The sequence below is a fragment of the Ambystoma mexicanum genome, chromosome 13 (genome assembly GCF_040938575.1).
Source record: "Ambystoma mexicanum isolate Mex_15411 chromosome 13, UKY_AmexF1_1, whole genome shotgun sequence".
NCBI classification, from domain to species: Eukaryota; Metazoa; Chordata; class Amphibia; order Caudata; family Ambystomatidae; genus Ambystoma; species Ambystoma mexicanum.
In genome coordinates this window covers 347,029,618-348,183,050 of record NC_090938.1, presented here as the reverse complement: position 1 = coordinate 348,183,050, position 1,153,433 = coordinate 347,029,618, and the positions used below count along the sequence as shown (strand labels likewise).

At 46.7% G+C, this 1,153,433-nt stretch overlaps 3 protein-coding genes across 4 annotated transcripts; 1 reads left to right on the top strand and 2 right to left on the bottom strand.

The window, feature by feature from the left end:
* Positions 1-177,647: 177,647 nt before the first annotated feature.
* On the bottom strand, positions 177,648-280,412 carry MMP14 (matrix metallopeptidase 14). The gene is made up of 10 exons (XM_069633860.1): positions 279,426-280,412; positions 229,671-229,819; positions 223,426-223,548; positions 201,696-202,003; positions 195,314-195,481; positions 193,997-194,151; positions 192,779-192,917; positions 187,350-187,500; positions 180,541-180,656; positions 177,648-179,386 (listed from the first exon to the last, which is right to left on the bottom strand). The coding sequence occupies exons 1-10, from the start codon at positions 279,510-279,512 to the stop codon at positions 179,070-179,072; spliced, it is 1,713 nt and encodes a 570-aa protein (XP_069489961.1). The 5' UTR covers positions 279,513-280,412; the 3' UTR covers positions 177,648-179,069.
* Positions 280,413-403,791: 123,379 nt separating this feature from the next.
* Positions 403,792-463,549, bottom strand: MRPL52 (mitochondrial ribosomal protein L52). The gene is made up of 5 exons (XM_069633859.1): positions 463,379-463,549; positions 449,686-449,767; positions 448,510-448,577; positions 448,017-448,081; positions 403,792-403,959 (listed from the first exon to the last, which is right to left on the bottom strand). The coding sequence occupies exons 1-5, from the start codon at positions 463,413-463,415 to the stop codon at positions 403,810-403,812; spliced, it is 402 nt and encodes a 133-aa protein (XP_069489960.1). The 5' UTR covers positions 463,416-463,549; the 3' UTR covers positions 403,792-403,809.
* Positions 463,550-463,755: 206 nt separating this feature from the next.
* On the top strand, positions 463,756-1,031,768 carry LRP10 (LDL receptor related protein 10). 2 transcript variants are annotated; one of them, XM_069633858.1, is made up of 9 exons: positions 463,756-464,091; positions 471,079-471,940; positions 606,067-606,158; positions 665,515-665,559; positions 740,685-740,823; positions 741,495-741,679; positions 900,532-901,537; positions 962,729-962,858; positions 1,027,288-1,031,768. In XM_069633858.1, exons 3-9 carry the CDS (start codon positions 606,089-606,091, stop codon positions 1,027,987-1,027,989), a joined length of 2,277 nt encoding a protein of 758 aa, XP_069489959.1. In that variant the 5' UTR covers positions 463,756-464,091; positions 471,079-471,940; positions 606,067-606,088; the 3' UTR covers positions 1,027,990-1,031,768. The 2 variants fall into 2 exon arrangements, with proteins under 2 accessions (XP_069489959.1, XP_069489958.1); XM_069633857.1 differs by lacking the exon at positions 471,079-471,940.
* The last annotated feature ends 121,665 nt before the right edge of the window (positions 1,031,769-1,153,433 follow it).

Below are 1,153,433 nucleotides of genomic sequence, written 5' to 3'. Positions count from 1 at the left end.
AGGTAGACGTGAAGGCAGCAGCTGACACTCATTTTTATCAGGCGGATGTTTGTGAACGAGGTTGGCAGGGCTTTTGGAGGTGGGGTGACAGGGCCAAAGGGACTGAGGTGGGAGGAGAGAAGGGAGTGGTCTGATCAAGAGAGAGGTGACCATGGGAGCTGAGAGAGGGAGGTTGGAGTGGATGAGAGCATCCAGAGTGTGACCAGAAGAGTGGGTTGGACCAAATGGGAGAATGGAGAGGGATAGAGAAGTGCTGTTACGCTCACCAGGCTCCCACAGAGGCGTCGATCTGAACTGGACAGCTGCGGTCTCCACCAATGTGACGCGTAGGGCCGAGATGACGGGCTGGACTGGCCCACCTAGCTTTGTTTGCTTGGCCCGTAGGAATATTCTTCTATAAATGGAGAAAGGGAATTAACCACCCTTGGGGTTGAGCGTAAATCCCTCCACCGCCGCTGTTCTCCTCACAGATCACCTTTGATGTCCCCTCTTATAGTCTCACCTGATGGTTTGAAAAGATGAGCTCTCCATCCTGCATTGAGCGCAGGGGCGCGTTGATAACCAGTTGCTTCAGTGGTTCAAAGGAATTGGTGAGTTCCAGAACTATATTGACTCCGAAAAGTATGTAGTTCGTAAGAGTTCACATATCTGACTTTCACTCTTGTCCGATTCCTTGCAGTTTGCAGCTTGACCGCAGCGAAGAGTTCCTCGTGGTAGCTGATTAAGTTCAGGTAAGGATTTGGCTTATCCTACACAGTTCAATAAAATAAGGCCAGAATGTAACCTGTGGCTTGCTCCCTTATTCAGGTGTGGAGAGAAAATATGAAGTTCGGGGAATAATGCCTCCAGCGGTAAAATTAGGTAAGTCTATTGTGGTGAGAAGAGTTCCCCTTGTTTGTCCCTTCGTCTCACCTTGTTGTCCATTTGTTCCCCTTCGGGGCCGGGGTACGGCGAGGAGGCAATGGAGACTGCGCCGACCTGTGAAGAGGAATAGTACCCCCGGCGATAATCAGGTAAGTCTATGGGGGTAGTTACTATTGCCTCTGTTTATTCCCTTGGCTCACCTTTGCTGTTCTTGTGTTCCCCTTAGGTGCCAGACTGCGGCGGGAATGTGCAGAAGGATGCAGTGGATCGTGAGGATGCTGCGAAGGCCGGTGAGTTCAGCGCAGCGCTGCAGCAGGCGAGACAGCGCGCGTAAAATGCTTCTTTCTTCCAGCTCGAAGATGCGGTGGATCCGGAATTCAGGTAATGATCGAAGGTTTTGCTCTTATTCTAACCTCTTCTCCTTCTGTTCCTCCCTTTTTCTAGGAGCTGCAGACTCGAGGCGGGCGTGGCAGAAGACTGGATGCAGGCTTGCAGACACGGTGAGCGCTACGCTGCTGGATGCAGAATAACGCGAAGCGTGTGCTGCTCTTCGGGCGTGGTTTAAATAGCCCCAAAGTAGTCCCAGGTAAGTATTCCGCGGCAGCCCCACCCTAGTAAAAAATAGTCCCTAGGTAAAATAGTCCCTTCCAAGCCTCATTTGGCTTGGAGCTCTGCAGCATGGTCTGCAACAGGTAAGCTTGCAGCATGGTCTGCATCAGGTAAGTTCTATTCTATGAGCCTGGTGCCTATGGCGCCAGGACTGACTCTCCATATGAGCCTGGCGCCATAGGCGCCAGGACCGCACCCAAACAGCCCCTAGCAGGGGTTTTTGGGCTTGTTCAAAGTAACTTGATGCCTGCTTCCGGGGTTGCTGGACCTGGTCTGGTTCCCCAGGGGTAGGCATCATGACAGGTGCAGAGGTCAATGAAAAGAGTAGATGCTGTGCCAGGGGAGTCCAATTGGAGGTTAAAGTCACACAGGAGCAGCAGGTAGGAGGAGGTAGAAAGTAAGGTGCAACAGAAATCAGCCCATTCATAGAGGAACAGGGAGGTAGCGCCTGGAGGCCGGTAAATAGTAGCAATGGTCAGGGTGGAGGAGGGAAAGATAACCAACTTGCATACCAGGCTCTCAAAGGAAGAGTAGAGATGAGTGGCTAAGATGGAAGAGGGAATCTTCTCAGGGAAGATTAAAGCAACCACACCGCCAGTACGGAGAGGTCGTTGCTTGGAAATGATCTTAAAGCCATCAGGTATGAGGGAGTCAAAGGCGGTGACTGAGCTGGTATTGAACTACGTCTCAGTAAGAGCGAGAATGCAAGGTCAGTGTCTTCAAGAAGCAAGAAGGAGGCTGATGTCAGCAGAGTGTTTGTCGGCTGAGCGAGCATTAAGAGTTGCCAGGTGGAGGCGTCTCTGCCTTTGAAGATTTTCTGAAGTGGAGTACAGGGGCGTGGTACTTCAGTCAGAGGGGGCGACAGAGGGGGAGGTAGAGGGAGGTATGGGGAAGAGGCCGGAGAAGGAAGAAAGTTAGTGAGGAATGGAATGATGCAGTCAAAGAGAAGGAGGTTGGCCTGAGGACCGTGAACCAGAGTAGTGCCAGTGTGGTAGACATTAGTGATGCAGCGTGAGGACAAGAAGTCCCCTAAGGGAACTTCCCACTTGGTGCCACCATTAATGGTAGAGGAGGTGAAAGGGGTTAGAGTAGAGATGAGATGAGAAGTCCATAGGTCTGGAGAGGGGACAGAGAAGAGGATAGCAGTGAAGATCTCTCTGGAGGATCCACTGACATAGATGTCTACGATGGAAAGGCCAGGGTTTGCACCCAGGATGTATTTTTTGTGCTTTTTCCATCCAGATTTCGTGACAGAGGGAGGATAGGTGATAGTATAGGAGTTAGAAAAGATTGGAGAGAAGGTACCATCTCATTGGCAGAGGCTAAATGAGAGAGGGAAGAAAGAGGGGGGCTGCACTGCACAGTCCTGGGCCCTTACTCACAGCGGCCTAGTAGTTAAGAAGGGCACAATACAATGCAGAGCAATAGGTAAGGTTCAAGATTCAGCGGTGCATAACAAGAATAAAAGATGTCAAGCACAGATACAATGCAGTGCACACAAAGGATGGAAGATGGAAAGCACACCCACCTCGATTTGTTTAGTAATAAATGGAATACCATGCAGTGCGCACAAAGGATGGAAGATGGAAAGCACACCCACCTAGATTTGTTTTAAAAGAAATTGAATGCAATCCAGTGCACACAAAGGATGGAAGATGGAAAGCACACCCACCTAGATTCGTTTTAAAAAAAAATGGAATGCAATGCAGTGCACACAAAGGATGGAAGATGGAAAGCACACTCACCTAGATTCGTTTTAAAAAAAAAATGGAATGCAATGCAGTGCGCACAAAGGATGGAAGATGGAAAGCACACCCACCTAGATTCGTTTTTAAAAGAAATTGAATACAATGCAGTGCACACAAAGGATGGAAGATGGAAAGCACACCCACCTAGATTCATTTAGTAATAAATGGAATACCATGCAGTGCGCACAAAGGATGGAAGATGGAAAGCACACCCACCTAGATTTGTTTTTAAAAGAAATTGAATACAATGCAGTGCACACAAAGGATGGAAGATGGAAAGCACACCCACCTAGATTCGTTTTTAAAAGAAATTGAATACAATGCAGTGCACACAAAGGATGGAAGATGGAAAGCACACCCACCTCGATTTGTTTAGTAATAAATGGAATACCATGCAGTGCGCACAAAGGATGGAAGATGGAAAGCACACCTACCTAGATTCGTTTTAAAAGAAATTGAATACAATCCAGTGCACACAAAGGATGGAAGATGGAAAGCACACCCACCTAGATTCGTTTATGTTTTTAATGTAATATAATACAATACAGTGCACAAAATGTAAAGCAAAGTCACAGAGTCACAGTGTGGTGCACACAGACATGTGAGACAATAGGAGAACAGAACGTGAAATTAAATTACCAATTGTAGAACACAGAGTGCTGTGTTGAAAGGAGGCAGTCCAGGGAGAAAAGGCAGAATAGGAATGGCACAGTAATGGAACAAGGAGATATCTGGAGCAGATAATAGGACAGTTCTGCCATCACTCGGGTTGGCGCTGAAAGGGGGACCTGGGGTGCTAAGGTCCAAGTTCATGGAGCAGCGGGAAGTGCAGAGGAGGCTGCAGCATTCTGTGTGGTGTGGCAATAGGGGGGGCCCAACCAAGCCCAATCAGGCCTTGACAAGCTCAGACAGGGAGACCTTAGAAATTGAGCCTTTGGATGCAGCGGCCGGCTACCACCTATCGGCGATATCAATTGGCTCTTGAAGAAAGGAGCCAGCCAATCACTGAGGGGCAGCCCAGGAGGTGTTGCTTTGCTTTCTACAGAAAAGTGAAGTCGGCCCTTTGAAGAAGGTGTTTCCGAACAGGAAACCGATGAAATCCCAAGTCATTTTTGATTTTAAAAAAACAAAGCAATTCGGGGACTACAACATCCCAATTGCACTTCATTAAGGTGCAACCACCACACTGTGGTGAGCATTTGCTTTTTCAAGTAAACTGCTTCTTTTTCATTTAAAAAAAATATCGTTTGTGTAAATTTGCTCAAATGAAGCAGATGGGTCTTACCTTCCATGTGGTGGGTGTAGCACGCTGCTCCTGCAGCGCCCGCTCCATTGGGGAGCACTTGCCCTCAGCGAAGCGTCACAATGCAAGTCAGGCAATGGAAAGAGGTGGAAAGAAAACTGCAGGCTCAGACAGAGGGCATTAGAAACGGGCCCTTTGGATGCAGTGGCTGGCTACCACCTATCAGCGATATCGATTGGCTCTTGAAGAAAGGAGCCAATTTTGATACGTACCTGCGTGTTCTGGCTGGTTTCTTGGTTGCGTAGATGCTGAATTTTGCAGGGGGTGAAATCAGGACACGGCTACGTTCTGCACATACACTAGATGCAATATAGGCTTCCTCAGAGAATCTTCTAGATGTAATACATTGGCCTCACTCGAATTTCATCTAAGTGAAATACATTGGCTGTTTTAAATTGAACTAAGTGCGGTACAATGGCTATCCTCAAAATGTATCTAAGTGCAGTATATTGGTTACCTCAGATTCATTATTATTATTATTATTATTATTTGCATTCAATACATGGTTACCCTAACAAAAATGTAATTAAATGCAGTGTATCGGCTACCCTCAAAGTTCATCTAGTTGAAGTACGTTTGTTATGTTTAGGGATTGGAAACCGGTCTCCAGTATTTTTTTTTCTTTTTTTTATTGGTTTTTTCAAACCTTTAAAAGTGACAACATATGTGCAAACAACAAAACAACATTTAGACATACAAACAATCATCAGTAGTTGACTTTTGGGCGAGCTCCATCCACAAAGTTATCATACAGATTATACCGTGTCAGGTTTTACTAATTTGTTTCCCCTACTGGTGCCATCATCAGACATTTTTCAATTTGCTCCAAAAAACGTGTTAATGAAAATATCAGTTTCAAGTCGGTTCCTTGGTACATCTGGTTCCACCAATCATCAGCACAAAAGGATGGATGGATTACACTCCATGGGCCCAAGTGGATTGATCTTTCAGATTTCAGCTTAGGGCAAAATAGCACTAAATGTTTGAGTGACTCTTTGGCTAGCAGACAAAGTCTACATTCAGGTTTTAGGTGCTCGTTATTCTTCCATAAGCGAAGACGTTCAGTAGTTTTGAACAGATTTAGCCTGAACAGTAAAAACAGCTTTCTTGCTTGTGGATCTGGAAACAGAGTAATGTAACGCTGCAGGGTATTGAAGGCACATGCTTCCAGTGGCACATCACACATCGATTTGGCCATCGCTCTCTTTGTGCATGTATGCTCCCAGTAAATGCGCCAGATTTTAAGCTTTGCCGCATCCGGATTTTCATGGAGCAACTCGCTCTTGATGTCGAAATTCTGTAGTAATTCTTCACACCTGTTTGACCACATTGTGATGACATTGGAGTTACCAGCTGAACCGTCATAGAAGATGTCAAATTGAGGGATTTGTGCTTTAGAACATGTTTTACGATACAAGTTTAGTAAACTCCAGCTAATCCTGGCATGAATCGATATTATCGACAGTTTGTATCTTATACAGGCAGTCTTCACGCCTTTCGGGAGTGTTAGGACTTTGGACCAAAAGCAGTTCTCTAAAGAGTCCCAAATTTCATAAGAACAGCCGAAAGCATTTTCATCCCTGTATGTCAGTACGGGGATTACCTTCTCATGGTAGAAGGCCAGCACAGGTTTTAACGAGAATTTACCATATCTTTTGTGGATAATTAGTGCCTGGTTTGCTAGTTGTTTGCATTTTCTTCTTATGTCGGCCTGCCACGGTCTATCCGTTATTGATGAGCTTATGAGCATTCCCAGATATTTAACACTGGCAGATATTTGCAAAGGTTCATGGCCTAGCGTCCAATTTGGGGTGCGTTTCCGCCCCACCCAGCCGCCTTTTAGGTTTTGCAGGAACAGTATTTCACATTTTTTCGTGTTGATCAGTAGTTGATTAGATGTAACATATTGTTGAACTGCGTTTAACTTTCTTTACAGCCCAATGGGCGTCCGGTCCAGGATGATCAAATCATCAGCATATAGTAGCCAATTTAAGTGTGATTTGGCCACTTTCGGCGAAAATGATTGTGTTGCCCCAATCGCTTCACCTATGTCCGATATAAAAAGGCTGAATAGTACTGCAGCTAACGGACACCCCTGTTTGACTCCTTTGGAGGTGTTTATTACTTTGGATAGTTGCCCCAATTGATCCAGCCTTACTCGGATAGAGGTGTTTTTGTGCAGTTCTTTAATTGCTGCTATTAAGTCTGACGGGCATCCCCAACGCTTCAGTTTTTCCCACAGGATCGCTCCATTGATGGTGTCAAAAGCATATGAGAAGTCTATAAAGGCTAGATAGACCTTCGTATTTGACTTTATCACTTCCATTTTAATAATGTTTAGCAGGAGTAAATTCAGCGAACATCCCACCTGCTTCACGAAACCTGATAGGTGCTTATCCACGTGGTTCGAAGTTCGTGACCAGGCTACGAGTTTTTGTTGGAGCATGGTGGCGTAGATCTTACCTAGGACGTATAATAGAGCAATTGGACGATAGTTTCTCGGGTTTGCTCTGTCGCCTTTTTTGAAGATAGGTACAACTATCGCGGACTTCCAGGATTTTGGCGTCTGGCCACTTAAATTTACTCGATTAAACAACGTTACACAGAACTCTGCCCATTGCTCTGGATGTTGTTGTATAGTAAAATTTGTCAGGCCATCAGGACCAGGTGCCCGTGAATTTTTTGCTTTTTTAATGATGGTCACTATTTCATCTTTTGGATAAGACAAGGCCTACGGTTTTGGTGTTAGTTTAACAGGGCCGTCAGTTGAGACAGATGCTTTGTATAAACCTTCGAAGTGAATTATCCAATCAGATTCAGACACCATACAGACTTGTATGGCTTTTTGTGGGGCGTGCTGATTATTCATAAGCCTCCAAAAGTCTCTAGTGTTCTTGTTTTTTAAGACCATCAACATCTGTTCTGCATCGTTTTGGGACATAACATGCTTATGAGCTTTTAGCCAGTTTTTGTATCTTTGCTTAACCGCCTTTACGTCGCGTAAGTATGTTGGGCCCTTTGTACACTTCAGCCTTCGGATGTCTTGACGAATTCCCACTGATTGAAGAGGCTGCCTTTAGACACTTGTTGATGTTGCTTGCCACGTTCTGCATCACGTTTATATTACGTAGAAATTTCCGTGCACCATGTAGTGCCTTGTTTCTAAGACCTTTTTGGTTTTTAGGTTTCTTCACCTGTTTTGCAGGTGGAATAGCCAGGGGCTTAGAAGTCGACACCTTAGGTTGTGACACCTTGTTGAAGACCGAATAAGTGGGCACTGAAGTCACTGCAGATAATGTAGAGGGAATAGTTGTAGAAGCATCAGCGCCCAGATCTCCCTGAGAGGAAGATGCCACCTGGGAGTCTCGTAATGCTTGGTTCAAATTCCCCCTCGCCTGTTCAAATGCAGCGTTGAATGAAATCTCAGAAGTAATATCTTCGGATGTTGTCATCATTATAGGCATGGGTTCTGCGTCTTGCGTGGGCAGATTCCCAGTTGTGTGTATCATACTTGGGGGAATTACCTCACTTATGGTTGGCGAAGTTGCCAGCTTTCCCAATATAGGATCCGTTGAGACCGACAGGCCTGGGTGCACATCTTCATGGATTACAATCACGTCTGAAGGCTCTTGAGAGTTTTGGTTTAAGTCCCCTAAACAGCGTTCATTTAAAGACTTATTGCAACGAGTCGGTGTCTTGCTCACAGTTGGTGGAGTGATTTGATGCTTTTGCAGGTTTGAAGTCAGTCCGTCATATTTAAACAAAGCTAGCGCCTCTCTCGCTACTTCAGCCAAGAGTTTTTTGTCAATTGCATCATTTTTCCTTTGCTCTTTTAACAGCGTACATGATCCGTCTAGTCTTTTCAAACCTTCTTGTTGGTCGTTGTAGGACTGATCACAGACTTGTTCAATCCGGATTAATTTCGAATGCATTAGAGCCACAACAGTTGTCAAGTCCTTAGTGGCTTCATGCAAGGCTTCATATAATTTCATATAAGGGGCCATAGACATTGTCATAGATGAAATTATTAGGGTTTGTAGCTCAGTCTGAGGCATAGTGGCTCTGTTTTCAGCACTGAACACTGGTGGCTGAAGTCGATTAGCCATTTCCGCCTTTTCTCTAATATGGCGTATTTTCGGAAATGGACGTTCCATCAACGAGGAGTCTTGTGAATCTTCCGACAAACATTCGTTGGTGGCAGAGCGCTGTGAGGTATGGATAAAAGACGTGAGGGACCTATTAAAGTGGTGTTGTTGCGTGTTCAACCTTTTCTGAGCGGTCAACACATGTTCAAGTCCCTCGTGTGGTTCACAATTACTTGGAGTTTGATTGTTAATTTTGAAGCGTTTGTAGCACACCTTAGACCATATGTCTTCATTTGCGCCACTTAGCTGTGATATTTGCCTTTTTGTGGTGTGTTTATCAGGTTTCAACATGGGAGAAGTAGGACCTTTTTTAGTGTTTGCAAGGCACTCTTTATGCATTGCTACTAAGTTTTCCAGATACTTTGACACGACACTTAAGGAGTTTCTCCTGTTTTCAATGAACGGAGCACTTGGGTCAGCTTGTGGCATACACACAGATCTGTCGGAGTGGGGATCCTGTTGGCGTTGGACACAGTCTTCACCTAAGCTCATCACAGACTGTGTAGAGTGAGCAATCTCATCAGTTGAGAAAGAGCGACAGAAGGCCATGCGGGACAGATGAACAGGAGAACTGGCACTTATTGGAGTAGGCTGGACGTGCTGCAGCAAACCAGGAGTCGCTGCAGACAACAGAGGTGCTCCGTCTCTCCATCTGTCTGCCTGGCTCGCGCACGCAGCAACGAGCACACCCCCAGACTCGTCGGGGGTGCGCACGCCCACAGGCACCACCCCCAAGTGAGCCTCTGTGGGAGAAACGACGGCTCGCCCGGCAACATCGCCGGCTCCGGGGCCCTGCACCCCCACCATGGCAGCCAACCCCCCGCCACCACCCGCCTCATCCAGAAGCGGAAAGTCACACAACCCAGCAGCAGGTAAGCCGACCGATTTTTCTAAAATCATACACGCTTCCTGAACAGAAATCACGTGTTATCTTCACAAACGCTGGTGCCCACGGATAACAGACCCGCCTGTGGAGCTACTGAGGGGACCTCGACACAGATCGCGTTCTCATCCAACGGGTTCACATGTGATAGGGGACGCGCCGCTCCACTAAGTTTTAAGTCAAACGACACCACGTCTGAGTGAAGTGTGCAATTTCGGACGTGCAAATGAAATCTCCGGCGTCAGATGTTTCCTGGCGAACATAAAGCTGCTCATCGACAACAGAGTCAGGATTTGAGGAACATGAAAAAAATCGGGTTACTTTTCTTGCAGGTGTACGCGGAGTGATTTCATTCAGCGCCTTCTCCTCGCGTCGTATTTGCGCCCTTGTTCTCAGGGCAGTTGGAATGGAGTCCGACATGATCGATGTGTCCTGGCTCCCCAACTCGCCAAACAGCCAAACAGCCAAACAGCGGGATATCTCAGCCCTTCTCACCTCAGGGCTTAACGCCGCAAGGGCGGTGGAGGCGGTCACTTATAGTCAGCTGCTGAGAGTCAGCTGAGTTGGTTAAAGGCACACGCACCTCCTCTTCTCCTCTCCGGGTAACAGCCAAACAGCGGGATATCTCAGCCCTTCTCACCTCAGGGCTTAACCGGTCTCCAGTATTAAGCGCGTTATAAAAGAACCATTATAATCCTCAAATTGCTTCTAATGCAATACCTTGGTTGCCCTATGAATTAATCTAAGTGCCATACATAGGATAATCTTGCTTTGGCTCTCTCCCATAAATATGTGGTGCAGTAACATGATTGTATTGTCATGATGGGTTGGATAGCTGGCTTACAGGGAGGACAGGGTCAGTCAGGGTGCAGAGGGGAAATAGCCATGTCTTGAAGTTCTTTCGGAAGGCCAGGTGGTCCTCTGTGTCGGATGCTAAGCGGCTTAGAATTCCAGATAGAGGGGGCTTGGACGGAAAAGGTGAAGCGCCAATGCTGGATGATTTGAAGGAGCACAGTTCCTGAGATCAGATTTCTGTTGGGGTGGTATTGAGTGATTTTCTGTGGAAGGTATTTTGGGCCAGTCCTGTGCAGGGCTCAGTGAGTGATGCACATGACTTTGAAAGTGCCCTGTCATCAAATCGGGAGCCAGTGGGAGTTACTGAAGATGGGGGTGATGTGCTCTTTAGGGCCGAGGACAAGGAGGAGCCTTGCTGTGGAGTTCTGGACTCTTTGGAGCTTTCCGAGTTGGTAGACAGGGGCGCCTGGCGGAGAGAGCTGGCGTAGTCTAGTTGGGAGAGGACAATGGACATAATTGCAGTCCCTCTGTGGCGGTAGAAGAGGTAAGGGAAGGTGCGTGTGAGTATGAAGAGGTATGGGTAGCATGATTTTGCCACAGTGTTAATGTGGTGTGATAAAGTCAGGCCTGTGACCATCGTGCAATATAGGCTTTTGACTGTGGTGGATGCAGTGGAGGGGGGGCCTAGGGAGGGAGGCCAGGGGGTGGGTTGCAGGAAGACTGCTGTCTTTTCACAGATCATGATCTCTGTTTTTCCAGGATTGAGCAGGAGGTTGTTGACTGTCCTCCAATGGTCAATGTCAGTGAGGCATGATGCAAGGTCTAAGTGAGGGGTGGGGACTGACTTGGGGACTTTAAAGATGATTTGTGTGTTGTTGGCATAGTTGTAGAAGGTGAGGTTGTGTGAGCGGATGAGTGTTGGGAGAGGGCTCATGTAGAGGTTGAAGAGCTCAATGGATAGGAAGGCGCATTGGGGGACTCTGTTACTTTGTTCAGTCCATGTATAGTGGAATGGAAATTAAATATTCTTCTTGCTTCTTGTTGTCGTAGAACTTTTTTCAAATAAAAATGATGCTGTTTTTTGTTCTAATAAAATTCTATTGATTTTAGAGCAGATCTATGTTTAATGGATGTTCATAGTATAGAGGCATCCAATATGACAAGACAATATTGTGATTTCCATGTTAGTCCCTCTAGTTTTAAAACATCCGTGCTAACTCTAACAAATGAGAACTTGTCACCATAATGTTAAGGATCAGGTCAGCAAATTCCAGTATTGGTTCAGATATCTGTCCTATTGACTATTGGCCTTACTGGTAACAACATTTCATACACTTTGTCAGGCCGATTCATGGAATTAATGTGCACCGAAAATCGCTGTGAAAGCGTGCGAATCGCAGCGCAAGCGCAAAAATCGCAGTGCAAGAATGCGAAAGCCAGGCACATCGATTCATGGAGGTCCGTGTGCATGTAAATCCTGGGATGTGCGCTAAAATTGTGCATGGCGCACGCAGGCGCACACGTCATCAAACGGCGTGCGCTACGCGCACAGCGAAAGCGCACATAGCACGGTGCACACAACAAAACTGGGCGGAACACAGGGCGTAACACGCAGAATGGGGAACAACGTGTGAAAATGTGGGCGTTATGGGGAGTACATGAGGTAAATATGCGGAACGCCCACACGCGCGCCTACAACACGTATTCATGGAATCGAACAGGGGAAACGCGTGTGCCAAAAAAGACGTGCTAATCCGGAAACATGTACGCCAGCAGGAAGCAGGCGTACGCGGCCCCGCGCAGCATAAAAGTGTGCGCAAACAACAAACAAGCTCAGAGGCTATGATGAATATACCATTCCTCGCAGCAGTGGTCGTGGGACACCGCAGGAGGATAGCCAGGCCCAGAATTTTTACACCCAGCATCAGCCTTTTTGGGATGCCTGATGACCAGGTGTATGGGAGGTACAGGTTCCCACCACACACAATACTCGACCTGCTGAGTGAGTGGGAGGATGACCTCACATCACCCACCCTGTGATCCCAAGCACTGAGCCCCTTGGAAAAGGTGCTCAATGTACTGCACTTCTTGGCCACTGGTTCATTTCAGTGGACAAGTGCCATAGTGGGGGGGTGTCACAGGCCACGCAATCACGCTGCCTACACCAGCTGTTGGCCATCATGACTGCACGCTCTTCAGTCCGCAGACACATATACATGCCCAGAACACAGTGCCTACCCTCTGAGCACCCACATGATGACGCCATTCGGAACCCCACCATACCACCCGAGGTAAGATACAACACAGCCCATATTGCAACCCGTGGCATAGTGGAGCGCAGATTCGGAGTGCTCAAGTCACGCTTTCGCTCCCTTGACCGCTCTGGTGGGCAGCTGCTATACGCACCCCCAGTAGTGTGCACGATCATAGTAGCAGCATGTGTCCTGCACAACGTGGCAACCCGCCGGGGCCTGCCGGTGGACATGGTGGTGCCCCCACATTCCCAACCACATGCACGGCCGCTGCGCATGGGAGGGGAAAGGGCACGTGGTGAGGCAGCCCGTACGCAGCTGGTGGCTAATTACTTCACCTAAAATCACACCCCTGTGGAGTGCACACAGCCCTGGCACATACCAGCTGACAATCAATGATGATGACATAAGGGGCAGTCAACTGTCACAACCATACCAGCCTGAGAATGGTCACCTGGAAGTGTTACATTGTGTGTATCCCTACCTACTGAAAGACAACCAATGCTGTGTCACAAAAAGACACACATTTATGCTGCATGAATGACTACCCCCTTGCAAAATACAACATGAAAATAGTGCCATGTCACCAAACCCCTCCCCATCTCAGCTACCCAACACACCATGGCATGTCATGCAATGTGAAAGCAACCAAATGAAGGCACAACACATGACACAAGTGTCACAAAGTGCACTTTCCCAAATGGAAACAGGCCACAGACAATATGCTCCCAGTAATCAATAACAAACAGCACACATGAACAAATACTTACCAGCAACACAATACAGCAACACAGGATGAAACAGTGGCAAAATATGACAGTACAAAATCAAAGTAGTGCAAGTCTTACAACCTGAATAAGCCAGCACATCGACCCCTTCCAACTGCAGAGTGTTGCTGTCAGGCAAATGTGTCAGTGTACTGCATACAACATGAACTGCATCTGCAAAGGAGACGTCCTGGTGAAGACATGAAGAAGGTGCCTGTGAATAAGGTGGAAGACATGGATGCACAAGCACATATCAATACACCATGCAGTGTTCAATACAACAACATTCCCCACTGGGGATGTCCACACAGTTTTGACTACAGACTGCTCACACAGCTCATGGGAGCCCAATGTCACTGTGTAAGTTACTGTCACTTGGTCACACCCTTTGCAAGCCCATGGAAAGGGGAAGCAGGAGGGGTGTGTGTGTCATGAACCCAAGCATCTAACCCAAAGACAGGACAAGCCTGCATGTGCCCAGCTGGAATACACAGTGGATGCCCACGGAAGCCACACAAGGCAACACACTGTAAAAAAAAAAAAAGAATACAAAAATCAAAAATGGCCATGTATGGACCAAGGGGGTGGGGGGAGGCCACCCAGGAGGTTCGAGGACAGGGTGCACCCCAACACCCACCTGCGTGGATGTTGCGAAAAAAAAATACCTCCATGGGCTCATGGCCTGCACGGCTACGCCAATGTGGGAGAACTGCTGTCGCTCTCTTCACCCTCTGCTGCTACATCAGGTCCTCCATGGCAGCAATCAAGCGCGTGTGGAAGGTCTGGTTCTGGAGGATGATAGTACGGAGATCCCCATGCAGCACCTCATGGGTTGCCTGCATTTCTGCACACATGGCCTCGCGTGATGCCCGGATCTCCTCACGAGTTGTCTGCAGCTCAGCTGTGAGCGAACGTGTGAGCTGCTCCAGCTGATGTTCTGACCTAAAATTTCAGGAAGCCTCAAGTTCACCCAGAGTCTCCCTGAGGAAATGGAGTTCTAACCTCAGGGCTTCCCTGTGACCCTGTGACTCTACAGATATGGCTTCGCGCAGAGTCTCCAGTGCTGCCCGTCGGTCCCTGTTGGACGCCATCATGTCTTCCCTGTGTGATTGGCAAATGGAGTCTGTTGCCTGCTGTTGTTGCTCCATCTGCCTTTCAGGGGGGAGAATGGAAGTGGCCACCCTCTCCATTGCCTGAGCCATCATTTCAACCGATGCTCCCTGTTGTGCTGCTATACTGTAAATGGAGTTTTCCCATACAGTATTGCCTGGTGGCGTACGGCCACCGCGTTGGCGGGCACCACACCTGTTTGGGGCAAGGTGATCTGCACCTTGCTGTGCTGGCACTGCCTGAGGCTGCAGGACTGCATTCCCCCTCTGATCTGCTGGCCCAGGAACAGGATCGGATGTAGTGGAGTGTGACCCTGCATCCGTAACCGCCAAAGGCAGAGTTACCAACACTGACATCCCCATAGAGGGGCCTACCCCCGGTGCAGGTGGGTTGGACAGAACAGCTTCCCTGCCAGAAACACTCACCTGCGACAGCACATAAGTCCCACTGTCCGATTCAGCACCTGAATCATAGAGGTCTGGGGAGGTGCACCCAGAGACACCCGTGGACAGTATGGTCTGCAGGAGGATAGGGTTTTCACCCACCACCACACCACGTCCTCCACTGGTGCCCGGTCGTGGCTGAGATTCCTCCTGGGTTTGCACCATCTCCTCCACCTCAACAGCATCAAGTGCATCATCACCCGCAAAAACATCAAAGACAACAAATGGAAACAGGCATGAGCACCATAGCACACACATAGGCCTGACAAGGCAGAGATCCAGTACATGAATAACACATGTCCCACACGACTATAACCCGGCATGCATGCACTGTCAATTAGTTGGAAGGGGAGGCAAAAAGCAGACACTAAGGACTTCAAGATGGAAAAGCAACACATGTGCTGCATGCTGGATAGCAGTGGCATCACAGATTAGCCTGTGAGTGGCATGGGCAATCCACATACATGACACATGCCAGCACACAGATGGCACGTAGCATAGCCATGGACATTTGACAAGTACAGCCATATGTCAGTGAATGAGTACTGTCACCCATCCATGTGAGATGGACATGATGAGATGAAAAATGCAAAATAGTGTGAGAAAATACGCATGTGCCACACACTGCAACACATCCAGTGTGCAATAATACAGTGATGGCAGGCAGATGGATACATCAATGGTTGGTCACGTCAACATGACAGGAAACACTTCTGTATAGGCGCGTTACAAAGGCCATATCATATCACAACAATCATGTTCCACATTCAAACAGGCCCCAAAAATTAACAGCCTGAATGGTCAAATCATTCCCATAACAAGGTAATAAATGTGGGCCAATGTGGGTTGTAATCTATGACAGAAGCATGTCACATATGTGGCATTAGGGCAGAAAAATGCGTTGCAAAAATGGGAGGACTGAAAATCAGAACAATGTTGTTGCAAGATGACAGTTCAAGGGCAACTGCAGTAGTAATGTGGCGCTAATTGGCTACTGTGGTCAGAAGGGATACTGTCATACCCAAACCCAAGGCCAGTGAATGGTTTGGAGGAAGCACATGGGTGACCCATACGACTCAGGAGTACACACCCTCACCTGGCACTCAATCATTACACATCACCCAAGAAACATACACATGGCTTACACACACTTGCATGGGCACTCACCGGACAATGCCTCATAATCTGGTAGGTCTCCCACGCCTTGGATCTGTTCCTCTGTGACGAAGGTTCCAGCAACAGACTCATGTTCAGTGAGTTGGTCGTCCTCTGGTGGAGACCCACCGCCAGTCACCAGAGTAGAGGCATGATTGGAAGCCAGCTTGTTCTTTGCTCTGCGTTTAAGGTCATTCCACCGCTTGTAGCAATCATCATCTGTGCGCCTCACAAATCCAAGGGCACTAATGTGGTCCGCGATGGTCTGCCAGTGGGCCCTACGTTGAGCAGTCGTAGTCTTACAGCATGTAGTCACCAACATTTTGCAGCTATGTACCAACACATAGGCCACAAGTGCATCAAGTTCGGGGTCATTGAAACTAGGCTTCCTTGACATGCCGGAGTGTGTAGCCGTGTCTGGGGTCTCAGCCTGTAGTGCAAGAGCACCCTTCTTCTTCTTCTTGGAAGGTGTAGTGGATCCTGAGTGGCTTACGCCCCTCTGGTCAGTAGGGGCAGAAGCGCAGGTGGACTGGGTACTAGAAGCCTGTAAAGGCACAATGACCATAGGTCTTGGTGTAGGCATTGGCTGGAGGGTGATGTTGGCAGGGCCAACGTCGGTGTGATGGACCTGGACCGACACTGTCCCGTCTGGGAGACTCGGAGCTGGGGTGGATTGAGCTGCAGCTGCCCCTGCAGCCTCCCCACCCTGGCTACTTGGGGCAGCAGATGACATTGCTGCCCCAGATCCACGTGGCCTGGTGACAGCAACTTTCACCGCCACACGTGGATTAGACTTGCTGACCTGGAAGTCAGCCTGGGAGTCATCCTGTGCCGGTTCAGGTGACAAAATGGGCCGGTCCAACAAGGGCTGAGCTGGGATGGTGTCAGCTACGTTTCCCACAACCATTGGGGGGAGGGGGCATAGGTGGCCCCGATTGGTCCTCCACACACTACGCTCTAGGGGCACCCTGCAAATCCTGGCCATGTCTCCTACCGTGCCCACCACGCCCACCTTTTGGAGGTCGGCCACCTTTGCCTCCCTTACTGCTTGGTCGCCTCCCAACCATGGCACTGATGTTGTTGTGCATATGGGAGTTGCAGTAAACAATTGTCCTGGCCAATTGGGGTGAAAGGGGTTGGGTACTAGATGGAATTCGTACCCTAGTGCTCTAGCAAGGCTGGATATGACCCCTGGGGCAGGATGACGGGTCACGCAATGCACAGGCACCCCAAAAACAAAAGTACACGTGCACGCAACCCCTGGTAGACCACGTGCATGGAAAAATGAACCCGCACTACGCTGTGGCACCCAGAAACCCAAAAATAAGCGTATGGGTGTTACACGCAGCCTACAATGACCTTTGAAGGGGTACGCGACACACGGGGGCAACCACAGTTGGAAAATACGTGTGCGACCAGTACGAACTGGAAACTTTGTGAAGTAATCGTGTGTGAACCGACAAGAAGTACAAGAAACACCCGCTCGCTCTCCACAAAAAGCACGTACAAGAAAATAGCGTGATACTCGTACCTTTTAAGCCAGCCCACACGTGCAACGTCACTTACGCGCTAAGGCCCTTTCCTCCAATAGCACGGTGACGTGCAGTTTTCTCACGTGCTGATTCACAATGCACCCGTGTTGTGGGGAACGCCCGCGCGCGTAACTTCACTTACGTGCTTACGCGCTAAGGGCCTTTCCTCGGATTTCACGCTGACGTGCACTTTTTTCACGTGCCAAATCACTCCGTATCAAGCTGGCCACACGAAAACACGCGGAAGACCACGCTCCTGCCCAAAAGGCCATTTTCCTGCCCCCAAGAGCCCTGAGCACGCTCCCACCAGCCATCTGCTGCTGCCTGCCTGCTGCCCACGTGCCCTGCTATTTGGTGCCTGCACGTCAGCCATCTGCAGGGGTCCAGTTGCTGTGTCCACCCCTGCTGGAACAGAAGACTCCCGACTGGGATACCATCGCTCCACAGCCCAGCCCCAGGACCCAGTAGCCCACCCACGCCTGCTTCGGGGGTCGCCATGTCGGGGAAAACACCATCTGAGACCACTGGCGACCCCCAGCCAGCGAGGCAAAGGGCCACCGCCTTCAGTGAGAAGGAAGTTGGAGTGCTGGTGGAGCATGTCCTGGGGCATTATGATGCCGTCTTCGGAACATCACGCGCCAACAAGGAAGGAGGGGAGAGGATCTGGGAGGATGCAGTGGTTGCCATCAACGCAGAGGGGGTGGCAACCCGCGACATCAAGCACGTCCGGAAGCGCTGGGAGGACTTCAGGTCAAGGAACCTCTACAAGGCCCGGCTCATCGCGAAGGCAGAGGATGCAGAGGGGTGCCGGGTCAGCATGAGCAACATCCAGATGAGGGTCCTGGAAAGCGTAGGCCCAGCGCTCCACACCCAGATCCTTCGGAGGCAGACCCGTCTGGAGTTGAGCGGTAAATGGCCAAGCATTGCTGTGTGAGACAGGGCATGTTGCAGTGGGCTGGTAGTCTGATACTTACCTATATGTGTGACATAGGCCATGTATGGATGTGTGTGTGCAGGGACATCATGGTCATGCATGTGAGACCAGTAATATGTGAACCACGTGGATGGTGCATGTGTTCCAATGCAACATGGGGAGCTGTATGCGGAATGCACACATGAATGCATGCCAGTCTCTGTTCTTGGACATGGAGGGGGGGTGAGGGATGGGTGCTGCTCTCATGTACATGTATGGTGCACATGTGTGTGTGTCTGAGAAGTGTGTGTGTGTGACTTTGAAACGCCATGGGTGCATGACACATGTCCGTGATGATGTGTAGATTCACTCATGCAGTGCGGTCACCGTTGTATCCACTGTGTCTATACACTGTGTCTGTGGTGTACAAGCCATGATGCATGACCCTCTGGTGATGTGTGTGCATGGGATCAGTGTGAGCCATGATGCATCTGAGTTTGAAGGCAACATTTTGGTTAAAAGAGTCCCTTGTACATGGATGCCGATGTTGATTGCAGGCGCTGTGCCTGTTTCTGCATGTGTGCTGCATGCATTCACCCATGTATTGTGGAGGGACAGGATGGAAGTGACATTTGACAGTGCCACTCATGTGTTATTGCTTCCTGTCTAGGGGAATATTGTACTATACCCTGATGCTTGTGTTCTATGTCTCCCTCTACGCAGCGTCAAATGAAGAAGAGGGCGGAGATGGCGCTGTGGAGCCAAGCGGCGGGGATGCCTCCACCGGGCGGCGATGCAAGGCCGAGCCACCCTCCCAGGAATTGCCATCATCCGGGAGCGAGGGGACTGGTGCCGCGTCTGCCACTACGGCTGTAGCGGAAGGGCTGGGTGAGCCCCCACAGGGGCTTGCAATGGCGGAAGACGGTGTGAAGACATCCAGGTTGGTGTGTACATCCCTGCCACAGTCGGGAGTTGGCGGTCCAGCAGGGGTGGACACCACAACAACTGAAGACCAGCTGATGGAGGATGTGCAGGCATCATCGGACAGGGCACATGGACAGCAGCAGCAGGCTCTAGGTGGGAGCAATGATGGCTCGGGGCCATCGACATCAGAGGGGCAGGCATCGGCCAGAGGGCAGGAGGACCCTGGAATGGGTGTGTCTTCCGTGTGGCTGCGGTTGGGCCGGCGTATAGATGCGGAGCGGCGGCGGGCAGAAGAGGCACGGCTCACAATGGTCAGGGCGGAGAACTCCATGCGGAGGGTACTGAGGCAGGCCGAGTGCCTCAAGGCTATTCGCAGGGAGTTGTAGTCCAACATGGCATCGTCCCTGCGAACCCTCGGGGCCATGGAAGAGGACCGCCTCCAGGATATTGAGCAGGAGTTCGATGATGCCCTGGCCCGGGAAATCGGAAAGTGAGCCGTCGGACTAGCCCACTGCCATTGTATATAGATTTTAGTGTTAGATTTCATTTTCGTTTTCCTTTATTTTGGGGTGTTTGGACTTTGCCCCACACATTTGTATACAGTTTTTTTATTAGGTAGTTTTTTTCATAGGTTTCTGTTCTTTCGTTGGACTCATGGACCCTTGACAATTGATTGTACATAGTTGGACAATGGATTTATTGGAACTTTTTCTTTGGATTTCACCATGGATTAATGGATTTTACTTTTTACGTTTCCTTTGGATTTGCTTTGGTGGAGGGAGAGTTTGGACTATTTTTCTTTTGGATTTCTTTGGATTGGTTATACTTTTCATGTACACATCTTTTGGACATGCTTTTCATTTCATGTTTGCAATTTTTTTATGCTTTCATTTCACTGCTTTATTTTTGTCCATAATATATTTTGATATTTTACTTCATTGTGTGTAATTCGCTCTTTGAGTTCATGCATGTGAAAATGTGGGTTTACACAATCAATGCCTACCAGTGTGTGTGTGTGACGGACATGTGTTGATGTACATAGTTGACTTTTGGTTTGTGTGTTGAGATAGGCATGTCAGTGTGGGGTGGATTGGGAAATCATTGCGTCTCAAGACTGGGGTGGCGTGCTGTGGTATTTTGGTGGAGATGTGGGCCATGATTGTGCATCTTTATGTCATGTAGGGAGGGACATGATTCGGGGCCTGCTGGCAGGTACCCGTCAATGCTGGGTGGGTGGGGGTGCTGTGGGACATGAGTCGGGGCCTGCTGGCAGGTGCCCCTCACTGCTGGGACGTGGGGGTGCTGGGGGACATGAGTCGGGGCCTGCTGGCAGGTGCACCTCACTGCTGGGGGGTGGGGGTACTGGGGGACATGAGTCGGGGCCTGCTGGCAGGTGCCCCTCACTGCATGGGGTGGGGGTGCTGGGGGACATGAGTCGGGGCCTGCTGGCAGGTGCCCGTCAATGCTGGGTGGGTGGGGGTGCTGGGGAACATGAGTCAGGGCCTGAGGCTCACTGCTGGGTGGGTGGGGGTGCTGGGGGACATGAGTCAGAGCCTGAGGCTCACTGCTGGGTGGGAGGGGGTGCTGGGGGACATGAGGCGTGGCCAGAGGCTCACTGCTGGGTGGGTGGGGGTGCTGGGGTACATGAGTCGGGGCCTGCTGGCAGGTGCCCCTCACTGCTGGGGGGTGGGGGTGCTGAGGGACATGAGTCGGGGCCTGCTGGCAGGTACCTGTCAATGCTGGGTGGGTGGGCATGCTGGGGGACATGAGTAGGGGCCTGCTGGCAGGTGCTCCTCACTGCTGGGGGGTCAGGGTGCTGGGGGACATGAGTCGGGGCCTGCTGGCAGGTGCCCCTCACTGCTGGGGGGTGGGGGTGCTGGGGGACATGAGTCGGGGCCTGCTGGCAGGTGCCCGTCAATGCTGGGTGGGTGGGGGTGCTGGGGGACATGAGTCAGGGCCTGAGGCTCACTGCTGGGAAGGTGGGGGTGCTGGGGGACATGTGTCAGGGCCTGCTGGCAGGTGCCCCTCACTGCTGGGGGGTGGGGGTGCTGGGGGACATGAGTCGGGGCCTGCTGGCAGGTGCCCCTCACTGCTGGGGGGTGGGGTGCTGGGGGACATGAGTTGGTGATCAATAGTGCAAGGTGACATGTGGGCTGGCTGGGGGGCATGCCCATGGTGGATGGGCTGCGTGCGGGACATGACCAGGGGTGCTGGGTAGTCCCCTGTGGTGTGGGCTGCCTGCAGGGGCCGTGGAGGGGGTAGAGAGCACACCTGGGAGGACCCACACAGACAATTCACGTGTGGGACTCCCTGCGCACCCCACTGGCTACACGTACCCCGCTCCGACAGTGAAATCGCGTGTGAAACTGCCTGCGAACCCCCGAAATACACGTACGCCACTCGCACAGGGCCAATCGCGTGTGAAACTCCCTGCAAACCCCAGGAATACACGTACCCCACTCGCACAGGGCCAATCGCATGTGAAACTCCCCACGAACCCTAGTAATACACGTACCCCGCTCGCACAGGGCCAATCGCGTGTGAAAATTCCAGCACCCCCCCGAAATACACTTACCCCGCTTGCACAGGGCCAATCGCGTGTGAAACTTCCTGCGCACACCTGAAATACACGTTCCCCACTCACACAGGGCCAATTGCATATGAAACTTCCCGCGCACCCCCGAAATACACGTACTCCGCTCGCACAGGGCCAATCATGTGTGAAACTTCCCGCGCACCCCCGAAATACACGTACCCCGCTCGCACAAGGCCAATCTCATGTGAAACTTCCTGCGCACCCCCGAAATACACGTACCCCGCTCGCACAGGGCCAATCGCATGTGAAACTTCCCGCGCACCCCCGAAATACACATACCCTGCTCGCACAGGGCCAATCGCGTCTGAAACTTCCCACGCACCCCCGAAATACACATACCCCGGTCGCACAGGGTCAATCGCGTGTGAAACTCCCTGCGAACCCCAGTAATACACGTACCCCGCTCGCGTGTGATTCTCCCCGCGCAGCGGGGTACGTGTATTCGGAGGGGTGCGTGGGGAGTTTTACAGGCGTTTTCGTGGTTGGGGGCTTGTATGCTGGCCCACTAGCCTGTGCACCATGTATGGCACACTGGGAGGGGTTAGGGGCATAACTGGTGCTGCGGCAGGGTCACTGCGCCACTCTGCGCCACGGCTGGTAATGGATGTTAAAATCCATGAATACGCTGTGCGCGGAAATGGATTTTGGCACACGCGTCTGGTGCAGACTGTCGCACGCACACACTGTGCGCCAGCCGCGTGCGCCACTTGTGCGCTGAATTCTATGAATTACCCCTTGTGTATTTTGGGTAAGAAGTATATGATACAAATATTTGGATTTTTGACAATCATTGGTTTGATTTCTCTTTTACTAATAACACCCTCATTTGGCCAATATTTCATTTTGTCATTAGTTTGCTGTGTTAAACTTTTCTGAGGATCATGTGTACTCACTTTGTAGTCTCCTTCATTTCGTAGATGATCCATGTATATGTTGATGTGATCTATTCTGTCAAAAATTACAATGTTTCCACCTTTGTCTGCACTTTTGACGATCAGTTGTGGATCAGAACCTACACATTTGAATGCTCTAAATTCTTCTTTTGTTAGATTGTTTTGATTGTTTTTATTCTTAAGACATTTATGATCAAGTCTAGATATTTCCTCTCATACAACATTAAGAAAGGTGCCAATTCCATGTTCTTTGGGTAATAGTGGTATAAACTTTGATTTGGGTTGTAGCCAATGTTGAATGATTGTCCCTTGTTCTATGTCTAATGCATTTGTGAGCCTTAAATTACTTGCCCCTGTATCATTTTCTATTTTTAGTAACGAGCAAATATAAAAAGTGATTTTAAAATGATGTGTACAGAACGTCGAAAAAATGCGGTTACCATGCACAGTTAAACCAAGAAACAGGTAAGATCAAGAGATACATAATGGACATTAACACAAGTTTTTAACTAAAAGGATAAAAATTAATTATAAGAAGACCACCACGGGGCGCAGACGTGATGGACGCTTAAGCCATCATCTCCCTCTCTGGGCTAGAAATATGCCTGAAATCCTGCAAAGAAAAGAAGACATCCGACCCAATAAATCACCACGCAGTATCAGGAACCACTAAAGTAACTGCTGCTGAAGTGTTATTTAAAACCGTGACAACAAAATCTTCGTCGTAAAACCGCTCCCCCCAGCCAGGCGATCATGAAAAGGAAATGCACCGGTCCGGTGAGAAGCGAGTGAAACTTCACCCAGCTGAGCCCAAATAACCAGCTGAGTGCCCGCAGAACCAGCGTCCAGAGGTGCCCTACATCGCACTCTGCCATAGAAACACTTTGAGACGGGACAATCAAGGCCTGGAGCCGGCCGTAACTCTCCACCCCTACCCGTATCACCAGTATCCACGCTGAGCACAGGACGAGTTCTCCCGAACAAATTTCATGAAGGAGGTAAGCAGGCGGGGACAGCGGAGCATGCCTCTCCCCCTCCAGGGGGGGCCAGCTGAAAATACTAAACGCTTCGCTCCGGCAGTATAGAAGTGGGGGCAGAGGTGAAGCCCTCCTTCCTCCCCTCCGTATCAACAGCAAAGGGGGCCTTCCTCTCGCATAAGTGCAGCGACCTGATCGCCAGCCGCAGTGCTGCCCCCTCCTTCCGGCGCTCGAATTCGACAGGGCACACAGGGCAGGCGCACCGCCGAGGGGACCACGATCAGTCCTTATAAAATGTCACCACTATGTGCAGAGAAAGGCCGTTTTCCAGAAAGCAAGAGAAAAGTACACAATAGAATTTAAGGACTCAAAAGTAAAACTGTACCAAGATCTTTCAGCGATGACTGTGGCAAAAAGAAGAGGATGTCATCCCCTTACGGCATGGCTGCAAGAGAAGGGGTTCGGTACCGCTGGGGACACCCTTTTTCCTTGTTGTTCGAGTTCAGTGGGGAGGAGTTCAAGATAACCTCAGTGGAAGAAGCAGAGCAAGCTCTCCGACACCTCCAGGGTCCTGCAGCGGGTTCGGACTCTGTCACTTGAAGAGAGCCCACAGGACCGCGTCAAGACCCGCACTGACACCCCCAAGACTAGGCCGAGCGTAGTTAATGTGGAGGTACAAGCAACTAAACACTCCTTGAGGAAAGTGTAACGTGCTCTTGCTCTCAGTTACTACCTAGGAAGGTTTTTTTTTTTGGCTAACTAATTACGTACCTGGTGCATCACACCAACGGATGGATGTTTAGACGAATCGGGGGTTAAGTTAAGTTATATGGTGTAAATGAACACTGTGCCCCACAAATGTTGTTTCTTCTTTGCACACATGCAAATAGTTTCAGTTAATGCCCGGAGAGGGTACCCACTAGTGTGGCCCTTCTAAGTTTAGGGCATCTCATTTCTCTCGGAAGAGAATGCCCCCAGTAGCATCTCAGGGGAATGGGAAGCGGGGGAAGGAAGAAACACTCCTCTGAATAAAACGACGGGTCTGATCCACAGCACTAAATCACACAAGACGCACGCAGCACTGTTACGGCAGGTTTCCGTCTCCCTGTTATGGGAAGACATCGCCCCCCCAGCGTAATACACAGGGTGACGGGGCTCCACTCACAAAACTCACCCATAGGCATGGCTGGGTCTGATGGAATAGTCTTTGGATCCCTAAATGTGAAAGGCCTCAATTCACCACCAAAAAGATCTATGTTGGCACGACAATTCACACAGTCTAAATTGGATGTTTTATTTGTACAAGAGACAAAATACACCCAGGGGGAAGAAGGTAAGATTGTTGGAAAGGTGATTGGGGACACAGTGTGGGCCTCCGGTCCCCAAAAGAAGGGCGGGTTGGAATCCTATATAGAAAATCCCTAGGGCTCCAGATAACACATATACACAGGGATGCCCAAGGTAGATACGCTGTGCTCAAAGGATGGTTAAGAGCACGCATTATCACACTCTGCTCTTTGCTTAAGTCAAGTTTCTTTGAACCATTGTTGAATTTCTTAGAGGGCTGGAGAGAGGGCACACTGGTTTGCGGGGGGATTTTAATGTTGTAGTGGAACCGGAATGGTACTGGTATCCAGTAAGGCAAAACACCCATCCACCGAGCACCCTACAGGGGAACAGATTCCTGAGTCAGTTGAGGGAACCCCATTTCATTGACACATGGTGCACAGCCCATCCGGAAGAAAAGGCTTTTACTCCCCCTCCCCCCCACCAAACTTTCTCGAGAATGGACTACCTCCTACTAGGGGCAGAAAATGAAGGCGACATACATAGATCTACGATAGAAGTAGTGGCCTGGACTGACCACAACCTATGCACGTTAGATCTTGACCTGGGTCCCCTGCCCAGGTCGGAGCGAAGATGGGTCTGTAATGATTTTTTGTGTAGGGACCCAGTGTTCAAGAAAACACTCTCTGATGCCATCAACAGTTATTTTGAGACGAATGACATTGAAGGGATGTCACTGAACACAGTGTGGGAGGCAGGGAAAGCCAAAATAAGGGGAATCCTCATAGCTGAGGCTGCAGCTAAAAAAAGACTCAGACAACTCAGGGAAGGGGAATTAAGAGCAGACATCTCCATCTGGAGCATGGCCTTAGGAGCCACCCTGCCCATGAAGAGGATATGGTGAGTCAAATTAAGGGACTGAGGAAGAGTTAAGGGATATATGGAATGGCAAAGCGCTAACGCAACTTAAGTACCATAAGCAAAAGTGTTTCGAGAAAGGGGACAAAGCCCACATGATGCTTGCCAAGCGGCTGCGAAAGCAAAGAGCAGACAGGGTAGTGTATAAAATCAAGAATGAGTTTGGCGCCCTCTCACTAATCCGCGAGATGTCAATCGCTTTTCGAGGTTCTACTCAAAGTTGTATACGGCGGAAGGTAATAGCGCCCCCTCTGCATTTGAGGAATACCTAGCCGCTCTCCCATGTCGGCCGATTGTCAGTAACACCTAGACATGTTAACCACCCTGATCACCACCCTAGAAGTGCAAGGCGCCATTTCCAATCTAAAGGCGGGCTCAGCACCAGGGCAAGATGACTATACGCCAGCCTTCTATAAGTCAAATTGCAACACCCTCACCCCTTTCCTCACTAAACTCTTCAACTCAATCCTAGCATCGGGGCAAGCCCCTAAATCTTTCACAGAATCCATAATCATTGTTATCCCTAAAGAAGGAAAAGACCCCCTGGAATGCGCATCGTACCGCCCAATCTCCCTCATCAATGTAGATGCAAAAATCTATTCTAGCATCCTGGCCTCCCGCCTGGCACTAGTCCTCCCCCAAAAGGTCCATTCTGACCAGGTAGGGTATGTAAGAGGTAGGCAGGGAGCGGACAACATTAGGAAGACCTTAGATCTCATGGCTACTCTTTGTGAAGCCGGTGACAGCCCCCTCATGCTACTAGTGGACGCCGAAAAGGCGTTCGACCGGGTAGAGTGGACTTTTCTACGAGCAGTACTGAAGTGGGTGGGGCCGGGAGCTGGGTGGATTCAGGGAGCTAGAGCGCTGTACCACATAGCCCAAGCCAAGGTCTCAATCAATGGGACCTCATCAGACCCCTTCACTTTTACACGAGGTACAAGACAGGGCTGTCCGCTCTCCCCCCTAATATACGCTCTAGTTATTGAACCCTTCGCTCAAGCTATTCGATCTAAGCCCTTGATTCACGGCATCCCCCGGGGAGGCAGGGAGTATAAACTAGCCATGTTTGCCGACGATATTTTACTCTACCTCAAGCAGCCACTTGGATCCATCCCTGCCCTCTTCCAGGAAATAATGCAGTATGGTGCCCTATCAGGCTTCCGGGCAAACCTTCAAAAAACCATAGCAGTCGCCTTAAAAACAAATGTAGAACTACTGGAGCAGTTAAAAGTGAATTAGGGCTTCCAGATACAATCCCGTTCTGTCAGATACCTGGGGGTAAACATTACTGTCTCCCTCTCAGACCTCTTTGAGGCAAATTATGTCCCCCTATGGAATAACATCCAAGATGATGTCAACAGATGGTCCAAATTAACTCTATCTTGGGCGGCATGCTACACCTCTATAAAAATGAATGTACTGCCACGGTTTTTGTTTTTGTTCCAATCTCCTCTGATAGCTATCCCTAAACCTTTCTTGGCAGAAGTAAAACGTATTTTGCTAAAGTACCTATTGGCCGGTAAAAAACCCAGGACTCCGTACTCCACTTTAATTCAGCCCAAAGAGTTGGGGGGTATGGGATACCCAGACCTGGAGGAATATTACAGGGCATCCCAGCTCCAGGTACTGCGTGTCCACCTGTGGGACAATCCCGAGAAACAGTGGGTAGCAATAGAAAATGATATCTTTTCCCCAGTCACACTGAGGTAATGGCTGTGGGTCCCTTTGCCAGCAATGACGCGAAGAATTCAGGAGCACCCTGTCTTAAAAGTGTTGTGGTCTCTTTGGCATCCATCTCGAGTCATTCGGCCAGTCACGACTTGGCCTTCTCCGCTCAACTGCATTTGGTCCCCCCCATTCGAGACTTTAAAAATGAGGTTCATAGTTTTCAATCCTGGTATGAGGCTGGGCTTGTGCGAGCGGGACTGATGTGGAAGAGGGAATCTTCATCCCTTTAGAGGACTTAAAGGAAGCTGTGCAGGGCATTGAAGTCCCCCCATGCAATTCCTCTAGCTACAGAGTATCCTGAGAGATGCCCGTTGGGGCTATTAATTGAAGCTCCCTAGTACCCCATTTGAACAAATACTTAGCACTCCCCAAACAACAAAGGGTCTTATTGCCGAATGTACAAGTCTCTGCTCACTAGAGGTCATCTCGAACGCCCATCGTCTGAGATCAGGTGGGAAGCATAGCTGGGACTGGAAGACAAGCCAGAGGTTTGGAAGGCACTACACAGAGCGGTGTGGGCATCATCAATTTCCGTACAATACAAAATGCATAATGCGTGCCTACTGGTCAGATGACACTACACTCCTTTACGGTTGTCCAAAATGTTTCCAGGCACATCCTCCTACTGTTGGAGAGGTTGTGGCAAGAGGTGTGACTATTGGCACCAGTGGTGGGAATGACGTGAAGTGAAAATGTATTGGAAAGAGGTTCTGGGGTGGATTCAGGCCATAGACTGGATGCCTAGAGTACTTACACCAGTGCTAGTCTTGTTTGGGGTTGAATCGGATGAAGAAGATTCTTACGTGTCACTCTCACACATGCCACGTAACCTACTCTTGGCGGCAAGGGTATGCTTACCTGTCAAATGGAAGTCAGCTTCCCTCCCCACAAAAAGAGAATGGCTGACCAAAGCACACACCATTTACGAAATGGAGAGCCTCACAGCTGCTGTCCTGGAATCTCGCAAGAACATAGACATGATATGGTTACCCTTTTTGTAATTCTATACAGCATATTGGGATTCTGTAAGACCGATTGACTAGACTCTACACAGAGATTAATAAGCAAAGCCATTAGAGGTGCCCCAAGTCACCCACTAACTTTCATTTCTGTGTTGAAAACCTGTAATGCAATCTATGCACTGTAAAATATGTACAACGAGTGGTGCTGTGCGAAGTTCTTTCCATTCCTTTTTAATTTGTCAATTTAGTCACAATGAGTGGGGGTGAGGGTGAGGGGTGGGAAGGGAGGGAGGGTGGGTTTCATACTACAAGTTTCAATCTTTCTTCTAAAAATGTGCACTGTAGTTGTTGCATCGACATGCTATTGACCAGTACTGTGAAGCTAACATGTATTAAAAAAGTAGTTATAAATGAGACCTAATTTACTTAAATACCTTACCCAAAAGATAGAAATTTGAATGACCATACTTCTCTTGCAGTTTTCATTTCTTGTATTTTATCCCGAATGAATCGACATAAAATGAGAATTCATAATGAAGACTGAAAAATTGAGACGTCAAATACTTGAAGAATGCATAAATGATACAAACTACACAACAGGCAAGTATAATAGCAACTATTGTAAATTAATCCGTAACAATTATTTATTCAAACAATTCATAAAGAGAAGCGTTCTGAACATTATTATCATTTGTTCCTTAACAGGAAATAGCAAGAAACTAGATTAAAGTAAGAAATAAACTGAGTGCTAAGAACATAAAAATCAAAAGACCATTTGATAGTCAAACGTGTACAAGGTATGTAAATATGAATCAATGGGCAAAATAGAAATGTAGACAAAATCAAGAGAAATTGAATCTATAATGATACTGCTTAACTAACATTATTAATGTATGGAAACTAAATCATACAAAAACTAATAAGGTAAATGGTTATAATCATAAAACAAATAAGAAATAACTATCATATATATATATATTCTCCCTACCTTTGTCAAAAGGTTCAGATGGCCCTGGAGGAAAAGAAATGGAATTGCTTATTTATATTACACTGCATGCCAGAGCCCAGCCTCTAAGCACAGGCCCAGGGTTCCAACCCGTGCTGCTCTGTATTGCCTTGTTACCAAGACAAGTGCTTTGCCACCGAGCTATCCTCACAGCCTATAAATATGTGCGACGAATGTTTTTGAAACACATTTTGTGAAACACGTGTTTGCCTTTGTTCCATGAGTGCAATTAAACCTTAGAATTGTAATAAGGAAAAACGTGTTCTTCCTTGGCAAGGGTTATAAAAAACCATAATGTATATAAACTGACAAATACGGCAAAATGGAATAATAAACAGCGCAGAGAACCTACATACATGTGCCAATTGGTGATGAGATGCAATGGTTAGTACACATTAACAGATGAAATGTCAGGGCACATTGTTGCTCCACAGCATTTGAATGAGCATTGAAAGCATAATGACAAAGGACAGAAACCCTTAAGTTCGCCTGTATTTGGAAAAAAAAAATAATTAAGCCTTACCTCCAATGCCAGATACTTGCCGTGTCTCTCCACTTCATTTAGAGCAACTTCGAAAGCCAAGAAGAAACAAAATCCAGTGCCCCACACACTGAGTGAGCAGATGCCAGACTACTGTACACCGACTCAGCAGACATCAACACAGAGACACACAGCAAGACGTTGCAACAACCCGGAAAACATGTACTGCTGGCCTTAAGGACTTACACCATGGAAGGTGAGGGTAGCGTAGAGACGCTGCATTCCTATGCGGCTAATGGGAGATCATTGTGGTGCGGCCAAAGGCCTCTGGCATGCCCCCAACAAGGAGACCTAAGCCCTTAGACCACGAAAGACTAAGGGGGAAAGAAACCACCTTTCCTAAGAGAACTTATCTCGAGCTTCGGAACAGGGCCCCAGAACACGAACACTTGCCTTCCTGGGCTGCTATATTCATTATGCAGCAGACCCACATGGAAAAAATGGGCGGGGCGCAGTCTACTATATATGACCTCTCGTTTTACACACATGCCCCAGGCAGGGAAGACAGGGCCAGATTGGCCAAGGAGAGGGATCCAATACCAACGCGAGGGGGATATAAGGTGGAGACAGGATGCAGAAGGTGTGGGTTTTTTGGGTGAGGTCAGAGGTGAAGATGGAGGACCAACTTACAAGGAGAGGAAACCCGGTATACTACTGTCTAATCACAATTAGCAGTATATACTTTGTCTATATCCGGGAGGATAGTGATAGGAGTATAGGGAGACAAAGTTATGAAGCAGGTACTAGAGGTGTGTGGTGTAAACACTCTGAGTAAAACATTAGGAGGGACCAAAGAAGGTTAAAAAAGCCAATATCAAATTTTGATAATCAACAGTCCGTCAAGATTAAAACATCAATTAAATAAATAGGTCAGAAATTCAGACATTGTCAAGTCCCATGTAGAAAGCAGCAATAGGGAATACGTAACAGGCTCTGAAGGCCAGTTGAAAGTAGTTTATAGCAACAATACGACCACTAAGGGTACTTTTCAACCTAAATAGCAAGGTACCCATCCAAGTATGGATAAATGTGTCATAAATTATACTCTCTGTTTAAAGTTCAGAGATATGTCTCGACATGTTTCTGTTCCTAGAGAACAAGGTGTGGAACATTCATCAGGAGGGAGTACATTACAGTATAGCCTATTTGACAATTGGGATGGAAAACAATAATGCCACTACAGTATCATAGCACCTGCAAGAAATAAAAACAGCAAACATCAAAGGTTAACTATTAAATAGTTATATACTTTGGAAGGTTCAGAGCATGAACTGGGCAACTTATAAAGGGAAATAGTTACCTTATAGTGTGCCTGTGGGGGCTCTCTACTAGCATTAGTAGGTATAGGGTGGTCCAAATCACGGCCCTAAAAAAGAAAAGGGGATAATAGCCAAAGTATCAGCTATTACATAGCCTAGTAGTACAGAAAACACAACAGCGAACAGTGTGGAAGAAGACCCCCAATATGCGGATAAGCATGAAAGCGTGTCAACGTTGGAAGGGGAAACCATCACTGGTGATTCCCACATGCAAAAAGGGGCCATATACAAAACGGCGGTGGATAAGTGGGACGTGCTACACAACAATGTAGGTAGTGTCAAAGTCCAGACGGTGTAAGGACACCCGGACACAGCATATTAGAGATAACATACCACTATGTCACAGTGCATCAGGAGGAGAAGCATGGAACCGGTGTTTTACTAACAAGTTGAGCGAACAACAGCACGGGTCAGGGAAACCCTGCAGTGAGAGCCGTGATCGTGATAATGGTCGGGTGTGCACATAACCCCATCAATGCCCAGAGGCATCCTACCTTGGTAAGACCACAGGGATGTCATCAGGGGAAAATCCCAGCTATCCGCACTGTAGATACAGTAAATACAACAAAGTAGTGCGATCAGGTTAGGGGAAATACGATCAAATCGCAACAACGGTCGCTGGAGAAGAAACGATGAGAGAGCAGCAAAATGCTGATCGTCAATCAGCAAAGTGACTTACCCAGTGCGGGGGAGTAAGCGGCAAGAAGGTGTCTCGCCCTCGAGGATCTAAACAGAGTATCCACAAGCAGCGCGATGCGGCCGATGCAGGTTAGTTGTCAAGGGAACCACGAGTTGGTCCTACCATTATGTTCTTGTCTCTTAAGAAGAGTGCCGTGAGTGTGTGAAACCCGGCGGCCATCTTTCAAGGGAGTGGAAGAGAAAGAAAGTGACGGAGGTAGAGGTACAGCCAACGTCAAGTCTGTAAAAAGTGCCGTAATCAGTTGGTGGAACAACAAAGACTCGAGGGGGTCTAAGAACATCAATAGGGGCAAGTGTTATGTGGAAAAACTAAAGGAACAAGAAATCTAAACCTTAGAGTTACAGCGTAGAATTGTCAACATTAACATAAAAAAAATGGTAATTAAATTGTAGCAATGAATACACAGATATTTACAAGGCCGCTATATATTGTGCCAATCAATCGACTCGTTGAGTCCAGCAACATCACTGTGTAAGAAGAAAATCATCTTTTGTTCCATTTTCAACAGTTTCTTTTCACGTGCTGTGTTATTTGATCCTTTCAAAACCAGTAGAACCGTCCAGGTAAAATCTTCATATTTGTGTTTCAAAAGGTTAAAGTGTTTCACAAGTGGAGCATTCTCAGTTCTGTTCTTCAGACAGCTCCGATGTTCCATTATGCTGGTTTTTACTTTTCTGATAGTCTTACCGACATAGTGCAATCCACATCTACAGGTAATCATGTATACAACAAAGTCAGTGTTGCAATTAGTTAGATTCTTTTGGGTCCAGGGTTTTGAAAGGCCAACATCAACTTCTTTAGTTCTCGCAGTTAGTTTGCAAACGCCACAAGAGCCACAAGGATAGTGTCCCGTGGCTTCTGGAAGACCCCAAAGGGAGGTTAATTTGGGTTCCGAAATATTGACCGATTTCAATTTACTATTACTAACTATATTGCCAATGGTGGTACTTCTTTTTTAGGCGAATATAGGCATAGGAATCGATTGAGTTGCGGTTCTGAAGATTTTCCAGTTTTTCTTTATGATGTTGGTAATTTCAAAACTCTGGTCCGTAAAAGTGTTCACACAGACAATGTGATCCTCTTTAGGTTTCTTAAGCTTGGGTTCCAACAAAGCCTCTCGATTATTGTTAAATGCCCTTTTGGCTGATTTTCTTATTAACTTTTTAGGATAGCCTCTCTGTCTGAGCTTCTTACTGAGTGTGGAAGCCTCAACTTCATAAGTTTCTTAATCCGAACTATTCCTCTTGAGACGGAGAAATTGTCCAAAGGGGAGATTGTCGCGTAGATGTTTAATATGGTGGCTAGAGTAATCCAGGAGGGAGTTCTTATCAGTTGGTTTATGATAAGGTTTTATTTTTAAGACCCCATTAAGGGGGTAGATGGTTAAATCCAGAAAGTTAGTGGACTCATTACTAGAAGTCATCGTGAATTGTAGATGGGGGTTAAGACCATTTAGCCAGGTGAAGAAATTGTTGGCGTCATCCTGTGAACCCTTCCACACTACCAGGATATCGTCAATGTAGCGACTCCATTTAGTAATATTGTTATTGAAAGGATTACTGATGTTGTAAATATGTGATTTCTCAAACGTTTCAACATAAAGGTTTGCCACGCTAGGAGCCATGGTGGCCCCCATAGCTGTGCCTTCAATTTGTTGATAAAATTTTCCATTGAACTCGAAGTAGTTACGTTTCAAAGCGAGTTCTACACACCAGAGGATAAATGAGGTCGGTACTGGGTCATTATCTTCTCGGGTAAGTAATATTTCTTCTATAGTATCAAGTGACGCCTGCTGCGGTATGTTGGTGTATAGGGAAACAATATCCAAACCTATAAGTAGGTTGGATGAAGGGTCAAACTCGAGATTTTCATAGCAGTTGATAACATCTCTGGAATCTTTTAAATAGGATTGCATTTTTTGTACATATATTTTCAAGTAGTGGTCTGCAAAAGTAGAGAGTGGTTCTAAAACAGAATCAATACCTGCTACAATGGGGCGGCCAAGGGGGTTCAGGAGAGTTTTGTGAACCTTAGGAAGGGTGTAAAACGTGGGAATGCTGGGTTTCTTATTAACAAGGAAGTCTGCTTCCTGTTTAGAGATCCATTCACGGTCTTTCGCTTTACCCACTTTGTCAGCAACAAGAAGTTGGAGTTCAGGTGTGGGGTCATGAGTAAGTAGGTGGTAGTAGGAGATGTTGCTTAATTGTCTTTCACATTCATCAATATAATCGGTGCGGTTGAGAATAACAATCCCTCCACCTTTGTCCGCCTTCTTTATGATGATCGATGGATTAGAAGATAGGGAATCAAGAGCTTTGCGTTCCTGATTGGATAAGTTGTGAAAGGTCCTACGGTGCTTAGCTTCAAGGGCAGTGACCTCAGCAATGACTTTCTTTTCAAATACTAGCGATTCAGGAGAAAAACTTTGGGAGGGGGGGTAAAACGTTGATGGATTCCATAGCCCTGTACAATTACTGGGGCCCTCTTCGATGATGTCATCAGGAGAAGAAAAGAATTCTTTCAAATGGATTTTTCTCATCAACTTTTTGAATTCGATCTGAAATTCGAACGGGTCATGCTCTTTCGTTATAACATAACCTAGGCCTTTATTAAGCACTTGTTGTTCCGTAGTTGAAGGTAAATAATTCGACAGGTTGATCAAAAGCGATTCCCGCTTCTGGTTTGTCTCGAACCGTCGTCCCAATTGTTTCTGTTCTGAGCCTGGTATAAAAAACGGCCCTGATTTTGCCTCCTTCCTCCACTACTTTGCCGTCTTGTAGATTGACCTCTGCCCCTTTTAGTAGTTGCTTTGTTACCAGAGGATGTGCCTTCTCAGGGTCACTACTATCATGACTTGTGCTATAGGATGTGTTGCGAAACCTTACTCGTCTGTTTTGTCTTGTGGGTCCACTCGTTTGTAACGATTTATTGACATAGTCAGCTTGCACATAGGGAAAGGCTTTCTCATGTGTAAAGCGCGCCAGATCTTTTTTCATGCGTTGAATTCGCTCATTGGTATTTGTAGATTTGAATTCTTTCATTTCTTTTTCAATTTCTTCAAGTCTTTTTTTGTAAGTTTCTAGAGGAAGCTGTTTTTTTTTAAATTGTCTTCAATCTTATGTAGTTCGATTTCAATTTTGGCCGATGTTTCTTTGGCAATATCAATAATCAAAATGAGCCAATCACGACCACAGCGGTTTGCTATATAGCTCCATTGTACACGGAATTTTTCATTATCTAGGAATAATCTTGGTTCATTAAGGACAGTCAGTCCTTGAGGTAGTGCTTTATTCTTAAAATATTCAAGCATAATTGCCCCATGAAGTTCGGTTCTTGTAAGTCTTTTTCCTAGTTGTGTTAATTCATTCAATTCGTCTTTGTCTTGTGAAATATCTTGAATGTCATCATGGTTAAGGATTGAAATAGCTTTCATGAGGGCTGCTGCATAGTCATCGCTATAGGCGAGAATTCTATCTTCAGCCATGTTAGAGACAGGACAGAGTAGTCTAAAATTCCCAAAGGGCTGTTGTGTGTGAGTACTACTAATAACCCACTAAGAAAAGTTTCCTGTGACCAAAAGGCCACTGTCAGCTACTTACAAGGAGAGGAAACCCGGTATGCTACTGTCTAATCACAATTAGCAGTGTATACTTTGTCTATATCCGGGAGGATAGTGATAGGAGTATAGGGAGACAAAGTTATGAAGCAGGTACTAGAGGTGTGTGGTGTAAACACTCTCAGTAAAACATTAAGAGGGACCAAGGAAGGTTAAAAAAGCCAATATCAAATTTTAATAATCAACAGTCCGTCAAGATTAAAACATCAATTAAATAAATAGGTCAGAAATACAGACATTGTCAAGTCCCATGTAGAAAGCAGCAATAGGGAATACGTAACAGGCTCTGAAGGCCAGTTGAAAGTAGTGTTATAGCAACAATACGACCACTAAGGGTACTTTTCAACCTAAATAGCAAGGTACCCATCCAAGTATGGATAAATGTGTTGTGTCATAAATTATACTCTCTGTTTAGAGTTCAGAGATATGTCTCGACATGTTTCTGTTCCTAGAGAACAAGGTGTGGAACATTCATCAGCAGGGAGTACATTACATTATAGCCCATTTGACGATTGGGATGGAAAACAATAATGCCACTACAGTATCATAGCACCTGCAAGAAATAAAAACAGCAAACATCAAAGGTTAACTATTAAATAGTTATATACTTTGGAAGGTTCAGAGCATGAACTGGGCAACTTATAAAGGGAAATAGTTACCTTATAGTGTGCCTGTGGGGGCTCTCTACTAGCATTAGTAGGTATAGGGTGGTCAAAATCACGGCCCTAAAAAAGAAAAGGGGATAATAGCCAAAGTATCAGCTATTACATAGCCTAGTAGTACAGAAAACACAACAGCGAACAGTGTGGAAGAAGACCCCCAATATGCGGATAAGCATGAAAGCGTGTCAACGTTGGAAGGGGGAACCATCACTGGTGACTCCCACATGCAAAAAGGGGCCATATACAAAACGGCGGTGGATAAGCGGGACGTGCTACACAACAATGTAGGTAGTGTGAAAGTCCAGACGGTGAAAGGACACCCGGACACAGCATATTAGAGATAACATACCACTATGTCACAGTGCATCAGAGGAGAAGCATGGAACCAGTGTTTCACTAACAAGTTGAGCGAACAACAACACGGGGCAGGGAAACCCTGCAGTGAGAGCCGTGATCGTGATAATGGTCGGGTGTGCCCATAAACCCATCAATGCCCAGAGGCATCCTACCTTGGTAAAACCACAGGGATGTCATCAGGGGCAAATCCCAGCTATCCGCACTGTAGATATAGTAAATACAACAAAGTAGTGCAATCAGGTTAGGGGAAATACGATCAAATCTCAACAACGGTCGCTGGAGAAGAATCGATGAGAGAGCAGCAAAATGCTGATCGTCAATCAGCAAAGTGACTTACCCATTGTGGGGGAGTAAGCGGCAAGAAGGTGACTCGCCCTCGAGGATCTAAACATAGTATCCACAAGCAGCGCGATGCGGCCGATGCAGGTTAGTTGTCAAGGGAACCACGAGTTGGTCCTACTATTATGTTCGTGTCTCTTAAGAAGAGTGCCGTGAGTGTGTGAAACCCGGCAGCCATCTTTCAAGGGAGTGGAAGAGAAAGAAAGTGACGGAGGTAGAGGTACAGCCAACGTCAAGTCTGCAAAAAGTGCCTTAATCAGTTGGTGGAACAACAAAGACTCGAGGGGGTCTAAGAACATCAATAGGGGCAAGAGTTATGTGGAAAAACTAAAGGAACAAGAAATCTAAACCTAAGAGTTACAGGGTAGAATTCCCAACATTAACATCAAAAAATTGGTAATTAAATTGTAGCAATGAATACACAGATATTTACAAGGCCGCTATATATTGTGCCAATCAATCGACTCGTTGAGTCCAGTAACATCACTGTGTAAGGTGAAAATCATCTTTTGTTCCATTTTCAACAGTTTCTTTTCACGTGCTGTGTTATTTGATCCTTTCAAAACCAGTAGAATCGTCCAGGTAAAATCTTCATATTTGTGTTTCAAAAGGGTAAAGTGTTTCACAAGTGGAGCATTCTCAGTTCTGTTCTTCAGACAGCTCCGATGTTCCATTATGCGGGTTTTTACTTTTCTGATAGTCTTACCGACATAGTGCAATCCACATCTACAGGTAATCATGTATACAACAAAGTCAGTGTTGCAATTAGTTAGATTCTTTTGGGTCCAGGGTTTTGAAAGGCCAACATCAACTTCTTTAGTTCTCGCAGTTAGTTTGCAAACGCCACAAGAGCCACAAGGATAGTGTCCCATGGCTTCTGGAAGACCCCAAAGGGAGGTTAATTTGGGTTCCGAAATATTGACCGATTTCAATTTACTATTACTAACTATATTGCCAATGGTGGGTACTTCTTTTATAGGCGAATATAGGCATAGGAATCGATTGAGTTGCGGTTCTGAAGATTTTCCAGTTTTTCTTTATGATGTTGGTAATTTCAAAACTCTGGTCCGTAAAAGTGTTCACACAGACAATGCGATCCTCTTTAGGTTTCTTAAGCTTGGGTTCCAACAAAGCCTCTCGATTATTGTTAAATGCCCTTTTGGCTGATTTTCTTATTAACCTTTTAGGATAGCCTCTCTGTCTGAGCTTCTTACTGAGTGCGGAAGCCTCAACTTCATAAGTTTCTTTATCCAAACTATTCCTCTTGAGACGGAGAAATTGTCCAAAGGGGAGATTGTCATGTAGATGTTTAATATGGTGGCTAGAGTAATCCAGGAGGGAGTTCTTATCAGTTGGTTTATGATAAGGTTTTATTTTTAAGACCCCATTAAGGGGGTAGATGGTTAAATCCAGAAAGTTAGTGGACTCATTACTAGAAGTCATCGTGAATTGTAGATGGGGGTTAAGACCATTTAGCCAGGTGAAGAAATTGTTTGTGTCATCCTGTGAACCCTTCCACACTACCAGGAAATCGTCAATGTAGCGACTCCATTTAGTAATATTGTTATTGAAAGGATTACTGATGTTGTAAATATGTTATTTCTCGAACGTTTCAACATAAAGGTTTGCCACGCTAGGAGCCATGGTGGCCCCCATAGCTGTGCCTTCAATTTGTTGTTGATAATATTTTCCATTGAACTCGAAGTAGTTTGATGTTTGCTGTTTTTATTTCTTGCAGGTGCTATGATACTGGAGTGGCATTATTGTTTTCCATCCCAATTGTCAAATAGGCTATACTGTAATGTACTCCCTCCTGATGAATGTTCCACACCTTGTTCTCTAGGAACAGAAACATGTCGAGACATATCTCTGAACTTTAAATAGAGAGTATAATTTATGACACATTTATCCATACTTGGATGGGTACCTTGCTATTTAGGTTGAAAAGTACCCTTAGTGGTCGTATTGTTGCTATAACACTACTTTCAACTGGCCTTCAGAGCCTGTTACGTATTCCCTATTGCTGCTTTCTACATGGGACTTGACAATGTCTGTATTTCTGACCTATTTATTTAATTGATGTTTTAATCTTGACGGACTGTTGATTATTAAAATTTGATATTGGCTTTTTTAACCTTCCTTGGTCCCTCCTAATGTTTTACAGAAGATGGAGGACCACCAAGAAACCAGCTGGAGGGAGGAAGAGCGAGGAAGAGCGACAGTCTGTGGAAGTGATTTTTTCAGCAGGTGAGTTATTGGCATGAGAGTGGCAGTGGTACTGTGGTTTGAGTGTGTGTGTTGAAGGATGCTGCTTGAGTAGTAGTTGTAGTTTGGAGGGCGGAGCATTGTGAAGAAGGAACTAGCAATGCAGAGAAGGGAGTGCTGGAGTACTGTAAAGAGGGGTAACATCAAAGGGTGGAGGCAAGACCTTTTTGTAGTCTGAATATCGAAGGGACAGGACACTGAAGGGAGGAGTAAGGCAGAATGGATAAGAGGAAGATTATGAAAGGGAAATGGTGGGAGTGAGCATGTTACACAGAGTATGAATCAAGGGTATAAGGCATAATCCCTAAATCCTAGGTAGCACTGTAAATCGTGGATGGTGTAGGGAAAGTTAGGAACTCCCTGAGGGAGTTTAGAGAGAAAAGGGTAGAATACCTCATGCTCTCACATCTTGCTGAAGAGGGAATTGTACCATGGGGTTCAACCTTTTGTGTATACTAACCTGAGGGTCATGGACGGCTGGTTAGGAGGGAGGGAGGGAGAGAGAGAGGGAGAGAGAGGGAGAGAGAGGGAGAGAGACAGAGGGGGAGAGAGAGAGAGAGAGGGAGAGATAGAGAGAGAGAGGGAGAGAGAAATGGAGGAAGAGAGGGAGAAAGGGAGAGAGAGACCGACCTAGGGACCAAAACAAATTAAACAAAAACTTGAACCACCTGGGACTTGGAGTGATTTATGTACTGTAACATGTGATGTCATTGTGGGATCCTCTGGATTCGATACAGATGTCACCCATTGGCATCCAAGATGTTCAGAGTGGTTCATATGACCACACAGCTCAGCTTCCCAAGCAAGTCATGGTGGGAGCCGCTGGCTGTGACCTATATGGAGATTAAGTGACCATCCCTCCCAAAGGTCAGGCCATGGTTTGAATCAGACTGAAGTTGGACATACAGGAGTCAACCCATTGAAGAGTGGCTCCAAATCAGGGTTGGGCAAGAAGCATTCCCTGGAGGTGGGAGTTGAGGGGATTGATCGCCGCAACTACCAGGAAGAGGTCAAGGTCATTCTGTTGAACCTCGGAAATACTCCATTCATCCTCAAACACGGCCAACCCATTGCTTAGCTAATTTGTGAACGAATAGTCATTCACACGATGGAAGAGGTCGAAACACTAGGCTCTACAAATCATTCTGAAGCAAGGTTCGGGGAAATGACTGAACCTCAGGAACCAGAAAACATACTCCGTGACCTGTCAGGACCTGCTTTAGTAGTATTTAAAGAGGCAAAGCAAATGGATCCGTTCATGAACTAAGCCTGCAAAAATCTGGTCTCAGAGGCTGAGGGCCGATGTTGAAGTCCCCACATTTCATCGAGAACAGAGGGACATTGAGTCAGTGGGAATCAGAGAGGGGATGGTATCTACTATCATGAACTGTTGGCTCCAAAACCCTTCAGGAAGGTCATGTTAGAATTGGCACAATCTAATCTAACTACTTCACATCTGGCCTTAGAGAAGGCGCAGAAGACCCTACTCAGCTATGTCTAATGGCTAGGAATGCATGCCAAGACCAAAGATGTTGTGCCTGCACTCCCATGTGACAGAAGACCTCCTTCGATGATGCATCTCGGGCACCTCTACAGGCGTTACCAGTCACAGTGGTCAGCATGGATTTGTTTGACCACTACAACTCTGCAAATCAGGTAATCAATACATCCTGGCTGTTGTCACCTACATGGCCCAATATCCAGAAGCCTTTCCTACGTGGAGCAACACCACCTAAACAATATTGTAGAAACTCATCCGATGCCTCATGAGAGTGGGATTCCCTGTGGAAATCCTGCTAAGCCAGGTGAGTAGCTTCATGCCAAAGCTAATGAATGAAATGACGGAACTGATGAAAATCTCAACCCTGAGAACTTCCATTTATCATCCATGGACAGGCCGTTTAGTCCAACGTTTTACAAAACCATGAAGCACATCCTCAGGAAACTAGTCTCAGAAGATGGATGCAACTGGGCTGAGTTGGTTCCCTTGTCCCTGCTCACGGTGAGAAAGACTCTATAGGCCTTGAACAGGTTTTCCTCTCCTTCAAGCTGATGTATTGTGAGTGTTTACTTGTAAAGCGCTTATACACAAGTGAAGTGCTTCAAAGCACTTCAAGGCGGGAAGGAAACAAGGGAATACAGTTGTCATTCTTAGGCCTTGAAGATTCTGAATGATCTAACAAAAATAACAAGCATACTAGGCCATAGGCATTTCTACTAGTACAAGTGCATGAAAAAAAGGGATGAAAGAAGGGGGTTGCGGGGGGAAGAGCATACAATCAATAAACGTCCATACTAACGAATTGTCAGATAGTGCAAGTGTATGACAAAGAGTGGGCAGTGAAGGGGGGGGGGGGCATACAGAACAATAAACTACCGTACTAGGCCTGGCACATTTTCAGATTGATTGGTGGTTGGTCATCACAAATGCGCCTATGCCCGAGTAATTTTAGGCACCACCAAGCTAAGGATGGGAGACACAGGGAGGCCAGGACAAACAAACTTGCTAGGCCTAGTATATTCAAGGTCATGCAAGTGCACAGACAGAAGGTGCGAGGGAGGGGGAGGGGGACAAGTGCGTCCAGTCCAGCAAGGGCCTGGGATAAGTACAGAGTGGTACCCCTCTCATGGAACGTATTCTGAGTGCAATAGTGGCAAGCTGAGTGCAGAGGCCCGGAGGCAAGTGCAGGACTGGGGGGGTGCCTGGGACCTGTGAGGCTCTGGAGGTGCACCAGGTGACCAGTCAGCGAGCTGAGCAAGTTGGGCAAGAGAAAGAAAGAGAGAAGCGGGAGAGAATGGAGGTTAGCAGGGGAGAGGGAGAGAGAAAGAGGAAGAGGAAGGTCTTGAGGAGTTTCCAGAACAAGACGGAGAGAGGCAGCAAGGCTGTTCCAGAGGGAGGCACCTGCAGAGGATAAGGATTTACACCCAAAGCTGTAGTAGTCCAGTCTGGAGAGAACTAGGGCTCTGGTCATGATGAGCCTCTGGGGAAGGTGAGAACGGGTAGAATACCTCTGAGGAGGTGCAGCTGATAGTGGGACTTTTTGAAGATGTCCGAGATGTGAGAAGAGAAGGAAAGAGTAGAGTCGAAGAGGACCCCCAGATTCTTTGCCTCACTGGTGAGTGAGGGCGCAGGACCAAGAGAGGCCGGCCAGAGTGAAAGTGAGAAAGCAGAAGCAGGGGTCCCAATGAGGATGACCTCTGTCTTACTGGCATTAAGGCAGCGATCATTAGCAGCACACCAGGACTGAATTGCGGATAGACAGTCAGAAATAAGCGAGGAGGAAGAGGCCAAGGGTAGCCTGAAAGAGAGCTGTGTGTCATCCGCATAACACTGCAAGTTGGAGGTGAAGGCAGAGATCTTGTGGGGTTAAGGGGCCATGTAGACATTGAAAAACTAGGGGGATATATTATATCCCTGGGGACACCACAAGTGGAGAGAGTGATAGCAGAGAGAAAGGACCCAAGTTCCACCTGGGAAGGACGGTCAGAGAGAAAGACGCTAGTCACATTAGGGCTTGATCTGTGATGCCCAGGGTATCACTGAGACAGGAGATCAGGATGGTGTGGTTTACCGTATCGAAAGCAGAGGAGAGTGCAAGAAGAATGAGGACAGAGGGAGAGTTAAAGTCGAGTTCTGAGAGCAGGTCTTGACAGGTGTTCAGAAGAGCAGTTTCTGTGCCTCTGAATGCTCTAAAGCCAGAGTGATGGTCATGGAGACAACCAACAGATTCTGCGTGCAGGGTAAACTGAGAGATAGCCAACTTCTCCAGGAGTTTGCCCAGGAAAGGAGTGATAGAGATCGGGAGATAGTTTGCTAGAATAGAAGGGTCGGCACAGGGTTTTTTGAGCAGACGGTGTACAAGAGAATTCTTGAGAGAAATGGGGAAACTCCACAGATGGGTGAAACCCCAGAAATTTTCTAGAAGGTTCCATGTGTTGTTAACCAAAATTTGTTATAACGAAAACATTTTCACCAACACCTTATTACTGAAAAAATACCTCTCTGGATGATGCATCCTGGGCACCCCTACAGGCGTTACCAGTCACAGAGGTCAGCATGGACTTGTCGGACTACTAGACCTCTGCAAATCAGGCAATGGATACATCCTGGCTGTTGCCTACTACATGACCCGATATACAGAAGCCTTTGCTGCGTGGAGCAACACCACCCAAGTAATATTGAAGATACTCATCCCATTCCTCACAAGAGTGGGATTCCCTGTGGAAATCCAGCCAGGTGACTAGGTTCATATCAAAGCTAATGAATGAAATGACTGAACTGATGAAAATGTAAACCCTGAGAACCTCCATTTATCATCCATGGACAGACCGTTTAGTCTAACGTTTTAATAAAACCATGAACCATGAAGCACATCATCAGGAAACTAGTCTCAGAAGATGGATGCAACTGGGATGAGTTGGTTCCCTGGGCCCTGCTCACTGTGACAAAAACCCCATAGGCCTGGAACAGGTTTCCCTCCCCTTCAAGCTGATGTATGGTGAAACCCCAGAGACACTCTAGACGGTTCCATGTATTGTTAACGAAAATTGTTATAACAAAAATATGTTTACCGACACTTTATTACCGATAAAATACAGAATTTTTATTTATTTTTATTTTATAGCGATGGCCCAACAAAGAAGCCGACGCGACAAAGAAACACGGGGAACCAAGAAAGAAGTCAAACTGCTGTACTGCAACAGCCAAAGTGACTGCCTCCTTTGAGGAACCCCACCACGACAGACAAGGTATGCAATTGTTCCAGGGAGCAGTAAGAAGGGCAAGAGACTTGGACAAGCCCCAGGCTTGTGTGAGAGATCTGAAACCCCATGGACGAGTGAGAGACCAGTGAGCCCTCGGCGGGGTGAAAGCCAAACTTTCCCAAGAAGGGTTAAGAGATACAGTACCCCACAGCAGGGTGAGGGTGTCTGGACCCCAAGAAGGGATGGAAGAAACAAAACCCCAAGATGGAGTGAGAGAAGCAATACCCCAAGGTGAGGATAGAGATATACGACCCCAAAGTTGCTTCAGAGAATCTACATTCGAGGGCGGAGTGAGAGATATGCAACCCCAAGCTTGTGTGAGAGAAGCTATACTCCAAGTGGAAGTGATCATGGCTTAATTGCAAGAGTCAAAGACTGTTATACCAGAAAAACAAAGAACAATAAAAAAATACCTTTGGTTTACCTTTCAACTGTACAACCAGGCACAGGACTTGTAAACATCCAGAGAGACATTTGGGTGGGAGCCGGAAGCAAGCCACCATTTCATAGGATGAGAATAAACCTCTTTACATACCTGTTCTGGTCGAATTTATGTTAATCATTTTTATTAGTGGTAGGGTCAGAACTAAGGTTAGTTTAGGCTTTGGGACAGAGGACTTTGTTACGTTTATAAGACTTGGAGCCTCATTACGAGTTTGCAGGTAACCAGTCTGTACTACCGGCGGGTTACCAGCAAACCCGCCTTACTGTTACTGGCGCCCGATATCCTGGTGTTACTGGGATATTACGGGTGCCAGCAATGGTGGTAAGTTCCCATTCCCCAATCACTGCCACTGGTAGGAAAAAACATCTGCAGCATTTTACAAACATCTGCAATCAGCTGGCGGAGGTACAGCTAAACTTCACTTAGTCCAGTCCTCTGAGAAATATTTAGGTTTGTTTCCAGGTGGGAAACTGCAAGGTACTTCCGCAGATTGCCAAAGTCGATGCCGTACAGCAAGTCAGATGTCCTGTCATGAAGGACGACATGCAAGCCTTTCTGGACCTATTTGGCTATTACCATGGCTTGAAAACCTATGTTTTCCGAGACTGCAGGCCCCCCAAATGACAAGCTGAAAAAGGGAAATCCCAACATCAAGTGGGACAACAAGACCCAGAGTGCCTTTGACCATCTCAGAAAGTCCAGTTTTCACTACGGCAAGCTACTCCAAGGAGTTCATCCTCTAGGTGAACACCTCGGCCATAGGCCCGTGAGCTTTGTTATCACATGTGGAAAATGGAGAGAGAAGCCCATCACATACATTACCTGCAAGATACATCCCACAGAGGGGAACTACCCTATAATCAAGCTGTAAGCCATTGCCATCAAATCGGCAGTGTACAGCCTTCAATATTACCTAACGGAAGGAAGGTTTAAGTAAATGACAGTCCCATGTTCCGCTGGTAAGGATGGCCAGCAATAAAGACACTAGTCCCCATGTCTTGAGGTGGTTCTTGGCCTTAAAGTCTTTTTGTTCACTGTTGGACACTGGGCTGGAAGGAAACAAGCTAATGTGGACTTCCTCTCCCAGTATTCAGTCAGTCAGTGATACTTCATTTCAGCAAATACGCCATAAAAAGTATACATAAAGAGAAAACACAGATTTAAAACATATGAGCAAATAGAAAATAGAAGATAATAAATAAGATACAAATTATACATTACTTAGTTCAGTGAATTGTCAATAGTGTATTGTGATGAATCCAGCGATGTCATCACTCCCTCTCTGGGTAAACTCTCTTCCCATATGGCCAGGGAAGGGCAGCCACTCCCTGATCCCGACCCTGGGGGTGGCTGCCCGAGGGAGGATCATATGGGGTAGAGGACCTTCATGGGAGGGAGGGATACTCATTAGTAGGAGCTTGGTATTCCTCTTACCACTCAGGCTATGACATCCCCCTAGGTTCACAAACCATGATGTGCGCCCTACTGTGATACTGAACAAATCCATCCACCTTATAGTGACGGTTGTCCATGATTTGTTCAAATGAGAAATGTCTGAGGGAGAAAAAACTAAAATGACTTTTGGCTTTTCCTCCCACAGACATTTCTGGCAATCCGCACCCTCCCAACCCCTTACCTTTTGGTGGCACACTTCACTGTGTGCTGCCGACTGCTCCATTCCTCTGCGACACCGGTTCCCTTCACTTATGTGCATGGGAACCGGCGTCGCAGGGACCTTTTTTTCTTTTCTTTTAAACTTTCATGTTTAGGTTGCGGGGGACACCCCTGCAACCCCTGTTGGAATTATAGTGAACAAGGGTGCCTGGGGACTCCTGCTCCCCTTATTCACTATAATGGAACTGAATGGGATATTTAGTCAACATTTTCAGCAGTTTGTAATTTTCGTTCAGCCGAAATTCTGATAAATATCCCATTCCGTTTTTTTTCCGGTCATTTCTACGGATTCCATACTGACAGCAGAGCTCCTTTTGACAACTCGTGCCAAAACACTGAGACGAAGACGAGTCCGGGAGTAATGCAGAGAGCTAGAGTCCTGGAACTAGAGGCATGCTCCAGTGTTTGGAAGCATCCAATTGGTGCCAGGACTTTTTCAAATCCCATCACTGGAAGGAAGAGGGAGTTCCACTATTCCCAATGCGAGTTGGAAAATGCAAGACGGGGCAGCTGCAGAGGGAAGGAGAAACGCTTCCACAGAGTAAACCAGGCAACCAGTCACGAGTCTGGAGACCCAATCCCAAAGAGAAAAAGAATAAGCCCTGGCAGGAGAATATACCAGGCAAATGCGATTGCGAGTCTGGAGACACACACCCAGAAGGAAAAGTGAACCTTAAGTCCTGGCAGGAGAGTATACCAGGCAAGGTGGTTGCAAGTCGAGACAGCCCAATTGAAAGTGTGTAGAACCCAGGGGAAGGGAAACATACGCCTTTGGTTGGGAAATTCACTGAACTGTGAATTATTAAGCAAGTCCAGTGGTGAGTATGAACCCTTGAATGTGTGAGTCTAGGGAAAGGAAGCATACTCCCTAGATTGAATAATCACCTTTTTTACAAAGAAAGAGAACTGTGTTTTGAAAGTTGAGCAAATCAAGGGGTGATGAAAAACCCTTGAGTGTGTGAACCTAGAGGAAGAGAACCATACCCCCTGGATTGGGAAATTACCTTTTACCAAGACAAGGAACTGTGATTGAAAGTTAAGAAGTTGAGAGACTCTGGGAAGGGAAAACCATCACTTTTGAGGATCTTGAAAACGTGTGGATCTTTGATCATTTCTTTATTTGTGCACCATTTTTGGAACTTTATGTTGGAACATTAAAGAATGCTACAGATGGCCAGTTGAAAGACTTTATCCCTTTTCACATTTTAGCTTCTAAGGGTCATGATAGGATTTTCGACACAGGACGGAGAAATCTTTATTTTTGGACATTCTGACACATACATCTTTTAGTTTCGTTGAGGCAGGGAAACCCCTCTTAGTGTTAGGGTGAGATAGGTCTTTCACCAACCCTTCTTTTACTTTAATAAAGGTCTATAGCAATCATCACAATGCCTCTGTGTTCGTCTTACGCCTGATTCCTTACATTATATATAGCAGTAAAAGACCACAGTTCATAAGAGGGCATATTAAAAAAATAAAGAGATTTTCCACTATAACAGCGCCAAATGGGCCTTTCTGCTTTTAACCACGCATTTGAGATATGTTAACAGGAGCCATCCAACCAATAGAGTATCCACCATCAATAAATAAAAGAGAGCAACTTGACATTGGACTAAACCCTTGTTTCTCAGAAGGGGAATCGCTGTTGTGGCTTTAATGTTTGCGTATTCAAAGTCAGATAGCTTACAGGCAGAGGGGGAAGACGACGGCCTAGGAGAAATGTTGGAGGTTTGTGACAAGGCCATTAACCTGGCTTTGCCAAAAATCGATAGGAACCACTCTGTTGGGGTTGGGGAGCCTATGTGATGAATCTGGACGTTCCATTCCTTCTTCCCAGGGGGAGTCACCCCCTTTGAGGCTAGGGAGGTGAGCCTGCTAAGCAAAACACTCCCTAGGGGTTTGGGAAAGTGGGACTTCACTGTGAGTGACTCCCCTCAAGGGGACAAAGACTCACATTCCCACGGGGAACTCCCTTTAACTAAAGCATTATCTGCATACATGGGAATCCAAGAAACAGATGGTACATTCAACTGCGGGACTCAAGATAATACAGAAAGTGCCTTTGGATATTTGGCTCAAGACAATGCATGTCTTTCTATGGGCTTGACAGCTGAACATAAACACCCCCCTTTTTGGTCACAGAGCGAGAATAAAGACACGATCAACATTGAATGGAGGAGAAGAAGCAATACGCAGAGGCGAGCCTCTGACGTGAAGACGTCACTGAAACGCTGCACAGGGGAGCTGGCTGCTGTGTGGGCAGAGACTGAGATGCCACTAACCGAACATGAGAGAGTGCAGAGTTGGAGAAGCAAAGGCAGCTCAAGGTAACCCTTACCTCGAAGCATGACCACGCAGAGGACGTAGGTGTCCCAGTGCCTGCAAACCGCTGCCGAAACCAGGGATTGAGACAAGCAAATCCTTCACTCTCAATGAGAGAGCCCAAGAGCAGAGAGATGCTGAAACAAGCAGAAGAGATACTCCACTCATATCCAGACTGGTAAACCTGCAAGCTGTGGGGAACACCAACGCCATCCAAGAGATGCCGCCTCACTGGAACCAAACCAACGGAACAGAAGGTATCCGAGTTGTCCCGGCAGAGGGAGGCAGCGAAAGGAGAGAACAAAAGGGAGGGGAGGAACAGTTGCCCTATGCCCCTACGAGTGTTAGAGAGACCCAGAAAGAGAGAAGGAACAAAAGAATGAGAGTGGTTACGGGAGTTCAAAAATAAAACAGGATTGTAATACACCAGGCGGCTCAGGGAACTTCCAAGAGCTGAGAGAGACACATAAAACAAGGGATTAACAACACCCTAGAGAGATAAGAGAGACATTTGCCAGTTCTCCAAGCAGAGATTTGGAGGGAGATCCTTATCCTCAGCAGGTGCCTCCCAATGGAACAGCCTCCCTGCTGCCCTCTGTCTTGAGCCGGATCTCCTTAAATTCCAGAAACTCCTAAAGACCTTCCTCTTCTCCTCTTCCTTCTCTCTCCCTCTACCCTGCTAACATAATTCTCTGTTCTTTCCCTCTCTCCTCCTATTTCTACAGCATGCTGACTGACCGCCTGTGTACCTGAGAGTCTCACTGGTCCCTGGCACCACCGCCAGTCCTCTTTCGCACTTGCCTCAGGGACCTACACCCCTCCCACTCTCAAAGCACTTGAGAAATGTACCCAAGAGAGAGGCTCTCTCTGCACTTACCCCAGTCTAAACCGACCAGGTGCACTTGATCCTCCCCTTCCCTGTGACCCTCTGTGCACTTGCTTGATCCGTACGCACCGTGCTGAGGATCATCTGTCTGTTCTTCCTTGTCATCAGCCCTTAATTACTCTGTTAGAATTTTAGAATCGCTGTCAGGCTTATTTGCTGTATCCCAATCTGTTAAATGTATTTTATATGCACTTACTCTGCCTGTGCAGACTATTATCATCTCGTAATTTCAAGGGCTCTGAGCAACTGTTGTTTTTTCCCCATGTTCCTACCCTCCTTGAGTGCTTTGAAACACTTGTCTGTGTAGGCGCTATATCAATAAAGAATACAATACAATTTGGACAGAGAAAGCCAAGGGGGCTAGAGAAGCTCAATAAACACTGTGAAGAACAAATATGAGGGGAGCATAGAGACTCCCAAAACGCAGAGCAAGTGCGAGGTGATGCCAGACAGCTGCACACCTGATTCAGCAGACAGTGAGAGAGAGACCCATGGCAAGAGGCAACAAAAACTGGCAAACGTGTACCGCCGGCCTTATGACCATACGCCATGGTAGCAGAGAAGAGCGTAGAGATGCTGCATCCCTACGCGGCTGACAGCAGATAATTGTGGGGCTACCAATGGACATTGGCAGCCCCCACAAAAAGACCTAAGCCCCCTAGACCACCAGAGACTATGGGGCCAAATTCCCACCCTTTCCTACATAATGTACCTTGGGCAGCGGCAGAACATAGCCCCTGAACACAACACAAACACTTGCCTTCCCAGAACACTCCTTATGGCTTTTCATTTTACACATATGCCCCGGGTGGAGAAGACAGGGCCAGAATGACCAGGGAGAGACATCCCATTTCAAAAGAGGGAGGCGGATATAAGGTGGTGACAGGAAGCAGGAGGTATGGGTTATTTGGGTGAGGTTGGAGGTGAAGGACAACCAAGAGACCAGCAGGAGGTAGGAAGCAGTGGCCGACTGTGGCGGCGATTTCTGGAGAAAGTGAGGTATTGGCTAGAGTGGAAGAGGTACTGCAGTGTGAGTGTATGTATGACGAGTGTATTTAGGGAAATCAGTGTAAGACGTGGATGTGAAGTGTATGGTACTCAGAGGAAGGAGGTTGTTTAGTATTCGTTTGGAGGGAGGAGTAGTGGGTTGGAGAAAGGAGTAGTGGTTTGGAGAGAGGAGTAGTGTGAAGGATAGAGGCGGAACGTGGAGAAGGGTGTGACAGAGTACTGGACAGTGGAGTGACATCAAAGGATAGCGGCAAGATCTATGTAGAGTGAGAACATAGAAGGTACAGGAGGGAGAAGTGAGGCACAGTGGATAAGAGGACGAATAGGAAAGGGAAAGGATGATTGTGAGTGTGTTCGATGAAGCCTGAAGCAAGCAGGGTATTTGAAAGGCACAACACCCCAATCCCAGTAGCCCATTAACCATGGATAGTGTAGACACAGTTAAAAAGCCACCGGGGGAGTTTAAAGAGATATGCCATTCAGCCTTTAGGTCCTCACACCTGGTAGAAGAGAGAATAAGACAATAAGGGTTAACCTTCTGTATCAACTAACATGGGGGGTCAGGCCCACCTTGGTTAGGGTGGAGGATTGATATAAGACTAAGAAGAGAGAGCAGGCCCTAGGCATCCAGAAGGTATAAATAAATACCTTTGAGACTTGGAGTTATTCTTGTGCCATTTGTTACACAAGGTTACTTAGGCAACAGAGAGAGCTCGAACTATGGGTCCTCTTAAATGGGATGAGGCTTTGAACTGTGGCTCTTCGGGGAGCAACACTCTGGACTGGGCCACCTGGAAGATTTTGGGGTCTCTGCTAGGAGCTTTACAGTGCTTGCTAGAAGCATGCGAGGCTGGCTCCCTCTTGAGCCGACTGTGGCCTCTTCCAGTTTATGTGCATGATCCAGGCAAACATGTACGTCAGGTTCCAAACCCGCAGTGCCCTTCCAGGCCCGCCCTATTGTTGCGCCTGCACCATTGCCATACTAACACTATAATCATCGTAGGAAGCAGTGGAAACCCCCAGAAACACCCAATAACCCTCAAATGCTTTCATTCTTTCCAAGGGTGCTGAAGGCAGGGCCTGGTTCAGTTCAAGTCCATAGCACTGGACACACAACGAGTGCCTTTCTTTTCATGATGAAATCACTCCAATTTCTGTAATTTCTGGGAAGCCAGAGAATGGGTGTGCTTCAGGATGCGGAGTGAACATGCAAGGACACAGCCAAAAGCAACACCTGCAATGCACACCCTGCACATTGTTGTTACACTAAGTCTAGGGGTGAGGGTTCATTGTTCCCCATCTTGATGTGATTCTTGATTGTACTAAGTTCCTGCCAGCGAGCCAGGCTCAGAGATTTATTTTTCACAGGTATTAGTATGTGGGAGGGTTGGGGTACGCTCAGGGAAGTTCCAGGTCAAACCCATAGAATCTAAGGTTGGGTAAAATGTTACAAGCCCTCTGAGGAAGTAGGGTCTATGTTTCATAGCAGGCCAAAGATTATGATCCCACACTGAAGTCTATGATGATTGCATGCATATTTCTAATAAAGCTGAAACACCACTCATGCCTTTCTAGTACACAAAAAATCTTTTTTTATTATGCAAGGATCACTGGGCCCACAGCCAATTCAAAAATAGTACATCTCCATCTAAACATTTCACCGCAGCAAAACTTTCCACCCGAAGTGTGTCGCCCACAATTAAACAGGTTCCATGAGCATGTGGGCATTCATATCCTTGCCAACAGAGAGATCTAGCCCAGTTGGTGGGCGTCCACATCCTGGGCAATGCAATTAAAAAGCTTTGTTTATCACATTTCTACAAAACAATGTCTATATCCTACAAACTGTCATAGATCATGACATACATCCCTTTTTCGCCTCTACAATATCACATGTTTAGGTTATTTTTAGACATGGCAACGTAATGCCTCAACACAACCCTTAAGATCTCCCCTTGGGTTTTAATTAATCACCAGCATGACATATTTCTGTTCCCTTTCTGTGGCAGACGAACATTCATCAGATTGAAGATGCCAATATACAAAAGAGCACATATGTCCTGTGTATTGTGCATCACATTTCTTGGACTATGGCGATCTTCCTGGGTAGAAAGTTATCTTGTTTTTGCTGGTCGCAAAAGTGCTTCTGTTTTCTTACATTTGGCCAATACTTCTAGGAAAAGTAGGGCAGCATTCTCCTCTGAGTGTTAGGGACCAACCAGCATCCATATTTAATGTGTCTGAAATGTATTTATATGTAAAACAGAATGCCACAGAACAAATGCGCAACACTTGAATGAATGGATCTAAAGTTAATGCTGTGACCTGAACAGAATGCTCGTCAGAGCATGGTCAGACAAGTTTAACATGTCAAGATGGCTCTGCTACCAACACAAGTAGTGATTCTGATCTTTGCTATTCTAGAAAGGGATCAATCAGATGATTGCTTGACTGAACAGGAGAGTAAGCAGGATGGGAGCCTCACATACTAAGAAGGGACCTTGAGCACACAAACAATGCCAAGAAACTGTGTGTCCTCCATTGGATACCTGGGACTCGACTTCACGTGTGGCTCTGCAGGAGGATGGAGAGGGCCAGCAGCCAGAATGGAGGTTTTTATCCAGGATAAGGGGTGGAGGTCGGAAGACCCCTGATGCTGGAGGCGGAGGAAGGACACGCTGGAAAACTGGGTTGGTAAAGATGAGTGAGCGCATGTCTGATATGGAGGGCATCAGAAGTACCAAGGTGGCAGAGAAACTACTCCCACGCGGGTGAATCCAGAGATGCTGAGCCAATTCAAGGGAATCAGCAGGGGCTAGTGCAGTGGTGCACAGCATGCAGCCTGTGGGCCGAATAAGGATTTATGTCCCTCCATGTCACATGAGTTTAATAATGAAGTGTGGCCTGGCCCAAAGTCATTAGACCAGTCAGTCATTGAAAGGATATGTATCATGCTGCAGTGAAAAATATACAGACCACCTTAAACCCCTTGTTGATTTTCACTCAAATTCATGCACTGACGCCCCTCTAACCGCTCATTCCCATGGATATTTTGGCCCATCGTATGGGACTTTTGGTTTACATACGAGCCTCCAGCAAAACCAGTTGTGCACCTCTAAGCTACAGCCGGACCACACAAACAAGTTTCCTATATCCTGACAAAGACAAACTGGTAGTAGAGCAAGCTGGGAGAATGAAGTGACAACTGAGCCAGACATGACAGGTCTATGGCTGCAGTGAGATCAGCAAAAGGGCCAACCAGTGGGGGGAGAAGAGGCACATCTGTGAGATCCAGAGGCACGGCGTAGACATGGGAGGCCTGCCACTCCAGAGACACAAACAACTGGTATCACACATCTAGGAAGACCCCGAGAGTGGGACCAGTGTCTCCGAGTCACGAGGAATGGGAAGACGCATCCAAAAAGTGAAAACCTGCTTGTCACGGGCACTGAGGTCCACATTCCCAATATCTATGAGGAAGAGGTTGTGAAGTATCGCTGCATTATGGGAAGTCAGGTGTGCATGCCTCGTGTCTCTAAAGAAGATACTATGACTCCCGCATTGTAGAAAGTGAAAGACAATTTAATTGTGGGATCTTAAGTCTGTGTCCCCAACATCACTGGGAGAGAGATTGTGAAGTCGACTTGCATAGTCATATTTGAAGTCTACCTTCCCAGTATCTCTGAAGGATAGGTTGGGAACGCTGAAATACGGATAGGGAAAGATGATTCCATTGCAGAAACGGAGGTAAAGTGTCCAATACCTCTGTGGGGAGAGGATGTGAAATACTATTCCCAATACCTCTGAAGCAGAGGATGTGAACATTGAACTGAGGAAAGCCAAAGCCTATTGTATTATGGGAGTTCAGGTCCAGACTCCCAATGCCCCAGAGAAAAGACATACCTCAAGAAAACGAGGAACGACTGCAGTAACCCAAATTCATTTTCCAACCCAAGTGGCGTAGAACCACAGCAGAAACCCAACCTCCTTTCCCCTGGAACTGAAATTAGAAAGAGAAATACCAGCGACTAAATTAACTGTGGACAAAGACTAGGCCTATTTGATGACACAAGCACCCCCAACATCCAGCCCAGAACCATTGAAATAAAACAATTGCAATATATACCTCGTCTAGGGTCATCATGTGTCGCACAGCCACATGTGCAATGTGTTTTATGGTGAAGAACAGCCTATGGCCCAAGATAGTTTATGTCTGTGGCACATGCTAGAAATGTGTACCACAAAGGAGGAGAGGGTTTTGAAATTGTGATGAAGTCCCCTGCCTAGCTTTTGTGAGGCCGCCAAATTCCCTGGAGGTGGTACAAGGTGGATCCCAGTAACACCATCAGTGGGTCTCTGCTTGAAGACCAGAGGCACCCATATTGAACACCTCCTTCTCCTTAACCAAAAGTCTGTTGGAAAACCTTTTGGTGAGGTAATACAAGTATTAGACAGACCTAAACTCACCAGCATGGAAATATATCAATTTCACTTTTAGGGAAAGCATTTCCAGACACAGCTGCAAACCCTTGTATAGAGTCACATGAGGCCGTAATATAAGTCCAGCAGGTCCGTCTGGCAGAGCACCTGCTGGAGAGAGGATCTCCAGAGAAGGAATTCATTGGAAAGGAGCTGGAGAGAAGACCCCAGAGATTAAAGAAGACTCCAAACGCAAGTCCAAGGTGAGAATGCATAAGTGCAGGTCTGAGATTTAGAGGAGGAGGTCCATGGGTCATCAAGATGTTTAAGAGGAGGTACTGTAGTCACTTAGAGGTTTGGAGTTTAGGGTTCAAGGGTCAACCAGTTATTTAGAAAATGTGGGCCAGGGGCCACCCTAAGATTTCGAAGTTGGGGTGCAAGGGTCACTAAGAAATGTTGAAGTTGGGGGGCAGCAGTTACTCAGAGGTCCAGTGAGCAAAGGCAGATGTCCCAAGGGGGGGGCAAAGAAGGTAAAGATGGTTGTTTGCAAAGTGGCAAAGACAGTAAAGATTGTCTTGCCCAAAGGGATGAAGAAGGGGGAAGAGAGAAAGCGGGAGCAGAGGCAGTTGTACCCAAAGAGTTCAAAGGCATACGAAAAGGAGAGATTTGGAGAACACATACCCCAAAGGGAAGAAGGACGAGGTGAAGACAGACTGGAGGTTTGAAGGTGACCTCCACGAGTTGGGGAAAGAGATACACATGAAGTTGGAGAGAATGCTGTGAGGGGGAGGATGGAGAAACTGCGAGATCAAGAGGGCAGAACGGTAAGAGGACAGCCCCTAAACCTTGGAAGGCTCTAGTGCAACAGCTTAGTCCAAGTCAATCCCAGATGGCAGGAGGAGGTACGAGACAGTGGTGCTATGTCATGGATAAGGGAGGTCACAAGAGGAGTAGAGAAGCTAGAGAAGCACAGAGACCCCTGAAAGAAAAGGCAGAGGTGGAATGGGAGAATAGGACCATACTCCTACGTCTTCAACAATGTTATGTTATTATGGGTTCCTAGTGATAGCCTCGACATCCAAAGCATCGAATGCAAAAGCCTCGAAAAAAAATGCATCAAAAAAATTAATTTTTTTCTCATTTTTTTAATGGGGTGGTCCCCCCCAACCCCTGTTGTTGTACCCCTTAAAAACCATTTTAAAAAAAGGCTTTTGCATTTGATGCTTTATATTCGAGGGAATCACTGGATACCGTTATTATGCATTTGTATAGCGCCTTATATACCATTGGTATGATCTCAAAGCGCTGTGGGTTGAACACCCTCAGGTCAGTTGACAAAGTAGGGTAGTAAATAGTGCTTGGGTGCACTCGGTATGTGTGCAGCCAGTGCAGTTTACGCAGTGTGTAGCTGCACTCTAATGCAAGTCATGGTGCAGTGGTTGTGTGAGATCCGTAGAAAGGGTGCAGCAAGTCCATTGACCTTGCGGTCTGCATTCTGGTGGTACTGTAGCTTGTTTACGAGATTATGTGTGCAGCTAGGCCGAAATTGGTCGACGGGTATAGCTGCATAGTATTGTATGTTGGAGTAGATTAGAGAGTGTGCATATCGAGTGTCTGTGTGGATTAATGGGGGACCCTATTCCTGATTACCTTCCAGGGCCGGCTGAGCGGACCGTATCTATTCTAGGGGTTCGGAGCATTGGTTCTCCACGAGAAATTCTCTGTCTATTGTGTGGACTTTGTTCTGATTAGCAGGCTTGAGGTTCTCTTTTTCAGCATGGCAGTGTCATTGTTGTTGAGTTGCCCTATTCCTATTCTTTATAGGGTAAAGCGGATTGCAGGACTATGGTCGTCCCTGTGTTTCATTGAGTCTGCCATTGTTTATCCGAAGATACCTTCTTCTTGTGCAGTTACATCCAGTTCTTTTCCATCAGACTTACGAGTACTTACTAGATTTGATGACTGGTGTTCAGTGCCTCAAGGTCTAGCATCATCAACTATGGTCATCTCTGTGTCTTCTTGAGTCTAAAGTTGCTTAAAGGATAACACCTCCACAGTGTGCATTTACTTCAGCTCTGTTCTATCAGACATACGAGTACATCCTAGGTATACAGACTGGTACTCAGAGAAACCAGCAGGTCCAGCAACAGATCAGGCCGTGATGTTAGTGGTGTGTCTGACTGGCATTCCTACATGCAGTGGAGGTTAGAGTGTTCCTGAGCTGGTGTGCGGTTAAAGTATTGATGACAGGCGTCAGCACATCGAGATCATTTGCAGCAGCTTACCTTGCCATATTTCTTGCATGAATAGAGAGTATTGGAGGCAGGAACCACTAGGAGGAGGGATGTGCTTGACCTTAGGGTACGGGTTGGAAGGTAAGGCATCATCTTTTTTTGTAGGTATTTGGGGCTGGTTTTGTGCACCGTTCGGTGAGTAATTCACATGATTTTGAAAGTGGCCCTTTGTCCAATTGGGAACCAGTGTAGTGTACGAGAGCAGGTGAAATGTGATCCCTTCGTCCCAGTGCAAGAAGCAGTCCCGCAGCTGTCTTTTGGACTCTTTGTAGCTTGTTTAGTTGGTAGGCTGGTGCACCCAGGTAGTGGAAGTTCGCACAGTCAAGTCTAGACATGACAATGGACATAATTGCAGCAAGTCTATTAGGGTGTGTTAGGTAAGGTAAGATGCGCTTCGGAACAGGATTTGGAGACATTATTGATGTGGACAGACAGGGTTAGGGCCGAGACCATTGTGCAGCCAAGGTTTCTTAGGGTGATGGAGGAAGGGGCAGGGTTGCTGAGGGAGGGTGACCATGGAGACGGTTGAGGGAATAGAGATGTATTGTCGCACACCAAGATCTCTTTTTTTCCTGGGTTTAGTAGGAGATGGTTGTTTGTCACCCAGAAGTCAATGTCTGTGAGATATGTTGCTAGGTCAGGGCGAGGATCAGAGGTTGATTTGGGATTTCCCAGGTTGATTTGTGTGTCGTCTGCGTAGTTGTAGCAGGTGAGGTTGTGACAGTGGATGATCCCTGGCACAGGAGTCCTGTAAAGGTTGAAGAGGTGAGAGGCACACGCTTTGGGGTACTCCAGTATTCACTGGGTGTGCGGTGGAGAGGAAAGGGGGGAGGAACATGATTTGCTGTCTGTTATTAAGGAATGAGATGATGCAGTTTAGCGCTGAATCTCAGATTCCTAAAAAGTGTAGTCTGGCAAGGAGTATTGTCTGCTTAACGGTGTCAAACGCTGCAGAGAGGTCAAGAAGAACAAGTGCTGTGCATCCTTTGGAGTCTGCAGTGACTTTGAGGTCATCCCAGATCGAGATCAGCGAGACCGGGGACGATCCTATGGGATCAGGGAAGCTGACCACTTGTTGCCCTTTAGTGTTAACCTGGTTATTGTAGTAGTGATCGACTATTCAAGTAATGGATGCCGGAAATCCTGCTATCAGTGGTTGGTACGGGCACCTGGACGATTTGAATTTTTACGACTTACAGATTTGTTAGAACAGCTCTTTGCCTTCCAGAAAGGGACCAGGAAAAACTGGATTTAAAAAGAAACCATTCCAAAATGGCTTAGTTTTCAAATAAAAGTGTAGGAAGAAGTTAAAATGTGCACTTCAGGGCACGGCACTGATTGTTACCCTAAACAGCAAGCGTGTTTGTTTTGGGGTTTGTATTGTGCGTGGGAGGAGATGTAGCGAAGGGGCTTTGTGGGGTGCACGGGCAGGCCGGAAGGGAACATAGTTCCACTACTTCTTTTCGTACACTTCGATCACTGTTCTGAGCCTGGAGAACTGGGTCACCAAGGCCAGCTGCTGCCAAACTTCTCCACAGAAAAAGCTAACTGCAGGCTCCTGCCGCAATCTAATATGTTCACACTTTCACTCCAAAAAGAGCAGGAATCTAGCTAAAAATGAAAGTGCTGATTCTTCAATTCTTGAAATGCATTTTTTGCAGAGATGCAATTTTTCGAAAACAAACAAATCCTCTTGGCACTTTTGCGTTTAGGTTTAGTGTGGCCCTGGAAAGATGGTGGGTGCTGGCTTGGAATTGCGCCCAGTTTCATTTAAAGTTGCAACAACGTTGGAGGTCGAGCTGGTGTGTCTACTGAAAGCAAAGCATGTGCCATACGTTTCCGCTAAGACATGGCATCACTAAGTAGGTGCTTTCTCTGGGCCTCTGTTTTAAATCCAACTATGCCATTTTGCAGACATGCGTTTTGTGCCTGTTACAGTGCTTTCTCGTTGTGTTTGCAATTGGAGACAAGCATTGGCAATGCCAACAGTTTGGGCTTTTTTTTGTGTAGGCATGGGGAAGGCACTTCAGGCACTGCCATAGTGCTATTAACAGCCCACTGATGGCAGCAGGTGCAAGATGGTGCAAGTACCTAGGCATCTAATATTAGTGCTTTCAAATATCTAATACCTATATACAAACCAAAACTGTTGGCTTTGCCAATGCTTGTTTTTAGCAAGACTTCCGTGAAGGACACGCATAGTGCATATAAATCGAGTGAGTCAAGGCAGTCCTGGGTGGGACATTTGTATTACACCAGTACCGCGTTTACAACTCCAAATGCAGGCACAGGCGATGGTGTTGGTGCTGGTGAAGCTGTGTTAATTTTTTCCTGCATTTATATATATATTTGGACGCCTGAGTGCATTTGCAGCTTGCATTTCGTAAATGTTGTTACTTTACATCAAACCATTATTTGAAATTGCTACAAATTGTACTTGTATTTACCTGTATGCACGCAGTTTCGTTGTGTTTTAACTGAATTGATTAGAACTGGGTGATTAAGAATTTGCAAGGTCTGTGTTGCCTGTCTCCCCTGTTGGGAGACATGGTATCGCCCAGTGTGTTGTCTTGGTCACGTGGGGAACCACGTGACCAAGTTAATTGTTAAGACGGATTTCTCGGGGGCGTGGCCTGGAGCTCATGGCGCACAGAGGCTGAATTGCCGAGCTCCGGCCGAGGCGCCGTTTCTAGATCCTGTTGCCGACCTAACCTACACTCTCGGAGACGGAAAGGCGACTCCGAGGAAGGAGGAAACGGTTCCCGACAAGGCAGAGCTGTTCCGCTGAAAAAACGGATCAACAGGACGTGAGAGACCGCATTCGAACCGGTCCCCCCTGCCCGTCCTTGACGACATCCAAGATGGCGGATCGCCGATGAATGCAGCCTTCCTCGGAGGCGAAGCCAACCGCCACCGCTCCTAAGGGCGCTCCTCCCGGAGCTTACTGGAACACTCAGAGCCCCGGCCTTCCGCAAGAATACCGGCGAGACACGCTCCGGCCCCCCTCGCCGCAACAGGGACTGCTGTGAGGTTCCTGCCCCGAGGGGATTGGGGTCGGCGCGGACCGCGAGCTGCCCGGAACTGGGGGAGCGGCCCGTGAGGCCCGGAGTCTCCCGTCCGGAACTCCTTCCCGTCGCGGCCACTCCAAACACACTTGCTCGGATACCGAGACTGCGACCGGAGAGACGGGCGGCCTGAGGGCAGCGAGGCGGCGGACCTCTGATTACCCGACCTCACTGAGCGGAGGCGGATGGTTCAGGTGAGGAGCTGGAGGGAATCACCCGTTGCGTCTACCATACGCGTTCCCTGAGACGCATCCAGTAGATGCGATGGGCCTCGCCCCGGTGGCTGTCCACCGGACAACAGACCCTTGACGACCAAGCATACGCAATTGGGCCCAAGACACGGGAAGCCAACTTCTGACTCTCTGAGTCGTCGGACATAATCCTGCCTTAACGTACAAAGACTGGTACGCCCGCCCAGCCCTGAACCTACCCGAATCACCCCACAAATTGTACGCCTTGCCTCTGCAGCACGTCGGACAACTCACGACTTGAAGATGGCTGCCAGGAACAAAGGGAAACCAGCTACCATGGATTCATATGTTTCCACTAAATCCAAGTCCTCTACGCAAACTCTCCCTCCCACCCCCGAACCGGCACAGGCCAGAGAGAGTGAAACAGCTGACAACCATACCCAAGTAATGGAGGCTATAGCTTCGCTAAGAACACACATAGACACTAAAATGGAGGAATTCAGATCCGACATCCAACTTATACGCCAAGATGCCAGAAACTTGTCTGAGAGGGTGAGAAACGCTGAGACAACCATTTGCGAAACGACCGAAGATACCGTAGCCCTGAAGACCAAAGTCATAGACCTAGAGAGGAAGGTGACGGCATTGGAGACAAGATCCGAGGAAGCCGAGGGTCGGGCCAGAAGGGGAAATATCAGAATACTGGGAGTGCCCGAGGGAAGCGAAGGCCCGAATCCAACGGCCTACACTGAGTCTCTGATTCTACAGGAGATTGGCGCAGCGAAGCTAACCCAAGGGTTCTCAGTCGAAAGAGCGCATAGGTCCCTCCAGAAGAGGCCTCCACCTGGCTCACACCCACGACCCATAATCGCCAAAATACTCAACTTTCAGGACAGGGAGACCATACTGAGGTATTCCAGAGAGGAAGGCCCAATAGAACGGGGTAACTCCAAAATCGCTATCTACCCTGATTATACCCAGAAAGTTCAGAGAGAAAGAAACTCATTTGTACCAGTGAAAGCGAGGCTAAGACAGCTAAACCTGAAATACATGCTTCTCTACCCCTCGAGATTGAAGGTCATCTTCAAGGGAAGGGCGATAGTTCTGGAAAAATCAACAGCCGCCAATATGTGGCTAGAAGATAACAACCTCGCAGAAGGGACGGACGCTCCCCAGACCGCATGAGATACGACCCCAAGGAGGGACACGCTAACCACAAGTGGCCAGACCACGGAAGGTAATCCAGCTAACAGTCAGCTACATGAAAACGGCCCTCGTTCGGCCTCGCCACCAGGCAACAGACCTATCCCCCGCAAACAACCTAGGTCGGGCTAACCACCTGCCTAACCTACCTCACGCCCGATACCCGGATGGGTCCTGACGGCTTGAGAGCGCCTGAGCATCACCATGACGATGTAATCACTGGGCGCACCAGTTTGAGTTTTGTTAATTGTTTTGTTAGTTACACAGTCTACATGTCACAGATGTCGAAAATGGGCAAGAAGGAAGTATATTATGTCTCCGGGGGTGTGGAACCGGACTACCTCCGCCTGCTGTATCATAACTCATGACTAGGATTGATCCGGACTCCCGTCGAAGAGTGGCCCGCTGGGCCCGAAGCACCGCCCTGATGGCGTCACATCTCAAAGTAATGACGTGGAATGTGAGGGGGATGAGCTCATACTTGAGGCGGAATCGAATACAGTCCTATCTCCGCAGGAAGAAAATATCGATTGCAATGTTGCAAGAGACACATCTCACGGAGGAAGCCATGTCTAAAATAATCGAAAAATGGGCTGGGACCGGGAGAGGATCATCTTACTCCAAATACTCGAGGGGAGTGCTCACCTGGGTGAACCCGAATGTACCATTCCAATTACAAGGATTTGAATCTGACAAGGAAGGAAGGTACGTGATAATGTGGGGTACTATTGAACAGACTCCAATTTGTTTAGTCAATTCATACTTCCCACAACATGGAATACCTTTGCACCTCAAGGCGGTGTGCTCACGGATGACACTCCATCGAAATAAGACCTTCATATGGGGAGGGGACTTTAATTGTGTCATAGATGGTTCTAAAGACAGGTCCACGCCACCCCCACACCCAAGAAACCCCGCTACGTCTGCCTTGACAGACGCGCTGGAACACCTTGACTTGGTGGACATCTGGAGGGAACAGCATCCCGAAAAAAGGAACTATTCCTACTATTCGGCCCCACACAAGGTCTACACAAGAATCGACCACTTGTTTGTCGACAGAGAACAAGCCTCACTGGTTGAAACCACGACGTACTTGGGAAGATCAATCTCTGACCATTCCCCACTGGTCATGCAATGGCAAATCGAAAGACCTAGACCTCCAATCCCTATGTGGAGAATGCCCACGGCGACCCTCGCTGACCCTGTGTTTAAAGAAGACCTTGCCGAAAAACTTGAGGAATATATTGATATTAACAAAGGCTCAGTGTCCACCTGGAGCACATTGTGGGAGGCCATGAAGGTAGTAATCAGAGGAGAAATAATATCCAAAGCTGGGGGCACTCGTAGACAACTGAGAGCCGATCTCGAAGCACAGGAGGAGGAGATCCTACGTTTGGAATCCACCTCAACCACTACACCAGAGGCTGAAGGGAGACTGAAGGAAGCCCGTGAGAAATGCCAAGCTTCCTGGGATAGACTGGAGAAGTTTGATTTTGCAACATACACCACTAGATCCCACAGGGAGTCCGACAAACCCGGAAGACTGCTGGCTTGGCTGTGTAAGCGAGAACGCCCCAAACACCTCCCAACGGAGATACTCGATGAAAAAGGGATAAGACACAGGACACAACTGGGTATCAATGAAGCGTTTGCCGAATTCTACTCCACGTTATACTCCCATGACACACAAATACCCAGGGAGGATATTAGAGACACATTGGATGAGATAGGCCTCCCAAGAATATCCAGCGAACAAAGAGAAGCATTAGAATTGGAAATTACGGCTGAAGACGTGTCTGCAGCAATAAGATCACTGGCTACCAGCAAGGCCCCAGGAAGCGACGGCCTTCCGCCCGAATTCTACAAAACGTATGAAGCCATTCTCACCCCGATTCTCCACGGGGTTTATCAGGAGGCTTATGAAAATGGGGTCTTACCTAACACAATGAAGGAGACGATAATAATCCCCATGCTTAAACCAAACAAACCACCCAACGATTGTGACTCCTACCGCCCTTTGGCCATGTTAAATTACGACAGCAAGATTCTTACCACCATACTGGCCTGCAGACTTGCTAGGGTGGTCGGGTCCCTCGTACACGAAGATCAAAATGGCTTTGTTCCAGGGCGCAACACCACGGCCAACCTGAGACGACTCCAGTATGTTATGGCCGAAACCCGTGAGAGTGAAGAGGATCTGGCGATCTTATCGCTCGACGCCATTAAGGCCTTTGATTCCATCTACTGGGAGTGGCTTATCGAGGTACTAAGAGGGTTTGGGTTTGGCGAAGGCTTCATCAGATGGATCACAGTGCTTTACAATTCTCCCGAAGCAAGAGTAAAGACCGGCCGAATGGTGTCTGAATCCTGGAAAATACAGAGGGGCACCAGACAAGGGTGTCCGCTGTCACCCATGCTATATATATTGGGTCTGGAGCCGATTGCCATATACTTTAGGAAACAGTTTTTTGATGCAGGCATCTCGGTAGGCAACGAACACAATATAATATCACTGTACGGGGATGATGTACTGCTATACCTGAGGGATCCCCAAGCTAACGCACCAATCACACTGGAAGTACTAGACAACTTCGCAAAATACTCTGGGATCAAATTCAGCAGACTGAAATCCTCAGCTTTCCCTTTGGCCAGCTTGAGAGACCTCGATGAGGCAGAACTCCCGAATATAGGGATGAAGTGGCAAATCGACAAGTTCCGGTACTTAGGAATCAATGTGGGCCACACCCCAGAGATCACACACGACCACAATACTGAAGCAGCATTAACCAATCTCCGCAGATCTATGAAATTCTGGTCAAGACTCCCACTTGCGATGGTAGGAAGAGCAGCAATTATCAAGATGATAGTTCTTCCCCGTTTCTTATATTTCTTTGCCAACATATGCCACTATGTTAGACCGCCATTCTTTAAGAAACTGGAGTCACTCATTAAAGACTTCCTGTGGGGACCTACCAGACACAAATTGTCCTTAGCCACCCTAACCCTACCACATAAGGAAGGAGGAATACAACTCCCAGATCTCCAGCTGAATTATCTTGCGGCACAACTCAGCCATGTGACTAAGTGGATCTCAGACGAGCCATCGGCTGAGCTGGGACTGATACGGCAAGCGTCTTCCGAAGTACTCCCCAGAGAAACGCTTTGGAACCCTTTACAACAGAAATCTGGTGCCCCCATGATTGTCGAACTTGGAAGGCGGATCTGGTCCAGAACTTGTTACATTAGGCAAGTGAAACACCCCTACTCTCCAGACAACCCCATCCTGGCTGACACATGCAAAACACAAACGGACCTTTCAATAGCCAGGAGATGGGAGGACGCTGGAATTTACACATGGGGAGATATGTTTGAGGATGGCGAGTTCAGGGACTTTGAATCTTTACAGACCAACAAAGGGCTACCGAGGGGCCAATTTCTCTGGTACCATCGTATCAAACACATCGCCAAGAAAAACTGGAGCAGCTGGCCAGAGGAACCCACCCCGGACCCACTGTTGCAAGAAATGCATGACCTTACAGATGGCTGGAAACCCGTCTCTCGATTGTATAAAAGACTCAATGACAAACCTAATCCCAAAAGCTCGGCGCTAAAGGCGAAGTGGGAAGTGGATCTTGAAACTGCACTCACAGACAAGGAATGGGAGAGAGTACTTTTATACCCCAAGAAGGTCTCGAGGAACTCTAGATTTGGTCAGATACAACTAAACGTTCTATACCGGACGTACATGACCCCGCACAGGGTGGCCTCCTTCAACAAACAGGCCTCCTCAGCATGCCCATGGTGTGGGAGTGACGGGGCTGATCTTATCCACATGTTCTGGACTTGCACCAAGGCAATGGCGTTGTGGTCCAGAGTACGACAGACCTGCACAGATGCCGGAATAGGCAGATATGCGTGGACTCCCGGAGAATGCCTATTAGGGACTTACCGTAGGCCAAGCAAATACAAACACGTCACGAAGCTGATGGATATCGCATGCATACTGGCGAAGAGAACCATAGCCATGGCATGGAAGACACCAGGGGGACCGAGACATGAGCGCTGGTTGAGAGAATTGGAGAGATGGACCGCAGCCGAAACCAGAGCCTGGCAGGATGGAGTCGTCTATGGAGGAGACATGACGAGTGGCACCCTTGACTCTTGGAAGGCCCTCCTGCGAGACATACACTTCAGCGCAGATCATAAACCCCCCTGAAGAACTGTACTACTATCACTACACCCGAACTCAAGCATTGAAACACAGATGATGTCATCCCGATCACTATCCCCTTCACTTCCTGAGAAATGGAACTTTTACCGGTGACATACCCACCTGAGCCAGACGCCCCTTCTATATGTAGACTGTTGTTGTTTAGTGTTAGAAGTTTTATTTTTGGTAACTCCACACATTTCTAAATGCACCTAATATAAAAGCTAAAGGAACGCGTAATAAATTATCCTACTCTAAAGTGATGCAACTAATAGGATGAAAAACATTTGGAGGCAGTTACTGTTGGTTATTGTTCGGTTATAATGTTCTTATACTTGTGTTATATATTATATGTTGGCAATCATGCACATTGATGGCACCATGTCGATTTAAGAAATGCCAATAAAAACATTTAAAAATAAAATAAATAAATAAAGACGGATTTCTGAACTCTGTCCTGGTGGCGCAGAAGTTCAGAAGGCCAACCTAATTTCTTGGAACAGGGTAACCTCTGGACGAGCCAGACCAATCAAGGTAGCGATCGCGGCGGTCAAGACTAGGTCTCAAGAGGGGTGAGGGTGACTGAAAGCCCGCAATGAGCACACAAAGCAAGAGCGCTTACAAACTACTCCAAACAGTTGTTATATCAAAAATAGATACACATTTATTTTAAGGCCTTTAAAATACTGACCGTAGCGAGAAAATCACAATATCACAATATTAAACCAACACATACCATATCAACACAATATATATACAAATACACAGTCGCAAGCGTTTAAAGCACGAAATATGTAGTCCACCTGAAAGGAAAGGAAAACAGGCAGTGCGATAACGCTTTAGACTCAGTTCGCCTTCAGAGGCACCTAACTAGATGGAAGTCCGAGCCCTGCGAAGAGTGGAGCCTTGTGCTCAAAGTACCTGCCACGCCGGTGCCAACGGGCAAAAGGGGAAGCTCTTCGGAGGAAGTCAGGCAGTTCGGGTTAGTGCACAGCAGAAGGAGAACAGGTTCCGCAACTCAAGCGCAGCCTCCACAGCGGGCAGAAGCAGAGCGCGAGTACGGCCAAAAGGGTGCTGTTTTCACACAGCAGGGAAAAGCAATGGGATACTGCAGGAGGGCGACCAGATCCTAGCTAAACTACTCACCGGTCCCCGAAGCAAGCAGACCCAGGCTTCTCCACGTAGATTCAGCAGCTGGCAGGTTCAGAAGAGCAGGGAACGCCTCGTAGTCGTGTAGAGCAAAAAGACGTCCCAATCGACGAAACCAGCACAGTTTTGTTGCCGCAGCAGGACAACGGAGCGGCCGTGTGTATTCAAGCCAAATGTACACTCCTCCCTTCAGACCTGGGAACGCCAAGCGTACGAAGCGTGGGAGAGTGACAAGGACTCGAAATACAACACAACCTGGCGGCGGTTACAGAGCAGGACTCCCTTGTAAGCTGGTCAGTCAACTGGATGGCCCAGAGACACGTCCGAAGGCTTACTTGGCAGGAGATGATGAAGTCGCCGGGAATAGCTGTTCCTGCTATTCCAAAGGTCGAAGCACCAGTACAGGCCTTCTGGTTCGATCAAAGGAGGAAAGGGCTTCACAGGACGACAGCAGTGCAAAGGAGGATTCCTTCAGCGGGTCACCAGCGATTCCTCGGTCCAGCCTCTTGGTTGCAGGATACTTGGCTCCTGTATTCCTTCGTTCGTGAGAACTCAGGAGATCGACATGGTAGTGGTGTTTCCAGCTCCCTCTTATCCACGGTTCCCTTCGCGCCAAAACGGAGGGGAGCCAATGGGAGATCCGCTCATCAACACACATACCATACGTGGACCAATCACGGACCACGGTGGTCCCAGGCATTCACACCACCCCAGACTCTCTGGCACCCAGGATGTGTGTTGGGACCAGACATCCCAGCCCACACCCTGGAGGCACACAAACGACATGTAGAAGCCCGCGAAAGCAACCACGTTTCGCGGGAAAGTACATGCCCAAATACGGAAGGCCCCGGGTCGCCCGACCTGGGGAAGGTGAAGGGAGCAAGACGGTCAGTGGACAGGACAAAGGAGCCTCGTGGACTGGCCATTTTGGGAGCCAGCCCACCATTTTGGGTTCAGTGCGAAAAACGTGCTCAGAACGCCAAAAGGAGCTCAAAATAAACAAAACGATCGCTGCCACCATTCCAGTCCCTGAATGACTTGCACCGATCAAATACCATCCTAAAAGAGTATCTAGGGTCTGTAGAAGGCTAGAGACCCAAGAGAGCTGTAACTTAGCTTACAGTGCCCTCTTGTGTCATGTTGGACTAAAGCCGCAACATGATAAAAGAAACTACGGGAAACAGCGTTCCCCGGTACTGACTGTCTTAAGGGCATGTCAGTTTCCCCGTAAGAAAGGAGCGAAAGCCCAGAGGAGTGCGGCAGAAGGCTGCACTTCTCTGGCAAAGTCAAGAACAAGGTGAAAAACAACAGGAAAAAGTTTAGGGGTTGCCACATGGAAGGAAAATTACTTACAATTACGAAATCTTTCCTAACATTAATAAAGAGAACGGGCCGTTTCCGGCTCGGGAGTCAGACCAACTGGACTCTGCGTGTGTGTGTTTTGTGTCCGCACCATGCTGGTGCCTCACCACGTGTGCTGTGCCCAAGGACGGGGCCCAGCTCCAGGACGGTGCCCCTGCCGGGCAACGCCGTCCCTGTGTGTTCCCCTGGCCCTGTGAGTCGGGCCAGGGTGGCGACCCCAGCCTGGGTGCCCCCAGAGCCCGGGCCGCGGTAAGCCGGTTGCCACCCGGCCATGTGCGGAGATCCGGTGATCCAGGTCGGGTGGGTTGACCCCCACCCTTTGTGTTCACGGCCTGATCACCGCCCCTGTGGATGCCATCAGGTGCCCCCCGACATGAGTATGGGGCTGCCAGGTGACCCAGAGCAGCCCCCAACAATGGCGACGAGGAACGGGCCCCGTGTGCCCTGAAGCCTTCGGGGTGTAGCGGGCCCATCTCCATCTGGGCCCGCATTGAAGTTGTGTCGTGGCGGGCCCAATACCAACTGGGCCCGCATGAAGAGGCGAAAATCGTGGGGCGGGCCCAACTCCAGCTGGGCCCGCATAGTCGACATGGTGGGCGAGCTGCCTACCCGTCCCCTGAGGGAGACGGAGGAAGTCCGCCACGTTGGCCGCGTGGGTGGCTGCGCCCCTCCCCCATCCTGGACGCGCACTCTGCCTCATCAGGGGAGGGGAGAAACGGATGGGCAGCGTCGGCCGCAAGTGGGAGAGGGTCTCCCCCACCGCCACCAGTAGGAGCGGGGATGCAGTGTTTCCCCCCGTGGGGGTGAGAATGTCTGCGGTGTCGGCTGCAGAGGAGGTGCTGCCCCTCCCCCACCCGCGAGCCGCGGTGGGGAGGAGCAGCAAAACATCGCCCAACAAAGGATTGCGGGCCCAAGTACAACGGGGCCCGCGGAGGGGAGACGGTTGTGGCCGCTGACCCCAACCGTGTGGGGGAGAGGTGACCTGCATTGTCGGCCGGGGAAGGAGTCGCCATACTGGAGGAGCGGCTACCCCCTGAAAGAGGGAAAATCTGCGGCGTCGGCCGCTGGAGTAGCTGTCCGCTTCCCCATCCATCTGAGGAGGAGGGACGCGTGAGTGCCCTCCCCCGCTGCAGCAGGGAGAATGCGGGTCGTCGCCCCCGTGAGGTTGAAGGGGGCGGCCCCTGCACCCTCTGAGAGGGAACGGAGCGGCATCCGCCGCAGTGGATACGAGGCGGGCCCATTTCCAACTGGGCACGCAAGGACGGTGAGGAGCTCGCTCCGAAAAGCGGGCAGAAGGGATGTGGCGTTTGCGGCCAAAGCAAAGAGGTGAGCTCCCGCACCCCGTCCTGGGTAACGAGCAGCGAGGTTCGCTGCAGAGAGGCCCGTGGCGGGTCTCACACAACAAAGCAGGGGGCGTGGCCTAAACGACCCAGCCCTGCAGAGGTGAAATTTGGAAAAATAAATGTGAAGTAATCAGGGAAGTGAAGCGCAAACAGAACTGCACAGGCCAAGGTCTGCACCTTCCACACTGGGAGGGCTGAGTCCATCGCCCTACAACGGGGTAGCGGCTCCATCTGGAGTGCTCGTGCGCCCTGAGTGTCACCTATCTGTCGGAACCAAGCCAGGTGTCGAAACAGCATGGACACCATCACTTGTGCCCCCTTGTCAGTGTCCCCTGGCGTTTCCAGGTGCCATAGGGATGGTCCCGGAGCGGTGCAACCAGCTGGCCACCACCACCACCATGCCACAAGGTTTGCCCTCTAGACTGTGGACCTGTCCGATGTGGCCTCTGGGCCTCCCCAGGTGCGGCTTTGCCAGCCTCTTTTGACTCTGGTGAATACGAGTGAAGATGTGGACCGTTGTCCTGCAACCCCACAAGTGTGAAGGAGGGACATCGTCCTCGACATTCCCCTGAAGACTGTGAGCCTGCAGACACGGATTTGCTTAAAATGGCCCAGTTGGTGGGCAATGTAATGTGGTGCACACCGGTAGACTTGGAGTGATTTATGTTGTGTCAGTAGCCCTCAGTGGTGCCGTTCAGGGACATGAGAGCCACTCACCCAGGTTAATAAAGGGTGTGTAAAGTAGTAGAGTGGCTCAAGTAGTAGTAGTGGTGGTTATGTGAGGACTTTGGGGTTTTGTTTTTATTGTTATGAAAAAGGAGGAGTGTTGCCTGTCTCCCCTGTTGGGAGACATGGTATCGCCCAGTGTGTTGTCTTTGTCACGTGGGGAACCACGTGACCAAGTTAATAATGAGAACGAGCCGTTTGCGGCTCAGGAGTCAGACCAAATGGACTCCGCGTGTGTGTGTTTTGTGTCCGCACCATGCTGGTGCCTCACCACGTGTGCTGGGCCCAAGGACGGGGCCCAGCTCCAGGACGGTGCCCCTGCCGGGCAACGCTGTCTGGACGGTCCCCCTGCCGGGCAATGCCGTCCCTGTGTGTTCCCCTGGCCCTGTGAGTCAGGCCAGGGTGGCAACCCCGGCCTGGTTGCCCCCAGAGCCAGGGCCGCAGTAAACCGGTTGACACCCGGCCATGTGCGGAGATCCGGTGATCCGGGTCGGGTGGGGTGACCCCCACCCTTTGTGTCCACGGCCTGATCGCCGCCCCTGTGGATCCCGTCGGGTGCCCCCCCGACATGAGTATGGGGCTGCCCGGTGACCTGGAGCAGCCCCCAACACTCTGTGAAGCTTTGCTTCAGGAAGTGTATTTAACTGTCCAGCGGCACGTTCGCGTAGGCGAGCTGGTAATGCGGGTATCGTAAGTGTCTGGGATGTGTTGGGTACCTGCCTCTTTCGTATATACCGCCAGGTATCGGGCGTTTTTTATTACAGTGTCCTGTTTTTGGAACGAGAACTGCTTCTGTTGTTTGCACTGTCCTTATTGCTATGTCCGAGTCCCTCCCCCTTGCTTCGCGTCATGCCATCTGGTTAGCACATGTGCACACTCCATGTGATTATGTTAATAAAAGGGCAGCATGGCTCCCTGTGCTGTAGTTTGACCACCAACTCACTGACTCCTGCATCTCTGTAATGCAAGCATACGGGAGGGGGCCTGGCCATACCGAGGACCCATAACAATGGCGAGGAAGGCTTTGAGAACCCATGAGTGCCCACACCATGTCAGTGTGCACGTGGGAGGGTGCCCGTGTGGAGCTCTCCTATTTCTGAAAACATTTTGGCAGGGGCAGGCCTGTCGGCCGCTGGAATTCCGGCGAGATCCCGTGGTGCACGGGCGCCCTGTTGCTGGAGTCCCCAGTGCGGGCGTAATTGCCAGTCAATCACTGCACTTTTATTCAATATAAAATCTTCAAGTCAATACATAAGTTACATTTATAAAATTATCATTGTAAAATTCATATAAAACTGTATGCTCTTCAAAAACAGAATAAAGAGGAGAACCCTGCTCGCAGCCTCTGGCGATTGATATATACATTTACAGATGGCGACAAGATTCAACAGCTTCTTTCTTAACAGCCAGGACCTATGGATATATCGAGCAGTTGCAAAGACTATATGAGGTTGTAAGCTCTGACGAAATCATCATAGCTGTTCCAGTGTCCCTCATCCCTCATCCCAGCCTCCTTCAGTATTGGCTTCAGGTGCACAACTGAACATAAAGTGCAACATTGACTCTCTTGCCTCCCTGAACATCATACATTGATCCGATTCCGAATCATATCATAATTGAGTAAAGGCAGCTACAGGTAGAGTCCCTGGTCTCATTCGCATATATAAAGACTTTTGCAACGAGGGTGTGATTAGGTCTAGGTAGGGTTTTCTACTAGGTATCCTAAATTCAAGGTATACAGGTCCTAATTTTAACTTCATGGCGTCAGCCTCCAGCTGGTGCCTTGCTCTTTGAGCCACTTCTTTTCCTCTTATTTTCCTCATTCCAATTGGTTGGTTACGAGGATTATCCCCAAGGTTACTTCCCGCTATATCATAGAGAGTCTTTTTAACATGGCAAAGCCAGTCGATTGATTTGCCTCCGTCCATGGACATCACATGGCATAAGGCATCTCTATATTTTTCTAGCCCTTCCTGATTCCACAATCTTAACCAGAAAAGTGCTGCACTAAGCAACGCCAAAGCACCCACCGGGGTTACATCGAATGGGTAACAAACCAGTTTTTTCATAAACATTTGCTTAACCTCACAGTTCAGCCCCACATAAAGCAGCAGGAACAGCCTGCTTTCCATACAAATCTAAGGCTGGGGAAATTGCTCCAAGGCCATGACTTGCGTGGAAGGCATGAATTGACCCACCAAATATTTACAGGCCAGAGACCGAACACCTCACCTGGGCAGCCCAGCCTTCGGATTCTTGAAATCGTACCCCAAGATAATCAAAGTTTTTAACTTGATCGAGCTGGGCTCCATTAATCTTTAACACCAAGGGGCTAGTTCTTGCGAATCGTGGTTTGACCACAATTACTTTAAATTTTTCAATGTTCAAATGCAATTGCAACTCTGCATTTGGACACAAATATCACCAAAGAATTTGAAACCTTGCAGGGTTCTGGCCAATAATACTGCGTCATCTGCATAGAATAACCAGGGTGCTTATCCGCCGCCATCTTTGGGCAGTCCTGGAACCCTTCAAGCAATGCGTTAATCATCTCATGTATATACAAATTAAATAAAAGGGGTGCCAGGGCACATCCCTGTCTCACCCCCTTTGTAACTCAGAAAGCAGTGGTGCTATCACCTCCTAGGCCATAATGAACAGCGGTGCTGTTTCTGGAATAGAGGAGCCTAATTATCCAAATCAGATGACCTGGGGCTTTATGCAAGATTAGCAAATTCCATAGGGTTTCCCTGGATACCGAGTTAGAAGCAGTCTTCAAATTAAGGAATGCAGCAGATAGTTTAATTTGCTTCAGAACTTTGTATTTATGCATCAATATGTGGAGCATAAAACAATGATCTATGGTGCCTCTATTCCTTCTGAAGCCGGCCTGGAGCTCTCTTATGACATTGTTTCTATCAACCCAGTCTTGTAGATACCTTAAGATGATTTTTCCAAAGAGTTTACCTGCACTGTCAAGGAGAGCTATTGGGAGATAGTTAGCCGGGAGATTCCTCCCACCCTTTCTATACAAAGGAATTATTGTGGCCTTACGCCATGATTCTGGGATTACGCCCTGCCTTAAAATTGCACTAAATACCCTGCAGAAAACAGGGGCCAAGATGCCCGCCTCGTCCCCGAACAGGTCAGCCAGGATAAGATCGGGCCCTGCTGCTTTACCACCCTTCTGGGAGTTAATGGCTTGCTTTACATCACCTAAAGTGATGCACAGGTGGTCGACAATCAATGGGCCGCCCCCTAAATTAGTGGGGGGAAAAGGGGCTTCACCCTCCAAGCCCCCATACAAGCTTTCAAAGTGATGTCGCCACTCATCGGCACCTATGCAGCAGTTGGGTGTTTGATCGTCCTTCAGTTCCCTATCTGTTACAAATTGCCATTCATTCTTTTTGGAGAGTACTATTTTTTTTGTATTGTGAGCGTACCCAACGCAACTTACATTTGTCTACACCCTCCTTGGTACTTATACAGGCCATGATTACATTTTTGGCCTCTCGACACTCTCCATCATAACAGCCATTTTTGCAGAGGGTTTTGTTTTTAATCATTCCCTTAAGGGCAGAGATGAATGGCAGCACATTTTATTTTAACCTTTCATAAACTTCCAACACAGACTGATCATTGACCTCAGAATCACAGATAGCTTCTATATTTGGACTAATTGGTGTATACAATACTGGTTTAACATCATGTTCCAGCACATTAGCCCATTTGACCGATTTATGTGCGTGACCTCCTATTGTCAAAGTTTGGACATGTGTTGGACCTCAATGTTTAGTGTTCCTTGGCCAATGGCCATTGAATCGTGCTATCAAAGGGTAATGATCGGTCTCTGATCTAATCCGGGTCTCAAAATCTTCAATTTGGGCCCATGCAGCACATGAGATAAGAATATAATTAGGGTTTCCTGTTTTAGGGGGTTATTATTTTTTACTTCTGGGGTGTTTTTTCTGCATTTGCCCACTTCAGAAAATCGTGGATAACTGTTTTTTCCAGTATAAACACACACATATTCTTTTATTGTTTCATTGCGCGCATAAGTAGGTTAATGTCTCTTAGAGCAAGATCTTATGAACACTTTCTAGATAATAAAGATGAATATGTTAATCCAGTAATAGCTAACATTTCTACAAGTCAAAATTAGTGTAGTCAATTATGCAATACTTTCTCAGGGACTTTTTGCCCATCCTTGCCCTTTCTTTTCTTCCCATGAAGACCTTGATTTGTGAAAACGACCTTTCCACATTGTACAGACTTCTAATTGTAGCAGAGAAGGTATAACATGATAAAAGGATTTGCCGGGGAGCACTCACTTTGGTGAAGATAAGGATTTTCTTGACTGTCAAAATAAATAAACTCCAAGCAGATAAAAACTGTTTATCAAGTGCTGCTCACTACAACATGAGAAGGGAGTCTCATTAATGTACCCCCTGAGGCTTTATTGGAGGGAGTGAGCAGGCCAGAACTGTTTGCCTGGTGTGGGAATATCAGGGAGTCCCATAGCTGAATTTTTCACAGACAACTCAGCGGGTTAGGTGATTGCTGTTGAGATGTTATATGTTTATACCTTACTGTAAATCAAATGGCTTTTGTCCTATTCCTGCTGCAACATGTGCTGTAAAAAGTGTTGTGATCGTGACACTGTGGCCTCACGCAAGCCTCGTACATGGAAGCCACACAGTTTTCTTTTTAAAGCCTACAGTCAGCAGACACTTTTCAGCTCTCCTCCAGACAGATACACATACAAAGAGGGTCTCTGACCACAACCCGAGACACTGAAAAACCCATGTTAAACAATTTTTTGTAAATACAAATATTTGTCAGTGATCAATGGCTATGTTGAGGAATTTTAGCCAAGTGAATCACCAACCATGAATATGGCTGCAATTTGTTTACAATTTCTCAAAATAGCTCTGAGCACATATGACTACATTTTCTTTTACAAAGAAAACAATGTAACATTGAATGTACAGTGTTTTTGAATAAGGTCAGGGAGCAGGAGGGAAAGCAATGGGAGAAAGCAAACAAGCATATGTGGTGGGAGTAGGGCCCTTTACCTATTGTCTGCCAAGCCCCCTCTCCAGCCATCCCTTCAACTCCAAACTTCGTCCAATCCCTGCTCATACTAAGGCACGACTGGGAAAGGGGAAACAGTGCTTTTTAGTTTAGACCTAGGAGGCACCTTTTCTTCCGGGGTGATTTTCTGGTGTTTATCGGATTTCACTGAAAACAGGAAAGCCTAAATATAATCTATGAGTGATGACCCATTATGGCCATTAAAGGTAGTTCTGGTGGGCTGATCTTTGGGAAAGCACCCATTGCACGCTCTTAGGTTAAGATGAAACAAGGTGCAGGCTGATTCTAGCGCCTAGCGATGTGATCTCATCTGGGGAGGCTGCAATCAAATCCGTGATATCCCAGGCCATGTCTTCATTTTACCATATGCCATCCAATGTTCCCAGTGGTTCAATCAGAGTATTGAAATCTCTTGCTACCAGTGTTAAATTATTCTATCTTTTTCCCCTATGAGCGAGTTTAAAATGTCCTTATGGCAGGACAACGTCGCCATTCCCAGCTGGCAGGAAGGCCTATGATAAATATTGAACAGTTCTATTGATTCATCATCCTTAGTATGAATAAACATTGCAAATCTGCATTGCCAGTTTGCTGGGCTACCACCTTCCGCCCCATGCTGACATCCACCCAGAGGATCAGACCACCACTAGGTCTACCCTTTGGCCCCTTTGTAGCAGGGATATGGAATGATTGGTACCCTTGGAGGAAAACAGATTTGGATGCCCACGTCTCCTGTAGCACTATTACATTGAAGTTCCCCACAAAGGCACACCAATTCGCATCACCCATTTGTCTGTTCAGGCCAGCTATATTCCAGGACAGTAAGGTAAAGCCCCCTTCCCTCTTCTCCGGGCAACTAACCCCATCTCCCAGTCAATCTACATGTTCTGTATCGCCTGGTTGTCTATCCTGCTGCACAAGGGGCTCCCTCTCCCTCGTCTTGAACCCTTCGAAGGATGGATTAGTCGCCCTAATGCAGGTGTTGATTCTCGCCTCCCATAAGTTGTAAAAACTCTGGGGTTCTTGGAGAAACCATAGTTTTACCCGATAGTTAGGCCCTACGATCTATACTCAAAAGACCCTCTACCCAGGACCGAAGAAACACAGGTACATAGTCGAAATGGGAGTTCAGTATACCACCCCTCAGACAGTATATTATGTCATCTCTAATTCCCGATATACAACCCTTGGTATTCCAGATCCAATAAATACATTTGTTCTTAAGGCTCTCCAGGTCCTCATAGATTCCTTGGCCCAAATGTGGGATATTGGACATGACAACATAGGGGCGAATGTCTCTCGCAGGTGTGTTGGAACCATTCCCTGTTAGGGCATAGACTGGTGGCTTGCGCAAGGCTATAGTATTCGGGCCTGTCAGTGGGAGTCCTCTTTAACTTGTGTTTTTGTTGTGGGCGAGCTCCATATTCCTAAACCTCCCTGGGGTATTATAGACCTGCCCACTCCATGGGTTGGTGTTTACCCTGCCTTTAATGGTTTGTTTACTCACTGATGGTGCATGATGGACATTATTTTGTACTTGTGGGTTCTCTTTAGCTCTGCCGGTCATGACTCCTGTCGCAGTGCCTAAATCAGTCACTTTATTTTTGATTACTTTAATTTCCGCTGTTAACTCTTTCAGCCATTTCTCTAGCTTGGTGACAACAATCTCTTCCACTACAATTATTTCTTTGGCCAATAACCATAGTTGGCAAGGCTCTAGGCTAGCAGTGGCCCCCCGTTGTATTAATCATGAACTCAGTCTGTGTGCCCGCAGATTGCAATTTGGTATGATCAGGTTTTGGTGAGTTCCTATGCAAAGCCGGATTCCCTTTCCCCTTGGGTGCAGATCTTCTTGTGCACACTATCCCCTGCTTGTGAACCTCTACGACTTTCTCTCAGTTTTTAGTCTCGGCTAGATTAGCAGGACGGGTAGAGTGCTTCAGCAAGGGAGCTGAATCAGAGAGGGGCCCATAGCGATCAGACAGCACAATTGAGGGTGCTATCTGATAATCACCAGAACCACTGCTCGATCCCCCTGGGCTCTCTCCCAAGGTATTGCTAATATTCTCCAATTGGGCCTTGGCTGGTTGGACAGCGGCGCATTCATTTGGCCACTGAATGGCCTTGGTCAACCCAGTGTCTTCGCAGTAAATTTCTATAATATCGACGCCTCACGCTCCTACATCCATATCATTATTAATGACTGGAAATTGGTCATTTTTCCCTCCTTCTTGGCCCAGCAATTGTAGAACTTTTTAGGGGGCTAACCTATCCTCCTTTGCAATGCGCCTTCTGACCCTAACAGGAGATTTTATTTTAGGCGCTGGATCAGGGTCACAGAAATCTATTAAATCTAGGTCCTCGGTTATAGCCACACAATTTTGAGTTGATTATTTTGTGGGCTTCTTTAACTCCTTTTTGTCCCTGTGTTACACTACATTTCTGGTTTCCACCTCCTTCCCTTTGTCATGTATGCACTCTATATCATCTATATCGTGCAATAGATCCTTGATCTCAGAGATCAGATGGTTAACATCTTCAATTGGTTGTAAAATTCTTGATATTTTTGTTTTAGCTGCCCCAGGGGGATCAGATCCCTCCGCTTTCCTTTTGACCATTTCCACCTGGTATTAGTGCAAATATACAAAGGTGTATCAGCCACCACAGATATACTAAGATGTGCAAATATGCTAAAGTGCAAATCTAAGGTATATCAGTACCTCCATATGTACTTGAGTGTGCAAATATGCTGAAGTGTTTCAATGCAGCAATATAAAAAGAATGGGACTTTAAAAACATAAAATTGATCAGATATAAAACCAGGCTATTAAAATAGTTAAAACGACCAGAATGGCAACCAGAAAAATAGTTCAAACTGGGACTCATTCATACACTGCTAAAGCGCTGAGGCACTATGATACTATATAAAAGTGGCGAGGCCGTCAGCCTGCTGCCCAATAAATGGCATAGGAATTGTTAGAACTTAAGGTCTCGAAGTCTCAAAAGGGTCTCAACTTTCACCCGCTAAGTCAGAGGGTGTTGCTGCTCTCAGGAGCAAAGAACACCTGAATGGCGCGAGGGGCACCCAGAGTCTGACTCCCCCTTTTGCTTCCTAAATCTCTAGGAACAAACGGAAACTCTGCTCCAAGGAACTTTACTCACCAAGAAGACTTTCTTTGTGACAAAGATGCTTGGCTGGCCAAGTTTTGTGTTCCCAACCCGGTTTATTTCCCAAGTAATAAGTGTCTTCAGTAGTAAAATTATATCAGTTTCGATACTAACAAAGGCGCCGGTTCTTACCCCTTGCATAGAGTTGCGGGTCTGTCTGGTCCACAAACCGCATTGGATATTTCAGTTCCATTTTGGCCCCAGAAAGGTTTCCTTGCTTATTTTCAACCTTCAATTACAGCTTCCTCTGCTTGCGCTTTACCACATTGAATGAAGGTACAGAAGACGAAGTACTCGCTCCAAAGATGCTTACTTTTGAACACCTTCACCGCGAACACCAGCGGTACTAACACTGCACCTTTGCTTTGCTACGGGCTTCACCGTTATGTGTTGGAGTTGGATGATTTAAAGGCTGGGGGCGTGGCTATGATTGTAGAGACTGAGGAAATCCTTCCAAATGACCCACCAGCGGCGCCAACAGGTCGAGGTGATGCCGGGGTTTGACAGTGTATGCCTGCTTGGGAAAGTGTGATCTTGGTGCCACCACCGCCGCATGGAACAAGTAAGGCTCCTACTGCTGGGGGATGAGAACAGGGTGGCAGATCAGCAACTTTCAGCCGCATACCGTAAACAGCTCCCACCTGGAGGAGATGTATGGAGGCGGCCAACACACAAGGCTCCTGCCTGGTGGAGAGAATTAAAACCGCTGATGCCGCTGGTATTAGATAAGGAGTTGGCGTGTAGAAGGAAATGAACGCATCGGTGATATACCTACCGTCAGCCTATTACCATCCTCCATTAACCCATCAGACTATGTTCCTGGTCATCAACAGACATTTAACCTAGAATTAACTTGAAAACCACCAACTTCTGTTGAACTATGGTACAGAAACACATGATGTCCTTTTTAAAACTGTGCTCCTGCATATAGGTGGCACACTTTAAGTGGACACACTGAGGTGCCGGCCTGAAGTTGTGAACCTGCGGGCTGCCTAGAAGCTTAATTTGGACTCAGTAAGATTGCACATTATTGGCATACGACCTCTCTGGACTAATAAAGTTGAATGCTGTACCTGTGCAAGTACCCAGTGCATGTATCTGTTTCAGTGCAAGTGCCCATTTGGGGGGGGGGGGGTCTTTAAAGTATGTGCGTCTTTTATTTGCTCAATTGAACGTATCATCAACCAAAAATGGTACACTGTCAAGTGATTCGGTGCTACATATCATTTGTGTATGGTCATTTAATTTTTAAAGTAGTTGGGATAGGAAGTTCTCTCCTCATAGCCTCGTGCCATGTCACATGGTTAGCACACGTGCGCACACCATGTGGTTACGTTAATAAAAGGGCTGCACGCTCCCCGTGCGGCAGTTTGACCGCCAACTCACTGACTCTGTACGGCAAGTATGCGCGAGGAGGTCTGGCCGTGCCAGGCCCATTAACACTTATCACGTTCAATGCACAAACCGAGTTCTTCTACATGACCCCCGCCTTCTCCTTTGAAAATGTCTGGTGAATTGGAGCACACTTCATTATTATCTGATCGCGCGCGACGCGAGCAGCTAACATTTTAGCGAGAGATACCTTAAGAGTAGTTGGGAGTAGTTCAGTGCCCTCTAATAAGTGCTCGTCTCACCACGTCCGGTGATTGTAGTTCCAGGCTCAGACCGGCCAACCAGGGAATTTCAGTCTCAAGAGTCAGTTACTCCCCCTTGTTCTCAGATATCTATCTATACACGCGGCTTCTGTTGTGGTTGGGCCTAAGGTCAAGGACATGTTTACGGATAGATGGGCTGGCACGTGTAAAAGCGTAGAGACGGTGGTGGAGTCGTCATTAACTCCTCTTTCTGCATTTTTCATTTTAAACACTGGTTCCTCGGACCCTGCTACTTGTTATGAAGACACTCATTCCATCACGGTCTCCTCTATGGCTGTGGCGTATGATGCTGCTCCCGTTTCTTTCTTGCATGGGCAGCCTCCCTCACTGCCTGTCGGGCCTCCCTGGACAGGGATGCGTTCGCCCCGCCCCCACCCGCCTCCTCACTGCCTGTTAGGCCTCCCTGGACAGGGAGGCGCTCGCCCCGCCCCCACACCCCCCTCCAGACTAACGTTTGTCGACCCATTTCACAGCCTGATGATGTGAAGGACTTGATACGCCATCCACAACTAAGTCAATTTACATCTAATTATCATAAAGTAGACCTCTGTGGACGTATCTCGGATTCCTCTTCCACTTTTTCTGTTCAGCTGCTCTGTTGAACACTGGTCCATTGGTCCAACATGCAGCGGAACTGGCAGATTTTATCAACAAAACGAACTTGGACATATTAACTTTGGCTGAAACCTGGCTCCATGACTCGCCACTCATGCTGCTTCTCTGGCCACGCCTGTGGGCTATAGTATTCTTAGGGCCAACTGTTTCTCGTTCAGAGGTGGTGGTGTTTGCCCTTATATACCGAGATTGTATTGTATTTATTTCTCGTATAAGTGAAACACGCCCATACGGCTCAATGCCTAACAAAAAAGAGAAAACATAACATAATAAATATACAACAAAACAAAAACAGCATGAGGCAAAAACTAAAATCAGAGCAATTGTCAGCAATTCCCATAGATGAAAAACATAAATCCAGTATAATTCGCAACTTAGTATAGGATGACATAGTGTGCAAATTCTTACATCGGCTGGGCAGGTTACTATGGCCACATCCTATAACAATGCAGTCCGTATGGCGAATAGTGCACCAGGTATTCATTTGCACCATGATGAGAACTCTCAGGTCCTGCTTTCTAAAACAGCTCTGGCCCACTCTTTGGTGCAGCCAAGCCAGGATTTTATTCCCGAGTGCCTCCTTTGGCCCAGGCCCACTAGTCTTCTCCGCATTACTTATTATAATATTCAGAGGATCCATTTTAAATGCACTCAGAGTCGCGTCATTAATCTGTGGCATATGAGATTTTGCAATGTGAATGTCCTTAGAAAGTGGAACGTGAGATGTAGTATGTGAGGTAAGCACAGTTTCAACAGGCTTTGAAGATATTGAGGTGCACCATAAGAAGGGTCTACCACTGGTCTTAAGACGGGACATACTAGGTCTACCTGACATTCAACAATGTCAACAGTTTTCTTACTAGAAGTTCTCATCCCGAATGTTTCCTTCAGCATCGTTTCACAGTGTTGGTCAATCTTAGAATAATTCTGAACAGCTGGACAGAACTTTCCAGCCCTTTCTGTATGTATCCGAAGTAACCTTGTCTCCAATGAGTCAAACCAAGAACAACATTCTGCAACATTTGTACATGAGTTAAGATCGCGTATAATAAGCTCCTTAATACGCTGCCATCTCCCTGAATTGATTAATTCATCATCCATCCCCCTCTTATCCAACGAGGACTGCACCAAGGCTTCCAATATAACACCCTCCATCCTTTTCGTTGGGGACTGCATTGCCAGGGTCAATCCTCAATAAGATGAGAGAGGTGTGCCTGATTAACCATTTCCTCCTCCACCAACTCTGTACTGACAGTAGCAGTGCCCAAAATTAAACCAGAATCAGCATCATCATCATTGTCGTCGTCATCAAAAGGTTGAGTCCTTGTGTCCTGAAGTTGCTGTCTCCTGTACCAGAACATCAGACAGTCGGCTCCTATTCCCACTGGAGACTGGCAAAGAATGCCCAGCTCACAGAAGCATGAACTTCTCAAACCTCTCGAAAAAGCTGATTTCTTACCCCTAATCTGGGGACTTTAGGCTTGGACGGTATCTCAGTTACAGACTTGATCATTTTAATCACGTGAGCTCTAGTAACAGGCATTTGTAATCATCACTGGTCCACTCAGATCCAGTACTCAAGTGCCAGAATAAACTCAGATTCAGTATGACACCCCCACCAGTGCCCTCTAAAAACCCGCACAGAGGAGAAGATATAAGAGCCTAACATCTTTAACTCCACTGCCCCCTATAAAACAGAGCATGAAGGGTTATTATCAAAAAAGGAGAACACGACACGAGGTAGCAGATCTAGAGTAGGCCTAGGGCATGTCCTACTCAACATGCCCCAAGTCCAACCCCAAAGGTGCCTTCATTCAATATTAGGCTGAGCAAGTCACAGATGCGAACCCCCGAAAGGCAGTACAATCTCAGTAACTAGAACTAGGGCAAGGTCCCCGGGAAGGCAGTAAGGTTGCCACATCGGGAACTATGACCAAAAAGCCATGGCTGCATCAAGCAGAAGGCAGAAAGCCACAGAGCACCCAGTTACCAGCTACCAGGTGAAGCTTGCAACGCACTTGGATCCTGCTCGGACGCCGCTGTGACCCCAGACTGGCAACAGCCAGCAAGCCGACTAGCCGCATTGTGCGCACGCACATAAACTAGCGTGTAACACCACGGCTGCTTACGTCAGCTGCTTCCAATTTGTTCAAAATACGTTTGAACATCTGATTGTTGATAACTGAAGTTTTACTGGCTAAATGTAGTCTTAATCTGGTTACCTCAAACATTATACTGATTTTATATAGACCCCCTATACTAACTCCAGACTTTGTAGAGCAATTGTCAGCATTGCTTTCTTATAGTATGAAATCTAACACCCACGTCTTGTTGTTGGGTGGTTTTAACTATTGGATATACAACAATGCTAACTTCCATGCAGCATCCTTATTGAATGCTATGGAAGGTTTGGGTATCCATCAATATGTTAAATCTGCTACACAGGCAGATTGAAATCGTAGACTGTGTACTGTCATACAACCTTGAAGTCTTCATATCGTCCATTGAACAATGCCCATGGTTGGATCATCACCATGTGTTCTTACATATTACGTTACCTAGTGCAGTGCCACGAGTGGATTTGTAGCTTAGAATCCTGAAAAAAGCTCACCCCTGTAGAGAGAGGTAACTCTGAATTTCAACGAAAGCTCTTGGCACATGAATTCTTGTACCAAATCCATGCTCGTTTACACAAAATCAGTCAAGGATTACAAACAGGCTATTATTGCCACAAAAAGATCGGCCTATAATCGGAGAATATGCAACACCAAATCTAGCTCTAGGCAGCTGCTTGTAATTCTTAAAGAGCTGATGGGAAGGGGTAACAGCGAGAAGACCGCTACTAACATATCTGATGCCTGGTGTCTAGAAATTCAAAAGGAATGTATGTGCAAGGTAATAAAACACCAGCATCCGATCAATGCTCGTAAACTTCTACTTGATAACCCTGCACCTGATTCTATTGGGCCATCTGGTATGGGTGTAGTACCCGCAGATTATTTTAGTTTCTCTTTTCGACAGGTCTCGGAAAATGAGGAAAGCTCTATTGTACAGAGCCTGTCTGGATGACATTTGTTCCTCTCACCATAAAGGACTGCTTGGAATTGCTGGTTTATAGTCATTCCATCGACAGCCAAATAATCTAATGACATACCACCTAAAAAATAAATTTAAAAAAAGCATCTAATGCATTTTCTTTCTTTTTTTCTTTAATGGGGGAGTCCCCCCAGCCCCTCTTTTTGTTAACCTTTAAAACACATTTTTATGAAACTATTAAACTAAACCCTTTACCATCTAAAAAAATGCATTAGATTCTTTTTTTTTTAGATGGTTTGCTGTCGATGCTTTGGTTGTCAATGCAATGACCGGATACCCTTCTGGCCATTACACAGATGGTAAATGCCTCCTTTGTGAAATCCAATATTCCAACTTTTCTCAAAGAGGCATGGATTACCCCGTTGCTCAAAAAGGAAATCGATGATCCTGCAGCTGCAAGTTATTACAGGCCAATTACAAACACGGCCTTTCTGATGAAAATCATCGATACTATTGCATACTTGCAGTTGCAGGAGGATATTAAGAAATACAGCATCTTGGGGCCTCATCAATCTGGCTTCAGAGCCAGGCATGGAACGGAATCTGCCTTATTAGATTTAAAATCAAATTTGACTAAAATTATTGAGGGTGGCCATGCTGCGTTATTGCCATTATTAGACCTATCTGAAGCCCTTGACCTCGTTGACCAGTCTCTTCTTGCTAAAAGATTGGTTGACCTGGCTAATTGCACTGACAAGGCTGCGGCCTAGATTAAGTCTTTCTTAGAACCTTGCTCAGTGAGAGTGGCTTCAGGTGACTTTCTGGCTAGCCCTGTGAATATGGAATGTGGCATTCCCCCGGGGATCATGTGTATCCCCTACTTTATTCATTATTTATATGAGGCCAATATTTGACATGTTGGACAGTGGCAGCGTAATATATACCAATTATGCAGACGACTCCCAAATCTTACTTGAACTCTCCAATGACTACGACTTTGATTCCCAGTATGTCAGTAGGATCTACTCCATAGTGCATTCATGGATGGTGCAGTTAACAATAACAAAACAGAACTACTTACTGTCCAATCTGGGCCCATGTTTAAGAAAATTGATCCACGGTATGCTCAATTCACCATTGCTGGGTGCACAATACAGGTTGCTCCCCATGTTAAAGCTTTGGGAGTTTATTTTGATTCAACGCTGACGTTTTCAAAACAGGTACACTCTTCAGCTCCACATGGCAAGGTGAAAGACCGATACTAAGAAACCCTGCCTCAACCACTTTGATGCAAAACCTCTCAGACAATGGATCGCATTCAGATATCATCTTGCAAGTGTGGACTTCAATGTAAAACAGCCCAGAGGAGGAGCAATTGCTACACTGAGTGCCCTCTAAAGCACTTCTCAATGCTTCAAATTGGAGTTATTCTGAGTCGAGGGAAGATCGGATAACAGAAGGAAAGGTCCTGCTAAGTGGCTGAAGTACCACTTTGAAGTGGGTTTCCACTTTATGTATAATCATATTTATATACTCCAAAATTGGCTAGAATTAGTTTGGGGTGGTTTAGATGTTTTGCATATGGTTTGTGGTGGTTTCTTTTGATTTTTTTCTGATAACTACTTATAGTTATTGGGAACTTTTTAATTTTATTTGTATTTGATTTATTTCCTTCTTTTTTGGTTATTGCTGACATGGAATTTTCAACTTTCCATTTATATTTAATTTACAATTAATCTCCATGGCACCAGTGTGTGGGATAGTTCAAATAAGAAAAATGTATTATATTGAATGCCATTTTTTTTATGTTTTTCATATTTAAGTTTCCTTTGTGATGTAGATTTTCTGATGAGACTTGTCAATATGTTTTGCTGATTGAAACTATATGTGATTGTGTATATAATTGTATTCATTGTTGTTTTGCCTTATATGCATTGCAGATTTATACACTTGAGAAAGGAGTCGGAGTCTGAAATGCATTAAGCTATTAGTAGATGTTGTGTCAAATTGGAACAATTTGCATTTGTCTTTGAAAGAAAGAATGGATCTGTTGAAATGAAAAATTATCACTCATCAATTAAATGAAATTCTTCTGTTTGAAGAATGCTTCATAATATTGTGGTTTTGATTGTGACCATTATTTGGTGTCAGGACACTTAGTGGAGGTATTGTCCACTGATCTTCTCTTTTTGTTGTTTGGATCAACTTGGGGTTGTTGTAGAGTCATTGAACCCATTTGTTTTTTTACTAGGATTTTATATGAATGGGAAGTTCTTTAAAGGGGTGGTCTAGTAAAACATTTTATTTAAAAAATAGATAGGCAACATAAAAAAAAATACTAGCATTCTCCGTTTTAAAACTTCCTATGTAAAATTTTGAGCTATTCAAGCTCAAAATTCGCAAAAGCAAGCACATGGGCGCATTCATTTTGTGAAATGGATGCCCCGCCTGTGCTGGCTTTTGCTTTTGCGGCACTAATGAAGGAAAAGCCAGCCAGCTGTAGTAAACAAAAGCTACCGCTGGGTGGCTTTCCCTTCATTAGTGCTGTAGGCGGAGGACGGGGACCAGAGACCAGAGCAGGAAAGCTGCAGCTGAATCTCGGTAAGTGCTATTTATTTTTTTTAAAAAAAATAAGAACTAGCTGCGTTTTTTTTTCTAAGTTTTCCGGGCTGGAGGAGCCCGGAAAACTTAAAAATAAAACCGCAGCTTTAAAAACGTTGTATTTATGTTTGCGGTCGCTCCGTGGGGAGCCTGAGAACCCCAAATGGGAAAGCAGATTCAGGCAGAAACAACGTGGTTGTTTTCCGCAATGCCGCGTTGTTTCTGCCTGAATCTGCTTTCCCATTTGGGGCTCTCGGGTTCCCCGTGGGGAGCCCGAGAGCCCCAAATGGGAAAGCAGATTCAGGCAGAAACAACGTGGTTGTTTTCCGCAATGCCGCGTTGTTTCTGCCTGAATCTGCTTTCCCATTTGGGGCTCTCGGGCTCCCCGTGGGGAGCCCGAGAGCCCCAAATGGGAAAGCAGATTCAGGCAGAAACAACGTGGTTGTGTTGGAAAACGCTGCGGTTTTTCTTTCCGAGTTTCTCAGGCTCCTCCGAGCCGGAGGAGCCTGAGAAACTTGGAAAGAAAAACCACAGCGTTTTCCAACACGATAACGTTGTATTTATGTTTGCGGTCGCTTCAAAAGCGACCACAAACATAAATACAACGTTTTTAAAGCTGCGGTTTTATTTCTAAGTTTTCCGGGCTCCTCAAGCCCGGAAAACTTAGAAAAAAAACCGCATCTAGTGCTTATTTTTAAAAAAAAAATAAATAGCACTTACCGAGATTCAGCTGCAGCTTTCCTGCTCTGGTCTCCGGTCCCCGTCCTCCGCCTACAGCACTAATGAAGGGAAAGCCACCCAGTGGTAGCTTTTGTTTACTACAGCTGGCTGGCTTTTCCTTCATTAGTGCCGCAAAAGCAAAAGCCAGCACAGGAGGGCCTCCATTTCACAAAATGGATGCGCCCATGTGCTTGCTTTTGCGAATTTTGAGCTTGAATAGCTCAAAATTTTACATAGGAAGTTTTAAAATGGAGAATGCTAGTATTTTTTTTTATATTGCCTATCTATGTTTGAAATAAAACATTTTACTAGACCATCCCTTTAATGTTGATCTTTGGCGCTTTTGATGTTTTCTTGCTAAGTGGCTTACTTGAAACAACAACAAAAAAACAATATGTAAAGCATCACTTGGCCGTAACAGTATTTGATCTAAATATCTGTAACAAAGACTTGTTGTGCATAATGCCGGCATCTTGCAGTTCAATTCTTATTTTTCTCAAAATAAAAAATCTGTGCAACTACCCTAGAATGGATGTGTGGTCAAAGTGCAAATGAATCTGCACATCTGTGCACCCACTTCCCAAAAAACACACAGACACGCATTGAGATTTAAAAAAAAGAAAAATGGAACATTGGTCATACCATATCTAGTAAAGATACTTCTTTTACTATTTCTGCAGTGTTAACTGATCCAGCAGGCCGGATCGGATGTTAGCAGCCCGGGGCCCGGGCTGATAAAACACTGCTCGGGCCTTTAAAGAGGGTCCATGGCCGATAACACCCGATCCGGACCACCTGAGAGGGTTTTAAGGCCATTAGCACCCCATGTTACCAAAGCGGCAACCCAGGGTGCTAAAAAAAAAAAGGATTTTCCTTCCTACAACGGGACTTGCGCGTCGTCCCGTTGTACGAAGGTTTACCAACATGGCTGCCATTAAAGGGAAGCCATTTTGCGCAGAGAGTAAGGTGCGGCTTCGGCGACGAGTGCTGCCGCAGCCACAATAGTGTAAATTGGGGGGGGATTAAAACATTTTTAAAAGAGTTTGAGGGAAGATGGCAGCGGGGCAGCCGGCCGTCCGGAGGCTTAGAATGCAGGCTTACACCGGCAGTTCTAGCCCACATTTCAACCCACCTAATTTGCTGGCTCCCTGCGCTCGGGTGCAAATGTTCATTATTTTTGTCAGTTTCTGCTGCCACTGCTACCATATATTAGGAACCCTCACCCCTTTGGTAATTACAGACTCTGGCTGCAATCAATCCCTTAATTCAAAAGGTTGAACAGTCGCCATGTAATTCAGGCACAATACAGACCAACCAAATATGGAAAAATCAAAGAGGCAGGAGAGGGGCCTTTTGGAAGGCAGTGTCATCTCACAGTTCTTGGACGCAGTCGCTCACAGGTTAATACAGAGTTATGTGAACACTTACTTCCTATGGCATAAACAGAACATTATAAGGGCCCTTAATGTCATTTTATGCAATATCAACAACAAGGGTTCAGGAAAAAGTAAAAATCATTCAAATGCCTTAATTTAGTGTATTGGAATGTAACTCTTAATCTCACATCAAATATATTGTTCCCTCAAAGTGACCCTCTGCATCTGCAGCATGTTAGTCTCTGGACTCCGCTGATTTGACCATATCCTCACTCCAAGTTTTCACTCTATATGTGATCTTAATAGCGGGATACAATTCCATAGGGGACATTTCTGGCAAATCTGTGCATCACCAGCAGACACGGTTTGAATTTCAACAGTGCCGACTCAGCCCTTTATTCGTCAGCGGTCGATAAATTGGGTTTCACTTAATAGGATGTTATTAGCAGCAACTATTGCACTACTTAGAAGAGTGAAAAATCTGCAATAAGTACTATATTTATATATAAATGGGGCGGTATCAATTATGGTCAGTAGATGCCAGTCTGCATAGAGCATTCCAGCTCATTGCCTTTGGGTCCAATCTTGATCAAGCTGCCACCTTGGGTTGCAGAGCGATAGTGAGGTGGTGTGTGTGAGTGGGTGTTGGTGACACACAAACACACACTTGCAGAGGTTCGTTTTCCCGCTTGTCTCGAGGGGTGCGTTGACCTTTAAGCAGATTATTGCTATCAAGACTCCTGTCACTATCCTGTCACTATTTACAAAAGGTACAATTCCCTTCCAAAACGCGGATAGATTTGGAATACTTAACACCACAAATGAAATAGACTGCAAGTTCGTCAATTACAAATATTTCAGAATACAGCTAAAGCATCTTGGGAACTTAAAACATGATCCTAGAATTTCCCAGATGAAGCAGGTTTCATCATAACCTGAGCGGAATGACGATCATTTCACAGCTCAGCCCATTAACAAGAGCGACATTATGATATGGATAGTTATGACATGATTATTTATTTATATAGCGCCTATACACAATGTGTTTCAAAGCGCTTCACGGCAAAGGAGGGAACAAGGGAAAAATACAATAACATTCTTACAGGCCATGAACAACAAGAATGTGAAATTAACTATCATACTTGGCCTGGCAACATTTCAGATAGAGCAGGCCTGACATTTCTGGAAGAGCAGGAATTTTTCAAGAATTTTACAAGAGGAGACGGAGAAGGGATGAGAAGGAGGGAGAGGAACAAAACAAGTGACTATCGTACTAGGCCTGACAACATTTCAGATAGTGCTGGAAGAGGGGAGGAGAACAAGTTTGGGAAGGATGGAGGGGACAAACGTTGTTATCATACTAGGTCAAGGTGCAATTCTGATAGAATAAGTGCATAGAAAAGAAAGGGAGAAGGGAGAGGAGTAGATGACACAGAATAAACGGTGAAAAAGAGCAAAGAAGCAGAGGGGAGAGTGTCTGTCTTCCGCCAATTTTGCTGGCCTTTCAATATGTTTGTACAGAGTGAGTTGCCTATACATGTATATTTTTGGGATGGGAGAATTACTCTGAAATAAGTCTATAATTAGAGGGGGAGATGGATCGAAAGGAGAGGACTCATTGTTTGGTTGGATTTTGGAGTGGAACTATTGTGTACCTAAGAACAGAGCTCAATCCCTTCATTTAGGTTTCTTTGAAAAAGCTGTGCGATTTATGGTTTGGCCAGGATAGCATTCACAGTATCTGGGAAAGGGGGAGTGTTATTGGGAGAGAGATTGATCTAGTTTGAATTATTGGGTTGAGATGGTCAGAAACCATTTGAGCACACGACCCAACACAGCTGCTATCTAATGTAACTAAAACAGAAAGAGTGGTCCACTATATTGGTAGGTGCAGGTACATTCAGGAGGTGGAAGGCAGTATTGTCCTAAAAGCCAGGGTATCATTCCATACATTCCGTCGTGTTACCTGCATGTCATGACTGATGACAGGAGGTATAGCATGATTGGTCTGTGCAGTGCAGTGCTATAACAAAACACTGATCTTAAATTTCAAAGTAGGTGCATAGAACACCACACACCGTGGGTAATAAAAAGCAGCGCTCAGACACCCGAGGGTTCGTAGCACTATATAAATGCTAAATAATAATTATTAAAAACCTGTATAAAACCAGCGAACGCAGATGGTTGCCACGATCGGAGTTCCTAATACGTCTGCATTCGGTCCCTGAACTACGCGTCCTAAAATCAGATGACTTCCAGTTTGTGGAACCATTAAAAGGCCTCAATCCTTGTGTGTCTGCATTACATTGTAAATTTCTATCCACCGCACAGATGCTTAGGAAATACCGTGAAGAGCTGAGGGCTGTGGATGTTGAGGTTGATGCAGACTTGGATGAAGTCGACACCAGTGCTGAACTTGTGGAAATAAGTGGGCCGGTCATACCAGTGGAGTGCCCCTTGATTCCTAAAGGAAAGAAAGTTGAAATTGCTGATGTTCAGTTGGTCCTAAAATGGCTTGCGGAATCTCTTCCAGAGGTATTGCCTAAACATTGAAATTTGACATTGTTATCGTGGAATACAAGAGGATTTGCTCATCTGTTGGCGCCGGAGGGTTCGGTTAATTTCATTGTGAAACATAGCCTGATATGCCTACAGGAGACATGGGCAATGGACATTATATTACTTGATGGATACATGAATTATCAATCCTTTGCTAAGAAGGGCAATAAAGGGAGACCATTTGGAGGGCTTTTGATAGGTGTGATTAGCTCTCTGCCCTCGAGACAGATACCATGTAATGTTTGTGATAATATGCTGGCAGTAGAGGTTGAATATGGAACAAAGGTTGATAAGGGGAAGTTCCTTTTGATAAATATATATAATCCCCCGCATGCCGGGATTAGTGAACTTATTCAAGAAGCCCTTCATGAATTACTGGCCTCTTGGTCGGTTCTACCTGGTAATCGAGCAGCTATTGTTGTGGGCGATTTTAATTGTCGTATTCCTGCTGAGACAGGGAAATATCCTCAAAACCCCAAGTTAAGAGAGAAACATCTCCTAACTCATACTAAAACTGACATCGAGGGGCCACGTTGGCGTCGGCTGCTTGACGAATGGGATCTGGAAATGCTGAACGGCTATACGAATAGTGACTACCCAGGGAAACATACTTGGTCCAATGGGCTGTATAGTAGTACTCTTGATTACATCTTCATGTGCCCTAAAATGCTCCTTTTAGTGGAAGATATGTCTGTATCATTAAATAAATGGAGCGATCATTCAGCTCTCCGTTGTATACTAAACATCCAACAGAGAGCTTTCGACAAGTGCAACATGGGCACAGTCTACGCGAATAAATCAGGCTCCAACATTAGGTGGTCGGCTAAGAACATTAATCAGGCAGCACTGGCACTCGAGATGGATAAATGGCCAAACTTACCCGATTTCCATTCCATGTCTATTGAATTAATAGAAAATTGGATAAAAGCCTTTTCTCATACACATGCTTCGGTTCCGACCACTAGCATGTTTAGACCGGAGGGTGGGCCTCGCTCTTATAATAATAAGATTAGAGATGCCAAGAGGGACTTGAGACGGGAACTGCGTATGAGTAAGAAAAAGTTAGGACCATCTGTAGTATTACGAGTGGCTGCGAGGAAAATTAAAAATAAATATAGATCTATTATTAAAAATATAAAATCTGCCGTAAATACCTGGGCTCACCAGAAATTAGTGCAGACGATTTGTTCTAAAAACACTCGTAGTATCTGGTCACTCCTGGGGGAAGCTAGGGAGTCATCGAAGGGCCAAATGGTTAATCCAATTAAAGCTGAGGAATGGGTTAAGTTTCTACTAGCCCGTAATACAATACTACAGAGAGACGAATTGTGCCCTCAGATAACCTTGGCTCCCTATCTGGCCTTTGATATCTCATACGCGGCCATAATTACCAAGATAAAGACTCTTAAACCGTCCAGAGCTCCAGGACCTAACGGTCTAGCCAATATAGTTATGAGAAAGCAGCCCGAGTTTTGGGCGAGCGTATTGGCAATACTGTTTAAGAAGATAATGATACAGGGGCTAATACCGAGCTCATGGCAAACAGCAGTATTGATACCTGTTTTTAAAAAGGGTAATCGCCTAGATCCCACTAATTATCGGCTCCTCTCCATGTTGGACACAACGGGTAAATTGTTTGCTTCATTACTGCTTGAGGAATTACAATCATGGGTAGAAAGGGCCAATATTCTGTCCATCTTCCAGTGTGGATTTAGGAAGGGTTATTCAACGAGTCACAATTTAATGGTCATGAACCTGTTGAGAACTAAGGCACGCAATAAAGGTGCACCACCTTTATACGCATTATATATTGATTTTAAAGCAGCTTTCGATAACATCCCTAGAGAACGTTTGTGGTCTAAACTTAACGGTCTTGGTTGTCCAGCAGGCATCCTGTATTACCTTAGATTGCTGCACTATAATACGTCAGTTAGACTGAAATTAGATCAAGAGGGACACCTGACTGATAAAGTGCAGCAGAACAGGGGGGTGAAACAGGGCTGTGTGACGGCCCCTTTGGTATATAATCTGTATGTCCATGACATACCATTGGCCATAACGGCCGTCTCAAATTGCCCACCTAAGATTGGGGAGTTGGTATGCACTGTCCTGGCTTACGCAGACGACTTGGTCATTTTTGATCACACAATCAGTGGCCTGCGTAGATCGGCCACAGCTTTGTGGGATTATGCGAATCATAATGGCCTTACTATCAATCTTGATAAGACTAAGGTATTGCGATTTACCAATAAAAGAGTGTCACGCGTAAATCTTATGGTGGGTAAGAACATAATCCCTTACGCCCCACAATATCGGTATATGGGTATTGATTTTGAGCCTAGCGGCGACTATAGAATATGCAAACATTCTCGGAAGATGCGAGCAGCGCAGGTCACATCGCTGGTTGCGAACTTCACTAACAAGCAAGGAGGTTTTACGGTGCTGGACTGCCCCAGGGCAGGACAAAGACTGATATGTTTGGGATATTTCTTCTCTGTGAAAAGATAGTGAGCTAAAGACTCTGGGTAAGTCTCTCGTAACCAGGACTAATGTCTGGCAGAGAGACTCCCAGGACCCCCCTTGTTAAATCTGCATATTTAAGTAACTTTGGGTCTCACCCTAAGTTACTAGGGGAATCCAGACGTGGACCCCTTGCTCACTATTCTTAGAGAGGCACAGATCCACCCTACTGATGAGGTCCAACCAGACCGAAACACGTGTCTGGGGTTTCTGTTGGTACTCTTGTTCAGAGGAGAATTGCCTCGCATTTCGGTGCTGGACTGCCCCAGGGCAGGACAAAGACTGATATGTTTGGGATATTTCTTCTCTGTGAAAAGATAGTGAGCTAAAGACTCTGGGTAAGTCTCTCGTAACCAGGACTAATGTCTGGCAGAGAGACTCCCAGGACCCCCCTTGTTAAATCTGCATATTTAAGTAACTTTGGGTCTCACCCTAAGTTACTAGGGGAATCCAGACGTGGACCCCTTGCTCACTATTCTTAGAGAGGCACAGATCCACCCTACTGATGAGGTCCAACCAGACCGAAACACGTGTCTGGGGTTTCTGTTGGTACTCTTGTTCAGAGGAGAATTGCCTCGCATTTCGGTGCTGGACTGCCCCAGGGCAGGACAAAGACTGATATGTTTGGGATATTTCTTCTCTGTGAAAAGATAGTGAGCTAAAGACTCTGGGTAAGTCTCTCGTAACCAGGACTAATGTCTGGCAGAGAGACTCCCAGGACCCCCCTTGTTAAATCTGCATATTTAAGTAACTTTGGGTCTCACCCTAAGTTACTAGGGGAATCCAGACGTGGACCCCTTGCTCACTATTCTTAGAGAGGCACAGATCCACCCTACTGATGAGGTCCAACCAGACCGAAACACGTGTCTGGGGTTTCTGTTGGTACTCTTGTTCAGAGGAGAATTGCCTCGCATTTCGGTGCTGGACTGCCCCAGGGCAGGACAAAGACTGATATGTTTGGGATATTTCTTCTCTGTGAAAAGATAGTGAGCTAAAGACTCTGGGTAAGTCTCTCGTAACCAGGACTAATGTCTGGCAGAGAGACTCCCAGGACCCCCCTTGTTAAATCTGCATATTTAAGTAACTTTGGGTCTCACCCTAAGTTACTAGGGGAATCCAGACGTGGACCCCTTGCTCACTATTCTTAGAGAGGCACAGATCCACCCTACTGATGAGGTCCAACCAGACCGAAACACGTGTCTGGGGTTTCTGTTGGTACTCTTGTTCAGAGGAGAATTGCCTCGCATTTCGGTGCTGGACTGCCCCAGGGCAGGACAAAGACTGATATGTTTGGGATATTTCTTCTCTGTGAAAAGATAGTGAGCTAAAGACTCTGGGTAAGTCTCTCGTAACCAGGACTAATGTCTGGCAGAGAGACTCCCAGGACCCCCCTTGTTAAATCTGCATATTTAAGTAACTTTGGGTCTCACCCTAAGTTACTAGGGGAATCCAGACGTGGACCCCTTGCTCACTATTCTTAGAGAGGCACAGATCCACCCTACTGATGAGGTCCAACCAGACCGAAACACGTGTCTGGGGTTTCTGTTGGTACTCTTGTTCAGAGGAGAATTGCCTCGCATTTCGGTGCTGGACTGCCCCAGGGCAGGACAAAGACTGATATGTTTGGGATATTTCTTCTCTGTGAAAAGATAGTGAGCTAAAGACTCTGGGTAAGTCTCTCGTAACCAGGACTAATGTCTGGCAGAGAGACTCCCAGGACCCCCCTTGTTAAATCTGCATATTTAAGTAACTTTGGGTCTCACCCTAAGTTACTAGGGGAATCCAGACGTGGACCCCTTGCTCACTATTCTTAGAGAGGCACAGATCCACCCTACTGATGAGGTCCAACCAGACCGAAACACGTGTCTGGGGTTTCTGTTGGTACTCTTGTTCAGAGGAGAATTGCCTCGCATTTCGGTGCTGGACTGCCCCAGGGCAGGACAAAGACTGATATGTTTGGGATATTTCTTCTCTGTGAAAAGATAGTGAGCTAAAGACTCTGGGTAAGTCTCTCGTAACCAGGACTAATGTCTGGCAGAGAGACTCCCAGGACCCCCCTTGTTAAATCTGCATATTTAAGTAACTTTGGGTCTCACCCTAAGTTACTAGGGGAATCCAGACGTGGACCCCTTGCTCACTATTCTTAGAGAGGCACAGATCCACCCTACTGATGAGGTCCAACCAGACCGAAACACGTGTCTGGGGTTTCTGTTGGTACTCTTGTTCAGAGGAGAATTGCCTCGCATTTCGGTGCTGGACTGCCCCAGGGCAGGACAAAGACTGATATGTTTGGGATATTTCTTCTCTGTGAAAAGATAGTGAGCTAAAGACTCTGGGTAAGTCTCTCGTAACCAGGACTAATGTCTGGCAGAGAGACTCCCAGGACCCCCCTTGTTAAATCTGCATATTTAAGTAACTTTGGGTCTCACCCTAAGTTACTAGGGGAATCCAGACGTGGACCCCTTGCTCACTATTCTTAGAGAGGCACAGATCCACCCTACTGATGAGGTCCAACCAGACCGAAACACGTGTCTGGGGTTTCTGTTGGTACTCTTGTTCAGAGGAGAATTGCCTCGCATTTCGGTGCTGGACTGCCCCAGGGCAGGACAAAGACTGATATGTTTGGGATATTTCTTCTCTGTGAAAAGATAGTGAGCTAAAGACTCTGGGTAAGTCTCTCGTAACCAGGACTAATGTCTGGCAGAGAGACTCCCAGGACCCCCCTTGTTAAATCTGCATATTTAAGTAACTTTGGGTCTCACCCTAAGTTACTAGGGGAATCCAGACGTGGACCCCTTGCTCACTATTCTTAGAGAGGCACAGATCCACCCTACTGATGAGGTCCAACCAGACCGAAACACGTGTCTGGGGTTTCTGTTGGTACTCTTGTTCAGAGGAGAATTGCCTCGCATTTCGGTGCTGGACTGCCCCAGGGCAGGACAAAGACTGATATGTTTGGGATATTTCTTCTCTGTGAAAAGATAGTGAGCTAAAGACTCTGGGTAAGTCTCTCGTAACCAGGACTAATGTCTGGCAGAGAGACTCCCAGGACCCCCCTTGTTAAATCTGCATATTTAAGTAACTTTGGGTCTCACCCTAAGTTACTAGGGGAATCCAGACGTGGACCCCTTGCTCACTATTCTTAGAGAGGCACAGATCCACCCTACTGATGAGGTCCAACCAGACCGAAACACGTGTCTGGGGTTTCTGTTGGTACTCTTGTTCAGAGGAGAATTGCCTCGCATTTCGGTGCTGGACTGCCCCAGGGCAGGACAAAGACTGATATGTTTGGGATATTTCTTCTCTGTGAAAAGATAGTGAGCTAAAGACTCTGGGTAAGTCTCTCGTAACCAGGACTAATGTCTGGCAGAGAGACTCCCAGGACCCCCCTTGTTAAATCTGCATATTTAAGTAACTTTGGGTCTCACCCTAAGTTACTAGGGGAATCCAGACGTGGACCCCTTGCTCACTATTCTTAGAGAGGCACAGATCCACCCTACTGATGAGGTCCAACCAGACCGAAACACGTGTCTGGGGTTTCTGTTGGTACTCTTGTTCAGAGGAGAATTGCCTCGCATTTCGGTGCTGGACTGCCCCAGGGCAGGACAAAGACTGATATGTTTGGGATATTTCTTCTCTGTGAAAAGATAGTGAGCTAAAGACTCTGGGTAAGTCTCTCGTAACCAGGACTAATGTCTGGCAGAGAGACTCCCAGGACCCCCCTTGTTAAATCTGCATATTTAAGTAACTTTGGGTCTCACCCTAAGTTACTAGGGGAATCCAGACGTGGACCCCTTGCTCACTATTCTTAGAGAGGCACAGATCCACCCTACTGATGAGGTCCAACCAGACCGAAACACGTGTCTGGGGTTTCTGTTGGTACTCTTGTTCAGAGGAGAATTGCCTCGCATTTCGGTGCTGGACTGCCCCAGGGCAGGACAAAGACTGATATGTTTGGGATATTTCTTCTCTGTGAAAAGATAGTGAGCTAAAGACTCTGGGTAAGTCTCTCGTAACCAGGACTAATGTCTGGCAGAGAGACTCCCAGGACCCCCCTTGTTAAATCTGCATATTTAAGTAACTTTGGGTCTCACCCTAAGTTACTAGGGGAATCCAGACGTGGACCCCTTGCTCACTATTCTTAGAGAGGCACAGATCCACCCTACTGATGAGGTCCAACCAGACCGAAACACGTGTCTGGGGTTTCTGTTGGTACTCTTGTTCAGAGGAGAATTGCCTCGCATTTCGGTGCTGGACTGCCCCAGGGCAGGACAAAGACTGATATGTTTGGGATATTTCTTCTCTGTGAAAAGATAGTGAGCTAAAGACTCTGGGTAAGTCTCTCGTAACCAGGACTAATGTCTGGCAGAGAGACTCCCAGGACCCCCCTTGTTAAATCTGCATATTTAAGTAACTTTGGGTCTCACCCTAAGTTACTAGGGGAATCCAGACGTGGACCCCTTGCTCACTATTCTTAGAGAGGCACAGATCCACCCTACTGATGAGGTCCAACCAGACCGAAACACGTGTCTGGGGTTTCTGTTGGTACTCTTGTTCAGAGGAGAATTGCCTCGCATTTCGGTGCTGGACTGCCCCAGGGCAGGACAAAGACTGATATGTTTGGGATATTTCTTCTCTGTGAAAAGATAGTGAGCTAAAGACTCTGGGTAAGTCTCTCGTAACCAGGACTAATGTCTGGCAGAGAGACTCCCAGGACCCCCCTTGTTAAATCTGCATATTTAAGTAACTTTGGGTCTCACCCTAAGTTACTAGGGGAATCCAGACGTGGACCCCTTGCTCACTATTCTTAGAGAGGCACAGATCCACCCTACTGATGAGGTCCAACCAGACCGAAACACGTGTCTGGGGTTTCTGTTGGTACTCTTGTTCAGAGGAGAATTGCCTCGCATTTCGGTGCTGGACTGCCCCAGGGCAGGACAAAGACTGATATGTTTGGGATATTTCTTCTCTGTGAAAAGATAGTGAGCTAAAGACTCTGGGTAAGTCTCTCGTAACCAGGACTAATGTCTGGCAGAGAGACTCCCAGGACCCCCCTTGTTAAATCTGCATATTTAAGTAACTTTGGGTCTCACCCTAAGTTACTAGGGGAATCCAGACGTGGACCCCTTGCTCACTATTCTTAGAGAGGCACAGATCCACCCTACTGATGAGGTCCAACCAGACCGAAACACGTGTCTGGGGTTTCTGTTGGTACTCTTGTTCAGAGGAGAATTGCCTCGCATTTCGGTGCTGGACTGCCCCAGGGCAGGACAAAGACTGATATGTTTGGGATATTTCTTCTCTGTGAAAAGATAGTGAGCTAAAGACTCTGGGTAAGTCTCTCGTAACCAGGACTAATGTCTGGCAGAGAGACTCCCAGGACCCCCCTTGTTAAATCTGCATATTTAAGTAACTTTGGGTCTCACCCTAAGTTACTAGGGGAATCCAGACGTGGACCCCTTGCTCACTATTCTTAGAGAGGCACAGATCCACCCTACTGATGAGGTCCAACCAGACCGAAACACGTGTCTGGGGTTTCTGTTGGTACTCTTGTTCAGAGGAGAATTGCCTCGCATTTCGGTGCTGGACTGCCCCAGGGCAGGACAAAGACTGATATGTTTGGGATATTTCTTCTCTGTGAAAAGATAGTGAGCTAAAGACTCTGGGTAAGTCTCTCGTAACCAGGACTAATGTCTGGCAGAGAGACTCCCAGGACCCCCCTTGTTAAATCTGCATATTTAAGTAACTTTGGGTCTCACCCTAAGTTACTAGGGGAATCCAGACGTGGACCCCTTGCTCACTATTCTTAGAGAGGCACAGATCCACCCTACTGATGAGGTCCAACCAGACCGAAACACGTGTCTGGGGTTTCTGTTGGTACTCTTGTTCAGAGGAGAATTGCCTCGCATTTCGGTGCTGGACTGCCCCAGGGCAGGACAAAGACTGATATGTTTGGGATATTTCTTCTCTGTGAAAAGATAGTGAGCTAAAGACTCTGGGTAAGTCTCTCGTAACCAGGACTAATGTCTGGCAGAGAGACTCCCAGGACCCCCCTTGTTAAATCTGCATATTTAAGTAACTTTGGGTCTCACCCTAAGTTACTAGGGGAATCCAGACGTGGACCCCTTGCTCACTATTCTTAGAGAGGCACAGATCCACCCTACTGATGAGGTCCAACCAGACCGAAACACGTGTCTGGGGTTTCTGTTGGTACTCTTGTTCAGAGGAGAATTGCCTCGCATTTCGGTGCTGGACTGCCCCAGGGCAGGACAAAGACTGATATGTTTGGGATATTTCTTCTCTGTGAAAAGATAGTGAGCTAAAGACTCTGGGTAAGTCTCTCGTAACCAGGACTAATGTCTGGCAGAGAGACTCCCAGGACCCCCCTTGTTAAATCTGCATATTTAAGTAACTTTGGGTCTCACCCTAAGTTACTAGGGGAATCCAGACGTGGACCCCTTGCTCACTATTCTTAGAGAGGCACAGATCCACCCTACTGATGAGGTCCAACCAGACCGAAACACGTGTCTGGGGTTTCTGTTGGTACTCTTGTTCAGAGGAGAATTGCCTCGCATTTCGGTGCTGGACTGCCCCAGGGCAGGACAAAGACTGATATGTTTGGGATATTTCTTCTCTGTGAAAAGATAGTGAGCTAAAGACTCTGGGTAAGTCTCTCGTAACCAGGACTAATGTCTGGCAGAGAGACTCCCAGGACCCCCCTTGTTAAATCTGCATATTTAAGTAACTTTGGGTCTCACCCTAAGTTACTAGGGGAATCCAGACGTGGACCCCTTGCTCACTATTCTTAGAGAGGCACAGATCCACCCTACTGATGAGGTCCAACCAGACCGAAACACGTGTCTGGGGTTTCTGTTGGTACTCTTGTTCAGAGGAGAATTGCCTCGCATTTCGGTGCTGGACTGCCCCAGGGCAGGACAAAGACTGATATGTTTGGGATATTTCTTCTCTGTGAAAAGATAGTGAGCTAAAGACTCTGGGTAAGTCTCTCGTAACCAGGACTAATGTCTGGCAGAGAGACTCCCAGGACCCCCCTTGTTAAATCTGCTATGTGGCACTCGCCAACTCTATGTGCAGGTTTTTACACCCATGGTGACCTACGGACTAGAGGCCCTGTTCGACCTAGATCTTAGCTGGCTACAAGTAATAGAAGGGAAATTCTGGCGGCGGGTCTTGGGCCTAGCCCCAGGAATTCCAATGGCCATTATACGCCTAGAGCTGGGAATACCTTCATTGAAAGCTATAGTGATGAAAAAGAGATTGGGGCTTTTCATTAAAATGCGTAGTGGTACAACAAATCCAGTATTGATTGCTGTGGATAAGGAAATATGTAAAAAACAAAATTCCCTCTCACCCGCTGCTATAATGTTAAGATATCTTGCTGATATAGGATGGATGTATCGCGAAGGGGACTATACCAGGCAAGTTCAGAGAGCCCTTGACAAGCGAATAGATATGTGGGACTGGCTGGAGAATTTTGCCCACCTCAGTACATTGAAAAGTTATGAATTTGTGAAATTCAGGTTGTACACATATATGAGACCGCAAGACTACCTTAACTTATGCCCTTGCAAAAGACTGCAACGCTTTGTACTCCTATTAAGACTGGATCAACTCCCGTCTCTATGGGTCACGGGCCGGAGAGATCAAATGCTGTCGGCACTAAGGATTTGCAGATTGTGTAAAATCAATAATGTTTTGGAGACAGCACAACATGTTCTGACACAATGTAGTAGTATGACAGACATAATACATCAACATATGGGAAAGTATACTCATGATTCTGCAGCAACCTCTAAGGCATTATTTTGGCATCACTGCCTAAATTCCGAAAATATCCATATTCTAACTGCTTTATATAACATCTGGTTGGTCATAGAGGGAAAACTGGGCATTAAGATTTGAATAGGTGGCCTTATCTACACTTAGGAGTAGTGATGGGATACACCTATACGAGAACCCTTTTTGGGCTATGCGTTACTCTAATTGTGAACTGTAATTCCTAATTGTTTCTTCCTAATATTGTCAGTATTTCGTATCCTGGTGAGTTCCGATGTGATATACACAGGGCTTGATTTAGGTTGTTTTAGGTCTTAGCATGTATGATTGTGTCTAGGCTAGATTTATTTATTATTGTTATTAGTATTGCCATTTTATTTAATTGTGTAATCTCAATTTCAAAGTGGAGATTAACTGTCATGAATGGTGTTTTCTTTTTTTTTTTATTCAATGTAATGATATAATAGTTTGATGTTGGAAATTAACTAATTTGATTATTGTATTCTTGTTGCCATGTATGTGTAAAGTTTATTAACCAAACTGTAACACATTAAATAAATAATAATTATTATTATCTCAGTTTAGTTCAGCTGTGTATGGTCAGCATAACAGTGGAATAATACTAAGCCACCATTGTGGATTGCTTTCATTCTTGGTGTTATGACTGCATAGACCAGGGTGGTGGAAAGCTTACTGCCAGAGAGACACGAAAGGGGTGGATTGCAGCATCAGTGAATTAAACAAGGTTTCATCTCACTTGCTATGGGGTCAATTACGTATTGGACCATTGAAGTGTGGTTAGACTTCACTACTAATTGTAGGTAGTCCAACTATATGGAGATGTCCAGAATGTCTGAGGCCTCCAATGCATCCAGGAGGAGAATGACCACTGCTTTAAATGGCTCTATGGAAAGGGGCGTGGCCCATAGGAGGGGCAGGTGACCCAGGCAAGGGCCACCTGCTCCAAACAAACAATACATTAGGAGTCCCTGCAAAAATGGAATTTGGGCCACCCAATCTGGTCTCCGGTGGTGTTTTTTTGCAGCCGTCCACATAATATAAATAAATCTCTCGCTGGTTCACTTGCCAAATAAACTACTGTCTATAAAGAACTCCCTTTCTGACTCGGTATATAGGCAATTCAATCGGCGGGTAAATCAACTTCATTCTGTAAACAAACGATCCAGACCCAGTGCGATTCATGGCTCTTATGTACCTATTTAGGTGTTTACTTCCCCGGCTGTCTGCCTCTCCCGTGATAATCTGTAGCTCATTAACTCCCCTGCAAAGAAGGGCTAAAGGTATGCAGCTATTGCCTAAGGAGGCGCCACTATTCTCAAACAAGACTGCTTCCTTTAAATGTGCTTTTGTTGCCTAAAGACACACCTCAAGGTGTTGACATATCCCTGACATTTTCACCCGGCACTTAAATCACCCAGAAAAGCACCCATGAGAAAGGGAAGGATGGCAAATAGCACCAATGTAAACTACTTCGTGCTTTGCATAAAATCAAAGAACATTTTTGGGAACATAAGAATGAACACACATTTTTGTATAGGACATATCCGTGACAGTGATACAATCCTGCAGCCCCCCTGAGAACATAATATACACTGGCCTTTCTGCTCATTTAATTTATTTTAACACCCCACAAGTAAAGAGACAGCAAACTACGAATCATATGTCTATCAATTTGGAGAGAATTATCCTTTGGGAGTCAGGTGCCAGCTTTCCTACTTTATCAGGCAGACTGCTGCCCTGCATGCATTTTCTTTCCATAATTTGGCTGGTGATTTGTGCCCAGTCACACTGGCAGACCCTTTAGCACCAGGCCCCATGGAGGCACTACAACTGAACCAGCCCTCCCTGAGCAACTACGAAATAGATACTGTTAAGCAGCCTCTTAGTATGCATACCAGGCGATGGGATACCATCCAGAGGTCATAACATGGCAACTGGATAAACACGGTGACGCATAAAGGAATAGCTCTGGCAACACAAGACTCCACTCAAAGTCATCTATTCTGGGGATTGTTATTGTGATTTAGAGAAATACATTTCTTTTAACAGAACCATATGGGCTAGAGGAATGCACAATAATATGCAGTACTAATAAACTCGGTGAAGATTTCGAGAGCAACGTGCCGGAGGTGCCCTCACTGGCTTACAAGATCCCCCATTCACTGGATTACCCCCTATCCCCCAATCTGAACCTAGCACAGGGAGCTCTCAAAGAGCTAGTGGCATAAGGGTTTGGAAGATAGTGTAGCGTAAGATTCATATTAGATAAACATTCGGTTCAGCTCAGACTTTACAAGATGATGCTTCATGCAACGCAAACCATGCTTTCTCATAGAACAGCTTTGCCATCAACTAAGGTAACATCCTCCCAAGCAGCTGCAGCCTGCTGTGGGGAACCTTTGGCATGTGTTCCTTGGGGCGTAACCTATTTTATTGTTTACCCCCCAACTTTATAACTTCCTACCCACGCGTTGAAGCTGGATGTGCAAGTGCTCTCCAAAGGGCAGCACCCGATAATCTCATAGCTATTCATTGTGGGGGTGGGGCTCTTAGGGTGAGCACTGCCCAATCTGTCATTGATACATGCATGCTACTACTTGCAAGACTCCCCTAATTGGGGCTGAACTGTCCAGTCAATTCCAGCACGTAGCTCTAGCACCACTCAGCAGGGCACACCACTCTCCATCCTTGTCCCTTATGAGGTTAATCACCTAACCTGACGGGGTTGCTATGATACAGGAGATATCCTTGCATCCTTGGGAGTACCTGCTGGGCCTAGAGACCCAAGCTACTCCTCATTGACGATGCCCAGTGAGACTGAAACATGTCTGGGGATACTTGTGGTCTTGTGCAGAATGGATGTGACCTAGTAGTTCTGGCTCGACTGCCCCTTTGGGGGTGGATCCAAGCCTAGTTTGCATATGGTCTTTCCCGCTTTATGTAATGGTTTGGCAGGCAAAGAATGATGGTCTGAAGGGTTGTCCAAAGCAATTGCCTGAGGTTTAAGAATTATTCTAAACCTTTATTTGTATCCACACTCACAGGACTTGGGGACTGTGCTGCTGCCCTCACACCTCTCCCGGGACGCCATGGTGCCATACGTGGTCCTGGGTCTTCACAGTCCCTGTTTGTGCTCTGATGCTGATCACCACCCTAGGGTAGGCTGATTGCATCATCCAGCCTGCCGCAAACCCCACCACAAGGTCTATCTGCCCCAGGCACTCCATTATTCTTAAGCTGGGGCACCGCTCTGGCACTCTACTGCTCCCGCCTATGCCCTGGTATGAATATTCACTCATCGCCACACTGCTCCTCACCTGGGCTGCCCCACGGCCTGGGATTCTTTTTGGCAACTCAGGTCAGTCCACCTCACCAGGTTGCTGTTGACGACAATACAACACAGGTAAATTACAGTAAAGCACATTACACCACAAATAAACAGTCTTTAAACAATGCGTGTGGTAAATGTATGCTTATTGCTTCAGTAAAAGGGTAACTTTCTTCCTTTCAGGTGTCATAAAGGTATGTGTAACCCCAGTTTAAACTAGCCCTAATTGGGCTAGGGGTTACATATAGGTTGTTTAAGAAAAGTGATTGATTGCATTTTTAATGAACTTGAGTGACATTTAAAGAAGGTGGTTTAGCGAGATGGGGAAATGTTCTTCAGGGCCATGGGCTGCCTTAATTTGTGGGACAGGCCCCAGCTTCCATAACTAATGTATGTGTGGTCTATACTTGTCTCACTGCAGTGCTGCCAAGGGGGTGTATTCCCGATGTGCTTGCTGTATGTTGCTAGATAAACACACATTGTCTGCAAATGTAGCTTCTTATTCCAAGCAGGACTTCTGCGTCAGAGAGGGATGACAAATATTACTTACCAGTAAATGTATTTCTGAAGCTTGTGCCTGCTAAGAATCACATGCTTTGCATAGTCTCCCATCTAGTGGTTGGCTCGGAGTGTAACAGCTGTTTTTTCAAAGAGGAAAAAAGGGGCTTAGACAGGGGCATCCTGTCACACTATCCCTATCCTACGTGTACAGGTACCTTCCATCGTATTGCTGAGAGCCAGAGCGTGCGCATGTGATTCTAAGCAGATACAAGCTTCAGAAAGACTATTACTGATAAGTAACATTTCTCTTCTGGAGCTTGTCAATCTGCTTAGATTCACATGACTTGCATCAAATAGCAAGCAGTACCTGAAGCAGGAGGTGGGTGATTTGAGACAGTTGAAAAAAGATGTCCAAGTACTGCCTGTGCCTCCTGTGAGTTTGCCCTTGCCTGCATGTAGACAGTGTGTTGTGTGAAAGTTTTTACTGAAATCCACTTTGCAGATTTTTTCCAGTGGTGGATTGGCTATAAATGCCAGAAAAGCCCTTGTGTTGCGCTTGCCTTAGTTTTAAATAGTAGTGTAATTTCCACTAATAGATAGAGTTGTATTCATCTGGCAATTGTGGCCTTGGTAACCGGGTCACCCTCCCTATCAGTAGCAAAAGATACAAAGAATGGCTTGTTTTGTATATTTCTTTTGTCCTTTGTAGGTAGAACATGACTGTTCTTCTTACATCTAATGCGTTAAGCGCCTTTTCCCTCACTACGTTGAGGGTTTTTTCGGAAAAAAAAGGACAGCAGTTGAATGGAGTGGCTGACATAAACAAGGTAATTCATAGAATTTAGCGCAGAAGTAGCGCACGCGGCTGGCGCAGAGAGGGAGCGTGCGCCAGCGTGTGCCAGCTGCGTGCACCAAAACCCATTTTCACGCACAGCGTATTCATCGATACTTACATCCATAATCAGCCATGGTGCAGTGACCCTGCAGCAGTGCCATTTACACCCCCAACCCCGCCCGTGCGTCAAAAACATTGCAAAAATCCCCTACATGGCTCAAAGGCCAGTGGACCAGCATACAGCCCCCACCACGAAAATGTGTTAAAAATGCCACTCAGCCCTTGAAATCGTGTGTACAAACTCCCTGCGCACCCCTCGGAATACACGTACCCCGCTCGCGCCAGCAAAATCGTGTGTAAAGTCCCTGCGCACCCCTCGGAATACGCGTACCCCATCGCACATGCGAAATCTATTTTAAAACTCCCCGCGCACCCCTGGAATACATGTACCCCGCTCGCGCCAGTGAAATCACATGTAAAACTCCCCGTGCACCCCTGGAATACGCGTACCCTGCTCGCGCCAGCCCAATTGCGTGTAAAAATCCCTGCACACCCCTCGGAATAACCGAACCCCGCTCACGCCAGCGAAATCGCATGTAAAACTCCCCGCGCACCCTTCGGAATATGCATACCCTGCTTGCGCCAGCGAAATCACGGGTAAAACTCCCCACGCACCCCTCGGAATACACGTACCCCACTCGCACCAGCAAAATCACATCTAAAACTCCCTGCGCACCCCTGGAATACGCATACCCCCCTCGCGCCAGCCCAATCGCATGTAATTCTCACTCCCGTACCCCCAGATTCATGCAGCAGTGTGGTGAGAAGCCACATGCACCCCTGCAGCCAGACGACGCCACAGGGGTCCACCCTACACCCCTCCACATGCCCTGCAGGCAGCCCATCCACCCTGACCATGCCCCGCAGGCAGCCCACCCTCCCTCCCCATACCCCACAGGCAGCCCATCCACCCTCCCCATGCCCTGCAGGCAGCCCATCCACCCTGACCATGCCCCGCAGGCAGCCCATCCACCCTGACCATGCCTCACAGGCAGCCCATCCACCCTGACCATGCCCCGCAGGCAGCCCATCCACCCACCCCATGCCCCGCAGGCAGCCCATCCACCCACCCCATGCCCCGCAGGTAGCCCATCCACCCTCCCCATGCCCCGCCCGCAGGCAGCCCATCCACCCTGACCATGCCCTGCAGGCAGGCCACATGGCACCATGCACTTGGGAACCCTGACTCATGCCCCCCCACTTCCCCCATTGACGGGCACCTGCCAGCAGGCCCAGACTCATGTTCCCCCACCCCCCACCCCCCATTGAAGGGCACCTGCCAGCAGGCCCCGGCTCATGTCCCAATCCAACCACCCCCGCATTGACGGGCACCTGCCAGCAGGCCCGACTCATGTTCCCCCACCCCCCCACCCCCCATTGACAGGCACCTGCCAGCAGGCCCCGACTCATGTCCCCCCCACCCGCCATCGACAGGCACCTGCCAGCCGGCCCCGACTCATGTTCCCCCACCCCCCATTGACGGGCACCTGCCAGCAGGCCCCGACTCATGTCCCCCCCATCCCACCCCCCATTGACAGGTACCTGCTAGCAGGCCACGACTCATGTTCCCCCCACCCCCCACACCCCATTGATGGGCACCTGCCAGCAGGCCCCGACTCATGTCCCCCCCACACACCCCCCATTGACGGGCACCTGCCAGGAGGCCCCGACTCATGTCCCCCCCGCCCTCCATAGACAGGCACCTGCCAGCAGGCCCCGACTCATGTCCCCCTCAAACACCACGTCAAACACCACATCATACTATACAGACCCATGGCCCTAATGCCAACCCAAATCCCACACCCCCATTCCCCCGTTTGCAAACACCCAAAGATCCACTGCACCCACTCCCTAGTAAATTACCCATTCCACGATAGTCTGAAAAGAACCAGCATGCCATCACCAATAATGTTGAATTATGAAATGTATTAAAAAGTAAAACAAATGACAAAATGAAAACCACACATGCAAATGAAGAAATAATTAGTGCAATAAGAAAAAGAAAGTCAAATCCAAGGAAAACATCTAAAAAAGAAAGTATGTACATGTCCGGAAAAATTGTAAACGAAAGTCTGAAGGGTCCATTATCCCAAAACAAAAGGAAACCTACCTAAAACCCTATCTAAAATACAACTATATACAAAAAGTGGAGCAAAGTCTGTGAACTCCAAATCATAATAAAAACCAAATGAAACTTAAACCTAAATAACTATATACAAAGGCGGCGGGCTAGTCCGACCGCTCACTTATTGATGTCCCTGGCCAGGGTATCTTTGAACTCCATGTCGATGTTCTGGAGACGGGCCTGTTCCCTGGCCTCGAGGTCTCGTATGGATGGCCTCCTCCAACTACCTGCGAGTTGCCTCGAGGCACTCAGCCCGCCACAAAGCCCGGTGCATGGAGTTCTCCACCCTGACCATTGTGAGCTGTGTCCTCTCCGCCCGCCTCCGCTCCGCACCTATTCGCTGGCCCAACTGCTGCCACACGGAAAACACTCCCAATCCTGCCCGCCGGCCGATGCCTGCCCTGGTGATGTAGAGGCCCCCGAGGCCACATGCCTCCTACGCTAAACCTGCCGTCGCCTCTCTGCTGTCGCCACCACGACTGGCTCCGGGTAGATGGCAACACCCAGGGCCGTCGTGCATGTGCCCTGCTTCTATGTGCCTGCACATCGTCCGTTGCCAGTTGCTGAGGTGACCACCAGTGCTGGAGCTCCGACTCCTGACTGTGGCAGGGATGGGATCTCCCCGAGCCTGGTTTCCTTGGTTGGGGCAGGTCCACAGGGGGCCCTGGTGGCATCTGGGCCGGAAGACGGCACGGAGAACGACTGGCATATAGTGTGCACATAGGAGGAGCGGGCCGCAAGACAGAGTGACACATGCAGGAAACCCCCGACCATGAGCCCTCCCCACTGGGCCACGTTGGCGCACATCTCTTCCTGATGATGTGCGTGGTCCCCCCAGGAAGCACGCATGTCATCACGAATGTCACGTGTGCGCACCGCGACACCAATCAGGACAGACTCAATCCTGTCACGGGTCCCCACGTCCGCAGGTAGAGGAGTGCCAGATGATTTTGTCAATCTGGAAAAGTGAATACCCATCATTGAATGACAGACGTAACTTGATGGCCGTAGGCCAACCGTCTTATGCACCGAATTATAGAAATATAGACTGCTATGCTTGACCAAGAAGCGGCCATTTTAAACGTAGCAAGAATCGCCATTTTGCTTGTTAACCATTGCTCATTGCTTTCGATCTAAAACTGCTTTGCAGCTTGCAATTCTTGCGGATTCTGCTTACTCTGCTCAACTGTTAACATTGTTGTCTGAATATGAAAGGGTAAGGTCGCGGGACTGAGGAGTTTGTTGAAAACTCCTCATGAGAGCCCAGAAAGGAATGCCCACACTCCCTCTCTGTAGCCTTGAGGGAGAGCTGCAGGGCATTTAATCACTTCACAGCTGCCAGCCAGTCTCATACGATGGTAGAATATGTTAGAATAAAACAGCTAAAGGCTTGAATTATGCTCTTCCTACGGCCCCCCTTCGCAAAACCCTGTAGAGCGTGTCGGCTCCCAGGACACGAATAGCACCTCATAGATAGCAAAGCATGGAATGTGGCTCTTCCCCCGTGTGCAGTTTGCTTCCAAGAACAGAACCACTGTGTTCTGTTCAACAACTAAAAGATGCCTCCGCACTTTCTAAATTGCACATTGTTACTAGAATAGACATCGAAAGTGTCATAAATGTCATACCCGTCGGAAATGTCCATCGTCATCCCGAGTTCAAAGAAACTTAATAAAGGAGGGTGTTAAACAGGACATAGCTGATTGTATGATATGCATTTTGTATATATGTAACTGATGTAGGTAATTCGCTCTCTTGCGTCCCTCGAGGTCTAGGAAACTCACGTCGCGGGGCGTGAGACCAGAATTGGCTAATTGGGACTATTTTTGCTTGCAATAAACCCTAGCATTGGGAATTTGAACCTTGTGTCTGGCGCATCTTTTCATGTATGGTTATTGCCTTGTTTCCATATCACGAGGGACCCCTAGGGGCCCCTTTCAAGTGGACCTCCCCCCTACCTGCGGACAGGCCTGGGACGGGACATCCCTGCTGGTGCATGGTGATGCAGTCACAGTGTCAGGGACAGTGACATGCACAGGCCCCTCCGCGGCAACCTGTGCTGCCCCCTGCTGTTGCCCCTGGACTGCACCACTTGCACCAGTGGTACCAACCCCACCAGGCCCCATGTGCGGCTCTAAAGCGGCCTCCTCCTCCTCCGTACACACCACCAACCTGGATGGCTCTGCATCGTCTTCCGCAGCCCCGGTGGGGGCTCACCCGCCCCTTCCGCTGCAGCCATAGTGGCGGACAGGGCACCAGTCCCCTCGCTCCCGGATGACAGAATTACCTGGGAGGGTGACTGGGCCTTGCATCGCCGGCCGGTGGAGGCATCCCTGCCACTTTCCTCCACAGCGCCATCCCCGCCCTCTTCTTCACTCGCCGCTGTGTGAAGGGAGACATTGAACACAAGCATCGTGGCACTGTACAATAGTCCCCTAGACACAAAGCAATAGCACATGAGTGGCACTGTCAAACGTCACTTCCATCATGTCCCTCCACAACACATGGGTCAGTGCAGGGAACACACATGCGGAAACAGGCATGGCACATGCAACAAACATTTGCATCCATGTCCAAGGCACCATAGAAACATCCAATGGTGAGCTGAAACTCACATGCATCATGGGACATGCTGATCACATGCACACACATCACCGGAGGGTCATGCATCTGGCCCTGTATACCCCCGGACACAGTGGATACAAGGATGACTAGGCTGTATCAGTGAATCAACACATCGTCACGGACATGTGTCATGCATCCATGGCATTTACCAGTCACTCACACACTACTCAGACACACAGACATGTACAACATGCATGTCCATGACAGCAGCACCCATCTCTCACACACCAAACATGTCCAAGTACAGACCCATGCATGCATACATGTGTGCATTCCTCATGCTACTCCGCATGATGCATTGTAACACATAACACATACACCATCCACGTGGGTCATGCCTGACTGGACTCACATGCAGCACCATCATGTCCCTGCACACACACATCCATACATGACCCATGTCACACATACAGCCAAGTACCCAACTACCAACACACTGCAACATGCACTGTTTTAAATGGGAATGCATGGGCACTTACCGCTTGACTCCAGACGGGCTTGCATCCTGAGGATCTGGTGGTGATCTGGTGGTGAAGCACCGGGCGAATGCGCTCCAGGACCCTCGTCTGCTGTGTGGTAAAGCGCCCCACTGCATCCGCTGCGTCCAAGAGGCGCTAGGTCTTCTTGAGTGTCCTGGACTTGTTGTCCTACCAGCGCTTCTGGACGTGTTTGATGTCGCGGGGTGCCACCCCCTCCGCGTTGATGGCACCCACTATGTCCTTCCAGATCCTCTTCCATCCTTCCTTGTTGGTGGTGTGAAGAGGGCATCATAATGCCCCAGGACTTGCTCCACCAGGATGCCAACTTCCTTTTCACTGAAGCTGGCAGCCCTCTGCCTCTCTGCTGGGGGGTTGTCACTGGTGCCGGATGGTATTGCGTTGGACATGGCAACCCCCCAGGCAGGTGTGGGTGGACAACTGGGTCCTGGGGCTGGGCTGTGGAGCGATGGAACACCAGTCGGGAGTCTTCTGTTCCAGCAGGGGTGGTCACAGCAACTGGATCCCTGCAGATGGCAGGCACCAAATGGTAGGGCACTGTTGGCAGCAGCAGAAGGCTTGTAGGAGGCTCCCTGGGGGTCTGGGGGGCAGGAAAATAGCCTTCTGGGCAGGAGCGTGGTCTTCTGTGTTTTGTCGTGTGGCCAGCTTGATGCATAGTGAATTGGCACGTGAAAAAACAGCACATCAGCGTGTAATTCGAAGAAATGGCCTTAGCGCGTAAGTGCATAAGTGACGTAATGCGCGCGGGTGTTTCCTTCTGCACGTGTTAATGGTCCGCACGGGTCTGCAGGAGACTGAATCGTGTTTTTTTCCTACTTTGGGGTTCACACGCGATTACTTCACAGCGGTTACAGTGCCTACGCATATTTCTTTTCCACGCAAGGCAGACGGTGAGTCGCACACGCTATTTTTCCGTACCCCATTTATTGAGGTCATAATAGCCCACGTGTTAATCGTGTACGCTTTTTTGTGTTCCTGGGTGCCACAGGGTACTGCGTGAGTTTGTTTTACACGCACGTGGGCTACAGGGGTTGCGTATACGTTTTTCTTCTATTTTTGGAGTGCCTGAACGTTGCGTGACCGTCATTTATCCACAGGGTCCACAGGCAGCCTTGCAGGAGCACAGGGGTGCGTCTACCATCATGTACCCTGCCCCCTTCATCCCAATTGACTAGGACAATTGTTCAGTGCACCTCCCATTGGCATTACTACATCCGTGCCATGGTTGGGAGGCCACCAAAGATTGAGGGGGATCAGCTGGGCATCCTGCCAGTGTTGGGATTGGCCAGGCACGTGGCCGGGGTGACCAGGGAGTACGTGGAGTCCAGGGTGGCTAGAGTGGCCGTAGTGCGGGAAGAGGCAGGGGTGCACCACAGGGTCAGGATGACCAGCCACGTGCTGGTGCAGCCATGTCCCCACCCTCTGCGGCTCCAGGTGATGCTGCTGTTGCATCTGACCCTGGCACCCTTGCAACCCGACAGTAAGTAACATGTGCTGACATGGGCCCACCGGTAATGGTAGCTGCAGGTGCAGCTGTGGCGACCACCACACAGCCCGTTACCTGCCAGGGTTACTCGTAATATGGCGGCACAGTATGGAGGGTGCCAGTGACGTACCAGCACCGTCTATGGCATACCACCATACTCATAATGACCCCCTTTGTATGTGTGGGAGATTTTTGTCAAGTGAGTTTATCAGGTTCCATGTCAGGTGTGAATGTCTCATGCCGGTTTACATTTCTCACGTTGCACTTAATGACGCTAGTGTCATGTGCATTTGGTTGGCTGTTTAGCTGTTGCATGCCATGGCATGGCATGGCATGGAGGACAGGGTTCATGGGGGTTGGGAGGGTTTGGATGACATACCAGTGATTTACATGGCCTGTTTTGCAGGGGGGTGGTGGGATATGCACCTTGCATGTGTTCCTTTTGGTCACACCAGATAGGTTATGTTTAAGTAGCTAGGGATGCACACAATGTAGCACTTCCGTGAAAACCTTCTCAGGGTGGTAAGTTTGTGACAGTTGACTGTCTCTTTGTCATCATCGATTGTCTGCTGGTATGTGCCGGGCCTGTGTGCACTCCGCAGGGGTGGAGTTTAGGTGAAAAATGTGGCCACAAGATGGGTCCGGGCTGCCTCGCCACATACGCTTTCCCCTCCCATGAGCAGTGCCTGTGCATGTGGTTGGGGATGTGGGGGCACCACCATGTCCACCGGTACACCCCGCCGTGTTGCGACATTGTGCAGGGCACATACTGCCACAATGATCCTGCAAACTACTGGGGGGTGCATATAGTAGCTGGCCGCCAGAGCGGTCAAGGGAGCGTAAGCTTGACTTGAACACTCCAAATGTGCGCTCCACTATGGCCCTGGTTGCAATATGGGCTGCGTTGTATCTTGCCTGGGGTGGTGTGTTGGGGTTCCGTATTGGCGATATCATGTGGGTGCTCAAAGGGTAGGCACTGTCCCCCGGGGAGGTGATGATGGTTGTCATTAGTTGGGTTTGTGTATTTGTCTATGTGTGACATGCATGCATGTGCACAGGCATTTGTACTCACCTATGAGCCATGTGTCGCCATGCTTCCCAGTTTCCAGGATCCGGCTCAGGGCGGACATTCTGTACATGAAACTGTCATGGGTGGACCCTGGATAGTTTGCATAGACAGAGGTGATGATTCCCTTGGCATCGCATACAACCTGCACGTTGATGGAATGCCAGTGCTTGCGGTTGCAGTAGATGTTTTCAGTGTCCCTAGGTGGACGTAGGGCCACATGGGTGCAATCTATGGCACAAAGCACTTTGGGCAAGTGTGCCACCCTGTAGAAGTCCAGGACAATGGCCTGCCTTTCTGCTGATGTTCTGGGCATGTATATGTGCCTGCGGACTGAGGGGCATGCAGTGATGATTGCCAACACCTGGTGTAGGCAAAGTGACTGCGTGGGCTGTGAGACACCCCTCACTATGGCAGTTGTCCGCTGAAATGACCCAGTGGCCAAAAAATGCAGTACACTGAGCTCCTTCTCCAAGGGGCTCAATGCTTGGGAGCTCAGGGTGGGTGATGTGAGTTCATCCTCCCACTCAGTGACCAGGTCTAGGATGATATGAGGTGGATACCTATACCTGCCATAGACCTGGTCATCAGGCATCCCAAAAAGGCTGGTCCTGGTCTAAAAATGAAGCGCCTGGCTATTCTCCTCCTCCTGCGGTGTCCCACGATCACTGCTGCGAGGAATGGGACATTCATCGTAGCTGTATATGCTTGTTTGTTGTTTGCGCGCACTTTTATGCTGCGCAGGGCGCTTCCGCCTACTTTCGTGTGGTGGACGTATTTATGCATGTGCGTGTGTTTTGACTTGCATAGGTTTTCCCTATTCGATTCCATGAATGCGCGTTGTTCACTAGCTTGTGGGCGTTGCATGTGTTTCCCAGCAGTACTTCCCACGTTACGCCGACATTTTCACACGTTGTTCCCCATTCCCTGTGTTCCGCCCCCTTTTTAGGTGTGTGCGTGAGAAATTGTGCGCTTTCCCCTTTCCTGTCGCGCACGTGTTTGGAAAGTCGCAGTGACGTGTGAGGTAAGCGCAGATTTGGCGCACATCCCGGGAAAAACACGCATAGGGCCTTCCATGAATCGCACGCGTGCGCTATGTTTTTCATGCTTGTGCCAGCTTGCGCCACAAATTTCGGCACACATTTATTCCATGAATTACCCCCAAAATGTTGACCTGAATTCAGGTGAAACACGTGGGTGTTTGCAGAGCAGGACTTTGTTTTTTATGAATGGTAATAAAAGGCTATGTTACTGGCAATGCCTGTAGTTCACTAACCCTTCTTATAGATGTGACCGCTATGAGGAAGGAAACCTTGCAAGAAAGGTCCCTTAGTGTGGCTTTATTTATTGGCTCAAAATGTGCACCAATGAGTCTCTGCAGCACCATGTTTTGGTCCCACTCTGGGAGTGGGTGAACCACTGGAGAAAGCAATCTTTTAACTCCCCCATGAAGGCCTTAACCATTGGTACTTTCCACCAGGATATAGGTTTGTGTAAAATGATACAAGCTGATAATGCTGCTAAATGTACCTTCAGTGAATTATAAGCAAAACCAGAGTCTAGCAGGTATGTTATAATGTGTGTAGGTGTTCATTCAATGGGATTAACATTGTCCCTCTTGCACCATATCAAAACACGTTTCCACTTGTAATAGCAGTGTCTCCTGTTTGATTTTCGTGCCCCCATTAGTATTTCAATACATCTAGTTGGAAATTATACATGACCAAATTCTATGATCTCAGGAGCCATGTTGCTAAGTTCATTGTTTGCAGATCATGGTGGGTCAGCTTGCCCTGTTGGGTGAGAAGGTTGTGTATTTAGTTTAGTTTGGTGGAGGCTACCTCGCTGTAGTTAGGAGGCTATGGTACCAGGCTTGCCTGGCCCACATTGGCACAATTAGAATTACTGTTGCGTTCTCATATGGAAGTTTGTGGATTACCCTACATAGTAGGGAGGTAGAAGGGAGGGGGAAAGCTTAAGCAAATATCCCTGACCAATTCATCCATAGGCATTCCTCCTGAGGGCACCTGGCTGCAAAGATTTAGCTTTTTAAAATCTTTTTAGTATAAATAAATCTACTGTTGGCTGTCCCCACATCTTCAAAATCTGTTTGAGTGTGATTATGTTTTATTCCCACTAGTGATTCTGCTGGAACTCTGCACAGACTGTCCGCCAGGTGGTTCTCCGCCCATGGGACGCATTGTGCTTGTATATGATTTCAGTCGCTGATGTACGACTGCCATATCTCCAGCACTGAAATGCTATGAGCTAAAGTGTGACTGCGGACTCTTGAGTGGGTACCTTCCCAAAGAACAGGTCAATTAGCCGTGTTCATTTTCTTAAAGGGACGCCTATGACTATTTTTTGATTATTTAAGGGACTTGGGTTTAGTCACCTTAAGTTTACTAGGGTCATCCAGAGGCGGACCCTTTGCTCACTGTGCTCAGAGAGGCACAGTTCCACCTCACCGATGAGGCTCAACAAGGCTGAAACACGGGCCTGGGGATGCTGTTGGTACTCTTGTTTATAAGACCATTGCCATAGCATGTTGGTGCTGGACTGCCCATGTGGGCAAAACAAAGACAGATATGCAAATGGATATTTCCTTCTGTGAAAGGTACAGTGAGCTAAGTGTGGCTGTGGACACTCGAGTGGGCACCTTCCCAAAGAAAAGGTGAATTAGCCGTATTCATTCTCGTAGAGGGGCTCCTATGACTATTTTTGATTGTTTCCTAAACAGACATGTTTCCTCAATGGGTTTGTCTAACAATGTGGGCTGTGTTTCAGGCTTGAAGCCTGAGCCTCTTAGCCATGCATGGTATGTATCACCGTGGCCCCTGTAATCTGCCATCAGTCTGTATCCGCTGCATCAAGCTTGTTTTTCATTATTTTGTTTTCTCTTCTACAATAGTTGTCCTAAAAGAAGACTGTACAACACTTAGCAGGAACCAGATGCTGTAGGGAAACGCTACCTGGTTTTTCATTTGCTTTCCCCTGCCTTCTTTCTTTTGTTATTTATTTCTCTGAACCTCTCCCCTCGCTGTGTTTTCTCCTGTCTACTGTCCCTTCCACCTGCCGGACCAGCGAGCCTTGATTGGCTCCTGAGACCGGATGGCCTCTTGAGCACTGGCGTCTATGTGCACAGTGTAGGCCCTGGCCTTTAGCGGTAACATCGTGCAGGAACCAGATGCTGTTCGGAACCTCCACTTTCTGTGTCTTCTTTAATCTGTTATTTCTTTCTTTCTTTCTCTGACCCGCTCTCCTCGCCTTGTTTTCTCCCACCGCCTGTTCCTTTCACCTGCCGGACCAACAAGCCTTGATTGGCTCGAGTCATACACATGATCGCTAGTGCTCCATTTTAGTGTTGCTCCCAGGGCAGTGTTGCACCCCGGCCAGCCGGCTAATGGGCCACAAGGCAAAGGGCTGCTCCCATCCCCTGTTTGCCCGGTTCGCCCATGGACACCCGACATAAGACCCTACAGCAACAACTAAGGTAGGGTGGTACGGGCGGTGAGCACAGACATTACTGTGCTCAATTATTCATTACTACCTTCAAATCAGAACATTATGTAGATTACATGCTACACTCCTTAGATACACTGATAGATGCATTTTGAAGGGCAGACATTGTGTTGCACTTGAGGCCTTTTGGGGGCGGGGAGTGGGTCGCACTTACATTTGTTTGGGAGGCAGACAATGTTGCTGCACTTAAACATTTTGGGACCCCGAAATGTGTTGGATGTAGATGTATTTGAGGGGCAGAAAATGTGTTGCACTTATATGTATTTAGGGCAACTGGTCTATCATGTTTAGAAGATGCATTATGATAGCTTGTTCATGACCCTTAGAAGACAGACCTATTAAGGCAACCTGGCTACTGCACCTAGAGGACTCTCTCACACGAAATACCTGATCAAACAGTGGCGTAAATAAGAAAGCTCCTTCTGGGCCTCGAGGTACGTATAAACGCATCACTTTGGTGGGCTTCTGCCAGAGGCATGGCTACCCACACGCATGCACTAGTATGCAGCAATGACTTACGTAAAATGCAGTCTAGCTGGGCACATAACATTTTTGCCTCTTGACACCAGATTAAACATCAACACTTCTGACATCAGAATACAGTGACAACCTATGACAAAAATTCAGACCAGCTGGACACAAACAGTCTTTTGCACTTGCACACTCTCCTGACCTCCTTGAGCAGCCTTCCATATGCTTGATCTCTTGGGTTGCTTACTGGAGCCTGGCCAGCCCACCTAATTTCTTATCTTGGCCAGAATGCACACACACATTCTAAGCCTTTTCTGAGAATGTTCCCATACTCTGGATGCCGTCCCTGAGGGCGTTCCCATCAAAAGCACGTTGAGACCATATTCATGGGAAAAGACCCTATATAAATGACTACTTCCACATCTGCTCATGCCTTAGCAAGTCCTCCATGTCATTCCACTGTGCCCTGTTGTATCTGGACATTAATGTTGTTGCATTGATGATTATTAGATTGTAAGCAACATTTGTTGCTCCATCCTTCCAATATTGTATATCTTCCTATCTGGGGGATATTCAGTATTAGTCATGGGTGAGTTAGTGTTCTGACTTGAGTGTCGTGTAGACCGATGAGACCTCCGTCCCCAAGTGACGCACAGGGGAACTAAATAGAAACCCGCTGTACGACCTTTGAGACCACAGGTGAGAGATGTCTTCTCGGATCCACGGAGCCTCTAGGAACACCGATGCTGCTGTCAAGAGGGAATGAGGTTAAGCACCAGGCAAGCACAATACAATAAGGAAAACAAGTAACTAAAGTGTCTTACCTATCTGGTGTAATGGAGACCCAGGTGACCTAGTAGGGAGGTTCGAGGCTCATTAGATGCGGCGGTCCCTGGAATGGTAGAACCGCAGGTTCAGCGTGGATGAAGAGTAGCCACCTGTGGGAGTCAGGGCTGGACTTGAATCCCCAGTAGGGAAAAGGCGTAGAAGATCAGCAAGGTACCAAGGGATGATCCAAAGACAAGTCGAGGTGCAGTCCAAATATCCGGCAACAGGTAAAGAGTTCCAAGCAAAAGTACCAAGGGGTGTCCGAGGGAGTCCGTGATAGATTTCCGTGGTCAAGGTAAACAAGGAGCAAGTTGTAACGCCAAACAGTGTCCGAAGCCAGCTGAGAAGCAATGAGCGTTCTGTCTCCCAGTACTTTATACTGATCGCCCCTGGGTCACGTGACTTCTCTGGATCATGTGACGTCCACCAAGATCACATGGGGAACGCCGTAGTGTATCACGTGACTGGCGTGAGGACGTGAGGCCGCCCTTTCTGCTATACGTTCTCCAAGGCAGTTGCCAATGCAGAAAGGGTTGCAATCGAGCCCGTACACTGGTACGGAGTTTTCGGTTCTGTGGGTTCACCGAATCACTTGAGCCTCGAAGCTTGGGAGGAGGTGTTGGGGGAATGTGGGCAGTGTTCTGATGTGTCGTGGCCTGGTGTGCAGAGGATCGCCTAACATAGCCCCCCCCCAACGGCCCACGACCCCGTGGGCAGGACGGATGATCCCTATGGAAGCGGGCAACCAACCGCGGGGCGTTCAAATCAGACGCGGAAACCCACGAACGCTCCTCCGGGCCGTAACCCGTCCAATCCACCAGATACTGGAGTCTACCCCTAAACCACCTAGAACCCAAAATGGCCGACACCTCAAAAACATCAGGAGAGGTCAAGGACACCGGCGCAACAGGGGTACGAAGACGGACTGAGTCGGGACAGGGTTTGAGGAGGGAGACATGAAACACAGGATGGATACGCCAAGAGCTGGGGAGTACTAAACGGAAAGCCACCGGATTAACAACCTGTGAGATCACATACGGACCGACAAAGCGAGGCAGCAACTTCCGGCAACCCACTAGTCGAAGATGCCGGGAAGATAACCAGACCCTAGAACCCACCACCAGAGGGGGAGCAGCACGACGCTTGCCATCCACACGGGCCTTCATGGAGGCCTTTGCTTCAGTGAGATGAACCACTGTACTTGCATGAATAGCCGAAAGATCCCTAAGACATGTCGTGGCCGCAGGATTCAAAGAACCAGAGGCATCAGGGACCGGCAAAACCTTGGGATGTTGACCATAGAGGGCGTAAAAAGGAGAATAACCAGTAGCTGAATGAGCCGCGTTGTTATACGCGAACTCCGCAAGCCGCAAAACGGCCAACCAAGAGGACTGATGTTGCAATATGAGGCAACGAAGGTATTGTTCCATCGATTGATTCGTCCTTTCGGTCTGGCCATCGGTCTCCGGATGATAGGCCGAAGAATACCTCGTATCGATGCCCAACAGTTTCGTCAAGGACCTCCAAAACCGAGAGGTGAACTGTGAACCTCGATCGGAAACAATGACCGAAGGGAGGCCGAATAACATAAACACATGTTCAAAAAACAAGTCCGCCAAGACAGGGGCCGAAGGGATACCCCTACAAGGAACAAAACGGGCCATTTTAGTGAACGTGTCCACCACTACCCAGACGGTGTCAAAGCCTTTGGACTTGGGGAGATCGGTAACGAAATCCATTGTTAACGTATGCCAGGGCCTGGGAGGTACCGGAAGTGGAAGCAACAATCCAACCGGTCGACCCCTTTGATGTTTAGCCTGAGCACATACCGCACAAGATCTGACATAACACTCTACATCGCGCTTCATAGAAGGCCACCAACACCAACGCTTGAGAAGATCTAAAGTGCGCTCTTGTCCGGGATGGGCATTAAAGGGAGCGTCATGAGACCACTCAAGGGCTAGGTTACGTGTATCAGGTGTAGGAAGAAACAGGCGTTCATGTACGAAAGGTAGACCATCAGAATATACAGGATCCCATTCTCGCAACTGGTCAGAATGATTGCTAGTCCAGGACCGGACCGAATCTAATAGTGACAATGAGGGTGTACAGAGACAAATCACATGGCTTTTACCGAGAACAGTGTCGGGGAATGTAGGCAACTGGACCCCACCCGGAGAACGTGACAAGGCATCCGCCTTCCCATGTGAAGTGCCAGGACGGTGCATGATATGGAAATCAAAGGCGGAAAAGAAAAGATGCCATCGGACCTGTCTGCTATTGATGCATTTCAAAGAAGCCAGATCCTGTAGGTTCCGATGATCGGAGTATACCGTGACGGGATGTCTAGCCCCCAGAAGATGATGACGCCAGACACGGAAAGCATCCATGACAGCCAAGAGTTCTTTCTCCGTGACGGTATAATGAGACTCAGTACTGGAAAACTTACGGGAATGATATGCAACTGGATGTAATTTGCCTGTATTTGGACATGTTTGTGATAATACCGCACCGAGGGCAAAGGAAGAGGCATCCGCCTCAACTATGAACGGAAGATCAGGATTAGGATGTTGGAGTACCGGTGCGGTAGTAAAGGCGGTTTTCAAAGCCTCAAAAGCCTCCTGCTGTTCTCTCTGCCATTGATAAGATACCTGAGGACTAGTCAGGGCCGTAAGCGGGGCTACAATTGTGGAAAAGGAAGAAATGAAACGTCTGTAAAAGTTGGCGAACCCTAAAAAAGCCTGCAAGGATTTGAGTGTACGAGGTACTGGCCAATCTAATACTGCTTTGACCTTAGATTCATTCATGGATAACGCCCCAGGGGTGATGTGAAAACCCAAAAACTCGACAGTTGTCTTATGGAACTGACATTTCTCAGGTTTGGCAAACAAGGAATGTTCTCTCAAACGGGTCAATATTTCTCGGACATGAATCACGTGTTCATCAAGGTCACGAGAAAAGATTAGGATATCGTCCAAGTACACAACCATATATACATCCAATATATCCCTGAATATGTCGTTCATGAATCGTTGGAAAGTGGCCGGGGCGTTACATAGGCCAAAGGGCATGACCAGATATTCGTACAAGCCATACCGAGTGCAGAAAGCGGTCTTCCACTCGTCTCCCTCGCGGACGCGTACTAAGTTGTATGCGCCGCGTAGGTCGAGCTTAGTGAAAACGGAAGCGTGTGTTAAATGGTCTAGAAGTGGAGTGATTAACGGGATGGGATACCTATCCTTTTTAGTGATAGCGTTAAGACGCCGATAATCTACACAAGGGCGTAAATCCCCCTCCTTCTTAGGTACAAAGAAGATAGGACTTGCCGCGGGTGAAGTGGAGGGGCGGATGTGTCCTAGTCGCAGGGCGTTCTGTACATAGTCTTTCAACGCCAGTTCCTCCGAAGGGGACAAAGAATAGATCCTGCCCGAAGGAATATTGGAATCGGGAAGCAGTTCGATTGGGCAGTCATATGGTCTGTGTGGAGGGAGTACCTCAGACGAGCCCCGGTCGAACACTGACTCGAATTCTCTGTATTCTGGCGGAATCCCAGATACCAACCCCCCAACAGTATGTGTATGCACAAGCTCCGGATCGTCGACAGTCAGTGCGAGTTGGGCTAAGGCCCCCAAGGCCCGGGAAGGTGTGTCAGGGGCTTGATGGACCGGAAGACAATAATTCTGACAGATATCAGACTCAAAGACTACAGTACCTGACTGCCAATTGATCAACGGATTATGTTCATGTAACCATGGAATCCCTAGGATGATGCCGAATTGGGGTGTGGTGATCAAATCAAAACTCAGGGTTTCGGTGTGTACTTCTTGTATGGTTAACAAGAGGGGTGCGGTTTGCTGTTTGACAGGACCAGAAACCAGTGCAGAGCCGTCCACGGCTTGGACATGTTCCGGTCGTGTTTTCACCACTAAAGGTAGGTTGAGGGAATGGGCCAAATCAATATCTATGTAATTACCAGTGGCACCTGAATCAATAATGATATTGACTGCATGAAGAAGGCCTGTAGAGGGACATAGGGTAGCCTTTACAGAAATGGGTTGAACACGAGTAAAGGCAAGGGAGGTACCCGGAGAAGATGACGGAACACTCGACCTGTTCTCCGGTTCTAAGGTCGAGCCGTCCGAAAAACCTGACTCTTCCTGGGCCGTCGAGGACACTCTTTCACGAAATGTCCAGTGGTACCACAATAAAAGCATGCATTATCCACCCTTCTACGTTCTCTCTCAGATGTTGTAATAGGACTACGTAACCCTCCCACTTGCATAGGTTCTTCGGTACTGGAAGCAGGAGTGCCAACAAGAGTGGGAGAGGAAGTGGCCCCCAATTCAGCTCTACGCTCCGATCGTCGTGCATCTACCTGCAAGACCAGATCAACCAATTCCTGATACTGAGTAGGCATAGAAGGGATCACTGCTAGTGCATCTTTCATGGTGTTACTCAACCCCCTATAGAAAACCACCGCCCTCTTGTTTTCTGGCCATGATGTTTCCGCAACTAGCTGATTGAATCGGGTGATGTAATCTATCAGAGACCTTTTACCCTGAGTCAATTCCAACAACTCCAAATCCCTAGACTGTACCTTGTGTCGGGTATCGAATACTCGGGCCATTTCTAGGACCAGCAAATCAAAGTCGTAGAGAACTGGGCTGTTGTTCTCTAACAGGGGATTAGCCCAAGCGGCTGCTGTTCCGGCCAAATGGGAAAGGGCGAAGGCAGCTTTAGCAGTGGTGGTGGAAAAAGCCAAAGGTCTGCATAGGAAATGTAACTTGCACTGATTAATAAAGGTTCTGAACTTCTTGGGATCCCCTTGATAGCGTTCAGGAGCAGCTAGGGGGGAAGGGGTTGGAAGTATCATCGGAGTTGGGACTACAGGAGCAATAACAGGAGAGGGCGTAGTGGAGGAGCTGGCATCGCCAAACTCAGGGTCTGCAGGAAGGGAATGTTGAACACTTTGTATGGAATCTAACCTTTGATGGATCACAGCGTTTGCGGCGGCCATATCTGCCCTTAATATTGTAATTGCCTGAACCAAAGCAGCTATGGGTTCATCCGTGGATCCCTGCATCGTCTGACACGACTATACGGCTTCTCAGTCTGTTCTGACTTGAGTGTCGTGTAGACCGATGAGACCTCCGTCCCCAAGTGACGCACAGGGGAACTAAATAGAAACCCGCTGTACGACCTTTGAGACCACAGGTGAGAGATGTCTTCTCGGATCCACGGAGCCTCTAGGAACACCGATGCTGCTGTCAAGAGGGAATGAGGTTAAGCACCAGGCAAGCACAATACAATAAGGAAAACAAGTAACTAAAGTGTCTTACCTATCTGGTGTAATGGAGACCCAGGTGACCTAGTAGGGAGGTTCGAGGCTCATTAGATGCGGCGGTCCCTGGAATGGTAGAACCGCAGGTTCAGCGTGGATGAAGAGTAGCCACCTGTGGGAGTCAGGGCTGGACTTGAATCCCCAGTAGGGAAAAGGCGTAGAAGATCAGCAAGGTACCAAGGGATGATCCAAAGACAAGTCGAGGTGCAGTCCAAATATCCGGCAACAGGTAAAGAGTTCCAAGCAAAAGTACCAAGGGGTGTCCGAGGGAGTCCGTGATAGATTTCCGTGGTCAAGGTAAACAAGGAGCAAGTTGTAACGCCAAACAGTGTCCGAAGCCAGCTGAGAAGCAATGAGCGTTCTGTCTCCCAGTACTTTATACTGATCGCCCCTGGGTCACGTGACTTCTCTGGATCATGTGACGTCCACCAAGATCACATGGGGAACGCCGTAGTGTATCACGTGACTGGCGTGAGGACGTGAGGCCGCCCTTTCTGCTATACGTTCTCCAAGGCAGTTGCCAATGCAGAAAGGGTTGCAATCGAGCCCGTACACTGGTACGGAGTTTTCGGTTCTGTGGGTTCACCGAATCACTTGAGCCTCGAAGCTTGGGAGGAGGTGTTGGGGGAATGTGGGCAGTGTTCTGATGTGTCGTGGCCTGGTGTGCAGAGGATCGCCTAACAGTTAGTCCTCTTTCTAGTGATAGTGACCACTAGTGAATCGGGTACCAGTTGACCATTGATGGATATTGGGTCTTGTTAGGAAAGAGTCCCATTTATGTGATGTTTTCCCTCCAGTTGTGTACCCCCCAAATTCTTGCTGCTGTTTAAACACCATGGTCTGACTTTGCCAGTGAAGCACTGCCTTCAGCTGCACTCTACTGGGCTTTCGCTCACTTTAATATGGGGAAACTGACATGCCCTTAAAGACAGTCGTACTGGCAGACTTTCTTTCCCTTAGTCCTTTCCAATGTTGCAACTTTTCTGAAACATGTTACACGTGCACAATGTACCTTACAGTATAGTGTGCTTGGGTCCTCCTTTTGTTTCCAAAAGCCCTAGACTCCCTCAAAGGATTTTTCAGGAGAAGTGCAGATGTGCTTTGTATCGCGTATTATTTACTCTTTCTTGCGATACAAACCACGTTTAAACGGTTGGCACAGGAAGCTGACCTGGATCCAAAATGGCCATGCCACAAGGTTCTTTGTCCTGTCCTTTGGCCATCTTGCCCCTTTGCCTTCCCCAGGTCGAGCCAACCCAATTCAGTCCTTATTTGGACATGCATTCTCCCACAAAATGCCAAGCTTTCGCTAGCTTCTGCATGCCTTGTGTGTGTGCTTCTAGATGTGGGCTGGACTGTCTAGTTCCAAAACACATCCTGGGTGCCAGCGAGTCTGGTGTACTGTGAATGACTGGGACCACTGTGGTTCTTGAATGGTCCACGTCTGGTGTGCCTGTATGTGAGCAGATTTCCCATTGGGTCCTCTTCGTTTTGGTGCGAAGGAGATTCTGGATAAGAGAAGGCCCCAAACACCCACACCAGGGCGATCTCTTGAGTTCTCAATGAACCTAGGATAGGATATAAGTATCCTGAAACTAAGAAGCCGAGTCGAGGAACCGCTGGTGACCCGCTCAAAGGTGTGGCACCCTGGGTCCACTGTTGTGCCGATGGACCCCTCTGCATCTGATTGAACTGGAAGGTCTGCGAAGATGCTTCGGCCCATTGGAATAGTGTAACCAACTATTCTTGGCACCTTCATCAAACCCTGCAAGTAAGCCTTCTAAGAAGTGGCCGTGACCCAACCAGTGGGCTGACCAGCTTGCGCAAGACCTTTGCTCTGACACCGCTGCCTTTTTGAGGAGACCCTTGAAAATTGGTACATCGCAAGCACTTTGTTCACAGCACTCTCACACCGAATTACGTACACTTGGCATTCACAGGTCTGGAATAAAGCGAGCGTGCCCAAACCGGAGTACACACGATTACTGTGTCACCCAGCCGTAGTGACGAACTTTGCAGGTACCATACTGCTGTGCCCTGAAGCCTGCTACAGTGAAACTGGCCTGATCCATCCACCAGAAGTGGAGCAATCGCCACTGTCCCGGCAGGGAATCATCGCTGTAACTTCGCTGCTGAAAGCTGCAGAGCCTCACAACTGCCGCATTTGAACCTGCAACCAAAGTGGACTCCGACTGCTGAAGTTTGGTCCAGAGTGCGCTGGGGTCAGCGAGTACCTGCAACCCTTACCGGTAGCCCCTAGCGCATCCATCCACTTTTACGCAAGAGTCTCCCCTGAGGGCCGCTCACCTTTCTACAGGTAGTCTGTGCTACTGCCCCATTCCCAACTCCTGGAAACTGTTCTGCCCTCTTGGGGAGACCCTCCACGAATAGTGGGAACTTATTCTTCATTGTGTTACCCACCTTCCTGAGCTGCTACAGCCCCTGCAAGAGACCCTGTTTTTTGCCCTTCTGCACGATTGCATGCACCAGAATTTGAAAGTACATTGAGCGGCTTTCTCTCTTCGTAGGGACTGGACTGCCTCTCAGTTAGGGTTAATTTAATGAAGAGCTGCCTAAAGATTATTTGCACTGCTTGCTTCCTTCCCTTTTAGGTTGTGGACCCATTCTGTGCTTTTTAACCCTTTAGGCCACTTGGTATTGTATATATGAATTATAGTAGTGTTGTATTGGTTTTATGTATTACTATTGAATAATTGCTTTGTGTTGAAGTTCAAAGGCCTTGAATAAATGTACACGTGTTTTTAATATATATACACCTGACTTGTAGTGCCCTTTACTCTGTGTGCTCATTGAGGTCTTTCAGTCACCCTCACCCCTCCAGAGACCTAGTCTTGACCTCCGCCAATGCTACCATGATTGGTCTGCTTTGTCCAGAAGGTTACCCTGTTCCAAAAAACTAGGCTGGCCTTCTGAACCTCTGCCCACCAGATCAGAGTTCAGAAATCCATCTTAACAGGTCCTAATTAGGTTTGTGTTTTTCTCCACTCTGGGGTTCACGTGTTTTATTTATTTTTAATTTAGTAAAAAACATCCAATAAGGCTTTATATATAATATTATAACAACAGGTACGTTATAAAATTGAACATCACATAACAATAAGAATACCAAATTCCTGGTCTAACAATACTGCCATTAACATTAACCGAAATTAAAAAGTACCAGTATCTAAAATCTCTTTAAACTTATTCCAATAGAAGTGGAATGCAACGTGCCACCATCTTTTTCTCTTTTAAAACATCCTCTATGAAGTCCTGATCTTCATCAGATTCTTCTGTAAAAATACCAAACCGTTGAGCAGCTCTTTCTAAGAGGTCTGAAAAACGGAAATTGCCCTCTCTTGTTGAAGTGGAAATAGGGAGTTGGTGGGTTAGAGGGGGGGGGGTAAACTCGTCTGGGGAAGGCATTAAATATTCCTCACGTCTAAACCTTGAAACTCCTGATGAGAGTCTGTGTCATTAGTGTTCTCAAATTCCTCCACTTCAGTGAAGTTTTCAGATTGAGTTTCCCCTAGGGAACTCCTATGTCGTTTTGAGGTAGGTTCTACCCCTGCCTTAGTTACTCTTTTTCCCGTGTGTTTCCCGGCTTTCCATTTAAGCCATAATTTGCAAAAGTGTCTTATTTCCTGCATTGACCATTCTTTCTTCCATTTCGGCATAGGATCAGACACATTAGAACTCAGAATTGAAGTCTTTCCTAAAAGGACGGTGTGGATGTCATAGACGGCAGACATATATCTTCCTCCTACTCCGCCTCGGATCAGGAAAAGTCTACCAATGTTTTTAATTTCAACATCTCTGCAGAGTTTTCTCCATGGGTGTGTAATGGTAGGTGTTGTCTGTTTCGATGGATCTTTTTATGGGGTCAACTCTTTTAAAGACTGTTGTGGCAACTTGTCTCTAACCGTGTGTGTTGTGCCTTCAATCTTATATGACGAAGTAGTGGTTTTAACGCTTTTGCTATGCTCGTGTCTGTGTTTATGCTTGTGTGTCATTGCAATCTCCAGATCGCCAGAGGATTTATTCATAACTCGCCAGAGGTCGAGCCGTCAGAGGTGGGGAGCTGGATTGGCATTTTCTTTGAAAGCGCCTCTGTTTAGCTGTGGGGCATCGGTCTTCAACCCTCCTTTCAAAAGCCTGATCTTGCGTTCCGAAGCGTGGGTGCCGGACTTGGTTGTTTCCGAAACCACATGCATGGTGTAAAAGGCCCAGCGCTTTGAACAGCGCTCTTGAAGTGATTTCGGTTTAAATAGTTGGCACACCTGGCAGCAGTCTTTGGCATGATCTCTAGGAGACAGTATTACACACCCTCCATCTCTCTCCAGGGGAATTTGTAGTTGCACCTTGGGCCAAACTTAAATGGTGCATTTTCCATAAAAACCTCAGGGAAACAACGCTAGCTTGTACTCCATGATGTTAGGGGTCAAAGACATTCCCTAGGCCTTCCAATACATTAAAGTGTAAATATATCTAAAATAAATAACTACAGGTAGGCCCCACACTCTACCTACTGTACACAAGTGAAATGCTTAACACAGCGCAATCCTCCGTGCCATCCTTGGGGCAGCATACAGCCCACCTAGCGAAATCGAGTGAAAACACCCCACGATCCCCTGCCGTACCCCAGCATAATCATGCGAAAACACGTCGCAATCCCTGCCCGCACCCCAGCGTAATCGCACAAAAACACCTTGCAATCCGGCTTGCACCCCAGCGTAATCGCACAAAAACACCTTGCTATCCCTGTCCGCACCCCAGCTTAATCGCGCAAAAACACTCCACGATCCCCGGCGGCACTCCAAGCGTAATCGTGTGAAATCACCCCACAATCCCCAGCTGCACCCAGCGTAAACGGGCAAAAACACCTTGCAAACCCCGCCCGCACCCCACCATATACATGTGAAAACACCCCACAAACCCTGTGTGCCCCCCTAGAAAACGCGTGCCCTCCCACACAAGGCCTGGCTCACCACTAACCAAATGGCGCCCCAACACCTCGCAATCTGTGGCATATAGCCCCTTGCAGACGGGACACCCCCACCTCAGCCCCCATTACCCGTGACCCCACTCTGCAGACAGCCCGCCCCACAAGGGATACCCCCACCCCCATTACCGGTGACCCCACCCTGCAGGCAGACCCCTCCACATGGGAAACCCCCACCCCAGCCCCCATCACTTGTGACCCCACCCTACAGGCGGCACCCTCCACATGGTATACCCCAGGCCTTTCACTTGTGACCCCACCCTGCAGGTAGCCCCCTCCGCATGGGATACCCCCACCCCCATCACCCATGACCCCACCCTGCAGACAGTCCCTTCTATATGGGATACCCCCACCCCATCACCCGTGACCCTACCATGCAGGCAGCCCCCTCCACATGGGGAAAGCACTACATGTGTGTTACACAGCATCAAGCAAATCATGTGCCAATATCCTGAACATGTAACACTCCCACAGTCACCAAATCGGCACACTGCAAAAATAACTGACAATGACTGTGAGAGAGAAGAAATGAATATATTCAACAGTTGTATTAATGGCATACAGACTGGAGATGAAATGTACAAACTTGTCTGTGTAAAAACTATAAATACAAAAATGTCCATGTGTAAAAAAATATTTACAATAAAATAAATTCAAAAATAACAATTAAGGATTGAGATAGGGATACCTAAAACACACACCAAATAACTATGTACAAAAGGAAAATTGAGAATAGTCTAGAGTCCACTCCCAAAAAATCAATAAATCAAAATAAACCTACACATAAAAAACTATGAACAGACAAATTGAGTAATGTCCAAAATCCAAGCTTCAAATAATAAATAAAATCAACAGAAACTTATATCTAAATAACTATGTACAACGGCAGTGGCCTAGTCCTCCTCACCAATTTCACTTAATGTATGGGCCAGGGCATCATCAAGCACTGCGTCCACTTCCCCAATGCGTGCTTCTGTTGTCTTCTCGAGGGCTTGCAGGTCTGCCAGCATGGCCCTCTCCCTTGCCTCCCACTCCCTGCAAGTATCCACGAGGACGACACGCCGCCACCTTGCCTGATGCAGTGCAATCTCCAACCTGGCCATGGTGAATCTTGCCTCAAGCCCACTGCCTCTTTGCCCCGATTCGCTGCCCGTATCGCACCAACACGGAAGACATCCACGATCTGAGGTCCACATTTGCGTCCTGCCTGGTGCCGGATACCTGCCCCCTTTGGATGGCATTCCCTTAGTACCAAAGCCTCCTCCTCAGAGCCTGCTGCTGCCAAAGCGCCAGGTGCTTGCTTCATGTAGACACCCTCCAGGCTGTGTCTGGCCGGGGGTGTCTGGCCCGTGCCCTGCTCCTGGGTGCCTGCACTCCCTCCATTGCCATTGCTCCCATTGTTCCCTGGATCAGCATGGTGACCACCTCAGCTGATCCACTGTCGACTCCCAACTCAGACAGGGATGCTAGCTCCACCAGACAGGCCAACATTGGTGGGACTGGTTCACAGAGGGCCTGTTGGTATCTGGGCCGGAAGGCGCCCGGCAGGACGACTGGTGCTCAGAGGAGGAAGACGAGGAGGGGGTTGCATTAGGGTCCAGCCCACGCAGCACAACCAAGACCACGACTTCTCTTAGCCAGTTCAGGAGACGCCAGACATCATCGTGATGATGTGCAAGCACACGAGTGAAAGCATGCACATCATCATGAATGACGCAGGTACGCCTCGCAATACCGGCCAGCAGGGGTTCCACTCGGTCTCGAATGGCAACAGCCGCAGGCACTGAGGTGTCGGTCTGGGTGGAGGCATGCTGGCAGGGGCATACTGGTGCAGGCGCTGGCCCAGGGACAGGATTTGGCACAGGCACCTCCATGGTGACCTGCACTGCCTCATGCCCCCGAGTCAGGACTGCACCAGTCACACCCACCTCACCACCCCGCCGGACCCCATGTACTGGGTTACAGAGTCCAGTCATTTGGTCGAAAGAAAAAGGTCGACAGGACAAATGGTCGACACCATTTGGTTGAAAGCCAAATGGTCGATTTTTTTTTTAATTTATATATATATATTTTTTAGGTTTTCATTTAGAGAAAAAAGGGTTTTTTAGAGAAAAAAAGGGGGTTGCGGGGGGGACCCCCCAATTTTTTTTTTTAAAAAAGTGAAAAATCAAAATAAAAGAAATTCGACCATTTGGCTTTCGAACAAATGGTGTCGACCATTTGTCCTGTCGACCTTTTTTTTCGACCAAATGTCTGGTAACCCTGGGTTACTACGGCCCCCTCCTCCTTCTCCGCCAACCTGGACTCCTACCAAGCTTCTTCTGCAGTAGATGGACCCTGTGTTAGCTCACCTGTTCCCCCCCGCTGCCGAGGAGTCCATGTCCACCTTCGCACTCTTGGACCTCCCCTCAGCAGCTGTGGCCGATGGTCTGGACGCGACACCAGCCACCTCACTCCCCGATGATGTTGTGTCCAGGGAGTGTGGCTGGGCCTTGCGCCTATGCCTGGTGGAGGCATCGACAGCACCGTCTCCACCCTCTTCTTCCAACGTAACTGCAGATAAGGAGACATATAACACAAACATCACGGTACTGCACCGATGTGTGGTTGGCACCAAAAATATTTGCATGAAGAACATTGCTAAGGGGTAAAACCATCATCACCCTCAACAACTCATAGGTACATGCAATGTACATACATATACATACACGACTGTCCTTCACAACAGACAATCACATCCGGGGACATGGCACTGTCACAACCTAACAATTGAGCATGCTAAACACACAATGGGCAGTCACATCTTAGACACATACACACAACACCACGTCATCTGTCACACTTCTCACACGGGCATGTCTCAGACACATGTAAGTAACCACCTACACATTGTGAAATGCTGCAGTACAACACACAATGCAAATGTAAGACCATTGAAATCACACATGGTTCACTGAACACATGTATAGTAATGCCTGGGACATGCGCACAGACATCAGTACAATGCTTGCTGTAAGCCCAAGGTGCACACTCCTACCATACATAAACATGCACAGTGGAGGACAGCAACACATGGACACTCACCTGTCGACTTCAGACATTGCTGCAAATCGCCAACCTGTGTGCGCAGCACCGGGTAGAACTTCTCCAGGACCCTCATGTTGGTGGTGTTCATCCGGCCCCTGCGCCCCCCATGTTTGGCACCAGTCTGGAGGAAGCGCAGGGCCAGGTACATGCAATGTACATACATATACATACACGACTGTCCTTCCCAACAGACAATCACATCCGGGGACATGGCACTGTCACAACCTAACAATTGAGCATGCTAAACACACATGCATCATGTGCTCAAACATGTCATGCACACACATCACCTGACAGTGCACTGAGCAATCACATCAGAGTCCCCTCAACAGCAATCATGAAACATGACTAGGTCAAGCATTGAAATGCATCAATTACATCCCACCAGGAGTGATGGGCAGTCACATCTTAGACACATACACACAACACCACGTCATCTGTCACACTTCTCACACGGGCATGTCTCAGACACATGTAAGTAACCAACTACACATTGTGAAATGCTGCAGTACAACACACAATGCAAATGTAAGACCATTGAAATCACACATGGTTCACTGAACACATGCATAGTAATGCCTGGGACATGCGCACAGACATCAGTGCAAGCTTGCTGTAAGCCCAAGGTGCACACTCCTACCATACATAAACATGCACAGTGGAGGACAGCAACACATGGACACTCACCTGTCGACTCCAGACATTGCTGCAAATCGCCAACCTGTGTGTGCAGCACCGGGTAGAACTTCTCCAGGACCCTCATGTTGGTGGTGTTCATCAAGCCCCTGCGCCCCCCATGTTTGGCACCAGCCTGGAGGAAGCGCAGGGCCTTTCTGTGGGTCCTGGATTTCAGGTACTCCCAGCGCTTGCGTACATGGTAGTAACAGGGTGGCATCCCCTCCTTGTTGATGGCACCCATGGTCTGCTCCCAGATCAGCTTCCGTCCTTCCTTGGCGACTTGCGTTGGGCCGTGGAAGAGGGCATCTTTATGCCCCAGGACATGCTCCACAAGGATGTCAACTTCTTTGGCAGTGAAGTTGACAGCCCTCTGCCTCGCTGCCACATGGTTGCCACTAACCTCTGAAGGTGTTGGTTGAGACATGGCAACCCCTGAGGCAGGTGTGGGTGGGCAAGGTGGTCCTGGGGCTGGGCTGTGGAGCAGTGGTGATGTTCTGGCACGTTGGGAGTCTTCTGAATCACCTGAGGTCATCACAGGGTAAAGGACAGGTGCACTGGCAATGGCTGGACAGCAGGCACTCAAATTGCAGGGCAGGTGGGCAGCAGGCACACACAGTGGGCAGGCAGCAGCAGATGGCTCGTAGGAGGCAGCTCAGGGCAGTAGGAGGCAGGTAAAAAGGCTTGTAGGCAGGAGCGCGTGGGTCTTACGTGTCAATCATGTGGGCAGCCGGAAACAAAGTGACAGTTACTTCGTGCGTGCAAAATAAGCGTGTACACGTGAAATCAGAGAAAAAGCCCTCATCACGTAAGTTACATGACACGTGCTGGCGTTCGCATTAAGGATAAAGGAGTGCATAGGAGAACATTAAACCGCACGTTCGAATTGGAGTGGACGGACGTGTGGACTTTGGGGATTTTTGGGGTGCCAAGCAATTTGTTCACTACTGTGACAGTGCAAAATTCTTATTTTGGTGGGGGGGATTTGCCTCTGTGCACACACACGTGTGTTTTTCTTTTTTCTGAGGCTAACTGTGAGTCACCTACGCATTATTCATACTCTGGGTGCCCCTGTGTGTCGCGTAACCCCATTCTTAACATTACAGTAGCTTACCTGTGCTTCGCAAACTCATTTATTTGTGTTGCTGGGTGCCACAGCGTACTGCCCAACGCTTTTTCTTTTCACGTGAGCTAGTGAGGGGTCGCTTACACGCATTTTTGATATTTGGGGTGCCTGTGCATTAGGCGTTCCGTTCATTTTTTCACATGGGGTAATATTGAGCCTTGCTGGACCATACTAGTACGTTTTACATCACATACCCTATCCCTCATTCCAATTGCCCAGGACAATTGCTTGGTATGCCTCCCATTGTACAGATCCATCTGTACCATGAGTGGGAAGGCCACAAGAGGGAAAGGTGGCAGAGGTGGCAGAGGTGACAGGAAAGAACAGCTCAGTGGAACTTCCACTGAGCTTCGGAGATGCCTGTTGGTGTAGTAAATACTACTTCAATTGTATTGCAGTTAAGCTTTCAAACTTTGTTTAGTGCCACTTTGTTAGTAGTCAATCTACCATAGATCGACGCATGTTGTTTGGTTATATTTCAATCATTTATCCATCGTTATTTTCAAATTTCTCTTTATTGTCATCATAATGGCAGAAGCCCTTGCCGATACATTTCGGACTGTGTCCTTCGTCAGGGCGAGTTTCTAAAAAAACATTAACAACTTGGGGTTAACTACACCCCAGGTACAATCAACGTAAACCAAACAAAGCAATTCGTATTTTATCCACATCCATTTGTATATTTTTGCAATTATACATGCCACTGAAATAACACATACCTGTCAATTTAATGTATGCTTTTCTCTTTAGTTCAATATCTTCAACTCACAATCTATGTCGTCTACGGGCAATTCTTGTTTAGAACTACATGGTATTGGTACATTCCCAGAAAGTCTGCAGTAAATCAACAGTTCTACGCTTTATATGAACTTGAATTATGTACCCTAATCCCAAAGAGATTGCTTGCGTGTTATTTAACAGTATATTGTGGGAGACCACAAGCATCAATAAATGTACTGTTTTACCTCATCCGGCTGCCGGTGAGGAATGCTCTGTGTCATCATGCAAGCATTATGTGCGCGCTTACCTGTTCTCACCAGCTAACGTGGTCGTCTCGAGGGTCCGCAGCGTTGTGGTGTCTGGGGCAACAGCAGTTTCCCCTGGCAACAGAACGCTGGGCACCGCGAGTTGGAGTTAAAAATACTACGTCATCATGTCGGAACACGTGATGACGTGAAATTGTCGTCAACGGGTGCTTGGGAAATGTAGTATATTGAAGCCGATAACAGTGTATAAGTCATTCCGAATTCTACCAAAGAGTCGAGTAGACTGACGTGCCAAGATCTTAATTGTTGCTCCTTAACTATTGTGGGGCATAATAACTTGTTGATGATGTACAATGGTATAGTCAAACAAGCTGATGTACTGTTCCAAGTATGGAGCAATGCGATCGATACGCGTGATACAAGAAAATGTGTAGGTTGCTGATTAACGTGTGATGAAGCTCCATAATGTGTGCTTGACCTGCTGATGAGGTATTTAATAAGTGACATCATGATAAAAAAAAATATTTTTCATGTGACATAATTGTAAAAAACGTAGCTTTGCTGGGAAGCAACTGAAAAACCGTCTCCATACATATATGTGAATTGCTGTGTACATATAGTGCATACTATTGTTGTAGCATAGCATGATTGCTTATTATCACATATTTTTTCTTACCTTGCATGTGAAATACTTTATACATATTGTGCGTACCGTCATTCTGGCATGGCATACTTATTCATTGACACTTGTTATTTCTTGTATCACATAGTGGCTCATATGAATCCCATCTGTTGCAAGTGCTGTTTGCACCAAATTCGGGTTAGCTGTTCAACAACGAATTCAGTGTTGTACTTTAAACTACCATACATATGACCCCACTTAATCATTAATTACCTTTGTGGGTTACATTCTTCAATTTTACCAAATTCATCAGAGACAAAATAAATCTAGTTCTTCATTTAAACCTGTGGGGGCAACCGTTCCAAGCCTATCGATACAATACGCTTCTCGTTGTTCAAGTTTCTTTGAAATGTTCATGCGTAAGTTTTTAGTTTTGATTACCTCCAAAATTTGAAACCTCATCTGAGATAACTGGTGTTGATGGTCTTGAAAATGTCTTGCAATCGGTGAATGATGGTTGTTTGTTCTTATATTGGATTTGTGTTCATTCCAGCGAATCCGTGCTTTACGCCTGGTTTGTCCAACATATGTGAGACCACATGGGCATTTGATCGCATATATTACATTCTGTGTTTTGCATGTAGCATGATCCTTGAGTACGTTTTTTTCACCAGTACTTGAATGAGTAATGATGTTACCCTTGGTCACATTGTTACAGTTATTGCATGATAGACATGGGTACGTTCTTGGATGTTTGCTGCGTTGTTTTTTGATTCGATTGGGATTGGTGTCTACAAGAAGGTCCTTCAGATTGTGGCTTCTTTGAAAAGCAGAAATTGGTTTATTGCTGAAGTTGCCTTGTAATCTTCTGTCACATTCTAGTACTGGCCAATGTTTCAGTATGGTTTTTTTGATCCCGTTGGATTGGATGCTGTACTTGCTGACAAACACCAACTGCGGGTCAGTTTTGCTATCATGAATTTTCGGTGTTAGCAACTGTGGTCGTTCCTTTTGATCTACTTTTTGCTTAGCTTCTTGTAATTCTGGTTCATTGTAGCCTCTTGATCTAAATTTGTCAAGCATTTTGGTAGATTTGCGTTCCCAGGTTGTGTCAGTATTGACAATTCTTTTAACCCTGAGTAGTTGGCTGTATGGTAAACTTTTGATGGTTGTTAGGGTGAAAGCTCAACCTGTGAAGAAGGTTATTTCTGTCTGTTGATTTATGGAAAATATTTGTCTCAAAATTAGGTACCAATGGTGTAATCTGTACGTCTAAGAAGTGCAAACCAGGGTTTCCAATTTCTGATGTAAATTGAAGTCTCGTATCTATCGTATTGAGATATTGTAGAAACAGTTGTAAATTCTCCAATGTATCTTTCCAAATTAAGAAAATGTCATCAATATAACGCCCCCAGTGCTTGATGTTTTTTGCCAAACTGGGTGGTGCAAGACATAGTCCTCCTCAAATTTAATCATGAAGGCATTGGCGTAGGCAGGTGCCATGGTGGCTCCCATTGCAGTTCCACTTATTCGCTGAAAAAAGGTTTTATCATGTCTGAAGTATGCATTCCGTGCTATCATGACGAGTAAGATCATCACAAACTCTTTAGAGGCTCCTACATCTTCTTTGTTCAACAATATCCACTCCACTGCTTGTAATTCTAAATCATGTGGTATTGACGTATACCAACTGCATACATCAATAGTGACTAAAATGTCTGTCGGTCTGTCGGTTCAATAACTATGGTGTGCAGTCGATTGAGAAAATCGGTGGTGTCCTTGATGTAGGAAGGACATTTCTGGTTGATGGGTTGTAAAATCTTGTCGATATATATTCCTAATGGTTGCAAAAGTCTGTCAGTAGCTGCCACAATCGGTCTTCCCGGTGGTTTATTCAGAGTCTTATGTATTTTTGGTAGTAAATAGAAGTGGGGAATCTTTGGATATTGTGCTGTTAAATAGGATTTAGTTGCTGATGAAATCCATCCATTCTCTTCGGCATCATTTAACATTTCTTCAATTTTGCGTTTAATGTCTTGTGTTGGGTCGTTGACTAGAACTTTGTACGTTTTAGTATCTTGGAGCTGTTTTTGGCACTCTTCTTCATAGTCTGTTGTGTTTAGTATTACTAAGGCTCCACCTTTGTCAGCTGAGCGAATTGTGATTTCTGGGTCTTCATACAACTTTCTTATTACTGACATGTCTTTTTTTACCAAGGTTCCTATATTTGGGTGGCTTAAAAGAAACTTTTTGTAAATCTTTCAACACAGCTTCTTGAAACACATCTATCGTCCCATGCGTAACTGGAGGCATGTAAGTGCTTTTTTAATGTAACTCCAGGAATTCCAAGTCTCTGCTGACTGGATCAGTCGATGTGTCAGCAAAAAAGGCTTTAAGTTTCAGCTTACGTATGAATTTAAATAGTTCTATTTTTGTTTCAAACAAGGTGGACGTTTATGTAGGTACGAAGTTTAAGCCTTTCTGTAATATTGTCAATTCAGTTGTTGTAAGGTGTCTATCTGATAGATTGATGACTAAAGCCTTCTGTTCGGATATCGGCTCTGTGTGCCTGTGGTTCCTGCTTTTTCTCTTTCCCCGTCGTGTTCTTTTCTTCGATCTTGTCCTTTCCCTAAAAAAGGCTGTTTACGTGGTGGTGTTGTAGTTCGATCTGTCGCAGGTCTTCCTGTTTCACTGGGTTGTTGTTCCGTGTGATTATCAGTAGTTTGGCTTGATTCTGCTTCTGAACCTGAGCTTGAATTATCAGTTGAGGGTTTGTTCTGGGGATGATTCTGGTTGTTATACTTGTTCATCCAGGTGTAGACCTCGTCATTACAATAATCATAGGTGTCTCGTTTGTACTTACATATTTTTTTGTTTTCTAGCTCATCTCTGTAGGACTCTAATTTCTGATTAATTTCCTCTAATGTTTTCTGGAGGTCTTCTTCACTGATAGTTGTACTTAATTCAGTTTTGATATCTTCAATTTCTGAGTTGATAACTGCAAGCTCCTTGGATAATTCCTGTATTGTTAATAATATTAAATCAAGTGAACATTTGTTGAGAATGCTTTCCCATTTCTAAACAAAATCGTTATTATCCTTGCATAACGTCGGTCGTAAGGGCATCCGCAGCCCTCTTGGGATCCTTTGAGCTCTGTGATACTTAGTGTGATGGCATGTAATTTCCTGTTTATTTCCTTGCGGACAAGGTATTCCAATCGTTTAATCTTCTTGACTGGATCTGTGGGTTGCAATCGAAGTCCTGAGTCTGAAATGAGATTTAGTATTGCTTCTGCCTCCTCGGATGTAAATCCTAGAGTTTCTGCATGCTTATTAGTGATATTTGATATATCTTCATAAGACATTCTGTGCATGCCTCCACCTTGTGTTTGTGTAACAATTTGGTGAACAAGTTCGAGAGGTAAGGCGGGCACTGCTTATCTTCAATAAGTGTATAAGATTCTATTTTCCTCTTATTGTTGAAATTCAATGCATCATCCGAAACATGTGACATACACAATGTCACAAAAAAGGCAACAGGAAGGTGGCAGAGGTGGCCAGGGTCGGGACGTGTAGCAAGAGTTGTGCACCACCCCCAACAGGGTCAGGGAGCTGCAGGTGATGCTGATGTCCCAAGCTCCCAGGTTGAGGCACCTGCAGATGCAGCTGCTGTCCACGGCCGCCAGGGTCAGGGAGCTACATCAGCATCTGTTGTCGCCCCCCCCCAGGTATACGGACATGCTGGGGCAGATGCTGTCCATGTGTCCAAGGGGAAGGGATGTCCACAGCAAACACCTGCTCCAGCACCCTGGGTCAGGGATCTGCAGGGTCATCTGCTCTTCCAAGCACCTAGGTTGAGGCACCTGCAGATGCAGCTGGTGTCCACAGCCGCCAGGGTCAGGGAGCAACATCAGTATCTGTGGTCGTTCACCCCCCAGGTACACAGACACGCAGGGGCAGATGCTGTCCGTGCATCCAAGGGGAAAGGACGTACAGTTAAAGGCCCTGGACCCAGCTCCCAGGTTGAGGAACCTACAGGGCCAGATACTGACCCAACATCATTGGGTGATGGCATGGCCCAGGCCACTAGTGGTCCAGCCCCTACTGCCCTGAGTGGTCCCAGCCACACAGGGTCTGCACCACCTTCCAAGAGGCAAAAGTGTGCAGAACAGGGAAAGGCTCTGTCCCAAAGCACGGCAAAGGAGACCGCCACATCAAGGAAGAGGAGCTTCAATGATTATGAACTCTAGATCCTCGTGGACTACGTGCGCGAACACCACTGTGACATGTGCACGCGGCCAGGAAGCACACATATTCCTGCTCAGCATATGGTCCACTGGCAGCGAGTCACAGATCGCATCAACGCCTTGGGCAATGAGAGGCGCACCGCTCGTGAGGTCACCGTCCAACCATATCGAAGCTGGTTGCCAACCTCACCTCTGCTGTGGTGACTGGAGGTGGGTCACCACAGGAGCAGGAGCTCACAGCACATGAAGAGGCCATGAGTGAGTTGATTCATGTGGATCAGCTGCAAGGTGTGGGAGGCCTGCCAGATTACGAGGAAACGTCCGGTGAGTAATGAAGCAAGAGCATCCTGAATATGTGTATGTAGATAACATGAATGTGTATGATTTTGTAGCACTTCTGCATGCATTTGTAGGACAGCCATGGGTGAACCATGTCATGGTGTACTGACCCGTGCTTAGTGTATTTGAGTCCATGCAACCCATGTGCTGTACATCGGTTGAACATGGCTTTGGGACAGTAGTCATCAACAACCGTCAGATACTAAAATACATTTCCGGCATGCCAACACAACGTGGCATCTGGGTATTTACATCAGTGATGTTAGTGACTCAGCTATGCCAGTCAAGTGCTTGTGTCTGAAGTACATACTACACACCATGCACTGCATGTAGTAGACAGTCCATCCACACATGTCCATAGGTGGTTTCATGCTACCCATGCCTTCCATGAACACTGGCAGTGGCGGGACATTGTGCCATGAGTGACATAGCATTTTACTACACTGTGCAGATTCCAGCGGCAGCTATGGCACTGACCCCCTTGTTAAATATTTATCTGGAGTCAGCCAAGTTGCCCTGCCACACTTAACACCACCCCACCCCGTGGGTTCATGGCCCTGTCCCTCTTGTGTGTCACTGTCCCCTCTTCCTATCTCCCAGCACATATCAACACTTTCTCCTCATTACACACCTGGGACACCACACTCAGGACATTTCCACATTGTGTGCACTCCCTGTGCCAGTTGTGCACTGGTGTTAGAAGCAATGGTAGTGGACTTGGCTGTGATTATGTGTGGACATGTTCTAGTGTACCCTAATGGCATGTTACTTATCCATTTTTTAAGTCAGAATTTGCATATTTCTGTCTACTGGTTGCTTTGCCATGGGACAGGATTTGCGTACACAGATGCATGTGTGTTGGTAATGTGTGCAGTGCTTACATGGTCAGGGACATGGGATGTATTGGTAAGTCTGCATACGACCTGATATGTGAGCTTTTTGTACATAGTGTGTGTATTTAACTAATGGCATGGCAACATGCATGGCAATGTGTTGCAGGACAGCATTGTGATACCTATGTATGTAGGCAATGTGATTTACATGAATCTTCATGTCTTTATATGTCCATGTGCAGGTGATGACCCACTAGATGCAGGGGAAGAGGTTGAGGAGGAACGGGATCCTGAGCCGCCACAGAGCACCAGTGGAGGATGTGTTGTGGCAGCCCATGAAAATCAACTGGTGCTACAGTCCATCCGGGGCATGACTCAGTAGGAGTCTGACTCCAATGAAACCAGTAGCTCTGGTGGTAAACCGGATGACATTTCCTCTATGCTGTCGGAGGTGAGTGCATCAAGTGTTGGAGCTGTTGTAGCCCATGCATCTGGAGGGGTACATGTTCCCTCACAGGGCCAGTCAGTGTTGCCACGTCTGTCTGTGGTGGTTACAGCCGCAAGGCCACACTCCACAGTATTGGCTTCTGGTCCTGGGACAGATGACCAAGGGAGGGATGCAGTCCTGCAGCCACAGACAGCAGTATCACATCAAGGACTATGCTCCCTTGGGTCAGGCAGGCGTGGCGTCCACACGTGGTGGACATGCAGCGGCTGGGCATACAGTGTGGGAGCAGTCCATGTATAGTGTTGCACAACAACAGGGTGCTTCCTATGAGAGGTTGGCTCAGGGCATGTATAGGGTGGGCAATTGTATGATCCACCCCGCAACACAGGTCGAGCACCAGCTGCAGGCTTTGAGGTCCACATGCCGCTCACACAGGCTGCACATGGAGGCCAGCAACAGGAGCCGACGGGCCGAACGGAGGTCTCTGCAGGCATCCCTGCTAGCAGAGGGTCAGGCCCACAGGGAAGCCCTGAGGCATGAGTTTCTGGCCCTCAAAGCTTCAATGGATGTGCTAGAGGCTGCCCGCAGTACACAGTACCAACAGCAAATGCAACTATTGAGTCATACCATCTCAGAGGAACTCAGTGCATCCCGTGAGGTGTTGCATGCAGATCTCTGAGGATTCATGTTGCAGATGCATTCATCTGAGTCCTGCCTGACTGCTGCCATGGAGGACCAGGGCAGTGCTCAACATGGTCTCCCTCTCTTACCACTACCACCTTCGGATTCTACACAGGAAGGTGGCGACAGCAGCAACAGCTCTCACAACTCAAGATAGCTGTGTGGTCCATGAACTCATGGAGGGAATTATTTTTTCAACATCCACCCATGTGGGTGTTGATGTGCACCCTGCCCCTCCCTCCTGCTGGGTGCCCCCCCGGTCCAAGATGAACCTTTTTCTTTTCTTTTTTCATCCCCCTGGCCAGATGTTGGCATGCCATATTTTGTTTTGCCCTTTCCTGGTTGTGGTCTTAGTTCAGATTTTGCACTGAATGCCCTTGAGGTGTGCATTAACTCCTCATGGACTAGATTTGCAGGCACACTGAATGAAGTCATCTGGCATGTTTGCATGGGGGCACAGGATGGCATGTGCAGGTAATTATAGTTTTGTGGTTCCATAGCACGTGTGCTGTGTCAATGGTAATGCACAATGGCTGTTTTAATATGTTCTCCCATGTCGTTCCAGTAATCCGTGTTGTGGTGGTGACTGCTGTCCCGGTCGAGATACCCTGCACCATTCCGAGTCCACGCTCTGCATGCCCTCCACCAGACACTGTCCTTCCTTTGTCGAATTATGGAACACACTTACTGGTGAAGGTCATGTGGGATTTACAACATACAGACACAGTGATTCAGTAAGCTTTTGCACTGTCTTGCATATCAGGCATGCTTCATTGTTAGGCATCTTTGCTGCATGTGTTGGTTGTCTTATCTGTCCTTTGCATGCTCACATGGCGGTATGGTAATTCGATTATAGCTCTTATCAATGTGTGACCTACATATGTGAATACCTCAATGGGTTCACTGACTGTGCTGTGCAGCATGTCATTTTACATCTGGTAACCAGGCCATGGACTCCTTCATCTGCCATTTCCTTGTTATTCACTCTCTGTGTTTCTCTCTCTCTCTCTGGTGTAGTACACTGTACTCATGCACAAATCTACATCATTCACCATTCCTCCTGCGTCACCCTGTGTTGCTCATGCACTCTGTGTTCTATGCATATTTTCATTCAGTTGTCATCATGTATGTGCATGTAGTTTGTGCTGTTACTATGCATTGCATTCCATTTAGGTGAAGCATCTCCCGATGTTGTGCATCATATGCAAGACAGGTGAGTTCCACGGACAGGTGAGTGCATGACATTTGCTGACACTTTGGTGGTGTTTTCATGGGAGCAGGCCACTGTGTGTTCACTCTGGAGTTACTAGCCTTTTGCTCAATCCCTATAATTGGAGGGTGGCATTCATGACCCAGGGGTGTAATGTTACACGCGCTGTGGTACTCTCCAGGCTACACTACTGCTATTGCCTATTGCACCAACTTCATGCTTCTAATCCACACCCTGTGTAATTCATTTGGGACAAGACCGCAAGTATTATGCTTGACTTCAAGGCCAGGCACCACATCCGTCTGCCACTGATTGTCCGCCACTGGCTAGCCGTGAGAGACAGCGTTGACTCATAGGAAGTATGCATTGTGATTTGTGACGCCTGCTTACTCCCTGACTGCCAATGTTCATTCCTCAATGCTGTCCCTCCAGAACCATTACATCATGTAACTCTGACCTTCTTCAGGTAAGCCAGTTATTCATGTAGATATGTTTTAAGGGGATCTTTATCATCAGCAGGGGGCAACCTTTGGGATACCCATCCTGCCGCCCTGTTTGGGGACCAATTTCCTTTAATTCCATGTACTACCCATGTGTTTCTTCTACTCTTCCTCTCTCTCCCTCTTCCCTGCTATACAATCCCTCTACCCCCTCACTCTCACCATTCCTTTTGTGCTTGTTGCTTGATGACTGTCTGCTTTATGTACCTCAAGGTCTCACATGCAACCACAGCAATTTGTTGGGAAGTTGCCTCAGTGACCTGGACTAGTGTCCTCATCACTGCAGTTGGGGAAGGACACGAGAGAGTTGCATCTCTCTGCACTTACCCAAGCATCCACTGACTGGTTGCACTTGAGCCACCCCTGAACTGGTTTCCACCCTCCAAATACCACACCCCTCTTAACATCTGTGCACTTGCTCCTTCAGATTGCAACAGGCAGGTACGGGGTCTGTCTGTTCCACCCTGTCCTTGGTCCCTGCATGATGGCACATTGATGCACTTGTGACAATATGATGAATCACTGTCCGACAGATTCACTATTACATCCACTGTTAATATTATAGTTTGCAATTACTGCTCCTGTACGGATTATTATGGATCTATAAGACCGGGTGTTATTTTTGTACTTGTGCCATACATCGTTGAGCGCTTTGAGACACTTGTATTATGTAGTGGCCATTTATCTGTCTCCTTTGACATTACATACCACAGCACAGTGTGGTGAAAATTTTACATGACATATGGCACGGTTTATGTGACACAGGCGATTTGGTGTCTAGTTTGGCGTAGTGGCATACACCCTCTTCTATGTGTTTCTTTTGGAAACACAAAATTAAATTTGTTTTAGTTCTAAGGGCTACACACAATGTTGCACTTCCAAGGACACATTCTCAGGGTGATTTGGTGGGCACAGATGATTGGCCCTTTGTAATCATTGAATGGCACCTGGAATGTGCCATGAATGTGTGCACTCCACAGGGGCTGGATTTTAGATGAAAAAATGTAGCCACAAGCTGGGTACGGGCAGCCTCGCCACGTGCCCTTTGACCTGCCATGCACAGGCATTGTGCATGTGGTTGGGGATGTGGGGGCACTACCACGTCCACAGGTACGCCACGCTGTGTTGCAACATTGTGTAGGACACATGCTGCCACAATGATCCTGCACACTAGTAGTGGTGCATATAGCAATTCACAACCAGATTGGTCAAGGAAGCGGAAACGTGACTTCAGCACTCCGAATGTGCGCTCCACTATGCCCAGAATTGCCATATGGGCTGTGTTGTATCTTACCTGGGGCGGTGTGGCAGGTTTCCATATTGGCGTCATCATGTAAGTGTTCAGAGGGTAGGCACTGTCCCCTGTAGAGGCGACAATGTTTGTCATTGACAAGAGCACGTGCACAGGCATTTATACTCACCAATGAGCCATGTGTTGCCATGCCTCCCAGCTTCCAGGGCCCGGTGTAGGGGTGACATTCTGAATATGAAACTATCATGGGTGGACCCTGGATAGTTTGCATATACAGAAGTAATGACACCCTTGGCATCACATACAACCTGCACGTTGATGGAATGCCAGTGCTTGCAATTGCGATATATGTACTCTGTCGCCCTAGGTGGACATGGAGCCATATGGGTGCAATCAATGGCACCAAGCACTCTAGGCAAGTGCACCACCCCACAAAAATCCTGGACCACTGCCTGCCTTTCTGCAGGTGTTCTGGGCATGTAGATGTGCCTCCGGACTGAGGGGCATGCAGTAATTATTGCCAACACATGGTGTAGGCAGCGTGACAGGCCCCCCACCAACTATGGCCGTTGTCCCCTGAAATGACCCAGTGGCCAAAAAATGCAGAACATTGAGCACCTTTTCCAAGGTGTTCAGTGCTTGGGAGCACAGGGTGGGTGAGGTAAGGTCAACTTCCCACTCCGTGACCAGGTCTAATATCATATGCCAATCCAAGGGTATAGGATGTCTCAAACAACCAGTTCGGTTTCCTCACCACTCAGAACCTTCCTTGAATGCAAAGTTTGGAGATGTTCCCAGGGAAGAAGAAATATGCCTCTGCATGTTTCCCTATACCTGCCTACCATACTAAGAAAACTACTGTATTGCGAAACCTAGGCCTCTCTCCCACTGTACAGTATGCTGGATTGAATTTAATCATGGACACACACATTAGATTGTGTGTGCAACTTTGGAAAATGGCTTTTACATACATACTGGATCATTAACCACAAACCTAATGCCTAGAAAGGAAGGACTGACACTTAAGGAAAAATTGTCTAAGCCCTTGTCCCCTCAAGCTTATCCTCTGCTCAGTCTGGCAAACTGTAATCACACCATAGCCAAAAGGGGTCAGACTATTTCTAAACCCGGTCGGCAACAGGGGCTAAGGGCCCCCCTGATGCCATGTGTGATATAAACACTGAACACCAAAAGGCAGTGAAGTCCTGCTTACTTGAAGTACAGAGGATGAGTATGGAACGTGTTGATGCCTGCAAAGATCTGACCATTGAAAGGTACACACGATCCATAGATAGAATTCCATGGGAACACAGGAAGTCCACCAATCTCTTCCCTATATTTTCCTCAGTAAAACGTGTATGTCCTCCCGTAATGGCTAGCTCGCCTAGCTTGCCTAATCTGATGGCCAATATAGACAAGAGAAATTCTTTACTGAACATGTGCATTAATCTCAAATGTGCGTCACTATCAGGAAAGGCTTGTAATAACAAACTTTCGACATCACCACCCCTATAAACTTGTCTGCAATGCCTGATCTTGAAAATATAGTGAATAGGCTCGTGCCCGATGCAGTGGATTCAAGCCTTGATAGTTCGGCAATATCTACCCAAGGCATTGAGGATTCTAATTTCAGGCCAAGTTTGAATACCATTGCAGTTACAATGGATGCTATTTTCGGCTTATGTTCCACGTTGGCCAACGAACACTGAGCAATCAAGAAGATTCTTGCCAGGGTAGTGGACGTGATACCAACTAATAGTGTGGCCGAAAAGGTCTGCCCTGGGAAAATAGTCGATGTGGCCACTAGAGAAGATATGGGCGAGGATTCATCGTTTGAGTTTAGCATGCTTAATACTCTGCCCCTAATCTCAGATCACTATGTTTTTCCAGAAATGGATCAAAGCAAGGAAATGTATACCACCCATGTCCAAAATGCCATTGTCTACTCTCCCAACAGCCAGCCAAAAGCAGCTAGGAAACAAAGTAGAAAGAACAAAGCCACACTGCATCCTGAACGGGTCAATTCAGTTTCAGTTAAAGCAGTCTCTACATTGGCAGCGATTACTAATGTACCTAGATTTTCATCATCATCGAATAATACAAAGGTAAACCATTGGCAATCAAGTAATACATCTAAGCCACCTAGACATAGGTGTGGCACCTTGGATAAATGGCTGCAATTCCCAGAGGAAAGAACTTTACCATTGGGAGCAATGCTAGCTGCGCAAGGAGACAAAGGCCAGCCCATAGAAGTTCTCCAAATAAAAACGGAGGGGGTACTCGATGTAGGCTCAATGGGCCTCATTACAACCCAGGCAGTAAGTTCCCTACTTTACCACCATGGTGTAAACTCTGGTTACACCATGGTGGATGGCGGATTTACCGCCCCATTCCAAGGTGAGTGGGGCGGTAAATCCCCATTCCCCATTTACCCTTCCCCATTCTTGCCCCATAGGGCATAATGGGAGTGGGGAAGGCGCTAATTACGGCACCGTAAATTACAGTGCCGTAATTAGCACCAAGGCGGGTTAGCGCCTTGCATTTTAACGCCTGCTAAAAGCAGGCGTTAAAATGGTAATCAGGCGTAAGGGGTTAACGGCGCCGACGGTGCCGTTAAACCCTTAACGCCTGGGTTGTAATGAGGCCCAATGTGTCCACTGAACCCCCTCAGAACATAGCAGCCAAATCGGCTGCGGAGACAGTTCCTTTCACAGAGAGTGGAATGACCCATGTATCAACTGAACAAACTAGAGCAATTTGTCTCTTACAAAATGTGTCCAATCGGCAGTCATTGTATGGGGAATCAACCTCATAACCACCAAGGAGACAAACGATCCAAATCTTTGCTAAGTTATCCAGGCTGCGTGTACATTGAGGAAATCGAGTCTACTAACTATAGCCCATTTTTAAACAGAGGAAACGTAATGACATTATTTAAACCAATTGAAGAGCATCATGACACCTCAAGACATTGAAAGGGTGGAATTGCCCACCTTTCACAGTCAAACTAATTGGGTCATGGCAACATTTACTATCTCTATGGTTGTCGAAAGACATGTCATTTCACACTACGGGCTATCATGTTCAGCTCTATTATGGCCTAGCTAACAAGGAGTGTTTTAGATACCCTCTGTATACCATGAAGAGTACAGTAACAGCTAAATCTACTTGGTGGGGGAGGGAAAGGGGGGAGAAGCTGGGCAAACACATTTTACAGCCTCGATCAGGCCAGCAATCGCAATCCAATGAGTATTGGAGACCATGTGTTAATGAACAAGCATATTGACCGTTGGCACAGAATGCAACGTGCCCAATCCGATCATGGAACAAGAGGGGATTTAGATTGTTTACCTCACAGATAGCCGGTCATGTTTCTCTAACTCAGACATATTCCTCTTGCAAGAGACTTGGTTGATAACTACCCTAACTATGGATGGCTACCAAACATTTGTACAACCAGCAACTAGAACGCAGAGGGGAGACCCAAGGGTGGCTTATGCATTGGTCTCCTCCATGGCTATGAGGCAACGACCTATAGCACAGGAGTAGTGTGCGCGAATGGACTAGCAATTGAAATAAAAAATGTGCCCAATAGTATCTACAGCACCCTGATGGTGACCCAAGAGTGGCTTATGCATTGGTCTCCACCTTGGCTATGAGGCAATGGACTATAGCACATGAGTAGTGGGCGAATGGACTAACAGTTGAAATAAAACATTTCCCTAACAGTAACCTTGCTTGTATTGTTGAAATGGGTGCAAGAGTTGTTGTATAGGTGGAAGTTAACCAACTCCAAGGGAAATATAATGATATCTGGTGACTAACGCAGTATGTACACATTTAGAAAGTGGAGTTATAACCGATGGCCAATGGTGATCACTAACAGAACACACTCAAGCACTGATACAGAAGGGCCTGAGGTGGTCGGAAGCATTGCTTGAACTTAACCTTTTTTTTACCTTTGTTGCCTTGTAAGAATGAAACAATGCTGGAGGTTGTAACATGGACTAATGGTGCTAGTGCCTCATGCTTGGATTGTATCTTTGTAACTGATACGCTGCACTGTAAAACATTTAAGTAGGATGTCGGATTTACACCACTCAGTGACCATGCAATGTTTCAAGGGCATAATCAGAAGATCAGCAAAGTGTCAGTTAATGCTCAGGGCAATAGAATTATATGGACAGAGGCTAATTTAAAAAGGGCTAATGAATACATTCCACACAGCTTGTCCTCCGGAAGATGTAATTAAGTATTGCAAAGGTGATTTGGCTGTATTATTTGTATTAATAAAGCCTATGCTTTATATGGAAGTCAAAATGTCAATGTAAGGAAGGGATAACCCGATAATTTTCGATTATAAAATCCATGTAGAAAAGTGTCAGTTTCACAGGAAAGTGAAGGCCATTAAGACTAATAAGATCTTGACCTATCAAAAAAACAAAACACCAAACATAAGAAATGGTTATTTTTTTTAAAACACTTTTTATTGGCATTTAGGTAAGTTTACATATCGAGATTGCGTTCAGTGAAGGTGTTCATTAGCCAAACAGGGTGAAAAAGAAACAGGTAACAACAAGAAATAACAACAAACGTGCACAGTCTCTTGCGAGGATGTCTGTGTTCAGATGGTGTTCCGGAGGGAAGGAGTGCGAAGGCAGGGTTCCGGGGCGTATGAATGTTCGAGGTTCAGGTACTAGGTGGTTCTGTAGTTGTTTGATGTTAGGGTGGGCAGGCACCTCAGGGGGGCTTGTAGTCAGCAGAGAAGGGTATGTCGCGGAGGAGGGCTTTCCACGCCTCAAGGGTGTTGTTCACGTCGGCTGTTCCAGTGGTAGCTCCATCCTGCCAGGCCCTGGTCTCAGCTGCGGTCCAACGCTCTAATTCTCTGAGCCAGTGTTGGTATCTCGGGCCTGGTTTAGATTTCCAGGCCATAGCTATGGTTCTTTTGGCTAGGATGCAGGAAATGTCCATCAGCTTGACTACGTGTTTGATCTTGTTCAGTCTGGGGTATGCTCCGAGGAGGCATTCCTGGGGGCCCCAGTTGTATCTGGTAATGCCAGCTTCCGTGCAAGTTTGCTTTATTTTAGACCAGAATTGTGACACCCTATTAGAAGACCAGAACATGTGCAGTAGGTCTGCTGGGGTGGTGTCGCACCAGGGGCAGTTTGATGTTGTCTTTTCGTTAAAACTGGCGACCCTCTTCGGGGTCATGTATGTTCTGTAGAGAACATTGAGTTGGATTTGTCAGAATCTGGTGTTCCTGGAGACCTCCTTGGGGTAAAGTAGCACTCTCTCCCATTCAGTGTCCGTGAGCGTGACCTGGAGGTCGAGTTCCCATCTTTCTTTTAGTGCTGCACTTTTAGGGTTGGGCCTGTCTATTAGTCGGCCGTAGAGGCGGGTTATTGGTTTCCAGCCGTCTGAGAGTTCATGCATCTCGTTAAGGAGGGGGTTAGGGTTGGGTTCTTCTGGCCATTCAGGCCATTTTGACTTTGCAATCTGTCTGAGACGATGGTACCACAGGAATTGGCCCCTGTTTAGTTCCACTGATTCCAGGATCGTTTCGAATTCTCTGAATTTGGCGTCTTCGTACATGTCGCCCCAAGTGTAAATCCCAGCGCTCTCCCATTTTCTTGCCACTTTGAGGTCTGTTATGGATTGGCATGCGTCCACAAGGATGGGGGTGTCAGGAGAGTACGGGTGAGTGATTTGCTGGATAGAGCAGGTTCTAGTCCAAATTTGTCTACCCAGCTGTACAATCATAGGGACTTCTAGTGTTTGTTTAAGTGGGTTCCAGAGTGATTCTTTGGGAAACAGATTGGAAGATGTTAGCCTTAGTAGTCCTGATTCAGCATTTGGGTCGTCTTGGAGCCACTTTGTGACGTGGCTGAGTTGGGCTGCCAAGTAATACGTGTGTAGGTCCGGGAGTTGTATCCCCCCCTGTTTATGTCGCAGCGTGAGGATCTTCAGGGGTAGCTTATGTCTGGCTGGGCCCCACAGGAAGTCTCTGATTAGCGAATCCAGTTTCTTAAAGAAGGATATAGGGATATAGTGGCAGACATTCGTGAAGTAGTAGAGGAATCTCGGTAGGATAATCATTTTCACAATTGCTGCTCTACCCATCATGGCAAGTGGCAGCTTAGACCAGAACTTCATGGAGTTGCGAAGTGCTTTTGTTGCTTTTTCAGTGTTGTGTTCGTGGGTGAGTTCTGGGGTATGTGTTATGTTGATTCCTAGGTAGCGGAACATTCCTGATTGCCACTCTATCCCCACCTCTGGTAGTTCTTCCATGCTTATCTTGTTGAGTTTGGCTAGTGGGAATGCACAGGATTTAGATCTGCTAAATTTGATTCCGGAATAGCGGGCATAGTTGTCCAGGACATCGAGTAGAACTTGCGCATTCACTTGTGGGTCCTTTACGTATAAGAGTACGTCGTCCGCATATAGGGAAATTATGAAGTGTCTGTTGCCCAGTTTTATACCTGCATCAAAGAACTGTCTCGTGCAGTAGATGGCGATCGCCTCCAGTCCTAAGACGTACAACATGGGTGACAGCGGACAGCCCTGTCTGGTGCCTCTTTGTATCGCCCAGGCTTCTGATATTATTCGTCCGGTCTTCACTCTGGCCCTGGGTGAGTTATAGAGGACCCTGACCCATTTCACAAAGCCTTCTCCAAACCCAAACTCGTTCAGCGCCTCAATTAGCCACTCCCAGAAGATGGAGTCGAAGGCCTTAACGGCGTCTAGTGATAGCACCGCCAGATCCTCAGCGCTTTCATGGGTTTCGGCTATAACATGTTGTAGCCTCCTCAGGTTGGCTGTGGTATTGCGTCCCGGGATGAACCCATTTTGGTCCTCATGTACAATGGTCCCAATCACCCTCGCGAGCCTCTTAGCCAGAATGGTGGTTAAGATCTTGGCGTCGTAATTCAGCATCGCTAACGGGCGATAGGAATCGCAACGTTCGGGCGGCTTGTTTGGTTTGAGCATGGGGATTATAATGGTTTCCTTCATGGTGCTGGGGAGAATTCCTTCTTCGTATGCTTCCGTGTAGACTCCCAATAGTATTGGAGTAATGATGTCTTCATAGGTTTTGTAGAACTCTGGGGGGAGTCCATCGCTCCCTGGGGATTTGCTGGTAGCTAGAGATCTGATCGCATCCTTGATGTCGTCGGCGGTGATCTCAGTGTCCAGTGCTGCGCGCTGCTCTTCGGTTAGTTTAGGGAGTTCGATCTCTTCTAGGGTGGCTTTGATGTCTTCTGTGGGTACTTGCGTTTCGTGGGAGTAAAGCTCGGAGTAGAATTCTGCAAAAGCGGTGTTGATGTCAAGTTGTGATTTGTGCGTGATTCCACGTTCATCCTGGATCTCGGTGATGTAATGCCTCGGGTGTTCTCGTTTGCACAGCCATGCTAGTAGTCTGCCTGGTTTGTCGGCCTCTTTGTGTGTCTTGGTGGTGTTAGTTGCAAAGTCGAATTTCACCAGTCTGTCCCATGCCATTCGGCAGTCGTTTCGGAGTCCCCGCAGGGTCTCTTCCCCTTCAGTGTTGGTGTACAATTGGGATTCGAGGCGTGTTATTTCCGCTTCGTGTTCTTCTAGTGTTTCCTTCAGGCGTCTGCGAATACCTCCCGCTCCAGAAATGGCTTCGCCCCGTGTTACCACTTTCATCGCCTCCCATAGCGTGCTCCAACTCGATACTGAGCCTTTGTTATTGTCTATGTAGTCTTCGAGTTTAGTGCCAAGGTCTTCCTTAAACTCTTGATCAGTGAGTGCCATGGGGGACAGTCTCCATGTCGGGATCGGGGGCCTGGGGCCATTCAATCTCCACTGCATGACCAGCGGCGAATGGTCAGATATCGATCTGCCTAGGTATGTGGCATCGACTACCAGGGCAGCCTGTTCCCTGTCGATGAAGAGATAGTCGATCCTTGTGTGGACCTTGTGGGGGGCAGAGTAGTAGGAGTAGCTCCTTTCATCTAGGTGTTGCGCTCTCCATATGTCCACCAGGTCTAAGTGTTCCAGAGCGTTATTGAGGGCCATGGCGGCGGCGTTTCGTGGTTGTTGTAGGGGCACCGACCTGTCCATCTCGCCATTACTGGTGCAATTGAAGTCGCCTCCCCAAATGAAGGTGCCCTCCCTGTGGTGGGCTATTTTGGGGCATAGCATTGCGATGTGCGATGGTATCCCGTGTTGCGGGAAGTAGGAGTTGACCAGGCAAATTGCGGTATTTTCAATGGTCCCCCAAAGTATCAGATATCTGCCCTCTTTTTCAGCTTCCGACCCCTGTAGGCGAAACGGAACGCTTGGGTTCACCCAAGTGAAGACTCCCCGTGCGTATTTGGAGTATGCTGCTCCTTTTCCAGTGCCACCCCATCTCTCTGCTAGTTTGGAGGAGGATTCCGCCGTCAGGTGGGTTTCCTGGAGCATAGCTATGGAGACCTTCTGTCTGCGGAGGTAGGAATGAATACGATTTCTTCTTAGGTAGGTGTTCATCCCGCGCACATTCCACGTCAGTATCTTTAGTTGTGATGTCATCTGGATGTGTGGGTGCTCTTTTTTATCCCCTCTTCAGAGGGTCTGCCCAGAAGGTTTGGGTTCGTGATAATGCGGTTCAGCAGTCGGCCCTCGTTCCTGCCTGAGTTTAAGTGCTGTATCAGCGTCTTCTGTTGTCCGGCCAAGTGTGTAGATGTGGAGACTGTGCTTATAACGTAACAGGTAACATAACTGTAACTGGTGCGCCTAGCGGCTGCATTCATTTTGCTGCGCTCAGGCGCTCTCGCACCGTCGGGACCCATCCGGGCGTCAGGCTCGAGTGTGGTCGGTCAGGCAACTGGCCTGTCCTGGTCTGTTCGCGGGGGCGAAGTCCTGGGTCCGGTGTGGGGCCAAGTGAGAGCCGCGTTAGTTTAGCGAACTGTAGTGTTGATTGCTTCCGCAATGCAGAGGGCATTTGTGTACCGCGGGATCTTGCGTCGGCGATTGGGCATGCGACCAGGTGCTTAGTTTCAATCCTTAGTCTCTGGGGTGGGTGTCTGCGCCTTGGGCTAAGTTGTTGTCCTCCATCCACATGTTGGCTGCCTCTGGGGTCTCCAGGAAGATCGAGCGGCCCTTGTAGATAACTTTTAGTCTGGAAGGATAAAGCAGCATATACTTTAAGTTTAGGTGTCGCAGCCTGGCTTTGATTGGAACAAATGAGTTTCTCTCTCTTTGTACTTTTGGGGTGTAATCTGGGTAGACGGATATTTTTGTGTTGCCGCGTACAAGTGGGCCAGTCTCCCTGGAGTGTCTGAGGATGACTTCTCTGTCCTGGAAGTTAAGTATTTTAGCTATTATTGGGCGAGGGTGCGAGCCCGGAGGGGGTTTCCTTTGGAGGGACCTGTGTGCCCTCTCGACAGCGAAGGCTTGCGTGAGTTTGCCTGCGCCCACCTCTTGTTGTAGTAGAGCCTCTATGTATGCAGTCGGGTTCGGGCCCTCGTCACCCTCGGGGATTCCGAGTATCCTGATGTTGCCCCTTCTGGCACGTCCCTCGGCATCCTCAGCCCTCGCCTCGAGGAAAGCCACCTTCTTTTCGAGGTCCGTCACCTTAGCCCTCAGCTCCATAGTGTTTTCCATGGTCTCTTTGATGGTCGCCTCGGAGGCGGAGACCCTTTCCGTTAAATTCCTGGCATCCTGTCTCACTAGCTGAATGTCTGATCTAAATTCGTCGATTTTGGTATCAATGAAAGTGCGCAGGGATGCTATGGCCTCCAGCACTTGTGTTTGGCTCTCGGTGGGTTCTGCATTTTTCGGTTTTGGGGGATCAGGGCTGGGGGGGTGTAGGTCGGCCGAGCTTCTGGCCTTTGTGGAGACATAACTGTCCATCGTAGGAGGTTTTGATCTGCCTCTAGCAGACATGGCGTGCCTGTGGGCTGGGTGCCCTCCCTCGAGTATTGCGGGGGTGTTTCGATCCACCAGGCAGCGTGGGGTGGGTTGATGGAGTTAATGGTTCTGTGTGAGGATGAGGGGGGGGGTGGGCGATGTTGGGCTCTGGGCTCAGAGCGGCGGACGCTGGAGCCGCTGTGGAGTCGAGCGTCAAGCGGGGCCCCCCTTATCTCCTCACCTCCTGGGTGGTGGTCACCACTGCCGGCGCGTCGACGCTACTTCCGACGGCGGCCAGGATGTTCCTGGGGGACGATGCTGTCGCCCGGTCCGCAGGAGCAGGTCCAGTACTTAATGGCCGCGGTCCACGCGCGGCTCACAGCGCCCCGCGTGTCGTTCGGGGCTGTGTGGGAGTATGTTCCCCAGGGTCTTGTCCGCCGATGAACTGCACCTCCGTGTGCTGGATTTCTCAACGACGGCGCTCCTCGGCAGCGTTAGGACAGCGCGGGAGCCGCCATCTTGAGTGCAGGCGGGGGGGAGGGTTTGTGGAGGGCAGAATTGAGGTTCCCCGGCTCCGATTCTTTTCGGGATTGTTGTCGCCGCTCGGCGGCGGTTTCCGCTGTGTTTTGTCCGAGTTTGTGGTTCGGAGGCGAGCTGCAAGCGGTCCGACGAGGATCGTAACGCGGCGTCTCGGCCGGAGCTCGGCGTCTTAGCCCCCTATCACCATGAGCTCCAGGCCACGCCCCCCATAAGAAATGGTTATGAAGCCATAAATCCAGTCTCGAATCAGCTAACTGGAAAATGGTATACGGACTCTCTTCCCTAGCCATTCTCTTACTGTGGCTACTATCTATCGACCACCTGGTCAGATTTCTTCCTTCCTCTCGGAGTGGGCGGACCTCTCCTCCTCACTCCTGGCCTCAACCACTCAACTCCTCCTTCTTGGAAACTTCAACATCCAGCTGGATGCCTCCTGTCCCCCCTCTGAACTCTTTTGTGACCTCTGCGACTCTCTCTCACTCACCATTCTCCCCTCTGGCCCGACTCATTCGCAGGGCACATTCCCGATGTTCTGATCTCCTCTGACCTCCCCCCTCTGTCCCTCTCTCCACTCCTCTCTCCTGGAGTGATCACTTTCTCCTTTCCTCGCACCCTCCCTACCCCACAGGCCAAGCCACCTCCATCACTGCCACCCACGTTCTCAGTCATCCGACCCATGAAGCACGTGTCAGTTGAGGCTTTCGCCACCACCTTCTAACCCCCAATTCCCCCTTTGGCTGACTCTCACCCTGACACAGCCTTCTCCATGCTCCACTCTTCTATATCTGATACTCTTGATATCCTTACCCCTGTCATGAGAATCCGCCTGAAGCCCAAAGCCAAGTAACTCCTGGTATGACTCAGATCACATCACCCTAAAACACAAGTGCAGGGTGGCCGAGAGGAAATGGCGTGCTTCATGTTCATCCTCTGACAAACTGGCCTGCTGCAAAGGCAATACCGGCTCTCCATCCTCACCAAGAAGAGAGCTCATATCCAAGCCCCGTCTCTGCGGCATCTAACAACTCGGCTGAAATTTGCAAGGAACTAGTCAATCCTGCTGCAGTCGCTACCTCTCCTGTACCTTCCCAGACCCTCTGCATGGCACTGGCTTCCCGATTCATTTAAAAAACACAGGACATCTTGTCCTCACTCTCCTCCTATCGGCTCCCTCCTCCATTCTCTGCTCTTCCTCTGGCCCTTCCTCAGCCACCCCGCCCCTCTCCCTCCTTCTCTGCCTCTCCCCTTTTCTATGCAGACAAGGTTTCTAGACAAGTCCGATCTATGAAAGTCTTGTCGAAACTTGTTCACCCCTGTTCCTCCAAAACTATCAAGGATCACATCAACTCCCTGGCTCCTGCCCTGGCTGATTTCTGCAATCACTCCTTCGTCACTGGAGTCTTCCCATCCCCCTGAAGCACTCCCTTGAGCACCCTCTTCTTAAGAAACCCTCTGCCAACCCCTCCTGCCTGGCTAACTAGCATCCTATCTCCATCACTCCCTTCTTTGGCAAGCTCCTAGAATAACTGGCCATCTGCCAGCTTAATCTCCAGACTGAATCTGTTGGTTGTCTCTATGACCATCAGTCTGGCTTCAGAGCTGCCAGAAGCATGGAAACTGCACTCCTGAACATCCGTGAAGACCTGCTCTCCAACCTTGACTCCAACACCCTGTGTGTCCTCATCTTGCTTGATCTCTCTTCTGCCTTTGATACTGTCAACCATGCCATCCTGCTCAACCGTCTCCGTGATAACCTGGTAATCACGGGTCAGGCCCTGGCGTGGCTGACCTCTTTCCTCTCCGACCGACCCTCCCAGGTCCAACTTGGGTCCTTCCTCTCCGATATCTTTTTCTCTACCTGCGGTGTCCCCCAGGGGTCTAACCTCTCTCCCTGGCTGTTCAACCAATACCTGGCACTCTTAGCCCACTGCATCGCTGTTCTCTGCCCCAATTTTCAGTGCTATGCGGATGATACCCAGCTCATTTTCAGGCTACCCTCGGCCTCCTGCTCTCCTTCCCTCATCTCTGTCTGTCTGCTATCCAGGTGTGGTGTGCCACCAATCACCTCTGCCTCAATGCCAGTAATACTGAGATTTTACTCATTGGCACACCCACTCCCTCCTTCCCTGCAGCTCTCTGGTCGGCCTCTCTTGGCCCTCTTCCTGCTCCCACCTGCATGGCTAGAAACCTCGGGGTCATCTTCGACTCCACACTCTCCTTCTCCCCTCACATCTCTGACGTCTCTAAGAAGTCACACTACCAACTACACCTCCTCATAGGTATTCTTCCTTTCTTCTCCTTCCCCCAGAAGCTCACCATCTCCAGAGCCCTGGTTCTCTCTAAGCTGGACTATTGTAACAGCCTCCATCTATATCTTCCTGCCTCTACTCTCCGCCCTCTGAAACTTATCCAGAACAGGACCGTGTGACTCGTCCTTGGCCTCAAGCCCAGGGATTGGTATCTCTCCAGGACTGAAATCCCTGCACTGGCTCCCAGTGGCTGCGAGCATTAACTTCAAAACCCTCTGCATTGTCCACAAGGCCTACTGGGGTCTGGGGCTGTATTACCTTCAACTCTCTCTTCCCAAATATCTTCCTTCTCAAGCTCTTCACTGATCCGCCTCCAACTCCCTCAGGGTCAGTCGCTTCTCCAAGCAACGAGTTGGTGGTAGATCTCTCTTCAGTAGTGGCCTCCCTCTGGAACAGCCTTCCTCCCTCCCTGAAACTTGAGGAGAACCATCTCTCGTTCCAGAAGCACCTCAAAAACTTCCTCTTTGCTTCTGCATTCTCTCCCCCTCTCCCCTGCTGAATTCCTGGCTGAAACTGCACTGGTTACCTGGCCACCCGTTCTGACCGGACCCAGGCACACCTGCACTGCACCCTTGGCAACCCCTGCACCTGGGGACTGTTACTCTGTATCCCTACAGTCCTCCACCAGCACTTATGTTGCTCTTACCTTGGACTTGCCACCATCTGGCCTTTTTTATTTATCTTATTTATTCTACTATCCCTGTACTGCACTTTCCCCTCTCCCTTCCCCAAGCACTTTTCCCTTTCCCCCTTTGAATGCACTTGCGTAAACTGAATGACACCTGGCCTAGTAGGATCGTGGTCTGTCTTCCCTCTGTTCCCCATCCCTTGCCTCGTCGCGCCTCAAAACACGTGTGTATAGGAGCGTTATAAATGCCATATCATACACACACACACGATTCTCAGAAATGTTGGCACCTTTATCAAACTTAATGGTGAGAGCAGTTCCCAAGTAAATGTGCACCTTTCTCTCCTCTATCTCTACCTGTGGTGTTCACCAGGGGTCTAACCTCTCTCCCCGTCTGTTCAACCAATACCTAGCACTTCTTGCCCACCGCATTGCCGCTTTCTGCCCCAACTTTCAGTGCTATGCTGATGACGCAACTCATTTTCATGCTCCCTTCTGCCACCACTTCTTCTCTCATGTCTGACGGTCCGTCATCCAAGAGTGGTGTGCCGCCAATGATCTTTGCCTTAATGCCAGTAAGACCGAGATTCTCCTCATCGGCACACCTGCTCCCTCCTTTCCTGTCACTCTCTGGCTGGGCTCTCTTGCCCTCTTCCTGCTCCCACCAATGAGGCAAAAATCTCTGGGTCATCTTCGACTCCACACTTTCCTTCTCTCCTCACATCTCTGACGTCTCTAAGAAGTCACACTACCAGCTGCACCTCCTCAGAGGTATTCTTCCTTTCCTCTCCTTCCCCCAGAAGCTCACTGTCTCTAGAGCTCTGCTTCACTCTAGACTGGACTACTGTAACAGCCTCTTTCTAAATCTGCCTGCCTCTACTCTTCGCCCTCTGCAACTTATCCAAAGCAGGACTGCAAGACTTGTCCTTGGCCTCAAGCCCAGGGATCGTATCTCTCCAGGACTGAAATCTCTGCACTGGCTCCCAGTGGCGGCAAGGATGAATTTAAAAACCGTCTACATTGTCCACAAGGCCTTCTGGGGCCTGGGACCTCATTATCTTCAACTCTCTCTTCCTAAATATCTGCCCTCTCGAACTATTCCCTCATCCGCCTCCAACTCCCTCAGGGTCAGTCGCTTCTTCAAGCAGCAAGTTGGTTGTAATCTCTTTCTTCTGCTGGGGCCTCCCTCTGGAACAGCCTCCCTGCCTCTCTGAAACTTGAGGAGAAACATCTCTGGTCCCAGAAGCACCTCAAGACCTTCCTCTTTGCTTCTGCTTTCTCTCCTCCTCTCCCCTGCTGATCCCCTGGCTGAATCTAAACTTGCACTTGTTACCTGGCTACCCTTTGACCTCAGGCCCAGGTCCCCTCCCCACCAGACACACACATGCACTGCCCCCCTGGCTTCCTTTGCACCCAGGGACTGTTTCTGTATCCTACAGCCTCTACTAGCACTGAACACCCGATGTCTGCACTTTCCCTTGCACTGGCCACACTTCTATTTATTGTCTTTATTTACTTACTGTTATCCTATGTACTGCACTGACCCCTCCCCTTTCCTCCCTGCACTTTTCCCCTCCCCCGTCCCCTGCACTTGCACAATTTCAATGTCACCTGGCCTAGTAGGATCGTTCTCCGTCTCCCCCCCTTGCCTCGTCACGCCTTGAAACACTTGCGTGTAGGCGCGTTAGAAATGCCATATCATATTGTAGAAGCAGACTGGAAGATATATGTAAAGGGCCTATACTGGGACCATAGGAATGCAAAGCAAGAAACCTTTTTTTTCATATATGGGTGGACCAGTCTTTATTATTGAACATATGGATATATTCGACATCTTGGCAAGGCTAAAACCATCAAGGGCCCCTGTACCGGACGGTTTGGCCAACGTTCTATTTAAGTCCAATCCCCAGTTTTGGGCTCGTATATTGTACAAAATGTATACAAAAATATGCACCATTGGCATTCTTCCCGTTAGCTGGCATAATATTGGTCCCGAGCCACAAGAGGGTCCCGTACAGACCCCAGTAAATATAGGATACAACGACCAAGGCGCTGCATATATGGGGAATAGGCCATTATTTGACTAGCTTTAATTGGCATATTAATGGCACTAGATCAGAGTTGGTAAAAACCTATGTTTATCTTGGCTTACCTTTCTGTAGTGCCTCCTCTTCCGCCAAATACTATGCATATATCAAAGCTAAAGCACTTGATGCATTAAAGCACAAAAGTCGATGGCTGGTATTGAGGGGCTTCATCATAAGAGTGCACGGAAACTCAATAGAGGGACTTATTGATGTATACACCAAAGCAATCCTTATATTTTATATGGTACAGAAACAATTCCACAAAAGCATGTGGGCTGGCTTGAACAATTGGAAGAGAAAATACTCAGGTCACTTCTGGGTCTCCTGTTGTCAGTTCCAGTCGATATTGGTTATTATTTGCATAAATTAAAGTATAAAACACAGGAATGGGACAGAGTAAGAAGTATTGAGATACTTGAGAAAATGCAACGCTACGAAGAGTTTGTAAAGCAAAGTTTTCCTTACCTTAAGCCATTCAGTTACTTGACTACGGTTTGCACTACTGCTTTAAGGCGCTTTATTATGTATTTGCGCTTAAATATCTGGCCGCTCATGGAGTATATTGGTACTTGGCAGAAGATCCCATGTGAAAAAAAAGACCGTCGCCTGTGTGACTGCATGTGAAAAGTTAACGAAACTTTATTCCAAATGATACCAGTGTCTTTGTACACAGCCAGCCAATATTGCAACAGATCAGTTTTGGTCCACGATTGTAGCTGATCATTCTCTAGAGATTGCTGCAGCAGCAATGGATATTTGAGAGACCAGTCAATGCACTTTATTAACTATGACACTGACTCTTTGATCCTTAACAACCTCTGCAACACCATTCAACCCTGGATGGCAGACGATGGGCTATACCTCAACTCTGACAAGACCGAACTCCTTCTGGTAGGTTCACCTGACACACTAAAAAATCTAGACTCCCAATTTAGTCACTTCACCATCGACACCATCAAAATACCTGTCTCAGACTCAGTCTAAACTCTTGGATTCCAACCTATCCATGGACAGACAAGTCAACACAATTGCCTCCTCAGCCGCATATCATGCTAAACTGATCAATGCAGTCAGGCCCTTTCTCTCCAAAGAGAACTGCACAAACATAGCCAGAACCATCACCGGCTCCAGGGTAGACTACTGCAATGGACTCTTTCTAGGAATATCCAATAAAAATCTGGAGAGGCTACAAGTCATCCAGAATAGTGCTCTCTGTACAGCCCAAGGAATTGCTATAAGGGAACACATCTCGGAGGCCAGAAAACTAGCCCACTGGCTCCCAATAAAGGAAAGAATCGTCTTCAAAGCTCTGACACTGACCCACAAGTGCATCCACCTCACTGCTCCCGATTACCTCTCACAAAGAATCCACCCCGTCTCCTCTACACAACCAGCCAGATCACCCTATACCAACATGCTCTGTGTGCCACTAGTAAAAAGAGCCTGAGCGGGCGGATCCAGCTTCCCATATCTCGCACCCACTCACTGGAATGCCACACCTCCGACTATCCGAGGCGAGGCCTCACTCTTCGCTTTCCGTAAAGCAATGAAAACCATCCTCTTCTCATAAGGTCCCTTGTAGCAGCATGAATACTAACCATATGACCCACTGCTTAATCTGTAAAGACCAATCGCATAAACTGTAATGATAACTATGTCTGTATTTATTTATAATGTAAAGACACAACAAAAACCCACCAAGGTTCAGCTCCACTAGATATATTGCGCTGCTAGACTCAGTATATTTCAGAGTACTGTCTATACAATGACTAGTAACGATCAGACAAAAAACACGAGGTGAATGTGCAATGTAGTTTGTGTTCAAAAAGTGCTTTATCATTAGCCAGAACGATTTGCCAACACGTGTTTCGACCTTCTGCGGTCTTTCTCAAGGCAAGAAATAGTTCTGAATTACATGCCCAAACCAATAACATCAAACTACCAATTAAACAAAAAACATTTTGTTTTGGTCATCACAATTTGCAAACACCCATACATTTAAAGTATAACATGTGCATACATGTGGATTCAGTGGATGTATACAAGGGATAGCAAAAACACGTACAAAGAATAATGTCAAAATATAAATGGATACATTACCAAGGTCACCAGAAACCAAGGTCGTCATACATGTGCCAGGATCATGATGAGCAAAATCAACCGTGAAACCATAGCAAAAAAGAAGGAAAACACATAGGCCAGAGGCCAAATTAGCCTAATTGTTAAAGAATAGAATCCATCAAAGTTGTGCATTAATCCATTCAACAGTCATTAACAGTTATAAACCTGGGAGTGTACTGGTTCACTCTCTTATAAAACACAGAAATCCATATTTGACTAGAGCCCCGAACTTGCAGTGGCCGTGCCATAACAAAGTGCCTGCTTGCAAACCAAAAGTGACATCGTTGCTGGTGTAACCAAATCCAACTGCGTGCGTTATAAGTATACCACTGCACCATGTGGAGTGCAGCCCAATGTGCTCAACATGCCGCTTAAAATTCCTTATGGATTTTGGGAAGGAAATACATGTCGGTATGACCGGACAGGAAACTATCATCAAATGGATGATGTTCTCAACCTTCGCTTTATTGGGCTAATGCAGGCTCCGGTTCATCCAAGAGGTGGTGACCAACAAGATTTATTGCTGCATTCGGAAGCACGAACTATATGTCGCCTTAGGTGTACTTTGGTGGGTCTTAACACAGACACAGAACTACATGTGTTTCTCTAAATGTTGAAAGTCTGTGAGCCATGTTTAATGTGTAGAAATCTCACTCATGGCGCATCTCTTGTATCCCATTATCAGGGGTATTATGCCATATTTGGCTGTTAGTCAATTATGTTTGGACGAGTAGAACAGGAGCAAGAATAATATTCTATGTGGTACACTAGTAGTTAATAGTGCCCGAATCTGGATGAGCTGGTGGCTCAGTGCCTGACTGCAACACCAAAATCTAACTTCATACACTTTTTCTCGTTTTTGCATTTTTTCTTGTATTGGATGGCACAGGCTTGCATTGTAATATCATGACTTTTTCAATGGATTCAATCCTCTTTATTTTATCCTAATTTAGTTGGACGTACAAAATGGGACAGTAATTACTGCTTTTAGAATGCTTGGATGGCTCAGTGCAGGAGGGATATTGTAAACATTACATAGCATTTGTTTGGGCGGATTGATGTAAATCTCAGTTTTTAGTTTTCTTTTACACATTGCATCGCATTAATATAATTAGGTATTCGATTACCTGATTGCATACATTCCAGACGTCCTACTTATTTGCCACGGAACGAATGAGGAGTGGTATAGACAGAGTATATTGGGATTGGTTGTTTGAGTCACGTGAGCATTTAGGCGCATGTGACGAATCACTTGTATATTTTTACATTCGTGATGTGCTTTACTTGGTTGACATGGTACCGAGCAGCATCCGTGTGGATATGTGGATACTTTGAGTTTTGCATGAGACGGCAGTCTATCAGTTGAGGTAAGACTGTATGTATTTGTTGTTTATCGGTGCATGAATAACGTTTGTGTTTTACAAAATGGTTAGGCACTGACATAATGTGCGTGTGTTTTCCTTTTTATATGGTTTCAGATGCAGATCTTTGCATTGTGATACATGTTGGAGCCTTTCAGTGACTTGATGCACGCTTATTGAGTTGGTTTGGCTTATCAGCCAATATTTGCAGGTAATTTGCACCAGGGTGTTATTGATTGCAGACTGTTGTGCTAGGGCACATAAAACGTTTTTGTTAAGGGAATTTATATTTTCTCTTTTCACATATCATTTGCATTTTTTGACTCTACACAGGTCCTTTGGAGACGTTTCTCGCATTTATTCTACAAACAATTCCCAGCACATGCAGCAGTATTAGTAGGACTACTATTTGGTACATTTATATATTTTGTCTTGATTAAGCGGCATGTTGAGCACATTGGGCTGCACTCAACATGGTGTGGTGGTATACTTATAACGCACGCAGTTGGATTTGGGTACACCATCAACAATGTCACTTTTGGTTTGCAAGCAGGCACTTTGCTATGGCACGGCCACTGGAAGTTCGGGGCTCTAGTCAAATATGGATTTGTGCGTTTTATAAGAGGGTGAACCAGTACACTCCCAGGTTTATAACTGTTAAGGATTGTTGAATGGATTAATGCACAACTTTGATGGATTCTATTGTTTAACAATGTTGTTAATTTGGCCTCTGGCCTGTGTGTTTTCCTTCTTTTTTGCTATGATTTTCACGGTTGATTTTGCTCATGACATGATCCTGGCACATGTATGACGACCTTGGTTTCTGGTGACCTTGGTAATGTATCCATTTATATTTTCACATTATTCTTTGTACGTGTTTTTGCTATCCCTTGAATACATCCACTGAATCAACATGTATGCACATGTTATACTTTAAATGTATGGGTTTTTGCAAATTGTGATGACCAAAATGTTTTTTGTTTAATTGGTGGTTTGATGTTATTGGTTTGGGCATGTAATTCAGAACCATTTCTTGCCTTGAGAAAGACCGCAGAAGGTCGAAACACGTGTTGGCAAATCCATCTGGCTGATGATAAAGCACTTTTTGAACACAAGCTACATTGGACATTCACCAAGTGTTTTTTGTCTGATCGTAACTAGTCGTTATATAGACAGTACTCTGAAATATACTGAGTCTAGCAGCGCAATATATCTAGTGGAGCTGAACCTTGGTGGGTTTTTATTGTGTCTTTACTCATAGGTTTGAGGTGCCTATACAGCTCTACTATTCTGCTGCCGCTAGTGTTTTGCATCAGTGTTACAGTTCTAACTCAACAGACCCGAGCGCCACCACATTCTGGTCTACCTCAAATTGACTGTTTAGGAGTTTTCGCCCTTTTTTGCCAGGTGGGGCAGCTGGGTTAGTATATATTTCTATAGATATCTCATGACGAACATGGCAGAATATCTTGTTACTAGAGAAAGAGACAGGATTGCATTATTCTCTCCCAAGGGTACACCAGGTAATGCTTTATTTATAATGTGCCAACGACTGCTACCACGCCTGTAACTAAGCTCATGCAAGTAACAGCGCCTCAATGCCCTTGGGCTGCTGCGCGCTATATAAATATAAATAAATTAATAAGAGCACTGGAATTGAACTGAATTTTATAATCAGTTGAAATGTGCCATGCTTTTCAACGAATATAATTGTTAATTACAGATATGGTGATCAAATGGTAGTAATGATTGAGGACTTTTTTTTAAAGCTTTATTTCTTTTTTTCAAAGTGAACACCATCAGTTGATATATTCATGCATATAATACAACTATCAATAAGCAAGTTTTCGGGTGCACATTCTTCTCCCCCCCCAACCCCTCCCACTCCCCCTTTTTGAACTCCCCAACAAACCTTAACTCTGGTGGTACGTTTACAAGCCAATGTCCATTAAACGTCGCTTTGTACTCTAGGGATCAGGTTTAGTCCATTGCCTCTCTTACTATGGTTTTCCTTTCTGGTGTCCATTCCGGCCCCTTTTAATTCACAGCACGAAATGTTCCTGAGTATATCGGGTTAGTGAAACTGTTAGGTCTCCTACTATAAACTCATGAAATGGGAGCCATATATTTTCAAAACATTGGTATTTACCCATTGCCAATGCACATATTTTCTCCATGGCCATGATGCCACACATTCTGACCCACCACATTGCTAATATCGGTCCATGTTCCGATTTCCAGTTATGTGCCACAATGATCCACGCTGTGGCGAGCATATGGGTAATTAGTGCGACTCTTGCGCCTCTTGCATCATATAGGCCCCCGCTACCGCTCCCAACAGGATCACTTTTGGACACATTGGCAATTGCACCCCCCAGTATCTCCCGGATGTGACTCAGAATTTCCTTCCAAAACATTTTTACCTTTGGGCATAACCACCATATAGGACCCATGTCTCCCAGCAGACCAAACCCCCTCAAACATTCTCCTGAAATGACCGGGTTCACCGTATGCAGCCTCTGTGGGGGGTCATAGCAACGCATGTATATTTTATATGCCGACTCCTTTATCATGGAGCACCGAGAGCTTTTCTGCGCCCGCCCCCATTCTTCGCCTGTGTTGGGTACCACTAGGTCCGGTTCCCATTTACCCATGTACGGCAATATATCTCCCACCTCCGACACATCCAGTAGACGATACAGTCTTGAAATGCCATTCTCGGGAACCCCTTCCTACATTGTGAGTTCCAGGCCCTCTGGGGCTCTATTGGCCGCCTCTCAACACTCTTTGGTTGTAACCCAGTGTCTGATTTGCACATAAAGGAACCTTTCATATTCAGGCAGGGAGAATTTAGTTTTGCAATCTTCGAATTGCATAAGGGTTCTGCCTGATTGAGGACTTTTAGACATTGACGATGTTAGTATATGTATCGTACATAACGTTTGATGATTTTTCTTTTCTTTCATGTTGTTGAGAAGATTCTGTTTTATAGCATTACATGTTATCTTGTACTGAATGCAAAAGACAACCAAAAGCATTAAAAAAAAATAAAAGAAATGTGATCTAGGATGCCGGGAACAAATACACTGGGGTAACAATTGGTCTAGAGCACCACTTAAATCTAGTGTTGGGGGTGTACAATTAAACGAGGGCACCAGCTAATCTAGAGGAACACTTAACTTCAGAAGTTGAGGCTCAGATTCCATCTCGCCACCCCTACAATACAGAATATGTTACATCATTTAAAAAAAAAACAGTATGTTCATGCGAGCTCCGGAGTTTGGAAAAGATATCACTGGCTACAGACACACAGTCTTCTATGTGGACAACACTGGCTACTGTAACAAAGTCATGGGAGCCCCTCTACTAAGAACCGACATCGGTCAAATACCCTGATCTACGAAATGTCTTCCACTCAGTAGGGCCTACAACCACATTTTAGCTCACTGCAGCTTTCACAGAGAAGAACTATCTATTTGCATATCAGTTTGGTGCCCCCCATAAAAGCAGTCCAGCACCGAAATGCTAGGCAATTCGCCTCTGAACAAGAGCACCATCAGCAGCCTCAGAGAAGCTAAGAAAAACTCTGCTTTGTGAAAGTGTGGAAGGATGAATGAATATGGTAGGATGTTGCTTTAAAGCCTCAAACTGCTTCCTGGAGCAATTTGGGGTAGGGAGAACCACCCCCAATCTAGCAACCAAAGTCACCTCAACTGTGGATGTCTTATCAGTTCAGCTTTAACTTCTTCAATAGGATTCCCCCCCTGCCCTTTCCCCATCCTCCCTACCTGAGCTCACCACTATCCTCAAGTGACGCTTAAAAAAAAAGTTATTTCTGTATATTGGTATAGTACACCTCTTTAGTTTTAAGAACCTGCTCCTTTAGGTAAGTGTTGCATTTGTACGTGACCCGTTTTCCCATTTGACAATTATTACTTAAACAGTAATCTTATTTCTGTGGCATAGTCCACCATCTAGTAGTTGGCTCAGAATAATACACATGCTTTATCAAATTTGAAAATTTGAAAAATTGGTTATAAACAGGGGTGTTTCTGCCACACGAGCCCTATTCTATGTTTACAGGGGCCCACAATCCTTCATGCATCAAAGTCTTACGATTGATTGTTGAGGGCAGAAAAGACAGGTTGATTTCTCCCCACTGTTCTTCTTTGTTGCAGGGAGATTGGATAGGCACAAGACACTGAGCAGATACAAGCTACAGAAAGACTATTCCGACCGCATGGCGTATGTAACCCAATGTTTTTGCCTGCACTCCCGGAGCGTCTCTGGCTTGAATCTTTGGCACACATGGCAGCGATCCATGCCGTGGTCTCGGGGTAAACGCTTATTACACACTGTGTGTGTATCCCACTAAGGGAGCTTGAAATTGCACAGTGGGCAGTGTATTCTCAATAAGGGTATCAAGGTTTCGATGGTGGGGAAAAGGGAGGGTGGCCTATACTCTATCAGAAATGTATACATAAATATTACGCCCGCTCTCCCTACTGTACGGCTTGAAGTTGTGGTAGCAGATCTTTTTCAGCTTCGCTAGGTCTCAAAGCTTCTGATCTTGCGTTGAAAATGGCATTGAACGGTTCTCGCCATCTCAAAGTTGCTGCCAAATGATTATGAAAAAAAAAAAATCAATCTGACGTTGATGCATGTAGGATCGTGGGTGCCTGCACACATAGCATGGGAATATTGTGACGGGAACGGCCCGGCTGAGGCCCAGTTTTTCAAATTTGAAAACGAATAAGTAATACTCTACGCCAGGGTCAGACTGGGGCATTCCATTGTCTTGGGCACCAATGAAAAAGTGGTCCACAGTTGCAGAAAGCAATTCAAGCCTTTTGTGACAGATTGTTTGAATTGCTTGAATATTACCCAGTGGGCAGGTGGGGGTTGATAAAATGTAATGCAAATTGTGCAATTTAAACAATATTTATTCAGCAACAATGGTCCAAACTACTAGCCGTATAGTAAGTAACTCATCAAACTGGTCCACATTGGCCAAAAAAGTGCCCCACTCTGACCCCAAAAAACGAGCCCATGCTAGCTTTTTGTGTTTTCTGGTTTGGGCATTGCCCTATTGCCCTATAGGCCAGTCCAAGCCTGCTCTGAGCCAAACACTAGATGGCAGACAATACATCATATGGGAATCCAAACCGATTTACAAGCCCCACAAACATTTTTTTTCTGTTTGTTTTGTCCCTGGTATATGCCCCACTTTTGTACACCCTCATAAATTGCCACCACACCTCATCTTTGTGATTTTGCGCAGGTATTCTGCGTGGGAATGCCTCCATCAAAGTGTGCTGTTGCAAATCATTTCTGATCAAAATAGACATCCCCGTTGTTTGAATAAGCACAAATAAAATCTAAATCATAGCACTTCGGTTATCCATCTCAAATATGTGCAACTGAGCAAGGTTGATCAGGAGGGTTTTTGTGTAGTAGGGCTGATTGGCTATAAAAACCACCACCGTCAAGGAATGCATGGAGGTTTCGTTTCCAGAGAGGAGTGTTACTTGGGCATGCAGGAGGAAAGAGGTTGAAGATGAGCGGCCAAAGGATAAGAGTATCCAGAGGAGGTGTGGGGAAAAAGCATAGAGAAAAGAAATGTAGATAGTGTAAGTGGGCTGGAAAAATATTCAGGCAGAGGAAAGAGAATATATAGAAGGCTGGGGGTAACAGATGGGAGGGAAGGAGCATGTTAGGGGGACGCTGGGAGGGATGAGGAGATGTAGAGATGCAAAGAAGGTGGAAAGAGTATAATATTGAGGAGGTTGGAGTGACAGGCAGGGGCGTTGCTAGGGGAGGGCTAAGGGGGCTATAGCCCCTGATCTTTTGGTTGTAGCCCCGGATAGAATCTCAGGAGCTACAGCCAAAAGACTAGCTAGCCCCCAGTCCCAACAGTTCCGACATCAACTTAGCCCCGGGTCTTTTCCAGACCTAGCAACTCCCCTGGTGACAGGAGATGAGGAAGAAATACATTTTGAAGGAGGAAACTTCCAAGCAAAAGGAGAAACATGGATGCTACAAACCCGTCCAGAAAGGTGGGGTTGAGGGCAGAGGTGTGAACATGTGGCAGAGTGCTAAGGTGGTACTGGAGGAGGAGAAGAGGTGTGCCGATAACAAGTATAGAAGGGGCTTGCTAGGCAGGAGACCATTGTGACCCAATGAGAGAGTAGAATAGCAGGGGTGTTTTGAAGCCAGGAACCGTTATGTTAAAGAATATTTATACCACGCGCTATCACCACCCTAGTGTTCCAAGCAGAGCTGAAAAGCAAGAGGGTAGGTGTGAGGGGATGGGGGAAGTTAGTAGGATCGAGTGGCAAAAAAGCACAAGAGAGCTGTGATGTGCTGTTGGCAGCTTCAGTACGGTTTACACGGTTCGCCGAGCCTAGGTGTGAATTTTTGGTCAGTAGTTGTCATGTACTGTTGTGCAAGGCTATGTGTGGTTTGGTTTGTTGTTGCAGTGTAGTTGTGTACGGTTTGTTGTGCTGTAGAGGTATGGTTGCATTTAGAGTTTGAGCGGTGTAAGCAGAGGGATGGGTTTTCTAGTGGGTTTGGTTAGTGGTGATACTTTATCGTACCCCCTCAGTTTTGGCCACCTTTGGCACATATCCCTGCCAGTGTCATGCATTGTGATGTGCTAGGGGTCTTACTCCTATTTTCTATGTGGGCAGTTAGGAGGGCCATTTAGCGGGGATACCTCCTACACCCCCCGCCCCGTGTTCAGACTAATGGATGTCTACATCACTTGGTCCCCTGGCACATCCTGGTGTGCAGCCACCACAGCCTTCCTGGTCCCCTTTAGGGCGGTGGACCTCTTCCCTATGCCTTTGAGCTCCCTGGGCCCTGTGGTTTATCTGTTCGGTCGCCTAGCTTTCCCCTTTAATTCTAATGCCCTCTGTCTGTGGTTCAACTTAAGTCGCTCCTATCTCCCTCTCTCCTTTGTTTTTTCTGGTAGGGCCCTCTAGGGGAACGGGTGCACCTGGGTCTCCCTCCACTTCCATGCACTTTGTTGTGGTCTGGGCTAGTCCCCTGTCTTGCCATTTGTTTGTGAATTCTGTGATGTGTGTGAGCATTGCTTATTCATTTTCATTCAGTTCTGAGTTGAAGAGCCAGGTTTTTAGGAGTTTTCTGAATTTTAGATGGTTCGTGGTTTGTATTTCTCTCGGGAGGGATTTCCAAAGTTTAGCGACTAGGCAAGAAAATGCTGACCCACCCCTTTTTTTCCTCGTCTATGGTTCAAGTTCCAAGCGGATGTCGTTGCTGGATCGAAGTGTTCTGGTCGGCTGGTAAATATTGATTTTCTTTTGTATGAATTCTGCTCCTTGGCCATGATTTGCTCTGTGTGTTATGCACATTGGGCCTCATCACGAGTCCGGAGGTAGCCATGCCGGAAAACCTGCAGGTATCCGCCAGACCCGTAATTAATTACCGGCGCCTGACTTCCCGGTGCCACCAGGCTATTCAATGTCCAGTGCCCGGGAAGTTAGCCGGCGGTAATTTTGTTAGTCCCCATTCCCGTGGAGTCCAACAGGACTCCACGGGAATGAGGACACAGGAGCACCAGCAACATTACCAAGGGTGCTGGTGCTCCCGTGAGAACTCTACGAGCGGGTGCCACCCTGCCCAGCTGGTCACACCCTGGCGAGTGGGACAGCACCCGCCCTCAGAGTCGTACTGCACCGGTCAGGTAACAATGGTGCCGGTAGGCTTACAGACGCCATTGTTACCGGACCTACACAGTTATAATGAGGCCCATTGTTTTGAATGTAATTTATTTGACTGGCAGCCAATGTAGCATCTTTATAGCTAGAGTGATGTGGTCCCTTTGTGAGAGTTTGAGGAGAAGTATGGCCGCTGCATTCTGTATACGTTGCAGTTTCTTCAGTAGATGATCCAGCATTCCGAGGTGTAGGTTGTTGGCATAATCTATCCTGGACATGAGGGAGATGGTGGCCAGGGTTTTGTGCATGGATGAGAGGAATGGTAGAATCTTTTTGATCAGGTGTAGGAAGCATTTCTTGATTATTGTGTCTACTTGCGATTCTAGGGTAAGCTCATTGTACATTAGGATTCCAAGGTGTTTGACAATTCTGGATGGTGTGGGCGCTGTTTCTATTTCTGTGGGCCATGGGATGTATTGGCTGCTTCCTTGGTTTTTGGATAATCATGATTTCAGTCTTGCCCGGGTTGACTTCCGAGGCTGTTCGTGCTCATCTATTCATAGAGTTCTTCGAGACAGTCCATTAGCGTTGTATTCTCCTCTTGTACATCTTCGATTTTGTAGATGATTTGGGTGTCATATGCGTACTTGTAGCAGGTGAAGCCGTGTCTTTTGATGAGATTGATTCGTGGAGTCATGTAGATGTTGAAGGGGAGTGGGGATAGGGAGGATCCTTGTGGATTACTTCGAAATTACTTTGATAAATATAGGCAATTGTGGGTTAAGGGTTAACAAGGGGGCGGGGAGAGGTTTGGGGTAGGGTTAGTAGTGAAGGGGAAAAGAGGGTGTGGGAGAGGCCCCAAATTAAAAAAGAAAATATCAAAGTCGAATTTCAAAGTAATCACTTTGAAGTAAATATCTTCAAAGTAATTACGGACATTGAAATGTCATGGAACCCAGCCTATAGCCGAGATTAGTTGGCCATACTCCTAATAGAAGCTCTGGGGCTCAGCTTGCTGTTACGCAATCATACCTTTTACACAAACCCCAGCCTAGCGTGCAGGTGCACAAAGAGACCAAGACCAAGGTGGAAGGATCTCTAAGGAGTGGAGGACAAGAAACAAAGAACCTGAATTTGTGTAACCAGAAGCAAAGAAAGAATCAAGTGTTCATTTAAACCCCCATACTGTGAGTGACTGAGAATTGACAAAGGATCCCAAGGAAAGGACCCCAGTTTGAAGAGAATGAAAAACACAGATTTGTTTTTATCTAGAGACTTGTGTTGAACCCCGGGGCCAATTTATGTGGTTGGAACTTGAAGGGCAAACTATCCTGCCGTCATATTTCATTTTTTCTGAGGTGTGCCTTTCGTGATACACAAATGAGCTGGTCAGAGTTTTCAGAATCAGGTTGTTTTCTCCTCAAGACTTTCTAGGGCTCAAGACATACGACAATGTAAAATTCTCTGAGCTCACATAAATCTCAACCCAGTCTTATTCCTCCTCCCTGCATCTGCTTCTTCCTACCGCCGTCCAGGTTGGGCTGCTGAACTTTCAGGCTCTGGCTAGTTACAGGCTTGCTCTGTGCAGTTTTCCCTCTTCTTTGCTATCTGATCTTGCCTCCTCTTCTCACAGTCCTCCTTCACCTTCTGACACGTGGTTGCCACCACCATGTCTGTTCCGATGTATGACCTGTTAATACCGCCAAGCTTTCTGTTCTTCTCGGCTCTTATCTTTTTCAGGGAGTCTCCTGGTCATCTTAATGTTACACTTCTATCCTCCTCCATTCCATCGTCACTACCACCGCCACCTTGTCCTTCTCCTTACTTCACATCATGTGTCACACTAAGCCTCCATTATCAACGTTTCCTCAGGTTTCACCAATTCCTCTTGGCTGACACTCCCATCTGCTGCTAATGCCTCTTCCTGCAGCCACCCCCTCCTGCAACAAACTCTCTGATGTTATCAAAATCACCTTCACATTTTCGGCACTCTTCACCATCTCCCGCTCTCAGTGTTAAAGGATATTTGTACCGCACACCATCGCCACCGGAGTGGTCCCCTGGCGGCTCTGAAAAAAGAAGGGAAAAGGGGGGGGGGTGAGTTAGTGGCAATAAGCTGGAGAAGTGCAAGAGAGCTGTGATGTGCTGTTGGCAGCCTCAACTTCGTGAACCCGTTGGCTGGGCTTGGGGTGTTTTCCGGTCAGCAGACGGTGTGTAGTGTTGTGCAAGTCTGTGTGGTTTGTTTTGTTGTTGCAGTGTGGTGAAGTTTGTGCGGATTGTTGCGTTTATAGGCCTGTGGTTGTGTTTGGTTAGAGTTTGAGGGGTGTATGCAGAGGGTTGAAAATTGTTAGTCGATTGGTTAGTTGGCATAGCTGTTAGGAAGCTAAGCACTAAACTTCCATATTTCATCTCTTTCTTCTCTACTCTCCTCCATATTTCCAACCTGTTTTTCCTCCAGCTCTTGCCAGTCTCCAGCCACCAGAAAATACAAACCACCTTCTCCTCCAACCCACTGAACGGGACGTGTGCTTTTCTGCTGCATTCTCTTCTTACAGATGCATACCTCTCAACTCACACGCTTTTGGCGGGTGTCACCCGCCCTGAAAGCAGCTCTCTCACCCGCTAATCTCTCTACTCTCCCATATAAATGGTTGGGCTTTCACCCGCCAAAAGCTCGGGTGGTTTCACCCACCATGGGAGGACAAAACGTTGAGAGCTATGCAGATGAGGTACTCCTACTGAGGGTTTGCACCTGTGGCTGGTAATTTGATAAAGGTTGGGATTGATTGACATCTTTCAGTGCATCTGAGGTTGTTTTAGGGTTAAGGGGATGGATCAAGCTTATGACAGGCCAGTCTGCTAGTTCTTTTCCCCCTCAGGCATCCCTGGTGAGTTGATGTCTCCTGCACTTACAGTGTGTGGGAATTAAATGCTGGGCACCCACGAAGTAAGGTGCTTGTATTTTTAAGTTTGTGGAGAAACTAATATCACCTCCAGCAGAGGAACACTGTTTTCGCTACTTGGTTCCTTCTGTGAGATTCTCCATATTTGGTAAAGCACAGACTTTGAACAAGGTTTCCATGAACCTCCTGGGTTCACTGCAGTTATCAACCTACACAACTTTGCGAAATAACCTCTTTGATGCAGTATGCGAGGTTGTATATACATATGCTGTTGATGTTGAGAGGGGGTGGGGGAGTGATTTTCCTTAAGATGGAAAGTTATCCCTTTTCTACACAGGAGCGTTGGGACTGTTCAGTGAGAGCTGCAGGCTCTCAGTTGAGGTGGAGGTCGGGGTCATATTTCTATTGTGCTCAAGGGGTTCAGAGAGGGTTAAGGCTTTCAGAGTTGGCCTGCACAAATTGACTGGTGGAGTGGGGCGTATCCAGGGCCTTAGGACTGGCTTGTAATGCGGCAGTAATTGTCTTTGATCATGTAACAGACTAGGGCATCCTCCCCGGCCCAGAAACAGTTTGCTCTGGGTGGGCCGCAGCTCCCTGAGTCACTAGCTTGATGGTCACCAGAACCATGCAGGGGACTTCGCACTATGTATTTATTTTTTTTATGGCTGTTATGTAAATCTCCAGGGAACTTAATAAGTGGAGAACCCCGAAAGGTATTGGATACCCTAAAATGCAGGAATAATCAGGCTCATCAGAGGAATCTTAGGGTTGCCCCTCATTTTGCTAACCCCGGATCGGCAAACAAAAATGCCCCACGCTTATGTCTCGCAAGGGATAGAAAAACACCACAAAAAAAAATAACAGCCACTATTTTCATCATTTCATGTTTTTATTTAGTTCTCCAAAGAGATACAAAATATTTTCTTAAAAAGCTGCATTAATTTTAAATCACTTTCTTAGAAAAAAGAAAATAAAGAGCCATAAAAGCTCCGAATTAACACTCCCTCCCACCTCTCCATTGACATTACCCCCTACCCCCCAAAAAAACAATGTAAAAACGTATATATTTTCACTTTTTTTATTTTACACAGAAACCTTTTTTTTAAAAACACGAGCCAGGGTGGTTTAACCCGGGACCCTGTCCTGCAAGGCCGGGATGTGTACAGAAACCCCCCGGTAATAGGGACAGCCTCGCAGATCCCTTCTTATTTGTTAATATTTTATACATCATAATTATAGTATTAAAATATAGATAACATAAAAAATAACAAAAACCCAACAAAAAGGCACTTTAACAACCCATGGCGACGTGCAAAAATGCCAGCACATTTGGCATCCGTCTCCCCACCCACGACTGGTACCTTTGGGGGGGGGGGGGGTACCTGCCTTTTGGACCCCCACACCAGGACCGTGTTTGGGGTGGAATGTTGTTTTAATTGGCAGACTTTTTTTGGGTTGGCTTTGAGGAGCGTAATGTTTATGAAAGACTATACTCTACACCGCCCCCCCACCCACTCCCAGCACCCCTCCTCTCATCAACCCCGCAAATAACATTTACTGGTGTATCAAGTCTTGGGCACATATTTCAAACATGCAAGGATTCCTTGCCGTTTAACCCTGCAACTTCCCCCACCCATATTGCAGATCCCAAGGCACAGTGCTACTGTGTGTCCCAGAAAACAGGTGTGATGACAGCCATGAACAATCATGGTATATTAGAGGAGAATGCATGAGAGCATTCGATTGACCAATGAGGTGAAGGGTGTGTGGAGGGCACATAGCTGGGGCAAGGACCACAGCAACCAAGAAAGGTGCACACCTTTTGGAAGCAAAGCCCTGAAGGAGTAAATGAAAAAGACGGTTTGAAGCGAGTCCCCTGCACTGTAGAGGAGTTCTGTCAGCATATGTCAGAGAGACAGCTAGGTTTTGTGGGATCTCCCACCTATGCAGCCACAAAAGGCTAACTGGGCCTCTGTCGGCCAAGAAAATCACCCAACAGCATCTACAATAATTCTGCACTTCCACTGAAAGTTTTTGAAGCCTCCACTCTTAGGGGCATCTGAATTGATCGAGGCTTCCAGAGGTTGCAGAAAGATCTCTGTTGGTGGAGTCGGCCATCACCTCACATATTGATTAAATCCAGGGTGTTGCTAGGTCTGGAAAAGATCCAGGGCTACGCTAATGTTGGCACTGTCGGGACTCGGGCTAGCTAGCCTTTTGGTTGTAGCTCCTGAGCTTTTATCCAGGGCTACAACCAAAAGACCCGGGGCTATAGCCCCCCCTAGCAACACCTCTGGATGAATTGCCACTGGGCGAGGTTTGCAGTACCATTGTTCATTGGCAAGTGATTAAGGTAGACATTGCACAGTCAATGGTTGAAGCATCAAATACCAAGCACCCAAATATTTTTAGGGCCCAAATAAAAGACAACCCAATTAGCTAATACTTTAGGCACATACAGAAATGAAGCCGACTCCGATGGGATGAGCTTTGCAGCACCTTCATAGAGACACATCGACTCCATTTTTCCCGGAAGACCATCCCTTGTAGTTTGTAGTTTACTCGGTTCCTCTTACTCTCTTGTTTGTGGTTTTATCAGTCCGGTTTTTGCATTTCGTTAAATACAATTCAAAGAGGAAATACAAATACCAAGAGATTGGCTTTTTATTTAAAATAATATTTCACTCCCCCAAAAAAGTAAGCAGATATGTCAAGTGATGGGAAGAATTAGCACCAAGCAACCCTGTCTTCCAATGATGGTGCACTGCAACCCTGGACAAGTTGTGTTTTTTGACATGGTCTACTTAGGACTTACAATAAGTACTTGGCATTATGTTTGAACAGGAAGTGAATGGTTTCACGTGGAGGGAAGGGCAGAGGAAGACTAACAGAACTGTAGCAAATTCGAATTTGAGAAACCGTTAACCAATCTCCATGTGAAATAGACTTTAGATGTGTTTGTAATTGAGGCAAAAACACGATATGATTGCTAGAAATGGAACAAGACCAACTGCTGACCTTCAGATCATCAGAATGTCCGCAGAATAGCCTAAAACAGAAAACATAAGCAGCTGCACCGCAGCTTCTCTTGCACCCACTGATGGATGTGAAGACCGGCAAAGAAACTAAGCGACGCTGACACTCAACCTCATGCCGCCATGCCATTCGGCCTTCACTTTGGCGCTGGCAGACATTTAAAAACTTACCAGTGGCTGGAATAGATATACCCAGGAGGAATGTCCATTCTGTGGTGTGAAGTTCCTGCTCAAAAGGCAGAGGGAATGAGGAAATTGCATAATTGGAAATGTTATCAATTTACACCCCAAGTTAACGGGGAACTGAGGCGCCAAAGACTTGACCGCTCCGCACATTCAGTTATCCAACTCCTGTAAGATTCCTTGTTACATGAGCACAAACTATGGATATCACAAAACTCATCATAGTGTCCCTACGGCTAACAGAACCCCCACGCCCCACCCTCTCTTGCCATTCAAAAGCAGCCTCCAGAAGTCATTAAGAAGACAAGAATAGATCACTCCACATCCCCCTTATACTCCCCCCACCGCTATTCATTGCTCGACTGTGCATCAATCAGGAGAATTTGGAGAAGACAGTCCTTTGGGACATAGAATGCAATTTGATGGGTCTACAGATTCGTGAAAAACCAACCTGCTCACAAGAGTCCAAATAGTTTCCGAGGTGTGGGAAGTGCCCAGCACCCCACCAAAGTTCTATATGGGGGGATATCAGAGTTGACTGTTGGGGGCAAGAGGAGATACATAAGGAGCACCAAGGAAGGGTGGGGTCCCTTGCAAGTAGGTTGAAATTAGGGAGCAGAATCTGGGAGAGAGAGAAGGCCATGCGGTTTGTCGTTTTATAAGAGGAAATGTATGAAAGGAATGATGGGTTCCCACATCTTTTGTCCCCCTTACCCCATAAGTAAAAAAATAAACACCCCACATTGTTCGTGAAGTAGAAAGGGGGGGACACCCCCCCATCCCTCCAATGTTGTTATCACGCCACATGAACATTGGTGGATCCAATGTCTGGCACGCCACAGGCATCACCTCAGACCTTGTCCAATAGGGAACGCTTGCAGTAGATTAACTTCTTGGGGGTGCCATGCCGCCGGAAGAGGAAGACTGTGATGCCCAGGGCGCAGACACAGAGTAGCAGTAGGACGGGTATCACAATGGCAGCTGGGTTGAGCGAGCCACCATCCTCATCCACTTCCACGATTACCACCTCTGTCTCGTCTGTATCTTTGTGGGTGGGGTGGCAGCCCATCCAGTCACGCAGCACAGATTTGGGGTAGCCGGGCTCAGACTTGAGCTGCTGGTTGTTGAACTTCCAGTACTTGCTGCCCTTGTAGAAGTAGGTGAAGACTGGGGAGCAGGAGAAAGAAGAGAACGGGAGTCAGGTCAAAGCAGTACCGACCTAAATAAGCCCCCAAGCAAGCTACACAAGATCAAACCGAAATGGCGCTTCAGGAACTCATAGGGAGGGAGCTCTAATGGGAGAAACAGAGTAGGAGTTGCCAATTAATGGAATGGAGAATGGGGCAACATTACAAGGACAGGACAATACCACACAAACATCAGACAAGATGCCACAGGCGACACAGAGATTCAGAGAACACAGCATTATCAGTGGGCAAACGAGCAGAATAACCAGTGGTTTAAGTGTGCAGGAGCGGTGCTCCTCTGCTTTTTTTTAAATTATGTTTTACTGTTCCTATACTTTTATTTTAAAAAGAACGTTCGGAATGGTTTCGTTTTAAAATAAAAGTGTAGGAAGGAGTTAAAGCTTGCATTTCAGTGCACTGCACTGAACGTTCCTTTAAACTGCAGGCATTGAATTGAATTGATATTTCTATTGCGCTCGTACACAAGTGTTTCAGAGCGCGACAAGGCAAGGGAGGGAAACAGGGGAGAACAAAACAGCGATCTGACTAGGCTCAGTGACATTGAGAACGTGCAAGTGCATGGGAGAGGGGGAGGGGAAAAGTGCATGGAAGGCGGGAGAAGTGGAAAGTACGAAGCAAAGGAGAAACAGATAATAAAGTCAACAAACAGTGGTAGTGCAGCCAGCAATTTGCTACTGCTAGGTTTAAGGCAGCAGACAGGGTAGGTCTGATAAGTGCAGGAAGAAAAAGGGGGGCTGTATGGGTACAGATACAGACCCCAGTGCAAGGGGGGCCCAGAGGCAGAGCGGGAGTGTGGCACGGCGAGCAGGTACCTGGGCCCGGAGGACCGAGGGTGGCCAGGTGCACGGTGCTGAGAGCAGATCAGCAGGGGCAGGGGGAGCAAAGGCAGAAGAAAAGAGGAAAGTCTAAAGGCGTTTCCGAAACCAGAGATGGCACATTTGTTTGGGGGTTTGTATATTGTGTGGGAGGGGGTGTGGCAACAGGGTTTGTGGGGTGCGGGGCAGGTCAGCAGGGAACATAGTTTCAATACTTCTTTTCATACACTTCGACCACTGGCAATAACGTATACATCTTGCTGCAAGGGCTCCTCCCTTTCACTACACCCTTCCTTACCTCCATCAGCGCCCATGAATGCTGCTTTGGGGGAATCTGGCACTCCATCCCACACACTTATAGGTTTGGGGTAGTCACTGTCCACCATCCTCATTTCTTCGTTAAACCGGTAATATCTAGAAAGCAAAACACATTTCACTCAGTAAACAAGGCCATTCCAGAGCATGTTACGGGGTCATAACCCTCCCCATTTCTTCCCCTGCTCGCACTGTACCTGGGGCCAGCCTGCTCAAAGGCTGAACACACCCTCTTTGAAAACTAAAGACCCATGCTGCCTTCTGGGCGAGAGGCATTTCCCTGCTGGACCACAGCGTGTTGTATAATCTTTGGGACAGGAACACATTCCTAACTCAGCCAATGAGAATGAGACAAAAGTAGACCCCCCCCCATACCCCCACTGTCGGTCAAGTGGCAGTCCTTTGTAGCCTAATGTGTGTTGCAGGGATTGCCTTTCCACACTTGGGCTCTCCCACAGGCGTAATTCTCTCCCATACCCAGCTTTGAGAATCAGTCACTTTTCCCTGGTTAATCCCTGAAGGGTTTGCGCCGCACCTGTGCCGAATACTGATAATATCACTTTAATGTGCCGTTAGCAGTAGAACTCGTATTAGCACATGGAGATCGTTCTTGACCTCCTCTCAGCCCACTAGAATGTTATTGACTGCATTCGGAACTCTTAAAACGCACACAGGGAAATAATGCAATTCCCAGGCAAGATCTTTTTCAACAACACGCATTCTCTCTGAGAGGAGTTCTTTTTGGTGAAACAACTTATTAAACACAACAAAAAAATATATAACATGGGGAATATGCTTTCATTTTTTGCATTTTACGTGACACCTAAAGCATACTCGTGCTAAACTTGCTGCACTACAACCAAGTTTGCAATTTAAAAGCTTAACTTAAGCACATCCTTATTTGAATACTGCAAAATTAAAACACTTAATTTTCTAGCTCAGTTTGTCCATTTACTTACTATTAAAGTATCGTTTTTACTTCACCACTGAAAACCCAGAGGGCGTTTCACAAGCGAATCCCCAGGAATCCCGTACTCAGGTGGCACAGGGAAATGCTTTTGCGACCCTGGGGTGGGGAGGGGGGAGGATCACCTGGGTAAGGGGTCCTTGGGGAATGGGGAGAAACACCCAATGGCGGGACATGGTATCCCCTTTTCCAATAACCCATCTAACCCCATCCCTGTTTATTTTGTGAGAAACTACAACTCCCATAATTCCTCCCCACTTTGTTTTGACAAAAGTGCTGCATCAAGGAAGATGAGGAATGAGGTCAGAAGGATTACCTCCCTTGACTTGCATTGGCCTCGTCTCTGTAATGAGACCAGGCATGTAGCTCTAATAATGTACGCCTGCCACTTAAGACTCCCTGTGAAAATAAAAGTATACCCCAATAGCGTCGCTGTGTTACAGTTGAACTTAGAAAATGTGACTAACAGCATCATTGTGCTAAAATTGAACCTAACACCATCATTGTGCTAAAGCTGAACCTAGAAAGTGTGCCTAATAGCGTCACTGTGTTAAAGTCAAATCTAGAAGGTTTTCCCAATGTCATTGAGTGTGCCCAAATAGCGTCACTGTGTTAAAGCTGAACTCAGAAATGTGCCCTAATAGCATCTCTGTGCTAATGTTGAATCTAGACGGTATTCCAACATGATTGAGTGTGCCCAATAGCACCACTGTGTTAAAGTTGAACTTTGACGTATACCCTAATAGCGTCACTGTAGTAGAAATGAATTTAGATGGTATTCCCAACATTCACCGAGTGTGCCTGGTCGCATACACTTTACTGATTACCACAATATCCCATTACTATGCTTAATCTCTCCTATACACCATCATTCAACTAGAACACAGCAGTACTATGACACATTCGGTAAAGCTGTTACTAACATTACCCATCAAACGGTTATAGGTCAAAGGATCGAAAAAAAGGGTCGAATGACAAAAGGGTTGAGTCAATTCGACTGAAAAAAAAAGGATCAACATTTTTTTTTGGGGGGTGTCCCCCCCAATCCCCTGTTTTTGGGGTAAAAAACCCTTTTAAAGCTACACTAGATAAAAAAAATATATATATATAATCAAACTACCCATCGTCCTTATAAAACAGATAGCTAGCACACACCAGCTAGCTTAGGCGTCTCCTCAGGCCTAAAGCAACCAGGACTCAGTCTGAATGTCCACCCTCCAAACTGAACACATTCAATTGATCTCCTCTGCACCACACCTACCGTTAAGAAGCAGCTATCATGCAACAACCACACCAGCTGCACACATACCTGGTGCGCCCACACACTTTACGTCTCTCTCTCGCTCTCTTTCTCTCAACTGATTCGAACTGCGGATCCCGAGGGCGTTCATCCAACCAGCACCTTGAGACCATACCAATGGTACATAAGGTGCTATACAAATGCAAAATAACATAACATGCACACTTTGAGCGTGGCTGGGTACATGAAGGAACAGCTCTTTCGAGGCTGATGGAACCAGGCTGTGGGACTTGGAAGGCCAACGGGCTTGTCAACAATTGAGGGGGATCCAGAATAAGCCAGGCGAGATTTCCATACTTTCGGGAAGCCGTAAGTGTTCGAAAAGCAGAGCCGAGCGAGCGGAGGCAAGAAACCTTCCAGGTACCATGATAATGCCCTTGATGCTCCCGGGTGAACGGCAGAGTTGGGGAGGAGCAGAGGAGGCCCTGGTACCGGCCTTGAAGTGCGAGGAAAAGATGAAAGAAAGACGTTTAGCACAACTGGTGAGTTATCGAGAGCAACAAAAGTCAGGTTGATAACGAGAAAGTGACCGTGATTTGAAAGGTGACAGATGCACCGATCTGTGCCGATAAAACGCTAAGAGGGCAATTGTTAATGGAAAAGTAGTAGCATAGTGGTCCTGCGATAGGAAGGTGCACATTCGAAAGTCTCTGTGGAATGCTGTGAACTTTGTTTTGAAACATATGACAAGCAGAGATTAAGCTAAAGAAAGTTAAATAAGAGGAAAATGAAATATGTGAAGTGTGGAATATGCCAAGAGGGCAAATGTCTACTATAGGAACTTTGGAAAGGGCCAAGAAGGCAAGTGAAAGAGAATAAGAACTACATGTACCAAGAGGCATTGGTGCTACACGAAAGATGTGAATTGTGAAATATGCCAAGGGGGCAAAAGGGAAAACGTGAGAACTACAAGTGCCAAGAAGCACCGATGGGAATACCAAGACGTGATGGCATCACAAGAGGAGTATGAATTGTGAATATTGAAGGACAGGTCGAAGTGGTCATGCAGAGGTCTTGATAAATTCCTTGCAGTGGAAAGTCTTCGACAGTGAAAGATATTTGGAATAAAACGTGGGGAAGGGATCCCCCGCGAACAACAAAACAGGCTCGAGCCCGGCAGAGGGAAGCCTGTGCAGAACTGTGAGAAATTGAAAGTATATAAACTAAGTATTGATGGCAAGGCGGCTGAAGCCTAACAAGGTGATTGAACTGCCAAGAATTAAAAGCCTGAGATTGAACTCTTGAGCTCTACCAGTAAGCCAACGTGTGAATGATAGAACTGTGCCATCCACCTATCCTTGGTTTATTGAGAGACTCTAGACCCCGTGGGATTAAACCTGGGGATGGGAGTTGGTGCTGAAGTCGTTTTTGCATTTATTTTGTATGCACTATTTTCCTTTTGTATTCCATTAACACATTTGTTAACTTGAGAAGGAGTGCAGGGTTAGGTTTTCTAAGAATAGGCCTTTTTATTTGGAGCAGACTTACATGGACGCATTTATCATTATTTAATGGTCTAGATTACTCACATTTGAGTTAGGGCAAGTTAGGAGCTCTACCATCCCCAACAAATTAATAAATAAAGGTTTTCAAATTGATATCCATTGTGCCCATGTCTACTGCTTGATACCATGCCTTCCTCACACCAACAAAGCCAAAACAATGACCCGCCCCAACTTATAGCACTCAGGTTCACCTCGAGTAATAACTAGGCAGCAGGTAATTATCCCATGAGATTGGACCCTCTCAGTCTATAAGGCTATGTTATTGCTACTAACCAATCCACTAATACCAGTAGTGCCAAGAGCTGCACTATCAGCAGTAGAAGTCTCACTAACAGCATTAGTGCCATTACTATGGGCGATCATACTAGTATTACTACAAGTATTATGAGCAGCAGTACTGTCACTACTAATACCACTACTGCATAGTACTTCTGGTGAGACAGGATTAGTGGGGATGTACACATATTAGTGACAATAAAAACAATATATAGCTTTGCTGCAATTATGGACCAGCAGATTGCAATTACCCTCCTATGGTGTCGCTTCCCGTTGCAGGGATTCAAAGGAAGTGCACAAACTGTAGGACAAACCAACAAATATGCCCACAAAAAAACAAGATGGAAAGTGTTCGGTTGGGAGACCAGCATGTTGCTGAACACTAAGGAGCAAGACATTTTATTTTTGGGACACCCATTACCTCCATTTTGTAACGACAGTTTAGCCCCTCTCGTGCTAAAATTATAGAAGTATGGTAACGGACTCGGGTCCACCACTGCACAAGGATGGGAAGGGAAAAATGAAACCCCTCTATTAACATACCTGAATGGACTGCACAGTGTACTCCCGTGACTAGAAGCAGATGGACCATTAGCAATAGGTTGTACTAGATATATCCAGTGCATGGCCCGAAGGAGTCACCCTCTCCCATTGCAAACATCTGTAAGGGGGCTACTCCCTGCTCTTCCCCCTCGAGGTTCATGTATCTTTCAGCTGAGCCGGTGTCCAACCCCAAGGAGAATGCCCCTCTCTTTGCTGGTGCACGCAGGCGTACATAGAGACCTACATAACCTGGCCATGAGGTATCACTTTTCCTCGAGCACACAAAACTACCTGGAGCCACCCCACTGCTCCAGAACAGCTAGACTTGCAGCGAGATCCATCCCAAATGCTGCCAAAATTCTCCGAAGTCATAAAGACCACATTGGCAGTTTGCACAGTGCTGGAGGCAGTGGTCGAAGTGAGCGGGAGCGGTGCTCCTCTACTTTTTTAAATTATGTTTTACAGCTCCTATACTTTTATTGTAAAAAGAAACTGTTCCGGAATGGTTTCGTTTTAAAATAAAAGTGTAGGAAGAAGTTGAAACTTGCACTTTCAGTGCACTGCACTGAACGTTCCATTAAACAGCAGGTGCAAGTGTTTGGGGGTTTGTATTGTGTGTGGGAGGGGACGTGGTGATGGGGTTTGTGGGGAGTGGGTGCAGGCCAGCAGGGAACATAGTTCCACTACTTCTTTTCGTACACTTCGACCACTGGCTGCAGGGGTGCATCCGTGCAGAAGGACTGAAGAGATCTCAGTATTAAGGGCCATTTTAGTGCTCTTCTGCATCAGGTACTACAATGAGCTCCTTGAAAGAGGCACCGGGAACCACTATCCCTCCACTTGTATCACACAATTGCAGACTGAAGGCACAGAGGAGTGCAAAAGAGAATGTGTGAGCCTGACCCTGTCCACACTCGCAGGCTCCTTAACCTGAGCACAATAGTGGAAGAAATGGGGTTGGCGTTGTGTGTCTAAAGATCACTAGCAGCTTTGTGGCAGCAATGATAATATACACAAACATCACAGCTTTAGAGAGGTATTTACATGCCCTAGCACACGTATCAAAAATCACACTGAATTATAAAAAAAAAAACTATTTTAAAGAACCATCATTAAAAAAAAAAATGTAATTCTCTGGTCCCAACAGTCATATCATTCTGAACGCACCTTGGAAGACACCATTCCACGATACCCACCTAAGTGGCTGCCATTACATGAAGCCCTCATGGACAAATACTAATTTAAAATAGCATTTCAAAAGGCATTCAAAGCCATTTCGTGAGGCCCGCTGGATGGCAGCCATACCAAATGGGGCCATGGGGGGGGGGGTATTAAATCCATGGAGGGCCGCCACCTGATCGTGTGGCTTTGAAGATGGTCGCCTGGAACCATGTCATTCCAAGATGGACACCTGCAAGCACGCCATTTCAGGTTTGTCGCCACTTTCATACACGGCTGAGCAGATGTAGACGCTGTGACCACAGCTTTCCTTCTGCTGTCTCTGCAGGACCACAGTTACGAATGGGAGGCGGAGGAAGATGACACACCAAAAACCCTATCATTTTCCCGGCCCCGTCCAGTTCTTGAGACATCCTCCACAGATGACCTTGCACAGCAGATGGGACGGGCATTCAAGGGACGGTAGGCCCTTATTAGAGGGCAGCCTTCAGTGCAGATGACATCATGCGCCCACGAGTGGAGGCACCGGGATGAAGAAATGCCATGGGCAAGACGTCTGGCAAAGCATACCAAGTCGGACGATCCAATCGCTGTATGTGAGCAGCTGGGCCGGTCGTCTGTACAGAGCCCTGTCATTAGAGCATGAGGTGTATAGAAAATATGCACCGTCTGAGTTCTTTTTTAACCCGACCAGAACTGGCTGGCACCGGAGACTGTTTTTACCATGGCGGGGCTAATGCCGGCAGAGGGGCTTTCACCAGGGAAGTAGTAGTGACCGACACACTTGCAGGGAGGAGATGAGCGATGCCGACAGGACGTGGTGCTCTCAGAGGGATGGCAATAATAACTGTGGATACCATCACCAGGGTTGGGTCCCTGGCAGCAGGAGGGCATCCCTTGTGTGTAGATCAATTATACCAGATGGCACTCCCACCAGAGAGTACAGCACAGCCATGCAACAGTACAAGAACAGCAAAGTAAGAGCAAGTGTAAAACACCTGTAGCTAGTACCCAAGACTTACTTGTTGCCTCGGAAGAAGTAAGTCTTGCCATTGGGGAGCCAGTAGAGGGCTGCATCAATCCGGTCACTCGGCAGACCTCTCCCAAGCTCCTTCAGCGATTTCGGGTACCCAGGCTCCAGGTTGGCCTCGTCAAACACCCAATGCTTGTCCCCTGCGAGGCAGCAGAGAGAAGAAAAGCGATGAAATAAAGGCAAGTCATCCAGCCCATAACCCATGCCCAGGGTGGCATGCACTCTGCTCCGAGTCCATTCTCTTTGCTACACTTCATAAGCACAACTAATAAAACGGCATTTTATTCCTGGTGCCCATTTTGTACTGAAATCCAGGTCTAGACAGACACTCGCAATGCTTGATTAATGCTGTGGCTTGATGCCGACATTATGCCTTTCAAGAGGTTTTCAGTAATGTAATGGGAATGGCAGGGAGCACAACCATCATTATGACTCTTTGAAACGTTCAGCATCAGAGAGAGACTAGTGCTGCCACTTCCACTTCTTTTTTAATAAATATTTAAAATGTATAACATCTGGTGGTAACAATTGATATAACAATGCAAATATCCATCTAAGGCACAGATCAACCGCATACTACAGACATAACTGTATAAACTCCCCGGCAATAGTTCCACACTTGGATTTCATTTTTATAAAAACACAACACATCACAAGGTACACAATACAGTGTATTTGGGCACTTGCCATTTTGATGATCGTGATACTTTAGTTAAGTTCAATTATAGGATGGAAGATGATCCTTCGAAGTCAAAACAGCAAAAATAACCAAAACCGCAAGAAGGTGGGGAGGGATAATCATTCCTAGACGGCCAAATGGATTTAACAGTAATATTAACAGGAACGTTCTGTTGTACATGTTTTCTATTTTGGCGATTTTGACAACCATTATGGTGAATCCGAAATTATATGAACTGAGGAGCCCTATGAATGTCTGTGTTAATCACTAGGTCAATCTTACTAATTGTTTTTGGTTCCCAACAGTCCAACAACGTATGCGTTGCAAAGCTCAAAATTAGGATTGGGTAAGCAGGAGCTAAAAGCAGATCCTGGGCATCCAACATTAACCGGTGACCAGGAGCTTCTACTGGGGAACACGCATTCTGCAAATAGAACGTATGCAAACCTATAATTCTGACAATAATTGATTACCTCTTATGTTTTAAATGTCATATAGATGTGTCCTAGTGTGCATTTATATATTGTCCCAAATGCACAGTTAAATTCACATAGGTGTATTTGTTCTGTATTCATTGGCCTGGGGAGCCAAAAGTAGCTCCTGGTAGCTTTTGGTGTCTAGCTAACCAGGCTCTTCTAGGCAACAAGCAGGAGCTAAATAGCCCCTCAATTTCAAACCCTGCGTTGTGTGCCTGTGCTTTGGGTACAAACCCAGCATTGGTCAATATTGACTAAGCCCAATTTAGATATTCTTTGAGAAGTTTATTACAATCCAAAAATTATATTTTCTTGGGTAGGTTTCAAGTGAAGGTCCAATATACTGGAATGCAAAGCACTGCAAAGTTTTACCCTAGGTCCTGCCTACAGATATTGCTCCTCAGAGAATCATGTCCCTGCATTTTGAGGATTTACCAAGGCAGACTGTTTCCCGAGTCAACCGCCAACGCCGAGCTTTTCCAGACGCTGGATGCTAATAACCCCTCCTAGGGCTGTTTGCCAGGTGTAGCATCACAGTTGCTGCTCCCTTAAAAGGGAGTGAGTAAATAACCAGCCTTCAAAGGCAATCATATTGTCATTTTTGATATATTCAGAGATCCAGGTTTTCCAAGAGATGTTTTTTTAATAGTTCCATTTCCCCCCTCATAGAAGCTCTTATATGTGGAGAACACTTAACTTTGTTCAATTTGTGTGTTAACCACACCAGTCTTAACCCCCGCCGTGCCTTTCCTTTGCCATCCTAGTTCTTCTGTTGCGCTACCTCACTTGGAAGGGGTATCCCCCTCTACCACCCCATTTTCTGTCCCACTATCCCCACCAGACCGGCACTGCATCATTTCCCCATTCTCTTGGCAGTTTTCCACCACTGCGCACCCTCACTCTGAGAGACCCTCAACTTGCAGGATACATACCCTGCCTTTTTATCCATATTGCATTCACCATTGATCGGAAGACCCCCTACCCCCCGTATCTTGTATTGGACACACACCAGCCATTGCCCCCCAGCCCCAAGTCATTTCTTAACTTTTTGTCTGCAGTGAAGTGGAGGCACGACTTGCGGCTCAGCTGCCTACCATTTCGTCCTGCACCCTCTGTCACTCCTCCGGCCTCATTCTTTCCGACCCACTGCATTGCCCACCCCAAACGCGTTGTGTGCCTGGCATGCTGTTTAATGTCAGTACACGCGCTAATACATTGTGGTAAAGAGACTTGCAGCTTATATGCTGCATGGGAAGGATATACAAGTTCACCTATTATCTTCGGCCACATTCTCGAAAGCTCGGCCATTAGTTTAATGCTTTATGTTTGGTTGACGGTATTCAGCTAAGGTTGTACAAGATCTTTCCTCACCGATCCCAGGGAACCCAAAGCCCCATCCCTAATGCTTCTGGGTATTATGTGCCATGGTTTCCCTGGTCTCCTCTTTTTGCCCCACAGAAAGACTTTCAAATGCTTCATGTATTTTGTTTTGTATTCCTTTCCATATTCAGGAACAGGTACGTTCTACACGATACACAATGTTATGGGTAGTGTGCATAGGACTGCACCAACCATGCCCCATGTAGGCAGCTTCAGCTTTTCTCAATTACTACAACAGCCTTTAATATTAGCAAGAAAGGGATCAAGGTTGGTTCCCACTATTTTCTTCCAATCCGTTGCCAATCATATTTCAAGGTATTTGATGCCCTCTTTTGGCCAATTGTATTCCCAAATTGCAAATTTTCACCAAAGCAGGTTCGGGTGAGAGTAGACTTACTCTGTGGCCTGAAACACCCCATAATCTCAATTTCTCCATTAGTACATCAAATTGCTCTAGTCAAAATGGTTTAAAAGTTTGCCCATCGAAACAATGGGTCAGAGTCCACAGGAAGCTCTCGGTTCTAGTGAAATGGTTACAGTTAGCAAGTTCAGAGTAGCTGCAGTGAAGGCACTCTCTCCAGGCGGATGTCGACAATGGAAACCACAAGAGGCGAACCATCACAAGAGTCATCGCAGAAGAAGCCCCAGACAAAGACGAAGCAAATTAATTTCCGATGCAGACTACATCATTGTGGTGCCTGGGAGAAAGGTCTGCAGTTCAAGCCTCCAAGCCCTAACTATAAAGTAATCAATGAAGTATAGGAGACAAAAGAACCAAAGATGTCGGCAGGCAGTTGGATGCAAAGAACGGGGTCTAGGGTACAACAGTGCAGAGGGCAAATCCAACACTGGGTTTCAATAAGTTGAGGTTCCAGGCAGTAGGTCTTTAGGACTGTCCCTGGAGATAAAACAACTGGATTAGTGATGTAGACTCATTTGAAAGACCCCCACAGGATGGCCAGCAAGTCAGAAGATCCAGGAATAGCAGCAGAAATGGGTTCTCAGCAGAGTCTTTGGGACAAGTCAACCAAGGTTCCGGTCAGGAATTCGCACTCCAGGGGAGGATAATTGAGGACAGCTACAGAGGTTCAGCCTGATGACTCCCGCGATGGAGCAGCATTTGGAGACAGCAAAAATAATGCCATACAGTCTCCACCAGCACAACAGGGACTCAATCCTCTGAGTGGCTGATGCACACAGTCCATGAACTTCGGGGGGCACACAAAGGCTGCAGAGGAGGATCTGAATATGCCCTCTGGAACAAGAGAACATATTTTATTAATTAGGTTGCCTCAGGTTGGTAAGGAGTAGAGCAGAATCCTCAGGAGGACCAGGAGTCCAGGAAGATCTCCCAGCAGGATCTTCAGAATGGTCTCTTCTTCCCACTACCTCAGATGACTACCTGGAACTGCTCCTGGCGAATGGCTCAGGTTCTCTACCATACACACTGAAACAGCTTTACGGGACGCCAGCCCTTCAATCACAATCCATGCACCTTTCAAACAATTCTAACCCTGGCAATCAGCATAAGCTAGCCTCACTTCTGTTTCACAGGCACATATAAAGGGATGTGGGCTGAGGTGTCTGGTAGATCCTCGCCCAGCCCCAACAGGATGACACCCATTCAAAGAAGCCTTTGCAAAGTCAGAGCTCAAGTAGGAAAATGGCCAATGATGGCAGTTTCCACCATGAGACACCTACAAGAAATAAAAACACAATTGCTAGGCCCCAGGCCTTTAACCCTAGCCAGTCATTTTGCTCCTGCTCAGGGTGCAAAAGGCTTCCAAAGTGGAAAAATAGCTACACTGAGGTGAAGAATCTGAAAAGATCAAGAGGTGCAACCAGCTTGTAACACAAACGCTAGGTGAGCAAACTCACCGATGGGCAGCATATGTCTCCTTACAGTAAGCATAGGGCCCTGTACAGTATCCCTGCATTGTTAGCTTTATGTATATGTCCATCAAGGGCCTATAATGCCATGAAGGGTTTCCAATAAGATATTAAGCCACAAACCAAAGGCTTACACAGTAGCTCAGCTAGTAACATATCTACATAAAGTAAAATACATAGTGAAATAACAATGTATAATATAGTATTAATGGTTGGCAAATTGCAAAACGTTTGACATTTACTTTTCATAGGGCAGTGTGTAGTTTAGAATGAAAAAGGAATTTATTCCCAAATAGGACATTTGTTTTTAGTGTGAAGTTGAATACTACAATAAATCACGTTAGGCTGCGTTTCACTAATGTGTTTGTGTGGATTTTCTTGTTTCTTATCTGCAGTTTCAAAATCAGTTTTCCTGAAAAAGTAGTGTTTTCACTGCTGCCCTTTGAAGTGTGATGCGAGGAAAAAGTAATTTGATGTGTTTGTAGTTCATTGCTATGTTCAGTTAACAATGTACAAGAATGGAAAACTATGGAGAATTGATTACATGGGGTGATTTGATTATTTCCAGTGATTTAAATGGTCAGTAACCAAGTAGCCCATTTAACCAGCTTGAAAATGTAGGCCTCCCACTGGTCGACATCTTCAATACAAAGGGAATTAATTCATTTCAGTGATATATTGAAAATAATTCAGAGTTATGGTTCACCCTGTGAATTAGGAGTTTAGAAACCATTGCTGTTTGGGCGACACACACACACGCACACGCACCCCCTCCCCCCCACAGTTTACAGATTTGTCAACAGCGTGTTGGGTTCAAGAACACTCCTAAATTGTAGAAAGGAAACCCACGGTCCTTTGGATCCGAGTTACACTGGTGATAGGAACATGCATTAATCTGTTTTGATATCAAAGGTTTATGGAAAAGTTATTGAATCGACTGAAGAGATAGCACGACAAACAGGAGAGTTGACGCCTCATCCCAAACTGTGATACCTTTGAAGAAGACAAATTTGCCATCTTTGCGTTCATAGGCAGCATTAATGTTGCTGGGAAGTCCTTGCCAGAACTGGCCAATTGGAAGAGGGTAGCCATCCAACACGCGGTTATCTCGTACCCTCCAAAACCAGCGTTCCTGCGGGGAAACAAATGGGTTCCTGGTTTAGTCATTAATTCAACCCAAACTGTCCTTTACCAATCTCCTTAAATATTCATATTGCTACTCCTCTCCTTTTCACCTACCAGAAATGACCTTCTCGCCCTGGCGTTAGGCCCGCACATCAAGCCCTGCAAGGCTGCCATTTACTGGGTTAGCACGCCAATCGGGTGCCTAGGTCTGCAGTAGAACCACTGGTACAGTACCTTCAGCTTTCTATGGTGAATATTTACTCCGGATTATATGAAACTAAACTATAACTTAACTATAAGGAAAACTGAATTAAGCAACAGAAGTGCTGAATCCTGTGAGAAAAACTAAACAAATGTTAGCATTGCATTTGTGAAGCCAATTAGCATTGGCAAAGAATAAGGCGGGAGAAATGTGGGAGGATCTACTTTTGATTGGACACCTTTGGGACCTTCTGGAGGGAATTTAAAAGAAAACGCCTTTGCCCTTCCCTCATAGCAGGAGATAATCCCTGATGCAAACTCAGGGACATAACATTACAGTTGGGAAAGTCCCCTCGCTGGAATCTCACAGAATGACAGCTTCAAACGGAGCCCAAAAGCATACAGACCTTCCGTACATCCCAAAATCTAGCCTGTAAAAACCACCACCTGCCCAAAATGGTAATCATCCGAAAAGCAGGTGCACAAAGTGCGAAGCACTGTTTTTTTTTGTGTTCCTCGGAATGACTCTTGGTGCATCCCATAAAGGGGAAGAAATGGAATCTAACGGATTGTCCCTGAAAAGGAGTCTGGCTAGAAAGAAAAATAAGACCATCTAATGGATTCCTTTGAGCCCAGTAATACAGTCTGTCCCTCCTGAACACTTGAAGAGAAAAGTCTACACTGCTTTTCTAGGGGTGTACAAAGAGCTCTGGTATGCAAAGTTCTGGATTGCTGTGTTCTTTAAATGCATGGTGTTGCAGACACTGAAGAGGCAGAGGGCACCCCATCCCCCACTAAGCGACAGATGCATTAGAATTGACTCCCAGCACCCCCCGTTCCTGCACATTACACAAAATTGGGAAATGTTTTTCAAGTAACCCTCACCTTGAACACAAACATCTCGCCCCGTAGCACAGCAATGGTGTCAAAGTTTCCTTCACATATGTTCGGCCCAAACGTGGGAATATGGGGATCTCGTGTTCTTGGCTTAGTTGTTGTGGTTCTCTTGGGGGGCCTGGTTGGGACATTACCTCCATGTCCTAAGGAAGAAAAGAAAAATAAGACGGTGTATTCAACGATCTCTGGCCCAACCACAAAACAACTGTTTGCTTCTTTATTCTTGTAATACCACTTTATGCCTCTTTCTATCATTACCACTCCATGCTGTAAATGATACAATATTCAATACAGATAACATGGTGAGCATACCACTCTGCCATTGAAGTGTCATTTTAGCCTGGAGCTAGGTACACGGGTGGAAGTGTGTACCGTTAACACGTGCACTAGGTTAGATGTTATGTGAAGAGGCTAGAGATGTGGTATATGTTGTTGCATAAGTACACATTGTGCCATTCTACTTGCGAACAATCAACATACATTTAAATATTAGCAATGTCTCATCTGATAATTTAGGGGTGTGGCAAGACAATCACTCCAAAAGCCAAATTGAGGATCTAAAGAAGTTGCCGTCGCCAGGACCAATCCCACCCATATTGAACATGCTGAATGCCGGTGTTCTTACTGTTCTAGGTCCTGTTCTCAACACATCCATACACTATTGCTCCCAAACAATCACTCATGCAGCTCGCCAAATCTAAAATGAATCAAATAGTCACCCACCCATCATCCCAGCAACCCAAAAAGAAAACTCGCCCATTGAAAAAACCTCCAAACCAACCACTCGCCTGTTACTCCAATGACCCTCCCACAGGCACATACTCATTCAGCATTCAAATACTGAACCATGCACCCATCTATCTACATATATCAACCCAAACCTACACATCACTCTACCCATCTACTAACCAAATCTAGCCAAAGTACTCTGCACATCCATCAATCATCTACCAAAGCCATTCACTCATCCACTTATTAAACCCATCCATTCCATCACCCACCAATAACCTCAATCAATATACAAAAATCCACCATTCACCACCCATCCTGTGCCATCCCACCACATATTCAACAACTCCACACCATCCAAACACTCAACCAAATACATGTCCGCCTATACCACAAACACATATCCATCCACCCTACCCACTTGCAAACCAACCCCAATGTTTACCCACTGAGCCCTCATGATATAAACGCTTAAAAGAGAAGTCCCACTGTGAATGATCGTGCTCTGCTATTCCCTTATATGACTCACTACCCCGCACCTGACCTTTTGCCCCCATCCGTGGTTGGTATACTCACCACTTCCATACAGCTGCTGGATGCCACGGCGGTCATCATCTGGCAGCTCAAAGTTCTGTGTCTCCATCCACTGATAGAATGGGGCCATGATGGCAGATGGGTCATTGGAATGCTCCAGCCCCAGAGCATGCCCCAGTTCATGCACGGCCACCAGGAAAATGTCATTACCTTGGGGAGAAGAATTAGAAAAAAAGATAACCATTGGTGGTCTAGAAGACATGGCATAGCATGTGCGCAATTCAGAGCAGTGGAAAGGTTGAAGCAAAAGTCTTCTCCGAGATGGATATACACTAGTGGTCATCTAGTTCCAGATGTCCGGGAGCTTCGGGTGGGGCGATTAGGGAAGGATTTGGTGACAGGGTGGAAACCGTGTTGAACATGAAATTAGCACTGCAGCATTACGAGGAGGGGAAAGTGTTTTACTCAAGTGGGTTCTGCGTGAAAAAGGTTTGGAAACCACTGCACTAGTAGGACATGCTGAATGAGGACCATTGGTCCAACTAAACCTCAGACAGAGTGATTGCCTGCTGGTGAAGAGAAAGGATATCATATGGCTGAAATACGTTCTCCAATCCATTCTGCCACCTAGCTACTAACAAGACCTCATTTGCACATAAAACAATCTTGTTCGTTATTCTAGAAAAAGTGAGCCGGTGCAGTTATATTCATATCAAGACTCTTTTTCTGATACTCTTCAGTTTGCAAGGTCCCCACACCCCTGTCGTCCTATTTGCAAAAATTGGTTAACTGGCAGATACTTCATGGACAGGGTCCCTAGAGACCAAAAAGTAGAATTGTAGTATTCTGAAGCAATGCCCAGCGGTAGAAGGAGCAATAAAGACCTGCCTCTGTAGAGATTGAGCCCCGAGGTACCGATGAGGTGGAGGAGGGGGCAGCTGCAACGGAACTTCTGTGACTGCCTGGTTGGCAGCCGAGTGAGGAAGGGGTTGTTCTTCTCCCTTGGCATGTGATGGCTGGGAGGTGGTATACTGCAGATTGTCTTACAGCACCCAGGGAGGCACGGACCTTGGCCTCCCATGCTCTCAGAAAATGGGCAACAGACTAGGGAGTCCTACTTTAAGGCAAATGCAACATATGGATACAAGTCAAGGGAATCCTAGAAAGAATCCTCCGGGCCTAGACCAAAGGGAGGAAATAAATGCAAGCCAGGTGCAAGGAACCCCAATCCATCAGCAGTGAAACAAAGATGCAAGTTGAGGACACAATGAGACAGTGCATTGCAGCTCTTTCTGACTAATAAAGCAAGCATTGGCAAAGTCAAAAGTTTTGGCTTTTTTTGTGGACATGGGATAGGCATTTGCCAGGCACTGCCATGATGGTACTACCTAGACATAAGATGCAGAAAGTACCTGGGCATATTATAGCAGTGTCCAGAAAATATCTAAAAGCGTACACAAACAATAAAAGTTGGCCTTGCTAGTGCCAGTTTTTAACAGGACTTGAGTGCATGGAACAAGATACACAAAATGCTTAAAGTAGCAAAAAGGCACACTTCGATATGATCTGTGTTGAGAAGTAATTTTCATTACACCATTAACACATTACAGCCACAATTAAGCGATGTGCTCTCAGAAGGCTCCTAGAATGGCAATTTCATTCACAATGCAGGTAAGAGTTCCATTAGTGGAAAAGGCCCCTATTGGCGGCTACGACATGTAAAGTTGGGAGAAGCTTAGCTTGCACTGCAACTGGCCAGCGCATGCAGGGGAATATTGAAATGAGCCCTAGGATGACCCTATATAGGGACTGGGTCTGCATGGAATGTTGGGATTCTTGGTGATACAGCTTATTAAACTTCACAGATGGTAATCACAATGATTTTTTATTTATATAGTGTTTTTGTCAAAGCACAGTACACAGAACATTTACATACAATTATCACCCAACCGAAGTTGGCACTCATTTTGTGGACTTGGAAGGATGTAAGGCTGAGTGATGAAAGCTGGTTAGGTCAAGATGCAAGTGCTGGGAAATGGCTGTATGGAGTGAGTGTATAGATGAAGCACAGATTGCTTCAAATAGCTTTCCTTCGTATCGGGGTCATTTGTTTTCAGGTGTCGCATTCTTCGACTAACACTTCCTTCCCCCTGCTTACCTAGAGGGAAGGTTTTTGGGCCTTTGGTGCCCCTTACTGTATGGGAGACCATTACTGTGTATCCTTTTGTGCCACTGAAGCCTTTATTGCAGAGACAAATCTGTGGTGAAGTCATCCAGACCGTTTCAAATATATTTTTGAAAGAAATATTTCTCTGCATGTAGGTATTCATGTACATTAAACATGCATTTTTAGATCTTCAGAACAGGCAGTTAGTAGCAGTTTCTTCCTGCGGCACTATGTGCATTACTGGTCCAAACATATCCATGGAGCTGTGCGGTCCGATTTTTTTGTTGGGAGTAATTTAACTCCCGTATTTATGTTGTGGGTGTATTGGACTATTTTGGAAGGCCCATAGACCCCTTCCCTGTAGGTCTGGGCCTCCTGTTTGAGATCTACCTTACTCGATTAGGCAGTGTGGCAAGTCGGAAAGTGGTCACAGACTCTCAGAGGACATTATATACTTTGGTTTATTCAAATGAAAAATAGAACGCCTAACTTCCCTAGGTCTATGGGTGGTCCCAGCCTATTTTAATAACTAAGGTTCTCGGTCAGTTTTGAATGTCCAAAAAGAAACAAGTCAGTTGTTTAAAGACAGCCTAACTGACCATAGCACTGAGAGAACTAACTTAGCAGGATAAGGACTCTTCTGCGGAGGGTACTGATAGTATTAGTCTTTAGTATCCAATTTCCAGATAGTCTCTTTTATTAGTCTCTGTAATTCCTTTGACAGGGTGTTGCAATTCCTTTCTTCACTGTAGTTTCCTTTTGGCTCTCTTGGTTGGACTAAACTTTTGGTCATAAAACTGCGTGTATCCCTCTGAGGGAATATGGTTTATATCGCTCTGGTTTGTATCTGGTAATTGCCTGTAGGTTCTGAGCCCTCTCTCCCTTTCTCCTTCAGAGTATTTTGTTCTGGTTCAGGATAGCACTTTGTTTTCCCCTTTTCCCAGGTTATTGGGCCCCAATGGTTCTCTCTCTCTTTTTGTCCAGTTTCTCCTTAAGGTTTTCCTTGACTTGTGATATTAGTTTCTACTTATTTGTGTGGTTAACTCGGTTTCATGTCTTCTACTGCGACGAACTCTGGGGGATAACGATTTTCTCTTGAGTTACACTCTTGGTGTTTATTTGTTATCAGTTAAATATATTTCATATTGTCTACTGTGATGAGGTGGCTATGTACTACAATAATTCTCTTTCTTATACTGGAACGAGTTAGTTGTATAAAATTGTTTCATTGGAGTCTCCGCGTACCTCCCGTTAACCCAGTTACCTTATTTCCTGGCAGGGAATGTCATTGGAGGCTTTTGCTCTCGGGGTCTCGCTCATGTTCTCTCAGGTGATCACGTTCTGGCTCTCTCATTTCCGTGGTGCTGCTGTCCTGGACTGCGCTCCTTGACGAACTGTTCTTCTTGACTGTCGGTGGTCTCAGTGAAGTTCTTCGGACCAACGGCCCACCACAGATTGGCTCCTGTGATCTCACCACCACCTCTGTTTCGGCTTGGGCTCCTACCCTCTGGATGGCTTGCGTCTCAGGTTTTCCATGACTTTGGTATCCCGAACAGCTCTGGCAAGGAAAATCAAAGGTTTTGCACTCTCCACTCTCGTCCAGTGTAGAGTAACTTGGGGCCTCCCACAGGCTATGCTTATATTCCTCTCCCTCGTTTCCTGCTCCTCTGTCATCTCCCGCTTCTCGCTCACTTCTTAGAACCACATCCTTATACACCAACTCGTGACAGTGAAGTGGGCCTCCTGATTTAAAGGGAACCAACCTTTTCTCCCAAAATGATATCCCTTTGTTGTTTCTTTGCTGTGGTCTTGACAATTCATATTTGTGGGTTAACACTTCCCCATGTAGGCCATGGAACGCCCAGCCTGAAGGAGTTCCTCACTGGATCAGGAGTCCTTCCCGGTGATGTACCAACTTGCCTGGACCCCTAGGGAGGTTATTGCGGAGTGGGCTCATGTCCATAGCCTTACAGAAAGCACCCCCCCCCCCTTGGGAGAAAGGACAAATTCTCTATATTTGTCACAGCAAATAGACCTGTGGTGGTAATACTAAAGTTATCTGCTCAATTTTAGCTTGAAGCACTTGGCCACTTAGGTTAATGTTACCTTTGTAAATCACCTGTATTCATATGACAAATATTACTAACCAGTATTAGTCTTTCTGAAGCTTGCATATGTTATGTTAAAGGTATTTATATAGCGCACTGTCACCAACGGAATTGGTCCCCAGTCGCTCTGGCAGATCTGTAAACAGGAGGAGGGTGGGTAAGGTTAGTCGGGAGGAGGGGAGTAGGAGAAGTGGTGTGCTGTTGGCAACTTCAGCTTGGTATCCACCGAGTGCTGAGCTTTGGTGCAAGTATCGGATCGGGTGAGACTTTGTGTGCTGTGGGTGCTGTTTATGTGTTTTTGCTGAGGTGTGGTAAAGTGCGTGAGGATTGCTGGGAGAGAAATGGTTGTGTGACTGTGTGGGTTAAGTATGCAGGAAAATCAAGGTTTGGGTTAGTGGGGTCTGTATCCTGATGCCAGGTTTCTTGTCAGGTACTTCTGGTTCCATTCCGGCTGTATCCCTCTAAGTGGGGTTGTTGCTGGTTCCTTATGGGCAGTCTCGCTGTGGTGGTGCTGTGCTGATCCAGCTTTATCGTAGTGAGTATTGTATGGAGTGCCTACCATCTCCTACTATGGAGCGATAGGTGTGTCTGAACCTTTTCGTCGGGTGTGGAACTGGGTTGGTAGTATCTATTGTCTTGTTGTCTAATGTGACTTGGTCGGTTGAGCCTTTGAATGGTTCTGGGTCGGAGTACTGTTGATGGGGCTTCCTAGTGTTTATAGGTCAGCCTGTGTATTCAGTTGTTAGTTTCCTCCTGCCATGACTATCTTTACTTTATTGTTTGAATTTAATTTTATTTGATTTTTTTCGCAGGGTGACTTCCTTGGGCTATTGTTTAGTTGTAGTTACTGTGTGATGGCGCAGTGTTCTTCCCGCTGTATCTTGGTGGACCTTGTGTAGTGTGGGTGGTTATTCTGTTTCTTACCCTCTGGGTTAGTGCTAATGGTACAGGGTTTCCTGTTCCCTTGCCATCTGCTGTGATTAGGTCTGTTGTGGGTGGTTATAGTTTAGGGTCACGGTCCTATTGATGAGTCGTCTGGGTGTTTCTGACCTTTGTCTAGCTATGTAGTCGGTTTCTGGTCCTATTACGGCCGTCTCCCTTGCATATGCTTAGTGTTTGTTTGAAACCAGACTATTTACAAACGGGTGAGCTCACTGAAGCAGAATATATTGGGAAATCATAATGGATTCCCTATTCCCATATATTGGGCCAGGAGTATAACTCAGCGGCAGCGTGTTTGTCTTGGAAGCAAGACAACACAGAGCAAAACAGGTTTGAATTCTGGTCCCACACTTAGAGACTGGTCTCTGGTATTAAGCAGATTATAAAAGATGTTTTATTACATTAAAATTATCACACAGGACCTAAACCCATAAAATGCCTATGGAAACTGACCTAAGGCTCTTACAGTTTAGTTCAAAGGGCATCAAAGGAGGGGGATGGACACTACAAATAAGATTCATTAAACAATGTAGATGCTCTAGGAAGCCTTCAATGTGGTTGGAGGGGGAGGGAGATCTTTATTGAAGCTATGATGGGGTAAAGAACACTTACAATCTGAATTTAAAACACACAGGAAAAACGCACCAAGTTGCAAGAGAAGTTCACTCAAGGAAGAAAAGGATCTGCAGGAGCATTTACCGATGATGAAAGATAACATCGAGACTTGCAAAGCCAGACAAATTCAAATATAGGGAACACATATGGACTATCACTGACCTGCTTAGTTCAAAGGGAAAGTACAACAAAAGAAATCACATCCTTGCCACAATACCAGACAAAATCCATGCCTATGCCCAGGAAGAAATTAAGTGGTATGTTGCCATCATGGTAAGTAAATTCAACATTTAATGCCAGACCATGGACTTGGATGAACTAACCAGACTGTTGCAGGATGCTTCCAATAAACGAACCACTGACTGTGCAGAAGAGCATGCACCTCATACAAATGGTATAGGCATGTTCTATCACTTAAAATCAAAGGCCCTGTCATTAACAATTAAAAAGATTCCATTCATAGAAAATGACGCTCATATAACTGTTAATAGTGCACATTTCATCATAATTATAAATAACTGAGGTATTATTTACATTGCCCCATGCATTCTCCGCCACTTCACCCACAACCATGCATGATGTCCCAACTTACCAGCAAGGTCGTCATTCCTTGCAGTCCAGGGCTCAGCAGCATCGAAGTGTGTATCGCCACCGATAGCAGGGCCAGGGAAATAGGCGTGGGCAAGGAAGCCACCCTCACCATCAAATGGCGTGCTGTCACCATGAAAGCCCTCTGCAAAGAAGAGCATGATGTCGGCATGTTTCTCATGTCCATCACGGATGTGCTGGTACTGGATCTCTCGGAACCGCAATGGGGTGACCGCCTGCCAAACCCGGAAGGCTCGGCGGATGGCCTCATAGGTCTCATATTCCCCAATCTTGGGGCTGTAGTTCTGGATGCTGCGGGAGATGTAGAAAACAAAGGATAAGACAAAAGCATGCGAGAGCGCCTGAGTGCAGGCATCTGTGGTGCAAGATTCACCAACACACAGGGCAGCTATAGCAGACAACAGCAGTGAATGCTTTCCTTCTACAAACAAAAAACAATATTACTTAGCTGTAACAGCTTTGTAGCTTGGCAGCCATTAAAGATTCACATCTGGTCATCCAATGATTGAACAAATGCTATAATGAAAATGTCAACACTTCCCAAGATTGCTTGGATATCTACAATATCTTATGCCCCCTTGTGACCTTTAGACTGTGCAGAACACATGTGGGCCGCATATGGTTTGGTTTGTATGGTCTATATTTGGTGTGAGCACACAGAGGCCTATAGATCTATCAACACCGCTGTTGGAAGGTTACAATTACTAGCAGGGGGTGAGGGGGGTGGTACCTTCCCACCCACAAGTATGCGGATGCTGCTATATTTCCTGGACAGCAAAGCAAATGCTGTCTCAAATAATTATTTTGCGCAAATAATTTTAAAGATTCACAGAGTACTAAAGTACTTTCAAAGATTGCATGGAACTCAAGTAGATGTCTGATCCGATTAACTGGCTGTCACGAGCTAACTAAATCCCTGAGCAATCCCGAAATGGAGGCACCGTTAGTACAGTTCAGTTATCCCTTCTTGCAGGGACCTTCTTCCGAAAACCATAAATGCATTATTACCGAAGTGAGGGAACCGGTCTGCGTCATCTAAACACCATGGTGAAGGTTCGGTTTGGGGGTTCAACTTAAATTAAACAAAAATTAGCACATGACCAGTTACAGCTCTTAACCAACACCGAATTAACTAAGCCTGCTTGGTTTGAACATTGGTATTACTCTACACATTCTTGGAACAATCCAAAACCAGCAATGCACATATAGAGACGGCAGAACTCTGCGTTGCTATTTTATGCAGGATTTTAGCTTTCGGTGCTTTGACAAATCCTTCCTTAATACTGCTTCCACTTTACCAGCTCCAACTGGAGAGGCATGATAAAGGGGGCAGAATTATAAACGCCAACTGTGCCCATTAGGGAACTGGTGGCACTCAATACAATGACTCTTCAAATGCATTTCAGAGCCTCTTGCACAGGACAGGTAGGTCACCGGTGAATCCAAGAGATCCAACTGCTAAAGTAGAAATGCATTAGAGTAATTAGGCTTCCACAGTTGCTCCGGAGAGAAGGGCCAATCAGCAAAGGCAATCCTTGTGCATAGCAACGTTTCCTGACAGCGTCTTGTCCAAGGACTCCAGCTGTTGAAGTTTGAAGATTTCTAGATTGGATTGAAGCTATTTATGGAGCAGATGCAGCTACGTCAGTGGCCCAGGTGTTTGTAGCTAGGCACCACCCAGGGCGATATACCCAGGATCATTTGCAGGTTACGAGTCAATTTGTAGACCATCATACATACTACTGTAGTAGTCCAGTTCTGAGAGCACTGAAAACATTGTTCTTGCCTTGTACACAGAGGAGAGATCACATTATTTGACATGTGTAGGTGACTGTGGCAAGATTCCATCATTTCTTTCATTCATTCATTTGGGGATCAAGGTAAGAAATAAAATGTTACACCCAGGTTTCCAACACTTAACAGGTGCCACAGGGCTTCCCAAGGAGTGGGCCAAGTAAAAGGTATCACTGTCACTGGGGCAAGTCTGGCATATGTTCATTTATTTGATTTTTTTGGTTAGCGCTGTTCTTACCCAGAGGGTGTGGTGACTTGCAAGGTTCAAACGTTGGGGGGGGACATACACTGGAAAATGTTTTCAGGTTCAGATAGGAAAATGAGGATAGACACGAGACAGCAGGGGAGGCGGAGAGGCTGGATTGGGTGTGAGGAAAGAAATATGTTTTGAGGCTTTTTCGTAAAGTGCAGATGGAGGGTGCAGCGGGCAAAGTGTCCATGCTCTGGGTGCCCACTGGGTAAATGCTTGTTTTGTGTCCATGTTAGTTTGCCAAGTGGAATGCATAGGAGATGCTGGTTAGATTGTGTGGTGTTTGTGTGGGGGATGGGTTTCAGTTTGCCATGAGCGCAAGATGAGGTTTTGAAGTGGATGGCTCTGAATACAATACAGAGTCCTTTGAAGGTAATTCTCTGGGAGCCAGTGGATCTGGCCGAGAGCTGCAGTGGTGTGTGAGCAATTGGGTAGGTCGAGGATTCATTTGGCTGCTGTGTTTTGTATGGCTTGCAGGTGTGTACAGTTGGGGTGTCCTTTGAAGACCAATCCAAGCTTACGTCATCAGAGGGAAGGATGTGGCTTATCTTAAGGAGGTGGTGCAGTGGTAAGGTACATGTTTTGGTAATGGCAGCTATGGTGCGTTAAGGAAGGGGGGGTTCGATGGTAAAAATAGGGATGAGACAGGATGCCCTTTAGGTCCTGGCCTTTCTCAAGCAATATTTCCTAGAATAGTATGACCTGTGTTAGATATACTGCTGTCCAACTTATTGCATGCAGCTCAGACACTGTATGCATGATTATTTTGTTAGGTTTATCATCTTTACCCTGAAATGCAGATGTTGTTGTGCCCCAAGCTAAAACAGTTTCATTATGAACATCTGAGAATGACTTTCTGCATTGACTAGGCGATAAAGACTCGGCTGGTGAGAGGTGTTGGCTAATGGACGGTATGCATGAGGTTATGGGACAGAGCGCACCCACGCAGTGATTACCACCTGCCATAAATGTCAGGGGGGCTAAGGGCCATGGGGTGCTTCACTTTGAAAGAACACCTTCATTATCCAAGTTCAACATGCTCAGATCACAAACGGTGCTCTTCAATATCAAGTCACACAAAAAAATGCTCATGATTGAAAAAATGAGACTCTCAAAACAGAAAGAATGATCTTTCTATTTCCAAGGCAGCCATCCCACCGTGGAAGAGGAGCAGTACGAGAAAAAAAAGGAGACCTTGGAAAAAGCTCAAAGTAAGTTGATTTTCCTTTTTACTTTTTTTTAAAGTGAAGGCGGAAGGAGCAGCAGTCCGATGTCTGGGAACATGGTCTTATACCTGAAGATAAGGCCACTGTCCAATACGACTGACCAGAGTGCTAGTGTCATTGGCCTTCCTGAAGTTCCTCATATTGACAGTGTGTAAAGTGTGAAATAATATGGCTGTTCTGCCTGCAGTTGCCATGAGGACTCCATTTCGAACTTATCAGGGGACCACCTGAGCTGTGGCAATTATTATTAAACACATCTTTGTTGTGCCGGATGCCGAAGATGCGAGTCGTCCTAATGGTTCTTGGTCAGCAATCTCAAGTTATAGCCACAGTTTTTGACATTTCCTTCGAGGGACTCATGGGAAAAATGCTACTTACTTGAAGCAGCCGTTTTGCAACTTGGAATCTCCATTTAATAAAACTGTGCATAATCCAAACATCACATGGTTCTGTGAAGAAATAGAATTTCTTTTCTGTACATTGAAGAATATGGATAGCGCCACTTTCCGACATGGCAGGTTTTGGACATTGTTTCAAGGAACAACTATTAACCAAAAGGATGGAATGCTGTGAGGCATAGACAACAGCAGCAAGGGAACGAAACCCCCAAAGAAAGGGGCGAGAAGCATTCGAAAAAAAAGGTTGCGTTGGAATATCAAAGCCTAAATATCTGCATGAAATTCAATCTTTGATAGTCATAAAAAGAAAATGAAGAATGCACTTTGCTAAATGAGATTTTGCGTATAGGTTTCTGAGTGAGACAAGTACTACCTACAAATGCACAAGTGCAGGAGTTTGTAGATGGCATTTTAGTCTTAAAGCCTTTTAGTCTTCAAGCGTCAGGGTTTTAGCTGTTTCTGAACACCCTGTAGTTTTCTTCTGCTTGCAAGTGTTTGGGCACAGAGTTCCAGAGGTTGGTTGTGAGAAAGATGACCCTCTGTTTAATTTCTGGTTAAAGGTTGGTACTCTTACCAAAGCATTATCACTAGATTGAAGCGTTTTCAATGGTTTATAGGGGGGGCACATTTCCTGGTGAGGGATTCATGGTGGGGTGTGCAAAATCTGGCATCATACTGTAGAGCATTATGAAGTGTGACAAATCTCCAGGGTATTCGTCACTTCTCCCCGGAGGGAGCGGGGGGCCACCACTTTGAGGCTAGGGAGGCAAGTCCGCTCAGCAAGACCCCTCCTAGGCGTATGGTCAAGTGGAACCTCACTGGGAGTGACTCATCTTGGGATAAGGAACTCCCAGTTCAGAATACATTCTCTGCCTACATGAGAATTGGAAAGACATTTACTATTGTTTTGATTCCAATAAACAGTGACATTTCTTCAATCTCTTTGGTTTCAGGTAATGATGGATCTCGCCTGAATGCTACAGAAGGAGTATACAACCCTTTTTTTGTGCTTGCGTGTATAAAAACACAAGGAAGTTTGAATCATGGAATCCAAGAAACTCTTGCGCAGTGGTTGGAGAGAATCCTACACAAGAGCCAATCCTGTTATGGAAAGACGTCCCGTTGGGGTGGTGTCACGCTAGACTACAGAGCCAGCGATAGCATGGATGCTGGAAGGCTGGCGTTCTGACTGGCCGAGAAGCCAGGGTCAGGAGAGAGACAGAGAAGCAACCATCTCATAGGGTGGCATGACCACAAAGAAGCTGTGGTGGGCCCGGGGCCCGACAACTGCTGCGGATACCAAATTACAGAGGGTAGCCTGGAGTCCCGAGCTCCACACGAGAAATACATTTGCTGCAGAGACAAGCTACCAAAGGGAAGCAAATGCTCCAAAAGAGAGAATGCATTTGAAAGGTGAACATTGATAATCAAAGCTGGGGAAGCTGACAAGCTTACAGGAGCCTGATAAACCCAAGTAAAGACTCAGAAAGTCTAGCAGACGGCTAGAGAGCATTGGGAAGCCCTTAGATGCCAAATGATATTAATAGTCCTGGCTGGAGAAGCCACAGGGGTTATGGCAGCACGGAAAACCTAAACAGGCAGATGCCATACTGAGGCTCTGCTCAAGTAAACCTGACCGAGGTCCAGAGGGCTTTTTGAAACCCGAACAGGCAAGCATCCTAAGTGAATCACATTGAAATAGTTAGGATTTATTTGCACCAAGGCTGAGAAAGCAAACGAGGTTACGGGAGCCTAAGAAACCCAAGTGGGCAAACGCCCCATCTGAACTACCTTGATTAAGAGAAAGCTAGTCTGCTAGAGGGCTGTAAGACATGAGGGATTCCAAGAGCCACAAACATACTATAAAGAGGAGCCTGGAGAGGTTCTGAGAAAAACCCTTGTTTTCCTGAGGAAGTGGGAGCCATATGAAGGATACTTTCTTTTGACCAACCAAGTCTGCAAGAAAGTTGTGAACTGTCTTACCATACTGATAAACCTTGAACTTTGCGGAAGTTTATAAACTCCTGCTTCTTCAGAAAAGGAAAAAAAGAGCGTGTAAAAACAAAAAGGAAAAAGAGTCCAAGTGTTGGGCCAGGCAGCTCTCCTAGGCAGATGCCTTGTCCTGGGTCCTTTCTCTATTTGTTTGTTTTTTTTAAAGTGGTTGGGACAGTGGGATTCTGACTTTTACTTTGGACTTTACCGTGCACCCTTAGCTGTAGTTTTTCATGCAGGGAACTGTCCTCATAGCGAAAGGGATAGCTAGACGTTTTTCATTTAATTGAAACCTTTGAACCTGTCGGTAAATCATCAGACTCCTTCTGGATCACCACAGATGCCATGGAGGAACGTTGTTGCTCCTGAAACCAAGTACATCACATTGTGAGGCGACAGCACTGAACACCATGAGTCAAGTTGGCTGCTCGCCTTTTTTCGATTGGAGGAAGTTCAGATGCACCGCCTAGATTACTTTTATTCGCTGTGGTGGTGAGGACTGAATCTACCCCTTTGCCTCACCAATTCTGCACCTTGTTAAGCAAGTCCACATATTTTAGAGTTCTTGCTACAACTAGTGCAATTGAGACTGGTGTTGGAAACATCTTTGTACCATAATGCAATGTAAACCCAAGCTTACGATCTGTGACGCACACACACTATGAAATCCAACATTCATCCTTTGGCCGGACGAAATGGGAAGCTGTCCATTGCCCACAAAACAGCCAGAAACCTCAGAATCTTGATGGAGAACAAACTTACTCGGGAACCACAGGCTAAATCCACTGTAGAAGTGTTTTTTTCCCATTTCCATACAATCGGAAGCATCATGCCCTACTTGCCTTGTACACCCAGAACTTGGCAGTTATTACACGTGTACTCTCACGACTAAACTATACCAACAGTCTGTACGTCCCAGAATACCTACACAACAGATGGCAGTCCATAAAGATACAAACGCATCCCTCCAGACTGATGTTCCCTACACCAACTCCCAATCAAACAGATGATGTACTTCAAACCACTTTGCACAGCCCATCGTGCCTTCCATGGGAGGGGTCATGAATACTTCAAGGAAATTCACCCCCCATAAACCATTGACAACACTTTGATCTAGCAGCAATGCCTTGTTAACAGTACCAACCTTCAACTAGAAAGGAAACAGAGGGTCATCTTTCCTGCAACCAACCTCTGGAACTCTATGTGTGCAAAAGAAAACTACACAACCCTCAGGAAAAAGCTAAAACCCCGACACTTGAACCAGCACCAGTTTAAGACTAAAATTCTAACATCAACCAACTTATGCCAAATCTGACTCTGCATTCTGAACTCAAGGGAAGGATGCCCACAAAGTACATGACCATACCTAGAACATACACTAACCAGTAACTAAAATCTATGGGAGAATGGACCAATTTTAGTCGAACTCTGCAGCCCAAATAAAATGAAGCCTTCCTCAACATCCAACTAGCTGCCCTAATCCTCTTCAACGAAGGTACACATTTACTATGCACCCGAATGGCGCCCAATGCTGTCTCCCCACACCATATGTACTTCTCATTTGTCTGTCACGCTCTTCTTCCCCGACTAACCATCTTGCAGCCTAATATTTCCTACCACACAGATTCATAAACACCTCCACATGGTAACCGATGGCCTGGCACCTACCACATTTATATTATTTTAGCCATTACGAAGCTCCCATCTAGTTCTATAGCATTCCCACATCAGCCAGCAACTACCTCCTGCCCAGAGGGCTGTTAGCTTAACCAGATATTGGGTTCTTCCCCCAGGTAGGGCCATGGATTGAGGTACTTCCTGCCGGTGCCCATCAACACCTCACTCTTCCCATCAGTCTCTCCCCTCTATCCGAAGAACCTGCATTCCTCCCACTTTTCTTACAAGTCCACGTGTAATGAGGTCACCAGAATGACTGGGGGTGCTTCACAAAACCACTTTACATTGTTGCAGTAGATATTCTGGCATTGGAAGGAATGCATTTAATCGGGCCTGGGCCGATCGTCTCCAATTGGAAGCTGGCCTTTGTCCATGTAGATTGGAATGGGATATTGCACGAGGCTGCAGCTCTTTAGATAGCTGCAGTGTGTGCAATCAGGGAGGGCTTGACCATGCAGGGAACACTTTTGGTCATATGAAGATACCACAGAGTAATCTGCCCAGGCACTGTTTGCCCTTGGGGTCATGCAAAGTGTGCCCGATCAGTTCCAACCACAAGACCTTCCCTAATGCCTCAAGTCCAGTGGTTCCTAGATCGGACTAAGCATAAGTCCTCATCCATGTCTTCCTGCATCACATTGTAGTTTGTTTAACTTTGGACTCTGAAAATGTATGCTTAGATGAAATTGCCTAGGTAAACTAATCAGACTTCACTTTCTCAGATAGCAGCATCAGCACAACTAAGTCTCTGGTTCAGTCTGTGTTCTGTTGAGCTCCTGGTTGTCTGTGCAGACCATTTCCCTGCTGATTGCACTAAAGTTCTGTATGCACTGGAAGACGAGGCTGACACCCCACTCTTTTCAAGGGAATTCGTGTAAAGCTTGTTGTTTTTCTCAGTGTCGGTGGCGCAGCACATACGTTTGTATGCAGGGCTGGTTGCACCACAGGCATCGCGTGTTCGCGGAACTCCAGGTTCTTTATCTCAACCTGGATTCTGCATAGTTTGGGTTGAAGCATGATTCTATTATTTTTGACACAATGATGGAGCTGTGGGCTAATTTTTTTTTTTGTTTTTTTTTTTTAATGTCACCCTATCGTTACTTTACTCACAAATTACATCCTTTAGCAATTTCTGTGTAATGAGTCTCGCAGTGGCTTAGGTTTTAGGATTCTTTCACAGTTGTGTTAAGTTTCCAATTGTAATTTTTGCCGCCCGCAAATCAGGTGTAAACAATGCCTCAGCCTAGAATGGAGGACTTAGATGGCTCCAATATGCGTTTTGCTAGCATTTGCGCAATCTGAGGCCAGATTACAGAAACTTTGCACTGGTGAAAGTGCAATTTTGCACTGCTGCAAAAAACATTGGGGACATATTAGAAACTTTTGCACCATGGAAAGTGCAAAAAAAAAATTTGTCCATTTTTCGCAAAACTGCCCCGCTGCAAATACCATTTTTTATTAGAACTAAGGCGCCAGTACAAAAATGCATTGCAAGAATAGGTTTTTGCCCAAGAGCAAATTTTGCCGTAGTGCCAACACCGTGAAAAAGGGCGCTTCTGTAATCTGGCCCCTTGCGTTCAACGTTTCCTTGACACCTCTCCCATGCTGCACTGGCTGCACTCCTCGTTTCTGTCGAGCCACTGGAGACATGCATTCAATCCATCCGCAGGGCCAACGTTTGAAAAGGGAGGTTTTTCCTAACCCTAGGCTGTCTGTATCTAGCAGATCCTTAAAGCGTCAATACATGAATCATCTTCACGTGAACAGAGTTGTTTTCCAGCGTGCCGCGAAACACCGGCCACCCGATCTCCCCCCACTTTCTTGGTTCTCTCTCTTTTCCAGCAGCAGTCCTTACGGATTAACGCGACGGCGAAAAGAAAACAAAAGCGGTCTCAAGATGGTCTTCAGTAGACGTCATAGCGGAATCGGATTACAGATTTATCCCATCGGAGGCCACACATGTCACCATCCACATAAAAACAGATGCAACTCCGGACTAGACCACTAGATGGCAAGATCGCGAATAGCATGTCGACTGACTCCGTACCACTTCTCTCATACCGAAATGGTAGGAGCAGGGAACACTTTCTCCACACAAAATTGCAGCAGGCCTCTGCAAATGTCCTACATATTCTGGGCACGTACAATAGGGACAGGAGTAGTCCAAACGTCCAAAACGCACACACACGAGCAGAAGTGCAAACTAAGCACAGACCAGACAGCAACAGTGCAAGCTTTCATCACACACAGAAGCAAACGGCAGAAGCAGCAGTAGTGGAAGAAGGCCCAGATGCACAGAGGACAGGTAGAGCATGCCACAGGGCAGGTGTTGGAATGCATGCCGCGGTCTCACACCCAATGTTATTTTGGTGACACTTTTAAGACTGAGGTGAGATTTTCTCTTTTAGGGCAGATCAGGGGCGAACTGACCTACAGGAAACTCTGGAGCTTTCCTGGAAGGCCTCTTCTTCACCACAGGCATCTTGCCGGTTTCTGCTCCCATTACCCTCTCTCCCATGCACCCCACCACCCCACTCTCAAGCAAATAATGTAATAAAGCTTCCATACATGCTACACCTCACACTTAGCAAAGCATTTAGATCAGTCTGGTGTTAAGTTTAACAACTTTTTTAAGATGGACGGATTTTGTTTCCAAATATGCTTGTGAGGGGAAACCACACAATACCTACTTGGAGGGGTTAGAGCTTGGGGCCACATTGAAAAACATCATCAGGGTCACTTTTGGTTCCCAGCCCACCCGTGCTAATCTGGCACAGCTTCCCCCAGCCCCTTCCTAGAGCACAAGGAACAAGTTACTTACCTGTAACTGTTGTTCTCCAGCATGGGTCTGGCATGGATTCACATGCTCATGAATATTCCCCGTCGCCAGGCTGGGAATCCTCGGTAAAGAAAAAACCAGTATCAGTTTCGTTTCTGATCTGTCTTTCGTAGTAATAACCAATCACTGGTCTCTGCGTCATACTGACCACAGCCAATGACTGCCCTCTACCTAAGCACCGCCTCTGGCAGCCATCTTCAGATTTGGAAGCACGTGAAGTGGCAGTATGACCAAGTGAAGAGCCGCAGAGGGGTAGGCGGGAGGGTTCGCATGTGAATCCATGCCAGACCCATGCTGGAGAACAACAGTTACAGGTAAGTAACTTGTTCCTTCTCCAGCATGGGGTCTGGCATGGATTCACATGCTCATGAATAAAGAATACATAGCAGTACACACATGCACAACCACGGGAGGTGGCAAAGGCTCAACATTAAGCATTACATCAAACTCAACATTAAGCATCTTACCTCCTCACCAGGCTCACCTCAGGCGAACAGGTTGCGCAGCACTGCTTGGCCGACCCTGGACTCCTCCCTGGAATCCCGATCGACGCAGTAGAATTTCGTGAAGGTGTGCGTCGACCTCCACGTAGCAGCCCTGCATATGTCCAGCAGGGGCACACCAGAAAGGAACGCCGTGGTAGCTGCGATCGCTCTGGTGGAATGGGCTCTCGGACGGCCAGGCAGCGGTCGGTTTGCCAACCGATGACAGTACATGATACAGCCGGAGAGCCATCTGGAAATGGAAGCCTTCGAGAGAGCCTTCCCCTGATTGACAGGTCCAAAGTTCACAAAGAGTTGTGACGTCTTCCGAAAACACTTCGTGCGGTCCACGTAGAACTTCAGCGCTCTAGCCACATCCAGCGAGTGCAAAGTCCTCTCAGCCGGCGACGAAGGCGACGGGAAGAACACGGGCAACACCAAGGGTTCGTTGAGATGGAAGTCCGACGGTACCTTGGGCATGAAGGAGGGGTGCGTCCTGAGCACTACCCTCGTGTCGTGAAAAGTCAAGTACGGGGCCTTGCAGGAAAGGGCCTGGATCTCACCCACCCGTCGTGCGGAGGTGATGGCCACAAGAAACGCTGTTTTCCACGACAGAAACTTCAACGGGGCCGAGTGCAGAGGCTCGAACGGAGGTCCCATGAGCTTGGTCAGCACAACGTTGAGCTCCCACGCCGGGGCCGGAGCCTTCACCGGCGGGAACGATCTGAACAGTCCCTTCATGAACTCTTTCACCAGACGATGAGACCACAAGGACGTCCGGCCCGTGGTTCTGGTGTATCGGGAGATCGCAGCAAGATGAATCTTGATGGACGCGTGTGCCAGTCCAGCTTTGGCCAGCGTCAGCAGGTACGGCAGTACCTGGGGAGCCGTAATCCGTAGAGGGTTAATCTTCTGTGCATGGCACCAGACAGAGAACCTCTTCCATTTGTGTCCGTAGCATTTAAGAGTCGAGGACGCCCTGGCCTTTGCAAGAACCTCTCTGCAGTCGGCCGGTATGTCGTATCCTCCAAACTCTAGCGCTGCAGGAGCCAGGCCTGCAAGTTCAGCGATTTCGGGTCGTGGTGGAGGATGGCGCCTCCTTCCCTGGAGAGTAGATCCGCGTCCACCGGCAGCTTGATTGGCGGGGACGCTGACAAGTCCAGAAGGTCCGGGAACCATATCTGCCTCGGCCACGCAGGTGCGACGAGGATCATCCTGCACCGTGACCTCTTGAGCTGGTTGACGAGCCGGATTAGCAGTGGCAAAGGAGGGAACGCGTAGAGGAACAGGCCCTCCCAGGGGAATGAGAAAGCATCGCCCATGCTCCTCGCCTGGGGAAACCTGCTGGCGAACCTCCGGCACTTGAGTTCGTCGCCGTCGCGAACAGGTCGATCTGGGGTGTGCCCCACCGTCGGAAGAGGCGATCCACTAGATCCTGCCGTAGTTCCCACTCGTGGCACGAGCGCAGCTCCCTGCTGAGTGAGTCGGCGATGGTGTTTTTTATCCCTGCCAGATGAAACGGCACCAGAAACATCCTTTGGGCGACGGCCCAATGCCACAGGTCCTGCGCCTCCTTGGACAGTGCTGGGGACCTGGTTCCGCCCTGTTTCCTGATGTAAAACATGGTGGTGGTGTTGTCGGTGAAGATCCTCACCACCTTGCCCTTGAGGGACGGAAGGAAGGACCTGAGGGCCCAGAACACTGCACGGAGCTCCAGGACGTTGATATGGAGGGACTTCTCCGTCGGGAGCCAAAGGCCTCTCGCGTGCAGATTTTCGGTGTGCGCTCCCCACCCTTCCAGGGAGGCATCCGTGGTCGCTGTCTCCTGGTGGTCTGGGGTCTGGAAGTCCATGCCCGCCGTCAGATGCGCGCGGGTGCCCCACCACCGGACCGCTCGGCGGAAACTCTCGTCGAGTGTGATCCTCTCCTCGAAGCCGCCCGTCGTTTGGATCCAGCGCGCGTCCAGGAACTCCTGCAATGGGCGCATCCGGAGCCTGCACATGGGAATGAGGTAGATGCAAGAAGACATCATTCCGAGGAGGGACTTGATGGACCTCACCTTGGCCGCGTCGGAAACCAACATCCGCTGTACCTTGCCCAGGATGGACCTGGTCCTTTCCTCCGACGGGGAGGCCAGAAGGGACACTGTGTCGAGCTTCGCTCCCAGAAAGAGTGCGTTTTGCGCGGGTACCAGGTGGGACTTGGCGTAGTTCACGGAGAATCCCAGGTCCGTGAGAAGTTGGACGGTCCTTGCCGTGTGCTCCACGGCGAGCTCCCTCGTCTTGGCTCGGATGAGCCAGTCGTCCAGGTAGGGGCAGACGTGGATCCCCTCGCGGCGCAGCTGCGCCGCCACCGGTGCAAGGCACTTGGTGAATACCCTGGGTGCCGACCGAAGTCCGAAGGGGAGGGCTTTGAACTGGTAGTGACGCCCTTGGACCACAAACCTGAGGAATTTTCGGTGCCCCTTTAGGATGGGAATATGGAAGTAGGCATCCTCCAAATCCAACGACGACAGGAAGTCTCCTTCCTCCAGCTGACCCAGGACGTGCTGGAGGGTGACCATCCAGAACTTCTGCGCCTTGATGAACTTGTTCAGACGTCGCAGGTCTAGGATGGGGCGCCATCCTCCCGTCTTCTTCTTCACGAGGAAGTATCTCGAGTAAACTCCGGAGCCCCGAAGCCTCTTTGGGACGAGTTCGATGGCGCCCTTCCTGAGCATCGCCTTTACCTCCAGGAGAAGCTGAGGGACGTGAAGCTCTTTCCTGGCCACGGGGGGGGGGGACGTGCGGGCACCTTCTTTGAAACTCGAGCGCGTGGGCCCGGGCTAAGGCGTCCAGCACCCAACGGTCGGTGGAGATGGACTCCCACACGCTGACGAAGCTCGCCAGCCGGCCTCCCACCGGGGTGCTTCGGTGGGTGCCCGACCCCACGGCCGGTTCAATCCTGTTTCGACGAGGCTTTGCCGCCTTGACCTCCTTGGCGACGACGGCGGGGTCCGCCAGACTTGCCTCGTCCTCTGTAGGCCTCCTGAGACGACGAGCGGGCCGCTTGACGGTAGGCGGAGAAACCGCCGCCGGAACCTTTGGAGGCGCCCTTGCCTCCGCTGCTCCGAAAGGGCGTCCGTCGTTGCTGCAGAACCCCAAGGGCCCGGGCCGTCTCAGTGTCCGCTTTAATGGCCTGAAGGGAATCGTCCACTGTTTTCCCAAACAGGTTGTTCCCATCGAACGGCATGTCCAGGACTCTGGTCTGTACGTCTTGACGGAAGTCCGTAGCCTTGAGCCATCCACGCCGCCTAAGGCACACGCCGTTGCCCAACTGGCGAAACCCAGTGTCGGCGATGTCCGTCGCAATAGTGATGGCGTGGTCCGACGCCACCTCACCTTCCTGTAGGATCTCCAGGGCATCCGCCCTCTTGTCGTCCGGTAGGAAGTCCAGCAGGGGAGCCAGTTTGTACCATAGCTCCCTGTCGTAGCGGGCCACGATAGCCAAGGCGTTGGCCGCTTTAATCGTCGTCGCTGCAGACGAGATGACCCTGCGTCCCATAGCGTCCAATTTCTTTCCCTCGCCGTCCGGTGGGGAAGTCGATGTGGAGGCCGCACCCCCCCCCCGCTTGCTTCCTGGCCGCCGCGGAGACGACGGAGTCCGGGGTAGGCTGCGCCCGGAGGCACAGGGGGGCCGCGTCCGGGACCCGGTACTTCTTCTCGTACCGGTCTCTTCTAGCTGGCGTCGTGGAAGGGTTCTTGAGGAGGGTGAGGCCCTCATCCCAAATGTCGTCCAGTAGAGGCACCGCAAGGACCGTCTTCCTCTTGGCCTCGCGCCGTTGATAAAGGAATCCTTCCTTTTTCTTCTCCTCAGGGCAGAGTTGGAAAAGCTCGGATGCCCTGGCGATCATGGAGTGGAACGATCCAATCTCGTCGGGCGGAGAAGCCCTGGTGGGAGGTGACGACGGTAGATCCTCGTCGTATACCTCGTCGTCCGTACCCGTCGCTGCCGTGTCAGTCCCCGTATCATCCCCTCGGGTGGACGGGGAGGACGGGGCGCGACGGCTGAAAAGGAGGTGGAGGGTGAATCCTTCTTTTCTTGGGCGGGGGGAACACCAGAAGGTCCCGGTTCGGGATCCCCCGACGGGAGAGGTTCCTCCGTCGGCAACGGTAGTCTCGTCCTTATCTCTGAGCATAAGGACTGTATAGCCAACAAAATGGCCGCCGAGTTGTCTTGCGGCGCTGGCAGAGGGGAATCCTACGGGCGATCAGGGGCCCCGCCGGCACCCTCGACGATGTCGTCGTCACCTGCGTCGGGATCCATCCCGACGGGCCGGTCTTCTTCCAGGCCAAGGCCGTGGCTTAAGACCTCGATCAGCTCTTCCTCCGAGGTTGAAGCCGAATCTACGACGACGCCCTGCCCCCCCTTTTTCTTCCCCGCCGGGGATTTCACGGGGGTCCTATCGATGGGCACAAAAGAGGACTCCCTCCGAGGTGGCAGGGAGACTCTGAGCCCCGAGGTCGCCACCACTGGTGTAGCCTCCACAGGCTGAGCCAGGGCCGCCGCGACAGTATCGATAGAGGGCTTGGCCGGATGGATTAAGGCCTTCACCACCTTAGGTGCGCTCACCGCCTTATCCTTGAGGGGGGGGACACTGCCTCGCTCCCCCTCCGATGGGGCCTTCGAGCTCGACCGGGGCCTCTCCAGGAGCTTCGCCGGGTGCTCGCCCTTCCTCTTACCCGACCCAGAGCGTTGGCTCGTGGCTGAAGGTGCCGGGGAGGATGCGCCCTGCCTGGCGCCCGTAGAGCCCGACCGTTCGGCGCTCCCGGTGCCAGCGGACTCGCGGTGCTTGGCCTTGTGTTGGACCCCCGTCGCCGGGGCGTCCTCAAAGGTCTTAGAAGACCGCTCGGATTTCTTCCTCTTCTTCTCGCCTGACGTGCTCTTCCCTTCCAGCCAGTTGGCGAGACGTTGATGGCGGTCCTTCATGGTCCGCTCCGACATATTGCCGCAAAACGCACAGTCCTTCTCCACGTGCGTCTTGTCCTCATGTAAGCAGTAGAGACAAAAGGAGTGTTCGTCCTCCTTAAAGACGTTCTGCAGCTGGCATCCAGGGCAGATCCTGAACAGCTTTCCGGGCGTCGAGCTTCCCTTCTCCTGGGCCATGTCCGGGCCTGAGAAGCTTCTGGAGTCCTCCAAAAGCGTAGCTCGACGAAATCTTCACCCTTGAGGGGCGCAGACGAATCCGACACGGGTCCCCGTTGATCGGATGGAGAGTCGGTGGAGCTTGAGGCTCTTTTGACCGAAAAAACGAAGTTTTTGAGAAAAAACGTGAAAAAATAGCACTAACGCTCGAGAGCAATAGCACGAGGATCCCAACACATGAACGTGCGGTAAAAATCTGAAGATGGCTGCCAGAGGCGGTGCTTAGGTAGAGGGCAGTCATTGGCTGTGGTCAGTATGACGCAGAGACCAGTGATTGGTTATTACTACGAAAGACAGATCAGAAACGAAACTGATACTGGTTTTTTCTTTACCGAGGATTCCCAGCCAAACGACGGGGAATATTCATGAGCATGTGAATCCATGCCAGACCCCATGCTGGAGAAATGGCAGAACATAGAATCGCCTAACATGGCATAGACTATATATGGTTTTACTCAGAAAGACGGATGACTATGCACCCCACCCATGATCCCTTCTCCGCGCCCACCCGCATGGTGTGATATGGTTAGGAAAGATTTCTTTTGGCAACTTTGCCTCCATATTCTATGGACCCCGAAACGTATTGCTTTATTTTTTAACCCATCTTGACTTTTTACACCTTCAGCTTCACTCCCCTGGCCTTTTGCTAATGTTGCCACGGGGAAACTGATCAATCCTACAGATTATCAGTACTGGCAAACTAGGTTTCCCTTTTGTTTAACCTTTTTGACTGTGCACACAGCATCTTACAATGCAGTGGGGATACTTTAGTATCACTCTAGTCTTTTAGACTTGGGATTTTTGGTTACTTTTATATATGTGCTGTGGCGAGTCAGAATAAGAACAAGGATTCACTTTTGACATGGTGTCATTTATTTTTATTAAAATAAAGAATAAAGTCCATTTCGCCCTATCACTATAAGTGGTTCCTGCCGAGGTTATTAACTAAGGTGCTCGTCAGTCGTCAATGTTCAAAAGTAATAGGTCTGCTGTCCAAAAACTACCCTTGGCAGACCCTACCACTATGCAAACTAATTATGGACAGGAGAATGACTCCCTTCTCCTGGGGTACTTCTAGTACCATTCATTAAGTACGCAATCCGTAAATAGTCTTTTGTGATTTCTTGGATTAAACTCTTCAGTTACTTAATTGGATTATTGGGCTTTCTCTTCTCTTTGGATGTCCCTCTTGGGGGGCTCTCTTATTAGTTCTCCTTTCTTGACTGTGGTGCTCAGCCTACCCTTGAAAGTTAACTGAGCTTTACTGGATATGTGGTTCAATTGCATACTTTGTCTAAGCTCTTTTCCATGTCTTGCTTCCTCTTTAAGCTTACATTTGTGTACAGGATGTATAGTTACTTTTCACTTTTGCCAAAGTATTTGTATCCATTCTTATCTTCCCTCATTCTTTTGACTGCTCAAACATTCTCCCTCTCACTCTCTCTCTAAAGTTACAGCACTTGTACTTCCTTTGTTTCAAGTTGAACTTGGTTTCAAACTTTCTAATGAGACAAGTTAACTGTATGGTATAATGATCACCTTGAGTCCTGCTGTTCTCCCAGTTACCTTTGTTGTGGTAGAACGTCTTTGGGAGCCTTCTCCAGCTCAGGCTCTTTTTCGATTCACAGACCAAACACCTTTTTTTTTTCGGCGGTGCTTTCCTTTCGGTTTCCTGTCTCTTCCCTGTGTCCCGGTCCTCTGTTGCATGACCGTACACCCTGCAGCCTTCTCATGTAAATATTGGCAATGTTGCATGGATCTATGGTCCACCTCGGATTCCCGTCCTTGGTCCCGCTACCACCATCTCCTGTGCTCTTGCGCCTCTGTTCTCCCGTGCTTTGGGTTTGTGTAGCTCTGGCATACCGTATTGCAAAGCTAAGCGAGTATGAAACTCGTGGGTCTCCTTCTCCATCAAGGTTGGCACAGCTTGGGGCCTTCCTCAGCCGACATATGGGTTCTCGCCCTCTCCTCGTTTGTCTCTCTCTGGGTGCACATTTATCCACATATTGGTCTCTCTGGTATTGTAGTTTCTTCGTCCCAGTCTTGGTATTTTACATAGTTTGGTATTGCAGAACACGCCATGTAAGGGATGTAAGCCATTGTATGCACCACTTGAATGAGTTTCTCACAGGAACGGGAGTTCTTGTCCCCTAAAGGGAGGGCGGGGGAAGGGGGGGGGTCACTCAGATTTTTCACTTGTTCTTTGGCCATATTGTTGTTTGGCCATCTTCCTGCCTCCTAAGGTCAGGAAATCCTATATAAGGTGTTAGGCAGAATTATATGCAGTTCCCTTTGGGAACACCACACACAATTAAGACTACAAGTGACAGTACAAATTCACCATTGGTAGAAGCCTGTACTACACAGTAAAGTGGTAGCGATGGCTGAGCAGCCAGACTTATCTCAAGTGTAAGTGAGCAGTATCAAATAGTTACACAAAGGACAGCAATTACTATGATTCAGGCAAACACTGACTAAAGGTTTTCAAGTAAAAGAATATACATTTATTTCACTCTTCAGTTATATAACATTACACCATTATAAGCAACTTAAAAATCACACTCTTAATACACCAAACCACTTCCCTTAAATTCCAGACAAGTTAAGCTCACAAAATGAAGTGGGAGCAAAATGGCACTCCAGCAATTTAAAAAGAGAGGAAAGACAAAGTTAATAAAAAATGAACCACACTAACAGGTAAGTACTCAGGGCAATAGAGCAAGAGGAACTACAGTGAGAGAATAGGTAGAAAAGGCTTAGGGCCAAAGTCAATAGGACAAAAGTCTTTTGCTCAAGATCACACAGTTCAGGGTAGTTCGCGGTAAAGTTCGTGCCACGGATTTCAGACGAGGTTGGTTGGTAAAAAAGTTACTTCAAAGAGAAGAGAAGGACAAGCCCTTGATTGGAGAAAGATTTCACACACTTTCCCCGCGGCTGATCAAAACGAGCAACCGGGTTTGCACAATACCTTAAAACTGAGAGGAAGCTGTAGCTGAGGCGGATGTTCCTGGTAGTTCCTGCAGGCTCACGGTTCCTGAAGCGGCTGTCAGACTGACCCGAAATAGGAAGACTGGAGGGTCCTGCACTACCCAGGGAAGAAACCAGCAGCAGAGCAAAGCAACAAATAAAAGGTGCGCTCATTAAAACCCAAGCAGGGTCTGACCTTCCTGGCTATCTGGCCCACTGTAGCTCTGTACAGTGAATTCGACCAGAGGAGGGGTCCTGGATTGCAGTTTGGGTGAACTGGTTGGTCCCACCAGCTCAGGGGAAGAAGTTTCCTGGAGGATCTTCTCTGTCGTCGGATTCTGAAGATTCAGACCTGCAGCAGGGCTTCACCGGGTGGTTCAGTCATTGAAGGGGTCCTCTTCCATCAGCTCCTCGATGGATCTTTTGTTCCAGTGGCGACTCTGCGTTTCCAGTCCCAGAGACCTGCTTTTTATGCAGTTCTCCCCATTCAGACAGCCTGGCCATCAATCGCACAGCAGGGTGGCTGTCCTGGCAAGGACAGTCCCCTGAGCCAATCGAACAAGAGTGCGACTTGGGTTACCTAGGGAACCCATGGCAGGGGTCCGAAGACCCCTCCCTCACATCCTGCCTACCCAGACTTTCAGGCGCCTTAAGGAGGGCTTCTGTGCAGAAGCCCGCAAAAAGACGGCAAACAAAGGAATCAACCCTGGTTTGGTGCGCAGAGAAGAACACAAGAAAGACTAACAAAAAGAAATGCTGAATAAACCCAGCTGGAGCCAAAATCAAATGTATTTGGTCAAGCGGGTTTATGTTCGAGGCTAATATAATAGCCTAAAACAATACCATGATTATATAAGATAACCGCGGTAGGAAAGTTAGGGTAGTTACCACTGCCACCAGCCAAGTCTTGATGTAAATGGAGCAAAACAGTGCTCCAAGAGCCACAGACAAAAAGGGATAGGAATTAACCCTTTCCAATACTCCATGTAAGATGGGGTCTACTGGGTCTGTAGTTTAAGAGAGACTACATAAAGTTAATGGCAACTTTACATGTTTCTGGGAGATCGTAGTCAGTCCCAGAAAAATGGAGTCAGTGGGAAGTCTAAAAGACAACCCTGTGTCACTGCACTGAAGGTACTCTGTAACACACACAAAAATGATGCTCATGGAGTAGGTGTGGCTCCAGAGCCCAGGATCACACATATGGTAAAAACACACACAGCAAAACACATGTAAGAGTGGGAAAAAGGCTCACACTCTTACCAGGTGAAAAAAAAATCCTAGAAATCCAGCAAAGCTGCAGAGGGACTCATTAGGTAAGGGAAATCAGCCATTTATGATAGCTCTCCCTAACATAAGGTCATGCACTTTCCTGGGAAAGCTGCTGCTTTCACAAGCTAGTGATGCGTTTGTGTGGGTGTGGCTCAGGAAAAGGGTGGGACTGTGTTCCCACTCCACATCTGTGGTACCAGAGAGTCTGGATGTGTGGCAGGAGTGAAACCCACATTGGTCCTCGATTGGACCACTGCTTTCTGACTGTCGGAATGTCTGAATGATACAGATCCTTACCATTGGTGGGCTTGGACTTGCTTCCAGACAGGATTTAGAATAAGAAGACTCCTGCAGCCATTTCTTCATATCGTTGGAGTTAATTATCCTGTGAAGACAAGCAGACAACTCAAGATCTGTAGACAACTCCAGTAGAGGCATACCATCCGTTACCGTGATTGGCCCACTGCAGCAGTGCTGGACTACTTGATCTGCAAAGGCCCTGAGCAGTGCTTCAACCCTTGGAATAGTGGGACCAACCAGTCTCGACACATTCTCGAGGATTCAGCCGTCCTGAGTCTTCGGAAGTGTCCCTGGACCACCCAGTGGACTGACCAGCTCCCCTGTGGGCTACCTCGGTTTGTCGCTTTTAATCACCGCAACCTTCGGTGGTCGCCAACTCCTACCACAAGTCACTCTCCTGCCAAGTTGCAGCATCCCAGCTTCAAGAGATCCTGCTCTGGAAGGTCTTTGATTGCGACTGTAGAGATGCCCGCCATCATCGCTGTGTGGTGACCATCAGTGGAAGTCGCTTGTCTGTGTCCTGCATCAGTGAATCAGGCTTACCTTTGTTAGGGGTTGCACCTTGCACTAGCAATCATCGGACCAGCAACCTGTAGACATCCTGCACTGGAACAGTCGGAAAACCTGCCTAAGGCCACCCACATTGCACCCATCTAATCATCTGCGAAAATTGGAGCCAGTGGGGTAAGTAATTATAATGTATTCACCGTCCCCTGTTCTCCTTAGAATAACTTTTGTAATTCCATTCCATCACATTTTGATCGTTGGATCTAAAAGCTTGTATCTAAAAGATAGGAATATAATAATTTTACTGGCTTGTAACGTTGTTGAATATCTTAGGAACATATCACCACCACAAAAACTCTTCCTACACCAGTCCCCTCTCCTAAGAAGAAGCGTTGTGACTTTTGGGCACAAGGGCCCATAACATCATAGGGATTGGACATATAAAGTTAAGTCATCATTCTTGTGAACTGGTTTAATTCTTCACCATCACTACTTACCTTCTTTTAGTTGTCCAAGTTATTGTATGCAAACCTAAAGCAGACTGTATATACGTGTTTTTGGGCCTATAATAGAGTCTTTTTATGTAAATTTAATTATTGTGTGCTTCACTGTGTGGACTCATTGTGGACCTCTGACCCCACTCACTTTCCCCCGAGACTAAGCCTTGACCACCCTCCACGCTTACTTTGATTGGGCTTGGCTATCCTCTCAGAGTTCCCCTGATCACTAGAACTAGTGAGGCCTCCTAAAATATGTCCATCAGGCCAGATTCTAGAAATCCATTTTAACAGATAACATGGTTTCACAATGGATGGCAGCACTTACCAGAATGTGAGGTCCATCTGGTGCCATTTCAACCCCTGAATGGCATAGCGTTTTCGTCGGACGTTGGCTTTGATCTCTGAACCAAACTTATCGGGCACACCACAGCGGGGTTTCTTCATGGCCCTACCGAAAAAGAAGTAGAGAATAAAAAGTATAAAAACCATCACATCAACATTTTAGATTACGTTCGACGATCAGGCTTACTGCGGCAGATCTCGCTTATTCAAATAAGTATATACGACAAAGTAACACCACAGCTAGGGTTATGATGGGACAAAATAGAGTGAAAGAAAGGCAAGAGAGAAAATTAACAGAGCAATAATGGACACAAAATGAGAACTCTGTAGGAGAAGGGGCGCAGCGGAGATGGAGGGATGATAGAAGACCCCTAGAGTGGAGGAGAAAGGGACCACTTGGACATCACAAAAGCAAGCAATGTAGGAGTACAGAAAGAGAAGAGAGGAGGCAGGCAAAATACTAAGGGGGAGCTGATGGGTTACGTGAAAATGTAAGAGGAAGTAACAGGAAAGGAGCAGTTAAGATTGTTTAAGGTGAAGGTACTGTGTGAGAAAATCTATCAAGTAACCTTTATTTTTGTGTCTGCACAAGATTATGGACTACTTCAGTTCAGAAATACTAGATTGCCAGGTATTTTTATTGAACTTTTTATACTAGAATGTTCCATTGTGCTACAATAAAGCAATGCCGATTATATTTGCACACGGGGGACAAGGGGGCCACAGAGGCAGGGAACAGCCATTTACAGAATGGCACAGGTGCATTCCCAGTTGCCAAGCCACGATGATGCAGTGGGAGTGCTGGATCAATTTTGAAGCAAAAACTGCTTGACAAGAGGCATCTTTCTTGAAAGAAGGGTTTTCTGGATTTGAAGTCCTTTGGTTGAGCTCTAAACATGGGTGTGATTTTAGGGGGGGGGGGGCAGGGGTTTTTGTCCCCCGCCCTAACTTTGACGGCACACTATTTTGTCCCCATTCATTTGGCTGGGGCACCTTTTCTTCAGATGTCATGTCCCCCCCAACATTTTCAGCAAAGTTACTCCACTGGCTCTCAAGATGAAGTAAAGATTGTTGGGACAGCCACCCACAGAGTTGTGGTGAAATCAGCTACATTAGGAAGCAAAAACTCTTGTTTTCACATGCGGACTGACTGGATTCGGGCTTATGATGCATCTATGATCCTTGGGCTCCTTAGAGTCCATGGTGGCAGATAGAACGACATCTAGTAAGTACGGCAGACCATTAGAGAGGACATGGATTCTTTTGAGACAAGTCTATGTGCCATTCGCTCCTACAAGGTCAAGGACAAGAAGTAATTGCTGCTAAGTCTCCTTTAGCAAAGCTTGCCTTTGAGAAAGCTTCAAAGTCAAGGCCAGCATGCATGCGGATAACAATTGCGGACTTTTGTGAAGTAGCATGCGTGGGGGGTTTTGATGGGTGCAGTGTCAGATTTGGGAGGAGTACTGGTGTTCTGAGTGGGAGATACCCACTTCCCAAAAACCACTTATTTAGTGAGGTTATGAGCAGGAAAGGTGGAGATGGGACGGCAAGATCCCGGCTCCCCATTTTTATGAAGATGGATGGGGTCCGAGGTTAGGCATGGAGGCCAGAGATCCTTTGTTTCTGGGTCCACTTCTTCCTTCCAAATTCTTCGCTCTGTACTTCATGCAGTAACCACTGGGTGGGGGGCATCATAATAAATGGGCAGAAGTTGTGCCCTTCTTAGTTCCTGGTTTGCTACTTAAGCCTGAACTTGTAGCTAGAACACTTGATCAAATTGCTCCAACTTCCAAAAGAGCCCAGCTTCAGTCCTTGATACAATCAAGCCTTCAGCAATGTTCCTTGTCTCGAAAACACAGAGTTTGGAAAGAGGACATGGAAAGGGAGATTGTGACGAATCAAATAGGACCTTGGAGATGGAGGAAACATTGACTTCATCTCTGAAATGTTTAGCAAGAAAGTAGGGTTCTGAAATCAGTCTGAAGTTCATGGAGCCGAATGCCAGGAGGAAGCAGCCAGTCATCTATGATTAAAGCACACGTTTGCAGGACACCCTGCATTTCTACACGGTCATCTATGATTAAAGCACAAGTTTGCAGGACACCCTGCATTTCTACACGGTCATCTATGATTAAAGCACAAGTTTGCAGGACACCCTGCATTTCTACACGGGCAATGGTGGGCAGAGCAGAATAATTTTCAGAGACAAATCGAAATGCGAGTTCCTCACGGCGGGCAGGGTGGAGTTTTAACTCTGAGCTCGTATCGGAGTTCTCTGCTAATCCTGCACTCATAAGGTTAGAGCCCCAGCAGATCTTTCATCATTGCCAGTGAGATTAAATGAGTGAGTGCCATTAATCTAGGGTATATGAGCCCTGGTTACAGTGCAGGAGGAGTCTGGCATGAATTGTGGTATAAAAACGTGCTAATATTCTTAATTTGCCAAAGCCGCTTAATAAGAAACAATCCCATAAAGCAATTGTTAGACATTTGAGCCAATGCCTTGGTTTACATGTCTATTGGCCAGTTGCCAGCACAATCCAGGCAAATAACAAAATGGAGACATCTTTGAGGCATGGATTTTCCCCCTCGTCCACAGGATTCAGGGACAGAACACTGGACACTGACTTCCCGTGCCGGGAAGTTAGCCCCCCCAAAGGAGTCCCATGCTAGGGGCTGAAAGCGAGAGACATACGTCTGACTGGCACCCTGACATAACAGATTAAGTTCCAGGGAAGATTACGCATTGGAAAAGAAGGTTTGAGAAACGCATCTGACAAATTTGTGCTCCGACTATCAAAGGACTGTATTGTCGTAGCAGTGAAATAATTTCAGCTCCATTTTGCGGGTCACTGCAAAGGCAGGAAATGATTAAATGACAAAAACATCAAAGACAAGAGATTGAATGTCGCCAGATGCCAACATGATGCATGCTACTATAGCCGTCAACGAGATCAACTTTATCGGGTGAACTAAAACTTCAAAAATAAGCTAGAAAACATTTATGACTTGGGGAATGCCATGGAACAGCAGCGGGAAACATTTCATAAGGAAATAGAAGGGCTACTTCTCCAGCATGTGGATTGGCACCTCGTCTGGAGTGTTCAGGCGGCACCCAATGCTCCCTCTGAAAGTAAAGCCTAAAAAGAGTGATCATTGAAAAGGGGTGCAGTGAAGGATGTGGAGTATAAAAGATGTAGATAGCTGCAGCTCACTGGAGCCGGACCATTGTTTTGGAGACGGACTGCTGCGTCAGCATTTGCCTCCTGTTGAAGTGTGGCTTGTGAGACAATGTGGAAGCACAATGCAACCACCCCAGGGAAACAATGAAGCGGGATTGAGAGCACAGATGTTAGGGCTCAAATGTAAACTTCCTGAATGATCTCTTGGGACTAGCATGGCAAGTCCAGCTGGAGTTCAACATGGTCCCTTGTAAATTTAGGTCACGGTTGTCCAACTCTGAACCTTGAGGGCCGGAATCCTGATGGGTTTTAAGGATAAGCCCCATTAATAATTATGACGAAATGTGCATACATCACTGTATGCCAATGTATCTCAGGATGCGGTCGAACGGACCGCATCCAAAAGTTTGCATGGACTAAAAGTCTGAAAAATGCTACCACCAAAGGTTCGAACCACCAAAAGTTCAAACCTTTGGTGGTAGCATTATAGGTAAGTATTAAAAAAAAAGACTGCGGGGGCTCCGGGGGTGTGTGGTATAGTGAGTGGGGTGTTGCGGGGGGACACCCACGCAGCACACACGAAAAAAAAAAAAATTCAAAATAAAACAGGCTGCGTGGGTGTCCCCCGCAACACTCTGCTCACTATATACTTTACAGTATAGTGAGCGAGGGAAACCCCTGCAGCCCCCATAAAAAAAAAAAGACAAAAGAAAAGGACCCTGCGGCACCAGTTCCCGATCACGGAAGTGAACGGAGGTGGCGCCGCAGGAAACCAGCGTGAAGAAGAAAGTTAGTAGGGTATGGTTATGTTGGGGGTGTGCTGAGGGTGTGGGGTGCGTTATGGGTGTGTTGTGTGTGGGTGTGAGTATGTATGTGTGCTCGCATGAGAAAGGTGCAAACTTTTGGTAGTTTGCACCTTTCTCATGCGAACGTTCCGGCCGCGGCCAGAGCACTTAGATTCGAATGAGGGGTATCCTGGAAACCCAGCATGAATCTGGCCCTCGAGGCCTGGAGGTGGACAACCCTGCTTGAGGTCAATGGCAGGCCGCAGGGCTTGCAGTCCTCCATCCTGGCTGTCCCTGTGGTCGATTTGAGTACAGAGAATGTCAGCATTTGGTGGAACCGCATCTTATTATCAAGCCCCAGAGGCTTTTGAAATTACACAAGGATCTCCGCAGAGTCCTTGAAGAGTGTAGAAGAGGAGATGATGCAGGAAGCTCAGAGGATGGTGAAGGTCGAAATATTGCAAGGTCAAGCACCCGGTAGTTGAAAATGACCAGGATCCAGTGACAGCAAGGTTTTTACTAGGCAAACCAGAAGGCAGCTTCTTCACAAAGCTGGGCCAGATTCCTGGACAACTGATGGAGCAGAGGGTTTAGAATTGGGACTTAAAACCTTCCTTTCCTCTTACTAGATACACGTCGCTGTTGCTAGCCCTGAATAAGCATAAGCCCTGGACAAGGCAGATGACCAGAGGAGGGTGATGCTCCCATTATGAATAAGGCATGCGCTGCTAGTACGATAAAGGTCTTGTACGATAAAGGTCTTGTCACTGGATAAAAGTGGTGGCATTCAAACAGGAAAGCTGAGAAGCTTCCAAGGTGCACCAACGTTTAAGATTGCAACTAATAGACAGTAGTTCTGCACAATAGTACTTTGGCAATACCGGGCTGCGCTCTAATGCTAACAGGATGTGCTCCAGGGCCTTTAAGCCCTTTACCTTAAGGTGGAAAGGCAGGGAGAGGGTTTTAAAGAGGAAATGAAAGATTGAGTAACCGCACAGCTGCACCGGCCTCATTTGAGAATCTGGATTGCATTTGTTAGCCTGAGCCCCAAATGCCTAAAAGATCCAGGGACAAGAAAGACACTCAAATGAGGGTGAAACCAGATTGGTTTGGAGTGGAGGCCATTAAATTCTATGGATGGCTATGGTGTCCGACATGAATTGCCAAATGAGAGCGAGTTGATAGGTATAGGAAACGTCTCTTGATTGAGAATAAGCCCCGATTTAATATCCCAAAGAATTCATGGTCCTCTTCTGCTGAAAAGGACCCATGTTTTCAGGTCTTAACTTGTTGGATAGGAGACCCCTGCTAGGCAGGGTAACTGCACCAGCATCAATCGGCAGTGCTCAAGAAGCATCCATCAGGACAAAGCAAGTTTTTATAGGTGTTATGAAGGGACGGGTTCAGGCAGAATCGCCAAAATGGACAGAACAGAACCCTATCAATGGCGAAGTCTGCCCGTCACTAGCGGTTCCACTCTCACAGTTTAACTCCAAAGAGTGCATATGAACACAGCAGAACTCCAGCATTTGGTGCAAATTCTCACAGAAGATATGATATTTTATTTATATCGTGCTCATATACAAGTGTTTCAGAGGTAAAGGGAGGGGAACAAGGAAGAACAAAAAATAAAAACAACGATATTACTAGGCCCAGTGACATTAAGAACGCGCAAGTGCATGGAGAAGGGAAAAGGGGGAAGTGCATGGAAGGGGAAGAAGTGGAAAGTGCAGAACAGAGGATAGAGCAGAACAGAATAAAGAATAAGTTAAATAAATAAAATGCAGGCAATGAAAAGGTGGTAGTGCAGACAGCAAGTGGCAAGTGCAAGATTAGTCAGATAGGGTATATCTGATAAGTGCAGAAGAAGAGTGGGGGAGACAAGGCAAACGTTGAATGTTCATTCAATTTACGAGAACAGATTTAACCACCCCCCAGGATCGCCCCCCAAAATGTTTACTTGGTGGGTGCCAGGGGGCACTTCAGCAGTGCGGAACTCAACAACCGCACCCCATTTGAGAAGTCTTGCACCAAATTATAGAAACTGCGTGCAAGGGTACAGATTTTAAGAAGAGCAGAATGGAAGTGAATTGTTGGACGATGAGGGGCAGAAGGAGAAAAGCAGTTAAGCTAAATTAGGATGTGGTGAACAGAATGGGTGGGTGGAGGGAAATAGTGGGTGGTGGTATATCAAAAGACAGGCGCAGAGGAGAAAAAAAGAAGACCAGAGGACCAAGACATGGAACGGAGGATGCACTTACATAGTGGTCTCCAGGTCCACCGAGCCAGTCACCTTTAGACCATAGAAGCGTTGCATGGATGCGATGGCCGCCGTCACAGACTTGGGCGAGCGCTGCGCGTGGGTGCGCAGGTCTCCTGGAGGAAGGTATCCATACTGCTGCAGCCAAGCCTGGAAGAAGAGACACCACATGTGAGCATTGGGAAAGATAAGAGGCGTGAGCATTTAAGGGCGGTATGACGAAGGATAGGATGAAGAGAGTGAGCACCAGAATAAACACCATTAATACATCAAAATCCCATCCCACTCCGGCTATACTTGTTGGGTCAACATTTTAGGGTGCTTGCTTCCAGGACCACACATTCCTTAGGGGACGGGGATAGGTCGTAATCTTAAAAAAAAAAGGACATTCGTTTTTCTATTTAAGAGAGCATCATGGCATGGTTGTCATTTTAGTTTTTTTAGTTTTTATGTGAGATACTTTTTGTCTAGCTAACGCAAAATATAGCAAAGGCAATTTTCCACTTACCACATGACGGCCAATCATGGCTCCGAAGCACCATAGGAATAGAGTGGGTCCGTTCCACACCTGGACGGAAGGGATGGACTCCCCAGCAACTTGGTCTATGGCCCCCTGCAGCACTCACTCGCTTCAGGCCGTTATCCATAGCATCACACGCCATTGACAAAGATACTAGGACACGGCCTCTCTGATACCAATACCATGGAAGTGGGATGGGGAGAGGGGTGGCACTTTAATTGGTTGAATGCCGTCTATCGGATAGGCTGCATCAAGTAAAGCTCAGCCACTTTCCATCTAAAGGAGCCACCATATCACGTGGGGTTCCCCTGAGGTTCTGAGATTTCTTTGTCGCTCTGCTCTGGCAGCGGGAGACTTCTGGCCACGATTGTAGCAGCCTTCGCCCCACCATTTCAAGTCAGGGGTGGTCTTTGAAGTCACCATCCGATTATTTAGGGGTAGTGACGATTTCTAACCAGTTACTCCCGCCATCTAAAAAGCGTGATGCGTGACAGAAGCCAATGCCTGCATGGCTTAAATACCGACCTACCATTTGTAAATCGGATTCCAAGAGTCTCTCTGGGCCAATCCAGTGAGTCTGTATCAAACACCAGAAGCAAATCTAGAAACCTGGGCATGTTCTATGGTCAGAGAGTCATCACGCAGGTAAATATTACAAACCCCCACCTCTGCACACACTGTAGAAAATCTCCCACTTCTACCAGAATATGGCTCCAGTAACCTAGAAACTTGGAGTGCCAAAGAGGAGTACTCCATCGCTGCCTTGGAAAGGAGCGCCAGTGGTTGACTGTCAAATGGGTCTGAAACCTTGTGTGATATACACCAAGCTGGACTAGAGCTACCGCAACCCAAATATCAGGAGACTATTCAAGCCGAGAATTGCAACTCACTCCTGGATAACCAGCTCAGTTTTATATAGGACATTACAGGTCTGGATGTAAGTATCTGCACCCCTCTACTCAGCCTAAAGCAGCTCCAAGCACACTGGGGTCTGCCCGGACTCTGGATAGGGCCCACAAAGAGGGGTGACCTTATAAGGTCAACACAACCTCTAATCCGGAGGGAGATGGCCAAACAAAGCCAGTGACTCGCAGGCAGGGCGTAGCTGACTAGGAAGCCACTTCACTGGCCACTACACTGGGCAAAAGGCAACTTTGCAATAAAAACAAAAAGGGGCACCGTACTGAACCTATAATATATCACAACTTAAACAAACGCTGCCACCAGCTTGCCAGGAACACACTACATGGGAGTAAAACCCACCCAGGGAAAATAAATTGGGGAAATGGGACCCCTTGCACTCGCAGCTATACGGATTGGGAGGCCCACACAACAAGGATCATTGGAGGACAGGGGCCCTTCTGCACCGACAGCCTTAAGGGCTTGTTTGTATTGATGCAAGAAAAGGAGTTGCAATGTAAGTGCAATGGAAAAGGCACTTCACTTGCCATGGTAAATAAAAAAAGTCCGAAAAACAAATCGGTCCACCTATTTGCTGGGGGTCTCCAAGAATGAAACTAAAACCAGCAAAAAGGCAAATATTACTCCACAACTTTATTTTAGGTATTTATTACGTGCAAACCTATAAATTCGAACCTGCACGTATTTTGGAACATGTAAAGGAGTTGTGGGCGTAGAATAGGGCCATTCACACCTCTTTGTACCAAAGTCACCCAACTGAATTTCGTGGACTATTTGGCCAACTCATTCAGGAGGCCAGGCCATCTCTTCCAATACCTGACCAAGAGGCTCACAACAAACAGTACAAGGGCTGAACACACAACATGGAGGTAGTGAAAGGGCAAGCCTCGTCCTAGAAGATGGTACACAGCATTGAGAGCAGAGAGAGGGGGCATGTGTGACTAATCAGACTCCGTGGCAGTGCACAACAAGGGTAACCAGACAACCAGAAGAATGTTGCAAAGTCAATAAAATAGACATGGGATATCAAAAGCTGCGAATATGTCGCGACCAGAATGGCCAAGGCCACATGATGGAGGGTATAGCAGAGTGGCCTTCATTTCAGCAAGGTTTGGGGTATCTTCCGGTCATAAGGTCAATGGCAGCTCCTCAAGGAGCTTTAATAGTGTGAACATTATCAGGTGGGGAGTTCTTTTCGACAACGTCAGTGCAGGTGTGCACTAACGAAGACATTTGATGGGGTCATTACTCAGGCCAAGGGGGTGTGTACATCTATTACTTTAATGCATTCCTCTTCTTGCGCCCGTCCATTTTTCGCACCGCCCAGTCCTTCCTCTCCACAAACTGTTATTCTATTCCATATCACTACTACACACTGCTCTTTCTTTTTAATTTATATTTTGTATCCATCTGGCCGCTTCACGCCAGGGTCTCCCTGCAGTTGCAACAGGGCCTGAACTCACCCTTTAGCCGGGAAGTTCTCAGATAAAGGATTTCACACAATGCCTCTTCCTAAAACGGGGGCACTGACTGTTTCACAGAAGTTGTCGGGTACGAGATGGTGTGTGTAAGGGGGCGCTTAGGGCAAGTTATATCAAAATAAATAGGGGGTACGGGTTCCCAAAATCCCCAGGATGTTGGATCCAGGAAATGGGGTAGAGGAAGCCATATGCCACTCAACCAAGATTGAATGATAAGGAATGACAGAATCCACCAAGATTGAATGGTTATTAAAGGATGACAGAATCCACCAAGATTAAATGATAAGGATGACAGAATCCACCAAGATTAAATGGTTATTAAAGGATGACAGAATCTACCAAGATTGAATGACAAGGATGACAGAATCCACCAAGATTGAATGGTTATTAAAGGATGACAGAATCCACCAAGATTGAATGGTTATTAAAGGATGACAGAATCTACCAAGATTGAATGACAAGGATGACAGAACCCACCAAGATTGAATGATAAGGATGACAGAACCCATCAAGATTGAATGATAAGGATGACAGAATCCACCAAGATTGAATGGTTATTAAAGGATGACAGAATCCACCAAGATTAAATGACAAGGATGACAGAACCCACCAAGATTGAATGATAAGGATGACAGAATCCACCAAGATTGAATGGTTATTAAAGGATGACAGAATCCACCAAGATTGAATGATAAAGATGACAGAATCCACAAAGATTGAATGGTTATTAAAGGATGACAGAACCCACCAAGATTGAATGGTTATTAAAGGATGACAGAATCCACCAAGATTGAATGATTATTAAAGGATGACAAACTACGCTTCTTCAAAGCATTTCTGTGTATGTTTTTTTCCGCATAGGTGAACTTTTGGGTTTCGAGCATTTGACAGCATGAAGTGGCGATGGGGTTTGGGTGGGAATTACAACACTTCCAAAGTCAGCGCACACTCGAGGCACTTTCTATGGCAGAAGGCGGTTAAGCTGTGGGGTTGTTTTGCAGTTAAGCAGCGCGCAACAGCGAAAAGGGGATATGCAGGGCTGAACTGAATCAATAGAAAGTAGTGCATTCTCAAATAAGAATGCATGCCTTTTTTGCACGACTAATTGTACCCGGGCACGCACCCTTGAGACCACTTATGGCAATTGCTACATCTTAAAGCCCATGAGGACAGTAACTGCAGTCAAAACGACCAGTTTCAAATTCTAGGTCTTGAAACCGTCCCAAATTGGTCCACACAAGCAACCATTATTGTAGTCGAGCTCTTGGGGCGGGGCATTGCCATATTGTTAGTAGGACCAGGGATCCCAAATGGCATTGCACCTCTCTCCCCCTAGAGCGTGCAGTGCACCTTCTTCACAGCATTGCACCACTTCACCCGCAAAGCCCACCCAACTTCCACTAGGCCAGCACAGTGCACAGATTCCACGATGCCCTCACCGCTCTGCCTGTGCCCACTTTCTCTGCCGCGGCAGCGTGCAGACTTCTGCTTGATCCCAAACCAGTTTAATAATCTTAACGCCCAGAGGCGGTGCATTTCTTCAATCATACTCAAGCTTCCTACACACGAATGCTAGCTTCAATGATGTGCATGTGCCAGCCTGCCCTCTCTAGGAGTGGGGCAGAGGAATTCCCTTTCCACTCAAGACAGCAGGTGAAGTTCTCCAGCTGCTAGAGCCAAATGAGCCCTGCGTTTAATGACTCTCCCTCATTACCATTCCATACTACAAGATTCGTGACCGCACATTTACTTCACATGCGTGAGTTCTCTGCAGTGCTGCACACTAGGCTGAGCTTGCAATTCTGCACACTCGTGTGTCACACACACACACCAACACAGCCGACTCATGGACGCCACACTCACTGTCACCAAGCCAATTTATGTCCAGTACTTTACCAAGATGTCCCCCAGCACTCACTGACACCAAGCAGAAATCTTTCAATGCTGCAATCGCAGGGGTGAGACACTCACGGACACCAAGCAGAGCTCGTTCTTTACTGAAACTTGTTAAGCACACACTCCCTCACAGCAAGGCAAGCCGTTTAACTCTACAGACTCACGGTGGCCACGATCATTAGCATCAAGGCAAGTCTTCCCAGGTTCGGAATCCATAGGGCCCCAACACTCTCCACCATCAAAACAACCGCTCCACAGTTCCAGGGCATCTTGAGTCCTACAAACAGTCTCGAGTTGGGCTCCCTAGTATTACAAGCTCGTGCTAAAATGTAATATATTCAAACAAATATTTATTTACAAATCATCTCCTAACTCACTCCAAAGGGAAGTTTGAGAAATCTTCACTCGGACTATTCCCCAATCCTCCAACCGCAGCCATAGTCCCAGTGCTCATCCAGATCCTCTTTACGTGTCTACACCGGTTAATACTCTGACCATCTTACACTCCTCGGAACACTGGCCACATTCTAAATCTCATGGCCAGTTCTTCCCTGGCTATCCCACTACATCAAGAGTCCAAGGTGCTCCCAGTGGAAGTGTCCCAGGGCGCCAGCAGGTACTTCATTTCAGTGAACTTGTGCGCCAATTCCCAGGGGAAAAATGCCAAGTCTTTGGTCTTAATACACCCTAAAGATCAATAGTCCCTACATACTGATCACACGCTGCCAATATCAGATCTCCGACTAGCTTTTCCTCATCAGCTACAAAATGCTGGCCCACTGCTTCAAAAAAAAAAAAAAAAAAAAAAAAGACCGACATCCCAGGCAACACCTAAAACCATTCCTTCTCCACTCTGCGTGTTCGGAGCCTCACTTTCCTCTTCAATAGCAAACTCCAAGCTATTCGCCCTCAAATTCACTGTCAGTTTTGTTCGCTGCTAGACTGAACTTCTGCAATGTGAGCCCACCCACAACCTTCAGAGTAGACTAAATCCTCGCCGCTGGTGCTCAGCCAGCTCGACCCACTTCAGTAGCTTTGGCACCTGTACGATTCTAATTTCACACATTCCACTGATTTTCCTCTAGCGGCACCAAGCTGGTTTTCTTCGGGTCTGCCACTTGTCCTTTCCAGGCCACCAAGTATGGAGGCATGGTTATTGACAGGTTTGAAGACTAAACGCAGTGGTCATACACTGCATGCCAAAAGAGGCCCCTCCGATCACAAGCCCAACTCCACCCCGCAGTGCCAATTATCACTTGTACTAGCTCCAAATGAATCTTACTCTTGCAGCCAGCCACCCCGCTCAAAGCTTATGGGCAGATTATCGAGCTTCACCACATTCAACTCAACGGACACTGAACTTCCCCCAAAGCTCAAACGGACAAACTAACTGTGGTCGTCTAGTGACGCCATCTTCAAATGACCATCATCATAAGCACCACAGGTTAAGATTGCAGTCTACTGGAGCGTTCTTAAGCACCACAAGCTGCATGCTGTGCAATCTAGTGTTTCTGATCAAACGACTTCCGGGTGTAATACAAAGGATTTCTTTGCTTACACACATTTCTATCACTCGTGGATTCAACACATCCTGAAACACTGCCACATTTGCCAGTCTCACTATGGACCCATTCTCAGAGTTCTCATTGTTTTTTCCCGAAACCAAGCTGAGCTTTCACGAGTACCACATTCTCTTAATGTGGCATCACAGACATCTAGCAGAGTTCTGCCTGAACCCAAGGTCACAAGTGGCCAATGCTGTGTGGGCGTGCTTGCCAGTGCTGCAGCCTCATATGTCCCCCAACTCACAGACTTGACTGTTACTGCATTCTATTGGGCCCCAGACTCACCTGCACATATTAGAGCAATATTCCTACTACATCCTTAATGATGACAGAGACACACACACAAACAAGCCCACATCTTCCCAGTACTGCAGACTTGTTACTAACACAAAGAACATTGTCAGTAATGCTGCCTCATGGGCCCACATACTCTACCAACAGTACAGGTGCATGGCCCCAAAATCCCTTCCTCTGGGCTGTTGAGAGTTCGGCTCAGTGGAAGTTCCAGTTGGGAGCGCCCACGAACAAGATGGCGTACCCCCAACACAGCTGCTGGCTTTTTAAAAAATATCTGCATTTAAGGAGCAAAATAAGAGCTCTTTCTAGGGACTTTACAAAATGGTCAATGTTTGGGTTAGAGGAGGGGGTGATCACAGTGGTAACTGACGGGGCAGCACAGATTGACAACCTAAACAAATAATATGATGTGGTATTTATAAAGCGCTTGTACACGTGTGTCTAGGCGCAAAATAACAATGCAAACACATACAGACATAAAATACAGATCAAGGTCTAATATAAAGGGAGAGGAGGTAATCGGCTCTGCTGGGTGGAGGCAGTGTACCCTTCAATGTGGCAAAGATGGGCTTTGGCTGAAATTGATGTATTTGTAAACTATATATTAAGCTCGTTTTGGAAAGGAGATCCAAGCTGGAGAGTGCTAGCAGATCGTAGAGATCTCCTGGCAACAACAACATGAAATCCAGCCCAGATGCAGGCGAGGACCAGTTCCTCGATTGCTTTGCAAACCACTCGAGGACCTTGAACAGGGGTCGCATCAGAGCCACAGTAAGCCAAGGGTGGGCGAGACATGCTGCACTAGCAAAGGAGTACCTTGAATTATTTAAAAGGATACCTTGGACCCGACCCTCTGGAGCGCACTGTGAGGTCCAAGTGCACCACATTGCTATACTCCAGTATGGAGTGATCGGAGCCAACGGTGCCAAAACACATTGGGGATATTCCAAGAATTTCAAAACAGACCTCTCGAAAGTCCTTAATTGAGCCAGCATATTGGGCCACAAATTATATGGAATTCAAATAAAACTCATACTGAGGTGTTTAAATTCCTCATTTCGGTAGGGGTGATGCAATGCAGGGCCCAGATGGACAGGCCCTGGGTCCAGAAGTGGGCATTAGATTCAAATACAATGATCTATTTTTGGCATGTATATTTAAATGGATTATTCCCCTAACAAACAGCAGCAGGCAAGTAAAGTCTGATTCCCAAATCAATCGCCATTCCATACCCTCACCATGATCTGGGCATCCGCACAGTTGCAAAAACGAAACCCATGAAACTTGAAAAAAAGGGCGAGAGGAAAGCTGTAACTGACATATGTACACAACATAAAAAGTGGTCACGGGTTTGTTATCGACTCTCCAATGTCCTTTGGGAATCAGATTCCCGGCACTCCGAGCTAATGGAAAGGGGAAGTACTTGCATCCCACTGCCACTTCAGAGTGGAGATCCCCACCACACAGAAGGCCATTCTTGCCAATAATCCTAGCCCCCCACAGCAACCCGCCCCTTCCCCCACGACCCCATCTCTCCATTCTTTAAAAAAATAATAATTTAAAACACCCCCTCAACTCTCCCACAGCTCACACTCCCTATCCCAGATAGGTGCTGCTGGGAGGGTGTCACATTTTATTTATTTTTATTTTTGAATTTGTAAAGCGCACTACAACCCATGGGCATCGAAGCGCTGTTGCAAGAGGATGTCTTAGTTACAGCAATTAGGCTTGGCTCATGGTTACAGGGAGCGAAGGCCTAGCTTAGAACAGAAATGCAAATACATAGGTGTTCCTTGCAAAAAGATGCTGTGGTACAGTTATACAAACAATAGCGTTTTGACAGCTTTTCTAAATGGTGTGCGAGTCAATATTTTTCACTTTCGGAGGGAGCTCCAATTGGTGGCTGCAATGACCGGAAAGCTAGCATGACCCAAACAGCACTCTTACTCGACCCCACTACACCCACTGGGGCAGCCCTGCCCAGGTGACTGGCAAATGGCATCTTCCCAGTTTGCTTGTTCGCCTGGTGCCCATCCCAGTACGTTACCCACGCCGACCCAGGGCCACTGAAAACCAGGCAATAGATGACAGACAAAATGTACTCACAAAAAGTTTCAATCCATCATTTGCCACCACATTTATATCTATTGTTTGAAATCCTGCTACAATGAAGTATCATCCTTTGGGTTCTGTATGGGCCACTTCAATTTTTCCTACTGGACGTTTGAATTATTTGGAGCTCTGCTGCTTCTGAATTTTGCCATTTTTAATTGTGTTACTGCAAGGTTCCACCGCTGATTTTTTCTACTGAATTTTGTTTTTGTGAGCTTTGCACCATTTTAATTTCTGCTGCCTTAATTTTTCCTCTCAATACTGCAACTGTGATGTTTCAGCACATTTGAGTTTTGCTACTGTGAGGTTTTTCATTATACTACATTTTTAGTGCAATATTGAGATGGTACCTGCGCTGGTTGCATCTTGCTCTTAGTTGACAATTTGTGCATGTAATTTGCTTGTTGGCTGCATGTCATCCATTGATGCATGTGTTCTGCATGAAGTATAAGGGAGCCCTCAGCTATTTACTATACCCTTGCCCCCTCTCACGCCACAACCCATAGAATACAGAGGAGTCTTAAGAAAAATGTGGTCTAGTCGTCACATAGCCACTGATATAGCAGTCTTCTTTATGCCTTTGCAATATGCGATGCATGAAATATGCACTGCAGGGTTTAAACTGCTTCAACCTAGTCCTCTCTGCTCATCACAGAATGCCAATTACTGTTGACTCTCATAGTATTGCTCCTTTAATTTACATGTTTGCATAGACTATGGTCTTCTGAAGGGCATTCAACCACCGCAGCGCAACGAGGCCATACCATGGCAGTAGGCGCTATACAAATATCAAACAACATACCAGGATGATCTCTCAATAACACCACTGTGGTCGAGAAGTACATTGGTTAGTTCAGAGCTATAGAATGAGAGCGACTGGCGAGAAATGCACAATGCAAAGATAAGGCCTTGCAGTAATCCCTGCTGTTTGAGGGCTGGATAAAAGAGGCACGGCTCATAATCAATGTGGCTACTCTGCCCGTCGGGCTCACGTCAGATATTGTTTAAGACAGCAGTTAACAGGCAAGTAATAATTAACGCATTCTGTTCCTCTTCCTTGCTAAAAGCCCATGTGCAGTGGATTGCGAACATGCATGTGATCGCAGCTGGGCCACAAACAGCGATATATATCCCCCCCCCCCCCCACACACGTGTTTGTGGATGCAAAGCCTCTCCCCCACCACTCCTGTGGCAGCTACAACACAACAAACTAATACTGTCTTAAGGTTGGGAATAAGGCACAAGGAAAAAGAAAATCTATTTTGGGCCTTCAAGTAATACGGCAAGGTGCATCCAACTCTGGGCCTTGAGATCCACCAGATTTTCAAGGTAACCCCCAATTAGGTAGGTTAGGTAATCACATCCTGAAAACATCTTGCGGATTTTGTTCTCAAAGGTCTGTACCAAAAAAAACCTTCTCCCTCCCCCCCTCCCTTTACCCACCCAACCGAAAGGTTTCAAAAGGATATGGAGACAATGAACAGAACAGTAATATTTTGATACGTTACATATGTTAGCTATTTTTGTGATGGCTGTTATAATGGATTACATGTTTAAGATGGTTATTTTACAGTACCCCAAGGCCTTCCGTCGCACAGCGGACATGCAAATAAACCACCATTAGCAAGGTGGCATTTATGGGTGATCTAGTTTTCTACGTTTGATATTCCCTCCGACAGGTTCTGCAGCAGAGTTCTTGGTTTTCTGAACGTGTTGTTGATCGAAACGATTTTCTGTTATTAACCATAGGGGTCAGGGGATGAGGAAGCGCTCCAGAAACCAGTAAAATGATAATATTGATAATAGTTCTATTGCTATAGTCCCCCTCCACTCCCACACCAAAAAGGGGACTGCTGTCAGTTGACGATTTAATATAAGACGGGAAATATTTTCTCCAACTAAATGTAACATCTTGATCATCCTGAACTCCGGACATACAGGCTACAGAAAGTTTTGCAACAGGCACACACATGCCAGACCATGTCACCAGTAAGTAAGCAGTGTGTAGTAAGCATTACTACGGTGTGACTAATTAATCTCATGCTGGAGGCTTCCTAGAAAGTCGCCTGAAGAGAAGGAACGGACGGATGGAATCTGTGGTGATATTTCTTCACAAGGCTGTAGATTCTGAAGGGAGGGGCAGGGCTCGGAATTGCCAAATAGCAAAATATCCGGTCATAGAGATGGGGATTGGGGAGGAGAAGGAGGAGGGTTGGTAACAGTCTGAGCCGTGGGATTTCCCCTGGAGACAATGCAACTGTCATGCACGGGAATAGCATCGATTTCAAAACAGAACTTTAAAACCCCAATACAAGACACCGATTTCCAATTTCACAAAAAATACAGGATTCCTAGCTTTCAGATAATTTAGACGCAAATGCCAAAGGACGCTTTAGGATTCTCTCTCAGTAACAGTTGACAGTGGCACTATTTCGACCAAAAGTTATTCGATGTCTCCATTGTCCGGTGTGGGGGGGCGTGAAGCCCCTTGCCTCCACATGTTCTGCGAGTCCAGTTAAAATCACGGATTCTCTGCGGCCACACAATACTCGAGGTGACTGACACAGGAGCTGAAGGGGCCCCGACAGACGTTTCTAAGTGGTGGGTAACGTGCCTTGGGGTTCTGCGCAGGAGCCGCAGGCTTAGGACAGCCTCCATCAGACACGAACCATGAGATATGTGAAAAACTCCCACTACAGGCGACCTCACGTGACCCCCGCGGCTACTTAATGACGGATCGTGACGTCAAGCGTCTCAGCCCGTGCGTGCATGTGTGGATGTTTGCAGCTGCGTGGCTGAACGGGAGCCTTCTGCGCAAAACAAGCACATAAGGCTTGGGGATAGGTCCAGGCCACAGGGGCTGCTCGAGAAGGTAAGTAGACTGTGGGACCATTGCTGAAGGCAGTGAAACACCGTGGTGGATAACAGTGAAGTAACAACGAAGTACGACATGGAGGTTTGGTTGCAATGTGAGCAGAATACTGGGAACCCGATTGAAGGGTGACGGGTGAAATAGTGCACCCTCTTACCCAAAATGTAGCACATGATGGAACTGTGCAACTTCTTACCATGCTTCTAGATAAGAGCAGCTGGCTGGGAGCATTTGGGGAAATAAAACGGGGACTTGAATGTTTCACTGGCACGTTGGTGAGGGAGGAGGGAGCTCGAGTTTAACCTTCTGTAAAGAGGGTGCCATGCTACCCCAGCCACTGAACACAACTAGAGGACTGGGAGAGTAACCCGAGAGTTATTCTAAGCAATTTAGGGACCTCACAGACCTTGGGTAAGGCCCTTGTTTGGGCAGGTTTAAAGGGGAAGTTCTCGAATAAACATTATTGGCCCAATGCATAGGATTTTTTCTCACATTTCCACACGTTAAACCCACGCATTCGTGTGTCTCCCATCCACAAACCAATCGCGGCTGATTCTGCTTACCAGGGTTGAGCCCATCCAGGCTGTAAAGCCTAATACAATCAATTCTTCATCCTAGCACCCTGTATGCTGCTAATCATTTGCACACCCGGCCCCGTGAAGCTAAGCAGGCTCACCCTCGGTTGGTTTGGAGATGGGAGATACCATGTTACTATATATTTTTTATTATAGCCAACAACATAAAATGTTTGATTGAATTTACTGAAACCTGCGCCCTGCCCCTGTTAAACCCAGGCTCTAACCCGTCAGCTATTGGGTCTCCCGCGCTAGACGGGATTACATTAAAACTTTTGAAAACACAATCCATGTGAAGCAATCACTATGCATGGTAGTTTCCCAGCAGTCTCCCAAACAAGGCTGATCCTGCTTAGCTTCACAGTCAGCAGGGTCGAGCACATGCAGGCTGTAAAGTCAAATACAATTAAATCAGGGCTTCATCCTAGCACCCTGTATTCTACTAACCATTTGCTGACCCCTGCCAACTGTGAAGCGAAACATGACCAGCCTCGGTTGGTTGGAAGAAGAAAGAGAATGCAGAACATACACACACAAGCACCATTTTTGGCACACCCCAGGGAGCCACAGATAAAATGGTAACCATGATATGATAAGTCATTTATAACACGCCTGTACACAAGTTTTTCTAGGCTCGACAAGACAAGGGAGGGAAGGCAGAGGGAGGACAAAACAAACGATCTTAGTAGCCCTTGCGTCATTCAGATTGTGCAAGTGCGCTAATGCAAGGGGGCTGGGAGGGGGAGTGGGGTGTGCCAGGCAGAGGGAAAGGGTAAGTGCAGTTAGGGCAACACAGCTCTAGGTAAGTGCAAAGAGGCAGGGGTCTGTAGGATTACAATTACAGCCCCAAAATGCGTGGTAGGCCCATAGGCAGTGCAGGGGTGACTGGTTGTGGAGGAGCCTAGTACCCGGCAGACTCTGGGGGTAGCCAGGCCGCCAGTCAGCACAGCAGACACCGGTAGGTCAGCAGGAAAGAGCAAGAAAGCAGAGAGGAAAAGGAAGGTCTTGAGCTGCTTCCAGAACTTCAGGTGGTCCGGCTCAAGTTTAAGGGGGCAGGGAGGCCATTCCAGAGGGAGGCACATGCAGAGGAGAGAGCTCTACCACCTGCTCTCTGCCTGGAGAAGTGCCTGACCCTCTGAGAGTTAGAGGTGGCTGAGCAAAGGGCTCGAGAAGGAAGGTGTTTTGGAAGATAGTTAGATGTAGTGCGGGGCACGGCCCCAGAAAGCCTTGTGGATGATGCAGATAGTCTTGAACTTGACCCTTGCAGCCACTGGGGAGGCAGTGGAGAGATTTTAGGGCTGAAGAGATATGATCCCTGGGCCTGGGCTTGAGGCCAAGGGCAAGTCTTGCAGTCCTGTTCTGGATTAGTTGCAGAGGGCGGAGAGTAGAAGGCAGATCGAGAAAGAGGCTCTTGCAGTAGTCCAGCCTAGAGGGAACCAGGGCTCTGGAGACAGTGAGCTTCTGGGGGAAAGTGAGAAAAGTAATAATACCTAGGAAGTGCATCTGGAAGTGGGCCTTCTTGGCAAGGTCTGTGAAGTGAGGAGAGAAGGAGAGAGTAGAGTCGAAGATTGACATCAATATTTTTTTCCTCACAGGAAGGCAAAGGAAGAGGGCCCAAATAGGGCGGCCAGAGAGAGGGAAAGCAGGAGCAGGGGTCCAAAAGAGCGGGATCTCAGTCTTACTGGCATTAAGGCAGAGATCGTTGGAGGTGCACCAAGTCTGAATCGCAGCTAGACAGTCTGGAATGAGTGAGAGAGGAGAGGGGGCTGAGGGGAGCCTAAACGAGAGCCGAGTGTCATCTGCAGAACACTGAAAGTTGGAGGAGAAGGTAGACATAAGCTGGGCTAAAGGGGCCAAGTAGATATAGAAAAGCCAGGGTGAGAGGTTAGAGCCCTGGAGAACACCACATGTGGCGAGAGAGGTGGTGAAGAGAAAGGATCCAAGTTGAACCTGGGAGGGTCGGTGCAGGAGGAAGGACAACCACTGCGGGGCCCGATGCCGGCTTGACGACTTCCAAGCGTACATGAGAGCAGTGGAGGGAAAGGGGGTACAATTCAGATGACCAAAAAGGGGGTAGCCCCTTCTTCATTACCTAGGCACCGAAGAGCTATGCATATTCAAGAACCTACCAATAACAAAAAAGGGGAGAGATCAAAGAAAGCAGCACAGCAGGCACAACTACAGAGAAATGAGAGGAAGCACCCGAGAAGCTGAGGGAATATTTTGTTGAGAAAACGAAATGTGGTCTTGGAACATTACCAATTATTATCCAATGTACAAAGAAAGGGGGAAAACATGGACAATTGCATAGCTACACTGGGGCACGATTGTGACCAGCCCGACCAGCCAATAACTGTTGTGGCACATGAATATCTGAGGAATTAGCTTGTTACACACTCCTCAGACCCAGCCATACAGCAAAAACTGTGGCAAATGAAAACCACCACATTGCACCAAGCCATTGTTATCGCCAGACATGTAGTGGTCTGTAACAAATGCATCCGCATATTAAAAGATGCCCAAACAAAAGACAGATAAGAGTGAAGTGCATCCGAGTTAAGCGAAGCTGGAGATGAACAGCAATCGGAGGTAGCATAAATAACTCATACAAGACATAGGAGACCCACGCCACGTAGCCCTACCAAAAGGAAAGGGCAACAACCATAAGAGAAGGAAAATCTAAACCCATGCAACAATGTGGACATTGCAAATGGGAAAGACAGGAGGAGGATAGGGAGCGCTCATCTTTCAGAGGCGAATGCTGAAATTGTGTTGAGAGGAAACCACACACATGTGTAAAAGACGCAAACAGTGTAACGGTGCATACCATCCACGAGGACCAAAAGGAGGAGACTTGACATTTTCTCACGATTGCAGTGGAGAGTGAGAACTACTGTGGGATTGGCTAACAATAAATGCTGTCCAAAGAAAGTTACTCCTGGACTTGATCTCCATACACCATGGTAGATGAGGAGACTTGCACCAAAAGCCTGGGATACAAAACACCAGAGCAGTTTAGAACAAAACATCAAACCTACTGGTTACGGCATGTTCCCCATCGATGCACTACGATTCACTTGGGATATGTTCACGTTTAAAGAGCGTTCAACCATTTGCCGCCTGTATGCTGCAAGCAAACTATTGGATGCGGTGGCATGGGACGAACAAGCAGCCCTCAAAATCAGACTGCATCCAGGCGAGGAGTGCTCATTCCCTACAGTCGAGGCAAGGAAAGGTGGAATCACAGAAACCGTGTTGACGTAGCATCCAGAGGTAATCCACGATGAGATAGAGAAACTGATATGGTATAATTACTGCAAAGTGCCAAGAAGGGAGTTGCTCACTCCATTGTCCACAAAGGCCAGTCCCACTGGAATTGTCCAAAGAATTAAATAACTAACTTAAGCAGCTGTGCCTCAAGGGCATTATAGAACCTATCAAATCTTTGGAGTGACTTCCCCAGTGGTCATAGTCAGAAAGCCCAACACCACCATATGGATCTGTTTGGACATAAGGGACCTGAATGCTAATATCTGGATAGACAGCCACAACCCTGCCTTAGACCCTACCACCATCTTCACCTCCTCCACATATAATCAAATTGAATGGGTGAGCGCTCACTTCTTTTGCGATGCTGTTGGAAGTTTATAGGTCTAGGACTAGGATGATTGGCCTAGCCTTATTGGCATCATTAGTCCACAGACTCGTGCAGGGGTTGTTTGGGGGAATGCAAGGGGTGTTGTTCTTCCAGTACAACATATTAGTAAGTGGTAGTAGCAAACCAGAACATGATGTAAGGCTTGTAGTGGTCCGGAGCATTCTCCGAGGGAAGGGACTCACCCAGAAACTTGGAAAGTGCAAGTTAGGGGTACAAGAGGTAAAACACGTAGGGCACACACACCACATGAATCAAACTTACGCAAGAGCTCATAAATAACATGCTGAAAGTGTCCCCCCACGGAAGACCAGGAACAACTGGTCATTTTTGGGCCTGGCCAAATACTATCCAAAGTTTGTGGAACAGTTTGCCAGCAAGACTTGTCAACTGAGATAACTCCTCAAGAAGAGTGTCTAATTTACATGGTCGAATGAGTGCCAGGAAGAGTTTGAGGATCTGAAAATAACATTTGAGGAACTGAAATGGGACAAACAATGCACCAACCCTCAAAATGTTTGAAACCAAGGCTCCACACTGCCCTAACCATAGATGCCAGCACCAAGAGATTGGGAGGCATCCTCGCCCAATTTAAAGGGGATGCAAAGTCACAATAGCATTTGTATCCAGGGCACTAAGGGGGACAGAGAAACTATTCAACGATCGAATGAGAAGCAGAGGCATAGACACGGTAGGGCCTGAGTGGGCAAGGCCCACCGAGAATCTGTAAATGCCCACTCAGCTGCGCTGATTTACAGATGTTAATGTCACTGCGATGGGACCAACTACATTAACTAGAGGCCCCACCTGTTAGACTATCCTGGCTACGCCTCTGATGAGAAGTATTCAGTATATTGTGATGGCTATTTGATTTCAAAACTCCGATCTGGGAAATTCAATTTTCAATCAAAAAACCATAAACCCTTAGTACGGATGTTGAGCAACAAGGGAGTTTCCACTGCCTTACCACGAATTTGCAGATGCATTGTAGAAATCATGTACTTAAATGTCAGCATAGTATTTGTCCCCGGAAGAAAGAATGTAGTGACAGACTGTCTCTACAGAATACAGCTGGAGGAGGGAAGAGGGGAGGTCTTGGCAGAGAGTGAACTAACCGAAGAACATGTTGCATTGGTAAATTCTGCGTTACCCAGGCAGGAGGGGCTTATGCACAGTGAAGCAAACCAAATAAAGAGATGCAGGCGGAAAGGATGGGGCACAGAGTGCTGCCAGCGACCTCTGAGAAACTGTGGGGTAGAATGATGGGAGATAATTTATGCCCCCAATAAACTTGGGAAGGAAAACGTTGACACTAGCTCATTTAGGACACCTTAGCTGCTACATCACGTAGAGACCCAAAGGAAAATATGGAGGAAAAAAAAAGCATTGGACATTTATTTTATTTTGTATTTATTGGATATTTGTATGGCGTCTATACACAGGTGTTTCCAGGAGCCATAAGACAAGATGGAGTCAGGGGGGAGAGACATGGGAATCACAAAAGTAGAACAACAGAAAACTGTTATATTGGCCGTGTGACAATCCTACTGTGCACGTGCATGACAAGGTGAATAAGTGCAAAAAGGAGGTGAAGGGGTAGAGGGAGGAGTGGGGTACCCCCATGGGTTTTGGCAGGCGAGCGCTGGGCAGGCCAAGGCATGTGCCAGGGGAAAAGGGGGAAGCAGAGTATGAGTGCAGTGGACAGGGAGGACCAAGTTGGGTTCATCTAGACGTGCCCTTTCAGTTGCCAAGCCCCCCCCCCCCCCGACACCAAGTTCTTGGGACCCTCCACCCCTAAGGGGCCCACCACCGGATCCAGATTCCCAGTGTCATGGGGGATACAGCCAAGTCCAAGAGAAGGGGAATCCAGCACCTGCCAGACCAAAGCACAGCAACGAAGATCACCACCGCCCGAGAGTCCTGGATGCGTAGCAACACAGTCTGAATGTGAGGGAGGGGCAGAAAGGCATACAGGAGCCCCGGCGGCCACGGTGCAGGTCAGAGCATCCATCCCCACACCCCCAGAGGAGGTGGGGGGGGAAATGGGAGCAAAAAAACCAGGGGACCTTGCAGACAGGGGAAGAGGTGAACCAATCCACACAAGCAGTCCCCAGAACCCTGCAGATCCTCCGAAAGACAACCTCCCGCAGCACCCTCTCCCCCGAGGGGAACACATGGCTGAGGCAATCCACCACCACATTGTCCCTGCCCCTGATGTGACAAGCAGACAGCAACAGAAGATGAGACTCCACCCATGTACAGAGGAGAAGAGCAAGAGATCCCAAAGACCGAGACCGAAAGCACCCCTGCCGGTCAATACACACCCGAGTGGCAGTATTGTCCGAGCGGAGGAAAACAGCCTACCCTTCCAAGACTGGCTAAAACGACTTCAGAGCCTTGAAGGCCGCTAAGAGCTCCCTTCAGTTGGAGGACCTGGCCACCTCCACTTCGCCCGCAGCTCCAGACCCAGAGCCACCGTCCCCAACCCCACCACGCTGGCGTCTGCGGTAATGATCAGAGAGGGTGGACAAAGCGGGAACCACACCAAAGGTTTTGGCATTTGCAGCCTCAATGAAGCTGGTCCCTGAGGGATGGACCCACAGGGATATGAGCCCCAAAGTCCAGAGGCGACTTCTTCCAGAACATGTGGATATGGAACAACGGGACGTAGGTGAAGTCTCGCCCATGAAACAAGGAAGACACATGCCGCCATGTACCCCTGAGCCTGAAGAAAGTCCCTGGCTGGGGCCGACTCCCGAATCAGAAGATGCACCAGGCAGTCCTGCAGTCTCTGAGCTCTGACAAGGGGAAGAAGAACACGCCCCCCCAGCAGCCCAACACCTGGCCCTAATGTAGTAGACTCCAGGTGTCGCAGCAGAAGAACTCTCGAACAAACCTTCAGGAGCCAGCCATCAAGGTAAGGGAACACCTGAATCCTCTGGAGGTGCAGAGCGGTGAGGACCGACCCCAGAACCTTGGGTGAAGACCCGGGGAGCCGACTTCAGACCGAAGGGCAAGGTCCGGAAATGGAAATGATCCTTGCCCACCGCAAACCTGAGAAAATTCTGATTGGGAGACAAAATGTGAATGTGCAGGTAAGCATCCTGAAGATCCAGGAAATCCGAGCCCTTCACCAGAGGAATGACCCGCTGAAGACACTCCAATTTGAACCTCAGAATGTGCCGGTTCAACACAGGAAGACAATTTAGTAAACTCCTGACCACCCCTATGATCGAGGCACCCGCTGAATGGCCCTCTTGAAGTGAAATTCCCAGAGCGCCTGCTGCAAGGCCAACCTCTCGACAGGGGACCTGGGCACGGGGCGTCCGGATCAGACCAGACGGAACATGAGGCGACCAACTCCAACTTGTACCCCCATCTCACCAGACGATTGACCCAGCCATCCCCAGAGAGCCAGGACCATGGCTTCCAAAAGAACGTCAGGCAGCCCCAGACAGGTCTGGTGTCAGGACCTCTGCTGGGGGGGGGGGGGGGGGTTTGGGGCCGGGCCAGAGCACCACTTCCGCCGAGGCATAGGCCAAGCCTGACCCCTAGGACGGGGACGAGCCTGCTGGGGAAGGAGTGCTGGCCTGGCCGAACAGACTTCCTACGCAGCTGCCCAGCATGTCCGCCTTGAAGACCTTATGGACATTGTCCTCCAGTGAATCACCAAATGGCACCCATCCTTCGAAAGGGAATTTTCATGGCAGTAGACTTCTGTCAGGCGTCCGTCTTCCAGTCCTGGTAAGAACGTGCCGACGACACCCCGATGATGGAACCCATGGACATGGTGGCCACCTTCACCCCACCATGCGCCAAGTCAGACAAAAACTCCACCGGAGACTTAGCAGCCTGAAGAAGGTGCGCAGGATCCGAGCCCACCCCTGCCGACATCAGGGCGGGGTTCAGACTGAGGAAGGCCAAATGAGTCCCCCCATAAGTTTAGCGTGGGTTGGCAAAACCTTGTTAGTTGTGGGCGCTGGCAGGGAATAAGTAGTCCAATACTGTCGGTAATTATTCACAGTTCTGTCTTTGTTGTTGTGTATTGATATTTTATTAATTAAGGTGTAGCATAACAACTTGAGGCACAAGATGCCTTGAGAAAGACTTCAGTTGAAACGCGCGTCGGCTGTTTATTTTGCACATTGTGCCTCAAGTTGTTATGCTACACCTTAATTAATAAAATATCAATACACAACCACAACTCGAGACTGAACTGTGAATAATTACCGACAGTATTGGAGTACCTACTCCCTGCCAGCGCCCACAACTAACAAGGTTTTGCCAACCCACGCTGAGCTTCTTAACCTCCAGGGAGCCTTGGAGTTTGGTTCCCCGTCAAAACGATGTGCTAGGCCGCAGGCCAAACCCAGACCCCAGACAATTGGTTGTGCAGGGGACCAGCCTGTCACCCGACATTAAACTCCTTACCCCTTGCAATCAGAGTCACTCCATAAGCCTTCCTCAAGGAGGCATCTACTTTACAATCCGTGGGGTCCCGAAGAGAATCATCCAAGCCAAGGACGACCACACCAGACAGGGAATGATGCCATCCACCAGAACCACCAATGGCAGGGCTATCTCCTCCCCCTGCAAGGGATACGGCTTGGAAAGGAACCTGGAGACCGAGACCGCTGACTTGTCCAGATCAAAACACTCCCTCAAAATCTCGTCTTCATTTCAGAGAGAAGTGGGAGACCCTTCCTGAGAGTACGCTTAAACTAGGGCGGAGGGGGCCGAACCTCTCCAGCCAGAGTAGACTGGGTGCAGAGTTTGGAAACCCCATATTATGGAACACCTGAAGAAGAACATCCGCTGTGGCCTTCTTGTCCAGGTACTTGCCCTTGAAATCAGTCTTCCTCGGGAATCGCCCAAGCTTCAGGGTGAGGCATCTGAACATGAGGAAGAGGAAGGGGACATCCCCCTGCTACGATGAGACTGAAACTCCCCTCCTCCAGTAGGGATCTCTGAAAGAAAAAAAAAACACACAGCAGCCAGTCCTCTGGCACCCTACACCCCCTCTGCCTCTTAGGAGGGGAAGAGGAATAGGAAGGCGAAGGAGAGCGAGGCTCCACATGGCGTCAGCATCAACACCCAGAAGTTGAGGTCCGCAGTCTCAGAGGAGGAAGGGAACAGAACAACCAGAGGCCCCTGCACACAAATATACCACTAACAGCAACGAGGACAGATCGCTAGGCAACCAAAACCCCTGCCCGCGAGGCCAGGTGCACACAATCAAGCCAGCAAAGACCAAGGCCGCTGCTCCCGCTTGCCTCTGCCTGGGGTGAGACCACCACGGGCCATGCAGACCTGGAGGGCGAGCCGCTCCGCGATGCCCCATAGACCTTGCCCCCGACAGGGGCGGGCGACCCCGACCACTATGCTGGCGCGGTAGGCGAGACCGGGTACCCCGCGTGTACTCAGTGGGCGGGGCCCTGCCCAGCAAGGACCCCGCCCAAGAACTCTCGCCAACCCGAGTATGTCCCTGCTCCGCAAGGGACCCTCAAGGTGGCAGAAGTGACAAATCCCCCCAAACCCCTGGCTATGCCGAGGGGGGAGGTTGGGGGAGAGGAGCGTACAGAGTCTCTGCCCAAAGGCATGGGAAAAAAACTGTTGGGTCTTGGGGAAAGCGGGCTGTTATACTAGGAGGCGGGATGTGGATGGGGCGAGGCCTGCGAAAATTAGAAGTAGAAGTGTACGGAGTACCTGTATGGAGGTGGACACCTCATTGATAAGTGCTGGGATGAGGAAGAGTGGGCGTGGAGGTAATGTGGCCATGGTGATCAGGACAATGTAATGTTGGTGTTTTCAAATGGAAATAGTCAGACTGTACCACATGGGTCATCTGTGAGTCTAAGAGATTTCACTCAAACTCCCCGTAGATTCATTAATTTTAGCACACAGAGCCAGTGTTTAAGTACAGGGATTTGAAGGTTAGCATGGGAGATCATAAGTCGTAGAAACTACAATTGCATATAAACTGTACTTCTGGAATTAAAATTGGTCTTTAGGGGGGTCTAGAACTGCCATGAGACTACAGCATGGTGTACGGTTTGGAGAAGAAAAAGAAAAACACAACCTGCAAGGTCTACTTATGCTTCTGCCTTTACACAAACTTGTGAAGGTTTCATCAGGACAGGCGCACTGAAATGTCACCATCAGAACTTTTTCGCACTCAAACAGATCACAATCAATGGAACGACATAACATTCTGCCCATTGCTGGAACCCTGTTCCTTCTCACTGTATACTGCATGCAGGTGTATTTTGATAGGTGGGATCATAGAAAAATAGTCCCTCACTTTTATAATCGCCAATCTGTATAAATCGCTTATACTAAATTGCAAACATATCTGTTTATCCAGAAGTATACGGGCCGGGGTAAAACAAAGTACTCTTGTCCTCCTGTCCGCCCTTCCTTGTCTTGTCGTGCCTAGAAACACTTGTGTATAGGGGCGATAGAAATGACTTGTATCATATCACAAATGGAAATTGGCTACTAGATGTGTCCATAAAAACAGAACAGTTTGCAATCGGGGCATCCAAGAGACAGCACACCTCGCGCAATACCATCCCAACCCCCCCCCCCCCCCTCCACCTGCCCCTCTCCCTACCCCCTCAAATGTGTCCCATAAGGGGGAGTGAATGTACACTAACGCATGAATAGCCCATTAAAAAAGTGTGCTCTGCAATGCTCTTGTATGTGCATCGATCAATCCATGCGCATGTATAATGTCACCATTCCCGTTCAAGGGCCTTCCTTGGGAGCAGGCCTTCCTTAGTGGAGGCGTCTCGCGCCAGGGAGTGACTCGCTCCAGGCAGGAGCACGCGACGCCTAGGGGCAGAACCTCGCATATTGGGGTGTTTGTCACATCCTGGGGGGGGGGAGGGGCGGGAGAGGGGGACAGCCTCTACTCTCTGAAACAGCAGCAGCCTGGATGGCCCCAGTGCAGACAGTAGACTCACAGTCACAGCTGGGGATTAGAGTTGATCTGTTCATATGCGGGCTCTGGGTGCGAGACTGTCACATCCCACCTCCGTGGGCTCTCCTGTCTAGACACCACAACTGTGGTCAGTTTGTGGATCTGGAGGGTGTGGTGCACTGCGGCTTGAACCAACACCCCCCCCCTCACTGCAACCTCCACCTCCACCCTTTCTACATTGTAATCTGCACATTTCAAGCAACACGAGGGATTTGCTGCACATTGTTGTGAAATATTTCAATCTACAACTTTATCATCAATTTGCAAATACAAAACGTTGAGCCTCTTTTACAGTTTTAAACGTGTTCCCCCTAACGCTCCCATGAAGATCCATGCAACAGGGGGGTTAACTAGCTGAGCTGGCTGGGTGCAACATTCTACTCCAATTTCCGAACAATGAAAACGCATCACTGTCGGGCACAATGCGACGTGTAAGCAATCTGATGAGATCTCTCCAATTAGATTCACCCGTTGTTAGAGCAGAAAGAGCATATGGCGATTGCTTAGCCCTCATGGGGCAAAGGGCTCGGTGTGTACGGGATGTGGTCCCCTAGAAATTGCCTGAACTCTTATCGTGCCCCCCACCCCCTCCAAGCGGCCCGGCCACAGGACACAAAGAAAATGACACGTCTCTACATTAAACTGTGATAGTTCAGCATGAAAGATTTGGCAACCACTGGCCCGGTGTCTAGGAAACTATGAACGGGATCGGCCAAAGTGAGCAGCATGCTGTGGGGGTCGATTTGAATGCGATATGTGGACATGAAGCAAGCCACGTAACCTTTGTCGCAGAACATACAGTATATGGCATTTTATATGGCGCATTTAAACAACAGGCAGTGCTATCCCCGCAATCATGCAACAAGTTTTTATCTTCCGATTTTAATTAGTGACCCGAGGGTCACACACACAGTCTGCAACAGGTGTATTAGCCCACTGAGCCAAGTCAGGATGCGGCACAATGAGCAGGAAGTCGGAAGGCGTCTAGATTGCACCAGTAACCCAGACGGCGCTCCAGAGAGCGGGACCGGCTGTTCCCCGAACAGGGGGTCATTGGTTCGGCTCCAGCGCATAGAACGGAGCGCGAGCATAGCTCAGAAAGATAGCGCTACGGTGGCGTGTCCTGTGGAATGCAGAGACAGCTAAAGAAAAAACAAATGGGTCAAACAAAGCGCGAGCTGACCAAGCAACATCAAAATCCACCGAGGCACCAACACAAGATTCAGAGAGACGGAAGCCCGCGCTAAAGAGACAGCTCCGTAGCCAGTGGTCCTCAGCCTGGGGGGCAGAAGGGTGCCGGGGGGGGGGGGGCGCACGCTTTGAAAAGTTATTAAATTAACACATTTTAATAAATGATTAATGCATCTGCTTTTAATACAACATATAAGCAGTAGAACATCTGCTTATATTTTAAAGAGCTTGGGACTCCCCTGAATATCCTTGCCCCCCCTCGGGAGAGATACAGGTGTGTGTGTGTGGGTGGGGCAGAAACTATATATTTGCACGGGGGTTCGGTATGAAAAATGTCCTGCTGTTCTAGGCAGAGGGTCGTGAGGATGGACAGAACCTTGGAGTGGAAGAGAGGGCCAGGTTAGAGATATAACCACAAAGTTTGGTGACAGGCGAGAGAAAGCTCCACCGGGGGAAGCTGGTCCCTAAAAGAATATTCATTGTTTGTAAACGATGCGACCGGGTGGGGATCCAGACCCCCCCCCCCCCCCCAACCCCCCCTCCCCCAATCCAGGATTCACCCCCATCGAGGCTGTGCCTACACTTCCAGAATGAAGGAACCCGAGCCAATAGTATGTGATCAGGAGCAGGGCACCGCTGGGATCGGGGGGGGGGGGGGGGGTGACGAGATCACAAGCTGATGGAGCACCCACTCACCCCAAACAAATAGATACTGTACATACTTCCTTCCCCCGCGGCTGAAGCCAAAAGGCCTCCAGACAAGAATCAGGAAGAACCGCTCAAAGGGGGAGGGGGAGGGGGTGGGCGAGGGTGACCTCATAGGATGTATAGTAGCCCTCATCCGGCCAGCTGGCCCTGCATCCCTTGGTGGGGCCGGGGAGCACAGGATACGGAAGTATGAAATGCCCTCCTCCCCACCCCCGCTGGCGAAGGCGCCGCGATCTATACACACAGAGTTTAGCACAGAAGCCCAAGAGGCTCATACCGGAACGCAAGGCATTTGGGTGATCATTTGAAAGGGACGGGTTTCTCAAAGGAGCCCCATGCAAAGGGCACCGTGACGGCTGCAGCAGGCCTTTGCCGGGGGCTCTGGTGGGCAGGTTGCCTCCATGTGGCACGGAAGGCCCGCTGGAAGCCTCCATGGACATGAAGAGCTGCTCGGGGAATTCTTCTGCCTTGGAATATCTCCCGTGCTCCAGATATCATTCGCGATTTCCGTAGCTCAAGCATTTCCCGTGGCTCTGGGGCAGCGCGCTACATTTCAGTACTTTACAAAACTAAAAAAAAGGCAAGGTCTCCCGGAAAAACGCCCTTGGTAATATCGCCCACACACTTGGGTTGTTTTTACCGTTCACTTTGTTTCCCCGTCCTCCTTTGGGGTGTGGTGATGGAGAGCCCCCGTTTCTTTCTCCACCGACAAACTGATTGCCGTCTAGAAGGGCGTTTATAAACGCGTTTGTAATATTCACGATTCTGGGGCAGGCTCGGGCTGGCCTATAGGGCAATGACCGAACCAAACACAAAATGCTAGCGTTGGCCCGTTTTTTTTGGGGGGGGGGGGGGGGGTCAAAGTGGAGCACTTTTTTGGGCCATGAGAGCCAGTTTGATGAGTTACTTCACCACGTGGCTAGTAGTTTTGGCCAGTGTTACTGAATGAATATTCTTTAAAATGCACACTGCATCACATTCTATCAAAAACCTCCCCATTGGGTACTACTCGGTCTGTCACAAAAGGAATGAACTGCCATGTGCAACTGTGAGCCACTTTTTAATTGGGGCCCGAGACAATTTTATGCCCCAGGCCGATCCTGTTCTGGGGTGCGATGTAACTAGGCTGAACGGCGCGATTTAGTAACAAATCACACGAGTGAATCGGATTAACAGTTTTTTTTTACAAATCACACATTCAAGGGACACGAGAGAGCATCCCACAGAGAGCGCACAGTCCTAGGGACACGGGGTGTGAAAGAAAAGTACAGACACGCCCGTAACACACATTAAATAAGCAGACGGACAAGAGGAGCTCGCTCACTGCAGAACTTCCAGCAACGCCAGCCTTGAGACAGACTGTGGTGTGGTGGAAACAGGGTGCTCCGTGGCAAGCTAGCAACCAACTTATAAACTACCAGCGCTGCTGTTGGGGAGACCACCGCGGAGTTTGCCTTGGACACTTGGAGTGAGGGCAGGGCCAGGAATAAACCGCAGAAACACAGACTGAACTTGCCAAGCTTCAGCCCCGGTCAGACAGACTAAGCAGACTGGAGCATTTTATGGCCCGGTGTACAGTGCTTGCGGAGGCACCCTCGGGTTGCCTTCTTTGTGTGTGTGTGTGGGGGGGGGGGGGGGAGGGGGGAGAGAGAATACCTTCAGTGTGCTGGGGTAAGTGGCGAGGCGGGTCTGCCCCCGCCTATACTGGAAGCGTCAGAGTGCTGCTCATCTGACAGCGAGGCGGCAGCGGGTGGTAGCGACACTGGATAAAGGAGGGCAAAGGCACGTTTGAAGTCTGGTGACACATTAACTAGGTGGCCCCAGGGAACTTTCCCTTAGAAAGCCAGCCAGTAATGTGGCAAGGAGACCGGAAGGGCGTGGGGGGCCTAGATGCGTGTCGGGGTTTTATGGGCGGAACTTATATATTCCCCATAAGAAAATACCCAATTAACTTTAAACTCCACTGCCAAGTTTCCCAGTGCCATGAGTGACACCGAGAGCCAGTTGATTTTTGTTTCCAATTGCATGCTGGAGATTGCAGTTTGTTTTTTCCCCAAGGTAAGGATGGGCCAATAAAGCCCATTATGCGGGAGCGGGGAAACTGGACTGGCTCGAGGAGTCCAGCATAGAAGTGGGCAACTTGGCAACTACAATCCAAGCACGGTGCATTACTGGCCCAAGAGCACACGGGTATAGCCAGGGGTCTGCAACCCTTTGCTCTCTAGATATTATGGACTACAACTCCCAACAGCCATTCTCAGCATAGTCAATGGCTAGATATCATCGGAGCGTAGGCCAAAACATCAGGCGAGCCACAGTTTGCAGGTCCTTTTCCTACACCGATGTGCACTAGGCCCATCACTATTAGCTAGTGGGGAGGGGTGAAATAAGATACCACCAAATCAACAATTTGGGTGAACACTGCTGCTGGATAGCACTTGAAGTTCCAGAAAATCACTGAAACACTATTCATTTTCTCCACAAGTGCTACAAACAAATGTGTACATCGACCAAGTAGTAGTGGCGGGTGCGTGGGGAGGGGAATGCATGCAATACAAAATGTCCATAGGTCTACCCGTGTGCGCCCTCTTGTAGTCTATAAACTAGAATACTGTGCCTGCACCCTCCTTGGTCTTCAACTATGCTTTCTGTCCTACCAGGACTCTCTGAACTCGCTCCCTCCACACATACTTCCTGATACGGCCACCAGGCTAGATGGCTGATGATGCAAAACAGGAGCAGATTTAAATGTCTTCTCCTGGCTCGCAAATCTATCCACGGAAAGGCACCATTGTATCCATCCTCCTCTATCCAACTCTACAAGCCCATTTGTAATCTCCACTCTGCCTCCTTAACTACCCTTGTGGCACCTCGCCCTCCCAGTGCTTCCCGTCGCTCCCGCTCCTTCCTTCCTTCTTGCTCCACTTGCATGGAATTCTCTACCCCCACATATCTGAGAAACAGTCCACAAAGATTTGTTTAAAACCAAACTAAAAGCCTACCTCATCACCTCAGTTTTCCTCTTAACCTACCCCTCATCGACCTTCTAGCTAACATTTTCCTGTTGCCTCTAACCTGCCTCTGTCCCTCACTTCCTCTGCCTCCAGTCTAGCACTTGATCCAACATGATCACATCCGAGCACAGCTACCCGTACTGCCTGCCTGCACTTAATAATGTCTACTGTTGGTTGTCCTTAATCTATGTATGTCCACTCATGTATTGTCCCTGGGGATGGTTCCATTTACTCCCCCACGGTCCGAATATCACTCAAACTCACCCCATTGTAGGGAGCTCACAGCTTCCCAATAAATCCGATTTCTTATCTATTGTAGATTGTTTTAGTTATAAATAGATACTTTTTTGTCATAAATGGTGTGTGCAGCAGGAGCAGATACATCATTTGGTTCTGGGTTGTTTTAGGGACACTGGCATGCTGTCAAAGAGTGGCGCACGCCTTCTCCATTAGTGACATTGCCGAGGAGGTGGGTGGGGGCAGGATGCAGAAAGGAACTACGAGGAGTGATTAACTTATCCCAGATGGGCTCTTGCTGCAAGATTTCTCATCCATCAATGCGGAGGACACTGGAAGACAGTAAGAATAAGAACATGGCATGTGCGAGCTCCATCGAAAACACATTGCAACATCAGACCACTGACGGTATCATATTGAGAAATAATCACAGCCTGCTGCTCAAATTCTCCAAAACAACTGCTCAGGTGATGGTGATGGATGCCAGTCCACCTCGTAACCCAGCACTATGCCTTCCATAAGCAACAGGAAGAGGGGAGGGGGTGCAAAATACACCCTAGCTTCGGTAATGTGTTGGGGGAGGTGGTGGTAATGAACGCATAGTCTTCTGAAGGGATTAATCTTTGTTGAATGAGAGGGGCGCATGTTCTGGAAGGAGATGTTGGAAGTCCTTAGTGTGTCTAAAGCAGTGGTCTTAAAACTGTGGAGCTGGCCCACCTAGGGTGGCCCGAAGGATGGCCACAGAGGGCCAGAGGCTCTACAAAAAGGGAGTTGAAGCAGGCCCTACATGTATATGATATGAGAGGTTATTTATAACGCACTTAATACCCAGAGGTTTCTAAGCACGGACCCAGGGATCAAACCTTTGTTGCTCCATGTCATCTTGCTTTCAAGGCGAGCACGTTGCCCCTGATCTATCATCCCGAGGACAATCGGGTTCCTCCAATCGGTACTGTAGAATTGTACTATATGTCATGACACCATCAGTGATGTCGTTTTTGCTTATAATGTGCTACACGTACCTCCGGAACTCAGAACGTTCGGTGGCAGCAAAGTTCTTTGCCGATGCACTTCCATTTTGTAGAAATAAATACTTGTTATCCTTGCAAGTGTGTCTTCGGCCTTTTTCCCTAATGGGCTGTATTTTTTTCTGGTGTGAGCGTGCAGGGTCGTGCTCTCACTACTTTCAATAGAAAATATAAGGAGGGCTGGCATCTGGTGGGGCTCAGCAACACTATTTTGGCTAAAGGGGGCTCAGCATAAAACAAGTTTGCAAACCACTGGTCTAAAGTAACTAACTCCACGTCCATAAGAAGCCCCCCCCCACCTTGCATTGCGAGTAGAACGTGTAAAGTAACTAATTCTGGAAGAGAATTTGCACCCCTCATTCTGGAGGCTAGGCAAACATGAGAGCAGAACAACCATCTTGCCCGGTCACTTGGACACCAATCCGATCGGCAGAGCTGACACATGGGAGGGGCAAGGTGGGGGCGAGGGACTAACAATTCAATAACTACTCTGTGTGTCAACTTAATAAACTTAATGTTCAAAAATGTATTTAAATAAAGTGAGAATATATTGGAGAGCATATAAAAAATAACTTATTCTAAAAACCTGGTTAAAAAGAAAATACAAAGTGAAAGAATCTTAACACAACTCAAGAGACATCAACTAAATCGAAAATACAGTGCAATATTAACGCTACCTCATGACTTGAAAGTTGATCTTACTCATGAAAAAGTGAAGCATGAAAAACACAACATAACATATGCAATACAAACACAAACTTGGACATTTGACAGGTGTAATGTGCAGTTTAAGAAGAGCAATATGCTAATGCTCTGTTGTAACCCAACATGTTTCTTTCTGGTATTACAGAAGGATTACAGTTCATTCGGGGGAAATTCTTCAGGGTTTTTTTTTTTTTTTTAATATTGGGTAGCTGCATCTCTGTGGTTCGCTCTCCATACAGAAAAAGGATTTTAACGTATGTTATCCCTCTCTCGTGAAGCTCGGATTATATCATTTATATCCGGTAGTGTGACTGTAGGGGTCTCAATCCGCCATTCCAGCGGTGCCATGGGATAGGTGAGCCATTTTTGTAAGCTGTGAAGCTGTCCGCAATGGAATGCAATCATTGTCCTCTCGTTGAGGATTTGTCGAGTGAACCTCGTAAGAGATTCTAGAGCCTTTATCTACTGCTTTGGCGTGAATCAATCCCTGGGCGTAATATACATTACTTAAATGTGCGTGTTGGCATAAAATGAGCTATTCAAGAGTCCGGATCCTGAGTTGTACATAACCCTTTTTTGTTGAAGCTCTGTGATGTGTGAAAATGAAACGCTGCCGTATAAGTTCTCTATCGATTACCGTCTAGGCAAGCATAACACATGTTCTGAGTGTGGTGAGATTAACCAACTATACAAGTTGTGGTGCCTTGAAACACCATTTGTTGTATAGGCACCTTACAAATATCCAATAAATAAATAGTTATTCTACTTAGTATAGGCAGAGGGTTTGAGTGTTGACCCAATCAACAAATGCACAGCGACTTGCTAACACGCAAAAAGGCCAGTCAACTACCGCACAAAACCTGTACATTCATTCACGACTACACGATTGGGTACCACAAGCAACCACTTGCCATGACATTACGAAAAAAATCAAACCGCACAACTTCGCACCAAACCCAACACATCTCCAACACAAAGAATGATCCTTCAGCACAGAACCGCTAAAACTCCATCTGCGTTCTACACTCCACACAACATCCACCTACCAAGACTTGAAGCTACACTTCCACGCCCCATTGCCTCAATGCTGGACACTGAGGTGTTGCGGAGGGAATCAAAGCTAGACCACCCGTGTGACAAAGGAATACTCATCGGAGAATACTCAAAGGTGCCAGGAATGTAGAACAGCCGCACCCTCACGAAACCCTTACTAGGCACAACACGCACGGATGAAAAAACCTTGAATCTCTGTGCAGCCATCAGCAGCAAGAAGCCATGAAAATGGTGACTTATGTTGTATACCTGAACATAGGGAGGAGGGAAAACGAACTCCTTGTGCCTGGGGGGGAAAAGGGTAACTCACTTATGTTCTGGAGGAGGTACAAGTAAGATCTTGGAATGATATGGAGTAGTAGGGTTACTTGTAAAGCATAGTGTTCCCCTCCAAAGACGATAACTTGGTGCAGGCAGAACAAGCATCTCTTTTCCAAAAGCCTAGATAAGCAGAAGTGATTGATTATTAATTCACTACACTACAGTTACAGGAATCGAAATGGAGATTGGCGGAGCAGTAGGTGAAAGGAGCTCTTGGTGACTTAGGCAGGAGCTACCTTTTTTTTTTGGAAATAGGTTTTCGGTACACTATGTACCAGCTCCTAACACCTACACAAGAGGCAGACAATAACATTTCGTCCTTTTTATATACGACCCATTATTCTTGAGGGGTCTGAAGATCCTTTGTACGCATTCCTAAACAATGTTAGATGTATTTTAAGTTCGCAGATGTATATATACTTTTTAAAATACTATTTTCTATGCAGGATTTTTATGATCAAATGTTAATATTAAATAATTGTATATACTGCTTTTATGGTCCATCGACCGAAATAAAGCTAGATTGACTTGACATTCCAAAAAATAGGCAGTTAATCTTGCATAGAAAAAGAGTGCATGGCATTAGTTGGCCTGCGGAGTCAGAACTAGTTCCTGGGGCAGTTTGGGTCAAGTTAAACAGAATCTTCTAGGCTCCAAGCAGGAACTACATAGTTATATTATTATTTTAATTTATTTAATGCGTTTTAGTTCACAAAGAACTTTTCTCATATAAAATCAGCCAACACTTTGAACGCATAGTAAAAAAGCAAGAGGCGTATACAAAAAGAACAAAAGGAAACAGATCACATAAACACTGCAACAAGCTTAAAAAATAATCATACATTGCTTTGCATTACAACTTTAACAATTTAAAACCAAATACATAAAGGGGGAAACCTACTACCCCCCCTCAAATTTAAGATTAAATCCATTCAATGGTTAACACTACATTTCTTAAGTAAAACTTGGTTATGAGGAGCGTTTTGATCAACTCCAGTCCTGTAATTTCGTTAATCACAGACCCAGACCACATTCTAACAGAGCATTAAGACTTCTGTATTAGGCGCATTGCCGCCAGTAACCATTTGAAGGATTTATCAGTGAAAATGCGTTGCCAGGCCCACCCTGGGCGAGCCTCCTTAAAATCCTTCAAAAAAGGTGCAAAAATGGGGCTGGCATTGCATAATCATTTCAGGGCAATTAAGCAGCAAATAGTATGATGTTTCAACCACATTTGCCATTTTACAAAATCTTCATCTTTCTCTACAAGGAATTCCACCACGGGCATCCAAAATTTAATTAGTTGCGAAAATAGTTATATTTTAATTTCCATCTGAATGATTAGCGAGTGACTATTGACCTGGGGGCATTGTGTTCCAACAGTAGCTTCCTTGATAGAAAATCCTCTGGCTCCCTATAGGGCAAACCTACATTTGGGGTATTACTAGAACGCCTTCAGAAGCATGCGCATTCATAGGGCAGAGACCTACTATATAAAGATAAGGGGAACTTGCAGGTGCATCGCCCGATGTACCATACACATAGCCTTCTACTTGAACTTAATTCTTTCTACGACCGCAGCCAATGTAGCATACTCAAGGCGGAAGAAATATGCTCTGTATACTCTAACTTTAGGAGGGTTCTGCAGTCCAGCTGGTGCATTATGTACTCTAGTTTCAATATTGTCATTTTGTGGAGTGCAAAACATGTAGAATTTCAGTAGTCTAGGCGACATCACCTGAATGGGTATACTAATTGCACTTTGAGAAAGACGAAGAAATAGACAATGTAGTCAATCTACGCTTTCCCTAGATTAAAAAACAGGAGTGAGCTACATCACTCACCTGGGCTTCCATAGATCAGAGTTCATTAACACTTCACCGGCAAACTTCATACCGGTGAAGTGGGTGCATGGCATTCGCCCAATGCCACCGACCAGAAGCTCCGAGCCCACATTTAAACGTCCATGCCCCATCTGGCAAGATGGATTTACCTCCATAGCAGAGGGAGCAAAAGGGCATTACCTCTGTTGCAGCGCAGTTGAGCATCAGCCAGTTGGAGTTCATCCATTTTATCATTGACAAAAGGAATCTACCATTAGACCCAGGCTGTCCCAATTGGAGAACAGCCTGGGTCTCATCCACGTACATGTAAACGAGGTATTCCTCGAGAACGGATGATATGGGCCAATGTATCCTGTAGAGACGGACTAAAATACGGTAAAGTGACAACCCTGCAAGTACCCCACGAGATAGTGATGGGCACAGATTCAAAAGTTGAAAGAGCAACTGACTGAGTCTGTCCTGTAAAGAAACACAGGATCTAAGCTAGAGCTCAATCTCTAGACGAAATAGGCAACCGAGGAAGGCGAGATTGTCGACAATGTCCGGAGTTTCAACACGAATTACATTCAAAATCATAATTGCACATAAAGCTTATGGGGGACAATCACCCTCCTCCCCCCCCACCACCACTTCGACATCCCCTGGATGCCAAGCTCCTGCTCGCAACACATTAGAGCCCCCCTCCTCCCCAATGTCCAACACACGGCTCCATAACAAGTGCGAAAAGCATTAAGGGAGAGTGGGCTGCTTAGAGTCACACTTATTTTTTCTCAACAACAGAAATGCTCCCGTAATTTCTATTTATTTATATAAAGGAGGAACGATGCTCTATTGATCACAAAAAAGTTCAAAAGATAAGAAATCAGATTTGATGGGAAGCAGTGAGCTTCTTACAATGGGGCGAGTTCGAGTGGCATTCTGACCAGGTTGTGGAGTAAATGGAATAGTTACTGGGACAATACACGGGTGGACCTACATAAATCAAGGACGACACTCAGCATTAGACATTTTTACATGCCAGTAGGTGGTACGGCTAGCTGTGTGAGGGATGTGACCATAATGGATGAAGTGCTAGAGTGGAGGTTGAGAAAGTGAGGTTCTAGGAGGTCAAATGTTGGCTACTATGCAGATGAGAGGTAGGTTAAGAAGGTAACTTGGAGGAGAGGGATTAGGCTTTTAGTTTAGTAAGACCCTGCCATTAACCACCACTCTCGCCCTTGGACATCTTATGGAATTCCTTCTCAAAACGTAACCTCAACAGCACAGATTTAAAGAAGTTCCAGTCCATCCAGTCAAAAGCCTTCTCACCATCCAACGAAAAAAAGCGGTTTGCAATTTTTACCGGGTGGACGTCTCTGAGTGGAGTATTCTTTGCAGGACCTCAAAAGTGTCCCTGTTTGATCAAATCTGAAAGAATCGGCTCAATCCTATTGGCTAGCACTGTGGTATATACTTGGAATCCGCATTGATGAGGTCAGTCGACCTCTACAAGGCACACAATTTAGGGTCTTTTCCTTGTCTGGGTAAGACTGAAATAATGGACAGGTGCGTGGAATCTCGACTCCAACCATGGTGCCTAAAATAACTAAACAGCTTTGTAAAAAACGGGCTACAGTGGAAATGAATAGATTGTGAGGTAGGAGCTGACTTGACTCTCCTGTCAAACGGAGTAGGCTCTCCTCAGAATTGGGGAAATGAGGCACATGATGCCAGTTTGAGGAAAAAGCCCCACTTGGCTGCTTCGGACCAACACAACTTAGGTGTAGAGATTACGCGATTCAGATACACGCAACCATTGATGGCAAGTAGGTGGGGGTTACCATTATGGTGCCTCGGCAGTTGGCCTTCGCGATATCTGAGTCTGTCAGGGGTACTGTATCGGAACGTACAGGTGAGGTACTTTTTTCGGAACGAGCAAAAATGGGCACAGCAGTCTGACTGTGGCAGGAGTGTATGCGTCCAACAAAGGGTGGCATCATTTCCTCAAGGAATTCTTCACTGTATTGAAACAGGGGGCTATCTGGGAAATAACTATGGGCAATGAGAAAGGCGTTCACAATGCCTCTAATTTATGCAACGTTGCATTGTACTAAGTGACAGATCCATAGGCTGAGCCTAGTCGGCGCCTTGTGGTCCATGGAATCAGTAAAGGTTACACATATCCTCCCCATGTGAATATAGGATGTTTTTGTTTTATCTGCGCGACTGTTTAAAAAATATCGGACAGATGGTCATGGGAGTCATCTTCTTGGGGATCCTGTTAACAGGGAGCATGTATCGGAACTATGCTAGATGAATGGGGCGTGATGACGGCAGTCGTCATGGGGGATTTTGGTCAGCTCGCTGATGGATCTAACGAGAGGTGGGGCTCGCTGAATATCAACTTCAAAGAGTGCTGCAGGTGCTGGAATCTCCACACAACCTGAGTCACTAAACACACAACAAGGAAACTCGTGGCTGTCGGAGGTCAACTTAAAACTCTAGCGGTGAGCAAAGGGGAGGGAGGGGGCCTCTTGCTGGCAAAAAGTATATTTCATGAACATATCAACGGACCTGGAGTTTTGTTAGCCAGAGCATTGAAAGACTTGAGTGAATCGGTCTTGCGTTCAATGGGAGTGAGGTAAGGAAAGCATTCCGCGAGGAAAAGTAGGGGATAGGCATTCTACCAGAGGTTGTGCAGGGCCGTCACCCTTGACACAAATGAACAGAAACATCTTAATGAGACTGAGCTTCCGATACTCAAGAGCCAGATTAGAGAAGCCTATGGTGGTGCAAAAGGTGTTGAAAGCTGTTGGATTTTCATCTTAAATCCAGGAAAATCCCGGGCATGGGTGGGTTTCCGTTGACTTCCTATAAAAAGTATATAGCCATTAGCCTCAGCTGGATATGGAGTGTTGAACAGTCCTTTTGAGAAGTGAGCATAACACCCCCCCCATACCTCCATCCTTTCCCATGGATGTCGAAGTTCTCTCCTCTACCTTAACCCCTGGCAATTTATTGCCTATATCAACCTGGGACAGGTCACGGAGAAGCCATTCCCCCTAGCCCATCCCCAACAGTATGACAAAAAATTAGAAATAAAGTACATAACACGCTCACAATGTACTCAAGATCCCCAAGGCCTCCACATATCAGCAACCACTACAACCAGAGACAAGCACAGTATAGCTGAGGCCTCAGATCAGTTTTGAAGCAATCTTTGCCTCTTGCCAGGACCAACCCATCAAATTCAGTCATAACGGTTATCACACATCTGTGTCTGGATAGTGCCTGTGATTAAGAGTAGTTCTCTTCTCAGGGCTCTTTTCCGCTTGTAGTAGGAGCATCAGCCCCTCCCCGTTGTCTGCACAGAGATATCCATACCATTCCCTGCACCTGATCAACTACCCCATGATAGTCTTCATTCTCCTTTGCAAACGTGGACGGGGTCACTGTCCAGAAATAGGACCTTTTCTTTAACCAAAGTAGTCTTGCAACTTTGGCAAGACATCTTTTGGAGCCACGTCTGGTTCCCACCTTAGCTTGCCCGCTCGCTCGATGTGCTCTGAACCCCCAGTGATTTTTTCACAGGATCCGGATGCTGCTAGCTCCTCTCTTGCTGGTTTCTTTGGAGGCATGGACTTGCCCTATCCCCGACTCTGTGCCTCACTCTTTCGGAGTGAGGGGAAAATAAGGAGAGAGAGAAGGGCAATGCACAGAGCAGTTGCAGCCAGCGGCACCCCCCCAAATCTACACACCAACCCCCGGAGGGGTGGGGGGACGGGGCAGTCTGCTCCGTTCCAAGTTGGCTTGTGTAGTTAGAAAGTCACTTGGGACCACCAAACATGCCCGCTCATTGGCCTAGGACTGCAACTCTGAGATCGGTAGCCCTCCAGATCTTGTGATCCCCTTAGTCCACCCCCTGCTTCGTGAGCAGCGGGACCCCTCTAGTGAACTCTGTCATCACTGCTGGGTTTCCTCACTTCTCCGGCTTCGCACTGCACCCCTACATCAGAGTATGGATCCATCGCAGATACTTCCAGGCGCGTGCATGAGGAGTGATCCCCAATGCCCATAATCGATGCTCACCAGCCAGAGGCAGGGACATTCTACTGATACACTATGCTGTGAGCCCTAGCACCATGCCCACATCAGGAGCCCTACACAAGGCTGTGGCGCTCTGGCTGTTCACACTGTCCTTCCAGGGCGCCACTCCCCGGTTTTCTCCTCGCTGGACCTTCCACAGTGATTTGCTGATCAGAGATCATTGACTGATTTTGGACATCTACAGGAGCTGCTACCGTCCTTGCTCCTCCCCCTTCCAACATTTTAAAGAAAATGTTAAGGATATTCTTTTTGTCAACCATTTTGGCTACTACGAATGAATCAACAGCAGACGACAATCAACCGTAATCCCTCATTTTAGTGTCAAGAGCAAATTTCACCACATAACATAGTTAAAGTGTGCGAAAACTGCCACCATCCTCTGTAGATGTAGATTATCCATCACACCTACCACATCAAATTCCATTCTTCATTCATGTCTAAAGCTCTCCAAAATTTCCAAGGTTTCCACAAAAAGTTGCAAATCGATTCCATTCATTTGTCAACAGACAGCAGTTGAGATGGGACAAAATTTGCTGTTATGATGGGTCTGATTTGGGTTTCTTCAAAAGATAATTAACCACACCTTTTTCAAGCAACGTGGTGCAAGGTCCATCTAAAAAAAAAAAAGGTAGCATTAATATGCTCATAATATCTCTGCTGATTGGTGATCCCACTGCCGCTAGTGTTGAGCCGTGATATCTTGCAGCAGTGAAGTCTCATATATTGGGAAGAAAAAGATTATAGTATCTGATTGGCCTGGTTGATGAAAAAGCACCACGGTCTCCATCTGGGGACAACTCAGAGCTTAGACTGAAACCATCGTACGCTGTTCACAAACAACACGGCTTAGTCGTTACATTCATGTTACGCGTTACTCATGATATGGTTATCCAGATGTCTGGACCACAACTCCGGGATCCCTCCATAGCAGGCAATTAAGGACTGTGAACACATCTGGGGGGCCATATCATGAACAACCATGCCTGGGAGCATGCACATGTATGTATTCAGGAGGGGCGGGCGTCAGTCCCACCACCATTTGAAGTGAAAAGTGTATCCCCTTGTGTTCTGGAGAGGGCAATCGTTTGTGTTCCAACATACAACTATAACCCCTCATATTTTCAAAGAAGAGACCATTCTGCTTTGGTAGGGGTTGGGAGATTGTGTTGTGAATACGAGGTCACTTTAAACCCCTGTGTTGTGGGGAGAGGAGAAGCATGTGGGCGGGCTCTCCAACATGGGGAATGGATAAACTGCTGTAGCGGAAGGGGACTCTACCCCCTTGTCTTGTGGGAATAGTGTTGAAACAATTCTTGCAATATGGGCAGAAGTGGAAGAATAATTGCACAGTGTTACATGAAAGGTGTGCTTACTCCCACTCCATCTGTTGGGAGGAGCACAATTCCATTTGAAGAGGCAGACTTTATCACATTAGTAGGCAGAGGAGTGGGGGTGGGGGGGGGTTGCCCTCTATATGTTAGGAGGAAAAGGAAGAACAACTCCTTTTGTTGTGGGCAGAAGAGAGAATGAACTTTTGCATGATTGAAGCAGAGAAGGTAAAAATGTACTAGAAAAATATTATATAGGCTGAACGATAAATTACAGAACCCTTAATTTTGGAGGAGTTGTGTCATCATAATCCTCGCTTTGGGAGCAATTGCATCACTGTGCACTACCACCTAAGCAGCGGTACTAGAATAAAGAGACGGTTTCTGTGGATCCTTCTTCTCTGCCTGTTGGAGCCAGTGGAAGGATCTGGACACTTCTGCTGAGGTCGGCTCCTGGGAAGGGCAGACAAGTCCTCACCTGCTGGCAGGTATGCCAGGAATGCTGTGCACTGGCACGTATACTTACTAAAAACGCTAACCAAGTCCTATCCAGGAACGCCCCCTTTTTTTAAAGGCCTAAATACATACCTGTCAATGTTTTGAGTTGCCACGCTGGGTTAAATAATGTATCTTGTTTTTGCTGGTGAGAGCTCCCTGGATTCCTATGAAAGGGCCATGCGATTGACGGGTGAGCAAACTGATTCTGATGGGAGTCGACCTTCAAAGGTGGGCAAGTTGGCAGGTATTAGTGGCGCGCGGAGTTCCCCATCCAACTGTGGCCAACAGTCACTGTAGCTCAACCTTTCAGATATACACAGCCTGGCCTCCATTGGACACATCTATAGTCCCCCTTCAGTCTGCGGCATGCCAAGCCAACAACAAACATCCTTTGGACTTTGGCCTTTAAAGCCCACTTCCGGCTGCAGCTTGCGAGAGACTAAATATTCAGAGGCACACACAACTGAGAGACTTACAGATCATATTAGACAGACCAGTAGTCTTCACATTTTTTCACCCCAAATCAATTTTTAGCAGGCCAGTCCCCCCCCCCCACCCAAAAGTACCAATCAGCACGCTCAAGTCCGAAGAGCCAAGATATTGTGCGCCTCCACCCATTCCAAAACCAACCCCAGGGCTCCCCACCCACTCCAAAAGAAACCCTGGGACACCCCCCCCCCCATTTTGTCCAAAAACAACCCCAGGGACCCCCATCCATTCAAAAAAACATGGGCTTCCCCCACCCAATCCTACGGTTCCGTTTCGTTCCTCTGACTAGAATCACTGCATTCAAACACCATGAAAGCACGCTCTCTGGAAAGTGACAGAGCAGGCTCCCAGGGTGTTTATTTCCCGGGTCGGCCACGCCCACTGACCCTAAGCCTGGCCCCTGTTGCATTGAGCATGTGCAGAAGGGGCCACGTTTGGAGGGAGTATGCACAAACATGCATATCGCATCCGATGCCGGCTTTCTCTTTCCTTGCCACACTGCAATGTTCATGCTGGGGTCCTGAGCACCACCACCCCCCCTACACCCCAGGCATCAGGGCGCACACACCCCAGTTTGAAAACCTATGCAATAGACCAAGGCCTAAATTGTCAGCGAACAGAAGGATCACACTTCAGTTCAGACTGAAGAAGCCAAAAATATATATATATATATATATATATACAGACACAGACTGTGAAGGCCCCATGACCTCAAGCATGCCTAGGTGTGGGGGTGGGCGAAAATGGCTTTTTCCGTTCTGTTGGGAAACTTGCTGATTCCTGCCAAATTTCGCCTAATCTGCCAATTTAGCCCACAGAGCGGAAATAAATGGTCGTTTGGGGCCTTTTCCTGGAATTTTTTTTTAAACTACATTTTGGGCGGGAAAGGGATGTTTTCGTCCCTTAAAATTTCATTTTTCCATGAAATTTCTTTTTCATTTCAGACCACACACACACAAAAAAAAAAACAAACTTCAGTTGAAAAAATACATTTTCGCTGCAAAAAACAAACCTGCCAAAAGGACACCAGAAAAAGTCCAAGTAAAAAAATTACCCAAAAAAATATTGCCCAGCCGCAAAACATTATTGTTGGTGAATTTCACCAATTCCGTTTTGCTGGCATCTTGCAATCCCCCTCCCCAATCTCTTGCGCCACGGCCGCCCTTGATGGGGGGTCGGAGGGGACGGACAGTAAAGGGACTCCCAGATTTCCCTTCGCCATTTCCCAGGCACCCATATTTTTTTTTATTTTGGCTATGCGAGCAATCTATGAGCCCACACTATTGCATTGGAGTGCAGATGGGATGTAGGAGTGACACAGCTTGTGATCTTTTAGTACCCACCCATTGATCGCCTATGGTTATGCTAATAATGGCCATTCCCACCCACCAACAGTCCCTATGCCCAAAACATACCTTCCTGGAATCTCTTTGGAGCTAGCCTTATCATGCAGCAACATTACACTCTGGTGTACAGGGCCTGACAGTGTTATTTCTAAGCAGTCTGAGTGTTAATGGCTTAATAGCAGTTGTAAATGAGACCCTGGTAGAACAGAAACGTCTTAACCAAGCATGCCTTCAGCCACTGATCTATAAGCAATGTGTGCATCACCACATCATGCACTGAACTCCTGTTAATAGCAAGCATTGGCAAACCCAAAAGTTTTGGCTAGTGTGGATATTAGGTAGGCATTTCCTAGGCACAACGATAATGATTTCTCATTTATAGAGCGCTTTCACCAAAGGGCCGTACATAGGGCATTTTGCATACAATTATCAGCCAACCGAAGTCAGTACTCATTTTTCATCCCCGGAAGGATGAAAGGCTGAGTCGGCCTTGCCAGGATTCGAACCTGTGACCCGCATGTTACACAGAGCGCAGCAGCGAGCGCTCAACCTGCTGAGCTAACTTACCAGCAAACATACGTGACCAGGCACTCGCCCCGTTATGCAGCTGTTTCAATCTTATGGCCAGGTAATGCCATTATAGAAGTGCCTCGCAAATGGCTATCACATGCCTACACAAAAGCCAAATTTGTTGGCTTCACCAATGCCGGTTTTTATTTACATGAGAAACAGCTTGCAATCTTCTCAAAGCAGAGGAAGACACTCTAACACCCTAGGTGTTTTTCCAAATCTATAGTATAGTACCCCGCCTTGCTAGCATTCCCGGATGATAATGGCACCTGGGACCTCATCTAATGCCTTTGCTTTTAATTGGATCCTTCTTGATCTGCAGGCCATTACCGCCTGGGAAAGCCTACACAATTGGTCATTATTGCTTAAACATGAATTCATGCAATTAAGCCATAATTGCGAGTTTGCCCAGCATAGCAATGGCTTGTAATAAGCGTGTGTTGCCATTACCACCCAGTACAAATGGCCAAGTATGCCATTATGGCCTTTGGCACTCAGCCCGCTGTCTGGTGTGCTAATGGCAGCTTTTCTTGTGGGGGTGGAAAAAAGGGTGGTGGCAAGCACGCACATTTTTCTTATTTTTTTCTCATAGCAAAATACTATATTGCAAAAAGGAAGACTATTGTTGCAGCACTGTTGGACACTAAAAAAGCGTTTGACTCGGTTGAATGGCCCTTTCTTTTCACTGTATTTCGGAGGATGGGGAGAGGTTTGTCTCTATGGTTTCATTGCTGTATGCCTCACCTAAGTGAACGGTCAGTTCACGTTGGCCATCCCACTGGGGAGAGGCACGAGACAGGGGTGCCCTCTTTCACCTCTGTTTGCCTTGGCTATTGTTATGTTAAAGGTCATTTGTATGGCGCACTATCACCACTGGAGTGGTCCCCTGGCGCTCTGGCGGCTCTGAAAGAGGGAGGGAGGGTGGGTTAGTGGCCGGAGGCTGGAAAAGTGCAAGAGAGCAGTGATGTGCTGTTGGCAGCCTCAGCCCGGTGGTTCCGTCGGCTGGGCCTTGGGTGTATGCGGCCGGTAGTCGTTGTGTGCTGATGTGCGAGTCTATGTGTGTTTTTGTTTTGTTGTTGCAGTGTAGTGAAGTTCGTGCGGTTTGCTGCGCTAGAGGTTTGTGGTTGTGTTTGGTGTGGAGTTTGAGAGGTGTATGCAGAGAAGGAAATTGTTAGTGGTATTAGTGGTATAGAGCCATTGGACGAACTAACCGGGGCTAGGCATGTCCACAGAGGAATACAGCAGAACTAACCGGGGCTAGGCCTGTCCACGGAGGAATACAGCAGAACTAACCGGGGCTAGGCCTGTCCACAGAGGAATACAGCAGAACTAACCGGGGCTAGGCATGTCCACAGAGGAATACAGCAGAACTAACCAGGGCTAGGCATGTCCACAGAGGAATACAGCAGAACTAACCAGGGCTAGGCATGTCCACAGAGGAATACAGCAGAACTAACAAGGGCTAGGCACGTCCACAGAGGAATACAGCAGAACTAACCAGGGCTAGGCACGTCCACAGAGGAATACAGCAGAACTAACCAGGGCTAGGCACGTCCACAGAGGAATACAGCAGAACTAACCAGGGCTAGGCACGTCCACAGAGGAATACAGCAGAACTAACCAGGGCTAGGCATGTCCACAGAGGACTACAGCTGTATGGGCACATGGTGGTGATTTTCCTTTTTAAGAATGATATGATTTTCTAGGTCAGGAAACTGCAGGTTAATCTGGGGCCCGGTTATGTTGAGGTTTGGGGATCTTTCAGGGTTGAAAATTAAGGTTACGATATCCGTGCTCTTCCCGCTCACTGAATCTATGGGGCAGTTTGGCGATGGCTTTGGGTTTCAGTGGCATGTGGACTATACCAGATATTTAGGGATAGATATTGCGTGGTCCGCGGAGGTGTTATATAAGCATATCTATGAAAGGTTGTTGGAAAACACTAAGTGTGGTGGATAGATGGATGGGGTCAACTCTCAATCCCTACGGGAGGATCTCGCTAGTGAAAATGGTCCCATTACCCCAGTTTCTTTATGTATTCCCGAATGTGCCCCTGGCGCTGGTTTAGTCGTATTGTCGTGCAGTGCAATCTGAGACTTCATGGTGTATGTGGGCGGGCACGCAGGCCTGCAAGTCTTGGAAATTATTGGCTGCGCCATTGGATAGGGAAGGATTGGAATTGCCTGATTTTGAAGCATACTAGGAGGCAGCCCAAGCAGGATTCCTGGTATATTGGTTTGGGGAAGGTACGGATAGGAGACATGTGGAAATAGAAAGGGCCCTTGCTGTGCCGTCTAACGGCCCCTGGTAGGTCATCCAATGCAGAAAGTATGGCAGAGCGGACCTGTAGGTCGTGGGTTTCCATGGAAACGGTGGTCATCGCTCAGCTTGAAACCCTTACTCCATTTCCATGGTGGCCACCTGCTTGAATCTGTTAGGCATGGCTATGTGCATGGAGGCGAGAGCAGCCACTGGTAAGCCTGCTGCAGGATGCGCGAGTCAAGAGCAGGAGCATAGGTGCCAGTGCATGGGGTCAGAAGGGGCGTTTGCCCCCATTCTCGGTGAACAACAGGGCAGCAGCATTTTGGCCAGTGGAGATCCTGCGAGTAATTATATGGGGCGAGAAAAAAAAATACTAAATAAAACAACAAAAAAGTGCTGTGGTCGCCTAAATCATTGGGGCGCGGCAGGGCTTCTGGCTCCCCTCCTACCGGGCTCAGGCTTGATGAAGTGTTAGCATGCATCTTGCAGAATAAACAAGTGCTTCTCACTTCAAAGTGTGAGAAAGACAGACCACCTCATCACTGGATCACCCGATCCTCGATTGGGGGCAGGGAGGATGCTGCAAAGCCAACTCTGCAGGTTAGGTGGCTGTTGCCGAGATGTTAAATGTTGAAACCTTCCTGTAAATCAGAAGACTTTTTTCCAATTCCTGGCACAAAATCAACCTGGGGGTGTGCATGGCTTGCACTCAGCGCATGCTTAGCTCGTTGTGGGCATGTCTGGCCCCATAGCGAAAAAAATCAAATGTTGGCACCCATGAGCAGAAGGGCAGCAGTGAAAGGCTGAGCAGCCAACTAAGCTAATGGGACAACAGATGTTACGAGCCAAATTGAATAAATCCTTGACCTCACCCGTTATCAGTATATGTTTAACTAACTGGAAAAGATTTCGAGTGCAAGGACACATTCCATTTAACATTTTTTTTTTTTTTTTTAAACCGTGAGGACTTGTCGGCTCTCAAGAAACCGGCTCCAGCGTGAGTGAATGCGACCCCTTCTTTTTACCAATTCAATAATACTCAGTAAAAACACTTTGAGAAAAAGTATTCGTGATTCTGCCTGCAAACACCCGCCCACCACTATCCTCTGCCCCGCATTCGCGGGTCAGGGCTGAACATCCAGAAATGGCGGACAGAACATAGTGAATAAGGCTTAAACTTCCGGATTGCCTCAGAGTTCCACTTGAGGGAGATGTCTGCCCTTAACAAAGAGTTCTCCTGACCACAGCACAATGTTGGTACCTCGGAGAACAAGTGTTTAGCATCACTGAACAAAGAGATTTCACAGAACACACTACCAAAGCCGGGCTCCAGCAAATAAATTACAAGACAAAGCAAGTACAACCGGAAGTAAATGGCGAGCAAAACGCGATTATGGAAATTGTTGGAAGTTTTTGGGATAACGTGATAGTTTTTTTTGTGCCTTGTCTCTTCAGGTAAATTACTTAGTTCCTCCATGTCTAACTACCCCGACGCTTACCTCTAAAACACAATTTTCTCTCTATCACATTTCTTAATAAGTCTTGGTTTTCCTTTGAGAATCGAGCGGGGAAATAATGGTCCAATATCTTTGTATTCCGGGCAGGGTCTGAGATGGTAGCGGTATCTCCATTTCTTAGTTGCAGGCCATTGTGGCCTCAATTGTGTTTCTGGACTGTTGTGTTGCCTCCTTGCCAGCTTTACGATCTTTCGGGTTTAGAATGTGCTGCATGCAGTGCGATTCACTTCAGAGCATGGAGGATATTTTTTCAACAAGAAAGTGGCACATACTGTATGCAGGGCAATACCGCAGTCCGATGCTTTGCAATAAAGGCTCTTCAACCTTTGGCTCGCTGATGATTTGCACTACAATTCCCATTAACCCTAGCCATCATGGTCCAGGGAGAAGGGGGTAATGAGACTGTCTAAAACAACTGGAGTACTGCAGGCCCCTGCAAAAGAACTTGCATAATGGCAGGGGTCGGAAATTAATAGGAACCGAGTTTGACACTATATTGTTTTTCTGTGAATAGTTCACTTTAAGCAACCATGTTCACTGTCATTAGGGCGTGGCATGTTCCTGATGGGCTGTTAGAAGCTAATCACCTCCCTTTAATTCCTGCTTAGCTCGGAAACTGAACCTCAGACTACACCACTCTCCCTTTAGACGCCCCCCCTCACCTCCCCGGATCATTCCTTGGGTCACTGCTCTTCACCCTCTATAGACGTGTACTAGGAAGACTTATCTGAAGGGATGCCAGGTGTATGGGTGCTCCAGGGACCGGGTGGCACCATTAATAACAATGTTAATACTCTTTGCCCTAAAATCTGGGCAGCGGCACCTTTGGGAAATGGATACGTTTGTTCCCCCACCCCCCCCCCCCTCCTCTCGTTCTTTGGCTTTCACCATCACCTTTTTTGCAGATGACAGCTAAATCCTTCTCTCCTTCCCTCCTTCACCGCAGCCATCTCAGAACAGATTACCAACTGTCTCACTGCAATCAGTCACTGGATGGCTCTCTGATGCCAATGGAAGTCATCTTTCTCCCGGCATCCAGTGCCATCCCTAGCATCTCCTTCACGCCTGACCTTGCTCCCTCACCCAAGGCTCACCATCTTGGGGTGCTCCGTGACAGTGGCCTCTGAATACAGCATTTCATCACAACCACTGCCTCTGCTGATCTTAGAAGCTGCAACATTCGTCCTTTTTCTTATTAACCACTCTAAAAAACTTCACTCTCCACCCCAAGAGTCCTGCTCAATCCTACTCCTTGGCCTTCCTCTAAACAAAGTCCTCAACTTTGTTACATGCAACAAAAATCCTTTCCCACAGACAACATGCTGGTTGGGTTTCCATGCAGTTTAGTTTAGTTTAGTTTATTATTTGTAGTGCGCTCCAGACCTGAGGGTATTCAGGCATAAGGATATTCAAAGCTTGGTTACAACATGAAAAAAACATTTGTGTGCAAGTGCTGATTGGTTACATGTTGGCACAATATAGGCAGGTACATTGAGGCATGCATAGATTTACAAGGTAGTTGGATGCACAATAAGTTCTGTCTCCTACTCTACAAAGCGATCGATGGTCTTCTTAGTACCCGTCTGATTTACTGTTTACTCACCAGCTTGTTACCTCCGATCCTCCTCTGCACTCAATCTCACTATCCCATGCCCCCCCTGCACCGCCTCTCGCTTACGCTCTCCCTTTCTAGTCTCCCCACTCCACTGGAACCCACTGCCCATCCCAATCAAAACCAGCCCAACTGAGGATCTCCTCAATGCTTGGCTTAAACTTCACCCACTTGCTAAAGAGGGAGCTCCTCTGGTCCCCACCACTCCCTTCAGTGATGCTTGATGTAATTTTGCATATTTATATTGTACTCCGCTTTAGTTTGAAGCACTTGCCGCCTTGAGTTAATATATATATATATATATATCCCCATTTGAGCCAAACCACACATTCCACAACCAATGCCGCCTAGTTAGTAGCCATTGCTGGACGTTCGCCTCCAGTTCTGAGCCACAACAGCAAGGCATTGTGGGTATGCAAATTAACTGAACTTCGAACCCTTTTCTTCAAGAAATTGTCTTCATCTAAGAGGGCAGTGCTACTTTATACATAGCTTAATCAACCCAAAACAACCATTTGGAAGGATGCCATGGCAACTTGTGTGGATGGAGTGGCATAAAAGGAACAAACTCTTCCTTTATGCAACACCACCCGCATGCATATATCATGCAGCCGCGGCAGACCCTTGATGGCAAAAGCATATAGGTCATCTTTTGTGGGGGGCGAGTTCCACTACTTTTTTCATTACACTTCTGCCACTGCACAGTTGGAAGTTGAATCAGGCGATGATTGGTTCATTAATTGAGGGTGAATTAGAACACACACCCTGCACAGATGGGGGACAAGCAAGGAATATTTACAGGGGGAGTCTGGGTAATTAAGTGTTGATCGTTTTCCACTGTTGCTAGTATTTAAAACATCCTCTGTGTCATCCCGTAAACACGTTCTGTGGCATTCTAGTGTGTAGTATTGCCCAAGTTGTGGCTCCCAATAGGATGTGTAAGTCACTCTGCCACCCAGTAGCCACATCCTCGCCAGGGACCCTGAATAGCCTATAGAGGCCCAGTACCTTCTCACAACATTTTCCATCCTTGGGACACTGAACCCCTATGTATCCAACCGTGAGAAGGCAAGGCCAGTCTATACACACTCCTCGCCTCTTTGCATCGAAGCAGGGCCTTCACAGGGTATGTGTCAGAGACCCTGCGCATATCCAGGCCTGTGACACTCCTAGGCCCTGTATGCAGGGTCGGGAGCGTCTACCCCTCTCCCTCACCCTCATACTGTTGTGTCCAACACTGGGATCCGACACACGCGCTGCGAGCAGACACGCAGCCTGCCATAAACCGCGGTCGGGGGCCCTCCAAGACAAACAGCAGGGGATCCCGAATACACAACATAGGAAGCCTGGGGGGGCTGAACTGCCTAAATTTGATAAAAGTCCACTGTTGCCCACACTGAATGTAAGAGTCGGGTGGGGAGCGAGGGGGCCGGGATGGGATAAAAGGCATCTTGTCAAAGCCTTTGCAGGGCAGCTCGCATCCCGCGCAAGCCCCACAAAGACCTCTTTGTCGGGTTCCCCCATATCCGACCCGCCCATAACCCCAGCCCACCCTACTCCACAGGCTTCCAGCACCCCCTCAACGCCCCCTTCTTCCCCTCCAAGCACACAGGAACATTCAAACTGAAAAACCGCACAGTCCAAACAGCTGGGAGCTAAAGGAATGGGGTTTGAAAAACGTAGGGTATTTTCCCCAAAACGTATTACGAGAATATCGTGAAAGGGAATTAAGCCCCCCCACCCCCCGATTAAAAACTAAGTAATACACGGGGCTGTGCGACTGTTGAAGGGTCCGTATGGTGAAAGAAGACTGTTTGGGGTCAGTGAGAGAGGAGCCAGCAACGTGCCCGCTGGGTAAGGGTTGCGTGTATGAGGTTGGGGAGGGGGCTCCACTCCCAGCTCAGCCTGGGTAGGGCCCTGGTGTGAAGCAGAGAGTTCCCGCCCCTTCCTTGGGTGGCCATGGCTCCCGGGGAGTCCTGCTTTCGTCTCACAGACCAGAGTACCCCAAGGGGGGTGATGATGAAAACATAGGGGTGGTTGCGCCTCTGGATGAACATCCCCGGGGAAGAATGGTGCGGGGCAGCCACAGGCCGCTGTATATGGAGCACCAGGGAGGCTGTTCGGCAGACAGGCACCCGTCCAAGCCCCCGGAAAATTAAGCGGCGGGTTCTGCTGAGTACTGGAAAAGCGTCCAGTTACACACAGAGGGGCGAGGCCGCTTTGTTAAGCCTCCCTGCAATCCTTGCCAGGAAAGCACAGCACAACTTGCTGAGCTCGAACAGAACGAGAACCTTTCACCAGTCACGATATATAGCGTTACCTCCTACCTCCTAATACTATCCAATCAAGGGTACCCCCCCCCGCCCCGTTTTTTGCATCACGCGCACCCTCTCCGCTGGACTAACGTCCACTGCGACCTCCCGTACACGGTTCGTGTCACCTACTTAAAACGTAAAACACACAGAATCGGTGCCCCCAGACTAAACGACGCCAATTGAAAGATATTCTTTTGAGGAAACTTTAATGAAGTTTTCACAAGTTTAAAAAAAAAGGATAGGCGGAGGGGGGGGGGGTGTAGTCTTGGCCACCCGCCAGCCTGAGGCTGCTCTCCTAAAACCTTTCAACAGATCTCATCTGTGAGAGTGACCTCATGTCCCCTGGGGATGAGAAGGAGGGGCTGGCAAAGTGCCTTTAGTCTGTCTTATTGCTCGGAGAAAGAAAGGAAAAAAAGGGGGGCGGGGGGTCGGAGACTAGCGTTTGCAGGACAAAAAGAGCATACCGTCAGCAAACAAAAATAATTATAAATACGGAAACCAGAGACAAGAAAAGTGTGCGGATTTATATTAACTTTACCGTTACTTTTTAAGAGACGGGGCAATTTAAAGATAACAAAACTGATGTTCAAGTCTACCGATGTGCGTGTTACTGCTCTTGCACTCATAAAACGTATCTATTGAGGCGCCCGGAGACAGCCGAAATCCGAAATGATGCGTGTCTGAGCTATAAAACGCAAGGGTATGTTAATACAAAACAAAAAAATAAGACTCCCTCCTCCGGGAGGTTGTTCTTACCTCTGGTCTGAAGTCCGCCGTGTTGGCCTCGCAGGAGGACAGCGCCACGAAGACCACGCAGAGCAAGGAGTGCAGCGCTTTCTGCATCTTTCTTGCGCCTCGAAACCTGCCGGGCGCCTCTTATCACCCCTGGATCCTGTATGTGTCTTTCCTTTCTCCTCGAGTTGTTTTCTTGTCGTTTTATTTTTTCCTCCGTCCGGTGGCAAATTCTCTCTCTTCCTGGAAGTGTTTCTTGAAAATAATGCGGGAAACACGAAACTCCCCCATAAAATAGAATAACTTACATGGGAACAAAATAATAATAAAAAAATAGAAATATTTCACGTCTCCAGGACGTGCAACTTTAGATGCAAAAAGGGGGTGGCTAAAACATGTACAGGATACCGCTATGTCGGCTCTCTACTGTATGCTGGGGAGCGCTTTGTCCTTCCAAGGGAGTTGCTAGCCTCCTTCTCTCTTCCGCTCCCCGAAGCCAAGTGGAGACGTGGTCGCTCCTGAAAGCAATTACACCCAAAAGGAAAAAGAAAAAAAAACGGGAGGGGGTTGCGTTGCATGTGGGTCTCTTTCTTTGAGGTCAGTGCCGCCCTCTGCTGGTAGAATGCAGAGCTTGCAAAAATACAGCTGTGTGTGCTCTAGTCGCTCGCGCATCTGCAACCCTTGTAATTTATTGCGCTACGAAGCAGGCGATACTTTGTCATAGCACTATATTTCTATATGGCCATATTTAGTAATTTGGGGAAAAAAGTTTTCTTTTTTGTTGTTGCAAAGAGCCGGATTCAGATATTTCATTTTGAGCAGGGGTGGGATAGAAACTGAAGGACAAAGGGAGAGGGGCGGGTACAGGAAATGAGGGAGGAGAAATCCAAGGAAGCGGAGTGGTTCGAAAAGTGGGGGGGAAAGAATTTGGGATAAAAAAGACAAACCAAGGAAGGAGAGCAGAGTCAGCAGGAAGTGGGAAAGGATGGAAAGCCAAGCAGAAAAGGCTAAAGTAACAGCAATCTTTAAAACGAACGAGAACGCCGCGCGTCAGCAACGAGGCCAGCTGGCGTCCAGACTGTGGGCGACTGGGCCGGATTTTTAACCAGCTTTAGTGCTGATAAGGGACATTATTCTATGTATAATGTGGGGTTTGCTCTCGCTAGCCGGAAGTAAGGCCTCGAGGGACCCGGATCACAGTCAGAGGTGAACGGGGGCAAATGGATGGAGTTACCTCAGATTTCCCTGAAATTGGCAGAATTGCGTTAAATCACACTCGGGTTCAAAGCGCTCCGTTTGCACACGAACTGGATGTGACAATACACCACACGCCGCCCTCCTCCCCATCCCTTAAATGGAAAGGGCAGTATTACATCCGCCACACGAGTCTCACGTCACCCCGCTGGAGTCGTACCATTGCTCAAAATCCCCGTGCGGTAAAGTTGCACCTGCTCCACGTTGCTCTGAAGCTAAAAGTAAAGCGCTTTATGTAACGCACCGTGAGGCAATGACCTCAACTGCTCCACTGTTGCATGGTAGAAGTAGTTTGTCATTTATATACCACCTTTATCCCATTAGTAGCGTTATATTTGTAATCGCTTTAATGACTGGGCTGGTACACCGACCTTTCCCATTTGCGTCGCCATCAACCGCCTCATCTAGGGCACATTTCTGAATGCAAGGTCTTAAACCTTCCTAGGTTAGGGTGCCCAAAAGATACCCCTCCAAACATCCCAGCTTTATCCATTCGGGAGATGATACTCTAGTGTTGGTTTTAACTTTGCATTCTGGTACTTGTAGTCGCAGATTTATAAGTGGGAAAACGCAGCAGGCTAAAAGTCCAAAAATGCATAGTTAAAACGAAGATTAGTCTAGGGTGCCCCGAACGGAATGGATAATGTTGGCATGCATGCCTCTGTTTCCTGTACATGTTTCCACTCATAACTAGCTCTGAGGGCTCCATTAGTTGGTGGCAGCGCTGTGCTTATGATTCCAGTGGGATGCATCCTGCTGTACCCAGGGGTGTCCCTACGTGGAACCCCGGTGTCAATCCCGTACAGAGTCCAGATGGCTGACTAGCTCCTGAGAGAGTTAGTGGGGCATTTGCCAGTGGCGCCTCGTCCATAATGGGCGAGGGGATGTCAACCCACTCTCCTCCTCGCCCATTATGGAGGAGCCAGCTCAGTGAAACAATGAGCGCTGCTCCAGCTGCTTTTTCCAGCTGAGTGGAGTGCTCCTTGACTGGCTTAACTGTCAAAGGTACACAAAGTTTCCCAGCCGTTCACTTCAGTTCCGCAGCCGCGCATGCTCAATGAGCCATGTTAGGATGGGGCGTTTGGCTTCCCCAGCCTTGCACACCTCATTGGAAATACTGTCTGGGGAACTGCATGTCTGTATTTGCAAGGGAGTGCTCCTGTACCTCCTCACACATAGAGACAGAGCAGTCAGGATTAGGGCGTTTCGTCACCCACGCTGAGAGCCGCTGCATGCATGTGCAGGAACCAGAAAGCTCTGGTTTCCTGAATCCTGATCATGCTACGCAGGAGCTGGAGTGATGGGGAACAAAATTCAGGACTGGAGCAGAAGGAACGTTTAAGTTCATTTATTTATTATTTAAATATGTTTATGGATGGGTGTGTGCTTGTGTTACGAGTGAGTGTCTGGTGATGGGTGCTTGAAGCGGTTAAGTACTAAAAAAACGTGGGGGGGACTCATTAGCATAAGCAATGGGATGTGACGTCACCAGAAATGAGCATATCAAGATGAAATATGCAAATCTTCTTCAATTGGCTTTGCAAACCCATACCAATTGCACAGGACGAATGGCATGTGTTTTTCATAAAATCAACACGCACAAAAAACCAAGAGATTATATTTTCTTCTAAAGTGTTTTGAAAACGTTAAAAGGTGCGCATGTTTTAAACTCCAAGAATCAATAACAAGGTTTTCCCTGAAACATGCAGACCTACAGTGTGACGTTTCACCTTTAGTTTGCTATTTTTTATCAGTTTATTTGGTGCATTGGTGAAGTGTCCAGACTGCGCACCTGGCAATAAAGTCCCAAAACAGTCACTTTTTCTCATTTTACACATTGCCTCTGAAATACCCACGAGAATACCCTCGTGTGCCCTTGACTTGAGCCCTGGGTGCTCGTGTGAATGACCAAGTGCTTGCTGTGTGTGTGTTTCTGCTGGTCCATGGAGCTGATTTTGGCGAGTGGGGGTGGAAGAGAGGAGGGTTGTACAACAAAGGCATATTAACTACATGAGAATAAACTTACCTGTGAACTTACCTTCCGTTCTCAGCGTTGTGTAAGAATTATGATATGGCATTTATAACGCGCCTATACACAAGTGTTACAAGGCGCGACGAGGCGGGGGGAACAAGGGGAGACAGACAACGATCCTACTAGGCCAGGTGTCATTCAGATCGCGCAAGGGAAGAGGGGAGGGGAAAAGTGCAAGGGTGAAAGGGAGAGTGGAAGTGCAGTACAGGGTTAGTAGAATAACAAAATAAATAATAAGGGCCAGCTGGCGGCAAGTGCAAGGTAAGTGCATACAAGTGCTGGGAAGGGGGGCTGTAGGGATAAAGAGACACTCCCACAGTGCAGGGGTTGCCAGGGAGGCAGTGCAAGGGAGAGTGGCTGGGCCAAGGACTGAGATTCGGTGAGTGGCCCGGATTGCAGATTTAGTGCAGTTTCAGTAATTTTAGCAGGGGAGAGGGGGATAGAAAGCGGAGGCAAAGAGGAAGGTTTTGAGGTACTTCCGGAACCAGAGATGGTTCTCCTCAAGTTTCAGGGAGGCAGGAAGGCTGTTCCAGAGGGAGGCCCCTGCTGCAGAGAGAGATCTACCCCCAACTCGTTGCTTGGAGAAGCGGCTGACCCCGAGGGAGTTGGAGGCGGATGAGCGAAGAGCTCGAGAAGGAAGATATTTAGGAAGAGAGAGGTGAAGGTATTTTGGCCCAAGGCCCCAGAAGGCCTTGTGGACAATGCAGAGGGTTTTGAACTTAATCCTCGCAGCCACTGGGAGCCAGTGTAGTGATTTCAGTCCTGGAGAGATACGATGCCAGGGCTTGAGGCCAAGGACAGGTCTCGCGGTCCTGTTCTGGATGAGTTGCAAAAGGAGGAGAGTAGAAGCAGGCAGATTTAGATAGAGGCTGTTGCAGTAGTCCAGCTTCGAGAGAACCAGGGCTCTAGAGACAGTGAGCTTCTGGGGGAAGGAGAGGAAAGGAAGGATACCTCTGAGGAGGTGTAGGGGGTTGGATAGCTTACCCAGGTGGTGTGGGGGGATGCCTTCCTGGGACCCACAGTATCTCCGATTAGTTCTCTTAGGTTGCCCGTTCCTGTCTTGCAAGTAAGTTCGTTTCAGATCGTTGGCTCATGGGGGTTTGTCATCCGAGGGGAGAAACATGTGTCTAGTAAGTTCTTTCCATGCCTCGAGGGCTCTGCTGGACTCATCTGTGGATCTGGCAACACATTCCTCCCAGGCCTTAGTCTCAGCCAGCACCCATCGCTCTGTTTCGCTGTGCCATGCTTTGTATTGTGGTCCTGCAGGTTTTTTTCCAGGACATGGCTATAGTTCTTTTGGCCAGTATGCACGTTATGTCCATGAGTCTAACCATGTGCTTTAGTTTGGCTAGCCTGGGATAAGTTCCCAGTAGGCACTCTTCGGGTGTCCATTTGTATTTGGTCATGCCTGTTTTCTCGCATGTCTGTTTCACCTTGTCACACAGTGTCTTTGTTTTGGGACATTCCCACATCATATGGATTAGATCTGCTTCCTCCCTCATGCACCAGGTGCAGTTTGACTGCGCTTGTTTGCTAAATTTGGCTATTCGTTTCGGGGGTTAGGTAGGTTCGGTGCAGTACATTCATCTGTATTTGTCAGAATCTATGGTTTCTTGACACCTCTTTGGAAAATACGAGCGCTCTGTTCCACTCCCCCTGTCATTTCTCTACCTATATCTGTTTCCCATTTACTTTTCATTTCCATGCTCCGGGGGTTAGGTATATCGCTCAGGTGTCTATATATTTGGGATATTGGTTTACTGCCCTCCCCCATATTGTATAGCTGCGTAAGTAATGGTTCCGTGTCCGGCTCTTCGGGCCATGTTTCCCATTTGCATCGTGCTGTGGAGCGGACCCTCTGGTACCAGAGGAACTGACCCGTGTGAATACCTTCTCTGTCCTGTTACGTGGCAAATTCTTTAAAGGTGCCCTCCTCATAAAGATCTCCCCAGGTGTAAACCCACTCCCTTTCCCATAATCTGATTTGTTTCAGGTCAGTGGCTACTGTATATATAGGTCTGCGATCAGTGGTACTTCTGGTGCGTAAGCATTCTGCGTGTGGGTAAGTGTTCTCGCTCTGCGCCAGATTTCCCTCCCCAAGGTGACTATGAAGGGTGCTTCTCCCAGCAGTTTCGAGGGTACCCAGACCAGTTCTTTCAAATTGAGCAGGAGGCTCATGGTCTGCAGCAGGGGTATTTCATCCGTGGGTTCATCGGATAACCATTTCGTTACAAAGCTGAGCTGGGCTGCTAGGTAGTATTTTTCTAAATTTGGGAGCTGAATGCCGCCCTGAGTGAATGGTAGAGCTAATGTCGACAGCGCTATCCTGTGTCTATTTCCCCCCCATATGAACTCTTTTATTAGCGTCTCAAGCAGCCGGAAAAAGGGTTTATTGATATAGTAATGTACATTCTGGAACCCATATAGGAATCGCGGTAAAACAATAATTTTAACTATTGAGGCCCTCCCCATCATTGATAGGAGGAGTCTCGTTCAGAAGTTCATTGACCTGCGCAGAGCCGGGAGCGCTGCCTTTGTGTTGTGTTCGTGCATCAATGTAGGGGTGTGCATTATTTGGATTCCTAGGTATCAGAATGTGGTGGTCTGCCATCTTATCCCCACCTCCGGGAGTGCCTCCATGTCCTCATGCTTCAGGGCCGCTAGGGGGAACAGGCAGGATTTTGACTTACTGAATTGGATCCCAGATTCTCTGGAATAATTGTCCAGGACTTCTAGCATGGTTGGCACATTGAGGTGTGGGTCTCTGACATATATAAGGACGTCATCCGCGTAGAGCGAAATAGTATGATCTACCCCTCCTAGCCTTATGCCGGCGTCAAAGAATTGCTTCCGAAAATAGATGGCTATGGGTTCCAGTCCCAATATATACAGCATTGGGGATAGCGGGCAACCTTGTCTGGTCCCTCTTTGTATGTCCCAGGCTTCTGACACGTGTTTCCCTGACTTCATTCTTGCTCTTGGTCTGGTGTATAGTATCTGCACCCATCTAATGAACCCAGGTCCGAAGCCAAATTCCTTGAGCACAGCCACAAGCCACTCCCAATAGATGGAGTCAAACGTCTTTATGGCATCTAGGGATAGTAGTGCATATGAGCCCTCATCCTCGTTAGTTTGCGCTATAATGTGTTGCAGCCTGCGCAAGTTAATTGACGTGTTGCGGCCCGGTATAAAGCCGCTCTGGTCGGTGTGTATTATGTCGCCTATTATTCTGGACTGCCGCTTGGCTAATATCGTGGTTAAGATTTTCACATCATAATTTAGCATTGCTAATGGGCGGTAGGAATCGCACAGATCTGCCGGTTTGTCTGGCTTCAGGATCGGGACCACAAGTGTTTCTCTCATGCTTTCAGGCAGTATCCCCCTCTCATATGCCTCTTGGTATACTTTATGTAGCAGGGGTGTAAGGGAGGGCTCGTATGCTTTATAAAACTCTGAAGGCAGACCGTCAGTGCCAGGTGCCTTGCACGTGGCCAGGGACCTAATTGCTTCAGTTATGTCTTCAGGCGTGATTTCTGCATCTAGTGCCATGGCTTGTTCAGAAGGCATTCTATGGAGCCCAATCTCATCCAGCGTATCCGTAATGAGTTCTTGGGGGACCTGTTGTGTGAATATAGGCGTACATTTGAAGACTTCATTTATGCCCTGCTGTGCGTGGTTTATGTTCCCTACTTCATCCCGCAATGAGGTTGTGGAGTGTCTAGGGTGTTCCCTGCGGCATAGCCAGGCCAGTAGCCTGCCCGGTCTGTCCGCCTCTGTGTGTGCTCTGTTTGTTTTGGCCGTGTGGTCAAACTTTTCTAGCCTACTCCACACTGTCGCATTCTCCCTCCTGAGTTTCTGGAGTTCTAATTCCCTTTCCCGGGTGCCCGCGGGGGCTGCTTCCAGCTTTTCGATATCCTTCTCCAACTGGTCTAAATCTTTTCTGAGCAGTTTCCTGATTCCACCGGCCTTTGCAATGGTTTCCCCTCTTATCACCGTTTTTAGGGCGTCCCATACCGTGCTACTGTGTTCCACGCTTCCCACGTTCATTTCTATATAGCTATCAATGGAATCTTGTAGTTCTTCTCTAAAGGCTGGGTCTTTAAGGGCTTCTGCCGGCATTTTCCACATGGGGATCGGGGGTCTGGGGCCATTGTGGTTCCATGTTACTAAGAGTGGGGAGTGGTCCGAGATGGTCCTTCTTAAGTATTGCGCTCCTTCCACTTGGGGTAAGTGTTCCCTGCCTATAAAGATATGACCCAACCTCGTGTGTAGGTTGTGCGGGGACGAGTAGTATGAATAACCTCTTACCGCTGGGTGCGTTTCCCCGCCATATGTCTGCCAGGTCCAGCCAGTCTATCATTGCTATCAAAGCTGTTGTTGCTGCTGATGGCCCTTTCGGGTGAGGAATAGATCTATCTAGTTTCGGGTCGCATATGCAATTGAGGTCGCCCCCCAGATGAACAGGCCGATCCTATGTTGTGCAATTTTGGGGTATAGTGAGTTCACGTGGGCTGGTATGTTGCTATTAGGAAAATAGGAGTTCATGATGCACATTTCTGTCTGCTCTTTATGTCCCCATAGCATTACAAATCTTCCTTCCGGGTCTATTTCTGATATGGCCAGGCGGAAAGGGAGCTGCGGGTGAATCCAAGTATATACTCCTCCGGCATTTCTGGAGTAAGCGGTGCCGAATCCCTGCCCTCCCCAGTGTGTTTGGAGTTTGGCCATTGAGTCCGCCGTGCACTGGGTCTCCTGTAGCAGTGCTATCATTACCCCTTTTCTGTGTAGATAAGTCTTAATTCTGTTTCTGGGAAGATATGTCCCCAGGCCTCTCACATTCCATGTCAATATTTTAATTGCAGTTGTCGTCATGGTGGTTTTGAGATGGGTATAGTGTTTATTCTGCTTCTCCCTCTTAAGTGTCCATGGTCGTAGGTCTGGTGTTGGAGGCCCCTTCCCTGTATGGGTCAAGGCGCAGGTTTCCCCTTCCCTCCGTTCAACCCCTCTCCTCCCTCTTTTTTGTCCCCTTGGAGACTTACCAACAGTAGTAACGTTCATTCTAGTGAATGAAAACAGCAAACAGTACAACTTCGAACTGCCCCCAGCAGTTCCTTTCAACTTGCAGAGCTCAGGGGCTCCCAAGCCTTCTGGGCCTTTCCAGGCCTCCCGGTCCGGGTGTTGTGTCGGCGGTAGGCCTACACATGTCTTGGAGGGGTGTGTCGACGTCGTCGACGGTCGTGTAGGTTGGTGCGCTCCTGCCCGATGTTGCTTCCTTGATGCTATAGTATTTAGTGCGGTACCTTAGTTTATTTGCCGACCTGTTATACAGACATCTGTCCTTTCCACCCATTTCTTGGGTGTTCAATGGCCTGTGGCTTCTCTTGCCGTTCCTTCCTTGCCGTCTGCAAGGTTGTTATGTTCGAGCCACATGTTTGCTGCTGCCGGGGTTTCTAGGAAGACAACTTTCCCTTTATGTATCACCTTGAGGCGCGACGGGTACATTAGCATATACTTCAGGTTGAGTTCTCGTAATCTTGCTTTCACCAGGATAAAAGAATTCCTTGTCCGCTGCACGGTGGGGGTGTCGTCCGGGTACACTATTTTAGCATCTTGTCTCTTGATTTCCCCTCCTTCTCTCGAGAATCTCAGTATTGCCTCTCTATCCCGGAAATTTAGGACTTTGGCGATCATTGGGCGTGGGTTCGAGCCCGGTGGGGGTCTTTTCTGTAGGGACCTATGGGCTCGTTCTTTAGAGAATCCTTGGGACAGGTTGCCCGCCCCGATTTCCTGCTGTAGCATCGTCTCTATGAATTCTGTTGGGTCCGGGCCCTCCATTCCCTCCGGGACCCCAAGGATTCGGATGTTATTGCGGCGGGCCATCCCCTCCACGTCTTCTGACCTTGCCTCTAGCCTTGCCACTTTTAGTTTGAGGTCCTAGACCCTGGATTTGAGTTCCGTCGTGCTTTCTACGTTGTCCTGCAGGGTAGCCTCCGCCATGGTCACTCTTTCAGTGAGGTTGCGGGCATCTTGCCTGATTAACTGTATGTCCGATTTAACCTCATCCATTTTAGTTTCAAGAGATGTGCGCAGTGCCGCTATAGCTTTTAGTAATTGCATGTTCGTGGGATCTCCTTCTTGAGACGTTTGTTCTGCTGTTGCCCCTGCTTCTTGCTGCTGTTTGGGCCTGACTGTTGTGAAGGAGTCCATTGTTGCGACTTTCGGTTTGCCCTTGGGTGGTGACATCCCCTGCTTCTGGGTGTTCTGTTCTCCACTTCGCTTCGGGATCACTCACTCGTTCTCAGGCTGTTGGTTCAGTGGCTTCCTCCGCTGGAGCCTACGGTAGTGTGGCCCCTCCTCACAGCCATGTTCTTCTGCACCGATGGTGCTTTGGGCCGTCGGCGGCTCCTTTTATTTATGTGGCTGAGCAGTCGTGGTGTCGACCCCCTGTTGGTGCGATCCTAGCTGCAGTGGGTGTGGGGCACTGTGGCCGGTGTGCCTTCCCCCCTTCAGGGCCAGTGGCACCTCATGGGTATCCAGTTGACACTGCACCCTACCTCCCGTGGCGCCGCTTTCCTTCTGCTTCTGATTGTTGGGTGTGTAGGGTGTCTTTTCCTGTCCTTGGGCCGTCGCGATGTAGTCTTCCCTGTGGCCCGGTGACCTCTTGCGCCGTTCCTGGTGGCTGTATGGACCCAGTAAGTTGGTCTGTTCTGCTGGCCCTCGGCCGTGTGATCTGGGTGGTCGATATGTGGTATGTGTTTCAGTGTTGGCACTGTGCGCAAGTCCCGGCCTCCGGTAGGGGTATGCGGGTCCCCCCGTGTCTCGATGCAGCCTGCTTTGGGGCCGCTATTGTTGTACCTCTATCCCGCCCCTTCACGTCCGGAGCAGCCTGCGGTCCTTCTACCTCCAGGTCCGTGGGTCGACTGCTTGCGTGCTGCCTGTGCTCAGGCCGTATCCCTCTTTCCTTCGGTGGGGCACAATGCGGGCTTCTCCCCTCTCCGTTACTGGGACTTCCTCCTCTACGGCGGTCCCAGCTGCAGTGCGTAGCTTGAGGAGCGGGACCCGCGCAGCCATCAGCTGGCTGCTCGTCGCTGGTATCGGGGGCACAGGTACTCATTCGTGCGCCACTCGGGGGGTCCGTTAGGTCCGATGTGCGGATTGATGTTCACCTTCGTCCGCTCCTTGTCTTTTGGCGGGTGCCTCAGTTATGCGCTTACCTCCGCCGCAGACCGCTAGTCCGTTACGGGCCCCGCCATCTTGTGCACCATAGGGGCTCCGCTTCGCTCACTTCGTTTCCGTACAATGCGGGACCGTTTATTCCCCAAAGGCGGCGTGGGGTGTCGGGAATCGGTTCTCCTTCTAGATACTGCAGGGGTTGTAGCGATTTGTTATTATTTGCCGGAGTTACACGGTCAGTAGCAGGATCGCGGGCAGGAGCGCTCGCGGTTCCCGTCCTCACTCCATGCGCATCGGCCAAGCCCCTGAGTAGAACCTCAGTCTTACTGGCATTAAGGCAGAGGTCATTTGCGGCACACCATTCCTGGATAGCAGAAAGACAGTCCGAGATGAGGGAAGGAAAAGAGGAGGCCGAGGGTAGCCGGAAAATGAGCTGGGTATCATCCGCATAGCACTGGAAGTTGGGGCAGAGAGCGTGTGGCCCACAATGCTTCACTGGCGACAAGGATGTTTTTGCTGCTGGGAAGGGGCAGCGTGTGAGAAGTCCTGCCTTCCAGAGGTGTAATCCACCCAGCCGTTCCAGTCTCAGTCGGCCAGAGGTAGTGGCCCTTGGGATCTTGCAGGCCGGGCGGTGCAGGAACAGCAGAGGTCTGTGTCAAGGTCCAGGACGGGTACCCCGAGGAATTCGGTTGGAGCTCATGGTGATGGTCCAGGGGAGGAGGCACAGCGGGTGGCGCTGTAGAGGTCCGGACTTTCCCTGGGTGCTGCGGTTACTTATTGTCAGGTGTGGTGTCCAGGTGTCATAGGCGGTGCTGTCTGAGTGCTGGTGGGCGGTCGGCCCCAGCACGCGAGGAGAGGGTCGTGTCCCGGGAGACAGCACCAGTGGCGGTAGGATGCTTGGAGAGGAGGTCTGCGATGTGCAGTGGATTACGGTGCAGGTCCGTACACCCGTTGAGGTACTTCTAGTGGCACAGCAGTGAGTAGGAGGCAATCCCGCTACCATTCTGGAGCAGAGTTATGGCTGGAGTGGGGTTGGCTGGGGGCCGGGCGGCCCAGCTACTGCTGGTTGAGGGCATTGTGGTGGCAGTTGGCGTTTCGCCGGATTGCCGCATTCATTGCTCGCTACCAGTTGTTGAATTATGACATCACTTGATGGGGTGCCGGCGTTCCAGCGAGTCCAGCTGGAATGCAACATTCCTTTGGAACGCGGCATGAGCGTGGAGTGCCGTGGGGAGTCTACGCTGGTTGTATGTCACATGAAAGACTTTTCATGGCGGTGTGGTGAGGGTGCAGCGCAGAGCAGCTGTGCGGTCGACTGTTGGACAGCAAGCTAGGGCGGCCACGTAGGTCGTCTGCAGAGAGTTCGGCATGTCAGTTTCCAAGCGTACAATGTTGATATGGAATGAGGAATTTACCAGCCGAGTGGAGTGCGTGGCAGAGGTCCGGGGACACTGCAAGAGGAGCGGCTGTGTTGCCGGAGCATCCATGGAGGATACCATGTGTTTTGCATGTTTCAAGGAATGGATACAGCAACATGCTTTGTGCAACGGGTGCCGTGGCATGGCGTTGAGCTTGAGGCCGCTGGACCCGGACTTCTGGGGTTTAGGCCTTTGGGGGCTTTTCCATGGTCTGAGGACTGTGTATGGTAGGTGTTTGGGGGTGGCCTGTATTGATATTGTTGTGTATATGTTGTGGCCTCTAGGTTAGTATGCCATGGTGTTGGGCCTTGGGTTGATGTTAGTTGTCATATCTGTTTAATGATGTATTGAGGTTGTTGTGTTCATGTTGTGGCCTGTGTGTGTCTAGGACACTTTCGGTTTCGGAAAGGACTCGAGGGTGTGGGTTCTTGGTAACATGTTGCATTTCGGATGTACTTCTATTGTTTTACTTTGCAGGGGGGGTGGATTTTATCTATGCGGGATTGGGTAATTGTGTACTTCCATATGGACATGAGGGAGCAGGGTGCTGCATTGGACTGTGGTGCTTGGACTTCCTTTTGGGGTGTTGCTGTGTGTGCCGTTGGGGGCGTGGTCACCATTGGGTTTTATCTGTTGTCTTGTGGTGTTTTGTTTTTGTTTTTTTCCAGAGTGGCCGGGTGGGCTCTGGGGTGGTTGTAGTGGTGTGCAGTTAGGTACTGTCTAGTTACTTTGAGGGGGATGAGGTGCTCTCTAGTTACTTTAGGGGCAGTGAGGTGCTCTCTAGTTACTTTGGGGGCAGTGAGGTACTGTCCAGTACTTTGGGGCAGTGAGGCACTGTCTAGTTACTTTTCGGGAAGCTAGGTGCTGTTTAGTTACTTTGGGGGCAGTGAGGTGTTGTCTAGTTACTTTGGGGCAGTGAGGTGTTGTCTAGTTACTTTGGGGGCAGTGAGGTGTTGTCTAGTTACTTTGGGGGCAGTGAGGTGCTGTCTAGTTACTTCGTGGGCAGTGGGGTACTGTCTAGTTACTTTTGGGTAAGTTAGGTCTGTTTAGTTACTTTGGGAGCAGTGAGGTGTTTTGGGGGCAGTGAGGTGTTGTCTAGTTACTTTTTGGGGGCAGTGAGGTGCTCTCTAGTTCTTTGAGGGCAGTGAGGTGCTGTCTGCATTGTGGGGTTGACGGGTGGGCTTTGGAGGCCTTAGGTGTTTGGAGTTTCGGGGTTAGCAGTAGGGTGCTGCCGTTTTGTGCCAGTTGTTGTTAGTTGGAGCTAGTTAGCTGGAGTCTTTAGGGATAGTTGCTGGCTGGTGTTGGTTTGGCTATTTATAGTACTTTTGTTGGGTACATCTGTAGCGCACCGGTTCGTGTTCTCGTTTTCTCTCGGTCTGGTGTGTTGCAGGTTTTCCTATGTGGTGTTCGGGGTGTTCCATCTTGTTAGGTTGTTGGCCCCAATATACTAGTGCTGCAGTCGGGGGTTTAGCAAGCTTAGGCTGTTCTTCCTTTTTCTGTGTCGTTGCTAGTGGAACCATTCTTATGTTTCTATTTGGTGCTGGATGGCAGGATAATAATGGGTGCTGGTAGTGTGTGCACGAAGGGTGTTGTCCTCTTTAAGGTGTTTAAGGGAGGGAGGTGTGTTGTAATTGGATCTGTGGGTTGGCTGATGATGTCATTTGGAGTGTGGAGTGTTGATGGATGTGATGTATGCAAGGTTCCAAGGATGTCAGTTGGACCTGCTGAACTGGGCTGGATGGTTGTCCCAGTGCTAATCTCTATGTAACTACAAGGAATAAACTTACCTGTAAACTTACCTTCCGGTGTCAGCATTGTGTAAGACAGGTGACCCACGATACTTTACACTGCTCACAACAATTTCATGAAAACAAAACATGATGTGTGGGTTAACAAAAGCAATGTATATTATGTTTCACCTACAAAACTCCAGTGACCTTAAAAGAGCCACTTTGTCCTCATGGAAAATGTCAGCCCAAGGCAGACCCTGTTTCTGGCTGTGGGCAAAACTTCACAAAGGAAAACTCCCACTTCCAGCCTGGATGTCACATCTCCCATCTAATAACCACCTGCAATAGAAATGTGCTGATGAAGGTGCCGACAGTCCAGTGTTCTCCAGGCCTGCTGACTCTGGAAGCAGGGACTTCAAGAAAAGTCATCCTTGGCTGGAGGATGACTAAAAGGTGGGAAGACTGGGGGCTGAAGCTTCAAAGAGAAAACTACCAACTTCAGAGAGACTTATAAAAAAACCTCTGGTCATAGGCTGGCCAAGGGAGACAGATGGCTGTGCTGGATGAAGCAGAAATTGCCATTTGTCACACAGGAAGATTCACAATTAAGTTAAAAGGACTATCATCATTTAGGATTTTTTCTCAGAAACCATAATGGGGATTGATTTCATTTTTGTACCATTTTTTAATTACATTTCTAGGTGATTTTTGGGATATAAAATGCATCTACCTGTGACCCTTGGAACTGCAATGGCCAGTTAGACTAGGTTTCTGGCTCATCTGAACATGTTCCAAATGTGAGCGGGTGGAAAATGAAATGAGGGATCTGCTTAATAACTTAGATATTCATAACTGTTGTGCTTTTTATGGAAATGGCAGAAAGGTGCCACATGGCCATGCTAGATCATACATATTTGGTGGTTGGCTTATCTAATTCTCCATGATTAGCTAAATCAGAAAATATGTTTACTATCGCAGTTGCTAGTAAATTTATGAAGTTGTGATACATTACTCGTTTTTGCCAAAAAGTTGAAAGGTGAACAAAGGGGCAATGACAAATGGGAATTGCCATATGGTGTTCCAGACCCCTAAACCAGAGGAGAGAGAGAGGGTAACTGTCCAATCCTAGTGGCAGGAATTATTGCAGGGTAGCCCCCACCCCAAGATTGTAAAATGGGTGATGTCATGTCTGCTGTATAAGGGGGACTGCACTAGGGCAGAGGACACACAAAAAGCGGGAAGACAGAAAAAGGAGAAAGACAGGAGGACAGGGAGAAGAGACAGGCCACCAGGAAGGCTGCTGAAACTTACCATCTGACAGCTATAAGGAGACACCTGGGGAGATTGCTCAGAGTGCATCTGGGTGCAGCTGTCTATTTCTAGGAAGGCCTCAAAGTTGACTGGGTCCTGTGGTGGAGAGCGGGAGGCCATCTTTGAGAGTGGTCAGACCAGACCCCTGCCCTATCTTTCCAGAGTGTCCTGAGATCCAGCTGGATTTTTGTTTTCTGAACCTTAAACAGAGGCTTGCTATGTAAGTAGAACTAAGCCCTAGAAAACCAAAAGGTGGGGGGGTCTGCTTCCCGTGAATCCTTTCCCTTTATAGTGGGTGGAGGGGCAAAACTGTGTAGATCCTTAGTCTATGTAACCAAAAATATTAATTTAATTAATTCCCCGTTTGGCAGAACACTATGGGGTGAATTTTGTTAAAATTTGAAATTAACAAAGCTCACTTCCCAGTGTGCGCTGAAAACTATAGCCTATAATTTTATTAGGTAATCCTTACTGTCCAGCTGACCTTGACTTCTTTAAGGAAGAGGGATGTCTTTGTTCTTAAATCGGTCCAACCTTTTTATCCAGCTTCCCCAACACAGGCCTTTCAGTAAGAAGGGTCTGAAATCCAAAATTCCCCAAAGCATTCCATTTTTTCTGTCTGACTTCCCAACATAGACTAAAGCAAGGGGAAAGAGGGTCTGAAAAACAAAGGGATAAATCACCATGTGTTTATTGTAAACCAAAAGTGTGGGCGAAATTATAATTGCCATATGCATTTTTACCAATCTTGAAATCCTACTGCTAGCCTTTTAAGCCTTCAGGAAAATAAAAATCCCACATTACCTAAGTGCCTTCTCTATTGACCAGTGTAATTATTTAGTAAATTGCAATTTACAGAAAGGGAAGAATTGGGTCTGTGTTCTCTTTAACTCCCTTTTGTAATGTATGTATGCGGAGAGAAGTTGATTGTGTTGTGCCACGGATAAAGTGGTGTCTTCAATATTTTCGTGCTAATTTCTATTACTTTTAATTTGAATAAATACCAATATATTACCCGTACACAAGCTTGGTTCTTGGCTCATTGTTAGCTAAGGGGAGAGAGATCAAAGGGGCATGATATGAGTCTGAGATAGGGCTACAAAAGAATAGTTAAACAGTTTGTTGAATAACCACTTGAGTGGGGCGGGAAGGGACTCCCTGTGTTGAGGGTGGCTTCTCAATAAACTGTTACAAAGTGGGGGCACGGGCCGGGATTTAGCTTCCTATTCCTGACCGATGACAAGTACATTGCAACAGTCTATTCATTTTGATGCGATTGCATTAAGGTGGAGCGAAAGTCATCTTTGTTTTGTTACAGTGCTGCTAGGACTCAACTCCTGAGTTCCAGGGCGGTGTATATCTAACAGAATTAAGAGTGTATAAGAATGTATTTGAGTCAGGAAATCAAGCAGTAACAGGGTGAGTTTACCCCTGCATAAAGAATTTTCATTAAAGTGCAAAACGTCAATTGTGAAAATGACTACTGTACAAATTGGGGAAGCCAGGGAGCAACTCCTGACTAAATTATTTCTCAAAGGAGAATGGGTTGAGGACGATGCAGAAAACTGGCAAACCAGAATTGTGCGGGAAGTTACCTCATTAAGCAATGATATTTGGCTTGAAGCCAGGATATTGCACAAAGCACTTGAAGCATTTTATATGACCACAACTGCTTGTGACGAGCAGATACATATGGCTCAGCTAACTGCTCAGTTATATTTTCATTTGTTTTTAGTAGAAGAGTGTTGGCTTAATAGTGAGGCTAGTAGGATGAATCAGACTGGAGACCGGTCACAGGCCCAGGATCTTTTTCAACAACTCAAAGCTGAGTTAAAGGCTATGCAGCAAGAGAGTGCAGAGCGTGAAACACAGTTGTATGCACTGAAAAATGCACCTAAAGAGTGTGTAGAAAATCAGAGCACACTGCAACACAAGCTAAATGACCAGGTTGCTCATAATAGATTTGTTTTGGAAGACATTATCACTTTCCAATTAGAAATAAAACAATTGAAAACTGAAAATAGTCAATTAATTATCAAAGGGGTTGATTTCCAAAATGGCTTTGATCAGATACATCAGCAGGTAAGTACTCTGAAACAATAGAGGACACAGCTGGCTCAGGAAAAAGACCTCTTCAATCAGGAGAACAGAACAGTGTTCTATTACATAGGATAAATCAGTTGCAAATGGAGGTAGAAAAGGAACAGTCAGGTTCTCGGGAACTGACCAGAATTGGAGAAGAAAGGAATGAGCTTGTAGAGCGAGTGAGGCAAATAGAAGCTGAACTGTTAGATGCAGCAAAATGTAGGGAGGAACAAGAGAAAGACATTACTCTCCCGAAGGAAAAGTGCCTTGAGTATGCATGCAGCCTACAAGGCTCACAGAGGGAGAATTAATCACTTCAGCAGGAGGTGCAGCAAACAAAGGATCGGTTGGTAGCTCAGAGCAGGGTGCATGAGATTAATCAAGCCTTAGTGTCAGAATAAAAAAGCCAGCGCCCTGACTACCAACAGCAGATAAAGAGAGACACAGGTGCGAGAGCCTCACCAAGGAAATCGAAAATTATAAACAGGACCTGAGGCACTATGACCAATCAGGACATGGGACAAGACCCACTGATCAAGGTGAGGCACCCTTCTCCGCAGGGGCCCCATGCCAGTCATGTATATCCTTTCATGCACAAGTGGAAACTGACCTCATGTATGCCATCTATCAAGAACAGGGTGACATGAGGCAGTTAGACTTACGCAGGTCTATCCCAACTGATCAAGAAGGCCAGTCCCTGTCTGATATTGGTGAGTATTCATCTCTTCCGCACAGAAGGGAAAGTGGCCAGACTAGTGTGTCCTGGGAAGTAAGGAATAATATGGTAAGTACTTCAGACCATGAAAACTCTTATGAGGAGAAGGTCAGGGAGTTAGATGGCTGAAGATGCGACTACCAACAGGCCACCTGGCCCACTTCGCTGAAGGAGAAAATCCAGACCCTCAGCCTAGGACGGGCATTCTAAAATCCTCTGTATATGCAGGGGAAATCTGGGAATTCCCCAGACTCCCTGGTAGGAGGGAAGAGGAAAGTGGGTTCCATCCTAAGCCGGAAAGGGAGAGTGACCCTGAGAGTTCACTTTGGTTCAGGCGAGAGGAGTCCAGTCTCATAGAAATAGGGAGCGCCTAGAAGACAGGGAACGGAGTACCACTAGCAACTCTGAGTCAGAAGGTGAATGGACTCAGATGCATAGGAAGAAAAAGAAAGGGAAACAGAGCAAGGGTTTTGTGAAAGACCCAATAAGACAAATCAAGGCCATAAAGAGCTTCCTGACCTCATACCACAAGAATGCCAAGTATTCGGTATGGGAGCACCTGGAACTTTATGAGCAGATGATGGCATCATTCCAGATCAGGAATTATGTGAATTGTATAGCATTTGCTAAATCGACGTTCTCACCTAAGTACTCCAGTTTCTTTGCAGGACTGGAGGACCAGGATCATCATAAATGGTCCACTTATAAGGCAGCCATATTGAAAAATGTTTCCACCCATAGGAACCCTCAAGAGGCAAGGCAGCATATAACTTGAAGTGTGGGGAAGATCAGGTGCTGAGGGAGTTTGTGCAGGAGCTAAAGCACGCATTTGCTCAGACTTCCTGGTGGGTGAACACCAATAGTAGGGAGTTCATAACTACATATTTCCATGCTCTCCCCAAATGCATAATGACTCAGTTGGTGCGTGACTTTCACGAGCATAGGACCCTGGATTGGGTGATTGAACAGGCCACCAGGATTTATGAGGTCCAAAAGCCTACTAAGAGTAAAAATACCACCAAAATCCGCAAACCATCTAACACCTCTGCTGCTGCAAATGTGGCGGTGGTAAAAACTACCCCTCAATTGGATCTGGAGACAGGGGGGCTTAAAAGTAATGGTCCTGCCACTAAGCAAAATGGAAAGCAGAAGGAACGCCCCAATCGAATGGTAGTCAAGCGGGGGCCCAGAACAATGATCCCTCTGACTCTGCCATCTATATAAGTCCTAGGTACAAGGGTACTAAACCAGTCCTGGGATATGTATACACTCCCCCAGCCCAAGGGGAGGCACTAATCAGGTAAGTACTTCCCTGGGAAACTTCCCTTCAAACGTCCCTCGGAAGAAGTATCGCTCCACCTTTTTTTTCCCCTGATATCCCCCAAACCAGAACTTCCAAAACAATCCTCTCTCTTCCCAGTTCCAGGACATTAGATCCCTGAGCCCGCGAGAAGGGAGATTCAGGATGGAAAATTATGCGGGGAAATGCCAGGACCCGAGCTATTCCGGGAGAAGGGACAGTTACCCCTTTCAGGAGCCGCAGAGGTATCACCTGAAACCTCCCTACCACCCAGACAAGGTCTTGCAACTGGATAGACCGGTCTAGCAACTGGCCAATGATCTGGGGCGCATGCTGAGGGCTCAGTCCAACTCTCAACCTAACCCTGCTTCCCAGAATTCCCCATCACCCAGGTCTGATGCCCAAGGGTGGAAATGACAGGAGGAAACCTCTGACAAACCCCAGGTTCTGGAGGAGGGGGCCCGGGTGGAGGGGAGATGCCAACCCTTGAGGAAGCTTTCTTCCTCACCCCAAACAGAACACCTAAAAACCTCTCAGCCTGGAAGAATCTCTTATACCCCCAGAATATTAGAACCCAAAGAGCAAAGGGTAAGTAGGAGAGGCCAAAAAAGAACCCACTTTGTGGAAGAAATCCGCATTATCCCCTTTGGAAGAGCAGAATTGCTGGAGGATTCAGGTAAGCAGACCTTCTCTTTCAACAGGGGATCCCTCCCAAAGAAAAATGGGTCCCAAAAGACTCTGAGTGGGACAGGGTAAGTATGGAGACCGACCCAGAAACTATTCAAGCCCAAACATGTGAGCCAAACAGAGGGGGTGTCCTTTCTCCAAACAGGTTCTGAGAACTGTTGCCAGGTAACGGGGGACAGCCAAGGAGCTGGGGAAAAGGAGTATTCCCAACACCCATTGCGAGTGGCAACGTTTTTTTTTTTTAACGGATTCCCGAACTCCCACACAGAAAACTGCCCAAGATCACACAGTGTCAGAGTTCAATATTAAGAAAATGACCACCGGGCTGTCATATAACTCACACTTTCTTTGCACCTTGGAGGAGAAAGAAGGTCGATTGTATGCACTGGTTAAGGTGCAAGGTCAGTGTGAATTATCAGCTCTGGTGGATACTGGATCTCAAGCCACCTTCCTGTCAAAAAGGGCCTTTGACCAACTAAACTCATCTCGGGCGGGGGGGGCCACCAAAACTCTACTCACCCCACTTCCCGGATGACTCCAAAATTTCGACGGGAATGATATTTCCATCGGAGGGACTGGAGATCTGGACATAAAAATTGGACGGCACCGGCTGACACATCCGGTGATCATTGTGACTCCAGAGGGCACACCGTATTTACAGGGGAACAATCTCCTGAGGAGTTTATCCCCTCTGATCGACTGTGTAAACAAGGTCCTCTGGACTCAAACCAACCGCCCGATCAAATTAATCAGTACTAATTATGTAAACCTGAATGGTACCGGTCACGTTATTGATCAACGCTTTGAGAATGTAGAATGCCATAAAAAAGTACCAAGTCCCAGACATCACCGTCATCTCTGTAAGAGAACCAACTGATGATGGGAACCCTTCTCCATTCTTGAAAATCAACCCTCCTTACAGTTTTAAGTGGCAATCCACACTGGAAGGGAACACCCTCAAATTTGACAAAATCAGAAGAAACCATGAGTCCCGTGAAACCAGACAAGGAAGAATGCGCTTAAAGTCTGATGGACATTCAGAAAAAGGGTGATCAGTTGTTTTTCCCCACTGAGTTAAATGAAGGGGAGGAACCCGTGCTAGCCAGAGTATGTATGAATAATGGAAGGAGCTTCATCAGCAAATAATTATTCAGGAAACTCCCAAAAGATCAGTCCATTCCCACATTTAAATTGATTGACAAATGGGAAGTAGGTCTGGAAACCCCAAATTCCAAACATCTCCTGCCTAGAAGGTGTATGCTAAAGATTTCCATTGGCAACAAACGTATAGACCATAATTGTTGAGTTGTCAGAGATGTCCCTTCCGCCTTTTTCTAGGAAGTCACATTTCTCAACTGATTCGCAATCAATTTGGATCTAATTAATAATAAATCCTGGTGCTGACTGGGGAGCAACCCCATGGGCTTTGACCACATTGAAAAAGCATTCTGGTCAGCACAATTGCTGCCTTATGCGGTTCAATTTCAAGTGCTAGAAGAAGTTACCATCCCAGGACAGGTGCAACAATTTACTCTTCCCCTCAAAATTTAGCGAGGGCAGATCCTCAAATCAAACATCAGGACGCATAAATAAATCTAAATTCCCATCTCCAATAACAAGGTTTATATTTAAATATGACACCTCTAGTAGACCTAGGACACAACAACATTCGAATATTCGTGGATAACAGCAATCCTCGAAGTATCACTTTGGGCGCAGACACCTTTATTAGCATGGTGGTTGATGCCCAACATTATTCTATTGATTTAGGTAATGAATTCATGGAACCAAACCACTGTTTCGACATCAGCAACGGTATTCCCCCAGAAAAGATTTTTACTAGGCATGGGGGGAATTTCCTGGTATACTATTGCTGCCCCTACGGTATGGAAGAGGTGACCTGTGACATTAGGAGGGAGGAGGTAGTGTTCAGAGGCAAGGACCACTACCTAGAATCCCCTGTTCAGATCAACACCATCAAAAGAGATCTCTCCACCGAACTGGAGGATACCGCTGAAATTGCTAAGACTGAGGTCTTTCCAGGTTTCAGGCAGATGGTTGAGGAAAGGATTTATTTATTTATTTATTCGGATTTATTTAAAGCGCACGTCAGCCCGGGGGCATCATGGCGCTGTTACATGAGGACATACATAATCTGGTTACCGTGGAAGGAAGGTGGTTACAAAGCAGTTTTCATTACAAGGCACGTTTCGTATCAGACATATTTCGAAACAGACGTTTGCGAGCTGGTGTGGGTGAAGGAAGGATGGAGTTAGTTGAATAGAGTGGTTTTGAGAGATTTGCGAAAGGAGTACAGAGAAGGTTCTGCTCTGAGTGCGTTAGGGAGGGCATTCCAGAGCTTAGGAGCTATGTGTGGGAAGCCAATGCCGCCGGCTTTGGCTCTTTTTACAGTGGGTACTTGGAGTTGGTTGGCATGGTGGCTTCTTCTGGGACAGGTGGAAGACTTCTTAGTTATAGTTTCAGATAGGTAGGGGGGTGCTGTATGATTGATGCACTTGTGTGTGAGAGTGAGGATTTTAAAGTTGATTCTTTCCTTGACTGGGAGCCAGTGGACAAGTCTTCTGGCCTGTGAAATATGTTCAGTTTTGGGGATGTGTAGTGCAGCGCGGAGGGCATTGTTTTGCACTATTTGGAGTCTGCTTAGGTTTTTTGACGATGCGCCTGCCAGGAGGGTGTTGCAGTAGTCCAATCTGGCTCCTATAGTAGCTCTGGCTATGGAGAGGCAGTTAGGCGTGGTGAGGTAGGGTTTTATGGCGTAGATGAGTTTGGTGGTCAGAGCAGAAGCTGAGGCGATGGCGCTGGTTTGTCTTGTCATTGAGAGTGTGGCGTCAATGTAGACTCCTAGGGTCTTGACGGCGGAGGAGACAGGTATGCTAATACTGTCGATGATCATGTGAGAATAGTTGGGGCTAAGTTTGGTTAGTGTTTCGTTGGGGGCTAGGATGATGATTTCGGTTTTGTCTCCATTTAGGCAGAGACCATTGATAGCCATCCAGGTTTGGATGGTCGAGTAGATTTTGAGGAGGGCTTCTGAGTCTAGGTCGTAGTCTCCGGAGAGGGGGAGGAGAACTTGCGTGTCATCTGTGTAGTTTGTGTACGCTATGTTGAGGGAGTCCAGTAAGTCAAAGAGGGGTTTGGTGAATAGGTTGTAGAGGGTCGGAGCAGTGCAGGATCCTTGTGGGACACCACAGTTTATAGTGGTGGGGGGGGCGCTGTCCTGGTCAGAGTACACTTTCATGGCCCTACCTTCAAGGAAGGATGTGATCCAAGTGGTAGCCTTGTGAGAGAAGTGTGCAGCATTGAAGAGGTGAGATGTGAGAATGCTGTGGTCGACCAAGTCAAATGCTGCAGAGAGGTCGAGCAGAAGGAGGAGAGCAGGTTTGCCTGTGTCCATTATTTTGGTAATTTGATTTTTTAAATCTAGAAGGGCAGTTTCAGTCCCATGGCCTTTGCGGAAGCCTGATTGTCTTTTGCCTAGGATGGAGTTGGTTTCCAGGTAGTGTTGGATTTGATTGTGTGCGGCTTTATATAGGATTTTGAGGAGAAAGGGGACGGTGGTGATGGGGCGATAGTTGTTAGGGGAGGAAGGATCGAGAGAGGGTTTTTTCAGGAGCGGGCGGACCCAGGCTTCTTTTAGGCATTGTGGTACAGTTCCAGATGCGAAGGAAGCATTGATGAAGGCTGTAATGATGGGGGTGAGGGATTCTGAGCACTCTTTGATTAATGAAGGTGGGCAGATATCCCCTTTGCAGGTGGAAGGTTTAATTTTTTTGAGGAGGTCCTTAACTTCCGTTTCTGAGACTTCTCTAAAGGCAAAAAGGGGTGCTTGTGAGAGAGAGTTATTGGTGGAAGGTGTGGGTGAGCAGGTGGGGGTATGAGGGCTTTGCGTTGTGAGGCTATTTTGTCTTGGAGAGTTTTAACTTTATTGAGGAGGGCAGCCTGGATGCCTGTGCACCAGGCTTCATCATTGATGATTTCATCTGGGACGGAGGCATGTGTGGAGAGTTCTTTGAATATGGAGAATATTTCTCTTGATTTGGAGCTGACATTAGTAATTCTCTGATTGTAGGATTCGGATTTAGCATGGAATATAGCTTTTTTGTAGGTCAAGGAGATCTCTTTAAAATCTTTAAGCGAGGATTGATTAGGTGCTGCTTGCCATCTGGATAGGGCTTTGCGTTTCTTGGAGCGAAGGTCAGATAGTTCTTCAGTGAACCATGAATTGCAGTGCATTTATTTTTTCCCTTTTTTTTCTTCTAGAGGGGCAATGAGATTGATGGCTTGAGTGAGTGTGCTGGAGTAGATGTTGGCTAGGGAGGTAGGGTCATGGATGAAAGGAGGCTTGAGTACAGGGATGTCGAGGAGAGGGGCGAGGTTGGAAGCAGTGAGTTTTTTGGAGCTTCTTACTTTAGCGGGTGGGGCATGAGTTAAGGTTTTATGAGTAGGCGTGGTAGGAATGGAGAATTGAATGAGGTAATGGTCCGTCCATGGGAGGGCCGAGATGGAGGTAATTGCAGATGAGCAGTTGTGATCCGCTAGCCAGTCAATGGATCTGCCTTTGTTATGAGTGGGGGCAGTAATTTTGTGTTCGAACCCCATGTTTGATAGTTCTTTGGCTAGATTTGCGGCTGCTTTGTCCTTTGGGTCAGCTAGACCAAGGTTAAAGTCCCCTAGAAGGATGCTTTTGGTGGTGCTTTTGAGGTTGTTGCCTATGTTTTGGAGGAGTTGTTTTTGGAAGTCTGAGGGTGATCCTGGTGGTCTGTAGGTGATAAAGAAGTTTATGATGCAGTTAGGTGAGAGGGCTAGTTTAGCCGTGAGTAGCTCAGCGTTGTTGTCCCATTGTTGATTACACATTCTTATGGAGAGGGTGTCTTTAAAGATGAGGGCGACGCCGCCACCACCTTTGGAGTTTCTTCGGTCCTGTCTGAGAATGGTATAGTTTTGAGGGAGAGCGAGGTGGATGGAAGGACTGGAGGCTTCATGGAGCCAGGTTTCGGATATGGCAAGTAGGTCAAGATTGTGGGTGGTGATAAGGTCATTGATTTCAATGGCATGGGCATGGATAGAGCGCGCATTGATGAGAGCGCATCTTAAGTCTGGTCGTAGGGTGTGTGTGTTGGCGTTGGTGGTGTTGGGGGTGGGCGATGCGTATTTGGGTGTGTGAAGCTGGGGCGTGGTAGATGCAGCGTGATGGGTGCTAGGGTAGTGAGCGTGGTCAGAGAGGTGAGTCTGGGCGGCTGATGTATGGGTGCGAGAGCTGAGTCTGTTGTTCCTAAGGAGTGCGGAGTGTGGAGTGCTGCGGAGAATTAGGAGGTGTTTGGTGCGTGTTCTTAGTCTATAGAGCCTGAGGTGGAGTGGGTGATGTCCGGTCGGATTGGTGGGGTAGTTGAGTGTGGAATGGAGTGCAGACGGCGCTGTGGTGTGTATGAGGTCAGATGGTGGGGTAAGGCATGGGTGGGCATGCAGGTCTGGGTGCGTCATGCTGTAGATGGCCAGAAGGGAGAGGGATGTGAAGGAGATGGATAGAGAGGAAGGGAGGTGTGTAGGCGCTTTGGGGTGTGTGCCAGGGGGCTGCATTTGTAGACAAGAGATGTACAGCAGGGCCGCTAGGGGCATGCAATAACACAATAGAGCGGGGCCGCTAGGGGCAGGCAGTACAGGGCCGCTGGGGCAGGGCCGCTAGGGCAGGCAGTTACGCAGTGGATCAAGGCCGCTAAGGGCAGGCTAGAATCGAATGGCAGAATATCACATCAAGATGGCTATGTTCGAATGGCAGAATATCACATCAAAATGGCTAGATTCAAATGGCAGAATATCACACCAAAATGGCTAGATTCGAATGGCAGAGTATCACATCAAAATGGCTAGATTCGAATGGCAGAATATCACATCAAAATGGCTAGATTCGAATGGCAGAATATCACATCAAAATGGCTAGATTCGAATGGCAGAGTATCACATTAAAATGGCAAGATTTGAATGGCAGGGTGACACAACAATTGACTAGATTCGAATTTGTATGGGCACACTATGGAATGAAGGCTGATTTCTTTGAGGTAGGGTAGGCATATAATTATTTTAGTGGCATAGACTGGGCAGGACAAGGAGTGGCTAGCAAGGTACATATGCATTTAGTGCGTAGCTAATAGTATGACTATGGCATTTTGGGCGGCACATATGAAAGTAACATGCATGTTTGGGGATAGTGCAAGGGGTAGAGTAAGCCCTCAGGCTTACCTTATAGGACAAAGGTCAAGGGACAAGGTGTCTCTTTGTTGCTCCTGCAGTGCGGGTTGCTGTGGGTGAGCTCCTGCTCTGACCCCTGTGCGTAACGGTCTTGCGTAGCAGTGCAGAGCAAAGGGTGGGAGTAGTCAGTGTCCGAGCAAATGGTTGTGGCTAGTGGAAGCTGCTTGAGCATATGTGGCCGCAGGTCCGTGGCGTCCCGGGGCGAACAGGGGTGGAACAGGGCCTTCAATATGGCTGATGGCTGTGAGACCGAGGAGCAAAGACAAAAGCTAAAACAGGTCTTCCTGAAATTCCAAGATATCTTTTCAGTGGACCCATGACTGTGGACGCACATCCATCTATTCAACCACCATTCCCACGGACCCCGTGATGGCTCCAGTATTTGTGAAACAATACTGGTTACCTCTCGTATCCATGGAGTTGCTCACAGAGCTTATTAAGAATTTAGAGAATTCCGTGGGTGAATTCATCCGATCCACAGTACCTTCAACAACCCGGTACTGGGGATCTTCAAACCAAACGGCCAATGGAGACTATGTGCAGACCTGAGGGAATTGAACAAACACGTCCACATGTCAAGATGGCCTCTTCCCTACATCGATCAGGGACTGGCCCAGATCCAAGTGTTAAAGGTGTTGTCACACTCCCCCCTTGAAGGTATGGCAGTGTTGGAGGCTCCGGTAGCTCCTGGCCGTCATGTCCTCTCTGTTGTAGTTGGTTCCGGCATCATAAATACAGGCCACGCCCCCTGCTCGGAGCTTTGCAACTCTTGTTTTGCTGTACGCTCGTAGTTCGCTACATAGTTTCTATGTGCCTGCCTTGCCTTCGGTGGTTTGCTTTCCCTCAGTGTTTGGATCTCTCTGGGACACTGTCTTTCTATTTTTCTTTTCATCGTGCCCCCTGTGGTGTGTCTCGGCTCACGCCCTCCTGACTGTGTCAGCCGCGGAGCCAACTACACTGGGCTTTCTCTGTTTCCTTCTCGTTGCCAGTAGCATCTTGTCTCCCCTCCGGAGCCGGTCCCTCCTGCGGCAATCTTCTTTGGTTTCTCTCTCCTTGTGCTTCTTTCTGACTCGCGCCTACTCTGTTTGCTTCCTCGGAGCCCATGTTCTCTCTTACCTATTTCTTGGTCGTGGCTGCAGTGTGATGCACTCCTCCTCACACTCCAGCTCCTGGTCTCCGTTGCATCCGGCGACCCTCTCTTTCTCTATTTTCCCTGCTGGGAACTCTTTTCCTTGAGGCCTTCCCATTTTCCTGGCTCTTTCCTCATCGGTAGCAGTAGCAGCTCATCAGCCTCCTCATTCTACTTCCTTGGTTCCAGCCTGCATCATTACCTCGGTGCCTACGCTTCCTCTACGCACTACCAGGTTAAATCTGCAATACCTTCCGCAATCTACACAGGTTTTTTTTTTTTAGCCTTTGGCCGCTGGCCCAAATAGGCTGACTTATCAGGTACTCAAGGAAACATACATGTATGGGGGAAAGTCTTAACCCAGCTGTTCAATGAAATTCTGGTGAACAGAACACTCCCCAAGTCCTGGTCCACCTCGATCATTGTCCCCATATTCAAAAAGGGCAATCGGACATCTGCAGCGAATTATCGCCGTATAGCCCGTTTGGACGTATAGAGCAAATTGTTTGCGGGTCTAGTGCTTGGGGAGTTACAGAAATGGGCAAAGCAAAACCATATCCTTTCTAAATATCAAACTGGTTTCTGGAAGGGCCTCTCCATATCACTGAATGAGACCATTCCAACAATCTTGATTGAAAAGACGGGCCTCAAGGGGCGGGGAGAGGGCCTCTTTGGTGCCTGGATTGATCTGTCAATGGCATTCGATCTAGTGAATAGAGATCGCCTTTGGGCTAAACTAGACAGTTGGGGGATAGCAAAACCATTATCATCTTTTCTGATCGCTCTGTATAGTGACAATACAGTGCGGATAAGATTAGATAGTGCAGGGTCTCTCTCTGACAGTATTAAGGTGGAAAATGGAGTCAGGTAGGGTTGCTTAGTGGCACCCTTTCTTTTCATCCTAAACCTGGCAGATATGGGATGGAAATTGGAAGCTTCTGATTTGATAAGCCCTAGAGTAGGAGATGGTACCATTAAATGCCTTATATATGCGGATAATATCGTCCTATTGGATAGGACTGAAGTTGGTCTGCAGCAATTGTTGACCTCCTTGAAAGCATACATCAAGGAAAATGATCTCATAGCCAACCCTGGTTTGTCAAAAATAGTGGCCTTTAAGAGTCGTGGCAAACAGTTTAGACTATGGAAGGAAAAGCTATTTCGGTGGTCAAGGAGGTCACCTATCTGGGTTTTTCCTTGTATGCGTCCTCGAGTTTGGCCCACAGTGGCCAAGATCTCTTGGGGAAAACAGCTCCACTATCGGCTCAAATGGTGGCAATGAGGAAAACTGTACATTTTCAATCTCACCTCTAGTTAAATATTATACAGCAAAGGTTATCCCAATTCTTCTATATGGGATGGAGGCGAAACCTTTGGTTTGGGAATTTGATTGGTATCGCTTGGAGGGACTCTCATGGAAAAGGGTTTTTGGTCTCCCATAGAGTCTCCCAATAGTAAGTCTATGGTATGAGCTGGGGCTTAATCTTCTAAAGGTAAAAGTAACCTGGAGGCGCATTTCTCTGTATCTTCAGATAATGGCCCCTCAGATAGATTCCCTTTATGGAGACCTTGATCTGATCCATTGAAGGTCCTTTGTCTTATGCGCCCTCCAGAGCTTAGTGTTGGGAGCCCTCGCAGACTGAATTACTGATGTGGATACTCTCATCACTAACCCAGATAAGACCAAAGGGGTTCTCGTGCAGATGGACTGGATCCATACTATAGATCAAATATGAAAGCTCAGACTGGGAGGTTCACTTTCTCCTTATGACAAAAAAAGAGCCTTCCTCGCAAGATACTTGAGAAAGTTCCTGGATCCTACAGTCAGACAACATTTTCTAAAGTTCCGACTGAACCTGCTTTATACGGGGGGGAGGTCATGTCTTGTCGGGGCTGTGGCAATGAAGGGAAAAAAAAACTGTGCAGAGTCTGTGAGGACCCACAAAAGCAGTCCCTTAAACATCTTATGCGAGGGTACCTGAGAAGTGAGAAAGGTGTGTCGGTGCCAGCTAGTTGAAACTGAGGACCGCCTCCTGTCAGAAATGTTTTGGGACAGGCTTATAGCGCGCCAGGACACATTGCTAACTATTAATGTAGTCAGGGTTTTGCACTTGAGTGGGATTATATCAGAAATTTACTACTGAAAGGTTCCTTTTACATTTCAGACGGGAAGGATGAAGATGCAGGAGGTTTGTCCTTTCTCTGCTCTTCTTGGTCTTATTTTCCTCTTCTTTTCTTGGCACCCTGCCTTTTTTTGCTTTCTGTTTTTTTTCCCACCTCTGTGTATTTAATTTGCCTCTCGAAATATGTAGGATGGTTTTAGGGATGGTGGAAGTTACGCTTTGAATTTTTAGGCCTTGAATTGATTTTACTGTAATGGTTTTACTTATCTATTCCATTTTCTAATTGTTGATTTGTACACATTCTTTTGCATGATTTGTTGTGTGTAAAAATCGATTTTTCAGTTCTAATACACAAACAAATAAAAATAACGCAGTCCCAGTGGAGTCTATCAAATCAAAATGGTCTATGCTAAAAAATAAAATACTAATGCCTGCCCTATCTCTTGTCCAAAAAGCATGAACAGGGAAAATGTCTATGAAAGGAAAAATCAGTGTTCAAATGATAATCTGGTTGAACAGCTCTCCTCCCCACGTTAGGCCTCACGGAGTAAGGCGATCCTTGTAGGCAAGATGACACACTCTGTTTCTGTTTACAACATAATATATATAGTTAAAAAAGCCATCGATCGAGGCCAGCCTGGCCTTCCACGCTCCAGACTCTCTCTTTCTTCCAAAATAATATCTTATCCAAAACGTTCCCAAAAGATCCCCCTCTGCCGGGCTCAGAACTTTCACCACACACTTCTTTTAGATCTCCCATGATAAAGTTCAATACAAGTTGCAAGAGGGGGCTCCCTCCCCCAAGCTTATTTCACTTCGGGTCACCCTCTGTCGGGCTCAGACCATTCACAATAACTTTCAACGCAAAGTTCGGGTCTCCCTCCTTAGGGCTCAGACTCCTTTCGGATGTCATAGACTTTCAAATGTGCGTGGCTTATTTGTCAGGACACTGCAGGACCACTTCGACTCCAATTTCAATGTTACTTTCACTCTTGCCTTCTCTAGGAATGAATCTTCTTAATTTTATTTTTCATTCACTTTGTCGCTTTAAACAAAGTACCTTTCACTGATATTTGAGTGGGTTACTTCCTTTCACCGGCCCACTCTGTTACTTAGCATCACTGATTTCCCAGCTTCACAGGTCTGCCTTTCTTCGCATCTCATCCACACGCATGCAGCCTTCACTTGTGATATGATGTTGCTACTTCTTTCACTTTAACACACACTGGTCTCTCAGGTCGTTTGCCAACACACAGGCTGTACGCGCTTCTTTCTTGTTTGGAGTTTTCCAATTTTTAAGTCAAAGTTAGTACCACAGGCTTGACCTCGCCTCCCCAACTCTGCCGTTCACCCGGGAGGGTCATTGGCGTCCTTGAAACACAATGCAATCTTCTCCACATATTTTTCACAGTCTGTCGGAGGCAACGACCTCCAATAGAGAAGCCCTGGGGTTTTCAGCCAGCTGCTCTCATTCCTTGGTCTGTTGCTCTGCTCCAGTAGGTGTGCCTTCATCCCGGAAGTTATACTCATTCTCGTGTTCCGCCTTGCTCAAAGTCTCTCTTTGGTTTCTGCCTTTTATTTGTGTGAAAAGATCTAATTGGTATCAGTTGTATGCACTTAGGATTAAGTGCCTGACTCGATTAGAGGGACATGGCCAGTACAATGTATGCAAGTCAGTGTTGTTATTCTCAGTCATCATCTTCCTCGGTCCAGTGTTTGTGTAAAAAGGGGGATGAGAGGGCTGGGATCTCAGAGCATCCTAAAACATGGGTTTGATAAAAAAAATAGGGTGAATACAGCGTCTCACCATCGGCGATCTCACCCTCACACCCCTCACCCAGGTGATTCTCCCGCGCTGGTCCACCCCCAGGGTCTGGATCCAAAGGCATTGGCCGTGCTCCTGCCACCTGAGAGTGAGATTCCCCAGGGACTAGCAAGTGAGACACCCTCTGGTTTCTCACACCACTTTGTCTTGTGGTGCCTGGTGACACTATTTGTCATATAGGTACCTTACAAATGCTCATCAAATCAAAGTCAAATCAATGCAGAAATGAAGGTGATTGCTGTAATATATCTACACATAAGCCAGTAAGCCTTTCAAAATTGAACACACACTAGACATGCATGAATTGTAGTAATGTAATTTCTTTTTTTTTTAAAGTTGCTCTTGGCACGTGTAGCCCTGCATACAACAGAGCACGCATCCTCGTGCGAAATAGACCCTTTGTCCGCCCTTTCACCCCCTTGGCAGCCTCCTTCCGTGTCCACCAATGTTGCCTCTATTTATTAACCCACCGCTTTTCATTCTTCTATATACATGCATTTGTATTCCATGCTGTAACCATCTCTATCCATCAAGTAAAATTACTGCAATAAGTTTGAGTTTATAAATCTCAGTGAAGGTGGGTAGCGATTAGATACTTAGCGAAGAGTAAGTCATACTTATTAGGTGTTGGGAACTAGGTGCATTGACTAATGTTGAAATAGATTGTATAGTCGCAAAGGCTACAATATCGCCAAAAACAGAAACAATAAACCCTTGTGTTCGGTTTTCAAGGAGGCATACCACAGTGTTTCCAAAAATCACACGTTTCCAGGTTTTTAAACACAAGTTTGCCTATTGGGGTCAAGGTGCAAAAGCTGGTTTTCCTGATGTTAATTCTAATTCTGTTTTTGGCCATAAAACATTGCCACACTTTCACCCAAAAAAAGGCCCACACTATCATTCTGCTTTTTTATTCCCCCTGACCATTGCCCTATTGCCGAACAGGGCAGTCCAAGTCTTTCTGCACCTCGACTAGGCGCATCTGTGAAATAATCCCTTAAATTGTGTGTCATCAGGCGCGTTGTTACAGTTACAATGGTAGTACATATTTTGCTATGCAGAATACTTGAAATATTTCATTGTGTTTCACTGCAGAGCTTCACATGAATATTGTTAATTTTTGTGGCGGGTGCACCCTCAGAAACAAACTCGCTGTGAACACTGGATAAAGGGTCTCATTCTTAATTGGCCTTCAATGCACCACACTAACAATTTGAAGGACACAATGTGGCGAAATATCCGCAAGGAATTGATAAGATTCACTACATTGAAAGCAGACATAGGAAAGTTAGGTTTCCATTGCTGAGATCTGTCTTTCGAAGCAGTTGGTTATCCGTCACATAGGGACAATGGAATCTCAATGCAAGCAAAGTTTTAATGAATGTTGGGACAAGTAAGGATGGCAAGTGTGCTGTATGTCACACGATGAATGATGTCAGGAAATAATGGTCAATTTGATGCAAAGAATAGACATTCTATGTGTTAATTAACATATTTATGTTAATGTGTTTCTGATGCTTGTTAATCTGCTTAGAATCACATGCTGTGCATAGTCCAACATCCAGTGGTAACCGCAGAGTATTGCCTCTTGTCTTTCGAGAATCGAAAGGGGACGCCGAAATGGGCATGCCTGTAACACTATCCCTACATGACGTGTAGTGTACCCAAAATCCCTCATGCGTCGAGGTCCCTCAGATTGTTTTTTTACACCCAGCATACTGGTCGCCTTATGCAAAGCCCGTCCAGAGACATTGCTATTGCTATCCTTCGACCTTTGGTCGTATATTATTAAAGTTATTGAATATTATCCTACAGTCCCTTTCATCGACGGCTGTTTCCAGATCTCCACCGAAATCGGTTTCACGGATCTTCGACGGAAGGTGTTCCAGTCGGTGCTGCCGACCATGTGGTCGGGCCTTCTGGCCGGCCTACACAGTAGGGAGAGTGGGGTCGGGGTGGACATTTCCTTTTCTAAGAATGCCTTTCCCTTTCCTCTCTCTTTGTCCCCTGGGTCATTTTGTCACTATATATTTCCACAGCTATGGAGAGGACTCTGTTTAGGTTTTGTCCTTCTTGCAAAGCCAAATTTCCCTGGAAGGATAAACACTGCAAGTGTAATCAGTGTTTGCCCCTTAATCACGACGAGGCAGTTTGTGTGGCTTGCAAGCTCCTGCGTCCGAAGGCACTGAAGGAGCACCGTGTTAAGCAGTGAGCGGCCTACGGAATGTCGCAGGCAGAGTCTAGTTCTCCCGCTGCCACAACCACCGATTGTGACGAGGGGCTGAGTGACAAGAAAGAAAGGTTTTGTGTGGATGTGTGGGTTTATGTTCTTGGTTCTGCATTAGATAATGTTATGACGTGGGTGATGACAGGGAACATTTAGCTATGCTGCCCACTAATGTCATTAAAATAGGTGGAGCATATTGTTTTGACTAGTGATGTCAGCTTTACAGGCGGGTGATATCAATGGGTCAGATTTCCACAAGATGACGGTGCCCAGGTCCATAGGATTTTTGTTTAAGGTAGATCGATGTATGATCAAAAATACATACATGATCTGTTGGGACAATAACATTTCTGAGCAAACTACCCCTTTATCTGTGCCATGTTCTAGCGCATGGACATACTATTTGCGCATACATTGTTAAAGTTATCAGCAACTGTAAGTCCATCCCCCAAAAACAAATATAACTCCTGGCCAGACCATTGTTCACTTGTGCCCCCAACCCATATGGTGACAAAAAAACACATGTGAAATATCTGGGCACGGTTACTCCTGAAAACTGGATAAGGCGGTGGGGGAGGGTCACAGACAGGAAGTCCCAGTAGTTAAAGCAAGCTGCAGAGATTCCAGGTGGCAGGTAGGCAACTGTGTGTAGAGCACATCTGAGAAATGGGTACAATGGAAGCTGTAGTCACGCTCCTTTTGTAGCCAGCCTGCACCCTGGAATGTCACAGCTGGGGGGGGGAGGGTGATTGTTAGGGAGAATTCTCTGTTAAGGCTAATTTCCCAAACCTAGTAAGTCCCCCAGCAGCTTTGCTGGATTTTGGGAATTTTTTTTTTCTCCTGCTAAAAGTGAGACTCTTTTTCTCCCACTCTTAGACATGATTTGAGATATCCTTTGACCTTGTATGTGTTTTATGGGCTATGGGGTCTTTTACTCCATAGGGCTTCATGTGTTTTTGGTATGTGTGTTACACAGCACCCTCCGTGCCGTAACACAGGGGTGTCATAGTGACCCCCAAACATAGACTCCGTACCCTGGGACTGACTACTGTCTCCCAGGGCATGTATAGTCACCATTGGCTTCACTAGTCCTGAATTGTGAACAGAACCAGTACAAACCATCATATTGTTGGCGTACTGGTAGGGGCAATTCGATTGCCCCTGGGTCTGTTGTTCGAGGGGGCACTGTCCAGTCCCCCCTGAGCAAGTTTTGGCTGCTGGCAGTGGATACTACTTTTTATATTCAACCGCAAATATATTCCTATGGGATTTTCCCATTGTTTGAGGCTAATACTTTTTAACGTAGCCTCAAACATACCGCCGGTTTATTTATTTAATATTAATTCACCGGTTGGTATTTTTTTTGCCAGAACTCAGTTCCAAAATGGCGCTTGTGTTCGCTTCTGTGACTCCAATCCAAGTCGAGCCCTTTGTTCCACTTTTTGGCGGGCTTCTCCACAGAAGCCTCCAAAAGTGGGGCCACTCTGTCTGGGTATCACAGGAGGTGTGGGAGGGGGTTTAGGCACCCTGGACTGAGTTGCCTCAGCAACTCAAGTCGCACTCTTGTGTGATTGGCCCAGTGGTGAGCCGCCTGGCTCACCACTTAACATGTTTGAGTGACAGCTAGGACTGATGAATGGGGGTTTTCTGTATAAAAGCAGGGGTTTGGGGACTGGGACTTCAGACGTCGCCACAGGACCAAAGAATCCAAAGAGGGAGAAGCTGAGCCGACCTGCAATGACGACACCACCGGTGGAGCCCTGCTGAACCGACTCACCACTTCTTCCAACGACAGAGGAGATCTTCATCCCGAAGAGTCTTCTTCCTTTGACTGGTGGGAACAACCAGTTTGCCCGCCTTTTCGCCTTCCCAGATCATTTCGTGGCCACCTTGCCTGTGCCAAGCACCCCGGCAACCGGGATACCACGTTTTTCCACTACCACGAATAAAAGGGTAGTACCTTTTTAACGGAGAACTCCGCGGCTGGTTTCTTCCCTGGCAGTGCAACGACCTTCAGCTTTCCTCCACGTCGAGATCTTCTCTTCCTCTGGACGACGCCGTGACTTGCACCCACTGCCAGGAACAACTGCCCCCGCTGGAGGATTCTCTCCACTTTCAAGGTACTGTGTCCGCCTGGCTTCCCTCACAACGGTCTGTGTGGGGTGTCTCGTAAATCCTCATTTTACCACTTCGGTCGGGCCTAGGCTGGCTAACTGAACTTTTCTGAGCTGAACTGATTCCTTTTTAAACTCTCTACAAGACTTTGCAAGCCTTTTAAACTGTGTGATCTTGGGTGCATTGGTGTTCTACTCTATCTAAGAGGGGTCGGGCCTCTGAACTTTTTGCTCACAAGTAGACTTTGACTTTCCTGCCTTGCTGAGTGCTTCTAAAGTATTGTGTTGTGTGCTTTTCCTAATTTCTGCCTTTTCTTAACTTATTGGAGTGCCATCTTTAGTTAAGCACTCCCCTCTGTCTGGAAATAAGTGGTGTTAACTAAGACTTGTCTAATAAGGAATAAGGGATGTATATATATTAATAGTGACCGTGTTTTTTAACTTGCTTACAATAATAGTGCTAGAGTGTTTCTAAGTGTGTCTGTAAATAAATAATTATATACTTGATACCAAAAGCTCTGGTCAGTGTTTGCTTGTGCTACTGTATTTTGGTACCTATCTTGTATACTCTATATACTGTCTAACTCTTCTTGAGAGAAGTCTGGCTGCTCAGCCACAGCTACCAGGTAAATCTGGGTGGTACAGACTACTACCAATTGGGTTTACTGCCAACACCTGTAGTCTTAAGCCTTTTGCAGTGGTCCCTAAGGGAACTGCACAGGTTTCTGCCTAACAGTGATACTTAGTGTTAATGGACAAGGAAGTGGACACAAACCTCATGGTATCAGCAAGGTCCCCCTGTCCTGTGTTTGCTGTGATAGGGTCCAGGACTGGATCCTGTCAGGGGAGGGGTTGACACGGACCCCTGCCAACCTGGGGCACGGTGACCACCATGCCAAAAGTGAATGCTAGCCATGTCCCAAATGCAGGGGGTGGGAGTTGGAGTCCCCAGTCCATGAAGCAACCTCACATGCATTGAATGGAACTACTGGCACCACCTTCTGTGACACGATGCCTCAGTACTTTTTTTCTGGCCAGAGTCGTCTCTTTAGTGCGACAGGACAGGTACCAGACATTCCAGCTGCAAAACACAAGCAGAGCGAGTGGAAAGAGATTGAGGACTTGTCCAAACTGATCTGCACAGCAACATAAGAAAGCAACTCCAAGTTCAGCGGAAAAGCAAATGGCTCGCTGTGGATGAAAGGAACATGAAACACCAGACCTGCAGCACACCACTGAAACATCAGGCAGATTTGCGCACGGAAAGAGTGCAGGGATAACACTTATTTTAAGCCTTCCATAGCTCTGTAACCCGGTCACTGGGAAAATAATAGCCATAGACTGGCCCTTAGAGCCAGGTAAGTATTGGAACTCATGGAAGGGGGGAACGGAAGCAGGAAGAGAACAGTATACTAGGAGAGTGAATGAGAGCCAAATTGTGGGTTGTATGTCTGAGGTTGGAACGAGTGGAGGCGGACCAAGAGACCAGGCAGAGGAACACATGGTGGAGAATAGTACTGAGGAGTCACTGGCAGGGTTGGTGCAGAATGTAGGTGCAGTGTTGGTTGTGAGGGCGAGTGGTGCAGTTTCTGAGTTTGAAGCTGTGAGAGTGACTGTAGTAAGAAGGATCTGAGGGGGGGTAGGTGTGAAGAGAGAGGGGAGGAGTAAAGAGAAAAGAGTGAGGAGATGGGTGGGCACAGGCGAGAGAAGAAGTGAGGAGGGACCTGGAGAGAGAGCGCTCAAACAAGAGAGGGAGGTCTAAAGGACGGGAAGAAGGGAGAGTGAGAGTAGTACAGTGGATCAGGGAAACGAAGTAGGACGGGAAGAAGGGAGAGTGAGAGTAGTACAGTGGATCAGGGAAACGAAGCAAATGCGTGAGAGAATGCAAAAAGGGTCTGATATTGGCACAATAGTAATATCTTTCATACTAAGAAAATATGGGGAATGTTGGGTTAGGTAGATTTTAGGAACACCCGAGGGGTCCTAACCACAATCAGATCCATGTATTTTTCTAGTTGTGAAATAAAGACCCTTGAGGGGACTGGGAGTTTGTACTGCCAACCATGACAGCAGTGAAGCATGCATGCTTTCAGAGGAAGTGTTTATGAATGCCCTCTGCCAGTGTTGTATGCAACCCTGCTTCCCCGTAACAAATTTCTTGACCAGATTTAGGATTGCACACAGCGCGAGCAAAGGAGTGGCAATAGAGGCCTTGCAAGCAGGAGGACTGGGGCAGTTGGTTTCCCGCTGCTCTCGCTCATGACGGCCCTGTGGAGACAGTCGAGCCAGATGCCAAATACAGCTGTGCCGTCATAGCTGGGCCCTGCTCACATAGCGGACACTAGTGTGATATCAAGTTGCTGTGGCTGTGTAATTTCACTCTATGCCACAATCAGGCATGGTTTCTATTTACAGATTTACATGCAACCAGATTGACTAATGCACACACTAATAATTTAGACCAGAAGATAAAATAAAAAGCCAACTCTACCTGCAGGAACTGAGCGTTCCAGGAGCATTCACTAATGCACATGTGACCTTCCTGTGTGTGACTGCTGAGCTGGGGCTTGAGTCACCTGCAGGCTGTTAAAGATAGGGAAAGTTTGCACTATAATTTCAGCATGTAGCATTTGTGAAAGGGGAGGTCTGATAAACAGACGTTGCTTTCAGAAACAGAATTACCTGCATCATTTTAGTCATAAAACAAAAAGCTCAGTCTATTCCACCCACACCTGATCACATTCTGCCACAGCCTGCAGTTAATAAACAACTCAACCAAACACAATTGAAATGCATCATCTTTGATTTGGTGGAGTCTATTCCCACTCTCAGTCATGGAAACGTAGCCCAGGGTGACTTTGGTAAGGGTAGACAGTCGGCTGGCTAGCCCTGCCCAATGACTCCTGACATTGAGCGTAGTGACACAGGTACACGTAGCATACTTGTACCATCATGTGACGTTGTCTGGAGCCCCAGCACCCATACACAGGCATCCCACATGCTGCTTCAGTCGTTTGGTGGCATGAGAGAACCAGCAAGGGTATCATATATTTCTTGTGTTCTTACATTGGGGTGGATACCAAGGGCTGCGGGGTTCTCGGCACTCAACAAAACCAGCCCCCAAAATGCCAGGTCAAAATTTAGCCCAGCTATTGCCAAACAAACGCCCACTGAAGCCGGGTGAGATTAGGCTTTGCAGGCCGCCTCCATACACCATGACATGTAAGGGTGCATACTGTCAGATTAAGGAACAGTTGAAAAAACACAAAGAAAAAAGCATGCAACACCACCGCACCCTAAGGCACGTTGGCCCACCCTCCACAGCTTTCGGTTTGCGGATAGTGGCCACTGTAGCAGCAGCAGGAGGTACTGGAGGAGAGCATGCTGGGAGAGGAGGGGTTGGAGAAATGATGGGGACAGATTCTCCACTTGGGTAAAGGCATAGCGAGGGCTAAGGGGGGATTCTTCTGCTTGTTTTCTGTGCAATGGTGGGCGTTGGCAAAGGGGAGTCGGGGATAATTTTTTGGAAATGGCTTGAAATCTCAGGCAGCAGGGAAAGAAAAAGGGGATGGACAGATTGTCAACCCTAATCAATGAACATGTGGTGAAGAATAAGGTAGAAGCAGTGAGGGCACCGGCCAGAATGAAACGTCTGGAAAGAGGGGTGGCATTGATGGATGAAGGCAAGGAGGAAGGGGACAGCAGAATGGGACCAGCAGGGGGCGGTGTTGGGAGATGAGGTAGTCAGAAAGATTTTGGAGGCAGCTAACAAGTCAGAAAGAGGGAAAGGAAAAAGGCAGCATGGATTCCAAATAAGAGTGTTTAAGAAATCGCACTTGAAAGTGGGGATGAAGGGCAGAGGAGCCAAAAGAAAATGGGCAAGGAAAAGGGACGACCGGAATGGGAATGGAATCTTTGAAAAATGAGGAGGAAGAGGGCAAAGGAGCAATAGTAGGAGCAGCAAAAGGGACATGATTGTGGGGACAAGTTTGGAGTAGGGAACGGCTAGACCTAAAAAGCTCTGCGTAAGAAAGAAAGATAGGGAAGAGTTGGTAGCAGCAGGGAGAAAGGAACTGACCAGGGGGAAAAGGGGTGCTAAAAAGAGGCGAGGATGCAGGTTATTGGTCAGACACTTACCGGGAATGCTTGAGAGGAATAACAGGAGGCGAAGCACACATTCCAGAAGAAGGATAAATGTAAAAAAGCAGGACCGGGGGGAAGAGGTTACTACCTGGTTCCATGTCTTTATAACGAATACATAAATAGCAAAAACTTTTCCAGTGAAAAATAAATAACAAAACAATGTTCTTTTTTTCTCTTTTTTTTAATTTTGGGGGGGGGTCCCGCACCCAATTCCCCCATTTTCCCAGCTTTATCTCCCCCCTCCCCGCACCACCCACCCTCCTTAATCCCTTAACCCACCCCATATATAATTTTACATTTTTTTGTTATTTGTTTTTCAGTGAAAAAGCTATTTGTTATTATCTTTTTGTTATAAACACTGTATACCTACTACCTTCATCACTAGACACCCCTGCACCATCCACCACAGTCATGCAGCAGGAACTAAGAGATGGTCCAGATCCCAAGAAGAACCTACTAAGCCTCTTTGAACCTGAAAGCCTTATCGTGGAGCCCTGGGAAACTAATGAATGCAACCTTGAACAACCCAACAGCTTTGGAATAAGCAGCCAAACCCACCCAGAAATGACAGGCACAGGATGCCTCCTGATGAATGCATTTTCCGACTCCAAGCACTCTATTAGGGGAGTTGTCCTAATGTCACACTTGGAGTTAAGACTTAACTAAGCTATCACCGTGGTTTATAGATCCCCAACTCTTAGTATCAGTCTGTACTACTCAGGAACCTTGGTAGAGTGGCAAAGCATTCAGGATATTCTTAAGAGGAAGATGTGAGCTCTGAAGTACACTGAACCTAGTTAGTAATGCACATCAAAGAAACACGCATACATTTACAATAAACCAACACACATAGGTATACTTTTCAATACTTTCAAAAGGCCACTTCTTAATTGGTAGTTGCTGAACGCTTATAATTGTTACAGTAGTTTGACAGGTCTGCTGTACTATCGGTAATAACGCGCACCTACAAAGTAATATGGTAATTGCATTTAGTCAGCATACACATATAAGATAGTAATTTTTAGGAAGGAAAACAGTTGGCCAGTGTTATCCGAATAGAGCTTCAGGTTCTAGAGGCAGTTTCTATGCATAGCAAGTATTTTAAAGTCCAAAACGCAACCCTAGCTAAAAAGGTGTCAAAGGATCCTGTGGATACGTTCTAGTCTCTAGGAAAGAAGATACATGCAGGCTTAACCAACATTGGAGACCTTGTTAAAGGACTCGCTAATGGAACACAAGCAGCGACTTGAGTCGGAGGTAAGAGGGGATTGCCCTGGACCCCTCTACATGCACACCAACGCTCTGGAGCGACTTTCTGGAATAAGGTAAGCAATACCTATTTCCCCACAGTACCTTAGGTTTGAAGAAAACATTTGTGCTGGATGCTGCGCAATGTTGCAGCTGCTAACCCGACCTCCGGATTCCTTGGCCTGATGATGAAAGGCAGGACAATGGAAGGGATCTCTCAGATGCAGTCTCGAGGGAGGACCTCTGCAACAGCTTTCACCAACTTCTCTGGTGACTCTGCAGTTTTGGCGCCTTTTCTGCAGCACCAACAAAGGACGTGATTTTCTTGGTCAATCTTCTTCAGTTCCCGCAGTTCGATACTCTGATGAGGGGGCATGGATGAGTTGCATTGTGTCTCTGGAGTGTCCTTGTGGGATCAGCAAAGACTTGGACGAATTTGGTTTTTCCACGACAATGCACCCTAAATGGGCAGCAGGTCTCCTCGTATTAGGGTTCTGCAGCTATGGAAGCTCACAGGATCTTAGGAGATGGTTTCAAATCAAAGTTTGTCTTGGGACTGATTGATCCCACCAGTCAAAAGGAAGGAGTCATCCTCTTTGGAGTTCCCCTGTCGCACAGAAAACGGGGTCAGGATAGCACTGGTTGCTTCACGGTATTGCGAATGGTCTGCAGGAGTCTCCGGTCGTCTTCTCCGGTTACTTCAGCTTCCAGTGGTCGACTTTCTTTTCGCTCCAGTTGCCTTGTCTTTTATCCAGTTCCAGCACTCACTCCTCTGCAATCTTCCTCAGCGGTTTACAGAAAGGGGGCTTTTGGCTGTCCAATCGGGGCAGCCAGACCCCCAGTGGGAGCTGGTCTCATTCAGGCACTCTGGCAGACAAAGTACAGGGGGTGGAAAACTCATCACCCACTTCTTGCCTGCCCAGACACCCTGGAGCCTAGGCGGGAACACCCAAGGGTTCCTGTCAAAGGTAAACACACTCACCATCCTCCCCCTCCCATAATGGTAGAAAATGACTGACAAAGAACAACCACGGTAGTAATGGCAAAAAAAGAAGGAAGGCCCCGAGTGAGTACCTGCGTGCACCGATTGTGCACTACCGAAGCTATGGACCTAGTCTGCGGTAGGAACATCACACAATAGTGGGTAGGACACATCCACTGCCACCAGCCATAACTAGGATTTGGTCTATGTGACTAAAAGGTCACAGCAGTAGAGAGAAGGGCGGAAACTAGTTATCCCTTTGGTAATACACATTAGGTGGTGTGTGCCAATCTCTCAGACTATAATGTTTTAGGAGAGATACAAAGTATCTCTCTATCCTTAAGAACTGTAGTTACTATAGGACTCTAGGATAAATAAGGCAGACTCTAAGGGTCCCCAGCAACACTGCCCATAAGGCGTTGTCTGCTGCAATAGTAAAATACAGATGCCTTTAAGAGGTATGGAGGAAAATAGACTCCATAGGTGTCATGATGCCTGCCCCCGGAAGACCAGACCAGGCCCAGCAGCCCCAGAAGCAGGCATCATGCCACTTGGAGCATGCCCAAAAGCCCCAGTTAGGGGCTGTTTGGGTACAGTCCTGGCGCCTATGGCGCCAGGCTCATAAAGATAAAGTCAGTCCTGGCGCCATGGGCGCCAGGCTCATTATCGATAACTTACCTGAAGCAGACCATGCTGCATACTCACCTGAGGCAGACCATGCTGCATGAAGACTCAAGCCTAATGAGGATTAGGAGGGACTATTTTACTGAAGGTACTATTTTGTTACTTGGGTGGGGCTGTGGAAGAATACTTACCTGGATCTTCTTCCAAGGCTATTTAAACCACGCACGGACAGCCACACGTGCTTCGCGTTATTCTGCTTGCTGCAGCGTAACGCTCACCGTGTTTTCAGCAGCTCCAGTCTTCAGCCACGCCCGCTTCAGTCCTGGGACTCCTGAAACAAGAAGAAAAACAGGGTAAAGGTTAGAACAGGAGTTTTCACTTTAATCCTTGCCTGAATCCTGATCCATTTCGCCACGGAACTGAAAGACAGAAGTCTTTGAAGCATCGCTTCGCATTCCTACGGCGTCGCGCTGAACTAACCTGCTTGGCGGTACTTCAGCATTCCATCACCCTCTCTCCATCTCGCGGCCGCCCTCCGACACCTAAGGAGACAAAGACAGCAAGGTGAGCAAGGGGACTCTCTAAGGCCATACAAGCTCCAGTCAGTCATCTCGGCGCTACACGTCACGCTGGTGGAAATAACAGCGGCCCAGTTCCGGTCGACGCCCCCGTGGGAACCAGGTGAGCGTAACAGAACACGAAGCCTACCCACAAATACCCACCTGGGCGTCATGGAGACCTCGGAAACTGATCAGTTGGCCCAATTATTAGGGGAATTAAGGGCCGAAGTGCATTCCGCCCGCCAAGAAACCAATGCCCTCAGGAGGGAACTGATAGTGTCAAAAGAACAAACTGATGAGTTGGCCAGACAACTATTACAGAGCCAGGCTGGACAAACACCTCTACCAGGACTTGGGGCAAGTCCAGCTCCTGTACCATCGAGTAACCCGGTGCACATAAATTTACCTGGAGCCGTTCCTTTGGCTCCGCCTGAACGCTTTGCCGGAGACCCAAAAGGGTTTGCAACATTCATGAATCAATGCCGCTTGCACTTTTTATGTAGACCTGGAGCTTTCCCAAACGATCAGGCCAAGGTAGCCTTTGTACTGTCATATCTCAGCGGCAGTGCGGCGGATTGGTCCATTCCACTAGTTAACCAGGATGACCAGATTCTTCGAGATTTCCAGGGTTTTCGAACAAGCATGGAAAGACTTTTCGCCCGACACTCTTTGGACCCGACAGGCTTTGGACAACAAACTTTTATCCCTACGTCAAGGTAACCAGGATCTTTTATCTTACATTGCAACTTTCAATAGATTAGTAGTGGAAACCGAATGGCCTGAAGCCAAGCGAATCACATTATTCCATCGAGGACTTCGAGGAGAACTCAAAGATGTTTTGGCCCAAATCGTGAACCCGCCTCAAGACTGTGCTGAATATATAGATCTAGTGGTCCAGCTCGATCACAGACTTCAAACCAGGAAGGCTGACCGAACCAAGTTTGAGAACAGGGTGTTGGTTAAAACCCACGTAAGCGCCAAGGGAGTAGATGTCTCAGAACCAATGCAAATCTGGGGGGTTAAAGGACCCCTAACCCAAAAGGAGAGAGATAGAAGACAGCAACTGCAATTATGTTTATATTGCGGAACTGCTGGTCATTTTCTTCGGAACTGCCCTGTAAAACCACCCAAGAAAGTTATAGGAGCAGCAGACGAAAACCATGTGAAATCTGACTCGGGAAATGACCACGCCCGGCAAGCGTAGAGGTCCGCTTGCCGAGCTTAAAGGAGGACACTCTGACTTCGCATTTCAACATACCCATGGTCCTTGTAGGTCCAGAGCAGCCATCACGCATGCACGCGGTAAAGGCGTACGTAGACAGTGGAGCCATAGGAAATTACTTGGACTGGGAATTGGCTACCAGGATGAATCTATCTCTCACCCGCAAGACCACGGCCGATGTTGTCACTACTGTAGATGGAACGGAAATCGCCTCTGGACCCGTAACTCATTCCACTGCAGAGATGACATTGCTGAGTCAAGATGGGCATCGAGAGGCTATGATGTTTGACTTAATCAAGGCCCCACAGTTTCAGCTGATACTGGGGATACCTTGGTTGGAAAAACATAATCCCTGTATTGATTGGCGAGAGAAGAGACTAACCTTCCCAGAATGTGCTCACACCTGCTACCCAAGGAAAACTCAAAACTCAGTCCTGGCCCCAGTAATTCCAGTAGCCATGCAATTACCTGTTGAATACCAAGACTTTCAGGATGTCTTCCAAAAGGAACAGGCAAACACCTTACCACCTCACAGATTGTATGATTGTCAAATAGATCTTGTACCTGGAGCACAACCACCTTGCAGCAGAATCTATGCCCTTACGGAACCCGAAAATCTTCATTTGCGCCAGTACCTAGACCAGTACCTTGCTAATGGCTTCATTCGCCTGTCCAAATCCCCTGCATCTTCAGCTTTGTTCTTCGTACCGAAAAAGGAAGGCAACCTTAGAACATGTATAGACTACCGCGCACTGAATCAGATAACCATCAAGAATCGATACCCACTGCCTTTGATCCCAGAACTACTAGACCAGGTGAAGGATGCTTGTATATACACAAAACTAGACCTTCGGGGGGCATATCATCTGGTACGTGTCAAAGAGGGTGACGAATGGAAGACTGCTTTTCGCACCAAGTACGGACTATTTGAGTACCAGGTGATGCCCTTCGGACTATGCAATGCACCAGCAGCCTTCCAGTTCTTCATGAACGATGTCCTCCGAGAGCTTATCGACGTTTGTGTGGTCGTTTACATCGACGACATCTTAGTATACTCTTTATCAGAATATGAGCATGTAAAACACGTCCGAGCAGTCCTAGAGAAGTTACGCCAGCATAAATTATATGCTAAATTGGAAAAATGCATCTTCCACACTACGGAAGTGGAATTCCTTGGATTTATTCTGACCCCGAGAGGAATCCGGATGGATACACGAAAAGTGGATGCCATTCTTAATTGGCCTTCGCCAAGTTCAATCAAAGGAGTTCAAAGCATGCTTGGCTTTGCCAATTTCTACCGCAGGTTTATCCCAGACTTCTCGCACATTGTACATCCCATCACAACACTATTGCGAAAAAACAAACGCTTTGTGTGGACAGAGGAAGCCGAGAACGTCTTCCAAGAGTTAAAAGCTAAATTCACATCTGCTCCCATATTAAGACACCCGCGCCCCGAGCTTCCCTACATAGTGGAAACAGATGCATCCAGTTCAGCCATGGGAGCAGTCCGTTCCCAAAAGGATCCCGAAACTAACCAGCTTCACCCAGTGGAGTTTTGGTCAAGAAAATTTTCAGCCCCCGAATTAAACTATGCCATAACCGACAAGGAGCTGCTGGCCATCAAGTCTGCCTTCAAGGCTTGGCGGCACTATCTACTGGGTGCCAGACATACCATCACGGTCATCACCGATCACCGCAACTTACAATACCTAAAGACAGCCAAAGCCCAATCTTCACGCCAACTCCGTTGGGCATTGTTCTTCACCGAGTTTGATTTTGTAATAACCTATCGACCAGGTTGTAAGAATGGTAAAGCAGACGCCTTGTCCCGGATTGGAATGGGAGAAGCAGAAATAACTTTAGAACCCGTACCCATAATTCCGGAACAGAGAATCCTTGGCCTGACTTCCATACAAACACTGGAGAACATTCAAAACAAGATCCACCAACTCTTTGATTCCGTTGCCCTACAGGACTGGGCAAAGAAAGGTCCAGAGTACTCTGTCATCGATGATTTACCTTATTACCAAGGCCGGCTATTTTTACCGCAAAAGGAACTACAGGAACTTGTCATTTCCCATTACCATGACACCTTAATAGAAGGGCATCCGGGTATTGCAAAAACCGAAGCTAAAATTAGGAATCAATTTTGGTGGCCTACCTGGCGAAAGGATGTCAAGTCATTTGTCATGTCTTGTGGCATTTGCGCACAAAATAAAGGGCAAAAGAAAAAACCTGCTGGATTATTGCAACCATGAGACATACCACCTACCCCTTGGCATACCTTGTCATTAGACTTTATCACAGATTTACCCCCGTACCAAGGTTACAATACCATTCTAGTTATTGTAGATCTTTTTTCTAAAATGGCCCACTTCATTCCTTTAAAAGGGATACCTTCAGCTTCAATCCTGGCCAAGGAATTCCTTGAAAATGGTGTCCGCCTGCACGGCTTTCCTTCAGTGTTAATTTCAGATCGGGGCAGTCAATTCATTTCACATTTTTGGAGGAAATGCTGCCAACTGGCACAAATTGATGTTAGGCTTTCGACCAGTCACCACCCTCAGACCGACGGTGAAACGGAAAGGACCAACCAGACTCTTGAACAGTACCTCCGTTGTATGCTACATCAGTCTGAGGGGAATTGGAAAGACATTCTGTGGATCGCAGAGTATGCGTACAATAATTCCGTACACTCAGGAACTGGACAAAGTCCTTTTTTTACCAATTATGGGCACCATCCTCGAACTTCGGATTTGGACTCACCCCAGCATTTAGAGATGCCCGCAGTGGACCATCTCCACGCTGTTATTACACAAGCCTTTAAAAAAGCAACCATCCATTTGCAAAAGGCTAAGGAAAAATACAAAAAGGATGCGGATCAGCACAGAAGTGAAGCTCCTCAATACCAAATAGGGGACCAAGTATGGTTAGCCAGTAAGCACCTACCACTCAAGGGGACTCGGACCTTTAACCCCAGGTATTTGGGACCTTTTTCTGTCAAGGCAATTATTAACCCAGTGGCCGTCAAGTTGGACCTACCTGCTCATATGCGAATCCATCCCGTTTTCCACGTTCTCTTTTGAAGCCAGTGCAACCAGGAACAAGGCTAACCACTCCACCTGAACCTATCCTCATAGACGGGGAGCCCGAGTTCGAAGTCAAGAATATTTTGGACTCAAAAAGAGTGAGATCAAAACTCTTTTACCTAATTGACTGGAAAGGTTATGGTCCACAGGAAAGGTCTTGGGAACCTAGTGACCACGTGCATGCACCTCGTTTAGTGAAGAGGTTCCATCAGGAATTTCAAGACAAACCACGGCCAAGGGGGAGAACGACTTTAGGAGGGGCCTTGAGGGGGAGTACTGTCATGATGCCTGCCCCCAGAAGACCAGACCAGGCCCAGCAGCCCCGGAAGCAGGCATCATGCCACTTGGAGCATGCCCAAAAGCCCCAGTTAGGGGCTGTTTGGGTACAGTCCTGGCGCCTATGGCGCCAGGCTCATAAAGATAAAGTCAGTCCTGGCGCCATGGGCGCCAGGCTCATTATTGATAACTTACCTGAAGCAGACCATGCTGCATACTCACCTGAGGCAGACCATGCTGCATGAAGACTCAAGCCAAATGAGGTTTAGGAGGGACTATTTTACTGAAGGGACTATTTTGTTACTTGGGTGGGGGTGTGGAAGAATACTTACCTGGATCTTCTTCCAAGGCTATTTAAACCACGCCCGGACAACCACACGTGCTTCGCGTTATTCTGCTTGCTGCAGCGTAACGCTCACTGTGTTTTCAGCAGCTCCAGTCTTCAGCCACGCCCGCTTCAGTCCTGGGACTCCTGAAACAAGAAGACAAAAAGGATAAAGGTTAGAACAGGAGTTTTAACTTTAATCCTTACCTGAACCCTGATCCATTTCGCCACGGAACTGAAAGACAGAAGTCTTTGAAGCATCGCTTCGCATTCCTACGGCGCCGCGCTGAACTCACCTGCTTGGCGGTACTTCAGCATTCCATCACGCTCTCTCCATCTCGCGGCCGCCCTCCGACACCTAAGGAGACAAAGACAGCAAGGTGAGCAAGGGGACTCTCTAAGGCCATACAAGCTACCCCCAAGGACTTACCTGATTTACCATGGGAGGTACTCACCTCATTTCGGGTCGGCGCAGTCAACTCTGCTTCATCGCCGTACCCCGGCCCCTAAGGGGAAAAACACAATAGACTTACCTGAATCGTACCGAGTGCCATTTGGAAATCTTCGAGTGGATTAATCGGCAACTTGCAAGGAATCGGACAGAGTGAAGAGCAGACATTTGAACTCTTATGAACAATTGGACTTTAGAGTCAATACTGGAACTCACGAATTCCTCTACGCCAGTGAAGTAACTGGTCATCAACGCGCCCCTGCGGTCGACGCAGGATGGAGAGCTCATCCTTCCAAACCATCCGGTGAGATTAAGGAGGGGACATCAAGAGTGATCAGTGGGAAGACAACGGGAGTGGGGAAGGTGGGTTGACACTCAATTCCACGGGTGGTTAATTCCTCTTCTCCTTTGCAGAAGAATATTCTTGCGAGCCAGACAAACTAGGCTGAGCGGGCCAGTCCAGTCAGTCATCTCGGTGCTACACGTTACGCTGGTGGAAATAACAGTGGCCCAGTTCCGGTCGATGCCCCCGTGGGAACCAGGTAAGCGTAACAATAGGATGGGTAAAATGCAAAGAATAGAGTTTCAAAAGACAGAACTCATAAAAATGAATGAGTGAAAAAGGGCTCCACTCATTCAGGATTTCAGAAAAACGTCCGGAAGTCCAGCAAAAAGTGCTGGGGGTCTGACTATGATATATGATGCAGCATTTATAACGCGCCTGTACACAAGTGTTTGTAGGCGCGACAAGACAAGGAGGGGGAAGCAAAGGGAGGACAAAATAACAATCTTACCAGGCCTTGTGTCATTGAGATTGTGCAAGTGCGGGGAAGGGGAGAAGTGCCAGGGGGAGGGGAAAAGGGAAGTGCAGTTAACTCACAAGTGCAGCCAGTGGGTTGGTCATAAGTGCAGAGAGACGGGAGTGGCCGTACAGGTACAGACCCTTCAGTGCTGGGGAGCGCAGAGGCAGTGCAGGGGCAAATTTACATGCAGGAGCCTGGGCCCGGGTTCAGAGGGTGACCAGGTGACCAGTGCACAGAGCAGTGGAGTGCATCAACCGGGGAGGGAAAGCGGAAGCGAAAAGGAAGGTCTTGAGTTGTTTTCAGAACCGGCAGTGGTTCTGCTCAAGTTGGAGAGAGGCAGGAAGGCTGTTCCAGAGTAAGGCCCCAGCCAAGTAGATACATCTGTCCCCAACTCTTTGCTTGGAGAAGCATCTGACCCTCAGAGAGATGGAGGTGGATGAGCAGAGAACTCGAGAAGGAAGATGCCTTGGAAGAGAAAGTTGGAGGTAGAGTGGTCCCAGGTCCCAGAATGCCTCGTGGATGATGCAAAGGGTCTGGAACTTGAACCTTGCAGCCACGGGGAGCCAGTGAAGAGATTTCGTAGCTGGAGAGATACGGGCTTCAGCACAAGGACAAGTCTCACAGTCCTGTCCTGGATAAGTTGTAAAGGCCGAAGAGTAGAGGCAGGAAGATTTAGAAAGAGGCTGTTGCAATAGTCCAGCCAATCTAGAGGACCAGAGCTCTGGAGACAGTGAGCTTCTGGGGGAAGGAAGGTGAGAAAAGGAAGAATACCTCTGAGGAAGTACAGTTGATAGTTTGACTTCTTAGAGACGTCAGATGTGAGAAGAGAAGGAGAGGGTGGAGTCGAAGATGACACCAAGGTTCTTAGCCTCACAGGAAAGAGCAGGAAGAAGGCCCAGAGTGGGTGGCCAGAGAAAGAGGAAAGGTGGGAGGGGGTTTCCCAATGAGGAGGATCTCAGTCTTACTGGCATTAAGGCAGAGATCATTGGCGGCACACCAATCCTGAATTGCGGCCAGACAGTCTGGTATGAGAGAAGAAGCAGCGGTGGCCGAGGGGAGCCTGAAAGAGAGCAGAGTGTCATCCGCATAACATTGAAAACTGGATCAGAAAGTAGCAATGCAGTGGGCAAGAGGTGCCAGTTAGTGGTTGAAGAGCCAGGTAGAGAGGTTAGACCCTTGGGGAACACCACAAGTAGAGAGAGGGATAGAAGAGAGGAAATACCCCAGTTGGACCTGAGAGGGTCGGTCGATGAGAAAGGAGGTCAATCAGGCCAGGGCCTGATCAGTAATACCAAGGTTGTCGCAGAGGCAATTGAGCAGGTTGGCATGTTGACAGTGTCAAAAGCAGAGGATAGATCGAGGAGAATGAGGACATAAGGGAGATTAGAGTCAAGATTGGAGAGCAAGTCATCACAGGTGTTCAGGAGAGCAGTTTCCGTGCTTCTGGCAGCTCTGAAGCCAGACTGGTGGTCATGTAGTCAACAAACAGATTCAGTATGTAGATCAAGCTGGGAAATGGCCAGGTTTTCCAAGAGTTTGCCCAGGAAAAGAGTGATGGAGATCAGGCGATAGTTAGCCAGAGAGGAAGGATCGGCCGAGGCCTTCTTTAGAAGGAGGTGCACAAGAGTGCTTAAGGGAGATGGGGGGTAGTTCCAGTGGCAAAGGAGTGATTGCATAAATCGGCCACGTCAGGAGCAAGGGTGTTGATGTGGTCCTTGATGGTTCTGGATGAGGAGGGAGAACCTGCTTTGAAGAGACTTTCATAGATCAGACTTGTCTAAAAACATTGCAGTGCTGGTGTCAGCTTGAACAGCGGGGACGAGAGAGAGAGGTGGGAAGAAAGGAGAAAGTGATCACTCCAAGAGTGGTGAGAGGGTTAGAGAAGATGAGGTATGAGGAGATCAGAACATCCAGGGAGCGCCCTGCAGAGTGAGTCAGGAAAAAGAGAGAGAGAGAGAGAGAGAAAGAGAAAGAGTGAAAGAAAGAGAAAGGGAAATTGAGAGAGAAAGAAAGAGAAAGAGAGAGAATATATTGCGGAGGTTGCGAAAGAGTCCTGAAGAAGGGCTGGTAGCATCCAGGTGGGTAGGAGACTATGAGAGAGGCAAGGAGCAAGGAGGAGAGGTCAGCCCACTCCGAGAGGAAGAGGGCTACCTGGCCAGGCAGCCTGTAGATAGTGGCCACAGTGAGAGAGGCCAGGAGAGAGAGAGAGCCTGCAGACCAGGCATTCAAAGAAGCAGTGCTGTATTGGAATGATAGAAGCAGGGATCCACTCCTGTAAAATCAAAGCTACACCCCCACCAGAACGGGTGGTTCTGGGTTCAGAGAGGATCTTGTAGCCATCGGGAAGGAGAGTGTCGAAACTCGTGACAATGCTGGCCATGAACCAAGTCTCGGTGGGACCGAGTACATCCAAATTAAGCTCTTCCAGGAGACTGCAGATATCAGAGGAGTGTTTGACAGCTGAACGAGGGTTGAGAGTAGCGATGTGGAGCAGGTTGTCACATTTGAAGGACTTCCAGGGAGCGGTACAGGCCAGAAGTGTTGAAGGTGTCTGAGGATGGGCAGAGGAAGAAGGAAGAGAAGGCAGGGTAGTCAGAGAGGGAGAAGAGAGTGCCAGAGTGGTGGTAGAGGAGGGAGGCAACTGGATGGCAAGAGAAGCAGCAGGGGGTGCTGAAGAGGTGGCAGTGGAAGGAGGTGGCAGAGGAGTCAGAGAGGGGTAAGAAGGGATAGCAAGAGAGGAAAAGAAGTTGATAAGGCGCGGGAAGCATCTATCAAAGAGGAGGAGATTGGCCTGAGAGACCTGGACCAAGATGGTGCCATTTAGGTAGACATTAATGATGGTCTTAGAGCAGTTCAGGAGGGCCAGGAGGGCCTCCCACCGGTGACAACCATTAATGGGAGAAGAGGAAAAGGGAGAGAGAGGCCACATGGGGGTCCATAGTCCTGGAGAGGGAACGGCAAAGAGTATGTCTGTAAGGGTCTTTCTGGAGGAAGCACTGGCATGGGTATCAGCAAAAGGGAGGCCTGGGTTGGAGACTGGGATGTCCCTTTTGAGCTTCTTCCTGCCAGACTTAGTGAGAGAAATAGGATAGTCGATAGAAAAGCAGTTAGAACAGATAGGTTAGACAGAGAGCATCATAGAGGGGTCGGGGGAAAGAGGCAGGGTCGGACTGGGACAAGAAATAGGCCCGGACAACAAAAAAAAAGTGGCCCACCCCTCGCCTCAAAAAAGTGGCCCACCCCTCGCCTCCAAAAAAGTGGCCCTCAAACCATCATCCGTGAATCGCATCAATTCATGGCTTTTACAGAAAATGCTACATATTGAGGGCTCATGTGTCCGTTACTTTACAACACAACTCATAAAATAACATTACTTTGCATACAGTTCTGTGACAGGGTCCGTCCACAGCTCCGAGGCGCAAGAGTGGCATGAACCAACCACCCCCACTGCGGTTTTGGGACCTGCTGCAAGTCAATGCTTATACAGGGCTCCGCAACCCCAGCAGGGAAGGAGGGTTAGGGTGACGATGGTTGGATAGGAGGGGAGGGGGGTAGGGAAACCGGAATGAGGTTTAGGGAGAGGTCAGAAAATGCTATGTATGGAGGGTTCATATGTCTGTTACATTACAACACAACTCATAAAACAACATTACTTTGCATACAGTTCTGTGACAGGGTCCGTCCACAGCTCCGAGGCGCAGGAGTGGCATGAACCAAGTACAGAGCCATGTCCTCGAGTAGCGGCAACTGCGCCGTGGAGCGTCAGAGCAAGTTCGCTCCGCCGAGCTGCGAGCGGCGCTTTTAGAAACTGCGCCGTGGGTTCCCTCTCAGCTGATTGGCCCAACTCCTGCTCACACCTGAGAGGCGGGTCAGGGGTCCACCCCCTCTAACTCTTTCTTCAAATCCTTATAAATACCCCACCCCAAGACATGCCAACATTTCAGATTACGCCGTTTCTTTCGCTTATTTACTTGCGTTAAGCTTTTTTGGTACTTTCCAAAACATGTGTAAAAAGTGGCAATTAAGGAAACTTGCCTATTACACAACAGGTGTGTGCGGTAAAGTAAACGCCAGAGTAATGTTAATACCCTCGACTAATTCCCTTCATTAACGCAGGAGAAGGCACGCAGTCGCAGGCAGCACAGGAGTGGAATTATACATGTTATCTTGCGCTATTGTTAGTTTTAAAACCGACATACAGTGCTTGGTGCAGCACAATTATGTGTCATAGAATTTAAGAATGAAACACGAAATCCACCACCTATGTCGTAGCGCAGTGCAACGTGATACAGGCTAGTCAACGGCAGTGCGTGGGTTTGAACCCTGCGGCAAAAAACAGTGGTTGTGGGGGCTGTTAGGGGTAGTGTGTGTGCCGGCAGAGCCCTGCTCGATTGAGGTTTTAGCAGCCTGCCAAAGCTCAGTCCCGGCCTACTTAAAGCACTGGGTAAACGCCCTTAAAGAGAGGAGCATTTTGTCAACCTAGAACTGGGAATGCTAAATTACGAGCAGAGCCAGAGAAAAGCACAAGCCCTGCCAGGGACATCCGTACTCACTCCCACAACACAAAACCAATACTTGTCTTTTGGGCCTCCCAGAAATCCACTTCACAAGACCTACACTGGGTGTCCTACTGGCACCACCACCCCCTCCTACCCAACAACACAAAACCCATAACTGTGCCGCCTCAGTTTCAATACAAAACCAACACCTTTCATCCTGGCTCCCAACTCTCCACAACATAAACGATACCTGGTATCCTGTTACCCCACCCCACAAAACCAATATCTGTGTTCTGCAACCTCCCCCCCCCCCCCATAACCCAAAACCTCTACCTGAAGTTGCAATGTGGTCAAATATGATGAGCTAGTATGATTTTTTTTTTGCTAATGGTCATGGAGTGAACATGTTGACAGGAGGTGGCGGTGGGGCGGTTAGTGGTTACACTATGGCCCCTCTGCTCCATCTCGAAAATCCCATTAAAATTATCCGGAACGTAAAAAAAGTCACTTGCCTGCTGCCTGGTGGTCCTCCTCTGCGGTGGTCCTCTGCTCTGCTCTGTGGCTGGCCTGGGCACTGAGCACTGGGCTGGCAGCGGCGGGCCGCAGCCTCCAAGTTGTCTGAGGTCCAGACTCCACAGTGGTGACGGTGTGCTTCTGGGCCTCAGAGGCAGAGCTCAGCCTGGTGCCTGCCGCAGTGCCTGGTGGTGGTGGGTGGCTCTCTGCCTCTCTGCCTCTCTCGTCTCACGGTCTCAGTAGTCGTCTGGTCTCACTCTCTCTGCCAGAGTGAGTCGGCGACTCGGCGTGCATGCCCAAATAAATCAGGTGGGTCAGTGGCCCAAGGGCAGGCAATTAAAGCCCTTTGGCGGCACTGCCCGCCCAGCCGAATTTTCATTGTGTTGTTGTTCCGGCGCAGGCCCGGCGGCCCTGGCCTGGGCGGCGCCCCAGCCCCCAGGCACAAGTAGTTGCAAACAGTAAAGCAACTAGTCGACTAGTGTGAATGTCACTGAAGTGCCGCGGCCCCAGCTCAGCCTCAGGCCCTCGGCCCGGCTGCAGGCAGGCTGCCTGCAGTGCCCCCCCCACATTCCCCCCAGGGTCAGGAGGACTCGGAGGGAGGCAGGTGTTACAATTGCTTTAGTGTCAATTGCTTCAGCCTGCCTCCCTCCCAGATCAAAGTAACAGTCTGGCCGCCGCGAGCCAGCCAAGCACAAGGCACCAGACCCCTGCAGTGGCGGGCTGGTGGGCCACGGCCCCACGTCCGCGTGATGAATTATTTAATGCACATGCATCTGCATCTGCATGCATCATAAATTATGATGCATGCATGATGCAGATGCAATCATCAAAGCAAGGTAACATAGTGTTACCTTGCATGAAGATTGTGTGCAGACCGCAGTCTGCAGTCTGCAGACAGTGTCGCGCGCCGGTGCGCGGCGCCTCCCTCCTGGCTCCCTCTGCCGTGCCCTGCTGCAGACCAGCCCAGAGGTGGCCCAGCCCCCCCCCTGGCCCAGCCCCCCCCTCCACTCTGAATTCCCGGCCGGGGGCAGCCGCGACCCACGTGAGTCACACAGTACTCGCAAAGCGAGCTTCGCCTGCTGCTGCTCCGCACAGCGTGCGTGGTGCGACAACACAATATAAATATCACATAATTGAAGAAAAAAATGAAGAAAAAAAAACGGCCCAGAGGTGCCTGCCGGAAAACCGGCCCCAGGGACCCCCAAAATCGTTCGGCCACGGGCCGAAAGACCGAAGGGGTCAGTCCAACCCTGGAAAGAGGGTGGGGGTAGGGAGATGGGAGCGCAGGCAGGGGAGGGGGAAGGGCACATGGGGGGTCAGACAGGAGGGAGGCACAGGGGGGGACACAAAAGGGAGGGGGCACAACAAAGAACAAGAACAGAAGACCTACAAATCAGATGCAGTACAGAACCATCAGAAAGAAAAGGGCACAACAGGGAGCCTAGAGGTAGAGAATGCAGATGTAGTACAGAACCAAGGCAAAGCACAAAGCACAACAGGGAACCTGGAAGTAAAGAATGCAGATGCAATACAGGACCAAAAGCAAAACACAGAGATCAGCAGGGAACCTAGAAGTGAAGAATGCCGGCAATTGCAATGTGATGCCACAAACTGTGGATAGCAACAAAATATCAAGGGAGCGCATGCGGCGTGTGAAACAAAGTAGTGCACGCTGCCCAGTTGTGCGTGCCAAGATGTGAGCTAAGTATTTGAGCACAGTACAATATGACACACCCAGATTCGATTTACCTAATCAGTCGCACCAGGTCAACGGCTGCAGGCTAGGTGCTACCACGGCAGACAGTGGCAGACACCATTGGACCTGTCCTTAGCCTCTGGTCCTTGGCCGAGGCAGCTGCCGCAGCAGGGGGTGCCTTGGGTGGCCGATTTAAAGGGCCTGCCAACCAACCAATGGGAGCATGGAGGGAGGGAGGAGGGCCAACAAACAAGGAAGCAACCAGGACAAAGGGAGGGGGAGAGGGCACAGGCGCACTGCGGTGCGAGAATCCAACTTTTACAAATGCACAACTTACTGTGCCATGGAGGACCTGTCCTCACCCTAGCACCAGAGAAGTTGACATTGCCGGATGATGGTGGTGAGGACTTGTGGGGACAGAGGAAGAAAGCGCATGTTGGTGCATGCTTACCTGTTTTCTGAGCAGGGGTCTCCTAGTCTGGACAGGTCCAAACAGGAATTGCCCTTTTCTTCGTTTGCCCTTCACTTTGGACACCCAGGTGACAGACACCCTTGATCTAAGAGTTAAGAGCAGAAAGAAGAGGCAGGACTAAGAATGTGGGTGTTGCTTAGGCCAGGTGACCTAGATCCACTTGCACCTGCTCACCAACTGCAAGGAAAATAGGCCAGAGGGCTGCTTAAGTAGGAAAAAAGAGCGGCAACCAGGAAGGCACCAACAGTTTAAAGTGATTGAAAGGTGGGCAGGGCTTAGGCCAGGTGCCATATATTCACTTGTATCTGCTTACCAACTGAGGAGAGGGGATGAAGCATACCCATGATAAATCTCCCTAACCCTTGTCCCCCCGAGACGAGGGAAAGGAGGATCTAATCCACTCCTGGATGAATCTCTTGATCCCTTCGGTCATACTTTCTGGAGAGACCATCTGCATTCTTAAGTTGGATCCTTGCCTGTGCTCAACAGTGAAATCAAAACTTTGGAGGCTGATGGGCCACCTGAGCAATTTTGGGTTTTCTCCTTTCACCTGCACCACCCACCTTAAGGGTTGATGGTCAGTTTAAATCCTGAAAATAGTTTCACACAGGTATGGTCTGAATTTCTTCAGGGCCTGCATAATATAAAAACATTCACGTTCAATTGTGGCCCACCTGGTTTCCCTATCATTTCATTTTCTAATAAAGCAGATGGGGTGTTCCCTGCCTTTGCTATCAAATTGATTCAAGACTGTTGAATGCTCAATCACTCCAAGGTCAAGCATCTTGTTGACCTCCTTTATGTGATTCCTCACATCATCTGACACCCTGTAGTCCCTGCTTTTAACAGATACACTATTACCAGTGTCAATGTCATGTTGCCCCCAAGGGATCACGCCTGGTTTAAGTGAGAATTGAGGGGCAAAGTGGGTTAACAAATCTTTGCACTCCTGCCGTTTCTGCATCGTCAGATTAGTAGTGTTCACCCTTTCTACTGACACATCTGAAGGGTGTCCACTTAGAAGATCTGGGAGAGGCTTATTCTCCTCTTCTTCTTGATCAGAATCTAAGAGCAGAGCTCCTTTCTCTGGTCTGGAAACATAAGCCTTCAGATGGTTGGTTTGAAAGACCATTGGGTCCTCCTTGGAGTTGCCCATGTCTACCAAATAGTTGACCTCTCCAGGTTTTCCCACAACTTCGAAGAGTCCTGTCTGCTTGTCCTCTAAGATCATCTGTCTTAATGGAAGTGTAGAGGAGGAGCCAAGTACCCTCACTCTACAGGCCCTGCCTACATTACCTGAAAAGTATGAACCAAAGTATGTGACATATACTGCACCAATAAGAAAGCAAGAATAAGAGCTCTCTGCATTACCCATAAGAATACCTATACCTAAGAGAATATGGGAAGTGAAGTACCCATTGAGGAAACCATATCCACATCCAAGACAATATGATGGCCATTTGAATGTGATTCTTGATGAAATAAAGAAACTGAATGACCAGGATGAATAGTGACATCATATGAAACTGAATCGACTCCATATAGAAGATAACCAGACCAGAGAGGCAGATGATTTATGAAGAACAAAGAAGTACCAAGGATAAGTGAAGTCTTGGGATCAAGATGAAGAGACTTATGCCATAAGCATGATGAAGATACTTAGTTTAAACGTGTACAGATGCAATGAAACGCAAGCAGCAAAGCAATCATGAAGCTAGGCACATGCTTATAGTGAATAGATCACAGCAAGTGCTAACATATACACATATACCTCATAGATACATATGGATTAAATAAAGAATGAATGTTCCACTACGTATAAAGCAGTCTTGAGCAACGAGGAAGGCCTCAATTCAATGTCGCAGTTACAAAAGCAATTGAATTAAACAGAATATATTTCAGTTAAGGAGTTGGCTGAGCCAAGAAAGCCAAGGTCTTATCAGAACTAGAATTGGCTGACATTGGACACAATTAATGTGAAAGAACAGAAGCTCCTGTTCAAGAAGGTCAAGTGAAAACAAAAGACGTCAGAGGACTATTGGAGAATAAAATCAAATACACGAAAAGGCTCAAATCGTCGTGTCCAGTCACGTGATGGAAGAAAGTTGGACGCATGAGAAGATCACACCTACGCACAGAAGCCAGACAGTACCCATACTCCTCAAAAAATCCCAGAGAACAGTACAGACTCAAGGCCAACTTCAAAACACTAAATGACACTGAACCATTGGGGTGATGATGGAGTGTATTTATAATTGGTGGGAAGCTGGTATCAAGACAAGCTTACCCGCAACTGGTTGTTCGGTCTGCGTGCTGCTCACGTAGGTGGAAAGTTATTGACGGGGGTTAGTAGCCAACCAATTGTAGAGGACCACGTAGTTGGGGGTCCTATAGTTTGTATAGCCAATGGGACGTCGTACATTTAGTGACGTTCATAGTGGCCGTTTTGAAGGGAGGGCTTAGTTGCCCCACCTGATGTTAAATGTTCAATTACTCAGCCCCGTTACTCTATACAGATATAACACCTATGCTTAGTTATTCACTTAGAACCAATCCCACTTCCCGATAGGTTTTAGTAGTTTGCCAAGTAGGATGATGTTGGTAATGACACAGGTCAGTACATCAGCTATGACCAGTTTTGGGTTTAAGAACCCAGCTTTTTATGAAATGTAGAGAGAGTTGAGTATTGAGGGATTGCTGATGTTAGTTGTACTCCCTTTTTTTAATTACTTGCATTAAAACAGACCCACATTTGCCTAGCGTTTTGTGTCATCTGAATTATTGATGTTTGATTAAAATCTGCATCCCCATCCATCTCCAAGGTATTGCTACTCATCTTATAGGGGTGGAACCCTCCAGTTCATTTGGTAGCAGATATTGATGGTTAGATAAGATACCATCGGCCGTCGACATAAGTAACTTTAGAGTCTCGGCAATATCACACGACCTGTGCCATTCGGCTGACAGGACGTGAAGCTCCCTGTAGATCGTGGTTAGAATAGGACAAAATCCTTGTAAGGAGGGTGTGACGGGACCCCTAGTTTCAATAGAAACCCCTCCCACATCTACGAGAAGCAGATTGGAACGTGTTTCAAAGAGGCGGTATCGAAGGTGGTGATCCCGAGGATACGAAGACGAAAAACATGTAAACAGTGAGTGAATAAGACCAAAGAGTGTGGCAAAAGAGATGCAAGCATAGTAAATAACGGAGACTAATAGAGGGAGGCGGGATAAAATATAATGCAAGACTAAGAGCGTAATATATATGTATATGGGGAAAAAGATATTGACTTGAGTGTTGCCAAGTGATATATGAGGAAAATAGTCGTGAGGTGTAGCCACGCTATGAGGATACACCCTTTTCCTAGACTTTAGCAGACGCTTTAATTCAGAGCCCCTTATGTAGGACATATAGAAGACGAGATTAGTTTAAAGACTTTCTTAAAGGAATTGGCTTAAGTTCCAATTGGAACAGAATTTAGAAGGTAAGACGAGTCCTAAGAGAGGATCGTGAGGTGCACATACATGTGGCCGGTGAAGTCTGTCTATTTTGTTTTATGTGGTTGCAAGGGGTGATGACGTCAGAGTTGAAAAAAGAAATGTTTTAAGTAAGAGAGAAACGTGAAGTTAAGACGCGAAAAGTGATTATTTTAAGATTAAAGTTTGATGGTTGTTTTTTAGCAAGATTTTAAAAAAATTGTATTGTGACGGGATTGGAGCTTGCGACGATTGGTGCTCGCTCATAAGTGTATGTTGATTGAAACATAAAATTGAAAACTGTAACTAAAGCATGAGCGAAGTGGTAGTAAAAAGAGAAGTACAAGTTAGAAATGGAAGAAGTTACGCCATTAGTGCATCTTTAAAAACAGCTACCAAAGCATGCGCTTAAACTTAAACAATACAGTGCAGAATGGGCTAAAGGGGCCGCAGACAAAATGTTTATGCCATGGCCACAAGGCAGATCATAATCGAGAGCAGTTCTACAGCATATGACGACATATTTGCATGCTGAGTACACAGGAAAAAAGTTAGAAAAGCGCCTAGCGAGTCTAGAGCTTTGGAAAATGTATGAACACGAGAAGGAGGAAGAGCCTCCTTTAGATTGGATACTCAATATATGCAAAGAGGGGGGTGAAGAGTCTTCTGCTCCACCCACCCCGTCTGAAATAAAAGACAAACCTAAAAATAACGAAGGATTATACCCGTTAAGAGAACTTAAAGGAGCAACGGGTTACAGTAATCCATCATATGAGTTATGTTATGTTACTTTGCATTAATATAGCGCCTTATATACCATTGGTATGATCTCAAGGCGCTGGTAGGTTGAACGCCCTTGGGAACCGTAGTTCAAGTCAGTAGAGAGAGAAAGAGAGTCATAAGGTGCGTGTGAGCACCGGATATGTGTGCAGCAGGTGTGGCACTGCAAGTAGTGATGAGGGCCCAGAGAAAGATATAACCTCCAAAGTCCCGAGGGACAAGGATAGACGCAACGAGGAGAGAAGTCATCAAGCAAGCACATCTTTAGACATAAGGAGAGAAATAAAGAGTTGGAAGGGAGATAAGGATAAAACTGATGAGATAGCGCTCGTACAGAACGAGTGGTTGGGAGGTCAGATTTTACTTAAACTCAATGGTAAAGACGTTGAAGATGTAAGACAAAGGGGAGATCAAGATGAACAAGACAGAAAAGACAAAGGGAGGGAGGAACGATTGAGAGATGAAGGAGTGAAAAGAAAAGATAGGCAAAGACAAGAACAGTTATATAAAGATGAGCAAGTTAAAAAACAAGAGAGAACAGAAGAGCAAAGAAAGCGTGATAATAAAAGAACAGCTGATGAAAAAGAAAGGCTGAAAGAGAAAAGAATAGAAGCCGATGAACAGGAAAGGATAAGAGAGAAAAGAATACAGAGGCGAAGAGATGAGGAAAAACGAAGGGCATATGAACAAAGGGATATGAAAAAGAAAGAGGAAGATAGAGTAAGAGAATAGGCGAGAAAGCGCAGAGAAGTCGATGATGACATGGAACGCAAAAGGAGACAGAGAGCACGTGATCTTAAGTATCTGGAAAAGGAAGTAAGAAATCCCAATCCACGGGTAGACTGGGAAGACATAGAGGAATTCTTTCCCGAGTCTGAGCCAATACCAAGTACGTCTAGAATAAATCTAGAAGACTAATGTGACTTGCAAAGCATTGGGGAAACGATCGATAAAGTATACCACGAAATGCAAGCCCAGAAAGCAGCACAAAGGAAGGGAAAAAATGATAGTCTTGAGGGTACTCAGTTGTATGACATGGAGGAAGCCTCAGGTAGTATGAGAGAGAAGGAGCTGTCTTTAGACCTATTAACATTAAATAGAGATAATGATGAGAGGAGTTACACGAGTTGGGTACAAGTAGTATCAGACGAAGAAAGGGAAACCTACTTAAGGGAGGTTAGGAGTGATATATGTGATCTAGAAGAACATCTACTTTGGATAAGGAAGTAAGATGGTCAGATTTAAATATACCTATGTCCAAGGCATCAGAGCCACTGACACAGTCAGACCGACATAAGGGGCAACCCCTTGGTCAGAGGGGGGAGTCCCCGCCCTATGTAAGCAGGCTAAAGTCATTGCCAGGTAGACAGCGATGTGGGAATATTACTCCAGCAGTAGATAGACAAATAATGAGAGATGAGACTGAGTTTGGAGCATCACAGTTCCCCTTGTTAGAAAAGGGAGGGGCCAGGCCACAGCATATACCATGGCATCAGATGGATAGGGAAAACTTAAAATGTAAACTCCTGAATTTAACATCCGGTGCTGGAAAATGGATACACGAGTTAGAAAAAATGACAGGAGGGAATACATTAGCTATAAGGGACATTAAATGTCTTCTAATCGCCATACTTGGTGAAAGAGCTGATGACGTATGGACATGGGCAGGTTCCCCTGGTGTGACTACAGTCAACACCGCGCATGATGGAGCACCGTTTAACAATTGTAGAGCAGCAATTTGGAAAGCTCTTCAAGTACTATATCCGGATACTTCTGATATGGAGGCTATAATGACAAGAAAAATGAAAGAGGGAGAGGACCTGTTGCCTTATTTTAAAATTTTCAAGACGTATGGGTGCTTGAAACACGTGAGGCTTGGGGGAAGTCTATACCTGTATTTTATCATATATTATGACATGGGCTGCCAGAGCAGGTTCAGAAACAGATCAAGAAATTAGTGGGGATAGAAGCAAAACCATGGTCGAAAATTCAGTTAGTCACACATTGTGATTCAGGTGATTTTATTTGTTAGTAGTTTTTGAGGACCAATATTTTGGTTATTTTCTGTTGCCTTTATGCCATCCGAAGACCGCCTTCCAAATGAAACGTTATTTTTTCTTTATTCCGTTTCTATGGAGAGCAGATTTTCTAAAAATCCACAGGTTATTGGTAGATGCCCAAATATTCATACCATAGACCGATGGTATACGTTAGTGGCCACAATTCTAAAATGGTGAATGGACCAAGATAATTCAGTGAATTCTCCTCTATCCTGGTGCGTGGAGTGATTTGAATTTTTCTAAACTCCAGTCCCAGTGTAGTGAAATATCATATCATAGTCCTCTCTTCATATTTGTCAGAGGATTAAACTGTAGTCTGGACTAGTGTCTTTCATTTCAGATCATCTATGCCAAAGAGACAGAGTAGAAAGCGAGCCGATCGGTTTCAGTGGTGATAGATAGTTAGTCCACTTTCATCAGGGCTAGTAAGACCAGCGTTGAGTGGTGTGCTGTCTGTACAAACATTTAGTGCAGCATAAAGTAGCTGTGTTCAGGAGGACACGCCTGGAGATAGTGAACAAAAGCAGGGAAAGGGGGAGACAAAACAAACTCCAATTAGAAGTGTTTCAGGGAACTTGATGCGTCTTGTTTGTGAAATGCCATAAAGGCGATATCATATCTTACCCTCATTGAGGTGTTTCCCCTTGTGTGGCGGATCTTGTCCCAAGAAGAATGACTTCTGTCTTCCTGGAGAGGTTATTCATGAAAGGTCGTATGCCATGTAACCTTGAAAGAAAAACCACAATGGGTCTTTTAGTGTAGGTTACTGGCTTGATGGCAACATGTATATCATGAGTGTTGTACAACTTAAAAAAACATGTCTTAATGACATGTACTAGCTAGGTAATTGTACTAAAATTAAAAAAAAAAAAAAAAAAAAGAGTTCGACCCTGCATATATACACAGTGCATCTGGAGAAAAGAATTTTTGACAGAAGACTTTGTGTTTAAATTAGCCTTTAGCGGAGGTTATGGTTTGGTTATGGTTTACAAAAAATGTATCCATGAGTAAAGGCTGGACAGAAACGGTACAACCACGTTTGTCAGAACACTAGAAGTAACTTGTTTCTGCAGAACGGTATAGGGATCAAGGGTGACTGACCTTACAGTTTGGTTTCCTTCGTTCACTCAATCGATGAAAACTTACTCGGCGCAGGCGGCGTACTCGGCGCAGGCAGGCGACGCAGGGATCCTTTCGGGAAAGCCTATTTGGATTACCCCCTATGCTGCGTCACGTGCGTGGGTATCACGTGGAACTGACTAACAATAGACATAGATGAGGCAATATGGTTATTTCCCACATCATCCTGGTCCTTGTAGTCAGGTCTCCGAATATTTATAACGTAAAGGACCTATCTGTGCTACTAGTCCAGGGCACCCAGGGAAGAGAATAAGGGTGATGACGAAGAATATAACAGCGAATGTTTGTGACAATAAGTCGTTCTACGGTAGATTGTTCCTATACAACATAATCTCTGCACATGAATGCCCAACTGTTACGCTCACCTGGTATCCACGGGGATGCCACCCAGCTGCGGGGACTCTGGTGCCCTTCTCAGCCGCTCCCAGGTATAATCAGCGGGGAAGTTCGCCTGGAAAACAGGTGGGCAATGTTCAAGACTGGGAAACTGGGGTAAGAGCCCCCCAACACCCCGTATGCCCGCTGCCTCTCCCCGGACCTTTCCACAGCTTGTTATGGGTTTTGGCATGCTCTCTGTCCTGCCTTCTTGGCAGGGGCGCATTGTCCTTTGTGGGCGAGTGCGATCTAGTTACTTCACTGATGCAGGCCCTTTAGAGTCTTTCAGGTAGGTCTTATTATTGTTATACTGTATGCCTTTCTTGGATTTAATAATGACTTTCCTCTCTCCTTAGGTGCGCGGAAGTTCGTTGTGGAACGTTGGCTGAATTTGGACTCACCGGCAGGTGATTGTGCTTTGAGAGTGCCTTGATGCGATAAGTAGGCGCTATGCGCAGCGCTATGATGCCTTGCCTTCGCTAACCTGTTGTCTTTTGTTCCCGTAGGTTGCGGTGCTCATTGAGAGCAAGAAGTTCCAAGGCGGTGCTGGTCGATGGGCGACTCGAGAGGTAAGCTGCCGGCACAATTGTAAATGTCTAATGTCTTGTTTCGAGGGGATTGGGTCCTCCGACATATTCCATATCTATGACAGGTAATGTCCACAGCTGTGCTGCTTTGGAAAATCTTTGGCGTCTGCGTCCTGCGTCAATGACGTCGATGCGCCATCCCCGAGGACCTCCCCCGACGGCCGATGCCACCCGATGTGATAAGTAAGACGCACGACGCCCATAGCCTCAGTTCCGTTTTTTCCGCGAACGTGTTCGCTTCGTGAATCTCGGTACGCCTCGACTCGTTGGAGTTTGCTGTTTTCTATTCTCGGTTCGTTGAACCTGTTCGGTTTGTTGTGAAGACATGTTCGTGGCCATGTCTTTCTCATCTTCAACCCCGCGTCTGGGCTTCAAGAACTGCGGGGACTGTGGGTCCAAGATGTCGGTCACGGACTCGCACGACGCCTGCCTCTGGTACCTCGGGGAGGCCCACGATACGGACGACTGTGTCGACTACCAGTCGCTCACGGCAAAGGCCTTGTGGGAATGCAAGAAGAAGCTGTCGGTAGGCCGGGTGTCTAAGCCCCGGAAGTCGAGGTCTGCGGGGCTTTCGACGGATGACTCAAGGGGCGACTCTCTGCGTCATTCCCGGAAGCGCTGGCATAGGTCGCCTTCCCCGTCCTCTTCCGAGGACTCTGCCAGTCGGCGGTTCGCTTATCCCTCCATGCAAGCGACACCGGAGGAATGGGCTTCCTTCGGGAAGCAGATGCTAGCGATTCTTGAATCGCAGGACACCGGTCCGTCCGCGCCTCCGAGTGGGGTCGGTCGGCACCGGTCGAGACACCGCTTGTACGCCTTCGGGCTTGGGTGGTCGGCACGGCTCGTGGGAGAGGTCCAGCTCGGACAAGGGTAGCCGTTCTCGCCATGCCCGTGCCAAGTCCCGGTCCTCGACGCATCGGGACCGTGTGATCCTGTGCCGTCTTCGAGGAAGACGTCGACGCCTGTGGCGCCGAGGTCGTCGACGATTTCTCTCGAGGCTCTGCCTCAGAGGGGGTCGTCGACGCCGTCGGCACCTAGGTTGTCGAGAGACACGCTCGGAGCTCCGGCTTCGAGGACTGTGTCGACGCCGCCGATGCTGGCGGCGCTGCAGCTGACGTCGATTCGCCGGACGTCAACGCCTTTTCTGTCGACGCCGGCGCTGACTCGTTCGGCACCCTTGACGCCTTTTCTGTTGACGCCGGCGTTCTGGTGTCGGAGGGGCCCCGTGGCACGGGGTTCGCCCCTAGAAAGGCTATGGCTAAGGTCCGGCACTGCTTTGGTCCACAGAGGTCTTCCTCTCCCCGTCTGGAGTACATTTCAGAGGGTGATGAAGGCTCTGAGGGAGGCCTGGTTCCAGTTACAGTTCCAGATGACCTTATCTCGGGCCATAGTCAGTTTGATGACCTGAGGCAGTCGCTGCATGATGCCAGTGGACTGGACACCTCTCCGGAGGTGTTTTGTCGGCCAGAGCCTGGTACTCATACCGATTCTTCATATCGGCGCCTTATGTCTCGGGTTACCGAGTACTTGGGTTGGTTAGCTCCCCCAGGGGAGTTTGTTCAGGATGATCTCACGGACATCCTTGATCTCGGTCCACCCACTGACCCGGTTTTGCCTTTTCATATGGCTCTGCAGAGAAGGGTGGCAGCGGCTTGGACTGCTCCGGAGAGTCTCCCGGCAGTGGGCAAGTCTTTGTCACGAAAATACCGTCCATTCAGTAGCGACCCCTGCTACTTGTCTAGGCACCCCACTCCAGAGAGTTTGGTGGTGCAGGCGGCTACGGCCCCGGCAAAGCAGGCGTCGTATCCTACCATCCCTCCGGATAGGGACAACAAACGTTTTGACGGCTGGGCGAGGAAAGTGTTTTCTTTGGGGGGTATGGCGCTTCAGGCGGCCAACTCCATATGTGCCTTGTCTCGTTTCACACACACTCTGTGGAACTGTGTTGCTTTAGCGGCTGAACATATTCCCGAAGGGGACGAACGGGATGGTTTCCTTGCTATGGTTCAGGATGGCAAGGATGCCATGTGTGAGGCCGTTCAGTCGGGTTTGGGCTTGGCGGATTGTGTCAGCCGGTCCATGGCGGCGAGCACCGTAATGCGTAGGTTTGCGTGGTTGCAGAAGTCTGGGTTCGCTCCTGATGTGCAGTCCCGGCTCCTCAACATGCCCTTTGACGGTGAACACCTTTTTGGCAGCAAGGCTGACGAGAGCCTTGACAGGTTGCAGACCTCCAAAGCTGCAGCAAAGTCGTTGGGCGCTGCAGTTCTCCAACCTCCGCCTTTTCGTCCTAGGGGACAGCAATGGAGGGGAGGTTCCTTTCGCTATTACTCGTCCTTCAGTAAAGCGAGGGGAGCTAGCAGTCAAAGAGGCCATCGTAAGAGTGCCAGAGGTGGAAATAAAGGTACTCGAGGTACCAAAGCCGCTCGGGCAGTTGCCTCTTTACCCTCAGGCAACGCCGCAGCTGCTACCACTCAGTCATGAGGCCAGGTCCCATGGTTCGCCGGATGGGGGAAGGCTGGCGCAGCATCTTGTAGAGTGGCAAGCCATTACTTCGGATGTGTGGGTTCTGGAGATCATAACCCACGGCTACTGTCTTCCTTTTCGGCAGAGGCCTAACGACAATCCACCAGGGAGCCTCTCTTTGAAGAGTCCGGATCCGCTCCTTGCGCAGGAAATTCAAGCCCTGCTGGAGAAAGGCGCCATAGAACTGGTGCCTGTAGCGGAGAGGAACAAGGGATGGTATTCCCCTTATTTTTTGATATCGAAGAAAGACGGGGGATTGAGACCCATCATGGACTTGCGCGGTTTGAACAAACTCCCCAGGAAGGACAAGTTCAAGATGGTGACTCTTTCTCAAGTCCTCCAGGCCCTTCAACTTCAGGACTGGTTGGTGTCTCTCGACCTCAAGGATGCTTACTTCCATGTGCCGATCCATCCCAAGCACAAGAAGTACCTGAGGTTCGCGGTTGGCGACTCGCACTTTCAGTTTCGGGTCCTGCTGGTCGGATTGACCTCCACCCGAGGGTTTTCAACAAGCTCATGGTGGTGGTGGCAGCGCATCTCAGGAAAGGGGGGATTCACGTCTACCCCTACCTGGCCGATTGGGTGATGAGGGGGAGCTCTCCTGTGCAAGTCCTGGATATCTGTGCGTCACCTGCCACTCCCTTCACAGGCTGGGCTTCTCCCTCAATTTAAAGAAGTCCCATTTGACACCAACGCAGCGGCTCCAGTACATCGGAGCAGTGCTCGACACCTCCCGGGGGCAGTGTTTTCCTCCTCAGGTGAGGGCTCTTCACATTCAGCAGATGGTGCACAAGTTTCAGTTTGCCCAGAATCTCCCAGCATCTGAGTTCTTGAGACTGCTCGGCCTCATGGCATCCTGCATTCTTCTGGTGCCAGAGGCTCGTCTGCAGATGAGATCTTTGCAGTGGGCACTCAAGCTCCAGTGGTCTCAGTCCTCTGGCAGGCTGTCGGACCCTGTTCAGGTGCTGTCCTCAGTAGCCCGGGACCTTCTGTGGTGGGCCGTCGAGGGCAATCTGATGAAGGGGTCCCCATTTTGGCTGCCCTGGCCGGAGGTGACAATCGTGACGGACGCATCCCTCACGGGATGGGGAGCTCATGCCAACGAGTTGACAGTCAGCGGTCGTTGGTCTCAGTCGGAGTCCAGACTCCATATCAATCTGTTGGAGCTGTGGGCCGTCAGGCTAGCCCTGAAGGCTTTTCTGCCGACTGTGCGCGGAAAGAGTGTCCTGATTCTAACGGACAACACGGTGGCCATGCACTACTTAAACAAAAGGGGGGGGCAGGGTCACTTCAGCTGTGCAGGGAGGGGATGCAGCTCGAGTTCTGGGCCATTCAGCAGGAAGTTTCGATCTCGGCGGTTCATCTGGCCGGAGACGACAACGAGACGGCGGACGCTCTGAGCAGGCAGAGCACGATCTCTCACGAGTGGGAGCTGGCTCAGGAGATTCTCCTGGAGATCTTTGCCCTTTGGGGGACCCCTCAAGTGGATCTCTTCGCCTCCAGTGTCAACCAGAAGTGCGAAAGGTTTTGCTCGCAGGAATTTCCTCCAAAAGGAGCCTTAGGAGACGCGTTCGTGGTGGAGTGGTCGTTCCCACTGCTGTACGCGTTTCCTCCAGTCCCCGCCATCCCTCAAGTGCTGCGGAGGTTAGGGAGGTTTGGTTCACGGATGATCCTCATTGCTCCGGCGTGGGCCCGGAGGACGTGGTACCCGGACCTTCTAGATTTGTCCATCTGCCCTCCACGTCGTCTTCCCTACCGAGACGATCTGCTCTCACGGGAGGGGGTTCAGGTTCTCCATCCAGAGGTCAGATCCCTCAATCTTCACACTTGGCTTCTGAAAGGTTGAGGTATAAGGATTGGGACCTCCCTGAAGACGTGATGGAGGTGTTGCTCTCGGCCAGGCGGCCGGCAACAAAGTCTCTGTACCGTTGCCGTTGGAGAAAGTTCTGCGACTGGTGCAGAGTTCAGAATGTGGATCCTTTTGAATGTGACATTCCCATGGTTTTGTCTTTTTTGCTTTCTTTGGCCCACAGGGGCTTGCAAGTGGGGACCATTAAAGGTTACCTGGCGGCGCTGTCCATATTTAAGCGCTCGTCTGAAGAGTCTTCCTATTTTAAGATTCCTTTAATTTCGCAGTTTTTGAAAGGGCTCACTAATGTGTTCCCTCCGTCACCTTTTTTGGTGCCAGGTTGGGATTTGAACCTTGTAACACCCTTCACTGTGTTTCATAAGGACAGGGTTGTCCTTAGAGTTCGTCCTTCTTTTCTTCAGAAGGTGGTTTCGGAATTTCATTTGAGCCAGAAGGTTGTTCTTCCGGCGTTGTATCCTCCTCCACATCCTGGTAAGGAAGAGGAGAGGCTCCATAGGCTTGATCCTCGGAGAGCGTTGAGCTTTTATATTTCGCGCATGTCCCAGGTCAGAGCGGACGATCAACTTTTCATTGGTTACGCTGGAAAGCGTTTGGGACAAGCTGTGACGAAACAGACTTTGTTTCGTTGGATTATTTTAGCTATTTCGTAGTTTTACCGCTTGGCGGGTAAGGACCCTCCGGCTGGCTTGGGGGCCCATTCTACCAGAGGAGTAGCTGCGTCTACTGCTCTGCAGAGGGGAATTCCTATTCGTCACATCTGTGATGCAGCCACCTGGGCTTCAGTACATACTTTTGTACGTCACTATTCCCTCGATTCCATCAGAGGGCTAGATCTGGCCTTTGGCAAGGCAGTTCTCTATTCCGCAATTTGATTGGGCATGCTAAATTTGTATTCTAAATTCTTTCCCACCTCCTTGCTTGGTACTGCTTTGGGAGTCTGTCATAGATATGGAATACGTCGGAGGACCCAATCCCCTCGAAGAACAAGTTACTTTCTTACCTGGTAACGTTCTTTCGATGGGATGGTCCGACGACGTATTCCATATCGCTCCCTCCCTGCCTTCCCCGCTGCAGAATTTCTTTTGCGATTGCAGCTTGCGTTCCGCAAGGCCTTGTGTGTCTGACTGGCAGAAAACTGGTGGCACACGTTCTTGGAAAAAACTATAACTGAGGCTATGGGCGTCGTGTGTCCTACTTATCACATCGGGTGATGTCGGCCGTCGGGGGAGGTCCTCGGAGACGCCGCATCGACGTCATCGACGCAGGACGCAGACGCCAAAGATTTTCCGAAGCAGCACAGCTGTGGACATTACCTGTCATAGATATGGAATACGTCGTCGGACCATCCCATCGAAAGAACATTACCAGGTAAGAAAGTAACCTGTTCTTCTCTCCTTTTGCAGATCAGACGATCCAGGAAGCCCGCTGTTCCTTGGATGCTGTTTGCAGGAGTAGAGGACAGCTAGCGATGAAATCACATGTAAGCTGCTGCTATTAATGATGTCCCTTTTGTTTTTCAGTTGCTGTTCTTCCGAGGTTGGCAGATGCTGCTGAACACGGTGAGCGTCACATTGCAGGATTGCAAAGTAACGCAAAGCGTGTTATCCAAGTCGGGTGTGGTTTAAATAGCATGAAGAAAGTAGTCCAGGTAAAATAGTCCCTAAGCTACCACACCCAAAACACTATACCGCATAGCTTGGTTCCCAGGAGCCAAGCTATGTGGATGCCTCCATGTTGACTGACACTGAAATAAAGTAGTTCCCAAGCACAAGTATTCATTAAGTATGAGCCTGAAACTAAGAGGGCCAAGGCAAAAGATGCCTGAGCTTGTTGGAGGCCCGAGCTGAGACCCCTCCTGGCCCATGGACCTGCCGGGAGGGTTTCAGGAAGTGGATTGTGACACCAACTGTTGGAAATGTACATAGAAGGATGTGGAACTTATGCTAGACTTTTGGAAAACACCATGAATGCATACTAATGTAAAATATAGGCATGGTTCAGTCTCGTAGATCCAACGCTATCTGGAGTGTGAAAGTTAGACAGCATATCATGACAAATTGCAAATATCGATGTTAGCCCTGAGGAGTTGTGCAAATTATAAATGGGCCATTACTGTTGAGGTGGACTTACGCCATATTTGCAAAAAATCACTGTGCATGCATTCTTATGAAGAATATGTACAGGCATAACTCTGTCTCATATGTCAACGTTATCTAGAATGTGAAGGTTAGACTGCATGTCATGGCACATTCCTAATCTTGGTGTTAGACATAGGGCGTTGTGCAAATTGTAAATGGACCATCACCTTGAAAGAAAAAGAAAGAAGGAAGAAGAGAAAGAGAGAGAAGAAAGAAGGCAGACAGTTTGTCAACTTGATTGCTGTATATCCCCATTTATTTGTTGAGTTTTAAAAAAAAAACTTTATACATTTTTGTTAAAAATACATAATATTACCAAAATTCCAATCATTTATATTCAAACAAACTGCGATTATGATAATTTTGTAGGATATATATTGCATTAGATGAAATTAAATAACTTCAATAGCATTATACAAATTATCTCTTACATTACAGTAATACATTGTACTTTCTAATATCCTTATCACACAGCTAAACACACTTTACGTTCTTACATAATATTAATAAAAACATCATTATTGGTTGCATAAAATACAAAGCTCTAATTTTTAAATTCTACGGTCTTAACATATATGACCATTGTGCTTTATTTATTAGCTTGGCTAATTACTGTATTGCAGTCAACCGGTTATTATCCAACTTCTCATTTAGATGTTTATTTTTGATACACTTCCATAGTTGATATAAACTTATATGGACTGACTACAGTCCAGTGTTCAAACAATATATCCAAAAGGCGTCACTTTTGATGTAATCATAATTATGTACCAGGTGTCCTAAATATACCATATATTCCGTACTTAATCTAGGGCAGTGCAGCAGAACATGCTGTGGTGATTCCAAATTGCCAAGTTTTTTACATATTCTGCATATTCTTTCCTCACGCAAAATGTTTTGTTGTACCCCCATCATTGTTAACAGAGGCAATTGATTCGTTCTTAATCGGAATTGTCTAACTGTGGGGTTAGGACTTCTTCTTAAATAAGTTTCTGCTTGTAAGTATTTATGAACAATCCCAGTTAAGAAATTATAATTCTTTAGTTGTTCCAGGTGTTCGTAATTTTTAGTCCAGTCCCACAGTTTTATCTTATTGGTATATATCTGTTTCAATGTAACAAATGCAGTCCTCTTATGGTACAATGGGTGCCATTGGATTGCTTTGAAAATGTTATCGCACATATTTTCAAATGTGTCATTCTTTCTGGTTCTATCATCTAATAGATCCAGTAATTTGCATTGTGGAGAAGAGTGTATTTTTAAGTGCAACGCTCCAGACTTTATCCATAGCGAACTTTTCAGCGATGTTAAACCAAGTTCGAGGCGAATGTATTGTATAGGTGTGCTTGGGCTCAATTTGAGGAGTCTTCTCCAAAATCGGCCTTCTAATACATCTAACCAATCAAGTTTTTCCATTGCCAAACCTCTATACCATATAAAATCATTGGGCTGAAACATTATTTATATAATATTATTATTCCTTCCAACGAGAACCCAGCCATTTCTCTTGCGAATTTTCCAATTAGCTCTGTGAGTTTTTTTGCTTTTATTTGTTTATTTTCAATTATGTTTCTATAAGCACTGTCGTCGCTCATATCTAATCCGAGATACGGATACAAATTCACATATTCTATTGTTCCTATTTCAGTTACCATATACGAGGCTTTTTTCGTGGAGAATGCCATCATTTTAGTTTTTCCCATATTTATCTTTAATTTGTTAACTTTTGCATATTTTATGAGTGATGTAAACATTTCTTTAATCCCAAGATATGTATAATTCATTAAAACCAAATCATCAGCATAAATGAGACATGGTATGGCTTTTCCTCCCCACTTCGGATAGCAGCCATGCGCCGGGGTTAGCCAATCTGGTAGATCTGCCTTATACAGTAGCGCAGCCATCGGGCAACCTTGACGTACTCCACATAATATATCAATAGGTGCAGTAGTACTGCCATCTAAATCTAGACGTACACGAGCTTGTGTACCTAGATGTAATTGTTCTACTATCGTGATCAGCCAGTTGGGGCACCCACATTTCCGTATTTTATTCCATAATCTTTTGCGATCTACGCTATCAAACGCAGCAGCAAAGTCCACAAAGATCATTTATAGGGTAGTGCCTCTCTGTTGTCTTGTATCACAAATGCACAAGTCTAGTACTCTTAAATTATGTGCAGTACCCGCTCCCGTTCTAAAGCCGGTTTGTGTGAAGTGTAAAATCTCTTTACTGTTGGCCCATTCTTGTAATTTTTGAGACACGAAAATTTTGTCCAGTCCCACAGTTTTATCTTATTGGTATATATCTGTTTCAATGTAACATATGCAGTCCTCTTATGGTACCTCTTTTGAGACTGTATATCCCCATAGATGCTTGAGAGATTTCTTGAACCGTTTTTTTAAATTTGATTTTTCACAATGTTGCCAGTCTGCCATGCTGTGGGTTCATTAAGGCCATTGACATCAGGTTTCAGTCTGAATATCCATTGTTGTTCCAGTCTGTGCAGTAGGTTATATAGATTGCCACTCCTTGTGGGGATGTTCACTTTCTCAACGATAGACCAATTGAACTTGTTATGACCATGATTTTTCACTTTCTTGGTGCAGATACAGGAGCGGTGTTCGGCCAGTCTAGTTCGAATCAGGCATGTTGTCATCCCTATATAGCGGAGGCCACAGGGGCAAGTAATCAGATAGATCACGTTCTTCGTGTTACAGTTTTGTCAAGTCTCTTTGAACCCAACCCAACCCAACTTTGATGCCCCGGACTAGAAGCAGAGATATGTCCTTTCCGTTATAAATATTCAGAGACCTCACTACAAGGACCAAGATGACGTGGGAAATATCCATATCCCCTCATCTATGTCTGTTGTTAGTCAGTTCCACAGATACCCACGCACGCAATGCAGCATAGGGCGTAATCTAAATAGGCTTTGCCAAAAGGATCCCTAATTTAGCTGGGACGCCGCCTGTGCTGAATACGTTGTCATCGATCGAGTGAACGAAGGAAACCACACTTTAAGGTCAGTCGCCCTTCATCCCTGTACTGTTCTGCACAAATACGTTACTTCTAGTGTTCTGACAAACATGGATGTAACGTTTCTGTCCAGCTGTTACTCACGGATACACTTTTTGTAAACCATAACCTCCGCTAGCGGCTAAGTTAAACACAAAGTCTTTTGTCAAAAATTCTTTTGTCTAGATATATTGTGTATATATGCAGAGTTGAACTCTTTTTGAGCCGACTCTGAGTCCAATTACCTAGCTAGTACATGTCCTTTAGACATGTTTTTTAAGTTGTACAACAATCATGATATACATGTTGCCATCAAGCCAGTAATCTAGACTAAAAGACCCATTGTGGTTTTTCTTTCAAGGTTACATGGCATACGACCTTTCATGAATAACCTCTCAAGGAAGACAGAAGTCATCCTTCTTGGGACAAGGACTGCCACACAAGGGGGAACACACCTCAATGAGGGTAAAATATGGTATCGCCCTTATGGCATTTCACAAACAAGACGCATCAAGTTCCCTAAAACACTTCTAATTGGAGTTTGTTTTGTCTCCCCCTTTCCCCGCTTTTGTTCACTATCTCCAGGTGGGTCCTCCTGAACACAGCTACTTTATGCTGCACTAAAAGTTTATACAGACAGCATACCACTCAACACTGGTCTGACTAGCACTGATGAAAGTGGACCAACTACCTATCACCACTGAAACCGGTCGGCTCGCTTTTTACTCTGTATCTTTGGGATAGATGATCTGAAATGAAAGACACTATGCCAGACTACAGTTTAATCCTCCAACAAATATGAAGAGAGGACTATGATATGATATTTCACTACACTGGGACTGGAGTTTAGAAAAATTCAAATCACTCCGTGCACCAGGATAGAGGAGAATTCACCGAATTATCTCAGTCCATTCACCATTTTAAAATTGTGCCCACTAACGTATACCATAGGTCTATGGTATGAATATTATGACATCTACGAAGAACATGTGGGTTTTTAGAAAATATGCTCTCCATAGAAACTGAATAAAGAAAAATAATGTTTCCTTTGGAAGGCAGTCTTTAGATGGCATAAAGGTAACAGAAAATAACCAAAATATTGGTCCTCAAAAACTAGTAACAAATAAAATCACCTGAATCACAATGTGTGACTACGACAACTAAGAGAACATTTGGGTGTTAGATTACCCCTCATGTCCAACACATGGATTCCGGAAATTCAGTTAACCATTGCACATTATTGCAGACTCCTGCAGGAAAAGAATCGCCAAAAAGACGATGCGCGTAAAGGTGAAAAAGCAAAGTTAGTGCAGAAAAAGTTATCCAAGTATGTCATTGAACTAATGTCAACTAACGTGAGTGGATCAAACTCGCAGCAGGCAGTACCTATGCCGCAAGTAAAACCAAAGACAGTTTGATCAGACAAATAATGGATATGCTCCAAGAGGAAGGGGATATCGAGGGAGAGGTTGGCAAGGTAATCAAGGGTATTAGCAGAATAATCAGGGAAGTTTTCAGAATGGACAACAAGGGTTTCAGAATATGCAAAATGGGAATGTCAAATAAACCTGCATATTCGCAGCAGAGCTGAAATGGAGTTGTGCAAGATCAAACAGTGCAGCAGCAAGCACCGACAGTGCAACAAGGCTTGCAACCACAGCAAGTAACAGTTAATCAACCGCAAGGATAATCGCAGCAATCTCCTATGCAACTTCAGCAGAACATGAACGTAGAACCGCCTATGACGCAGAGAATAGGAGGTGTCACTGTTGATGGAGGAAATCCATTCACGAGTGATGGAGTGAGACTGTACTCGAAATAGAACAGCTCACTGGGAGACCTGATGTGTTCAGTCCCATCTGTAACACTGAATCCTCATGAGGAACCAAGGATAGATGTAAATATAGGCGGCAACGCTTTTTCCTTCTTAGTGGACACGGGTGCAACACGCTCGTGTATACGTGAGGGCACATTTTCAATGCCTGCCGATGCTATGAATACTCAGGGCTTCACAGGAGCAACAAGTCGTGTTCCTTTTACAGAAGAATTACCAGTCTCTATAGGAGAATGTGATATGAAGGTTCCACTGCTTTATTTGAGGCAAACACCGGTCAACATATTAGGAGGAGATTTAATGACAAAAATGTATATGATCAATTAGTTTACAGACGATGGTATAGTATGCTCAACACCGGGAATGCACTATTTAAACATGTGCGAAATGATCAGGGCATACGCAGGACAAAAAGCGCCTAGAGCAATACCATTGGAACCTGAAGTGTTCCATTATGGGATACACATTCTGTTAACATGGCTGCCAGGTCAAGCAGGCAGAACCATGAGAATACCAGATGAGTTTCTATTTAGACCACAGATACCTATGGATGAACAAGAGGGGCAAATGTTCCCCTTAGCCTTAGAAGCAGCTATAGTCCGAGGAAATATGGCTTTGCTTGATGCAAATGATGATAAGGGTAGATGATGGAGCACAATAATTGCCATTGAGGAAGGCTGCAGAGTGACTGACGTCACTGATGAAGATTTGTTTGGAGATGACAGATCCGACGATTTTGTGATATTTGAAATGTGCATTACTTATTGGGTCAATGCGATTAAGAGAGAGGTCCCGCAGAGAATGATGTTAGCAAAGAAGCGTCCTGAATATTTTGATGAAGATATGGCGAAAGTGGGAATTTCATTATGGACCACTGGCCCCTATGACGTAGGCTTACTAAAAGGAGTTGGGGAAGTGAAGATTAAATTGAAACCAGGAGCAATTTTGCCTCACTCACAGCAATATCCAATGTCTCGAGAGGCAGATGAAGGAATTGTCAAGACAATTTACACCATGATGGACCAAGGTATCCTAGTGATGTCAGAGTCACCATGTAATACTTCGATTTACCCAGTGAAAAAAGGGAAAGGGGGGGTCATGGAGGCTAATCCAAGACTTCCGCCCAGTAAACAAGATTGTAGAGGCCAAGTTCCCTCTAGTCCCGAACCAGTATACAATTCTATGTAATATACTTGATGATGCACGATATTTCACAGTGATTGACATGAAAAATGCGTTTTTCTCAATCCCATTGCACAAAGACTCACAAGATTTGAAATCATTCACTTTTAGACAAGTGAGATTAAAAAGCACGAGGCTGCCCCAAAGGGTACTGGGAGTACCCATCAATATTTAATAGAGTCCTCCAGATGGACTTGAGCAATATTGCTTTAGAAAGCATTATGTTGCAATACATAGATGACATTTAGTTTGCAGCACCACAGAGGAAGAGTGCAGACGTGATTCTGTTCAGCTAATGATTATACTTGCTGACAAAGGATATAAGGTTGACAAGGAAAAGTTACAATATCGTCAACAAGAAGTGTTGTACATAGGCCAATTGATTTCACATGAGGGAAAGAAGGTTACTCCCAAAAGAGCTGAGGCCATTTTAAAAACAGCTAAGCCACACACGCTAAAACAGATACAGAGTTTTCTAGGACTACGTAATTAGCATGGGTCTTCGACTACAGCTCGTATACTAAGCCGCTCTTACAGGCCATGAAGAGAGCACAGGCAATCCAAGAGAAAATCGTGTGGACTGAGGCAATGGAAGAACGGTCTGACGAATTGAAAAAAGCCATTTGCATGGCTCCAGTTTTAGGGATTCCCAATTATGCAAAGGAACTCTTTTTATTCTCGCACACAGATGGTACTTTTATGACAGCAGTACTCAGACCGAGAACTACATTGGGGTACAAACCCCTTGCATATTACAGTGGAATTTTGGACCCAGTAATGAGAGGTCACTCTCCATGCGAACAAAGTTTGGCAGCCGCAATGTTTTTATTTATTTTTTTATTTTTTTATTTTATTCGAACAAAAACAATACAAACCACACACGCAGTGTATGCATCAGCAATACAAATGTTCATTAGGTTATTCTGGTCACTGCTTCCCCCCTCCCTCCCCCTGACAAGCCTCTTTGTTCCAAGCCTTCTGTATCTGCCTCACGTGGTGGGGTCTTGCACCCCGTGGACCCTGTCAGGTCTTGTACTGTTCCAAACAATTCCGCTATTAATAATCTCCATGGCATCTAGCGTCCCGCCTCCTCTTCACCCCCTATAGTGCTTGCTTCTTGCCATACCATGGTTTCTGCCTCTGCCCATTTTTGCAAATCTTTCCACCACACCTCCACCCGTGGCTTAAGACATGTCTTCCATCCCATGGCAATCCTTCTTTTCGCAAGCACATATGCTAGGTCTTTCAATTTGTTAACATGCTTAAGTTTCTGCGGTCTGGGGAACCCCCCAGCAAGCAAGCCCATGCAGTGTTCACAATCATCCCGACCCCCTTTTCCTATAGTTTTGGTGCTACTTCCCCCCCCAGAAGCACTCAATTACTGGGCATGTCCAGAACATGTGCACCATGCCAGCCTTTTCTTCATCACATTTGGGACACGCTTGTCTCCCAGCATCCTTGAATCTAGATATCCTTTCTGGTGTCATGTATGCTCTATGCGTGATACATAGCTGTATCTGTTTCAGTCTCGCATTTCTTGACACCTTCTTGTGGTATCCCAAAGCACGCTCCCACATCCCATTCTCTAGCGGGGTGCCCACCTCCGCCTCCCAGTCTAGTCTCAATTGTGTTAACTCCTTCCCAACCCTGGACATCATCTCATACAGTCTGGAGATCTCATGCCCCCCTTCTGTCATATCATATATCATGTCTACAGTAGCATCTGGTTCTCCCTCCAATATCGTTTCAGGCCATGTTCTCCTGATTCTCTGTATCATCCTGTGATATGTAATATACTGGCCCGTGTGTAATCCCATCTCTTCCCCAAGTACTTCAAACGCTGTAATGGTCCCCTCCTGCCAAATATCCCCCCATTGTCACCACTCCGACCACCTCCTAGTGGTTCCTGAGTATCATCCTTAGCTGCTCGTCTTCCCCTGCCAGTGCGACTAATGGCACCTGCGGGGAGCATGGGTATGGGTTCCCCATCATCTGGCACGCTCGGCGCCACATCTCCCACCCGAGCTTCATCATCTCAGGACGCCCTCCCATCTCTCTCCTGGGCAGCCAGATCATTTCTTTAAGATAAAATGGGGCACAATCCTGTCCAAACAATCTAGATTCAGGGGTCAGTTCGTCTGAAAGCCATTTAGCTATATATTGCAGTTGGCTCGCGACATAATATACCTCATAGTTGGGCAGCTATATTCCCCCTTTTTCCTAAAAGTTCTGCAGTTTCCATAATGCCACTCTATTCCGGGTACCATACCAAAGAAATTCCTACATATGCTATCCAGTTTGGCAAAAAATGTCTTGGGTATCAGATACGGGATATTTCCAAAATAGTGCAGGAGTCTGGGCAGGACCACCATCTTAAGCATCGCCCCCCCATCCCATCATTGCTAGGAGTAACTTCTCCCAGAATTTCATGCATTTCTCAATTCTGACAATGGCCCTTTCGGTATTATGTCTATAATCCTCTTCCACTGTGTGGTACACGTCTATCCCAAGATAACTAAATGTGCTAACTGGCCATGGTATTTGCAGCACTGGTAACTTCTCCGTAGGGATTCCTATGTAACTACCTAGCGGGAATATACCAGATTTCTGGGGATTCACCGCTATGCCAGATAGCCCAACATATTTATCCAACACTTCTAATGTGTACCGGAGATTTCCTTCCGGATACCTCAGGTACAGCAGCAGATCATCGGCATACAGAGAGATCAGGTGTCGTTCTCCGCTCACCTCGATACCTATTTCGTCATATTGTTGCCTAAGGTATATCGCCAAGGGCTCCAAGGCTAATATATAGAGCATTGGGGACCATGGGCACCTCGTCTTAGTTGCCATCTGTCAGATATCACCGATCCTGTTCTGACCCTAGCTAACGGTGCACTATATAACATCGTTGCCCATCTTATGTATCCAGGCCCCATTCCATAGCTCGCCAAGGCGGCAAGCAGCCATGGCCATTTGACTGAATCAAAGGCCTTGACCGCGTCTAAGGACACAATCGCCATTTCACCCTCGTTCCTGCTGCCCCACTCAACCACCCGATGGAGTCGCCTGTGATTATGAGTTATATTTCTATTCGGGACATAGCCTGTCTGGTCTGGGTGTATTAGTTTGCCAGTAACTCTGCACAATCTGTTCGCCAGAACAGCCGTCAATATCTTGCTGTCCTGGTTCAACATTGACAGAGGTCTGTAGGAGCCACAACTATGCCCAGGCTTGTTGGGTTTCGGAAGCGGTATTATAATCGCCTGAGTGACTCCGGCAGCCATCCCACCTCAAATGCCTCATTAAGCATTTCTAGCATTGGGGGGAGCACCTCCTCCTTATATACCTTGTAAAATTCACTCAGGAACCCGTCTGACCCTGGGGTCTTACTGGTGGGCAGCTGCCGCACCACTTCTTCCAATTCCTCCAAGGTAATCGGTGCATCCAGATCCTCCCTTTCTTCCGCACTTATCCTAGGCAATCCTATGTCCTCCAGTGTTTCCGTGATCTCCCCAAGACTACTGCCCCCCTCAACCCCATATAATACCTTGTAATATTCAGCAAATTCCTGATTAAGTGCCAACTACACTCCCATCTTCTCTCGCAATCGTCCTAATCGTGGGTCTGGGATTTTCGCTCTTATATAGCCACGCCAGCAGCCTCCCCGTTTTATACCCTCCTGCATGCTGTCTCTCTATATATTTTTTATAGTTGAGGTTACATAGTCTTTCCCATTGCTCCGCACATTTCTGCTGCAGTCTCAGTATCAGTTCCATGTCTGCGCCACCCTCCCTCAATACCTTTTCCAGTTCTTTTTCTGTTTCATGTATATCAGCTAAGATCCCACCTTGTAGGCCTTTCGATTTAGCTATAGCTTCTCCTCTCATCACCACCATGAAGGCTTCCCAAAGTGTGCTCGCCGATTCAACGCTACCCGTGTTGGTCTCCAGGTAGTTTACAATCTCCTCCCTCATATCTTCCCTGAAGACAGGATCCTTAAGCGCCTCTGCCCGAAGGCGCCATGTTGGAATCCTTGCCCTCGGGGGACAGTATTGCCACCCAACGGCCAGGGGCGAGTGGTCCGAAAGGACCCTCGCCTTATATTCTGCGAGGGTACACTCCATCACCACGTCCGACGTGGCAAAAACATAGTCCAATCTCGCATGCAATTGCTGCGGGGCAGAGTAATGCGAGTATTGCCTATCATGGGGGTGTCTTGTTCTCCACACATCCGCCAGGCCGAAATCGTCCAGCAGAGTTTGCAGCGCTTTAGCTGCTGGGGCAGGTTTATCCATTTTCCCATCCGATCTATCTACCCTAGGGTCCAGTACACAGTTAAAATCTCCTCCCCAGATCACCGGCCCACCCATGCATAAGCTTAGGTTATGGCACAGAGTTCTGAAATATTCTGCCGTATTTTGGTTGGGGGTATATGTATTCAGAATACTTATCTCTCTGTTCTCCACTAATCCCCTTAATATGACCATCCTCCCATCCGTTTCCACCACTTCCTGTAGCTGTTTAAATGGGACGTGCGGCGCCAGCCAAATGAGTACTCCTCTAGCATAGGCAGAATATGCCGAGCCCACCACAACCCCTTTCCATTTCTTCACCACCGTCTCCATCTTTTTCTGTGTCAGGTGTGCCTCTTGCAACAGTGCTATATCTATTTTTTGTCTGCGCAAGTACAACATAACCTTGTTCCTTTTTAGATAACTATTAAGACCCCTGACGTTCCACGTAATTACTTTAAGGTCCCCCATGACCCATTAGAATCCCTTTCCTCCTCCCACCAACGCAGTCCAGGTGCCACTTCCCTCTCAATCTATATAGGCTCGCTTCCCAACTCAAACTCCCCTTAACTACAAACTCTCCAAACTTCCTCACCCCCCTCCCTCCTCCCTCCCGTTACCCAACTTCATCCTCCCCAACTGTTGCCCAGCTCCATACCTGGATCTCAGGCACCCCCGCATCTAGCCCTTTCTGGTACAACCCGTACTCGCGGCTCAGCAGGGTTAGGCCGCCCTATTGGCCGCCTTTCTACTAAATCTCGGGGGTAGGTAAGTGCGGTCCTGCCGCTCCTATTTGTTAAAGGTTGCTACGCCCAATACTTCAATTTTTATTAGCGTTTGACACACGATATTCCAGTCCCATAATGTCATAAAGTTCAAGGGCTACGCCGTATCTATCCAGCCATTGAAGGCGCTATATCCGGGTTTCCCACTCTCCCCCCCACACAGGGTACATGACATAGTGTCTTCACTTATCGTGTTCCTGGGATTCCTGTTCCTCGTTCCGCGCCGGGCATCCCTGTAGATCTAGCCACGATTCCACATCCTCCGGAGAGTCAAAGAACGGCGCTCTGCCTTTGTGTAGGACTTTCAACTTTGCAGGGTACAACAACATGTACTTGATGTCTGCCGCACATAGTCTTCTCTTGATCGCAACATAACTATATCTCTGCCTTTGTACCAACATAGTATAGTCAGGGTATGCCGTAACCCTGGAGGAGGCCCTTTCTATCGTGCCGCCCTTACGAAAGTACTCCAAAATCTTTTCCCTGTCTTTGTAATTCAAGATTTTCGCAATTATCGGCCTCGGTGGAGCTCCAGGCCGTGGTTTCCTCATGAGGGCTCGATGTGCCCGCTCTACCGTGAACCCCTGCGAGAGTTTGTCTGCTTCCACTTCTTGCAGGATCATGTTCTCCACATAATCCGTGGGGTCCTGACATTCTTCTCCTTCTGGCAGGCCAACCACCCGGATGTTGTTCCGTCTCGCCCGTCCTTCTGCCTCCTCCACCCTGTTTTCGAGGTTGGCAACCTGCTGTTTGAGTACATGTACCTCCTTCGCGTTGTTCGTGCTTACATCAGTGTTGGTCTTTACTGCACTTTCCAATCCGCTAGTTCTTTCTGCTAGTGCTCTAACGTCCTGCCGCAGCAAGGTAACTTCAATCTCCATGGCATCTATTTTATTTTCCAGGGCTGTCCGCAGTTCCGCCATCGCCGTGCCCCACTTCACACTCAAGTCCGTTATGGCCGCTAGGACTTGTTGATTTTCTCCTTCAGGGGGGTCATCCCCCGATGCCTCTCCCGTCTTTTGTACCGGGGTTGAAGGGGCCCATTGTGCCTTCGCATAGGTGTCCATAGTAGGTTGCTTACTCCTGGACTTCAGCCCTTTCACAGACATACTGCCATCCCGCTGTGTCTAATATCAGCTCACCTGTGTCACTGTGATTTCACCACTTCAAGTCAGTGTTTTGGTGGCCTCGGTGGGCCACCCTGCTAGGCGGCACTCAGGCTTGATCTGAGAGTGGGCTTTGTCCTCTCACGTGTCCCCCCTTTGCCTCGTTCTTAGTGGCGCGCTTCCGGGACCTGTGCTCCCAGTGGTCTGCACTTGCTGGGTACTGCCGCAGCAAAAAGGGTTCCTTTCGTGGGCCTTTTCATTATATTGCGGGCATTACTATCACCCCTATCGTTCATACATTCCATGCCAGGTGTCCTGTGTATGCAGCGATGATAAGCCACCTTTGATGCTTATTGCACACTCTGGCGTGCACGGTTTTACCCAGTGGTCACGGTGTCCCCATACAGCTCAACCTCAGTTGTTCACTTAACGTCTTGGCCTCGGGTGGGGTCAGTACCTGGACGTGTGATGTAACCGGGCCAGCTTCCTCTGTGAGGGCTGCTAGTGTTGTGGCAGTCCATACATTACAGGCTGCCTACTGCCCTCATGCGCTTACTACGCACTTCGTTGCGCATGGCCTTGCCCCCCAGTCTCAGTGTCACAATACAGGTCAGACCCTGCTTTAATGAAGTGCCTCAGTCGTGTATGGGATTACTCCTTAGGCGCGTGATGTAGCAGGTCTAGCTCGCAGTGTGGCTCAATATGCTGCTGCTTCTGGACTGGGCAGCCCTAGCTGCAGTAATATTTCAATATAATCAGTGTGCACCTCCGCCCACTCAATGTCTCATCACAATGCCGGGGAACTCAATTCGTTTTCCTGCTGCATTTATAATGGCTTCAAAACGCTGTTCCGTGTGCTCTATTCATAGCGTTGCTGGCTTCAGCACTCAGGGCTACGCCGTCCACCAGCCCATGCAGCTCATTGTTGACATCTAATCTCATCTGCCCCCTCCGCTCGCTTCTCATGCCGTAGCTCCCTGCGGCCGTAATGATCAGCTCTGTCTTCCTGAGAGGGGGGCCGCGCAGGCATACGGCGCTTATTGTAACTTTGTTGCCAGCCGCAAGCTCAACATTAATTCAGGCTCGGGAGCGCCACCGCTTCATTCCAACGGTGCACGCCATGGTTAATATTTATTCCTGTCAGCCGATTGCCTCGCGCTCCACGCGGGTTCGGCAAGTTCCTGCAGCCACCGTGAGCAGCTGGGAGCCGCTTTAGTACCTGGCGTTCTTTTGTTGTCCCGCTCCGATCAGTGCATGTATCTGGGCCCGGTGCTGCCGTCTCCTCATACCAGCATACCGCACAGTTTACAATTCGTTGCTGCTGGCTGCCTCCTAACTCGGGTGCAGCACACTTCAACAGGGATTGACTCTCTACAGGGCTGTGATCGCGTTCCCTTTGTCGTCCGCCATCTTGGCATCAGTTGATTCACGCGGCCGCTACTTATAAAGTTGTTTGTCTGCCGATCCGCAGCACGGGTGTTCTGTTCTTCCAGATACTTGCTATGCATACATTCAGACACCCGGTTCTTCAATTTCAAAGCGCAAACATCATGTTTGCAGCATAGATTTTCGGATGAAAGTCGGATCGTTCGGAGCCCAGCAAGAAAACACATCCTAGTCCATGGCTAGTTAGCCACGCCCCCTTGGCAGCCGCAACGTTCGTTATAGAAAAGGCTACAAACATAGTGATGGTATGCTCCATGACGTTATTTGTTGAGCATGCATTATTTGCAGTTTTAGAAAAACCAAAAGGCACGTTGACTACTCAAAGAGCTTCTGCCTATGAGGTAATCATATCGACTTCAGCGATTAAAATAGTCCAATGTAAAATAGTGAATTCAGCTATGTTTATAGCTGAGCCTATTACCGAAGGAGACCCTATACATGATTGTGCGAACTATGAAGAGTTCTGTGATGAGCTCCGTAGGGTAAATGAGAATGCACGTTCTTCAAGAATTGATCAAAATGACGGGAAAAGATATACAGGAGCATCGTAGGTGAAACATTTGGCAAATGGAGAATTTTTAGTGATTGTCAGTACTTGATTGCCATCACATTATTCCGCACAAGCTGCAGAGTTATTGGCATTGATACTCGCAGTGGAGAATCACGTAGACCAGGAAGTGACAGTGTACAGCGACTCCGCCTGTGTGACGTTGACAGTGCATGCAGGATTAGCGTGCTGGAAAAGGAGGGGCTACCTCCGAGCAGCCGGCAAGCCAGTGCAGCACGCAGCCTTATTGGACAGGCTCCTTAAGGTACTACAACTCCTAGTCGGCATAGCAGTCCTAAAATGCACAGCTCACACGAAAGGTACAGATTTTATCTTGCACAGAAATCAAGCAGCAGACGCTGAAGCCAAGCGCATAGATATAGGAATGAATGTTCAAACCATTGATGTAAATGAAAGAATGACTGTGATGACAAGTTTGGACGTGGGGTATAATCATATGTATAAAATAGTGGAGCTCCAAGGGGAGGCACCGCAAGAGGAAAAGAAGTTGTGGAAGCAAAGAGGGTGTTCTTGAAGCCCCTCTGAAGCATTGTGGCAACAAGACAGCACTGGTAAACCAGTGATGCCTTTAGCCTTACTAAGGGTAGCGCTAGAACAGTTACACTACCCAGCGCATACAACTAGGGTGAATCTTGCTGTAACCATTGCTGAGGATTGGTTCGTACTGAACCTAATGGAGCATGTTGCATTTTCTTATGGTAAATTGTATTATTTGCCAGCAATTCACGGCTGGGCATACACTGCGCATAGTGAGGGGGGTCACCCCAAGACCTAATGGCCCTTTTCAGCACTTGCATATCAACTATGTCGACATTATACAAGTTTGTAATGCATATAGATACCTATTAGTTGTAGTATGTCCTTTCTCCAGATGGATAGAGGCGGGTCTGTGTACCCACCCAGACTCTACCTCTGCAGCCAAGTTCTTGGTGCATGAAGTGTTTCCTAGATGGGGAGTGTGTGAAGTAATGAGATCAGATAATGGACCTCACTTTGTTAATATCGTTTTCGAGCAGATCACCTCGCTGCTTGGTATAAAACACATGTTTTCTTCGGCTTATCATCCACAAGGAAACAGTGTCTGTGAAAAGCTCAAAGGCCTGTTAAGAATAGCTAAATTGAAGCTCACTTTGAAAAAAGGGTGGTTGCACTGCCTACCACTGGCATTGTATGCATTAAGGAACCAACCAGGTTCTGACCACCATCTTACGCTGGACGGGATTGTGACAGGCTAGTGAATGAGGACTCCTTTAATGCCTCCATCCCGAGTTAGATTTGATGCTCAGCCAACGTCCGAAACCTTAGGACCTGAAGTGCAAAACTACTTGAACAGTTTAAAATTTAGTTTTTCTGTGATTTCAGGACAGTTGCAGAGTTGATGGTGTAAGGCAGTACAGAACACAGAAGGAGATGCTTCAACAATCCAAACTCCTGAATTTCTACATCCAGGGATCTACCCAGGAGATAAAGTCCTAATTCGTAATCACACAAGGAAAAATTGAGACGAGCCAGATTCCACGGTCCTTTTATTGTAGAGGATGTGACGCCATCTGCTGTCAAAGTGTAGGGCAGGCGAGCTTGGAGCTTCCTGGGAGACACTAAAACCTATGCCGGAGAGACACCTCTGCTTACACCCCACTGCAAAGAAGCTACAAATATCAGGGAAGAACCACAGCACGTGCAGACGAGATCCATGACAAGGAAGGACGCAGCATAACCTGACAAGTGGAAAGCGTGAGGAACTTTTTAGTTGGACTGTGGCTTCATTTGGACACATTCGAACACTGCCTTTCTAGGCATATAATTGCATATTTTGAGTTGGTGTTACGTTCGTATCTGTCACTGGTGGGGAGAACTTGTTGCATTCCAGTTGTATTGGTAATTCTGATATCGAAAAGCTCATTAGAAGATTGCTCATAATCATCACTGAAAAGTTTTTGAAGTTGCCTGAGTTCAGTGAGGAAAACACAAATGCCCCTATAGTCCGACGCAGCACATAGACTGGTCAGTGTGGTGTTCTTTCATTTAATTGAAGTCTACCCGCATCTCGTTGGAAGACACACTGATGTGGTAACATTTCTTAGAGGCACAAGAAATACTGCACATTTGAATGTGATCCTGGAAGGAATCGTCATCCAGGTGGTGATCTATTCTGAAAGAAATCACAGAGCTCTGTAGAAACTTTCCTCCAAGGGACAAATCGAGGAAGTGATAAAACCTACAACTTTGTTCATGCTGACAGGGAAGCTACAATGTCATCTGGACTGAAGAAAATTTGAGGCATCGATTGGGAACTGGTTAATGAAGCAGATTTGATAGAAGCTCGCAGAAATCATATTTTTTCACGATAAAGGAACATTTGCAGCACAACTGGTGAAGGAATTGGTTCCAGAAAGCAGCTAGTTGATCAAGGACGAATGCTGAAGAAGACAACAAGCTTCCAGAAGCAATCTAAAAATGCAGTGTCATAGTGTTTTTCCTTCCTTAGCATCAAATGATCAAGATGGGGAATCAAAGCAGTAACTTTGTGTTGCCCCAAGGGAACAGACAAGCAAATTGTCCCAGAAGCAGGTGCTGTAGGATCACCTACCACTGCATTGTTTACACATGTATTGTAGTCATACTTGTATTGCTTTCACTGACAGTGAACTGCTTTTTATATAGGAGCACATGATGCAAAGATTCCTGTATATGTTTCTGAGCAGAAGGAAAAGGTAAACGTGGCAACTACAAGGCAACCCAGGCCATTCACAGTCATTCCCGTCCCTAGAAAAAATGGACAGATACCTGAGATTGAAATGGATGTTATTAGTAATACATCACACACACGGCACATGTTTCAAACACTACTTTTGAATGCTGGAGACAGGGTCGGCGGAACAGACAAAATAAGGGGTTGACAAAGGTTGGGCCCATACAGATAATGCATGCAGACACACCTGGTCCAGTATCACGAAGCCCAAGCACAGGTCCCACAGAAAAATCACGTGCAGAGATGATAGCAGAATCTATATGGCCGATTTTATCTATTGCCAGAAAGAAACAGAGGGATAAAGAAAGACTTCCTGAACTTTCTTCTACGTAGATAACCCGGATGGATGTTCCTGCAAATCGACCAGCCGGAAGAAGTTATACCGATGTATTCAGCGATGTGCTTATAGAAAACTACATGAAGGCTTTGAGAATTAAAAGAAGCACCCAAGAAGACAATTATGAGCTGAATGATTATCTAGACAGCACAGCACACTTGGGAAACAACATATGGTACCAACACATGAAAGAAGTTGGAAGAAGACCGTCAGATGAAGAATGCTTCGTATGTGCACTCCTGCCGTACAGCATGGGGAAGTCAAAGATCTTCATAGCAATTGAAATTGATGTCCAGACAGCTCATTGCCTTTTGCACATAGCACTTTGTAAAACAATAGGCCAATTTAGGGGAAGTGATGCTTCTCTTAAATGGGCAACTGAAAAGACAGATCCAGATGAAGATGACTACATTCAATATATAAAGACAAGAAACAGAGCCCATACGAGAAATCATGCGATCAGATATGAGAAACCAGGAGTGAAAGGAGCTGGAATTAGATGGGAAGTGAACAAAAAAGTTGATGTCATAGGAAAATCTGCAGAAGACACTTGAAGATGGAAGAACAGAGGACATATGCAAATTTGGGGATCAGTACTGTCACCAGACGGATGGGAGAAATGAGTGGTGATCTGCAGAGCCTGGATGATCATCAGATACTACAAAGAAACAATTGAGAATGCACAAATGTTATGCAAGCCATTATGGTCAAGACTTGCTAAACTGCTGACATGGGTCGAAGACAGAGGAGGACCCTTGCAGATAGTACCATTGGAACATTCTAAGTTATGCTTCAGGAACAATGGTACAAGAAAAATGGGGGAAAGTCAGAACTGTGGACGAATATTCGATGTACCTGGAATGATGCATGGAACAGCAGTAATCATGGATCACTATTGGGCTTGTGGATCAAAAGCCTACATCAGACTGCCTAAAGATTGGGGAGACATTTTCACATTGGTGAATCTCCATGTTCCTGCATTGGTGATTCCTAAAGGTGACCTGAACATTGATAGTTTTCCAAAAGCAGATGCTCATCTAAGAAAGAAGAGATCTGTAGAACTGATACATCGAACAAAGAGAGAGAACTACTTCTCTGCTAAATCAATACAAGCCTTTGATGCTATCCCGTATGAACACAGGCTGTTCAGCCAGACCTCATCAGTGTTCACAATGATCTTCATGCCAAGAACCCAGGTTGGAGCAAATACCAAGTGGTTATAAATCACCAGATGGGAATTGCTGCAGACAATTAACACAACTATAAAAGGATTCAATGCACTCAGAGAAGAACTGAGAGCTGTAAGACTAATGGCTCTCCAGAACAGATATGTCCTGAACATGATTACAGCCATGGATGGAGGCGTTTGTGCCAAAATTGGAGAATCGTGTTGCACATTTAAACCTCCTCACAATGATGAGAATTGAACTTTGACAGAAACCATAGACAAGCTGACGAAACCCCATGGTCAGATGATAGAAGTAGTAGAAGATATTGCTGATGACAGCTGGATTGGATCATTCTTCTCATGGGTTCCACAATGGATGGCAGATAAGTTCACATTTCTTTGAGCTTTGCTATTATTAGTGATGCTTGGATTCTGTGTGATCAAGATAATAATCTCAAAATGTAAGAAGACAGCAAAGAAAGCCATAGGGATGAAGATTGTGATCGATGATGAACCAGGACGAAAGCCTAAAGACCTGACTGATGAAGAAATCAGAGACTTTGTGAAGTCCAGTATCCGTGCACCTGAGGGAACAAAGTTCCTGTATCGAAAGGACCACAAGAAATATGTGGGAAGATGGATCTACTGCAGTCCAAGTGGACAGTGCATACTCTTGACATGGAACAAGGATGAGCATGATGTGAAATCAGCAGGATGCCTGAAGGGAGTCATACAAATATGGGTCCCTAAGAGGCACTTCTTCAGACCAAGATGTCTAGGAATAGAAGACGATGTGAAAGTGGTTGATAAATCGCCCAGAGGGGGGAGTGTAGAGGAGTAGCCAAGTACCCCCACTCCACCAGACCCACCTACATTACCTGAAAAGTATGAACCAAAGTATGTGACGTACACTGCACCAATAAGAAAGCAAGAAGAAGAGCAACAACTCTGTGTAGTACCCATAAGAATACCTATACCTAAGAGAATATGGGAAGTGAAGTACCCATTGAGGAAACCATACCTACATCCAAGACAATATGATGGCCATTTGAATGTGATTCCGGATGAAGCAAAGAAACTGAATGACCAGGATGAATGGTGACATCATACGAAACTGAATCGACTCCATAAACAAGATAACCAGACCGGAGAGACAGACGATTTATGAAGAACAAAGAAGTACCAAGTATAAGTGACGTCTTGGGATCAAGGTGAAGAGACTTATGCCATAAGAATGATGAAGACACTTAGTTTAAACGTGTTCAGATGCAAAGAAACGCAAGCAGCAAAGCAATCATGAAGCTAGCCACATGCTTATAGTGAACACATTGCGGCAAGCGCCAACATATACATATACACATCATAGATACATATGGATTAAATAAAGAATTAATGTTTCACGACATATTAAACAGTCTTGAGCAACGAGGAAGGCCTCAATTCAGTGTCGCAGCTACAAAAGCAATTGAATTAAACAGAATATATTTAAGTTAAGGAGTTGGCTGAGCCAGGAAAGCCAAGGTCTTATCAGAACTAGAATTGGCTGACATTGGATACAATTAACGTGAAAGAAGAGAAGCTCCTGTTCAAGAAGGTCAAGTGAAAACAAAGACATCAGGGGACTACTGGAGAATAAAATCAAATGCACGAAAAAGCTCAAATCGTACTGTCCATTCATGTGATGGAAGAAAGTTGGACGCATGAGAAGATCACACCTACGCACGGAAGCCAGACAGTACCCATACTCCTTAAAAAATCCCAGAGAACAGTACAGACTCAAGGCCAACTTCAAAACACTAATTGACACTGAACCATTGAGGTGACGATGGAGTGTATTTTTAATTGGTGGGGAGCTGGTATCAAGACAAGCTTGCCTGCACCTGGTTGTTCGGTCTGCGTACTGCTCACGTAGGTGGAAAGTTATTGACGGGTGTTAGTAGCCAACCAATTGTAGAGGAGCATGTAGTTGGAGGTCTTATAGTTTGTATAGCCAATGGGACATCGTACATTTAGTGACGTTCATAGTGCCCATTTTGAAGGGAGGGCTTAGTTGCCCAACCTGATGTTAAATATTCAATTACTTCGCCTCGTTACTCTATACAGATATAACACCTATGCTTAGTTATTCACTTAGAACCAATCCCACTTCCCGATGGGTTTTAGTAGTTTGCCAAGTAGGATGACGTTGGTAATGACACAGGTCAGCACATCAGCTATGACCAGTTTTGGGTTTAAGAACCCAGCTTTTTATGTACAATGATATCCTCTGCTTGGTCCTCTCAAAACGTAAGTGACCTGCCAGGGGTACTTCATGTACAAACTGTAGGAATTTGAATCTCAATTCTTGCGGTACCAACAGTCTCCTGAGGTCCCCTAGAATATACTCCATAGGCTCACTGTAGAGGAGTCCATCCTCCTAGTGCAGCCTATGTTTCCCAGGGTCTTGCCCTTCACTCTGGGAAGCTACCTGCTGACGCAGACCTTCTAGAGGGGGATCCTCCCTCTGTCACCTACTGAAATCTGTCCTTACGGGTCCATCTTCTGCAAGTAAAGTCTGCAGCTCAGGATGGTCTCTTGGATGCAGATATTCCAGACAGGGTTGAATCTCCTCCACCTCATCAGAAGATTGTTCTTGTGGGGATTCATCTGGCACCAACTCAGCTTCAGCTGGCGGTGGGGTCACAGTGACCTCTAGGTTTTGTATAGGAACCTTTTTCTTGTGGAAGTTTTGAGCTTGGGGCTTTTCTTTCCTTTGGAGACTCTGGGTTTCCCCTTGGTCTCATTTGGAAGGTCTCTTAAGGTTACTCCTGGTTAGCGCTCTGCATTCTTTAGAAGGGGCTTTTAAGTGCTGGATAGTACACCCAGGGCCTTCAAGTCATTGCCCAAGAGTACCCTACCTGGCACTTCAGACAGAACAGTTACAGTTATTCGGTAAGTCATGTCATTACATGTAATGATAGCTGGCAGTATGGGACACATTTGGACTGGACCTCCTGCTAACATGTCTTGTTGAGCCTTTTGGGAGCCTTAGCAACTTCCTCAGGTTGAAAGAAACTGTAATCTACTACAGTTATACTGGCCCCAGTGTGTCTAATGGCAGGGTTGTCCTGACCATTTACAAGTACACCTTCCCTATAATACTCTTTATTATTATCAGAAATGGAATTATAGACCTCAATGTTCGGTTCCCACAGATACTAAATCATACCAATGGATTCTTCATCTTGAGGGTGAAAGCTAGCCCCGTCATTGGTATATACACATCATGTATGAATGCTAAGCTGACAGAGGGGATCCCGGAAGGTTTACCCTTACATCTGGGATCTCCTTTCACATGGTTACCAGACCCACAAACCGTACCCTTCCCAAATGTCTTTTGGAATGTGAGTTTCTGATAATCTGCCACTGGTTTGGGCCCATAGGTTTCACTAACCCTATAAGGTTGTTTAGGGCGATATTAGCCCTTAATCCACCCATCTAGGCAGGATATTCAGGCGTTCACACACACAAGTGGTTACCAGCTCTTTTTTTGTGGTCCCTAAACCTTATTAGGTATTGGGAAGGAGTCTTCCCAAACCTGGCTATGAGAGCAGTTTTTACCAACTGGTAATCTTGTCCATCAACATCATTCAACTCCATCACAGCCACTCTGGGGGAGACTAGAGATTACCCATGGAACAAACTCACCTTCACAGGTACCTTGCACCTAACATGCACATTCAAATGTAACCAGCCTATCAAGAATATCCTTTTTTGCATTATACAAACTCACCAAATCTTTGGGGAGACAATACTTCCTGCTCCTGGAGTGGTCTGGCAAAGAGGACCATGAACCAGAAGTGGAATCGAGGGGCAACCTTTTCATGTCTAGGTCATGCTACACCTCTTTTCCCCTGAGTTGCAGTTCCTTCCTAATTTCTTTGTCTCTCATTTCAGATTGACTCTCCAGTTTTCTAACTTCAAACTGGATTTTAATTGTCTCTAGCTCTAGAACCAGCTCAGCTGACATGTTAGACATAGGTATGGGTGAGGTCAGTGGATTGGGAGATAGATCAAGAATCACATTAATATCCATATCATCATCTGCCTCACTTTCTAGACGTTGAGGGCTAAGGGTTAAACTTTGACCATCATTATTTTCCAGATCAATTCTGGGAGCAGGGGTTACAGGCCTACCCAGAATGTGGTAATCCAAAATGTTTGGATTATCACATTATCTAATTTTTTCCTTTATTACTAAGACATTTATCCTCGCATTTCTTTCAGTTGTTTTAACTGTAAGAGATACAAGAGCTTCCGACTTATAGTTTTCCATAGTGGACATGGTTTAGTACTTTACAGACTAGTAGCCTTGAAGATGGATTCTTTGAAAAACAATACAACCAGGAGTCAATGTAATGCAACCTACACAAATCCCACCGTCTGTTAACACCAGTATTATGGGAGTTTTTCTAAAGTCCCACTTGGAAGTAAGACTTTACTAAGCTATCCCAGTGGTTTGTAGATCCCCAACACTTAGTATCAGTCTGTAATACTCAGGAACTTTGGTTGAGTGGCGGAGCAGTCAGGCTTATTTTAAGAGGAAGATTTGAGTTTTAGGTAAGTACACTGAACCTAGTTAGTAATGCACATCTAAGAAACATACATACATTTATATTAAAATATAGATTTTCTATATTGACACAAGAGTCACTATTAAACCAACACCCACAGGTATACTTTTCAATACTTTCAAAAGGCCACTTCTTAGTTAATAGTTGCTGAACGCTTACAACTGTTACAAGAGTTTGACTGGTCTACCGTACTCTCAGTAATACTGCCACCCACAAAGTAATATAGTAATTGCATTTAGTCAGCATACACATATAGGATAGTGATTTTTAGGAAGAAAAACAGTTGCTTAGTGTTATCCTAGTAGAGCTCCACCTTCTAAAGGCAGTTTCTATGCACAGCAAGTTTTTTAAAGTCTAAAACGCAACCCTAGCGAAAAGGCAGTTTGGAGAGGCTAAAGTCTTGAAAAGCAGCACAAGTTAAAAGTTCCTGTGGATACTTTCTAGCCTCTAGGAAAGAAGATGCAAGAAGGATTAACGAAAGTTGAGACCTCGTTAAAGGACTCGCTAAAGGAACAAAAGAAGCAGCTTGAGTCAGAGGTAAGAGGGGGTTGCCCTGGAAACCTCTACGTGCACTCAAACACTCGGGGGCGACTTTCTAGAATAGGGTAAGCAATACCTTTTTCACCACAGTACCTTAGCTGTGAAGAAAACATTAATGCTGGATGCTCTGTGATGTTGCAGCTCTGGACCTGACCTCCAGATTCATTGGTCTGAAGACAAAAGGCAGGACAATGAACGGGATCTCAGCAGCAGTTTCGAGGGAGGACCTCTGGCACGGCTTTCATCAATTTCTCTGGTCACTCTGCAGTTTTGGTGCCTTTTTTGCATCACCAACAAAGGATGAGATCCACCCGGTCAATCTTCTACGGTTCCCGCAGTACCACACTCTGATGAGGGGGTCTGGACCAGTTGGATTGTGTCTCTTGAGTGTCCTTGAAGGCTCAGTAAAGACTTGGACGAATTTGGCCTTTCCATGATGATGTCCTCGAAATGGGAAATTGGTCTCCTGGTATTGGGGTTCCGGGGTGGAAGCTCAGAGGACCTTGTGAGATGGCTCAAATCAAACTTTGCCTTAGGACTGGTTGTTCCCACCAGTCAAAGGGAAGGAGTTGTCCTCTTCGGAGTTCCTCTGTCGCACAGAAAACGGTTGCAGGGCGGCAGTGGTCACTTCACAGTATGGCAAAGGGTCTGCAGGCATCTCTGGTTGTCCTCTTTTTTGGTTACTTCAGCTTTCCGTGGTCAACTTGCTTTTCACTCCAGGAGCCTCACCTTTTATCCAGTTCAGCACTCACTCCTCTGAAATCTTCCTATGCATTTACAGAAAGGGGCGTTTGGCTGTCCAATCAGGACAGCCAGATTGTCACGACCCTCGCCCAAACCCCCTCTGGCAAACCCATTGGCCAGGTGGAGTCAGGACTCGGGCCTCTAGAACCTGGCATCCTCTTCAAAAGCCCTCATGGGGCCAGTCTTGGCGCCTATGGCGCCAGGCTCATACACCATGAAAAACAATGTGCTTGGGAACTACTTTATTGTAGTGTCAGCCAACATGGAGGCATCCTCATAGCTTGGTTCCTAAGAACCAAGCTATGCGGTCTAGTGTTTTGGGTGTGGTAGCCTAGGGACTACTTTACCTGGACTATTTTGTTGGGGCTATTTAAACCACACCCGAGCAAGACAACACGCTTCGCGTTACTTTGCAGCTTGCAATGTGACGCTCACCGTGTCCAGCTACTCCCTCAAACCTCGGAGAAGCAGAACCTGCAAGGAGACAAAAAGGAACATCATTAGCAGCAGCATCTTACCTGCAGTCTTCATCTTTAAACACTCACAGCTACTGAGAACAGCTTCCTCGAATCTGCACGCCTCCTGGACAGAACGACCTGAAAGAGGAAGATAGAGGCAACATTAAAGAAAGCAGTAGAGACATTTACAAATTACGAACTGCTCAAAAGGCTTACCTGGCTGGTCGCCTCTCGGCTGGCACCACTCCGGACATTCCACTCGCGCTGAAGAACCCGCGACCTACAAGGAAGGAAAGCACAGGTTAGCAAAGGCAAGACTTAGCAGCGCTGTGCATAGCGCTTACTTACCGCATCATAGCGCTCTTAATGCGCCTTCATTTACCAGAGGGGCTCAACCAAGCCAGTTCGCCGCGCTGAAGCTCCGCATACCTAAGGGAGAAAAAAAAGAGACATTTTAAACAAAGAAAGGCATGCAGGATAGCAACAAAACTAAAGAACAGCAATAAGACCTACCTGAACAATATCAAACGGGCCGCGTCAGTAAAGTAACTGGACCACACTCGCCCATGAAAGACAACGCGCCCCTGCAAAGAAGCCAGGACGGAGAGCACGCCTAATTCTACCACAAGGTGAGGAGAGGGCACCAGAGGGACTGAAATCATACGGGGGTGGAGGGAGGATACTTACCCCAGTCGGTCAGTCTTGAACACAGTCCTCCTGTATTTTCAGGCAGAACCTTCCCCACAGACCACATCAGGGCAAAGCTGAGAAGCATACCAGTGAGTAACCCGGCTGGGTGGCATCCCTCTGGATAGCAGGTGAGCGTAACAGAACGCGAAGCCTACCATAACAAATCACCTGGGCGCCATGGAGACATCAGAAATGGACCAATTGGCCCAATTACTAGGAGAGCTTCGTGCTGAGGTTCATTCTGCCGGACAAGAGACTAATGCCCTCTGGAGAGACCTAATAGTGACCAAAGAACGCACTGAAGAGATTAGCAGGCAATACTTGCAATCACAGGCAGGACAGACGCCTCTACCTGGAAGCAATCCAACGATGCAAAACCCTGCCATACCACCGACTCCGGTACAGATCACGTTACCTGGAACAGTGCCCCTGGCACCACCAGAAAGGTTCTCAGGCGACCCACGGAAGTATGCAGCATTCATCAATCAGTGCCGCCTTCTTTTTCTTTGTAGGCCTGGAGCATTTCCAAACGACCAAACTCGGGTAGCTTTTGTTTTATCATGTCTGAGTGATAGTGCAGCAGATTGGTCGGTGCTGTTGGTAACCCATGACGATCCTCTATTACATGACTTTGGGGGGTTCCAGAGAGAAATGGAAAAACATTTTGCTCGTCATACCCAGGAAAAAGCAGTAGACAATGAACTCTTGTCCCTCCGACGGGGGAATCAGGACTTGTTAACGTACATTGCTACCTTCAACAGACTAGTTGCCGAAGCTAGGTGGCCAGAAAACAAAAGAACCACGTTATTCCATCGAGGCTTATGAGGAGAATTAAAGGACGTCTTAGCCAAGGTGGTTGATCCACCCAGAGACTGTGCAGAATTCATAAATTTGGTCGTGCAGCTAGACCACCGGTTGCAGTACCGAAAGGCAGACCGGTCTAAGACAGACCCTCGGACCGTGTATGTTCGACCAAGGGAAAACGCACCCCGTGTACCTAAAAATGCTGTAGAACCCATGCAGATTGGAGGGATGCGGCCTCCATTAACAAAACAAGAGCAGGACAAAAGAAGACAACAACAGCTTTGTTTGTATTGTGGGAAACCAGGACATTTACTGAAGCACTGTCCAGTAAAAACCCCAAGAAGAACAGTCGGGCCACATAGAAGGATGAAGCTAAGGAATCGGAAAAATACCAAGCTCGACAAACGTAGAGGTCAGTTTGTCGAGTGAGAAGAAAGAGTTGCTGACCTCACACTTTGCAATACCAGTGATCTTAATTAACCACCAACAGTCATCAAGAATGCATGCCGTTGAAGCATACATCAATAGCGGAGCAGCTGGAAATTATATTGATCAAGAACTGGCAGCAGAGATGGGGCTTCCTTTGTGTTCTAAGCCAACTATGGACAAGGTAACCACCGTGGATGGGACAGAAATCGCTTCCGGACCAGTAACCCAGTGCACAGCAGGGGTAAACTTGCTGTGCCAGGACGGACATCGGGAGTCTATTTCATTCGATCTCATCAAGGCACCTCAGTTCAGGCTAATACTAGGGATGCCATGGTTGGTTGCTCATAACCCTTTGATAAACTGGCGGGCAGGAAAATACCTTCCCCGGTGACTGCTCCCCTGCCTGCTATTACCAAGAGGAGAAACCCAACGTCTGTATCCCCATGATTCCCAGAGCGACAGTATCAACCCTGGGAGCAACTAATACCTTGCCAAGTGAATAATATGATTTCCAGGAGGTTTTCCAAAAGGACCAAGCCAATACATTGCCGCTGCACAGGCCCTTTGACTGTCAGATCGACCTTGTTCCTGGTGCACAAATCCCTTGCGGCAGGATCTACGCTCTCACAGAACCAGAAAACCTTCATTTGAAATCCTATTTAGACCAGTACCTTGCAAACGGATTTATCCGTCCTTCGAAGTCCCCCGCAGCCAGTCCTTTGTTCTTCTTACCGAAAAAGGAAGGAGACTTGAGAACCTGTATTGTCTACCGCGCATTGAACCAGATCACCGTGAAGAACCACTGCCACTTGCCACTTATCCCTGAGATGCTAGACCAAGTTAAAGATGCCCAGATTTATACCAAATTGGACCTTCGAAGAGCGTACCACCTGGTCCGAGTCAGAAAAGGAGATGAATGGAAAACCTCCTTCCGTACTAAGTACAGCTTGTTTGAATATCAAGTCATACCCTTCGGGTTATGCAACGCTCCTGCGGCATTCCAATATATCATGAATGACGTCTTAAGGGAGTTAATTGATGTGTGCGCCTTAGTATACATAGACGACATCTTAGTATACTCAGCCTCGGAACAATATCTTGTCAGGCACGTTCGTTCAGTCCTCACCAAGCTCCGTCAACATCGCTTTTTTGCAAAGCTTGAAAAATGCTTTTTTCACGTCACCGAAGTAGAATTTCTTGGTTTTAGCCTTACTCCAGGAGGCATCAGAATGGACGTGCACAAGATAGATGCCATTCTGAAATGGCCTTCACCGACGTCTCTGAAAGGGGTACAAAGCATGCTGGGCTTTGTGAACTTCTACTGCCGGTTCATCCCAAACTTCTCTCAGGTTGTGTACCCAATCACAGTACTATTATGAAAAAACAATAAAAAGTTAGCTTGGACCGAAGAAGCAGAAGAAGCCTTTCAGGAACTTAAACAAAGGTTTACCTCTGCTCCAATCCTGCGACATCCTTGTCCAGACCTCCCTTATGTCGTTGAAACTGATGCGTCCAGTCTCGCAATAGGGGCTGTCCTTTCACAGGAAGACCCAGAAACCGGCCAGCTACATCCTGTGGCCTTCTGGTCGAAAAAGTTCTCACCTCCAGAGATTAATTATACCATCACGGACAAGGAAATCAAGGCTATCAAATCCGCCTTTAAAGCCTGGAGGCACTACCTTCTGGGGGCCAGACACACCATTACAGACATCACAGACCACCGAAACCTGCAATATCTCAAATCAGCCAAGGCCCAGTCCTCGCGCCAATTACGGTGGGCCCTTTTCTTCGCCGAATATAATTATGTAATCACATTTCGACCAGGAGTCAGAAACGGAAAGGCGGATGCCTTATCTCGCATGGGCATAGATGAAATAGTATATACAACTCCAGACCCAGTACCTATTATACCTGAAGACAAACTCTTGGGTATCACGACAGCCTTAACACAAGCAGAACTACGAAAAGAAATCCAACGGACAATGAATCCTGATGCCTACCTTGCAGGGCAAACTCAAGGAGAACAATATACCATCAAGGACCATCTACCCTTTTTTAGGGATCGCCTATATGTACCCAAGAAGGAATTACAACAGCATATTATTATTATTAACTATCACGATTCACTGATCGAAGGGCACCCTGGGATCGCCAAAACCCTAGCTAAGGTGAAAGAGAACTTTTGGTGGTCTGCCTGGCGCAAGGACATCATTCAGTATATTCAGTCCTGCGGTGTCTGCGCACAAAATAAATCACAGAAACAAAAACCATCTGGTCTCCTACAACCATTGGACATTCCTCCAGTTCCATGGCACACTCTTTCCCTTGACTTCATCTCTGATCTACCTCCAAGCCAACGGTTCAACACCATCCTTGTAGTTGTGGACTTATTCCCGAAGATGGCCCATTTTATTTCTCTCAAAGGCCTCCCTGACGCAGCCACTTTAGCAAAAGTGTTCCTGGAGGGCGTGGTTAAGCTACATGGCTTCCCTTCGGTTCTGGTCTTTGATCGAGGCAGCCAGTTTGTTTCAAACTTCTGGAAAAAATGTTGTGCAATGGCGCAGATCGACATTCGGCTATCTACCAGTCACCATCCCCAAAAGGAAAGTCAAACCGAGAGAACCAATCAGACACTCGAGCAATATTTACGGTGCATGCTGCACCACGAAAAAGGAATTGGAAAAACCTACTATGGATAGCCGAATATGCATATAACAATTCTTTGCATTCAAACACGGGACAAACGCCCTTCTATACCCTTTATGGCAGACATCCAGGTACCTCTGAACTAGACCTTCCAGCCAGCTTGGAAATGCCAGCGGTAAAAAGACTATACACACAACCATTACTCAGACTTTCAAAAGGGCAAAGGAACACCTTATTCATGCCAAAGAAAAACAAAAGGGATTTGACGACCAACAACGGAAAAAGGCCCCTGATTATCAAGTAGGAGACAAAGTTTGGTTAGCTGCTAAATTCGTGCCCATTAAGGGAACCCGGACCTTTCATCCCAGATTCTTAGGACCCTATACCATTAAGGCAATTATCAACCCAGCAGCCGTGAACCTGGATTTACCACCTAATCTACACATCCACCCGGTATTCCATGTGTCCCTCCTGAAACCAATGCAACCCGGCACACGGATTGGGACACCACCTAAGCCCATACTTGTTGACGGAGAACCAGAATTCGAAGTCAAAGTTATCTTGGATTTTAAATATTCTAGGACCAAGCTATATTATCTCGTCGATTGGAAAGGATTTGGACTACAAGATAGATCCTGGGAGCCCACTGAGAATATCCACGCACCACGTCTAATCGGGAAATTCCATCGGAACTTCCCAACCAAACCTGGGCCAGACAGAAGGAACACCATGGGAGGGGCCTTAGGGGGGAGTGCTGTCACGACCCTCGCCCAAAACCCCCTCTGGCAAACCCATTGGCTAGGTGGAATCAGGACTCGGGCCTCTAGAGCCTGGCATCCTCTTCAAAAGCCCTCATGCGTCCAGTCCTGGCGCCTATGGCGCCAGGCTCATACACCATGAAAAACAATGTGCTTGGGAACTACTTTATTGTAGTGTCAGCCAACATGGAGGCATCCACATAGCTTGGTTCCTAAGAACCAAGCTATGCGGTCTAGTGTTTTGGGTGTGGTAGCCTAGGGACAACGCTACCTGGACTATTTTGTTGGGGCTATTTAAACCACACCCGAGCAAGACAACACACTTTGCGTTACTTTGCAGCTTGCAACGTGACGCTCACCGTGTCCAGCTATTCCCTCGAACCTCGGAGAAGCAGAACATGCAAGGAAACAAAAGGAACATCATTAGCAGCAGCATCTTACCTGCAGTCTTCATCTTTAAACACTTGCAGCTACTGAGAACAGCTTCCTCGAATCTGCACGCCTCCCGGACAGAACGACCTGAAAGAGGAAGATAGAGGCAACATTAAAGAAAGCAGTAGAGACATTTACAAATTACGAACTGCTCAAAAGGCTTACCTGGCTGGTCGCCTCTCTGGTCGCCTCTCAGCTGGCACCACTCCGGACATTCCACTCGCGCTGAAGAACACCGCGACCTACAAGGAAGGAAAACACAGGTTAGCAAAGGCAAGACTTTGCAGCGCTGCGCATAGCGCTTACTTACCGCATCATAGCGCTTTTAATGCGCCATCATTTACCAGCGGGGCTCAACCAAGCCAGTTCGCCGCCCTGAAGCTCTGCATACCTAAGGGAGAAAAAAAGAGAAATTTTAAACAAAGAAAGGCATGCAGGATAGCAACAAAACTAAAGAACAGCAATAAGACCTACCTGAACAATATCAAACGGGCCGGCGTCAGTGAAGTAACTGGACTGCACTCGCCCATGAAAGACAACGCGAACCTGCAAAGAAGGCAGGACGGAGAGCACGCCTAATTCTACCACAAGGTGAGGAGAGGGTGCCAGAGGGACTGAAATCATACGGGGGTGGAGGGAGGATACTTACCCCAGTCGATCAGTCGTGAACACAGTCCTCCTGTATTTTCAGGCAGAACCTTCCCCGCAGACCACATCAGGGCAAAGCTGAGAAGCATACCAGCGACTAACCCGGCTGGGTGGCGTCCCTGTGGATACCAGGTGAGTGTAACACAGACCCCCAGTGGGAGCTGTTCCTACCCGGGCATTCTGGCAGACAAAGGATAGGGGGTTGGAAAACTTCTCCCCCACTTCCTGCCTTGACCAGACACACTGGAGCCTAGGCAGGGACACCCAAGGGTTCCAGCCAAAGACAAAACACACACACCAGCCTCTCCCTCCCATAATGGTAGAAAAGGGCTGACAAAGAACAACCACGCAAGTAATGGCGAAATAAGAAGGAAGGCCCCAAGTTAGTACTTGGTTGCCCCTATTGTGCACTACTGAGGCTATGGGCGTAGCCTGAGGTAGAAAAATCACACAATAGTAGGTAGGACACACCCACTGCCAACAGTCATAACTAGGAGTTTGTCTATGTGACTAAAAAGTCACATGAGCAGAGAGAAGGGGGATACTAGGTATCCCTTTGGCACTCCACATACAGTGGTGTGTGCCAATTTCTCAGACTATAAAGTTTTAGGAGAGATACTAAGCATCTCTCTATCCTTAACAACTGTAGTTACTATAGGACTCTAGGATAAAAAAAAATAATCTGAAACGAGGACCCTAAGGTTCCTCAGCAACACTGCCCATAAGGAGCTTTGTGCTGCAATAGTAAAATACAGATGCCTTCAAGAGATGGTGAAAAATAGACTCCATAGGACAGGTAAAATACAAAGAATAGAGTTCCAACAGATAGAGCCTATAAGAATGAATCAGTGGAAAAAGGCTCCACTCATTCAGGATTTCAGAAAAAAGGTCCAGATGTCCAGCAGAAAGTGCTGGGGGTCTCACTAGGAGATGGGGTGAAGCATAAACATGATAAATCCCCCCAACACACTCCTCAGACATTTTTCCCTTTATCTCAAAAAGACCAGATAGACTTACTCTTCATCACCAAAATGTGGCTCTCAGATGATTAGTTATTGGTTATCAACGGGAGTATCCCATCAGGGTTCAAGATCTCTGTGCTAATTCCAACAATAGGAGAGGAGGTGGCATTGCTCTAGTGCACAGAGACTCCTTCATAGTCTCAACCAGGTTCGCTCCTTGTGTGGCGATGTGACCAACCTCATCCATCACACTCGCCCCTATCCTTGCATTGAAAATAGATCACTGCTGGCAACAGCACTAGTCAATTCCCGCCTCGACTACTGCAACAACTTGTTTGCCTGCAATTCTGAGACCAACCTGCAACGCTTGCAGACCTCTCAAAATGGCGCCATCAGGGCTATTTATGGACTCACTAAACACGAACACATCCCCTCATTTAGGAAAACTGTACACTGGCTCCCTGTAAAACAAAGAATTAGGCACAAGACCTTATCTTTGACATACAAATGCATACATAGAGCAGCTCACCAGTACCTCCTGGACAGGATATCCGCTAAACAACCCACTATGTCTTTACGATCCAATAATACACTCCCCTTGAACCAACTGCACTACCGCTTGGAGAGGTTTGGCGGTAGAAATGTTGAAGTTCAGGCATCCAGGGAATGGAATTCACTCCCGATGAACATAAGAGCATCTTCTTCTCTGATGATCTTTAAGCAATCAGTGAAATCTTTCCTTTTTATTTTGATCTAACCTTTCCTTCTGATTCTGTCCCTCCTGCTCCCCTTTTTTACACTCTGAGGCCCATGGCGTGTAGTGCAAAACAAACATTTTAATAAATAAACCACCCTCCATGGACATCATCCCAGATTGCGAATCGCTAGCTCTCATCCCTCCCACAGCTACACTAAGCTTCCTCAATCTATAGTCCTCCCTCCTAGAGCGCTCACTTTGCTGACAAACTTGCTGCTGCCATCATTTCCATAGATAGTCAACTATTAACTTAACTTGGATATTTCAAAATCTGGCTCAAGAAAGAAGACAATGACGTTACAAAGTCACTTAAAGTGCACCTTGCTGCATTACACCTCAAACAGATGGTCATGGGTCCTAACCACATAGCTGGATTGTCTCTAGATGGCATTTTTTGTAATGATATATACTTTCTACTTTAGTGCTACCCACCCCATCCCCATACTTCTATTTTTTGTAATGAAAACATAATCACTGTCTGCTACCCAGCGCACCTCCAATTGGGGGAGGAGCACTTATCCATCCTGTTCAAAAAGAAAAAGAAATAAATCGAGAATGACCAGACCTTGGAAGGAAATACACATGAACTTGCTACTGGAAAGATTAGAAGCAATCAAATCTTCTGTACCCGCAGATGGACCAACAACCACATTGTATGCAAAACTCCACCACATTGACAACTGGATTATTTCTGCGATGGACTGGATTGCCCATAAAAAAACCTTTCCAAAACTCTAAAGAAACGAAACAAACCAAATGGTTGACCCACACAATAAAACACTTAAAAAAAGGAAAATCAGAAAATCTGGAAGAAACAATCTGCACACTATCAAATTCGCCTACCATCAACAGTCAGTCCTATACAGGAATAAAGTACTCAAAGCAAAGAAAACACACTAATCCGAATGCATTGATTTGGTGCACCACAGTATAAGGAAATGTATAAGATCATCAGATAATTCAAAAACCCCATCAGCCTGTAACAGAACCCCTATGCCTACACAAGAGCTCTGTGACCAGATTGCTGCATATTTCAACCAAACGCTCTTAGACATCCAGGATCACATTGACAAAGGATGCTCCCACCCTAATGCCACCAAGGTCCCACCATCACCTCCCACTACCTCCGCTCTATTGTCTTTACGCCTGCTGTCTGCAGAGGACGTACAAGCTGCCATCGACTCATGCAACCCATCAGGATCTCCTAAGGATCCATATCCCCCCACAATCTTTACAAATCAATCATGAAATATCCAGACTTTGCGTCCATCTTCCTATCCTTCCTCAACAACTCCAGCGCCAGAAGTTCCTTGCTCAGTTGAAATCTTCAAACATTAGACTGTTGCTCAAAAAGCCCAGAGCAGACCCATATGACCCAGCCAGCTATCGCCCCATCTCAAATACGCCTTTCATCAGGAAATGCCTGGAAACATTTATATATTGTCAACTCTGGAATTTATCAAAGCAAACCAACTCCTGAGTGAGGCACAGAACAGTTATAGACCTTCTAGAAGTACAGAATCATCTCTGCGCTCCATCTTGGATGCACTTAGAGTGGAGTGTCTCTACTGCCACCACCTTGCGTGCTCCTAAGTTGTTCCTTATCCACTCAACTGGCTGCATCCTCTCCAGTTTCAAGCTACAACCCCTTGGATCCATTACCCCCTTGAGCATCCTGGACTTCTAGTGCCTTATTTACCCTCCCTTTGCATCCTCTCCAGCATCTCTCTTCCGCCCTCTTGACTTCTCTCCCCTTTATAAGTAAACAAGAAAGAGGGGGTAACGCGGGGCAGAGTGCTAGAACAATCAAGCATGATAAGTAACCATCAATATGAGAGCACAATGAGGGGATAGGCCTGGTCAAGGATAGTATAAAATCAAAAAGTCTTTATTATTCATATATTAAATCACATAACAAATAATGCTGAATTCATGATAAAACAGCATCGTTTTCTCACTCCTCTCCCTTCCCCTCCTACTCATCAATCTGGCTCTAGCATTGATCTCATCTTTACCTCTTCCTTATCCGCTTCTCCTATTACTTCTCTTCCTAACTATCTTTCTGACCACTCCTTGCTTTCCTTCTCCCTCATTCCCCCCCTCCACATCCTCTCACTCTCCCACCCCCTTCTTCTGGTGCGACCTACGTAACTTCAACCCTTCCCTCTTCCTCACTTCCTGCTCTTCTCCCCCCCACTTCTCCTTTGTCTCAGCCACTGAAGTATCCCCCATCTTAACTTCCTCCCTCTCCTCTACTCTCGATCTTCTTTACCCTCTCTCCGCCCTTCTCGCCGACCTGCTCATCCATGGCTCTCAGCTCATCTTTCCTCCATGCGCCGCCTTCCTAGTCGCCTTGAATGCTCCTGGCTCAAACACCCCTCCCCCTCCAACCAATCTGCATATTTCTACTATCACTCCCTCTATGACTCTTGTCTCAACTCCACTAAACGCACTTATTTCTCCAATCTTCACTCTCAGTCCTCTCATCCCCGCCGTATCTTTCAAACCCTAACTCGACTTCTCTTTCCTCCTAACCCCAATCATTCTATTGCCTCTCCTCTCTCTGCCTCTGATTTTGCCCCCTTCTTCTCCAACAAAGTCCTCAATCTCCGACAAACTATCCCCTCCTCCCTTTCATACTCTCCTCCTCCCCCTCCTCCATGTCCTCTTTTACCCCTATCACTCAGTCTGAAGTTTCCTTCCTCCTTTCTAAAACGCATCCCACTGCATCTCCTACTGACCCCATTCCTACCTCCCTCATCCCTAAAATCTACCCCCTCTTAGTACCATATCTGATCTCCTTTTTCAACATCTGTCTCTCCACTTCCACCTTCCCACTCCTTTTAAGCTTGCTACCATCATCCCCATTGTCAAAAAACCTTCTGCTAATCCCCTTCTTGCTTCCAATTATCGCCCCATCTCTCTTCTCCCCTTCCTTTCTAAACTTCTTGAACCCATTGTCTATTCTCAACTCTCTACCTTCATCTCCAACCATTCTCCCCCCTCCACCCAATCTGGATTCCGCCCTCTCCACTCCACGGAAACTGCTCTAACCTCTGTTCTCAACTCTCCCCTTTCTGCTCGCTACTCTAAGCATTCCTCTATTCTTATCCTACTTGACCTCTCTGCTGCCTTTGACACGGTTGACCACCCTCTACTCCTTAGCTCTCTATCTTCATTTGGCCTTAAAGACTCCGTTCTTAATTGGTTCTCCTCCTATCTTTCTAACCGCACCTGCTCAGTCTCATGGGATGGCTGTTCCTCCCCTATCTTCCCTCTCAACCATGGCGTTCCCCAAGGCTCTGTCCTCGGCCCCTTTCTCCTCTCACTCTATACTTCGTTCCTAGCTCCCATTATCTCCTCCTTTGGCGTCTCACACCATTTTTATGCTGATGATACCCAGCTCTTCCTTTCTTTCTCCTCCTTCTCTCCTGAAATCCACCTTAAGCTTACTTCTTGCCTCTCTGCTATTAAATCTTGGATGTCCTCTCACTGCCTTACTCTTAACACTGATAAAACCGAGCTCCTATTATTTCCTGCTAACACTCTCCCTCCTCCCTCCCCTCCTCCTTTCATTCTCTTTTCCCCCCTCCCAACTCCCCTTCTCTCCTCACGCCCGCAACCTTGGTCTCCACATCTCTCTCACTGCCAGATCTTGCCGCTTCCACCTCTACAACATATGTAAAATTCGCCCTTTCCTAACATTTCATGCCACTAAACTCCTAATCTCCTCCCTCATCTTCTCCAGATTCTTCTACTGCTCCACTCTTTTCCTTGGACTCCCCTTGTCTCATCTCTCCCCCGTCAAATCCATCTTACCACTCTGCCATCCGCTTGCTCTGCCTTCTCTCACCTCACGACTCCATCTCCTCTTCTCTGAACTCTTTAGGATGGCTCTCATTTCACTCCCTGCTCAAATTCAACTTCCTTTGCCTAGTTTTCAAAGCCCTCTATTGTCTTGCCCCTCCCTACCTATCCTCCCTTCTTAATTTCTATACTCCTTCTCTCCGCTCTGCAGACCACTTCCTTCTCTCTTCTCCTCCTTCACCCTGTGCCCCTTCCTGCTTCCGCTCTTTCCAACTTCTTGCTCATTTCCATTGGAACCGCTTTCCTCTCCCCATCCGCTCTATTACCTCCTACCCTTCATTTAGCACTTCCCTAAAATCCTATCTCTTCCACTCACCCCATTAGCTTCTTTTTCTTTCTTTTCTCCATTGAAGCCACCCCCACCATCACCTCCTTCCCCCCCCTCTCGCCCTGGGCCCACTCCATTTGAAATTAACCTCATAAACAATGTAAATTGTTCCTTGTACTGATTTCTGGTTTGGATTTAATGTTGGTTGTATTTTCTTGTTCCTCATGTAAAGCGTCTGGGATTAAAGCGCTTTATAAATTAAAATAAATACAAATACAAATACTTAAAAATAATGCGGATGAAAACTCATCCTGTTAGACATCTCAGCAGCTTTTGACACCATCAGTCAAGTGATCCTTCTGAAAAGACTGAAAGATATTGGTATTAAAGTATCAGCTCTACACTGTATAAACCTCCTTCCTCATGGGTATTACAGCAACTACAATCTTGGGGCCCAACAATTCCGAGCCTCGCCGGAGGAATACCACAAGGATCCACACTCTTACCTCTACTTTTCAACGTATACATGATCACCCTACTTGACATCAATAAATCTGTCATCTTATGCTACAAAACTACGCGAATGAGAAAGAAAAAAAAAAATCGACTAATTTGTTAACCACCCATCACCAAAAGCCCCAGACATTAATAACTACCTAGCACAGGTGGACACATGCATGACAGCAAACAGAAGAAACCCTCAATATTATCAAAAAAGAGCTGATGCTCTGTAATAGTACAGGTTTTAACCCCACCACAATCTCATGACTTGACCAGATGGCACCCTGCCCAAACACATCAACCTGAGTAAGAAATCTTGCAATGAAAATGAACAACACCCTCTTTCTTGATCCACAGGTCAAAGCCATCATCGGATGCAGTTTCTTCCAGCTACACATACTACGCTGCATCTTACCTTACTTACTTTCACCCACAAGGCCATGACCATCATTTCTTTAATATTATCCAAACTAGACTATGGAATCAGCCTCTATCTTGCACTCCCAGATTACCTAAGGAGAACACTTCAAAATGTTCAAAATGCAGCTGGAAGACTTCTCAGAATAAAGCATTTTGAAACTATCACGCCAGCATTATGGTACTTCCCACTGGCTAACCATCAAAAAAAGGGTTCATTTCAAAACCGTGTTCATCGCCCATCCTTCATACCACTGAAGGGAACCCTTCCTCCTTCAAAAGTCAGTTTCCACACTACACTCCTTCCAGAAAACATAGGTTCAGCAATGCTGCACTAGTACTCATCCCTAACTACCACAACAAACAGCAAGGGGGAGCCTATTTTTCAGTTCTGGCCACGTAACCGTGGAACACCCTACCCAAACCACTCTGCCTAGAGGAAAAGCACAGAATTTCAGGAACCTGCTCAAGACTGGGGTTTTCAACCAACCACTTTGAAAGAAAAAGGTAATTACAACCAACTAAAAACTGTGCACCAAAAACCTGGGCTAATTTACAAGCATTAAAAAAAACTCTTGGCACTACCATATTGCGGGAAACCATGCAGGCTCATGGAAACTCTCCTGCGTGGTGCTTGTCTGCACCTTTAATCCCAGTGAAATCTACCAAGGAGCTAGGAAGTGAGAACACCCTCACCTCCGCTCTCCACTCCCTCATCCCAGAGTGAACTCCTCACTTCGAAATTCTTGCATCCTTACACCTCCCACACTTCTACAGACGACCTTCTAGGTCTAGTCTGCTTAACAGATTCAGACCCTTTCAGTCTTCCATCAACAACCATGCTGTTAATTTTCAAACTTCACAATGGGGGGCGGGGGTCTGCCCATATGGCTAACCTGCCCAGTCAGTACCAACCACAAACAGAGATGTTCATATCGACAGATAGGTAACCGGTATGTCCGACCTGCATCCATCAATGCCAAAGGTTTCTGCATCTGCTTTCTTGCTATCCGACTCACACACCCTGCCATTTCTTGCAAAGCAATACACAGCAAAGCCGGCATTGTTGGCAGGAGGGCACTATATAAGACCACTTTACATTACAATATATTACAAGGATCAAAAGGTAAAAAGGGAAAAAGAGGAAAGGTTATCCCTGCTACTTTGTTATGCCCTTTGTGAGAAACCTGAAGGTGTCTCACCCGCTAGTCCCCGGGGATCTGTCATCCAGGTGGCCAGGATACAGCTATCGCTTTTGGTTCTAGTTCCTGGGGATGGACGAGTGCTGCAGGATCACCTGAGTGAGGGCTCTTCGGGGAGTGGAACTGGGCACCAGATGACGAGACGCAGTATCCCCTTCCCTCTAACACCTTTACCACATCCTACCAGGTGGGATACTTCGGAACTTAACCCCCCCACCTTTTCCAACACAAACACTTTCCCACGGACAGCTCAATATGAGAGAAAATGGACTAACACCCGAGACGTATACCTGACGTGTTCCAATACAATGGTCAGGCAATTACTGATCATTACATACACACACACCTGACTTCCATCACACTTCCCCACACAGATAAAAGACGGAGCACGAAAGCACACTCAGAGCAAGGCAAAGCACAGAAGGAAGCAGCAGTTCCAAGATGGCAGTTTAATACAAGCTGGAAGATGGCAAGACCAAAGAGGATTACAAGGAGGGAAGTACCCTTGACTTTTTCAACTAAAGACCGTTACTTTCATGAACCTTCAAGAATAAGAAATGTAAGACCAGGAATCAAGGCTGAAGAATCCTGCATTGTGTGTCGCAGATACCCGGGGCTCTCTCGCATTCACAGTCAAGGCGGGGAGAATCAATTGCCACCGTGGTACTGTCCCTGGCTCCAACAACAAAGCATAACCAGTGAAGTCAGCACAGCCAGTGAGTTGGGGAGGCTGATACCAGACCGGTCTGTGTTAAAGCCATGTTTGCAAGCAGCAACATTGTATAGAGAAAACTGAAGAGAACAGTGTTTGAAGCATATGGGGCAAGCGACGCAAATGTAATTAAAACCACATATGAATGACTGAACTTTGAAGCCAAGATACGATACAGTAGAGAGAATGGTCCGGCACCACCTGGCTGCTCATTTGAAGGTCTGTGTTAGGTATCCAACTGAAAGGTGGCAAATGTTAAAAGGATAGGAATTGTGAAAATCGAAGTAGCCCTGCAACCCATCAAGCCAAACCTTGTGCACATTCGAAAGTCTTCGATAGTTGATGCCAACTGAAATTAGTGTGAGCCCGGCCGAGGGAGACTAATTATGATAAAAAGGGATCTGAGCCTGGCTGAAGGGCATCCGGGGTGAATAGTGAATCACCTAAATTGAGTGCCAGTGAAAATCGGAAAGAGGAAAATAACGTATCATTTATTTTGTCGCATCAGGCTCTCTGAACGAAGAGACTTTGATAGGCAAAGAGACTTGTGCACAGAAGGCCCTGATGCTAATGATTGAACTGTATCATCATGCTAAAGAAGCCAGAAACTGTGCTACTCTTGAGTGAATCGCCTTGTTCTGTGCTGAAAACGTGGGGAAGGGAGGCCAAAGGCCCGAACATCTCGACATATAATTTTGTGAACACTTATTTCTTTTTGTAACACTATTTCCCACACTATTTGTATTTAGAGGTAAGGATTGCCAATAGGTGTACTAGTATTTTTTTTTCCAAACAATTTTATTGATTGATTCAAACAAAAACAATACAAACCAAACACGCAGTGCATATATCAACAGTACAATTGTTCATTGCTTAATTTCGGTCACTGCTCCCTTTATCCCACCCTCCCTTACGAGCCTATTTGTTCCGCGCACTCTGTATCTGCCTCGCATGGTGGGGTCTCACGTTCCGTGGATTCTGTCAGATCTTGTATTGTTCCAAACAATTCCGCTATTAATGATCTCCATGCCATCAGGGTTTCCGCCTCCTCCTCTCCCCCTACATTGCTCGCCTCTTGCCATATCATGGTTTCTCCCTCCGCCCATTTCTGCAACTCCTTCCACCACACCTCCACCCGTGGCCTGTGACATGTCTTCCATCCCATGGCAATCCTCCTTTTTGCGAGCACATATGCTAGATCTGTCAATTTGCTAACATGCTTAAGTTTCTGCGATCTGGGGAACCCCCCCAGCAAGCAGGCCCAAGCTGTATCTATAATAATCGTGACCCCCTTTTCCGCTAGTTTCTGTGCTACTTCACCCCAGAAACGCTCAATTACTGGGCATGACCAAAACATGTGTACCGTGCCAGCCTTTTCTTCATCGCATTTGGGACATGCTTGCCTCCCAGCATTTTCGAAGCTAGATATCCTCTCGGGTGTCATATATGCCCTGTGCGTAATATATAGTTGTATCTGTTTTAGTCTCGCATTCCTTGACACCTTCTTGTGGTACCCCAGGGCACGTTCCCACATCCCGTCCTCTATCAGGGCTCCTACTTCCGCTTCCCAGTCTAGTCTTAATTGTGTTAATTCCTTCCCGACCTTAGACATCATCATCTCGAACAGTCTGGAGATCTCATGCCGCCCCTCTGTTATATCATATATCGTATCTATAGTAGCATCTGGTTCTTCTTCCAGTACCGTTTCGGGCCATGTTCTCCTAATTCTCTGCACCATTCTGTGATATGTAATATACTGGCACGTGTGTAACCCCATTTCCTTCCCCAGCCCTTCATAATCTAGGATGGTCCCCTCCCGCCAGATATCTCCAATTGTCACTACTCCCACCGACTCCCAGTGGTTACTGATTATCATCCTCAGCTGCTTATCTCCCCCAGTGCAACTGGTGGTACCTGCGGGGAGCATGGGAATGAGTTCTCCATCATCTGGCATGCCCGGCGCCTCATCTTCCACCCAAGCATCATCATCTTAGGGCGCTCTTCCATTTCTGTTTTGGGCAGCCAGATCATCTCTTTTAAATAAAATTGGGCACAATCATGTCCAAACAACCTGGATTCGGGGGTCAGTTCATCGGAGAGCCATTTGGCAATATATTGCAGTTGGCTCACTACATAATAGACCTCATAATTAGGCAGTTTTATTCCCCCTTTTTCATAAAAAGTTCTGCAGCTTCCATAGTGCCACCCTATTCCGGGTACCATGCCACAGGAAATCCCTACACATGCTATTCAGTTTGTTGAAACATTTTTTGGGTATCAGATATTGAATATTCCCAAAAAAATGCAGGAGCCTAGGTAGGACCACCATCTTAAGTATTGCCCCTCGTCCCATCATTGCTAGGGGCAACTTCACCCAGAATTTCATACACTTCTCGATTTTCTCAATGGCTATCTCGGTATTGTGCCTGTGCTCCTCTTCCACCGTGTGGTACATGTCTATCCCAAGATACCGGAATGTGCTAACCGCCCATGGTATTTGTAACACCGGTAACCGTCTCACAGGGATTCCCATATAACTGCCTAGTGGGAAAATACTAGATTTTTGAGGATTCACCGCTACACCAGACAGCCCCGCATATCTATCTATCACTTCCAGGATGTACTGGAGATTTTCCTCTGGGTGCCTCAAGTACAGCAGCAAGTCATCAGCATATAAGGGGATCAAGTGTCGTTCCCCTCCCATCTCGATACCTATAGTGTTGTATTGTTGTCTAAGGTATATTGCTAGGGGCTCCAGGGCTAGTATATAGAGCATTTGGGACCATGGGCACCCCGTCTGGTGCCTCTACTAAGTTGCCATCTTTCAGATATCACTGATCCTGTTCTGACCTTGGCCAAGGGTTCACTATATAGCATCTTCGCCCACCTTATGTATCCAGGCCCCATTCCACAGCCCGCCAGGGCCACCAGCAGCCATGGCCACTTGACTGAATCGAAGACCTTAACCGCGTCCAAGGACACAATTGCCATTTCGCCCTCGTTCTGACTCCCCCATTCAACAACCCGTTGGAGTAGTCTATGATTATGAGTTATATTTCTATTCGGGACATAGCTCGTCTGGTCGGGGTGTATTAGTTTGCCAATAACTCTCCGCAGTTTGTTTGCCAAGACAGCCATCAATATCTTGCGGTCTTGGTTTAACATCGACAAAGGTCTGTAAGAGCTACAGCTATGCCCAGGCTTGTTGGGTTTGGGAAGCAGTATTATGGTCGCTTCTCTAAGTGACTCCGGCAGCCATCCCACCTCAAACGCTTTATTTAACATTTCTAACATTGGGGGGAGCACTTCCTCCTTATATACTTTATAAAATTCACTTGGGAACCCGTCCACCCCTGGGGTCTTACTAGTAGGCAGCTGCCTCACCACTTCTTCTAACTCCTCCAAAGTAATCGGTGCATGCAGCTCCTCTCTTTCCTCAACACTTATCATAGGCAGTCCTATGTCCTCCACTGTTTCTGTTATCTCCCCAAGACTATCCCCATATAGTAACCTATAATAGTCTGCAAACTCCTGATTAACTCTCTCTTGGGTGTCAGCTACACTACCATCTTCTCTCGCTATCGTTCTAATCGTGGGTCTGGGAGTTTCGCTCTTGTATAACCATGCCAAAAGCCTTCCTGTTTTATCCCCTCCCGCGTGCTGTCTCTATATATTTTTTATAGTTGAGGTTGCAGTCTGTCCCATTGCTCCGCACATTTCTGCTGCAGTTTAAGTATCAGCTCCAAGTCTTCACCTCCTCCCTTCAATGCCTTTTCCAGTTCCCTTTCTGTTTCTTGTAGGTCAGCCAAGATCCCACCTTGTAGGCCTTTTGATTTTGCTATGGCTACACCTCGCATCACCACCTTGAAGGCTTCCCATAATGTGCTCGCCGAGTCAACGCTACCCGTATTCGTCTCGTCTCAAAAATATTTTGTAATCTCCTCCCTTATATCTTCCCTGAAAACAGGATCCTTAAGTGCCTCTGCCCCGAGGCGCCACATCGGAATCCTTGCCCTCAGGGGGCAGTATTGCCACCTGATAACCAAGGGCAAGTGGTCCGAGAGGACCCTCGCTTTATATTCTGTCTGAGTAATCTCTGTTACTACCTCTGCCTCGTATGTAACTGCTGCGGGGCAGAGTAGTGCGAGTATTGCCTTTCTTGGGGGTGTCTCGTTCTCCACACATCTGCCAGACCGAAGTCGTCCAGTAGTGTCTGCAATGCTTTAGCCGCTGGGGCGGGTCTATCAATCTTTCCATCTGATCTATCCACCCTGGGGTTTAATACACAGTTAAAATCCCCACCCCAGATCACTGCACTACCCATACATATGCTAAGGTTAGTGCACAGAGTTCTGAAATATGCTGCCATATTTTGATTGGGGGCATATGCATTTACAATGCTTATCTCCCTATTCTCCACCAATCCCCACAATATGACCATCATCCCATCCGTTTCTGCCACTTCCTGCAACAGTTGAAACGGTACATGCGGCGCCACCCAGATGAGTACTCCTCTAGTATAAGCAGAGTATGTCGAGCCCACCACAACCCCTTTTCCATTTCTTCACAACTATCTCCATCTTTTCCCGTGTCAGGTGAGTATCCTGCAACAGTGCGATGTCTATTTTTTGTCTGTGCAGGTACAACATAACCTTGTTCCTTTTTAGATAACTATTAAGTCCCCTGACATTCCACGTAATTATTTTAAGGTCCCCCATGGCCCATTAGAGTCCCCCTTCCCCTCCCATCGGTGCAGTCCAGATCCCACTTCCGTCTCAGGCTATATAGGCTTGTTTCCCAATTCAAACTTCCCTCAACTACATAGCACCCCAAACACCCCTTCCCCTCTCCCTCCCGCCTCCCTTCCCTTCCCCAACTTTACCCCACCACCCGCAGCCCAGCTCCATCAACAACCCCCCTTACCTCTCTCCCACCCACCTCCCTGTCTTCCCCAAACACCCTCCCCAACTGTTGCCCAGCTCCATCCCTGGATCTCAGGCACCCCCGCATCTAGCCCTTTCTGGTGAAACCCGTACTCGCGGCTCAGCAGGGTGAGGCCGCCCTATTGGCTACCTTACTACTAATTCTCGGGGGTAGGTAACTGCGATCTTGTTGCTTCTATTTGTTTAAAGTTGCTACGCCTAATACTCCCATTTTCATGTGCGCTTTTATACACCATATTCCAGTCCAACAGAGTCATAGAGTTCAAGGGCTAAACCTTATCTATCAAGTTCTTCAAGGCGCTATGCTAGAATTCCCCACCCTCTTATCCTTGCAGTGTACATGATATAGTATCTTCACTTATTGTGCTCCTGGCAATCTTGTTCCTCATTCCACGCCGGGCAGCCCTGTAGATCCAAACACGCCGCCGCCTCCTCTGGGGTATCAAAGAACAGCGCTCTGCCTTTGTACAGAACTTTAAACTTCGCTGGGTACAATAGCATGTACCCGATATCTGCTGCACGCAGTCTTCTTTTAACCGCCACATAACTATATCGCTGCCTTTGCACCAACATAGTATAGTCGGGGTATGCTGTAATTTTGGAGGAGGCTCTTTCTATCGTTCCGCCCTTCCAAAAATACTCCAGAATCTTTTACCTGTCTTTGTAATTCAAGCTTTTCACAATTATCGGCCGCGGTGGAGCTCCAGGCCGTGGTTTCCTCATCAGGGCTCGATGTGCCCGCTCTACCGTGAACCCCTGTGAGAGTTTGTCCGCTCCTACTTTTTGCAGGATAATGTTCGCCACGTAGTCCCTGGGGTCTTGGCCTTCTTCTCCTTCTGGCAGGCCAAACCACCCGGATGTTGTTCCGTCACGCCCGTCCTTCTGCTTCCTCCACTCAGTTTTCAAGGTTGCCGACCTGTTTGAGCACATGGACCTCCTTCGCATTGTTCGTGCTTACATCAGTGTTAGTCTTTACTGCGCTTTCCAGACCGCTAGTTCTTTCTGCCAGCGCTCTGGCGTCCTGTCGTAGCAGGGTGACTTCAATTCCTACGGTATCTACTTTGTTCTTCAGGGCTGTCTGCAGTTCCGCCATCACCGTGCCCCACTTAGCACTCAGGTCCGTTATGGCCGCTAGGACTTGTTGGTTTTCTCCTTCAGGGGAGTCATCCCCCCGATGCCTCCCCAGTCTTTTGTGCTGGAGTCGAAGGGGTCCGCTGCGCCTTTGCAAAGGTGTCCATAGTGGGTTGTTTGCTCCTGGACTTCAGCAGTTTCACCGACATCCTGCAATCTCACTTTGTGTCCTATATCAGCTCTCCTGTGTCACTGTAGCTTTCCCAATTCAGTTCAGTGTTTGGGTGTCCTCAGTGGGCTATACTGCAAGTTGGCACGCAAGGTCAAGCTTGGAGTGGGCTGTGTCCTCCCACGTCTCTCCTTTAAGCAGTGTTTCAGTAGCGTGCCTATGCTCACATTGCACTTTTCCCCCTTCCTGGCATTTCAACTTGGGGTTCATGTCCTCTTTGCAGGTCCCAACCTCTGTCAAAGCCCACAGTGTTGCATTCGTTTGTCCACGTAGCCCTACTTCTCGGCAGCGGTGCCACTGTATATTCCAGCGGTCTGTATTTACCGAGAACCTCAGCAGTGGAAGGGGGTCAGTTCCTAGGCCTTTGTTGTGGCAAGACAGGCTTTACAATGCGCCCCGATCCATTGTTAATTTCGTTCTGAATGGCATTAATTCCCAACTGCATTCCAATTTAAACAGTGCACCGCTTCATGCTTGCAGCGCACTGCCGCAATACAAAGGAACCCAAACGGGCATCTTGCTTAGTTTGATTTAGCTCGCGGTCAGTGTCTCCCTCCTCGATCTCACCTCCACCCGCTCTCCGTGTCGCAGATCGCAGCATTCATACACAGATGCCTTTGTGAGCGGCTGGGAGCCGCGCGCGTATACAGCGTATGTCTGTGGATACTGTTACAATCTGCAGTCGCTACAATCATTCGAGCCCGGCAGCGCCGCCTCTTTATTACTGTAAACAGAGCAGGGTTTCTACCGGTGGCTAACTTCCTCGCGCTCCAACAGGATTCGATTCTCTTCGGGGCTGCGATTACGCTCCCTTTGTTGTCTGCCATCTTTGGTAACAATTTGTCCACACGGCCGCCTCTTGAAAAGACTTATATCTTCCAATTCATGGACACAGGGGACTTGCTTCTCAGGAGACTTGCAGGGCATGTGTTCTGACGTCCGTCCCTTCAGTTACCAAGCGCGTGCAGCATTTTTCAGGCGCAATTTCTCAAATGGATGTCGGATCAACAGGAGCTCAACACGAAGGCACGTCCTAGTCCATGGCTCGTTAGCCACGCCCCCCAATAGGTGTACTAGTATATGCCCTTTTATTTTGATAAGACACCACTAGGACTGTGTTGTTATTATTTGATGGTTGTAGCCTGCTCCCATCTGTAGATTTAGGATTAGATAGGCGTTTTTCAAACCATTGTTCAAGTTCAATAAACACCCTTGAACTGTGGTCACTTGTGTCTGTCTTACTGTTGATGCCATGCCTTCCTTACGTGTCATGTCAGGAGTGGGATGTGAATCAATTGAAACAAATTGGGGAACCCTTAAATTCCAGAAACTTAGTCATAGAGCCTCAGACCCAGCTGTTGCCACGGAAGAGTCAATAGGCTTTGATATCTGTAGCAGCAGAGAAGCTACTATCCCTCCAGTGAAAGGAGGAATGATTCCCACAGACTTAGTTTGCATAATCCCTCCTGGATGTTATATAAGATTGGTGCCATAATCTGGCCTAGAAGTTCGGTCTTAACGTTCTGGCTGGTGTCATAGATCCAGACTTACGAGGACACAAAGGTTCTCTTACAGAACCATGGTGAAATTCCATTTGAAGTACATTGTGGGGACAAAATTGCATAAGGAATTCTTGAAAAGGCTCAATTTCCTCATTTTAGAAAAAGTGAACCGGAAGATACAAAGAGAGGTACCTTAGGCTTTGGGAAAGCTGATGTACCTTCTACGACTGAAGAGAAAAGGGAAGAAGAGCTTACCATCTTTCTCGACCCTGCCTTCACTCCGCGAAATGATCCATCCCTCGCTGAGGCTTGCTTACAAGCAATTCTTGAAGGGGAGGAAGTAGGAAAGGGGAGTCGCTTTTTCTTCATAAAAAAAGGATTACTGTATAGAAATGAAACATCCACAGAAGTCTTAAGTAAAACTCAGTTAGTAATCCCCAAAACCCACCGGAAGATTGTGCTAGAGATTGCACATTCCTATCTGACAGGGGGACACCTAGGACAATCTAACACCCAGGCACATATCAGTGGGAAGTTTTACTGGCCAGGTATCCACGGAAATATAAAAAACATGATTCAGATATGCAAAATGTTAGAAAACCAGTACTTGTATTCCCTTGCCTGCCCCTCTAAATGCTTTACCAATAATAGAAGTCCCTTTTTCAAGGATTGGGTTGGATATCATTGGACCTTTGGAACCCTCTAGACTGGGTTACAAATATGTACTCGTGATTGTGGATTACGCAACCAGATACCCAGAGACATTTCCTATGTGGAACACCACTGGTTACCATATTTCTCCACAGAGTTGGTTTTTCTAAGGAAATCCTGACGGATCAAGGATCGAATTCCATGAGCAAGCTCATGGGTGAACCAAGGAGCTGCTCCATATCACCACCTTAAAAACTTTACCATCCCCAAACAGACAGATGTGTAGAAAGATTCAACAAAATACTGAAATGAATCCTGAGCAAGTTGGTAAAGATGGGAAGGACTGGGACCGTATGATCACCTGGGCACTATTTACAGTAAGAAAAACCCGCCAGGCATCCACTGGATTCTCTCCTTTTGAACTATTCTATGCTAGAGAACCTAGAGATGCCCAGGACATGCTCCGGGAGACCTCGGAAGAAAGAGAAGAGGTACCCATTTCTCTTTCGCAAACGGCTACCAGATTGTGAGAACATATGAAACTTGTCTGAAATGTAGTCTATACTCATATGGAAAAAGCACAAGCACAACAAAAGTCCACTTATGACAAAAAAGTAATTCAAGATCGTTTTCTCTAAGACAAAAAGTATTGGTCCTCTTGCCTATTTCGGAAAATAAACTTGTCTCCAAGTGGCACAGGCCATATTAAATATTGGAACAAACAGGAACCTGTACTTATAAGGTAGCCCAACCTGAAAGGAAACAAAGATCCATCCATACCACGTAAATCTCTTAAAAGAGTGGAAGGAAAATACTTCTGCTGCTAATGCCACGATACTATCCTGTTTGGAACCAGAAGAAATAGATAACTTTGAACTAATTCCCAAGTGCTATCTAATCAACAAGAAGATTTAAAGGATTTCGTTATAGCATTTCCTGATGTATTCTCAGAGTCACCAGGAAGAGTGAAAGGCACCTATCACTATATTAGAACACCAAAGGAAAATGTGGTCTATCTGAAACCATATAGACTCCCGGAAGCCCATAAACACATTGGGGGTCAGTACCAGGTTGGAGGTAAGGGATTACCGGCACCGGTAAGGGTGCCGATGCCAGTAATCCCTTACCTTCGTATTCCGAGTTCCCTTTCCGGGTCCTTCCTTACCTCCTGCTTTTAGCAGGAGTTAAGTACGGGACCCGCAAAGGTACCTCAGAGGTAATTACGGTACGGTAATTACCTCCTTCCCCATTCCCATTGAGCCCTATGGGGCAGAAATGGGAATGGGGAAGGGCAAAAGGTGAATGGGGAATTACCGGTCCCTCCAACCATGGAATGGACCGGTAATTACTCCATTCACCATGCCAGATTTGGGACGGTTTCGGAGGCAACCATGGAGCTAATTACTCCATGGTTAGCTCCAAACCCGGTATGAGGCCCATAGTGGTTGAGGCAGTAAATAAAATGTTAAGAGCAAATATTATCGAACCCTCTTCAAGCCCATGGTCCTCCCTTATAGTATTGGTCACAAAACCAGACCATCCCTGGAGGTTTTGCAGAGACTTCTGCCAAGTTAATGCCATCTCTGATTTTGATGCATATCCCATGCCACGAATCGACGACCTGATTGATAAACTCGGAAACACCACCTTTCTATCAACCCTGAAGGCTGTTCTAGATACCACTACGCCTAAAACTAAGAGGGACTTCAGACAGAGCATTCTTAGGGTTAATTGGTTATTACCGTAGGTTTATCCCTAACTTCTCGGACAGGCCAAATAAACTAACAGACAAATTAAAGAATGCCAAACCCCAGAAAATGTGTTGGATTGATGAGGACGATGTATATTACAACAACCTAAAACAAACCCTGTGCCAGAACCCGATCCTATAAAGGTAGTAGATGTTTCAAAAGAGTTGGTATTACAGACAGACGCCACCCTTACAGGGTTAGAAGCAGTCTCGTCACAAATTTGCGACTGATTGGAACATCCGATCTTAGTTACTAGCCACAAACTCTTCCCACGTGAAAAACATTACTCTGTGCTGGAATTAGAGGCCCTTGCCATCAAGTGTGCTATTACCCACTTTAGATACTACCTCCTAGGAAGGAAGTTCACACTTGTCATGGATCATTCACCACTAGTTTGGATTAGCCAACGGAAGGATTCTAACCCTCGAGTCATGCAATGGTTCTTAGACCTGCAACCCTACTTTTTCACAGTGGAGCACTGAAAAGTCAAAGATCAAGGGAACGTGGATTTCCTTTCTCGGTTCCCTTGTGAAACAGATGCGACTACATCGCATAGGAGAAGGGTATGCGAGAAACCTGAAGGTGTCTCACCCTCTAGTCCTCAGGGATCTGTCTTCTAGATGACCAGGACACGGCAATCCTTTTGGATCCAGTTCCTGGGGGTGGACCAGTGCGGAAGTATCACCTGGGTGAGGGGTCTTCAGGGAGTGGGAGTGGGACACTGGATGGCGAGATGCGGTATCTCCTTCTCTGCAACATCTTTACCCCATCCTACCAGGTAGGACAATTAAGAACTCAACCCCCCCTCCCAACACAAACATTTTCTCACAGACAACTCACTATGAGAGAAAACGGACGAACACCTGAGCCGTATACCTGACGTGTCCCAATCCAATGGTCAGGCAATTACTGATCATTACACACACCGGACTTCCTCAAACTTCCCCACACGGATAAAAGGCAGAGCACGAAAGCACACTAAGAGCAAGGAAAAGCATACGAGGAAGCAGCTGTTCCAGGATGGCAGTTTAATACAAGGTGTAAGACGGCAAGACCAAAGAGGATTACAAGGAGGAAGTACCCTTGACCTTTTCAACCCAGATGCCTAAGAGGGCGGTGCGCACTATAAATGAGTAAACAATTACAATTACAACTAAAGACCTTCAAGAATAAGAAACATAAGACCAGGAATAAAGCCTGTAGAATAATGCATTGTGTTTCTGAGATATCCGGGGCTCTCTCGCATTGATAGTCAAGGCGGGGAGAATCGTTTGCTGCTGTGGTACTGTCCTTGGCTCCTACAACAAAGCAGAGCCAGTACAGACAGTGAGTTGAGGAGACTGATACCAGACCGGTCAGTGTTAAAGCCAAGTTTGCAAGCAGCAACATTGTATAGAGAAAACTGAAGAGAACAGTGTTTGAAGCGTATGTGGCAAGTGACACCAATATAATTAAAACCGCAGATGAATAACTGAACTTTGAAGCCAAGATACAACACAGTAGACAAGAGTGGTACAGCACCACCTGGCTGCTCATTTGAAGGTCTGTTAGGTATCCAACTGAGAGGTGGTAAATGTTACAAGGAAAGGATTTGTGAAATCGAAGCAGCCCTGCAACAGGTCAAGCCAAACCCCAGGCACATTCAAAAGTCTTCGACAGTTGATGTTAACTAAAATTGGTCCGAGCCCAGCTGGGGGAGACTAATTTGATAAAAAGGATCTGAGCCTGATGAGGGGGATCCAAGGTGATGAACATTGTATTAAAGGGATCTAAACCCGGCTCAGTGGGATCCGGGGTGAATAGTGAATCACCTAAATTTAGTGCCAGTGAAAATCTGAAAGAAGAAAAGAACCTATCATTTATGTTGTCGCATCAGGCCCTCTGGATGAAGAGACTTTGATGGGCAAATAGACTTGGGCACAGAAGGCCCTGATGCTAATGATTGAACTGTATCCTTGTGCTAAAGAAGCCAGAGACTGCTACGCTCCAGTGAACCGCCTTGTCCCATGCTGAAAACATGGGGAAGGGAGGCCAACGGCCTGAACATCCCCACATACATTTTGTGATGCTTTCTTTTTATAATACCATTTTCCCCTCTTTGTATTTAGAGGTAAGGATTGGCAATAGGTTTATTAATATAGGCCCTTCTATTTTGACAAGACACCCCTAGGACTGCGTTATTATTTGATGGGCGTAGCTTGCTCCCATCTGTAGATTTAGGATTAGATAGGCGTTTTTCAAACCCTTTTTGAAGTTCAACAAACACCCTTGAAATGTGGGCACTTGTGTCTAGCTTACTGTTGATACCATGCCTTCCTTACACCCTCTACTTGCCTGGGCACATTTTATGCTCCCTCCTTACACACATGAACAGTTCTCACAGCCCCAACCTCTGGACAGGACACTCCAAAACTGCATGATGCTAATACACCAGAACTGATCTCCACGTTGATTCCCTTAACAGTACACGCTGGCGCTTAAGTAACAAAAGTAGCCTTCCCAGAAACAACATGGTAGTGATTTACCTACTAGGACAGACTTGTTTTCCTCACCAAAACCAGGGTCAACTTCACTAAAAATACCAGGATAACTCACCTTCCATGCCGCTCTCAGAGTACCCTCACTTTCTACCCGCACTTCCTAACTTGTCTCACAATGTTTACCCCCTCTCCCTCCCCAAAATCCTGGACAGGTATCATTCCCTCAACAAACTGCTTAAAATTCGCTTCTGCTGCTGCCATCCTTCATGTAGGGTCAAGCTGCACTGTCATGCATTGCCTAACCCACCATACAAGTAGGACACTTCTCTGTCCAATTGCTGCTCCCGCTCCTGCACAAATTAATTCTAGGAATGATTCATGTTTGCCTAAACTCCTCTCCAGTCCCACAATCTCCAACTGCATGACAAGTCCCTTTGCAGAGTAAATTTACTTTGAAGGCAGGATTCTCTACCTGAGACACAAAGCCAGGACAGACATCCTTAGTACTTGCTCATTTCTTTCCCTACCTGCGCAAAATTGCACATAAAATGAGATGAAGGACAAAACAAATACACAGAAAATGGAAGACAAAAAAATATTTATTTAGCAGTTTTATGACGGAGCAAGTCTCCTTTTGCCTTCAAGAGGTTCCTCTGCTTCTCCTCCTGTGTCTCCACCAGCTGCTGCTGTTTCTGCTCCCAGGTAAGCATCCCTCTGTCAACTTCTTTGCTCAGCATCACAATACGGCGCTATACAAAAGAAAAAAAAAACCCTGATGAACTACACGTAGGGAAATCAGGCCAAACACTGAGGGGTTCAACTCCAAAGCCTTAATATGAAAAACAGGACTTGCTTCTGAATTGGATACTTCCTTTGGACTACCTTCACCGGCCCCAATACATACAAAGCCTTGGACCAGTATAAAATACATCCCTGGGATTCTAAATGGCTAAGTAATTGTGTAGAACATACCCCTGGCTCTCACTTCACCTGCACTACAATTATACTGGAACCAGGGTTTGCTGTATGCATCGAAAAACGTTCCCAGGACTCGCACCTCTTACATGTTTCTGTTACATTAGTATATTAAAAGAATTGTTACATTCACCAGGACAACATTACTCATAGTCTCTCAAACTACATCTTAACGGTGCACTGTGAAAAAGCACATTGACCTGCAGCTTTTCACCATCCTAGTATGCCTTTCAAAATAAGTTCAAGGGCTAGACTAATGATTTGAGAGGCATGTGAGAGTGTGTTGGAGCAAGCCATGAGGAGTAACCATGGAGTAACCTGCGTGTGTACTTCCAGAATCTGTGGCAGATGCTTAACCAGAAATTATAAAGTGAGCAGGAGAATGGCATGAGGTAGCCAGGACTCAAGCCTATTCCTGGAGAACCTCCTGGCCAAAGAATTCTAGGATAGGCACAGAGTAAATAAAGAATGAGGAACATATGTGAAGTGGCAAGTGTACCGACACTACAAATTGCTTGGGTGGAATGTGCACACTACCTTCAAAAAATGTGTATTTTTAATTTACATAACTTTCAGATATACAAAATTGACCTATTGTGCAACAATCTGTTTATGGGCGTATTAAGTCAGAATTACTATTTTGGGGGATTTTGTGACCATTTCGTAGGTCCCCTAAAGGTTTAGCTTTTTTCCTTGTGTTATTTTGAATCTCCAATTTATTTCTGGTGGCCAGAGGGACGTCTGAACTCCCCCAGCCATTAGGACCCTTTATATCTCCTTAAGGTATATGGCATTGGGCTGCCCCCCCCCCCCCCCCCCAAGTCCCAGAGGTGCATGTTAGGGCCCCCCTTTTTGCCCTAGGCTGATTGTATCACCCTACATTGGTTTTAGGAAGGAGGGTGGTGGCAGCTATACTTCAGATTTGGCTTCACCAGAGGTGTAAGCCATTTGACCACATTGAACCTTTTAGGTAGTCATCAGGTTTTTAAGATCCTGCCCTTTTGTGGTTCAGGGCTTCTTTTGACCAGGGTGACCACAAGGCAGACTTAAAATGGCCGTTGTGAGGGGCTCTTTTGTGAGCACACAATGGCACCCTCCATATTGGTGCTAACTAGTTTACACCAGGATAGGTCCCTGGACAAACCCTCTCACTTCCTGTGGTGGAGTCTTTGGCTAAGTGGCAGTCCTATTCTTGTGACCCTTTTCACTCAGTCCCCTTGAGTGATCGACTGGCTGGCCTTTGCTTTGTTCTTAAAAAAATCCAAAAGAAAGTGAACACCTTGCACTCCTAGTATGTTGTGGTTTTAGATAGGATCTTACTATTTATTGTTTTAGAACAATTTTTGTAATTTTAGGTGTAGGGGAGAAGAACAACCCTGGCATATGGGTTGTGAATTGTACTAGAACAGATTTAGTTCCCAATTAGGGAACTGCCGTCCCCTGCACACTGTCAATGGCTATTACATTTTAGGTATGTCTTAATTGACTCCAGGTTTTTTAGCAAAAAAGTAAATCAAACAGATTTTATAGGCCATACAGTTACAATAATACATTCATGATTCTTTAACAAAAGTAGTACAGTTGCATCTTGATTTCTAATTTCATACAAAATGTATTGATCCAAAAAATAATGCCCAAAGCGCTTTGAGATAAGTTCTCTTCTTCAGGGCCTGATAATCTATTCACACTTTACATCTATTGAAAAAAATCAGACATAAATCTCAGTTATTAAAGTATCCCAATACGGTTAATTTATACATTAGAAGTAACAGTGAATTTCAAATTCCAAACAATTATTAGTCTATGACCATATTTACTGGACCCAGCTCATTGTGTGTTTCAATTTGAGGACCAAGTAATTCCAGAAATCTAAAAGATTGCTTCATTGTAGTCTGAACCTGACTACGAATACCCAGTCTACAGGAGTAAACGGTAAGCTAACTATATACAAATGTATTGAGAGGTTTACTAACCTTCTATACACTCCAAATATGTATTTGGATAGGCATTGGTGGCTAGTAGGTCAGTCCTTTAAAAAGGCCAAACAAGGCTTCTGCGTGATCCTAATGTTTAGTCTGACCTGTGATAATTAGAAAAACACCACTTAATTAACCCTCATAATAAGGTCATTAAGCAAGATTGTAATTCAATGAGATATTGATTCTTACACTATAAGGTTAGATTGGAATGTCTATTAATGGAAAAAAAGGGCGCTCTGTTCAGTAAGGAGGTCTGGGTTTCCCGCTTGGGCATATCTCGGCTTGGGTTTTTTGTCTCTGGAAGTCCAGTCCTGGGTCCTTGAGACCCCTGCTGACTTAAGGCATCCACTCTGGAACCATGTTCTGGGCCTTTTACTGCTGCATTTCACCTTTAACCACCAGAACTTTCCACTTGGCTGTGGGTCATTGCTGGTGTCTAGAAAGGGGCTGAGGCCCCAACACCCCACAAATTCTTTAGTTGAGTACTTCCGAAGTTGCCTCTAGTTGTTGCCTCCATCTTGGGATCGTTTGGATCTCTGCTGTCTCCATCCTCTGTCCACTGAGCCATTGGAAGTCGACTTTGTGGTTCTCATATTTTCTTGGAGTCTTCCTCACCATGTTTTCCACACCTGGCATGAAGGTCGACGTTGTAGTTGGGGCCTTTTTTCACTTAATAGCTTGCTGGGTGAGTCACTGGCCCAGGTTGCAAAACCCTGGGAACCAAATCCTGGACCCGCACCTGTAGAAAAGAACACTGTACTTAACAAGTGGTTTCATTCTGCTTTGGCCGTTTTTGCAGAAACTGCTGATGTAAATACCTACCTTTGGATCCAGGGGTGGGCCATTATTTGTGTTACTCACCCCAAAGGGTCCCTGTGATCCAGGGTAGATATTCTTTCTAGGCAAGTCTTTATCGCTTTTCCCATAGACTTCTAATTCTATTGAGGGAGGGGGCTCCTGCTGATTCCTCCACGGGGGCGCTTGGACCATGCTTCAACCTTTGGAACACTTCTTTAGGGCCTCCTTGGGCCTTTGAGTGGCTCACTGTGGAATCTGCACCTGTGGGTAGATCTGGCTTACCTTTACTAAAGTGGAAGGCCAACTGACTCTTCTCCCATTATTTCCTATGCACTTCAAACCTGCTCTGGAAATCATTAAAATTGAATGTGGGGGAATGTAGGGTACTTGCCTATCCCATGGCATTTTTGCAGCCAGGCTGCATTTCTCCAATTGCATTGGGGCTAATCTTGATAACCAATCAAATATCTTCCCTGAAATGTATGACTAAGGTAACTGTTGCTAAAATGTTCTTATATTACTTTTAAAGCATTTGGTTTGAAACTGTTCTACCATAGTCCCTAATGCTTTGTTTTTTATCACCATGTGTGCATTTGTATTAATTAACATTATGCCACAGGGGGTCCAAATAATGTGAAGTATGGTTATAGGCTTTAGAAATTCGTAGTTTATTTTTCATCACTGGTAACATTGTTGGTATCCCTTTTTCTCCCATCCCCTTAACTATATGTTTTAGGTGCTGACTATCAAGTATAGGGACTTCCACATATAACAGGGTTGGGTTGTCTCTCTAGGACACTGTGCAGGTCCTTAGGGGGCTCTACATGTTAGGTTTTGTGGTTCCATGGCTCTCCCCACCCACTGTTATTTTATGTTGGATGACTACCTGTGGTAGGAGGCCCATATATGGACAGTTAGGTTAGGAGAGTCCTTTACAGACATTACTATTTTGATAACATCCTGGGATTATTGTTAATACTAAGTTCTTATTTTGACCCGATAGTGAGGTGTGTGACTATAGTATATATTTTTTCTTCAGTAGATTTATTTGCATTTTCTATAGATGTGTTTGGACTAATTGTACCTTTGTGTCACCCTACTACCCCTGAGAATTAAGCCTTGCCGCTCTGTCCAAGTTACCTACCTTAAGAGAGGGTTGGCTTCCCTTTCTTGTCAGGTATCTTGGTCTCCCATACAGTGGGCCTCATTACAAGTTTGCCTGTCTGGTAACTCCGGTACCGTAGTTACCAGACCGGCAAACTATGAGTTCTGCTCGTGGGTGCCTGTGGGGCGGAACGGCACCCGCGAGCAGAGCATGTCGGGTGCCCCAGCACCATTCTGAATGGTGCCGGTGCATCCGGCCTCCTCATTCGCATTGAGCCCTGTGGGGCTCAAATGGGAATGGGGAGCATTTTTTACCAGCGCCCGGGAATGGCCAAATACCGAGTCCGGCGGGGCCGTAATGACCCAGTAATTGGCCATTCCCGGGCGCAGGTAAAATACGCAAGTTTGGCGGCAGCCAGCCGGTTTTACCAGCAAGGCTACCGCCGAACTTGTAATGAGGCCCAGTGAGGGGTTGTAGTGCCCTCGACCAAGGGTGGAACAAACACCACCTTCAAACATTTACTGTCATCAGGAGCCCGGTAAATGGCAAACAATGGGGAGGACAATCTGATAGTTGAGGGTCCCAACTCGTATGAAGCACAAGGTTGGGGGTCCAATCTATGTACAAATTATAGCTTGTCTGCTTTGCCAAGGAATAATGAGAGTTGGGGGCCAGGTGACTCATTTATTAAGAGCCGAGTTCCAAAATGATTTTCAACATCAATGATGCTTGCATTCAGAGTAACCCATCACAGTGATGAAAAATAGGACACAACTCAGATTTGCATATATTTGGAAGGTTGCTTACCTTTCTGGTAAAGATAATTGCAAGAATAAAAGTATTTTCTACAAGAAGGAGAAAGGATGCAAGGCTAAGCCATAGGTCTTAGCGGCCAGTGCATAACATTTTCTTTAAATATGTGGAGCAGATGCTTTAAGATGTTTTAAGAAACAACAAGAACTGCTTTGGGTTGTTCCTGCAGGCACCAATGGCTGGAAAGAAAGCGGTGTAGGTGGCAAACAATAGAGCTTACCCTCCACTTGATATCCGGGAAGCCTACCCTCCACTTGATATCCGGGAAAGGGCAGAATGTCATTGAATAAGAAAGTAAGTTAATCTTCTTATTTAAAGTCAAGTGACAGACTACTTCACCTTATAGTGTGCTCTGGGGGCTTTGTAACTTGTTGCCCATAAGATCTCCAAATTGTTTTCAGAAAGGTTAACATGATTTTATTTTTTTAACTTTGTTTTTATTGACATCATACATATAAGGTAGGGTGCGCGGGCAATCCCTGCCAGCAATACATTGAACAAGCATAGATGGCAGTTTACATTTTTGATTATTTTTTTTTATTCCAACTCCCCCCCACACCCCCAACTTTTATGAACATACCAGGTCCAGAGGTTTCGCGGGTTATAGAAGCTGCAGAGAGAGCATTCAGAAATCAATACGTTATTAGGTCAGATCAGTTCACAGCGAGTAAGGGGCCCAAGCTGGGTCCCTGGAGTTGGTGGAGGGACGTGTGAAATGGGAGTGGTGAAGGAGGTACTTTACAGACGCATAGAGATGCAATCGTTGTTAAGAAGCACTGCGGTCCATTCCTGTATAAAATCCGACATGGTGTCATTTGTTATCGCAGAGAGTTTTTCATAGGTGAAGATCGACCTAAGTTTACAAAGCCATTCTTCCTTAGATGGAGCTAGGGCATTTTTCCATTTTTGAGCTAGTGCTAGCCTCCCTGCCCTCAACATGGCCCCAATGACCCTTGGGAATGCGGACTGTTCTGTCTCCGGCATAGGAGTACCCAGGAGGATTTCCAGTGGCTGTAAGGACGGGGAGTACCCTTCTATGCCCTTGATCCAGCTAAGCAGTTCCGACCAGTACACCTGGATGACCAGGCATCCCCACCACATGTGACACCAAGTGCCCCGTTGTTGACATGTCCTAGGGCAAAAGGGAGACACCTCTTTAAACATCTTGGACAGGGTGGCTGGAGGGCGATGCCATGAGTGGAGTATCTTAAAACTATGTTCCATGGCAGCGGTGTACAGTGAACCCGTGAATATAGCTTTAAAGATTGCCGACCATGAGTGGTCGTCCAGCGTCATGCCCAGCCTTTCTTCCCAAATTCGTTTGAAGGACTGCCTACCCTCCAGGTTCGCTGTTATCAATGTGCCATAAAACTTAGATAGGGAGCCTTTCCGGGAGGTGCTTTTAGCTAGGACAGATTCAAAAGGCGTGAGGGGGCGTTTTAGGTCGGCGGCCCACCAAGGGTGGGTCAGGATCCCTTTCAGGTGCAAATATTCGAAGACTGAGGGCGGGTTTTCGCCCAATGCCTCAGTCAGCTGTTCATATTCTATGAAACCCTCCTCCCGAGAGAGTTGAGAAGCCCTCTCCAGGCCCGAGTCCGACCATGCCTGTGTGTCTCTAAAGCCCTTGGTGTCTAAATCGATGGGGGGACCCCACAGCGATGGTAAACGAGACAGCCAGGATGACAGCAGCTTGTTGTCCTTGTTCGGCTTCCAGACTGCCCAGAGGGCCGCTAAGGTTGGATGCGCTCTGAGGTGGGGCGGGAGGGCCTTAGGAGGGGTCCATAGCAGGTCCCTGACTTTTTTCGGGTGGGTGTGGACATCCTCAATGAAAGTCCAGTATGTCCCCAGGTCGTCCCTCATGTGCTCCAACATCACCCGGAGTTGAGCTGCTTTGTAGTAAAGTCTAAAGTCCGGGAGGCCAAATCCCCCGTGAGACTTGTTAAGGTAGAAAATTGGACCCTTGCTCTTTTGCCGGCCCAGATGAACTGAAGGACTCGGGACTGTAATGTCTCAAAGAAGGCCTCCGGGATCACCACGGGGAGGGCCACGAAGAGGTAGAGTAAGCGGGGCAGGATATTCATTTTAACAGTGACCATACACCCAAACCAGGTGAGTGTGAGAGGTGCCCATCGTTTGAGGTCACTGCTAATCTTGGACAAGATCCCCGGGAAGTTACATTGATAGAGTTGTGACAGATCCCTGGGAATGATGGTGCCCAAATACCTGGTGGAAGTCCGTTCTATTCTTACTCCCAGGATTTCGGAGTTACCCCCGATGTCATGGTCCCCGGGACCCATGGGCATAATGCTAGACTTGGACGTGTTCACCTTGAGCCCCGAAAAGGTACCATAGTAGTCTATAAGTCCAAATAATCGTGGTAGAGATTCCTGAAGGTTAGTCAGGTATCCCAGGATGTCGTCTGCAAACAGGGAGAGTTTAAAGTCACAATTGTCGCATCTAATCCCTGTGATTTGCTGGTCAGTTCTGATCGCTATAGCCAGGGGCTCCATTGCCAAGACGTAGAGAAGGGGAGACAAGGGACAGCCTTGACGGGTGCCTCTAGACAGGGCCAACGGGTCTGAGGTGCCACCATTGACCAGGACTCTTGCCGAAGGGCCGTTGTAAAGAGCTGAAACCCAACCACAGAAATTGTCTCCCAGACCCATTTTCCAGAGGACTCTACCCATATAAGGCCACTCGACGCGGTCGAAGGCCTTTTCCGAATCTAGTGAGTGGAGATAGCCCTCCACCCCCTGCCTTGAAGCCTCGTGCATGAGATCCAGGGTCTTCCGTATGTTGTCAGATCCCTGACGACCCGGGATAAAGCCCACTTGATCTCCATGTACTAGGGAAGGGAGGAGTCTCGCCAGTCTGTTTGCTAAAAGTTTGGCCAATATCTTTATGTCGGCGTTGAGGAGGGATATAGGGCGATATGATTGGCACTGAGAGGGGTCCTTCCCTTCTTTGGGGAGTACTACTATCAAGGCGAACATCATCGTGGGTGGAAGGGAGCCCAGTTCCAGTGCCGAGTTGAACATTCTGGCCATGAACGGGGCCAACGTAGACCGATAGGTCTTGTAAAACTTAACAGTGAACCCATCATCCCCCGGGGCTGTACCACTCTTTAAAGAGGATATGGTGTCTATTATTTCTTGTGGGGTTATGGGAAGTTCTAGTGTTTCTGCCTTGTCGGGAGAGAAGCCTGGGATCGGGAGGGAGTCCAGGAAGTCATCTATTTCGGTCCCGTCCCCTGCATACTCCGAGCAATACAGCTGTTCGTAATATTGTCTGCATTGCTCAGCTATCTTACTGTCTCTCACTGTCGAGTCCCCTTCCGGGGTGCGAATGGAGTTCACCCTCCTACTATTTCTGAGCTCACGGAGCCTCCAAGCTAGTATCTTATCCGCATTTTCACCCTTTTCCATGTATTTCTGTTTCAAGAAGGACAGCTTCCTTTCCGTTTGTCCCACCTGGAGGTCTGCCAGCCCAGAACGCAATCTTTGTAGCTCTTCCCATTGTCCGGGGAACATCTGCGTTTTCAGTTTCCCCCTCGGTTGGATAGCACCCATCTTTTGCCTCAATAGCTTCTCCTCGTGGCCCCTCTCTCTCTTTTTTCTTGAGCCTATCTCTATAAGGACGCCCCTAATGGTTGCCTTGAACGCCTCCGAGACACCCATGACTCCAACCTCCCCATTGTCATTGATAGAGAAGTAATCTGTTATGGCTTCTAAAAGGGTTTGGCGTACTTCCTTATCGTGCAGGAGGAGGTCGTTGCACCTCCACAGGGATCCGGATGTGGGGGCTGGGGGAATACCTAATTTTACTCTTACCAAGTCGTGATCAGACCAAGGGACAATCTCCACCCCCGAGTCTGTAACCTCACCCCAGAGCGTGGCGTCAACCAGAATATAATCGATACGGGAGAATGCGTCATGAGGCTTTGAGTAGAAGGTGAAGTTGGGGTCTCGGCCTTGCTTAAAGGGTTGCGTATCACTCAGGCCCAGTTCTCCGTTGACTTCTTGGAAAACTTCCGCCAACTTTTTGTGGTAACGCGGGTTTGGACATGGGTTTACTGACTTCCTATCCCTCTCTGGGCAAAGAACCATGTTAAAGTCCCCACCTACCAATAGGGTGCCATCGGAGAAAAGCCATGATTTTCTCTTTCATCCCTACCCAAAAGATATCCTGAGCCTCGTTTGGAGCATAAATACAAACCAAGGTGAACAGCCGGCCCCTCACCTCCCCCTTGACCATAATATATTGTCCTTCCAGGTCTGACTTCTGAGCTTTGGCCACGAAGTGGGCCCCGGGAGCAACCAGGAGGGCCACTCCACGTTTTTTAGCCCGGAAGGACTCCACATACACGTGATCGATGTTCTTGGCCCCTAGCTTGGGTTCCTTGTCCCGCACCCAGTGAGTTTCTTGTACAAAAATTCTCTCACTACTAGCGACCTCTTTGTAGGTGAGTTAAGCCCACGTACATTTAACGACCCCACTGTCAAGAATTGAAGCGAATCATCCATCAAAACGATGATAAAAGCTCATGGCTCCCTCCGAGGAGCGCAAAATAACAATGCTCCCGCAGAACTTCCGCACCCTGCTGGTGCCCAGAAACACTTCTATAAATGCAAAGTGGACCTGAAAACCTGGTGTGACCCAACAAAATCCCCAATAAACGAGCCCCAACTTTTCCCTCCCCCTTGCCCCCTCCCCCCTGAACGCCTGGTTGATTAGCGAATTCATCCTGTCGCCAGTCCAGGCCACCATTGTCTCCCGCCTCCGGGTTCCCAAACTCTTCAAAAACAACATCTCGAGCCCCCCCACCCCCTTGTCCTTATCCGTCTATAAGCAGATGTGTCGCCTCCCCACTCACAGAATCAGGTACACGCTTGATCGTCGGGCTCCCGGGGGCTCTTCAAGTGTTGGGCTGCTCCGGGAATGCCGGCGCCACTCTTCTGAATTTCCTGTGGCCTCGGACTTTACGTCTTTCCTGTGGGGCCCTCGTCCGTCCGGGGCCAGCTGGGGCTCTCTCGCATTCCCGCTTGCCCAATTCCATGTTTGGATCATCCAGGAGTTCCCCCGACACCCTGCGAATATCATCCTCCGTGACCAGGGCGTACTTGTAGCCGTCTAGCTCAAATGAAAGTGAGAAAGGGTATTCCCACCTATATCGGACCCCTTTGGTTTGAAGCATTTTCGTCAGCGGGGAGCAGAGTCGTCGTCTCGCCAGGGTGAAGGCAGAGAGCTCCTGATACACCGAGATCTGGGCTCCCTCCCAGTCCACCGGGCCTTTCTTGCGGGCCAGTTCAAGAATTTTGCTTTTCTCCGCAAAGTAGTGGAATAGTACTAGAATGGACCTGTGACCTCTGTTTGCTGTACCTGCTTTATGGGCTCTGTCAATACACGGTTCGTTCGTGTTAGCCCCTTCAAAGAGTGATCGTATCACCGCGTTAACAGCTTTTATAATGTCAGCTTGAGTTTCACCCTCACGTTCCGGGAAGCCTAAAAAGCACAGGTTACAGCGGCGTTCCTGGTTCTCCAGATCGTCAAGCTTTAGGGAACATTTCTCTTCCCTCCTCTCGAGCTCCGCCAGGCGCATGTCAAATTGCATCTCAAAGATGTCATTCGAGGCAGAGTTATTTTCTAGCGTCTGAACTCTGTCATCTATATTGTCCACTTTCTTGTCAAAAGTGTCCAGACGTAGCATTATATCCGCCCTGAAGCCTCTGATCTCCTCGAGGAGGGCGGCCATACCCTTGGTGACAGTGCTAGTGTTTGTTAGTTCCTGATGTGTCGAGGCCGCCATCACAGGGCGAGCCGGGGAGCCAGGGTTCAAACGTCGGAATTTCTGCAGTGAATCTTTCCAGTTCATAGGCCTTCCCCGGCTCCTCTCCTCCCCGCGGGGTCCACCCCTAGGAGCCCCAAGTCCAGTGGGCACCGCCGCCAGGCCACAATACGCCTCCGAGGAGGTCCTGCCTGCTCGTCGTCCAGGCCCCGCGCCCACTGTTGGGGAGGGGGGTTATTTGGACCTATTCTCCGGTTCTAGGTCGATGGCCGGCCCTCTTTGCCCCCAATATAATACAGCACTTTAGGGCAGCCTCTCACCTCGTGGGGGCTCCGGTGCACGGCACATCACACGATCCACTGCCAGGTCAAGGGTGGGCCTGAAGCGGGGGGCGGGGGGGATGGGTGGGCTGCTCGCTCTTCCAATTCGCCAGCAAGGGGTTCCGCTCTCGCCGGACTCCGATGAAGGGGTCGGGGGGGGTCGAATCAGCTCACCAATGGGCCCTCCTCGGCCGAGCCCACTGAGCACTGGGGCCCCAGTGGCGCTGCTCTGGGGTGCGGCCCCAGTGGCGGAAAGTCGTCCAAAGTGTTGCGTTGCCCTGCCTGGGCTCTGTGAGGCACGGGGGACCGCTGCGGTCAGGTTTTTGGGGGGGGGCTGCTCTCCCCACGCTGTCCGATGGAGTTGCAGGCCTCACCTTATCCGCGGCTCTCCGTTGTTTTCGTGCGGAGCCACGCCCTTTCCACTGATTCCTCCCTTTGGCTGTCGGTTTTCACAGCCAAAGAGTGACATCAGTTGGAAGGTCTAACTGTGAGTGGACGTCGTTCTACCTCAGGCCACTCCTCAAATCCAGGAATGACGTTCGCTTGTATCCTTTATTGTGTTCCAACCTGTATCCTTTAATTCGTATACTGTGAGTTATCACTACTAGAACATTATGGTCAATGACAGGATGCTTTGTAAAGAATACATGCAGTATTGAACAGTATCCTGGCTTGGAAGGGAAGCCAATGCAGTTTGTGTAGGATCAGGGTGATTCAGTCGAATTTCCGCCCACCCATAATAAGACATGCTGCAGCGTGGTGGTCTGCATTTAGGAGAGCCAAGTGAGCGGCCAGGAGCCCTAATAAGACAGCATTTCCCCCATTGATGTGGGAGACCACAAGTGCCCGCACTACAGTCTGGAAGTCCTGCAGAGATATGAAGAGTTTGATTTTGCGAATGGTGGAGATTTGGAGCCAGGCCGTTGGGGCCTTATTGGCTATGTGTTTCTGGAAGGATAGGCTGCTGTCAATGAGGAAGCCTAAGAATGTAGCTGAATCAGAGAGCTGCAATTCAAATCCTCCCAGGAGCATGCCACTGAGCCACTGTTGAATAGGATGACCGATGAGGACGAATTTGGTACTGGCTTGGTTAAGTTTGAGGTAGGCTGTCGACATCCAGGACTGGATGATGGCTGGGCAATTGCAGAGACGACTGATGTCCTGTGATTTTTACTCTCGAGTACGATCCGCATATTGGTTGATGGCTATATCGGTATCTGTAAGGAGTTTGCCCAGAGGTTCCATGTAAAGGTTAAAAAGGACCGGTGAGAGGATGTAGCATTAGGGGACTCTGCAGGAGAGTGGGAGTCGGTTATAAAGAAAAGTGTTCATCTGGACGGCTAGGTGTCTGGCCTGGCGGTAAACCAATTCAGAGCAGCAGTAGAGAATCCCATCTGGTCGGCAAGGAGGGAGAGGAGGATGTGGTGGTCAACTGTGTTGAATGCAGCAGAGAAGCCAAGGAGCACAAGGATGCTTGAGTGGCCCTTATCCATTATTTGGAGGGCCATCATCCACCATCTGGGTGGTGGCTGTCTTAATGCAACATTTGGGGCGGAACCCCAACTGATAGTCGTTCAGGAGGCGTAGTTATTTGATTTTGGCGAGTAGTCGTTTAGCGATTCCCTTTTCCAAGATTTCACCAATAAACGGGTGGTTCATATTGGCCGTAGTTGACCAGGTCGTCTGGGTGTAGGGTCGGCTTTTTCAAAAGAGGTTGAATGAGACCAGTCTTCAGTGTGTCCGGAAATTAGCCTTCTGTGAGGGCGGCATTAATTATGCTGAGGAGAGCGTTGAGCGCCAGGACCATGATAGAGGCTGGGATGATGGAGGTCAATATGATATCGTCAGAGTAGGAAGCAGTTTTGAGGGAGGCAATTGTTTTTAGGACGTCTAAGGGAGAGAGAGAGGTGAGGATTTGGTCCAGAGGTGCAGTGTGCCAACTGGGGTACACGGAGGGGATAATGCTGTGGGAGGTTGATTCAATGATTTTGTCTATTTCTTTCAATTTAAAAAAGTTGACGATTCCCTCATATTTTTCCAGAGTTGCCTGCAACCATCGGTCGGTTGAGGGTTTGGTGCAATGCTTTACTACTTCAAAGAGGGCTTTGCTCCTGTTACAGCTGACACTATGGTGGTGGAGTAGTAAGCAGATTTGGCCTCGATAATTAGAATCCTTTGGTTGGCGCATAGAGATTTTAGTTTTGTGAGATGTCCAGAGTTACAGTTTATGAGCCACCATTGCTCTAGGGCTATGATTGAGCATTTGTTGGCGGCTAGCTCAGAGGTGTACCAAAAGGCGGATGATATTAGAAGGGCTGGTTTTTAGGGGGGCATGTGTGTCCACCAGTTTCATAGTTGAGTTGTTAAATAATTCTAGGACAGAGGCGTTCCTTCTAGTGGGGAACTCTGCAAAGTTTGCTTCTAGCTCATTGACCAGGAAAGGTTTAGAAGGAGTGGTGCTGAGTGAAGGGGCATTTAGCACGACATTTGTGGTCGACATGGTCGCGGTCAGACCAGTGGAGTGGGATAGGGTGTATGCAGGTGATGAGGGAGGATGATGTACAGACTAAATCTAGGGTGTTGCCTTTGTTGTGTGCGGGGAAGAGCACAATTTGCTTGGGGAGCATGGATCCGGACAGAGGGAAAAGCGTGCTTCGAGTGCGATTGTTCTAGAGCACTTGATAAAATCGCAAACTGCTCCAAGAAAGCAATAAGTTGGCTATCCTCCTTCCTTGAGAACAGAATCTCTGGAGTACATTGGGGAGACAAATTCTCCTCCGAATTCAACATCTTCTGTGGGGTACCACAGGGAGCTAGTCTGTCCCCACTGCTCTTCAACTTGTACATCAGTTTCTTGTGCGAGCTATGAGAACATCTTCAGGTGTTACCAACTATGCTGAAGACACTCAGCTAGTCCTGCAACTGAGTGGACACTACGCGAAAGACAGTACGACATTAAACACACTTTATAAGTATATTGAAGAGTGGATGGACAACAATTGGATGTGTCTAAACAGCAATAAGACTGAGCTAATGGTCTTTGGCTCCACTGAGGCATGAGCCAAACTCGCCTCTGACTATCAGGCATTTCAAATCAAAGAATCCCGTATTGAAGTGGCGGGCAAGGTTAAAACACTCGGCATGACCCTGGAAGCCTCCCTTAATGCAGATGCTCAAGCCATCTATGTTAGCAAAAATTTTAATTATTACATCAGACTTCTTAAAGCAATCTGACCCCTACTTAGTGAAACAAATTGTGCTACTACAGCCAGAGCTATCATCTTGTCGCGCCTGGACTATGGAAACGCACTCCTCGCAGGTGCAAGTAAGCAAAGCATGCACAAATTCCAACTGGTCCAAAATAATGCAATCAGAACGATTAAACAAAAAACAAAAAATGAACACATAAGTGAAGCCAAATGGGACCTCCACTGGCTGAAAATGGAGGACCGTGTACAATTTAAGTCCTTATGCCTAACACACAAGGGTCATTATGGTAAAGCACCAGCCTATCTGAAGTCCAAATACACTTTCTACAATCCTTCCAGGGCACTAAGATGAGAAGCCAAGGGCCTGATAACAACCCTGAAACATAAAAAGGAACTCGGTGTGGGTAGAGCTTTCCCCAACCGAGCAGCAGTCAACTGGAACAAACTGCCGATCTGTCTTAGGTTGGAGACTAATCACTCCTCCTTTCGTAAAAAGCTTAAAACTGTGCTTTTCAAGTAAACCACTTTGTAAGATTCCTGGCCTTGAAAATGTCCTAACTCTCTCTGTATCGTGATCTGTCCTGTGTCACGCTGTGTTACTATGTCTCCATGTATGCACCCCGATGCCTGCAGGCAGTCGGCGCAATACAAATAAACAAATAAATAAATAAATTGTTGCTGCAAGTCTCGGGACGTTGAAATCTCAGAGAAAGACATTATTAGTGTGTCCTAATTTGGCAGAGAGCAAGTTGAAGTTGTCTGCAATTAAAAAGAGTCACTCCTGTGAGGTGGTCTGTAGATGAGGTGGAAGGTAAAAAGATTCCTTGAGAGATAAAGGGAATCTGCAGGCGAGTGATATGATTGAGCATGTTATGGGAGAGTGGATGATGAGCATGGCCAATCGGTCTTGTGGATGATTGCCACTACGCCTCCTCCCTTCCTGGCCGGTCGGCATGTTGGAAGCAGTTGCGTGGAGGTAGGAGGATATCAAAAACATGAGGGGAGGATTGGACATGTTTTGGTGATGAAGACGGCGCCAAGGTCATTGTACGAGATGAGGTTGGCGATCTCTGCGGCGTGAGCGACTGCAGAGTTAGCACTGATCAACATGAGGGGGCAAGTGTGTATGGTCTGTGGCTGTTGGAAGTGGGCAAAGGCAATATTGATGAGGTTTGCATGGGAAATTTGCTGGGGCTGCAAAGGGTGCTTGGCCATTTGAACCCTGGGGAGGGTCAGGGTAGGCTGTAGAGGGAGGTGACACACAGTTGCCTTTTGGGGAGTAGTAATAGTAGCAATGCCTTTGTAGGTGAAATGCAGGATAGCAGGTCTGGCCCCTGGTCCTATCAGGCCCGTAAAAGCATAAACAGGGGAGGTCCTGGTCCTCGTGCGTAGGATGCCAGTGATGAAGATGCCTAAAGAGGATTGGTGAAATAGGTGGTGGAAGGAGCAACTGAGTGGCAGTGCATGGTCATGTGATCAGCAGATTCATTCAATGCGGCCTGCCTGGAGCAGGCCTATTATCCTCAATTAGCTGCCTTGAAGGCACGAAACCTGGCGGTAGGGGCTAGGGGGTTCAACTGAGTGGCATGGCCTAGTCATGTAACCAGAAGCCTACTCAATGCATGCTTATTAAAAGTCGACTCCTGGAGATATGGGAGGGGGGGGAGACAGGCTTCTCAAATTCCATGTTTGAAGAGATGGTGGTGAAGGTGTGACAACACAGCATTGACCAGAGAGCTCCAAATAATAAGCCATCGTCAGTATTTCAGGAGGGTCCAGCAGGAAATGCGAACAATTCATTCGCTTGGAAGACGCAACATCTTTCTACCACTAACTGCATCTTTTCCAGCAGTGGGCATAATGGCTATCCCTCACTAGCCTAGGAAGGGGCAGACTCACCCTAGCTCTGGCGTCCCTCGACTGGTACTAGAGATCAGTAACACCACTACTGCCTAAACAATCAGTCTTCTAGTGATGACCTAATAGCAAAAGGCTTTCCTATCTAAACTTCCTCAGGTAATAATCTACAGGTTCCTATCCGATGGCTTTCTCCACGGTAATAATTTATGGTTGTGCCTTTCAGACACCCAGACACTCGACATCGCTATTCCTTCTGTGCCTTAATATCCCTCTCCCTAGATACCTCTACCACTAGCCTTCTTCTCAAAACGGCCCATAGCAGTCAAACTGGTTGGAATATGGAACTAGTTTCCGAGTTAGATGTTGACTGCTGGTTGTCTGTGCGTACGGACATTAGGATATGAAAGGCTATCTAAATTTAATGCATAAACAACACAAAGTTACACAACACCTTCATTAGATTCCACAGAGGATGGTCACGTGTAAATTAAGTAATTCAGACATGTTGTGTCTGCCCGGATACAGTGGGCAAACTTCTGCAGATGCTATGGGAGTGATAGGGTGAAAGACTTTTTTGGTAACGTGTAGAGTTTGCCAGTTGTGAGCTCCTGAAATGCCTTTGCCTGGCTGTACCAATGACATACCAGAATGTACAAGTCAGCAGTACGAAAATCAAAAAAATCATACTACACCACAAGAATCCAATCGGTGGCAAACCCACAAAAAGAACTATTCGAAATCATGAATGAAATCAAATGCCCAAAATCGTGCAACAAATGCTTCATGCCATCGAAACAATCAGACACACCAAACTAATCTAGAGACTGGAGCAATGCGCCATAAAAGACTTTTCTCTACAATGCTCAAATCTTTCCTCACTGACCAAACGGAAAGAACATACTTACCACCATTTACATCTAACATGAAAAACATCACCTGCGGCATACCACAAGGATCTATCCTCTCCCCACTCCTCTTCAACATCTACATGTTCCCCCTAATGAAACTCATTCAAACCCATGGACTGACCACCTACAACAAAGCAGACGACAACCGACTCATCTTCAAGACAACCTCAACCGAAGACCCAAACAACACCCTCAACAAATGCCCCATGGCCATATACACCTGGATTAAAATCAATAATCTCACAACTAAACCCAACCATAATGACCCCCACTTCCCACAGAAGTTAACGCAACACACACACACACACACACCTGTGCATGGGAACTGAACCGCAGGCATCAGCCATGATAATAAACCTTGGAATACTTCTGGACAACAGACTCTCAATAGAACCACAAGTCAATGCAATAGCAAGGGAATGCTTCTACCCCCCTGTGACTAATAGGAGGGATACACCCCACCCTCACCTTCCCACACAGAACCCTCACAATCATCACCATGGTATTATCAAGACTAGACTATTGTAAGGGTGCAGAAGTAAGGCTCGGACACAAAGGTTAAATAGTTTTGGTTATGAACTTGTATTAACCAATAAAAGGCTTGGAAAAACAACTCTTCTGTCCCTAAAGCTAAGAGGCCCTGCCTCAAAGGATTCCAATGTAAACTTCAGGATGTCAAATTAATAGTCTCTTACTGTTGCGTCCAAAAACTCTGCTTCTGACACCAACACTAATAACTTAAACCTAATGTTCAAGGATACTACATTCACAACTAAAGTGATAATGACAGTTATTGTCAACACTAAGTTCCCAATGTCTCGGGTTGTCAAATAAATAAAGCAAGTGTTCCTTTTCCACAAATTAGTATTTGGATAACCATGGATTATCTCCTTTCCCCTGGATTCCTTCTTGTTTCAGTTCACAAGGTAGGATCTAGTCTTCTCCTTATCTGTTTTTTTGTACGTGGAATGATAAATCCAAACGTAAACACAGTGTTCACTCAGCCATGGGACTAGTCTCCCTTCCCTGGGCTTTCCTATCTTTTCAAAAGGTGTACAAAAGTGGTCTGCTTTTCCATGCTTTCTTGACTGAATTTCACCTTATCCTTAACCTTTCCAATAGGTGCGGGTCCCAGACTCACACCATGGTATTATACTAGCTTGGTGTACTCTTCTGTCAAGCATAGGCGTTTTCCTTGTCGGTCTCAATTTCTCTCAGGGTCCCAGAACCTCTTGTTCACTGTCTTTCATATGGGTGCGGTTCCCACACTCGCAATGCGCTTTCACAATAGCTTGGTTTACTCTTCTGCTAAGCATATGTTTTCCTCTGTAATGTCTGTTTTTCTCAGGGTCTCACACCCTCTCTTTCTCTGGTTCTAATATATTATGCGCCCCAACTTGCAATATCATCTGTTGCCTGCTTGGTTTACTGTCCTGTTCGTGTGGTTTGTGCCTTCCAAGCGGCGGTGCTTCTCGCACTGCGGATTTGACTTCCAGCAGCGGTCGGGTATCTCCCCTCGCCAGCGGTTGTTTCGCCGCCACTGCTTCCATCTCAAGCTGCGGTTTTGCTCTCAGGCCGCTCCCCGGACTTCAGCCGGAGGGTTACTTGGGCAGTGGCCAGCGTAGTCCTTCGTCCTGGAATGCCTCTGAACAGCATCTTTCGGTTCTCCTCCCTGTGCGGGACGCAGTCTCCTGGGTTTCCTCCACGCAGGATGGCTCTCTCCATGTAGGTTTCCCACTGCTATTTTGTATTGCCTTTGACCAATCAAGTACCGTGAGAGACTAGACCATTCCTCCACTTCTCTGGAGTGAGCTTCGTGCTCCTGTGGAAAGCGTATTGTGTTTTTAGTCAGGTTGGCTGACTATACAACAAAAGATATTCGCACCGGCGGGAATTATGGGATTAGGGTTTCGCTTTGGCACAGAGGTGGGCTGGGGGTGTACTAAAACAGAGGTATACTGCGTTCTCAGGGGATGATTGTCCCTAATCCCATAAGGAATTTTCTCTCCCATGTGATCCACCCACAGGGGATTATTGTACTGTGGATGCACCACTTTGGCCCCATAGGAAAGGTCTCCCCTCCAGGGGAGAAGGGACAACACCCTCAGATTCATCACACTACGCAAACAGCCTCTACCTTGGAATGCCAGAACGCCTCAGGAAAAAATTCCAACGCATCCAAAATACTGCAGCAAGACTACTCCTGAGAATAAATAGAAGAGACCACATTACGCCAGCCCCGAAAAGCCTACACTGGCTTGCAGTAAAAGTTCATTAACTTTAAAGCCCTCTGCATCGCTCACAAATCACTATACAGACAAGGAGTTGAATTTCTCCAAGCCGCTACCAACCAGGAAGAAACCTAAGAACAAACAATGACCTCCAAATCAAAACAAAAGGAAATTCGGAGGAACCGCATTCTCCAGCTTGATAGCCAAACTATGGAATTCGATACCGAAGGAAATTCGAATGACAGAGGAACCCCGGACCTTCAGATAACAACTGAAAACCTGGCTGTTAAATTCACAGAGACAAGCATAAAAACTGGCACCTCCCACAACTCATACCCTGGATCCAAGGCAGTCATGGGACAGTACGGACCCTCGAACCAACAATAAAAAAACCCACACACTACAAACTGCTATCCACCCCAGCTCCTCTCCTGCATACCTCCGCCAAACCACACGCCCATATGGGCTAGCCTTACTACACACAAAACACACCAGCCACACATCCACCACAAGAACAAACTGCCGCAAATAACAAACAACCCAGACACTGAACATTTACCCCTCCAGACCCAATAACCCCAGTGCACACAATCAAAGCACATTCAAAGCCGGCACACACAGACGCCGTTTCTCCTGCTTCTGCAAGCACCAACAGAAGATCACAACCTCTGTCCTATCCTCCTTCCCCCACTAACATATCCCTCTCACTCTCTTACAGAGCCACATGAGCGCCTGGCGTGATTTGGTAGTGGTGCGTGGTGTGAATCAACATAACATAACACACCTAAATCATTAAACTGAGCTGTAACTACCCATACTAAAAATTGCTAAATTCCCTAGCCTCTGGATGACCTTACCCGGTTTGCTTCCCTCCTTTTGTCCAATGCACCGGTCACTCCTATACAATGCCACAATCCCATGTTTAGCTTCCACGGCCCTCCACTTAACTGTATCAACAGATCACTTGATAAATGTTTTATTTTACTAAGGGAAATGTGTTATTTCTTGTTTTACTTTGGAATTGCGTGTACTACTGTTTTTGTGCATGATATAAGTGCAATAATAATGGACAAAAAAGGGACCATCTGGTCCCAACCCATATTCTCCCTGGTTATATCTGTTGCTGGGAAGATGTGGCTTTCCATGATTGGATGGTGTAGATCCTTGCCATTGGTGGGATGGGGAAGCCCCCAGTCCACAGCGTGGAACCATTGTGAAGGAAGAATGCCCACTGGAGCCAAGACTCCTAAAACGGGAAGATCAGCACTGAAGATCCAGGAGACTGGCCGAAGCATGCAGCACTTCTAAAGCCAATCATTGGACATCGTTTATTTCGTTTCTAGTGACAAGAGAAGACCTTCAATCTGTGCCTTCATTTAATTTCATTTTATTGAATTTATAGAGCGCCTTTCATTAAAGGCGCTGAACAAAATATATCCAAAGCAGTACAATCATGATAAAATGTAAACATAAGTAAAAACAGAAGAGGAGAAAGCCAGAGGATTAACAGACGAGAGAAGATAAGAGAATAGTTCTGATGTTTGATTGTAAGATACAGAGAGATGTGGCACAACAAAATCAGAGGGCAATCGAGTTCCAGTGTTTAGGAGCCAAGAGAGCAAAAGAACGGAAACAAGAAGAAGCACAGGGAGGTTTGGGGACAGTTAGAAGAAATACGTTCTGTGATCTTAGGGGGCGAGATGGGACGTAAAACGAGAGTAAGGCAGAGAGATAAGGGGTGCAGACCATGGGTACTTTTGAAAACAATTGGGAAAAAGTGGTAGGGATGGCGAGATTCAAAATGGAGTAATGAAATTTAAAGTAGGGAGGGTGTCAAAGAAAACAGAGTGGGTAAAGAGAAGAGGAGACGAATCGAGGAATTATAAACTGAGCGAAGAGGAAGGAGATGGGAGGCAGGCAGACCAAGCAATAGAGACAAGCAGTAGTCAATACGGGAAAAGACGAGAGAAAAACACATTTCGTGGCATGAAAAGAGAGATAGGGGAGAGCATGACGGATGTTGAAAAGTGCATATTGACAAGAGCAGGAAATAGAGGAAACGTGAAGAGAAAATGAGAGGGAAGTATCATAGATAACGCCCAGGTTACAAGCAGACACTGAGAAAGAAAGAAGATGGAGGAAAAGAAAGAGGTGGAGTGGTAAGACTGGGAGAAATAGCAGAGGCAGGCAAGAACAGAACCTCCATTTTAGAAGGCTTGAGGTGTAGAAAATGAGAGGACATCCAGTTTTGAACAGCAGAAAGACAGTTTGAAACAGAGTGTAGAGCAGATCAACCAGACCTGTGTCCTGCAACATCGTCCTTCGATCAGTAGAATTCAGAAGTGCCCCGGAACACTCGATGTCGCAGATCTTCAGCTTTTGGCCCAGAAACTTCATAAACTGCCCTTCATCCTGAAGAGGATGCTGCCCAAAGCCCGTTTTCTGCCATGGCCTTGTGCGGATTCCCCCAACCCGACTGGTGTTTCTTCAGCATGGACTGCTATTTCCAAGGGTTCCATCCTCGTAGTGCAAGTCACAGTCGTTACTGTGCCTGGCTGTCTGGCCCGACCTACTAAAGCTTTTCTGGAACTGCAATGGCACAGGGGATCGGAACGCCTGCTTTGCCGGACTTACACCAGACACCTACGTTAGGTATTGCACCTACGGTCCCTGGACCTACTGCAATCAATTTAATGGCATAAGTAAATGGCCCCAGCGATTCTCTATTACCGAAGGGTGGTATTTCCCAATATCTGAGTTTGGGGTGCAAGCATATATACAGCACTCTTCATGAGCCCTTCGCCCAGAAGGATTGCATGGGCATAATGTCCAGCGCCTAACACTACCCTTTCCTGGTTGTGAAGATCTGGTCTTGGATGCCCTATTCATCCCGGTTAACTCAAAGAGTGTACCTCTACGTTGGCTCAAAACTCTCCCCCCATTTATTTTTTTTTAAATTACTGAGGATTCCCAGTCTGACGACAGGGAGTATTCAAGCATGTGAATCTATGAAAGATCCAATGCTGGAGAAATGTGCATTTAAAACTACATTTCTGCTTCGCTGCTGACTGAGGCCAAAATGCCTGCAGGGGAACTTTAAGCCTTCCTAACCCCCTTACCTGACAGTTTCCTGTGGAATGAACTCTTTGGAACATTGGATTTACTTGCCTGGTTAGGAAAGGACTACTCAAGCTAACGTGCCTGCCTTCTAAGTATAGGGGGGGGGGGGGTGTATTATGTGGGTTTTAACCAATTTTCTCTTCTACTTTACTTGTCGCAGTTTTGATTTGTCATTTTTGAGTTGCTCATTACTGTATTCATTGTAAATTGAAGTATAGTAGTATCCCTTTCAGATTACGTAATGTGTATATATCTGTGTGTGTGCTGTAATTTATAGCACCCTTAGGTTTATCCTGCATGTGCATTTGGCCCAAATAAATATTATATATTTATACTTCTGAGTGCAACTCTATTACTTGACTGTCTCCAAGTGTTCTTTACTGTACACAGATACCAAACCCCTAATGTCCTAGTTCCAACTTACTGCTCAGCCCAAGCTACCTAGAGAGAGCTTGGTAAGAATAAGGATGAAAAGCCCTCGGTTGGCCTCGCAGAACCTTACACAGTGCGGGTTTTGGAAATCCAACCTAATAACTGACTCCACACAAACGACCTACAACTGGGCATACCATATTTTCCGATCCATCACTTGTACACATTGACCTTTGGTTCATTATCTGATACCCTTAATTTAAATACCACACTAAAGATATATCAGGCTATACTAAATCACCCCATAAGTGCACAGTTCTAAATCCTGCATGTGTAGCAGAGCGGTTTGATAACCTGCATCATGACAACATATTGTCTTGGAAATCGCCTGCAGTTACTTGACTGAAACACTGCTGCCCCTTGACAGTGCCAGTTGTACCTATCTTCCTTAAAAAACAAAAACAAAAAAAAAAAAGACACGAATGGCACAAACATGAGGTATTTGGAACAGTTATATTGCCTTAAATATGCACTGCGTGTTCTCTATAGCTCTACATTTCAGACTATTCAATATTTTTGTTTACAGTAGGTTTTTGCGTGACTGATGGCTCTATTACAAAGTAATGAACACAACTTTAATTTTCAGAAATGTCAATATATCTGCTAATTGTCTCATTCACATGGATTCTTATAAATGGAAGAAGCAAAAATTGATTTTTCAGGTTAAGAGAATGCCAATAGCTTAGCCCTGTAGACCAGTAGATGCACAAGACCAAGAAAGCCAAGGCATAGTACAACCACAGAATTAAGTACTCTTCAGGAATTGAGCCGGTCCACAGATGGTTGAGAAAGTTTGGGGCAACCGGGAGGGCCAGTGAGGGTGCGATACTCTAAGCATGATCTTATTTGCAAAACACAGGGAGGCGAGTGGTTTTCCAGATTTTTACAAAAGATGAAGAGAATTCCAGACATAAAAAGACTAGAACATTAACATGGTCAACGGAGGCGTATTGAATATTGGGGATGGACTTGATAAATGGTGGGGGGAAAAGTGGGGGGGCAGGAGAGGTGTGTTTGGGGAATTGTTTTATTTTTTATCATAACACAAAAATAATAAAACGATTCAATTAGAAAAAAATAGAATGGCAGGGTATAGGAGCCGTATAACTAAGGTGCAAGCTTAAGTGTCCATCAAATCCTAAGACATTAGAAGTGTCTGTTCTACTGGTTTCTTCTTTGAGCTTGAAGAACACATTTATAATGTTCTAATTTCTTAGGGAAAAGAAACTTCCAACCAGGCATCAACATAATACACAACAGTGACACCAGTGATATTATTAGCTTGTTTAACAACCATTCCATTATGTGCCCTGCGCATCCCAAGATTTAGAGTCATTCCACGGAACAGGAGTAGAGAGGGTGCCCTCACATTTCTTCTGAGAGCATCTATAGCCACTATTGACTGGGGTGAAGGGGTCAGGGCCACTAGTAACAGTCTGTTAGGCAAGATTGTATGCAGTACCATTTGGGTACACTACAATAACCTTGACCTCCTGGCAACAGGGACCCAACCTTTGGTACAAGTCTGAACTGCACAGGTTGTTAGTGTGGCTGAGCAGCCAGGCTTATCTCAAGGGGGTCGATGTGAGCAGTAATATTGTGACCCAGAGTTTCACAGTAGCAGTTATTCAAATAAACACTTACACTCACGGTTTCTTGATACAATTATTAATTTATTTCATAGTCAGTTGTATAAGCCTTCTTCAGAAGGTAGCACTATATGTAACCATTAAAATACACTTCGAAACACACGCAGTTTCTCTAAATCAGATTATACCCATTGGGGATGGCACACAGACACTTCCTACACCCTCAAGTGACTTAAATAGCTAGGACACTGTGGACATTGATTTCTCACTGGCACATTTAGACCAATACTGATTTGGTGCAAAAGATAGAATAGAGTAATAAAACAAAGGTTAACAAATAATTATCAAACAGGTAAGTACTTTTCAAACCTTCCAATGCAGAGTAAATGAACCCTTTCCTGGGGAAAAGGCCAAAGCACAAAGTCAGAGGTAAAAAGGGGTCTCTCAGGGAGCCAGGACAGCCAATGTTAATTGCACAGTGTCAAGGGGAGCAGAAGATCTTCTTTGTAGGTAGGTAACAGTCGTGCACAATGTTTTTAGAAAATAGAACACTTGAAGGGCCACAAGCTGGGAGGCTTGAGAGGGGCAAAGCTTTAGCAACTCTGCAAGGTAACCAAGACAGGTCTCAACTGAGAGCAAGCAAGGCTACACAACAAGAGGTAAGTTCTCTTAGACTTTACAGTACCCCTGGTTAGAAGAAATGGTTCCAGCTGGCTTCTGTTCCTGTACAGCTCAGCAGATCATGTTGTTCCTGAGCCTCAGTCGTGGCGATAAGAGGGAAGACGTCTGGGGACTCCTGCTATGCAATGGGACGGTCTGCGGCAGCAATGGAAAAACTTCAATTCAGCGGTTCTTCAGTGTTTCAGCTCCTCGCGTCTGACAGCAAATAGCAACACTGTGGTTCTCGGATTCCGCTTCATACTTTCTTTGCTTCTGGGGTCCAGCACTCTGTTGAGGTGGCTCAGGTTTGGTCAGTCCTGCATCAGGGAAGTCCAGAGGATCTTCCTGGCGCTCGGGTCTGACTTAAAAGCAACACACACAATCTGGTGTTCCTCTCCCTGGCACTTTCGGTTCCAGCAGCAGTGGAAATACAACCAGCTTCGAGAGGATGTCCAGACAGGCTTACTTTGGAGTTGATTGGTCCCACAGACTCAAAAGGGAGAAGGCATCCTTGCAGGGCTTCTGTAGTGAAGCCGAATTCGGAGCTTCAGCACAGCAGCAGGGCTTCACCGGGCAAACCAACGGTCCAGGAGTTGCAGCAGGCGTCTCTTCCAAGGTCTTCATCGGATTCCTTCGTCCAGTAGTCGACTCTGCCTTCCAAGCCAAAAAGCCTCGCTTTTCATGCAGGTTTCTTCCATTAATTCCAGTCTAGCTGTCAATCACACAGCAGGGTGGCTGTCCTTAGCGGACAGCCAGCCAGCCAATCACCTTTGGGTGCATTCCTGTAACCAAAGGGATTAAGCACAGGGAGTTTTGGGCACCGTCCTCACTTCCTGCCCTTGCCAGACATACTGAAGCCAGAGGCGGGCTTCACTTGTGAACCCAGCCAAAGACAAAATGAACAAAGCGACCAAACCTGGTCTGGCACGCATAGTAAATCTCAAGAAGGACCTTTCGGACAGGAAATGGCGAAAAAAGAAGACCAGGGCCATTTTGGCAAAAATGGGCACTCATGAGTGCTTTATCAAGACTGCAATTGCAGCCCGCAGTAAAAACACACAATGGTAGTAAAAAGTAAACTACTGCCACCAGTCATTAAGTGTAGAAAGTGTAACAAAAATGTTACATGACAAACTAGACAAAGGGGATACTAAGTTAACCCTCCAGCACCCTATGGTAAGATAGTGTGTACTGGGTTTAGAAAGTTACAAATTGTAAGTAAAGTCAATTTCACTTCACTGTACTTGGAAACAGTAGTTTATCGAAGAGAAGGTATTTAAACCTTTGGGAAATCTAAGAGACTTCCCTGTGCCACTGCACTTACAATAGGGTGCTGGAGGGGTTACTTAGTATCCTCATTGTCTAGATACTTATGTAACATTTTTATGTTACTCTTTCCTCGATTAATGGCTGGTGGCAGTGGTTTACTTTTAACTACTGTGGTGTGCATTTACCGCAGCTGCATTCACAGCTGCAGTTAAAACACCCAAGGGTGCCATTTTTGTCAAAATGGCCCAATCTTCTTTTTTCGACATTTCTTTGTGGAAAGGTCCTTCTTGAGATTTACTCTGCACCAAACCAGGTTTGATCCCTTTGTTCGCTTTGCCTTTGGCAGGATTCACAAGTGAAGCCCGCTTCTGGCTCCAGGGTATCTAGCGGGGGCAGGAAGTGGGGGAGGTGCCCGAAACTCCCGATGCTTAGTCTCCTAGGAGACCCAAATGCACTCTGTAGTGATGGGCCGGCTGACTGTCTGGCAAGGACAGCCACCCTGATGGGTGACTGACAGCTAGGCTGGAATGAATGGGAGAAACCTGAATAAAAGGTGAGGGTTTTGGCTTGGAAGGCAGAGTCGACCACTGGACGAAGAAACCAAAGAAGAACTTGAAGAGGACGCCTGCTGCAACTCCTGGACCATTGGTTTGCCCGGTGAAGCCCTGCTGCTGTGCTGAAACTCCAAATTCATATCGACATAGAACCCCCTTCAAGATCGACTTCTCCCTTTGAGTTGGTGAGACCAATCAACTCCAAAGTAAGCCACCTGGACATTCTCTCAGAGATGGTTGAATTTCCACAGAGCTGCTGCTGGAAACCGAAACGCCAGGGAAAGGAACACCAGATTGTGTGCGTTGCTTTTAAGTTGGCCAAGAGCTCCAGGAAGATCCTCCGGACTACCAGGATGCAAGGAAAGTCCATATCGACAGCCAGAAACCGTGGTGTTGCCATTTGCAGTAGACGTGAGGAGCTGAAACACCGAAGTGCTACTTGTTTGAAGATTGCCAGTTGTGGTCGGTAACCGTCCCATTGCAGTGCAGGAGTCCCCAGAAGTCCTCCCTCTTGTTCCCACAACTGAGGCTCAGGAACACCAGGATCTGCAGAGCTGCACAGGAACAGATTTCATCTGCTGCATTTTTCTTCAACCTAGAGGTACTGTACAGTACAGTCTAACAGAACTTACCTCTTGTCGTGTAACTGCACTTGTTCTCCATTGGCGAAACTTGTTGTGGTTGCTCTGTAGGGTTGCTGACAGCTTCTTTACTTCACAAGCCTAAACAGCTGGTGGCCCCACTTTGAATTATTCTATCTATAAAGACTTTTAAAACATTGTGCAAGACTTTGTATCTACCTCTGAGAAGTGCTTCAGTTTCCCATAGACTTTAGCTCAATTGACTTTGGCTTAGCCTGGCTCCCAGAATTACTTCTTCCCTCTGTGAATGTGTTAGGTCTATGTTCCAGGAAAGGGTTAACTAACTTTGCATTGGGGGGTTTACAAAAGTACTTACCTGCTTTGAGAAATATTTGTGAGATCTCTTGTTGTGCCATAATAACCTTTTTCTTTGACAAACCCTTAAGCCGGATTCTAAATGCAACAGTGATATATTAATGTCCCCAGCACCCTAATCACCAAAGTCATCCGAGTGTGTTGGTAGTGTCTGTGGGCCATCCCAAAAGGGTACTTACGGATTTAGAAATATTAAGAGTGTGTATTTTTGAAGTGTATTTCAGTGTTACTGAATATTGCCCCTTTCTAAAGAAGGCTTATTCTAACTGACTGATAAATTAATAATTGTTTATTCATGGAACCTTGTGTGTAAGTGTTTATTTGAATACTTGTCAATGTGAATTGCTGTGCAACTCCCCTACAGCTCACATTGACCCCTCGTGAGATAAGCCTGGCTGCTCAACACACTACCAACCTGTGTAGTACAAGCTTACACCAAAGGTGGAGTTCCTGTTGCCAGGAGGTCAGGGTTGTTGTAGTGCACCCAAAGGGTACTGCATACAATCTTGCCTAACAAGCCTCTCATTTCAATAAGTCTTTTAAAATAACATAAGCAACTTCAAGAAACTACTGGAGCACATCTTAACACTGCCTGGGCTCAACATAACAGTTACACTTGAAATGTTTTTAATTCCCCTTTTTGATAAATGCAGTTTCCAACCTTTATGTGTTCCCTGCTTCCAGGAGTTTTATGGTCTTTTAGATAAGGCAACAGTGTACAGACCCATCCGACAAAGAAGTCTATGAGACTTTAAAAGCTAACGCTTTGTCCCATCTGTCAATATATTTTCAATTTAGTCCACTAAAAGGTATCAAAACCTGCATCTTTTGTGATTTCTTTTATTGAAAATGTACTTTTTATTTCAGGTTTACACAGTCATAGAACAGCAAACTTTACAAACACATCAATGAAGAAACCCCCTTTTCCTAGTCGATAATGTGCTTGGCCATGAACACACCCTACAGGGACTCACGTGCTGCTGCTCTCCCGTGGAGTGCGGCTATGATCTTTTCCATAGTGCATATAATCAGACGCGTTAATCCATTCCCTTTTACATGGGATCCGAGTACATTTCCATTTCGTAGCCTGGCAGGCACGCGCTGCGAGCAGCAACGGTGCCACCAGGCACCCAATGTTACTTAGTTCCCCATCCAATTCCTCCATTCCAAACAGGGCCACTAATGGTGTTTTCGTGCACTGAACTCCGTCAATTTCCTTTATCCAGCCCAACACCTCGTCCCAGAACATCTATACCTGGGGGCATCCCCACCACAAATGCCAGTAATCAGCCTTTACCACACACCAACGCCTACACTCAGGGCTCGCGTCCTGAAACATCTTAGAGAGCCCGACGGGGTTGTATTGCCACCTACGTAAGAATTGAATGGCATGCTGCTTATATTGGCAGGAGAGCGACATCTGGGAAGCCCCTCTACACAATTTCAACCACTCTTCTGGGTCCAATTCCCTCCCCAGGTCGCCTTCACATTTCCGTCTTGCCTTTTCCGTGGATCCCTTCCCGGCTATAACCAGTTCCTTATACATAACCAAAATCCAACCCTTCATATCTGATCTTTTGTCTAGGAGCTGCTCGAAGGGAGTAAGGCCCCTCTGTATCTTATCCTTCTATTTTACACTCATGAGCACCCCCTTCAATTAGAGATATGAAAAGACCGACAGTGTGCCCAGTCCGAGTTCCTCCTCAAGATCACTAATAGTAATGAATGTACCGTTCCTCCATAGTTGACCTACTCTCTCTGTAGGCCTGCCTTGCATCAGGCCTGAAACCTCCCTGGATACGGGATAGAATCCCTTATCTCCAGCCCCCATAAGTGGCTCAATGGGGATGGCCAGGTTGTCACCCTCTCCATGTCCGTGCCCGGTCTCCACACTTCCCATATTGTGACCAGAATGGGGTGGTCACGGATTCTGCGGGGGATTCTGTTTCTTGGGACCAAACTCCATTCCCCCACTGAGGCAGGGGACCGGTGTAAGTTGTTCAGGCCCACCCATTGATATTCTCTCCGCATTCTAAGGTGCAGGACCAGGACCCGCAACTGCGTGGTTTTATTATACAATTTCAAATTGTGGAGCCCTACCCCGCCCCTGTCCTTGTGTAAGGACATCAAATGATATCCTGGTCTTTCTCTCCTGCCAGATATTTCAGCATAGTTGCCTTTATTTCACGGAAGAATGTCTCAGGGATATTGATCGGGAGCATTTAAAATGCACAGAGAAATCTCGGTAAGCATACCATCTTAAGGGCATTAAGGCGTCCAAACCAAGAGATGGTTAGTTTACCCCATCTTTCCAGTTCCCTTATGAATCCCGCCTGAACCGTGGGGAAATGTGCCCAATACAGATCATTCAAGACCCTCGTAAGATTTATTCCCAAATATCGTAGTGTGTCATGGATTGTCACTAGTCCCAAAGGCATGAACCTCCCTATGTCCATGTCCCCTGTTCCTTCCAATGGGAAGAGTATAGATTTCGATGTATTCATCTTAAACCCAGAGAGATCTCTGTATTCTTCCATCAATGCGAATGTTCTAGGTATGGAGGTCTGTGGGTTTCTTATGTGCAGAAGCATATCATCTGCATATAATGCCACCTTGTATTCCTGTCCCCCCAACGAGAATCCGACCACCCCCGGGTCTCCCCTGATTCTCTGTGCTTGCGGTTCCAAAGAGAGCGCGAATAGGATCAGCGATACGAGGGCAACCCTGCCTCATACCTCTATTCAGGGAAAACCACTGGCAGAAGCCTCCATTGACCGCCATAAAAGCCCCGGGGGATCCATAAACTGCCATAATGCCTCACATGAATCTAGGACCAAAGGTCACTTTGCTCAGTACCTCTCTGAGAAAACCCCACTCCACCCTGTCAAATGCTTTTTCTGCATCAACCAATAAGAGTACGGGGTCCCCCACCATGCCCCTTGCCTCATGGATCAAGTGCAAAGTTTTCCGGGCTGCGTCTGCCCCCTTATAAAGCCCACTTGATCCGAGTCTATCAGATGGGGCATGTGTATTTCTAGTCTTGCGCCAGGATCCGGGTATAGATTTTGTCATCGATATTAAGGAGTAAGATGGGGCGATATAATCCGCATTTTTGGGGGTCCCTACCTTCCTTCGGGATGACCGTGATCATTGCCTGGGAGAATGTTTCTGGTGCTTTCCCCTTCTCAAGGAGGTCATTAAACAGTTCTACCATGAATGGGAGAAGGGGGGCAAGAAAGGACTGCCTGCTAAGAAACCATCTTCTCCTGGGGCCTTCCCAGTGGGCACCCTAGACACCGGCCGCTTTATTTCGTCAGCAGTTATGGGAGCTTCTAGTGCCTCAGGATCCTCTCGGGAGAGCCGAGGCATAGCACTTCCCTCCAAGTACCGGGTTGTCCACGGTGGGTATGGGTTTATCTCTTTTTGTACAGGTTTTCATAAAAGGACGCAAGCACTTTTCAAACCCCCTCCCCACCTTGGTCTTCCATTTTCCCCAATACATCCATGGTCTCAACCCACCTGTCAGCCTGCTGTCCCCTAAGTATCACTGCCAACAATGCGTCTGCCTAGTCCCCCTTCTCGTAAAACTTTTGTTTCAGGAATAGCAGTTTCCAAATCACCTATCCTTCCTTCAGGAGCTGCAGTTCCTCCCTCTTCCGTCTCGCCTCCAGAACCCTTTCTCCTCTCCCCTCTGCCGTGGCCCCAACCCTCCTGTCCAACCGGATAGTCCGTAGCTTGTTTTCTATTAAGGTCCGCTCCCGTTTTTTCAGGCCCCCATGTCGCCTTCCCCGGTTCCCATACCATTCTCTTAGAGACCTCCCCCATATCGTTTATCCTGAAATACTCCTCAATCTCTTTAGTCATTTCGTCATGGAATATCGGGTCTTTCCAGAGGGAGTCGTCACACCTCCATTTAGAGCTCCTAGGCACCAACCCCTGCCAGTCTAGGCCCACCACCACCAAGTCTTGCTCCACACTCTCCTTTTCTACCCTCTTCCATGCACTTCTCCCCCTGCCCCTCTCCCATGCACTTGCACGTTCTCAATGACACTGGGCCTAGTAAGATTGTTGTTTTTGTTCTCCTCTGTTCCCCTTCCCTTGCCTTGTCGCGCTCTGAAACACTTGTGTATAAGCGCGATAGAAATAAAATAACAATATGAAGTCATGGGTGGACCATGAGATCGGGGAAATCTCCGAACACCTTGCATCCTCCCATAACCTCCTGGATATATAGATGTAGTTGATTCTAGTGAACGTGCCATGAGGGGCAGAGTAGAAGGTATACCCTCTTTCTTCCGGGTGCAAGTGTCGCCAGACATCCCGTAGCCCATATACTTCCAACATCCCCAGAACTTCCACCTGTGCTAATCAGGGCCCTTCCTCTGAATCTCCCTCCCGGGTTTGTCTATCCTTCCGATAGTCTGCCCACATGTTTAGGTCACCCCCCAGAATGATATGGCCCGTCGCTTAGAGCATCACTTTCGGAAGTGTTTGCAGCAAATACCTCTGCTGCCCCTGATTGGGGCAGTATATTGTAGCAAATGTGAACCCCACCATGTTAATAAACCCCGAGATCAGGAGAGCTCTACCTTCCCCATCAGCCCACATCTTCGTGACCTCCATCTTTAGACCCTTCACCAGAAGGATACCCACTGCCGCTTTTCTGAGAGCACACCATACACAATATTCCTGTCCTAGCGCCCTACCCGGGATCCTCCACTCTTCCTCTTTGGCATTTTTGGTCTCTTGAAGAAACAGTACATCAAAACCCCCCCTCTGGAATTCCCTGGCCACCAGTGAACATTTTGTGGGGGTGTTCATCCCTTTAACATTCAGAGTCCCCACTCTCAGGAGACCCCCTCCCTGGTCTCCATTAACTATTGCCATCCTCCCCGCCTTCTTTTCCAAGTAATGACTGGCACTATAGACGGCCCATGAACATAACTTCCAATCCAGCCAACCGATAAACATCTTTTTGAGAAGATCGTTGTCTTACCCCATCCTTGTTTGACCCCCATTTAACCCCCTCTTCGGCGCTCAAGTCACCCTGGTTAACATCACCTGAGAGAAATCGGACCAACATTCCGGTCCTGTGCACATCACAGCTTTTCTACTTTGAGCCCCCCACCCTCTATACACCTCTTTCCAGTCCCTTTGGCCCCTTGCATGATCTAGCCTCAGCAAGTAGAGCCCAGTGACACCACCCTGGCCGCATCAGCCTCATTCCACCCATCGCCCCCCCGTTCTAGGCCATGGTCTCCCACCATCCAGCCCTCAGTCAGCACTCCCCATTACCACCTTCACTGTGGTCTCCCCAACCTGCCAGCCCCATAACCCTTTTTTTTTACACTCTGTTGAGAGCTGGGCTGGTTCCCTTCGCACCTCTGCATTAATTCTATTCTAGGTCAATTGTCCGCACTTGGAGATGTGTTCAGCTTTCAGTACTTCCTGGATCCCGAGATCTGTCTCCTTCTCGGACCCTTAATAAGCCATTGTCTGTCGCCTGTTGCCTTGTCCTCCTGGTTCTCAGATGCGTCGGCCTACTATAGCAATTCTGCAGTGACTCTCCGAATGTCCGCCTCCGTAGTCATTCTGCATTTTTGGCCCACTAGCTCAAATGCGATGGAGAACGGGAACCCCCACCTGTACCGCACTCCCTTCTTGTTCCACCATTTAGTCAGGGGAGAGCACAATTTCCTTTTGGAAAGCGTCAAGGAGGACAGGTCTTGAAAAATTCTAACTCTGGACGCCCCATACGTGACTGGGCCCCTCAGTTTTGCTTTTTCCCGAATGTTCACTTTATCAGTACAGTTATGAAACTTGCCCAGGAACGGTCTTATGCCCCCCTGGATTACCCGCTCCCGGTGGATTCTCTTTATCTTTGCTTCGTCTATGGCGTTGTCCTAAAATACCAGCTTTGTAACCTCATGCAGCGTGCCCTCTTCAGGTCGAGCACCGTCTCCCCTTCTTGGTACGGAATACCAAAAAGTCTGAGGTTATTTCGCCTCTCTCGATTTTCCAGGGTCATCCATCTTCATCCTGGCCTCTTCCTCAAGTTTCTCAATTTCGGCAAACCGCATATCCATGTGCGTTTCAAGAGTGTCAAGGGAGCACTGATTGTTCTCAACTTAAGTCTTACCTCCATTTTGTCGATTCGTTGGGTGATCCTGTCCACTCTGCTCCCTATATCGGCCCTCATGTTCCTTATTTCCTCCATGAGTGCGGCTACATCCTTCTTGGTGGCCGCGGATTCTTCTGGTGCGTTGGCATGTTGGATTGCGATATATCTGGCCCACCCTGATCAATTGATAGGTACTTGTAAGCTGCCAACTTTTGACTTGCCATGCGCCGCGCCCTGTTGCCCAACTGGCGGGTCCTCTGGGGGGTGTCCTCCCTTTGTGGTCTTTGTGTGTTGATGGTCAGTGTTCCCCCCCTGGACTTACGCCACAGTGTCTTAATTCCAGGGGATGTCCCTCAGGTCCTTGGTCTGGAAGGCAGACACATGCCCCGAAGACGGGAGCCCGCACATCCCTGGCGGATGACGGCTTCCACCCAGCACAATGGACTATCCAATGTTCTCCCCACCTCACACCGGGTGTGGGTGCAGGCTGGAGGTCTACTTTGTTCGGAGGGCAGATGGTCCCCCTCCTACTCCGAGGTAGTCGCGTCTGCCCCCTCGGGGTAACCTTCTGTATAACACTGTATATTTATGTGTAACCATGAGACCTATGGTCATCCACTCTGCTAACCACAAGTTCCTCTCACATTCTGCAACAGCGCCTCGATGCCTTTTGGCTGCAAGTGCGCTTAACAAATGCAAATAAATAAAATAAAAATAAATAAAAAAAGAACCCTTAAGTCTTCGGGCTGTTCTCTGCTATAGCCCCATGTCGTCAACTCCTTGGGGTGTACTGACCCCCATACACAGGCTCTCCATTTCTCCTCACACGGCGTGCTCAACGGGGGTTGCAGCAAAGTGATCCCATGCCTTAGGCCCCTGTTGCCTGTGGGCCAAGTCCAGTTCCGTAGACCCTCCCTAGTGGGGCACCTTCAGCATAGACCCCAACCATTCTGTCTTCCAGAGGAGGCGGGCACACGCCCCTGATCAGGGGGCCCTCACCTCCTTTTGGCTTATGCTGTCTGGCTCCAGTCGAACCCTTCCTGCCTCCCTCTCCCCCCCTTCGTGGGTGTGGGGGGGGTGGTACCTCTGCTTACTCCCAGCAGGCCTCCCTGTCTCTGCGGTGGGGGAGGTGCAGGAGCGCTCACTGTCCCGAGTGACCCTTCACCCTGTCCAATTGGGCCCTCCTCTGTTTGGGGGCCTCTTCAATGGAGGGAGAACTGCTTACCTCCTCCTTGTTCTCCTCCGTGGGGTCAGGCTATGTCTGCAGCCTAGCAGTCCCAGGTTCTGGGCCACACGCTCTCTAGCTTCCAATGTGCCCCGGACGTGTGTCTGAAGCTGCTTCTGTGTGGTCCAGGTCTGTACAAGTGTATTACCAATGTTTTGCATTGGTCGTGCTCCTCTAGAGCAGGTATCCCACCCAATGTTTCAGTTACGTTATGACCAACGGAGGTGCCTCAGGCAATGTAGTCCTACAAGAAATGCCTCCGGCACCGTCCTCCAGCCTCCAGCTTCTTTCCTGCTCGGGGCAATTTTCTGTCTCCAGCCAGCCTCTTCAGAATGCCTTAGCCAAGCTTTATTCTGCGGCAGACAGGAAACCGCAGTAAGCGGAGTGACGGTGGGCCTGAGGTCCACCTTGAAGTCGTGTATCCCCACCTTCCTTCGCCCTAGGACAGTGATTAGGTTCAGCTCCTTATTGCTCTTATTATTCCCCCGGCGCTCAAAATTTGCGAGGACGAGGGCCGCCAAAAGCAGTAGATCCCTTGGTGTGAGAGGGCTGAGCACCCCTCCCAACCGCCAGTCCTTGTGGTATCGCGGCCTGGCCGCTTTTCAGGGCTGTGTGCGCCAGACCTTCTCCACGAGGGCTCCTCCTCTCCTTGTTTCTCGGGGGGCTTAGTTCTCCTCACAGCGGGAGCTCCCACTTCGGGACTTGGTCAAAGTACTCCAGAGATGTTCCCACTTCGATGGTGCTCGCCGCTCTTCACAGGGGGGATTTATTAGGGGGGCCTCAAAGCCCCTAACGGACCGGTGAAGCAGGAGCACTACCCTCAGGCTATAATCATCTGCACGCCCCTGGTAGCCTCAATCTTTTGTGATTTTAAAAATGGCCTAACATAGCGTTGAACTTTTTTCACTGCAGAATTCTTCTGTAATATTTTATCTTTTGTTCTGCAAAATTTGCAAATCAACGCTACTATGTCCTGGTGAGCTGTGTTATACAAGTTACAGAGTTCAAAGTGAAGTGACCTTAAATTTCGGGACTGGGTGAGCAACTAACACCCGATAAAGAACAAATTAAGAGATCTGTACATTCTTCTACTTATAGATACATAACAAAGAAGCTGGTTTGATAATGTCACCTGCTTTTATCAATCAAATTAACTTTATTCAGCCATTAGGCCATCAAAGCACACCCTAAGCAAACAAACATTTCTAAGGTACTATACAACAGGTTAACAAGAAAAGGAAAGACAACAACACCCTTGTTAGGGCATAGAGCAAATCTCTCTTATCAGTTCAGCTCCTCCAATCCAGTACCTTTTTTAATTCCCATATCTCTGAGGGCCCAAAGAGGTATGGTTCAAACCGGATAGGAGTTAATAGCTTGCAGAATTTCCATGGGCCCCCATAATTTCAGGATTGGGGAATGGAGTTGCTACAATCCCACTTCTTGGGGACTGCCTGTACCAATCACAATTTTTCAGTACATCCCTGGCCATACGTTCATCCTTGAAGACAAGTTTAACTGAGTCTACAGGATTGTTGTTGGTCAATCTAGAACACCTCACCATGGCGTCCTTAGTCACAGAAGCACACTTCCTAACAGAGTGAAGCCAGTGAAGGCATTTATTCAAAAGGGCATCCCTCGGTTCTCATGTAAGGGAAGTTTAGGTACCCCATGAAGAAACAAATGATTTTCTTGCCCCCGCCCGTGGATATTATAGGCAGGTACCTTCTGGGGTGAGGGTAACATACACCGATTGTCCTCACACCAAGGCACTCAATGCCCAGATTACTAGGGGCATTGTCCACCAGAGTCAAGGGCTTAATGCTGGGCTAGTGGCTTTAGGGGGCTCTCTGGGGGCTTTTGGTTTCGATGGTTGATCAGCCGTGGGTTGCCCCATCATAGTTGGAACCTCGGGATGCCAGGAGCAATGGCCGAGCCAGGACAAAGGCCCTACATCTGTGATGGAGCCTATGGACATATCCCCATCCCCCAACAAACCCTCTCCACCCATCAGTACCCTTCACCTTCCCTTAGGCCTCAATCAATACCAATAGCAGTTTTTTTACGACTGCCAGTTCAGAGAGCACTCGTTCGCAGGAACAGCCCCGGGTGGTATTATGCGCTGTATGTGTTGAGTCCAAGAGGGACGAGGTCCCTTGAGTAAGAGGCTTGGACACCCAGAGGGCAGTCAAACGAAGAAAGGAGCTGGGTCCCAAGTGAACAGCTGACAAAGATTTGCCTCAGATGCTGATGGTGGAGTTAGAGGTGTGCTTTTCCTCAAAGGGTTCCTTCACGGGCCAGACTCATTCACAGGTTCCTTCACAGGCCAGGTTCATTACGTTCGTGGCAGGGGGGAAAAAAGTAGACATGAGATGGGCAAACATCGGTACCCAATACCATTCCCAGATGAGAGGCCAGGCAGGTGGACCCAGGAGCAGACCTTGATGGCAAATAAGGGAGGGCAAAGGAAGCCATACGGTTATCCAGCAAATCACAGCCCCCGATGAGTTGAACTGTGCCCAAGGTAATTTTCTCGGTTCCACCGCCTGATTTCTCTAAGATATCAGCAGCGGGTATGCGGTCTAGTCTCTCTGCTGTAGTGGGTAGATTTACATTAGGCACATGTACATATTGGTTCATGTTTAAGAGGTTTCCCCCTTGGGTCAAGTCGATGGGGGCATTGAGGACAGGATTTTGAAGGGTTTCATGTAATCGTAGAAAGTGCTTCCCTTTAGGACTAGTGGTGCTGCTAAATTTCTCACAGATTGTCTCCCTCATTGCTCTCTCTAAGTCGCAAAAAGAGCCAACAGTAGTTGAATCGGTGGTTGAATCAGGCACCCTGCCAGAGTCAGTATCCACAGACTGAACTCCTCCACTTCCCTGGGGCACTCGACAGCCCCCACTCTTCCGCCTTGAACTTGCGCTTTGATTTGGAATCCATGTGACCTTGCAGATTAGAGAGGAAAACAGATTTGCAGAGAAAAAGAGGGGGGGGGAAGGAAGATGGAAGTTCCTCCACCTCCTCCATCACGACAATTGCAACCATTCTTCAGCAATATCCAGACCAACCCTCCTTATAGCACCTTGTGAGTGAACAAAAACAAAGCTTGAATTTTCCTCTGGATCTAACAGGCAGCCAGTGTAGTTTAAGAAGGGCCAGGGAGATGTACTCATGCACAGGAGTGGCTGTGACGATTCTGGCTGTTGCCTTCACTAAGATTTGAAAGCGATTCAGATTCTTAAATAATGCACCCAATTAAAGCACATTGCTACAGCGAACACAGTGGCAAGAGTGAGCACAGTAGAATAAGATAGAAGTTACTGCAACTTTCAAGGGAGTCGACGTGTGCAGCCCTCAATTATTTATAGTCAAAGAGAACACCCAAGAGTTTTGTCCAGGACGGCAATGCAGGCATGCACTAGAGAAGGCTGAGTGAAGTAGGAGCTCATTTTTGGACTGAAGTCATCCAAATGTAAATAGTCTAAAAATGACCTTCACCTTTGTGTCGGCGTATCCATCCAACCTGAAGATGACATCAGTGTCATCCGCCGAGTTGTGGGATTCGACTAAGACTTTACAAGCAGCATGTTAAAAAAGTAACTTCCATGTTAAATAGTAAAGACGATAGGCAGGAGCTCTGCATCACGCAGAAGTTGGCCTTAGCAGCGAGTGAATTAAACTCTTTGAATGTGACATAGGACAGTGTGACGAATCGAGGCATTCCCCCTACGGTTGGTGGTAAGCGGGCCCTCACAGGGAGAGACTCCACTCTTAGGTATAATGACTCCCTTTCCAGTGAGGAACTCCCTTCTCATTATACTCCAAAAACCAATACCACATCATTAATTGACAGACCACTAGATTCCTCTTACATAGGTTATTGTGATATAATGACAGAGAAAAAGTATCATCAGCTTGTTTCTGTGAAGAGTAAGAACCCGTCTGTCAATCACTGAGATGAAGAAGCCATGAAGACTTAGGATTGGGGTTGAAAGACCGAATTAGAAAGGTTCGAGGGAGAAAAGACTGAAGATAATTTTTTCGAAATAACCTACAGTCTTTTCTCCCCTGAAAATGTCCGACTTGGCCAAACCCTTGCCCACACCCCTGCCCATACCCCAAAACCCAACACACCCCCATCACCCCCCTACTTACCTTGTGTCCCAGCAATGCCTGTTCCCTTTCACTTCTGTGATCGGGAACCGGCGCTGCAGGGTGCTTTCCTTTTTTTTCCCCTTCGGGACAGCTGTGGGGGACACCCCCACTCACAATATAGTGAGCTGGGGTATTGATATTTTATTTGTATCACGCTCGTACACAAGTGTTTCAGAGCACGACAAGGCAACGAAGGGGAACAAGGGAGAACAAATACAACTATCTTGAGAACGCGCAGGTGCATGAGAGAGGGAAAGGGGAAAAATGCATGTAGGTGGGGGAGAAGTGGAAAGTGCGGCACAAAGGAAAAATTGATAAATAATGAAAATAAATAAATAATAAAGGCAACAAACAGTGGTAGTGCAGCCAGCAAGTGGCAAGTGCTGGATTTAAGGCAGTAGACAGGGTCTGATAAGTGCAGGAAGAAAAAAAAGGGGGGCTGTATGGGTACAGATACAGACCCCAGTGCAAGGGGTGGCCTGGAGGCAGTGCGGGTGGGTGGCAGGGTGAGCAGTTACCAGGGCCCGGAAGACAGTGGGTAGGCCAGGTGCACGGTGCCAAGAGAGAACAGATTAGCAGGGGACAGGAGGTGCGAAGGCAGAAGAGGAAGGTCTGGTCTAGAGGTGCTTAAGGAACCAGAGATGGTTCTCCTCAAGTTTCAGAGTGGCAGGGAGGCTGTTCCAGAGGGAGGCAGAGATCTACCCCCAGCTTGTTTCTTTGAATAATGACCCTGAGGGAGTTCGAGGTAGAGGAGCGAAGAGCTCAAGAGGGGAGGTATTTGCAAAGGGATAGCTCAAGGTATTTTGGACACAGACCCCAAAGCCTTGTGGACAATGCAGAGGGTTTGGAATGTAATTCGTGCATCCACTGGGAGCCAATGGGGAGTTTTCTAGGGCCAGAGAGATACGATCCTAGAGCTTGACGCCAAGGAAAAGACTTGCAGTCCTGTTCTGGATTTTTTGCAAAGGGCGGAGAGTAGAGGCAGGTGGATTTAGAAAGAGGCTGTTACAATAGTCCAGCCTAGAGAGAACCAGGGCTTGGGAGACAGTGAGATTCTGGGGGAAGGAGAGGAAATGCAGAATGCCTCTGAGGAGGTGCAGTAGGAAGTTTGAATTTTTAGGGACATCAGAGATGTGGGCAGAGAAGGAAAGTGTGGAGTCAAAGATGACCCTGAGGTTCTTGGCCCCGCAGGAGGGTTAGGAGGAGGGCCAAGAGAAGCAAGCCAGAGAGGGAGGGGGAAAGGAGGGTGAAGGTGTGCCGATGAGGAGGATCTCTGTCTTGTTGGCATTCAGGCAAAGATCATTGGCGGCACACCAATCTTGAATTGCAGTTAGGCAGTCAGAGATGAGAGAAGGAGAGGAGGTGGCAGAGGGAAGCCAGAAAAGGAGTGGATATCAGCATAGCACTGGAAATTGGAGCAGAAAATGGCAATGCAATGGGCAAGAGTTGCCAGGTATTGGTTGAAAGGCCAGGGCGAGAGGTTAGCCCACTGGGGAACACCACAGGTAGAAAGGGAGATATATGATAGGAAGGACCCAATTTGTACCTGGGAGGGTCGATCTGTGAGGAAAGAGGTCAACAGGCAAGATCCTGATCAGTGATAACGGAGACGGTTGAGCAGGATGGTATTGTTGACCGTAACAAAGGCAGAAGAGAGATCGAGTAGGATGAGGACAGAGGGAATGTTACGATATGATTGGTTATTTACAACGCGCTTAATACCCAGAGGTTTCTAAGCGCGGACCTGGGGACCGAACCTCTGTTGCTCCTTGACATCTGGCTTCCAAGGCAAGTACGTTGCCCCTAAGCTATCCTCAATGTTACAGTCAAGATTGGAGAGCAGGTCTTCACAGATGTTCAGGAGAGCAGTTTCCATACTTCTCGCAGCTCTAAAGCCAGACATGGTCGTGGAGGCAGCCAACAGAATCAGAAAGAAGGTTAAGTTGAGAGATGGCCAGCTTTTCCAGGAGTTTGGCCAGAAAAGGAGTAATGGAAATTGGGCTATAGTTAGCCAGACAAGAAGGATCAGCTGTGGGTTTCTTGAGAAGAGGATGCACAAGGGAATGCTTCAGAGGGGAGGGGAAGGCTCCTGAGGCAAAAGAGGAGTTGCAGAAATCAGCAAGGGCCGGGGCAAGGGTATCAATGTGGTCCTTGATGGTTTTAGAGGAACAGGGATGAGCCTGCTTTGACGAGGCTTTCATAGATCGGACTTGTCTAGCGACCTCGTCAGGGGAAGAAAGAAGAAAGGAGGAGAAAGAGGGTGGGGGGTGGCTGAAGGAGGGTCAGTATGCTCAGAAGGAGAGGGGAGAGGAGGGAAAGGGGAGGACAGGGTGTCCCCTGCAGCCCTTGTTTTTATTATTTTTCTTTTTTTTTGGGTTGGCTGCGGGGGACACCTCCATAACCTCTGCTCACAATTTAGTGAGCAAGGGTGCGGGGGACACCCCTGAAGCCCCCAGCACCGAATGTGTTATTTGGTTGAAAGTTTCAGCCATTCGGGATTTTTGAACTGCCAAAATCGACCAAATCACACATTCACTGATTTTTAATCGGTCTTTCTGGATGATGATAAACGTGGCCCAAACACAAGGTAAGGACTTTCCTGAGAAGCCAGGAAAGCCTCAGCACTGTGTAATAAAAAGAGGAGGGCCAGGAGAACAAGGCAGTGAGACCGGGAGATTCAAACCGGCTAGATCGAGGAGGCTGGGAGACTGGGGAAATTGCCGTTTTGCACGCAAGGGAAGAGCTGGCAAGGGGAGGTACCAGGGGGAAGCCTGTCAAAGTCCCAGGTGGGACACGCAAGCAGGGACCGAGTGGAGCCCTAACATTGGCGTGACGGAGAGGGCAGATGCCAGAGACTGACCTGTCCAAGGAACGAGAACCCGAGTAGAGAACCGATGCAGAAAGATGGTGGCCTGGAAGGGAAACTGTTGAAAAACCCTTTCATCAGGGATACCACCGTCAGACACCTAAGCGTGTTGGAAGGGTGGCCAGAGAAAAGCCAGGGAATAGTTTGGAGTCAAACACGAAAAGGAAAGGGAACACTGACCCAGTGACCTAGACCCCCTTATACTGCAGGTAACTAGGAGAGCAGGAGACAGGGGAACAAAGTGCAAATGTAAAAAGGAGCAGAGGTATTGTACCCTATAAACAAACAAAATAGAATGACTGGAAAGAGCCTTCTCGTCCCAGTGAGCGGTACCACAACCAGAAGGGGAGAATTATTCAAGAGTTCATCATACTCGTCCCAGTGAATGGCAAGACCACCAGAAACGTGAGGCACATTCAGGGACTTATTGTCCCAGTGCATGGCAAAATCAAAAGAGGAACAAGAACCTACATATCTCAGTGTGGATCATTTCTGATCATTGCTAAATATACGATCTTAAGGAGAATGTATCCATAAGTGGTCTTTTGGACATAAGACCAGCTTTCGATATGCTAATTCATTCATTATATTCTGCTAATAAGGCCAGAGTGAGATATGGGTTGGGGGGAGATCAGGCCCAGGAGTTTGGAGTAAATGTTGGTGTAAGGCAAGGCTGTGGATTACTTCTACATTTGTGTATTTTTTATGTTTTGATACTATTATCATGGTCATTTTGCATGAAGTATTTTGTCATTTTATAACAATTGTATTTGGAACTTGAAGGTTAAAACCAAATAAAAGTTTGACTGTATAAGCAGAACTACTTTAATTTTGATGAGACAATACTGTCTTGTTATTAGAAGTATGAGCATAGGTGTCAAAAAAGTGATAGACGTGGAGTCTGAAATCTCCTCTTTTACTCCTCAGTGTAACCGATACAGATTGGTATGATGTAGATTAGTATGATGTACACAAAACATCTGACAATGAGACTCATACAGAATTTACAGTCCTTCAAATATCCTTGCAGATTTTCATATAGATTGTGAATGCTCTAGCATAAGGCTCATTTGCCTGTACTTCGAAAAGTGAGTGATATATGGTTCTTCAAATATGCTGAGTGAACACTCAATGCTACTTTTTGGTATTCGGTATCTATGCTCCTATAACCTAGATCAAGACCCGATAGACCTATGGTTCTCTACTTGCAAGCCACCCGCCCTCATCACCCCAATACCAACGATTTTCCTTACCCTCAACATTCACATCGCACCATTGCAAAGCACCAATTCATGTTCAGAAACACCTTAAACGTCAACGAGATTCAGGGAAATAGTATTTTCCTCCTATCAGGCATAAACATGATGTACATTGTTTACATTTGCTATGGTATTTGTAAACACATTGACCCTATCAAATTTTCATATTTTACTTTAGCTGTAGCTTGAGAAAATGAAAGTTCCATTTGGTGAAACCAAAGATTTGGCTTAAGAAGCACACGGCAAACGCCCTACCATACCACAGAAAGAAGGGGAGCATCTTCATCAACACAAGCAGAAAAATTGTTCCAATTCAAACTGGTTAGCAGGAAAACAGTAAAGAATAGCAGTGCCTACAATGCTACGAGGCCACCCAGTTGCAGAATTACACTAAAAAGTGCACCAAATGTGGTTGTGTGAAAATGTGCGTTCCTGGGCATATAGTGAAGAGCTTTACTTGACAACTTTGAAAAGCAGCAGCTGGACCTGCCAAAAGGTAGGAGGTTAGCCACATGCTAGGGAAAGGAGAGAGCCAGTATATATTAGTAGTATGACTCGAAATCCCCAAAGGATATACCACACCATGAGAGTCTGCTGCAGCAAAAGAATCACTTACAGCAAATTCCTCCCGCTCTGCTTTTCTGCGCACTTGTCCTTTCCACAGTGGTGCGGGTCTCCCATCTGCAAAGAAAAAAAACAATTTCTTCACCCAGAACAACATAAATATTAGCCAGCTAATCTGTTAAAATATGAAGGCTTTGTACAAAAAAGCCTGCAAGTGTCGATATAGCAAATAATACAATTTAGTAATTTTTCATAATGGCCCAACATTTCAAGTAATTGCAGTTGTAATTCATCATATGCAAATTCCTCTCACACGGTATTGCAAAATACTGGCAAAATGATTGGCATTTGCTATTAGGTGGGCAGCAACCTCAGCTCACGAGGCGCTGAAGGTTTAATGGTGATGGCCCATTTCTTTAGCTACTAAGAATTACTTTAAATGGGAGGGCAGCCAGGGTCTGGGGAGCGATGTTCCCTATCGCAGACTTTTCGTTAGGCAAGATGCATTCGATATATCAGGTTTACCCCAAGATCATTTTACCCACCTACAAAGGACCAGTCAGGAAGATCAGTGAGGGGTCCGTATTCAGTGCCAGCAGCGGGAAGACCGTGCCTAGAAGAAGGAATACAACATATTATTCCATACTAATACACCGTGATAAGGATCTTGGGGGTTTATAGTCATTTGGTCGGAAAAAAAAAGTCGAACATCATAATGTCGAAAAAAAAATGTCGAAAAAAAGTCGCATTTTTTTTCGAAATGGGGGGTTCCCCAACCCCCTTTTTTAAATGTAATCTACCAATTTTTTATACTTACCAAACCCAAAAAATACATCTAAATAAAAAAATAGATTCGACTTTTTTTTTTCCGACATTTTTTTTTTACTTTTTTGTCATTCGACTTTTTATTTTCGACATTATGACTGCACACCGATCTTGGGATGCAGGCAAAAGATCAGAGCTGTAGAGAGGCCGTTGTCCTTGAACATGGGAAATACAAAGATTCTATCTGCGATCTACAATGGCAGAACATAAAGGACTAGGGATCCAGAGGGCAAGAACAAAAGGGAGGGTTTAAACCTAGAGAGGCAGGAATGTGAGGGTCTAGAATATATAAAAGTAGAAGATACAGGGCCTGTGAACTTGACAGGGTGTACAGAAAGGTCAGAGATTCAATGGAATAGGAAACGGAGGACCTTACATCTAGGGAGAAAGGATGCTAGATGATTGGGAGCTTATGATCCAGAGGCAGGACTCACAGGGCGTGACATCTAGAAAGGAAGTAAAAAGTCAGTCCAGGAACAGCAGAACAGGATAGAGGTTTGGTGATCTAGATAGGAAGAAGAAAAAAAGGATGGGCAGGATTCAGAGAGACAGCTGATGGAAAGCTTTGGAATATGTGAGGCAGGAACAAAAGGCCTGTGATCTAAAGAGACAGTATTGAGTGGACCCAAGAATAAAGGGAGAAGGACTGTGATCTAGAGAAGCTGAAAATAGTGAATGCAAGCACAAAACGATCCCGACGATAGAGCAGATGGAATCTAGACAGAAAAGAGGGAGTGAGTTTGGGATCTAAACAGATACAAGCATGAGGGTAGGGAGAAAAAATACATTTCTCAGTAGTTCTAGACAAACAAGGCATAGAGGACTCAATCCAGTGAGGCAAGAGGTAAAGTGGTAGGGAGTTGCGAGATCCCAAAGATCCTGAAAGCATTGCTCACTTTATCCTCCACTCTTGGCCAGCTCGACTCACAACGCTGCAGCAGATAGTTCTCACTGAAAGTGTGCTGCCGATCTGCAAACCTGAGAAACAGAAGGGGAGAATCACTGGTTAGGGGGGTGGCAATAAAGACCAGGTACTGGAAATTGTAGTCACTGATGGCATGATTGACTTCAATCAGGATACACTGCTACTGAAAAAGAGCGCTCGGAAATGACAAAAGCATATGTAATGACATGACAATGCAATAAGGACAAGATTTTCCCCAATAAAGACAGTAGAAAGAAAATGCGAGACCCCAGGTCCCTTTGCTTATATAGGACACGGTCCATGTAGAGACATGAATCTCTTCAACGAGGACCGAAAATCCAGGCATGTTATGATTTAAAAATGTTGGCCCTAATAAAAAAAGATGTATTAGCATTTTTTTTTTTTTTTTTAAATGTTCTGATGGAAAATATGTTTCTCCAGCATGGGGTCTGGCATGGATTCACATGCTCATGAATATTCCCCGTCGTCAGGCTGGGAATCCTCGGTAAAGAAAACAATTCAGTTTCAGTTTCGTTTCTGAACGGTCTTTCTACTAATAACCAACCACTGGTCTCTGGGTCATACTGCCCCCAGCCAATGACTGCCCTCTACCTAAGCCCTTCCTCTGGCAGCCAACTTCAGATTTTTACCACACGTTCAAGTGTTGGGAGTCCTCGTGCTATAGCTCTCGACTTTTGACTGCGTTTTGCCTTTTTTCTAAGAGTTTTCTCTTCTTTTTCGGTCAATTCGAGCCTCAAGCTCCACCGATTCTTCTTCCGATCAACGGGGACCCATTTCGGAATTTTTCTATGCCCCTCAAGCGCGGATTTTCATTGAGTTTGTCTTCTTGGAGGATCCGGAAGATCTTTGAGGCCTACCCCGTGTGGACATGGCCCAGGACAAAGGAGACAAGGCCTACTATATCCAAACTGTTTAGGAACTGCCCGGGATGTGGATTGCAGAATGTCTAAGGAGGAGGAGCACTCCCGGTGCCTCTACTGCCTTCACGCCGACAAATCGCACGTGGAGGAGGACTGTGCGTTCTGCAAGAACATGTCCGTCCAGCCCATGAAGGACTGTCGTAAACGACTCGCTGACTGGCTGGAGGCGAAGAGCCCAGCAGCAGGTGAGGAGAAGTCCGAGCGGTCTTCTAAGACCTTTGAGGGTGCTCCGGCAACCCTACAAAAGGCAAAGCACTGCAAGTCCCCGGGCACCGGGAGCACCGTTGGTTCAGGCTCCTCCGCTGCCAGGCAGGGCGCGATGTCCCTGACGCCATCAATCACGAGCCAACGGGCAGGCTCGGGGAAAAGGAAGTTGGAAAAGCCGGGTAAGCTTTGGGAGAAGCCCCGGTCGATCCCGACAGAGAAAGCCAAGAGGGGGGGGCGAGGCGGTGACCCTCCCCCTAAGGTGAAGGCCCCAGACGCGGGCAAGGTCGTGAGGGCCCCGATTCCTTCAATCAAGGCCTTTGCCGGGTGAGTCGTGGAGGAGCTGATGAAGCCTGTGGAGGCTATCCCAGTGTAACCGAATCCTGGGCCTAGAGTTTCCCTACCACCCCGGAGGAAATCATCTTTTCAGCCCATCGAGAAGACCCCTGTGAAAACCCGGGATGACAAAGAGGGGGGGGGGGCGGTAGCCATAACGGACACAGATACCACCTCTGAAGATGAGCTGGTTGGCGTCACAAAGATCCTGGACAAGAGGTTTGAGGAAGTCCGGTCCTACGGGAGGGATACCGACGAGGCGGACGTAGAGAGCAACGGTGTAGCCGACAAGGAACCGCGGGCCGTTGAGGAGACGGAGGATCCCACGCCCAAGCCCTTGCTCCAGTCGCAACCGATGCCTACGCCACAGGACAACACAGGAGCGATCTAGATGGCCATCCAGACCCTGTGTATGGAGATAAGGACCAGGTTGCCCTTACTCCCAATGGACAATCCAGCAGTGCCTGGTCTGTCGTGGAGCCCGCCGAGCAAGCGGAGGTGAATCCACCCACCCCCTCCTTTCCCACCTTCACCCCCTTCCCCTCTGCCGAGGGATGAGATGGGAACGGAGACGGCGACGATGGGGACGGACGACGACGGTGGTGACGACGGGACGGATCTCCCATCTCTCCCTGCCCGGGCCTCCCCTCCAGACGAAATTGGAAGCTCCTTTCATGCCATGATAGCCAGGGTATCGGAGCTTTTCCAAGTTTTGTCTCGAAGAGCAGAAGGAAGGTTTCCTCTACCAACGACGGGAGGCCAAGAGGAAGACAGTCCTCTCAGTCCCGTTACTAGACGACATCTGGGACGAGGGACTATTGCTGCTCAAGAACCCGTCCATGGCTCCTGCGAAGAGGGACCGGTATGAGAAGTACCGGGTTCCAGATTCCGCCCCGATGTGCCTCAGAGCTCAGCCGTCCCCGGATTCAGTGGTCTCTGCGGCGACAGGATGATGCTCGTCGCACCGGCATGGCCGAGGCAGATCTGGTTCACAGACTTTCTGGACATGTCAGCATTCCCCCCCCAGTCAAACTGCCGACAGACGTGGATCTTCTCGCCAGGGAAGGAGGTGCCATCCTACATCACGACCCGGGATCGATGAACCTGCAGGCCTGGCTCCTGCAGCACTAGAATTTGGAGGGTATAATATCCCAGCGAACTGCAAGGAGGTGCTGGCAAAGGCCAGGCCGTCCTCGACTCTTAGGTGCTATGGACACAAGTGGAAGAGGTTCTCTGTCTGGTGCCGTGCACAGAAGATCAACCCTCTGTGGATTACGGCGCCTCAAGTGCTGTCGTAGTTGCTGTCGCTGGCCAAGGCTGGGCTGGCTTACGCCTCCATCAAAATCCATCTGGCGGCTATCTCCTGCTACACTAGAACTCTGGGCGGTCTTCTCTGTGGTCTCATCGCCTGGTGAAGGAGTTCATGAAAGGACTGTTCCGCTCGTTCCTGCCGGTGAAGGCTCCGGCCCCAGCGTAGGAGCTCAACGTGGTGCTGACCAGGCTCATGGGTCCCCCATTCGAGCCCTTGCATTCAACACCGCTGAAGTTCTTATCATGGAAGACAGCATTTCTTGTGGCCATCACCTCCGCACGACGAGTGGGAGAGATCTAGGCCCTATCCTGTAAACCTCCATACCTGGCATTCCACGAGACAAGGGTAGTGCTTCATGCCAAATGTGCCAACGGACTTCCATCTCAACGAGCCCTTGGTGTTACCTGCTTTCTTCCCGTCGCCTTTGTCAGTGACTGAGAGGACTTTGCACTCGCTGGATGTGGCTAGAGCACTGAAGTTCTACGTGGACCGCACAACGAGTTTTCGGAGGACTTGAACTTTGGACCTGTGAACCAAGGGAAGGCCCTCTCGAAGGCTTCCATTTCCACATGGCTCTCTGGCTGCATCATGTACTGTCACTGGTTGCCAAACCGACCGTTGCCCGGCCGTCCGAGAGCCCATTCAACCAGACCAGAGAGATCACTGCTACCACAGCGTTCCTGTCTGGTGTGCCCCTGCTGGACATCTGCAGGGCTGCTATGTGGAGGTCAACGCACACCTTCATAAGATTCTACTGCGTCGACCGGGATTCCAGGGAGGAGTCCAGAGTCGGCCAAGTAGTGCTGGGCAACCTGTTCGCTTGAAGGTGAGCCTGGTGAGGAGGTAAGAGATGCTTAATGTTGAGTTGTTGAAATGCTTAATGTTGAGCCTTGCCACCTCCCGTGGTTGTGCATGTGTGTACTGCTATGTATTCTTGCCCAATGTGGCTCAGGGAGAAGAGGGTGCCCAGCTGAAAGAGGACGAGGAGAACATTTTCTTTGTGTCCAGCATGGGTGTCCTGCACTACAAGAACAGGAGCCAGCCTAGATGACTCTTTCACTGTGACTAGACATCAGTTCCTGTACTGTTAAGACACTGGAGCCTCTTGTCAACGTGATGGCGTGTCCCCCGCAGCTGAACGCTACAAGTTGCGTATATTCATGTTTGGGGGGTCGCAACCTATTCCAATTGATGGGGCCTTTGTGGCTGACGTGGGGCATGGGGGTTCCCGATTAAGAGCACCCTTCTACGTCACAACAGTGAGCAGCAACACCCTGCTAAGCTGCACAGCTGCGGAAGCGCTGGGGATCGTTAGCATTGCATACTCAGTGTATGTGGAAGACATTCAGATGTTGTTGGACAAGTACTCATGCCTGTTTGAGGGGATTGGGCAAATGGCACATTGATTAGTCGATTCAACCAATTGCTCTGAAACATTGATGCGTGCCATTCCACCTGCGGGACTTGGTCGACCCAGAGCTCGACAATCTGGTTAGCCTTGACATCATTGAGAAGGCGGAGGGCCCGACACAGTGGGTGTCCCCAATAGTCATTGCCAGAAAGCCGAAGCAGCCGGACTCAGTCAGGATATGCGTTGACATGCGGCTCCCCAACAAAGCCATCAAGAGGGAGCGACACTTGACGCCCACCATCGATGATATCATCACAGAGCTGCAGGGTGCCCGTTTCTTTTCGAAATTGGACCTAAGGACTGGGTACCGCCAAGTGGTGCTGCACCCCGACTCGTGTACATCACCACATTCACCACCCATCGTGGGTTGTACCGCTACAAGAGACTGAGCTTTGGGGTGTCCTCCGCAGCTGAGGTGTTTCATATCATCATCGGTGGGGCCCTCACTGACCTGGATGGCATCCTCAACATAGGTGATGACATTTTAGTCTTTGCCAAGTCGGAGGCAGAGCACCTGAACAAGCTGACCAAGACGTTCGAGCAGCTCCAGTCGCTTGGTTTAACCCTACACCGCGACAAGTGTGAGTTCCTCAAAACCACCATCGAGTTCTTTGGGTTCGTGTTTAAGGAAGGGGGTGTGTCATCTGACCCCAGAAGGGTAAAAGACATAATGGAAGCCCGACCGCCAGAGAATGTATCGGAAGTGCAGAGTTTTCTCGGCATGGTCACCTACTGAGGCCAATTCAATAAGAACTTGGCCTCGTGGTCGGAGCCCTTGCAAACCCTCACTAAGAAGGATGTCACCTGGCAGTGGGGGCCGCTGGAGCAGGCTGCATTTGAAGACATTAAGAGTGCCTTGACAGCTGAAGACACCATGGCTTTCTTTGACCCGCCCTACAGTCCGAGATTGTGGTGGTCGCCAGCCCGTTCGGCCTGGGGACGGTGCTAACCCAAGTGTACGCCTATCTGGGTGCCTGTCCGGTGGAGTACGCCAGTAAGGCCCTCTCGGAAACCGAACAGCGATACTCCTAGATTGAGCAGGAAGCCTTGGCAGTCCTATGGGGCTGTCGACACTTCAGGCTGTACGTCCTGGGGAGACCAGTGACGGTGGTCACTGACCATAAGCCCCTGCTGCCCATCCTGGCAGGCTCATCCTCAAAGCCACCAACGAGGATCGAGCGGTGGATGTTGGCGCTATTGGAGTATGGGGTCTCATTTGTGTACCGGCCTGGGAGCAACAATGCAGCGGATTATCTCTCTTACCATCCAAGAGGGGCGCCGGAAGGACCGCTTGACCGCTGTGCGGAGGAGGCGGATGCGCACGTTCAACTGGTGGTGGAGGCAGCGACTCCCAACTCTGTGCCACTGAGTGACCTGGAACAGGCGGCTGCACAAGATGAATGCTTCCTCATCCTGAAGTCGGCAATTCAACAAGGGTCATGGAAGGCGGTGCTGGACACTCTTGCCCTGCGGATGCAGGAGGCCAAGGTCACCCTGGAACAGCTATGGAAGGTGAGATATGAGCTAACGTTCTCGGAGGCTGTCCTTCTACTCAGGGGCAACCGGATTGTGGTCCTGCGGGTGAAAATACAGCAGGTGATCGAGCTGGCACATCAGGGACACCAGGGCGCGGCCAAAATAAAGGCCCGGCTGCGCCAGGTGGTCTGGTTTCCAGAGTTGGAGAGGCAGGTGGAAGAGTTTGTCGCGGCATGTGTGTGGTGCCAGGCGGCGTCACCAGCCCAAAGGGAGCCTGCCATAGAGACAATGCCACATGCCACAAGACCGTGGGAGGTGGTCCATGCAGACTTTGGCTCCACAACCCAGGGCAAGCATTACTTGGTCGTTGTGGACGAGTGGTCCAGGTATCCGGAGGCGGAGTTAATTGAGTCTGTGGCATTTGAGAACGTGGTGGTGGCAGTCGAGAAAATCTTTGCCACTCATGGGTTGCCCAAGGTCCTGTGCTCGGACAACGGAGCACCCTTCCAAGGTGAGGGATTCGCCAAGCTTATGGAGGACGGTGGAATCCACCACAGGAAGGTCCCTCTATTGTGGCCCAGGGCAAATGGCGAGGCGGAGCGAATGATGAGGACCCTCAGTAAGGTGTCCCGCATCGCACAGGGACAAGGCCAGTGTTTGAAAAGGGCCCTGTATCAGTTTCTGAGTGAATATCGGGCTACCCCGCACACACCCAAGGGGCTGGCGCCTACAGAAGCTCTGTTCACACGGTGCCCAAGAGGACGGTTACCCAAGATGGGGGAGTGGGAGATGGCTGTGATTGATGATCAACAGGTGGAAAGGGACAGGAGGCAAAGAACGGAACAGGAGAACCTTCGGAGGGGACTCAGGCCTCAGCAGATCGTTCTCAGTGATGAGGTGCTGGTAAGGAACCGGCACCCTCACGGGAAGTTGTCGTTGAAATATGAGCCGGGGCCGATGGATGTGGTGGCTGTGAAGGGGTTGATGGTGACGGCCTCTGATGGAACTGCGTCTATCACTTGCAACGCCAGCTCCTTCAAGAGCCTGGGGGAGCCTAGGGCGGAGGCGGTCCAAAGCCGGTATATGATGGAAGTTCCAGGTGAGGGCAGGGGTGTGGCTTCACCTCCAAGCTCTCTGGCTCGAGAGAGTACCAGCGAGGGAGTCCTTATCCGAGAGGTTGGAAGGAGGTAAGCCCTGAAGACAGGGTGAGGGAAACCTGCTCACCTCACTATGTGCTGGAGTCCTGAACTCGGAGCAACATCCAGGGGTCCGACAGGAGCAACATCCAGGGGTCCGACAGTAGGTGCAGGGGTCCGGGGTGGTTGCTATTAAAGGGGTTTGTGAGTTTTGGTTTGCAGTGTGTTATGTGATTTGAGTAAAGTAGTGTTCATTTGTTCGTGGTTGTTGAAGTGTTTAATTACACGCAGGGAGACGTGATTTATAGGCAAGCTATTTATTTACATTAATAGCTAAGTGAAAGTGAATTGGCCCCACCGACCGTGGAAAGCAACTGACAATGAGACGCATTTGAAACTCGCATTCCAAACATAGGTCTTTATGTTCTATTCACCCTTCCATCACGGGAGCTCGCGAAGGGTCCCGTGATGAAATGATGAAAGGACATTACACATCTCCCTTCCTTAGTCTATTGTTGTTTATGGAACACAGTCTAGTAGGCTTCTTCTACATCTCCCTTCCTTAGTCTCTTGCCGTTCATGGAATACAGTCTAGTAGGCTTCTTCTGTATCCTCAGTAATATCAGACAAAATCCTTCATGCGGTTTGGTTTGCGGATCACTCTCCCTGTTCTTGACATATGCAGAGGATCTGGTTTAGATGTTGGCAAGGAAATTTTTGACATTACATTTCTATTCAACCTAGATCTCACATGCTGAACATTCCTTTTCATTCTTTCATTGTCACCCCTACTGAGTTGCTCCTTGTGTTCCATTTCACCAGTATTTACATCCTTACTTGACTCCATCACACATACTCTCTCCATATTCCAGACTCTACCATCTTGCACTCTCACCGCATGTCTAAAAACCTCAATCACACTCACTGGTTTGGACCATTTGCAGGGTCCATCTCTTAGTACAGGGGTAGTTTAATTCTCACCAGACCCCCCACTCTGGGAACCTTGTTTCTTTTCCTTTTGCTCATTAGACTATCGTGAGCTGCCTTGTTCCTCAGCTGGATTTTCCTAATACTCTCTACTGCCTCTCCAAAATCTTTTCTTACTATGGTCTCCCTCTCCAACCAAGATGGTGTCAATTTGGTGTTTGCTCTGCGCCCTCTACTTAACTCAAAAGGTGATAGACCAGTAGTACTATGGGGAGTAAAACGGTAAGCAATTATTTTCCTTTTCACCGCTTCTTCCCAGTTGAGCCCATTTGACCAAGCCCACCGAATAGCATCCTTGAGCACCTTATTGAATCTCTCAACCACCCCATTGGTTTGTGGGTGGTATATTGCACTCGTTTTGTGCACAATGGAATTACTGGTACAGAACATTTCCATCTCTTTTGACCTGAATTGGACACCATTATCAGTTAATATGCTTCTTGGGAAACCCTCTCTAGTGCATATCTCTGACAAAAAATCTATCACTATTTTAGCACTCATATGAGGTTTGATTAAAACTTCTACCCATCTGGTCAGAAGGTCAATGACCACCAAGCAAAATTGTTGTTTACCATCACAATGAATAGGCCCTAGTATGTCCATGCCTACTTCATCCCATACTTTCCCTGGAATATTCGTTATCACCATAGGGTAATTCGCACTCACACACGCCCTGTCACTCTGATTACAAAGGATACATTCTCTGATGGTTCTCTCGATTTGCAGGTCACATCCTGGCCACCAGAAATCATCGCGTATTTTCTGTTTAGTCTTCACAATTCCTTGATGGCCTTCGTGGCCCAGATCGATGATTCTTTGTCTTAGACATGTAGGTGGAATTATTCGATCTCCTCTCATAATTCTGTCACTCGCTACGTTGAGTTCATCTGCAACTCTCCAGTATTCGATGAGACCGGACCCTTCAAACATAACTTTCTTTAAACTTCCATTGCTTCGTATAATTTGTTTCAACTGTTTTATGCTATCATCTTGTCTCTCCGCTTCTTCCCACTCAGTTTTGGATATGGAAAGCGCTTCAACGTTCAAAACAACTTCAGGATTGTTTTCACTTTCATTGTCTACTTCAGAATTGTTGGTAAGTCGCGATAGACAATCAGCGGCACGATTCTTCACTCCCGGTACATATCGTACTGTACAGTTGTACTCTTGCAGAAGTACAACCCATCTTTTAATTCTGTTAGATACATTGTCCAAACCTTTATTCATAATGACATGTATCAATGGTTTGTGGTCAGTGCGAATCTCCACCTCCACTCCCCAGATGAAATTCCTGAACTTTTCTGTTGCCCACTTGATGGCCAGTATTTCCTTTTCTATTGCAGCATACAACCTTTCTGCACCCTTTAACAATCTAGATGCAAACGCGATAAGAACTTCTTTTCCTTCAACTTCTTGTGTGACAACAGCTCCTAACCCTAGGTTGCTTGCATCTGTTGTTATTATAGTCTTCCTCCCACTCTTGAAATTCTTCAATGATGGTGCTCTGTTTAATTCTGATTTGATATTTTCAAATTCTTCTTCGCACTCTCTGTTCCATTCAAATGACTTCTTCTTTAGAAGTTCACGTAGCGGAACAGTATGTATGGCAAAATCCTTTATAAACTTAGAATAGTACTCTGCCATTCCAATGAACGTACGCACGCCCTCCTTTGACTCTGGTCTTGGCATGTTCATTATGGCATCAGCAAGTTGTTTCCTTGGTTTTATGCCGCTAGCAGATATGGTATGTCCTAAATATTCGATTTCGCTACGATTTATATTACATTTATCTCTACTAAGGGTCATACCTGCTTCATATAACTTCTTGTAGACATGTTGTAATCTTTCATTATGCACCTTCTGGTTGACGGCGTGTACCAGTATGTCATCTTGAAAACAAATAATCCCTTCGTCACCTTCAAATAGTTTGTGCATGATTCTCTGAAATACTGAAGCAGCTGACACCAACCCAAATGGCAATCTTCTGTATTGATACAGCCCATCAGGCGTGATAAAGGCTGTCATTTTCTTAGAATCCCTATGAAGTTTAACCTGATGGTATGCTGATGTTAGATCCAGAGTGGAAAAATACTTCGAGGGTCCAATAGTGGATACAATCTCTTGAATATTGGGGAGTGGATGTCTGTCCGGGATCACGCACTTATTTAATTCTCTCATGTCTACACATATTCTCAATTTTCCGGATTTTTTTCTTAATACAACTAACGGTGAAACCCATTCACTGGCATCTATTCTCTCGATGATTTTCTGATCTTCCAATAATTTAATCTCCTTTCTTACTTCTTCTCTCATTGAAAGCGGGATGTTGCGTAACTTCTGCGCAACAGGAACATGTCCTGGCTTCATTTTGATCTCATGAACAAACCCACGCAGACATCCGATGTCTTTCCTGAAAATTTCTTTCACCATATCAGCTTCCTTGGCGACTTCTTTGTTTCCTTGAAGTCTTCCAGCGTTGTTTTCAACTGAATATACAGACTCATCCGACGCAGCATCCAACTTCACTTTGAGTTTGCATTGGTGGGTCCAACTTAACAAAGGCGTTCTCCCCTTCTTTGTTATGTATATTTTCCCATTTGCTTTCCTCTCCTTGAATTTGAGTGCTCCCCAAAACCATCCAATGACATCTATTTTAACTTCGCCATATGCTCTGGGATTTATGTCTGGTTCATGCAGGTATTCATGTTTCTTCCTGTCCCAGAAAATTTGTGGTATCAAGGTATATTTTGCACCTGAATCAATCATCATGTGCATGTTGGTTCCATCAACACAAACTACGGCCTTGGGGCTTTCTATTTCTTGTTCATTTTCTTCGTCTGTCACGACAAACACACATTCTTCTTCATCTTCATCACTATTTTCATCGCTTCCTATCCAGTTAGTGGAAGTGTTTTGCCTTCTGCAACATCGTGCGTAATGCCCCTTGCCTTTGCATTTCCCACATATAATTTTCAAAGCAGGACATTCCGGGTTATCCGCCCAATGATCCATGCTATCACATCTAAAACATCTCCCTGTGTTCTTCCTTCTAGGGTCGTCTCCACGCCTGTGCGGACTTTTCTTTCTCACATCACTGTTATAAATTCTGGAGCTTGGTTTTTTCCTTTTATCATCATTCCACGGTAATCTCCCGTTTCTTTCTGATTTGTATCTCCTATTGGAATTTCCTGAAATTTGGGCAATGGGTTCATTCTCTTTACTTGTAGTAAGTGTATTATGCTTCTCTTTTGAAATTTCATGTTTAATATCAGTATTTTGCATCCTGCTTTCTAATTCTTTAACACATTTCTCAGTGTGCTCCACTTCCTTGGCCACACGTAAGACAGTGTCCAAGTTGGGGTCGTCCTCAGCCCATAATCTTTCTCTTACTTTGCTACTCCTACACTCCAGCATGAATTGATCTCTCAACCTCTCGTCCAACTGAGTATTGAAATTGCATATCTTGGCTAGCTTTCTCAAACTAGTGATGTACTGTTCTATGCTCTCACCCTCTCCTTGAGTTCTTTTCCCAAATTTATAACGTTCCAAAATAGTGCTCAGTTTCTTTTCATAATGTTTTCCCATCTTCTTCACTGACCGCTCATATTCATTTAAGTCATTATCTTCATCAGAAAGTAGATCTGGTAGATCTTCAAATTTTTCCTGCCCCGCCGGGCCTAAACAATGCATTAAAAGAGACTTCCTCCTCTCCACGCTGCAATTCTGACCACATACAACGCCAGCGTAATGTTCAAATGATTTAATCCATCTTTTCCATGGAATAGCTGGTTCACCAACATCCGAAAGAAAAAACATTGGCGGTGGTACACTATTGAAAGACATGCTGACCACAAAATATATGTGCCACAAAATTGGAAAGGGTTGACCAAATATGTGAATTACGGTCTCCTTAATGTCTCTTTTAAATTCGAATGCAGGGAGTTGCTGCAGTACAATAATGTATCACTTTAATTCTCTGTTTCTTTTTTTTCAATGTACTTGCGCACAGTGTAGAGAATATGGGTGGATGGCTTGAAATGGTTAATTATCAGCCAACAATATGACTTCCTGCAAATTTAAACGCTTATCAGTTCAATGTACCTTCTCTTTCCATGTGATTGCGCCTTTATACTGAGAATTACAGTAGATGGAAAACTTGTAACTGACAAAAAAATAAACACCTCTATTCTGTGAAATACGGTAAGCTTAACAGCACAGGCCAAGAGGCGTGTCCGGACGGCATACATTAAAAGTAAACACAATCAGGATTAAGAACAACTACTCACTTAATTGACTTTGACTAGCCGTCGCTGGAAGTCGAGTTGATCGTAAGCGGAGCGGAGTGGCCACAGCTTTTATGACAGCTGCAGGGCCTGCTCACGCACATAAATCACGGCTGGCAAACCGAGCGTAGAAGATGGTAACAGATTCAGGTAAGATGAAAGCCTGGGGCACACAAAGGGGCGGTGGGGCCTGAAGATCCTCGTCGCCACTTGAAGTGTTTAATTACACGCAGGGAGACGTGATTTATAGGCAAGCTATTTATTTACATTAATAGCTAAGTGAAAGTGAATTGGCCCCACCGACCGTGGAAAGCAACTGACAATGAGACGCGTTTGAAACTCGCATTCCAAACATACGTCTTTATGTTCTATTCACCCTTCCATCACGGGAGCTCGCGTAGGGTCCCGTGATGAAATGATGAAAGGACATTACAGTTGTCCTTATGAAAAAGGGGGAGTGTGGTGCTGCCCCTTTAAGGGTTTCAGCACACGGCGGAGTGACGTTGTACTCCGCCACGTGCACTATAAAATGGGCGTTCCCGGTCACCGAACTCACCAGTGTCCGACTGTGTCTGTGGGTGGGAGGGGGCTCGCAGAGATACCGATAACCGCTGCAGACATGCAACACCCTCCAGACCTTCAAATCAGATCCTCACTGCAGTGAGTGGGCCTGATATGGGCGTCTGGTGGTGCATTTTTTTACGCACATTCACTCAGGCCACCACACAATATACACTTCCATTCATGCAGACACGTCATTTTTTTAACATTAGCCCAGGTCCAGAATCCTCTCCTCTTGGTGGGTCCTGCAACGGCTCTTCAGATCCGTGCAGGAACCAAGGCGATGCTTCCTGTTTTCTGCACATACGTCCCTCTGAAGAACACCCCAGCAGCACTGCGTGGGGGGCACGCCCCCTTGCACAGAGAACCGAAAACTTTTTCACGAGGAAAAGATGCAAGTGATTAACACGGACAGGTGTACAAGAGAACGCGAACTTTTATGTTAATACATTATAGCTGTGTAACTATGTCACTGTCTTCTATGGAGTGGGATGCATCGGCTCAGTGGAGTAACTTTGCTGAAAATGTTGGGGGGGCATGGCATCGGAAGAAAAGGTTCCCCTGCCAAATCAATGGGGACAAAATGGTGTGCCATGAAAGTTGGGAGGGGGCAAACACCCCTGCCCCCCCCCCCTAAAATTACGCCCGTGCATCGGCTAGTTCTATTGTAACCTCTATGAGGTGAAACAGACATCATGGAGCTGCCTCTTGTGAAGACAGGATTCTCCGTTTAGCAGAAAGTGCCCCCAAAAGAAGACACATCTGCTAGGACCACGGTATATTTCATCAAAGGGAGCACTTAATTAGACCATGGTCTGACTCTGACCATGCTTAAAAAGTATTCAATGAGGCTATGACATTCTGTACTTAAGGACCTGAAACTCCATAAAGAAGTGTCTAAAGCCCCACCAAAAAGGAAACACTATCTTGGAACAGATTAGACTACCAGCAGATCTCAGTTAAGTGAAATGAGCTTAACTCATTTCCGATGACCCCCGCTACACCACCTTCACCTACCATTCTCCACTAGCCTGCCAAAAACAGCAGCCGCCATCTCAGAACGGGACGTACTTGCTCTACCTTCGAGGAATGGACCTAGCAAAACTCCCCATGACGTGGCTCCCACTTTAGGTTCTTTGAAACGTATTCATTAAGCACAGAGTTAGGTCTGTGGTGTTAAATTGCACTAAGTTATATGAAAACGTCACTTCACGTTGCATGCACCCTTCTATGCAATTCACAACATCTTAGAAAGGGAAAACGGGCACAGCGGCTGTAAGTATGCATATTATATTAGTGAATAAACGAAGGGGTTAATGTTTCCTAGCAGGAAGTGAGACGTGCTTTCATCTGCGCACGGCGTAATGATGAAATAGCCAATAGTATCCGCTCACGTGACCAGGAAGATGGAAACTTCCGGGTCTTAGTGGGAAACATAACAAGCAGTAGATGAAGTGTGATAGAAGAACAGTAAAGGGTATTTGATAGAGGGTGGGCAAGTAAAATGGATGAGCAGTTGATATAGGTGATTTTCCCATTGGATTGTGTTCGGAGATAGCATCCTCCAGACTTAATATACAGCGGCTGATGCGACCTCCTAGGGGTTGAAGGAGGTCATCTGAACCAAGATACCATACAACTCACTCCGCAGAGATAACGATGGAATTGGACACTGAGGTCTGAGCGGAGAGAGGGGGCCACACATGCCCCAACCTGTCAGACATTAAGAGGTGAGTACTGGCCAAGAAGCAAATAGAGACGGGGTTGAGGCCGGAGCCTGGAAAGACAGTGAATACATTGGAGCAGACAGTAGAGGAGAGGTATCCAGAGGCGAGCGGCTCAGGGAAATGGAGTAAAGTAGACCTTTGGTGTTGACGAGAGCGGGTTTGGTGCCGGGACTAGAAAGGAAAAGAGGAATAACAGGAGGAGAATGCGGTAGAACCTAAGGAAAAACGAGTTGGGGAAAGGGGATTACAGCGGATTGCGGAGACTGGGTGGTGGAAGCTCGATGACCAGACAGTGGAGAAAGTAGTAGAAGGCGACAGGTAGAAACTCGGCAATACTTTGGAAAAGGTGAGGGAGAGATGAGGGAGTGGCTAGATGGCACAGGCGGTGGAAAGACTAACATAAGGAGGAAATGCTTAGAGGCCAAGGGAAACAGCTGAGAGATTGGCAAAGAGACTTAGGAAGAGGCCAGTGAAGAAACTAGTGAGGTACATTTTGGACGACAAATGAGGCGTTGGGAGGCTTTGAAGGCAATGAGGAAGATGCAGGGAGATATCAAGGAGAACCTGTTGGAGAGGGAGGGTTCGCTAAAACGCCCAGAAGAGTAGGGGATATTACAGAAGATGATGGGGCGTTGGTAGAGCCTAATGTAAACATGGAGACTGGAGGGATGAGGCTGTGCAAGAGAAAGAGATCGGGGCTTAGAGGCTAAAGAGATAGACAGCGATACATTGAAGATGGAGTTGGTGGATGGAAGAGAAGACCATATGGATGCAGAAAATGGAGGAGCAGAAGAGAGACAGACTAGGGGAGAAAGAGTCAGACAAGTGTTAAGGGTCAAATAGGGGAGAAAGTGATGGAAAGGTTAAACGAGAGCACATGACTCTGTTATGGAGGAGGAGGCAGAACATTAAGAAACCGTAGTTAGTCTGAAAAAGAGTACAAGGGAGGAAGTAGTATAGATAGACCTGCAGAGAAGGAGTGCAGAAAATGCTACAGGAGAAACAGGCTGAAGAGAGAGGACACGAAACACTCTGGTGGAGAAAGTGGAAAGTGAAGGAGAGGCAAGCCCCTGAAATAAATGAAAGACCTTATGAAAGGCTGCAGTACAGGCAGAGAGTAAGGGTGAAACTAGAAAAGAGTTTATGGAGAGCCTGGAGTATTGATTGTAAGAGAGGAAGGCTTGGGCTAGCATAAAAGGTGAGTTAGGAGTCTATGACAAGTAGGAGCAAGCAAGGCAAAAGGAGATGTAGCTGATGGCGACCTACAGAGCGAGATGCCAGACGGAGATTGAGGCAGAAACTGACATAATGGTGGATGGGTTTGTTATTAAGAAGGTGCGATTGCAGGAGGGGTTGGAGGAAAAAGCAAGAGTGAAAAAGCTGCTGGAGTCAGATAGCATTGGAGACGGCATGGCAGAGTCTAGAGTAGGCAGCGCTCGAGGGAGGTAGAGGCGCAAGGAAATTGAGTGGCTGAAGAGGACCATAATAAGCTTAAGGAGAGGAATTGGCTGTAGGAGATGGCACAATATTTGGGGAAGTTCTATGAGAAAGAGCGAGCAAGGGAGATGCTGAAGGTTTCAGTGACCAAGAGGTGAAGGGAGAAAGAGTTATTGAGGATGGCAATGGGAGAGATAAAGGGCAGAAACAGTGAGCAAGGAAAAGCTTAAATTGTAACAGTGAGATTCGCAGAAAAGCAAGGATGGCTTAACGGATGGGTTGAAGGGGTGCAAGAGAGGAAAGTATTGGCAATGAGTATTGCCAAAGCCGATAGAAATGACTACCTTTTACTGTGAAAAGCTTGTGTGAAGTATAATATTGGGTAGAAACATCCCTGTCTGCCTACGCCTGTGATTACCTTGAACTGTCAACTTTTTTTGTGATATTCTTGAACATTTTGCCAGTGAGTCCCTATACATGTCTCGCTGGGGATGTTATGCCCCTTTCTCTAAGTAGGGGGCACAATGATAGTGGCCCTTGATTTCACTACCCGAGTAACCTTACTCAAACACTGCAGTGTGCCCAGGCTCTTGTTAATGTCAGTGGTACCTTTGTCGTGGCCGCACCATCTGTCGCCATTTCACCACACATGGAGCCTTTGTTGATCTCTGGTAAAGCCCTAAAATGGCAGCTTTGGTTTGTTTAAATCCAGTAACAAATTGCCAACATGGCAAATTAACTTGGTTGGTGTGCGGGTGTGTATGTATGTGTGTTTTGCAATGCTACAATTTACAACATAGGGTAATTCCTGTCATGAGAACCAACCATGAGATCACAAAGCGTGCGTGAGGGTTATCTTTGTGCACTTGGGCGTGTGATGTCTGGGTTTCCTCTGATTTTGCACACCAAAATGTCAGGTTAAGCTTGTATGCGACAACCAGCACTGATTGCCTGATCGCCAAAAGGTTTAGTGGCGCGTGCATGGATAGTAAGGGTTAGACCTTACTTCTGGTTTAGGAATATATACCGAAACTCTGCATAAGGGTCTTGTCAAACACTGGGATTTCATCTGCATGCTTCAAGACAGACCCAAAGCTTTTCTTACACACGAGAGTACAACCTGGGGTATATTTTTAGTAGATCATCAATCCCCATTAAATTCACTTTCTAAACCACTTTTATTTTTTATTAGACAAAACTTTAAAATATTGTACAAAGGATTCAAATTTTCTTTTTTTAAAGCGCGGACTAAGTGTCCTGCAGTCTGGTCGTGGTTACTTCAGGGGTTGATGATTTTTTTTCCATTTTCACGAGTGGCATGCACCAGGTGAGGAGAACATGAGTGTCAACTTTACCAAATTGATCTGTGCGACGCACCAACTAAGTGAGCTGCAGGCTGTTCTCGCACCGTGAGTTTGATGAATGGGCTCTGTGATGAATTGGTTAAGTCCTTCCTTATTTCTTTTCAATAGGCAAGGTCTACTAGATGGCATAAAATAGATGCAGCCTCTGCAGTAAATTAGCTAAATCCCTGGCCGTAACCAATCCAGACTTCAACACAGTGTCTTATTGTGACATATCAGCCCCGTCTGTGGGCATAGATGATATTATTTCAACAATTGTGCCAGACAGTTCAATCATTGCATCACTCCCACACTTCAACATCACTAGCAAAACTTTACAATCACTCACCAATATTTTGAACAATTTAACATCTTTCGGCAATGATTTGAAAAAGTCAATAGGAGAGCAAGTTTTGAACAGGCTGGTCGATTCACTATTGATAGCACAAGCTCAGCATCTACTCACACCTCTGTTACCATGTAATCTGCTGGTAGATTAACTTGTTGGTGCTACTACTAAGGGAGTGGACCCAGAAGCCTACAGCTCTGAGTTTTCAGTGGCTGCTACTGGTATGGGTGAAAGGAAGGCCTTTAGTAGCGAGGATTCAAAACGGAAACCACAAAAAACATTAAAGGTAGTACAAGAATAAACAGAACATTTCTAACAATTTTGTTTGCTCCACAAACCAGAAAAGTGTGGCAGTAATTCTCCCAGATATGCAAAACATTGTATTAGTTACTATGGTTTACGTGGGCTTTGACTTGTTACATAAAAAAGGAATGTTACAAAGAAAAACACAACAAGCAGTCTTGATTTTATACAGCGCTCTATATATCATTCGTATGATCTCAAAGCGCTGCTAGGTTGAATGCCCTTAGGAACTGCAGTTCCGCTCCGTGGAGAGAGATGGTGTCATAGGGTGCGTGTGTGCACCAGTTATGTGTGCAGGTGATGTAATTGCTGGATCGTAGTTGCATCCTAGCGTTGGGTGTGGTGTTGAGGATATCAGTTGGATGTGTGCTGTCTGGTGGGTAGACATCCAGACTGGGTTTGGCTGCGTTGGGCCTGAAGGATACTTATGTGAGCAACTAGGCTGGAAGGACATGGGATAGCTGCATTTTGTTAGGGTGATGAGGTGTTCATGGGGTAGTGTTCGTATGTGAACAGCTAGGCCGAATTTAACGTGGGTATAGCTGTGTTCTAGTTGTGTGATGGTGTATAGTACAGAGTAGGCGTAGTGATGCGATGTGATATGATGGTTCATCTTTAAGGCGCCCAAGACCAGGTGCGTGAACAGGATAGCAGGGAACAAATTGACACGCGGACACACAGTGACAGGGTGCTGGGCTTAATGCGACAGAAGGGGGGCATACGGATATATAGCACAGCACATGGATTAAGAAAGCAGGGTACACAGTGATATACGGGTGATGTCGGCACACATGATGACAAGAGGGTTGGGTAATGCATTGGGGTACATAGCGATATCACAGGAACTGGATGGCAGGCAGCACAGCGACACACGGACACACAGTGATGGGGGCTGGGCTTACAGCAGTTTACATGGATAGGAGGGGGACATAGGGATATACAGCAACTGCATGGGGAACAAGAAAGCAGGGTACACAGAGGCATGTGCACGTTAGCACACACAGGAACTAGAGGGTAGGGTAATTCTATCCATTCCATCCGTCCATTTCTTCATCCATTCATTCCATCCGTCTGTTCCATCAATGCATCCGTCCGTTTCTTCCATTCTTCATTCCATGCATCCGATCCATTCCATCGTTCCGCCCATCCGATCCATTCCATAAACTCGTCTGTCTATTCATTCCATGTACATATTCCTTCCATCTACATACATTCCATTCATTCCACATGGGTCCATCTGTTCGATCATTTCCATCCATTCCTTCCATCCATTCCTCGTCAATAAACTTTGAAAAAAGCTGTTGCTCACGAGCAGGCAAATGCTAGTATTGACCAACCTTTATCGATCGCCTACTCCATTAGCTATACTTGATAATTCTGCAGAAGAGTTGGGGTTTGCTGATTCGACTCCCTGAGCACAGCCAAGACCAGGTATCATCAACTAAGATTTATTTTCAGATTATTGAGTCAATACAGTTTAATTATCTGTTTTAACATGACAAATTAAGCTCTTTTACAGTATGACTTAATACTTGCGAACTGTTGGTCTGTAGGTGATCCTCTTATATTTTACTTGCAGAGTATTTTCACCTACGGTATCGTCCCTCTAAATCGCCAGCAAATCTTAGATTTATTTTGTGAAGTTTCATAGTTAAGAGTGATAACAACTTTTAACATAAATCGGGTGGAATTTGTTTATTCCTATGATGTAACTAAAGTAAACCTACATATCACACATCCGGCCATTATGAAATGAATTCATACAGATTAAGATTTACGATTTAATGTCTATAACTAAAATCAGTTTTGTGTCATGTGGTTGTAAATCTCCCTCAGAGTTGACTAGCCTGAGCAAAGCCTATCCTGCCAAAATGTAAGGATTACCCTCATAATTATTAAAGTGTATTATTTTAATCTGACACCTGAAAACGCCTAGTTAAATTTAACAACACTGCTCTTCCACATTAAGATTGTGGGACTGATTGTTCTTGGTTACAGTCCATTTTGCCATCTAGCTAGAAATCTAGCTTTTGATGTTAAATGATAGGCTAAAGTTGCTTTCTTGGATGGGTACACCTTTTTTATTCCATTGGGTAATTTTAGATTTTTTTTAAGGGTTCATGACGTTATTTTGCTCTAAGAAACTTGGGTGTCTGAGAATCCTTACAGCCATAGCTTTCATTGTACACTTAAAAGAAGCTCAGAGGGTGTCATGCGGGATGTCTTAACGGCTGTTAAAACTAAGCTATTGGTAATGGTGGAGGAGATTAAAACGACCAGTAACATGTTGGTGGCGCGATTAATTTGGCGTGAACGAGGCATTTACGAGGACTGGTTACTCATTAATGTTTACAGTCCACCTAACCGCTCTTGTTCACAAACTAAGAGTGCACATTGGTAAAATGTTGGGTTACTGCTTGGAGGTAGCCACAGATGTTGATCACTTAAGTCTGTGACCTCGGATGATGTTTTTGTAACGTAATTGGTTGACTTGGAGGCACCAATCTGATATCACTCTTACAGGGTGCAAAATATGCACTTGCCACTAGCCATTGGCTAGTGATATTTGACTGTTGTGAGAAAGAAACGGTGTGCTGTGTACATATAGAATTGAGGTCAGAAGTGACCTTTTTATGGATGGCTAGTAGCCTGTAATTTAAATGTGTGCCCCTCACTAAAAGACCAATTTGAAAGGCTTGAAATGGGTGGAGGCACTACAGTTTATGGGGCCTTTCAATGCTGAATAGTAGAATTCGGTGTGGCATAACGTAATCCAGGGTTGTCTCTAGGTTACTTCAGGGATTGAAATACAAATGTGACCAAGCGCTAAAGGCAAATCCTAGATAATCTGGCATCACCCAGTAAGCAGGAGCTATGCCTGAAGGACCATGAGCTGGAACATAACATGTTGCAAGTATAACTGCCACCTTCGATGCAAACTATAACTTTGTATCTATCATATATGACCCATTATGCTTCAGATGCCTTCTAGGTCTGTCCCAGTGCTCCTTTTACGCATTTCCAAACACACGCAGTTAATGTCACATGGGTACGTTTGTATGGCACCAGATAGCCTGGGGCATCAAAAATAGCCCCTGTTATCCGTTGATATCAAGCTAACGAGTCTTTTCTAAGTTACAAGCAGGAGCTAAACTGTCTCCAGCTCCCGGCAGTATTGATCACTGTAGTTTATTCGTGCCTTCCCTTAGACTTCCTTTCCTTTGACCCTAAAAGGGAGGTTCAAATGGTAGTCATTCACACTTTTTTTAAATGTTCTCAGCGATATATTCTAAATATCCATAGGCTTTCTTGTAAACCTCTTCTGTTGCCTTCATGAGCATCCATCTTTCCTGTACCTTCAAGGCGTTCACAATGCTTTTCCTTAAGCATTTAAAACAAATCGGATTAGTAGATATTGACAATGCATTCCCAAAACGTTATCATACACCATACAATATTGGATTATGGAAGCTACTACTGATGCGGCATTCGGGTGCAGATCTAACTTTGTGGCTCCTGCTGCCGCATGCAAACATCCTGAAACTATCTCTTTTGTAGGTCCTACATCTGGAATTTGGAGAGCACATTGTGGATCGGAATATCCCGGGAGCCTGAAAATTGCTTTGCCGTGTGACAGACCGACCCGGTTCCCTGTCCACCCCTGACAACTACCGGGAGGAAGAAGCATGCGTACAGCGCCAAGATGGCCGCCATCTGTTTGCCTTGACTGGGCGGCCGTGAGCTGTGCCGGGAGACTTGGAGGCAGGTTCGCACTTCGGACCACATAGAGAGAAGCCAGGTGTCACGACCAGCGAGAAATACATCTTGCTGTGGGCTCAGGTTGCCAGCCAGGGAGCACGCATGGTACCGAGGCACAAGGGAGCAGCACATCAGTGGTGACGGACACCCAAGCCTCCACCGAGATACACTGTTGGGGGGCCGCGGCACATGGTAGGAGATCCGCCAACCAGGGCAGGGGAAGGGCTCTGTTACCTGGAACAGCATCCTTAAGCGGGCCAACTTAGATCTGGTGTGCTCTGCGGCGAACATATGAAGCAATACAGCCCCTGCCAACCTGGTAAAGTGGCTTGAATGAGGAGGGGTCCACACTATTTTGTATAGTGTGGTGATGTTTACTGGGACTTCTTATAAGGCTTAGAACTTACTTACAATTGCAGACCCGTTCTGTGAAAGCAGCTGTTCTGCAATGTGGAACTGATGCTCCTCAATGCTTCCCTACATCAGCATGCCAATCCACAGGGTGCACAGTAAACTGGACTAAAAACTGCAGAGCCTCTGTCGTCAAATTAAAGGGTGCCTTCACAAGGGAACTAAGACAGGGACCAGTACCGGGTAGTGCTGCTGAGGAAGAAGTGGCGAGTGGTGACATCCTTTGTTGAAGGCTTGTGTGGCGCACAAGGTATGGGCTTGCCCTTCCCTGCAACCTGGCTACCAGTGGCTGCTTGCAGACACTTATAAAATGTCATAAATCTTTAGAAAACTACATCACCATTAAGTGCTCCTTGGAGATATAGCAAGTAGCGGCCTAGCATTCTTCCTCTTCTTCCTTGATGCCTGGCCCTCTGAACACTCCTCGTCCTCTCAGCTCATGCTGCCTGACTCCTGGGCTCCCATGATGCTGCCCCCCATGGCACTCTGGCCGAAGCTTCCTGCTACGCATATGACCCCCAACTCATCTTCAAACTTCCCTCCTCCTCTCTTCCCACCTCCCGTCCGCTGTCCAGTCTTGGTGTATCTCCAACGATCTCTGTCTCAATGCAGCAAGACCGAGATACTACCTATTGGGACTCCTGTTCCCATCCTCCCCTCTGCGCTCTGTCCCCCCTCTATGGGTTTTCCTCCTTCCTCTGAAGCTAAAAACCTAGGGATCACCTTTGACTCGTCTCTTTCTTACGCTCCTCATATCCTGGACCTTGCCAGGAAGGCCCACTTTCAACTTCACCTCCTCAAAGGCATTCTCCCTTTCCTCACATTCCCCAGAAGCTCAAATGTCTCCCGAGCTCTGTTTCTTTCCAGGCTGGCCTACTGCAACAGCCTCTTCCTTAATCTTCCTTCTTCCTCTCTCCGCCCCCTTCAACGAATCCAGAATAGGGCTGCACAACTTATCCTTGGCCTCAAGCCCAGGGACCATATCTTGCCAGCCCTAAAATCTTTCCACTGGCTACCTGTGTCATCCACAAGGCTATCTGGGGCCCCGCTATCTGCAGCTCGCTCTCACTAAATACTCTCCTTCTAGATGCCTTTGATCCTCCGGCTCCAACCCTATGCTGGTCAAACGCTTCTCTAAGCAGAGAGCTGGTGGCAGATCTCTCTCTCTTCGGCTGGCTCCCTCCTCTGGAACAGCCTCCCCCTTCGCCGTGAGCCAGACCTACCCAAGTTCTGCAAACGGCTCAAGATCCTCCTCTTCTCTCCCACCTTCTTTCCCCCTTCCTTGCTAAGTCGCTGTGATTGGGTGACTGACAAGATACCTTATGAGTCTTTGAGTTCTGGCCTTTCTCCTGCCCCCCGCACTTGCCCTTGGCTCCTACCTGCCCGTGTTTGCTACCACAGGCGTGCACTTATTAAGATGTCTATCTCCCTCTCTGGGCTTCACTGCCTCGCACTTACCTGCTGTCCTGCATCAGGCTCCCTGCCACTTCCCCTTTTGGGTCCTTCTCGCACTCACATCCCACGCCCCCTCTCCTTTCCCTCCTTCACTACACTTGCGTGTTCTGAATTTCACAAGGCGTAGTAGGACCGTTATTGTCTTGTTCTATCAATTTTTTTACTGTATTGTTTGTAATTTGCTCCCTTGTCCCCTTCCCTTCTTGCCTTGTGGCACTTTGAAACACTTCTGAGATGTATACACACCTTATAAATGCACAATGGATAAATCTGTGAGCCATGACCAAAGGGACCAAACTGTATACGTGTAGTATAGCAGCACATTTTCTAATGATAATTTTACAGACTTAATACATCTGAATATCTTTTTTGTATTCACATATTGATTGAACATTTAACAATTAAAGACATTACAATACCATGACAGTATAAATAAATAAGACCATCCATTCCCCCTATACCATTTAATGATCAGAAACCATGTTTACAAATATTTATAACTCCAGAAACCTCCCCCAAATCTCTTCATGTAGCTTGAATTTCTTATTCCTGTATAGCATCACCCTTTCTAGTAGAGACATGCTATGTAGATCTTCCAACCATGCTGAAGCCATAGGCAATTTCTCGCTCTTCCATTCCTGTAATATAATTTTCTTTGTTGACAATGAAGCCCTGTAGCACCAACCCCTTTTGGGGCATAATAGATCCTCTAAAAGATCATCCAGCCTAACACTTGGTACAACACTGAACACTGAACATGCAGCCCTTCAACTGAAGTGCAGGGCAAAAGAACGGAAGTGACTAACCTCAGGCTCATCCTCTGACAAACTGGCCTACCCCAAAGGCAACAAAGACTCGCCATCCGTGGAAAGAAAAGAGATCACATTCAGGCATGGGTCTCCGGCACATCCAGTTACTCGGATTAACTTTTCAAAATCTGCAGGGAACTAGCCAAACCCTCTGCAGTCTCCTCCTTCCCTTCTCTTTCCCAGGCCCTCTGCAGTGCACTGACCTCACACTTTGCCACCAAAACCTAGGACATTTTGACCACCCTTATTTCACTCCCTCGCAACCCATCCCACACCCCCACCACACACCCCCTCCCTCCTCCTTCCTCCTTTTCCTCCTTCTCGCCTGTCATAGCTGAAGAAGTTATCTGCTCCATGAAGGTCTCTTCTAAACAGGTCTCCCATTACTCGTCCAGGACCATCAAGGATACAATTGGCTCGCTTGCCTCCTGCTCTCACTGATTTTTGCAATCACTCTTTTGTCATTGGATCTTTCTCCTTCCCCATAAGCACTCCATTGTGCGCCAACTCCTGGACAAGAAACCTCCTCTGACCCTACCTGTCCTACCAGCTGTCGCCCTATCTCCATCACCCCTTTCCTGGGGAAGCTACTTGAGAAGCTGGCCTTGCCCCAACTCAACTCTCACACTGAACTTGTTGGTGGCCTCCACGACCATCAATCTGGTTTCCGAGCATCCAGAGGCACGGAAACTGCTCTTCTGAACACCTGTGAAGAACTGTTCGTATATCCTGACTCCAACTCCCCAGCTGTCCTTATCCTCTCGAGCTCTCCTCAGTGTTTGACACAGTTAACCATTCCATCCTCATACAAAGTAGCCACGATACACTTGGTGATACACTTGGTATCTCGGAACAGGCGCTGGATTGGCTGTCCTCTTTCCTCACTAACTGCTCTTTCCAAGTCATCATGGGCCCCTTCTCCTCTCCTACTTCCATCTCCACCAGTGGTGTCCCCAGGGCTCTATACTCTACCACCTGGCTCTTTAACATCTACCTTGCTCTCTTTGCATACCTCAACTCCTCCAACTTCCAGTGTTACGCAGACGCACAGCTCTTCTTCAGACACTCTGCTGACCCTCTTGCACCATCCATCATCCCTTAATGCCTATCTGACATCCATTCCTGGCATGCCTGCAATAATCTCTGCCTCAACGCCTGTAAAATGGAGACCTTCCCATTGGGACCCCTGCTCCCTCCTTCTTCCCCTCACTCAGGTCTTCCTCCTTGGGCTCTTCCCCTGCGGTTTCAACTGAAGCCAGAAACCTTGGAGTCCTCTTCAACGCCTCTCTCTCCTTCCTCTCTCCTTCATCCCTCACACTCAGGACATTGCCAAGACGTCCAACTGTCAGCTCTTCCTTCTCAAAGGAATTTTACCTTTTCCCCTCAGAGGCTCAATGTGACTCAAGCCCTGGTTCTCTCTAGACTTGACTACTGTAACAGCCTCCTCCTGAATCTTCCTTCTTTCACTCTTCAACCCCTTCAGTTTATACAGAATAGGGCAGCAAGACTTATCCTTGACCTTAAGCCCAGGGACCGCATCTCTCTGGATCTATGTGATTATTGTGATGCTCGAAATTGCAGACTTTAAAAAAAAAGCAACTCTTTACACCACATGTATATGTGGGGAGAGACCCTCTGCAGCTCCTTCCCATATTAATATTATATTCTATACCCCCCACATATATATGTGGTGTAAGGAGGGGTAAACAAAAAAAAAAGTCACCATTTTCCGCCGTCGCAATTGTCAGGTCGACATTATGGTACGATTCCCATCTCTCCTGCACTAAAAAGTCTTTGCTGGCTGCACAGATTAAATTCAAATCCATCTGCATCATCCACAAGGCTGTCTGGGCCCGGGGACCAAACTATCTTCAACTTTATCTCACAAAATACTCTTGCTCTAGACCACTTCTCTCCTGTGGCACCAACTCTTTGTGTGTAAAGCATTTTGCTAAACTGAGGTCAGAGGGTCGCTCACTTTCCTCTGTGGCTTCCCTCCTTTGGAATAGCCTCCCCCTGCGCCTTGAGCAGGATCTTCTCAAATTCCGGAAGCTCATTAAGACCTTCTTCTTTCCCCCCTCATTCTCTCCTTCTCTCCTCTGCTAATTCCACAGTTGCTGAATCTGGACCCTTGGCCCTTGTGCATCTTCAGGGCTTTGACCTCCCACATCAATTCTTCCCTGCTCCTGTCTATCCTCAGCACTTTGCATCTGCACACCCGGCGCTATGGAGACTCGCACTTACACCTCCCGCGGCCCAGGCTGTGTAGTACTCATTCCTAGCACTTCGCCTCTGGCTCACCCACGAGATCGGACTCCTCAGCACTTACCCTCTCTTCCCTCTTTTTTTTCTGCACTTGCATGTTCTGAATACTCACAAGGAATAGTAGGCTCATCTCTCTCCCGCTTCCCCCCTCCCAAATATTGCGTTGCAATGTATTTCCCACCCTTGCTGCCTCCCTGCCATGTGGGCTCTTCAAAACAGTATATACTTATTGTATTAGCGCCTAAGAACCAAACAATAAATAAGATCCTTGCGCAAGGTGATGGTTGAAAAATCATAATCAACATCTAACAATAAAACCCTGTTCATTGTCTGTGTTATTTCATTCCAGAATACCCTCAAACCACTGCATTCCCAGAATATATGCTCAAATGAACCAACCCTGTGTTTACATCTCCAACAATTATTGGATTCAAGTATTCCCCTTCTGTACAGTCACTGCGGTGTCCAGTACACTCTGTTCAATATTTTCAGTTGGCAGGCTCTTTCTCCTAGGTTTAGTGATGTCAGTTGTACATTCCTGCATAATTTTCCCACCTGCCAATTTCCATTACAGATCCTAGCATTTCTGACCATTTATTTACACTTCGAAAGATGTCTGTACAATTTTGACGCTATATGGCCATCTGCTTTGAATTCCTTTAACCATTTTGCAAACGCTTTGTTCTGACTTGGTATTCTCTCACCCACAGCCCTCCTCAATTTTCTGTATTCCGTATATGTGCAATTTTGCATACCCCTTTCCGCCGTCAATGTATTGTAAGTGATTCATTTCCTGTCTGCAAACAAGTCACACAGGAACCAATTTGCCCAGAACCGGTTCTTTCCGTCCACCACGATCTCAGGATTCAGCCATACTGATGATTTTGAGGAGCAGAAGACATCTTCTTTTGTTAACTCCCCAGCCCTGAGTGAAAAAGGCGTTGTACTACTCATCTCAGCTAGTGTCCATACATCCGTTGCATCCTCAAAAGTCTCTGGCAAAGCCCTGGTGTGAAGGAACTGGGTTTTGTTATATCTTTGAATCTGAAAGACTGAAATTTAGGAAAAGGGAACCCCAGAAGGCATTTTGATTTACCTTTTGACATTTGCTTTAAATACTTGTGGAAATTAGACCTGAACCTTATTTGGTCACCGCACGCTGTGTTCCCTATGCTACTCCAACCTCTTTACGAGCCTATCTGCTTCCCCCCACCCGCTGTGACTGTCTTCCACAACGTGCGATAGTTACTTTGCATAAGTCGTTACTGCGTTCCCGCTGCTACAGTGATTCGCTCCGCCACTGAACTGCAAAATGGCACTCTCATCTAATAAGAACTACCATTAAACTCACATACATGCTAGCTGTGCCCTCATGTTGCATGGAACTACTGTCTGTATACTGCATTCTGGTCCTCTTCTTGCAGCGTAGGTACCTAGGGGAACATCTGCACAAGTTTGAAAAATTGCCATTTTAGCCTTCACCGTGAACCTTCGAATTTAGGTGGCCCAGTGCCTTGAGACATCTGACTGAAAATGCTATGCAAGCCCGCACTGCAAATCCTTGAATTCAGGTGCCCCCCTACTGCAAGGGCTGCTCATGGTTCACTGTGCAATTTTGTTGTGCCTTATGGTCACTAGAGACCACTGTGCAATTGTGTTGTGCCTTATGGTCTCTTAGAGACCACTGTGCAATTGTGTTGTACCTTATGGTCGCTTAGAGACCACTATGCAATTGTGTTGTGCCTTTCGGTTGCTTGGAGACCACTGTGCAATTGTGTTGTGGCTTATGGTTGCCTAGAGACCACTATGCAATTGTGTTGTGCCTTATGGCCGCCTCGAGACCACTCTGCAATTGTGTTGTGCCTTATGGCCGCTCACTGACCACTGTGCAATTGTGTTGTGCCTTATGGTCGCTCACTGACCACTGTGCAATTGTGTTGTGCCTCATGGTCACTCACTGACCACTGTGCAATTGTGATGTGCCTTATGGTCGCTCACTGACCACTGTGCAATTTTGTTGTGCCTTATGGTCGCCTAGAGACCACTATGCAATTGTGTTGTGCCTTATGGTCGCTTAGAGACCACTGCGCAATTGTGTTGTGCCTTATGGTCGCTCACTGACCACTGTGCAATTGTGTTGTGCCTTATGGTCGCTCACTGACCACTGTGCAATTGTGTTGTGCCTTATGGTCGCTCACTGACCACTGTGCAATTGTGTTGTGCCTTTATGGTCGCTCACTGACCACTGTGCAATTGTGTTGTGCCTTAAGGTCGCTCACAGTCCACTGTGCAATTGTGCTGCGTCTAGCTGTTACTTTAACTAGCTTGCTGATCGATCCATTTACAAGTCTCTTTGCCAGATTGCACAAAATTCGAATCTAGCTGTTACCTTAACTAGCCTGTTGACTGTCCCATCCACAAGCGATTTTGCAAGTTTGCACAAAACTCTAGAACCTAGCTGGTGTACTCACGCCCAAACATTGCCTCTGAATTATGTCAGCCTGGCTCATCCTCATCATGTTCCCCTTCTGTGTCATGCCCATTTGCACGCCATGCAGTAGAAACAGCTACATCCCATTTAGTAATGGTCTAGCTAAGCTTGGCTGCCCCAGACACCACCCTATTGCCTGCCCCACGCCCTTTCTGCCCACCCTACCCTCCTTCCCCCAAGGTGCCCTTACAGACCACACTGCTAGAACTAGCGTCACTCCAGGTAACCTACCACCTAACCGCGTTGTCCTCACCAAGGATGCCTACCCTGACACCAACCAGAACTCGCTCAAAACAACAGAACATCGCCCCACAGCCTACCCTAACATCCTTATCCGTAACAATAGACTAGGTTGCAGACTTCTCATCCTACCTAGTAAAATACCTACCACTCCCACGATCAAAGACACCAATAAAAAGACCAATGTAAACACCGGGTCACTCAAAGGAGCCCTACTCAATGTCAGATCCCTTGTTGCTCACCCCACTGAAATCGCTGACATCATCTGTTCAGAAGATCTGGACTTCCTTGCCACCACAGAAACTTGGCTTCACGCTGCAGCAGGTCCCCATCTAACCCTTGCGGTTCCCGAAAACTATTCCATCCTCAGGGCGGACAGACCTAATGCTCGCAGAGGAGGTGTAGCTCTCATATTTAAATCCTCGCTTGACATTAGATCTGTTACCTCCCCTCTACTAAACTCATGCGAACACTTTTCCATTAAAATACAAACTACCCCTAAGAATACTATCACCTTGGAAGTAATATACAGACCCCCTGGACCACAGGTACCTTTGAGGAAGATATAACCTCCCTCATAGCAGAGAAATCTAAACCTCTCTCACAAAATATTATTCTAGGTGACTTCAACTTGGGATACAATGACCCTCACAACACTCCTGCATCCTCCCTTGCTAACGCCCTCTGCGATCACAACTACACTGAACAGAACACCTTACCTACACATCAGAAAGGCAGAACCTTAGACTGGTTTGTTGCACATAATTGCAACATCATCTGCAAAGACCCCCAACCACTGATATGGACCGACCAACACCTACTAGTATTTGACATTAGCACCAACAACCCGCACTACATACACTGCCCCCCTACACCTGCATGTCTGACTAGAAATAAGCGCAACATTACCGTAGAAGCCCTCATTCCATTGGTTCTACCTACCCTTAACTCGATCCCTGACGCATCGGACCCTAACTTACTAGTAGACGCCTACAACAACGCTTTGTCTAAAGCTATTGACACTGTTGCTTCCCTTAAACTACGTAAAGGTAAACCTAGAGCCCATCTTAATTCGTGGAACACACCAGAACTAAAATACTAAGAAACAAGAAAACCAAAATGGAAACCCTTTGGAAAACGAATCCCTCAGAGGAACATAAAATTAATCTTATGAATGCATCCTTCCTATATAAAAAAGAAATAATTTGTACAAAAAAGGAAGCCTACAATGTAAGAATAAGAAATGCTAGTTCCAGTGCTAAAGAACTATTCACCATCCTGAAGGAGTTAGAAAACCCCAATCCACCGACGGACATGTCCATGAAGGACCATCTATGGTGCACAAACATCCAAAATGCCCTTGCAAACAAAATCACCAGCCTGCATACGAAAATTGAAAACAAAAGACGACAACTCTCCAATAGTAACACCCCCAGCTTACCCACCACCGCCAATACTAACCTTGGCTTCACCTTCAAAAAGGTAACCGCACTTGAAGTTCAAAAAATTATAACTTCTCTCAAGCCGTCAAATTGCAAAAGGGATAGCTGCCCTGCACAGATTATAAAAGATGCAGCTATAGACCTCTCCCCATTCATTTCCAAATTTATAAACGTATCATTCACCACTAACTCAGTACCCAACAACTTGAAACAGTCATGGGTCCTCCCTCTCCTGAAAAAACAGACCCTGGACCCAGCCATTCCTACTAATTGCAGGCCAATTACCACCGTTCCCTTCCTGCTAAAAATCCTTGACAGAGTTGCTTAGCTGCAAATTGAGAATTACTTGAGTCCAACCAACTTCTTGGTCTGCGTCAATCTGGCTTTCGACCTCAACATGGAACAGAAACTGCCCTTGTTGACCTCAAAAGTCAGATTGACGACATTAAAGACAACGGTAAGGCTGCCATCCTACTCCTAGACCGCTCAGCAGCCTTTGACCTGGTCGACCATAAAATACTCTGTAACCACCTCTCTTCTGCCACCCATTTCTCCCCCTCTGCTGTCACGTGGATACAGTCCTTCTTGGCCAACAGAACCATGAGGGTCTTCTCCCTTGTGGCAGCAGCAGACCCCATCACTTGTGGTGTCCCACAAGGCTCATGTGTTTCCCCTACCCTATATAATATCTTTACAAAGCCTCTCTTTGATAAACTGGATCATCTGGGTGTCACCTACACAAACTATGCGGATGACACCCAGATACTCCTTACCATCTCCGGCAATTACAACACTGACGTTAACAGGATCAATGAAATCTTCTATATCATTCAGGCATGGATGGCCACACATGGCCTCTGCCTGAATGACGAGAAGACTGAATTGCTCATTGTTGGTTCACCAAATAACTTGCAAAAACTGAGCCCCAACTATTCCAAAATCATCATTGATGGCAACACCATCCCTGTCGCCAAAAATGTGAAAACACTTGGCTTTTATCTCGATGCCAATATCAACCTCACTAAACAAGTTAATTCGACCGCCTCAGCCACCGCCTATACGAGAAAATTAATTGGAGCCTGCAGACCATTTCTATCTACTGACAGCTGCATTACGTTAGCTAGAGCTCTCATACAATCTAAGTTAGACTACTGCAATAGCCTTTACCTAGGGGCCAACCAAGCTATTATCGGCAAACTCCAAGTCCTTCAAAACAATGCGCTACGAGCAGCACTAAACATCCCAAGGCGAGAGCATATCTCTGCCACCAGAATCACATGCAAATGGCTATCCATTCAACAAAAAATTGATCTAAAAAACTCTCTGCCTCACTTATAAAGCCATCAACTACCTAGCCCCCCCTTACCTCACTAACAAATTCGCTATGAAGCCTTCCATCAGAACTACTAGATCTTCCAACACTTTGTCTCAGGGTGCCCAGATTCACCTCCAAAAGAGCCGGGGGTTCGAGCTTCACTGTCCTCGCCTCCCAACTTTGGAACTCCCTGCCATTGAACATCAAGTCGGCCAAATCCTTCCAGTCTTTCAGGAAACTTGCCATTGGTTGGCTATTGACTAAAAGTCTACCCTTAAGCCAGACGTAGTTATATTTTGCATATTTTGTACATGCACTTATGTCACTACTGGATGTTCTTTACCGTCATTGCCTGTACTTGCTGTATATTACCCATGTTATAGTATTTCTACTAATTATCATGTACTGTGCCTTGTAACTTGTACCAGCACCCTTTTACTCCTGGGTCCGGAGTGCTATATAAATAAATAAACAAACAAACTTGGGGAAGGGAACCCTGAGAGGTCTAACAAAGATCAATTGACAATAGCTGTTTTTGTTACGGAACTTTTTAAACTATTGGGCCCAGGTGAGGGAAACTAGGTGCCTGCCCAGTGGAAGGGTTGTTGGTTAAAGACTGGAAAACTGAGAGGGAAGCTTTTGTGGAACTGGGGTGAAATCATTGCAAGCTCGAGCCCAACAGAGGGAAGCCGGTGTGGAACTGTGAGTGAATATAAATTGCTTATAGGTCTAACTGCCTACGTTTGTTGCAGGCTGGCCTTTCTTTAGAGCAAGCGAAATAGAGGCATGTCTACTGGTAGACAGGAGTAGCCCTTTGTTCCTTGATGAATCTAGCATTGTAAGCATCAGTGCACGGACTGCATCTGGCAAAATTGTTTAGAATTCGACTTGTGGACCATCCATACCTGGACACTTGACTGTATTTAGTCGATAAGCAGTATTTTTCAGCTTTTCCACACTTAAATCTTCATCAATACTAATTCTGAATGCCTGCTCAATTCTCTTTAGGTTGCTGCCCTGCATGTATACTTTTAGATTTTCTGTATTTTTCTTTGTCTCGGAAGTAAAGATCTTTGAGTAATATTCTCTAAATTATTTATTTATTTATTTATTTAGGCTCATATGTCAGAACCCCTGATACTCTTTCAATTGCACTAATCGATTTTTCGCTTTCTTACACCTTTAATCGATGAGCCAATAACCAATCGCATTTCTCTCCTCTTTCGTAGTAAGAGCACCTTGCCCTGAAAAGAAGCCTATCTGCTCTTACTGTCAGCATTTTATCTAATGTATATTTCTTGTGTTTCAGCTCAGGACTTAATCCCACAATTTAATTCATCATCGACTGTGTTTCCAGTGTAGTGATTTCTTCCTCTAGCAATCTCTCCTACCCTTCCCTCATCATATGTCTCTTACTAGAGAGGCCTATCAACATACCACTCCTACAACATTTGAATGATTCCCATACAGATTCCACAGACAGATCGTTCGTCTAGTTTATTCTGACAAAAAACTCTTCTTCCGTTACAATTTTGTTCAGCACATCCACATCATCTAGTAAGCTAACGTTACATTTCCAGAAACTGGTTTTCGGTATTGGAAATTAACTTGACATCTCAATTGATATAGGGGCATGATTTGAAATCAAGATTGAACTTATGTCCCCAGCTTTCTGTGTACAAAGACTAGTTGTTAAGAATAGATCGATACTTGAATACACATTATGACGACCTGAGTAGAATGTATACTGCCTGTCTGAGGGTAAGTCTCCAAACATCTATAATCTGGAATTCGTCACCCCACGATTAGTACCAGAGTCTGACCTGGATGTAACTACATTTTTATCCAGTAGTGGGTCCAATGTAACATTGAAATCGCCTCACAATATGAGTTAGTCTTGGCCTACACTCTGTATAAACTGTGCCAGGGAACAAAAGAATGAACCATCCCCATTTGGAGCATATACATTGCAGATCCCGTACATTGAATTTTGGACATTTACTGTTACACATAATATGCGTCCATCTCTGTCCTTCTTATATGAAATCAGACAATGGCCAATCTTTTTTCGAAATCGTGTTTAACCCCCCTCCCCCCCTGCAAATATTTTCAAAATAATGTACAAACCCCCCTGGAGCTGGAAGTAAATGAAGAACATAAAACCTTCCCTACCAAAACTCGTTGAAATATTTCTGCATCCACCTCCATTAAGTGAGTCTCCTGTAACGGAGCAATAGCTGCCCCCATTTCATTCAAGCAATACAATATCCTCTTTCTCTTGTTCACACGGTTTGCACCATTCACATTCCATGAGATCACATTCAAACTGACTTTGGAGTTCTTCAACGTTGTTAATGCCTCTGTTCCCCACCTTGTGATAATAAACGCATACAACCCAGACAAATAGACAAACGCACAACTCGCGAACAAATGCAAAAGAAAACGCACCAACTTGTATTGCCAAACCTAACCCCAATGCAGTTTATCACTGTTCTGTTTGTCATTAGAACTCAGTTTCCCCCCTCCCCAAACATCTAATCCTGCAAATCACGTTACATTGCAGTCCAGACAAGTCACTTAATATATGATTGCCAAAACCTGTTTACCAATTGCGTGAGCACTGCATGAACATTGCAAGACTTTCAACTGATTTGATAGTCCAGTGCAGTGTGGTGTCGACTGTGCTCATGAATTAGTAATATTTTGTGACTGTGTGTGGGCTAGCCAGCAATCCGACTTGTAAATGGATAAGCATATTCTACTCCCTTTGACAACCGGGTCTATCTTGCATGTAGGTACTACTAAAGTGAATCTATATGTAAAGGTGTGGCGCATCTGTTTAAATAATTTGATGCAGTGCATTGAGCCATATACTAAGACTTCCTTCGTGCCAACAGGCCACCCTGGCAACATACTACAAGGCTTCCACCTCCCCCTCCAATCCAAGGTAGGGCGCATGGAGTCTTGATGCTAAATACTGTCTTAACTGAACGCGCATCTCCTCTGCCAACTGTTACCTTATCACATCTGGTATTATTTTGCAAGTCATTGTATGTGGGCTAGCCAGCAATCCTACTTGAAAATGGTTTTGCGCATTCTCCTCCCTTCGAAACCCAGGCCTATCCTGCATGTAGGAATTCTAAAATTGGAGCTATGTGTAAGGTTGCAGCGTGTCAGTTTAATAATTTAATGCTGTTCATTGAGCCATATATTAAAACTGGCCACACTGGCAACATGCTACATGGCAACCACCTTTCATGCCACTTTGGACGCATGGAGTCCTAATGCTGAATACAGTCTTAACTGAGCACGAAGCTCCTCATTATGGATCCCTCAGACCATTAATTCAAACCTAATCTTCCAGCACGAATGGGCACCCGGGTTCCTATTCTAATTGAACCACCCCAATTAGAATCCCCTCATCCCAATGCCAGTCAAAGGTCTGTGGTCAAAGGAAGTCCACACCATACTTCCTTTTAAACCTGTTGGTTGCATGACTGCAATGTTACATTAGCCCTTGCACTAAGCCTCACATATATCCTTCAATTAATATCATGGCGTGAATGTGTTAATCTCGTCATAAAGAGCTCGCCAATATAGAACCAGAATTGAGCCATAAGGGAATTGACAAAAAACAATGGTGCATTTATTCTCTACCAGCCCACCGAATCTGAACTATCACCCTTAATGCCTTTAATTTATTAAGCATTGTTGTGTGAGAGGTCATAATGTGAATGTTTTTAACTTACTGGGGATGTAATAAATTATAGAACTAACAGGAAAACAAGCTGATGTTTAATTCTCTGAAAACCTAAAACCCTTCCACAAACTTAAGTGGTGGGGAGAGTTTTGCATTTTGCTTGTCACAACCCCGAATCGGGGAAACACAAGTCTGTGATTATGGACCATCTTTGAGAAATGTTTGCTTTACATAATGGCAAAGGGGCGCCATGAAGCCTTGTTCCGCTACTCTACTTCACATTGCACTGAGATTGACAAGGCGTGCAAACCTCTATTTCCCACCCGCACCAATATCTCTGAATTATTATGGATGCATGTGCAGCATTGTGTTCCGACTAGGACACATACACATCCCTTTGAGGCCAATATTGTTTTTAGGTCCATTAAATTCTGTCACGCCAAAGCACACCAAGCCACCTGTTCATGAGTTATCAATAAAAGAGATTCTGTTGTCATTTGCCACTTTTACCAACATAATGATAGTTCATTATCTTATCACATGTTTGAGTCCGATTCCTGGAATAAGATAATCTATGCCTTCAGGCCTTCAGCATTGGTCTTCCTCCCCGATTCACCTTTAGCTGTAGGGGGAGATGGTAATTTAGTGAAGTGCCTAATAGGAGGTAGCACAACCCATGTAACAACTTGCGCCCCAATTCATTTGAATCCAGCTATTGGCCAAAGTCCGACACATAAAGTACGTATTGTGGTAAGTTTCACAACCAGATTGAGTTAAAGAAATCATTTTGATGAAACGGAAAGGCAATTAATTAATTAATGGTAACGTTTTCAGTAGACTGAATAGTGTGCTGATTCCCATGAATAACAAGCCACAATTTGTGTAGCAAAGAAAGCCACTTGCAGGAGATGATACTCATAGCACTAGGTTTCTTATGAAACCGATCGGGAGGGAGAACATTTGATAGACCTGAAAAACCCAATTGTGAATAACGGCCAGAGCAAGGATTTGGGGCCATAGGATCTGGAAACTAATCTGTCACTATATATAATCTGTCCAGTTGAAAACGAATAGTGCCACCAGGAAACGGTGAGTTGAAAATCAAAACAGAAGAGGATCGCAAGGAGTGAAGTTTCCTTCACCTTTTCGACAAGGAACCGTTAATTTCCAGAGACCTGGAGAATCGAAGGTGTTAGAACAGGAAACCAGGCTAAAGAATCCTGCACTGTGTGTCGAAGCTACCTGGGGCCCACCTGTGTCAATAATCAGGGTTGAGGAGAAGCACCAGTCGCCGTGGTACTGTCCTTGGCTCCAAGAACAAAGCAGCATCAATGAAATAAACGGAGCCAGTGAGTTGGGGAGACCGATACAAGACCAGTCTGTGTTGAAGCCAAAGTGCAAGCATCAACATTGTAAGGCGAGTGCTGGAACGAACATTGTTAAAACGTGTGTGATAAAAGACGCAAGTAAAGTTGAACTGCTGATTAATGATTGAACTTTTAAAGCAAGATGCAATACCTTGTGGTCCGGCACCGCGTGGGTGCTCAATCGAAGGTCTCTGTAAGGTATCCAGCTGAGAAGTGGAAAAGTGAGAAAGAGATTATATCAAGAAGCGAGCGAATCATTGTGAATCGAAGTGGTCCTGCGACAGGTCGAGCAAAATCCCATGCACAGTAAAAGTGTTTGATTTTTGAAGTAAAGAAAGCTTGCAAAAGTAGATAACGCCGGTCTGATCCCAGCGCAGTGGGACCCAGGGTGAACCGAAAATCACCCAAGAAGTTGTACATGTGAAATCCTAACAGGAAAGGAACTTTAATTAGTTTGTCGTGTTGTATCGGGCCCTCTGAAATAAGAGACTTTTAATGGCAAAGAGACTTTGGCACTGAAGACCCTGATGTTGAGGTTTTGAACTGCATCCTCGTGCTAGGGAAGCCAAAGAGTGTGCTAAGCTCGAGTGTGCCGTGTTATCCCGGGCTGAAAACCTGGTGAGGCAAAGCCTATGGCTTGAATATCCCGACATATCATTCCTTGAACACTTTTCTTCTGCATAACATTGTTTCCCACGCTATCTGTATTTAGAAGTACGGATTGGCAATAGGCTTATTAGTATAGGCTCTTTTATTTTGACGGACTCGACTAGTACTGCGTTTTTATTATTTCATGGTTGTAGCTTGCTCCCACCTTTTTTAGATTTAGGATTAGATGGGCGTTTTTCAAACCCAATTGAAGTTCCATAAACACCCTTGAACTGTGATCACTTGTGTCTGTCTGACTGTTTGATACCATGCCTCCCTTACATAACCCACATGCCAATAAATCCTCTGTTTTATTAGTTTGGTTCCCTAGAGAATTACATTAATGTGGTCTTTCGACACGTGTCCCTCCCTATTGCCCCCCCAAGTCGTGGACTCTGGTTTGACATAATTTGAAGCTTTTGTTTTGAAGCCTTATGCTCTTTCAAAGCAATAGCTGTTAATAAATTGAGAGTAAATCCTGTTGACCGGCTTCTTGTCAGAGGGGATACTAACAGAAGGTCGTCAACATACTGAATCTGAACAGAAATGAGTCAAGATCTTGTTTGAAAATCTGAGTGGAGAAAGAGACCTGGCTCCCAACAAACCCCAAAAGAATTCTTGTGAATTTGTATTCGAGATTATTTATAAGTAAATGTTAACAAATATTTACAAGCAGGGTGAACCGGTGTAGAGGAGAATGCTAACCACAAATCTAAAAATGTATTGCAATTGCAGGAATGCAAGATAAAATAGTTGCAGGATTAGGAACAGCAGGGAAAGTGGGCAAAATGGCTGCATTAACTGCACTGAGGCACACACTGCACAAATCAATACGTTCCTTTTCCAAGTTTATTTCACAGGTAAAATGGTTGTATTGCAAAGACCACGAGTAGGGACAATACTTTCTTGTTGAAGTAGAGACTCAATAACAGTCTTCATTCCCTGTTCTGCATCTTTTGAACTCCACATGAAGCAGACATAAGAGAGAAAGGAAAAAATAAGTACTTGGCAATCCTCAAAAGTTCCAAGCATGTGATGCTGCCACTGCTGCAACTGTGTTCTCTCGCACTCCACCTGCACTCCACTCAAGCGCTATTTGCTCCTAGCTCGTTCGAGACCTGTCTGCTACATGCAGAGGCTCCACCCACCATTGTTGACGGGTAAAACAGTCTTCTCTGGTAAAGTCTCCATATGAAGTAATGGCAATCTGCCTGCACTCCCTCCATTGTTTATCTTTTCAGAGTGTCATTTCTGTGAAGAGTGAAAAGAGGAATGAAATGAGTGTAAGCAAAATTTTGCGCACCGGTCTGTTGCTGCAGTGTCAGCTGTGGAGAGATTTCTTCTTCACTGAGGCATCAGAAGGGCTTCTCTGTTAGAGGTTAATTTTCCTCTTCCTCTCTGTCAGAAACCAAGAGGAAGGCTCTCATGGCAAGCCTTTTTATGTGGAAGGTTCTTAAAGCCTCTTCAGTATTGTCAAAGTCCACTAAAAAGTGGACATCCAACAGTTTGGAAACTCTCTTGTAACGTCGGGTCCATTTATCCTGTAAGGCTATCAGCCTTAGAGGCTCCATGACCAATACTTTGTGACCAGAAGTAAAGTTAACCTTGGAGAACCTCTAAGCATAGCAATTTTTGGCCAGAGATTTCCTTGCTTTCAGATTACTGTTTAGCTCAGCCATCTGCTGTGCCATAATGTTCCTACGCCTAGCATGTAATCCACCACATTCAAGGTGGGTGCAGTAGGGGAGGACCTGATGGCCAAAGAGAATCTCAAGAGTTAAAACCTACACTCTCTGTGGGCCTTCTTACCTGTAAGCAAACAAGAGACCTGGTATAAGGAGACCCCACTTGCTTCCCAAGGGTTCTTCTAAAGCACCCAGCGTGTTCTCCAAATGTCTGTTGAATCTGTCAACTAAACCATTGGATAGTAAGCGATAGAAAACGTATATGTGACACTAGATTACTTCCACATGGCCTCCATATAGTTGGACAACAAGTTGTTCCATGTATCGGGCAAGTGTTCTTTTGGAAATTCAACACTGGTAACCGTACCCAGGAGGGTTTTTTAAACTGACTTGACAGTCACAGTCCAGGGTCCAAAATAGCAAGCATCAGGGAGTATTTCATTCCTGCTTGTAGCCTAGGGAGTCTGGTTAGCTTGACACCAACGGCTGCCAGTAGCTACCTTTTGGATCCTCGGGCCTGCTGATGCCAAACAAATGCAAGGCATAAAGTAAGCGGTATCGCAATTTGCGATCTAATACTGCTGTTTTGCTGTATATTTAAACCAACTGCGATATGATTTCTATATATCGGCTCATTTAAAAAAAAAAAAAAGGATTGTGTCTTTAATTTCTGCCTGCTCAGTCTGTGCACAGCGTGCACTGCAGGTGAAGCAGAAGCACCCGGGCTGGGCTAAAAACATTGTATCAATGTTATGAGCCCAGCCCGGATGCGCGTCACCGCATGAGAGGAGGATCTCAGCCCCACTCTCACACTCGGCTCTGGCTTTTACCGAGGTATGGTGGAGGGAGTGCTTAGGAGAGGTTTGGGTGGGGGAGCCCTTCTGCAAAGCGCTACTGGGGCGCTGGGTGTTAGCAAGTGGCCATCCTGGGTAGAAATAGTTCTCCCGCTCGTTCGGGTGGGAGAAATATTAATTCCAGACATACTTGCTATTACCCAGCCCCTCAGTAACACAGCATGCTTGTAGAAGGCTTTCAAATATTCTTTCATTCTCGTGACCAGTGCAGATTTTATCACGAGAATGAAAGAATATTTAAAGCCTTCTGCGAGGAGGCTGCGTTATTACTGTGGCTGTTAGGTGTTAGCAAGTGGCTGACAATAATATTTATCCTGGGCGTTCGGGCGGGAGAAATATTATTGCCAGCCACTTGCTAAAACCTAGAACCTGCATAATAACGCATCCTGCTGCAGAAGGCCTTTGAAAACTACTGGCCCGGCTGAAGATGTGTCCCCTCCACCCCCGTACCTCCCACTGCTGAGGGTGAAAACAGTGTTGCAGGGGCAGATTGGGGCATACAATTGTCCTGGGCACCAATGAAAAAGTGCACCACTATTCATTCCTTTTGTGACTCAGTTTGAATAATAGCCAAGGTGGAGGATAAAATGTGATGCAAATTGTACATTTTAAAGAATATTTTTTCAGCAACACTGGTCAAAACTATTAGCCATAATACAGTCCAGTAACTCCTCAAACTGGCCCACATTGGCAAAAAAGGTGGCCCACTTTAAACCAGAAAACATGGCCACACAAGCATTTTGCATTTTTTGTTCAGCTGTGGGCCTATAGGCCAGTCTGAGCCTGCAAGGTGCACGGAGGTTAGCTGCCGGATTATCATGAGGCAGGCAGCCAGAGCCAGTAGGAAGCTTTACGCTGGCCATAACTTTAACGTGAGCATTGCAAAGCGCATATTTAAAGCCCCAGAACGAAAATAGTGACCACTTTTTTGCTGTGCTTTGCGGACTGGAAACATGGGGGCAGTTGCTGGGCCCCCTCCCACCAGAGGCTTGAGGCCTCCTTTGTTTTTAAGGGTAGAAAGGCCCTGATGCAGCCCCTGAATTCAGGGCTGGCTGTTAACAAGTGGCTGGGTGGGAGGAATATTATTTCCAGCCACTTTCTAACACAACACCCAACCCCTGCAGTAATAACACAGCCTGCTGCTTGTAGAAGGCCTTTCAAAAGGGCTTCTGCAAGCAGGCTGTTATGTGCAAACAGGCCCGGCTGAAGATTTGTGTCCCCCGGCCCTCTGCTGAGAGTGAAAACAGAGCTGGGCACCTGTGGGGTGCATGGAGGTTAATAGCTGCCAAAGATCATGAGACAGCCAGCCAGCCAGCAGGGAGCATTACACTAACTTGCTACAGCTTTAATGCGAGCACTGCAAAGTGCATATTTTGTCCCAGAACGAAAATTGAGACTTTATTTGCTGTGCTTTAGTGACTCCGGACTGGAAACATTGGGGCAGTTGCTGGACCATCTCACCCTTCCCCCAAGAGGCTCAAGACCTCTTTTTGTTTGCCCGTTCGGGTGGTAGAAATTATTTTCACTCCATAGCGGGTGCTGAGGGGCCCTGTCGATTCTCCAGACCCCCCCACCATAGTGAGTGTGCATTGTTGTGTGTAATCCGTTGCTTTTTGCCTATTTTTGTAGGAAGTGGTCTGCAGTGTAGAGGAAGATTAGGCAAAGGGGAGCTTCCCACTGTGACTTTGATAACAATGGGCCTGAGAGGTAAGCAAAGCCTAACTCGCCTGTTTTTATTCTAAAAATATCTTGTGTTTGGTGCCAAGGGTAGCACTTTAATCATGAGAATTGTAGACTATTCAAAAGCCTTCTGCAAGCAGGATGTGTTATCTGTGCATGTGGCTGCGCTGGGAATTAATGTTCTCCCTCCCGTTCGGGTTGGAGAAATATTAATACCACCCACTTGCTTGCGCTCAGCCCTGCACTAAAACCACAACCAACCACAGCAAGTGCTGGCAGAAACCCTTTTAAATATTCTTTCAAATGCAATTTAAAGAATATTAGAATGCTTTCCGCCAGCAGGCTGTGTTAAAATTGCATTGGGTGGGCAAACTATTAGTTGCAGAGCCCTTTGCTAGCATGCAGCTCTGCACTGATGATGAAACCTGCAGAAGGCTAAATAATTTGTTCTTTCCTGTTGCTGCTGCACAGATAACAAAGGCCCAGCAATTACTGCAGTAGACTTGTCAGCAGCAACTACGACTTGCAATAATAGATTTGTGATCTTGGGATATTAGCACTTGCATCAGAATCGTGCTTGGAAGCAAGAGGAAATGGGAGACCTGAAAGTTCATGGCGATTTAACATTAAGCTAACTGTGAAGAGTCCCGCAATGTGTAAAGAAATGATATCCTTAAACAGCACATTTGCACAGAAAGTGATTCAAAGCTATTTCTTTTTAAAGCAGAGTTCATACATGGTTTTGCATTCTGAGATGTGTAGTCTCCGGTTCAGGGTGGTGCAAATGCTCCAAGGAGGTTGCTTTCATTATAACTGTGCAAAAGTGTTAAACACAAGATTATGGCCATCAGAGTTAAGAGTTGGAAATAATGAATTTGTTAAGAGTGGCAGAACACTTTTCTGATTCAATTGTTGACTGCAGTTTTTCAGTAGCAAGTCCTGGAACAATTCTGTTAAACAAGAATTTTAAGTATTTGCCCAGAACATCCTTTATAAACTGCCATCAAAAGAGATCTGTGTGAAACTGGTAACTCTCTAAGGCACCTCATATCCCCAGCTTGTGAAGCTCATAAACATCTTGAGGGTTTTCCCTGTGTCCAATGCAGTTGTGGAACGCTGCTTTAACTGCACGAACAAAGGTCACACTGACTGGAGGGCATCCCTATAAGAAGAGACTGTTGAAACGATAATTCTTATTAAGAAGCAGGGCCTTCTCCTGCAGAGTTCAAATCCGAAAAAAGGCGGTAGATTTATTTTTTAGCATGAAACCAAGACGTTGTTGCTGATGACTTAAGGCCTTGCTCTCCCAAAAAGAACAGATGCACACCAAGCTCATCTCCAGACACAGATTCCTAGTCCTACACATTAATTTTAAAATGTTTTTCCCCAATTTTAAACCAAGCAGTAAAGGTGCTTCTGACCATTTATGCCAAACACTTGTTATATGTAACTTGATATTATAAAATAAAAATTGCACATGAACACACTGTTGAGTCTCTATTGATGTCTTGTTAACAATATGCTGCAACACTGACTCCATGACCCAGCCACCACACATCCTTGAACTGAAAAATGTTTTTAGAGGTTTATCAATTATTTGTTTGGCCATTCATGCAGCAGACCTTTACATTTTACAGACATTGGACTAATGTTATACTTCAGAAGTACATAGAAATCATTTCTGCGTTCTTGCTAAATCCATATCTTGGGGTACAACTAATTCTGGTGACTAATGTTCCCTCTAATTATTTTTCTCTATGTGCCCAACTAGTTGGCTGTTGTGCACACATTATTTTCCATGTGTGCAACTGACTAATGAGGTAACCCACTTTGTGAGCATGTGTATTTAGTGAACTACCATCTCAGAAGAGTTTGAAAAGGAATTTCCTCTTCCCAGCCACGGCAATTCTTGACAAATCTTACAACACTTTTTCCAAACACATGGGCTAAAATAAAATATGGCATATGTGATTATACAGAAAAATCATCAACCAGTCCAAGACCAACATCTGCCACAGTACCTTGCAAAACATTTATGCCACTGGTAAATCACTCATGAGTACTAAAAAACAGAAATATCTCTTGTCATAACTGATGTGGCTGTCAAGAAATTCAGACAGAATACAAAATGTACCGATGGATTAATGGCAATTAAAAGAAATGTGTTGAAAACATGCTGATGGGAGTTCAAGTGCCACTTTAATGAAGTAATTCAAGGGCCAGGAGAACATGCTTCTAATCATTTGTGGAAGGATGATAATTACATCAGAATGACTGCACCTCAGGATTTGATGATCATAAATTCCTGTGCCTCTGTTTACTATCCACATGATGTACTTCTGTGGGTAGTTATAACACCAGCCTGCAGCTAAGAGACATATGCACCATCCATTTTTACTCCCTAATAAATGAAAATGTGCCTAACAAAAACGAGAAACGATGAACATATCGTTGTTTCAACCCACAAAGCTCCACTGATATTTTTTCGAATTCGTGACCAGTAAAGCACTGGCATAGGAAGGAACTCTAATATTAATGCCCAAGCTCAAGAGGAATTTTAAGGGGAAGAACATCTTTTAATAAACAGAAAGTACCCCTATTGGCAAAGCTAATTACTTTTTTACTCTCTGAAAAATCATTTGACTCCAAGTAGGGAGCAAAATCTGATTAGAGCCCTGACATAGGAAGTGAAATGACAGGGAACATAATAAAGTCCATATTTCTGCCCACCCTTCTGCACCACAGCCTAGACAAAATTAAACAAGAGCCTTACTGAGGTTTATTATGGAGCCCTGCTGAAGAATATATATATATGCCTTTTAAGTTAATAGCATCAATTCATCAGAAGTACAACTGATTGATTGCCTTCTTCAGTAACTTTGGATCCCTCTTCTGTCATTCTTATCAGTTAAATGAGATGCAGGGAGACGCTAGAGACGATACACAGAACACGTGGTTATATTGTAAAGCCCTCAGCAGCTGAGCATAGAAAGAAAAATAAGGTGCTGTTGTCTAGACGGGTACTAGACTTTCCTATCCTTGAGCAAGCAAGCAACACATTTCCTTCAGTGTACCGCCGAAATGTATGACTAGGTTTTTAAAAGTGCTGCTTTGTTAATCACCTCCAAGGAGTGACCTGTGCGCTTCCACCCATACCCTTCCACCCCTGTGCTAGCCTCCAATACTAGTTGAAAGAGCACTGTAAAAAGATAGGGATTGTAGTAGTGAACACTCACTAGGATATTTGCAGACCCACAATACGTTGTAAGCAAGGCATATTTAATGCCTCAACATATGTGCATTTTAAGAATGTCATGACTCTGCATGTACACAATTATTTTGCAGCTCATACAAGATTGTTTGCTGCATACCCCACCCTTATATCATTGTGAAGGAGGATGCACTGGTCAGTGAAACCATTTTTGTATAGCAGCAAGTTGTCATATAATGGGTGAAGGTCTATAACCAAAGGAACTCTGAACACGATGCAGATTGTGTGAAAAGCATTCTCCTGTCCGAATATCCGGTGCTGTGATACTATGGACAAGTAATCCCAGGCATAGTCCATACCCATTATTTATTGTAGACAAAGAAAATGATATTGCAATGCTGCTCTCCACTTATAGGGTAGTGTTAGTGATGCTAAAGTAGGAGACGCTGAGCATCACATTTGTCTTCTCAAAATCCCAAGAGGGCAAATTCATATTTTATTTTAATAATGCGTTAACTTGCAAGGGGACAGCTTCAAAGCACTTGTGTGACATATGTACAAAGAAGAGGCAGTATGGGATAACGTTACGCATCCAAGTAGCCTGCTTACTTACATTCATTATCCGATATTTGAGCTAGTAGTTCAATTGTATAGTGTGGGTGACCCTTCGGGTTAAACACAATGAGTAACAGAAAGGCTGGCGCGTGAACGTTATTCATATTACAACAAACATAAAACACGTGGATGTAGGTACACGTCTGCTAAGCTTTCACAGAGGCAAGAGAGGAAGAGTCAAGGTTGTTTGGTAGTATCATAATGTGTTCTAGGGCAGAAGTTAGTCATAAGGTAAAAGTGTGGTAGAGTCAAGTTTAGGAGTCAGGGTTGGCGAGGGAATGTTATTTGCTTAATGGGTGCAGGCATATCTTGGTTAAATTCTTCTGTTCATGGAGCCAGTTTGTCTTATTAGTTTTTAACCTCTTGTGTGTGTATTTTGCTGTTAGAGATTTTAGGTGCTTACGGTCATCCTTGCATAATTGTGTAATGCAAATGAACAGAATATCAAGACTAGTTGCTTATTTTAAGAGAGAGAATATTTCAGGTAATTACTGTGGCTTGTGCCTTATTAAATCTTTTTGAATAGGTCAGAATTGTCTGTGTGTGCTGCTAAAAATCTTCTGAGCGGCACCCAGAAGGAAGTTGGGCAAGCGCGCATGCGCACAGCTTAGAGGGAACATTGCTGGTGACATTAAATATTCATACATTTGTTTTCAAAAATTGATTAGCAGAATTTGCTAATGAAAATAGTTTTGATTAGCAAATTAACTTATTTGATTTGCAATTTTGTACTAATATTTAATGTCACCAGAATTAGTTGTACACCAAGATATGGAATTAGCAAGAATGCTGAAATGACTTCTATGTACTTCTGAAGTATAACATTAGTCCAATGGCTTTAAAATGTAAAGGTTTGCCGCGTGAATGGTCAAACAAATAAATAAATGATAAAGCTCTGAAAACATTTTTCAGTTCAAGGATGTGTGGTGGCTGGGTCATGCAGTCAGTGTTGCAGCATATTGTTAACAAGACATCAATAAAGACTCAATAGTGTGTGCATGTGCAATTTTTATTTTTTTATATCAAGTTACATATAGCAAGTGTTTAGCATAAACGGTCACAAGCCACTTTACTGCTTGGTTTAAAATTGTGGGAAAACCATTTTAAAATGAATGTTTAGGACTAAGAATCTGTGTCTTGAGACGAGAGTGCATTTGTTCATTTTGGGAGAGCTAGGCCTTAAGTCATCATCGACAACACCAGGACGTCTTGGTTATATGCTAAAAAAATTAATCTACAGCCTTTTTGGATTTGAACTCTGCAGGAGAAGGACCTGCTTCTTAATACAAATTACTGTTTCATCAGTCTCTTCTGATAGGGATGCCCGCCAGTCAGTTTTTAACTTTGTTCATGCATGAAAAGCAGCATTTTACAACTGCATTGGACAGAGGGAAAACCCTCAAGATGTTTGAGCTTCACAAGCTGGGAATATGAGGTTGCCGGCTTCACACAATCTCTTTTGGTGGCAGTTTATAAAGGTTGTTCTGGGCAAATACTTTAAACTCTTGCCACTGAGACAGAATTGTTCCAAGACTTGCTACTGAAAAACTGCAGTCAACCATTGAATCAGAAAAGTGTTCTGCCACTCTTAACAATTTCATTATTTCCAACTCTTTTTTTTTTTTTTCTGATGGCCATAATCTTGTGTTTAACACTTTTGCACAGTTATAATGAAAGCAACCTCCTTGGAGTATTTGCACCACCCTGAACCGGAGACTGCACATCTCAGAATGCAAACCCATGTTTGATCTCATGGATGAACTCCACTTTAAAAAGAAATAGCTTTGAGTCACTTTCTGTGAAAATGTGCTGTTTAAGGCTATAACTTCTTTACACATTGTGGGACTCTTCACAGTTAGCTTAATGTTAAATCGGCTTGAACTCTCGGGTCTCCCGTTTCCTCTTGCTTCCAAGCATTATTCTGATGCAAGTTTCTAACATCCCATGATCACACATCTATTATTGCAAGTCCTAGTTGCTGCTGACAAGTTTACTACAGTAATTGCTGGGCCTTCGTTATCTGTGCAGCAGCAACAGGAAAGAACAAATGATTTAGCCTTCTGCAGGCTTTGTTATCAGTGCAGAGCTGCGTGCTAGCAAAGGGCTCTGGGACTAATTTGCCCACCCAATGCACACAGCCCTGTAATATTAACGCAGCCTGCTTGCGGAAAGTATTCTAATATTCTTTCACTTGTGTTTGAAAGAATATTTAGAAGGCTTTCTGCTAGCACTGGCTGTGGTTTTAGTGTGGGGCTGAATGCAAGCAAGTGGCTGGTATTGATCTTTCTCCCACCAGAAAGGGCCGGAGAAATTTAATTCCAAGCGCAGCCACCTGCACCAACAACACATTCTTGCTTGCAGAAGGCCTTTGAATAGTCTACAATTCTTGTTATTAAAGCGCTACCCTTGGCACCAAACACAAAAGATGTTTTTAGAATAAAACAGGTGGGCTAGGATTTGCTTACCTCTCAGGCCTGTTATCAAGTCACAGTGGGAAGCTCCTCTCTGCCTAATCTTCCTCTACACTGCAGACCAATTCCTACAAAATAGGCAAAAAGCAACTGATTACCCACAACAATGCATACTCACTATGGTGGGGGGGGGCGGGCTCGAGAATCGACAGGGCCCCTCAGCATCCGCTATGGTTTAAAAATAATTTCCCCCTCCCGAACGGGCAAAAAAAGAGGCCTTGAGCCTCTGGGGGGAGGGGTCCAGCAACTGCCCCCAATGTTTCCAGTCTGCAGTGACTTAAGCACAGCAAATAAAGTCTACATTTTTGTTCTGGGACAAAATATCCACTTTGCAGTGCTTGCATTAAAGCTGTAGCCAGTTAGTTTAATGCTCCCTGCTGGCTGGCTGCCTCATGATATTTGGCAGCTATTAACCTTGGTGCACCCCTCAGGTGCCTTGCACTGTTTTCGCTCTCAGCAGGGGACTGGGTGACATCTTTAGCCGGGCCTGTTTGCACATAACAGCCTGCTTGCAGAAGCCCTTTTGAAAGGCCTTCTGCAAGCAGCAGGCTGTGTTATTACTGCGGGGCTTGGGTGTTCTGTTAGAAAGTGGCTGGAAATAATATTCCTCCCACCCAGCCACTTGTCCCAGCCCTGCATTCAGGGACCGAATCGGGGCCTTTCTACCCTTACAAAAAAAAAGAACGCCTCAAGCCTCTGGGGGGGGGGGGCAGCAACTGCCCCCATGTTTCCAGTCTGCAAAGCACAGCAAAAAAGCCATAATTTTCGTTTTGAGGCTTTTAATATGCGCTTTGCAGTGCTCACGTTAATGCTATGGCCAGCATAAAGCTTCCTACTGACTCTGGCTGCCTGCCTCCATGCACCACTGCAGGCTCGGGCTGTCCTATAGGACAATAGGCCCATGGCTTAACCAAAAATGCAAAATGCTTGTGTGTGCGCCCGTTTTCTGGGTGAAAGTGGCCCACTCTTATTGCCAATGTGGGCCAGTTTGATGAGTTACTTGTCTGTATTGTGGCTAATAGTTTTGATCAGTGTTGTTGAATAAATTAATATTCTTTAAAATGTACAATTTGCATCACATTTGATCAGAAACCTCACTATTCAAACAGCATCACAAAAGGAATTAATTCCCATTTGCAACTGTGGAGCACTTTTTCGTTGGTGCCAGAGACAATTGTATGCCCCAGTGACCCTGCACCACTGTTTTCACGCTCAGCAGTGGGAGGGAGGGGGAGCACACACCTGCAGCCAGGCCTGTTGCTGCTCTCAAAAGCCTTTTTCCAACTCCTTCTGCAAGCAGCAGGCTGTGTTACTGCGGGCCTGGGAGTTGGAGGGTGATTATTCTCAGCCACTTGCGAACACCCAGCACCCGCAGTAATCACGCAGCCTGCTTGCAGAAGACCTTTTGAAAGGCTTTCTGCAAGCTGTGTGGGCCTGGTTTTTGGGTCAAAGTGGGCCACCTTTTTTGCCAACACATCTTCAGCCGGCCCTGTTGCTGCTCACAGACTCCCTTTTCAAAGGCCTTCTGCAAGCAACAGGCTGTGTCATTACTGCGGGCCAGGATGTTCGAGAGTGGCTGGCAATAATATTTCTCCTGATCGGGCGGGATAAAAGCCACTTGCTAACACCTAGCACCCGCAGTAATAACGCAGCCTGCTCGCAGAAGGCTTTAAATATTCTTTAATTTTCTTGATAAAATCTGTGCTTGGCACGAGAATGAAAGAATATTTGAAAGCCGTCTTCAAGAATGCTGTGTTACTGAGGGGCTGGGCAATAGCAAGTATGGCTGGAATTAATATTTCTCCCACCCGAACGGGCGGGAGAAATATTTCTTCCCAGGATGGCCACTTGCTAACACCCAGCGCCGCAACAAATGCATTTGCTTTGCAGAAGGGCTCCCCCACCCAAACCTCTCCTAAGCACTCCCTCCACTTTACCTCGATAGGAGCCAGAGCCGAATATGAGAGTGTGGCTGAGATCCACCTCTCACGTGATGACGCCGCATCCGGGCTGGGCTCATAACGTTGATACAATGTTTTTAGCTCAGCCCGAGTGCTTCTTTAAAGGCACAATCTTTTTTTAATTAGGCGATTTGTGGAAATCATATCGGTTCGATATGATTGTTTAAATATGCAGCAAAACAGCAGTATTATATCGCAAATTGTGATGCTATACCGCTTATTTTATGCCTTGGTAAGTGGTCTTGAATGAAATGGACCAAGACCACACAATTATACCAAATTGTGCCGAATCTGCTCACAAAATATAGCAGGCCTCTAAAATGTAATCTACTCTCAACACGCCAAATAAAAAGGAGTACGAGTTTGCTAACACTCGCGTGAAATACAAAAGTACAGCTCACGGCTTACTTACAAGTGGTTAGACTGCTACAACACACCTGCACCTACAACAAAGAGAACAAACGATCTAAGCAAGACGTAATCTTTACCTATTCATTACACAAATACAAGTGTGGGGAAGAGGATGGAACCCACGCTGACGATTCAAAGACACCTACCATGCGTTGAACCTTCCACTCCCCCATGGGGTGCAGGTGGGTGGCAAATACACGTGAGAAAAACATTGCAATGTATTTTTTTTTTTAACTTTATTTATAGCTGTCAAGTACTTTACATTCAAATCACATACAATAAAGATTGTGAAGTAACGTGTATCTACAACATCAGTATTGGCAAACATAACTCATGAAGTACAACAGATTATCATTCGGAGCCAGATAGTCTCTGTCTGAGGTCTCCTGGTCGACCCTCTGATATCTCCTTAATGGCCCCCATTCGGCTTTTGGTCTGCAGATGGCCGAGACGCCTCTAACATAGGTCTCTTCACTTTCCTGTACGTATATTAAGTCTTTAAACCATGCCTGCAGGATTGGAGCAGACTTCGCTCTCCAGGTTCTGATTATGTTTCTCTGTGCCACTGCTCCTGCCACTGCAAAGAATCGACGAGTTTTGATTGACACTTTTTCATATGTCACTGAGTAGGTATTTCAGTGGGGTGGCTGCTATATGTATGTCTATAATCTCATTGACGGCTGTGGCCACCTCCTCCTAGAATCGTTTGATCCGGGGACAGTCCCAGTACACATGTATTGAATTCGCTACAGGGGCATGACACTTGGGGTAGGCAGCTGGTTTTGAGGGATCAAATTTGGCGATTTTATTTGGAGTGATGTGCAGGTGATTCAGCATTTTGAATTGGATGAGTCGAATGTTAGCACTTATTGAGATTCATTTAGTATATTGGCTGTATTTTGTTCATTTGCTTTCTTCTATTGTTATATCTAAGTCCCGTTCCCATTTCTCCTTCATTTTATTTTTAGATGGGGGTATGTGATTGGACCACCTTATAAAGACTGGAAATATTGCCCGTGAAGCCCTCCTGTCACATGACTTCTGTCAGAAACTGATGCATAAGTGGTGCGTTCGGAAAGGATGGCCATTTTCTCCTAAATGCTGCATTTAGACGGTGATATTGCAGTGTTGTGACAAGGCCTGCCCCCACCTTCTCCAGGACCTCCGCCAATGGCACAAACCTCCCGTTGGGGTAAAGGTCTCCCAGGCGCATCTCCTTTCCAGGGTCCCATTTGTTCTGTGGCGTTGTGTCCAGGGTAGGTTCAAGGTCAGGAAAATGCCAAAGGGCAGTCAGGCCAGTAAGGGCCTGCGCAATCCACCTTGTTGAATAGTTTGGCCCAGGCTCGCACTGTGGAGTTCATTGGGTCAACCTCACCTGTGTCTTTCTTTGCTTTGGTAAATGGCATAGCCTGTAAACTTAAGGGGGTGGCTGCAAACTTTTCGGCTTGTATGTGCGTGTAATGCTCTGTGGTGTTAGTCCAATATTTTCCAAAATGGGCTTGTGCCGTGTAGAAGTATAGTAGGAAATCGGGGGCCGATATTCTGCCTGTTTCATATCTCTGGCGCATTTTGGGCCATTGGAGCCTCACCGCTTCCCCCCCCCACAAAGCTTGTTGCTATCGTTTGTAGTTTCTTGAAAAATTGTTTCCCAAGCCATATCGGTATATTGCTAAAAAGATACAGCAGCTTCGATACCACCACCATTTTAAGTAGTGCAATACGACCATATAAGGATATCAGGAGTTTGCCCCATATTTTGAGTTTGTGCTCAAGGAGTACCAGGTAGGGTTCATAGTCGTTGGCATATAGGGCTTGTCTGTCTGTTGCCATGATGATACCTAAGTAGCGTGCAGAAGTGGGTGACCAGCGGAAGTGTGTGGTAGCCTGTGATTGTAATGTAGTTTGAGTTAAGGGGATGATTTCAGATTTCGATTGGTTAATTTTGTAACCTGAGTATTTTGCAAACTCAGTTATTTCCTGAATGGATTCATCTCAGGGTTTCTGATGTAGAGCATGGTGTCGTCGGCGTATAGGGAAATAAACTGCGGAGAACCCCTAATGCGTATGCCTCTCCATGAGTGTTTGTGCCTCAGCCTTGCCGCCTTGTCTTCTATGGTGAGTGCAAATATGAGGTGAGATAACGGTCCGCCCTGTCTGGTGCCCCTGCCCAACGTGAAGCTCTTTGATAAGGTCTTATTAGTTCGAATTGTGGCTTTTGGGTCTTTATATAGAAGTCGTATGTAACTCATAAACTCCAGGCTAAACCCCATCTTACCCAAGATAGCATACATATAACTCCATGACACAGAGTCTAATGCTTTTTCAGCATCACGAGCGACTTCTATTGTCTTGGTGTCTGGATCTAATTGTGAGTTGATCGTGAAGAATCTACAGAGGTTCAGTGCAGTGGAGCGGGAGTGGTCAAATCCGGATTGGTCTGGGTGTACTAATCTATTCATGTGGGGTAGAAGACGATTAGCTATTGCCTTAGCGTATATCTTGGTGTCTGCATTTATCAGGGACAAAGGGCGGTAGGTTGTGGGTTCTTGATGGGGCTTATGTGGTTTGAGAAGCATGCTTATTATTGCTTCTTTCATGGAGCTTGGTAGTTCCCCGTTGTCTAAGGCTTCTCCCAGACTTCTAATAGTTTAGGAGCAATTTCTGCTTTAAAGGTTTTATATAGAGCTGCTGGGATGCTGTTGGATCTGGGGGGTTTTCCCGCTTGTAGGTCTAAAATAGCCTGTTCTATTTCCTCTGTGGTCCGGGGGAGGTCTAATTTCCCCCTGTCCGCCATGTCCAGCGTGGGCAGTGGGAATGAGTTGATATACTCTTGGAGTTCTTCTAGAGACACTTGATCAGCATTTGCATACAGTGTAGAATAGAATTTCAAGAACACCTTGTTTATCTCCCGAGCTTTAGTATGCACGACCCCTTCTGAATCAACCACGCTCTTAATGTGCCTCAACCCTTGTTCAGCTTTAATAAGATTAGCCATGGATCTGCTCGCCTTGTTCCCCTCGCCATACCTTCTGGCCCTTATCGGTTGGTTTACATAGAAGAGTTTGCGGTCCGCCAGTGATCTAAATTTTGTTAATTGGTCTTGTATTGATTGCAATTGGTCTTTCCCCAGTGTTTGGGACTGTTTAACTTCTAGATCCTTTAGTATGTGTTTGGTTTGATCCAATTCTTTCCTTCTCTCTTTCAAACAGAACTCCTTATTCTAGGCACCTCTTCCAACCTCAACAAATTAGGCCTAAAATATTCCTCATTTGTAATTGACAATAACAAGATTACTGTAGCCAAGGAGGTCAAAACTCTTGGCATCTACCTAGACTCCACACTCACCTTCTCAAAACAAGTTAATGCTATGGCATCCGCCACATCTTATACTTTTTAACTTCTTAGAGCAGCTAAACCATTCCTCTCACCCTCTAATTGCATTACCTTAGCCAGAGCTCTGATCCTATCCTAGTTGGACTATTGTAATGCTTTATATACAGGTTGCAATAAATATATCACAAATAAAATTCAAATTTTACAAAACAATGCTTTAAGAGCTGCCCTAAGCATCCTGAAGAAAGCCCATATTTCAGAAACTAGATCTGTCAATTTGCTATCAACGAAAGACATTTTCCTCAAAACTATCTCTCTGACCCATAAGTGCCTCCACCAAGCAGCCCCTCAATACCTGATAACTAGATTCACTAGACCAACATCCTCCCGCCCTTCTAGAAAGGCTAACTCCAATCTCCTTCTAGTGCCTAAATTCAAACGTACGATGTCTGGAGGGAACAGTTTTCCTGTCAAAGTATCACAATTTTGGAACTCTCTACCACCACCATTCAGGGATGACCTCTCGTACCTACAATTTAGATCTAAGACTATCCTTTGGCTTAAGGAACATGATACATAACGTCTGCCACACTACAATCACTGTACATGGTGCATATCTATGTTTATCTATTGATGCTCCTAGAAGATAACTTACTTTATAACATGTAAATATTGTATATTTTCAGCAACTATCTGACTGATCATCTCTCTTTGTTTTGTTGCCTCCTTTGCCGCATTGCTCCTGTGGACCCCAACTTTGCTGTTATGTAACTAAGTTTTACATCCCTAGTCATTGTTCTTGTCATCTCCAGCAATGCAACCTCAGCTGGACCCCAACTTTTGCTGCTATGTAACTAAGTTTCGCAACCTTTTTGATGCCTCTGCGCCTTGTTACCCTTGGGTTAGGTGCGCACTATAAATAATAAATACAATATATGTCTGTGCCATCAGGTGTCCCCGCAGCCATACCTTAAAGGTTTCCCAAACCATCATACTTGATTTTACGGACCCTTTATTGCGGTCAAAGAAGTCTATTATGTCCGTTCTCAACGGTTCTATTATTGTATCGTCTTTCAGTAATGCCGGAGGCATTTGCCAGTTACGCATAGTGTATTCAATGTCAGTTGGTAGTAGTTCCAGGATGACTGGAGAGTGGTCGGATAGTGTGCGTGGGAGTATCATGCATTCTCTTGTAGCCGGTATGAGGTCCAATGAGCACAACCAATAGTCTATGCGGGAGCAATACCCGTGGACACCTGAGTAAAACGTATACTCCTGTGTTTGTGGGTGTAGTTCTCTCCATGCATTCGCTAGGGGCAGTGTGGACATGGCTTGGGGTATCTTCATTGCCGACTTGGTATGGCGTCTGCGACCCTCTGATGAGCAATCTTTTATTAGGTCGAGGATTGTATTGAGATCGCCACCCCATATTATTTTAGCCTGCCCCACTGGTGATATTAATGACGCAATCTTTAAGTAAAAGTCTGGGGCATCCACATTGGGGCCGTACGTGTTAATCACAATCACTTGCTGATTGTTCATCCTCCCCCAAATGATCATGTATCTGCCTTCCTTGTCTATTTTCGTCTCCGTCATCTGACAGTTAGTTGGTTTGTGTATTATCGATAACACCCCTCTGGCCTGTGAGGAATAATGTGTGGTGATTTTTATTGGACCCCAGTTCCGGGCGAACCTATCCATAATTTTTTTGGTTTCATGTGTCTCCTGTAACAAAAGGACATCGGTTTTATGCCTGTTGGCCTAGGCTAGTATTTTCCTCGCTTTTATTGGGAGTGCTAGCCCTCTGACGTTCTAGGTTAAGAATCTAACTCCTTGTATTCTTCTGGAAGCGGCCATTCTTTTGCATGTGTTCTCATTGGCTTCAGTCTTCAATGTATGATGGCAACAAACTTTGATAATGTACCTGTCAGTTTTTTAATCAAACTCTTAACTCCCCAACTGGAACTATTATTCATGTTACTGCGTTGATATTCATATTGAGTTTCGTATTGCATCTTTTTTCCCTTTCCAAGTAGGCAACAGGCCTGAACCCCCTCCACCCCTCCTCACCATTCCTCCAACTGGACAGTGTTAGCCCAACTGTGAATTGCAACTTCTGCAACTGTGGGTGGCTCCGTTTGGTTGTTTTCATCTTTGTCTGACCTTTCCGCCTTGAGGGTTACCGCGCTATCTTCTTGCGGATCGAAAACAGTATACGTTTTGTGGGTTTAACAGGCTCCTTACATCAGTTAAGTGTTAGTTTTAGCTGATGGTTCCTTGTTGTTCAGGGGCAGTGGGATGTTACGCTCTATGTAGCCCATAGCTTTCTCTGGCGTTTCAAAAAAGTGTGTCTTTCCAGAGTGTTGCAAGCATAGTTTTGCAGGGAACAACATGCCATATGGTACTGATCTCGCTCTGTGCTCTCTTGACTTGATCAAAGGTGCGACAGGCTGTTTGCACTCCACTAGAGAAATCGGGGGGGGTATATGTGGATCCTTGTGGAGTCGTACATCAAAGTTCCTTCTTCCCTAGATAAGCAAAGTATCCAGTCTCTATCTTGGTTAAGGAGACGAGCAATTACCGTTCGTGGGGGTGCTCCCGGTTTTGGCAGTGGGGCAAGAGTCCTGTGGGCCCTCTCAATCAGGAATGGTTCGGAGAACTGTGCGTCAGGGAGTACTGCACGAATCGCTTCCTCCAGAAAAATTTCCATTGGGACGTTGAGGGGTTTCTCCGCCAGGCCAACCACCTGGATGTTATTCCGCCGTGATCTTGATTCTAGGTCATCACATTTCGACTGGACCAGTTTATGGCTCTTTTTGATATCTTCAATGTCTTTGCCCTGTCTATTTGAGGTGTCTTCAACCACCCCTATTCTGGTTTCGGCTTCCGAGACTCTGGCGTTTACCTGCTGCAGGTCTGCCCTTATGGAGGATATGTAGCTGCCAATGTCATCTAATCTGCTATTTATCGCTGCAAATCCGGCTTATAGTGCTGTCCTATAGTGTACTGCCTAATTTTCGGCATTCGCTTGTGTGTTTTGGGGGCTCGCTGGTGGGGCAACCCTCTCTCCTGTCTTCCATAGTGGGGTTGGTGTAAGCATCCATGGGGCCTTTCTTGCTACCTTTTATTTCCCCTTGTCATGGCCAACTGTGTATTACTTTCGGATCTATGCGCAAGCAGACAGGCCACTATTACGATCTAGTGTTCTATTTTCTTATGTTGAGGGTGGTTGTAATTGGTCGGTCAGGGCTGGGTCCCGAGGTGTGGCTGTAACAGTCTCTTTTCTGTGTCCCCAGCCTCTGTGCGGGACCGTGTCTTCGTGGGCTGTGGATGCAGAGGTTTAATGCTACAATATTGTGTTTGTCAGGGGTGATGATTTCTATCAGTAGACTTCTGACTTCTGGTACAATCACGGAATCTGCCCTATCCTGTGCTGGAGGTGACTGTCATTCCTTGACTAGCTTTACACCTCGTGTACTCTGCCAGCGGGTTAATTATGTCCTTGTATTGCACCACACTGTGTACATGTATACTCCTGCTCTGTCTGTGGCTTGCGCTCGCACAGGTTTGTGTGATTGGGTGATCGGGGCTCGCTTACCAGGACTATGTATTATAGTTTGGGTAGCAGGGGTAGTTTTCTGACCAGGCTGTTAGGTTTATATTGTTATATGGCCATTACTTATTGTCCAAAGAGGGTGTTCCTCATACAAGACCTGCTCCTCTTCTTATAGGTCTCACCACGACCCTGCTTGTGCGTTGTGTAAGACTTGCTCAGTTTAGAGTCTATTTGTGGTGTGGTTGCCTTTTGATATAGTTCCGAGCTCCGTGTATCGCAATATGTTGGCACCAGTCGCCTTTGGAAATGTAGGTGTCCCGGGCCCCTGTCGAGTCCCCACATATCTTTATCACTTGCTAGGAACCCTCGTTGTTGTGTGGGGTCCCCTCGATCACAACAAATCACACGGTGGATCGTCGGAGAGGGGGATCCGATGCAGCCTTCAAGTGAAGCTCCTGCTCACTCTGCTGTTGGTCGAAGCCGCTCCGTTCCTCTTATGTTCTGCTGCTCTTGATGTTGTTCCATTACAGCGGCGGTCTGTGTTAGCCTGCAATATCCGTGCTCACACCATTGGCGGGCGGGTGTTGTATCTGAGAACGCACCGTTGGAGCACCAGTACCGAGGTGCGCTACAGTGGGGGGCAGGGGGCAGGGGCACCGCACCTCACACTCCCACCTCACCAGGTCGCCCCGCAGCTCGCCGTCTCTCGGGTATGTTGCATTGGTCTTGGGTCCCTCGTAGCTCCCCGGTGCTCTGTGATATCTGCTACTGGATTCCGGCCAGCTTTTTTCTCAAGGCTTATTCTATATGCAGGATTTTAAGAAAGGATTCGAGTATACGGCGCAGCTACGTACTAAGGTGGCCATATTTGCCCACGTCCAATAGCGCCCCCATTGCAATGTATTTCTAATTGGGTGAGGTAAAAAGGCAGAGAGGCACTGGACGTGGAAAGTGAAGATGAGGAAAGTACATGGCAGACCCATTCAAGACAATTGCTTGCACACTTTCCACAAAACCCGCTGCTCGTTCACATAGGGTAGGGTGTGGAGGGGGAAGGTCGCAAGCACTTAACGACTACAGAGGCCAGCAAGTGGAAATGTGGTGATGCTTTGGTAAGAAATAGGCAGCACGGACATATTGAATCCATTGACATTCCACCAAAAGACAGTACAATGCAGTTGCTAACAAGTCTCACTGTCAACAGATTTAGTTACCATTTTATTATCAAGCCATACAACTCAGTAAGTGCATCAATTATTGCGATTTCCACCCCCCCCAACATAACGTCTGGGCAAACTTCATTATGTCCTCAATGAAAACGTTGATGCCTCTCCGTCTCGGTGAAACATCAGTACACCTTTGATAAAACCATGGTGAATTGTCCGAATTTTGTCATTGTCCTTGGTCAATCTTGCCAGCTCGCTGTTAAGTTTCCTCAGTGAGGAGGCGATGGCCTTTGCCTTCCCTGGAGTTCTCCAATCCCTCCTTTGAATCATTTGAGACCAAGCCACCACAGTGTTTGTGAACCTAAGCGAAATCCACTCCAGTTCCGCCACCAGTAGCTCCAGTACCCCTCTCTGTCCCAAAGAAACCATGTCCTTTCCTCCCAGATGCACAACTCTCAAAAATGGAAGTGGAACTTCTCTTTTTGCCTGGGCATCGCAGATAACTCTTCTGTGTTGGTGAAGGTGTGTTCCGTGCCCCGACACCAAACCAGTACAATGACACACCATCCCTAGGCGACCCAGATGTGCTTGGAACTGTGAAATATGCTGCTGCCCTTTTTTATGAGAGTGCGCCCAACAATCCATTCAACCCTCATCCTCACTAGGAAATGTAAATTAAAAACTAACATGAATCGAGCCAGACATAATGTCTATCCATTAGCACAGCAGGTGAATTCACACATGTCTCTTGCAACAATCCCAGACACACACGTCCCCCAATGTTATAGGCATTTACATTGGAGAGCACAGTAGGTCATTATGTAATTGGCACCTACTTTTCGGGGAAGGCGGTGAAGGACACATTATGTCAGCTTGTGCCAATGTCACACATGTGCTGGCATAATTGTAATCAGTGAAGGTTTCTGTTCCTGCAGCACACTGTGTGTACTGCAAGGTGGTAAGGAGAGTTGCACGTACTACACAATGATACCGAGGGATCAGGAAAGGTACATGGGAGAGAGATACTGCCAGAAAGTAGGACTACGCCTCAGTGAAGTCTCCATGGTGAGCACTTCTTAGGGCCCTGTACAATACGTATAATTCTCCCACAACCCGCCCACTTACCTTTTTTACACCTCACACTACACAACACTCCTTACCACATATATATCACACAGTTCCTCAGAAGCTTCCGCCTCCTCCAATATCAGATCACACCAGTGCAACCTAGCGCCTACCTTTCCACAACAGCCTAAAATGTGTGCCAATAATCACACATTGATACAATTTTTGGACAGTTTCATTGTGAGCGCTTCGGCCAGAGCTCCAGGACGGCCGTGGGTGCTGTCTCCCACCTTGGGCACCTGTCTTCCATGTGGGTCGAATGTCCCCAAGCCCAGCGGCGGTCCCAGGGAGCCCCAGCATGGTCCCCATTCCTGCCCAGAGGGAAAAGCTGTAATGTAGCCCAGCCAGAGGTTTAGAGGTTGGGGGTGATGCCCCTGTCTCCCGTTTGGGTGGTGGGAGAAACCTGAAGGTGTCTTCCCGCCATAGCCCCCCCACCCCCGCGCCCCGCTAGTCCCCAGGGCTAGTCCTCTGGCATCTGTCATGCAGGTGGCCGGGACACGGCCATCGCTATTGGATCCAGTTCCTGTGGGTGGACCAGTGCGGGAGGATCACCTGGGTGGGGGCGGTCCTCGGGGAGTGGAAGTGGGACACTGACTGGTGAGACGCTGTACCCCCTTCCCTATAACACCTTTTGACCATCCTACCCTGTAGGATATTCAGAAGTTCTGCACCCCCCCTCCCTTTTTCCAACATGAACACTTTCCTACACCGTGACGGACTAACACCCGAGCCGTTTACCTGACATGTCCCACCACAAGTGTTAGGCAGAGTCGGACAATAACTATGCACACCTGACAGTCCTTTCCCTTCCCCACAGGGATAAAAGGCAGAGCATGAAAGCACACTTCGAGCAAGGCCGAACACATAAGGAAGTAGCTGTTCCTGACCGGCAGTTCAAACAGAGGAGAAAGGTTGAGAGACCTGTAGGAATGGCGAGGAGGGAATCGCCCTTGTTCTTTATACCCCAGACCTCCAAAAGGGACATCAGCTGGCGTGCAGTGTGACAGGTGTCAATGGCACATGGAGCCCTCCCGCGCTGATAGTGAAAGCGGAGAAAGCGCTTGCCACAGTGGTGCCGTCCCTGACTCTGGAGACCAGAGACTCTAACAGTTCAGCAAAGCCGGTGAGTCAGAGAAGACTGATGGTGGAACCGAACTATGCTGGGCCCAAGGTTGCAGGCGGCAACCTTGTTGAACAAAGAACTAGTGTAATTGAACTTTAAAGGAGCCTTAGCCAAAGGTTCAGAAGCCGAGTGGTCAGGCGTCGCGGGATGCTCATTCGAAGGACTCTAACTGAAGCCTTTGTGGGGGTGTGTTTTAATTTGTTAAAACTACGAAGGCCAAGAGGTCTTAGGAGAGGCTAGTGTAAAGTGTCAAAGTGGTCCAACGAGGGTTGAGCAAAACCCCTCGTACACTCAAAGGTCTTTGACACATGGGAGAAAACTGTGAAACTTGCAAATGTGAACCCGATGGAGGGATGCCTGTGAATTAAGGGAAAATAGTAACATACACGTGAACATTGTGACGACAAATCTGATCCCAGACAAATGATGTCCTCATTGAATAATTAGTGAACAGGACATTCAGACTGTTAAGTGATACGTTTTTGTTGAAAGGCGTTAGTGAACCCGATTGAGGGAGGCTAACGTTGTAAGAAGGGTCATAGCCCAGCTGAGGATCTAAGGCGTGAAGAGCAGTTGCCCAACGTGAAAAGATTGCCAAAGGAACTTTTGTTTGTTTATTGTTTTGGTACAGCCGGCCTTCTAATGCAAAAGACTTTTGCAGGAAAGATACTTGGCCTGGGACGGTCCTGGCATCATTGAAAGGAACTGTAACCTTGTGCTCAAAAGTCCTGCCTTGTCCAGTGCTAAAAATGTGGGTACGGGAGACCCATCCTTACCATCCTGACCTATCCTTTGGTGATCACTTCTTTCTTTTCTTGAGAACATTATCCCACACTATTTTGTAACTTAGTTGTAAGGTTTGGCAATATTTCTTTTTTTTTTTTTTAGTATGGGCCCTTTTTATTTGACAAGACGCCACTTTATTATTATTATTTGATGGTTGTAGTACCGTACTCCCGTCTTCGATTTAGGTTTAGATTGGGCGTATTTTGTCACCCATTATACAGTTTATTAAACACCCTTGAATTGTGATCACTTGTGTCTGACACCATTAGTTCCTTACAGTGGACACCCCTGTCTCCACCCCCCCCCCCCAAGCTCAACGGCTGTCGCTGGGAGCTCTGTCCCTTTCCAGAGGGAAAAGCTATAACTGGCCAAGGACAGGGACGCCGCCAGGGCTCCCTGGGACCACCGCCGGACCTGGGGGACAGTCGACCCACATGAGAGACAGGCGCCTAGGGCTGGGGACATCACAACCTTTCGTCCTGGAGCTCTGGCTAGGCTGTGCAGCCCTCTAGATAGGATGCTTATCTGCTCTTTTTACGCGTAGAAATCCTGTAAATACACCACCTTTTTTTTGCTTACGTTTACGGAGTCATGCCCAGAAGGTCTGTAATCCTTTTGATGTCCCTACCTCTATCGGACACTGGGCCAGCATTCCGGAACGTGGAATGGGCATCTGTATGTCAAGCCTTATGTTGACTTAGCAGCACCATATAGGAGGTGACTGTATCTGAACAGTTGTGCAGAAAAGAAACCACGGCCGACCATGGGGCAAGGCATAAATTAGTTTTCAAAAATGGATTAGCAGAGTTTGCGAATTAAGTTTCTTGATTAGCAAACAAACCTATTTGAATAGCAATTTAGTACTAATATTTTTAATGTCGCCAGAAGTTATTTGTAGCCAAGACAAAAAATGAGCAACAATACAGCATTTTTGTGTACCACTGAAGTGAAACATTAGTGAGGACGGGTGTCTGCAATATTGAAGGGTTTGCTGCAATGATGGACACAAATAGAAATGATAAAAAGGCTTTGAAAACAGTTTTCAGTGCTAAGCTCTGTGCAGCTGGGTGCGTCTGTGTTGCACAGAGCAGCATCCTGTACATTGTAATCTTGACACATCATTTGCTCTGCAAGGAGAAATTCTGATGGTTCCATAAATCAAAAAGTTTACAAAGTCAAAGGAAAGTCTTAGCCTGAGACCAAGTACTTATATGGGGTTGCAGCAGGCAGGGTCATTTTCAAATTCAGGTGAGCAAGATGGACCTTGCCGATCATTAATATCAACTGTTTTTAATATAGCACTACATACCTCTTTAGTGGGAGGGCAGTTCCAGTACCGGCAGTCAAGTCGGAGCCAGGTGCGGTTGAGATGTGGCACTCTGTCTGGGGCGCTGCCTCCAAGGACAGAGTGAAGGCTGGACAGAGGCGCAGCGGGCCAGCTTTAAATGCGGGTGGCTACTTTTAGATTCTGCTTGCATTATTGGCCTCCAGGTTTCTCCCCAGTTGCTAATATTTAATGCAATCCTAATCCTAGAGCAAAGCGATACCTCTGGAGGCTAACTGCAGTGTATCATATTTCAGTAGATTTGTAGTTGTACAAACTGGATGGAACTATTGATCATTACTTTACATAAAGATTTGGTTAGTTTTGTGTATTTATTATGTCAAATGAAAGAAAATAATAAGCTGAGTGGGTGGCTTAGCAGGCACAGAACTGGGCAAACTAGGTGGAATATTGTTGTTTGCTGGCATCTTACGTTCAGGTTAGCTGGTATAAAGCAATACGTGATAAGACGAATGTCAAAGAGTTTGGGGTCAGCTCATGGCTTGAGCACCAGTTTGTTGGGCTTGAGCATGCTCATGATCCTATGGGTAGTTATGCAACTTGTTATCTCACACTCATTGCATGTACATTGTTGTGACATCTGGAATCTGGAGTCTTGCTGGTGCAGGTTCCAGGGATGTCAGTTGGTGGAAATGATTGGTTTGGTGCTGCTATGTGAGCAGCTTACCTGATCCTCTGTAAGCATTAATAAATGCTTGTTTGCCGATCCAGATCGTGGGTGTGTGCCTCCATTTTAGTTTTAACAAGTTGGCGACGAGCGTAAGAAAAAAAGAGAGGTAAAGTAGCAGCGACCCCCGGCAAAGGAAGTAAAAGGGAGAAGCAGTGCGTGCGTTGGTGTCCAGTGAGGCTGAGATCTCACTGGAAGCCACAGGTGAGATTTGGGTCAGTAAAGGGGGAAGAAGGTCTGCGGCCCTATTGGTGACAAATCCTCCTCATTTGGAAGCGAAGCGGCCGCCTTTCCCAAGCGCGCGCAACGGTGCATTGAAGTAGTGTTGCAGTCCATGGCGGCCCCTATTAAAGAAAAGGACCCAAAGCCATCAGTGTGCCGCCGTTTTGAAAGATGACATTGTGTTGCCTTGACAACCGCTTTCCCGTCTGAACAATATGTAGATTCCTGCATGAACTGAAGCACGCGCTACATGCTGTTTGCCCGGCTGAGCATGTCTTGGATAATTAAGCAGAGTGGCTTAACCAGGAGAGCTAAAAGGAAGTTAGGATGAAAATGAAAGGCAGTAGGGAAGTAAAAGGTTGTGATAAGACCGTTTGAATACAGTGCAACATAGTGACTACAGGAAAGACCCAAACGCAGTGAACACAGTGAAGCCTGCCCAAATACAAACATTAAGAGGGTGGGTTTCCAAAAGGAAACACGCATTGGTGTCTATTCTTGAAGTTTCATCAATAGAAGTGAGAGTTGGCATAACTACAAGCATGGAAAAGAATTGGCATACGAGTGCGGTATATGCAATAAGGAAGCACATTAAGAGGGTGGGTCTCCAGAAAAAAGGGGACAACCACTGTGGACAGGTGGGATCACTCAGTGCCACATCATGGATAATGTACTTGGCCCAGTTTTCTTTCTGCCTTCTCCTGGTGAACCGAGAGTGCGTTGGGCTGACTGGTTTTTCCAAATATGTCTTGACTGTGTTTGGAACCAATTAATCTATTGAGAGGAAGGGGGCACTACTGTATCTTTGTTTAAATGCCGCTGGTCAGGACATATTAAGCTTCCTGAGCAGGCAGGGTTGGAGGATGCCGGGGTGTATGAAAGGACGATGGCCAAACTTGACAAGCACTATGAGGTGCAAGAGAATATTATACTAGCGCGATATTGCTTTGCAACCAGAGAGCAAAAAACTGGAGAGAGCATTGAGGAATTTGTTAAAGCCCTGAGGGGTTTGGCAGTGAAGTGCCAGTTCACTCATTGTCAGAGGAAGACTTGCGAGATCAGTTAATGATTAAGTGCAATAATAATACAATAAGGGAAGAAGTGTGGAAGGAGCGTAATCCAACTTTGTCAAGAGCGATTGAGATTGCAAAGTGCATAGAGCACACTAAAAATTGCATCAAGGCTCTTCATGCCGACAGAGGTGCTGAAAGCAGCAAATTGGCCCCAAAGGAAGGCTCTGTGAACAAGACGTCAAAGGCATCACAAAAGCAAAGGATCTGGTAGTTCGAAGAAGTGTGAGAAAATAGAAAGAAAGGGAGAGACATTGCAAGTGACACCAGTTTGTACAACAGGAACACACAATGCTAGGGGTGTCCTTCACGGAAGTTCAAGACTTCTATGGGCGAAAGGTGCTATACGTGTGGCATTGGGTCTCACTTGGCGTACGACAAGGAGTGTGTAGCGGTCCATATCATTTGTTGGGAATGTGGGTTTAAAGGTCTTGTGGTCTGCTGTTGCAAAAACATTAGATCCTGTGGGCAAGTGCAAGAAATCATTGAAGATAATGAAGAAGACGATTATGGATGTATGGGGAAGGAGATAATGAGCACAGTGCAAGCAGTGTCGGGAGAAGTGAAAAGAAGGAAGCCCTATGTCACCATAACAGTCAAAGGAGTATCCATCTCGATGTTGATAGACAGCAGGGCTGACTACATGCTCATAAGTGTTCAGTTGTGGAGGAACAAGTTTGGCTGCTGCACGCTGCTGGAGCCAGAGATGTGAGAAAATGCATATGGTGACGTTCCTCTAGAGATCCTTGGCCAGTTCAGAGGAGAGTTGGAATTCAAAGTCAGAAAAGCTGAAGCGACAATTTATTTGGCAAGTAAAGGAGGGGAGTTATTATCGTGGAGGAACCAGGCTGAGTTGGAGATACGACTGGACGCAAGACATCCTGAGTTAGTATAGTATTGGTGGTAGATGGAATGAAACTCTGTGACACTGCAACAAAATAGTCGGAAATTGGGCAACATATTTTTGAGAAAAGACTAGGGTGTCTCAAGGTTTTCGTACATCGTATTAAACTCAGGCGGGGAGCTCAATCCAAGGTGGCCAAGTTACACATGATACATTTTGGCTCTGCGCAATGATGTAGAGGAAGAGATAGCCAGGATGGAGAGTGAAGGTGTTATTGAGAAGATTCAAACTACGGAGTGGATTAGTCCTATTGTTGGTGTCAGGAAGCCCAATGGCTCTGTGAGACTCTGCATAGATTTAAGAAATTTAAACAGCATGGTGGTGGCAGAGAAGTTCCATTATCCAGGATTGACGACTTACTGACCGGGATTGCTGGAGCTCAAATGTTCTCCATTCTAGACTTCAGATCGGCCTATCACCAGATTGAATTTCATGAAAGTTCCATGGATTTGACTGCGCTTATTACACCCATTATTTTGTTTAGGTGCCGCAGGATTCCTTTTGGCCTTGTCTCAGCGGCCAGTGTATTTCAAAATGTTATGTATCAGTTGTTGGGTAATGAGAAGGTTGCGTTGTTCTACCAGGATGATGATCTGATCTGTGGGGGCAGTGAGGAAGAGCATGATAGTCGGTTGAAGAGAGTTTTGGGAATCTTGGGTGAGGCAGGTCTTTGCCAAAGAGAAATGTACCTTCAAGGCATACCGAGTATTTGGGGGCATGAGACTTCTCCAGAGGGGGTGAAACCGAAATATGGTACAACGGAGGCCATCAAGGGGATGGTGTGTCCCAAAAGCAAGGCTGATGTTTCCTCATTCCTGGTTCTGGTGGCGTTTTACAGTAAGTTTATTGAGTTGTCGTCTGACAGGACAAAGAACATGAGCAGACTTACCAGGAAAGGGGTGGTGTTTGATTGGGACGTGGAGTGTGCCAAGGAGTTTGTGGCTATTAAGCGAGCAATCGTAAATGCTCCAGTACTATCTCATTTTGTGGAGGGTAGGAAGACACTAGTGTTGCGGATGGCAGCAATTTTGGTCTTTGTGCGGTTCTTATGCAAGAAAGAGAGTGGAGATGATTTGTACACTGTTGTGTTTGCCTCAAGGACTTTGAAGGAAGCAGAAGTGAGGTATTTGGTGGTGGAAAAGGAGGCTTTTGCTTGCAAGTGGGCTGTAGACAAATTTAAGATGTACTTGTGGGGGCGTGAGTTCACCATATGAACAGACCTTAAACCACTCATTACGAAAGGAGGTTTGGAGGGGCTGTTGAAGAGAATAATGAAGTGGGTCAGTAGTTTGCAGGGGCTGCAATTTTCCATGGAGCATGTTCTGGGTAGGAACAATGTGGTAGCGGATGCTCTTTCAAGGTTGGTGGTAGAAGAGTGAGTGACTGGTGAGGAGGACAAGTCTGATGTTGAAGATGTGGGAGAGAGTACATGAGTGTATAAAAAGGGTGTGTTGTAGCTGCACTGAGGACTCTGTGTATCAATCAGTTAGGAATTTGGTGAGTTCAAATTCTACAGAGATTGGTGATGAAAGGACTAAAGATTACAGGAGGGTGAAGAATGAACTTTGTGTTATTGATAATTATTTCTGCAGAGGACATAAATTAGTGGTGCCGGAGAAGATGAGGGATGTGGTGATAGTTTTAGCACATTGTGGTAATTTGGGTTTGTCAAAAAGCAAAGTTTTGATAAGGGCTGATTTTTGGTGGCCTAAAATTGATAAAGATGTGGAGCAGTTGGTTAAGTGTTGTACTGTGTACGGATTGTCAGGCAGGAGATAAAGGTTTTAGGGTTCACAAAACACCCATGGTGGTCAGAGAGAGTCCAAAGTCACAGTGAGATGAGATTGCTTTGGACTTGTTGGGTCTGTTTAATATTAAGGGGACCAGAGACTTTTATCTTTTGGTGGTGATAGATCTTTTGTCTAAGTGGCCGGAGGTTTCTGTAATCGGAGTTGACCAGTAGTAACATTATACAGTTTCTGGAACCTTTATTTTGGAGGGACGGCTTTCCCCGTAGGTGTCTGTCGGATATGGTACACAATTGGTCTCGGAAGAATTTAAAGAGTTTTTGTAAAGGCGTGGCATGGAACAAGTTACAACCTCTTATCATACACAAGGCAATGGGTGCGTTGATTCAACCACACGCTTATGGTTATCAGGGTTGCGATGTCCTATGGGGGAGACCTGAGTACCGGCAGTTATGGAAAGGATATTCCAATATAGACTTGCTCCATTTGAATTATTGCGAGGTAGGAAGCCCAATACACCTTTGTGTCTAGGTTGGATGGGCAGGTCGAACTGTGGTAGTGTAGTGGTGGAAGGCGTGAGGGAGAAATTGCTAGTCAGTTGGTACAAATCCAAGGAGAGGTATGATGAGATGAATTGTTGCAGAAACCTTTCAGTGAGATGATTGAGAGGAGGCTGCCAGTGAGGAAGGGAAACACTGTGTTTTCTGAGCCCAAGGAGGTGGTTTAGGATCTGTGTCCCTCCATTCTGCTTAAGGGTGGGGAGGATTTGGAACAAGGAGAGAGTGGCAGTATTGCATGGGAATGGGTGCCTGTCAGGAAAGTAGGAGGGAAGGATGAGGTTGAGTGAGCTTGGGTGTAATGATGCTAATGATTATATTACTACGACTTGCTGGTATAATATTTTACCCACTATGATTTGTCGTTGAATTGTTTGTTCATGCATGAGTCCTTGTGTTTAGGAGGACCTGTGCACTCGCATATTTTCATATGTGTGTATATAGTTTTCGAGGAAGGGAGGGAGGTGTTAGGAGTGATCACGCATTTTCATGCTCATGATTTTATGGGTAGTTATGCAAATCTCACACTCATTGCATGTACATTTTTGTGACATCTGGAATCTGGAGTCTTGCTGGTGAAGGTTCCAGGGATGTCAGTTGGTGAAAAGGATTGGCTGGGGGTCGCTATGTGAGCAGCGTACCTGATCCTCGATAAGCATTAATAAATGCCTGTTTGCCGATCCAGGTCACGTGTGTGTCCCTCAGTTTAGTCTTAACACAGTGGCACATATAAATGCAACCAGCAGTACTCAGAATTAGGTTTCCCATCAACGCATTTGGCTGTATGATCATATACATTTTCAAAAGTGTTCACTCGCCAATACGATACATCTTCCCCAACAAAAAGAAATATAGTTGACACTATGAGCTTTAGATACACGAACCTAAACTTTACTGAAAAACATGGAAGCAGTGTTTACAGTAGCAATACTGTAGGGTAGGCATTATGTGACTTTTTGGATTGGAATTGCAGGACTGCCTTTAAAAAAAACATAAAAGTTAATACATACTGGTCTGTGCCAAACAGAATATAGTTAGCTTTATAAAAGAATAATCCTGATTACTTCTGGTTTGTAGTCTATATGTTCAAATGATGGCTTCAAGTAGCACTGCAGAAAAGACCCAAGGCACCTTGGGTTGCATAAGCTATACAAAGAATCTCTCAGCGATCTCTCAGAGAATTGTGTGCTCGGATCATTTGATGAAACCGCATATAACAATCCAAAGTAGTAGATGTCTAATAATATCAAAAAAGATTAGTTATCAGAGTCAAACAAAACCAGAGGTCAGATTTTTCATCCAAGCTTCAATTTCAGAAGCAACAGACACTGGTGTGTACTGCCATGCATTTCAGACCACTGTCCATCATCTGGGCAGTTTTACTGTACTGTGTCCATGGTGTATACAGCGCATCTGAGCCGCCTTTGTCTTAAGTCCTTTTAACCAATGAGGCTAGTTGCCTAAAGCAAGGTACCGTTCTCATTACACGTGGTAAACTGTTCTGTTTAGCACTCAAACACAGGCCTTTTGCACTTTTTAGAGTGGAGAAGAGAATTACTGCTGTGCTTTCCCTCCTATAGCTCCTTTGAATTTACAGAGAAAGGAGGGTAGGAAGAGTCCTGAGGGCAGGAGAGAAATACAGGGCGATGTGAGGAGACAGAAATGACAGTTGGACACAGGCAGTCATGCTTCAGATTGAAGACTTTTATCAAAATAAAGGGTGATAAGAAAATGCCTCTCTGACCTTGCACTAAGGATTTTCCCTACCTTAACCCAAACACTAAGGATCTGCCTGTGTCGGGAAGTCTAAGCAAAACTGTCCAGTGTCCAACATTATATTCTGACCCACACAGTAAAACTAATCTCTAAAGTGAAAAGGGGAAATGTCTTTATCCTTAAGTGGTTTGGAAAATGTTCATAAAGGAAAAGACTCAAAGAAGTTTCTTCAAGTTGGAAGTTCTTGATTTCAGAGGAGGGGTATTCACACACAACTGTTATTTGGGCCTCTCTTGGCCAAGCACAACACTTGCACAACAATTGTTTAACTTCACAATTGTATTTTCTCTCAAAACAATTCTTTGGGCCTCTAAGGATAGCATTTGAACCTCGAACTTGGTTTGGCTTTCACAATGTTGGCTTCTTTCAGAACCGTTTTTTATTTAACAAAGTCCTTTTCCAATTGCCTGGTATACTCCCCTACCAGGACATTTTGTTTCACACACCTGATATACTCTTCTGCAAGGACTTCTGCTTTCCACACATAATTCCTGCCAGGACTTCTAATGGCCACAATGACTGCCTGGTATACTCCCCTGCCAGGACTTCTGCTTATCTGGGTCTTTCACCCGTTCCCAGAGTCCTTAAAATGTGAGATTTGATAATGTATCCTTCCGATATATTATCTTCATTCTGTTTACTTCATTTTGTAAGTAACATTCAATTGTTTCATCTGGCATGTTCGTCGATATGCCCTGGTCTCCCTGTCCCTGAGGACTCACCGGTTTTCTGATGGCGTTGGTTTCTTCTCCCACCGTCAGCCGGTGAAGGGATTTCTTCTGCTTCTCTCTCTCGCTGTCTGCTTTCCATTGTTCGGAAGACCTCTGCGGCTTCCACCCAACTCTGCTGCTGTTCGCCCAGCTCTGGTAAGCAGAAGACTGTTTTTCACCTTCTGCGAACACCCAGGAGTTCTTTACCGGCTCCTGCTATTCTTGCACCGTTCCACAGCTTATCAGTCCCTTCTTCCTCTGGTGGCGCGACACCTCGCTCCACCACACCGTTTCTGGCTTTGTGTCTCTCTGCTCCGTGCAGGGAGATGCAACGTTCTCTCGGCAGTCGCCACAGAAGCTCTACTCCATTCTCAGTTTGGGCTGCTTAAATTTCCCAGGCACAGGTGTGTGTCCAGGATCACTAAGTTTAGTCTTTCGTATTCCACATTGCTTGAGACGTATTCTTCGTCTCAATACTTTGTGAACTCTGGGAATAGAAGTCCAATCATTGGCATCATCCACTCACATGGCTTTCTATGCTACTCCTATGCCGACGACACTAAGATCATTCTTGGTGCCCTCTGTCCCATGTGCCCAGGTACCTGCTCACCCTGCCACCCACCTTCACTGCCTCCTGGCCAGCCCACATTTTCATCTCTTTCTGCACTTATCAGACTTACCCAGTCTGCTGCTGGAAACACAGCACTTGCCACTTGCTGGCTGCACTACCACTGTTTATTGCCTCCAATATCTTTTTTTTCTATTTATTTTTTCTATTATTTATTCTGTTCTCCTCTGCTCCACACTTTCCACTCTCCCCCTTGCCATGCACTTTTCCCCCCCTTTCCCATGCACTTGCACATTCTCAATGTCACTAGGCCTAGTAAGATCATTGTTGTTCTCCCTTGTTTCCCCTCCCTTGCCTTGTTGCTCTCTGAAACACTTGTGTACGAACGCAATACAAATAAAATATCCTATATCATTCTGCGGCTTGATCTGTTACAGCCTGATACGGCTGTTCGGCTTAGGGGTTGCCTGGAGGCAATGGGTGGGTTGGATGGCCAGGAATTGGCTGAAGTTGAACGGAGAGAAGACAGAGGTGTACTGGTTGCCTTCCTTATTCTGTACTTTGGCTTTCTAGCCTGCTATCTTGGGCACCTTTCCTCTGCCAGCCTCCTCGGTCAAGGACCTGGGCATTCAAATGTCTGCCTCATTATCTATGTCCGAGCAGGTGGCCTCAAAAGGGACATTTCAAGCTTAGGACCCTTCGTAAGGTCCTTCCCTACATTCCTACTAAATTCCACGCTCCTGTGTTCTCCTCTTTAGTGATGAGTAGAATCGACTATTACAACGCTCTCCATCTTGTTCTACCAATTTACTTAATCCATTGTCTCCAGTTGTTGCAGAGCATGGCAGCTAGAGCAGTGCTGCATCCCCCATTAGGTTCCCACGTGACCCCTATCCTTTGCCAGCTTCACTGGCTTCCAGTCGAGAAGCGGGTGCCGTTTAAGTCTTTTTGCATTGTGCACAAAACCTTTTACAAACAAAGGGCAGAATATCTTAACACTGCACTCTCAATCTACCTTGACTATTCAAATTCCAAGGATAAAGTTCTCCCGTCTCTGTGGTCTGGCTTTTTCGGTGGCTGCGGCACGGACATGGAATTCTCTCCCATTGCACCTCTGTGCCACAGAGGCCCATCTGTTTTTCCGTTGTGCCTTGAAAACCTTTCTTTTTTTAGTCCCCTATCTCTGTCAGTCTGACTGCATACTTCTTAGGGTATAGCACCAAGAAGTCTTCTGGCAACCGTTTGCGCTTTATAAGTGCTGTTAACATAACTTAACATTGATTTATGGATTTTGGATTAACATTAAAAGGTTTTGATGGCAAGTCCTTTTTGATGGATCAATAAATGGAATTGAAAAAGGTAATTACATCAAAATGGCAAGGTTGCTCCACAGATCGAATCAAAGGGGGTCCCCTGCTCTTAATGGGAAAGGTAGAGGAAACATGGCAATACGCCATGAGGGTTTCAGACATTGGGAGGTTCTTCTCAAGGAAAGATGGGGGTTACCAAGTCTCTCCGTCCTATCGTATCTCCATAGGCCATCTATTCCCATGTGATCCTCCTCATATTGCCGCCCCCAGGGTCAGGATCAGGTAGCGGCTGCTGTCCCCTGGCCACATCGGAGGAGGGTACCACTGGGGAATTTGTGATGACTCCATCAGGCTCATTCTGAATCTAGTGCGCACCTTTAGTGCCTGCCTGCTTTGTTCGGCAAACTGCTTGCTTTCTTAATTGCAACAGTTAAACAAATGACATGCTTTCTCTTGGGTAAGGTTATTGAAAGATTTTTTTTCACGGTTTTATTTGAGACGACTTGCTGCCATTTACAGGCACGGTGAGCTGGTGGGGTAATTGTGACCCCAGAGTGCCTCGTAAATTCACTATTATTGCACTTTTCAAACATTTGTTTATATCCCCTGCGATTGTCAGTTTTGTTAAATCGGATCCAATTCTGTAATGGCTAATTGGAGGACGAATTGTCAGTGGGTAACAGCACTGTTTCCATAGCTCTGTGCCTGCAAGGAAACTGTGCTCTCACCTCGTTTAGAAGCACCAGTGCCCTGGATCTCTGCATTTTTGACAGTCTATATGATAATATGGAGGTTTTTATTGAGCTCCATGTGGACGTACCACTTCTAAGCACTGTAATTATCAGTGTTATTACCCAGGCATGGTATTTACCTGCCTCGCAAGGATGGAGAGCAGGTTTCCCCTAACCCTTATTTGGAACCTATAACTGGGCAAGCATGTTGCACTTGAGCAAACCATACGGATCACTTCAAGTATAGCATGCCTCACAATCCATTGCTGGCAACAGTGGATAAGCGCATGAAGCAGGACGGCGGCACTGGAACTAGTGGCACTGGAAAGAATTCTAGCCTGGTGAAAGGGATTTTCCAGGAGTATTGTATTGGGTTATTTATATACAGCTCTTTCCCCATTTGTATGGCCTCAATGTGCTTTGTGGATGGAACACCCTCGGTGACCATAGTCAATTTGATTGGAAGATCTAAGAGTTTTAGATTAGGAGATGCATGTGTGCATTTTCGCCAGACTAGGACTTGGGTGACTGGCTTGGCTCAACTAAGCAGCCTAAAATCAAAATAGTCCGGCACGTGGGTGGGCACTGTTGGTGGTTTGCGATAGAGTGCTATTGTTGAGAGGGTCGATGTGTGGCTAGCTGTACCAAATTTATTTTCGTTGGTAGTGTCTCTATGCTAGTGGCAGAGGGGTTGAGGTACGTCTGGTGTCTGTGGACGTCTATATGCGCTGCTAGACCGGAAGAACATAGCCATAGCTCTATTCTATGACCTGTGGCCTGTGTCCGCAAATGTGGTATGAGGTGTACGTACCGCAAGTTTCGAAGTTCCGCTGGAGCGATCTTTATCGAGTGCGGACAGCGTGGTGGCGTTATTCGTGGTCTCTCTGGTGCGAGGGTCTGGTGGTGAGGGCGGGTGAGTTGATTGTGGTGTGCCACAGCGTAAGCTGCTGGCTTCCCTGTTGTATTTGTTAGGTTAAGGAATGTTGTTGTGCATTGGGCGACAGTATGTCAGGTGAGCCGCTGCGAAGGCTGCCAGCCTCTGTGTAGTAATTGGTGTAAGGGAGTGGTTGGGATTGGCAGTGTGGTTTCGAGAGGAGAGGATTCAGGGGGTATTATGGGAAGTTACCAGATTTTAGGGCCTTTCTGAATTTCAGTTGGTTTTCAGTGTTGCGAGTTTGTAGGGAGGAGTTGTGAGGTGGGACCACTAGGCAAAATGCTGTGCGAGATCTGAGATTCCTGGAGGGCTGGTAGGGAATGATTTTGTCTCAAAGGAATTCTGGTCTGGTGTTGTGGACAGCGCGGTAGGTGATGCACATGGCTTTAAAGGTAGTGCGTCGGCCAATCAGGAGCCAATGGAGGACTTTTAGTGTAGGGCTGATGTGTTCTCTGGTGGGTAGGTTAATGAGCAGGTGTGCTGTTGCGTTTTGGATTCTTTGGAGTTTCCTCTGCTGAGATTCTGGAGCGCCTAGGAAGAGGCAGTTTGCGTAATCTAGGCGGGACAGGATGATGGAGTTGATGGCCGAAAAGCAGTGGGGATAGGTGAGGTGAGGTAAGGGAAGATATGCCAGAGAATCCGTAGATGGAAGAAGCGGGTTTTGGATACAGTGGTGGTGTGTTGGGTGAGGGATAGGTCTGAGTCCAATGTGCCTCCTCAGGTTTTTACCACGCCGGTGCTTGTCCTAGGGGTTGAGGCCACGGGATCGGTTTGGGGAGGAGGGCTGTTTTCCCGCAAAACTAGGATTTCGGTTTTCCCAGGGTTGAGGATGAAGTGATTGGTGGTTGGTCGTAATCCAGTGGTCAATATACGAAAGGCATGACTGGTCTGGACTGCCAGCGCCTTGAGATTTTGGGATTTTTAAGATGATCTGGGTGTCGTCTGCATAGTTGTAGCAGGTAAGATTATAAGCGAATGGATGATTGCGGGCAGGGGTTTTAGGTAGAAGTTGAAAAATTAGGGGGATAGGGATGCTCCTTGTGGGGCACCTTTCCTTACCGATTGTGATGTGTATGTGAACTGTTGGAGGTGCATGATTGTGATTTAATTTGAGATCAGGAGATCCATGAGTGGGCTGTTTTTCTGATTCCTAGTGTTCGTAGCCTGTCTAGTAGGATGGTGTGATAGATGGTGTCGAAGGCTGCGGAGAAGTCCAGGAGGATGAGTACAGCGCCTTGTGCGCCAGCTGTTCTTTTTAGGTCGTCACAGATGGAGACTAGGGAATATTCTGTTCCCTGCGTGGCCTGAAGCCTGATTGTGCAGTATGATGACCTAGTAACTGGGATTTTTCGATTGGTGGGCAATACGATGTTTTTCATACGTCTTTGGACAGATCTCAAGGGACGTGCTGTTGGGAGAATGGATCCAATTTTGCATTCCATGCAAGCACTAGATGAATGTCATCTGATTGCATTTGGATTTCTAAATTGAAATGTTAGGTCAAGGGTAGTTGAAGGGCTTTAAGAACCAAGACTATAGTATGCAGAGCATGCCCAAAATAATAACTTGGACGATAAACGGCAAGCAGGCTGGGATCCTGTCCGGCACGCATAGACAGTGACGACAATAGGAGAGGTGATCACGAGAGCAGTAGGGGCCTTCGAGGGTCATGTGCAATGTAACTAATTACATACCCAATGCTTGTTCATCTGTCACAAAATTATCTTTTTGTATGAGGGACCAGCTGAATTAAGGTTGCTCTAGAACACGCTCCTTTTATAAATCAATGCTAACTTGTGGTGCATCTTTTGTAGCATAGTTTGGGACTAAGCTAAAGAAAAAGTCTCACTGCTGCCATTTATGCCAGGACATAGACCTCTCTCTAACAATGTGTCCTGACCAGCATTCATAAGTTGAAACAACTAGCAGCACAGGAGTGTCCAAGACTTTTCCAAACCAAGTAGGAGAGTGCAGCTCCCATACATCAAACTAACAGGCGGGCACAGAAGTGCCTTCTTTTCCCATTTACTGAAATCAGCTGCAGAAGTGTAATACATTGTTTGAAGCCACATACGTTTGATATGTCTTTTTTTGTTTCTCTTGTTTTGTTCACCCTAATGCACACATTTACACATGCATGTCACATGATTTTTACTTTCTTGCGAGGGACAAAAATCATTTTTACTCTCTTGAAAATGTATATACTCCCCAATTATAAAAATAGGGAGTAAAATACTCTCACCTTAAAATCTTATCTGGCGCACTGTGGCTGTGTTACAGCTTTGCCCTCCAAGGATGGATGGGGACTCTGCTGGGACTCCCTGGGACTGCCGCTGAATGTGGGGGTGGTCGACCAACAAGGGAGAGAGTCGCCCAAGGCCGGGGCCATCACCCCCAACCGTTCTGAAGCTCTGTTTTGGCTGTGTTACAGCTCATCCCTCCGGGGAGGGATGCAGACCCTTTCTGGGCTCCCTGGGACCACCGCTGGACTAGGGGACGGTCAACCGACATGGGAGACGGCTGCCCAAGGCCAGAACAACACCCCCCGACCGTCCTAGACCACTGGCTAGCCTGCGTTACAGCTTTTCCCTCTGGGGACCCTGCTGGGGCTCCCTGGGACCACTGATGGACTTGGGGATGGTCGACCCATGTTATGAAAGATTCCACTTTACTGCACCTTTCCTTCCATTTCTATGGACTGTGAAATACCTGAGGGTATCTCGCATAGCAAACCTCAAGAAACCCTTATTCAAGTGGCCAGCGAAGGGCTGATCCGCTCAGATGCCAACTCTAGGGGTGAAAGAGCAAGGAAGGCTCACCAGGATGGGGAAACCCAGGGTTGTACTCGAGGGAATAACCCAAGGGAGATGCAGTATTGTACCGGAGAAGGAGAGGAGGGCAAGATCCCTGCACATTTCGTAGGCTGTATTAAATCTGCCTCCCTTCCTCGCATTAGATCTCTTCTGTCCCAACCCGACATCCCCTCAATATCTGGTGAATACCCAAGCAGCACGAACCCCATTAGACTTGAAAACCACCTCTCTGAGAAACCTTGTTTTCCTGTTCCCTATTTAAATACCCCCAATCCTTATTCTTCCCGTCCCTCTGATTATTATTTCCTGCACTCCCAACCTGCTGAAATAAAATACTACCGTTCCCACGATCCCCCTTGTTTATTTCACGATCCCACATATCCCAGTTTGCCCTACAAACCCAACCAATCTCGTCCCTCTATCACTTTCCAAACTCCTAGTCGAAAGTGCCCCACAATTACAGTTCCCACAAACCCCCCGAAATCACCTACCCTCTATGATGAAGGCTATAATTACATAGAACACCTCTTGCCCGTCCTACCATGCAGAATACTCAAAACCTCTACCTCTCCCCTCTCCCGAGGCAAACACTTTCGCACGACACATTAGAGAACAGACTAACACCAGAGCCGTTTACCTGACATGTCCCAATACAGGGGTCAGGCGGAGTCGAGCAATTGATCAAAATCGGGCACACCGGACAGCCTTTTCCCCTTTCCCACAGTGATAAAAGGTGTAGCAGGAGAGCGCAGAACGAGCAAGGCAGACCGCACGACGAGACGGCTATCCAGACCCGGAAGCTCAAGAGGAGGAGGAAGGCGGCAAACATAGAGAGGCTGATGAGGAAAGAGACAATCTTGCACTCTTTGACAAAACCCCACGAACACGGCGCTGAAAGAATCTTAAGGCCGAGGACAATAGCCCAAATGTGCTGGAGCAGATGTCAACGGTACATGAAGTGTGTCGACACTGATAAGCGGAGCGAGGGAAATCCTGCTTTCATTGGACCGGCGTTGACTCACAGCCGGTGAGTCAAAGGGGGAGCCGATCGGGCTGTGGTGAGTGAAGTTGCAAAGTGGCAAAGTAAGGGAAACTTGAAATAATTGTGATATTAAAAAGGTGAGACCAGCTGCTGAGGGGGACCAGCACCACATGAGTGCTGCTCAGCGAACTTTCGATCCCCATCTGAGTGAAACTACAGTTACCAGAAGGCCGTAGGAGAGCTGCCAAGTTAGGTCAAAGTGGTCATACAGGAGGTCAAGCAAAATCCCTGTACAGTCTTAAGCCTTTGACTACTACTATAACCAGTAGAATCAGTTTGTAAAAAAAAAAAAATTAAAAAAAATTTGGTTTGTAAAAAAATAAACAGTCTTTAAATTAAAAAAATTACTCAGGAAACCGTTCTTGGTGAAATGAACCTCCATTCCAGGTCATCATCTTCACATCTTTCAGGGTCATCACCTTCACCCCTTTCTTTGGTCCAGCAGGCTTTCCAAGGCACTCGGTCCAGTGGCATCCTCCAGGGATGCGGCGCTCCAAGGATCCTGCGCTGACGATTATTTTTCTAGAGTTAAAAAAAAAAAACAACTTAAGAATCCAGCACATCAAGCCCTTTACCATGCCTCCAGATAAGGTGCATACAAGGCCTTTTTACGCATTAAAATCTTGTAAATACAACAGCTTTATTATTTTCCTGTGTACATTTACGCACTTTAGAGAAGAGTGAATTGTAAAGGTCAAGTTACTTGACAGAAACCAGAAGGCTTCTTTTGATTTGTATCTACATGGATGTAATTGCAGGCCATGGATAAATGCCTCTGAAACGGAAGGTATTTCTCTGAAGCCTTTCAAAAAAAAGAAATTGCACTCTGTGAGAAAAGGAATGGTTTATTTTCATCCAGCTTCTGTTGTGGTTCTGGCCATGGAGCAAACAGAAGCACTGTGCATATTTTTATTCTCCTAGCATTTTAGGATTGTAAAATCAATAAGATGGAAAACTAAGTTGCAATTGAGAATTCATATTTTGTAACAAATTATGCTTTTTTCCTCGTGAAAGCAAACCAGTATTGTATTTTTCCAAAGTTCCTTCCTGTGCTTTGTGCATAATCATGCAGAGGCAGACAATTTTTACACTTCTAATTTAATTTACACTCCAATTATAAAAAGTGTGTAAAATGATGAGTATGCATGGTCTAGTTTACATCGATTCAACCTTGCAGTCAATGTGGTACATTGCTATAAATGGTCAGTGGCAGCAGTCTTTGTTCAAGGTGGAGTGATTGTCAATGCACCAATCACAGGTGTTCTAGCCTCTCAAATCTTCAAGACTACAATTAAAACCTCCCAAACCAGACTCTCGAGGAAGTGCAGGCGCTGTTCAAAAACAAATAAATGAAAGTTACATTTATAATTGAAATGGAAACCAGCAAAACCTGTCCTTGTGATCATCCAGATAGGTATTTGACTTTCTGTAGCGCTTAATACTTGGTTCTACCAACATCTAGGCACTGTGATTATTATCTCAGTTAACCGACCTCTGAAGGATGTTACCAATAAGATAGCTTGAGCACTCGTTGCTGCAATCTGTGCGTGATCTGTTGGTTGTAGGTTCGAATCCTGGCAAGGCCAACTCAGCCTTTCATCCTTTCAAGTTCGATAAAGGAGTACCTGCTTTGGTTTGATGATCATTGTGATCAATATGTTCTATGTACAGCGCTTTGCCAAAAGCGCTATTTAAATGACCATTTGGCCATGAGATTAGATATAGAATTTAGCATGGAGTCCTTGCCTCTCTGCACTGTTGTACCATAACATTGGCATAGTTAGTTATAGCTCCAGGAAACAAGGACTTTAATTAAACAGACAATTCTGCTACCGAACCTCTAAACACACAATACAAATCATGCTTGCTTTACTATTTAATTGGCTAGGTTTTTGTGTTTTCTGCATTTAAATATATACAGGAGAGATCAAATGGCCAGACCTTAGAGAAATAATGAAAGTTGTATTCTGTCACAGTGCAGAAAGCTGCTGCATGGTAATGATTTCCATACAGTTTTTGCACACGTCGGCTGGATGACACATAAATTATACTCTCTTGCAAAGGAGAAAAGTCATTTTTACTGTCTTAAAATCACATTTACTCTCAAAGTTTAAAAATGGGGAGTAAAATACTCCCACCTCAAAATCTTATTTTAGCACTGCCCTTTACTTTTCCTTTCTGACTGGTATATTTGAAATGAAATTCACTTCTGCACACAAATGCAGATTATACCAAAAAACATATGATACATCCAAGACATCCCCTTATGACCAACTAAAAATAACATTAATTAAGCACACTAATATCAGATGGCATTTTTCAAGTAACAGTCTCAAACACAACACTCCTTTCTCTTAGTTACTTAATTACATTTTTGTTTACTAACTTGTTATTTTTATCTCTTTAAATCTCATTTTGACATCTTCACCCTATTTACATCTATCCACCTGCTCTGGTATGTTTGTTTATTTATTTGGTATGGCGCGCAAAACCCAGAGGTAACAGGGCGCAACAGAGGGCAGGAAAGTAAGGTTACATAAAAACATAGTTACAGGATAGGCACATATTTACATACAGTTGATTACATTTCGGCAGGTTAGTTTAAGGATATACATATATACAATCAAGATGGCTGTGGTCTGTTGGGATGATCAGTCATGTGGATCATTGGAGCGTAACCAGCTGAGAATATTACGTCTGAAACTGTGGTAGGATTGGGCTACTCTGGTGTTGAGTGGGAGAGCATTCCAGTGTATGGCTGCCATGACAGGGAAGCTGCTGCTGCCCGTTTTCTTTTGTCTGAATTTAGGTACCTGAAGGCAGTGTGAGTTAACTGTTCTGATGGGGCGGGTGGAGTTTTTTTTTTTTTACTATTCTGGCAGCGAGGTAGGAGGGGGCTGCGTTGTTTAGACATTTGAAAGTGAGAGATGCTGTTTTGAGCGCGATACGGTGGCAGATTCTGAGCCATTTGTGTTCTCTTCTTTTGTTGAAGATATGTGCTTTAGAGGGCAGGTTGAGGGCTGTTCTGAGTGCATTATTTTGCAGGGTTTGGAGTTTGTTGATTATGTGTTTGTTGGCTCCTTAGGTAAATGGCATTACAATAATCAAGTAGAGAGTATTAGGGCATTAGCGATAATAATGCAGCTGGCTTGGGATAGGAATGCTCTGCATGCTCTGATTATCTTGCACGTGTATGCTGTAGAAGATGCTAGCAAGTTTACTTGTTTGGTTAGTGATAGGGCCGAGTCTAAGTGAAAGCCTAAGGTTTTCACTGTTTTGGCGGCTGGAATGGAGTTGCCGTCGATGTTGAACACTTTGTAGCTGGGGCTACGTTTTTTTAGGTTGGCGTTGGAGCCAAGTAGCAGGATTTCGGTTTTCTCATTGTTCAGGCATAGGCAATGTGTGGGCATCCATGCCTGAATGATGAGAGTTTTGTTTACCAAGGCCGTATCTGAGTCAAAGTTGCCCGAAAGGGGTATGAGGATCTGGGTGTCGTCTGCATAGTTGGTGTATGAGACACCCAGTCTGTCCAATTTGTCAAATAGGGGCTTGGTAAAGATGTTGTCGAGGGTGGGAGGGACGCAGGATCCCTGAGGAACACCGCAGGTTATGCTTATGGGGTCTGCTGAGGCTATTAAAGAGAAGACTTTCATAGTGCGGTTGTCCAGGAATGATTGTATCCAGTCTATGGCCTCTTTCGAAAAGTGGGCTGCCGATGCTAGGTGTTCGCGCAGGACTGTGTGATCCACCAGGTCGAAGGCTGCCGACAGGTCGAGGAGGAGTAACATGGCGGTGTTTCCTTTGTCATTGATTTCGTTGATCTGGGTTTTAAGGTCGATAAGAGCTGTCTCAGTGCCATGCTGTGGTCTGAAACCAGATTGGTGTGTGCCTAGAAGATTATGGGTTTCTAGGTATTGCTGGATTTGTAGGTATGCTACTCTGTCTATTATCTTTAACAGCAACTGTACTGTAGTGAGGGGCCTGTAGTTGGTGGGAATGGAGGGGTCTAATGTTTACTTCTTAAGGAGAGGCAGAACTCGATTCTTTGAGATTATTGGGTATAGTGTTGGAGGAGAAGGATGCTTTGATCAGTTTGGTTATAAATGGGCCTAGGTATCTGCCAGCATCCTTGATTATTTGTGGTGGCCAGTTTTCACCTTTGCAGTTCGATGGTTTAAGTGAGGTTATAACCCTTTCAGTTTCTAGGATGGATATTTTGGTGAATCTGAAAGGATTTGGGTTGGATGGGTTAGTAGTTTTGGCATGGTGACTAGGTGATGATATATTGGGGTTTAAGGATTCTTTTTTCAGTTTGATTTTAGTTTGGAGAGATTTGATTTTGTTAGAGCGTTTTGTACGCTGGTGTACCATTGCTTGTCTTTAGTTTTGTTGTCCTGCAGGGGAATGGGGGATTATAGTTCCTTAGAATTAATAACTCCAGCTCCAATACTAGAGAACTATCTGCTATACTTTCGTTAAATATGTTCTTTTTGGTGAGAAGGAATTCTCTTTTGTAATGGTTGGCGAAGAGTTTAAGCTGTAGTTGGTTCTCTTCTGTAGGAGTATTACGCCATTGGGATTCTAATTTCCTTTTGCACATTCTTAGTTCTTTCAGGTGGGGTGAACCAATTATTCAGGTGAGCTTGCTGTTTGCTTTTTTGCATTTTTAGAGGGGGCAATGATGTCAAGTCCATTTTTCATGGGATGTTTGTATTTTTCTACAAGGCATTCTGGTTTTAAGTTGTCAGGGAGAGCATTGAGGGTTGGCAGTAGAAGTGGTATAAGGTTGTCGGGGGTTATTTTTTTTAGCTCTGGTGGGCAGTGGTGGTGCCATGATGTTTTCTTTACTGACTTCTCTATTAAGTGACAGTGTGAAGTCGATGAGGTAGTGGTCTGTCCAGTGTTGAGGGGTGGTTTTGGTAATGGTGGTGTCGCAGTTCAAGATGGCGATCCAGTCCAAGGTCCTGCCTTTATTGTGGGTAGAGGTGAGTACTTTATGGAGTAGGCCGTGTTTGGCTAGCATGGTGGCTATGGCTTGTGCTGATTTGTCATCTGGGTCGTTCAGGCCGAGATTTAGGTCGCCGAGTACTAGTAGCTGTGAGTTGTTTTTAGTGTTGGCTATGAGGCTGGAAAGGTCTGCCTCGAATGAACCAATGGGGCCGGGAGGCCTATACATAAGGTGGATGGTTAAGGTGTGGCAGTTGGAGATCGGTAATTTTGCAGTGAGGAGCTCGCAGGATTTGAACGGTGATTGGTTGAATAATCTAAACTCGAGGTTGGTCTTTGCTATGATGGCCAGACTGCTTCCTCTATTATTGGGTCTGTCCAATCTGATTATTTGGTAGTTTTCAGGGATGGCTATGGAGAGTGCTGGGCCTGCTGCTTCATGCCAAATTTTGGTGATCGCTAGTAGGTTGAGGTTGTTAGTGGATAGGGTGTCTGCTATTTCTGTGCATGGGCCACTAAGGAGCTAGCGTTAATCAAGGCTCCGGATAAGGAGGTTGTATTGGGTGAGTCCTGGGTGGTTATGGGGATGAGTTTCAGTTGGGTGGTGTTGCTGCAGGGCGTAGTTAGGTGAGGGCATATTTTGGTGTTGAGAGGTGGATCTCAAGGGGTGATTGGGGAGTTTGTTGTGGTAGATGGGCTCATAGAGGCAGGGTAATCTTGTGCGAAGTCTGAGGTTTCTTTCTGTAAGAGAGCAGGGTGTGTTTTCTGCTGGGGGCATGGTCATGGAGTTTGCAACAGTGGAGATGGTGACGGACATGAGAAGGCATATTAAGGTGGTTGTTTGATTTTTTTTTCCTGTGTACATTGTGCGATGGGTGATTATCTCAAGTTCTCTTAGCGGAGGCAGAGGTGTCGACGTATCACCTTGGCTAGCGTCAGGTGGAGTTCAGCAGTTGGTATGGGGTGGTGCTAGGCTAGTGGTGGCAGGGGTGCCATAGTTAGCATTGATGCCTAAGATTAAATGCTGCAACTAGTAGGGAGGCAGTGGTGGGCTGTGGTAGTACAGCAGTGGGCAGGCTACTGGTGGCAGCTGTAGTGAGGCGCATTAGTTAGCAACAGGTAATACACACCTAAATTCGAAGTTCTACGGTATGGCCAGAACAGTGGTGGTTAACAGTAGCAGACTTTCAGGAGTTGAGCAGCCTAGATTTGAATATCCACAATATTGTAAAAACAGTGGTGGGTAACATGCAGACTTTCAGGAATGAAGCAAGATCGGCAGTAATTAATAATGCAGACAGGTCTTAGAGTGAGTACATCTAGATATGACTTGTTAGAGAGTGGCAGTGTGTGTGGATGCACCTATGGTGCTGTCTGGACTGAGCATGTTATAATTGCAGGTTGGCGGAGCAAGTTAGCACGGCAATTACGGATAATGTAAGCTATGCATATGTAGACTAGGAAGGATGGCAGTAACATGTGAGTTAAGGCAGTATTATTGAGGCCAACTGAGGTATTTCTGGTAGTGCGGGATTCCAGCGGGGTATCCCAGAGACATGCTTTGTGCACTGAGGTATCCTTGCAGTGGTGTGATGATCGTGTCAGTGTTGAGAGCCACAATATGGGGGTGAGATGAGCGGCGCCTGGCGGCAGTGATTTAGCTGGGGTTGGCTGGTAGGCGTGGCACGGGGAGGCAATGATTATGTTGGCGGGTGATATGGATGGGCGTGATAGCAAGTACAGAGGCACCTGGGCAAGCTACGTTTGGGATGGTCATTGGCGTGGGATCAGGGCTTGTATTCTAATGCGTGGGCGTGTGTGGCCATGAAGGAGAGACGTATCGTGCTGCTGGGGCCAGCATGGCATGAGATGAAAGTCTTGATAAAAGAAGAGAGAGGTGAATGTCAATGTAATGACAGGGCAGTTCGAGCATCGTTCGATGGTATCAAAGTGCATGTGCAGCGTGGGGGACTTGTGGAAGCAGAGCGGCAAAGCCGAGCATCCAGGGAGGTGAGCTGATGGAGAACAGTGATAAAAGTTACCTTTTGATCCAGCGTGTGTGAGCCAGGGGGACTGGCAGACGGCAGACACGGCTAGAACAGGCTTAGAACAGTTGGTGGCCTTGTGTTCCTGGACCTTGGACTGAGTGGCCCGGCTTCGCCTGCCGGCGTCCAATGGGGGTGAAGGTAGGTCCGTTAACCAATCGGCTGGTGTAAGAGGCTGCTGTGGGCCTGGTTAGGCAGGGGAGGCTGGAGCTCCAAAACGGACGGCCATCTTGGAAGATTTAGGTGCCTCGTGTGCTTTAATGGAGGTGGTGGCACTAGAATACCGTTTTCTGGCGCAAATTGCTGCGGATAGGTAGGTAAGCGCTTCACTTTTTCACTCCATGCTAGTCTTAACTCGCTCTGGTCTTTTCACTTCATTTTTCAGGTGAATTGGCTTAATTTGATTAACATGGACAAACTGTTCCACTGTTAATTCTCCCTCCTTTTTAGCAATTCCGTAGACCACAGGTGAAACCTTATCTACAATTCTATATGGCCCTTGACATGCTGCAAGAAATGAGTTTTTATGTTCTTTCCAAAGTTAAACTTCTATATCTGGTCTCCTATTTCATATTCTCTGACAGATGCCTTCCTATGCTAATATGTCTTTGCACAGTCAGCGGCCTTTTCAAAATTTCGCTGCGCAAATGCAAACGCATATTGCAAGTGCTTTCTCAATTCTTTCACATATTCAAGAATTATGGACGCATTTACAAGCACCTGTTCATTTGTTCTGTAGAGTAAGTGTTGTGGCAAAACCATTTTTCTTCCTGTCAGGATTTCATGGGGGCTGAGATTTGTTGATTTAGAGGGCGTTTGACCTGAGAGCCATTAGTACCAATGGAAGCCGTGAATCCCAACTAGATCCTGCTTCAGCTACAAACATTTTAAACCTATCAACTATCGATCTTTTACACTCCCCCTGAAGAGGAGGGCCGGTAAGAATTTTGTAGCTTTCTCTTCACACCCAAGATTTGCCATATTTATGTCATTAATGCACTAGTGAAATGACTTCCACGGTCTGATTCTATTCTTGGAGGTAAACCAAACCTTGAAAAAATATGATTTACAAGTAAAGTGGCTGCCGTTGCGCACTGCAGTCTGGAGCTGGAATGCACTCCGCCCATTTAGAAATTAGAGAAACTACTGTCAGCATGTACCAGTTTGCCCTTGCTGATCTCCTCACGGACCCGACATAGTCGACTTGTAAATCGGATTATGGGAGTGTCAAACCCCTTTTTATTAATGGTGCACAGGCTGAAATTGTGCACACAATAAACACCCTCTGGTGTAGAGCTCAACATCTTGGTACATGTGTGGCCAATAGGCATAAACTTTTAAAATGTCCAAAGCCTCTGTGTCCTGCAGTTATTGCATCGTGGGCATGATGTAACATCAATCCCCGAAATGGCAAAGGCACTACCCATTGGATTTGGCCTGTCGCAAATTCTCTAATCCTCAGTCCATCCTGTATCCTAATTCTTTTTGTTTTTTAATAGCACCCTTAATTCCTCTAACCCTTTGCAGTCCTCTTCATTCAGAGGATTTTGTTCTTCATCTAGCAAATGGTTGTAGAATGGGCCGAGAATAAGATTCTCCTTTTGTACCTTGATCAAGTCTTGATCTGGAGTATCAAAACTCCATTGTGCCACAGGCTGTTCAACTGTTTTTGGAGTTTTGGAACGTGTTATCGCATCTACCTGTATTTCACCAAGCAGGTGTTCAATAGGAAATAACTCTCCCATTAAAGCTTCAATATTGGCTAATTGAGCGGCATTATCATTTCCCTCCTTATCCTCACCTGGTGTTTTCAAATAACCACGTATTTTCTTCAAATGGATTATCGGGTCATTTTTGGACACAGGTTTGTCTATAGCCTGAATCATCTTGCCATGTTTAAGTGGCTTCTTGTTATAGGTGAGCATGCCTTGCACCTTCCATTCAGGTAAATACTCAGCGAAAAACTACTTTACGCATTGTCGGAATCAGTTACTAGAATTATTTATTTGAGTCTATTTTCTACTGCTGTAGATATTGCCTTATAAATAGCGGCCAGTTCTGCCACTTGACTACTTTCAGGGCCTATCCTCATGCTTACTCTTGGAATGTTGTCACATTTAAACCATATGTTTCCTATTCCTGCTACATGCTCTTTTCTGTATCATTTTCTACAATGTATGCACATCCATCTACATACACAGTTAGTAAATCCTTACATGTTTCTTCGTTGAATGTCTTGAATGGGGATTGCTCAAATTCATTCAAACTTGTCTCTAGCTCTGTGTCATCAGGCGCACAGGCAGTGCACAATCTTGCAACTCTGCTAGTCCTTGAGCAACCGGGCTCTTTTTATTTTGTCCATATCTCACTTCTACAGGAAATCCCGGAAGTGCTAATGTCCAGGAAGTAATTCTTGATTGGGCCAAATTCCCTGATCGGATTCTCTTACTTTGCAGAAATTGCAGAGGATGGTTATTTGTTTCAACAATCATCCGTTCCCCTTGAATTATGGGGCGGAAATGTTGTAATGCCCAGACAGTGGTCAGAAGTGCTTTTTCACATTCACTAAATTTGGTCTCTACCTGTGACACTGATTTGCTTGCATATGCAATGGCTTTGTTATTTGCGTCATGTTTTTGATATAACACTGCTGACATGCATTGATCTGTGAATCCTATTTCTACAAAGAAATCCTGTTTTTTCATTGGATATGCCAAACATGGCCCTTTCCTTAGACACTTTTAGTTTGTCCACCGCCTCATTTTGTTCCTTTTTCCCATTTCCATGCTACACCCTGCGTCATTAATCTCGTCAAAGGTTGTGTAATCTTTCCATCATTTTCAGTGAATTATTTGTTGTAAATTGTCATTCCTAACAAACTCTTTAAACTTTTCAAGTTAGTAGATTCTTTTAGCTGATGAGTCGCTTCCACTGTTTTCTTTTGTGGCTTTAACCCATGCTCTGTCACTTCATGACCTAGGAAGGTTATACTTTTTTCTGCACCACTGGGCTTTCTGTAAAGATACTTTTGCCCCAGCCTTCTGTAGCTGACTGAGCACATGTTTAATCTCATTGAAATGGCTTTTCAGATCTTCATTTTTGGTTTAGCACATCATCCACATAAACTATTGTCCCTCTTTCAGCTGCATCTGAGGGTACCTTGCTCAATAATATCCCAAACTCACTTCCACTATTGACATACTCAAAAGGGGGCCGGGACCATGCATATTGTGATTTGTCAAATGAAAACGCAACCAAATTTTGAAAATCTTCAGCTAGTGGCACACACAAGTATCCAGCTGTAAGATCTAATGTGGTAAACACCCTTGAACCGTGAACTTGTGCAAGACCCTGATCAATAAATCGAAGGGGATACCTTGAAACGGGTTCCTTTTTTTTTTTTGTTTGTTTAATTCTCGTAGATCTGCACAAAAGCGCCATTGGTTTAGCACACCTAATATAGGGGTATTTGATGTACTATGAATAGGCTTAATGATTCCCCTAGATTCCACATTTTTTATTATTTCAGCTAGTGATTCCAAACATGCCAGGGTAACCTATATTGTCGCACAAATACTGGCTCCCTTACATTCCTTTCTGGTAGTGTGGCAACATGTAAATCGGTCAGCCCACAGTCATGGGCATCTTTGGCAAAAACCTGTTTGAACTCCATATTTTCCACTATTGGTTTTTTTCTTCTTCACGTGTGCACGTATCTGCAGCTTGAATCTGCTCCTCTACCATTTTAGAAAACTCTGGGCAGTCCCCCAAAGGAGGAACCTCTGTACTTTCCTCTAATCGTGTGGTAGTGCCTCTTTGGAGAGTTGCTACGCTCAAATATTTTGGAATATTGATCTCCATTTCAATATGCTGTTTTTCTCTTTTAGATTCACCTAATTCAAATAGGATATAATCATCTTTATGACAGCACACGATTTCACTTGGCTCGTAAGGGTACACAGACTAAACTTTAAAGATTCCTTTAGGCTTAGACTCATTGATTCTGGCAACTCACTCAGTGCAGTCACATAGCTTTCAGGAATGTTCCCGATCACTGGGTTACTGAAATCCACAGTGTAGTAAGAATTCTGTATTGCCATTCCTAATGCTGAATTATCTTCCAAATTAATGTCTTGACACCCTTTATTGTCCACCAGGATTTGAATGGGTCCATCCCCAGTCTCTATCAGTGGTGTATATTTGCATTCTAACCCATTTCTGCCTTATGTATTCATTTAGGCATACAAATGCATCAAAACTTTTTATCTGTTGTCCCTTCCTGTACTTTAATGCTACTGTAAATTGTCTGGTAAATGCAGGAATGGTAATGTCCTTTTTCAACTGAAGTTCAATTGGTTATGGTGTCATTTGGGCACAATGGTAAGCTTGTCTTTTGTCTTCAAATTCAGGTGCGGCTCCACCCAACCTGGACCAAACCTTTTTGATTTAGAAAGTCTAATACCATACACACTCTGTGCATGATGTCATTTCCCAAATAGAATTTGTTGTGTCCTGCTCACAATCCACACATTGTGATGAATACGGTTAGGGCCAATTATCTTTAGCATGCATCTTCCTACAATTATTTGTCCCAACTCTTGGTCATCTAGGCCAAAAATGTGTTGATGCTTTATTCTTTTTTTTTTATCTCCTCCCTGTCAATTATTTGTTGGAGTATCTTTTCATTAATGAAACTCATGTCATGCTCAAGCGCCAAAGTGGCTTGAATCATTTCAGGTTGCCCATTCACATTGATGGGGATCCATGGCTGCCCTTCTCCCATGTGGAATTCTGAGATTGTTGAAATGATTGTTGAAATGTGTTTTTCCTGATATACCTCTGCAGTGACATTTGGTTTGCGTTTTTCTTCATTTAGATAAAAACGCAACTTGTTTTCAACTATTTCTGTTTGCCAGTTTTTCTTGGGGTCCAAATAAATTTCCAAAGACTACTTCTCTTTTTCGCCTCGTATTTCATCCTGACACATGAGTATGACAGTGACGCTAGGCACGCAGCCATTCTGAAGATGTACTTCCACTGCACTTTCTGATTTAGCAACCGTGTGGCATTCCTTTACAATGTCGCTTTGAGTCATTATTTCCTTGGGCCTCAATGGCTTTTTAGCTAAGGACCACAATACTTCATTTACCCCATCAATGAGGAGCATTAACCTCTTCAGGCAATTTTTCCCTATGAGAAAGGGTATTTCATTAATGGATGTGATCAACACTTCATGTCTCTTCTGGTGCTTTCCTATCTTTATGTCAACCTCAGTGACACCTTCGATAGGTATTTCTTCCCCATTGAACTGGTCCTTCATTTTTCTCACCTTTAGATGATTTTGTGGGGATCTCCCTTCACTGATACTTTTCACCAGTTCTTTTGACATTATTGTTGCTTGGGCACCGGTGTCAATCATTGCGAGCGCATTACATTTTTCTTAAACAGTGATAGGAGCATAATACCCATCTTCAACCTCTTCTAGTACACATAAAAAGTGTGAATTATTGCTAATTTCAGGACTTAACTATCTTAGCTCTTTTTTTACTCTTTGCTAGGCAAATGGGAATATGAAATCACATCTTACCCTCCTTTTTTACCACCTCTTTTTGAATTTGTCTCTTCTCCTGGGCTCAGACCCATTTGGAGTGTAGCCACTGACTGCCCCTCTTACTTGGGACCACTAGTGTTCACACCCCAATTTCCCATTGTCCTTTTCCCATTGTCTGGGTCCTCGCTACTTCCACATTGCAACCTATTGACTGGGTATTTTCACAAGTGTCATGTGTTGGCATGTCAGCTTCTGGCATGTGACACTTGTTAAGACGTATTTCTGAACTCTGATCTGGTGGGCAGAGGTTCAGAAAGCCAGCCTAGTTTCTTGGTGGGCAGAGGTTCAGAAAGCCAGCCTAGTTTCTTGGTGGGCAGAGGTTCAGAAAGCCAGCCTAGTTTCTTGGAACAGGGTAACCTCTGGACAAGCAAGACCAATCAAGGTAGCTATGGTAGGCGGTGAAGACTAAGTCTCAGGAGGGGTGAGGGTGACTGAAGGTCCTCAATGAGCACACAGAGCAAGGACACTTACAAATTACTCCCAGAAAGGTGTATATATCAAAAATATAAACACATTTATTACAAGGCCTTTGTAACTCAACACAAAGAAAAAGAATCATAGCAATATTACTAAACCAACACAACACAATCAATACAAGATGTATACAAGACCATTGGGGTCTAAAGGGTTAAAGGCACGAAGTATGTTGACAACCTAGAGGGGTAGGAAAATAGGCAGTGTAGATAGTCTTTAGTCCCCTTCAACATCAAACGCACACCTAACTAAGAGGCAGTCCAAACCCTAAGAAGCGAGGAACCTTATGCTCAATAGTACATGTAGTGCAGGCGCACACTGTTGTTCCAGTGGGCAACACAGGGTCTCTTCAGGGATCTCTAGCAGCTCAGGAAGGTGGGTGAGGTGATGAAGAATAGATTCCGACTATTCGAGGAGGGCCTCCGCTTGAAGGCATAGGTGATCCCAAGGATCGGGAATAGGTCGCTAGTTCGCACTAGCAGTGGAAAGGAGAGGGACCCCCAGGGGCCATTTGTGCGTAAAAACAGATGGAGGTGCTAGGGGCCACCGGTTAGGGTTATGGTTACTCACCGGCCCCTGGCGCACTCCGGACCAAACTTCGCCCGTTGAGTCCACTGCGGCTGCAGGTTCAAATGTGACAAAAAGGACGTTTCTGCGGCTTTCAGTTCCGGCGATACAGCGATGATTCCCAAACGGGACAGTGACGATTTCTCTGTTCCTGATGCATGGATCAGGCCAGTTTCACTGCAGCATGCTTCAGGGGCAAGAGAATCCCAAAAGCAGCGCACCTGCAAAGATCGTTGCTGCGGCTGGGCAACACAGTAACCGTGTTTACTCCGGTCCTGGCGCACTCGTCTCACTTCAGACCTGGGAATGCCAAGTGTTCGAAATTCGGTGTGAGAGAGTACACAGAACTAGCAGTATACCAAGTTTCGAGGGCCTCCTCGAAACGACGGCGGAGACAGAGCAAAGGCCCTGCGTAAGCTGGTCAGCCCACTGGTTGGCCCAGGGACACTTCTGAGAAGGCTTACTTGCAGGTTTTGTTGAAGGTGCCGAGAATAGTTGGTCCCACTATTCTAATGGGTCAAAGCATCTTCGCAGACCTTCTAGGACGACCAGTTGCAGAGAGGTCCCACGGGATGACAGCGGGCTCAGGGTGCCAAACCTTCCAGCGGTTCCTTGACTCTGCTTCTTAGTTTCAGGACTGTTGGATCCTATCCTTCGTTCAGTGTGAACTCGGAGATCAACATGGTATGAGTGTTTTGGCCTCCTCTTATCCAAAGTTCCCTTCGCGCCAAAACGGAGAGGACCCAATGGGAGATCTGCTCACAAACCCACACTCCATACTTGGACCAATCACAGACCACAGTGGTCTCAGGCATTCACAGCACTCCAGAGACTCTCTGGCACCCAGGATGTGTATTGGGGACAGACCCCCCCAGCCCACATCCTGGAGGGGCACACACACAAGGCCTGCAGAAGCTTGGCGTTTTCGCTGGAAACTGCATGACCAAACAAGGACTGACCCGGGTCGGCTCGACCTAGGGAAGGCAAAGGGGCAAGATGGCCAAAGGACAGGACAAACAACCTTGTGGCATGGCCATTTTGGAGCCAGGCCACCTATAAACGCGGTTAACATGGTTTAAATGGCAGGAAAGGGTTAAAATTATATGAAAAGATAAGCTGCCACCAGCCCTGTCCATGACACATCTGCACATCTCCCAAAAAGTCCTACGAAAGTATCTCGGGTCTTTGGAAATGACCAAGACCAAGTGCACATTGGTCTCGGGTACATTGTGCACTTGTTACAAAAGGACTAAGGGAAACAAAGTCTCCCAGCACTGACTGTTTTAAGGGCATGTCAGTTTCCCCATTAAAAAGTGAGCGAAAGCCCAAATGTGTGCAGCAGAAGGCTGCACTCCCCTGGCAAAGTCAGACTAAGGTCTTTAAACAGCAGCAAAATGGTTGGGGGTGTACAACTGGAGGGAAAATTACATATAAAATGAAATCTTTCCTAACAACACTTATCTGCGTTGTGTACAGATCCTGTCATTTCTGTCGCTTGGAATATCCGTGGTTCAGAATACTCCTCAGGTGACTGACCGATATCCGCCTTTTGGGTAATTGTTTCCTCTTTGTGGTATCAACAGTGTAAGGATAATCTATCTGTTGAGCTTAATTCTTCGTTTTTGTGTGATTTTTAAATCTGCTTCTCTGTTCTTTTGGGTTTTTCTTGTTCATTTTCCCCCTTTTTTTTGTTCACTTTCACACATTTGACTAGTCTGGTTCAACTCTACGCTACGCACAAGATCACTCCTATGGCCTTCTGTACCTTCAGTTGGCTGTTGCTTTTGGACTGCACATCATTTTTCTGGTTTATGGTCGTAAGACCGAAAAAAAAAAATCTAAAAAAAAAGTCCGAAAAAAAAGTCGCATTTTTTTTTAATGACGATTTTTATTCGAAATGGCGGGGTTCACCCCCCCCCCCCCCCAACCCTCTTTTTTTATCATTTTTTTTTTAATCCCGGACCCCAAAATAAATATATAATTAAAAAAGAGATTCGACCTTTTTTTTTGGTCTTTTTTTTTCAACCTTATTGTTAGTCGAGATTTTTTTTTCGAGATTTTGACCAACCACCAATTTTTCTATCTATACAGACAACATATTGACTTGAGCCTCTAAGCATTGAAACGTGTCCATGTCTCTGAATTACTTTTGTTGCCTGGGCCGGTAATGATTAGGTCTGTTCTGATATGTCTCAGGAGATTGATTTCTATTTGTGTTCACGTAACGCAGGAGGGGGAGAACGCAGAGTGACTATCCTTTGACCATGGTCGACTAGTGGTGGTGATTGATTATATTGGCAAGGGACATAATTCATATTTTGTCTTTCATTTGGTGGGAATTGTTCCCTGTGCTGGTTTCTGTTTTCAATGAATCTATCCTCATATCTTGGTCTTTCTTGGTGACCATATACCATTGTATTAGGGTCAAATCTACTCTGGGCCCCTAGTGTCTGGTATGGGCTATTGTACATTTGATTTTGATTATTATTTAGGCCTTGCATATCGTGGTGAAATCCCACTCTGGGAGAATTTACCAAGATATCTTGGGCTAATGTAAGAACTCCTATTGCTGGGATCAATGGAATGGAACATAGGAGTTTGGGGTGATGTCCTCTGTGGAGGCACGCCCCTTTGACTAGGTGTCATGTCGTTCTTTGCCTGAGTTTGGGCTGATTCTAGCGGCATCTTTACAGATTTTACCTCCAAATCGCTGGTGTGGATTCCTTAGACTTTGGTTTTGTCTCTTTATTCTTAGGCCACTCCTCTCTCTGACCAAATATCACTTCATACAGTTTTGTCCCCTAGTCTATTATCCATTCTAGTGGTTGTTCCCTGTCTAATTCATGAATTAACTGGGAGACAATTTATTTTTGGAGTAAAGTACGCAGTCTTAAATTCTACAGAGTTAGGGTTAAATTCACGCTCTGATAAACTTGTGTACGAGCGCGATACAAATAAAATGAACATACAATATCAAATAAATATCAGTTAAATACCACATCAAAGCGTGAAAGCTTTTTACATTTTAAAAGTATTGGCAAGGTGACATGTATGGCTTTGCCCTTATAGTTTAAGCTGCTTTTTTGTCATCCTTTGTGGACTGGTAAGGTGAGAATTGATGTCTAACCTCTTTCTCAAAGTCCACCCATGACCCATTTTCCTATTCATTGTGGCCACGAATTATACTAGCAGATGCTGCATCTAGGGTGAGGTAAAAGTACTGTCTATATTGTTCCCTACGTATCTGGAGGGATTTGAATATCATGAAAGGTCTCTAAATGGTCTTCCCATGCAACAATCGCCTCACCTTTTTTAATGGTTTAATTAAAGTCTTTATGGATTTCATAATTTTTATAGGACTACATGGTGCATTCTGGTATGTGTCATTTTGTCGCTCATTCCTGTTCTCTTGTGGGCAAGAATGTGTGTGAATATTTGCAGGTGATTCAGACCGCACCATTGGGTTATAACCAGGTCTGGCCAAAAAGACAGCTGCTGGTACATTGTTCCCTTGGCCAGAGCGATGATTGAGTTCAGCTCCAGTGAATGTAGTACCGTGTTGCTTTTCCAGAGATTTGAAATTAAATATTTGCTGTTCCAGCTTCTTGCACTGTCCATTAAGCCGTTCTGCCTCATGACAGAGGTCCGAATTCTCATCAATGACCTTATTGATTATTGCTTGCAATTCATTGATTTGTGCCCGAGACTGATTAAGCACTTTGGCCTTTTTGTCATTTTCTTCTAGTAACTTAAAAATCTCCTGTTCCATAGCATGGAGTTCTTTTAGCCGAAACACACACTGCATTGCTGAATATAAAATTCTACATCTTTCTAGCGCTTCCTGCTGCAACACAATGCAATGTCTTTAGGAACAGATCTTCACATTGCTCATCTTACAACACAGATTCAGCCTGCACATTTAAATCATTTTTCTTTTCCATTTTCAGAGCATCATGCATTTCACTCAATCTGCATCCAGTTTATATCATGGATTTATTTGCACTAAATGTTATTATGGGAATCAGTTAAATGGGGTTGGGTTAGTTAGTATATTCATTTCATGTTAGTATTATTTATGATTGCAGCTCATTAAAACGCCATCATGGAGCAAAGTGATCATTTTATAGCATGTGCTCTGTGCATTGGCATCAATTTAAATTCAGCTTGAGACTCATACTCTTGAGTCCATCGATGAGTCGCACACCCTTGGCCCTAGTTAAAGTTCAAACCCCCGCCTTAATGTGAATGGTGAAATGCAGAGTATGGATGGTGAAATGCAGAGTCTAGATTCTTCCTACAACCCCCAAACGTATTGCTTTTTATTTTTGCATCCAACCTGCTCTTTTTTTAAATGCAGTGAACCCTTAAGCTTCACTACACTGTCTTTTGCTCATCTGTTTTGGGGAAACTGACATGTCCTTCAGGCTGTCAGTACTGGGAAACATTATTTCCCTTAGTTTAGTTACTTTGTTACTACTTTTAGTAACTTGTTATCACTTGTAACGTTTTATCATTGTACAAAGCATCTCACAAGGCAGTACAATGGGGTACACTTTTTGTTTTGCCCTAAACTTACACTCAGATGATTTGTGGTTGCTCAGGGTGCTAAATGGACAAGCTGGAGGCAGCAGTGACTTTTTACATTTTTCTTTTGTTGGTACTTTTCGTTTTAGCCTTTCTGTGTTTACCACATTTGGCTGCTAACCGTGGCTACTGGTCAAACATGGCCATGCCACGAGATATTTTGCTTATCTTGTTTTTTAGCCTTCTTCCTAGCCTGCAAGGCCATAGAATCTGTATATGGACTTCCAGTGCCCGGGAAAGCGGAAGCTTTTGGCGGGCTACTGGAGGGCTATGTGTGTTTGCTGCCAGGAAGTGGGCTAGGACTGTCTGCTCCCAATCCACATACTGGTGCCAATGTGTCTGGGTGGAATTAATGAGTTTTCCTGCCAGTGCTCCTGAGTGGACCACTGCTGGGGTTTGTGTGTGGAGCAGAGCTATTATTGGCTAGCCGGGGCTGCTGCTCTTACCTGGCTTTTAGGATAAGGGGAGGACCCCTGCACCCACTATAGAGAGATCCTGGAGGAACCTGAAGGAGCCAAGACTCCAGTCCAGCTACAAGACTTGCGACGTGGACCTGTTGGAAAAAGGCTTGGTTACCAATTTCTGCTGCTGCCCTGGTAGAGCCCTGTCCTGTGGAAGATTTTCAGCAGTTCTGAGAGGGCGCTGCGATCCTTGGAGTGGAGGTAACATCCATTCCCAATGTCGGCTCGGAGTCCTGCAAAGAGGAGCTGTTATGAGTCGGCGTTCATCCCCGGCTATCAGCAAAACCCGGTCACTTACGCCGCTGGCGCTTCGGGTTTCCAAATCTACTACCAGAGGCAGTAGGAAATTTATAGCGCTCCCCAAAAGGATTCGGCATCAAACCGCGTCGTTTTATGCACGATGGAAGTTGCCGTGGAAGTTAGCGGCTCGGAGACTACACCCCCCAGGAAACCTGCTTCCGTACGGTAGTTCACCGGAAGAGCCTCACATTGGCTAGCCCCGCCTTTCTCCATTATTTAGTTCCTGGAGACGGCCAAGACGCTGCTTCTGTTTACAGCTACTACCGGTAATTAGAAGTTCCTTCTTCGATTGCTATCTGCTTGTGGTTCTTACGGTTTTCGACTCGGATTGTTTACTGGACCTTCTATTTGGAATTCCCTCACCTTCTGATCTGCCTTCCCGTGTACCGAAAATCCTGCTTTCCTCCTGGACTCCTCTTCTGCACGTTCTGTTATAGTTCCTGTCAGCCAGTGTACCAGACCTTGCCTGTTTTTGACCTACCTGTCTCAAGAGTCATCATTCCGACTGGTTGCTCTGTATCCTGCCAGAATTTACCTCCTTAAAACCCATTCACCTGGAAATACCATCCCGACTGTCATCGTCCTTAATCTTTTTCCATCAATGGGAAGACTTTTGGTGTTAAACGGAACATTGGGTTTGTGCATTTTCAGGACGCTCTGCAGCAGTGCACCATCCCGAATCTAGCGCGACCCTCGTGCCGCCCGGGTAGTAGAACCCTACTAACCTTACCTTTTTCTTATTTTCTCCCTGTCGTTGTGTTCTAACATTTCAAGTACTAAGTCAATTCCCACTGGTAAGATCCTACCCACCTTTTTGTTTGTGTAATTATTTAAACCAGTTAGATACTAAATCTTGTCCTGCTCTTAGGTGATTCCCGGGTTAATTCCTTCATCTATCCTACGGGGGGAGGAAAACAAGAACCCAGGTACTCCTCAGTTAGTAAGGCTTATAAGGGACAACCGTTACCTTTTGTATTACTTACTTGTTGTTCTTTTCTTTTCAGCCTGGTTCGTGGCGGTACAACTTCTCTCCGCCCTTCTGGGTGATCAGTCCCCTTGTCTGGTTAACTACAGCAAGTGGTCATATCATTTTGAAGGTCTATTTTCCCTCGCAGAGAGGAGGCTTAGGTAGAGGCCCTACTTAAGCTCCTTCAAGCAAAATTCTGGGTTTGGATGCTTCCTGGTTCCTCGCACTCATCCCACCGGTGAGTAACAAAAACAGAAGCCATGGAAGAAGCGGATCCTTTGGCTGCTTTGTTTCGTTTAGTGTCTGAGTTACGATCAGACATGACATTGGCCCATGACGCCATGCATCAAAGGATCGACAGCTTACGGAATATTCAAAATCCCCAGACACTCGGAGTAGACATGGAAGGCGCAACCGCCTCAGGTTCTGGTCTACCTTCAGCTTCAGCCTCAGGGTTTTCTGCGACACCGGTTTTGATGGCCACGCAATTCCCGTTGGCCCCCCCGGAAAGGTTTACTGGAGATCCGAAACAATATCGAACCTTTATAAACCAATGCAAATTGCACTTTCTGTGTCGGCCCACCGCCTTTCCAAACTCCACAACCAAGGCAGCCTTTATTCTTTCACATCTAGGAGGTACAGCGGCTGCATGGGCCAACCCTTTGCTTGAGTCCAACAGTTATGTTCTTTATGACTGTGACGAACTCATATTGGCCATGAATAGGGTCTTTGACAATCGTTATAAATCCCAAGCCTCGGATCTGGAGCTGCTGGGTCTACGACAAGGCAATTCTTCTCTTTTTTCTTTTCTTACCAGATTCAATCAGCTGGCTGCGGAGACAGACTGGCCCGAAGAAAAGAAATCAGCTGTATTCTATCAGGGGTTATCTGAAGAATTAAAAGATATCCTAGCCACAGTACCGGTTGTCCCAACCTCTTTTGGTGAATTGTTAGACTTAGTCTTACAAATAGATGCTAGAAGGTCTGAAAGAAGAGGAGAACGTAAAACAGCCATCCCTACACCCACTCCGGCAGATTTAGCTCCTCCTTCTGTTTCAAATCCCGAACCCATGCAGGTAGGGGCCGTGAGGGGTCCCTTGACTCAGGCACAACGGGAATACAGACGTTCGCATAACTTATGCATGTATTGTGGGTCTTCGGAACACCATCTGAAAGATTGTCCTAAAAGACCCGTTAAAAAGGCGGGAAACGCCAAATCCCGGCGGTAGATAGAGTCCCTACGCCGGGAGTGTCTTCTTTGGGCTCACAGAGTTCCTTATCCGCTCCTGTTAGTCTACCTGTGTCCTTTACCACTGCCGATGACGCCACATTTTCCTCTTTGGCTATTATAGACTCAGGAGCTACGGGGAATTATATGGATTTCGACTATGCTACAAAGAACCATGTCTCATTTCTACCAAAGGCTCAACCTGAGAGGGTCCATACTGTGGACGGCACAACCTTGGTATCCGGTTTGGTCACACAAAACACCACTCTTGTTAGCATGAAAACCGAAGATGGTCATGTAGAATCAATCTCGTTTGATCTAATCAAAGCTCCGCAATATCAAGTCATATTGGGAATTCCGTGGTTACAACACCACAATCCTGCTATTGATTGGGTAAAGAAGAGTGTTCGTTTTCCTTCTCCGGAGTGCAATGAGAACTGCTTTCTGGACACATATGTCTGCCCTGATTCTTCTTGCCAGGCTCTTGTGGCTTCCGTGTCTCTCATAGGCGCCATTATTCGGGATCCTAGTACAGGTATTCCCCTTGAATACGAATCCTTTCGGGACGTGTTCGACAAGGGTAGGGCAGATCAATTGCCGCCTCATAGGCCCTACGACTGCCCGATAGACCTAATACCAGGGACCAAAATACCAACCGGAAGGGTCTATTCGCTTACTATACCAGAAGACAAGGTATTGAAAGAATATATCGATAAAGCCCTGGCCACAGGCTTTATTCGAACCTCAAAGTCCCCGGCTGCATCACCGTTGTTTTTTGTCCCTAAAAAGGAGGGGGACCTGCGCCCTTGTATAGATTACAGGGCATTGAATGCTATTACAGTTAAAAATCAATATCCTCTTCCGTTGATATCAGTGCTTCTGGATCAACTTGGTTCGTCAGTGGTATTTACTAAACTTGACCTCAGGGGGGCCTATAATCTCGTCCGGATTAGAGCCGGGGACGAGTGGAAAACTGCCTTCAAGACACGTTACGGTCTGTTCGAATACTTAGTAATGCCATTTGGACTCTGCAATGCCCCGGCCACCTTTCAGGCTTTCATGAATGACATTTTCCATGATTATCTGGATCAATTTGTTGTAATTTATCTAGATGATATTCTTATTTACTCATCCTCCATGAAGGAACACCTTATACACGTGCGTCTTGTGTTACAGAGGTTAAGGGAGAACCACCTGTACGTCAAGGCAGAGAAATGTGTATTTAATTCTCCGGAGGTTGAGTTCCTTGGCTATGACTTGACCAATCGTGGCATTCGTATGAGTCAATCTAAAGTCAAAGCGATTCTGGAATGGCCCGTTCCTACATCAGTCAAGGCACTTCAGTCTTTCTTGGGGTTTTCCAACTTCTATCGACGTTTCATCCATTCATTTTCGTCGATCTCTTCTCCTTTAACGGCACTCACCAGCTCCAAAAAACCATTTGCTTGGAATCCTGAGGCACAACAAGCCTTTGAAATCCTGAAGACCGCCTTTTCGACGGCCCCGGTACTGCAACACCCGGACCCTCTCCTCCCTTTCTTTGTAGAGGCGGACGCCTCCGGTTCAGCTATTGGGGCGGTTCTGTCGCAGGAGTGTCCTGATTCGGGAGAAATCCATCCTGTGGCATATTTTTCCAGGAAATTGACCCCGTATGAACGCAATTATCCCATCACAGAGCGTGAATTGTTAGCTATCAGGGATGCCTTTGCGGAATGGCGTCATCATCTGCTGGGGGCCCGTCACCAGGTTGTTGTTTATTCAGATCACCGCAGTCTCCTTGCATTCAAATCCATGAAATGCCTTACAGCCCGACAAGCTCGTTGGCATCTTTTCTTCTCCCAGTTCAACTTTGTCATCACATATCGACCGGCTCGCCTCAATGCATGTGCCGACGCTCTGTCAAGATTACCTCACAGTTCTTGTATTTCTAAATCTGATCGTCCCTTGTTGTTGCCTGAAAGGGTGGTTTGTGCTTGCACTCCTCAACCTTCGCTCCGTGCCCTTATATCATCTTGGGTGACCTCAAACAAGGAGGAATGCGAATCGTTGAATCTCGACATTGTTCAGGATCTGCCTTATATCCAGGGTCGTCTCTTCATTCCTCCTGGTGAAGCACGACTTCGAGCTTTAACTTGGTCACACGATTCGTTGATGGCAGCCCATCCAGGACAGCAAAAGACGTTGGAGTCATTACGCCGTTGGGCCTGGTGGCCTTCGATGTCTAGGGATGTCATCGACTATGCGAAGTCTTGCTCAGTGTGTGCCCAATGCAAGGTTTCTAGATCCAAGCCTGTAGGTCTTTTGCATCCCCTTCCAGTACCGCATAAACCTTGGTACATGGTTTCCATGGACTTCATCGTGGACCTACCTCCTCTCGACGGTTATGATACCGTTTGGGTTATTATTGATTACTTCTCCAAGATGGCTTTGTTCATTCCTTGTGCTGGCTTGCCTTCGGCCCCTGTCCTGGCTTCATTGTTTCTCAAACATGTCTTTCGTTTCTTTGGACTTCCCTCTATCATTGTATCGGACCGTGGTCCTCAGTTTACGTCCCGCTTTTGGAGGGCTTTGACTTCTTCACTAAACATCGATGATCGTTTCAGTTCTGCCTACCATCCACAAACCGATGGACAGACTGAGAGGACAAACGCCACACTGGAACAATTCCTCCGATGTTTATGTCTCCAATTCCAGTCTACCTGGCTAAAAACGCTTGCTCCTGCCGAGTTCGCCTACAATAACTCGGTACATTGTGCCTCAGGGGTATCGCCGTTTTTTGCCTTATATGGTTTCCATCCACGTTCATTGCCTTTAGACCCGGCGCTCCCCATTGACAACCCGGCTGCTCAGGCTTGTGTACGGGACCTGGATTCAGTCTGTAGGGAAGTTCGATCCCACCTTCTACTTGCACAGGAGAGGGCTAAAAAGTACGCTGATCGACATCGGCTTACAGCTCCAGAATACAAAGTAGGCTCAAAAGTCTGGCTGTCTACACGTAATCTACGTATTCCGGGCAAACGTATGCTTCTACCAAAGTTTGTGGGTCCTTTCTCCATTACGGAGGTGTTAAATCCAGTGGCAATGCGTCTTTCTTTGCCGCCTTCATGGAAGATACATCCCGTATTTCACGTCAGCCTCATCAAACCGTGCCTTCTTACCACGCGTCTTCCAACTCGGCCTTGTGCTGTTCGCGTGGATGGCGAGGATGAATATGAAGTGGCTGATATTTTGGACTTTCAACTCCGTAGGGGTCGACCCTTTTATTTGGTCGACTGGAAGGGATACGGGCCTGAGGACAGGTCTTGGGAGCCCTTGGGCAATATCCACTCGCCTGTTCTTCTGCGCCGCTTCCATGCCCGCAGGGGGTTGCCGCCGCCTTTGGGGGAGGATACTGTTATGAGTCGGCGTTCATCCCCGGCTATCAGCAAAACCCGGTCACTTACGCCGCTGGCGCTTCGGGTTTCCAAATCTACTACCAGAGGCAGTAGGAAATTTATAGCGCTCCCCAAAAGGATTCGGCATCAAACCGCGTCGTTTTATGCACGATGGAAGTTGCCGTGGAAGTTAGCGGCTCGGAGACTACACCCCCCAGGAAACCTGCTTCCGTACGGTAGTTCACCGGAAGAGCCTCACATTGGCTAGCCCCGCCTTTCTCCATTATTTAGTTCCTGGAGACGGCCAAGACGCTGCTTCTGTTTACAGCTACTACCGGTAATTAGAAGTTCCTTCTTCGATTGCTATCTGCTTGTGGTTCTTACGGTTTTCGACTCGGATTGTTTACTGGACCTTCTATTTGGAATTCCCTCACCTTCTGATCTGCCTTCCCGTGTACCGAAAATCCTGCTTTCCTCCTGGACTCCTCTTCTGCACGTTCTGTTATAGTTCCTGTCAGCCAGTGTACCAGACCTTGCCTGTTTTTGACCTACCTGTCTCAAGAGTCATCATTCCGACTGGTTGCTCTGTATCCTGCCAGAATTTACCTCCTTAAAACCCATTCACCTGGAAATACCATCCCGACTGTCATCGTCCTTAATCTTTTTCCATCAATGGGAAGACTTTTGGTGTTAAACGGAACATTGGGTTTGTGCATTTTCAGGACGCTCTGCAGCAGTGCACCATCCCGAATCTAGCGCGACCCTCGTGCCGCCCGGGTAGTAGAACCCTACTAACCTTACCTTTTTCTTATTTTCTCCCTGTCGTTGTGTTCTAACATTTCAAGTACTAAGTCAATTCCCACTGGTAAGATCCTACCCACCTTTTTGTTTGTGTAATTATTTAAACCAGTTAGATACTAAATCTTGTCCTGCTCTTAGGTGATTCCCGGGTTAATTCCTTCATCTATCCTACGGGGGGAGGAAAACAAGAACCCAGGTACTCCTCAGTTAGTAAGGCTTATAAGGGACAACCGTTACCTTTTGTATTACTTACTTGTTGTTCTTTTCTTTTCAGCCTGGTTCGTGGCGGTACAACTTCTCTCCGCCCTTCTGGGTGATCAGTCCCCTTGTCTGGTTAACTACAGCAAGTGGTCATATCATTTTGAAGGTCTATTTTCCCTCGCAGAGAGGAGGCTTAGGTAGAGGCCCTACTTAAGCTCCTTCAAGCAAAATTCTGGGTTTGGATGCTTCCTGGTTCCTCGCACTCATCCCACCGGTGAGTAACAGGAGCCTTTGGAAGTGCCCCAGGACCACCCTGTGGCTGACCAGCTCTGAGTTTGGGCTACCGTGCTGCAGACAACGCTCTTCCGAGTTGAGGCCTGCAGCATGAGGGATCTTCAGTTTGTCCTATAAGACTTACCTCTATGAAACTTCATCGTCCTAGCATCAAGGGGACCCGAGATAGGAGGGAAAGTCTGACCGCAACAAGTGAATTCCTTTGCGTCACCGTGTCGCTGTGATCCGTAATTGCTTACCTGTGTCCATTCCTGTCCTGAAGGGGGCCCTGCCTCGAGTTTTTCTGCATTCTTCCACTGTGAGTCCTTGCACCAGCATCAGACACCGACTGCAGATCTGCTCCAACCTGCAACCCCTGGGGATCAAGGGCTGAGGCTGACAGTGGGAAAAGCGACCTCAGACCTTCTTCAACTAACCTGCCAAGTCTCATGAAAAATTGGAGTGCAGGGGGTGGAGTTATAGCGATACGTACCTGACCCCTAAACTTCACTTTAAAAGTTTGATAACTTTTAAAACTTTTTTAACACTTTGGCTTGCCATTGCTTGTTTGCACAACAGTGTTTTGGGAGCCTAGCTCGGGGGCAACACGCTCACCTCGGAAGCAAGACGATGCGGAGCAGCACAGGTTCAATCCCTGGGGTCCACGCTTAGAAACCTCTGTGTATTAAGCGTATTATAAATAACCAATTACAATTACACAAGCACTCAAAGTTGGGAGCACGTTTGATAGCTAGTTTAACTTGTCCATTCACTTACCATTGAACTGGTCACTGGACCCCAGAGACCATACCTTCATTTTTTTTTACAGCTTCACAAACTATGTGGAAGCTTTGCTTAACTTTTGGGCACAAGGCCCCAGGCAACTTGGGGGTGATTCTCTGTGTACTTGTAGTGCTAATACTAATCTGTACGTTTCTTTTCAGGGGTTTGATATGTATTTTGCCCCCACACCAGGAAGTGTGTGTGTGTGTGTGTGTGTGTGTGTGTGTAATTTCTGAGGCTTGTGTAATCTGCTTAGATCACATGCTGTGCATCGGCCGACATCTAGTAAAGCTGCGGAGTATTACGGTTTGTTTTTGGAAACTCGAAATTGGGCGTCGACACAGGGCGTGCGAGTAATACTATCCCTAGTGTGACGTCCACTGTACCCATGATCCCTCACGCGTGTAGGACCCTCAGATTGTTTTTTTCCGCCATACTTGTCGGAAGCATTGCACGGATTTCCCTGGCTTAAAGCCATTTTGCAAAAAATCAATATTAATTTCCCCGTTCTTTCACTCCCACGTCCGGACATCGAAGACAGACGCCAGTCCGAAGAACAAACAACCGTCGAGAGCTGCACGACGGACTTTGAGCCCGGGAAGGCCTCTGGCCCGCTGCCATAAGTACTCCATTTAAATTTAGCCCAAGTGCAACCTCAAGTACCCTTGGGTTGACAAACACACCACCTGTAATCTCTGCTTGCCGAGGGACCACCCCGAAGCTAACTGCACAGCGTGTAGGCTTAGCTAAAACACTCAAGGACCGCTCCACTAAACATTGGGCCCACCATGCCAGGCAGCTCGAGGCCATGGAAGCGGTGGGTGCCTTCAGTGATGGCAGCGACGCCCCCCTTTCGGACGGCGAGGGCACAGGGGTGTCTAAAGACACCCAAGCGCTAGTCCCCGACCTTGGAGGATTGTCCGGCAGTGTAGTTTTTGGGAACACATCCGGCGTCACGAGCGCTACCCAATCTTCTTCTACATCTAAGAACACGAAGGCCAACCGAGGCTCGACACGCATTTCGAGTTCACGGAAGAAAGAGGCAAAAAGAGACGAGTCCACCGAATCGGTGTGCTCTGGGCGTTCCAGGTCGAGATTGCCGCATGACACACTGCAACCATCCACAGTTGCCACGAATGCCTCGCTCACTAAAGTAATGGAGGTACGTTTGTCAGAAGACAAATCCGACCTCCATCCCCAAGCCGCACACCCAAAGTCGGCTCCAGCAGCCCGTGTGGCGTCTGCCTCCGAGTCCGGACGTGCGCACTCAAGAGAGAGAGTACCCTCGAATCCCGACGCCAGGCGTCTAAAGATTCCGGAAAGGCCAAACCGCCAGGGAAACACTCTTCGACTCACGGGAAAGGGGACAAACAGCAGAAAATATCTACACATTCAACTTCTCCACCCCAGGTACACAAACACAGGTCGTCAGATAAGGACAAATCTAAGACCCCTGTCCTTGTCACTACACCCAGGCTCATCCCTCCCACTCCTTACGATATAGGATTAGAAGATGAACCTCAACAGTCATCCCCAGTTCCAGATAATGGAGTACTGAGGACATAGACAGGGTGATGAGGAGAATGTCTTCCTTAGCTAATTTTTATGAAATAAATCCACAGCATTTTCTTAGTTATACCCCTGACAATGCTACTCCTTCAGGATCCACGGACCCTCAGCCTCCTAATAAAAGATCTCGGCTTGATACTCCAGCTCAGGGACTGTCTTCAGACCCTTACTATATTCAGCCTTATCAACAGTATGAGGATGACCCAGACGTACTGGTGGTGGACGACCAGACTGGGGTCGAATATTATGGAGATGACGAGGGCCAGGATGAGGAAGAGGAAGACGTTGCGGAAGTCTACAATATGGACTCCCCGGTTATCAAGGAACCACAGGTTACTGACTCACCTATAGATAACCAGCCCCTTCTAAATCAGGTCTTGGCTAAAGCTGCAGAGCACTTCCACATAGATACTCAGGGGGCGCAGGAAGAGAGAGACTTTGCAGAGGAGCTAATGGGAGACAAAAGACCCATTGCTGAAGCCATTCCTATTCTCAAATCTATCCAATGTAGAATTGATCCTTCCCTTCTCACTCCTTATCTCACCAAGGCTGTGAACCCCAGAATTGAGAAGATGTTTAGGGCCACCCAGTCAGACCCTCTTTACATAAGGGGTCAACTGAAGCCCGACTCCTTGGTAATCACAAACACTAGAAAAAGAGCGGGGACACCTCATCATCTGAGGCTCCCCCAGACAAGGAGAGCAAAAGAATTTATGGGTTAGGAAGGAAAGTAGCCTCCACTTCCGCTTACCAGGCAAGGATCACCAACACCACCACTCTGCTGGCAAGTTATAATTGCCACCAGTGGGAGCAGGTAGCTGCTCTCATTGACTCTGCACCGGAACCACTAAAGAGTCAGTTGGCCCAGATCGCGTCGGAGGGTAGAGCCGTGTCCGGTTGCATTCTGAAGACAACCTTTGACCCTGCAGATAATGCAGGCCGGCTCATAGCAGAGAGCACTGTCATTAAAAGGCACGCTTGGCTAAGACAGTCGGAGTTTAAACCCGAGACCCAGGCAACCCTTATTGACATGCCGGTGGAACCGAATGTCTTGTTTCGCAAAGCGGTAGAGGACGCACTAAAAACTGCCAAAGACGAGTATGATACTCTAAAGTCCCTGGGACAATTGACGAATAAGCCCACTAATCAAAGAGGGAATAGTAATTTTCGTCCCTCACGCGGCCAAAATTCCCAGAGGGGCTCCAATTGCCCACAGGGACAGGGTACATCATGGGGTGGCAACCAGCAGACTACCCAATGTTACGGCAGAGGTAACAAGAGGGGCCGTGGTAGAGGCAGCCCCGGCAAGGGCGGTACGCCTCCCGCAAAGCAGTGATGTTCCGCTGAGGGTCCCTTCCCACGCATCCCCAGTAGGGGGGGCACATTTCCAACTTCACCCAAGCATGGGAAGGGATCACATCAGACAGATGGGTGCTGTCCACAGAGTCCGCAGGATACTGCATCGAACTGCTAGAGTGCCCCGCAACCACCCTCCATGGCAAAAGATACATTTACTGGACCACCAAAAGATCCTCCTGGAGGGAATCGTCAATCTTCTCGCAAAGGACGCGATCGAACTCGTCCCGGGCAACCAGATAAACAAGGGTATCTATTCAACCTACTCCTTGTGCCAAAAACAATTTTGACAATGCGCCCAGAATTAGACTTACGCCCTGCAAACAAGTATGTCAAGCCCCAAAAATTTCGCATGACTACTCTCCAAGAAGTAATCCTCCCTCCTAAAAAGGGGGGATTACATGGCAACATTGGACATGAAAGATACCTATTTTCATATTTCCATGTTCCCAGCGCACAGAAGATTCTTGCGCTTCAAGGTGGACAGTCGGCACTACCAGTTCAAGGTGCTGCCCTTCAGTATAGCCTCGGCTCCAAGGGTATTCACCAAGGTACTGGTGGTGGCACACCTATGCAGGGAGGCAATCCCAGTGTACCCTTACCTGGACGACTGGCTCATTACGTGGGAGACCCCAGTAATTTGCAGATCAAACATCCAAAGAACGATCGACCTCCTCTTCGAATTGGGTTTCTCTATCAACGAGAAAAAATCAAACCTGGTGCTAAGCACCTCCAAGCAGTTCCTAGGAGCTGTCCTAAACACTCAAGAGGGGTTGGCCTTTCCATCAGAAGAAAGAATTCGGAATCTACTACTGCAAATTCCTCTATCAGCCCGGTCGCCAGATAAGGGTGCGCAAAGCAATGCGTTTGCTAGGCTTGAAGGGCGTCCTGTATTTACCTGGTCCCCCACTCGCTGCTGAGCATGCAACCCATGCAAGAATGGTTGGCGAAACAGTGGTCTCGGGCAAGTGCTCAGTGGGACAATATAGTGGTCGTTACGCCAACACTTGTACAAAGTCTTCACTGGTGGACAAGAGTGAACCTGTCAAAGGTGAAACCCTTTTACGATCCAGAGGTACAAGCTGTAGTCTCTACAGATGCGTCCCTGTCAGGGTGGGGAGCACACCTCCTCCAACACACAGCTCAGGGTCTCTGGTCTCACACAGTGGCCAAGAATCATCTCAATCTGCTAGAACTCCTGGCAGTCTTCAGAGCGTTTCAAGCATTCGAACCCCACCTGCTGAACCTGTCAGTACAGATCCTAACAGACAGTACGACAGCAATCTTTTACATAAACAAACAGGGAGGGACTCGTTCGCCAAATCTGTCCAGGCTTGCCCAGAAAATTTGGACATGGGCACTCAGACAGAACATTTACCTGTCATCTCAACATGTTCCAGGGGATCTCAATTCACTAGCAGACGCTTTAAGCAGAGAACCACTCCCAGAAGAACATGAATGGTGTCTACACAGAGAAGTCGTAGAAGACACCTTCTCACAGTGGGGTTTCCCCACTATAGACCTATTCGCCACAAGCGAAAACAGGCAATGCCCAGGATTCGCATCCAGATTCCCTCAGCCAGACTCCAAGGGGAACGCCCTGTGGATGAACTGGTCAGGGATGTTTGCCTACGCTTTTCCACCAACCCCTCTCATAAGGAAGGTGGTCAACAAGATGCACAGGGAATCGATGATGCTCATCCTAGTTGCTCCCATGTGGGCGAGGCAACCATGGTTCCTCAACCTACGCATACTAGCAGTGTGCGAACCCATCAGATTCCCGTGCTGGCAAACCCTACTATCCCAGCACCAAGGTCAAACAGTGCGTCCTCAACCCAGCTCAATGAACTTGGCAGCATGGCTCCTGAAGTCAGAGTTTGGGCCTCTCAATTTACCCGGAGGTGCATGGACATCCTAAAGGAATCTAGGAAACCAAACACGAGGCACTGTTATTTTGATAAATGGAAGAGAGTCGTTATCTGGTGCCAGAATAAACAAATCAACCCCTTCCAATATTGTCACCTACATGCTCCACCTGCTGGATGCAGGGTTGATATTTAACTCACTCAAGGTACACCTGGCAGCGCTGTCAGCCTACACCACCTCCCATAACAAGGTTTCGTGGTGGAAAGTACCAGTGGTTAAAGCCTTCATGGAAGGGGTAAAGAGACTTGACCCTCCAATTTCTAACCCACCACCAGAAAGGGACCTTAATGTGGTGGTTGCTAAACTCATGGGCCCACCCTTTGAACCCATGCATAAAGCCAGTCTCAAACACCTGACCTATAAAACTGCCTTCTTAGTAGCCATTACATCCAAAAGCAGGGTCAGTGAAATTCAGGCTCTGTCAGTGCAGGATCCTTTCTTTACTGTTCATAAGGATAAACTGGTTCTACGAACACACCCTAGGTTCTCACCTGAGTTAATTTCAAAATTCCATGTTAACCAGTCCATTGAGATTCCAGCCTTCTTCCAACAACCGAAAAGCTCTGCTGAGGTGAAACTACACACCCTAGATGTGCGAAGAGCGGTCCTCTACTATGTAGACAAGAACAGGCCGCTAAGAAAAACAGACCAACTGTTTGTCTCCGTAGCTACAGGCAGAGAGGGAGATCACGTCTCTACAGGTGCCATCTCGAAGTGGATAGTCAATTGTATCCAACTATGTTACTCCCTTTCTGAAAGAACTCTGCCTTTTACGCCAAGAGCCCACTCTACAAGAGGCACTGGGGCCACTCTGGCTTTCATTGCAAATGTACCCCTTGACACAATTTGCAAAGCAGCTACTTGGAGCTCAATTCACACTTTTACTCAGCACTAATGCATTGACACTCATTCCAAGACAGATACTCAAGTGGGAAAAGCGGTTCTAAGACACTTGTTTGTTCATGACCCTTCTCACATCCCACCTCCTTCTAACACCGCTCGCTAATCTATGCACAGCATGTGATCTAAGCAGATTCCACAAGCCTCAGAAGGGATACATTACTCACCGTAATCGTATTTCTGATGCTTGTATCTGCTTAGATTCACATGCGCCCGCCCTTCCTCCCCTCTGAAAGAAGGTGCATGGATGCTTGTAGTCTTATCTATCTATCTGCTTGGATAATATGTACTCGCGCTACTCCTCATGCTACCTCATGTCAATCTAAGGGTCCTACACGCGTGAGGGATCATGGGTAAAGTGGACGTCACACTAGGGATAGTATTACTGGCACGCCCTGTGTCGACGCCCATTTTCTGAGTTTCGTAAAACAAACTGTAACATTCCACAGCTTCCACTAGATGCCGGCATATGCACAGCATGTGAATCTAAGAAGATACAAGTGAAGGGGCCCCTGAGGGACCCTCGGATGTGGCAACAAGGCACAATCACCACACACAAACTGATACGCCAGACACGAGGTTGTACTCCCAAAATCTAGGGTTTATTGCAAAAACAAATAGTCCCAGTTGGCCAAATCGTCCCACGCCCCGCGACGTGTGTCTAACGGACCTCGGGGGACGCAAGAGAGCGAAAATTGTACATCAGTTACACATATACAAAATGAGCATCTTACAATCAGTAATGACACATTTGACCCATTCGATGCCGCCCCTAATTCATTCCCTTTGAAGTGGAGGCAATGATTGACCATGGTGACTAATATGACACTTTAGATCACCATATTTAGTAACAGTTTGCAATCTCGAATTTACAGGCACTATTCTTTATTTGTGAGAACACAGCGCTTCTGTTTTCATGGACATGCTGCGCAGAGGGGGACTGGCACATTCCAGGCCTTACTATCTCCTGGTTTCGATTCACGCTCTAGAAGTCAGCTTGCTCTCCGGGGGCTCACAGCGCTCAGAAGGGGGGGCCGTAAAGATCATAATTCAAACCCGTTAATATAAGTTTCTTGCTTTGCTATTCCTTTAAGGAGACTCGCTGGCATCCGTGTACTGATAAGAATGCCTTGCTCCCCGCTTCCAAGGATATGTAAAGGAGGAAAACGGGCTTTTCTGTCTGGCTCCTTGCGCAATGTTTCAATATGTCTTTAATAACCTTGGACCATTGAAGCGTAATAATATCTACAGCAAAGCAGTTTTACATGAGGCAAAAAGTGGCTATGTTAAAGAGCAACATGGAGAAAACAAAATGGCGATTCTGGTTACCTTAAAATGGCCGCACTCTAGTTAAACTAATAGCTACGTAATAAGTAATTGGCATATATTCTATATACTTTAAATGAGGCGGTTGGTCTTCGGCCAGCCAATTATCCTGCATTGCCTTCTGTACGAGGGGTGTCTCCTTTTCTAGACTGACAACCCTCCTCTTCGCCGTATGCCAAACGCCTCATCTATAAATTGCATCATCCTCCGACTAAGTGTTTAGATCAGACTCGGAATCTGATTCGAACTCTGATTCATATACGCTCTCAGATTCCTCCTTTTCATCATCGATATTAATTGCCATGAATTCTTTAATTGTTTTGGGTTTATTATCATTGTGGGTGTTTAGTCTAGTAATGGGTTTTCGTTATACCATTTGAACACATTCCTCACTAATTTCTGTGCATACTATGGGGAGGCAATGTACGCAACAACACGTCATGAATATTCCTAAAATTGCTACTAAGATTGCAAATAGCTTCCATCCCCAGGACCGTAACACTTCCCAGAACCAGGAGCTTATATTTAACTACCAACCACTCCCAGGAGGGTGAAGGTCAGAGTTTAATGCATGCAATTTTCTTATTGTTTCGAAAATCGTGGGGGAGGAGTCGCTTACAAATACGCAACACGCTGATACCACGATTTTGCAAACACCGCCGCGATCAACTAAGATTATATCAAGGGCCATTCTGTTTTGCAGTGACCTCAATCTAATTCCTTTTTCCTCAAGAGTCATATTATATAATATGTCGGTGGTTCCATTTATTGTTTCTTCCAATATTCTAGACAGTCGTCTTATGTTATAGGAGTTTATCGCCTGGCCCCAAAATGGTATGAATGATTTTGCTATGTCCCCTCCAATCAACCCGTCTTCAATATTCCGGCGAGGTCGTGACCTGGTCAATTTGGTTATGTCTGATGTTTTTAAAAGAAACACCCCAGGAAACAGCCTAAATAACATGTGCCTCCCCAGTTCCAAGCTAACCAAGGATATGCTTTTTCTCCACATATAAAGTACACAGGATCTCCCACATATATTGGTTCCACTTCTTTATCAAGGAATGCTATGTTCCTGCATCTGGTAAATGTTCCTATCTGGAAAGAACCCTTTTTCTTTAAACAGAATGGGACAGAATGAGGGTTATAATTCACTGTATATGAAGGGGGTTCTGCATCCTTATTCCATTCTGGGTTCATGTGGAACGTGATCACAGAAGATTTATAAGGTACAGACAATCTATCCTGTGGCATTATTGCTGGTGTAATTAATCGTCTTTTATGGAATATGGAGCAACCCACCGGTTTCATAATCACTTCCTCAAATTCATTCATGTTTGTTTTGTCTAGTTGATCAGTTTCACTTTCTTTCCATTTCCCATAATATAAGGCACTCAGAGAAGCATAAAATGCAGAAGTCAATGGCAGGGGCTGTACATACCAGCCTATTACCTTACCACCATGCTGCGGCAGGTGGGCACAAACCCAACAGTTGTTCTTTATTAGTATTGAGTGTGTCATGTTCATTATCAATAGTAATGTGTTGTTCCCATATCCTTCCCTATGTCTCTCTTCCATTGGGGACAAGGTATAGGAAATCACATGGACTGGGCTTTCCGTTGTGGAAATGTTCACAATAGGCAACAGTACCTCAAGGGGGTGCATTTCTTCTAGGTACCATAATACTGATATGGTCCATATTGGGGCTAATGTACCCAGTATACACAGTATTATCGTTAAACCCAACATACAATTCTTTCGACCATGTCCCTTTTTCACCTTTCTATTTACTACGTTTAACTTGCTATCTGCATTGGTGCAGAAGGAGACGTTGGCTGGCTCCGGCATCTTCCCTCATTGTTCTGCTCTCGCCGTGTTCGTCGTGAGTATCTCCTGCCGATGCGCTTGTTGAGATGTCAGAGAGTTCGATAAATGTCTACAGTTCTTCCATGCCAGTTCTCGTTCAGCCTGGATTGCTTATCTGTTTGGTAAGATTCCCGTGCATTTGCACATTGCTCTAGAGTTTGAGCAGTTGCCTTTGTACCATGTGCACCCCGCTTGTTTGCTCGGGTTCCGAACACATGGATTTAGCACCGAGGAGTTGAGTTTATTGAGCTGTCTAGCTTGCACAACTCTCACACCAATCTCCACTAGGCCTCCGGTTCCTACTTCATCCGAGAATAGGAAACAGAGGCAATAAAATCACAAAAAGCTGAAGATGTGATCACTCCTTTTTTCTGCTCCGCATGTTATACCGATTTGCTCCGGGTATCGTGTGGTCGACAAATAGTGCGGGTGCACTTCCGGTCTCAAGCTTGGAGTCAGCCTGGGGCACAATGGCAGATGGTGAGTGCCCAGGTGACGATGCAGGCTGCGGCGCAACAAAAGATGGTGGGCGCCACAGAGGTATACGCTTGATATCGGCCAGCCCTTCCTCTCTTATGGCAATCTCATCAGGCTTTGTTTCAGGATCAGGCAGTTTTTGTGTCTCTTTCTGGTCTTTGTCCCGATCAGTCGAAGTGTCAAATGGCGGTGGGACTTTCTTGGCGTGCGTGGCATGAATCCATGCTTTCTGCCCATCCACGCGTATCGCTGTCTGCGTGGTCAAAAGGATTTGGTAGGGCCCACGCCACCTGGGTGCCAGCGATGTTTTCCACTCATAATTTCTAATCAGCACCCAGGTTCCAGGCTCCAATGCATGTCCTGGACCAGTGTTCCTCACCGGTAATGCCTCCTGCACCTGCTGATGAATCAAACACAGTTTTTTTACTAACAGATTACAATAAATGCTGAGTACAGGGTATTCTACCTCTCTAATTTTTTTCGGCTGGGGTGCACACCACACATTTGCCGGTCTTCCCATTATGATTTCGTATGGGGAGAGCCCAGTTCTGGCTTGCACTGATGTTCTCATACACAGTAACGCTATTGGCAATGCATTTACCCAACTTAGCTTGCTGCCTGCACATATCTTACTTATTTTGGATTTCAGGATGCCGTTATGACGTTCAATAAGTCTGGCACTCATGGGATGCCTGGAGCAATGGAATCGCTTATCGATTTGGAGACCTGCACAAATCTGCAATATTACTGCACCTACAAAATGAGCACCATTGTCTGACCATATGACATGGGGCAGATCGAAGCGAGAGAAATACTCTTTTAGCATTACTTTCGCTGTGCTCATGGCTGTGCAGTCTTTCAATGGATACGCTTCCACCCATTTGCTGAATGCACATATGATCACCAGAACATACGTCAGGTTTTGGCATCCCTCCATTTCTATGAAGTCAAAGTGGATCACTTCGAATGGCATAGAGGGAGGTCCGAAACTTCCTGTTGGAGTCACTGTTCCCTTCCCCACATTGTGCTGTAGGCACGTTATGCAGTTCTGTACTAGCCTTTCGACATTCTTTTTATAAAAGGATTTTCCCAGACGGTGGCTAAATGTTGGACTATTTTCTTCGCACAGATGTGGGTGGGACTGTGAGCCATTGTTACCATTGCATTTACATAAGCGTTCAGCAACATCCAATTCCCGCTCTTCTTGTCCACCCAACAACCCTCCAAGTTTAGTTCTGCAGTGCCCATGGCCCATCCCTGTATTTCGTCGGCGGTAGCTTCCGCCTGCATCTCTCTAACAGTTACAATTCCATTTTCTATCATACATGGTACTTCCTTCGATTGTACTGTTAACATTTTTGTATTCAAATCAGTGGCAGTTTGTTTTGCAATTCTGTCTGCAAATGCGTTTCCTTCTCCCACTTTGCATGTCACCTTTTTATGCACCTCGCATTTCACCATCTCCAGGTGCTTTGGACACGTAAGTGCAGACAGTAATCGTACAATCAAAGGGCCATGTTGAATTCTACCCCCATGTGGTGATAGGAACCCTCTCTCGTCCCACAATCGGCCGAAGTTATGAACCACGCCAAAGGCATACTGGCTATCAGTGTAGATATTTACGCTCAAGTTCTCTGAAATTTCACAAGCCCTTGTTAAGGCAATTATCTCTGCTGCTTGGGCAGAGTTGTATGGGATTCTTTTACTCTCCACAATGCTTTTTAACGTGGTGATAGCGTATGCAGCGGTTGAAGTGCCATCAGGTAATTTTAAAGCAAGAACCATCACAAAACAGTTCTCATCTGGTTCATTTAGTGGCGTATCGTGTAGATCAATTCTCCCTTTTGTTTCTTCCTCAGTAGCCATTAAGCAATCATGGGGAGGTGATTCAGTCTCATCAATGTTTTCCCCGGACATTGGCATTAATTCTGCTGGATTCAAAGCGCTACACCTCATGATTTGGATGTGGGGGGCAAACAATACAATTTCATATCTAGTCAATCTAGCAGAGGTGAGGTGTTGCGTCTGCGTTCTGTTGAGTAGAACATCTACGGCATGTGGCACCATTAGAATTAAAGTGTGCCCCAATACCATCCCTTCTGTTTGTTTCACTGCCGCAGCTGCCGCTGCAACAGCTCGCAAACATCGTGGTAGTGCGCGCGCGCTACAGGGTCCAGCGCGGAAGAAAAATAACCGCACGGCCTATTTCTTCCACCTTGTTCCTGTGTTAGGACAGACAACGCACATCCTTCGCTCTCATGCACAAAAAGCCTAAAAACCTTTTCATAATCCGGTGTGCCCAAAACTGGAGCAGAACTCAATGTTTTTTAGCGAGTCAAATGCTTTCTGGCATTCTTCATTCCACTGCAAAGGCATCACACCATGCTTTTTTTTTTTGTCAATTCCACCATTGGTTTTACAATTAAGGCGAAGTTCACAATCGATTGAAGGCAATATGAAGCCATGCCAATTATAGCTTTGACTTCCTTCTGCGTCTTTGGAATAGGCATACCAGAAATGCTCTCTATCCTCTCTGGCGTTAATCTTATCCCTTCCTTTGAAAGTAAGTAACCCAAATAAGCCACTTCTTTCTGACAGTACTGGAATTTCTTTAAGCTCGCTTTATGGCCATGCACAGCTAGATGGGTCAAAAATAAGACAGTACCTTTTTTACAAATTTCTTCTGTCGGCAGCGATGAACAAATCCTCAATGTATTGCAACAACACACAGTCTGCCGGTAATTCTAACATGTCTAGCTGTTCTTTCAATGCTCTACTGTATATGCTCGGACTTTCAGTATAGCCTTGTGGAATGCGTGTGAATGTGAATGATCGTCCGCCTAAAGTGAAAGCAAATAAATACCTGCTTTCTCTGTGTACTGGAATGCTAAAGAAAGCGTTCTTCAAATCGATAACACTAAAGTATTCTGCTGATGCAGGGATCATTGTCAATATCGTAGTGACATCTGGCACTAACGGAAATTGGGGTGTCTACTACTTTGTTTAGTGCACGGAGATCAATTATGAAACGGTACGGTACCTCATTACCCCCTCTCTTATACACAGGAAGAATGGGGCTGTTGCATACACTGCCTGTAATTTCTTCAATCACTCCCAATTTCACCAAATCAGAAACAATACCTTTCAATCCTTTCTCCCCTTCTGCTGAAATTTTATACTGTGGAATACGTGGTAACGTTACTCCTTCTTTCAAAACAATTTTCACTGGCTCTATTTTCAAGCATCCCACATCATTGTCATTCATGGCCCAAATACAAGTTGGCACCTCACTCAATTCCCCTGTTAAAGATTTCGTCACAAATTCAGAAGTCAGCCCACTCTGAGGAGAAATAGTCAAAAATACCCCATCTGGTGTGCAGTGGATAACCGCGCTTAGCTTTTTCAATAAATTCAATCCTAGGAGGTTTTCCCCACAATTCTCTGTCAAAAGAAATGGACAATTTTCAGTAAAAGGCCCTATTGTCACTGCTACTGATTTGGACTCAGGATTTATTACTGGGGTGCCTGCAAACCCTACTGAGATATTTTGTCGCCCTGACAGAGGTATATCTGGAACCAAGTGATGATCTATCGAGCACCTCTGTGCCCCCGTGTCTACGAGGAATCTATGCTCTTCATTCCCAACTTTCATTTCTAGGTAGGGTCCTTTCTGATTCACGGGAATGTATACTGGTTCCGACCCCTGTCCTTGGCTGTCCTATTGGGGTAACATCACATCATCCGAGGTGTAATCACTACTATTACTATAGTATGCACCTGTCTGGGTATCAAAAATATTTCCGCCTCTTCCTCTGTTTCCACTTTGATTGGCCTGATGATTTTGACTCTGAGTAAAAGCATTTTGATTCGGCGCCTGGCCCTGATTTTGTGCACCATTCCCTTGACTATTCTGGTGCTGCTGTATATGGTTTCTATTATGGCCATTTGTTCCTGGATGCCCTCTCTGCTGTCTTCTCTGACCATATCCGCCTCTATTTTGCAAGTGTGGACATTGTGCCCGCCAGTGTCCTTCCTCTCTACAATATGCACATTGGTTTAACCCCAGAGGCCCTCCATGCATATTCAAATTGCCCCTGCTCTGCACATTTCCCCTTCCCCTGTTATGTCCTGCTACCTGCTGAAGTAACACTCTTGTTTTCAAGTTCGTTCTATCCTTCGCTTCTCTTTCTTTCTCAGTATTTACCCGGTTCTCATAATATTGGGCCATGTGTAATACTTCTCCTAACGTTTTTGCTTGCCATGCACTTTCTGATGTCATTATCAAATTTTGAATCGGGAGTATTAATCCCCTCACATATTTATCAACAAATAACCTTTTTCCTGCTTCCGTGCTCGCATCCTGCCCACTGAAATCTGTAAATACTTTTTCGAATCTGTAAAAATAATCTGTGGCCAGCTCGTCTTTACCTTGAACGCACACAGTCATTTTATCCCACTGAATTCTTTTCTCTGGAACAAATTCTTTTAACTTTTGTACTATTCGTGCCGGTAATGCTAACATATGTGCCCCTGGCTGTGCACCCACCTCTTTATTTCTATCCTCCAGTATTAAATTTGCCCAAGTGGCGCCATAGGCCGTCTCATCATCTACCTTCCTTATTCGTTTCCATATATCCGCTGGCAGAATCATGGGGAATATTAGATCTATATCACTCATAGTGAACACAGAGGATTGCAATAAAGACTCTACTTCTTTATAAAAACCCGATGGATTTTTCCGTATGTCAGGGATTGTTTTATATTATTCACTTCCTGTCTAGAGAAAGGAACGTGCACAAATTGGGCTGTGTAATGTGCTGGAATTACCTGAGGTGGCGCAAAGGTAGGGGGCACTTCTCTCATGGGGAATGCCATACTCACTGTTCCTCCCCCCTCTCTCATATGCGACAATATTCCCAAATCGAGGGATAAAGCTCTCTCCTGTTCCCCGTTCCATTGCCCTCTTATATACCGCCAACAGCTCAGGAGGGCTGACCTTTCTCTCGCTTGTATCTTTGTTTATCAAATATTCAACCATTGTCTGTAACGCTCTCCTATTCATTGCTAGAGTGTATTAATCAAATATTCCAAGTATTTCCATTGGGGGAGTACTAGGATCTGAAATCCATTTTAGTGCCTCTCGTATACATACTTTTAGTTCCGCACTAATTTGCGCTGCTGGTGACAATCGCTGCTGTCTACCCCTCTCAATGTCTTTCCTCCTGTACCCCGGTGTGGCAAGTATTTCAGAATATTCTTCATCAAGTTCATTCTTTAATTCAAACAGTTGCTTCACATGCTCTTCTATTTCCTCATCTCTCCCTCTACAATGGGCCAATGCATTCAAATCCAACAATCGCTGAGGTGGTAACTTCCCAACTAACGTTTTCCATTGCGCCGACATATATTCCCCCATGCATTCCAAAAATACCTATTTTTCGTTGCTCTTCCTGAAGTCATGTATTGACGCTAACGTGGCCGTCCCATCGTTCTCGTCTATATACATTTCCGCCTGCTCTTGTAGCTCACGCTTTCTCTCCTTGCTAATCGCGCTGCGGGTCACTCTCACACACTCGCTTTGTTCTAATTCTCTTATGGGGGGTGCAGTCGGAACAGAAATGCCCCCTTGAGCAGAAGGTGTGGAAGGGGCAGTAGGCACGGTAGAGATCTGCTGGGGCTGTGACGGTTGCGAAACACTCGGGGCTGTCGGACTAGAGGGCGGTACAATTACTAACGCTGCCTGTGACTGTATTGGAGTTCGGACAGGCTGAGCAATAGGAGGGGGTTGGATGACGGCTACTGACTTGATCATCTTAGTTTCACTTCTTGGGCCTTGTTTTCTCTCGGTTAGTATTTTGTTTATTAATTCATCTGATGAATGTAACTCTCTCTGTGGATATATTTTTTCAATATTCAACTGGTGGCGTCTATTTGCCTTTCTCAAAATATTGCTCCTCCTCCTCCTCTTTTTCCTCCGCTCTCTCTGCTTTTGGCTTATGCCTGCGTGCATGTTTCTCTCTACTTCTAAATCGGAGCATTGCTTCCCTCCTCGAATCCCTAAGGATATCCAGTGCCGCAGGACGCGCTTTCTTACTTATCAAAACCTTTTCCAGGTTATCTATCTGATCCATCTCAAAACTACCATTCCTTGGCCATTGAAGGTCTTCCTGCTTTCTGGTTTGCTTATCCCAAATTTCACAAAACATTATCACTCCCACACCATACTTCACATACATATCATAAGCCGGCATTCTCCCCGGAAGCGCAACCTGGCCAGTTTCCAAAGATTGTTCGCCGCAGCACAAAAAACCCGCTAAGGTGGACAATACCCCAGGCATGTATTAACCTTACCCTTGGCTAATCAAACTTACTCTGGCGTTTGATTTTGCAAAATCAACTCTCAACCAATGTCAGGATTACTTACGAATCGGGGCACGACTCACCTGATAAGTTAAAGGTATTTGTACCACGCACCGTCGCCAACGGAATTGGTCCCCAGGCGCTCTGGCGGATCTGTAAACGATACGGTGGGATGGGTTAGTAAGGTGAAGAGGGAGTAGGATAGTGAGAGGAGTGGTGTTCTGTTGGCAGCTTCAACTCGGTATACACCGGGTGCTGAGCCTTGGTGCGGGTATTGGATCGGTGTCAGTCCGCGTGTGCTGTTGTTCCGGCTTATGTGTGGTTGCAGTGTTGTGAAGTGCGTGCGGCTTGTGGTGCGAGAGATGGTTGTTTGAGTTTTTGAGTGAGATAAGTATGCAGAGTTTGAGGTTATATTGGTTAGTGGGTTACCTGACCTTTTAGCATGCTAACATTCACAGTTTTGTCTAAGTGTGGCACTTGCCGACCCTCACAATCCCATCTAGATGCGGCACAGGCCAATGTCCAGACCCCTATCCCGGTATGTCCAGAATCCAATTCCATATAGATGCGACACAGGCTAATGTTCACAATTCTATCTAAGTGTGGACATGCTAATATTTACAACTCTATCTAAGTGCAGGCATGCTAACATTCAAAGTCTAATTCTGTCACAAAGTCACAATTCTAAGTGTGGGCATGCTAATATTTATTTACAATTCTAACTCTGGACATGCTAATAGTCAATTTGTCTTTTCAAGACACAAGACACAATTTGTCCGTATACTGACGCAACCAATGACGTCGTGTCTGCGTATCTCGGCACTGCCTCGTTTCGGGACCCTCGCCCCCTTGTTCACTGGCCAGGCACGTCGATCAGGGATCAGCTGTGTGCAGATCTGCAAAGGAGTCTCATCACTTTTGCAGGGCGCCCGGACACCTCTTGATCCCGGCTCGATCGCCCCCGTCCTCGCCGTTCTTGCTGCCTTCATCAATTTGCAACGTACACGATGGAACAAGTGGGGGAGGGGCCCTATTCGGGCGCCATCTTGAAGGGGCCCCTGAGAGACCCTCTAATGCGGAAACAAGGCACAATCACCACACACAAACTGATACGCCAGACACGAGGTTGTATTTCCAAAATCTAGAGTTTATTGCAAAAACAAATAGTCCCAGTTGGCCAAATGGTCCCACGCCCCGCGACGTGTGTCTAACAGACCTCGGGGGACGCAAGAAAGCGAAAATCGTACGTCAGTTACATATATACAAAATGAGCATCTTACAATCAGTAATGACACATTTGACACATTCGATGCAACCCCTAATTCATTCCCTTTTGAAGTGAGGTGATGATTGAACATGGTGACGAATATGACACTTTAGATCACCATATTTAGTAACAGTTTGCAATCTCGAATTTACAGACACTATTCTTTATTTGTGAGAACACAGCGCTACTGTTTTCATGGACAAGCTGCGCGTAGGGGGACTGGCACATTCTAGGCCTTACTATCTCCTGGTTTCGATTCACGCTCTAGAGGTCAGCTTGCTCTCCAGGGGCTCTCAGCGCTCGGAAGGGGGCCGTAAAGAAGAACATAATTCAAATCCTTTAATATTAGTTTTGTGCATTGCTATTCTTTTAAGGAGACTCACTGGCATCCTTGTACTGATAAGAATGCCTTGCTCCCCGCTTCCAAGGATATGTGAAGGAGGAAAACAGGCTTTTCTGTCTGGCTCCTCGCGCAATGTTTCAACATGTCTTTAATAACCTTGGACCATTGAAGCGGAATAATATCTACAGCAAAGCAGTTTTACATGCGGCAAAAAGTGGCGATGTTAAAGACAAACGTAGAGAAAACCAAATGGCTATTCTGGTTACCTTAAAATGGCCGCACTCTAGTTAAACTAATAGCTACGTAATAAGTAATGGGCATATATTCTTTATACTTTAAATGAGGCGGTTGGTCTTCGGCCAACCAATTATCCTGCATTGCCTTCTGTTCGAGGGGTGTCTACTTTTCTAGACTGACACAAGCATCAGAAATATGATTATGGCGAGTAATGTATCATATATATATATACAGATATATATAGATAGATGTGTGTGTGTATATATATATATATATATATATAGATATATATAGATATATAGATATATAGATATATAGATATATAGATATATAGATATATAGATGTATATAGGGATATATATATTTCTGAGGCTTGTGGAATCTGCTTAGATCACATGCTGTGCATAGGCCGACATCTAGTGGAAGCTGCGGAGTATTACAGTTTGTTTTTCGAAAGTCGAAAAATGGGCGTCGACACAGGCGTGCCAGTAATACTATCCCTAGTGTGACGTCCACTGTACCCAAGATCCCTCACGCGTGTAGGATCCTCAGATTGTTTTTTTCCGCCATACTGGTCGGAAGCATCTTGCGGAGTTCCCTGGCCTTAGCCATACTTTTGCTGTTATTATAATTATAATTCTTATTCATTCCCTTCCCCACCCCAACGTCGACCCTCAACCTCGACGACGGCTGGAGAAGTCATCGACCGTCGACTGCTCGACGGATCTGGGCCTCGGAAGGCCGCTGGCCTCGGCCCGGGCCTAGTAGGCCGCTGGCCTCGGCCCTTACAAGTAGGGAGAGTGGGGGGTGGAACATACTCTTCACTCTTGATATATAGTTACATTTTATATATTCCTACACTTAGCAGCCCGCTGCCTTAAGGTGCGTATGGAGGGTACCCCTTTTCAATTCTGCCCCAAGTGCAATCGCAAATACCCTTGGGTCGACAGGCACGCCACGTGCAATCCCTGCTTGCCGAGGGATCACCCCGAAGCGAACTGCAGAGCGTGTAGTAGGTTTAAACCTAAGACACTTAAGGACCGTTCGACAAAGCGTTGGGCCCACCACGCCAGGCAGGCGGCCATGGCAGCGGAGGGCGCCTTCAGCGATGGCAGCGACGCCGTACTTTCGGACGGCGAGGGCATTATGGCGTCAAGAGACAGCCGGCGAGCGCAGGTCCCCGACCTCGGAAGGTCGTCCGGCAGGGCGGCTATGGGGAAGACCCCCGGCGACGCAAGCGCTACACACCTAACACACACTAAACACACTAAGACCAACCGGACCTCGACGACGTCGACTTCCCGGAAAGAGGCACAAAAAGAACGGTCCGACTCGGTGTCCTCTGGGCGCTCTCGATCGAGATCACCTCACGACGCAAGGCAATCATCCACTCTTGCCAAGAGTGCCTCGTTACACACATTAACGGAAGTTCGATCGTCGGGAGACGAAGACGACTTCCACCCCCAAGCCGCGCTCCAAGATACCGAGACCGCGGTTAACACCAGTGAGGCCCCACGCACAGATACCTCTCCAGACCCTCGGCGCCAGGCGTCGAAAGTCTCTGGGGCCTCCAAGGGACAGGGAAAACATTTTTCCACGCACGGGGAGGGGGGGAAACAGCGGAAAGCACAGCCTTCCACCCCTGTAAAGCCATCCTCTCACCCTAGGCAGACAAGTAAACACAAGTCTACCCTTGAAAAGTCCCATACTTCATCACCTGCTAAAGTTATACCCTGTTCCAGGGAATGGTCCAGTGAGGACATAGACAGGGTTATGTCTAGGATGTCTTCCTTGGCTAATTTTTATGATAAGAACCCAGAACACTTTCTTTCATATAACCCTCAAGGGGCCATACCCTCAGGCTCCTCCGATCCTATCCCGCTAAGTAAAAAGCCCCGGGTCGAAAGACCTGAACCCTTCGAGGTTCAGCCTTACTCCACTCCATATTCTACTCCACTCCCCAGGTACCAGGGACAAGTTTTCCCTGAAGAGGACCAGGAGTTTGAAATTATGGAAGGACAGACCGGGACAGATTACTATGCAGAGAATGAGGACCTGGAGGAGGGAGAAGATGAACAGGAAATTTACAGAGTAGATTCCCCAGTACAAAGCGAAGCCCCAGTTACTGACTCTCCAGTTGATAACCAGCCCCTCCTCAACGAGGTTCTCGCTAGAGCAGCGGAACACTTCCACATCGACACCCACGGTGTACAGGAGGAAAGGGACTTCGCGGAGGAGTTTGTAGGAGAGAGAAGACCGGTCGCTCAGACCATCCCTATCCTCAAATCCATCCAACGAAGAATAGATCCTTCCCTGGTGAATCCTAACTTCACCAGAGCTGTCAACCCCAGAATTGAAAAGATTTTCCGGGCAGCCCAGTCTGACCCTCTGTATATAAGGGGACATCTTAAACCAGATTCCCTAGTGGTGACCAACACTAGAAAAAGGGCTGGCACGCCCTTATCTTCTTCAGAAGCTCCTCCCGACAAGGAGAGCAAAAAACTTTACGGGTTTGGCAGAAAGGTAGCCTCAACGTCCGCCTACCAAGCAAGGATTGCGAATTCCACCACCCTGTTGGCTAGTTACAATTGCCATCAATGGGAAGAAGTCGCGGCGCTCATTGCCTCTGCTCCAGAACCGTTAAAGGGCCAGCTGGCTCGGATCTAGGCAGAGGGGAGAGCCGTGTCTGGTTGCATTTTAAAAGCAACTTTCGACGCCGCTGACAACGCAGGGAGATTGATAGCAGAAGGTACTGTTATCAAGAGACATGCGTGGTTACGGCAGTCGGGATTCAAGACAGAAACCCAGGCTTCTTTAATAGACAAGCCAGTGGAACCCGACCTATTGTTTGGGAAAGCGGTCGAAGACGCACTTAAAAATGCCAAGGATGAATATGAGACTCTCAAATCCCTTGGCCAGCTTACCAACAAACCCCCTAACCAGAGGGGGAACAATAATTTTCGTCGCCCACGCGGCCAAAATTCACAAAGAGGCAACTATGCCCAGGGACAGGGTACACAATGGAATAACAACCAGCAGTCTACCCAGAGTTACGGCAGGGGTAACAAAAGAGGTCGTGGAAGAGGCAGAGGCAGCCCCAACAAGGGAGGTGGCACGCCTCCACCGAAACAGTGACGCTCAGTTCAGGGTCCCTTGCCACGCAACCCCAGTAGGGGGACGCATTTCCACCTTCACCCAGGCTTGGGAAGGGATCACCTCAGACAGATGGGTGCTGTCAACAGTATCCGCAGGATATTGTATAGAACTACTGCAGCGTCCCCGGAATCATCCTCCACGACAAAGAGTGCACTCCCTAGAGCATCAAAGGATCCTTCTCGAGGAGATCGCCACTCTGCTAGAAAAGGACGCGATAGAACTCGTCCCAGGACACCAGGTAGACAGGGGTATCTATTCAACTTACTTCCTTGTGCCAAAGAAAGATTTGACAATGCGCCCAGTATTGGACCTACGGCCTGCCAACAAGTATGTCAAGCCCCAAAAATTCCGTATGACCACGCTACAAGAGGTAATCCCCCTCCTAAAAAAGGGGGATTACATGGCAACCTTGGATATGAAGGATGCTTATTTTCATATTTCCATGCTCCCAGCGCACAGAAAGTACTTGCGCTTCAAGGTGGACAGTCGACACTACCAATTCAAGGTACTGCCCTTCGGGATAGCTTCAGCACCAAGGGTATTCACCAAGGTACTGGCGGTGGCGGCTGCACACCTACGCAGGGAAGCAATCCCGGTGTACCCTTATCTGGACGACTGGCTCATAACGGGGGAAACCCCAGGAATTTGCAGGTCAAACATTCAGAGGACTATCGACCTCCTCCACGAATTAGGTTTCTCCATCAACGAGAAAAAGTCAAGTCTGGTGCCAAGCACCTCAAAACAGTTTCTAGGAGCTATCCTAGATACTCAGAAAGGATTGACCTTCCCTTCGGACGAGAGAATTCGGAATATACTTCTGCAAATTCCACATTATCAGTCAGGTCAACAGATAACAGTACGCAAAGCTATGCGGTTACTGGGCATGATGGCGTCATGCATTTACCTGGTCCCCCACGCGCGTCTGCGCATGCGTCCCATGCAGGAATGGTTGGCGAAACAGTGGTCTCAGGCAAGTGGTCATTGGGACGATCTAGTGGTCATTTCGCCAACACTCGTACAGAGCCTACACTGGTGGACAAGAGAGAATCTCGCAAAGGGGAAACCCTTTTACGATCCCGCAGTACAAGCAGTGGTTACTACAGATGCATGCCTGACTGGGTGGGGAGCTCACCATCTCCACCACACAGCTCAGGGTCTCTGGTCTCACTCAGTAGCCAAAAACCACATCAATCTGCTAGAGCTTCTGGCAGTATTCCGAGCGCTAAGGGCGTTCGAGCCCCATCTACTGAACTTGTCGGTGCAGATCAGGACGGACAGCACGACAGCCATGTTCTATCTGAACAAGCAAGGGGGGACTCGTTCGCCAAATCTGTCCAAGCTTGCCCAGAAAATATGGATATGGGCACTCAGACGGAACATCTTCCTGTCATCGCAACATGTTCCAGGGGAGCTCAATTCCCTAGCGGATGCTCTAAGCAGAGACTCCCTCCCAGAAGAACACGAATGGGTCCTTCACAGAGACGTAGTAGAAGATCTCTTCTCTCAGTGGGGTTTCCCCACTATAGACCTATTCGCCACAAGCGAAAACAAACAATGCCCAGGATTTGCATCCAGGTTCCCCCAGCCGGACTCCCAAGGGAATGCCCTGTGGATGAACTGGTCAGGGATGTTTGCGTACGCTTTTCCACCAACTCCTCTCATCAGGAAGGTGGTGTACAAGATGAACAAGGAATCGATGACGCTCATCCTAGTTGCTCCCATGTGGGCGAGACAACCATGGTTTCCACACCTACGCAGAATGGCGGTGTGCGAACCCATCAGACTCCCAGCCTGGTACAACCTACTGTCCCAGCAACAGGGTCAAACAGTGCATCAGGAACCCAACTCTATGAACCTAGCAGCATGGCTCCTGAAGTCATAGAGTTTGGACATCTCAAATTACCACAGAGGTGTATGGACATTCTAAAGGAGTCCAGGAAACCAAATACAAGGCACTGTTACTTTGATAAGTGGAAAAGATTCGTTATCTGGTGCCAGAATAGACAAATCAACCCGGTTGATTGCACTCCTTCCAACGTTGTGACATACATGCTCCACCTGCTGGATGCAGGGTTGGTTTTTAACTCGCTGAAAGTACACCTGGCAGCCCTCTCGGCTTACACCACATCCCATAACAAGGTCTCGTGGTGGAAAGTACCAGTGGTTAAAGCCTTCATGGAAGGAGTAAAGAGACTTCACCCTCTTATTTCGAACCCACCGCCAGGATGGGACCTCAACGTGGTGCTAGCTAAGCTCATGGGACCCCCATTCGAACCCATGCATAAAAGTAGTCTCAAACACCTGACTTATAAAACGGCCTTCTTAGTAGCCATTACCTCCATAAGAAGGGTCAGTGAAATTCAGGCTCTGTCAGTGCAGGATCCTTTCTTTACTATCCACAAAGACAAACTGGTTTTACGCACACACCCTAGGTTCTCACCTAAATTCATATCCAAGTTCCATGTAAACCAGTCCATCGAGCTTCCGGCTTTCTTCCAGAACCCGCAAAGCTCGGCTGAGGTGAAACTACACACCCTAGATGTGCGTAGGGCGGTCCTATACTATGTAAATAAAACCAGACCGCTAAGAAAAACAGATCAACTGTTTGTCTCCGTAGCTACAGGCAGAGAGGGGGATCGCGTCTCTAAGGGCGCTATCTCGAAGTGGATTATCAACTGTATACAGCTGTGTTACTCTCTTTCTGAAAAGACTCTGCCTTTTACGCCAAGGGCCCACTCTACTAGAGGCATTGGTGCCACTCTGGCTTTCATTGCAAATGTTCCCCTCGACACCATTTGCAAAGCGGCTACTTGGAGCTCTATTCACACTTTTACTCAGCATTACTGCATTGACACTCATTCCAAGACAGATACACAAGTGGGACAAGCGGTTCTAAGACACCTGTTTGCTCATGACCCTTCTCACATCCCACCTCCTTCTTCTGGTACTGCTCGCTAATCTATGCACAGCATGTGATCTAAGCAGATTCCACAAGCCTCAGAAGGGATACATTACTCACCGTAATCGTATTTCTGATGCTTGTATCTGCTTAGATTCACATGCGACCCACCCTTCCTCCCCTCCGAGAGAAGGCGCATGATTGCTTGTAGTCTTACCTTACTGTCTATCTGCTTGGATTATCTGTACTCACGCTACTCCTCATGCTTCCTCATGTCAGAAAAAATACAATCTGAGGATCCTACACGCGTGAGGGATCTTGGGTACAGTGGACGTCACACTAGGGATAGTATTACTGGCACGCCTGTGTCGACGCCCATTTTTCGACTTTCGAAAAACAAACTGTAATACTCCGCAGCTTCCACTAGATGTCGGCCTATGCACAGCATGTGAATCTAAGCAGATACAAGCATCAGAAATACGATTACGGTGAGTAATGTATCCCATATATATATATATATATACAATATTACCTGCTTGTAGTAATTTTTCACTGTGTATTTTGTCCATAAGCAAAATAGTATTTTTATACCCGTTTTGTCTAGTGTGTTCCTTGACTGCTTTGCTGCGTGTGCTCATTGTGGACCCCTTACAAGCTCACCACCTCTTGAGACCTATCCTAGACCACTTACCTTGCTACCTTGAACTAGTTTGGCTACAGCTCCCCAGAGTCACAATATAGGTTGGCCTCCTATACATCTGTCTACCAGGCCACAGTATAGAAAATCAGTCCTATCAACCTACATGGGAGACAGGCTCTGGCTGGCCTAGGTTACAGCTTTTCCCTACCAGGAAGCCCCGGCAGTGTGCCAATCCCTCCCCGGAGGGAAAAACTATAACGCAGCCCAAGCAGAGTTCCAGGACGGTCGGGGGGTGATGTCCCCAGCCTTAGGCGCTTGTCTCCCATGTGGGTCGCTCGTCCCCAAGCCTAGCCTGGAGCTCTGACAGCTTTTCCCTCCGGGGAGGGATGGGGACCTTGCCGAGGCTCCTTGGGCCGCTGCTGGACTCTGAGACGGGTCGCCCCAAATGGTGACCATTCTAATAAAAGTAAAGCACCCCATACTAAGTGTGCATTGCATGCTCAGAAGAAATGAATTTCTGCATTACTAGCACAAACATGTTTTAGAAGGTGGTAATTATTATGTTTGCAAAATGCATTTTCTTTTAAATCCTAAACAGCCAGCATCCTCTATTCGGGGCACACACATGATTCTACAATTACCTCTGCACCACCTGTTCCCACCCATACCACTGACACTCCAGCCACAGTCCCGCCCACCGCACTGACAATCCACGACCCAATTATTATGTATAATAACAAAAGGACATTTCGTACTACTTGCATAAACCAGGGAAATCTTCAGCCTGCCACAACTGTAAAAGAAACAAAAAAGAAACATATATATCTATCATAATCACATTTGTAAAGCGCGCATATGGTTACAGGTTGTATATCTTAAAAAATTGGTTACACGTTGTGCCATTTTAAGCTTTAGGTTACAGGCAGAACAGACTTATGGTTACAGGTCAAAAAAAGTATGAATATGGTTACAGGCCAAACAGGCTTAGGAATATGGTTGCCGGTCGAACTTGTTTAGAGGGGGTGGTTGAAGATTGTACTTTAGCTGTACGGAACAGTTTAGAGCATTATGCTGTATAGCGTGACGTTTCATGCCGCAGAGGAGAACACCTAATAGGCGGGTGACTAAGTACTGTACAGTGTAACTCCGGTCCGACCGCTGGGTAGGTAAAGTTACTTATGTGCGTGTAAGGTATGAGTTAATGTCCTGAAAAAAGAGCCAGGTTTTTAGTTTATTGCATAAGGATAATGAGGGATCCATCCTGAGTTCCATGGGAAATGCATTCCATTAAGTGGCAGCCATGGTGAAGAAGCTGGCACCACCTGCTCTTTGTCTTTTATATCTGGGCTTGGTGAGTTGCCCCTGATATCCTGAACGGGTAGGTCTGGTTGATTGGTTTTTGTTTATCAGGCTGGACAGGTAACGAGGGGCAGTATTGGATAGACATTTGTGGGTGAGTGTGAGGACCTTGAATTTAATTTGGTCTCTAACTCGTAGCCAATGGATGTTTCTCCTGAAGGTAGTGATATGTGCTGACTTGGGGATGTTGAGTGCTGCTCTGATGGCATTTTTCTGTACAATTTGAAGTTTCTTGATTGTTTTTACCGGAAGAGCCTGCAAAGATGGCATTGCACTATTCAATTCTTGACAAGATCCGTGCTCTTGCCAGAGTGATCCGATTCACTTCTGTGAGATATGGTCTACAGGCCGTGATGAGTTTAGCTGTGTACGCTGATGCCGAAGTGATGGCATTAACTTGTCGCGAAAGGGTGAGTGAAGAGTCAAAATAGACTCCTAAGGTCTTGACTTCCTTAGCGGTCATGAGGTTTCAATCAATGTTGAAGGATTGGTAGGATGGTGAAAGATTCTTGAGTTTTGTTTGGCTTCCCAAAATTAAGATCTCAGTCTTATCATCATTAAGACATGGCTCGTTCTCAGCCGTCCAAGATTGGCTAGTGTCATAAATCACATTTAGTACTTTGGTATTGTTCTCCCCTATGATGTTAATGTATTTCGGTGTCGTCAGCATAGTTTGTATATGTGACATCCAAATTGTCTAATTTATTGAAGAGGGGTTTTGTGAATGCATTGCACATGGTAGGGGATACCCATGCACCCTGTGGAACTCTGCAGATGACTAGGGTAGGGCTGGCTGCTGCTGTGGCGGAGAAGACTCTCATTGTTAGATTTGTGAGGAAGTATTTAATCCAGGTATTGCGTTGTTTGAGAAGTGTGCATCACTGGCTAGGTGGCGGCAAAGAATGTCATGATTTACAAGATCGAATGCCGCAGAGAGGTCCCAGAGGAGGAGGATGGCTAAATCGGCTTTGTCTCTTATCTGGTCCATTTGAGATTTAAGGTCTACCAAGGCTGTTTCCGTGCCATGACATGGGCCTAGCAGGTGGTGCGTTTTTAAATATTTTTGTATTTGGACATATGCGACCCGTCAAGAATCTTTAGCAAGAAAGGTACTGTTGTGATGGGCCGGTAATTAGTTAGTACGGTAGGCGTCTAAAGTTGGTCTTTTGAGTAAGTGCAGTACCCAGGCTTCCTTGAGGTTGTCCGGTACTTTGTTAGAGGCAAATGAGTTGGTTATAAGTGAGGTGATGAAGGGTGCTAGGTTGTCTATGCAGTCTTTAATTAAAGTCGCTGGACAGATATCACCTTAGCAACGTGAGGGTTTGAGTCCTTTTATAATTTTCGAGGTCTCCTCTATTGTAATAGGGACAAACTCAAACTTTGAGAATAGTTTAGGTGAGTTATGTTCGGTTGTAGGTTGCTGAGGTGTGTTGAGTTTCAGCTTTTTATTATTGATTTTTAGTTGGAGTGAAGTAATTTTGTCCATAAAGGCCTTTGGTATATTTTCACACCAAGCTTGGTCTTTGATGCACATGTCTGGAACTTGAGAGGGTACGTCTAGTTCTCCTAAGACTGTGAAAAGTTCTTTGGAGCTAGAATTGGCTTTTTCGATGTGCAAATTATATGCGTTACTTTTGGCTTGATGGGTGGATTTTCTGTAGTTGGATGCTATCAGGGTGAATTGTTTGCTCATAATTGAGGGGTTTTTCCTCCAATTATTTTCTGCAGTTCTTTTTTTGCTATGTAAGTCTTTGAGTTTGGGCGAGAACCATTGATTGAGGTGTGCTTCGGGTTTAGCTTTACAGTTGCCCAAAGGGGCAACTGCGTGTAACTCTGCTTCCATAGCTTGGTCATAGATAGTTACCAAGGAAGGGGAATCAGCTGTTTATTCAGTATTTGTGGTAAGCTGAGAGATCAGTGGGAGTATATGGTCAGGCATTATATTCTGCATGTTCCGTGCTTGGGTCGCAGGTGCCGTAGGAATTGGCAGGCTAGTGGCAGTGTTGGTATTGATTGAGAACAGTATAGCATTGTGGTCTGACCATGGACAAGGGTCATTGTTAGATATGGTTGTGGTGCAATTGTAGTCAGCTAGCCACTCAAGAGTGCAACCTTTAGAGTGGGTTGGTCCCGAAGATTGTAGGGTGAAACCTTGTGTTTCAGTGGTGTTGGCTAAGATGGAGGCTTGTGTGTCCGAGCTGTCGTAGGGTCCTAGATTTAAATCTCCAAGGATTATGTCTTTGAAAGTGAGTTTTATGTCTGCAGTTAGGAGGGCGGCAATGTCCTCGTCAAAGGAGGTAATGGGACCTGGAGGTCTATAAATAAGGTGCAAAGTTGGTGAAGCCGTGGCAGAGATGGTAACCTTAGTGGACAGGAGTTCGCCTGATATGAAAGGGGCGTTAGCAATTTCTCTGATTTGGAGATTGGATTTGAAAGGAGGCAATGCCACCTCCTTTCGTATTGGTTCTGTCCTTTCCAATGATTGCATAGCCTTCCGGTAGTGCAAGGGCTAATGAGGGACCTGCTGCAGGGTGCAACCAAGTTTCCGTTATGGCAATAAAATAAAGGCCATTGGTAGTAATGAGGTCTGATATGTCCAAGGTATTGGCTGGGATTGATCTAGCATTAAGCGCCTTTAATTTGTATGGGTGTATTACCACCTTTGTTGTTAATAGATTTTGTTTTGATTAAGCTTCTGGCGCATTTTGACCTAGGTTTATGCGGCTTATTTTTCTTAATCGGATTCAAACAGGTCTTTATAGCTTCATCCAATGGATTAAAGGCTGTAGTGCTAGTAGGATTTAGATTGTCCAAGAGGTGGCAGGCTGACCTATTGTTTTTGTGCAACAGGTAGTTTTTTGTCCTAACTCTAAGTCGGTAATTTCTCTGGTCGATGGCAAGGAATGAGGTTTTAGTATCATTATTGTTGTGCTTGAATTTAGATCGGCCAGGGGGTATGTTATGGGAGGGGATTGTTGTAGCTCTCAAGGAGGCGTTGGGTGATGCAGACTTGCAGCTAGTTGGCAACAATACTAGTAGGGGAGCTGCAGTCGGCTGGGTGGTGTTGGACACTGGTGGTGCTTTGGCCATAGCTATAGTAAGGCTAAGGAGGGCAAGTTATATTTGCTTCAGGTTAAGCCCTGGCATATTCCTAACATAGTGCGCTAGTGCTGGTGGTCAGTATCGTTTGGTAGAGGGAGAGTCATAGGTATTATGGTGACATCGTTAGGTTGGGGCTAAGTAGAGCAAATGGTCCGTGGGCAACAGGTATAGCAAACCGTCAATTAGTATGGCCGGGCAATAAACAGTCTCTCTAATCAATTTTGACAAGCCTGATTATAAGCAGCAAGGGAACATTTTGCTAAGCGTGGCTATATGAGGCTAATCGTTTTCTTTGTAGTACTGTTTGCGACATATAAAGCAGGTATTGCAGTCCGTTAGCAAGGCATGGCAGTAATAATTCTCTAATCAATTTTACAATCCTAATTATAAACAACATAGGGGTATTTTGCTAACCGAGGCTGTAGCTGGCATGGAGATTAGATTTCGGTGTGGTACTATTCGCAACCGGAGGTACATTTGCCGTGAGACATCACATCGTAAGCCGATTTTCAGGTCAGGGTTGTGAATGAGGCTGTGCGCCCTATGTACAGTTTCCGAATTGCGGCAAGGAGCAACATACAATCATTTTACCGAGTAGCACTATTAATATATATTCACATATAATGCCTGGCTAAGACAATATGCAATGAGTGAGCATTGCAAGGTAAAGTACATGATTAGGTATTTGCAAAAATTGGCAGAGTGGCGCGAATGCAAAGGTCAGTTTAGCAAAGCGTTCTGCGCAGCCAGCATTAAATTACAAGTAGTGCATGGCTAATGGCAAAGTAGAGGCAGTGAGTCATGCGCAACTCGGTGTAACGGCAAGGTAGTAGTTCATATACAGTGTCGTAGATGGGTCCAGACTTTAGCGTATGGGGATGTAAGCAGTTAGTCGACTCTCCAGCGGGCTTCGGGAGATGAGGCGGGTTTGTGTGAGCTGTAGCATGTATGTCGAGGGTTGGAGAAGCAGCATGGCTGGCCCCTCGGCCTCGTCAGGCAAGGACAGGCTTTGGCCTTAAGAGTACAGCCTTTGGATGGCTGGCCGGCTAACGCCTTCTGGTGGCGAGAGTCGGCGTAAGAGTGGTGCGGCAGCCAATCAGGCTGGCTGCTGTTAGGGGATGGTTGCTTGGCAACCACATCAGCAAGCTGTGGTGGCGGCCATCTCGTATGCCGGCCTAGTGGCAGAATGTAGCGACTTTAGTAGCACAGCTACTCGCTTTGTAATAAATCCAGTGAATCGGAGGAAAAGAAGGGTTATGCAGCAGAGCAGTGCAGTAACATGCACCTTTGCAAGCTTGGCACGCTTACCCAGCTCCTGCTGGGTCGGCGCTCCAGCGAAGCACTGCGCTTCTCTTGAATCTGCTGGCTGGTGGAGGAGGGATGGGCTCCTTCCTTCCCTCCCTCGATCTGTGCAGCATCTGAATATCCTCTGTGGTCAGCCCAGCAAAAACAAATCCAAACTTTCAGGCTGCTATCTGCAAACCTTTCCCTTCTTTGGGTCAGATAAATGGGACATACCATTCATCTGCCACCAAGGAAGGGTAAACTGAAAACTGATGGGAAACGCGGATGAGGGCAATGGGCATATGAAATCCCCCACCACCCAGAACATACTTTTCCAGATGGCCTAGTGGCCATTGCTGTCACCCGCGGTTGGCAAAATGGTGGCCCAAACATTCAAATTGCCCTCCCATTGGAACAGCAATGTGACTTCGACCCTCCCAGGTTCAACTTGTGTCCTTCCTCTCCTCTATCTCTTATCTGTGGTGTTCCCCAGGGGTATAACCCCTCTCCCTGCCTGTTCAACCAATACCTTGCACTTCTTTCCCACCGCAGGCCACTCTCTGCCCCAACTTCCAGTGCTATGCAGATGACAATCAACTCATTTTCAGGCTACCCTAGGCCACCTATTCTCCCTCTCTCATCTCTGACTGTGTGTCTGCTATCCAGGAGTGGTGTGCCGCAAATGATCTCTTCCTTAATGCCAGTAAGACCGAGATTCTCCTCACCGGCACACCCGCTCCCTCCTTTCCCGTCACTCTCTGGCCGGCCTCTTTGCCCTTCTCCTGCTCCCACCTGTGAGGCCGAAAACCTTGGGGTCATCTTCAACTCCACACTCTCCTTCTCTCCTCACATCTCTGACGTCTCTAAGAAGTCTCACTACCAGCTGCACCTCCTCAGAGGTATTCTTCCTTTCCTCTCCTTCCCCCAGAAGCTCACTGTCTCCAGAGATCTGGTTCTCTCTAGGCTAGATTATTGCAACAACCTCTTTCTAAATCTGCCTGCTTCTACTATCTGCCCTCTGCAACTCATCCAGAACAGGACTGCAAGACTTGTCCTTGGCCTCATGCCCAGGTATCGTATCCCTCCAGGACTGAAATCTCTGCACTGGCTCCCAGTGGCTGCGAGCATTAAGTTCAAAACCCACTGCATTGTCCATAAGGCCTTCTGGGGCCTGGGGCTGCAATACCTTCAACTCTCTCTTCCTAAATACCTTCCTTCTCTATCCCCTTCGCTCATGTGCCTCCAATTCTCTCATGGTCAGTCGCTTCTCCAAGCAACGAGTTGGTGGTAGATCTCTGTCCTCTGTCTTCTGGAACAGCCTCCCTGCCTCCCTGAAACTTGAGGAGAATCCTCTCTGGTTCTGGAAGCACCTTAAAACCTTTCTCTTTGCGTCAGCTTTTTCTCCTCCTCTCCTCTGCTGACTTCCTGGCTGATACTGAAAATGCACTGATTACCTGGCCACCCTCTGATCTCGGGCTCAGCCCCCCTCCCCCGCCAGTCTCACTCCTGCACTGCCTTCCTGGCAACCCCCGCACTTCGGGACTTTTGTCTGTATCCCTACAGTCCCACTACCAGCACTTGGCACCTGTTGTCTGCACTTACCCTGGCACTTTCAACCTGCTGGCTGTACTTTTACTTTATCTGTTTTATAATCCCATGCAGTGCACTGTCCCCTCCCTCCTCCCCCTCCACATTTTCCTCCTTCCCCTTCCCGTGCACTTGCGCAATCTGAATGACACTGGGCCTAGTAGGATCGTTGTCTCTTCGCACTGTTCCCTCTCCCTTGCCTGGTCGCGCCTTGAAACACTTGTGTATAGACGCGTTATAAATGCCTTATTTCATAACATATAATTCTGCTGGCATATGGGGCGATTTTGTGGCCTGACCATGGAATTGAGGCCCAGCTCACCAAAAGTCCTCTCAAGGGCGCCCACTCCCACCCACACCACTAACAATCCAGCCCCAGTCCCACCCACCCCACTGACAATCCGTCCCCCCCTGTATAATGTCCAACGTAGATTATCTGTGTCAGCCCAGCAAAAACCATTCAAAGAAAATGAGCACCATAGCACGTGTGCATCACATGCTCTGAAGGAATGAACATTTGCATTACTAGCACACTTTTCTAACTCCCCTACTCAACAGCGCAAACAAATGGAGCAGTACATATGATAGGTTATTTATAACACGCTTAATACCCTGAGGTTTCTAAGCGCGGACACGGGGATCGAACCTGTGTTGCTCCGTATCGTCTTGTTTCCAAGGCGAGCACGTTGCTGCTGAGCTATCCTCCTGTGTCATGCTTTGCACAAGAATGAGACATATAGATCCATGTACTTGCGCTACTGAGTAACAGGGGGTAGTCGCAACGTTCATTCCTTCAAAACACACCATGCACACTTAAATGGTGCTCATTTTCTCTGTGAAAATACTGTGCACAGGAAATAAGTGTCACACCAATGTCTAGTGCCATTGTTTGGTGCGGATCCAGCGATCTGTGCCCAGAAATGCACTTTGTTTTTATGCAATCCTTCTTTTCCTGGCCACACATTCATCCCTAGTGGTCTAGTGAGCCCCCACCACCCGGTACACTGCCAATCTGCATCCAGGGAAGGCTAAATTACATCCATTTGGGGCAGGAGAGGGAGATGGCACCCCCCCCCCCCCTGTTCACACAAGCCATCCATGTGGTCTAGTGACACCCAACCCCCAGTACATACAAATGTACCCCTTCCTAGGGGCAGATTTGCAAATTACACTGCCAAGCTGCCCCTATGGAGGGCTACATAACATTTCCCACCATCCATTTTGGGTGGGGGGGAGAGGGTACCCCCCTTTTCAGTTGAAAATTCCTGGTGTTCTAGTGACCCCTATCCCCCCAGTACAACCACAAAAAAATTGTATTATGTTATTGTTTTCTTCATTTGCCCCTTCTCTAGGGGCAGATAAGTGTGCCCATCTGCCCCCAGGGTGGGCAAAACATAATGCTCCATTCTTTGGGGGCTGCAGGGGGAAGAGGGCCGCTTATATACTTAGTGGCCCCCTCACTCTCCCAACTTCAAAAACTTCAAAAAAGGATCCCTGCTGGTCTAGTGGCATTGCTGAGTGCAGATCTAGCCATCCGCACCCAGCAATGCTTCTCAAGGTAGGTGTTGTTGGAAAGGCGAGAATCTCCCCTTTCCAACGACATCTCTCGTTTAAAACGGCATATAAATGTCAGAGATCGAGTGATAAACCTACCTCCTTCACTCGCCGCAGCTAAAATGGCTGTGGTGAGAGAAATTGCATTCAGTGTCAAGTCAGCGCGCATTACGCACGCTGGCATGATACTGAATGAAATCCAACATCCGGGCTGTGAGGAGGACCCTCCTCCTCACATAGCAGAGGGGTTGGATTTAGAGTTTGTGCGATTGCACAAACACAAGTGCTAAAAAGGACGAGCTATCTCGTCCTCCGCACTGCAAACATAGTGCTGAGGACGAGATAGCTCGTACTTAGCACTTACAGGGTTAAAAGCTTAAAGGGTACAAAATAATGGACAAAATGGTAAGTCTGCATCTTATACGCAAGTTAGATTTGCGTATCACTTATCTCCTTGTTCCCCAGTGGTAGCTACTGATCACCAGTTAATGCGGGATACTCCGGAGCTGCTTTTAGTTTCTGCTTATAGTGGCATGGTACACTACGCCTAGTAGTAATCTGTTTCTTAATACATTATTACCCTACTGGCTGTAATATAGGTGTGTTGACTACTAATGAAGTAACAATGACTGTAACCCTAGTATAGCTTGAGCTAAATCATGGCTGTCAATACTACACATGAGATTTTGCTGGTATTCCGTTCATTGTGTAATCAAAATGGGGTCTTAAACAACCATGCCCTGGCAGCGATATGGACCACTAAGAGCAGCACTCCAGAAAAAGTGCTGCAGTAGCAGTGGAACTTCAGTAGGCACCCCTCTTGCCACAAAAGAAAATGAAAAAAGACACAGAAGCCAGCAAACCTTTAGGGGACCTAGAATGCTAGGGAGCCTTAACTCCAAAAATGAAATTCTGCCCTAACCCAGATCGAAATGAACAGTGTCCTTGGGTAAGTCTAGACTGTTTGGGCTGTTAACTGGGCTGTCAACTCTTACTGTTGTTTTCTGCCTATGGGGTCCAGGTGTTGGGGGTTCTTTTTTTGACCACTATGTACCCAATGGTTCGACAGTTGCAGTCACTGTCAGCGACTTTACAATTCAGTAGATCACCAGTCTGTACTTGGGTTGAAGATTAAGGAGGACCTCTGCATTTGATCCAATGAAGGAGAACCACCAGGATGGTGCATATGAAGTCACCTCGCACAGGGTCTGTGGGTTTGAAGACCAAGGACGGAAGGACTCTGGCTCCAGCAAAGTTCCTCTTCTTGGCAGAGTGGAGCAGAGATGCCATGTCCTGATCCAGTGATGAGTGCACTGCACATTTCACAGCTCTGCTAGATCCAAACATGACTGATTGTTTTGCTTTTCAGACACGTGTAATGACCTCAGAATCACTCATCCTATTACACAGACTAAAAGATTTTGAACTCCGAAAGGTAATAATGTACACTTAGACCATTACTTAGAAAATAATTGCCTCTTTACAGGCCCTTTATTCACAGTTCATAAACATGCATATAACTGTGAAATAAATGCAGATGATTACATATGAATACATGAAACAGAACAAACATAACAAGTATACATTACTGTTAGGACAGTTGTAGGACAAAACCTCATCTCAGCCACGACAACACTACCCAGTTCCAAAGCAGGTAGGCCGAGAGATCCCGTATTAACTAACTGGGTCTGGAGCGGTGCGACCTCCCTCTCAGCAAGACTTCAACACCCGGCGTTCCAATTCTCTGTCCCCTCATAGGGACCTTCTCCTCTTAAGGGGTACAAATCCCTGCCTCTTATAGGTTATAAACTGCCCCCGGCCGAAGGACAGACGGCAAGCGTAGACGGCAAGAGTGTAAAAATCCAGACAGTGGAAAAAACCCAGCTGGTCTTCTGTGCTCTCGTTTCCAGCACCCCTTACAATGCACCTGCACATCCATGCCTCCCTTCTTAGCTCGTCCTTGAGCGAACAATGCAAAAACTATCCCGCTGTGAGCTCATCTGCTTCATACTAAAATATTGCAACCATTGCAGAAATCATGTCTGCCTTCTGAGCTCGCAGAATCGTGGACCTTCATTGCGGTGTGGAAGTGAATGTCCAAATTGGCCGCCATGTCATTTAGCTCATTTTAAAACGCACTACAATCCACCATTTGGACAATCAACTACCATACCCCAATGAAACAAATGACGGTTTTTGAAACTGACGAAACATCCCTACTTAATTGGGAATACACGAAATACAACAACAAAAACAAACAACAGAAACAGTTACAAAAACACAAACAAAAGCCTAGCGCAAAGCCTCAGGAATCCAGGAAAACATTTGTTCTGATGCTTGTTAATCTGCTTAGAATCACATGCTGTGCATATGGTCCGACATCCAGTGGTAACCGCAGAGTATTGCATCTTGTCTTTCGGGGACCGAAACGGGACGTCGGCATAGGCGTGTCTGTAACACTATCCTTATCGTGACGTGTGTAGTACCCAAAATCCCTCATGCGCCGAGGTCCCTCAGATTGTGTTTTTCCGCCCAGATAACTGGTCGCCCTATAGCGGAGCTCTTACTAGAGACATTGTTTATCTTTACCGAATTGTCGGTTTATTCCCTGTTAAGTCACTTCGCCAATAACTACATCTTCGACGAAGACTACGGGGGAATCGCCTACGGCTGTGGATTTCGGCGCCTAAGATCTGGCAGCCGGATTGTCCACGTGGTCGGGCCCTCTGGCCGACCTATACAGTAGGGAGAGTGGGGTCGGGGTGGCCATATTGTTTAGTATGTCTTTCCTCCTTTCCCCTCTTTTCCCTTTCGGTCTGGTCATCCTTCTCTTTTGCTATGGAAAGGACTCCTTTTAAATTCTGCCCTGAGTGTAGGGTCAGATATCCTTGGAAGGACGAACACAGGATGTGTAATGCCCGTCTCCCCCTAGAGCACGACGAGAAGCGGTGTGCGGCGTGCAAACTCCTTCGGCCTAAGACCTTTAAGGAGTGCCGTGTAAAGCGGTGGGCCGCATACAGTATGTCACGTGTGGAAAACCCCCATTCCGCCTCCGCCTTCCGCCACACCAGCCAAAAGTGACGGGGGTACTTCGGATAACCAAACGTCCAACGTGGATGTTATAGACCTTGAGGCGGACACTTCTAGATCCGCCACGCACGTCCCTGACCCTTCCAGGCTCGACTCTAGTCTTGCTACAGGGACCGCGACGGGCGTACAAGCGCATCGCACTAAGCACACAACCCATACGCCAATTTCGACGCCTTCGTCAAAAAGCGCCAACGGGGCCGCCGAAGTCTTCGCTGGTTCCCCCGGATCGCTCTGATCCAAAGCCTTCCCCGCATTTGCAGCAGCGTATTGCGACTGGGCAATCAAAACTAACCAAGGGCGCTACTCCAAAACCTACACGCGTCGAAAGTCGGTAACCCGACGCTTCGACGATTGCCAAGGCCTCGGTAGGCCCGAAAACTACGACTAGGCCTCTACCCGGAAACCCGACCACTAAGCCTCCTGGTGGCGCGGACGCTATTTCTACTGCCGACAAATCATCGGAGCTTTTGTCTCACGACGATTCGGCAACTATCCAAAGTAGCATCGGAAGAATCGCAGCGGCGGTGGGCCTTATTCCGGTTCCGCCTGAGGTTATGGGTCAATCCGCGGAAAAGATTTCGGTGGATGGGATTCCCGATTCTGATGAGGCTTACGTAGATAGTCAAGAGCCTCTCTCCGACACCCTTAGAGGTTCCCGTCGACGCCACAGTGCAGGGAACGTCACTTATCCTCGCGTAGGCCCGTTTGGGTCCTCTAAATGGACTACAGAAAAATTTGAGGGTTGTATGGATCGGCTGGAGTGGATTATCAGTTCTTCTGATCATCCGCCCCCGAGAAGGGCTCGGGTAGACCCAAACCCCCAAATTCAAGTAGATCAGTCTCAGGTTTTCCAACAAGAAGACATGATCCATGTGGATACTTGTAGAGACATCTATAATGAAGAAGAGGAAGCTTCCTTTCTCAAACTATGAGGAGGATCAACAGGATACGACGGACAACTGGGAGGAAATCCAGCAGGAAGGTGTAAACCCTTGGACACAACAAGATCAGGACTCTGATATTTTGTGCCTAGTTTCTCCTCCGTCCACCCCGGCTCGCCAGGCCTCCCCTGTGGATGACCAAGTAGCTTTCAACTCCATGTTGAAAAAAGCGGCAGAATTCTTCAAAATAGCCACTCAAGAGGTGGTACCGAGCAGGATTTCGTGGAGGATATTCTTAAAGAAAAACCTCTGGCGAGTCAATCCATCCCCCTTTTTAACTCTGTTAAGAGACGGGTGGCTCCCTCTTTGGTCACACCTGCTCAGACACGGGCAGTGAACCCGAGAGTCAAAAAATTATTTCGGCCTTCTCCTACCGACCTTCTGTATATGAAATGGCACGCCATCCCGGACTCGCTGGTAGTGACTACCACTGGAAAGAGGGCAGGGGGTACCCCTTGCCACGGGAGAATCACCACCAGACAAGGAGTCTAAAAGGTTGTATGCCCTGGGCAAACGTGTCACATCAGCAACTACATACACCATTCGGGTTGCTAATAATACTACGTTATTAGCAAGCAATGCTGATACCCAATGGAACTTACTTCAAGAAGGCCTCCAGGAGGTTCCTGAACCCGCCAGAACAAAGCTTCTCGCCATTGTTTCAGAGGGAAAACTGGTTAACCAGAATGTGGTGAACACCCAGGACACTGCAGAAACAGCAGGCAGGTCTCTTGCGCAAGGTACTCTTCTGAAAAGACAAGCATGGCTGCGTACATCGGGCTTCAGACCTGAGACTCAGGCCTCCCTCATTAATAAACCCATTGAGGAGACTAACCTCTTCGGGAAAGCAGTTGATGAAGCGTTGGAGACGGCCAAGAAGGAGCACGAGACTATTAGGTCTTTGCACCAAATTACACAAAAACCCTCCTCCCAGAGGGGTAACAATTCTCGGCGGTCCTTTCGAGGACAAGCCCGTGCCGGTCAGAACAATTACGGAACGGGTAACTTCAACACGAATCAAGCATCCGGAAACCCTACTTACTACCCCTCAAGGGGTCAGAAACGTGGCAAAGGTAGAGGCAGAGGCCCAAATCCCAGAGGAGCCACAGCCTCTGATCAGAAATGACCACCAAGTCCAGGTCCCCTCCCATGTCTCCCCGGTCGGGGGGGGCGATTAACATCTTTCCTCAAGGCATGGGAGGGTATAACTTCCGACCAGTGGATCTTAAAGACGGTCGCCCACGGTTATTGCGTGGAATTCGCCCTACCTCCACAGTTCAGACTGCTGCGCTCACGGCGCCTTTCACCGGACCATCTGGAGATCCTGATCCAAGAGGTGAAAGCACTGCTGGGAAAGGACGCCATAGAAGCCGTCCCTATTTTTCAGGTAAACTAGGGTATTTATTCAGTGTACTTCCTTGTACCCAAAAAGGATCTCACCATGTGTCCTGTTCTGGATCTGCGCCCAGCGAACAAATTCATAAAACCCCAGAAGTTTTGCATGGTAACACTGCAGGAGGTGATCCCATTGCTGAAACAGGGGGACTTCATGGCAACATTGGATATGAAAGATGCATACTTTCGTATTTCAATGTTGCCAGCGCACAGAAAATACCCGAGGTTCATGATCCAGGACAAACACTACCAGTTCAAAGTACTCCCCTTCGGCATCGCCTCGGCGCCAAGGGTGTTTACCAAAGTCCTGGCAGTGGCAGCAGCACACCTGCGCAGACTTTCAGTCCCAGTTTACCCTTACCTCGACGACTGGCTCATTACGGGGGACTCGTTCAACGCTTGTTTTTTGAACACCCAAAAAACAGTAGCTCTCCTCTTCAGTCTGGGTTTTTCAATCAACGAGAAGAAATCCAGCTTAGTCCCCAGCCAAGTAAAACAATTTCTGGGAGCGCTAATTCGGTCGGAAGATGGCCATGTCTTCCCCTCCAGCGAGAGGGTTCAGAAGATGCTCTCTCAGATTCCTCAATATGTAGCCAGTCGGGAGGTGATGGTACGCAAAGCGATGCGTTTGCTAGGGATGATGGCATCATGTATATACTTGGTTCCCAACGCGCGGCTGCGCATGCGTCCCATGCAAGAGTGTCAACAGCCAGTGGTGTCAGGCCAGCGGACAATGGTAAGATCTGTTAGTTGTCTCGCCAGCCCTCGTTCTCTCTCTGCAGTGGTGGTCAAGAGAAAACCTCTTGAAGGGGAAAACCTTCACCACCCCTGCAGTGGAAGCCACTCTCATGACAGCCGCATCTCTAACGGGGTGGGGGGCTCACCTACTTCAGCATACAGCACACGGAGTGTGGTCCCCTCAAGTAGCGTCCAACCATATAAACTTACTGGAACTACTAGCGGTGTTCAAAGCATTGAAAGCTTTTCAGGTGCACCTGCAAGGGAAGACCGTACTGATCCTAACAGACAGCACTACAGCAATGTATTACCTGAACAAACAGGGGGGCACTCACTCTCCGGGGCTATCCAAGCTGTCCCAAAACATTTGGATATGGGCACTCAAACACAAGATGTTTTTGTTGTCCCAACATGTTCCAGGGGAACTCAATCTTCTGGCAGACGTACTCGGCAGAGATTTTCCTCTGCCAGAAAAATACGAATGGCGACTGCACGAAGACATTGTGTCCAACGTCTTTGCAGAATTGGGTTTCCCAGAGATCGACCTGTTTGCTACTCAGGAGAACGCCCAATGCCAAGACTACGCCTCCAGGTACCCCCATAACTGATCCAAGGGGAACGGTCTCTGGATAACTTGGTCGGGGAAATTTGTGTACGCTCCCCCGCACCCCCCGACTCCCCTTCTCAACAAGATAGTGCACAAGATGCACCAGGAACCAGTCACCATGATACTGGTGGCCCCCTTGTGGGCCCGCCAACCCTGGTTCCCTCACCTGATGGAAATGTCCCACTCCCCACCAGTCAAGCTACCCTGCCCATACAACATGTTGTCTCAGGACAGGGGGGGGGGGGAGACCCTACACCCATGCCCACAAACTCTGAATTTAGCAGCCTGGCTCCTGAGATCATAGAATTTGGACACCTGCAACTCCATCAGAGATGCATGGACATACTCAGGGAAGCGAGAAAGCCTAATACACGTTATCGCTATGCCAGTAAATGGAAACGTTTTGTCATCTGGTGCAATTCCAAGGGCGTCAATCCCATCGATTGCTCACCCTCACACATTGTGTTGTATCTAACCCACCTGCTGGACTCGGGGTTAGTCTTCAATTCCCTAAGGTTCATCTGGCTGCTCTGTCAGCCTACACCACATCACAACAAAAAGTATTGTGGTGGAAAATACCAGTAATTAAAGCCTTTATGGAAGGGGGGGCAAGAGGATTTATCCTCCCATCTCTCACCCAGCCCCTGGGTGGGACCTGAATGTGGTTTTGACCAGGCTCATGGGAGCTCCCTTCGAGCCTATGCATAAAGCAAGTCTGAAAGATCTGACTTATAAAACAGCCTTCCTAGTGGCTATCACTTCTATCAGAAGAGTTGGCGAACGACAGGCCTTGTCTGTATTAGACCCCTTTGTTACACTCCACAAAGATAAGGTAGTTCTGCACACACATCCCAGGTTTGCGCCTAAATTAATTTCAAAGTTCCATGTGAACCAGTCAATTGAACTACCCACTTTCTTCCAGAACCACACTAACATGGCCGAAAGAAGCCTTCACACACTAGACGTGCGCAGGACAGTCATGTTTTACCTGGAAAGAAATAAACCACTAAGGAAGACTAAACATTTCTTTGTTTCAGCGGCAGCTGGTAGAGAAGGGGATCCTGTCTCTAAATCAGCGATTTCAAGGTGGATTGTCAAATGCATCACACCATGTTACACTCTTGCGAAGAGAGAACTGCCCTTCAAGCCTAGAGCACACTCTACTCGAATCCATAGCATTCATTGCAAATGTTCCTCTTGAGTCCATTTGCAAAGCGGCAACCTGGAGTTCTGTACACATCTTTACAAAACACTATTGCTTAGACACTCATTATAGGTCTGATTCTCAGGTGGGACAAGCAGTACTAAGACATATTTTCTCTACTGTTCCTTCTCACAACCCACCTCCAACTCCGGGTACTGCTCGTTGGTCTATGCACAGCATGTGATTCTAAGCAGTTTAACAAGCATCAGAAGACATGCATTCCTCACCGTAATAGCATTTCTGATGATTGTATCTGCTTAGATTCACATGCGCCCTCCCTACCTCGCCGCTCGGGGTGGAAGGAACATAGACGTCTTACTACTTTCTCTCTTTATGTACTCACTCACTGTAGCCTTGGGCTCCCTCATGGCAGAAAAAATACAATCGGAGGGACCTCGGTGCGTGAGGGATTTTGGGTACTACACAAGTCACGATAGGGATAGTGTTACAGACACGCCTATGCCGACGTCCCCTTTCGGTCCCCGAAAGACAAGATGCAATACTCCGCGGTTACCACTGGATGTCGGACCATATGCACAGCATGTGAATCTAAGCAGATAAAATCATCAAATACTATTATGGTGAGTAATGCATGTCATCCCACCAACTCCCGTCCTGATCTTGAGTTACTTGGGAAATCGGATCATTTAAATTACTAATATGTTACTCAATAGAACGGGAATGGTCACGTAAATCAAAATGGCACATCCCTTCAACAGCATTGCAACCCAAATTATGCTTCAAAAACAAATAATCAATGGTAGCTCTGTTTTGTAAAATAGCCTTTCTAAAATGTCTGTCTAAAAGCAGTTCTGTCAAAGCTTGAGAGGTTTCATTAAGCCCCTTAACTACCACACAAGCTAATCTAATCAAGCATTTATAACCACCAGCCGCCAACCCCCATACACCCACCAAAGAAAATGCAAGTGCTAAAACCTCAGGTTCAGACAACAAATGCACATTAGAATCACAATCTGGTGATAGGCCAATATGATGAACAGAACGTGTAGCTCGATGAATCGCAGGCTGTAAAGGAAATCTCATCAAACTGTGCCGTGTTAAAGCTCAAGGTCCAGCAGAAATATTTGCAGGAATGTAGGTGTAGGTAAAGTTACCACAGAAAAATAGCCATCCTTTTGGAAATTTCACCTGCTGAAGATGGATTACAGAAAATCGTGTTAGACACATCAGTACATGCACCATTAGAACGTGCACATAAACGCTTCTCAAACTGCTCTTCTCATCTGTCCGGTCCAATTGCTGACATTTGCCAATGTGTTGCGAATCACAAGTCATCCCATAGCAGACATCACTCGGAGCAATGTCATAGTGACAATACGCGTCATATTTCTCCATACACGATCAGTGTCAGAACAAAATTTGAAATACTCAAAGACAGAGAAGGAATTTCTCACATCAGAGTCCTCCACTAGTGAATCATTATGCAGTACTCCAAAAATGTGTCGCTGTACAGGTGCCGGTGTTGGTACGGCTACAAGACACGTCGAAATCTAGTTTGAAGCATCATGAACATCAGCCAGGCAAAAGTGTGAGATGTTCAAAACTCGATGGGTTAAAAAAAAACACATATTTACAGTTTGCTTTTTGACAATTGCAGAATAGCCATGCTGCATAAAAGACATGGACGTCACTGAAGAGGGCAAAGCATCACGCCGATGGTCATGTTTCCTTGACAATACAGACAAACTAGTGGTAGGCAACATGGTAACATCAAAGCCGTAGTCGTCATCCAGATCATCGGAGTCAGCTGTACAAATGGAGACAATCGCCACATCTTGTTGCATGTCCCTGAACAGACTTCACACAAGTTCACACATCACAAACAGGGTCTGGGGAAAAAAGAAAATGTACAGCAAGAAAAAGATAATCGTGAAGTACATCACTCATGCAAATAACATTGGTCGGCAGGAATGTGGCTCCATTTCCCCTTTCCTAGTTCCATTACTAGAACAACTTGATCCTCTCCTGCAGCAATTACACCTGCCGGAACCGTCGGGTCACTAGTTTTCTCAACCCAAACTTTCGATCCCGGAACCATTTTATCTGATGAGCTAAAACATTTGTCACCATGTGTGGTTACCACTGTGGGCGGCTCTCCCTTTTTCACCATGGATAATTTTACATGGACGATAATCAGTTGTGCCACTCAGTCCCCTTTATGAATTGTTAACATTTTCTCTACACTATCCAAATTATTTTTATTTCTCCCTGATTATCTGCATCCACAATCCCTCCCAGTACCTGGATCCCTCTCAATGCTAACCAAGATCTAGGGGCAATCAATCCCATATGTTCTGATGGAATCTGCACTCCAATTCCCGTGTCAATGACAAAGTTTCCTCTTGGCTCAAGTCTGAACTCCTCCCTAGCCTGCAAGTCTACCCCTCAATAAGGAGCCAGAGTCTCAGGTTACATTTCCCAGTACATCAAGGTTTCAAATGCCCTGTTCCGTTTCATTTGTAAAGCTGTCGTTAACATACGCATTAATGGAGTTTCACCATTTACAATTGGTCTGTTATTCAACACATGCAGCGCATCCAAAATGCGCTCACACCACCGATTCAGGTTACCATCACCAGTTTTTTGCAACTGTTCTTTCAACAAACCCTTTGTTCTTTCAATCAATCCCGAAGCCTTGGGTTGAGGAGGGACGTGGAAAATCCTTTTGACGCCCTTCTCAGAACAATAGTCCTGAGATCAGTTTTCCTTTCAAATGTGAGCCATTGTCCCTTTGAATCTGTAAAAGTACCCCATAGTACACTGCCACTTGATCTAACAATTTAATAGTATTCAACTATGTAGCTCATTTGCACGGGTATACCATCCAGTATCCTCAATACGACGTGCCCACAATCGTACACGCATACTGACATCCTCTACTAGTTGGCATTGGGCCCATTTAATCGATCTGCCAAATTTGTCCAGGTAATTTATCTCGCTTCAATGTTCCTTTAATCGCATGTGAAATGGATCTCTGTTCTGATGTTTACACACTGGACATTGTAAAATCACTGTTTTCACTACTTCTAAAGGAACACTAATTCCTCGATCTTGTGCCCACCTGATAGCCTTTTCTCCAAGATGTCCACTTCTCTTGTGTGCCCACTTAGCAATCCCTTCCAGATCATCTTCCTCAGACCTCGTGTCCAGAGTTGAAGTTTTGGCATATTCATCTGCAGCAGAATTTAACCAATGTTCTAATGAGTCTGTTGCACAATGTGCATCCACATGATACACAGTCACTTTACTATGCATCAACATTTTGGTGATATATTTCCACAGTTCCCTTCCCCGATAATTCTTTGGCATGAATCTTCCACCCATTCTTCTGCCATGTTAGCAGCCAAACAGCTAGTCCATTAGCCACAGACTACGAGTCAGTGTACACATAGCATTGATATGATATGGCATCTATAACTCGCCTATACACAAGTGTTTCAAGGCGTGACGAGGCAAGGGAGGGGGAAGAGAGGGAAGACGGACAACGATCCCACTAGGCCAGGTGACATTCAGATCGCGCAAGTGCATGGAAAGGGGAAAGAGGAGAAGTGCAGGGGGGTAAGGGGGAGAGAGGGCAGTGCAGTACATGAGATAAAACAATAAATAAACAATAAGTAAAAGTACGGCTAGCAGGTGGCAAGTGAAAGGGTAAGTGCAGACGTACAGTGTCAAGTGCTGGAGGTGGGACTGTAGGGATACAGAAAACAGTCACCAAGTGTGGGGGTTGCTAGGAAGGCAGTGCAGGAGTGCGACTGGCGGGGCAGGGGACCTGGGCCCGAGATCCGAGGGTGGCCAGATAACCAGTGCAGTTTCAGTGGCAGCCAGGAAATCAGCAAGGGAGAGGAGGAGAAAAAGCAGACGCAAAGAGAAAGGTTTTGAGGTGCTTCCGGAACCGAAGATGATTCTCCTCAAGTTTCAGGGAGGCAGGGCGGCTGTTCCAGAGGGAGGCCCCAGCCGAAGGAGATTTACGACCAACTTGTTGCTTGGAGAAGCGACTGACCATGAGAGAATTGGAGGCACATGAGCGAAGGGGATCGAGAAGGAAGGTATTTAGGAAGAGCGAGTTGAAGGTATTGAAGCCCCATGCCCCAGAAGGCCTTGTGGACGATGCAGAGGGTTTTGAACTTAATCCTCACAGCCACTGGGAGACAGTGCAGAGATTTCAGTGCTGGAGAGATACGATCCCTGGGCTTGATGCCAAGGACAAGTCTTGCAGTCCTGTTCTGGATAAGTTGCAGAGGGCGGAGAGTAGAAGCAGGCAGATTTAGAAAGAGGCTGTTGCAATAGTCCAGCTTGGAGAGAACCAGAGCTCTGGAGACAGTGAGCTTCTGGGGGAAGGAGAGGAAAGGAAGAATACCTCTGAGGAGGTGCAGCTGGTAGTGTGACTTCTTAGAGACGTCAGAGATGTGATGAGAGAAGGAGAGTGTGGAGTCGAAGATGACCCCAAGATTTTTAGCCATGCAGGTGGGAGCAGGAAGGGGGTCAAGGGAGGTGGCCAGAGAGCTACACGAAAGGATGGAGCGGGTGTCCTGATGAGGAGAATTTCAGTCTTACTGGCATTAAGGCAGAGGTCATTGGCGGCACACCACTTCTGGATAGCAGACAGACTGAGATGAGGGAAGTAGAGCCGGAGGTCGAGGGTAGCCTGAAGATGAGCTGAGTGTCATCCGCATAGCATTGAAAGTTGGGGCAGAGAGCAGCTATGTGGTGGGCCAGGAGTGGCAGGTATTGGTTGAACAGCCAGGGAGAGAGGTTAGACCCCTGGGGGGACACCACAGGTAGGGAAAAAGATAGCAGAGAGGAAGGACCCAAGTTGGACTTGGGAGGGTCGGTCGGTCGGAGAGGAAAGAAGTCAGCCATGCCAGACCCTGACCAGTGATACCCAGGTTATCACGTAGACGGTTGAGCAGGATGGCATGGTTGACAATATCAAAGGCAGAAGAGAGATCAAGCAGGATGAGGATGCAAGGGGTGTTAGGCAAGGTTGGAGAGCAGGTCTTCACGGATTTTCAGGAGAGCAGTTTCTGTGCTTCTGGCAGCTCTGAAGCCAGACTGATGGTCATGAAGACAACCAACAGATTCAGTTTGGAGATTAAGCTGAGAGATGGCCAGTTTCTCCAGGAGCCTGCCCAGGGAGCGAGTGAGGAGATGGGGCTATAGTTAGCCGGGCAGGAGGGGTCGGCAGAGGGTTTCTTAAGAAGGGGTGCACAAGGGAGTGCTTCAGGGCGGATGGGAAGACTCCAGTGGTGAAGGAGTGATTGCAGAAATCAGCCAGGGCAGGAGCCAGGGAGTCAATGTGGTCCTTTATGGTTTTGGAGGAACAGGGGTGAACCTGTTTTGACAAGACTTTCATAGAGCGGGCTTGTCTAGAAACCTTGTCAGCAGAGAACAGAGGAAAGGCAGAGAAGGGGGAAGGAGAGGAGGCTGCAGAACACAGGCACCTCTTGCTTCAGTGCCTGATAAACTGCATATAACTCCACAAACTGACTACTCTTTCTCTTGCCTGATGTCAATATTTTCTTTGTGTTGGGATTGTACAACACTGCCTTCAAGTGTCGCTCAGTCGCCACATATTTAGCTGAACCATCAGTGAACCAAGCATGCACAGTTTGTTTACTCGTCAAATCTCCATAAGGGACTCCCCATTTTACAGTAGACTCCTAGATTTTTGTCTCATCTAGTGGTTTCAAATCAACCAGCGGAACACCAGCCACTTTCTCATGTAACTTTTGCAATTCCACCCTTCCCTGTTGTGGCACGATCTTGGATGTACCATTTCCATTTAATAATGCTAGCTTCTTAAGCATGTCCTATTTGATGTGTTTTAGGAGAGCTCAGTACCCATTGCATGAACGGAATTTCTGGTCGAATCAATACATCATGACCCACTGTAATTTGCTGTGTATCCGCAAGAGCCCAATAACATGGCCACAACTGCTTTTCAAATTGAGTATATTTGTCACCAGCTTCGGGTAACTTACGGCTCCAAAATCCCAAAGGAACACGCTTCCTGTCCTGTTTTTGCCATAGACGTCAATTGGCATAATTGTCATGTACAGACACATTTAACTCCACTTCACCTGCTCTTAATGGCCATAAATCGAGCACTTTTTGGATCGTATCTTTCGCTAGTTGAAACGCTTTCTCTTGCTCCTCGCCCCATTCAAAGTCAAATTTCTTTTGGGTCACTTTGTAAAGAGGCGCTAGAATCTGCCCCAAATGCAGTATGTGCTGTCTCCAGAATCCAAACAACCCTATGAATTGTTGAGCATTTTTCTAATTCACAGGTGTAGTGAACTAAATGTTTTGGCCTTCAGCAGCATTTCGCAATGCTTATTATGCCACTGAATTCCCAGAAAAATTATGCTCTCAGCTGGACCCTGAATTTTACTTTCATTAATTTCTCACCTTCTAGGCGGGTCCTCCCACTCGACCCATCATTTCCCTGAATCCAAATGTCATCAATATAGTGTGAAATCTGTACATCAGGTTTGCACATTATTTTGTCCAAATGCTCTGCTACCAGCCAGTGACAAATCATCGGACTGTGCACGTACCCCATGGGCAAACGTTGAAAAGTATACTGCCTCCAATTCCAAAAAAATGCAAACTGCTCTTGACACCCTTCTGCAATTGGCACAGTGAAAAATGCATTTGCCAAGTCTATCACTGCATACCAATTTCCTTCACACTTTTGCACATTCTCAATCAGAGTAACAGCATCTGGGACTGCGGGTATTAACGGAGGAGTTTACTTATTCAACTTGTGATAATAGTCATTCTGTAACATCCATCTGGCTTCTTAACCGGCCAAACCGGGTTATTCCAAGCCGTAGTCATAGGATGTAACACGCCCGTTTCAACATATCCCTTGATAGTATCTGAAATTTCATTATGCCCCCCAGGAATACGATATTGCTTCATTGATGCACATGTTGTTGCTGTAGGAACCTGCATTGGGGGCATCTTCAATTTTCCCATAATGACCGGGGTACACGTAAATGCACTCACCCCAAACTGATACGTTTTACCTCCTCGACCTAAAGTCAATCCCTCCAGAATATCAAAGCAAATAATATATTCAGGTATGGGAACAATCAACACTTGATATTTAGTTAATTACAATTTTCATATCAACTTTTGTTTGAACTGCGGGGGCCTCTTTCCTTCCCAGTCCAGTTAAAGTAAAATGTCTTAAACAAAAAACAAGGGGGGCTCCTTTGCCTACAGGAGGTTTGGATACACGGTGCCCTGGATGGTTCAAGGTTTATCACACTGTCAAGCCAGTCCAAACAATGTCAGATCAAAGTGCATGTAAAATACAACCAGGCTTCAATGGTTAATCATTTGAAATAAATACAATTTAATTTAGATAAAGGAAAAACTAGTCGTTAAAAACAAACCTCTAAGAAGACTCATAAAGTGACCAGTGCTTCAACAAAGTGCTAAGTGCTCGTCGCCAATAGGCGGTCAATTTGCAAAATAATACAAATTGTATCTCTCCTAGATACTACAATGATAAACCTTGAACCATCCAGGGCACCGTGTATCCAAACCTCCTGTAGGCAAAGGAGCCCCCCCCTGTTTTTTGTTTAAGTGGTGACCGGTTTGCTCCTTAGGTGCCTCTATAAATACCTGTTTTCCCTCAAGTTGTTTACAGATAGTAAAATGTCTACCATTAAGTCTCGGAAGGATTACCATGGATCAATGAGGCCTCTGCCCCAGTATCAATCAAAGCTCGAACCGCTTGCCTATTCCCAGAATGCCAGAATAGTTTCACTTTCACATGAGGCAGTCTATCTACCTTAATCCGGGCAGACGCTACCGGAGTTTGACCACAATCCTATTTGTATTTTGAATGCGTATATTTGGACTCAGTCGCACTCACCACTTTTTCGCAAGTCAGCATAGGTCGGCTGGTATGGTGAAGCTGTCCCCATGCACCCCTTGTCCACTTTGTTATGGGGAAACATGCATGCCCTTAAAGACAGTCAGTACTGGGAGACTTTGTTTCCCTTGGTGCTTTTCGAATGTTGCAACTTTCAGCAACATGTTGCAAGTGCACAATGTACATTATGGTACATTGCACTTGGGTCTTCCTTTCATTTTCAAAGGCCCTAGACACTCTGAAAGGATTTTGTAGAGGTGCGGATGTGCCTTGGACAGGGCTGGTGGCAGCTTATCTTTTCCTATATTTGTAACCCTTTCTTGCCATGCAAACCGTGTTTACTGCGTTTGGCACAGAAAGGTGGCCTGGCTCCAAAATGGCCATGCCACAAGATTCTTTGTCCTGTCCTTTGATCATCTTGCCCCATCACCTTCCCAGGTCGAATCGACCGGGTCAGTCCCTATTTGTGCATGCATTCTCCCGCAAGACTGCAAGCTTTTGCAGGCTTCTGCACGCCTTGTGTGTGTGCGCTTCCAGAATGTGGGTTGGACAGTTTGGTTCCAATACACATGCTGGGTGCCAGAGAGTCTGGTGTGCTGTGAATGACTCGGACCACTGTGGTCCGTGATTGGTCCACGTCTGGTTGCCTGGATGTGAGCAGATCTCCCATTGGGTCCTCTTCGTTTTGGCACAATGGAGATTCTGGATAAGAGAAGGCTCCAAACACCCATACCAGGTAGATCTCTTGAGTTCTTACTGAACCTAGGATCGGATCCAAGCATCCTGAAACAAAGAAGCCAAGTCGAGGAACCGCTGGTGACCCGCTGGAAGGTTTGGCACCCTGAGTTTTTAGTGAATGTATATTAATTGATTGATGATTGATAATTGGAATTTGTAAAAGTTTTATTACTGAGTACAAATAAATAAAATAAATAAAAAAATAAATACAGTTAAGAGTAGTAAAAGTAAAAAATTCCAAGCCTTTGTCCGTAATCCAAGGATTTATTTTTCTATTTCGAATACAACGAAGGACCAGACCATACAATCATGTGTTAAGCATGATCCTATGTTTTCCCAAGCTCTGTAGAAGTATAACGTCAAAATATAATTCCAGGCACCAGTCTTTGTTTAGCTCACACTAAGGGTGGATTGATTAATTCTCACTTGGATAGCTAAAGTGGTGAGCAGTGGCTAGTCCTACTTGTAAGGATCCTTACTTCAGGGGTCACAAATTCAAGTTGTAGGTTAGAAGCCAGCCATATATACATTAATATAGATTCTATGAATACACACAGCACACCACTTTTCACTCGCCAAGAGTCAAATATCACTAGCTAGTGGCGACTGCACATTGTGCGTCCTGCTTACATGTGGCCCTAGCATTCACTACTTTGGATCGCAAAATAAAAGTAAATTACTCCAGAATTAATGTGCGTTAATCAAAAGAAGACTGAGGCTTGGAATTTACTTTTGACTGTACTTCTACAGACAATGATAAACATGTAATGGTCTGATATTTGCTTATATTCTAAAAAGCAAAATAAGTCTTTATTGTATTGCCATCTAACCATAGCTCACCACATTGCTCTATTACCTCCGGGTTTGTAGCTCTCTGCAAGCGATTGTAACATAACGTAATCCTTTGTTAGGCATTTAGGTGTCTTTCTATTAATCTCAGAGCAGTGCAGATCTCCTGTTTCTGAATGTATTGTCAGTGATTGAGCCAGCTGGATGCCAAGACTACCCATCACGACTGTCGCTCACTGTTTATCTTCTTGACATGTGCATCCAATTTCGGGCTTTGCCCTGAATTAATCACCCATTGAAAATGTGCTAGTCCTCTCCACTGCCCCATTGTGTGGCCTCACCTGCAATTATTCTTGCCTCCCTCCTTCTAAGATACTGTCCTATGCCTGGCTATTTCTATATTAATGCTACGCAAACTTGCCAAAGGTGCAACATCTAATCCTTTGCTCCATGCCCCAGGTCTACTCACACTTTTCGTGTGAACTTATTCGGGCTCTGGTGGCATTGGGAATGTAAACTTAAGCCTGTTTTGGTATTTACATAGCACAGATCTAAACTGGACGGGCATCTGAGAGCCTCTCCTAGAAACAAAGTTCCAAAAACAGTGAGGTTGCTCTAGCATTAGGATACTTGAAGGGAATAATCATAGTATGATAGGCAGTACACATTGGTAGTGTCTTTGGGGGGATGGTAATGAGTCCGGATGTGGAAGGTGGTGAGAGTGGTTCACCGATTTGCAAGTATACACAATCTAAATATTTGGAAAACAACTGAAAGTCCTCTGCTCAGTTTTGAAGAGTGGGTAGGGGATGTTCTTATTCCATATTATGGCTGCGTAGAAAGACAATTCTGGCTTTCTACCTGTGTCTTTTGGATTTCCAGTTGCCTTTGTGGAATCTAAGGTGTTCCACATGCAACCAAAGGTGTAGAGTCTCTGTTGAACCATTCGTTTTTTATGTTTTAGTGTTTTGCCTAATGTGCCTCAGTTGACGCAGCAGGACCCTAAACCGAATCTAACCCTTTTTGTCTTCACAGGGCTTGTGGTTTTGCCTCTGCGATGGCTATATCACTCGGAAGCCACCTGATGCAATTGGTTTTAGTGCTGCTCCATCTCCTCCTCCTGCATGGTAGGTTTCACCACATCACAGAAGACATGAGATGTCTGTGCATCGTAACAGAGGTTCACATATCTTGTTGGACACAAATCTTTGTTCTTGAATTCTTTGCTGTTTTACACCTTTTTTACAGATCCATTACAGGCAACATTATTTGGAGTTCTTCAGGCCTTTAATTGTTACCAAATCACTAATCTGTACAAACCAACACAACAATTTGAGCCTTATATAAAGCTCAATTGTTCAGTTTTGTTTATATATTTTATTTGTATCGCGCTCAAAGGGTGGGCAAACAAGGGAGAACAAAAACAACAATCTTACTAGGGCCAGTGACATTGAGAACGGGCAAGTGCAGGGAATTCAAGGCAATTCAATTGTTCTGTAGCATAGAAAGTGTTCAGTTAAAAAGTAGATCTATTCTTAAGCATGGTGTCTTGCCGAGATATAGAAATATCAGTAAGAAATACTGCCAAAACACCTGTTCCCTGCCAAAATCCAGAAGTCAATCAGTATATTGGCTCCAATCCTATATAGAAGACCATTACCTTGTGCACAACACCGAGAGATTGTAGATTCTGCTTAACTGCACAATAGGCTTGTTTAACATCTAAATTCTGTTATTTCTACTTGGTAAGCCCAGAGGTGTTATTTGGGGGTTTCACTTGCAGCCCCAGTGCGTTTTCCAGCAAACGTGCTTGGTTTCAAACCAGTAGATGTCATACAGCAGATTTGCTTGCTTCTTTTTTTGTACAATATCCTCCTGCTGAAACAACCAGCAAGGAAGTGATTATAGGTGGGTATTATATCTCCTAGTGCATAAACCTTTTTATTCAGTGTTTCTTAAGAGCTACCATTTTTCATTCAACACATATGTATGTCTTGTGGCAGAGAAATAATGATCTTGAGTAGTATGCCAAACCTTAACATAAAACGTAATGTTCATGGCAATCCTTTTATGTATGTTAAATCGGGATTTTCGAGGCCAATATGGTTTTGATTAAGTGCGCAATTCATTAAAAACTTTAAAATGTATTATTTACTAGTAATTATTCAGAGGTGCCCTTATGGGAGGGTATACGGGGCATGTACCCCAGGCCCAACCCTGAGCTGGACTCCACCTGGTCTCCTATTGCAGAGAAGTCAGTGCACATATTTTCCAAATATAAATGGCAAATTTATTGATATTGTATAGTGTGCTGCTGAGGCTTGGAACCTGTCTGTCTCTTGATGCCCCCTACTTTATTTGATCAATTATTCCGGTAATGCATTCTGTGTTCGCTGAAGAATATGCAGTCTGTGCACAGACAATAGCACAAATGATGCATTGTTTTCTCCTTTCTCTGGGGTATACGCTCAGTACGTGCAATAACCGAAATTGAAATGCATGATAATATTGAATGCTACAATGGTTCAGACGATGGCTGTGTGTGTAAAGAACGTTTTGTAGCGATCTTTGTTCATATCCCAGATCACAGTACCAAATCCTGGCAAGGCACATTTCTCCTTTCCTCTCTGTGAGGTTGATAAACCAGGGTGTATATATAAGCGTCTCTTATCGAAATGATCATAGCCTCAGTATTATGCAGGCCTAGAGCGTGGTCCCTCGGAAAGTGGATTATAGAAACTGGGCAGTCATTGGCAATGGAGAGTGGTGGTTGGGAGAGGTGATCAGGTAGCGAAATTGAAGGCGGCGGAGCCAAGGTCTGGTGTCACTGCTAATTTCCTTGTCTTTCTTTTCATTTGGGCATTTTCGCATATGCTTGTGTATGCCTTCTGGCAGGCGAGCGGAACGCCGCTTTCTCTCTCAGCCGGTGCTCCACTCCGCCACCTTCTGCCTTTCTTCACCTCTCCGAGGGTGGGGTGGAGGCACACCCGGTGTCCGTTGCTCGATGGGGCGGCCGCCCCTCCCCAGCCACAGCTGCTTACTTTCGCCTGTGCCCGCGATGGCGGCATCTGCGTCTTCCTCTCCCCCGGCGGTCGTCTGAGGCTGCCCCCGAACTCTGCTGTCTGCTTCCGGGCTACTTCAGCTGCGCTTCAGCCCCAAATTGCTGCCGCCGTAACTGCGAAGGTAAGGAGGGGGGGGGGGGGTAAGGGTCGCAGCCACCACCAGCTTTCTCACGAAACAGGATGCCAACGTGCGATTCATTCGCTCGATTGGAATTGCTGTCACCCGCTCATCAGTCTTCCAACTGGGTGCACTTGGGATGCGCTCACCAGCCCACGATCTGTCCTCCATAACTCAGGTACTCCTCTCGGAACTCTCCCGTTGTTCATCTAGGCAGGAGGTCCAGTCTGTGCCACAAAACCGCTTCAAACTTCATTAATATTGCGCCTCACAATCCCATCTTTGCTCTGCCAATGCTCCAGATGCTCATGCATGCATGGGTCATTTTCTTTAGTAATTTAGGCGGTTTTGAAAGAGGATTGGGGCCTCGAGATGGAAAGGGATCACAGAGCTTACCAAGGAGCCATCTGTCCGCGTCCTCGGCTGGCCACGCCCCCTCATTTGGGCATTTTAAGTAGAAAAAATCCTATGGAGAGGAGAACCAACCAAATGGCAAGGGCTATGTCAAGATTATTTTAAAATCTGCTTGTTGACACACAACATGGTTTGCTCCTTTTTGTTTCTACAATTTCACATGATGACATTCACTTAATGAATAATGTCTGCGAGATATCGGCAAATGACTGCAAGCAGGTGAACTTAACCTAACATTCCTTTGCTGAGTGTGTTTAAACATTGAAATGACACTACTAAAATCCAGATGGGACCTTTTTTTAGGCTCACATTAAGTAGCATTCTGAAACTTGTAGTCTTCCATTTGTGATGGGGGGAAAATAAATTTGCAATCCTCATTTTCCATAATGTTTCTATACAGGTTTGTATTTAAATATTGTCACCTATACAGGTTTCTTTAACTATTGTCATGCTGGTTTATCTAGTTATTTGTTTAGTTTCTATGTGAGGTCTACATACTACATAAGAGTGTCATCTAAGGAAAGTCAAAATTGAGAATGTGCACGTCGCTGTATAACCAGAACTGAGTAACAATATGGTCAAGTGCAGAAATGGCAAATTGGGCACAAATCACAGCTTCACCACTTCACCAAAGTGTGGTATGTTGGGCAACTCATTTAATTGCATAGTGCGCGAGTGGTAACATTGTCAGTGTCTAACTATTTAAAAATTGTCAGCCTTTAAATGTAAATTACTTCTCAGGGCACCCTCTTCAATACACCCTCACTCATGGTTTAACTGTCTGTAGTGTGCCTTCATATATGGTAAACGTGACTACTGGGGATATTTCACCCGACAAAATCTTTTGCTTCTTGGCACACCAATTGGAAAACCACTTGAGCCCATGGCCCTTTTCTAATCTGTCTATGATCAAATATGTAGCCCTTCCTGGTAACCTATAATCTGTATCCTATGTGTTCTAGTATTTGTGCCTTCTGTGTTGATTCCAGCCTGCCGTTGAATCCGTGCTTGAGCACCTGTGCATTAGACAAGGTTGCTAATCTTGTGTCCTGCATCGATGATTGGTCTGTGGCCTTTCACCATAGTTTCTAACCCCGGTCTTCTGTTTTTAAAGGTTGTGTACCTTTCTCATGGCCCCCAATCTGGGTCCTGTATCCACGCTAGAGGACAAGCTCCTTCTTGTGGCTTCTTAACTCAAAGCACAAACTCTGGCGAATTTACCTTCCTTGTGATGTTTAATCTTAGTTCTGAGGTATGTGTGCCCTTTTCATACAGCTGCTGATCTGTGTCCTTCCTCTATGCCACAACCCCCGTATATCTTCTTCCTGGCTGCTATTGTCAAAATGTGTTCTGTACCTAGGATGGACCCTCAATGTTGACAATTAATGTTGCAATGAATAGGCCACTTGTTATTGTGATTCCAACATGGATGAAAGGGTTAAGTGGACCTCAAGAGAGTATCTGTGCTTATCTTAATCACTGACAGTGCATCATATCAAGCTATGGGCTCTGATTGTGCTGCAGAGGCTGAACCCAACTTGATATTCTCAGGGCCCTTCGTTTTTTGGTTCAGAGGGCTCCCAAAGTTGTCTGTGCCCAGGTTCCAAAATTCCTTAACATGGCCCTGATTATTTAAGCCTCTTCTAATTATGTGGCACCACATCTGAAGTGCCCCTTTAAAATTTCTGAGCTCACTCACAATGACAAAGGTATTTTACTCATTGGCACCGTTTGAAGTGGTTGTGTTGAGGTGGAAGGGGAAGGGTTAAGTATCGGGATGGGGCTAAAGTTCCTGTTTGCTACTTCTAAGTTTTGTGTGGATTATCACCCATTGAGGAGCAAGGAAGTGAGGTGTTGGGTGCTTCTACCTTGTGACCAGCTGGCAGATGTCTTAATATTTATTTCTTTTTAAATTAATTTGTGTTGTGGTTTACAATCAAACCTTTGCACAATTATAAAACATACAACAATTTGATTGGAGAAAAAGAAAAACATTAGAAAATATTAAGTCAATTAAATGTATAAAATATGTCCTTCATTAAAATAAGACGTATATGTGTGTGTCTGTAATTAAAGGTGCTGATTTATAATTCTAAAATGTCAGTTAGAAAACACTGCAATGGATACGCTTAGGGCTTCCCCACTAATATTGTGCCATTTCTCTTCCTTTGACATGTAGCTAAAACACCCCAAGAATCTTTCCGCACGCTTAGGTTGGAGAGATTGGCAGTTCATTATCAGATGTTCTAAGGGTCCTGGCTCAGTGGAATCTCCACAAAATCTGCACATACTCTGCAAGCATGATGATTTATTTCTTGAACTGGTAATTTAATGCGTGGGGAGGAGATTCACACGTAATGTTAAGAAAATGGTTCTCCAACCTCTATTGAGAAATGTCCTCAAATAGAGAGGCAGGTCTCCCAGAGCTTTCTCAATGACAAGTTAAACGAAACAATTTATATTTGAGATTCTCTGCACCAGTATTAATCCAAACCATTCGTGTTAATGTTTTTTTTTCCAACTCTTAGGGGGAAACCCACAAACTCCTTTTTGTTAATATCTAGCCTGTTTAAAAGATTGTTCCTCCAGTTATACACAACACAGGTGTTTTTCTTATAGCTCAGATAGTTGGGTGAAACGAGAGTCAGAAAGAGGATTAGCCACCTTGTGGAAAGTGTATTCCAGTTAATATAAGCCTTTAGGGATGTCCAGCCTAGTTCATAACGTAAGGCTTGAATAGGAACTCTGTTGGGCATGTTGGAAGTATATTTACTTCTGATGCCTGTTAACCTGCTTAGAATCACATGCTGTGCATATGGTCCGACATCCAGTGGTAACCGCAGAGTATTGCATCTTGTCTTTAGAGGATCGAAAGGGGACGTTGGCATAGGCGTGTCTGTAACACTATCCCTAATGTGACGTGTATTGTACCCAAAATCCCTCTCGCGCCGAGGTCCCACAGTTTGTTCTTTCCGCCCAGATTACTGGTCGCCCTAATGCGTAGCTCTTACATAGAGTTAGCGTTATTGTCATAATTATCGACTTTGTCGTTATTCCTGTTAAGTCACTTTGCCAGTTGAATCCTGTGAAACAGCGCCAAAGACTGCTGCAGACTTTTTCTGCCTGTTGATCCGGGCGGCTGCTCCGTTCACGTGGCTGGGCCTTCTGGCCGGCCTATACAGTAGGGAGAGTGGGGTCGGGGTAGCCATATTCTTTACAAGTATGCCTTTCCTCTTTCACCCTCTCTGCTCCTTGGGTTTTGTCATTGCTGTACCTGTCTTTCTCTATGGAAAAGACGCCCTCGTGTAGGGCCAAATATCAGTGAAAAGACGAGCACTCTCGTGCAACAATTGTCTTCCCCTTGACCACAACAAAGCGGGTTGTGCGGCCTGTAAACTCCTGCGCTCTAAGATGCTTAAGGAGCGCAGCTGTGATTGGGGGAGGGGGTGGGTACTAGCGATGACAAGGCCTCCGTGTCAGAAGCCATTGACCTAACGGCGGACAGCTCTCGGTCCGTGACGCCTGACCCCGACCCCGACCCCACCAGGCCTGACGCGAGTCACGCTATGGGGAAAACACCCGGCGACAGGGGCGCACACGATCAGAACACCAAAACCACAACCCAAGGTTCCGCTTCGGCGGCACTGTCGATGAGTACCAAAGTGCCAATGGAACCGTCAAAGTTTGACGGGATACTCCTATAGGCATGATCGGCAGCCTTTTCCGCAACCGCAGCCGCGGCCTGCGACTGGGCAATCCAAAGTAAAGGGCGCTAACACTAAACATGCAGCCGTCAAGGCGCTCCAGGAGGACGCGCAGACGCCACTAAGGCCCTCGTTACACCGAAATCCACTGCTCAGCCTCCAGTTCACCCGGTGGCGCCGAAATCCACTGCTCAGTCTCCGGTTCAGCCGGTAGATCGCCCAGATTCACCGGAATGGTCGACGCAGGTGACGAAGCACAAAGAACGGCGTAGAGACGTGCCGAAAGACACGCCACATCGCCCCGATCCCTGCAAGGACTACGTTGAGAGTCCTGTGCCTTTGTCAGGTACATTAGGGGGCAAATCCCGATGTCACAGGGAAGAAGAAAACCCTTTCCTCCCCTGGATCCCTCTGGTTCATCCTCATGGACCAGGGAGAAATTTGAGGGATGTATGGACAGATTAGAAAAATGTCTCCTATTTTGAGGAGCTTGCTCGCAAAAGACCTTGAAGACCTTCCTTCTATGTCTGTATCCAAGTTTCAAAGGACCTTGGAAGATCCACATGAGGAGTATACCCGTGTCCTCACAGATAATGATGTTATGGACACATATGATCAGGATGAGGATGCCACCTATCTGGAAAACTACAATGTGGATGACCATGCAGATCTTATGGACAATTGGGAAGACCGCCGTCGGGTTGATGCTCAGTCTTGGACGTCCCGTACTCCCACCCAGGACCTTGATGCCCTGTGCATGGATTCCCCCCCTCCACTCCGGGCCGCCAAGCCTCCCCAGTGGACGATCTAATGGCGTTTAAAGCCATCTTGAAGGCGGCTGACAATTTTCAGATCACCACTCAAGAAGCTTTACCAGATTCTGATTTCGTGGAGGATATACTCAAAGAAAAACCTCCTGCCAGCCAGGCCATCCCTTTGTTGAACTCTATCAAGAGGAGATTGGCATCTTCCTTGTTGACGCCCGCCCAAACAAGGGCGATGAACCCTAGGGTGGAGAAGTTGTTTCGTCCTTCTCCGACCAACCCTGCTTACATCAAGCGACATGCCACTCCAGATTCTTTAGTGGTCACCACTACTATAAAACGGGCTGGTGTTCCCCTGTCTACAGGAGTGGCACCACCCGATATGGTGTCTGAGAGACTATATGCACTGGGAAAGAGGGTCACAACTGCTGCTGCGTTTTCAACCCGAATAGCCAATAACACCATGCTATTGGCCAGCTATGTGTTCTAGTGGAACCTTCTGCAAGAAGGGCTTCAGGAAGTGCCAGAACCTACACAGACCATGTTGCTCGCCATAGTTTCGGAAGGCAAGCAAGTCAACCAGAATGTGCTCAAAAACACTATGGATGCTGCAGAGACAGCGGTAAGAACCCTGGCACAAGGTACCTTGCTCAAGCGACATGCATGGCTGAGGAACTTCGGTTTCAAGCCGGAGACCAAAGCAGCCCTGATAAACCCGTTCAGGAGACCAACCTGTTTGGCAAGGCAGTGGACGATGCACTTGACACAGCCAAGAAAGAACATGAGACACCCGAGTCCCTTCAACAGATTACCCAGAAACCCTCTCCTCAGAGAGGAAGCGGCTCCCGCTGGTCCTTTCGTGGGCAATCTCGTTTTCCCCAGAACTAGTATAATGCAGGAAACAACTGGAATTCGGGACAAGGGTCTAATACCGCCAACACTTATCCACCCAGAGGACCGCAGCGTGGGAAAGGTAGAGGACGAGGTTCTAACCCCAGAGGCGATCTGGCCTGTGGTCAGAAATGACCTTCGGATCCAGGTCCCCTCCCATGCCACCCCTGTCGGGGGGTGTATGACATCTTTCCTTACTGCATGGGAGAGGCTAACAGATCAGTGGGTACTCAAGACGGTCGCCCGCGGGTACTGCATAGAATTTTCCCGACCACCCCAATTCAGAGCGCCAAAATCAAGACGCCTGACGCCGGACCACCTGCGGATTGTACTGCAAGAGGTGGAGACCCTTCTAGGAAAGGGTGCCATAAAAATCGTCCCTATTCTACAGGTAAACAAGGGTATTTATTCAGTGTTCCTCCATGTACCCAAAAAGCATCTCACCATGCGTCCTGTGCTAGACTTGCGCCAAGCAAAAAGTTTGTCAAACCTCAAAAGTTTCGTATGGTCTCTTTACAGGAAGTAATCCCGCTCTTGAAACAGGGGGATTACATGGCAACACTGGACATGAAAGATGCATACTTTCATATTTCAATGTTGCCAGCACACAGAAAATACGTAAGGTTCATGATAGAGGACAAGCACTATCAGTTCAGGGTACTCCCCTTTGGCATTGCCTCTGCACCAAGGGTGTTTACAAAGGTACTGGCAGTAGCAGCAGCACACTTGCGCAGACTATCCGCCCCGGTTTACCCTTACCTCGACGGCTGGCTCATAACAGGGTCTTGCGAAACATGCCTATTGAACACGCAGAAGACAATGGACCTCTTATTAAGTCTGTGATTCTCCATCAACGAGAAGAAATCTAGCCTAGACCCCAGCCAAGTCAAACAGTTTCTAGGGGCTCTAATTCGGACGAAAGACGGACTTGTCTTCTCTTCCAAAGAAAGAGTTCAAAACTGCTGTTACAGATCCCTCGGTATGTAGCCAGTAGGAAAGTGACGGTACGCAAAGCCATGCGACTGTTGGGAATGATGGCGTCCTGCATTTACTTAGTTCCTCACGTGCGTCTGCGCATGTGTCCCATGCAAGAGAGACTCAACGGCAAGTGGTGTCAGGCCAGCGGACAATAGGAAGATATGGTAGTTGTCTTGCCAGCCCTCGTTCGCTCTCTGCAGTGGTGGTCGAGGGAAAACCTCTTGAAGGGGAGGACCTTCACCACCCCCGCAGTAGAAGCCACTCACACGACCGACTCATCTCTCACGGGGTGAGAGGGCTCACCTGCTTCAGCAGACTGCGCACGGCGTGTGGTCCCCACAAGTAGCGTCCAACCACATGAATCTGTTGGAGCTATTGGTGGTATTCAAAGCACTGAAATCTTTCCAGACAGTTACAGGGAAGACGGTCCTGATCTTGACAGACAGCACCACCGCCATGTACTACCTGGACAAACAAGGGGGCACACACTCTCCAGGGCTATCCAAGCTGTCCCAAAACATTTGGATATGGGGTCTCAAACACAGGATGTTCCTGTTGTGCCAACACATTCCAGAGGCACTCAATCTTCTGGCAGCTGTGCTCAGCAGAGATTTCCCACTGCCAGTAGAGTACGAATGGAGACTACACGAAGACATCATCTCCAACGTTTTCGCAGAATGGCGCTTCCCAGAGATCGACTTGTTCGCAACTCTGGAGAGCGCTCAATGCCAAGATTACACCTCCAGGTACCCACAGAACCGCACCATTGGGAGCGGTCTCTGGATAGCATGGTCAAGGAAATGGGTTTACGCTGCCCCTCACCCCCGACTCCCTTTCTCAACAAACATTGCACAAGATGCACCAGGAACCAGTCAGCATGATATTGGTGGCCCCCATGTGGGCCCGCCATCCCTGGTTCTCTCATCTGATGGAGATGTCCCTCTCCCCTCCTATGAAACTGCCCTGCCCGTACAACATGTTCTTTCAAGACAGGGGAGAAACACTGCACCCATGCCCACAAACCCTGAACTTAGTGGCCTGGCTCCTGAGGTCATAGAGTTCGGACACCTTCAACTCCCTCAGAGATGTATGGACATACCCAGGGAAGCGAGGAAACCCAACACCCGATATTGCTATTCCAGTAAATGAAAACGCTTCGTTATCTGGTGTAATGACAAGGGTGTCAATCCCATTGACTGCTCTCCTACTCACATTGTTTTGTACCTGACTCACTTACTAGATTCAGGCCTGGTTTTTAATTCCCTGAAGGGTTACTTAGCTGCTCTCTCTGCCTACACTACGTCGCAACAAAAGATGTTATGGTGGAAAATACCAGTTACCAAGGCTTTCATTTAAGGGGTTAAGAGGATTTATCCCCCCATTTCAAACCCAGCTCCCGGATGGGTCTTAATTGTGGTTTTGACTAGACTCATGGGGTCTCCCTTTGAGCCTATGCACCAGACAAGTCTTAACGACCTTACCTATAAGACAGCCTTCCTAGTAGCTATCACTTCTATAAGAAGAGTTGGTGAACTATAGGCTCTCTCAGTACTAGACCCCTTTGTTACTGTTCAGCGATGGTGGTTCTGCGCACTCACCCTCGATTTGTGCCTAAATTTATTTCCAAGTTCCACGTGAACCAGTCAATAGAACTGCCCACTTTCTTCCAGAACCCCACTAACATGTCCGAAAGAAGCCTACACACGTTAGATGAGCGCAGGGCAGTCATGTTTTACCTGGAAAGAACTAAACCACTGAGAAAGACAAACCAATTTTCCGTTTCATTGGCAGCTGGCAGAGAAGGGGATCCTGTCTCTAAGTCAGCAATCTCAAGGTGGATAGTCAAATGCATCACACTTTGTTACACTCTTGCTAAGAGAGAACTAACCTTCAAACCTAGAGCACATTCTACTCGAGGCACTGGGGCTTCCATAGCATTCATTGCAAATGTTCCCCTAGAGTCCATTTGCAAAGCGGAAAATCTGGAGTTCTGTACACACCTTTACAAAATACTATTGCCTAGACACTCATTCTAGGTCTGATTCTCAGGTGGGACAAGCAGTACTAAGACATCTTTTCACTACTGTTCCTTTTCACAACCCACCTCCAACTCCGGGTACTGCTCGCTGGTCTATGCACAGCATGTGATTCTAAGCAGATTAACAAGCATCAGAAGACATGCATTACTCACTGTAATAGCATTTATGATGATTGTACCTGCTTAGATTCACATGCGCCCACCCTTCCTCCCGCTCGGGTGGACGGAACATAGATGTCTTACTACTTTCTCTCTTTTATGTACTCACTCACGATAGTCCTTGGGCTCCCTCATGGCCGAAAAAATACAATCGGAGGGACCTCTGCGCGTGAGGGATTTTGGGTACACTACACGTCACGTTAGGCATAGTGTTGCAGACACGCCTATGCCGGCATCCCCTTTAGATCCTCGAAAGACAAGATGCAATACTCTGCGGTTACCACTGTATGTCGGACCATATGCACAGCATGTGAATCTAAGCAGTTACAATCATCAGAAATGCTTTTACCGTGAGTAATGCATGTCATATATTGCCTTCCACCGTCAATTTTGGCTGGTCTTGTTTTGCTGCCAAATGGTGAGACATGGGACAATTTTGCTTTTATTAAAGCAGACAAGAGGTAAAATGGAGAATGTCCCATATTCAATTTTCCTCATTTGAGAAGCGAGAATTAAAGATTTAGTGTGCTTTTTGGGCTGACTGTGAATTGATGATTTGTTCATAACAACCAAGTATTTCCGATTTTCTACAACTTTAATTGTTTTGTTATTGATGTGCCAATTGAATCTGACTCTTTTGGGCTTGTCCTTCCCTGTGGTGAACATCAATATTTTAGTTTTTGCAGTATTTATTAAGTCGTTATCAGACATATTTTAAAATAAGGAAGTTAGATTGTTTTGTAATCCTATGGGGTTTGTCTAGTAGTACTACCTCATCCGCAAAAACTAAATGCTGGGTTTGGAATGGTCCCACTTTCCTAGGGTAATAATTGCGAAGAAGTAAAACCCTTTCCAAATCCGCTGAATAAAGATGCAAAGAATCGGTGCGATTATGCAGCCCCGGTGCAACCAGCCATTGGTTGTAATGGGTTCCGACAAGTCTGTAGTGTAAACGTTTCCTTATTTCAGTGTCTTCATGTAGCTTAACCAAAATGTTCACTATAAAAGGCAGACAGCAAATAGTTTATCCCACAATGGGGCTCTATTTACACCGTCAAAGGCCTTAGAAAAATCAATTAAGGCCACAAATGTATGGTTTTTTGACAGAGCGAGCCTGTTGTAGAGGTGTCAATCCGAGGTATAAAGCCTGACTGGTACAAATAGCCAATTTATTCAGATTTTCTAAAATTGCAGTCAAGATTTTGCTCATGCTATCTGAAAGGACAATAGGCCTGTAATTGATTTGGTAGGTATCTATTTCCCTTCTTGAAAATTGGGATAATAATTAAAGTTTTCCAGGATTTAGGATATGAGTGAGTTTTTAAAATGGAAGAGCATAAAGCAAACCAAGTTTTAGACCATAAAATGGGCTCCTGCTTCAATGTCATAGGAATCTCATCCAGACCCAGGGCACCAGAGGCCTTTGCCCTATCATCAAAGAGTAGCAGAGACTCAGTTAAATGGCCGAAGATCGAGCCATATTTTGAAAAGGGGAGGATGCAGAAATAGAACTAAAATATGCCTTCCATGTGCTCTCCAGAATATAATTCGTTTGAGCTTTTTGTTGAAAAGTATTCGGATTATTTATTAAATGCCATTGGATTTTTTTCATTTTTTTAAACTTCTTTTTAATGAGTTTACAACATGTAAAACATTTCCCCAACACATGCCCCCCACGTCCCCTCCACCCTGGGGCATCCCTTCATTCTTCCTTGTGCTGGGTTGGCTCATGTTAAATTGCATATTCATAGTAAGTCTAGAAGTTTGAGGCGTTCGGGGCACAACACTGCCCCTAGTCATCTTTAAAGTAGGCCAGAGTTTCTCGCAGTCCCTTGCGTTTCACATTCCCGTTCATCGTGTATCTCAGCCTTTCCCTCTCTCCAATTGCAAATTCCATTTTACAATCTATAAAGGACAGAATTTCCCCCCCCTCGAAACATATCCTGGATCCTCTTGCAACCTCCCTCCTGCCATTTCCTAAACGCTCCCTTTTCCATTCCGGGGTGAAGTCAAAGTTGTCAAAGATGGGGGTAAAGAGGGAGGGGAAGGTTGTGATACCCTTCGTTTTCACCAATCTATCCTAGTTCTCCGCCATCAAGCCCCGTTATGGTGCTTTCGTACATGCGTTTTGGCCTATGTTTCTGTAGCCGGAGTACCTCCTCCAGATTATGCTTAGCGACTGCCCTGTCCATCCCGTCCCACTGCTTGTCCTCGCCTTCATGTAGCCATTCCCTGATTACCAGGAGCTGAGTTGCTTCGTAGTACTGTCTGAAGTTGGGGAGAGCCAGTCCCCCCACCCTCTTGGGGGCCGCTAGCTGGTGTTTATTGATACTTGCCCTCTTCCCTTCCCATAGAACTCCTTCGTCAGGGAGTCTAGTTCTGTGAAGAATCTCGGCGGCACTGCCTGTGGGATTGCCTGGAATAGGTATAGTATACGTGGTAGCGTGATCATCTTAACTGCGGCTAGTCTCACCAGCCATGAGATTCGCAGGGCCCGCCATTTACGGAAATCTTTCTCAATTCTCTTGAGCATGGGGAGGTAGTTTGCTGCGTACCACCCTTTGATGGTCAGTTATCTGCACTCCCAGCTATATAATTCCCCCTGGCCTCCATACAAATGGGGTCTCGGTTTTTAATCTATTGCAGTCTTCCTTCGTTAGGGTCATGTTCATTAACTCTGACTTTCCGGTATTAATACCCAGGCCTGATGCCTCTCTGAATGCCTCCAGTATGTCCCTGCTTGCCCTGATTTATTCTAGTGGGTTGGTCAAGGTGAGCAGCATATCGTCGGCAAATGCGGCGACTTTATGCTGTACTCCTCCAAAGGGGATGCCGTGAATGCTGTCTGCTTCCCATATTACCTGCATAAGAGGTTTGAGGTATATTGCATAAAGCATCGGGAAGAGAGGGCAACCTTGCTTTGTTCCCCTGCCCAATTTAAACTGGCGTGACATGGTGCCGTTCACTGTCCCCTGTGTCGTTGGTCCCTGGTAGTTAGCCTGCACCATTTTTAGGAAGTTTTCTCCCAGCCCCATCCTCATGACCCTAAACAGGAAAGACCACTCCAAACCGTCAAACGCTTTCTCTGCCTCTAGTGAGAGCAGGACCACGCGAGTGTTCGTTCTCTGCTTTTTCCAGCAGGTGGGCAACCCTTCTAATATTATCTGCTGTTTGCCTGCCTCCTATAAAGCCTGCTTGATCTTGGTGGATCAGACCTGGGAGTAGCCCCTTCAGCCTATTTGCTAGTATTTTTGTGTAGGTTTTTACATCTACGTCGATTAATGCTATTGGTCGGTACGATGTACGTTCTGAGGGGTCTTTATTGGGTTTCAGGATGATTCATTTTGGCCTCTTCCATGGAGGGGGCTATGCGGCCCGTGTCTTTAAATGTGTTGTGGGTCAGGTGTCGTGTGTTAGGCAAAGTTTGTATGCAGTACCCTCTGGGACCACTACACACAACTAGGACTAAAGGTGTAAGCAAAACCAACCTTTGGTTTAAGTCTGTACCACACAGTTTTTGGTAGTGAGCTGTGTAGCCAGGCTTATCTCAAGAGGGAATGTGAACTTGTAAGGGTGTTACACAAAGGTCTACAATGACAAGTATTCAGATAGACACTTATACTCAAGGTTTCCTGGTAAAACACTTCTTAATTTATTACACAATCATTTCTAAAGCATTCACTAAATAGGGCAACCAATATCACACAAATTATACTACGATACTGAATACTAAGCAGTTGAGCCCCCTTGAAGTAGGAGCCAAATAGCATTGAAGTAGGAGCAAAAGGGCATAAATTGATAAAAACGAAACTTAGTTACTTTAAAACAGTACAAATAATTTGAATTCACCAGAGGAGTTTATTCAATGCAATAGGTAGGCCAAAATCAATGGGCTAGTGTCTTGTATAAGTAAAAACGGTTCTGGTATTTAAAACGGAAAAGTCTTTGCCACGGTTCTTAGAAGTAGTTCACGGAAGAATGGTTCGGTATGTCGGTCACAAGCTGACTAGGCCTGCAAGTTGCCAAAGATCAATAAACTTTTGCGGTGAGAGGTAAGTTCTCTCGGTCCGGTTTTCACAGTACTTTATATTGAAGAAAAAGATGCAGCTGAAGACTTCTGTTCCTGGCAGTTGCTGCAGATCTCGCTGTTCCTGAGCCTCAGTCGTGGGGACAAGAGGGAAGACGTCAGGGGACTCCTGCACTGCACAGGGACTGGTCACAAAGCTGTCAAAATCGCAAATCTTCGATTCAGGTTGCTGTTTCTTCAAGCACACAAGCTGGTGTCCTTAATCCTAACCAGCTCCGAGAATGGTATCCAGGTGGTTTACAAGTTGATTGGTCCTACCAACTCAAAGGAAAAAGTCGTCCTTGAAGGGGCCTCTCTGTCGAGATGAACTTGGCAATTCGGTACCTGTGGCAGGGCTCCACCGGGCAACCCAACGGTCCAGTAGTTGCAGCAGCCGTCCTCTTCCAGCTCGTCTTCGGTTCTTTCGTTCCAGTGGTCGACTCTGCCTTCCAAGCCAAGAGGCTCACCTTTTAAACAGTTGTCTCCCATTCATTCCAGCCTAGGTGCCACACACCCAGCAGGGTGGGTGTCCTTGCCTGACAGTCAGTCAGCCAATCACGCCAGAGTGCATTTGGGTCTCCTAGGAGACTAAGCACAGGGAGTTTCGGGCACCTCCCTCACTTCCTGCCCACCCCAGACACTCGGACGCCAGAGTGGGTCTTCAGTCCTGAAGCCCGCCAAAAGCATAGAAACAAAGGGACCAAACCTAGTTTGGCGCGCAGAGACAAACTAGAATGACCTTTCCTAAAGGAAATGGTGAAAAAAGAAGACCGCGACCCGTTTAAACAAAGGGGCTTAAGGCGGCATCTTGAAAAAACATGGCTCCCATGATTTTTAGCTACCGCTGTTCACGGTCAGGAAAAATCATGGTAGTTTGTTGTAAAACCACTGCCACCAGCCATTTCGATAGAAAAGGGTAGCATTTGACTGCTACATGAGTTTCTAGACATAGGGGAAACGTAGATAACCCCTCCAGCACTCTATTGTAAGATAGTGTGTGCTGGGTCTAGGAATGTCAAAAGACTAGTAAAGTCAATTTAACTTTACATTCTCTGGGAAACAGTAGTTTATCACAGAGAAGGTATTTAAGCCTTGGGACAGCCCAAAAAGCTCCCCCGTGTCACTGCACTGAAAAGAGGATGCCTATGGAGTTATCTTAAAACACCATAATCAAAGAACACAAGTAAAACGCACATCAAAATACATGAGAGAGTCGGGGGGGGGGGGGGGGGAGGGGCGGAGGCTCACACTCTCTCCAGGTAAAAAAATCAAGTCCTCAAAATCCAGCAAAGTTGCTGGGGGTCTCTAAGGTGAAGGGAATAGCACTTTTATGAGAATTCTTCGTAACTCTCGTCCCCCCCCAGACTAAGGGACAGGCGGATTTAATCCACTCCTGGATGAATCTCCATACTCCATTCGGTCATACATTCTGGAGAGACCATCAGCATTTTGGTGATTACACCCTGACCTGTTTTAAATGGTAAAATCAAACCCTTGTAGGCTGAATGACCACCTTAACAATTTATGATTTTCCCCTTTCATCTGCATTAACCATCTCAAGGGTTGGTGGTCTGTCTGAATCACAAAAGTAGATCCATACAAGTATGGCCTAAACTTCTTCAGAGACCACACAATGGCAAAACATTCTCGTTCTATGGTTCCCCACCTTGTTTCCGGTATCTTCAGTCCTGCTGATGAAGCCGATTGGGTGCTCCTACCTTTCTCATCCAGCTTACTCAGAACTGCACCTATACCTGTATTGGAAGCATCTGTTTGCACAATGAAGGTTTGGCTGTGGTCAGGAGCTCTTAAGACTGGAGCTTGACAAAGTGCTTTCTTAAGTCCTTCAAATGCCTTAGTGCACTCCTCATTCCACCTGACCTTCTTGGGGAATTTGGGTGAGGAGACCACATTCAAGGGAGAAGCTATAGACCCATAGTTCTCTACGAAGTTCCTATAATAACCAGTGAGACCTAAGAAGGCTCTCACTTTGGTTTGAGTAGTAGGGGTGGCCCATTCTTGTACATCTTGTACTTTGCTAGGCAATGGCCTTCTGTCACCCCCTCCTACCTCATGTCCAAGGGAGACCACTTTGCTCTGTCCAATTTGACATTTACCTGCCTTTATGGTCAGATGGGCCTGCTCAAGAGCCTGCAAAACCTATCCTAAGAGGTCAACATGTTCTTTCCAAGTAGGGCTGAACACTGCAGTGTCATCCAAGTATGCCATGCAGAAGTCCTCCATCCCATTAGAACTTGATTAACCATCCTTTGGAATGTTCCAGGTGCATTCTTTAATCCAAAAGGCATTACCTTAAACTGGTAGAGGCCTGCTGGGGTTGAAAATTCAGTTTTTACATTGGCATGGTCTGTCAGAGCTATTTGCCTCCTCCTGTTGTTCCAGTGTCATATTAGAAGAGAGATTAGCGCCTATCTTCTCATCTAAAGGTTGTCCTCTTGAGGAGATCAGGTAGAGGTTCAATCTCCTCCTCCTGAGCAGAAGCTTGAAGCAAAGCTCCGACTTCTGGTCTTGAGACATAGGCTTTTCGACGGTCTTTGTGAAAGACCTTGGGGGCCTCATTAGGATTGCCTAAATCCACCATATAATTGACTTCTCCAGGTTTTCACACAACCTTGAAGGGTCCAATCCATTTGTCCTGTAAGGCCCTCTGTCTTGTAGGTACCATAACTAGAATGTGCTGGTCTTCAGTAAACCTGTCCATGTTGGCCTTCTGGTCATGCAAATGCTTCACCAGAGCCTGACCTGCTTTCAAGTTATCTGCTGCTTCTATCTTCATGTGTGTCATTCTCCTCCGGAGACCAAGCACATAGTCAGTGACTCTCACTGGCTTGGGGGAAGGAGCACTCTCCAATCCCTCCTTAGTTAGGGCCAAGGAGCCTCTAACTGGATGACCATAGAGAAGCTCAAAGGGACTAAATCCAACTCCCTCCTGAGGGACTTGTCTATAAGCAAATAGAAGGCATGGCAGTAAAAGGCCCCACTTTCTTCTCTTCTAAGGGGTTCTTCTAAAGCACCTATCATGCTCTTCATAGTCCTATTAAACCTCTCTACCAACCCATTCGTCTGGGAATGCTAGGCAGTTGAGAACTTGTAAGTCACTCCACAGTTTTTCCACATGGCCTGCATGTAGTGGGACATAAAATGTGATCCCCTGTCAGAGATGACTTCCTTAGGAAAACCTACTTTGGTAAAAATACCAAGTAGGGCCTTAGCAACAGCCTGACCTGTAGCAGTCCTCATAGGTATAGCTCCAAGATACCTAGTAGCATGGTTTACTACAACAAATATAAATCGGTTGCCTGAAGAGGGTGGAGGGTCTAAGGGACCAACAATGTTGATTCCTACCCTCTCAGAAAGGACTCCCACCACTGGGAGAGGCACTAAAGGTGCCAAATTCTTGGCTCTACTCTTGCCAGAGGTCTAACAAGTGTGACCGCTCCTACAGAATGTATCTACATCCGACCCCAACTTAGGCCAGTAGAAATATAGAGCAAGCCTTTCCTTGGTCTTCTTGAAACTCAAGTGACCAGCCAAAGGAATCTCATGGGCTAACCCTAGGAACTGTTGTCTGATCTCTAGATGCATCTCAAGTCTTGTGTAGTCCCCTGGGATGGACTCAGTTGGCTCACTATTGAAGAGGCCATCTTCCCAGTACAACCTGTGCATCCCAGGCTCTTGCCCTCCAGCTGGGAAGCTGCCTGTTGGCGAAGTCCTTCAAGAGTAGGACACTCTTTTTGACTTCTGCTGAAGTCTGCCCTACAGGGGCCAACTTCTGCCAGTAAAGACTGCAGCTCAGGATGGTCTTTAGGATCCAGATCTCCAACAAGGGGAATGTCTTCTTCCAGCTCTGAATCTTCAGCAGTTGATTCAACCTTTCCTGGTTGTTCCTCACACTCCGCCTCAGCTGGTGGAGCAGTCACAGGTATGACTTTGGGGATGTCTTTGTTGGAAGTACAAGAGTGCTTGCTTGCTTTTTATTTTGAGATCTTGGGTTTCCCTTTTGTCTCTTTCTTCCTAGGAATAGCAGTTAGTAGTTCCTGTGGGCTGGGTGTTATAGATTCATCTGTAACATCCTCTAGAGAGTCAGTTAAGGTACTCTCTCTAGCCTTCCTGGTTTGTTACGGTTTCCTTTTGCTTTGACGCCTATGGGTGCTTGATAAAACTCCAAGAGTTATTGTCATTCCCCAGCAGGACTCTCCCAGACACCTCACTCTGCATCTTGGCAGTCATGTTGTTGCACTGGATGAGAGCTGGTAATCTTAGAAGCATTTGAACAGGTCCTCCAGCAAGTTAAGTGAGGCATTTGGGTGCCTTAGCAACATCCTCAGGTTTGAAAAAAGATTCATCCACCACTGTAATGCTGGCCCCAGTGTCTCTATTGGCAGGGGTATCCTGACAATTTACAAGTACTGTCCTTGTAAATTTCTTTTGTGTTATCTGGAATTAAATAATAGACCTATAAATTCTGCTGTTCCCACAGACCCAGGGACACTAAAGAAACACTGGCAGAGACTCCAATGGGGTCTTCAGCCAGCAGTTGAAAGTTTCTACTTACCATTTGTACTTCCCCTCTGGGGAAAAGGCTAAGGAGAAAGTGTGGATCCCTGAAGGTTTACCCTTGCATCTGGGACCCCCTTTCACATGGTCAGTAGACCCACAAGCATAGCGTTTTCCAAATGCGTTGCCAAATGGGGGCTTCTGCTGACCTCCCTCTGGTCTAGCACCAAAGGTTTCACTAGCCTGATTCGGTTTCCCTAGTGGCTTACCCTTTTTCTGTTTGGGGCCCTCTTTTGTATTGGAGGTATTAGAATTCTCTTTGCCATCTTTCTTTTGCTGCTTCCCATCATCCTTCTTCTGAATTGTCCCAGAATCTTTGTGAGTAGCCTTGATGCCAAAACCACAAGTCGGCAGCCTTTTCTAACTTCTTTGAATCAATTTCCTTGGAGTCAGCCAAGTGCTGTCTCCGCTCAGGAGAGCAGGCATCAAAAATAGATTCCAACAAAAATAGATTTCTCATTCCTTCAAAAGTGTTAACTCTGTAGCGCTTTACCCAACCATCTAAGATCTTCATACATTCACAAATCCAGGTAGCCAAAGGGATACCATCATGCTTATTGAGGGTCCTAAACCTTTTAGGGTACTTGGAAGGAGTTTTTCCAAATCTAGCTATCAAAGCTAGCTTCACATTATCATAATCCAATCTTTCAAGTTCCCCCACCTCCATTACAGCATCAGTTGCAACCTGGGGGAGCCTAGACAAAAGCCAAGGAATCAACTGATTCTCTGAAAAATCCTGAATCCCATAGTTATATTCAAAAGCAGCCAACCAATCCAAAAGATCAAGCTTCACCTCATACATACTCGCAGCTTCCTTAGGCATGCAAGGTCTCTTAGGACTGGAAGACTTAGAAGATCTGGGAGAGAACCATTTTCAAGAGACAATTTCTTCATTTCAAGAGCATGATGCATTTCCATTTCTCTGAGTTTGATTTCTTGATGTTTACTTTCAGTTTGCATTTGGAGCCTTTTGAACTGTAACTCCAGTCTCATTATTTCAGGAGAGACACATTCTGGACTCAATACTGGACCTGGTTGGGTCCCTGTGGCTAAAGGTTGAGGCCCAAGAGCAGGTAGAGGGGCAGTGGGGCTCACATCCTGAGTTCCTCTGACTCATCTGGCTCTTCGATAACAAACTCTAAACTCTACATCATCATTTTCCTCATCAATATTATCCACATTTTCTGAGAGATTAGGGGTTACAGCCCAATTTCTCAGTCTTTGATGTTCCAACATTCTTTCAACCAATTCATTTCTCTTTCCTTTTACAGCGAGGTTTCTGACCTTAGACATTTCCTTCAGTTGATCTACTGTTAAAATGATCAAGGCCTCCTGTTTGTAGTTATCCATATTAGGCATGATAACATTGTTTTTCTAGTGGTGCTTAGCCTTATGAAGGTTACTATCTGAACAAAAGTAAAGCAGAACTCTCAATGTAACAACTATACCCTTTATCCTCACCGCCTGCCACCAGTGTTTTGTATGGGACCTCTACATACAACTAGGACTACTGGTGTAAGCAAAACCAACCTTTGGTATAAGTCTGTACCACACAGTTTTTTGTAGCGAGCTGAGCAGCCAGGCTTATCTCAAGAGGGAATGTGAACTTGTAAGGGTGTTACACAAAGGTCTACAATGACAAGTATTCAGATAGACACTTCTACTAAAGGTTTCTTAGTAAAACACTGCTTAATGTATTACACAATCATTTATAAAGCATTCACTAATTGGGGCAACCAATATCACACAAAAACTATACTACAATACTGAATACTAAGCAGTTGAGCTCCCTTCACGTAGGAGCCAAGTGGCATTGAAGTAGGAGCAAAAAGGCATAAGTTGGTAAAACAGATATTACAGTTACTTTAAAACAGTGCAAATAATTTGAGTTCACCAGAGGGGTTGATTCAATGCAATAGGTAGGCCAAAGTCAATGGTCTAGTGTCTTGTATAAGTGGAAACGGTTCTGATATTTAAAACGGCAAGGTCTTTGCCATGGTTCTTAGAAGTAGGCCTGCAAGTTGCCAAAGTTCCACAAACTTTTGCGGTGAGAGGTAAGTACTCTCGTCAGGTTTTCACAGTACCTTCTATTGAAGAACAAGATGCAGCTGAAGACTTCTGTTCCTGGCAGTTCCTGCAGATCTCGCTGTTCCTAAGCCTTAGTCGTGGGGACAAGAGGGAGGACGTCGGGGGACTCCTGCACTGCACAGGGACTGGTCACAAAGCTGGCAAAATGGCAAATCTTCTATTCGGGTTGCTGTTTCTTCAAGCACACAAGCTGGTGTCCTTCTCCCTGGTTAATCCTAACCAACTCCGAGAATGGTATCCAGGTGGCTTATGAGTTAATTGGTCCTACCAACTCAAAGTAGGAAGTCGTCCTTCAAGGGGCTTCTCTGGCGAGATGAACATGGCGATTACTTAACTGCAGCAGGACTCCACCGGGCCAACCAACGGTCCAGTAGTTGCAGTAGCCGTCCTCTTCCAGCTCGCCTTTGGTTCTTTCGTTCCAGTGGTCGACTCTGCCTTCCAAGCCAAGAGACTCGCCTTTTAAACAGGTTTCTTCCATTAATTCCAGCCTAACTGCCACTCACCCAGCAGGGCGGCTGTCCTTATCGGACAGTTAGCCAGCCAATCACGCCAGAGTGCATTTTGGTCTCCTAACAAAACAATCCTTGTCTCCAAGGTTTAACTTCACTTCCCCTGAACTGTTTCAGGAAAAAGTATTTTAAATACTCTGGTTCACCAAAGTTCCATCAACGGCAATGAAAATGTCACTTGTACTGGTATTCTTAAGATGGTAAAGCAGATGTTCTTTCTAGAATACAGGTTGAAATATAATGAAAGGAAGTCTTTTGTCTCTAGGATGTTCAATCTCAACAAAAGACTTGCCATAATAAAGTTCCTTCAAGGTTGGAATTTAGAAGAAATAGTCTTTTATAATTGTTAGGATGGCAAAGCCAAATGTTCACTTTCAACAGAAGACTTGATGAAATAAAGTTTCTTGTCAACAACACACTGGATTTCCTGGTGTATACCTCTGCCAGGAGTCTACTGAAATATCCAATTTCAACAAAGGTTTCATAAGACAAAATTCCCTTTCAACACATTTACTCTCCTGGCAGGAATATCTCCCTCTTGGTCTTTATATTTTTGTAATTTTACATTTTTAAGTGCATGTGGTCAAAGCAACCTTTCACACTACACAGTTAAAAATAAAACAATGTGATACAATATAATACATTTGCATTAATAATTAGAAAAATATTGATTACTTGATGAGTAGGAACCGTACAGTACATATTTCAGCTAAAACCATACATTATTCTTCAATATAATGCTCTGTGTCAGTACTTATTTATCTGCTAGCCACTCTAGAAGAAATATAATTAGATGCAATTTATACATGGTTGGTGGTAATCAGTTTAACTTTCAAAATCTGCCAAATATGGAATGCTGCAGCAACTATAACCAGTGATTCTGCGGCAAATATTGCACTGCAGAATTGATCAGATTCAATGTTGCAAAATTTAGAATAACCCTTGTTGTACAATGCATAGTATTTCTACTCTTTTTTTGCACAGTATCTCCATAATCGCCGATCCCTAGGGATGTCTCTACACACACCTGTGTTCCCCAACACTGGTAAAATATCAAATCTTAAATATAATATAAATCGGGTGAGCTCAGGTAAGCAAATTTTTGTTAAGTAACTACGGGGACTCTCTGTAAACCAGCCTTGTTGGGAATTTACGTGGCTCAGCCAGATAGGCTGAACATTGTATTCGGTCCCAATGTTTAGTTTTCTTTTCAAACCCAGGCTGATGGACATCTGCAGCTGTTACAGATAATTCTCTCATTCTGATGTCGGTGAGATGAACCTCTTGAACACCTCAGCCTCCATGTCTTTAAACCAGATGGTACTGCTTTTCCTTTGCGCATGTTCCAGTCAAAGACCAGAGAGAGATGTTTTAGCTTGATTTCTAAATTTAATCTTGGCCCGAAAACTGCAAACTGCAACCTTCCAGAGGGAGATCCAAGACTGGAGTCCCAGCTCCAATCTGATTGCCTCTACTGCAACAACACTTGGTAGTCCCAAAAGTGACTGTAGAATATTAGCCTCCAATGCAGTTAACCAATAGAGTGCCCTTGCTGGGCAAGCTTCTAGGGCATCCAAGATTCCAGAGGTTTCAGAAATCCTGTAGGCCCTGACCTTAACTTCTATAGGTGCACCTGCTAGGTCATCTATAACCCTCCTGATTGACAGCCACTTCCTCCAAGCCTTGGATGGAATAGCGTCTGCCAGATAGGAAGAAGTTGGGTGAGCACTGATAGTTGCACCCAGATATTTATCTTCCCTCAGTTGCTCTGAGTTAGTAGCACCCAATTGCCAAACTAATGCCGGATTCCTGTAGGCTCTCTTACCTATGGTCATAATCTTGGTTTTCGCAGAATTAATCCGGAATCCATTGGCTTCCGCGTATCGACATAAAACATCCAGGGAACGTTGCAAGCCAACTGCAGTGGGTCGAAAAGCTTTGTATCATCCGCATGTAAGGCAGTGGATTGCCCTGCTACCCAATCGAGGAAGGAAGTTGTTAATGGATTTCAGTGCTTGTATAAAATCTGATGGAGATTATATAGCAGGAAAACGCCTCACAGCTTTAGTCCTCTGGTAGTAGGGAATAGGTCGGTGAGATTTCCCTCTTGTGAGAGACAGACTCACACAAATGTGTTTCCATAGAGCAACTTTAGGAAATACAAAATAGATGGTTCTATGCCCATGCTTATAAGTATATCCCAGAGTTTAGTTTGACCAACACGATTAAAAGCAAGGCTATAATCTACAAAGCAGATGTAAAGTACCCGATTAGGATCCTGGAAAGTATCGATATTAAAGTGAGTGTGACCCATATAGAATGCAAGGTGCTACAGTTTTTCAGAAAACCCAGTTTGGGTCAAATGCAAGAGGCCTTTGCTTTCCGTCCATTTGGTCAGCAGTTGTAAAGAAGCTTAGAAAAAATCTTTGTGCTACAGTCCAGCATCAATAGAAGTCTATAGTTCCTCTGAAGTTCCCGCTGACCCTTTTTATGTATGGGGATCAAGACTATTTGTTGCCAGGGGCATGGTATCCTGCCAGTCTCACATGCATGTAGGAATAAGGATTTTAGCATTACAGCCCAATTCTCAGGGTCGCTCTTAATGACATTACACATACCATCTGGACCGACCGTACAGGAGTTTTTAGATTTGTTTATAGTCTCCACAATCTCAACTTCTTTAATATGATGCCATACCACCGATCCAATCATCGATTTATATTGTGGTATTACCACCGGCTCATAGCTATCCCAATATATCTCCTCAATATAGTTATTCCATACTATTTCCAAGATACCACAGATCTCCACAGCTGTGTATCCCACTCTCTGGGTATGAATCATGTGCCAGAATTATTTTGTGTCCCCCGTTTTTCAGTCAGTTTACAAAGTTCCAAACCACATTTGCTTCATTAAATAGATAATTGCACAATCATCATCTATCTATCATTTTTGCCCTCAGAGTTAGCTTTGTGGTCTCCTGGGTTGAATGGCTTCTTTTTAATGTGTGCAGTGCATGATTTAGTTCTCTTCTGTGCATGCCCGTATCGTAAGCTTGCCCATGCTTTCCCGCTCGGCGATGATTAAGGATGTGCCTGGGTCGTCCCAGCCATTTCACCGCCCTGTCTAGATCCCATTTACAAGATTCTAAATCTACACCGGTAGCACTCAACGCTGCCTGTTTAGAATTAAAGCTAGCAATATTTGTAACTGACCAACATAACCTATTACCCTGCAGATTCACTGTCTGATTCCTTAGTCATTTTTCCCGGGTCTGTTGGTGCTTCACACTTCTAGTTCAAGCATAGCATGGTCACTCATAGTGACCGCGGAAACACAGAAAAGCGACAGCACTATTAACAAATACAAAATCTATATAACTGCTGTCTAGGCCATTAGTCCAAGTGCATTACGGTTTACCATTCCCAGAGCTTAATGGCTGTAGATCAAATTCTGCCAATGTCTCCCTCGCTTTTTTTCCCGTAGCTAGTGCTTTTTTTCTCACCATCGAACCCTTCTGTGATCTTGTTAAATGTACTTTGCATTCTACATTAAAATCCCCTGTCACTATGATTCCACCCTTAGTATGGTTGGTCTGCCATGTTCTAAGCATATCACACAAACTATTTTTTAATGCCTTGGTTGTATTCGCACCCGGGGGTGGGTGGGTGGGGCGGGGGGGAGTCGTACAGTGTAATGATCAAAGTGTTCACTCTTCCAAAGGGGGATTTCCTTAGCACGGCACCTAACAGATTATTATTGTAGGTGCCTATTGTCGGCAGCTCTACCAAATCATAAGCCGATTCCTCACCGATGCAAAGGCCACCTTTCGGACGTCCTACCTTGGGGGAGGGAGACAAACGGAATAACAATGAATAGCCGTCAAGGGCAAAGTGGGAGGTCAACCAGTTTTCCTGTAAGAAAAAAAGTTGTACAGATAATTTATCGCGTGCATATTTGTTATTAAAAAATGACTGTCCACGTGAATTCCATGAAATTATGCGGAAATAGTTTTTTCCCCAACAATGTTTGTCAATAGGGTGTCTCCATCACACTGGTCTTTATTACACAGCCACAGTAGTGGCTGTGTAGATATGGTTAAGTTGCTAATCCCATAGGAAAAGCACTTTTTGGGTGGCTTATAACTTCGCTCTACGTGGACGAATCCTCACCAAACTTTGCAAACAAAGTATATGGCCCATTCTGCATTTCTTTTGCAAGGTTTGGTGAGGTTTGGTCCAGGGGGGGCAAAGTTATAAGGGGGGTCCCAAAATTTATTTTTTTCCCATAGACTGAATGGGGAAAAAACTGTGCGCACATCTACAGCCCAAACCGCTGGACTCATTTCCACCAAAGTTGCGGCAGGAGCAGCGGCTTGGTCCCGAAAGTGTGCTTTTGTAAATTTGGTGAAAATCCGTCCAGTAGTTTTTTTTTAAACTATCAAAAAGTAGGTGTCAAAATAAATGTGTGATATATATGTCCGTTCCGCGGACACACTTCCCTGTTCGCTCTGCGGACAGGACACCGATTGGCTAATCGGCTCGCATCATGTCCGCGGACATGTGACGTGTTCGCTGATTGGATGGTGAAGAGCATGAAGTGCATCAGATTGTTCTGATGCACCCGCCATCTTGGATCCGCCGACAGAGCGGCGGCGAACAGAGGCAAAATGCAGTTCTGGGGAGTGTTTTGGTGTGCAAGAGTGCTTGGGGATGTTTGAGGATTAAGAGATGGGTCAAATACTGTATTTGTTTAGGTGGCAGGTCCCCCTGATGTATTCGCCATGCCTGCGCACGTCCGGGATGCCCGTAATTAGTCAAAATGAGGGGCGTCCTAAGGACACTATTCCCGTCTGTCCTGTCCGCAGGCAAGTTGAAACTGTTCTAAGGACACGCACAATGTCCCTGGACATAAAGAATGCCCATATGGCACAGTTAAAATGTTTGATTCTATGGGTGCGATATGCTGCGGTGTTTGTGGCCAGGGCCTAGAGTCTTGGGCGCATGGCCGTAGGCCGAAGGCCATGCACCCAAGGCTCTAGGCCCTGGCATATCGCAACCATAGAATCGACTACCTATCAAATATTTGCAAATCTACAGTTTGTGTACTGTTTGTATGTGAAGTTTTGGCTACGTCATGTCATTAAGATTGTAGTTTGGTAACGAGCACTGCAGTATAACCTATCCATGGAAGTAAACATTTTGTATTGTGGTGTATGGTTAGATGTTTGCTTCAATGGTTCTGTTATGCAGCAGTATGTATGCGTTCTATTAGAATATACTTACTGTTTGATTTATTTTTGTGATTGGATATATTTTTTTCATGAGTTGGGTAACTGGAGCAGATATTCTTTTTCAATTTCTGTGATGAAAGAAAAGATCATGTTAGTGTAGGTCTTTTATAAAGACTTATTACATTGCAAAATAGGCATTTCAGCTTTTTTTCGACCCTCATATTTAGTAGTTTACAAACCAGTGTACTGTGCAATTTGCTCAGTTTCTGTGTTTGTTTTCTAAATCATTGGGTCTGTGGGGGGAAAAAAAAAATCCATGGTGGATTAAAAACAACCTTTTTTTGTTATGCTACAGTCTATTTGTTTTCAGTGTTCAGTTGTTGTTTCTGGCTAATGTTCTATCGGCTTGTTGCAGATTGTTAAATACCTGTTGTTGAATTTTAACTGGTTATAGTTTTTTATTTATATTCTCAAGTTGCTGATCTATCTGTTGGGTTGTTGCAGATTTTTGGAGCAGTTAGATACCTGTTGGCGTAATCTAACTGTTTATTTCTTGTTATAATTTAGTGGTATTGATTTATCTGTTTGGTTGTTGCAAAATCTTGGGGCAGTTAAATACCTGTTGGCGTATTGTAACTGTTTATAGTTTTTTAATAGAAGTTTTATTAAGGTTTATGCACAGATTAGTTATTAGTGGTATTGATTTATTTGTTTGGTGGAGCATTTAGATACCTGTTGGCGTATTCTAACTGTTTATAGTTTTCTAATTGAAGTTTTGTTATTGTTTAAGTACAGATTAGTTATTATATTTTGGTTTTAAGAAGATTAAATAAGCGTTTGTAAGATTTGCTGATAATCTCTGCCTTAGAGTAATGGTACTATCATTACATTCGAAGCATCCACATTTCATTTTTATATATGCAGTGTAGTGACCTGCATTGGTTGTGGCTCTTGCGTGGTAGATTATACCTATTGTTGTGAAGGTTTTCTTACCAAGTGATACTTGACCATGTGCGAATCCAGGCAGCTTGCAGTTGTTTTTGGTATCATCTGCATTGTAACGTAGAAGCATTAGTATTAGGTATTTACTATGTGTTTATATTAGTAAGGTGGAGCGATTATCTGAATTGCAGGTAGTACATAATCCACCATGGTTTGCATTTTGTACAAGTTGCTGAAATGGAACGGATTCACAATTAGGTATGGATACATACACAAAGCGCTCATTAGGGATTTGTTTCTGTGCCACATTGTTGCAGAGAGTGCATGTATGTTTCCACATGTATGAAATCTGGAAGATTTCATTTATAGGTATGTTTTTGTTTTCCAGTACTTGTAGTAAGTACATTAGAAATTATTGTGGATCTTCTTGTGAGTTTATAGTGAATTTCACCATTCCAGCACAATAGTCCAATTCTTGTCGTATTCCATGAACACTATGTGTTGTCAGGATTGTTTGTTGCGTTTCTATGAAGGACTAACATTTGCAAACACAATTGGTCTGTACTGTGTAAGTAAATGTTGTCAACAATTGTTTACAATTGAAATAGAATATTGATTGCTACATTTGCGTAGCAATTTACACCGGTTATATTTGAAAATTTGAATGGACCAGATAGTTCTGTGTCCAATTCATTTTTTCGGAGTGTGTGTTGCTTCTTTGAAGAAGTACCTGAGTCACTTTGAGTAATAGATTCTTCTTTGTGGTAATTGATGAAGTATTAGCTTCTTTTACTCTCTTTGGAGGATTTGCAGTGAGATCCTGTTGCATTTCTGTTTGAATTAGTTTTCTTTTACAACGTTTTCCTTTTTGTGGAACCGTTTTTAGATGGGGGGGTGTATAGTGAACGTAGTCTATTGTATTAAAAAATGCAAGGAATATCAGCGTTTACTTTACTTGCATCAAAGTTGATTAGAAATAGACCGTCACGTGTATGTAAGCGTGATAGTGCTACGTAGCCCATGCCTTCTTTAAAGAGTGTGTTCACAATATCTATCAATGCTTTGTCTAGGGTAAGAGCTTGTGATTTGTGAATGGTGACTGCGTATGCTGGAGTTAGAGAAAATTGTTCTCTGTGTACATACATGTCTTTGAAAAGAAGGAATCGAGCTGTTGATCGCCCTATCCTTTTTACTTCTGAAAGTTTGTCAAAGAGAATATTGACAAACAGAATGTTGTTGTCACGTGGGTATGTTTGAAAACCAACAACTGTACCCAGTGCTTCATTAACTAGTCCTTGCTCCACGTCAAGGTTACATTTAAGCATTACTCTACAGTTTAAGGATCATTTTAATATTTTCTCCAAACCAGCTGTGTTGGAGATAGAATTTTCTAAGGTATTTGGTCTTGTTGTGGCTGGTTGACACATGGGTAGTGTCATACCATGTACGTCCATTTTGTCTGTGTAGCAAATTTCAATTATTGGTTGCATTTCTTTTTTTCAACATTGTTTAATTGAATTTGGAACAGCTTGCAGGAGTGGGCATTAAGGACATACAATTGACATTCTTGTGTGCTAATCGTTCCATGACCTCATTAGCACATGAGTTATGGCCATAAAGTGCATGGATGTGCCGGGTTTTTAATATTGCTTGTGCTTCTTGAAATAGTACACCAACTCCAATACTTTTTAAAATGTTGGCGTAAGTGAGGTTTGGAGATTGCATGTTTTCTGTTAATTCTCTACATTGAAAATGTTGCCAAAGGTTGACATTTCCTATGCTGGCAACAGTTTTACGGCAGAGTTTGTGTCCTAAGGTTTTAAAAATAGGTTCACCTTTCACTGGTGTCAATTGAACATCTCCAAAAACAATGTGTTTTCCTCCAAAGAGCTCTTCATAGTTTGTTTTAAGTACTTCTTGGAATCTGAGGTGAATCAAAGCAAACATTATGTTGGAGACCATGCTCACTTCATCTATTAGTAGCATTTTCATTTGTTTGAACACTCTACGTAGTTCCATTGCAGCTTCTGTAGAAAGTTTAGAATATTACAATTTGTTTTGGTGTTCTACTGGAAGGAATAGTAATTGGTGTAAAGTGACACCGCCTATGTTGTAGGCAGCTAAACCTGTGGGGGCAGTTACAACAGCTGACAGTTTGTTGTTTGTCAATTGTTGAAGGAACTGGCTGATGATTTTGATTGAGAATATTTTGCCTGAACCAACTTCACCACTGACGTATAGTAGTATAGGTTTGTAATTTTGGCAGGTAAATTCTTTATTTTCATGTTGTACACCATGTGCAATTTGTTTTGTTACTAAAATGGTACGCTGCTCTTTGTTCAATTTTGATTGTAGTACAGTTAAGTCTTCTGTATCTTCTTCATAGTGACAGATGGTGTTCTCTACTTCTGTCATAGCTAATTCTGCCTCATTTGCTATTAGTGGCTGTCCCAGTGGGTCTTGGCTTCCTGTTACAGAAGGTTGACTACTGTCGGGAGTGTCCTTATCTAGTTGGGCCTGGAGTTCTTCTTTGTGTTGCTGGTCATTGTGCCACATTGTTTTATACTGTGTCAAGTTTACATCGGTGATAGTGCTTTCATTTGCTTTGAAAGTGTCTTCATAGGAGTCATAGTTTTCTAGTATCTCCTTTTTTTCTCCATGGTTTAAAAAGTTGTAGCAGGGACATGTAATATAGTTCTTTATGTTGAGGAGTTTTTAATGACAATTTGAAATGATTAATTAAGCTTCGTTTGGTAAGTTTCACTAAGCTGCCTTCACAATTTGTCACTCTATATCTACCTTTTTTTTTATCAGGTTTTACATTATTTTTGTATGTGAAGTTTTGGGCTATGTCGTATAGACACATGGTTTCCAAAGTGGTACTCCTGTTTGGGTAGTATGTGTCAAGTAAATTGTTTTTCAAAATGTCTTGGCTGTTGGGATCATTTTTGGCTATTGTTTCTATGTCGTCGTATGATTTGAGAACGCTTTTTCTAGATTTAGCAGGACCAAGACTTAGCCATACTATATTTTCAGATTTTCCATACAAAGCAGTACCGGTTAAACGATCTGCAGCTTCATAGGAGCCACATTCTCTGAGAGAGCATTTTTATGCCTAAACTGTACAATTTCTGAGATAGTGTTTTGTCCGATGATAGGTCATTCCAGAGGTCTTGAAGCTTTGTTTTTTCTGCTTTTGTTAAGTAGGCTGTAACATATCGTGCAACTGCAGTGGAATTGTCTGCAATGTACTGCACATCTATGTTTGCATTCCATAAGAGGGCAATGGTTGCATTGTAATCATTGATATATTTTGCTTCTTCTGTTCTTTTTATGTAATATGTGTTCTTAGGTGATTTACCTTTAACACTATGTCTAACCAAAGACATGAAGTTGTTCACTTCATCTGTTTCTGTAACTGGGCTAGGGAAACCAAAGCGGCATTTGGTGTAGTATTTCCCTTTTTTTTGTATTTGCGACGACAATATTTGCCACATTTGTGTCTTTGAAAGTGTACAATTTGTGCATGAAGATCACTATTTGTTGCTTCCGATGGAATTTCACAAGTGACATATTTTTCGATAAACTGTAAAACAGTGGCATTACTGTCTTGACCAAATTTAGGAGCATCTTTAATCCATAAAAGCATGTGGATATGTGATGCTCCTCTGGCTTGGTGTTCTTTTCTTCAAAAGAAGTGTTGCACTTCTCCGAGGAGAGGAACAGTTTTATTACAAATAAAGTGTAGCATAGCAATGAAACGATGATGGAAATATCTTGAAACATTAACAGAATCTAGAGAGCAAAGTTCTCCAGGTGTTAGTATATCTGTTTGTTTTGTTTTTGTTTGATATGCGTAGGAAATCATATAAATCTTCCCATGCATATTCTGCACAACTTAATGTAACAAACCAAGTTGGTGGGCCAAGTTTTCTTATCGTACAACGTACATCTCCGTGACGTCGGAACCAGTACTCGTACCACGCATGTTTGCTAACAGATTTCTAATTCTTGATTGTTAAACCTCATCCTTTTCTTGCACTTTTTGTATTAATTGCATAGCTGGCATATTTTGAAAGTGGGTTCCTGATTTCAATGTGTGTGCAACTCCGTAACATAGAGTTGCTAGTTCACTTTCAACGAGTAGGTGGAATATGTATTCCCAGATTTAGACAAAATGTGGATCTTCAGAATACATTTGTAACGAGCTGTATTCTGATGCTGTTATCTGAGTGGGTCTATCATCGTACCTTCCTCCTTTGCCAGTAGGAAAGAGTTTTCCCATATGCTGATTGGTGATTGTGAAGAGGAAGGACCTCTAGCTCGCAGCCGGTTAACAAGAGCGGTCACGAGTCAGTACCCAAATGCGGTCGCGGTCGCGAATTGCTTGAACGAGTCAGCCAGACATGTAACCCTGGCCGAGACTCGGGAAGGAACGGCCTCCGCGATTCAGAAATTGACCGCATGTCAGAACTTGACAAGGAACCAAACGGCGGCTGCGGTGCGGAATCCGACCGCAGATCACACTTATACAACGTGTCGGATGAAACCAATGAGAAACACAACACACCCAATACGGCCACACGGACTTGGGGTTGGTCGGTTAGCATGGACCCCGACCATGAGGCAGCAATAATACCCGCTCCCCGGGCCTGTTACTTACGACACTCACCTGAAGTGTTTCCCAGCAACAGTCAGAACCAGACAGGAGGGACATGGGAGAGTGTAGCGGAGAAACCCTCGACCAGAGAGAAAGGGGGCGGGGCTTCGGGGAATATTTATAGACGTGACAACAAAGATGCCTCTGATTGGTTGATTAGTGTTTTGTCCCTATATAAGAGTGAAACTGACAAAGGACTGTGTGTGTTTCTTCCACGTTCTTTCAAAACATTCGACCCGAGGGGGAGAGAATCACACCAGAGAGGCTCTGGGCCTATGAAGATTGAAAGGAGGAATTTGAAGACTCAAAGATTCATCCATACCGAAGAAGACTGAACTAGTTTTTTTTTTTTTTTTCCTCTTTCACCTGAATAAAGGATTTTAATTTTCTTCATTCCTGCCTCATCATTACAGTGATCCTTTGGTTTGTCACATTTGGTACGTTTCTAGTGCATCATCTATGGTGTCATTAGAGTGTAATGGATGAATTGTATAATGGTCTAAAATATTGGATACTGTAGCAGGATCTAGAAGTTCAAATTGACCAGTTTCTGGTGACTCTTAAATTATTTCAGTTCTTTCCCTTAAATTTTCTTCAATATTTATTTCTTTGTAGTATTCATTGTCTTTTAGATATTGCAAGGCTTGTCTAACTTTATGTAAGTCTACGAGTTGTTGCCAAATTGTTTTCTTTTGTAGGTACACCATTTACTAAGACCATTAAAGATTGCTCTGTTGGAAGTTGCACTCCCAGAGTGTGCACTTTTTCTTTCAGATCTAATGGTAAATAAAATACTTTGCCACAAATGCCTTTCACCAATTCAGAGGGAGGTAATTTTGCTGTTTTTGGTTGAAGGCGTATTATTGCTTGAAATGGGCGCACTGTTTGAATTATGATGCTCTCATATAAAATGAGTTGTTGCAGGGGTTTTGGTAGTGGGAATAATTCCAAGTTATTTGTGATGGCATGTGAAGGAGTTTGGTTGTTGTCACACTTTGTATTGTAGTAACTGCAAAGTATTAAGGGGTCAGTTATTTCGTATTTGTTTTCTGCTATATGGACGAGAGCTAATTCAAACCATTTGGAATCTTCATTGTCTTCTATTTTGTATGTTACGTCTACAGTTTTTGTGTTACTTTTATAAAAGGTTCTGCGGCAACACACACACACACATGGTTTGGTACTTTAGCGGATGTACTTTTACATTTTAGTATTTCTTTTTTGTATGTGTGTAGTAGAAGGTTGCCATGTGTAGAATTGTTGCTAGTCTGTTGTAAAGCTGTTGCATTTTGTAAGTGGCTTTCACTTCCAAAATATTTTCTCTGAATATGCTCGATTTCTTCAAGTAGGTCTTTGGCTGAACCATGTAGAAGATTATTTAAATTGGCTAGTGCTAAAGCAGGACTTTTAGCATAGTACAGTTTATAGACTAGATTTCTTATAGTTGAATGATGTGTTGATATCATTTTGATATGATGGAAGGTGCTTTTGCAAATAGGTCCTGAAATGCAGGCTAATGAATGTCCTTGTAGTCCTGTGTATTTGTGCACTGGACAGATATCCATATTGTGCAGCAGTTTCATTTTGATTTTGTCTTTGCCTTTCACATACTGATTGAGGAACTGGCGTAAAGATTTGAAAGTTTTTTGGGAATGTTACACATTGACGTGCATGGCCATTTGTATACTGGATGTTCTGCTTCAGTCGAATGGAGAGGTATATCTGAGTTTTCTGGGGATATTTTTGTAAGCATTTTTTATGTTTGCATTATGGTATTAAGTTTTTCATAACCTCCTCCACTGCTATGTATGGCAGTTGTTTGTTTGGTTTTGTTTGTCTACTTCTTCATTAAAATATGGTTCTGTGCTCGTGGTGTGGCTCCATTCACCTCCACAGATATTTAATAAGTTATTTTTGTTGACATTCCGTTTATTGAAGTCTTTTTTGTAATTTAGTAGTTAGTTTTGTTAGTGGTTTCATTCTGTTTAACACTAAAATAACTTTCTTTTGAGAAGGATTGCAATGTCTATCAAAGCTTCTAAGATTAATTTTCTACGGTAGGTTTTAAGGGCTGTGCATGATTTGTGTCCTGTTTTTATAAGATTTTGAAGGACTCTGTGGCAGAACATTTTTGCTAAAATACTTTTTTTGGTATGGTTACTTGCTTATCAAGTTTTATAGGAGCAGTTTTAGCAGTAGTGGTAGCTGAATTCTTGTTAATCATTTTTTTGGTTTACGTTTTGATAGAGGAGGCAAAGTTTCTGTACTGGAAGCTTGTTTTGTTTCGCTAAATGACTGTATTAGCTGTTTTGTTTGAACTTTTTGTACAAACTCTGCTAGTGATGGATGCTTATTTTGGACACTTATTTTTATTTGCTCTAGTTCTGCGTTGCTTTATATGGACTTGCTTTTTGGTAGGCTTTCTTTTGGGTCTGTTGAAAAAAAAAAAGAAGGTATGGGTTGGGCCGTTCTGCAATGTATGTGTACTGTGTGCATGAGTGTCTGAGTATGATGGTAAAGATGTATGTGGTGATTGTGCATTGGGCAGCTACAATTAGTTGGGAAGGCTATTCTTCTATTTGTGTGTTACTATACTGCGGTCCAGATGACAGTAGAAACTGAGCTAGTGGTGAGGAGAAGCACTAATAGTAAATCTAAAACAGTTCTTTGTTTTGTAGTACTAACATTCTAGGGGTTGAGTTATGTTATTTTTGTTCCAAAAACAGGGATTGGTGTGCCATTCTGCCTGCTAATCCCTTTTTAATAAATGGGGATTTGTGGGCAGAATGGTTCAGAAATCTGTTTTTTTTGTGCGCAAATTACATGAATGAACTACACAGTGTGTTTGATTAATAGTAAGAATATTAAGGTAGTATTGTACTTACTCTTTTTTTGTGGAATGAGCCGGTTTCTTCCAATATGTTTGTAGTTCAGATGCTGCTGATTTTCAGGAGCGTGGTCTTCACTGCAATTGTAAAAGAAAGAAGTTAGTAATTTTGTGTGTTTATAGCACTGATGTTAATTTACCATTGATTTTTATGTTTTTGTAGTAGTATTTTTGTTTGATATCTGAACATAGTGTATGCATGCGTTTCATTTGACTATGTGCAGCCTTTATATTTTATTTACAATATGTTAGTTCAACATGGTTTGCAAATGAGTAGAATTTTAAGTGTATGAAATTCACTTGGTTTTTTGGCAGACTGGTTTCGAAGTGACAGTTGATTATAGTAGATGGGGAAAAATTGCAATACGTTCATTTTATAGGCTATACAGGTTTAGTGGCATTACTCTGTTTATATGCATTCATAAGAGTTGTACATATACTGTGAATAAAATATGCATACCTGTAGTTTGTATTCATGCATGTGGATATGCATATAGCTGTAAGTAGAAATCTTGGAGACTTGTAGAGTAGTTTTTGTAGTAGGTGCTTTCCAATGATATGAGACGTGTACTCGGAGTGATCAACAGTACATTTGAAGTGCGGAACTCTGATGATGGAATTAGATGTAGAGGTCTTGGATGTGATTGGTGGATGGTTGTGTGACTCCTTAGCTGTATACAATGAGGGAATGGCACCAAGAGTGATGTGGAAAAGGTAGAAGGGCTGGCTAAGAGTTATGCACTTTGCGGACACCGCGGCTGTCCGCGGATAGGGCGTGCCACAGCTGTGGTTTTCCAGAATATCCAGCATGGAACGAGGACTGTAGGGATCATCCAATCGGATGTTGAGGTTTTGGATTTGTGTTGAAAGAGATTGTGTGTAGTGAAGATGGCAGAGGTGGAGAAAGTCAGGGTGTTGGTGCTTGGAGATAGGTTTGTGCATGCTTTACAGCGGTATGTTCAATGCAGGCATGTGGCAAACAATTTTGATGTTAAAGGAGTGGCGGTGGTGTGGAGCACTGTGCCTGATTGCAATGTACAGGGAATTGCACAAGTTTGTGAAGATATGGGCAGGATGAACAGTCCGCATCTGGTAGTTTTGCACTATGGTGCTTTCCATTTGGACGATGTCAGTGCCGCTACTTTGTTGGCAGATTTGGAACACTTGGTTCAAGCAGTAATGAACATCCTTCCAAATGCCAAAGTAATTTTTTCTGGATTACTACCTAGGGCAATATGGGACAATAGTTCTGTTTTTTGTCCTCAGCAAAACATTGGTAGGTGTGCAATCAACCGAGGCATGTGTGCTTTCATGCTTAGAGCTGGTATGTTTTTCTGTAATAATGAGAATATTGATTCCAGTAATGGTGTTTATTTTAAAGGAGATGGCATTTCCTGATCTTTTTTGGGAAATGTTATGCTGTTTTGGAATATAAGGGTTGCTTTGGAGAAGGTTATGTGAAGATTTTAGTAGTAAAGTAAGAAGAAACCCCCCCCCAAAAATACAAAATAACAGGTGTCTGTCAAGCGTCTGCAAAAAAACCCCAAAAACTGCTCTTTTCAGAGCCAACTTCAAAGGGGAAATGGGGCACCAATGGGTACATTCACCACGCTCAGATTTTTCAATATGTCCCCGGACATGGCGGTAGTCCGCGTACACCGCGTATTACATACAGGTGTTTTGCGGTGGAGAGGCATGCGAAGGAGCAGAGCTAGGGATTGGTCAGTAAAGTTTACTGGGTGTGTTGTGTAAGGAGAGATTTTGGCAGAATGTCTTTTTCCTGAGAGAAGAACAGATAGCTATGGCTGTGTGTTTCCGAAAACGGATTATCTGGATTTTGGGAGACTCATGGAAACATTGGTTGGAGGTGCGTGCAGAACGCTGTGGAGTAGCTGCAGATCTTGGATTCCCTCATGTGGAAGTGCACTGGCATGGAGTGTGTGGAATGAAGTGGCTGGACTTGATACCTCTCTGTGCTACTTTAGAGACAGAGCATCATCCAGACATAATTATAATTCATTGTGGAGGGAACAGTTTAGGACATGTGTCTGGAATTTCTTTGCCATTTGCAATGAAAGAAGGACTTGGGAAGGTCATGGACATGTTTCCAAATTCACAAGTAATTTTTTCTCATATTGCGCAAAGACAAATGTGACTGCGTTCTTCTTCATTTGGTCCACAAATGGAGAAAGCGAGGCGCAATGTCAATAAGGCTGTTTGTGCCTTTCTAAGAGATGTTGGCATGTCCTCTTTTCTCAATGAAAATATTATGTTTCGTAGCGCATAAATTTTTCGCAGAGATGGAGTCAATCTTACTTATGCTGGCAATTAGATTTTTCTGAGAAATGTACAAAATGCATTGTGATCTTGGAATTAGTCATCTATTTTGCAGTAGATGTTGACGATTTCAAGTTTTTCAAAAACACAACACCACCACCAAAAGGCTCTTTTCAGAGCCACCACTTCCTCCCAGAGAAAAGTGCATTGGTTTTGCTAGGGCAGTACCCTAAAACTTTATATGTCCTAGGACTGTCCGCGGACTTCCAAAAAATGCACAGGGCCCTGCACTGTTTGTCACTTCTATTTTTAAACTGTGAAAGGCGGCTCTGAAAAGAGCCTTTTTTTGTTTTGGATTTTTGTTCTTTTGTATTTTTTTGTTTTTTTACACACGACACAGTAGGAGAGGAGGGGAAAGGAAGGTAATGAAGGGACACCACCACGGGGATAAGAAAGGGCAGGTGGAGAGCAGAAGATTTGGGTGGGCCTTACTTAAATAGGTAGCAGGTCTTCTGGTGCTCTGTGACGGTAGTCTTGAAAGCACTTCGAAGACTCTCCCCCCTGCAGAGTACTGCGTCGCAGTTCATACACAATATTGTGACCCTCGAAAGGTAAGGGTCAACAGCTTAGTGAATGGCCTGTGAGGCAGCTGGAGGGATGCGCTCTCCCACAGGAGTGTCTCTTGTGGTGAGAGGAGTGGAAACGGAGGATGTGGTAGAGGAACTCAACCTACTACGTTGATCACAAGGTACAACCTTGCGAATGGCCCCACCGTGGAACGACTTGTCACTTCATGCATGTCGTACCAAAGCTGTATGAACCACATCTCCCACGACTCAGCACCATTTTGCACTGGTTGCAGGTGACCTTGTTCGCACATACTTTTGGTACGTTACCATGAATGGTAAACAACCGCCACACCAAAGACTCCTGGCGAGTGCTGGTAGTAGGGAGTTCCTCTACCTCATCCTCTTCATCCTCGTTCTCTACATCCTCGCGCCTGTTCCCCTCTGCAGGCCCTTGGGCAGGTGGTGGTGGTGGTGGAGGGTTTGGGGGTGGTGCTGAGGCAGATTTAGCAACAGCAGCCATAGATGCCATCAGGGTTGATGAGATAATCTCAGCAAGAGCAGCAAAAGCAGCAAAAGTCAATCTGCAATAGCCAGAAGTACAATGAAGATCAGCTCTGGGGTATGGCCTTTTATAGGGATGGAGGAGTGCACTTTGTGGACAGATCGAACACCCCAAAAAGGTTCAAAAAATTCCAAAAAGTATGTGGAAAGCCAGAGCAATGGTGAATTTTTACTGTAAAATAATTTGGATTGTCTGAAAAAGTTATTTTAAAATGTTGGGGAACTGGACAGTGTCCGCAAATTAGGACACATGCTCAGCGTGGGTGCGGTCACATGATGACAGGGGTTGAAGTCTCATCAAAACGTTTTTCTTGGTGTTGAGGGTTTGGGGATAGTTGACTGGGACATGGAGAGGGGGAACAGGTACATGTGGGACAATGGTATTTATTTTTTTCTTTTATGTGGTCCTCCACAAAACGTTTCAAAAGATTGAAATTTTCCATGAGCATGTCCATGCGCTGCAGAGTATTTTCCAATGTGTCTTTTGGTGTATTATTTTCAATGTTTGTATGGTCTGTTAAAAGAAATATATATGTTAAGTGCACATAAAGTAATGATTTTTAATTTGCTTATAAAGAGAAGTGTCTACCATTAGTATTACTGTCTTCAGACATTTCCTCACGTGGGAAATTTTCCTCAAGCCATTCCAAAGTACTGGATATTTGTGTGTAAAAAACAAAAATATATTCATTTTAGTGTACCTAATAATAAATTTGTTTTATCAATATATAAGAAAAATGAAGTTTACTTACTAGTTTCTGGTAAGGTGTATTCTTACTGATGTGTAGGTCTACTGTTGCTCCTAGCTGTGCAGTTTTTGTGAGGTAATTATGTTGGAGGCATATCTTTTTTGTTTTGGTATATTCCATTTTAGTACATATGGTATTTAAATGGATGGTTGATGTGTTAGATATATAGGTTCCACTTCTTATTTATTATTACATATTATGTTTATTATTACATATTATGTTTATTACTTATTACATATTATGTTTATTATTTATTATTACATATTAATGTGTTTATGTGCTGCTTTTTGAACTTGTGCAGTGTTTGTATGGCATGATAGAACAATTTAAGATAACCCCTGAGTGTTTGGGTAGTGTTGATGTTCTCCGCGTCCGTTCGTGGACATACGCACAGTCCACGGACATCAAAAACATTAGCAGGGGGTTCAGTATGTTCTATGATGTATATAATGTATACATGGGATTCCTAGTAAACATCTATCAAATTCACACTATGAATATGTATATTCACTAATATTAAATTTGAGTGAGGTTATGGTTAAGTTGCGCTATTAAAAACGTATGAAATTCATTAAAAAAATGTGTTAAATGGACATTATGGTTCCAAGTAAAACCGAAAACCCCTGAAATTCGCCAGTTATGGTAAGCTAAGCAACCATAACTCGCGCCACCACAGTGCACTGCTAAGACTAACTCCCAGGACATCAAAGATGACATCATAAATGTCATTGATGACATCACATGTGGATTTAGTTTTCATGCACAGCCTCCACAAGGGATTGTCATTATAATATTGTCAGAAAAGTATCTGAGATCATTGAAGAACTATCATATGCCAAATATTTCATTAAGGAATGCATTGCTATAAATTCCATTGCATTACTGAGTTCTTTCAGTACATGAACGAACTCATGAAGAAACTTGGGCATTGTCTGCAGCATGCGACATAGAGGTGCAATATTCGAAAATCTTCCCATGTTGGATAGTAAAATGATAAATGCTTCCATTACAGAATTTTGCATACTGTGAAACATAAATACCTACGAATGCTTCCCTTACTGCATAATTGTACTATTACAAACAAAACATAGAGACCACAATGCATACAAATAGAAGCATATACAGGGAACGTAAAGTAAGCAAAAAAAACTGCAGTATTACCAGAAAGTGTTCATAACCGAACTAATTAACTTCATGCACATAAAAGATTCTTGTGTTTCAGGATTCCTGCTTCTCCTATGTATATGTATCATATGATGTAACTGTACCCTAAGGAAAGTATTGTAACAACATATGAGAAGGGTAAGGTCTACAAATATAATACTTTTTACTTTTTTAAATTCCTGACTGACAGTGAAGAAAGCCACCTGACTTAGATATGTCAGTGAACAAACAAAGAGGGATCTAGATATGTGATGTCAGCAATGACATTTATGATATCATCTTTGATGTCCTGGGTGTTAGTCTTAGCAATGCAAGGTGGCGGCGCGAGTTATGGTTGCTTAGCTTACCATATCTGACGAATTTCAGGTTTTTTTTCAGTTTTATTTGGAACCATAACGTCCCTTTTAACAAAGTTTTTTTTTTACTGAAAATATATATCCCCTGGTGTACTCTCCTTCCAGGCATTTAGTCTCCTACCAGCAGGGCACGTTCTGGACCGCACAGCACCCAGCAATATTAGCCTGCCACTTCCAACTAGTACCGCACATAACATGTGCATGCTTTAGCAGAAGTGCGATGTCACCTGTACTGGCAACCTGCACCTGGTTGGACTCGACTTAACACTTCCGCTTTATGTGACAAACAATGGCCAGTGGATGCCATTTCCAGACCTAACCCTTACCCGTTTTGTATTATGATGCTCCATTGGAAAATATGGCAAATTGGTAAAAATGACTAACGGCACTCCACTGGGCCTTTGGCTCCAAGCGGCCCAAGAAGGCAATACATGCAGAGAGAAATAAAGTGGTAAGCAAGCACATTCTCAATTCGGCTCTCGGATCTGCTGGGTTAGTAACACAAGCACAGGGCTGGCGTGAAAGGGTGTGGGAGTGGAGTCACTCTGCTATTAATAACTAGTTGGCCAATCCTCATTTCAATAGATGGCCGTCTGCAGCTTTACTTGTAACTCCGTTGAAGGTATTTTGTATTGGGCAAAAAGGAGAGCTTGTGATTTCCCCTGTGGCAGATGAAGCAAAGCGACTTTGTGCAACAGGTTCCTGGACAGCCAAGCAAGTGTCAGGTGGAGACTGTGCTTTAGCTCTGAAGTGGTGTATTGAGGCTTGTTGCATTGAAGGGGAGTTAGCTCACATTGTAGAGTGCTGGCATAACATGTGAGGGAGAGGGTTCAATGCCCGCATTCGCCAGCAAGTAACTTTTCATCCATTTGACTAGTTTATTTAAAACTCCTTTATCCTCGCAAATTAGGCATGTGCTTGCTTCAGGGTTTTTAATATCATCCCAAAAGTCTTCCGTCCATTTTCTACTATCCCAAAAATTCACATTTCCGCACTATGGCCGGCAACTGGCGTGATACAGAGGCACAGCATGGCATTATTGACATGGTCATGAAAATCCACTTTGATGACCCTCAGCGATGTAAACCTTTTATTTTCATTTCAATACCAGATGCTTAAAATAATTGGTTCAGCGTGCGCTGCATGCTCTTTTATTTCGTTTTCATTTCGAGAATGTCGGAACTAGCAGAAGAGTGAGCCTTGCCTGCAGGAGCTTAGATTCCAGAAGGCATATTTTACCTTTGTTTCCTATCGCTCATCTATGTCTCTACACTGACATGAGGGGTTGCATCACTTTGCTGTCTCCTGGCATGTACAGTCTCCTACCAGCAGGGCATGTTCTGGACTACACAGCACCCCACCACCCCCCTCCGTGCCTCACTTCCCCCCCACGCGTGCACTTCACACCCCCCACCCTCCTCACCTTCCCCCACACTCCCCAACCCCCAATACGGTTTCATTTTCTTCAGTAAAGACCAGACTTTTGTAAACACAACTCCATCAATTTGCCAGGATTTTGTTTCACCTTCGAACACTTGAACCATCCAGGTTCTCTTCTCCCTTCAATTCTGTATGTTATATTTCGGGTTTCTTGGACTCCGCAAAGTGCTCTGGTATTCTGACAGATCCATTTGAGCTTTTCTTGCATAAGGCTTTTGCCGGCTCTTGTTTAAAGGGCTCCCGTAACGTTTGTGGCTTTCCCAGCCTTGGATAAGTAAGTCTTTCGGTTTCTCGCTGCTTCTCCAAACCCTCTGGCCCTCGGATAGGCTTTCATTATCTCTGTTCAGGTTTATCTGGCTCCTGTAAGCCTTATAGCTTTCCCAGCCTCGCATCACACTATTCGCTCCTCTCCACGGCATTCCCTTTTTGAGAGTGTTTGCTTCTCATCTGCTGCTTAGCAATTAATTCTTGTGTGGAGCTCGGGGTTCCGGCTCTCCGCTGCAGTCTGGTTTCAATATTGGTTAACGAGCTCCAGGCCCACCACGGCTTCTGTGTGGTCGTGCCACTGGGTGAGACTGTTGCTTTTCCGTCTCCTTCTTGACTCATTCCTCTTTGTCGGTCAGGATGCTAGCCTTCCGGTGTCTTACGAGCGACTCGTATGCCATCCACGCTACTTCTGGCTCTGTGGTCTAGCGTAGCCTTGCGTGGAGGGCCAGGACGTCTTCCCGTCAAAGGATCGCCTCTGCTTAGGATTAGTCTCCCCCCCCCCCCCACCACCCCCAATCAAAGTTCATCATGGTTTCATATATGTCATTACAAACAAAAGGGGTGTGTCGTTCGTCATTGAATGTGGCATTTCGGGTGAAATCCAGCTTTACCTGAAGCCAAAGAGATTGAATAAATGTAACGTTTTGGTAAATCCAAAACGGAGTTAAGTCTTTCTGATTCTCCAGTAAGCGGATAGTGTGTTCCTTATCGGAATGGTAGTCCTTGTCCCCAGGACAGGAGTCCCTCCCACTGAGGTCCCACTTGCCCAGACCCCTAGGGAGGTCTTGCTGAGTGGGCTCACCTCCCTAGCCTCAAAAAGGCTGGCCCCACTCTGGGGAGAAGGGGTGAATTTTCCAGATTCGTCACACTGATGTATCAGGGGTTCTCCAAAGGCACGTACTGACTGGGACACCAAAGTAATCCAAAAAAGGAGTGTACGCCAAGCAGGCAGTAACAGTTTATTATAGGCTCAGATGCAGCTGGGAGAACACAGGTCAAACAGCACAGTGGATCAGAACTGTGTGAAAAGAGCCTTCAACGCTGCTCACTGCGGGCAAACTTTTAATAACCAATCAACATAATTTGCATGAGCACAGTACATTTTAAATAACTCTCGACAAGGCTGATTGGTGGGACTACATCAGCCCCCTATAATCTAGATTTCCTGTTTTAGGGGTTTAATTGTTTTTACTACCAAGGGTGTTTTTACAGTGTTTTTTAAAACAAAAAGTTCATAATCTGTATTTATCAGGGCATTTTGTTGAAATGAAATAAGTTTTACAGCGCTGAGTGTCATCAAAGTGGATTTTCATGACTATGTCAATAATGCCATGCTATGTGTCTGTATCACGCCAGTTGCCGGACATCGTGCGGAAATGTGACTCCTTGGGATAATAGAAAATTGAGGGAAGTCTTTTGGAATGATATATTAAAAACCCTGAAGCAAGCACATGCCTAATTTGCGAGGATTGGTGAGTTGTGAATAAACTAGTCCAATGGAAGAAAAGTTACTTGCTGGGGAATGCAGGCATTGATCACTCTATCTTGCATGCTAAGTGAGCGCTCTACAATCTGAGTTTACTCCCCTTCTATGCAACAAGCCTTAATACACAGCTTCAGAGCTAAAGTACAGCCTTCAACTTACACTTGATTGGCTCTCCAGGAATCTGTAGCACATTAAATCGCTTCTCTTCTGCAGGGGAAATCACAATCTCACCTTTTTGGCCAAAGCAAAATACCTTCAATTTAGCTACAAGTAAAGCTGCTAATGGCCATTTTGAGACACCTGAAGGTGTCTCACCCGCTAGTCCTCGGGGAGCTGTCATCCAGGTGGCCAGGACATGGCCATTTCTATTGGATCCAGTTCCTGGGGGCGGACCAGTGTGGGAGGATCACCTGGATGGGGGGGGGTCTACGTGGAGTGGAAGTGGGACACCGAAAGTTGAGAAACTGTATCCCCTTCCTTGTGACAACTTTTCCCCATCCTGCCTAGTAGGATATGTAGAGACGCTTCTCCCTCCCCCTTTTCCAACACAAACTCTTTCTCACAGTGTGAACGACAGCGGACTAATACCAGAGCCGTTTACCTGACATGTCCCAACACAAGGGTCAGTCAGAGTCGGGCAATTACTGACAACTACACACACCTGACTACCCTACCCTTTCCTTTCGCTATAGGGATAAAAGGCAGAGCACAAGAGCACACTCCGAGCAAGGCTGAACGCACGAGGAAGCAGCCATTCCAGGACGGCAGTTCAAACGGAGGGGAAAGGTGGCGAGACCTGAAAGGACGTCAGGGAGGGAGTTGCCCTTGCCCTTTTCAACGTAGACCTGCGAAGCCTCAGATGAAAGGAGCATAACACCAGGAATCGCAGCTGGCAGGTGGTGCGACGGATGTCGGAGGTACATGGCATCCTCCCGCACTGATAGCCAGCGCGGGGAGAGGAGTTTGCCATCATGGTACCGTCCCTGACTCCTGGGGCAAAGGAACCGCCAATGAGTTCAGCACAGCCGATGAGTCGGAAGTACCTGATAGTCGCCCGGTCGGTGTTGTGCTCAAGGTTGCTGTGGCAACTTTAAGAAGATAAATAGACAGGAGGTCTTTTGTGAACAAACTTGGTACCAGAGATAGTGGTCCGTCGCCATGTGGACGCTCAGTCGAAGTTCTCTGGCTGGTACCCCTCTCCTGCACAAAGACACTGTGTTGAAACCGTTGCAGTAAAGAAACTACCGAGAGGCCGTAGGGAAGGCCAGCCTAGGGTGTTAATGTGGTTATACAAGGGTCGAGCCAAATCCCTTGTACAATCGAAAGTCCCTGACACATTAGAGGTTTTGATATTGTGGAACTGGCGTTTGCGCCCGGCTGAGCGGAACGCCGTGCGAACTGTGAAGATATGAAGCCCGCGCTTGCCGCAGGCTAACACCCAGCGAGACCAGATCGCCCTTCAAAATCTCTGTTTACATCAGCAATTGTTCTGGTTGGTCTGAGCCCGTGTGAGGGAGCTGACGACTGAGAGAAGGATTGGAGCCCGCCTAAGGGAGATCCAAGGGTGAAGGGTAGTCACCTGACGTAAAGGTTAACAGAAGGAACTTCTTGTTTTGGCGTATCAGGCCCTCTGAAGCAAGATACATTGCATGAGAAGAGACTTGGACACAGTAGGCCCTGATACTGAGAAAAGGAACTGTAAGCTGGTGCTGGAGAAGCCCAGGTGTCTGCTGTGCTGGAGAGTCCCGCCTTGTCCCGTGCTAAAAACGTGGGGAAGCGATACCCCGTTAATAACATCCTGACTTATTATTTTGTGAGCACCTTTCTTTTCTTGTGAACATTATCCAATATCTTTTGTAGCATAGCGATAAGGATTGGCAATAGTTTTTTTTTTTTTTTTAATTTTTTTTTTAGTATAGGCCATTTTTATTTGACTAGCTTCCACTCACTAGGTCTGTATTATTTGATGACCGTAGCTTGCTCCCATTTTAGATTTAGGTTTAGATTAGGCGTTTATCTCACCCACTTTACAGTTTAATGAACACCCTTGAACTGTGATCACTGATTGGCCAACTTGGTGTTAATAGCAGAGTGACTCCACTCCCACGCCCTTTCACGATAGACCTGCGCTTGTGATCAAAAGGCTGCACACAAACCCCATGGACACAAGAGCCGAATTGAGAAGGTGCTTGCTTATCACTTTATTTCTCTCTGAATTTATTGCCATTTTAGGCCGCTTGGAGACGAAAGCTTGCCGTTGGAGTGCCGTTATTCATTTTTACCAATTTGCCATATTTTACAATGGAGCGTCCTAATACAAAACAGGTAAGAGTTGGGTCTGGAAATGGCATCCACTTTCCATTGTTTGTCACATAAAGCGGAAGTGTCCAGCCGAGTTCAAGCAGGTGCAGGGCGCACGCGTGTGCTGGGGCAGTGCTGCTTTGGATGTGAGTGAACGTGCCTGTAGTTATCAGTGGGCCAGTACAGGTGACACCCCACTTCTGCTAAAGCATGCAAAAGTTATTTGTGGTACTAGTTGAAGGCTAGTATTTTGCTGGGTGCTGTGTAGTCCAGAACATGCCCTCTTGGAAGGAGACTGTAGATTCCAGGAGACAAAGTGCAGCAACCACTCATGTCGGTGAACAGATGCAGATGAGTGATGAGAAACACAGGTAAAATATGCTTTTTGGAATCTGAGCTCCTGCAGACAAGACTCTTTTCTGCCAGCTCCGACCTGCTCCAATAAAAACTAAATAAAAGCGCATACTAAAGTACTTGGCTGCAGTGGCTCATCAGCAATGTGTCTGTCTATGAAGCAAGAAAATGCAAAGCAACAGGGTGGAGGAAGGAAACCACAATCCCGGGGTCAATTACCAGATTTGTTTGGAACTTACCAAAAATCAGAAACCATACCTATATCGAAGAATACATTGAATACGTATGATTGGGTCAGGCCATGCTGACCCCTTCCCCCTGCCCCCCCTCCGAACCCTCTTGTCCAACACCACCTCTCGTGACGTGACAAACCTTTCCATACCAGCCAACAAAGACGTTTAGTAGCATTACGCGATTGTGATGACCACTGGAACTTCATTCATCTGCCATTGGTCAGTTCCCATCGAACACAAAAAACAACCTTCGTTTAACTAAGGGGAGACATTCACGTGGCATCTGACCAATGAGGTGTCCCACGGACATCAGCAAGGATACAACACTGTTGCACCCTAGAGAAATCAAAACTCTCCCAGTGATTGGTCCCCTCCCGGCTCACCCCAGTGCCCTCTTCCCACACCCATCTGCCAAAGGGCGATCTGAAACTGGTTACCCCATCGTAGCACAAATTTTATTTGCCTGCATTTATTTGTTAATTCTCTACATTTCCCAACAAGCACGCAGGTGCCTGGCTCGCTGGCCTTGAATGACTTCTGGTCCCATTCCGCAGTGGCTATGTTCTCCTCGGAACGGCCAACACACTGCTGTAGCGGAGTGCTCAAATTCATGTTTGCTGGGGCACAAGGCCTGTGGCTGCAGAGAGACAAATGCCTTACTTACCTACGGCCTAATACCCCAAAATGGCTTTTATGATGTTCACATTATGCTGCATTACCTTTTCTACCCACTACCCCTGCCCCATATCCCTAGCCCAGGGTGTCCCTCTGCCCCGGCCCCACTTGGTGCCCCCACTCCCCAAAGACTTCTGGCTGCACCTGCGTACACGGCGCATAAGTTACACAGCTTAGCTGTCAATGATGTCCCCACCTCCAAGAGCACCCCCTTCCCTGCCCCGCTGTGTTCCCGCATCAGTCACGTAATTGGTAGGTGCACCCTCCTTGACAGCATAGAATTTGCACCTTTATCGCAACACCGAACCATGTTCGTTCTAAGAAATACTACTGATACTAGAGAAATGCCCAAGCACTGGTCTGAGCAGAACATTTGTGTTCGCCCCAGTGGTTTCTCTGGAATTTGTGAGATGATCTATCCCTTACACTTGGTTACCATATAAAGCAGAAAGAACTTTACTGTAGCTCCAAGATGTTTACACGAAAGAACCATTAAAATGCTGTTAAGCCCTGTAAGAACTCCCTCTCTACAGCCTTGACATCTTTTCAAGCAGTGTCTGGATGTACCATTTGTCACTCTGGCAGTTACGTCTAACACAGTGGTTTACAGTGCCACGTAGGCTCTCCTAATGAATGGCAGAGTCCTTGCACTTGTGGGCACAGTGGCTATTTGGTTATATTACCCTGACATAAGTTCTGCTATCTTGGTTGTTTCCACCAGCATTCTGCACAGCAAATCAGAGTTAAACTGTTCGAGCTGTAGCTTTCATTTAAGCAATCTGCAACACAATGTACATAAAGATCCCGGGAGGATAGCTCAGCGGCAGCGTGCGCGTCTTGGAAGCAAGACGACACGAAGCAGCAACAGGTTCGATCCCCGGGTCCGCGCTTAGAAACCTCCGGGTGTTTAAGCGCGTTATAAATACGTAACTAAGACGAAAAAACACAATTACGCAACTAAGAAAAACAAAAAACAATTCCTGTAACAGCGCCTCGATGCCTGCGGGCTGTGTGAGCGCTTTATAAATGTAAATAAAATAAATTAAAAAAAAAAAAAAAAAAAATCCAAGTACCATAAACTCTTGAAAATCCACTGCATATTACCAGTCTTTGTCTGGGAGATAGAAGATTCTCCTGTTAAAAGTAGCTCGAGCACTTCATGAAACCTGGCCCGTTTTGCCATAACTGAAGGTTTCAGTTTGGTGAACATGTTAACATTTGATTTAGTCACACAGGAAATGTATCGATGGAGGAGGAAGTAACATTGAGCACAATAACAAATCTACAAAGGATCGAAACAGTCTACATACAAAGGGATTACATTGAAGGTAAAATCTAAGTGCACAAACTGTGCGCTTCGAGAGCAAAGTGCACCTTGCATATGTTTTCCTTATTGATGTTGCGCACTTTTTCAGACTTCACTACTTAACAAACCCCTCTAAACTTACTTCTTGAGGCCTGCTGTGCAGAACGTATACTAAGATAGGGCATTGGGTGGGTGGGGGTGGGGCATTTCTATTGATCCGGCATCAGTTCCTGCCCTCATTCTCAGAGCTGCAGAGGCTTGTTGTCACATTTTGTGACTTGTCCCAACCCATCCACGTGTAAAGCTCTTGCAGCTTTTTGGGATAATCTACTCTTGGGTAATCTGGGTACACCAGTCGTAATGGCCATGCCACGTTCACTGGCTCCCGCTCATTGGTGTGCGGATACTATGGCTGCCATTTTTTAAACCAATATCTCATCAGGCCAGTGACTGCATTCAAAAGCACTGGCAGCCTTAGGGTCTGCAATATTGTAATTGTTTATTCATTTATAGAGTGCACCGGGCCCGTAGGCATCTGGGCGCATTACAGGTTACATAGTTACACATGACATGGACATAAAATACAGATACATTTTGTTGCACAAATGTGAATATTTACAGTAGATGGATTCAATTTCTTACTTAGATATAGTCTGCAAGAATAAGTACAAGGATATAGGCGCAAGAGGTCACAGGTTTTAGTAGTGCAACCACCTCTTGGAGTGGAAGGGAGATATGGCTCTTAATGTATCAGGGATAGAGTTCCATAATTGCGCAGCCAAAACTGGAAAGCTGGCGCCTCCTGATTTATTTTTTTTATTTTTTTTAAATTGGGTATTCTGAGGCTATTGGATTGCGCTTTTCTGATAGGTCGTACTGAGGTGTGTTTGGTAAATCTATCTGTGAGGTATAGTGGAGCCTTTTTGGAAAGACATTTGTGAGTAAGGTTGAGTGATTTGAACTGGATTCTGTTGTTTATGGAGAGCCAGTTGGTGGAGCGTCTCACGTGAGAGATGCTGTGTTTTGGGGATGCCTAGAGCGGCTCTTAGGGCATTGTTTTGGATTGTCTGGAGTTTATTGGTGTTGCATTTACTAGTGCCCAAATATAGGGCATTGCAGTAGTCCACCTTAGAGAGGATTAAGGCTGTCGCAATTGTAATACAGCTTTCTGTGGATAGGAAAGGTTTACATGCATGGTTCAGTTTACACTTGTAGTTGGTGGCAGAGGCTGTGGCTTTGATTTGTTTGAGGTTGAGAGCAGAGTCCAGGTAGAAGCCTAGGGTCTTGACTTCCTTGGAGACTTTAATCTTAATTCCATCAATGAAGACAGAGTTGTATTGGGTGGAGAGTTTAGACAGCCTGTTAGGGGACCCAACGATTACAAGCTCCGTCTTTTCGTTCAGGTATAGACCATGGGTGGCCATCCATGTTTGTATAATTAAGTAGATTTTGTTAATCATGGTTCTGATACCTGTTAATCTGCTTAGATTGTCATGCTATGCATATAGTCCGACATCCAGTGGTAACCGCAGAGCATTGCATCTTGTCTTTCGAGAATCGAAAGGGGACGTCGACATGGGCGTGCCTGTAACACTATACCTACGTGACGTGTACCCAAAATCCCTCACACGTCGAGGTCCCTCAGATTGTTTTTTTACGCCCAACATACTGGTCGCCTTATACAGAGCTCGTCCAGAGTCAACAGGCCTCTGATTCTGAGCCGATTGACCTCTCCGTGGAGCATTCCCGCTCGGCGACGTCTGTCCCCGGCCAAGACTCAGGTCCTGCTATGGGGACTGTACACCCCGGCGACAAAGACACACACACACTAAGAACACAACCCCAGGGACGTCTTCAACGAAACAGTCAAAGTGGACCATAGCGCCAACTGACACACCGGAAAATGTGGTTGTGCCTGCCGGTCATCTGGATCGGCAGCCCTCCCCGCAACCGCAGATGCGCCTTGCGACTGGGTTCTCTAAATTGAAGGGCGCTGCCCCCAATATTCAGGAGTCCGTCGAGACGCATTGGGAGAAAGCGTCCACGGTCGAAGGCCCCGGGTCTGCCGAAAGTAACCGGGCAACCGCAGGACTGAACTACACACCTTCCCGACTCTGGGGTGATTACCAAAAGCATTGCTAGGATTATTTCGGCGGATGGTCAGAAGCAACAGTCCAAGGATTCATCGAGCCCCAAGGACAAACCCAAGGATTTGTCGAAATCCACGGATAGGCCGAAGGATTCATCGGAATCCACGGAGAGGCCTCAGGACAAACAGAAGGACACGCAGCAACCGTCGGTCCGCCAATAGGACTTTTCAGAAGGCACTGTAGGGATTTCTTCGACGTTAAAGGAGAAATCTCAACGTTCTGTGACAGAAGATTCATTACAAGAGCCCTTTCCACCCCTGGACCCCTCTGGTTCATCTATTTGGACCAGAGAGAAGTTTGAGGGATGTATGGAGAGGCTAGAGAGATTTGTAGAACTCTCTGAGAAATCCACGCCCAAACGGCCTAGAGAAGAGAAATACCCCTCTCCCTGTGGCTAAACTTCAAAGAGTCTTTGACCCTTCTCAAGATGATGATGATGATGATGATGATGATGATGATGATGATGAAGAAGAAGAGATTATTTATGACGTCACTCAGGAGGAGGTTCCTGTGGACCTATACAATCAGGATGAATATCCCTTTGCTGACACTGAGGATGTTTATTTGGACTCCACAGAAGGTTGGGGCAACAGCCCCGCCAGGTTGATCCGCAGCCTTGGCAGTCACCTACTCCAACATTGGAACCTGATGCCTTGTGCTTGGATTCCCCCAACCACATCCACTCGACAAGCCTCCACGGTTGACGACCAAATGGCGTTCAACGCCTTATTAAGGAAAGCAGCTGAACATTTCCACATTGCTACCCAGGAAGCTGTTCCAGAAGCTGATTTTGTGGAAGACATCCTAAAAGAAAAACCACTGGCTATCCAAGCTGTTCCTCTGTTAAATGCGATCAAAAAGCGGTTGGCCCCTTTGACGCCTGCCCTAACTAGAGCAGTAAATCCTAGGGTAGAAAAATTGTTTAGGCTTTCCCCCTCTGACCCCCTTTACATCAGGGGCCATTCTACTCCATACTCACTGGTAGTAACAACTAGAAAGAGAGCAGGGGTTCCTCTATCAACTGGGGAGGCACCCCCTGACAAGGAGTGTAAGAGGCTATACGCTCCATGGAAAAGTGTCATGGTGGTTGCAGCCTTTTGCACTCGCATCGCAAATAATGCAACCTTGTTGGCCAGCTATGCCGATACACAATGGGCCATGCTACAGGAGGGCCTTCAAGAAGTCCCTGAACCGCTGCGGGCTCGCGTGCTCCACACAATAGCAGAAGGCAGGCAGGTTAATCTGAGTATCCTTAAAAATACTTTGGAATGCGGCAGAGGCAGCTGGCGGTTGACGAAGCGCTCGAAACTGCAAAGAAAGAGCATGACACCCTCTAGACCCTGGATCAGACCTCATAGAGACCTTCCCAAAGGAGGGGGAGGGGGAGTGGGGGTAGACGTTCCTTTCGTGGCCAACGTTTCCCTCAAAACCAATACGGCTCGGGAAATAGGTCCTCTCCCCAAGGAACCAGCAGCTACACCACCCCGTATCCCCCAAGAGGTCAGCGATGTGGAAAAGGAAGGGGCTGGAATTCTACCCCTCGACGCTCCCCGGCCTCAGGCCAAAAATGACCCGTAGATCCGGATCCCCTCCATCCTTTCTTCAAGCATGGGAGGGGATAACTATAGAACAGTGGGTACTCAACACCGTTGCCCACGGGTACTGCATAGAAGTCTGCCGGACCCCCCAATTCAGACCGCCACAATCAAGACGCCAGATGCCAGAAAATCTGTGCATCCTGCTACAAGAAGTAGGGATCCTGCAGGAAAAGGGCGCCATAGAGGTCGTACCTCTTCTACAGGTAAACGAGGGTATTTATTCAGTGTACTTCCTTGTACCCAAAAAGGATCTCACCATGCGCCCTGTACTAGATTTGCACCCAGCGAAAACGTTTCTCGAGCCTCAAATGTTTTGTATGGTCACTCTGCAGGAGGTAATGCCCCTGCTCAAACAGGGGGATTACATGGCAACATTGGACATGAAAGATGCATACTTTCATATTTCAAAGTTGCCGGCGCACAGAAAATACCTCAGATTCATGATACAGGACAAGCACTATCAGCTCAAGGTACTACCCTTCGGCATAGCCTCTGCACCAAGGATATTTACAAAGGTACTGGCAGCAGCACACTTGCGCATGCTATCCATCTAGGTTTATCCTTACCTCGACGACTGGCTCATAACAGGAGACTCCTACGAGACATGTCTTTCAAATACCCAAAAGACAATAGACCTTTTATTCTGTAAAAATCTGTACACACCTTTACAAAACACTATTGCTGTACACACCTTTACAAAACACTATTGCCTAGACACTCATTCTAGGTCTGATTCTTAGGTGGGACAAGCAGTACTAAAACATCTTTTCACTATTTGTCCTTCTCACAACCCACTTCCAACTCCGGGTACTGCTCGCTAGTCTATGCACAGCATGTGATTCTAAGCAGATTAACAAGCATCAGAAGACATGCATTACTTATCGTGAAAGCATTTCTGATGATTGTATCTGCTTAGATTCACATTCAAGGAACATAGACGTCTTACTACTTTCTCTCTTTTCTGTACTCGCTCACGATAGTCGTAAGGCTACCTTACGGCCGAAAAAAAATACAATCGGAGGGACCTCGACGTGTGAGGGATTTTGGGTACACTACACGTCACGTAGGAATAGTGTTACAGGCACGCCCATGTCGACGTCCCCTTTCGATTCTCGAAAGACGAGATGCAAAATCGTTACCCTGAAGAGATCAGTATTCGCCTGATGTTCGAGGGAACATATGAATTTGGCACATGCATTTTATTACTTGACTTCCATAGGTATTGGTTTGGCCTTTGTGGTTAATGGAATGAATTAAAAGACCAGTACACTTTTTCCATCAGTATTTACCACATATTTTTTTCCATTCTGGCGCTCACCAGGTGAGTTGATGCCTTCCTGACCCTCTGGGTCTTGATTTAAGCCCAAAAATATGCGAATTGGCATGCCCCTCTCCCCGCGTGCAGCGCAGTATTCTCTTCCCCTTTCGGGCCTTTGCTTTCCTTTCCCCTCCCTCGTCCCGACCCTCCCTCCACCCGTGATTGGTCAGTGCACAAGTCATAAGTGACCTCCCCTGGTCAGTCCTCTTCCTGGCAGCTAAGGGCCCCGAGACAAAGGGCGGCTCCAACAGAGGTGGCTCCAGAAAGTGTCATCAGGTGTCCACAGGGGAAGCCAGAGAAGCCAGCAGTTAACACACCAACAAAAACTGGGTGTGGCATGGGTGGGGTGAAGAGCAATTACTATACACCAGAAGGCCCCCGCCACTCTACCTTACCTTTCCATAACATAGCCTGCCACAGACTTAGACCATGCATATTTAAAAAGATTTGTGACCACCAGCCTGAATTTTCTCCATGGCAGTATTGGAAATGTTGCCTTGCATTGCATCCTAACATTCCAGTCAATGTTGACACGTGGAGGAAATTGTGGACGCTAGCCTGCGTTGCATCTAGATAGGTTTGTGAATATCGGCATCTGCCTCACTTTAGCATGTACCACACTTGATAGAACTGATATAAATGTGATTGTTGGCATACACCACACCTAGATGAAACTGTGAATGTTAATAAGTGCCACATTTAGATGGAATTGTGTTTACTAGCCTGCCTCACATCCAGATAGGATATTGAAGATTAAAAAGTGCCATACTAAGATGGAATAGTGAATGATAGCAAGCATCACAGCTAGACATAGTTGCAAGGACAGCAATGCCAATTAACCAATCTACAAACAATTTCACCCCTCTGCATACACTTCTCAAACTTGGCCTGCGCCATATCTAGAGGGGATTATGAATGTTAACAAGTGCCACACTTAGACCGAATTATGTAGATCAGCAAATGCTACATTTAGACAGAACTGTGAATGTTAGCATGTTAAAATGTCATATAATCCACTAAACAATATACGCTCAAACTCTCTGCATACTTATCTCACTAAAAAAAAACTCACACAACCATCTCTCACGCAACAAGCTGCACGCACTTCACCACACCGCAACAACACAAGCCGCACCAACAGCACACGCGGACTGACACCGATCCGATACTCGCACCTAAGCTCAGCACCCGGTGTCTACCGAGTTGAAGCTGCCAACAGTATACCACTCCTCTCACTATCCTACTCCCTCTGCATCTTACTAACCCATCCCACCTTCTCCTTTACACACCCGCCAGAGCGCCTGGGGACCAATTCCGTTGGTGACGGTGCGCTATATAAATACCATTAACATAACATCTCAAGATAAGCTTGAATCTGGAGATGGTCAGCTTTATCAAGGATTTTAAGAAGAAAAGGTACGGTTGTAATTGGTGGGGATGCTGGGGTAGATTGGTGGGTACTGAGCATGATTTGAAGGAGGTGTTGATGAATATGGAGATGAAAGGAGCTAGGTCTTTTGCAGCTTCTGTAATTATAGGTGCTGGACAAGAGTCCCCTAGACATTGAGGGTTTGAGGGAGGTCATGATCTTTTCAGCCTCAGTAGTTGAGATAGAGTGGAATTTGTTTAATGGAGGTTTCATGTAGCAGGGTTATTTTATTGCAGAGGGCATCTTGGATATCTGTGCACCAAGATTTGTTTTTGATGCAAGAGTCCATGGGAGTGACCAGGGATTCCAATTCGCTTAGGATAGAGTTTTCTCTAGTGCTCGAGCTGACTTTTTTTTATTCTTTCATTAAAAGTGTCATTTTTTTTTTTGTCAATCGGGTTATTTTTCCATCTGGCCTCAGCATGTCTTTTCTCATTGCGCAGAGCTTTTAGGATGGGAGCAAACCACGAGTTCAAGTGAGCTATAGGTTTCTCTTTCCTAAGTTTAAGTGGTGCAATGGAGTCAATAGCAGAGTTGATGGTATTATTGTACAAGTCAACCCGATCTGTTGGGTTGGAGGGTAGGTTCACAGAGCTGGTGATAGATTGTATCAGGGGTAAGAGGTTGGGAACTGTTATGTTTTTTTCTTTTTCTTGTTAGGGCAGGTGGGGCCATGGGTCTAGCCAAGTTAGTTTGAGGACTGTCTTGAATGGTGAATGTGATCAAGTGATGATAACACACACGGTTCAGTATTAGTAAAGCAGGATAAGCAATTGATGTCTGCGATCCAATTCAGAGTGCCTCCTTTTATGTGTGTAGGTCAATTGTTCCTGAGAGTGAGGCATGCTTCTGTGATAGTATTGGCTGGGATGGTGGCATTGGTATCGCTGGGATCATTCAAGCCTCGGTTGAAGTCTCCAAGCATAATAGTTTGGGACCCAGGTTTGGTGTTGGTGTTAAGGAGGGTCGTTATGTCTTCTTCAAAGGGCCCTAGCGAGCCTGGAGGACGGTATACCAAGTGCATGGAGACGGTGCGAGAGGCAGATATTCGTAGTTTGATGTAATTCTGCGGAGAGCAGAGGGGTATATTCAGTTTCTTCCATGTCAAGGTTGGATTTGCATTTGAATGCTATGCCTCCTCCTTTAGAAGTTTCTCTGTCTCTTCTGATAATGGTGACATTTTCTGGGATGGCTAGGGAGAGGGCAGTGCCAGCTGCTTTGCGGTGCCATGTCTCTAACAGCTAGGAAATCAAGCTGATTGGTTGTAATGATGTAAGCAATTTCTTTGGCACGGGCTACGAGAGATCTGGAGTGTTCCGCTAATTTTATAGGTTTTCTTAGTCCTTTTATTAGTTGGATTTATATGGGGGTGTGATATTAGGTTTGCGTTGTGTATGATAGTGCAAGGCATTGGCTGTTATTGGGTGTTCTGTGAGGAGGGGTTGATAAATCTGGAGCCTAGTCTGTGATTTCTCCAGTTCGTGGGGCAAGGTTGGTTGGGTTTAGCCTTACTTGCGAAGCGTTAAATCCATTGAGCTGGTGATTAATGTATCTGACATGTGTTGGGTGTCTTTGCTGATTGAGAATGTTGGCTGCGGTGTAGGAAATGTAGGTGGTAGGAAGTAGGTTGGCCTCATCTGGTTAGAAGGTGGTAGAGGTTTTTGCCTAGACAATAGCCTGGAGGTCATGTTGGCGAGAGCCATCGGGGCAGATGATGATGCAGTAATGGAAGGTAGCTTGGGCGTTAGGTGAGTGAGGGTGTTAGTGATGTGGCTGCCCACTAAGAAGGTGATAAACTTAGTTAGGAAAAGATTCATGACTGATGTGGCATTAGTCATGCCGTATATGTCTTAAGTAGGGTCAACACAAATGCAGTAGGCAAATTCCGCTGTGACTAAGTCAGCTAAAAGCCGAGGGTAGGAGCTCACAGTGGGTTTGTTCATTATAGAATCAATAGGCAGTATCACACAGATGCAACAGACTAGTTCGATTGAAATGCAATAGATAGGCACTACACAGATGCAATAGGCTGGTTCAATTGAAATCCATAGATAGGCACTAAACATATGCAACAGGCTAGTTCAATTGGGGTGCAATAGGTAGGTGCTACACAGATGCAATGGGCTAGATCAACAGAGATGCAATAGGAAGGAGCTACACAGATGTAACCGGTTGTGTGCTAGGTCTCGGTCGACATGAGAAGCAGTGGGCGGGATCAATGATCCATCGTTAGGTTGGTAAATCGGGTATATAACGGCAGGCATAGACCATGAGAGTATGTTAGCAATGGTTGGGAATGCAGCAGCTCTTCAGTTAGTTGGCACAATGAACATCGAATTTGTGTGATGTTTAGACTCTGAGGCAAGTAAGGGAGCTCTTAATCACACCGCAGCAAGGGCAATGACATATTCAGTATTGCGGTATAAGCCATTTTGAGTTTGGAGGTTGTAGACTGTTAGGCCTCGAGATGTTGTGTTCTGGATTAAGCGTAGAGGGCGTCAAGGGTATGGGGAGTGTTTTTCTGCATTCGTGGGGAGCTGGGGTGCAGTGCAGGCGAGTGGGGAAGCACTACACTATATGTGGCCGTGAATGCTATAATTGATAGCTATGGGCAGGGATATATGCTAGAGTTTTGGCTGAGCAGCTTACTCCCAATGTAAACAAAAAACGAAGCAACCTTGTTTTTTGTCATGGCACTGAATTGGCCCAATATTGACCCCCCTACCTACCTACCCACCCACTTACCAATCCTGCAGAGGCAAATATTAAGGCTCTGGGCAGTCTGTACCCACCTAGGACGATTCTGCACAGTGGAGAAGTGCACATGGCGAGGCAGAAATTATTCTGGCTCGGACCTGAAAGTTCAGTACACCCACAAATATGACATACAATACATTACCCACAGTCTATTTTCATTGATCAGCCAAACGTGGCGGATGTCAATGTAGAAAATTAGCACTGATTAGTCACTTGCAAAACAAAGAGAGGGAAAGATTTGATGACGAAAAAAAAACCTGTGGCTACTCCCAGGTACCCTCTTAATGCCACTTAGCCAGTGATTTCTGAGAAGCTCTTCGGTCACCAGCGTGTTGTGTGAATGGGTTGTAGAAAGATGTTCACCGTTCCACTAATGTTTTCTATTTCCTTCTTTAATCACAGGATTTGTAACCGCAGACTACAGAGAATCCAGGCAGCCAAGCTTTGGTAAGAGAACTGGGACGGAGAAAGGCCAATTTGCGTGCAGGGTCTTCTCTTCATCTCTCACCTCTCCTTCTCTACTTGTGCTTATCATTAAATCTCCTCAACCGCCTCCTCTTCTTTTGCTACTCACATGCCCTTTCTCCTCGTCTTTAATGCTCTCTTCATAGCCCCCACACTCCACCCCTTGGTATCCATTTCCTCCCCCTTTACACAACATCCCATCAGCTTGTCATAGTTTATACATTACTTTTCATTTATTTTCTTTTACCAGTCATGTTCTCCATCCCACCGTTCATCCCAGTTTAGGCAATGGGAATCTTGCCTTAGGAGTATGGTATTGTACTTTGTAAATTCTATGTTAAATGCAAGCGTGAAATAGATGCTCATAACCACAGTTGCGAAAACTGATTTCTCATGCATTCGGTTTTACATAGTTGATGTAACTGTACAGCCCATCAAGTTTACCTCTCGAGCTAAAGACATACAACTTTAGACTCCACCCTACCTGCTACAAACCTTGAATCTGCCAAGTTTATAATCCAACCAAAATATCTGTTGATCTTATTTTAGTGTTTCTCATAACGTCTCTTTTCGATAACCTGCAGTTGCCCCCTGAAAGCCAGCTCACTACCTCAAAGAACCGTTGGCGGCTGTCTGCTGCCATTCCTTTCCATACATTGGAAGTGAAGAAAAAGTACAAAAAGATAAGCTCCAACTAAGTGACCTACTTAAAAACTGCATCTTACTATTGTCTGGGGAAAAAATATTCGTCAGCTTTTGTAAAGGTTACAAAAAACGTTTTTAGCTTAAAAAAATAATAATCTCACAACTATGTGTTTTGCCAGTTAGCACATAAACCACTCCATTGGCCGTTTAAGGGTTATTTAATTATGTGCAGTGCCTAGTGCCGCCCCTCTCTATCTCGTCTTCCCTGGGGTTCCCTACCTAGTCTAGATGCTCGTAACTCCGGATTAGTGCTACTGAATAGTTAGCCTTTGTTAGGAAAGATTTATCTTTACAGCAACTTCCGCTTCATTTTTATGGACCCCCAAACATTGTTTTCTATTTTTGAATGTTACCTGCACTTTTTACTTTTGCTCATTTGTCATCGAGCAACTGACATGTCCTTCAGGCTGTCAGTACTGGGAAACATTGTTTTCCTTAGTCTTGTTACTTTGTTGCAATGTATGGTAACTTTTATCATTCTACAATGCATATTACAATGCAATACAATGGGGTACACGTTTTTTCGTTTGCCCTAGACTAACACTCAGAAGATTTCTGGTTACATTAGGTGTCTAAGAGACAAGCTGGTGACAGCAGTTCCTTTTTGCTATTTTTTTGATTGCATTTTGTTTTAGCCTTGCTGAGTTTACCGCGGCTACCTACTGTGGTTAGTGTCCAAGCATGGCTGTGCCGCAAGGTTTGTCCTTTGGCCATCCTGCCACTAACTCTACTTCCTGACCTGCAAGTACAGGAAAATCCTTATATGGACTTCCAGTGCCTGGGGAAAGCTGATGCTTTTCGTGGGCTACTGCATTTGCTACCAGGAAGTGTGATGTGTGAAGGCACCATGAAGCAAGACACAGACAACAGATTTAAAGTTCAAACAGAATAGCTTTATTAACTCAAATGTCAGGATGGACGAAGGCCTAACTTGCCCTTTACTAATGTGGGTTTTCCCTACCTTAACAAACCTAAGGATATGAGATGGCACACAAGTGTTTCAAGGCGAGACAAGGCAAGGGAGGGCAAACAGAAGGAGGATAAAAAACAACAATCTTACTAGGCCTAGTGACATTGAGATTGCACTGCACACGTGCAGGGAAGTGGGGAGTGGAGAAGTGCCAAGGGGTGCGGGGAGGATGGACAAGTGCAGGACATGGAATCAACACAAGTAGTGCAGCGGCAGGTGGCAAGTGCGAGTGTTAAAAGTGCAGACAACGGGTGTTTAATAAGTGCAGGAATGGGACTGTAGGGTTACAGATACAGACCACAAGTGCAGGGGGTGCTAGGAGGCAGTGCAGGTGTGCAGCTGGACGGGCAGGGGCCTGGGCCCGAAATTCAGAGGGTACCCAGGTGATCAGTCCAAGTATCGGACATAAGATCAGCAGGGGCGAGGAAGAAAGACAACAGAAGCAAAGAGGAAGGTCTTGGGGTGCTTTCGGATCCGGAAATGGTTCTGCTCAAGTTTCAGAGAGGCTGGGAGGCTGTTCCAGAGAGAGACACCAGCCGAAGAAAGAGATCTGCCCCCAACTTGATGCTTGGACAAGTGACTGCCCCTCAAGGAGTTGGAGGAGAGAAGAGCTTGAGTAGGAAGATATTTCCGTAGAGAGAGTTGGAGGTATTGCGGTCCCAGGCCCCAGAAGACATTGTGGACAATGAAGATGGTCTTGAACTTTATCCTTGTCGCCGCTGGGAGCCAATGGAGAGAATTCAGAGCTGGAGAGATTCGATCCCTGGGCTTGAGGCAAAGGACAAGCCTCGCATTCCTGTTCTGGATGAGTTCTAGAGGACGGAGAGTAGAGGAAGGTAGATTTAACTGATCTTTTTAGGTAATCTCAGTGTAGCTCCTGCCCTACTCATCACGGTTGTTACTCTGTCCTGTCATTGATGGAATGTCTTTGTGTATGTGTCTCAGCGCCCCGAGGCCCGTGGGCTTTCGACACTTTATAAACAAACAAACAAATAAATAAATGCAATTTAGAAAGAGGCTGTTGCAGTAGTCCAGCCTAGAGAGAACCAGAGCTCTGGATACAGTGAGCTTCTGGGGGAAAGTGAGGAAAGGAAGAATACCTCTGAGGAGGTGAAGCTGGTACTTTGACTTTTTAGGGATGTCAGATATGTGAGGCGAGAAGGAGAGTGTGGAGTCGAAGATGACCCCGACGTTCTTAGCCTCACAGGTGGGAGCAGGAAGAGGGCCCAGAGTGGACGGCCAGAGAGTGACACGAAAGGAGGTTGTCAGTGAGCCGATGAGGAGGATCTCCATCTTACTGGCATTAAGGCAGAGGTCATTGTCGGTACATTACTCCTGGATTGTGGAAAGACAATTTGGGATGAGAGAGGGAGGAGAGGCGGCTGAGGGGAGCCTGAAAGTGAGCTGTGTCATCCGCATAGCACTGAAAGTTGGTGCAGAGAGCAGCTATGCAGTGGGCGAGAGGTGTCGGCTATTGGTTGAACAGCCAGGGAGAAAGATTAGACTGCTGGGGAACACCACAGGTAGAGAGGGAGAATGAGAATGAGAGGGAGAATGAGAGGGAGAATGAGAGGGAGAATGAGAGGGAGAATGAGAGGGAGAATGAGAGATAGAGGAGAGGAAGGACCCAAGTTCGACCTGCGAGGGTCGGTCTGAAAGAAAGGTCAGCCAGGTCAGGACCTGATCAGTGATACCCAGGTTATCACAGAGCTGGTTGAGTAGGATGGCATGGATGACAGTATCAAAAGCAGAAAAGAGATTGAGAAGGATGAGGACAGAGGGGTGGTTAGTATCCAGGTTTGTGAGCATGTTTTCACGGATGTTCAGGATAGCAGTTTCTGTGCTTCTGGCCGCTCTCAAACCAGACTGATGGTCATGGAAACAACCAACAGATTCAGTGTGAAGGTTAAGCTGGGTGATGGCCAGCTTTTCCAAGTGTTTGCCCAGAGAAGGAGTAATGGAGATCGGGCGATGGTTAGCCGGTCAGGAGGGGTCAGCTGAGGGTTACTTAAGAAGAGGGTGCACAAGAGAGTGCTTAAGGGGTGGAAGGGAAGGTACCAGTGGCGAAGGAGTGGTTACAAAAGTCGGCCAAGGCTGGAGCGAGGTTGTCAATGTGGTCCTTGATAATTTTCGATGAACAGGGAAGAACCTGTTTTGACGAGACTTTCATACGTCGGACTTGTCTAGATACCTAGGCAGGGGTGAACAGGGGAGGAGGAGAGGTGGCCAGAGGTAGAGGCAGAAGTAGGAGAGGAAGCGAGGGTGGGCAGGATGTCCCGGGTTTTCGAGATAAAATGTGCAGAGGGCCTGGGATGGAACAGGAGAGGTAGACTGCAGCAGGATTGGACAGCTCCTTGCAGATTTTAAAGAGTTTGGCCGAGTTGTTAGATGCCTCAGAGACGCGTGCTTGTATTTGGGCTCTCTTCCTGGTGTGGACCGAGTCAGTACTGCCTTTGGAGCAGGCGGCAGGCCAGTTTGTCAGAGGCTGTACAAGATGCCAACCTTTTCCTCTCAGCCACCCTACACTTGTGTTTAAGGGTGACAACGTCTGAGTCGTCCTAAGCGTTGCACTTGGCTTTGGGCTTCAAGCAGATCCTCATGACCGGGGTAAGTACATCAAGAGTGTCGGAGATGGAAGAATGGAGGTTGGAAAGGGTTATGTCAGGATGTGAGTCAGTCAGAGGTGAAAGCCTCACCTGGCACACGCTTCATGGGTTGGATGACCGAGAAGGTGAGTGGCAGTGCAGGGGTTGGTTCGGCATGAGGGGTAGAGAGGAGAAAGCGGTCGCTCCAGGAGAGAGGAATGGTGAGAGGGTTAGAAACTGGGAGGTCTGAGGAGATCAGAACATCGAAGGTGTGCCTTGCAGAGTGAGTTAGGCCAGAGGGAAGAATAGAGGGACGAGGAGAGTCGCAGAGGTTGCAAAAGAGAACAGAGGATTTACAGGAAGCATGGGATGTTGAGGTCTCCGAGGAGGGGGGAGTTGAGTGGTTGAGGCCAGGAGGGAGGAGGAGAGTTCCGCCCTCTTGGAGAGGAAGGAGGTAACCTGACCAGGTGGCCGGAAGATAGTAGCCACAGTGAGAGAGCGGCAGGGAGAGAGCGGCAAGGAGAGAAAGCCTGCAGACCAGACATTAAAAGGAGGAGTAGACCTGCATAGGAATGATGGAGGCAGGGATCCACTCCTGGAAGATCAAGGCCACCCCCTCTGGAGAGGATCTTGTAGCCATCAGGGAGGGAGCGTAAAACCTGTGACAGAGCTGGCCGTAAACCATGGCTTGGTAAGACAGAGAACATCAAGGTTGAGTTCTTACAGGAGACTGCAGATGTTGGAAGAGTTTTTGACAGCTGAGCTAGATTTGAAAGTGGCAATGTGGAGAAGGTTGCCACCCTTGAAAGACTTCCGTGGAGGGGTACAGGTCAGAGGTATGCCCCGCAGAAGTGTAGGAGGAGCCTGAGGGTGGGCAGAGGAGGAAAGAGGAGAGGGCAAGGTAGCTAAGGAGGAGGATGAGGTGGCAGAGGAGGGAGGCAAAGGAGCCAGAGAGGGGAAAGCGGGGACAGTAGGAGAAGAAAGGAAGTTGATGAGGTGCAGAAAGTATCGGAGGAGGAGGAGGAGGAGGACTGGGTTAGAGACCAAGATATCCCTTTTGAACTACTTCCTGCCAGACTTGGTAAGAAGGACAGGATAGTCAATATAGGAGATGGGCGAAGCGGAGAACACCATGGAGGGTGCAAACAGAGGGGAGAAGGAGGTGAGGGGCGACGCAGGTAAGGGAGGAGGAGACACTAGGGGTGGCCACAAGAGGAGGGGTGCAAGCAGACCAGAACAAATAAAAAAAGGACAAGAGGGCTTGATGAGACAAAAAGAAGAGCAGTCAAGTAGATGTGAAAAACAAAACCAGTCAACAGAGTAAGAATGAGGGAACCTGAAGGAGAAGGGAACACAGCAGGGAACAGGAAAAGCAAGGGCTAAGTAACCAAACCATGATCAAGGGAACCTAAGGGGAAGAGTGAGAAACATACAGAAGTGGGCAGTACAAGTACAAAGCAGTCAAAGATAAGTGGACACTAGACCAGTGCAGTCAAGCAAAAAGGGGGCCTAGATGAAGAAAAACAGCATAACACAGAGTAGCAACAGGACTGGGATGGGGAAAAGGGAAGCGGAGGGAAGTGCAGAGGTGTGAGCGTAGCCAAGGATGGAAGGGGCGTGGACCACACTTGATCAGTGATTGCGCAGGAATCATGCGGGCAGAGGTCGCGCAGGCGCAATCGTAGCCACGGGTGGAACGGGCGGGCGGCACAAGCGATCAGGAATGCGATGGACGCTCAGGCACGAGCGTAGCCGTGGATGAAAGTGGCACAGAGCACTCCCGATCAGTGATTGTGTCGGAACTACACAGGCAGAGGATGTGTAGGTGCGAGCATAGCCAAGGATGGAAGAGGCTCGAGGCACACGTGAACAAGGATTGCGAGGGAACCTTACAGGTGGAGGACGTGCAGGCGTGGGCGAAGCCAAGGGTGGAAGGGGCACGAAGCAAATGCGATCTGGGATTGCAAAGGAACCATGTGGGCAGAGGCTGCAGAGGCACGAGGTGGGAAGACCAGAAAGGGGTGAGGGAGTGAACGCAAGGAAGAGTGCATTGGAACCACGCGGGAAGCAATCAACAGATGATGTGGGTGCACCAGGCCTGGTGGCAAGGGCAGAACTCGGGGGTACAAGGGTGAAGGGCATGGTCAGAAGGGCTGAGAGCACAGAACAGGCTAACTACCCACAACTTCTTACCTGGTGGCTGCAAACAGGAGGGTGAGTCGTCCTCGCTCGCTGCCTGCACCGCAGACCCCTTCGCCGCCAAACACCTGCATCGCTCAACACTGCGGACTTGTCCTGTTAAGGGCTTTGCCGCAGAGGGTCCCAACCTTGGATTTTATAGGCTTGGTAGCATGGACATAGCAAACGTGCTACGTTTCGTCGGGCAGTGTCTCCTGCGCACCTGCTTCACTCAACACTGTGGATTTGTCCTGCGAAGGCTTTTTAAAAAAGTCTGTGTGCAAAACCTACCCTAAAAGAAATGCTGATCGAAATAAAGTTCTGAGTTTCTTCCAGCTCCTAGCTTACTTTTCTGCTCTCCTTCCCCAAATTTAGGAAAGCTCCACAAAAGTCTTGGGATTACTTTTCCCCAAGTTCAAAACAGTTCCACAAATCCTCTGGGTTTACTCCCCAAGTTCAAGGCAACGGTACCAGCTTCCCAACTATGGCCGCTACCTTTTTGGAACACCCTCCCGTCCCAGATTTGGTCGATTGACTCTCATGCAGCCTTCCGGAAAGCCATCAAAACGAGGCTCTTTGTTTGAAAGGGCATTTTTACTTCCTGTATGTATCTGTGTATGCATTTAAGTAATGTCCTTCAAATATATTATGCAAAAAAACCCTCTGTACTAAGCAATACTCTGTTGGGCTGCATTCTTGTATCCCTGAATCAAGCCTTCTTACGTTTCCTCATAGTGCCTCGATGCCTGTGGGCTGTAGTGCCCTCTACAAATCCAAAAAATAAATAAAAATAAAAACACTTCCACAGAAAAGGGTCTTGAGATTTCCGTCCTCAAGACAGCACTAAACTTCATTATGTCTCGGGTTTCACTTCCCCAAGACTTCACTGTGCCAACTTATATTTGGTCTCAGTCTCTCAATGTTCAAAACGACTCCAGATCAACATGACACTCCATCTGGATTGGATTAACAGTTCATAGATTCCTCCTCCTTAGTTCACATTAACTCTGTTTTTAGCTTTCACAATTGAGGGTTCCCTGGTCTAGGCGCAGTTGTCAGACCACACAGTCCACCCATTACAGGTCGCACATCCAGGAGCCCTAGGCTCTCTAGCCCACACAGGATCTTCTGTATCTACCCCTGTGTGAATGTTCATGTAAAGCCAAGAGGCCGACATGGAGAAGCCAAGTGAGAGTGAAGGTTCACACTCACTTGGCATCTCCTTGTTCAGCCTCTTGGCTTTGCCACAATGTGTCACTTATCCTTTACCATTCTTTGGCCTTGCCGCACTGTATTCATGCATAAAGTTCACTTTGTGGTGGTTTTATTCCTTCACCACCTTGCTTTCCTGCTCTATCGCAATATTCCACACTTACTCTCTTGTCTTGTACGTTGCTTTCAAATAGGCAATATCTGAATTTCACATTCATTTGTCATCAGGTCGGTAGCTCTGCCAATAAAGTTTTCATTCAGTTAGGTATTCAATATTGTTGATCGTTTACTCTGCCACTTAACTTTCCCACAACCCATGGCTTCGGGTTTCTTTCAATATGCTCATGCTGTTTTATTTTTCAGCATTTCGTCTCGCTTCCCTACTGCCCCTAGGAGCTCCCCGGTTCGAGTGACTTTCCCCCTTCACTCACCGGTCCCTGGCGTTTCAGGGGCAGCTTCACTGTTCAATTTTGGCTTTGCCTGCTGGCTTTCCTTCAACGGCAAGACCTGCTCGGACTTTGGATTCTCTTCAGTTCCCATTGGCAAGTCTGCTTCCTCTACGCGGTGCTGGCAGAAACTTTGCTTCCTTTCCGAGACAACCTGGGTACCTCTTTTCAGGCCCTGGCCTCGTTCACCTCCTTTCTCACTGATCGACCCACCCAGGTCCAACTTGGCTCTTTTCTGTCTTCTAGCTCTCTCTCTACTTTTCGTGTTCCCCAGGGGTCTAACCTCTCTTGTTCCCCAGGGGTCTAACCTCTCTCCCTGGCTTTTTAACCACTATCTGGCACCTCTGGCCCACCGCATCTCTACCTTCTGCTCTAACTTTCAGTGTTTTATGTGGATGACACCCAGCTCTCCTTCAGGTTCCCCGCAGCCTCTACTGCTCCTTCTCTCATACCAGATTGTCTGTCCACTATTCAGGAATGGTGCACCTCTAATGGCCTCTGCCTTAATGCCAGTAAGACTGAGATCCTCCTCATTGGGACTCCTGCTCCCGCCTTCCCTCTCTCACTCTGGCAGCCCACCCTGGGCTCTCTACCTGCTCCTTCCAGTGAGGCTAAGAACCTTGGGGTCATCTTCGACTCCACCCTCACCTTCTCTCCTCACATCTCTGATGTCTCTAAGAAGTCACATGGTCAGCTGCACCTCCTATGAGGTATTCTTCCTTTTCTCACTTTCCCCCAGAAGCTCACAGTTTCCAGAGCCTGGTCCTCTCTGGCTGGACTACTGCAACAACCACTTTCTAAATCTGGCTGCCTCTACTCTTCGACCCTCTACAACTTATCCAGAACAGGACTGCAAGACTTGTCCTCGTCCAGAATAGTACTGCAAGCCTTGTCCTTGTCCAGAACGGTTACTAGTCTTTCCATCGAAAATTTTCCATCGAGGGTGTTCTGGATCACATTTTTTTCCAATGAAAAAATTTGCATTAAATGCATTTTTTGTTCCTTTTAGGGCCCCCCATTCCCTCATTTTGAACCCTTAAAAACCCACCCCAAACAAAATTAACCCTTTAACCGACAAAAATATGCATTTTTTTTCATTGGAAAAAAATTTGATGCAAAAACTGTTGATGGAACATTTTCCAGTGGAAAGACTCCATACCGTCCAGAACAGGATTGCAAGACTTGTCCTTGGCCTTTAGCCCAGGGTTCGTATCTCTCCATCCCTGAAATCTCTCCACTGGCTCCCTGTGGCTGTGAGGATCAAGTTCAAAACCCTCTGCATCGTCCACAAGGATTTCTGGGGTCGGGGACCACACTACATCCAACTTTCTCTACCTAAGCATCTTCCATTCACAAGCCTTCCGCTCATCCACCTCCAACTCTCTGAGGGTGAGACGCTTCTCCAGGCAGAGAATGCTGGGAAGATCTCTGTCCTGGGCTGCGGCCTCCCACTGGAACAGCCTCCCTGCCTCTCTAACTTGAGCACAACCACCTAAGGTTCCGGAAGCAACTCAAGACCTTCCTTTTCGCTTTCTCTCTCACCCTCCCTAGCTGATGTCCCTGTCTGCTGCGCATACTGGTTACCTGGCCACCTTCTGATCTTACAGGACTAGGCTCCTGCACAACCTGTTAGTCTGCAAAATAAAGCCCTATCATCGTCTTGCCCCTTCCGCCCCCCCTCCATCCCCCCCCGGCAAGCATGCTCCGGTCTCAGACAATCTTTGGCAATCCCCTAGGGGAGGTGTATGTGGCGCCTATACCCCCCCCCCCCCCCCCCAAAATCTCCAGGCTCAGGCCCCTTGTGCACTGTTACTCCTAGATAACTTCTAGGAACATACCCCATGTTGTACAGAACAAATAATACCAACATAATCCTATCTTACTACTGTGGACACAAATAACAAGACACAAAGAACAACACATTAATCGATTCAATTATAACCGTGGAATACATTTATTTATGCTAATACCAAAGCATAATTCAAACAATGCTAAAACTCTATAAGCCTATATCGAATTTGCACCTTTTATGCTTCTGGTGCAAATCTACCATGCAATAACTATAAGCCTTTCAGGTTCCTAATACAAGCCTGTAATGCAAGCCTTTCATTCTAATACAGTCTAATGCAAGCGTGTGTTTCTAATGCAGTCTAAAATACAAGCCATTTGTGCAAGCGTCAAACATCCAACAATCCTCTCCTTCATACAGGATTGAACCTCTCTTCAAATCCACACCAATCCACACTATGCTTCACACTCACTCTCTTTAAGACAATCCCTGTCTGATCTCCCCTTTCCCAAACTCAAAACTGTGTGAGTGTTTGACCAACAACTAGATGGTGTCACATTCTAATCGTGGGTGTAATTCGGGGGGGGGGGCACAGGGATGCACATCCCCCCAATCTCCATGGCACACCATTCTGTCCCCACTCATTTGGCGCAGGCACCTCCCCTTCAGATGTCATGTCCTCTCCAAACCCATCAGCAAAGTTACCCCACTAAATATAATCAATCAGTTTGTCTAGCCATGAACCATACTTCCCATTTGCTTGTTTATCTCTCTGTCTCCAGCTCTGTATTTGTCAAGCCAGGTCTCTCCTCTTCCCGCTACTCTCTTCAATCAGTCAGCAGTGGCAGGCCCCAAGATCTGGTCACACAAACTGCTTCTGCCAAGCTCTGCCAAGCTCTGTCAAGCTCTCTGTCCCAAAGCCATCGGATTCTGCTGCACCAAACATCTCTCCCTCATTCTCAGGATTGCATTCTCCAGCCAAACTCCAACAGCAGCTAACTCGAATCAGTTTCTAGCTGCATCCTCCATCAGACTCTAAGCAACTACCTCAAACTAACCACTCTCTTCTCTCTCCAGCTCTGGTTATAGTTTCCATTGACGCACCCATTTCTATGGTTACTTACATTCTAAGAATGTCTCTTTCTGTCTCAGCATTCTATATTCAGGCCGTGCCTGCCAGTCTGTGTTTTGCGTGTATTTTCACTGCGTGTTCTGTGTCAAAGTGGCAAAGTCACATTGGACGTCATATCTCTTTCATGGCCATCTGTGTGCGCAGTGCAAAACACCATCTAATTCCCTATTTCTCCGTTCGCTTCCACTGTTGGCTCTGTCTGTATAACGAAATGCTCTCTTAGTGCCCATTTTCAAAGCAACTCCTTGTGTGAAAAGGCTTCCCTCCCATCTCCCCATGTCGCTCACTTCATTGCCCCAACCCTCGTGTTGTCTCCACGGCACAGAACTCAAGCTGATTAGGCTCCCTTCTCGGACACGGGTTCATGTTATCTGTGTCTGCCAAGCAAATGTTTACAAATTCCTGGTACACTGTTAATTCATAACATCTTCGCGCTGAGCCCAGTGGCGCAGGCAACTTCTGTGTGTCTCCATCAGAAATGGATTCAAATGCCAGCCTAATGCTTTCTAACGTTTACAATTTCTCTCACAATGCAAGCGCTAGCTACATAATACAAACTCATTCTAAATGCACACTCAACATACATGCATATGTGTCAAACATATCTCTAAATGTGTCTCTACAAAGCATAACAATGCCATCATACTAAATGGCTCTTCATGTCATTTCAAATATGCACTGTGTGTGTCATTTCCAGGCCTCATTCGTTCTCAATCTTGCAAACAATACGTTTCTCTCAGCCTAAGCGCTATAATGTAAACATAGAGGCATAGCAAATCATTCTCTATATGTCAAATATACCGTGTCTCTAAAATACATGCAAGTGCCATTCTATTGCAAACTCTAGTGTCTAGCATGTTTCTCTCCTAATGGCAAGCGCTATATTCTAATGCAAACATATTCTAAAAGCCAACCCTTCATACAACAGGGCCTATTTCTCTCTTCAAATGCATAACATGTCAATGGCTAATGCATACAGTGGCAGTCTTAATATGTGGATTGTGTCTACTTCAACAATATACTAATCAGAACTAAACTGAATGCATAATGGATAGCTAACCATGATGCACCCATGCCTAAAGGGATAATACTGGGTAACAATAAATAATGACTCTCTATCAATGGGTAATAATGGGTATTGGTTCTGCAACAAAGAGTACTTATTCTTTCCAATGGGTCTTATGATTCTTCTAATGATAACAATCCCAGGCTCCTCATTTTATCACACTCCACAAACCGATTGCCCTTGAACTGCCTCCGGGCCTCCCAACCACTTAAGGGACTGTATCTGCAACCAGACAGTTCCCTCCCACTCTGCACTTATTAGCCACCTCCCGGCCGCAATTACTAGTTACTTGCACTCTCCCCTGCCCGCTTGGCACTTCTCACCCTCACCCCCCCCGCACTTGCGTGATATGAATGTCACAAGGCCTAGTAAGATCGTTGTTTTGTCCCTCTGTCCGCCCTCCCTTCCTTGTTGTGCCTAGAAATACTTGTACAGGCACGTTATGACATATCATTTCATACTGATATCTCCTGGTGGTTTTCTGGTCAGTGGGACAGGGGTAGCAATACCCCATAACTGCATCTGTGATTAAGGGTTCCTTCTGAAATGGAAATGAGGGATACTGTGTCTCACCCAAAGACCTCTCATCCTCAATCCCCAAAGACTCTCCACCCAGGTGATCCTCCCTCGTACCCAGGTGGTCCCCCAGAGTCTGGATCCAAAAGCGATGGCCTTTCCCTGGCCACCTGAGAAGAGGACCCAAGGGGAGTAGATGCAAGGACGCCCTCAGGTTTCTCACAGATGGGACTGTCTGGTCCCAATCCACAAACTGGTTTTAGTGTGTCTGAATTGTATGCATGAGCTGTGTCACCATTGGCCGTGATTGGACCACTGTTGTGGGGGGGGGGATTTTCGATTGGCTAGTGGGAGTTTCGACTCTTAACAGCCTTTTGGATAAGAGGAGGACCTCTGAACCCATTCCAGAGAGATACTGAAAGAAACTTGAAGGAGCCAACTATCCTATCCACCTGCAAGGCGTGTAAGGAGACAGTGGACCCATTGGAAGGCGGCCTGGTCACCAATTTCTTCTGCTGTCCTTGAAGAGCCCTGTTTTGGAGGTTATCTCCAGAAGTTTTGCAAAAAGGAGCTTTTACCCTTGGGGTGGTGGAAACACTCACTCTAGACGTCACCTTGGAGCCCTCGTAAGTGCCCCTGGATCACGCAGTGGCTGACCAGATCAGAGTTTGGGATACCGTGCTGCATACGTCAACGTTGCACGTTGAGCCCCGATACATTGGGGATCCACAGCTAAGGCTACAGGAGTAGTCTCTTCCAAATGTCATGGTTCCAGTAGCCAGGGGACCCGAGATAGGAGGCAAAGTCCGACCATGACAGCTGTGTTCCTCTGCTTCACTGTGAATCGGTGGCAGTCGTCAAAACAGATTGCATGCATCCAGTCCTGTGCTGAGAGGAGCCCTGCATTGTTCTTCTGCATTCTCCATCCTGAAGACTTTGCACCAGCTGCATGCATCCAGTCCTGTGCTGAGAGGAGCCCTGCATTGTTCTTCTGCATTCTCCATCCTGAAGACTTTGCACCAGCATTTGTCACTGACCGGAGAAGTGCTCTAAACCTGCAACCCCTGGGCATAGAGGACCAGAGCAGACTGCGGGACAAGTGACCCTAGGCCCTCTTCTGAAGACCTGTCAAGTCCTAAGAAGAATCTGAGTATGAGGGATGAGTTGTAACCGTACTTAGCTGAACCCCTTATCTCCCCTTTAAAGTTTGGTAACTTTTAAAAACTTTTATAACCGTTTGTCTTTGCTTGTTTGCACAAGAATTCCGAATGCGGGGGACACTTATATTCACTAGAACAACATTTTCCCATCTCACAAAACCATAGGGAACTTTGGGGAACTTTTGGGCACAAGGCCCCATACATTTTTTGCAGGGGTTTATTATGTATTTTGCCCTACTGCACCGATTGTATATATGTATCATTTATTTAGTTTGTTTGATATTACATACTAGTGGTCCTTTTTCATAGTGTTATATGGCCATTAATAAAGTGTGTTCCTTGTCTTTTCACTTTGTGTACTCATTGAGGACCCCTTACCAGGCTCACCCCCTCCTGAGACTTAGCCTTGACCACTCACCTTGCTATCTTGAACTGGTTTGGCGTCCGCTCCCACAGTTATCCCTGTCATTAAACTAGGTTGGCCTCCTATACATCTGTCCACCAGGCCAGAGTATAGAAATCCAGTCTTAACACCTATACTGCATAAGTTATTGATCTTATGCTAGCAATGGTTCCCCTAAATTGCCAGCTCACTGACCCGCTTAGGGACTTCCTAAATTACCCTACTTCTGCCACGGGTTCGTTTTTCTAACGGCAAGTGGGAACAGTTGCTCTGTAGGAGTAGTCTATTCCACTCACACCAAGACTCTCATTTCCCTGCTACTCTACCTGCTCTTTCTCCCTCAACATCTCCCAACCGGTCTGCTTTCCTGGTCTCCACCCTTTGATGTTACTTCTCCCCTTACCACTTCTCCAACGCTACTACTCTTTCCATGCTACTACCATTCCTCCTCTTTCCACTACTACTCAAAGACCCTCCTTTCACCCAGTACCAGTCTTTCCACAGTCACTCCTTACTCTACCCTCACTACACACTTGTCTAACACGTACATACGCACACATACATATGCATACATGCACACATACATTCACACACGCCCATGCACCCTTGCACCCTGCGCCCACACCCCGCTACCCACGCCCATACACCCACACACCCCATGCCCCCTACTCACTGCACCCACCGACACATACAACCTCCCCTGCCCCCCACCCCCGCGCACCCACCCCCGCACACCCAACCCCCACACACCCACCCACACCCTCCCCACCGACTACCCCAACCCACATGCATGCACCCACACATACGCCCACCCACGCATGCACCCACCCACACATGCGCCCACCCACACATGCGCCCACCCACACATGCGCCCACCTACCCCCCCACACACCTACCCCCCCCACACCTACCCCCCCCACACCTACCCCCCCACACCTACCCCCCCCACACACCTACCCCCCCACACCTACCCCCCCCACACATACCCCCCCACACCTACCCCCCCCCACACCTACCCCCCCACACCTACCCCCCCACACCTACCCCCCCCACACACCTACCCGCATACACCCACACACGAGATTTAGCTACACTAACCTAAGCTTTACTCTAAAACGCTGCATTGTCTCCATGCTTTACAGTAGCAATACTGTAATTATGATTTATGTAACAACTTTTTAGGAATGGAATAACATGACTATCTTTGATAAATAAAGCTGATACATACTGGTCTTTGCCAGAGAGGATAAAGTTAGTTTAATAAAATTATCATCCCGATTACGTCTGGTTTGTAATTATTTAAAAAGGAGAAATACATCTTGCCTAGCACTCCCACACAGGCCTTGAGGGGATGATTACTGCTGTACTTTCTCCATTAGCACCCTTGACCTTGCAGTGAATAGAGGAAAGAGCCCTGAGGGTAAGAGATGACTGAAGGGTGAGATATGCTTTCATAAACAAGGTGACATAGCAAATTGCTATGTGACACTGCTTATTTTATGCCTTGCACACATAAACCCCCCAATCACTAACCCCCCTCCCACACACACACACCAACCCCCCAACCCCCCGCGCGCGCACACCCCCCCCCGCGCGCGCGCACACCCCCCCCCCCTACTTGCTAGTAGTCATTTTTCTATAGTGCGGTTTGGCCAATAAAGAACTGTATTTTTATACACCCTGTCTAAGTGTAATTTGCAATTCCCATTGTGTGACTTCATTGTGGAGCCTTTACAAGCTCACTGCCTCTGAAGAACTTAGCCTAGACTGCCTGTCATTGCTACCCAAACTGGTTTGGCTACAGCTCCCCAGAGTTGTCCCTGTCACAATATAGGTTGGCCTTCTGTACATCTGTCCACCAGGCCAGAATATAGAAAATCAGTCCTAACAGAGGGGTAGCAAAGTGGACGAAGGTAGATTAAGGAGGAGGCTATTGAAGTAGTGAAGCCTAGAGAGTACCAGAGTCTCTCTGGGGGAAGGTGAGGAAAGGTAGAATTCCTTTTAGAAGGAAAAGCTGAAAGTGGGACTTCTTGGCAATGTCCTGAGTGTGAGGGAGGAAGGATATTATACGATAGGTTATTCATAATGCGCTTCATACCCAGAGGTTTATAAGTGCAGACCCGAGTATCGAACCTGTGTTGCTCCGTGTCGTCTTGCTTCGAAGCCGAGCGCGTTTTCCCTGAGCTATCCTCCCGAGACAAGGGAGGGAGAGAGAGGAGTCAAAGATGACTGAGGTTTCTGGCTTTGAGGAGGGAGCAGGGGGAGAGCCCATGGAGGAAGGCCAGAGTAAAGAGAAGAAGTGGGGTGCCGCAGGTCCCTATAGGAAGGATCTTGGTTTTGCTGGCATTGACGCGGAGATCATTAGAAGTACACAAGGTCTGGATGGCTGAGAGGCAGTAAGAGATGATGGAGGGTGCAAGGGCGTCCAGGTTTGTGTCGTCACCTATGTGCTCTTTCAGTCTCTGGGTATACTTTTTAAAAATCGTTTTAGCTGATTACATCAACCTTTCAACAATTCATTTTATGCAAATATAAAATTAGACAATAACAATTTAAATCATCAATTGACGACAAAAAAGAATCTATTTCTTTTCTTGATCATTAAACAAAAAGTTTTGATAAAAGAAAATAGGAATGATAACTAATATTAAAATGTTTTGAAATATGTAAAAACAAAACCTACATTCATTGTCACAACATAGAAAGAAATACTATTTCATAATAATCACAAGATCTGTATGCATTCTAACATTTCATATCCACACTGATACTTTATAAAATCATTCACTAACCTCTAAACTTTTACGTTACATTATTGTATCTATATATATGCATTGCTATTCACTTCTACTTCAATATGCTACATTCCACATTTATTATAGTGGCTTTCAATATTTCCTTGATCTGAAATTTTCAAGAGCTTTTGCACCATAGCTAGATTGATCAATTGGTATTTTCAAGCCGGTTCTGACAATGCCAGGTATTTTGGTCTCAACATGGAAAAAAAGGCTGTTTGATTGGCTGGGATCCTGCATAAAAGTCAGATCCTGGAAGCTGAAGAGGTAGTCGACCACTGCAACCAAAACCAAAGAGGAAGATGAATAATTCACGGCTGAGATGATTTCCTAGGACCGGAGAGCCTGCTGTGTAAACGGAGCCTGCTGTAGCCCTTCCTTCCAATTAACCTGGGGGCTCCAAACGCGACGACCCAGAGCCTGGTGGGACCCACTAGACTCCAGAAAACCTGCATTTCAAGCCATCCCACACGTGCTGCGACCTTGCGGGGCTGCACTACCCCAATACCCATGGTCCTCGAGCCATTGTGCGGTGCACGGTCTTCCGAGTTCTGAATCTCGCTGAAACTTCATGGGCATCCTGCTGCATCGCCAGAGGCACGATTCCAGTCAGAAAAGTCCTCTTACCAGAGTACTGGACCTTGCAAACTACGAGAATCAGACCAGTGATATTCTGTGTTCCTAAAAAAGGCGTCAAATCCAGAGTGCCACATCTAGCCGCGAGGAAAACCTTGCCTAGAGCCTTCCCTGTGATCATTTCTGCAAAAGTCCCTCCAGTATCCTGTCTTCGGGATGAAGGAATTCAACGACCAGGTTTTTGGCTCTAGATCCTGAAGTCCTCCTGCTGCAAAATCTTCTTCTGTGCTGCGGTACTGTGCTGGCTTGGGTATTTACTTACCTTAAGTCTCTTGTGATTCCTGTGTAGTTTTTGGGTGTTTTCTGTGATTGGGAGCCCTCTCGTCAAGTGCACCCAGGCACCTGCTGGAATCCTCCTAGAGTGTCTTTTGTGAAGCCCCTGGACCCTCAACTAACTCTAAAGTAAAGTACTTACTTGTTCTAACAGTCTTCGTTAGGAACTCTGACTTTGGCTACTTAAGAATCTATCCTTACCTACCTGTTGGACACTAGACCTAGATCCGTGAGATCCGACAAACAGTCAAGGGTGTCTTCAGCAGAAAGTTCTCCGACACCTCATGTAAAGGCAGAACCACTGTTGCATAAATCGGGGGTAGCGGAATCTACATCAAAGTCGAAATCCGACTCGACACAGTCCACGACGATAACGTCGAAGCAGACTATAAAAATGGCGTTGATACCTTCGACAGTGTTGAAGCCTACTTTGACGGCATTCAAGCCTCCTTCGAAAACGGCAAAGCCAGAGTCCATGCCTTCGACGCCTTTATCAAGGCATTCCTTAATACCGATGCCAAAGTCTACGCCATTGTCCAAGCCTAAGTCGGTGCCACCCCCTTTACCAGAAAAGGTTTTCCAGCCTCAACCCAGGCAGGAATTTTTCAGATCTATGACATCTATTTTTGAAGAGCATTCCTCTGAAGAGGATGTAACTTCAGCTGGGGTTAGGTCTAGAGCCACAGAGGTTCCTGAAGAGTTAATAGACCCGAATACCAAGATGACAGATCTTTGATTGTCTTAAAAATGCCAGTGGCCTAGACACTTCCCCTCAAGTGGAATTTGGGGAACCAGATCATGCAGATCCTGGGTATAGGAACCTCATGGGAAGGGGTATTGATTTCATGGGTCGGGAATCAGCTTCCCCAAGTTTCTACCAGGATGATATGACTGATATCCTGACTGAGGGACCTCCAAAAAGATCCTGTACTCACTTTCCATAAGGCACTGCAAAAAAGGGTGATGACAATTTGGGATACCCCTGATTCGGGTTCGGCAGTAAATAAAGTTTGTGGCAAAGTACAGACCATCTTCAACAGATCCTGAATATCTATTTAAACATCCCTCTCCTGAAAGTTTGGTGGTACAAGCTGCAACCTCCAGTAGGCAGTCAGCCTACCCTTCAATACCACCAGATAGGGATGATAAAAAAGTTGATGCTTGGGCCCGGAAAGTCTTTTCTTCGGGCAGCATGGCTCTTAAATCGACTAATGTAACCTGCACTTTGGCAAGATTTACGTACACCCTGTGGGACTGTATGACATCAGCGGCTGATCACATCCCAGAGGGTGAGGAATGGGATGGTTTCCTGGCAATAGTGAAAGATGGGAAAGAGGCTATGGAGGAATGCCTCCAGTTAGGACTGGATACTGATGATAGTGTAAGCAGGTCCATGGCATCTAGCACGTTCCTACAAAGATTTGCATGGCTGAGAAAATCTGGCTTTGCACCTGATATGCAGTCCAGATTACTCAATATGCCCTTTGACGGCTTGTGGTTGTTTGGCAGCAAGGCGGACGAGAGCTTGGAGAAGCTGCAGTTCTCGAAAGCGGCAGCGAAATCACTCAGCACCGCTATAAAACAGCCTCAACACTTACACAGAGTCATTTTCCTGGAGGAGTCATCCCTTTCGTTTCTACTCCTCTTTTGGAAGAGGGAGGGGGGGCAGGCCAGTCAAAGAGGCCAACAGAGAAAACCCTTTCATGGTGGAAATGGGAGAGGTGCTATTTCAGCCACAGCAGCGTCTACTACATCCTCAGCCACTGCTGCAGCCGCTGCAAAGCCACTTTGCGGTCTTCACCCACAAGACCCCTGCGGGAGGCAGAATCACTCGATATCTGAATGAATGGCGGCGCATTACTTCAGATGCCTGGGCGCTAGAGATAGTGACCAATGGTTACTGCCTTCCTTTTCATCAAAGACCTCAAGATCATCCACCTGGAGCCAACTCTGTAAAAATTCCAGACCCGCTCCTTGTGCAGGAGATTTCAACCCTGCCAGAGAAAGGTGCAATACAACATATACCTGTAGCAGAAAGGAACAAGATGGTACTCCCCTTATTTCCTCATCCCCAAAAAGGACGGAGGATTGAGACCCATCTTGGACTTAAGAAATTTGAACAAATTCTTCAGGAAGGACAAGTTCAAGATGTTGACCCTTTCTCAAATCCTTCAGGCTCTTCAGCTTCAGGACTGGCTGGTTTCATTGGACCTTCAGGATGCTTACTTTCATGTGACAATCCATCTCAAGCACAGAAAGTACCTGAGGTTCGCGGTTGGGGGTTCTCACTATCTATTTCGGGTTCTGTCATTTGGGCTGACTTCCGCCCTGAGGGTTTTCACCAAGCTTATGGCGGTAGTGGCAGCGAGTATCGGGAGAAGGGGCATTCAGGTCTACCCTTACCTGGACGATTGGCTAATCAGGGTAAGTTCACCCGAACAAGCCCACGAACATCTGGCCATGAATTGCCACTTCTTACACAGACTGCGCTTCTCCCTCAATTACAAGAAGTCGCAAATGATTCCAAGCCAAGGACTCCAATTCATCGGAGCAGTCCTGGATAATTCCTCAGGGAAAGCCTCACCTCCCGAGGAGAGAGCTCACCACATTCTGCAGATGGTAACAGTTTCAAAATGACCAACATCTACCAACATTCGATTTTCTAAGGTTGCTAGGCCTCATGGCATCCTGAATTTTTCTGGTGCCAGAGGCCAGATTGAGGATGAGATCCCTTCGATGGGCCCTCAGGACTCAATGGTCCCAATTTTTGGGGGGGATGTCAGATCTTCTGCGAGTCCTGGCCAAAGTGGCCCAAGATCTTCTATGGCAGGCTTGCAAGGAAAATATCCTCAAGGGAGAACCTTTTTGGCAACCATGGTCGGAGTTAACAGTAGCGAGACGCCTCAGTCACTGGGTGGGGAGCCCACACCAATGATCTGAAAATCAGCGGTCGTTGGTCTCCATCGGAGTCCAAACTACACATCAACCTTTTGGAGCTGAGGGCAATCAGACTAGTGCTGAAGGCCTTTCTGCCCTCTGTACAAGGAAAGAATGTCCTGATAACGAGGGACAACATAGTGGCCATGTACTACCTCAACAAGAGAGGAGGCGTAGGGTCACTACCACTGTGCCGAGAGGCAATGCAGCTCTGGTTCTGGGCAATACAAGAAGGAATCTCTCCATCGGCAGTACACCTAGCCAGAGAGCAGAACACGGCGGCAGACGCTCTGAGCAGGCAGAGCACAGTATCTCACGAGTGGGGAACTAGCTCAGGAAGTCTTTCATGAGATCTTCGCCCTTTGGGGAACCCCTCAAGTGGATCTGTTCGCGACCAGTGTCAACAGTAAATGCGATCTGTACTGCTCAAGGGAATTTCCCTCAAGAGGCGCTCTAGGGGACGCGTTCGTGGTGGGCTGGGTATTTCCACTCCTATACGCGTTTCCTCCAGTCCCTGTGATTCCTCATGTAATCAGGAGGGTGAGAAAGTTCAGGAAAACCATGATCCTAATTGCCCCGGATTGGGATTGGGCCAGGAGGACGTGGTACTCAGAGCTTCTCGACATGTCCATCTGAGAGGCTGAGATGTAAGGATTCGGACCTCCCGGATGACGTAATGGAGATCTTGCTTTCGGCCAGGCGGCCAGAAACAAAATCCTTGTATTGGTGTTGTTGGAACAAATTCAGTAACTGGTGCAGGGATAAGAATGTGGATCCATTTTTATGTAATACTCCTACAGTACTTTCTTTCCTCTTACACTTGGCCAATTTGGGGCTCCAAGTTGGTACTATAAAAGGATATTTGGAGTGCTATCCATCTTTAAGCGCTCCTCGGAAGAGGTGTCCTATTTTAAAATGCCCTTGGTTATTCCATTTCTGAAAGGGCTGACAAATGTGTACCATCCGACACCTTTTCAGGTGCCCATCTGGGATTTGAATTTAGTCTTAAAATGTCTTGTGTGCCTCTTTCAAACCCTTACTTTCTTGCCTGTTAAGACTTCTCACTCTAAAAACAATTTTGTTAGTGGCTATAATGTCAGCCTGCAGGGTGAGTGAGTTGCAGGCGCTCTCTTGTAAGCCTGCTCACACCATTTTCCATGGGGACAGTCAAATCATCCTCCTTGCCAAAGATAGTCTCTTGATTTCCATCTGTCAAAGAAAATCACCTTACCTTCTTTTTATCCTCCTCCACAAGCTAGTAAGGAAGAGGAAAAATTGCAAAGACTGGACCCAAAAAGGGCTCTCTGTTTCTACATTTCCAGACTGCCAAATTTTCGACAATGTGAGCAACTATTTGTTGGTTATACTGGACACAAATTGGGCCTTGGAATGTCTAAACAAACTCTATCCAGAACGATAATTCTCGCAATCTCAGAGTGCTATAAATTGGCTGGGAAAGAGCCTCCAGATGGGTTAAGGACTCGTTCAACCAGGGGCATGGCAACTTCCACGGCTCTTCAGAGTAGGTGTCCCGGTGCAGGATATTTGTGCTGCGGCCACCTGGTCAGCAATGCTCACTTTTGTGAAGCATTATTGCTTGGACTCTACATAATATCAAGGAGGACTCTTTGCAAAAGCTGTCCTTCATTCAGTCCATGATTGAAATTTCTGGTACTTCTTCCTCCAAATTCTTACTGCTTTGGGAACCTATCTAAGATGAGGAATACGTGGGACGACACAATCCATTTGAAGAACAAGTTACTTACCAACTGTAACATTCTTTCGATTGGCTGTTCCTCCCACGTATTCCTCATTGACCCTCCCAACCTACCCCTACGTACAGTTTACACCAGTTGTACTCGAACTTCCTTAAGAGCCCGAGGACTTAAAAGCCTGATCAATTGATACGACTGTGAACACCGTAAAAACAGAACTGAGGTAACGGGCGCAGCTCGAGCCCTTTATGCAGCGGATGACGTCGACGCTCGACAGCGACCCTCGAGGGACTACGATTCTGCGGCCTCGAATACAGCACCCTCTGGTGAATTGTTTTTTTTTCCCCAGCAGCAAAGCTGGGAGACACACTATCTAAGATGAGGAATACATGGGAGGAACATCCAACCGAAAGAACGTTACAGTTGGTAAGTAACTTGTTCTTCTGCAACATATAGTTTGTTTCTCTTTGGACCATATGTATAATGCAATATTTTTGTACTGATTCTACAGCCGTCTCTCCCTCCTAAGATAAGCCTGGCTGCTCTGTCTGCACTACCCTGAACTCAGGTGGTACAGCCTTATACTAAGAGTGAAGTCTTGTACCGGCTCAGTTGAATGGTTTTACTAAGCCCTTAGTTGGACTTCAGAAACGCTGTCCTAACAGCAACGACCTACGTCAAATTCGGTCTAACTGGCCACAAAACAAGTTTCCTTCATTAGAATGCAGCTACAACCTACGACAAAACAGTTGGTCTAGCTGGACTCTTCTGTTACACTTGCGCACTCTTGACCACCCCATAACACCCATCCACATGCCTGACCTTCATGGGTAGCTTAGTGGTACACAGCAAGCCCATCTATTCCCTATCTAGGCCTAATACGCACATGCATAATATTTCTTTCTGAGAAATGACATACATTGGACTCCGGTCCCCGAGGGCGTTCACCCCCACAAGCATGTTGAGGCCATACTAATGGGATAAAGGTGCTATATAAACTACTACTACTACTTGCATGGAATATTGTAATATTACTACCTACTAGTTTCATTACTTGGTGTGTTCTTAAAGGCTTAAATAACTGTATTTTTTATAATTGACTGTCTAAGCTGAATTATTGGTTGTTATTCTTTGTGGACTAATTGGGGCCCTTGACCAACTTCACTCTCCTGAGACTGAGTGTCCTCTCCACGCTACCTTGATTGGGTTTTGGCTAAACTTTGAGTCTCCCGGTTCACCATAACTGGCCTCCTAAAATCTGCCCACCAGAAATGATTTTGGAAATCCATCGTAGCAATCTCAGTCGCTGATTTCACTTTTCGATTGCGGGTTTCACTCTTGTGAATAGACAATTGTTCTTCTTTTGGGCTGTCAGGGTCGTCATTTGCTCAGGGTACAAGTCCCTGGGTGACCAAATCCTTCATTTCACCATTTAAAAAGAAGCCTCTACTTATGTGTTTGTTCTGCTTTCCTGAAGCAGTGTTTTCAGGAACCAGCATAGCATACTTATGAGTCCTGGATTGATGGGTTTTTCAAGAAACTTCTCTTCAGAGGTCCCCTTGCTTCGCATTCATCTGGGTTCTTTCAAAAAGAATTGTTGCAGCCAGCAAAGACGTTCCCTTGGAGCCTGCTCATTAATAGGACTTTGTTGTCTGCATGAGTATGTCCTAAAACACTGTTTCACTGCTACACAGATAACAATATGAAAAAGTTTCTTTTGAGTTGGGAAAACGGGTTACTCTAATGCACCAACTTTAAAGTATACAAAGCTTGGTTGGTGAGGCAAATATGCTTATTTTCAAAGTATCTTGTTGTTGAAGGAAATAAATAATAACACGAAATTGATTCCAAAGACGTTGAAAGATGTATTTTAATTATACTCGGTGTTAAATGTCACACCATGAATAATAACGTTCTTATTCATACGAATTAAGTTTCACACTTTAGGTACACAGATTCATGACTTCATTACTTGTGACTTTTTTGTACCAAACTTCAAATTATAAATTGTTGCATTGTTCTTGAAAAAAAACTTGGTTCTCAAACATCAAAATATAAATTGTTGCATTGCTTTTGAAAGAAACATTACTCTCGACACGTGTTTCCCCATTGATTAATTCAATGGTTCATCAGGAGAGGAAATAGTTTCTAAAGGAAAAAAAATAAGGAAAATACAGAAAGGGAGGTTATAGGAGCATTGATCTGTATTAGATCTAAACATTGTAAAAAATATTACGTGTCAGGCCAACATATAATGTGTAAATAAAGGTTTGACTCACCCTATTGGCTGTTTTACATGAATCTTTTTATATGTTTGTAGAAACTTCAATAGGATATTGGTTGTAAATATGACTTGAATATGGATTTCCCTTGTTAGTTCAATCTTAATGATGGATTTATCTAGATTGAAAAAGGAGACCAAGTCGGGTCTTGTTGTTCAGTAGTAATCAAAGTAACTGGCTTGGAAGAGAAGAGGAAATAGTCTAGGTAAAATGTTAATATCTCAAAGTTTGGGCATTTCTTACCGTAAGTATTTTTTAGCTTCTGTAAGGGCACTTCAGTAAGTCCTGGATGCCTTGATAAGCAAACGGGTCCGGATGGCCAGGTCAAGCGGCATTTTTTAAAATATTGCGGGCTTTTATACGTGCTTAAACGTGACGCAATGACATCACTGCAGCGCGCATAGCAACGTGCCTCGCGATGACGTCATTGCATTCCCAAAATACGTCCGGCAGCCATTTTGGAGCGGGATAGTTTTCTAGCTAGGTTCGTATGGAAGTAAAAGTTTGTTGTGTTATTAGAAAAATAACTGAGGTACAAGTTTTTCTATATTATCATGGAAAGTGTATGTTGAAAAAAGAAAAAGGAAGGGATAAATAGGAGAAAAGCAAATTTCGTGTTCAGAAATGTGTAGAAAAGATAAAAGATAGAGAAGAAAACACATTGACAACAAACCTTATTTATAGAAAATGTACTTTTTATAAACATGATAAAGGTGTGGTTACAACCAATTATACATTTCTGTGTCGCAGTTTAGACCTGAGACACAAGTGTCCATAATACAAATCCACTTGCACTCCTGTCTTTGTAGCAATTCTTCCTTATTTCCACCTCTGGGAGGTAACCAGATTTTTTCCAAGCCAAAAACCTTGATCAGGAATTTCAAAAATGGAGTGGTTCTCCAAAATGTGTACTGCTAAGGGGGAATCTCAGGTCTTGATTTCTGATGGCTCTCAAATGCTCAAAAATTCGAACTGTGAATTTCCTTATTGTACTGCCAATGTACAGTTTGTTACAGATGCATTGTATACAGTAAACTACATATGTAGAGTTGCAGTTGATCAGTTGATACATTTGTTTAATTTCTCCATTCAGAAGCTTAATTTATTTTTTGCCTTGTTGTAGAAGTGGACATAGTTTACAATGTCCACATCTGTGAGTTCCTCTTATAGAAATTTGAAGGGAAACACGTGTCGAGAGTAATGTTTCTTTCAAAAGCAATGCAACAATTTATATTTTGAAGTTTGGTACAAAAAAGTCACAAGTAATGAAGTCATGAATCTGTGTACCTAAAGTGTGAAACTTAACACTGGAAATGTTATCAATTTGTATGAATAAGAACGTTATTATTCATGGTGTTACATTTAACACTAAGTATAATTAAAATACATCTTTGAATGCCTTTGGAATCAATTTTGTTTTATTTATTTCCTTCAACAACAAGATACTTTGAAAATAAGCATATTTGACTCACCAACCAAGCTTTGTATACTTTAAACTTGGCGCATTAGAGTAACCTGTTTTCCCAACTCAAAATAAACTTTTTCATATTCATCTGGGTTCTGCAGGTCCCTTTCTATTGCATTTCCCCATTGGTTAATATTGGGGGTTCTGACTGACTACTGCTCTTTTTCTCAGCTGCTTTTCTTGTTTTCTGTGGGGTACTTTCCTCAACATTGGAACTTCTACAAGTGACACTGCAAGTTACTTACCTGAAATGTGTCATTGTTCTAGGGTCCATGGAATTCGTCACCAAGACCTGTATTTTTGTATCTGTAGATTACAATCCTGCATAGCATGTACATTATTTCACTGTGGTACTGTTTCCCTCCTTGGTGTGTAATATGCCCTTCTGTGCCTGAGAACTCTTACTAAAATATGTCCTGGACTTTGGTAGCCGTTTGTGTTGGAAATTGTGTGCTGTACACTGCATCTAAATACTACAGCTGCGTTATGTGCACATGTTGTATGTATAATTCTTTATTTAGATTTTAGTAGGCAACCTGTGCCAAGTTCTGTGTGGTACGATTGGATCCTGAACATGATGGTAATTACCGTGTGCAATATTGCCTAGGTGTCTTTTCCGTAACTCTCCTTTGGATTTCTGTGTATTGCGTCTGCCACCAGGTTTTGGGCTTACATTTTAGGATAAACAGTGAGTGAGGCTTTAACTGGCCATTTATTGTTTTTTATTTATGCTATGCTCTGCTAGTTGTGTTGTTCACTGGAGTACTTATTTTTGCCATCAATATTTTTTATGTGGCTTTATAATAGTGTATATTTTTTTATACCAGTGTGGTTAATGCGTTTTTGGTGTCTGTTGCGATTAATTGTATCCCTGCTGGCCCTCTATTCTCCTGAATTATAGCCTGACTGCTACTATATGCTTACCGTTGGAAAGTTTGTTTTTATTCTGATCCTGGTGTTCCATCTTGATTGTCGTGCAAACATAGAATACCTCCGTCCCCAAGTATCGCTCGAGCAGATAAAGTATACTGCCCTAGCAATCTTTGAGGCCACAGGTGATGAGTGGCGTCGTCTGTTGGATACCGGGAACACCGGAAGGACCCCTGAGTGCTGTAAGGCAAAGGTTAGAATCAGATTTGCTTTGATCAATAATGGCAGTGTAAGCAATCAAGAATAACCAACACAGCTTACCCAGGGGATGATGGAAAAGGTGGGAAACCTGAATAGACAACGAGGGAAGACCAACAGCAGGCTGGAAAGTACTGCAGTTCCTCCAACTCACACCTGAAGCCAGAACGTGATAGTCAAGAGTTTGTGGTTCAAAAGTTCGCCAAAACAGAAGGATAATCCAGAGCAGAAACCCAAGATCAGACGTAGGTCAAGAGTTCCAATGATCCAGAAGAATACGTCAAAGCCAAAGGGTGATCCAATATCAAATCCAAATAACGTTCCGTGGTCAAGATCCAGAAAAGAAGCAAGATGAACGAGGAGTAAAGCCGAACAGGTCTCTGGTTGAAACAGCTGTGAAGCACTGAGTGTTTCTCCTCGGTTCCTTTTAAAGGAAGTCATAATCACATGACTGATCACATGACGTACAGGAGCGTCACGTGAGGTTGGACGCCATCCATGATTGGTTGTCAAAAGTGGACGCCAGCGTTGGCTACAGACGATCCCGTGACTAGTCACGTGATCGCTCCGGTACGCGGGAGCTAGAGCCGGCGACCACGGTGCCGTCGGGCATGGATGAGGCGCCAGGGCAGACGCCAACATGGAAATGGGCGGAAAGAGGTGGTACTGCCCCTCTGTACATCCCGCCTGCCGTGTCTTCCCCGTTGGTGTGGGTGTTGGGTATGGGAACGGATGTTGCCGGGTAAATGTCGGGAGGACGTGACAGTTTTTTCCTTTTGGATGATGCTTGGTTCTGCCACTAGATGATTACACAGCTCTCCCTAACAATAACAGTGATAATGGACTCATCCTTCAGATGAGGGCTTCCATAGATGGACTTTACATTCACGACTTGCGGAGCTGGGTGAATGCGCCGATTTGGTAGGCTTTTCTCCCCCTTGTGTATGGCAGGAGAGGCATGGTTTTGGCAGACAGAACTATTGCAATTGTCATGATTTTCATCAGACCCTTCATGCCAGAGCCCATCCTCAAGCCCAAAGGCAGTCTCAATGCCCACCGTAGTCGGGTTTTGGTTGCAGAGAATAGTACTGTACCCGACCCAGGGCTCTGGAGAGAGTTGAATCTCTGTGCTTAATGCAAGAGAAACCCCTTAATTACCCTTGTGTGTATGATAAACATTAGATGTCAATATTTCCCCTACACAGTTTTATGACCAAACCAACAAATATTTGCACCTGCAATTGTTTTGGGCTTACATTTTAGGATAAACAGTGAGTAAGGCCTTAACTGGCCACTTACTGACCATTTACTGACCATTTCACCACCAGACACCTGCTTGAAAGACAAACCCTGGTGCACCAGCATCCAAAACGCCCTGAACAACAAAATTATTGGACTCCAAACCAAAATTGAGGACAAACGCCAACAACTCTCCAATAACAATGTCACCAACCCTGTCTTACCCACGCCCAACAATACTAGATTGGGCTTCACATTCAAGAAAGTTACTACGGTCGAAGTAAAAAAAAAATCATCACCTCCTTAAAACCATCGAATTGCAAAGGGGACAGCTGTCCCGCCCAAATCATAAAAGACGCAGCTAGAGAGCTTTCCCCCTTCATCACCAAACTTATCAACCTATCTTTCACCAATAACTCAGTCCCCAGTAACCTAAAACAATCATGGGTTCTCCCACTCTTGAAAAAACAATCCCTAGACCCACCCATACCCATATCATACTCGTGAAAAGAAGCACAGTAATGCTTCCACTGTCTAGTTTATCATGTGTGTATTTATTCTCTTATTGATATAATCTATGAACATTAAAAATAGCACAGTCACACTGTCATGATCTCTGCTTCCAAAAGGTCAGGGTTTTCCCAACTCCCTTGGAAGCAGATCCATAACCCAGGTTCCGAGTGCCAACCAGTCCCAATTGGGACCTTTTGGACCCAGTCCTGGCGCCAGTGGCACCAGGCTCATAAATATGCCCAGTCCCAGCGCTGGAAGCGCCGGGCTCATAATGCTTGGGTGGACTTACCTTCAGCAGACCATGCTGCTTACTTGCCTGCCAGTTGAGCCTCTGATCCTCTTCTGTTTGGAACTACTTTTCCTGTTGGGTGGGGCTGGAGCCACTCCCTAGATTCAGAACACTGGAACTCTTCTGGAAGGCAGGAACTCTTTTCTTACCAGGAACTCTTTTCTTACTTAGGCGTGGCTGTGGAAGGAGACACCTAAGCACTACAGGAGGCTATTTAAACCACACCCGGTGGATGAATCTTGCTTTGCGTTATTCTGCAACCTCTGCAGCAGAACGCTCATCGTGTCTTCTGCATCCGGTCCTGGGCCTAAGGAAAAAGGCTTGCCATCCTGAATCCAGTCTTCAGCAACACCTATAAAGACAAGAAAGAACAGGTTAGCATTCCGGCATCTGAAAGGCAAAGGCTTACCATCCTGAATCCAGTCTTCAGCAACACCTATAAAGACAAGAAAGAACAGGTTAGCATTCCGGCATCTGAAAGACAAAAGTTTACCAACCCTTCGGCGCTGCATCCCGCATCTGAAAGACAAAACAAGGTGCGTTTAAAGACATTGGGGAACTTTAATACTCACGTGCCATTACTCCTTTCCACATCTAATCCAGTGGGTATTCCGGCACCCTGCAGCCGCTCCGAACTCGTACCTGCAAAATAAAAAGACAGTTAAAGCGCATAGTGAAGCAGGCAACAAGCGCTTACTTACGTGCTTCCAGGCGCTTCTATTCATCACACGGGCTCCATCTTCAACTCACTTCAGCCCGTCATCCGCCATCGCCGGAACCCTGCAAAACAAGAGACATCATTACTAAAGACTTTAAAGACATTTGAATGACTCGAAACTTACCGTTCGTGCAGTAAACGACGGACAGCAGTCCTCTGAAGTCAAGAGGCCTGCGCTACCTATCCAGTGAAGAAACTGGTTACAGCACCCTGCCCCGAGGCAGATGGAGAGCTCGGCATTCACTTACCTAAGGTGAGAGCGTTAACCTTTGGGGGTCTACAGGAGAGGAGAAGGGGAAAGAGATAGGGACACCCCAATAACCCCAGTTCATTAACCCCATATTTTCTATCTGCAGACATCTTACTCTACACGTCAGGCATACAGTGCACAGAGGTCCAGCCCAAAGAGCCAACCGGGTGCTACACATCACCTTTGAAGATACGGTAGTCGCCCAGTCAAGACCGGCGCCTCTGCGAGAATCAGGTGAGCGTTACAGAACGCAAAGCCTACCGCAAAACTCTCGCCCAGGCGCTATGGAAACCTCGGATACTGACCCCCTAGCCCGGTTACTTGGGGAACTAAGGGCAGAAGTGCATGCAGCTCGTCAGGAAACGAATTCTCTAAGAAGGGAACTAATTATTTCCAAGGAGAGAACAGACAATCTTGCTAGACAAGTGCTACAGTCACAAGCCGGACAGACCCCGTTACCCGCATCAGGGGCAAATCTTCCTTCAACATCCTCTATGAATCCAGTGCAGATCAACCTACCTGGGAATGTACCTCTGGCTCCGCCCGAACGATTTTCTGGTGACCCAAAGAGGTTTGCAGTATTTATCAATCAGTGCCGGTTGCACTTCTTATGCCGGCCAGCAGCCTTTCCAACTGATCAAGCAAAAGTAGCTTTTGTACTTTCGTACCTTAGTGGCAATGCGGCAGACTGGTCGATCCCTCTAGTTAATCAAGATGATCCGGTTCTCCATGATTTTCAAGCCTTTCAGCTTAGTATGGAAAAACTGTTCGCAAGACATTCACAGGGGCAGGCCTTGGACAATGAGCTTCTTTCGTTGCGACAGGGTAATCAAGACCTTTTGGCTTATATTGCATCTTTCAATAGACTAATAGTGGAAACTCAATGGCCTGAGGACAAAAGGATTACGCTGTTTTATAGAGGTCTACGTGGAGAGCTCAAAGATGTTTTAGCCCAAGTAGTGAATCCCCCACAAGACTGTTCGGATTATATAGACTTGGTCGTTCAAATAGATCACAGGCTGCAGAACAGGAAGGCCGATCGTTCCAAGTTTGATGCTCGAGTATTTTCCAAACCGCCAACTCCTTCCAAAGGAGTAGACTCCGGGGAACCCATGCAAATAGGGGGTCTGAAAGGTCCTCTAACACAAAGGGAGCGGGAAAGGAGGAAACAGTGGCAATTATGCCTATATTGCGGAAACTCAGGGCACTTTCTTCGAGACTGTCCGGTGAAACCTGCCAAGAAGGCAGTAGGAGCTGCAGTTACCAAAGTTACAAACTCTGAGCAGGGAAACAACCTCGCCCGACAAGAATAGAGGTCCTCTTGCCGAGCGTGAAAACCAGTTCTGTGACCTCGCATTTCGTGATACCTATGGTCCTCATTAGCCCTGATAATCCGGATCGATTACATGCAATTGAAGCTTACGTCGACAGCGGTGCCATCGGCAATTATGTGGATCATGAAATGGTTTTGAGGATGAATCTAACTCTTTGTCCCAAGGCTGTAAAGGACGTCATTACTACGGTGGATGGTACGGAGATAGCCTCCGGGCCAGTAACGCATACCACTCAAGAGGTGACGCTAGTAAGTCAAGATGGACACCATGAGAAGATCGTGTTCGATGTGATCAAGGCCCCTCAGTTTCAGATTATTCTAGGAATACCTTGGTTAGAGAAACACAATCCTCTGATCGATTGGCGAGCAAGAACGGTCCAGTTTCCAGAATGTGTCTCTACTTGTCACCCTCCACCTGGTGTTGCACTGGCCGCAATTTCTTCAGAGACTCCCCAGTTACCTCCCGAATACCTAGAATACCAAGATGTTTTCCGGAAGGATCAGGCTAACTCTCTACCTCCTCATAGGTCTTATGACTGCCAGATAGACCTGATACCTGGATTTACTCCTCCTTGTAGTAGAATTTATGCCCTCACCGAGCCTGAGAACCTTCACCTTCGACAATACCTGGATCAATACCTGGCAAATGGGTTTATTCGTCCTTCCAAGTCCCCTGCTTCTTCAGCTTTGTTCTTCGTTCCAAAAAAGGAAGGAGACCTTAGAACTTGTATCGATTATCGCTCCCTGAACCAGATCACCGTTAAGAATAGATATCCGTTACCTTTGATCCCTGAACTCCTGGACCAAGTCAGAAAAGCATGCATATATACAAAGCTGGATCTTAGAGGAGCTTACCACTTGGTACGAGTAAAAGAGGGCGATGAATGGAAGACGGCCTTCCGCACCAAGTATGGGCTATTTGAATATCAGGTCATGCCCTTCGGACTTTGCAATGCCCCGGCCGCCTTTCAATATTTTATGAACGATGTCCTCAGAGAGCTCATAGATGTATGTGTTGTTGTTTACATTGACGACATCCTCGTTTATTCTTCATCGGAATCTGAACATCGGAAACACGTGAAAATGGTCCTCGAAAGATTGCGTCAACACAAACTTTTTCGCTAAGTTGGAAAAATGTGTTTTCAACGTGACTGAAGTTGAATTCTTGGGATTCATATTATCACCTGGCGGACTGCGTATGGATTCAAAGAAGGTCGATGCAGTTCTCAAATGGCCATCACCATCCTCCGTAAAAGGTGTGCAAAGCATGTTAGGCTTCGCTAACTTTTACCGCAGGTTTATCCCCGAATTTTCTCGAATAGTCCAGCCCATCACTGCCTTTTTAAAGAAAAACAAACATTTTGAATGGTCTACCGAGGCGGAACAAGCTTTCCAGGATTTGAAGACTAAATTTATCTCTGCACCAATCTTAAAACACCCTTGCCCCGAACTCCCCTACATCGTGGAAACTGATGCTTCAAGCCTTGCCATGGGGGCAGTTCTATCACAAAAGGACCCGGTAACCAATCAGTTGCATCCCGTGGCATTTTGGTCCCGCAAATTCTCGCCTCCTGAAATCAATTACACGATTACTGACAAGGAACTTCTGGCTATCAAGTCTGCCTTTAAGGCTTGGCGGCATTATCTGCTGGGGGCCCGACACACCGTTACTGTGATTACGGATCACCGAAACCTGCAATATTTGAAGACCGCAAAAGCCCAATCCTCTAGACAACTCCGTTGGGCATTATTCTTTGCCGAGTTTGACTTCATAATTACCTATCGACCTGGTACAAAGAACGGTAAAGCCGATGCCCTTTCTAGGATGGGAGTGGAAGAACACTTGGTCAACCCTAAATCTGTACCAATCATTCCCGAACAAAGAATTCTGGGTGTAATCGCCACAGAATCCATAGAGGAAGTTAAGGATAAAGCCAGGCAACTTGTAACTCCAGCAGACATACAGAATTGGCATCTGCAGGGAAAGGACTTTGCAGTAAAGGACAACTTATTGTATTTCCAAGAACGATTATACCTACCCAGCACAGATTTACAGAAAAAAGTAATCTCTTGTTATCACGACTCTTTAATGGAAGGTCATCCAGGTATAGCCAAGACCTCAGAAAAGATCAAGCGCTACTTCTGGTGGCCGTCTTGGAAAAAAGATATCAGAGACTTTATAATGTCCTGTGGAGTATGCGCCCAAAACAAGAGTCAAAAGGAAAGACCAGCAGGCCTCTTACGCCCTATTGACATCCCACCTCGCCCTTGGCATACGCTTTCTATGGACTTCATCACCGATCTACCTCCATGCTCCGGATACAATACGATTCTAGTAATCGTGGACTTATTCTCCAAGATGGCGCATTTCATTCCGCTCAAAGGCTTGCCAACAGCAGCAACTCTGGCCCGAGAATTTCTCGAAAACATCGTCCGACTGCATGGTTTTCCTTCGGTTCTAATTTCGGATCGAGGTAGTCAATTTATTTCTCATTTTTGGCGAAGTTGCTGTCGGTCGGCTCAAATTGATGTGAGACTATCGACCAGTCACCACCCTCAGACCGACGGACAAACCGAGAGGACCAATCAAACTCTGGAACAGTATTTACGCTGCATGCTGCAACAAACTGAAAAAACTTGGAAAGATATCCTTTGGATAGCCGAGTATGCCTACAATAACTCTGTCCATTCGGGAACTGGGAAAACCCCGTTTTTTTTCTTTTGTACGGCAGTCACCCTCGAACCTCGGAGTTGGATCCCCTCCAAGATCTTGAAACACCAGCAGTAGACTACCTGCATTCTACAATCACCCAAGCCTTTAAGGAAGCTGTTTCTCACCTTCAAAGGGCTAAAGAACAATACAAGAAAGGAGCAGATCAACATCGGAAGGAAGCCCCTCACTATCAAGTAGGGGATCAAGTCTGGTTATCCACCAAATATCTATCTCTAAAGGGGCCACGCACATTCAACCCAAGATACCTTGGTCCCTATTCCATCACTACCATAGTAAACCCAGTAGCGGTCAAGTTGGACTTGCCCCCGCACATGAAGATACATCCGGTCTTCCACGTCTCTCTATTAAAACCCGTGCAACCTCAAACCCGACCAACCAAATCTCCAAAACCTATCCTAGTGGATGGAGAACTCGAGTTTGAAGTCAAAAGCATTCTGGACTCCAAGATCTCCAAATCTAAACTATTCTACCTAATTGACTGGAAAGGCTACGACCCCCAAGAGAGATCCTGGGAACCTGCTGAATATGTCCACGCTCCTCGCCTAATCAAAAGATTTCACCGAACATTTCCTGACAAGCCAAAACCCCCGGAGAAGCCCGGTTTGGGAGGGGCCTTGAGGGGGGTACTGTCATGATCTCTGCTTCCAAAAGGTCAGGGTTTTCCCAACTCCCTTGGAAGCAGATCCATAACCCAGGTTCCGAGTGCCAACCAGTCCCAATTGGGACCTTTTGGACCCAGTCCTGGCGCCAGTGGCACCAGGCTCATAAATATGCCCAGTCCCAGCGCTGGAAGCGCCGGGCTCATAATGCTTGGGTGGACTTACCTTCAGCAGACCATGCTGCTTACTTGCCTGCCAGTTGAGCCTCTGATCCTCTTCTGTTTGGAACTACTTTTCCTGTTGGGTGGGGCTGGAGCCACTCCCTAGATTCAGAACACTGGAACTCTTCTGGAAGGCAGGAACTCTTTTCTTACCAGGAACTCTTTTCTTACTTAGGCGTGGCTGTGGAAGGAGACACCTAAGCACTACAGGAGGCTATTTAAACCACACCCGGTGGATGAATCTTGCTTTGCGTTATTCTGCAACCTCTGCAGCAGAACGCTCATCGTGTCTTCTGCATCCGGTCCTGGGCCTAAGGAAAAAGGCTTACCATCCTGAATCCAGTCTTCAGCAACACCTATAAAGACAAGAAAGAACAGGTTAGCATTCCGGCATCTGAAAGGCAAAGGCTTACCATCCTGAATCCAGTCTTCAGCAACACCTATAAAGACAAGAAAGAACAGGTTAGCATTCCGGCATCTGAAAGACAAAAGTTTACCAACCCTTCGGCGCTGCATCCCGCATCTGAAAGACAAAACAAGGTGCGTTTAAAGACATTGGGGAACTTTAATACTCACGTGCCATTACTCCTTTCCACATCTAATCCAGTGGGTATTCCGGCACCCTGCAGCCGCTCCGAACTCGTACCTGCAAAATAAAAAGACAGTTAAAGCGCATAGTGAAGCAGGCAACAAGCGCTTACTTACGTGCTTCCAGGCGCTTCTATTCATCACACGGGCTCCATCTTCAACTCACTTCAGCCCGTCATCCGCCATCGCCGGAACCCTGCAAAACAAGAGACATCATTACTAAAGACTTTAAAGACATTTGAATGACTCGAAACTTACCGTTCGTGCAGTAAACGACGGACAGCAGTCCTCTGAAGTCAAGAGGCCTGCGCTACCTATCCAGTGAAGAAACTGGTTACAGCACCCTGCCCCGAGGCAGATGGAGAGCTCGGCATTCACTTACCTAAGGTGAGAGCGTTAACCTTTGGGGGTCTACAGGAGAGGAGAAGAGGAAAGAGATCGGGACACCCCAATAACCCCAGTTCATTAACCCCATATTTTCTATCTGCAGACATCTTACTCTACACGTCAGGCATACAGTGCACAGAGGTCCAGCCCAAAGAGCCAACCGGGTGCTACACATCACCTTTGAAGATACGGTAGTCGCCCAGTCAAGACCGGCGCCTCTGCGAGAATCAGGTGAGCGTTACACACACAACATACAGTTCCCAATATTAGCAATAAATTGTTGAGTAGATACTGTGTTGAGCCAAAAGGATGACGCAGGTTCTGAGGGGATTTTACAAGACGTTTTGTTAAAGTAAAATTATATGGCCTATTTTTCCCTATCCATGTGGGTGGTCCCTGCCTATGTTTCCAACTAAGGGGCTCGTCAGTCATACGTGGATGCCCAAAGAAATAAGTCCACTGTCCGAAGCTAACCTAACTGACCCTGCCACTATAAAAACTAACTTAAACCAGGAGAAGGACTCCCTTCTCATACTTCTAGTATTGGTCTGTTGGATTCTTGATAAATACAAAACCTTTAAATAGTCTCTAGTGATTAGTTGGATCAATTTTGGTAACTCTTCAAATGGATTCTTGCCTTTTTCCTTCTCTTTGGGACTCCCTTTCTGAGATCTGTTGCAATATCTTTTTTCTGGGCTGCCGTATCCTTGGGGAAACAAAATTCCTCTGGTAGACTCTCCCTCCTGGGGCTGTATCGTTCTACTTGTTCCCATCTGCTTGATTCTGTGTTTGATTTAATTGACTACTTCCTTTGAAGTTTGACTTATAATGTTCTCTCTTCTCTATTATGTGCTTCTTGCACGGAATGTCGTTTTTCTTTTCACGGTATTGTTATCCACTGTTCTTCTCCTTCTATTTTCAACTCTTGAGTAATCCTTTCTCTTGTATCATAACACTTTTTGTTTTTTTATTTTTATATTATTTGTTTCTATAGCGCTGGGAAATTGCATGCATCTGGGCGCACCATTACATTGTAAGACGAACAGAAAAGACGGGACAGATGCGAAACTTATTTAACAACCCTGATCAGAAATATTTAGCAGAAAAGGAATGTTTTTAGGGATTTTCTGAAAAGCTTGGCATTAGATTCTTTTTGAATATTCGGAGCAAGGGAGTTCCATAGCTGAGCAGCTTGTTTGGGGAAAGATTTGCCTAAACTATGTAGGCGTTTGGTCCTCAAGCGGCCATCCATTGCCATGGTAGATGATAATAGATTTCTACTGGGCTTGAATCTGGGCAGGTAGGATTTCAGGTACACTTTTGCTTTCCCATGTAGGCATTTGTGGATGAGGGAGGCAGATTTAAACGGAGCCCTTGAAGATACCGAGAGCCAGTGTAGGGCCTGCCTACTGGTTGAGATGTGTTCCCGTCAGGAGAAACCTTTGATGGTGCAGACAGTGTAATTTTGAACGATTTGAAGCTTTTGCAGGCTGCTTTTGTTGGCACCTATCAATAGGGCATTAGAATAGTCTATCCGGGAGAGTATAATAGCGCATGCTATTGTAATTTAGTTGGCTTCCAAAATGAGGGGTCTGATGTTTTTCAATAATGTAAGATAATGTTGGCCGTTTATGGAATGCTGATTTATCTGCGTTTCAGTGCTAAGCAAAGATTCCAAAACAATGTCTAGAGTATTAACTCTCCCTTCCACTGGAATGTCGCAGCCCTTGATTTTAAAGCTGGAATAGTTAGTTAAGTTTGGCCCTGGCTGAGGAAGATCCAGAAATCATCCGTTCTTGGTCACCCATTTATCAATTAAACTGTAGACAAGTTGGAGGTTGGCGCTGTCTGATTCGTAGACTGCACTGATCTCTAAGATCAGTTGGGTATCGTTGGCATAGTAGGTTAAAGACTCCCAACCCCTCGAAGACCACAGAGGGGTCGAATGTATAGGTTAAAGAGAGCAGGGGATTTGCATGCTTCATGTGGCACTCCACATAAAATTGGAGCTGGTTTTCGAGGAGGCATGACTGCAGCAGACCGTTGATTTCCCATCTGATAGAAAGGATTGAATCCATTTGGTCGATTTCAGAGAGCAGTTCCCTAGGTCAGTGTGGAGCATGCATTCCTGATAGAGTAAATCGAACATGGCTGACTGGTCTAACAGGACTAGTATTCCTGTTTTCCCTCCATCCATGAGTTGGAGCATGTGTCTGGAGGTCTAATAAGGCGGTCTTTGAACTGTGTAAAAATTGGAAGGTCCACTAAAGATTAGGGACAAACGCAGGGCACACTTAGTTTGTTCAATTAATCAAAGGAGTAAATCGATTCAAAAGTTATTTATATGACAGAGATAAACCAATAAATGTATCATAACTAAACGATTAATTTATAACATAACTGAATTTTGATTCAAGCATGTAGTGCTCATCAATACAAAACATGATACAACTTATATTTTAATTCATACAAGTGTGTTCAAAGACTACATAGATCAAAGATTTAACATAGTTCATTGATCTATACAGAATTTAACACAGCTCCTATCTCCTACAAGGGGTAAGCAACACTTATGATGAGTGAACAAGTGTAGCTCCTTGTGTATACTACTCTAGGGGAGGAGGCGTAGCAATCATTTCCAAATCTTCCTTAGACTTCAGATTAGCTTCCTCAGTGGCACTCACTTCCTGTGAGACACTCAAAGCCAAGTTGCAAACTTCCCCCACAAGCACTATCACCTTCCACCTCATATATAGACCCCCATACCCCCCTGGGGTCTTTGAAGAAGACCTCACATCTCTCATTGCTGAAAACTCCAAACCCTCAGCACAAATTATTATCCTCGGGGACTTTAACCTTGGTTACCAGGACCCGAACGATGCACATGCTGCATCCCTAGCCAACGTCCTAACAGAACATGACTTTGCACAACTCAATGTCCACCCCACCCACCAAAAGGGCAGAATCCTTGACTGGGTAGCGACTTACAACTGCAAGACAACCTGTAAGGACCCCCAACCTCTGGCATGGACCGATCATCACCTGATCCCACTTGAGGTCAACATCAATCATGCACTACCCAAAAAGTGCCCCTTGGCACCAGCCTGTCCCACCAGGAATAAACGCAACATTACTGCCAAAGGCCTACTACCCGTGGTCCTTCCTACCCTCAACGCTCTCCCAGCCAACGCTGATTTAAACCTACTGATCGACACCTTCAATGACTCCATGGCTAAGGCGATGGACACCATTGCCCCCCTGAAACTACGTAAAGTTAAACCAAAAGCTCATCTGAACTCATGGTACACCCCCGAACTTAAATTACTCAGAAAAAATAAAGCTAAAGCACAACTCACATGGACAACCAACCCCTCCGCGGAAAACAAATCAAATCTCACGAATATATCCTCTCTATACAAAAGCGAGATAATTTGCTCCAAAAGAGATGCCTACAACACCGGGATTGATCAGGCAGGGTCCTCCACTAAGGAACTATTTAAAATTCTAAAAGAACTAGAAAACCCCAATTCACCACCAGGCACCTGCTTGAAAGACAAACCCTGGTGCACCTGAACAACAAAATTATTGGACTCCAAACCAAAATTGAGGACAAACGCCAACAACTCTCCAATAACAATATCACCAACCCTGTCTTACCCACGCCCAACAATACTAGATGGGGCTTCACATTCAAGAAAGTTACTACGGTCGAAGTAAAAAAAAATCATCCCCTCCTTAAAACCATCGAATTGCAAAGGGGACAGCTGTCCCGCCCAAATCATAAAAGACGCAGCTAGAGAGCTTTCCCCCTTCATCACCAAACTTATCAACCTATCTTTCACCAATAACTCAGTCCCCAGTAACCTAAAACAATCATGGGTTCTCCCACTCTTGAAAAAACAATCCCTAGACCCATCCATACCCATCAACTACAGACCTATTACCACAGTCCCATTCTTATTAAATATCCTGGACAGAGTCGCCTACATCCAAATTCAGGAATACCTGGAATCCAACCAATTGCTAGGAATACGTCAATCTGGCTTCAGACCTCAACATGGAACAGAAACTGCCCTTATTGATCTCAAAAGTCAGATTGACGAAATTAAAGACAAAGGCAATGCCGCGATTCTACTCCTCCTAGACCTCTCAGCGGCCTTCGACTTGGTCGACCACAAAATTCTTTGCAGCCACCTAGCCACCGCAGCTCACTTCTCCTCCTCTGCCATCACATGGATACAATCCTTTCTGGCAAACAGAACCATGCAGGTTTTTTCAACAATAGCTGCAGCAGACCCCATCCCCATTTCATGCGGGGTCCCACAACGCTCCTGTGTATCCCCCACTTTGTAGAACATATTTACAAAGCCCCTATTTGACCAATTGGACCGTCTGGGTGTCACCTACACAAACTACGCAGACGATACCCAGATACTCCGCACCATCACAGGCAACTACCAAGCAGACGTCACCCAGATCAACGAAATATTCTCCATCATTCAGGCATGGATGGCCTCTCATGGCCTCTGCCTGAATGATGAGAAGACAGAGCTCCTCATTGTTGCCTCCCCCAGCAACCTATCTAAACTTAATCCCAATTACAACATCATCATTATCGATGGTCACACCATCCCTATTGCCAAAAACGTGAAAACACTCGGCTTCTACCTTGATGCCAACACAAACCTCGCCAAACAAACCAACATGATCGTCTCAGCCTCGGCCTACACCGGCAACCTCATCAGGGCCAGCAGACCCTTCCTATCATCCAATAGCTGCCTTACTCTTGCCGGAGCTCTCATTCAATCCAAACTGGACTACTGCAACAGCCTGTACCTAGGTGCTAACCAGTCCATAATTAACAATTTACAGGTACTTCAAAATAACGCTCTGCGCGTAGCCTTAACCATTCCCAGGCGAGAACATATCTCCACTGCTAGGAAATTCTGCAAATGGCTCTCCATACGCCAGAAAATTGATCTGAAAACCATCTGCCTCACGTACAAGTCCCTTAATCACCTAGCCCCACCATATCTAACTTAACAAATTCACCATGAAACCAGCCACCAGAACCACTAGATCCTCCAACACTCTATGCTTGTCAGTGCCTAGGTTCCACCTAAAAAGAGCTGGAGGGCTAGCTTCACAGTACTTGCCTCCCAACTCTGGAACACCCTACCACTCAACATCAAAACTATCAAGTCCTTCCAGATCTTTAGGAAGCATGTTATCAGCTGGCTCCTGAACAAAGAGTAGCACCACTAAGACCTGGCTACACTCCCCTCTGCCTGATAAACTGCTGTATGTGATGCTAAAGTACCACCCAGATATACGTGTACACCTACTGCTTAACTATGTCTGTAACTCCTGTAAATGGATGTATATTGAAATTGTATATTGTTTAAACATATAACTGTAAATTGTATATATCATAATTATGTAACCCTCTGCTTTAAGCGCACTTCTACCTCTGGGTTTGGAGCGCTATACAAATTAAACAAACGCATTTCGGGCGATGCGGCCCTTCATCGTGAGGTGGAGTAATTTCTGGAAAACATAGATCGAATGGGGCAAGTTAGAGATTTCATTGAACAGAATACTTAATGACTGCATGAACAGTTAAATGAGTACTTAACTGACCTGTGATAAGGAGTGTTTCCAAAATATAACGCATAAAGCGTACAGTAATCAAGTCCATTAAGAGAAACCATTAAGAGAAACCACTTTTGTTTGGATCAAAAATAATCCTAAGAAAAAAGAAATAACAGAAAGAAATGTTTCCATGACTAGATGGGATGCGATGAAAGATGAAATCAAATATGACCGTGAGTGGGACCAGTCGCTTGGAAAGCGCTTTGTCCCACTGAACGTTCAAGTATTCAGTTATATACATAGTGATGCAGGTGCTGAGCACTCACCGGCTTAGGGACTCTTAGCTGGGCACAACCTCTGTGTAGTTTACATCAGGTAGCAACGTGCTAGGGAATTGGCTTATAACAGCATCACAGTCACACCAGCCCACAAGTAAAGCGCGTTAGGCATGGAATTCTTCAATCATGTCTAGTTATCAGGTGTGGTTCTGTGGTTGTCAAGAACCGCATTGTCTATGAAGAAAATACTGCAGAATGTAATCACAGGGCTCCCACGACGACAAAAGAACATCGTGCTAACGAAATGTGAAATGGGCACACTCACCGAGCAGCTGTTAGCCGGCAGCGCGTGTGTATGGGTGACTTCAATAATGTTGAACTAGAGTGATCGCTGACACGGAAAGCTTCACATGACCGTTTTATTGCTCGCCTGACCTATAGATCAAAAGAGTGGGTATTGGATAAGTTTATCGAGCCAGTTTATATATTTCATTTCTGTAATGTTGCCTGTTTGGCACTTACCTGAAATCACTGCAACGCAGCTTTCTCTGTGGAGACTGCAGTGTCTGTGCTGTGCAAGTGGTTGTCACGGAAACCTGAGACGCTTGCGCCCTGTTTAGATATGTCCTGTTTCACTACGGAACAGATTCGTTATCCAAACCTCTGGAACCTCCATGGGAGCCACCATGGGCCCAAAGCTACGTCAACACGTGTATATGGCATATCTTGAAGAAAACCTTACTGCAGTCTCCGCGGAGAAAGCCACGTTGCTGTGATTTCAGGTACGCGCCAAAGCCCGTAGTGGAATCGTGGTGCTGTGTGGATTGGCAAACCATGTGATAGGTGAGCTCATACAGAGTAACCACTGAAAAGCTCACAGGTGGAAAGGGTTAACGACTGTGTCCAATGTCTGTGGCTTCCATGGTTAATTAACTAAGAACATGAAGGCAATCTAGAGCCATGGATTTAAAATGATGGATAAAGTAGTTTAAATCCTTCTGCAAGGGTCCTCTCTTCCTGTTTCCGTGCTTTGATGGATGTTCTTACCCTGTCCAAACAAGTATGATGGGTTGAACAGTCTCTTTATATGTTGTGTGTGGAAACTCAGTACCACAATAAACAGTTTCACCATCACAGGGAAAGTTGAAAGGCTTACCTAATGAAAATGCATCATGGTGTCTCCAAATGGTGAAATCATGGTGAAGAAAAATATGTTGCAAAAATGGGTACAAATTGCTTATTTCAGCCCCCCAAATATTGACAAAATATAATGTTAGAATTTGGAACCATTGGCAAAGTGGTATGTTTTAGCCCGGTGTGCTGTTTACTGTCTCATGGTGAAAGCATATGAAAGCAGTTTGCTTCTCTTTTCCAAAGCAGTGAAGCCCCATAATTTACAATGCCATGCTATTTGCAAGATTGTAAATACACTTCAATTACAGTTCTGTAATCTTTTCAAAACAATAAATGCTAAACAAATGGATGTTCTATGTTTTTAATTTGTTGTGTTCTCATAATAAAGCAAGACTAATCGGAGAAGTTTGTATGTGCACTCATTTTGGCAGAGCATGAAGCAATGCATTGACATGTTTTCTATTCAAATGAACGCTATGAATGAATTTGTTTTGTAGTTTGTCTACCTCTTTCCTTTTGGAATAGATAACTTGTATTTTAAACAGCATCGCTCTGTGGCTTTAAGTCTGCACCCTCTCGTCGCTTGTGGTGAACTTGTTATCCTTTCAGCATTTGAAAGGCTTTAATAACAGTGTGTTTGTTTACATGTGCTGAAAGGAAAGGCTGTCAAAGACCACAGCTCTGAATGCACATATATGAATATGCATCTCTCTGTGTAGTCCGGTTCCATGCGTGCGTGGCTTGCTTTGGATCGAGAGCTGTTCAAATCACAGGTACATTTGTGTAGTTTGACTACTGAAATACCTGAGCAAGCAAAGGGGGCACACAAGATCAGATCTGTGTTTTCTGATGATTTATATTAGGGAGTGGGCCTTACAGCACTCCATTGTGCTTCAGATATCCAATCTTTCCGGTACGGCTTTTTTTGGGTAGAAAAGCTCAAGCAGGCTTTCTCATCGATTGTACGTGTAGAAATTGTCTGTGAAGACTCTCCAACTGATCTTTGAAGTCTGGAGGACTCGGAAGATGGACTTGTTTTCTACTTAGGACAACTTTAAATACAGAACCTATGCATCTTGGGTGGGCCAAACGAACGTTTCTGAAGAAGATGCTCTGGATTTCCCACGGGAACACCTGCCAGCCTAAGTTTTTCCTCCAATTCCAATGGTTCAGAAGCTTTTGCAAAAATTCAAGGAAGCAGTCCACTGTCCCCTCATTCTAATAGAGCTTCCCATTGGCTGACAATTTTGATTTTCGGAGCCCAAGACTCCTTTCCTCTGCTCCTGCTCTGAATCTACTAGATTGTGTCTGTCTCAAGATGGGGGTAAGGTTTTTCACCCCACCTCTCTTGGTTGCCTCCGTTTCACCACCAAATTGGGTGAAACAGCCATTTTGTTGCATTTTCCGTGGCATTTTTGGGGTGGGGTAAGGTACTTTTATTTTTAGGCTAGTGGGTGTCCGGGAGGGGGGTTTCCCCCCCTCCCCCATAAAAAATTACACAAAAAAATGCAGCAAAGTGGCCCAGGCAATCAGCGGTCTCTGATCCATGGGGCAATTTAGCAGTGCCTAGGGCTGAAAGGAAGAAGTCCACTAGGATGCAAATTACAGAAGATGGCTTACATTTTGTCATTGGAACTTACTTCTATTCTAAAGAATTTGTATTTAGCACCAACTCGCCTGCAGGCCTCGGAGCACTCAAACTGTACAAACAAACATAAAAAGAGCAGTGGATGGCCATGGAGTAGCAGTCGGGGACATAGAAGAAAAAGAGGAGAGGGAAACCTAACTTCCTCCACCATCAAACAGATGGGTTTTTAGTGCTTTTCTAAACTGGGCAAGCGAGGGACGCTGCATGATGGAGAGGGGTAGATCGTTCCAGACCCCTGGACCCCACGCATTAAAGCTCAGGTCTCCAAACCTCTTGAGTTTAAAGCGTTTTTGCAAGAGTAGATTCTTGTTGTTCGACCGCAAAGTTCACCTATAATTCAATTTTCTGATCCATGATGCAAGGCATTTATACACCAAGCAGGATGCTTTAAAGTGAATACTTTGCTGGACCTGCAGCCAATGTAGTTTCCTCCGGGCATCAGAGACATGATCTCTACGTCTGATGCCACATGCTGCTCTGACAGCCCCTTTCTGGATAATTTACGAATGATTTTACGTTTGCTTGCGTGGTGCCAACCAAGAGCCCATTGCAGCAATTAATCAAGCCTGGAATAAATAGTCACTGTGGCCATCAAAGCCCTATTTCCCTCTGACAAATATGACTGAATCTGCCACAATGTTACTCAAGACACCGGAACAGCTTGGGGCGTTGGTTAGATGTCCTCGAATGAAGGGAGTGGTACAACAAGTAGAATAGCTAATTAGCCTCCAGAACTCCAGATCCCGTGAATTCAAAGAAATCAGGCTTCCTCAAGAAGAGGGACTCTTCTTTACGATATACCTCTTTGCTGTTCTGGTAATGACAGACAGAGGTGTCGATTGTACAAAAGAGCAGGTAACACGCACCGCCAAACCAATGCTGAAAGAAACCACAGAAAAGATTAATGACAGTACAGAATCGTATTTCAATCAGAAGACAAGAACCCACAAACGGAATACCTGATTAGATGTTGGCTATGGTGTTGATTAGGTGTGCGGATCCTGAACCTATAAGAGAACCCCCAAACTATAAGCTAGAAATAAGGGACAGTGTAATACCCCAATGTTGGATATGAATTGTATCAACTGACCTGAAGAGAGGACAAGCTCTGAGGTACGTTATAGTTCCAGACAGAAATAACGAAAGGAGAAAATAATAAACATGGTGATTGGTATAGGGAGAGTAACCCGGGTGGCACGGGGGACGCACTAGTTACGGGTTGGTGCATAAAACAGCAAAGCGTTTGTAAATGCACAAGTAGCTGTTATGCAGAAGTACAAACTGGTCCAAATGAAGAGGAGATGAGTTTAGGGTTCAGGAGATGTTTAGATGCTTAAGTCCCCAATAGTACTTTCCAATGAGTTGGTAAAAGAGGAAACTTAGCTCTTATGGTGTTACCAATATTACTGGGAAACAAGGCAGGAAGGCAACCCAATATTCTTATTTGCATGCGCGTAACGGAATACAGCACATACACTCAAAATTTCAAGCATAAACACTTACACTTGTGTGAGGACAATCCAGGTATGTCAGGAAGCACACGTGTGGAATTAACGTGGCGCTGGACAAACTGGAGAGCAGTCCTGGACAAGCAGCAGGAGACAAAGCAATCCGGGAAACGTTCTGCATTTGACAGCAGGAGATCAATCAAGGCAAACGGGATGCAAAGGCAGTCTGTTCAACGTTATCAGGGTTTGGTTAAAGCCTTGTAGAAAAAGGAATCCTGCGGAGAGTAATTTGAGCTAAGGACAGAAAAAGCGCAAGGTAGAGGTGTCTGAATAATGCCACAATTAGCAGCACCATCTAATCGCCAAACGCCGGATTTAAACCGCAGGGAGGAGGAGCTTCCACGTACGAATATCAGTCGTACGCTCGTGACGCGTCACCTGACACGAGGCAAGTCTTTCGTGTAAACAATCTCCATGGCAACCTGTACCTTTGCCATACGGATGCTCTCGCACGCAGATTCCAATGAAAAGAAGGCGTATGCAGCGGAGAAATGGAAGAACCCTGCCCATGTGTAACACACAACAATTGAGTCATATAAGAGCAGTTAGAAGTTAAGTGGGAAACATGTTTCTTGAAGTCTAGATTGCAATCTCTAAGACCACCCCCAAGGTTTTAACCTGGCTAGAGACCTGAACACTGGCCCCACCAATCAAGAAGGCCTCATACTGAGGGCCCAGTGTCTTAAGCTTAGCTGTGCTGCCGAGGATACAAATCTCGGTATTCTTATTTAATGCCATGGAGTTTTTCCCCATCCAGGCTTTAATGGCATCGATGACCCCCACCGACCAACCGTGAGTCTGCCTGGTGGGAACCCGACATTTCCATGATAATCTGGGTGTCATCAGCATAATTTGCATATTTGACACCCATGCTATCCAAGAGATCGAAAAGAGGCTTAGAATAAATGTTGTACAGCAGCGGAGACGCACTGGATCCTTTTGTAACACCACAACAAAGGAGGACCTCTTGCGACTTAAAGTCCCCCCTGGCTACCTTGGCTCTCCTTGGTCAAAGAAAAGATCTGAACCAGTTAGCTGCTAACTTGGCTCAATTGCCAACCTCAATTAGCCTGTCTGCCAACCTGTCATGATCAACCCGATCAAAGGCGGCGGATAGGTCCAGCAACAGCAGCATAGCCAAGCTACCCTCATCAACAATTCTGGCAAGGGCAGATTTGACTTCCACCAGAGCTGTTTCTGTTCCGTGGTTTTTCCTAAAGCCAGACTAGCCATTAGACAAAAGTTCCCTCTTTCCAACAAAGGCGTTGTACTGTGTACAAGCTACTTTATCGATGATCTTCAGCAAAAAATTGACATTTGTTATGGGACGGTAGTTCAGGGGTTCCTGAGGATCTACGCCTTCCTTTTTTAGTAAAGGGGTGATCCAAGCTTCCTTAATACAATCCGGGACCTTCCCCTCCTGAAGAGAACGATTTATAAAGGACATGACTGGTATGGCAATACTGGGGACGTTTTATTTAAACATTGTTGCAGAGAGAAGGTCCCCTTTACATTGGGTGGGTTTCAGGTTAGCGACTGTTGCTAATAACTTATTAACTGAGACCTGCTTGAACGAGAAAGCATCAGCATCTTTATCCTTTTCCAGATTAAGGGTCCTGGCGTCCATGCCTGTTGCATGAGGAATATGAGGATTAGTTGGTATACTCCTTTGGTGCTGTCTAACCCTTTGTACAAAGCTTTCATGGATCTTTTGGCACCATGTAGCATCCACAACTTACTGGCTCTTGTATTTTTCTCTTTAGCTCATTCAAAAATTTGAACAGCTCTATAGTGCTCGATTTTGCTCTAAGGATGCGCTCGTCCATCCTAGCTTTTTTTCCTGTCAAAATAGCATCTTTATAATGTTTAGCTGCTTCTTTATACAGAGCTAGAGTATTTTCTATAGGAGTTTTTTTCCGCCATCCTCTTTCAGCAGCCCGTTACTTAGCCACTCTGGAGGTTTATATCAGTTCAGACAACTTAAAACTTTACTTCTCGAATTCTATATTAAAAACCACTTTGAAGGTTAGTCAAAGCTGTACCCTACAGTCAGTCCTTCTTGCCGAGCCTGGGATTTGAATGTGGTTCTTAATGCCCCATTTCTTAAGCGGTCACTATAGACATGAAATTAGTATCCTGAAAGATCGACTTTCTGTTGGCTATTGCCTCAGGCAGGAGAGTGGGCTAACTACAGGCTCTGCTAAACAAGGAACCTTTTACCACCTTTCGTAGAGACAAGTTGGTGTTATGATATGGCATTTATAACACGCCTGTACACAAGTGTTTCTAGGCGCAACAAGACAAGGAGGGTGAAACAGAGGGAGGACAAAACAACAATCTTACTAGGCCTTGTGTTATTCAGATCATGCAGGGAAGTGGAAGGGGAGAAGTGCCGAGGGGGGTGGGGAGGGGAGAAGTGCAGGTAACTCAATAAGTGCAGCCAGTTAGTGACTCATAAGTGCAGAGAGAAGTGACTGTAGGGTTGCAGATACAGAACATACGTGCTGGGGGAGCCCGGAGGCAGTGCAAGGGCAACTGGACATGCAGGAGCCTGGGCCCGAGTTCAGAGGGTAGCCAGGTGACCAGTGTGTGGAGCAGTCGGGACATCAGCAGGGGAGAGGAAGAGAGAAAGCGGAAGCGAAAAGGAAGGTCTTGAGTTGCTTCCGGAACCGGGGGTGGCTCTGCTCAAGTTTGAGAGAGGCAGGGAGGCTGTTCCAGAGGGAGGCCCCACCCGAAGAGGGAGATATGCCCCCAACTCTCTGCTTGGAAAAGCATCTGACCCTCAGAGTTGGAAGTGAATGAGCGGAGAGGTTGATAAAGGAGATGTTTAGGAAGAGAGTTTGAGGTAGTGCAATCCCAGGCCCCAGAAAGCCTTGTGGATGATGCAAAGGGTCTTGACCTTCATCCTTGCTGCCACAGGGCGCCAGTGAAGAGATTTCAAAGCTGGAGAGATACGATCCCTGGGCTCGAGGCCAAGGACAAGTCTTGCAGTCCTGTTCTGGAAAAGTTAGAGGTCGGAGAGTAGAGTTAGGCAGGTTTAGAAAGAGGCTGTTGCAGTAGTACAGCTTAGAGAGGACCAGAACTCTGGAGACAGCGAGTTGCTGGGGGAAAGTGAGGAAAGGAAGAATACATCTGAGGATGTGCAGCCGATAGTTTGACTTCTTAGATACAACAGAGATGTGAGGAGAGAAGAGGGGGTGAAGTCAGAAATTACACCAAGATTTGTAGTCACACAGGCAGGAGCAGGCAGAGGGATCAGAGTGGGCAGCCGGAGAGTGGAAAGGAGGGAGCTGGTGTTCCGATAAGGAGGATCTTAGTCTTACTGGCATTAAGGCAGAGATCATTTGCGGCACACCATTCCTGAATTGCGGCCAGACAGCCTGGTATGAGAGATGGGGAAGAGGTGGCTGAGGGGAGCTGGAAAGAGAGCTGTGTCTCATCCACATAACACTGAAAGTTGGAGCAGAAAGTAGCAATGCAGTGGCAAAAGGTGCCAGGTAGTGGTTGAAAAGCCAGGGAGGAAGGTTACACCCATGGGGAACACCACAAGTAGAGAGAGATATAAAAGAGAGGAAAGAACCCAGTTGGACCTGAGAGGGTCGGTCAGTGAGAAAGGAGGTCAGCCAAGTCAGGGTCTGATCAGTAATACCCAAGTTATCACAGGGGCGATTGAGCAGGATGGGCATGGTTGACCGTATCAAAGCAGAAGAAAGATCGAGGAGAATGAGGACAGAAGGAAGGTTGGAGTCCAGGTTAGAGAGCAAGTCTTCACAGATGTTCAGGAGGGCAGGTTCCATGCTTCTGGCAGCTCAGAAGCCAGACGGATGGTCGTGGAGACAACCAACAGATTCAGTGTGCAGATTAAGCTGGGAGATGGCCAGCTTTTCCAATAGTTTGCCCAGGAAAGGAGTGAGTGAGATCGTGCGAGAGTTATCCGCAGAGGAAGGATCGGCAGAAGGCTTCATTAGAATGGGGGGGTGCAAAAGGGCATGCTTAAGGGGTGAGGGGAAGGTTCCAGTGGCAAATGAGTGATTGCAGAAATAGGCCAAGGCTGGAGCAACGGTGTCAATGTGGTCCTTGATGATTCTGGATGAGCAGGGGAGAACCTGCTTTGATGAGGCTTTCATAGATCACACGTGTCTAGAAACCTCATCTGTGGTGAACAAGGGAAAGGAGGAGGAGAGATGACCGAAGGCAGGCCAGGAGTGGAGGAGGTAAAAGAAGAGAGGGTGGACAGGATGTCCTGCGTTTTAGTGATGAATTGAGAAGCCAAGGCCGTGCAGAGGGCCTGGGAGAGAACAGGAGAGGTAGAGACCGCAGCAGGATTGGCTAGCTCCTTGCAGATTTGGAAAAGCTTGGCCAAGTTGTTAGATGCCGCAGAGATGCGGGCTTGGATGTGGGCTCTACTTAGCAAGGACAGAGTCTGTATTGCCTTTGGAGCAGTTGGCAGGCCAGTTTGAGGGTGCGCCTGATGCCCTTAGCCACCCTACACATGCGTTTAAGGGTGACGAGGTCAGAATCATACCAAGAGTTGCACTTCGATTTGGGCTTCAAACGGATCCTCATTACAGGGGCAAGGGCATCAAGAGAGTTCGGGATAGAGAGATAAAGGTTAGATGGGGTTGTATCAGAGTGTGAGTCAGCTAAAGGTGCAGAAGGCGGAGCGAAAGTCGTGTAAAAAACAGTTTTTTTATTTTCCTATACGAAAGCAACAAAAAAATGCATTTAAAAAAGGCATTTGACTTTTTTTTGTTTTCGGTCATTTTGTTTCGAAACTATTTTATTTCAAAACAATGTATTGAACCCTTTGACCGGACACCCCTGTGCCCTGCAGAGGGAGTCGGGCCAGATGGAAGAATAGAGAAGGTGTCATAGAGGTTGCGGAAAGATTCCTGAAGAAGGGCAAGTAGCATCCAGGTGGATGTTCAGGTCTACGAGGAGAAGTTGAGAGGTAGAGGAGAGGTCAGCCCCCTCAGAGGCGGGGGCGGGGGTGGGGGGGGTTGGGGGGGGGGGGAGGAGGAGGAGGAGGAGGAGGAGGAGGAGGAGGAGGAGGAGGAGGAGGAGGAGGAGGAGGAGGAGGAGGAGGAGGAGGAGGAGGAGGAGGAGGAGGAGGAGGAGGAGGAGGAGGAGGAGGAGGAGGAGGAGAGATATAGAGAGATATAGAGAGAGAAAGATATATATATTTCTGAGGCTTGTGGAATCTGCTTAGATCACATGCTGTGCATAGGCCGACATCTAGTGGAAGCTGCGGAGTATTACAGTTTGTTTTTCGAAACTACATCCAAATCAAGTTCTGCCAGGAGACGACATACGTCAGAGGAGATTTGAGAGTAGGAATGCGGAGCAGGTTGCCCCATTTGAAGGTCAGAGGAATGCCCTGTGGAGGTGCCAAAGGATGGGCAGAGGAGGAAGGAGAAGAAGGCAAGGTAGCCAGGAAAGAGGAAGAGGGCACCAGAGGGGTGTCGGAGGAAGGAGACAACAGGCTGGCCAGAGAAGCAGCAGAGGGTAGACATTAATGATTGTTTTGGAGGAGTGGAACAGGGGGCCAGGAGGGCCTCCCACTGGGAGCCACCATTAATGGGAGAAGAGGGAACAGAGACCATATGAGGGGTCCATAGGCCTGGAGGGTGAGCGACAAAGAGGATGTCGGTAAGGGTCTGTCTGGAGGAAGCACTGGTGTAGGTATCTGCAATAGGGAGGACTGGGATGGAGACTCATTCAGCTTTTTTGTCCAACATAATTTTGGATTTCCACATTAATCGTGCGATCTTTCATCCCACTTTTTCACAAACCCACTGTCTGATTTTGAGAAGACCCATAATTGTCTCAATTTGCAGAGGGTACTTGAATTCTTTCTTCAGTTATGTTATGTTATTTGGCATTTATGTAGTGCTCTAAATATCATTGGTATGACCTCAAAGCGCTGGTAGGTTGAACGCCCTCAGGGACCGTAGTCCAGGTCAGTTGAAAGAGTAAGGTGTCGTAGGGTGCATGGGTGCACCAGTTTTGTGTGCAACTGATGTAATTGCCTGATGGTAGCTGCACCCTAGCATTAGGTGTGGTGGTTTTGATATCAGTTGAATGTGTGCAGTCAGGCGGGTGGACATCCGGACTGGGTTCTGGCTGCGTTAGGCCTGAAGGACACTTATGTGAGCAGCTAGGCCGGTTTGTCATGGGGTATATTTGTGTTTTATTAGAATGATGTGTCCATGGGGTAGTGTTCATATGTGAGCAGCTAGGCGAATTGATTGAGGAGTGTAGCTGCACTCTAATTGTGTGATGGTGTAGAGCAGAGAGTAAGCATAGTGATATGCGGAGTGTAGTGTTTGGGTGGCATTATGATCTAAGGTGATCGATATTCCGGATTTTAGGCATGGGCCGCTTGTAGCGAGTCAATAGGCGTGTTCAGTGGCAACATTGCAATTAGTCATCTGTTTCTAGGGTTCAATCACTTCAGATGGTCGTTGTTGGTATTGCGGAAAGAGCCACATCTTTAGAGCTTTGCAGAATGTCATATAGTCTTGGGTGTGTCGAATATGTGAGGGAAGCGAGTTCCACAGAGTTGGGGCCTAGGTTGAGAAGGCGGACACTCCGATCCTGACAGTTAGAGGTTGGAATTACTAGAAGGAGGCAGTGCTTGATTTTAGGGTGCGAGATTGGAGGTATGGTTTTATCTTTTCTTGTAGGAATAATGGGCCAGTCTTGTGAGTGATGCATAGGTTCTTGAAGGTGGCCCTTTGTCCGACAGGGAGCCAGTGGAGGGTTCGGAGAGCTAGTGAGACCCAGGACAAGGAGCAGTTTTGCGGCAGCGGTTTGCGCTCCTTGGAGTTTGTTGAGTTGGTATGCCGGGGCTCCTAGGTATTGTATTGTATTGTTTATTTATTTATAGAGTGCAACCGGGCCGTTAGGCAACTGGGCGCTTGAGAACTTCTTAGGTTAAAATTACATGAATATCTTACATTTCTTATGTTAGTTACAATGAGAACGATTGCATAGGTATCTTACATTTCTTATGTTAGAGTTATAGGCATACCTTACAGTTATAAATATCTTACATTTCTTATGTTACAATTGCAGGCTTAACTATACAATTACAAGCAAGCATATTAGTATATATTACAGTTGACGGAGGTAGAAGGGGTAAAGGGATGGCATCGGGAGATGGGGGAGGTGTCTAGTAGATCTGTAGTATGAGAAAGTGTGTCAGCAGTCGTTGGTTTGTCGTAGGAGAAGAGTTGTCAGCAGTCGTTCGTTTGTAACTAGAGTTTGACATTAGTTTTAAACAAGTGAAAGGAGGGACTGGCTCTAAGTGGGTCCGGGGTGGAATGCCCCAGATTAGCAGCCAATACTGGGAAACTTGAGCCTTCAGTTCTTTTCAGGTTGAAATTTTGGATTCTGATACTATTAGTTTGAGCCTTTCTAATAGGGCGGTCCGATGTAAACCTGGTAAATTTCTCAGTGAGGTATGCGGGTGCTTTGTTGTTAAGACAGTTGTGTGTGATGTTCAGAATTTTAAATTTGATACGGTCATTGATGGACAGCCAGTTAATATTTCTTCTTGGGTCAGATATGTGGAGACCTTTGGGGAAGCCTAGTGCTGTCCTGAGGACATTATTTTGCAAGGTTTGAAGTTTGAGTGTTGTGTTTGCTAGTGCCTAGATAGAGTGCGTTGCAGTAATCTAGTTTTGATAGGATAAGAGCTTGTGCTATGGTGATGTACCTGTCTGTAGAAAGAAATGGTTTGCAAGTGTGAATTAACTTGCAGGTGTAGCTAGTAGCTGAGGCCGTGGCATTAACTTGCTTGTTAAGGTTCAGAGCTGAATCTAGGTAAAATCCTAACGTTTTGGCTACTTTGATTTTGATACCATCAATAGTAATAGTTTTGTATAAGTGGGAAAGTTTAAGTTTGCTGGTGGATCCAATGATGAATAGCTCGGTTTTATCGTCATTAAGACCTAAACCGTGAGTGGCCATCCAAGTTTGAATAATTTGGTACATTTTGTTAATATGGGAGGTGTCTTTGTCGTAGCCTCCTTGGATTGGGATGAGGATCTGGGTGTCATCAGCATAGTTAGTATATGAGACACCCAGTTTGTCTAAGATATCAAAGAGGGGCTTTGTAAAAAATATTATACTAAGTAGGGGAGACACATGACCCCTGAGGGACACCACAATTGATAGGGACTGGGTCAGCGGCTGAGATGAGCGAGAAGACTCTTATGGTTCTAATGTCTTAGGAAAGAATGTATGCATGCCGTGGCCTTGGTAGAGAAATTGGCAACTGATTTAAGGTGGTTGCAAAGTACTTTGTGATCCACCAAGTGGAATGCGGCTGATAGATCTAGGAGAAGCAGAATAGATGTATTTCCTTTATCTTTGCGCTCATCCAGTTGTTTTTTGAGATCGAGGAGGACCGTCTTGGTACCATGTCTTGGTCTAAAACCGGATTGTCTGGTGCCCAGTAAATTATTGATCTCCAGATAGGATTGAATCTGTAGATAGGCAGCTTTATCTAAGATTTTGAGGAGGAATGGAACTGTCGTTATGGGTCTGTAGTTTGTAGGGACATTGGGGTCTAGGTTAGGTTTTTTTAGGAGGAGTAATATCCATGCATCTTTGAGGTTGGTGGGCACCGAACATGATTTGAATGATGAATTAATAAAGGTGGTGACGAAGGAGGCTAGTTCCTGAGCAGCTTCCTTGATAATAGTGGCTGGACAAGAGTCGCCAAGACATCTCAAAGGTTTAAGAGATGTAATGATATTCTTGGCTTCTTCGATGAAGATAGCTCTAAAGTTGAATTGATTATGAGGTTTAGTTTGGTTAATAGCAAGTTCCTGTTATGGAGGGAGGATTGTTTAGCCAAAATGTTGTCTTGTAGCATGGTGAATTTATTCCATAAGGCATTTTCAATGTTAATACACCATATTTTATCTTTAGTACACAAGTATATAGGTGTGATGGGGGGATTCCAATTCTCTGAGGATAGTGAAGATTTCCCTAATGTTGGAATTGGCTTTTTTAATTCTGTCATTAAAGGTCTTTTTTACCTGAATGATTTGTAGCTTGTACTTATTAGGGAGGGTAGTGAGGATGTTTTTGTTATAAAGTGAGTTTATTTTTTAACGAAGTGTTAAGATGGGCGAGAGGTTTAGATTTACTTAGTTTCAGTGGGGCAATGGTGTCTATAGCAGCATTGATGGTGTTGTTGTACAGGTCAACCAAATAATTGGGGTTGTTGATGAAATTAGCATGGTTGGTGATGGGCTGAATCAGAGGGAGGAGATTTGTGACTGTTATGTTTTTTTTTTTACAGCGTGTGAGGGCTGGTGGTGGCGGTAGTTTAGATGTTTTAGGTTGAGGTAAGTCTGAAATGGTCAGCAAGATAAGATGGTCAGTCCATACGCATGGTTCAATAGCTGTTATGATGGAGGTGCAGTTGATATCTGTCACCCAGTCCAGAGTGCGACCTTTGTGTGTGGGGCCTATATTTTGCACCTTGAAACACTTGTGTATAGGCGAGTTATAAATGCCATATCATATCATATCATGTGGTGAGGCCTGCTTCCAGTATTGTGTTAGCTAGGATTGAGGCATTAGAATCTTTGGGGTCATTATATCCTAAATTAAAGTCACCCAGTAGGATGATTTGTGTCCCTGGTTTAGTATTGGTGTGAAGGAGAGTAGGTAGGTCTTCTTCAAAGGAGCCTAGTGGGCCTGGAGGTCTATAAATAAGGTGTACAGTAATAGTACGTGAGGCAGAGATACCTAGTTTGAGGGATAGTAGTTCTGCTGAGGGCATGGACATATGGTCAATTTCTTTGATAGTAAGGTTGGCTCTGCAAATGAAGGCTATGCCGCCTCCTTTGGAAGTTTCTCTGTCCTTTCTGAAGATGGTGAAGTTAGGAGGAATGGCGAGCATTAGGGCTGTACCAGTTGCTTTATGCAACCATGTTTCCATCACTGCTAGGAGGTGGAGCTGATTGCATGTTATGATGTCTTCAAATTCAGAGGCATGAGCTATCAGGGATCTAGCGTTGATGAGGCCTCCCTTGAGGTTGTGTTCCTTTCATAGAGGCGCTAGTATGGTCAGTGTTACTCTTGGTCTCAGATGATTTGGTATAGAGTTTCTGAGCCAGGTTAGGTTTACTTTTAGGATGGTCGTGCGGAGCTCGTGTGGGTTCCTTCTTAGTATGACCTAGAGTTGTGTAGGCTCGTAGTTGATTAGGCGTTCTGGAACCTAGTCTAAGGTTTCTTAAGGTAGTAGGGCAGATCTGACTCTGATAAATAGGCTCTGATATATCTTGGGTAGGAGGCTGGGTATACGTCTTATTAGACGGTTCCCATGCTGTCGGGAGTCTATAGTAAATGGCTGCCATTGCAGTTAGGGCAGTAAATGTGGTAAGGATGACTAAGGATCACGTGGGCAGATTAAGCACAGATGATGTCATAGCAAGGCTAGTATGAGAGGATGCCTGAAGATGCCAGATGTAAGGGATAGGAGTAACTAGATAGTGTCACACAAAGAGGTAGCCGACTATTGCCAGGTAGCAGGAGGAAGCGGTGGACTAGACTAGTACAGTAAGCACATCAAGCGGCATAGGGCTAAACTAGTGTAATAGGGCGTAACCAGAGAGCATAGGGCCAAACTAGTACAGTGCAGCATAGGGTCAGGCTAACACATTTGGTCACATTAGGGCAGCATAGGGCCAGACTAGTACAGTGCAGCATAGGGTCAGGCAAACACATTAGGGCACATTATGGTGCAACAAAAAGCATGGAGCCAAACTAGTACAGTGCAGCATAGGGTCAAGCTGACACATTAGGGCGCAACCAAAAAGCATAGGGCCAAACTAGTACAGTGCAGCATAGGGTCAGGCTAACTAACCCATTAGGGTACACTAGGGCGCAACCAAAACGCATCGGGCAAAACTAGTACAGTGCAGCATAGGGTCAGGCTAACACATTAGAGCACATTATGGAACAACCAAAAAGCATAGGGCCAAACTAGTACAGTGCAGCATGGGGTCAGGCTAACACATTAGGGTGCAACCAAAAAGTATGGGGCCAGACTAGCAGTGCAGCATAGGGTCAAGCTAGCTGGTGCAGAGCCGCAGCAGTACAATATGGAAATTGTACCTGCTAACATTTTGCTAAGGGGACAGGCCACTGTAGGGCTTGTAGCAAGTAAACTGGGGCATTATTAAAAACACAGTAGACACATGTAACATACAGGTTGTTGTAATTAAGAAATGAGCGGAGTATAAATCGAAAAACGTTGGGTACCGGCTAAGAAGCGCTGCATGCGCTGATGACATAGCCGGGTAGGCGGAAAGAAAGGTAAGTTCAATGTCTCAAAAAGTACGAGTGCCGTAGTGCTTACCAGAACAACGTGTTAGTTGAAGTAGCATCAGGTGCGGCAGCAAGAGGATGATATTTGGAGAGAAGCGAGGAATCTTGCTGGTTGCAGGACTTAGTGGAGGGGAAAGGGGCACGAGGAACGGTATGGGAGAGCTGTAGGGGTCGTGACAGTTGAATGTGGGCCAGCTTGAGCCTGCCGGCTCTTCATTGGTTCAAAAATAGGTGCAGCGGGCCAATCAGCAAGGGATGGTGGTCCTGATGTATTTTTACACAAAGGACTTGGCGAGGGCATGGCAGGCAGCGGTTTATAGGGATAATTTCGAATTACATTATGTCGAATGTCTATTTTTGTTTGTTTTTTGTTCGAAATGGGGAGGGTTCCCCCCTCAACCCCCTTTTTGTAATTATTTTTGTTTTAGCCCTTTTTTTTACTTGCGGAACCCAAAAAAAATGTAAATAAAAAAATAAAACATTTTTCCACATTGACTTTCGACATAATGATTTCAACTTTTTCACTGCACACCGCAGGTGGCCATTTTGGAATGGCTAAAAGCCCCTTGGTCCCTAATGGTAGAGAGCTACACTCCTGTGTAGTATAGGAAGCATCAGGCACGAAATAGAAATCTAAATTAGATGCCACGTGTTATGAACACTTTATGGCAAGGATCCGGCGATAAAGATGCAGAATGCGCGATGTTGGGCTGCTCGTTTGTAAATGCAGTGTTGTAGGGCAGGGGCCTACCTTGTGGTCCGGGGAGGATCAGGGTGTGCCTCCAGGCAAGCCACTGCTCCTGCAGTGGTGAGGGAGCTCCAGCTCCTCCTGGGGCAGTGCAGCAAGGGAGTTGGCATAGTGAAGTCTCGACCTCACAATAGACATAACTGTGGCAAGTCTAGGGAAAGATGCGTCTGAGAAGTTTGAGGTGTTAGTGACAGCATTTTGACATGATGTTGATCTGACGGGAGAGGGTTAGGCCTGCGTCCAGAGTGCAGCCTAGGTTTTTTTTACTGTGCCGGAGGGAGAGGGAGACCGGGGGGGGGCATGGAAGTGGATGAGGTAGAATGGTAGCATTGCTGCACACCATGATTTCAGTTTTAGCAAGGTTCAAGAGGAGGAGGTTTATTGCCATCCATCAATCAATATCGCCAAGACAGGCTACAAGGTCTGGGTGGGGGTAGGTGCCTGATTTGGGAATTCTTGGGATGATTTGGGTATCGTCAGCGTAGTTGTAACACGAGATGTTGAGCATGTGGATGATTCCAGGAAGGTTGGTCATATAGAGGTTGAACAGGAGAGCAGATAGGCATGCACCTTGCGGTACTCCAGTCTTCACCGAGCGAGCAGCTGAGTCAAAAGGGGAGAGGAGGGTTATTTGTTTTCTGTTTCTGCGGAAGGAGGTGGTTCACTTCAGAGCAGTGTCATGGATAACAAGGGAGTGGAAGCGGTCAAGGAGGATTGAGTGGTTAACCGTGTCAAAGGCTGCAGAGGGATCAAGGAGAATTAGTGCAGCGCATCCTTCAGAGTCTGCAGTGACCTTGAGATATCCCAGATCGAGGTCAGAGTGGTTTCAGTTCCATGTCGCGGTCTGAAGCCTGATTGTGCGGCATCGAGGAGACTGTTGGATTCTTCAAAGACGTTAAGCTTGGAGTATGCTGTTCAGTTTGAGTTTTGCAAGAAATCTGGTGTTGGAAATTGGTCTGTAGTTTTTGGGGTTAAGCGGGTCGAGGGATGCCTTTTTTTTAAGAAGAGGCTTGACATGTGCTATTTTGAAGGCATCAGGGAAGATGCCAGAGGTGAGGGAGTCATTTAGTGTGGCTCTTGCATGTTCTCATGCGCAGGTAGATGAGAATATTTCTTTCATGACAGAAGCAGGGCAGGAGTCTAGGGGCGACCCGGACGGTTTTATGGCAGATAATAGGTCAAGGAACTCGTCTCTCGAGATGGGTTTGAGGAGTCAAAGGTAGGGGAATTGGGCATCGGGGCAATAGAGACAAGGGCGTCGGTGGTGGGAGGGGGGAGAGGAAGGACAGTTTGGTATTGAGGGAAGACGTCCTGTCCAGAGCGGTGGTGTAGAAGTGTAGGGAGAGGGAGTTGGAGTGATTGAGATGGGGTTTATTGGGTAGAGGTACAAATGGGTTTGACAAATTCTGATATGATCATGTTGTGTACTTTGCTGCTGTTGCCACAGGTGAGAATTTGTTTATTGCAATAGGCTTTTTTGGCCTTTCGGATTTCAGCTTTGTAGTTACGGTGGTGGAGGGCGTACATAGATCTGCTGAGATCGGTTTTAGATGCTCACCATTTGCGTTCACAAGATTTTTTTTTTTTTTTTGGCGTTCCTTGGGTGGGGCGTGGCCATTTGGGGTAAGGGTCATTGCGTGAGGACGCGGGGCGCGAGGGGGATGGGAGGAATTAGTGAGTCGTTAAGTCAAGAGTCAATGGTGAAGGCTCTATCTGGGGAGTGAGGGGCGTTGCAGGGGGTCGAAGAAGTAGGGCTTAGTCTAGGTCGGGAAGGATTTTGACTTTGTTCCAGCATTTGAGATCCTGGGGGGTGGTCTGGGGGAGCTGTAGGAGGAGGGCCAGGGGTGTGTATAGAGAAGGGGATGACAGAGTGGGCGGTCCAGATGAGTGATTTGGGACAGGATATATAAACCAGGTCATGGGAGCTGAAAATTGCATCAAGGGTGTGCCCCCCCCCACTGAGTGGGTTGGACCAGTCGTATGATGGGAGAGGTTGCGCGCATCAAGACTGTCAACCAGCGGATGAGTCATGTAGTTGTGGGGAATATCGAACCATATATTGTTTTTGTTTATTATTTATACATTATTTATACAGCGTGCCACACCCTCTGGTATCTGGGCACTTTAACAAGACATTTTAGGATGCATACGTATGTAGAAGTAGAAATTGATAAATAATAGAACGTCATGAGAGAGAGGTAGTAGGTGGATGGAGGCATAACAGTTAGGTACAATACTGACTAAACACAACTAGGCATGCAGGATACATTTGTCAATGCGAGATGCATAAGAGTGGTTGTCGGCATGAGTAGTCATAAGTGCGGGTTGATGGCGCAGGTGGAGTCTCTTTTACAGGGCCATATTGAAGTCTTCTAGGAGTGTAAGAGATGGGTGATTTACTAGAATGGAAGCTATTGAATCACAGAGGTTGTTGGCGAAATGTCTGTCATAACCAGGGGTACTGTAGATGAGTTGGAAGCTGTGGGAGAAAGTCAGTGGTAGCGTGAAAGGGATTCACAGGATGGCGTGCATGTCTGGGGTTCGATGAGTGAGACGGAGAAATGAGAATTGAAGAGAACTGCCACTACGCCTCCTCTGGAGGGTCTTTTGTGGGCGATGATCGAGTAGCCTGGTGGGGGGGAGGCTTCATGTGCAACCGGGGCAGAGTCGTTGGAGAACCAGGTTTCGTGATAAAGACGAGATCGGGCTTGTCGGAGGATAGGAGGTCAAATATGCTGTGTCTGTTTCTTGCTACGGAGTGGGCGTTAAAAAGGATACAGGTGACTGTGGTCTTTGTGGAGGTCATCAGGTGGAGCATTCAGGGTGGTTGAGACCGGTTGAGGTGGGGTACGGGAGGGGCAGGGTACCTGTGGATTTTGAGTGACCGGTGAGAGGGTTGCGTCGATGGGGGCTGGAAAAAGTAGGCGGGCCGAGGTGGATATGTGAGAGGGGGCAGGGTTTAAGGGGGAGATGAGAGGATGGTGAGTGGATCAGTTGGTGTGTGGTGGTTTAGGCGGGTAGAATTGAGAGTGGGTCTGGAGGGCGCTGGGGGTTCTGGTGTATAGTGGAAGAAGTCAAGAGAGGAGAGAGAGGGGGTGGAAACTGGGTGAGGCGAGAGTGGAGTATGTGGGGGGTAGGGTAGGGAGAGACTGGGAGGTTGGGTTGAAGCAGAGGTGGTGAGGAGTAGAGGGTCGAGTAGAGAGGATCAGTCACCTTTTCTGCATCTCGTGGGTTTTGGTGCTAGAGGGATGTGAGAGAGGGTCAGAGAGGGAGGGAGATGAAGTTACCGTTCTAGCAAGGGCGAGACGAGCTGCTTTCAGAGAGGGGAAGGGATATGAAGGGGGTGGTTTGTTGGCAGGGGTCAGAAAGAGGTTAAGGGGGAGGGAAAGGGTGGCAAGGGAGGTTGGGCGAGAGGGTGGTAAATTCCCTGGTGGGCTAAGGGGGAGGGACTGGGCATAAGGGGAAGTCGGAAGGGAGGGAGGTGAGTTCCTTGGAGGGCGCAAGGATGGAGTGGAGGAGCGCCCAAGGATGGAGTGGAGATTGTGCTGTTTGGAGCGCCAGAGGACTCCCCTGGTTTAGGAGTTCGATAAGGGTTGTGGTGTATGGGCGGGTGCCACCAGGGTGTTATCAATCGATGTCAGAGGGAGGGTGGAGGTTGATGTGTTAGGGTTGGATGTGGGAAGGTGAGTAAGCACTTGAGGGGGCAGGTGTTTGGTGTGCCAGAGTGCTCCTCTGATTTAAGAGTTGGATGCGTGGTGATGGTAGGAGAGTGGGCGGGCGGCATCAGAGTGTAATGATGTATGAGGGGAGGGGTTGTGATCCGGGGGAACAAAGGGAGGGGGTCGTGAAGGAGGGTGCTAGAGCGTGTGACTTGTGCCACAAAGGGTGAAGGTTTGTTTATTTTATTTCTATAGCGCACCTAACCCTGCGGTATCTGGGCACATTAGAAATTTACATGTGTTACAGGTCAAGGAATACAAGAACAGGTAATTACAAGATAATGGGATACAAAAATAACAAATGAGTACTACCAGACATAGGAATCAGACAATTGGTTACCAGCAACATGCTATGGTTCTGTGGTGCATAATGGCCGTGCAGATGGATATACGTTTGAAAGTTCTGTGTGTTAAAATGGACTTATTGTCATCATAAGTCCTGGCCGGTCACCTAGTCATAATTTACTTCATTAGTATTTCTCTGTTAGCCAAGTGATCGCTTTACTTCTGAAGTTCGAGAATGACTGGGTCGTCTTCAGGGAGTGAGGAAGAGAGTTCCATAATTGGGCTGCCATGACAGGGAAACTGTTCCCTCCAACTTGATTTAGTTTATACCTAGGAACTATCAGTCCAGGCGAATTTGACGATATAGTAACCCTTACAGTTGTGAGGGGAGGCTGGGAATCAGGACGGGTCGTAGAGGGGGATTCTGATGAGCTGGGGTCTCCATCCTGGGGGTCAGGGTGGTACCAAGAGATTGATGAGCTAGTATTAGTAGATGCGGAGGCCCTACTTGTACAACTTGTGTCTAGGTTCTGGGCACCAGGGCAGGGACAGAGGACCAAAGAGGGTAGCGGTAGGGTGGATGTCTATATGAGGTAGTGGGGACAAAAAAAGGCAAGTAAATTACGGTACTATCTCAGGCGGCACTTTCTGGTTGTAAGGCGAGCGAGTGAGAGCAATTTAATTCTGTAGCGCAGGCAAATAAATCATGGTGCCATCTCAGGGGGTACTTTTATGATGCGAATCAAAGTAGTTTTCTATTAGCTATGTATGTGGGATTCGATATAACAAGAACAAATCCTAAGAGTGTGGGACAGGCAAATAAATCACAATATCATCAGAGTGAGGGAGCAAGCAAATCACAGTGCTATCTCATGGGGCGCTTTCGAGAAGAGAAACAAAGAAGCTTTCTACTAGTTTTCTATATATGATTTGATGTAGCAAGAACAATTCTAGGAGAGCGGCACAGGTGACAGATCACAGTGCTGTCACGGTGGGCACCTTCGAGAAGTGAATTGGATGAGCAACAGCAGTTCTTGGTATGCGGTGCAGGCAGGTAGGTCAAATATTAGCTCAGTGGGGACTTTCTAGGTGAGTCAATGTAACTTTCTAGGTGCGAGTTAGTCTAGCAGGAGCGAATGTGAGGTCACAGTGGATGTAACAGGGTGATTCTAGCAGAATCGATGTAATAGGAACGAATTCTAAGTCAGTGGCAGAAGCAACAGATCCAGAATATCACAGTATGCACTTTGTAGGTGTGCATCAGTGCAGCTGGGCAGGTTTTTGCGTTGGTGGAGGAACGTTGATAAATTAGATATAACTCAGTGGGTATCTTCGGGATGTGAATCAGGTTAGCGAGAACACGCTCTAAGAGAGCGGGACGGGCAAATAAATTACAGAACTATCTCAGTGGGGACTTTGGATGCTGGTCAACCTAACAGGAATAATTGTAAGTGTGAGGGACAAGCAATTACAATTACAGTACTGTTGTAGAGAGAATTTTAGGATGTGAATCGGAGCAGCGAGAAATATTTCTGGATGTGAGTCAAAGCAACGAGAACAATTTTCTAGGATTGTGGTACCAATAAATCAGTTTTATCTCAGCGTGAACTTTCTAGGAGCGAATCGGGCGTATAGGAACAATTTATAGGTGTGTGAGACAGGCAGAATAAAATTCACAGTACAATCGCAGTGGGCACCCTCTCGTTGTGAAACAGTGCAACGAGACAAGTTTCTAAGTGTGAGGTACCAATAAATCAGTTTTATATCAGCGTGCAATATCTAGGAGTGTGGGACAGGCAAATGGAATTCACAGTACTGTCTCGGAGGCACCCTCTAGATGCAATACAGTGCAACAAGAGGAATTCTGTGTGTGTGGTAGCAATAAATCAGCGTTATCGCAGTGTGCAATTTCTAGGTGTTTGTAACAAGCAGATTAAATTACAATATCTCGGAGGGGCACCTCTAGATGATAGTCAATGAAACAGAGATAAATTCTAAGGGAGTGGCACAGACAAGTTAGTCACAGTACTACCTTAGTTGGCACCTTGTTGAAGTGAATCAAGTCAAACTGAACAGTTCACTAAGGTGTGGCGCAGGCTAACATTCACAGTGCTAGCATAGTATGAATATTGGTAGGGCTTCCGGGGTAGACTGGTTGCTCTACTCTCAACCTAGCTTCAACAATGTCTAAGTTTATGGAACTGGCAGAATAAAACGCATTAATATCTCAGCGGGCACTTTCTAGATGAATCAATGCAGCAAGGGCAAATTTCTAAGTGTGTGTAACAAATAAATCAGTGATATCACCACATTTAGAACAATATCTAAGTGTGTGGTACAAATAAATCGGGAGTTCTAAGTGAGCAGCAGAGGCAACAAATCACAAATATAGTGTATACTTTCTAGAATTGCATCAATCACGTTGGGCACTTTCTAGGCGTGGTTCAAGCTAACCAGAGCAATTCCAATTGAGCTGCGCAGGCAAAAGGATTAAAGTAATATCTACAGGGGCACCCTCCAGATGCGAGTCAAGCTACAAGTAACTATATCTCTAACTCACAGAGTTCTAGGTGAGAATGAATGCAACAAGAGCAAGATTCTAAGTGTCTGGGACAGGCATTATAAAATACAGTAATATCTCAGGGGGTATGTTCTAGATGCAAATTAGGCTAACGGGAACAATTCTAAGTTGTAGAGGGCATTTTCTAGATGAGAAACAATGTAGTAAGAGCAATATTCTATGTGTGTTTGGACAAAATAAATCACACTAATATCACACTTAAAACACAGTAATATCTCGTGGGCACCTTGTAGAAGCGGATCAGGCTAACGGGAACACATTTTAGTGTGTGGGAAAGGCGGAATGAGACCTAGTAATAGGTCATGGGGCACTTTCTAGATGCGGATCAAGGTAACGGGACGTTTCTAAGTAGGTGGGATAGGCAGAATAAAACACAGTACATTCTCAGGTGGCACTTTCGAGATGGGGCTGAGGCTAACAGGAACAATTCAAGTCACAGAGGGCACTTTCTAGATGAGAATCAATGCAGCAAGAAGCAAATTTCTATTTGTGTGGAATAAATAAATCACAGTAATTTCACCCCTGTATAACAATTTTTAAGTGAGTGGGGCAATTGGAGTAAAACACAGTAATAACTCTGGCGGATTACAATTATAGTACTATCTCGCTGGGCACTTTCTAGATGTGAATCAGAGTAGGGTGCAGAATTTCTAGGCGAGTAGCCTGGGCAGGTAAATCACTAGTAATATCATAGTGTGTATTCTCTACAGGTGAGACAGTGCAGCAAGAGCAGATGTGAATCAGGTCAGACTGAAAATGTCTAGTGAGGTGTGACGTAGGCTAACATTTACAGTGCTAGGATAGATTGTAAAGTGATAGGGCTTCCTGGGTAGAGTGATTGCTCTACTCACACCCGATCACTCCTACCCTTATGTTAGCTGCTGGTTGACAGCTGGCCACTGGCTTCCTCTGCTGACACATGCAGACACGATATTGAGCAGCCTCTGTAGGAGCCGCCCTTTGCCTTGGAGCCCTTAGCCACAGGGGCTGCTGGGCAGGGGGCTGTCTGGGAGGGTCACTTATGACCGTCAAACACTCCAATCGGGGATGGTGGGTGGGCTGGGAGCCAGGGGGTTGGGGGAGGGGGACTGCGACTGGGAAATGAATGCCGGGGAGGGGTTCAAGGTATGCACTGCACAAAGGGTCTGGGGGTTTAAGCAGGACCCACACATTTAAAATTAGAGGTGGCACAGAAGGGTTGCAGTAAGATAGTCACTCACCAAAATTCCCAATGGAAAGAAGCGAACCTGGAGTTTAGCGGGTCACTAGACCCAGCTTACTGCAATTGGATGGGCAATCGGGGATGGTGGGCGGGCTGGGAGGAGAACCATGGAAATACGTTCATCTGGCAAACATGTGACCTACGCATCCGTCGGGCTAACAAGCAGGCTTTGAAAGTTACCATTGCTAGGTGTTTAGTTTCCTGAATCCTAGAAGCCTACAAATGTCTGAAAGAAGCGCTGCCTTGAGGTTTTCGTCCTGGCATGGTCGGGCCAAGGCTGTCTTTGTAGCTTTCTAGCGACACGTCCCTATAAATGGCCTTTTCAAAATGACCACATGGGCTATTTCCTCAGCATTTGCAGACAATAGTCTCTTGCTATCCATTCCACGCCTGATGCCAGCTTTAGCAGGCACTTTGGTGCAATCTGTTTGGGTAATTAGTTGCAAACCACTGTCGTAGGCGAGAGACAGGAGACGGAAAAGAGGATATGTTTCTAGATAGTTCTTTATTGATGAACTCATAGACTCTTTCTAATTCCTAATTACTACGGTGAAAGCACTAAGCTACAAAAAAAAGTGCTCATCAGGATGTCTTACAAAAAGATCTATCCTCTGTCCAAACGCTAGTCTAGCCTATTTCCATCCACTACTTATGAAAGAAAGAAAAGGGACACTAAGACCTATGTTATTGATAATGATTTGTTTCAGAGCACTGCAAGGGAGGGGAACAAGGGAGAATAAAAACAACTATCTTACTAGGCCCAGTGATATTGAGAATGTGCAAGTGCATGGGAGAGGAAGAAGGAGAAAGTGCATGGGAGGGGGGAGGAGGAAAAGTGCGGAGCAAGGAGAATTTTTTTTTTCCTCTTTCCTTTTTTTCCAAATTTTTCTCACATCGTATCTTAAACACAGAGATGAAAAAGTTTGAAACCAAACTAAAACATCCCAAATTTTAAAAAAAATAAATAAAACCTAAATAACAGCAACAAGCTGTGCCAAGGTATAAGGCGGCAGACCGGGTGTGCCAGATAAGTGCAGAAAAACAGGTGGCGGGGGGGCTGTAGGGTTACAGATCCCAGTACAAGGGATTGCCAGGAGGCAGTGCGGGAGGGTGGCAGGGTGAGCAGGTAACTGGGCACGAAAGTCAGGGGCTGAACAGGTGCACAAGCCGAGATAGAAAAGATCAGCAAGGGAGAGGAGAGGAGAGGAGAAAGAGAAGCAGAAGCAAAGAGGAAAGTCTTGAGGTGCTTACGGAACTGGAGATGGTTCTCCTCAAGTTTAAGAGTGGCATGGAGGCTGTTCCAAAGGGAAGCCCCAGCCGAAGACGGAGATCTACCCCAGCTCGTTTCTTAGAAAAACGACTGACCCTGAAGGAGTTGGAGATGGAGGAGCGAAGAGCTTGGGAGGGAAGGTATTTACGGAGGGAGCTCTGAAGGTATTTTGGGCCTAGGAGCCAGAAAGCCTTGTGGACAATGCAAAGGGTCTTGAAGTTAATCCTTGCAGCCACTGGGAGCCAATGGAGAGATTTCAGGGCTGGAGAGATACAATCCCAGGGGCTTGAGGCCCAGGACAAGTCTTGCAGTCCTGTTTTGGATAAGTTGCAAAGGGCGGAGAGTAGAAGCAGGTAGATTTAGAAAGAGGCTGTTGCAATAGTCCAACCTAGAGAGAACCAGGGCTCGAGAGACTATGAGCTTCCGGGGGAAGGAGAGGAAGGGTAGAATACCTCTTCGGAGGCGCAGTAGGAAGTGGATGTGGGTGCGGGGAGGATCTTGTAACCATCAGGGACTAAAGTGTCAAAGCTTGTGACAGAACTGGCCGTGAACCATGTCTTGGTAAGGCCAAGGGCATAAAGGTCAAGTTCTTCCAGGAGGTGGCAGATGTCAGAGGAGTGTTTGACAGCAGAGTGAGAGTTGAGAGTGGCAAGATGAAGAAAGTTGCCAGCCTTAAAGGCCTTCTGGGAGTGTGGAGGGGGTACAGATCAGAAGTACGCCCTGCAGAGAGGAGAAAGGAGCCCAGGGTGGGGCAAGAGATGAGGGAGGAGAGGTATATGGGGTATTAGTTGCTCTAAATATGGGGATATGGAGGAGGGGGGGTCTTCCATCTCAGCCTGGAGAAGGGAACTTTCCAAAACAAAACTCAAACCAGCCCTGTCCCAGGTATGTGAAGTTGGAGGAGTGGGGGTGGGGGTCAGGGTCACTCTGGTCCCCGAAAACTCTCCCCTGGTGCCAATTATAACCACACTGATGCCACTTTTAAAATCTCATTGCCTCCGAATACAGTCACTTGCCACAGTTCTCTTTGTGCTTTCAGAACCGCAACTCCCAGCATCCCCTTGCAGACAGCCAATAAAACAGACCGGATTCTAACGGGAATCCAAGAAATACAGCATTTGCAGCAGACTGTGAATGGGTGACACCATTCAACAGCAGCCCAACACATCAAAGAAGCACAGTACTCGCCCTCCAAGCAGGAAAACAAACGTTCACCCCGTATCACGACAAGAAACACAAGACTGCTTGTAAAACCATGCAGGAATTGTCTTAAAGGAGTTGTTTCTGTTGGGTGGATCTCCTTCTGGGGAAAAGGCAGGCGCTGATTGGTGCGGGAGTTCAGCTGAGTTCTGCAACCAATGGCAAGGTGAGACAGTCACTGCATACACAGCCTTGCACTATAAAAGAGGATGGCAGCACAAGCAGCAGAGTGTAGGTTGTTTGGGTGAGTCGCAGGTGGAGCTAGAGGGGGCCAAGAGACCAAGCGGAAGAAGGATGGATGGCAGAGCAAAGTATTGGTGTGGTGCGGTGCGACAGAGCTTAGACAAGGTGAGGTACTTGCGTGAGAGTGGTATCAGAGGTGGGTAGTGTAGCGTAGTAATTCGGGGGGTCTTCAGGAGGTGAAAGATTGAAGATGGTGTGAGAGATAGAAGTTGAGTAGTGACTGTAGTAGTTGGTGTCAGGGGGGAGGGGGTGTTAGAGAGTGGAGAGCGGTGTAGACGTGGGGTGTGGGAAGGGGTCTAGTAGAAAAGAGGGGAGGGGTGAGAATAGTGCGAGTAGGTGTAGTGAAGGGGTGAGCAGGGCACCGTACCACTGAGTTTCGTGGACTTGAGAAGAGTGGTGGTGGTGGTAGTAGTATTAGTAGAAAGAAGAGCAGTAATATTGGTGAGGAAGTGGTAGTAGTAGAATGGCAAGGTATTGATATCAAAGCTTGAAGGCGTGGACTTGTGAGGTCAGTAGCAGTGAGAGCATAGTAGCACAGAGAGCATAGTAGCAGAAAGAGAGGGCGGGAGAGAGGGGAGGTTGGAGGCAGTAGTCGTAAAACAGTAGTAAAGACTGCTCTGCCATTTGGTGCCTTACGTTTTTTCTGGTACCTATCTTTCCTTGTTTACCGTTCTGGTGATTGCCTCGCCCACTTGGAGCTAGAGACTGCACGCTACGCAGAGCGCATGCATGAGCAAAGTGTGAGTAAAGTGCTGTCGGCAGTCACCTTCCGACTGCCTGACCTGCCAGTCAGCACTTGCTAATCAGCGCGGTGAGTGTCCCCCGAAAGAAGTCTTGTGCGGTGAAGCAAAAATAATGAAGGCTTGTGCCCCCTTTTTATTGATTGGTCCGCTGCTTCAGTTACCTTTTAAACTGCTGCATATGTGTCTGTTTAAATATGTGAGATAGTCTTTGTAGCAAAGATGAGGCGCGTGAGACCATTAATAATCGTCCAACTGCCCTAATTGAAACTTTAAACCTGGTTATGGCTGTAAATAGCGTAAATATTCTATCACTATAACAGTTTTCTTTTCCCTTCGCTCAGAGAAAGAAGCTATGCTACCACAAAATGAAAAAAAGGGTTTTCAACAAAACAAATATGCATATCACAAATATGCATATGGATGTGGTGAAAGTGAGGATGTAAGGATGTAATGCAACACAAGGGAGCTACTCCAATCGACAATAATTCCTTACTAGACATGTGCTTGGAGCCCCAAAGGGAAGTGGCTGCCACTAGAAATACTAAGACTGTCCCTGTAAGTGATATGTTGGAAACCGATCTATCGGGTACACCGAATCGTAAAATGATTGTGAATACTGTCTTGCCATTATACAGTGACCAAAACACTTGACTCCCCTGGCTCGTGGGAGCTCAGGAAACTTAAAAAGAAAACCACGGTAATCATAAATACAACCGTGTTGTATTTATGATTGCAGTGGCTTTTGTTTTAAGTCTCCCGGGCTCCCCCCGAGTCGGGGGAACCGAGGAGACTCAAAGCGAAAGTATCAGCAATTATAAATACAACATTGTTGTATTTATGATTGCTGTGGTTTTCTTTTTAAGTTTCCTAAGCTCCCCCAAGCCAGGGGAGCCCGGAAATATTATTAAAAAAAAAAACGGGGCATAAATGCAGCACCTTTTTGTTTTAGGCAAGTCCAGGCAATTATGAATACTTCGCCGGTATCCGGCAGCGTATTCATAATAGCTGCAACTTTATTTTTCAGTTTCCTGTTTTGAGGGAAACTAGAAAAGAAAGTTGCAGCAATTATGAAAATTCTGCTGGCAGCCGGCGAAGTATTTATAGTTGCTTTGCCTTTTCATTTTATGTTTTCTGTGCTTCCCTGTAATTGGGGAGCACAGAAATCGTAAAATGAAAGTGAAGGCAATTGTACACAGGCAGCCTCCTCTCCATGTTAAGCTCTGCTTTCTGGCTGCAGTAAGCAAAAGCTCCCAGTAGGGGGCTTTTGCTGCTTGATTATTGCCGCCAGAGCAGAGCTTAACATGAACAGAGGAGGCTGCTTCATATCACAAAATGGATGCCCCCCCATGTAAAACCTTGAGCCTCATTTGCTCAAAATTTTAATTGGAACTTTCTTTAAAAATATGTTTTATATATATTTTTGATTATTGCCCATCTTTTGGGACAATAACATTTTTGAGTGAACTTCCCCTTTAATCTCACCAGATATGAGGTAATTACTTGAAATTAAATGTTTAATCTATGGGAAAAGTCTGCTGTGAACATTTATGTCCGCTTTTTTGAGAGGTGAAGTAATAATTTGAATTGAAATGTTTCCTGTGTTTATTTGAGGATTGATTCAATCATTTATTTACTTTGTATTTTGTTATTTCTGTGAATTATTTATAATGATAGATTTCAATTCCGTAAAATTATTTTTAAGGTTTATTTTAAATCACATAACAAAATAAATGCAAAAAAACTGTAGTAAAGCCAGTATGATTAGAGAGAGGCATTGAGTGGTAGTAGGAGTGGTGCAGTGAGTAGTTGTGGTGGTAAAGCAGAGAGTTCTGCAGTAGTGTGGAGAAGGGTAGATGAGAGTAGAACGTGGTAGCGAGAAAGGTAGTAATATTGAAGAGGGAGGTGGGGAGGAGAGAAGTGGGTGTAGTTGGTAGGAGGGATGGGTAAAGGAATAATCGTGAAGAGAGATGGGGGTTATTAGATCATAATGCTCACATACCCCACACTCTAGAACTAACATATTGGTAGTTTTAAATGTTAAGTAGGAAGTCCCTGAGGGAGATAGCCAGCATCTTGGGACGCTGGTCTGGAGAAAGGTAGCAAAGAGACAATAGGGGTTACCTTGCTATAGGAAGTAACCGGAGCGAAGGACATCTGGGCGAGGACAGGAATCCCAGGGTAGCTGAGAAATAGAGGGACAGCCCGAGCGTCACTTTGCTAAACCCTTTTTCCAGCCGGTGCCACTGTTTTTATTGTTCTACTCCGAGAACAATCCATATTCTGTGATTCTGTTAATGAAACCCTTGAAACGTCCCGAAGACTTTGTGGCTTGTCAGGGCATCTAATACCTAGCTTAGTCTAAGGCTAAGTCCCCCTCTTAACTTGGGTGATGGCTGGTTTTCTGATTCCCCACTGCACAATGTTCTTGGTGTCTTACAACTCCCTGCTGTGTAGACTTGCCAAATGAAAGTTCAGAAAACAAAACAAAGCAACAAATAGTTCCTGGTATTGGTATACCACAAAGTCGTGACATGCAGTTTCGATACAGTTTCGATGCAGTTTCGATACCTGGATAGGTTGAAATGTTGAAGGACAACTTTAGCAAAGTTCACTTTATATGGCTCGATTATTGTTCCAGTCTGTAGCCCCAGATAGGTTTTGGGCTAGTTTAGCCTTACAGTATACCTTCCCTTGGTTATCCTTTCCTAGGATTTCTCTTCTCTTCTCTCAGCCCACAGTTCGCCCCCCTGGCAGGCTCTTGCTTTTCTTAGCCCCCAGTGGGATCTTGGCTTGTTCAGCTAGTTTATTCTGTCCCCTCACAGGCTTGGGTGGGCTCTTGGCTGATTCTGCCCTGTTCAGCGGGTTTGTTACTCCTTCGCTGAGTTTTGCTTTTCTCAGGCCACAGTGGGCCCTCGACATGTTCAGCCTTGTTGGCCGTACTGCCCTCTTCAATTCCCCCCTCTCAGCTGCGTACCTTTTCTCCTGTGGTGCAAATTGTGGTTGGCATTGGTATCTCCGTCTCTGACAGTTCCCCAGCCTAGTTTCCTCTTCGGTTTGCGCGAGTGCTTCACTGGTTACTTGGTTAACCTTTCAGTATGGTGGTGTTTGAGTGTGGGGACACCAGTACCTCAGGTAAAGTTGCAAAATGCTTTGTGGTTCAGCGGGCCTGTTATCCTCGAGATCCCTGCCTTCGTCGAAGCAGCTGCTGTGCTTGCATAGCTCTTTTTCTTTCCGCCCCCACGAGTGCAGCATGGTTCTCCTCCTTTGTTGAAGGGTCTGTCTCTGTCTTCCACTTCTCGTGCAAGCTTACCTCCTGGGCTGCCTACTTCCAGACGTTCTCTATGATTTGCTCTTCTGCTGGGTTTAAGTTCCACCAGGGAAGCGAGAAGAAATTTCCATTGGTCATCAGCATATTCAGGAGCTGGGAGCGAACAGAGGTCAGTAACCAAGCCATCCACCTTAAAGAGGCCCCTGTCTATTAAGGACCGGATCACTGCACATATCCCCCAACAAACACTTGAGTCTGGTAGAAAGAGGCTGGTGGGGTGGAACCCTGACTTTGGTGTTTCTTGTCTCCAGAGGTGTGAGGTCACCACAAGTGGGATCCTGCTTGCCCTGACCCCTAGGGACGGTTTTGCCTAGCAGGCTCACCTCCCAAGTCCCAAAGGGGGTGGCTCCCCCTTGGGAAGAAGGGACACATTCCCTGGATTCGTTGCCCCACTCATGAAAATAAATGGTTTGAAAATCTCAAAATCTCCCTTTAAGTATGGAGGAAAAGGGACAAGGGGTAGGAGTATGTAAAAGGTGCTCGCCAGATTGACTACAGTAATCCTAGTCTATAGTCCAGTCTCCTCAATACACCCTCCCACCATGCCCGCTGGTCTCGATCTTGTTCCAGCCTAGATGGTTCCAACGGATGGGCAGGCATAGCTGGTGGGCGAAGCCAGACTCTAAACATCTGCTCTGGCTCCACTTAAAATGTTGGGTGGTTTTATGTCAATTAAACAGTTGCTGACTATGCAGGGATATCCCATATGTATCTCAGAAAAGGGGGCTTTGGACTATGGGTACTGTTATCATGTCGGGTAACTTTTAGCTTTTCCTTTTTTGCTTTACTTTTAAATTGGTAACTTGAAGCTTTTTAACAAAACAATGTACTATTGGTATATTTTTAGATTTCCTGTTTTGGGGGATGAATGGCAAGATCAGCCCAAAGCAGCCTTTCAGTGCTTGTGATTGCACACTTGCAAACTTCTTATTTCTAAGTATAATGAATCTAGACTGCTGCTTCTGTCTCAGTTATTGGGTTGAGAATGGATTAGTGGTCTCTCTAGAGTAATTGGCTAATACACAAGGCTGTCTGGGGCGGACGACCACGCTATCTGCAACTTTCTCTTACTAAATATTCTCACTCTAGACCTCTCTGTTCCTCTGGCACCAACTCTTTGCCTGTAAAGTGTTTTGCCAAAAAGAGGGCCGGAGGCTGTTCTCATTCTTCAGCTGCCTCCCTCCTATGGAACTGCATCCTCCTTCATCTTGGTCTTCAGCAGGACTTCCTCAAATTCTGGAAGCTCCTCAATACTTTCCTCTTCACCTCCTCCTTCTTCCCTCCCCTGCTGATTTCACAGTCGCTGAGATTGGGCACTAGGGCCCTTATGTATCCTCAGGGACCTGGCCTTCCACACCCAATCGCTCCAGCCTCTGCCTACCTCAAAGCACTTGCCTCGGCACCCGCCAGCCTTCGTCCTGTAGGCTTGCACTCATCTTCCCAATGTGGCTCCTGGCTGCATAGCACTTACCATATTATGCACTTCATATGCTGCTCACCCACGAGCATGAACATTCCAGCACTTACCCCCACCTCTAATTCCACTCTTCTTCGCTGCACTTGTACGTTCTGAATACTCACAAGGCATAGTAGGTTTGTCATCTCCTCCACTGTATTTTGTTGTTTCTTCATTTCATGTACCCTCCCTGTTGCCCTGTGGGCGCTTTGAAATAGAATTTACTTACTGTATAAGCGCCTTAAAAATGCACATTAAATAATCTGAGGCCTGATGTGTAGGGGATTGGATCCTCATTTTTCACCCCTCGCCTTCTCATCCACCTCAGATTTCCTCAGCCTTTTTTTCCACCTCTAATATTTCCTCCTTCTCCTCAATCTTCTTTATATCTTTTTCACCTTCACTCCCACTCTTTCCCACTCTTTTTGTCTGCTTTATTCTTTCACTTCGCTTTGTGCTTAGACTTCACCATTTTCTCTTTGCTGTTGAGCCACCCGTCGCCTCTTAAGCTTCACATTTGTTCTTTTTTAACACAGAGGCATGCGAAGGGTCACTTGTTGTCTTCACCAACATTTTGGGCTTCATCCAGAGTCCCCCATTTCCAGAGGGCAACGGAGAGATCAGCAATTGCACATGGGTCATCCAGGGAAGGAGTGAGGAGATTGTCTCTATCAGGTGCTGATGCTGTGTCTGCTGGTCTTGTGTGGTGACTGTATCTGCCCTTTATTGTTTGGCTTTTTTTGCCATAGTAATGCCGTCTAGTAGTATTTCTCTTGTGCGGTCTCGTTACATAACTTCATATTTTTGTCTCATTGCCTCTAACATTCTGTTTTGCAGTGACAACTGTTGTGGTGTCTGTCTCTCAAGGTTCTCATTCTCGTGATATCTGCACTGTGGTGTTTGTTTATTGTGTTTTTTCTATACAAATCATCCTGTTCCATCTGTGTCACTGCATCCCTGTATGTCTTTCTAGTTGTGTTTTTGTTGATTTGTTGGTGTTGTTCTCTAGGTCTTGTGTTCTCTTGCTCCGTCTCTGTGTCTTGGTGTCTGTGGCTTGCCATTTTTCTGTAGCTTATGCAATGTCTTTCTCTTTTAATTACTCTTGATAGCTGTCCTAATGATGTGTCCTTCCTTCCTTTGGAAGTGGTGTTAGTATCTAAAGTATGCTAGGCATCTGTCTCGCTATTGCTTCATGGTGATGTCTTTAGTCTTGCTCTGTCTGTCTGTCTGTCTGCCTGCAACTTGCATTTCAAAATAATTGTATAGGTTTGTTTCAGCTTGTACGCCTGTCCCCATATTAACCCACCACCTCTAGTCTCATTCTGTTGCTCTTCTCCTAACCTCAGGTTCGGAAGGTTCCGGATCCCCTGCATCTCGGACAGTCTCATAATCCAGGTGGAGGGGCAACAGGCCTTCAAGCTGTGTGGTTATGAGCCCCCAAAGTCTATGTACCTTCCAGGTGGAAACGTGACCATTATATACAGCACCCAGCGAGGACCTGGTCTAGGCTTTCAGCTCTCATTTACCAAAGGTAAGCCAACATCCACACCTCTCGTGTAGCATCCAAAGGAAACCCAGACCTGTCATACTTTGAAAGCACCCAGTTGGTCTGAACCACTTGTGTATGAAGTGTAGACACGGCTATCGAACATGTTATGTACAGCACATGGTGGGCCCCAGTGCTGCACCCAAAGGATCCCTGTACTTATTTTACATATGCAGCACCCAGAGAGCCACAAACCAGTGAAGCGTTTAGTGCACCAAGTTGGCCACTAATCCTGTTATGCAAATGGTGCACCTACATTGCTTTTCATTCCCGTCATATTTGTGCAATCCAGACACACTGTTCTGTAGAGATGTTTTTTAAGTGGGTTGTGGGGGGTGGATCAGAGGTACTGACCCACAGTTAAGCAATAGGTTTTTCGCTCAAGATTTCCCTGGCTTCCCATGTAGTAATAATGGTTGGGCAGGCAAGGGCACATTTTAGGGCAGAGCATGCCTGTTCAAGACACAATATAAAGTAGTTGGCATTCATAAGGGAATGTCCACATAATTGTTATGAAAAATTGTATTTTACCTAATCGGAAGTTAAGTAAAATGTGCAGTTTTCAAGTTAACACACTATTAGAGAAATATTCAAAGGCTGCGATTTTACTAGTTAGGGTCATGAGCATAGTCCAATGTCAACTGTAAAGTTCTGCTATGAGTTTGACTCTTGGTACCTCAGGGGCACCTCAACATCTCTGTCCACTCAACAGGGAGTTAGATCCTTCTTAAGATACATTTCCAAAATTAACCCTGGTAAGTGAACAGGAAATGTTCTGAAGTCTCTCCAAACCCAATTAAGGTAGGTAGAAGAGCAGCAATGCTTTGATTAAGCGGGGGTGTGGAAGTTGTCTAGGGCTACCATGAGATACACACAGAGCACTCCAATAATTCCAGTTAGACGGAGTAGTTCATCTCTTGAATTCTTTTGGCACTTTATGACGTTGAAACACTTTTCCGGTCAGGGGTAAAGGAGGAGTATGATGGAACATTCGGTAGTGGCAAGGATAAGCAAAGTAGGTAGATATTTGGGATGAGGGTGAGGGAGAGATATGCAAAGGAAGGCAATAGAAGGAAAAGGTAGAGGAGCTATGTGTACAATTGGACAGAAATATCATGGACTCCACTGTATTTTATGGGACTAAGCGCCATGAGGCGAGGTAGTTGGAGAGGATGTGTTCTCTGCATAAGGCGTGTATGTCTGGAAATGACTCACCGAGTGGAGAGCCTGGGCATGTTGAAGCCATGCCCAAGAAAACGCAGATGGCAAACCCCTTACGCTGACATCCCTAGGCACCCAACAACATTTGGGAGGGGCTGTATGTCAGAAATCTGAATCTGCCAAGTTTGCAAAAACTCCCTGGAAAGCAAGCAAACCACTCAAATGTTTGGTTTCCCCATTTATGTCCTGGTCACCAAAACCCTAGGCTTGTGTGCAAAGTGCTTAAGGACACAAAGCTTACCTATAGACCGACTTTGAGCCTTCCACACTGCCATGGTGAGCCAAGGCATGTAGAAGACACAGGGTGCACAGCCCCTGTACTTACTCTCCTAAGCCACAGATGGCCACGAACAGGCAGGTTCTATATATGGGAAAGCTGGAAGGAAATGTGGGTATGTTTAACTGGGGGTGGTGGGGGGGGATTTCGACCACAGCTTCCTTGGGAGTGGAAGCCCACTCCGGCCTTCCTGGAAGTTACCGTGTCCTGCTAGGGCCTGTAAAATAATGGTTATATTGGTGTATGAGGCAGGAATCCTCTTTGGCTGAGTGCTTATTAATGAATCTTTCACAACATGCTTTATACCCAAGATGAGTCTCTAAGGCCGAGTCTGGGATTCGAAGCAGTGTTCTGCGTTGATTTGCTTCCAAGACTGAAGCGTTGCCCCAGAGCTATCTTTGCGGCCCTTCTGGTAGTACATTTACATAATTCAGCCTTTGACTAGCCTTCTTACCATGTGCTGCAGTTACTGTGTACTGTTAATAGAGGGCATCATGCAAATGTTAGGTCAAAACTGGTGTATGGTCAAGTTAACAGATTAGATTTCCAGGTCTACCTTTGTTGTTCTTTTGGCGTGTTTAAGGGGTTACTACCTGGTGACCTATGGGTGCTTTAAAAGCACTTGAAAATTAGACATTTAAATCAAAATATTATGATGAACCTCAACATAATAGAACATTAATTAATTTATCAGAAAAAACTCCATCAGACCCCCAGGAATAGCCAACCCCAACTGTCTTCAAGTGCCAAGATTCAAACTGTCCACCATTGGAGGGTCGAGTTTCCCAGTTAGGGCAGCACAATTGTGGAACTCCCTGCCACACACTCAGATATGACCAAACATTTATCAAATTCAGAAAGAATACAATTAAATGGCTCATAGAGAAAGCCACTCTCCCCTAGCGCTCTAACTTAGCCCTGCCTGCATGCAATGCATTTTTGATATAGTTTTGTTAAATATGTAAATTACGACCTGTTGTCTACATTCATATGCCGCTATACCTGTTCTATGATGATTACCTTCATCCTGTAACGCGGAGGTAACCTGTCTTTACCTTTGCTCCTAACTTCTGTAACTAAGCTGCAAGTTCTTTTTACCTGCGCCCTGATACCTCTGGGTCCGGCGCACACAACAAATAAACAAACCAACCAACAAAACCTGCTATTATAAAAGGAACCTGACATTATATCCCCTCCCCAAAAGGAGTGAATTAGAGCATACAGTAGCACTCTGGTAGATTCTAGTTAACATGCATTTAGCTTTGGGAAAAAAACACTTTGTTCTCATCAGAGCAAGACATTACAAACATGTTTCTTCAGCTTAAGACATGACATGACATAGCATAACACAACACCGCATACCAAACCAAATTCAGTGTAGCACTTCAAAATAGGGCTGGGCATAGATAATATAGCTTAGTATAGGCGCATAGCAAAACATCTTATGCCCAAATACTACACCCCCATTTCTGCCCCACCCGCTGCTCTTGGGGTGACTGATTTCATGATGAAATGGCTGCTCTTTTGGAGGCTGAGGCCCTGGGTCTTCAAAGCAAGGGCTTCGCACCCTTCCTTAAATCTGCCCTGGGGCAAATTGTGGTCTCCTTTCATTAGGAGGTACCATTCCTTCTTTGATTACAAGGTGGTATCTCTCTTGGCCACAGTGGGGAATATGTGGATTCTTTTTAGTGGGAGAGTGATGGCTCATGCTTTGAAACAACTGGTGACTCCCATAAATGTAGCTGTCATCCCTGTGTCAGGGGCATACATGGGCGGGAACGGCCGGCCCAGGTATTTTTTTTTTTTTTCACAATAAAAAAAACTAGATGGCCACCACCGTAGTCAAGGAACATAGTCCCTTTTCTATTTATATGGCATCAGCCGCGGTCTGGAAGGAGCGCTGGGACAGAAGCACACCACTCCTCTCTGAAAGCTAAGTTGGGAGGGAGGGAGCAGGGTGTGGGATGTCTTTGGGGTAGGTGGGTGGGTGGGGGAATGGAAAGGCAACAGGGGTGGGTTCCCTGTTGCCTCCCCACAATCAAGATGGTGCCACCCGAGGAAGGGCCTCGGGTGGCTGAAAAAAGTGGGCAGCACACAGTGTATTCTTGCGGCTGGCTTTTGCAGCCACCTTATTGGCTGTTTGCCCTTGCCCGGAGGCAAATGGAGTTTTTCTTTTTATTTATTTTACTTGACCAAAGCAATGAAGCCTCCATGTAAGTATTACACAACTAATATCAAACACATATACATCCACAAATGGGGGTTCTAAATGGAATCCCCACAATTTACGTTAAAGATGGCTAAGCACCAATGAACATAAACCTAAGCAAGACATTTAGTACCCATATATGGTTAAGTGAGGTAGAAAAATAGTTGATTCAAAACCAATAAACACAGGCAAGTAATCAAATTAGAAACACTCATTAAAACAAGTGTGAACAATTATAGAATTAGATCCCTAACGCTTAATTATCCCAGCCCTGAGATTGAATGGGGCTTAGTCTCCAGTTTCACAAGATATATTGTTCAGATAGGGTTACTGTTGGATTGAGCAATGCCAGTTGTTCTGAAATGTTCCAGAATTCCAGAAGTTTAGAACATTTCAGGTAAGTATCTCTCCCTGTCCCACCACACTAGAGAAGGCGCGGTGGAGATCATTGACTAGATCACCACTGATCTGAGACGGTAGAGATGGGGGCTGGACTTTACGCCCATGTAATCCAGTGGAAATGGGGGCATGGAGGTGGGGGGAAACAGGTATGTTAACTTAACCCTTTACTCAGATTTTCCCAAACACCACATCAGAGGTCCCGGAATCTGTGGAGTTATGTACTTCTGAGCTTAGTCCTGTTGAGGGATGTCCAGGGGTCGCGGGTGCAGAGGTTGTTTTCAAACTGCATATTTAGTTTCGATCTGTGACAATACCTGTTCCAGAGACTGATCCAGCTGGTCAGCCTTGACATGAAGTGAATAAGACTTCCAATGGATTGTGTCCTCCAACGTATTCCTTATCTTTGACATGTATTGTACACAGCTCGGCTGCTCTGGCAATTTTTCGGCAGAGGGCGCCCTGCGACGATGGTGTCGGGTCGATGTCCCTCGGAGGCCACCGTTGAGGGTGACCTCATCGGAAGTAGCACGCACGGTGCCCGTAGCCTAAGTTCAATTTTTTCCGCAAACGTGTTTGTTTCGTGAGAAACTGCGCACCTCATACTTTTGTAGTGTTTGCTGTGAAGATTTTCTCTGATATGTCTTCATCTTCCACTCCATTGACAACTTGGTCCGGGTTCAAGAAATGCCAGGACTGCGGATATAAGATGTCCATCACGGATCCGCATTGTCTCTGCCTATGGTGCCTCGGCGGGGGCCATAACACGGATACGTGCGCCAAGTGCCAGTTGAGGACTGGAAAGGCCTTGCGGGAACAAAAGGGGAAACTCAAAGTAGGCAAGGTATCCAAGCCCCATAAGTCCCAACCTGCTGGGCCTTTGTCCGATGAGTCGAGAGGTGACTTTCCTCCGAGAAAGAAGGCCAAACGCTCGTGGTCCAGGACTGGGTCCCGCCACTCGTCCTCATCGAAGCGTTCAAGCAGAAGGCACTGCTGGTCGCCTTCTTCGTCTTCTTCGGGGGGCACCCTCGAGAGGGTGTGTTGCCCATCCAAACATTTGATGCCAGCAGAGTGGGAAGCTTTCCGGGTGAACATGCTTGACATTTTCGAACAGCAGGGCAAAGCCCCGTCCGCGCCTTCTGTTGAAGCTGGCAGGGAACGTTCTCGGCCGTATACTCGCCCGGGTAAACGGCGCGATCCTCATCGGGAGCCTTCGAGGCCTCTTTCGGACAAGGTTTATAAGGATCGCTCGAGACCTGAAGCGAGGTCACAGTCTCGTCTCCATCGCAGTTCAAATCCTCGCCTTTGGCGCCACGCCAGCCTATAGTGCCTGTCGGGTCCTCCACCCCGCTCAGGCCCTCGATGCCTTCGGAGCCGTTGCCGATGCCATCAGCGCTGTCGGGGCCAAAGTTGCCGGTTCAGCCCCTGGCATGGGGGAACCGCCTAAGAAGGCCGTGGCTAAGTTCAAGTCGACTCAGAAGCCTCTGCCTGTGGTTCCTGAGAAAAGGTGTACTCCTCTGCCTTAGTAAGACTTAAGTCCCTCACCCCCATTTTTGAGGAGGAAGAACATTCAGATGAGGGTGAGGCTCCTTTTGGTGTCTGATTTGGGACCCCTAATGTGCCAGAATACCTCATCTCGGAGGAGAGTCGTATGCAGGATCTTTGCATTACCTTGCATAATGCCAGTGGTACTGACACTTCTCCTGAACTGGAGTTCGGCAGGCCTGACCGTGGTGAGCATGCTGACTCCTCTTACTGACACTTTATTTCGAGAGTGGTGTTGTATTTGGGCTGGGCCAGGCCTACTGCCCACTATGATCAGGATGATCTTACTGACATTTTGGATCAGGGTCCTCCCATATTGCCGTTTCATGTGGCTCTGCAGAACCGGACGGAAAACATTGGGAAACCCCTGGAGACTATTGTGGCGGTGAACAAGTCTTTGACGCGAAAATACTGCCCCTCCAGTATCGACCCCAGCTATCTGTCATCTCATCCCACACCTGAGAGTCTGGTGGTCCAGGCAGCCACGGCTACCTCGAAGCAGGCTGCGTGCCCTACCATCCCTCTGGATAGGTGCGATAAGCATTTGGATGGATGGGCACGCAAGGTATTTTAGGCTGGGAGTATGGCACTGATGGCGGCTAACTCCTCCTGTGCCTTGGCTAGATTTTCGACACTCTGTGGAATTGCATGTCCATGGCGGCTGAGCATATTCCTGAAGGGGATGAAAGGGAGGGCTTCCTAGCTTTTGTTAAGGACGGCAAGGAAGCCATGTGGGAATCCCTTCAGTCTGGGTTGGATGTTGCTGACAGTGTCAGCCGGTCCATGGCTACGAGCACCGTAATACACAGATTTGCGTGGTTGAGGAAGTCTGGTTTTGAACCGGATGTGCAGGCTCAACTTCTGAACATGCCATTTGACGGGTCTCACCTTTTTGACAGCAAGGCTGACGAGAGCCTTGAGAAGCTGCAGACCTCCAAGGCAGCCGCCAAGTCTTTGGGCGCTGCTGTCCGTCGGCCTCAGCCTTTTTATCCTAGCGGACAGCAATGGAGGGGTGTAGAGCCTTTCGTTACTACTCCTCATTTGGAAGGGTGAGAGGAATGGACAGTCAGAGAGGCCAACATAAGTTTCCTCATGGTGGACGAGGTAGAGGTGCCAGCGCAGCTCAAGCAGCAGCCTCTTTGCCATCAGGCTCTGCTACTGCCGCTTCAAAACCGCTCCGAGGCCTTCGGTCACAGCTCACCGGTGGGGGGCAGGCTCTCTCAGCATCTAGAAGAATGGCGAGCCATTACTTCGGATGCCTGGGCTCTGGAAACAATAGCCCACGGTACTGCCTTCCATTTCTACTTAAGCCTCGCGACAATCCACCGGGAGTACTCTTTGAGGGTTCCAGATCCTCTCCGTGTGCAGGAAAGTTTAACCTTTATAGAGAGGGGTGCTCTAGAACTAGTGCGTGTAGCGGAGAGGAACAAGGGCTGGTAATCTCCTTATTTTTTGATTCCCAAAAAGGGCGGGGGACTGAGACCCATCTTGGACTTGAGCTACTTGAACAAGTTCCTCAGGAAGGACAAGTTCAAGATGGTCACTCTTTCTCAGATCATTCAGGCCCTCCAACTTCACGATTGGTTGGTGTCATTGGACCTTCAGGATGCTTATTTTCATGTGTCGATCCATCTCAAGCACAGGAAATGCCTGAGGTTCGCTGTTTGCGGCATCAGTTTTGAGTCCTGTCATTCTGATTGACCTCCGCCCGAGGGTTTTCACGAAACTGATGGCGGTAGTGGCAGCGCATCTCAGGAGAGGGGGATTCACATCTACCCCTACCTGGATGATTGGCTGATTAGGGCACGTTCTCCGGGACATGCCTTGCATCATCTCAACGTTACCTGTCACTCCCTTCACAGACTGGGCTTCTCCCTCAATTTCAAGAAGTCCCATATAACACCTTCCCAACAGCTCCAGTACATCAGGGCTGTCTTAGACACGTCCTTGGGGAAGTGCTTGCCACCCAAGTTGAGGGCTCAGAACCTTCTCCAGATGGTAACCAAATTTCAGAATGCCCAGAGTCTTCCGGCCTTCGAATTCTTAAGGTTGCTCAGCCTCATGGCATCCTGCATTTTTCTGTTTCCAGAGGCCCGTCTCAGAATGAGGTCTTAGTACTCAATGCTCCCAATTCTCGGGCAGGATGTCGGATCGCCTTCTGGTTCCGGTCAGGGTCTCACAGGATCTTCTGTGGTGGGCCTGCGAGGAAAACCTCATGAAGGGAGAACCTTTTTGGCAGCCATGGCCGGAGGTCACTAGTGACAGACACTTCCCTCTCAGGGTGGGGAGCTCATGCCAACGATCGGACCATCAGCAGTCGTTCTCCTTCGGAGTCCAAACTAAACATCAATCTTTTGGCGCTGAGAGCAATCAGGCTAGCACTGAAGGCTTTCCTGCCGTCTGTACGGGGAAGGAATGTCCTGATAATGACGGACCACGGTGGCCATGCATTACCTCAAAAAGAGAGGTGGTGTGGGGTCACTTCCACTGTGCAGAGAGGCGATGCTGCTCTGGTTCTGGGCAATTCAAGAAGGAATCTCCCTAGCAGCAGTTCTTCTGGCCAGAGAAGAGAACACGGCGGCAGATGCTCTGAGCAAGCAGAGCGACGTCTCCCACGAGTTGGAAATGGCTCAGGAAGTCCTTCAAGAGATCTTTGCCCCCCTTTGGGGAAACCCTAAAGTGGGTCTGTTTGCAACCGGTGCCAACCGGAGGAGCAAGCAGTACTGCTCACGGGAATTTCCTCCGAGAGGAGCTCTAGGAGACGTGTTTGTGGTGGATTGTGAATTCCCACTGCTGTATGAGTTTCCTCCAGTCCCTGTCATTTCTCAAGTTCTCAGGAGGTTAACAAGGTTTGGGTCCCGCATGATCCTGGTTGCTCCATATTGGGCCAGGAGATCGTGGTACCCTGATCTTCCGGAAATGTCCTTCTGTCCTCCGATGCGTCTTCCCCAAAGAGGGGATCTTCTTTCGCGAGAGGAAGATCGGGTTCTCCATCCAGAGGTCAAGACTCCACCCTCACGCTTGGTTTCTGAAAGGTTAAGATGCAAGTATTTGGACCTCCTGGATGCCGTAATAGAGGTGTTGCTTTCGGCCAGGTGGCCGAACAAAAGTGTCTGTGCCGTTGGAATAAGTTCTGCGACTGGTGCAGAGAAAAGAATTTTAATCCTTTTCAGTGTTCAACCCTGGATGTTCTATACTTTTTGCTTTCTTTAGCTCACAAGGGTCTGCAGGTGGGGGCCATTAAAGGTTACCCAGCAGCGCTCGCTATCCTTAAGTGCTCGTCTGAGAAATGCTCTTATTTTAAGATTCCTTTGGTTACTCAATTTCTAAAAGGGTTCACAAATGTGTTCCCGCCTTCACCGTTTCAGGTACTGTTTTGGGACCTTAACTTTGAACCATTGCACTCACTTCCATTGAGGTTGTTAACCTTTAAGACTATTTTGTTGGTTGCTCTTTCATCTGCATGCAGAGTGAGCGAGTTGCAGGCACTTTCTTCCAAGCCACCCTTTACTGTATTCCGCAAGGAAAGGGTTGTGTTGAGTCAGACCCTCCTTTCTCCCTAAAGTAATTTCGGACTTTCATTTGAGTAAGAAAATTGTGTTAGCTGCCTTCTATCCTCCACATCCTGGTAAGGAAGAGGAAAGGCTTCATAGGTTGGAAAGTCAAAAGTGAGAGTGGATGACCAGCTGTTTGTGGGGTATACCGGGCACAAACTAGGCCAGGCTGTGTCTAAACAGACCTTGTCAAGGTGGATCATCCTCGCTATTTCTGAATGCTATACTTTGGCAGGCAAGGTCCCCCCTGAGGGCTTGCATGCTCATTCAACCAATGGGGTATCCCTATAAAAAACATTTGTGATGCTGCAACGTGGTCTTCCATACACACGTTTACCAAGCATTATTCCCTGGATACTTCCCATGCTCAGGATATGACATTTGGTAAGGCAGTCCTTTATTCTGCCCTTTAATTTCAAATCTTGCAAAATTCTTCACCCTCCTCCAATCATGGATACTGCTTTGGGAGTCTGTCAAAGATGAGGTATATGTTGGAGGACACGATCAATTCGTAGAGCAAGTTACTTATCCCTCCTAACATTCTTTCGACTGGATGTTCCACCAACGCATACCTCATCGCCCTCCCAGCCTACCCCTCTGTAGAATTTCCCATGCTATTGCAGCTTTCATTCCAACAAGGCTGAGTACGGTCGGGCCCGATTTGTGGCCACTTTTGCTACACGGGGGTAGGGGGGGTAAAAAAACAAGAACTGAGGCTACGGGTGCCGTGCGTGCTACTTATAACATCCAATGATGTCACCCTCGATGGAGGCCTCCGAGGGACATTGACCCGATGCCATTGTGGACACTACATGTCAAAGATGAGGAAAACGTTGGATGAACATCCAGTCAAAAGAACGTTACCAGGGGTAAGTAGTGCTTCTTCCATTTGTTGTATTCGGTACCCCTTCTGGGTCTCCTGCCTTCCCTGTTACCGCTTTCTCTTCGGTTTGACGTTACCAGACCTGCCTCCAGGATTGGACCCTTTCTGCCTTTCTTCAAGTTGACTTTGCGCTCTCTCTCTTTCTTTCAATTTCACTCTTTCACTCACTTTCTTTCACTCACTTTCTTTCACTCACTTTCTTTCACTCTCACTTTCTTTCTCTTTCACTCTTTCTCTGTCGCTCACTCTTTCTGTCGCTCACTCTTTCTCTGTCGCTCACTCTTTCTCTGTCGCTCTCTTTCACTCTTTCTCTCTTTCACTCTTTCTCTTCTCTCCCTTTTTCACTCTTTCTCTCACTCTTTCACTCTTTCTCTCACTCTTTCACTCTTTCTCTCACTCTTTCACTCTTTCTCTCACTCTTTCACTCTTTCACTTTCACTCTTTCACTCTTTCACTCTTTCTCTCTTTCACTCTTTCTCTCTTTCTCTTTCACTCTTTCTCTCTTTCTCTCCCTTTTTCACTCTTTCTCTCACTCTTTCACTCTTTCTCTCACTCTTTCACTCTTTCTTTCACTCTTTCTCTTTCTCTTTCACTCTTTCTCTCTTCACTTTCTCTTTCACTCTTTCTCTCTTCACTTTCTCTCTTTCACTCTTTCTCTCTCTTTCACTCTTTCACTTTCTCTCTTTCACTCTTTCACTTTCTCTCTTTCACTCTTTCACTTTCTCTCTTTCACTCTTTCACTTTCACTTTCTCTCTTTCTCTCACTCTTTCTCTCTTTCTCTCACTCTTTCTCTCACTCTTTCTCTCACTCTTTCTCTCACTCTTTCTCTCACTCTTTCTCTCACTCTTTCTCTCACTCTTTCTCTCACTCTTTCTCTCACTCTTTCTCTCACTCTTTCACTCTCTCCCCCCACTTCTCCTCAGCACATAGGCTTCTGTTGCTTCTCTTGCTGGTTGCTGCCGTGTCAACTTTGCACGCCAGTTTGCTTCCACGCTCGGAGGCTGTGCATCCCATCTCTCTCAGCACTCCTCGCACAGCTGATTTGAAACTCCAGGGCTTCTCTCTTTGAAAAACAGGACGACGACTCCTTCATTTATGTCGCGCTGCTGGATCTTCCCCCTGACAGAAAGTCAAAGTCCTCCTTTGCTTTTTCCTGAGTACTCTATTACCCGCACAATCTTCTTCCCAGTATTACATAAATGCTCTTCTCCAGCATTTGATCTTTCATGGATTCACATGCTGTGAATATTTCCCGTCAGTCTGGGAAACCTCAGTAACTTTAACCTAGCGTTTTCCTATGGAAAACGTTGACACCTTAGTGTCCTATTGATGTCTTTTTGGGTGCTTTAGTCTACACCAATAGGACGTCTGGTATAAATAGCCCCGCTCCCACGGCTTCCCTTCAGATTTCAACCATCACCATACTGTTGGGATCACCTTGTGTTTACTCTTCGTGTTCTACACAAGCTTTCTGTACTTGGGCCATCATGTCATCTGTGGGCCAGAAGAAATCGTTGTTTAGGCCTTGTGCAACCTGCAGCCTAAAGAAGGTCTTCGAGGGGGACAGCCATACGGATTGTCTGTATTGTCTGTACCCCAATCATTCTGCGGATGCCTGTGAGATCTGTCTGGGCTTTTCTCAGAAAACGCTGAACGACCGCAACCACCGGCTGATATGTTGACTGATTGAGGGCACTTACCCGGGTTCGGATGTGGGTTCGTCCCAGTGGAGCAAGTCTTCGGTTCCGGCGGAGAAGGGGTCATCTACGCACCAGAGGGCAGTGTCCGCAGAACCCCCCTCTAAGAAGCAGCGCACAGGGGTGCCAGCGTCGAAGGTTGGGAGAGGTGGCGGAATCTCTAGATCCAGGTTGCATGACTCTAAAGGGGAGAGTGGCTCCTCTCTGGCCAAGTGGGAAAGACCGGACAAGTCAAAGGTGTAGAGTTCTAGGCCCGAGAAGTAGGGGCAGAAGACCGTGACGGTGGAGAGAGAGAAGTCGAGGGAGTGCTCCTCCTCAAAGCACTTGTCATCTAAGGACCATCCTAGGTCGTTTTCCAGCCGGGACTCGTCGAAACAGTATTCCGGCGCTTCTTCCAAGCGGTCCGCTTCGCCGGAGAAGGCCAGGCCTGTGGAGGGCTTAGTACTGTCGACGAGGGGTTCGTCGACGGCTGTGGTGCTGTCTTCTCTTCCGTCGTCGACGGCTCAGTCTCCGGCCGTGCCTGTCAGTGGGCCGCAGTTGCTGTCGGCAGCTATGCTGGCGACGGATGGTGGTTTGTTGCCTACAGGGAATCCGTGGCAGTCTGGGGCCAGCTTTGGGCCTTTGCTCCCAGTGGTCATTCTTCAACAGGATCCGGCTCCATATCCTGTGTCCTCTGGTCCGGAGGATGAACATGAGCCGGTCTTCGATCCATCGGCGCTAGGTCTGCAAAGGGCAGGCCAGTCTGTCGAGTGGGGTTTGGGCTGGGCGGCTCCTCTACCCTTTGGAGAATCCACACTCTGCTGTCAATGCAGGTGTTGAGTGCGCTCCAGTCATCGTTGGGTCAATTGGATGCAAGACTTCTGGCGGCTCTGAGCCCGTTGGCTCCGCTGGTCCGTAGTGTGCCTTTGAAGAAGGGGAGCTGGTCAATTCAAATCCGGAGAGTGGTCCTAGTGACATGCGCTCGACGGTGTCCTCGTCGCTCAGGAGGGCCGATTCCTGGGATACCGACCCTGAAGTGGAGCCTCCTAGTAGCCCGGCTCAGCCATCTGCGCCGGATTGTTGGGGCCTTTCACGCAATGATGGCGAAGGCGTGCCAAGAATTTGGCCTTGCTCCTGAAGAGGAACGTAAGGGCTGTTTTCTCTTTGATCACATGGGGAAGCGAAGGAAGGCAGTCTTCTCCATCCCCATTTTGGACCACGTGTGGCAGGAGGTCTGCGCACGATGCGCCATCCTTTTTCGGATCTGGCAGTGAAGGGGCGCCTGGAGAAGAAATTTAAGGGGCCAGAATCGACCCCCAAATGCCTCATGTCACAACCAACGGCGTAGTCGGTGGTTTCTGTGGTGGCTAATCGGAAGGTGAGGAGCCAACACAAGTGTGTTACGCCCCCGGACAGTCAAGCCAGAAAGCAGGATGCCTTCGGTAAAAAGGTACTGGCGGTGGGTGCTACAACGGTGAAAGCGGTGAAGTCCTTGGCCATTATGGCCCGGTATGACGGGGAGATGTGGCACTGGTTGGCTTCGCTCTTAGATCTCCCGGAGCAACAACTCAAGGAAGCTATGCTGCTGGTTTGGAAGGGGGAGGAAGCCTCCAACCACAGCATTAACATTGCAGTGGACATGGCAGAGTCGGGCTTCAAACAAATAAATAATGGGGTTGTCCTCCGACAGCAGGCATGGCTGTGCTGCACTGACTTTCGTCCAGAGGTCCAGTATAAGGTAGTGGACATGCCCTGTAAGGGTGAGCAGATCTTCAGGCGGAAAATCGACGAGGCGCTGATGTGGATGAAACACGACCCTTAGATGGCGAAGTCCCTGGGTTCACTACAGAGTGGCCGTTCTTTTTGCCCCTTTCGGGCATTTCGAGGGGGATCTAATTATTCCAGATTTACCGCTTCCTGTGACAGAGGTTACGGTCGCTCCAGTTACGCTTCCCAAGGCTTCAGGTGCTCGTTAGTCTCTGCTCTTCTGTGCCGACTGTATCAGGCGCAAAGTAAGAAGGGTCCGGCCGCCTTGGCTGCTAAGGGCCAGCAGTCTAAGTTTCAGAAATAACTGCCATGTGGGCAGTCAGTTAGGGGACAGAGTGTTGAGACACGTCAACGAGTTGCATCTTATTACTACAGACCGCTGGGTGCTGGATACACGTCTCGGCCACTCTGAGTTTCGGCGTCCTCAACTCCCTATTCCGCCAGTACAGATGGCGCAGCCGCATCTCCCAGTCTTGCAGCAAAAGGTGGAGCTCATGTTGGCGCAAGGGGCAATAGAACCAGTCCTGGTGTCGGAACGAGGCCAGGGGGTGTACTCCCGGTATTTTGTGATTTTAAAAAAGCCCAATGGAAAGTGGAGGCCTATTCTGTATTTTCGGCCGTTGAACAAAAATCTGCAACGCCTGAAGTTCAAGATGCTCATGCTGCAAGATGTTATCCGCTCGGTGCAGCCGGGGGAGTTCCTGGTGTCGTTGGACGTGGAGGATGCTTCCTTCCACATCTTGATGCGACAAAACTATTGCAAGTTCCTGCGCTTCATGGTCGGAGACTATCATTACTAGTTTCCTGTCCTCCCGTTTGGGCTCAAGTCTGCTCCCATGAGAGTCACAAAGTGCCTGGCTCCGGTGGCTGCCTTCCTCTGCATCATGTCTACTCGTACCTGGCGATTGGTTGGTAAGAGGGCTGTTGCCGGAAAGGGCGTTGGAGTCTCTCCGGGCATCCATTTGCCTGTTACAACAGCTCGGGTTCACTGTCATCTTCGCGAAATCCTATCTGACGCCATCCAGGGAGTTGGTTTTTCTCGGGGCTCAGTTTCTTACGTGGAAAAATCTGGTGAAGTTGTCAGGCGAAAGAGTGGTGAAGTTGCAGTCCAAGGCGGGCAAATGGGGCCCGGGAACTACAGTCCGGGTCCGGAGTTACATGTCGCTGCTCGGCTCCATGGCGTCCTGTATTCCGCTCATCCAGAATTGCTGCCTGTTCATGCGACCGGTGCAGGGATTTCTCGCCAACCGGTTGTCGCAGAGTCGGGTGTTATGGTCGGACAAGGTTGTCATCTCCCGGGTGCTGGTGGGAGGCACTGCGGTGGTGGGCTTGCACAGAAAATCTTGTGCGGGGCATGCCTCTGCTGGAGCCAGGCTTTCAGTTCACGGTAGTGACAGATGCTTCCCAGGTGGGTTGGGGAGTTCACCTCGACCAGTGCAAGTCCACGGCCTGTGGTCTCGGGAGGAGGCGTTGCTGCACATCAACCTAGCAGTGCACTGGGCTCTGAAATCCTTTCTACCTCGCATTCAGGGTGCAGTGGTTCACATGTTGACGGACAATACCATCACGATGTCCTATCTGAGGAAGCAAGGCGGCACACATTACCAGCTCCTATCCAGGGAGGCTCAGGAGATCTGGCATTGGGCCATTGCTCAGGGGATTCACATTGCCGCTTACCATTTGCCGGGGGTTCAGAATGTTCAGGCAGATGCTTTCAGCAGAGAAGCAGGTCAGTTGCACAAGTGGAAGCTGAAGGTTGATCAGGTGATGAGGATCTTCCAGAAATTGGGGTTTACCCCTTCTCGACTCGTTTGCCATGCCGGAGAACAAGCAGTGCCCGTTGTTTGCCACAGGGTGTATCATCCGGGATCAAAGGGGGACGCGTTCCCATTCCCATGGACGGGCCTATTCACGTATGCATTTCCTCTGTTTCCTCTGATTCAGAGAACGATCCAGTTGGTGCGCAAGTACCCATGCAAAGTGTTCTTGGTTGCAAAATTTTGGCCCAGGCAGACGTGGTTCTCAGATCTCCATCTCGCGATCGGAGAGCTGCTTTGTCTGGGGTCAGAGCAGGATCGGCTTTCAAAGGACAAAGGAAGAGTGGCATCAGTCCGGCGTGTCTCAGCCTGGCAGCGTGACTCCTGACCACTCAGAGTTCGGCCATCTAGGTATCTCGCAGGATCCTGGAAGCGACAAGGGCGCCTTCCACCGATTTCTTGTGCAGTCGAAAACGGGCGTGGTTCTGTGCCTGGTGTGAGGAGCAACCGGACGTGCAGCCGTTAGAAGTATCAACAGCCCAGATTTTCCCTTGCCTTCCGCAGCTGGCGCATGTGGGCCTGGCGTTGTCATCGATCAAGGTGCATTTGGCGGCTATTTCCAGGTTCACAACACAGCGCCATGCTGATCCTCTGTTTAGTGACAGATTGGTTAAGCAGGTTGAAGGTCCTCTTGTGGAAAGTTGCATTTCTGGTTGTGATCGGATCTGCCAGAAGGATATCGGAACTTCAGGCGCTGGTCATTGACCCGCTGTAATGTGATTCATGAGGGACAATGTTCTCCCGTCTACTAATCTGCACTTTATCCCGAAAGTGCTTTCAGAGTTACACAAACTCTACGATTGCCTTGCCCTCGTTCTTCGCTAAGGCGACCACGCCGGCAGAAAGAGCTCTGCATTCACAGGATGTCGAGACGGCGTTGAAGTTTTATCTGGGCCGTACTCGGAACTTCAGGAGGTCAAAACAGAGGTTTGTGTATTTTGGTCCCTCCAACAGGCGGCAGTCCATTTCCAAGCAGGGTCTTTCCTGTTGGGTCTCATCTACAATTGCATTTTGTCACAGGAAGGCTGGCAAGCCTTTGAGGGGCAATCCTAAGGCCCATTCTACAAGGTCCACGGCCTCGTCGGCGGCGCTATGGGCTGGTATACCGCTCACACATTTGCCAGGCAGCATCTTGGGCGGTGCTGCATACCTTCACCAGACACTACTGTCTGGGACAGCAACATGTGGAAGATGTGCAGGTGGAACGGGCAGTCCTCCAACGCCTGTTTCAAAAAGGTAGACCCAGCAGCTTCCGGGGTTTTGTTTGCTCTATCACTTGCTGTTCTTGTTATCATGCATGTTGTTGGATGTTATTCTGTGTGTTCGTGGCTGTAGCCTGGGGCATGGGGTTGGTTTGCCTGACATGCACCTCCACTTTTTCATACTGCTATGTAATCTATTTGCAGCATGTAAATCCATGAAAGATCCAATGCTGGAGAAGGGAGTCGTTTCTTACCTTAACTCCATTTCTCCAGCGTTGGTATCTTTCATGTATTCACATGCGCCTAGCGGCTGCCCCTGCAGGCAAACCTTGGTTCGGGTTTCCTCTACTTTGGTGGTTAAAATCTGAAGGGAAGCCACAGGGGCGGGGCTATTTATACCAGGCGTCCTCTTGGTGTAGCCTAAACGCCCAAAAAGACGTTGATGGGGCACTAAGGTGTTGATGTTTTCCAGCCTGACAGGAAATATTCACAGCATGTGAATCCATGAAAGATACCAACGCTGGAGAAATGTAGTTACAGCTAAGAAACTACTCCCTTCCTCATATTCATTTAATGTTTCTACATCACAATAACAAACATTAGCTTCTTCCTCACGTTGTCTTCTGGTAGAAGCCATAAGTGGTGGGTTGTAGGTGAGGGATTCAGGGAATTCCTCTTCGGAACAGGAGTCCTTGCTCCCAAGGTTGGAGTCTCTCCCGGTGAGGTCCTGCTTGCCTCTACCCCTAGGAAGGGTACCGTATAGCGGGCTCAGCTTCCTAGCCTCACAGGTAACGGCTCACCCCTGGGGAGAAGTGACTGAATCCCGTGATTCGTCACACAGTCCAAACCCTAAAAAGAATGGGGGCCTTGTGCCCAAATGTCACAGGAGCCACAATGCTTCTCCCCAGAATGAAGTCTCTTTTAGGTAAGTTATAATTTACTTGTCTTGGTGACTTGGTGATGGATCAAAATACTCATCAACAATTTTACTAAGATAAGTAAATGTTCTTTTGTATTTCAGAAGTTACTATCCACGTCCGACAACGAAAAGACAGTGTAATGGCAGATTAGGAGACAAAGGAACTTGTTCCCAATGTTATCCTACAGAGGATGAGGGGGCGGGATAGATACGCCGTGTTTACTTACTCCCCTTACTCTGATTTTTGCAGATGACTTTGTGGATCGTCTGGGGGTTGCTGGAGGTTGGATTTCCAGCCGTTTGTTTCACTGAGAGGTGCCCAAGATTTGTGGTGCAAGGATTCTTCCTGTCAACTACAGCAGCAAAATGCAACCCCTGGCGAAGAAGAAATGCAAGAACCACCGATGCAGGTCTCTTCAGAAGACTTCACACAGGCGGCGACAGGCATCCTTTCTGTTGTGGACACAGAAGCTTCTTTAGGGCAGGATCCCTTGATGCTGGGGCACTGAAATTCGGAGGAAGGTGACTTGTGGCATGAGCTGCCGACTACTAAAGTTCTGGGTGCAACCGCAGAAAGGTGACAGTTCAATGAGGTAGCCCACAAGAGAGCTGGTTTAGTTAACTGGGTGATCCAGGTACTGGGTGATCCTGCGTCTCCCCTATACTATACAATGTGTTTACCAAACCCCTATTTGACATCCTGTACCATCTGGGTGTCATCTACACCAACTATGCAGATGACACACAGATACTAATCCCACTATCGAGCAACTACGACCAGGACAACGACCGACTAAACAAAATCTTCCTCGTCATTCAGGCATGGATGGCCACCCATAGCCTGTGCTTGAATGACGATAAGAAGGAAATTCTATACTAGGTGCCCCTACTTATCTAAAGAAATGTAACCCAAAATACTCCTCATTCAATATAGACAGCAACTTGATCAATACAGCCAAGGAAACCAAAACTTTAGGCTTCCATCTGGATTCTGCCTTAGACCCTAAGAAACAAGTTAATGCCACTGCGTCAGCCACTACCTATACTTGCAATCTGATTCATGCCTGCAAAAACTATCTCTCTACCAATAGTCGCATGATCTTGGCACGTGCACTAATGTTGTCTAAACTTGATTACTGCAATGCTCTTTATGCAGGAGCCAACAAACAAGTATTGAACAAACTCCAAACACTGCAAAATAATGCACTAAGAACGGTGGGCATCCCAAGAAGGACCACATCTCTGAAACAAGAAAAAGCCACAAATGGCTCTCTATCCAGGATAGAATCTTCTTTATACTTGTTTCCATTTCTCATAAATGTCTTCAGAACGCTGCCCCTAAATACCTCCTAGACAAAATAGCTGTAAAATCATCAGCTAGACCTACAAGATCAGCGGACTCCTGCTGCATTATCTCACTGCGTTTCAACCTAAAAAGAGCTGGAGGCACCAGTTTCCCAGTTCATGCAGCCCTGTCATGGAATGCCCTCCCACATAACTTATGCACTGACTTCAACTTACACAGTTTAAGGTCTAACACTAAAAAATGGCTCCTCACTAAGGATCCTGCACTTAACGTTTGAGTTCATAAACCGGATGCTTTTAAACCAGGTTCCTTAGGCCCTCTACCAGCCTATAGGTATAACCTTTTCTATGTTTAACCTCCCATTATGTATAACCCTAACGTATTGTACTGCTATGCTGTTCACATTACTGCTAATACCTGTCTTTATTCTAATCTGTATTAATGTCCTTTTTCATATGTACTTCTGTATTATAAACTGTCTTGCATAGTGCCCAAATACCCTAGGGTGTGGCGCACTGTATAAATAATAAACTTCTGAAGGCTTAGGACCACTGGATCCTCAAAGCCATAGTGTATTTGGTCCCACTAGTCCAAGGGCTAAAGCACCGCTCGGAATCGTCTGAGATCAGATAGTCCTACAGGGCTTCAACGAGCCAGTCGCATGAAGGGATGCTAGTCTTCGGATCTTCAGTCAGTTGTCCTTCTACGAGGGATTCTTGGCTCGAAAGCTGATCTGAAGAAATGGCTGCAGGAGTCTTATCCAAAATCCAGGCTGGAAGAAAGTCCAAGCCCACCAATGATAAGCATCTGCACCATTCAAACAGTCGGTATCAAATCGGGGACAACTACTACTCTCACTTATGCTCGACACCAGGACTCTCTTGCACCATGGGTGTTAGGTAGGACCAGACAGTCCCGTTCCCTTCCTGTGCTACAAGCACACAAAAGCATCACTAGCCTGCGAAACCAGCAGCTTTCCTGGGTAAGAGCATGACCGTATAAAGGATTTCCTGAACTGGTAAGGTAGGAAGAGGGTCCAACAATATGGCCAGAGAACAAGCAGAAATATTGTGCCATGACCATGTTAGGGTACTAGCCACGTTTAATAGCCATACGCAGAAAACGCGAATGTGTACACTAAAAATAATGTAAGAAATTGTTAAAATGGATCTGCTTCCACCAGCTTGTCTCTAGGCACATATAAAAGTAACCAAAAATCACACATGTAAAAGACTGGGGTGTTTCAAGGCACTGTGTGAACTGTTAAAAATTTACTAAAACGGTAAATGTAGTTTACCAGTACTAATAGTCTGAAGGACTGATTAGTTTTTCCATAACAAAATGAGCAGGACGACAGGGGAGTGAAGCTGGAGGCTGAAGCTGGAGGCTTCCCTTTGCAGTCCTAGCACCAAAAAATTGGAATGTACTACCACCAACACTCAGGAAAGAGACCTCACGATCAGCCTTCCGCAAGTTTCTGAAAACTCAGCTATTCCACTAGCCCAGCCACCTTAGACACTTCAGACATACCTTACCTGACCTGTGGTTCATCATGTTAATTGCCCAAACCGTAACTGAAATGTATGTCTAAACTACTGTATGCTCATGTAATCCTAAAAGCTATGCTCTTTGTCTAAGCAAGTATCCTTAAAAGCGCCACAATGCCCTAGGGCCGATGCGTGCAATACAAATGCAAATAAATAAAATTCATAAATAAATAAAAATAAAGTAAAAAGGTAGAACAGGTTCAGAAACAGAGCAAAAAGAAAAGATGCTCCATAGAAACTATGGAGGGGGGTAGATGCAACTTCCCCTCCGGTCTCCTGAAAATGATCATCTGTCTACATGAGGACACTAGAGTCAAGGTTCGTTTGGATCTACATGGGGCGACGTCCAGATGCATTTCCACTGGGAATGGCCTCAAACAAGGTTGTATCCTAGCCCCAATACTGTTTAATTTGTATTTTTCGGACTTGGGAGGAGCTATTGCGAATACAATCTCAATCCCTCTCAGGTTGGGCACTACTTTTATACAGTGGATGGGGTATGCAAACAACCTTGTTTTGTTGGACCCGACGCCAGGGGGCCTACAGTCATCTTTGTCCCTCTTGAAATCCTATGGTGATAGGAATTCACTAATCATGAACATCGAAAAAAATTAAATCATGGTTTTAACTCTGCCCGCAGGAAGGCAAAAACCATTGAAGAGAATTTGGGGGGGGGGGCCTTCATTGAAATTGTTATGGAATAAAAATATCTTGGCATTTTACAGGACTGTAAGCTGAGAGTAAGAACGGCGGTGATTGCTGGTGCGATTAGGTCTTTTGCAAATGGGGAGGGGCTGAAATTTGGGCATTTCATAATTTATTCTAAAATACAAGCACTGGAACGTGCCATATTGAAGAGATTGATGAGATTACCAACATGGACCATTATGGAGAGGTTGTATCTTGAGTTTGAGGTGGTATCCATTGACATTAAGGTTTACCTTAGTTATTTGTCGACCTTTTTGGAAGTTAATGCACCAGCTAACACTTTGAAAGGGTTAATGCAGGAGGTAATCGCCATATGTGGAAGCATGATGACTTCCTGTCACTTGGTAAAACTTTGTATGGTGGCTTGTAAATGGCTGGCATCTGAGCAAATGTGTATTACCAAAGTTCAGTTTAACACATTTAAAAAAAACTATGAAGTCAGTCTTGCACAGCATTTGTAACGAACAGCTAATCGTGAACCTCTCCACCAAAAACAATGCCAGTGGGTTTGTAAAATACATACTGGAACGGGCAATGAGGCCAAGTTTGTGGGCAACAGTTTGGTATGGGACTAATTAAAAATAAAATGTAATACAGTGAAGACCCTGGAGATTGTAGGTGCGTGGTCTAATATTCCTAGAGTTTTTAGGCACTGTAGACTGTGTGGGAAATTGAAACTGGAATTGGTCTATCATCTATTGTTATCTTGTGAAGCAATGGGGAAGTTGCGGGGGGAGGCAAAGTTGGCAGCTGGGTTAAAGTGACAACACTCTGAGGATGCGCTATGGCTACTGTTCATGCGGGGTAACCATGAGGCTATGGCAATTTATTTCACATCAGCTGTGGAGAAAAATGTCAAATGTATTTGACATTTTGTTGTGACATACTGATGGGCTCTTGGAGAACCACTGCTTGTAAAGGAACTGTGGATTTTAGTGAGTTGATGAAATGTGTTTGTATGAGTTTTATGAACTGGTGTTATTTATTGATTGCGTGAGGATCTTGTTTTCATGGATAAGTATTAAAAGTTGGCTTTTGTTACTGTATGATACTCTAAATAATGTTTACAGTTCCAGGCAGTGGCTCCCTTCCCCAGGTCTCTCTTCACCAACACAGTAATTCACGAAAGCAACAAAAGACCTTTATCGCCCTAGTGGATAACTCTCTCCTCTTGGTGTTGCAGTTCACAGTTGGCGAAATGTTCTCCCTTCCCCAGGTCTGTTCAAGATACTTCCAAAGGGCATGAACCTTTCTTGGGGTTGTTTGGTCAACAAACAATTTAAATATAACGCAACTTGGATTGCAAGTTCCAGCTTTATGGGATACCTGCTGTAGTCCCCTACCAGGTTCTTCTCCACATTCACTCTGACTTAATTCAAAGGCCTGGCCTGGCCTGGTGTACTCTCTAGCCAGGGCATTTCTTGTATATTTCTTGTATATTTCACTTTATGCACTTAATTCACAAACGTGACTTTGCCTGGTATACTCTCCTGCCAGGACTTCTTCATACAATGTTCACATCAATACTTAGTGGAGGGTTCAAAACTTAAGGTTTGTCTTTCCATTACAGCGACTTGATTCCCCTCTTGGCCAGGCCTGGGTGTGCTTTATTTGGTTTGGTTTCTCCCGTGGGGTGCCTCGACCTGTAACACTCGTTCGCTCAGGGTTTCCTGTGACCTCCCGGACCTTCAGCACCCATCTCTCTGCCCGCCTACCTGTTTCTCTGGCATGCAGCACTCTGGGTTAGATGCCTCCTTCTGTTCGGTCAGTGGCGTTTGGGTGCCTTCTGCGGTCGGCAGCTTCTGTACCACTTGCTTCTCGCAGACACGTAGATGGAGCGAATCCAAGTGATTTGACCGAATGTCAAATTATCGAAAATGAAATGACCGAAAACAAAGTGTTCGAACTTTTGGTCATTCAAACACTTTGTTTTCGGTCATTTCAGACCCGATAATTCCGAAAAACACACATTCTCAAACACACACACAACATACCCATAACACCCCCACGCCCCCATCCACACCCTCAGCACACCCCCACCCACACCACCAACATAAACAAACCCCACTTACCTTCTTCACGCTGGTTCCTGCAGCACCAGTTCCCTTTCAATTCCGTGATCGGGAACCGGCGCTGCAGGGTCCTTTTTTTTTTTTTTTTTTTTTTTTTTTTTTTTTTTTTTAACACGGACAGTTGCAGGGGTGTCCCCCGCAGCCCCCGCTCACTATACCATAAAGTATAGTGAGCGGGGAAATGCGGGGGACACCCCTGCAGCCCCCGTTTTTATTAAATGCTACCACCAAAGGATCGAACTTTTGGTGTTTGATCCTTTGGTGGCAGCATTTTTCGAACTTTTGGTCATTTCGACCTTTTTTTTTTTTTAGATCATTTCAACCTTAAACCGATGGAGCGTTGTCAAAAGTCGCTATTTTATTTAAATATTAAAGAGCGAGAAGAACGCTTATCTTTCCATAGCCTAACAAACAAAAGCTAAAGGAAAATGACCTACTGTCCAAAATAACAACCTGGCGATTACATTTCACAAAAGATGAAAATGTAAATTCCTATGTCAAAGGTTATAAAGTTAAATCCTTGTGACCAGGGTTGGATCCCCTTCCCCTGGATCGAAGGATGTTTCAAACCAACAATCCAGTTTAGAAAAGTTCTTTTCACTATCCAAAATCTACTTCGGGTAGAACAAACCGGTTCAATATGTCTTTCACATGGCAAAGGGACTTTAAGCTTCAAAAAGGGTTCTTCACTTGTGAAACAATTAAAGTTCTCTGCTTGATAAACCAAAATAATACTCTGTTCATATGTCATTTCGAAATTCAGTACAAAAGTATTTTGTTCAAAAGGGTTTTTCACTCTTGAGATAGTTAAAGTTTACTGATTGACAACCCAAAATTCAATGTAAAGGTCCTTTTCTTTAAAGGTTAACCACTTTTGTATCACATTAGTTTTTCTTCATAAATAATACTTGTGTCCGGATGTTTATATAACAGTTCATCAAAACACAGTAGTGGAATTATTTCTTCCTTTTCCACCACAATCCTCTAACACATTGCAGTACTTCAAATAATATTCTTCCTGGTCCACTCGCCTGCCAGGACTAACCACTATTTGTCCCATTCCTGGTATAGACGCATGGCAGGATAACAAAAAAAAATAACCCCTTGTTACGCTCACCTGATATCCACAGGGACGCCACTCAGCCCTGGCTGGAAGATTAGCACTCTCGAACCATCTCCCTTGATAATGTGTTGAACGTGGAGAGCGCCTGCAATACATGAGAACTGGATATAAGGCTAACGTCGCTCTTGGATTGATTCCTACCTCCCTCGGCCTCAAATTCCTCCCTTAAGTCTAGTCTCTCTCTCCTCACCTTAATATTATATATGGTGAGCGGTCCATCCTGCGTCTCTTTGCAGGGGCGCGTTGGAGGTGTGGGCGTTCTGCGACCTAGTTGCTTCACTGGTGCATTGCCCCGTGTTCGGGTCGAGGCCTGCTGTGACTCCGATTTGCTTCATGAGGTAGGTACTACTGTTGTACAGTGTTTTTGTTATTAATGTCTCTAGTTTCTTTCCCTCAGATGAGTTGGAGAGTTTTGGCGTTCGCCGTGCTGTATAGGATGAGGATCCCAGCAAGGTAAGTGAATGCGCGGTGCGCTGCGCCTTCTTGCCTTTTCTTTGTGCTAAACTGTGCCTGCGCCGCTTCCTTTGCAGGCCGATATGATGTTCCGGGCCGCTGTGATGTTCCGAGATCAAGGAGAGACTGCACCTGGTAAGTGGTTTTCGTTGTCCTTGCGTGACCGTGAGCGAGTGTTCACTAATAATGTCTCTCTTGTCTCTTTCAGGTTGCTGCAGAGTTCTGAAGATAGATGCAGCGTCGTGGTGATGAATCCCCGGATCGAGTGTGTTCAGGTGAGCAGTTGGTGGTAGTTTGAAGATGGAAGATTCAAGACCAAAGCCAGGCTGCTACTTACAGCTAAGCGCTGAATAATGGTCTTCTTCTTCCAGATGCAGGATTCAGCACGTGGCAGGATGCAAGAAACACCGGAGATCAGAATTGGACACGGTGAGCGTTACGCTGTTAACTGCAGAATAACGCGAAGCATGTGCTGCTGTTTGGGAGTGGCTTATATAGCCCAAGTAAAGTAGTCCAAGGCCCGGCCACACCCGAAACACTAGACCGCATAGCTCAGTTCTGTGGAACTGAGCTATGTGAGTGCCTCCATGTTAACTGAAGTCCCTATCCAAATGTTGTCCTTCACATAACAGTATGAGCCTGGTGCCAAAGGCGCTAGGACTTGCTCCAAGAGAGTCCCTAATGGTGTTTTGTGGCCCTTGAGGCCACCATGGAAGCCTGTAACCTGGCCCCAGCCGAAAGGCTGGTTTGGCCATGATGACCAGGGGCATGAATCATGACACTCCTATCATTACTACTTGTAATCTGTGGTGAGGTTTGCTCCCAACTTTCCACACTGAAATCTTGAATGGGGAAAGTTGAATCAACAGCTGCTTCTTAATTCAGTCTATTCAGTTTCACAATACTTGGTTCACAGCTTCTTCAACATGTATATTGTACCAAAGGACAATGCTTCTCATATTGATATTTGCCATAGGCAATGCAGGTAATAATTCTCTCCCCTTGATCCTTTCTACAAGGAGGGTCTTTCTGCTGCAGTCTCTTATCTCTTCTTACACAACCTATTGGTTGTAGGCAATGTAGTTTACAACTTTCTCCCTCAGGATATGTCCTCTAGTTACTTATCCCTCTTTGGGTAAATTGTATCCCATTTGAACTCTTGCCCCTTTTGGCTTTGGCAGTGCAGGTTAAAGTTTTCTTGCTTAATTACTGCCCCCCTCTTGGCTTTGGCAATATTGGTTACAAGGTTATTTCATTCATCCTCTCCCCTTTATACGAAAGGCCCATTCAACTTGCTTCAATTCAAAAGTTTGGTATTCAAAACATTTATTCTGACGCAGAAAAACAACTAGAATATAATTGGGTGTTAAAACCATTATGCTGAGAAATAAGAACAAAAGAACTGAGAAAAAGAAAAATCTTCACGCATACAACACCCAAATCGCAACAAAAAAAGTAGAGTTACGAATGAACATAACAACCATCAAGGCTGGTCTATGGAAGACTGTTAAACAGCTAAAACAGCAATACAGAAACTGGTATAAAACGATGCAGGCCAATTTAATGCAGAATGATACTGAAAAGATGCTTGCAGCCCTCTGAAATAAGAACGGTAGGAGCTTATGGAGCCTCCTAAATGAAAATTATCGACAGAACGAGAAACTAATACTAGATGTCCCAGAAACTGAGTGGATATCCCATTACTTAACCATTTTCCAAAGGACGGAAAATGGAATAACTGTTGTGACCCTGAGGACATTCTAAGACGGATAAAACAACTGAATCCATCTCGGACCCCCGGCCATGATGGATTGAGCAATGACATGCTCACTAAGAACCCTCAAGCTTGGACAAACTTCTTCATAACAATAATGGCGATAATTGAGAAAAATAAAACCATCCCGCGGACATGGAAAATTGGCATCCTAGTCCCAATTTTCAAGCATGGTGATAGGGAAGGGCCAATAAACTACTGCCCTATTGCACTACTTGACCCTTTAGGAAAAGTATTTGCCTCCTTTTTACTGAGAAAGCTGTGCAAGTGGGCAGAAACAACAGGAAGATCAGACTCGAGACAAAAAATATTGGTACAATTAACCTGATCATTCTTAGTATGCTAAAACAGGAAGCATATAAAGATAAATCAACATTTGAGTGGATGTCGTTGAGTCGATGGTCCCTCGAAGGCCTCCGTCGAGGGTCACGTCATTGGGTGTATAAGTAGCACGCACGGCGCCCTTTGGCCTCAGTTCCATTTTTCCGCAGTTACGTTGCTTCGGACATTTGGCGCACCTAGAGTGCTGTGAAGAACATATATATATATATATATAAAGAAATATGTCCTCGTCATCGACCACGACCCCGAGATCGGTTTCAAGAAATGCAAGTCGTGCAGCTCAAAAATGTCGATCACGGACCCGGACCGCGAGTGTTTTGGTGCCTCGGTGAAGGCCACGACATGGAGGCCTGTTCGAAGTGTCAGGCGATGGCGGGGAAGGCCTTGCGAGAAAGGAGAGGAAAGCTACAGGTAGGTCGGAAGGATCGAAAAGCCTCTAGCGTTGAGTCGAGACCCCATGAGGAGAAATCTGTCACGATGCCCGCTCCCGGGGAGCCGGCTCAGGCCCTGCGTCCCCGAAAGCGGACATCAAGTCCCCGGGGAAGGTCCCAGCAACCCCTTATAGGGGCCCTTTGGACAGCGTCCTGGCGCCTATGGCTCCAGGCTCATAGAAAACGTCAGTCCTGGCGCCATAGGCGCCAGGCTCTTTATGAAAGTGTTTGGGTGCACTTACCTGATGCAGACCATGCTGCAGAACCCCGGCCTCCTTGAGGCCTGAAAGGAACTACTTTACCTGTGGGACTCATTTACCACCCGGGCGTGGTCGGGGAAGGATACATACCTGATTGGAGGAAGGACACATTCTAGGAACTTCTTCCAAGGCTATTTAAACCACACCCGATCAGCCACACGTGCTTCGCGTTGTTCTGCATCTAGCAGCTGGACGCTCACTGTGTCTGCTCCTGCATCTTGACTTCTGCCACACCTGCCAGCATCCTGAATCACCTGCAAAGGAAGGGAACAAGAGAACAGAAGAAGGAAAAGGCCTCACCTGTTAAATCTGCATCCCAGAGACATTTCGCCGACAATCCTGAAAAGGAAGACATTTATTTTTAAAAGCACATCGCATCGATCGCTGCAGCGCCGCATTCTACTCACCTTTACAGGGTGCCTCCATGTTCAGCAGCGACCATCCGGATTCGCAGTCGCGCCCCCGCGCCTAGGCAGAAAAAGACAAGAACAAAGGTGAGAGAAAGAAGGGAAAAGGGAAGCTAAAACTCCATGTCAAGACTTACCTGTTGGGTCATTCCCTTTTCATTTCGGGTCCGCGCCGCATCCAGGCATTTTCGGACCCCGGCCCCTAAGGGGAAAAAGACATCAGCGTTAATGAGTGAATGAAAAGACATTACCAAAACACTCATTAAAGACTTACCTGATTTCCACAAGGATTTCACCGCTCACCTCGGGTCGGTGCCTGTTCCCCGGCATTCCGTACCCCGGCCCCTATGGGGAAAAAGACATTTGCATTAGAACATTAATGCATGGACACAAGGGGAACCACTTATAGAAAAACTTACCTGGAAGCCAAGCAAGTTTGGTTCTCACCCATCCGAAAATCCAGTGACGTAACTGGATATCAACGCGCCCCTGCATCAGAAGCAGGATGGAGAGCTTGTCCTTCCAGACCCTAAGGTGAGACGCTACGGGGAAGCACAGAAGGGTTTTGAGGAGGGTGAGAGGGGTAAGTGGGAGGCCGATTGCATAACCCCGCAGACAGTTAACCCCACTATTCTCACCTACAGAAGGATACTTCTGCGAGTCAGACAAGCCAGATCTGGGGCCCGGTCCAGTCCGTCTTCCGAACCCTGCGCATCATCTTAGTCGAGGTCACAGCAGCGCGAACCAGGCCAGCGCCCCCGTGGGAGTCAGGTGAGCGTTACAGAACGCAAAGCCTTCCTACAAATTCCCACCCAGGCGCTATGGAAACTTCTGAGACTGATCAGTTGGCCCAATTACTGGGGGAATTATGGGCCGAAGTACATGCCGCTCGTCAAGAGACTAATGCCCTCAAGAGGGAATTAATAATGTCAAAGGAAAGAACTGATGACCTGGCCAGACAGCTTTTGCAAGGTCAAACTGGACAAACTCCTCTACCCTGTTCCGGAGGGAACCCCGCTCCTGTGGTTCCCAGTAACCCTGTGCAGATTAATCTACCTGGAAACATGCCGCTGGCCCCCCCTGAACGCTTTGCTGGGGACCCCAAACGATTTGCCGTATTCATGAATCAGTGTCGTTTGCACTTCCTATGCAGACCTGGGGCCTTCCCTAATGATCAGACCAAAGTAGCCTTTGTATTGTCATATCTCAGCGGCTGCGCTGCCGATTGGTCAGTTCCACTGGTTACTCAAGATGACCCGATTCTCCGTGATTTTCAAGGATTTCAAGCAAGCATGGAAAGGTTATTTGCTCGACACTCTCAGGGGCAGGCTCTGGATGACGAACTTCTATCCCTGCGACAGGGCAATCAGGACCTCCTATCCTATATTGCCACCTTTAATAGACTAATTGTGGAAACGGGATGGCCAGAGGAAAAAAGAGTCACATTATTTTATCGAGGTCTACGCGGAGAACTTAAAGATGTCTTGGCCCAAGTTGTAAATCCGCCCCAAGAATGCACAGAATATATAGACTTAGTGGTCCAATTGGATCACAGACTTCAAAACAGAAAAACAGATCGGTCCAGGTTTGAGACCCGGGTGTTGGTCAAGACCCACGCTAACCCCAAGGGAGTTGATGTCTCTGAGCCTATGCAAATTGGAGGGGTTAAAGAACCCTTAACTCAAAAGGAACGTGAAAGGAGGCGGCAGTTAAAATTATGTCTTTATTGTGGGAACTCTGGACAATTTCTATGTGATTGCCCGGCAAAACCGCCCCAAAAAGCGGTAGGAGCCGCTGATAAAAACCATGAAGACTCTGTTTCGGGAAACGACTCAGCCCGACAAGCGTAGGGGTCCGCTTGCCGAGCTTGAAAACTAACTCTCAGACCTCGCATTTCATTGTGCCAATGGTTCTCGTAGATCCAGAAAAGCCTAAGCGGTTGCATGCAATAAAGGCATACATCGATAGTGGGGCTATTGGAAACTATGTGGATCGTGAATTGGCCTCTAGGATTAACCTCCCTCTCCATCCTAAAACCAGCAAAGATGTCATCACCACAGTGGATGGAACTGAAATTGCCTCTGGACCGGTAACACATTCCACTATTGGGGTGACTCCTATTGGTCCTGACGGCCATCGGGAGGCAGTTGTGTTTGATGTAATCAAGGCTCCACAGTTTCAGGTTATTCTTGGAATTCCTTGGTTAGAGACCCATAATCCTTGAATTAATTGGCGAGCTAAGAGAATAACCTTCCCGGATTGTGCACAAACATGCTACCCAGAAAACCTGAAGATTAATGTAGCATCTGTAACCTCTGCCTCCATGCAATTACCTCCGGAATACCAGGACTTTCAGGACGTCTTCCAAAAGGAACAGGCCAACATGTTACCTCCTCACCGATCGTACGATTGCCAAATCGATCTGGTGCCCGGTGCACAACCCCCTTGTAGCAGGATTTATGCCCTTACCGAACCTGAGAACCTGCATTTGAGACAATATTTGGATCAATACCTCGCCAATGGTTTTATTCGCCCGTCAAAGTCCCCGGCATCCTCGGCTTTGTTCTTCGTGCCTAAAAAAGAAGGCGACCTTAGAACTTGTATCGATTACCGCTCATTGAACCAGATAACGGTTAAAAACCGTTATCCTCTGCCTCTGATTCCTGAACTCCTTGACCAGGTGAAGGACGCTTGCATATACACCAAGTTAGATCTCCGGGGGGCATATCATCTGGTGCGAGTAAAAGAAGGCGACGAATGGAAAACAGCCTTCCGTACAAAATATGGATTATTCGAATACCAAGTAATGCCTTTCGGGTTGTGCAATGCGCCTGCTGCCTTCCAATTCTTCATGAATGATGTCCTTCGGGAACTCATCGATGTTTGTGTTGTCGTCTAGATCGATGACATTCTAGTGTACTCCTCTTCGGAATCTGATCACAGAAAACACGTTAGGGCAGTTCTGGAAAAACTGCGCCAACACAAACTATTTGCTAAACTGGAGAAATGTGTTTTCCATACCACAGAAGTTGAGTTTCTCGGTTTCATCCTGACACCCAAAGGAGTCCGAATGGACTCAAGAAAAGTGGATGCCATCCTCAAATGGCCATCACCTACCTCTGTAAAAGGGGTTCAAAGCATGCTCGGCTTTGCCAATTTCTATTGCAGGTTTATCCCGGAATTTTCACGCATAGTACAACCCATTACTGCACTCTTGAGGAAAAATAAACGTTTTGAATGGTCTGAAGAAGCCGAGCAGGCCTTCCAGAATTTAAAAGCTAAGTTTACCTCTGCACCTATATTGAAACACCCACGTCCAGATCTCCCGTATGTCGTTGAAACTGACGCATACAGCCTAGCCATGGGAGCAGTTCTGTCTCAAAGAGATCCTGAAACCAACCAACTGCATCCAGTAGCATTTTGGTCCAGAAAATTCTCAGCACCAGAGATCAATTACGCAATCACTGACAAAGAACTGTTAGCCATAAAGTCCGCTTTTAAAGCCTGGTGGCATTACCTGCTTGGCGCTCGACATACCATCACGGTGATCACTGATCACCGTAACTTACAGTATTTGAAAACCGCCAAGGCTCAGTCATCACGGCAGCTCCGATGGGCTTTGTTTTTCGCTGAATTTGATTTTGTGATTACCTATCGACCTGGCTGCAAGAACGGCAAAGCAGGTGCCTTATCCCGAATTGGAATGGGAGAATCTGATACAAACTCAGAACCAGTACCAATAATTCCCGAACAGAGAATTCTAGTTATGACTTTGTTACAGACGCTTGAAGACATTCAAGTCAGAGTGAAACAACTCCTGGACCCTACAGTCCTACAGGATTGGATACAAAAGGGATCAGACTTTACCATAGATAATGGTTTACCTTATTACCAAGGACGCTTATTCCTGCCGCACAAGGATTTACGAACTAGTTATTTCAGGTTATCATGATACATTAATAGAGGGACATCCCGGTATTGCCAAGACAATGGAAAAGGTGAAACGACAATTCTGGTGGCCCTCTTGGCGAAAAGATGTTAAATCTTTTGTGATGTCCTGTGGTGTTTGCGCCCAAAATAAAGGTCAAAAGAAAAGACCAGCCGGTCTCCTTCAACCTCTAGACATACCGCCAGTGCCCTGGCGCACCCTATCAATGGATTTTATTACGGACTTGCCTCCTTGTTCGGGATACAATACCATTCTGGTAATTGTGGATTTGTTTTCCAAAATGGCCCACTTCATTCCTTTGAAAGGTTTACCTTCAGCTTCTGTCCTAGCCAAAGAATTCCTCAAATATTGTTCGGCTACATGGATTCCCATCTATACTAATCTCTGACCGGGGAAGCCAATTCATTTCCCACTTCTGGCGCAAATGTTGTCAAATGGCACAAATCGACGTAAGATTATCGACCAGTCACCACCCTCAGACCGATGGTCAGACCGAGAGGACAAATCAGACCCTTGAGCAGTACTTACGGTGTATGTTACAGCAATCTGAAAGCAACTGGAAAGACATTCTTTGGACAGCCGAATACGCATATAATATTTCGGTACACTCTGGAACTGGCCATAGTCCTTTTTATACCTTGTTTGGACATCACCCTCGAACCTCAAACCTCGACTCACCTCAGAACCTCGGAGTGCCCGCAGTAGAACATCTGCATTCTACCATTACCCGAGCCTTCAAAGAGGCAACCACGCATTTATAACAAGCCAAGAGAAAATACAAGGAGAATGCTGACCTACATCGGAGTGAAGCACCTCCGTATCAGATTGGGGATCAAGTGTGGTTAGCTACCAGACATTTACCGCTCAAAGGGCCTCGAACTTTTAACCCAAAATATCTGGGACCTTATTCTATTATGGCAATAATTAACCCAGTAGCGGTTAAACTTGATTTACCAGCTAATATGCGAATTCACCCTGTTTTTCATGTGTCACTTCTGAAACCAGTGGTACCCGGAACCCGACTACTCAAACCTCCAGAACCTATTCAAATAGATGGGGAACCCGAATTCGAAGTGAAGAACATTTTAGATTAAAAAATGTTTAGGTCAAAGCTTTTCTACCTAATTGATTGGAAGGGGTACAGACCTCAGGAGAGGTCGTGGGAACCCAGTGACCATGTGCATGCACCTTGATTAGTCAGGAAATTCCACCGACTCTTCCCAAACAAACCAAAACCCCCGGAGGGAACAACTTTGGGAGGGGCCTTGGGGGAGAGTGCTGTCACGATGCCCGCTCCCGGGGAGCCGGCTCAGGCCCTGCGTCCCCGAAAGCGGACATCAAGTCCCCGGGGAAGGTCCCAGCAACCCCTTATAGGGGCCCTTTGGACAGCGTCCTGGCGTCTATGGCGCCAGGCTCATAGAAAACGTCAGTCCTGGCGCCATAGGCGCTAGGCTCATTATGAAAGTGTTTGGGTGCACTTACCTGATGCAGACCATGCTGCAGAACCCAGGCCTCCTTGAGGCCTGAAAGGAACTACTTTACTTGTGGGACTCATTTACCACCCGGGCGTGGTCGGGGAAGGATACATACCTGATTGGAGGAAGGACACATTCTAGGAACTTCTTCCAAGGCTATTTAAACCACACCCGATCAGCCACACGTGCTTCGCGTTGTTCTGCATCTAGCAGCTGGACGCTCACTGTGTCTGCTCCTGCATCTTGACTTCTGCCACACCTGCCAGTATCCTGAATCACCTGCTAAGGAAGGGACCAAGAGAACAGAAGAAGGAAAAGGCCTCACCTGCTAAATCTGCATCCCAGAGACATTTCGCCGACAATCCTGAAACGGAAGACATTTATTTTTAAAAGCACATCGCATCGATCGCTGAAGCGCCGCATTCTACTCACCTTTACAGGGCGCCTCCATGTTCAGCAGCGACCATCCGGATTCGCAGTCGCGCCCCGCGCCTAGGGAGAAAAAGACAAGAACAAAGGTGAGAGAAAGAAGGGAAAAGGGAAGCTAAAACTCCATGTCAAGCCTTACCTGTTGGGTCATTCCCTTTTCATTTCGGGTCCGCGCCGCATCCAGGCATTTTCGGACCCCGGCCTCTAAGGGGAAAAAGACATCAGCGTTAATGAGTGAATGAAAAGACATTACCAAAACACTCATTAAAGACTTACCTGATTTCCACAAGGATTTCACCGCTCACCTCGGGTCGGTGCCTGCTCCCCGGCATTCCGTACCCCGGCCCCTATGGGGAAAAAGACATTAGCATTAGAACATTATTGCATGGACACAAGGGGAACCACTTATAGAAAAACCTACCTTGAAGCCAAGCAAGTTTGGTTCTCACCCATCCGAAAATCCAGTGACGTAACTGGATACCAACGCGCCCCTGCATCAGAAGCAGGATGGAGAGCTCGTCCTTCCAGACCCTAAGGTGAGACGCTACGGGGAAGCACAGAAGGGTTTTGAGGAGGGTGAGAGGGGTAAGTGGGAGGCCGATTGCATTACCCCGCAGACAGTTAACCCCCTATTCTCACCTACAGAAGGATACTTCTGCGAGTCCAACAAGCCAGATCTGATTCTCATCGCTTGTCGTCTTTGTCAAAAAAATCTAAAACGACGCCACAGGTCTCCCTCTACCTCGTCGAAAGATGAGTCTCCGAAAAAATTAAATGCCCCACGAAACATTCGTCTTCCGAAGAGTGGGAAGCATTCAGGGTCAAAATGATGGAGGTGTTTGAGAAGGCAAAGCCTCGGTCCGCGCCTTCTTCGGAAGCTGGCCGGGAGCGTCATCGCTCCGACACTCGCGCGCCCTCGAGCCGAGTGATCACAAAAGGAAGGATGGGGAACCTTCCAGGACGTCGAGCGATAAACGCTCGTCGAGGCGACCGCTCGAGGTCACCGACGCCGTCCGAGACCCGTCACACCTCGAAGGGAAAATCGTCGAAGACTGCCTCGACACCCTCGAAGCAGACCCTGTCGACAACCACTATGTCGTCGACGCCTTTATCGACGTTGACGCCGAAACCCTCGGCGCCAAAGGCTCCAACCAAGCCAGGGCAGCCAAAAAAAGAGGAGGAGAAAGTTACAAAACATGTAATTTCTTCAGAGCCTGGTACTACACCTCTTCCTCCTCCTCTCCCAGAGAAGGTTTTCAAGTCTCTCCCTAGGAAGGAGTTTTTCCAATCCTTGAACTCAATTTTTGAGGAACAGGAGAGATCTGAGGAGGAAAATGTACCTTTTGGATTGGAATATAGCACCCCAAATGTCCCAGATTGCTTAATCTCAGAGGAAAGCAGAATGAGGGATTTGGTGGAGTCTTTACATAATGCAAGTGGCATTGACACTTCTCCTGAGAATGACTTTGGTAGACCAGATCCAGGAGAGCGTGCCAGTCCATCTTACCGTCAGTTAATGACCAAGGCGGTAGATTACTTGGGATGGGCAAGACCACCAGCCCAATTTGTCCAAGACGATTTAACAGACATATTGGACCATGGTCCCACTGAAGACCCAGTACTACCTTTTCATGTAGCCTTACAAAACAGGGTGGCCAAAAATTGGGAAACTCCGGATTCTATTCCTCCGGTAAATAAGTTCCTCGCATCAAAATACCGCCCAGCCAGTAGCGACTCCGACTATCTGTCAAAACATCCAACTCCCGAGAGTCTGGTCATACAGGCAGCCACTGCTTCCAACAAACTTGTGTACCCGTCTATCCCTCCAGACAGGGACGATAAGCGTGTGGATGGTTGGGCACGGAAGGTATTTTCAGCCGGGAGCATGGCATTAAAATCTGCCAACTCAACATGTGCCTTGGCAAAATGTTCGTACACTCTGTGGGAGTGCATCGCAATGGCGGCGGAGCGTATACCAGAAGGGGAAGAAAGGAAAGGTTTCATAGCCATGGTTAGAGATGGAAAGGAGGCCATGCAGGAATCCCTTCAATCTGGATTGGACACTGCAGATACTGTAAGCAGGTCCATGGGCACCAGCACGGTAATGCGCAGGTTTGCGTGGTTACGGAAGTCGGGTTTTGCACCGGGCGTACAGAACCGCCTTCTGAACATGCCTTTTGACGGGTCTCACCTTTTTGGCAACAAGGCTGACGAGAGCCTTGAGAGGTTGCAGACCTCAAAAGCAGCAGCCAAATTTTTAGGAGCTGCTATTAGGCAACCTCAGCCTTTTTGTGCGCAAGGGCAATCATGGAGGGGACCATCCTATCGTTATTACACCTCATATGGAAAGACGAGAGGAATGGCCAGTCAAAGGGGCCAAAGAAAGGCCACTCGTGGTGGACGAGGAAAACGTGCTAAGCCAGCTCCAGCTGCAGCCTCTTTGCCATCAGCGGCTGCAACATCCGCCACAAAACCACTTTGAGGACTTGCACCACAAAACACCTGTAGGAGGCAGGCTGTCGCAGCATCTGCAAGAATGGCAGGCCATTACTTCAGATGTTTGGGCTCTAGAAATAATAGCCCAAGGCTACTGCCTTCCGTTTCTAAAGCAACCTCAAAGCAATCCACCAGGGAGACACCCGTTGAAAGTTTCAAACCCGCTCCTACAGCAGGAAGTTCTAACCCTGCTGGAGAAAGGTGCTATAGAACCAGTACCTGCAGCGGAGAGGAACAAGGGATGGTACTCCCTATATTTTTTGATTCCCCCAAAAAGGACGGAGGACTGAGACCCATCTTGGACTTTAGAAACTTGAACAAGTTCCTCAGGAAAGACAAATTCAAGATGGTTACCCTTTCTCAGATCCTTCAGGCCCTTCAACTCCAGCACTTGTTGGTGTCATTGGACCTCCAGGATGCTTATTTTCCTGTGCCGATTCATCTCAAACACAGAAAATACCTGAGGTTCGTAGTTGGCGACTCACACTATCAGTTGCGAGTCCTGCCATTCGGGTTGACCTCCGCCCAAGGGTCTTCACCAAGTTAATGGTAGTGGTGGCAGCGCACCTCAGGAGAGGGGGGGATTCATGTCTACCCCTACCTGGAAGATTGGTTGATCAGAGCGTGCTCTGCCGAGCAAGCACTGGATCATCTGAAAGTCACCTGCCACTTCCTCCACAAACTGGGCTTCTCCTTCAATTTCAAGAAGTCTCAAATTACACCTTCCCAACAGCTTCAGAACATAGGAGCTGTACTAGCTAGACACATCCTTGGGAAAGAGCTTGCCTCCCAAGACGAGGGCTCAAGACATTCTTCAGATGGTTTCCAAATTCCAAAATGCCCAAAATCTCCAGGCTTATGACTTTTTAAGGTTGCTCGGCCTCATGGCATCCTGCATCTTTATGGTGCCAGAGGAACGCTTGAGGATGAGATCCCTTCAATGGGCCTTAAAGACTTGGTGGTCCCAGTTCTCGGGTCAAATGACGGATCTTCTTCAGATTCCGATCAAAGCCAGACAAGACCTTCTGTGGTGGACCTGTACAGAGAACATCCTAAAAGGAGAACCTTTTTGGCAATGATGGCCGGAGATCACAGTGGTAACGGACGCCTCACTCCTGGGGTGGGGAGCTCATGCCAACGATTTGACAATCATCGGTCGTTGGTCTCCATCAGAGTCAAAATTACATATCAACCTTTTAGAGCTGAGGGCAATCAGACTAGCGCTGAAGGCCTTCCTGCCATCTATCAGGGGAAAGAATGTCCTGATAATGACAGACAACACAGTGGCCATGCACTACCTAAACAAAAGAGGTGGTGTGGGGTCACTACCCTTGTGCAGAGAGGCAATGCAGCTCTGGTATTGGGCGATTCAGGAGGGAATCTCTTTAACAGCAATTCATCTAGCCGGTGAAGAGAATATGATGGCAGATGCTCTGAGCAGGCAGAGCACGGTGTCCCACGAATGGGAACTGGCTCAGGAAGTCATTCAAGAGATCTTCGCCCTTTGGAGAACCCCTCAGGTAGACCTATTCGCAACCAGTACCAACCGAAAATGCGAAAGGTATTGCTCAAGGGAATTTACCCCGAGAGGAGCCCTGGGGGACGCATTCCTGGTGGATTGGAATTTCCCACTATTGTACGCGTTCCCTCCAATTCCTGTCATTCCTCAGGTCATCAGGAGGCTGAGACGCTTCGGGAACCGCATTATCCTAATTGCCCCGGATTGGGCCAGGAGAACGTGGTATCCGGACCTTTTAGATATGTCCATCTGTCCTCCAGTACGTCTTCCTCAGAGAGAGAACCTTCTCTCTCAAATCGAAGGTCACGTTCTCCACCCAGAGGTCAGAATACTCAACCTTCATGCTTGGTATCTGAAAGGCTGAGATACAGGGATTGGAACCTTCCAGATGATGTTATGGAGGTGTTGCTTTCAGCAAGAAGGCCAGCAACAAAGTCTCTATACCGTTGCCGTTGGAAAAAGTTTTGCAACTGGTGCAGGGAAAAGAATGTCGATCCTTTTCTATGTTGTATTCCGGAAGTACGATCTTTCCTTCTGACCCTAGCACATAGAGGTCTGAATATCGGAATAATAAAAGGTTACCTTGCAGCGCTTTCCATTTTCAAGCGCTCATCGGAAGAATACTCCTACTTCAAAATTCCTTTGATAACACAATTCTTAAAAGGTCTCACTAATGTGTTTCCTCCTCACCCATTTCAAGTACCGATTTGGGATATAAATTTAGTCCTAAAATTCTTAATGTGTGCCCCTTTTGAGTCTTTGCACACGTGTCCATTAAGATTACTAACATGGAAAACTGCCTTTTTAGTTGCTCTAACATCGGCAAGAAGAGAGAGCGAATTGCAGGCACTGTCTTCTGGGCCACCCTATACTGTGTTCCATAAGGACAGGGTTGTATTGAGGGTTAAACCATCATTTTTACCAAAAGTAATATCTGATTTTCATTTAAGTCAGAAAATTGTTTTACCGTCATTCTATCCTCCACCTCATCCTTCTAAGGAGGAAGAAAGATTACACAGACTGGATCCAAAAAGAGCTTTAAGCTTTTACATCTCTAGACTTTCTAGGCTTAGAGTGGACAACCAGTTGTTTATAGGCTACACAGGAAGGAAACTGGGTCAATCGGTAACAAAACAGACAATTTCATGCTGGATTCTACTTTGCATTTCAGAATGCTACAGACTAGCACAAAAAGACCCACCAGAAGGGTTGAGGGCTCATTCCACCAGAGGCATCTCCTCTTCCACGGCCCTTCAAAGAGGTGTCCCAATAAGGTCCATTTGCGAAGCAGCAACTTGGTCTTCACTTCACACCTTCTCAAAATTCTATAGCCTGGATGCTTCCCAGTATCGGGGGCTGACTTTTGGAAAATCAGTGCTTTTATTCTGCCATCTAAAGGCATTGATGAAAAAAAAAAAAAATCTGACCCCTCCTCCAGAGAAAGTAACAAAATACTGCTTTGGGAGTATCTAAGATGAGGAATACGTTGTAGGACACAATCCACTCCAACAAGTTACTTACCAACTGGTAACGTTCTTTCGATTGGATGTTCCTCCAAAGTATTCCTCATCGCCCTCCCAACCTACCCCTCTGTAGATTTTTCCAGGTTATTGCCACCTCAAATCTCGCAAGGCTGATACCTATCTGCCGGCACAATCTACACAGTACAAGATCACAGGCAAAAAAAGGGGGAAAAACAGAACTGAGGCCAACGGGCGCCGCGCGTGCTACTTATACACCCGATGACGTCACCCTCGACGGAGGCCTTCGAGGGACCATCGACTCGCCGACATCGACGCACGGCGCCTTCTGCCAAAAACATTTCCGAAGAGCAGCAAAGCTGGATGGAATACATCTAAGATGAAAAATACGTTGGAGGAACATCCAATTTGAAAGAACGTTACCAGTTGGTAAGTAACTTGTTCATCTATGCCACCTTAATAGATTTCAAACTTGCGTTTGATTCGGTTAATAGAGGAAGATTATGGCGAAAATTGGAGACCTGGAAATACCCACATGAAATACTCGAGCCAATAAAATCTCTTTATACAAATACAACAGTAAGAATCAAACTCTCACAAGAAGGTTTTCTATCTGAGGAAATACATACCAGGAGTGGACTCAAACAAGGTTGTCCTCTCGCTGCAACCTTATTCAACCTCTGCACAGTGGATTTTGCAGAAAACCAAGGAAAGATCATAGCAAACCACCCCCCGAGGTTGAATAATTCTCCCAATAGCATATGTGATGTATGCCCACGATTTAGTCATCCCAGATTGTACACAAGTCAAGGTTAAAAAAAAGACTGAGGCAGTTGTAAACTTATGCATCAGATAACGACCTACAGGTAAACGCAACAAAAACACAAGTAATGTCTATAACACGTTTACCAAATAAGAAAAAAAACTTCTTTTTTCTGGAAGGAAAAAAACTTGAACAAGCAAATACAGTTAAATATTTTGGTTTGTTATTGAACCAATCGCAGGCTGAAAACGAATGGATAAAGCAAATTAAATCAGAAACTCTTTCCTTGGCTCGCCAGACAAGGGTCTTATACCACAAATATGGATCCTACTCACCGCAGCCTATTGTCACCTTCTATAGGCAGAAAATAACAGCAATTCTAACCTGTGGCTGCAAAACCATGTTGAATACCCCAAATGACATATGGAACTATCTAGAAGGTTAGGTCTGGCGTAAGATCCTATCTTTGCCTCTTGCATATCCAATTGTAAGAATACGATTTGATCTGGCTCTACAATCTCTTCATTCCATCAAGAAGTGGAAATCACTAATGCTCTATAGGAAGATCTTCATTAAAGATGACATTCCAGTAATTGATATTCTGCGTCAAAAAGAATCCTCATCTTAACAATATGTTTTGAATATGTGGAAGATACCATGCAACCAAATAATGGAGATTGAAGGGATTCCTGAAGATATGTTAGTTCTTCGCCTCCAAAATGCAAAGAAGCGACTTCAAATAATAATTGGATTCTAACCATTGTAAAAAAAAGCAAGAAATCAACTTGCTCTCAACTGCGCAACTGAAGTGCGCACTTTAAATCAATTGCCTCAATATTTGCAAATATTCCCAGATAAATCAATAAGGGACACCTTTCTACGGCTACGCCTAAACCTATTGCCGACTCGTGAGGTTTTGACGACCATAAAACAACTTCCAGAAACAATGCCGTTCTGTAGATTTTGCCTAGTAAAGGACCAAATAGTCGATTCAACATATTATGACCTGCCCAGCTCTTGATGAAAAACAAACACTATTCAGGGATATGATCCCACCCAGGAGAGCAGAATTTGATGATCAGCAACAATGGTCATGCTTTCTGAGTGGTGATGATAAGAAACTAGCTTTGAGAATTATCCAATTCTGGAGAGCAATCGGTATAATGAATGGTAAAAATAAGTGATATCAGATTTGCGAGTAACATCAACTATAGACTATGAGCTAAAAATATCATGGACCTATAAAATAAGAAAATAGAAACATGTATAATAGAAAAGTTTGTACTAAACTGATATTAATTAAAAAAAAAATTAAAAGATATATATATATATATATATATATATATATATATATATATATATATATATATATATATATATATATATATATATATATATATATATATATATATTCTGATGCAGTCTATCTTGGAGCACCCCGGGGTCAACTATGTCGGGTAAACTCACTGGTCTTTCCTGGTGTCTCCTCAGGACTCGCTGCTTCTTCCACCGTCGGGGTTTCCTTTGCATGCAACAGCGATGGTCAGACTTCTGACACTCGCACAGTCTGTCAATGGAGCTTCTCCGGCTCCCCTCATGCTCCGGTGAACACTTAACACCAGGGTGAAATGCAGGACTAGGAGAGGTTGTCTCTCCGTTGGAACCGGTGCGCTTCACACTGCTTCCTGCTGCATGTCCTCTGCTATAATAATAATAATTATAATAATAATAATAATAATAATATCACAGAAACCTTGGTCTCTGCCACACATTCTATACAGCATACAGCAGTGGCTTCTACTGCTTTCTTCTTCTGCATTTGCTGCTTTCTACTGACCTGCACCTGAAAGGCCTTTAAATGTTTAAAGGTCCCACACTGGTGTGGGTCATGAAAACAACTAGACCACTCACTGCGGTTTAGTAACTTCCTTGTCCCAGTACTAAGAGCATTATGGGACTTGAAGTCCATAATGTTCTTAGTTATTGTAAAATCATTTAATTTAATTTATTACTAATGTGTTACAGCTTATTATAAGCTTTTCACATGACGTAAGAAATTACATTTGAACAACAATTAATCATTAAAAATAAATATTAGCATATTGAGTAGATAGAAAAAATAATAGCATAAAAGGCACAGATTAGCAGAAAGGGATCCATAAATCCACCAATGAATGAATATTAGTTTTTTCCTTTTTTCCTAGGAGTGACGTTCCCAAGGGACATCCCCGAGTTGACATTTGCTATATGTTTATGTCCAATGATTTCTCAGCAATCGTCCAAACATTATACATAGCAATGTATAATTTAATTCCTTTTCCCTTTGCATTAACGGCTCTGTGCCAGAATTCGTTACTGCCAACATATTCCAAGTTATGGACAAAGTCTGTATAAAATATTGTATAGACCTTTGCCATAGCGACACATCTAGTGAGGACGTGTTTGCCCGTTTCAGATTCCGTTTTGTCCTTGCATAGCCTGCAGTAACGTTCAGGTAGGGGGAGATTGTTCTTAATCCCACTTATGGCCAGTACAGGTAGCTGATCGATCCTTAGCAGAAGAATGAATCGACGTAGCCGTGGTGAAGGGCATAGATTCAGGTATGGTAATGGTTTTTTAATAGTGTAATTCATGAATTGCACAAATTTGTAGCGCTTCAGATCTTCCAAATGCGCAAAATTGCTGATCCAGTCGTGTAATTCAGATTTCTTGGCTAGCGCTCTCAGCAAAGGAGTAGAGACCACTTGTTGTTTTTGTGTCCAGCCAATAGCTTCGAGGTAGTTGATAATATTCTTTTTCATAATAGAATATGAAGACACTTTGTTAATTTCGCAGTGAATCGCTGCTAACAATAAATTGGCTGTATCCGATGTTACTTTTAGATATAGTTCAGCTCTTTTCCTGAGTACAAGAGACTTCCAGGAAATAAGGCCGAGCTCTAATCTGAGGATGGCCATTGGGATACAGCCCGGGAGTCCGAGTATTTTTTTCCAAAATTTTCCTTCGAGGATTTGAAGCCAGTCAAGGTCTATCAATTGTAGTGCCTCAAGGCCATAGATTATCATCGGTGTTAAGACCTGAAGGTAAAGTTGGCGTGCTGCCCAGATGGTATAACCAGAATAAGATGTAGAAAAACGATAAATAAGTGCTGTGACTTGGGCAGCCCTTGTGGATCTAATTTGTTTGCAGATGGTATATTGCCCCTTGGGCTCAACCTCGACACCCAGGTATTTGTAGTATGGGGTATATTTGATTTCCGTCCCAAATATGTTTAGACCGATTCTTGCTGTCTTCTTAGAACTGAACATTACCATCTGTGTTTTATTCAGATTAATCGCCAGCCCATTTGATTTAGTATAGGACCATAATGCCTCAGCTGATCTTCGCATGCCGCTAATGGTGTGGTCCAAAATGACTAAGTCGTCCGCATATGCTAGCACCACACAGTGGGAGGGTCCAATCTTAGGGGGGCAGTTATTTTCCAATGATAGCATTTTAGGTATGTCGTGAACAAACAAGTTGTACAATATTGGTGCCGTAACGCATCCTTGTTTCACACCACAGTTTTGATTGATCTTATTAGTCATATTCCCTTTAGCGTCCAGCTTCAGGGAGACTGTGGTATTGTGGTGCAATAATTTGAGATAATATAGTATTTTGGACATCCCAATTTTTCAAGTTTGGCCCATAGTAATTCCCTGGGGACTAGGTCAAAGGCGGACCTAAAGTCTATGAACAAGGCGTATAACGGTGGATTACATGATGTTCTGGCTTTGTTACAGAGAATGTCCATTACTACCAAATTGTGTGTGGTAGAATATCCGCTTCTAAATCCACATTGGAAACGGTCAAGGATCTTTTCTCTCTCTACCCAAGTTTGGAGTTCTTGTAGGAGGTATGCTGCAAATATCTTGCCCGTGCAGTCCAACATGGAAAGTAGACGGTAATTACCAGGGTCTGTACGGTCACCTCTCTTATGTACAGGAATCAAGATTGCTGTCTGCCAGGATTCAGGGATTTGACCTTCCTTCATAATCTTTTCAAAAAGGATCACGAGTATCTCTGCCCAGTATTCGGGGTTGCTCTTTAATACGGCATTTGCTAAGCCATTGGGTCCCGGGGCTCTTGAGGATTTGAGCTTTTTTATCCTGATTATCATAGATTCGGCTGACACTTTAAAAGGGGTCGTAGGTAGATCCTGGAGAATCCTCTCCTGAGGCTTTGCCTGATCCATACCGTTTCGGGTTTTCAGGAATTCCTCCCATTGGCTAATACCAATTGAATTGGTTAAGGGGATACTGGTGTCACCACGAGCCGTGCTCAGTAATCCCCATATGGTTCGGGAGTTTCCCGTACATAGTGTTTGGACTGTTGTTTGCCATTTGAGCAATTTTATTGCATAGCGTTTCTGCTTTAGCCATGTTCTGTAGGCGTTTTTCATCTTCTTACTTAAAGTCAAATAATAGTGCGATGTAATCGAAGCTTTACGTAGTTTCCTCAAGTCTGCTCTTAGAGATCGTTTGGCGTCTCTAATTTCAATGTCGAATATGTTAGTGGTCTTAGTCTCAGGAGCCCGCATATTTGTTTTAACTGCTGCAAAGGTGTTTGAGAATGCTGCAATCCATTCTTCAATCTCATTGCTGGTCATAGCTGAGAGTTCTGTGCGACACAGTTTGGGATAGTTAGTTGAATATTCTGTGGCTCGATTGATGTTATTATCAGACCACCGAATCTTGGAGAGAGCATGGTTCGTCTTCAACTCTCCAATAGGTCTAAGCGATGTGTATTGTGTGATATAATTGAAAAAGAGTGTAAGAGTAGCGTGGTCGCTCCAATCATTGTCCTTGATCTTCATGTCTGTGACCCAGGTAGTCATGGTGGGACTCACGTATATATAATCCAGTGTGCTACTAGATATAGAGTTTCCCCACGTTGGTTTACCCGGGTAGTCACTGATGGTTCTGCCGTTTAAAATTTCAAAGTTCCATGACTTAAAGAAGTTAAGCCATAGCTGTCCCTCCGTGTTTACACTTCCATGTTTCAGTTTGCCTATTTTCTTCAGCAAGGGGTTGTTACTGGTACTCGACTCGCCAATTAAATGGCAATTAAAATCACCAACAAAGATTACCATATTTTTCTTCGGCTCCGTCAGCCAGTTGATCAACAAATCGTGGCAAGCTTCCTGGATGAACTCGCTCCGAGAAGATTCAGGTGGATTATATATATTAACTAAGAGAACGTGTTCCGTTTTATCTTTGCCAGGGAGCTCCAGATCAACTGCTAATACATATTCGTCCAATTTCGTGTGAGTGCGGGTCGATCTTAGTGGATGCAAAATGCCAATTAATAGGCCTCCATATGGTCTTCCCCTTGGACCCTTTTTTGCCAATTCCTGGTGTATGGTGTACCCATTTAGCAGGGCCCGGGAGGTAAGCCACGTCTCTTGTAAACATATGCAGGTATGGCCCATTAATAAGGGGATTGAGCCATCAGGCGATAATAGATGGCTGAATCCCCGGCAGTTCCAGGATATTATGGTTTTATCTCATTGATTTGATGTTATTCCTGGTAGAGACTCTATTAGCCATTTGAGCACCTTCTGTATATCTGCCAACTGAACAGAGTCATCTTTAGGTAGCTGTGTTATGGTCCTTTCTTCCATAATTGGACTTGGCATCAGGGTCGGCCACTGGGGATCAGGGGTATTAGGATCAGCATCTATTTCCAGGTCAACTTCCCTCAAGTTGGTTTTATAATTACGCAGCAGCTCTGCGGTAGCTAGGAATTTACAATGGAGGGCCGATGTACTTGAATTCACGACTTCTAATGGTTCGACAAATGCAAAGTCCTCGGATTGTAGCACTCTCAGCTGCGGAATGGAATGCAGTCTAATCATCAATGCTGATCTGGTAATCCAATCATGGTTACTAGATTGATAGAGATTTTTAATCAGGCAGATTCTTCCACCCCTAGGTACTATGAAATTGCCCTTGTCCTCATCTGGTGCTGCTGTCGATGTTTGGGGCTCGTTGGTCGGGAGTATTGAAATAGCTGATAAATTGTTTGTGTTATTCTGGGATACGTTTGTGTCCTGTTCTTTTTCACATAGGGATGATTCTGGTGCCATTGCTGATTTAAAGGTGTCGCATTTATCATTCAAAAGCCAGCTAGTGAGCTTTCCCTCTTTTGCTGCAGTGCGTTTCCGTGCACGCGCCGCTCTCCGTTTTGTTTTCATCTGTCCCTTTTTGGGAGTGCTGCCTACTGTTGGCCTCGTGATTTCCTCCACTGACTCTGCTATATCTGGTAGTATGGTTGTTGCCATTTGATGCTTTCTTCTTCCAATCGCCTTTTTTGTCAGGCGTCTTTGTTTGCGTGAGAGGTACATTTCCGAGTTATTAGTAGTATTTGGGTCCTGGGTTCCAGAGTCAGAGCCATCATGCGTATTAATATTGATGAGTTCCGGCTCGGTCTCCTTTGTGATGTTTTTCTCAGAGTCGCTTGTTGCGATTGCGAGAGTGATGTCTAATATTTTCCCACACATCTTCAGTAGTATGTTTAATGCGAATTGTACAGATGCAACAGAGGCTTGCAAGTCCCCCAGGCTTGTACTGCCTTCTTCATGGTCGCTGTTGTTTTCTGGGTCATGCGAGTCTAAGTGGACATCAAGATTAGGGGAAGCGGATAATCTGTCTGGCGCTTCCCGTTGTGAGGTTATCATCTGGTGTTGGTAACTATTAATTTGGTTGCTCGTGTTACTTCTCGGCAACGGAGTCATGGCTCTCTGCATAGACAAGCAAAGGTCTAAAAAAATCATTTAATCTGTTCAGTTTGAGTGGTTTATAGGACATATTTCCAAGGGAAGGTTTTAAAAGGGGTAATGGTTTTCTCTTAGGTTTATCCAAACCCACTGGAAAATAATAACTACTGAAAGTATTTGCATCATGTTCAGATTTTTAAAAAGGAATTTCATTCATAATACCTTGAGTAATCCCAGGAGGGGAAGTCTTGCTGTGGCAACATGCCATTAAATACTCGGGCATTAAGAGACCTTCATCCTAAGAAGAGGATAATACTGCATCTCTTTTGACAGTCCCCACATTCCCTTGCTAGCCTTCTCCTCCCATGTGATCCTTCCCCCTGGCACCGCCCCCAGGGTTAGAATCTGGTAGCCGTCTGCCTGTCCCTGGTCCAATGGGAGCAGACTTTAGGCTGGGATTCTGTGATTGCTCCGCGGGATTCATCACATCTCTCCACCCTTGTCTGGGTTCTCAGGCATTGCTCTCTCTGCCACTTACTTCTCTTTCGGCTCTCCATCCGTGTCTGGGTTCTCGGGCTCAGATGTCTCTTTTCAAGGTCGGGATATTGTTCTCCGGCCACAGACAAGCCTGAGGTTCACAGGAAGGCTGCTTCAGACAGTGTTATGAAAGATTTCATATTTGAATGTAATTTTCCCTCCATGTGTCAACCCCCCCAATCTTTTTGCTGCTGTTTTACACCCTGATCTAAACTTTGCCAGAGAAGCGCAGCCCTCCGCGGCACTCATCTGGGCTTTCACTCAATTATTATGGGGAAACTAACATGCCCTTAAGACAGTCACTACTGGGAGACTTTGTTTCCCTTAGTCCTTTCCTCATGTTGCAGCTTCTGTGCAACATGTAACAAGAGTGCAATGTAACTTACCTTACCGCACTCTTGGGTCTCTAGTCATTCCAAAGGCCCTAGAAACTCTCGCTGAACTTATCATGAACTGTGCAGGTGTGTCACGGACAGGACTGGTGGCAGCTATCGTTTCTTATGTTTTTTTTTTTCCACTTTGTGTTTATTAAGTTTTACAAATAGCAACATACACATCAGTAACCATCTGATGACAGAGCAAAACGAAAAACCTTTCCAACAAACCAAAAAAACACAAAAAACATTTTATATCCTCACCCCCCCTTTCCCTTCCATCCGCCACCCTGAAACTCCCCCCCCCCCCCCCCCAACAAGGAGCTACACAGGAAAAACAAACAAAGTGTGCGCTAGAGTTTGAGCAAAGGTCTTAACCATGAGGCAACTCTTTTATAACCTGTCTCCGGCGGTAAGGTCCCTGTAAATCACCCCGATTCAACCACCCCTGTCTTCGAAACCCATCCCGAGCCCAGTTATTTTAAAGCTTCAAGACTTCGCAGTCCTCACTGGACAACACAATAGTCCAATCCTGCAGAAAAGAAGACATGTTATCATTAGCTATAGCTGCAAGTTTCTCATAGGTAAAAATTGGCAATAGTGTATTTAACCATTCTGCTTTCGTTGGGGCCTGGGGGCTTTTCCATTTCTAGGCTAGGGCCATTCTCCCAGCTCTCAACATAGCTCTCGTCACCTTGGAGAAGAGCGGCATCTCAGACTCAGGCCTAGGAGTACTCAGGAGGATCTCCATAGGGTGAAGGGAGGGGCCTGTTCCCAGGATGTCCGCCCAATAACCCTGAATGACCGGACACTCCCACCACATATGGAACCACGTTCCTTGGCCTTTACACGCCCTAGGACACATGGGAGACACACTTGGAAACATTTTAGACAGGGTGACAGGGGGCCGATGCCAGGAGTGCAAAACCTTAAAATTGTGCTCCATGGCTGCGGTATAAAGCTTCCCCTCAAAAGGTGCCCTAAATACTGATTCCCAAGCTCGATCATCTAAGGACTCACCCGACCTCTCCTCCCATGCACTTTTGAACCCATGCCTGCCCTCTAGATTAGCTGACACCAAAACGTTGTAGATCTTGGAAAGAGAACCCTTCCTGGACTTAGCCTCCACAAAAATGTTCTCATAGGGGGAGTCAAAGGACGAGCGAGGGGAACCACCAAGTCCGCTTGAGTAAGAATGCCCTTGAGCCGCAAATAGTCAAAGATAGAGATTGGCTTTTCCGGGAGAGCTTCAGACAGCTGGGCAAAATCAATAAAACAACCCTGGTTAAACAAGTGTGCAGCCCTCTCAAGCCCCTGATCCGACCACGACTGTATCTCGCGAAAACCTCGGGTCCCCAAATTGAGCGGGGGGCCCCCAAAATGACGACAAGGGGGAAGGCCATGAAGAGAGGAGCTTGTTGTCCCTATTCGGCTTCCATAGTGCCCAAAGAGCCGAAAGAATTGGGTTAGATTTAGCCATCGCTGGCAGAGAGCATGGGGAGCCCAAAGTAGGTCCCTGACCTTATGTGGGTGGACCTGCACATCTTCAACATATGTCCAGTATGCCCTCAGGTCATCCCTAAGATGTTCTAGCATCACCCGTAACTGAGCTGCTTTGTAGTACAGTTTAACATCTGGAAGGCCAAACCCCCCGAGCGCCTTTGGAAGAGTCAAGGAATCAAATTTCACTCTGGCTCTCTTACCACCCCAGACGAACTGAAGGAGACGGAAACGAAAAGATTTAAAAAAAAAAAAAGTGTCTGCAATGATACAGGGGAGAGCCAAGAAGAGGTAAAGGAGACGGGGGAGTATATTAATTTTCACAGTAAACGTACGCCCGAAACAGGACAATGTGAGAGGAGCCCATCTAACCAGGTCACAAAAAATCTTGGCTTGCGGGGGAGAGGTAGAGGGGGGGGGGGTTCAACTCATAGATCCTACCCAGATCCCTAGGTATGTTGGTGCCCAAATACCTAGTATAAGAGCTCTCTACTCTCATCCCCAGCACCTATGTCCTACCACTGGTCTCTTAGTCTAGCCTACCCATGGGCATAATGCATGATTTGGATACATTAATTTTGAACCCAGAGAATGCCGCAAAGCATCGAATTAAATCCAACAACCGCGGGAGAGAGTTGTGAATCCCAGACATGTACACCAAGATATCGTCCGCAAAAAGAGATAATGTCCCTGCATTTTACCCCGCAACTCCTTCGTCGTTTCTGACCGCAATGGCGAATGGCTCCATTGCCAGAGCATATAGGAGGGTGTAGAGAGGGTATCCCTGGCGAGTTCCTCTCGAGAGCGGGAATCCCGGTGAAGTAGAACCATTAACAAGAACCCGCGCAAAGGGACCATTCTATAAGGCAGAGACCCACCCACAAAATCTATCACCAAAACCCATCCTACGTAGCACATTCCCCACAAATGGCCACTCCATGCGATCAAAGGCCTTTTCAGAGTCCAGTGAGAGGAGGTAAGCCTCCGACTCCCGCTTAGACACCTCATACATCAGACCCAGCATTTTCCTAATGTTGTCCGAGCCCTGACGCCCGGGGATAAACCCCACTTGGTCCCCATGGACCAAAGAGGGAAGGAATTTGGACAGTATTCGCTAGAAGTCTTGGCCAAGATTTTAACATCTACATTAAGGAGGGAAATAGGCCTGTAGGACTGACAAAGCGAGGGATCCTTTCCCTCCTTCGGGATAACCACAATCAGGGCCGACATCATGGAGGGGGGATAGAGCCAGACTCCAGGGCGTCATTATACACTCTAGCTAAGAAAGGGGCCAAAGTGGATCGAAATGTTTTGAAGAACCGGACAGTGAATCCATCGTCCCCTGGAGCCGTACCACTCTTCAGAGAAGAGATAGCATCAGTTACTTCCTGGGGTGATATGAGAAGTTCTAAGGAGGCAGAGCTCCCCTGAGCAAGATGTGGGATTGGGAGAGGGTCGAAGAACCGGTCTATTTCAACTCCGTCTACATTGTATTCCGATGTGTAAAGCTGTCCATAGTATATCTTAAACTGTTCTGCTGTTTGAGTATCACCCAACAGTCTTTCACCCGCCGGAGTAGTAACACAGTTGACATGCCTGCTCTGACAAAGTTCTCTCAGTCACCAGGCCAGAATCTTGTCCGCCTTCTCCATATAGCGCTGCTTCAGAAACGTCAGCTTTTTCTCTGTCTGACCCACCAGGAGGGCGGACAACTTCGCCCTAAGACGACGTAGTCTCCCGCGGTCGTCAGGGCCCATCTGCGATTTCATCCTACCCCCCGACTGAATAGCAGAGATCTGCTCCCTTAGTTTGCGCTCCTCTCTAGACCTGTCTTTCTTTCTCTTAGCTCCCATCTCCATCAGAATACCCCTGACCGTGGCCTTAAACGTGTCCCATACACCTCTAATTCCCACTCCCCCTGTATCATTTAAGAGAAAGAATTCATTGATAGAGGCTAGAAGGGACTGCCTAAGCTCCTTATCCAGTAGCAGTGAATCGTTACATTTCCATCGAGAATTACGCTGTGCCACCGAGGGGAGACCGAATTTAACTCTAACTAGGCCGTGGTCAGACCAGGGGATAGTTTCAACACCAAAATCTGTAATACATTCCCGGGTCAAGGAGTCTACAAACACATAATCTATCCTGGAGAAGGACTGATGGACTGCGGAAAAAAGTGTAAAAGGGTTCTCGACCATCTTCAGCCGGATGCTCATCCATCAAGCCCAGTTCCTCATTTACCCGACAGAAAGAGTCCACTAGCTTCGCCTGGGGTCGAAGGTCGGAACTAGATTTAGAAAGTTTCCTGTCTTTATCATGGTGCAAGACCATGTTAAAGTCACCCCCGACTATCAACGCCCCCTCTGCAAATTCCCTGATTTTCTCCCCCATCCCCTGCCAAAAAACATCTTGCCCTATATTCGGGGCGTATACCCCCACCAGAGTAAAAAGACGACCATTCACCTCTCCCTTAACCATGATATAACGTCCTTCTGGATCCGCTCTATGGGCTCTGGGAGATAAATGAGCATTAGGGGAAACCAAAAGCACAACCCCTCGCCTCTTCGCCCCATATGAGGACAGAAACATCTGCTGAATAGCTTTTGACTTGAAAGCGGGCTCCCGGCCCTTAATCCAATGGGACTCCTGCACAAACAGAAAGTGAAGTTTCAGCCTCACAAAATCCCTCAACACCAAGGACCTCTTAGTCGGAGAATTCAAACCATGCCCATTAAGGGACCCCACCGACAATGGCTGACCCAGGTCATCCATTAGGGAAGCCGGAGTGTCTATTCAAAGCCCAATGGCGGCCCCCATGCAGACCCAGCCCCGAAGTCCCCAGAGCACACACATAAACCACCCACCAACTTAGAGTCCTGTGAACAAAGTAGCTCCAACCTCCCCCCTCCCCACAGACCCAACTCCCCCCCCCCCCATCTCCCACCCCCTCAACATATGAGTGTCTGAAAGGATTGCATCAACAGATTGCCGAGCCCCCAGACCACCATGGATCAACTCCACCTGGGCGATAAACCCCTTTTAAACACCAAGATTCTGAGCCCCCCAGCTACAAGCAAGAGAAAAACAAAGACAAAAATTCATTCAACCGTGCACACAGGAATACATTCCGGAAAACCCAAAGTTTAAAATTACAGCTCGGCCAGCCAGCCGCAGGCTCCCTCCAGTTACATTCCAGCCCCACTGACGAAAAGAACTCTGCTTCTCCTTCATGACTTCGGCTGCCCCAGAGAGGGCGGAGTAATCTTTCTGTATTTCCTATGCCCCGAACGCGTCTCCGCCCCTGAGACTCTGAGGACTTCCTTTGACGATCCCGTGGAAGTCCGTCACTCGCTTTACCATGACCCGAGGGAGGATCACCCAGCATCTCACTCATTGCCTTCCGGATGTCAACCTCTTAGGTGAGTGAGTACCTATCTCCATTGAACTCAAAATGAAAGCGAGAACGGGTGACCTCACCTGTAGCGCACTCCCCTGGCCTGCAGCCACTTCGTCAAGGGCAAGATTAAGCACTGAAAGGTCTTGGTAGATGGAGGTCTTGGCGCCATTCCAGTCGATCGGTCCCCTCTTGCGAGCCAACTCAAGGATCTTGGTTTTTTCCACAAAGTAGTGAAATTTCACCAAGATAGAGCGCGGACCACCTTCGTGACCTCCCGCTCTATGGGCCTTGTCGATAGTAGGGACATTAGTATTGTCTCCACCAAACGCAATGTTAATGATTTCCTTAACCTTCCTCACGATATCCGCCTGCGTCTCCCCCTCCTGTTCCGGAACACCAAGGAATCATAGATTCGAGCGTCGCTCCCGGGTTTTCGAGATCATCCAGCTTGAGCGTGATCCTCTCTCCTCTCCAACTCTGCCAGCCGCATGTCGAATTGAGTTTCAAAGAGGTCGGCTGTGGACTGGTTAGCCTCGAGTGCCTGGACGCAGCCCTCAACATCATCATCTACCTTCTTATCAAGAGAGTCCAGCCTTTTACCTATGTCCGCCCTAAAACCTCGAATCTCCTCAAGCAAGACTGCCATGTTGCGGCTCATAGCCTGACTTTCTGATGCCTCAGACTGGTTGTTGTCCTGCATGATGAAATCTGCCACAAGTCGCTGAGGCGATCGCCGAAACCTCTGTAACGCCTGCACTCCGTCCATCAAGGGCCAGGTTGAACCAAAGCTCGGAGGGACAAAGAATCCCCAAAAGGGAGCGGGGGAGGAAGGATTGCGGCACTCCTCTCCTTCCTTCAGCTCCAAAGGAATACTCCACAACTCGAGCAGTGGGGAATATGCAGAAACCGATGAACCACGTGAAAGAGGGAGGCCAGTGGGCGCTAGTATCAAGCGGACCACCCCCTCCTCACAGCCAAGTACAGGATACTGTCCCAGAGGGGCTTCAAGGACCGGAGCGTGAAACAGGTTAGGAATCCAGGCTACAGGCCAGGGGAACCTCCAACATCCACAGACTCCACACAGACCCCCAACCAGAGGCCCTCCAGAAGGAGAAGAAAGCGGGTGAGCAATAACTGACAAGAATGGATCCACAGTTGGCAGGGGTGCCGTGTCTCAACCACAGCACCAGAGGGCACAGTCCACAGGGAGCCCTTCCCAAGCTGACTCCACTGGACCTCTCCAGCACTCGCACGACGGGGAGCTGCGGGTGAGAGGCCTGCTCCAGGCACAAGAGCAGTCCGCCTCCGTTCGCGCTCCCACCTCCCAGCGAGGCGCTCAGTTCGGCAGAAACACCAGGGGCCTCACACACCTCTCCAGGGCCGCAGGAAAGCGTCCTCCACCCGTCGCACAGCCCGCAATCCCCAGGCAGCACCTCCGGAGGACACAGGCACCTGGGACACGGGCTAGAGATGGGAAAGTTCCTCCCCTCCGCAGGCATCACGCTGTCCTCGCTCGCAGGAGCCGCTCCTCACCTTCATACACGAGAGAGCGAGCCCCTGCACTCCGTGGGTCCTCCAGCTTCCTTGACCCACAAGACGGCTGCTGCAGAAGGGGGACTCCAATCCTGCAAGGCTGTAGCCGGAGCCTCCGCCTCTCCCCCACCGCCCGATGGTCAGCTCCACGCGGCTCTCCTTGGCGGGCCCGCACTCCCGGCTTTGTTCGGCCGCCACCCGGGAGGCTGCAAACTCTGGGATCCCGGCACCTCCGGACACCGGGACTTCACTCCTCAAAGTCTCGATGCCACCAGACAGACCCGGGGGGGGGGTCAGGGCACGGCTCCAACTGGGCTGGGGGGGGCCCAGATTTTAAAAAAAGCGCCCTGGGGAGGAGATCAGCCGAGAAGGTGCATCACATCTCGGCGCCCCCTTGTGGCTCCCTTATCTTATGTTTTGAACCCTTTTTTGCCATGTTATCCGCGCTTACCACGTTTGGCACGAATAGGTGGCCTGGCTCCAAAATGGCCATGCCACGCGGTTCTTTGTCCTGTCCTATGGCCATCTTGCCCCTTCACCTTCCCCAGGTCGAACCGGCCCGGGTCGGTCCTTATATGGTCATGCACTTTCCCGCGAAACCCAAAGCTTTCGCGGGCTTCTGCATGCCTTGTGTGTTTGCCTCCAGGATGTGGGCTGGGATGTCTGTTCCCAATACACATCCTGGGTGCCAGAGAGTCTAGAGTGTCCTGAATGCCTGGGACCACCGTGGTCCGTGATTGGTCCACGAATGGACTGAGTGTTTGTGAGCAGATTTCCCATTGGGTCCTCTCTGTTTTGGCACGAAGGGAACTTTGGATAAGAGGAGGCTGAAAACACCACTACCATGTCGATCTCCTGAGTTCACACCGAACAAGGGCTAAGGAGCCAAGTATCCTGCAACAAGAAGCCGAGTCGAGGAACCGCTGGTGACCCGCTGGAAGGTTTGGCGCCCTGAGCCCGCTGTCGTCTTGCGAGACACCTCTGCATCTGATCGTCCTAGAAGGTCTGCGAAGGCGCTTCGACCCATTGGAATAGTGGGACCCAGGGGTGTTGCTAGGTCTGGAAAAGTTCTGGGGCTATGTTAATGTCGGGACTGGGGGCTAGCTGGCCTTTTGGCTGTAGCCACTGAGCTTCTATCCGGGGCAACAACCAAAAGATCCGGGGCTATAGCCCCTTAGCAACGCCTCTGGTGTGACCAACTATTCTCGGCACCTTCATCAAACCCTGCAAGTAAGCCTCTTCGGAAGTGTCCCTGGGCCAACCAGTGAGCTGACCAGCTTATGCAGGACGTTTTGCCCTCTCACCGCAGCCGTTTCGGGGAAGCCCTCGAAACTTGGCCTACTGCTAGCTCTGTGTCCACGGCACCCTCACACCGAATTTCGTACACTTGGCATTCCCATGTCTGAAGTGAGACGAGTGCGCCCGGACCAGAGTAAACGTGGTTGCCGTATTGCCCTGCTGTGGTAACGACGTATGCACGTTTGCTGCATTTGTGGCCCCCTCGACCCTGCATCCTGCTACAGCGGAATCTACACGGTGTCGAGATGTCCTGCTTGTCGCATCCGAACCTGCCAGCAACGTGAACTGAACTGGCGAAGTCTGGGTCTGCCTGCGCCGGGGACCGGTGAGTAGTCCATACACCATCCGGTGGCCCCTCGCGCAGGTGCCCAATTCTTTTCTACCGCTGTTGCGAAATAGCGACTCTATCCCGCACTCTCACCCTACCTCTGCCCTCAAGTGGAGGCCTTGCTTGAGTAGTGGGGACTTGTTCTTCATCGCCTCATTCACCTTCCTGAACTGTCAAAGATCCTTGAAGAGACCCTATTTTGTCCATTGGCACAAGCGCGTGCAGGTACTATTGAGCATAAGGCTCCTCTCTTCGTAGGGCTTGGACTACCGCATAGTTAGGTGTATTTCGGATGTGGAACTGGGTCTAACGATTACTTGCACTGCCTGTTTTCCTCCCCATCTAGGTGGTCTACATATTTCGTGTTTAACTCCTTAGGCCCTCGGTCTTGTGTATGTATATATATATATATATATATATATATTGTAGTGATTGTGATGTGTTGGTTTACTTGGGTTTTATTGTGATTCTTTGTTATGGTCGATGTTACAAAGGCCTTGTAATAAATGTCTATATTTTTTATATAACACCTGTCTGGAGTAATTTGTAAGTGTCCTTGCTTTGTGTGCTCATTGAGGTCGTTCGGTCACCCTCACCCCTCTTGAAACTTAGTCTTGACCGCCGCCATCGCTACCCTGATTGATCCGGCTTGTCCAGAGGTTACCCTGTTCCAAGAAACTAGGCTGGCCTTCTGAACCTCTGCCCCTCCAGGTCAGAGTTCAGAAATCCATCTTAACAGGCAACATGTCCAGGAGGTCCTCCTCCTCGGATCTCCCTCTTGCTGCTGCTTTCCTTCCCTCTCTGCCTTCTTGGTTTCACGGGACTAATCCAGGCATAGTCTCTCCCAGCCATGCTGGATGCGATTTTTTAATTATTTCTTTTAAATGTCCCAGAACCTATGAAATGCACATAATGACTAGAGCACGTCTTGGGCTTTTCACATTCATGGATTTTCATTGCCCCATTCAACCTCCCCGTCCCAGGTTTTCCATAGATGTAGGAAGGACAGGGAGTTTTTGGTGTTTTACTCGCATGATATTTAGTAGGTGTAGTGGAATGGAACTATCAAAGTAAGCCATAAAGGCTTGAGATATGGATTGAATATCCGTAAAAGGAAAATGATATATTTTCCTATCTGGTGATGCTGTGTCGCCCCCCTCCCCGCCCCTCCTTGAGGGTTGCCTCCCCCCATGTGTGCCCCCCTCCTATAGCCACCCCCAGGGTCCGGATCAGGTAGCGTCTGCCGTCCCCTGGCCACATGGGGAGAGGCTACCTCGGGAAAGGAGTGATGACATTGCCAGATTCAGCACAGTACCTACCTTTTTTGTTACTGGGGTGGGCGATTATTTGAGAGATTTCCCCATAGGTGTTCTTGTGGTCTGGGGTAGAGATTCCTTGGAGGAGAGTCTTGACCATGATTCCTATAGACTTCTATTGGTGGTCCTGTTCTTCCTCTGGGGCCTGAGGCCTTTTTCTGACCTCTGGAACACTTCTTTGGGGTTTCCTGTAATCTTCCATGGTGCTGCCCTTTGCAGAGTCCAGACCTGTGGGGTCATACTGATTTACCTTCACTAAAGTGGACGGCCCTTTAACTTTCTCCATTCATTCTAATGGAATTGTCACCTTACCTGGTATTTGTCTAAAATTGACTCTGGGGTTAGTATCTTCCCCAGGATATTTTCCTGGATCCCCCTAGGGGTTTGGTGAGCCCAGGACCACATTTGTATTTTGGTACTTTCCTGTGATTTATTAAACATTTATTTTGATTTCCAAAGGCTTCATATGCATTTCTTCCATGGGACTGTAAATGTAACATTTTGATTACTTCTAGTAACTTTATTTTTGCCTTGAAATGTATGAATCTGGTTACTGTTGCTAAAATGTTTAGCTAATTTATGGAAGCTTTTGGCAGTGTTTATAATTGATTAATTCTCCCTCTGCCTATAACCTATCATTATATGTGCTTGTGCATTAATATCTGTATGGGGAATTCAAATGAATATGGATTACTGTTTTAGGCCTTAAGGATTTATTACATGTTTTCTTTCCTGTTGGTAAACTTGTCCCTCCCTTCTTGTCCCATACCCTACCTATTTGTGTTAGGTGCTGACCACTTGGCGTAGGGCCTTCCACGTATACCAGGGTTGGGATGTGTTTATAGGGCACTGTACTATATAGGCTGGGCCCACAGAGACCTGATTGTTGGGTTTGATGCTTTTCTGGTTCTCCCACCTGTTAGGGAGATTTACCATTGTTGTGCTTCATCCCCTCTCCTAGTGAGACCCACAGGACTTTTTTTGCTGGACTTCTGGACCTTTTTCTTTAAATCCTGAATGAGTGGAGCCTTTTTCCACTCATTCATTCATTGTGGGCTCTGTCTTTTGGAACTCTATTCTTTCTTTGTAAACTACCTGTACTAGGGAGTCTGTCTACTCCATAGCTCTTAAAGGCACCTGTGTTTTACTACTGCACCACACAGCTCCTTATGGGCAGTGTTGCTGGGGTTCCTTAGGGTCCTCCTTTAAGATTATTTTTCTATATCCTCAAGTAACTACAGTTTGGATTGTGTCCTCGCACGTATTCCTCATCTAATGATAATTATCGTTCCAGCTTTAGCTGCTTCTGAATTTTGTTTTCGACAGGGGCCGGTGTGTGCCATCTTGTCGAAACGATGTCCCTCGAGGGCCCTACGTCGTCATCAGTAGAAGTAGCGCACGCAGTGCCCGTTGGCTTCAGTTTTTCCGTGCTAACGCTTCGAGAGAATTGCAGCGCGCCTCTATTCTTCTGTGAACTTCGATAGTTATTTTTGTTTCTAAAATGTCTTCTCTGTCGGCTCCAAAACGGGCTCAAGAAATGCCAAGACTGTGGGTCGAAGATGTCGATCACCGACCCCCACTGCATATGTCTGTGTTTTCTTGGTACCAGTCACCGCACCTCTGACTGTGGCTCCTGTCGGGCGAAGACCGAAAAGGCTCTCCGGGAGCATAGAGGTAAATTGCCAGTGAGGAGGTTTCCTTCGAAGTCTCCTTCGAAGAGTTCCAAGAGAAAGACTGATGATTCAAGGGATTCATCTCGACGTAAGAAAATCTAAACTGTCTCGATTGAGAAGTCGATCACGCCATTCGTCGTCTTCAAAGAAGGCCAAGAAATGGCATCGTAGGTCACCTTCGACCTCCAGCGATTCCTCGTCTGAGGTAATCAAGTGTCCAACTAGCTCGTACTCCCCAGGAAAGAGGTATGCGTTTCGTAATGAAATGCTCAAAATCTTCGAGAATGCGGCCTCGACCCCCCCCCACCCCATTCTAAGGACAAGCAGAAAGCACATGTAGAGTGGATGAGGGCGTAGAGTGGATGAGGGCGTAGAGTGGATGAGGGCGTAGAGTGAAAATTAATTTATAGAACAGGATTACTGCGTATTAGCGAATGACTCTAAGGGGCTGATGAGTGCATATTAATGTTGAATGCGGGGAAAGCATGAGTGCATAGAGCGGATGAGTGCGGGGAGCGGGTAGCCCAAGGTTACTGCCTTCCTTTCCAAAAAAGACCCTAGAATCATCCACGGGGAACCAATACTTTCAAAATTCCGGATCCGCTCCTTGTGCAGGAAACTTTGACCCTGCTAGACAAAGGTGCAATAGAACATGTACCTGTAGCGGAAAGGAACAAGGGTTGGTATTTCCCATACTTGTTGATTCCCAAAAAGGGTGGAGGATTGAAACCCATCTTGGACTTAAGAAACTTGAACAAGTTCCGAGTTCTGCCATTCGGGCTGACTTCAGTCCCGAGGGTTTTCACCAAGTTGATGGCGGTGGTGGCAGCGAGTCTCGGGAGAGGGGGATTCACGTCTACCCCTACCTAGACAATTGGCTTTTCAGGGCTTGTTTACCCGAACTAGCATGGGAACATCTCTGCGTAACCTGCCACTCTTTCCACAGACTGGGCTTCTCCCTTGATTACAAGAAGTCCCACATGATACCATCTCAAAGACGCCAATTTATTGGAGCAGTCCCGGATGCTTCCTTAGGAAAAGCCTCGCCACCCGAGGTGAGAGCGCAACACATTTTGTAGATGATTACCAAATTCCAGAATGCCCAGCATCTTCCAGCCTTCCATTTTTTTGAGGTTGCCCAATCTCATGGTATCCTGCATTTTCCTGGTGCCAGAGGCTGGCCTGAGAATGAGATCCCTACAATGGGCTATCGGGACTCAATGGTTCCAGTTTTCAGGCAGAAAGTCAGACCACCTGAAAGTTCTGAGCAGAGTCTCTCGGGACCTTCTGTGGTCGGCTTGCAAGGACAACATTCTCAAGGGAGAATCTTTTTGGCAGCCATGGCCGGAGATAATGCTAGTGACAACTCCTCATTCACGGGGTAGGGAGCCCACACCAACAATCGGCGGTCGGTGGTCTCCATCGGAGTGCCAACTACACATCAACCTTTGGGAGCTGAGGGCAATCAGACTAGCGCTGAAGGTCTTTCTGCCCTCTGTACGGGTAAATGGGGAAAGAATGTTCTGCTAATGACGGACAACAAAGTGGCCATGTACTACCTCAACAAGAGAGGAGGTTTAGGGTCACTACCACTGTGCGGAGAGGCAATGCAGCTCTGGTTCTGGGCAGTTCAAGAAGGAATCTCCCTATCAGCAGTTCACCTAGCTGGAAAGGAGAACACTGGCGGACGCTCTGAGCAGGCAGAGCACATTCTCCCACTAGCGGGAAATAGCTCAAGAAGTCCTTCAAGAAATCTTCGCCCTTTGGGGAACCCCTCAAGTGGATCTGTTTATGACGGGTGCCAACCGGAAGTGCGAGTATTACTGCTCACAGGAATTTCCTCCGAGATGAGCTCTAGGAGACTCATTCGTGGTGGATTGGGAATTCCCGCTGCTGTACACGTTTCCTCCAGTCCCCGTCATTCCTCAAGTTTTCAGGAGGTTAAGAAGGTTTGGGTCCCGCATGATCATAGTTGCTCCAGATTGGGCCAGGAGATTGTGGTACCCGGATCTTTTGGAAATGTCCATCTGTCCTCTGATGCGTCTTCCCCAAAGAGTGGATTTTCTCTCGCAAGAGGAAGGTTGGGTTCTCCATCCAGAGTTCAAGACTCTCAACCTTCATGCTTTGTTTCTGAAAGGTCATGAAGTCCTTCAAGAGATCTTCACCCTTTGGGGAACCCCATGAGTGGATCTGTTTGTGACCAGTGTCAACCGGAAGTGCAAACTGGTTTGCTCCAGGGATATCCTCCAAGAGGAGTTCTAGAGGACGCGTTTTTGGTGGACTGGGAATTTCCACTCCTGTATGCGTTTCCTCCAGTCCCCGTCATTCCTCACGTGCTCAGGTTGAGAAAGTTCGGGAAATCCATGATCCTAATTGCTCCGGATTGCACCAGGAGGATGTGGTACCCGGACCTTCTAGACATGTCCATCTGCCCTGCAATGTGTCTTCCAGAAAGAGAGGATCTTCTCTCGCAAGAGGAAGGTCAGGTTCTTCAACCAGAGGTCGAGACAGTCAGCCTTCATGCATGGTTACTGAAAGGTTGAGATACAAGGATTGGGACCTCCCGGATGACGTAATGGAGATTTTGCTTTCAGCCGGAAGGCCAGCAACAAAATCTTTGTACGCTGTTGTAGGAACAAGTCCAGCAGCTGTTGCAGAGATACGAATGTGTATCCCTTTCTATGCGACACACCTATGGTGCTTTCCTTTTTGTTACATTTGGCAAATCTGGTGCTCCAGATTGGAACAATTAAAGGTTACGTGGCACCGCTATCTATTTTCAAGCGCTCTTCGGAGGAGGATTCATATTTTAAGATCCCTCTGAATTGTTTAGTTCCTAAAATGCCTTACTAATTTATTTCCACAAGTTCCATTCAATTTCCCTGTATGGGATCAAAATCTGGTCTTAGATTTTTAACACACATTCCTTTTGAGACTTTCCACTCATGCACATTAAGACTTTTAACATTCAAAACTGTTTTGGTTATTGCGATAACGTCAGTTCGCAGGGTAAGCAAGTTGCAGGCTCTTTCCTGCAAACCTCCACATACAGTTTTCCATAAAGACAAGGTTATTCTCAAGGTGAAACCTTCTTTCTTACCTAAGGTAGTCTGTAACTTCCACTGGTCGCAAAAAAATCACTTTACCAACTTTCTATCCACCTCCCCATCCGTGAAAGGAGGAAAGATTACATAGACTCCACCCAAAAAGGGCTCTCGGTTTTTACATATCTAGCATGGCTACATTTCACCAAAATGACCAATTATTAATTGGCTATACTGGCCCCAAAGTGGGGCTAGCTGTTAAAAAGCAAACCATATCTAGATGCATCATCCTGGCTATTGGTGTATGCTACAGATTAGTGTGCAAGGAGTGGCCAGAAGGCCTAATAGCACTTTCCACAAGGGGCATAACAACCTCTGCTGCTCTGCAGATAGGTGTCCCAATCAAAGACATTGTTCAGCGGCCACTTGGTCGTCTGTTCACACTTTTTGGAGACATTACTGTCCCGATTCATCTTCCAGACATGGAGGACAATTTGCGAAAGCAGTCCTTCATTCGTTCCATGATTAGAACAAAATGTAATTCGTGCTCCCACCACCAAATTATTACTGCTTTAGGAGTCTCTCGAAGAACAAGTTACTTACCCCTAGTAACGTTCTCTCAATTGGATGTTCCTCCCACGTATTCTTCATCGCCTACCCCGCTGTACAATTTGTGTTCTTGCACTGTACGCTTTCTTGGAGTCTATGGTCTATAGTATGCCTAGTAATTCCTCTCCGGGGTGGGCCGGGGGGGACGACAGAACTGAAGCCAACGGTTGCTGTGTGTGCTACGTATACGGATGATGACGTCGACAGTCGAATGGAGGCCCTCGAGGGACATCGACTTGACGAGACGGCACACAGCGCCCCCTGTCTAAAAGAAATTCTGAAGCAGCTGAAGCTAAAGAGATAATTATCATAAAATGAGGAATACATGAGAGGAACATACAATCGGAAGAATGTTACCTGGGGTAGTTAACTTTTTCTTAAGGATAGATACTTAGTATCTCTCCCAAAACTCCATAGTCTGAGAGATTGGCACACACCACCTTCAGTGGAGTGCCAAAGGGATACTTAGTATCCCCCTTCTCTCTGCTGCTGTGCCTTTTTAGCAATATGGATAATCACCTAATTTTGGCTGGTGGCAGTGGACATGTTCTACCAACTATTGTGTATTTTTTATACCGCATGCTATGTCCATTGCCTTGGTAGTGCACAATAGGGGCACACAAGTACCAACTTGTGTGTGTTTATCCCCCCCCCCCCAACCCCCATCTAGGCTCCAGAGTGTGTGTTCAGCCAGGAAATTGGGTAGGAGTGCCCCCCCACACCGCCATTATTTGTCTGCCAGAGTGAATAGGTCCAGCTCCTACAGGGGTGCTGGTTGTCCTCATTGGACAGCCAAACGCCCCTTTCTGTAAAATAGGAGTGTGTGGTGGAACTGTATAAAAGGTGAGGCTTCTGGAGTGTATAGCAAGTCGACCACAGGAAACGGAAGTAACCGAAGATGATGAGAGATGCCTGCAGACCCTTTGCAAGACCGTAAAGCGACCATTGCTGTCCTGACTCTGTTTTCTATGCGACAGAGGAGCTCCGAAGAGGACTCCTTCCCTTTGGCTGGTGGGAACAACAAGTCCCAAGATGAGGTCCTAGGAGCTTCCAGAGCTGCAGAACCCCAATACCAGGAGACCTGCTGCCCATTTCGAGTGCATCATCGTGCAAAGGCTGAATACATCAAAATCTTTTCTGAACCCGTAAGGACACTCCAAAGATCCTATCCAACTCGCCCAGACCCCCTCACCAGAGTGTGGGACTGCAGGAAGTGAAGACGATTGACCGGGCGATCTGTGTCCTTTGTTGGTCTTGCTGAAAAGGTGCCAAAACCACAGAGTGAACTAAAAGGTTGCTGAAAGTCGTGCTATAGGTCCTCCCCTGAGACTGCTGCTGAGAGACACCGTCCATTGTCCTGCCTTTCGTCACCATACCAAGGAATTCGGAGGTCTGGTCCAGATCTGCCACCTTGCTGAGAAGCCAACACGAACACGTTCTTCAAACCAGATGTACTGTAGGGAAAAGCATATTGCTTACCTCATTCCAAGAAGTCGCTCCAGAGCATTGGAGTGCACAAAGAGGTGTCCAGAGGAACCCTCTCTTACCTCTAACCCAAGCCGCTGCTTGTGTCCTCTTCTCGAATCCGTTTTTAGGTCTCTTTTGTTAGTTGCTAACTTGCTGCTTCAATAACTTTAGACACTGAAAGAAATCTGCAAGAACTCTTTATAATTCGCTGTTTGTCAAGACGTCAAGCCCTCTCCGAACTACCTCTAGCTATGGTTGTGTTTTTGGACTTAAAAGACTTACCAGGTGACAAACCCATCCCTAGAACCTTGAACTAAGCCCATGTTGCACTAACCAATTATCATCCTCCCTTTAAGTGACTTTTATGTGTTTGCAGAGTAAATGCATTACCGTGTAACCCGTTGAAAAATGCATGAGTGCGCAAATACCGATAATACGATAACCTTGTCTTTTCCCTTTCCAACGTTGCTACAAATGTAAACGCAAACAAACACAAAAGTGTCCTTTGAAATGTATTCTCTAGTATTCCTAAATGTTCTACTGTAAACGCCTGAAGTATATAAAGTGATTCTGGTGTAACTATAATAAATATATATCTTTTATATAAATATATGTGCAAGTAAGTGCTTCTTTGTTGTGCTTCTATAGTTTAGATTCAGTGTACTTACCTACAGCTCACAACCTCCTCTTAAGATGAGCCTGACTGCACTGCCACATTAGCAAGGTCCTGAGCTAGTACAGACTGATAAGAGTTGGGCATCTACAAACCACTGGGATAGCTTACTAAAGTCTTATTGCCAGTAGCACTTCGTCCCTAACACAACCCCTATTATTTTATGTCTGGTGGCAACCTTGGAAAAGTCTCATATATAGACTCTGGGGATCAGGAGTGTCCTTGTATAGACATTACAGTTTAAAAGAAAATAATATTTCTGGTATCGTTTTAATATTTTGTATTACACAAAGTACTTACTTGAACTGATAGTTTTATATCTGTTTATTTATTATAGTATATATTGTTCAGTTTAGTGTTATTCTACAATGTGTGTGGGGACTAATTGTGCCTCCTGAGTCAACCTACTTACCCCACCTGAGAGTTAATCCTTGTCACTCTAACCACGTTTCGTACACAAAGAGGCTTGGCTTGCCTTTCCTGTCGGGTCTGTTAGTCTTCCCCTTAGGGTAAGTGGTTGTAGCATCCTCAACAGAGGGTAGTACAAAAAACTGCCTCAACAACCCTACTCCCTCTTTCACTCACATTTCCACTCCATCTGCACCAATCTCACCTTCCACAATCTTCAACCTCTACTTTCACTCTCTCCTATCTCCCACACCCCCTCCCTGTTACCGCTCACTCTAACATACACTGTCACAGCAGCACTTCATTCTCTCAAGCTTCTCAAACAACATACCTTACCTGCACTCTCTTCCAATACTTCCAGCAATTGCTCAGCACTCCCCTCCAACTTGAACACCTTGCATCCACGTTGTGCGTGTGGGTCTTGAATACCCAGGCTTTCCTTGCTGTCTGCTTCCTCCCTCTTCCTCTTGGTCCCTCAGCACCTGTCTTCTCTGGTCATTCTGCCCCACTGCTTTCCCTAGGGACCGAGTTACAATTGCGCACATCATCAAAAATACCACTTTAATGCCTCCTTTCACTCGCAGACATTTGTGGTACTTTTGCTCCCCGACCTGGTCTGCTTTTACTGTGCGAGTATCTTCCCTTCAGCCCCTACAAGTCGATGTTCCTGCCGGTAATCTGGATGGTGTCAGAGGAGCGAAAGTCACGGTCGGTATCCCCGTTTCTTTGCGCAATGTTCTCCCTTGCTAATAAAATGCAGTAACAAGAAAGAGCTCTGACCAGAAAATGTGCTAGATGGTATGGTGTGATAAAGTGGTATCAACATTTGACCCATACAAGGCACGCTTGTGGTTTCAGGGGATGCATTTCCCATCCCACCTCCCTCACCTTGCCTCTGGGGTAGGATCGGCTCTGGCATATGGTAGGCCACCTACCTCGGGTTGGGATGGGTCCTCAATTTCCCCCCCCCCCCCCGTCAGGGTCAAGCCCCTGTCACTTATCTCTACCCCTTCTTCCAATTCCCCTCTTCTCTCTTTCTATCTATTTGGGCATATTTAAATAGAAAATCGATATTTGTTCATTTTCAGACTGCCCTATGTTCAATTTGGAAAGACTAGGATTGTACAGTGAGGAATGACCTAATGATTCTATGCTTAGTCTCTTTATTACAGGTTATCCACAGCAGGGGTGCATGATATGTGCCAGATAAGTTTTGGCAGGATAGGCAGCGAGACAGACTCTTCTTAGACAGTTACAAATTGCATAGATATGTTTTATGCGGTCTTCCCAGGACTCACTATGCACCACAATGTCATCAGGTAGGGGCCCGGACAAACCCTCAGCATGGTTCAAAGACTCGAACCATGAATCATTGTAGTGTACCCGGGGCTCCATGCAACCCGAAAGGCAACATTGGTAAATGAAAGAGCCCATCTGTGATGGAAAAGCTGTTTTCTTCTTGGCCTATGGTTTCATTGGTACTCGTCAGTAACCTCTTGTGAGATCCAAGATGGATATGAAGCTGGCTCAGCCCAAAGTCTCGACTAGAACGTCGATGTGAGGCATGAGATGAGCATCAAATTCTTATACCTCATTTAATCTTCTGAAGTCGATGCAATATCGCCAACTTTGGTCAGGCTTTGGCACTACTTGGGGATCCACAGCCTATGACACATTTTGTGGTTTCAGCATCAAGGGGACCAGAGATAGGAGACAGTCTGACTGCAACAGTTGTGTCCTCCTGTGTCACTGTGAATCGGTGGCCGTTGCCCAAAGCAGGTTTCCTGCATCTAGTCCTTTGCCCATAGGGACACTGTATAGAGTTCATCTGCATTCTCCATTCTGAAGACTTTGCACCAGCATTTGGCAACGACCCGGAGAAGTGTATGAACCTGCAACCCCTGTGCATCGAGGACCATAGTCGAGGGTGGGAAACGCGGCCTAGGACCCTCTTCTGAAGACATGCCAAGTCCTAAGAAGAATTGGAGTACGTGGGGTGAGTTGTAACGGCACTTACCTGAACCCAAGATCTCGACTTTAAAAGTTTGCTAACTTTTATAACAGTTCAGCTTTGCTATTGCTTACTGACGCAAGCATTCCGAAAGTGGGGGACACTTTTATTCACTAGAACAACTTGTCCCCTACTCCTTGGAACTCTTCATTGGAGTCCAGAAGCCCTCCACTACACGTTTCCCGTCTTGCAAAACTGTGTGGAACTTTGGTGAACTTTTGGGCACAAGGCCCCATACATTTTAGGGATGGACTTTTAAAGTTGGCGTTCTATCTCTGTGGACCTATAGTGCTACATTCTGATACTTAACTTCCTTTGCAAGGGTGTGTTATGTATTTTGCCCTACTCCAGTGATTGTGTATATGTACCATTTATTTAGTTTGTGTGATTTTACATGCTAGTAGTAATTCTCTTTCATAGTGTTATATGGCTATGAATAAATATTTGTATAACTGTTTGTCTAAGTGTGTTCCTTGACTTTTCTCATTGAGGACCCCTTACCAGGCTCACCCCTCCTGAGACTTAGCCTTGACCAGTCGACTAGCTTCCTTGAACTGGTTTGGCTAAGGCTCCCAGAGTTGTCCCTGTCAATAAACTAGGTTGACCTCCTAAAGATGTGTCCACCAGGCCAGAGTATAGAAATCCAGTCCTAACACCGGTCTCCTCTCTCCTATTCCCCTTCCTCTCACTTTCACTCACACTTCAGCTCTTTCACCCTCTCGCTCTGTTCCAATCTCATATTCCACTATCCATCTTCACCCTCTAATCTCACACTCTACAATGTTAAACACTGCCTCTGTCTATTACCACTCACTCTACTTGCCTCAGAAAATATACTAGATCACTTGCATAAACAAGTCTTTTTTTTTTAGTGAAAGTCGAGTGCCATTTGTATGGTATGGGACCTTGCTGGCGAGTACAAATGCATTCTGAGATGTTTAAAACAAAAACAACGTTTTGCCATGATTTGATTACTGTCCTGACTTTTTGAGGTAAGTAAAGCCTTTCTGATTTGCTTCCCTTGCTTAGCGCATCTGTCTTGGTGGTTGCAGTTCAGTCCAAAGGCTACCCAGTCGTGGGTATCCTGTCTCCCTTTGCAACATTTCTTGTTGTTTTTAAGCTGCTCACATCACCTTCGAGTGAAGTGCAGCAGTGGTACTAAGGATCCCTTTTCCATTTTCTTTTAGTAAAATCTGTTTTCTGTGATGTGTTCAAGACGGGCTAGTGGCAGCAAATATTTTTGATGTTTTTCATTTATTTTCCTTGCGTGCATTTTTTGCGTTTTACTGTGTAATGCCATTTTAAGTACCATATACTCAACATGGCCAAATGACGAGGTGCAAAACGTGTGGCACAGCTATTTTATCAGTTGGCCTTCTTCCAGCCCTCTCAGGTCTGGAAATGCCATATGAGGTAAGCCATTTCCCAGACAAAGTGGCGGAGTGAGCATCTGGCCTCATGTGGGGGGCTGACACTGTCTAGTCCCAATCCACCGCAAGTCCTGGGATATGTCTGTTGATGGCAAGAAATGGGGCAAAAGGCCAACTATGATAGGACAGCCATTGCCTGTTTGAATAGTGCCAATCCTTACCATTGGTGGACTGGCGGAAAACGCATCTTGAATTTGCAATAGGAATACTACTGCATCCTTTCTTCAGATTGTCCTTTGGTGCTAAGACCCCTATGAACAGTTGCAACCAGTGGAAGACCCAAGGACAATAGTTGAAGACATCCAGCATTGCCTCAAGCCAAATCCCAGCAGAGCCCTGTCTTCCTGGACCGATGTCCTAAAGACCCTTATCTTTGCTTCAAGCATTGGTTTGTTGGAGCGAACCAGTGCAGACTTCTGCATGAGGATCCTGCCTCTTAGAGCCATGAGCAGTCCAATTCCCTCGAGGGCTTCTGTGGTGCATCAGTCCCCATTCTGAGTTCCGGCTTTGAATTTTGCAAGTCGCCAGCTTGTGGCCTAAGGACAGTCCTCCTGGAGCTGCTGCCCTCCAACTCGGAGCAACCTTTTTGGAGCAGTTTTTGTCTTCACCAGGCAAGTCACTTGTCACCACCTGAGCACTTGTGTCCTGGTGTATTCGGTCATCCTTATACTGTGGCGTTCTGCATCTCGGGGTGCCTGGTTCTTCCAGCAACCAAGCATCAGGAACCTTCTCATCCGAGCTTGGAACAGTCGGCAAGACGGACCCAAAATCAACCACTGCACCCGCAGCTCCTGGACCCCCAACAACAAAACCAATGAATGAAGTAAATTGATCAAGCGAATCTAGGAACTTTATTGGTTGTTTCGAATAGAATCGGAATAAGAGGCAGAGCTTGCATACCTATAAAATGCCCCAAGTTATTTCACCTTGCCTAATATTCTAGACAATTAAACTCTCATTGTGTATCCTTTGCCTGGAAGACTCTTGAGAGTAAGGGACTCTTACCATATGCACGTGGTTTTAATTACTAATGTTATGCTGGAGTACCTATCCTGAGGCAAATTTGTTTTTGAAAAATCTTTTATTGCTAGGGCAAGGTTTAATTATCTTCCCTTAATAGATACCACTGCTAAGTGGTTGTTGGGTAAGATTTTCATAGTAATGGTAAATCTTCCTGACCTGTGTCAGCCCCAGAACCTTTTGCTTTACTGGTGGATTATTTTTCCTTATTCATCTGTGAGTACGAACCTTTCTCCACATCCACGGAATCTTTTTATGGGTGTCATTTTTAGACTCTCCATAGTGTCTTTTTAAAGTTATCCTCTTTGGCAACTTTTTGGCAATACGTGCCTGTTGTTGCTGGGTTGCCCTAGGGGCTTCCCTTTTAACATTCACTGGCTAACCTTGAGAGAACTACAGTTCCCAAGGGAATAAAGGATCTTTGGATTCCTTTTACAATTTATTTGGTGAAACTAGCACACCCCGCCTTATGTGGAGTGCTGTGGAGATGCAATGTATCCCCTTTCACACTAAAACTGTAACAATTCTGTAACAGGCAAGATTACCTTCAGTGGCTGGTGGCAATGATACCTTTTACTAATTTGGTGCACCTTTAGCGTGGGCTGTGTTCACAGCTGCAGTAAAAGCACCCAAGGGTACTCATTTTACCAAAATGGCCCCCGTCTTGTTTTTTCGCCTTTTTAGTGTGTCTTGTCCTTCCTTCCCCTGACATCCAGGGTGGGAAATTCCTTTGTGTGATTTTTTTTTTTTTTTATATTTTCGGCAGGAGTTCCCTGGACTCCCTGCCCAACCTCCAGTCTGTCTGCGAAGGCATAAAGCGAGGGAGGGGTCCAAAACTCCACAGCCCTTTGTCTTCCTCCTTGCCTGAATGGGGACAAATCCCAGTGGGGGCCTGGCTGTCCTGATTGGACAACCAGACTGCCCCTTGTTGTAAAATGCAGGGAGAGAATTCAGAAGTTGAACTGTTGAACTCCGAACCTGGAAGCTGAAGACCAGTCGACCACTGGAACCAAAACCGAAGAGGATGATGAAGAAAAGGCAGCTGAGACAATTTCCAGTGACTGGAGAGCCTGCTGTGTAACCTGAACCTGCTGTCTCCCTTCCTTCCAATCGACCTGGCAACTCCGAAAACAACGACCCAGAGCCTGGTGAGACCCACTACACTCAGGAGGACCTGCATTTTGAACCACCCCACGCCGTGCTGCGAAATTGCGGGGCTGAAATACACCAATACCCTGGGCCCCCAAGCCATTGTGCGATGCACAGTCTTCTGAATCTCGCTGAAACATCGTGGGCATCCTGGTGTATCTCCATAGACACGAATCAAGTCTGAAAATTCCCCTCACAAGAGTGGTGGACCTTTGTAATGACGAGAATCCGACCAGCGATATTCTGTCTTCTGTGCTCCTGTAAAAAGCGCCAAATCCAGCCGTGAGGAAAACCTTGTCTAGAGCCTTCCTTGTTGATCCCTGCTGCAAAGTCCCTTCCAAGGTCCTGTTTTCAGTCACCACGACAAGGAATACACCGACTGAGTTTTTGGCTGTCGATACTGAAGTCCTCCTGCTGCAAAACCTTCTTCTGTGCTGAACTACTGTGCTGGCTTGGGTATTTTCTTGCCTTAAGTCTCTTGTGATTCCTGTGTGGTTGTGGGGTGTTTTCTGTGATTGGGAGGCCTCTCGTCCAGTTCACCTAGTCCCACTGGAATCCTGCTAGGGTGTCTTCTGTGAAGCCCCTGGAACCTCAAATAACTCAAAAGTAAAATACTCACCTGTTTGCATAGTTTTCCAGTGGAACTCTGACTTTTGCTGATTAAGAACCTAACCTGACACCGCCTCTTGGACACTAGACCCTAGTGACCCCCCCTTCTGCCACTGAGAACACTCATGCTCCAAGAATAAGGGAAATACTTTTAAGGGATTGGGCCTTTTGCCTAGAAAAGAGAATGTGTTTAAAAGTTACTTACTTGTAAAAGAGTTGGTTGGTAACTGTAACTCTGAGAGTGAACAGTTACACAAGTTCTTACTTATCTTGAATGTGTGTTGCACTATTCTGAAAAGTATATGTAACATCTTTCTTTCCTTAGAAACTGTTTTGCCGTTCTAACAGAAAGTAGATGTAAGGGTATATCACTCACCTGTGATTTGGTTGTGCCTCTTCCCAAAAGTAATGCTGTTGGTTTCACTTTATTATTCCTGTTAGGATAATTGTATGAGTGTCGTCAACTTTGTCTTGCTTCCCCTGGCTTGCTGTTAGCCTGTCCAGAATAAGTCTGCATTAGGGTTTACCCTACCTAGAATAACTTTCAGTCATTCATAAAGTGTAACACTGGGGTTTGCTTTGCCTGCACTATTTCAGACAGACACAAAAAGAGTCTTAGGTTTATACCTGCCCCCAAGTTGCTGATAGCTCCTTGAAAAAGTATACAGGGTTTACTTACCTTGAGTTAGCTGTGTGCCATCCTAAAATAAGTTACAAGAGTTACTGCTTATCTCAATGTGTGTCACTGATCTCAAAAGCACCTGTAATAGAATATTACATCCTTCGGTTTTACTCACCTAGTATAACTGTTTGTTATCACAAAAGTAGTTCTAGGTTTTTACTGTACCTAGAATAACTGTCCCACAATTCGCAAAATGTATACTGTCCAGTTGACTGATTATGTGATTTGTTGCTGAGCGTCATGGTACAACTGGTAGGGTCTACTACCCTTGAATTACTGAATGTAATCTGAAAGTAACCATTGGATTTTACTCCCCAAGAATAGGTGTGACATATACTGAATGTGCATGAAAAGGTTTGGCTTCCCTTGAACTACTGTAAGGTGTTCCAAATAAGGTTTATGCTTTGGACTGTGTACCTTCAAGCATAGTGTTGTGTTTTTATAATTGTGATTACATATAATGTGATAGTACTTATTTCCCCCAAGATTTATCTGGGCCTACTTGTATTTAAATAAACCATTTATTTTTACAATACATAGTGTTTCAGTGTTTCTTTGGACCATTTGCATTACAGTTTCATTTGTACTGATTCTACAGCCCTCTCTCCCTCCTAAAATGATGAGCTCGGTCTACGCTACCCTGAACATGGGTGGTACAGCCTTACTAAGAGTGGAGTCTTGTACTACCTCAGTTGAATGGTTTTACTAAAATCTTAGTTGAACTTCACAAAAACTGTCCTAACATTGGTCCGGGATAGAGGCTGAGAAAAACTGTTTGCTATGCCATGCAACTTTTGAAGATTTATTACTTTTTATCTTTTCTGTCCTGCTTATACGCATATTGGATCGAACCTGATCATTTTAAGCTTAAGAATGATGGTTTTACTTGTTGACCTAGGCCATTTGTTTATTGAAGGCTAAACACCCTATGGTTGGTTGGGCTTTGTTAAGTTATCTTAGACATCCCTTAAAAATCGGGAGCCAATTTTTACTTTGAATATTAGTTTTGATGATGAACTATTCTTCTTTTAACATAGTCTTGTTGACTATGTATTTCTTTTGTGTGTTATGGCATGTTTTTTATTCCGAAATAAACAGACTTTTCCACACCAATTCCACACCAATTCCATCTAAGGTAGTAAAAAATCTGGGAGTCCTGATGGACAAGACCCTAACCTTAGAACCACAACAATAATCAAGAAATGCTTCTTTGCCCTTCACACGGCAAGACAAATCTTACCTTTCCTCTCCTTCACCCGCAAAACACTCACAATTGTCGCCCTAATCATGCCAAGAATCGACTATGCAAACAGCCTCTATCTCGGGATACCAGAATACCTCCTGAAGAAACTACAACGGATCCAAAATGCAGCAGCCAGACTCCTCCTCAAACTATCCAGAAGAGACCACATCACTCCAGCCCTAAAAACACTGCACTGGCTCCCAGTCAAACATCGCATCACCTTCAAAACAATGTGCATAACACACTGGGCAATCAGTGGACAAGGAGCTGAATTCCTGCAAAAGAAACTAACAATCTACAAGCCAACAAGACTCCTCAGATCAAGCAACGAAATCCGTCTGGAAAAAAAAAACATACCTTAAGAAAAAACTTGGGGACTCCACCTTCTCCCACTAAGCCGCAAAAACCTGGAACAACATCCCGACTGAAATAAGAAACACCAAAGACTGCTTAAAATTCAGAAAATTAACAAACCTGGCTCTTCAACATCACCGATGCAAACTGAAAAACCAAATCCACCGAATGGGAAACATATTGAAAAGGATGACAAACCTAGGACGACAATAACAAAATCTAAAACCAAATAAAGAAATTCTTACCACAACAAGAGAGATGACACTTTGTCGAATAGGACACAAACGACACCCATAAGGACAGTATCCAGCGTCCCTAGACAACTCCCACCTAACAAATCTAGGGCGACAAAGACGACATCTAGAACCGAATAAAGAAACTTACAACATTAAGAGAGGCGACACCCATAAGGACAGAATCCAGCGTCTGTTAGGGAGAATTCTCATTGATGGCTAATTTCCCTCCCCTAGTGAGTCCACTAGCAGTGTGTGTTTTGCAAGGTATATTTCTCTGTTTTTGTGATGGTGGACTCTGAAGTACACCACTTCAGTAGCCCCCTTCTTTTGTGTGTCACAGAGCACCTTCAGTGCCGTGGCACTGGGTTGTCTTTGAGACTCCCCCCCGACTCCATTTCTGAGGCTGACTACAGTCCCTCAGAAAAGGGTAAAATTACCATTAACTTTACCTAGTCAATCTACCACAGATCCAGTACACCTCATCTTCCATGGAGTACTGGAAAGGGTTACTTCGTATCCTTTTTTATCTGTACCTCCTAGAGCATTGTTTCGCTCTTTTAACATTTAGACTTGGCTGGTGGCAGTGGTATCTACCCTAACTTTTCTACTGCGATTATATTAGATAAACGTGGTATTGTTTTAGGCTATTATATTAGCCTCGAACATAAACCCGCTTGCCCAAATTGTCTTTCTTTTGGCTCCGGTTGGGTTTATTCGCCATTTCTTTTTGTTAAAGTCCTTCTTGTTTTACTTTGCGCGGCAAACTAGGTCCGCCTTCTTTGTTCACCTTCTTTTGGCGGGCTTCTGCCCAGAAGCCCTCCACCAGGCGCCTGGGTGTCTAGGTGGGCTGAATGTGAGGGAGGGGTGTAGTCACCCCCTGGACAGGGTATCCTAGGAAACCCAGGTCGCACTTTGCCATGATTGGCTGAGGTGGTTGTCCCTGCAGAAGTGTAAGTGCTAGCACTGCAACATACCAAAGGGGGGGTAGGAGCGGTAACGTGAATGAGCAACCGAATAAGATGATAAAGGCCGAGCAGGCCTAAACACAATCAAGGGAGGAAACCCGGACTTACCGATGCCGCCCTCCTACTAGATTAGGAATGCTTACTGGGCTAGACTGCAAGGAACGCACATACGCCTGCCCAACCCGCATACAAACAGGCACCACGCAGGCAGATGGTTTCCAACTTGGGCAAGTTTATGCATATGAACGATTGCCATATTGGAAATGGACTGTGAGTGTCGTACAGACCCTGAGCTGGACATAGACACAGACGCCCACACACTCCACCTGATTAGAAATGCGGAAATGTAGTGCCTCACTTCAAGACAGGAATGCCAATTAACCAACCCACTAACCACTTCACCCTCTCCATACACCTCTCAAATTCTAACCAAACACAACTACAAATTTACAACGCAGCAATCCGCACAAACTTCCCCACACTGCAACAACAAACAAAGCACACATGGACCCGAACAGCACACAACGTCTTCTGACAGTATAACACCCAAAGCCCAGCTGACGGAATACCGGGCTGAGGCCGCAAACAGCACATCACTGCTCTCTTGCACTTCTCCAGCTCATCCCCACCAACCCCAAAGCCCCTTTCTTTCTGAACCACCAGAGCGCCAGGGGACCATGCCGGTGGTGATAGTGCGCGGTACAACTATCCTTTTACATTAACATTAATGTTGGCCTACCTGCTTCTGCCCCCTTCCATAGGGTTGTACTAGCACAAAGTCCTCACCCTGCCTTTCTCGTGCCTGATCATGATCAGTGGTGTACTAGCCAAGAATCCCCCCTGACATTCCCCGGAAAGTGGTGTATTTGGTGAAAAAGATGACATTGTGGGCATTATCAACTTCGGGATCGCGGTTCAAAGAAATGTCACGACTGTGGGGTGAAGATTTCCATTACAGGCCCCCATCGGGTGTGTCTGTGATGCTTAGGATCCACTAATTTAACATCGGAGTGTAGGCCCTGCCTGTTGATGACAGCGGAAGCCCTGAAAGAGAGTAGCGGGAAATTAGCTACAGGTGGGTCTCATAAATACCCTTCGACAACCTAGTCGAAAAAGCGATCCTCTGATGAGCTGAGAGATGACTATCCTCATCGGAAGAAATCTAAAAGGTCCCGATCACACAGTGGCTCACACCACTCATCCTCACGGCAGCCGAAGAAAAGGCACCACAGTTCGTCGCTGAGTTCCTCCCCGGAACGGGTCTCGTGCCCAACCAAATCGGCCTCACCGGCTGAGTGGGAGAGGTTCAGACTAAAAATGCTCAAAGTATTCAAGAATGCAGCCTCAACCCCCTTGAAGAAAGATGAGAGCCATGCCCATGTCGACAAACATGACAAAAAGGCAAAGGACATACCCTGTGCGCCCTCAGGTCCGAATGTCCAGGAGAAATCTCACCAGGAGTCTTCAAAGGTTCCCTCGAGTAGAGAAAAGACTCCTTTGAAGCCAAAATCAACACCACCATTGGGGCTGAAAGTCTCCAAGTCGATGCCTAAAATAGCCTCTGCCGTAGCTGTCGAAGCCCTCGATGTCCTCAAAGACTTAGACGCCATTATCGACGCAAGTAGCTAAACCCTCGAAGGATGTTGAGAAAACTTTCACCCCAATACTTAAGACTTTTTTTAAAGTCTCTTTCCTCAATTCATGAGGATGAGCCATCTTCAGATGAATCACGTTCCTTTGGGTTACAGTATGGGACACAAAATGTTACAGAGGCCTTAATTTCAGAGGACTCGAGAATAAAAGACCTTCATGAAACCCTGCAATCTGCAAGTGGGTTGGACACTTCCCCAGAAATAGTTTGGCAGACCAGATCCCTCAGATCATGCTGATGGATTTTACAGACAGCTGATGTCTAGAGTCATAGAATATCTGGAATGGAAAAGGCCTGCGCCACTTTTTGAGCAGGATGAGCTGACTGAAATTTTAGACAAGACACCGCAGGAGGACCCAATTCTTCCTTTCCATGTAGCTTTACAAAGGAGAGTTGATGCCAATTGGGAGATGCTGGAATTAATTCCTGTAGTGAACAAAAAACTGACAAGCAAGTACAGAGCGTCAAGCAGTGACCCTTACTATCTGACAAAGCATCCCACTCCCGAAGGATTGGTAGTTCAGGCTGCCATTTCTACATTCAAACAAAGTGCATACCCAACTATCCCCCTGGATAGAGATGACAAGCTTTATGACGCTTTGGCAAGCAAGGTTTTCGCAGCAGGGAGTATGGCCCTTAAAACGGCCAATGCCACGTGTGCACTGGCCAAGTTCACTTTCACCTTATGAGATTGAATAGCGATGGCGGCTGAACATATCTCTGAAGGGGAAGAATGAAACAGCTTCTTAAACATTAAGGATGAAAAGATGCAATGTGCGAATCCCTGCAGACTGGTCTCCTCTCTGCTGACCGTATCAGCAGGGCTATGGCTACTAGCACTGTGATGCACAGATTTGTCTGGTTGAGAGAGTCTGGTTTTGCTCCAGATGTGCAGTCTAGACTTCTTAACATTCCCTTTGATGGCACACATTTATCTGGCAGCCAAATCCCTTGGCGCTGCAATCAGACAGACACAAACTCGCCCCACTGGTACAGCTTGGAGGGGCAGGTCCTTTTGCTATTACTCCTCAGTTGGAAGAGGGAAGAGGACTGTCGAATCAAAGAGGCCAGAGAAGAAACCCCCATGGTGCACAGGCAAGAGGTGCTAAGGCCGCCCAGGTAATGGCTGCTTTATCCTCAGCCGCTGCATCAGCCACCTCAAAACCTCTGAGGCTTTACTCCACAAAACCCTGGTGGGAGGTAGACTCTTGCAGCATCTGAAAGAATGGTGAGGTATTATTTCAGATGCATGGGCACTGGAAACAATACCCATGGGTTACTGCCTTCCCTTTCTAAAATGCCTCTGGATCATCCACCGGCGAACAGCTCTTTCAAAGTTCCAGATCAGCTCCTCAGGCAGGAAATCTTGCCCGTGCTGGAGAAAGCCTCTATGGAACCGGTACCTGTAGCGGAGGGGAACAAGAATTGGTTCGCCCCTTACTTTCTAATTCCGAAGAAAGACAGAGCATTGAGACCCATCTTAGACTTAAAAGACTTGAAAAAATTCCTCAGGAAGGACAAGTTGAAGATGATTACCCTTTCTCAGATCCTTCAGGCACTCTAGCTTCAAGACTGTATGGTATCATTGGACCTTCAGGATGCTTACTTTCATGTGCCAATCCTGAGGTTCGCTGTTGGCGGTTCTCATTATCACTTTAGAGTTCTGCCATTTGGGCTTAACTCTGCTCCAAGGGTTTTCATCAGTTGATGACGGCGGTGGCACGAGTCTCAGGAAAGGGGGGAGGATTCATGTCTACCTCTACCTGGATGATTGGCTGATCGGGGCGCATTCTCCTGAGCAGGCCCTGGAACATCTCGGCTCCACCTGTCACTCCCTTCACAAACTGGGCTTCTCTCTCAACTCCAAGAAGTCCCACATACCATCTCAAATGGTATGTGGGAGCTGCCCTAGACGCTTCCTTAGGAAAAGCCTCGCCACCCGAGGTGAGGGCTCAAGCCGGTCACCAAATTCCGGAGTGCCCAGCATCTTCCGGCCTTCCATTTTTTGAGGTTGCTCGGCCTCATTTCATCCTGCATTTTCTTGGTGCCAGAGGTCTGCCTGAGAATGAGATCCCTTCAATGGGCCCTCAGGACTCGAAGGTCCCAATTCTCAGGCAGGGTGTCGGACCCCCTTTAGGTTCCAAGCAGAGTCGTACAGAACCTTCTGTAGTGGGACTGCGAGGACAACATTTTGAAAGGAGAACCTATTTGGCAACCATGGCCAGAGATAACGGTAGTGATGGACGCCTCACGGGGTGGAGATCCACGCCAACGATCTGACAATCAGTGGTTGTTGGTCTCCATCAGAGTGCCAACTACACATCAACCTTTTGGAGCAGAGGGCAATCAGACTAGCGTTGAAGGCCTTTCTGCCCTCTGTACAGGGAAAGAATGTCCTGATGATGACGGACAACAGTGGCCATCCACTACCTCAACAAGAGTGAAGGCGTAGGGTCACTACCACTGTGCAGAGAAGCAATGCAGCTCTGGTTCTGGGCAATTCAAGAAGGAATCTCTATCAGCAGTTTACCTAGCTGGAGAGGTGAACACCGGAGCGGACGCTCTGAGCGGGCAGAGCACAGTCTCCCACGAGTCGGAAGTCCGTTGAGAGATCTTCCCCTCTTGGGAACCCCTCAAGTGGATCTGTTCACGACCAGTGTCAACTGGAAGTGTGAACTGCACTGCTCCAGGGAATTTCCCCCAAGAGGAGCTTTAGGAGACATGTTCGTAGTGGACTGGGAGTTTCCACTCCTGTATTCATTTCCTCCGGTCCCCGTCATTACTCACGTGATCAGGAGGTTGAGAAAGTTTGTGAAATCCATGATCTTAATTACCCTGGATTGGGCGGGGAGGACGTGGTACCCGGACCTTCTGGACCTGCCAATCTGCCCTCCAATACGTCTTCCACAAAGAGAGGACCTTCTCTCACGAGAGAAGGGTCAGGTTCTCCATCCAGAGGTCAAGACACTTAACCTCCATGCATGGTTTCTGAGAGGTTGAGATATAAGGATTGGGACATCCCGGACGACGTAATGGAGATTTTGCTTTCGGCCAGAAGGCCAGCAACGAAATCCTTATACCGCTGCTGTTGGAATATATTATGCAGCTGGCGCAGGGATAAAAATGTGGACCCTTTTACATGCAGTACACCTATGGTGTTATCATTCTTGTTACACCTGGCAAATCTGAGCCTCCAGAATTAAAGGTTATCTAGCACTGCTATCTATTTTCAAGCGCTCCTCTGAAGAGGTACCGTTCAAGATTCCACTGGCTATACAGTGTTTGAAAGGATTGACAAATGTTTTTCCTCTGGTCCCTTTTCAAGACCTGGTTTGGGATCTCAACCTTGTTCTTAAATTCCTAATTTGTGCTCCATTCGAGCCTATCCACTCCTGTCCTTTAAGATTGTTTAAAGACCATAAGCCCGTATGGCGAGTGAACTTCAAGCCTTGTCCTGCAAGCCTCCTTACAGAGTCTCTTCAAGGATGTTAAACCTACCTTTCTACCAAAAATTGTGTCCGAGTTTCATTTAACTAAAAAAATCATTCTACCTTCTTTCTATCTCCAACGCATCCTGGAAAGGAAGAGGAGAAGCTACACAGGCTTGACCAAAAACATGCACTTAGTTTCTACATTTCATTGTCTTAAAACAAGGCAATCAACTTTTTGTTGGTTACACAGGCAATAAATTGGGTATAGCAGTCTCAAAACAAACTTTTATCTAGGTGGATCATCCTAGGAATCTCAGAATGCTACAGATTAGCTGGAAGAGATCCTCTTGAGGGCCTCGGAGCACATTCGACCAGGGGCATGGCTACTTCCTCTGCTTTTCACACGGAGTACCAATTCAGGATATTTGTGCAGCTGCAGCATGCTCCTAAATCCACACTTCTACCAAGCATTATTGTCTGGACGACTCCTCCCTGGCCGGGAAGGTGTTTTTGAGAAGGCAGTATTACATTCTGTACACAGACTAATAAGGAACTCCTAAATTCTAATTTGAAACTGTAAATTCTGACTCCCTCCTCCAAAGATGCAAATACTGCTTTGGGAGTCTATCGTAAAATTAGGAAAACGTGGGAGGACACAATCCAGTCGAAGAGCAAGTTACTTACCCGTGGTAATGTTCATTCGACTGGATGTTCCTGCCACGTATTCCTCATCGCCCCTGCCAGCGTACCCCGCAGTAGAATTTCATGTCATTGTAGTTTACGCTCTTTCAGGGTGAGTAGCTGTCGGGTGTAGGATAAACCCATACACTTAAAAACGGAACTGAAGCCAATAGTCTCTGCGCACGCTATATATCACCGATGACGTCGAGACAGAGGCCCACGAGGGACATCGAGTCAACGGGCATCGACGCGCACCTCCACCTGCTGGAAAAATCTTCTGTAGCAGCTCAAGCTGGATATGGAGATATCATAAGATGAGGAATACGTGGGAGGAATATAAAGTCGAAAGAATGTTACCACAAGTAAGTATCTTGTTCCTCTTGGGACTAGTTACATTTAAGGGCACTAGGCCTACTTACCTTAACTGGGAAGGACTTCTCAAGCGATATGGACCTTATTTTATACTGTTAGAGTTGCTTTTACATTGCTTTTCTTGGAATTTCAAATGCTTTGCATTGCTTAACTATTTTTCACTTCCTTTACTAAATACAGTTTTCTATGTTGTATATTCTAATCGAACTTTAAAGTAGAGTGTGAGTAAACTTTAGTGAGCTTGTTGGGTATAATTTCATTTTTGTGCATTTTATTTCCCAATTTGTGAGTCCCCCAGCACTTTTTGCTGAACTCTTGGATTTTTGATCAGTTCTCTTGAGTCGGTGGGAACTCGGTCTTATACTCTACCTATGGGAACGTTTCTCAACCATTTTGGTTGCATCTTTTTGGAGTAATGCTTTCTTCCACCTTTTAAGGCATCTGCAAATTTTTATTGCATCACACTACACTTTCTGTGCAGCCTTCAGGGAGCAGATGCTGGCGATTTTCCAATCCCAGGGCACAGTTCCGTCTGCGCCTTTGGAAGAAGCCGGCAGGGAACTGTCTCGGTCTGTGGCTCGTGCGCCTTCGGGCTCAGGTCCTCGGCGCAATTCTCATCGGGAACCTTCGAGGTCCCGTTCGGACAAGGTTCAGGCTGATCGCAAGAGACGTGCTTTCAGGTCTCTGTCTTTGTCCCCGGCGAGACAGCTGAAATCTGGTAAGGGCTTGTGGTCGGCGTGAACTCCGTCAGTGCTGTGTCCATCGGATACGGATGTCGAAGCTTTGCCTTTGCACCAGCCCTCGGCGCTGTTGTCGACACTGAAGCCGTCGGCGCCCTCAACGCCTTCGGGGCCTTTTAGCCGGAATTTGCCGATGGAGGTCCCTGGTACTGTGGATCCTCCAAGGAAGGCTACTTCCAAGTCTGTGAATCCTGTTAAGGATTCCGGACCCTCTTCTGTCCCGAGTCAGGAGTTTTTTCTGCCTCTGGATGACATCTATGAGGAGAAGTCCGATTTAGAATTTGACCCTGTTGAGCCTGAGGAGGCTCCTGTCTTTTCCGAGGACATTCAGTTGAAAGAGTTGCAGCAATCTCTTCATGATGCCAGTGGCTTGGACACTTCTCCTGAGGTGGAGTTTGGCAGACCTGAGCCTGGGGCTCATGCTGAGTCGTCCTACAGGAGACTGATGGCTAGGGTCACTGAGTATCTTGGTTGCTCTAGTCCTACAGAAGCTTTTTTTCAGGATGACCAAATGGATATTTTGGATCAAGGGCCGTCCTCTGACTCGTTGTTACCTTTTCATTTGATCTTCAAAAACCTTGGCTTGGAAGGTTTGGTCTAAACTGGCGACATCTTATAGTGGTGAAAAATGAAAGTAGTTGGTACAATCAGTACACTAAATCCATAGAGTCGCGTCTCACCAGGTCTGGGGTTTAGCCAAGTACAAGACCCCTTGCAAAATAGTGTAAGGTATAAGTGACCTGGAAAGAGACTGCGCCTGATTCTCGCAAAATATTTTTATTTCTCAGAAAAATTGCCCTTAAAGTTGATGACACGTGTTTCGGTCCTCCAAGGACATTTTTCAAATCAGGGCTATTGATTAGTCTTGTAGTCATGTAAGATGCCCCTGTCACATAAAGTGAAAAATGAGCTTCCATATGTCAAAGGGGTAAATCCCTGCTGTTCAGAATAAGCGTGCACGATCGCAAAGTTGCTACAAGTCATTTGATGTTGCAGAAAAGGGTGGCTGCTGCTTGGCAGACACTGGTATCTCTTCTGGCAGTTAACAAATCGTTACCTAAAAAATACTGCTCTTCTGGTAGCGACCCCAGCTAACTTTCCTCTCACCCCAGTCCCAAGAGTTTGGTGGTTCAGGCAGCTACGGCCACCTCGAGGCAGGCGGCGTACCCTACCATCCCTCCCGCTTTTCTGCGGGGAGTATGGCGCTGAAGTCAGCCAACTCCACTTGTGCCTTAGCAAGATTTTCACACAATCTGTGGAATTGTTTCTCTAGCGGCTGAGCATATTCCCAAAGGGGAAGAAAGGGATGGGTTCCTTGCTCTCGTGCAAGATGGCAAGGATGCCATGTGTGAATCCCTTCAGTCGGGTTTGGACATGGCTGACAGTGTTAGCCGGTCCATGGCTGCAAGTACCATTATATGCAGATTTGCGTGGTTGCGGAAGTCGAGTTTTGCTGCCATGTGCAAGCCCGTCTTTTGAACATGCCCTTGGATGGCGCGCATTTGTTTGGCAGCAAGGCTAACAAGAGCCTTGATAGATTGCAGACCTCAAAAGCTGCGGCTAAATCTTTAAGCGCAGCTGTGCGTCAACCTCCGCCTTTTCGTCCTAGGGGACAGCAGTGGAGGGGAGGTTCTTTTCGTTACTACTCCTCCTTTGGTAGGACAAGAGGAATCGCTAGTCAAAGGGGTCAGTGTAAAAGTACCCGTGGTGGTCAGGGAAATAGGAGTTCCAAAGCCCCCAAGGCAGCTGCCTCTTTGCCTTCCGGCGCTTCCGCAGCCGCTCCAAAATAATCATGAGGCCATGTTCTATTGTACGCCGGTTGGGGGAAGACTGTCTCAGCATCTCGAAGAATGGCGAGCTATTACTTTGGATGCATAGGTTCTGGATACAATAGCCCATGGCTACTGCCTTCCTTTCCTAAAGCGGCCTCACAACAATCCACTGGGGAATCTCTTTGAAGCTTCCAGATCCGCTCCTTGTGCAGGAAATTTTGACCCTGCTGGAGAAAGGCGCTATAGAACTGGTGCCTGTAGTGGAGCGGAACAAGGGATGGTATTACCCATATTTTTTTATTCTAAAAAGACTGGGATTGAGACCCATCTTGGACTTGCGTTGGTTGAACAAACTTCTCAGGAAGGACATGTTCAAGATGATCACTTTCTCAGGTCCTACAGGCCCTTCAACTTCAGGATTGGTTGGTGTCTCTGTACATACTGGATTCATCCAAAGCACAGAAAATATCTGAGGTTTGCAGCTGGCAAATCGCATTTTCAGTTTCGGGTCCTGCCATTTGGATTGACCTCCGCTCCGAGGGTCTTCACCAAGCTAATGGTGTTGGTGGCAACGTATCTCAGGCAAGGGGGGGGATTCACGTCTACCCTGACCTGGACAACTGGCTGATCCGTGCGCGTTCTTCCGAGCAAGCGATGGATCATCTCAGTCTCACCTGCCGCTATCTCCACAAGCTGGACTTCTCCCTCTATTTCAAGAAGTCGCATCTGACACCTTCCCAACAGCTCCAGTACATCGGGGATGTGTTGGACACATCCTTGGGGAAGTGCTCGCCTCCCAAGCTGAGGGTTCATCACATTGTGTAGATGGTGGACAAGTTTCAACGTGCCCAGCATCTCCCGGCCTTCGAATTATTACGGTTGCTCGGCCTCATGGCATCCTGGATTTTTCTGGTGCCAGAGGCCAGGCTGAGAATGAGATCCCTGCAATTGGTTCTCAAAATGCAGTGATCACAATTCTCAGGCAAGATGTCTGATCCCGTTCAGACCACTCTTGTTCTCACAGGATCTTCTGTGGTGGGCCAACAAGGGGAACCTGATGATGGGGGAGCCATTTTGGCAACCGTGGCCGGAGGTGACAGTAGTGACGGACGCTTCCCTCACAGTATGGGGAGCTCATGCCGAAGATTTGACCGCCAACGGTCTTTTGGTCTCCGCCGGAGTTCAAACTCCATATCAACCTGGCCCTGAAGGCTTTTCTGCCATCTGTGCGGGGGAAGTGTGTCATGATTATGACGGACAACACAGTGGCCATGCATTACCTCAACAAAAAAGGGGGGATTGGGGGGTGGGGGGGTAGGGTCGCTCCCGTTATGCAGAGGCGATGCAGCTCTGGTTCTGGGCAAGGAATATCCCTCTCAGCAGTTCATCTGGCCGGTGAGGAAAATGTGGTGGCGGATGCTCTGAACAGGCAGAGCACAATCTCTCAGGAGTGGGAGTTGGCTCAGGAAGTCCTTCTGGAGATCTTTGCCCTTTGGGGAACCCCACAAGTGGATCTCTTTGTGACCAGTGCCAACCGGAAGTGCGAGAGATTCTGCTCAAGGGAATTTCCTCCGAGGGGAGCCTTAGGAGATGCATTCGTAGTGGATTGGTCATTCCCACCTCTGTACGCATTTTCCCCAATCCCCGTCATTCCTCAAGTGTTAAGGAGGTTCGGATCCCACATGATCCTCATTGCTCCGGATTGGGCCAGGAGAGTGTGGTACCCGGACCTACTAGAAATGTCCATCTGCACACCACCATACCGAGAGGATCTGCTCTCGCGCAGGGGGAAAGGGGGTGGGGGGAATTGGCAGTGGGAGGGGGAAATGGGGGGGTTCTCCATTCAGAGGTCAAGACTCTCAACTTTCACGCTTGGTATCTGAATGTTTGCGGTATAAGGATTGGGACCTCCCGGATGAGGTGATGGGGGTATTGCTTTCGGCCAGGCGGCCGGCATCCAAATCCTTGTACTGTTGCCGTAAATTTTGTGACTGGTGCAGAGGAAAACCTGTTGATCCTTTTCAGTGTTCCATCCCCACGGTTCGTTCTTTCATGCTTTCTTTTGCCCACAGGGGCCTTCAAGTGGGTACCATTAAAGGTTACCTGGTGGCGCTATCTATCTTCAAGAGCTCGTCTGAAGAATGTTCTTATTTTAAGATTCCTTTGATTTCCCAATTTCTTAAAGGGCTCACTAATGTGTTCCTGCGGTGCCGGTTTGGGATCTGAATTTGGTCTTGAAATTCCTGATGGGTGCTCAATTTGAACCTTTGCACTCTTGTCCTTTGAGATTGTTGTCTTTCAAGACGGTGTTGTTGGTTGCGGTTACATCCGCTCGCAGAGAGTGAATTGCAGGCACTTTCATCTAAGCCACCCTTTACTATATTCCACAAGGATAGGGTTGTACTGACTGTGCGTCCTTCCTTTCTACCTAAGGTAGTGTCTGAATTTCATTTAAGCCAGAAAGTGGGTCTTCCTTCTTTCTATCCTCCTCCTCCTCGTAAGGAACAGGAGAGTCTCCATAGGTTGGACCCTAGGAGAGCTCTGAGCTTTTATATTTCTAGGATGTCCTGGGTCAGAGTGGACGATCAACTCTTTGTGGGATATGCTGGACACCGATTGGGCCAGGCTGTTACCAAACAGACCTTGTCCAGGTGGATTATCCTCACCATTACTGAATGTTACCGATTGGCGGGCAAATACCCTCCTGAAGGGCTGAGAGCTCATTCCACTAGGGGCGTGGCTACGTCCACAGCCCTGCAGCCAGGAGTTCCTATTAGGAATATTTGTGACGCTGCCACATGGGCTTCTATACACACCTTTTGTCAAACATTACTCCCTGGATACGCTCCACGGTCAAGATATGGCCTTTGGTAAGGCGGTTCTTTATTCTCCCATCTGATTGGGTATTCTAAATTATTTTCCCTCCATTTTCTGGTACTGTTTGGGAGTCTGTCAAAGATGTGGAATACGTTGGAGACACAGTCCATTCGAAGAACATGTTACTTACTTACCAACTGGTAACGTTCTTTCGACTGGATGTTCCTCCAATGTATTCCACATCGCCCTCCCAACCTGCCCCTCTGTAGAATTTCCTATGCTTTTGCAACTTGCGTTCCCTCAAGGCTATGTGTAGTCAAGCAGGCATTGGTCATGTGCATGTCACACGTTATGGAGGGAAAAAACATAAACTGAGGCTACGGGCGCCGTGCATCTTATTTGTAACATCCGGTGATGTCGCCCTCGACGGAGGCCTTCGAGGGACATCGACCCGACGCAGGACGCCTTCTGCTGAAAAAGTTACACAGCTGTGGACATTACATGTCAAAGATGTGGAATACGTTGGAGGAACATATAGTCGAAAGAACGTTACCAGTTGGTAAGTAACTTGTTCTTCTTTATGAAGGAAGGCAGAAGGACTTAACATTTTTGTATTTCCTGTTGAAGTCATAGATTACGCACCCACCCCATGACATGGAGGCTTGCAGGTTGGAGGCCCCGTGTTGCGGTGTGTGGGGACCCCTATGACTTCGAAAATAAATATTTTCTTTTTGAAGTTCTTCTGACTTCATAAAAAAAATTATTTTCTTTATGGTCATTGTTGGAAATCAACATAAGTGTGTATATGTGAACGAGTGAGTGCATGATATATGGGTGGTTGCCTGGCTGTGCGAGTATGTTAAATAATCAGATTATTTCAAAGTAATCTTCATTACTCCTAGGCTTACTCTTCCTGGTCACAGTACTTGTGTATGAGGCACGTTGCCTCATAGAGGAGTACTGGGTCGCGTTAGAGGGACGTGGATGTAATGCCTGGCTTAGTTACCTGTAGTCTATATCACTCCTAATCCCACTCTTCCTCGTCCCAGTACTTTCCTATAAGGCAAGGAAGAGGGGTGTGGAGGTAATAGTGTGTGCTTGTGTTTAATGCCTGGGTTACTTGCCAGTAATCTTCATTACTGCTAGCCCTACTCTTTCACATCTCAGTACTTGTGAATGAGGCACGTTGCCTCATACACAAGTACTGGGACGAGGTAGATGGATGTGGATGTGATGCATGGCTTAGTTACCTGTAATCCTGATTACTCCTAATCCCTCTTACTCATGCAAGGTGCCTCATAGGTAAGTACTGGGATGAGGAAGAGGCATGTGAAGGTAATTCTGGCAAGAGAAGCTGATTTTGGTAGTTGGGGTGTTATTCTAGGCCAGCCCAGAATGTGGTGCGACCCGTGATTTGTTGCCGAGTGTTGGGGGGAGGGGGTGAGGAGGGGGCCGTCAGCAAGGCTTGCAAATGTGCTACGTTAAAGAGTAAGGGATACATGGGTCACCATTCAAAAAAAATTGTGCCCATCTTCTTTTTTCGCCAGCTGTTAATGGCCTGTCTTTTCTTGGGCCTTCTGCCATTCTGGGCAGGCGAGGTCCAGTTCACTCTTTCCTGGGCTCCCATTGGGAAAACTGCCTGAGGGCGCCAGAATGTCTGGGAGAACAGGAAGTTGGGAGTGAACCGAAACTCTGCAGAATTGTGTCCTCCAGTATGACTGCTTGACTCCAGTTCTGGCTGGGAGGTTGGCTGTCCCTTTGGAACAGCCACCACCCAAAGTTTGAATGTGGCATGACTGTTGATTGGCTGGGTTCCTGCATAAAAGGTAAAGGTCCTGGAGCGGAATGGGATAGTCGACCCTTGGAACAAAGAATCTGAGGAAGGATGATGTCTGCAGCCATCTCCAGTGATTGCGGAGTGACCACTGACTCTACAACCTACTCTTCTGATCGACAGGGACAATCCAAACTGGACGACTTCCTCCCCTGGACTAGTGGGTGGACTGGTGGGACCAACCACTCTGCATTTTGCCCTGGCCCTCAAAAAGTTGCGACCGTCCTGGGCTGCAATTCCCCAATACCCTGGGACCTGGACCAATTTGCTGTGCATCATCTCCTGAAGTGCAGTTTTGGCAGGAAGTTTGTGGGTATCCTGCTTGACCTACAGTGACTCTTTCCCGCTGTGAGATGTCTCCGCTTCCAAGTCGGGTACCGACTGAAAAACAGAGAAAAGTCTGCCGTGTGACAACTGTCGCTGCACCAAAGCCTGTCGAGTCCTAACAAGCCAGTATCGTGAAGATAGTCTGCTGGGCGTCCCATCGCAAGAAGCTGACCATCTGCTCCTGCCAAAAGCTCCTCCAGCCAAGGAATCCAAATAGGAGCTGCTGTCGCCCTTTGTTCTGACTCACCAGTGGATGGTCACCGGACTGTGTGGAACTCAGCGACACAAGGTCGTACAAATGGTGCACTTTGCTGTTCTGCAGAGCATCTCTTGTTCAGTGCACAGGGTGTTTGCGCTGAAAGCAGGAGGAATTCCATTAAGCAGTTTGTGTTGGCAGTGTGCAGGTAGGGTACGTAAAGTTTGTAAAGAAATACCAGTCCGTAATCCGATGCAGTCTTCGGCAGCAGGCGAACAATGAAAGCACAAGGGAAGAGGCTGGAGAAGTCAGAGTTCAATTGCAAGTGTTCAGCAACGGGAGATCAACATAGTCACAAAACGTTAGACAGAGGGAGGTAGAAGAAAAACAGTCTGGGTCGTTACCAAGTAGTCCATAGCAAGTAGGACTGTATGAACAGGGAGTCAGAGGCAAGGAAACAAAGCAAGGAATCAAGGGTCAGACCACTAGGATTTGTGACTTCAATCAGAAACTCTGAAACTGGCATTGAGCTGAATTTTACGGGACATGGAGGGGCGAATCATTAAGTCAGGGCTGGTCAGGCGATTGAGTGGTTACGCCGGTCCCATGGCAGTGGAACGTACAAAAACGGAACACAGTCTCTGACTGTTAAGTCCCCAGCGTCTCCAAGGCAACCTCCAGTGCTGCAGGAACGGGGAAATGAGAGAGTGGCATAAACGGGCCGTTTTATTCCGATGAGATGAAACAGGAGGCATAGTACGGAAAAAAAGTGAGGCCGTGGCAGTATCTTCCCCCCAAAGACCCTGACACACCACAAGAGGCATGGAATCAAGCCAACAACAACGGGGCATGTTTATTCTTCCTTGTTTCCCACGTTCTATCCTCAGGGCCACAGCCTTTCCAATCAACTAGATAGTAACCAATACCTTTAGGTAATTTGAGGTCCAAAATAGTGTTCACCTTCTACTCCTCTGAACCGTGTACCGTGAGTGCCGCCAGGTGGGCAGGCAAACAAGTGCACGTTAAGCAAGGCTTGAGTAGAGGGACATGAAATACAGGATGCACCCGCCAATGAGAGAGTAAAACTAGGCGCACAGCAACTGGGTTGATAACACCGGCAACAACATAAGGACCCACATATCGAGGATCGAGGTGACCAGAATTTCTTGCCCGGAATCTTAAGGTTCTTGGTGGATAACTAGGCTTGCATCCCGACCTGGTACAGCGGTGCAGGAGAGCGAAGAGCATTCGCAAACTGTTTTGCACGATCACAAGCATTCTTGAGGTGCTACTTAATGCCGTTGTGTAGCGAGGCCAGATCATGAATGCAGGATCTAGCTGCCTGGTTGTCAATGGGCAAAGATGGATCAATAGGAATGGACCTAGGGTGCTGACCATTCAGGGCATAGAAGGGGGATGAACCGGTTGATGAATGCACTGAGTTGTTGCAGGCAAATTCTGCGGAGCACAAGACAGATAACCAAGTCTCCTGATGTTCGAGACACAAACAACACAGGTATTGCTCGAGGGTCGCATTCACCCCTGTCCATCTGTCTGCAGATGATGCGCACTAGAGTATCAGTCATCGATGCAAATGATGTTGAGGCTTTCCAGAAGTGGGATGTAAACTGTGAACTCCTACCTGTAACAATGATAGACGGCAGACCAAAAAACGAAATGCATTCTTCAGGAAGAGGTCAGCCAGGACAGGTGACGAAGGAAGCCCACGACAAGGGAGGAAGATGGTGGTCTTGGTGAAGTCATCTATTGCCACCCATATGGTGTCGTATTCTCGACCCGGTGGAAGTTCCACAATGAAATCCATGGATATAATGTGCCATGGTCTAGGAGGTACAGGCAATGGTTGTGAGAAACCAATGGGCTTACCACAGGAGTGTTTGCATTGTGCACATACCGCACAAGAGGAAATATAGTCCACTACATCCCTGGACATGGATGGCCACCAACACCATCTGCATACTAGATCTATGGTCTTTTGTCTACCCGGATGGGCGGCAAGCAGGGATTCATGACACCATTGCAGGGCATGCTGGCCGGATTCCATGGTAGGCATGTAGATCTTCCCCTGAATGTATGGCAAAAAATTGATGACATCCACGTTGAACTCCTTTAATTCATGTGGGTTACGGGAAACCCAATCCTGGACAGATTTCCTGAGAGTGGGTTGCGGGGTACAGCCACATGCAACCTGATTGGGCAAAAGAAGAGGTGGATTGCGATCAACCATGGGCAATTTCCCGTACAAGCAGGGAAGGGCATCAGCCTTAGAGTGCAAGCGGGCAGGACGATACGTAATATTAAAGTCAAACAATGAAAAAAAAGAATGCCATCAAACCTGTCTGGCTGTAAAACATCTCATGGGTTTGAGGGCCAACAAGTTACAGTGATACTTGTATACCTTGACAGGATGGCGGGCGCCCAACAGGTGATGCCTCCACTCTGTGAAGGCATCACGAATCGCCAGTAGTTCACGTTCCGTAACGGTATAGTTTTGCTCATAAGATGTGCGTTCACGAGAGAAGAACGCTACAGGATGTAATACACTGGTGTCTGTACACTCCTGAGATGGAATGGGCCCTCCACAAAAAAGGGAGCTACGGGTTAGGGTGTTGTAGTACCGGGGCTGAAGGGAATGCAGATTTAAGCAAGTCGAAGGCCTCCTGGGCGAAGAACAAGGCACATTACTACTAGTGAGTGCAGTCAAGGGAGCGGCCACGGAAGAAAAGGAGCGCACGAAACCTGGAGTAAAAATTGGCAAAACTGAGGAAAGACTGTAGTGCTTTAGTAGAAGCCGGCACAGGCCAATCGAGCACCGCTTTAACTTTAGAATGGTTCATCCTGACTCGCTCACTTGTCAGGTCATAACCTAGAAACTCCACTTCAGTGCCGTGGAATACACATTTTTCAGCTTTAACAAACAGCTGGTTTTCTCTCAAGCGCTATAAAACAGAGGAGACGTGCCATACATGTTGGTCAAGTGAGGGCGAGTATATCAATATGTCAAGATATATGATGACGTACTGATCCAACATGTCCCTGAAACGTAATTCATAAAAAACTGAAACGTGGCTGGGGCATTGCAGAGGCCAAAGGGCATGACGAGGTACTCATATAGGCCATAGCGTGTCTTAAATGCGGTCTTCCACTCGTCACCTTTTCAAATATGGACCAAGTTGTCAGCTCCACGTAGGTCCAGTTTAGTAAAAATAGCTCAATTGGCCTACTGGTCAAGAAGAACGGAAATGAGGCGCAAAGGATATTGGTTCTTCACCGCGATAGCGTTAAGGGCTCTGTAGTCAATACATAGCTTAAGGTCCCCTTCCTTCTTTGGCACAAAGAATGAAGGGCAGCTGCCGGAGACTTATGTTAAAAGATTTTTGTACCGCGCACTATCACCACCGTAGTGGTCCCCTGGCGCTCTGGCGGCTCTGAAAAAAAAAGAGGGGATGGGAGTGAGTTAGTGGGAATGAGCTGGAAAAGTGCAAGAGAGCAGTGATGTGCTGTTGGCAGCCTCAGCCCGGTGGGTCAGTTGGCTGGGCTTGTGGTGTTTTACAGTCGTTAGTCATTGTGCGAGGCTGTGTGGTTTGTTTTGTTTGTTTTGTTGTTGCAGTGTAGTGAAGCTTGTGCAGATTGTTGTGTTGTAGGCTTGTGGTTGTGTTTGGTTAGAGTTTGAGAGGTGTATGCAGATGGGTGAGATTGTTAGTGGATTGCTTAATTGGCATTGCTGTCCTAGCAATTATGTGAAGGTGTGATGCTTGTATATCCTTTACTATTCCATCTGAGTGTGGCATCTGCTAATCTTCAATACTTCAATATCCTACCTAGATGTTAGGCAGACTAGTGATCACGATTCCATCCATGTGTGGCACCTGGTAACCTTCACCGTTTCATCCAAGTGTGGCGCATGCCAACACTCACAATCCCATCCAGGTGCGACTCAGGCTAAAGATAAGAATTCCATCTAAGTTTGACGCATGCTAACATTAACAATCGCATCCAGGTGTGATGCGGGCTAAGTTAACGGATGAATCCTGTTAACAGGGCTTTGTCGATGTACTCCTTTCGGACCTGGTCTTCTTTGAGGGTTAGGTAATAGACATGGCCAGTGGGTATCTTAGAGCCCAGGGATCAGACCTATAGGGAAGTCATAGGGCCGGTGAGGGGGGCAGCTGTTCTGCTCTACCCTTACGGTAAACCTCTGCAAAGGTGTTCTAGTCCCGGGTTATGCGGGTTGTAGGCGTTGTGGAAAAAGAGCCAACCAAGGAGATGGCCATGAGAAGCGCCTGGCATCGAGCGTCAGGCGGAGTAGAGGCTGAACGGATACAATATACTTTACAGAAGTTCGACGGGAACCGCACTTCTCGGTGCTGCCAATCAATAGAAGGATTATGTGATTGTAACAACAGAAGACCAAGGATCGCTCAGAACTGAGGTGCCACAATCAAGTCGAACATAAGGTTCTGACAATGACCACACTCGGTAGTCATGAGGAGAGGACCGGTTTGTTTTGTCCCTAAACCTGAAACGAGGGCAGTGGCGTCTACAGCATTAACGATTTCCGGTTTTGGTTTTGTAATGAAGGGTATTCCTGCATCGCAAACGTACTCTAGGTCCATATAATTGCCTGTGGCACCGGAATCAATGACTCTCAGAGCGTGCCCTGGTTTGTCTGTTTTAAGGCAAACCGATATAGAGAACGGGATGACTGCACTGAGGTTTGGGGAGACCAGTGGATCAGTACGCGGCAGAGGGACTCAATCTATTGCCAAGTCTTGGCGTTTCCTGACTTCCGTAGAGGCCTTTTTGGACATAGTTGCGCAAAAAATGACCTGATGACCCACAGTACATGCAAAGATTGTTTTAACGCCGGTTTTCCCTTTCGGTAGCAGACAAAGTGCTGTAAACAGCCCCTATCTGCATGGGTTCTGTGTAAATCTGTAAGAAGGACTCTGAGCGTGCGGGGACTGAGAGCCAGTCTCTTTTCCCCTTTCCTTTCCTCTCTGCTCTCCTGGCGTCTATCTGCAAGACCAGGTCCAAAAAGTCCTGAAAACCCACAGGAACAACCGGAACGGTGGCCAGTGTATCTTTAAGTACATCAGAGAGGCCTTTGTAAAAATCTGTGGCCTTTATGTCCTCAGGCCAGCCGGTCTTAGTGGCCAATTGGTTAAACTTAGCCAGGTAAGAGAACAAAGGAGCGTCTCCTTGTTGGAGATTCAAGAATTGTAGATCTGTGGCTCGTGTCTTATATCATGTATCAAACACCTTACTCATGGCAGTGATCAATGCATCACAGTCATAAAGCACATAACTATTAGTTCGAGGGGATTGGGTCCTCCGACGTATTCCATATCTATGACAGTAATCACCACAGCTGTGCTGCGGTGATTACTGTCATAGATATGGAATACGTCGTCGGACCATCCCATCGAAAGAACGTTACCAGGTAAGAAAGTAACTTGTTCTTCTCCAGCATGGGGTCTGGCATGGATTCACATGCTCATGAATATTCCCCGTTGTCAGGCTGGGAATCCTCGGTAAAGAAAAAATCAGTATCCGTTTCGTTTCTGTTCTGTCTTTCTTAGTAGTAACCAATCACTGATCTCTGGGTCATACTGCCCCCAGCCAATGACTGCCCTCTCCCTAAACCCCGCCTCCGGCAGCCGTCCTCAGATTTGATTTTTACCGCACGCTCAAGTGTTGGGAATCCCTGTGTTTAGCTCTCGAGTTTTTTACTGCATTTTCACGCTTTTTCAGAAGATTTTCTCATTTTTTAGGTTTAATCGAGCCTCAAGCTCCACCGTTTCTACTTCTGATAACGGGGACCCGTTTCGGAATTCTTCTACGCCCCTCAAGGGTGAAGTTTTCGTCGAGTTTACACTTCTTGGAGAATTCCGTAAGATCTGCGGCCTACCTCAACGGACATGGCCCAGGACAAAGGAAGCTCGACGCCCGCATCCAAGCTGTTCAGGAACTGCCCTGGATGCGGATTATATAACGTTTTCAAGGAGGACGAGCATTCGCGATGTCTCTACTGCCTCCATGGGGACAAGACGTACGTGGAGAAGGACTGTGCGTTCTGCAAGAAACTTTCGGAACGGACCAAACAAGATCGTCGTTCCCGCCTCACCTCCTGGCTGGAGAAGGGCACAGCAAGTGAGCAGGCGAAAGAAGAAGGTTGAGCAGGCTTCTAAGTCCTTTGAGGGCACCCCGGCGACGGGGGCCCAACAGAAGGCCAAGCACCGTGAGTCCGCGGGCTCCGGGAGCGCCGAAAGGTCGGGCTCTTCGGTTGCCAAGCAGGGCGCTACTTCCCTGGCACGTTCGACCACGAGCCAGCGCTCTGGTTCGGGGAAGAGGAAGTCCGAGAACCCGGGTAGGCCGCTGGAGCGGACCCGGTCGATCTCGAAGGGGGGAGCGAAGCGTTGACCCTCCCCTCAAGGTGAAGGCCCAGGACGCACCTAAGGTGGTGAGGGCCTTGATCCACCCGGCTGAGACTATGCCAATGGAAACGGCCTCTGGGCCCAGAGTATCCCTGCCGCCGCAGAGGGAATCCTCTTTCCAGCCCACCGCTAAGACCCCCGTGAAGCCCCCGGCTGAAAAAGAGGGGGGGGGGGGGCGGTGGCCGCTACAGACTAGGAATCAGCCTCTGAGGAGGAACTGGTGGAGACCGAGAGGGGCCTCGATGAAAGGTCCATAGGCATCAACGAGAGGTTCATAAACCTCAACGAGAGGTTCGAGAAGGTTCGATCCCAGGGGACGGTCCCTGCTGACGTGATCGAAGATAGCGACGAGGACGAACGAACAGGGCCCAGTGGAACGGCCATCCCGTCGGTCGCAGCCATTGCCCAAGCCCCAGGATAGCTCGGCGGCCATTTTGTTGGCAATCCTATCCTTATGTACCGAGATAAGGACGAGATTACCACGGACCCCGACGGAGGATCCAGAACCAGGCCCGTCAGGAAACCCTCCGAACAAGCGGAGGAGAGTCCACCCCTCTCCGCCCTTCGTGCCCGTGAGGCCGGTGGACCCCTCATCCCCCTCGCCGGGAGAGGATACGGCGATGGATACGGCGACGGGGCGGCGATGACACAGCTGAGATCTCGTCGTCACTCCCCCCCCCCGTCCCCCCTACCCCCCCCCCCCCCCGCGGGCGTCCCCAGCCGACAAGGTTGGCTCTTTCCACGCCATGATAACCAGGGTATCCGAGCTCTTCCAGCTCTGCCCTGAAGAACAGAAAAAGGAGGGGTTTCTGTACCAACGACGAGAGGCTAAGAGGAAGACGGTCCTCGCGGTGCCTTTACTCGACGACATCTGGGACGAGGGGCTTGCTGTCCTCAAGAACCCTGCCACGACACCCGCCAAGAGGGACAGGTACGAGAAGAAGTACCGAGTCCCCGATGCCGCAGCCCACGCCGGACTCGGTCGTCTCGGCAGCAGTTAAGAAGAAGGCAGCGGGCGCGGCGGCTTACACTTCCCCGCCGGACAGCGAGGGCAAGAAGTTGGACTATATGGGACGACGGGTCATCTCGTCGGCGGCGACGACGATTAAGGCGGCCAATGCCTTAGCGATCGTGGCCCGCTACGACAGGGAGCTCTGGTTCAAGATAGCTCCCCTGCTAGATTTCCTGCCTGATGATAAAAGGGCGCAGGCCCTAGAAATTCTGCAGGAGGGCGAGGTGGCGTTGGATCACGCCATTACGGTGGCAACGGACATTTGCCGATACCGGATTTTGCCAACTGGGCACAGAGTTTGCCTCCGATGACGAGGATGGCTCAAGGCGACAGACTTTCGCCAGGACATCCAGACCAGAATGTTGGATATGCCGTTCGACGGCAACAACCTCTTTGGTAAGGCGGTGGATGAGTCTCTACAGGCCATCAAGACCGACCCGGAGACGGCCCGGGCCCTTGGAGTGCTTCAGCAGCGACGGCCCTTTCGGACCTCTGGAGGCAGACAGGGTGCCTCCAAAGGATCCAGCGGTGGCTCCTCCACCTACCGCCAGGCGGCCCGCTCCTCTTCCCAGGAGGCCTACAGAGGTTGCCGCAAGCAAGGGGGTTCCCGCCGTCGTCGCCAAGGAGGCAAGGCCGCGTCCAAGCAAGACTGACCCGGCCGGGTGGTTGGGCCCCCACAGAAGCACCCCAGTGGGAGGCCGACTGACGAAGTTCATCAGGGTGTAGGAGTCCATCTCCACCGATCGTTGGGTGTTGGACACCCTGGCCAACGGGCACTCACTGGAATTCCCAAAGAAGTGCCCTCGCATTCCTCCCGTGGCCAGGAAGGAGAATCACGTCCCTCAACTGCTGTTGGAGGTAAAGGCGATGCTCAAGAAAGGTGCCATCGAGCTCGTCCCCAGGAGGCTCCAGGGCTCAGAGTGTACCCAAGGTACTTCCTCGTCAGGAAGAAGACAGGCGATTGGCACCCCATCCTAGACCTGCGTCGGTTAAACAAATACATCAAGGCGCAGAAATTCAGGATGGTCACCTTCCAGCACGTCCTGGGACAGCTGGAGGAATGCGACTTCCTATCGTCGCTGGACCTGGAGGATGCCTACTTCCACATTCCCATTCTAGAAAGGCAAAGGAAGTTCCTCAGGTTCGTGGTTCAAGGACGCCACTACCAATTCAGAGCCCTACCGTTCGGATTAAAGTCGGCACCCAGGGTTTTCACCAAGTGCCTGGCACCAGTGGCGGCGCGGCTGCGCCTGCAGGGGATCCACATCTCCCCCTACCTGGATGACTGGCTAATCCGGGCAAGGTCAAGGGAACTCGCCGTCGATCGACGGCGAGGACCGTCCGGTTGATCACGGAGCTGGGGTTCTCCAACTACCCCAAATCCCACCTGGTTCTGTCACAAGTAGCACTGTTTTTGGGGGCGAAGCTCGATACAGTGGAGCAATTGGCCTCCCCTTCAGAGGAGAGGACAAAAACCATCCTGGGCAAGGTACGGCGACTGTTAGCCACGGACGTGGCCAGGGTGAGGTCCATCAAGTCCCTTCTCGGGATGATGTCCTCATGCATCTACCATGTACCCCTTTGCAGACTTCGGATGCGTCCGCTACAGGAGTTCCTCGACGCCCTCTGGGTTGAGGCAGGGGGCTGCTTCGAGGACAGGATCCCCCTCGACGAGGAGTTACGTCGGGCGATCCTATGGTGGGGGCACCTGGGCTCACCTCACGACGGGCACGGACTTTCAAACCCCTTGCGTTTCAGGAAACGGTAACTACGGGCGCCTATCTGGAGGGTTGGGGAGCCCACACCGGAGATCTCCACGCAAGAGGCCTTTGGCTCCCGGAGGAGAGGTCTCTTCACATCAACATCTTGGAGCTCCGTGCAGTGTTCTGGGCGCTCAAGTTGTTCCTCCCGTCCCTCAAGGACAAGGTGGTGAGGATCTTCACCGACAACACCACCACAATGTTCTACATACGGAAGCAGGGAGGCACCAGATCCCCAGCCCTATCCAAGGAGGCCCAGGATCTGTGGCACTGGGCCGTCGCCCAGGGGATGTTTCTGGTTCCCTTCCACCTGGCAGGAATAAAGAACACCATCGCCGACTCACTCAGCAGGGAGCTGCGCTCGTGCCACGAGTGGGAACTGCGCCAGGATCAAGTGGATCGACTCTTCCAATGATGGGGCAAACCCCAGATCGACCTGTTCGCGACGGCGACGAACTCCAAGTGCCAGAGGTTCGCCAGCAGGTTCCCACAGCCAAGGAGCATGGGCGATGCTTTCTCGTTCCCTTGGGACGACCTGTTTCTATGCGCGTTCCCTCCGTTGCCGCTCCGCCTCATCAGCCAGCTCAAGATGTCCAGGTGCAGGATGATCCTCGTCGCACCGGCGTGGCCGAGGCAGATCTGGTTCCCGGACCTTCTGGACTTGTCAACGTCCCCGCCAGTCAGGCTGCCGGCGGACGCGGATCTTCTCTCCAGAGAAGAGGCGCCATTCTACACCACGACCCGCAGTCGCTGAACTTGCAGGCCTGGCTCCTGCAGCGCTAGAGTTTGGAGGGTACAATATCCCGGCTGATTGCAGAGAGGTTCTTGCAAAGGCCAGGGTGTCCTCAACTCTCAAGTGTTAGTCATAAATGGAAGAGGTTCTCTGTCTGGTGCCGTGTACAGAAGATTAACCCTCTACGGATTACGGCCCCTCAAGTGCTGCCGTACTTGCTGTCGCTGGCCAAAGCTGGACTGGCTCACGCCTCCATAAAAATACATCTGGCTGCCATCTCCCGATATACCAGGACTACGGGACGGGTGTCCTTGTGGTCTCATCGCCTGGTAAAGGAATTTATGAAGGGACTATTGCGTTCATTCCCGCTGGTGAAGGCTCCTGCCCCGGCGTGGGAACTTAATGTGGTGCTGACCAGGCTCATGGGATCCCCATTCGAGCCTATGCACTCGGCGCCCTTGAAGTTCCTGTCATGGAAGACCGCGTTCCTCGTGGCCATCACCTCTGCACGACGAGTGGGAGAGATTCAGGCCCTATCTTGCAAGCCTCCATACTTGACTTTTCATGACACAAGGGTAGTGCTTAGGACACACCCCTCCTTCATGCCCAAGGTGCCATCGGACTTCCACCTCAACGAGCCCTTGGTGTTACCAGTTTTCTTCCCGTCGCCTTTGACGCCGGCTGAGAGGACTTTGCACTCGCTGGATGTAGCTAGAGCGCTGAAGTTCTACGTGGACCGCACAAAGAGTTTTCGGAAGACGTCACAGCTATTCGTGAACTTTGGGGCTGTGAATCAAGGGAAGGCTCTCTCGAAGAATTCCATTTCCAGATGGCTCTCCGGCTGCATCATGCATTGTCACCGGTTGGCAAACCGACCGCTGCCCGGCCGTCCGAGAGCCCATTTGACCAGAGCAATCGCTGCTACCATGGCGTTCCTGTCTGGTGTACCCTTGCTGGACATCTGCAGGGCTGCTAAGTGGAGGTTGACGCACACCTTCACAAGATTCTACTGCGTCGATCGGGACTCCAGGGAGGAGTCCAGGGTCGGCCAAGCAGTGCTGCGCAACCTGTTCGCTTAAGGTGAGCCTGGTGAGGAGGTAAGAGATGCTTAATATTGAGTTGTTGTTTTGCTTAATGTTGAGCCTGTTTCCACCTCCCGTGGTTGTGCATGTGTATACTGCTCTGTATTCTTTTATTCATGAGCATGTGAATCCATGCCAGACCCCATGCTGGAGAAGGAACAAGTGACTTACCTGTAACTGTTGTTCTCCAGCATGGGTCTGGCATGGATTCACATGCAAACCCTCCCACCTACCCCTCTGCGGCTCTTCACTTGGTCATACTGCCACTTGGCGTGCTACCAAATCTGAGGATGGCTGCCGGAGGCGGGGCTTAGGGAGAGGGCAGTCATTGGCTGGGGGCAGTATGACCCAGAGATCAGTGATTGGTTAATACTAAGAAAGACATATCAGAAACGAAACTGATACTGATTTTTTCTTTACCAAGGATTCCCAGCCTGCCGACGGGGAATATTCATGAGCATCTGAATCCATGCCAGACCCATGCTGGAGAACAACAGTTACAGGTAAGTAACTTGTTCCTTTCCAACAGAGGATTGGCCCAGGCAGCAGTAGTGCCTCCTAGGTATGAGAGGACAAACGTCGCCTTAGTTGTGGAGTCGGGGAATGACGCAGGACGGCACAGATAATGCAACTTGCACTGATTGATAAATGTACAATATGACTTGGGATCGCCGGCAGAGATCAGGACTGGAGCAGGGTCTTGTCGAGGAAAGGGGTACACAAGGCCTGGGGCAGTGGCACCGGGTTGAGCGACGGCTTGTGGTTGAGAATGAGCCAGTGCCTGCAAAGAATCAATCCGGTGACACATTGCGTCATGAGCTTAGGTCATATCAGCTCAAAGCTTGGAAACCAACTGTACAAGTGTGGCGAGAGTGTCAGAGGCGTCCATATTATTGGTAGGCTTCTGATTCTGTTATGACTCACCAGTGGATTGTCACCGGACTTTGTGGAACTCGGTGGTGGCAGAAGTCCCTGGATACTTCTGGGTCTAGGTCTCCTCAAAGAGGGAGACCTTTCGATTAATGCACCACTCTAATAATAATGAAGCAAATAACAGAGGGGTTAATTAACTGAAAGAGCAGGAAGAAAAGACCAACACCTATTAGGCGTGCACCAGCTGCAAAACAAGAAACAGGTCTTAGTATAGAATACAGAATGTATGGCAAAAGAATAATTGACTAATTAAATTCTAACTTCTGTCACAGGCTCACGGAAGGAAGGAAGGAAGGAAGGAAGGAAGGAAGGAAGGAAGGAAGGAAGGAAGCAAACAATTGCAAGTGTTCAGCAACGGGAGATCAACATAGTCACAAAACGTTAGGTAGAGGGAGGTAGAAGAAAAACAGGCTGGGTCGTTACTGAGAAGTCAATAGCAAGTAGGACTGTACGAACAGGGAGTCAGAGGCAAGGAAACAGAGCAAGGAATCAAGGGTCAGACCACTAGGATTCGTAACTTCAATCAGAAGCACTGAAACTGGTGTTGAGCCAAATTTAACAGGACACAGAAGGGGCGGATTGCAACGTTGGAGCTGATCAGGTGATCGCCGTTCCCATGGCAGCGGAACGCGCAGAAATAGAATGCAGTCGCTGACTGTCACATTGCCAAGGCAACCTCCAGTGCTGCAGGAACGGGGAGATGAGAGAGTGGTGTAAACAGGCCGCTTTATTCCGACAAGATGAAACAGAAGGCATAGTACGGAAAAACGGTGAGGCTTTGACACCCTCACCTGGGGATCCTCCAGAGTCATCTTGTTTCTTCATAAAAAGGTTCTGTCCCACTCCTAGGTACTCACCTAGGTGCTTTCTGTGTGGACTCTGACTCCTCCTGAGCTTTTTGCGACACGTTGGCGTGGACAACCCAACTGTGTTCTCCTACCCCTAAGGACACTGGTCCTGTGGTCTACAATCCTCCAGGAGGTCTGCCTGACCTCACCTTTTTAAACCTGCTATTTACTAATTTACTTTAAATATTGTAAATGTTCGTTAACACCCCTGTTTGAGTTTTATTGTAAAAAAGTGAAGGCGGTCCTCCTATATGGATTGGATTTATGCCGAGCTAAAATTGACCCATATTTAAACATGCTCCAAGGAAAAATTTGGAAAGCTACTCTTGGGTTGCCGCAGTATTTACCGAATGCAATCTTGAGGCACGAATTAGGGCTGAATTAGTTGGCCTCCAGATTTAATTGGAGATGTCTTTCTAACTATACAAAAATGCTTTTTCCTCCCTTCAACTCTCTTTATGAAGAGTTCTCAAATATGCTTGCTAAAGAACATCCTGTATCTATCTATCATTTCAAAGTACGCATGCACGTTCTTTTAGAAAACATTAACATACAGCCAGAAGATCTTCAATCACAGATGGGACTTGCTAAAAAAAGGCATTTTGCAAATGACTGGGCTAATTGTGCGGACCTAATCAACACGTATGGTTCGTTTTCAGAATACGCAAAATTTAGGCACATTCAAACGCCCCGTCTTCCATATTTGGTTCTATTTCCGTATAATAATTCACGTAACAGCTATATGAGATTCCGCTTGGACCTAATCGATACTAAATCTAGAATAAAACATTGGTACAACAAGGAAAAATTAAACTATAATTCTGCATGTCGATTTTGTAACAGTGAGTGTGAAATGACTGATCATCTTTCTTTTTTGTCCTTATTTTGAAGAAACATGCCTCCTCATGTTGAAAAACTGGGAGAAGGCTTCTACAATTGCTGCTAGAAACTTTATATGGATGGGTTGTATGTGGGACAGGAGCAATGCTATCATTTTAGCTACTGCACGATTAATACGCCACATTGGAAGTTGAACTTGAGATTCAATGGGAGTGAACTATAACTAGAAATTGAATTCTCCCACTGTGATGGTAATTCCTAATTTAAGACTTGAATTTTTGCCTTTCTATAAGCAAAGCATGATGTGATCTCCTGGGAGGCCCTTACTAAGTAATATCTGGGTTAGATAATGTGAAGAGGGTGTGCATATGTTTGGTTTACAGGTGACATTTCTACAATTCTAAAATGTCATTGCTGCTATGTGACTAAGAAGGCAGAATGAGATGTTTATCATCTTGGAAATATGTGGTTAGTTATAACAAAACATTTTTGGTAGCATGCTCACAATCATGATGATAATGTATTGCTTTATTTTTTAAGTGTTTTTGTGATATTTTGTAACATTTTGTAAAGGTGCGTTTGTTTGCACCAAAAACAAAAATGTTTATTAAAAAAAATAAACCTGCTATTTTGACAACTTTTACAGCGTCTGCCATTCTTTGTTCTTCCACCCAGGGCCCCTGCTGACCCAGTGTTCCCACTGACTTTGAGACTCATTCCCACTTAGGGCTGGACTTGTTAAAGTATAGGTTGCCTAAATGCACTTACCAGTATCTGTTGCTTACTTAAAATGTTGGTTGTAAGAAATGATTTGCTAAACTTGAATGCTACTCTAACTAATTACCTGTATATCATCTAAGAGTTTACTATTGAACGGAGTAATGCTGAACAAAGGTCTTACTGTATATACATGTGAATAAGTTTACTTACCTGTAATACTAATTCTGTTAGTTGCCTTATTGTTTCTAATAGATAACCCCTATTTATTTTGTAAAACTACTGTGTAGTCTTGACTATGTGTGTGCCGTGAGGTCTTTGTACTTGGCTACAGCCCTTATTCCTCCTAGACTAAGCCTGGCTGCTCAGCAGCCATTGCTACATACCTTTTGGGTAGTTCAGGCCAAATATAGGAATAAAGATTTTCCATAATAACTTACTAGAAAGTCTTAATTCTATTAAAGACACGGAGGCGAGCATTATGCTTCTCTTTCTTTATTAAACATGTAAAGAAGAGCTCAGCAGCAAGATATTTTTGTGCACTTTACATACTAAACATATCCATATCAAAGGTGAACCAAATAATATAACAAAATACAATAAAAAAACATCCAAAAGGTCCATAAAAGTCTCTAACAATGGCCAAAACTCCATTTCTCATGAGGCTTCCCAAGAGTCATCCACAGGTCACAAACATGTGACATCAGTCCTCCAATGGGTAAGTACCTATCCCCATAAACAGTCCTGAACATGATGTAACTTCCTCTTTCGAGGCTGCAAACTTGGCTGTCCATAAAAGATAAGAAGAATCATAACTGTAGGCAGCTGGAAGAAGAAGAGTCGAGCTGCGGATCAGGCAGACTTGTCTGCAAACGCTGTCGAGAAAAGAGAGACAGAACCATAATTACTTAATGCATATGGCAACCCGATTTCCCCTTGCGGGGTGGAAGAGAAAAGAGCATTGCATTAGTGCAAATTTATGCATAGATTTCCCAAATTAACAACACTTTATTGCAATGCCCCAAATCATTCTTTAGCATGATACGCGTCGCTCTTTTCCCTCGTTGGGTGGGATAATGCTCGCCTCCGTGTCTTTCACAGAATTAAGACTTTCTAGTAAGTTATAATGGAAAATCTTTATTCTATGTCGAGACCGGAGGCTCACATTATGCTAGTTCAAAGCTTACTTACCACAACAGAAGCAGGCTGTTCTACTGGTTTCAGGTATAACTGTTTAAAAATGGACTTGCCTGCCCAATCCGCCATTTTCATGATATCTTCTAAACGGACACCAACCTGAACGGCTTTGGAGGCCATGGCTCCTCTGACGGAATGAGCACCGAATTAGAGTGTGTCTATCCCTGCCTGTGCTAGGGTCCAACGAACCCAACGTGCCAAGGTAGGGGTCGAAACTGCTTTGTGGGGTCTGCGAATAGCTAGGAGTAGCTGACCGTTAGGAGAGGTCCTGAGGGGAGCTGCCACCTCTTCGTAAGCCTTTAAACACTTCACTAAGCAAAGCTTTGGCTGTTCGCTAAAAGCGGGGTGAGAAATCACTCTTGAGTCGCACTTGTATGTGAAAAACAATACCGTCGCGAGAAAAAGTTCTGCCCGCTGGTTCTAGAGCTCTGACGTCCGAAACTCTCCTGCAAGAAACTAAGCAAAGCAAAGTAGTAAGCTTGCCGGAGAGAGCCGTACGTGATAGCTCCTTGTTAGGTGGCCACGAGAGAGAAAGATTGAGCACTTTATTAATGTCCCACAATCTGTCGTAAGGCGGCGGAGGCGGCACTGTTAGCCGCACTCCTTTAAGCAGTCTGCAAACAAGGTGATGTTCCCCAGCTGGCACCCCTTGTACTAGGTCGTGACCTGCAGAAATCGCCAAACGATGGGCGTTCACTGTCCTGTATGCGAGGCCTCTCTCGACCAAGGAGGCTAAGAAATTGAGAATTTCTTCTATAGGTGCAGAAACTGGGTGAAAACCCCTGTCCTGACACCAGACCCTCCAGGCGCCCCATGAATTGGAGTACCTCTTGAGGGTAGAGGGGGCCCTGCTATCCTCAATGAGATTAACTGCCTTGAGGGACATGCCTGGAGTCCTCCATCTCGCCCTGAAATCCTCCAAGCCACCAAAGTCGGGGACCCGGTGAGGAGCAGGGGTTGACGTTGTCCCAACGGATTCAATAGGAGATCTGGAAAGCGGGGTAGAAGGATTGGAAAATCCGTAGAAAGTTCCAGAAGAACTGGATATCAGGTCTGAGAGGTCCAGACTGGGGCTTCGAGGACTAGCTCTGATTGCTCCCGACGGGCCTTCGCCAGGGCCCTCGCTATCTTGGCAAATGGGGGAAATGCGTAGAGAATTCCCTCTGTCCAAGGCTGCAAGAATGCATCCGTCACCGAGGCTGTCTGGTCGGGTCTCCAGCTGTAAAACGCTGGAAGCTGAGTGTTGAGACGGGAAGCAAAGAGATCCTTGGACATTGGACCCCAGATCTGTTGAAGACGGAGAAAAATGTCCCTGTTGAGTCTCCAGTCGCTGGAATCGGAGTAGTGACGGGAGTGCCAGTCCGCTGTCGCGTTCCTGAGACCTGGAAGATGTTCCGCTGTGATGGAGATCAGGTGTTCTAGGCAGAAATGCCAAAAGTCTTTGGCTAGTTCCGCCAGTGGAAGTGATTTGGGACCATCCAGATGATTGATGTATCTTACTGCGGATACGTTGTCCATTTTCAGCAAGCTACAGCAACTCTCTCTGTCTCTGGCAAAAGAGCGAACTGCGAAAGAGCCCGCAGGGAGCTCCAGGCAATTTATATGCATGTCTAGTTCCTGGGGAGACCAAGAGCCACATCTCGCTCCCCAACCGGAGCGACTGGCATCTGATTCGGTGATGATATCCGGGGTGGAACCGAAGATGGCCCTGCCGTTCCAGGCTTCCATGTGCGTGAGCCACCAACTGAGTTCTACTCTCGCCTGAGGGGACAGTATCAGACGTTGAGAGTAAGGGAGGCTGCGCCTTAAGTGTTGACCTTTCAGTCTCTGCAGTTCTCGATAATGAAGGGGACCGGGAAATATTGCTTGAATAGAAGAGGATAGAAGACCTATCACTCTCGCTAGCTCCCAAAAAGAAATCCGGTCCCTTTGCAGGAGTCTGCGAATCTCCCGCTTGGTGGAGTGTATCTTTGCCGCTGGGAGACAGAGTTGCGTATTTTGAGTATCCACTACGAACCCTAGAAATTCTAGATTTCTGGAATGGCAAAGAACTGACTTCTCCCAATTGATGAGAAAGCCGAGACTGTGCAGCAACTCTACGGCTAGCTTGGTGTGTTCTTGTACTAGTTCTTAAATAATGTCGTCCAGGTAGATTATCAGCCGGGCGCCCTGTTCTCTTAAATGCGCCACTACCGGCCTGAGCAGCTTGGTAAACGCCCAGGGTGCTGAAGAGAGCCCGAAAGGTAAACTCGTGAACTCCCAATCACAGTGCCCCCAAGAGAATCTCAGATAACTCACGTGTGCCTGATAAATGGGCACTGCAAGATAGGCAACCTTTAGGTCCAGGTGCATGAGCCAATCGTCTGGTCTCAAGATGTCCCTGAGCATGTGGATCCCCTCCATCTTGAAATGACGATAGATTATAAAATCATTGAGCGCTCTTAGATTTATTACAGGGTGCACCTTCTCTTTTCTGCGCACCAGAAAAATTGGGCTGAAGAAACCTCCCTGACTCGGGCAGGGGCGAATCGCTAGTTTCTAATATAAGCTGAGTATTTCGCCGTCTAATGCTCTCCAATCTATTTCGGACATTACTATGGGGGCGGGCGACTGGCCTGAAAGGGCTGCGCGAAAAACTCAAGGTGCAGATAGTGCACTGCGTCCCTGACCCAGGCATCCCCTGATAAGGTATCCCAAGCACTCACAAAAAGAGCAAGTCTTCCCCCCCATGGGTGTCTGCAGCGCTGGCGCCTCTACCGGCAGACTGACCTGAAGGTTGTTGTAGGGTTGTGTTCTTAGCGGCTCTCCTCCAGGAACGCCCTCTTCCACGTCCTCTTGAGGGAAAGACGGTATCAGTGTGCTCCTGCCAGGAATTGTGTTGTTCTCCGTGGTATTGAGGTCTTCTGTCGAAGGATAAATGGCTGGTGGAGCGACCTTTACCTCTTCTGGCCCTGGAGAACATTTTTTGAAGCGAAGACTCTTGATGGAGACCTGGGCTTTGTCCAATGCTGTAAATATACCGACAAACTTTGTCATCTCCTTCATGAAAGGATCTCCAAAGAGTAAACCTTGGGCAGCAGCACCTGACTCCGAGTTTGCAAGTTCAGCCAGCTTAGTGTTGATTTTAAACGCTCAGTGGAAACAGCACAGCTGGCATTTCCTAGTAGACACATGGCTCTCAGGGCCCAACCCGAGAGAATCACTGGGTCAATAGGATCTGCTGAGCTAGTCGCTGCTTCCGCCAGGTCCAAGATCTTTGCAAGAGGGCGGTGACATCTAGAAGTTTATCCTGACAGGACTTCCAGGCCCTGTCGATGTCTTTCCTGGGGTCTTTCACATTTTTGCCCAGAAACGTGATCATTCAGGAGTCCAGCTCCGGTGTTAGAGCCACTTTGTCTGGAATTTCTGGACACGGCATTCGGCCCGGAGTCTCGCTCTGACCTCCTTATTAAGCGGCTTGCGCAGCCTGTTGAAAATGTAATCGGTCGTTCTAGACGATGGCTCCCAGTCAGTGGATCTGGGATGTTTTAGGTCTTCGGGCGCGAACATCCCCTTTGCTGGAGGCTGCTCCCCGATAGGCTTCCTGGGGATGGGGGCTGCCACAATCCCCGAGCTTGAGGGTCTTGAAGCCAAGATTTGATTATCTTCATCTGTAGAAGAGTGCGAGTGATCACTGTCGTACATTCTAGCACTTTGATCATCTTCCATGCCCTGTTCGTCTCCCTCTGGGCTTGAGGGTCTAGTACCCCTGTTATCCTCCTCGGGGTAAGAGGGTCCATCAAGGGAAGGGGGTTACCTTCCTATTCAAAAAGGTGTTTTTTCAGCCTGGGAAAGCATTCGATACGGCAGCAGTGACAGGTTCTGGTTGGCTCAGGGGATGGGGGGGGGGGTCAGAGAGCTTTTGCTCTTACAAGCCGGACTACATCCCCTTTGTGTAAGGTGCTTCCTCTTTTGGGTCCTTTTCCGTCCTGTCGGAGATGCATCTCGCATGCGCTCCTCCATATTATCCAGGCGGTGCTGTATTGGCAGTAGCATACCTGTCACAGCCTTTTTAATGCTGTCCTCAACCGTGGATCCCAGTACCTTTTTAATGAAGGCTTTTTTCCATCGCCACTTCGTCAATGTAGCATGTATATTCCTCACATTCAGACCAAGCCTGATTTTTTTAATTTTTATTTATTTATTTATTTTTGTCCTCTGGGCTTCCTGAACGCCTTATCACTAGCCCAGCAGCAAGAAGTAGAGCAGGTATATTCTCCCAGACAAGCTGTCTTTCTAGATCTTAATCTTACTTCTTGTTATTATATAATTTTTTAATTTTTTTTTTAAACTTCTCTGTGTGCTGTTGAATCAGGAAATCCCAACAGCAAAATGAGAGAAATGTAAAATTACTCACACTTTTTATTCATTATTATTTTTTTTGATCCTTCTTTTGAAGTGATGAGGCAAGATAAAGGCTCCGGTGCTCGCGTTCGCATTAACCGTTATGAATCTACACGGAAATGCTAACACGAGCACCGGAATGCCGAGTAACGGACCAGAGAGCGAGAGCTCCCTCTAGTGGCTCGCGGGCAGCATCACGAGCAAACGAAGGCTACGCTGGCTTCCCCGAGACCCGTGTGAAGCTGCAGTGGGTCGGGGAAGCGAGCACAAACAGGTCGCGGGATCCGCTGAGCGGATTGTGATGCGCTGAATAGAAAAAAGCACAAATATTGATTTATCAATCGAATCGGACTCCAACGCCAGCAGGAAACAGCTGGTGTCGGAAGAAGAAAGGAACAAGGAAGCTACGGAGCGGCAGCAAGTACATAAGTAAGCCACAATGATATTCAACACGGCATGATACCTCAATCATAAATATACATATAAACAAATTAATGTTATATTAAAGGATTAAGCTATTACATAAACAGTTCTGAACATGAAATGTACTTATCTCTTGCTGTGAGCAGCAAAGAAAGAGGAAGTTGCATCATGTTCAGGACTTTTTATGGGGATAGGTACTTTTAACCATTGGAGGACTGATGTCACATGTTGGTGACCTGTGGATGACTCTTGGAAAGCCTCATGGGAAATGGGGTTTTGGCCATTGTTAGAGACTTTTATGGACCTTTTGAATGTTTTTTTTATTGTATTTTGTTATATTTTCTGGTGCACCTTTGATATGGATATGTTTAGTATGTAAAGTGCACAAAAATATCTTGCTGCTGAGCTCTTCTTTACATGTTTAATAAAGAAAGAGAAGCATAATGTGAGCCTCCGGTCTTGAAATAGAATTGGAGCCCTGTACACCGAAGAGTGGGTCTTCTACAGTCCTACCACAGGTTGGCTTTAGTAAAACTCCCTTTTAGAGATCACAAACAGTGAATATACATATTTTTGTATTGTATTGCTTTAGTAGTACTATTTAACTGTGATTTGTATGGCTTAGAACATCTTGAAGGACACATTAAATAGTATATATTTATGTATATACTCTGTTACAGCTTTGTTACAGCTTTATATAAAAATAAATAAAAGCATTACCAAAGCAGTAAAAGGCCCACTCTAAAAGACATGCAAGAACTTCTGTGGAATAATCACACTTTTAAACACTGCTGCCCATTGGACACATAGGATATTACTCTCTATTCCAGACACTCTTTGGCAGATAGTATCAGCATACCCACCTTTATAAAGATCAAGGCAAGTCAAAGAAAATATCCTTTACTTTGTTCCACATCCTTGTCAAATAAATTACACATGCTTCGTGGTTCCCACTAATGTACAGTGCCCAGATTTCTTGCATGGTTCGTTCAAGAAGGCCTGCAGATGATGAGGATGATTTCCAAAGTAACTGAAGGGACTCGCATTGTGTCAACAAATGTTTGATAGTTTACAAGGTATCGTTCCCACATAGACGACATACCCTGTTCTCCCTCGGGAGGCAACACCATCTTCTCTCACGTTCCTATGTTCTAACAGCACACAGTTTTAGCTCAATGTAGTCCCATACTAGAGCATTGCCAGTAAAGATTTTTTTTTATTGTTAATTTGATTTAGTTGATACACAACTTTTCAAATATTTACACTAAGTACAAAACCAATACAATACAAAATTCAAAAGGGGCACTTTACATTTAGCATGTATTCCTAATAATTTTTAAAACAATACAGAGCACTCCAGTGATAAAAAAAAGAGAAAATAAAATAAAATGAACTAGATCGAGTCACACTTGTCACATGCCAAAAAGGAAGCAAATAAGAGCATGAAAAGGAGAAGCCAGCATCCTCCAAGAGGTTAGCTTTGACTTTAAGTCCCCCAATAACACAAGACTAGCATTCTTATTTCACATACTATTTTGCCGCTTGTGTGTCGTGGTGGGTGCCATCGGCCCTTGGGAGAACCATTCTCAAATATTGCACTATTGCAATCTGTACTCTTTCTCTGGAGGTTGAGAACATGATTTGCCATTTACGCTCTCCCGAGGTATGAGTGTGAAATGTGATAATATTCTGAAAACATCTTTCACGCCCCAACATTGGGGACGGGCAGTCTACTAACAAATGTTGCAGAGTTTCTTTTTGTTGTACATCTATGCAATATCTACAATAATTCTGGTCTGGAGTGATCAATTTGCGCCTAGACAATACATCTTGCGTACCCCATAAATTAAATCTAAACCTTTGCAACTCGGTCCGAATAACATAAGGCTTTACGCCAATGGCCCAGACATTAAAATCTTTATAGTGCGTGCACTTACTGTCCCCGCCCAGTCAGCGCAATAGCTCTTGGCTTTTGCGCGGTCTGGATTCTGGAGTAACAACTCAAGACTTGCATTTACATCCATCATATGGTTCAATACACACTTCAACCATTTCATTGGTTATGTGTTTCGCGATTTTAACAAAGCAGAGGGTAAAACTTCCAAGATTGTACAACTATTTACACCTAACGGGCACTTATGTAACAGGGCACATTGTCTCCAACTTGCCTGTGCATGCAGAGACACCAGCCCCATTTAATATTGTATCATTGCGATCGGAATCGCCTTGGGTAAGCCTAAGATCTCCTTCCAATACTTGGCCTCTAAAGCCTCCCATTGGCAAATTTTGTCTAACAGCATGCTCTCGACACCATACAGCAGGATCGGAACGACCTTCATGTTATAAAAGTCTACTGCATGTTTCAGAGAAAATTTACCAAATGTTTTGATTATCATTCTAGACTGGGAGACCAGTTGGAGTAACTTACTCTGACCTATTGAACCCAGGTCTCCCTTTGATTGATTGCCTGTTAGAAATTTCGATCCCCAGATATTTGTACTCGGACACCTTTTCCAACTTAATGTCTTGTATCGACCATGAATGCAGAGGGAGTAACCTCCTGTTTCCCAACTTTGAACTACAAGCAATTACTTGAGATTTACCAACATTAATGATCAATCTGTTTTTGGAAGCATATTCCCCTAGCCTTTCTAACATATGCTGTAGACCATGCAGAGTTTGTGACAATAGAACCAGGTTGTCTGCGTATAACAGATACGGGATCTGCTGAGCCCCAAATCTGGGAGGATCACCATTACAATCTGTAAATTCATGTTCCAGATCCAATATAAAAAAATAAAACAAGAACGCAGCCAGCACATAACCCTGTTTCAGGCCACGTTGTTTGAATTTCCGGTGACAACTTCCCGTCTAGGCTAATGCGAACCCGCATCAATGTTTTAGAATGAAACAAGGTGATCAGGGACAGTAGAGAGATTGGACACTCATATGCTTTCAGTTTTTGAAGCAGCAGATCATGATCAACGGAATCAAAAGCTGCTTTAAAATCAATAAATCCCATATACAGGGGTTGCAATCTTTCTACCTGCTGTGCTTTGATCAAATTGAGTAGCATTATGTTGGGGACAGTTACTACTCCCTTTACGAACCCAGATTGCAAAGGATCAACCAATTTTATTTTCTCTCACCCATGCTTGTAGTTCCCTCAAAATTAGACGACAATGCATTTTTCATGGAACATCAAGCAGCAAAATAGGTCGGTTCCATGTGATAATTTCGCAGCAGGAATATCGCCTTACAAAAATATTGCCATATTTTTTCGGCAAAATTCACAATGGACCCTGCGGGGGGCAACCCCCGCATCACTTTTTAATGTGCGGGGGACACCCCCGCAACCCCTGCTCCCACATAATATCCCCAATAAAAATATCGCCTATGGCGAACCAAACGGCCATATTTACGGCAATATTTTTGTTGGGGATATTATTACCTGATACCAATAGGTCTATAGCTGCTCGGTTGAAGTCTTTCCCCCTTTTTATAGATAGGAATAGTTATTGCTTGCGTCCACGAACTAGGCAGACTCTGGGTTACATTTACTGCCCTAAAGATTTTATAAAAAACCAACGCCCATACCTGAGGGAATTTTTTCATTTCGAGGCAGTTCTGATCAGATATAAAATATCCTCCAATTCAAAAGTCAGCTGAAAGGGCGCCAGGGATGTAGCATCTTCGCAAGGGATCAATGGGGTGGGGTGGGCATAGAGCTGAGAAAAGTGGGAAATCCATTTCTGGGTAGACACTGCATTCACCTGCAAATGCATCTGGGAGCCTGTGGTAGAATGCTTTATAGTTGACCACATTTTCGCTATGTTCTTACTCGCTAGAATTTTCAACATGCTTGCACCATCCTCCTGATACAGGATTACTCGTTGTCCTCTAACCCAATTTCTATAACCAGTTTTCAATCTGGTGGCCAGAGTCTTCCTATTCAACAAAGGTGCATTTTGGACCGCTCTAAGATCGGTACGGAGTCTCGCTTTCATTTCTTTTACCTCTTTCTTAAAGACATGGAGATGTAGTGATGGGTGCTTACTTTTAGTACCTTGTTTTTGGGGCACCTGTAGTAACTCTGGCCATTCCTTATGATCCTTCCTTACCAGCAAGGTATAATCAGGATGGCCTTTTTCTAATATACGGCCAAGGGTGATTACTTCGTTCTCCGACCATCATAGTTTTTTCCCACCCGCATACACTGCACAGGTAGATTCCATGTACTTAAACTTCTTTGTACCACTTAGCGGGTCACACCTCCAGTGGGCTACAAGTTTATTGTGATCGCTGGCCTCTGTTTTTAAGACACAGGCAGTTCACTACAGCAGGCCAGAGATCCACATTTACATAAATGTAATCAATGACCGTCTTGCTGTCACCTTTTTGCCATGTCGGTGCGGGGGGATATCAGTTCGAAAGGCTCCATTGAGCATAATCAGACCTCTATCTTTTACAAAAGAGTCCCATCTTTTCCATCTGTTTCTTTTTACTTCCCACCATACTCAGGCAATTTAGATTTAAATCACCCGCCACTACAATTCCTCTTATGTTCGGTTCCAAAACCACAAGGTCTAGGGTATTATTTAGATCTTTAAAGAAAGTAATCCGACATGGCAATAGGGTTCCAGTAGATGTTTAATAGAGCGTAAACCTCTGTTCCAGCCATTAGTTTAGCCAACAACATATAGCTATTTGGTATGGTCCAGAGCTCAGAACTCAAGCCTCTGCCCATTTTTACAGCTATCACAAGCCCTGACATCGGGCGACCAGCCAGAGGTTTAACTGCGTGGTTTAGGTGCAATTCATGATCGTCCCAAAATGGGACCTCTGTAAGCCATGTCTCCTGCAGAAGTACAATATCCTATTTACACAGTTCATTCTGATCGTTATTTATGAGGTGGGTATACCCTCTGGTGTTCCAATTTACCATTGACAACCGCTCTTCCTGCCCCCCTCCCTCACACTACTTCTGCCCAGATGCACTAGCCCTCAGGCTAGGGGTGGGGCCGTCATGTATTGTGTCAGATGGCGGCTCAAGAACAAATTCCAAAGCAAACCACTCATCCTTAGCCTGCCAAGTTACATTTTGAACTACTCTGGATTTGAACCACAATATTACTGAATTTAGATGGGTTTGGACAGGGAATTCCACTAATGACATATCTGAAGAAACAACGTCCTGTAATTGGGGGATCTCCGAGAAGATTGCCATCACCGCCCTCCTATTAGGATCATATTGTGTACAGGGTGGTCTTCTACATGATAGAATTAGGGGGAACGATGCGGGATTGTTTCTCATAGGGGGCTTATGTTGTGAACCCTTCTTCTGTTTTCCCCTAGCCTGCAGGATCACCTTGTCTACTTTTGGATTGGGACCCTGCAATCTCTTGAGGGCACTCTAAATCAAGGAGATGATCGGCCCCGTTATTTGGGATAGATCCCCAATGTTGTCCTTCTGGACCAAGTCGACTTGTGGATCGTTAGCCAGACCACATGGTTGAGGGGCATTCACTTCCACACTCCTTAAGGGCTCCCTAGGGGCAGCTCTTACCCGACTTATTTTTTCCAGGGTCAGTCTATTCGGGTGGAATGGCTCGGCTCCCACTGCTCTTTCGAAGGCCAGTCTACTTTTCCCCTTATCTACCATATCTCGCTCGCCAGCACCGCTCGGCTTATTAGGCGGCAGTAATATAGTACGGGATACTTTTGCCATATACTCATCTACAGCTTTCCTGATCTCTGCTCGATGTACATCCGATGCGGGATCCTTGCCCCCCGACTCAAACGTCGATTTAGATGTAGGGTTTACCATTTTAGTTATCTGAGGGTTTGGCTTTTCCTCAATACCATTGTCCGACATTGGTAACTCACCCACTAGATCATCCAAGGGAGGATAATCCAAGGCTTGGAGATGGCGAAAATTCAGGGTCCCATTTCTCCGACCAAGGGCCCGAGCTAGATATTTTTGTTTAATGGCCTCGGATGCAGCTATGGTGGTGCGTTTCGGTACTGAAATTACCTTAGGAAAATTGTCGGTTAAACATTTTTTTATCATTTTAGGGGCCTGTTGATTCTTTGGCAACTTTTTTGCAGCTGTTTTAGGAGCCTGTTTTCCTTGGTTGCTTTTTTGTTTATCGAGGGGAGCTACTATGTCAAGCGTTTTAGCTTTTGGGCGCTCTACAGGCAATTCCTCAGAACTAGCTTGCAAGATTTTCAGGCTATCTTCCCCCTGTGCCATGTGACCCCCTCCCCCTCTCGAGCTTTCATAGATAACATTGTCAAAACACGGGATCACTGATTCCACCACATTTGATTTTAAATTCACATTTGTGTCGTGACTCCTTCCTGTGCTGGTATCGGGTATGTGTGTGTGTTTGAACAGCTACAGTATTCATGTGAGGTTTCAATTCCCTTGCTACCACACATATGTCCCAAATTTTAGCTAGAGAATCCTCATTGATAACTTGCCCTTTCATGATTTTTTCCATACATTGACTCTGCAGGATTAATTTCTGTTCACATGCTAGCAGGGATCTAGACATTGTACTTAACGCAAGATTCATAGCATGTAGAGCAATACCCCACCCATTATCAGATTGCTGTGCTACCACGGACGTGTTCATACTTTGGTTCTGGGTTGACACCATTGCCACTTCCCGCTCGTCATTCTTAGAGTAGGGTTCACTTACAGAGATTACTGACACAGTTGCCCCACCCTGTTTTGCATTCCTAGAGTGAGTTCCATTTATTGAGCTCTCCGAAAACATTACTGGAGAGGCTGATAAGTTTTCGGAGAGGAAAAAACAGAATCATTTGCATCCAGGTCAATCACAACAATGTCCTCTTTTTGCACTTCACGCTCAGTGGATTTACAATGACCATGAGCCGAAGCGCCAGTTGCAGGTATTGATTCCAATAGAGCCGTGTCTGATATAGAACAGTCCTTCGCCAGACACTCTACTGGCAGCCTCTTCGGTTGCTCCTCTATTTGCAAATTAGCAAGATTGTCGCCCATTTTTTTGTTTTATCCAGATTGAATTACCTCCCTACAAGCGCCCTTCTCCGGATGATTTTGGGGCGTGTTCCCAGACTGAGCCCAAAATGCAGAAAGTGACCCATTACAAAATTTACGTAGGTCTACATTACCAGGTACAGGGTCCTTTGAGCCTCGCCGTCTCGGTGTAGAGCATGTAAGTGCATCTTCGCCCTGTTTTCTAAAGCCCCCAGTATTCAAACTCCTGAGAGGGCTCCGGGCCGGCATACCCGATTTTAAGGATAGGCGCATTGTAGATTGTGAGCTTCTTTTGCCCAACTCCTATTGAGAACTAGTGCTCATGCCCCCCGAGAGCCCCGGAGCCGCGGCAAAGCGGGACTCTCCGGGACTCCACGGGTGCACGCGCATTCTCTGTTTTATAGTCACGCCCACAGGAACGGCACAAAGCCTAAATAAACAGAGAAGAGTATGGTAAACACTATGGGCAAATGGAGAGAGTCCAGTAATCAGTCTTTTGTTGGATGTGTCTTCATCTTATGGGAGACGTAGTGAAGACACAAATGGAAAGTCCGCGCCAAATCCAAGTGTAACGAAGCAGCCGGGAGCGGCAAATCGGGACTCTCCGGGACTTCACGGGTGCGCCAGTAAAGCATTTCATATACTTAGGAAAATATTCCCTCTGCTGGATACAGTGGACAAAATCTGCACCCTGTTCATGAGATGGCAAGTTAACAATTAACTGATCTCTGCTAAAGTCCTTGAGGATACATTTCGCTTTTGCCTTAAACAGTTGATCGTTTAAATCAACTGTATTCGTTGGCATCCTATGTAACCACTGACTTGCAGTAGCCATGATCGTTGCAACGTGGCTGTTCAGCATAAGCCTGGTTTTTGTCCTCATACCCTCGCAGATGTGGCCCTGAAGTGTTATTGAGGGAGCTCCGACTAATTTCCAATATGTCATGAGGCAGCGAAGTTGTATCATATGCAGAAGGGGCAAGATATTAAACTCAAAATGGACCATTTCCACAGTTGTCCAGAATGGTAGCTTCAGCAATTTCTTGAAAAATGTCTGCTCCAGTTTGTCCAACTTGTCTAAGTGGGTCATAGCCCAAATAACAGCTCAATACGCAATGGCAGAATTGATCTTAGTCTTATACAACTGTAATATACTAGCCAGAGAGTGCCCCCTCCTTTGTTGGCAAATGCGGAAATACGACCCAAAGTCGATAGTATGGAAGATCTAACTTGTTCTAAATGCTCCTAACTCTCTGGTTATCAAGGTTTATCCCCAGATATGTATAGACTGTAACCTCCTCAATTTGAGTCCCATCAAGCTTCCATTTTAATTTTGGAGGTTTCCTTCTAGTCGGACAAAAGACCATGATTTTAGTTTTAGAGACGTTAACTACTAATGAATTGAGTTTGCCATATTTCTTCAGATTATTAATTGAATTTTGAAGACCACTTGCAGTGAGATCTAATATCACTAAATCGTCCACATAAGCCAGCCATTTCAAAACTGTATAACCAAGTTTAGGTCGACTGAGAGCGACATCCTCAAGGGTACCACCCAAATCTGAGAGATAAAGGTTGTATAATGTGAGAGCCAAAGTACAGCCTTGTTTAAGGCCTTTGAAAGTGTTGATCCAAGAGTTAGTCTTCCAATGCTGAACAATCAGCTTGAGGAGCCCCGGGGGTATGACCCAACTATGCAGCTTGTTCCAGAGTTGCCCTCTATCGATGGTATTGAATGCGGCACTGAAATCTACTAGGCCCACATAGACGGGGATCTTTCCGATTGTCCATACTTGCTCTTTCGTGATAACTAAGGCCACAGATTGAAAGGTATGATATCTTTGCTGACGGACTCCCAAGCAAATTTTATAAAACATATAAGGATGAGGTGCTTCCCCTGCTTTTAGAAATGCTGAATGAAGCATATGGAGTGGGAAGGCTGCCAGAGTGCCTCAGAGAAGCGATAATTATACCGCTACCCAAACCTAATAAGCCTGGTCACAACTGCGGCTCATACAGACCCCTATCAATGCTAAATCAGGACAGTAAAATATTGATAGCTGGCTGGCTATGGGATAGGGCCCAGGTACCTACAATGGGCTAAAATGTTATATAGCGTGCCGCTGGCCAGAGTTAAAACAGGAGCAGTGATATCGGAGAGGTGGCAACTTCGTAGAGGCACTAGGCAGGGATGCCCGTGGTCTCCTATGCTGTATATTCTAGCCCTAGAGCTCCATGCCATATACCTGAGGCAACAGTACGACCCGATGGGCATTGCTGTAGGAGGGGAACCGCATTTAATCTCTTTGTATGCGGGTGATATGTTGTTGTATATACGGCACCCGGAAGAAAACCTCCAGTACATTCTGGAAGTGATGGAGAGATATGCAAGGCTGTCTGGTATAGCCATGAAACCCCAACAATCCAGTATATTCCCACTGGGCAGGTACAAAGGGATCCCGTTAGAACAGCTACCAGTGCTACAGATACCATGGGAGGTTAGCACGTTTCAATATCTTGGGATAGATATATACCATACGGTGGAAGAGGAACACCAGTATAATACAGAGGAAGCAATCAAGAAAATTGAAAATAGCATGAAGTTCTGGGTGAAGCTACCCTTGGCGATGATGGTTTGAAGGGCAATGTTGAAAATGGTGGTCCTACCAAGACTCTTGCATTATTTTGGGAACATCCCATACTTGATAACAAGGCGGTTCTTTGCTAAGATTGCTGGCATGTGCAGGGATTTCCTTTGGCATGGGACGAGGAATAGAGTGGCCCTTTGGAAGCTACAAAACTCACATGAGAAAGTGGGTATAAAACTGCCAAACTATGAAATTTATTACATAGCAAGCCAGCTGCAATATGTAGCTAAATGGCTCTCTGAAGAGTCAACCTCGGAGTCCAGGCTGTTCCGACAGGACTGTGCCCCATACTTCCTAAAGGAAATGATGTGGCTGCCTAAGCCAGACATGGAAGGGCATCCAAAGATGATGGTACTTGGGTGGAAGATGTGGCGCAGGGCCTGCCAGTTGATGGAGAATCCATTCCCGTGTTCCCCACAGGTACCACTAGTGGCGCTGGCGGGTAAAGAAAAGCAACTAAGGATGATGATTAGGAAACACTGGGAACCGGTGGGGATAGCAACAATAGGGTGGTGCGGAGAATCAAGGAGACATGGTCCGTAGTAGTACTAAAAGAAGAACCAGACACTGCCATAGATACAATATATGACATAGCAGAGGGGGGACATGAGATATCTAGAATATGAGCTGATGATGTCCAAGGTGGGGAAGGAAGTGGCACAACTGAGATGGGACTGGGAAGACGAAGTGGGAGCCCCAATGAGTGATAGGATTTTGGAACGAGCCCAAGGGTACCACAAAATAAGTGTCGATGAATGAAAGACTACAACAGATACAATTATATGTAACCCATAGGGCGTATATGATACCCCAGAGAATAGCCAAATTCAAAAACGCAGGACGACGAGCATGTCCCAAATGTGATGAGGAAAATGCCGGAATGGTGCATATGTTCTGGTCATGCCCAGTCATTGAGCGATTTTGGGGTGAAGTGGCACACAGGCTAGCTGAAAAAGGAATCAAGATTGTGGTGGACACGGTGTGGGCCTGTTTGATAGGAGGGTTTCCGAGACCACGTAAACTCAAACATGTGAGAAAACTAAAGGACCTAGTGTATGCACTTAAAAAGAGGAGAATTGCTATGGGGTGGAAGGCATGCCATAGACCACGAATAGAAGTATGGTGGAAAGATCTATAGAAATGGGCTGAAGCGGAAACTGCAGTATGGCAAGATGCAAGTAATGTTGGGGGGAGGAGGAGGCTGAGACCCTGATAGCCTGGAAATAACTAAAATCAGAGTTATTTGGGCTAATGCAAGACCCAACGGAAACCATGGAAGAGGAATCCTTATTACAAGGCGCAGAAATTGAACATGAAAGGGAGTAGGCTCGAAAGGGGGGAGGGAAGAGGAGAAGCAGTGGACATGATGAAGCGATGTATATTTAAAATGTTATTATATGCACTGCAAGTTTGGTTTGTATTGTTTGTTGGAATAAAATGAATGCCTTTTTTTTTTTAAAAAAAGGTATGATATCTTTGACTTCTACCCAATTTTCGAGTTCTTCAAGTAAGACGCAGGTGAATAATTTTGCTGATGAGTATAACATACAAAGAAGTCTATATTACCTGGATTTTCCGGATTGCCCTTCTTCCAAACGGGAACGATAATGCTTTCACGCCAGCTAGACGGGATCACTTGGGTAACTTCCATGCTGCAAAATAACTCATGCAGCGTTTGTGCCCATGTGTCTAGGTCCAACTTGATTAAGGAACTGCAGATGCCGTCTGGGCAAGGAGCCCTTGATGCCTTGCTGGTGGTAATAAGCCTGCTTATGTCGACCATACTATTCTGGAACTGCCATTTGGCTAGAGGAAGTGCTACTGTCTGTGCCGTCGGATCCTCCGCCTTGAGTGTCTGTTCGATATGAAGGACCCAAACTGATTCAGAGCCTTTTGCCTATTGATTATTCTTCAGAATTTGGTAGAATCATGTATGAGCGATGTATGAACGTATGCCTTCCATCAAGTACATTCCAATGTAAATTTGTGCCTCCTCAGCCATTTTGCATATTTTTGTTTAGTGCTTTATCCAAGACAGCCAATCTCCATCGGATTGAAGTTACCCTTGGCCAGGGTACAGAGCGCCTTGCTCAATAACCTTTGCCCATCTCTAATTTGGCCATTATATTCATGAAGTGGCATGTTGAGGAGGCCACAGCCAATCTGCGAGTAGGCAAACGTTTCAACATGGAGCGGCGTTAATGCAATCCATAAACAATTCAAATTTTTGATGGCCAAATGTGCCATTTCAAGTGTCAGTGTCTATATGACCAATATACTCCAGATTACTCCATTGAAGAGTTGATTGAACAATGAGCTGTGCCTTACCCAATGAACCATCATTCCTTGAAATGCGAGTTAGAGGGGATCACGATAAGGTTACCGGTGGAAATAAGACCAGGATTGAGAAAGATATTCAAGTGAGCAATTAAGGGATAGTGATCACTCTCCTGTCGATGGGCTATACAAATGTCGTCCAGGATCATAGTCGAGTTGGCAATAAACATGTAATCAATGGTGCTGCTCTCTCCTTTACCCACCCCGGTGTAACTAGGCAGGCTATCGGAGGGAACAGTCCCATTAACCATGCTGAAACCTCCTGCAAACAACGTGGACGCCCAGCTTCTGCCACGTTGGAGGCCCCTGATTGACCCCTTTTGTGAGGATCGGCGCTCTCGCAACTCCAGCAGAGTCCCTACACTACCGGAAAATTGGGAATTTTGGCGTTAAAATCGCCACAAATCAATATTATTAAATCATTATTAAATTCATCTAAGATGCTCTCCAGCCATTTGACATGTCCAATTGCGATCTGTCCTACGGATCCACATATATGTTCAGGGCTATTAAAGATTGATGAGGGCAATGCTGAGAGTGGAGGGAGCAGTGATCCTTCCAATCAAAATGTTATCCGACAGACGGGGAATCTCCACCATACTCAAATCCTGCCTGGCTCCAAGTATGATGCCACCCTTAGGACGACCTCTAAGGCCCCCGAGTTGCTGGGCACGTTAATAAATGATGCCATCCTTCAATTAACAAGCGGTTCACAGCCAGGTTTCTTGGATGGCCACCACACTCAAATGGTCAATATGATCCAAAAGTCTGTCCCTATCCGACCAGTGAGTATTGCCACGAGTGTTCCAACTTAGAAGAAGCGAAAAGGTGGCTACCATCAGGTAGTTAATTCCACGTCTCCCACCATATTCGTAAACTATTCCCAATGTCGCTCCTCCCCCTTAGTGGCTACCACTTTCGTTTTGCCTTGCATTTCAGGACAGTCAACACATGTATAGGAATTGTTACCACTGTGGATAGGAGGTTTGGCTGGCATTACCAGGCAGAACTATTGCCCTCAACGAGGGTCCCCTAGGCCCTGCAGCCCTAGATCCATTACCATTCGTCTTTTGGAGTTGTCTCAATTTCTTTGCACTCATAACCGAGTTTAAACAATAGTGCTCCATACTCCATAATGTAGGTCAAAGTAGATGGCACTTAAAAATGCACAATAGCCTGACGTTTGTCCTCCAACATATCTACTATTTTAATATCACTGCTCTCGATTAATCTCAACGGAACAGTAGTATGAAAGAGCTCTAGCTAAATTGATTGATTTAGAAGCTGTTGGAGCTGGGGAGAGGCTTTGTATTTCTAAGGCCATTTTGGAAGCCTTGATAGTTGATGTTGTAGTGAAGGACTTTGTATCTGGGATGATACCATCAGGTAACTGGCTAAAGTTCACCTGGTGTGTTGTGTTGATCGCACTGGGGCATGCTCTATTGTTGCCCATCCGGAGTACAGATTTATTATACGGTTGAGTGACTAATGTATCTTCCAGGTTATAAATGCATTTCTCTTAGGAAAAGACATATTTAGCACATTTTTTATTAGTCTTCACTTTACTTCTGGTGGGTCCGTGAGTAACTTTTAAACCAGTATGCTTTGTTTTTGTAATTGGCTGTTTTGGCCACATTCAGTTCGATCCACTCCTGTCTTTTGTATGTCAGTTTGTATCTCAAACGGTACAGGCATGACACAATTATTAACATTTATGGTGTTTCCCGTGCTTGATATAGGAGGGAGAGCCTATACCCGTGCGATCGAAGAGATGAATAGGATGCCAAAATCACCCAAATGACTCTGGGTAGTCTGCCTATTTCACACATTTTTTCTTTTGTCTATACCAAGCAGTAGAGTTTAGATCAAGCGCCGTTTTGTTATGGGCTTCAGAATCGGGATGAATTCCATTTGAAATAGTAGGTTTCTCCCTAGCCCCTATTCAGGCAGCAATAGAGCTCAAGGCTTTAATTATGGTGCACATTCCAGTTTTCTGTGGCTCTACAGCAGTACGGAGTTTCACCTACTTTGCATCCAAGGTGTTGCACTTAGTAGTCAATTGGACCAATAAAGTCTCAAGAATACCAAACATGGCCTCGAGTGCTGTGCATTACAGGGTGGCTTGAGACCTCCATGGAAATGCCTTCCTGTGGCAAAGACATAGACATAAAGATTGCAAGCAAGACCGCGTCGATGTAGAATGCCTGGTTGTATTAGTATCCTATTCATGGTACTGAACCGTTGGAGCCTGCTGAGGACTAGCGGCCGCAACAGATTGAAGATGGTTGACTATAGGATTCTCCTCCGTGCATTTAATGTTTTTGGAAAAGGAGTAACAAGACTAATGGGAGTGTTAGTAGTTGACACGCCTGACATCATCAGACCAATGTTGCCATCGGACGAGTCCAGCAAGTACCCTGGAACTGGAGTAAGCACAGCCTGTATTACTGTCTCAATGGCCTCAGAGCCGATGCAGGAAAGCTTGGCACTTAGTTCATTTCTAAGGTCAGCACAGAGATCGACAGTAGGTTTCTGTAGGAGATCATCAGGCATGCAATAAAAGTCTGATTTTAGTGTTCGTATCAGCCAGTTCTCTGGTTCACCAAACGCTACTGTTCGTTGAGGACAGCCTTGCGATATACGCCATGGGATTCTGTTTTGTTTCCCTTTAGGAGAGGTTAAATTAATATGCTCAGCAGGATATACTGTACACAGCCCCCCTTTGCTAGGCGAAGGCATGTCGTTAGATCAAATAGAACAATTGTTTCCTCCTTCACATACTGCGGGATTCACAGGAATGATAGTAGCAGAGCTTGGAATGGTTAAGTTTTTGCATTACTGCAGCATGTTTAGGTACTTGTGCCACGGCAGCAGTAGTGGCTTGGAGCTTCGTCGTGGCCAAGAGTGACATTCTCCTAGAGAATAGTGGCGATTTCAGAACTTCTAAGAAAGTAGATATACATTCAATGCACAAAGTCTGAGAAGTTACTCTCCTGATGTAAGTTGCACTGCAGCACAGAGAATAAAGGCTTACCGGACTGAAGTGCCTCCTTGTAATGTGGCGCGGGATCATATACGCCAGTCCGCCGCAAATCCTTGTTATATTATGTTGCAGCGGCACCCGGAGGAAGTTGCGCCCAAACACCAAAACACTAAGCTCACTCTTCGCGCTGCGTGTGGAGCGAGGATTATAACACGGAAGCCTCCCCCTCCTCAGCTCAGTAAGAGTGGAGATGAAAAAAGACTTGAAGTGTTCTGTGTCTCTTTGTACCATTACACCACCCTTATATCTTCTGAGGTCGAAGCCTTGCCACTCTACCACCTACCTTGAGTTTGGCCAGACCTTAGTGTCTTTTCCCTGTTCACTAAAATAGGGAGGCCTCTTAGAACCATCTTTCACGGCTGATTCTGAAAATCCATTTTAAATGTGTTTCTTAATTGTTTAATCATGCAACAGGACCAACCGTCCTGAATCCCCACAATAAGGAAGCAGGCAAAAAATTGGTAATTTAGAGAAATTGCCAACATGCCAATTTGTAGAGCCCATAAGTAGAAGGACTCTGCCATGGCGATTGTATTAGAATAGCTGCTTGATTCTTACGAAGTTGTCCAGCCCTTTGGTTAAGCTTTGCCCCGCAGCAATGTGGTTCAGCTATACCTCTAAACTGCGTCCCGCTTGGCATCTGCTCATCTGGAACCCTTGTGTCAGCTTTGTGGTTCAACTTGTTTATTGTCTGAAACCAAGATTATCTACATCCCACCGATTTACTTGCCAGCCAATCCTCATTTGTAGGTGTCAGTTTCTTAAGCTTTGATTCCCATAGTCTTTGCATTGATTTGGAGAAATGATAGTACAAATGGCAGTTATGATCTGTAAACTCCTCCAAAAATTGAGCCACCCCACAGCTAATTTTAGACCTTCGATCAACAAAAGCTGAAACCTCCTGTGTGCTTTGTTTCCCTTGGACTTTCCATTGATTTTGCAAAAATGACTGTGCACTTGTCAATCATGATGATGTCATAGGCTGATGTCAAATGTCCTCCCATAATAATCATAGCCAATCGACTGTTTGCTTCATAGGATTAACATTTGTGAATAAGCCTATTTTATTCATGTAGTTGAAAGTACGACATAGCCGACAATCAAAAATGAGATTAACATGCATCTGTATAATGGTGAATCACAGTTTATTTTAACCCAGCTAACTGTTAATTTGTTAATCGTTCAAGTACATATAATTGCAAGAAGGAACAACAATGATTTGCATCGTGTTAAATTTGAAGCAGCGGTATACACTTAAATCTTTTGTGTTCATAATGGCTTAATATGAACCGTTCCACTTTGTATGCGCTGCAGTTTGTGTATGGCAAATGCATTTGTTAATGTACCTCTTACAAAAATTGACTGAGTGTCTACATGAATTAAAACAATCCAACACTTTTTTAAAATACCATGTCGTCTTTGTGAAAACCAGGACCTTATTTTATTTCAGATTTCGAGCATTCTGTTTGCAGAACAATTGCAGATAACGAGGCAAACTTTTTTTTCTACTGGCAAAGAGCACAGAACAGTGTGTGTTCACATTTTGATTTATAGTGCCGGAAAAATGTATAAAGTACACTTTCTAAATCTGGGTACTCTAACCGTCACGTTGGCGAGAGCTACTTGTAGTTGAGGCCAGTATGCAGGAGCTACTGGTGAGCTACTGGGGTGGTAATATTCAGAAGCAGGGGAATGTGTACAGATTTTTCGTGTCGGTTTATTTACTCTTTTTACAGAATAGGAAAACCTATGCATTCACCATTCCACTAAGAACTTGAAAAGCATATTATTTCCATCATTTTATTAGTAGCTCTCAAAAATGATCTAGCATATCAGAATGTGGGAAACCGCTCAGGATGTTGGTGTGAAAGCTTTTACTGCGTGCTACGCACAAATGCTCTACAATCTGGTGTGTAGCTTGAAACAGTAGTTTGTACGTTTAGTTTGGGACTTCACGTGCAAAAGGAATCTGAGGATTTCAATCAATGTGTTATAGTTTTAAAAAGATGTCAGTGTACACAAATTTCTGCTTTGTAAAAAAAAAAAAAATCCCCTTTTAGCTCCTCCCCCTCGCCAGTTCATGCAAATGGCAAGATTATTTTAGCACTAGAGGGAGAGAACACTTACACAGACAGGAACTGGGGTAAAATCTAGACCAACGCATAAAGGTGTTCCTGCTGGAAAGAAATTTCAAGACAGATAGCAATCAATTTCGTACCCTATCACCTTACTCCTCATTTATTTCAGCATCTGTACTAACCATGTTTTGAAATACTGGATTACCTCCAATAGTTAATTTCACACGCAAATGTATTTCTGATTTCATTGTTAAAAAAATCGGATTTATTGATGGTGACAAATAAATCAATGTACAAAGAGAGAGATATACCAAATATTACATAACATACATTGGAAGAAGATAGATGAACAATCATCATACAACAGTGAACACATTTAATCACATGTATTGTGGTTAAAATCCCAGGTCATCTAGAAAAAATGAACCACGGTCGACGCAAAACATGCGTTTCGCCGACTGTGCCGCTTTCCTCAGTACCAGACACCCTAGTGAACATAAAAGTAACCATAGATACCACCTATAATATGTGCAACTTGATTTAGAGATGCTTAATAGTAAGCCACCAAAAAGATTCACCTAGAATTGCACATTATCTGAGTCCAGGTACTCCATGAAATCCATAGATCGGCTCATTCATTTTTAATACATCTTTTCTTTAATTGGTGTGAACCAGATAGAGGAAATACCTGCATCGGTGTAATTAAGGGAATAGTCATTCAACACAAGCCATTCAGTGAAAATATTTTGATGTTTTTGGAAGAGGTTTGGGAAGGACACACCTCTCAGCACCACAAAAACATTGGCGTGCTTCCAGTAACTTATACACTGTGCACGCTAATTGTATTACTAAGGGTAAGATGTAAAAGTCTTCTCTCCATCGTCTGGCCATCTAAAAACAAAGAAAACCCAATAACATAAGGCTCACTACAAGGGTATGCCATAGCCGTCCTTAGTATGCAGCTAATGGTTATATCTTCCCTAGATTCAACACGATATTCCTTCCCAAGCAAAAGCAGACTGCTCTTAAAATTCCTCTCTCGAAATAGTGGGCAAGATTGAAAAGCCGATCATGGTCAAATTCATGTGAACAATGTATCCCTTTACAAATGTAATGCGTTTGCAAAATAAAAAGTGTAAATCACAGGGCTCAAATAGCACTGTTTATAGAGAGGACTTGAAACGTGCACAAATCCTAGAACAACCCAACCAGACAATATAGGAATGGGTGGCGGCATGCTCCCCCACAGCCTATTCCTGCAGGAGTCATGCATTCCATCGAAAACACAAGAGGTCACAATGCCACATGCTTGGCTTGTACATAAAACTCAGACCTATTGGGGGCACCAGCATCAGAAACAATTTTAAATGACTGAGGACATATTGGGCCTCATTGAAAGTATGGCGGCGTGGGTACAAATGGTGGTAATTTGGCTGCAATTCTAAAACTAACACATTGTCAATGCCTTCCGCTCCGCTGCGCTACAAGTTTGATGGTAAGGTGAAGGATTTACCTGCAGCAAAAAGCTGTAGTTAAATTCTCCATTTTACCATCATAAATCAGCGGAATTACTGTGAAATTCCCATGGTGTCCTATGGACCCTGGAAATGGGGATTAACACAGCCTTACCACCACTTGTAATGAAGTGGTATTGCAGGGGGACCAAGTGGTGATAACGGTTATCGAGTTTGGATTTACCGATGAATTACCACCAAACCCGTAATGAAGCCCATTGTGTGCAGGGGCATCCATATGTGTTTCACAGTGGCAATTGTAGCTAACCAGAAGGAGTCTTGTGTACCGATATATTCAAATTGTGTTGATTGAAAATAATATAAAATGCATATCTAGCCCTACTGTTATGAGGGGAGTTCCCTACCTATCAAACTAAAAGTAAGGGTGCTCGTCAAAGTCCAAAGAAATGGTCCTTAGTCCGAATCCTAACCGCTCACTGGCCCTAACACTTGGGAAAACTTAATAAAAAGGAAGCTGGAGGAATAGCCTCTGTTCTTGTCTTCTGCCTGGCCCAACACTTACATCCCTTTCCCAAGACGAAGCTTTTAAAACGTCATCAAGTTATGGGTTTAGCGACAAATTGAGGGATTGTCACCCTCCCTTCCCCCCCCCCCCCCCCCCGAACCCACCTTATGGGGATAAGGACTTTCAGCAAACCATTCAGCACCTCTCTAACAACAATGTCAATCCTGTAAGAAGAAACCAGGAAGAATACCTGTATATCTGTTATTGTGATGCCTTGTGTAAAGACCAATACTTGCTTGGTACTGACAAAGAAAACCCATGGAGTTATAATGAATACAACTCAAAAACAGGAGCAGCGCCATAAAACTGGGAGGAGAGAAAGCACGTCGGAGTGAGACCCAGGAGTTTCAAACCAGCTGTGTCAGGGAAACTGGGAAACTCATGAGGATGCCAGCTCCCAAACTTACAAGAGGCCGGAGGAATCAAGTGCCCAAGCAGCACTTTTCGTGGGTCAGAACTGAGAGAGTCTGTCACACTGGAGATAGTCTCAGGAGGAACGTGAGAAGAAGACTGGAGAGAAAGCACGAGGAACGGGTGCCCGGCCCCACCATTTGTTGCACAGCCTGCAGAGTCTGTCAAACTGAGAGGAGCCCCAAGAGGAATCTGCAAAGTGGTGGCTGAGACGAGCAGATGGAGGAAACCCCTTGATGCCAATACCACTGACGAGGTAACACACCAAAGCGTGTCGTAAGAAGAGCGTAAGTTGTGTACGAGAGCCATCCCGACAAGACAGCGAGCAGAAAAGGAGAACACCTACCCAGTGACGCAGCCCTCTTAAAAATAGTTAAAGGGAAGATCATGAGACCTGGGGAGAGTTGCGTTCAGAATATCATGCAGCGACATTAAACTATATGAGAAACACAAATATAACGATTGTAAAAATCATCCTAGTCCCAGAGAGGGGCAGAGATAATGAATGGCATGGTCTTCTTCTTTAGCCAAGAAGAAGAACGAATAGAACAAGTCGTCCACCCATCATACTCATCCCAGTGAGAGGACCAGTAATCAAGAGAATCATTACTGTGGGCCTCTTAGTAGTTACAGTGAGAGGACCAATAATCAAGAGAGCGAGAAACCTCACTGGTGGTATCATACTAAGGTTGATAATCAAGGGTGAGAATCAACATTCATTATACTCGTCCTAGTGAGAATGTCAATAACCAAGAGAGTGAGAACCAATGCTGGGGTTGCCATTTGTACCTTAGTGGGAAAGTAAGTGACCAAGAGAGTAACTAGAGAAAGAGAGGGGCCTCATTACGAGGTGGGCGGTAAGGGGTTAACGGTGCCGGTAAAGGCGCCTGAGCCGTTAACCCCATACCGCCCTATTACGAGGTCCCCTTGCAGGACCTGCTCTGCACATCTGGTTTTACCAAACTTCCTTTCACGGGTCCCGCGAGGGGGCCAGCATGGTTAGCATGCTCCCCATTCCCATTGAGCCCTATGGGGGCTCGAATGGGAATGGAGATGGTCCGGGTTCCCTGAATGGGGAAATACTGGGCTCTCCAAGGTCGGAATGGCCCGGTATTTTCCCATTCAGGGAACCCGGACCCGAGTTTGGAGGTAGCATGGCTGCCTCCAAACTCGTAATGAGGCCCAGAGACTTATCTTTGTTTAAGAAAGACCAAGAGAACCAAAGACAAAGATGAGGAATTATGGTCAAAGGAATCTTTCAAAACCAGGGGGAAGGGTTCATGAACTGAACAAACCTGTTGCAAAAGATAGCTAATAACTATCTGAGGATTTGTCAAGGAACTGAGCTGAAAAAGGGTATTGAGGAGATGGGAATCATTCCCCTGGACTTCAATTAGGTTCACAATGAGCAAGGCTGTGAGAGCCGCCCCAAGAGAAGGGAATCCTTCTCCTGAACTTTAGTTGTCTTGTCTTAGTGGTAGGATCAGCATAGTTTATTTTAGGACAGAGCACAGACTTTTTTCTTTTGAACTTCACAAACTGACAACGAGAAACCTAGTTAGTTTTGTTAGGTAGGTAACCCCATAATATGGGGAAAGGGAGGCCTTTTCTTATTATTTTAAATAAAACAACTTGCTAATCGCAACTTCTAGTATTTCTCCTCCTTCTGACCCGCCACAGTTTCTTGGCACAAAGTTCACACATTTCTTGCAATACAGTCCTGCGCCTCTCTGCAGGTTCTGTACGCCAGGTTTTAAGCCTTACATAGGTGCCATACGTTTCCCTTTTTTGAGGAAAAATGAGTCTTAACACAATTCCACCATTTCTCAGTTGGTGCTTGACAAAGCCCTTGTCTTATTTTTAAACAGTGGAACCCTCCATGTTCTCTCTCCTCCCAGTTCTGTTCACTGTTTCGTGCCTCCAGAACTCCCAAAAGCCCTCTGGCCCTCTGACAGGCTTGCTTTTATAGCAGGGTCTTGTTAGGAAAGATTTCTCTTTAGGCAACTTTCCCTCCATATTATATGGCCGGCCCAAACATTTTGCTCATTTTGTTTTTTCCTGTCCTGACTTTTTTCAGGGAAGTGAAGCCTTCAGGTTCACTCCCCTGGCCTCTTGCTCATTTTTGTCATGGGGAAACTGATCAGTCCTTCAGACTATCAGTACTGGGAAACTGTTTCCCTTTTGTCTTTTTACCTTTTTGTTAGCATCTTACAATGCAGTGCAGTGGAGATACTTTTGTATCGCCCTAGTCTCTTACACTTGGAATTTTTGGTTACTTTTACATGTGCCCAAAGACAGGCTGGTGGCAGCAGATACATTTTGATAATTCTTGCATGATTTTACATTCACGTTTATCGCGTCTGGCTACTAAACGTGGCTTGTGACCTAAAAGGGCCGTTCCAAAAGATGTTTTCGCTTGTCCTTTGTCCATATTGTTGCTTGGCCTTCTTTGTATGTGTGCACCCAGTAAGTGGGTGGGACTGTCTGTTCCCACTCCACATCCCTGGTGCCAGAGAGTCTGGGTGTTGGGCATAAGTGAAACCCACAGTGGTCCCTTATGAGACCACTGCTGGCTGTTTGAATGGTGCAGTGGGCTTGGATTTGCGTCCAGCCAAGGTTTAGGATAACAAGAGGACTCCTGGAACCATTTATTCAGATCAGCGTGGAACCAAGCATTCTGTGTAGAAGAGGAGCCGATGGAAGATCCATGGACGACTCCCGAAGAGCCTGGCATCCCTTCCTGCATTTGACCTGGTGAAGCCCTGTTGGACTACCTGATCTGCAAAGACCCCAATCGCTGCTTCAACTCTTGGATTGGTGGGACCACAGTCTCAGTGCCTTCTAGAGGACCCAGCCGTCCTAAGCCTTCAGGAGTGTCCCTGGACCACCCGGTGGACTGACCACCAAGGTAGCCCACTTGAAGAGCTGGTCACAGTTCGCCATAACTTCAGTGGTCGCCAGCTCTTGCCACAAGTCTCCTTCCTGCCAAGGTTCAGCTTCCCAGCATCAAGGGATCCTGCTCTCTAAGGTCTTCAACCTCGACTGGAAAGACGCCTGCTGTCGCCTGTGTGCGGTAGCAGTCGCTGGAACCTGCCTTCCCCCATCTAGTTAAGTGTTCTGAAGAGGTCTGTGTTAGGGAGCATTTTTATTTCTGTACCAATTCCCTTTAACCTTAGAGACCCCCAGCTCTTTTGCTGGACTCTGGGCTTTTTAATTTTTACTCCTGAGTGAGTGGGACCTTTTTCTCACTCCCTCATGTGTTTTCCGAACTATGATTTTCTATGTTCCTCACTGTTTTATGGAGTCTGGTAAACTCCATAGGCATCTGCTTTTGCATTGTGACGCACAGCACCTTTTGTGCAGTGCCACAGAGAAATCCCTTGGGCTTCTCTTAATGTTTAACTACATTTGTTCGCACCTTTTGTGCAGTGCCACAGAGAAATCCCTTGGGCTTCTCTTAATGTTTAACTATATTTGTTCGGGTGAACTTCTGTTCCCAAGAATAGTAAAATGAGCCCTGCCTTACTTACCTTTACTTCATGGGTCCAGCACATACCACCCTATGTGGAGTGTTGGGGGGAGGAGGGTTACATAGTAATTCCTTTAACCCATTCCTCATGTAACATTTTGTTACACTAAATCACTTGAATGGCTGGTGGCAGTGGTTTCTTTTTTACTACCTAGTGACTTGTATCTGCAGGGTGATATCTCGGCTGCAGTGTTGCATCCAAGGATGACCATTTTCTCAAAATGGCCCCGGTCTTCTTTTTTCGACATTTCTTGTTAGTTGTTTTCTGGGCTTTTCCTCTGTTTGCATCAAGTTTGAGACCTTTGTGTATTTCGCCTTTGGTGGGCTTTAGTCCTGAAGCCCGCCAGGCTCCACTGTGTCTGGAAAGGCAGGAAGTTTGGGAGGGTCCCGAATCCTCCATGTCCTTTGTCTCTAGGTGTGCCTGAGTGAAACCAGTTCCAATTGGCCGGCTGGCTGTCTTGGAGGACAACCACCCTGCTGTGTGATTGACAGGGTAGGGCTGTGAATGAATGGGAACGAGCATAAAAAGCAAGGGTTTTTTTGGGATTAATAGCAGAGTCGGCCACTGGAGGACAACATCCAAAGCAGAAGACGCCAGCAGCATCCTCCTGGAACGTGAAGTGTCCGGTGAAGCCTTGCAGCTGTGCTGACCCCGTTTTCGAATGACAGGGAAGACCTGTAAAGGACGCATTCCTCCCTTAGGCTGGTAGGACCAACTAGTCTCGAGACAAACTCTATTTTGGCACAACCCCGGACTTGCTGCGATTTTCCAAGGCTGCAGAAGCCCAATACCCTGGGGTACCTCGACCACTTGTGAGTGCTTTGTCTTCCGAAGTCCAAATCCGGCCAGGTCTTCGTTGGCATCCAGAAGACCCTACAGAAGCAAGGAATCCGCATCCAGAGTCCCCTCACCAGAGTCCAGAACCGAGGGGGTCAAGGAAATCTTAACCAGAGCTTTTTGTTCTTTGGCGCTGAGAAAAAGGCACCAAAACAACAAAGAGCTGCTGAATCGATGGAAATCCATTGCTGCTGAGTCCCCCTCTCTAGAGTGCTGCCGCAGGATCCCGCCAAACGTCCTCCCTTTCGTCACCACGACCAAGGACCAGGAACAAGGGTCTACTGCATTGCATCGTGAAGGCAACCAGCTGGAACAACTTCATTTTAAAGGTGCTGTGCGGCTTGGGGTACATTATCCTTTTGCCATTTGGGGTACTTTCTATCTTTTGGAGTGCGATTTAACCCTACACTAAGTTGACCTCAACTTACCTGCATTGGCCTTACAGCTTGGGCTTTCTAAAGGTGACTCCTCTTGAGTTGCTGTGATTTCTCTTTTGAACACTGACTGTTTATGTATATATTTCTATGAAGAGCATCAGAACATTGACCTTACCCATTGACTTTGGCTATCCTGGCTCCCTAAAGGCCTCTTTCTGACCTGTTGGCTTTGGCAGTGCTTGTTCCCTCACAGGTTTTAAATGTTTAACACTTTAATGCTGAGCTAATAGACTGCCTGCATCCCTTTGGGAGAATCTAACTGTTCTCAGTCTGTTCTAATCTAACCCTAACCTTTCCTTCCTTGAACTCAATATTGCAAAGGTGGTACTATATAAATACTATACTGACCTCAAATGACGTCACCTCCGGGTGCTGGAAAATGTGTAACATATGAATGAATGACTCGCCTGCTTTATTGTTCATGTTTTGAAATGAACCCTAACTTGGAATTAATGTTGCAGCCAACTACTGCTTTTAAAAGAATGCTTTAAATTTATAAATACATTATTTATGTATACACAAAGCTAAGTGTGTAAGTAAATGTTTGATTGGATACTTGTATGTACTGATTTCATTGTACAGCTCTACAGCTCACATTACCCCTCTTAAGATAAGCCTGGTTGCTCAGTCACACTACCAGCTTGTGTAGTACATGCCTATATTAAAAGCTGGGTTACCTAATACATAAGTCTTGTAGAGTCCCACACCAGTTGGACTGCACTAATTCTTACCTAACAGGCTGCATCAGTGCCTACTGCATTTCTTCTTCGTAAAAGGATTGCACTCTGCTCCTGGAACTGACCGGAAGAATCCTTGCACCCGCAGCTCCTGGGCATCTTTTACTGGATCCAAACGGTGGGAAAGCCTGCCTCCAGTGAGCCCCAGTCGACATGCATAATCAGTAGGAAAAATGTGGGAATTGGGGCGTGGGGGAAGATGCAATTGCACCGCATTAACCGCCCTCTGTTCTCCTTAGAAAAAACGTTGGTCATTGCATTCCATCGCTTTTTGATTATTGGATCTAAAAGCTGGTATCTGAAAGATAGAAGTAATATTTTACATACTTGTAACTTGTTGAATATTTTCTGTAACATGTTCCCCATCACAAGACATCTAAGTTATTGTTTGCATTCCTAAAAAATTAAAGGTAACTATGTTTGATAGTTAGTGTTGTGTGATAGTATCCACCTGCTTGTTCCATTTTGTGTGTGTGTGTTTTTAGGCCTACAGAAATGGAGTATTTTTGTAATTACCTGTCTAAATTGAATTTTTATTTTTTATTTTACTGGGAACAAGAGTGGGGAACAGGGAGGACAAAACAGGGAGGACAAAACAAAAACATGATACTTTTAGGCCTCTGTGCTTCACTTTGTGGACTGCTGCCCCACTCGCTTTCTCCTGAGACTAAGATTGACCACTCTCCAGGCTCACCTGGTTTGCGTTTGGCTAACCTCTGAGTTCTCCTATTCGTAGAAGTAGGGTGGCCTCCTTGAATCTGTCCACCTGGCATATTCTACCATAGGATTACAGGGCAAAGCAAAGAGTTTCACTCTTTCTACCTTAGGGGGCGGGGGAGTACTCTATATGGCTCACACAACTTTGGTGAAAGGCAGCAATAGGGGAGGAAATTAATGTTGACTCTGCTAAGGCGATTCCTTTATACTAGCAGAGATTAAATAATTTGCCCAGGATCACACGCATAGATAAACAGCCAAACTATGATTTTAGCCCAATCTTTTAGAACATTAAGCACATGTCTTCCAGGCTCCACCTGGCACAAATAAAAAGGTTTTGCATTTCAAGGCCTACAATAACACTGTCTTCTAGAGCAGAGCTCTCAAGTTTCCCGTGGCTATTGTAGCAGTGGACTCCTCTCGCCACGCAGGATGTGCTGTCTGCTGCGAGGATCGGCCCCTGTTCCAGAGATCGGTGACGTGTGGGGTGTGCAAGCTCAGAGACAGACGCTTGGAAGCAGGCGAAGAGGAAGACGGTGTCTGGTGGGGATCACTTTCCCTCTCTCTAAATCTCATTATACTTTTATTCCCTTATACAGTAAATCCCCTTTCATTTACTTACCCTCTGTGTCCTTGTATCTCTCATTACACTACAGCTATGCGTGAAAAGGTCATCCTGTCCTGTTTTTGCTTGGAACTCTAGGACTTGTATTTGTTCTTTACCCTGGGAAATTTAGGAAAAATTCAAGTCCCAGAATCCAAGAACGCAGGGGGAGGGAGGGAACAGAACTGTATGATCCCGCAAAACCTCATTTATGATGGAGTTTTTCAAAATATTGCTATATGCTATTAATGCAACTTTTACAACAGGTAAATCGCAAAAGAAACATGCTAAACCAAACTAATATTGTTGTAGCAATATTTGCCACACCCTGAATGGAAAACTAGAAGTCCTAAAATGCAAAGTAATCCAAGCCTGAAAAACATCTTCTTTTCAGACCACTGTAGTAAGATCACTAGGATAAAGAGTAAACATTTTGCAAACTTCCAGCTCCTGTTATTCCTGATGTTCATAATGTTTACGCATGTCCAGCTGGGCATTGTTGGGAAAGATTTGTCTTTACTGCACATTTCCTTCCATTTTTATGGACCCTCCCCCAAACTTTTTGCTTTTAATTTAATCCTTAAGTTTCACTGCACTGTCTTTTGCTCATCTGTTATGGGGAAACTGGCATGTCCTTAAGGCTGTCACTATTAGGAAACATTGTTTCCCTTAGTCTAGTTACTTGGTTACTACTTTTAGTAACTTATCACTTGTGATAACCTTTATCATTGTACAAAGCATCTTACAATACAGTACGGTGGGGTACACTTTTTGTTTTGCCCTAGATTAACACTCAAAGGATTTTTGGTTACTCTAGGTGTGCTAAAGGGACACGTTGGTGGCAGCAGTGACTTTCTACCATTTTGTTGGTGTTTTGCGTTTAGCATTACCGCGTTTGCCTACTAACTGTGGCTAGTATCCAAACATGGCCATGCCACATGGTTTTCCGCGTGTCCTTTGGCCATCTTGTTCTGCAGCCTTCTTCCTGGCCTGAGGCCAGGAAATCCTTATAAGGACTTCCAGTGCCCGGGAAAAAAGAGGCATTTGGTAGGCTACTGGAGGGCTATTTATTTATTTATTTTATTTATTTAATTGTTTATAGTTCATAGTACTTATACAACTTAAACATACAATTACACACATCAATGTACATAATTCAACATTCATCAATGAGTATAATACAACATTCTAAAATACCATCAATTTCATCATATCAACAAACAAAACAAAAACATATCTAAATCCTCCTTAACAGAAGACCTTCTACTACCAAGAATGAGCAGCTTATCTGTGACAGTTCCTAAATCACCCATTGCAGTAACACATTTAATCCATACTCAAAGTGCTGTGTGCAAAGATTTAGTCTGGGAATTCAAACAATACAACCAGAAGTGGTCTGATTTGATAAACGTCAAATTATGAACAAAGCAAGCTTAGTTAACCCCATACACATCTTCCAAAAGATCACAACCAGTTAGTGTCTCATAGTCTCCAATGAATTAACATCCTTACAAATTCGACAGCGCTGATGAGGCGCACGTTTCCATTGACTCCCAAATGTTGCACTAACAGGAAGCTGATTCTTGCGCGTTATTAGATGAAATTTTCAGATCTGTCGATCGGGACAAAGTAACAAATAAATGTGAGGCATCAAGTATGAATATACAATGCCCTCTATACATTGGTAGTTATGAAGTTGCGCCATCCGAGTAAATTTTTTCTCCCAATCTCTTTTCTGAATTTTACATGTAAGAGCAGTCTTTATAGGATTAGAAGATCCACACCGATTACGTGCAACAGACCCATCTAAATCGCTAAACAGCTCACCGCATGCACCGTCATACCCATTTGAACTGTCTTATTTCATAAGATTAATGACATTAAGATCGATTATTTTTAACACGGTACGAACTGGATGGCACATAGCTTTTATAGGCAATAAGCCCAGTTGGAAGAGCATGATGGATTGAAGGGATTGCAGGCCCAATTCTACCCTAATATATTGAATAGGGCATGAGGTGGTCATTCCTAGGACATTACGCCAAAAAAAACCTTCAATGGTATCTAACCATGTCAAAGTTTTGATGGTAATGGCTTCAAGTCCCTATGTTACAACTGGGGGTAAACCATTGTCTATATAAAGTCAAAATTCCCTTTACAGAGTAACCACAACTAAATATGATGGCAAAATATTTATACCTGTCAGTATATTCCACATTACCCCAGGAAACCTCCATTTTAGGTCTATTAATTTCTTTATGAGAAAAAAACATAATTATTTTTTTTAAAGTTGATTGTCAAAGAATGTTCGTCTGAAAAACAACCAAGTTCCTCTAAGATGAATTTCATCCCTCCCTATGTGTGATCTACCAAAACGAGATTGTCAGCATATAGGAGGGCAGTCACCATCACATTGCCAAATTTAGCTGGACAGTTAGCTTTAGCTATCAGACGATCAATAAGATTGGCTATGTAGAGATTGAAAAGGAGAGCTGCCAATTTGCAACCTTGTTTGACACCCTTAGTCACAATAATAGATTGGGATAACCGCCCCATGTTGTCTAAGCGGACCTGAGTGCTGGTGTTATATCGTAACATAATCAAAATCTCAAGTAACCAACATGGGCAGTGGAAGGCAGTCAATATGTCCACAGCTTACTTCGATTGACGCTGTCAAATGCTGACTTAAAGTCAATAAAAGTGATGTAGGCAGAAGGATTATTCCTTTTCATTGCTCTCGTGGTGATGGCATCGAGCATGCAAATGGAAGTGCTGGTACCATTCCAGAAGCCTGTTTGACAGGGATGTAATATAGCCAAAGATTCCAACCAAATATGTAGATGATCCAGCACTATAGCGGTAAAGATCTTACTAGTAGTGTCTAAGATGGAAAGTAGACCATTTTCCGGGAGTTCCCTAGAGCCAGCTTTAAACACAGGAATAAGAATAGGAATAAGAATAGATTTTTTCCACGAGGCTGGAATATGCCGATCGTCACATACTTTTCTGAAGAGAATTGCCAATATTTCTGCCCAATTTTGGGGATCGTATTTAATAACAATTGAAGCTAAACTATTACGGGAGTTCTTCAATTGACTAATGATTTTAAGGATACTACCAGTAGAGTTTGACTATGCAAACGGCCAAATACGCTTGTTAACTCTGGGGGGGGGGGCAATAGGGCTTTCACTAAACATCATTTTAGTGATGTAGGTAGCCCACACTTCCTCTCCTATAGTATTCCGCACAGTAAAAGGAGTGGAGTCATTTTTTGATAGTACTCCAATCATAGTTTGCCATTTGTTATTTAACTTGCAATCTTACCCGTTTTCGCCAATTGCGATGGGCATTATTACATTTTTTCTTCCTGACATTAAATTCAGATAAAGGCAGTCTCCACATTTTCAATTGGCGAAGATACCGTCTGTGGATTTGTTTGGTCTTCAAAAGTTCACCATCGAAAGAGCAATTAAAGAGTTTACCAGTTGGTATATGAGGAGGACCACCCACAGTCGCAATGTCATGGGAGTCCAGCAGAGTCCTTAATGTCCTTGGAGCTCTGCAAGTGAGTGAGCCAGGAAGGGGTTAATTTTCCGTGCTGGAGGCGGTCGCAAAACACACAAACCCCCCAGATGCGCGGAGCGCGCGGAGTCCACCAAAGTCCTTAATGTCCTTGGTGTTTTGAGTTTGTGGAGACGCGGGGGCTGATTAATTTTTTTTTACTGTTAGGCAGAAACCTGTGCAGTTCCCTTGGGGATCACTGCAAAAGGCTTAAGACTACAGGTGTTGGCAGTAAACTCAATTGATAGCAGTCTGTACCACCCAGATTTACCTGGTAGCTGTGGCTGACCAGCCAGACTTCTCTCAAGAAGAGTTAGACAGTATATAGAGTATACAAGATAGGTACCAAAATACAGTAGCACAAGCAAACACTGACCAGAGCTTGGGTATAAAAGTATATAATTATTTATTTAAAAACACACTTTGTAAAATACACTAACACTAATATGGCAAGCAAGTTCAAACAGTCACAATTAATATATATACATCCCTGATCACTTATTGAACAAGCCTTTGTTAAAACACCACTTATTTTCAGACAGAGGTGAGCGCTTAACCTAAGATGGCACTCCAATAAGTTAATTAAAAAGGCAGAATTAGTAACATACACAATACCAACACTTTAGGAGAACCAGAGCAAGTCAGAAAAGGCAGAGTCTACTGAGGAGCAAGAAAGTCATAGCCAGGCCCACTCTTGGTGAGAGCAAGGCGGAATGTGTCAAAGATCACACAGTTGAATAGTACTTTTAAAGAGTCTTTGCACAGAGTTCAAAAAGGGTTGGATCAAGTCAGGAAAAGTTAGTTAGTAGGTCCCAAGTCACCCCAGGATAGAAAGTCAAGGATTTACGGGACACCTTGAACAGACTGTTGCAAGGGAGACCAGGTGGGACTCAGTGCCTGAGATGGTGAGAAAGCTCCAGTGGGGGCAGTTGTCCCTGGCAGCGGGTACAAGTCGGTGCTTCGTCCAGGGGAAGAGAAGATCTCGACGTGGAGGAAAGCTGGAGGTCGTTGCACTGCCAGGGAAGAAACCAGCCGCGGAGTTTCCCGGTTAAAAGGTACTACCCTTTTATTCGCGGTAGTGGTGAAGCGTGGCTATCCGGCCGCCGGGATGCTGGGACGGGCGATTCGACCACGAGACGATCCAGGAAGGCGAAAAGAGGGCGAACTGGTTATCCCCACCAGTTCAGAGGAAGAAGACTCTCCGGGAAGACTGTTGTTGGGAAGTGGTGAGACGGTTCAGTAGGGCTCCACCGGTGGTGTCGTCGTTGCAGGTCAGCTCACCTTCTCCCTCTTCGGATTCTTTAGTCCTTTGGCGACTTCTGAAGTTCCAGTCCCCAAAGCCGTGCTTTTATGCAGAAAACCCCCATTCATCAGTCCTAGCTGTCACTCAAACATGCCAAGTGGTGAGCCGGACGGCTCACCAATGGGCCAATCACACAAGAGTGTGACTTGAGTTGCCTCGGCAACTCAGTCCAGGGTGCCCAAACCCCCCTCCCACACATCCTGTAGACCCAGACAGAGTGTCACCACTTATGGAGGCTTCTGTGGAGAAGCCCGCCAAAAAGTGGAACAAAGGGCTCGACTTGGGTTGGAGTTACAGAGGCGAACACAAACGCCATTTTAAAACAGAGTCCTGGCAAAAAGACCCAAGCGGGGAATAAATATTAAATAAATAACCCAACGGTATCTTTAACATTGCACCAAAAAGTGGTGCGTTTAAAATGAATGGGAAAATCCCATAGGAAATATTCCGGTGGAATATTTCACATGGTAACCACTGCCACCAGCCAGAAACTCGACGAGGGGGGACTGCACAGTGCCCCCTCGAAAAACAGACCCAGGGGCAATCTAATTACCCCTACCAATACTTCCAAAATATGATTGTTTGTACTGGTTCTGTTCACAATTTAAGACTAATAAAGTAAATGGTGACTTTACATGCCCTGGGAGACGGTAGTCAGTCCCAGGGTAGGGAGTCTATGTTTGGGGGTCACTATGACACCCCTGTGCTACTGCACTGAGGGTGCTGTGTAACACACTTACCAAAAACTACATGAAACCTTATGGAGTAAAAGACCCCATAGCCCATAAAACACATTACAAAGTCAAAGGATATCTCAAATCATGTCTAAGAGTGGGAGAAAAAGAGTCTCACTCTTAGCAGGAGAAAAAAAATAAACCCCAAAAATCCAGCAAAACTGCTGGAGGACTCACTAGTTTTGGGAAATTAGCCTTAACAGAGAATTCTCCCCAACATTGATTATTTTATTCTTGATATTATTCATGGCCCTGAGTGAACGAGCGTAAGAAAGCTTGTGATTCTACGCAGGAAGGAAGTGAGCGGGAGTGAGAAGGAAGCGTTCCAGCTCCCCGTCTTTTCAGCCCGGCAGATTTATAGTAACACAAGGTACGCCCGTATTTTAGCAGCTCTAGCTCATGTTTGTTTAGCTAGTTTATTGCTGCTTGACTTCTGCAAAGGCCCGTGGGAGGGCTGGGGGGGGGGGAGAGACCGACTTTGGCAGCTCCCCAAGCTGTCGGGCGTTTCCCGCCCGCCTGTTTTTTGTGATACACTGTCTCTATCGGGTCTCAGCTGGAAGTGGCTGGTGTCGTGACCCTTTGCAGTGTACTTTTCTGGGTCATTTTGTCTTTTGGAGGCTCTAGTGGACTTTGTGCAGACTTTATATGGGTCTTGTGGCAGAGACACTTTCTTTTTTGATAAATGGTTAAAAAGACAAGAAGTAAACGCATAGGCACAGGCTTCGGCCCATTTTCATTCTATATATATTGATAGTGGAAAATGGACAGTGGACAATGAGTGATAAGACTTCATCTGTTTGCTATACATTTTTTTTTCTCTCGTGCACAATCGTTTTTAAGGTCTTACTGTCTTATCATGTTGTTTTAACTGGTGGCTATTTTATCTGTTTTTATCTGTGTCATATTCTAATTTTTCTTACCCATATTTTACCCATTTTTCCTTCTTGAGGGGGCTGCAAGGTTTTTTCTCTCCCGCTCTCCCCTTCACCTAGTGTGCTATTCCCGTCCATAATTGGCGAGTTTTATCTTTTAATTTTAACGTGAACTATTGTGGTTTAGTAGGAAGTTGGAAATTGAGTAGTTGCGAAGTTGAACAGGTGTCTCTATATACTAGCTTTATGGGGAAGAGAAAAGCGGGGGATGAGGGGGTTGTAGGGAAAAGGGCCAAAAAAACCAAGAATGTTATGACAATTAAATCCACCAAACCCCCGAAAATTGTTAATACTATAAAATCTCTTCCTAAATCAGCTACCAATTCATCCCAAAGATCTTTGGACTTTTATATGGATGTTATGGCCAATAAAATAGTAAATTGGTTGGATGCGGCTGTGTCTGCCTCTAGAGAGGCTGCTCCTCGGTGTAATGGATCGGGCTTGGAGGGTATAGAGGGGATGGGGGACGCAGACATTGGCGCTAGGCCTCTGCTGACTGGGGTTGATGAGCATGCGGTCAGCGTCGGAGCAGGGATAGTCCAGGTGCTGCCGGAACCGCTGCATTCCAGGGTGGGGGTGCCTAGAACTAATGGCAAAATTCTCGAGGATAGGGATAGTGCATCACTAGATTGCTCCACAGCCAGTGAGGGAGATAAAGAATGGTTGGAGTCTTTACTGGATGCTAAACTCAAACCATTACAGTTGTTGCTGAATTCTCTGAGAGAATTAAGAGAGGGAGTCCTAAATACCCTGGCTATTATGGACGACTCCATTAGGGCAGTCTCCCTTAAGTTGTGTGACCTGGTCAGCATCGTTGAAGAAAGAGGTGTAGCTGATGGGCGCTGCCAGTGTCCCTCAATCATAACCCCTAGTGGTGATCTCTTCCAGCGGTGATAGGGTCCCAGACTCACAAGGGAGACAGCCCAATGTTATTGTTATAGTGGACCAGGAAGTAGTCCCAGAGAATCAAGGGGGGACGAGTGAGTCTGAAAGGGACAGGGGGATTGGAAACCGAGACAAAACTATACATGCAGAGGGGCAAGGGCTGGGGCAGGGAAAGGTTTTAACTCTGAACCTACCCCCGGAAGCAGTCTCCTATGTGGGGATCATTACAGGATTACCCGGGCTCCCTTTAGGGAGTTATGAACCAACATTTTCTTTGATTAATAAGGCATCCCACTGGATTAACTTGAACCTGATGGGTCCTAAGATTGATCCCAAAATGATCCGTATGGCCAGGCGAGTGGGTTGGGTGGGGAATAGGCCCAAGAATATGAGTGGGGACTGCGTGGTGATCACTTTTTCAGATGCACAGATAACAGATTACCTTCTGAACTCCAACTTAGCCAGGGGCCTCAAGCCTAATGGCAACAAACTCTTCAGTAAACTTCTTCCCCTTGACTATTTTTATGTCCAGGATGGGGGACAGATGGCGCTGAATCAATCGTTGGGCAGTAGGAATGGGGGAGGTTTTGTAGCGAAAAATACTGCCCCGGGGCCACTTTTACCAACTAATACACCGTTGGGCGGCTGGAGCACCAACCCGCCCAAAAACAGACAGCGAAATGTTACGGTAAGGAGTGACTGTCCCTCTGCCCCTGGATAACCACTATGAGATTTTAACGTCTTGTGAGGATATAGATTGACAAGAGGCTGTGGCAGAAAGTAGTGTAATTGCACAATTCCCCTTTGTTCCATTTGGGAGCTCTGTAAGTAAAATCTCAGAGTTCAGCCTGATCACCTGGAATATTGCAGGCTCAACGATGAAGTTAAAGTTGGGGCCAGTGATGGAGCTTCTGCAAGCAAATTCTGTAGTTCTACTTCAGGAAACTTGGGCAATAGAACCCCCGCCCCTGGATGGTTTTATTTCTATTGACATCCCTGCAAATAAAAAACCGAGAGGTAGACACTATGGCGGTTTGTGTATTTTGATAAAGGCCGCCCTTGAGTGTAGAATAGACGTGACTCCAACAAGGTTGGATCTTTTACAGGTGGTGTCGTTAGCAACTAGGAAGGGAGTTGAAATTTGTATTATCAATTTTTATAATAGTCCTCATATCTCTGATTTGGACAGGTTAACCAAGGTCAAAAAGTTCATAGAGGATCTAATGTCCAAGGGCAGGAATAAAACCATATTTTAAAAATGGGGTGGTGGGGGGTTAGATAAGGATATTCTTGAGCCATTGGAGGACCAGACAGAGAATATCCCTCCCAGGTTTATGTTGGATGGGAGAGTTAAGCCTATGGTTGCTGGAATGGGGTTTTCGTATAGTGAACGGTCGCCTGGCTCCAGATATACCACGTGAGACGACCTTTAGCAATCATCAAGGTTGCTCAACAATAGATTTTTTCTGTATTTCAGTGAATCTATGGGAATGCGCTGCAAGTTTCGAGGTGATGGCAGACTTGCAAAGTGATCACCGGCCTATTTGCCTGTTGTTGAAGGGTTTTCTGGGGGTAAAGGTTTCACAGGATATAGCCCCTAGCCCATTGTTGGAGTGCACTCCGGTGCAAGAAGAATCAAATGAGGGACCATCCAAGAGGAGGAGTTACACTATGAATCAATTAGTGAGAACGAATCCCTTGTGATATACATTCTGGGTGATCATTTACCTGCGGGGGTAATCGTTGAGAAATTTACAGAACTGTTGGCTGCCCTCTCAAATAAATTTACCACGATTACAAGGACCAAGGGAAATGTAATAGAGAGGGTGGTTTAATGTGGCCTGCAAAAGGGCGAAGAAAACCTTGCTATGCTCAAGGATCCGACGAGTAGTAGATCTGAGATAGCCCAAGTCAGGAAGATCTACCAACTGGAGTTAAAGAGAAGGAAACTTGTGTTAGAAAGGGAAGGCTGGGAAGGTTTTGTGAATGCCTCCACGAAAGGGGACCAGAAGGCTTTTTGTGCCTATGTAAAAAGTGGACCGGAGGGGTGTTGGACCAATGCAGGAAGTGGCACACGTGGAAGAAGGGGCCTGGTTAACCCATTTTGGGAACATGTTTGGGTCAGAGGGCTCACAGGCTCTTTTAGACCATACAGGCTCCTGCCTGAAGTTTGAGGTGGAGGAGACGGTAAAGGCAATCAAGCTCCAGGCGCATAACCGAGCCCCGGGTCCCGATATGATCCCTTCAAATCTATTTCGGGATCCAGTAGACATGTGGGCGCCACTTTTAACTGTGGTGTTTAATGCTTGCATACAAGTAGGGAAGTACCCTCCATCTTGGAAAAAGGCGATCATTTTTCCAATTTTTAAAAAGGGGGATTTATCCAGCCCCGGCGCATATAGGCCAATTTCTCTACTGGATTCTTCGTTTAAAATTTTCGGGAGAATACTGTTGGCCAGAATCGAAACCTGGATCAGGGAACAGTCTATCATCTCGGACATTCAATTTGGGTTTCGCCTGGGAGTGGGCACAATAGAATAGAGCCTCAATTTATATATTTTAGTGGCCAATTCGGTTTTTGTCCAGGGTGAGGCGGTTTATCTGGCTTTTATGGACCTAAGCACGGCCTTTGACAAAGTGGATAGAGCGAAGCTTTGGGCTGTGTTTGGGTCCTTAGGGTGCCCCGGGGACATACTGCGGGTGCTGGTTGATCTCAATACAGACAACGAGGCTTGTGTACGTAGCGGACCAGGCGGGCATTGCACAGCCTGCTTTCGGATAGGGTGTGGCGTAAGGCAGAGTTGTGTACTGGCTCCAATCTGCTTCTGCCTCTATATTAATGGCCTTTCACAGGACCTTACCGATATATTGGCCGACTTCCTGGTATTGGGGGGGGGAAGGGGTTTCCCGGTATTGGCCTATGCGGACGATACAGTCCTATTGGCAAGAACACCAATGGCCTTACAGGTCCTGATTAAAGCCTATTCAACATTCATGGATATTTTGGGCCTAAGAATTAATACCAAGAAGTCAGCAGTAATGGCCTGTGCAGGAAGAAAACGCCCAGTGCCCATGAAACCTATGCTTTGTGCAGGGGAAATTATACCAAGATTCAAGGTTTTTGGCTACCTTGGAATACGTTTCTCCCAGGCACTAAATGGCAGGGACCATGTGGCCAAGCAATCTGTAAAGATGAGTCAACAGATAGGCGTCATCTTTAGATTTATGTCAAAATGTAGGGGCCAGCCTCTAGATGTGATCACAAAGATCTATGGTGTACAAACTGTGGCAACTACTATGTATGGTGCAGCCATTTGGGGCTTTCAGAATGTGACAGAAATCCAAAGTAAAGAAAATAAGTTCTTGAAAAATGTGTTGGGATTACCAACTAATGTCTCTGGTATAGCCATCCACAGAGAACTGAGTGTGGAATTCTGGGAGGACCAGTAGGCGATGGCACCACTTTTATTTTGGGTTCGCTTGTGGGCTAACAAACATGCCTCTCTTTGTCATTTTATTATTCGCACTGTGTTGGGCAGAGCTGGTTGGAAAAAAATCCCCTGGCTAGTTTGTCTCCTCTAAACTGGGGGAGGTTAATCTAAGTGCCCTTTTTCCACCGGCCTCTATAATAACAAAGTGAGTGGGCAGCATATAAAGCAACACTGGGAGAGATTGTGGTAAGGAAAAGAATTCTCTTAGAGTATGGCCAAAAATCCGGCCGATTCCACACTAGTATTAGCAGGCTTACCGGAATTCAACCATATTTGACATGGAGCCCGTATAAAAAAGATAGATGGTCGATTACGAGGGCATGTTTTGATTGCCTCCGTTTGCAAGGAAACACTTTTAATTGGAAAGTCTTTCCCGACTCTGCGGGTTGTCCGGTCTGTGGCCATATGCGTGAGGATCTTCCGCATCTGCTGTTTTTTTGTACAGGGTATGTTGGTATACGTAGAATGACTTTGATTCTTGCCCTTAAGAAGACAGCGATCCGCACGCATCGGCCGCACTTGTGTTTCTCTTGAGTTCCGATACGGTTTTTACATCCTGGGCTCTTCTGACGTTTTTGAAAAGAGCAATGTATTTCAGAAATAGTTTAGTAAAATTGCAAGGTGTTGAAAACTAGTGTTGTGAATCACACAACATTTTCTGCTAATGGGTTAATTGTATGACCTTTGCTCCCTGCTTGATTTTTATCTAATTTTAATGCGACCACCATAAATGAATTAATGTGACATTCAATTTTATTTGTATGTTGTTTAATGAATTGTCCACTGACCTTTTATCTTTTTATACAAATAGTGATTTTATGTGTATAATTGTATTTTTGTCGTTTAATGGATTTTTTTATATTTCCGAATAAACATGTTTGATTGATTGGTAATGGACTTAATCGCTTCCTCTATATCATCACTAGAAATTGTGACTTTGGGGGATTGAATTAATTGTAGCAAATTATGGATACAAGGAAGAATGTGTTTGCATTTAGATACATTTTATTTCAATGTAGTCCCCATATTAGTTTCAATATCACAAATCCACTTGGCACGAATCAACGAGTGATCACTAGCTGTCTGTTAACAGACAAAAAAATCAGTGCAATTCATAAGCATAGCTGAGTTGGCCCATATATAATCTAAAGTGGCTGTTTTTTTGTCAAACGTCCAGGTGCATTTACCAGGAGTATCGTTTTTAGTTCTGACATTTAGTGACCAACAGTCCCATTCGGTCATGAACGTTCTCCATTTTCTGCGCGTGTGTTAAATCATCTAGACTTGATCTGTACATTGACTTCACTTATATTCTTGTATTGATCAACCAAACTCATAATGCCACCTCGGGCATTGAAATCACCTCCCACAATAATCATGGTGTTCCCTTTAGACAAACTCCAGGTAGTCAATATCTCATCTAAGGTATCAAATATACCATCAGTAAAATGATCACTGGGAGGATTATAAACGTTAAAGATTAGCACATTAGGAGCACTATGTGTGTTTTCTGGCAGGATGTGGGCTGAGACTGTCTGGTCCCAATCCGTAAACTGCTTTCAGTGTGTGAGTGGTATGAATGAATGTTCCCGCCAGTGGTCCTGATTGGACCACTGCTGAGGGGGGGGTGTTATCCTAGCTCTTACCTGGCTTTTAGGATAAGAAGAGGACCCATGCACCCATTCTTCAGAGATCCTGGAGTAACCTGAAGGAGCCAAGACTCCTGTCCAGCTGTGAGACCCGTGAAGAGACCGGAGACCCGACTGAACGAGGCCTGTCTACCAACTTCTGCAGCTGTCTTGGTGGAGCCCTGTCTTGCTCGTGATCTTCAGCAGTCCTGCGAGGGAGCTCCAAACCCTGGAGTGGAGGGAACATCCATTCCTGGCGTCTGCTTGGTACCCTGCGACGAAGAGCCTTCAGAAGTGTCCCGGGACTGTCCTGTGGCTGACCAGCTCTGAGTTTGGGCTACTGTGCTGCCGACGCCACCGTTCCGAGTTTCGACCTGGGACTTTGGGGATTCTCAGCTTGTCCTACAAGACTCACCTCAGCGAAATGTCGGCATCCTAGCTACAAGGGGACCCGAGATAAGAAGGAAAGTCTGACCGCGACAAGTGAGGCCCTTTGTGTCGCCATGCTGCGGTGACCACCGTCCAAATTCGCTTACCTTACCTGACCAGAGTCCAGTCCTGAGAGGGGACCTGCATAAAGTTTTGCTACATTCTATATAATTAGTGTTGTGATATTCCTGCCTGTTAGTAGTCATTTCTCATAATGTTGTTTGGCCATAAATAACTATTTGTATACATGCTGTCTAAATGTAATCTGTGATTCCCATTGTGTTTAATCATTGTGGACCCTTTACAAGCTCACCACCTCTTGGGACTTAGCCTATACCCTTGTCACTGCTATCTTCTACTGGTTTGCTTACAGCTGCCCAGAGTTGTCCCTGTCACAATATAGGTTGGCCTTCTATACATCTGTCCACCAGGCCAGAGTACAGAAAATCAGTCCTAACCGGCATTATAAACTTAGGGAATCTTTACTTCTTTAAGTCTTAAGTGGAAACCCGTTTGCTAGGTAAGATCCCATCTGTGCCAAATATCTAAAACATTTGCCACTGATGGGATCTTTCCACTTGAAAGACCCCCTCCTGGCTTGTTACCTCGGAAATAGGTGGAATAATTACAGGTCATTAAGGGGGGCGCTGCCAGCCCCTTAATAACCACTAATGTTTTTGGCCGGTGGCCTGTCCATGTTTGATAATGGGCTGAGCTGGAGCCCCTCTTTTCACCGCAAGCACAGCCAATGCCATTTACTTTGAAGGGAGAGGAAGGGGGCAGCTGTGTGCAAGGCAAGAAAAGGATTTGCAGCTCAGCCTTGTCACAAAACTCCAGGCTGTTTATTTTCATAAGCAACCGAATAGCCTATTCGCGATTGACACCTTGAAGTCACTAGTTTTAAATCATTGCTTTTGCTTGGCAAAGCTCATGTTGAATGTGGATTTTGAACTTAATAGAACTTTTCAATAGCTATTCAAATCGGTGTGTTGTAGCTCACTGTTAGTTGAATTTTTCTAAAGTCCTACTGATAATAAGACTTTCGGAAGTGATCCCAGTGGTTTGTAGATCCCCAACTCATAGTATCAGTCTGTACTAACTCAGGACCTTGGTAGAGTGGCAGAGCAGTCAGGCTTATCTTAAGAGGAAGATGTGAGCTGTAGATAAGTACACTGAACCCAGTAAATAAAGTACATCAAACAAACACTTGCACTTAAATATATATTACAATATATCTATTTATTATATTGACGCAAGAGTCACTATTACATACTTGGCACATTAAACCATCATACATAGGTAAACTTTTCAACTGGGTCAGGACAGGTGTTGCAAAGGGTCTGTGGGCATCTCTGGTCGTCTTCTTCTTCGAATACGTCAGCTTCCAGTGGTCGACTAGCTTTTCCCTCCAGGAGGCTCACCTTTTGTACAGTTCCAACACACACTCCTCTGCAATCTCTCTCAGCATTTTACAGAAAGGGGGGTTTGGCTGACCCCTTTGGGGTCTGGTCCTATTCAGGCACCCTGGCACACAATGGGCAGGGGGGGTGGAAAACCTATCTGCCACTTCCTGTCTGCCCAGATACTCTGGAGCCTAGAAGGGGACACCCAAAGGTTCCTGCAAAGAGGCAACACACACACTGAAATCCCCCTTCCGAGAATGGTAGAAGAAGGGCTAACAAAGAACAACCATGCTAGTAATGGTGGAAAAAAGGGAGGCCCCAAGTTGGAACTTGGGTGCCCCTATTGTGCACTACCGTGGCTATGGACATAGCCTGCGGTACACAAATTACACAATAGTTGGTAGAACATCTCCACTGCCACCAGACATAACTAGTAGATTGTCTGTCACTAGAAAGGTCACAGGAGCAGAGAGAAGGGGAATAATAGGTATCCCGTTGGCACTCCACATAAGGTGGTGTGTGATAATTTCTCAGACTATAACGTTTGGGGGAAGATACTAAGTCGCTCTCTATCCTTAAGAACAGTAGTTACATGAGCATATAAGAAAATAATCTCAATGGAGTACCCTATGGGTCCCCAGCAACACTGCCCATAAGGAGTTGTGTGCTGCAATATTAAAATACAGATGCCTTTAAGAGCTATGGTGGAGAAAGACTCCATAGTACAGGTAGAATACAAAGAATAGAGTTCCAAAAGACAGAGCCCACAAGAATGAATAAGTGGAAAAAGGCTCCACTCATTCAGGATTTAAAGAAAAAGGTCCAGAAGTCCAGCAAAAAGTGCTGTGGGGGTCTCACTCTGAGAGGGGATGAAGCATAAAAATGATAAATCTCCCTAACGCTCACATGTTTCAACACTGTCCAGTGCATTAGCAAATAGATTTCAGAGCTTCAGGCATAAACCGCTTTCCTTGGATTGTAAAGCATTCAACACAAGCTTCTAGGATTAGAAAGCCTAATCAAGATTTGACTTTTATGCTAATTTAATGCATTGGTTTTAGTCCATTTCATGTTTTTCATATTCTATTTATTCAGTTTTACGTTGTATATTGTTTTGTATTGTGTGTACAAATTGTCTTATAAAAGCAACTGGCTGACTGCCTGAAGAGAATTCAGCGAGACCAATATTAGGTGTGTAGACGAAAGAGAAGCAGAATGGCGAAATTAGCAATGCAAGAACAACACAGGAGAAACATGAATGGAGCTACAATGCTCCCCCATCCTGTCTTTCCCCTTCTCTACAATCTTAGTTCCTTTCTCCGTAAGGCTGAACACTGATGCAAGAAATCACAATCTTCCAACAACCCTATCGCTCTTTCTGCCCTTCACTCTTCTTATGACTCCCTCATACTCTGTTTCAAAAAATGCTGCTCCTCAGCTCTTTCCTTACCTTTTTCCCATCACATTTGTCCTCTATTTCTACTTCTTAACACTATTCTCAAGTCTCCTCCCTCTTTTCCACTAACTTTATTGATGACTCCACTTTCCTCTGCTTTCCACCTTTTCCATCTTTCTATCTCGTACCACCTCATCTCCCTTCACCACGCATTCTCTCTTCCTGTACTATGTTCCTCCACCTATCTTTCTGAAGTTGAAACCTCCTCCTTCTTAACACATGCCCATCCCACCACCTCTCTTCTTGATCCTATTCCCTTCTCTTTATTGTCCGTTTACCCACATCTGCTTCCGTAGCTTACCTGCTGCTTCAATCTTTCTCCATCTCTTCCTTTCTGTCTTCCTTTTAACACGCAATCATCATTCCCATGCTGGAAAAAACCCTTCTCTTGACCCTTTACGTCTCTCCAATGTTCACACCATCTCTCTCCTCCCATTTCTATCCAAGCTCCTCAAAAGGGTTGCCTACACTCAGCTTTCTTCTTTCCTAAATTTACACTTTTGCTTCCTCCCTTCGAATCTGATTTCCATCAGCACACTCTACAGATGACATGCATTACTCACCATAATAGCATTTCTGATGCTTGTATCTGCTTAGATTCACATGCTGTGCATATGGTGCGACATCCAGTGGTAACCGCGGAGTATTGCATCTTGTTTTACGAGGATTGAAACGGGATGTCGGCATAGGCGTGTCTGTAACACTATCCCTATAGTGATGTGTAGTGTACCCACAATCCCTCACGCGTCGAGGTCCCTCAGATTGTATTTTGTCTGCCATGAGGGAGCCCAATGACTATCGTGAGTGAGTACATAAAAGAGAGAAAGTAGTAAGACGTCTATGTTCCTTCCACCCTAGCGGGGAGGAAGGGTGGGCGCATGTGAATCTAAGCAGATATAATCATCAGAAATGTTATTACGGTGAGTAATGCAGGTCTTCTGATGCTTAGAATCACATGCTATGCATAGACTAGCGAGCAGTACCCGGAGTAGGAGGTGGGTTGTGAGAAGGAACAATAGTGAAAAGATGTCTTAATACTGCTTGTCCCACCTGGGAATCGGACCTTGAATGAGTGTCTAGGCAATAGTGTTTTGTAAAGGTGTGCACAGAACTCCAGATTGCCGTCTTGTAAATGGACTATAGGGCAACATTTGCAATGAATGCTATGGAAGCCCCAGTGCCTTGAGTAGAATGTGCTCTAGGCTTGAGGGGCAGTTCTCTCTTAACAAGAGTGTAACAGACTGTGATGCATTTGACTATCCACCTTGATATTGCTGATTTAGAGACGGGATCCCCTTCTCTACCAGCTGCCATTGAAAGAAAAATTGGTTTGTCTTTCTCAGTGGCTTAATTCTTTCCAGGTAAAACATGACTGCCCTGCGCACATCTACTTTGTGTAGGCTTCTTTCGGCCAAGTTAGTGGGGTTCTGGAAGAAAGTAGGCAGTTCTATAGATTGGTTCACATGGAACTTAGGTAAATAAATTTAGGCACAAATCGAGGGTGAGTGCGCAGAACCACCTTCTCTGTGAACTGTAACGAAAGGGTCTAGAACTGATAGGGCCTGTAGTTCACTAACCCTTCTTATAGAAGTGATAAGCCACTAGGAAGGTTGTCTTATAGGTAAGGTCTTTGAGACTTTCCTTATGCATAGGTTCAAAGGGAGACCCCGTGAGTCTAGTCAAAACACATTTAGGTCTCATCCGGGAGCTGGATTCGAAATGGGGGGATGAATCCTCTTAACCCCTTCCATGAAAGCTCTGATTACTGGTATTTTCCACCACAACACCTTTTGCTGTGAAGTAGTGTAGGCTGAGAGAGCAGCAAAGTGAACCTTCAGCAAATTAAAAACCAGGCCTGAGTCTAGTGAGTCAGGTACAATACAATGTGAGTAGGAGAGCAGTCTATGGGATTGACGCCCTTGGCATTACACCAGATAACAAAGCGTTTCCATTTACTGGAATAGCAATATCGGGTGTTGGGTTTCCTTGCTTCTCTGACTATGTCCATGCATCTCTGAGGAAGTTGAAGGTGTCCGAACTCTGACCTCAGGAGCCAGGCTGCTAAGTTCAGAGCTTGCGGGCATGGGTGAAGTGTTTCTCCGCTGTTCTGAGATGACATGTTGTACAGGCAGGGAAGTTTCATAGGAGGAGCAAGAGACATCTCCATCTGATGAGAGAACCAGGGATGGCGGGGCCACATGGGGGGTCGCCAATATCATGGTGACTGTTTCCTGGTGCATCTTGTGCACAATCTTGTTGAGTAAGTGAGCCGGGGGGAAGTGGGAGCGTAAACAAATTTCCCTGACCATGCTATCCAGAGACCGTTCCCCTTGCAGCGGTTCTGGGGGTACCTGGAGGCGTAATCTTGGCATTGAGCGTTCTCCAGAGTTGCGAACAACTCTATCTCTAGAAAGCCCCATAGTGTGACGACGTTGGAGATGATGTCTTCGTGTAGTTGCCATTCGTACTCTACGGGCAGTGGGAAGTCTCTGCGGAGCACGTCCGCGAGAAGATTGAGTTCCCCTGGAACGTGTTGTGACAACAGGAACATCTGGTGTTTCAGAGCCCATATCCAAATATTTTGGGACAGCTTGGATAGCCCTGGAGAGTGTGTGCCCCCCTTGTTTGTTCAGGTAGTACATGGCTGTGGTGCTGTCTGTCAAGATCAGGACTGTCGGCCCCTGTAACTGTCTGAAAGGCTTTCAGTGCTTTGAATACAGCTAATCACTCTAACAGATTTATGTCGTTGGATGCTACTTGTTGGGACCACACGCCGTGCGTCATCTGCTGAAGCAGGTGAGCCCCCCCCCACTCCTTGAGAGATGCGTCTGTCGTGAGCGTGGCTTCTACTGCGGAGGTGGTGAAGGTTTTCCCCTTCAATATGTTTTCCCTCAACCACCAATGCAGAGAGAGAGAATGAGGGCTGGCGAGACAACTAACAGATCTTCCCATTGTCCGCTGGCCTGACACCACTGGCTGTTGAGCCGCTTGCATGGGACGCATGCGCAGACACGCTTGAGGAACGAAGTAAATACAGGACGCCATCATTCCTAACAGTCGCATGGCCTTGCATACCGTCACTTCCCGACTGGCTACATATTGAGGGATCTGAAACAGCATGTTCTGAACCCTCTCGTTGGAGGGCAAGACGAGGTCTTCTTTTGTGCGAATTAGAGCCCCTAGAAATTGTTTGACTTGACCGGGGTCTAAGTTGGATTTCTTCTCGTTGTTGGAGAATCCCAGACTGAATAAGAGGTATATTGTCTTCTGAGAGTTCAATAGGCATGTTCCGTAGGACTCCCCTGTTATGAGCCAGTCGTCGAGGTAAGGGTAAACCGGGACGGATAGTCTGTGCAGGTGCGCTGCCGCTACTGCCGGTACCTTCGTAAGTACCCTTGGTGCTGAGGCAATGCCGAAGGGGAGTACTTTGAACGGATAGTGCTTGTCCTCTATCATGAATTTTAGGTATTTTCTGTGCGCTGGCAACATTGAAATATGAAAGTATGCATCTTTCATGTCCAATGTTGCCATGTAATCCCCCTGTTTCAACAGTGGGATTACTTCACGTAAAGTGACCATGCGAAACTTTTGAGGTTTGGCAAACTTGTTCGCTGGGCGCAAGTCTAGCACAGGGCGCATGGTGAGATCCTTTATGGGTACAAGGAAGTACACTGAATAAATACCCTTGTTTACCTGTAGAATCGGGATAACTTCTATGGCGCCCTTTCCTGGAAGGATCTCCACCTCTTGCAGTAGGGTACGCAGGTGTTCCGGAGTCAGGCGTCTTGATTTTGCCGGTCTGAATTGAGGTGGTCAGCAAAATTCTATGTAGTACCCGTGGGCGACCGTCTTGAGTACCCACTGGTCTGCAGTTATCCCCTCCCATGCCGTAAGGAAATATGTTATTCGCCCCCCAACCGGGGTGGCATGGGAGGGGACCTGGATCTGAAGGTCATTTCTGACCAGAGGCCGGGGCGCCTCTGGGGTGAAACCTCGGCTACTACCCTTCCCTCGTCGCTGACTTCTGGGTGGCTAGGAGGTGGAGGTATTAGACACTTGTCCCAAATTCCAGTTGTTCCCTGCACCATACTGGTTTTGGGGAAAACTAGATTGCCCTCAAAAGGACCGGCGAGAGCCGCTCCCTCTCTGCGGAGAGGGTTTCTGGGTAATCTGTTGAAGGGACGGAGTGTCTAATGCTCTTGCTTGGCTGTTTCAAGTGCTTTGTCCACTGCCTTGCCAAACAAGTTGGTTTCCTCAACAGGTTTCTTTATTAAGGCGGTCTGCGTCTCTGGCTTGAACCCGGAGTTCCTCAGCCAGGCATGTTGCTTGATCATTGTAACTTGTGCCAAGTTTCTTGCCGCTATCTCAGCAGCTTCTAGAGTGTTCTTAAGCACATTCTAATTGACCTGCTTGCCTTCTGATAGGATGGCAAGCAACTTAGCCCACATAGGTTCTGGTGCTTCCTTAAAGCCTTCTTGTAGCAGGTTCCACTGGATGTCTACATAGCTGGCCAATAGCGTGGTGTTATTGGCTATTCTTGTGGAGAACGCAGCAGCAGTTGTGATCCTCTTCCCCAGTGCATACAGTCTTTTGGACTCTTTATCGGGTGGTGCCTCTTCTGTAGACAGAGGCACACCAGCTTGTTTCCTAGTAGTGGTAACTACTAAAGAATCTGGAGCGGCATGGCCCTTGATGTAGGCAGAGCTGGTTGGAGAAGGACGAAACAACTTCTCCACCCTAGGGTTCACTGCCCTGGTTTGAGCTGGTGTCAATAAAGAAGGTGCCAATCTCTTCTTGATTGAGTTCAACAAAGGGATGGCCTGACTGGCCGGAGGTTTTTTCCCTGAGGATGTCCTCCACAAAATCAGAATCCAGCAAGGCCTCTTTTGTGGCAACCTGAAAAAGTCAGCCGCCTTTTTCAAGATGGCGTTAAATGCTATTGATCGCCCACAGGGGAGGCTTGGCAGACTAGACTGGAGGGGGGGGGGGGGTTCCATGCACAGGGCATGTGGGTCCAGGGTGGGCGTAGGGGACGCCCAAGGTTGAGCATCAATATGGCGGCTGTCTTCCCAATTGTCCATAGGATCTGCTTGGTCAAGTGCCTGGTCATCCACATTGTAATCGTCCCCAAAGGAGGCATCCTCATCCTGCATCATACGTGTCTATAATGACGTCATCATCCGTGAGGTCATAGGTATATTCCTCATGTTGATCCTCCAAGGTCCTTTGAAACTTGGACACAGGTGTAAAAGGACGGTCTTCCTGAGGTCTCTTGGGAGCAAACCTTTCAGAATAAGACAAATTTCTCTGATCTGTTCATACACCCCTCAAATTTCTCCCTGGTCCATCTCGACGGTTGCGTGGTTTTAGTGCTAGCGCCCTTTACTTTGGATTGCCCAGTCGCAGGCCGCGGGAAAGCCTGCCCATCATACAGATCAGCAGATCCCGTCTGAGTTTTCGACGAGTCTGTTGGCGCTTTGGTACGCTTCGACAGTACCGCCGAAGCAGAACCTTGGGTTGTGTGTTTAGTGTTTACATTGTGTGTGCCCCTGTCACTGTTTTTTTTTGCCATAGCATAGCATGGCTCGTGTCGTGCCTGTCGGGGTCGGGGACTGGAGCTGCGGACCGAGAACCATCCACCGTTAGGTTAATGGCATCCGCAACGGAGGCCTGGTCATCGCTAGTCCCCCCCCCATCACTTTCGGCGGTTGCTGCGGTGGGAGAAAAGCATTTGGCCTGCGACATGCAGTAGGCCGCCCACCGCTTTAGACAGCGCTCTTTAATCGTCTTGGGGCGCAGGAGTTTACAAGCCGCACAAGCCGTCTCGTTATGGTCGATGGGAAGACAGTTGTTGCACCAAAGGGTGCTTGTCTTTCCACAGATATTTGGCCTTACATGAAGGGCAACATCTAAATGGCGTCTTGTCCATAGCGCAAGACAGGTACAGCGATGACAAAACCCAGGGAGTAAAGAGGGTGAAAGAGGAATGGCATACTTGTAAAGAATATGTTCACCCCGACCCTACTCTCCATACTGTACAGGCCGGCCAGAAGGACCGGCCACGTGGACGGCAGCGCCGGCTGAATCAACAGGTGTCGAAAGTCCGCAGCAGTCTTCTGCGTTGCACAGGAATCGAACGTCGAAGTGGCTTAACGGGAATAACGACCAAAGTCGATAATTATGACAATAACCATATCTCTGTGTAAGACCTCTGCATTAGGGCGACCAGTAATCTGGATGGAAAAAACAATCTGAGGGACCTTGATGCGTGAGGGATTTTGAATGCACTACACTTCACTATAGGGATAGTGTTACAGACACGCCTATGCTGGCGTCCCCTTACGATCCTCGAAAGACCAGATGTAATACTCTGTGGTTACCACTGGTTGTCGGATCATATGCACAGCATGTGATTCTTAGCAGATTATCAAGCATCAGAAACTGCTTTACTATATAATTTCCAGCTCTTTTCTGTTTTTCTGTCGCAACAAGTTTCTGCTATGCTTATTCTATGTGATCTTTGTGCAGTATTTGACAAAGTTGATCACCCTACCCTTCTGTCTTCTCTCTAGTCTATTGGTTCCCCAGGCTCTGTTCTTCAGTGGTTTCATGCCCATCTGTCTGACCATTCTACTCTGTATTGGGTTGAACAGTTCTCCTCTTCCCGCCTCCTACTTTTTGATGTTCCCCCAAGGCTCTCTGTTTGGCCCATTTTTGTTCCCTTTCTGCTGTTCCTCTTTCTTCCTGATCACTTCATTCAATCTCTCATGTCAAACTCTGCCATCCACATACCTTTCTTCTACCTGCTTGCTCTTCTGTCTCCTATGTCTCTTTCCCACATTTAATTCCTGTCCTCTTTCACTTTCTTTGTATCCTCTATAAATGTCTACATGACCTTTCCTCCACCTTTCTTTCCTCTCTACTTTCTTTCTATTGGTCTCTCCGACCTCTCCATTCTCAATCACTCCTCACTGTTAAAAACTTCCTTGCGCTTGTTCCCGATTTCATTCCTTTTGTCTTCTTATCCCCCAAACATTGAAACTCCTTACTCCTCGCTATCCGCTCCTCCTCTCATTCCATGTTTTCTGTACCCATCTAAAAACTCTTTCTCTCTCTCTCTCTCTCTCTCTCTCTCTCTCTCTCTCTCTCTCTCTCTCTCTCTCTCTCTCTCTCTCTCTCTCTCTCTCTCTCTCTCTCTCCTGTATGACAACATAAAATGTTATTTCTGTGCTATCTTTCATTTTCCACCTTGATGAATCCCTTTGAACAACTTGTTTATTCAATGTATGTACAGCTCTTTGGCAGAAGTGCTTAATAAATATCAGTAAAATACAAAACAAAAATTCAATGCAGAGAGAAGAAAGTAGAAGAAGCAGGGCCAAATAGGGGCCTATGAAGTGTCAGGAGGACTGCAAAAAGAAGAAGAGGAGGAACAAGAACATAGAGCATGAACAAAGTAGGAAGAACAGTCCTGCAATGAGGTGAAACCTAGAGAGCTAAAACTGCTGGCAGGAGAATGCAGAGGGGGCATTACTGCAGGTAGGGGGTGAAGAAGGGATGGGAAAATTGCACTCAACTGAGAAAGCAAAGCAAGTAGCAACTGCTGAAAGTTGAGATTGCAGGCAAATAAGTTATGCAGAAAGGGGAATGCCGGGAACAGTGAGTGACATGCATAAGGGTATATATGAGCTTTTCGCTGCAGAAATGATGTAACTTTGTCTCTCCTGTCCTTTCACCCTGCAGACCTGATCCTTTGCCTAACTGAGGAGTTCCAGTGCTGGAACCACAAGTGCATCCCCGCGATCCGCCGCTGCAATGGCGTGGACGACTGTGGTGACTTGTCAGATGAGGAAAGCTGTGGCAGTGCTGTGGCACCGAAACCACCACAGTGCAACTTGACCCTCGGCGACTTCTACAGTGTCTTCTCCACACCAGGTTATTTGAGCTATCCCTACCGTACTCCTGGGCCCTACCAGTGCCGCTGGGTGCTGGACCCCCATGACAGCCAGCGCCTGGTACTCAGCTTTTCGGCACTGGAGCTTGGCCCTTCTGATGCTGTCTCGGTCTATGATGGATTACTGGAGGACACTGGCCACCTGCTGCGCAACTTGGACTCCAAGAGCAATGGGAAACAGGTAATTGTGGAGTCATCTGGAAGCAAGATGTTGGTCACCTACCTGGCTGGTTCTCCCAACCCCGGCCGGGGCTTCAATGCCACCTACCGTGTCCGTGGCTACTGCCTGCCCTGGGACCATCCCTGTGGTGCACCTGGGGCAGCAGGTGAAGCTGGCTGTTTCTCTGATGCTCAGCGCTGTGATGGACTTTGGGACTGTGATGATGGTAAGGATGAGGCCTTCTGTCCTGCCTGCTACAACTCTGAGGTAGTTGAGCACACAGTCCCTCCGCCACCACCTCACTTCCCTTGTGGCGGACGAGGGGGAGCCTGCTATGCCCTGGCAGATAGATGCAACTACCAAACATTTTGTGCCGATGGCAGTGACGAGCGACGCTGTGCCTCCTGCCAGCCAGGCAACTTCCACTGTGACAATGACCGCTGTATCTATGAGACCTGGGTTTGTGACGGACAAGCAGACTGCCTAGACGGCAGTGATGAGCGTCATTGTGCTTACACACTGCCACGTAAGGTAGTCACTGCTGCTGTGATTGGAAGCCTAATCTGTGGCCTGCTGCTAGTCATCGCCTTGGGATGTACCTGCAAGCTGTATGCCATCCGGACTCGTGACTACAGGTAAAAGGCATTGGGGAGGTGGCTGATGGAGGTGCAGGGGTCTGTGTAATAATTTCAATATCCCCCAACCCAGCTGCCGCAGTATGAACACAAAAATCCAATCCCGATGGGTGAATGGGGATTCGTTCCAGTTCTAAGTGTGAAATAAAATTCACTACAGGGATGGGTATGGTGATAAGTCAGACATAGAAGATGGACAAGAAGACCTGTTTTAACTGTGTCCATTTTATTAAAGGAAATAATGCATTGGCTATGCCTACTGGAGGTCTAACCTCTCGCCCTGGCTTTTCAACCAATACCTGGCAACTCTCGCCCACTGCATTGCCACGTTCTGCTCAAATTTCCAGTGCTACGCTGACGACACTCAACTCATTTTCAGGCTGCCCTCTGCCATCTCCTCTCCCATCTCTGATTGCCTAACTGCCATTCAAGATTGGTGTGCCGCCAATGATCTTTGTCTGAATGCCAGCAAGACGGAGATCCTCCTCATCGGCACACCTTCACCATCCTTTCCCCTCATTCTCTGGCCGGCCTCCCTTGGCCCTCCTCCTACCCCCACCTGCGAGGCTAAGAACCTCAGGGTCATCTTTGACTCCACCCTTTCCTTCTCCACCCACATCTCTGAGGTCTCTAAAAAGTCAAATTTCCTACTGCACCTCCTCAGAGGTACTCTGCCTTTCCTCGCCTTCCCCCAGAAGCTCATGGTATCCCAAGCTCTGGTTCTCTTTGTTGGACTATTGTAACAGCCTCTTTCTAAATCTACCTGCCTCTACTCTCCACCCTCTGCAACTAATCCAGAACAGGACTGCGAGACTTGTCCTTGGCCTCAAGCCCTGGGATCGTATCTCTCCAGCTCTGAAATCTCTCCTCTCCATTGGCTCCCAGTGGATGCAAGCTTTAAATTCAAAACCCTCTGCATTGTCCACAAGGCTTTCTGTGGCCTGGGTCCAAAATACATTCAGCTATCCCTCCGCAAATACCTCCCCTCTCGAGCTCTTCGCTCCTCTAACTCCCTCAGGGTCTGTCGTTTTTCAAAGAAACGAGCTGGGGGTAGATCTGTCTTCGTCTGGGGCCTCCCTCTGGAACAGCCTCCCTGCCACTCTAAAACTTGGAGAACCATCTCTGGTTCTGGAAGCACCTCAAGACCTTCCTCTTTTCTTCTGCCTTCGCTCCCCCTCTCCCCTGCTGATCTGTTCTCTCTTGGCACCGTGCACCTGGCCACCCTCTGTCCTCCGGGCCCAGGTACCTGCTCACCCTCCCGCACTGCCTCCGAGCCACCCCTTGCACTTGGGTCTGTATGTGTACCCATATAGCCCCCCCCCATTTCTTCCTGCACTTATCAGACCTACCCTGTCTGCTGCCTTTAACCTAGCACTTGCAAATTGCTGGCTGCACTACCACTGTTTGTTGCCATTATTATTTATTGTTATTTATCTGTTTCTCCTCTGCTTCGCACTTTCCACTTCTCCCCCCCCCCCTTCCATGCACTTTTCCCCTCACCCGCTCCCATGCACTTGCGTGTTCTCAATGTCACTGGGCCTAGTAAGATTGCTGTTTTGTTCTCCCTTGTTCCCCTCCCTTGCCTTGTCGTGCTCAGAAACACTTGTGTACAAGCATGATAAAAATAAAATATCAATATCATTACTGCTACGATGTTGGTTTCCCTAATCTCAAAAGAAAACAAAAATGGTGTTTGTCAGGATGTTTTACACAAAATCCATCGTCTGTCCAAACCTAGTCTAACCAAACATCTGTCCCATTAATCCAAGAAGGTAACATAAACATGGCGTAGGAAAATTGTTCCCCCATTTTAGTTGGCTAGTGGTTGTTGGTTTCTGACCCCCCCACTCCACCCTCCCACCCAAAGAGTTCTTGATTGTGTCGCAGACCACGGGTCTTGTGATATTGTTTAAAATTGGTCTTTCTCTCTTGTGGGTGGTGCCTGGCCCAGGCCACCACCCAAATGTTGTTCTACTTTCTCCAAGGCCATCTGCCTGGCTAGACTGTTCAAATAATTAAAATCTCAAGTCTGTACAGTGTCTCTGTATATATATATATATATATATATATATATGCTCCTCGTCATAAATAGCAGGCTCTATTGGTGTGGGTTTGCCTGCCTTTTTGTAAATGGTAGGGTTTTTCACCTCTGCTCCGGGTATTGTGTGACTCGTTGCGCTCCCTGCTTGGGTTTTTGGGTTTCCCACCCCCTGGTGGAGTATCTTGGTTCTTAGTCCGGCTTGGGCTGTCTGGGTTCTCAGCCCTTCTGGTGTTATCAATGCTCTCGCCCCCTCGGGTGGTGTCTAGATTCTCAGCCCGTTGTGTGTACTATTTCGTGGCCTGGCCGCACTCCTAAGTCTACACTGCATATCTGGTTCTCGATGGCGGCGTTGCTTGGGGGAAGGCAGTCTTTCTGCCTGTGCGGAACAGCTGTACCAACTTTTTTCCATTCCTCACTGTTTGGACTCTTGCAGAGGTTTCTCCTGTCCTAGTGGGAGAGGACTTTGGCATCTGTTCTGGAGAATGTTGGTGTGCTGCTCCTGGGATGGCTTTGACTCCCTTCTCTTCGGCAGCTCGTAGCTCCTTTGGCTTCCCACCTTCCTGGAAGTTGCAGCTCTCTGGGGACCTCTGTTCTTCCACCCACCACACCATCTGCGTGGCTCTGCCTTTAGGCTCCCCAGGGAGGTAGATGTTCCCATCTCTGTGCTTCCACGCAGCCTTGCCTCGCTCGCCCTCTGGCTGGTTCTCTCCCGTTGTCGAGGTTTGTGACCTTTGTTACTCACTGGAATGTCTAAAGAGAATAGTAACCCAAAGCGTGTGCAATAAAAAATAATCCAAGAGACCAAATGATCACAGCACCGTTTTGCAAGGGAAAACAAGCTTTATTGCATGCAAAAAGGTCTCATAGAAGGTCATGGGGAACCGAACTGAGACTGAGCTTGTCTCGAATCAAGACCGTCACGTGATGTGCACCCCTCCGATCCATACACGTTCAAAGTAAACTGGCGAGGCCAACTTTTCTCTGATAAGACAATGGGACTTCTCATTATACCAGATGTAGCGGCGTACACAAGCTGTACCCCTGACCTTGTACTAAATGTATTGGCATCAATGACCCGGAAGACCAACTCGCCAGTACCACCCTTAATACTCTTTCCGAACTAGGATTTACCCAAAGAAGTATGGAACCTACTCATGCCAAAGCCAGAATACTCGATTTAGGTGGCTGACCCCATAACTGCCTAACCAATATTACCGACATCTCAACTCTAGCCTGGACTGACCGCCACTTGGTTTCATTCACGCTTTCTACCACCGGACCCTCACCCCTGCTGACTAGTAGGGCTCCACCCACACTCACGAGAAATAAGAAGAGTATAACTGCGGAGAGACTTATCCCGAACTTACTCCCCACAGTTAACACACTCCCATACAATCTGGATCCTGAGATTCTGGTTGAAGAATACAATAAAATCATGTCCACCTCGCTGGACCTAATCACCCCTCTCAAACTCTGTCCAAGTAAGCCTAAACAGCACCTGAACAAATGGTATACACCTTTCCTTAAAAACCTAAGGCAGCAAAAGAGAAACTGCGAGGCCATCTGGAAAAAAAGTCCTGTCAGTAGCCAACAAACTCAAACTTACTAAACTAGCGGCCGTATACAAAAAAGGAATCTACTTAGCAAAACAAACCTCCTTCGACTCCCGTATATCACAAGCCAACTCAAACATGAAATAATTATTCTCCATCCTTAAAGAAGTAGAAACCCCCTTCTCCAGCATGGGGTCTGGCATGGATTCACATGCTCATGAATATTCCCCGTCGTCAGGCTGGGAATCCTCGGTAAAGAAAAAATCAGTATCAGTTTCGTTTCTGATCTGTCTTTCGTAGTAGTAACCAATCACTGATCTCTGCGTCATACTGACCACAGCCAATGACTGCCCTCTACCTAAGCCCCGCCTCTGGCAGCCATCTTCAGATTTTTACCGCACGTTCAAGTGTTGGGAGTCCTCGTGCTTAGCTCTCGAGCTTTTACTGCGTGTTTCGCGCTTTTTCAGGTGAATTTTCACATTTTTTCGGTTAATCGAGCCTCAAGCTCCACCGTTTCTACTCCCGTTAACGGCTACCCGTTGCGGGATTTTCCTACGCCCCTCAAGGGTGAAGATTTCGTCGAATCAACTTCTTGGAGGATTCCAGAAGATTCGCGGCCTACTTCGAGATGGCCCAGGATGCGAGTTCGTCGCCCGGACCCAAGCTGTTTCGCAGCTGCCCTGGATGCAGGCTGCAGAATGTGTCTAAGGAAGACGAACATTCGCGATGCTTCTACTGTCTTCATGGGGACAAGACTCATGTAGAGAAGGACTGCCAGTTCTGCAAGAACTTGTCGGAGCGGACCATGAGGGACCGTCGATCCCGTCTCGCAAGCTGGTTGGAGAAGGGCTCGACGGGTGAGAAGAAGAAGAAAGGGTCCGAGCGGGCTTCTAAGTCCTGTGCGGGCGCCCCGGCGACGGGGGCCCAACACCAGGCCAAGCACCGCGAGTCAGCTGGCTCCGGGAGCGCCGAAAGGTCGGGCTCTTCGGTCGCCAGGCAGGGCGCACCTTCCCCGGCACCGTCAACCACGAGCCAACGCTCCGGTTCGGGGAAGAGAAAGTCCGAGACCCCGGGTAAGCTTCGGGAGAAGCCCCGTCCGATCTCGGAAGAGGGGGAGCAAGGCGTCGCCCCTCCCCCGAAGGAGAAGGCCCGGGACGCACCTAAGGTGGTCAAGGCCCCTACCCAGCAGGCGAAGGCCTCTATCGAGGCTATCGCGGCGACTCTGGCCAAGCCGGCAGAGACACCGCCAGCGGAGACCGCCTCCGGGACTAGAGTTTCCCTGACGCCAAGGAGGGAATCCTCTTTTCAGCCCATCGTCGTGGCCGCCATGATGGAAGAAGCGAGGGGGGGGGCACGGTGCCCTCCTCGAGCTCGGAGTCAGCCTCGGAGGAGGAACTGACCGAGGCCGTGAGGAACCTCGAAGTCCAATTCGAGAAGGTTCGATCCCGTCAGGAAGATCCTCGGGAGATCACCGAGGAAGACGACGATGGTGAGGAAGAGCGATCTTCCCTTCCGGCGCGGCTGGATACTAGGCCTCAGGATGGCTCGGCAGCCATTTTGTCTGCCATCCAATCCTTATGCTCTGAGATAAGGACGAGATTCCCACGGCCCAGGCCGGATGACCCGCAACTTGGCCCGTCGGGAAGTCCTCAGAACAAACGGCGGAGGACCCAGCCCTCTCCTCCTCTCGCCCCCGTAAGGCCTACAGTTCCCTCCTCATCCTCCCACGGGTCGGGAGATGACGGTGCGTTGGGCTCGACGACGACGGAACGGGTCTCCCGTCTCCAGTCGCACGGACCTCGCCGCCCGACGAGATTGGCTCATTCCACGCCATGATCGCCAGGGCGTCCGAATTGTTCCAGCTCTGCCCGGAGGAGCAGAAAAAGGAAGGTTTCCTCTATCAGCGCCGGCAGGCCAAGAGGAAGACGGTCATCGCGGTGCCCCTAATCGATGACATCTGGGAGGAGGGCCTGTCGGTTCTCAAGAACCTCTCCACGGCACCAGCCTAACGGGACCGGTTCGAGAAGAAGTACCGGGTCCCCGAAACCGCTCCCCTGTGCCTCAGGGCCCAGCCAACGCCAGACTCGGTCGTCTCGGCGGCGGCGGCGAAGAAGAAAGCGGCGGGGTCGGGAGCCTCGACGTCGAATTCCCCACCGGACGGTGAGGGAAATAAGTTGGATGCCATGGGGCGGCGGGTCATTTCGTCGGCGGCAACGCCGATCAAAGCGGCCAACGCCCTGGCGATCGTGGCCCGTTACGACAGGGAGCTCTGGTTTAAGCTGGCCCCCATATTGGACTTCCTACCGGACGACAAGAGGTCCGAGGCTCTGGAAATACTGCAAGAGGGCGAGGTGGCGTCAGACCACGCCATAACGGTGGCAACCGATATTGCCGATACCGGGTTCCGCCAGCTGGGCAACGGTATTTGCCTACGACGATGGGGTTGGCTCCGGGCGACCGACTTCCGTCAGGACGTCCAGACCAGGGTTTTGGACATGCCGTTCGACGGCAGCAACTTGTTCGGGAAGGCGGTGGACGAATCCCTCCAAGCCATAAAAACGGACACGGAGACGGCCTGCGCCCTAGGAGCCCTTCAGCAACGACAGCCCTTTCGGAGCTCCGGAGGCAGACAGGGTGCCTCCAAGGGATCCAGCGGTGGCTCGTCCTACCACCAGGCGGCACGCTCCTCGTCTCAGGAGGGCTACAGGGGACGCGGCAAGCAGGGAGCGCCTCGCCGCCGTCGGCAAGGTGGCCAGGGCGGCAAGGCCACCACCTCCAAGCAGGACTGAACCGGCCGTGGTCTCGGGCCCCCACCGAAGCACCCCGGTGGGAGGCCGGCTGACGAACTTCGTCGGCGTGTGGAAGTCCATCTCCACCGACCGTTGGGTGCTGGATACCCTGACAAGAGGACACTCTATCGAATTCCTGAAGAAGTGCCCTCACGTTCCACCGGTGGCCAGGAAGGAAAATCACGTCCCGCAACTGCTGTTGGAAGTACGGGCGATACTCAGGAAAGGCGCCATCGAGCTTGTCCCGAAGAGGCTCCGGGGTGTACTCAAGGTACTTCCTCGTCAGGAAGAAGACAGGCGGCTGGCGCCCCATCCTGGACCTTCGTCGTTTGAACAAATACATCAGATCACAAAAGTTCAGGATGGTCACCCTCCAGCACGTACTGGGACAGCTGGAGGAATGCGACTTTCTATCGTCGTTGGACCTGGAGGATGCATACTTCCACGTTCCCATCCTCAAAAGTCACCGAAAAATCCTCAGGTTCGTCGTCCAGGGGCACCACTACCAATTCAGAGCACTGCCGTTCGGATTGAAGTCGGCCCCCAGGGTCTTCACCAAGTGCCTAGCACCAGTGGCGGCGCGGCTGCGCCTGCAGGGGATTCACGTCTACCCCTACCTGGACGACTGGCTCATCCGCTCAAGGACGAAGGAACTCGCCGTCAAACACACTGCCAGGACCGTCCAGCTACTCACAGACCTGGGAGTCGCCATAAACTACCCAAAGTCCCACCTGGTGCCGTCGCAGGTGGCCCTGTTTCTGGGAGCGAAGCTCGATCCAGTGAGGCGCCTGGCGGCCCCGTCGGAAGAACGGACGAAGGCCATTCTAGGCAAAGTGCAGCGCCTGCTGGCCACGGACATGGCCAGGGTGAGGGCAATCAAGTCCCTGCTGGGGATGATGTCCTCTTGCATCTACCTGGTGCGCCTCTGCAAACTACGGATGCGCCCTCTTCAAGAATTTCTCGACGCCCGTTGGATGCAGGCGACGGGCACCTTCAAAGACAGGGTCCCCCTCAACGAGGTGTTCCGGCGGGCGATTCAGTGGTGGGGCATTCCAGCGCACCTCACGGCGGGCAAGGACTTTCAGACTCCGGCGTACCAGGAGATGGTGACGACGGACGCCTCCCTGGAAGGTTGGGGCGCCCACACCGGAGATCTCCACGCAAGAGGCCTCTGGCTCCCGGTGGAGAGGCTCCTGCACATCAACGTCCTGGAACTCCGAGCCGTGTTCTGGGCTCTCAAATCGTTCCTCCCGTCGCTCAAGGGCAAGGTGGTGCGGATCTTCACGGACAACACCACGACAATGTTTTACATACGGAAGCAGGGAGGCACCAGATCCCCAGCCCTATCCAAGGCGGCACAGGATCTGTGGCACTGGGCGGTCGCCCAGGGGATGTTCCTGGTTCCCTTCCACCTGGCAGGAGAAAGCAACACCATCGCCGACTCGCTCAGCAGGGAGCTGCGCGCGTGTCACGAGTGGGAACTGCGCCAGGATCAGGTGGATCTACTCTTCCGACGATGGGGCAAACCCCAAATCGACCTGTTCGCAACAGCGACGAACTCGAAGTGCAAGAGGTTCGCCAGCAGGTGTCCCCAGCCGAGAAGCATGGGTGATGCGTTCTCGTTCCCCTGGGACGGCCTATACCTGTATGCGTTCACTCCGTTGCCGTTGCTGCTTCGACTCATCAGCCAGCTCAAGAGGTCCCGGTGCAGGATGATCCTCGTTGCACCGGCGTGGCCGAGGCAGATCTGGTTCCCGGACCTTCTGGACTTGTCAACGTCCCCTCCCATCAAGCTGTCGGCGGACGCGGACCTTCTCTCCAGAGAAGAAGGCGCCATCTTCCACCACGACCCGGCGTCGCTGAACCTGCAGGCCTGGCTCCTGCAGCGCTAGAGTTTGGAGGCTACGATATACCGGCTGATTGCAGAGAGGTTCTTGCAAAGGCCAGGGCGTCCTCGACTCTCAAATGCTACGGTCATAAGTGGAAGAGAGGTTCTCTATCTGGTGCCGAGCACAGAAGATCAACCCCCTACGGATTACGGCCCCTCAAGTGCTGCCGTACCTACTATCGCTGGCAAAGGCTGGGCTAGCCCATGCCTCCATTAAGATTCATCTGGCGGCGATCTCCAGATATACCAGAACCACAGGACGGACGTCCCTGTGGTCCCATCGACTGGTAAAAGAATTTATGAAAGGACTGTTCCGGTCGTTCACGCCGGTGAAGGCCCCGGCCCCGGCGTGGGAACTTAACGTGGTGCTGACCAGGCTCATGGGGCCCCCATTCGAGCCGATGCACTCCGCACCTATGAAGTTTGTGTCGTGGAAGACTGCGTTCCTGGTGGCCATTACCTCCGCACAATGAGTGGGAGAGAACCAGGCCCTATCCTGCAAAGCACCGTACTTGACTTTCCATGCCTCAAGGGTGGTGCTTAGGACGCACTCCTCCTTTATGTCCAAGGTGCCGTCGGACTTCCATCTTAACGAGCCCTTGGTATTACCTGTTTTCTTCCCGTCTCCTTCGTCGCCGGCCGAGAGGACTTTGCACTCGCTGGATGTGGCTAGAGCGCTGAAGTTCTACGTTGGCCGCACGAAGAGTTTCCGGAGGACATCACAGCTGTTCGTGAACTTTGGACCTGTGAATCAAGGGAAGGCTCTCTCGAAGTCTTCTATTTCCCGATGGCTCTCCGGCTGCATCATGCACTGTCACCGGTTGGCTAACCGACCGCTGCCAGGCCGTCCGAGAGCCCATTCGACCAGAGCGATCGCTGCTACTACGGCGTTCTTATCTGGTGTGCCCCTGCTGGACATCTGCAGGGCTGCTACGTGGAGGTCGACGCACACCTTCACGAGATTCTACTGCGTCGATCGGGATTCCAGGGAGGAGTCCAGGGTCGGCCAAGCAGTGCTGCGCAACCTGTTCGCTTAAGGTGAGCCTGGTGAGGAGGTAAGAGATGCTTAATGTTGAGTTTTTCTTGTATTGCTTAATGTTGAGCCTTTTGCCACCCCCCGTGGTTGTGCATGTGTGTACTGCTATCTATTCTTATATTCATGAGCATGTGAATCCATGCCAGACCCCATGCTCGAGAAGGAACAAGTTACTTACCTGTAACTGTTGTTCTCCAGCATGGGTCTGGAATGGATTCACATGCTAACCCTCCCGCCTACCCCTCTGCGGCTCTTCACTTGCTCATACTGCCACTTCATGTGCTACCAAATCTGAAGATGGCTGCCAGAGGCGGGGCTTAGGTAGAGGGCAGTCATTGGCTGTGGTCAGTATGACGCAGAGATCAGTGATTGGTTACTACTACGAAAGACAGATCAGAAACGAAACTGATACTGATTTTTTCTTTACCGAGGATTCCCAGCCTGACGACGGGGAATATTCATGAGCATGTGAATCCATGCCAGACCCATGCTGGAGAACAACAGTTACAGGTAAGTAACTTGTTCCATAGCACCACCTGATACTTGTATCAAAGATAAAAACTGGTGCTCAGCAATTCAGAATGCTTTAGGTAACAGGATCGCTACCTTACAAAACAAAATCTCCTGTAAAAAAGCCTCTTTAAATGACCCCCACCTGTCCAAACCTCCAGAGAAGCCGACCCCAAGGGAAACCACCCGCTTCAATTTCTCTAAAGTCACCATATTGGAAGTAGAAAAAATCATCCTGTCACTTAAACCCTCCAATTGTCAGGGAGACCTGTGCCCTGCACAGCTCATTAAAGACTCTGCCCGCGACCTCTCCCCTTTCATCATGAAGCTAATTAATGCATCCTTCTCCACTGGCTCTATCCCCAATAATCTAAAACAATCATGGGCATTACCACTACTAAAAAAAAACACACTTGACCCGGCCACGCCCACAAACTATAGACCTATAACAACCGTACCATTCCTTCTAAAAACTCTGGATAATGTCGCCTACGTACAAATTCAGAAGTACTTGGAAGAACATCATCTACTAGGAACCAGACAGTCAGGCTTCTGTCCCCAACACGGGACTGAGACGGCCCTTATCGACCTTAAAACACAGATCGATATGCTCAGAGACAATGGCCAAGCTGCCTTACTCCTCCTCCTTGACCTCTCTGCAGCATTCAACCTGGTCGACCACTCTGTCCTATGCTCACACCTCCATACTTCAACTCACTTCTCTGGTGAGGCCATTACATGGATTAGATCATTCCTCAACAACAGAACCATGAGGGTCTTTTCACCTACAGCCGTAGCAGACCCTGTACCCATCACTTGCGGTGTGCCACATTGCTCCTGTGTCTCTCCTACACTGTACAATATATTTACCAAGCCCCTTTTCGATGATCTGGATCATCTCGGTATCACCTACACTAATTATGCAGATGATACCCAGATCCTCCTTCCGCTTTCTGGAGATTATGGGAAGGATTTGGCCTTGGTGAATAGAGTGCACATCATCATCCAGGCATGGATGGCCACCCATGGACTATGCCTGAATGATGATAAAACTAAATTTATCATCCTGGGTACTACTGCCAGCTTAAAGAAGCTAGACTCCGTCTATTCATCTTTTACGATTGATGGCAATAGTATCAAGGTAGGGCTAGAGGTAAAAACGCTAGGCTTCTACTTAGACTCTCTAATTTCTCCTTCAACAGACAGGTGAACACCCTAGCCTCCTCCACGGCCTACACGTGCAAATTGATCCGGGCAGCCAAACCCTTTCTCTCAGACACTAGGTGCTTGATACTTGCTAGAGCCCTCATACTGTCCCGCCTGGACTACTGCAATGCGCTCTACCTTGGGTCCTCCAAAGCCGCCACCAGCAAACTACAAACTCTGCAGAATAACGCTCTCAGAATGGCGCTGGGCAGCTCTAGAAGAGATCATATCACAGTCCACAGCCAACAGAACAATTGGCTCTCTGTTAATGACAAAATCCTCTTCAAAACTGCGTCACTCACTCACAAGGCCCTCAATAACGCTGCTTCCATTTACCTGATCAACAGATTCCATAGGCAATCCTCCCTGACACCCACAAGAACAGCCTACAAAGACTGCCTATCTGTGCCCAACTTTAAACGTGCCACTATAGGAGGTAATAGTTTCCCAGTGAAAGCGGCCAAACTGTGGAACTCCTTACCACCTACTCTCAGAATGTACTCACACTACCAAAACTTCCGATCTAAGATTGTTTCATGGTTGAAGACGTAAGCCTCTAACATATCTAGCCTTTAAGTTTTCATATTCCTGCCAACTGTACCCACTGTACCTTCACGTGTTACTTGCACAGCATGTGAATCTAAGCAGATACAAGCATCAGAAATACGATTACGGTGAGTAATGTATCCCATATAATCCTTTATTATTGTGTGTATGTGCTTATATATTTCATTGATGTTGCAACTAAGCTTTGCAAATTCATGTAACTGCTGCGCCCTGTTACCCCAGGGTATTCTGGCGCATTACAAATAATAAAACAAAAATCACCTCTGCTCCTCCTATCTCAAATCACAGAACGTTCGAGACACAGCTCCCCCATTATCGCCTTCAAACCATAGGTGCCCAGTAATGAGTATTGAAACCATACTGTTTCACTGTTAGTTTTTTTTCTATACCACCACTGGTGTGGAGTTTAGCAAGACCAACCTGTACATACACCATACTACACTCGCTTTTCACAGAAAACAATCCATGTAAGGGCGCAGGCACTGTGGGTACTGACATATGTATGGATAGTTTGACGAAATTACCAATTCAATGCCTACTTTTACTTTGGCAGTAAACTTGTAATACTCTGGACCTACCATTAAATGGTGGGAAATGCATAGCATGTGACTATTTGTGCATGTGACGTATTTGTTATATTTATACATATAGAAACGGTAAGGTGTTCTAAGTGGACACCACCCACGCATTTAAATGGTAAATGGATGTAAAAGTGTTATTACTATCGGTTACACTGTTGCAGGGTAGGAAAACAGTGGTTAAATGTATTACATGCCATAAAAATTACCAACAGTGACTTACAATATTTAGCTCTATCCCCTGAGCAATTGTCAGAGGTAATCAAGCTGTTGTACTTATTTTGGAACAGTTTTAGGCAAAGCAAAAACAGTCTCCTGTAGGCACAGATAGGACAAAGTCAATAGGTTTTCAGAAGAAAAGCCGGTCATCCACCAATTGGGGGAGGAGGGTTTCAGAGGCAACCGAGGTTCCTCCATCAAAGACTAGACCAAGGATGGTTGCAGATAAGTGTTAGGGGAGATTTCCTAAAGTCACGCTTGGAGATAAGACTTTAGTAAGCTATCCCAGTGGTTTGTAGATTTCCCAACTCTTAGTATCAGTCTGTACTAACTCAGGACCTTGGTAGAGTGGCAGAGCAGTCAGGCTTATCTTAAGAGGAAGATGTGAGCTGTAGGTAAGTACACTGAACCCTGTAAGTAAAGCACATCAGAGAAACACTTAAACAAATGTATATTAAAATATAGATTTATTACATTTTCACAAGTCGCTGTTAAATACTTTTCACAATAAACCATCACACATGGATCTACTTTTCAATACTTTCAAATAGTCACTTCGTAGTTGGTAGCTGCTGAACGAATACAATTGTTATAGGAGTTTGACAGTTCTATCGGTAATACCGCGCTCCCACAAAATAATAGTCCTTGTAATTAGTCTGCATACACATATAAGATGGTGATTTTTGGGGAAGATGCTTAGTGTTCTCCTACTACAGCTTTGGGTTCTAGAGGCCGTTTTGCAGCATAGCAAGTCTTGTACAGTAGAAAATGCAACCCTAGCTAAAAGGCTATTCATATCGGTTTAAAGTATTGCGAAGCAGAAGAAATCAAACATTCATGTAGATACTTTCTAGTTTCTGGGAAGAAAGATAAAAGAAGGTTTAACCAATGTTGGAGACCCTGTAAAAGGACTCGCTAAAGGGACACAAGCAGCGGCTTGAGTCCGAGGTAAGAGGGGGGGTTTCTCTGGACACACATACGTGCATGCGCTCCAACGCTCTGGAGCAACTTTCTGGAATCTGATAAGCAATACCCTTTTCCCCACAGTACCTTTGGTTAGAAGAAAATGTTCATGATGGATGCTGCTCGATGTTGCACCTCTGGACCCGACCTCCGAATTCCTTGCTCTGATGACTGAAGGCAGGACTATGGACATGGCCTCTCAGCAGCAGTCTCGGGGAGGACCTGGGGCACGTCTTTCAGCAACTTAAGGGTTCACTTTGCGGGTTTGGCACCTTTTCTGCAGCACCAAAAATGCTCCTTATGCCCAGAAGGCCCCAAAAAAGAATAGTATTTGAGCATTTATTGTACAACCCTCTGAGGAATCATGGATCTAACACCCTGTATCAGAAAGGGAAGTGTGGCAAGTCAGAATTTGGAGACGGACAAGTTGGCATTTTGGGCACATTTAGTTCTTTAAGAGTGCTAGTCAGGATGTCCTACAAAATAATCGATGTCTGCTGTCCAGAAACCTGTTGTAACCTGGTTACTGTCCCTACCACTATGATCTAAAAAGGCCTAACTTTAACAAAGGTACAATAAGGGCCTTTGCCCAAACAAAAGAATGCTGGCTGTTTGAGAAACCCCACTGTGATGTCTCTTTATCAAAACTGGTTTCTTGCCCTGTTGCACAGTTTACGTAAAGACACCAAATGTCTCTTCCACCTTCCCCTTCTCGTGTTGCATATGAATCGTTTTGATTAGGCTCACTCCCCTGGGGCGGCCAGGCACTTTTCCGCAGTCTCAGGTCATTTTCCACCCTTGGGTACCCCTGTTTCGTAAATCCAAAGAAGGTACTTTCCTTGGGCATCCCAACAGAGAATCTCATGGTGTTTTCTCCACTCGGCTACCTCCAGGTTTCTAACCCTTCCCTGGGGACTCTGGTCTCACACTCAGCCTTGGGGGTTTGTTTCTCTCATCCCACTTTCGGCACTGGTTGCTTTCATCCTGCCTTGAGATTGGATTTGTCTCTCCCTGCATTGTCTGATGCCCGTCACTTTACCTTGGGGTCCGGTTGCCCTCATTCCGCCTTGGGTGGTGGGGGGGGGGGGTCTGGTTTCTGCCACCCTGCCTTGGGGTGTCTGGTTGTTCTGGGTCTGGTTGATCTCACCACCTTGGGGATTTGCTTTCTATTCACCCTGTCTTGGGGTCTCCTCTCTGAGTTCCTTTCACTCCGCCTTGGGTCATTTGGCTTTCCGCCCACCCCCTGCTCCTTGCAGTGACCAAATACCTTCTGTCTCCATGCAGTACTCTTCCAGGCAGAGATTTGCGTAGGCCAACGCAGTTTCTTCCTTCGAACTCATCTCAGGTGTTTCTCTGTCTTCCTGTGGGCTTCGGCATCGGGTCTGTTTTTTGCCACTCGTTCGCTGCTCCAGCGTTCTCCACTGCTGGAGACTCTCGATGGCCGAGCTTCCCCAGTCTGCTGAGCGTTCTGCAGGCTTCACCGCGGGTCTATCCACTATGCTAGGTATGTGCTCACTTATCAGTGCCACACCTCCCAAGAAGAGGTCTCTCCTCCTCTGCAACTCCGCTGGTTTCTCTTCTCTCCAGGTCCAACGTTGATTGGGTCTTTATCATCCATGCACCAAGGTGGTGGGCTTATCTCCCGTTCTCTGTTCTGAATTGAGGACCGTGCCTGAAAAGTGTCAGAAACCTACCACCCATTTTCGTAGGACGTTCTACGTTATTATAACTTCCATATAACCAACAAAACTATTCAGTTCCTGAGACAAGGGTGGATAACACACATCCTTTGTTGGGGATTTTCTGTTCTCTTAGGGGAGTGGGAGGCTGCCCCATTGGGATCCCGCTTGCCCTGTCCCCTATATGTATACATTTTTAGGCATATTGAGCTCTATCAGATCAAATAAGTAATTGGCAAATAATAAACAGTACTAAATAATACACAGCACATTATAAAAATAGTAAATGTCTTAAGGGTTCTCCTCACCCCAATGTGGGCCCACTATCTCAAACTACATAGCACTATATCAATAAAGTTGTTTTCAGCTCAAAAAAAGGGATGACGCCCCCTAGATCCAAGGGAGCCACTCAACCTAACAAAGCAGGATAAATCCCCTATGGGCCTGCATATTTAGGCAGCGTTTTATAAACGCAACCTATCCCTTTTATGAGTGGCACGTCCTAGACCATGGGTCATGAACTATCGCATATAGGCAAATGGTAAGATGAAAAGGGGATCTGTGTGATTTATCTGTCGCGGAAAAGTCTGCCACGGAATAGTTTGCATGAGAAATATACGCACCATGAAAGGTTTGTACATTTCCCATACAAACATATATTTTAAAACCCTACAATCCCACACCCCCACGCACACCCTACTTACCTTGCAAGAGGCACTGTGTCCCTGCGGCACCAGTTCCCTTTCACTTCTGTGATCGGGAACCGGCGCCGCATGGTCCTTTTTATTTTATTTTTTAAAATGTTCAGGCAGCTGCAGGGGTTCCCCCTCACCCCCCGCTCCTGTTTTTCTTTCTTGGTTGTGCATGCATTTACGACCTGTTTGTATAGGTCAGAACTTTAGGTTCAGTAATTTCTTACAATTCCGAAAAGGGATCCAGACCTTTCACCTTACCCGTAAAAGAGTCCCAAATGCCACTAACGCCAACACTGAGACACCACATTAATTCCAGGCTCCCTGTCCACCTATCAGGAAACACTCCCTATTCAGACTCCTGGATAACAAGCTCAAAGGCACTTGGGATGTCCGTAAGAGTGTAGCTATGGATTAGAATGTTTGAGGACTTAACCCAGCCCTCAGGATCTTCACACCTCACCAAAAGGTGCCCTAAGGGGGAAACCGGTATCCATTAAGTTAGACAACACTTTAACAATGGATTGCTTAGTGCAGTAAGGAGGGGATGGGCTGGCAGTTGGCTACAGTTAGGCCAAATGGTTTACACAAGAGTGGACGCTACATACGCAACATGACATTCAAATAAGCACTAAGCAATGTAAAAGATCTGGGTAGTATGTTATGAAAACAGTAAGCACCTTAGACAAAACCAGTATCAAGACAATTATCTTGTGGCAAAATACCCTACAGCTTGTGCTTATGGAGGGGTGGAGATGGGAATACCAAGACACAAGTCTAGCCATTACTCTAAAAATACTCATCCAAAATAGAGTACCAGTAACCTTAGTACGGCCCTTAAAATTTCCTCCAAACCACCTAAATCTAAAATGTGTCACACTACAACAACTCATAGCTATAGCAAGACTAAGCTTACTTCCACATTAAGTTTTACAAAGGTAGCGGGCGCCCCTCTCTCGCAAGAACAGACATGATAACCTGTTCAGTGGTTATTAACCACTTGAGAGTTCGCAGCCACTGCTTTTACTCACTGTGCCTTTCACAGATGGGAAATATCCATTTGCATATCAGTCTTTGTCCTGCCCAGGGGCAGTCCAGCACCGAAATACAATGGCAATTCCAATCTGAACGAGAGTACCACCAGCAACCCCATACACGTGTTTCACCCTTGTTGGGGATCATCAGTGAGGTGAAGCTGATGCCTCTCTAAGCACAGTGAGAGGGAGACCACGTCTGGTTGCCCCCAGGAAACCTAGGGTTACCAATCCCAGGTTCCTTAAAATAGTTTTACAAAGGTAGCGGGCGCCCCTCTCTCGCAAGAACAGACATGATAACCTGTTCAGTGGTTATTAACCACTTGAGAGTTCGCAGCCACTGCTTTTACTCACTGTGCCTTTCACAGATGGGAAATATCCATTTGCATATCAGTCTTTGTCCTGCCCAGGGGCAGTCCAGCACCGAAATACAATGGCAATTCCAATCTGAACGAGAGTACCACCAGCAACCCCATACACGTGTTTCACCCTTGTTGGGGATCATCAGTGAGGTGAAGCTGATGCCTCTCTAAGCACAGTGAGAGGGAGACCACGTCTGGTTGCCCCCAGGAAACCTAGGGTTACCAATCCCAGGTTCCTTAAAATAGTTTTACAAAGGTAGCGGGCGCCCCTCTCTCGCAAGAACAGACATGATAACCTGTTCAGTGGTTATTAACCACTTGAGAGTTCGCAGCCACTGCTTTTACTCACTGTGCCTTTCACAGATGGGAAATATCCATTTGCATATCAGTCTTTGTCCTGCCCAGGGGCAGTCCAGCACCGAAATACAATGGCAATTCCAATCTGAACGAGAGTACCACCAGCAACCCCATACACGTGTTTCACCCTTGTTGGGGATCATCAGTGAGGTGAAGCTGATGCCTCTCTAAGCACAGTGAGAGGGAGACCACGTCTGGTTGCCCCCAGGAAACCTAGGGTTACCAATCCCAGGTTCCTTAAAATAGTTTTACAAAGGTAGCGGGCGCCCCTCTCTCGCAAGAACAGACATGATAACCTGTTCAGTGGTTATTAACCACTTGAGAGTTCGCAGCCACTGCTTTTACTCACTGTGCCTTTCACAGATGGGAAATATCCATTTGCATATCAGTCTTTGTCCTGCCCAGGGGCAGTCCAGCACCGAAATACAATGGCAATTCCAATCTGAACGAGAGTACCACCAGCAACCCCATACACGTGTTTCACCCTTGTTGGGGATCATCAGTGAGGTGAAGCTGATGCCTCTCTAAGCACAGTGAGAGGGAGACCACGTCTGGTTGCCCCCAGGAAACCTAGGGTTACCAATCCCAGGTTCCTTAAAATAGTTTTACAAAGGTAGCGGGCGCCCCTCTCTCGCAAGAACAGACATGATAACCTGTTCAGTGGTTATTAACCACTTGAGAGTTCGCAGCCACTGCTTTTACTCACTGTGCCTTTCACAGATGGGAAATATCCATTTGCATATCAGTCTTTGTCCTGCCCAGGGGCAGTCCAGCACCGAAATACAATGGCAATTCCAATCTGAACGAGAGTACCACCAGCAACCCCATACACGTGTTTCACCCTTGTTGGGGATCATCAGTGAGGTGAAGCTGATGCCTCTCTAAGCACAGTGAGAGGGAGACCACGTCTGGTTGCCCCCAGGAAACCTAGGGTTACCAATCCCAGGTTCCTTAAAATAGTTTTACAAAGGTAGCGGGCGCCCCTCTCTCGCAAGAACAGACATGATAACCTGTTCAGTGGTTATTAACCACTTGAGAGTTCGCAGCCACTGCTTTTACTCACTGTGCCTTTCACAGATGGGAAATATCCATTTGCATATCAGTCTTTGTCCTGCCCAGGGGCAGTCCAGCACCGAAATACAATGGCAATTCCAATCTGAACGAGAGTACCACCAGCAACCCCATACACGTGTTTCACCCTTGTTGGGGATCATCAGTGAGGTGAAGCTGATGCCTCTCTAAGCACAGTGAGAGGGAGACCACGTCTGGTTGCCCCATTAACATTAACCTTACCTTCTTACACGCTCAAATGAGCACTTATCAATGCAAGGTCTCTAGTAGCACATGCTACAGAAATTGCCGATTTGATTGAAACAGAAAACTACGACTTTGTAGCCATCACTGAATCTTTGATGATTGCTGTCCCACCAAACTACATGATTTTAAGAGAAGATAGAGCCAATTCCCGTGGTGGGGGTATAGCAGTTATTGCTAAATCCTCATTAGCTATGAGGCTAGTAGCCCCAATGCACGCTAACTCCTGTGAATCCCTCACTATAAATTGACCTATCTCAGACTCTCAAACTATTACCATACATCTTATCTACAGGCCCCGGGGCCCCATTGGCTCTTTCGAAGTGGACCTCTCCATGCTACTATCATATGACCTAAACACATCCCAGGTGCTCTTACTGGGAGACATGAACCTAGGCTACAATGACCATAATGATACCCAAGCCACATCCATCACCAATGCCCTCGCTGAATTTGGCTTCTTGCAAAAAGTAACTCGGCCTACCAATAACAAGCGCAGAACTCTTGACTGGATAGCTGATCACAACTGTAACATCAACATCACTAACATCAGCCCCCAGGTTCGGACAGACCATTCGCTTATAACATTCACCATAGACACCAAAACTAACCAAATCCCTAACATTCCCATAGCACCCCCTATGCTGAATAGAAATAAAAAGAATATAACCTCAGACAGGCTTCTGCCTCTCATACTACCTATGCTAAATTCACTCTGAGACTCACTTGATCCATCTGCATTAGTGAATGAATTCAACACAGTTGTATCAAAAAGCCATCGATACCATTGCCCCTCTAAACATGACAAGCAGTAAACCAAGAGCACATCTTAATGCCTGGTTTACACCAGAACCTCAAGTCACCGAGAAAGGAAAAACAAAATAGTGAATCCATATGGAGGTCTACTCCTTCTGAGACTAACAAAGTGAACCTCATCAATATCTCCACAAAATATAAAAATGAAATGCGACGAGCTAAAAAAAATAGTTATGACAATAAGACACTACAGATCAAATCAGGTACTAAGGAACTTTTCACTATTCTAAAGGAATTAGAAAACCCTATCCCTACATCTTATAACTGTGTTAAAGACGAGATATGGTGCGCTATATGATATGATATGGCATTTGTAACGCGCCTATACACAGGTGGTGACATACAGAAAGCACTCTAACAAAATTGTCACGCTTCAAGCAAAAATCGCCAAAAATAAACGAAATGTACCAACACCTACCACCCAACCCATAAATACTCAAAACTCACCTAAACCAGAACTTCGCTTTAACTTCAATAAAACTACAATATTAGAAGTTGGAAAAATCATACTGTCTCTCAAGCCCTCTAGCTGCCGAGGAGACATATGCCCTGCACAAATTATAAAAGACGCTGCAAGAGATCTCTCGCCCTTTATCCAAGCTTATTAATGCATAATTTATCTCATGCACTATTCCAAGTAATCTCAAGGAATCTTGGGTCCTTCCCCTTTTGAAAAAACAAACTCTCGACCCTGCTATACCTACAAACTATAGACCAATCACAACGGTGCCATTCCTACTTAAGATACTAGACAAGGTGGCATACTTACAGATTCAGCGATTTTTTAAAACAGATTAAACTCCTGAGTGTCTGGCAATCAGGGTTCAGACCTCAGCACGGTACTGAAACGGCACTCATCGACCTTAAAGCCCAGGTTGACGAGTTGAGAGATCAGGGTAAATGTGCCTTACTACTCCTGCTAGATCTCTCAGCAGCATTTGACCTGGTGGACCACACTGTCCTTTGCAACCACTTAAAATCAGCTGTACACTTCTCACAACACGCCATAACGTGGATCCAATCTTTCTTGAGCGAAAGAACTATGAGAGTCTTCTCTACCTCAGAAGCAGCTGATCCCATCCTCATCTCATGTGGTGTACCCGAGGGCTCTTGCGTCTCCCCCACTCTGTATAACATGTTCACCAGGCCCCTCTTTGATGATCTGGATTGTCTTGGTGTCACCTACACTAACTATGTAGATGACACTCAGATTCTCTTCCCACTTACAGGGGATTACAATCAGGACTTGGCCTTGGTGAATAGGATATACCTCATCATTCAGGCATGGATGGAACTCCATGGCCTATGCCTGAATGATGATAAAACTGAGCTCATCATCCTGGGGACCCCACCCAATATTAACAAACTGGGCCACAAATATACCTCCTTTAATATAGACGGTAACACAGTTAAGGTGATGAAGGAGGTAAAAACATTAGGTTTCTACCTTGACTCTGGTCTCACCCTGACAAAACAAGTAAACGCTATGGCATCTGCCACGGCTTATATGTGTAAACTAATTAGATCAGCTAAACCCTTCCTCTCTACAAGCAGCTGCATCACATTGGCAAGAGCACTTGTGCTATCTAAGTTGGACTATTGTAACGCTCTTTACATTGGTGCCAACAAATATATCACAAAGAAAATACAATTACTCCAAAACAATGTCTTAAGAGCGGCGCTAGGAATGTCCAAAAGAGATCACATGTCATCAGCAAGGAGAAACGACAACTGGCTATCTACTCTTGATAAAATCAAACTTAAAACTGCCTCCCTAACCTTCAAAGCCCTCAACAATGCAGCACCCCCATACCTCACCAAGAGGTTTAATAAAAGAACATCCATTCGACCTACAAGATCAACTTACACAAACTGCTGGACAGTTCCACCATTCCTGGATCCCTGTCAAAGCTGCCCAACTATATAACTCTCTGCCTCCACACCTGAGGGAAAACCAATCATACCGACACTTCAGGTGTAACATTATCAATTGGCTTAAAACTAATGATATCTAAATCCAGACAAGGGCGAGAAGGGCCTCTAACCCCTACCAACAACCCCTACTTCACATGATTATCACCTCATCTATTGTATACCCCGGCCAACTCTGCTGTGCCATACAGGGAATATGTAATTCTGTTAATTCCTCTGTGCTACACTATGTAACCTTGTAAGCCCTCCACAGCAATTTGCAATATGTAAACTCGTAAATTTGCAAATCCCACTGTACTATACTATGGAACCTTGTCAGCCATTTACCTCAACAAGTAGATGTAAATTTGTAAATTCTACTGTACTATACCATGTAACCTTGTAAACCGAAAATATCCTTTGTCTCCACGCCCTGATACCTTCGGGGTCTGGTGCGCGCTACAAATAAACAAACAAGTAAGATACATGCCGATAGTCGTAAAATCATATCCAAAACAAGGGGTGTAAACAGTGCTCTTTTCCTAATCGACATTTGGTGAATCAGAACAACCCTAATGAAAGGCATGTACTCGCTGTTGGATATGGAGGATTTGCCTTGTAACTGTGATGAAGGGTGGGTTTGAGCACCAAATTTAGGTTGGGCTAGTCATAGTGGAGACCTCCTACTTAAAAGGAACATGAACCCACAAACCAGAAATTATCTTGACGACCCAACAGAGCAACTAACGGATACCTGGGAGGATGACCCGCAATGCAGAAGCACCAGCATTCACAAAGAAGGTGACTGGGGTAAGGAAAAACCCAACCAAGGATCCGAGACAGCTCAGGGGGAAAGGAAGGGGCAGCCAGCCTGCAAGAAAGTCCCATGGGGTGGGGGGGGTGCAACGGCATGTGTTGGCTCAGGGTGTCGGGACCAGAGGGGAGAGTATCCATGCCCTCCCAATAACCATGGAAGCTGAATGGAGTAAGACCCTCCCATCTTGTTTGGCATGGGTCCCAGAGTTTAACAGGTAACCACAAGGCAGCCAATGGGGGGGAAGATGGTTAGGAAGAGGTTGTAGATGGGTAGGGGGAGTTAGGAACACTGAAAAGAGGGTTATGGAAACAAACTTGGATAGGATGGGGGAAATGAGGAACAAGCAAGCTTGCACTGTACCCTTGAGGTACTCTTGACGTGACTCCTCCTGGATGAAGACCTGTACTTGTAATGTAGCCCTTCCTATGGAAATGGTCCCAGAGAACCTGGGTTTCCCACTGAATGACTAATTACTGTGGCCCAGTACCTAACACCTCATGTCATGAACACTCTTGAACATTTACACTAGTAACATAGAAGCACATGAAAGCACTTATAAAGCACATAAACTGTAAATAAGAGTGAGGTATTGAGGGCGTTGCCTTTACACAAGCTAGCACAAGAATGTGCGACAAACAAGTAAGCCCACATCAATGACATTGACACCCTGAGTCCTTTATGTTAGGAAGGCATAGTATCAACAGTAAGACGGACACAAGTGACCACAGTTCAAGGGTGTTTATTGAACTTCAAAAAGGGTTTGAAAAACGCCTATCTAATGCTAAATCTACAGATGGGAGCAAGCTACGACCATCAAATAATAACGCAGTCCTAGTGGTGTCTTGTCAACATAAAAGGCCCTGTACTAATAAACCTATTTCCAATCCTTACCTCTAAATACAAATAGTGTGGGAAACAGTGTTATGGAAAAGAAAGAAGTGTTCACAAAATATGTCAGGCAATTAGCCTCCCTTCCCCACGTTTTCAGCATGGGACAAGGCAGTTCACTCGAGCACAGCACATTAGCACAAGGATACAGTTCAATCATTAGCATCAGGGCCTTCTGTGCTCAAGTCTCTTTGCTTGTCAAAGTCTCTTCATTCAGACGGCCTGATGCGACCAAATAAACAATACGTTCTTTTCCTCTTTCAGTTTTTCACAAGTACTCAATTTAGGTAATTTGCTATTCACCCCGTATCCCCCCCTCAGCCGGGCTCAGACCCCTTTAACACCATGTTCGTCACCTTGGATTTCCCTCATCTGTGCTTAGATTCTCTTAATACAATGTTCGTAGGATATTCTTTTTCAGGTGACTCACAGTTCACACCGGAGCCCCCTCAGCCAGGCTCAGACTCGGCCGGGCTCCGACCAACTTCAATTAACATCAACTATCAATGACTTTAGAATGTGCACAAGGTTTGGCTTGACCCATTGCAGGACCACTTCAATTTCACAATTCTTTTCCTTTTTACATTTGCCACCTCTCAGTTGGATACCTAACATAGACTTTCGAATGAGCACCCACGTGTTGCCGGACCACTCTGTCTACGGTATCATATCTTGGCTTCAAAATTCAGTCACTCATCTGTGGTGCGTCATCTATTGGCGCAGCTTGCCGCATAAGTTTCACACACTGTTCGCTTCAGTTTTCTGTATACAATGTTGCTGCTTGCAACCTTGGCTTCAACACAGACAGGTCTGGTATCAGTCTCCTCAACTCACTGGCTGTGCTGACTTCACTGGTGCTGCTTTGTTGTAGGAGCCAAGGAGAGTACCACAGCGCCAAACGATTCTCCCCGCCTTGACTATCGACGCGGGAGAGCCTCTGCCACACAATGCAGGATACTTCATATTTTATTACGGGTTTTAGGTTTCCTATTCTCAAAGGCTCATGAAAGTTAGTCTTTAGTTGACCTGATCAAGGGCACTTCCCTCCTTCCAATCCTCTTCGGTCTTGCCGTCCTTCACCTTATATTAAACTGCCATCTTGGAACTGATGCTTCCTCATGTGCTTTGCCTCACTCAGAGTGTGCTTTCGTGCTCCGCCTTTTATCCGTGTGGGGAACTGTTATGGAAATCAGGTGTGTGTAATGATCTGTAATTGCCTGACCATTGTATTGGGATATGTCGGGGATACGGCTCGGGTGTAAGTCAGTTATCTCGCACAGTGAGAAAGTGTTCATATTGGAAAAGAGGTGGGGGTTGAGTTCCTAAGTATCCTATCTGGTAGGATGCAGTAAAGGTATTACAGGGAAGGGGATACTGTGTCTCGCCATCCAGCCTTCCACTCCCCGAAGACCCCTCATCCAGGTGACCGTCCCACACTGATCCACCCCCAGTAACTGGATCCAAAAGCGATGGCCGTGTCCTGGCCACCTGGATGACAGATCCCCAGGGACTAGCGGGTGAGACACCTTGAGGTTTCTCACATTTAGGTCAGTGTTGTGACTAATTGGACACTGTATGCATCCTAGTTTGCGTACTTAAAGCTCCTCTGATACATGTATGCGGTTTCCTTCAAAGCGCAGTGTCAAAGATAGAAAACATGTACACTGCTTCTTCACAATGTGTCGTCGCACAAAAACATGCATACTGTTCCTTCACATCACAGTGTCGCTCATAGAATACATGTACGCTGTTCCTTCACAGCATGATGTTGCACATTTAATGCATGCGCAGCGGCGAACATAGAAGATATGAACGCTGCTACAGCGCAACACGTATTCCAGTCAAAAGATCCTCCTTCTGAGCGAGCCACAGCAGCGGATTGCCCACGTGGAGAGCGCACTTCCAAAGCCTGAAAACAGCTGCTGGTCAAACTACTCTGCTACCCTGCCCATGCCGCATATAGTCAATCAGCAACCAACACGGGCAGGTGTGGTGCTTTTAGAGCATGCATGACTGCTGCCGTATGCAGCACAGCCACTGGTGTGATGTGGTCTGGGGCCGCAGAACCCTGCATCTACAGGGCTTATTAGCCAATTTCTAGTGGCTCCAGCCACAGTGGTCCCCATACATCATCGACGCCCCCAACAACCCCGACACAGGTTGTCCCAAAACATGGCTGAAGTGGATCAGCAGCAAGCCACCGACTTCACCATTAGGAAGACTCTGCACCATAGGGTTGTTGGTCCAAAAGGATTTTTCAGAGGCAGTACAGCAAAGGCTAGGAACAATGGCCCATAAATGAAAATTCAGTCACGCCAACTAGGAGGATGGCAGGAAGCTGAGTAAGAAAAGGAGCGGGGTGCAAGGACAAAGGAGCCAGGGTCCTGCCAGCATGGCCACAGTCGGGTTCTCCGTAGCAACCCTTCTTCAGCCAGTCTTACAGGAGTGAAGGTACAGAATCTGAGGAATGCACAGAGTTTCCCACTTATAATACATTCACTTGAGGGCTGGCCTAAGCTGGCAATCTCATCATAGCACACAAAGGTTTTGACAGCCGTAAAAATTAGGCTGACCCTGAAAATCATTAGACAGTCTCTCACCTATTGTATGAAGATTGGGAAGACTAGAGAACTTTAAACCAGTTTAAATGACAACTGTGGGTGGCTTTTTGGCACCAGGATAGCCCAAATCAGCAAAGCACCATTTTAGCCATGCCTTTTGGTTGACGTAGCGAAAGAGATGGCCAAAAGCAAGATGACGGGAGCATATCTTAAAAATGCATTGGGCTATTAATGCAGGCAAAGTGGTGTGGCGAGTCAGAAGTAGTACACTGACTCATTGAGGACATGATGTATATTATTTGTTAACGTAAAAGAATGACGCCTATCTCTGTGGGTGGTCCCTGCCTATGTTAGGTGCTCGTCAGTCAGTCGTGAATGTTCAGCAAAGGATTACGTCAGCTGTCCAAAACGACCCTTTTCTGACCTTACAACTATGAAAACTAATTCTGGTGTGGAGAATGACTCCCTTCTGCTAAGGGTACTTATAGTACAAGTCTTTCAATACAGGATTCGAAAATAGTCACGTGAGAAGGACTCTTCTGAGGGTACTTCTAGTACCAGTCTTCCAATATATGGTTTGCAAATAGTCTCTTGTAACATCTTATATCAAGCTAATTTCATTAACTGGGTTATCTGGCTTTCCCTTCTCTTGGTTTATCCCTCTTGAAATTCTCTTATTGGTTCTCCTTTCTTGTCTGTGATTCTCAGTGTGTTTTTACTGAGTTTTATCTATAGACTTTTTTTTATATCTTGCTTCCTCTTCCAGTTTATTTTGGTTTTGTACAGGATGTCGAGTAATCTTCTCCTTCTCCCAAGGGTATTTTTCATCCATTCTTCTCTTCTCTCAATATTTAGTCATTTAGCAGTTCTTTCTTTAAAGTCATCACGCTTATACTTCCTTTGTTTCAAATGTACCTCTGTACTCGGATGAGTTGACTGGGTGATGTGATTCCCTTGGGTCCTCCTCCGTCTCCCGTTCTCCCCGTTACCTTCCTTGCAGTAGGAGAATGCCTGTGGGAGCCTTCCTCCTTGCAGCTCCTTTTTCGAGTCATGAACCGCCGGCTTGTCTCCTGCTCTGGTGGCTTCTCATATTTTCCCATCTTTTCACGGCATCGTGGTCCTTCCATGGCTGACCGCGCAAGCCGTGGTCTCCTAATGCTGGTGGTATCGACAATGTTGTTTGGATGTATTGTCCACCAAGGATTCCTATTCCTGGTCCCGCCACCACCTTTGGTTGGGCCCTTCTGCTTTCTCATGTTCTTGGTTCGCCCTTGCTCTGCCGTACCACTTTGCAAAGATGCACAAAGATACGCTAGTTTGAAAGTCGCGGGCTACGGAATCTCCCTCCATCAAGCTGTACACAGCTTTGGGATTCCCCAGCAGACGTCTGTCTCTCTTCTTTCTTTTTTTTTTCGACTTTTTATTGCACTTGGTTTAATTAAACCTTTACACATACACAAAAGTGAAAGAATCAGTACAAATATAAAAACATAATCATATTTAAAAAAAAGTCATTTTTAAAAGGGAAAAAAAGAAACTCACTTAACCATCATAAGTGGAATAATAATAACAAAGGTAATATTACAAATTCCAACCAATGCAGTGAGGAAATAATACAGTACCAATTAAAGGTACAATTCAATCGGTGCATTCAACCATGCCTTAGGGCTGCTGTGCGCTTTATAAATGCTAATAAATAAAAATAAATAAACCTATCATAAGGGAAAAGAACCTAAGGAACCAGTAGATTGAGGACTAAGTAGTACAAATAAAGCCAATAGTATAGCTTGGCCCCTACCACACCTAAAGTGAGGAGGGGAAAAAAGATATCAAAAATTAAATTATGGTGTCTTGGAGCATTTTAAGTTCCATATACAAAGTTTATCATTTAGGTCATTATGTCAACATATTTTCAGGGCTAGGATTACAAACTAGTCAAGCAGACCAACAGTTAATCCTTCGCAGGTCCTTCACAGATGCCCTCTATAACATGGAGTATACAATTTCAGAATTTTAATAAAGCCAGATAGAGCCAGACCCTCATGTACACTACGAATACTGAGGCATCGCTGCCAGGCCTCCTCTTCATTGAAGCATAGAGGGTTTACATCAAGCAGTGCAAGAAATTTGGCTCTAAAGCCCTGTAGTGAGGCACATTCCAGAACCAGGTGCTGTAGAGTCTCTAATTTCCCCATACAGAACCGGAAACTAGAGGCATCATTCGTTATTTGCAACCTTCTTAGTTGGATTTCCCTAGTAGGCAGGAGGTTCCATCGTGCCCTAAGTAGGATTCCCCGGTCAAATTTATTCAGGAATTGAGCCAGAATCTTAGATGAAGAGCCTCTACATCTATGTTCATGCACCAAATGGTTCAGAGAAGGATAGGAATGGAAAGCATCAGTAGTCTGGATCCAGTCAAAATCAAGTAGGGCCTTTTTGACATTCATACGATTACAGACCAAGGTCTCCAGATTCACACCAATGTCACAGAGAATGAACTCTGATCTTTCCCTTTGGGAAGTTAACACAGTAAAGTAAGTCACGTTTCTCCCCATTAGTTGGTACAAAGAGTCAGGGATATGAGCCATAATTTTCAGGAATAAAGACAGACAGGCCCATTGTACCCTTACCCAGAGGGATGCAACACCTAATTCAAATCGTATGGCTGGTAACGGGACAGCATTAGGGACACTGAGGATTCTTCGCCACATTCTGCCCTCGATTTTGTCCAAGGTTTTATCTATTTTGTCCGATTTTAATTCTAGACCATAGGTCACTTTCGGTACGATTGTCTCCTGAAAAAACATTAGGGCAGGTTTAAGGGAGAATCTACCGAATTTACGGTCGATCTTAATAATCTGAGCTTCCAGAAGCTTAGCCTTATGAAATAGCCTTTCTTTCGCTTTCTCCCTTTCTCTCTTTCTCTTTCTCTCTCTTTCTCGCTCTTTCTCGCTCTCTCCATAGCTCAGAGCTTTCTCCAGCTGACATGCATGGGTTTCTCTCTCTCTCTCTCTCTCTCTCTCTGTCTCCCTTTCGTTAGTCTTTCACTGGGGGTCACGTTTATCCACCTCTCTGTAGATCTGGTATTCGGTTTTAAAGTGACATGATCTTTTCCCCTGAGATAACAACACCCATTAGGATTTTTTTCATCCCAGTATTGATAGTTCAGAGCTTCTGGTATTATGCCTTTTTAGTCGCAGTTTTGGTATCTGAAAGGATTTGTTATTCCAGCATACTTGTCCCAATCTTGGTCCTTCATGTATGCCATAGTATGTAGCATTTGAAGGAGTTCCTCACAGGAACAGGAGTCCTTTTCACCTTGGAGGGGCGGGTGGGGGAGGGGGGAGCATGAGGGCGTCAGCTATAAGAGGTGGACACATAGTTGTAATGCTCTCAACATTAGCCACGTTTATTTAAAAGAAAAGGGGTTTGGATAAAGTCCTAGCTTTCTCTAGCCAAACGAGAATAGCGTTACCTTTGAAACTAAAACTAAAGAAAATTGACCTCATGTCCAAAATGCATCTAACCCTCACACTAACATAAAAAAAATCAAAAGATACAAGGGACTTGTTCTTGTTTTCAATTCAACTAAATGTGCAAAAACATATGGATTTCTAAGGCTTTTGGATCTGCTTACAATCACATGCTTTGCATAGGCTGGCATCTAGTGGAGGTTGCAGAGTATTGCACTTAAACTTTTCGTAGTTCGAAAAGGGACTTTGACATGGCGTGACTATTACACTATCCCTAATGTGACATACCCTGTATCCATGATCCCACACGCGTGTAGGCCCCTCAGATTCTTTTTTTTCCCGCCATCTTGGCAAGTTGTTCTTGGCGAAGTCCATAGCGGTGTCCTACATAAGAGTTCAAATTCTTGCAAAATGTATCATTTGCGTTCAACACAATAATGTGACAGCTTCTCAACAGCTGATCCCGGCTTCCGAACCAAGCATCTGCTCTGTGAACAGGCTTCGGCATACACCTGGCTTCAGCCTAACCAGTTGGGAGAGTGGGTGGACTGATCCTATCTTATTCAGAGAGTGCGAACCCCCATTTCCTGCCCCTACTACCTTCGTCTTGCTGCCTCTCTGTCCACCTTCCATTATGGAGCGCACTCCCTTTAAGTTTTGCCCTAAGTGTAACAGGAAATTCCTGTGGGTTGACAGTTTGTAACCAATGCCTTCCAAATGACCATCTCGAATTCAGTTCTGCTGTGTGCAAGCACTTTAGGCCTAAGACCCTGAAGGAGCGCAGAATCAAAAGGTGGGCGGCATATGCCATGTCGGCAGAGCCGAAGATCACCACTGGGATCTTTGAGTCAGACTACGAAGGCCGAGGCAGCCGAGACACCGATTCGGAACACAAAGACACTACTGCGGAACTGTCCATTTCCCACACACCTATCCCCAGCCTCAATAGGCTGCTGTAATGAAGGCCTTGGGCGACGCTGGCATACCCGCACCCACCACTTCCCACAAGCACACACCCCAAGCCATCTCTCGATGACTCAGACGACGGAGGGCAGGGCACCTTCGATTGACGTCTCCTGGCCCACCGACATCACCCCGACTGCACCGCTCTGGTTCCGCCTAAGTGTTTGCCACATGGCGATCATTCACACACTCCGGCGAAGGGTATGCATAAACACAGGTTGACGGCTGAGATGCAGAAACAGCAGTTGAAAAAGCTCAAATCACACTTGCACCATGAGGAGCCCTCTGCTCAAGGTAAACGGGCCTCACAGACCAGTGGAGAATATGAAGAAGGTGGCTCACCTCTTAGCTTCTGCCCTCAACATGAAGCGCCCTAGGGAGAGCACCAAGGACCCACCCAAAGCCCCTTGTCTGGCAGAAGCACCTCCTGCGCCAACGGTCACCCCTGTGACACCAAACTCCATTCTGTCGGCTGCACCCTGGACCCAGTCGCAGTTTGAGGACAAATGGGGAAAATGTCATTCTTCGTGGACTTTGAGCAACCTGCCAATTTCTACGAAGCTTACTGAACAGCCTCCTGCACCTCCTATAGTGGCATCTTCTTTTCCTGCCCCACCCCTGCCATCTGGGAAGCCCTCACAAGGTTCTCTTTGTGGGGACATTCAGTCCACACAAGTGGACCAGGACATCTGGGTAGATGATCAAGACGCCCCGGTCAGGATGGTGATGCCACCTACTTGCAGGACCAGAAAGACCTAGACCTCCTCTTTGTCGACCATGTGGACCCTTTGGTGGTTGAGGGTGGTCACTCTTCTCCCATTGCAGACCAGCCTCTCTACAATGAACTGCTGAAAAAAACTGCTTGCCACTTTGGTATAAACACAGATGAATTGCGCCCAGCAGGTACTGACTTAGTTGAGGGTATTCTCAGCAAGAAGAAACCTGTTAGCCAAGCTATACCTCTTCCGGAGTTCATTAAAAAGAGGGTCTCTCCATCACAGTCTACCCCCTCCCTTAATATGACAGTCAACCCACAAGTGGATAAATCCTTCAGGCCCTCTCCTTCCGATCCCCTTTACATTAGGGGCCACATTCATGTGAGCTGGTGTCCCACTCTCAACCTCTGAGGCACCTCCTAACAAGGAGTTCAAAGAACGTTACACACTGGGAAAAAGTATCACAATCTCTGCTGCGTACCTTACCAGGATAGCAAACAACACCACTTTGCTTGCCAGCTACAGCAGCACCCAGTGGGAGGAGGTCTCACGACATTTGGACTCGGTACCAATTCCAGCACAATCCCATCTTCTTAAGAATGCCACAAGGGAAAACAAGTCTCCTAAAACATCCTGAAGATTGTCTTGGACTCTGCAAACACCTCAGGAAAAGTCATTGTTAGGGAGAATGTTCCTTTCTGTGCCAATTCCCTTTAACCTTGGAGACCCCGAGCTCTTTTGCTGGACTCGGGGCTTTGTAATTTTTACTCCTGAGTGGGACCTTTTTCTCACTCACTCATGTGTTTTGACTGTTTTTGGAGTCTGACAAACTCCATAGGCATCTACTTTTTGTATGGTGACACACAGCACCTTCAGTGCAGTGTCATAGAAAAATCCTTTAGTTTTCTCCTTAGTTTTAAATACCTTCTCTTGTGTGAACTACTGTTCCCAAGATTAGTAAAGTGAAATGGACTTTAGTTACCTTTTCTCTTATGTGGAGTGCTGGGGAGTTACCTAATAGCCCCTTATCCTACATTCTCATGTAAAAGAATTGTTACCCTCACTACTTTAAATTGCTGGTGGCAGTGGTTTAATTTTCCTACCATTTTGCGTTTCTACCGCAGGCTGAATCCTCAGCTGCACTACAGCATCCATGGGTGACCATTTTTGTCAAAATGGCCGCGGCCGTCTTTTTTCACCATTTTCTGTTTGTGAGGTCTTTCTTGGGGTTTATTCTGTGTGTTGTGCCAGGTTTGAGCCCTTTGTTCATTTTGCCTTCGGCGGGCTTCAGCCTTGAAGCCCGCCTCTGGCTCCAGTGTGTCTGGAAAGGCAGGATGTGAGGGAGGTTCCCGAAACTCCCCTGTCCAAACTCCCCTGTCCATTGTCTCTAGGAGTGCCTGAATGCAACCAGTCCTGATTGGCTGGCTGGCTGGCTGTCCTTTTAGGACAGCCACCCTGCCGTGCGATTGATGGCCTAGGCTGTGCATGAATGGGAGAAAACTACTTAAAAGGTGTGGGTTTTCGGACTAGAGGCAGAGTTGACAACTGGGAGAAATACCCAACGAAGAAACTGTGAACGAAGCTTGCTGCATCCTCCTGGACCTTTGAATTGCCTGGTGAAGCCCTGCTGCTGTGCTTAAACTCCTTTTTCAATTCGACAAAGAAGCTTCCGAAGGGACGACTTCTTCCCTTGAGTTAGTGGGACCAACTAACCCTGAGACAAACTCCACTGGACCATCTTGCCTGCCTGGCTGTAATTCTTTGCCTCTGCAAGAACCGAGTGCAAGGGGTCGAGTAATCTGTAGTCTAATGCAATGTCTGAAATCCTGCCAGAAGCTCCAAGAGTCTCCTAAGGACCCTCCAGAAGCAGGACGACCAGAGCTTGAGTCCCATAACCAGAGTGCAGGACCCAAGGAGTGAAGGAAGCCCAACCGACTGAGGCTCAGGAACCCAGGATCTGCATGCTGCAACAGGACAAAATCCAGCTGGACCACTATTCTAACCGCAGGTACTGTTTAAACTTGGGGTACTTACCTCAGTGTCTTTTAGCTTTGCTTGTCTCTGTTGGCAATAGCTGTAGCTTACCTTTTTAGAGTTGATCCCAACTCTCTGTTCACAGACTTAACAGCTTTTAGCCCTAGAAGTGATTTCTACAAACTCTAACTTTGTGCAAGACATTTTATCTAAGAAGTGCCTCAGCTCCATGGACTGTTTTGCAATTGACTTTGGCTGTCCTGGCTCCCTGCAGACTCTTCTAGCCCATTCACTTTGATATTGCTGTCCCTCATAGGTGGTAACTTGGTTTAGACTGGTTTAGACTATTGCTGGGAAAGGCCTGTCTAGATTTATTTGCAAGATTTAGTTGTCCTCACATATACTGAGAACCTGTTTAACCGTTTTCTTCCTTAAACCTTTTGTTTCTGCAACCTCAGAATCTGCCAAGTATAACTAGTGTGATACATAAATGCCATTACTGTCCTTGTGATTGAACTCACCCTGGGGTGTAGGAATTTTGTAAGAAGCATATCCAAAGATTATCCACTAACTTGTTCTGAGTCTGAAAAGTATTTTTAAAGTAGATTTACATTGTTACACAAATTGCCTTCTTAAATAATGCTTATTTAAAACTGGATGTTAATTAAATAACTATTTATAATAGAAACCTTGAGTGTAAGTGTTACTTGGTTACTTCTATTGACGAATTTCATTGCTACAGCTCACATTTACCCCTATTGAGATAGGCCTGGCTGCTCAGTCACACTACCAACTTGTGTAGTACAGACCTATACCAAAAGGTGGGTTACCTAATACCAAGCAGATACGTGTTGTGTAGTCCCACACAGTGTGACTGCAGCAATTCTTACCCAACAGTGACACACAGCACCTTTTGTGCAGTGTCAATGAGAAGTCCCTTGGACTACTCTTAATATTTAACTACATTTTCTTGGGTGAACTACTGTTCCCAAGAATAGTAAGATGACCCCTGTCTTACTTTACTTTATGGGTCCAGCACACACCACCCTATGTGGAGTCCTGGGGTGCGGGGGGGGGGGGGAGGTTTTACATAGTAATTCCATTAACCTATTCCTCATGTAACATTTTGTTACAATAACTCACTTGAATGACTGGTGGCAGTGGTTTCTTTTTTACTACCTAGTGACAGGTATCTGCAGGCTCATACCTCAGCTGCAGTACTGCACCCAATGGTGACCATTTTCTCAAAATGGCCCCTGTCTTCTTTTTTAGCCATTTCTTGTTAGTTTCTTCTGGGCTTTTAGTGTATTGTTTGCATCAGGTTTGAGTCCTTTGTGTATTTTGCCTTTGGCAGGCTTCCACCCTGAAGCCCGCCCAGGCTCCAGTGTGTCTGGAAAGGCAGGAAGTGAGGGAGGGTCCCTAAACCTCCCTGTCCTTTGACTCTAGGTGTGCCTGAGTGAAACCAGTTCCAATTGGCCGACTGGCTGTCCTTGAGGACAGCCAAACTGCTGTGTGATTGACAGCGTAGGGCTGTGAATGAATGGGAACTTGCATAAAAAGCAAGGTTTTAGGGATGAATGGCTGAGTCGACAACTGGAGGTCAACACCCGAAGCAGAAGACGAGCGAATATGCCAGCAGCACCCACCTGGACCGCGAAGAGTCCAGGAAGCCCTGCAGCTGTGCTGACTCTGTTTTCGAATCGACAGGCAAGACCCCTAAAGGACGACTTCCTCCCTTAGGTTGGTCGGACCAACTAGCCTCGAGACAAACTCCATTTTGGCACATCCCCCAACTTGCTGCGTCTTTCCAAGGCTGCAGAAGCCCAATACCCGGGGTACCTCGACCACTTGTCAGTACATTGTTTTCCGAAGTCCGAATCCGGCCAGATCTTCGTGGGTGTCCAGAGGACTTTACAGAAGCAAGAAACCTGTGTCCAGATTCCCCTCACCAGAGTGCAGTACAGAGGGATCAAGGCAATCCTTACCAGAGCTTTTCTTTCTTCTTTGGCACTGGAAAAAAGGCACCAAAACCACAAAGAGCCACTGAATCGATTGAAATCCATTGCTGCCGAGTATCTCTCTCAAGTCCTGCCAAAGGAACCCGCAAGACGTCCTTTCTTTCGTCACCACGACCAAGGACCAGGAACAAGGGTCTACTGCATTGCATCGTGAAGACAACCAGCTGGAACAACTTCTTCATTTCAAAGGTACTGTGGGTCTGGGGATACTTTATCCTTTTACAATTTGGTGTGCTTCCTATCTTTGGGAGTGCAATGTAGCTCTATTCTAAGTTGACCTCAACTTACCTGCATTGGCCTTACAGCGTGTGCTTTCTAAAGGTGACTCCTCTTGAGTTGCTGTGATTTCTCTTTTGAACACTGACTATTTAAGAACATATTTCTAAGAAGAAGAGCATCAGAACTTTGACTTTACCCATTGATTTTGGCAGTCCTGGCTCCCTAAAGGCCTCCTTCTGACCTATTGGCTTTGGCAGTGCTTGTTCCCGCACAGGTTTTAAATGTTGAACACTTTAATGCTGGGATAATAGACTGCCTGCATCCGTCTGAGAGAATCCTAACTTTTCCTTGCTTGAAAACAATATTGCAAAAGTGATGCTATATAAATGCTATACTGACCTCAAACCTCCAGGTGCTGGAACACGTGTAACATATGAATGAATTACTCATCTGCTTTATTGTTCACTTTTTAATTGAATCCTATCCTGAGATTAATGTTGCAGCTAATTACTGCTTTTTAAAGAATGCTTTAAATATCCATGTGTATAAATAAATGATTTATTACATAACTTTAATGATAATGATGTTTTATTTATATGGCGCCTTAATACAAAGTGCTTGGTGTGTAAGTGTTTAATTGGATACTTGTATTTACTGATTTCATTGTACAGCTCTTCAGCTCACATTACCCCTCTTAAGGATAAGCCTGGCTGCTCAGTCACACTACCAACTTGTGTAGTACAGGCCTATATTAAAAGGTGGGTTACCTAATACTAAGAGATGAGGCTTGTGTAGTCCCACACTAGTTGGACTGCACTAATTCTTACCCAACAGCCATTGCATAGGGAACTCTTCTTAAGACATTCCTGCCTTAGGCACTCAGGATATAAGCAATGACACAGGCGGCCTGGTCAATATGGCCATCGTAGAGGGTGTCCTCTTTGGCAAAGCTGTCGACGACCAGCTGGAGATGGGGGGGGGGGGGGGGGGGGGAGGAGCATGACACCATCAAGACTCTTGATCAGATTTCCAATAAGCCTTTTGTCCCAAGGGGAGCATTTAACACACGCTGAAACTTTAGGGCGAAATGCTCAGGAATACAAGGCCAACTTGGAGCAAGCACGTCTGGTGCCTCCTCCCTAAAGTCCACATGTTCAGACGTCCTACCAATACCAGCAGCGTGGGTTTCACCGCGGGAAAGGACGAGGCAGAGATGCAGCCTCTAGAGGCTCAGCAGCCCCTGCTGCCAAATTACATGCCGATCCACTTTCCCTCGCATCCGTCCCCTGTCGGGGGTCGCATAACACTCTTCACCCAACAATGAGAGGGAATAACATTAGACTGCTGGGTCTTAGACACAGTGGCCAAAGGATACTACTAATAATAATAATAATAATGTAGCATTTATATAGTGCTACGAACCCTCAGGAATCTGAGCGCTGCTTATTACCCACTGTGGTGCTCATTTATCGACCTTGGAAGCATGAAAGGCTGAGTTTGGCCCTGGCGGGATTCGAACCTGCATCAGCAGGCTCTGCACAGATGTCAAAGTGAGCACTCTACTCGCTGTGCTATCGGACCGGCTTACTAGGTGGAGTTACTCGAAACACCTTGCCACCATCCACCTCGTTGAGGACGCATGTCCTGTGCAAACCTCAAAATCCTCAAGGAGGAGATCCAAATTCTGTTACAAAAAGGAGCCATCAAACTGGTGCCAGTCATATAACAAAATCAAGATATCTATTGAATGTACTTCCTTGTTCCAAAGAAAGATCAAACCTTAAAAATTCAGGATGACAGCATTGCAGGAAGTCATCACACTATTGAAGATGGGGAATTACATGGCGACATTGGACATGAATGATGCATACTTTCATATTTCAATGCTGCCAGTGCACAAAAAATATCTGATTCAAATTGGGACACAAGCACTACCAATTCAAGTTGCTAACTTTCAGCATTGCATCAGCCCCAGGGTATTCACAAAGGTCCTAGCAGTGGTGGCCGCACACTTGCATAGACAGTCCATTACAGTGTACCCTTAGACAGACGACTGGCTAATTACCAGGGATTGTCCCCAGAGGTGCCTTCGAAAACACCAGCAATCAATCTGATGTTCCAATTGGGCTTCTCCATAAACAAGAAGTCAAGTTTAGTGCCCAGCCAAATAAAGCAATTTCTGGGGGCACAAATCAAAACAGGTGTCGGGCTAGTCTACCCCTCCAAGGAGAGGTCCCAAAGCATGCTGTTTGAAACACCTCCGTATGTAGCTGGTCGTCAGGTGACAGTACGGGAATGATGACTTCATGCATCTACCTAGTGCTTCATGCCAGGCTGCGCATGCGTCCAACGCAAGAGTGGCTAGCGACACAATGCTCACAGGCAAGTGGGTTGTGGGACGATCTTGTGGTGGTTTCGCAACCTCTCGCTCAGTCGCTACAGGGGTGGAACAGAGACAATCTGCTAAAGGGACAACCTTTACACACACCAGCGATCGAAGCCACTCTCAAAACAGATGCGTCTTTGACTGGTTTGGACGCTCACTTCCTTCACCATACCGCTCACAGCCTTTGGACAGAAGGCTGACCAAGAAACACATCAACCTTCTGGAACTTCTAGCAGTTCTCAAGGCACTTCAAGCCTTAAGACTCGGCTAGCTTACAGAACAGTCCTAGTCTTCACAGACAGCACCACAGCCATGTTTTACATAAACCGGGGGGGGGGGGACACATTCTCCAGGGCTGTCCAAACTAGTCCAGAACATCTGGTGGTGGGAACTACATCACATGTCCCCAGTGGCTCAACATGTTCCAGAGGAACTCAATTCTCTGCAGGAATACAATGCTACCATCTGAGCACGAATGGCAATTAAACACAGATGTGCTCAACAACGTCTTCTCAAACTGGGGGTTGCCGGAAATAGCCCTTTTCGCGACCCAAGAAAACATACAATGTCAAGATTACACGTCCAGTTTTTCCCAGAAAAAGGAGCCAAGGGGAACGCACATCTGATTAACAAGAAATTTGCATATGCTTCCCTAAACCCCCCCCCCACCCGGCCCCAACTAAATAGTCCACAAACTACACCTTGATGGCTCCAATGTGGTCCCGCCAGACCTGGTTCTCACACCTACAAATGATGTCCCTGTGTCCTCGCATGAATCTATCCTACATGGACAACTTGTTGACCCAGGATCAGGGAACAATGCTGCACCCATAGCCCTCAGAAGCTGAACTTAACAGTTTGGCTCTTAAGGTCATAGAATTTGGTCACCTTAACCTAGACCAAAGGTGCATGGAAATGCTCAAAGAGGCACGCAAGCCCTAACACACAGCACTGCTATTTTAACAAATGGTAACACTTTGTGTTGTCAATCCGACCAACTGTTCACCAACCAGTATAGTCAACTACCTTCTCTAGATACTTGACTCAGGATTAGTCTTCATCTCTTTTAAAGTACACCTAGCGGCTTCTCCACTTGCAACATGTATCACAGCCAAATTTCATGGTGGAAAGTGCTTGTAGTTGAGGCTTTTATTGAGGTGTCAAAAAAACGGTACGCTCCAAAATCTAATCCTACTCCCGGCTGGGACCTCAATGTCTTATTCACAAGGCTCATGGGAGGCCCCCTGTTGAGCTTATGCCCAAAGCCAGCCTTAAAAATTCTTACATACAAAACGGCCTTCCTTATAGCCGTTACCTCAATCAGAAGGGTCAGTGAAAGACGAGCTCTGTCTATACAAGACAAGGAGGTTCCACGCAGACGCACAGCCCACCCCATTCCCCCCCCCACACCCCATTGCCCCCACCCCCGATTTTCATCAAGGTTTATATCAAAGTTCCAGGGCTGTCATGTTCTACCTTCAAAAGACAGTCGATCAGGAAAACTGATCGATTCTTTGTGTCTGTAGCACCTGGAAGAGAAGGGTATCCTATTTCTAAGGCAGCGATTTCTAAATGGATTTTCAACTGCATCCAACTCTGTTATTCTCTTGCCAAGAGAACATTGCCGTTTAAGCCCATAACACACTCTACTTGAGGCACTGGGGCGACTAGCCTTCATAGCTCATGTGCCCCTAGATGCCATTTGCAAGGCTGCTACTTGGAGCTCCGTACACACCTTCACCCAGCATTACTGTCTGAACACACATTCTACTGGTGATACACTGGCACTGAAACATTTCTTTGCAGCGCTACCTTCTAACAACCCACCTCCTTCTACTAGTACAGCTCGCTAATCTATGCAAAGCATGCGAGTCTAAGCAGATCCACAAGCCTCAGAAGGAATACATTACTCACCGGAATCGTATTTCTGATGCTTATAGCTGCTTATATTCACATGCGCCAACCCTTCCTCCCCTCTTGGAGTAGAAGGCGCCTGGGAAAGAAGCATTGTTCTTTCACACCTCATGTCTCTAACTGCACTTAACGCTTACAACTTACACTCACTCTTATCAGAAACAATCGGAGGGCCCTCGATGCGTGAGGGATCATGGGTATAGGGTTCTTCACGCTAGGGATAGTATTAGTCACGCCCTGTTGACATTTTGAACTTCGAGTGTGACGTGTACTGGACCCATGGTGCTTCACGCTTCGAGGTACCTCAGATTGTTTTTTTCCGCCATCAAATTTGGTAGCAAATGCGGACTTCTCTTGCCTTTTAATTAGTTGAAAGTTTACTTGTAGACTCTTTCCTTTATTGTTCACTTTGCCGCTTGGCCAACAGTCTGCTCGATGCTTTCGACAAACAACCTCATAGTCGACGACTGACTAATCGAACTACACGGCTTTGGCCCATTACAGTAGGGCGAGTGGGTGGGGTGAGTTCTTCATACTGACCTCTTTAGTGCATGCATATGCTGTCATCCCCTTTCCCTTTTTATCACCAAACTGCCCTTGTAAAAGATAATGGACAAAACTCCCTTCAAATTTTGCCCTACCTGCCACCGAAAAGGTCTGTGGAAGGACATGCACCGAGTGTGCAATTACTGTCTCCCGAGGGAATCGCCCCAAGCAAGTTTTCAAATCCTGTAATCTTTTTCGACCAAATACTTTAAAGGATCGGCGCACCAAATGCTGGGCCACTCACGCCATGGCCTCCTTCGACGTGACGGAAGACTCAAGCGAGGGCAGTATTGCACTCATGAGTGATGCCGAAAGCGAGCACGGTTCGTCAGAACTCCATGTGCGGGCCCCCGATTCCAAGAAGCAGGCTGGCGGCTCTGTGATGGAGAAGACACCTGACAGCCAGAGCACACACCAGCACAAAGACACTAAAAACATACCCCATGGCCGACTTTCGACGGTAATGTCGAGCGTCAAAGCCCATGCAGTGTCAACGGAGAAAGCCTCAGGTTCTTTGGTATCCAGTCTTTGCATCGAAAAATGTTTCATCTAAACATTTTTCATCGAATATTTTGCCACGAAAAATGTTAATCGAATGCATTTTGGTGTTGGGTAAAGGGTTAATTTTGTTTGCAAAATGTTTGGGGTGGGTTTTTACGGGTCATAAACGGGGGGGGGGGGGGTTGTGTGGGATACACCGCCCCCCCCCCAAAAATGCATTTGATGAACATTTTTTCGTTACAAAATATTTGATGGAAAAAAGTGGAGATGAAACATTTTCAATGGAAAGACATGGAACCAGGTTCTTTACTGTCCTCTAAGCCATCGCACACGCTTTCGCCTTATGACATGCCTCCGAAACTGAAGGTCGGTTCAGACACCACACACAAAAAGGCCCTCGTTTCGCGCGCTGAAGAACCGGCAGCGAAAGGCGTGTTGGTGTCCCCCAAGAAAACGCAGAAACTGCAGGAGTTAATTAACTAACACGTCCGTGCTGCCTTGCTTAAAGCAAGGTCGCAGAAAAAGTCCCACATTTCGCCCTGGAAAAGCACACAGGATGGATCACCCCCCCGCTCCCCTGTGTAGACACTCGCTCTCAGGGGCTATGCACCACAAAGATGAAACTCCCTCCCAGGCCACCCCTATCCTGTCAGGCTTCCCACCTTAATATGACTATACACCTGAACAGTACAATACAATCTTAAGGAGGATCTCCAGTTTTGTGGACTTTATGGACAGACACCCAGACCAACTGTCTTCCCTTAAAGATGCCTCACAGCCAGGGGCCTCAGCTCAGCAGCCCCCTGCCTAAAGGTCTCATCTTGGGCCACAGCCTAGCACCTCTGCTCTAGGCACCCTGGCCTCGACCTACCAAGACCCCTCCCAGGACTTGCACTATGATGACCCCTCAGGGTCACAAGACCCACGGTCTCAAGGGGTCCTTTATAGTGAAGCCCAAGACCAGTTTTATGATGACGATGATGACATTTACGTAATGCAGTCGCCAGAACACCAAGAGCAGATGGTAGCAGATTTGCCCGTTGATAAACACCTTCAGTACAATGAACTACTACCAAAGGCTGCACAACACTTTAATATCGACACTCAGGAAGCACAGGTCGACAAAGACTTGGTGGAAAACCTTCTGGGGGACAAAAGGTCTGCCACCAAGTTTATTCCACTCCTGCAGTCTGTACAAAGACCCATCCAGCCATCCCTACTGGTGCATAGTCTCACTAGGGCGGTCAACCCCAGAGTAGAAAGATTATTCAGACTGGCGCCCACCCACACCCTGTATATTAGGGGTCAGCTTAAACCAGATTTGTTAGTGGTCACCACCACTAGAAAGAGGGCAAGCACTCCCCTGGCGTCGGCAGAGGCCTCGCCAGACCAGGAAAGCAAAAAAATATATACTTTCGGGAGAACCAGACCAGAATCGCCAACAATACTACGCTTTTCGCTAGTTACAGGTGCCACAAATGGGATGACCTGGAACAACTAATCAAAGCCGTCCCGGAACACCTAAAGGCTCAATTATTAAAAACTATTTCAGCAGGCAAGCAGATATCAAACTGCATCCTGAAAAATAACCTTGATGCGGCAGATCATGCAGGACGCATGCTAGCAAAGGGTACGCTCAGCACGCGCCACGCCTTGCTCAGACAATCCGGGTTTAAGTTAGAAACTCAGGCCTCCCTCTCAAACATGCCAGTGGAGTCTAATGTGTTAATCAGGAAGGCCATTGAGGACGCCCTTTGGAGTGCTAAGCAGGAATACCACACTCTCAAATCCCTTGGCCAGTTGACTAACAAGCCCTATGTTCAATGGGGCTCCTCAAGGTTTTGGGGTCTGGGTGCTCAGTGTTCCTCAGGCTACACCCAGGGCAGACAGTCCTCGTCTTGGGGTCAATCGCAAGTTAAAGGTTCCTCTTCCAATTTTCAAAGAGGAAATAAAAGGCGCAGAGGAAGGCTGCAGAACCTCACTGAGGAGAGGCTCCACTCTACCCAAACAATGATGCACCGCTTCAGGTCCCCTCCCATGCCACTCCAGTTGGAGGCAGAATTTCACACTTCACCCACGCATGGGAGGGGATAACGTCAGACAAGTGGGTGTGGTCCACCGTGGCAGGTGGTTTTTGTATTGAGTTGTTACAAAAACCACCCTACCACCCTCCAAGGAACAGGAAAATGTCAACAGAAGCAAAACGATTACTGTTGGAAGAAGTAAAGGCACTGCTGGAGAAAGACGCCACAGAGATCGTCCCAGCAAACCAGGTAAGCAATGGTATTTATTCAAAAATACTTCCTTGTTCCAAAGAAAGACATTTCCATGCACACAGTATTAGATCTGCGCCCTGCAAACAAATATGTCAAACCCCAAAAGTTTTGCATGACCACGCTCCAAGAGGTAAAACCACTCCTAAAACGGGGCGACTAAATAGCAATATTGGATTTGAAAGATGCATACTTTGATATTTCAATGCTCCCTGCGCACAGAAAATATCTGCTCTTCAAGATAGCAGGAGTTCACTACCAGTTCAAAGTACTCCCCTTTGGCATCACCTCAGTACCAGAAGTATTCACAAAGGTACTCGCAGTAGTGGCAGCACACCTGAGCAGAAGGTCGATCCCAGTATACCCTTATCTGGACAACTGGCTAATCAGCAGCGAATCTCCTCAAATTTGCAAACAAAATACACAAAGAACAATAGACCTTCTCTTAAATATGGGCTTCTCCATCAATGAAAAGAAATCAAGTCTAGTCCCCAGCCAAATAAAACAATTTCTAGGGGCTATTCTAAAAACAAAGGAGGAGCTGGCTTTCCCCTCAACCGAGAGAGTACAAAACATGCTGCTGCAAGTACCTCACTACAAAGACGGTCGCCAGATAACTGTACGCAAAGCAATGCAGTTGCTCTGGATGATGGCCTCATGCATTCACTTGGATCCACACGCGCACCTGCATCCAGTGCAGGAATGGTTAGCAAAACAATGGTCTCAGGCTAGTGGTCAGTGGGACGATCTAGTGGTTGTTTCGCTAACCTTGGTGCAGGCTTTGCTGGTGGCTCAGGGACAACCTACTAAAGGGAAATCCTTTTGCGTTCCACCAGCACAAGCGATCCCGACTATAGACGCCTCACTCGCCGGATGGGGGGCTCACTTCCTCCACCACACAGCCCAAAGCCAGTGGACATGCGCCACAGCACAAAAACATAACTTCCTTGAACTATTGGCAGTCTGCAAGTCTCTTCAAGCCTTTCAGCAACATCTTATATGTCAAGCAGTGCAGGTGCTCACACAGTACCACTGCCATGTTCTACCTGAATAAGCAAGGAGGCACACAATCTGTCTGTCCATGCTATCCCAAAAATATATGGAAGTGGGCACTCAAGCGAAACATGTTGCTTACATCTCAACATGTTCCCGGAGAACTCAATTCTCTGGCAGACACTCTAAGCAGATACCCTGTACCAGAAGAACACGAGTAGCAACTTGACAGATATCCTAGACAGAATAGTCTCACAATGGGGTCACCCCACGTTGGACTTGTTTGCAACAGGCCTAATTACACAATGCCCAGACTTCGTGTCCAGGTTTCCCCAACCAGGGCCCAAGGGGGAACGCTCTGTGAATGAACTGGTCAGGGAAATGTGCTTATTCTTTCCCCGCTCCCGCCCCCGACACCACTCCTGAGCAAAATAGTACACAAAATGCACCAGGAACAAGTAACTCTAATCCTGGTTGCTCCTATGTGGGCCAGACAACCTTGGTTTCCACACCTGCTCAAACTGGTGGTGTGCGACCCAATCAAGCTCCCCTACCCATACAACATGCTAACACAACACATGGAAGCATCCCTCCACCCGCACCCTCAATCTATGAATTTGCCAGCTTGGCACCTGAAGTCATAGAATTTGGCCACTTGAATCTTCCACAAAGGTGTGTATGGATATCCTAAAAGAGGCACGAAAACCCAACAGAATGTTCCCCAGCAAACATTCTTCACTATATGCATTACCCACTAGACTCCGGCTTAGTATTGAATTCCATCAAAGTGCATCTGGTGGCCCTGTCAGCTTACACCATGCTTTATTACATCTGTACTCAAGCTACACTTCATGCAACCTCATGTCAGAAACAAACAATCTCGACGCGTGAAGGACCATGGGTGCAGTACATGTCACACTAGGGATAGTATTACTAACGCGCCCTGTCGACGTCAGTTTTGTTAGTTTCGAAAACAAATCTTGTAATACTCTGCAACTTCCAATAGATGTCAGAATATGCAGAGCATGTGAATCTAAGCAGATAAAAGCACCAGAAATCCGATTACGGTGAGTAATGTATCCCATATATATTTCTGAGGCTTGTGGATCTGCATAGGCCACATGCTGTGCATAGGCTGACATCTAGTGGTAGTCGCGGAGCATTACATTATTTGTTTTTGAAAAGCGATGTCGACTGGGCTTGTCGGTAATACTATCCCTAGTGTAACGTCCACTGTAACCATGGTCCTTCATGCGTCGAGGTACCTCGGATTGTTTTTTTCCACCATCATAGTTGGAGACAAGTTGCAGAGTTCCTTCTTTCTGGCTAACTCCTTTGATTATACAAGTTTAAATTTAGACTTCTTGCTTTCCTTTCGACGGCCGTGCCTCCGCAAGATATTCAGTGACAACTTTGAGGATGGATTCATCATTGACTACTTGTACCGTCTTGAAATTTATGCCGAGTGGGGGGAGGTCATAACTTCCTTCTCTTTAGAGAACACCTGTTTCCCTATTCTTCCTTTTCCATCACTGGGCTGCCATCTTTCTGTATTATGTGAAACACACCCTTTACATTTTGCCCTTCCTGTAACAGGAAGTTTCCCTGGAAGGACTCTCACAAGGTGTTGGGGTAGTTAATAAGGGTCTCACAGGTAAAGAGAAGTTTGAATTGCGCGTGCCATATTGGTGGCTGGGGTGCCAGCGATGTTGACATAATGTGGCAATTTAGCATGAATCCAGTGTATCTAATGGAAATGAGATATCCGTTATTTTTAGTGTTTGTGTTTTAGTTGATCGAATTGCATGTGTGCAGCATGATAAATGTCAATACTGCGGATACAATATAAACGCAATACAGGTGTACGGCCACATATCGCCTAACAACCAGGCAGCGAGAAACTGTACATGTGAGGTATGAGATTTGCAATCGGAAAATTAGTGTGAGGGAGTCTCTTCGGAAATGGGTTTTGCGCAGTAAGAATATACAGATCTGTTTTGCCATAGAGTTCCAAGACAAGTTAGGAATTGCGCTGGCTGAAAACCTGGGTTGGGCAATTGAACTCTGTTTGACTGAGAATCTAGTTTTACAAGGTTGGGGAAGGACAGCAGAAGTTGCGATGAATATCAGATGGTCGGTTTCACGCAGGCCTTTTTATGGCCTTGGTGCATTGTTAATGGGGAGATGCAATCTCTAAGTATATAGGAGTCTGTCCCACTAACAACCTCGCCCTTCTGCATATACCTCTCAAACTCCAAACACAACACCACCCCTAAAGCACAGCAAACGACACAAACTTCACTACACCGCAACAACAAAACAAATCACACATTGCTTCGCTCAACAGAACACGACAGCTACCAACCGAAAGGCACACCTAAGCTCAGCAAACGGTGCTAACCGAACTGAAGCTGCCAACAGCACATCACTGCTCTCTTACACTTTCCCCGCTCGGTCCCGCTAACTCACCCCATCGCCTTTCCTTGTAAGATCCGCCAGAGCGCCAGGGGACCACTCTGGTGGTGATAGTGCGCGGTACAAATATCCTTTAACATTGAATCAAGGGCGGATTCTGGCCACCTGGTCGGGCTGGATTTAAGGCCAGAAAATGAAACCTGATGCGGGTTGCTTGCGGTGAAAGGAGCACCGATAGATCATGGATTTTCAATAGAGTTGTCAAGTTGTGGGTTGGGGTCATGCAGGCTGGAATGGTAAATCGCATAGTTTTTAGTGAAATGTGGACATCAACAGGTTTGGGCCTTAAAACCAGCAACAATAGATCAAAAGGAAATGTTTGTTCCCCTCCTCTTCACATAAATGGTATTTTCATAGAATAGCAGTGTGCGTCACAAGTAGGGGTAAAAATTCTAACCAGATGGAACCTGTGATAATTGAAACTGTTTGTAAGTTGTGTAAACTGTGTAACTAGATGAGGCAATGCTCAAATATGGAAAGGCCCCAGAGAAGGGTGTAGTGTAAATATGAAACGTACAAGTTAAAGAGGATGGTATTTAGATGAATGTATCCAATAGGAAGTGTGGGAACTTAAAGGAATATGGTTACATTGTATAGGTTTAACCAATCGTGTGCATGTTGACTCTGCAACAAAACCTTTGGGAGTGTTTTAACTGTTGCAAATTGTATAAAGTGTGTGTTCTTTGTGTGGTTCAGGGGGCAGGTTAGTTTGACTCTTTAATGTCATCTAACCCCTCCCGGCTGTTTGTACAATAAACTTGCTTTACAGACAAAGCATGTATGTTCTCTTTAAGGGTGGGTCCTGCTTTTGGTTACGGTGATCAAAATGCCCATTCCTACAGTGTGTAACCTCTGTCTCCTCAGGGACCACCCCGAAAAACATTGCAAGTTTTGCAAACTATTTCGGCCCAAGACATTAAAGGACCGTAACAGCAATGAGTTTTCTACTCAGAGCTGGAGCCAGATGAGGCGCGCTTTAAACCAGTGATAAAACAGGTGAACCAAAAGTCTTTAAGACACCACTCGCCAGAGAGAGAGAGATCTACTAGTACAAATGCCACCAGTAGAAATCAGAAAGATTCCTTCTCCAAATCGCGCAATATGGTGGGGGAAAGGACAGCACTGCGTTTCCGCATTGTAGTGGAAAATAACAGCTCCACGCGAGATACCAGAGACACCAAGTATAAACGTCAGACAGCAGAAGAAAAAGAAAGATGGGGCTGGATAGCAGGCGTCCTGGCGTCCAACTCATAACGTTATAAGTCCATGAGAGAACTCGAACACCAACTTCTTGTGCTCTGGAGTTGGAACACTAGGGTGCATAAGCACTTGTTTGGCAAAGGAGAAATCCTGTTTCAGCAGTTTGAAGTCATTTGTCTCCAGGAGACCTGGTTAAGAGAGGACCCGATTCTTGAAGGCTTTACTGTTTACACAATAAAAGGCCTGACTGGTTGCCCCATGGCAGGGCTGCTAATGGCAATAAACCATTCAAGAAGCATAAGTCCTTTCAGTGAAAAACGTCTCAACATTAATTCAGTCTATACTATTGCACAATGCTGGTCCAAGGAGCAGGAAAGAAAGAACGAACGATACTTATATGCAACCTATACTGGAACGTAAACTCTATTGTTGCAAAGAACTTTGTGCAAAAGGTATTGATTGAGATTGACGAAACCACAGTGAAATGGCCTAATTTGGACATTATCGTGTGCAGTGATCTCGTTATCCACTGTTTCGACACAAACAAGACACTGATTAAAGATCCTGAACCACATTCAGGAGAGCCTGTTTTAAGGGGCTTAAAATGGAAGAATGAATTACTCCAGAGAAACATTAAAATCATAAATGGTTCTATAACTTGGGAAATACCCCCAAAATCGACTTGGAAAAGGGGGAGAGACATGCAGATTTTGGATTACATCTTCCTCTCGGATAACATCAGAGAAAATCACAACAGTATGTAAATCATACACACCGTGTCCAGCGACCACAACATCCTGAAGATGTCTTGCTTCAAATCTGCATGCAAGAAAATCTCGTACAGAAGACCAGAAACTTGGCGACACAAGGGAAGGCAATAAATAGGAAATTCTGACGATTTTCCACTATTCCAGTACTTAAGTTCTATAAAACAAAGATTGTCCCTACCGTGACCTATGGCTCCGAGGCTATGCCCTACCTACCTAAAAACAATTTGGCCAAAACTGGAGGCCCTCTTCTGGAGAACAGTTCTTGGGCTGCCAAACTCCAGTCTCCTTGATTAGACGCAAACTAAGCCTACTCTCCCTTCAGGGCACCGTTGAGTGCAACACATTCATGCTATACAAAAAATGTGTCATTCCGGACTGCACTTTCCTTCATGGTTTGGTCCTCAAAGAAACATCTGCATCAAACGGCAAAATGCTCAAAGCTTGGAGAGAGGAAAACTTAGTGCTACTAAAAAACAGAGTGCACAGAAGATGACCTAAAGAACAACCCCACAAGGGTAATAAAAAAAAAACAAAAGAGCTGGACTGGTTTCATACTTTAGCGGCAGCAACCAGCTGCAAACTGGTACTCCACCTCCCTCCGGTGTGGAACAAACTGAACTCTCTTCAGAACTATGTTAAAAAGTTCCTGAGTCGATTAGCACGAAACACCATATTGAGCGCTAGACTGAACCTTTTTGATACTAATGAAATCCGCCAAATCAGAGTACTTTCGCTGACCAACATCTGTAGATTCTGCAACAAGGAAAAGTAGTCAATTCGCCATCTACTACTATCCTTCCCAGGAACGGTGAACATCGGGCTTCCTTACATAAAACACCTACTCAGTCAATCAACAGTGACAGATGAAGAGATATGGTGGGGAAGAATGATCAGTGGTGACGGAACAGCTTGGCAACTAGCGACTTTCAAAATCCTACAACAACTAATGACAAAATTGGAACTTAAACATAATGAGACCCTTTAGACCCCTTTCATCCTCTCACTTCTTACCTACTCTTCAATCGATCCTTTTAAAGATGAGATTTACTGTGATCAACCTACTATGAAACTAAATTGAAGCTATTGTAAAAAAATCAATTCTTTTTGATTAAATTCAACAATAAAAAAAAGTCTTGCTTCGGAGAGACCCAGTTCATCCTGGTCCCCGGAAAGAGTTCATTGGAATTAATCCTAGTAGGAACAGACTAAGACTGACCCCAGGAAATATAAATTCTTTAACAACCATACTTAAGGAGGCTTCAATGCTAGCCTCTTTGGAATATCTGAGATATCTGGCTGCATATCGGGACCAGAAAGGGCCGGGTACGAAAAACATTTTTTCCATCACCACAAGATCAACCATGCAGTATTAAAAAGGAAAAGACAGTTCAATGTCCTAGAAAGACTGCACAGAAAACAGCCGACAGCAGTGTCTTTGGCCGCCCTCAAGCTTAGTAAACAAAGAAAACTGTATGAAACACAAGTCCTCTTTAAACCAACAAGATGCTGAATATATGTTAAAGCTAGTTAATATAAAAAATACAGCAGAAATGTTGAGTATTCTGAACGCACCAAGTGCTCTGCAGCAAGCACTAATGGCCTAGCCGATCCCATCAAGCGCATGGTTAACTCACTTCAGTACACTATTTACAAGTCGCACAGAAACGGGGGAGGAAGAAAGGAGAGGCGACCATAACAGAATGGACCTTTGAGACAAAAAAGGAAGACCTCATTGAACTAATAAAGAAAGTAAGTAGTTCGAGAGAGGCTGGACCGGGCGACCTTACGAACATTGCGCTCAAGGAAAATCCAGAACAATGGGCACATTTAATGCATCACTTGTTCAAAAGGATCAAAAAAAGCAGAGTCATTCCAACTTCTTGGCTAACATCAATCATAGTGCCAATTTTTAAGAAGGGCGACAGATTGGCACCAATGAACTGTCTTGACGTGATGTGAAAGACATTTGCAGCATTGATATTGAAAAAACTGAAGGAGTGGAGGACACCAACAACGCATCATTTTGACTGCTGGCAGGCCGGTTTTGTCAGGGTGACCGGGACATCTTTAAATCTGTTTCTAATCAACTACTTCAAAATCAGAGCAACCTCAATCAAAGGAAACAAAATCTACTTCGCATCAATAGACTTATCACAGGCCTTTGACCTGGTAAACCGTTCTATCTTCTGGTCTAAATTAAAACTTTGGGGATGCCCAAAAGATGTGCGAGAAGCCATCGGGGCCCTCCACACCAACACTAAAATACAAATAAGACTGAATAATCAGGGTGACCTTACAGATCCAATTTTTACAACAATCGGTCTTAAGCAAGGTTGCTGCTTAGCAAAAGCAATCTTGAATCTGTATGTTTCAGACATGGAGAATGCGTTAAATATACAATGTTTTTCACCCAGACTGTTAGGAACGCTAGTGAATAGACTTATTTATGCAGACGATCTAGTGACCATGGATCAAACGGTGATCGTTCCGCAACGACAACTGGACGCCCTGGCTTCCTATGCAACAGAAAATGGGTTGCAGATAAAAGCTTCCAAATCAAGAATCTTGATTATTGGCAGGAAGCCAGGGAGAAGGACAAAGTATAAAGAATGGGCAATGGAAGGAGAGAAGATCCTGGAAGTAAATTCAATGATATATCTGGGTATGACGATAAACAACAGTACAACTGACCTTGATAGAACACTGACCCTAAGAAGTAAAACAAAAACCTTAGCAGTACAAGCAAAAATAATCCAGTTTCGTTACTGTAAGGTTTCCTTCATCCCAGTTCTAAGATTTTACAGCATGAAAGTCTTGCCCATCCTGAATTATGGGGCAGCAGCATCCCTTTCTATGTCTTGGAAGGTATGGTCAATTCTTGAGGGCCAATTCTGGAGATATGTCCTCACACTGCCAAATTCCAAACCAATTTCGATAAAAAGAAGGGAGCTTGGATTGAACTCTATGTACGTGACAACAGGATGTCAAACCCTCTCCTTTTACCGCAAGTGTCTTTCTCCACCACTTGAAGGTGGATTCTCTACTCTTAAATCATCCTTAGCAAAGACAAAGGAACCAATGCGTGTAGCGACACATGCATAGGAGTACTGGAGCACTTAAGTATGACAGAAAAAAAATTACTTGAGAACCTGGATCATGTAAAGCGCAAACTTTGCGATCAAGATTGGATCGATACTGTGGACTTGGCATCTAAATATAAAATCTATGGAAAAGGCCAAATTGACCACAGAAGGAGAGGCACAATGCCGCCCTATCTGGAAAAATTCCCTTCAGACCACCTGCACCTACAATTTCTAAGATTATGCCTTAATTTACAAAGGAGGTACTTGAGATCAGGAAAAAATCACAATCCGGAGATTACGGCTGTAGACTCTAGAGACCCTACACCATCTCATAATGAACTATCCAGGAGTAAAAGATGCTAGGACTAATTTGATGGGAAAATATTTCAGCAGCTACCCAACTGTGACTGAGATGGGAAAATATTTCAGCAACTACCCAACTGTGACTGAGATGGACAAATGGGCTCATATGATGCGAGGCACTTGCATCTCACTTACATTTTCCCTGTTGGAATTTGTGTCAGTAATTTTCCAGAACATTGAAGGAATGAACTCCCATGTGAAATAATCAATAATGGTTTCTTTTAAGCTCATATGAAATGACCACATTTGAATATGTAACTTGTTATGTTTTAATTGATTTTGTCTGTGCTGATTGATGGCAGAAAGGTTTTGTTTGAAACCACATGCAAATAAAAATTAAAGGACCGTAAACCAAAACGATGGGCCAATCACGCCATGCAAGCCGAAGCCGATGTGGATGGAGCATGCAGCGATGTCAGCGTCCTAAGTGATGCAGAGGGGGATCGGGACCAGACGGTTTCCCACGTGCGAGCCCCCGACTCAGTCAGGCCAGCGGTCCTGCTAAGGAGATGACACCCGGCGGCTCAGGCACCCACACTGCACGCCAGACAAAGAACACCCTCAAAGGCCCACGGTCGACTGCTGTGTCGACCGGTGAGGCACACGCAGTGTCGAGGGGGACGATCCTCAGAATATTCCCTGTCCTCTAGGCCATCTCGTTTGCCGCATGAGGCTCCCAAAACACATCGAAGTCGGTTCCCGACACCGCAAATACATTTCAAAAACTTTGGGGTGCTGGAGAACGTGTGTCGAAAAGATGCTTCGACAGCCCTTTCCAGTACCTCCAAAATGAGAGAGCTTATTAAAGCCACTCTCCTGAAGTCCAAGGCGTCGAAAAATTCAAAATCTTCGACGCCCCTATCCTCTGAGTCCTAGTCTTCAAAATCTAAGGAACTCTCTCTCTTTTTTCTTTCTTTCCTCTTTTTTTCCTCTTTTTTTCCTTATTCCCCCCCCCCCCCTCTTAGGGGCCGTACAACATAAACAACTCTCTACATCAGAGTGTACCTCTACTCCTGTTCCCTCAGGTTTTCCCAGCTCCACTCAATGAACCCCAGAAAGGTTGACGAAATAATGCAAAGAATGTCATGCTTTGTAGACTTCTTTGGCAGCCACCCTGATCAACTTTCCAGCCTTCAAGGGCCCTCACAAGGGGAGGCAGGTAAAGACCAACCTGCTGCCAACAACCCCAGATTAAACACTGTCCCGCCCAGCACCTCGCAGGGTACATCCAAGGATCTTTACTATATTGACACTTCAGGCTCTCAAGATCCTGTTCACAGGGGGATCAAGGGGACCAATATGATCCTGACCAGTATTATGTTAACATCATACAATCTCCAGACCATCATGACCAACCCTTGGCTCACTCCCCTGTGGATGATCAGCTACAGTATAATGAGCTCCTCCTAAAAGCTGCCAACATTTCAAAATTGAGGTACAGGTGGATAAAGACTTGACCTCCTTGGGGATAAAAAGTCTGCGGGACAGTTCATACCCCTCCTGCAGTCCATTCAGAGGCACATTCAGTCTTCTCTACGCACCCCCAACCTTACAAGGGCAGTTAACCCCCGTATTGAAAATATGCTCATGCCAGCCCTCTCCGACCCCTTATACATCATGGGTCAATTAAAGCCTGACTCTTGTTACCACCACAGGAAAGAGGGCGGGCATGCACTTAGTCTCTGCTGAGGCCCCTCCTGAGAAGGAGAGCAAAACGAACACAGTTGCTGAGGGTAAGCAGGTGGCCAACTTCATCCTGAAAAATAACCTGAACGCCACAGATCACGCAGGCTGTATAATACCAGAGGGCACTCTTATGAAATGCCATGCCTGGTTAAGACAATTCAGCATTAAATTGGAAACTCAAGCCACCTTTCTCAATATGCCAATTGAACCAAATGCCTTATTTGGGAAAGCAGTCAAGGACTCCCTTAAAAGTGCTAAAGAAGATTCCAAGATAGCCACTGGACGCTCTCATCGTGAGGAGTGAGCTCCTTCCGGCACCACCAATAACAAAGAATTTCGCATTAGGAACCCAGCTGTTGAGAGGATTAAGTCATGAAGTGACCCAGCGTTCACTCTGGAACCCAAGTAAGTCGAGATTGCGGCAGATTCTGGTGGATTGGCAGTGGTAAGCATCTGAAACAGGCAGTGCCCTGCCCAATCGCGCCATTTTGACAATTTTGAAAAATTGGTTGAAGAGGAGCCACAAGGATTCGCCTGACCCCCTCCACGGCTGGAAGAGGAGGGATCTGGTCTGCATGGTGTAGCATAGCAGGATTTGTTGCAAGGCAAATGGACGTGTCGCCTACTGAACCACCTGAAGTACATTGAAGGACGCTGTGGAAGGGGATTGACAGAGGTGGAGTAGGCAAATAAATGCAGAGGGGGTCAAAAATAAACCGCTCCTGGCAGCAGAAAAAGGACTGGTGAATGCTGGATTGGGTGTGGCAGAATACATGAGAATGCCTTCAGGGGAGTCCAGACAGAGTTTGAAAGGACAGTTCGACTGGATTGTGTGATAGTCTTCAGAATTGAACAACATAAGGATAAAGGCCTGAGATTTCTCTAGGTGATTTGACCCTAGTGGGGATAAGAAAGTCACCCTCACACATTCCTGAACATGTCGAGAAACAGACCCAAAGAACCAAAGGAAAGGGGCCCCTACTCTTAAAAGGGCAAAGAAACAGCAAGATGGGGGGCATTGTCAAAGCTCTGGAAGGAGGAGGGAGAGGCAGGGTCAGCAGAAGAACAAATCCCTCCAGAAACAAGATCTCAAGAAGTGTTCCAGCAATGTTTCAAAGATTTTAGCAATCAGATGACTTAGACTCTACAATCGCAACTGTGTATGATCACAGTGGGGCTGGCTCAATCCTTTCAGGAGGTGAAAAGGGATATAGCGGCAGTGGGGGCGCATCTTGATTCTACCGAAAACACCATTCAGGAGCGTGCAGAGAATAGACGAAAAATAGATGCTTTAACAGACCGCCTTGCAATGGCCACACAAAATCTAGAGAATCAACATTGGGGTTAAAGGACTCTCAGAAGGAGTAGAGTATCGAGATTTGAAAGATACGTTGCAAAGAGTTTTTCTGACTTACTGGAACTGGAGAGGACATACCCTTCAACTGCATTCATCGTGTGGGTCCTAGAAGAGCAGCACCTGGTGCCAGACCCTGTGATGTAATAACTGCATTCCAGAGATACAGACAAAAGGAGATTGTAAAAGCGTCAAGAAAGGCTAGTCCCATAAACGTGAATGAGGTTGAAATACTGTTATATCAGGACTTGGCACAGTCCACTTTGGTGAAGTGGCCGGTGGTTAAAGCTCTGTCGCAGGCTCAAATAGCTACGGATGGACATTCCCATTTGGATTATTGTTTTGCTTGGAGGGACGTCAACATCGCATCACCTCTTGTGAAGAAGGACTTCGGATTATGAAAATTGAGCAAGATGGGGGTGAACAACAGGATTCAAGGCCGTCAAGAGAGACAACAAAGACTAAACAATGGGAATGGAGGAAAGTATGCAAGCTACCATCAAAGAAAGTTCCATCTGGACTGGGTAAATAACGGGCAGCACAACCCTTTTGGGAGGACAAATAGGTACAATATACTCGGAGCATTAAGGGAGGGTAATCTAGATTGGGGTATGGCCTGCACACCTATTTTGGAAAATAGAAGTAGTAGAAAAGGTTAATTGGAAAATCAAGGTGAGCATTTTGAATTTAGGGTGCACGGGAGAAACAACGTGACTATGGCATAAGAAGTCACTATAGACTATGAGAAAAATAAGTGTCCAAATTCTAGGACACTCCCGTCCCATGCACACCTTGGGAACTGTGGGTAGCCTCAGTCAAAGTCTTGTAGGATTAATTCATGCAATTTACTATTCCATATAGATTGAATGGAAAGGGTCAACTTATTTCAAACTAATGGTAGTACTGAACGAAGTCAGTTTTTTCATTAAGACTGTAATCAATTCATCAATACACAACAAATTGTATTCATACACAATTTCAAAAACATAGGTTTAAATAAAGAAAAGAAAAGGATCAAAAGATGAGTTCTATGCTTTTCGGGGCACAAATCCTCTTCATTTAGACTTGTATGGTCTTGATAGCTTTCCCCTGAAATGGGCGACTGTGTGGTATCCCTGGGTAGTCCTAAAAATGAGAGATATACATACATGCAGGTAGTTCTAAAGTTAGGAAGAGTTCGGACATTGGTGTACTCAGCCAATGTCTGCCACATGCGTTGACACAAGGTGGACGCCAAGCTTGTACAGTAAATTGCACTTGTTGAAGAACCTAATTAGAATAGTATAATGTCACAATCCAATGCTATTGTTAATAGTTAGAAGTTGATAATGGTACCTAGTGTACTCACACTTAGATAGTTTTGTGCCCCTGGACAGATGGTCTGTGGTTGAGGATATCTCTATAGCGTTCGTGGTTCACCTCTGTATTAATGGACTGAAGTGAGTTTGGGTTGTTCACTATTCTGTACGAAAACTCATGGGTCTAATACCTGTGCAGACGAGTAATAAATTATATGTGTCGGAATACTTCTTTCTAATATGTAACCTGATGTCTATAGTATTTCCATATAGTGAAAAATGTACTTACGGCTTGCCAAAAGTCCGGGTGCATACTTAAACAGGATCAACCTGTCGCTCCGGAGCTTGGTTCTATTTATTTCAGATTTCATGTACGCGTTGACGTTATAGACTTCACGGGTGGAGCCTCTGCCACTTGTGGTTCTCTCTGTGAATCAGGTTGATCATTTCCCGGTTTAGAACGGAAGTTAGCGAGTCCTGTGAAACTATAACTGATCTTTTTAGTGATGTGTAAACTGAATTGTGTTAAGATAATCCTCTGTCAATTCTCAATATAATAAATGTTGTCACTGTCTGGACCGTGTTAATTACATGTCTCGTAAGGAAAACCTGGTGAACTTCATGTATACTTAAAGGTTGGATATATATCTCATTATAGATTCTGCAAAGTTAATTCACATGCCAAAACTCAGTATTACAATTTTTCAAAGGATCGTTAGATACAGTTTATCATAATTGTTGCACATCTTAGTGCCTTCTTATTCTAATTCTAAAACCAACAACTGTATAAGATGTTACGAATTAACATGCTTTGCAATATATGTACATTGTGGCATATTTATTCAAGATTTTTTAAAAAAAAGGTTGCGATGTGTCAAATTCATAGCTAACAAAAATAGAACATGTACAGAGTTTTTTTATGAAGTAAGACTAGTTCTCAAGGTAACACGGTATCTTATTGATATAATTTCAAATCACATGGTCAGTTATTACTGCAGTGTCTATTTTGCCACAGTCTTTGTTTATGGACAGGGGGTTGTGCCATTCTTCAAGTCACTATGATGGTTTTCAATCAGACAATGCATACATTTCTGACTCTTGTTACATAGTGTATGTTAACCATTTAAGTACAAATAGTATATAAGTGATCAGAAGTATTCGGTTGATTTCTCACTCTTGTTACACAGTATACGTTACCCAGTATATGCACAAATTGTATATTAATGGTAAATGGTTTTCTAAGATGATTTCACCTGATATCTTAATATTCATGTCTTTCGGCCTTGTCGGGTTTACAATTTCAGTAGTATTCCTCTAGATGATTAATACATCATTATAATTAACTGAATATGCGTTTGCACCTTTTTAAAGAGACTTGGGGAATAACCCAAAAGTTTGGATATTTGGGCAAAACAAGGATAATGAAATAATTGGGAAGTGTTGAGCGTTGATATGCTCGATTTTTACAAAAATGGTGCCAAGGAGAATTCTCCATTCATTCCTAGCGTTTCCAATGAGTCCAATTTGTGGATCCAGAACTTTTCTGTTTGTGAAATTAGTTTCGGAAGGTTGCCTCCTCTGGGGGGTTTTAATTATAAACCTAAACTGTGCTACAATGCGTTTGTTTGATTCAAAATGTCTGAATACTGGTGATTTGGAATGTTTTGTTCTGATGTTTGATTTGTACTCTGATATTCTTTCTTTAATTTTTCTAGTGATTTGGCCCACATAGTATTTAGCACAGGAGCACATCAACCCATAAATGACAAATTGTGTATCACATGTGTCATAATGATGAATTTTCTTTTTCTTCCTGTTCGTGGGTGTCTAATCTGGTCACCCTATTCTAGATTGCTGCAATGGCAATTAAGACAGGCAAGGGTGCCACATTTCAGTTTGTTCAAAGTGTTCCTTGCGATTGTGAGTTCTTTCTGCTTTCACTAAGTTGTCTCTAATATTATGTCCTCCCATATATGCAATTAGTGGGTTTTTCGGAAACAGTTTGTACAATTGTTCAAGTCTAGTAATCTTGCAGTTCTTTTTAAGCACCCGATTGATATGCATGCTTTGTTTTGAATATTTGGTGAGATATATCCACGAAGGAGCATCTGCTTTTACTTTCTTCTTCAGGAATGTTACTCTCTAGTTATTGCATCGTGTAGAACTGTATCTGGGAAGCCTCTTTTTCTAAATCTTTCTGTCTGTTCAGCAACAGCTTTGCCGTATTCAGTGTCACCTGAGATGATTCTTCCTAGTCTTATAGTTGACTCAATGTAAGGTTATTAAGTGTTGTGGATGGAAATTAGTGTAGTGAAGAGTGTTATTTACAACTGTCGGTTTGCGGTAGATTGAGGTGTTGAGGTTGTTATTGATTGGCGTTATGTTAACATCTAGGAAGTGCACATTGGGGGTTCCAATTTCTATTGTGAATTGAATTCTGGGATTGCAGTCATTCAGATATTCAAGAAATTCAATTAATCTCTTGGACCTGTCCAGATGCCAAATATGTCATCGATAGACCTTTTCCATGTTGCTAACTTTGTAGGCAGACTTATTCTAGACGGGCAGGCCAGGAGAAGCAAGACCCAGTTGGTAAACGAATACACTTATTTTCTGAAAGAAATAGTTGGGTGGAGCCAACAGCATTACTTTTGGGAAGTGGGGGAACCAATTCACAGGTGAGTAAAATAACCTTATATATACTTTTAAGAATGGCAAAACACATTCAAAGGATAGTAAGAAATGTTGTAACTGCTCATATTTTTGAGGAACAGTTACCAACCAGCTCCTTCACAAGTAAGTAACTTACATTTTCCCAAACCTTATAAGTGTTTCCCTATTCTTGAAGCATGAGTGTTCTCAGTGGCAGGAGAGGGTCACTTGTGTTCTAGTGATCAACAGACAGGTCAGGATAGGCACAGATGTAGGTAAAGTTACAGCTCCTGAGGAAAGCTCTTCAAAACAATTAAGTATTTAACTTTAGAGTTGTAGAAAGGTTTCAGGGACTTCAGAGAAGACACCCTAGAGGGATAGCAGCCTTGGGCCTGGGCGAGCTGGATGAGAGGACTCCCAATCGCATGAATCTCCCCCAAAGCTTCACAGGAATCACAAAAGGCTTAAGGTAGGTAACACCAGCCAACACAGTACCTCAGCAGAGAAGAGGAGTTTGCAGCAGGACATCTTCAGGATCTGCAGCCGAAAACCTGGTCCTTGAATTCCTTGTTGTGGTGACTGAAGAAAGGACACTAGAAGGGAATTTGCAGCAGGCATCAATGGAAGGCTCCAGGTAGGAGTTTCTTTGATGGTTGCGGCTGGCCATGTGGTTTTGGTGCCCTTTTCAGGATCCAGGAGAAGACTGAATATCGCTGGTCGGATTCTCGGTGCCTATCTTGTTCAGCACTCTGTTGAGGGGACTTCAAGGAATCAAATCAAGTCTCTGGTGGTTCAGCAGCAAGATTTGGAATTCGGAAGACCGTACACAGTGTAATGGCTCGAGTCCCAGGGTATTAGCTTATTGCAGCCCGGCAAGGTCACAGCACGTCGTGGGATGGCTCAAAATGCAGGTCTTCTTATGTTCAATGGATCGCACCAGGCTCTGGGTCGGGGTAGTATTCGGGACCCCTATGTGACTTGGAAGGAAGGGTAACAGCAGGCTCTCCAGTCGCTGGAAATCATCTCAGACAGCTTTTCTTCATCTTCCTCTTTGGATTTGGTGTCAGTGGTCGACTACTTCTTCAGCTTCCAGGATCAAACCTTTATACAGGAACCCAGCCAATCATACAGGCGTGCAACATTCAAACCTGAGGGGGTGGCAGTCCTTTCAAGACAGACAACCTCCCAGTTGGAACTGGATCTCAGCAGGCATGCTGGAAGACACAAAGGGCTGCTGAGTTTTGGATGCCTTCCTCGCTTCCTGCTGTCCCAGGCGCTCTGGAGCCTGGGCAGGCTTGCCTGAGGTCTCCCTCCGAAGACAAAACCTGCACAAATGAATTTCCCGCCCTGGAGAGTAGGGGGAAGGACCAAGAAAGAACAAGAAACCACAAAATGGTGTAATAAAATAAAGGCAGGGACAATTTTGGAAAAATTGGCACCCTTGGGTGCCTTTACAGCAGCTGTGGAAACAGCCGTCGAGTAAGGTGCACCGAATTAGTAAGAAGGTTCATTGCCACCAGCCATTTAGGTTAAACTTGTCTCTGTAACAGAAATGTTACAGTGGTAGTGAGAAAGGGGATGCACTATCTCCCCAGCACTCCACAAAAGGTTCTCAAACGTTAAGCTAGAGAAAATAAAAAGGGAAACCCAAGGAACAACCCAGGGACACTGCACAGAAAGTGCTGTGTGCTGCAACAATAACATGTACTTGCCAAAAAGTTGTCGGAGGATCAAATCAAAAGAACACTATGAAGAGACTTAAAAATGACACCCAAAATAAAATTATAAAAGAAAGCGTGATTGTGGAAAAAGGTTCACACTCACTGCGGTATAAGGGAAAATAATCCACCAGTCCAGCAAAAAGTTCTATTGGTTTCACAAGTGAGGGAGATTTAGCACTAAAATGAAACTCTTACCTAGCCATCACCTCCCCCCGACGGCCATCTCCTACCATGTGATCCACCCTCAGAATACCGCCCACAAGGTCAGGATCAGGTAGCGGCTACCTTCCCCTGGCCACATGGGAGGAGACTTTAGGCTGGGGATTAGTGATGACTCCACAGGATTCATCACAGGAGTCTCTCCCGGTGAGGTCCCACTTGCCTCTACCCCTAGGGAGGGGGTATTGAGCGGGGGCTCACCTCCCTAGCCTCACAGGAAGGGGCCCCCCATGGGCAGAAGCCTACTCCATGACACACTTTAAAGAAGCACCCCTGCCCTAAAAGCCAAATTAGCTACTAAGGTCAGCACACCAGAAAATGAGTTGCAGTGTGGCAGAGACTTCAGTAGAAGTACTTGTAATAACAAAAAAATCAACAGCCATGGAAGCCACACATTTAGGAAGCAAAAACCTAAACCCTATCTCCATATATATGATTGTTTACATTGTAGCATGGAGAAGGGAATAAGTGAAAAACCCACTACCAAAGGAGAACAATTCAGACTGTGTGCATAATCCGATTTTATATTCTCCATAAACTTTCATATTAAATGTTCTGTTGTGCCTCCTTTGAGATCCAATGGTAATCACCACCCTGTCCCCTTTCCTTGCAGCATTTTTGCCCCGTTGTCCAGCATGGATGCTGAGATCATCCAGCAGCAGGCTCCACCTTCCTACGGTCAGCTGATTGCACAGGGCGTTATCCCACCGGTAGATGATTTCCCAACGGAGAATCCCAATGATGTAAGTTCTATGGAATATGGTTGGAAGCCATTTTGATTTGTGTTGGTCCATTTCAAGTGAAATACTTTTCTTGTACTACAAATTGCTTCCAAATGGGGGAATATGCCAGTGCCTTGGAGAGCTCTTTGTAATGGAGCTTGTTACTAAATGGCCTTGTTATTCCAGTAAAGGAGATCAAATACTTGGGACTGACTTTCTATGCTAACCTCTCAATCTCTTGGAATCAGTTACTGATCAATTGATTTGCCAGATGAAAAAAAAGTATGTCAAAATATTGTAAATTTTCTGCGGACCCCTAATACGCTACTATAGGGGGATGGTGATTCCCAAATTGTTCTATGGGCTAGAGTCGAACTTCCAGGCTTGGGAGGTTAATTGGTAGAGACTGGAGGGGGCGAATTTGGAGGAGGGTATTAAATCTACCACAGTCTCTAGTATAAGATACAAGCTGGGCCTGTCGTCTTTTGCGGCCCTATTGGAGCAAATGATACTTGTATTGTATCATTCCTTAATGGCCCCAAATGGGGGGGGGTCCCTGTATGAAGATATGGCTGTTCACCTCAAACAGGGTAAATCTCCAGAATTAATGAGATTGAAAGAAAAGGCCCTGAACTGTTTAAGCGAGCTGGACAAAAGTTCTGAGGAGTTGGTGGGGAACCCAGAATGCCTGAAAATAGCCCTATTAGATCGAGATTGGATTAAAACAATCGATAGGGTACGAACCTCAAAGTTGGCTAAGCCCCTCTCGTTTCTTGACAAATATAGGAACACGCTTCCGGGTTACCTAATTAAATTACTGAGCCAGAGGAAGAGATCTAACTTTCTCAGGTTTCGTTTGAATGTCATTCTGACTGGCGAGGTAAAGGAAGCTAGAGGTAATTCTGGTTTGGAAAAGGGTCACTGTTTAGAGTGCGGTGTGGGGCAGACTCAAACCTAAGACACATTCTGGTTGAATGCACCGCACTGAGAGAAACGAGAGTTAAATACCTTTCACAATTTGTTCATAGCGTAGACTAGCTTGCTACCTCTGCCTTTTGGGAAAGGGCTACCTCTGGGCATAATAATAAAATAATGAAGGCGGGTCTTAAAGCTGCTGATGTCCGTCGGATTGTTATAGTTGTTTCTGGCTGTTTGCTGGGTATTTATCTGTTTTTAGGTTAAAAAAAAAGTTGCCTCTTTTTTCTTTCTCTTGTTTTGAAGGCTTTTTTTCCCTTTTTTATTTTTTATTTTCTCTTTTTCTTTGAATATGAATTTGTGAGATGTAAAAGCCAAGTTTTATTTTTATGATAAATTTGTTATGAAGTGTATATTTTTTAATTTTGTAAAAAGCTGATAAATTGGCTAAATACAATATAAAAAATAAAATGGAACTTGTTACTGTAACATAAGTTACTTCTACTGGGACTTAGGACATTTGTTCCTGTCAGATGAATGTTCTTGGAGCATTTCCTTCCATAGGGAGGAACTCGCTGGGGCCTGTGAAAATATGCTTTTATCTGGAGTTTTTTCTTTTAATATGTTAAACCTGCAATATCTATACAAAAGCTTATACATGTTCGTATTACTGACACATTGTGACATCACTACTTGCCTGTAATAAGAAAATGTCACTACTCCACAGTTTTCACTTCTTAAAATTGTGTAAAAAGGCCTGCTTTCAGGCCTGGTCAGGTGAGGGAGGAGGGAACCTAGAGCCCACTATCCAGGTGCCCATGGCCCCTGTCGACCCGTCCTTACCTGAGGTCCACGCCCCTGTGGCAGACACAGTTGGGAGGACAATGGAGGAACCCAGTGTAGCGATCGGCAGGACCCTGGCTGAATCGGCAGGCAGCCGCAGTGAGAGGAAGGAGGCGAGGCAGAGCTTGCCATCAGAGTACCCAGCACAGGGCTTCAGCACCACTGCCGGCATAGCAAACCCAATCATGGAGCAGGGGGTGGGGTTGGTGGCAGTTCTGGAAATAAGGCAGATGCCACAGGAAATCCTTGACAGAGGAATGAGTGCAGCTCCAGCAGACTGCATCTGCTGGAGCTCGTGTTAGGTGAGTTTTTCTAAAGTCCACTTGAGGTAAGACTTCATAAAACTGTCCCAATGGTATATAGTTCCAACTCCTAGTATCAGTCTGTACTACTCATGGAACCTTGGTAGAGTGGCAGAACAGTCAGCCTTATCACAAGAGGAAGATGTGAGCTGTAGATGAGTACACCGAACCCAATTAGAACAGTAGTTCAAAGAAATACACCATTAAAGTTATATTAAAATATTTGTATTATATTTACATAAGGAAGGTCTTCGAATATTTAGTTCACTTAATCAACATACATCGAACTACTTATAAGCACTCTTCAAAGGCCACTGCTTAGTTGGTAGTTGATCACGGTGCAATTGTTAGTTTGACACTAATGACGGTGCTACCGTAATATCGGCACGACCGCGCTTTTATGCAAAGACTAATATATACAGTAATTGTATTTAGTTAGGAAAACCACATAAGATTAAGTCTTTTAGGAAAGAAAAGGGTTTGTTTGTCATACAGTAGCGGAGCTTAACGTTCCAGAGGCGGTTTCGTGGTAAACTAAACCGTTTAAAGTCTGATACCTATGTAAAAGTGAGTTTGGAGAGGGCTCAAAATCTTACAAAGCAGATGAACAGCAAAAGTACAGACACTGTCAGTTTCTACGACAAGATACCTGAAGAGCTAACACAGCGTTGGTGACCCGGTCAAAGGACTCGGAACACAAGCCGACAGCTTGGGTCAGAGGTAAGAGTGGAAACCCTGGACATTTCTTCATGCACTCCAACACTCTGGAGTGACTTCTTGGTTTAAGGTAGGCTATACCTTCTTACCGCACAGAAACCTCTCCGCCCACATCTCTGAGGGCTCTAAAAAGTAAAACTTCCTACTGCACCTCCTCAGAGGTACTCTGTCTTTCCTCTCCTTCCCCCAGATGCTCATGGTCTCCCAAGCTCTGGTTCTCTCTAGGTGGACTATTGTAACAGCCTCTTTCTAAATCTACCTGCCTCTACTCTCTGCCCTCTGCAACTAATCCAGAACAGGACTGCAAGACTTGTCCTTGGCCTCAAGCCCTGGGATTGTATCTCTCCAGCTCTGAAATCTCTCCACTGGCTCCCAGTGGATGCAAGGATTGCATTCAAAACCCTCTGCATTGTCCACAAGGCTTTCCGGGGCCTGGGTCCAAAATATCTTCAGCTATACCTCTGCAAATACCTCCCCTCTCCAGCTCTTCGCTCCTCTACCTCCAACTCCCTCAGGGTCAGTTATTTTTCAAAGAAACGAGCTGGGGGTAGATCTGTCTTTGGCTGGGACCTCCCTCTGGAACAGCCTCTCCCTGCCACTCTAAAACTTGAGGAGAACCATCTCTGGGTCCGGAAGCACCTCAAGACCTTCCTCTTTTCTTCTTTTTCAATCAGCCACCCAGGCGTTCCTCCGGGGAACTCCCTTTTGGACTCAGATTTGCATCAGTGATGCTGTAGGTTATACAATTCAGATCCAAGGGCCTTGGCACTGGGATATGGTCTCGTTCAATCTCGGGCACGGCACTGATGGAGACTGTAATGGATTTGCCCCAGAGAGTTCCAATGTTTGCAGGGTCCATGCCCAGGAATTGATTGATCTCTTTAATCCTGGAGTATACTTCACCTGTAATCTACGAGGACCCTGAAGGATGATTCTTTACAGTATTAAAAAGATACCAAGCATATTATAAAAAACAGTATTGTCTATGAAGGGACTCCCCTAACCTGACTATATGTGGGCCCACTACAAAAGGTAAGCACCCAACATAAAATAAGAGGTTGGGGAGAACCAGGGAAATTATAAAACCTAGCAAGTATGTAAATTCCCTTGGGCCTGCATAATTTTGAACACTGTCCCAAAGACACAACTCAACCCTTGGATATTTGGACCTGGTTGTCAGCACCTTACACATATGGTAGGGGAGAAGAGAAAAAGGGAAACACATACTTGTACCAGTCAGGAAAAATATGCTAAAAATCTCTGAGGTCTATAGCAATACTCCAAGTTAATTTGGACCCGCTAGGGTGTAATTTAAAATTTCATGCAAATGGACACATGATGATAAAACAAAGCCGTAGAGGGAGAGTAGGAAATAATTTCAAGCCAAAGCTACAGAGTTAGAAAGGTTAGCCACAATGTTAAAAACAGTCTCAGGGAGCTGAAGAAATGCAGAACATGACTTTAAAAATGGATACAAAATCTCGGGTAAGTACTATGAATAGGAGATCACTGAAACCATAGGGGGTCAAGAAAAAATGTCCAGGATAGGCAGGGATCCCACAGTCAATTGAACAGAATTCCAGAGCATGTTTAAAGTTTCATTGGAATGAATGGGTGAATGGGAGCAGAGTCAATGAGGTCAGTCAGATCTACCCCACAGCTGTGGATTCTGCAGAGAACAATCTCAGGTAGACCAAGAGTAGACCCCAATGAAGTGTTCCAGATGGCGGAAGGTTGTCTCAGAGCCCTAAATGAAGATGCAGAGGATCCACCAATAGAGAACTCTTCTGGAAATGTGGTAAAGACTTGCCTCTAAGTAATCTCTAACCTTAGCGCATTTGTTAGGTAAGATTTTCATATCAATGCTAAATCTTCCTGACCTGTGTCAACCCCTGAAGTTTTTGTTTTGACTTGGTAACTATTTTACCTTGTCAGTAGGCGAAGGGGACTCTTTCCCCTCTCACTTAGTCTTTTACTCTTTTTATGAGTGACCTTTTCTGTCTCTCCATAGTGTATGGTTGAAGTTGGTTTCCTACAACTTTTGAGCTTAGACTGGGTTGCCCCTATGGGCTCCCCTGTTAATTTCTCTTTGATGTACTTGGGTGAACTACAGTTCCCAAGTATTAAAGAGGGATTTTCAACCCCCTTTACGTTTTGCATAGTGAGCCAGCACACCCCATCTTATTTGGAGTGCTGCAGGGATACAATGTATCCCCATTTCTTATCTTGAAACATTTTGTTACAATTGCAAGTTTCTTTGATTGGCTGGTGGCAGTACAACTACATTAATAAAATGTTTGTCTTCATTACTCACAGGCTGTTAATTCAGCCTCTGTAATGCACAGAAGGGCCACCATTTTGCTAAAAATGGTGGGCTCCTTTTTTGGCCATTTCTTGTGTGCTTGCTGTTTCTGACGCCTTTCCCAGCCATTCTAGGTGGGAACGACCTCGGTGGTAGTTTTATCTTTGGCTGGAATCCTGTGGATTCCCCGTCCAGGTTCCAGAGAGTCTGGAAAGGCAGGAAGTGAGGGCGGAGTCCTAAACTCTGCATTTGTCTTCCACCTTGCCTGAAAGGAAACAACTCCCAGTGGGCGACTGGCTGTCCTAATTGGACCGCCAGACCGCCGCTTGCTGTAAAATGTGGGCAGAAAATGCAGAGGTTGTGCTGTAGTTCCTGATAAATTCTCCAAACCTGGAAGCTGCTGACAAGTTGACCACTGGAACCAAATCTGAAGAGGAAGAAAAAGAGTTCCCGTCAGTCGGGCTATCCCACTTCTTAACTCGATTAAGAAACGTATTGCCCCTTTTTTTGCTTACGCCCTCCCTTACTTGGGCCGTGAATCCACATGTTGAAAAAATGTGTCGATCCGTGCCCTCTGATCCTCTTTATATTTGGGGACACTCCCACCCTGGTGGTCACCATCACTAGAAAACGCACAGGCATTCCCCTTTCTTCATCTGAGTCTCCCACTGAGAAAGACTGTAAGAAGCTCTAAGCCCAGGGCAAGCTAATTACTTCTTCTGCAGTCTACAGTACCCACATTGCAAACAATACCACTCTGCTTGCCAGTTACAGTGACGTCCAATGGGGCCTAGTACAGGAGGGTCTCCAGAATGTTCCTGAACCAACTAAATCACAACTACTTGTGATTGTGCAAGAGGGACGTAGGGTCACACAAGACCTCTTTTAAAATACACACCTGACGCCGCAGAGACAGCGCGCAGGGTTTTGGCAGAGGGAACTCTTATGAAACGCCATGCGTGGCTTAAGAACTCTGGGTTTAAATCCGAGACACAGACCTCGCTCATCAACCAACCCATTGAGGGGTCGGCTCTCTTTTGTGGACCACGCACTTGAGACGGCAAAGAAAGAGCATAAGACATTGAAATCTCTCAACCAAATCTCTAGTAGCAGGTTTTGGCTCCCCTCCCATGCATCTCGAGTAGGAGGTGGGATTACATGCTTCACCCAAGCATGGGAGGGGATCCCTTCAGAAAAGTGGGTGCTCGATATTGTAGGCGAAGGGTACTGCATAGAGTTTCTTCAAACACCTCGATTTCACCCTCCAAAGAACAGACATCTGTCTCCAGTCAGTCTCCTCATCCTTCAAGCAGAAGTGGAGGCCTGCTGCAAAAGGGAGCGATCAAACTCATCCCAGATCGTCTGTTAAACAAGGGTATTTATTCAATATACTTCCATACTTCCTTGTACCCAAAAAGGATCTAACCATGCGCCCTGTATTATACATGTGCCCTGCAAACCAGTATGTCATGCTGCAGAGGTTCAGGATGACAACTCTGCAGGAGGTAATCTCCCTGTTGAAGGATAGGGATTACATGGCCACCTTGGATATGAAAGATGCATATTTTCATATTTCAATGTTGCCAGCGCACAGGAAGTATCTAAGGTTCAATATAGAGAACACTCACTATCAATTCAAACCACTACGAAAGACAAATCAATTATTTGTCTCTCTGTCCGCCCGTAGAGAAGGGGACCCTGTCTCCAAGTCGGCAATCTCTCATTGGATTGTTAAATGCATCCAAAGGTGTTCCTCTCTGGCTAAGATATACCATTTACGCCTGGAGCACATTCTACTCTAGGCACAGGAGCTATTATAGCTTTCATTGCAAATGTTCCTCTTGATTCTGTTTGCTTGGCAGCTACCTGGCGTTCGGTACACACCTTCACTCAGCATTTCTGCTTAGATACACACTCTAAGGCTGATTCTCAGGTGAGTCAGGCAGTGTTAAAACATCTCTCCGCTGCTGTTCCTTCACTCATCCCACCACCATTTCCTGGTACTGCTCGCTAGTCTATGCACATCATGTGATTCGAAGCAGATTCACAAGCTTCAGAAGACATACATAATCGTATTTCTGGTGCTTGTATCTGCTTAGATTCACATGTGCCCACCCTTCCTCCCCTCTTGGAGTTGTAGGAACATAGACATCTTCCACCTTATTTCTTCTGTACTCACTCGTGCATTCTATTCGGGCTCCCTCAAGGCAGAACAACCACCACCGGGGGACCTCGACACATGAGGCATCATGGGTACACTACACATCACGATAGGGATAGTGTTACAGGCATGCCCAGGTTGGCTTTCCTTTTTGCTCTTCGCAAAAAAGATGCTATACTCTGATTACCACTAGATGTGGGACTATATGCACAGCATGTGAATTTAAGCAGATACAAGCACCAGAAATACGATTATGGTGAGTAATGTATGTCATCCACTGGTGGGGGTTGGCAGCGTCCATATTCGCTACAGCGCTCCCCTGCATGTTCTGCCTCTGAAATTGTTGGTGGGCACTTTTCCCAAGTACCTCATAACACCAGACCGAAATGCCCAGTCAGCCACCTCAACCAATCCCTACATCTCCAGATGGGTCACGCCTCCATCTATGCTCCACGAGGCCCAGAGAGAAAGCCAACACTTCCAATGTAGGGCAACACACTGTTCCAGTCTTCAAACACACTTCCAAACAGAGGCCTCTGTTTAGCAGTGAATGGTATGATCACAGACCGTGAGCCACTCACATAATTCACCTGGCTACGGGGTTGCGCATGGATGGGTTCATCGGTGCCTCCCTGGCACCGTTGTTTCCAGCCAGACCCATGTTCCTCCCACTAGATGCCAGCATCACAATGGTTCCCGGCTTCATCGCCGATAATAGGGCCGAGATGTCCTTTTCGGACGCAAACATTGCGGCCTCTGATGTGCAGTGCTATGCTGTCCCCAGTACTCCAAGGGAGTGGGGGAGGGGGTGTGTGATCTCCCCAATCCGGTTCACAGCGTCTCAGACTGTCAAACCCACATCACCAAAACTGAAGTGGGGCTGGGGGGGCAGTATGGGGGGAGGCAGGCAGTACGACCCTCCCAGTTCCAACTTGGGTCCTTCCTCTCTGACATCTTTTTCTCTACCTGTGGTGTCCCCCAGGGATCCGACCTCTCGCCCTGGCTGTTCAACCAATACCTGCCACTCCTTGCCCACCACATCGCCGCTCTCTGTCCCAACTTTCAGTGCTATGCGGATGATACCCAGCTCATTTTCAGGCTACCCTCGGCCTCCTCCTCCTCTCATCTCTGACTGTCTGTCTGCCATCCAGGAATGATGTGCCGCCAACGACCTCTGCCTTAATGCCAGTAAGACTGAGATTCTACTCATCGGCACATCCACTCCCTCCTTCCCTGCAGCTCTCTGGCCGGCATCTCTTGGCCCTTCTCCCACTCCCACCTACAAGGCTAAAAACCTCGGTCATCTTCGACTCTGCACTCTCCTTCTCCCCTCACATCTGTGATGTCTCTAAGAAGTCGCACTACCGGCTGCACCTCCTTTAGAGGTATTCTTCCTTTCCCCAGAAGCTCACTGTCTCTAGAGCCCTGGTCCTCTCTAAGCTGGACTATTGTAACAGCCTCTATCTAAATCTGCCTGCCTCTACTCTCCGTCCTCTGCAATGTATCCAAAACAGGACTGCGAGACTTGTCCTTGGCCTCAAGCCCAGGGATCGTATCTCTCCAGGACTGAAATCTCTGCACTGGCTCCCAGTGGCTGCGAAAATTAAGTTCAAACCCCTCTGCAATTGTACACAAGGCCTTCTGGGGTCTGGGACCGCAATACCTTAAATTCTCTCTTCCTAAATATCTTCCTTCACGAGCTCTTCGCATATCTGCCTCCAACTCCCTCAGGGTCAGTCGCTTCTCCAAGCAATGAGTTGGTGGCAGATCACTCTCTTTGGCAGGGGCCTCTCTCTGGAACAGCCTTCCAGCCTCCCTGAAACTCGAGGAGAACCATCTCCGGTTCCGGAAGCACCTCAAAACCTTCCTATTTGCTTCTGCTTTCTCTCCTCCCCTTCCCTGCTGAATTCCTGACTGAAATTGCACTGGTTGAAACACTTGTGTATAGGCGCGTTATAAATGCCATATCATATATCATATATCAGAGCCACACAGGGCTGCAGCGATCTTGTCCACCGCCCCCCCCTTATGGCCCCTATCTGGCTCAGCTCCCAGCCTATACCCTTCCACCACCACCCCACCCCCAGCTTAGTCACATACTCAACCACGGCCAATCTATCCCTCGAGTGGCTCAGCCCCACACCCTTTCAAGTTTCAATTTGTGGGATGGAAGCCATGAACTCATCTCCTCGTTTTCCAGATTGCTTTCTTCCTGTGAAAGTGAATTTTGTGCCCCCTGGGTTTGGGTGGATTTGTGTGTATCCGCTGTTTCCTTTCAGTCTCTTCTCACTCTCAGTTCGTTTTCTGTTGCTCCACCATTCCCATGGGGTCTGTCTGGGTTTGGGGAGGCAGGGTCGGGTGTTTGGTATCTCATCCCTTTTTGGCCAGAAAAATCCCAGTTCATTTCATGCCTGGTCCAATTTCATTCCCCTGCTTTCAGGTTCGGTTTTCTTGGTTGCGCCCAGGTGCATTAATCGAGTTATGCTCAGTAAAGACAAAAGAGAACTCTGGCCAAAAGAGAGGCTGACGGGCATCGCTTACGGAGCAGTGGTACCAGCTGTCAGGTCAATGCAACCTTTAGGTGGGGGGGGGGGCTTGGCAAGGGGCGGTAGGGACTGGTTCCCCCTCCCTTCAAACTTTCTCACTGCGCCTCTGGGTTCATACCAGCTCTGGTATGTATACCACCTGGTAGGGCACCTACTCCGGGTCGGGAGGGGTTCCTGTCCCCCCACACCCACCCTGATGGGTCCATAACCTTGTCACATACCTCCACCCCTTTTTCCAAGCCCCCCTCCCCCCTTCAGGCTCTCTAGCTACCTGGGGGTAAGGATTTTGGTGCACTCTTTGTCGAGCCTGGAGGTTGTTGGGCAATGGTCAAATATGGGAAAGTCAGTGACTAGAAATTCTTCTGGTAACCAGGGCATCACGATCGTGGGTACCATAAAATCTTCCACTAGTGCTTGGATCTTCACTTGTGCTTGGGGATAGAGGCCCATATCTTCATGTACACATTTTTTGACATGAAGGTCTAGGACTCTGCTCTTCTTGGGTTACCAGGTCGGCTATTCTATTTTTATTTTTGTATTCATTTTATTGTTCATTTACAGTGTGTTTAATACCAGCGAGTGGTTTCTAAACATGGGATCGGGATTCGAACCTGTGTTGTGCCACGTTTCCTTCCTTCCTTCCTTCCTTCCAAGACAAACTCGTTGCCCCTTTCCTTCCTTCCTCCTTACTCCTTCTGGCAGTTCTCAGAACATAAGGCGGCTATGGTTGTCCTCCCCTGGACCTCCATGTGAAGATGGAACCTTAAATCAGTTTCTCCAGTGGAGTAGACAGCCCAAGATGGAGATTCGGGAAGCAGCTGTGTGTTGGGACACAGATCAATGAGAGCTTCCTGGTCTCTGGATTCCTCTTCTGGCTCTGAGACAGTTTCCGGGTGATGGTCTTCCTGGGGGTCTGAGATTCAAAAGCCAGATTTCCATAGGCCCTTCTCTCTTTTACTCGAAACACACTCTGGTTATATGTCCTTGCTTGCCACAGGCAAAACACTGTCCTCGTAATTCTGGACGAGATCCAAGTCTTGGACAATTCTTGTGGTCCTTGCTTGGGAATTCTACTTTCTTCTCACCACCAACTTTGATGGGTGAAAATCTACTTCCTTGGGCACTGTGAGAAACCTAAGGGTATTCTCCCAGCAAAACCTTGAGAATCCCTTAATCAGGTCGCCAGGTCACGGCCATCGCTGTTGGATCCAGTTCCTGGGGGTGGAACAGTGTGAGGAGGATCACCTGGGTAGGGGAACCTGGGGTTATGCTCAAGGGAATACCCCAGGTGAGATGCGGTACCATCACGGGGAGGATAATGAGGGTAATGAAGTCTCTGAAGCTTTAAGCTATTCCCGCTCGTCATTTTTTCCACCCATTGAATCTTCCTTACCCAAAGGTAAAGCCAACAATCCATTCACATTTGGTAAACGTGTTACCAACCCCAACTCCCAGACTCCCGCTTTCCTTGGTTCTTACCCGGAAACCCTTGGACATTCTTTTCCACATTCCTCTAGTTATTCTGTCCCGAAAACCCGCTTTACTCTGGTTAGGCACTACCCTTACCTTAATCCCCCTGGTTTCATGCACGATCCCAGTTATTTCCGTCTGCTTCAAGAACCCTATCTCCCCCGTCCCTCCGTCACTTTCAGAGCTCACAGGTGCTTTGACAACTCACTACCATTCCCACAATCCTCCATATTCGGTCACAATAAGAACTCTGGTCATTCTCTGTTATCTCCAAAACCCTCCAAAACCTACCCTTCCGAGAATCGCCCCAAACCTAAATACAAAAGCCATAATACCATGTAACACTTCTTTCTCTTCCAACTTTGTAGGATACTTTGAAACTCCAACCCCACCACCCTCTCCTCTATTCCGACACGAACACCTTTACACACCCAAGACAACAGACTAATGTAAGCCCCATCTACTTGACATGTCCCAACCCTGGTGTCAGGCAATTAGCCTGAATCACACACACACCTGACGGCCCTTTCATTTCCCCAAAGGGATAAAAGGTGGACCCTTTATCGCCTTGCTCATCCTGGACCCAGAGAGTGCAGGATGAGCAAGGCGAGCACGGCAAACAGCACAGTTAAGCAAGCACAGCAGTTCAAGAGAAGGAGGAAGGCACGAGGAGAGAAGCGACCTTGCCCTTTTCGCCCCATGCCCGTGGAACCTTCATGGAAGAGAGCCTAACACCGCGAACAATAGCATGAGTGCCTTGCAGATGTCAACTTACATGGGGCAAGCCTGCGCCAATAAGCAGGAGCTAGGGAAGCTCCCGTGCCCGTGATTCCAGGAAAGGCAAAAGCCAAGCAGTTCATCACAGCTGGTGAGTTGAGGGGCGAATCGATAAGAACCGGGCTGTGTTGAGTGAGCGAATCGCAAAGTGACAAGTTTGTATGAAGTTCAAGGAACTGTGAATGAACTGTAAACGTGTTAAGGGGAGACCAGCTGCAGAGGGAAACCGGCCCCACTTGGGTGCTAACTCAAGAGACTCTTCTCGGTCACCATCTGAGTGAAACTAAAATTACCAGAAGGCCGTAGAAGGACCAGCGAAATAGGTCAAAGTGGTCGTACAGAGGGTCGAGCAAAATCCCTGTACAATTTTTGATTTACAACCGCTGTGAAAGAAAGGGAAGTGAATCCTGCAAACATCGACCTGTGTAAAAAAAATAACATTGGAAGTAAAGAGGGGTTAGCGCCCAGAAGAGGACCCCGGGGTGAGCCACTTTGACCCTAATCAAGAGCCACAGTGAACTCGTCGGAGGGAGGATAACAGTCGGGAGGGGTCGGAGTGTGGCAGAGGGAGATTCAGAGGTGAAGCTGTCATCCAAGCTTCAAGGAAGAAAAGAACTGATATATAACTTGAGGAATACAATAAGTGACGGGTCAGCACTCAGAAGAGGGGGACACAGGGGTGAAATCCTCACCCAATATGAACTTTGGATTATAATTGAGAAGGGTCGGTGCCCAGAAGAGGGAGACTAAGGAGTGAACCATTATCACCCTAGCAAATTTTCATTTGATTAAAGGGTCAGCGCCCGGAATAGATGGGACACAGGGGTGAAGCCATCACCCAGCAAACCTTGGAAACAAACTTTTATTTGTTGAAGGAACTTTTTTGTGGTTTTGTTGATTGAAGACCTCGGATCTACGAAGGCAAGAGACTTTCTAGGAAACGAGACTTGGCCCTTGACGGTCCTGAGAGCTGCCATTGGAACTGTTGTCTCATGCTGGAGAAGACTGAGACTGTACTGTGCTCCAAGCGCCCATCTGACCCTGTGGTCAAAAAGTGGGTAAGGGAGACCCAGGCCACCGCATCCTGACATATTATTTAAGAACCCATCTTTCTTTTCTTGAGAACTATCCCACACCCTTTCATGTATTAGTTTTAAGGCTTGGCAATAGTCTTAGTATAGGCTCTTTTATTTGACACGACTGTCTTATTTTTCATTTGATGGTCGACACTTGCTCCCATCTTAGATTTAGGTTTCGAATAGGCATTTATCCAACCTGCATACCAAATTAATTGTTCAATAAACACCCCTGAACTGTGATCACTTGTGTCTGTCTTACTTGTTGCCACCATGAATTCCTCACAGCACTTCCTTCTTATTTTCTGATTTTACCACCCTGGGTTTTTCCCTACCTACCCGCGGTTCTCAGGCATACATTGCATTTTGTTGCCGTTAGCCGTCTGAATGGCTTCCTCCAGGGAGGGCTTGCAGAGTTCATAGATAACTTTCTTTAGATATGGCAGTAAGGATTAATAATCCTATGGCCTCCTCATAATTCTTTGTTCCCGCCTACTTTGAGGTTTCAGACCCGATATGATGGTTGTCTTGGGTTCTCTCACTGTTTTAGGCGAAGATGTTGGAGCCTTAAGCGATAATGTTCCTGGTATTATCCTATTCGCTCCAGTATCCCTCTTTTTATAACTTCATACAAGGGGGCTGCATAAGGATTTGGTAGGCCTCCTCGTGAGTAGGGGTGCAATGTACCGGGCCCAACTTTCACAGTGCCACCTGACAGTCCCGGCCACCCTCTCGAAGTTTACAACGAAGGCAGCAGGATCTACTCCATTAGTTTCTGCAGAATAATAGGAGGAATGGCTTGTTGTCCTTGTCTTTCTGGCAGCATTCCGTGCAGGGCCTTTTGAATTTCCTGATGTTTTTTACTCATGGCTAGTTGCCCTTCCACCAGGGCCTTCAAGTCCTCCATCATGGTTTGTCGGACTTTGCTAGAGATTGGCTCGTCTTGCGGCTTGACTGGCTTGACTGGGTATTTAAAGTGTTCTTCCTCTTCGTTGCTTGAAACCTGGGTCGCTCCACTCTCAGAATGCCAGCGTACTGGGACTAACAGCCAGTCCATTCCCACTGGCCTCTGCTCTTTCAATTGTTTGGACTTCTCCCAGTCTTTGCAGATCTGCTTTCCCATTGTAGTCTCTGGGTCCTTTGTCAGGATTCCACATTTTGCAAGGTCTTACTCTTCAGTCGGGTTGTATTCAGACTCGACCTATTCACAGGAATCTTCTGACCCTTTGGATGTCACTTAAAAGTTGAGAAATTCCACTTCAAGCTTCCAAATCTCTGAGGTGCTCAGCGGCTGTTATCTAGGAGTATCCCAATTCAGATTTCTCCTTAGTTTTTCTCCCATGGGCGTCTTCTGTATCAGGTCCCAAATGATCCCACGATGACGCCACCTGTCACAGATGGCCTCAGAAATACACAGACAAGGATAATATGCTTAGGTTGCTTTTATTAATATTAAAAAACAAATGGTTTGAAAAGGCTGGGACAGTTGAAACTGAGGGTGTTAAAGTGGACGGTACATAAATTCAAACGCCCTCAAAACTGAGCATGAGGATCACAAGTCATTGCTTTACTTGTGTCTATTTATAAAAAAGTGCGGATTCCATGGTATAGACTTATAAATAGAGAATAGATCATTGGGTAAGTGATGCTAATGAAATGAATACCATTTTCTGAATGACACCATGTTCTTGTTTATCTCTCCTCATGTTACATCTATCTGCCCTTTATTTATGAATTGGTATGTCATTGTATTATTATTCTTATTTCAAGTTTACATTCTGATATTGTAACCAAATGTCATTCTTCTGACACAAATCTGCACGAATTAACAGCCTTGAAAATGACCCAGTGTGGAAACACGTGTCGGCTGTCCCAAGAGAATAAATCTGGCGCAGAACAAATTTTGACTTTGTAAATCTGTGCAAAAAGATCTCTGAGACATATACAGTGAATTAGTGAACATTACTGATTGGCACAGCGCAACTCACTGGCACAAACAATTAGCTAGCTATCTCTTACTGTGAGCGGTTTAGGGTTATACCTCCCAGTGCTGGAGGCGCAGCTAGTCAACCCATAAGACTTACGGCCCAAGCACACCAACGTACGGTTATACCCTAACGCATCTCTTGCCTATCCCTATGGAGGGCTTTATTAAGGCTTGTAGTCATGCTCCCTTTCCAATCTCCTTTTTTGGAGCATCAGCCATGTGCTCGGTTTCCTCGTTTTCTTGGTGGCTTTGTTCCTAATCTAGTGAGTTTTTTGTTTCCACCTGGGTTTGTGGAGGATTTCTGTTTCTCCCCTGTTCTCCCGCAATCCTCTGTTTGTTTTCTGTTGCACTACTGTTCCCCCGAGTACCCATTTTGGCAGAAAAATTCCTAGTCCATGTCATGCCTGTCTCGGTTTTCCTTGCCTCTGTTCCAGTCTGGGTTTTCTAGTTGCACCCGGGTGCATTCTATGAGTTGCCATTCTGAAAAAGACAAAAGAGAACTCTATAGAAGAGAGGCTGGCAGGCATTGTGGACGGGACAGCGGTACCAGCAGTCATGTATTTATTTATTTCAATACTTGTATAAGGCATCACACACCAGGAGGCCTTGGAGTACCTAGACAAACAGAATAAAAGACAGATGCATCCATCAAAAGAAAACACGCAAAACTGCAGACATCAATAAAAACTACTCAAAACCTTTATTAAAAAGATGTTTTCACAAATATTTTGAAACAGGATGCACAAGTGATATCCCAAAACAATGGAAGAATATTCCTTGCACTTGGTGCCCAGGAGTCAAAACTCAGACCATCAAATTTTGCTAATTTAAAGCGTTCCTTACAGAGCAGAATGCTATAGTTCGAGCGCAATGTTCTCATGCGCGGTTTGATTTGCAGACTATCAGAAAGATATCCAGGGCCAATGCCCAGGATACATTTGTGCGTTAATGTTAGGACCTTATGTATAATCCTATGCTTAACAGGGTGCCAATGTAATGAGTGTCTGGGAGCTGCTACGTGTTCATGTTTACAGAGCCTGTGAAGGGCTCGAACGGCCCCATTTTTGATGACCTGCATTTTGTTCAAGTTGGCCTTCGCTATCCCAAGCAGAAGGCTGTTGCAATAGTCTAGCTGAGAATTGATCAGAGCCGTACCCACAAGGGCCTGTTCCCCACAGTAAGTATGGAGGAATTTGTCACGGCAAACTATTGATATAGGCGGCTGATGAACGCAACTGGTCAACATGTTTAGTCAAGGACAGCAGGGAGTCAAAATACACTCCCGGGGTTTTTACACAAGGAGCGACTGAAATGGGACATCCTGCAATCACAAATTGACCATAATAAGAGTCCAAGTTCCTCAACCAATGTCCTGACCCGACGATAAGAAGCTCTGTCTTATTGTCTTAAAGCCAACGAATTAGCCACCATCCAGGATTGCACCAAGGAATAGACCTGATTGATCACCTGTAATTCGTGAAGGTAATGCCAGCACTATCCAGTAGGTCAAAAAGACGTCTGGTGTATACATTGAAGAGGGTTTGGGCTAGACATGACCCCTGAGTAACGCCACAATTAAGTTGATGTTGACCATATAGGTTTTCAGGTTGAGAAGCACAGTTTCTGTTCTATGTTTAGCCCGGAAACTGACTGACGAACCCCCCCCAAAAGTTTGAGACTCAATTCCAGCCTTTGCAAATCCTCTTTTTATTTATTTATTTATTTTTTGATGGACAGAAGCAAATACTTAAGTAAATAATCAATATAGTCTGTATTTAATGAAAACACCCCATTTAATAATTGTTCATATTGCACAGTATATTTACCTGTTCCTTATTCATAAATAAAACATTCTCATATTCCATCAAGTTAACTTTCGTACGCAATCAATTGGTCTTAAACATCAGAATTGTAATAACACACAATTGTTAGATCATAAACACCACTATGGACAGAAAACAGATCAATGATATACTTACTGTATCACCCCCTTTGGAATTCTAAATGTATTTCTCATATACATTGAGTATGTCATCTAATCAATAGTGCATAGAGCTGAACGGGCAATCATAATGATGTGCTTGCTATATTAGTTCTCAAAAGATGCTGATAAGATATCTCCTAGCCCATTCTATAAAACACTGAAGTCACTTGAAACATAGTCTGTGTTATATTACAGGTCTAATGTTCGTCTACACCTGCACATGTCAAATCTTAAAATTGCTCCAGTGATACGAAAGAGAAGCGTACTCACAAAGTGATTTGAAGCGGGGTGCAACTTTGATTCCAACAGTCTCTCGTATTTATTTTTTACATTTATTGAGCGCACCAAACCCAGGGGCATCTGGGTGCTGGTTACATGGAAAGCTTAATTGCAGGAGGTTACAGCAAGGAAATGCAATAGGTACTTTCATTACAGTGTGTACATTATTTAATTAAATTTACATTGATGGCGTTAGCTACGGTAATGGTTGCAGGAGATGGTAAAGCAAGGGGTGCATACATTTTGTCTATCGTGACATATCTAGCTTGAGTTAAGTTAGATTTGGAGGTCTTGTGAAAACAGCCAGGTTTTAAGCCTTTCCGAAAAGACCAATAGGAAGCATCAGATCGTAACGCTAGTGGAAGAGTATTCCATAGCTTTGGAACAATCACCGGGAAGCTTCTTCCCCCTACTTTCTGCTGCTTGTATCTGGGGATGACAAGTGAGTGGGAGTAGGCGTCACGGGTAGGTCTGGTTGACTGGACCTTGGTGATTTTCCTGGACAAGTAGGTAGGTGCAGTGTTGGAAATACATTTGTGGGTCAGTGCAAATGTTTTGAATGTAATGCGTTCTCGGACCGAGAGCCACTGTAAGTTGCTTCTGGCTATGGAGATGTGGTCTTTTTTTTAATGTTTAGAGCTGCTCTTAAGGCGTTATTTTGAATAATCTGCAGTTTATTTATATTTTAAGTATTGGTACCTGTAAAGAGGGGGTTGCAGTAGTCGATCCTGGATAGGATGAGGGCTCTGGCGAAGGTGATGCAACTGTTGGTAGACAGGAAGGGTCTGCAAGTATTGATTAGTTTAGCGGTGTATGCTGCTGCAGATTCGATGGAGTTGACCTGTCTGGTTAAGGAAAGAATGGAGTCTAGATGTACTCCCAGGGTCTTTGCCTCTTTTGCGACAGTAATGGTGTTCCCGTCGATGTTGAATGTTTTGTAGGAGTTGTTAAGTGTCTTTAGGTGTGATTGTGTGCCAATGAGGAGTACCTCCATTTTTTCGTCATTGAGGCATAGGCCATGTTGAGCCATCCAGGCCTGGATGGTAAGGTAAAGTTTGCTGAGTGTGATGGAGTCTGTGTTATAATTTCTGGAGATGGCTACGAGGATTTGGATGTTATCAGCATAGTTTGTGTATGTGACGGCCAGGGCATCAAGGTAGTCAGAGGGGTTTGGTGAAAATGTTGTACAAGGTCGGTGAAACACATGAGCTTTGAGTCACTCAACAGGTGACTGGTGAGGCTGAGGCTGCCGCAGAGGTGAACACACTTCTAGTGCGGTTAGTAAGGAAAGACTCCAACCAGGCAATGGCATTGGGCAGAAAGTGGGCACATGTCTCCTTGGCATTTTGAAGGTTTCAATAATTGTGATCGGAGTTAGTTTGAGCCAGGGGGTGGAGGTAGGGGGTCAGGGGGTGTTTGGCAGGGGGCTGAACAGGTGTCAAGAGTTTAATTTTTGTGGTGGTGGTGATTTAGATTATAATGAGTTGTTCCTCGAAGGCGTGTGTTTCAAAAGGTGGTCGATAGATGAGAAACTCAGTCAGAGTAATTATCATGAAGCTTAATCTTGGTCAATAGGCTCTCACAGCCCTCCAGTGTATCATGGGAATTTAAATGTATATTTAGGTGATCAGCTGCGAGTAGGGCAACTCCCCCACCTTGACGCACTGCGCATCCAGGGGCTGTGTGAATGTGCCCTATAAGTGTTAAGCAACAATGATGTGATGCACCACTCAAATAGGCAGTCAGCATATTGTTGACACAATTCAGGGAAAATTATCGGTGCTCACCCAGGTCAGTTCATAGGACTGTGCACAGTGTCATAATTGTATAATACAGGGAATGTATCGTTCCACTTGGCTCCCTCTGGTGGGCCAGGTAAAGCAAGGGAGAAGTGCGTGTGATGTAATTCCCAAGTTATGCACAACAGTCCCTTGAAACAAATAAATTGCTTAAATCCGAAGGTCCAATAACCGTAGTTTAGTGTTGCGTGCCTTCTCACCCCTATGCCCGCAGAGAGAGCGGAGAGTTTGCCATGTTAAAACTTAATAGTGTTTACTGATGGTGCTGCGTGTGACGTCACCGAGGTGAAGTAGTCGGAGTCTGCTAGCGCGGCCAAGATGCCCCAATTGTGGCAGGTAGCCCTTTAAAATATAATGAAAGATGTAACTGAAACGAAAAATTACCTAATTCTGTGGAAATCGCTGCAAAAGGTGCCAGTGTTAAGTGTCCTGGGAAGAATTCATGGAGGCCATAAGGGCCATTGATGCCAAGGGCTTTTGGGAATTTGTATCAAGGGGGTCCAGAGACATTCACCCAGTCATTTGCCCCCACATGTGGGGGCTAATGACTGGGTTTCATATTTTGGCTCCTTGTATGATGATGGCAGAGCTAGAGAAGAGACCCTGAGTGGGGGAGTTGTGTTAAGTTTCTCTTTGAAGGAAGTAACTAAAGCAAATGGGGCACAATCTCGTAATCGAGCTCCTGGCCCGGATGCCATACCTGCGGATCTTTTCATGAGCTAGCTCGATCTTTGGGCCCCGTTGCTGACAAGTGCCTTCAATGCTCGTCTTCTTTTCTAAGTTCGGGCCACTATCCCCCATCATGGAAGACGGCTACAATGTTCCCAATTTTTTAAAAAAAGGGTATATTACCAAACCTTCCTCTTATTATCCAATTTCTCTGTTGGATACAGTTTTTAAAATCTTTGGACGGGTACTGCTGGGGCATCTGGAGCATTGGCTCTCCGAGAGCAACGTCCTTGCCAACATTCAATTTGGTTTTCGACCAGGTCTGGGGACCACAGAGCAGGCACTTAACCTGTATTTATTGATTGCAAATGTTATCTGTAAGGACGATAAAGTTTATCTTGCATTAATGGACTTAAGCATGGCTTTTGATAAGTTCGATCGCTCCAAGTTGTGGGCCGTGCTCGAGTCCATGGGGTGTCCACCCGACATTGTGTCCGTTTTGCGGGAGCTCCACTTCGTTCGGTTTGGTCCAGGGGGCAAATGCACTGACTGGTTCAATGTGATTTTGGGAGTACACCAAGGGTGTGTATTGGCACCAATGCTCTTTACTTTATACATCAATTGGTTGCTGCAGGTACTACTAAACACTGCTGCTGATTTTTTGCGAATGGGGGGGTAGGCCATTCCCCGTTCTGGCGTACGCCGATGACACAGTGCTTATGGCCAGAACACCGAGGGCATTACAGGCATTGGTGGATGCGTACGCCTCATTCATGACCTGTCTAGGTTTAAAAATAAACTCCATTAAATAAGCGGTCATGAGTTGCAGTGGTTGTAAGAAGACGATTAAGATTTGCCCCATTGTTTGTATAGGGGATATTATCCCGAGGGTAAATGAGTACCACTATCTGGGTGTGAGGTTCCAGAGTGTTTCTCGAGCAAGGCCCATGTAACCAATCATTGAAAATGTGCCAATACATGGGAGGTCCCAAGCGCTTTTCCTCCAGGTGTAAGGGCCAACACTTGGAATCTGCACTCAGTCTGCAGGTTAAGGCAGCCTCTCTCTATGGAGCACCCCTCTGGGGATTTCATAAGCCAGGAGACACGCAGGCTAGGGAAAATCGATATTTTAAAAGGTTATTGGGACTCCCTAGTTCTTCTTCTTGTGCATCCGTACATAGAGAACTGGGGATGCCGTTTCTGGAGGATGAGTGGGCATCTGCTCCAGGTCTACTCTGGCTTAGAATCTGGGGTAACCCCAAAGCAGCCCAAAGCAGCCCTGTGCCACTTCATAATTAAGATACATTGGCGTAAATCTGTAAGGGAGCGCATATTCAGGGTAATTTTGGCGGCCTGTCCATCAGCCACAAATCTGCTCCAAGTTAGAGAAGTACATTTTCTCAAGAAGGAGGTAATCGGGGAATTAACCACAAATCACGCCAATGTAGTGTGGCCAATGCAGGCTGATGTGTATCTTACCTGGGCTATGGTGTCATCATAGTGTACCGCTCACCTGGTATCCACGGGGACGTCACTCGGCCTGTTCTGACCTCTTATGACCTCAAACCCTTCCCTGGAGTCTACTCGACTGGAGACTGGGCCTGAAACACAGGATGGGCAGAGTTTAACTCCCTATTGTCTCTGTGTGCTTGAACCCCTTCTTCCCCGGGGTCCAAACCCTCCCTTTGATCCACAGCTCACCTTGTTTTCTTGGAAAGTGTGCTCTCCGTCCTGCTTTCAGTGCAGGGGCGCGTTGATTGATTCGGGCTTGTTGCTGCCTAGTTACTTCACTGCCAAGAGTCCGACAGTTAAGTATAGTGAGTCTTTTGAACAGTTCTCTAACTTCATTCCTTTCCTTCCTTAGATGATGGCCGGCGTCCGGGGATGGGGACGTGCTGCTGAGATGAGTAGCGCTGAAGGTGATTGAGAGCGCGATGCGACCCTTTCGTATTTGTATTGAACTGAGTTCTTTTTCTGTGTCTTTTAGGTGCCACGACGTTTTCAGCGTGGATGCCGGTTATGAAGAAGAAATGCGGTGAATAAGTGCGGCATGCGGCGCCTCTAGATGTTTCCACGCTAACCTGGAGTGTCTTTTCCCTCTTGCAGATGGATGAGAAGTTCCAGAGACAGAGTTCCCCCAGAGTGGCTGGGATTCAGGTAAGCGTTTGAAGCTCGTACAGTCTTTAAAAAAATAAGCGAAGATTTGCTGAATGCTTACTAATGCCTTTTTTCTGTTCTCTTCCCTTTTCCTTAGGAAGCGGCGTGCCAGGATGGGAATGACACCGCCGAAGATGCCTGCAGAACAGAAGGAGCAATGAATGATGGGCAGAAGCGCCACAAGGTAAGGCGGTTCCTAACGGTGTTCTTGCAGGAGCTGAGCGCAGAAGAAAGATGCAGGCCTACTGGAGACCAATCCGAACACGGTGAGTGTCACGCTGCAGGTGCAGAAAACACAAAGCATGTTTCTCAGCCTGGGCGTGCCTTAAATAGTCTCTGGGTATCCCAGGTGTCTCTGGGCTGAACCACACCCAAAAGACTAGACTGCACATGCAGTTCTGGGAACCGAAATATGTGGGGGCATCCATCTTGTCCCCATCAATGCACTAAAAGTCCAATCCCCAATGTTATCCTATGGGAGTGAGTGAGTCTGGTGCCACAAGCGCCAAGTCTGACTCCAAGTGGGTCTTTGGAGGGATGGAGAGGCCCTTGAGGGCCATGTAGGTGATTGTGGCCTGGCTCCAGCCTGACATCTTGGAGGGCTGGGGACATGAGGGGCAGGAATCATGACACATAGCTGGTTTATCACCAGGGCATGTTTTGATTGTCTGCGCTTAAGGGGAATACAGCAAAGTGGACAGGCTACCTGGATGACTCAAGTTGTCCTGTTTGTGGTGCATTAGTTGAAAATGTGGCTCATTTTATTTTGTTCTGCCCCGGTTATACAACCCTTAGAGAGCAAACGATTTTGCAAGTATTGAGAGGCACTGACCTGCGTCTATATAGGCCTGCATTGATGTCCTATTGAAGGCAGAAACGAAATTTACTGCCTGGGCTCTGCTCTCATATTTGAAGGTTGCAATGTCTTTGAGAAGGGGTGTGATAAGAAGGTGCCTTCTTGCACCATAAACTATTTTGTAATATGTGGATCGGAACTATGCTGACATTTTTCTATTTTTAGTGATTTATGATTTCTCTTTCTGTGAGATTTTGTGTGGTTGTGAACTATATTATATATTGTATTATAGAGATTAATGTTGCACTGTGAAGATTAATGTATTTTCTTTTTTTTCCTGTATTGTGATATTTCATCTGTGTTTAACGGATATTGTTTTTTATCCGAATAAACTTTTCAAATCAACTCAAATAAGTGTCATCTGTACAACTAAGGTGAAAACAACAATATTGGAAGCACCACTCCACTGCTTCAACAACAAATAATTTGCTGGGGTTCACGAGATTGGACCCACCGCTGTTGACATTTAAGACATTGTATCCTTTTCCTACTAATGATGAGGAGAAATAGGACGATGAGCATGTCAGAAAATAAAGGTGCATAATCCTATTGGCTCTGAGGGGACTAGAGGAATATGTGTGTTAGGTAAGATTTTCAGATCAATGATAAATTACCCGTGTCAACCCCAGACCTTTTTGCTGTACTAGTATCTTATTTTCTGATGCTTGTTAATCTGCTTAGAATCACATGCTGTGCATATGGTCCGACATCCAGTGGTAACCGCAGAGTATTGCTTCTTGTCTTTCAAGAATCGAAAGGGAATGTCGGCATAGGCATGTCTGCAACACTATCCCTAACGTGACGTGTAGTGTACCCAAAATCCCACACGCGCCGTGGTCCCTCAGATTGTTTTTTTACGCCAAGATTACTGGTCGCTCTAATGCGGAGCTCTTGCATAGAGATAGCGTTATTGTCTTTATTATCGACTTTGTCGTTATTCCAGTTAAGTCGCTTCAACAGTTGAATCCTGCGAGACAACGCCGAAGACTGCTGCAGACTTTCGACGCCTGTTGATCCCGGCGTCGCTGCGCTGCCGTCCACGTGGCCGGGCCTTCTGGCCGGCCTACACACTAGGGAGAGTGGGGTCGGGGTGGACATATTTTTCAAGTATGCCTTTCCTCTTTCACCCTCTCTGTTCCCTGGGTTTTGTCATCGCCAGTGCTGTCTTTTGCTATGGAAAAGACACCATTTAGATTTTGTCCCTCGTGCAGGGCCAAATATTTGTGGAAGGACGAGCACTATCTGTGCAGCAACTGTCTTCCCCTCAACCACAAAGAAGCGAGTTGCGCGCCCTGTAGACTCCTGCACGCTAAAACGCTTTTAGCGCCGCTTGAAGCAGTGGGCGACCTATGGCATGCTGCAGGCTGAATGTTGTTCTTCCGCTGTTGCAACCGCCGAAAGTGATAGGGGTACTAGCGATGACCAGGCCTCTGTGTCGGACGACATTGACCTAACAGCGGACTGCTCTCGATACGCGACGCCCGTCCCCAATCCCACTAGGCCTGACACAAGTCACGCTATGGGGAAACAACGCGGCTACAGGGGCGCACACGATCATAACACACAACCCAAGGTTCTTCTTCGGCGGCACTGTCGAAGCGTACCAAATTGCCAACGGAACCGGTAAACACCGCTCAGCCTCCGGTTCAGTCGGTAGACTGCCCAGATTCTCCAACCATTGCTGAGAGCATTACCAGGATTACTTCAGCAGTTAGACTGAAGTAACGGTCGAAGAAGCCGGCGAGGCACAAAGAACGGCCTAGAGACGTGCCGAAAGACACGCCACAGTGGCCCGAACCACACCGGGACTACACTGAGTCCTGTGCCTTTATCGCCACAAATCTCGACATTACAGGGAAGAAGATGAACCCTTTCCTCCCCGTGGACCCGTCTGGTTCATCCTCTTGGACCAGGGAGAAATTTGAAGGCTGTATGGACAGATTAGAAAAATGTGTCTCCTTATTCTGAGACCCTTGCTCCCAAGAGGCCTTGACGACTTTCCTTCTACCCCTGTATCCAAGTTCCAAAAGACCTTGGAGGATCCACATGAGGAGTACACCTGAGTCCTCACAGGTGATGATGTTATGGACACTTATGATCAGGATGAGGATGGTACCTTTCTAGAAAACTACAATGTGGATGATCAGACAGGTCTTATGGACAATTAGGAAGACAGCCGTCAGGTTGAGGCTCAAACCTGGACTGGCCCCACCCACCCCACCCAGGACCCTGATGTCCTATGTAAAGATTCCCCACCTCCACTCCAGCTCGCCAAGCCTCCCCAGTGGATGACCAGATGGCGTTCAACGCCATCTTGAAAAAGGCAGCTGACCATGTTCAGATCGCCACTCAAGAGGCTTTACCAGATTCTGATTTCGTGGATAATATTCTTAAAGATAAACCTCCGGCTAGTCAGGCCATCCCTTTGTTGAGTTCAACCGAGAGGAGATTGGCGACTTCCTTGTTGACGCCAGCCCAGACCAGGGCAGTGAACCCGAGGGTGGAGAAGCTGTTTTGTCCTCCTACCTACCCTGCCTACATCAAGGGTCATGCCACTCCAGATTATTTAGTGGTTACCATGACTAGAAAACGGGCTGGTGTTCCCCTGTCTACAGGAGAGACTCTATGCACTGGGAAAAAGGGTAACAACGGCTGCTGCGTTTTCCACCTGTATAGCCTATAACACCACACTATTGGCCAGCTATGAAGACGTCCAGTGGAACCTTCTGCAAGAAGGCCTTGAAGTGCCAGAACCTACACGGACCAAGTTGCTCGCCATCGTTTCCGAAGGCAAGCAGGTAAACCCGAATGTGCCCAAAAACACTTGACGCTGCCGAGACAGCGGGTAGAACCCTGGCACAAGGTACCTTGCTCAAGAGTCAGGCATGACTCAGGAACTCCGGTTTCAAACCGAAGACCCAAGCAGCACTGATTAACAAACCTGTTGAGGAGACCAACCTGTTTGGAAAAGCAGTGGACGATGCACTCGAAACAGCCAAGAAAGAACATGAGACACAAGTCCTTTCAACAGATTACCCAGAAACCCTCTCCTCAGAGAGGAAGCGGCTCCCGCCGGTCCTTTCGCAGGCAATCTCGTTTTCCCCAGAACCAGTATAATGCAGAAAACAACTTGAATTCTGGACAGGGGTCTAATACCTCCACCATTTATCCACCCAGAGGACAGTGGCTTGGGAAAGGTAGAGGTAGAGATTCCAACCCAAGAGGCGCCTAGGCCTCTAGTCAGAAATGACCTTCGGATCCAGGTCCCCTCACATGCCACCCCGTTCGGGGGGCAGATAACATCTTTCCTTACTGCATGGTAGGGGATAGCAACAGACCAATGGGTACTCAAGATTGTCGCCCACGGGTACTGCATAGAATTTGCCCGACCACCCCAATTCAGACCGCCAAGATCAAGACGCCTGACCACCTGCAAATCCTACTGCAAGAGGTGGAGACCCTTCTAGGAAAGGACCCCATAGAAGTTGTCCCTGTTCTACAGGTAAACAAGGGTATTTATTCAGTGTACTTCCTTGTACCCAAAAAGGATCTCACCGTGCGCCCTGTGCTAGACTTGCGCCAAGTGAACAAATTTGTCAAACCTTAAAGGTTTCGTATGGTCACTTTGCAAGACGTAATCCTGCTGTTGAAACGGGGGGATTACATGGCAACACTGGACATGAAAGATGCATACTTTCATATTCAATGTTGCAAGCGCACAAAAATACCCAAGGTTCATGATGGTGGACAAGCACTATCATTTCAAAGAACGCCCCTTCGGGAATTGCCTCGGCACCAAGGTTGTTTACGAAGGTTCTGGCAGTAGCAGCAGCGCACCTGCACAGACTATCCTTCTGGGTTTACCCCTACCTCGACGACTGGCTCATAACAGGGGAGTCCTACGTAACATGCCTATTGAACACTCGGTAGACAATAGACCTCCTATTCAGTCTGGGATTCTCCATCAGTGAGAAGAAGTCCAGCCTAGACCCCAGTCAAGTCAAACAGTTTCTAGTGGCTCTAATTTGGACGAAAGACGGCCTTGTCTTCCCCTCCAACGAGAGGGTTCAAAACATGCTGTTTCAGGTCCCTCATTATGTAGCCAGTATGGAAGTGATTGTTCGCAAAGTCATGCAACTGTTGGGGATGATGGCGTCCTGCATTTACTTAGTTCCTCACGCACGTCTGCGCATGCATCACATGCAAGACTAGCTCAACAGTCAGTGGTGTCAGGCCAGCGGACAATGGGAAGATCTGGTAGTTGTCTCTCCAGCCCTCGTTCTCTCTGCAGTGGTGGTTGAGGGAAAACCTCTTGAAGGGGAAAACCTTCACCACCCCCGCAGTAGAAGCTACTCTCACGACAGATTCATCTCTCATGGGGTGGGGGGGGGCTCACCTGCTTCAGCAGACGGCGCACGGCATGTGGTCCCTGCAAGTAGCGTCCAACCTCATAAATCTGTTGGAACTATTAGCAGTATTCAAGGCACTGAAAGCCTTTTCGACACAGTTACAGGGGAAGACAGTCCTGATCTTGACAGACAGCACCACATCCGTGTATACCTGAACAACCAAGGGGGCACACACTCTCCAGGGCTATCCAAGCTGTCCCAAAACATTTTGATATGGGCTCTCAAACACAAGATGTTGCTGTTGTCCCAACACGTTCAAGGGGAACTCGATTTTCTGGCAGACATGCTCAGCAGAGACTTCCCACTGCCCGTGGTGTACGAATGGCGAGTACACAAAGACATCGTCGCCAACGTTTTCGCAGAATGGGGTTTCCCAGAGATGGATTTATTCGCAAATCCTGAGAACGCTCAATGCCAAGATTACGCCTCCAGGTACCCACAGAAACGCTCCAAGGGGAACGGGCTCTGGATAACCTGGTCAGGGAAATTTGTTTACTCTTTCCCCCTCCCTCCCTCTCCCCCACACTCCCTTACTCAACAAGAGCATGCACAAGGAACCAGTCACCATGATACTGGTGGCCCCTAAGTGGGTCCACCAACCCTGGTTCTCTCATCTGATGGAGATGTCCCTCTCCCCTCCGATGAAACTGCCCTGCCCGTTCAACATGTTATCTCAGGACAGGGGAGAAACACTGCACCCATGCCCACAAACTCTGAACTTGGCGGCCTGGCTCCTGAGGTCGTAAATTTCGGACACCTATACCTCCCTCAGATGTATGGACATACTCATGGAAGCAAGAAAACCCAACACCCGATACTGCTATTCCAGTAAATGGAAACTTTTTGTTATCTGGTGTAATACCAAGGGTGTCAATCCCATTGACTGCTCTCCTGCTCATTGTATTATACCTGACCCACTTACTGGATTCAGGCCTGGTTTTTAATTCCCTAAACGTTCACTTTGCTGCTCTCTCAGCCTACACTACGTCACAGCAAAAGGTGTTGTGGGGGAAAATACCAGTTATCAAGGCTTTCATGGAAGGGGTTAAGAGGATTCATCCCCTATTTCGAACCCAGCTCCCGGATGGGACCTACATGTGGTTTTGACTACACTCATGGGGTCTCCCTGTGAGCCTATGCACAAAGCAAGTCTAAAAGACATTTCCTATAAGACTGCATTCCTTGTGGCTATCACTTCTATAAGAAGGGTTAGTGAACTACATGCCCTTTCAGTACTAGACGCTTTTGTTACTTTTCAGAGATAAGGTGGTTCTGCACACTCACCCTTGATTTGCGCCTACATTTATTTCCAAGTTCCACATGAACCAGTCAATGGAACTGCCCACTTTCTTCCAGAACCCCTCTAACATGGCCGTAAGAAGCCTACACACATTAGATGTGCGCAAGGCTGTCCTGTTTTACCTGGAAAGAACTAAACCACTGAGAAAAACAAACCAATTTTTCGTTTCAGTGGCAGCTGGCAGAGAAGGGGATCCTGTCTCCAAGTCAGCAATCTCAGGGTGGATAGTCAAATGCATCACACTTTGTTACATTCTTGCTAAGAGAGAACTGCCCTTTAAGCCTAGAGCACATTCTACTCGAGGCACTGGGGCTTCCATGGCATTCATTGCAAATGTCCCCTAGAGTCCATTTGCAAAGCGGCAACCTGGAGTTCTGTACACACCTTTACAAAACACTATTGCCTAGACACTCATTCTAGGTCTGATTCTCAGATGGGACAAGCAGATCTAAGACATCTTTTCACTACTGTTCCTTCTCACAACCCATCTCCAACTCAGGGTTCTGCTCGCTAGTCTATGCACAGCATGTGATTCTAAGCAGATTAACAAGAATCCGAAGACATGCATTTCTCACCTTAATAGCATTTCTGATGATTGTATCTGCTTAGATTCACATGCGCCCCACCCTGCCCCCTCCGGTGGAAGGAACATAGACGTCTTACTACTTTCTCTCTTTTTATGTACTCACTCACGTTAGCCTTGGGCTCCCTCATGGCAGAAAAAATACAATCGGAGGGACCTCAGCACGTGAGGGATTTTGGGTACACTACACATCACGTTAGGGATAGCGTTACAGACCCGCCTGTGTCGATGCCCCCTTTCGATCCTCGAAAGACAAGATGCAATACTCTGCGGTTACCACTAGATGTTGGGCCATATGCACAGCATGTGAACCTAAGCAGATTCAATCATCAGAAATGCTATTACAGAGAGTAATGCATGTCTTTCCGTATATCTGTGAGTGGCAATCTTTTTCCACACTAACCGAATCTTGTACTCTTTTTATGGGTGTCATTTTTAAGACTCGCCGTAGTGCCTTTTAAAAGTTCTCCTCTTTGACAACTATTTGACAATAAGTGCCTATTGTTGCTGGGTTGCCCTAGGGGCTCCCCTTTTAACTTTCTCTGGCTAACCTTGTGAGAACTACAGTTCCCATAGGTAGAAAAGATCTTTGGATTCCTTTTACATTTTATTAAGTGAGACCAGCACCCCCCTCAGCCTCACCTTGTGTGGAGTGCTGGGGAGATACTGAGTATCCCTGTTCTCATTTTAAATGTAACATTTATACATTTATGTTACAAGGACAAACTTACATTTTAATGGCTGGTGGCGGTGAACCTTTTTATTAATTTGGGGCACCTTTACTGCCACTTCTTTCCCATCCCTGGTAAAGGCACCCATGGGTGCTAATTTTACCAAAATGCCCCCTGTCTTCTTTTTTCGCCATTTTAGCATTTCTTGTCCTTTCTTGTTCCTTCTCCTGACATTGAGGGTGGGAAATTCCTTTGTGTTAACTTTATCTTCGGTGGGAATCCTGTGGATTTCCCAGCTCCAGAGTGTCTGTAAAGGCAGGAAGCGAGGTAGGAGTCCAAAACTCTGCAGCCCTTTGTCTTCCAGCCTGAATCCAGTTTAAACAGGGAGGCTGGCTGTCCTGGAAGGATTTCCAACCCCCCCCCTCTTACGCCCCAAGTTTGAATGCTGCAAGGCTGTTTGATTGGCTGCGTTCCTGCATAAAAGTCTGAACCTGGAAGCTGAAGAGGGAGTCGACCCCTGGAACCAAAACTGAAAAGGAAGATCGAGAAACCGCAGTGAGGCAACTTCCAGCACCCAGAGATCCTGTTGTGTAACCGGAGCCTGCTGTAGCCCTTCCTTCCAATCAACCTGGGGATCCCGAAATGGACGACCCAGAACCTGGCGAAACCCAGTAGACTCAAGAAGACCTGCATTTTGAGTCATCCCACGCCGTGCTGTGACTTTGCGGGCTGCAATACTCCAATACCCTGTGACCTCGAGCCATTGTGCGGTGCACGGTATTCCGAATCTCGCTGAAACTTTGTGGACATCCTGCTGGATCTCCAGAGGCACGACTCCAGTCCGAAAAGTCCCCTCACCAGAGTACTCGACCTTGCAAACAACGAGAATCCCACCAGCGATATTCTGTCGTCTTCTGTGCTCTTGATAAGGTGCCAAATCCGCAGAGCTGCATACAGCTACAAGGAAACTCTTGCCTGGAGCCTTCTTCCATGATCCCTGCTGCAAAAGTCCTTCTAAAGTCCTGTCTTCTTGACAAAGGAATCCATTGACCGGGTTTTTGGCTGCATATCCTGAAGTCTTCCTGCTGCAACTCTTTTTCTGTGCTGTTGTACTGTGTTGGCTGCAGTATTTTACCAACCTTAAGCCTTTGTGATTTCTGTATAGCTTTGGGGTGTTTTCTGTGATTGGGCGGCTACTCATCCAGTACACCCAGGCCCACTGCTGAATCCTCCTAGGGTGTCTTTTCTGAAGTCCCTGACCCCTCAACTAACTTTAAAGTGAAATACTTGTCTGAACAGTCTTCCTCTGGAACTCTGACTTTGCCTGCAGCTGAACTCTATCTCACCCTGCCTAAAGTTAGCACCTAGACCACTAGGGTCCCTCTACTGCCTCTGATTGAACTCATGCTATAGAATAAGGGAAGGACTGGATAAGAAAAGGGATCTTCCTTGAAAAGAATAAAAAGTGTTCAAAAGTTACTTACTTGTAAAAGAACTTGGTTGGTAACTGTAACTCTGAGAGTGAACAGTTACAAACGTTACTACTTACCTTAGAAATGTTCTGCCATTCTGAAAAGTATATATAAGGTGATTTTACCTCGCTGCATGGGCGGAATCCCGGCAGCGCGAAGACCTTGCACTGCGGGGCCCAGGAGAGGGCAGCGCATAACGCATCCGCCCCCATTGGATCCCGGTAAACGGAGGGGCTGGTGCTAGACCCGTACGGGCCCTGAAGCGGATGCTGGAGCAGGGGCGGGCCGGCGGGGGGGGGGACTTGGAACTTTGGAAGTGCCCAAACCACAGAGCGCACGCAGGTGACTAGAAATAGTCACAAGTAGCCCAGGAAGGGGCCGAAGAGCACAAGGGCACAAGAGCGCAAGCCCCGAAGAGCACAAGCCCCTGCACAGCATACCAACTCTGGCATACATGCTGAGGAGAGAGCCTACATGGCATGTACTTGCGGGGGAAGACCTGAATAGGGTAGCCTAAAAACACAAGGGGGCTGACCCCCTACTGGACCCATCCACAAATGTCTGGATGCCAAGAGAAGGCCCCCAGGACAAGATTGCAGGCTGGTGTGCCCTGATGCCAGCGGAGGGCCAAAGTTGAGGAGCGCAGGGTCCGTGCGCGCACCTAACCACTGGCTGCTCAAGGAGACACGGCAGGGGCTGGATGAGCAAGACTGTGCATGGGTGCAGATACGGGGGAGGACACAACCCATTCTAGGAGGGCGGCGTGCAACAGGGATATACCAGAACACGACTAAAAGCAGCCCTTGAATGCTGAGAGTGGTCTGACGCCACGTTGGAGCTCGTAGTGGGTTGGCGCTGCTGATACATATCCGTGAGGCACAACACAATGTCCAACAAAATCGTCAGACCCAGGACCAAGCAGCCTACGCTGGAGACCTACGCCAGGACACCTCCAGAGGCGGAAGGGGCCAAAGACATAGACAACACCGCCACAGCGGCAGCGGAGACACCGGGCACGATCCAGGAGGTGCTGGCAGCAATAGCGGACCTGAAGATTGCCTGGGAGACTAAACTGGGCCTGGCAATGAATGACCCAAAAGTATGACTGGACCTCAAGATCGGAGCGGTCCAGGAAGAAGTTAACCTGCTGAGACAGGATGTGAGGACACTTGCGGAGCACACCGGAAACCTGGAAAAGGAGATGGCCCCAAATACACCCACGGATCAGAACTTCATGCCCTGGTGCAGCGCGTGGGTAACCTGGAGAACAGGGCACAGGAGGCAGAAGGGCGCGCCAGACGCAATAACATTCGTATTGTTGGATTGCCGGAAGGAATGGAAGGGCCTAACCCGACAGAATATGTGGAGTCCATGCTCCTGCAGGAAATAGCGGGTGGTGCACTGAACCAGGGGTTTGCGGTTGAAAGGGCACACCGGGCATGAACGAGGAGCCCCCCCACAGCCGCTGATCGCAAAGATACTAAATTACTGGGACCGGGAGAAGATACTTGAATTCTTCTGAAAGGGAGGTACGATCGAAAGGGGGCCAGCGAAAATCACTGCGTACCCAGACTATACTTTGCACGTACAACGCAGCAGGATGAACTTTGGGTCGGTGAAAACGAGGTTGAAAGAGGCTGGACACAGATGTATGCTGCTTGATCCGGCCAAATTGAAAGTGTTCCACAAGAACAAAACCCTGTTTTTCGAGACGCCGGAGGATGCTATGGACTGGCTGGACATGCAGGGTCGCCCCCAGGAACCGGGGATCCAGACAGAATCTGCGGAAGATAAGTAACATGCAGCTGGGTCATTTTAGGTGACACGGCACAAGACACTGGGACTAGAGTATAGTGCTAACTAAATATGTGGGGAATGTGTGGTAGAAATATTGGCCTGCAAGACCCGCTAAAAGCAAACAAGCAGGAGCTCCTGGAAGACACCCCTCGAACCCCATAGCATATCGCTTAGTTAGGTCACTGTTAGTTCGGTGACGCCCCGCGGGGTCCTAGTCCTCGGCTCGCGAGACAGGACCAGACGAGGGTGGGCCTGAGATCCAGGGATGGAGCTGGGCATTTGTTGGGGTTGGATAGGGAGGGGGGAGAAAGGGGGTTGTGTGCAGTGGGGTAGGGCTGGGAAAAAGGGGAGGGGGGAGTTGTTGAGGGTGGGAGGGTTATGAGTCGGAAATCGGGCCTTCTAGGAAGACATTGGAGGAAGTGGGGAAAGGAAGGGAATCAAGTCAATGACGTCAGGTAATCTGAGTTGTGACCTGGAACGTGCGGGGCCTCAATAGTTACTTAAAACGTAATAAGGTGATGATGTATCTAAAGAGGATGCGGATTCACATAGCTCTGCTACAGGAGACCCACCTCACCAAGGAGAAATTGGAGGTAGTTAAGAGAAAATGGAAGGGCAACATCATAGGGGCCACATACTCAGCATATGCGAGAGGGGTGATAACATGGGTGGCGCCGCATGTACCATTTCAGTTGCTCAGATCAACGTCAGACCCAGAAGGTAGACTGGTGGTGGTGGCGGGGCGCCTGGAGAACAGAGAAGTTAACATTATAAATCTGTATGCCCCCAACCATCATACAGCGGCATATTTTAGGTGCCTGTGTAGCAAAATTAGCCCCTTGGTGGGTGGCGCAATGGTGTGGGGAGGGGACTTCAATTGCACCCTGAACTCCAGCATTGACAGGTCAGATGACAGGTTAGAAAGGCCTGCGGCAGCAGCCAAGGCACTGCAGACACTGTTGATAGATCTTGGATTAGAGGATGTGTGGAGACGGTTGCACCCAATGGAAAGGCGTTATTCGCATTACGCAGCACCACATGATCTGCACACGGGGCTGGATTCCGTGTTCGCCGCCACCGAGATAGTAGGTGAAATGGTGGGCGCGGAATACAAGGCTCGGGTGCTTTCTGATCACTTGCCCTTGGTCATAGAGTGGAGACATCAATCCCCCAGAGCGTGAATCCCGACGTGGAGGCTCAGAGCTGAGGCTCTACAGGATGCAGAATTTCAGGAGGACCTGAGGGAGGCCATCGAGGAATATTTCGAACTCAACACGGGCAGTGTACGCTCTGTGGGCACAGTATAGGAGACAAGGTGGTGGTGCGTGGGGTGGCTATATCAAAATCCAAGGGGCTCCTAGGGGGTATTGAACGGGAACTGCAGGAAACAGAAAGTGAGCTATAGAGCCTGACACAAAGTGAAGGGACTACCCGAGAGGACAGCGCCAAGATAAGGGACTTGCAGTTGGCCTGTAGTGGACTCTGGGACAGATTATGCAAGCTTAACTACAAGAAATATATAGAAAGGCAACATGCGGAGGGGAAGGGACAAGCCGGGTAGACTATTGGCCTGGTTGACTACTGGCCTGGTTATATAAAAACGAGACACTCCACCAGGTGATCAGAGCAGTCAGGGATGCTGAAGGACATATCTGTAATACTCAAGAAGGGGTAAACGAGGAGTGCCGCAAATATTACAAACAGTTATGAGGATGTAGGGGAAGATGAGTCAAGAAATACTGGAAACAATAGACGACATAGGGTTGCCCACTTTGGATGACCTAGAACGCGCAGATCTATATGCCCCCATCACCTAGGATGAGCTTGAGGCGGTGATCCAACATCTACCCACAAGTAAAGCGCCCGGGTCGGACGGGCTACCTAGCAAGTTCTATAAAACATACAAGCAGGAGCTACTCCAACCGCTGCTGGCCATGTTTAATGAAGCTTATGAGCAGGGGGAACTGCTGGCGTCCCTCCGTGAGGCAGTGATAATCCCACTCCTGAAACCGGGTAAGCCGGACGTGAAGTGCGAGTCTTATAGGCCCTTGTCTATGCTTAATCAGGACAGTAAAATACTCACGGCAGTGCTGGCTAATAGGCTTAAGAGGGTGATTGGGGGGCTGATACACCCGGACCAAACAGGCTATGTTCCTGGTAGAAATATTACAGACAACCACAGGAGGCTGCACTGTGTCATTGATCAAGCCGACAAAGACTCGGGCGAGTTGGCTATCGTGTCGTTGGACGCGGTTAAAGCATTTGATTCAGTGCGGTGGCCATGGTTGATGGCTTCCCTGAGAGGATACGGGATGGGACCGGGATACAACAGGTGGGTACGGATGTTAAACAGCTCCCTGATTGCGAGAGTTAAAACGGGAGCTATAATTTCAGACAAATGGCAACTCAGCAGGGGGACCAGACAGGGAAGCCCCTGGTCACCCATGTTGTATATTTTGGCATTGGAGCCGCTGGCAATTTGCCTGAGGCAACAGTACGGGGAGGTGGGGATTCGCACGACAGGAGGTAAACACCTGATATCACTGTACGCTGATGACGTGCTCCTTTACTTGCGCTACCCGGAAGAGAATCTGCAATATGTGCTGGAGGTGATGGATCGTTATGCCACCCTCTTGGGCATATCAGTGAATCCGGGGAAGTCTAGTCTGTTTCCCCTGGGAAGGTACAGGAATACCCCACTGAGGAGGCTACCTGTCCTGCAGATACCCTGGCAGACCGAGACTTTCAGATATCTGGGCGTAAACATTTACCAAAGGATAGAGACAGAACACAAACATAACACGGAGAAGGCAATTGAGGGAATCAAGAATAGCATGACGTTCTGGTCTAGATTACCCTTGGCCATGATGTGAAGAGTAGCGCTGCTCAAAATGGTGGTCCTGCCCAGACTCTTGCACTTTTTGTGAATGTCCCGTACCTGATCCCCAGGTGCTTTTTTCGCGAGACTTCAGGGTATGTGCAGGGGCTTCATATGGGGTGACTCCAGGAATAGGGTGGCCCTGTGGAAGCTACAGAACACATTCGATAAGGGGGGGCATAAACCTGCGAATTTTGAACTGTACTACCTGGCGGGACTGCTGGTGTATGTGACAAGATGGTTGTCCGCAGAGGACTCGGCAGAAGCTAGGCTTTTGCAAAATGATGCAGCTCCATACTTCCTGAGAGAGACAGTGTGGTTGCATAAAACTAAAATAGTGGGGATGGGAAGTTTATTGGTGTTGGGCTGGGAAATTTGGCGCAGAGCATGGAGAACTGTGGGAGACCCAGATCCGTTCTCTCAGCAGGTCCCGCTGGTGACACTATGCGGGAATGATTTCCAGCTGTTCAAAGGGATCCGCAGATACTGGGAACCGTTGGGCCTAGCTACCCTAGCGATATATGGCAGGAGGGGGAGGCAGTGGAATTCCAGAGGCTGCAGGATGAGACAGGGGTACATAGAGGCGAGTACATTACTTACACCAGACTTATGAAACGGGTGAGGGCGCGGTGGCCCGAGACGGTGCTAGCGGAAGAATCAGATGCTACCTGGAAATGATGTATGATGTCTCGAAGGGTGGGCACGAAATATCTAGGATATATGAGCTCCTGAGTGCGAAGGCGGGGAGGGAGTTGTTCCAACTGAGGCATGATTGGGAGAAGGAGGTGGGAGAACCCATGTCTGATGGACAGTGGGATAGAGCTCAAAGGTATCATAAAAAGGTGTCCCGGGACGCGAGACTCCAGCAGATCCAGTTGTACGTAACCCACAGAGCTTATTTGACCCCTGAAGAATAGCCAGGTTTGGAGGCTCGACCATACAGAAATGCCCCAGGTGTGGAGAGGAGGAGGCGGGGCTGCCGCACATGTTCTGGGCTTGCCCCGAGGTGCACAGATTCTGGGATGAGATAAAGACTAAAATAGCCGGTGGGGGAGTGGTGCTGGAAGTGGGATCTGCTTGGACGTGCATGCTGGGGGGATTTCCCAGGCCACGTAACTGAAAGCACATCAGCAAGATGAAGGACTTGGCCTATATCTTGGCCAAGCGCAGAATAGCGATGTGCTGGAAAGCGGCCCATAGGCCTAGGGTGGAGTCATGGTGGGCAGACCTCTTCAAATGGGCGGAAGCAGAAACTGTGGTTTGGTATGAAGCTGTTACTAGGGGGGGGAGAAGAAGTAGGCCCCTTGATTGCCTGGAGGCAACTGGTGACCTCAATGGCAAACCCTCACCAGGTCCCTCACACAATGAAAGACTCAGACGAATTGACAAGCACTGAGATACCTGAGAACGCTCATGCAGATGGCACGGTTGAAGCGACTTGAGTTTGTGGGGAGGGGGAGGGGGGGAAGGAAGATAACATTATATAATGTGATGTTTTGATACTGACTTCTGAACGTCCTAAATGGTTGTAATGTTGTTGTTTGTTTAAAATAATAAAAATTGTTTTTAAAAAAAAGGTTATTTTACTTATCTTAGACATGCTTTGCCATTCAGAAAAGTATATGTTACATCTTTCTTTCCTTAGAAACTGCTTCGCCATTCTAACAGAAAGTAGATGTAAGGTATTACTCACCTGTGATTTGGTTGTGCCTCTTCCTAAAAGTAATGCTGTTGGTTTCACTTCACTATTCCTGTTAGGATAAATGTATAAGTGTACCCAACTGGGTCTTGCTTCCCCTGACATGCTGTTAACCTGGCAAGAATAGGTCTGCCTTAGGTTTTACCTACCTAGAATACCCTTGAGTCATTCATAAAGAGGAACATTGGATTTTGCTTTCCTTGAGTTAGCTGTGTGCCATCCTAAAATAAATTGCAAGAGTTATTGCTCATCTCAATCTGTTTCACTGATCTAAAAAAACACCTGTAATAGTATATTACACCCTTAGGTTTAACTCACCTAGTATAACTGTGTGTTTTCACAAATGTAGTTACAGGTTTTTACTGTACCTGGAATAAGTGTCCCACTATTCTGAAAAGTATATTGTTCAGTTGATTTTCTGTGTGATTTCCTTTGCTGAGTGTCACGGTACAACTGCTAGGGTCTACTGGCCTTGCATTACTGTAAAGTAGTCAGAAGGTAACTTATGGTTTTACTCCCCAAGATTAGGTGTGCCTCACACTGAATGTGTAAACAAAGGTCTGACTTATCTAGAAATACTGTTCGATGTTCTAAATAAGGTTTGTGCTTTGATCTTTGTATCTAAAGCATAGTGTTGTGTTTTCTAATGTGTTTACATGCTTTATATTACTTACCAAAGAATCTCTTGGTCTGCTTGTATATAAAATGAACCCTTTATTTTTTACAATACATAGTGTCAGTGTTTCTTTGGACCATATGTGTAATAGGGGGTGGGGGGGGGGGTTAATTCAGGCTAATTTAAGGCACGATGGGAACACTAGAGTCTAGAAATGAAGCGTTCATGATCTGTGTGATTGAAGAAAGAAGAACATCTAAGAAATCCTTCAAGTATGTGCCGGACATAGTTCACCCAGGCAAGCAGGTGGCTTCATATTATTCATTATGGTGAGGACTAGTGAAAAGAAAATCTGTTAGTCTATAGTCAGTATATAGTCTCAGGAGGATAGCTCAGATGCAATGTGCTTGCCTTGGAAGCAAGACGACACAGAGCACCACAGGTTCGATCCCAGGGTCCGCGCTTAGAAACCTCTAGTTATTAAGCGCATTATAAATAACCTATCATATATCATATCATATAGACAATGCACACTCCAAGGAGGGCAGAAGATGGAGTCTCCACAACTCCCTCACTCCTCCTGTAAGGTAGGACCGGCTCTGATAAACCTTGGTAGGCCACCTACCACAGGTCGGAAAGGGTCCCTCCCACACTCTGCCCCCCAAATCCCTGACAGGGTCCTGACCCTTTCACAATAAGTTGTACTGGCATGTTAAGTTTGAATCTCTTCATTCTGAGGAGTAGTCTTGTTGCTGCATTTTTGACTGTTTGTAGTTTCCTCATGAGATGGACCGGAAGTCCAAGATACAAGCTGTTAGCATGGTCTAGTCTGGTTAGTGAAATCACAGCCATGGTTCGGTGGCTGAATGTCAAGTAAGGTAAGATGCCGGAAGTGTGCAGATTTGGAAAAAGTTGCTTTTCGTCTCGTCTCTGCACTGCAGTTCAAGTGTGAGGTTGTATATTGTAGTTCCAAGATTCCTTACCATGGTGGTCGTTACTGGGCATGAGTCTATCTCATCGGGCCAAGGGATTGTGATGATGTTAGAAGTTGTTGGATTGCAAAGCATCATTTCTGCTTTGGTAGAGTTTAGTTTGAGTCTTTTGCTGCCATCCAAGCGTCCATGTATGTGAGGCATGTTTTGATTTTTGGGTGTTTTTTTGATAAATTATTCTCCAGTTTGTAGATTTGTGTATCATCTGTGTAGTTGTAGCAGGTGATGACAAATCCACTGATGAGGACTAGTCGGGGTGTAATTTTGATGTTCAATAGGGAGCTGAGACTACGGAGGAGTCTCTGAACCAATGCCATCTCCCTGCCTCTCCTATTGTTGCTTTTTGCCCATGTATGGTTGTGACCTGATTGGATGCTCACCTGGATAACCAGGAATTTGTCAGTGGAAAGCCAAGTATCTGTAATGAAGAAAAAGGTATGTTTTGTCTTCGGAGAGATGGTAAAAATATTTCATGAGTGTTTGGCGACAGAAAATGTGTTCATTGGCAGGCATCTTGTGCCACTCATTTTAGGATGGGTCCGGTTGGTTGAATGTCGTTCGTAGTTTCATTGAGGCTTTCAGCTTCAAATAGGATGATTATGTGTGTTTTAGTAACTGGCATGGTACCCAACCTTGCTGGCGAGTATGAAACATTTATTAGAAAGTTAACAAAAAACATACTTGATTTGCAATAAATGGCAAATAAATTTCACTGTGCATGACTGGCCTTTGTATGGCAGCATTTCACTAAATATGAAGTGTGCTCATGATGACGTACACCATTTTGCGCAAAGCACTGACAAATATTTTGTCACCCGTCACCATGAGGTGAGTGCATTTCTCTTTGGTTTAGTGTGTAAATTAAGGAACTCGCCCTGCAGGTCTAGTGGAATTTTTAAGATTTTGCTAAAGGCCTGGTGTTGTCGATGGCGAGTCCTGTTTACCGTACCAGTGCTTAGTCGTAGTAGTTCAGTTTAGGTGGATACTTTTGGAGGTATTTGTTTTTGTATTTGTTTATTATTTGTATCGCGCACCTAACCCTGAGTTAACTGGGCGGTGGAAAACTTAACATGTTACAAAAACATACTTGCATAAATAGGCATACATAGGAAATCAACAGGTAGGTCGACCAGGGTTACAGAGAGGTCTTGCAGTCATAAATACAGTTACGGGCATAACAGCCAGAACAGTGAAGATACGATACAGATCCACTGGCAGCCAGAGGCTTCCGTTGTTAGACTTATCAGTGAGTCAGAGTTTTACTCTGGTTTTGAAGGCACCGAAGGAAGGTTACAACTCTGGTTTTGAAGGCACTGAAGGAAGGTTACATTCTAATGGTGGGAGGTAAGGAGTTCCAATAGTTGGCGGCTTGAACAGGGAAGCTGGCTCCACCTGCAGTTTTTAGGTTAAACCTAGGAACTAAGAGGTGTGTTTGGGAGGAAATGGTGGGTCAGGCTGGTTGGTATTTGAGAACTTGTCTGACAAATATTTAGGGGCAGAGTTGGACATACATTTGTGGGTGATTGCCAGAGCGCGAAGTTAGATTCTATTGCGCACTGGGAGCCAGTTTCGATTTCTGTCTAAGGCTGGAGATATGGCTGGATCTAGAAATGTTTAGTGCTGCTCTTAAGGAGTTGTTTTGCAGGACTTAAGTCTGTTGAGATTCTGTTCAGAAGATCCTAGGAAGAGCGTTTTGCAGTAGTCTAATTTAGAAAACACTTAGAGCTCTAGCTAATGTCGTGCAACAAGTGGGGGACAAGTATGATTTACAGGCAATGATTAGCTTGTTGGTGTAGGCTGTTGATGAGGCAATGGAGCTCACTTGTTTCTTTAAGGACAGGGTATAGTCAAGATAAACACCTAGAGTTTTTTATCTCCTTCGCAACTTTAATCGGGTTCCCGTCAGTGTTGAAGGACATATACCGCGGGTCAAGTTTGTTTAAGCTAGCCAGGGTTAAGACAATCAGCTCAGTTTTTTCGTCATTGAGGCAGAGGCTGTGGGCAGCCATCCATGCCTGTATTTCCAAGTAGATATCGTTAATTAGTTTAGAGTCAACATCGTAGCATCCTGCCAATGTGAGGAGAACCTGGGTGTCATCTGCAGTTCGTTTAGATAAATCCCATGTTGTCAAGATGGTCGAAGAGGAACTTCGTGGATATGTTGTATAGCATTGGTGAGACGCATGAACCTTGGGGCACCCCACAATGGATGGGGATCAGGGCTGCTGAGGCAGAGGGCGAAAATACTCTGGTGTTGCAGTTGGATAGGAAACATTTAATCCAATTGGATGTGTTGGTAGAGAAGGCTGCTGCAGTGGTTAAATGTTCAGTGATAATCTGGTGATCAACCAGATCAAATGCAGCCGAGAGGTCTAACAAGAGGAGAATGGCCAGTTTGCCTTTGTCTTTCGCCTCATCCATCTGTATTTTCAGATCCAGGAAGGCGGTCTCAGTGCCATGTCTGGGCCGAAATCCAGATTGTCAAAGACCAAGTAGATTGTTGTCCTCCAGGTGTTTCTGGATTTGCAGGTATGCAACTCTGTCCAGAATTTTTAAGAGGAAGGGGATGATTGTGATTGTCTTATAGTTCGTTGGTATGTTAGGGTCTACATTTTAAAAATTTTTTTAAGAGAGGCATGACCCAGGCCTCCTTGAGGTTGTTGGGGACAAGGCTGGCCTTGAAAGAGGAGTTTATCATTGGCGCGATGAATGGAGACAACCCTTTTGCGCATTCCTTGATGATGGGAGCCGGGCAATTGTCTACTTGACATCTTGAAGGCTTAGGGCAACTGATGATGTCTTCCACTTCCTTGGGTGTGACCGGGGAGAATGTGAACGGCAGGCACTGAAGGAGTTGATTCTTGGGAAAGTGTTTATCAGATGAGCTGCTCGAGAAGCTGTTCTTTTTGGCTTCTATTTTGGTTTGGAGTGATGCTATTTTGTCCACTAGAGCTTGTTGAATTTTGGTACACCAGGCCGCATCCTTAGTGCAGTCCACTGATGGCGGAGCTGGGGATTCCAGTTCCCTTGGGATGCTGATGACCTCCTTGTTCCTTGAATTAGCATTGAGGATTATTTTATTATAGATTTCTTTTTTGTACCTGGAGATAAAGGGTGTTGGTGGTCTTCTGAGTTGAGGAAGCAGGTTTCATTTAGTCTGTTTGGCTGGTCAGACGGAGTGAGAAGGGCAGTTTCCAATTCTTCCTTTCTACTTTCTGATTCTGCTGTCTTTGTGTCTTCTAGGCATCCTGTTGTCAGGATTTTAGCAAAACTGTAGGTTTGAAGCAGTGAGACTAGGGGAAGGTTCGGCGAGGATTGCGCAAAGGTCCGGAAAGGGGTGGCGATATTTACCATCTAGTTTGATTTGCCCCTGGAGAAATAATTTGCTTATTGGATACTTCTCTTTGTGTTCGTATGGTAAACAAAACATTCTGGGGTTGTTGAGCAGGGCAAATGATCTGGATTTGGGAGGCAGAGGTTTCTGCTTGCTGTTAGTCCCTCTCTGAAGACGGTTCACTGGCAGAGTAGGAGTTACTCTGAAAATACTAGAGGCAGTTAGCTTGTAATCCAGATGGATGGTATAATGATCAGGAGTCTGGCTGTCTAATGGGCTACCTGGCTGTCTAAAGGGCTACCTGAAAGCTGCAGTATGTGTGCAGGTATATGATTATGGGCATTGTCTAATTTATGGTATTCTGTATCTGTGTTGGGCTTGTAGGTCACCTGGGGTGATACAACTAGCCATGAAAGACTAGGTGTGTGGTTCAAATGATGTTAGACTAGCTCTTTGAATGATTGAGAGGCATGTATTACGACTAGGTGCAAGTGTTGTGCAGATACCACGATGGTTCAATCTAGGTGTTACAGTCCATCTAAGTGCAAGGTGCTTAATCAGATAAATGAGTCAGTCTTACATTGCATTGATTTTGCTGCCAAACAAAGTCAAACTAGCAATGCTAGTGTTATTCAGGCAGAACAATTATATCCTATCTAGCTATGTAAGCATGCAATCCTGATGAGTCAGTTGAGCTAAATGCTAGGTTTGTAAACCAGCACACAGCGCTATTAACATGTACTGTTGATTTATTTCAGAAGTGTAAATCATTGCAGGTCACTCGCAATGCATTTTCTATTACAATGTCATTATGCCTACAGCAGTGTCTAATTGTTACTCTTGGTTTTGTGGGAGAACTGGGTCTTTCATACTAGTACCTTATTGTTCCTGTTATTTACTTACCTGATTGTTGGCTAGCATGGTCTTCCTAACCCTTTAGTCCTCCCTTCTGGCACTGTTGGTGACTGTCTTGCTCACTAGCTTTTAGAAGGAGTTGGGACCATTTCAATACATTACTGTTTTTATTGTGCCTTAGTACGTACTGGACTACGTTTTTACCTTTTACAATGCTGAATAGTAAAAATAGGCTGCTCTGTCACACTACCATTGAAACTGTTGAGGACCAATGCTGTGATCATTCTTGTTATACACTACTGGTTTCATCGTCTAAGCCCCCTCAAGAGAGAGTTACTGGAAACCCTTAACACCAATTACATAATTTCCTAGCAGTAGTGAGGCAAGTACATTCTGTCCCATGCTGATGTAGATCCTCAGTCTTGTCCGCTATCTAGAGATTTACTGTATTAGTCTCACACTTCCTCGCAATGCCCAAAGCCACTCTTGTGGGTAGCCTTGTCTCATAGACGTGTCAGGGAACAATCGTTTTTCTTTCTGCTGATTCCAGTGCTTTGAATTGCTTACGTTCTTTGACCATTAATGAAAACACTATACAAATATTTAAGATAATTCTTAAAAATCCCATGGAGGACTTCTGGTGATGTTACTTCATTTCCATGGTTACTTTCCGTAAAGTCTTAGTCTTTCATCTGGGGTCATTCCTCCCGTCCTAAATACCTTGAAGTCTCAGCACCTTTCTGTAATGTGGAAGCTCCTGGGCTTGCCTTTACCCGGTACCTGCAGTCTCTGTACTATGCAGCATTTATCCCATCGGAATTCCCACCATCGGTTTCTGTGGCATGGTAGAAGATATTTTGCAGTTTCAGATGATTCCCCCTGTGTCCAAGGAACCACTTGCCCCTTTTGGTTTACTCTGTGCACCACATTATTCTGCAACTATTGCAATTGCACCAATGTTTGTCCTAATCAATATAATTGTATTTAATTTACGTGTATCCCACCTGTAGGATCTGGGTGGATAAAAATTCACGTGAGAAATTCCCACTATTTGGCAAATGCATAGTTCAATATCTACTGAAAAAAGTTAATGCAAAACTATTTCCTGACTTGCAAAGACCCATTTAGCAAAAATTAATGTCCTTCTCTTGTTTCTCCAAGAAATATAAGGGACTGTTTCCTTGCCTTTGTTACCACCTGGATTTGATGCTTCATAGTTCAAGTTTCATGGCCACTATCCACCATTTAGCAAAGCAGGAAGAACAGAACGGCTCTGAAAACTTTACGGCCGCCTTTACCATCTAAAATGCAGATAATCTGTCATAAGGCCAGTCACCTCAAATAACGTTTTACTCATTAAGTACAGCTTTCTTCCATTAAAAACTAGCAGTTGCACCCGTGCTTTGCACGGTAATCCCTACTTGAGATTGCAGCAACATTGCTGGTGTCCTCGTCTACAGACGAGGCAGCAGCGACCCCAACATAAGTACGTATGTGTAGGACTGAAGCGTGTAAGCTTGAAGTGCCGTACCCGCACGTGCTTGGCTGAAGCACGTAAGCTTCGTACTGTTGAGATGTGTCATGATGCTTACCCCCGGAGCACCAGGCCAGGCCCAGCACCCCCGGAAGCAGGCATCATGCCCTCGGGTAAAAGCCCAGCGGCCCCTTATAGGGGCTCTTTGGACTCAGTCCTGGCGCCTTTGGCGCCAGGCTCATGCTGGACATCAGTCCTGGCGCCATAGGCGCCAGGCTCACAAAGGGAGGTGTTTTGTGCACTTACCTGATGCAGACCATGCTGCACGCTTCAGGCCTCCCTGAGACCTGAAAGGGACTATTTTTTCATAGGGACTATTTTTTCACTCGGGCGTGGCCAGGGAAGGATACATACCTGGGACTTCTTTGGAGGCTATTTAAGCCACGCCCAGGCAGCAGCTCATGCTTCGCGTTGTTCTGCTTCCTGCAGCTTAACGCTCACCGTGTCTGCTCCTGCTCCTGGACTCCAGCCATGCCCGCCTCGAACCTGGAAGACCTGCAAGGAAGGAAGAGAAGAGAAGAGAAAGGTGAAAACCAAGGACTATTTCAAACTTCTTACCTGCATCCGGAATCTTCTCGCCAGCATCCCTGAAGAAAGACTTCCATTTAAAAGCATTGCGTTGCTCGCTGCAGCGCCACGCTTCACTCACCTGTCCTCGAGACATCTCCCGGCTCCATTGCAGCTGTCAGCATCGGACGCCACATCTCTGCACCTAGGGGAGAGAGGAAGAAACAAAAGGTGAGCAGAAGGAACACAGAAGGAAAGCCTGATTAACAGCCATAATACTTACCGGCTTTTCTTCCACATTTCGGTTCGGCGCCGCCCCGTTGGCAGGTACCGTACCCCGGCCCCTATGGGGAAAGGACAAGAGACATTTCTGGGGAATGATGAGGACATTTAGAGGGATCGCCCTCATCACTACTCACCTCGGCAGTTTAACCCCTCGACGCATCGCCTTCATTCTGCACCTGAAATAAAGGACAGATCACAGGTTAGAAAGACAACATAAAGGGGGCCTCACTTGAACTTTGAACTTTCATACTTACGGCGCATCGCTCAGGAAAGTCAAGTGGATTTTGCCAGCGCCATTCTGAAAACCAGTGAAGTAACTGGACGAACGCGCGCCCCTGCACCAGAAGCAGGATGGAGAGTTCATCCTTCCAAACCATAAGGTGAGCTTAAACCGGGGTTTGGAGGAAGTTAGAGAGGAACGAAGGGGGGAAGGAGGGAGCTAGCACACTATTCTGCAGACTGTTAATCCCCTTTCTCATCTGCAGAAGGATATTCCTACGGGCCAGGCAAGCACGATTTGGAGGTCCTGTCCAATGGGTGTTCCGGATCCTGCGCATCACGCTAGAAGAGACCACAGCAATCCAGACTAGACCAGCGCCCCCGTGGGAACCAGGTGAGCGTTACAAGATGGCATACATACATCAACTTCCGTGGCAAATGAAGTTCCTGTAATCATCTTGAGAGATTTGCCATGATGTGACAGACAATGTCATTGCAGACACCATTGAAGAGACATACACTGTTTCTAGTATTGCTACAAAAGCACTGTTTTGTGTCACCCACATGACTTCAAAAGTGAGTGCTGCTAATGTCAGCTAGAATGCTGATAGTGTATGTCAAGGGTCACGCAGGTCCCTGGTGCAGGAGTGGAATTAACCAACCACCCCTGCAATGGTCTTGATGCCTGCAAGACAGTACTTACACAGACATTCACGACCAGAGCAGGGAAAGAAGGTTAGGGTCTCGTTGGTTGGATGGGTAAGGAAAGTTAGGGTAACCAGAAAAAGGGTTAGGTAGAGGTTATGGACAGGACTGGGGAAATTGGGGATAACTTGATTGCTGCACACCTTTATCTTCTGTTCAACAAGGCAGCTTCCACGATGCCCAAAGTTGGTACCCTACTATGCAGCGCCTCCCCAACTTATCTTTTGGTAGGCGAGTGGTCGGATCCTTGATTTCCCACCACCCCCACCACAGAAGGCCGGCAGTGGATGGGGTTTGTCCGGATAAGTCAGATGAAAGGTGCGCAACAATCTTGGGGCGTGCACGTGAATGGAAGGCTCCCAGGAGCGATCCTCGGGTCCATACCCAACCCAATCTACCAAGTAAAATACCTGCCCATTTTTATCTTTTTTGGAGTTCAAGATAGCCCGAACCTCATACTCGGTTTCCCCTTGGACCATAATGGCTGGTGGTTTTTTGATTATAGTAGTTTTAGGGGCTGGTTTTAATAACTAGGTATGAAATGTTGGGTGGATCTTCATTTGGGGCGGTAGTTTCAAATGCATGGCCACTGGGTTAATAATTTTTTTCGATGGCAAATGGTCCCAAATAACGTGGCTGTAGTTTTCGGGGTCCATGCAATGATATATTCTGGGTGGATAACCATACCAGATCTCCTACATGATATGGGGGCGGCTAACTCGACAACGTTTGTCGGCATAGTTCTTATGTGGTTTTGGATCGAACAAGATTATCCTGCACCTCTTTCCACACTTGCTCGATGCACTCCCGCTGCCCTGTCACTGTTGGAAGGGGATGTGTGGAAGGTGCAATGGCAACAGGGAGTACCGTGGGGTGATGGCCATAAAGGCAATAAAAAGGTGATTGCTTGGGTGATGCATGGCTTGCATTATTATATGCCAGTTCGGCTACCCACACGTGTTGCACCCAGGATGCTTCCCTGCTGATGATAAAACGACGCAGGTATTGTTCGAGCCCCTGGTCCACCCGTTCCGTTTGGCCGTCAGTTTCCGGATGATAGCCTGACGTTAAGTCCAGGTCCATCCCAATGACCCTACAGAATTCTCACCAAAACCGACAGGTGAACTGCGGCCCTCTATCTGTAATTATTCGATGTGGGAGCCCATGAAGGCGCACTACATGTTGGAGAAACAACTCTGCAACCTTGCCAGCTGTTGGTACCCCTATAGAGGGAACAAAGTGTGCCATTTTAGAGAAGGTATCCATGATTACTAATATGGACGTAAAGCCCTGTACATCAGGTAGGTCCACTATGAGAGCCATAGTAACGGTATGCCGTGGCACGGAAGGAGTAGGTAAAGGATGTAGTAAACCAGCAGGCTTACGATGATCGGCCTTATTACGGGCACACACTCCACATTCGCCAACATACTGTTGAACATCCCGTCACCAGTTGGGCCACCAGAAATGTCGTGACACCACTTCCTGTGTTTTTACTCTGCCCGGATGTCCTGCTAAGGGTGAATCATGGCACCAGGATGTGGCCTTTTTCTGGAGTTCTTTCATAGGTAAGAATAGTTGTTGATCATGATAAGGAAGTCCAGCAATTACACTATGCTGTGAGTTCTGTGTACACCATTGGTGTAAGTCCTGCATGGTCAGTTCCTTTTGTACAGCCTCAAATAAGTCAAACGTGGCAGCGCTTCCTGAGTCTTTTTGTTTTGTCCCCCCGCTCCCTCTGCAGCGCCTCCCCAACTTATCTTTTGGTAGGCGAGGGCCGGATCCTTGATCTGGTGGGGCGGGGCCCCTCGCGTGTAGTTTTCGCAAGAGCTGCTCTGCACATGTCCTCCTCCGTTGAGTTCTTGAGCACAAGCACCGTGCCCTGTAGCTCACGCATGCGCGATGACTCGCGCCAGACCTGGTCTGCTTCCTGATTGGTTGCCCATGCCCAAAGCATGCTGGGCAATGTAGTTTTGTTGTGCTTTTTGCCTACAGAGAGGACAAAGCAGCCTCCTATAAGGCAGTATACCCTTCTTGGCAGTATTCAAAGAGATAGCAATGTTTTTAAATGGAAGATGGTGCACAGCACCCACACACCTACCTGTCGTGGCATTGTTTGTATGTTTTATCTGCATGTTTTGTCTTTTCTTTGGTCTGCCCCGGACAGTGTGGAAAGTTTAGGAACAATGAACTGCTGAAGTTTACATAGAACTACAGCATGAAGAGCCAAATGGCAGGGGTGAACAATCCAGACCGATTAAAAAGAAAAGCAAAATAGAAAAATGTGTATCTTCTACTTTTTACATTGTCTGCAACATGCTAGATTTCAGGTTTGTAGCTTGTTGGGAAGTATGCTCAACATTTTGAACAGACACACACACACATTTTACCCTTTTATACATATAGAGATCTTATAGTGAACATCTATGATCCACCCTATAGGACCCCATATGAGATGGTGCCATCTGAATTGAATGCATTCCTCTTGTGTAATCTTGGAAGTACCCCCATGTATTTGTGGGGATTTTAATTCCAGGATACAGAGGGAATTGGTCCCTGCAGACTGCGGCGCAACCTCCTCGACTACAGAGGTGGATGAGGACTTGCTTACACGTTGTTGTAAGAGGGATTTGGCGTGGGTAAGAATCCTGTATTCCTGCGGATTTAAGATGCTAAATGGATTTGTGCCATCAGACTGTCCCCCACGGTATACCCACATCGGACAAAAAACAAGCAGTATGCTGGTTTATGCCTTTTTTCGCGAATTCAAGGTCATTGGTAATTGATATGGGTGTGATCCATAAATTGGAGAGTGATCATTTGCCCCTCTGGGTCAGCCTGAATTCTCGTGAGTCACCCCCGATTATGCTGACGGGGAGCTAAGTCTCCATTCCGCCTTGAATTGAGTCTCATGGAACGATCAAAGGTTGTTGATGGTCCGCGCTCCTATGTAGTTGGCTTTATTGATGTTGATATTTTACTTCTATCGCACTCGTACATAAGTGTTTCAGAGCGCGACAAGGCAAGGGAGGGGAACAGGGGAGAACAAAACAACGATTTTACTAGGCCCAGTGACATTGAGAACGTGCCAGTGCATGGGAGAGGGGGGAGGGTAAAAGTGGATGGAAGAGGGGAGAAGTAGAAAGTGCGGAGCAAAGGAGAAACCGATTAATAATAAATAAATGATAAAGGCAACAAACCGTGGTAGTGCAGCCAGCAAGTGGCAAGTGCTGAGTTTAAGGCAGCAGACTGGGTAGGTCTGATAACTGCAGGAAGAAAAAGGGGGCAGGGGACTGTATGGGTACAGATACAGACCCCAGTGCAAGGGGTGGCCCGGATGCAGTGCGGGAGGGTGGCAGGGTGAGCAGGTACTGGGGCCCAGAGGACCGAGGGTGGCCAGGTGCCCGGTGCCAAGAGAGAACAGATCAGCAGGGGGAGGGGGAGCAAAGGCAGAAGCATAGAGGGAAGGTCTTGAGGTGCTTACGGAACCGGAGATGGTTCTCCTCAAGTTTTAGAGTGGCAGTGAGACTGTTCCAGAGGGAGGCCTCAGCCGAAGACTGATCTACCCCAGCTTGTTTCTTTGAAAAACGACTGACCCTGAGGGAGTTGGAGGTAAAGGAGAGAAGAGCTCAAGAGGGGAGGTATTTGTGGAGGGATACCCTGAAGTTATTTTGGACCCAGGCCCCAGAAAGCTTTGTGGACAATGCAGAGGGTTTTGAATTTAATCCTTGCATCCACTGGGAGCCGCTAGAGAGATACAACCCCAGGGCTTGAGGCCAAGGACAAGTCTTGCAGTCCTGTTCTGGATTAGTTGCAGAGGCTGGAGAGTAGAGGCAGGTAGATTTAGAAAGAGGCTTTTACAATAGTCCAACCTAGAGAGAACCAGAGCTTGGGAGAAGTGACCTTCTGGGGGAAGGAGAGAAAAGGCAGAGTACCTCTGAGGAGGTGCAGTTGGAAGTTTGACTTTTTAGAGACATCAGAGATGTGGGCGGAGAAGGAAAGTGTGGAGTCAAAGATGACCCCAAGGTTCTTAGCCTCGCAGGTTTGGGTAGTAGGAGGGCCAAGGGAGGCCGGCCAGAGAGTGGAGAGAAAGGATGGTGAAGGTGTGCCGATGAGGAGGATCTCCGTCTTGCTGGCATTCAGATAAAGATCATTGGCAGCACACCAATCTTGAATGGCAGTTAGGCAATCAGAGATGAGAGAGGGAGAGGAGATGGCTGAGGGCAGCCTGAAAATGAGTTGAGTGCCGTGAGCGTAGCACTGGAAATTTGAGCAGAAAATGGCAATGCAGTGGGCAACAGTTGCCAGGTACTGGTTGAAAAGCAAGGGCGAGATGTTAGACCCTTGGGGAACACCACAGGAAGAGAGGAAGATGGATAATAGGAAGGACCCAAGTTGGACCTGGGAGGGTCGATCAGAGAGGAAAGAGGTCAGCCAGGCCAGAGCCTGATCAGTGATACCAAAGTTATCACAGAAACGGTTGAGCAGGATGGTATGGTTGACCGTTTCGAAGGCAGAAGAGAGATTGAGAAGGATGAGGACAGAGGGAATGTTAGAGTAAAGGTTGGAGAGCAGATCTTCAGATGTTCAGCAGAGCAGTTTCCGTGCTTCTGGCAGCTCTGAAGCCAGACTGGTGGTCATGGAGACGGCCAACAGAATCCGAATTAAGGTTAAGCATAGAGATGGCCAGCTTTTCCAGGAGTTTGCCCAGAAAGGGAGTAATGGAAATTGGGCGATAGTTATCCAGGCAAGAAGGATAAGCTGTGGGTTTCTTGAGAAGAGGATGCACAAGGGAGTGCTTCAGAGGGGAGGGTAAGGCTCCTGAGGCAAAGGAGTGGTTGCAAAAAAATCAGCAAGGGCCAGAGCGTGGGTGTCAATGTGGTTCTTGATGGTTTTAGAGGAACAGGCATGAACCTGTTTAGACAAGGCTTTCATAGATCCGACATGTCTAGTGACCTCATCAGGGGAGAAAAGAGGAAAGGATGAGAAGGATGGTGGGAGGGTGGCTGAAGGAGGGTCAGCAAGCACAGACGGAGAGGAGGGGTAGGGGTGGAGAGGGTCGACAGGATGTCCTGGGTTTTTGAGATAAAGTGAGAGGCAAGGGCATTGCAAAGAGCATGGGAGGCAACAGGAGGGGTAGAGACTGCAGCAGGGTTGGCCAGCTCCTTGCAAATTTTAAAGAGTTCGGCCGAGTTGTTAGATGCCTCAGAGACACAGACTTGAATGTGCATTCTCTTCTTGGTGAGGACAGAGAGTTGGTGTTTCTTTTGGAGCAGACAGGCCAGTTTGTCAGAGGATGAACAAGAAGTCCTCCATTTCCTCTCAGCCGCCCTACACTTACGTTTAAGTGTAGCTAGGTCGGAGTCATACCAGGAATTGCACTTGGCTTTGGACTTCAGACAGATCCTTATGACAGGGGCAAGAGCATCAAGAGTATCAGAAATTGAAGAGTAGAGCAGAGACAGGGCTGTGTCAGCCTCAACTGACTTTCTTTGCCTATGTAGAGGATTGTGTGGAAAGGTCACTCGACTGCTCCAATATTCGTGCGACTGAGGCTGTTGGTGATTTTTGTGTAGTGATTAGTCGGTTATTTCTAAGTCCTTCGCTCGAGTGCCTACCGCTAGGCACCTTAAACACTTGTTTGATAAGCCAACCATTAATAGGAGAAAAGAACTTTGTGCTCTTTTTAGAGATCTATCATGTAAGGAGTTGCTGCTACGGAACATGCCTTGCGGGTTGGAGGCTAAAAACTACTGTAAATGACTGAGGTTCTGTAGGTACGAACTGGATTTTATTGGTGGACTCTGCAATAACTAACGATACTCGCTAGTTTTGGAAGATTGTTGAGGGATACTGCCATTTGACACGTGATGTAGTCATTGTCTAGGAACATGCATCGGTTGAATATATATCGTAGTACTTTGGTTAGACAGCCATCGCAGCTATCCCTATGAACCCTTGTGCGAATAGGTGGACGTACTCTAAAGGCCTTACTGAGGTCCTTAAGCTAATTGGGAGAAATAAATCTTCTAGGCCACCGGGCCCCGATGGTATCTGCAGTACTCTGATTAAAGCTGATGCTAACCATTTGGCCAATGTCATCAACTGGCTATTCCAGTGGATTGGGGAAGCTCAGTTAATTCCGCCATCTTGGCGGGACACCATTATCATGCCTATTTGGAAGAAGGGCAGTAGGACTGATCCCAGTAACTTTCGATTGCTGGCTATTTTGGACACACCTTCATAAATCTTTACATGCACATTACTGGACAAACTGTGGAAGTGGGTAGATAGCCTGAATCGAATACCATTTAACATGACTTGCTTTTAGAAGGGTTTGAGTACGACCATCAACTGCCTTGCTAATGGTTATTCAGCAAGCCTGGAGCATTCCTCGAAGAATAGTGTATGTGGCGTTTTTAGACTACAGCACTGCCTTAGACTCGGCTAATGGGCCCAGGCTTTGGCACAAATTAGTTAATTGGAATATCCCAGCAGGGCTCCTCTCCATGATAGTCGCATTCCATGATGGCACTAGAGTCAAAGTTTGCCTTGACAAAGCAGGTAGGACATCCCCCTGGATTTCAATTTATCAGGGACTTAAACAGGTGCATACTTGCGCCCTGGCTTTACAATCTATATCTGGCTGACATGGGACCAGCATTGCACAACCCTATCTCTATTCCACCAAAACTGGGAAACCTTCTGCTTCAGCGGATGGGTTACGTGGACGGTATTGTCCTGCTAGACCTTACTCCTGTAGGGTTGCAGGCAGCATTGTCCAAACTCAAGGAATATTCTGATTCTAATTCCTTGATTATTAATTCCAACAAAACTAAAGTCATGAGTTTTACACCACATCATGTGAAGACCCAGTGTTTTGAATGGCGCCTAGACGGGAACAAACTAGAGGTAGTAGATGAATACAAATAACTTAGAGTTGTTTGATAGGAAGCTAACTGGCTCATGTCATCTTGAGCGAAAATGTGCAAATGCAGTGATCTCCCAGTTTCGAATCCTGGGTGTGCGTCGGCAGCGCCAGAATCGTCACAAGTACAGGAGGACTGTATAAGATGGCCAGAAGTGGTGGGGGATATCTCCTTTGGATATTGGTACAACTGTATGTGGTTACAATCCTACCGATCCTCTTATATGGCGCTGAGGTTTGGGCATTTGGTAACATTGCGACGCTAAACAGGTTGGAGTCTCAATTATTGAAGAAACTATTTTGACTCCCTGTGCGCGCTTCTGTGGACCTCATTCACCTCGAATTTGATTCCAACTGTCTTGCCTTAACATTCACTGGAAACTGGTTAACACCCCTAGTGGTTCCCTAAACCTTTTTCATTTTCGAGGCAGGGAGTACTAAGGCCCATCTCATGCCTAATAGTAACCTGGTGAACATAATGGCAAAGGCGATTCACTGGCATTCCTCGACTATGGGCCTAGGCCAGAGTATGGGATACCTACAACACAAATTGTCCATGAAAACTACAATTTTTTAAAATTATCAGTATCAACTGATAACTAAACTCACTAGGAAGAGGACTTGTGTTTTGTTTCATGAATGCATCTCACAGCATGTGTTATAACCTAAATATATCCACAATTATGTGGGTAACTCTTTGATGTGGGACTATTTAAAGATCAAAATAAATGCTAACAAGTCCCTGGAAATAACAGGAGCATCTACACTTATACCGCGGTCCCTCCACAATTGCAGGCTTTGCTGGGACTCCAAACTTGAAACGGCTAAACACTGCTTAATGAGCTGTGAAGCTGTTGGGTCAATGAGGGCTGCTACATGTGCCAATGCGGGAATACTTGAAGGTGTTAACAGTAAATTATGGACGTTGTTTTTGAATGTTGTTAATGAAGCTTATATTATCTACTTTACCATATTTTAGAGGAAGCTAATTTTTTGAATTTTGAAATTATTTATATAGCGCACCGAACTAATTGAATCGTCATTGGGTGCTGATGTATCAGTTACCATTGATCTTACCTTTATCCACTTTAATAGTTTAAGGTTTGCTTGCACTGCCTCAAATTCAAGGTCTCTAACAGAACAGATGAGTCTTCAAGGCCCTGCGGAATGCCGGGAGGGTTTTGATCTCACAGATTTCTCTAGGTACTTTATTTCATACTCTTGGACCATAGACACCAAATCTACGGTCCCCTTTACTCACATACCTAGTGCGTGGTATCTGAAGCAGATTCTGATCCGCTGAGCGCAGCTGCCGAGTTGGAACATAACTCTTGATTTTGTCTGATAAGTATCTTGGCGCTGTTTTATTGACACATTTAAATACCAGACAAAGAATTTTAAACTCATTTCTCTCCTCTACCGCCAGCCAGTGCAAAGCTCTTCTTAAATTGGAGATTGGGGCTGATTTTTTTTACCCTATACACCAGCCTGACGGCTGCATTTTGGGCCACGCCACTTGCAGTCTTAGCAGCTGGTAGGCTGGTATACTTGACAGTGCATTTCCATAATCCAGTCTTGAGTTAACCAGTGTGCCAATAACCACCACTCTGTCTTCATTCGCAAGGAATGGTAGGATATGTCTCAGTAGGTGTAGGGAGTGGAACGCTATCTGCACTTTCACGCCAACATGAGCTCCACATCCCATATTATCCTCCCAGACATAGCCCAATGTTTTTATTTTCTTAGCAAAATTCAGCTATGTCCCCAAGAGCATTTGTGATTGTAACTGCTTCCTATGTTGCAGATGTTGTTTTGAGGCAAATAAGGTCACGCCAAATTGTAACCGCCAAATGAGCCCAGATACCTATGGGTTAAGGTGCGCTTTAGAAATAAATAAATAAAACAAACCTACCTCTGTTTTGCTAGCATTCAGCAATAACTGGTTAGCGCACATCCAGGCCTGTACTTCTTATAGGCACTGTTCCAGTATCTCATATGTCTCCTCTGAATTATGTATCCTCACGAACACCTGAGTATCATCCGCATACAAATGAAAGCGTATGCAGTGCTTCCTCAGTATGTCCATGAGCAATTTGACATATAGATTAAAGAGCAGTGGGGAAAGTGAGGATTCCTGCGGGACTCCACATTTTTTGTATCACTGAGTCTGATAGAAAATCTCCAAGCCAGACTCTTTGTTCTGTTCTGGCGAGAAAAGATTCAAACCATTTAAGGGCTTTATCCGCCACCCCTCCAATTTCCCTCAGGCGTTTCAATAGGATCCCATGGTCTACCGTCTCGAAAGTGGCAGACAGGTCTAACATGACCAACAGAGACATGTCCCCCTGATCCGTCGTTTCCAACAGGTCATCCCAGACTATCAACAATGTCGTCTCCATCACAAAGCCTGGTCAGAATCCGGATTGTAACAGGTCTAGCAGGGTCTCTCGAGCCATATGTTCCTGCATCTGGGCTGTCACAATTTTCTCTAAGATCTTAGATGACCATGACCGTCCTGGTACTGGTCTATAGTTCAGAAAATTCTTAGGGTCTAGATTAGTTTTTTTTTTTAACAGCGGAGTAACCACATATTGCTTCAAAATCTGTGTACTACACCTGATGTAAGAGATTTATGAACAAACTTCGTAATAAATGCAGTAATATCTGGGGCTACTCATTTGGCCACTGAGGATGGAATGGCAAAAAGCACATCATTAGTTGCCTTCAAGGCAGAAAGCAGGGAACACACCCTCTCCTCAGATACTTCGGTAAACGTAAATAGCTTCTGACTCACCCCACTATCTACACTGGGGGCTCCGTCCAGCTCTATGTTGGTCTGAATCTCTGTACACTCCTGGCTGATAACCTCTATTATCTCCAGATAATCTTGAAGATCTAGCGGTTTAATTTCTGTGATCTTTCCTTGTATCAGCTCTATTTTATTTATGAAGTAGTTATTAAAAACATCCTTCTGTACTTGTGACGATTCTGGTGCTGCTCACGCGCACCCAGGATTCGAAACTGGGAGATCACTGCATACAGTTCCCGTGGCCTATTCATCACTTTATCAATTTTCACAATCGTGAATTTGGATTAGGCCTCGAAAATAGCCTTTCCATATTCCCTTCGGGTAATCTTAACAAACTCTCGGTTGATCCCTGTGCGATTTATTTTATTACTTTATTTTTCTCATTTTTTCTCTAAAGATCTCAACTGTCCCCTTTTTTTGGCCAAATCTTGCAAGAACCAGGGGCTAGTAGACTTGCTGACTATTTTTTGTTGGAGAGGGGCCTGTCCATTGCATAGCCTGGCCATAATCTGTGCCCTTATTAAAAAACTTGCATGAAAGGGCGTCAATCTGTGCCAGAGCATGCTTCAGAGCCTCCCCCTGAAATCTTCAGTAAGTCTTTCGGCTTACGGAACTGACCAATCCAATTATCCGTATGCACCTCCAGAGTTTTCATAGGCAGTATCACTTCAAAGACTCTGGCATAATGTTAATTTTGAATGACCTGCAGGGTAGTTTCTTTGTTTGTTTGTTTTTATTTGTAATGCGCACCTAACCCAGGGGTAGCAAGGCGCAAGAGCAACAAGAGGATTGTATAGCTTAGGTTACATGTGGCAAAATGGATGGAATCCAGCTATGGTTACAGTACTGGACACTTCCGCATCATTGAGAATAGATACAATAAATCATATTTACAGAAAGTATAATATACAAAGTTTACAAGTTATAGCTAAGCATATAGGGTAGGTGAGAGGAGCAAGTACGTTGTCGTGTTCTTTGATCCAGTGGATAAGATTGGATCTAAATTGTATGTAAGGAAGGTCTTCCCTTAAGGGTGGCAGTACAGCGTTCCAATGTTGTGCTGCTTTGATGGGAAAGCTACTCCCCCCGGTCATAGTGCATTTGAATCTTGGCACCAACAGGAGGTTTGAGTTGACCTTTCTGGAGGGGCGGCAGGAAACTTGTCTGGTAAATCTCTTTGTCAGGTAAAGAGGGGCAGAATGGTGGAGACATTTGTGGATCATAGAGACAGATTTAAGGAAGATCTCGTCTGTCGTGGAGAGCCAGTTGACAGATCTTCTAGTATCTGAAATGTGGCCTTTCTTCGGGAGACTAAGGGCTGCTCTTAAGGCATTATTTTGCAAGATTTGAATCTTGTTTGTGATGTATTTGTTACTGCCTACGTATAGGGCATTACAAAAGTCCAATTTGGACAGGATCAACGCTCTATCTAGGGTAATGTAATTATTGGAGGAGAGGAAAGGTTTGGCTGCTCTGATGAGTTTGCAAGTATAGGATGTGGCAGAGGCCATAGCATTAACTTGTTTTTTTAATGTTAGTGTGGAGTCTAAGTGGAAGCCAAGGGTTTTTACCTCTTTAGCCACGGCAATGGTATTATTGTCAATTTCGAATGAAGAGTAGTTCTGGCCAAGTTTGTTAAGGTTAGCTGTTGTGCCCAAGATGAGGAGTTCCGTTTTGTCATCATTCAGGCATAGACCATGGGAGGCCATCCATGCCTGGATGATGAGGTACACTCTGTTTACAAAGGCCAAATCCTTGTCATAATCCCTCGTCAACGGATGAGGATCTGGATATCATCGGCATAGTTTGTGTAGGTGATACCCAGATCGTCAATGTCATCGAAAAGGGGCTTTGTAAAGATGTTGTGCAAGGTGGGCGAGACGCAGGAGCCCTATGGCACACCGCAAATTATAGGTATTGGGTCCGCAGCTGCTAACGGGGAGAAGACTCGCATTGTTCTGTTGTTGAGAAAAGACTGAGTCCAGTCGATTACCTCTTGGGAGAAGTGGGCTGCTGTCTCTAAGTGCTTGCAGAGGATCTCATGGTCGACCAAATCGAATGCTGCTGAGAGATCAAGGAGCAGCAGTAGTGCCGTCTTGCCCTCGTCTCTCAGCTCATCTATTTGTGCCTTAAGGTCTACAAGCGCGGTCTCAGTTACATGTTGGGGTCTGAAACCTGACTGTCGGACTCCTAGGAGGTTGTTGTATTCAAAGTAGTGTTGGATTTGTAGGTATGCTATTTTATCAAGGATTTTAAGTAGGAATGGCACTCTGATGATAGGACGGTAGTTGGTGGGGATCGAGGGGATCTAGATTTTGTTTTTTGAGGAGTGGGAGGACCCAGGATTGTTTCAGGTTATTGGGTATGATACCTGAGATGAAGGATGCATTTATAAGTTTGGTAATGAAAGGAGAGCTGCATCTTTTATGAGTTGCGCTGGGCATAAGTCACCATGGCAGTTTGAAGGTTTAAGAGTAAGGATGACTTTTTCAAACTCTATAGTGGATACTTTGCGAAAGTTAAAGTGGGGGATGGATGCATAAGGTGGAGTCAAGATGGGTAACAGAGCTGTTGCATTAGTGTTGCTAGATTTCGAGGTGGTAAGGAGAGTGTCTTTTTTGTTGTTGTTCTTGGTTTGTAAGGTTCTAATTTTATTGGCCAGAGCATTTTGTATGCCTGTGCACCAGTTTTTGTCCTTGAGGCAGGAGTCTGGAGTTTGGATAGGGGATTCTACCTCTTTCAGAATAGCAAAAAGCTCTTTGGTATTGGACTTGGCTTGGGAGATGCGGAGGTTGTAGGAAGTTTGTTTAGCAAGGATAATTTCTTTTTTTTATAGAGGGTGGTTTGTTTGCTCAAGTTATTCTTGTTAGTCTCAGATGGATCTAGTCTCCATATTTTTTCGCAATGACGTTTCTCTTGTCTAATTGCTTTTAGGTGTGGAGTGAACCAGGTATTCACATGTTTGCAAAGTTTGCTCTTTCTCATTTTTAATGGTGCTATGACATCAAGGGATGATAACATCACTTTGTTGTACATATCTACCATAGTGAAGAGATCAGTGTGGTCTGAGATAGTGGGTAATATCAAAGGGAAAAGGTTTTCTGGAGTAATATTTCTTTTGTTTCTGGTGGGGACCGCTGGTGCTATACTGTCAATAAGCAATGGAGCTGATGCCTCTAGTGAGAAAATAATCAGATGATGGTCAGACCAAGATTGGGGTATTATGGCTGTGACCGTGATTGGGCAGTTGTGCCCGGCAATCCAGTCAAGGGTTCTACCTTTGGTGTGGGTGGGAGCTGTGATCTTTTGGGTAAAACCTAATTCTTCTAAGGAGTTGTTGATTAGGGTAGCGTTGGAGTCTAGAGGGTCACTGAAGCCAAGGTTAAAATCTCCTAGTATGATGCTTTGAGAGGAATTTTTAAGGTTGTTGGACAAGATGTTTGTTAGGTCCTCTTTGAAGAATCCTAGAGGGCCTGGAGGTCGGTATATAAGGTGGATGGATACTGACTGCGTGTTGGATATGGTTAACTTGGCGGTTAGAGATTCACAAGAGTCAGTGTTGTGGGGTGGAGAGAGTCTGTGTAAGGATGGTTTTAGTTATTATGGCGAGGCCTCCACCTCGTGAGGTGGTACGATCTAGTCTCATCAGGGTGTAGTCATCTGGGATTGCTAACATAATTGCTGGACCAGCTGCGGGGTGGAGCCAGGATTCAGTGATCACTAGGAAGTCTATTTTTTTTTTTTTGTAATAGATCGGTTATATCTGTTGCGTGGGCAACCATAGTGCGGGCATTTATAAGAGCACCCTTAATCCCAGACTGTGCTGGTTGGGGCAGTGTAGGCTGTACCTTGAGATTGCATTTCGGGGCAGAAGTGGGCTCTCAGAAAAGTCTGCTCTTCAGTTGGAGGGGGTGCTGTGGATGGGTAGTTTTGCAAGGGCTAGTAGTAGCATTACTTGAAACTTTTTTTTAGGTAGAGGGTCGTACAGTCTTGGGAGTCTCGTGCGTAATTTGAGGTTCCTCTGTAATAGGGTACAAGGTCTAGTGATCATGTCAATCTGCTTAGGTAGGTTGTGCGCGGACGCTAGTGGAGGTGTGTCGTGTAACATAGTGAAGTCTTGCAGGGTGATTATGTGGAGGAGTGTCCTTAGTAGGACCGTGTAGAATGGTGGGAGGTACATATCGTGTGCGTAGGGGACCAAGGATAGATATGCAGTGTAGGTACCTATGAAGGCAGAGTTCATAAATGGGACCACAGGTCTATAATTTGGCAGCTGAGCATGTCACACAAATAATAGCTTGAATAATGTAGAGCTACTGTCTATTTGCAAGCAAGGCAGAGTAGACCTAGCAGGACTAGCATAGTACATGTGCAAAGGACCCATGGCTAAACAATAGGTTGGATGCGCATATGGCGTAAATAAGCTAGTATGAGGCTAGTAATTAAAGGCGAGTGGGTCTGAATGGGTTGGAGGTAGTTAATTGATACACTAGACTACTTTGGTTATTAGGAAATGCTGGGGGTACATGTAAAGTATTGCGTGCTGAAAAACTGTTTGTATAGTTATGTAGTACGTTAATTAAAATAATACCAAAAATATAGAGATAACACACTGATCTGTTTTAAATGGGGATTGAGCACATTAAACATGTAACCAAACTACATTTGTTCACCATTTAGCTAGTTCTTCGAAACTTTAACTTTGTGTGAAATCCACATATTTTACATTGTGCATGTAAACTCCAGATCTCGTGAGGACTATTAATTCCCAGTGACTGCATTCCATAATTGAATTTAAAGTGTCCATTTGCTGCTGTGACATTTGAGGCCACTGACATCAATGGTTTTTTGACTTAAGTCAATCTGTTCAAGGAAGACGGGCACCTGCAGGAGAGAGACTGATTTATGGTTACCTTTTTAAACTATGCAGTTTAAATTGATAGTAATAAGAAAAATACAACCATGTTATTAAAGTGTGTGTGGAAAGCTTTATTGTTATTGAAAGGTGTTGGGTAGAATGTCCATCTTGTGTGTAATTCTCCCCACTTAGTCCCCCAGCACATTTGTTGGACTTTGGGGTTTTGATCGGACTCTCCTGAGTGAGAAAGAACCTTTTCCTCACTCACTGATTATTTTTCAGAGACTCTGACAACCATTTTTGGTTATCTTTGATGGAGTCTGCTTTCCTCCATCTTTTTGAGGCATCTGTATTTTACTATTGCAGCACACAGCATATTCTGTGTAGTGTTGCTGGTAGCTCCTTGAGCTTTCCTTTTTGGCTTTCTTTTATATTCCTGTGATAACAATGTTTCCAGGAAAGGGGGATATTTGTTATCCTAACTAATGCTTTTCTTTTGTGAGATCATTACACCCCACCTTATGTGTAGTGCTGAGGGGACACATTGTATCCCCTTTCTCACCTCGCCTGTAACTTACTAGTTACAGTGGCAAGTCTGAGTGGCTGGTGCCAATGGATATTGTATACTGGCTTTTGTGATTTTTACCCGCAGGCTGTTGCAGCTGCGGTAAAGGACAATTGACCTAAAATGGTGTCCATCTTCTTTATTTTTCACCAACTTGCGATTTCTTGCCCTTTCTTGAGCCTTCCTCTGCCAACCTTGGTGGGGGGTGTCATGCTCACTTCTTTGTCTTCGGGCTCCCATTGGGAAGCCCACCCAGAGACGCCAGTGTGTCTGGGAGGATAACGAAACTCCTCAGGCCTTTGTCCTCCAGTATGTCTGCTTAGATCCAGTTCTGACTGGCCGTCACCACCCAAAGTTTGAATGTTGCATGCATGCTCATTGGCTGGGTTCCTGCATAAAAGGCGAGAGTTTTGATGCTGAAGCCAGAGTCGACCACTGAAAAATCCATTCCGAAGAAGGAAGAGGATGTCTGCAGTTACCTCCAGCTACCGCCAAAGCCGACTGAGTGACTGCTGCTGCTCCAGCCCTATCTTCTGTGCAACAGGCAATATCCAGACTGGACGACTTCCTCCCTTGACCTGGTGCAACTAACCAGTCTCAAGACCATCTGTAGTTTGATCCATTCCACAAAGTGGTGCTATCTTGCAGGCCTGCAAAACCTGAATACCCTGGCACTGCTGCAGTGCATAGTCTCATCAAGCGTGGTTCCGGCTGCAAACTTGTGTGCATCTGTCTAGGCCTACAGAGACTCAATTCCTATCATAGAAGTCCCCTCGGAAGAGTCGAGGACCGAGAGAAGGAAGAAAGTCTGCCGGGTAACAACCGTTGCTGCTACAAAGCCTGTGTCGAGGCTCCAAAACCAGGTGCCGCAAAGATTATCTGCTGGTCGTCCCTTTGACCGAGACTGACTGACTGACTGACTGCTCCTGCCAAAAGTTTCTCCTCCAGCCGCCAAGGCTAGAGACCCAACCCAGAGCGGCTGTAGTCTTACTGTGGGGTCCTACTGGTGAAATTATTGTTCATCATCATAGAAGGTACTGTCTGACTCCTGGGTACTTACCTGGGTAGTTGTGTTGCTTTTCTATTAATCAAATACTCTTGTACTTCTCGGATGTGGTCGGTTCCACACCTCATGTTCCTCGTTTTTCTCCACTGCTCTGACTTGTTGCTATCCCTCTTTGTTTTTTGTTCAGTTTCTCTTGTCTTTGCGCCCTCACGCCTCTGGGTCCAAGGCAGCGCATTACAAATTGAATTGAATGAATAATGCTGTTTGCTCCTCCTGAGCTCTCCAAGTAACGTTGGGGTGGACGACCCAACTGTGTTCTCCTGGGCCTAAGGTCATCCATCCTAGAGGTTGAAATCATTCAGGAGGCCCATTTAGCCCCCCTGAACCCTTTGAGTCCAATTACATTACTTGTTAAGAAAAAGCTTCTGAAATTTGACAACTTTGACGGTGTCTGCCTTCCTTTGTTCTGCTGCCCAAAGGTCACTGGTCCCCCAGTGTCCATCATCTGACTTTTTTGAGACACTCGTTCCCTAGATAGGGTTGGACTTCTAAAGTAAGATTTCCTAAAAGTGGCCTATCTACCAGTATGGCTATTTAAGTAAATGGGGGTTGAAGAATGATTTGCTATCATGAAGCTACTCTATACTTCCCTGTTTATCATCTAAAAGTCTACTACTGAACGGAGTATTGCAACAGCAAATATCGAAATGTATATATGTTACTGTGTGAATTTTTACTTACCTGAACTGTAGTGATTTTAACATTGTCCTAGTATATATAATAACCATATTTTTAAGAACTACAGTTTGTTTCCTTGATTATAAGTGTGTGCAATGGTCTTAGTACTCGACTACAGTCCTTCTCACTCCTAGACTAAGCCTACAGTAGTTCAGACCAAATCGAAGAGTTGGACCCCTGTACTCCTAAGAGTGAGGGCCTCATGATAACATGTGCAGAATGGGTTTAACGGCGCCGGTAATGGTGCTGGCACTGTTAAACCCACTCCGCAGTATTATGAGATCCCCTCGCGGGTCCCGCTGTGGACGTCTGTTTTTTCCAGACGTCCATAGCGGGTCCCGCGAGGGGACCAGGGAGCAAACAGGCCAGTTCGTAATGGGCCCGTTGTTGGCTCCCTCCCCATTCCCATTGAGCCCTATGAGGGCTTGAATGGGAATGGGGAAGGACCGGGCCCGGTTTCCCTGAAGGAGGAAATACGGGGCCCTCCATACTCGGAATGGCCCGGTATTTCCCCATTCAGGGAACCCGGACACGATTTTGGAGGCAGCCATGCCCTTATTAAGGGCATGGCTACCTCCAAAGTCGTAATGAGGCCCTGACTCTTCTACAGTCCTACCCTAGGTGAACTTTAGTAAAACTACCTCACAAAAGGCAGAGAAGGAAAACCAATACTTGATATAAAGCATATCACATCGATGAACAAGGTTGGACTCTTTAAGATGGAGCGATTCTCTCAAAGGAATAGTCTTCATTCGAGGAGGCACATGTTGAAATGCTGTTGTGAAAGGTGGTGGAGAAATTGTGTTTTGGACAGTTTGATATTTACATATTTTGTGTTTTCTTCCAACAGAATTCTGTGCTGGGGAATATAAGAGCATTCTTGCAGATCTTACGGCAAGACCAATCACAAGCTGCACCGAGCCGCAGACGCCGCCGTGGGCGCCATGCCCGACGTGTCTTGCGACGGCTTAGACGTTGGGGCCTTCTACCTAGATCCACTGTTACTTCTGCATTTTCGAGCACTGAAAGCACCCCGGGACAACCGCCAATGCCTCCCACCACTGAAACTTCAGGTACAGAACATGACGCTGCCACCCACAATGGAGTCACAGTCCTCACAGAAAATGAGAACACCAGCCAAGCCCCGCCACTGCCAACAAAGCTTCCCCCTGTGCCACTGGATACTCAAGATCCTCTGCCTGTCCACGAGCCTGCTATGCCCCAGGGTGCTGGACTTCCCACTATTGTAGCCTTCTCTAGCTTTAGCACCACTCTCTCTGATGTAGTCCAAAGCCTACGGGGCCGCCTCTTTTCACAGCCCTCACGCAGGTCTACTGGAGACCCGGAAATACTACTGCCAGCACATCCCATCCCACCTGCAGATGACGATGACGACGTCCTGTTGCTGCCACTCGCAGAGGCATGTGCTTTATCACCTCAGCAAGTGGCAGCAGAGCAGATGCATCCCGACATCCAACCCTGGGCTTTCCCACCTAGATCGGAGGTCCACAACAGTTCTGATGATGACGACGTCCAACTGCTGCCCTGCTGAAGAAAAGAATTATAGCATTTCTGCACTCCCCTTTTCAGTAGACTTTGGGGGCTTGGAATGTTGTCTGCTGGGTTGGGAAGGGAGTATGGTGTTAAACGCAACGGCCTTACTGACATTTGCCAATACATCTGAATTTTGGAGCTAGGTGGAGCGGCCTACTCTTTTAAAAGCACTTGGGTGGTTTTGTGGTTCTGACACTTACCTACCGTTTTATACAAACCGTATACCTCCCCAACCCACCTCCCAGGTCTTTCTTGCGTTACCTCACTTTACACTTTTGGCTGATTTCGTTTTATCTCTTATACATCTGTTCCTTTTCCACGTTTAACTTTAATTTGTTGATCAGATATGGAAGGGCTGTATTTCACCTGCTGCAGAAACCTGTGGGTTACAGGTTTAGATCCTGGTAAGGTAGCTCACTGGAGTTATGAACCTCGGTTGGTTAATGTGCCTGCTGAAAATGTGTGACCTGGAGAATGGGGGGTCACAGGGTCCAATGTGGGTGAGAGGGACCAGTGATTTAAATGCTGTGGAGATCTGTGTGTATAATACAAATGTTGATCCTGGCTAGACCTACTCCGCTTAAAAACGATCTATTGAGTTGAATAATGCCACTCATTATTTGAAGTTCTACTTTGACAGTGGCAGCAGGCTCTATACCCCACGCAAGTTAAACCTTATTGGTTGCCTTTCATTTCACTTGAATATTCGCTTTAGGCAGACGGTTTTCTTTTCCCCATGAAGTTTCTTAAGATTTCAACATTTCTACTTTAGGTTTGTTTGTTTTTCTGCCTTTTGACCACTTTTTGTTATTCACACGTTTTTATGATTGTTTTTTTATTCTGATATGACTTTTAGACTTATTTAGTGATATTTACCTTTCCTCTTTTAACGTTTTTTTTTTTCTGTTGATCATTTTTGTCCTGCTTTTTTGTTGGTTGCTGCTGCAGGTGACATTCTCACACAGAAAAACACATTTGTTAATACAGAAGCCAAAATAGGTCAGGAAACAAAATGCAGAGCTTAAGTTGATCAATTTGCACGTGTGTATACCTCCTTCACCCTATGCTGAGTAAGCTTTTGGCACTTTAACGTTTTGATTGCCAGCATTAATATTTAGGCTGACCGAGCTCGGTGGTGGGCGCACACTAGGTGCCAACAAATCTCCTTGCCCCCCCACGTTTTTCAGGACATGAATGCATACGGCATTATAATAATAAGCATTATTATTCTGACCCAATTTAGTCCTCATTTGATCAACCCTCAGAAAGTTTTTGCTACCCGTCTACCTGGCTAGAATCAAAACTGTGGAAAGCGGTTTGGAGTAGGAGTATGACCGTTATAGATATACACGTTTATCGTGCACTATCTACCACTCCTGCACTGCCCCAAGCTCAAAACCAGAGGACAAGAAATTAGCTAAGAAGGAGAAATCCTGATGCTGAGCATACCTGGTTGCCTTAATTTCTTGCCCCTCTGGTTTTGAGCGAAAAAGAGGTGAAGATCTTACCCATCGTGTCCAACAGGGCAATGGGGTGATAGTTGATAGGGTCTGCCCGATTGCCCTTTTTGTAAATGGGAACAATTATCGCGTTACGCCAAGAGTCAGGAATCGTCATTGAAGATGATAATCGAGAGAACAGATGGTCGATAAAGATTGCCCATTGCTCCTCGTTCTTTTTTAACATATTTGTGATTAGGTCTGGGCCTGCAGCATGAGAATTTTTCAAGGTCCGTATAGCAGTTCTGATGTCGTCCATGGTTATTTTCAGGTCCCATGATGTCGACTTGTGATCTAAGTCATTAGGTGATTCGTGAAGTGGATTGCTAAAGATGTTAGCAAAGTGAAGTTCCCATTGAGCCGCATCAATCGCATTGGATACAGTGGAGAGGTGCTTCGATTTGCCTGTTTTTAATATGGTCCAGATTTCACGAGAGTTCTTCTGGACTAGATGTTTCATTAGAATCTCCTCTCTATCTTGCTCAATTATTACTTTTTGAGATTTTAACCAGTTACGGTAAACTTGACGACGCGCTTGAATTGCGGTTTTTATAGCTGTTCCAGTGTCGTTAATGTTCCGATACTTCTTTAGAGATCTCACATCGCGCCGCATTGCTTGTTTGGCTTGAGCAAGTATGATAGACGATTGATGTTTGTGCTTTAGGCCCATGATGGAATTTGAAACTTTCACTGTGATATAGTCATGGAGCAGTGGAGCATAGTCGGTCGATTTTCCTGCGTTTTGCAAGAATTGTTGGCTGAGTTTTTGGATCTTTGAACTGTCGATCCTAAGACGATTTCCACCTGAATTTACAGAAATTAGGATGTCATATTTTCTGTTTTCAGTTGGCCATTCATACCATACAAGTCAACCGCAGAAGATTGGGATCACTGCTGGGCATGATGCTTATTGTAAGCGTCATGTTGTTTTCAAATAAGTTTTCAGAGACCCAGAAGTAGTCAATTTTTGATCTGGCATTATGGGTAGAGCACGTATAATGCAGTGGTTGGTCACCTGACACGTGACCATTTACCATATCGCAGTTGCGATTACGTAATGCTTGGCTCCACTGGTTCCCGAGACTAGTTACTTCCTCGTTCGATAACAGGTCGAACGACTGATTGGCATGGTCATATTTGAACCATGAACAATTTAAGTCGCCAGCGCAAATTATTGATAGGTTCTTATAGTTCAGTTGGACCTTGTCAATGTAAGAAGTTATCGAGTCCAGAAAGGATTTAGTACTTATTTTTTCCGGGTTCCAATACCCGTTTAAGATGAGCAAATTCTTCCTAGTATGGTTGTTTTCTTCAGTGGATTGGAGCAGGGCACCTTGCACAAATGGATTCGGACTGAATGAGTCAATAAGTCACCACCAGGTATTTATCCTGATCATCAGTAAACCAGAGGATGGCATCCCGTTTGCGTTCTTGATTGCAGGATTTAGTAAGATCACAAACCCATCTCTCGATGGAGGCTCCCTCAGCCATGTCTCCTGCAAACAAATAATAAAGACCTTTTCTAGATCTTCATCGAATTTATTGAATAGGTGGATGAATCCTCTGGTATTCCAGGACAAGAATTCACGCACACCCATGTTTGCAGTTGCTGATGGCTAACGCAGGTCTGCTGCGTCTTTGTGGGTTACCTTGTGTGGTACACAGTTGTAAAGAGGTCTTTTTGGGTCCACAGTTGACATTGCTCGTCGAAAGCCAGCACGTGTTTGCTCTTGGTTGGTGCAGTTGATTCTCCTTGCGCTTGAGACGGCTGAATCAAAATCATTGCTTATTGGTTCGACTGATATGTCGAATCCAAAAACTAGCAATTCTTCAGAAGCATTCAAGATAATGTTGCGAACTGAGGTTGAGATGATATGTAATAAAACTTGATCACAACGCCTTTCGGTGGTGTACTCAACAATTTGAATGTCCTCTGTCGTTATCATGCGAAGCATTGGTATACAAGCAAACAATTTCATCACGTTACTACGATTCAGATTTAGATCGCGATCTTCCCGATGGAGATTTTGTAATCTCAATTTACAGGTCAAGGAGGTCAGCCCAGAACTTAAAGGACCGAAGGCATGTGCAGGAGTGCGGGCTTGTTTCTTTTCTTGATATCTGGTGTATTTTGGATTCAATGTGGTCCGGGTTTTTGAGCTTTGGTCACGGACCGTTTGCCTTTTGTCAGCCAGCTTGCCGCTGGCGACATCTAATTTTGGAGGTTGCGTAGATCTATCTTGCGAAGCTTCAGTAGCCGGACGACAGTTAGCTGTAGGGGTGTCGTCAAAAGATTCAATAGAGTGTGTGGAGAGGTCGCAAATGTCAATCGTAGAACTGGATTTACTCATTGGGCTTTGCGGGGCCGAGTCGACTCTTAATCTTTTTTTGGATGGTGCATCAGTCCAACTAGGCCCTCTAGACAGATTGTTCTCGACACCAACAATTTTTTGCAAATCTGGTTTAGACAGGTCTGAAAGAGTAAATAGGCCTGACTTTGCATTAGGGATCACGCTTCTTATGAATTTCCAAGGCTTTTAGGTGCGTGTAGAGTTCTTGATAGTTGGCACTCTTTTCCCAGTCACTGCTTTCAAAGTTTGGGTGGTCGACTGGGTTTCTGGTAATTTGGGTTTAGGAGCGATCGATTTTGCTGCGCCTTCAAAAATCCCAAAGGAGACCGGAGGCATCACAGTCTTCGAGGGTAAAGTTGATCCCTTTGCTTGTTGAGCAGTCTTAAGCACAGGTGCGGCTTTGTGGCCCGAATCAGCCGAATTTGTGGTTTCAGCTTGTGTCACCGCACCGTCGGAGGGTTTTGTTTGACCAGTGGGCCTTCCAATTAAGCCTATGTCTATTATTATAATGTCGTATGCATTCATGTCCTGAAAAACGTGGGGGGCAAGGAGATTGGTTTGCACCTAATCTGTGCCCACCACCGAGCTCGGGCAGCCTAAATATTAATGCTGGCAATCAAAACGTTAGCCAAAAGCTTACTCAGCATAGGGTGGAGGGGGGGTATACACGCGTGCAAATTGATCAACTTAAGCTCTGCATTTTGTTTCCTGACCTATTTTGGCTTCTGTATAAACAAATGTGTTTTTCGGCGGATTTGTTTTTGGGGACAAAACACATGGAATGTTTTCAATTTGTAGTAAATTGTTGCAGGCATGTGCACTAGTTTTTAATGTGTTCCACGTTTTTTAAATTTGTGGTCATTTACTGCTGGCAATCACGAGGTGGCAATGGTGGGTATATTTCAAGTCCATTTGAAACGTGGTGATTAACAATTCAATTGCGGGCATGTAATAATATGCAACCCTGCTACCCGTTATTGTCACGTGACGTTACCATCAAGGCATAAGCAGAACTTGTGAACGTACAAAACAAACATTTGGTAACTGGTTTGGTTGATAGATTTTTCTTTCTTCCATATCATGACTTGGTTTTGGGCAGTGTCCGCAGTTATTTTGAGGTTTAAAAAATGCAGCACGGGACTCTGAACCGCAATGATTATTCAAGTTAAACTTGAGAGTCGAACGTATAGAGGGCTATATATTTTTTTTTTTTTGGGGTGTGTGGAGGGGGGGGGGGGCCGTGGGGGCAAATGTGCAATTGAGGACGGAGGCTTTGCGACCTTCTCAATTGGTCTGAAAGTCCTAAAATGGGATCTAGCCATTGTTTAAGGCTGCCAACTAGTGGCCTCAGTTATGCATATGTCGTGTTCTCTGGCAGTGTCTGCGGGTTCAGCAACAGCACACTATCACAATAAGGCGTATTTCTGAGCAGCATGTTCATGACACTCATTGCCAGAAACATTCCTTGTTTGGGCTGAAAAAGCCAGTCGGACAGGGCTTTGTAGCAGTAAACTGCCTGGATACCAAAGGAGGAATGCACCAGGGATGTGAAGGGGTGCAAAAGGGTCGAGGAAGCAGCCTTTATAAACATGATGCTGTAGAATAGAGAGGCGAGACAGCGGGCATGTCGGTGAGTCTGAGCAAGGGGAGAAAGGTGTGATGTTTGCAGCTTGTTGGGCACACAGGGAAGACCATGTGAAACCGGCAATCTACCAAACGAGCCAGGACTGGGTTTTGTGGGCGGTTTACCAAGTTTTCAAGTAAGTGATACATTCTGACTACGTTGTGGTTTGTAAGGGGAGGGGCTGAGTTTGTGTTACTTGTGCACAAATTAACAGGGATGGATATGTTGCCTAAAACAACCTGTATAACCCTTGAGTGAGTGACACGGATTCAGCAATCGCAGTTAATGGCCCGTCACGATATGCCATTGACTGTGGTCCAAACGAGCGGATATGGATTCTGTGAAGCTAGCACACCTAGCAGCCATCACTGCATGCCAAGGGCATGTTGAAAGTTGACAACCGTGTGGTAAGGACTCCCACTGGACAGTCATTTTACCTCTGGCCAAGGTCCCAAAGGGCACATACTGCTTCTGCAGAGTTAACCCGATGACCACTCTTAGTTTTTGACCGAGATCCTGATCGCAGCAGGCACCTGTACAGCACAGCAATCGCACTAAGAAAGAAAACCTGAGGTATTCTTCATTGAAATAATATCTTTGAACTTTATTTTTTTAGATTGTGAAGCGAAAAATAAATATGCAATGCAGATACAGTTTAGCATTTTTCTTTTTTCTTTTATTCCTTTGGTCTGGTAAATTGTCATTTAATGTGTTCCAGCCTCTTCTGCTCCTTCTTCTATTTTTGCACTGTGTGTAACTGTGATTTAATCTGTATGATCTGCCTTGATGGTGGGCAATCGGGGCAGGCGTGGCCTATGTGAATGATTCTGTGGAAAAAAATACATAAATAGAGAAGTTGATTTCATACTCGTTTTGGTCTCCTGTCTTTTTGTGACATACATCAGCTGGTGATATCGGGGTGGGTCTGTGTAATAATGCCCACCTGTATGTAAGAGTTTGTGCACATTTAATGTTTGGCCACTTTGTGAGGGAAGCTCTATTCCCATTCAGTCCTTGTCAATGTTATGGAAACATGTAGAGGTAAGCATTTAGGGGTAATGTCTATGCCTAGTCAATCCTCGACCATGCATGGAATTTGGCAAATGTTTAGGATGCAAAACGATCAAGAACCAACTGGTGAAGAATTTGTATTTGTTTATTTGTAACACGCACCATCCGGCCCGAGGGCATCAGGGCGCAATTTAAGCTTATATACATGCAAGATTATATACATACATAGTTATAGACATGTGAATGTGCAATCAAGAATATATACATGCGGGGCTTGGAGCGCCAACGATGTGGCTGCTCCCCTGAGGCCCGCCGTGCGAAGCCCGCCGTTTCTGGGCCCCTAATGCGGCTCCGCGCCTCGATACCGGAGCCCAGCTGATCCCAAGGACGTCGGAGGACCTGGGGCCCATGCAGGCCGAAGCGGAGACCATGACGCCCGACGGGGACGAAGTTATCCGCCCCGGTTCCCCGAGCCGTCCTCAGCAACGACTCCCTAAGATGGCGGCCGGGCTCGTCTCTCGACCCAGGAGGGCGGGGAGAGCCTCCTGAAGCCGCATCCGGACGCGGCTTAGCTCCTCGAGCGCCCGGGGCGCGGCGGAGCGACATCAGCCCCCCTGGACTTCTCCTCCGGTGGTCTCCCCGAAGCGACCCTTGCACAGCTGCGCCGCCCGCGGGGGGCCCCCGCTTCCCGCACTACCGCTCCAGGCCTGCACACGACTGCCTGACGAAGAACGGCACGGACGGTGCCCATCAGGTAGGGGTTGCTGGGGGTGAGGACCCCTCTGAGGCCACACGGGTGAAGCCCTCCGGACCTGCCACAGCGCCTGAGGTGGGGGCCGCGCCATCACCACCCTCCCCTCCTCCGCCCTCCGGCGGGCTTCTGTCTCCACTCCTCTCTGCCCAAGACCTAGAGATCCAGACCCCATACGCCGCACTCCTGGGGCGCCCCGGCCCATACCATCATCTGGGGCCTCCGCTCAGGCCCGGGACCTGGAGGTCCCCTCCCACTACCATCCCCACTCACAGCTGCAAGCCCCGAGGAGGGCCTGACCAACGCCGCCCACCTGGAGCCCTGGCCCGGGGCCCTCTCTGACGCCCCCCGAAGCGCCTAGGCTAACCCCCGGGCCTGGCCACACTTCCAGCCCGGGCTATCCCTGACTCCGGAGGGGTAGCCCCCTTCAGCCTCGGAAGCGACCCGACGGCGTATTTCCTGGGGCGCCCCGGCCCACTGCATTACCCGCTCTGTTCTCTCTGGCCCAGTCCCAAGTGGGCGCACATCAATCTATCTGCCTACCGGATCCTTCGCCCCACTCATTTGCCTACCACCAAGACTTGGAGAGCTCACCCCCTTGTCTGAAGCCACTGTGCACCGGCCAAGCTTGGAACCAGCATTCCCTCTCCGCAATCAAGAGCCTTGACACTCATCCACAGGGTGGGCCTTCCAAACCATCTCCCCACCCACGATTCGCCAACATGTCGAGACAGTCGAAAGTTATTAAAAACGTGGACATTGCTACCATGCTCACCGCTCCTGACAAGGGAAAGAAACCGGACTCAGTTACCCCCACCCCAATGATCTCCCAGGAGGTGGGTGACACCCCAGCTACCAGAGGTGATCTACTGGCGTTTATGGCAGACATCAAAGCCGAGTTTCGGTCCTGCATGTCGGAACTCACCTCCAAATTGGAACAAACGGACCACAGGGTGACCGAAGTGGAGCAGAGACTAAGTGAGATCGAGGATCGCTCCCAAGACCAAACAGCTGCCATCGGAGATATTCAGCAGACAGTAAGAGCCCTCCAAGACAGGTGCGAAATCCTCGAATACAAACAAGAGGACCTGGAAAACAGAGCTCGTCGGAATAACCTCCGAATCCGGGGAGTTCCGTCCTCAGTCCCCGACCAAGATCTTGCAGGCTACATAGGAGACCTCTTCCAAACCCTCCTCCCACAACTAGATAAATCCCAACTGCTGCTGGACCGGACTCACAGACTGCGTCCGCGTTGGGGAGTAGACTCCGACCAGTCCCCGGATGTCATTACGAGAGTTCACTATTTCTCCACAAAAGAAGCTATCTCCGCTATCAGTCGGTCCGGAGATGAACTCTCCTTTCAAGGTCACCCTCTTCAAATTTATCAGGATCTCTCCCTCTCAACCCTTCAGAAAAGAAGGGCTCTCCGACCTTTAACCCTCTTCCTTCAGGAGCGTAAAGTCAAATACAGATGGCTCTTCCCCACAGCATTGCAATTCTCTTATAATGGCTCCCTCCGGAGAATATCCCACTTAGAAGATGCCGCTAAAATCATGCAGACGTCCTCCTCCCCTGAAGGAACTACCTCCCCGGACTTGGAGGCCTCGGGGAGCCCTACGTCAGCCCTCCCTCCCCAACCCAGGCGTCCTCCATGGTCCAAGGCCTCCCGAAGCAGGAGAAGATAGCCCGAGTCCGAGCGGCCCTGGGTGTCCTCCGCTCCTCCGGCGTCCCGGACGCCCAACGCCCTTTCAGCTAAATTCAGAAACAGTAACTCCGGCCCAACACAGTCCTACGTTCGCCCAGCGCGGCGGGCTTCCTTCACGGCCTATGCCCCCCCTCCAAGGTCCGCTCCATCTTAGAGTCCTTGGATGCAAACGTTACTTTGCCAGATACGATTGGCCCTGTTGGCCTGGGGTGGGGTTACACCCACAATGTTTCCCACCCCGCTAGTTAAAAAGTTGGCCTCCCGTTGGGGGCCTCTGTTAAAACTGCAAGTGCGGTACAGATCACCTCTACACCCTCTACACGATGGCAGCTAATGGACAACCTGGAGTCCCCCCTCCGTCCCCCAAGCAAGGAACCTCTGGCTCCCCGATCCCGGAACACCAGACGCTGAGATGCCTTTCCTGGAATGTTAACGGACTCAACTCTCCCCCCCAAGCGCAAATCGATTCTCCAGAAGCTACAAGATGAGGAGGCCGGTGTGGTGTTCCTTCAAGAGACTCATCTCCTCCCGGCAGACTTTGGCCGGCTCCGATCTAGCATGTATCCACGCCAGTTCTTCGCCTCGGGGAACTCTAAAAAGGGGGGCACAGCAATTATATTTCGGAAAGACCTGCGCCCCCAGATCTTGGACTCCATGATGTGCCCGGAGGGCCGCTTCGTGGCCATCAAGTGCCTCCTGCTGGGGGATCTCTACACCTTGGTATCGGCATATGCACCCAACTCGGGACAGGCAACTTTCTATGATTCCCTGGGCTCCTCCCTCTCAAGCTTTGCGGAAGGCCAGACAATAATCGGAGGGGACTTCAACGGGGTTCCAGACCCCACTAAAGACAAATCCAACCCCCCTGCTCTTGGCGAGTTCGGTCAGGCCCTCAGTCTGCTGCGGCTCTTCAGAACCCTGGAGGTGGTGGATACATGGCGGGTGCTTCACCCCACCGAGAAAGACTACTCTTTCTTCTCGGGCGTTCACCGAACTCACTCCAGAATTGACCTCATTCTATCTTCCCCCCAAACTCTCGCCCTCGCTAATGAAGTGTCTATAGGCCAGCGAATTCTATCAGACCATGCTCCGATAATAATGGAACTAAGCATTCAGAACACCCACGCTAAGGCGACACGCAGATGGGCGCTCTATGACCCAATCCTCAATGATATGTCAATCAGAGACAATATAGCCACCACCATCAAAAACTTCTTTGAGGAGAACCCAGCCGCGGACACCTCCCTAGCCAATAACTGGGATGCAATGAAAGCTGTAGTTAGGGGATCCTTGATAGCCCAAGGCGTAGCATACCATCGAAACCGGAAACAGATCCGCCTATCCCTGGAGGAGGACTTGCGAGCAGCTGAGGAAGCCCAGAAAAAGAGTGGCTGGTCTCCCAGAACACAGAGAGCGCTCCGCTCGGCCAGGAAGAAATTGGAGGCCCACTATGCAGAACACACTGCGCAACTCTTGGCGAAGACCAAACAATTTTACTATGCCAAAAGCAACAAGGCCAACAAGTTACTGGTGGCCAAGCTAGCTAAAACGAGACGGACCAACACAATTATAGGGCTCCGAGACCCACAGGGGGTGATACACCACTCCGAACAGACGAAACTACAACTAGCTTCGGACCACTTAACCCAGGTCATGACAGCACCCCCCCGAGATCGGTCAAGGCAGGAGGCATACCTGCGGAACGCAGCCTTGACACGTCTCCCAGACTCCACACGAGAGCAGTTGGAAGCCCCGATAACAGATGAAGAAGTTGACGAAGCCATCAAGGCCCTCAAATCGCGGGCCCCGGGCCCAGACGGATTCTCCCCGAGGTTCTATAAGATATTTAAGCTCCAACTTATCCCTCATATGGTGGCCCTTTTCAACTCTTTCCAGGTCTCGGGATCTGTGACCCCCACGATGCAAGAGTCGGTGACGGTCCTCCTTCCTAAGCCGGGGAAAGACCCGAGAGATCCGGCGTCATACAGACCCATCGCCTTACTGAATATCGACGCCAACCTGTACTCGAAGATTTTGGCTAACCGCCTGGCACTTATCCTCCCGGAAATAATCCACCCCGACCAAACAGGCTTCATTCTTCACCGAGCAGCAGGGGACAACATCCGGCGGACTCTGAACCTAGTGAACATCGCCCACCGCAACTCCCAAGGCCTCGCCTTAATGGCCCTGGACGCAACCAAAGCCTTTGACAGAGTCGATTGGTCCTATCTGGAATGCACCCTGGAAGCATTTGGGTTCGGCCCCACAGCCCAAGCCATGATCCTGGCGAACTACAAGCAGCCCAAAACCATCCTCAGGATCAATGGCGCCCACTCAGCCCCGATACCTCTGTCTTGTGGGACAAGGCAGGGCTGCCCGCTGTCACCCCTACTCTTCGCCCTCACAATGGAGCCCTTCGCCCAGAAGATCAGGCGGAATGAATCCATTAAGGGACTTCAGGTGGGCCCGTCCCACCACAAAATCGCTCTCTACGCGGACGATGTACTATTGACACTTACGGAAGCCAGTACCTCAGCGAAGCACGCCCTGGCCGAAATAAAGGAATTGGGGGAGGTCACCGGCTTTACTATCAACTTCGCCAAATCAGTGGCCCTAGGAATCGGCCTCCGCCCAGAAGAAAAAGAGGCGTTAACGGATCTGTGCCCGATCGAATGGAGGGACCACTCCATCCCCTACCTAGGAGTTCTCATCCCAGCGAACCCAAAGGAGACCTATCAGGCGAACTTTCCCAAACTGATCAAGGAGCTGGAGGGGGACCTGAAGCGCTGGACCATGCAAGAGATCTCACTAATGGGCCGGATCACAGCCGTCAAAATGAACCTGCTCCCTAGGTTCCTCTATGCCTGCTCATCCCTATCGGTGCCCTTCCCGGCCCAGACCCTCCACGACTTACAGAGGAAGATATCGAAATTCATATGGAAAGGCAAAAAGGCCAGGATCCCCCACAAGACCCTGATTGGTAACGCCAGGCTAGGAGGCCTAGGGGTCCCGGACCTGCAGGCCTATAGGACAGCGGCGCAACTGTCACACCTACACGCCTGGCAGTCGAGCACGGCCCGCCCCAGATGGCTGGAACTGGAGCAAGCCCAGCTTCCGCTCCCCCTCCGGTTCCTCCCTCACATCCAACCTTCTCTCAGGGCGCGCTGGAAAGACATCCTACTGACAACGAAGCAGACCCTAAGCTCCTGGGACTGGGCTCTAAAGCAGAAGGGAATCCCGAGGGGCCGGGGCCCCCTTTCGCCGATCTTTCACAACCCCGACTTCTCCCCGGGATCTCTCCCCCGCAACTTCCAGAATTGGATAGACGGGGGCCTTGAAACCCTGGGGCAGATGTACTCCGAAAACAGACCCCGGACCTTCGAACAGTGCAAGGAGACTTTTCGGCTTCAAGAGAGGGACAGATTCACATACTGCCAGCTCCGCCACTGGTGTTCACACCCCCAGACCCTCCAGGCGGCAACTCGCCCCCCGACTCCACTGGAGCTAACTCTCGCGGATCTGCCGGCTAGAGGAAGAACTTCAGCCATATATAGATGCTTCTCGAGGGACTTTCTGGCGGCAAAAACTCGATCCATGGCTCAGTGGGAGGCGGACCTAGGCCATCCGATTGATGACCAAACCTGGGTAGACATATGGTCCCGCACCCACTCCTCCTCCACCTGCGTCACCAACAAAGAATGTGCATACAAACTCACCCTGCGCTGGTATTACCCCCCTCTCAGACTCCACCACATGAATCCACAAGTGGACCCCGCCTGCTGGAGAGGCTGCAGTCAACCAGGCTCTTACTTTCACATGTGGTGGACGTGCCCCAAGATCCAGCAATTCTGGACCAGGTGTCTCTCAACCATTGAACAAATCACCGGCTCCGCCCTCCCACTGGACCCTGAGACAATTCTACTGGGGATCCCGATCCCCGGAATCTACCCCCGCTCCGGCAATAGGGCTAAGCTCCTCACACAATGCCTCTTGGCGGGCAAGACAGTTCTGGCCCGTTTCTGGAAGTCACAAGACGGCCCCTGCCTAGCCCACTGGTGGGGAAAATTGTGGGACATCTTAATAGCGGAAAAGGTCACCGCAGCGAGAGCAGGGACTCTGCACCGCTTCCAGAATGTATGGGCCCCAGTGCTGGACTATGATCAGCGATTTCCCGCAATGACGTTCAAACCAATCAACGCCCGTTGGGCCCTGAGGGATCAGGAGAGTACGCACCAGGCGGGGGTGATAGACTGAATCTCTGGCCCGGGAAAACCGGAATGATGGGGGGGAAAGGGACACAAAGCCAAAATCTTTTCTTTGCTATATTATACTGCCATCCGATACTGTTTGTAACCTATACTGCCTTGCTATAAATAAACATATTTAAAAAAAAAAAGAATATATACATAAATTACAATAGAAGATAACAGGTAAGGCATGAAGGCAGAAGAGCCATGATTTCGTTTTTAGCTTGAAGGTGTTAAATAAGTCTTCAGATCTGATGATGACAGGGAGGGTATTCCACAGCTTGGAGGCAAGGGCAGGGAAGGTTGTACCCCCTGCTTTTTGGAGTTTGAACCTAGGAATTGAAAGGCTATGGGACTGGGTAGTTCTTTGAGGTCTTGTGGAGGAATGGAGGGAGAGCCGGTTGCAGAGGAGGGGGGCCTAATTGGCTAGGCATTTGTGCGTGAGGGCAAGTGTTTTCAATGAGATTCTCTGCTTGACAGGTAACCAATGTAGGTTGGTTCTAGATTGGGAAATGTGGTGGTTTCTAGGAATCTTTAGAGCTGCCCCAATGGAATGGTTCTGGGAGATTTGTAGTTTATTCAAATTCCCTTGGCTAGTCCCTAGGTAGAGGGCACTACAATAGCCCATTTTAGACATAATGAGCGTTCTGGCTAAGGTGACGCTGTTCGGAGTAGTCCGAAACGGTCTGCAAGCTGCAATAAATTTACAAGTGTAAGCAGAGGCTGATTGACAGCATTGGTTTGTCGGGTCAAGGAGAGGGTGGCGTCAAGGTAAAAACTGAATGTTTGTGTCTTTAGAGACTTTGATGGTATAACCATCCATGATACATGACTGGTAGGAGGGATCAAGTTTGCCAAGACGTTGCGGTGAGCCCAGGGTGAGGAGCTCCATCTTGTCGTCATTGATGCATAATTCGTGTTGGGCCATCCAGGCCTGGATGACCAGATAAACGTAGTTCAAGGCCTTGGTTTCAACTAACTAGTCGCCAGTGATGGGGATGAGTATCTGGGTGTCGTCAGCATAGTTGGTATAGGAGACACCCAGATAATCAAGTACATAATCAAGTATAATCAAGAATCATGTGGCAAAAGTGGTCTCTGCTGATGGCTTAGAATAAACCACCTGTAGTGCAACGCATAGTTTACCACCAGGCAGAGCTAGCAGACTTCACAAGGAACAGTTTGTCATTCCCACATGGACCCAAACAAACCATTTTACACACAGCACGCTTACTGAAAAATATACTTTCTAGCAGCAGTAAAGCATGTTGGGTTTTATGTTTACAGGTAGGGGCAAGTAATATAAAAACAAGTAAAGGGGGTCTACACAAAGCGTAACAACATTTCAATAGAACTATTGGATACCACTGTCCCACACAATCTGCTTTACTGTGATTTAGCACATTTACATGCACTGATAATCAAAGGGAGGTAATAGAAATACTGTGGTTGGCCTACATTTTAAGGACCTCAAGGGGAAAAATGTGCATTGCCAGTGTACCGATAAATAATTGTTGTTTTAAGAGAGTTCCTTATAGTCTGTCCATTTGGTTTAACGGAACAAATCCATATTTCGAATGGATTGTTTCGTCCAACGTATTCCACATCTTTGACATGTAATGTCCACAGCTGTGCTGCTTTGGAATTGGTTTCGGTAGAGGGTGTCCTGCGTCAGTGGCATCGGGTCGATGTCCTTCGGAGGCCTCTGTCGAGGATGACGTCACCAGATTTTATAAATTGGATGCATGGTGCCCGTAGCCTCAGTTCAGTTTTTTCCGCAAACGTGTTTCCTTCGAGAACTCGGCACGCCTCTTGGAAAGTGATTGTGTGATCATTTTCCACCGAGGCTGAGCGGGTGATTGCTTACTTGGAATACACCTGGTGAGACCCTCCTGGACCATTTACATTGTATATAGTTTTTTGTTCTGGTGCCCCCTGCCCCCACTCATTGCTCCCTCTGTATTTCCCTTTCCGCTTCTTCAACCTCGATGTCCTCGGTCTCACCGAGACCTGGTTCACGGCCAGCTCTGTCATGAGCTTTGACACCCTACTCCCTGATGGCTACAAGATCCTCTCTGCACCCAGGGCCAACTGTTCCAGAGGCGGTGTAGCCCTGATCTTCCCTGAGTGGATTCCTGCCTCTGTCATTCCCACGCAGGCCTTCTCCTCCTTCGAATGCCTTGTCTGCAGGCTCTCCCTCTCTCTCCTAGCCATTCCCTTAACTGTGGCTACTATTGATCGCCAATCTGGTCAGGTCTCCTCCTTCCTCTCTGAGTGGGCGGCCCTGTCCTCTTCCCTCCTGGTCTCGACCACTCAACTCCTCCTTCAAGGAGACTTCAACATCCACCTGGATGCCTCCTGTCCTTCCTCTGGACTCTTTCGTGACCTTTTCAACTCTCTCACTCTCTATTCTCCCCTCGGCCCGACGCACTCTGCAGGGCACAATGGATGTTCTGATCTCCTCAGACCTTCCCCTTTCTATCCCTCTCACCGCTCCTCTCTCCTGGAGCGATCACTGTCTCCTTTCCTCTCAGCTCACCCTCTCTACCCCTCAGGCCAAGCCAACTCCAGCACTGCCGCCCACCTTCTCGGTTATCTGTCCCATGAAGTGTGTGTCATTTGAGGTTTTCGCCGCCACTTTCTCCCCCCCACCCCCCTCCACCTTTGGCTGACTCACACCCTGACACATCCCTTTCCATGCTCCACTCTGCTATATCTGATGATCTCGATGTTCTTGCCGCTGTCATGAGGATATGCCTGAAGCCCAAAACCAAGTGCAACTCCTGGTACGACTCAGACCTTGTCACCCTCAAATGCAATTACAGGGTGTCTGAGGGGAAATGGCTTGTTTCCGGCACATCCTCCCACATCACATCCAAGCCCGCGTTTTGCAGCATCTAACAACTCGGCTGAACTCTTTAAAATCTGAAAGGAACTGGCCAATCCTGCCGCAGCCTCTACCTCTCCTGTCCCTTCCCAGGCCCTCTACACGGCACTGGCTTCTCATTTCATTTCTTAAACTCAGGACATCCTGTCCCCTCTCTCCTCCTCTTTCCTCCCTCTACTTCCTGCTCCTCCTCCGGCCCTTCTTCAACCACCTCTCCTCCCTCCTTCTCTGCCTTTCCCCTGTTCTCCCCAGACGAGGTTTCTAGACCAGTCCCATCTATGAAAGTCTCATCAAAACAGCTTCAGCCCTGCTCCTCTAAAACCATCAAGGGCCACATTGACTGCCTGGCTCCTGCTCTGGTCGATTTCTGCAACCACTCCTTCGCCAGTGGAGTCTTCCCTCCCCCCCTCCCCCTTAAAGGAATGGTTCGCCCAAAATATTTTATTTCAAAAATAGGCAATATTTAAAAAAAAACGATTGCCATTTTTTTTTTTCGAAGTCCCTATGTAAAATTTTGATCAATTCAAGCTCAAAGATAGCACATGGGGGCATCCATTTTGGGAAATGGATGCCCGCCGCTATGCTCGCTTTGGCTTTTGCGGCACTAATGAAGGAAAAGCCAGCCAGCTGTAGTAAACAAAAGCTACCACTGGGTGGCTTTTCCTTCATTGGTGCTGTACGCGGAGGACGGGGACCGGAGACTACAGGCAGAAAAGCTGCAGCTGCATCTCGGTAAGTGCTATTTTTTAAATAAAAATAAATACTAGCTGCTTTTTTTTTTCTAAGTTTTCCGGGCTGGAGGAGCCCGGAAAACTTAAAAATAAAACCGCAGCTTTAAAAACATTTTATTTATGTTTGTGGTAGCTTTTGAAGCGACCGCAAACATAAATACAACGCTATTGTGTTTGAAAACGCTGCGGTTTTTCTTTCTAAGTTTCTCAGGCTCCTCCGGCTCGGAGGAGCCTGAGAAACTCAGAAAGAAAAACCGCAGCGTTTTCAAACACAACCGCGTTGTTTCTGCCTGCCGTGGCTATCACTTTGGGTCTCCTGTGCTCCCACAGGAGACCCAAAGTGAAAGACAATGCAGGCAGAAACACAACACGGTTGTGTTTACATGCAGCGGTGTTTCTGCCTACAGCTGATTTCCCATTTGGGGCTCTCGGGCTCGAAGGACCCTGAGAAACTCAGAAAGAAAAACCGCAGCATTTTCAAACGCAACCGCATTGTGTTTCTGCCTGCCGTGGCTATCACTTTGGGTCTCCGGTGCTCACCCGCACTGGAGAGCCAAAGTGAAAGCAAAGGCAGGCAGAAACACAACACGGTTGTGTTTACATGCCGCGTAGTGTTTCTGCCTAAATCTGCTTTCCCATTTGGGGCTTTAGGGCTCCCCACGGGGAGCCCTATAGCCCCAAATGGGAAAGCAGATTTAGGCAGAAACACTACGCAGTTGTTTTCCGCAATGCTAAATGGAGCCTGAGAAACTTATAAAGAAAAACCGCAGCGTTTTCAAACACAATAACGTTGTATTTTTGTTTGCGGTCGCTTCAAAAGCGACCGCAAACATAAATACAATGTTTTTAAAACTGCGGTTTTAAACTTAGAAAAAAAACGCAGCTAGTGCTTATTTAAAAAAATAAAATAAATAGCACTTACCGAGATGCAGCTGCAGCTTTTCTGCCTGTAGTCTCCGGTCCGCGTCTTCCGAGTCCCGGCACCAATGAAGGAAAAGCCACCCAGTGGTAGCTTTTGTTTACTACAGCTGGCTGGCTTTTCCTTCATTAGTGCCGCAAAAGCCAGCACAGGCGGGCATCCATTTCACAAAATGGATGTGCCCATGTGCTTGCTTTTCACATTTTTGAGCTTGAATTGCTCAAAATTTTACATAGGGACTTTGAAAAAAAAAAATGCTGATCGTTTTTTTTTATATTGCCTATTTATTTTTGAAATAAAATTTTTTGGGCGAACCATTACTTTAAGCTCTCCCTTGTGCACTCTCTTCTTAAAAAAAAAACCCTCTACTGACCCTTCCTGCCCGGCTAACTATCACCCAATCTCCATCACCCCTTTCCTGGGCAAACTCCTGGAAATGCTGGCCATCTCCCAGCTCAATCTTCACACTGAATCTGTTGGTTGTCTCCATGATCATCAGTCTAGCTTTAGAGCTGCCAGAAGCACGGAAACTGCTCTCCTGAACATCCGTGAAGACCTGCTCTCCAAGCTTTATTCCTACACCCCCTGCGTCCTCATCTTACTTGATCTCTCTTCTGCTTTCGACACGGTCAACCATGCCATCCTGCTCAACTGTGTCCGTGATAACCTGGGTATCACCGGTCAGCCCCTGACGTGGCTGACTTCTTTCCTCTCTGATCGACCCTCCCAGGGCCAACTTTAGTCCTTCCTCTCCTCTATCTCTACCTGTGGTGTTCCCCAGGGGTCTAACCACTCTCCTTGGCTGTTCAACCAATACCTGGCACTGCTTGCTCACCGCATTGCAGTGCTCTGTCCTAACTTCCAGTGCTATGCAGATGACCCTCAGCTCATTTTCAGGCTACCTTCAGCCACCTCTTCTCCCTCTCTCATCTCTGACTGCCTGTCCGCCATCCAGGAGTGGTGCGCCACCAATGATCTCTGCCTTAATGCCAGGAAGACTGAGATTCTCCTCATCAGCACACTCGCTCCCTCCTTTCTTGTCACTCTCTGGCCGGCCTCTTAGCCCTCTTCCCGCTCCGACCTGTGAGGCTAAAAACCTCGGGTCATCTTCGACTCCACACTCTCCTTCTCTCCTCACATCTCCAATGTCTCTAAGAAGTTACACTACCAGCTACACCTTCTCCGAGGTATTCTTCCTTTCCTCTCCTTCCCCCAGAAGCTCACTGTCTCCAGAGCTCTGGTTCTCTCTAGGCTGCACTACTGCAACAGCCTCTTCCTAAATCTGCCTATGCCCTCTGGAACTCATCCAGAACAGGACTGGCCTCAAGCCCAGGGATCGTATCTCTCCAGGACTGAAATCTCTGCACTGGCTCCCAGTGGCTGCGAGGATTAAGTTCAAAACCCTCAATACAACAGCAACAAGTTGGTGGTAGATCTTTCTTCGGCCGGGGCATCCCTCTGAAACAGCCTCTCTGCCTCCCTGAAACTTGAGGAGGATCATCTCTGGTTCCCGAAGCACCTCAAAACCTTTTGCTTCTGCTTTTTCTCCTCCTCTACCCAGCTGAATTCCTGACTGAAATTGCACTGGCTACCTGGCCAACCTCTGATCTCGGGCCCAGGTCCCCCCCAGTCCCACTCCTGCAATGCCTTCTGGGCAACCCCCGCTCTTGGGGACTGTCTCGGTATTGCTTCAGTCCCACTTGCAGCACTTGACACCTGATGTCTGCACTTACCCTTGCACTTGCCACCAGCCGTACCTTTTCCTATTGTTATCTATCTACTATCCCATGTACTGCACTGTCTCCTCCCCCTTCACCCCCGCACTTTCCCCTTCCCATGCACTTGCGCGATCTGAATGACACCTGGCCTAGTAAGATTGTTGTCTTTGTCTTCCCACTGTTCCCCCCTCCCTTGCCTCATCGCGCCTTGAAACACTTGTGTATAGGCTCATTATAAATGCCATATCATATCTTCTTCGAAGAAAATGTCTTCATCTTCTACTCCTTTGGCTCTGCGGTCTGGATTTAAGACATGCCGGGACTGTAAGTGCAAAATGTTTATTACGGACCCGCACCGCATCTGCTTGTGGTGTCTAGGCGAAGTCATGATACCGATGACTGCTGGAAGTGCCAGTCGTTGACTGCCGAGGTCTTGGGGGAGTGTAAGGGGAAGTTACAGGTAGGATTTCTAAACCTCGTAAATCCCAAAAAGCTATGGGTATTTCCACCAACGATTCGAGGGGTGACTCTCCTCGTCGGAAGGAGTCCCAGGGATCTCAATCCCAGAGTGGGTCCCGCCACTCATCCTCGCCTCGGCACTCCCGGAAGCGGCGTCACCGGTCGCCTTCCCAGTCCTCATCGGATGATGGCCCCACGAGGAAAGTTGCTTGTTCCACTAAATCCTCGACTCCTGAGGAATGGGAGGCATTCAGGGAGCAAATGCTGGTGATTTTTCAATCCCAGGGCACAATTATGTCCATGCCTTCGGAAGAAACCGGAAGGGAACGGTCTCGATCCGATGTTCGCGCACCTTCGGGCCCGGCACTCGGCACAATAAACATCGGGAACCATCGAGGTCCCGTTCGGACATGGCTCCGGTGGATTGCCAGAGACGTGCCAGATCCAGGCCTCAGTCTTTTTCCCCAGCGAAATTGCAGAAATCTGGAAAGGGCTTGAGGTGTTGACGCTGTGTTCGTCGAGTGTGGCTGTCTGAGCTTTGCCTTCGATCCAGCCCTCGGACCCTTAAGCGCTGTTGTCGACGCTGAAGCCATCGGCGCCCTCGACGCCTTTAGGGCAATTTGGCCAGAATTTGCCGGTGGAGGCCCCATGTACTGTGGATCTTCCGAGAAAGGCTTTATCCAAGACTGTGAGGCCTGTTGTGGACTCCAGGGCCGCTCCTGACCCTAGGAAGGAGTTCCTCCACGCTCTGCATATTTGAGGATGAGGAGAGGTCAGATATGGAGTTTGAGCCTGTTGAAACTCAGGAGGCTCGTGACATGACCCCTCCTCTGTCTTTTCTGAAGACAGTCAGTTGGAGGAGTTGCGTCAGTCGTTGCATGATGCCACTGGCCTTGACACATCTCCTGACGTGGAGTTTGGTAGGCCTTTGCCTAGAGCTCATGCTGAATGCTCCTATAGGAGGTTGATGTCTAGAGTATCTCTGCTGGTCCGGTCCTCTGGTTGCATTTGATCAGGATGCCTGACAGATATTTTAGATCGGGGTCCGTCCACTGACCCAGTGTTGCCTTTTCATTTGGCATTGCAAAAAAGGGTGGCGGATACTTGGCAGACCCCGGAGTCTCTTCCGGCGGTCAACAAGTCGTTGACTATGAAATACTGCCCATCCGGTAGCAACCCCAGCTACCTATCAACTCACCCCATGTCACATATCGCCCATGGAAGGTATGGAGCAGATGGGCGATATGGAAAAAGGACTAGACTCAGAATCATTGCAAGGTGTGGTCTAGTCTTTCTGCTGTAGTACCTACAATTACCTGGGAGTGGAGAGCACCTGTGCGTTGCAACTTTCTAGCTGCTTCCGTGAGTTTTCCAACGCTTGTTTCTGCCTCCCGTTACTCCCCTGTGTTTCATTTCTTTCCTTCCTTGTTCGTCTGCCTGTGTCTTTCCGTTACCGCTGTTTGCGGTTTCCCTTCTCCCGCTCTGTGTGCTAATCTGCATGTTACAGCCTCCTGCTGTTGTGCAGCGCCTTGCGCTGCTGCCTTGTACGCGTTCCATCCAGGGCGTCTTCCCGGCCATCAGACGCTCTGTGCTGGGCGTGTTACTTTGCTTGTGTGCATCTTGGTCATCATTATTACCAGCTCAATCTGGTAAGAGTGGAGAACGGAACTATTTGCTTCATTGTGCGGCTCCGCACTGGATTGTTATTCTAAACTCTGCTACGCATACTTACCAGTGCATGCTGGTTATTGTAGTCCGTTACTCTAAGAACCTGATGACGCTGGAACCAGACATTGCTGCCCTACTTACCAGTGCATGCTGGGTATTGAAGTCCATGTACCAGGGCATGCTTACTACCAACAGCAACTACCACTCTGGATAATACCACTCACTACTATCTCCTACAGCAACAAGATCTACCAGGGTTTTGGCAAAACTTTTCCGTGGTTTGGAGTGGACTCCCCTGGCCTCCGGGGGAGCTCGCCCCTATCTCTTCAAACAGAAGAACAAGACTATCAGGACACAGACAAGGACAGCCTGGAGGGAAAAGAAGGTGGAAAGCTCATCCGATGAATCAGTGGAGAGACACACAGAATCATCAGATGAGGAGTGGGCTAGTGGTAAGGAAAGTGGCAGTGATAAACCTGCCGAATCTGAGAGATTGCAACGCCTAGAAAGAAAGGCTAGTCTCGAGCAATACCAGGAGATGGTTAACGCCATACAAGCCCTTAGGGTTGAAGTACAAACCCTAAAGGTGGATAATACCGCATTGAGACAACAAGTACAACAGAGAGAAGATTCCAGAGGAGAACTGCCTCCTATATCCCTACTGTGTGGTAAATTTGATGGAAACCCCAGGAAAGTAAGAGTTTCTGGATGCCTGCACGATACACTATACTTTCCGCCCCAAGACTTATGAGTTGGACCGAACAAAGGTGGGCTTTCAAATCTCAAACTTAGCCGGTAACGCCCTGGCTTGGGCCACCCCATTGGTAACCAACTCAGACCCGACTCTGAATGACTATGGTTCTTTCGTAGCATGTTTCAAAGAGAGATTCGAGAGACCAGAAGTCTTAAACTCCACCTTTGAGAACCTACTAGACATATGTCAAGGAAACTCTGATATACAAACATATGTTACCTGTTTTCAGAAGGTGGCAACGGAAGCAGGTTGGCCTGAGACGGCACAGCAGGCTATTTTCTGTCACGGTCTGCATGAAGACATAAAGGATGAACTGCCCAGGGTAGACAGACCTGCTTCTTTTCAGGAGCTCGTGTCTTTGGTATTACAGAGGAAAGCTGAGAAGAAGCCTCGGTCCTTCGTACCTTTCACTAGCCTACCTTCAATCCCTGAAAAGGTTCAACATGAAGAACCACTGCAGATAGGAACTGTTAGAGGACCACTTACAGCCAACGAATGGAAGAGATGCAAGGATCTTGGACTTTGCATGTATTGTGGGTCCAACACACATTTGTTGCGCGACTTTCCAGAAGTTCCTCCCAGGAGACAGGGAAAAGAAAAACCCCGACCTTGAACAGGGAAAAGAAAGGGGAGACATCTATACATCCCTGTGCTAATGCTCAACCAGCTTTGGTCAGCAATAACACTTTGATGGTGGTTAAGATTATGTTAGACTGGAACACTACCGAACCCATTGAATGTCTGGCTATGTTGGACTGTGGGGCAGCCGGCAACTTTGTTGACGATAGATGGGCCAAAGAACATCACCTACCCCAACGCCCCAAGATCAGACCGATTCCTGTAGAAGGCGTTGATGGCACACCTTTGACATCCGGACCCATCTGTCAGGAAACCCAGGAGCTACGGGTCAGAGTGTAAAATCATTCTGAGTACCTATCTTTTGATCTCATTCTGGTTGCTCATTTTCCGGTCATATTGGGCATACCATGGCTCAGAAAACATAACCTGGCAATCGACCGGCAACTTAACACAGTAGAGTTCACATCCACATATTGCTCTCAACAGACAACCGAACCCGCCTTATCTTGTGTGCTTCCAACAATAAAAAATACAGTCCTCAGTGTCAATACAATTCCTATCCAGTACCAGGACTACGTGGACGTGTTCCTAGACACCCAAATGAGGAATCTCCCGCCTCATCGGAAGGAAGACTGCAGAATCGAACTGATTCCGGATGCCGAAGTACCCTTTGGAAGGATGTTCCCTTTATCACTACCCGAAAGGGAGGCAATGAGGGAATACTTGTCAATTAACTTAAAAAATGGTCTCATACGGGAATCCTCATCATCAGCAGGGGCATCTTTTCTTTATCTCTAAGAAAGGGAACACTGAACAAAGACCATGCATAGATTACTGAGGTCTTAACAGTTTGACAATACGAGACAGGTACCCTATCCCCTTAATGAAAGACATTATTGAGGCAGTCCAAGGAGCACATCCCTTTACCAAACTAGACCTTTGAGGGGCCTACCACTTGCTTCGAATTTGTGAAGGGGACAAGTGGAAGACGGCTTTCAGGACCCTCCCTGGGACACTACAAATACAGGGTTATGCCCTTTGGTTTGATAAATGCACTGTTCCAATTTCAACGATTCATGGACAAGATATTCGCAGATATGTTGTATTCCTCAGTGGTAGTTTATTTGAAAGGCATTCTCATATTCTCAACCACTATGACTGAACACAGTCAACACGTCAAAGAAGTCCTCCACAGGCTAAGACTCAATAGTCTGTTGGCCAAACATGAAAAGTGTGTTTTTAAGGCTACTACGGTGCCCTACTTAGGATTTATCCTCTCCACAGACCGGGTACAAATGGAAGGATTTATCCTCTCCGCAGACCGGGTACAAATGGATCCAGCCAAGACTCGGGCTATAACTCAGTGGTCCGTACCCAATTCAGTAAAGGACATACAAAGGTTCTTGGGACTTACAAACTTTTACCGTAAGTTTATACCAAACTTTTCGGACATCATACTACTAATTACAAACCTCCTTAAGAAAGGAGTCCAGTTAATCTGGGACCAGAAAACTGATCAAGCCTTCCAAAGGCTTAAGGAATCATTTGTTTCAGCTCCTATCCTGAGACAACCGGATCAATCCTTACCATTTATCGTGGAGACTGATGCCCCAGGAGGTGCGATCGGAACAGCTTTGTTGCAACAACAAAACAAAAAAAAGGACGGATTGGAACCTCTATAGCCTATTATTCCAGAACACTTAGTCCAAGCAAACGAAATTACTCGGTGCTTGAAAGAGAACTCCTGGCCATAAGACAGGCTTGTGAAGAGTAGAGACATTTATTACAAGGTGCGGTTTGTCCTTTCCAGGTCTGTACAGATCACCAAAATTTAAAGTTGCTACAGAAAATGGAGTGCCGAAATTCCAGACATGCCAGATGGGCCTATTTCTTTTCTCAATTTGATTTCGTAATCACCTACTTACCAGGAAAGGATAACCCACTAGCAGATGCTCTTTCTCGCAGTCAAGGGGGTGATGATGGAGGATATCAAGGCCAAGAAATTCTTCTAGCAGGGAAGAAGTTCATCAATATGGTTAATTTCTTCAACAAGTACAAGACGCCCAAAGGAATAGCAAAAGGACAGTCGACAATGGTATGACCCAAAGAGAAGACCTGATGTTTATGAGCAAGGCTTTGTTCCTACCCACTCAAGATGTACAAGAACAGGCCATGACGTGGTGCCATGATATACCTTCAACTGGACACAAGGCTCAACTTGCCACCATGGAACTGGTGTCTAGACAGTTTTGGTGGCCTACTATGAAAAAAGATGTCAAAGAATATGTGGCTTCATGTCCCATATGTGCTCAGAACAAATATGCTTACTGTAAACCATTAGGCTTACTACAACAAGACACTCTACCAAATGGGCCGTGGCAACACATTTCCACTGATTTTATTGTGGACCTACTTATTTACAATGGACATACGGCCATAATGGTCACTGTTGACTTGTTCAGTAAATTAGCGCATTTTTCACCATTGAAAGGTCTTCCGACATCAAGTATCACTGCAGAGATGTTTTTGAAAGATGTGGTTAGGTTACATGGATTTACGCAAACCATAGTCTCGGACAGAGGCTCACAGTTCACCTCTAAGTTCTGGCCGGCTTTGTACAAGCCTTTGGGTATAAAAAAGATCACTGTCCTCAGGGTTTCACCCTGAGAGCAATGAGCAAAACAAACGCCTTAATGCAACTTTGGAACAATATGTTAGGTGCTTCTGTATCCAGGAGCAAAATGATTGGTATCACCTGCTTCCTATGGCAGAATTTTCATATAATAATACAAGACATTCCTCGACTGGCATGAGTCCCTTTTCCTGCACCTACGGATTTCATCCCAGACACATCCCTCTGTTTGGTCTGGTGTCTACTAACATTCCCTCTGCCGACCAACTTTTGGACACCCTTCAAACCCTTCATAAAAGAACAAGAACGGATCTTGAAACCTCCCGTCTAGAGAACAAGAAGTGGGCTGATCTCAAGCGAAGACCCAATCCGCAATGGGACATTGGTACCAAGGTATGGTTATCCACCAAGTTCTTGCCCAGATGGATACACCAAGGAAAGTTCTCTCCCCGTTTTATCGGACCTTTCAAGATCAATCCTGTCGCCTTTCGCTTGGCTCTTCCTGCAAGGCTACAGAGGATTCATCCGGTGTTTCACACCTCCTTGCTAAAAGAATACGTGGAAGATCCACGCAGCAGAAGGAAGAGAGAAACTGGTAACTGGCCCCTTGGAACATCAGAGGAATACGAAGTATCCAGATTACTTGACTCAAGGTATAAGAGAGGTACCTTGCATTATCTTGTGTTATGGAAGGGATACCCAATGTCTGAGAGCTCATGGGAACCAGTCAGTCACATCTCTACTACCCAATTTATCTGGAGGTTTCATCGCCTACACCAGGGTAAGCCGGGAGAGGACCGCTGAGAAGGGCTCATAGTGTCACATATCGCCCATGGAAGGTATGGAGCAGATGGGCAATATGGAAAAAGGACTAGACTCAGAGTGATTGCGGTCTAGTTTCTCTGCTGCAGTACCTACAATTACCTGGGAGTGAAGAGCACCTGTGTGTTGCAACTTTCTAGCTGCTTACGTGAGTTTTCCAACACTTGTTTCTGCCTCCCGTTACTCCCCTGCGTTTCATTTCTTTCCTTGCTTGTTCGTCTGCCCGTGTCTTTCCATTACCGCTGTTCGCGGTTTCCATTCTACCGCTCTGTGTGCTAATCTGCCTGTTACAGACTCCTGCTGTTGTGCAGAGCCTCGCGCTGCTGCCTTGTACGCGTTCATCCACAGCGTCCTCCCGGTCATCAGATGCTCTGTGCTGGGCGTGTTACTTTGCTTGTGTGCATCTTGGTCATCATTACTGGCTCAATCTGGTAAGAGTGGAGTACAGAACTATTTGCTTCATTGTGCGGCTCCGCACTGGATTGTTATTCTTCACACTGCTACGCATACTTACCAGTGCATGCTGGTTATTGTAGTCTGTTACACTAAGAACCTGATGACGCTGGAACCAGACATTGCTGCCCTACTTACCAGCGCATGCTGGGTATTGAAGTCCATATACCAGGGCATGCTTACTACCAACAGCAACTACCACTCTGGATAATACCACTCACTACTACCTCCTACAGCAACAAGATCTACCAGGGTTTTTCGGAAAAGCTTTTCCCTGGTTTGGAGTGGGCTCCCCGGAGTTCCCGCTGCCGGGCTAATAGCTTTATAGGCAAAGTGGCCTCCGGGGGGAAGCTCGCCCCTATCTCTTCAAACAGAAGAACAAGACTATCGGGACACAGACAAGGACAGCCTGGGGGGAAAAGAAGGTGGAAAGCTCATCCGACGAATCCGTGGAGACACACACAGAATCATCAGGTGAGGAGTGGGCTAGTGGTAAGGAAATTGTGAGTGATAAACCTGCCGAATCTGAGACCCCACTCCGGGGAGAGTTTGGTGGTTCAGGCGGCTACGGCCACCTCGAGGCAGGCGGCGTACCCTACCATCCCTCCTGATAGGGACGACAAGCGCTTCGATGGTTGGGCATGCAAGGTGTTTTCTGCTGGGAGTATTGCACTGAAGTCGGCCAGCTCCACCTGTGCCTTAGCAAGATTTTCACACTCTGTGGAATTGTCTCTCTAGCAGCTGAGCATATTCCCGTGGGGGAAGAAAGGGATGGGTTCCTTGTTCTTGTGCAGGATGGCAAGGATGCCATGTGTGAATCCCTTCAGTCTGGGTTGGACCTGGCACCGTGATACGCAGGTTTGCGTGGTTGCGGAAGTCAGGTTTTGCTCCGGATGTGCAAGCCTGTCTTCTCAACATGCCCTTTGATGGCTCTCATTTGTTTGGCAGCAAGGCTAACAAGAACCTTGAGAGGTTGCAGACCCCCAAAGCTGCTGCTAAATCTTTGGGTGCAGCTGTGCGTCAACCTCTGCCTTTTCGTCCTAGGGGACAACAGTGGCGGTGGGGTTCCTTTTGTTACTACTCCTCTTTTGGTAGAACAAGAGGAGCCGCTAATCAAAGAGTTCACTGTAAAGGTACCCGTGATGGACGGGGAACTAGAGGTGCCAAAGCCGCTCAGGCAGCTGCCTCTTTGCCTTCAGGGACTGCCACAGCCGCTCCAAAACAGCCATGTTCCATTGTTCGCTGGTTGGGGGCGGACTGTCTCAGCATCTCGAAGAAAGGCGAGCTATTACGCTGGATGCGTGGGTCCTGGATACAATAGCCCACGGCTACTGCCTTCCCTTCCTAAAGCGGCCTCACGACAATCCACCGGGGAATCTCTTTGAAGCTTCCGTATCCGCTCCTTGTGCAGGAAATCTTGACTCTGCTGGAGAAAGGTGCTATAGAACTGGTGCCTGTGGCGACGAGGAACAAGGGATGGTATTCCCCATATTTTTTTATTCCAAAGAAAGACTGGGGACTAGGACCCATCTTGGACCTGCGTTGTTTGAACAAGTTCAAGATGGTCACTCTTTCTCAGGTCCTTCAGGTCCTTTAACTTCATGATTGGTTGGTGTCACTGGACCTACAGGATGCTTATTTTCATGTGCCGATTTATCCAAAGCACAGAAGATTCCTGAGCTTTGCGGCTGGCAACTCGCACCTTTTGGGTCCTGCCATTCGGATTGACCTCCTCCCCAGGGTCATCACCAAGCTAATGGTTGTGGTGGCACGGTATCTGAGGAGGGGGGGGGGGTTCACGTCTACCACTACCTGGACGACTGGCTGATCCGAGCGCGTTCTCCCGAACAAGCCTTGGATCATCTCAGCCTCACCTGCCACTCCCTTCACAAGCTTGGCTTCTCCCTAAATTTCAAGAAGTCGCATGACACCTTCCCAACAGCTCCAGTACATCGGGGCTGTGTTGGACACGTCCTTTGGGAAGTGCTCGCCTCCCAAGGTGAGGGCTCATCACATTGTACAGATGGTCAACAAATTTCAGCGTGCCCAGAGTCTTCCGGCTTTCAAATTCTTAAGGTTGCTAGGCCTCATGGCATCCTGCATTTTTCTGGTGCCAAAGGCCAGACTGAGGATGAGATCCCTACAATGGGTTCTCAAGATGCAGTGGTCGCAATTCTCAGGCAAGATGTCAGATCCCGTTCAGATTCCACTCTCGGTCTTGCAGAATCTTCTGTAGTGGGCCAGTGAAGGGAATCTGATGAAGGGGGAGTCGTTTTGGCAACTGTGGCCGGAGGTGACGGATGTGACGGACGCTTGCCTCACAGGATGGGGAGCTCATGCCAACGACCTGACCGTCAGTGGTCGTTTGTCTCCGTCGGAGTCCAAACTCCACATAAACCTTTCGGAGCTGAGGGCCATCAGGCTGGCCCTGAAGGCTTTTCTGCCATCTGTGTGGGGGAAGAGTGTCTTGATCATGGCAGACAACACCGTGGCCATGCATTACCTCAACAAAAAAGGGGGGGGCGAAGGGTCACTCCCTCTGTGCAGGGAGGCGATGCAGCTCTGGTTCTGGGCGATACAGCAAGGAGTCTCGTGCTCAGAAGTTCACCTAGTGGGAGAGGAGAGTGCGGGAGCAGACGCTTTAAGCAGGCAGAGAGTTGGCTCAGGAAGTAATTCAAGAGATCTTCGCCCTTTGGGGAAACCCTAAAGTCGATCTGTTCACGACCGGTGCCAACCGGAAGTGCGAGAGATTTTGCTCAAGGGAATTTCCTCCGAGAGGAGCCTTAGGGGACGCATTTGTCGTGGATTGGTCATTCCCACTTCTGTTTGCGTTTCGTCCGGTGCCTGTCATTCTTCAGGTGCTAAGTAAGTTGCGGAGGTTCGGATCCCACATGATCCTCGTTGCTCCGGATTGGGCCAGGAGAACGTGGTACCCAGACCTTCTAGAAATGTCCATCTGCCCTCCACGCTGTCTTCCCCACAGAGAGGATCTTCTCTCTCTCTTTCTCGGTTTCTCTCTCGCTTTCTTTCTTTCTCTTTCTTTCTCTTTTTTCTTTCTCTTTCTCTTTTTTCTTTCTCTTTTTCTCTTTCTCTTTCTTTCTCTTTTTCTCTCGTTCTCTCTCTCTCCCTCTCTCACACGTGTGTGAATTGGGGGGGCAAATCTGGTTGGTTCCAATAAATCAAGGTCAGGACACTTGCTTCTATGTTTAGTCTGGATTTAAACAATAGTCACATGAGGCGAGCCAACACCTGTTTCGACCATAGCTCTTTATCCGGGCTGTACAAGTAGGTGGTGAGATCCGAATGTATTGTGGTGACATATTGAGTTTCCGTGACAATTTGCGGCGCAGCATGATAAGACATCCCATGTGGTAACATAACCAAACATGTTTGGGTGTTAATGTGCGAGTAGTGTGGTGAGTATTGAAGCGACATTGTAAGGCACCAGTTTACATTGCATACATGAGTACAATTCATGGCACATTCGTTGTAGTTTATGTTTAATAACAAAGGACAAAACCATGTATCCATTTAGGAAAAAGGGGTTGGGAGACGACCAATATTAGTGCACCAAGGAAAAGCATGACGGGAAAGGGGGTGGGGGGGGAAGAAAGTAAGATGCTGATTAGCACAGATCAGTAGGCATGGTAAGTGGATAAAAAGTGGCTGGAAGGATTGCTTCCCAGGTTTATTAGGTAGGTGATGTCCGTTTAGGAGGTGCTGGTTAGCAGCTGGAGAAGAGAAGAGAGCATAAGAGGACCTGGTTAGTTAGCAGTGTTGGGAGGGTAGATCCAGACTGTATTAATAATTTTGCGTGTGCCTAGACACATTTTGAGCCAGAACTGAGGGAGGGTCACTATCAGGACCTGATGGGATAAGCATAGTGCTTTTGGACAAAAAGTGAGCTTTGCCGAGTGGCATGGTTGTGCAGATACTTGGTTAATTGTCAGCAGTGTGTCCATGTGGTAGGTGTGGCTGCATTCTGTGGGTCATGAATATTAGGGTTGCAGTTGGTGACATCCAGTAATGGGGTTGGCATGTCTGACATGGCACGATAGTGGTGAGGTGAGTCAAGAATATGTGAAAACAGTGGAGTGGCCTAGTGGTCACCAGGTGCTGGTCATGGTAATGACACGATTGATGTTGGAACCCGGGGGTCGTTAAATTGACAGACCCGAACGCTGGAGCATGGTTGGGACAGCAGAGTATAATTCAGGGCAGCCGCATTAGCGTGTGACTGAGGGAGATCATGGCAGTCAGCTGGTGCCTTGTATTAATGCTTAATGCCTGAGGGGAATAAGGGAAAGGTGTGCCCAGTGTAATGTGGACCGTGCAGAGCCAATGGGTGAGACTTGGACATGGGTGTAATGCGCTGGACAAGAAGTGGAGGCTAAGTGCAGCAGAGTTAATTGTCCACCCGTTCGAAATCGTGTACGATATTGCGGGAGGGATGCGAGTGCAGAGTAAACCAAGTTAATGGATTGGGGATGGGAAAAGTTGTGGTGCGATGCGTGAACTTGAGTGTTGAACCGACTGGGCAGGGTGAGCAGAAGTGAAGTGGTGGGGCGATGCCAGGGCCCTCAACTGCTTTCTGATCGTGATTTTCCTTGGTGCACTAATATTGGTTGTCTTCCACCCCCTTTGATGGAAGACCGAACTCAATGACATCCAAGACGGGAGGGAAGCCACCACCCAGAGACCAGTGAAACACCAACACCATTTTAAACCACCCCTCAACAAAAAAAAAGCCTTGTGACTTTTTCAGGAGACATTTTTTATGGATATTTGGATCAACCCTCATTTGACTTAGACGTTCCTTTGCAAAAGCTGCTGAACCAAGTAATGATCCTTATGGGCTGTTGAAGAAAGATTTGTTTTGATTTACCCAATTAAGACCCTTTCCAAGAGAAAAGAGAGGGGTATTTAGGGAAGGAAGGCCCTAGACTGGTGGTCTCACCCAGGTCCATCTTTGTTTGTACTTTGTTGAGATTTGAGAATCGCAAAACCAAAGAATAAAGAACATACACTTTAAAATGTAATCCCTGGTGTGGCCCAGTCTGTGAATCCATGTCCATGTTGTGACAATGCATTTACAAGGGAAAATGTTTTTCCTTCTCTTGGAGGGCAAGTGTTTGTGCTGTACAGGGGAATAAACCATTTTTAAAAATCACCGGAGGACTTTTTTACAATGTTTACTTGATTACGATCACCGTAATCGATTATGGTGAGTGATGTATCCCATATATATATATATATATATTTCTGAGGCTTGTGGAATCTGCTTAGATCACATGCTGTGCATAGGCCGACATCTAGTGGAAGCTGCGGAGTATTACAGTTTGTTTTTCGAAAGTCGAAAAAGGGCGTCGACACAGGGCGTGCCAGTAATACTATCCCTAGTGTGACGTCCACTGTACCCATGATCCCTCACGCGTCTAGGATCCCCAGATTGTTTTTTTCCGCCATTCTGGTCGGAAGCACTTCATCGGAGTTCCCTGGCTTTGCCATATTTACACTTAAAACTAATTCTAATTTGCCCCATTTTCTCACCCCTACGTCGACCAGCATCTCGACGCCGAACCGGGGAGGAGATCAACGTCGAAACCCGACGGATTGGGCCTTGAGGCTCCGCCTCGGCTCGGGCCTGGGCCGCTGGCCTCGGCCCTACAGTAGGGAGAGTGGGGGGTGGTACACTTCCACACTCGGTTAGAAACACCTTCTTACCTACACACACTTGCCCGCTGCCCACAGGCGCGTATGGAGGGTACGCCCTTTCAGTTTTGCCCCAAGTGTAATAAAAAATACCCTTGGGTAGATAAGCACGCTACGTGCAACCTTTGCCTGCCCAGAGACCACCCCGAGGCGGGTTGCAGGGCCTGTAGCAGGTTTAAGACAAAAACTCTTAAGGACCGCTCCACCAAGCGTTGGGCCCACCACGCCAAGCTAGCAGCTATGGAGGCGGAGGGTACCTTCAGCGACGGCAGCGACGCCGGACTTTCGGACGGCGAGGGCACCAAGGCGTCGAAAGACAGCCTAACGCACGTCCCCGGCCTCGGAAGGTCGTCCGTCCCGGCGACTATGGGGAAGTCCCCCGGCGACAAGAGCGTTACACATACACACACTAAACACAAAAAACCCACCCGAGATTCGACGTCGTCGAAACCTCGGAAAGAGGCACAAAAGGAGCGGTCCGAAAGGACGTCCTCTGGGCGGTCCCGGTCGAGGTCGCCGCACGACGTCAGGCAAGCCTCCACACTTGCACAGAGTGCCTCGCCCATTAACATCACGGAAGATCACTCGTCCGGAGACGAACACGGCTTCCATCCCCAGCCCACACCCCAGGGAAAGGGTACATCTCTTGGGAGTGAGGAGGGCCCAGTTTCGAAGCCTAGTTCGAAACACAGGGATTCCACATCCGATCCTCGACGCCAGGCGTCGAAAGATAGGGGAAAGGGTAAACACACTTCCACCCACGGGGAAGGGGGTAAGCAACAAAGGAAACAACCCTTGCAATCCCCCACAACAATAGAACTGACTTCCCCGTCCAAGTCGTCTCAGGGACAGTCCTTAGAGAGTTCCAGCAGGGTCACCCCAAGCTCTAAACTCTGGTCATGCGAGGACATTGACAGAGTAATGTCAAGGATGTCCTCCTTAGCAAATTTCTTCGAAAGACACCCTGACCAACTACTAGCTTTAAACCCTCAGGAATCTTCTCCCTCAGGTTCAAGGGACCCTATCCTTTCAAATAAAAGGCCCCGGGTCGAGACACCAGTAAAGGCTTCAGAACCCTTCGAGGTCGAACCCTATTCTTGCCTTTTCCCTACAGGCCAAGGAGACTCTTCCCTTATAGAGGGCCAGGATTTTGAGACACCAGAGGATCTCGCAGTGTCAGACTATTACGGGGAGGACGAAGACGAGGATGAGCCAGAAAATAGCCCAGATATTTTCAGAATGGACTCACCAGTCGAAAGGGAAGCCCCAGTGTCTGATTCCCCAATAGATAATCAGCCCCTCCTAAATGAACTGCTCTCTCGGGCAGCTAACCACTTCCACATAGACACACAAGGTGTCCAAGAAGAGAGGGACTTCGCGGAGGAACTAATAGGGGAAAGGAAGACAGTAGCCCAGACCATTCCCATCCTGAAATCTATTCAACGCAGAATAGCACCATCCCTTGTCAACCCAAACTTGACAAGACCTGTAAACCCGAGAGTAGAGAAGCTGTTTAAAGCAGCCCAGTCGGACCCTCTATATATTAGAGGCCAACTTAAGCCAGACTCTCTAGTCGTAACTAACACCCGCAAGAGAGCTGGAACCCCATTATCTTCCTCGGAGGCTCCCCCCGACAAGGAAAGTAAGAAACTCTATGGTTTTGGTAGGAAAGTAGCTTCCACGGCAGCCTACCAAACCAGAATCGCGAATTCCACCACACTGTTGGCCAGCTACAACTGCCATCAGTGGGAAGAAGTGGCAGCACTAATAGATTCCGCTCCCGAACCCCTTAAAGGCCAGCTAGCTCGCATTTGTGCAGAGGGAAGAAACGTCTCAGGCTGCATTTTAAAAGCAACTTTAGACGCCGCAGACAATGCGGGTAGAATTATAGCAGAGGGGACTGTCATCAAAAGACATGCTTGGTTGAGGCAGTCGGGATTCAGAGCAGAAACACAAGCTGCACTCTTAGACAAACCAGTGGAAAGTGATCTCCTGTTTGGAAAGGCAGTCGAGGACGCACTAAAAAACGCTAAGGAAGAATTCGACACCCTCAAATCCCTTGGCCAGTTAACTACAAAACCACCTAACCAAAGAGGGAACAGCAATTTTCGTCGCCCCCGCGGCCAAAATTCCAATAGAGGTAATAGCTATTCCCACACCCAGGGTACACAGTGGAACACCAACTCACAACAGTCTACCCAGGGGTATGGTAGGGCTAGTAGAAGAGGACGTGGTAGAGGCAGAGGCAGCCCCAGTAAAGGAGGCGGCACGCCTCCACCGAAGCAGTGACGCTCATTTCAGGGTCCCTTCCCATGCAACCCCAGTAGGGGGACGAATATCCAGCTTCACCCAGGCATGGGAAGGGATAACATCCGACAGATGGGTGCTGTCGACAGTATCCAAGGGGTACTGTATAGAATTACTGCAACGTCCCCGAAACCACCCTCCAAGACAAAAAGTCCACTCTTTGGAACATCAAAAGATCCTCCTCGAGGAAGTCTACAATCTGCTCCTAAAGGACGCGATAGAACTCGTCCCAGGACACCAGGTAAACAAGGGTATCTATTCAACTTACTTCCTTGTGCCAAAGAAAGATTTAACAATGCGCCCAGTATTGGACTTACGGCCTGCCAACAAGTATGTCAAGCCCCAAAAATTCCGTATGACCACGCTACAAGAGGTAATCCCACTCCTAAAAAAGGGGGATTACATGGCAACCTTGGATATGAAAGATGCCTATTTTCATATTTCCATGCTCCCGGCGCACAGAAAATACTTGCGCTTCAAGGTGGACAGTCGCCACTACCAATTCAAGGTACTGCCCTTCGGGATAGCTTCAGCACCAAGGGTATTCACCAAGGTACTGGCGGTGGCAGCTGCACACCTACGCAGGGAGGCAATCCCAGTGTACCCTTATCTAGACGACTGGCTCATAACGGGGGAAACCCCAGGAATCTGCAGATCAAACATTCAGAGGACTATCGACCTCCTCCACGAATTAGGCTTCTCTATCAACGAGAAGAAGTCAAGTCTGGTGCCAAGCACCTCAAAACAGTTTCTAGGAGCGATCCTAGATACTCAGAGAGAATTGACCTTCCCTTCGGAAGAAAGAATTCGGAATATACTTCTGCAAATTCCGCATTATCAGTCAGGTCAACAGATAACAGTACGCAAAGCTATGCGGTTACTGGGCATGATGGCGTCATGCATTTACCTGGTCCCCCACGCGCGTCTGCGCATGCGTCCCATGCAGGAATGGTTGGCGAAACAGTGGTCTCAGGCAAGTGGTCAGTGGGACGATCTAGTGGTCATTTCGCCAACACTCGTACAAAGCCTACACTGGTGGACAAGAGAGAATATCTCAAAGGGGAAACCCTTTTACGATCCCGAAGTACAGGCAGTGGTTACTACAGACGCATGCCTGACTGGTTGGGGAGCTCACCATCTCCACCACACAGCGCAGGGTCTCTGGTCTCACTCAGTAGCCAAGAACCACATCAATCTGCTAGAGCTTCTGGCAGTATTCCGAGCGCTGCAGGCGTTCGAGCCCCATCTACTGAACTTGTCGGTGCAAATCAGGACGGACAGCACGACAGCCATGTTCTATCTGAACAAGCAAGGAGGGACTCGTTCGCCAAATCTGTCCAAGCTTGCCCAGAAAATATGGATATGGGCACTCAGACGGAACATCTTCCTGTCATCGCAACATGTTCCAGGGGAGCTCAATTCCCTAGCGGATGCTCTAAGCAGAGACCCCCTCCCAGAAGAACACGAATGGGTCCTTCACAGAGACGTAGTAGAAGATCTCTTCTCTCAGTGGGGTTTCCCCACTATAGACCTATTCGCCACAAGCGAAAACAAACAATGCCCAGGATTTGCATCCAGGTTCCCCCAAACGGACTCCCAGGGGAATGCCCTGTGGATGAACTGGTCAGGGAGGTTTGCGTACGCTTTTCCACCAACTCCTCTCATCAGGAAGGTGGTGTGCAAGATGAACAAGGAATCAATGACGCTCATCCTAGTTGCTCCCATGTGGGCGAGACAACCATGGTTTCCACACCTACGCAGGATGGCGGTGTGCGACCCCATCAGACTCCCAGCCTGGTACAACCTTCTGTCCCAGCAACAAGGTCAAACACTGCATCAGGAACCCAACTCTATGAACCTAGCAGCATGGCTCCTGAAGTCATAGAGTTTGGACATCTCAAATTACCACAGAGGTGTATGGACATTCTAAAAGAGTCCAGGAAACCAAATACAAGACAAGTGGAAAAGATTCGTTATCTGGTGCCAGAATAAACAAATCAACCCGGTTGATTGCACTCCTTCCAACGTTGTAACATACATGCTCCACCTGCTGGATGCAGGGTTGGTCTTTAACTCTCTGAAAGTACACCTGGCAGCCCTCTCGGCTTACACCACATCCCATAACAGGGTCTCGTGGTGGAAAGTACCAGTGGTTAAAGCCTTCATGGAAGGAGTAAAGAGACTTCACCCTCCTATTTCGAACCCACCGCCAGGATGGGACCTCAACGTGGTGCTAGCTAAGCTCATGGGGCCCCCCTTCGAACCCATGCATAAAAGTAGTCTCAAACACCTGACTTATAAAACGGCCTTTTTAGTAGCCATTACCTCCATAAGAAGGGTCAGTGAAATTCAGGCTCTGTCAGTGCAAGATCCTTTCTTTACTATCCACAAGGACAAACTGGTTTTACGCACACACCCTAGGTTCTCACCTAAATTCATATCCAAGTTCCATGTAAACCAGTCCATCGAGCTTCCGGCTTTCTTCCAAAACCCACAAAGCTCGGCTGAGGTGAAACTACACACCCTAGATGTGCGTAGGGCGGTCTTATACTATGTAAATAAAACCAGACCGCTAAGGAAAACAGATCAACTGTTTGTCTCCGTAGCTACAGGCAGAGAGGGGGATCGCGTCTCTAAGGGCGCTATCTCTAAGTGGATTATCAACTGTATACAGCTGTGTTACTCTCTTTCTGAAAAGACTCTGCCGTTTACACCAAGGGCCCACTCTACTAGAGGCATTGGGGCCACTCTGGCTTTCATTGCAAATGTTCCCCTCGACACCATTTGCAAAGCAGCTACTTGGAGCTCTATTCACACTTTTACTCAGCATTACTGCATTGACACTCATTCCAAGACAGATACACAAGTGGGACAAGCGGTTCTAAGACACCTGTTTGCTCATGACCCTTCTCACATCCCACCTCCTTCTTCTGGTACTGCTCGCTAATCTATGCACAGCATGTGATCTAAGCAGATTCCGCAAGCCTCAGAAGGGATACATTACTCACCGTAATCGTATTTCTGATGCTTGTATCTGCTTAGATTCACACGCGACCCACCCTTCCTCCCCTCCGAGAGAAGGCGCATGGTTGCTTGTAGTCTTACCTTTCTGTCTATCTGCTTGGTCTATCTGTACTCACGCTACTCCTCATGCTACCTCATGTCAGGAAAAACACAATCTGGGGATCCTAGACGCGTGAGGGATCATGGGTACAGTGGACGTCACACTAGGGATAGTATTACTGGCACGCCCTGTGTCGACGCCCTTTTTCGACTTTCGAAAAACAAACTGTAATACTCCGCAGCTTCCACTAGATGTCGGCCTATGCACAGCATGTGAATCTAAGCAGATACAAGCATCAGAAATACGATTACGGTGAGTAATGTATCATATATATATATATATATATATATATATATATATATATATATATATATATATATATATATATATATATATAATTTCTGAGGCTTGTGGAATCTGCTTAGATCACATGCCGAAATCTAGTGGAAGCTGCAGAGTATTACAGTTGTTTCCGAAATTCGAAAAGGGACGTCGACAGGGCGTGCCAGTAATACTATCCCTAGTGTGACGTCCACTGTACCCATGATCCCTCACGCGTCGAGGTCCCTCAGATTGTTTTTTTCCGCCATCGTGAGCGGTCGCTTATTGCGGAGTGCAATTTCAGCGTATGCCATTGACTTTATAAAGTGTTAATGATAGTTGCTCTTTCTGTCCTTTTTCGACCGCCGTGTCTCTATGCAGTGAGGAACTCGACAAGGAGAGAACAAACCGTCGCACAAAGATCTTCGGATTTCGATCGGCCTCGGAAGGCCCAACGGGCTTAGGCCCTTACAGGAGGGAGAGTGGAGGGCGGTCATTACAACATGTATATTTCCACCCCCTTCCCTGGTCGCCCTGCTGCCGACCCCAAACATGGAGAGAACTCTGTTTAAATTTTGCCCGCCCTGCAACAAAAAATACACGTGGATCGATAAGCACAGAGTGTGCAATCTCTGCCTTAATCGAGACCACGACGAGGCTGTCGTGGCCATTGGCCCGGAACCACAGACCCCGCACCATCAGGGGACGAGAGAAAGGGGTAACACCTTTTATTGTCCCTTGGGGACAATACGGCATAGAGGGCCCAGCTGGACTCAGTCCTGGCGCCTTTGGCCTCAGGCTCATGAATAAGTGTGCACTGGCACACTTTTATTTGGTGCAAGTTACCTGTTTTCCCTGCAGGGGCCTCCACGTGCATTTTTTCGGGCGTGACTTATTGAGAGGGTTGGATTGCACGTGCAGAATCCTTTAGGAGTGGCAGGGTGGGGCCGGTGAACCAAGACTAATGGGCGTGGCCAGGGCTAGGCTATATAAGCCCACCCAGCCTGCATGCAAGTGCTTCGTGTTATTCTGCTGATGGCAGCGTAACGCTCACCGCCGCCTAACCGCATCTTACTTGTTCCAGCTACCAGCCTGAGCGCTCCTTACCTTGTTTCCAGCTACTAGCCTGAGCGTACCTTAGGTTGTTTCCAGCTACCAGCCTGAGCGCACCTTACCTTGTTTCCAGCTACCAGCCACAGCACTTACCTTGGAATCTGTTTTCAGTGAACATCCACCTCCAGACCTCCGGAAAGCAGTGCTCCAGGCCGACATCGTGACATTACGAGCAATCCATCGGAAGACGGTGCCTGCAAGAGAAAAAGATAAAGACAAGGTTACAATTCGCTAAGACATTACATATAAGGTTGCGCTTTGACAAATCCTTGTGCTTAACCTTAAACCAACACTCCCTTCTGTCGTAGCATCGCGGGCTCCCTCCTCTTCCCATTTGGCCTTGCTCCATGCACTGCAACTACCGCTGGCCCGCATTTCATCTGTTGGGAGAAGCAGAGGAAAGACATTATTAAAAGATACAGACAATAATTGGGAATCAACATCACAATATTTTAAAGCCATAAGACACTTTCCTTCAGGAGTGGTTAAGCCACAGCTGGTCTGGGCTGCCACGCACAATGGGCCAGTGAAGGAACTCAGTCTGTCAAGAAGCACCCCTGCAGTGAGAAGTAGAACGGAGAGCTTGTCACCATTAATCAACAGTTGAGACTATATAAGTCGGCGCATGCTCACCACATTTTGGGAAGAAGGGTTAGAGAGAGACAGCAGTCACATACCAGCATTCTCACAAGCTCTCGAATCCACACAGGAGCAGTGTCAACAATTGTCGCAGCCCACAGCATATGAGCAGGGAAAGAAGCCTGACAAGGGGAATCCACTTCCTGGGAGGGCTGCAACCGTGCCCCTACGTCCCCACAGAGACCAGGTGAGCGTAACAGAACGCGAAGCCACTACGAATCTCTGCCTGGGCGTTATGGAAACCTCGGAAACAGACCAGTTTGCCAAGCTGCTGGGAGAATTACAGGCTGAAGTCCATGCCTCCAGACAGGAAACAAATGCTTTAAGGAGGGATCTTATTGTAGCCGAGAACGAACTGACGACTTTGCAAGACAAATGCTTCAGACCCACGCAGGTCAGGTCCCACTACCGGGACTTGCGACAACCTCCCATGCCGCAGCCATCACCACCAGTTTAAGTGGTTCTTCCAGTAAAGCGTTCGGGCAGTGCCACTGGTCCGCCCGAACGCTTTACTGGCGACCCTAACAAGTATGCTATATTCATAAACCAATATTGCCTCTGCTTTTTTGTGCAGGCCTGGGGCTTTTCCTAACGATCAAGCCAGAGTCGCCTTTGTACTCTCATATTTAGGAGATGGCGCAGCGGACTGGTTGATACCATTAATAAACCAGGATGATCCGCTACTCCGAGACTTTGCGGAATTTCAGCCGGAGATGGACATTTTTTTTGCAAGGCATACACAAGTACAAGCTTTGGACAACACATTGTCAGACAGGGAAACCAAGACCTATTGACCTACATCGCAACATTCAATCGTCTCATAGCACAGACAAACTGGCCAGAAGAAAAAACTTAAGGATGTTCTAGCCCAAGTGGTCAATCCCCCGGAGGGTTGTGCGGAGTACATCAACTTGACTGTTCAGCTCGATCACAGATTGCAGAATCAAAAAATTGGTTGCACAAGAGCTGAAGGGAGGTCGATCTATATGCGACCTCTGGACAATCAAACCAAAACCCACGAACAAACAACCAATGCAGATCAGTGGATTACGGAGTCCTATCACCAAGGCATCAAGGGAGAAAAGGAGGCAACAACAGCTCTGCTTATACTGCGGGAGAGCAGACTGCCCAGTGAAACCACCCAAGGGATTAGTAGGAGCAATGGACAATGGCAATGAGGAAAAGGAACAGAATTCTGGAAACTCCAGTGCCTGACAAGCATAGGGGTCAACTTGTCGAGCGAAAATAAGGAATCCGTACAGACCTCACATCTAGTCATCCCTGTACTTTTGGTTAACCACAAACAGTGAAAGATACATACCTTGGAGGCATATATTGATAGCAGAGCTGTGGGAAATTATATTGATCAAGATCTGGCTGCACAAATAGGCCTTCCTCTCCGACAGAAGCAGAAATCAGAAAACGTCACAGCAGTTGATGGATCTCGGCTATCATCCGGCCCAGTGACGCATTACACCGAGAAGGTCCGCTTCTGTGTCAGGATGGCCACCAAGAGGACATCACCTTCAATCTCATCGGCGCTTCTCAGTTCCAGATGATATTGGGAATGCCCTGGCTGGAGACCCACAATCCCAGGATTGACAGACATAAACGAGTTCTGACCTTTCGCCAAGACTGTGCCGACACCTGTTATAGCAAGGGATTCTCATTAAAAGGTCTTACCAACCCAGGTTCGTCGAAGAAAGAAACCATACTGGGCCTCACCAGTTCACTACCACCTGAATACCTGGATTACCAAGATGTCTTTCAAAAAGAGCAAGCGAACACCCTACCTCCGCACAGACCATAATACTGCCAAATTGATCTGATACCTGGAGCTCAAGTTCCCTGCAGCCAGATTTACGCCTTAACTGAATAGGAAAACCTGCATCTAAAAACCTACCTCGATCAGTATCTGGCAAATGGCTTCATTCGTCTGTCCAAGTCCCCTGCATCCTCGCCCCTCTTTTTTGTGCCTAAAAAGGAGAGGGACCTGAGAGCTTGCATTGACTACAGAGCACTTAACCAGATCACAGTAAAAAACCGGTACCCGTTACCGCATATCCCTGAGCTCTTGAATAAAGTCAAAAACACTCAGATATATACAAAACTAGACTTACGAGGGGCCTACCATCTAGTAATAGTCAAAAAAGTAGACGAGCAGAAGATGGCCTTTTGCATGAAATATGGCCTTTATGAATATCAGGTTATGCCCCTTGGACTATGTAATGCCCCGGCGGCGTTCCAATTTTTCATGAATGATGTGCTGCATGAACTATTGGACGTCTGCGCTCTTGTCTATATTGATGAAATTCTTATCTATTCGACCACCAAGGAGGACCACGTCAACCATGTCCGGGCAGTTTTGGAGAAACTGTGGCAACATAGGCCATATGCCAAATTGGAGAAATGCTTCTTTCATGTGACGGAGGTAGAATTCCTCAGCTTTATTCTGACACCAGGGGGCGTACGCATGGACACACGCAAGGTAGACGCTATCCTTAACTGGCCCTCACAGACATCCATAAAGGGAGTACAGAGTGTACTCTGGTTCGCCAACTTTTATTGCCGGTTCATTCCCGGGTTCTCCCAGATTGTCCACCCAATCACCTCTTTACTACAGAAAAATAAACAATTTAATTGGTCCGCAGAGGCAGAGAAAGCCTTCCAGGAGCTAAAACAAGCATTTACCACAGCACCAATTCTACAGCATCCTTGACCAGAACTGCCATACGTGGTCGAAACTGATGCTTCCAACATAGCAATGGGAGCAGTCCTGTCACAACGAGATCCCGAAACAGGTCAGTTGCATCCCATGGCTTTCTGGTCTCGCAAGTTTTCAGCCCCTGAATTGAATTATGCAATCACTGATAAAGAACTGCTGGCAATTAAGGCAGCGTTCAAAGCCTGGAGACATTATCTTCTTGGAGCTAGACATACAGTCACCGTCATCACGGATCATCGCAATCTACAATATCTGAAGACCGCTACAGCGCAATCATCATGCCAACTCCGCTGGGCTCTCTTCTTTGCGGAATACGACTTTGTCATCCCCTATAGACCCGGAGTACGCAATGGAAAAGCGGACGCCCAGTGTCGAATGAGTGAGGGAGAAGAGGCATTCACTACACCAGACCCTGTGGCCATCATCCCGGAATGACGAATACAAGGCATGATTGCCACAACCACCACTCTAGACAACTTAAAATCTGGCCTGCAACACTTGATGAGTCCACCAGCGCAACAGGAATGGCTAGGGAAGGGAGACCGGTATACGTTCGTTGACAACCTACCATACTACCAAGGACAATTGTACATCCCGGATAAGAAATTACAGAATCAAATTATCGCAAACTATCATGATTCATTAGTAGAAGGGCATCCAGGAATAGCCAAAACCCTAGCTAAAATAAAGGAAAATTACTGGTGGCCAACTTGGCGAAAGGACATTGACAAGTTCATCGCAACCTGTGCACAACACAAGTCCTGCAGGTCTGCTACATCCTCTAGAAGTACCCCCAGCACCTTGCCATATGCTATCAATGGATTTTATTACAGAACTTCCCTCCTGTAATGGATACAATACCATCTTTAGTTGTTGTAGATCTGTTTTCCAAAATAGACCACTTTATTCCCCTGAAAGGTCTCCCAACTGCTTCTACTCTGGCTCCCGTGTTTTTGGAACAGATTGTCCGGCTACACGGGTTCCCATTCTTTCGCGTGCAACGTGACACTCACCGCCGCTTGGACCAGTTTACTTACCTTTGAAACCAGGTGTTCTTATGCATAGTCACCTCCAGGAAACCGGTGCTTCATCTGCAGACTCATCTCCTGACATCCAGTGATCTTGATCCAGACGCCGCAGCACCGGGCTCCGCATCCACAAACTCGGACCCTGTGAAGGAGGAGGACAAGTTTAGAACATCTGTCCTAGGGCATCGCTGCATTTGAACCCCGCACCCCCCCTACTTAACAATTTACCAGCTACTGTACTGCTGCAGCTTCATTCCTCTTTCCCTCCGGGTTTTGCTTCGAGCCCCGCAGCTTCTGCCGGGCCGGTAACATCACCTGCAAGGGAAGAAAGCAAAAGAGCAAACATCAAAAGCTGAACGGACAGTCATACAAGACAACGAACTTTACGATATAACAAAAACAGACGAGGAAAGACAAAGGCAAACAGGAACACTTAACTGAAGTATATAGTGGCTTAGTCGCAGTAGGACTGGACTACCACGTGCAAGGGACCAGTGAAGGAACTCGGTCCAGATCATACAAGCGCCCCTGCCAGAAGCAGCAGGACGGAGTGCTCGCCAAAACTAATCAACAGGAGCAGTTCCGAGCAGCATCACCTATTACCACCAGTCACCACATAAGCGCAGACGGCGAAGTCTGACCCAAGCGACCTCACTCCCGGGAGGGCTGCAACCGTGCCCCAACGCCTCTGCAGAGACCAGGTGAGCGTAACAGTCGACCAATCGGGAGCCAATGGAGGACTTTTAGTGTAGGGCTGGTGTGTTCTTGGGGGGTAGGTTAATGAGCAGGCGTGATGCTGCGGTTTGGACTCTCCCATAGTTGTAACGCTGGAGTGCCTAGTTAGAGGCAGTTTGCGTAGTCTAGGCAGGATAAGATGATGGAGTTGATGGCCCAGAAATGGTGGGGATAGGTGAGGTAAGGGAAAATACGCCAGAGAATCCGTAGATAGGAGAAACAGGTTTTAGATACTGTCATGATGCCTGCTCCCGGGGAGCCGGGTCAAGCCTGGCATCCCCGAAAGCGGACATCCAGTCCCCAAGGAAGGACCCAGCAACCCCATATAGGGGCCCTTTGGACAGTGTCCTGGCGCCTATGGCGCCAGGTTCATAAAAGACATCAGTCCTGGCGCCATAGGCGCCAGGCTCATTATGGGAATGCTTGGGTGCACTTACCTGATGCAGACCATGCTGCAGGATCCCGGCCTCCTTGAGGCCTGAAAGGAACTACTTTACCTGTGGGACTAATTTACCATCCGGGCGTGGTCGGGGAAGGATACATACCTGATTGGAGGAAGGATACATACCTGGAACTTCTTCCAAGGCTATTTAAACCCCACCCGAACAGCCATACGTGCTTCGCGTTGTTCTGCATCTAGCAGCTGGACGCTCACCGTGTCTGCTCCTGCATCCTGACTTCTGCCACTCTTGCCAGCATCCTGGATCACCTGCAAAGGAAGAGAGGAAGAGAACAGAAGAAGGAAAAGTCCTTACCTGCTAAATCCGCATCCCGGAGACATCTCGCCGACAATCCTGAAAAGGAAGACTAATTTAAAAGCTCATCGCGTCGATCGCTGCAGCGCCGCATTCCACTCCTTTACAGGGCGCCTCCATGTTCAGCAGCGATCATCCGGATTCGCAGTCACGCCCCAGCGCCTAGGGAGAAAAAGACCAGAACAAAAGGTGAGAGAGAGAAGGGAATAAGGAAAGCTAAATCTCCATGTTAAGACTTACCTGTTGATTCATTCTCTCTTCATTTCGGGTCCGCGCCGCATCCTGGCATTTCCGGACCCCGGCCCCTATGGGGAAAAAGAGACATCCGCGTTAATGAGCGAATTAAAAGACATTACCAAAAAACGCTCATTAAAGACTTACCTGATTTCTACAAGGATTTCACCTCTCATCTCGGGTCGGTGCCTGTTCCCCGGCATTCCGTACCCCGGCCCCTATGGGGAAAAAGACAATAGCATTAGTACATTAATGCATGGACACAAGGGGAACCTCTTATCAAAAAAACTTACCTGGAAGCCAAGCAAGTTTGGTTCTCACCAATCCGAAAATCCAGTGAAGTAACTGGATACCAACGCGCCCCTGCATCAGAAGCAGGATGGAGAGCTCGTCCTTCCAGACCCTAAGGTGAGACGCTACGAGAAATCACAGAAGGGTTTCAAGGAGGGTGAGAGTGGAAAGTGGGAGGCCGATTGCATTACCCCGCAGACAGTTAATCCCCTATTTTCGCCTACAGAAGGATACTTCTGCGAGCCAGACAAGCCAGATTTGGGGGCCAGGTCCAGTCCGTCTTCCGAACCCTGCGCATCACCTTAGAAGAGGTCACAGCAGCGCGAACCAGGCCAGCGCCTCTGTGGGAGTCAGGTGAGCGTAACAGATACAGAGGTGGTGTGTTGGGAGAGGGATAAGTTTGTGTCCAGCGTACATCCAAGGTTTTTTACCACATTTGAACTTGCTGGTGCTTGTCCTAGGGATGGGGGCCATGGAATCGGTTGGGGAAGGTGGGCTGTTTTTCCGCAAACTAGGACTTCAGTTTTCCGAGGGTTTAGGATGAGGTGGTTGGTAGTCATCCAGTGGTCAATATGTGAAAGGCATGGTAACTGGTCCTGATTGCCAGAGCCTTGGGGTTTGGGGATTTTAAGTATGATCTGGGTGTCGTCTGTTTAGTTGTCGCAAGTAAGATTGTATGAGTGGATGATTGCGGGCAGGGGTTTTAGATAGAAGTTGAAGATTAGGGGGGATAAGGATGCTCCTTGTGGGACACCTTTCCTTACTGGTAGTGGGGTGAATGTGAACTGGTGGAGCTGCGTGATTTGTGAGCGATTTGAGACGAAAGAGGACATCCATGAGAGCGCTGTGTTTCTGATTCCTAGTGTTTGTAGCCTGTCTAGTAGGATAGTATGGTCGATAGTATCGAAGACTGCAGAGAGGTCCAGTAGGATGAGTACAGCGCAGCCTTCTGCGTCACCTGTTCTTTTTAGGTCATCCCAGATGGACACTAGGGAGGATTCTGTTCCCCTGGGTGGCTTGAAGCCAGATTGTGCAGGGTCTAGGAGATTGTTGGCTTCAGTGAAGAGGCCAAGCTGCTTGTATGCTGCACGGTCCATATGTTTGGCGATGAAACAAGTGTTGGAGATTGGCTGGTAGTTCTGTGGGAGGAGTGGGTCGAGTGTTGGTTTTTTTGAGGTTTGGTTTGATGTAGGAAATTTTGAGGGCTTCCGGGAAAGATCCTGAAGTGATTGAGTGGTTGAGGATTGAGCATGCGATACTACCTGCACAGGTAGAGGCTAGGATTTTTTTTGAGAAATGGGTCGGCAGGGATCCTCTGGGGAGCCGCAAGGGCGAGCTGCTACGAGCGAGTGGAATTCCTGGTGTGAGATGGGAAAGAAAGAATCGAAGATTTGCATCGGAGCAGTGTTTTGGGGAAGGTCAGTCTGTTGGCAAGTGGGTGGAGAGGGGCATGTGTTCCAATTTAGAGATGATGGCGTAGTGTCTGTCAATAGTGACATAGTGTTAGTCCTGTGATAAGGTGTCACATAGGGCTTGGGAGACTGGTGGGGGATGGCTCAAGTATGCCAGTGATCTCAATTCTGATATGATTCTATGTAGTTCCTTGCTCAGGTTTCAGGCATTTAGTATACTGTTCCCATAGTATGTTTTGTTGGTTTTTCTGATTTACAGTCTGTATGCTCTGGTTGTTCTTGTTAGGGTGGCTTTGTTCTGAGCTGTAGGGTCGTTTCCCCATGTCCGTTCCAGACATTGCTTGAGGGTTTTTAGTGATTTAAGTTTGGCAGTGAACCACCTTGGTGTTGGTCCTGATCGCTGAGTGGCCTGTTTTGTTGGTGTGAGGGCATATGCAAGCCAGTGGTCGAAAGTTCAGATGTCTGGGTTTCCTTCCTGGAGTGAAAGAGTGTGGAGAGAGTTGAGGAGTGAGTGTGCTAGGTCTGGGGTGATTACGACTTTATTACAATCTGGGATGGTAGGGATGTGGTGGGTGGTGGTTGTTTGTGGCTTTGACCGCCTGCCGATGTGCTCAGTGGTGTGGAAAAGTAAGTGACTGAGTGATTAGCCCATGATAGCGGGTGGAGAGGTTGGTTAGATATCTTTGTATTGCTGTAGATTGCATCAAAGGTATGACCTTCTGTGTGGGTGTGTAGATGTATTGTGTTAGGTTGAGTGATTCTAGATTGTCTGTGAGTGATCAGGTCATAGGGTTTGAGGGTGAGTTGAACCGTATGCTGAGATCCCCTAAGAGATGGTAAATGTTGGATGTAGGATGAGGTAAGTGGCCAGTGCTTCACCAAGTGTGTCTGCACAGTTTTTGTTGTAGCCGGGTGGTCTATAGATGAGTAGGAAACTATGGGAGGTGCAGGGTGTGAGTTGGTTTTACCAGAAGGGATTTGTAGTCTGTGGTGTCCTTAATAATTAATGGGAATTGGTGTTTGTGTAGTATCACGTGCCCTCTTTCCCCCTTTGTGGTCTGTTACGGACATTAAGGTTGTAGCCGTGTGGGAAGGCCTTGTGCGCGATGGGCTCGTAGTCGTTAGCAAACCAGGTCTCGGTGATAAAAAAAGGATATCTGCGTTTTCTTCTGTGATGAGGTCAGAGATGTGGAATTTATTTTTTGATACTGACCTTGCGTTGATGAGTATACAGGAGAGTTGGTCAGGTGCTGGGCGGGTAGGGTTGTGAGTGTTAGCATAGTAGGATAGAGTGGTGGTGGTGGGGGCGTAGGGATGAGGGTGGGGTGAGGTGAGGGGAGGAGGTGTGCAGTGTGGTGAATACGGAACAGCGAGAATGGGAGATGAGGGGAATACGGCTAGGACCGGATTGCGGGTGGGTGGGGAGGTGCAAGTCCTATACTGTGGTGGTGGTGGTGTTTGTGATCTGGGTTGGAGAACTGTTGATGCTTGGGGTGGCATGAGGTGCCTTTGGTCTTGGCCCTTCCTTGACATTTGACCGGTTAAAGGGGTGGGAGGGGCAGTGGAGTTTGGGGTTTTGGCCAAGGCTGCTCTTGCTGCACTAAGGCTGGGCAAGCATGTGTTGGAAAGGCTATATTGTTTGGTTGGTGTGTGATGGGAGTTTTATGTGGCTCGTTGTGTGGTCTGTTGGGTTCTGGGCGATAGTGTTCTCTGTTCCCTCTCTCCATCTAGCCGTTCTTAATTGAGCCGGATCTGCATGTTGAGGATAGTGGATCAGGGTGAGGGGGGTTGATCTGGTGAGGAGGTGGCATAGGTGTGGCATGAGGGTTGCACGGTGGAGCGGTGGAGGAATGGGATGGGATGAAGGGCTGTGTGTTGGTGGTGGTTGAGTTCTGCTGTGTTTGGTCTTGTCGGGCCTACTGGTGCACCAGCATGCTGCTCTTCTTTGACCAGTGCGTGGCATTGTGTGTGTCTAGTGGAGAGGAAACGCAGATCATGTGTCTGAGGAGGGGTGCACGTTCGGCTGGGATACAGTGCTAGATTGGTTGTTCAATGCATAAATAAAGCTCGATAGTAACAACTAATACTGACCAAGAAAAGAGACGCATGCAAATTGGCGAAGAGGAAGAAGATAACGTGCAGATAGATTCTCTAAAAACCCTCGAAATTAATGATTGAGAAAAGATAAACGTTGCTTACCTTTATAAATATAGTTTCTACGTTTTGATCGCTGTTATAGATTGACATGCTTTGCATTAAGATAGCTCAAGGGCCACGCGCTCGCCTTGGTAGCAAGACGATGAGGAGCAGCAAAGGTTCGATGCCCGGGTCTGCACTTCGAAATCACTGGGTATTTAGCACATTATAATAACCAATTAAAATTATACTGTGTTCTAATGTATTGTTTTCCTTGAACATTTTAAAATACATTGTATTGACCATGAGCATGTCTGTTGCGTGGTCCCTTATATCGCCAAAATGGCTCCTAGAATACCTAGAGTCCATCTGAATCTAGAACTAGGTATCACGCTGCAAATGTATTGTTACTGGAAAGAAATGTGTTCCTTTTGGAATCTTGTTCTTGATTCACATGCTGCAAAGAGGAAACGATTGAGCTTTGTCAGATGGCCAGGAGGACATCAACTAGATGTCAATAGAAGGGTGGATTTTATCATTGACCTATATATACAAATCTCTGTTGAATCGTGACACAGGTTGTCTTTCCTGCCTCACCTAGGCAAGTTTCGGAATTCAGGTGTAGTCCTGTATCCCAAAAAATGAATTTATTGCTGCAGAGCCCAGTTGTTAAATGGCACTTTGACCTGTGATCCTTTGCCTATTTCACCCTATTTAATGGCCTCCATGATGCTGGGAATTTAATATATTTGGGTTTTTTTGCTCAAAAATCTTTTTTGCCATTAGAATCCAGTGATATTAAAAAAAAGGTGATCTGGAAAAACATGCTTTTTAGAAGTTTAATCCTCTAGGACAAGCAAGGTGCAATAGTCTTATTCTATTAATCCCTGTGCAATTTTACATTGAACCCACTCCACCAAATGAATCAGATTTTCATAACCAAGAGACGGTCCTTCCTATGTTTTTTCCAACCCACCTTTGGACTTAGAGAGGATGGATCCCCCACAATCTGGAGGGCCCTCAGTATTTATCTTGATTTTTTATTGAGTTTGGCCTTATTTTAGTGAGGTTTCATAATGGGCCTGGATGGTGCAGGCTCGGTGGGTGGGAGTGAGCGGCAAGACCCATCCTTATTGGCCCAAGCAATCATACATTAGCCTACCAACCCACAAGGGTAACTGTGCATGGCCAATTGCTTGCATCATTAAGTTAATGCAGTAGAAATGTTTCACATTGCACTGTGTTGCACTGTTGAGTGTATGCACTAAAAATATTTTATATTGGATAGAAAAATAGTGTTGCACTGTTGCACACAGAAAAAAAACTGCCGCTCTGGCCATAACTCAGCATTGCTTAGTTAGTGCTGTTTCAAAGGTGTTAGAAATTTCTCTGCAACTGCAAATATTATGCATTAAAATAAATTCCAAAATGACTATGCATATTTATCTTCATTACACAGGCTTTTCTGGGGTGTGTCTTTGTCTTGATAGCAGTATCTCATCTGGCAGGATCTTAAATTGTCTCATGACAGGAGTGAACAAATCCGCTCTTGGCTTTTATACTGACATTTTTATTGCATTCTTGTGCTTGTAGGCCTCGTTGTATAAGGTTTACTGGATTACAAATTGACAACTGCTAACAATGCCAGGATTTACCCCGAAACGCTGTTTCATTATATTATTTTGCAAAGAAGTTGGCATGGATGTCATTAAAGGGTCTCCAGGGATAGTGATTGCTAACCCTGGCAATATCCTTGCTGCCCCTGGCAGTGCCATTGCTCCCCTGGATTCATTAAGGCAAGCAAGCTATTTTGTTTTTGACAATGCATGCATTGCATGAAATGCTATAACACATGCTTTGTTTTCAATATGTTGATGGATATTTGTACCGTGCACTATCACCACTGGAGTGGTCCCCTGGCGCTCTGATAGAGGGAGAGGTGGGGTGAGTTAGTGGCAATGAGCTGGAAAAGTGCAAGATAGGTGTGATGTGCTGTTGGCAGCCTCATCCCAGTGGGTCCGTTGGCTGGGCTTGGGGTGTTAAAAGGTTGATAGTCATTGTCTGCTGTTGTGCAAGTCTATGTGCGGTTTGGTTTGTTGTTGCAGTGTAGTGAAGTTTGTGCGGTTTACTGCGTTTTAGGCTTGTGGTTGTGGTTGGTTAGAGTTTGAGAGGTGTATGCAGAGGGATGAAATTGTTAGTGGATTGGTTAGTTGGCATTCCTGTCCTTGCAATTATGTCTAGGTGTGATGCCTGCTATCATTCACTATTGCATCGGAGTGTTGCGCTTGCTAATTTTCAATATTCTGTCTAGATGTGAGGCAGGCTAGTGATCATGATTCCATTCTAGGGTTGCACTTGTCATCATTCACAGTTTCATTTAAGTGTTCTAACATTCACATTTTTGTCTATATGCGACTCAGGCTAAGAATTCCACCTAAGTGTGGCACATGCTAACATTCATAATCCTGTCTAGATGTGACGCAAGCTAAGGCTAAGAATTCCATCTAGGTGTGGCACACACTAACATTATTAAACCTGTCTAAAGGCGACGCAGGCTAATCTTGACCGCTCTCTATAGGTGTAGCACTAGTTACCATTGGCTAGTATGTTAGTGCGTGATGCAATGCAACATTTACAGTCCAGCCAAGAGTGGATTTGGGCTGGTGGTCACTAATCTCTCCAAGTGTGCATGTTGTAAGACTATGGCAGTCTACGTTATGGAGAGTTAAGGTAGAGTGGTGAGGGCTTTCTGCAGTAGAGTAATTGCTCTACACCCCACCCATGCCACACTTACAGTTTTGTTGGTGTCTGTTGGCTTCTCTGGCTTCCCCTATGGACACCTGCTGACACTTTCTGGAGCCGCCTCTGTTGGAGCCGCCCTTTGCCTTGGGGCCCTTAGCCGATGGGCTGCCCTGGGAGGGCTGGTTATGAGAGAAGGATCCAATCACTGCCCAGGGACGGATGGGAGTCGGGAGGGACTGGGAGAAACCAGGAAATGGTGGCCGAGGCACACGGGGGGGGGGGGGGGGGGAATCCAAACACTTCTTAGGGTTTTTTGGGCAGAAATGGGGTCACGCACAGAAGCTCCACTCGCCTACTTCAGGGGTAAATGAACCCCAACCCTCAAACTTGTACTAGAGTTCTCGGTCATAATGACAAAATGGCTAGGGTGTTAACGGCCTTGATGATAGAGGTTGCTGTGTATGTTCACTTGCCCATTGCATCCAGCTTCTTGCCTTCCTCGTCTGGAGGTATCATGGCTGCCGATGACCAGTCCACAGAGCATTTCCTAGCTGCAGCCAAAACTAACGAATCCAGCAAGAGCCGAGATGAGGCACCTGGGTGCCGAGTCGGGTACCCTGTACTTTTCCAACCTGTCCTGTATCATTTATAAAGCACACAAAGAAGCCCAGAGACGGCATGGCGATGTTACAAGGTATCGGCTTAGTTACAATAGCACATAGTTATGCAGGATACGTTACACGAGTGCGACAGGCTGCACAGGGTTACAGAGTATGCAGCATATCGTTACATAGCACATTAAATACAGTAAAGTACGCAGTTGGCGCGGCTTGGGAGCTTCCGTGGTTTGTTTGAGGGGGTTTAGCCAAATAGTCTGGGTTTTGATGGCTTTGTGAAATGCAAGGGTTTGGATCTGAAGGCAAGTGGGGTGTTGCATTCCCTTGGCTGTGATAAAGGGGAAGCTTGCACCACCTTCTCGGGCCCGTTTGACTATGGGTACTGGTAGCAGATTGGCGTAGTGTGTTCGGGGGTATGAACTTGCTGAGAAAGGCGAGGCAGGGCTGTGAGAAGAATGCATTTGTGGGTAAGGACCAGTGTTTTTTTTAAGAGAACAAGTTTGCAGACTGGCAGCCAGTGGGCTTGTAGTCTGGCTGCAGAGATGTGTTCCTTTTAGGGATGCCTATGGCAGCAAGTAGGGTGCTGTTCTGGAAGGTTTGTGGTATGTCATGGTTTTTAGTCATCGTCCCAGTGAAGAGGACAGATCGCCCAATCTCAAGCCGGTTAGGGCTCTCGCAATGGACAGTTTGTGGTGGAGAGGAATGGCCTGGCAGAGTTTAGCAGTTTGTGTGGTAGGCTGCGGAAGAGGCGATGGCATTGACTTGCATTGTTAGGTTAATTAGAACACCCTAGCGAGTGTTCCGTGATGATGATTGGTCATCGGTCTCATTCGCTCGGCCTATTAACTTGGTTTTCAGGGCCCATAATGCCTGGTACGGCCCTCACTGCAGGTCTATAAAGCTATAGTAAACTCCATGTGTTTTTACTGCCTGGAATCTGGGATGGTGGTATCGGGGCCGAACTGTGATTCAGGGGCTAGGCCCTCTTCCCAGGAAGGGCTGAGAGAGTATTCCTCTGCAACTCGCATCATTGGTACAGGAAGCTGCCCTTAGTCTCCTCTGGAACCAACAATTAAGGCCCTTGAGATGACCAAATGAATCCAACTTAGTCGGCGGGGAGGCACTATGGACCTCGTCCAGGTGCGGAGTCTCCCAGTCCGCTGCAATGTTGTCTAGTCCGTACCAGTAGCCATGGTAGCGGTGTCCATGCCTGTGGTGGAACTGGAGCTCCGATAGGAGTGTTGTCGTGACAAGGTGGTGGCCAGGGGAGGGGGCACTATTGTGGCAGTGCTTGGCCTTCTCTTGAACGCCCCCCACCTTCCGAACCCCCTCCCCCCCCCACACGAGGGGAGTCCAAAGAAGCTTGACCTCCCACCTGCTGGTCCTGGATGAGATAAATAAAATCAAGTATTTCTGCATTGACAGGACGCAGTCTGGGAGCAATGTCCTGGGTGTAGCAGTGCTCTGTACATTCCAAATCAGTGTGAAAACGTTTAAAGGTAGCGCATGAATGTACCTGGGCACTACTCATTCCTGCTCTGTGGAATTTGCATGTTGCATTGGAAAATGCTTCAAGTATTTTAACTGGTGGCCAAGAGCAGCCCCAAAGAGTGGCATACATACAGCTAACTTGAATGTCAATACATAATATGGGTGAACAAAATCCCAATAAAAGCTACACAAGCCTTTGCACTTCAAGCAGCCATCGTGGCAATACAAGAGCTTGCCATAATTGACAAAAACCTTAACAAATGAATAAAGTTAAAAGAATTCTCATATTTGCTCAAAGTTACTCCCATAAAAATGAGATCAATGTTATTTAACAGACAATATGAAGGCCTGCCAACAGGTAGCTTTGCGCCTACAAAGTCATTTATTTCTGTAGATTCAAAAATGCTTACCATAGCCACCCAAACCATCAGGATTTCCATACATCCCACCGAAATTGCCAGTCATACCCATTCTTCGATAATGTGCTTGATTATCCATTCCATCTCTGTAATATGTGTAATTTGCAATGAATGCACAACAGCGTGGCTCTGTAGGACTGTGAAAGGCGCTGGGCATTGCATTTGTTTTTGACATTAACTTTATTGACACGGATTTTGACAGCAGCCATAGACTTACTTTACTCTTTCCACTCTAGTTCTTGTACATTTATGCTGAAGCAGTACTTAGTGTGTGTGTGTGGGGGGGGGGTGGCTTGCCAGGGCTCAGCCCCTGCACTTATTTCTGAGCCCTGGCACTTCTTTCTAATTCTGGCTTGCTTATGTTGTGGTGTTTTGGCAACGTTATTATTTTAACTACTGTCAGTCAGTCCTTGTAATATAAAAACAGCAGTGTGCACTGACCTAGGTCTCTTCATCCTGTCCTGGGAGTGCTCCTTGTTATTCACAAATTTGATAACCATATTGGCAGGGCATGGATATTTATCCATTTTCATGAATAACAATGAGTTGGAAGGTGACCGACCATGTTGGGCACTGATGCTGGTCATGCCCGCACACTGCTTCAGTCAACCTGCTTGACATTGCTTCACGTTCTCTACTGTAATAACCAGCAAAGGGGGTTGACAACAAAAGTACAATCACCAGCCAGCAGCCTTAACACAGGGGCAGGTCAGTGAAAAGGCCAATATCAAAGAGGAGTGCCCTGCATGAGTGCCAAACCAAGGAAGATAATCTTGCTGCAGTGCATCATTTCTCAATGTTTTCCTGAACAGTTCAATCGTACTCCTTTCCTTCCTCCCTGCTCTGCTAAACCCCACAGTTGCTGAGATTGGGGACCAGGGCCTTACGTGTCCTTCTGGGTCCTGACCTCCCACACCCAATCGCCTACAGCCTGCGCCCGCTCCCAGCACTTGCTTAGGCACCTACTGGCCTATGCCACCACAGGCATGCACTTATTGGCAGTTGACCACGCACCTAGGCACTTACAGCTGTTCACTCCCGAGCACTTCTGGTCACAACTATATATGCCAATTTTGACTCTCCTCCGTCATGCTGCTTTTGCCCAAAGCATATCACAGTCGCAACAATATAGGCCATTTTTGCACCCTTATGTTGCTTGTGCCCAAAGAAAATCATGCAGCCAGTCACATTAACATATGCCTTCAAGGCCTAATTCACAGCGCATAAAATATTATGAGTACAGTCGCAACAATGTATGCCAGGGTTGACCCCCTTTATCATTCTCCTCATGCCAAAACAATTCCAGGCAGCCGGTCACAACAATAATATATTTCCATTCCGAGCCCCTTGGCTGGCATTGTTTATTATGCCCAAAGAAAACCATGATGCTAAAGTAAATGTATGCCAGCATTTGTATAGTAAATTCCGTTTTCAGGCATTTTTTTTTTTTTGCTCATTCTCTGAAACATTTGATTTTCTCTGTCCAAGTACTAATAGTGCAGTAGTTTCTGAATTTTAGGAAAAACTGGATCTGAGATGTACTGGGAATCAAAAGTGGCTGTGGGCATATTTTTCATAAGGGTCCCATATTACAACGTACAAACAAGCTAAACTCCTCTAAATCGGGCCTGGCGGTTCTCCTACAATAACATTTAGACAAATGAGGCTAAATAGTGAATTTTAAAGCACATTTTTCCTATTAAGGATTAAAAAATATAAAATCGTTGCACAAAATGTTCATATAACATTTGTTAAGAGTGAGGAACAACATACTGGAAGCTTTATAAAAAATTCTTCACAAAAGGGGCCAATAGTGCAGAGGCCCACCTGGAAATCTCCAGAGTTCCCTGTAGGTCAGTCCAGAACTGCACTAAATCCTTGTACCATTTGTCAGTGACAAACCTCTCCAAAGATTCATTCTAGAGAAACATCAGTAATCTCAGCTAAGCAAGTGCGCTTCTCATTTAAGCATTGTCAAAGCCAACAGTTTTGGATTATGCACAGCCGTAGGGTAGGCATTTGCCAGGCACTGCCATAATGGTATCTCTTGGTGATAAAATAGCAACAGCTGGCAAATGGTGGGAGTACCTGAGGAAATAATGGCAGTCCGCGGCTAATGTTATGTCTCCCCCCCACATAACATTTCTAAAAGTCATTCCAACCAAAAAGAGTAACCATGATCTTCTGGTGATGTCATGGCAGAAACCCTGGCCAACAAATGAGCTTGATCCCGTAACTAAGAGATGGAAGCAGAACATAAGGGTGGCCCAAGGTGGAAACTGTTCATATATAAACCCAGAGCATATCTCCTCTATCACAGATAGTCTAAAGGCTTAGCAAGCTTACAAGACGTTAAATACAAACTTGTATTGGCTCTGTATAGAAAAGCGAATTCGAAAGGCAAAAAACAGATGGCCAAACCAAAACATGAATTTAGTGCAAAAGTGGCAGACATGAAACGCCAACTGTCTCGTGACTTAAGATCCTTAAAAACATTACCTTTTCCTTCCCGAGCCAACTCAATAAAAGACGTAAACAACAATGCAGGAACTGGATGCCATCATATAAAGCATCACTCTATCAAAATGATGCCGAGCGCATGTTGCAAGACCTAGCTCAAAAGAACACGAAAAACCTGTGGCAACTCCTCAATGAAAGAGACATTTCCAATGATATGCTGCAACTAAACCCAATCCCAGAGAGTGGTTGGATTGAGCTCTTCGAAAGACTCTCCATGGGAGCCTGAAGGGAAGAGAAAATCCATCGCCAACGAAATCTGGCAAATCCACTTTGACAAAGATGAAATCTTATTTATAATTAAAAAAAAGTAAAGTAATTCGAGAGACCCTGGCCCTGATGGGCTCACAAACCTGCTACTGAAAAAGACCTCCGAAGATTGGGCAGACTTTTGTCGTAGCTTATTCGAAAGAATCGTGAACAATCCCAGTATCCTGGAAAAAAAGCAGTGATAATCCCCATTTATGACAGAGAAAACGCCAGAAATTATAGACCGATAGCCCTGCTGGACATCCTGGGTAAGGTCTTTGCTGACATTCTTCTCAAGCGCCTAAAAGAATGGGTTTTGTTATCAAAATCATATGACCCAAGGCAAACAGGCTTCGTCAGCAACGTAGGCTGCAATACAAACTTGTTTCTAATACATTTTTCTAAAGATGAAGACCAAAAAAGAGAAGGGAAATCTCTACCTTGCATGCATCAATATGGAAGCAGCCTTTGACTGCATAGACGGGGACCGTCAGGGATTTCTTAACAATGAAAGTTCAAGAAGTACTAATTTACAATCTTGATATGTGCCCATTTGATCTAAGCAATTATTTGGATTCCTTTCAGGGTCGCTTACTCAAAGATGCTTTGCATTTAGCAACATCTATACCAAACTACCTAATTAGGCACGAGTTTAGTCTTATTTCTTTATCATATAGAGTACTAATGCACTCTTTATCTAATTATGCAAAGTTTCTAAATCCCTTGAAAAATTCTTTGTATAGCTAATTGTATATACTGATGGAAGCAAAGACAGTTTATTCAATTAATATGTATCGAAAACGTATGCAGTCAGCATTGGATGGGCTCTCTTTTACTCAAGATGGACCTGTGTTATAGACTGGCCTTAGTTAAAAAAAAAAAAAAAAACAGTTTGAAAAGGACTGGATCTGCACATTAGAGCAATTGAAGCAGTACTCTACTTTTGCAGAATATGCGAAATTTACATGCAAGAGAATCCCATGTTGCCCTTATATTATTATTTTTCCTTCTTCATCCATAAGAACTTACTGCATATAGATTCAAATTGAACCAGTTTCGTACAAAAGAGCGATGCAGATACTGGGCAGATATGTCATTGTCAATGCGGCAGATGAAATGTAGGTTCTCCCAATGCAACGAACCATATGAAACCCTGAAACATTTGGTGCTTGAATGCTCACAGTTTAAAATATTAATGAAATTTGTTAATTCTGAATTTGTAGATAGTAATGAATTTTTATGAGATAGAATGATGAATGGTTCCCATTATCCATACATTTTTGCACTAGGTCTCTTTTTAAAAGGTGTTTGAAAAAGATTTAGCATTGTTTGAAACTGATGATGTAACATGAAAAGGATTTTAAAGATTTTAATATGGATATCTAATTACTGTTTTTAATTATTCTTCTGACTAGTGATGTTTTATTAATATATTGTATTGTTGGAATAATTGTATTGTAAATTATTGTTGATATATGTAAAAGATTGATATGATTTGTAAAGGTTTTATTAACCAAAACAAATAAAGAAAACTAGAAACAGGGACAGATTATCGTCTAAAATTGCCTCAATGGGATGTCCCATTGATTTAACAGCTGCCATTAAGGCCCTCTATTCAGGTACCACAATGCAAATCAGGCTGGGCCAGGACGAGAATCTCACTAGAGAAATAAAAACAGCAAGAGGGTTGAAACAGGGGTGTCCCCTTGCGTCTATCCTCTGCAATCTATTTATTCAAGACATGGAGAGTCTAGATCCAGCCAGATCCTGCCCACCTAGAATAAACAGAACACTAGAGAAATAAAAACAGCAAGAGGGTTGAAACAGGGGTGTCCCCTTGCGTCTATCCTCTACAATCTATTTATTCAAGACATGGAGAGTCTAGATCCAGCCAGATCCTGCCCACCTAGAATAAACAGAACATCAGTCGGCTGGCTTTTATACACCGACGACTTGGTCCTTCTGGACAAGACACCCATCAGTCTATAGAAGAAGCTTGATGCCTTACAGAGCTACGTAGACCAGAATGGTATGAAAATCAATGTGGGAAAAACGGAAATCCTAATAATGGAAAACACAAAATCAAGAAGCAAGAGGTTAACACCCTGGGAACTGGGATATAACAAAATGAGAACTGCCCTATAAACAAGATACCTAGGATTAATAATCAGTGCAAACTGTTGGGAGAAACCATGGCAGCTTAACCTCCAGGCTAAAATAAAATGCCTAACATCCCAAGGTGTAATGATGGGGAGAAAATATGGAAAATGCTCTCTACTTCCGATCATTAACTTTTATTACCAAAAGGTAGTGCCGTCATTGACATATGCGGCAGAGGCCGGACTAGGGCTCCCTTGTGAAGCATGAGTTAGGTTGATTATCCTTGCAACTGCGGATTGTTTGGACCTTTGGAAAACTTAATGCATTGGACTGCCCACCCCAACGTCAAGTTATAAAGATGAAAAAAGAAGGCATAACAGACTGGGCACTAAATATTTGGATGGAAAAAGGTTTGAGCGTCTTTAATGATCTTGGTCTTTCAATAGAGACACTTTGCAAAAACCCCTTACTGGTCAAGCGAGCATTATGGACGGCGGACTGGCCTGAAATCGAATGAAAAAGATCAAACTCAAAGTCACACACTCTATCTAGACTAATAGGCCAACCATCTTGCATACCAAGGTCATCCTACTTAGATACAGAACAATAGTACATGATGACAAATGCCGCCTATGCAAGCTTCAGCAGGAATCGCTCAAGCATCTGATACTCTTGTCCAACGTTAAGAACCGAGAGAACTCTCTTTTTACATAAGCATATGGTGAAATGCTTCAGAACTGATGCTGAAGCTTGGTGGGAATGCCTATACTCGGGTTCACTTGGAAAATAAAAGGAATCGGAATACAAACCCCCCAAGAAAAACATGATTTCTGGATGAATACAGTGACTGACTCAATCTCCCAAGACAAAGCAAATTACACCTTTGCTCCAGACGAGAGCAAATAACCCCATCAAAGACTAAACGCACCTAGCACGATCCATAGGGATTCATAAATTCTTACTACCTGTGAGTGATAGTGTGAAGCTATCAGTGTATATCTGTTTACATGGCAATCTTTAGGGATGGGAAATATTAATTTCTTCTTATTTACTTTATTTCACTTGAAATCTTTATCACAACTAGAAGGACATTCAATTTTAGACTGGTACCTTGACTTTCCTTCTCATGTTCTTTTCTTTAAATTACATGATTTTTATATTTTGATCACCATGGTCGGTTTGGGAAAAAAAGCAAGAATATAATGTTTCTTTAACGCTGGATTGACATAGCAAAAGTTTGTAATGACATTTTTGTTATATTTCCATCTGATTTACAACTGCTATCAATTCATTACCTTTCAGAAGATTGCTTGCAGATAAAGGCAGCACGCTGCAATGCTGAAGGGGAAAGTCAAAAGGGTGAATGATGATGGGGTATATAAAATGCCAACATAGTCGTCAACACCATTCAGGATTGGTGAGTGACTGGACAGTTTTCAAAAAGCTAAATGAACTTTATCTGATTGGCGAGGTCCAGATACAGCCAGTGTGACAGTGGGGCAGCTCTTGGAAAGACATGAATGCAGAGGACTAAGCATATTAGATAGTTTGCACTGCAAACCTTAGCATTGGCTTGGAGCACTTTTTGTAAAATGTCTGCGGCCCAATAGAATTGTTTCTCATTTGATATTGTAACTCATTAGGAATTTTCATTTCACACTTTATTATGTATGGTCTAAGCCAGCTCATTCATGCTTACTTTTGAGGCTACATTAGTAAAGTTAAAATTGGATCAGCCTTGCCCCTTCAATTAGCCATATAAGCCGCTCTGAGATATTAAGATAAAAGCACCCCAGCGCCTCTGCAGTCAACTCCAAAGCAAATGAATTCAAAATGAATTGGACTTCAAGCCCCCAGGGAAGCTGCACTCCACATCATCCGAAGTGCATACCAGCCGAGTGCCAGTTGCACAGAATACTCAAACACATTGACAGCCTTGTGTGGGTGTGTTGTAGGGAACTTGAGCCCTGACTGCGTGAAGAACTATTCACAGAGGGCCTAAAGCACAGGAAAGATTTGATCAATCATTGAAGGTATGTGGGGGATGGAGTAGAGGGAGGTTAAATGTACAAGGGTAACCATCTCCCTCATACTTATGTATTTATTTATTTCATTTGTTGATAGCACCCAGACCCAGAGGTATCACTGTGCTAGAAGGTTACAACCTAGGTGGTAGAAAAACTGTTAATGTTACAGACCATAAGATTCTGGCAATGTACAGTTAATACATGTTCGTTGTAGATCATGGCTGAGGGTGGTATATTTCAATTGTTGTGTTCAGGGGTATTTGTTAAACAATGTCAATTTTATTTTCTTTTGTAGAAAATGGGGTAGGAAGGTTCATCTTGTATACAGGGCGGTAGAGTGCTCCTAACAGTGGGGCAAGGAAGGTGAAGCAGGATCCGCCAGCTCTCTTTCTATTAAATCTAGGTGTTGAAAGTGTGGTGGACGATGAAGAACGCAGGCTACGGATGTGACTTTTTGGAGATGCAGTGGGTGAGGTATGGGGTGGCAGTGTTGTGGAGGTGGCGATGTGTGATGGACAGGAATTTGAACTCTATCCGTGCTTTGGTGTGGAGCCAGTGTGCCTCACGTCTAGCAGACAAGATGTGGTCTGAATGTTTCAGGCTCACCTGATTATAGATAGGAGGCCAAGGCAAGTAACTCTGTGGCGTTGCACTGTTTTCTTAGTCCTGCACGCTGCACCCTCATTCAATGAAACAAAAATGTGTTCTGGGGTTTTTGACTTGCTTAATGCCAACTGGACATAAGCAGAACAGAAAATGCTGGGAATAAGCAGTGTCAGCCTGCAATCAGCTCCCATTTGCTCTTTCTCTACTCTATCCCAGTTTGACTATTGCTGCCCGTGAGGCAGAGAGGCAGAATAACAATTACAAAACAATAGGGCACATCACCTGCCTGCGTTTGTCTGGGTCTCTCTCAGGCAGAGCCGCCATCCACGGCCTGCAGAGGCAGGCAGGGCAGGACAGGACATGGACGGTCCATAACTGAAGAACATTCACACAAGCCTCACGAGGGCACATGCAGTAGTAATGCGCAGGTGTGGCCTGACACCCTGTGCACATCACAGCGCCACATCCCCACACCCAACCCGAACCTCACAGTGCCTGCTGCGCTGCCTACTGCTGCATACAGTGCTGAGGGTGCCACCATCAAGTAGCTGAGGCGACTTTTGACAGAGAATAACAAATATATGTATAAAAAAAATGTATACATGGTTATTGCCTTTGGAGGCATTTGCCGCTCTAACATTTTCATATTATAGGCAAGCGCCTAACCTTGCCTAGTGGTAGCATAGATGACACCTGTACAGTAGGGTTATCCCTTGACTGGAGGAGAAGCCTGAGCAGTCTCTGTTGATCCATGAAGATGGAAAAACCCCTGAATCGCTAGCAGTTTGTGCTGTCCTAGGGAGAACAGTGGGGGCGGCAGTTTGGGACGATATACAATTTGTGACCCATTCTTTAAAGATATAGGCAGCAATGCTTGCCGGCATGAGTATGCCATTTTATTAAAGTATGCGTTTCAATAAACGACTCACTATCCCTACCCTGACAAGGATTTCCCTGCCTACGATAAACTAAAGGAAACACTCTAAAAAAAGAATATTTGGCACTCAGACTTATACATAAAATACACAAGAAATATATGGCAATTCACAACATCAGCAACAGCATTTATAATGTATTCACAACCTTTCTTTACAACCTGGGTGAACTCCCCATCCCCAGGTTTTAGGTTGGATTCCGTTCCACTGTTCAACAAAAAGAAACAAGGAAATCCGGGTTTGCAACTGAGTTCCAACACTGTTTGTGGCTCCTTCACTTAGTCAAAAGAAAGTTCTGTTAAATCAGTCTTCAACCATAAGAACAATTCTTCCTTTTCTTTGAATAATAATGTCCACTTCATCAAATAGCAGCAATGATATTCATGGTCAAGGTGCTTGGCCAAGTTTTATGAAGGTCAAAGAAAATACAACTCCTTGTTAGATTCAAAGAACACAGCTTCTGGCCAGGGTTAAAGAAACACAGCTTCTTGCCAAGGAATAAAGAAACAACTTCTTGTCAGAGGTCCTCTTCATAGCATCATAGATCATAGTTTATATCTTTGTCAGGATAACTTCTCAGCACAATCAACCCTGCGTCTCTGCGGCACTCTGGATGACTTGCATCCTGACACAGCCCTTTCTATGCTCTACTCTTCTATCTCTGATACTCTTGATGTTCTTGCCCCTATCATGAGGATCCGCTTGAGGCCCAAAGCCAAGTGCAACTTTTGGTACGACTCTGACCTAATTAGCCTTAAACACAAGTGTAGGGTGGCTGAGAGGAAATGGCAGGCTTCTTGTGCATCCTCTGACAAACTAGCCTGCCACCTGCTCCAAAGGCAATACCGGCTCCTAGTCTGCACTAAGAAGAGAGCCCATATCCAAGCCTGCATCTCTGTGGCATCTAACAACTCGGCCGAACTCTTTAAAATCTGCAAGCAGCTGGCCAACCCTGCTGCAGTCTCTAGCTCTCCTGTCTGCTCCCAGGCTCTCTGCTCTGCCCCTGCCTCTCATTTCATCTACAAACCCAGGACATTCTGTCTACCTTCTCATCCTCCCCCTTCTCTCTCTGTGATAGCTCAGTCCCCCATGCAGCCGCCTCGCCTCCCTCTTTCATCTTTTCCTCTGTTCTCCCCAGATGAGATCTTCAGACAAGTCCAATCTATGAAAGACTCGTCAAAACAGGTTCTTCCTTGTTCGTCCAAAGCCATCAAGGACCACATTGACACCCTTGCTCCTGCTCTGGCTGACTTCAGGCACCACTCTGTCGCCTCTGGAGCCTTCCACTTCCCTCTCGAGCACTCTCTTGTGCATCCTCTTCTCAAAAAACCCACAACCAACCTTACTTGTCCGGCTAACTATCGCCCGATCTCTATCACTCCTTCCCTGGGCAAACTCTTGGAAAAGCTGGCCGTCTCCCAGCTCAATCCCCACACTGATTCTGTTGGTTGTCTCCATGACCATCAGTCTGGCTTCAGAGCTACCAGAAGCACGGAAACTGCTCTCCTGAACATCCATGAAGACCTGCTCTCCAACCTTGATTCCAATATCCCATCTGTCCTCAACCTACTTGATCTTTCTTCTGCTTTTGACACGGTCAACCATGTCATCCTGCTCAATCGCCTCTGTGATACTCTAGGTATCACTGATCAGGCCCTGGCCTGGCTGACCTCCTTGCTCTCTAACCGATCCTCCCAGGGCCAACTTGAGTCCTTACTTTCCTCTATCTTGCTTTCTACGTGTGGTGTCCCCCAGGGGTCTCGCCTCTCTCCCTGGCTCTTCAACCAATACCTGGCACCGCTCGCCCACTGCATTGCTGCTCTCTGCTCAATCTTTTAATGCTATGCTGATGACACCCAACTTGTTTTCAGTCTTCCCTCTGCCAGCTCTTCTCCCTCTCTCATATCCGAATGTCTGTCTGCAATCCAGGAGTGGTGCGCCGCCAATGACCTCTGCCTTAATGCCACTAAGACAGAGATCCTCCTCATCAGCACACCTGCACCTTCTTTTTCTGTCACTCTGGCTGGCCTCCCTTGGCCCTCTCCCTGCTCCCACTTACGAGGCTAAGAACCTCTGGGTCATCTTGGACTCCATGCTTTCCTTTTCTGCTCACATCTCCAACGTCTCAAAAGTGTAACTATCAGTTGCACCTCCTCAGATGTATTCTTCCTTTCCTCTCCTTCCCCCCAGAAGCTCACTGTGTCCAGAGCTGTGCTCTCTAGGCTTGACTATTGCAACAGCCTCTTTCTAAATCTGCCTTCAACCACTCTCTGTCCTCTACAGCACATCCAGAACAGGACTGCAAGACTTGTCCTTGGCTTCAAGCCCTGGGATCGTATCCTTCCAGCCCTGAAATCTCTCCATTGACTTCCAGTGGCTGCAAGGATTACATTTAAGACGCTTTGCATTGTCCACAAGGCTTTCTGGGGCCACAATACCTTCAACTCTCCCTCCGTAAATACATTCCTACTTGAGCTGTTCGCTCTTTCACCTCCAACTCCGTCAAGGTCAGTCGCTTCTCCAAGCAACGAGTTGGGGGTTTCCTTGGCTGGGGCCTCCCTCTGGAACAGCCTCCCTGCCTCTCTGAAACTTGAGGAGAACCATTTTCGGTTCTGGAAGCACCTCAAAACATTCTTCTTTGCTTCTACCTTCGCTCTTCCTCTCCCCTGCTTATCTGTCTTCTTTGGCACCGGGAACCTGGTTCCCCTCTGATTACAAGCCTGATCCCTGTCCTCCCAGCCTCACACCTGCACTGCCTCCTGGCAACCCCTGCACTTGGGTCTGTATCTGCAGCCCTACAGTACCCTTTCGGCACTTATCAGACTCATGTTGTCTACACATTCTTCTTGCACTTAACCACCTGCTGGCTGCACTACCTGTTCTATCATGTGTTCCGCACTTTCCACCCGTCTACCCCTCGCATTTTCCCCTGCACTTGCACATTCTCAATGTCACTGGGCCTAGTACGATTGTTGTTTTTGTCCTCGCTTGTTTCCCCTCCCTTGCCTTGTTGTGCTCTGAAACACCGGTGTATGAGCGCGATACAAATAAAATATATCATCATATCAATTCCACCTGGTTAAGTCTCACCTCAGGTTCACTTCAACAAAGATTCACAATATAAGTCTACTCGTCTGCCCGGCAATGTTCACACTCAACAGTGCTTCTGAAGTCCCAAATGCACTGACAAAACATTTGAAAAAAACATTCACATTTAGTGTTCCTTAACACCTTCATGCAGTCAAGGCACTCTTCTCTGAACAACCACCCTTCGGAGAACACCCACCCTTCAGAAGGGCAGCCTCTTTGCCACTTTTGTTCCTCTGCAACATCAGCATTTACCACAACTTCAGCAATTTGCAACTTTGTGACTTCCAAAAACTTTTCAGAAACAACAAGATTCACTTTAGTGCCCCTCAACACTTCCAAGTAAGCAAGGCACACTTATTCTGAACTTTCTTCTTCCAGAAGAGCAGCCTCTTTGCCACTCTTGTTTTCTACCACAACAACAAACGAAATACTCCAAAGGATGTGATTACACCTTTTATCCCCTTGTCCCCGGCAACGTGAGTTTGTACACCAGTGTGTAGGGGACAATCCTAATCAACAAGCTTCACCCTTCTACAATTTTGCATTCACCCCTTCTCTTCCTGCCAACCAGAGCAGCTTAATTGTATGCCCTGTTGTTAGTCTCTCTTGGCTCAAGACAATGCCTGTACAATTCATTAGGCTTTGGGGCAATGCCTGCATCACTGCTGGCCTTGGACAATGCCTGCACCACTGCTTGCCTGGGAAATGCTTGCTCCCTGCAACTCTCAACCTAAAGTTCAGTCACTTGGTACAGTCCTACAATGTTCTTCTGCTTCATAAATGATCCTTTTTGTTAGCCTTCACTTTCAGGATCATTTTTAAGCACATGTGATTTGTATTTCCGCCTCTTTAAATAGTTTAAAATTCAATTATAACTATTTTTGCAGTTTCACTTCTACGTGAGTGCGACTTTGCTCATCTTCATTCTTCAACAATCTGGTTTGCCTCCCTTTTACTCATATGCGAGTACTACTCTTGTTGCATTGCATTACCCAACAATTAGCGGTCGGGTTGGCAAGGCTTTCACTCACACGTGGGTGATTTTCCTAGGCCACAGTTGCCTGCATCTGTTGGCACAGGGAATCAGAACGTTCGTTAACGCTCACCAGCTTCTGCCTTCACTCCCTTCGCGTTCCGCAGGACTTTGTCTGCTTCTGGCTTCTTTGAACATACACTCTTCCTCTGTGAAGGTGTCTTCATTCCCGCCACGCAGTCACAAAGCTTGTCTTGCTCCTGGAACCCTCGACTGCACACCGACTTCCAGCCACGGTCTCCTGCACGCTTCCTGCTGTACAATCTCTGCAATCAGGTTCACGTGGAGGGAAACAGTCTTTCTTCACACTTTCCGTTGTGCAACCTCTGCGCTTCATATTAAAGGGCAAAAGGTCCCTCTCAGGACCAGCAGCTGAAATCTGCTTGACAGTGGTCTCGGTGCCCTCTCTTTCTACCAACTTCTGTTTGGCCTGCCAGCTACGTGCTCTCCTCTTCCTCCTTCTGCTACTACTGCGACACCAGCTCCACCTCCATCTAATGACCTGCACCTAATGGGGGCCTTTTAAGCCGCTCTGCTTTCCTCAGGTGTGGGTCATTATGCTTGACAAGATTACTACTCCTGCAGCATTGCTCTTGAGCCATCTTCCTCGGCTCAGTAATTAGGGGATTATGGGACTTGTAGTCCTCAACAGCAGAATTAGGCTTTTGGGTAAGCTTTCCATTTTTAAATGACAGTTTACTTCTAAACGTATTTAAGTAAAGATCACAGGAGTTTATTTGAAAAGGAGAAGGCAGTTTGTTTAAACCATTGTTAATAGGTTCCCTTTCACTGTACCTCTGGGAGTTAGGGGGGCAGGGGGTAAACTTAGAACTCCGGTATTTCGTTTCTTAGGATGTCACTTTTACCGACATCAAGAAGTTCAATGTGTATTTTAGGTACATCATAATGACAATAAGGCATTACCTGCCTTGGTACCTCTAAAAGGCTCTTCCCTTTAAAAGACAAATACTGTGTCTCACTCCACAGGATCTCCTTACCACCCTGGGCCTTGTCTCCTGCCAGGTGATCCTGCTGCAGAACACCACCCCCAATGTCAGGATCAGGAAGCGTTTGCTTTTCCCTGGCCACCTGGGAGGAGACTTTAGGCAGGGGTTTAGAGAGGGGTCTGCAGGATTCATCACAGGGAGGAAGGCAAAAGGAAGAAATTAAGCAGGTTGCTAGATGTTTTTTTTTTTTAGATTGTTTCAATAGATATGTGCGCAAAGAGAAAGTTTGATCCCCCAGCACCGGCAGAACCTCCTCGGCCCATGTATTCTCGCAAAATTCTGAAATGCCATGTCTCAAGGTGATTGTGTTTCCTCAGAGCAACCACAAGTGGAGAGGAGCGTTTGGTGTGGGTGACTGGCCCTTAGTATGTGAGGGGGGAGGTGGCGTCAGGACCGAGAGTTGAGGCCAGCAACAAAGGGGATAGCAGGACATGTACTAAGACTAACATTGAGTGCTAGGGGGGAATTTGGTACACTTTGTGATCAGTTGGAAAGGAAGGTGGCGGCCACGGTTTAGCCAAAGGGGAGGCTGGACAAGTTGGTTATTCATATAGGTGGGAACAGCTTCACATCATGATAGGGTCTTTACATAGGATTTTTGCCAGTCTAGGAAACGCAGAAGTGGTCATGGTCCGAGCTAGTACCCAGGTTCAAAAGGCATGGAGCCATGTTGCACTGGGCGGTTGAGAAGTCACAATAAAAAGTCAACAAGTCGAAGGGGGAAGTTCTGCAAAGGGTATGGGTGCTCCTATGTGGGGCACGGATTGATAAACTTAGCCATGCAAAATGATTACGCAAAGGATGGGGTATGCTGGTCAGATGCAGGAATAGATTTGTTTTTGCAGAGAACATTTGAAACGCTAGACCAGTTAAATGGTTTGTAGACCATGCAGACATTGAGTGGAAACAGGGGAATCTGCTTTGGTAAACCCCACACTGATGTGGTGGTCACACAAGCGATCAGACGGAGTTACTGCTGTATGCAATGAGTACGTTGAATGGGGTCAAGGGGGCCTCCCCCTCCCACATATGGCCAGGTAGGTATTCTCCTTGTGCTGAACGGTAGGGTACGTACAGCAGTGCAAAGAGAATGTCAAGCTGCCTCCACCCTTGAGTAGGAGCAAAGACTAAAGCACTTCTTTCAGCAAAGGGATGGACGGGGGTGCAATAAAACACTTGTACCGGCTGGTTGCTTGCAGTTGATGAAATATATTGTAATAAATTCTGCGGTCTTTTGAATTCCTATAACACAGACTGTTGTTCATTATGTTTGTTCATGTGTTAGGATGATGGTTTAAGAGTTTAATGACTGTATCCATTCTCCAGCTCTGCCATCTTTTATCCAAATCTAAAATAAATAGGAGCCGGAAGGTCATTGAGAGATGCTGCACCTTCCGTTCAGCTATAGCCTCCTTGCTTGATGATCAAGGGTTGGAGAGAGTGTCTGCTCCTTTTTCTCAATGGGGTAGCTCCTAGCTTGATCTCTGGGGGTGAGTGAAGGCAGCTGCTCATTTAGCTTAGACGCAGAGGACTTTGGTCCCTGCCTGCGCGTTAGTTGGAGAAGATCCCTGAATCCCAATTATGCCCTTCCCTGGTAATTGGGTAATTTTTCTCTTTTCAACCTAATTACTATTAACCACTAATCCTCCGCCTGTGGGCTAATAATCCACAGGAGGGCCGCAATATCTGTAATGGGTCCAGCTGTTAACGGGGGGCGGGGGGAAACAGCTGCGCCCCCCCCCCCCCGCTGGTGTTGAGTGAGTCATCCCCATCTGCAGGCCGCTCCTCGGCAGTGCGCTCATTTGCATAGACCTTATTTGCATTCCATTCGCCTGTGCGCCTTGCTGATTTGTCTATTGTGAGGCGAGGAAAAAAGCAAGAAAGCAAGTTTAATCGTGCGCCAACGAGAGATTAAACTGTCAAGGAAAGATAATGAGCTCTCTGCGTGCTGCAACTGAAAGCTGAACCATGAGAGTGGAGAGAGAACAGTGCCTTCCCGCGGGCGTGTGTGATGAGTCTTATTTTAAAATGCGATGTTCAGATTTCTATAAAGTTGGACTTGTTCTATGAATGTACATGAAACTTTTCAAAACATATTCATTTTCCAACTGATTTTCTTTCCCCCGGAAGGTTTTCTGATGTTCATTCAAGAGCGTTATGAGGTGGGACCCTAAAGAACTTCCCTATTCAGACTTGCATTGGAAATTAATGTCCTCCCACAAAACTCTGAAGGGATTGACGCCAAACTTGTATGTTATGCTATTTACCGAAAGGTTTCTAAGCGCGGACCACGGGATCGAACCTGGGTTGCTCCATGTCCGAGACGATAAAAAGGTGCATGTTCCCCTTGGAACTGCTTTTTTAGTTTGGTCACAATCCCATTTTAGTATATTTTTTCTTTTTTAAAAATAAACGTTTGTATATTTTGTCAGTTGGGTTCCAGGAATTTGGGTATTGCCAAACACAATATTTTGAGCCTGGCAGCCATTATCCTAGCGGTAGCTTATAGGAAAGCCAGGCATGACAAAATGCCCCATTCCAGTAGGGAGATTAAGTCCAGTCCTGGCTTTAACTTTTAACTTGTAGTTAGTTAGAACCAGGATTGGAGTAACGACTCCAAAATGGAATGGGGCGTGTTGTCATTCATGTAAATCACTCTTACATGGGGAAAGCTTGAGCCTTCAGAAGCAACATCCTGCCTAGATGTTGTGTTGTGTCCACACAGGACTTCTGCTGCTCATGTTCTTTCGAGCTGGCCTTGTTATTTTGTATAGTACACTCCACTCCTGGGGCCTGTAACAAAGGGTATTCTTTCACAATTGAATGATAATCAATTCAATGGCCTGGGTGGATGAAGGGCCAGGTCGGCCGTGCTGGGATTCAAGCTTTAACACTTTCTTCAGCTATACTAGACTTGGTATTGTACTTGTATATATGGGGGCTGTTGGGTGGTGACTGGGATTGGTTGGAAATTTGGTTGGGGGTCATAACTGGTAATGTATATAGTTGTTTTGTAAAACGTTTTAGTGATTTTGGGAATTTTATTGGCTTATGGAGTGTTTTCAGTTGTATGTGATTTTACGGTTCTGTAAATAAAATAAAAAAAAAACACTTAAGTGCGGGAGTAGGCAGACCCTACAATGATTCCTTATGGGACTTCAGGACAAACATACATGCCCTTAGCTGCGAGTCAGGCAAGCCACAAAGAAGCAGACCAGGAAGTTAACGCTTTCCGGTCCACCGACATTTAAGGGCCCAGGACAGAGAGGGCGCTCGAGGGCCACCCAAGTTGGCTGCTTTGGTCTGAGCTCCCACACAGCCCTGTATCAATCCTTCATAATCCTGTTGTGCCCGGTGAACTGCACCCTAACCAGACTCCCATCTGGCAGCCCACCCTTTTCGGCACGATCCTGCGAAATTTGGGGATAAATTGGCGCCATGGTGCCCCCAGACGGCCCTATAAGCCCTGAGGCCGGGAAGACCAGAGGAGCCCCGCAGGCCTGCAGACTGCATGAGGCAACCACCATCGCATGCTAAGCCCGGGCCGCCTGGGACGCGTGGCCGCCCCAAGCCCCGGAGGCCACGGCTGAGTAGTACGCTAGAGACTCACCGCAGCTTTGAGGAGCAGAGAAAGTGACTTTCCCCGCTTCGGGCAGACCCGCAACGCAGCTCCGGAGGAGGCGTCTGCCGCGCCCACCCAGACGACAACACCCGCCCCACTTTGTGGGTGGGGCGCGCGGTGCGGCGAGATAGGTACCGGGCTGTCTCCCCTCCTTCTGTGCCTCCTGAACCCCCAACCGCTGCTGGTCGGCCCGCGAAGCACAAGCTCAAAAATTCCAAGCCCCGAGCTACACCGGAACACGATAGGCCCTGCGGAGCCCGACAACGACCGAGGGAGAGAACCGCATGACCTGTCTCCAACACAAGGTACGGTGAGGGAGGGGGGAGCATGGTTCCTAATATAACACACGCACACTGGGCCTCCCCCCCACATGCGCATAGACTGTCGGCGGAGGGGCAGCGGAGCTGGCATAGCTCGGCGAGCTCCAACCCCCCTGCAACAATTAAACAGATCACCCACACCGCTCTAAGACTACACTCCTTGGCGGGAGAGGGGCGGGAGACACATGCGCCTCCACTGGGCCGACTTGTACCTTCTGTCCACAAGGGAATGCACCCCCTCAAAGGCAGCGCGTGGAGCACCAACCATAGGCGCGCCTGCCAGGCAAAACAGCTAGTCTCTGAAGACCCGAAGTCGTACAACAGGCAATAGAGACAATCTCCCAAAGGGGCACCCCCCGAAATAAGAGGCGAAGAGGACTGCCGCGGCTCCTACCAGACCCAGCTACAACTGCCCAGAAAGCAGAGACACTGCAGGAGCTCCAATTGATGGGCTCGGGGTGAGAGACGCCCTTCACAGGGAGGCCGCCCCAGAGTACGATTCCCCCACCACCCTCTGCAGAACCGCACAAATCGGCCCTACTCATTAGGAAATCGGCGAAGTTCCCATATCACAGGGAAATATAGTCTTGAATCAGGAGTCATCACCAACACAACTGACGCAATGGGAAAATCAGACAAGTCCCAAAGAAAGCTAACTTTCGAAACTGGTGCAACCCCGTAAGTCCCTAGGCTACAGGAGTCGGAGGCCCCATCAGGTTGCCCACACCAAATGGAAACAGAGAGCAGCCCCTCTGAAATCAAAGGACTCCTGCTGGATTTGAAGGTGGGCATAGGCAGCCTGAACAATAAAATGGACGACCTCTCGTCCAAGGTCGACCTACAACATCGCATGGACACGCACACTGAACGCCTAAACGAAGTCGAGCAGCAACGGGTATCCAACCTTGATGATGGTGCGCGTCCCTGTCGAGTAAAATGTCCCAACTTGAAGCCCAAATGAAGGCCACCAATGCCAGATGTGAAGATTTAGAAGGGCGCTTTAGAAGAAATAATATTAGAATCATTGGAGTGGGAGAACACCAGTCACAGGTGAAGTTGGAGGAATATGTGGAGTCGCTGTGCACGTCCCTCTTCAGCCATGAAGCCCTATCCCACTTGTTCATTGTAGAGAGCTCACAGAATCCCATCCTCCAGACCGGCCCCAGGCATGCCACCCAGGCCAATAATCGCGAAATTACTCAATTACAGGGACCGTGACACTATCGTCCGACTGGCCAGGGAGAAAGGTGAACTACTCCAAGAAGGCCACAAAATCCACTTTTACCCAGACTTTTCCCCGGTGGTCCAAACGCAGAGAAGATCCTTCGCCAACATCAGGCAGAGGCTCAGAGACAACCAAATAGCCTACTCAATGCTTTTCCCGGCACGGCTCAGAGTGCAACATGGCGGGAAGGTCCACTTCTTCCAATCGCCAGAGGAAACAAACGCATTCCTAGACCGCGCAGGCTGCCCTGCTCTGAATCCTAACCGAGCTCGCCCACAGAGAGAAAGAAACCACAGGAACCCCCCATAATCGAAGAAGGCCAGAGGCGAGAAACACATCGGCTATCCACAACATATTCACCGAAGCAAAGACTAAAGTTTACACCACGGGGTTAGGATGCTTGGGAGGCCCCTAGTGCTCCTTGCACAGCAACAGTTTTCCCAGCAGTTCCTTGTTATTGGGCGGGACATCTGACGTCGGCCGTCGGCCCAGCTATGCTGGGGCCCGCCATCTGTTCAAGTTTACAAACGGGCGAGTTGGGGGTTGCCCGTGAAAGGAAGGAATCGGGAAATGAGAGAGGGAAATGCACCAATAGTTTTACCTCCCCCATCGACCCTCCAATCCGCCAACCACTTCTACTTCTCCTCCACCGAGTGTCAAAGAATCCTCCAGCTGGTGACCAAAGGTCCGGACCACGAGACGCTGCGACCCCACTGGACTGTACAAACGTTGTCAAATTAAACATGCAACTCGAACATACAATTCAAAGTTGCAACTTGGAACATTAGAGGGGGCAATCTCCCTTCTAAAACCAGGAAGATCCTACAATATATGAAAAGGCATGAGATCGACGTGGCCATGATCCAAGAAATACACTTACTCCCCGGAAAAGAACACCTCTGGGCTCGGAACTGGGGCTGCCACAGGTACTTCTCCTCTTACTCGTCCTACTCCAGAGGGGTGGCAATCCTAATCAGCCGGAGAATCAACTTCCGGCTAATACACACGGAAAAAGACTCCATACACACGGAAAAAGACTCCAAGGGCAGATCACTTCTGGTATGTGTTATTGTTGTTATTGTTATTTTGCATTTATATAGCGCCTTATATACCATTGGTATGGTCTGAAGGCGCTGGTAGGTTGAACGCCCTTGGGAACCGAAGTTCGGGTCAGTAGAGAGAGTAGCGAGAGTCCAAAGGTGCGTGTGCGCACCAGGTATGTGTGCAGCTGGTGCAGAATTCGTGTGGTAGCTGCTTCTTAGTGGTAGGTGTGGTGGTTGAGAGATCAGGAGTATGTGTTCGCACTGGCAGGATTTATCCAGGTCGAGTGTGGCTGCGTTAAGCCTGAGGAGAACGCCTGGCTGGGGGGTGTGAAACCAGCAGTGTTTACTTAGAGTAATGGGGAGTGAGCGGGATATGTTGATATGAGAACAGTTATACCGAATGGTGTCATAGTATCTGTGTTCTAGTTGAGTGGTGGTGTAAAGAAGAGAGTAAGCGTGGGGTGTAGTATGATATATGTTCTTTCAAATGTTCTCTGCATTCCAAAGCATATTATGTACGTCACGCATTTCTATGCGATCTAGAGGGAGGCTATTGGGCACACTTCTAAATGCAACTTTCACAGAGAGGCTATTGGGCACACTTCTAAATGCAACTTTCACAGAGAGGCTATTGGGCACACTTCTAAATGCAACTTTCACAGAGGATATTGGCACACTTCTAGATGCAACTTTCAGAGAGAGGCTATTGGTCATACTTCTAAATTCACAGAGAGGCTATAGGGCACACTTCTAAATGCAACTTTCTCAGATAGGCTATTGGTCACATCTTCTAAATGCAATTGGGTACACTTCTAAATGCAATTGGGCACACTTCTGAATGAAGCTTTCTCAGAGAGGCTATTGGTCACAACTTCTAAATGCAGCTTACTCAGAGAGACTATTGGTCACAGCTTCTAAATGCAATTGGGGACACTTCAAATGCAACTTTTCTCAGAGAGGCTGTTGATCACAGCTTCTAAATGCAATTGGGGACACTTATAAATGCAGCTTTTCTCAGAGAGGCTATTAGACACAACTTCTAAATGCAACTTTTCTCAGATAGGCTATTAGGCACAACTTCTAAATGCAACTTTTCTCAGAGAGGCTATTGGTCACAGCTTTTAAATGCAATTGGGCACACTTCTAAATGCAGCTTTCCTCAGAGAGGCTATTGGTCACAGCTTCTAAAATGCAATTGGGGACCCTTCCTAATGCAACTTTTCTCAGAGAGACTATTGGTCACAACTTCTAAATGCAATTGGGTACACTTCTAAATGCAATTGGGTACACTTCTAAATGCATTTGGGCACACTTCTAGATGCAGCTTTTCTCAGAGAGGCTATTAGGCACAACTTCTAAATGCAGCTTTTCTCAGAGAGGCTATTGGTCACAGCTTCTAAATGCAATTGGGGATACTTCTAAATGCAACTTTTCTCAGAGAGACTATTGGTCACAACTTTTAAATGCAATTGGGTACACTTCTAAATGCAAATGGGGACACTTCTAAATGCAATTGGGTACACATCTATATGCAATTGGGCACACTTCTAAATGCAGCTTTTCTCAGAGAGGCTATTGGTCACAGCTTCTAAATGCAATTGGGCACACTTCTAAATGCAAATGGGGACACTTCTAAATGCAATTGGGTACACATCTATATGCAATTGGGCACACTTCTAAATGCAGCTTTTCTCAGAGAGGCTATTGGTCACAGCTTCTAAATGCAATTGGGGATACTTCTAAATGCAACCTTTCTCAGAGAGGCTATTGGTCACAGCTTCTAAATGCAATTGGGGATACTTCTAAATGCAACCTTTCTCAGAGAGGCTATTAGACACAACTTCTAAATGCAATTTTTCTCATAGAGGTTATTGGTCACAGCTTCTAAATACAATTGGGCACACTTCTAAATGCGCTTTTCTCAGAGAGGCTATTGGTCACAGCTTCTAAATGCACTTGGGGACACTTCTAAATGCACTTTCTCAGAGAGGCTATTGGTCACAGCGTTTAAATGCAATTGGGCACACTTCGAAATGCAGCTTTCCTCAGAGAGGCTATTGGTCACAGCTTCTAAAATGCGATTGGGTACACTTCTAAATGCAAATGGGGACACTTCTAAATGCAACTTTTCTCAGAGAGGCTATTAGGCACAACTTCTAAATGCTGTTGGGTACACTTCTAAATGCAATTGGGCACACTTGTAGATGCAAATGGGGACACTTCTAAATGCAACTTTTCTCAGAGAGGCTATTAGGCACAACTTCTAAATGCAATTGGGCACACTTCTAGATGCAGTCTTTCTCATAGAGGCTATTGGTCACAGCTTCTAAATGCAATTGGGTACAACTGTCACATGTAAAGGACAGAGTTTATGAATGTAATTATAATGAATTTACGGTAGTGATGCTTTGTTAGATGAGTGGTAGGGTAGTATGGCCTGAAGTAGTTGCTTCTGGCCCCGCCCTTGCCACACTTACTTGTTGTTGGCTTCGTGCTTCTCCTGCGGATACCTGCAGATACGACCTGGAGCCGTCACTGTGGGAGCCGTCCTTTGCCTCGAGGTCCTTAGCCGAGGGGCTGCCGGGCAGGGGGCTGCCCTGGGAAGGTCGGTAATGGTTGATGGGACACGACCAAGCAGCCAATCAGCGGTTTGTGGGCGGGCTATGAGGCGGGTTGTTGAAACCAGGAAGCGGGCAGAGAACAGGGATCAAGGAGCAAGGTCGGGTGGAGGGGGCGCAGAGGATGTGAGATTAGGCTAGCGGAGACCACAGAGATGGGCACAAATGGATGTGCAATCACCAGAGGCGTGTCGGGGGGATATACCAATGGGAGCGGGGTAGACGGGAGATGGAGGCGGCAGAGGGCGGGAAACAGGAAATGGGTGCGGGGAGCGAGGAGGCAGCAAGGGGGATACCTGGGGGGGCACGGGGACCGCAGAATGGCACCAAGAAGGTGGAAAATAGGCAGCAAGGCTCTGAGCACACTCACCGAGCTCCGATGGAGGAAAGGAACCGGTGAGGGGGTACGAGTCGATAGACTCTCGTAGGCAGCCTTAGTTGACCAATGGGACCGGGGTGGGCGGGAGCTGGAGGCGGCAGAGGGCGGGAGTCAGGAAATGGGTGCGGGGAGCGAGGAGGTGGTAAGAGGGATACCTGGGGGGCACGGGGACCGCAGAATGGCACCAAGAAGGTGGAAAATAGGCAGCAAGGCTCTGGGCACACTCACCGAGCTCCGATGGAGGAAAGGAGCCGGTGAGGGGGTACGAGTCGATAGACTCTCGTAGGCAGCCTGAGTTCACCAATGGGAGCGGGGTGGGTGGGAGCTGGAGGCGGCAGAGGGCGGGAATCAGGAAATGGGTGCGGGGAGGCAGCAAGGGAGATACCTGGGGGGGCACGGGGACCGCAGAATAGCACCAAGAAGGTGGAAAATAGGCAGCAAGGCTCTGGGCACACTCACCGAGCTCTGATGGAGGAAAGGAGCCGGTGAGGAGGTACGAGTCGATAGACTCTCGTAGGCAGCCTTAGTTGACCAATGGGAGCGGGGTGGGCGGGAGCTGGAGGCAGCACAGGGCGGGAGTCAGGAAATGGGTGCGGGGAGCGAGGAGGCGGCAAGGGGGATACCTGGGGGGCACGGGGACCGCAGAATGGCACCAAGAAGGTGGAAAATAGGCAGCAAGGCTCTGGGCACACTCACCGAGCTTGTGGAATTGTGGCAGGCCAAAAAATCATCTTTGTCAACTCCTACGGCCCCAATGTAGATGGAACTAATAACTTTGACTGGGTACAGACCCACCTTTCCGCTCAGGATCCAGCAACTATAATTTGGGGATGCGACCTGAACACGGCCCTAGACCCAGCAAAAGACAGATCGAGGACCACGCCGCAACCTACTTCCAAAGCCAGCTTCCATATACAGGAAATCTGTAAGGCCTTCGACCTCATAGATGCATGGAGAATCAAAAATTGGGAACAACGTGACTATACCTTCCACTCGGCAGTGCATAATACCAGCTCCAGGATTGACTGTTTATCTCAGCGAGAAGTCTGCTGTTATGTGGACCCTGCCAAATCCTACACAGAACCTTCTCCGACCACTCCCCGGTAACCCTTATCTGCACCCCATCTAGCCACAAGCCCCCTCTACTGCGATGGCGCTTCAAAGCTGGCTCTATGCAGGACCAAGTATTCGCATCTGAACTGAGAGAGGAGATCTCCGCATTCCTAGACACTAACAAGGGTACAGTGCCCACAATGAGCATGATATGGGAAATGTTAAAATGCTTCATGAGAGGAGTCTGCCTTGCTAAGGAAAATGGCATCCTTAAACTAATCAGACGGGAACTGACATCCTGTGAAGAGCAACTAAAACTCCTTGAGCTCAGGAGCGCAAACACAAAGGATTCTGGTTCTCAAGCCGCCCTAAAGGAAGAACTGCAGAAGTTCAGAGCCGCAGCAACACATGAAATAAAATTCCTGAACCGCAGCGCACAAGTCCGCCAGTACGGTGATGGCCAAAAACCCGGAGCCCTCCTCGCAAATTTGATAAAGGCCGACAGAAAACTAACAGTCGAAAGAATACGTTCCAAACAAGGCGTGATGGTACACACCGACAAAGGAATCGCTGAGGAATTCAGATCCTTGTACCAGGAGTTATATACCTCAAAGCACAACGTGAACTCAGACGCCTTGCGTGAGTACCTGGAAGGCACAGAACTATACTGGATAGAGGGACAATTGCGCGAACCCCTCAATGAACACATCACGCTAGAAGAGGTCATCGATGCCATCAAAACCCTTCCAAATTCCAAAGCCCCTGGACCAGACGGCCTGACGGGCGAATTTTATAAGGCCTTCGCAACCACCCTAGCTCCCCTCCTCACCGAAGTATACAAGGATGTGCTGGCAAAATGATCTCTCCCTCAGTCCACCTGCGAGGCCAATATAATCCTTCTACATAAACCAGGCAAACCGCCGGAAGACTGCATCGTACCGACCCATCTCTTTGCTCAACCTCGACAACAAGATCTTGGCGAAGGTGCTCACAAACAGGCTGCTGCCACTGATGCCCGCTCTGGTGCTAGCGGATCAAGCTGAATTTGTGCCCGGACGTAACATGACATTCGGAATCAGGAGACTATTTGTCATCATCGAGGCCCTGAATCCCTCCCACCAAGCGGTCGCAGTCCTACTCGACGCTGAAAAAGCATTCGACTCGGTGGAGTGGCCCTTTCTTTTCGCAGTGCTCACCCGGATGGGCCTAGGCGCCTGCTTTATCAAGCTGATATCCCTATTATACAACAACCCGCAAGCCAGCATCATCGTGGGTTCTGCTAAATCAGCTCCCATAGAGCTGGAACGCGGCACCAGACAGGAGTGCCTGCTCTCAGCGTTAATATTTGCATTGATAATGGAACCCCTAGCCTCTAATCTTCGAGAACAGCAAACCCTCAGGGGGCTCAACATAGGCCCACACAAGTTGATCATATCCCTGTAGGCGGACGACGTGGCATTATTCATACGCGACCCCATCGAAAACCTGAACCCAGTCATGAGGGAAGTTATCAAATTCAGAGCAGTATCCGGCTTGAAAATTAATCAGACTAAATCCATCATATTCCCACTGACCCCGGCTACCAAGGCATTCACTGATTACTTTCAGTTTACATGGGAAACATCCAGAGTTCGTTACCTGGGGATACAGATTTCACTAAGCTATCACGATATATTCCGAGACAACTACGAGGAAGTAGTGAAAGCCTTGCAGGAAAAAGTTACGTGATGGAAGTCCCTACCGCTGACCCTGTGGGGAAGAACCTCCCTAGTTAAAATGGTGATCCTGCCGAAGCTTCTGTATTTATTCACCAACATTCCTATTCTATTACCTCAATCCTTCTTAATGAAACTGAAGAGCATGGTCCTCGAGCTACTGTGGGCAGGCAGACCAGGCAGACCAGCCAGGGTGGCATACTTAACACTGACCCTCCCAGTGTCCAGCGGAGGCCTAGCCCTTCCAGACCTGGAGCAATACTTCTGGGCAGCACAGGCACAATTCCTCAGTTTTTGGTATTCCACACATACGGTCAGACCTCACGTGCAAATAGAGCGAGCCATGGCGACACCCAATCTGTTAAGGGCAGTCATCATCACCCAGCTTCCAGTGCCCAACAACACCATGAACATAGTACTCGCAACATACAAGATCTGGAAGAGAATCGCCCAAAAATACGAGGTCCAAACACGATATTCACCCCTCCTTCCCGTTAAATTCATACCAGGAATCCCACTGACGTCGGAGAAGGTCTTCATCCAATGGGTGGAGAAGCTGCACATAAACACTCTGGGCGAAATATTCACTGAAGGCATCTTCTTAACTTCCCAGCAGGCTAAACTGAGAGAAGGCAACTCCTCCCTTGACACATTTATCTATTTCAGAACCAGATATACCCTGCAAACACTATTTCCCACCTTTCCACGGCAACCTCCGACTTAGCAGCTTCTTCATAACGTGATCCAGGCACAAGGGGAAGGCAGACTGGTATCGTGCATCTACAAATCCATCATCACCGACACAACTCCTACCAATACCCGCGTGAAAGCAAGATGGGAAAAGTCCCTCCAAACAACTATTCCAGAGGAAGAATGGACATTCATCCTAAGACAAACACAGAAAATAGCTCTCAACTCACGCTTTAAACTGATTCATTTTAATTATCTACACCAAACCTACTTCACACCTGTGAAAAAGAACAAACGGCAACCTGAAGCTTCTCCAAGGTGTGACAGATGTGGGAACCCCAAAGCCGACTTTGTGCACCTCGCTTGGGATTGCCCCAAGCTGACTCCATTCTGGAACCAAGTTCTGGAGATGACCGCAGCAATCGTGGGAGAAGAGATACAACCCCCCCCCCTCAACGGCGGCACTCCTAGGGATGACAAAACTACTCTCACCAGCAATAAGGAAGCTAGCAGGTTTGCTTTTAACTCTCACCCGCAGGAGAGTCGCCATGTCATGAGGTCGGGGGGCCCCACCTACGATAGCCAATGGGCGCAAAGACATCCTATATTGCCAAGATGTAGAGTCAGAACTTGTCAAGACTCTGCCCCTACACGCACGCCCATCTGATATCTGGGGCCCTGTAGTGTTATTCCTAATCAACGAAAGCCGATGAGACCACTCCTTCCCCATCAGGGGCCCAAAACATGCAAGACACGAACATGTAACCAGCCCAACTTCATAAACTCACACCTCGAAAGAACGACATGGAGAGGAGAAAGGCAGACCCATGGAGACAACAGATGTGAAGCGGAGTGGAGAGGAGAGGGGAGAGGGAGGGTATGGAGGGGGGATGGTGCACAGTTAAGCCACCCTAATGTGGGTGAGAATGTTTGTATTAAGTTGAAAAACCTCTAAAATAAAGTTTAAAAAAGAAAAAGGGACCAGGACGCCTGGCATGACATCTTTGCGACAAAAAAGAACAAGAGACTCATGAAGCCTGAACTTTGATAAATTAGCCGTAGGGACAGTAAGTCTCCCTCTGTCTTCATAGTTATGAACTATTGTAATCGTGATTGATTCTGCTCAAGGTCACCTATCCACCCTCCCCAACCATGTTAAGAATCTTTATGGGGAATTTGTGTCCTTCAAGGCATATAGATCATTTTTGGGAGGAATAAAAGTCTCAATAATTGGAAGACAACCTGCCCCTTCTTCCCATCAATGGGGAGACCTATATAGCGGTGGACCCTTTTCTGGCTCTATCCATTGTGTTCGCCCTGTGTGAATTGTGCTTCTCTCTCCAGCCTGGTGCCAAATATCTGTTCCTGCTCCGGTGTATCCCCTCCTCACCCTGAAGCCCTGCAATAACCCTCACACCATGCCAGGTCCATGTACTCAGGCAAACAAGCCAGGGGTCAATGTCTGAGCTCCCCATGCCCTTGACCTTAGGGCTGGTTCTGAGAATACCTTTGGTGTTTGGGCCATTCTCATCCTGCAGAGACCTGCAATTCTTCATCTACAAGCTTGATGGTTATCTGGACAGGTACTAGCCTTACAGGACTAAGCTCTCTCCCTTAGACACGGCCCTCATAGTGGGAAACAAAAGTCACTCACTCTGTAGTTTTAGATGCACCAACTATTGTTCTTGGCGATAGATGAATGTCTCGACTTTCATAAATGATAAGACATTGCGCATTGTCCCTGAGCCCCCTGAGTTTGCCTGGTTTGCTATTGTTGGTACCACTGTGAAGAGAGGGTCCCCAAAATGGCCCTTATGACCCCTATGCAACTGTCAACTTGCAGAATGAAGAATGAAAGGTGTAACATGCTGTTTTCTCTCAGACAGCCATTCAAACCGTATCCAGTTGATGGTTTTGAGGCGACAAAGAATATGAATTCATGGATGAAGCTACACAAACATGCACTGACTAGTCTATTACTTGAACAACATGCTTATAACACCTGCAGGTAGAGGACAGATACATTCACATAATGCTAAGAACCTTGCTGTTTCGTTGTGGTGAAAGAAAAGAAAGATGCAGAATATTTGTGGACCAAGCTTGCATTTGCTTTATTGCAACTACAAGAAGCCATGAGAGCACACAGGGAACCTATAGGGTGACTGACGTGGATCAGGTAGGAAAATACAGGCCTTAAATACATGGAAGGGGAGAGATGATCCCTGCAGCACGAGGCACAAAGCTGTTGTTCACAGTCGAGGACAAGGGTGGTTCGAAAATTTCTGGTTCCTGAGGCAGCAAGCCACCTGCAAGAATTCAGAATAAAATCTTCATAATTACAGACAGAAAGGCTTCACTTTGTGGTCCTCTTACATGTCACCCAGCAGACAAGGGCAATGTTCATTTATGCATGGTGGGAAGAGAAGCTGTTCCCAGCGAGACAGAGTGGAATGATACAAGTTTTGCCCACCAAAACTGCAACCTGCAGGCACTCTCTCAGGCTAGGTGATCAGACCAGTGGCAACAATATGGAACACACAGCCCTCCATATTTCTTCCCATTACCTTGAAAAGGTACACTGATTTCTGTGACCAGAAAGGGTCCCAGCCCTGGGACTACCCGCTCTAGCCAATCCAGAAGCTCCATTTGTGAGGTGGTGTAAAATGTTGCACGGGCCAATGGTGTTCCTGCAACCCTGCGACAGTGTAGTTTGCAACCTTTGGGGGCAGTCTCGGGCAGAGCAACCTGATATGAGGGACCAATAGACAGACTAATGTATACTAGTTGTATACATTATTGGCCCAAACTGACCAATGAGGACACCCCATAGGTTATTGGGGTGGACCTGATTTTTGTGACATCACTCGTGCATAGAAACGTGTGACACAGGCGTGAGAGCAGAGAGAATGCTGGATACTTGTTTTCCTGTATGATCCATGTCTGTGTTGGATAATAAAAGACAGAATACTTTGCCCCTTGGCTGAGTCTTCCGTTCTTGCAGTGGGGAGTCTTTGATGGGCCCAAGTTTCTCTTATGGTGATTTGGATGAATGTTGTGTCCCATCCGTAAGGCTTTAACAGCTGGTAGCAGAGGGTGGATTGCTACGTTCGATCGGCCAAAGACATCTCGTCCCGTTACATCCCAGGAGGGCTGTGAGGTGACCCACGGAAGTCACGAGTCACACGGTAAGTGCACACCGTGGAGCGGTCCTCAGCAACCGCCTTGAAGAAATTCCTGCCCGCTTTCTGTAGGACGCCCAGCAGACTGGAAAGGCAGTGTGGGGGAGTAGTCTGTGCCCGAACAACGTCCGCGAATACAGAGTGTAAGTATAGACTCGGCTTTATGGCAAACAGGGGATGGAGTGGACAGGTTCCGCTCGATGGTTGTGTTGGGGTTTTGGTTTAGTAAGGAGTGTAGTTGTTTAACTTTTGTTCGTGGCTAGTGAACATTCGGTCTTGGGGCAATCAATTTGGCCAGTCAGCTTAGACAATTGACTTGAGGGAACGGATGACAAGAGATATGTAAATATCAGATTTCCTGTGAGTTGAGCGTTGTAACTTGGGTCATGGATGAAGGTATCCCTGTGTATAGGGCTTAGCAGACAAAGATAGCTTGTATTGCTTAAGGTGTTCTCTTGGTTAAGTCTCATGAAGGCGGTTTATCTATGAGGCGATACTATAAGTACAGGTAGATCACGTGAATTATTGGTTTTCCCTGTTTTTTAGGCAGGAAGGCAGCTGCATATTTGTTGTTTGTTTTGCCAGGTCTGTTATTGAGTTGGGGGAGTTAATAGGGGGACACATTGAACTGATAGGCGTCAGTGATTTTTCTTCCTTACTGTAGCAGTGATGTCACCAGCGAGGTTGCCGTGTAGGAATTCAGGTGCACGAGAGGTGCAGAGCCTTTAGGAGGATGAAAGCTATAATCAAGTTTTGAAACACAGGTTGTGCCTTTGGGGAATGCGTGAAAAGCGCATTAGTAGAATTGTCAGTTAAGCCTTTGGGGCAGAGAGCTGCAGAAGGGCGGTGCGCGGGGCACACCCATGGTATTGGTCGAGAGCCGGAGAGGCTGATGTTAATGTGGTGATTTAATGGTAATGAACGGTATTTGTCACACGATATCAAGGTGAAGGAAATGAAGTGTATCTTAAAAGGTGGATGTGTCGAAATCCCGAATTTGAGGTCAAGCAAGTATTGATATATAATGTATTCAGGCAAAATCATGAGGGACACACCCCGACAGCATATGTGCAAGTCCCCCCTGCGATATAAGGACAAAATCTGTACACATAGCACAGAATGGACTTGTGGCACATAGGGCAAATTGGCAAAGCCTGGCCAAGAGAGGGCAGCTTTTCCAAATGTGTGCAGCAACAATTACACATGTACATACATGAGGCTTACAAGGGGAAAGTTAAGCAAACAGTTGGCCATATTAGAGTTATGGCCAATGTTGCAGGACGAGGAAGGGGACCTGGCATAGAGACGCTGGATGCTGAGCCAGCGAGAGGCAGAAAGTGAATCGCCCTCATCTCCCCCTCCTCCTCAAACAGAGAGCGAAGGAGCAGCAGCGGGAACCCAGGGATTATACCCTGCAAGACAATTAAAAGCAGCAGCAGGATACACCAATCCCACATTTGCACCTCCAGCATATAGTAAGAAGGAGGGGCAAAGCAAAGCTGAACAGACGACTAAGGGAGCGCAGAGCAGAGACTGCGAATGCAAGGAGCGTAGCGAGATTGAAAGAAAATGACCTGGTGAAAGGGGGAAGCATTGAGGTGCAAGAGCCAATAGCCCTGAATGAGTGGGTAGGCAGACAGATATTGCTTAAGTTGGATGGGAAGGTCGTAGGGGAAACGATGCAGGAGTAGGGAAATTGGAAGTAAAAAGGACACAGAAGAGGGAGAATGGACAATGATAATGGTGCAAGTAGAAAGACGAGAAAAGGAAGAGCTCAGAAGCCCAGAAAGAGAAAGTGTGGGGAGATGACAAAGGCATGGACGGACTAAGAGAAGACTGAAGGGAACGGCTGCAGCGTCCGGAAGGTATATCATGCAGCACAGGGAATATTACCCCACATGCGCATAAGCTTAGGGAGTTGCCAGGATGGAAAGGAGAAAAGGCAAGGGCGTTTACTGCCACTAAAGACATGGGGGGACAAAGCGGAGGGATGAGAACTGACCCAGTGTCCACTATTAGAGAAGGGAGGTGGGAGACCTCAATATATACCATGGCAGCAGATGGACAAGGACAACTTGAGATGTATGTTACCATCGTTGACTGCAGGGGCTGGGAAGTGGATATATGAGCTAGAGATACTGACAGCAGGGCCGACATTAGCGGTGGGTGACATGAAGAGTTTGCTTTCAGCAATTCTCAGGGAAGTTGCAGACGGTGTATGAAAAAGAGCAGGTTACCCCAGAGTGACGGTACACAACACAGCGCACAATGGTTCACCATTCAATAACTGTTGAGCAGAAGTGTGGCACGCTCTAAGGATGCAGTACCCAGATACCTTGGACATCAGCGCGATTATGGCATGCAAAATGAGGGAGGACGAGGATCCCCTTCAATATATCCAAGCTTTTCGAGAGAAACGGAGGCTGGAGACGCATGAACTGTGGGACAAAACAGTGGGACTATTTTATCATATATTATGTCAGAGGTTACCTGAACAAGTACAAAAGCAGCTTATGAAACTAGTGGGGATGAAGGCCAAACCATGGGCAGAAATTCAGCTAACTATAGTACAATATTGCAGGCTAATGCAAGAGAACGCAAGAAAAAAGCACGAGGACAGAAAGCAGGAGGAAGCAAAACTAGTGCAGAAACAAATATCAAAGTATACAATGGAAGGGAGGGTGTTAACAAGAGCAGAAGGAGCAGGTATGCCGCATGCGCAGTACAGACTGCCAACAGAGGGGAAAGCTTTGTGGGGCGGGGAGACATGCACCAAGTGTTTAGAGGGAGACAAGCACCCAGGGGAAGAGGGTATGGATATCAAATTCAGCAAAGACCAGAGGAGTTTCAGGGGGGTGCTATCCTAGACCAGTGGTGGGGCACCACATTGCTGGTTGTGTAGACAGATGGGGCACATTTCTTGAGTGTGCAGAAGCAAAAGTGGGATGTAACAGAATGGGCGAATGCTGCACCAACCCACATACCTGCCAGAACAGACTGACTATTATGCCCAGGATTAAACACAGCAGCAGGTACATACCCAAAGTGCATACATGCAAGCATATCAGCCTATGACACAGGTACCACAAGTGCAAGGACCATTACAATCATACTCACCCACACCACCTGCACAGCAGATGCAGAGATGCATGCAGCCACCACAAGCAGCACAGCAGGATGCTTAGACACTGACACTTGCAGGCTCCATTGTATCAACTCCCATTCAGAAATTAGTGGGGGGGCACTGTTGTGGGAGGCAACCCATTCACAGGGACAGGGATGCCATTATACGCACAATAGGACAGCCCACAGATGGACCTGGTGTGTTCAATCCTATCAGTTACACACAACCCGGCAGAGGAACCAGGTATAGGGGTGACAATAGGTGACAAGACGTTTTCCTTTCTTGTGGACACTGGGGCCACTAGATCCTGTATCAGGGAATGAAGATACCCAATGTCAGGCAATGCCATGAATGCACAGGGATTCTCTGGGGTGACAGACTTGGTTACTTTTACAGATGAACTCTCACTCTCTATAGGGGAGCATGACTTGGCTTTGCCACTATTGTATTCTTGACAGACACCAGTGAACATAATGAGAAGGGACATAATGAGTAAGCTCAGTATGGCATCTCATTTACCGACCAGGGGATAAGGTGCTCGACACCAAGATTTCATTACATGAATGTGAGGGAGATTATCCAGGCATATTGTGGGCACACGGTACAGAGGGGGGTGCCATCAGATATTGAATTATTCCAATATGGAGTGGAGGTATTGACAGCATGGCTTCCAGTCATTCAGGGAAAGCTTTGGCGATTACCCAGCAAGTATATATTCAGGCCAGAAGTTCCATTAGATGAGCCTGAAGGAAAAGTGGTCCCAATAGAACTTGAGGCAGTAATAGTGGGGGAAGATAGGATAACAATGCCTGGGACAGATGGCACAGGTGATTTTGGAAAACAATGTTTGCAGTGGGGGAAGGCTACAGGCTGATTGAGGAAGAACTGTTTCAAGACGATCGATCAGATCGCCAAAAGGTGTTTGACATCAGCATCAGATATTGGATGAGAATACACTCCAGATTTGTACCACAGAGAATAGCTATATTGCAGAAAGCACCATCACCATTTCTTGAGGAAGACTTGGGAAGAGTACCCAGTGACTTATGGAATACAGGTCCCTATGACGTGGGGCTACTGAAAGGGATAGGGGCAGTAAAGATAAAGCTTAAACCAGGAGCACTTTTACCCAGGGAAAAACAGTATCCCTTTTCAAGAGAGGAAGATGAGGGCATCTATGAGACAATCACAGCCTTAGTGAAATGGGGCATTCTGATACCATCAGAATCCCAGTGCAATACTGCAGCGTACCATGTGAAAAAGGCAACAGGGGGTCTTGGCATTTTATACAGGATTTCACCCTTTGAACCAGATTGTAGAGGCAGAATTTCCTTTAGTTCCAAATCCAGTGACAATTGTATGTAGAATTCCCACAGAAGCTACCCACTTCATGGTATGTTAATAGATTTGAAGAATGCCTTCTTCTCTATACCACTTCACACAGAGTCACAGGACATGACTTCATTTTCATATAGAAAGCAGAAGTGGAAACATACTAGGCTCCCACCAGGGTACTGTGAGACACCTTTCATATTCAATAGGGTCCTCCAGATGGATCTAGGCAACATGAAATTGAAAAGTGCCATCATACAGTATGTTGACATTTTGATCTGCAGCAAGTCAGAAGTACAGCGTAATGCATGGCGTACCCTTCCGCCTTACTACGAGTTCCCGTAGCGCCATGGTGGTTTTTTCGCCTGGTTTTTCCGGGCGGAAAAATCCATGGCGCTACGGGACCTGTTGTTAATTACGCCACCGTAATTTACGGTGGCGTAATTAACGCCTTCCCCACTCCCATTATACCCTATGGGGCAAAAATGGGAATGGGGAAGGGTAAATGGGGATTGGGGACTTACCGCCCCGCCAAGGTCGGAATGGGGCGGTAAGTCCGCCAACCCCCATGGCGGAGTTGGCAGCTCTGCGCCATGGACCATGGTGCAAATTGCACCATGGTCCTCCGCCAGGGTCGTAATGAGGGCCATAGAGAACCTATAGGGTGGCTGAAGTATATCAGGTAGGAAAATACTGGCCTCAAATATGTGGAAGGGGAGCGATGATCCCTGCAACATGAGGTGCAGAACTGGTGTTCACAGCCAAGAACAAGGGTGGGTGGCAAATTGCTGGTTCCCGAGCCAGCAAGAAACCTGCAAGAATTCATAATAAAATCCTCATAATTGCAGACGGAAAGGCTTCACTTTGTGGTCCTCTCACACGTGAGCCAGCAGACCAGGACAATGCTCATTTACTCGTGTTGGGAAGAGAATCTTGTCCCAGCGAGACAGCCCTCCATATTCCTTCCCATCACCTTGAAAAAGTTACACTGAGCTCTGTGAACAGAAAGGGTCCCAGGCTTAGGAGGACCCGCTGTAGCCAATCCAGAAGTTCCATTTGTGAGGTGGTGTAAAATGTTGCACAGGCCAATGGTCTTCCTGCGACCCTGCGAAAATGTAGTTGGCAACTTTTGGGGCAGTCTCGGGCACAGCCACTTGATATGAGGGACCAATAGACAGACTAATATAGAGTGGTTGTATACATAGTTAGCCCAAACTGACCAATTACGACACCCAGTCGTTTTTTGGGGTGGGCCTGATTTTTGTGATGTCACTCGTGCATAAAAATGTGTGACACAGGCTCGGGAGCTGAAAGAATGCTGAAGACTTGTTTTCCTGTATGATCCCTGTCTGTATGGATAATAAAAGACAGTATACTTTGCCCCATGGCTGAGTCTTCCGTTCTTGTGGTGGGGTGTATTTGCTGGGCCCAAATGTCTGTGCTGGTAATTTGGACGAATGCTGTGAGGTGTCCCATCTGCAAGGCATTAACAGCTGTCATTGACACAATACTCTCAAGCCCCTTTTCTGGCCAGTGTTCTTTCTTGCCCTGTGCAGGAACGCAATATGCTGAATCCAACACAGCAGCAAAGAAACACAACAAGAAAACAAGGGAAGGTGACTAAGAGGAAGCTCTTGTTGACTGCAGCTTGTTGCTTCCCACTACAAACTATAGCCACCCAAGGTGGATGGGAGGCGAGATACCCGGCGAACACCAACCAGCTCAAACCACGAAGACTGTGCGAACACCAGCAAATGAAAGAGGTGTGGGCCAAGTTTTTTTTTAAAACCGTGCATCATGATAACCTGACCCCAGGGACAAGCCTAGGACTAGGATGGCCTGACCGGCCAGGTGAAGTACGAAACCAAGGGGGAGGGGTAGGAACCAGATGGTCACAGATATAAAAGGCCCACATACGCAAGACATAGTGAAAAGTTTTTGGGTGAGGTCAGGAGGTGTGGTGGTGGACAAAGACACCAGGTGGAAGGCTAAGTGCAGCACTAAGAAGTAATAGGAGTCCAGCTAAAATATTGGATGTCAGTGAGCGTGGTCTCAAGTATGAAAGGTTGAAGTTGTGGATGTAACAGGGCCTGCCCAGGTGAGTGGTTGTTGGCTTTGGCCCTCCTGGGCTGTGAGCTGTTGCCATTTTGATATATTGAGCCCCTAGGCCCTGTGTGCAGCATGGTTGTTGTTGTCCCTTTTTCCATGCTCTCTCCAACCTCTCGCCTCCCTCTTCCCGCCTACCAGCCCTCCCTCCACCTGTTATTGGCTGTTTTTCCTCTCCCCTTGCCTGGCATGGTCACCGGCATCGCAGGTGCATGGCACTTCCAACGGGGCCTGCCCAGGTGGTTGGTTGTTGGCTTTGGCCCTCCTGGGCCGTCAGCTGCTGCTATTTTGATATTTTCAGCCCCCCAGGACCTGTGTGCAGCATGGTTGTTGTTGTGCCTTTTTCTGTGCTCTCCCCTGCCTCCTCCCTCCTCCTGCCTCCCAGCCCTACCTCCACCCTTCATTGGCTGGATCACTGCTCTCAACTGTCCTCCCATGGCAGCCCTCTGACTGGCAGCCCCTGCGGCTATGGGCCCCAAGGCAAAGGGCGGCTCCTACAATGGCGGCCTCCAGGGTCGGACTGGCACAAATAATAGGCCCGGTCACCCAAAAAAAAGTGGCCCACCCCTCGCCTCAAAAAAGTGGCCCACCCCTCGCCTCACGACCCTTGACCTCTGATGACATCACCAGAAGTGATGTCATTTGACCGCACCCCAAAGTGACATACCAGGAAGTGATGAAACACAACCTTTCACCCATTGACAAAACAGGAAGTGGCATCAAATAGCATTGTCCCTAAGTACACTACGAAAAATATGGTTATACATGTCATAGAAGAATGGATCACCATATGTATCACTAATATCTGTGTGTATGGATCCATACTGTCAAATTACTGTGAATGCAAGCATTTGTCCAAGGCCAAATGATAATGTTATTGTATAGTACTTACACTTAAGCTCTTTTTTATAGAACAAATATGCATACAATATCATCCAATTGTGATGTTATTCATTTATCAACCTAAGAAGGTTGAAAGGCTTTTTGAAAAAAAATAGAAATTGTACTTTTTTTTTCCTCCAAACTGGCCCCCACTTCCCAAGGACGATTTCGGCCCGGCCACGGCCCGAAGGCCAAGGGGCCAATCCGACCCTGGCGGCCCCAAGGTGTGTCAGCAGGGGAAGCCAGTGGCCAGCCGTCAACCAGCAGCGACTACCAAGGTAGGTGATGCACGGGTGGGGAGTACAGCAATCACTGTACTCTGGAAGCCCTGCCGCTCTACTTATTCTCACAATCCTTCAGGCCAGGTTGTCAAAACTAACCAGCTTAATAACCAGACAGTATTGTAAATGTTAGACATTGCCACAGGTAGCTCAAACGGTCAATATTGGTTTGCGCCACACAGAGACAGGACTACTGCACCCTCTTGCTTTGTTCTTTCCCATATGTAAACTGCTTTGTGAAACGTAGGCCTCTAACTTACTATTCAGGGCTCTCATGTCTAGGTCTGCTGTCCCTTATAATCTTGTATTCAAACTGCATTGTGAAACTTGGACCTCTCTCCCACTATACAGGATTCTCTAGTCTAGGTATGTTGTCCCTTGTAATCTTGTATTCAAACTGCAGTGTGAAACTTGGGCCTCTCGCCCACTATTCGGGTCTCAAGTCTAGGTGTGTTATCTCCTGATAATCTTGTACTCACACCGCATTGTGAAACTTAGGCATCTCTCCCACTATACAAGATTCTCGAATCTGGGTATAGCCCTCACCTCAGCCTACTATATTATGAAACCTATTGTAGCGTGGAAACTGGGCCTCTCTCCAACTATACAGGAATCCCAAATTTAGGTTTAATTTCTCTCTGTGCCTATTACATCGTTCAACCTCCAGACGAATAAACTTCCAAGCCTTCGGTATGCACCGTAGAATACTGCTAAGTCCAAGCACATCCGGTCTAGCAACACATAGCTGTCCAGACTGAAACACCTAACTTACCGCAACACTCTGCCACTAGCATAAAGCGACAACAATCCGAAAGGAACTCGGTATAGCTGGCCACAAATTGACTCTCTATACAATAGCAATCTATCGCAATTCCACCAAAAGCGTCCACCCATGTGACTGGCCTCTCTATGGGCTGCTTAGTCGAACCTAGAGCACTACATAAAGAACCAAATACAATACAATACAATATAGTGGGTGATAGCAAGGGGGGTTGCGAGAGATAGGAGAGAGTGAGAATAGAGTGTGGAGATATAGGTTGGATGGTGAGATTTAGAGAGTGAAAGGGAGAGGGGACATGAGCAAAGGGAAAGGTTGGGAACAGGAAGGAATAGTAGGAGGGGGGGAGCATTAGAACATGAGGGTAGGAGTGTGAGAAGTCCAGCGAGACAGAGTAGAGGGTGACGGATACAGGAGGGAGTAGGGGAGATAGGAGCAGAAATTAGTGACATATATTCAAGAAAAAAATGTTAGTTGTAGGGACGTTAAGGTGTGAACTTAAATCAACAAAACCGGTCAGTCAAATTCAGCTAAAGCCACCTTATCTTCTCACCCCCCGCTGCGCAGCCTATGACCAAAATGTTGACATCCCAGATAACAAAAAGTTACGCTATCCATCCCTTTACTTTTGCCCTAAATAGCAGCCACAATCGGGGGCAAATAACTGCACCAGTGTAAGTATTACAAACTCTCTTGCCACATCTTGGGAAAATACTCATGACTTACTTGCCCTCTCATTACTTCCGAGCCTAAACCCCGTGTCTGGCTTTCAACAATACTGTTTTATAAAGATAACTTGGAAAGTACACATACCATAGTGTCACTTAAATATACAAATCCTTATAGAACTATGTTGCGCAAAGTGTACAATTGTGGCATTATTCCCCCATCTTTACTGGGAGACTACAAATACCAGAATGCAATTTAGCAAAAGGCAAAGAAATAGTCTCCGAGTGCCAAACTTTCAAGGACTGACAGCAGCTGTGTTTATATTTGTTTATTGAGTTTATATAGCGCTTTACTCCAAAGCACTTTAGAGAATAACAGTACATAAGGAAGAAACATATTTACAAACTTGAAACAAACTAGTGGTACAGTATATGAAACAATTTACTCAAACGGAGGAGGGCAAGGGGGGAGTTGGGAAGGTGAACTTAACACCCTTAGGTGGTTACAGCTTCCTGTATGAGGTCATCGGGATGAGGGGGAAGGAGGGAGGGGAAGGGATAGGTAGGGGTTAGTGGGGAGCAGTAGGGAAGGAGAGTCATGGAGGGGAGTGGTGAAGAAGGGCTTTCAGGGAGGAGTGGAAATATGGGTAGGTGGGGGAGGAGCGGATAGAGAGGGGTAGGGAGTTCCAGTGGAGTGGGGTGAAGAGTTGGAAGGAGCGGAAGCGTGAGGAGGCACAAGGGGCTGGGGGTACAGTGAGGAGGTATAGGTCAGCTGAGCAGAGAGAGCGGGAGGGAGAGTAGAATGAGAGGAGGGAGGAAAGATAGGGGGCAAGGTCATGGAGAGATTTGTAGACAAGGCAGAGTAATTGAAATTACAATTGTGAGAGGAATGGGAGCCTGCCGAGTTGAGAGTGAGGTAGAAATAGAGTCTTAAGGGCCAAGAAGACATAGAGTACATATAGAGGAGCGGTAGATGGATTTTAGGGGTGCCAGGTGAGAAATGGGGAGGCCAAAGAGAAGAGAGGAGCAGTAGAAGACACGGGAGAAGATAAGGGAGGAGATTAGGAGTTTAGAAGCGTGAAAGGTGAGCGAGGGGCGGATCTTGTGGATGTTGAAGAGGTGGTGCTGACAGGCACGAGAGGTTAGAGAGATGTGGGTGGAGAAGGAGAGAGAGGAGCCAATGTGGCGGCAGAGGTTGCGGGCACAGGTAGAGACGGGGATATTGGAAGGGGGGGAAGTGGATGAAAGGAGGAGGGGAGGGTGAGAGAGTGTTAGGAGGGAAGAAAAGCACTTTGGTCTTGTCAGAATTGAGGGAAAGAAAGTGGGGTGACATCCAGTTTTTTATGGGCATGAGGCAGGAAGAGAGAGTGTGGTGGAGGTCAGAGGTGAATGAGGTGAAGGATGTGAAGGAGAGAAAGAGTTGGGTATCGTCCACGTAGAAGTGGTGGGAGATGCCGAAAGAAGAGATGACGGGAGCGAGAAGGGAGGCATAGAGAGAGAAGAGGAAAGGTCAGAGTACAGATTCTTGGGGAACGGCATAGTTCAGGGGGAAATTGGAGGAGGTGCGGCTGCCCCAGGAGACAGTAAAGGAAACGGTTGGAGAGGTAAGAGGAGAGCCAGGAGAGGACAGAGCCATTGAAACCAAGGGAGGACAGAGTGCTAAGAAGTAAGGGGTGATCTACAGTGTCAAAGGCTGCAGAGAGGTCAAGGAGGATGAGGATAGAGGATTGCTTAGCGTGGTGAGCGGTGAGGAGGGAGTTGAGTAGATATATGAGAACAGTCTCAGTGGAGTGTTTAGGGCGAAGGCCAGATTGAGAGGAGGGGAGGAGGGATTGAGAGGTGACGAAATCTGAGAGTTGAGAGTATGCTAAGCGCTCGAGGAGCTTTGAAATGAAGGGGAGAAGGGAGATTGGTCTGAAGTTGGAGGTAAGAGGAGGGCTAGCGGGAGGTTTCTTCAGGATAGGGATGATGGTGGTGTGTTTGAAAGCTGAAGGAAAGGTAGCAGAGGAGAAACAGGTGTTAAAGAAAGTGGTTAGGTAGGGGATAAGGAGAGGGTAGACTTTGGGGATGGGATCAGAGGGGGCGGTGGTAGGATGAGTTTTGGACAGGAGACGGGAGACACAGGCTGGGGTGATAAGAGAGAAGGAGAACGTGGATGCTGTGTGTTTTCTTAGTATTGTATGAGATATTTAAAACTAAGAAGACACACAGCATCCGAGAGAGTGGACTGTCTTCCATCCATGCTGTAACCAGGACTGTGGACTGTGTCTCCCATCCATGCAGTAACTGGGACCAACCCTGCTTAGCTTCAAAGCGGTGAATGGGCCGCACCCTCAGGCCATGCTGCTCTAAGTGGTTTTGTAAATTGGACTCATTTGTTAGGCAACATGGCCTGAGGAGGCTGGCTCCTTCCTTGCTTTGAATCTAAGTAGGGTCGGTCCCGGTTTTGTGTGGATGGGAGACCCAGACGCCTATCTGTAAATATATACATTTTTAAAATTAGGCACAGGTACAGTACTACAGATACCCTTGGCTATCTGTAGTCATATTATAGCCATGAATATCGGAAAAAACGGCAGAAAGAAAATGTTTTCCAGGCCCTCACCAAGTGTGCCCCTCCTCTGTGTCTGCTCCCCACACACCCATGATGACCTCCCCTCTCCCATTCCCCCTACAACACACACTGTTTCCGTGATGTAGTTTGCTTTCAAATGTCGGCTATTCACAGCGATTCTGTCCATAGCCGAGGCTACAGAAAATCTTTGTGTTGCAAACTAAGTTTTGTTACTGCGTTTCATTTTCCGATACCATCGGCTATAGACACGGATATCTCTCGCATCAATCAAAAACAAAAATGGCAGCTGTTTCATTTCTATAAACACCCGTTTTTGGCAATTTACCTGTGATATAGCTATCTATTTTGGAAAAGGGGGAACCCTCTTCGATGTCAAATATTTCAAAATCTACTGCACAGAATAACCCCAAACCACAAAAAGGTCTCAAGTCAACGCTTCGTGCCCAAGTTGTTTCGGACCTGGTCCAAATCCTTCCAGCAGGTTGGGCTGTTTGGTCCTGCAACAATGTACCTTTTTCTGTCTATGGGAAAATAAATGGGAAATAGGCTCTAACTTTGTTTTTTGTTATGTTTTTGTTTTCTTAATAGTTTTTTGAATTTTTTACAAATCTTTACCAAAGTTTGCAGTCTGGAGGTAGTGGGGGGGAGTGGAGGTAGGGCACGCATCCACAATTAACTTCAACATTTTGGCCAAATCCGTTGCACAAGTCAAAGCAATTCATTTCTTCGAGGTTCCTATGGGAGTCTGACTCACCTTAACTCGTTGTCCTATATTTAAATCTAGAGTAGACATAGGAAGACCAGAGGTGGGAGGAAAGGCAGAGGGGTGATGAGAGGGAGAGAGAAGGAGGAGTAGAAGAAGGGAGTGAATTAGGAGGGGCAAGATCAGGCAAAGGAGTGAGAGAAAGAGTTCAAGGGGGAAAGAACATAGGCCGGGAGGCAAAGAAGACGGGAGGACCAGTAGTTGAGTTGTGAAAAAATTAGGGTGAGAATAAGAGCCTGGGTAGCAGGAAAAGCTAAAAAAGGATGAATCTTGCAGATGTTGTAATGTTGAAAATGGTAGGAATGAGAAAACGATGAGAGAAGGAAAGTGAAGGATCAGAAATTACACTGATCTTCCAAGCAGAGGAAGAGAGAGCAAGTCTGGCTTTTATCACATCGGCTTTTATTTTAGAATAGTTGCAATGGATTCTTAAAAACTGTCAAACAAGTTGTCTCTTCACCCTCTGACTGCTGGTATTCTATTTGCTATCCTCTGGCAATTAGGACATGTTTGTGTGTATATATATATATATATATATATATATATATATTCAATGAAAAAACTTTGTTAAAGGGACGTTATGGTTACAAGTAAAACCGAAAAACCCCTGCAATTCGCCAGTTATGGTAAGCTAAGAAACCATAACTCGCGCCACCACCGTGCACTGCTAAGAATAACACCCATGACATCAAAGATGACATCACAAATATGATTGATGACATCACATGTGCATTTAATTTTCATAGGAAGCCCCTACAAGGGGTTGTGAAAGTAATGTTGGCAAAAAAGTGTCAGGGGTCATCTGGAGATGTTTTATGAACTACATACTTGATTATGCAATGTATTACTCCAAAGAACATTCCATTGCAGTGTTGTTTCTAGAACAGGAACCTACTCGTACAGAAACATAGGCATTGGCAGCAGCATACACCATAGACATGTAATATTTCTAATTTTCCCAGGTTGGATAGTAAAACAGTGAATACTTCTGTATCACACTTTTGCATATTGTGAAACATATACATATAAGTAGGTAATAATGCATCACTTACTACATGCTTGTACTACTACACACAAAACATTAAGAGACCACAATGTATACAAATATGGGGCTTATACAGGGAGAGTAAAGTAAGTAAACAAGAGGCAGTATCATGAGCCACTGTATATATCCAACATGATTATCTTTACGCATATAAATGATTGCTGTTTTTCAGGCCTGCTTTTTCCCCTATGTATGTGCATCATAAGATGCGATTGAATTCTAAGGAAAGTACTGTAAGAACATGTGAGAATAGCAACGTCTACAAATGTAATACCTTTTGAATTTTATGTTTTTGACTGTCAGTGAATAAACCCACCTGGCCTAGATATGTCAGTGAACAAAAAAAGAAGGGGCTAGACATGTGATGTCATCAGTGATTTCATCAATCATATTTGTGATGTCATCTTTGATGTCATGGGTGTGATTCTTAGCAGTGCACGGTGGTGGCGCGAGTTATGGTTGCTTAGCTTACCATAACTGGCGAATTTCAGGGGGTTTTCGGTTTTACTTGTAACCATAGCGTCCCTTTAACAACATTTTTTTACTGAATTTGATAGGTTTTTAGTAGCGCAACTTAATCATAACGTCCCTTTAACAAAGTTTTTTCATTTAATTTCATAGGTTTTTATTAGTGCAACTTAACCATAATGTCTACGAACATTTGACTTCATTGCGAACCTTCCGGAAAGTGACACATGACTATATGCTGGCGCGCAGCATGATGACGTGTCCGAGAACCCGTCCGCACTTCACGATAAGATCTGTGCTTCACGGACAGTTCGGAACTGCATTTTCTACTGATCTAGGAACTTTCAACTTCAAAATTTCCCTTGCACAGCTCCAACACCTATTCCTACTTATCCATTAACAATCTAGTACACAATACATACTTTTAACAAAACTGCTATTTATCTTAAAATGGAATTCGCTAATGCCATCCCTCCTCCCCAAGAGACACCACCACTGCTGTAATCAAGGAGCATGAGAAACACTGCCCCCTACCTTAGAAATAACACATGCGCACCATTTTCCCCTGTCCACCTGACCCCCCATATTAGTGTTTGGTGCCTCTTCCGTCATTTCCCTCCCCACGTTTCGTTCTAAGTTCTCCTGCCCAAAAAAAAAAAATGCATCCAAAAACAATAAAAGAAATGTTCCTTTGGGAACCACCTTTCACAGTTAAAAAATAGAACTAAAAAAAAAACGTATAGACTCCATCTATTTTATATTTCTCAGTAAAGTACATAGACTCAATAGGATTTCCCAACATTTCCATTTGCATTTTGTGTTATGCTAATGGCAATATAGTGGCGTTTATCCTCCATTCCAGGGATGGAACGGTGGATACTGGCCTGGCAGCCCAAATTATCAGCCCAAGCGAACCGATGGTGGATAGATGGGTCTCTGCACAATTATCCCCCCATTCCAGCCCCTGTAATGGGGGATGAAGGCATTAGCACCCTAGGTTCCCAAAGCGGGAACCCAGGGTGCTGGATTTTTCTTCCAGCACCCTGGGTTGCCTCTTGCATCCCGGTGTAGGAAGGAAAATCCTTTTCCAAGATGTCCACTATGGAAAGGGAAGGTGGGGTTCCATACAGGGTCCCTCCTTCGCTTTCCATGGCAGCCAGCAGAAGGCAAAAAGAGAACTCTATAACCATATTACCACAAGCACATTTTTCTTCCTTTTCAAATCTATCCCAATTTCAAATAACTTTACCACAAAGCCAGTCCCAGGTGGGCATGGCCACTTTAACCCCATGTTTTTCCGCTCGTGGTCATGGCCAGTAGCCAGATTGTCCGGATCATGACCCTATTCCATGACCCGGACAATCTGGCCACTGCCCATGGCCACAGGCTACACCTCAGTCACCAAAGGTATATTGCTATTTTTTGTACCTACATTATGACACTTGTCAAAAAATAAAACCAAGGCACATTTGCAAAACCATGCTTTCATGTCCTTCTCAATGCTCCTTACACAAGTTTGCTGGAAATCCACCCATGTTTTATTTTTTCAAAAGTGTCAAATGATGCACATACAATCGTCATATAACCTAGCCCCCACTTGACAAAATCCATTCAAACTTTACGAAAACATTTATATCTAGATCTATAATCTTGTTGCAAACCTGTGTGTAGATTTGTCAAATGGCACCACATTTATAAGCCTTTACAATATTTTGGGGCCCCTGCTCTAATTCTGCCCCCTCTTGACAAAATCCCACCGAACTTCGCAAAAACATTTATATAAAGATCTATTATCACTTTGCCATATTAAGTGTCGATTCGTCAAATGGTACCTCATTTATAAGCCTTTACATTGTTTTGGAACCCCCCTCTAATTTTGACCCCTCTTGACAAAATCCCACCAAACTTTGCATACTCGCTCAGAATCAGCTCAGAAATATACATGCAGTTCCATTACGTGGCGCCAAAGTTATAAGCCATCCAAGAACTGCATTTCACTAACCCTGTAATGCCGAGTTGGCCGCAAACTTTTCAGGACTGTTCGCGAACATCCGGACTGTTTGCGGTAAAAACCGCCAGTTTTTTTGCTTCTTGCAGCCATATTCCATCCCATCCCCATCACCCCTCACCTCCCCAGAGATTATTTGATAAGTTTGACAAGTGCAATGTTGTGTTTTTTATTATGTTTTTACCACGATGTCCGCGGACACCGACCGATGTCCCAAGATGGCGGGCGTTTCCAAAAATCTGACGCACCTCACGCTGCACGCCAACCAATCAGCGAACACGTTGACTGTCCGCAGACATGACGCAGGTCAATTAGCCAATCGGTGTCCTGTCCGCGGAGCGAACAGGGAAGTGTGTCAGTGTAGCGGACATAGATATCACAATTTTTTTTGCTTTACGTTTTGGTCATTTAAAAAAAAATACTGGACGGATTTACACCAAATTAATTGGGACCAAGCCGCCACTCCTGCCGCAAATATGGTGAAAATCCATCCAGCGGTTTGGGCTGTAGGCGTGAGCAAAGCTTTTTCCCATTATGTCTATGGGAAAAAAAGACATTTTTCGGACCCCCCTATTACTTTGCCCCCCCTGGACCATACCTCACCAAACTTTGCAAAAAGAATTCTGAGTGGGCCATATACTTTTTTTGCAAAGTTTGGTGAGGATTCGTCCAGGAGGAGCGAAGTTATGATCCGCCCAGAAAGTGCTCTTCCTATGGGTTTAGCAACTTAACCATAACTACACGGCCACTACCGTGGCCGTGTAATATAACATTGTTAAAGGGACGTTATGGTTCTGTTGCGCTACTAAAAATGTTTTCCCTTTACTGAAAACACTACTCTAAAGCAACGTTATCCTTACAGTGCCCTACTAAAAACCTATGAAATTTACTAACAAAAAAATGTGTTAAAGGAACCTTATGATTAAGTTGCGCTACTAGAACCCTATCGCCTTTACTGAAATAAATATGATAAGGCAATGTTATGCTTAAAGTGTCCTACTAAAAACCTATGAAATTCACTAAGAAAAAATGTTGTTAAAGGGACGTTATGGTTAAGTTGCACTACTAAAAAACCTATGAAATTTAATGGAAAAACATTGTTACAGGGATGCTATGGTTACGGGTAAAACTGCAAAACCCCAGAAATTCACCAGTTATGGAAAGCTAAGCAACCATAACTCCCGCTACCACTGTGCACTGCAAGGACTAACATCCATGACATCAAAGATGACATCACAAATGGCCCTCCTTGTCTGCTCTTGTTTCCTTTTGCTGGGAGGCCTTGGGGTGCATGATACAACTCCTAGAGTTTTTAAGTAATTCCTCAAAAGGACTCTTCCAGGCACCTCACTCTGCACACAGTGGTTCAAGTAGATACTTACAAGGTTTCTTGGTAAAAAATAAAACATTTATTTACACAGTTATTTAGAAAACCTTCACTAGTAGAAATAAACTCAATATTAAACACCAATATACTATATATGAGCTCCTCCGAAAAAGGAGCCAAATGGCACTTCAGTGCTTTAAAATAGGAACAAAAAACATAGGTTTGTACAAAGGGTTAGAAAACACTTATTTTAGATAATGCAAAGGTTCAATGTACCAGGAGGGTCAGTTCAATTCAATAGGCCAGGCCAAAGTCAATAGACTAGTGTTCTTGGATAGGACAGCACAGTTCTGGTACAAATGGAGAAGTCTTTGTAAAAGTTTTTAGAAGTAGTTCAGATGATAACGAAAGATATGCTGGATCACCAGCTGATTAGGCCTGCGAGTTGGGAAAGTTTCACGAACTTCCACCGCGAGAGTTAGGATCTCTCAACCGGATGGCACAGCACCTTAAAGGAATGGTTTGGGCAAAAAATTTTATTGCCCAAAAAGATGGCCAATAATGCAAAAAATATACTGGCACTTTTTTTTTAGTTCCCTATCTAAAATTTTGAGCAAATGAAGCTCAAAATGTACAAAAGGAAGCACACGGGGAGCCTGAGAGCCCCAAATGGGAAAGCTTCTGTAAAATTTACAAAAGGAAGCACACAGGGAGCCCGAGAGCCCCGAATGGGAAAGCTGCTGTAAGCAGAAACACTGCAGCATGGAAACGCATCCGCGTTGTGTTTCCGCCTGCCTTGGCTTTCACTTTGGGTCTCCGGTGCTCCCTGGGGGGAGCACCAGAGACTCAAAGTGTTAGCCACGGCAGGCAGAAAAACAACACGGTTGTGTTTCAATAACGCTGCTGTTTTTCTTTCTAAGTTTCTCAGGCTCCTCTGCCTCGGAGGAGCCTGAGAAACTTAGAAAGAAAAAACGCAGCGTTTTCAAACACAATAACGTATTTATGTTTGCGGTAGCTTCAAAAGCTACCGCAAACATAAATACAACGTTTTTAAAGCTGCGGTTTTATTTATTTCGGAAAACTTAGGAAAAAAACGCAGCTAGTGCTTTAAAAAAAAAAAAAATAGCACTTACCGAGATGCAGCTGCAGCTTTTCTGCCTGTAGTCTCCGGTCTCTGTCCTGCAAGTCCCAGCACCAATGAAGGAAAAGACACCCAGTGGTAGCTTTTGTTTACTACAGCTGGCTGGCTTTTCCTTCATTAGTGCCGCAAAAGCAAAAGCAAGCACAGGCGCGCATCCATTTCACAAAATGGATGCCGCCATGTGCTTCCCTTTGAGCTTCATTTGCTCAAAACTTTACATAGGGACTTTAAAAAAAAAAAGTGACAGTATATTTTTTTTAATTATTGCCCATCTTTTTGGGCAATAAACATTTTTGGGCGAACCATTCCTTTAAAGTGGAGCAAGAAGATGCAGCTGAAGACGTTGGTTCCTGGCAGGTCCTGAAGGTCTCGCTGTTCCTGAGCCTCAGTCGTAGGGACAAGAGTGAGGACGTTGAGGGACTCCTGCACTGCACAGGATCGTCCTCGGAGCAAACAAAATGGTGTCACTTCAGCTCAAGTAGCTGTGGCTTCCAAACACAAACTGGTGTCCTTCTCCCTGGTTAACCTTAACCTGCTCTGAAAATGGTATCCAGGCGTTTGCGGAGTTGATTGGTCCGACCAACTCAAAAGAAGAAGCCGCCCTCGAAGGAGCATCTCTGTCGATTGGAGAGCCAGCAATTCGGGGTTGCAGCTGGGCTTCACCGGGCAAACCAAAGGTCCAGTGGTTGCAGCAGCCGTCCTCATCCAGCTCGTCTTCGGTTCTTTCGTTCCAGTGGTTGATTCTGCCTCCCAGTCCTGGAGACTCGCCTTTTAAACAGTTTTCTCCCATTCATTCCAGCCTAGCTGTCACTCACCCAGCAGGGTGGCTGTCCTTGCCGGACAGTCAGGCAGCCAATCACCAGCCATTTCAACAGAAAGGGTAGCTTTTGACAGCTACAAGAGTGTTTAGACATACGGGATACTAAGTAACCCCTCCAGCACTTTATAGGAAGATAGTTTGTGCTAGGTCTATGAATTTAAAAAGACTAGTAAAGTTAATTTGACTTTACATTCTCTGGGGAACAGTAGTTCATCCCAGAGAAGGTATTTAAACCTTGGGGAGTACAAAGGACACCCCTGTGCCACTAAAGGTGCTGTGTGACACAACAATAAAAAGATGATGACTATGGGGTTATCTAAAACTCCATAACCAAAGAACACATATCACATCACACTCTCTACAGGGGAAAAGAACAAGTCCTCAAAATCCAGTAAAGTTGCTTGGGTGTCTCTAAGGTGAAGGGAAATAAGTACATTTCTGAGAATTCTCCCTAACACAGTGCACATTGAAAGAGGAACATTTTCTGTACTTTATGGAGTGTTACAGTGAGAGTGCACCCTGGCAGACATCCTACACTCTTCCTTCTGCATGTAGATATTGTAGGGAAAGACTTAGGCCCACTTTGCGGTGGCACATGCTCCAAAACAGCCCTATAAAAGGGCACACCCCACAAGTGCACTGCAATCCCTGTTTGGCTTTCCAGAGAAGAGCAGCAGTGCACATTGGTTTGTGCAGAAATTGCTTTGTCACCAATTGTGTGCCTGTAAAGTACTTCTACAAGTAATGGGCACTAGAGCTTCTGCTAGTACCTCTGACTCAGGAGCACCCACACCCTGACCACCAACACCACTTTTTGAAGGTCCTAAGCAAGGGAACAGGAGTCATAATGTGGAGGGACATCAAAAAAGAAATAAGAATAAAGTAGAATGTATCCCCATTGCCTGCAGCCAGCGTGAGTTGTGGGTGTGGAAACTATTTAGGACCGTTGTAGATGTGCCACAATCTCGTGCAAAATAGGTACAATGCACTGAGTGCAACATAGTACTCAGTCGTGGAAAACCTGGCTTGTACAGCTATGGCACCAACTCCATGCAGCAGCACCTGAAAGCTAACCACCTACCAGCTGTTCAGAGGGTTGTACCCTTCCAAGTAGGCAGTAGCTTATTTTCGTATACAGCACCATCTGCTCCTGCCACCACTAGGAACACTCCAGGGGGCCACCGCGTACCGCAAGCAGCTTTGGAGGACATACGCACTCCAACAGACCTGTACCTTTCAAAGGTGACTGTATTGTGCATATACTGTGACACCGTACTGTGTAGGGGGGAACATTTGCAAAGTGCTTTTGAGGCTTCAGTCAGGGAGCATGACAGAGTGCCCCATAGCCAAGTGAGGTGCACCCCACATCTTCTGCTCTCCATGTACGATTTCTTATCTCTGTGGTTGGTACCCTTTGCTAAATATCCCTTCCATTATTTACTTTTGTAGCGTATGTTATAACAGGAAGAATACTACACAACCAGAAGGGGGTGGAACAAAAAGGCTCTATTCAGAGCTACCTTGCACTGTTGAAAAATAGAAGATGAATGAAAGCAAGATGGCAACAATGAGCGGCAGGACTCCGTCAAAAGCATTGCACGCGTTTGCAAATCAAAGTGGTGGCTCTGAAAAAAGCCTTTTTGTGCCGTTTGTGTTTGCAACGTTTGAAGTGGTGAATAACTACAGGGAAATGCTTGCTAGACTTGCATGAAGCGCTGCACTGCATTTTGGATATTACGCAGAAACAGCTAATTGCCAGCATCAGTCAGATGAACTCCATCTGAACGAAAGATGTTCCGACTATGAAACGTAATGTTTTCATTGTGGAAGGAGAACATGCCAACATCGCGAAAAAAAGCACAAACAGCGTTGTTCATATTGCAACGCGCTTTCTCCATTTGTGGCCCACACGAGGAAGAACGCAGCCACATCAGTCTATGGGCAATGCGAGAAAAAATTATGTGTGATTTTGGAAACATTTCCATGAGTTACCGAAATGTCTCCTTCATTGCAAACTGGAGTGAAATGCTTCTAACATGCCCTTTACTGTTTCCTTCACAATGAACCATAATAATGTCTTTATGAGGGAACATCACCAAACTGGCACAAGGAGGACCCGCATGGAGCCTCTTCATTCCGCGTATTCTGTACCACTCCACATGGACATTATGGAAACCAAGGTATGCTGCCAGTGCATAGCGTTCTGCGTAAACTTGTACCCAGGAGTCGCCCAAAACCCATATAGTCCACCTAATGAACGACACACCCGTCCCCGTAGCCATCTCTACTCCTATTGGCAAGCAGACGTTCTGGCACAATCTGTTGGTACACACCACATCCAGGAAATCATATTGACGAATCCCAACTCCTGCACAGTCCCATTTCCATTGAAGCCACCCTGAAAAGAACCGGATGTAGCATGTGCGCACCTCCAAATGGCACGGCTTTGGCTAACATATTGCCTGGTGTGGGCGGCTGCACGAACACATTTTAAGCGTCATAGAAAATTGACATCTTGGTGGAAGTTGTGAAAAAAGTTTTTTCTAAAGCGACGTGTAAAGAAACACCTTTTGTGTGCTCCTTTTTAGGGTTTTCTCTCCGCTTTTCCTCATTACATTACTACACAAGTGTCTACAGCATACACTGTACATAGTGCAACAGATAACTAATTTCAATCGGGGGGAAAAATTATCAACGCCACTTACAAACGGCACACTAAAAGCACTAAGGTTCTCATCTGCACAGAAGAACATCCTAGCATGGAACAGAAAAGCAGATATACACTTCAATCGATAATGCTTAGTCCCATTTTCATGGCAACCACATTAAGAAGGACACCATGTAGCATGTGCGATTTCCCCAACTACTGCAAGGGCCGCACCCCAGTAAAGCAGGGCCAGTCCTTCATCCTTTTGCAGTACTCTTTTACTAGCACTCCCTGATTGGCTACTCTTAAACAATAACATACACATCCACCAATTACATCCAAGATTTATGCATGTAACACTATCACATCTATTGAACAGTCGATACCAACCATTAAAAATGCAGAGGTCAAATGTCCTGTAAATCAAAAGCACCTGCACGGGAAAGTACTGTAAAACGATCTACCAGTTCTGCAACCACATACATCGGCATCGCTACCATCACCATGCCTAGTAGGTATTACTATTTTTTGTACAGTACAGTGGCAACCTTGTTATAAGTTCGTAGCAACAGGGTACCTAGCAGTTAATCTTCATAACGTACTGAAAATTCGTACTGTTATTTCTCCCATTACCTACCATTAAATGGCTCCTACAGTGGTAGGTGGTGGCAAAGTTGCCATTTGCCCATAACAATCATTGGTGTATGGAAACGGTTACTCTGTTCTTTTGTGCCGTCAATTTTACAATGCTTTCCCCCATTAACGCGCCCCCGATCAAATTTGTAAAAAGCGCGCTTAAAATGATCACACAGCCTTTCCCATCAAACTAAGCCAAGTGCATACATTGCAAGCATAATGACAGTTTCATGCCACATGGCATAGATAACAACAGTAGATAAGCAAGAAAAATAATTGTGTGCATTTACAACAGTAACATTCATAAATGTGCATAAGGAAATTAAAGCCCAGAAGTCATGCCTGCACTCATGTGGTACGCATACATAGGTAGAGAAGTGCATGTAAATGCACGCACAAAAACATTCTGCTTTGCAATCTGTACATCTTTCCGCACCTTTTTGTCACCCTTCCACAATGCGAAGTACTGCATTTTGAAAGTAAATAGGCCCACACTAATACACACACATGTTTCATAACAAGTCATACAATACACTCCCAAATAACCCACCTACCCCTTAACAAACATGCTTATGCTCCCAAGTGCCCATTCATATCTTAAGCCTTCCTTTGATACACACATACTTCCTCTTCCTGCTAAGTCATCCCCCTATAGTTTTGAAGAATGTATTGCACAAATGTAAGCACTACCCCATTGCCAACATATGTTCTTACCATCTTCTTATAGAGGTGCAGTACCCACCTCTCTCTGGAAAGCCACTGGAGTTTGCACTTCAAAATACAGCCTACAATAAACCTACTATCAGCAAGCAACAAAGTAAGTACAATACCATCATACTGTTGTATGTCTTACTAGAAGAGTGAATTATTGTTGTATTGCAGCATATAGATGTGCTGCCATCCACCAGTATGTACTTCATTGTAACTGATGACACCTCTACATTTGCTCAGTGTTTGTTATGTCGCCATCATTAGACAAATCCCCACATAGTACGATACTGTCCCCAACCAAAAGTTAGAGACCACTGCACAGTGACACACTTGCAGTTAAATGAGTACCCTCCTATTCACCCACTTATGCACACTGGACACATATACATTTGAAAATGTCCACACCCACTCTTCACTTTCTTTGCCAACAGCTACTACACAATGCCTACCAAAGCAACTCCATAGAAAGGAACGCAGAAAGAGACCCACACAACCTAAAAACACATACATTAGCCATCCACTACAAGCTGAACGTGAACAGAAATTTGAAGGAGAAGAGGTAATTCATCCATTAAGGAAAATGGATGCATCTACCAGTAAGGAAAGTGTAGTATATCTGTCAAAATGTGAGAATGAAAAGAAAAGCACTAAGTACAGTGCAATGCACACTACTGCAAAGAGAGCATGTACAAATGGTAATGTACCCATAAGCAAGCATTCTAAAAAAGCAATACAAAATAAAATGTTTCACCACGGGGTCCTTCAGAACCTTATAAATAGAGGGCAGAAATCACGCTCAACCCTCAAAACCTACCGCAGAAAAGTCATCCTAGAAGCTCTTGTAGACAGTGCAATGAGCGTGAAATGGAAATTGTTTATAGTAATTTTGAACAGAATGAAACCACTAACAAGTTTAATTGGTAAATTGAAAGCACTACTTCGAAACAAACGCAATGTGAGCATAGATACCTTTGGACACATCAGTACAGGTGAGTGGAGTCACACCACCAACACAGAGCCATACTTCAATGAAGAATCATACAAACAAAAACAAACCAAATTGCCTTACATCGGAGTGGACGAGGGTATGAAGAGACACACGATACCATAATGGAAGAGGAAACACTGCTTTCGGAAATATCCCCATCAAACTTAGATGTCACTCTCCATTCCACCAAGGCAACACACTTCACCTACAAATGGCCTTGCACATCAATGTGTAACATTCGCCAATGCTTTATCAAATCTTTGCAGCAATTCCTCAATCAGTATGTCAAAGGCAACGACAAAAGAAAAAGAAAAATACTATAAACTATGGACTCCTGTCCAGTGCGCAACTACACTGGAATACAAGGACATTCCTTAGCGGGTATTTCTGGACCCACTTGCAAAGCACCTTCCACCGTATCAAAATGTTAGCAACCCTCCATTCAACAGTCAGAAATCTAGTTTACAAACTGTACTTTGCAAAAAGTCCACATTTAGCACTCCAAAATTTAAATGATATTCTCCTACACGGCACAGCCAAACAAGTGCTCGATGAAATTGTAACCCTCATCTGGTATCCACAGGGACGTCACTCAGCCTGTTCTTACCTCTTACGACCTCAAACCCTTCCCTGCAGTCTTCTTGACTGGAGACTCAGCCTTGTTTTCTTGGAAAGTGTGCTCTCCGTCCTGCTTTCAGCGCAGGGGCGCGTTGATTGAAGCAGGCTCGTTGCTGCCTATTTACTTCACTGGCAAGAGTCCGAAAGGTAAGTATAATGAATCTTTTGAACAGTTCTCTAACTTCGTTCCTTTCCTTCCTTAGATGATGGCCGGCGTCCGGGGATGGCGACGTGCTGCTGAGATGAGTAGCGCTGAAGGTGAGTGAGAGCGCGATGCGACCCTTTCGTATTTGTATTGAACAGAGTTCTTTTTCTGTGTCTTTCAGGTGCTGCGACGTTTGCAGCGTGGATGCCGGTTATGAAGAAGAAATGCAGTGAGAAAGCGCGGTATGTGGCGCCTCTAGATGATTCCACGCTAACCTGGAGTGTCTTTTCCCTCTTGCAGATGGATGAGAAGTTACGGAGACAGAGTTCCCCCAGAGCGGCTGGGATTCAGGTAAGCGTTTGAAGCTCGTACAGTCTTTTAAAATAAGCGAAGATTTGCTGAATGCTTACTAATGTCTTTTTTCTGTTCTTTTCCCTTTTCCTTCGGAAGCGGTGTGCCAAGATGGGAATGACACCGCCGAAGATGCCCGCAGAACAGAAGAAGCGATGAATGATGGGCAGAAGCGCCGCAAGCTAAGGTTGTTCCTAACGGTGTTCTTGTTCTTGCAGGAGCTGAGCGCAGAAGAAAGATGCAGGCCTTCTGGAGACCGATCCGAACACGGTGAGTGTCACGCTGCAGGTGCAGAAAACACAAAGCATGTTTCTCAGCCTGGGCATGGCTTAAATAGTCTCTGGGTATCCCAGGTGTCTCTGGGCTGAACCACACCCAAAAGACTAGACTGCACATGCCGTTCTGGGAACCAAAATATGTGGGGGCATCCATCTTGTCCCCATCAAAGCACTTCAAGTCCAATGCCCAATGTTATCCTATGGGAGTGAGTGAGTCTGGTGCCACAAGCGCCAAGTCTGACTCCAAGTGGGTCTTTGGAGGGATGGAGAGGCCCTTGAGGGCCATGTAGGTGATCGTGGCCTGGCTCCAGCCTGACATCTTGGAGGGCTGGGGACATGAGGGCAGGAATCATGACAGAAATAGAGTACATCCAAAGGAAATATTGTGGAACTGAAGAGCAGTTACAAATTCTAGAATTTTCAGACAACAGTACTGACAACAGTGCAGCTATCAACTTTTTATATCACACATACAGAAAAGAAATACAAAAGTTCAAAAGAACATCTGCTGAAATGCCAAACCAAGTATGTGTGTGCTGTTGTAGAACTTTCTATAGAAAGAGCACCAAAACTGTATATATAATGCAGAAAATAGAAGGCAATGAGGAATCCCAATGGTTTCAATTAGCTCTGTACCTTATAGCTGAAAACAAATACGAAATTACCAACACTTCCATACTGTGCACATACTGCACTGCAAAACTTGACAATAACCAAAGGCCTTCACAGGCAATTAGTAATAATTTGGAACTATTTCCACTGCCAAACACATGAGAGCATTATAATCCAAACAGTGCAACCATTTCAAGCAATAATACGACTTCAACCGAAAACTGCAAAATTGCCTCCCACCGAATTACTGAGAGGCATTCGTGGTAAAGTAGTTTATTTACCATTAGATCTCAAAGAAAATGTAGACACTCTACGAGTGCAAAAGCCAATACAAGAATCTTTGATTATCCTGGTAAATGGTGTACCTATAAACGACAAAAGAATTTGGCAGCAACTAGTGGACTTAACCAAAGTTAGGGAAGCGTTGCAATACCTTAAAGAAAACAATGAATACTACAATGAAATAAACATTCAAGAAAACCTGAGACAAACAACCGAAATAATTCAGGACTCCTCAACAACTGGCCAATTTGAACGCCTGGATCCTAGTGCAGTCTCCAATATTTTAGACCACTATACAATTCACCCACTGCACTCCAAAGGCACCATAGATGATGTACTAGAAACATATCAAATGCGGCAAGCCAAAGGAACGCCAATCAGTATGTGAGAAAAAACAGTGGAAGCAGGAGCCTTTCCTCTACTCTTCCCAACTGGAAAAGGTGGAAGATTTGATGAAATAACAGCATCAGAATACCGCTGTTTACGAATATATTCTGAAGACCCTAGATTTAGACAGAATGTGGAGTACATATTCCACCTGCTCTTTGAAAGTGAACTAGCAATGCTATGTTATGGAGTTTCCCACAAATTAAAAACCGGTTCCCATTTTCAAAACATGTCAGCTACACAACTACTTCAAAAGGAGCAAGAGAAGGATGAAGATTTACAGTCAAGTATTACAAATCTCTTGGCAAACATGCATGGTACGAAAGAGTACTGGTTCAGAGGGCTACGCAACCTTGGCCCACCCACATCGTTTGTCACTTAGTTGTGCTGAGTATGCATGGGAAGACTTGCACACTTTCCAACACATAGCAAACAAAAACAAAACAGTTGTAGACATGAAAACACCAGGAGAGCTTTGCTCTCTCTCGATCCAGTAAATGTTTCATGCTACTTTCATCATCGCTTCTTTGCCATGCTGCACTTCATTTGCAATAAAGCACTTCCTCCCCTCGGAGAAGTGGAACACTTTTTTTGGCGAAAAGAATATCAAGCCAGAGGAGCACCACACATCCACATGCTTTTGTAGATTACAAATGCTCCTAAATTTGGTGAGGAGAGTGATGAAACTGTTTTGCAGTTCATTCACAAATAGTTCACTTGCAAAATACCTTCGGAAAGTACACATAGTGACCTACAAGCACACATTTTGCAATTCCAAAGACACAAGTGTGGCAAGTTTTGTCGACGCAAATATAAGAACAGAGGCAAATACTACACTAAATGCTGCTTTGGTTTCCCTAGACCAGTTTCAACAGCAGGCCAAGTAAACGGCTTCATGTCTTCGGTTCGACACAGTTTGAAAGGAAAATCTCCTAAAAACACATACTGCATAAAAAGGAGCGAAGCATCAATGTACATCAATGATTACAATGCAATTATTGCCCTCCTATGGAATGACAATGTTGATGTACAGTACATTGAAGACAATTCCACTGCAGTTGCACGATATGTCACCGCCTACTTAACCAAAGCAGAGAAAACAGAGCTCAAAGACCTCTGGGATGACATATCCTCTGACGAATCACTGGAACAGAAATTGTACAGCTTTGGCATTAAAATGCTGTCCCATAGAGAATGGTTGAGCATACTCGGGAAAAGCAGATCAACTACCCCTCTCTTTATATCCCTTAGTGAATACCTGTCAGTAAATCATACTGCTGTTTGTTCATTTAACAGCTTTTTTTAATTGTGACCTTTGAAATAAACAAAACACTTTCACCTTTGTTATAGACTGATTTTGAAGAAGCACCTAATAGGGGACGAATTGCTGCATCCAGAAAAAGAGTACTTAAATCGTACGAAGACATACAAACAATAGCCAAAAGCAATCCCAACAGCCAGGACATTTTAAAGAACAACTTATTGGACACATACTACCCAAACAGGAGTATTACTTTGGAAGCCTTGTGCCTGCACCAGATAGCTCAAAACTTTGCATACAAAAACAACATTAAACCAAATGAGGAAAAAGGTAGATACAGAGTGGAAAGTTGTAAAGGCATCCTGGTGAAACCTACCAAATGCAGCCTAATTAATCATATGAAGTTGTCATTACAAACTCCTCAACACAAAGAACTGTACTACATGGCTCTAGTGCAACCTTTCAAACCATGGAGAAAAGAAGATGTATTAGCCACCTACACCTCCTATGAAGATGCTTTCAGTGCCAGTGAAAGTACAATTACAGATGAATACTTTACACAGTACAAAACCATATTGGACAATGTATGCCAGCAAGAAGAAGAACTTGAAGCACAACTAAATGTAGACACTTCTGAGAGCAGTGAACCTTCGCAAATAGGCAGCCAAGAAGCACTTGGACAGCCCCTCATAGCAAATGAGGCAGAATTAGCCATGACAGAAGTAACCACCACTATGCTTCAGTATGAGCAATCTGCAGAAGAGTTGGCAGTACTGATATCCCAACTAAACAATGAACAGCGTACCATTTTTCTAGAAGTAAGTGAAACCACTGAACATGGAATACAGCACAAAAGTAAAAACTTGCACCTGTGACAACTACAAACCTGTACTGCTATTATGTAATTGGTGAAGCCGGGTCAGATAAAACATTCTTAATAAACATTATCAGTAAATACCTCCAACAATTAACAAACAACAACCTTTCTGCTGTTGTAACTGCCCCTAAAGGTTTGGCTGCCTACAACACAGGTGGAGTCACTCTACACCGATTGCTACTCCTTCTAGTAGAACACCAAAACAGAGTAGAGTGCTATAAACTTTAACCAGAATCTGCTATGGAGCTATGCAAAGTTTTAAAAGAAATGAAAATACTCCTAATAGATGAGGTGAGCATAGTCTCCAACCTAATGTTGGCTTTGATTCACCTCAGATTGCAAGAGGTCCTCAAAACAGACTACAAAGAACTCTATGGAGGAAAACATGTCATTGTTTTTGGAGAGATCCTTCAATTAACACCAGTGAAAGGTGAACCTATCTGCAAAACCTTGGGACACAAACTGTGACGTAAAAGTCTTGGAAGCATTGGGAATATAAATCTCTGGCAACATTTCCAATGCAGAGAACTAACACAAAACATGAGTCAGTCTCCAGACCTCACCTATGCCAACATTTTAAAAAACATTCGGATTGGTGTACTATCAAAGGAGAAGCAGGCTACCCTCAATACTAGACGCATCCATGAGTTGTACGGGTGTAACACATGTGCTACTGATATCATGGAGCAATAAGCTCAGAAAAGTGTCAGCGGTATGTGCTTAAGGACAACTCTAGAAGCTGTGTGAACAACCACTAGTGGAAATTCATGCCACTGACAAGCTTGACGTGCACGGTATGACAATACCTCTGTGTCAATAAGGCATTGCACGACTAAAAACCTTAGAGAACTCTATCTCCAACCCAGCTGGTTTGGAGAAAATGTTAACAATATGTGTGAACTGTAGAGTTATGCTAAAGCGTAACATTGACATAGAGCAAGGTTTAGTTAATGGAGCACTTGGTACAGTTGTTGGCTTCCAGACATACCCACGGGACAACAGCATTCAGTTTGTAAACATCAAGTTTGACAAACTTTCAGAAGTAAAAAATATAGGACGCACAATGGCATGATTTCTTCTTTTCAAAAACATGTATGTACGCAGAGAACAGTTTTCTCTGTCGGTAGCTTACGCAGTTACTATTCATAAATCGCAGGGTCTAGCCTTAGATCAAGCATGGATTGATATTGGCAGCACAGTCTTCAAAGAAGGCATGAGTTACTAGCACTGTCACAGCTACATACACTGGAAGGACTGTGTCTAGTGCATTTTGATACAACTGCCCTCAGTGCAGAAATTCCTTGCATCACAGAGTGCAATAGACTACTTGCACTGTACACACCCCATCTGAAAATGTACCCTATTCCTGAGAAACTGAAAGGTTTGTAAAGAAGGTTCATTCAATCGGATGTTGTAAATGATGTGACAACAGTACCAAAAAAGAAATTGAAAGCAACTCAGAGTATATCAACTACCAAAAGCACATACAAGAGGAGTACAAAAGACAAAACATACCCAACTCCACTCACAACAAAAAAAATCCTCTTCAAAGAAACCACATACCGTTCCATCCAAGTGCTCAGACACAGAACTACCTGGTCCATTCAAATTTTCCGATACAACAGGGGTAAATTGCTATGCAAATGTAACAATTAATGTTTTATTCCAAATGCCACCAATTGTTGAAAACATTTATTGAAATGATGCAGACCAGTTATGTTTGCAAATGCTCATCCTTCACAGAAATGCAGTCACTAATCCTGACACCATTTACAGTGTCTCAGGAATAAGATAAGAATTGCACTACAGTGCTGGAATGATGAAGTTCACTTTAAACCAACAAGAAGATCCACAGGAATTTCAAATGTACTTACTACAAATACTGGAAACTAAAAACATACTCCTAAATGCAATGTTTCACATTTCCTACATGTGGAAACATACATGCAGTCTGTGCAACCATATCATTGAGGAACAAGTCCCTAACAAATTCTTCGTGTATGTATCAATACCTAACTGTGAGTCCATTCTATTTCACCAACTTGTGCAAAATGCAAACCACAGCAAGTGGTGTACATCGTGCAATTCTGATATTCGTTCAACGCTACATATACACTCACATAGTCAATACGTAACATTAATGCTCCTAAAATACAATGCCGATGGAACCAAAAACAACTGCAAACTTACTGCCTTCACACACAGATAGGTATCAATTGGCAAGAAAACCTTCACAAGAGTAACCATAATCTACCACACAAGCAACTCAACCAATGGAGGCCACTATACTGCATACATTAGGAAGCAATGGTCATGGTGGGAATACAATGATACTCCCATCACTCCAAAGCAGAGGTTACCTGTAAATCTTGCAAATTCCTACTTAATATTCTTGAAGCCAAAATGTACTCATTGATGTTCAAACCTACTATACCTTACTCCCCAGCACCAACCAGTACCTTCGTAAGTGGACAAATAAAAAATGTCCTTCCACACTGTCGGCCTAAAGCAACTTAGCATACTACAAGCATTGACAAAATGCACTAAAGTGTGTGTTGGACAGTTTTATCCCCAATGAACCCACTCAATACATTCACGCAAACAATAAGTGTACACAAATCACAGTACCAGTATGTTCCAAAGGATACGTGGAAGGGAAACTACTAATTATGAGGGTTCAAAACTATCCTCTGTAACCTCTAAAACCACCACGTACACGAATCGGTCACCAGCTCTGTAAAAATAGTCATATAAGTGCAACACATATGGACCTATCACCACGTACATCCATAATAGTACACTACCACTTCAGAATGTACACAAATGTGCAAATAGCATCAGGAATCCAAAAGCTTCTAAATGTACCCTGTACGAATGGGACACTGTAAACAGTTAGAATACGCCACCTGGTATCTAACTGCAACCAGAATACGACAATGTTCTTTGCAGCATTAAAACAACCCAATGCAACCTTCAACAACTACTGTGCTACAAATATATCATAAAACACTTCCAAAGTATGAGCAGTTACAGTACGCCAATAGGTACGTAACTACCGTCACAATTCTACAATGGCACAATATTTGCAAACCACCAGGATCAACCAAACGCATAAAGAAACAGTGGTACAAAAAGGAAGCGGGTAAACATTTATAAAACACCACCTGCTATACAATGTCGCCCATCCTACCAACATGTATAGGGCAGAAATCGTAAGCCATTACATTTCCTCCTTCTTCAACAGTACACCTTAACAAGTGCTGTAGCCACTCCAAATGTGACTATCATTCATTGTTCACCATAGTACCAAAGACATGTGGAATGGGTTTTTTAAATCCTGAATTGATTTTTTTCCCCCACAGACCCAATGATTATGCAAAGAAACACAGGAACTGTGCTGATTGCACAGTACACTGGTTTAAAGCATAGTGCTTAGGAAGTACTAGTTATGAGGGTCCACAAAGTAAAGAAATATATGCTATGTTGTAGACTGCAAAGTAACTAAATACCTGCTCTAATATGTTCTGTTCTCTTTTCCCACAGATAATGCAGTAACCAGTACTACAACATTTCACATTCGATACACAAAACACAGTACAACCCCTCCTCATTCCAAACAGTAAGTATGCAACTATTGTTATTATACCTCTCTACAATGTGCACTGTACAATGTGTGCACTGTGGTCTTCAATACACATAGCAATGCCACCATTTGCAATGCACACCTACATTACACTACGCAGCTTTCACCAGCGCCCTACAGGCTTCACTACAGCAAGTACAGAGTAGGGGCTCCAGCCATGCACTCAATATTCTACACCCTGCCTGCAAATTGCTGCTACACTCTACAATTAAGCATACAAACATCTATGCACGTACCACTAACCCCACATATAACACAGCCACCTACCCCTTAGCCACTGCAGTTCACATTGGCTGCTATTTCTTCCACACAATACATAACCAGTTTCCTACGTACACTTTTCACCTAAGCCTATAATACGTGGACACACTGAATACACTACACTACAGTAACCCTACCCAATAATCTGCACAATCACAACAATGCAATTTATAAATCCATCCAAACATTTTACGTAACTGTCCTAAGTGCTGTAACATTTCCCTCCTTCCTTTCCAGTGGCACCATGTAGACCATTACGTCACTTTTAGTGTTATGCATACCATTTTAAAAAAAAGCTATCCCACACATATTTCACTGCAGCACATAGGTCCTAGCTTAGCTGCCACATTGCAAACAGTGTTACTGTGTACATTTTTCAACTTCTGTTTCCCTTTCTTATTGTACAGAGGAAACACCATTTGAACACCATAGGCTCTTTACAATGTTTCAAGAAGATACGCTGTAATTCCTTTTCTTTGCTGAACGGCAGCCCCAAACATGTTCATTCTGCATGACACCAAACTGCATACGATGGCCCACCCACCCACGTATCCTTAGGCAGCGAACACACAGTCTGCCATCATCCACTGTTTCCTCATAACACAATGCACATATAAATGTTCCCTATATACTGCATGAGCACATTTCATGTATGTTGCCATCTCTGCATTCAGGGCAGCATATGTACGGCACCATCATCTCTGCATATGTTGTAGTACCTTCACCTTAATGACATTACCAACATTCGGAAATGCATGCTACAATCGAAACATGTTGCCGCCGGATTCCTTTTTTTTCCAGCATCATCTCCCGATACCGAAACTTAACATACCTGTCTTTGAAGAGGACTAACGCTCATTGTAAAACAGCCTTGAGGGGGAAGCATGTTTAGCTGCAAGGTCACACATTGTATGGAAGTGTGGCAAAGAAATATACATAACTTACACTGCAGGTGCCCTGTCCAAGTGCCCCAAAAGTAGTCTGCAACAATACCATACGCCGTACACTGCGATTTCCCGGCCACCCACTACAAGCATGGAATTTGCCAAAGTTATGGAAGTACAACTTGACATCGCATGTGTATTGCGAGTAAAATGTATTGAGGTGCAGTTTTCTATGCATATTTATTAATTTACTGGACTGCACACTTTCTCTATGTACATTGTACGTAGCTTTGTGACGGCAGTTGCCATGTCTCCACCATTCCCCTTACATTGCAACTGTGATTGTACTTCCATTTGTTGGCATTCTTCCCCACCCCCCTAATCCAGACATAAAGGATAAGACGAAAAGAGAACGCAATTCGTACACTAAAGCAGCACACCTTCTGCTCACTCGTGCAGTTCTACATTCCCTGTTTTGCCCTTACTATGCCCTTTCACACAATTCACATTTCATCGATTCATTTCTTAGCAAACCAGCTCCTGCATTCTCCACCAAGGTGACCACCATGAGGGTTCTTGTTGTATTAATTTCTTTGCACACACACAGACGCATTGTGCCGTGGGTCGACCAACACTAGCTACCACTGTAATGTTTTGTACAAAGGAAACACATGACAACAGCGTCTGCTGGCAACGTTTCGAAGAAATTATGCTTGTGTGAAGCTGTACAATCACAATATCACCTACAAAACATAGAGCACGGCAGTGAGTTAACATATGACATTACTCACTAACACACAGTGCATGGTCCATGGGGCAGCCACCCATTACGCCATCCATTCTACAACCGAACGCTCTCAAAATGTGTTGTTCCACATGGCCCACCAAGCACTACTACGTGCTCCTTTTCCCACTTTCCTACACGAGAACAGTAGTACAGAAGTGCACAGACGGCATTGCCTACTGTTTTGTGTTTCTGAAACAAAAGAGCGGTGAAAGCAGCTAACTTACATGTTCTCGTTAACATTCCGTAGCAAAATAAAGTACTTTGAACAAATCACTGTGTTGTAAGTAAACTATGCAAATATTCTAGAACCGTACGGTCTGTGTGTGCATGTCTGCTTTGGTTTGTGTTCCTTTCCGCAGTTGGGTCCTCATGCTTATTTTGTTCATGTGCGTGCTATGCTTAGCACGCACATAAACAAAATAACTCTAGTGTACGCCGTGAGCAACGACTCTCCACAAGTAAAGTCAGTATCGCCAGTGACTGTTGCAATGTTATATGCCGCACACACGTATTGGCACTGGAAGCGATGCACACATTACATTTGCACACAATACAAACGCCAACCACGTTTGTTGACCATCTCATCAAGTAAGCAAAACTTAGCTAACAGTCAGATGTCCTGCCCTCCTGTATATGGCTGCACTTAACGACCTTGATGATGTTGTCAGCTACAAAGGTATGTGGGTTGCTCTGTACACTACCCATACTTTACATGTGTTATGTTTAGTAACTCGTGTCATGTTGCTATATCTTTCTTCACTCTCAAAACACAGCCTATTATGAGGGGCACACCATACCAAACATAAAAAGTGGCATGTCAGTCCGTGAATGGCAACACGGCCAATTACGTCCTCGATATTGAAGTACAGCCACTCCACCTCTAGTGCTGTACCAACTGCAAAATGTCCTCCACAACCATTCTGTAATGGTGAGCACCCACAGGAGGCAAACAAATTTCCAAGAGTGCACGCTAAAGTTACATATCAATATATAAACAGACTGAAACAAGGCAACATTGCCAAACCTACTTCCAACCAGTATCTAGACCGTTAGGTGAAAAGACCCTAGCCATACATAGAAGGCAGTAGGGGACAACACAACATAGTACACCAACTCCAAATACCCTCATATGATCTCCAACGCACTCCGCTTCCCCTATGGACTGTCCCTGCACTGACCAAAATATAATAGTCGCCTGTGCACCTAACCAACAATATAGTATACCTCAGTAGCTGCGTCAATGGTCCATATCACAAAAGCTTGCTCCGGAAAATGTGGCAATGTCTTAATGGCGTTCCTTTCAGTGCGGTTGTGATGAAGCCTTAGGCTCTTCGGTGCATGCAGAGGCCTAGGACCTCCGCCCATGCACCCAAAAGCCTAGTCCTTGCACACCCGCTACAAGGCAATAGAGGCATCCATGGGAACATGTGGCCACGTACCTTTCCTGACTACAGGAACGTATGTGTACACTATCGGACTCAAAGAAGGGTACATTCTCCAACCTACTGCCAACCAGTAGCCAGACTGTTACATCCATGACCCCAAGCCATAAACACAACCTAGTATGGCTTTCCAGCCACAACACAACATAGTACAGCGACTGCACATACCCTCATATTGCCTCCAATGCACTCCCCACCCCCAATGGATTTTCTCTGCACTCACCAAAAAATTATAGTCGCCTGTGCTGTTAACCTCCAAAGAAGTATAAATCATTAACTGCGTAAAAGGTCCATATGCTATGTTATGTTACTTGCATTTATATAGCGCCTTATGTACCATTGGTATGCTCTGGAGGCGCTGGTAGGATGAACGCCCTCGGGACCCAAAGTTCAAGTCAGTGGAGAGAGTAGAGAGAGTCAAAGGTGCTTGTGAGCACCGGATATGTGTGCAGCTGGTGCGGCATTCGTGTAATAGCTGCTTCATAGCGGTAGGTGTGGTGGTTGAGAGATCAGGGGTATGTGTTCGTTCTGGCAGGTTTTATCCAGACCGGTTCTAGCTGCGTTAGGCCTGAGGAGAAGGCCTGGCTAGGGGGTGTGAAACCAGCAGTGATTAGTTAGAGTGATGTGGAGTATGAGGCAGATGTTGGTATGAGAACAGCTATACCGAATGGTGTCATAGTATCTCTGTGTTCTAGTTGAATGGTGATGTAAAGAGGAGAGTAAACATGGTGATGTGATAAGATGGTTTACATGCTCTTTCAAACGTTACATGCATTCCAAACTATTCATGTATGTCGCGCACTTCTATGCATTCCAGTCTGCTCCATGCATTCCATTCCGCTCCATGCATACCATGCCGCGCACTCCAAACCATGCTGCGCACTCCGAATGGTTCCACGCACTCTAGTCCGTTCCATGCATTCCAGTCCGTTCCACGCACTCCAGTCCTTTCCACGCACTCGGATATGTTCCATGCACTCGGATCTGTTCCACATACGTCCCCAATCCATCGACATACTTCGCCTGCTCCATCCGTTCTACACACTCGTCCATTCTGCCAACTCCACACATCCACTGTATATTAATGTTTTTCTCCAATGTATACAATGTAAAAAATGTAACCTGTATCCTCTGTCCAAATGATGTGTTCATTACTAAGATTGTATTTGGCCCTTATCTGTAACTACGCCGTGATACCTCCGGGTCTGAGCGTATAACAAATGTAATAAATAAATACCACTCGACTCCAAAGCCTCATTCACCTCAAGGTTACATTGTTTCTCTGCTACTGGCTGTGAAGCCCTTGTGAGATCTTCCCTATTTGATTGGGCAACCACTATAATGCTTTCCCCTCTACTTCCTTCGAGGATAAGCATTAACAGCTCCTTTATGGCAACCAATTCGGTTAAGATGAGGGTACAGTTACATCCCGCTGATGGTCCCTCGTTGGCTTGATCCAAGGTAGGGGTAGAGGGCATGCCAGGCAGTTTACTGCTCGTCGTATAATCTTTAGCCACACACATCATTAGTCACTAGAGCAGAGGTCTTCAAACTGTGGGGCGTGCCCCCCAGGGGGGCGCGGCCGCATCCCAAGGGGGGCGCCAGAGCCCAGCATGAAATGTAAACAAACAACAAAAAAATCTTTTTTATTTTTAGATTGGAGGAAATGAGAAGGGGCAGCTCACATGGTCACACTGGACCATAAAACGGTCTTACGCACCAATGAAAAAATGGCCAGCAGTTGCAAATGGATATTCAGTCCTTTAGTCACAGACTGTTTGAATAGTACCCAAGGGGTTGTTTTTTGTTCAAATGTAAACAAATTGTGATATTTAAAGAATATTTATTCAGCAACAATGGTCAAAACTACTAGCTGCATAGTGAAGTAACTCCTCAAACTGGCCCACATTGGCCAAAAAAGTGGCCCATTTTGACTGGCCTACACTAGCATTTTGCATTTTTTGGTATGGCCATCGCCCTATTGCGCTATAGGCCAGTCCAAGCCTGCTGGCTCATCCATAATGGGTGAGGGGGCGTCCACCCACTGGCCACTTCAACCATTATGGAGGAGCCGAGGAGCCAGCCCAGTGAAACACTGAGCACTCCCTTAGTTGCTTTTTCCAGCTGAGGGAGTGCTCCTGGGCTGGCTGAACTGTCAAAGGGAAACACTGTTTGCCTTTGACAGTTCATTTCCCCAGCCACACATGATCACTGAGCAATGCAACGCTGGGGGTGTTTTGCTTCGCCAGTCTTGCATAGCTCATTGGAAATGCTGGCTGGGGCACTGCACATACGGGCAGAGCAACCTGATGTGGGGCATTTTAGCAACCACGCGCAGGTCCCTGCAGAAGGTACGTTTATGGTGGTTTATTTTTTATTTAAATGTGTATGGATGTGTGTATGCTTGTGTTATGGGACAGTGGTGGGAGCAGGATGGGCGGCAGCACTGGGATAGTGGTGGGAGTAGGGTGGGAAGAGCCCAGGGTCTGTACTGGGAGTAGGGTGCAGTGACGGCACGCAAAGGTTCATAGCGATTTCTACATACTGTCCATCTGGCACTTTTGGGGGGGCCCGGCCTGCCCAAACTTTGCTCAGGGGGGCCCAGGCCAAATAAGTTTGAAGACCACTGCACTAGAGTCTCATGCTGCTGTTGAAGGGCAGGCCCTAGAAAGCTAAACCCTCCCTGACCTTTTAGCTGTGTGTTAAAAATGGGGCCGGATACCGCATTCTGCAGCAGGATACTTTCGGTGCCTGTGACACCATTGATTTCGGCATCGCCCTTCAAGCTAGATGTGGCAGGATTTAGTACTGTAGAGATGACAGAGCCATGGGTGTAATTCGCTTGGGTCCCAGTTATAATGTGAGTATTCAAAATTGCAGCAGTGGGCTTGAGAACTGTGGGCTCATCACCTCCTTGCTTCGCCTCGTCCAAATATGCCCCCCCGCCCCCTCCTTGACTTGATGCATCCTCAGTGACGCTACAGGTTTCGGAGCCAAGCATGGAAACAGGGCAATGTCGCCAACTACTTCCTACACCATGTGTAGTCAACCTGTATCAATAACCATGCCTTTGCTTTTACAGCCATTATTGGAGAGGTTACCCTCTGTCTCTTGCTTTAGATCAATTTCGGCACTCATAGTGTAGTCCATAGAATTTCCTATAAATGCTTAATCTCCTCGCTAAATAGTATACTTCCGCAGTAATCGTGGTGGGGCTGCCGGGCTGGGCTGGGGCGGTACAAGCTTCCGTCTGTAAGAACATTCCTTCTCGGTTCAGTAAGAGCCGGGAGACTGCAGTGACAAAATAGGGTGTGTCCCCCCCCTCACCTTACAGGCCATTGCCATGGTGGCTGCCATACTAATACGAAGGGTGTGTACAGGCATACAGACTGGGCAAAATACAGATAACGGTGCAAACAGTCCAAAGATGGGCACCCCTTGTCGCAAATCCTCACCTTCGCCTTGGCTGTTGGGGTCTTCCCCACTCCTATGCAGTAAGTGCTACAGTGTGGGCACATATTCTGGCAACCCCTTCATCTTGCGCAACACCCCTGCGTTACCCGCCTCCTTGCCCGTGGGCTTCACCCAACGGGCAATTTTCCAGATCCTTATGTCTGTTGAAGGGGGTGTGGCCAGCAAGAGGAAGGAGTAGCAAGCCCCTGTGGGAGCCCAACACCCTGCGCCCTTCACCCGCTCCACAATGTTGTTGCAAAGTTTAGGAACTCGGGCCTCTGCAGGATGTAGGTGGCCTCTTATAGGACGAGTTTGACATTTGTTTTGATTTTCGTGCGCACCTGTCCCGGCACCCAGTGATCTTCCACAGAATGGTCAAGGCAGAGGAGACCTAATGCTACAGTACAAGTTTAGTTACCAGTCATTGCCGTTCTAGGACCTGTTTCCCTGGGTAGTTTAAGTTGTTAATTACATTACAAGGCCTTCCTATTTGGATCTAACATAGTTTCATTGGAGGTCCTTCTCGCTGATGTATTTATGCTAGTGATATATAAACTTTGGCAAGGGGCTGATGCGCCTTAAATCGGGGAGCATGATATCCCGGTGAAGTGATGCCAGGAGATAACAGAATTTGGAGGCTGTACAGAGGGAGGCTGAAATGGTGCTGGCTTTTGGAGCAGAGTATGTAGGAATTTGGTCTGAGTGAGATAGTGGAGATGAAGCCCAGTCTGGAAACTGTCTAGAAGAATAGAATTAATAATTAGTACAGGGATACATTTTGAATTGAATACTAGCTGTCCTGTGATTAATCTAAGGAGTTTGGTGTCCTGTGGGAGCTGGTGTAGATTGTGGGTTGAGACTTTTTTTGCTCCTGTCACTGCATTGACTTGTGCTGGTTCAGCAGTCATGCTTCTCTTTGCAGGTGTGTGAAGAGCAGAAGTGCGAGGAATAGGTGTTTCCCCTATCCATGAACTATGTGCACCGCTACCTGTCTTGTGTGCCCACCAGGAAGTGCCACCTGCAGCTGCTTGGTGCCGTCGGCATGCTGCTGGCATCCAAGATGAGGGTAACCAACCCATTGACATTGGAGAAACTATGCATCTACACAGACAATTCTGTGACACCACAGGAACTACTGGTAACCAGTCTGCACGTGGCCTGGCATTCAATGTTCTGGGTGTGGGTACACTGCTGTGTCGTCTGCGTGCGTGATGTAAACTTGCACTGCTGCTGCCTGTGATTTACATGTCTGTATGAACCACTTTTGCTGTACCATGTCTGCTCTGCTCAGTGCACACATACTCTTGAAGTGCACAGCCACCCTCCTCCTAGTGCTTGGGATGTCCTTCCTTTTGAGGGGGAGGATCTGAAGCACCTTAAATTCACATTGCCTAACCTGTTTAGTCTGTTTGCTCCATCTTATAGGACTGGACACGTGGGACAGCTCTCTCCTGGGGGCTTGTTTCTATGTTTTTATCTGGGGTTGTGTTCCTGTGTGTCTTCGTTCTGTCCGAATTTCAAAGTCCTATATTGTCCGTAAGACTGACATTAGAGAGAGTGTGTTCTTCTAGGTACATATACCAGGCAAATGGCCCTCCCGGTCACCTCTTTGCCCCTCCTCCCACAGAGTCTGTCTCCTAGCCATTCTGTTCCCACTTTTCGACTTCGTTCCTATTGTTAAGATGTTCAAGAAGGAGCTGGTTCCGCAGATGGCAAGACTTTTTCACCTGCTAAAATCCAAGATGCCGACCATGGTGGTCTCTTATTCCTAGGCTGACCAGTCACAAGGTTGTACAGGGACACTTTAAACTGATGGTTCATAAGCAGGAAAGTGGCACCCCCCCAACCTCCCCCTCCCACTGTTACATATTTGCAGCTGCACTATCTGCCACCCCTTATACA

Bases quoted from the DNA above. Each gene is read 5' to 3' on its own strand.
- MMP14 (XM_069633860.1), bottom strand. From the start codon at position 279,512: ATGCAGAAAGCGCTGCACTCCTTGCTCTGCGTGGTCTTCGTGGCGCTG. The intron at 195,482-201,695 runs GTAAGTTGGGAC...CTTCTCCCCAAG, and splicing joins AAGGAATGACGACCTTGCTG to GTAATGACATTTTCCTGGTG. The intron at 179,387-180,540 runs GTAAGGAAGGGT...CCTGCTCCCCAG, and splicing joins ATTCATGGGCGCTGATGGAG to TCTTCACCTACTTCTACAAG.
- MRPL52 (XM_069633859.1), bottom strand. From the start codon at position 463,415: ATGGCGGCTGCTGTTTTTGGCAGGCTAGTGGAGAATG. The intron at 448,578-449,685 runs GTGAGCAATGCT...TCCTTCTTCTAG, and splicing joins GGCCAAGAGTGGAGGATAAA to GCACGGTCTTCCCGCTGCTG. The intron at 448,082-448,509 runs GTGGGTAAAATG...TTTTCTTTGCAG, and splicing joins TCCTGACTGGTCCTTTGTAG to ATGGGAGACCCGCACCACTG.
- LRP10 (XM_069633857.1), top strand. From the start codon at position 606,089: ATGGCTATATCACTCGGAAGCCACCTGATGCAATTGGTTTTAGTGCTG. The intron at 665,560-740,684 runs GTAAGAGAACTG...TTTTTAACACAG, and splicing joins ATCCAGGCAGCCAAGCTTTG to AGGCATGCGAAGGGTCACTT. The intron at 962,859-1,027,287 runs GTAAGTTCTATG...TTCTTCCAACAG, and splicing joins CAACGGAGAATCCCAATGAT to AATTCTGTGCTGGGGAATAT.